Here is a 1,109,709-nt window from a genome sequence, read left to right as displayed (position 1 = left end):
ATACTGGAGTGGTTTGCCATGTCCTTCTACAACTCATTTTACAGGTGTAAAGGCAATCAGTGAATGGGAAGATCTTTCCTGCCCATTCATTGGGCTTCAGGGGCTCTCAGGGTCCTGGGGGGAGTGGCTAGGACTGGAGCCAATGGTAGGCACCTGAGTTCTGGTCCATGTGATGACATGAAGCCTGTGGTGGGAGGAGCTTGCTTAGCCTTGCTTAGCAGAGCTAAGAGGCAGTTGGTGAGAGCAGCTAAGAGGTGAAGGAGAGAGGAAGCAGTCAGCTAGTTGGGACACAGCTTGGAGATTGCAGCAGAAGTGGTGGTGATGGCGACAGGTGCTACAAAAAAGCAGGACTGACCCTCGTGGATACTGGAGACAGCTGAGCAGGGGCTTGAGGCCAGTGGGTGGTCTTCTTGCTGGAAGGCCCTGGCATTGGGGGCATATGGCTTGGCTTGCTGCCATAATGTTTTTCTGTGGCCTCCTGGTCACTATTGTGAGATGGGCATGCTGGTTTTGGAAGGTTCTTGCCAGGATGTCGAATTGGGGACACTGGTCCATGGGTCTGCTACTTTTGAGTTTCAATAAATGCTTTAACTCCTCTGCCTTCTACTTAGAGAATTCCTTATATCCTGCAATTCTGGACTGTTCAGGCATATTCATGGTGATCTTTGAAGTCATGAATTCTGCCTTAATGATATAACAGGTGAGGAAACTGAGGCAAACAGGGTTTTTATAAATATAGTAGCATATACTACGTATATGTATATGCACATATATATGTATGTATGTGTATATATGTATGTATGTATTAGTGGTACAGTGGATAGGGTGCTGTGCCTGGGGTCAGAAAGACCTGAATTCAAATCTAGCCTCAGATACTTAATAGCTATGTGATCCTGGGCAAGTCACTTAGCTTCTGTTTGCCTCAATTTCATGTTAAATGGGGATAATAATACCACATACCTCCTAGGGTTGTTGTGAGGATCAAATCAGATAACTGTAAAGGACTTAGATCATCTGGCACATAGCACTATGTAAATGTTGGCTATTTATTATTATTATTACGTTTATTATATATTATTGTAAATATGTAAGTTTTGAAAGGGGGAAAGAATCAGACAAAATGCAGACTATGAGGTAATGAATGGAAAGGGCTGGTGATAGACCCAAGGAGGCAGTTAGGTGGGCGGACTTTATGGCAGGAGAGCATTGGGGATTTGGGGGGAAAGTGGTAGGTCTGGAAAGACCATTTCACTTTCACTTCAGTGAAGCAGAATCTGAGCAGCTTTCTCAAAACTTGTTATATTTATTAAATACTTATTATATATATTACTATTTTAGTTTAGTTTTTTCTTTTTTTTCTCTTCTTTTTTCTTTTTGAGCAATTGGGGTTAAGTGACTTGCCCAAGGTCACACAGCTAGTACAGTGTGTCAAGTGTCTGAGGCCATATTTGAACTCAGGTCCTCCTAACTCCAGGGCCGGTGCTCTACTCACTGTGCCACCTAGCTACCCCACAGGTTAATTTTTTTCAAAGAATTTCCACGTACTTGTCTTCTTTAATTCTTTGCCCTGATGTTGCTACAACCTGAGCTGTTTCTCTGTCGTCTTTTCTATAGTAAAGCAGTGAACACAAGATATGATGCAAATGAAAGTGTGAGTGGAAACATAAACTTCATGAAGCAATGAGTGAGTGAGTATGGGAGCAGGGATCCTGGTAGACTCTTATCTCTCCACCATGGCTGGTGCCCTTTCTGCTTCTGTAATCACAGTTGTCCTTTACTATTAGAATCGAGATTTTAAAAAATGATTATGTCCCTCTTCAGTATCACATTTTAGATTGTTTTGTCTCTATTAATAAAGGCAACAACTTTGAACTTGTGATAACAGCAGTCTTTCAAATGGCTAATAACATAAATGTATTTGTTCCCTAGATGAAAATTACCTTGTATCAGAAAGTGGCTGCCTGGGGACTCAACTCTGAAAGAATAAAAGAGCAGAGGATATGATCTTTTCTGCAACTGGCAAAAATGTAATTGAAGGGAAGCATAATTTCTTAAGTCAAAACTTGTCTGAGCACAAAACAATAGGCCCAAGACCGGTGATGAAAAGTGTATGAGACTGAGTCTGATCTTAGTGCCTTGCAGTAGGAAGCTTTATTTCATGGAATAAATGACAATTTCCCACAAGGATTCCTTCTCAGGAAGGCAGTGTGGGACAGTGGAAAGAACAATAGATTTGAATATCCCAAACCAGCTCTCTTTCCAAGGCTGTGACCCTAGGAAATCAATCAACAAGCATATATTTCAAATAGCCACTGTATGCCAGGCACTAGGGATACAAATACAAGTGGCTTGACCTCACAGGGACCCAGTTTCATCATCTACAAAATGAAGGGCTTGTATTAAATGAACTCCAGGATTCCTTCCAGTTCTAAATATGCCACCCTCTAATCTGGAATCTGCCTTCTCCATCCAGATGCCCCACTGTTACACCATGCGGTCAAGGGGTGTCTGAGGCCTGTTGCTGTCATCGATCAATTAATAAGTATTTATTTAGCACCTACTATGCGCTAAGCGCTGGGGTGCAAAGAATGAAATAATACCTGCCTGCAATAATTGTGGTTGTTCAGTTATTTTTCAGTTCTGTCCAATTCTTTGTGACCCCATTTAGGGTTTTCTTGGCCAAGATACAGGGAGAGTTTGCCATTCCCATCTCCAGCTCATTTTACACTTGAGGAAACCGAGGCAAACAGGGTCAAGTGACTTGCCCAGGGTCACCCAGTTAGGAAGTGTCTGAGGCCAGATTGGAACTTAGGAAGAGGAGTCTTCCTGACTCCAATCCCAGGGCTCTATCTACTGCACCAACTAGCTCTTTCACACACACACACACACACACACACACAACATTATGTATATGCTATATTCTAATGGGAGAAGCAAGTACATATAAAATATCTATAGCGTATTTCTCAATTCTAAAACTTGTCCATTCTGTAGCTCATACTGTCACAGCTAGGCTCTCTCTCTCTCTCTCTCTCTCTCTCTCTCTCTCTCTCTCTCTCTCTCCCTCTCTTTTGCAGGGGGGAAGGCAGGGCAATTTGGGTTAAGTGACTTGCCCAAGGTCACACAGCTAATAAGTCTGTCCAGTGTCTGAGGCCACATTTGAACTCAGATCCTCCTGACTCCAGGTCCGGTGTTCTACTCACTGCGCCACCTAGCTGCCCCTACTGCGCCACCTAGCTGCCCCTTCTCTGTCTCTCTAGGTGGCAATTACTATTAAATCTGACACACTAATCTGAGCTAATAAAAAAGAGCTGAGAAAAGCATCTCTCCCATTCATCCTCTTCTCTCTGCACACATGGCTACCACTTTAGTTCAGGCCCTCATTAATGCTTGCTGGACTATTATAATAACTTTCTCACTGAATTTATTGACTCCAGTCTTTGCCATCTTTGACCCATCTTCCACATGGTTGCTAAATGGATATTTGTTATACATATGTCTAATGATATCATTCTCCTGCTCAAGAAGCTTTGATGGCTCCTGAATGCATGTAGGATCAAGTATATAGTGAGAATAGTCAACTGATACCCCCTCCTCTTTAATATGTGGGAACTTGGGCCACCTCTGGGGAACCATATGGTGATTTCAGTGATAACACCATCCCCTGCTTTTTGTATGATGCAATAATCCCTTGGTTCCTGTGATGACGGAAGTGGGGAAGGAGACTGGCCACTGAGCCAGGAAGAGCTACTTGAAAGAGCTACAGTAAACTTGAAAGATGAGACAGCTTCCACACTTGAATTTTTTTTCCTTTTTTTCTCTGGAACATGTGCAATGGAAGTATTTCTCTGGGACCTCTCATGAAAGGGATAAAAGCCTGCCAATGACAGCAATCATGTCTTTTCCCCCATGGCTAAGAGCATCGGTGTTGTCTGGGTGAGTCTAAGCCTGGATATTGGGCCCCGGCCACTTTTTCTACTGTTTCTTTCCCTGTTCACAAATTCAGAGATGAATGTTTCCAACCTGGGAAACGACCTTGTGAGTTTGAGAGGTCAGAAGCTTCTGATCTCTCAATAGGGTGCTGGTTGTTCTTTGGAAGGTACTACTTGACAATGCTTGGAAAAGAATTTGACTGCTGACAAGATAAGTGTAAATTCTTCCTTGGTTTGTTCATATATATGACATGGACTTTGAGGAAGCTGTTCAGACTATGCCGCACTGGAGTCAAAGTGAAATGCCTATCGAGCAGTCCCACCAAATGTCTTATATTTTATGTCTCAGCATGCTAGTAAACATAACATAAACATATAATAATCTATAACAGGAGTTACAGATTATTGTATTTTGTTTATATCTGTATCAATGTATGCTTTAAAATCTTTTGTTTTTGGTATTTCTTCTGTGTGGAGGAAATAAATAGCTACCCTATAACCATTCTACTTTGTACATTGAGTACCTTTCTTCTTCCTTTTGGGGAGTCTTTAGATTTGATCCAAATCTCAGATGTAAGTGATTTTCCCTCCAGTTGCAGGATGGAGAAATAAAGAGTCTGACTCTTCTTGTTAGAGACCAGATTCCTCTAGGACTAAAGTCAAGTTGCATGTGTGGGTCACTAGAGCCTGGGCCCCTTACTGGGAGAGGAGTACCCAAACCCCTCACCCCTCTGGCCCAGGTAATGTTTGTAAAGTACTTTGCAAACCTTAAAGTGCTAAATATATACTAGCTATTGTCAGGATCCCCATGCCAAGACTACCCTTGTCTTTTTACTATTAGGAGACACCTTGTTTTCCAGAGCTAAAGCTGTAGCAAGTTGTACCCTGAGCTTGGTACAACGACAATCTTTTGCGCTCCTCCTTTGGATGAACTCTACCACAGCAAAATCCCAGAATTGTTTCTGCACCAGCTCCAGGTGGTGCCTGAGCTTAGACAAACATCTGCAAGAATAATGTTTCTGTCATGAAGCCCTGCTATCAATCAAACTTGTCTCAATGTTACCCATCATTGTCAGGGCTACAGCTCACTATGTAGCCAGTACCATATGTATCAAAGTTTGGCCTTACTAAAGCAGGTCTCCTCCTAGAGGAGGTCTTGGCAGATGTGTCTATAGTTTCCCTCCTCCAACCGAATAAAGAAAGCTTTTTGCTTATGACCAGTTAGTTTTGTTTTTATTTTATTTCCTAGTGTTAACTAAGGTTGTGATAACCTGTGTGAGCTTTTTGGTATTTTCAGAGTTAACAGTGGTTGCATAACCTCTGTGGCTCTTTGGTCATTTGTTTTCAGAGTTGACACTATCATTATTGTTATTAATCCAGACTCTTCTGTTTGGTCCTTGAAGCTCCTCCCAATCTGGCTCCAATCTCTCTTTCTTTCCTTATTCCCCCTCACAGACTCTGTGTACCAGACTGGCCTCCTGCTGTGTATAGTTTTCCACCTCCAACTTTTGTACAGGCTCTCCGGATTCCTGGAAGGCTTTCTCTCCTCACCTCTGATGATTCCTGGCCCCCTGAAACATTCAGCTCAGAAGCCAATTCCTAAAAGAGGTTTTTGCTAGTTCTCTAACCTCTCCCCAAAAGACAAAAACTAGAAGAAAAAAACCCAGTTTTTTTTTTTCTATAAACTGTAGTTACTTATCTGTGGATAGGACAGACTTGAGTTCAGATCCAATCTCAGATACTTACTAGCTGTGTTAGCCTCTTGTCTATCTCAGTTTCCTCAACTGTAAAATGGGGATAAGTCTCACCTGCCTCAGGGTTGTGAAGATCAAATATTTGTGAAGTGCTCCGCACAGTGCCTGGCACCTAGAGGGTGCTTAGTAAATGCACATTTCTGTCCTTCCTACTAATCCTACAAAGACCTTTACACACTATATAATATCTAGATCCTCACAACAATCCTGTGGAGTGTTACATATTCAATGCCACCATTTTGCAGATGAGGAAACTGAAGGCCCAGAGATAAGTAATTTGCCTCAGGTCACACAGTTAGTTAATATCAAGGGAGGATTTCAGCTCAGCTCTTTCGGGCTCTTATCTATTGCTTGCCCTCTCCTCCCTAAGGCCAGGAAAAAAGTCTCCTCATCCTTTATCCTTGTACAGCCAACTAGGTTATTCAACAGTTAAGGGCCTAGTGGGTGCAAAGTACTACACTAGGAGGACCTGGGGACATAAAGATAAAAACAAACCTGTCCATGTTCTCAAGGAAATCATATTGGTTCATAGATTTAGGGCTGAAAGGGTCCTCAGAGGCCACGTAGTCCGACATTTTCATTTTATAGATGAAAAAAATGGGGCCCAGTTAGGATAAGTGATTTGCCCAAGATCACACAGGCAGTAAGTAGCAAATGTAGGATTATTTGTTTGTTTATTCATTTATTTATTTATAACATTCATTTTCTTAAATTTTGAGTTACAAATTTTCTCTCTTCAGCCTTTCTCTACCCCTTGAGAAGGCAAGCGTTATGATTATTACATGTAAAGTCATGCAAATCATATTTCCATATTAGTCATGTTGCAAAAACAAACAAACCCCAAACTGCAAAGAAAACAAAGAAAATGAAAAAAAAAAGTATAGGTACATCTTGGCAATATTGTGGGTTTGGTTCCAGGACACCACAGTAAAGTGAGTGACACAATTTTTTTGGTTTTCCAATACATATGAAAGTTATATTTATACTAAACTGTGATCTATTAAAGTGAGCAATAGCTTTATGTTTAAACCAAATGTGCATACATACTTTAAAATATTTTATTGCTAAAAATGTTAACCATCATTTAATCCTTCAGTAAGTGATAAATCTTTTTCCTGGTGGGGGGCGTCTTGCTTTGATGTCAGTGGCTGCTGATGAGTAGGGTGGTGGTTGCTGAAGGTTGTGGCAGCTTTGACAGTTTCTTAAAATAAGACAACAATGAACTGGCTGCACTGATTGACTCTTCCTTTCACTTGAACATTTAGAGGCAATTGTAGGGTATTAATTGGTCTAATTTTAATATTGTTGCATCACAGAGAAGGCCAGAGGAGAAGGAGAGAGATAGCGAACAGCAGGTTCCCATTCCCCTCTCAGTGGATTAGAATAGTTAAATCTTGCACAGTTGATCATTGTTACAATACTGCAGTTATTGTGTACAATGTTCTTTTCATTCTGTTCACTTTACTTTGTATCGGTTCATATAAGTCTTTCCAGGTTTTTCTGAAACCATCCCCCTCACTTCTTATAGCACATTAGTATTCCATCACAATCAGATACCACACCTTGTTCAGCCATCCCTCAATTAATGGGCATCCTTTCCAATTCTTTGCAAAGGCAGGATTACATTTGACTATCTGTATCACTCATTTTTTGGATTTGACATAAACCCACAGCTGTTATTATTTAACCATTTCATGTAGATGTCTCATCTTAAAACCACACTGTAAATTTCTTTGGGGAAAGGCAGTATCTTTGTATTAGACCCCTGCATCCCAGAGCATATCTAGCACAGTGCTAGCGCACAGTTAGTTCTTGAGTACTGGTTGAGTTGAACTGATGCAAGAAGCATTATGGTCTAATAGAAAGAGAAGTGATTAGGAGTCTGAGGCCCCTGGTTCATATCTCACCTTTGCTACTTACCACCTGCATGACCTTGAGCAAATTATTCCATCTTTGCAGGCCTTTGTTTCCACTTCCATAAAATGAGAGAGTTGTGCAACTGGCCTTTAAGGTGCCTTCTAATCTTATGAATTATATCAACTGCAAATGTTCCCCCTCTGCCAATAACCAGCTGTGTGACTGAACAAGCCACTTAGCCTCAATAAGCCTCAGTAACTTCATTAAGAATGAAAGTGTTGATTAGATGATCCCTAGGTTCGCCTAATATAAACTCTTAAGTCCTCTCTACTATGGTTTAGTGGAAAAAGTTCTGGATCTGGAGTCATAGGTGAGTTCAAAGTCCTCCTCTGATAATACCTGAGTGACCTTTAGCAAGGTACTTAATATCTCTGGGTCTGTTTCTTTCCATGTGAAATGGGGGAGGGTAGACTCCGAGATCCTTTCCAGCTTTAGATATATAATAGTAGGACAAGATAGCACTGGATTTAAAATCTTACCCAAGGGGGGCGGAGCCAAGATGGCGGCTGGTAAGCACGGACTAGAGTGAGCTCCGTACCCGAGTCCCTCCAAAAACCTATAAAAAATGGCTCTGAACCAATTCTAGAACGGCAGAACCCACAGAACAGCAGAGGGAAGCAGGGCTCCAGCCCAGGACAGCCTGGATGGTCTCTGGGTGAGGTCTATTCCACACGGAGCTGGGAGCTGGGAACAGAGTGGAGCAGAGCCCAGCCTGAGCGGCGTGGACGATCCAGACCAGAAGCCGGGCGGAGGGAGCCCTAGCGCCCTGAATATGTGAGCTGCGGCAGTTACCAGTCCCCCCTCGACCCACAAACACCAAGGACTGCGGAGAAGGTTAGTGGGAAAAGCTGCGGGAGTGGAAGGAGTTCGCGGTTCGGCTTCCAGCCCCGGGGGCAGCAGAGGTGGGGCAGCTACAGCTGTTGTTACTTCCAGCTCCAGGCCCACCTGGTGGGAGGAATTAAGTGGCGGATCAGAGCAGGAGTGCAACAGCCTGCTGAAGATCTAAGCCCAGTCTGGACTGGGGGTCCTTGGGGAAGGAGGAGTGCGGCTCTGACAGAGCTGGCACCTCCCCCCCAAACGTAGAACATAGAACTCGTAAGTCTACAAGCAGTCATACCCCACTGAAAAACTCAAGGGTCAAGTTAGTGGGTTGGGAATATGGCCAGGCAGCGAAAATGCGCCCAGACTCAGTCTCAGACTTTGGATTCTTCCTTTGGTGACAAAGAAGACCAAAACATACAGCCTAAAGAAGACAACAAAGTCATAGAGCCTACAACCAAAGCCTCCAAGAAAAACATGAACTGGCCCCAGGCCATAGAAGAACTCAAAAAGGATTTGGAAAAGCAAGTTAGAGAAGTAGAGGAAAAATTGGGAAGAGAAATGAGAAGGATGCGAGAAAACCATGAAAAACAAGTCAATGACTTGCTAAAGGAGACCCAAAAAAATACTGAAAAATACACTGAAGAAAACAACACCTTAAAAAACAGACTAACTCAAATGGCAAAAGAGCTCCAAAAAGCCAATGAGGAGAAGAATGCCTTGAAAGACAGAATTAGCCAAATGGAAAAGGAGGTCCAAAAGACCACTGAAGAAAATACTACTTTAAAAATTAGATTGGAGCAAGTGGAAGCTAGTGACTTTATGAGAAATCAGGATATTATAAAACAGAACCAGAGGAATGAAAAAATGGAAGACAATGTGAAATATCTCCTTGGAAAAACCACTGACTTGGAAAATAGATCCAGGAGAGATAATTTAAAAATTATTGGACTACCTGAAAGCCATGATCAAAAAAAGAGCCTAGATACCATCTTTCAGGAAATTATCAAGGAGAACTGCCCTGATATTCTAGAGCCACAAGGCAAAATAGAAATTGAAAGAATCCATCGATCGCCTCCTCAAATAGATCCCAAAAAGAAATCTCCTAGGAATATTGTTGCCAAATTCCAGAGCTCCCAGATCAAGGAGAAAATACTGCAAGCAGCCAGAAAGAAACAATTTGAGTATTGTGGAAACCCAGTCAGAATAACCCAAGATCTGGCAGCTTCTACATTAAGAGATCGAAGGGCTTGGAATGCGATATTCCAGAGGTCAATGGAGCTAGGATTAAAACCTAGAATCACCTACCCAGCAAAACTGAGTATCATGTTCCAAGGCAAAATATGGATTTTCAATAAAATAGAGGACTTTCAAGCTTTCTCAGTGAAAAGACCAGAACTGAATAGAAAATTTGACTTTCAAACACAAGAATCAAGAGAAGCATGAAAAGGTAATCAAGAAACGGAAATTGCAAGGGACTTACTAAAGTTGAACTGTTTTGTTTACATTCCTACATGGAAAGATGATGAGTATGATTCATGAGACCTCAGTATTAGGGTAGTTGAAGGGAATATCCATATATATATATATATGTATATATATGTTAATGTATATATATAAGTGAATGTGTATGTATGTATATATCTATGTGTATATGTATGTATGTGTATATATATATGTGTGTTTATATATGTATATATATATATGTAAAAGAGAGAGAGCAGACACAGGGTGAGTTGAAGATGAAGGGAAGATATCTAAAAGAAATAAAATGAAATTAAGGGATGAGAGAGTAACATACTGAGAGAGGGAGATAGGGAGAGATAGAACGGGGTGGATTATCTCACATAAAGGTGGCAAGAGGAAGCAGTTCTGTGGGAGGAGGGGAGAGGGCAGGTGAGGGGGGAATGAGTGAACCTTGCTCTCATCAGATTTGGTCTGAGGGGGAATACCATACATACTCAGTTGGGTATCTTACCCCACAGGAAAGAAGAGGGAGGAAGATAAAAAAAAATAAAAGGTGGGGGGATGATGGAGGGGAGGGCAGATGGGGGTGGAGGTAATCAAAACAAACACTTTGGAAAGGGGACAGGGTCAAGGGAGAAAATTCAATAAAGCGGGATGGGTTGGGAAGGAGCCAAATGTAGTTAGCCTTTCACAACATGAGTATTGTGGAAGGGTTATACATAATAATACATGTGTGGCCTAGGTTGAATTGCTCAACTTCTTAGAGAGGGTGGGTGGGAAGGGAAGAGGGAAGAGAATTTGGAACTCAAAGTTTGAAAATCAGATGTTCAAAAACAAAAAAAGTTTTTGTATGCAACTAAAAAATAAGATACACAGGCAATGGGGTGTAGAAATTTATCTTGCCCTACAAGAAAGGAAGGGAAAAGGGGAGGAGAGGGGAGGGGGGTGATAGAGGGGAGGGCTGACTGGGGAACAGGGCAACCAGAATATAAGCCATCTTGGAGTGGGGGGGAGGGTAGAAATGGGGAGAAAATTTGTAATTCAAAATGTTGTGAAAATCAATGCTGAAAACCAAATATGTTAAATAAGTAAATTGCATTTAAAATGTAAAAAAAAAAATAAAAAAAAAATAAAATCTTACCCAATCTAATCCTTGCTCTTATGCTACAGAACTCCATGTTATGTGATTGGGGTGGCAAAATATAGGAATGTCTCTATACAATCTTGGACATGGTTCTGCTCATGTAATTCTGAGAATAAAGGTTAGGGAAGATTATTTTGTTGGCAGTCAAGAAAAGAAAAAATGTTGTGAAACCTGAACCTTGGCTTCAAAGTGAAAGTCCATGAGAGTAGTTAGTAAGGGGGTTGTGTACTTTGGGAGGAGGTATTCATGCTTATGCACAAAGCAACTGAGTTCCAACATAAATTTTGGATCACGATTGCTCTGAGGACTCAATCATCTCCTCCTGGAAGAAAAAGATCTCTTTGGTCTTATATCTGCTGAAGAAGATTTGGAAGTAATACCAAGTCACAAAAACTTGAGAAGGAACAAGGTAATGCTGATTGGGCACTAGGTCATACTTGATATCACACAAAACCCTATTTAATCCTCAAAGTAAGTAATGGTGTGGGGGTAAAGAGAGATTCTCAGAAACTAACTTTGGAATTCGAATCTTACATACCCTGTTAGACTTTTCTGCATGGAAAAAAACAACAACTGTAGTGAGTAGCTTTTCCAGAATCAATACTTTTAAGTAATTTACATGATATATAGGAATGTATTCCTTAACCCTTTGCACAGGTAGGAGGATATGGGTATGGAATGACGCCTATGTTGCCACAGACCACTGATAGTTTGGTTTCACTGAAATGCTTTTATTCTCTTTTTAAATTTTGTTACAAGGGAGGACTCTAGACAGAAGGAAGAGGTATACATTCGAAGACTAGTGATGCAATGACAAAGATATAAAGTGGTTTTTTTTTAAAAGAATGCATTGCTCAGTATGATGCATGGGATATAAGAAAAAGCAGAGTTGTAGTTGTTTAATAATCCTCTTGACCATTTTTCATTAAGCAAAATTTTAAGGAAGAATATGAAAAACCTAGGTATTTGTACCTGTAGTTAAGTAGATACTACTTTGGTGAACTCCCATTTACTTGCATAATTTCTTGCCAATATTTTATGGTATAGATGTGGTAATATCATCTATGGTCGATGATAAGGGACCTGAGGCCCAGGGAAATGAAGAGTCAAAGCAGCCTTTCTGTGGGAGAGAAGGGAGTTAATCAGAAGAGAAAGTTTTTGCTCAAGAGTAGGGTGAGGGGACAGATGGGGCATGGTCAGAACCAGAGATTGAAAAAATCTGACAAGGTCAGGGGGACAGTGTTTATGGTCTCAGGAGCTGTAAATATGGGGTCATGATATAGATGATCTAGAAAAGGAGACAGGAGAGAGACAGACAGACAGACACAGAGAATTTATTAAACATATATTATGTACCAGGCACTGTACTAAGCACTGAGGATACCAAAAGAAGAATACAATTCCCAGAAGAATACAATCCTATTCTCCAAGAATTTACATTACGGAGACAACACATACAGGGAAGCTGGAAAGGGTAGGGAGCAGGAGGAGGATAATCGCTGTGGAGGTAGACCAGAACATCGAGTAAACAGGAGGAGGAGTGAATAGGGTCGAAGAAGCTTCTCAAGATATGGCAGACTCAGACAAGGGATACTAGTCAGGGAGTAGGCCTTGGAGCAGAGTTGTTCCATTCAATAAACACTTAAAAAAATAAATAGTGCTTCCTTCAAGGAGCTTCCTTACTATCTAAAGGAAAGTGCAAGTGTGACCACTGGTTTTTACCAGTTCAGACAAAGAATATATTAATGGTGTCAAGAGCAGTAAATTTGGGGTATGTTATGTATGGATAATGAGCCAGCAGAGGTGGTGGGGAGAGGAGACAGGGAGAAGAGGAAGTGTAGGAGGGAGGGAGTGGAATAAGGGAGGGGGGGAGGGGGGAGAGGGAGAGAGGGAGAGAAGGAGAGAGAGAGAGGCAGAGGAGACAGACACAGAGACCAAGAGTTTCCTAAATGGTGTTTGGACTAGAAAGAGTCCATCTTGTTCTTTCTGTTTTGGGGGGGTTTTTTGTTTGTTTTTTTGGCAGGGCAATTGGGGTTAAGTGACTTGCCCAAGGTCACACAGCTAGTACATGTGTCAAGTGTCTGAGGCTGGATTTGAACTCAGGTCCTCCTGACTCCAGGGCGGGTGTTCTATTCAGTGTGCCACCTAGCTGCCCCATCATCTTGTTCTTTCTGATCAAATATTTAACCCCTTTGTACCTGTGCCCTGATATATGAGAGCTGGGTTATTATACTGTCCTTTGATTCCATAGGATTACACAAACCAAGCTGGAAGAAAACTTGGGAAAGCTAATGGTTCTTCATATGAGAAGAGGGTTGGCTCTTGAGTTAAAGCAGCTGGGTCCACATCCCTGCTCTTAGTAGAGGTAACATTTAAGGTGTGACTTTACCCAAATAATTCAATCCCTCTAAGCCTTAGTTCCCCAACATATGAAATGATCTCTATATGAAACACATATAAAAACATCTAGCTCCGACCAGATGTCCCCTTCTATCCAGTAACATGCTGAAAAACGTTTAACAACTAAGTCTCTGAAAAAAATTGAGATATAACTATGACACACTTTTAAATATAATGTGCATTATTCACATTTTCTCCACGATGTCCCTAAATCTAGACAATCAACAATAAATCAATTTGAAGCCCATATTTGTAGCACTTGATGAATTCTGAAATGCAAATGCTCATAATGAAAAGTTATCAATCATATAGGTATGAGCTGGCTCTAGAACACAGCAAAGGTGCTTCCATCTTTCACCATAAATCCTCTACCTTCATTCACAAAGAACAATTAGGACTGCTATAGTGACAGGGAGTTTCATCTCTACGTTGGGAAAACATGAGATTTGGGGGAAGACCTCTGAGTGGAATGGATCACAGAGTAGATCTCTCAGAATTTCCTTCAATTTCCCTAAATTCTCTCTTGTGCCAACTACCAAATAATTTGGTATTTCCTGTAGTATGTCCGGCAATTACACATCCAGCTTATTTATCTATGGCAACAGAAGAAGAGATAGTATAGTACAAGAAAACTTGCACTGACTGTGAAGTCTAAAGACACGGGGTCCAACTTTCCTCTGATGCTTTCCTAAATTTGTGGTCTCAGGCAAGTCATGTAACCTCCTTCATCCCTGAAATGAGATATATGGCCTCTGAGGACCCTTCTTACTCTAGACCTCTAAGAGGTACTTACTGTTCCATTCCTACTCATATATTTCACTGAGTGATGTAGGTGTCTGACTGATTTATCTACACTCTGTCAAGTTATGCCAATCTGAAGTGTATTCCATAGGACCAGATGCATCCGCCTAGTGTGCAATTGTGCTAAGGGTGATGAGGCTAAGGATTTTTAAATTTTAAATTTCTGGCACCATCCGGTGACTCATGAAGTCATGTTGAGGTTTTGTGACTGGGTTTTAATTGCATAGGTGGCACAAGAACACACGTGGATAAAATCAATGACTTTTGAAGCAAAGGCAATACAGCAGAGATAATAAAGTGCAAGGTCGTGTTCTAGACTTGGCATTAGTTAGACTTGAGTTTGAATTCTGCCTCTGATGTGTGTGTGACCTGGGGCAATTCACTCAATCTCTCTCAGCCTCAGTTTTCTCATCTGTAAAATGAGAACAGTAAAAGCACTTACCTCACAGGGCTGAATGAGATCCTTTACAAATATAAAGACCTTTGCAAACCTTAACGTGACATATAAATTATTATTGTTGAAGAAAACAACGGATGTGCACAGGACTTGTGATTTTATAGGTATCTGGAGCTTTTGGTCAAGAATTTCCTGTAGCAATGCAGATGGGCAGCTCCTCAGCAACTTTTAGGTTTAGGGAGTTGTCTAGACTAGATGGAAGGGAGGGTAAGGGAGGGGGAGGAGGAAGAAGGAGGGAAAGGGGAGGGGTTAGGGAGTACTTATACTCAGACTCTTCTGCACCTCACCTAGCTTGTCCCGAGTAAGGGCGCTGGGCTTCACTTTCGTCACTGCGCAGGCGCCCCCCACTCCGCGCAGACGTACTAAGAGGGCAGCTTTGGCATCATGCCCGAGAAGCCCCTCGAGTCACTTAGCCGCTGCCCCTTCCAGCAGGAGGCGCTCTCGGTCCTCGGGAGGTCATCATCCATGGTTCTTCAAGGTATCCGGGTCCTGGAGTTGGTCGGCCTGGCCCCAGGCCCCCACTGCGGCATGATCCTGGCCGATTTCGGGGCCCAGGTGACGCGAGTGAACAGGCTAGGCCACCATGGGCCTACATGGCTGGCCCGAGGGAAGCGATCCTTGGCCTTGGACTTGAAGCGGCCCCAGGGGGCGGCCGTGTTGCGCAGGCTCTCCCGCCAGATGGACGTGCTGCTGGAGCCCTTCCGGCCAGGTGAGAGCGAGAACCGCCCGCCGCCCCCGCCCTGCTCCCTCCTCCCCGCCCCTCTCCCGCCGGCCTCATTCCCACTTTCCCTCTTCCGGGTTCTCACCTTCTACCCCGCTTCCTGGGTCATCTTACCGCATCCTCGAGACCCACTCCCTCCCCGCCGTCCCAGCTCCACCGAGTCCTCGGTTCCTCCTCCCTCCTCCCTCCTCCCTCCGGTCTCCGCCCCCACCCCTGCGCCTCTATAACCCGTCCAGATAGGTTTCAAAAACTAGGTCTTTGGCAATCTACAAATAATTTTTACTCCGCAGGACGGAGCCAAACTTGAGTAAAAATAAATAATTGGTTATTCATAGATTCTTAAAGTAGCTAAGCAAAAAATGACTTTAAATGTTTACATTCTACTTAGGTGTCATGGAGAAATTTGGACTTGGTCCAGAGGTTCTGCAAAAGGACAATCCGAGGCTTATCTATGCCAGATTGACTGGATTTGGTCAGTCGGGAAGATTGTCTAAAGTAGCAGGTCATGATATAAATTTTCTGGCCTTGTCAGGTATGTCGGGGATTATTCAAATTGTTTTTATATTTTATTTACACCCACCCGTGGTCTGTGGTCTAGTTCATTTCAGCAAGAAATTAAAAATACGATCAAGTATGAAATCTTCAACAGCCTTAATTAGAGAAGTATTTACACAGTGAGGGAGATTGATTTGATTTGTGAGATGACTAGTTCCAGGGTTTTCGGTAGGCTCCTGCAGCCCTTCGAGGCTTGCCATTGTTTTTTGTCTACAGGATTACCCTGTTGGTAAACATTATAGGGCATAAAATAGACACGAATTCCTAATTTTAGCATTTTGACGATTACTGCCCTTAGATAAGAGTGAGTGCTGACCAAAGGAACTCTTACATTGCTTATGATATAATATCGAAGTGTTCTGCTATTTGAGAGCCTGCGCATGCTGTAATGTAATAATGGAAAGCATTCCTTCTGGACTTGGGGTCAGGAGGGTTGAGTTTAAATTCAGACCCCAGCATTTATTAATAATGTGACCACCGGCACGTCATTTAACGTGTTTGAACTTCCTCGAGTTTGCCATTTAAAATGAGTATAATGGTACTTATACCACTTGTCTTTTTGTAAGAAATAGTGTGGAAACATACTTGTCTTAATATAAGAAAAGTACTCTATAAATCACAAGATACTCTGTTAATATGAACTATTATCACTCAGAAAAAAGAATTAATACTCTTCCCCCACATGCAGTTTTCACATTTACTTTTGATCATTTTAATGTTTTCTCTTATTCATGTTTTGAGTCTCTTTTATAAGGAGGAAGGATTATCTTTCTACAGAAATCTCATGTCATTTCCTGATTGAGGCATGAAGTCATCCTTCGTTTTCAAAGGCTCGGACTAATGGAACACAGACTCCCACAGGTTCTACAAACCAAGAAACTTTAACAACAACAATAATAATAATAATAATAATGATAGCTAGCATTTATATAGTACATTAAGGGTTGCTAATTGCTTTATACATATTAATTGATTTAGTTTCCATAACAACCCTGTGAGGTAGGTATTATTATTATCCCTATTTTATAGGTGAGGAAACTAAGGCAAAGAGAGGTTAATTTATATGCCCTTCTTGCACAGATAATGTGTGATGCCATATCATAATTCAGACTCCAGATCTAATGCTCTATCCAGGGTGCCAACTACCTGCCTCGCTAGTACAGGCTTGATAGTAGACTATGTGTATACTGGCCAAGGACTACTCTAACAAAGTACAGAAAAGGAGGTGGAGGATACTAAGAATGATGTAATTCTTAAGACATCAAAAAAAATGCATTAAACTCTTGTGTCTCATAAGGTATAGTTTTTGTGTGCAACAAGTAGATATGTTTCCAAATGCATTAGGCTGTATCCGTTTTGACATTCTTAGTACAAATGAAATGAGAAAACATGAAGAATCTATAGCCAAATGGAAAGTCAACTCATAGGAATATCCATGGAAAATCAAATAAAGAAGTTCACCTAGTTGATTTTATTTAATGGCCAGAAGCAATAAAATAACATAATTTTGTTGGACAGTTGGTCGTCTCATCTCATTTTGCATTTATTGCTGATCATAAACATATGGATTATCTTAAATTTGACTGTTGCTTCTATGCCATTATAGCAGAGGATGAAATTGAGAATTTCTCTGAAAACTTGACAAACTTCTCAAGACTAAGAAAACAATTACTTTTCTGCCCTCTGATTTCAATATCAAAATGAGTAGAAAGCCAAAGATTTTAGAAAATACGGTTCACTGTCAAGACATAACTTTGAATTTCTATGGTGCTTTCAGATCACTCTCCTAACAGTGATCCTATCAGATTGACAATATAGGTATTTTATCTCCATTTCACAGATCAGGAAACTGATGCTCAGAGATAAAGGGACTTCACAGTGTAACCCTTGGCAAGTCTCTTAACCTCTCAGTGGCCCAAAGAACTAAGACTGTAAATTGTAGAATATTTGAAGGTCTGCATTGATAGAAGGAATTTCCCCACCCAGAGTGCCCTATACCATCACAATCCTATACTACAACTTGTTCAGCTATTCCCCAATTGATAGGCATCCCCTCAATTTCCTAGTCTTAGCTACCACAAAAAGAGCTGCTATAAATATTTTTGCACAGTTTTTTTTCTCTCTTTATAATCTCTTTGGGATACAGGCTTAGCAATGGTATTGAATCAAAGGGTATGCACTGTTTTTTAGCCCTTTGGTCGCAGTTCCAGATTGAGCTGCAGAGTGGTTGGATCAGTTCACAACTTCACTAACAGTGCATTAGTGTCCCAGTTTTCCCCTATCCTCTCCAACATTTATCATTTTCCTTTTGTCATATGTAATGTCACTTTTGAAAGATTCTGGAGGAAGATCTTGGAAGGCTTCAAGCAGTGTTAATTGCTTCATAAGCAGAGAAAGCTAACAAAGAGAAAATAAATCTACTGACAATTCAATATAGGATTCAGCTAAACCAATCTTCCAATATCCCAACGATCTATAATTTCATTGGTGTGGTGTCTACTGATGGCTACTGAATTTTTTTCTCACAACCCCTCCGTGACTTAATGGACAATCTTTGAGGGTTGCATATGCTTAAAAATTCATCACTTTTTTTTGCCATGTGTCCCAGTTAGCTAAGGTAGTTCTCAGAAAACAAGCATAGGCTGGCATTAGTCCTCTGTACTCAAAGCATTTCCAGTTTGACCAGCACCTGCCAGAATTTGTATTATGTTGGCATAATTCTTGAGAACCAAGTGTATCTGTATTGTGATGAGTCGTTGGATTAGGACTTTTGATGAAGGAAGCTAATCTTGGGAGAATCACAACTACAAATACACTTAAAGCCAATGGGGAGATATACTTTAGGGCATTTAGCGTATTGCCAATGATGAGAAGTAGAATAAAAACCTATTGAAGTTATGGATGATTAAAATATCACGTAAGAGTGAGGGATGACAGTGGGATACTGTGAGTGCCTCCAGAGTGTCCATAAAGTATTAAATGAACTAAGAGAAGTCTGATCATGCTTTGGCTCAGTACTCCGGAGAGGAAAGGGAAGGGAACAAATGTTTATTAAGTGGTTATTATGTGCCAAGTGCTTAATATCTCACTTGATTCTCACAACAACCCTCTAAGGTAGGTGCTATTTTCATCTCCATTTTACAGTTGAGGAAATGGAGGCATGTGGAGGATATATGGCCAGATTGCACAGGAGGAGAAGTAGGGTTGTGAGTTACACCAGGGGAAAGAATCCCTGAACCTATAAAATCATGGATTTGTCAAGATTACTACATTTGATCTTAGTCCAGATGGACTAAGCAGTGAGGCTTTATTAAAGAAATGGAGGTTTTCATACTGTCCTATGGAATCTATGAGATAGTGATATTCATTAATGTCCTGAACTCTGTGAGTAAAAACATAAAACCACAGTAACACAAGCAACTGAATTAGGATTTGAGAAAACACAGGTTGATTTATAAGAAATGTCTTTACAATGTAGGAAAGAGAAAGATAAAGCTTTTCTCTCTGAATAAAAAAAAATTCATTTTATTTTTTAAAGGCTAAAATATTTTGAATTTTAAAAAGGTAAAGTTTTGATTAAAAACAGGTTTTAAATTAATAGGGTAATTTATCTCAGTTGCTTATTTTCTTTTTAAATGTATAGGTGTGCTGTCGAAATTAGGCAGGAGCAATGAGACTCCCTATGCACCACTAAATCTTCTGGCTGACTTTGCTGGTGGTGGTTTGACGTGTGCATTAGGCATTGTGCTGGCTCTTTATGAACGTACTCGGTCTGGCAAAGGTCAGGTCATTGATGCAAATATGGTAAGTTTCTATCACTGAAAATAAAATGCCTGCTAGTTGTTTCCAAGTGCATTTTTTGATGTTTGAAGCAATGTTCAAATTTCTAAGGAAATTACTTTCTCCAGCTGGCCTCATATAATTTGATATACATCCTAAATTTAATCCTGGTTGGTATTCTGGTTAACATTTAGCTCTGGTTAATATTCTAACCATTTGACTCCCTAGCACTCCAGCACTTTTTCCCCTTCTTATCTCTCCAAATTAGACTATCAGGTTCCTAACATCTAAATTAAGTTTAAATCATATCTGCCCTCAGAAAGTACTTCTTGGTGAATTAGGGGAAAAGAGGGTGTCTATTTAACCAAATCACAGCAGATTCAGGTTCTCCCACTATCCCATTGGAAATACGAATTTTTGTCTAGTATGTCTCTAGTCTAGATAATAGTTATACAGTATTTTAATGTACTATTGTACAGAAATCTCTTTACCTCTTGTTTTAAACTCCTGCTGTTCTCTGCTTAAAAGTGTTTTTAAAAGTCATCACGAGAAAAGGTATAGTTTCTTTTAAAAGTGGTCAACCAAACTATAAAATGATGTAGGGAAAGTGCAAATATTAATGAAATTTAAGTATTTGATGAAAATTAGGTATTATAACAACTAGCTTCAAATGGAAAACAGCAATGTTTAAGAAACCATTTTTTCTAATTGGAGGAAAAAGTAAACCTGGTTACTTTATTGGCATATTAGGATTCTGAGACCATCTACTCCAACCCTCTCATCAATTGCTTGCTCTCATTCTACCGTTTCTTTTTGCTTTGCCATAAGATGATTGGGATGTAAAGAGTAGAGAGAGATCATCATGGAAGCTTCCTAGTTGATAAGAAATATCTGCAAGGCTGAATAAGGTTGTTCTGCTTATTAGCTAAAAGGCAATTAAAGGTCAGTTCAGCTGAAGAAAGCTTAAAGGCTGAGGGAACCTTTTTTTTGTTTTTTAATAGAAAGATCTCTTGAAACTGTAAAGCTTATCTGGACCATGGATAAAACCCTAGAACCCTTCTTCAAGTTATATCACAGATGTTTCATTATATATGGTTCCTTTTCTGCCAATGAAGATATTTCCTTATATATGGTTCCTTTCCTTAAAAATATTTGAAATCATCTGAGCGACGCTGTCCATCATTATATGCAACATTATACACATCCTGACCACCACTTCTCCACAGAAAGGGAGGTGCATTTTGCCATTCTCTATGACAAAGATTCGTCATTACAATTACTTAGTTCCTTCCTTTGTAGTATTCTTTTCATTTCTATTACTGTAATTCCGTTTCGTGGGAGCAACCTGTGAAACAAAGAAAAATACAAAATGGGACTCGATTCTGTTTCTGCTTCTACAAGTGACAAATTGCTAGGAATCTCACAGTTTTTTGTGACTTTCTAGAGATATTAATGTAACTGTTGGTATTCATGGCAGAATAAGAAAATGCTGGATTTGATGTCAGGGGACCTTTATTTGAATCACAGCTCTGCCTTGTGCTATGTATATTATGTCTGGCCTTCACTTCACTTTTCTGGCCCATGTCTTCCTCATCTATCAAGTGAGGGAGTTGAACCTGATCTGTTAGGTTCCTTTCAACTCCAAACCTATGATCCTAGGAGGTGATTATGAATCTGTTGGAGGGAAGGAAACAGCCAAAGGAGAAAATACTGAGAACAGAACCTTGGAGAATGCCTATGTTCATGTCAAGGAGGAGGTTAAAAACCCAGTGAAGGAGATAAAGAAGGAAGGTTAAAAACAGGCTGGAGAAGGATGAGAATATGTCATAGAATCCAAAGGCATAGCGATTGCCAACAGTAATAACTGATATTCATCTAACACTTTAAGGACAACAAAGCATTTTTTAAAATACATTATCCCATTTGATTCTTACAACTCCACAAAGTCAGCACTATAAATAATTCTCCTCATTTTATATATCAGTGAAGTTATTTGCTTAAGGTCACAAAGCAAATGAATGTCTGAAACTGGATTTGAATTCTAGTGTTCCTAACTCCATTATTCCACAATGAAGTAGGGAGACAGGAGGGTGAGGACTTGGAAAAGACCATTTCATTTGGCAGTTAGAAGGTCATTGGTGATCTTTGAGAGAGCAGTTTCAGTAGAATGTCAGGGACTGAAAGCAGATGGCAAGAGGTTAAGGAGTGAGTGGGAGATGCCATAGTGGAGGTAATAAGTATATATTTCTTTGCCAAGAAGTTTGCCCTGAAGCAAAAGTGGGGGAGAAGTGAAATAGTTACAGAGTATGGAAGGGTTTAGAAAGTGTTTTTGTTTGTTTTATTTTTAAGATAGGAGCAGGCAAAGAAGGAGAAATGGAAGATAACAGAGGGGAGATGATCAATAGAGTAAGTTGGCACAGGTACAGGTTAACCTTTGCAAGGAGAAACACTTCATCTGAGAGATGATAAAGTGAAGACGTGGAGAAATTTGGAAGTGTGGAAGAAGGACGTTGAAAGAATGCATTTGGATGGTCTTAAATACAACAGGAAGCAAATTATCTGCTGAAAATATGGAGGTTGGAAGTGTATTTGGGGACTGGTTTACTCTAATTGATTAGCCGTTGTTGGTATGAAGCTTCCCAGAGTGGCTGTATTGTAGGAACACTAAGAACTTTATTGTAAGGTTTCTGGAAAATTCAAGGACTGAAGTCATAACAGCTAAAAACATAAAGAGATGTTTAGGTTGCCTGTAGACAGCTTTTGGGGGTTTGGGACCAGGTGATAATTCCTTTCCAATGAAATAATTTCTTGGTGGACTAGCCACAGTTTCATGATTCACTAAGGAGGTAATAATGCATGCAAGATAGCATGATGAAGTGAATAGGCACTTGGCTTTGGAGTTAAGACCAAGGTTTGAATCATACCTCCAGTGCATACTAGCTATGGGACTTTGGGCAAGTCACTTAATATTTCTCAGCCTCAGTTTCTTCATCTATAAAATAAGGGGTTAGACTTGACCACTAAGCTCCCTTCTAGCTTTAAATTTGTTTAAGTTCCCTTAAAAAATGAGTTGTGTTTTTCTAATGTGTAAAGTGTTTCTATAACAACGCTTAGGAACAACAGCAACAAAAACCTACTGAAATTAATCATATTATTTAAAATATGAACAATCTGTATCAACTATTTCATTTGTAAACCAAATGACACTTATTCTACTTCTTTCCAGGTGGAAGGAACAGCATATCTAAGTTCTTTTCTGTGGCAGTCACAAAATGCAGGACTCTGGAGCCAGCCTCGAGGAAAGAATGTATTAGATAGTGGAGCACCTTTCTATGAAACCTATAGGACTTCAGATGGGAAATTTATGGCTGTTGGTGCTGTAGAACCTCAATTCTATGCACTGCTGATTAATGGTAATGAATTTTTGGAAGCCACTGCTTGTTTGTCTGTTTCCATTAGTGTTTTGGCAGTGTAGCTGAGAGCTTCTTTTGAGTCTTGGATTATTTGGGTGACCCTTGGAATTTAAAGCATTGGTTTCCTATGAGTTTATATGCTGAGTAACCAACATATATTATAATTTGCTTTAAAATTTAATATTGTAGCTTATGGTTTTCCAAATTAAAAAAAATCATATTTGGTTCTTGTAATCTTTCTAAATTTTGAAGGACATATAGGTTAATATTAAGACCCTTTCAGGTACTTAAAATATCCCTCATTCAGTTCAACGTACATTTATTACTTTTTCATTACTGTGCTAGTGCAGCATGGTAGAAATACAAGCTCATCATGTAATTTCTTATACCGAGTAGATACCCTTACTCTTGCTTTGTAAGTGACCCACTTCTTCAAATTTTAAACAATTTAAACAATCAGGAATTTAAACAATTCCTGACTTTATTTGAGTGAGTACCCTCTTTACCAGCATATATCCAAACTCTTTCTGTGATCAGAAAGAAGCTCATCACCTAGCGAGCAAGTTTTTGGTGATCAACCTATCTGAATTTAGCTGGGCTGCTAATCTAATAATGGGCACACACTTGTCACTACATGCTAGGACTTGCCAGAAATAATACTCTGCTGGTATTGGAATAGTACTTTAAAGGATGAAGTCATCTGTTCACTTGAATATTTCCTATTCTTTGACCCCTGGAAGTATTTGTAAGTTTGGTGGTTCATCAATTTATAATCACATATAGAATTCCAGTTACAGGGTTTTAGTAGTGGAACATGTCATTATAGCCTTCCTGCAATTCTTAACAAGTTTCCCATTGTAATTCTGCTCTTCAAAATTTGCTCACTAGCTGAGCAATTGGGCTAAAGGTTATTTCATTCATATGTATTATAATCTTTCTAAGTTAAATCTTATTTCAGAGATAGATCAATTTAGATGTGTTTAAAAGGACTACACACTACAGTATAAGTAAGATAAGCGCTTTTTAGCACAATATATTTATCTATTTTAAATGTATGGCCTTAATATTACATTACATTGGGCCAGCTAAGTGGCACAGCGTATAGATTACTGGGCCTGGAGTCAGGAAGACTTGAATTCAAATCTAGTCTCAGATGCTAACTACCTGTGCGACCCTAGGCAAGTCATTTAACCCAGTTTGCCTCAGTTTGCTCATTTGTTAATTGATCTGGAGAAGGAAATTCCAGTATCTTCGCCAAAAAAATCTCAAGTGGGGTCACAAAGAGTTGGACACAACTGAAACAACTGAAAGACAACAGCAATAACAACGTTACATTAAGTAGTTATAAAAGTAGAGTATATAAATCAAGGTTATTAACTTGTAATTTGAAGAATGCCGTAGGTCATAAAAATACTTTAAAATAATTGTTATTGATATTAATTCGACCAACTTCTAGGTGAGAAACATAAAAAGGTCTAAGCCATATGGAGTACTTTTCAGCAAAACACAGAGCTGGAAATAGATCATCTTCATTTTCAATTCTAGGTCTAAGCTACATTCTATGACACACTTTGGAGCCAAACAAATATTCAAAAGCCTTATTATACAGTATATCCACCGTGGCTCTGTAATTATTAAGATGTGCTTTCAGTTTGTGTGTGTATGTGTGTGTTTAATATTCATTTGGCTCCAAAGTGTACAATAGAATGGATTTCTTTCTTTCTCTCTTTTAAGTCTTGATAAATGGTTCTCTGGCAGAAAAAATTTTCTTTCCATTAATAGTTTTATAAGAAGTATTTTTAAATTGAATTTTTATGAATATTCATTTCAAAATTCAATCTTTATTAATACCATGGAAGGAAGAGATATCTATATCTATATCTATATCTATATCTATATCTATATCTATATCTATATCTATTTGTCTGTCTATCTATCACCAAAATTACTCCCCTAGACCCTTCTCAGAGAGCCATCTCTTATAACAAAGAAGTTTAGAAAAAAGAAAGAAAAGAGAAAGAAGAGGAAAAACTCAGAAAAACCAATTAATACATCAAAGAAAATTTGACAATATATGCAGTATTCCACACCCATGGATACCACCATCCCTCCCATACATGCCCCTCACCTCTACAAAGAGCAAGGTGAGAGTGGGGATAGGTGGTATCTACTCATACCTCTTCTTTGGAGAAAGCTTTTTCTTTGTAACTTTTCAGCATTCATTTTTGATAATTTTGTAGTGGTTCTTTTTATTTGCATTATTGTTATTGGCCTATATTATTTTCTTGTCTCTCCTTTACTTTCCATCACTTCATATAATTTTTTTCTATTTTTCTGTTTTTGTAGTAGTCATAATTTCTCACACAGTAAATTCTTAGACAACAGTTTGCTCAGCCATTCTGCAATTGATGGAAATCTACTTTGTTTCCATTTCTTTGCCACCACAAAAAGAATGTTGCTATTAATGTTAAATCATGTAGTTTTAGTTAAAAATATCAAATTACAAGTATTATAACTTTAGACAATTTTATATTTAGAAAATTTATAACCTGTAACTATAGAGAATTGTCCGTAATAAAACACCTTTTCTTTGAAATTAATATCAAGGACAACATTTTACTTCCCCAAACAAAGAGAAAACAAAGGCTATTCTAGCTCTACACTGTTCTTTTAAACAAGACATAATCATAAAATGTATACTGTTGGCTCTCTTATCACATACTATATTCTTCTGACCCACTTGAGACAATATATATTGAACCTTATTTGGAGTAGGGGCAGTCAGCTCACAGTCCATTTCCATTAATGGTATGGTTTAAGCACCACCAAAGCATAGTCACTAAACAAAAATGTCTTATTTTCTCTCATCAGGACTGGGATTAAATTGTGAGGAACTTCCAGATCAGTTGAGTATTTCTGATTGGGGAGAAATGAAGAAGAAATTTGCAGATATATTTGCAAAGAAGACACAGGCAGAATGGTGTAAGATCTTTGATGGCACAGATGCATGTGTGACTCCTATTGTGAGTTTTGAGGAAGCTGCCCTTTATGAACATAACCGAGAACGGGGCTCTTTTATCACTGATGAGGATCATAATGTGAGCCCCAAACCTGCTCCTTTGCTTTCAAGAACACCAGCTATTCCCTCTACCAAAAGGAATCCACTGGAAGGAGAACACACCGAAGAGATACTTCAAGAATTTGGATTTAGCAAGGAAGAGATTAATCAGCTTAATTTGGACAAAATTATTGAAACAAGTAAACTCAAAGCTAATCTATAAACTCATAATTATAGAGTTTAGTAGGTTTGAAGAATAAACATGATACAGGATGATGATAAGCACTTTGTACATGGTGATTAGAAATTATGCTATTACATTTGTTGAGATATCCTAATCAAGCAGTAACTAGTAACTGAAAAATTTTGGTTGCACAGTTGTGATAGCATTCACTACAGATTTTTCCATGGAGAGTTTTGGCTTAACAATGTTGTATTTTTAGGATAATGCTCACAATAGATGATTGTGTTTAAAAGATGCCTTTTAACTCATCTTTTGAATATATTTGTTAATGTTAGAACATGAAAGTGCTTTTAATGTTTTCAAATGAATTAAAAGAAGTCATTTTGTAAAACGTAAAAAATCTTATTTAATAAAGTTCAGTGATGTATTAAGACAAAGATAGAAGAAACCTCTAGAGAGTAGTCCCAGTAGCCCCCATGCACTCTGTTTTGCACCTGGGGCACCTTCCCTCTTTTAGAAGTAACTGAACAAAAAAAATACCTACTCCGTGAGTATGCAAAAAAGGATTTATAGGCTTTCCTTAGCTCCCACCATCGGACCCCACTTACCTGCCTAGTATAAAGAGAGACACCTTAACATCCCTCAGGACACTTCTCCACTATCCACCTCCACCTTCAAGAGCAATGAAAATGCTCCTTTCTGCTGCCTCTTTGTATCTCTGACTGTTGAACCCACCCTTTCTCACTGCCCTCTCCCCCAAGCCCCTGCCCCCACATCCGGTTTTCCTTTTTTTTTTGGCTGCTCTTCCAACTTCCCCACTGACCTCTACTCAATAAATGCTGTAAACACTATTATCGAACCATATGCCATCTCATGGCATGTCTCTGTCTTGAATTGGAAAAAGCCCTATGGTGTTCATGTCATGAGAAAAACTTTTGGAGGAAGCACTTCACCAAACACGACGGTTCAGTTCTCCAGCCATAATTCAAAGGTTATAGGAGAAGGCGATAGACTTTAGGGAGTACATCAAGTTCATTTTTATTGCTACTTAAATATAATGACTTTTGTTGTTAGAAAGGGAAAGTACTTGAGAAACCAGCTTTCTAAGGTTTCCTCAACATTTAGCCAATTCAGTGACCGTAACTTTGAAGCCTGTAGTTGGGAAAACTAAACTACTATTTGGTTTTTTAGAGGCCCTTTAGCACAAAGACAGTATAAAAGGACATTTTTTGGGGGGGTGGGTTGGGGAAACTTTAGGCGCTTTGAGGAACATTTTTCTTTAAGTTGGGAAATGACTATAGGGAAATTAAAGAAAACCTTTCTCAGACTGTTCAAAAAATTCCAAGGAGCCAGAGGGGGCTTGTTGCTGCTAATCTCCGTCATGCTTCCCCACTCCCCTCCCTTCTTCCTTGATCATAACTTGTGACTTTGGAGGCATGAAAGAATTTGAGCCCTTCCCCCATCCTGAACATCTCCTCCTCCTACTTCCTAGCCAGTCTGGGTCCATGTCAAAAAGAGTCCCTTGTGCAAAACTTTGAGCTACTCCCAGGAGGTGGTGGTATCGTAGGGAGGTGCTTTATTCAACAGGCATGAGTGGCAGCAGTGGGCAGACTGAGATTCAGAAGTACACGTCCCTTGCTAAGTTTGGCTTCTTTGACCAGACTGAACCCCCTAGAAGGTCTACAGGCAGACTTGTCATGCATAGCTTGGCTATGTTCGGCAGGGAATTTTGCTATGCTGTGGAAGCTGCTTATGTGACCCCAGTGCTACTCAGTGTGGGCCTGCCTAAACATCTATACAGTGTAGTGTGGCTCATCAGTCCCATCCTGGGCTTCATGCTGCAGCCAGTGGTAGGATCAGCCAGTGACCACTGTAAGTCCAGATGGGGCAAACGGAGACCCTACATCTTGACGCTGGGCATCATGATGCTGCTGGGTATGGCGTTATACCTCAATGGGGATGCTGTTATTTCAGGTAAGTGAACACCATGACCTAACCAGGCAAAAATAATTCCGTATCTTATTGTGAAATGGCCATAACTTGTTTCATGTGGGATTTAAATGGGACTTGGATCTGAACGGATCACATCTCCCAGGCTATGAGGAAGCTGTTGTTTCGGGTGACAAATTCTAGAGTTTTGAAAGTTCTCAATATTGTTTAATACATCAGGAAGTTTCCATTTAGAAAATGATGTAGATGAATCTTAAATAGAATTATCAATTGAGTTTTCCTTTGAGCACATTTTGTCTTTACCTCTACTCATCTAACTGAATGGAATACACATTTTCAACCAACCATTATGGATGCAAAGTTAATAGTGATTATCATTTAATTTAGAGACAAGACAACATTGGCAAAGTATCAGAATGTCTATCCAAGGGGGAATTTTTGCAAAACCAAACTTCTGCAATGTGTATCTCCTTTGCCTCAATCATTAATATGCAGCTTGAGACATATTTTATTAAATGTTTCATACAATGTTAAAATTGGAAGGAAGTTTACAGATCTAGTCCACCCTCCTCATTTTAAAGGGGAGCAGATGGCGACCTAGAGTAGCACAGACTTGCCCCAGGCCATACAATTCCTAGGTGGCAGAACTGAGACTGAGTAGTGGGTAGAAAGTTTCATAAAGAAGGGATTGGAAAACTTAAAAACAGGACATATTCCATTTGTCTACTCTTCTCTTTGGCTGGATGACAGAGAAATGGGAGGCAGGATGCCTCGGTGGGTATTTTAAATGAAAACAAGGCCATAGCAACCCTGGCTGGACTGTGTGCAAAACATCCTTTACTGAGAGCAACTGGTTGGAGAGATACTCTTGTTTCTTTTTCAGCTACGATTACTAAGTCAAGCAGAAACCTGACGATCTGGGCAGTAACCATCACCATGCTGGGAGTAGCACTCTTTGACTTTGCGGCTGATTTTATCGATGGCCCCATCAAAGCCTATTTGTTTGATGTTTGCTCCCATCAGGATAAAGAGAGGGGTCTCCACTACCACGCACTCTTCACAGGTATGAAATGAAAGTGCTTTACTTTTTTTTCTTTTTTTTTTGTTATCCCATGAAGGGAAGGAGCTCTGTGGGGAAGAAAGATAAAGAATGGTTGCAGTTTTTTTCCTCGGCCTTGCTAATCTTTTTGAATGAATAGATCAGTTGATCCGGTGCTGCTATCACGAGGGCCTTGTCTTCGGGTCCATTTTTCTTGAGAAGGTCAGCTTGTGACTGGGGCTGTCAGATTTTCTGGAAGGAGACTTACACAAGGATATCCATAAGTCATATTTTCAATGGGAACAAAAAGCCTTTTACTTTTTACGTGTGTTGTGTAAAGATGCAATGTTTTCAAATTCCTGTTTAGATGACAGGCATGCAAAAATTCCATACGATAAGGAGAATACTCAGAATACAGGCGTATAAGCTGCCTTTTTGAAACCCAGGGCTATTCTCCTTCCTTCTGGGAGGTGGATGTTAGCTTTCCTTTCCTGCCCTGCTCAATTCTGGGTTATGGGAAATGGAACTAAATTATACATAAAAGATACCAGTCACCTCACTCATCTCAGTAATACTTCTTTTGTACTGGACAGTAATTAGGGATGGAGCAGCAAAAACCATTTTGTAACAAGGACACGTTCAGTTTCATCTTCAAGGTCTATTAACCTGGGGGGATGTTAAAACATTGACAGATTCCAGTATGTACTGATTGTTTGACTGGGAAAATGTATCAATGGTAATAATGATCAAAAAGCATTTATTGAGGGGCTTGCTGTATGGGGATGGGGTGGGGGGTAGTAAAAGGGAGCAGGTCTAGAGGCACCCAGTCAGAAGTATAAGACAGTTCATGCCTGAAAGGACTTTATAGTCTAGTTGATAAGATTCAATTCAATTAAACAGACGTTTATGAAATGGCTACTTTGTTCCAGGCACTGTGCTGATTTATGACATATACACATGGCATAGTCAAATCACACTATTTTGTTGTTCAGTCCTTTTCAGTCATGTCCAACACTTTGTGACTCCATTTGGGGTTTTCTTGGCAAACATACTAGAGTGGTTTGCCTTTTCCTTCTTCAGCTCATTTTACAGATGAGGAAACTGAGGCAGATAGGGTTAAGTGACTTGCCCAGAGTCACCTAGCTCCTGTCTGTGGCCATATTTGAACGCAGGAACATGAGTCTTCCTGACTCCGAGCTGAGCACTCTATCCACTGCTCCAATAAGGAACTAAATAAATTCTAAAATGATTGGTGAAATGAACTGCTCTGTGATTTCATTTGTATGAGTACTCCCTCTGCAGATACAGATTGTCATATTTTAGTTGACCATTTCTTAAGTTACCTAAAAATTTAATGCCCTGGGGGCTAATCTGGTGATCAAAGAGTCATAACTAATTCAGAACTTTGCCCTAGGGTGCTGGGGAGGAAGGAGGCTAGAAAGAGAGTTGATAGTGATGTCCCTGGGCTTAGCCTACAGGTTTTCTGCCTGGTCTGCAAAGAGACAATAATTAAGCCCTTTGTAGCTTGAGAGAAGTTGTAGAGAGAAAAGGGAAGAGGGTTCTAGTGGTAGAATTCTGGCCTAGGGGCCAGAAAGAGAAAGATGAACCAGAAAGACTAGGAATATAAAAATGTGAAGAAAGACAGTCTCCTGAAGGAGCGAGCAGTCAGCAAAGTCAAACATTGAAGAAAGGTCAAGAAGGATGAGAATTGAGAAAAGGTCATTGGATTTAACAATAAAGACATCCCTTATAACCTTAGAGAGAGCAGTTTCAATCTGAAGGCAGACTGAAGGGGGTTAAGAAGAGAGAGAAGGAAAAACAATGGATTTAGATAGGTTTTTTTCTTTTTGTTTAATTTTTTTCCAATTAATATTTATTTATCATCTCCTTCCCTCTTCCCCACCCCAAATGAACAGAAAAGAAAAGAAAAAAGAAAATAAAACTCTTGTAACAAATATACACAGACAAGCAAAACAAATTCCCACATTGGCCAGGTACACAAATGTATGTATCATGCTGCATCTTGAATCCCTCACCTTTCTATCAGGAGGTAGGTCATATATTTGATCTTAAAGATTAGAAAAGGTGGGCGGAGGAATTGAAGAAGTAACTTCTCAGAAAAGATGGGAGATAATAGATCAAAGGCACAAGTAAAATAGTTGACTTTGGCCAGAAGGACTGCCTCTTGTTCTGAGACTGATGAGACGAATATTCAAGGGATCAGGATTATGATGGTTCTTTACTTTCTCTGTAAACTATGAAGTAAAGTCCTCTGATGAGAGGGAGGGAAAGAAGATGGCAGTAGTAGTTTGACAACAGAAGAGGTTTGGAATAAAATCGGTAGAAAGCATGACAGGTAGTCAATTAGGAAAGAGTAAATCGATTGGTTTACATCACTGAGGGCCCAGTTGAGATTAGATAGCAGACATTTTTAGTGGACTCAGCATGGGGACTTAGTGAAAAGGGGGCCAGTGGAAATAATCCAGGGTTGGAATTTGTAAGGGAATGATCATGAGAGAATAAGGGGGCAAAGGATTTGAAAGTAGATAATATCATAAAGTTGAACTATATAACCATAGCATCAAAATTGAGGAGGGAGGAAAGTGAGATCAGAGCAAGCAGGCCTGGGAAATTGGGGAGGGGTGGGAAGGGATTGACTGGAGGTTGTGATGAGGCTGCAGAATAGGTCTGGGAGAGATGGAATGATAGGAGGTTATGGTCAGAGGAATTTGTGAGTTCTGGATTTTGGAGATTGACAACTTGTGGTGATGAAGTCAAGAGTATTCCTATGTGTGCCTGAAAGTTCTGGTCACAAGAGAAGAAGTTGATGATGAACCAGCAATTCACGGTGTTTGAGGAGACAGCAGCATGCATATTGAAGCCCCTAAGCATAAAGATAGGAATTGGGGTGGAGAAGATTTTGGGCTGGTTCTGACCTGTCTTGAGAAAAGTAGGAGAATGAAGTGGAGGACAATGGATAGCTGTCCCCAGAATCTTGATAGGGTCATACGTATGGTGATGGAGTAAACCTCAAAGGAAGAGAGGTTGCTGAGTGATGGTGGTGGGAGATGAAGGAAGTGGCATTTAGACCCATGTACTGTACCCTATATCCTGGAGAGGGTGGCCAGGGATATAGTGTCTTCTGGGAGGTCAGCTTTCTCTGATTGCAAGAAAATGGAAACTGTGAGAGGAAGAGGTTAATAGGAAAGTCAGTGCATTAACAATAAAATGGAAGGCAATCTCTCAGACTAAGCTGCAAAACCAGAGCCTACCTGCTTTGGTAAAGTAAGTAGCCTCATGGGAAATTCCCTATGGTGAAGAAACCACGGGTCCAGTTCAAAAAGAAAAATTTTGAGTTGGCCTAGACTAGAATGAGCATCCTTGCCAGGTAATGAGCTTCTTAATATGGGGGGACTTATTAGGTTGTAACTGGGATTCATGCTCAGATAATGACTGGACTGGGTGACTTCTGAGGTCACTTCTAACTCTGTATAAGTGTGAAATATTGATACACAAGGCATTTTTTTCTCACCAAATACCTTGCTTCCACCTCATACCAAATAGAAAAGCACTTTGTTCAAAGTAATTACTTTCAGAGTTCAGAGATGTCCGAGTTTGTAGCCAATCATGTCCAGACTTACTGCTTCTTTCTGAAAGGCTCTGGGCAGCACTGCCTCAGGGAGGTACTTGTTTGCTCAAGGGCTGACCTTCCTCTGGTGTCAAAGGAGTAAATTTAGCAAACTTTGCATTGCTGGAACTTTCTCCATGCAGACCCTCGACAACACTTAAGTTGTGTCCAGAGAACAATTCCATTTCAAAATGTCAAGATAGACAGAAAACATTATGAGAAAACGATCTGTTTAATAAATACGTGCCACAATCAAATCTGCTTGGTTAACTTGGTTAACTAGCAGCAACAAAATACTGAATCTCAGCTCAGTTTCCCTTAACCATCCACCCCCATGGGCTGCTTTCCTTAATATCAGTTGGTGTGTGTTCAGAAGATACAGATTGATCTTAAAATCAATCTGTATTTTAAAATTTGATTTTAAAATCAAAACTTTAATATCAAAATATCAAAAAATATCAAAAAATAACAGAATAAGAGAGGGAGATCTGCTATAAACATTATAATGATATGAGTTTAGTCCAAAGTCACTCTTTCCACCTTGCAGGTTTGTTGTGAAGATCAAATGAGAAAAGGTGTAAGAATGTGCTTTGAAAACTGTCAAAGGCTGTACAAATGAAAGATTTTAATGTTAGCGGTAGTGTCTAAGAAGAATAAAACACACAGGAAAAATGTTTTGACAACTACTCTTCACTGCTTTACAAATGTCTTCGCAAATCTTTAGAAGGTCAGCTCTGTATAGGACAGTTACAGTAGAGCATAGTCTTTGGACTTTGGAGTAGCTCTTTATTCATCACTGCCTCGATGAAATTATTACTATTGAGTCATTTCAGTCATGTCCGACTCTTTGTGACCTCATTTGGGGTTTTCTTGGCAGAGACACTGGAATGATTTGCCATTTTCTTCTCCAGCTCATTTTACAGATGAGGACCTGAGGCAAACAGGATTAAGTGACTTGCCCATGGTCATACAGCTAGGAGGTGTCTGAGGCCAGATTTGAAATCAGGAGATGAGTCTTTCTGACTCCAGGCCCTGTGCTCCATCCACTGTGCCAGCTAGCTGTCCTAGGATGAAATTAAGCAGAAGTTATTACCTTGTTCAAAGGACCACAGGGACATTGAATTCAGCTGGTAAAGGACCTTAGAAGCAATTTAATCCACTCCTCCTTCCATTTTATAGATGAGGTCTGGGGAAATTAAGTAACTTTCCAAAAGTCACAGAGGTAGTATTGCAGCAGAGCAGGGATTCAAACCCAAGTACTCCGACTCTCAAGCCAACGCTCTTTTCACTGCACCATATGCTCCCATACTAAATCTTGACCTGGTCTTTCCTCCTCTGGCCTATCCTTCCCCAACAAATCTGTTCATGACAGATGAACGTCAATCCTGTTTTTGAGGACTTTTAGGGAAGGAGAGGGAAGCTGGGTGGCAAAGTGGAATCAGGAAGTCTCATCTTCCTGAATTCAAATCTGGACTCAGACACTTACTAGTTGTGTGACCCTGGGCAGGTCACATCACCCTGTTTGCCTCAGTTTCCTCATCTTTAAAATGATCTGGAGAAGGAAATGGCAAACCACTCTAGTATCTTTGCTGACAAAACCCCAAACAGGGTCACGAAGAATTGGACAAGTCTGAAACAACTGAACAACAACAAAAGGGAGGGAGACTCTGTTATTTCCTTTACTAAGCCATCCTAGGGTGTATTGTATTGAACCGAATCCTTTCTGTTCCATTTCTGCATGTCACTTCTCTTGTACGATGACTTCTTAGTAATATGTCGCGATCTATTCACATCCACCTCTTCAATGCCTTTAGTTAACCTATAACCACAATTTTTCAGAGGCAAGTATTCCATGAATCATAGTAATACATCACTGGAAGACCATGGTAAAAGATGGGACTTTCAAGGAGAAACTCGGGATAATTAAAAACACTGTAAAATTTCCCAAAGAAAATCCAGCCTTCTTTCCTCTTACTGTTTTATTCTAAGTCTAGTGTATCCATCAAAATGTTTGCAAAAGACATATGTACTAATTAAGGAACCTATGAGTTGTCCATCCAGCCACCTATTACAGCTTGAACAATCGTATTTCTTCGTCGACTTGGCTTTTCCTGTGTGGATAGTTGTTGTTGTGTTTTTTTATCCTTCATTTTTGAAGAGGACCGGTTAAGCTGAATTCTTTTGAATGACTGTGGATTTTGTTTAGGGGGCTCTACAATGTTCTGGAACTTGAGGCAATCAGCACATCCCATGCAAACAAGAACAGATAGAAGGCCCAACTATTTGTAGTAAATCATTCTTCAATGTGGACTCTCTGTTGGACCTCCTCTAAAACTATAGTGAAAAATTTGGTGAGCATATGATGAATTCCTTGCTTGCTATTAATGTTCAAAGGATCATCAAAGTTAACTCTGTGGTTCTTCTTTCAAGGAACTTGTATGCTTTTCATGTATGTAAGGGAGACATTTTGTTAAAGGAGAGAGCCTGTAAGGCAATATTTTGTTCTATCAAATCAAAGTTGTTTTTTTTAAAATAGCTAACATACAATAAGTATGGAGGGGTGTCTGGTAGTCTCTGTACCTTTTGAAAGGAAGTGGTATCTTGCAAAAAAATTTTTTTTGTTAAAGTCTTCCTGTTATCTTCTCATATCCTTATTAAGGATGCCCTTGATACATGTATCTTGTATAGATTTGGTAGAGATGGGAAAGTAGGTCTGTGAATTTATTAATCACTTCTGTCACCTTTTTTTTGGTAATAATAAGATCTATGATCTTTCCCCAAGTGTTTGGTATCTTTCCTTCTTTCAGATGCCATGGGAATTGGTCCTTCAATGCCATCAAAATTGTGTTTGCCTTCAGCACTGTTCCTTGTCTATGTATTCTTGATCTGGTCCAGTTGCTCTTCTTTTATCAGGATCATTTCTACTTTTTCATGCAACATATTGAGGACTGTGATGACAGAAATCCAAATGTAGTGACTTTCCATCACTTTCACTGATGGAAAAAAAGATTATAAAAGTCTGCACAGATCATTTCCCTTTTAAAAATCTATTTGTTGTCCTCCTAGATTCATCCTTAAATGTCCTTAGCATGAAGATGTTAAGCATGGCTTAACTGAATTTCTTGCGAAGCTTTCTGTAAACTTATTTTTCCTCTACTGCTTCTTGATGTGTAATGAGACAGTACTGCTCATGATCCTCTACCATCCTTCTCTGAAAGATTTTATAAATAAGCATACACCAACCCCTTTGACTATCATTTTTCTCTTTCTGGCTAGGAGAAAAAAATGTTTACTGGCCAAGATGGTTTCTTAACTTGTTTGGTTTCCTTGTTGTGGCAATTGATTTAAGGTAGTTAAATTTTGTTAGGAAGCAGTCTATGCCACCAGTTGTTCTTTTATCCATTTTCTATTGTCCAACTTTAAAATCTTGTTTAAATTGGCCATGATGGAGTGACCTAAGTTGAATGCCAGAGCTTGTCATTTATATTCATTAATTTTTCCAGTTTGGTACTGATTTCAAGTTTTGCTCTGATAAGTCAAAAGTCTGATGATGCTCAATTCCATGATTTGGAAATAACTCCTTTACCAGTAACCAGTAGTCCTGATGTTAGAATATAATTTATTTCTTTTCGTGTGTGTGTGTGGTGGGGAGAGAGAGAACATTATTTAGCGTGCTTCATTTCTCTCCCTAAAGAAATTATTCATGAGAGAAGGGCCTGAGACTTCTGTAAATGTCTCAAACTTTTGGCTTCTCTTCTTTCTTACTTTGTAGCTATGTTTGCTTACATATTTTTTAATTGCCCTCTCCTGTGCCTACCTTTTCATTAATGTCACTTAATTTTAAAGTATATGTTCATTTAATTTGGAGGGTCTTGTTGAGTTATTCATGAAAATTTCCTACTTCCTTATCCCCTGTGACAGATGTTGGCTCACAAATTGTGGTTTTCTTCATAGTGATCATTTTGCACATATTTATCAAGAGCATTACAATATGATGATCAAATGCCTCATGAAGTGATGTTTCTTTGTACATATAATAAAACCAACTTCTCCAACTACTTTTATTTGCTTCTCCAAGAATAACCCACAAGCCATCTTTAAAGTTAGCTGCAACTTAATTTTGTCTTCTGGTTTCATTTATGATGAGAGTGTTGATACCAATCTGATTTAACTTCAGCAATGAGTAGGTCCACTACATGTTCTCATATTTAGAGTAATAGCCATCAAGTACCTGTTTATATGTGGTCTAAGGACTGGGATGCCTTTTGTTGTTGCTGTTGATGGTGTTGTTGTTTGGAGGCCATGGGGGTTAAGGGACCTGCTCTGGGTCACATAGCTAGTAAGTGCCTGAAGCCAGATTTTAACTCAGGTCTTCCTGACTCTAAGGCTGGTGCTGTATCCATTTCACCACCTAGCTGCCCCACCCTTTACCCTTTTAGCACTTTGCCACTCCCCCTGCTGAAACAGAAGGCAGACTTGTAGAAATGAAGGTTGTTTTGTACTTTGTTTTAATGGTTGTCATGACCAAAGGGGCTAGCCTCTCTGTACTTAGCTAGATTGGGCCTTAGTACCACTGTACTTAAGACCTTTCCAGCACTATAGAATGTAAGAGTTTGTGCTCTGCTAACAAAATCCTTTGAAGATCCAAAGCTCCCTTTGTGCCATATGAGTCACCATAGTATGCGCCCTTTTGCAGTTAACAATAAATTATTTTTGTGGTCCATCAAACAATGAGATGGTATAATCACCATTCAAATATAATAATATTTTTACTCAGTCAGCTTCACAGCCATTGAATGTATCTTGGTCAGTTATATATAGAAAGATAGAAAGAGCATTTATTAAGTGTCTAATATTTGCCAGCCACTGTGTCAAGCACTAGGGGCACAAATATAAGCAAAAAAGACAATCCCTACCCTCAAAGAGCTTATAATCAAATAGAGAAAGACAACACACAAAAGGGAGAAAAGCTGTGAAAATGGGGATTTCAGTTTGATTAGAGCTCTTTTACAAATACATACCTCACAAGAGCTATATGAACCAATGCAAATGAAGAGAGCTGAACCAGGACTATGAATGACAGCTATTTTCAGGATTACAATGATCCAAGACAATTCCAAAGGACATATGATGAAAAATGCTATCCACCTCCAGAGAAAGAACTAATGGAGTTTGAATGTAGATTGAATCATACTGTTTCTTTTACTTCTCTTATTTTTTTGTTTTTATCCTAGTCTATTTTCTTTTACAACATGATTAATATGGAAATATGTTTTGTATTATTGCACATGTATAACTGATATCAAATTTGCTTGTGTCTCAATGAGGGGGGAGGGGAGAGAAAAAAATTTGGAACTCAAATTTTTAAAAAAAGTGTTAAAAATTGTTTTTACCTGTCATTAAATATTTAAAATAAAAAAGTTTATAGTAAAAGAGAACATTAAAAAGAACCAAATACATGCCACAGTTCAGAAAATAAAATATGATCAAAGAAGAGTAGGTAGTAAAGGAAGCTCAGTGTAAACTCATTTCCAAACCCCACCCCCTTCCAAAAAAATACCAAACCCCTACAAACAAACAACCTAAAGCTCTCATTTTACGGTAGTGGTTCAGGAGTGTTACTTTTGTGTGTGAGACAATAAATGGTCTAGTCCTGGTCTTTAGGTTTTGCCAGTTTTAATCACTTTCCCACGGTATTGACATATGTTTTCTGAATGGTCAATGAATGTTAGAAGCAGAATTATTTTAGAGTTAGAGGGAAAGTAGTCATAGACAAAAGGCTGTCTTTTTTTCTTATGTGATCTTGGGCAGAGGCCACATCTCTAGGCCTGTTATGTTTTTGTATTTTTTAAGAAGAAAATCACTTAACCTTTCTGAGTCTCAGTTTCATCAGCTGGGGATAATAATAGCTCCTACCTCACAGAGTTGTTGTGAGAATCTCGTGAGATAATGTATGTAAGGCACTTTGCAAACCTTAAACACTGTCTGAATGATGTGTAGTTGTAGTAGTAGTAGTATTAGTGGTAGTAGTAGTAATAGTAGTAGTAGTAGTCGTAGTAAAGAAGGAAGAAGGAAAGGAAGAAAAGAGAATAAGTTGGGGGGGGGCGGGAATTGGATTTGGATTCTCTGGTGGTCCATTCTTGTCCTTAAGATTGTCCTTAAGCGATTGATCAGACACAGCCTTAATACAATTTGGTCCAAATGAGAAAAATCCATACTGTCTCCTAGAAGCCCTTTAATTTGTTAACTAGATTCGGGTCTGCTTTTCTGTCATCCCAGTTTTAACTATGTTACTTAGCTGGAAACCACCTCTAGCTTTAAAAGATACCTTATATATAAATAGATAAATATAAAAATAAAAGATACCTTAAGAGGCAAATATTGGACTAGGTATAACATCAGAGACATGTCTGACCACCCCCAGGGAGTGGGTTGGGGGATGGGAGGGGTAGTATAGTGGAAAAAGCAATGGCTTTGGACTCAAGAAGACCTGGGATCACATTTCTTTCCTTTTTTTTTTCTTTGCAGTTAGGAAGGCAGGGTAATTGGGGTTAAATGATTTGCCCAAGGTCACACAGCTAGTAAGTGTGTCAAGTGTCTGAGGCTGAATTTAAACTCAGGTCCTCCTGATTCCAGGGCCAGTGCTCTACTCACTGTGCCACCTAGCTGCCTCTTTGGATCACATTTCAACTCTGTTATTTACTATGTGCTTGGCTTTGGGAAAGTTACTTTTATTCTCTGAGCCTTAGGTCAGATTTCTCTCCTATAAAAGCTGAGAATTTGAATGAGTGATTTCTAAGGTTCCTTTCAGCTCTAGATCCTATGATAAGGTACTCCTTGGAATTGACTGGGGAGACCTTTGACCCAAGAACCTTAACTTTTCACTAAACCTTTATTAAGCAGGCTAGTATAGCTGAATTGTAGAGTACATGGTTGTGCTTGTCCTTTGTTCTTGAAGAGGACTATGACATCATGGAAATGATGACATGACTTGCAGTTGACTGATTTGAGTGAGGGAGGACTGAGAGTACATGGAAAGGAGTGTGGTGGAGAAAGACTGGAAAGTCTTTGGTAAGCTGACCCCAATCTATCCTTTTCATGCATCACACCCCTCCATGCACAGTGCAATCTGGCCACATTAGTCTTCTTACTGTTCTCCATACAAGGCACTCTGTCTCCATGTCTTTGCATTGACTCTCCCCCAGACCGAGAATATATCTTCTTCTCTCCTCCCCATCTTTGCATCTCTAATTTCCTTTAGGTCTCAGCCCAAGCAACATCTTCTGTAAGAAGTCTTTCCTCATCCCTCCAGCAGCTAATGCTTTCCTTCCCAAATCTCTGTCTATCTAGACACATGTATATGTATGTATACATACGCACATACACATATATGCATGAGTATGTCTCTTCATGAACATATACATATACATAGATTTGTATGTATACATATAACACGTATGAAATATATGTAAAAGTGCCATATATACATATTTATTTCCTATACCTACAAACATATGCTTCCCTAACTGATCTGTCAGGTTCTTGAAGATAGAGACTACTTTGTATCCTAACCACCAAGCACAATGATTGGCCCATACTATACAGACTATATAGACTATACAGACTATATAGATTCGTTGATTAATTGGTTGATTGATGGCCTTTGAGGGTTCTTTAGGCTGTAAATGCATTCACAGATGATTCTGTGACCATCCTGAACATCCACAAAGATGAGCCCGTCCATCATAGATGGAGTTGCCTCAGTACTTCAAGGATCCAGGATTTCAGTGCTGTGGGTAATTTCTCCATAGATGCATACTACTATCTTGTCGTTGTTCAGTCATTTCAGTTGTGTCCCACTCTTCATGATCCCATTTGGGGTTTTCTGGGCAAAGATACTGGAACAGTTTGCCATTTCTTTCTCCAGCCCATTTTACAGATGAGGAAACTGAGGCAAATAGGGTTAAATGACTTGCCCAGGGTCATACAACTAGTAAGTGTCTGAGGCTGGATTCAAACTTAGAAAGATGTGTCTTTCTGACTTGAGGCCCCACAGTCTATCCACTGCCTCACCTGGTTGCCCTAAAGACTATACCCTGCCCTGCCCTTTAGCCCACAATCTCCATGTGTTTTTATAGCCAAGACATTCTTCACCCTTTGGCCTACCTAGTGATGATTCTCTCAGAACTTACCTAAATGGATCCTTGAATTACAGACACTGGGCCCATATTCTAAGCTTCTCCAGCTTGGTAGACCCTGCCAGAACTTGAGCTCTGCTGCCAAAGAGTATCCTGAGTCACTTCCACATAATAAAGCATCCAGGTAGTACTTTGGTGGATGCACAGATGAACAACCTAAAAAAATTAAACAGTCATTAGACTCTAAACTATTATTATGTCCTGGCCTTGAATTCATATAACTTCTAATTTATTTTAAAAACAAAAAAAGAAAAATGGATTAGAAATCATGTTTCATTGGCTTTAGATCTGGAAGAGACCTTAGAGGTAAATCCAACCCCTGAATTTTAAAGATAAAGAAACAGACCCAGAAAGAATTGACTTGCCTGAGGTAACACAGCTAGGAAATAATAGAACTTCAATTCCAAATTAGATCATCTGACCTTCAAATCCAGTCATGTCTAAAACAGTACCGTGCCTCTCCAGAGCATCCTGTTTGAAATTAGACACACACACACACACACACACACACACTATATGTAGATAGATAGATATCTGGTATGCATAACTCATCGTTGCTTTGATTTTCACTAATTCATCAAGAAAGCATCAATTTAAAAAGTCAGACATTGGAGTAAATGTGACTTCTTAGTGCTTCTTTTAAAATTAAATTCTTACTCTAGCATTTCTAAATGCTTTCCAGGTTACAGTGATAACATCCCTGACACAAATGTTCCCAAGTACACACATCTCTGTACTTTTTAAAAACGTGAAAATTTTGAATTATTCACAATCCCATTCTGAATAGGTAATTCTATTACTTGTAGTATTGTCCTTTGAATCCTGATTGACATTCGTAACACAATATGAGTACTGTTGGTGCCATGAGTTATTTTTCTAATGTCAGCAGGGATTTGTACTCATTAATCCTTGTCCTTTTGCTTTGTGGTTAATTTATAAGCTATCTGGCAAGAGTTAGGGAGGGATTCAGTCTGTAACTGTTGAATAGAATGAAATTATTTGGCCATCACTGCCTGTTGGAAGGGGCAGCTAGGTGGTGCAGTGGATAGAGCACCAGTTCTGGAGTCTGGAAGTCTCATCTCCCTGAATTCAAATCTGTTCTTCGACACTTACTTGCTCTATAACCCTTAGCAAGTCACTAACCCTGCTTGCCTCAGTTTCCTTCAGTATTTTTTTCAGTATTTTTTCCATATTTTTTGAGTCTCCTTACCAAGTCATTGACTTGTTTTTCATGGTTTTCTCACACCATTCTCATTTCTCTTCCCAATTTTTCCTCTACTTCTCTAACTTGCTTTTCCAAATCCTTTTTGAGCTCTTCCATGGCCTGAGACCAGTTCATGTTTTTCTTGGAGGCTTTTGATGTAGGCTCTTTGACTTTGTTGACTTCTTCTTGCTATATGTTTTGGTCTTCTTTGTCACCAAAGAAAGATTCCAAAGTCTGAGACCGAATTTTAGTCCATTTTTGCTGCCTGGCCATGTTCCCAGCCAACTTACTTGACCCTTGAGTTTTTCAGTGGGGTATGACTGCTTGTAGAGTAAAGAGTACTTTGTTCCAAGCTTGAGGGGATGTGCTGTTGTTTTCATAGCTATTTCTATACAGCCAGCTCTGTCACACCAGCACTCCTCTTTCCCCAAGAACCCTCAACCCAGACCTGACTCAGATCTTAAGCAGGCTCTGCACTCCTGCTCTGATCTGCCACTTAATTCTTCCCACCAGGTGGGCCTGGGGTCAGAAGCAACTGCAGTTATAGTTCTGTAGCTATACCACCTCCGCTGTCCCTGGAGTGGTGGCCGAACCTCGAACTCCTTTCACTCTTTCCCCTGCAACTTTTCCCACTAACCTTCTCTGTTGTCTTTGGTGTTTGTGGGTTGAGAAGTCTGGTAACTGCCACAGCTCACTGATTCAGGGCGCTAGGGCCTGTTCCACGTGTCTCCTGGTCTGGTTGGTCTGTGCTGCCCATGCTGGGCTCTGCTCCCCTCCACTCCCAGCTCCATGCTTGATAGACTTCACTCAGTGACCATCCAGGCTGTCCTGAGCTGGAGCCCTGCTTCCCTCTGCTATTTCGTGGGTTCTATAGTTCTAGAATTTGTTCAGAGCCATTTTTATAGGTTTTTGGAGGGACTTAGCGGGGAGCTCATGCAAGTCCCTGCTTTCCAGCTGCCATCTTGGCTCTGCCCCCCTTGCCTCAGTGTCCTAATCCATTTAACGAGCTGGAGAAGGAAATGGCAAATCAGTTTGGTATCTTTGCTAAGAAAATCCCAAATTCGGTCATGAAGAATTTGACCAAACAATGACTGTTGGCAAGTTCTTCTCTCTATCTTAACTAATGCTATTCACATTTCCATTTAAACCCGTGTCTTCATTGTTGCCTCTGTGACCTTGCTGTCCTTAGTACCTTGCTGTATTCAATTAAGCTAACTAACTGAGGGAAGTTTGACTGAAGAATTAATATTCCCTATACCCCAGGGGAATAATAAAGATGAATGATTTCATCTATTTGCCTTCCTGAGTACTGTCTGAGCTGATAAAAGATTTATGTTCATTTGTAATGTTTGAGCAAGGGTTATGCTCTGGATATGTTTCTGGAGGGTCAAAGCCAATTCATTAAGTTGGCCTTTAGAGTCTATCCTCTACTGCCTTTTCCTTTTTTATACTTTTCTAACTCTTCATCCAGAATTGAAGCTCTGAGCTACCCAGACATTCCATCTTGAGGATTTCCCAGTAACTGAATAACCTCCACAGCTCACATCTCTCACCTAGAATCTCCTCTCTGGGAGTATCAGAATCTGGATCATTTTAACTTCCCTTCAAGGGGCTACAATTCTACTCTGGAAAGTATTAGATTAACAATACATATTTAAACAGAACGTATTTATCCAGCAAAGTAATGGCTGGAGAAGGGACTAGTTTTCCAATTCCTGTAGCAAGAAAACCATTATTTAACTCACTTCCAGATGAGGGCCACTTCTTATGACACATCCCCCAGAATGGTCCCCACAAAAGACTTATAACACTGAAAGGGAAAGGTAGGCTGAGCGTACTGCAGGAGCTGGCCCACTGCAGGCACAAGGTCTTGGTCTCCTCTTTGTCCTTCATTCTCCTTTTCCCCCTCCCCATGGGGGTAGAGAAGGTTGTGTGACTTCCATTAGACTTCATGATAGTTGCTTCACCACATAGCCCTTAGTGAAGCTCTGGGCATGACGTCAACTTCATTGCTCTTGTAGCAATGGGACTTTTCACCCAGCAGCCATTGCCTCTGCTTCCATCTTCCAGAAGCTTTTGTGTCTTTTTCATTCTCTGTCCAGCAATCTGGGCTGTCCTTCAGAAGGCTTTGCTTCTCTCCTTTGTATCTATTCCTTGTCGTGTGGCATTATGGGAGTGTAAATTCCTTTCACACAAGCACATGTACCTTCCTGCCTTCTTCCTCTGAACCTTCTTTTTTTTTGTTTTTGTTTTTGTTTTTTGTTTTTTGTGTTTTGTTTTTTGTTTTTTTTTTCCTCTGAACCTTATAATTGGAGGTGAGGGAGAGAAAATGAGGAATGGCTCAAGAAGCTGACTTTTAATCCTACTCGTTTCACACACACACACACACACACACACACACACACACACACACACACACACACAAAGTTTGTAATTTAAATTGCAATGTTGTCAGCATGATTTTATCATAGCTGGTAACTGAGATGGCTCAGGAGACTCTGAAATGCAGATTTCCAGCAGGGAGTAAACATACACATACTTGGCTAAAATCATGTCTACCATACAATCACAGTTAGAGAAGTCCAGGCATCACAAGTTGGGGTGGGGAGAGAGATGCACAGAGAAAGAGTCAGAGAGAAAGGGAGGAAGAGAGATAGAGATACACAAAGAAACAGACAGAGAAAGGGAGACTCACACACAGAAACACAGAGAGACACACAAAGAGATATATAGAGAGATACACAAAGAAGCACAGAGAGGGACAAAGACAGAGAGAAAGAGAAACAGAGAAAAGAGAGACAGAGATACATGGAATAGAAATACACACCCAGAGACATATGCAGAGAGACATAGAGAGACAGAAGGACAGATAGAGAGATGGGCACGCAGAGAGAGACAGAGATCACAGGCAGGCAGGCAGAGACAGAGATCACAGGCAGGTATCCAGTGAGAGAGTTACTTCATGGTACTACTAGAAATGTATTCTTAGCTGCCATTCCCTACCACGGTTCCATATCTCATCACACTGAATGGAAGTCTTCCAGCTCTTATTTTCTAGCGTCATATACACTTCTGATGCTGGCTATCTGACCTGTAGGCTTTCTTAGGTTGGTAACAAATGCAATTCTGTGTTAATCATAGCTTTTTCTAAGTATCCATGGCTTTCTTTATTTCTTGACTATTGCCTGCATTCCTGAGGCCAGGTCACTTCCCTGTTATCAATTCAATAAACATTTATTAAGTGCCTATTATATGCAAAGTAATGTGGTAGGTGTTGAATACAGAGAGATTAAAAAACCTTAAGGAATTTATGATCTGATATCTGCATCCTGGTATTGGTTCTTCCATAAACCCACTTTGTGACCTTTGCCAAGTCATTTAACCTCTTGGCCTCAGTTTTCCAGTGTTTAAAATGAATAGATTGGAAGAGATAAACTCTGAGGTCCATTCTAATTCTAACATACTATATATTCATATTTTTGGATCCAAGTGTTTAAAATGTAGTAAAATCTTTAACTAAGAAATAAATAAGAATTTTTTAAAAGAGCCTTAGACCTGAGGTCTAGAGATAGGCTGCTTAGACCAGACTAGAAATGTAAGTGAAAAGGAGACTCTATCAAAGCCTTAGGTATCTTAGCCTTTAATCTTTCATAGTCATTTGAATAATTTTTTATGCTTTGCGGGTGCTTTCATTTTACAATCGACTTCTGTTTCAAGTCTTTGCAGAGAGTATTAATTTTTACTTTCCCTGCTCTGTGGCAGCTCTAAGAGGATGTGGGTAGAGAAGAAACAAAAAGAAAAAAGAAAAAAAAAAGACTTCCCAGTCTTACTTCTTTTATGAGTGACCCAGGGCATGATTCTTAATCTCTTCAAGCCTTTATTCTTTTCTCACTCAAATGACGACAATGCTCCTATCATAGGACTTTGGAGCTGGATGGCAACTCAGAGATCATCCGGTCTATTGTTCTTCATTTTATAAATTGGAAAACTGAGGCCAGAGAGACTTGCCTAAAGTCACACAGTAAGTTTGTAACCGAACAAGGACTAGCATCCAGATGTTGCATTGCAAACTTGTTTTTCGTGTCGATATTCTCAGCACCTAGTGTAATAACCTTGTATGTTGGGGACTAGTCCTTTGATTTCACTGGTATAAGGAACTCGGGGTTACAGATCTCCCTTCACCAATGTAGATGGGTGACTGCTTTGTAATTTAGAGTCTTAGAGAGTTGCTGGCCTGTACTGAAAAGTTAACTGACTTCCCCCAGGTCATGTAGCAAGTATGTGTCAGAAACAGGTCTTGGAAACAGGTCTTCCTTCCTGATAGAGGCAGCCCTCTGTCCATTATGCCACATCGCCTTCTTGCAAACTTGAGATGGAGGAGGCAGTTACTGTTTTTATTGTCTAGTGGTCACCTAGATAGTTAGTAGGAAAGCAAGTACTTGAACTCTAATCCTCTGATTCCTGGTCTAGTGTTCTTTCTTCTATAACACCTTACTTTTCATGTTCCCAGGGCCATCATGAGCATTAAAACTTGGTTCTTTTTTTTTTTTTTGCGAAGTGTTTCACATGAACAATAATGAGCAATTTCAGCTCTTGATGAAATGTGTGGCTCCAATGCAAAATAAAAGCTTCTATCAATCCTGTTGATTAGAAGGGAACCAAGCCACAGGCAGCCACATACCAACATACTACCCTGGAACCAGGCCTACTTGGGACAAGGAAACATAGTCTTCTCTAAATCCTAAACTAAAGCAATAAGGAAAGGAAGGCTTATTTTACCTTCTTCTCGTCTTCTTTCTCTTTCTCTTCCTCCTCTTCCTCCTCCTCCTCCTCCTCTTCTTCTTCCTCCTCCTCTTCTTCTCTTCCTCCTTCCTCCTCCTCCTCCTCCTGCTCCTCCTTCACATTCAGGTATCATTTATTTTGTCCTTTAAAGGTACAGCATAGGAGTATTTGAATTTTACAAAACATCAAGTATAAATAACCTGAAACTGTAACAATACACAAAATTCTTCTGATGCTGACATACCAGGGAGTACAAGCTGAAAAATTAAGCAAATTAATATTGTTTCACAGTAATATACATAGCGCCGGTCAATATTTTAAAACAAGTTTCAACACATAGCACTTGAAGCATCTTTGAGTCCATCTCAGTTTAGCTAAAGATGTGAAAAACAATTAAATGTGAGCTAAAATATTTTCCTAGGCAAAAAGTCTCATTTACCTTCAAAAAGCATAATATATGATGTAAGATAATAAAAACCCAAAAGTTCAAGGCCTCCTACTCAATTAAGAATAGCAACATTTATGCAAATACTCAAATTAGAAAAATGACTTTGGGGGGGTGTGGGGTTGTGGGGGTGGGGAGCCAGGACCAATCAGGAGAATACATGCAATATATTCCTTCTCACTATTTATTGCATTAGGCGGATGAGTCCCTATTACATCCAATTCAAGCATTTTTAAACATGTGCTGTGTGTCTAAGACACTTTGCCCAGAGTTCGAAGACAAAAGTACAGTCCTGACCCTCAAGTAAAACCGCCAGTTTACTGCTGGGGGTAAACAACAGGTACACATATAAGTAAATAGAAATGCATATAAAGTAATTTTGATGTGGGCAGTGAGAACACTAATAATTAAAGGGAAAAGGAAGCGCCTCATATAGGAAATTGCTCTTGAGCTGAGACAGAGAGAGGAAGAGAGAGATAGAGAGAGAGACAGAGAAAGACAGACAGACAGAGAGAGAGAGAGAGAGAGAGAGAGAGAGAGAGAGAGATCATCCTCAGAATGGGATGGAATGTCATATACTGGGGAAAAGCAGGTAGAGCAATTAAGCTAGAATATAGAGTGCTTGATGGGGGAGCAGTGTGTAATAAGCCTAGAAATATAGATTGAAGCCAGATTATAAAACTCTTTAAATGTCAAGCAGAGGAGTTTGCAATTTAACCAGCAAGACAGAACCACTCAGAGCCTCTTGAGCAAGGAAGTGACTTGTTCACACCCATTGCTTTAGGAATATAAATTTAACAGCTTGTATAGAGATGGATTGTAAGGCAGAGATCAGAAGAACCTTTCAGGCATATATTATCCTGGACAAACATACACCATTTAATGTGTATCTGTTTGCTTTGTATTATGTGGGTTTGACTTTATTGTATAAATTCTTGCCAGACAGCTAGAGCTGATTGCATTGTGGTTGAGATTAAATGAAGAAACTTTCTTATCTTTTAAGGTAAATGGCAAGCTGGAAAGCTTGGGGGGTAGCCTGAGTTTGCTCTTCTTCAATGGAGAATGGGTATCTTCTTAAGGAAGCAGGAAGCATCCTCCTTTGCTTCCATTTTGTTTTTGCTGTGGACGTAGGGTTGTTAGATATATTATATAACAATAGCATCTACCTCACAGGATAGTTATGAGGATCAAATGAGGTTACAGCTGGAAAGGGTTTTGAGAACATTAAAGCATTATGTAAATGCCAGTGATTATTAGTATTTGACTCTGATGTTTCTCTATAACACAGTGAAAGTAGCATGGTAATTTGTCTAACATTTCCTCCACTCCATTTTTTGGGGGGAGACAGAAAGAAAGTAGTCTATGCCAGGTGTTGAGTTGGATTGGGAGGTGGAGAAGGGATGTTTTTCTGTTTTTCTGGAGTACCATCACAGGAAACTTTAAACCTATTCACTGATTCCAGAGAATTAGAGATTATAATTTCGAAATTCCAATTTAAGGTTAAATTTTGAAGAAAGAGGGCACTTCTTTATTGTTCAATAGCCCCGGATGACTTCAAAGCATAATCTTTGCATCATGCTATAAAACTCAGAGCTCATGCTTTCAATGCCATTTCCACAGCAAGCCAGTGCGTAAGGGCTTAAAATATTATTTCTGGAATCTTCACATCCAGAGCTGGTCTCATCTCACCCAATCTCTTATCTTTTCCCTCTGGAATACAAATCATGAACATTCTAAACTAAAGGACTTGGAGTATGAACTTGGAGGGACTAGAAGGATCATTGAATCCAACCCTAACACTTTACAGACATGGAAGGTGAAAAGAAGAGGTTGTAATTTGTTCAAGATCATGCAGCTTCTTAGTGGTGGAGCCTGGACTATGGTATGGCTCAGGTCTCCCAATTTCCACTCCAGTACTCTTTCTGCTCTTGCTGAGTGAACAAAAGCTACTTTATTATCACAGATTTGGGGCTGGATTACACTATGAACTTGGTATAGGTAGACAGTTCCTTACATTCAGGAAACATTTATTCAGTGCCTGCTACATGCGAAGTACTGGGAATGCAAAGACAAAAAGGGAACAATTTCTGCCTTCAAAGAGCTTACATTCTATCATGGACACATAACTATGTGCAAAATATATACCAAATAAATGCATATAGAAAAACCCCAGTTCCTTCCAATTTAGAAAATTGATAATACTACTTAGAGTTCTTTTGAGCCTGGTTCTGATTGCCAGTCACAATTTTCCTCACAGGACATTTAGATGGATGGAGTGTGTCATGGCGGTCACAAAACTTGGCTCCCAGAGAAGGGGGAACTGGACTGCTCATCTGCTTTTATCCATGGATAGAGTTTCTCAATTCTACAGCTGATGTTCTTTGCATACTTAGGCTGATATCACAGCTGACTCTATTAACCATAAAGGGACTGTGGAAGTTGGCAGCAGAAATAAAGACTGTTCACCTGCAGAGAGAGGAAAAGGAAAAGCTGATAACTGCTGGGGTGCGGCCAGGACAACAGCCATCCTCTAGGAAAAGCTGTATTTTGTTTGAGGATTAAATAGGAGTACAGAGAAAAGGCTTCAATGAACCTGAGCCTGTAACCTGCAACCCCTAGAAATGCCATGGCTGCCACAAAGAGGTTAGATGAGCAAATTAGGGCTTGGAAAGGTTAAGTATAACCTCTTATGTATCAATGGGACTACAAATTCTTACAGTATGTACCTTGAAGGATCAGTAATGAGGAATAAATTAGTTAATAAGCAAATTAAAGTAATTGGTTAATTAATAAATCAAAATAGTTAAATACTTAATAACTATAAAATTATATGGCTATAAGGTACTATTGTTTTCAATTGCAAGTAATAGTGCAATCTAGTGGATCGAATTAGTCTGACACTCAGGAAGCCTAAATTCTGCTTTTGGCACTATCAGTGACCTACTTCAACCTCTACATTCAAACATGGCTATCATCATATACCTCCATACCATGGAAGAAGGTTGTGGGATTCATGACTTTATAAATATAAATGTGCTTTGGGTTCAGCTATTTAAAGTGAAACATTCCTTTTCTACTAGGAAGGGTCCTTAAAAACAATGAATTAATATTTTGTTGATTTAAAAAACTGAGTGGAAAATTGTCAAGTTTTTAGTTGAGCATTTATACCACAAAATTAGCAAATAAATCAGCTATAAATTGGGGCTTGACTTATTGTTTTATTGATTTTTTTTAGTCTTAAGAAAGTGAAGAAAATGTTAATAACACAGATTAAACTTAAAAGTATGTCCCATATACATTTTTCCCCAGAGAGCCAGTTGTTAAACCAGTACACTCCTGCCTGTAATCCACCACCTTTCTGCCAACAGGAGACTGGAGCACTCAAGGAATGAGCTTTGAGCACTGTGGCACTTGATCAGTTATTTAGGCTACAATGGATGGTCTTGCCTTCTAGTTGTTTTGTGCTTGTAGCTTTTGACTTTACTAGAAAGAATGTTGACTCCTTGAAGATCAAGGAATCGAGAGAGAGAGAGAGAGAGAGAGAGAGAGAGAGAGAGAGAGAGAGAGAGAGAGAAAGATGGATAAGTAGGTATTTTTATTTATTACACACATTTATTATATACTTAATATGTGTCAGGTTCTGTACTAAGTGCTGGGCATATCATTATAAACAAATAATACAGTCTCTGCACTTAGGGAGCTTAAATTCTAATGGAGGGAAGACAACACAGAAGAAGGTGCTAGAAATGAATGGGGGGAGGTTACCCATAAGAGGGAATGGTGAAGAGTCAGGGGTGTAGTACAAGTTTCCAGTGAGGTGGAGATAGTTAAAGAATAGGGGCTATAGTGAAAAGACTGCTTTCTTTCAGCATATTTACAGGGCATATATTTGGTCCTCAATAAATATTTGTTGGATTGAATTTAATGCTAAGCAGTAGATATATTCACTAAAATCAAAACTTGAATAGATCTTACAGGTTTTCTTATCACAGAATCCTAGGCTGGGAATGAACATGAGAATTCATCTGGTCATCTCCCACATTTTGCAGACTAGGAAATGAAGGCTCAGGGATGGGCAGTGATTTGCCCAAGGTCACAAAGCTACTTAATGAGAGAATTATAACTAGAACCCAAGATTTGGGGCTCCCCACCACAGTTCTTTATATGTACAAACCACTGCTATTACTCTCAGTGAAGGTTTAATGTAATGGAAGGATGAGTAAGACATAATGAAAAGTGAATACAGTTGTATTATTAGTATCATCATGATATTTCTTCTTTTTCTTCCCCAGGTTTTGGAGGTGCTCTCGGTTACCTTTTGGGTGCTATAGACTGGGCACATTTGGAACTGGCAAAATTGCTGGGCACAGAGTTTCAGGTCATGTTCTTCTTTTCGGCTCTGGTGTTTACCACCTGTCTCATCATACACTTATGCAGCATCCCTGAAGCACCTATCTGTGATAACCAAGACGACAGCATGACACAGCACAACTCAAAGGGCCCTCTGCTGATGAATGGAGGTTATGCCTATGGTTCTCTAGAGAGAATCAAAAATGCTTCTATGAAAACAGAGCAGACTGAACTAGCCACAGCAAAACTGGGAGAAGCCAAGGACAATAATGAAGAGCGGGTGAGGATGGATGTCCTATTGTTTGTTTTAAACTGCTGTTGCTTTTCTCTGGCCTTTCTACTTTTCTCTCTAAATGTAAAAAGTCACATGGGAACCTGCAACTTCTTGTTTTTTGGCATGAAATTGATCAGCTGCAATCCTAGTCCTTTCCTGGATGCTAGATTAAAAATTCCCCAAGTGAAAGTAATTTCTCAACTGTAGTTTTTTCCTTTGGACATCATATTTCTTTCTTGCTCTAACAATATCATATAAAGCTCTGGTTTGGAAGTAACAGGGAAGGTGATAATAGCTTTGAATGGCCAGATTAGGGAGAAGGCTGCATGGTTTAGAAGAGAGGGGAAAAGAGGACAAGGCTTTATTAAGTGCCTGTCTTATCTGATTCTTACAACAATCCTGGGAGGTAGGTGCTATCATTATGTTCTTTTTATAGTTGAAGAAACTGAGGCAGAGATTATATGACTTGCCCAGGATCACACAGCTAGTAATTGTTTGAGACTGGCTTTGAACTCACTGATTTATGACTCCAGGTCCAGTGTTTTGTCCTAAGGGTCTATAAGTAAATACAAGACAGTTTGAAGAGGGAACAAATCCTAACAACTAGGGATCGAGAAACGTTTTAATGGAAGAGACAGAAACTGAGTTATAGCTTGAAGAGAACTAAGGAACTATTTTTTGTTCAAACCCTTGTCATCTTTTGCTTGGATTATTGCAATGACCTTCTAATGGAGCTCTAAGAACACTTTATGGTGTATAGAGTCATGGTTCCCAAATCTTAAGTCACAGGTGTGGTGATAACACTCCCTGCTCAAGAGATGTCAGTGGCTGTCTGACACGTCTAGGATAAAATACAAACTCCTCTGGCAGTTCCAATTCAGCTTTAGACACTTACTAGCTGTGTGACCCTGGGCAAGTCACTTAACTGTTTCTTTATCTGCAAAATGGGGATTATAATAGCAACTACTCCTGGGATTGTTGTGAGGAAAAAACAAGATAATACTTTTAAGATGCGTTACCCTCCACAATCTGGTTGTAGTCTTTCTTTCTCAGCTGATTAACAAAGTCCCAACATCCAGCTCTTAACTACAGCCGCCCAGAGTCTTCACATCAGCACTCCACCAAGAGTGAGAGCCCCTGCAAATAGCTCTGTTCTAGCTTTTTATACCCTCTTTAGTTGTCATCACACGTCATCAAGCGTTAAACCTTGGCAACTATGCATTGAGATTTGAATCAGACAAGGTCTGCCTGTTGATTTTTGTAATTTGTTTGCATTTGCTCTGAAGTTCAGAGTGCTGGCTTTTCGCCCTGAACTCAGTGAATGATATTTGTATGCTGGATTGAAATAAGATTGTTAACCCCTTAATGCATTATGGAGCCACCTAGGTGAGTATGCTGAGACAACCCCTTTATTCCTAGAGGATTCTCTGACTGCATTAGCTTTGATATATTGTCTCATATTGGGATGGAAGGTTGTTAACCAGTAATGCCATCCTCCCACCTCCCCCCGCCCCCAGCACACAGATCTTTTTTGGATACTAGAGAAGTTGTTTTTTTCAAACCTAAATGTAAAACCTGATGCATATGTAGCATAGTAGACAGAGCACTAAACTTGAAACCAAGAAGAACTGAGTTCAAATCCTACCTTAGATATGTATAAGCTCCGTGATCCTGGGCAAGTCAATTAACTTCTCTCAGCCTCAATTTCCTCATCTGTAAAATGGTGATAAGAAGACCTACCTCATAAAGTTATGAGGATCAAATGGGAAAACATTCTTTTCAACCCTTAAAGTGTTCCTAAAATGCTATTCTTCTTATTTATTCCCATTGAATTTCATCTTGATCATTTGAGTCTAATGTTCTAGCCTTTCAGAATCATTTCGAATCTTTTTTCTGTCACCTTCGTGTTAACTTTTGCTCTCCACTTTGCATCATCTACAAATCTGATAAACACATCATCCATGCCTTTATCCAGATTAATGCTAAAAATGTTAAACAGTGTAGACTCAGACTTGGATTCCTGGGGCTCTCCTTCCAACTGACATAGAACCCTAAATGGCCACTCCTTGTGTCCAGTCATTTATTTAAATCTCCATTTGCCTAATTCCATCCAGTGGTACCATTGTCTAGAACACATTTCCCCATCTTTTCCACAAAACTAAAAAGAAAAAAAACCTTACCAAGTACTTTGATAACATCCAGGTGAACCATATATACTTCATCTCCAAATTTAGTAACCTGTAAAAAAAAAAGTAATTGCCCCCAAGGGCAGCTAACATAGTGGATAGTGTGCCAGGTCTGAAGTCAGGACTCATCTTCCTGAGTTCAAATCCAGCCCCAGACACTTACTAGCTGTGTGACCCTGGGCAAGTCACTTAGCTCTGTTTGCCTCAGTTTCCTCATCTGTAAAATGAGCTGGAGAGGGAAATGGCAAACCACTCTAATATCTTTGCCAAGAAAACCACAAATGGGATCACACGGAGTCAGACAGAACTGAAATAACTAAACAACAACAAAAACAATTCTGTCCTATTGGGGAAGTTGAGGCTGGTAGATCACTTGAACTTGAGGTCTGAGTTGGAATAGGACTATAGATGATCAATCAGGTGTTCACGCCAAGCCTGGCACTAATATGGTTACCCCTCCCACACCTCCACCCCAGTATGGGGTATTTTGGGGAAGCCATACTACCTAAGGAGAGCAAGCTGGATGAGATCGGAAACAGAACAGGTCAAAGCTTCCATGCCAGTCATCGGTAAGAATGGGCCCATGAGTGGCTGCGCACTTCCAGCCTAGGCTGGATAGGAAGACCCATCCTCATTGTTTCTTCTAACCTGGAGTGTGGAGAGGCATTTCCTGAGCTCCTTCACCTCCTCTTCTGTAAGGAAGACCAGCCTTCCTTTTGCACATAGAGATCACTTAGTACCTTGGGTGTGGCAGAAATAAAAACATTGCCCCATCGATACAGATTCCTACAGATTTCCCCTTGTTCTTTATACTTTCTAGAAATGGTATCATTCATCGTTGTTCTTAACCAGCAGAAATGGCTGAACGATAGCAGTAACGATGCTGTATCAGTGTAACTTAATTCATTCAAAACCACACAAATCAACAGGAGACCTTAATCAAGTGCACACCATGTACACACACACACTCACTCACACTCACATCAGCTCAGATGGAGTGGGATGCCTTTGTAAATTTAAATTTAAAAGAGCAGGACATCACACCTTTGGCCACATACCATAAGCACTGGCTTCCAGAGTAAAACTCCTGAGAAAGTTGAATCATTGCCATCTGGGAGCCATGGGCCCAGGAGCAATTATTTTTTAAAGCAGTTATTTTTTTCATAATGAGAATGTCTGTGTCATTTGAAAATCACAAGCCCTTGCTTTAGAGTGGGGTCTTGAATTTTTTGAAGGTTCTTGCTGGATGCCTTTAAACCTCATCTCCAATCCTAAATGCCCTTACCCAGCTTTGCCATTTTAGCAGGAGTGTGTGTATGTGTGTATGTGTGTGTGTGTGTTTGTGTGTGCATGTGCATGTGTGTTTGTGCATGCTGCATTCCCTTTTGTTCCTGATTACCCTGGGCCTGTTCATATAGCAGCCATTGTAACCTTCATCAGACAGTGATTAGTAGTCTTTGTGAGACTTCAAAATGTGTTGAGAACCATGGTAAAACCTCTCGTGGCTTTATCAAGGAAATTAGGGAATTAGTGAGAAAAGGGCAATTTCATTTTCATTTTCATTTTTAAAACCCAAAAAGGAGCTGAGAATTTTCATGCCTGACTCAGTGAAATAACAAGACTAATTCGAAAGCTCATGGAGGTTTAAGAACAAAAGCAGAAATAGGTTTGGGAGAGAGCAAGGGGGTGAGTGTGCTGAACATTGTGCCTGAGGCAGAGGTTTAAATTAATGAGTGAAGAGGAAGAGAACACCTGTTGTCCAGTTTTAATCTTTAATATGTGCATTAATTGAGAAAAGGAGCTGGTTTTCCCTCATTTCATCTGCTTAATTCTTATGCATCTTCTAAAGCTCAGCTCAGTTATCACCTCCTTAACAAGCCTTCCTTTAGTAATGAATTTCTCCCTTAGACCTCAGATAGCACTTTACACTGCACCTCTTGAATGTACTTAATCGTGTGACATTTTCCATTATATCGCCTATGTATGTATCATCTCACCCTAATGCACTGTTAATCCCATGAGGGCAGGAAGTATCTTATCCAAATCTTGTATCTCCCCTTAGGGTCTACTAGCATTGTGGTCTGTTCCAAGTAAGCTTAGGATACAAGCTGGATGAAGGAGTGCATAGATAGAGAAGGATTAGTTGGGAGCCCAGGGCCCAGGCTGTTCTTCCTCCATCTGAGAACCTCTTTGAAATTCAGCTTTCTCTTTTATAAAAGGAACCAAAATAATTTCTGAGTTTCCAGCTCTAGCATTTTATAATTGATTGTTATCTCCTCTATCTTCCCTTCTCCATCTCATCTGAACAGTGATTTATCTTGGGTCTTATAAATACAAATGTGTTAACTTGTGGGACATCTTGATAGTCTCCGGGAAGATAATTATAACCTTTCATTAACATACTGCCTAGGGACCTTACTTTGAATGGCAAAGAGCTGGGAGGAAGGACCTGGCAGAGCAGGGTACAATCTGGTTCTTAGAGTAAAGAAATTAAAGAATTATAACCATGCCTATGGATGTACTTGTGGGTGACTAGTTATGTGAATATGGATGCTAATGACAATTTCTGAGAATTAGTTCACTCATCTATAAATAGAGATTACAGTAATGTACTACTAATAGGATCAAGGGAGATAATACGTGCAAAATGTTTTATAAACTTTAAAGACTGATATATAAATATTACTTATTGATATCATCAGGCACCTAGGTAGTGCAGTGGATATAGTGCTGGGCCTGAAGTCAGGGAGACTCATCTTCCTGAGTTCTAATCCAGTCCCAGACAACTTACTGGCTGTGTGACTCTGGGCAAGTCACTTAACCCTGTTTGCCTCAGTTCCTTGTCTGTAAAATGAGCTAGAGAAGGAAATGGCATCACTCCAGTATCGTTGCCAAGAAAATTGAAAATGGGGTCACAAAGAGTGGGACATGACTGAAAAGGACTGGACAACAAATTGACATCATCATTATCATCATCATCATCTTCAGTAAGGCTTGTAAAGAGTCGGTGTGACATGCTGACTAGACACATTGACAGTCGACAGAGGAATGTACTTATGAACAACCTTCATTGTGAAAGGAGTTTACATACTGCTCAGCCATTCATGGCATCTTCTAAAAATTATATATTTATTGGGACACTAAAAACTTTACCAAAAATGCAGAAAGTCAGAAATATTAAACACATCCTATTGTCCTGATCACAGGACAACAAAAATATGTTCAATGACAGGCCTTTGAAGAAAGAGTTATAAATTCATTGGAGACTAAATAACTTAATCCCAAAGAATAAAAAGAGCAAATAATAAAAATTTCTATTAGAGAAAATGACAACAATGAGACAATATACCCAAGCTTATGGGATTCAGCTAAAGCAGTCCTTATGGGAAAGTTTTTATATCTAAAATGTTTTCATTAACAAAAGAGAGAAAGAACAAATCAATAAATTGGGCATGTGACTAAGAAAACTAGCCAAATCATGTGTTTCCCCAGCAGTGGCAATGATACAAATGATTGTGCTTACAGGATCCTGTCACAAATGGGCGCTATAAAGCCACTTTTGTACTCATTATATATTCATAATAACAATAGATGACATTTTACAGGGCTTTAAGGTTTGCAAAGTGCTTTTCATACATTATCTCATTTGAGCCTTAACTCTGTAGGGTAGGCACCACCAACTTGATTATACCCATTTCGAAGATTAGTTACTAATTAATTTATGAAATTATGAAATGGGGCAGGTACGCCTGTTTCTCTGGATACTCACCAGGAAAGACTATGATGGCAGAGGGGAACTGAGGCTACGATCATATTTTAATAAGGCAAAAAGGGTGTAGGAGGGAACAGGCATGGAGAGCACAAAGACAAGCTGAGAAAAGGGAGGGGAATGGTGTGGTGATGGAAGGGAACAGGTGGACAGGATGGAAGGTGGACAGGAAAGGGAAGGAGGAAGAGAATGGGAAGTGGATGAGTCAATTACATAATGATGCACTGGAGTTTGCAGCACTGGAGCAGCATAGACCCTTAGTAGATGGAAGAGCACTCAGAGGGCAACAGTTGAGGGCTCATTTTTATAGATATTTTTGGGGGGTGAGACACTAATGCTTATCTGTGCCACCTTGGAGCTTCATTAACACATTCAAATCATCTCCTACTTGTTAATTAGATTTTAAAGTTGACATATCATGTCATCTCAGAGTTATTAGCACCATATGATGTTCTGCTGGTCTTACTGAAGATGTCTGGAACTCATCTGAAATTTTCCTATCATGGGATCAGAAGATCTGATAAAAAAGCCTAGATGGTTTTCCCTGATTCAGCACATATTACCAGATTGTGATTTTTGGTTAATATATCATATAATTTGTAAATCATGCTCCCTTGGTCTTTGGGATGGTCTGTAAGTGACTTACAGATTCCTCTTTGCAATCCTACTTCCTACTGTTACCCCTTCTATACTGGCTACTAATAAACCTATTTATTATACTAACTAGAAGCAGGGTAGGGTGGTCTAGAGAAAGACACAATTTTAACACAAGAGGATGAGGAAATTAAGGTACGAATAGGTTCAGAGACTGATCAGTGGTCATATCACTATTAAAAGTCAGAGGTGGGATTTCAACCTAGGTCTCACTTGAGTTCAGTGCTTTACCCACTATCCCACCTTGTCTCTTATATACTTGTGTGTGGGAAGGGGCCTTAATCATCTTGTGTAAAGCCTCATTTAGCTCTAGTCTCTGGGACCTAGGGAGGTTTGAGGTTTTTTTTAGCCCCTCCCCTTCCATTTTACAGATAAGCAAACTAAGGCCCAAAGAATTAAGTGACTTGTCCAGAGTCACACAGCTAGTGTCTTAGGCAGGGTTTAGACCCAGGTCTTCCTGACTCCAAACCTAGTATAATATATCCACTGTGCCATGTATCTCTCTAGGGAAGTTTCATAGACATAATGAGTTAATTAGATGACCAATATCCAGGGAAAGTGCCTCTCATCATAGTTAGCACCGTCTCTTCTAGTATACACCATTCAGGCTCCCAGTACCTAGGAATTCCAAAGCATAGTGTAGCACAGTGGAATGAGTTCTCAGTTTGAATTCACATGACTTGGTTTGACTACTGGCACTACCACTGACTCTCTATGTGATCTTGCATCTCAGTTTTCTCCCTTGTAGAATGAGGGAATTGGTCTAGGTAATCCCTAAGGACCCTTTCAGCTCAAAATTGATGACCCTATGATCCTATGAAGGCCATACCATTGGTTTATGTTTTCTCCTAGACTCAGAGCAAGATGACCATGAAGTCTCTGCTGAAGGCTATTCTGAGCATGCCTCCTCACTACCGCTATCTCTGTGTCAGTCACCTGATTGGATGGACAGCTTTCCTTTCCAACATGCTCTTCTTCACTGATTTCATGGGACAGGTAACAATGACATTCACTCACACAGACCAATCAGTTGGCAAGCAATTGCTGAATTCTTACAATGCAATATTTTTATTGAGAATATAAAACAAGAATAAAGCATAATTCCTACCCTCCAGGAATCTTCTGAGGAAACCACTTCAAACAACTGAGGAACAATACTCAACACTATTGTAAATAATCCAACTGAGGAACAAATATTAAATCCAGTTTAAGGTTAGGTGTAAAGTTCAAATAAACCTAATTGCATCAAGGAATGATCTTGAATTAATGAAAGAATGAATGAATGAAAAAGCATGTGTTGTGCTCGCAGTGTTCCACACACTGTGTGAAGTGCTGGATACAGAAATACAAGCTAGTCAGGCAGTTCCTGCCCTCAAGGAACTTAAATTCTAATAAGGGAAAGACAACACGTATTGGTGACCCAGGAAGAGTATTTTGAATGGGAATGTCATAAAGATGGTGTTTTGACTCATAGGGCAATTGATTTACACATCTTCTAGGTGTCGTAGTATTTGTTCAACTATTGTCTCAGAACTAAAGTTAGAAAATTAGGGGGAAGGCAGGAGAGAAGGGTAGTAGATAGAGTAAAGGAACATGGCAGGTCAAGAATATCTGAGAAGTGGCCAAAGTATCTTTATGCAATTTATCACATTCTACATGCTCAATGTGCCTGAGCCCTCTATGTGTGATGTTAACCCTACCACCTTGTTTTTCCAAATTAGTTTCAGCTGTGGACAGCTCCCAGCCTCTTCCAGGTTTTCCTACATGCAAAGCAGCTGAATCTGAAGGATGATAATCATCATTTCTCTCCACAAGGTCTTTCTTACGCTTTGTGGAGAAGCGAGAAGGGAAAACCCCTCACCAGCTCCATGGTATAAACATGGTGATTAAGCTCCCAGATTTTCTCATCTGGGAAATATCCTTCCTAAATTCATCAAGTACTAGAGACAACCCCAGTGCCTTTGTGAGTCTGAAATTTATTTGATGAATGTGGGTATGCTCACTTATGCCTTTTTAAGAGGACAAATCTTGATTATCATCATTTTCTCATCTTACTCAGTGGTTGGAGCACTGGGTCAGGAGTCAGACCTGAGTTTAAATCTGACCCCAAATGCTTACTAGCAGTGTGACCATGGGCAAATCAATTAACCTCTTTTTGCTTCAATTTCCTCAACTGTAAAATAGAGATAGTAGGAACTATTTCCCAGGGTTATTGAACAGTTCAAATGAGATAATTTTTGTAAAGTGTTTAGCACAGTGTCTGGCATATAATAGGAGATTAATAAATGCTTGTTTCTTTCCTTCCATCTATACTTCTGATTCATTAGAAATTGTAGCCATGATTTGTAACTACAAAATATCACGAGTAAAACTTTATTCATGTTCTTTTAAAAATTATTTATTTAATATTTTTAGTTTTCAGCATTGATTTCCACAAGATTTTGAATTACAAATTTTCTCCCATTTCTACTCTCCCCCCTCACTCCAAGATGGTATATATTCTGATTGCCCCATTCCCCAGTCAGCCCTCCCTTCTGTCACCCCACTCCCTCCACCCCCTTTTCCCTTACTTTCTTGTAGGGAAAGATAGATTTCTATGCCCCATTGCCTATATATCTTATTTCCAGTTGCATGCAAAAACAACTTTTTTTTTGAATATCTGCTTTTAAAACTTTGAGTTCCAAATTCTCTCCTCTCTTCCCTCCCCACCCACCCTCACTAAGAAGGCAAGCAATTCAACATAGGCCACACATGTATCATTATGTAAAACCCTCCCACAATACTCATGTTATGAAAGGCTAACTATATTTTGCTGCCTCCTATCCTGTCTCCCTTTATTCAATTTTCTCCCTTGACCCTGTTCCTTTTCAAAAGTGTTTACTTTTGATTTCCTCCTCCCCCTCTCTGCCCTCCCTTCTATCATCCCCCCTTTTATCCCCTTCCTCTTTCTTTCCTGTGGGGTAAGATACCCAATTGAGTGTGTATGTTATTCCCTCTTCAAGTCAAATCCCCCTCACCTGCACCCTCTTCCCTTACAACAAACTGCTTTTTCTTGCCACTTTTATGTGAGATAATTTACCCTATTCTATCTCTCCCTTTCTCCATCTCTCAATATATTCCTCTCTCATCCCTTAATTTATTTTATTTTTTAGATATCATCACTTCATATTCAACTCACCCTGTGCTATATATACATACACACACACACACACACACACACACACACACACACACATATACTTATATATATGTATATTCCCCTCAGCTACCCTAATACTGAGGTCTCATGAGTTACACATATCATCTTTCCATCAACTTTAGTAAGTCTCTTATGATTTCTATTTCTTGTTTACCTTTTCATGCTTCTCTTGATTCTTATGCTTGAAAGTCAAATTTTCTGTTCAAGCTCTGGTCTTTTCACTGAGAAAGTTTGAAAGTCCTCTATTTTATTGAAAGTCCATATTTTGCCTTGGAGCATGATACTCAGTTTTGCTGGGTAGGTGATTCTTGGTTTTAATCCTATCTCCATTGACCTCCGGAATATCATATTCCAAACCCTTCAATCCCTTAATGTAGAAGCTGCTAGATCTTGGATTATCCTGATTGTGTTTCCACAATACCCAAATTGTTTCTTTCTGGCTGCCTGCAGTATTTTCTCCTTGATCTGGGAGCTCTGGAATTTAGTAACAATATTCCTAGGAGTTTTCTTTTTGGGATCTTTTTTGGGAGGCGATTGGTGGATTCTTTCAATTTCTATTTTACTCTCTGGCTGTTTAGCAACAACAAATGAGACACAAAACAGGGAGACCTATGCTTGCCAAAATGGCTCACATGGTCATGGACGATATCCCGTACACTGTCCAAATGGAAGAGCGATACCATTAAAAATAGTGAGCTTCTCCAGCTGCTCTCATTGGTGGTCAGCATTGTGTTGGTTGTTGCCGCAATCCTGGAACACTGCAGGGTTTTCTAGAAAATCTAGAAAATCAGGGCAGTTCTCCTTGATAATTTCTTGAAAGATGATGTGTAGGCTCTTTTTTTGATCCTGGCTTTCAAGTAGTCCAACAATTTTTAAATTATCTCTCCTGGATCTATTTTCCAGGTCAGCTGTTTTTCCAATGAGATATATCACATTGTCTTCCATTTTTTCATTCCTTTGGTTCTGTTTTATAATATTTTGATTTCTCATAAAGTCACTAGCTTCCACTTGCTCCAATCTAATTTTTAAGGTAGTATTTTCTTCAGTGGTCTTTTGGATCTCCTTTTCCATTTGGTTAATTCTGCCTTTCAAGGCATTCTTCTTGTCATTGGCTTTTTGGAGTTCTTTTGCCATTTGAGTTAGTCTATTTTTAAGGTGTTATTTTCTTCAGTATTTTTTTGGGTCTCCTTTAGCAAGTCATTGACTTGTTTTTCATGGTTTTCTTGCATTACTCTCATTTCCTTTCCCAATTTTTCCTCTACTTCTCTAACTTGCTTTTTCAAATCCTTTTTGAGCTCTTCCATGACCTGAGACCAATTCATATTTTTCTTGGAGGCTTTTGATGTAGGCTCTTTGACTTTGTTGACTTCTTCTGGCTGTATGTTTTGGTCTTCTTTGTCACCAAAAAAGATTCCAAAGTGTGAGTCTGAATCTGAGTCCGTTTTTGCTGCCTGGCCATGTTCCCAGCCAACTATTTGACCCTTGAGTTTTTTGTTGGGGTACTACTGCTTGTAGAGTAGAGAGTACTTTGTCCTAAGATTGAGGGGCTGTGCTGTTATTTTCAGAGCTACTTCTACACAGCAAGCTCTGCCATTCCAGTGCTTCTTCTACCCCAAGAACCACCAACCAGGATTGTGGCCCAGATCCAGGCAGGGCAAAGCAGGCTTTGTACTCCCACTGTAATCCACCAATTAATTCCTCCCACCAGGTGGGCCTGGGGCCTGAGGCAACTGCAGCTGTAGCTCTGGAAGAAGCCTCAGAGTTGTACCACCTCTGCAGCCTCTGGGGCAGTGGCCTATCATGAACTCTTTTCACTCTGTCCCAGCAGCTTTTCCCACTAACCTTCTCTGTTATCTTTGGCATTTGTGAGTTGAGAAGTCTGGTAACTGCCACAGTTCACTGATTCAGGGTGCTATGCCTGTCCTGCCTGGCTCCTGGTCTGGTTGGTCCTGGTGTGGCCCATGCTGGGCTCTGCTCTGCTCCTCTCTCAGCTCAATGCAATAGACCCTTCACAGTGACCACCCAGGCATCCTGGGCTGGAACCCTGCTTCCCTTTGCTCTTTCTTGGGTTCTACAGCTCTAGAATTTGTTCAGAGCCATTTTTATAGGTGTTTGGAGACCTGGGGTGAGGGAGCTTAAGCAAGTCCCTTCTTTCCAGCCACCATCTTCAAAACACTTTTTAAAAAATAAATAAAGATGAACTTTTGTGTCAGGGAGTATCTTGGGCTCACTGAAAATGCTGTTCGGTTTCTTAGATGTAATCTGACTTACTCTTCCTGTCCTGGTCATCTGTGGGCCCACTTTATTATCATTTGTTATGCCTGTCCAAGACACATTATAGTGTAGGAGAGTTCAGATGAAGAGCAATGGCGCTCAGAGGTGGTTTTAACAAACTTTCTTACCACTCACAAGGGTAATGGCTGCTAGCAGGGACAGTCTCAGTGTTAGTGGTCCACGATAGAAGTGAGCAGCACATGATGGGATAGAGGGAATCTGTGCTCCAGTCAAAGGCCTAAAGACCCTCTGGGATCAATCTAGTGAATTAGTTGAGATAAAGAAACAGTATCATACCAATGAGAGACTGCTCTATTATCTACAGGACCATTAAAGAGAGAGTACTTTCTAAATAACCAAAAAATTGGATTGTGAGGTCCTTGAGGGCAGGGACTATCTTTTGCTTCTTTTTGTATCTCCAGTGATTAGCACAATACCTGAGACATAATAGGCACTTAATAAATTCTTATCAACTGAATGTTTAAATTAAGGAGGAAGGAATTCAGAGCAGAGAATTATGAATGAAGAGCCGAAAAGTAGGACACTTAACCCTAACATTACCCTTCTAGCAAAAAGCTAAAATGGGGGTATTAGGGCTGTACCAGTTAAATTAGTTTTCACTGGTTGACACACAACTGGAGGAACTCCGTAGGTTATTTCATATTATAATCTGGGAAATAGAATTTCTTCATCGTTATTTTTTCCCCTAAGTGAACTGCTAGGTCAATCTTTTTTTGAATGGCTATAGATCTTATTATGAAAACCCTGCAGTGTTCCAGGATTGCGGCAACAACCAACACAATGCTGACCACCAATGAGAGCAGCTGGAGAAGCTCACTATTTTTAATGGTATCGCTCTTCCATTTGGACAGTGTACGGGATATCGTCCATGACCATGTGAGCCATTTTGGCAAGCATAGGTCTCCCTGTTTTGTGTCTCATTTGTTGTTGCTAAACAGAGAATCACCAAACCAAGTAATTTCTGCAGCTTCATTTGTCAGAGCATCTTGTATGAGTTCAATATATGCATGAAAGAGAATGGGAGAAACTTCAGTGGAGGAGAGCCTTTAAGTTTATGTTTTATACCACCGAGTTAAATGTTTTTTTGTGAGCAACAAACAAACACAGGGGGATGTTCTGTTCTCTTTACCTCTCAGCCAATTGTCAGATCATGAAGACATGGTCTACTATGGTGAATCATCTATGAAAATAGATCCCTTCCCTTCAGATATTTTCATCAAGGATTCCCTCAATGCTTACATAGATCATTCTCATGAAATTTTCTAAAGATGAGAGTGTAGATAGAGAGAAGAGCTGAAGAGAAATTGAGCATATGGGTTGGTAGTTGTAAATGTTTTCTTAATAGCCTGTTTTGAGAAACAATAGCCTTTAGGATACTTTTAGCATCTCCTCTTTGAGGAATCTTGAAAATCTATCAAAAAAGAAATAAAATATCTCTCTATGTTTAAAAATTTGTGTCACCTACAGTATGAATTTTTTGCATGTGTATTTGGACAGGTCTAGCTACTTTTTCTATTTCATCTTCTCAAGGTGGTATAGGGGATATGGCAATGAATTTGCAGTCAGAAAGACCTGAGTTCAAATCTTGTCTCAAACACTTCCTAGCTCTATGGCCCTGAGCAAGTCACTTCACTGCTTTATGCCTCAGTTTCCCCATCTGTAAAATGCGGATAATAATAATACCCACTTCCCAAGGTTGTCATGAGGATGAAATGAGATAATATTTGTAAAGCTCTTTGCAAACATCAAGGTGCTATAAAAATATTAGTGGCTGTTACTATTTTCATTGTCCGCTTCTTCATATAGCATTTAAATGTTCAAGTTTTACAATCCAAATGTGGTGTTGTTGAGAATAGGTTGCTATAGAAACACTGGCAAATCTACTCCAGTTTGTATCTCCTTATTTCCTACCTTCCAATTTCATGCATAAACTGTCTTGGCATGATCTGGCTAAGTAAGTTTGAGTCTCCTGCCAAATTTTCCCTTTCACTATTCTTGCTGTTTTACGAAGTATATTGTTCATAATATTCTGTCATCCTCTTTGCAATAAGCCTGGACTCAGTGCTGTTGTGTAGGGGAGAAGAATAGGATCTGGGAATTCATCGGTACAGAGAATTATCAGGCATGAATATTTTCTACCAGTGAAGATTGGTACTATCTCTGTCAGAGAAGTAGAGTCTTAGAGAGTCTTAGTGAGACTATAGTTTTTGAGAGTTGCCTAAGGCCTCTAGCCCAGGGTCCCACAATCAGTCTATCAAACATGAGACTCAGGTCTTTTATTTCCAAGGTCAGTTCCCTGTACCTTCACATCTCTGTGTTGGAAATAGTCCAGGTCTAAGGTAGAGTGTCCTATTTCTCTTCTGCTTGTGAGTGTGTGTGTGTGTGTGTGTGTGTGTGTGTGTGTATGTGTGAAAGAGAGAGAGAGATTGAGAGAGAGAGAGAGAGGGAGATAAGAGAATTTGAGCATAGGTGTTCAACTACCATGTTAACAAGAGGCTGAGTCTATGTATGTATATCCTGAGCTTGTTTCTGATGGATCAGATCCATGAAATGTATCTGGGATGGGTACACAGTGGGATTCTCCAGTTGTACTAGCACCGGGTTGGGCAGGTGGAAGAGCTGAATTCCAGCTTCCAGACAAGGGAGGCATGAGATTATTGGCTGCCATGACAGAAAATACTTTAGCTGAACCAGCTAAAGAAGATTGCACTGCTGGTTTTATTTCTAAATATATTGGATGCACTTCAGGTTCGTGTAATTGACTGGGCTATGAGGGAATGCCAAAATTCCTCCAAGATGTGAGACCATACCCCAAACACCATCTCAATGGCTAACAACTCCTCCTAAATGATATATTTTTGACCTGCTCTGGAGAATTTTCATTAGAAATATGGGCAAGGTCCGTGTGTGGCGGGGCTGGGGGGACAAGAGGCAGGAGAAGTAGGTGCTGACTTGTGATAGGATGGCTTCTATTGCCATGTCTCAGGCACCATATTATGATGTTTAAAAAGTTCAAGAGACATAATTTCTGGGCAATTAATAATTTCATTAATAATTCTAGTGTTTTATTCATAAGAGAGGTCAGTGGTGCTCTTGAATGCCAAAGACTCCTCATGGTGGTGTGCTCACAGTTTATATGCCCTTGGAAGAGTGGGTGTTCCTGAGGGTGGCAATCAACTCTGATTGATTAACTATTGAGAGAATGAATATTATAATGAGAAGTGGGGTCACTCCAACAAGGGGCTGAGAGAGTGACATCATATCACTCTTGGACCAAGAGACTATCCAGACCACTCCCAGCCTTTGGAAATCTAGACAAAGGATCTACCTTCACCCAAACTTGCTTGAGTAGTATACAATGGGCAGGAATTCACCTAGATGGCAGTCTAGATGGGATAAATTTTTGGTAGAGGTCAGTAATGTCCTTCAAACCTGGGCTTCAAACAAGGAAATAGGACAGGGAAAAAGTCTGTATCTCCCCATAATTGGTTATTAATAACCATTTCTCTCATTGTTGATAAATGTCAAATAAATTGTCAATAAATACAATAAAAAGTTACAACCAACTTACATATGGCCAAGCATATCTGAGTAAAGGCTCAGGTGAACCACTGCCTCAGCTGCCCATGTTGCTCTAAAGAGTTCCTTAATGCCTGGGCCAACTACTTCAAAATTTGTAAAAGCAGCAGTAGGGAGGGCTAGAATTCAAGAGGCATATAACAAGCTAGAGTAGAAGGAACAGATGGATAGAATGAAGCACATTTGCAACAACCAAGGACCATTTTCTGCAGCAGGTATCTGATGGGTGCTTGAGTGAGTTTGTAAGGGGCCATAGTCAGGGAAGAAAAAGGCAAGAAGTAAATGGTGGCTGTAGCCCATGAGAAAGTATGGTGTGGTGAAAAGAGCACTGAGGTTGACAATAGAAAATTTGGGTTTGGTTCTCAACTCTGCCACTCACTACTTGCATGCTGCTCTTCTGTGGGCAAGTCACTTCTCTCTGGGCTTCAGTTTCCTCATTTGTAGAACAAGGAAGTTGAACTAGGTGCTCTCTTAGGTACTTCCAACTCAACATACTAGGATCTGATTAATCTTTTAAAAATGTGACAAACCCTTGGTTGCTGCCTTGGATCTATCCATCCATTCCTTCCATTCTAGCTTGTCATGTGCCCCCTGAATTCCAACTCTTCTTACTGAGGCTTGTATAACTTTTAAAATGCTTGGCACAGGCACTAAAGGACTGTTTGGAGCAACACAGTATTCCAGGCCGGGACTTGGGAGTAAATTAAAATGTTCCAGCAGAATGCACCAAGTTCAGAAGGTCATGGAACTCCGAGTTCACAGATGTTTGGAAGAGTTCGAAGGTATGATACAGTCCAAGGAGCATCATGTGGTACTCAGATGATCTCTGGCTTGCCTGAAATATTGCTTTCCAATCTCTTCCCGCCCCACCCCCACCTCCACCCAGTAGATTCAGATAAAGTTGTAGATAATAGAGAATATTCCCAGAATCACTAGAATAGGAAACCTCTCATCTCTATACTTGGGCCCCTACCCCAAATTTGGTAAATCTCATGCTTTTGTTGGACAGTCTTATTCAGAAGTCTTACGTAGTCGATTTTTTAGTGACCACTAAAACACAATAAAGCAACTAGCAGCTAGGTAAAGTAAAGCAAGTCGATGGCATAGTGCAGAGAGTACTGGGCCTGGAGCCAGAAGGACCTAAGTCTAAATCCTGCCTAACACACCTACTAGCTATATGATTCTGGGCAAGTCACAATACTTCTTAGCCTCTCAATTGCCTCATCTGTAAAATGGGGATATTAATTCCAACTATCTCACAGGGCTATAGGGAGCATCAAATAAGAGAACATGTAAAATGCTTTGCAAACCTTAAAGTGTCATATAAATTATTTATTGTTATTGTTGTCATAGCTATAGCAAAGCCAAGAGAACCTATCGAGGACTTCTCCAGTAGCCATTGTAAAGAGGCTGCTTTGCCTGACTCCCTTCCTTCACACCTCTCCCTACCTATCTGATTAGGGGAGAGAATAAGGACAGGGATGGAGGGTTTGAAGCTTGTCAAGATTAGCCCAGCAAGCAAGCAATCAGAGAAGATGGCTAGAGAGGAACCACTGAAAGCAGCCACTGCCTCCTGTTTGGTCTCCCTGTGGCTGGGGTTTTCACAGTAGCTGTCAGGCCATTGCAGGCTCCATTTGGTCCTGCATCCCCCAAGAAGTCTGACTCCATCCCTCTGGTATTTCACGGTATTGGTTTTCTCCCTCTGGATCTCAGCTGTGACCATCTCCAGCTCTCCAGGAGCTATCTCAGCTTGCCAGTAACTTTTCCCAGCTTGGGCTACAGGAAAAATGCCAAGGCTTCAGTGTTTCAAAGCTGTGGCCCCATCTCCCTCAAGAACTCCCCATTTCAGAAGCCTCTGTTTCTGGCCATGTGGAACAGATGGCAAGGAACCTCTGGCCAGAAGGAGGAGCCCAGCATCTTGGCCCAGGAAGATCCCCCTCTCTTGGCTACAGAGGGATTTGAAAGGAGCACTGAGCATTTATGTATCTGACAGTGCTGAAGGCTCAGAATGTCACATTTCAGCTAGAACTAGATTAGACTGCAACTGAAAATGGGGCCCTCTGGGGTCAGGTTCCTCCCTTTTGGGAGAAGAATGCCTGGCTTTGGGCCCAGATAGACACACTCTGGTAGGGAGATCTGGCAAGCTCCACAGGTACCCCATAGTGATCAAATAGGAAACAGTGTCAGCTTCTGATGCTTCTTCTCCACCTCCTTTTCTCCTATTACATGCTGATCTGATATTGGTAAATTCCCAACCTTCAATTAATTTCCTTATTCTTTACCCAAATCCACTAATTAGGAAGAAGTGTGAAGGAAGGGAGCCAGCCATTCAGGCAAAGAAGCCTCTCTGACTGCTTGCAAGCTTCCCTCTAGTTTCTGTTTATTTTTAATTATGGTACAGCTTTTTGAGTTACTTTACTACATTTTAATGAATCATGTGGTTACTAAAAAAGTCAACCTATGAATGAGGTTGGCCAGCAAGAGTCAGAAAATTCTCAAACTCAGGGTGAGAGCTCAAGAGCAGAGAAGAAATTTTCTACCCTAATAATTTGGGTGAATATTCTATTTTTATTTATATGTCTATGGAACCTGGGCATTTTCTAGACACCAGGAGCAGTGTGGGCTCAGGTGGAGAGTAGTCTGAGTAGTCTAAGAAATGCAGGATGAATGTCCTCTAGTGACTATAACTTTTGGAATCTCGTTGAGGGTAAAAGGCAGACTTTCACATGTGATAGTCCACAGTAGACCACATCTTTGCACAAACGAGTGAAAGGTGTGGAGAAGGCAAGATTGTATTGTACTTACTGTTGGTTGACTAGGTAAAAAACCAGAACAAAACAAAACAACATTTGTTTTGGTTGAGCAAAACATCATCTTGCAGACTTTTCTCCAAGAAGTCCCTTGTATGTGTGAAAATTATACAAGGTTCCTCATAAGACTTAACAATTGAGATACATGTATTTGGCAGTCTTCTGATTGCTAGTGTCAGCTGAGATATACATTGGGGAAATATGTGTTCACCAGGGATATTTGCCAGTATCATGGAGGCCTAGTGCCAAAGAAGGATTTCCTATAGTTGCTGAGATCCTCCAGGTGCTTCTATTTGTAGATGACATAGTGCTGATTACATCAATTCCTGGAACATTGCAGAGCCTCTTAAATAACATTTGTAATCTCTCAAATTTGGTCTAACTGTCCACATGTAGCCATAATGGCTTTTGTTTTCTTTGAATGGCTCAGCTTGCCTCATTGAGCCTCTGGACACTGTGGCTTGCTCTTCCGGGGCAGGAGGCCCGGGGAGCATGCCGGGAGGCAGACGGCTTCCTGTGTGGGGAGTCATGGGGCTGGCTGAGGGGAGGTGTTAGCTCCAGAACCTGGTCTACCCTAGGGGGAGGAGCCAACTCAGGAACCAATCGGCCCTGGTCATTTGGGCGGAGCTTGATGATGTCAAAAACCCTATAAGAGGGGAGAGGACAGCTTGAAGATTCTTCTCTTCCTTTTCCGGTTGGAGCCAGCGACAGTTACAACGACAGTTACAGAGGCAGTTACGACAGTTACGTCAGTTACAGCCACAGCTGAAGCAGGAGCTGCCAGTAGCAGAGCTAACCTACGGGAGAAAGCTGAACAAAGACTTCAGGCCATTACATCGTCAGTTACAGCGACCGTTACATCGTCAGTTGGAGCCAGAGGCAGTTACAGAGGCAGTTACGACAGTTACGTCAGTTACAGCCACAGCTGAAGCAGGAGCTGCCAGTAGCAGAGCTGATCTACGGGAGGAAGCTGAACAAAGACTTCAGGCCAGTGGGTAATCTTATTACCATCAAGGGGGAAACATGATTTTGCTTTACGCAATCATGTTTCTCTGTAGCCTCCTGGTTACTCTTTCAAGGCGTACTTATTGGGCCTGGAAGATTATGATCAACATATCAAAATGGGGTTGCTGGTTCATGGGTTGGTTACTGTTGAGCCTAAATAAATGTTTTGATTCTTCTGCCTTCTACTTTGAGAGTTTCTTATATCCGGCGATTCCGAACCTTTCAGACATGTTTATGATCCTCTTTGAGATTATAAACTCGGCACTCCTGATACATTTGGCGTCACGAACAGGATCGCTAGGTATAAGATCTCTATTTAGAAGCAGAACAATTCCAGAGGAAGAGATAAATATCCCAGGATGGGAGGATCCATTTTATTCCTCCCTAGCAAAAGAATTGGCTAAAAAAGCTGGACCCTGTGAAAACTGGGAACCAAGGCTACGGAGAGGAGATCCTAGGGATTTAGAAAAGTGTTTACGAGAAGTTGGGATTCAGTCAGGGGCATCACTATCTAGGCAAAGCTGGATAGTGTTATCAGCCTACCGGCTAGTATACGAAAGATTGAGATTAAGTGAAAGACATGGGGGCACTCCTACCCCACAGGAAGAAGGGAAATCTCAGATAGCAGAAGACCAAACTGACTCAAATGAGAACTTTTCTATTAATGTGGCTAAGAGCAACAGGAGACCAAAAAAGCCCAGAGTGCATTTCAACCCAGCCCAGAAAGAGCCGGCTGAGGCACAAAACACTACTGGGGTTCAGGATGTGCCTCACACAGAGAATAGGAGATGGTTAAATGATCAGACAAGGGCTCGACCCATACAAAGGAGGAAGACAGAAACCCGAGGTGAAGATTCAGTTACAAGGGAAATTCAGGAAGATTTCTCACCGCAAGAGGTCACAGATATTTTGAGTAGATTCAGCCAAAGAATAGGAGAACCATTGATATCTTGGATGGTAAGACTCAGTGATCAAGGGGCCGGTGGAATATCAGTAGATGGGACAGACTGCATGAGATTCATAGGTATCAGCCATGATCCTCTAGTTCAACAAGCTTTTAGGGAACATCATCAGCAAGGAGATGGTGATAGCAAGACTACTCTGTTGGCATTAGCCGCTGTGGGATGCAATAAGAGATATGCTACTGATTCTATGTGGCCCACTGAGCACAGACCCTGGTATTCACTTAGAGATTGTATCATGAGACTAAAGGAGGAGGTAATGAAGACTGCCATTATGACAGGAACTGCAGACAAATATTACAATGATTCAATGGAACTGCCTCATAGGAATTTAATAATTAGGACAGCTCCCCCTGCTTATAAACAACTAATTTTGAATTTATTACTTGGAGAAGTAGGGAGCCGTCTTACAACAGTGATAAATAAGATTTTACAGTTATATGACTTAGGTGACTGGGGAAGGGATAGATCTCCTCGAGAGAGAAGAGTGAATAACCAGCAAACTTGGCGCCAAAGGAGAGTAACAAGGAAAGAAATGTTTACTACTTTATTGAGAGCAGGAGTAGGTTTTGAAATGATAGATGGAATTCCAACCAATGAATTATACAGAATGTATAGAGGACTTGATAACACGAGAAATAGGGAAATAAGAACTGCTCCTGCAAGCCCACAAGCCACTCAGAGTGAAGGTGACCTTGTGTGATCAACGGATGAAAACTTGTACATCTGGGGAAAGGCTGGGAGGACAATCTTAGTCTATATCTAGGGTGGGATCCTCTTGGCTTCCTCATTATGTTCCTTTTGAAAAGAAACATTTCCCACCTGAGTTTGGCTCTGATGTTGGATCTTTGCATAACTGAAATCTCAACCAAACTTGAGATGATTTTATTTGAAGAATTATAGTCCATACTTGTCTACTCTTTTTGTCCTTTGTTTTGGCTAACCTTGTTGCTAGTTTTGTTTCCTTCAGGCTTAAGCACCCTGCACTTTCCGGTGACTGCCTAAGCATGTAGCATTCTTGGAATTCCTGCCAGCTCGTTAAAGAAATGACCTCTGGAATGGGACTTTTTGGGGGCAGGGCCATCTCTACATCCAATTTCAGCATGAAGAAGCTATGGAAAATGAGACCTTCACCCCTCACCCCAAGATTTTGAGCCCCAATCGTTCAAGGGGGGTGGAAATGATGATAGTGTTCTGTTTACTTATTTTGTGTTATCCTTGCTGTGTTGTTTTATTGTTATGATATTATTGATCCTATGTAATGGATACAAGGATTTAGGGGTGGACATTTGAATTATTAATAATTATTTTGGGGATGATTGATTGAAGAGATTATCTTGCTGGGACCTAGGGGTGGATCGCATTTGAATCGTTAAACCAATGTTTAGGAATGTCACCAAATGATATGTTTTGCTTTATAATGAATGATATGTTTTAGTTTCCTTTGTAATTGAATCACAATGTATGTTCTAGGATACATGGCTGATTAGATTATGTATCCTATAACAAGGGGTGGAATGTAGCCATAATGGCTTTTGTTTTCTTTGAATGGCTCAGCTTGCCTCATTGAGCCTCTGGACACTGTGGCTTGCTCTTCCGGGGCAGGAGGCCCGGGGAGCATGCCGGGAGGCAGACGGCTTCCTGTGTGGGGAGTCATGGGGCTGGCTGAGGGGAGGTGTTAGCTCCAGAACCTGGTCTACCCTAGGGGGAGGAGCCAACTCAGGAACCAATCGGCCCTGGTCATTTGGGCGGAGCTTGATGATGTCAAAAACCCTATAAGAGGGGAGAGGACAGCTTGAAGATTCTTCTCTTCCTTTTCCGGTTGGAGCCAGCGACAGTTACAACGACAGTTACAGAGGCAGTTACGACAGTTACGTCAGTTACAGCCACAGCTGAAGCAGGAGCTGCCAGTAGCAGAGCTAACCTACGGGAGAAAGCTGAACAAAGACTTCAGGCCATTACATCGTCAGTTACAGCGACCGTTACATCGTCAGTTGGAGCCAGAGGCAGTTACAGAGGCAGTTACGACAGTTACGTCAGTTACAGCCACAGCTGAAGCAGGAGCTGCCAGTAGCAGAGCTGATCTACGGGAGGAAGCTGAACAAAGACTTCAGGCCAGTGGGTAATCTTATTACCATCAAGGGGGAAACATGATTTTGCTTTACGCAATCATGTTTCTCTGTAGCCTCCTGGTTACTCTTTCAAGGCGTACTTATTGGGCCTGGAAGATTATGATCAACATATCAAAATGGGGTTGCTGGTTCATGGGTTGGTTACTGTTGAGCCTAAATAAATGTTTTGATTCTTCTGCCTTCTACTTTGAGAGTTTCTTATATCCGGCGATTCCGAACCTTTCAGACATGTTTATGATCCTCTTTGAGATTATAAACTCGGCACTCCTGATACACCACACAGGAAAAGCCAAGTAGAAGAATAATACCTACTGCCTAGACTATGATTTACAGTTGAATAGACAACTTAGAGAGTTCATTCATATCTTGGATGGGCAGTGCAAAGGGACAATGATCCGGGTTTAGAATTCAACAGGAGGGTGAAAGCAGGCTGTGTTGCCTTTGGGAAAATATGTATATTTTTTAATGATTTCAAACTTACCTTTAAGACAAAGGTTCATCTTTTTAAAATGTAAATATTCTTCTGGTGATGGTGTATGACCAGAGTCATGGCCATTCTATGATGAATCACGGAGTACTTACAGTCTTCAAACAATTGAAGATGAAGATCAGCCAAAGGGCAATGGAGAGGAGGCTGCGACATGTTACAGACAAGAATTATAGAGAAGGAGTGTTGCCAACAACATCATTAAAGACATGTATAGCAAGAAAAAAAGATGGGCCAGTCATCTAGCAAGACTAAGGCATAACCAATGGAAAGTCTGTGTGCTCCATTGGCATCCTTGAGAAATCAACAGAGTGTGAGGAAGGTCCCCAGGACAGAGTGGACCCCCTGTAATGAAGCTATAGGAGGACCGGGACAAAAGGTACACAGGATCAGATGGGCATGAATGCGTTGCATTCTGTATCACTGGCTGGAATGCCTACACTGATGGAATATTAGATACTGGAGAAGCAAGAAACAGGTAGTAAGGAGCAGGAGGACTGCTTAGATACCAAAGCACCTAATATGAAATACTAAGCAAAGGGGTCCAATGCTAGGAAACAGTTCTAGGGATCAGAAGAGGATCTCCACAAAGAGGTGCCCATAAGATCCATGGGGCAAACTGAGGCCAGGCTGGAATTCAGGAGTACCAAATATTTGCCTGACAAGGCCTGAGTTTGAACTCAAATGCACAAAGTGTTCTGTTCAACAAGGTGAGCATACCTGTGTCCTCTTAAACTTTAGGCATTATACTAACTCTGCCCTCCTTTTTTCTCCAAATGGATCTCAATGTGGATAGCTCCCAGCCACTGCCACCATTGCCTGCATGAGAAACAGCTATGTCTGAGAGGGAATAATAGTTAGACATACACTCAGCCTACCAGGGTTGGTTCTATCATTAGGCAAAGCTTGACTTCTTGTTCAAACTACTGTCTCACTCTAATCTAAACAACAGGCCTATTGGCTATTACCTGTGGAATACCATTGCTCAGTAGAACGTAAGCTTCTTGAGGGATGACTGTTTTATTTTCATTTTAACACCCCTAGTGGCTAGCACAATTTTCCCCCTTCCTTTCTCAACACCTAACCCTGCCAAAGGCAGCTTTGTGTGTCTGCTAAAGAGTATTTTTGTTTGCCTGGCATAGAGTAGGCACTTAATGCTTGTTGATTGATTACAAGAGCTGGAAGTGACCTTTTTTATTGTTCAGTCATTCAGTTATGTCTGACTGTTCATGACCTCATGGACTATGGCCCATGCAAGTCCCATCTATCCTTCATTATCTCCCAGAGTCTGTCCAAGCTCATGTTTGTTGCTTCGGTGACACTATCTATCCATCTTATTCTCTTCTGTCCCCTTCTCCTTTTGCCTTCAATCTTTCCCAATATCAGGGGCTTTTTCCAATGAGTTTTGTTTTCTCACCATGTGTCCAAAGTATTTAAGCTTTAGCTTCAGTATTTGGCCTTCCAACCTTAGTGGTCATTTAACTCTGCCCCCCCCATTTTATACATAAGAAAACAGACCTAAAAATAGGAAGTGATTGGCCCAATGTGACCTTGGGCAAAGTCACACACAATAAATGCCAGAGCCAGGTTTCAAATGCAAGTCTTCAGACCCCAAGTCCAGCTTACTCCCTTAAGAACAGATCCTTTTTAGAATTGAGAACTTCTCTCATATTTATAACCACATAGATGAATTTTAGATGTAATATACTAAAGAAAATTTCTACTAATGGGAAGAAAAGGTTTCTTTCATCACATACCAGACTGACTACAATGGAAGGTGTATATTGGAGAAGGATGGGAGAGAAGGATAGATAATAAGGTGGATGGACAGGTTATGATGGATCTTCCTTGAAATGTAGAAAAAGGCACCTGAATTTGCTGGAGTAGCCAACAGGGAGCTACTGATGGCTTTCCAAAAGAGGGCAATAGAGATAATATTTCAGCAAGATTAATCTGGCAGCAGGATAGATTAGATAGGGGATGCCATCAAGCAAGGAAGGGCACCGAAGACTCCAAGAATGGCTTCTTTTTCCCAGATATAGCCCAGTAGGCAACATTTTTTACTTCCCAAAGGTACGACTTTCCCTCCACATTCCAGTGTCCAGTGGGTGGTAAACAAAAACATCTGAGTAAGATTTTCCAGTGTTCTTGGCTATGTTGATGTCATATATAACAGTAAATATGTTTTACTCAGCAGTTCAATTAACTCTCTGTTTCAGATTGTGTACCACGGGGATCCTTACGCTCCACACAATTCTACCAGTTTTCTCATCTATGAAAGAGGAGTGGAAGTTGGATGCTGGGGCTTGTGCATCAATTCAGTGTTTTCCTCATTGTATTCTTGTAAGATAACCCTTCTTTTCCTCCATCTTTACTCATTCCTTAACACTGCCAAAGGCAGGTACAGCTTGGTGTATGTGTTAAGGAGTATTTTTGTCTGCTGCTTTTAAAACTCTGGAGACTAACATGAGATATTTAAGTCATCTAGGTAAGGAAAAAACTTTAGAGTTGTCTAACTAAAAGATCTTTTCCCCTCATATCTTTAAAAAATTTTAATTTGTATTGAGCTCTTTTATTTTAATATTACTTTCATTTCCTGCTATATCCTTCTATGCTCCTCTATCTAGAAAGTCATCCATTTCAGGGCTAGGAACTGGACCTGAGATTTCATCATTACAGGGATATAGCCTCCTAGATAGGGCAACTTTTTTTCCAATGCAGATAAGCTTCTCCTCTGCAAATTTTAGTCTTCGTGAGTTGTCTGGTTCACTGAGAAGTCAAATGATTTGTCCAAGATCACACAGGCAGCATGTGTCAGTAGTGGGACTTTGAGGATGGCATACCTTATATAGCAGAATTTTAAAGTTCAGCAAAATAAGTCAATACATAAACTGAGTCTGACAGTAAATGCAATGTCTCATACCCATAATTTCCCCCCCCCCCACCCCTTTGCAAAGAAAAGATGGATCACTCATATCTTTGTGTTAATTACTGGGTCTCAAAAATAATGCCATGTTCCTCTGGTCAGTGAAGAATTTGTCCTTTTGATCAGAGTTATCACGGTCAGTGTTAATCCCCTAAAAGAGATTCCAGTTGTTTATAAGATGGGAACATATGATCTGGACAGCATCTCTGTTAGGTCTATTCATGTTAAACTATAAATTAATAACTATGTGAACTTGGATGGAGATCTTTGGTAGATTTTGCTTCCTGGTCCTAGATTATCCAATATTTTTAAATAAATTAAATGAAGCCATGTTATACATGCTGCAGAACTTGTAGATGACATAGACCTGATACCATAGACCCAAGAAAGAACATGGTGGCTAGTAAAGAACACAGGACTGAGTGTCAGAAGCAAGAGCCCAATTCTGGGCTTGGCCATTAAGCATTAGCTTTATGACCATGGAAAGTCACTTGAGAATCAGGATTTCACATTGAAATAAAGCTGCATTGGCCACTGAGTCCAAACCATACCTGAACAAGAATAGTCTCTATAATATATAATAGAAGTGGTCATTTAGACATTCCTTGCAGGACTAAGGTCCACTTTTGGACCTTTCTCGTTATTTGAAAGTTTTTTCCTTACATCAAGCATTATTTTCCTCATCTTAATGTTCACCTGCTACTCCTAATCCTTCTCTCTGAGGGCAAATAGAAGTCCAATCTCCTTTATAAGGCAGCCCTTTAAATACTGAAGGTAGCTATCATTCCCCCTTCTCCCCCCCGTCCCCACCACTTCAACCCAAATCTTTTCTTGTCTAGGCACAACATCCCAGGATTATCCTTTTATTATTATGTTATTTATTTATTATTATATTATTATCCTTAAGGTCCTTTCCCATCCTATCAGTCCTCCTCAGAATGTTTCATTTGTATTTGTATTTCACTTTTATTGATTTGCAAGGTTTAGGCTGAAGTTCCTTTTTGCTTTTGCTCAACATACTTTTTTTTTACCATAAAGAATGTGAATTCACAAGATTTCTGGGGTGGGAGGGGCTGGGGATACACCTTTAAAATTCTTGGGAAAATGGACTATAAGCACCCTCAGTACCCTCATGCATTTGATGTCCTTTTCCTGTTCAGGTGTGGGTTGGACTAGATGACCTAAAGTCTCACCGACTATGAAGTTCCATGGTGCTGATTCAATGAGATGTTTGAAGAGCTTTCAAATACACGGAATAGGAATTAGACTTATTCTGCCTGGCTCCAGAGGTCAGAACTAGGGAAAATAAGTAATAGTTTCAGAAAATTTATTATAAGAAGTTTAAGTTTATTATAAGAAAAATCTTCCTAATGATTAAATTAGCCCCAAATGGAATGGGCTGCCTGCCTCATGTGGCAGTAGATCACAAATTCTCTCTCACAGCAGGTCATAGGTTCAGAGATTTGGAGCTGGAGGTCATGGAATCTGAGGAATCTGAGGCCCAGATAGATTAAATGATTTTCCCAGGCTACCATAGCCTAATAAGTGTCTGAGCTAAGATTCCAATGTACGTCTTCCAGACTTCAGACTTCAGATATCCACTGTGCCCCACCCTGCCTCTCTTAAAGAGGAGGTAGGATGACCGCTTGTCTGGAATGTTGTAGAAAAGTCTCCTATTCTGTCGGGAGTTGGGCTAGATGACCTCTCCAACCATCTTCCAGTTCTGTGATTAGGACATCTTGGCTGTCATCCAAAGGCTGTGACTATTTTAGGATCCCCATTTATATATAAGGTTGTCCCATTCATTTCAAATTCTTCATTTATGAGAAATAAAGCTTTGCTGGCCTAGTTCAAGTTGCTATATATAATAATATTAGTTCATATTTTGATAGTCCTTTAAGGACTACAAAGTGCTTTCTTTACTATCACCCTGTGAAGTAGATAGTGAATCCTTATTTCTCCTTTATATGGGATAAAATCAGCTCTGAGGGATTATTTGATTTGTCCAAGGCCACGCAGCAAGGAACGGCCAAAGCTGGGATTCAAATGTGAATTGTCTGATTCCAAGTCCAGTGCTCTTTCCCTTCCATTGAATTTGAGGATACCATGGGTACATCGATTTAAGAATATACTCTAACTCAAGCCAATCTCACTGCAGTGCTCAGCATGGCTGCCATTTTGACCATCTCTTCATGGCTCTTCTAAATGATGGTCTGCTGCCTGGGCCTTCCTATCCCATTCTCATGAGTCAGAGTGTTTTTATCTTTTTTTTAATAACATTTTATTTTTTCCAATTATATGTAAAGACAATTTTTAGCGTTCATTTTTACAAGATCTTGAGTTCCAATTTTTTTTCCCTCTCTCCCCTTCCCTTTTCCTAGAGAGTTTTTCTTTTTTGAGGTTGTCTATATTGACTTTTTACTCGTCAACCCAGAAAATATAGCTCCATCCCAGGGAAGGAGCCACTGAGGCACAAAAAATGTATGATTAAAAGAGGGTCCTGTGGCACATCAATGACTAAGCCAGGACCAGCATTAAAAATGAATAATTCCTCTGACAAATGCTCAGAAGGCTTGTCCAGGCTGTGGTTGCTGCTGTTGTTTTTAACAGACTGTCTTTACATCTCCAAAATTCACTTTGCCCTCATTGATGTTCTCTTTTCCTGGCTTCCTTGCCAGATGAATGCATTTCCTTGGTTAAAAAGGAATCCCAGATCCCAGATATTTGTCATCAGGGTACCTTAAATAATAGTGTGCCCACATCTAACCTGATAGGAATCATCGCCACCATCCACAATGACAGCAGCTTGATCAGCTTCATTTTTTTCTTCTGACTCTGAGGTAACAGCTCATGAAATTAATGAAAGAAACACATCGCCAGTTTGTCATTTCTCGAGCACTGGCTTCCATCAGAATGATCTGGAGTGCTGTGACTCCAATTGAGTGAGAAACTAAGCATCTGGCCTCCTAGGGAAGGGGGAGCAGAGTGGTTAGCTGGATGGATATAGAGAATTCCATTCTAGAGTGGAATGGGAACTGTTCAGGTTTCTTTATTATTGTGTGTGTGTGTGTGTGTGTGTGTGCGCGCGCGCGCATGTGTGTGTGTGCCCGCATACGTGTGTGTGTTTGAGAGAGAGACAGACAGAGTGTTGGGGTGTGTGTGGAACTTTGTAGTGAAAATAGAAATGAGTGAGGAAGGCTAATGTGAAGACCTGGTGCTGGCAAAAATAGGTCTCTTCAGGTGGGAAAGACAAAGAATGTCAAAATCCGGAATATAAGACCTAGGGGACAACCTCTTGGAGCTCAAAAGAAATGATTTTATGACCAATAAAAAAGCAGTATTTTTTTTTTAGAGGCAGCAGAGTACAACAGGTAGAGGCCTGGACCTAGAGTCCAAAACCATGGTTCAGCTTACCTCTGGGGCCCAGGTTTGTGACTTAGTCAATTGACTTTCCCCTTTGAGTTTCTACTTCCATCAATAGAGATGATAAAAATACCTGCTCTATGTTTCTTACAGGACTTTTGTGAGGCTGCTGCTTCATAAACCTTAAAACATCAAAATGTGAGCCTTTATGGAGACACAGCCTGGATAGAAAGCTGTCTCTGAATTTTTTCAGTTTCTTTCTCTAAATAACAATAATTAGCATTTAATACAGTGATTTAAGATTCATAAGTACAAATATTATCTCATTTGATACACACAACAACTCTGGGAGGTAGATGCTGTTCTTATGCCCACTTTATAAATGAGGAAGCTAAGACTGATAGAAGTTAAATGACCTGCTCAAGGTCACACAGTATTTAGCTGAGGAAGGACTCGAACTCAGGTTTTCCTAATTCCAAAGTCCAGATCTCCATCTTCTATGCCATGGGAGCTGTCTCTAGAAAACAAGATAATACAGGCCCTGCCTCCTCTGTTCCAACAGCCCTTTCCTCTGGTGGGGGAAAAAAAGTTTTGTGAATCAAATGACCTGGACTGGCTATTCGAATTCACATTCAAATACAAATTCAACCGACAATTATTAAGTACTTACCATTACAGAGTACCATGCCAGATCTAACAGAAATATAATCTTTAAATAGGACATGATTCCCACTCTCATGGGGCTTATAGTCTAGTCTGAGGATATGATAGTCAATAAAATATGAAGCAGAATTTTTGCTGTTGTTCACTTGTTTCAGTCATGTCTGACTTTGTGACCCCATGTGGGGTTTCTTGGCAAAGATACTGGAGTGGTTTGCCATTCCCTTCTCTCCCTAATTTTATAGATGAGGAAACTGAGGCAAACAAAGTCAAGTGACTTGCCCAGGGTCACACAGCTAATAAGTGTCTTACTCCAGACCTGGCACTCTATCCACTGTACCATGTAGCTGCTATATGATGCAAAATAATAATGTATAATTTCATAAAGGAATTTGTTACGAGTCTTTTTCTTTCTGTGTTTTTTAATTGAGAGGCTAAAAGGGGAGAGGGGCTAGCCAATAGTGATTAAGAAAAAGGTCATTCAAACATTTTTTAAATGCACAGAAAAGAAGAGGAGTTTCAGGAGGAAGCATAGATAATCAGGATAGTTTTGAAAGTAACAAAATAATAAGATCTATAAAATAAAAGTTGAAGACAACATAAAAAGTAAAGATGAAAATAAAAAAAGAAAGTAACATGAGGAATTGTGTACTTCTTTTTAAAAAGCAATTAAAAATTCAGAATTAGAAAATAAAAACTTTTAAAAACCCATTAAGCACATAAGAGAGGTCCCAGCAAAGTCCTACGTGCGGTCCAAGGGGAACCTCTCTCTACCCATTGTTCATCTCATTCAAATAGCTGTCAAATCTTCCCTTCAATTTGTCTGAGAGCAGTTCCATGAGAGTTTGATGACTAGTCCCAGGCTACAAAACTGACGTAGTCTTCCACACCTTGTCTGAGAGGTGGAGCTGTTGCTGAAAACGCGGGTTCAAGCTTTTGCTCCAATTCCCCTGGTCCCACCTCCTTCCAGCTCTCAGAGTCCCTGTCTTCCCTTTTGCTTTTCAGTAGCTTGAAAACTTGTGTCTGGCCCTTCCTTTGAAAGACAGACCCAGCCTTGACAACCCTTCTCTATAGAAGAAAGGGCTGAAAACTGATGGTCAAAGCTGCCTGCTTTCAAGCCAAGATAAGGCTAAGCTTTGATTCCTGACCAATTATCAAAGAGAGCCTCCTCCTAAATTGACTCTGCACAGCAAAGATGACCTAAAATCATTCCCTATTTGAAGGCCGGGCCATCTGTAATTTTTTGCTTCTTTTCTTCTTTCCACAGACGTTCAGAAAGCCTTGTTGTCCTATGTGGGCTTGAAAGGCCTTTACTTTATGGGATATCTGTTCTTTGGGCTGGGGACTGGATTTATTGGACTGTTTCCCAATGTCTATTCCACGCTGGTCCTGTGTGCCCTCTTTGGAGTGATGTCGAGCACTCTGTACACTGTGCCCTTCAACCTTATTGCTGAATACCAACAAGAGGAGGAGGTGAGTCTCTGCGTCTTAGCTCCTGGGTGGCAGTTGTGAGAGACCCTGGGAAAGGAAACTGTTTTAAAAGCCCTGGATGGTGGGGCTGCTCTAAAAGGTAGAGGAGTAGCAGAAATCCCATTGGGCTAGTTTCAAACCATAGTGGCTCAGGTTCCCCACCCAGACATCCAGCAATACTAAGAATTATTGTAATACCTTAAAACACCTTGTTTACATAAGCGGCAGTCCACATTTGTATAGCACTGTCTAGTTTACAAAATGCATTGCATATTAGTGCAATCTTGTTTGCACTTCACAACAACCCTGTAAGAGAATACCTGTATTCTCCCCACCTGAAAAATGAAGAAACAGATGCTCAGAGATCACGTAATCACAGACTCACAAGAGATGTCAGAGATCATCTACTCCAACCTATACCTGATAAAAGAATTCCCACTACACATTCCAAAAAGTAGTCAGCCAGGCTTTTTCTAAAGACCTCTAATAAAAAGGAATTCTCCATGACTTCGGAAGCCAGCTCATTACATTTTTGGATAGCACTAATTGTTAAGAAGTCTTCGTTACATTAAGTCTCAATGTAAATGCATTAAATTCATTAAATACAATGTAAATGCGTTAAATGCCTTACATTGACCTCTTTGAAACTTCCAGGTATTGCTCTTAATTCGGGGGTCAGACATAACTCCTCTTGCGCATGAAAGATTTTCTGATACTTGCAGACAGCATGTCCCTCAGATGCTCAGTCTTCCCTTGTTCAGGTACTAGCCCAGTTCCTTCGATGGTTCAACAAATGTCATGAAATCAACGTCTGAGGACCTAGATGTCCTCTCCAGACTCTCTTTAGCTTACCAGCATCCTACCTAAAATGTGGTGCCCAGAACTTATTGACTCAATATTCCAGCTGTGGTTTTATATTGGTAATAGATTAGGATAATAGGTAGTAGATTGGGATTACCTCTAATGCATGAAAGCTATGCCCCTTTTAATGCAAACCCAAATCACATTAGCTGCCCACTCAGCAAGCCTACAGTCCCTGATACTAGGAAGAATGAGGCAGGTGGATCACTTGAACTCAGGAGCACTGAGCTGCAGAAGGACTGAAGCTAATCAGGAACACTCAGTTTGGCACCAATGTGGTGAGCTTCTGTTGGGGTGGGGCGGGACTAGGCTGTCCAAGGAAGGACAAACCAGTCCAGGTCAGAAACAGACTAGGTCAAACTTCTGTGTCAATGGGCAGCAAGTTCAGGACTGTGAGGGGTGGGTACACTTCTAGCCTGGGTAAGATGGGGATACTCAGTCTTTGCACAGAGGATAGAAAGCTAGACCCAGAAATCAGAAAGACCTGAGTTCAAATCTACCTCAGATACTGTGTCACCAATGGGATATGAGCAACTCCTATGAATATATATATATATTTTAAAGTATAATAAGCACTCTTCACTCAAAATTAAACCAGTATAACGTTTATTCTGTATGCTAAGACCAGACAAAACATCGCTATAGAAATACAGGAAAACAAAGCTCAACAGAGCAACAGAAATATTTATACGCATCACTAGACAGGAAAGCACTGCCATCTCAATTCTCTTTCACAGCCAGAAGGCTCCTTGATAAGAGCTACTAGCTTAAGCTAAGTGTTCTTCCCATGGGGGGGGGGGGGTCCTGTTCCAGTGAGTTCCCCTCCAGTGAGCTCCTACCTAGTTCTTGCCCCCAGTATCAATCTTCCAGGATGTATATATAGTTTTCAAACAAAGACACCAAAGACTCAGCACCTGATTGGCTCAGTGCAGAAAGGCATGAAAGCCCGTGTGTGTAGCACCGAAATGCGTGAGAGCTTACACGTCTAGCTGGCTCTATGTGACTGGACATGGGATGTGTCACAGCTGTGAACTGGGCCAGAGTTCAAAGGAGCACACCATTTGTGATTGGTGAGGTAAAATACCTGTGCACCCCCAAACTGGGGAACATGGCCCCTGTTCCAAGGAGGAAAAGGGAACACATATAGTGAAATAGGCCTATTGATGGATGGGCAAGATCTTCATATTCCATTAACCCTACAGATACTCAAGAGTCATGTGATCCTAGACAAGTCACTTAACCCATTTCTGCCTCAGCTTCTTCAATTATAAAGTAGGAGTGATAATGGTACCCGTCTTGCAGAATTATTATGAGGATTGAAATTTAATATTTGTAAAGTGCTTAGCACAGTGCCTGGTACATGGTAAGCTCATAATAAATGCTTATTCCCTCCCTCTTTCCTGAGTAAAAACCAAAACCATTAGCTTTGTGGCTGCCATGCCACATTATTAATACATTTTGAGCTTGCAGTGCATTCAAACATTTCTGTTTTTCAGAAGAACCATTTTTTTTTCATCAGAAGATCCTCTGCCATCTTGTACTTACTAAATCTGATGCTAAATGTCTTATTCTGGGTCACGCAACTAGTGAGGGAGAGAACCAAATCTTGAACCCAATCTCCTGATACCTTGTCTAGTCCTCTTTCTATAATTTTGAGACCTGAGTACTTGTAGGCCTATAAAGGCAGACCAACCACCACCACCAATAAAGGTGCGTGGCATTATTTCTGAGATATTTGGATATAGAGAATGCACCCCTTGGAAAAAAGAAATTTTACTTAGGACCATCTCCAAAGTTAAAAAATTAAGCAATTGGACACAATTAAGCATAAAACAAATCTGAGTGGCCTAGGTCCAAGTGCACAGGGTGTATGAGCAGCTATGTTCCCTGGATGAGCCTTCTTGCTTGCCTGCCTGCCTGGCTGAGCCTGGCCACTAATAGCTAGAAAACCTTATCCTAATGCTTAATTAGAAAACACTCAGTTGAACAGAACACAGTATCTGCTCTCTCACCACTGCTTCTTCATATAAAATGTTATGGCTCATTTGAACACAGGAAGCCCAGTAGGCCCTGATCCATTTCCCCAGGACTGTTTGTTTGTTTTTTTTCCTGGATTTCTGCTCTCATAGGCAGGACGGGTGTATACAGCAGGGTACATTTGCCCCCACCATCCAGAATTGTGACCATCCACTCCCCCTCCTTTCCCTGTGGGCGAAAAATTAGAACCTGTGAGATAAGTGAAAATACTTGATTTCCCAGAAAGTCATTTGCTCATTAAGGGTTTGTGCTATTGAAAATATGTTATCTCTATGAATCAAACTGAAGAACACTGGGTACCTTAAGTTCAAATGAAACCCCGAACATGCCCATTAAGGTGCCCTGACACTCCAGGCCATGAGAAACTGCCAATAATAACAATAACTGAATTAAGATAACACTTTAAGGTTTGCAACACACTTTTCATACAATTGCTCCTGTGTTCACCATCAGTATACATGTTATTGTCCCAATTTTACACATGAGGAAACTGAGGCTGAGAAAGGTTAAGTAGCTTGCCTATGGTCATAGAGTGTGAGGAAGGATTCAATCTCCCTCCTCCAAAATTACTTTATGTATATTTTGTGTCCACTTATCAGTGTCCCTGTTTCTTCCAGTTGAATGTGAATGACTCGAGGTGAGGGGCTGTTTTTAAGGTTTGTCTTTGTCTGCTCAGGGCATAGAGTGGTACAGAGAAGTCACTGAATGAATTCTCTTGGATGGGATAGTGTATAGAACAATGACCCTGGAGCCAGTAAGAAGTAGAGATAAAGCTGAAGCGAACTTAAAAGCACCTAGCTCAAGCCTCTCATTTTCTTTTTAGGGAAACTGAGGCCCAAAGAGGTTATGTGACTTGCCCAACGTCACCTAGGTACTAAGTGGCAGAGCTAAGATTCAGACTCAGTGTTGGCCTAAATGGCCTCTGAAGGCCTCCCCAGTTCTGAATCTAGGATTCTATGAATCCAGGTATTCCTGCCTTCAAAAACAAGATGATGTTCACAATTTTTAAAAATTTATTTATTTATTTTTATTTCACAACATTTAGTTCCACAAGCTTTTGAGTTTTAAATTTTCTCCCCTTCCCTCCCCTGCTCCCTCCACAAGATGGTGTGCAATCTGATATAGGCTCTACGTATCCATTCACATTAAACATATTTCCACATTAGTCGTGTTGTAAAGAAGAATTAGAACCAATGGAATGAACCACGAGAAAGAAGAAACAAAACAAAACAAAACAAAAAAGAGAGAGAAAATAGTATGCTTCGATCTGTATTCAGACTCCATAGTTCGCTCTCTGGATATGGATAGCACTTTCCATCAAGAGCCTTTTGGAGTTGTCTTAGACCCTTGCATTGCTGAGAGGAGCCAAGTACATCAAAGTTAGTCCTCATACAATGTAGTTGTAACTGTGTACAAGGTTGTCCTGTTTCTGCTCCTCTCACTCGATGCTGTTCACTTTCATTCAATCCATAAGGCCATAGACTTAGAGCTAGAAGGGATCTTAGAGGTCATCTAATCCAACCCCCCTCATTTTATAGATGAGGAAAAAAAGGGCAGAGAGAGGTTAAGTGACTTCCCAGGTCACACTGCTACTAAATGTTTGAAGCAGGATTTGAACCCAGGTCTTCCTGGCTCTGAGATTGGTGCTCTATCTACTATGCCAGGCTGTCTTTATTGAATTGAGTTCAATTAAATCACAAAAGCATTTCATATGTACCTACTATGTGCCAGATTCTGTGTTAAGCTCTGAGGATACAAAAAAAGGCCTTGCTCTGAAGGAGCTTGCATTCCATTAGTGGGGAAAAACATGTATACAGATTAGTAAATATCAAAATATGAAATAATGTAAACAGTACATATTTCTGTGTATGTATATACATATATGTATAATTATACATATACGTATGTGCAGTAACAATGGATGGGATAATAATAATAGGTAACATTAAAATACCAGCCACTATGCTAAGCACTTTACAATTATTATCTCATCTGATTCTCACAACAAACTGGGGAGATAGGTGCTTTTATTACTCCATCTTGCAAATGAGGAAACTGAGGCAAACAGGTGAAATGATTTACCTGCAGTCACACAGCTAATAAGTGTTAATAGGCAAGTTCAGGAGCCTAGGGAAGGCTTGCATATGTAAAGAGTGTGAGTGCCCTCTCTCTTTACATTTCAGGGTCAGGATGTTTTCAGAACTGATATCACAGGTGATTGGGTCTAGAATTTCAGTGGAGAGGCAATAAGACCTTCCATGGCATGGAGGTCCCAGCCTTCTCTGGAGATGTCTGGGGTGGGGGGATTAGACTGTACCAATCATACACTGTACACCAAGGTGTCCTCATCAAGAAGACCAATTAGTGGGGAAAACAAGTGGCCTGAAGCAGTTAGAAGGGTAAGGGAGGAAATTTTTTATATGATGATGGAAGCTGCAGTTTACCTGCCAGCTGCTAACTGCTGGCCCCCTGGCTTTTGGCATCACCTTTGCCAGTAAAACTTGTAAAACTTCCAATTGTGATTGCTGCAGGGCAGCTCCAGATGAGTGTGCCTCACTTCATAGTGTAACCCCAGCATTCCAGTCTGTGTTGCCTCTGCACTCGCCTGGTACAGGATAGAGAAGGCAGGGTGGTAGGTAGGGAAAGCATGTCCACTTATCCCATCTATTCATGGGTCAGTTCAGCCCGTCTGTCCATCCTCAGTATATACCATAGGGGGCACTGTCGAGTAACTGACATAGACCTGGCCTTCCAAACAGGAAGACTTGCATTTAAAACTGCAGCAAATCACTTAACCTCATTTCTCTCCCCACCCCCATTCAACTGTTTAAGACAATAGTTGCAGAATAGTTGTCAATCTGGGTTGGTGGAAGGAGTTTCCTCACCAGGCAGGTTCTTAGATAGATGAAATCAAAGATTTAGACAAGAAAAACACAAATTTATATATAGATAGGTAGAGATAGACCATTTATTAAGACCTTTCTACGCGTAGACACTGCACTAAATGCTTACAATACAAATACAACCAAGCAAGACATTCCCTGCCCTTAAGGGGCTTACGTTCTGGTAGGGGAAGGCAGCACAAAGCTGGAAAGGCAGTTTAGTGGCTCAGTGGCTAGAGCACTGGGCCTGGAGTCAGGAAATCCTGAGTTCAAATACAGCCTCAGGACACTTACCAGCTGTGTGATCCTGGATAAATCTCTTGACCCTGTTTGCCTCAGTTTCCTCATCTGTCAAATGAGCTGGAGAAGGAAATGGCAAACCACTCCAGTATCTTTGCCAAGAAAACCCCAAATGGGGTCAAGAAGAGTCAGGTATGACTGAATAATAACCAACACAAAAACACAAAGGGGGAGTGTAATATGGTATGGGGATACCCGGGAAGCAGAATGGAGCAAAAACTTGACTGATTAGAGGTTGGCACCCCAGGAGCAGGGTCTAAGGTTCTTGTCCACAGAGGATGAGGATGAGAGATGCCAGCCTTCTGGAGATGTGCATATTAGCTTTCTTCTCTCCTCCATCATGCTTTACCTCTATATCCACTTTTTATTCCAAGGTCAACATTTGGTAAAATTCAAAGAAGAAGTCCAGACGTCATTTCTGTGACATATCCAAGGGTCTTGGCGCTCTTTTTAGGAACAGTGCCACATTAGAAAATCATCTCATCATTTTGCTCCAGTTGTCAGACACCAATGAATTAAAATACTCAGGCCCACTTGTAATTTAAGTTGAAGAAAGATTTACTGGAACCAAAGAATGTGATGACATAAGAGAGGAAAAGGCCTGATTTGATTCACTGCCCCCTCTTCTGTGATCAGAATTCAATCATGTTTGAAAGTCTGCTGCTCACCTCATTAACGGGGTTGTCTTTTCTGCTTGATTTGGCTGATTCTAACACTAACAAAGTTAATTTTATCTTGCACCATGTGCAGTCCAGGGCAGGATAATGAGGCCGCTGTATCCAGCTGGTCACATCTGGTGAAATCCTCCAGTACATTACTCTGCACCACAAATCCATAATAACAAGCATGTAGCCCAACAAGAGAGAGGCGCCTTCTGGAGAACTAATCATTTAGAACTCTGAAGTATCAACTTACTCTGCAAAAGGGTGAACCATCGAAAGCCAGATTCCTAAAGGAAAATTTTCTCCCATCCAAATGTTAATATCATTTCAACTATATTTTTATTTAAAATTGTAACTACAGGGATCATGAAACCCACCCTTGCCCACCAGTCTTCACAAGATGGTTTGAAGAACAAAGTTTCATCTCCCCACCTTTGAGGTGGAAATACACAAATCACTCCTCCTTCTCCTCCCCTATCCCCAAATATTCTCCTCCTTCTCAACAGGTTGAAGTTGTTGTAAGGGGTTAGGAACTGCTCTGAGAGCTCGATCAGATCAGTGGAAGGTACATAATCAACCCTGATAATTGAAAGTAAGAGTGCTTGGCCACTCCCCATACTTAGTCAACTGCTCTCACTAAGCCATCAGAAGAGAAATTATATTGCAACCAGAGGCAATGGTCATATGGGTTCATCTTTAGTTGAAAACAATTCATATATTATTATATAAATATTTGATACATTTTTCTTTCCCCTATTTTTAATAGAAATGAGGAAATAATTTGACTGTCAGTGCTCAATTTAATATTAATAATGATTGAATTTGGAACTCAAAACTTAAAAAAAATGAATGTTAAAATTGTTTTACATGTAATTGGGGAAATTATGATATTATTAAAGTAAAAATATTAATAACAATCATCCTGTACTTTCCACTAAAGAACAAAACTCAGAAATCTTTGAGTACTTTGGGAGACATTTTAAAATTCATAATAACACATATAATATGTGTTTATTCATAATACTCATCAAAAACAACAGCAAAAGAGGACTGAATGTAGGGATGCTCACTTCTTCCTATGGTACTATATGGACAAAACCACAACGTGGTGGACTGCAAATGTCAGTGTTAAACAAGAAACAACTCAGCCAAGACTGGGTAAATACCTCCTCACCAATGACTCTCTCCCTTGAACTAACTCCCTGGGCCAATTCTTCTGTTGTCTGATCACCTACAGAGAGAAACAGATAAACAGGGGTCTTGACTCAAGGTATGTGTACCCCAGAAGAACACCAAAAGACGGCTCCAGGCACCTCAATCTAGACTGGCAGGTTCTACAGAAATAATGTGAATTCCCACAAAGAAGTAGGAGATAAAGGGGCGCTAATGCTACCAATGCAGAGGTCCTGGGCTTGAACAGCTTCTTAAGTAGAGGCAGCACCTTTTTTTTTCAAAGAGCACATTCTCTCTCTTCAACAATAATTTATTCCTAGAGAGTAGAGACAAGTGAGGGCGTTGAGGTGGTACAGTGGCTAGACTGCCAGGCCTGCAGTTAGGAAGACTCATCTTCTTGAGTTCAAATTCAGCCTCAGACACTTATTAGCTGTCTGTTCTGATTGCCTTTCAGAGGCTACTGATTAAGAATGGAAAAAATGAGTTGTGGACTGATTCAGAATTAGTCACTGGAGGCTCACTCCTATTTCCCTGAGCTCACTTGCCTTTGGTACTACCATTCTGGGTTAGTATCTGACAGATTCTTTGTGCACAATTGTGTGAAGGAAAGGAGAAGGAAAGGAATAAACATTTATATAGCACCTACTATGTGCCAGGATGCATTGGGAGACCTTGGCCCTTTCAGGCTAAGGTCTTTTCAGGTTCTCACTTTGAGTGACCTAACGCCCATTCAGTGAATAGGCCTCTTTAAGAAGTTAATCAAGGGATGGCCCCTTTAATCAAAACTCAAAAAAAAAAAATCAGACTGGGAGGGGAAGACCCTTAGGGTTCCTGGCCAAAAGAGAAACAGTTAGTATTTACATTCACTATGAGCCCCAGAGTGAATTGGGTTTAAAGCTTGGTTTTTGAGAAAGAAATCTTGTCAGTAAACTGGAAATTAAGGAGGAATTCTTCAGCCATCTACATGTACCTTCCTTTGGGCAGAGGAAGGAGAGGGAGAGGGGGAGTGGGAGCGGGAGAGACTACTCACAGGTTGTGTTTGTCCTTTGTTCTCGAAGAGGAGCATGACATCAGGGAAATGATGACATGACTTATAGTTGACTTTGATTTGAGTGACGGAGGGCTGTGCAAGGTCACCAGCCTCACTTTCTCCTCCCAATGCATCCTGGGCCATCTCCAGTCATCCTGGTGAATATCAGGCCACTGGACCCAGAAGGCTCTGGAAGAGAAAGTGAGGCTGGTGACCTTGCATGGCCCTCCCTCACTCAAATCAAAGTCAACTGCAAGTCATGTCAACATTTCCCTGATGTCATGGTTCTCTTTGAGAACAAAAGACAAACACAATGATTATGTGCCAGGCACTGTGCTAAGCACTATTTTCAAATATTATCTCATTTGATCCTCACAACAACCTGTAGGGTAAGTGTTATTATTATCCCCATTATACAGCTGAGAAAGCTGAGGCAAACAGAGGTTAAGTGACTTGCCCAGGGCCACACAACCAGTAAGTGTCCGAGGCTGGATTTGAACTCATGTCTTCCTGACTGGTGCTCTAATCCACTGCACCAGCTGCTTCTGAGTGAGTGGGACGGACTTCCCCTAAAAGGCCTTTGTTCTACTTATCCCCATCAAAATCTTTTGAGGCTTGTTGGGAAGTTTAGCCACCACATATACATCGGCACTGAATCGTGTAAGAAAAAGAACAGTGCATTGTGGGATTTTGGGAAAGTCACTAAGCTGCTCTAACTCCCAATATTGTTGACTTTCATATGAAGACATCTTTTCTACATGCCTTATGGGATTTTTGTAAGGATAACATAAGAAAATACACATGAAAGTGTTTTATCAAATGGAAAGCACTGTACAAATGTAATGGATTATTATTATCATTATAATTACTGTTATCATTGTTAAGCAGTTCCCTGTGAAGAACTTGAAGCTGATGACAGCTGTGTTTGGGGGATGAAAAATGTTGGCTTGGAAAAAGACCAAACAAGATTTCAAGCTAAGTCAAGGACTAAATTGCTTTGACTCAGTCAGGCCAAACGATTTTGTTGAAACTGGTTGTTAAGGAAAACAATAACAAGAAAAAGGTTATTCAGTTACCTCTTTCACTAAATATTAAAGGTCAGAACTTCAGAGGAATACAGTATGCAGGCTCCAAGGTCAGGCTCTCTGAGTCTGAATCTTGGCTCTGCTCCCTACAGCCTGAGTGACTTTGGACAAATCCCTTACTTACCTCAGCTGAGCTTTCCCTATCAAATTAGGGGGTCTGAATAGAAGCCTCTAAAGTCCTTTCCAGTTCTGGGTCTGTGATCCTATGGTTCTTTGGATCCCTAGTTTTAAAACCAGGTACTGGGGACTCCATCTTATCTAGCAAATCATTTGAATGGCCTATCAGCTACCTCTATTCAACTGACGCAGGTAAATTTTTACTTTTACTCATGTATTTGTCCATGAGTTACTTATTTTTGTGTTAGTGTTTGAGGAGAGGGCAGAAGGAAGTGATAGAAAAGGTTTTACTACATTTACCTGTGTTAAAGTGTAACCTCTCCTGGGACTATTAATTTTTTAAAGACTTAATACTTTAATACTGTGAAATGAATGGCACAAGTGAAAATGAGTTGATACAGTGAAATGTTTGGCAAGCTGGTCAGAGAGATAAATTTAATCAGGGAGATTCTTCCCAGAAGTCCTCAAATGGTACCACATAGGCAACAACTTCTACCTGAGGAGGGCCCTGCTGCCAATCCTTCCTTCCTTTTCTTCTCTCTCTCTCTCTCTCTGTCACACACACACACACACACACACACACACACACACACACTTATGTGATGGAGTCTTGTTCTTGTGCTCTTGTTACAGAGACAACAGGACACAGGGTTGGCCTCCAGCGGTGGCAGAGGGAAGGGAATCGACTGTGCGGCCCTGACCTGCATGGTGCAGCTCGCTCAGATCCTGGTTGGAGTAGGCCTGGGGTTCTTGGTCAACTCTGCTGGGAGTGTGGTTGTGGTGGTGATTGTGGCTTCAACTGTGGCCTTATTGGGCTGCTGCTTCGTGGCTCTGTTTGTTAGATGTGTGGAATAGAACAATAAAGAGACAATGGAATTGGATCTGTTTAACAGGCAATCTCATCTTTCTGGTTCTTGTGTTTTGCTGATCTGCCTAAAGAAGACTTGTGTTTTCTTCCAGGGAAACAAAAAGGAAAGGAGATGCAGTCCTTTCCCTTAAGGAGATTACAATCTAGAAGGGAAGATAAGAAAAGGGCATAAATAACTTGTCCATGCATCAGTTCCCAACAGGTCTCCGGAAAACAATGTCTATTAACTCAGGCACCACTTGCTCAAGAGATAGCATGAAAGGGCCATCTTTTGGTGGAAAAGGGAATTGCAGGGTTTCTGACCTTCATGGCTCTAAAAGCATGGGAAAGAGTCATATACCGGACTGTATGTACTGGATGTGCCCAAATGTCTCCACAAAATGAACATTTTTCACCTATTTTTAGGTTCATATTTTAAAGTAGAAGTTAGTTGGTATTTTTTTAAAAATTAAGTATATTCGTGTTTTAGTTTAGTTAGATGAATAAAAATAATATCCTTTATGGTTAATGCAGAACACATGTTCACTTTAAAAAATTAAAATTCCATGTGTTCTCAGTGAAATGTGTGGTGTATGCATATGTCCACACAGGTTTTTTTTTTTCTGCAGCTCTGTCTTCCTGTCAGACATAAGTATTGTAAAAAATAAGAGCCCAGGTGCCGTGGTAACTAAATGCCTTTATTCTTTCCACTCGATTAGGAACATCTCACCATAGTCTCATTCCCTTTCTTCCTTGTCTCGCTAGTCTCCCTTGGGCGGGATATTAAATGTCATGGAGTGCATATGTCATTTTGTAACCATTCACCTCACTATAAATGTAAGGAGTCAGTAGTGCCCTTATGTTTAGAAAATCTAACTAGGCCTTTTTCTGGGTGTGGGTTTAGGGAAATTTCCAGGAAATCAGGCTCACTTAGATGTCATTGAAGTGGAGATTTCTGGTTTTTTGTTTGTTCATTTTTAAATCCTGGGGGCAGGGGGTGCAGAATAACAGAGTCCTGGCTACTCTAGAACTACTCATAGTCTATTGGCAGAGCCATCACTAGAAATTTTGGCACCGGGGGCAAGCTTCACACACAGGACAAATAGCACAAAACATACCCTTGAACCAACTTCTTAAGACAAATTAAGTTGGGGGAGAGATAGTAACCCTGGGACACAATGTCCTCTTAAGGGAGAAATCCTAAAATACTGCCAGATGGAGGGACACCAGCCACTGTAGGTAGAAAATCTATGCTGATAGGGAGGTTACCACTAGGGGAGGTTGGAAGGACCTCACCTGGTTGCAGGCTATAGGTGTAAGGGGAAGGGAATAGACATTTATATACTGTGTGCTAAGCATTTTACAAATATTATCTCATTTGATCTTCACAATGACCCTGAGAGGTACGTGCTACTGCTGTTCCCATTTTACATTTGAGGAAACAAGGGACAAACAGGTTAAGTGACTTGCCCAGGGTCATGCAGCCAGTAAGTACCTGAGGCCAAATTTGAAGTCTCCCTAGCACTTTTTCACTCTATCCACTGCTCTATCTAGTTGGCAGCTTATAGGGGACTTTGGGAAGAGGGAGAGTAAGTGTACTACTTGGTAGCTTACTGTTTTAACTAGGTATTAAGTTCAGTTGCTATATTAAGTGTTGGTGTCCTGTGGCAAAGACCTATTACTTTGCCTTAGTTAAGGATCTGACTATGTTTTAGGTTTGGGGGGCAGTAGGTAGTTGATGGAGGAGTTGGAAGAAAGATAAAGGGATACAGGGAGGAGGGAAGGGCCAAAGGTCGTTGGAGACTTGCAATCCAATTCTTCATTCCTGATGAGTGTAAAACTATCTTTGCGTCTCCCTCCTAATTACCCCTCAAAATCTTCTTGTTTTTGTAATGTTTCTCTTTTTCCTGTCTCTGTTCAAAACCCAGACTCATATATGGGCAGAACACAAGGCCAGGGTCACTCCCTTCTTCCTTGGGCACTAGGCATTGGACCTAATTACATAGCCACAGTAAATTTGTGGGCAGAAATGGGGAGTGTGGTCTAAATCCTAGTGGGAAGAGGAGGAACTAACATTCTGTTTCAACAATCTGCTAGCAGCTGTTGTGGAGGTGAAAGACCCACCAACAACCAGCACACAGAAAGCTGCCAACCCAGGTTCTTTTGATCTGCTTTACTAAGGAAAGTAATGTTAAGGGGTTAACAATCTCAGTTTAATCAAACATACAAATATCATTCACTTAGTTCAGAGGAAAAATCCAGCACCCTGAACTTCAGAGCAAATACAAAGAAATTACAAACATCAACAGACAGACATTGTCTGATTCAAATCTCAATGCATAGTTACCAGGGTTTAACAAAGTCCCAACATCCAGGTTTACAAGCTGGAGAGCTCTTAACTACAGCTGCCCAGAGTCTCCATGTCAACACTCCGCCAAGAGTGAGAGCCCCTGCAAATAGCTCTGTTCTAGTTTTTTATACTCACTTTAGTTGTTGTCAAACGTCATCTGAGCGACCAGAACTTAGGCTCCTACTATTGGCTCTGGGCTTAGCAACTCCCCTTAGGACTTCACACCCACATAGGCTTAAGTACCTAGTAGACAGGGGTTTGGGCCTGGGGCTTTGCACCTAGTAAGGCTGTATCAAAGGCACTTAATTAATCATTTTAAAACAGTATGAAAGTCCCACCTTAATTGATATTACACATTCTTCCTCCCCCTCCTCTTTCCAATGTATGGCTATTCTAAATTAGAAATTATTGAGGATAGATTGGGGCCATAAGGTTTTAAAAACTGAAGCACCTGCATTGTCTAATATTTATGTCCCATACAAAGATTGCCCAGCTTGCCTTTCATATCATTTCAAATAGTCCAGTGGTTCAGCAGAGAAGATGTTCTGATTGCTGATTTACCAAAAAGTGGCCTCCTTTATTCTAGGGTGGAAGTTGTGTAACTTTAACACCTTGGATCGATTAGCAAATGTGAGAATACTATAATTCTCACACTGCGGCCCACAGTAAAGGCTCTAACCCTTCTAGGCCACCACCTACCTCTGTTTTTGTGCTCCTCTTTGTAGCATATGCTAGGATGGGAGTATCTACTGGGATTTCACAATGCCATAATAGCTATGACGCCTATAAAGGGAGGAAACCATGCCTCCCTCTTTCTACCAAATGCCGCTGAGCTATCAGTCAGTATAGAGCCAGCCTGCCATGGTCGTAATTGGTTGTTACATGGTTATTGGTTGGTCTCATAGAGGTGGACATAGAGGAAAGCAGGAGGATCATAAATATGTCTTCCTTCACATGTACTTATACAGTGCCCCAGCCACATTATCTCTCTGTCTCTGTCCTTGTCTGGGACAGTCATTTATAAAAGTCTTTAAAAGACTACAAAGAACTTTACATATGTTATCTGATCTGAATCCCATAGAAATCTTGGGATGGAAATCCAGCAAATATCCCTGTTTTGCAAATGAGGAAACTGAGGCTGTGAGAAGTTAAATGACTTGCTGATAGTTCTACAGTTAGTAGAGTGTCAGAGGAAGCAGGATTTAATCCCAGGTCTTCCTGACTCCAAGCCTTGTAATCTTGAACACAGGAAAAATGTGCAGGGCAGAAGTCTGAGGATGCAGAGTGTGTGTTTGCTCCTCTGGCAGAGACAATTTAGTCCAGAGACCAATACCGCAGACTTTGAAAGTCAAGCAGAGGGGTGGGAGAAGGGGAGAGTTGTGTTAATTGTTCTAGTTGCCCTATGGCTATATATGGTGTAACAACAATGTTGCTAGCAGCTGCTGTGGAAGTGAAAAACCAACAACAAGACCAACAACAAGAGGACACAGGAGGGTTGCTAGCACAAGTCCTTTCATCTGCTTTTCTAAGGAAAGTAACTTTAAGGGGTTAACAATCTTACTTTAATTAAACATACATATACCATTCATTTAGCTCAGGGGGAAAAGCCAGCAGCCTGAACTTCAGAGCAAAGGCAAACAGAAATTACAAACAGATCAACAGACAGTCTTTTATCTGTCTGACCATAATACAATATATACATAGTTACCAGAGAGAAGCACTAACATCTGGGTTTTCAAAGTGGGGGCCTGTTTCAAAGACTACCCAGAGTCTTGTCACCAACACTCTTTCAATGAGTGTGCCCCCAAGCAAAACCTCTCCTTCCGCAGTTCTTTTCTTTTTCAAGTTATCGAAAATTTTTCAAGGTAAAAATTTATTTGTCAAGGAGATATGCAAATAGAATTAAATATAGTACAAACAACCATTAATTCACACAGTCTGCCCAGTTTCTAAGTTTCCATTATACTCCTAAGCATTCAGCCAGGCCATTCAACTCATTAATACTCCCTCAACAAGTTCTTACCATGATTTGAGGATTATTCAACTTCCTGTTACCTTAAGAATTCCTAAGATGCCCTTCTCTCCCTTCTCTAAAGTCTTTTTTTCAGAAATGCTGCTGGATGTTTTCTTTGTTTGCCTCCCCATACTGTTGCTTGATTTGGAGGATTTCATTTTCTAGCTGTACAATAGTCCGTTCAATTTCATAATTTTTACTGACGAGGGAGACCCAGGTCGACTCCATTTCTCATAATTTAGACCCAGTGGTGAGTTGCATGTTCTTCCTCTTGCCAGTTTAAGTCCTGAATATGTTTTCTTAACTTCTGCAGCTCCTTCTGGGCTTGTTCAATCATATGAACTAGATTTTCATTATAAACTTTCCAGGCATTGCAACCATGTTGTGACATCAACTCAAGGTTTTCAATGCGAACTGCCTGATGCTCCAGTTGGGCCATTGAATTGTTTAGACACTCCTGCCATGTGGTGATATCATTTTTCTGCCCAGAGGAGGGAGCTAGAAGTTCATATCATTTCATGCTAAGCAGTTCAATTGGTTGCTGGGCAGCCAATCTTTCAAATTCATTTCTCATAATGTCAGTCTCAAAAGTTGAGTAATCTGGAGCAGGCAGGTAGCTCAGATAGTTCTTGGTTGGCCCATACTGGCGTGTTTCCTCCTCTACCAAGGCAGCAGCCGCCTCCTGCATGCCAACCCTGATTGAAGTACGTCAGGGAGCCCACCACTGCCTCCCCAGCCATGAGCCTGGTACCCACCATCCTATGGCCTCAGCTTCTCACGGCACGCCTCCAGGCCGACCGTTGGCTCCTGTGTCTGCCGCTGAGGGAGTCCCCTCCCACAGTTCCAAGAGTTTTCAATTCTCAATTCTTGTTTCTGAGTTCAGTGGCCATCCTCTGTGTATATGTGTGTGTGCGCGCGCGCGCGTGTGTGTGTGTGTGTGTGTGTGTGTGTGTGTGTGTGTGTGTGTATACATATACACACACACACCCCCTTTTTCAGGGCCTGAGTGATTCGCACCTCTCAAGGGTTTCACACTCTTGAGGGCTTCACACCTCTGGTGACCTAACTAGCAAAAGGGTGTGGGCCTTCCTACAAGCAAAGGCAAAACTCAATCAAAGGCACTTGATTGCCTTAGTGCTGAGAAGCATACCAAACAAAAGACAACAAAAAGTCTCACTTTGCTTGCCCTTACATATGTATATATGTAAATACATATATATAAATATACATATATACCTACACACATATACATATACACATACATGCATGAACATACCAGCCTGTTCAAAGGCTGACTATGGTAATCTAGAAAACTCTTGGTTTTTCTGGCCTGTCTCTCTCTGTCCAGCATGCTGCTCACTCACTGTCCATGCTTCCTTCTCCTTTCTGCCCTGGTTCTTCTCTGAAATCCTCCATATCTGGGTGCCCCTCCCACACAATATTTACTTATTTGTGTACATTTTCCCCAAATAGAATGTCAATTCTTTGAAGAGACTATTTCCTTTTTGTCTTTGAGTTCCCAGCATTTAATACAATGTCTCGCACTTGAATTTTTGTCACATGAATAAATGAAGAGGAAACTGTCTGACCATCCCAGATGTCCAGAAATGAGGTGGTATTCCTTCTAATATGATACTCAACTCCCTATACACTTAAAGAAATGAGATAAACTTTGTACTCTGAGAAAACTGGCCAAATCCCTTGGGACATCTTTGCTAAGGAGATACTGTTTCTTGTAGCTTGGGTAAATATTGCGGCCTGATATTTAAAGTTTTGATTTAGTGTTTATTTTATTTTCTTAAGCTAATTCATTGTGTTAACAAATCAGATAGCCATTAATAGAGAATTATAGAATCTTATGAGTTTTGGCAGGGTTAGTAGTTAAGGAGGTAGTCCATGGGAAGTGGGACCCAATGAGTTAAGGAGATATTTATATTTTCAGTCATTTTGAGCATATTTTAGAATATACCTTCTAGACTTCCTTTGAACCAGGTGGCAACTTGATCAAAGCCTGGACAAGAGCACTAGAGCAGTGAAGAGTAGGAACAGTATTCACAGGTAGCTAGAATGTTATCTGGGGACCAAACAGTATCTAAGTGATGGGTTACATGATAGTCTTACAATCTCTCCAACAGTAGACAGCAAGGAAGAAGCCAGGGATGGTTGCAGATACTGTTAAGTGAACTTTTTAGCTGAGGCCAGCAATCACCAAGGATCCCCCTATCACATCAATAAATACAAAATGTAGAAAAAGTAAGTAGTGTTGAGGTTTTTCCTTTGATGGTTAAAACTTCAACCAAGAACAACCAAGAACAGAGTTTTGCCTTGACAGAGAAGGAGGATATTTTTGGTCTTACCAAGACAAAAGCCATAGAAAGCAAATGAACTGGAGCCAGGGCCACCTGTTGGAAACAATAGGGAACTACCAGAGTTGAGGCTAAGTGAGAGGGAATGACTCCTGTAACCATGAACAGAGGACAGTAAAGATTAAGCTATGGGCTAGGAGCAGCTGGGAACTGCTGTGTGTTAGAAGTGCTCACATAAGAGAGTTCCGAGTGACTGAGAATTTTACTTTGACCTTTGGGGAGATGCTTGCCGCTTTGAGGCTTTCTAATATGTCTTCCTCTGCCTTTCCATAAAACTTCTTCTGTAATACTGTGTACCTCCAAGTGGGAAGTTGGGTCTCATTATATTGAGTAATATCTTCTATAGATTTTCTTTCCTGAGTTTCCTGTGTGGAAGAAAAATAGCCTCTCCTTGTGTTGCAGGTAGGGTCAGACCTATTAGAATCAAAGTTTTATAATATAAATCATGTACTGGCAAGGTGAATGGTAGCCCTGATGGGCAGAATGGTTCAGACTTCAGGCACCGGACATGATCTGACAGCTTTTATATATTCTCAAGCATAATGGGAAGGGGAAATATTTCTGATTTAGCATTGACTTATTAAATGTTGCAGGTCAGGATAGAATTACTTCTACAAGCAGAAGAAACAAATTCAAAAACTCTATTAGAGTGTAAACAAGACAGCACCCAACATAGACTCTCCAGGATCTCCAAAGGTGAGACTTTAACAGTTGCAAAATCTCCACATAGCTATTAGATATTCTTATGTGCTTGTTTTTTTTGCTGTGACGTTCTCAGATCCAAAGACTTTCAGGTTCTTGTTTGTTTCTTTCCTTACCTCCTTGTCAGATCATAGGCAATAGAATTTAATCCATGGTTTGAATTTCTTTGCTTCTATACCTGCTTAGGAGGGAGAATTTTCACCAGAAGAAACTAGAAAAACCTCTAGAGTCTCCTGGGGCCTTTCAGGCCTTCTATGTCATGAAAGCCTGTGCCATAAGAGTTGCATTTGTGTTTCTATTATCATATCATCAGAGAATGGAAATGCCTGGATTATTTCTGAGACTGAGTCCTTACTTAATCAGCTAGGCATTATTATTGTTATTAAATGCCACCTCCCCCATGAATCCTTCCCTGATTTCTTTTTTTTTACTTTTTTTTACTTAATAGTATTTAATTTTTTTCCAATTACATGTAAAGATAATTTTCAACATTCATTTTTGTAAGATTTTGAGTTCCAAATTTTCTCCCTCACTCCTTTCCTTCCTCCCTCCCTGAGAAAGCAAGCAATCTGACATAGGTTATACATGTACAATAATGTTAAACATATTCCCACATTTCTCATGCCCTGAAAGAAGAATCAGAACAAAAGAGAAAAACTATAATAAAGAAAAAACAAAAAAGAAAAAAAGTAAAAATAGTATGCTTTGATTTGCTTTCAGACTCCATAGTTGTTTCTCTGGATGTGGAGTCTTTTGGAACTGACTTAGATCATTGTATTGCTGAGAAGAATAAGCCTATCATCATTGGTCATCTCGCAATGTTTCTGCGTACAATGTTCTCCTGGTTCTTCTCTTTTCAATCAGCATCAGTTCATATAAGTCTTTCCAGGTTTTTCTGAAGTCTGCCTGCTCATCATTTCTTATAGCACAATAGTATTGCATTACATTCATATACCACAACTTGTTCAGCTTTTCCCCAAATGATGGGCAAACCCACAATTTCCAATTCTTTACACCACAAAACCAAATGATTGGCAAACCCACAATTTCCAATTCTTTACACCACAAAAGGAGCTGCTATAAATATTTTTGTACATGTGCGTTCTTTTCCCTTTCTTATGTTCTCTTTGGGATACAGACCTAGTAGTGGTTTTGCTGGATCAAAGGGCACAATTTTATAGCCCTTTGGGCATAGTTCCAAATTGCTCTCCAGAATGACTGGATTAGTTTACAACTCTAGCAACAATGTATCCATGTTCCAATTTTCTCACATCTCCAACATTTATCATTTTCCTTTTTTCTCACATTAGTCAATCTGATAGGTGTGAGATGGTACCTCAGAGTTGTTTTAATGTACATTTCTCTAATGAGTAGTGATTTAGAGCATTTTTTGTATGACTATAGAAAGCTTTAATTTCTTGACCTGAAAACTGCCTGTTCATATCCTTCAACCATTTATCAATTGGGAAATGACTTGTATTCCTATAAATTTTACTTAGTTCTCTGTATATTTTAGAGATGAGGCCCTTGTCAGAGACACTGGTTGTAAAAATTCTCTCCCAATTTTATGCTTCCCTCCTAATCTTTGTTACATTGGCTTTGTTTGTACAAAAACTTTTCAGTAAATGATTGTTTTAAAGGAAGGGCTAAAGTACCTGAGGCTCAGCCCAGATTCTTAGGGTTTTTGAGCTAATCCATGGCTCACCTGCTGTTTCCTTTTAATAGGCTTTACATCTCCTTTAGATATGTTTGAGAACATGGGATCATTTAAATTTTGAGATATATAAAACATGGGAAAATGATTACATTTTACAAGAAATTTTCCAGCCCTATATCTCCATCATTAACAGTTTAGTAATATATAAAGAAACTAAAACTGTGCATAAGACATTCACTCGACACAGATATTTACTGTATGAAGGAAAGAACTCTAATGGTAGGTCAGGTCTAGATCTGAAAATTAAAGAATTATCTCTCGAAAGGCAAGCTGTAAAAATTTTCTCTATTTTGTTTTGATGTTAGGTAAAGGCAGTGTTGTGTTACTAAATGTTTAACAACTGTCCCCCTGAAAAGAATGTTCCTAGGACACACTAAGTATACTCTACACTTTCTTAAGTCTGGACAATCTACAAAACAATAAATCAAGCTCTGATTTGTAGCATTTGCAGAATTCTGAGGTGTGAATGTTCACTCTTGCATTGGTAACTAAGGTGGGGCTCCAGTTGGGGCCAATGAAGGGAGGTCTGATTACATCTTTCCCTCCCAAGTAGGCCCAAACACCTAGCTATTAGGTGCTAAGCCTATGTGGGCGTGAAGCCCTCAGGGTTCTAAGGGCAGTTACTAAGACCAGAGCCAATAGCAGGAGCCTGGGTTCTGGTCTCTCAGATGATGTTTGATGATGGCTAAAGAGTGCATAAAAAGAGAGAAGAGAGCTATTTTCCTGGGGCTCTCACTCTTGGAGGAGTGTTGATGTGTAGTTAAGAGCCCTCCAGCTTGTAAACCCCGGATGTTCAGACTTTGTTGAACTCTGGTAACTATGTGTATTGTGATTTGGTTAGACAGAAATGTTGATCTGTTCATATTGTTTCTGTAATTTCTGTTTGTATTTGCTCTGAAGTTCAGGGTGCTGGCTTTTCCCCCTGAACTAAGTGAATGATATATGTGTATGTTCGATCAAACAGACTGTTAACCCCTTAATGTTACTGTCCTTAGTAAAGCAGACCAAAAGAACCTGTGTTGGCAGCTTTCTGTGTGCTGATTGTTGCTGGGTCTTACACCCCTACAGCAGCCGCTAGCAGATTGTTGCAACAACTCTCCAAACAGTTCAGGCTGGCTTCATATTTCAACAATCTGGCTAGCAGTTTCTGTGGGGGTGTAAGATCCACCCACAGCCAGCACCCAGAAAGCTGCCAACAGCACAGGTTCTTTTGATCTGCTTAACTAAGGAAAGCAAGGTGAAGGGGTTGACAAGCTTACTTTAATTCAGCGTACAAATATCATTCACTTAGTTCAGGGAAAAAAGCCAGCACCCTGAACTTCAGAGCAAATTACAAAGTACAAACATCAACAGACAGACCCAATACAGATTCATAGTTACCAACATCTAGGTTCAGCCCAGGAGCTCAGAACAAGGGCTGGCCCAGAGTCACATGCGCCACCACTGCTTGCGGGAATGAGCTCCAAGGAACAGACAGCCAACCCCTGGTTTTTAAATCTTTTTCAGCATCAGGGGTGAGTCACACATGCAACCTAGAATCGTCACAAAGAGGTGACTTAAACCCACTGTGGTCTAAGAGCCTCTGCTCTCCCAGACATGTAAACTAGGCCCTCCCTGGAGTTAGCCCTACCTTGGGCCCCACCTTAGTTGCCAATCCACACCCACTAAGGTTTTACACCTAATAGGGGTTTGGGCCCTGGGGCTTAGCACTTAGTAAGACTCAATGAAATACACTGAATTAATCAAAGCAAACAAAAGCCAAACTCTTCAAGGGCACTTGTTGAACTAAGCACTAAGGAGCCCATTTTGCTTACCAACACACTTCTGCCCACCACTGGGTACATCAGGAAATAATTTGAGAAAGACAATTTACAACTCAATAATTAATTCTATGTTACTCAAGGGTTCTCAGAGGAAGATCCATGGTCTCACAGGTGGGAGGCTTTTTCAGTTCAGAGGGTAAAAGCAAAGCAATAGGAGAATAAATCTAGCTAGTATTGCCATTCTATTCATGGCTATCACCTTAATCTTCCCAGCAAAATGCAGCACTTGGGATTAGTTTGATACTCAGGTACAGTTAAACTGCATTCCCTGTTGGGGCAGTTAGCATTTCTCATTGCATTATGGATTACTAATGTGTGAACAGAAAACTTTTAATTTGATCAAAGTGAACACAAAGGTCAATTTTCCATCAAAGATTCCATCTCCACACTCTATCACTGCTTGTGATTCAGAGGGTATAGCTGTTTACCATTGACAACATAAGGTATTGGCACTGTTTCTCAGTTATAAACAATACATGATGCCACCACAACAAAACACTTCTTGTGTCCAATAAGCTCATAAAACATTAGTGCTGCTGGCAGCCTTTTAAACTTAGATCATATACAACTCTCCATTCACAATATATTTCAGTGTATTTCACACAGAAATAACAGGACTCACTCAAAACCAGAAAGGTACTAGGTAAGAAGTGCAGTTAGGTGGCATGGTAGTTAGAATTCTGGGCCTGAAGTCAGAAAGACTTATCTTTCTGAGTTCAAATCTGGCCTCAGACACTTACTAGCTGTGTGACCCTGGGCAAGTCACTTTAATACAACTCTCCCCTTGTTTGCTTACATTGTTGAATGAAACACATGACCAGGAAGGGGTTGGGGTGGAGTCAGTGCATCTTGCCTTAGATTTCTCATCTGTAAAGCGATCTGGAGAAGGAAATGACAAATCACTCTGGTATCTTTGCCAAGAAAACCCCAAATGGGGCTGTGAAGAGTCAGACACTACTGAAGAACAAGAAGGGCAAAATAGCTCAATATCTCTGCTTTTAATGATTGCTTTGTTTTCTGTGACAATTAGTACAAGCATTCAGTCACTCAGCTATAGTAGTAACTCCTGGAGGTAAAAAAGTCTTTTGGATGGGATCTGTGGATCTGAATTTGAAGGTCCTGGTACTTATTTTCTGGGGTTTTCCCAGGAAACCTTCAGGGAGTCTCCCTCTTTGAAGTGCTGGAATGGAGATTTCATTTTTTAACATACAACATGAATATCTTACATTAACTGAAAAACTTACCCTAAACAAAGGTATGAAAGTGGTCCGCTACTCCAATATTTTTCCCTGTTTACTAAAATTATGTGCCTAGTAAATGAAGCAAGTAAGAACCTTCAGAGTATGATGATCAGTCTACAGTGTGGTAGTTCAAGGAGAAAAATTAAAAAAAAAAAACAACAACTAAGAACCAAACTGATCAGGTATTATCCAAAGATTCACTGATTCTACCCCATCCCCTTCCTTATCATGTGTTTCGTTCAACAATGTATGTGAGCAAGTAAGGGTGTAGTTGTATTTGCCAGGTAGTCACAGAAGTATCAAGTTCACCACCCCCCACTCCTTTTCACTTTCTCATACCCTTTGATGACCTAGAAGAAGCAGCATTATTCAATTCTCTCTACCATACAAATTTTAGGCAAGGGTTTGATGTCCCGTGGAAGAACACAAGGAAAGAATTTGGAATGTAGGCAATATGGTTTAGAGGTGGCCAGGAAGTTTCTGTAGTGTTATTCACATACTGAAATAGTAGATTGAAGCTTATAACCATGCAGTGAGAATGTTTTAAAACTTTAATAAAATAGTAGGAATAAGTTTATCAATTTAGCATAACTGACTCCATATTAAGCCTCTATTTTGTGAGTCATTTTGAATACGATGTTTTTCTATAAGTTGTCTTTCATTAATAAGCACTTGAGTGGTATGATGTTTTAGTAAGTAACACATGTGTTCTTAAACAATTGATAGATATATGTGGATCCTTTGATAGAACAGACCACCAATAGAAATATAAACAGCTATGTCGGTAGTTTATGTAATAAACTACCAATCAAATAATGAGGTAAGCAAATTAGGGACTCCTATAGATAAAATTATAAGAAACCCATTAGAGGTCCTTAGGTCCTTGACTTCAGCTGGGTCCTAGGTCAAGGGCAAGACAAGTTCCTGTGTTACTGCACTTGAGACTTCAACAGCCACTGTTCACTTGAGGGCAGCACTGATTCAAGACTGCTAGTCTTTCAATTTAAAATTATAACTTAAGCATCTCCAACCATAGTATTCAATATTTTTTCTTTCTGAAACCACATACACCATTTACGTTTTTACATATATAGAAAAACTTTAAACAACAAAGTCACCCCACCTCCCCCCAATGCCACATATACCTTATCAGAGGGAAAGGATTAATCATAGATTCTAGTTCTAGTAATAAATTATTATGAACATTTTTTTGCTACACAAACCAATAAAAAGTAAATAGCAAAGCACTTATACTTTTCAAAACTGTCAAAATTGGAGTTGCTTACCAAACTGATTGTAATAAACATATAGGTGCTTTTAAAAAGACTTTTTAAAAATAGACTTTTTTCTCACAGTAATTCATATGGAAAATATTTCTTTCTTTTCCATGCCAGATTTTGAGATTTCCCCCTTTACTTCTGCACTGTTACGTGACTGGCAGGTTTTCCCCATCTCTTCTCTTTCCTCAAAGAAAAGCCTCAATTTATTTTAAAATGGCTGAAGAAAAAATTCTCACTTTGAAATTTCAACTTGCTTTAATTACTTTTGGGGGTGTCTCAGTGTGGGATCTAAGTTCTAAATGTTTATACAGCAAGAGAAAAAGAGCTAGAGCACATCATGAGTAGGGGATAGAATATTTGTGTACAACGCTTTGCTGAACACAACTAGATCTCACTGTTCATAAGCTTCAACCGATGTGCTTCCTACTAACAATCATTCAGACTTAATTAGATTTTCAGCAAAAGTCAAGGCATCACATCCAGGTTGTACCTGGATCATCTAATTATGTCACTGGAGAAACTAAGCCCATAACAGCCAATCCAATGGGACCAGAGAGACTAGTTCAGTAGGAGACAATCCAGTCAGGCAGGAAGAATAGTCACCCGAGGAAAGGCAGCTTCAGGGAATGGGACCCTCTATGTTGGAGAGAAGTGGAGGCCATGGACTCCACAAAAGCACCAACCAGAGATCTACACCTAAGGGAAACTTCATGAGAATGCTATGAAGGGAGAAAAGGACTCCCAGGATGCAGGAGTAACTCCTTTGCTACATGTATTCTCTCTACATGACTTACCATTTTATATTTTCAGTTTGTGCCCAGTCCTCCCCCTCTCAGAAAAATGTTCTCGTAATTACTATTCTTGTTATGCTATCTTAGTAAAACCCCTCAGCCACCTCCTCATTTCCCTCCAGCTGCACTGTCATCATACCAGAATACTGGGTTCCCACCCCTCTCTATACTCCTTTCTGCTTCCTTTTGTGTGCTTGTTTTCTTCCCCCATTAGATTGCAATCTCCTTGAGGACACGAACTTTTTTTTTCTTATTTGTATCCCCAGGACTTAGCGCAGTACCTGGCACATAGTAAGTAACTTAATAAATATTTATTGTATTGCAGTAAATACTTTTGCTGAAAATCTAATTAAGTCTGAATGATTGTTAGTAGGTAGCACATTGGTTGAAGCTTATGAACAGTGAGATCTAGTCCCTCCGGATTACTACTCCTAGAACCTGAGAAGTAGAAGTAGTAGTCAGCCTCTTGAGATCAACTCCATCATTAGGAGTATAAGGTAGGAGTAACACCAGAGGTGTGCTACACTGTGGGAATTTTTAATTAGTATCATACTTGTATTATAACTACATTTATCTGTTAATTATGCTTAGTTTTTACTGTTAGCTACATGCACATAAACTGAATATTTTGCATATTGTGTTTGGCTATTGATGTTATTAAACTTTGATTTTGTTTGATGTTATGTATATTTGTATGGGGACAGCTAGGTGTCAGGGCCTGGCATCAGGAAGACCTGAGTTCAAATCTGGCCTCAGACATTTACTAGCTGTATGACCCTGGGCAAGTCACCTAACCCTGTTTGCCTCAGCAAACCACTCCAGTATCTTTGCCAAGAAAACCTCAAAAGGGGACACAAAGAGTTGGACAGGACTGAAACAACACAACAACACAACAACAGTATGCATATTTGTATTATATGGATATACACTCACTAATGAAATATTTGTGTAAATATATTCTGAATATCATAGGTTCCCAAGGTGGACAATACCACCCCCTGGAGTAGGTGCTAGAATGATGGGGGTGGGGCAATAGTAGCCTCGGGTGCAATTGCTGGGTGTTGAATAAAAATAAGGGGGCAGTAGAAGCATAAGAAATGAAAAGAAGAAAATTTTGATAGACCATTCATACATGTTTCATCTGTTGTGTAACAGAGATAAAGTTGTAATGATTATATTATTTTCCAAATAAATACACAAAATGCAAGTCATAACCAATCAGTGGCCAAGTCTGCCTACAGGTCTTAACAAGCAGGTGTTAGCAGGCCAGAATATTGTGCACTGTCAGGAAGTCCAGCATGCATTGGCAGGAATATGTTTGTGTAATGACTTGTTTACAACATGGTTCCATGATGCAATATTGTGTCATCAAAATTTCAGTGCAGGAAAAACCCACAAATTTACAATAAATTATTAAATTTAAGATGCATCATTTTTAAAATTTATATTTTTTGAAATGATACAAATTAAAAAAAAGTTAAAGTAGATTTCCAGGGGGGCACTGAATAATTTTTTTGAAAAGGAGGCAGTAGGCCAAATAAGTTTGGGAACTTCCAATTTAGATCTAGTCACTGAAGCAGTCTGCCCAGCGATGCTCTGTATTGTTCTATGTCCACTGCATGTACTATTGATAAAGATCTTATGAATGGCACCATAAGGTGGCTGCTATCACTTTACCTGATAGAAATTCCACAAGATAGAGCAGAAAATGCTGACCTGAGAACCATGATACTGCCTTTAGACTAAAAGTGGGCTAACTATTGTTAATAGGATGTGGCTCATTACCTCTCCAGCCTCCACCAGGAGAAAGAAAGGGGAGAGGGGGAGAATGGTGACAGTTGAGGCCTAGGTAAGATTCAGCTCCACTGCTTCTAGAAGGAAGGAAGGAAGGAAGGAGCAGGAACAACAGGATACCTTCTGAAGCCGAGGTGTCAAACACCCATTAAATGCATTAACAGCACTCCTGAATGCTGGACCTGAACCAGATTAAACTGTAACTGGAAAATATATAACAACATAAAAAAATACAATAGAACATGGATAATGTTAACTTGTGGTTTTCTGAGTTAATATTCAGTCCACAGGTATCCTTATGTATGGCTTAGTTACTCTTGTTTCTATTTGAATTTGACCCCACTGTTCTGCAGTATCACCTACCAACATTATATTGCAGTTATAATACCTATAGCATATACCTCCCTCAAAAGACTGTTGTAAGGAAATAATTCTGCAAACAAAAAGCTTGCTACCAATGTAAGCCATGATGATTATCCTCACGGGTCTCATTTATTTCCCTTAATGGTGTGAGGTTGTGCAAGTCTGATATCATTACATTTGTGTAAAATTTTCTTTTCCTGTGCCAAGCAGAGTGACTTATATAAAACAGGTACTCAGTAAGTATCTGAATGAATATAAAATTATCTATGCATTGTCCCCAGTAAAATTTCCATTCTCTTAAAAGCAGAAGATTGAAAATATGAGTCAATCAAGGGAAAGAACAAGTCCAAGGGTAGAGGGAATGAACTGGGAGAAAAGCAGATTACATAGTTAAGTAGAGAGATCCGTGCACTGGGAATCAAGAGATATGGATTCTAGTCTCAGCTGTAATGAACCCTGTCACAAGCTGTGACAAACTGTGAAGTGCAACTTGAGTAAGTCATTAGTCTCTGTGGGCTTCAGTTCTCTTGTGTTCAAAATGAGCAGACTGGACTAACCAATACCTAAAGTTCTTTCTAGCCCTAAAATCCTATAAAACAAAGAGTAAGTAGGGGGAGGGGAAGAATGATAGAGGTCAGATGTAAAAGATCCTTTTTCTTCTTTTCCAGTGGCCGCAAGGTAAGCAGAAGGATATTACTTGAATAACAAATACTATTGACTGTAGCTTTCTCTCAATATTTTATACCCTAGATAGAGGGCTAGAAGGGGAGAACAAATCAGCATTCCACACTTCTCATGATTTCAGATCTGCCATGAAAGCAAACCCTACCACTTTCCCTTCCTCTCACCCCCAACACAAGTCATTTGGCTGAGCATTCTAATACCATGGTTCAGAGGAGCAATGAACAGATTCTCAAAAGCTGATGATTTACCTATCTGCGATATTCATTCTAAGAATTATCAAGAGAAATTTAAAACAACTCAGTATTTTGTTTTAACACATTGCTAAGGTAAGATTATATTCGGGATCCATTCCTTTTATTGAATTGACATCTGCCTCTCTGAGATGTCTATCTGTGTCTTAAGTTCTGCTGCCTGGGGCTAATTATAACAAGACAAATACCTCTTCCACACATAACCTCCATGCAGATATTTGAAGACAGTTCTCATAACCCCACTAAAATGTCTCTTATCTGGACTGAATACATCCATTTCCTTAACTGACCCTGGCATGGCATAATTTCCAGTTCCTTTGCCATCCTGGTCCCCTTTCTCTGCATACAATAGGGCAGGTACAGCCAGAGCCAGGCATTGAATTCAGTGATCTCTTTCATTTTGGGGTAGCCATATACCAGTTTCTGAAAAATTGAATACAGAGCTATCTTCAGAACAACTGAGCTCAAGTGCCCTTCCTCCAACCCCAGATACTGTCTGTGGGACTCCCCTCTACCAGGTCATTTCACTTCTCAGTGATTGCACCAGGCTATTCTCTAGGACAATGTGGTACAGAGCAGGGAGGTGATGACTTGCATTGGTAGAGGAATTTCCTTCCTGGAAGGTTTCCTGCAGAGATGAAATCACAGGTTAGGCTGAGCTAGATGTTTCATGTGCCCATTGTCTTGTCCCAACTTATTTCGATCAATGGGAGGAGCCTGGAAGCAGTAAAAATGAAGACTTACTTTACTCAAATTGATATAATTTGACCAAAACTTAGGCAAGAAAGACAAAGATTTTGAAGTTAAATGATCAGCAGCAGTTATTCATCAAATTTGGGATGCAGACTGATGTCCTCAGAGGGATCTAGCAAGTGGATGGCCTCTAATTCCTTCAATGACTGTAGCCTGACATGGACTTTTACATATGCCCAATAACATATTGCAAAGCTAGGTAAAAATAAATATGATGTGTTTAAAGTGGTTTGAAGTTTTTGAAAAAAAGGGAACACAAGATAGCACAATATTTGACAATCCTATCATCACAATTATATTCAGTACTTTACTAATCTGTGAGAAGTAATCCAGTTTGGCAGGGAGGGTGCTGGTTTTAGGATTCATGAGTGGGTTTGAATCCTGGCTTTACTTATTTGCTAGAGCTATACAATCTGGGTCAAGCTACTTGAATATCACCTGGTCTTAGAGTTCACGTCTTTAAAATGAGGGTAATAGTTACAATACTTACTTTGCAGGGCGATTGTGAAGAACACTTTGTAAATCTGAACACACTAGAGAAGTCTATTAATTATTATTAACAAAATCCCTGCTCTATCCGGGGCAGCTCCCTAGATGTATAGGGAAAGGGCTGATTTGTGCTTCATGGGGAGAGGGCAGTTTTTTTTTTTTAAATCAGGAATGAAGTAAAACATGAACTAAAATTTTTTCCCTTGGGAAACCCATTCTCTTGGTTAACAGTGGGAGCATATTCTCTAGGGAAGGGTTTCTAGACTGAGTTTAAAGAATGGTAACTCTCTTCTAAGGCTGTGTACTCACCTGCAACTCAGTGGGCTTAAATAACAAGACTAGGAGGCTCGGATAGCTAGCTCTGAGAAGTGAGCAGAGCCTTGAGCTGGCATAGTTTTCCCCAGGCTTTGGCTGGGGGTGGGGAGCGCTCAACGGCAGTTCATCATTTTTCCGCGCCGGAGCTCCAAGCGTCCTATCCCTAGGCCAGTCTTTGATGCTGCTCTTCCCCCACCTCCACTCCCGCCTCCCTTCGTGCAGTTCTCCCCCACCCCCCACCCCTGCCTCCCCCTCGAGCCAGAGTTCTTCCAGATAGAGCTTTTCTCCCTTTTCTCCTATCCCAAAATAAAGGCACACTTGCCTTTCCCCTTCAGGTGCAGCTTCTCTAAGAGATGCTTCTGCCCCTCCCAGAAATAATTTAGATACCGCTTTATTTAAAAATACATACAAACACCTCCCTCTTCCACCAAACACCCAAACAAAATTATTGTCATTCACTATATTTTTTTGCCTTTAAAGAGGGCTTTCACCGCTGACAAGCAAAGGGTAGGTGTCTTTGGAGGTCTTAACATGAGTAGGTCAGATTAGGGGCTCCCTGTTGGGTCCAAGTGCAGAATGGAGGTTCTGGCCCCTCAATGCTCTCCTACTCCCACAAGTCCTGCTATAGGAGCTGGTCTTTCTTCCTTTCAGATTACAGAAATCCTGGGTTGGGGGCTGGGTCCCCAGAGGCTATCAGGAGTGTCTGCCCAGCAAGAAGATGTGGAGAGAGGAATTTCTGAAGATGTCTTCACGAGTCAATCTGGGCCAAGGCCTTTTACAGTCCTGAATAATCTATGAATTCCCAGCTTTACAAAAAGAGACCGTTCCTCCCCAAGAGATAGTGAAATCTTTCCCGTCAGACTGCAAAGGAATCTCTTCTACTAGAGAGAAATCGTGGAGTTCTTCCTCTCGTTTCAGAGCGCCTGCTCTTTCGGGGAAGGAAGGATAATAGACTGCAGCCCCCTCCCAGCAGGATTGCCCTTTACCTAAGTAGCCCTGGAGCAGGACTAGCCTTGGAGTCAAAAAGGAAAAGTGGAAGCGTTTCTAAGAGGCTCAAAGCTTACATGGGTCTAATAGATTCCACCTCTTACTTATACCCTTCGCTCCCCACTCTGGCCAGTTCCCCTTCTCCAGAAAGTTCTTTCTTATCCCTCTTCTTTAGAGCCTAGACGCTCCTCCCCTCTGCCCACAACCTAGTCTCAACAAGAATGGGCTCGTCTAAGATCTGGAGCGATCTCTCGCCCGAGCAAAGTGAGGAAGAAGGCATGCAGCACCACAATCTACCACTTGGGTTAACTTTAGGTCTCTAGAGTTTTTTTGCATTTGTGTAGCCTGCCTCCTCAGTGTCTCTCCCTTTATCCTCTGGAGGGTTCTCAGAGCCACCTTACCAGTTTGGTCCACCCTCCATCCTACGTCCAATGCCTACTCTTACTAGACCTCTTCCGTTCTACATCTGTTCTTTCTCTCCGTCTCTGTGTCTGTGTCTCAGTCTGTCTCAGTCTCTCTCTCCCTCTCTCTCTCCCCTCCCCCCGGGGGAAATCACCTACTTCGCTCCACACCTCAACCCTCCGCCCTCCACTTCCTTCCTTGGTCAGCCCTCCTTCTTCAGTAGCGTTGCTCCCCTGAGCTAGTGGGTAGCAGGTCATAGCGCCCTCCGTTGTAGACGACAACTCCGGGTGGGCAGTAGAGGAGGTCGGGCTCCACCGAAGCATGCAGGGGAGCCAGGGTCTGCAGGGCCTGTTCCTCGGGCTCAGGTTTAGTAGTGGCGGTGAAGGGGCGCATGCTAGTGAGCGAGGGCGAGGCGATGCGCCAGAGCAGGCTCTTAAGAGCCTTGCGAAACTCTCGGCGCATGAGACAGTAGAGGATGGGATTGAGGCAGCTGTTGGAGTGGGCTAGGCACACGCTCACCGGGAACACATACACCTGGCTTAAGAAGTACTCGTGGCTGAAATGGACCACATTCAGCTTGATTAGGATACCCCAGGTAGTCAGAGCCTGGTTGGGCAGCCAACACAAGAAGAACGACAGTACGACGATAGTTACTGACTTGGTAACCTTAGAACGCCTCTTGGCGCTGGCTCCAGCAGCGCTGCCGCATCCTTTTCCAGGAGCACTCGCAGTACCAGGCTCAACGCCCGCTCCTCCACCTCCCCGGACGGGACGTTCAGAGATGAAGCGCACTAGTAGCAGGTAGCAGAGGCTGATCACCCCTAGCGGCAGCACGAAGCCCAGCAGCACCTTCTGTGTGTGATACAACCCTAGCCAGAACTGAGAGTCCCCGACCCTCGGCTTGTCCGGGAAGCGTACCAAACAGAGCTCCTCATCCATCACCGTGGCAGTGGTGGAGAAGATGGCATGGGGCAAAGAGGCCACCACCGCCAAGAGCCAAATCAACACGCAGAGCGCCTTGGCTGAAAAGCACCAACCACTGCCTCTGCCCACCCGGAGGATTCGCCTCCAGCCACCTCCCCTACCCCGTCCTCGGGGCCGGCGGCTCTTGAGAGCAGAGGCCACCGAGTGGTAGCGCGCTGCGCTCATGGCCGTGAGGAAGAAGACGCTAGCATACATATTCATAGCTGTCACAGTAGCGATGATCTTGCACATGGCCTTGCCGAAGGGCCAGGTGAAGTCTAGTGCGTTCTCCACAGCCCAGAAGGGCAGAGTGAGCACGAACTGGAAGTCGGTCAAGGCCAGGCTGGTGACAAAGAGGTTTATGGAAGACTTACGCCAGCCCTGCTTGCTTTTCATCAGGTACAGGACCAGGAGGTTGCCCACCAGCCCCAAGGCACACACCACTGAATATACCACACTGAGGAGGATCCGCACCACCGCTCCAGCTGGGCCGTCAGTGCCAGTACTCCCGCGGATGCCTGAGCTCGGGAACTGCCCCGCCATGCCGTCTGGTCTCTCCAACTCCAGGCCCCGAAGCTGGTCCCTCATCATTAGCGAAAAGTTGCCACTTGCGTTTCCCAGTTCTAGTAGGGCCTCCCAAGAGACAGCCTCCTTCATGTTGACAGTGGTGTCTATCCAGTTCGGGCCATGACCTAAAGACTAGGATTGGAGCAAGTCTGATTTAATCCTCGCACCGCCTCTGAGGCTCCCGGGACTTTCTCAGGGCAGCAGCCACCAAGTACCACAAAATGATTGGCTAAGTGATTACCACAAGACTGGCCCTTGGGGGCTTCTCAGCATAGACTTGGCCCGAAATTGCTGACCACTGAGTCCAGGCGCGGGAAGAATAAAGAGCTCTGAAGCTGGAACAGGAAGATAGCCGAGGAGAGCTACGGGGCTGGATCGTTGCTTGGCTAGAGGCTTTCAAACTGAGGTGTCCGTCTGTCTTTTTCCCTCCTCGTTCGAAGGTCGGCTGCCGCGAAAGGATCGAAAGATTTCAGCATTGCCTCTTGTAATTTCCAGTTTGTCTACTCTCAAAACAAAATAAAACATAAAACAAACAAAAACCCAAACAAACCTTCTTCCTGCTTGGTTCTCTACTGCCACAAGTTTTCCCGTGGATTGTTTTCTAAGGAAGAGAATTCGGTACGTAAAGATCACTTCTATTTCGATCAGTCCCTCTCTCTACTGCACTTAATTCCCAGTGAGTTGTAAGCAGCTCTCTCTAGTTATATGTGCACCCACCGCAGCCTCAGCCTCAGCTCAGAAGAGCATGCGCACTCACCAGAGACGCACGGGAGGGGGAGCTTTCCGAGGTTCTGAATCCAGGAGCTTCCACACCCAAAGTACCTGCAGTTAAATTGGGTAATGGGAGGGACCTATAGCTCCGGCTCTTTAACCCTTAACTTTTTTTGTTGTTGTTGGAGGAATTAAATTTTGCCTTTTGATCTTTTTGACTTTCCAGTTTGTCTGTTCCATTAAAATGGCCTTTTCCTTTCTTTTCAACCCAACTCCTCCATCCTTTACTCTGGAAATCATGAAGGACCAAGGAAAAAACCCCCAGATTTAATCTTCTCCCCTCCTCCCCCACTACAGGCAATAAGGATGGCCTCTTTCCGCTCTCCAACCTGGTTTCGAATCCAGACACTACTGGATGTGCTGAGCCCCTATCCAAGGTATAAAAATCGTCTGAGATTTAGAAATTAACTCTATTTCTCTTTCTTGAATTACATGGTCATTTCATCCAATAACTACAATTACCTGCTTATTCTAAGATGTCAGGAAGAACTCTGAACACATCTCTTCATAGAGTCCAAGATCAGACGCTTAACAGAGGCACATTTCTACTACATCGTTCCTGCATTTTGAAAGGTCAAACCTTGCAATCAGTTCAAAGGGAGTTTGTATCAGATTCAAAGAGCTTCTCCAATTGTTCCATTACTGTCATTTTCCATGCCCCTGTTACTGAAGGTTTTCCACCCAGAATGCATTTTTATGGATATTCTAGTTCTTCACACTCCCCTTCCCTTTTTTTGCCAAGACCTTGGACAATAAAACCTTGGAATTAGTGGGGAAAAGTTTAAATTGCTTCTTTAATACCAATATTGGAGGCAAATTCATGTGATCTCTGTCCCTAGTAGATTCACTCCATCCCTTTGAAAAAACATCATTGCCAAGAACTTCTCCAGCAGGGGGAGACTGGTATTAAAGGAATTTTACAAAATTCTTCCTTCCTTCTTTCCTTCCATCCATCTATCCATCCATCCATCCTTCCTTCCTTCATTATTTCCTTCCTTCCTCTCTTCCTTCCTTCCTTCCTCCCTTCCTTCCTTCCCCCTTCTCTTCCCTGCAAAGTAAAATATCATGCTCATTTCTATTTAAAATCACTATTTAAATCACTATATTTCTCTAAGTGCAGGTGAGATGCTCTATTATTATTGAAAAGTACCTGAAACATATGTTGATTGACAACCCACATTTATATAATGCATATGGTATACAAAACACTTTACATGCATTATTTTATCTGATCACCATAATAGCCCTATAGGCAGATAGTACAAGTATAATTGGCCCTCTTTTGAGATGAGGGCATTGAAGTTCAATTAAGAGAAGCACCCTGTTACAGTGGAAAGAATTCTGCCTTTGGAATCAGAACACTTGAGTTCCAATCTCATTTCTCCTACTTTTGAATGGTGTGGCCTTAGACAAGTCATTTAACTTTACCAAACCTTAGCTTTCTCATCTGTGAAATGATGAGGTTGGACTGGATGGCCTCTAAGGTCCTTTCTCATTCTAGAGCTAGGATCCTATGATTTATTCAAGGTCAAATAGCTAGTTGCAGAACTGGGACACAGGCTCATGTCCTCTGATCATTCATATTTCATGCTCTTTCAATGATGCCATTGCAATTTGTAGTTTAGTATGAATTGCACCTTTCGTTGGCACTACTCCCACTCCGCCCTTATTCTCAGGCCTCCCCTATCTACTGGAAATAAGCAATTAGAATAAATAATTTTCACACATTATTCCCCCCCCCCCCTTACTCTTGAGGTTAATGTAGTAATCACAAGTCTCAGACTTTATTTAGCTTTGATGAAGTGAATAGGGATGAGGTAGGTTTTGAATGGGAAGAAATAGAGTGAAGGTCTAAAAATTGAGCAAATTTAATAACAACCTTACCCTTGGCACCTGAAACATAAAGTAGAAAAAAATTTGGATTGCAAAGAAAAGCAATTGGAAAATTAAAGTGGTAATCTGAGTGCCTTTCCTAGTAGGGGAGCACGTTGACCACTAGAGGGCTCTAATGTTTCAGGGAAAGAAAAATAAAAGTCCTGACCGGTTCTAAATCTGACAGGGGTAGGCTTGAATACCAATCTGCAGAGTTGGCCTGAATGCTTTTGGGCCCAGTAAAATAAACCTGATTTTCTTTAAATATTAACTTTTACCTGATTTCTTGGGTCAGGGATCCTGAGGGATCTTCTGGTTGGCACTTCCTTATTTTCCTAGAAAAATGGGACATACAAAGGTTTGGAAACTTGGGGTTTTCCTGGAAAATTCTCTTCTCCTCCTCCATTTTAAGTTTCAGGTTTATGAAGCTTACAACCAAACTTTACCTATCATTCCTTTTCTTCCCTTCAGTTTTATTTGTCCCTAAATCTTTGGTCCATACCTGATCATCACATTGTCTTGATGGAATGAGGAAACTGCATTCTTTCCTCCTATTTCTGTTTCATAAGCAGCCTAATCAGCTTAATAACTTTTCTCACTCTATGAGGAATATAGGAAATCACAAACTGCTTTATTTTAGTACTCAGCAAGAATGTTTTTGTTGATAAGCTAAGCAGAAAGGAACCAGAAAGTGTGCACATGAATAGAGTCTATATTATTCATATGATTTGAAAGCAATGGACAGAATACCTTTAGCTTCGTGTAGCTCCATCACTGAAGGTCTCAAGAATTTGGGAAGACTTTTAGACTTATATTGTTGGGGGGGATGAAGGGAGAAAATAAATGATATATACCTTAAGACTGAAAGGGAGAATAGGATATTCATAGGATCATATAATTAGAAGAGATTTTTTGCATTTTATAGATGAAGAATCTTAGGCTCATAGAAGGAGCAAAAGACTTACCCAAGGTCACATATCTATATGATATTTACCCTGATACATGTTAGGGGGCAAATATTTTCTTTTCCTTCTTGTGGCGAAGGAAAGGAAGGTAGAGAAAGGCTCTCAATGCTAAATGGAAAATCAATAATACCTGAAGACAGAAGTCAGATTCCAAGGCTACTATCTATGTTCTACAAAATTGTGCACTTAAACCAGATTGTAGCTAGTTAGGTCAGCTAGAGCAGTGAATTAACAAAGTTGAGGTCATGGGACTGATGCCCATGTGGGTCAACTGCCTTTCTTCTATTCAGTGGCCAAGTTGTGTCCCCACCCTGGCAACCATCTCCTGAATGACAATTCCTAATATTAAGAAGAGCAAGGCAAGTAAGTGTGGATTGATCCATGCAAAGCCCATTACCACTGTTGGAAAACCCTCTTGGTTAGGAAGGCACCAGAGGGTAGCACATCATTTCATTTGCTATCTCTCACTTAATGGTCTGATTTAAGCACCTTGGGGGTATTAGTGCAATTCAAGATTTTGACAATGAAGTGTATGCCTTATCATGCTGTTCCTCATCAAATCTACCATCCTACAGAACAGTTAATAAGGTTAAGCAGCTGCTGCTAAACTTTTCTTAGGTGACTGACTCAATGAACACATTTCTTCAGAAAGCAGAAGAAAGTTGGCCTTACACATTGTTCTTTAGACCTGGGATAGAGACCTGACCAGAGAAGTTGGGACAGCTTTAACTTCTGCAGTACCTGCTAATTAGAGGCCTTGAGCCTGAATGTGAAACAGACAAGTGGAGCCTTTGTGCCCTCCTCCCTTATCATTAGCCATCTTTCTTAGTGCAGTCTCCAACCTCAGAAACCTATGTTGTTTTTAGCTATCGGATAAAATGGCAGAGATGACAATCAAAGTATGATATGACTCTTCCCAGGTGTCTTTTAATTTTAACTAGGGAATTGTGAAGAGTGAAAGGGAGGTAGTAAAGTGTATTGAGTCAGGGTATCTGTGTTCTAGTCCCAACTTTACTGTTGATGAGTTGTTTTACCTTGGGCAGGTCATGTTACCTCTCCAGTCTTCAGTTTCTTTATCTTCAAAATGAGGAAGGTGTTTTAGCTGATCACTTAGATCCCTTTAAGAGCTAAGATTCAGAAAAACTTTTAAGGCCTAAAAGAAAGAAACTTTAATGATCAATCACTGGATTGCAGGATAGAAGTCTATAAAATATTTTTGTGATGGGAACTGTCATCTTATAGGAGGCTAATGTCTTTGTATCCTTGTAGGGCAGACAGGCCTAGGACTCATCCTAAGGTATGTAAGAAGGACTTAAATGGCAAGATCCCTAACTTCTGAGGTAGAAATAGAAAGATGGAGGGATAAACTGTAAGAGAACATGAGAGGAGGCTTTCTCTGGGTTGGATATGTGCTTATTGTGCACTTTACAAAGAGTAGAAGACATACTTCCTAGTTGTATGATCTTAGGCAAATTATAACTTCTCTGAGCCTCAGGTTCTATCTATCTATCTATCCATCCACGTGTGTATATATATATATATATATATATATATATATATATATATACATACATACACACACACATATATGTGTATATATGTATGTGCAAAGCATGTGTAAATACACACATGCATGTGTGTGTACATGTGTGTATATATAATACATATGTAATATACATAGCTATCTAATATATTTACAAATATTCCATATATAGAATGGGTAGATAGATATTCGATCTGGGATCTGACTCCCCTGTCTTCAAAGGAGAATGTCCTTTACATCTTTATGGGGAACAAGAGAAATGCCATGGCTGCATGCTTGTATTGCAACTTTCCTATGTTCAAGAAGGGGTTTGGGCTAGAATTTGAGTGAGGGAGGGCTGTGCAAGGTCACCAGCCTCACTTTCTCATCAAAGTCAACTGCAAGTCATGTCATCATTTCCCTGATATCATGGTCCTCTTCAAAAATGAAGGACCAACACAGCCTGAGAGTAGACCAAGCTGCCTGAAAGAGGACCCAGATTGTTGGGTAACTCAGCTCATCCTCTCTCTCTCCTTCTTTCCTCTCCCTCTCCCTCTCTTTCTCCTCTCCAAAGGAATTTTGATGTCCAGAAGCTGCCCACTTAACTTGGGGTTTACTAGCTAGATTTTCTTCTTTCTCCTTCCTTCCTTCCTTCCTTCCTTCCTTCCTTCCTTCCTTCCTTCCTTCCTTCCTTCCTTCCTTTCTTCCTGCCTTCCTTCCTTCTTTCTTTCCTTCCTTCTTTCCTTCCTTCCTCCTTTCCTTCCTTCCTTCTTACCTTCCTTCCTTCCTTCCTTCCTTCCTTCTTTCCTTCCTTCCTTCCTTCTTACCTTCCTTCCTTCCTTCCCTCCTTCCTTCCTTCCACAAAACCTTAAACCCAGTTCACTCTGAAGCTCATGAGTAGGTCCCTGGCCAAGCTCCATTTAATAGCTGCATTTTGGGCCCTCCTGGCTTAGAGTGAATGTCAATGGTAACTGTTTCTCTTTGGAACAGCAACCCTGAGGGTCTTTCCCTCCCAGGTTGATTTTTTCCTTTTTTTTTTCTAATTAAAGGGGCCATCCCTTGACTCACTTCTTAAAGTGGCCTATTCACTTTAAGTGAGTACATGAAAAGACCTGAGCCTAAAAGGGCCAGGGCCTTCCATTGCATCCTGGGTCACCTCCAGTCCTTCCGATGAATATCAGGTCACTGGATCCAGATGGCCTGGGAGGAGACAGTGAGGCTGATGACCTTGCACAGCCTCCCTCACAAATCAAAGTCAATTGCAAGTCATGTCATCGTTTCCCTGATGTCATGGTCCTCTTCGAAAACAAAGGACAAACACAACCTGAGATAGAATTATATCTATCTATCTACTACACATGAACTATTTTTAGTCTAGAAGTTTGGTGCTTTCTTTTAGGAGATCAGAATAAAAGACACTTTCCCAAGTCACTCTAAAGGGAAGGGCAATAGTGGACTCTCATCAGCTTAGCTCTCTTCCACCAAATGAATGGTACACAAAAACAAGTAAGCTAGTAAGCAAACTGATTTATCAATGAAAACAGTAAATCAAAATTGCGAAAGTTATACGTATTAAAGAAAGAATACATGAGAGTAAATGAGCTCTGCAGAAGCAAGATAAAATCCCAGCTCAACCAAGAGAGAACAGTTTCACTGAGGGAGTCTGTTCTAGTAGTCTCTGGTGAACAGGCACTGAGAATGAAGTGAAATGTTGAGAGTAGGAGAGATTTGACTCCTACATGTTTGCAGCTTTGGGAAGAGCTCTCACACAGCATCTCATCCATTCAAAGTTCTCTGTCTTGCCTTTCCTCTGTCTCTTGAACTCCTATTCTACCCTTCCCTCTCCAATATATCCCCACATCTACACATTTTTGTGTATTCACAGGTCTCTCAAACAATCAGGAGTCACATTTCTTTGCAGGTATGAATCACTTGGAATCACAAGGCTGTCCTTCAGACAATAACACCAGACTCGTCATGGGAGTGAGGTTACATTTGAAATGAGAATAATATTTTCTTTTTAAAAATTATTTTACATTCATTTAAACATTTTGAGTTCAAAATTCTCTTTCTCCTTCTGGCTCCTACCCCCATGGAGAAGGCAAGTAATATGATACCCATTACACATGTAATGTCATGTAAAATGTATTTCTATGTTAACCATGTTGCAAAAAAATCAAGAAAAATAAAATTAGAAACAATATGCTTCAGTCTATACTCAGAGTTCACCACCTCTCTGGAAGTAGATAAAATTTCTCTTTTTTAAAAATATTAATTTTATTTATTTTGTTAAATATTTCCCAGTGTAATGTAAAATAATTTTTAGCATTTAAAAAAGTAAGTTCCAAATTATTTTCCTTCTTCTTGCCTCTTCCCCTTCTTGAAAAAGGCAAGCACTTTGATTTCAATTACATGCAAGAAGTCATACAAAATGTATTTCCATATTAGCCATGTTGCAAAACAGAACACTAACAAAATAAAACAATAAAAAAGAAAATTTTTCTTAAAAAAATATGCTTCAATTTGCATTTAGAGTTCATCAGTTCTCTTTCTGGAGGTAGATAGCATTTTTTTTTTATCCTGGGCTCTTTGGAATTGTCTTGGATTGTTGTCTTGATCAGAGTAGTTAAGTCTTTCACAGTTGACATTCTTATAATATTGCTGTTACTATGTACAATATTCCCTTAGTTATGTTCACTTTATGTTCACTTAATATAAATTTTCCCAGATTTTTCTGAAAGCACCCTGCTTGCCATTTCTTATAGCACAATAGTATTTCATCAGAATCATAAGCCACAATTTGTTCAGCCATTCCTCAATTGATGGTCATCCAATTCTTTGCCATCACAAAAAGAGCTGCTATAAATATTTTTGTACAAATGAGTCTTTCTACCCCTCCTCCTTTTTAATCTCTTTGGAATACAGAACTTCTAATGGTATTGCTGTGTCAAAAGGTAGGCACAATTTTATAGTCCTTTGGGCATAGTTCCAAAATGTTCTCCAGAACTGTTGGACTAGTTCATACCTCAACCAACAGTTGAGTATATCAGCTTTCCAATTTTTTCCATATCCCCTCCAATATTTGTTACTTTCCTTTCTATCATGTTAGCTGGTCTGAAAGGTGTAAGGGGGTATCTCAGAGTTATTTTCATTTTCATTTTTCATCAGCAGTTTAGAGCATTTTTTTCATCTGACTATTGATAGCTTTGATTTCTTCTGAAAACTGCCTATTCATATCTTTTGACTCTAAATTGGGGAATGGTTCTTATTTTTATAAGTTTGCCTCAGTTACACACACATATATTTATGAGGAATCAGAGCTTTATCAGAGAAACTTGCTGTAACATTTTTTCAAAGTTTCCTACTTTCCTTCTAATTTTGGCTGCATTGCTTTTGTTTGTGTAAAACCTTTTTAATTTCATGTAATCAGAATTACTCATTTTACCTCCTGTGAGAGGATAATATTTTCACTACCTACCTTATAGGATAGTTGTGAGATGTACTTTTATGACTTAAAGTAATATGGAAATGAATCATTATTTCTGAAAGTTTTACTCAGTTGTCCAATAGTCTAAACTCATGACCCAGGTAAGCACAGATCTATTGAGCTTCCTTGGAATATAAGGATAATGTCCCAAATGAAGTACTAGCATGAATACTTTAAGTGACTTGACTTTGAGCAGCAAGACATTCAACCAATACAGAAATATGAGCTAACACAGAAATAACAGATTCAGTCTCTGAATACAAGATCCCATTTGCTCCTAGGATTGTTCTTAGTTTGACTTTCATCCAGTGAGAAATTGATTCAACATTACGGAGTTCTAGGAAAACTCTACTCCTAAGCGCCTCTCTGAGAAGACACTTCTTTGGAAGACCTGAATTGACAATCTCTGCCTTTCATTTCTGAATCTGTTCCCTGAAAACAAACCACAGACCATCTGTTGGAATTATTGCTATTATCTGTTTTAGTGTGGAAAGAGAGAGGGGGAAAGGAAGAAATCTTTCAAAGACATTATTTTTCATTGTGACAGGTGAGTGTCTTAGATAATTTCCCTGAAAGTTAAATACTCTTTCCTTTAACCAAGGCCCAGAAAATTCCAGGGTAAAGGGGAGTTAATACAAGGGATTTTTAAAAAAATTGGGTCAGTAAAATATGATTAAATTTTAAAATCTAAATTCTTCCCTCAATATTTGATAAGTGACAAGCAAGCTGAGGACATCAAACAACAAAATCAGACAATGCTAAAGAACTGAAAAAGAGCAAGATGCTCTTTCTGGTCTTTTGGCATTCCTTAAAGATAGCCAGAGTCGGTGCCAAAGCCCGATTTATCTCATTGAAGTGTTGACAAGCTTTAGTTTGGGATAATTGACAACCTGTAGTGTCTCACTTAACCATATGTATACCACTGCCATCATCTCCTATCCAATTTACACAAACCCAAAAGAAGCAATTAAATAAGGGGAATTATTAATGTTGCAAAGGGATTCCTCCAAACACTTTTCAAATTCTGAAGAACTCTGAATAGTACAACGACTAATTGTGATTCCAGAGGACTGATGAGAAGCATAGTACCTACTTTTTGGCAGAAAGTTGAAGGATTAAAAGTGGAGAATGACATATGCAATTTCAGACATGGTCAATGTGTTGATTTGTATTCCTTAATTTATGTGAATATGTTACAAGAGAAGGCTTCATGTGGGAAGGGGCAAATGAGTAAGTAATGACACAAACATAAAAAAAACACTGGGTAAGGCATTTAAAAGTACACAAGAAAAAGTACAGAGGGGAAATACAGAGCAATTTTGTTTCTATGTTGTTAAATTTAATATATGTTTAATAAACTGTACTTAACAAAACTTCATAGTTTCTTATTCTTTGTGTAACCATGGGTTCAAGAGTCCCTCCCAAAGAGACTATAGATACTGTTGCTGTATACAGTATCTTTAAGATGGAATAAAGTCTTAGGGAATTAAAATTTAACTACTGTCTTTGAGGAGTCTATGAGAAGACTAAGAGTTTAACTGTATTTCTGGAGAGAGTCTGAGTGAAATACAAAGGACTAAGAGAACTTTACTGAGAGATCAATATGACTCATCATACAAGGGAGCATTCTGAAGAGACTTTTCCCTCATAGATGACACATTTAAAATAATTACTTGTCTTTGTTACACTATTGGTAAATATATATCTGATATTACACCTAGGATAATAAGAGAAGGAGTAGGAGAGGAGGGAAGGATGGAAGAGAGGAGAGAGGGAAAGAGACAGACGAGAGGAGAGAGAGAGAGAGAGGAGAGAGAGAGAGAGAATTATCAGAAGTTTATTGGACAAAATGTTCACAATAGATCATACTCAAGCCTCTTGTTTTATCTCTGTGTGAATAATATTTCAAGTGTATTCCTTTGTAACAATTTATTGTGTGTTTCTACTTTCCTAAACCATTCTGCTAACCTTTCCATTTTATGAAAGAGTTCATCCCAATCCATATTCATGGTTAGATTATTGATGTATACTTCTCATCTTCCTATCCTCTCATACTTTTTTCTTCTCTTCCTACTCTGTCTTTACCAAGATAGTAATGCTGAGAAAGGAGTGTGCAAATGCTGATAATCTATATTGATGCAATCTGCTTCCCTTCTCTCTCTCTCTCTCTCTCTCGCTCTCTCTCTCTCTCTCTCTCTCTCTCAACCTTGACCTTGATCACAGCATCTTACATATTCTTTCCTTTTAAAACTGCTTTCATAATCCACCCTCTAAGATTGAATTTCGTTTTTCTTATTTAGTAATAGCATTTATAAGCAATTATTTAGTATTCCTTCCCTAAAGGATTCCTGCCTGTCTTCCCTTTTCCTGTTTCCTTGCTGACTTGAATGTATTTCAGTGTCAGACACTTTGTGTAGTTGTGTGTGTGTGTGTGTGTGCGCGCTGTGCGCAGCGCGCGCCGCGCGCGGCACACACACACAATCGTCTAGGTTCTACCTCCTTTTGTCTTATTCCGATGAAAGTGAGATCTGAGTGATGCCCACTCCTCACCTCTTCCTCCAGAGTTATATAGTCTTCTTGTAATACTGATTATGTGATACTATAAGTTCCATTCTCTTATTTTCTTTTCTAGTATATTTTTTCCCTTTCCATTATCTTTCTTCTATTAATATAATCAAAGCATAAGAAAACCATTCCCAGACTCCCTATTTTATTTTATTTCATCTTTGACCCTTGATGACATTGGGATTCAGAGGGAGAACTTCCTTTCTTTTCCTGTAATAGAATATAATTGTTCATCCTTGAATAGTCCCATTCTAATTTGAATGTAACATACTTTTTATGTTTCTCTTGACTCCAGTTTTTACATGTCAAAGTTCCTATTTAACTCTGTTTTTTCCTGAGCAGAAAAGCTTGGGGGTACTGTACTTCATTAAAGTTTTTTTTAGATAAGTTATTGTTGTAAGCCTTTATCTTTTGCCTTTGGCATATTACAGTCCAAGTTAAGTATTCGTTAGAATGGTAACTGCTAAATCTTATGTAATCCTGGCTATGGCTCCTTTGTACTTGAAATCCTTCTTTGAGGCTACTTGCACTACTTTTTTTTTCTTTCTCCTAGAAGCTTTGCACTTTGGCAATGACATTCCGTTCTTTTTTAGGAGATAGCCAGTAGATTGATTTGCCCTCTGATTCTGACAAGTGTGGGCAATTTTCATTTGTGGTTTCATAAAATATGCCTTCCAGTCTCTTTTTTAAAGTTGTGGTTTCAGGTAGTTGTCTTAAGAAATCCACCCCTTTGTGATGCCTGTTTTCACAAGCAGGCCAGATTCAACCTACTGAGCGAGATGAATCTGAGCACCTTCATGGAGGCCAAGATGGAGATTATATACACAAAGATTGTGGGAGGGATTGAGGGGGGTGGTCTGGGGTGACTAGAAGATGGGGTTGTAGGGAGGGACTTGAGGAGGAGCCTAAGGAGGAGCTTGATGGGACTGAGATGAGGTCAGACTCCAGGGTGGAAATAGCTGAAGGCTACTAGGAGGACAGGGTGTGATCAAAATTGGTGGAAGGAGTCATCACTCCCAATAAAATTAAAGCTTTAAAATTATTGAAGTTTGAATAATCATTGAATGAGACACACATGAGATGCTTTCCAGCTGGACTATTCTATGACTCTGTAACAGAGGTAACTATACTGTTGTAGGCTCTGATTGATTGGTCACCATGGAATGAAAACACAAGGATGGAATAATAATCCATGGGAATAATTTGAGCTCTTCCCTCAATGCCATTAGAATTACTGAAAAAGGTTTTAGAAAGTGGCACTGTATAATTCATGCTATTATGGTCAAATTTGAAAAAAAAGGAGGCATGCCACTGATGACTAGGTTTTTTTAAAACAGTTATCCCAATTTTTAGAGGTGAAGTAGGATAAGGGGGCAAAAGAAACCAATAACAATAAATACCAAAATTAAAATATAAGAACTTGTCTAAAAATAAATTATCCTATTGAATTAATTCAAATTATCCAAAACCATTTTTGAGATGGTTGGGCTGAGAGTGTGATTTCCTTAGCTTTGAGAATAAAAAGGGAGAAACTTCCTGTAATGCTGATCCACAATGTCTTGTCATTTAGAGTTGCCTTGACCATTGGAAGGTTCAGTGGTTAATTATCAGAGTCACAACTCAAACATCCATTGTATAGCTCTCAGTCCACTATGCCATTTTGCCTTCAGTGATAAGGAGGAAGGAAACAAGCATTTACCAAGCAACTACAATGGTTATGTTTATTTATTAAGCACCTATCTCCCTGAGGTTGTTGTGAAGGTCAATTGAGATATAGATGCAAAGTGCTTAGCCCAGTCCCTGGCACATTTATTGTTTGTTGTTGTTCAGCTGTTCAGTTGTGCCCAACTCTTCTTGATCCCATTAGACCATAGCAACTCTAATGCTGTCCATGGGGGTTTTCTTGGCAAAGATACTGGAGTGGTTCGCCATTTCCTTCTCCAGTGGATTAAGGCAAAACAGAAGTTAAATGACTTTCCCAAGGTCACACAGCTAGTAAGTGTCTGAGGCTAAATTCAGGTCATCCTCCAGCTCGAGCATTCTATCTACTGTACCACCTAGCTGACTTATCTGTAAAAGGCCAAGAAATATGCAAGTAGAGGACTTATTTTATAATCAAAAGTCAATGTAACAGCAGTGAAGCCCTTCCTGGAATCTCTGTATCCACTGATTTCTGACTGAATTGTTATTGAATTTTGAAAAAATCTTATTCTCAAAGAGAAAGAGGACATGCTCTTGATAATCTACTCATTTTGTTTCCCCCCACTTTACCTAGAAGAATAGAGCTCCAGATGGCATTAAGCAATTACGATGGCATAGAGCCACACACCATCTGCTTCTATTTAGAGAAGGTACTTCTTTCCTTTTTTTTATTTTCAAGTGTCTTATTGATGGTCCCTCATATGATCTTCCCTATCCCAATTTGCCATCTCTCACTTTGCAACACTGTGCTGTGTAGATCCTTGGGTTTACAGTGAGCACTTCATTTTGTTTTGCAGCATGATATATACAGAGAAAATGCTACAAAGGTCTGAGATCCATGAGACAGTCTGGTTTTAATTATATATAGGAGTAACATCTTAGAGGTACAGGTGGGAAGGTGAGGGGATAAAAGAAACCAACAATAACAATGATAAAGTTAGAAATTAGAATTTGCATTCAAGTAAACTTTGCTATTGGCTTAAATCTTCCAAAAACATATCTGAAGCTGGAGATTAGTCCAAAGTCAGGAGGCAGCTGGGTGTATTGAAAACTATGCTGGATTTATAAACAGAAGATATGTTTTGGCGTCCTGTTTTGTCACTTACAAAGAATTCTGGGCCATTCATAAATCCCCTCTGGCTCCTCATTTCTTTTGGAAAGAACACTAGCTGAGGCATCAGAGGACGTGGGTTCAAGATCCAATCCTGATGCTTATGTGTCTTTAGGCACTTATCTCCATGGCCCTGAGTTTTCTTATCCGGAAAAAGAGTAGGTTTAACTAGATGGTTTCTGAGGTTGCTTCCAGTTCTAAACCTATGATCCTATGATCTTCCTTGTATTGGGAATTGTAATAACCCTATGTTCCTCACAGGGTAATAAATAATAATAACATAATGCATAATGGCAAGTATCTGTTGACTGACCTCACTGACTGACCGAGTTGCCATAAAGATCAGATAAGGGAATGTATGTGGCCACTGCTTCATAACCATGCCATGCCATATGAATCAAATCATTCCACTTAACTCAGTTTCTGAATATCATTGCAGCTTTATACATTTTTGTTGAATGAAAAAATGATTTGTGATTTTTAATAGTCCTTTAAAAACAAACTTTGAATTTCTTCATGAATGGTGAGTCTTTGGATCACAATAGGATAAACTAGTATTTTGATGTTAGAACCTCTTGGCACTGGCCCCCAACTGTACTGTGCTTGTACACTATAAATGTTGCTGAAATTTGTAAGATTGGGAAGGTTGATTGATCTGTGGGGGAAGGCAGCAGCTGATGGTCATAGTCTCAATGAGAGCACCAGCTTTGCTCCTAGTTTGAGGTTGCTGGTCAGCAGTATATAAAAGTGGAGGATCCCTGCCCTTGGGAGTTTGCTTGCCAAAAGAAGGAAGGCAAGAAAATCAGAATTCCTTCATTCCTTCATGTCTTTATCTGTTCATTTACTCATTAATTTATGCATTTATCTAATTTATATTATGTATTCAACTATCTAGTCATTCATTCATTTATATGTATGTCTCTAACTACATTCATTCATTCATTCATTTCTTGTGGCAGAATAATGCAGCTCTGGAACGTTTGGTTACTGATGTGCCTTGAAGAGGCAGTGTAGTACAGTGGAAAGCCTCCTGGTTGTGGAGTCAGGGACCCTTGGCTGGAATATTTGTTGTTGTTCAGTCATGTGCAACCTTTTTGACCCTCTTTGGGGCTTTCTTGGCAAAGATACTAGAGTTTTGTCATTCCTTTTCCAGATCATTTTATGCATGAGGAAACTGAGGCAAATAGGGTTAAGTGACTTGCCCGTGGTCACACAGCCAGTAAGTGTCTGAGGCTGCATTTGAATTAAGGAAGATGAGTCTTCCTGACTCCAGGACAAGCACTCTAATCACTGTACCATCTAGCTGCCATCCTGCCTCTGTCATTTAGGACCTGTATGCCCTTAACCTTTCTGGGTCTCAGTTTTATCATCTGTGAAATGAGAGAGTCAGACTGAAGTCCTTCCAGGTGGCATAGTCCTGGTGATGAGAGGAATGCCAAAGGCCACTCTGTACAACACCCTCATTCACAGATGATAAATTGAGCCTGGAAGAGTGAAGTGACTTGACTAAGATCATACAGATCATAGTTGCATCAGAGGAGAATTTGAGGTCATGTTCTCTGTAGTTTTTTCTGTTTCCCTGTATTATTTATATCCATGAGGAAAGTCTTGCTCATTGGACCATGAAGCAAACAAGCTGCTTGAGAGCTTAGGCACAGAATACATGTAAGGACTAGAAATAATGACTCCATGCCATGAGGTCAGTGACCGATATGTCCTTGCCTTCCACATAGTTCTTAATAAAATTTATTGAATTGAATCAGCAATAGCTCTTGACCTTTCCTTAATTTTGTACTTCTGTTCCTTCTGGCTGTGTCAGAGTTCATGGAACCCTAGAAGTCATTAGTTATCAGGACCCTAACAATAAAGTTGTTAAGGTAGGTATCACTCTGCCATTTGTACTCAGATTGTTTTAAATTGATTCCAATGTGTGATTTCAGCATGGAAAAGTTAAGCCTCAAAGGAAACAATAATGGGAATAGGATTATACCATTTCATTGGTTGGTTCATTCATTCATTCTCTCACTCATTTAACAAATATTTCTTAAGTTCTATTATGAGCCAGGCATTGTTCTAGAATCTGGGCATACAAAACCAAAATAAAACAGTACCTGCCCTGGTGGTGGGGGAGGTGGGGGAAGTGGTTCCATCCTCTCCCATCAAAGCCTAGGAAGGCACCTAGTCTGTTTAATTCTTTATATCTGGACCCAGATCTGATCCATACTTACACATTATCTAGATGAACCAAAGAGTCAAATGGAAAAAGAAGAGGCAAAATATATTTATATTTGGTAGTAAATTTAGGTTTATTTCAAATTGGGGTGGAAGGAGCCTCTGGGTGGAAGGGATATAGAAAGGAAGAAGCAGAAAGGAATCTACCTAATTAGGAATTAGATGTAGGTGAGAATAACAAAATTCAGCTATCTAAAGTACACAAGTAATTAACACCATTAGCCAAACATCCTCTATTCCCACCTAAGATTGGAAATGCTTCATAAGCAGTGGGACTTGGAATCCAGAAGACCTCTTACAGAGAGGCTAACACCAAAGTACTTTCTGAAAGTTCTGAATTGCAGACACCTGACCTGATAAATTCTCCTACATTTCTCTAAGAGCATCAAAGAACTAGTTCAAAGAAAGTCTATTGATAGGATTTCCTGCTGAGTAGTAGGGGGCATGTTTATTTGGGGAAAAAGTATGATTCTGAATGTTTATTTCACACTTCTTTTGCTTAAGAATTTTTTATAATGTTAGTCATATTCCTACTTGAGACTGTGAATCAGTTAAAGGAAAGTAGGCTCAAATCTTTGAAATTCTCTTTGAAGTCACTTCTGAGAGGAAGAGAGGTTGCCCGATCATAAACAACAAAGCCAAGTTCACCATCTAGTGATAAAGACAAAAAGAATCACTGCACTTATATAGAGCCAAACTGATTCTGTATTGGGTATATCACAACAAAACACGACACACATTATTGCTTGCTTTTTTTTCTTAGGCACTTGCAGGAGATCTAAAGTTTACAAAAGGACTTTCAGTCCCCAACCTACTAGGGGATAAGGCTACAAAGTATTTTGAAAGAAGCACTGCATTAGAAGCCAGATGACCTGGGTTGAACAGCTCTGTTATTTTTATGACCTGTTTGATTTGGGTAAGTTGCTTTCCCTAGCTTCTCATTTCCTCTTCTGCGAAATGAAGAGATTGGATCTTTAAGGTGCATCCCAGGTCTGAAGCTATGATCCTGTGATATAAAGACACCAACAAAGATAGCATAGCTTTAGGTCATAAATGCAGCAGAAAGGTATAAATTAACATTCAACATGAGGTCTAAATGGAAACTTAGAGGGGAAAGAAAAGGGTCAGGAAAGGCTTCCTGGAAGAGTTGGCATTTGTAAAGGAAATTACAGAATCAAAAAAATAGGTTTTATTGATGGTCTTCTTTCTTTATATCATCATAGTTGTCCCTCTCCCTCTTTCTTCCAAAGAACAATCCCACAAACAAATAGTATTTTTTAAAAACAAAAAGGAAAATAAAAGAAGAAATAAATCAACACAACTCCATCCCTCATGTAGGTGTGGAGCATTGAGCCATCAATTTCTACCATGGAGGAGAGTTTCATAAAACTAGACTTTGAGGCCTGGGTTACAAGTAAATTCTAAGGATCATTTAGAGTTTATTTGTAGCACAGGGATTTATCTGTTACTTTATAAATGATAGTGAACTTATAGGGTATAATTCTAGTTTTATTAACAATAACAATCATTATCACCAACACACTCCTGTGATTCCTGTTTCATGGAGTTGTTTAGAGCACTGCATTTTGCAAAGCACCATGTAAATACAAGTTATAGTAATAGCACAGTAGATGAAGTAATCATAGAACTTTTTGTGGAGGTGGCTGTGGGTTCTTGAAGTCCCAGTAAAACACAAGCTCTGGAAGGCTCTAACACACTGGGAGGAAATGTTTCAAGTCCTGACCTACTGATGTGCTATTCCTATCCAAGGACTAACCTAAGGTTAGAGACATGCCTCACTGTGTTGGTCATAGGCTGATGAATTTTTCAGTCCTAGATACTCATGAGTGACATAGTGGGAAGAGTTCTGGTCTTAGAATCTAGTGACATGGGTTTGAATCCCACTTCAGACATTTGCTTGTGATCATGGGCAAGATAATTAACACATTAGAGGCCAATGTTCCACATACATAAAATGGGTAATTATATATATCTATACTATTCTTATACTGTTATACTATTTAATAGATGAGGACACTGAGTCATACGGAGGTTAAGTGACTTGCTCAGGGTCAAAGGTCACAGAAAGCTAGTAAGTGTCTGAAGTTAGATATGAATGCAGGACTTCCTGAGTCCAGGTCCAGTATATGCAAACAGTTCAGCAATGATTGCTGATTAGTTTCCGGAAACAAAGTAGAGATAGAAGAGAGAGAGCCCTAGGAGGGAATCTATGGGAAGGCCTGTACAATATAGGGGTGAAAGGATAACTCTGCAAAGGAGACTGAGGAGTGGTCAGACAAGTAGGAAAGAACCTAGAGAAAACATGTTCTAGAAAGAAAAGGAAGAAGGGGTGGTCAATAATACCGAAAGCTGTGGAAAGATCAAGTAGAATGCAAGAGAAAAGAGCATCAAATTAAAGCTGAGTGATCATTGATTACCTTGGAAAGAGCAGTGGATTTGGACAATTGTGTCAGGAGCCAGACTGCAGGTGACTGAAAAATGAGTGGATGTAAGGAAAAGGAGGTATTTGGAAGCCCCTTTCTAGTCTTTTGGCTTTGTAGGAGAAAACAGATGACACCCCAAGGAGGTGGCAAGATCTGGTGAAGATTTTCTAAAGACCTGGGATGCTGGGCATTTTTATAGCAAGATGGGAACTTGTGAATAAGGACTGATTGAAGATATGAGAGAGAAAATGAATTATAGAGGAGGCTCTTTGGAGGAGATTAGAGGGGCTAAGATGAAGAATATAATATAAGAGTGTAAAGTTGGGTACCAAGGTGGTGAAATAGAAAGAAACTGTAGAGTTCAGTTTTCCCCCATCACAAAACAATAACTTGATTACCACCCAACTCCCCTCTACCCAACCAAGAGTACATATAATTTTAGTAAGTGATGAAAATGAAAGTGAAAGCTTCCTGTGAAGAAAAAAGCCTCAGTGGTAAGAAATCCCAGGGTGGGAGGGCAAAGGTGGGGAGCAGAATGAAAGACTTCAGGGCTGGAGGTCAGGGAGCATCAGGAAAGAAAAAAGCCTCAGTATGTTGGAGAGGGCTTCTTCCCATCTTTCCCTGTAAGGAAAAGGCCTTAACACAAAGATCTATTTCAGCAGAGGAGGGGCAACCTAGAATTTAATAGTGAATTAAAGAAAAGGGCTCCTTCCTTTCTCTCCTTATTCCAAGGAAAGGGCTTCAACTAAGGCAAGTCACAGAAGGAGGTAGTAATGTTGGTGACCATGGCAAAGGAAAAGGCACAGATCAAAAGAAGAGATCATAACTTTGATGGTGGTGCAAAGGGGAAGTCTGACCTTAAAAAAAGATCCTTGAGCAAAGGAAAAGAACTTCAACTTGATCTGCTTGCTAAAGAAGGGGAAACCAAGAATTAATCTCCTGAGGCAAGAGAAACAAAATAACAAAAGGACTTTTATGATACAAGGGATGGCCAAGACATACACCCAGAAGAGGAGAATAACTCAAAAACACCTACAAACAGAACCTCAAAGGAAAAAACACAGCTTGGCTCCAGGAACGATTATAATTCTTCAAAGAAATGATGCAAAATCTTAAGAAGTATATTAAAGGATATCAGAGCTATGGAAGAAAGACTTGGAAAATGAATTAACAATTTAACACAAGCAGTGTAAAATCTTACCTGGTAACAAACTCCCTAAAATTAGAATAGATTAAATAGAAGTTAATGACACAATGAGTCAGACTTATTAAAATGAGGTCAAAATATTGAGAAAATTTAATTATATTTTCCTAATTACTTAGTGTTATAAAAATACTCACATTGTCTAGGAATAAACAATACTCGTTGGGAAGCCAGGAACATTTTAATTATATTTTACATTTATTCGGTCTGAATAAATGGGTACGTCCCTTGAACAGAGTACAGGAGAGTACAAGGGCTCTGAGGGACGCCAGTCCTTTATTGACGCCCTCTTGAAATCTCCCACCAGGCTCTTCATTAGCCAGATGCAACCCCCTGACTGCCTATGTTATGCCTCCCTCAAATGGCTCGTTTAAGCTTTTGTACAAGCCTCTAACCTTTCACCGGACCAGAAGCCTGGTCTCTGCTAGATCACAGCTCTGAGTCACTTGATTTACATTCTGCTAAAGCTGGGGGCGGGAAGGGGGGAAGAGGAATATTTTCATCTCAGTGGAAACAGTTGTTTCCACTGTTCTTACACTTAGGTATATCTTTGTTCCTGCAAACAGTTGTTTTTATACATAATATGTGTATGTGTGTATGTATAGTTCTTTTGTATATCTTAGAAGATAGATTTCCAAATACTTACATATTCTGAGTTAATTTTAAATGGAATTTTCTTTCCATTACTTCCTGCTGGATTTTATTGGTAGCATATGGAAATGTTGATAATTCATGTGGAATTCATTTATATCCTACAAGTTTGCTGAAGTTATTGTTTCAGTTAATTTTTAGTTGACTTTTTAGTGTTCTTTAATTATAGTATCATATCATCTGTAAAAAAGTGATAATTTTGTTTTTTCTTCACCTAATTCTCTAATTTTCTTTTTCTGATCTTATGGCTATAGACAACATTTCTAGTACTATGTAAAAAAGAAGTAGAAATATATTCAACTCAACAGGGATACAGAAGAGGAGAAAACAATAGAGAGGTAGGGTAGATTTAGGGAGGGATTAGTCATGAGGGAAAAAAAACAAGCTTGAAGTGGGGATAAGAAAAAAAGATTTAAATGGGGAAAACCCCTTGAAATAAAATAAATAAAAATAAAATAAAACAGGAAAAAGAAGTAGATAGAGAAAAAGCAGAAAAGTAAGAAGAACATGGAATACAGGAAAATAAAAAATTAACTATCATAACTGTGAAGGGGTGAACTAAACTGTAAGACAGAAGAGGTTAGCAGAATAGGTTAGAAAGTAAAATCTAAAAATATTTTACAAGGATTTTGCAATTTTGTTGTTTATTAGAAACATACTGGAAACAAAACTTGCTCAGAGGTAAATAAAGGGAAAGAGCAAACTCTATCATGTCTCAACTGAACATAAAACAACAGGGGTACCAGTTATGATTTCAGACAAGGTAGCAGAATGTAGACTTAATTGAAAATAAAACAGGGAAACTGCATTTTGCTAAAAGGTAACAGAAATTGAATTAATTTAAATTCTTAACTTATAAGTACTGAATGGCATAGCTTCAAAAGACTTAAAGGAAAAAACTAAATGAATCACAAAGAAATAAACAACAAAATTAAAATGATAGGAGATATCTTTGTACTATTTATGCCCTAGATAAATCTAATCAAAAATAAATTTAAAAGATGTTAAGTACCTGAAAAATTATTAGAAAAATTGGACGTGACAGATCTTGGGCAATTACTAAATTTTCCTGAGTTCAAATCCAGCCTCAGATACTTTCTAGCAGTGTAACCCTGGAAAAGTCACTTCACCCTGTTTGCCTCAGTTTCCTCATCTATAAAATAAGCTGGAGAAGGAAATGGCAAATCACTCCAGTATCTTTGCCAAGAAAACCCCAAATGGGGTCACAGAGTTGGACAGGACTGAAATGACTGAACAACAAAAGCCTTTGGGTAAGTGAACACATAGCAAAGTGTAGAGTGGTTATCCAAATCTCTTGATTCCTGCTCTGATTGCTTTCATCATGATTTATATTAACAATATTAATAACAATTTACATTTATAAGTTGCTTTAAGGTTTACATATTGAGTGTCTCTGCAATAATCCTGGGAAGTAGGTATTGTCAAGTTCAGTTATCCCCATTTTACAGATAAGGAGACAAAGACTCAGAGAAAGTAAATGACTTGTCTGTCATTGTATAGCAACTAAATGTCAGAACCAGGTATTGAACTAACATCTTCAAACTTTCATGCTGAGCATTCCTCAGTCTAAGTAGCCTAGCTAGATGGAGGGCTAGCCTTGGAACTGATGGAATCCTAATAAAGCTGCCCCCAGCCCCAATATTCTAATTTCCTTATGAGCCCCACTGAACTGTAAGCATGTCCTGATTGAACCACACAATATGACTGTAACCACACCTCAGGCCCCCAGACTCAATATAGCCACTGCCCCTAACTAACCACTGCCCACAGATCCAATTCACATATTTGAACAGGTGCATCCTTGTACTCAACCACAATCACACCATCCATTTAGCCCAAGAGAGGACCACAATACCTAACTATCCATCTTGACCAGACAGGCCCACAATAACTCGCCAATTGGAGGCAGCACGACCAGAATGTTGACCACCGAACCATAGAAGGGACGCCTCCTCCATTACCTAATCCATTAACAAATCCCTCCTGCCTTTTTAATATTTGTAATTTCTGTTATATAATTGCATCTTTACCCTATAAAAATCCATCTTGCTTTCTCTGAAGTTGCTGATTCTTCTTGGAACTTAGTCCACTTCACCAGAGGCATCAATCCTCAATACATGCCTATACTTGGATTAGAAGTGGTCTGACTGAATTCTTTGAGATGACCCCCACAACACACATGAAATCACAGCAGAACTAGAAGAACTGAGTTCAAAACCCACGTTAGATACTTTCTAGCTGTGTGACCCTGGGCAAGTCACAACCTTTCTCTACCTCAGTTTCCTCAGGGGGGATAATATTTTTTCCTACTTCATGCATTATGCTTCACAAACCTTAAGCACTATACAAATGCTAGCTATTATTATTGTTGACACTAATAACAGTAGACCACACTCCTTGACAGGGTAAATCTGTCTCTCTGCTGATGGGGAAAAGAGACCTAAACTTTAATTCTTTTAAAGCATTTATCCTGAGGATGGCAGAAAGCAGTAGCTCCGCATATGAAGCATAGCTCATTAACGAAATCTTTTTGGTGCCCATGTGAGCAATGACCTCAGTACTGTGAGGGCATATTTCCATATTCTCACTGCCAGACCCATCATCAGTGACACACCAGAAGTTCAGGCAGAGGTCATTTTGATGGGCTTGTTAGCATTTCCTATTCTGGGGACTCCAGGTGTTTAGACTGTATATGTTTCCCAGAATTCAGACATATAGTTCAGAGAACTAAATGAGATTGTTAACCAACAGCCCCCTTCCGAAGGCATAAATGAATGCTAATGAAGAATTTTCAAGGAACAGACCTCATCTCAGAAAACTGTGTACATGTTCAAGTATTCTGACATCCCCAAAATGGAATAAAATACAGTAGAAGCAGTTCTTTTGGTAGAGAACAAAAGAAAACTTACAAGGAAGCAAAGAAAAGATGGACAGCTCTGGATGCAATGCGTAGTATTTATTATATAGGCTTTCTTGAAATGGAAATTTATTGCTGTATATTTTGAATCCTCTATTGTTCTGTTGTGCACATGACAATGTTTTTTTTCTTTTTGTATTTGTGTCAATATTTAAGTTTACAATATGTTTCTTTTCCTATTGTGTACTTAAGTTTTACTATTTAAGTTTAAAAAAAGAGGGAACAGAAAAAAAGAAGTAGGTCTTTTGGAAAGGACACCCATATGGTCACCCACATATGACACTGTCATTCTTTTGCCCAAAACAAAATTATCCATCTCCTGCCCTACCCCCTGGACTTTTAAGCAATAATGAAGCAACAGAACCCCAGGGTTTGTAGGGACCCTGAAAGCTCATCAGTCTCAACCCCTGCCTTTAGATTTTAATCCTGCAGGCCGATGAGACTTCCTTGTGACTGTCTTTTCTAGGAAAAATAACTCTCTGGGGAAGAGACCACCGCAGCCGTAGGTCATTGACTCTCATTCTCTTCCCAGTGTTCTGTTCCCATTCTCTTTGGAAATGGAGAACTATTGCTCATCACTGTGATTGGAGGAGATCTGATGGCTTTTCTGGCTCATCCCTCGGAAACTTTTGATCACAAACAATGGTGTGTTTGTCATCCTGAATAACAGTGCCCAAATACAGGCAAACCCCACTGCTCTCCGGTAGCTGTCTGCAGGCTTTGAGCACGTCTAGTATGACAGCAAATTGAGTGACTAACAACCATGAGTCACTGTGTTATTTGCATCCCTCTAGTGGGACTGGAAAGTAACAAAGACGGCCATCTCACCATCCAAAAGAGGGATGATGCTCCTAAAGAGGGGTGATGGAGATGGATCCTGGGGTACAAAAATGCTTTAGCTGCTTGTGCTTGCAGAAAATCAAAAGAATGAAGCCACACATCTTTCTGGTGGTGAAGATAACCCATGATGCATCTCTATTCTGAAGCTCAGGGCTCACTGTACAGCCAAACTCAATAATGACGATAAAAGACCCTTTCATCTTAATTCAGAGTGTACTTCAAAGCGTGGTTTTGATCATTTCAATACATATCCTTTTAAGTAACTTTATCCCAAGCAGAAACACAGTTCCTCTTATTGAAATGCAGTTATTATGTACTTAGAGGGTCTATATACACTTTACCTGTCCTAGTGAAACTCATTAGTATCAGTCAGAGGTGTGTATGTCTGTTTGTTTTTAGGATTAGCTGTCTTTTATCCCCTCTTCCACTGTGGTTTATTCCCTGTTTGAACACTCAAGAAATAGTGAATGTTGGCATTGCTGCTCAGGGCTAGAATGATCATAGAGTGAGAGTTGGATGGAATCGGGGATACCTACTGTAGCCCTCTCAGTTTATAGATGAAGAGACTGAGGCCCAGGGGGTTAAGAGACTTGCCCAAGGTCACGCAGGTACTGTCAGAGGTAGGATTTGAACCCAAATTCTCAGACTCCAGAACCAATACTGGCTTCCAACTCTGGTTCCAGAATCAGTGATTTGTTAGGATCAAATGATATACGTAAAGTATGTTGCAAACACCATACAAATAGATGCTAGCTGTTATTATTGTTGTGATTGACAATAATAACAATAGACCATTTTCCCAGATGGGGTAAATCTCTCTCTCTGCTGATGGAAAGCATCAGTGCCAGCAGCATCTCTTCATAGATTTCCACTGTGTTCTGCTGGGGACAAGAGAAGTCCAGCTGACATTCAAGGTCTTATCAGCTTCATGTGGTATGGTGTGGTGCAGGAGAAGGAATGAAGGTTTTAGAATCAGAAATTCTAATTCAGAATTTTGAGTCCTGCCTGGTCCTGATACTTACTAGGCCTATGGCCACAGATAATTCACTTAACCTTTCTATGCCTCAGTTTTACAATCTATAAAATGGAGATAACACTTGTACTACCTCTCACAGGATTGTTATGAGGAGAACAATTTGTAAAGTGCTGTGTAAGGGTGAACAGTAATTGTCTTCCTTTATTCCCTTACATAAAATATTCTGTTTAAGCCAAAAATAGTTCACTTACTGGCTTACAAACATATGTTACATCTTTTTACTTGCTCTAATGTTTTCTGTTCTGCAATGTCCCTATGTGAAAGTCTCTCCCCTAATAGCCCCCATTTCCTTCTAATTAATTGAATTCCCTCTTTCTATCAAGGCCTTGCTAAAGTTTCACCTGCTCAATGAACCTTAACTACTACAGGTAAGATAATTTCTCCCTTATCTAAATTCAGCCCATTCATTATTTAAATTATATTTATGTGCCTCAAGTAATGTTTCCTCTGAAGCGATTAATATTAATAGCTACAATAGCTAACATTTATATGGCACTTTTAGGTTTGCAAGGTGCTCCACAAATGTAAACTCATTTGATTCTTCTAACAACCCTGTGAGGTAGGTGCAATTATTACCCCCATTTTACAGATGTGAAAACTGAGGCACAGAGAAGTTAAATGGCTTGTCCAGGGTTCCACAGCTAGTATTCGAAGCAGGATGCAAACTCAGTTTTCCCCACTTCAAGTTCTGTACTTTATCCACAGCATTGCCTAACTGACCAACTTGTACTGGAACTTATAAGTTGGATCCCCTAAGGAATGACTACTACTTTTAAGTGCTTTAGAGGGTAATCCTGTAGGTGGCTATTCCTACTACACCAACTCACAAGCCCCTACCAGTGTGCTTCCCATTAACAATCAGACAGTAAAAATGATTAACTTTTAGCAAAGGCATTTGTTAAGGTGGAATAGCAAAAAGAGCTGGTACCAAAAAAAAAAAGAAATCCCTCATACCTGAGGTGCTCTCTTCCACAAATACACTAGTAAAGAGTGGGATTAAATGACAATGGTAGTGAGAGACACATGTAAGATACATGTGTGATAAAGGGGAATTCAACTCCTGGTACTAGAAGTACTTTCTGTGTAGAATCCTTACTTATTTCCCCTTGGCTATAGTTCTCTTCTGGAAAACTGCTTAGCTAAGTTCCCAGGGTTTGCTCCTTTCTTCAGTCTATAGCCAGCACTTCTCTCTGCCACGATGAGTTATACTCTCAGAAGTTGCCTCCTCCCACAAGTGTCTGTTTCTCCAAAACAGCTCTTGGCTGGATAAATTTTTTTCTTTCTGACCTAATAACTCGGATGCTTTGGCTCAAGGCCAATGGAGGAAGAGGGAGAAGAGAGAAAATCCCCTTTCCTTGCCCTTGATGCTCTCTGGTATAGGTGAAGGTGTTTGCTTGTGGTGCTCTGAATCTTCAACTTCCAACTTTCTTGCTATTTTTACTTACAGTCCCAAAAGGAGTGATACTGTCTCAGCCAGTCACATGGTTCCCTTCTTTAACCAATTGGGAGGTCACTCCTGACCAAAGGATTAGGACTAGACTATCATTATGAGTGACTACTCTTAGAGTTAGCCTTGTGATTGAATTCTGAGCATTCTATTATTGACATTAATTAAGTAGGGGGATTAAATCCCATCATAGTACTCATTTAGTGATAATCAAGAGTGCTTTGTATATTTATCGTATTTTAATGTAATTCTTGCATTGTTATTTTATATTTTGATATCTTATTTTTTTAAATTAAGCTTTAAGCTTTTTGAGGCAGGAAACATGTCTAACCTAACCTTTATATCTTTCAATTGTTTAACTGTTGAAATGAACTGAATTCCAAGAAGATCTGCTTAACCATTTCAGATCAAAGGAAATATGTGGAGAGAAAATAGATTCCATTTTTATTCATTATTTAAAATGTATGCAAACTGCTTTGCAAAATTAATAATGCTACATGTCAGCACAGTGTGAACTTAGGAGTCATTCATACTTTGAATTCAATTCAAAACAAAATCATTTGTTGTTGTGGTCGAGTTGTTAAATGACTAGGCAAAGATTCTAAATTCATTTATTCCATGTGCGTTCTAAGGAGTAAAATATTTGAGGGACTCAGAAAACATTTTGTTAGTAGAGCTTGTGATGCTGCCTTAACCTAAGCAAAGATTAGGTTTCAGTAGCTTTCTTTTTGGCAAAATAAATGATCCTTGGAAGGTGAATAATACAAAACTGTATTATTCAGGGTAATTTGTACGCCCAGAATTTGTTCACATAGGAGAAGTAAGATTTCCCAGTAAGACCAGCATGGAATAAAAAGGAAAGCCCTGAAGCAAGAGTCTGGAAGACTTGGGTTCAAATGCTGCCTCAGACACTTATGAGTTTTGTGACCCTGGGCGAGTCACTTAGCCTTTCTAGGCTTCAGTTTCCTTACCTCTAAAAGGGAGCAATAACAGCACCTTACTTATAGGGTTGTTGTGAGGAATAAGATAACGTACCTAAGGCACTTTACAAGCTTAAAACACTTCATATATGTCAAGTATTATTATAAGTGGGGGGAAGGGGTAAATAGTTTACTTAACATTCTAGGATTGGAGGGGGTATAGAAAGGTCTGTTGTTTAGTCATTTCACTCATTTCTGACTCTTTGTGACCCCATTTGGGTTTTTACTTGGCAAAGATACTGGAGTGGTTTGCCATTTCCTTCTGAAGCTCATTTTACAGATGAGGAAACTGAGGCAAACAGGGTTAAGTGACTTGCCCATGGTCATACTGCTAGGAAGTGTCAGAGGCTAGATTTGAACTCAGGTCTTTCTAATTCCAGGTCAGTTGTTCTATCCACTTTGACAATGAGCTAGGAACAGGAAGGGGTAGTATTGGAGGGGTTATAGAAAGGTCTCTCTATCCCAAATATCTCTGCCACCAATTTGCTACAGAGTCTTTCCTTCTACTTGGCCTGAATTCTTAGTTAGTTATTATCTGGGGTAATAAAAAAGGGGATTGCCTCCTGAAGGCCACAGTTACAGTATATGCACATTACCTAGAGGCAAGTGAGCTCAGAGCATTAGCTCTTTTTCATTAATAAGTTGTCCTCTATAAACATGCTGGCATATCAAGTTTATCAAGTAATTAGCCACTCTTGTGGAAAGCAGAGACAATGTTTAGGGAAGAATAGGATATGGGAAAACTAAGTTTTGATAAGGGCAAATAGTAATAGGTTAATCTTTTTTGTGGGGGGGAAGCTTTTTGTAATTAAGCAAATTGATGGTATCGTACTAAATTTAGAAAATAGTAGCTCTAATGAAAAATAAGTGATTATTCTGTTATTTTATTTACAAGTTTTCTTAAGTATTTTAGTATCAGAATATAAAAGTAAGCCATGCCATTAACTCAGCTCTGTTTTTACATATGCATATAGTGTAAAATGAAAATTGAACAAAGCTAGAGCAAAAAATGAAATCAGAGAAAATAAGACAGCTTACGACCTTTCAATCAAATAAATGTTGATAATAATCAACTAGATGGTAAAATTGACAGGATTTGGTGACAGATTGGCTATAGTTGGGGGTGGAGAGAATGAAGAGTAGAAAATGACCAAGGTTATAAGCAGTGGTGGGATTCAGGAAGTTTGCACCGTTTGACAGAACCCATACCTGCCAGTGAACGGGTGTTAAAATGGGACTTGTAATCAGGGTTCCCTCTAAGGTGGGTGCCTGGGCAGTCACCCAATGTGGAAATCACAAATTTACATTCCTTACTCTTTTTAACGTTCATCTGCACAACAGCATTTTCTAAGCTCCGGTAGTAATGTTCATTCTAACCGTACGTGAAAAAAATTGATGGAACTAAGCTTGTAATATTTATTTATTTCTTAAAACTCATTATACTTTGGGTGAAATATACATTTTAATTCCCTCATTTTTGTTACTTCAGTAACAAAATATAACATAAAGAGAAAAAGTGCCAAAAACTAGGGGGTGACAAGCTGTCATTTGTTTCCTCTTTGCGTTATGCCTAAAATTCCTCCGAGATTATGAGTGCAGTGGTGGTCCCTGAATGGTGAAATCAATAGGAAGCTGGGACCCAATGAACCAATAGAAAATAGATTTCAAAGGTATCTTATTGCCCTTTTCAGAAGCCATGGAAGTAGAGGAAAAAGAGAGTTAGAATGAGTTTTGGTTTCCATATGTTCCAACTTTGGCTGCTGTGGTCACATGGCTGCTTTCACTCCATAAGGATATGTTTTTGTCAGGTATTATTTAATTTTTATTAATATTTAAAACTTTCTTATAGTCTAGTTTTGTGCAGCTCTTTTATTGTTCTTATTTGAATATTAAATGCACAAAATATTAATATCTTTTTGTATGCTTAAACAGTCAAAGCAGTGAACCGGTTGAATTTATCTGAATCCCACCACTGGTTATGAGCCTGTGTGACTGGGAGATGGTGTTGCCCTCAACAACACCTCTTGAGCTCTGAGAGACCACTAGACTCTAGCATGACAGGTAGGCTAATTAGCAAATAGGATGCAGTAGAATAACCTTAACTCTAGACCTTTAAGTAAAGCCATCCCTGTTTCCTCTGACTCCCTTGATCACACTCCAGCACGCGATTCTCAGAAATACCCTTAAGATCAGGCTGTGCTGGAGCTAGTTCAAACAGACTCCCAATTATTACATTTTCAGTGTGATCATTTACCTCAGAAATTGGTGCTATGAAGCCAGGCCTGATTTATTATTTTGGTAATTGTCTAGATTCAAGAAAGTGATGGAGAAAATGTTTAAGCAGGTTAAACTTAGAACTGTGTCATGCTCTCATGCTACATCGTTCCGAGAGAGAAAGAGAGAGAGAGAGGGAGAGAGAGGAGGGATGAGAGAGAGAGGGAGGAGAAGAGAGGAGAGAGAGAGAGAGGAGGAGAGGGGAGAGAGAGGGAAGAGAGGGAGGGATGAGAGACGAGGGAGAGGGAGTGGAGAGAGAGGGGGGAGAGAGAGAGGAGAGAGGAGAGAGAGGGAGAGAGGAGAGAGAGAGGGCGAGAAGGAGAGGGAGAGAGGGAGAGAAAGGGAGAGAGGGAGAAAGGGAGAGAGGGAGGAGAGAGAGAGAGAGAGGGAGAGAGAGAGAGAGAGAGGAGGAGAGAGAGGAGAGAGAGAGAGAGAGAGGAGAGTTGTTAAACATTTGCCAGCTCACTTTTTGGTGGACTCTCAAGAATTATTTGGGCAGTAGCTGCTTTTCTTCCAGGGTCAGTTAATGAGCCAATGGTCAGGGGGTCAGATCTTTTGAAGTTAGGAACGACACAAGGTAAGAGAGGATTGGGAATTCTTAAGCCCAGAACTTATGATGTATAGTTCATTGGGTATGGAACCAAATCTTTTCTCTATTTGAAACAAAGAATATTAGAGAAAACTATACAAAGTCAGTTCATTCTATGCTGCATTTGGACTCAAGGGAGCTGGGTTTGAATCCTATCACTCAAATTTATTAGCTATGTGACTTGAGTGAGTTACTTAAACTCTCCAAGATGAGTTTCTTCATCTATAAAATAAGAATATCTTGAGTAATTTTCCCTTCACAGTATACATTTTTTGGGGGTGGTAGTGGAGAGGGAAAGTACTGTTAAAACTTATGACAATAGTAGGAATTTTAAGTTGATGTTACATCTACCAACTACACACAGCTCACATTTCTTAGTGTGTTGAAGTTAGAAAGTATTTTCATTATAACAACCTTGTGATACATGTAAAGTATTATAAATTATCCCCATTTAGGAAACTGTGCCTCAGATGGAATGACTTACTCAAGGTCAAGTGACTAATAAATTTATCAGCTGGCTTCTTTAATTTAGAGCCTCCATTTCTAAGCCCTATTTCCTCCCTACCTTGGGACGATTGCTAAACCAATACAGTCAGACCCTAAGGTCACCTTCCAGTCCTACATTCCTATTATAGGATCTTGTTCAAATTGTATGATCTCCAGGGAACAGTTTCCCAGTTCAACCCACTTGACCTTCTCTTTAACAATCTACAGCTGTGCTTGCTGTCCTAGGGTTTTATCAATGAGAGTGGATGCTTTGGGTGCATTCTGATCTACCCTGAACAGACTAGCCAGACATGTTGGTCCTGGCACCAGATACGGCCCAGTCTTGGCCTCTCCTAGAATTACTCGCAATTTTCAACATCGAAAGATGTTGACGTCTTTAGATAATAGTTGTGATGTAGTGGTAATTTAGAGCTGGATGGAACTTAGAGGCCATGTAGTATAATTCCCTCATTATACAGGTAAAGAAACTAAAGCCCAATGAGGTAAGTGACTTCCTAAGGTTAATAGGCAGTATTAAATAGCAGAGGCAGCATGTTGACCTGATTCCTCTGACTCTAGATCTAGTGGTCTTCTAGATGTACCACATGCTTATTTTTATACTTGAGAATACTATACTTGGAAAGTAAGGCCTCATAGATTTCTACAAGGAAGCTAATACACCCATATAGTTGTATGTTCAATCATTTTTCAGTCATGTCTGACTCTTCATGACCCATTTGGGGTTTTCTTGGCAAAGATACTGGACGTGGTTTGCCATTTCCTTCTCAGATCAATTTTACAGATGAGGAAACTGAGGCAAACAGGGTGAAGTGACCTTGCTCGGGTCACACAGCTAGGAAGTGTCTAGTCTTCCTAACTTCAGGCTCTGTACTGTATCCACTGTGCCATCTAGCTGTATGTGTGTACACACCCATGTATGTGTATGCATATACATATATAAACATATACATACACTTATACATGCCCACACGTGTGTATATACATCGACATATACACATACATATATATGCACACACATATACACATACTATCCCCATCTCACAGATGAGGAAACTGAGGCTAATAGCTTTGTGAAATATAGCACAGACCTCAGCTACCAGTAGTGATGAGTTTATTAGCAAAAGCACTGAGTTATCTTGCCTTTCCTTGTGACAGGCCTCACAAGAATCACCTGTTCCTAGGGCACTTTTTAGGAGAAACAATAGAAAACACTGGTGATTTGAAATTAAAGGACCTGCGTTTGTATTCTAGCTTTGCCACTTAGCACCAGTGTAACTTTGGACAAGTTAATTCATTTGGACCTCCATTTCCTCACCTGCATAACGAGGTAAAACTGGATGGCTTCTAAGGGGGAAGGGGTGGATCCAATTAGATTGTTCCTCTAAAGTTCCTTTCAGCTCTGAGTTGAAGCACTTCTAAACTCGAGTTCCCTCGTCATTGCCTAGAGTGGGCGGTCATCCTGCACCATTTGTGCTATGGAGAAGGGAGCTCTCAGGGCTTGCTGTGATTCAGGTCAGATCGGACTCTTGCAAGGGGTAGTGAGTCAATTTTTCAGGAGCCAGGCAGCCCAAGCCCCAAAAGCCTTTCTCTTTAGGGGCTGAACTACTTTGCTTTAGGCAGCTGGCTAAATAACTTCTCAGGCTCTTGGCCACCAGTTAGAACTCTAAAGGCAGGATCTCAGCAGGTGAGTGAGATGCGCTCCACAGGTGAACTCAACAACAGCTAATGCTTTCTGGCATAGTTCAACCTGGTTCAAACCAATTAGTCTCCTGGTCAACTCTTTTAAAAATTTTTTTTTTATTCACAGCTGTAGCTTTTTAATTTAGTCTCTATTGCCCCTGATCTCCTGTAGTCTTTCTGAGGCGTCGCTCAAAGAAAGCTACCCAGTCCTCTGTCATGTATGGAATTCAAGCGTACTCGGGACAATTTGAGACAGGAGAAATCAGATTGGGTGAGGAGAAGGGTGAGGGTGTGAATAAGGCTTTAGGGACCTCCAGGGGAAAAGTGCCCCTTTCCCTCCCTACCTGCACGGTTGCCCCCTGATCCTAGGTCCGGGGGCTCCTTCTTTTTCCTGTCCTTTCCAGCCTAGCAGAACCCTAACCTCCCCCAACCCTCCCCTCCTCCTCCAGCCCTGGGTAACCTTTTAGCCTCCCCTATTTGGTTGGATCTGTCAGCTTCTCCAGAGCCTCTGGGCGGGCCTGAAGGAGTTCGGGGAGGGGAGCCCTGGGAGAGATGCAGAGGCAAAGCTCTGGGCCGTGCAAATGGCTGCTGGGGGTGGGGGGTAGTGGGGGAAGCGGCGGGGTGGCCCTGGGCGGCTCCCTCTTGCTGTGACCCAGCCCACACCCCTAAGAAAGCAGACACTGTTGGCTGATCACTCCCCTTTCAGGGAGGGAGTGGGGGGGGGGGGCTAGAAAGGTAACTGGCCCCTTTCCGTGCAAAAAAGACATTCTTTGCAGCTCACACCAGCTTTTCGCCCACCCCAGGGCCATGTCCCTCGGCCTCATCCTGCCCAGCCACATGCACGGACTTTATTCCTTAAGCTAAGTGCAAAACTTAGTAGTACTGCTTTTTCTTTCTTTTCTCTTCTCCCTTTCTTCTTCCTCCCTCTTCCCAACAATTGAATCATGCCATGGGTCCCGAGGAACTGGGTCGGAAACATTTTCCTTGTGGTCCAGTTGCTTGACTTTCAGGCGCTGTGCAATGATAGACAGCCTCAGCCAGGCGAGTTTTCCTTTCCGGACAAGAGGCAAGGTTAGTGACTTTTCTTCGTCTTCTCTGCAAACAATGGTGCTTAGAAATCTGAAAACTGGGCAGTTTGTACCCCTGTCGCAAAGCGCTCCCCCCGCCCCGGTGATTCCTTGCTCCCTCAACCCCCCACTCCCCACCCCAATCCAGTCTTACTTTGTTCACAGAAAAAGGTGGGGGGAAGAGAAGGGGAAACGGCTACTCTGGATTGGAAGGAAGGCTGCGGCTGTTTCAGGGTGGGGGGTGTGTGGGTGGGGGTTACAATCTAGGCTGCCTCGGAATTGTGCCTGTAAGGGATCATTAATGCCCACCCGAGACTGGAGGGGAAGTAGTTAACATCCCGACTCCATGCATACCCGTGACTATGTGATCCTTGAGAAATAGACGGTATGGGAACCTGGCCCCCTATTTTATTGCTGCTCGGTTGAATGCAGCACTATTTCAAAACCCAAATTCTTCAGACCCCGACTACTGAAAATCATCAGATTTCACGGAAAATCATCCAACGGGCAGTTCTCAGCTACTTCTTTTGAAAACTTCATATCAGGGTAGTCTAAATATAATCCCACCCCTGCTGAGCAAGCTTGGCTGTGTTTTGCTTTCCTGGAAAGAATTGGTCTTGTATGAGTGTTCGAGTGTGTTTAAAAGTACATATACACACCCTTACCTCCCCCACCCCTTTTCGGAGAAATTCCTTTCCCCACTGTCCAGCTCTCCCACTTTTGTCCTCCTCCCTATCACAGCTGGTCCCTTTCAGAAACTTTTTTGCCCTCGATGTTTTCTGACACACGGAGGAATTAGGTGTGAACAAAATGTGTAAAGGGTAATGCATCAGCTGGTGTGGATCTCTTCCTTCTGCATTTCTCTGGGCTTGTAACTTGCCTCAGTAGTCCACAGGGTGTTATTGCCTTGCTTAGTGATAAGTAACAGATCACACAGAAGGAGCCTCGGCTCTGCTAAAGCATTCCCTCCAGTTACCAGATGTCCTCGGATTCTGGAGACACCCGGGGTAGGGCACTTTGATGAAGTGCCGGCTCGTCTGCCTTCATTTAGAATTTCCGGAAAGATTGCCCTGGCCTACCTCGGAAAGTTCAAACTCAGCTGGAGGACTCATCTGCTTTGGTTTTAAGTAGGATTAGCCGCAAAACTCCATACTTCACTAGGAATCGTCATGCCCTGTGCAGGGGCAGAGATGTGGGTCAATAAGCCACTAGACTTAAAAATGGTCAAGATACCCATCTCTAACCCCAGGTCTAAAATAGCAACATCATCTGTTCTTTGAACAGTTTTGTACTGTAGCAACACAAAGAAATTCAGAAAGTGTTTCTTATGACATTTGTATATGGTTTGGTTCAAATGAACATCCCTCTCAGGTTGGATTCCAGTTCTGCCTCATACCTGTTTTCCAAACCTTACAGCAATGTATCTAAAAGGTACAGCTGCTGCCCAAAATAGTACTACTTACTACTTTTGTGTAAGCTGGGTGTGATACCGCTTCTTACTCCCTCTGTAAAATGGGGCCATGGATAATAAATAGCTTCTCAGTCTTCCTTGTAGCAATGCAAAGAGAATTCGATTTTGGAAAATACTATGAACTTCTTTGAACCTCTTGGAGAAAGAAAAGGTGATTATTTTATGCTCTTTTGTGACATTAATTTCACACACAGGTTTACTTCTTAATCAATTTAATGAATTAATTGCATTTTATTTTCAGTGGAAAGGAACACAGTTTCCAAGCCTTGGGCATATGCAGATGAGTTAAATCTAATACTATTAGCACAATCCTATCATTCTCTTATTAACTGTGGTTTAGGGCTGACCTTAGTCAAAATTGTGAAGTTGAAGTTTGTTTTTACTTTTAAAATCCAACACCTTTTTGACTCTGATCCCCCATTCCAGGGATATTGATATAGTCATCTTTAGTGTCTAGGCTAGTTGTTCTGGCTTGCCACTTGGGTATGGCCTCTTTAAGAGAGGTCTGGATACATTCTGACATAACAGCCTTTTATCCATTGTTAGAGCACTGCTCTCCCTCAGTTTTACATTATGAAAACTAGCAAATCTAATGTACCATTCTAAACTATTACTACGAGATTAGACCTTCAGCATTTCCCCTTCCCCCACAACTAATATATGTTCATTTAAACAGTGACCTTCTGTAGATACTATAGCCTCATGCTGTGGTTTGGATTTCCATCATAAAGAAAACAAACTTGGAGTTGAAAGGAGTGATTATAATCTCTCCTTTGTTCTGGTGGGTCCCACTTTTAACCCAGAGTCCTATCTAGGCATCTTGCTAGCCTTGTAGCACTTAATTCTCTGATACTTGGACTCCCCTAGGAAGGTAGTAACTAGAGTGTCAGTTTTCTTTCCATCAAACCTGCTCTGGCTAAATAAGATGCAGTAATGGAGGGGCACAGTGAGTGATTTTCAGATATTCAGAAAATCCCCATGTTCTGTCTCTAGAAATCTGCATTTCAGGATTCTTTTCTGTCTCCATTAGGTAGGTTCTACTTGGGAACTTTCTCCTCTCTTTTGAAGTCTGGATACTTGTACTTGAAGTTGCTAGAGAATAGGAATGCTTCCATTTCTCAATCTAAGGCTGGGCTGCAGAACTCAGACTCAGGGTTGTTAGAGAGGTAACTAATATTTTGTGCTTCTCAGGAACTCCCCTTCTCTAGAATGGGGATCAGAAATTGCCACTGCTTGGCCACATGGTGCCCTTCTTATGTCATTGCGTAGTTGAGAACATAGGTTGGGTCCTGGCACTTAAGAATCCATGTGTACTGCTCTGCACTTAAGAATTATGCCTACTGCTCTGGCTGCTGATGTCTCTTGAATCTAGGCATTGTTATGCCTAGGGGGGAAGAGGGGAAGCAGAAGGTGCGGTGCAGTGGTTGGTCAGCTCTTGGTAGACTTTGCCAATATGCAGCTGACTCCCCACCCCTGGGGACCAAAGTCTAGTCTGGTGTTTCTGGTCTCCGACCATTGCTAAGACAAGAAAAATTAAGGGCAGAAGTTATCTTTGATTTGTTTTGTCATCTCAGGGAAATGGCCACTTTAGTGGTGGGTATTTCTGGCCGCATAGGAGAGGAGGGAGATGCTATGGCAGGCCATGTGGGAGAGGTGTTTCTGGCACTCTTCAAGGCACAGATTAGTGGTTACCTAGTCCAGCTTCTCATAGAATTATTCTGGTTGAGGATGATCTTTAGCATGAGCTGGTTGGTTGTTGTCTGTCCTTCATTCTCAAAGAGGACCAAAATGACATCATTATGCTAGAGTCAAATTATAGTGTGTCCGACTATGACTGATCAGGCCAATACAAGCTCAGAATGTTCTACCACAGGTGAGGCGCAAATAGCACATATGAACATTTCGGGTGGATTCTCTAAATTTTCACATCTTGTGTTTCTTTTGAGCTACACCAATTCTGCTTTGCTCATAGAACACAGCACCTTCTGTGATGTGGACATGCTATGCTGAGTGGTCCTTTGCTAGTATCTCCCATGTCACACAATTCCAAAGTTCTTAAGGGAGACATTGAAAGTGTCCTTGTATCACTTCTGACTGCCATGTGACTGCTTGCCCTGTGTGAGTTGTCCATAAAATAGTCTTTTTGACAAATGTACATTTTGCCTTCAAACAATGTGGCCAGCCCATCGGAATTGTACTCTCTGAAGTACAGTTTGAACGCTTGGCAGTTTAGTATGAGAAAGATACAACAAACCAATGTATTATGGGAAAACTTTTGGATAGAGAATCAGGAGACACGAGTTCTAGCCCAGGTTTTGTCTTTAAATAGTTGCACAACCTTGCACAAATCACAGAATCATAGGAGTTTTGATTTAGAAGGGACCTCTACTACAAAATATCTGACAAGTGGTCATCCATCTGCTTGAAGATCTTTAATGAGGGGAAACCTGCTATCTTCTGAGGTACCCCATTCCAATTTCAGATCGTTCTAAATGTAAAGAAGGTTTTTTTCCCTTCCCTAATGATGACCCTATGCTTCTTTGAAATTTCTACCTCTTACTCCTAGTTCTGTCCTCTGGGGACAGATAGAACAAATCCAATTGCATTTCCACATGACAGTCCTCAAAATACTTCAACAGTTAAGGTGGACTCCCGAGTCTTCTCAACATCGTCACTTCTAGACAATCCTCAAATAGTACAGACTTAAGTTCCTTCACCATTCTGATTTTCCTCCTCTGAAAATTCTCCAGCTTATCAGTATAGTAAGATCATTAGGAGCATAGATTTACAAATATAAGGTACTTTAGAATTTATTTAGTTGGCACCCCTCATTTTATAGGGGAGGAAACTGAAGTCATGAAGGGTTCACAACCTTGTCCAGAGTCACAGAGGCAGTAGGTGGAAAATCTGGGATTTGAACCCAGAGCCTCTGACTCCAAATATAGTAATCTTGCCATTGTACCATATTTCCTTTTAAACTGGTCATTTAGACTTTGAGTCTTTGTTTTCTTGTGTGTAAAGTACAGGGTTTGGACTAAATAATTTAATCTTCCCTACAAGTTCTAGATTTTTATTCCATGAAATTGGTCAAAATTCTTTCCAAGCCAATGAACATTTGCTAAGTACTGATGCCTGCAATTCCAAGGCAACTTGCCATGGTAGAGAGAGAGCTGGCCTCAAGGAAGAAATGAACACATAGTTCAAATCCTGCCTTTGAGACATCCAAGTTGTGTGTTCCAGACCAAGTCACTTAATTTCTCAGCACTCTCAGGTGACTTTTTATGACTATAAGTTGTACACTTGTTGCTAAACTGCATTAGTAGATGGGGTTTCTTCGATGGGAGCTTACCATACTTTTGAAATAAAAAAAAATGGGTCATTTGCCCCCAATTCCCCTGCTCCTCCCTCCCTCCGTAAAAACCATGCCTCCTACCTTCAATGTCTCCAATACACTGCAAGAAGCCAAATAACATACAAAATTTAGATAATAATATAGTTCTTGCATTCACAGAGCTTAAAGTCTAGTAAGAGAATGTAACTTATAAATTAATAGCTTTAATATGCAATAACTTTCATTTTGTTCATTATAAGATAGCTATTATATAAAATAACTGTCTTCCATTCATTATTCTCTTATTATTTATTTTTCTTTCAGGCAAAGCAGGAGAAAATTATCTATCTCTTCTCAGACTATTCAAATACCCCACATCCCTTATGTTTTTCACCCTCGTGAGATAATATCATCACCTCCATTTATATAGGTGAAAAATGCTTAACTCTAAGGAAGTTAAGCAGCATACTCAAGATCAGCCTAATCCAGGCTGTGGGCAGACAAAGTCTTTTCCTGGGTTGTCTCCTCTTCTGCATTCTCCTTCTTGGTAACCTCAAAGCTTCTATGGGTTATAATCACTGTGCAACTGATTCCTAGATCTAGAGCTTCAGTCCTGGTCTCCCTCTTAAGCTGTGGTTCTGCATTACCAGCTGCCCATTGGACATTTAAAACCGTATGACCTAGGAATCTCAAACTAAACACACCCAAAACAGAACACTTATTTTTTCCCTCCCAAACTCACCCCACTTCTGAACATTCCTATTTCTATGGAGAGCATCACTATGTTTCTAGTCATCCAAGCTCAATTCTTTATTTTTCCTTACCCCACATATAATTCCTTATGGAATCTTGTCAATTCTATCTCAGCAATGTTTCTGAGGTAATGCTGCTTCTTTTCTCCTTTTGCATGTTCACCTTCCTAGTTTAGACTCTCACCCAGACTTTAAAAAATCTAACAGACCTTCCTCCCTTCCTCCCTTCCTCCCTTCCTCCCTTCCTCCCTTCCTCCCTTCCTCCCTTCCTCCCTTCCTCCCTTCCTCCCTTCCTCCCTTCCTCCCTTCCTCCCTTCCTCCCTTCCTCCCTTCCTCCCTTCCTCCCTTCCTCCCTTCCTCCCTTCCTCCCTTCCTCCCTTCCTCCCTTCCTCCCTTCCTCCCTTGTTTTTCCTTCTCAAATTCATTTTCTACACAGCTACCAAAGTGATTTTCTTAATGTATAGTTCTGATCATGTCACTTTCCTGCTCAATAAACTACAATGGTTCTTCCCTATTACCTCTAGGATCAGATAGGAACACTCTAATATTCAAAGCCTTTCACAAGCAACTCCCACCTACCTTTCCAGACTCATCTTAAAGATTATTACCCACTCTTATGCACTCTATGGTGTAGCCAAGCCTTGCTGTTCCTTACATAGGCCTTTCCACTTGTCATCTCTGTGCCTTGACATTGGCTGTTCCTGTGCCAGGAATGTGTGCCGCCTTTTAGAATCCCTAGATTCCTTCATAGGATGCAATCTGCGTGAAGTTTTTCCTCATTTCACTAGGCATTAATGCATCCCTCTGTGTGAAATTACTATCTATATATAATATATGTATGGTATCTATTAATGTATACCATACATACACAGTAATCTATTACTATACATAGTAACATACATACACAGAAATCTATTACTATACATAGTAACATACATACACAGTAATCTATTACTATACATAGTAACATACATACACAGTAATCTATTACTATACATAGTAACATATACATAAACAGTAATCTATTACTATACATAGTAACATATACATACACAGTAATCTATTACTATACATAGTAACATATACAAATATATAATATATATAGCACATAGTTATGTACTAGTAATATATTACTCTCTATATATTATATATAGTTTATATGTAGTAAAGACATACGTTTTATGTACATGTTGTCTAGCCCGATAGAATATAATCTTCTTGAGGACAGGGACTATATCCTTTTGTATTTGTATCTCCAATACATAGTACATGATGCCTAAAATACTTGTTGGTTGATTGTTCCAACCAATTGTTCCAAAAACAAACGTCTTATTCAAAGAGTTGCATAGTCAAAATTAGCCTCTGGCTAATACCTGGAAATAATTTGGTTTCTAGTTTATTTTTTAAGCAACAGGTGAAAGCAGTGGAGGGCAGGGAATAGCTTTTCATCAGACAAAAATCACTCTTTTAAGGGAGCCCCAAGCTAAACATATTTTGATTTAGCAAAGATGTGTAGTATTGTCCTCTGAGGCACTGACTAATATAATAGCTTCCTAATCTGTCTCCCACCTTTGATCCATCCTATATGTACCAGATGAAGGTCCCATAAATGCTAACGGGTCCTCCTACCTTCCTCGTGGCAAATCTGAGAGAATTTAATTTTGAGAAAAAACTGTGAACTGCTTTGATAGCTCTGCTATGATATACAGGGAGATGGAGGGAATTTTCATCACATCATTCTCTTGGTCTGATGGCTTCAAGGGCTCCCCATTAGCTATGGGATCAAATATGGGCTCTTTAAACTGGCATGCTATGACCTTAACAATCTATCCACAACCTAAATTTTATGTCACTTTAAATTATGAAATGCCTATCTGTGTATCCTAGTGCTAGGTGCCAGGCAGGGAGGGTTTAAGGCAGCGATACAAGTTACAAAGGTAGGATTTAGTACTGAAAGGAACCTGAAAACCATCTAGTCCATCCTTTTTCTCTTTTATTTTTACAAATAGAGACAGTAGTGGTGAAGTGCCATTTCATCAGATTCCTCTGTTTTGAGCTAAACAGGTATTATGTTCCATGGTGGGCAGAGGGCTTATACGCAGACTCAGAAAGTCTTGGGTTCGAATTCCACCTCTTAGACTTACTTGCTCTGTGACCATGGGTAAGTTCACTTAGCTTCTCCAGGCCTCCATTTCCTCACTTCTGAAATGGGAATAATGATACTGTTACTATCTATAGGTTTGTAAGGCTCCAGTGTGATAGTATACATAAAGGATTTGCAAACCTTAAATCACCATATAAATAAATATAAGTTGTTGTGTTGTTATTCTAGATAAGGCAACCAAATTTTTAAGTGATTTCCCCAAATTGGGATAGGAAATAGATAGCAAAGTCAGGATTTGGATGTTGGTCATGTGACTCCAAATCCACTAGTGTTTCCCCTGTGCTACTCTTTGGAGCAGGATCCCATGGCTAGAGCTGGTTCTCAGACTCTAGTCTTCTGACTCAAAACCAGACATTTTTTCTTCTCTCTTACTCTGTTTTGTTCAATACAGTGCTCTAGGGACAAACTCCAATAGAAACAAGGCCACTAATGCATACAGAATAATTATAATAACAATAGTTAGCATTTATATTGTGCTTACTGTGTGCCAGGCACTGTGCTAAGTGCTTTTACAACGGTTATCTCATTTGATCCTCTCCACAATCCTGGGAGGTAGGTGCTATTATTATCCCCATTTTATAGATGGGGAAACTGAGGCAAACAGATTAAGTGACTTGTTGAAGGTCACACAGCTTGTAAGTGTCTGAGGTCACATTTGGGCACATGGGGTCTTCCTGACTCTGGGCAATTAGGTGTCACAGTAGCTAGAGTGCCAGACCTGGATTCAGGAAGAATTGAGTTCAAGTATGGCCTTAGACACTTACTAACCATGTGACTCTGCGCAAGTCAGTTAACTCTGTTTGCCTCAGTTTTCTTATCTGTCAAAAGAGCTGGAGAAGGAAATGGCAAAGCGCTCCAGTATCTTTGTCAAGAAAACTGCAAATGGAGTCACAAAGAGTTGGACTGAAAAACAACTGAATAACAACAGCTTCCTGAGTCCAGGCCTAGTGCTATTATCTACAATGGCCACACATGAGGATCCCTGTAGGCCTCAGCATATTGACTTAGTTTTAAAATGTAGTGTTATCTATATTTTATTGTATTTTTATTTATTTTATTAAATATTTCCCAACTACATTTTAATCTAGTACGATCAGCGTTTGAGAGTGTTGCAACCTCATGTTGGCTGTGTTTGACACCACTGGTCTAGGGCAATGTGTTTGTGACAAGAGCCAGGAGAGGGTTCAGATGTCTCTGTGGTCTCTGTGGTTTTATGCAAATGATAGGCAAATATTCCATCCATTACCACATTCCTGTCCACTTCTCCTCTATGCTTCCCGAAGTTGAATGAGGTTTTTGCTATAGTTCAATTGAACATGACCATCATGTTACTTAAGAGCCCCTCACATCTCACCTGTATAGGAAACCATTCCAGCCCACACTGACTTCTCCGTTCTCTGAGGTCCTATAGCATTGACTCTTGGTTTTTCCAGGAAGCCTCTTTAGCTTTCCTTTGTCTGTAATGACTGATACCTCTGACCTCACTTAGCACTTTGTACTTCTCTGTTACACAATAGTACCATATAAAATGACCTGGGAATGCTGTTGTGTCAACTCCCCTCCCACTTCCCCACTAGAGTGTGCATTCCATTGGCTAGGTATCATGTCTTGAACTTTTCATCTCCCCCAGTGCCTAACACGGTATTCTGCATTCAGTATATATCTAGTATTTGTTGAGTGAATTACTGATTTTAATTCAACCCTATACTGTCTATTTTAAATATTCTTAATGATCTCAAGTATTAACTATAGGTGTATGTATACTGTTCCCCCTTCAGGGAAGTGGACAGATTTTACCATCTTTCTCTCTGCCCTACAGCATAGCCAGAACAGGGATGGACACCTGAAGGAGTTCAAGAAATATGAATACTAACAAAACCTTACATTTATAATCCACTTCAAAGCCTACAAAGTATTTTACTTCATTACCTTTTGTGATCACAGGCAAATCACTTAACCTCTCAGAGACCTGTTTCTGCACCTGTAAAAGGGGAATAATAACACCTGCAGTCCCTACCTCACTTATTGTTGTTAAGAACCCCTCACAGTTCTTAACAACAACAATAAGTGGGTCTCAGAGAGGTTAAGTGATTTACCCATGATCACAAAAGGTAATAAATGTCAGAGGTGGGTTTGGAATCTCTGTCTTCTTTACTTTAGGTCCAGTGCTCCCTTTGACCTTACGTACCTCCTGATAAAATGGAAAGAAGAGTGAGGAAGCTTACAGCTTGGTAGGGAATATGTTTGACAGAGAGAAATAACTACAAGGTGCAGTAATACGATGATGAGAGCATTAGAAAGGTTCAAAAGGAAGTGCTGCATGAGGGCTTGGCATCAGGGGAGAAGGTTATTATCAATTGGGAGAAACAAAGGGAAGGTTTGTGGAGGAGGTGGCATTTGAGTCATGTGTTAAATGCAATAATTGAGAGAGAGAGAGCAAGCGAGAGCGCCAGCCAGCCAGTTGCAGAGGTTATGGTGTGTGCAAAGGCATTGAGGCTAGAGAGCCCAGAATGTTTTATGAAGTTCTTGTCTGCAGAATCTCAGGCAAGTGAGTTAGAACTCCACATAGCAAGCAAAAATACTTCTACTAAAGTGTGACATGATCACATCTGGGCTAGAATATCCATACCTGGCAGATGGAGTAAGGGAAAGAGACTGGAAATGCTGCCAAAAGGCTATTGAAGTGGCCAATCCAGGGATAAAGAGGGTCTTGGGGTGGGGGTGGGGTAGTAGCAAGGGAAGAGAAGAGGGCATGATTTGGAAAATCTTGGACTTCTTCCTTTGGCATACACAGTGATTGCTTCACCCTCCAGGGAGTGAGGCACAGTACTCTTGTACTCTGGCCAAGTCTGTCTTAAGGGGAGACTCTCAAAAAGCCTTCTGGTTTTTCTTAATGAAGCCCTCCAGATAAGAAACTGTTCTGTTCATGACGATGATTGCCTGCAGAATGGTAAATCCTGATCCCTTCCCTCTAGCATTGCTTGTTAATTTTCCCTTTTAGAGTGCATAAACTCTGTTCCTGGTTACTAGTGTCAAGACCCTGCATTCTCAGCAGGGATTGAAAGCCAGTTTTGCTTGACTTGAGAAGATGATAGAAGTTGGTAGTCTTTATGTGGCAAAAACAACCAACAGATTGGGAAGGACTTTAATCTTCAACTTACAAATACAGGGTAGGGGAGATGTGAGACTCAAACCCTCATATGAAAATAGCAACAGCTACTCAAGACCTAGCAAAGAAGTTCTCACTACCAAAGTTGTTGGCATTGTCGAATGGGTGTGGACGATCATCTGGCAAATGATGTTAAAGAAGAGGCATTACTATCTGCCCCCTAAGGACCATGGAGGCATTCCATCTGACTTGTAGATTAAAAACTCCGATATTATTGTCTCCCTCACTAGAATGTGTGCTCCTGGAGAGAAGAGACTGCCTTGCTTTTCTATTTGTATCTCTTGTGCTTAGCACAGAGCTTTGCACCTAATAAATACTTTTCTGTTAATTCACTCATTAGTTTTCCATGCCATGAAAATGACACATTGGATAGCAAGGCAGCCCTGAACCCAGGAAGATCTGGTTCAAATTTCTCCTTTGACATATGTAGTCTGTATTATCTTGGGAAGTCACTTAACCACTCAATGCCCCCAAGCAACTCTCTGAGACTGGGTGTTGCAATTAACGGAGAAGTCCACATGGGAATTGCCTATTCCAATGAAATCATGGGTCCAGTCCCTATCCCATCTATTGAGTCAGTATTAATTTCCATCTCTGCCAATTACAACCAATTTTGTTTTGTGTTCTTGCTTTTTCTTCCAGAACGCTTTATCAAGACTTTGCCAGAGTATCATGTGGTGGGCCCTATCAAAGTAAATGCTAGTGGACATTTTGTATCACGTGTTTTGTACCATCATGTCCCCAGTATGGGGAATACTAGGAAGAGAAGAGATCTGGAGCACCGAGATGACCGGGTATATTATAAAATCGCTCATGAGGACAAGGACCTGTTTTTTAATTTGACAGTCAATCAAGGATTTCTTTTCAATAACTACATCCTAGAGAGACGATATGGAAACCTCACAGGTGCCAAAATGGAATCCCATTCAGGTTCTTCCTGCCACTTCCATGGCACGGTGCTGCAGTCAGGAGTTGGAGATGGCACTGCGGCCCTGAGTGCCTGTACAGGACTGGTAAGGTCGTGTTTAATTCCATTTCTACATTTCCCTTGTGCCTATATGTTACTTGTTCCTATGATCATTCACTCAACAAATGTTTTGAGTGTCCATTTTTATGGCCACCAGGATGAAATGGCCACAAACTCGGGGTCCTCTGGGCAGAAGAGATGGTGGCCATCTGGAAGAGTTTCTCACAGAGACAGCTGTAAGGCAAAGTCAGGAAGTGGAGAATATGGTGGCTTGTGGGGAAAACTAAATAATATGGAATCTAGAGTCAGGATGAGCAAGAGGGATGCCATCAAACTGGGTTGAGATCCCAGAGAAATTCAGAAATCAGAGTGGGTGGGGTCCAAAGAGCCAAGTTAAATAATTCCAATTAGAGCAGCTCATCTGTAGCAGCACCATCTAGTATGACTGCTCCTCTTTTAGTTATGAGCTCTGTGTTTTATGGGTCAGTAGGTTTTACCTCTTTTGAGGGTGTATAAGTGTGTAGATGTAAGCACTGCTGGACCACTGCATGTCCCGCATAGTACTAAATATGAGGGGATTCTGAAGAAGTAGATATAAAGGTAATTGTCCTTAAGGATCTCACAGTGTAGTTAGAGAAGTAAGACTCATACACATGTAAAAACTTAGTGTGACATTCCATGTTTTCAGACTTTGATTGGTATTGGATCAATTTTGCTGTTTTCTTCCTCTTCCTTTAATAAATATTATTTGTTGCATTGGGATGGCCCTCTGGGTAGATAATGGGAGAGGGATACTGGGGAAAATTTTGGTGATTTAAGAATAAGATATCAATATTTTTTAAAAGAAAAGAAAATGTAAGAAATTAACAAAGCAGTATATAATTAGTGTTGTGCTATGCTATAGGGAGGCAGCATGGAATAGAATATAGGATTGGGAGTTAAAAGACATGGGTTCTAATTGCAGCTTTTCACTGATTGCCTGTGTGACATTGAGGAAATAATGAAACCTCTCTGCTGTTTGTGTCATCTGTATCATCTGTAAAATAGATATGAAAATGTTAAGTCAGTCTCTGAGATTCTTTTTAGCTCTGAATCTGTGATCCTATGAACATCTTTCTACCTTGATATTCATAGTCTGCGTGACTCACAATGTCAGTGAAGGGCAAGGATTAAGTTTGTTCCTATACTCCTTTGTTTTGAAAATCTGGATTTTTACATACTGGGTTGACTTGAGTATATGTGTATTATTGTATATATTTATCTTATCTCTGGTCTCTGGTTCTGGCCTTTGGATATCCTACTCAAAGACAGGAAGCATTTTCTACTACCTCTATATCTCCTCGAGGATCCTAAAAAAATTCCTTATTCTATTGCCTGATAGGTTATCTCTTTGCAGTATATCATTTTTGTCCTCTAGGCTGAATTCATTGCTGATCTTCTGTCTCCCCTCTGGCCTCACTCTTGCATCCCAGGTCCTATTACGGAAAGTCAATAAATGGTCTGATTCCTGGAGTCAGGAGGACCCAAATTTAAATCCAACCTGGGATACTTAGTGACCCTGGGCAAGTCATTTAACTCTGCCTCAGTTCTCTCATTTGTAAAACGAGCTGGAGAAGGAAAACCACTCCAGTATCCTTGCCAAGAAAACCCCAAATGGGGTCACAAAGAGTCAGGCATGACTAATTTACTCAACAATAATAGAACTAAAAATTGAACCTTAAGATGAAATTTGGCAACTTGTGAATGTCCAAATAGGATTTCCAGAAAGGGCACAGAAAAGTGTCCTTTGTGCATTTTCTGGTTATGGTCTATGGGCTTGGTGTGATAAGTAATGGAGCAAATGCCAACAAATATGCAAACACAAAGACTGATGTCATGGCCTAGATGGAAGGAATTTTGAAAATCAAAGTGCTGCCCAATTTTGCCTTTAGAAATAATCTACTGGAATCTCTTTTGGAGTTTTCAGATTCAAGTGGGCAATTAATTAAGGGTTGTGAAGAGAGAACGTGATTAGAATATAATTATTTTCCTTTGAGGCGGAATATTACCAGAACAGCCCTTTAACACTTATTTGCACAAACTCCCTAAATTGCAAATGATGCACTTACTTACTGAGATTATATGTGTAAAGCACTTTGCAAACCTGAAAATGCTATATAAACACTATTAATATTGTTTATAGGGTTAGGGTTCAGTAATCTGCATCACCTCCCTCACCTCCCCCAGTAGCATGTAAATCCCTGGAAGACAGGCACTGCTTCGGTGTGTTGTTTTGACACGTGGTGCCTTACATATAGCATATGCTTAATGAATGTTTGCTAACTTCCTATGAATTCCGATCAAGGTGCAGTGAAAATAGTGCTGGGCTGAGGACCAATGTCCTAATTCTGTCACTTCCTCGTCCAAGTCTTTGAACTTCACTGTCCTCATCTGTGAGATGAACATAATGAATAATATAGCATAATGAATAATACTTCATTCAAACAGACTATAATACTTCATTGAATTTATAAATAATGTAACATGGGTAATAATGAATAACGTACAAATTTATTTGATCCTCTTGCTTTGAGATCGTAGGAAACAATGTATCTGATAGTGCTTTGTAGCAGGAAAACATGGTAAAAATGTGAGGTCCTGCTATCAGAGCATTTCTCAGATATGTTCTCTCTTCAATCAATCAACATGCATTTATTTATTGTTTACTATGTGCTAGACACTGGTGATACAGATAGAAAAGCGAGAATTGCCCCTTTCTCAAAAAGCTCACATTCTAGTGTCTCCCTTTCCTCTATTTAGGGGAATTCCAGGGTTGGAAGAGACCTTGCAAGTTATTTAGTGTAACCCATGTCAATGATACTAATACAACATACACGACATGTAGTTAGCCAGATGTTGTTCCAAAGTCCATCATTGGGCAGAGGTCAGGAAGGGGAGAGAGAACCAATATCTCCTGAGGCATCCCAGGATGTTTTTAATAACCCTAATTGTTAGGACATTTTACCAAATTCTATCTCTATTAAAGGTTTCCTAATGCTCTTGGTTGTGCCCTCTGGGGCCAGGCTGAACAAGTCTCATGCCTCTTCTACCTACAGGTAGTTGAAGATAGTGATTCTGCTCTCTCCATCGAGTTTCATCCTCTCCAGGCAAACATACTAACTCCTTCGGTTGATCCTGTTATGTAACAATTTGAGGTCTTTCATCATTTTGGTTACCTTCCTCAGAATGTTCTCCAAATTATCGATGTCTTCCCTAAATATGTCACCTAGAACTGAGCACAGTATTCTGGATGTGGTCTGACCAGGGAAAAGTACAGCAGAATTTTTACTTTCCTATTCCCTAGACAGTTGAGCCTGTCAATGAAGTGTAAGATCACTTTAGTGTTTTTTCCCCCGTAACACTATTGACTCATATTAAATTAGCTGTTCTCTAAAAATACTGGCTCTTTCTCAAATGTCTAGGTATGCCTCCTTCATCTTATATTTGAGAAGTTGATTTTTGAAACTGATTAAATTTACATTTAACTCAATTTAATGTAATTTAATATTATTAGATTTGGCCCAAGGTTTCAGTCTGCTGAGATCTTTGTGGATCCCGATTCTGTCATCCAGCATGTTAACTAGCTCTTGTAGCTTTGTATCATCTACAAAATTGGTAAGCATGCTATGCTTTTAATGACTAGATGTTGAAAAAATTCTAGTCCTCAAAAGACCAATAACAGAGTCCCCTGGGGTGCCCTAGAGATCTCCTTTCAAGTTGGTATCAAACCATCAATGACTAATCTTTGGGTCCAGACAATCAATCCTGAATCTACCTGAGTGTTTACATGTCTCTCTCTTTTTCACAAGAACAGCATGAGATATTTTGCTGAAATCTAGGTAATACTCATCTGTAGCAGCTCTCTCAAAAAAGGAAATGGAATTAGTCTGACATGACTTCTTCTTGACAAAGTTTCATTTTCTAGGTGTTCACTAGATATCATGGCATGCTCCAGAATTTTGACAGCAATTGAAGTAAATCTCATTGGCCTCTAGTTTACCATACTACTCTGCTTTTTTTTAAAATGGGACAATATTTGCTTTTTTGTAGTCCTGCTGCATCTCTCTTCGACCCTGCAATCTTTCAGAAATACAAGATAGGTCCAGTTCCTCCAATGCTTTAGGGTATAGTACCTTGGATCCTGGTGCCTGGAATTTAACAAGGGCAATTCGGTACCCCTCTACTTCCCTGAGGGAATGGAGATGTGAGAACATCTGGATCTAATACCGTTTCCCTGTGGGAGAGAATAAGATTTTAGGGAGTCTTAAACATGTCTCTGATAGTCCTGTCCAGGTCAGGAAATTCTGCCTTATATAGTCCAAGCCCAAGAAAGCTCCCTTGCTTTCAAAGGACCTTGAGAAATGGAGAGAGGTTTGGAAGGTAGATCTTAGTTCAAAACCAGTTTTTCAAGGCCTTGTCAATTTCAGGACCATACCAGGATTCTGGGCTTATTTTTCCCTCAAACCTAATCCTCTTCCAAGTGTCTATGTTTCTATTGAGGGTACCTCTATCCTTCTAGTCACTAACATTCATAAACTTGAAATCACCCACAACTCTTCACTCTCCCTCACCCCAAACATCCAATCAGTTGTAGTAACTATTTTTTAACCTTTACAACATCTCTCACCTCTTTCCCTTTCTCTCCACTCATATGTACCAAACACTCTGGTTCAGGGGTGAGAAACCTACAGCCTCTAGGGCACATGTGGCCCTCTATGTCCTCAAATGCAGCCCTTCACAGAACAAATGAAATTTGGATTCAGTCAAAGGACTGCACTTGAGGACGTAGAGGGCCACACGTGGCCTTGAGGCTGCAGGTTCCCCACCCCTACCCTAGTTCGTACTCTCACTGCCTTCCCCTTGGACTATCTCAGTAGCCTTTTTTTTTTTTTTGCTTTTTGGCAGTGTAATTGGGGTTAAGTGACTTGTCCAAGGTCACACAGGTAGTATATGTGTCAAGTGTCTGAGGCCAGATTTGAACTCAGGTCCTCCTGACCCCAGGGCCGGTGCTCTACTCACTGTGCCACCTAGCTGCCCCCAGTCTCAGTAGCCTTCTAATTGGTATCATTGCTGTAATTCTTTCCCCTTTCCAAACCATCCTCCACAAAGCTGGTGAAGTAATATTCCTAAAACATAGGCTCAATAAACTTCAGAAACTATATAACCTTTTGGATCAAAGACAGATTCCTGTGTTTGGTGTTTACAGCCTTTCATGACCCAGTTACAGGCTCCCTTTCCTGACTTATACTTTCTTCCCCATCTTGTACTTTTTGGTCCAGCCAGACTGACCTCTTGTTGGTTTTCACATATAATATTCCACTTCCCATTTCTGTGACTTTGCACAGAATTCCCCTGTGACTGCAGGGAATTCTTTTGTCTCCTCTGCCTCTTAGAATCCTTAGTTTCCTTCAAAACGAGGCTCAAATGCTATCTGTTATAGGTGGCTTTTCCTGATGTCCTTCCCCACTAGCTACTAGCATCTCTTTTCCTGTCAAATTACTTTGTAGTTCTGTTGGGCACATTTAAAATTTTATATGTGTGCATGCTGTTTCCCTTGATAGAAGAGAATTTTTTGAGGGCAGGGACTACTTCATGAATTGTGGATCAGGAATTTACAGCTGGAAGGCCATCCAGAACAATCTTCTCCTTATATATGTGTAGAAACTTGGGCCCGCTGAGGTTAAATGACTTGCCCATGGCTGTAGAGAAAGTAAATGGCAGAGGCAAGAGAGGAACCTATACCTTCCTGATTTTACATCTTCTATTCTATTCAATGCAGCTTGGCATAGTGGGTAGAGGGATGGACTTGGTGTCCGGAAGATCTAAATTCAAGTCCAGCCTAGATAATTACAAATTAACTTAAATTCTCTCAGCTTCCATTTCTTCATCTGTAAAATAGGGGCACTGATAACACCTACCTCCTAGGGTTGTGAAGAGCAAGGTTCTGTATCTGTGTTTGTATCTGTCTCTCTATCTATGTATGTGGTCCCTAATTCTTCTCTCATTGTAGGCTGATGCTGGTTCCTTCACTCCATTTTCACCCACAGTGGCAGATTGGGGTGGCTCCCCAAAGGGGAAGACATAATTCTATTACTCATGCTTAGGATCCTAGGAGTAACCCTAGTGTAGGGGTGAACATATATCTTACAACTGTAGTTTCTAAGAGAGTTTTTAATTTAAAAAATTAGCCAGGATGACTAACTCTTAATTATGGAACATTTACTATCAGAAGACAAAGTGCTAATAATCACAATGTAACATAGAGGTATACACATTCTCCTGCTAATGCATACAATGCCTGTGGGAGAGAGTGAGCACAGCTTGCAGAAATCCAGCAGTGAGGCCTTCCAGTATGGAAACCCACACACTGGTGCAACTCACAACTCTAAACTGAAGGCCTTGATTGCTTTGGTCTTCTTAGGAAAACTTGTATTGTCTGCTGGGTAGCACTGACTCCACTCTCCTGTTGGATGAAGCCTCTTTTCTCTTATTCTGAGGGCAGTGTAAACTCTTTTAGCAAACAACAACCTTAAGCTTGGATTTACAGAGCTTTCTGGATCTCCCCAATGGTTGGACCCCAAAGACTGCCTTACAGTTTTTCAGTGAAAAGTAGTTCCCTTCAGTTCAAGATTTGCAAGACTCTCTAGGGTTTTCTCCCTATGAGCCATACAAGACAGTAAAGGACAATGTAGTCAGTCTCTGAGGGGTTTCTCTTGTCTCAAGCTATACAGAGTGCTACATAGCAAAGCAGTCATTCCCTAGTTAGCTCTTCAAACAGCAGAGGAGTCTGCTTTCTCCAATCAGTCCTCACCATCAGAACTTTCCTTCAATTGGATCAATTCCCTGCATCAACTGCAAGGGCCATCTGTCTTTAATCAGCTGGTCTCAGCTCAAAGTAGTGCCTTTATCTTCTTCTGTCTCCTCTCTGCCTCTGTCAGCTTCTCAGCTCTGTCAGGTTCTGCCTTCTCCTGCTCTGCATTTCTTAGCCTGTTATGTGGTTTCTAATCTGGTTTCTCATTGATCCTCCTGTCTCAAATAAAGTCCTCATATGGAGTGACCCACTTCTGTCTTAGGTTGAGAAATCTACATTCCCATTAGATATGACACAGTTCACATAATTGTCCTACCTGGGGTGGGGAACTTGTGGCCTTGAGGCCCTCAAGTGCAGCCCTTTGACCACTTGAGGACCTAAAAGGCCACATGTGCTTTTGAGGCTGCAGGTTCCCCACCCCTGTAGATCTAAGCAGTTTAAAAAATTTAGCTTTTCTCAGCAATGAACTTCAAAACCTGAAAAATGCATGTAAATAAATTAGATTCTAGAAACAATGGACAGTAGCAATCTTTGCCATCAGTACTTTTTGCCACTGAGGAGCTTTCATTCAGATCATCTCAAAATTTTCATGTATATAAATGCATGTAAATAAATTAGATTCTGGAAACAATGCACAGTTGCAATCTTTACCATCAGGTAGTACTTCTTGCCATAAGAGGGGCTGCTTTCGTTCAGATTATCTCAAAATTGTCAGTGTTTCTTTTCAAACTGCTTTTCTCTGTATTTCTCACACAAAAGCCCGTGTTCTGCCCCCTTTCAGTAAATAAAATATCTGTATGAGAATGGACAATATTTTACTTATGTGAAGTATTTTGAAACCTTAAAATGTTATATAATAAATTCTATTTATTATTATTGTTAGCCGCAAAGACATACTGCTTTTTATTTTTGTTCTTAATATCCCTAGCACCTAACACAGAGCTTGGTACATAGGTACTCAATAAATGATTCTTGATTGATTAACTAATTAATCTGGTCTGCTCCTGAGCAGAAATGAGTGGTCCCAAGCTAACCTGCAGTTACCAGAGGCTACACCAGAACCCTAGGGTGAACCTTTTACCACAGAGTAGCTTTGGATGGTTTTTCACTAGTTAATTAATTGTTCCACTCCTTCAAATGATAACTCAAGGCTTGCCTTCTCTAAGAAATTTCCCGTGTTAATCTTGCCATTCTGCCTTACCCTTTCTCCCTGATGCATGTGTAATTTTGTAATGCATTTCTCTCCATTATGTATTTTTCATAATACATGCATATACGTGTATACATACATACACGTACACACATACGTGTATACACACACACACATACGTGTATACACACACACATACATGAAGCTAGGTGGCACAGTGGATAGAGTGCCCAGCGTGGAGTCAGGAAGACTCATCTTCCTGAGTTTAAATGTGGCCTCAGACACTTACTAGCTGGGTGACCCCGGGCAAATCACTTAACCCTGTTTGCCTCAGTTTCTCATCTATAAAATGAACTGGAGAAGAAAATTGCAAACAACTCTAGTATCTCTGCCAAGAAAACCCCAAGTGAGGTTATGGAGAGTCAGACACAACTGAAAGACAGAACAACAAAATACAAATAGTAATATACTGATCCGTTAAAGAATTTGCATTTTACTTCTGAAAGGCCTTAGTTAAGATACTGGCCTCAGTCCCAGTTGGAAAATCCTGGTGGTCCCTTTTCCATATTATCAAAAACTATAACAGCTTTTGCCCTTTTGTCATGAACTCTCGCTGAAGAATGGGGTAATGTAGCTGAGGAATGAAGTTCATTGGCAGAGCTTTGTGGGAAAACTTTCTCTGGGCTACATTTCACTCTATTTTCCAGATCTGGAACTTCACTCCTCATTTGTAGAAAACATTCATTTTAGTTTGATGATGCTTGTGTTTGAGAAGTCACTCTCCTTCACTGCAGGCCTGCCCATGCTGATGTTGGGAATGAGGATAAATGAGTAAGGGAGATAAGCAGGGAAGGGAATAAAGGGGCTGTTTATTCCCTGATGTCTCCAGGCTAAGAAATGTGACTTGTGGCCTTTGGGGGTTTCCTGATTAGAGACATCCTCACTGAGGATATATTCTTCTTCATATGTCCTGGCCAGATGGGTCTGCTTGTTGTTTTCCCAAATCTTCATTTCATTTCCCGCCTCCACATATTTGCACAGGCTGTCCTGCAAGTATAAAAATCACCTCCACCTCAAAGAATCCCTTTCTTTTTCAAGGCTCAACTTGCTTGCTATTTCCAATGCCTTTCCTGATACCCTTAGTTGTTAAGGCTTTTTTCCCCCTCTACAAATTACTTTGTGCTTAGTTCATTATCTGTGTAAATATATCCCCCTAGTAGAAGGTAAACAAACTCCTTGAGGGCCACTCTGGTCTCCTTTTGTAACCCCAAAGTATCTTATACGTTGTTGTTTAGTCCTTTCAGTCGTGTCTGACTCTTCATGACCCCATCTGGGTTTTTTTTTTTTTTTGGCAAAGATACCAGAGTGGTTTGCCATTTCCTTCTCCAGCCCATTTTACATGTGAGAAAACTGAGGTAAAGAGTGTTAATGACTTGCCCAGAATCACACAGTAGTTAGATGAGCCTTCCTATCTCCAGGCTTGGCACCCTGTGCACTGGGTCCCCTAGTTGTCACCTTAATAGATCCTTGGAAACTCAAATTGTTTACTTTTCAGTTTGCCTTTATCTTTTTTGGCTCATTAATACTCCCTTTTTGGGAACTGAAGAGCTTTTCTTGTTAATAGATAGCATCATTTTTCTCTCTTAAATAAGGGTTCGTCTCCAAGTTTTGTTTATTAGAGATCCCTTTTTGGTAGACTGGAGAAAAGATGAAGAGTGACCCTTGGACTCTGTGTTAACGAATTCATGACAAATGTAGAATAGACCCTGTGAGGGTCGGTGTAAGTATTCTCTCTTGAGGTTTTACTATGAAATATATTACTATTTGCATTACAGATTCCAGATTTAGAGTATTCCAGTCCTCCCTTTGAACTTATTTGACATCCTAATTCTGAAACTAGGAGAATTTTTTATGCATATAGCATAAGACTTTTTTTTTCTTTTTGGTATAGTTTGAATTCACCAAGAGGCAGTGTGGTATGGTGGATAGAGTGCTCAGCCTTAGAGTCAGAAGGAACTAGGTTCAGATCCTGCCTCCAACATATAGTGGCTGTATGACCGTGGGCAAATTGCTTAACTGGTTGGTGATCAGGCAACTCCGTAAGACGGTATTTTGCAGAGCAGAACTCTTATACATTTGTAAAGGGAATTTTCTCACTGGGAGTTCCCTATATCAATGAAATCACAGGTCTGACCAAAACCAAACAGAACACATCTACTAATTGTATAACCTTCAACAAGTCACTACCCCTCCAAGCCCCAGTTTCCTTGTTGGTAAAATGAGGGGGATTGAACTATGACCTTTGAAGTCCCTTCTCAATCTAGAATCACCTCTTTGTCAGGAGGTGGATAGCAAGCTTTATCATTAGTGATCTGGAACCATGGAGTTTGTCATGGCACTGATCTGAGTTCTGAAATCTTTCAAAAATGTTTGTCTTTACAATATTGTTATTGTGTAAATTTTTCTCCTGGTTCTGCTTATTTTACTCTGCATCAGTTCATACAGTTTTCCCCAATTTTCTCTGAAACAGTTCCTTTTATCATTTTGGGGGACACAATAATATTTCATTACAATCATGTATCATAATTTGTTCAGCCATTCCTCAATCGATGTGTATTCCCTGAGTTTTCAGTTCTTTGCTACCACAAGAAAGGGCTATGATATTTTTGTAGATATGGGTATTTCTTCTTTTTCTTTGGTCTTTTTTGGGGTTAGACCTTATAGCGAATGTCATAGATTTTTCACTAGCTTTTTCCATGCCTAGAGTATTCCTCTGCCCTCTGCTTTCTGTCTTCCCTGTCTTCTTTCAAGACGCAGCTGAAATCTTACCTTCAGGAGGTTTTTTCCCAGTCCCTCCCACAGCTAATGCCTCCCTCTGACATTAATTTCCATTTATATTGATCACATTTTGTTATGAACAGTGTTATTTACATGTCTCCTCCATTAGAATCCTCCTTGAGGGCAGGGTCCTCAGCGCTTAGTACAGCGCCTGGCACATAACATTCCATAGTGATGGGATGATTGTTGTTCATAAGATCCTATCAGAGGTCCAACCTATAGCAGGGTATCTGGTACATAACATGCATAACTAGCTAACTGATGGGATCCATTCCAGCTCTTGATCTATGGTCCTGTGATTTAATCAGCTACTGAGCTATTTGCCAATCATCTTTACTGCATATCCTCTACAACTTTCTGCTATAACCCTATCAATTAATTTATCTTTGACTTGGTTTCTCTTTCTTAGTTCTATTTACAGATGGAAATAACCTTAAAGACCAAATAGTCTAGCCCTTTCATTTAATAGTTAAGTAAACGGAAGACACCAAAGTTTAGTGACTTGCCCAAAGTAACTCTGATATTGTTAGAGCTGCGATTTGAACTTGGTTCTTGTAACTCCAAGCTCAGCACTATTAATACCATTCCAATAGTATTTTAGGTTTTCAATGGCCCCTTTCTGGAAGTTCACCTTACCCCAAAGGCCTTTCAGGAGATGTAGGTGTTGAAAGTTTCCATAAAACTAAAATAAAACGAATAAAAGAAACCCAAACAACAATTTACAATGCCATATAGCATTCCACCCCTAGACCATTTCCCCAGGTGAGACATACTGTCAGATTTACGTGCTATCTTCATTTAGAACTTTAAGACCTCCAGTGCACCAAGTATCTTCTCTTACATCAATCTAAGTCCTACACGAGAGTGCCTTTTGCCAAACAAATATGGAAATTCTGTAGTATGTGTACTTTCCTGCTGGAAGTGCTTATCCATAGTCCCAGAGTGGGGCTGGATGGGAATTCAATGAAATACCAAGACTTAAGAGACATAGCCCTCTCAGTCTCATAAAACTTCACAGCCAATGGTCTCATCTGATTTCTGATTACTTCTCCCCCCTCCTTGGCATTTACAGATGGAGAAATTTTGCCATCTGGGAATTCTTGTTTGCTCATTCATTTTCTGTTATAGCTTTCAGTAATGATTCAAACAATTTGCCTACTTATTCACAGCTTCCAGAATCGTGGTAGGCCTCCTTTTCTTAATGACAGTTCTTTCTTTAGTCTTCCTTGTTTACAAATCAACTGTTCTTACCCCAATCATTGTTATTGTTCAGTTGTTTCAGTCATGTTTGACTCTTTGTAACCTCATTTGGGTTTTTCTTGGCAAAGATACCGGAGTGGTTTGCCATTTTTTCCCCAACTCATTTTACAGATGAGGAAACTGAGGCAATCAGGGCTAACTGACCTGCCCAGGGTCACACAGCAAGTATGTGTCTGAGACCAGATTTGAACTCAGGGAGATGAGTCTTCTTGACTTCAGGCCTGGCAGTCTATCCACTGTGCCACTTAGCCACCCCAACCTAATTCATGCTTATGACTGTTGATGAGCTCATTTTCAAGCTTACGGGTGATCTGGGCCCTTTTTCTTGTTTTCATTACTCTCTCTACTTGTACTTTTAGGACACTAATCATGAACACCCTTGCTTGGAGTTAGGCAAAGGCTGAGGCAGTAGGGCAAGTATTAATGTTGTGTTCATTTGACTACTCAGTGTAACTCTGGAGAAAAGGTTGTTTGGGGAGGAATTTTGCTACTGGCCTAAATAGGTTTTGTAAGTGCATAGATAATGCCTCCTTTACAGGGTTAGAATGGTCTGTACCTGCATAGACTTCTGGGATCGGAAGGGTTTGCCTATTTCCTGAAGCAAGAGACTATCACATGGTTTGGGATTGGGGTGCTATCCAAGAAAAGGTCACAAAAAAGGAGAGAACACATTGAGAGAAGGTGGCTCTTCTCTCTAGCAGCCCAGGGACCATGGAGAAGAGTGGGCTTGAGAGTGGTGACCCACATGGATCAGTGTTAGCAATTTGGACAGCAGCCAGAGATACTGATGTCTTCTCATAGGTCACAGGGAAAGGAAGACAGGAGATCAGGGAATGCACTAGGAGAAGAGAAATGATGGTGCTTTTCCCAGCCATGAGGAATGGCAATGTGACTGTGGCAATGGTGATGGTGACAATGATAATTCCTCTCTCAACAACCTCATACCTTTAAGAAGATTGTCTAGGAGACAGCTAAAGGGGCAAGCACTAAAGGAGAAGATTTTTTTCTAACAGTGGGTACTCATTCAGGAGGGCTCAGGGCCTAAGGAAAAAATCTGCTGTTGTGAGGAATCTGGGAGAAGCGGTGGCCTTTCTGCCCTTCCCCTACTTCAGTGTAGTGTGACTGGCACTCAATGACTCACAGCATAGTTGGGCAAGGCAGTATGCATGGCACAGTGGAAGGACTGGCTTTTACCTCTGTATACCCAGCACTTTGCACCATGCCTAGCACTTAGTAAGCTCCTACTCAAAGCTCATTGACTAAAGAAGCACCAGCTTGGAAGGAAAGAAGACCTAGTTTGGTCTAGCTTTGCTGCTACCTAGTTATGTGACTTTGCACATTGCTTTACTAATCTAGGCCTTACTGATAAAATGAGGCCACCTTTGAAGGTTGTTTCCAGTTCTAACATCGGTTCTAATCCCAAGTGGACATCAGCTTTGCAGCTTGTCCATGAGGTCACCATGGTGCAGTGACGTATAACAAATAGTATTTTTAAAGACAAAAAGAAAGAGAGAAGAAAAATGAGTACAACTGATCAATACATTGAAAAAGTCTGAAAACATGTGTGAAGTGCAACACCTGTGGACCTGCCACTTCCATGAAGTTGAGTTGGAGGTGTCCTCTCATAGCTCATTGCACAGTCCCTGGCACATAATAGGTGCTTAGTAGATGTTGATCTGTTTCTTAATTTGAGTCATGCTTGAGCATTATTATTTTGTTACAGTCACTTTTGATTTGTCAAGGTGGGGTTCTTTCCATTTACATTATTGTAGTCATTGTGTATCCTGTTGTTGTTTTGGCTCTGCTTACTTCACTCTGTATCAGTTCATGTAGATCTTTCCGTGATTCTCTGTATTCATCACATGCTTCACAGCACAGTAACATTCCATTACATTCACGTGCCACAATTGATGCGCATCTGCTTTGTTCCCAATTCTTTGCTATCACAAAAAATGCTGCTATAAATATTTTGGTGCCTATGGCGACTTTCTTCCTATCAATATATACGACTTATTTTCATGCAATTTGGAAATGACAATTTTTATCCTTTTTACCCTCAAGTTGATAATTTTTTAATCTTACACCCTCTAATTTTTCTCCCCCTTTATGATTGATCCAGATTTCCAAATGACTCCATTTCCCTAAATACAAATATACAAAGATGTCAGAAATCTCTGAGGAAAGAGGAAATGGTGATAGAAAAGAATAAAAATTATGAGAGATCGGTGCTGGATTGTACTTTGGAGAATCCTGCCTCAAAGTTTGATTTCTGACCCAAGAGCCCTGTTAAAAGTATTTCTACAAAGTAATTAGAGCTGGCAAGTCTGATTCAAACACTTGAGATCACAAAGAGTCTTAGAGAAGACAAGCACTTGTTACTCCTGCTCAGGCTGTTTGCATGATCCTGAAGAGTGCAGCTGGCCAGTCTATAAATCGTTGAGGTTAGGGTGAGTTCAGGGCTTTGGTGTTTGTTGGGGAAAAGAAAAAAGGCATTTAGATCAATCAATTAGTGAAATAACAAACATATATTAAGTGCCAACTATATACTAGGTGCTCTGTTAGGCACTAAGGGTAGATAAAAAATAAGATTGTTCTTATCCTCAAGGAGCTTATATAATAATATTAATAAGTAGCATGTATATAGTGCTTTAAGTTTTGTAAAACACTTTACTTATGTTATCCCATTTGAAAGTGCTATTATTATCCCTATTTTATAGATGAGGAAACTGAGGCTGAAAAAAGGGTTAAGTACCTGAGGCAGGATATGAACTCAGGACTTCCTGATTCCAAGTCCAGCTTTCTATCCACTATGCGTCCTGTTTGCCTAAACCCCAAATCAAGGATGATTATGATGGTGAAGGAAGAGCTCCTGTCTCTTGAGAATTGTATTATTCCAAGGTAGCAAAGAAGGAACAGATCTTGACGAGGTGTTAGGCACTCCTAGCCATCATTTAAAGTTGGAAGCATACTGAGGACATTCTATTTTCTGGATATGCTGTCAGAACTTTCCTCCCCCTGACTTCATCTTTTCAGTGCCCCATGGACCCTCAAAGACAGAGGTCAGAGTTGTGGAGTTGGTTTTGGTCACAGAGAGCTGTGGGGAGCGGCTTCCAATCTATAAAGAAAATTTGATAATTTTTATATCTTTTGGGGTTCTACCTGAGGGCATCTTCCCCACTAGCTTCTATTAGAAATTGACTTTTGCAACTCAACTTAAGAGAACCACATAAGCTGATAGTGATGGGATATAAAGAACTTCTGTAGGGAGACTTGGGGTGTAGCAGGCAAAGTTCATACCTTGAAGTCAAGAAGTCATGGGTTTGAATTCTACCTTGCCTTTGCCCCATCCTGGCTGTGTGACTCTGGGCAGATGACGTCAACTCACTCAGCCCTATTTTCTTTATCTATAAAATGGGGAGAGTGTTGCCTGGAATACCTACCTTATATGCTTATTGTAAGGTGCAAAAAAGAAAATGGATGACAAAAATACTAAAAGGATAATCGTTCCTTCCTTTCAGTAGAGGGTGGTGGTGGTGGTGGACTTGCCATATTGTTTGCTTACATTTCAAATATATTTATCTGTTGCATTTGATATTGCTGCATTGATATTGAGCATTCTCTCTTAATAACAATACTTTCTTTCTGGGTTTTCCCAACACAACTCTTTCTTTAGACATTTCAAACAGGATGTTCCAGAGACATCTCAAACTCAACACATCCAAAAGTGAAATCGTTATCTTTCCTCTCAATCCTTTCTATCCTCAAAACTGTCCTATTTCTGTGAACGATATCAATGTCCTTCCATCTCCCAGGTTTATAATTTTGGCGTCATACTTTGATTCCTCCTTCTCTTTCATTGACCAGTTGGCAAATCTCGTCATTTCCACTGCCATGACATCTCTCACATTTGACCCCTTCTCCTCACTCACACAGGTACCATCTGAGTTGAGGTGTGCTCTAAGAATCAATGAATATAAGGAATACAGGGAGGAATGGGAAAATACACACACTGATTTGAAGTGAATCTTCTCTAAGATTGAGGCAAGAGCCTCCTAATTCATCTCCTCCTCTCAATTCTCTTCACCACTCCAACACATTCTACACACTCCTGCCGAAGCAGTTCTCCTTAAGCACAGATTAGACCAGACTATTTTCCTACTTAACCAACTCCATTAGTTTCCTATTCCTTGGAAGACATAAACCCTTCTGTTTAAGAGTTCTTCAGAACCTGCCTCTAAGCTATTTTTCCAGCCCTAGTGGACATCATTCCTTCTCTTGTACTCAGTCATCTGGCCAAAATTGATTTCTCTCTCTTCTTCCTAGGGGACACTCTGTCTCCTTTCTCCATACATGTCTTTGCACAGGCCATTTTTTTCAAGTCTGGAATGTCCTTCCTTACTTCTGCTTCAGAAAGTCCCTTTTTTTCTTTAAGATAAGCCTCAAATATCACCTTCTACATGAAGTCTTTCCTGATTCTCTACCATCAAGTATCCTCTTGCCCTAAATACCTTGTATTTATTTTGTGTTTATATTTTTTCAGTATATACTAGTATACATTGTCTTCCATGATCAAATGTAAGCTTCTGGTGAGTAGAAATCATTTTACTTTTTGTAGTTGTACCTCTGGTGCCTGACACTATGGTATGCCTAGCACATAATAGGCACTAAATAAATCTTTGAGAAGAAGAAAAGCCAGCAAAGGAGAGAGAGAAGAGTCAGAGATGGAGAGAAAAACCAGGATGTTTTGATGTCACGGAGGTCAAAGGAGGAACAAATTTCATGAAGAATTAGTCCAATGGTATCAAATGCCATGGTGGATAATTTAGTCAAATCCAATTCCACAAGCATTTATTAAGTGCCTTTTATGTGCAAGACACTGTGCTGGGTACTGGGGATATAAAGACAAAACCAAGAACAATCCCTGCCCTCAAGGAACTTATGTTCTGTAAAGGGATGATGTTCTTCAGGATAAATTTTTTTAAAAATTACATTTTTTGTACATTGTCTTCATTTTCCAACAAATCTTTCCCTGTCCCCCAACCAGAGAACCATCCCTTGTAACAACAAATAAAAAAGAAAGAGAAAGAAAATATGTAGCCAAAATTTGTTCTGTTCTCTATTTGTCCTTTGTTCTCAAAGAGGACCATGGCCTCAGGCAGATGACGACATGACTTGCTGTTGACTTTGATTTGAGTGAGGGAGAGCTGTGCAAGGTCACCAGCCTCACTTTCTCCTCCAGAGCCATCTGGGTCCAGTGGCCTGATATTCACCAGGATGACTGGAGATGGCCCAGGATGCATTGGGAGGCCTTGGCCCTTTCAGGCTAAGGTCTTTTCAGGTTCTCACTTTGAGTGAGATTTTTCAGTGAATAGGCCTCTTTAAGAAGTTAATCAAGGGATGGCCCTTTTAATCAAAACTCAAAAAATAAATCAAACTGTGAGGGGAAGACCCTCAGGGTTCCTATCCAAAAGAGAAACAGCTACTATTTCATATTTACTTTCACTCTATTCTAGGAGGGCAGGGACCTAGTGTTCAATCTATGAGCCTTCACGGTGAACTGGGTTTAAGGCTTGGTTTTTGAGGAAGAAATCTAGCCCATAAACCTGAAGTTAAGGAGGCAGCCTTCAGCCACTGAAATAGAGTATGGACAGGAGGCAGAGGCTGCTCACAGGTTCTGTTTGTCCTTTGTTCTTGAAGAGGACCATGGCATCAGGGAAGTGGTGACATGACTTGCAGTTGACTTTGATTTGAGCCAAAATCTGTGATCACCATATCAGCGAAGTCTGACAGTATGTGCAGTATTTGACACCTGTGATCTCCTACTTGAGCAAAGCAGGAGGAAGGTACAGTTTCATATCACTTCCTTGTGGTCAAACAGTGTTTACTTTTCATTTGCTGTTCTTTCTATTTACATTATTCTCATCATTGTGTATATTGTTTTCCTGCTTTTCCTTACTCCACTTTGAATCAGTTCACATATTTTCCCATTTCTCCTTGTATTTTTTTATATTCGTCGTTTCTTATGGCACAGTAATATTTTCTCACATTTATATGTCACAATTTATTAACTGTTCTTAACTACTGGTAAGGGTACTACACACACACATACACACACACACACACACACACACACATGCACACACTCCTTAAGCAACTAAGATGATCAGACAAGACTTTCTATAGGGAGTGGTACAGGAATTGATCCTTGAAGGAAGAGGTGGAGGTGAGAAAAGAGGGCATTCTTGGTATGAGAGAAGAAACAGCTTGTGCAAAACTGTGGGAGGCAGGAGATGGAATTCAATGTCTTAACTGTGGTGGAGAGTGTGAAGATGAGCGATGTACAATTAGTCCGGAAAGGGAGATTGGAGTCAGATTGTGAAGACCTGCAAAGGATCAAACTGAAAAACATAGTATTTGGTACTTAGGATGTCATTCATCATGTACTAGGAAGCTGTTTGAATCAAAGGGGAAAGTGGATATCAATGAGTTGAGGTGAGTGGATAGTTAGTGGAAGCAGCATTTAATAGACTATTCTTTCAAGGTTAGTGATGGTGAGTGGAGGTAACAGAGCAAATACCCACCAAAGGTACACTTGCTAATGGCTGTGGCCATCACCTTTCAAATTCCCTGTCCCTTCATCCCAATGGGGGAGACAGATCCCCACTGTATCTCCTGACCTCTCTGACTACAGCTGGCATAGTTCAGCTTTTACCGTGGTAGGGAAAATGAAAAAAAGGGGAGACAGTAAGAAGGGAGTAACATTCAAAACCACTGATGGTGCTTGGAATTGGTTGGTTGTTGTCCATTCTCAAAGAGGGCCAAAATGATGGGGTCAAGGTACAGTGTGCCATTGATCAACTGTGATTGACTCGACCAATCTGAGGCAGCCATGTTTGGAAGGCCCAGGGCAAAATGCCTTCAAGTAATTGAAGCTCCCAGACATGGAGTTGCTCAAGTTTGGAATTAGTTTAACTTTTGAAAAGCTCTTTTCCCTTGAAAGTTTGTTGCTATGGCATAAAGGAATTATTACTGGGATTGCCTAGCGATAGTTCATTTTATCAAAAATAAAAGGGGAGAAATGGCTTTGAATGCATTAAATCCTGAAGTTATGCTCCTCTGAAATATCATTTTTCTCAACCAGTTATTTGATTGTTTTATTCTTCCACATCATGGTCCAGGGGAGCTTTCTTTTGTCCACTTCAGGAAATGGGGGAATGGAATGCTAAAGATGGCATTTATAGTGAGTGCATAGGGGAAAGGATCAGCACTCTGTAATTTTCTTTGCATTGTGATTCCCACTGGGCTGTGTCATGATTATCTGCTTCCTAAATGCTTTTCAATGAGGGTAATGATAGGGGGATTGAAAAATTTTCTAGAGATCATTTCTTAGATAGCCAGACAAATGTAAGAAATAAATTTAACTTAGCTATGTGACAAACATATTTATTTAGTATATTGAGAGGGGAGGCATGTGGGGGTGGGGGAGTGAGGTGTCCCAAAAGTCTTAGTGCAGTTTTATGCTTTAATAGTTTAAAGCTGCACTAAGAATTTTGGGATGCCCTGTATTTGTATGAATTTTGTATATGTTTGTGTGTGTTCAGTTTGTTTCCCCCTTCTTTGAGGACAGGTGATCTTGCCTCTGTACCTCTAGTGACTAGTACAGTGCCTGATCCATGGTAGTTGCTTAATAAATGTTCATCAGTTGATTTACAGATGAATGATGACACCCAGGCTTTTGCTGTCTCTAAGGACAGGTTCTCAGCCCCATTAATTTTTAGAGGATATGGAGTTGGAATCAGTGGCAACAGGGACTGCTCAGGAGAGTAGTAGAATCTTTAAAATATATATATTTTAAATATATATATATATACGTATACATATATATATTTAAATATAGTGCTGGACATGAAGTTAGGAAGGCCTGAGTTCAAATCTATTCTCAGAGACTTACAAACTGGGTGAACCTGTATAAATCACTTCAGTACAGTCTACCTAATTTTCCTCACCTGTGTAAAATGAAGATCCTAATAGTAACTGCCTCTCAGGGTTATGGAGAGGAAAAAATGAGATATTTGTAAATATATGTAAATAATATTTGCAAATATTTGATAACATTTGCTTTGCAAACCTTAATGCACTATATAAATGACTGTAATTGTTACTGGTGCATTGAAAGATTTATATTATAATTATAAAATTCTAAATTATATATAACAATATATAAATTATACAAATTCATTTCTAAGTCTGTTTGAAAGGCAGAACACATTTGTGCCATAGGAAAATAAATTATATAGTGATCAAGTTTCTTTGCTAATCCATAGAAGCCGCTTTAATCCACAATATAACCAAAGTGCTATGTTTGCAATGAAAAAATAAGAAGAAACAACATTGTTGAAACACTAGTTATTAAACAAGACTCATAAATAATAACATCAAATAACATTTTTAATCTGTAATTTTAGTTCTTGAGGGAAAACAGGTTGAATTGGAGAATGTAAATTAAATGGGATCTTCTGTGGTGATTCTGAAAGTACTTCTGGGTACTTTCAAGGGAGATTGATGATTCTTTATTATGTTTGATTTTTCCTTCAAACTTAAAGACTACTGTTTTGTGATGCAGGTGTATCACTAGTAATATACAGACCTTTAGACAAGATTAAGATTCTTGTTTATTTCATGAATAGATGTAAGATGAAGAAAAACAGTTTCCTGAGGAAACTGGGCAAAATTTATAAGCATGAAAGGAAGGTGGAAGAAGGTTAAAGAAGATATATGTACTTGTGAGGAAGAGATGGTCTGAAGTGAAATTAATTGGGCTGTGTGCTGTGAGAGACAAAATAAACAAGGAAGTGCAGCTTTCCTGTGATCCCTCTAATACGGGGAAGAAAGATGGTAGCTTTCATATTTGACCAATAGCTATACTGTCAGCCCAGAATGACTCAGTTACTGTCTAGACTGAGTAGGGCAGTAGAGAAAGGGGAAAGTAGAAGCAAAGGAGGCAGTGTGACAAATCAGCCATTTGAATGTACAGGATATAGTAAAGTTAGATCTTCATGATTTTCAGATTTTCCTTATTTATTGAGTTCTCAGAATATAGCACAAGCCTTCAGGGGTTGATTAGTGGACAATTAACAAGCTGACTTCATGCTAAACACTGTGCAAGGTGCTGTAGGTACAAAGAAAGGCAAAAACATGTTCCTTGGCCCTTAAGGAGTCGACATTCTGATGGAGATTACACACAAGTATGTGCAAGATGTTTAGATATTAATGTATTTATACATACGCACGGAATACACATAAATGTATATATGTATTTGTATATAGGTATATATTTATGTCTATTAGGCATGTGTGTATACATACACATTTAATCATACATATCTATCCATCTATCTATGTATCTATCTATGTATGTATCTGTCTGTCTATGTATCTATGTATCTATGTATGTATCTGTCTGTCTATGTATCTATCTATGTATCTATCTGTCTATCTGTCTTCTATGTCCTAGCTTAAATCTCACCTTCTACAGGGGATCTTTGTTGATCCCCTCCACTGCTACTGAAATTCTATTAACTATATTTACTATACACACAGTATACTTTGCTAGGATTACCTAAATTACTACATATAGTAGACTATATATATGCTGAATAATACACATATATGCATACATATACATACAAATATACATCTACAATACACATACATATATGTATATATACACCCATATATATGTACATATATAGAGAGTATATAGACATAGGTAATCTTATAAATGTAGATAATCTTCATGGAAAGGTATTAACAATGGAGGAGACCAGGAAGGATCTTCTGTAGGAGGTGACATTTAAACTCAGAGGTGGGAGAAGGTAGAACTTTCCATGCATGGAGGTGAGTTAGTGATGGAGTTTGCAAGGAAGGGCAAGCAGACCATTATCTCTGGACTGCATAGTACATCGAAAGGAATAAAATGTTAAGAACACTGGAAAGGTAGGAAGGGAAAAAACCTATAGGCCTTAAAGTGAAAGAAAAGATGGCAGTACCCATGCTTCCTTTAAGGATGAAAAAGCCAAAAAGAATTTCAGACAAGCTAGTAGAGTAGGGTCTGGCAGCAGTGTATAGCAGAGCGTGATGCAAGGGAGAATACAACCATCAGCATCACCTGTTTGAGTACACTCCTTCAAATCACTTTTGAATGGAAACTTACATGTCCAACAGAGCAGAATTGGGTGGAGTCATGAGACCAACAGGGGACAAGCCCAGCACTAAAGAGACCATCAACCACCACTTAATCAGGAATCTGTGGCCTTGCAATAGAGAAGGTTTGAATTCTTCTTCTACATATGTGTTTTGATACATACTTACTTTTGGCTCTTTCTATATATGGACCCTGGCCATTCATGTTCTTTGCATGTATTACCCCTCTAGCATTTCCTACACTAATTGACCCTTCTCATTGGTGTGTGTGTGTGTGTGTGTGTGTGTGTATATATATGTGTATATATATATATGTGTGTGTGTGTGTTTGTGTGTGTCTGTATATGTGTATACACACACACTTGTAGAATGGTGTTCCCAGGTTGATGGGGAAATATTTTGTTGCTACTTTTCAAAGGGCCACACTTGAGGACTTAGAGGGCCACATGTGATCTTGAGGCTGCTGGTTCCCCACCCCTGGTCTAGAAGTTTAATTTAATATCTTGCAAATCTATTTTGTTGATGGGGAAAGAGTCCATGATGCTGTATAGAAAGTCTGTGCGTTTAGAAAGGAACATGAAGTTAAAGATTCTTTTAGATAGAGAATTCTGGGCATAGCACTCTGATTTGCAGGAGTAATTTACCCAATGTCTAAGTTATTGAACCCTAGAAAATTCACATGCCTTGACCTGTCTTCCTGGTCATGTCATTTGGTATTTGTCTATTTGGTTCATTCTTTTAAATGCCCATTTCACAAAATAAGCCAACAAACTGAACTACATCTTCTGGAAAGGCATTGCAGTTTAAGGGAAGCTAATGGAATGTAGGCTTACCTCTGCTTTGGAATCTCACCCAGCTGAGCTCAAAGATATTCCCTGCAGGGCCCAGGGCAGATTCCTGAAAGAAATGGATGAGTTTCAAGAATTTTCTGGTTTCACAAAATCTTAATGCTATTTAGAGTTAAGTGATTAATCATCAAAAAAGGGGGTTGGTCTGGAGTCTGTTGTGGGTATTAAACTCAATACTCTTGTCTGGGGCTGGCCTTAAACAAAATGTCAGAATCTGCAAAGGTGATATTAGGTGACCCTAGACTCTACCCGATCCAGCTTCATGCCCCTCTTTCAATGCCTCTCTAATTCTCAGAGTCTATTACATCATGGTGTTAAGTCTTCTAGAGATGAGAGATCTGATAAATGGATTAACACTAAGGTGAGATTTAGTGAGTTTTCTGTCTGACAAGTATTTACATTTTCTAAGTAGTTGTCTTGAAAGAGTGAAAGGGAAGGAATATAAATTCCTCGAGGGACATCTTATTCTTTGTTTCTAAATTGGGAAGCCATTTTTTGTTGTTTTTCCCACCCTATGCCAGAGTAGATTGGCAATCTTTCTGTAACCTGTAGTTTTGAAGAGTTGCTAGGAACACCCACAAGTTCAGTGATTTGCCGATGGTCGAGTTGTCCCAGAGTTGGGCCTTGAAGCCAGGTCAGTTCTCTACAATTCCAGGCTATCTCTCTATTCCTTGAAAATGCTAGGTTATATAGATTTTATTGAATAAATGAATGTTGTCTGAGTGATTAGCACAATAAATAAATTACAAATAGTACATTTTAGTGATATAAAGGGATTTATGGAGAGTGTAGTGAAATCCTCAAATCACATTATGTGGGTGGCTGTCTAGTTCACCTGGTTTCCCATTTGACTTTTAAGGTAACTGATAAGTACTTAATCAGTCCATCCCCGCTATTTGCCTCAAACAGCCAAATCCTCACAGGTGCTAGTCATACAGTTCATAAATGGCCTCAGGTCTTAGCATCCAGGTCAACTTTTTGACATGGGAAAGATAACTATGATGTGTTGAGAGTAAAGGGACACATGGATTTTTATTAATTTATTATGTTTTCTTGTTTTGTAACTTAAGGAAAACTTCTGGAGGAATTGTCAGCACAAGAATGTGTAAAAACCTTTTCTCTAAATCCTTCACAAAGCCTAGCACTGAGGAAAATTGTTATTCAGCTGGCATAGCCTGAATTGTATTTACTTGGTTTTCAGGTAGTGAAAGGCAGTATAGAATAGTGGGAAGCACTTGTAATTGCAGTACCTGGATTTGAATCTGACCTCTAATACTTTCTGTGTGATCATAAGCTTCATACTTCATCTCTCTGAAACTCAGTTTCCTCATTTGTCAAGTGGGGAAAATAATGCTTGTACTACTCACCTCACAGAATTGTTGTGAGGGTCAAATGAGATAATTACATGTTAGGCATTTTGTGGAATCTGTGGCCCTATATTCATGTAAACTATGATTATTATTAATAAATAAAATGATAAATTTAGTATGGGAAGAAGGAGTTAGAGGTCATCTAGTCCAACTCCAATATTTCACAGTTAAAGTCCTCAGGACTTAACTTACTTGATTGTACAACTATTATGTGGTAAAGCTGGAATTTGAACCCAGATGTTCTGACACCAAATTCGGAGCTTTCTCTTTCTATTAAAACATGACTGCTTCACTGATGGCCAGATAAAGGCTAATTTTTACTCTTGCATTTAAGGCCTTTTGTAATCTGGCCCCTACCCACCTTTCTAGTCTTATCTCCCGTTACTTCTCTACACAGACCCCCGCCCACCCAAATATACTGCTACCTGCTTCAGTGCTCAGATTTCCATGGTGCTATGGTCTCATCAGCATGGCTGCTCCATCCAGTGATGCCAATCATACAAAGCCTTCTCATCCTATGTGATTCTTATTCCTTTAGCACCTTATATCCTTCCCAGATCTGCCTACAGTTCTGGGTACATTTCACATTCTGGAGGGGCAGCACTTGGGCTGTCATCCCTTGATCTCGCTACATGATCAGCCCACCTCCTTCTCTGATCACATGTTTCTTGGATGCATCTCTTTATGCCATGCCTCATGAGCAAATCATCATTGATGCTATATTGCAGCCTACTTACACCCACCATAGATCTCCCCATTCTCTTTGGGTTGCCTGCAATTCCGGTTCCTTCAGAATTCATGATTGACAGCCCTGTAGCATCACTGGGAAAATACTGTTAGAAAGAAAGGTTTTTATGTTAGGGTGAGGAGCTTGAGATCATTGAAAGATCTGCATTTTTCCAAATACATTTGAGGATAAGAATCACATGTCCTATACTCCAACTAAATTTGACCACTTGCTCTTGTCTTACCACACTTTGCCTTCTTCAATGCCACGTCCTTTGCTGATGCTATCCAAATCCTGTCCAACCTTCAACACTTGGCTTCAGTTCCACATCCTGCACTGAATGGTATTTTATTTTTCCAATTATATACAAAGATAGTTTTTAACATTCACTTTTACAAGATTTTGCATTCCAATTTTTTTCTCCCTCCTCCTCTTCCCCTTCTCCAATACAGCATGCCATCTGATACAGGCTATCTATGTACAATCATATTAAATATATTTCCACATTAGTCCTGTTGTGAAAGAAGAATCAGAACAAAAGAAGAGAACCATGAGAAAGGAAAAAAAGAGAAAATAGTATCCTTTAATCAGCATTCACACTCCATACTTCTTTCTCTGGTTGTAGATGCAAGAGGCCTTTTTTTGATCACATCATATCAAAGTCAATTGATTTAGAACTATCCCAAAGTAGAATCAACTGTCTTGGGAGAAAGTAGACGTGTTCTGCATACCTCAGGTCTTCCAGCAATGACAAGATCACCATTTATTGTGTATCAGAATTTTTGTGGCTGTGATTTTGTACTAGATGGCCACTGACATCCCTTCCAACTCTGAACTTCTAGGATTCTCTGATTCTAGGCAGGTCATGGGACTGCTGTGGGCTTAGTTTCTTTATCTGTAAAACAAATGTGTTGGAATGGACCTTTATGGTCCCTTTTGGCTATAAATCTGTGATTCCATGATCTTTCTTCTCAAGTCCTGTAGCATTTTGGTTGTCTCTTTTGATACCTACCATATACTATAGTTAATCTTTCCCTATTTGACTGTAAGTCCGAGGCTACACATTCAGAGGTCCTTTGGTGCCCTCTCATCGAGCCCCCTCATAGAGCCTCCTTCCCAATGGATAGAACCATCCCTGTTGAATTGCCTGGTTTGGAGAATCATGGAAGTGGGAAGAAAGACACACCTGAAATCTGTGCTTAGCTTATAATAAAGTTTTAACTAATGCTTTGTCAATCGTTCTTCAATATGGTATCAGTAAGGACCATCAGTGGAAAAAAGTTAAGGAGAGGGCTGCTACACCTACTCTGCTACACGGTAAAATCTTTGAGTGCGGGAACTATATCTTAAACCTCCCTCTTGATCTTCACGGTAGTCTTGGTCTTCTCCACTAGTGGCCTGTACAGGGAAGCAAGAATAACTGTTTGTGGCTGGTTATAATATAGTTTTTTATAGAATCTGACTACAAGGAAAGTTATGTGCCGCAGAATCAACACTTCTGAGCTGTGGTGTTGGAGAAGACTTTTGAGAGTCCCTTCGACAGCGAGGCAATCAGATCAGTCAGTATTTAAAGAAATTAACTCAGACTATTCACTGGAATTTCAAAGAGTGAAGCTGAAGCTTAAGTACTTTGGCCACATAATGAGAAGACAGAACTCATTGGAAAAGACCCTGTTTCAATGAAAGATTGAAGGCAAAAGGAAAAGGGGACAGCAGAGGGTGAGATGGGTAGGTAGTGTCATGGAAACAGTGAACATGAACTTGGACAGACTTTGAGAGATAGTGGAGGACAGAACAGATTGGCATACTATAGTCTATGGGGTCATGCAGAATTGAACAAGACTGAACAACTGCAAAACAACTATAAATTGTCTATTTCCTGTCAAGGAAATAATCATTACTTCTAACTCTTTTCTCCGATGTAGTCAACTGAGGGTGCTCCCCCTCCAAGTCAGGATCCAGAGAGGCTCTGATTCCAACATGAATCCTGTTCGAACTTTGGGATTGATTTCGCTTTTCTCTATTTTTTTATTCTGCATATTTTATAGCAACTTTTTATCTCTTGTTCTTCTAATTCTAGTGATTCAGGATCATTCTCTGTCTGGATGAAAACCCCTTACCCTTGATAACCAACCAATTCTCCCCCCTCTTCCATCCCTATCCAGCTCAGTCAACCCCAGCTCCCCTTCCTGTTGTTAACAGAGTCCTTTTCATCCTAAATCTCCTCCTCCCACATTCCTTTCATCTTCTGGTGAGCTCTGATACCTAGCTTCTCCCTGAAGACATTCTTTATCCTGAAACCTCTCAGGGTTGAATACTCCTTTCTTACTCTCTAACATCCAGACCCTGAAGGAGGAATCAGCATACTCTTTGTTCCATATGGCTACTCTCAGACTTTCTCTCTCTCTGTCCCTGACCTTTAGCAATCACCTCTTTAAAGTTCACGCCATCCTGTCCAGATTCTGGTTGGCATCCTCTGTAGAACCTTTGTTACTTTCCCTCCTCCCAAATAATTTCACCATCTGACCCATTGTTCTTCTCCACCCTAATTTCCAACCCTTTTGGACCTCCTGTCTTCCTGATTCCTCATCTTCTTCAGTTCCCAAGATATCTGCTTATAGTCTCCTGAATAGGAGAGTTCATATACTAAGTCACTTTTCCCCTCTCTCTCCCCTTCCACCTGATTTTTCTCTCTGTATTAGAGTTCCTAGTTAAGGTTCTAGAAGCAAAAGCTACATTTAGGATGATATTGAGTTTTTGACATTAGGTCAATATCCACTGTGTCTGGTACTTCGGGGACAAGAGAGCTTATTTGATCACACTCCTCAGTGTTCTCCAAGTTCAATCCTGCAAGTACCAGATAAAATCATATCTTCCCCAGGAAGCCTTTCTTGATCTCTCTTAATTCTAGTGCCTTCTTTCCGTTGATTGTTTCCAGTTTATTTTGTATATAGTTTGTCATTATATAATAGGTTACATGTTGTCTCCCTTTTTAGACTGTGCGCTCCTTTGCCCTTTTTTCTGTGTCCCTACCACCTAGCACAATGCCTAGCACACAACAGGTGATTAATAAGTGTTTATTGACTAACTGACTCTTCTCCCTTATCAGTGAGAACACGAAAAGGAATGTCAGGACATCTAGGTTCTACTATAGGATATCTTAGTATCTAAAGTTGGAAGGAACCTTGGATGTTACCTTCGTTCAATGTTTTCCTTTTACGAATAAGGAAACTAAAGCTCACAGAGATATAGTGACCTGCCAAAGGTGACATGGCTAGAAAATCACAGAGTGGCCTTGAACCCCAATCCCCTGACTCCCAGTACAATGCTTTTCCCATCGTGGGAATAGGGAGGATGCTTGAAGGAATGTGGCTCTGAGGAAAAGGGAAAGAGGACCTGAGTTCAAATTTTACTGTATATGTACATGTATACGTACAGGTATATGTACAGGTATGGGTGTATATATATATATATATATATATATATATATATATATATATACACATATATATATACACACATATATATACATACATATACACGCTATATATAATATAGATATAGTATACATATAAAACATACAGATACTGTGTGTGTATGTGTGTATAAAAATTTGGGCAAGTTACTTAAGTATTCTGGGCCTCAGTTTCTTCATCTCTAAAATAAGGGGAATGGACTAGATAGCCTCAGAAGTCCTTTCCCACTCTAGATCACATATATACTACAAAATGATTATGTATAACATGCAAGGCTCTTTATATCTTGCTGAAGGAACAACATGAAACTTCTTTCTCTCATTCTACCTGAGCATTTTCCTTTTTCCATCTCAATGCTTCCTTCTTTGGGTTCCCTGTACCCATTTCAATTGCCTGGCTTCTTTTGTGTGATTTTCTTTTGGAGGGAGGAAGGCAGGGCAATAAGGATTAAGTGACTTGCCCAAGATCACACAGCTAGTAAGTGTGTCAAGGGTCTGAGGCTGGACTTGAACTCAGGTCCTCCTGACTGCAGGACCGGTGCTCTACTCACTGCGCCACCTAGCTGTCCCTTGGCTTCTTTTTATTGGCTGATTTCCTGATTGCTTTCCCCATCAATTTTGGCTTTTTCTTTGCCTTCTTCTTTGGTTAAGTCCTGAGGGGCAGTTACCTCCAGAATGTTGGTTCCACCCTCTCTCTAAATCGTTCCTGTTGGTATCACCTCTTCAGAGCACCATACTGGGCTTGATTATTCTTAATGGCATGAGATTGGGGTCCATAAATACAGTTCAGGCTTCTAAAATTATCAGCAATGTCTCAAATAGAAAAATGTGTGACTTTCTTGTGGCAAAAGTGTATATGTATTTTCAAACAGGCTTTTCTAAACAACATTTTTGGCACAGGGCAGTGTGTCCTTTGATGGCTGACTCACAGAATCTGAATGCAGTGACCTAACTCCTTAGGGAATCAGTGTCATTCTTTCCAGTTCACATATGCATGTGATTCTTGTGTGAAGCCTTCTTGATGCTCTCTTCCTTCTGCTTTGCCTTCTTAGCTCTGCCAACAGAAGCCTAGGCTGGTGAACAGGATGGAAAGCATTCTGGAAGCATGCCAAAAGTTTACAAGAAGGCAGTTTGGAAACTCAATCTTTCTAACCTGAGGAATTATTCATTCTTTGACACATACCTGGCACTTAGCTCTGTTCTCCAAATGTTGCTTTGAAGGAAATCCCTGCTATGTTTGAAAAAATGTCTATTGATTCAATTACATATAGCTGTGGGGAAGAAGGAGGAATGCTATCAGTGTAAAACAATTAAAATCAACAAGTGCCTATTATTTGTAAGGAGCTGTACCAGGGCTGAGGAATGCGGGATGAAAGGAGAATGGCAGCTCCCCTAGCTCCTCAAAGGTGGAGTCTATTTCATTTTATCCATAGGGCCAAGTACAGAGTAGGACCTTAACAAGTATTTGTTGAACTGAATGAAGTTGATCTATATAACGGAGCTTGATCAGGGGAATCTCTGAGGAATTTGGTATATTCTCCCTCATCAAACACATTCGATGAGATTATAGAACTTGGTGAGGGCCATTGTTAGTCCCTGATCATATTCAACAGTTTCTCAATCAAACTGATAAGATTTGAGGGCTTGGGTCATTGCTTAGAAGCAACTGATCAGACAGAACTGCTGATTGACTGATGTTCAACTATCATTCTTCTCTAGTCTCACTGTCTGGTGGCTTCTTATTAAAAAAAAATCCATGTTGCCAAAAAAGAAGAAGAAGAAACAAGAAAAATAAATAAAATCATATGGTTCAATCTGCACTCAGAGTTCATCAGTTCTCTATCCTATGTTTTTCATTATGTGTGCTTTGTAATTGTCATGGATCATTGTATTGATCAGAGTAGCTAAGTCTTTCACAGTTGATTATCACTACAGTATTGCTGTTATTATGTGCATTACTTTTCTTGTTCTGCTTACTTTACTTTGTATTAGTTCCTATAAGTCTTCCCAGCTTTTTCTGAAGCCGTGATCTCCATCATTTCTTATAGCACAATAGTATTCCATCACAACCATGTGCCATAATTTGTTCAGCCATTCCCCAGTTGATGGGCATTCTCTCAGTTTCCAATTCTTTTGCCACCTCAAAAAGAGCAGCTATAAATATTTTTTGTATACATAGTATTTTTCCTTTTTCATTGATCTCTTTGGGAAAACCTAGTAGTAGTATTGCTGGGTCAAAAGGTACACACAGTTTTATAGCCCTTTGGAGTCCCAACTTGTTCTCCAGAATGACTGGACTTGATAACAACTGCACAAACAATACATTATTCTACTTATTTTCCCACATCCCCTCCAGCATTTGTCATTTTCCTTTTATTTCATGCTATCCAATCTGATAAGTGTGAGATGGTACCTCAGAATTGTTTTAATGTGGATTTCTCATTTTTTTATGATTATTGATAGCTTTTATTTCTTCTGAAAATTGCTTGTTCATATCCTTTGACCATTTATCAATTGTGGGAATGGCTCTTCTTTTTAAATTTGACTCATTTCTCTACATTTTGGGGAATGAGATGTTTATGAAAAACTTGCTATAAAATTTTTTTACCAGTTTTCAGTTTTCCTTCTAATTTTGGTTGCATTGCATTTGTTTGTGCAAAACCTTTTTTTTAATTAAAATTATCCATTTTACCTTCTCTTATCCTCCTTATGTTTGGTGGCTTCTTGAAGAGTTATTCACTGCACTTTCCCCTTGTACTTTCTTTGTTTCTTTTTTAAACAAAGGTTTTATTAATGTCTTTAGTATTTTTTTGCATTACAAAAATTTTCCCCAGTATCTCCCCCTCTTTTTCTCAAATATCCATCCCATAGAACTATTTTTTAAAGACATAGAGAAAAAATATCTTCAAAACTGATCCTTGCATATGTGCAGTGTACCACACTTACGGATCTCCAACTCTACAGAACAATGGTGAGAGAATATTTTCTCATGTCTGGTTTGAAACCATGCTTATTCTTTGTAATTTTGTAATGTATTCTTTTGATTGTGTATGTGTATTTCATTCCATTTGTACCCTCATATATTTTTTTTTCTTAGCTCTGTTTTATTTGCTTTGCGTCAGTTTATAATAGATCTTTGCGTGTTTCTGTTTTCCTCATATTTGTTGTTTCTTACTGCACAGTAATATTTCATTACATTCGTGTACCATAATTTATTTACCCATTCCACAATCCACTTTGTTTCCAATTTGTTGCCATCACAAAGATTGTTGCTATAAATATTTTGGTGGGTATGAGGATTTTCTTTTGTGCCTAGCAGTGGAATCCTAGGGGGAAAAAGCACGGCATTTTAGTCAAGTTATTTTCATAATCCTGAATTGCTTTCCAAAATGATTATATTGATTCACAGCCCCGCTAACAATGTACCAGTGTGCCTGTCTTTCCACATGCCCTCCAACATGGAACATTCTCACTGTTTGGCATCTTTAGCAATTTGAAGGGCGCAAAGTAAAACCTCAGGATTTTTTTGGGTTTACATTTTCTTGTGATTTGGGGGCGTTCTTTCATGTGATTTTTAATAATTTGAAATTTTTCTTTTGAAAACTTTTTGCTCATATCCTTTGACCACTTATTTGGAAATGGCTTTTGGAGTGTGTGTATGTATGTGTGCATTATATACACACATGTACACACACATATATATATACACATGTATGCATATGTATATATGCACAACAGTTGATATATTGTATGTATTCACACATGTACGTATACACACAAATACACATGTGGGTACACATCTGTAAGTATTTATGTAAATAAGTATACTCACATATGTAATTGTTTATGTATCTTGGATAAACCCTTATCAGGGAAATCGGAAACAAAGTTGTTTTTTATTTGCATTCAACTGCTTTCTTTCTCATTCGAGATGCTTTGATTTGTTTGTACAAAAGCTTTTCAATTGTGTAATCAAAGTTATATTTTTTATCTTTTGCAATTGCCACTATCCCCTCCTTGGTTAAGAATAAATCTTTTACCCATAGATATGAAATACACATTATCTGGTTTTTGTCTAATTTTTAAATGATATTTAATATTATGCTAATACATCCATTTAGAATGTATTGTGGAATGTGGTGCAAGATGTCAATCTAAGCTTAATTTCTTCCAGACTGCTTTCTAATTTTCCAAGAATTTTTTTCCTATATAATTTATATTTTCCAGTTTCTCAAACAGTGAGGTGTAATGAGTTCTATTCTTTCTGATTCTCCCTTGACTAGTCTGTTACATTGCTCTGCTTCTCTATTTTTTTTAACCAGTACCAGCTTGGTTTGATGACTTCTGCTTTATAATATAATTTGAGATCTGGGAATGCTTTTCACCACTCTTTCTTAAGTCTTTGAACCATTTCCCTTAATATTCTAAATCAATTTTATTTACTATAGCATTAAAACTGCAAATGGACTTTGTAGTATTATCATTTTTAGTATAATGGCATAGCCCAGCTACGAGCACCAAATGTTCCTCCAAATTGTTTACATTGTTCTTATTTTTTTTAAGGAGCTCTTTGTAATCGAATTGATACAAGTATTTTGTGTGCTTTGGTAGTTTGCTTCCCAAATATTTTGTGTATTTCCTAGTTATTTGGAATGGGGTTTCTCTTTCTTCTTCTTGCTCCTTGGGTTTTCTTATTAGCTAACAATAAATAGTCAATTAATATTTATTAAGTGCCTACTGTGTGCCAGGCACTATACGAAGTGCTAGGGGTACAAAGAAAGACAACAGACTTTCCCTGCCCTTAAGGAGCTTGTAATTGAATGTGAGAGGGCAAGACATAAAACAAAGCTGAAGTTGTGGGGGTGGGAGGTTGGGAGGGAGAGTTTGGACATGATAAAGACCAGAGGAGTATAGCTGGGTGGGAAATTATGAAGTGGCTTCCCTGGGCTCCCTTCTTAAAGGGAGGATCTGGGAGAAGTCACCGATGCCCACTATCTACTGTGTTTATTCGCAGGGAGTGAGGGGCTTCAGGGGCAGGGGATACTGAGGAAGTGTGATTTTTAGAGATGATGTGATCTTGCCCAAAGATGAGTTTCTATAGACTGTAATGAAGTCTGCAGTTGGTGATGGCTGACAATTGTTACATAGAAATGCTGTTGATTTTTGAGGTTTTATTTTGTAGCTGCAACTTTGATGAAACTACTGTTTAGTTAGTATCATTGCTGACGCTCTAGGATTTTCTAAGTAAATTATCATTTTAATAACAAAGAGGATAGTTTTTTCTTCTTTACGATTTTATGATTTTAGTTTATTTCTCTTGTCATTGGTATTGTTAGCATTTCCAGAATTATATCAAATGATAGCGAGGAGAGTGAACATCTTTTATTTATTAAGAAAGGTTCTAGTAGATCCCCGTTGTATAGGATGCTTGTTTTTGGTGTATGCTTTTATGATGTTAAAAAGGTCCCTCTGTATCTATATTTTGTAAGCTTTTTTGCATAAATGATTGTTATACTTTATCAAAGACCTTTACTTTATCTATTGAGGTAACCATGTGGTTTGGGATGTTATTGTTTTTAATATAATTATTTACGTTGACTGTTTCCATAATTTTAAATGATCCTTGCATTTCAGGTATAAATGTAACTTGATCATGATGAATGATTTCTTAGATGAATTGCTTTAGTCTGTTTGATAGGATTTTATTTACCATTTTAAAAATAAATTTCCATTAATGATATTGTCCTATAGTTCTCCTTTCGTGCTTTATCCTTCCCTGGTTTAGGTATTAGGATTATATTTTTCTCATAAAAGGATTCTAGAAGGGTTATTTCTTTCTCAGTTGTTGAGAATAATTTGTGATATTAATACTGATTGTCTTTAAAAGTTTGACAGAATTCTCCTATGAATCCATCAGGATGAGGAGTCTCTTCCTTTCCTTTTTCCTTTTCTGAGATTTGGCTATTTAAAGTAATTGTTTGGCCTTCTAATCATTTAGGGATTCTGTAGTTTTGAACATGGTCCTCTATTTCTTTTACATTTATGGTTTTGGTATTACATAAGTGTGCATAATAGGCTCTGTTAATTATTTTTAATTCTTCTGGTTTTGTTATCATTTTACCTCATTAGTTATCATCTGAATATTTTCAATGTTTTTCTTGTAGGACTTGACTCCCGCCTTACTTTTTCTTTTGTGCCTCAAGCTTAGAATGCCAATTGCTGTAGGTGACAGAGAAGATAGAGAAGTATTGCACCACTTAAGAATTTTCATATGTCCCCAACCATGCATTTCATTCCTACTTTTTACCCTGCCCATGATCATTTTTCTACCATTGCCCTGAAATCTCACTGGGTCCAGGTCCTCCCACCCTTCTGGGTATCAGTTGTCCCCAGGAGCTCTGATGTCCCTTCTGAGGCAGGATGAATGATTGCTCTAAGCATTAGACACCTGCATGTTCTATCTATTGAAAGTTCCCCATCTGTCAGATGTCTCCTGGGATAATTTATTTTGTCATGTGCCTTCCTTGGTTGCTCTATTTGTTTCCTTTTATTTCTTTTGTTTTCTAAGGTTTTTGTAAATCAAACAAGCTGCTTGGTTCTGTTTTTTTTTAAATAGGAATGCTTCAAATGCCCTTTTATTGAACAGCAATCTTTTAAATTAATTATTAGGCTTAGGTTTTTAGGGGATGTCACTTGAGTTCTTTTGCTCCTTTGAACACATTATTCCATTCTGCCCCATCTGTCTTCTGGGAGGATAGAAGAGGCCTCAACTAGATGCCGGTAGTTTCAGGTCTGATGGCTGCACACACACACACACACACACACACACACAATATTGGCAGACTGCTGTCCCAGCCAGAGTTTAGTAAATGAAGCAGAGCTACTGTAGAACTCTCACTAAAGTGGCAAATCAAAATACATTGTTTATTGTTTCAATAAAAACCTAAGGTTGGACAGCCTTGTTCTGTAATAAGGCCTTAGGTGGCCTTGCATGGTTCTGCCAGAGTGTGGTAGCTGTGGGGTGGGGGTGGTAAGTGATGTCCTTAAGGATTAGGAATTAGCTTTCTCTGCTGTTCATCCAGTTATTATCTCCTTAGGGTCCTTGGTATCTCAGACTGCGGGAAGAGCTGAAATTGCTTTATCTCTTGTGCATCATTCCTATTCTGGAGAAGTTTTAGAGGTCATGAGGTTCATAGAAAGTCTCTAGTCTGGAGTCTTGTTGGTCATGTGAGCTAGAAGTCCTAGTACCTTCTTTGAGTGTTTAGCAAGGTAGGGTAGGGGAAGAGAATTCCCTCTACCTCTGCCCCCACCCCCCAATACTGACATAATAATGGTGACGGAAAACAAAAATGGCAGTGGGACATTTATTTTCACATAACATTAGAGGCTATGTACATAATTGCTTACATGTTCATCCCATTTGACTGTGAACTCCCCAAGAGCAGGGACTTTCCTCCCCCTTTCTTTGTATTCCCAATGCTCAGCACAGCTCTTGGAACATAGTAGGTACTTAATAAATTCTTGTTGAATTGACTGAGAAGGGAGTTCAGGAACATGGCACCTGAACTTCAAACCTCCCATGTAGAGGAGGGGGATAGAATATTAATTCCCAATGGAGCATGATCTTAGAATGGAGCTACCTCACAAAGAGGGGAATTTCTTAATGTACTGGCCTTGGGAGTAGCCTCATAGACAATGGTATGTTGAAGTATTCCTGAGTTCAAGCACATAACACCAGGCCTTCTAGAAAGAGATTTCCTGATGGTGCTTGGAGAAAGAGGACAGAATCATATGGTTCTCATGCAGTGTCCTACTTGGAGAGCAAACCCATTGAGTGCTTGGGCACTAGAGGCCAGATGAGAAGGGATTTACGTGTTCAACAAGCTCTAAAGCATGCTAACACTTGCGGAAGTCTAAACAACAGGGGGGAGCTAGGTGGTGCGATAGAGCAGGAACGGATAGTCAGGAAGATCTGAGTTCAAATCCAGCCTCTTACTTCCTAGGTATGTGACTCTGGACAAATCACTAAACCCTGTTTGCCTCATTTTCTTCGTCTGTAAAATGAGCTGGAGAAGGATATGGCAAGCCATTCCAGTATCTTTGCCAAGAAAACCCCAAATGGGGTCATAAAGAGTTGGACACAACTGAAATGTCTGAACAACAAACAGGATGGTGCTATATGTCTTAGAAAGACTGATATTTTGTTTTCCACAGAACTTGATAGAATGACCAGGATTGTTTCAATAACAACCTCAAATTCATTTTCTCTCTTAAGTGAGGGAGCCTTGGGTGAACTGATGGGCTGTTTCATTGCTTTATGTTTCCATATTTCTTTTAGTGTACCATATAGGAGATTTGGAACTAAAAGGGTTCTTGGAGATCATCCAGTCAAAGCCTTTCATTTTATAGATGAGGAAACAGTTCCTAAAACAAAATAGTCAATCAACAAACATTTATTAAATTTTGTATATGTGTCCTGTGCTAAGTACTGGAGATACAAAGGAGAAAAACAGTCCCTGCTCTCAAGGACCTTGTATTCTAATGATGGAGACTGTCAAAGGCTGTACAGATCAGTAGAAAGAGGCAGAGCTTGAATTTGAACCCAGGCCCTTTGAGTCCAAATCTTTGATTTTTAACTGTTTAAAAAATTTATTTTATTTGCAATTCAGGGAACAAAACAAATATTTCTAGAACAGTACAATAAAAAAAGATGATTGCACATGAAATTGCAAGTGAACTTGCAACTTGCTATTCCCTCCAAATACACAAAATTATCATGTTTCTTTTTTTCCCTTTATTTTTTCTCCCCCTCACCTTAGAGATGACTACCATTAGACACAAATAGGAGTGTGTGTGTGTGTGTGTGTGTGTATACATGTGAAGTTATTCTATACATCTATTTATCAGTTCTTTCTCTGGATGCAGATAGCATCTCTCTTCATATGTCCTTTATTTTTAACCTGTGCAAATAAAATAGTTAAAATGACTTTGTCTCTTAAAGTTATTCTTAAAACAATAATGCTGTTACCATATACAAAGTTCTCTTGGTTCTGCTCGTTTCATTCTTCATTATGTTGTGCAAGTCTTTCCATGCCCTTCTAAGATCATTGAGCTCATCATTTCTTATAGCACAGCAGTATTCCATCACAACCGTACACCACAACTTGTTCAGCCATTCCCCAATTGACAGAGATCCCTGCGATTTCCAGTTCTTTGCCCCCACAGAGAGCTGCTATAAACATCCCATTCACATTCAAAGTTATAATTACTATTTGTTAATTTCCCTCCATCTTATTTTTAATCACTATTTTCTTTCTTAGCCTCTTTTTACCCTATCCCTGTTACTTTTTCTTCTTCCCCCACCTCCACTCCCTACTTCGCCTATCCCTTCAAGAGTCCCCCCATCCTTTCCCTTCACCCTCCCAAATCTCAATCCACACACCCCTCAAATAGTCCTCTCCCCTAGTGCTTCCTATTATACTATGCCAATTCTCCATATACAGTGCTGCTTCTCTGCTTGAGCTGAGGCTTGAAGGGTGGGAGGTAAATCCCCATCAGTGGTTGATAAGCATTCATGAGGTAGTATATGCTGTGAGAATTACTCTGAGCTCTTGTGAAGAGAAGCTCTGCTATAGTTTGATATTATTTATAGGAGCTAGTCTTTGCCCACCTCCTCACCATGGTGCTATTGCCCGGTAATAGATGTTAGCGTGTTGTCCTGTCATTTGTCTCTTCTTTCTTCAACCCTAGGGAAATAAAACCAGCTCATGCAAAGAATGATGGCCTTGGAGAGATAGTGCTGTTCTGTAGCTGTTCTGCAGCCTGAGGAATTGTTTAGATTATTTGGGAGAATCTTGGAGAAATGGTCACATCTTTACCTAACTTTTCAAGGCTTCTTTTGTACTGAGCTTGCAACAGTAACTGTCTTTTCCAGCTTTCCTTCCTGAAATTGGGGAACTGAGATCCCTGTCTTTGCTACTGTGTCATAGTGACAATTCAGTCATTGGGCTCTGGAAACAGTTATTATTAGATAGAAACAAGACTGTCATCACTGTTAATGAGGGGGATGAAATTGGCTGAGTGAGGGGAAAAGGCAGAAGGTTGACCAAAGGAGAGCAATGAGGAAACCTGTTTTCCCACATTCTGACATGAAACTGGAAGTCCTCTACTCTGGTCCCTGAGTCCTCCCATTGTCCTTCCTGCTTGTTGGCACAGCCAAGAGAAAGCAATGTGTTATAATTTTCATAAATATGTAAGTAGCATGTTACATGTTACATTCAAATGTATGTGGGAGGGGAGGTATGTAGAAACCTAGTTTATTAATAGTTATTTCTAATCTATTTTCTCAAACCTGCAACAACTTTGTCTTAAAAAAATCAAAATAATTGGATGAAGGACCAGGAAAAAAAAAGTCATAACCTGCCTTGCCCTCCTGGATGGAAATGTTCTGTCAGATACAGCAGCAATTTAGGGTGGGAGGTATAGACAGATACATATTGTAGAGGAGCCCCCTGGTGCTGAACACATTTGGCAATGTTTCTGTTCTACAAAACAGCCCACGCCTTTACAGCTGAAGACAAATTTGAAGCTAAGTTCAGAATAGAAAAGGAAATCATATTAGGCATTTGAGGAAAGTCCAATAAAATTTTTGAATCATTGTGTAGGGCCAGGGACCCAGTCATGTTATTGACCTATTTATATTAATTTGCTAAGGGTGAAGGCAGGGAAAATCATTCCCATTGAACAGATGAAGAAACTGAGGCTTAGCGAGACTTTATGCAATTTATACAATGTGTCAGTGACACATTGAATCAGACTTCTGCTTCCTATTTAATAACTCTAACCACTAGCCAGTATTGCCTCCCACAAAGTCTAGAATTTTGCTTTTGGCAAAGAAATACAACCATTTTCTACCCATTTTGAGCCATTCCAGATGTTTTAGTCATGCTTTGGAGATGTCAAAAATCCGATTCTTTATAAATAGCTCAGAAAACAATTGGAAAAATGAATTTTACTTGCTATTCAATATCTAAGGAAACAATCTTACAAATTATAGCAAAGTTCTTTTAGCTAATTCGTCCCTAAAATAGCCATTTAAAAAATTTAGAATCAGAAGACCTCAGCTTTGGTCACCGGACCTGATACCTATTAGCTGTGAGACACTTGGAACATCATTAAATAGTTTTAGGCCTCAGTTTCCTCATCTGTAAAATGAAAGTGGTAGTAAAACTCATACTACTTACATCAAAGGGTTGTGAATAAAAGCATCTTGTAAACTTTAAATATGAACCATGATTATTTTGGTGCTTTGTAAGTAATTTCAAAATGACTATTAAATTTTCATTTGGCATACTTAGACCTCAGAAATCAATAAATGGCTTGATTTGCTGTTTTGTTGATTTTCTTGATGTAAAAAAGTGGTGGAGAAAATGTTAATAATCTAGATTAAACTTGCAAGTCTGTCCTAATTTTTGGAAAGCTGATTGTTAAACATTTACTTGTACACACCAGTTGGAAATAATGTCTAGCAGTATGCAAACTGCTCCAAAACTAGAATGGATTAAGTGGCTGGGGGTGGTGGGGCAGCAGCTTATTAAATTTATTTTCAAATGCATTAAGTACTTATTTGTCTAGTGAAAGGTATGGTGTCAGCCTGAGGTGTGCTTGGACACATCAAGGAAAATAGATTTCCTTTTTTTTTTTTGGTAGAAAGGTGGGCACTGTCCCCAGACCCTAATGTCTTTAAGAAACATCTGGCAAAGTCACTGTAGAAATCTTGTCTCAAAACGGAATGGGGAGCCCCCATTCAGAAATAAATCATTAACCATTCTATGCTTACCATTCCCCCTCTGGGCATAACGTTCCTTAAATCAGGGAAAATTAGAGTGATGGACCCAAGCCTCTATGCTCCAGGCTTCCCCACACTGTTGTGGGAACCAGGTGTCTGGAATGATCGAGTAACTGAAGGCTGGTAGAAGAAAGACTCAAATAGCCTCTTCAGCTGGGTGAATGAGGAGGGGCTTCCACTTAGACGATGTATTCCTGGTGTAGTTATGAGTTTCACATTGGGTAGCAAAGGGCCAAGAAGAGAACCCAGGCATAGATAATGTACTTCCTCTGTCCCTGCCCCATCCCCCCTTCCTGGTCATAGACTGTTCTTCAGAGCCACAGGCCTTACTGCAGGACTCTGCAGAAAATCAGTAGGATATGAGTTCCCTGAGAACAGGGACTGTTTGTTTGTGCCTTCATATCTTCAGAATCAGGAAGATGTGGATTCAAACCCAGCCCTCTGATACATTCTAGCTGTGACACAGACATTGGGCAAATGACTTAACCTCTCAGTGCCCAGGCAACTTTTCTAAGACTTTTGAAGTTGCAGAGTAGTTGGTAGTAGGAGTTTCCTAGTTAGCAGCACCTTCATCCGGTGTTTTTGGTATAAGTTTTCCTGCCACTTAATATTGTTTTGATTTGCAAAGTTGAAGCAATTGTGGGGTCTGAGGAGGACTGGCACCTCTGGTGTGGGGGCTTGCTGAGCCCTTTTCAGAGCTGCTCATCCACCTCTGGTGTCCCCATCACCCAGCTCTCACCCATAGCTCCAAGAAGCTGTAGCATGTGGAGTGGCCACACCCTGCTAAGCCATCTCTACAGATGGGCTAACCCAGGTTGAGTGAGGGTGACCAACGGGCCTCTCATCCATTGGCGAGTTAGGGGGGTGTCTATCCCAAGCATGTGGAAGACTTCCCCCAGTGGAATGGGCAGATGAGAACAGTTTGTTCCAGTGGCCAACAACTTGTTCCAATGGTGCTGTGGAATGCTTAGAGCTTGGTCAGACATCGAAGATGTCAAGGTCATCTACTGCATCCCAGGCCATTACTAGTCCTTCTGACTTTTGTCTCGTCACTGGACTTCAGTGACCCTGGAAGAGAGAATGAGGCTGCTGACCTCGCAACTGCCTTACTTAACTTAATGTGCGAGTCAAGATATGAAATCACCTGTGATATCATTGGTCCTCTTTGAGAAAAAAATGAAGGATGAACAGCAATTCACTCTGTAACACTGTGGAAGTCTTCTGCTTTTTCAAATCCTCCATATTTATAAACGTTGAAATCAGGTAGGTTTGCTCCACCCCCCCCCAAAAACCGAAAAACCTTTAGTTGAGAGCCACATACAATTTTTTTTTGGTTTGGGCACAAAGTAGATGCCTAATATTTGCTAGAATGGATTGGAATTAGGCTGGACAGTTGATTTTTTTTTCTTTTTAGTTTCGTATCTCGTGTGCTGCAATCAAAGCCTCTTTCTCTTCTGAGAGGGAGGAATGGAAGGGGTTAGAGAAAGGGGTGGGAGGGAAAGAAGGTAAATTGAGAGGGGGAGAAACAGTAACTGAGAGAAGCATTACTCATTGATTAGAGTTTGAAGTTGGACTTTAGGCATAAGTTAAATTGTGCTCATTTGTAAATAGCCTGAAACCTGAAACCCAAGGAGCCTGGTTTTCTGCTCAATTCTCTCTCTGGTAGTAAATGAGGCAGCAGCTCTCTGGGTATGTGCTCTTAGAGTGCTCCCCTTGGAGGAAGGAGTGTGTTGTCATGTGTGGAGAGGTGGAGGCAGTTTTTGTCAATCAGCCTTTGCCACTCAAGATTCTTAACATAGAAAGATATTCAGATTTTAGAATAGAAAGGCAGCAGCCGTGATAAAGAACACTCTACATGGAGATAATAAAGAAATCAGCTTAGGCTTCATGCATGTCATTAAATGAGTAATTCTGAGGCATTGGTAATGTCATTATGTAGGCAAGTTGCTGGACTGGGATTGACTGCTGCTACCCAGATGTGTGTGTGTTGCTGGTGGGGGGGCGGGGGAGGGTGGTAAACCTGGAAGTAGAGAAATAAGCCAGAATGGGGAGCAGCCAGGAGGCAGAAACAGTTTGGAAACAGTGAAGCACTAACTGCCTCCAGTTTCAATGAATGCAGTTGGCCAAGAAAGGCCTGTCCTGTTTAGGCAACCCTGAAATGCTGGCCATTGTAAAGCTGGCTCAAAACCACCTTGTCGAGGCTGCTTCTGATTTTGTTTAACTGGAGCAGGTAAATAAATGAAGATCATCTTGCTCAATAGGGGCAGGGGGCAGTGCCTGAGTTTTTTATTTTTATTTTATTTATTATTTTAGTTCACCATGTAGAGCTCTTTAATAGGAGGTCTTGGTGTGCTTTGCCTCCTACAGTCATAATGAGAAAAGTTCTGACAACAGAATTGAACCAGGATCCCAGCTGTACCAAGCCAAAAGCTGCCAGCCTCTTCCAGATGTTCAGGCTTCTAGGTAAAACTCTTTAACAAGCAACATTAAAGTCATTGACAAAAAGAAAGGCCCCATATATGCCAAAATATTTATAACAGCTTTTTTTGTGGTGAGAAAGAACTGGAGACAGAGTTAATATGGTTAATATGTTGTGGCATATGAGGGTAATGTCATATTATTGTTTTGTAAGAAATAATGATTTTGAGAAATACAGAGAAGTATGGAAAGACTTACATGAAGTGGGACACAATGAACTAAGCAGAGCCAAGAAATATCTCTCTCTCTCTCTCTCTCTCTCTCTTTCTCTCTCTCTCTCTCTCTCTCTCTCTCTCTCTCTCTCTCTCTCTCTCTTTCTCTTTGTTATGTGGGGTGGCTCTCTGGGAAAGGAAAAGATAAGGGGCACAGAAGGAAATCTAGGCTATGTAAAAACAAAAAATATCAAAATTTTATTTAAAAGAAAAAAAAGCCACCTTAAAAAGGCCCTGTACCTTAGCAGGGAGCTTGTTCTAGAAATACAAGGTGGTGTAGTTGGGGCAGAGAGAGAGAGAGAGAGAAGGAAAGAAAGAAAGGGAGTTAGAGTTAAGGAGAGGAGAGGGGGCAGGGAGAGGAAAAGAAGAGAGGGCCTGACATTTATGAAGTAGAAGATCTTGGACAAATCATGATTTAGAATAAGAAGGAGCCTTAGAGGTCATTGGGGTTAATTAGCTTCTTTGAGCCTCAGTTCCACCATTTGTGAAATGGGGATCTGACTTTCACTTCTTTGACAGGCATTTATTAAACATTCACTATGTTTCAGGCATCCTATGAGAATCAGTGTGGCATAGTTTAGTGGAGAAAGGGCCAGATTAGAGTCAGAAAGACCTGGATTCAAGTCCTACCTCTCATATAGTGACTGTGTGGCCCTGGGCAAGTCATTTAATTTCTCAATGCTCCAGGAAGTTCTCTAGGACCATGAGTTTCTGATGCATGTTGGTAGAGTTCCCGAACCACTGAAATCACATTTTGATTCCCCTCCCCCAACAAAGGGCCAGCCCTGGGCTACAGAGACAAAAATGAAATAACAGTTCCTGTCCTCAAGGAGCCTAACGTTCTATTGAGGAACATTTTTACACAGAAATTAAATATAAACTCTATATACAAAACAATTTCTTGGGGTGAAGGCTCTAGCAGCCAGTGGAAACAGGACAGGCTTCCTGAAAGAGGTCACATTGAAGCTGAGTTTTGAAGGAAGCAGAGGTGAGTGATGGGAAGGCAGTCCGTGGGGTGTTGGGAACCACCTGTACAAGGACTCGGAATGCAGAGACAGAAAAGCACATACAGGGAATGGTGAGCAGTCCAGTTTGGGTGCATGAAGGAGAGTGGTGTGCAGCAAACCTGGAGAAGTTGGCAGAACCAGACTGTTAGGGCTCTAAAAGCTGGACTGAGGAGTGTGTGCCTTATCCTGAAAATACCAGCCTTAAACCAGGCAGGGACAGGATCAAGCCTGTGCTTTGGGAATATCCATTTGGCAGCTGTGCAGAGGATGGGTTGGAGAGGATCAGGGAGGAGGCTGTGGCAACAGTCCAGCAGGTGGTGGTGAGAGGCTGGCCTCAAGCGGTGGCTGTATGAGAAGAGGGGAGAGAGAGCAACCTTGATCATGGAACTGCCAAGACGAGACAATTCGATGTGAAGGATGGGACAGAGAGGGAAGAGACAGGGATGACACTGAGGTTATGAACCTGGATGACTATAAAGATTCTAGTGCCCTCAAAAGATAGGGAAGTTAAGGAGAGAAGAGTTTAGGAGTGAAGAAAATCTGTTTTGTATGTTACATTTGAGACGCCTTTGGGACATTCAGTTAGAGATGTCTGGTAAGCCATTTGTAGGTCTATAGAGCTAGAGCTGGAAGAGGTCTCAGAGGGCATCTTGTTCAACCTGCTTATTTTGCAGATGAGGAAACTGAGGTGCAGGGAGATTAAGTCACTCAAAGTCACACTAGAGGGAAGCATGAGAGGAGGGATTTGAGGCCTGTTCCCCTGACTCCGGAGCCGGGGCTCTCTCCACTATCCTACTATTGATGTCAGACTGGAGTTTAGAAGAGAGACTGGAAGAAGCATAATTTATAAGGGTGGATCTAACACAACTCCCGCTACATTTGTAAACAATAGGAGAGGAAATGATAGATAGGAGAGATTAAAATGTCTTTGATAAAAAGGGGGCAGATCATTGAAGGGGGCAGACTTTAGGAGGAAATAGGATGGAATGGAGTCAAGGGTAAAAATTGAGGTGTTGGCATTGGCAGAGAGAAGGACCACTTCATCCTCTAAGACTGGAGAAAATGAGAAGGGAATTGTAGATGATGGGTTAATTTGAAATGTAGAGTTGGATGAGAAATGATGAGCAGGATGCTCACAGAAAAACCTGGAAAGACTTGCATGGGCTGATGCAAAGTGAAATGTGCTGTGTACAGAGTAACAGTAATATTGTAAGATGATCAGCTGTGAATGACTTAGCTATTCTCAGCAATACAATGATACAAGACAGCTCTGAAGGACTTAGGATAAAAAGTGCTATCTATCCACAGAGAAAGAACTGATGGTGCCTGAATACAGATTGAAGTGTACTTTTTTATACTTTATTTTTCTTGAGGTTTTTTGTCTGTTTTCTTACATAACATGATTATTATGGATATCTTTTGCATGACTACACTTGTACAACCTATATCGAGTTGCTTGCCTTCACAATGGGGGTGTGGCGGGGGGGAGAAAGGGAGAGAATTTGGAACTCAGCATTTTTAAAATGAGTGTTAAAGATTGTTTTTACATGTAACTGGGGAAAATACAATGCTAAATATATTTTCAGAAGTTCTTTTCTGCAAAAGAAATACAGAATTGAGAAAAAAGAAGGGCAGGATAGATAGGCTCATTTTTTGTGAAGTGTGTTGCAAGGTTTTTTGCTGGTAGAAAGAAGTAAGGAGATACTACATGCGACTTGAGGAAAGAAGAGGTTTGGAAAATGTGCTGAAGGGAGTGGGACAGAGAATCAGTCAAAGGAAAGTAAGAGAATAGGTATATGGCATGGAGGGCCCAGTTGAGATTTCACAATGTAAATTGGTCATTGGACCAGTCATTGTAGGTTTGTGAAGGAGCAGAAGATGTTGAAGAGACATCAAAGAGCAAGAAGCATACCTACTCTTCTCCCTGGCTCATTGTGGCAGAGGCAGAATAAAACATCTAATGTTTGAGAAGATAGCCAGAAATTCAGTATTTTCTTGGGGGAAACCAAGTTTCCATTACTGTAAGGAGAAAGAAAGAGCATAAGAAGAACAGCTCTAGTATTAATTTGTTACCCATAGAACTCAGATTTTATAGGGCAGATGGAAGGTTGAGACTAGGTTGGGACAGGAACATAGGGGGGTTGAAGCTGACATGGATGGAAATGAGAAAGAGGAGCAGCCTGTAACTCTGAATCACAGGGACTCAAAAATGGAGATGTGGGACAATAGAGTGTCACACCCTATGAGCTAGTATTGTTTATTGTTTTATGAGGAAGAGGTGGGAGATGGAGAAAGAGGGGTGAAATGAGGGAAGTAACACTTCTTCAGAGGGCTATTGTAAGGTGAGCACTCTGGTTAATGAAGGCTGATTCAGTTGAATTCAGCTGTTAACATTTAAAGCACTTTATAAATATGATGTTAGTCTATCCCAATATGTATTGTCCTGGTCAGGTTGGTAGTTCCTGATGCCCCCTTTTTGAATGGAAAACATCTTTCTCTCCTTCCATGGATCCATGTGTGTGTATTCCATCCAAAATAGTGGCTTTCAACCAATTTTCCTCTTCTCACCTTGTGCTAGTCTTGGCGGTGACTTTTTGTAAGGCTTCTAGGCACTGTAGACATTTTTCTACGTATTTTGATATTGTATTGCCATTGTATCTGTTATCCCTCACCCTTGCTACATGAATGACCCACTTCCTTTTCCAGGGACATGTCCATATGCTACTTTGTGCACAAGACATCCTTGGCAGCAGCCAGTCAGTACATGATACGTCTCTCTAGTGTCCTTTGGGTGACTTCCAATTTTGGTTCTTAACAAGACAGTGGTTTTCTAAAATTCAGCCACATATCATCATTCTAAGAGTACTGTTGTTAAAAAAGATGTGTCAGGAAATAGCTTGGAATCCTTGAGAGCATTGCACAGTTTCACCTTTGCAATCTAGCCTCCTCTCTTCCTTCTGTTTAATCCTGAGGTCAGTTCATCATCCACCTTCTGTGACTGTCCATGATCTGAGCATTTCAATGGCTTACCTATCCAATTACATATCAGATAGCTTGCACAGGCAAGATGAATATAAAATAGATGCAGAGTTCATAGGAATTTCAACTACAATCTAGTCCAACTGAGGAAACCAAGACCCAAAGTGTTTAAGTGGCTTTCCCAAGGTCACATGTTTCTTAAGTAGGAGACACAGGATTATAATCCACGTTCACTGACTCAATATCCAGCCCTCTTTCTGCTGTACCAAATTATCTCTCTAAATCAGTCTTTTAACTCCTTGAGAGCAAGGACTATGCTATTTTTCCTCCTTTGTATCTCCAGGTCTACCACAGTATCTTTTACATAGTAGGTCCTTAATAAGTTTAGTGAATGCATAAATGAATGCACACGTAAGCAAAGTTGACTCTTGACATTACGTTGTAGATGCATATAACTTTTATCTTCTCCTGCTTTTCTTTCTGTGTCCACCCAACTTTCAAAAACCTTCCTTTCATTCTTCCCTCTGGATATGCCAAATATCCTACTGGAGCATTCCACTCAGATTTTCCCTTTGTGGCAGTGCCCATGTTCCAAAATTACCCCTTTCTCTTCCCACCCACCCCCATTGAAATAGCCATTCCTTAAGTGCCCAAGTGATTTCAGTTAGGTGCTGGAAAAAGACAACAGACTTACTTAGTGTAGCAACTTTTGCACCAGTTAGAGTTATCTTACAATGGAGCAACCCACTATGCTAAGTAGTGATCTTTGCATTACTGAGGTATTTAAATACTTATGATTATCTGTTAGATATGTCATAGGAGGAATTCTTCCACTGAGAAGTGTGAATGCATTAGATAACCTCTAAGATCTCTTTCAACTCTAACTTGTATCAAGAGTTAAATGACTGATACAGCTGTTTAATATTTACTCTCAGAGGTGTTAATAATTTTAAAACTTGAATGAATTAATATCTAATGGCATAATGTCAGGCAATATGACTGAATGAAGTAAGGAATTTCAGGAGGAGAGACTTCTTATCATGGTGTTGGTGGGCACCTTTAAATTATACCTCCTTCAACAGCCTCAGTATAGTAATTAGCTGTCAGCATTTAGCCCCAGATGAACTTGAAAATTAAGATTCTGATTTAATTGTGTTCCCAACTTTCAGGACCGTTTTTCTTAAGTGATTCATAGAAACTGCTTCCATGTCTCGGTACTGCTTCAAGTCTTAGCAGCATAATCTAACAATGCAATCTCCCCTAGGAATTATTGGGAGAGGAAGTATTGACACATACATTAGTCAAGGGCTATGTGAGACCTCTTTGCCTTCTCCCAAACATCCTATAGCCCATAGTCCCATGAGCCCCCAAGTTTCATTACTGAAGGCAGATGGCTCCTCATGAAAGAGAGTCCTTAGAGAATGGGAGGAAGTTGGTTGACATTAAACCAAAAATAGAATGGGAAGAACTGAGAGGGAAGTATCATGCTTGTCGATCATTCTTTAGTGGAGTTCAAGGGCATAAGGTCACAGGAACACGGCTGTACTAGGGAACTATTTCCAGAAAGTGAATTGAGGGGAATGATAGGCCGAAGGAGTGGGAGACCTCTGGAGGAATTATCAAGACTTCTGAGGATTGAAGAATGCAGGAGAAGCCCAAAGGCCATGGAGTCAGATTTTTCTTGTGTATAAATCCTGGGAAATCATCTAAGAGTCCCAGGCTGAATAAGGGTGGGGTGGTGGTAGTAGAGAGGCTATAGGGAGAGTGCCTAGTTTGTGACTTGATAAAGATATCTTTTCAGAGATGGGAGAATAAAGCAGTTGTGTGAGAAATGAAGGAGGCTAAAGGAAAACCTACCTTAGAAACTTTAGAAAGAAGGAGAAGCATCCTTGTTTTCAGGGAAAGGTTTTCTAAGAGTTCATTGATGTTTGCTGGAGCAGAGGGAACACTGCGCTTTGTCAGGTCAACAAGCATTTATTCTATTTTTTCCGGTCTTTTGACTTTGTTTTATTGTTTCTTGATGTCTCATAGAGTCATAGCTTCCACTTGATTAATTTTTAGGGTGTTATTTTCTTTTGTGAGGTTTTGTACCTGTGTCTTCTTTTGACTGATTCTGATTTTAAGGAGTTATTCAGTTTTTTGTGTCTCTTTTATCGTTATTAATTTTTCATAATTTTCTTGCATGCTCTCTTTTTCAAATTTTTCTACCACTTTGATTTTTAAAATAACTTTTTGTTCTTTTTAAAAATTTCTTTCTTAAGCTCTTCTAAAAAATCTTGTTGGGCTTAGGTCTAATTTGCATTTTTTCCTTCGAGGCTTTCCTGTCACCTGAGTACCTTTTTTACAGTTAGGTTTTTTTTTTCTTATTTGCTCATTTTTTTTCCAGATTATTTCTTGATTTTAGATTTTATATTAGAGTTGGGCTCTGTTGACCACTGGGAGGTGGCCTTCACTTCAATTTTTTAAGTTTTTCTGCTGCTTTGGCACCTCAGTCAGGGGAACATGCAAGTTTCCCCAATTTTACTTCAAATCTTAGCAGCATAATCTAACAAATTGACATATCAGCCAAGGTCTATATAACCTACTTGCTCTCTCCCAAATGTCTTATACCCCATGAGCCACACGTTCCACTACTGAAGCCAGATGATTACTCAGGAAAAAGAGTCCTTAGGGAATTCCTTAGAATAGGAAGAACTGAGAGGGGAATATTAAGCTTGTCAATCACTTTTTAATTGAGTTCAAGAGCATGAAGTCACAGGAACACAACTGTACTAGGGAAAGTGAATATGATCTGGGAGAGATCTGGTCACTGCCCACCTGGTCTGCGCTCTGGTCCTTACCCAGGTAGGGACCCTGTTTCTTACCACCACTACTGTTCCTCTGACCCAGAACTGGGTAATGGGTGAGAAAGCTGCCAAATGGTTGCCAATCCCGTACCCAGTGCTAGCTTAGAGGTACCCTGGAGTCTCTCTCTGATCAGGTGTTCAGTCTCCTTACAGTCCCTGTTGCTAGATGTCACTGCCTCCAAGGCCCACAGCCACACTGTGCTTCAAGCTAGCCACCACTCCTTTCTGTCTGTCCTCCTAAGCTGCCTTGGGATGGAAAATGACTCATGTCACCTTTTTGTTGGTTTCCTGCTCAGAATTTAGTTTGACACCCTTTTTAAAGTTATTTGGAGGGAAATGTTGGGAGAGCTTAGAAAAAAAGGCTCAATTCTCTCTGCCACCCTGGCTCTGCTCCTCAACAAGCATTTATTAAGCATTTTCTAAGGGCCAGGCACTGTGCTAAATACTGGGGACACAAAGGTAAAAGACAGTCCCTGCTCTCAAGGCGCTCACAGCATAATGGGGGAGACAACATGCAGACAGCTATGTATAAACAAGCTATGTACAGGACAAACTGGAGATAATCTCAGAGAGAATGCTTCTTGAAGAAGGTGGCATTTTAGCTGAGACTTAAGGAAGCCAGGGAAGCCAGGAGGCAGAGCTGAGGAGGGAGAATCTTCTGGGACTGGGGAGAGCCAGTGAAAATGCACAGTGTCAGGAGACAGGGAGTCAGTCACATTGGTCCGAAGAGTATGTGGAGGAGAGTAAAGTGTAAAGGTAGGAAGGGATCAGGTTATGAAGGACTTTAAAAGTTAGAGCACACTAAACGGATCAAAGTTTGCCTAGGATGTGTCCAATGGTTTCTCTTGGTTTCATAGGTTTTAGAGCTAAAAAATAGCTGTCCTGAAGATCTAGTCCACCTCTCTCATTTAACAGAGAAAACCGAGGCTCAAAGAGATTAAGTAATTTGCTCAAGGTTATAAAGATAGGAAGCAGCAGAATTGGATTTGAACTCAAGGTCTCTGATTACAGGGGGTAGCTAGGTGGTACAGTGGATAGAGCACCAGATGTCAGGAAGACCTTAGTTCAAATCTGGCCCTAGACTCTTAATAGCTGTATGACCCTGGGAAAGTCACTTAACCCTGTTTGCCTCAGTTTCCTCATCTGTAAAATAAGCTGGAGAAGGAAAGGGCAAATCACTCCAGTATCTTTGCCAAGAAAACCCCAGACAGGGTCATAAAGAGTTGGACATGACTAAAATGACTGAACAACAACAACATCTGATTACAAATCCAGTGCTCCCTCTCCATCCCTTGTGGAAAAGAGATTCCAGGAAATTCTAGACTTGGCCAGAGAAAAGATTAGCAGCTTGTAGCACATGAGCCAGAGATAGTGTGAAGTCTTTCCCTGTGTGTGTGTGTGTGAGTGTGAGAGAGAGAGAATGTGTGTGTGTGTGTGTGTGTGTGTGTGTGTGTTCTCCCCTGTGATTTAATTGGGGTAGGGAGATCCAGGGGAGGAAACTACCTGAACTACAACTAAAAGTCTTGGAAAGTTGTCTGGGGTTACTGAGACCTTAAGTAATTTGCCCCAGGCTAATTTTCAATAATATATGGATTGGTGGAACTCCCAGAATCCCTGTTGTGCTCTTAAGTGTGTCCCCAGTAGAGGCTATCACAGAAATTGTCTCATACTTGACTTTAACACATAGCACCTACTGAACCAGAAAGCACAGAAATCCTCCAGGATTCTTCCCAAATTCTGGGGTGGCATCACACCAATCTGGGGATAGGCAGATGGGACACTCAGGTGCAAGGTGGGAAATGTTATTGTCGTCACTGTTATCATCATCGTCATCATCACTAACATCTACATAGCACTTTAAGATTTTGCAGAACACTTTTCATATATTATCCCATATGTGCTATTACTATTCCCATTTTCCATATGAGGAAACTGAGGCTGAGAGAGGTTGAATGTTTTGAACAGGATTACACAGCTAGTAAATGGCTGAGTCAGAATTCACACATGGGTCTCTCTGTCCCACCTTTTCTTCTCCCCCCTTCTTTTCCTCCCTTATTTCTCTCTTCTCCTAAGAATCATCATTTTTACAATTCCTCTGTCCTAGAGCTATGTTGGACAGATCTTTCCTCACTTCAGTATCCTCAGTAGGTCAGAAGAATATGGGTCAAAGTCTTGTCACTCCCCCCACCCACACACTTTGGAGAGGTTGCTGACCCCTGGGTTAAGAGAAGAAAACCTTTTCAGAAATCAGCGTTCTCGTAGAGCACTAATTCAGTCATTTACTATCTCATTCATTCAATCAGCAAAAGTGTGCCTCTCCATGGGATGGTCCCTTGTCCTAAGAAGAAATCCAAGTCCCTTCTGAATATGCACAGATGTATGAATATATACATACATCAATACACACACACACACACACACACACACTCACACTCTGAAGAGTTGACCTGAATAGAGTTGCAGGCAGTGCTCTCAGTTCTGGAAGCTGACTGGAGCCCAACTGGCCTGAATCACTGTACTAAAACAATATGTTCTTGGGGGTGATTTGACTTTGTCAGGCTGCCCAGGCTCTTCCAAATAGACTGCCAAGTGGAGCAGGTGTATTTCCCCAAGGTAGGGCCAATGCTGTCTACCATGTGTTCTTAAGAATCTCTTCATTTATACTTTCCAAGTTAGCAAATCTTAGCACTCTGTAGAGGATCTATGAGCTCCCTTCTGAAAGCTCTAAATCACGGGGCATAAGGGTCCTAGTTCAGAACAGCATGTTGGTGCAGCGAAAAAAACCATTGAATTTAAAGACAAAGTACCTATTTCCTACCTGTGCTGAGCACTGGGGATAGAAAGAAAGGCAGAAGACAGTCCCTATTGTTGGGCAGCTCACAGTGTAATGGGGGAGATAGTTTGCAAACATCAGAGGAGTAAAATGATGGCTCAATGTTGTTCTAATTTGCTTTTCTCTAATGATTGGCTAAAACAATTGAAGGGGAAAGTGACAAATGTTGGAGGGGATGTGAAAAATTAGGACACTAATTCATTGTTGGTGGAATTGGGAAGTGATCCAACCATTTGGGAGAGCAATCTGGAATTATGTCCAAAGACTTATTAAACTACCTATACCCTTTGACCCAGCAATGCCACTACTTAGTCTGTTTCCAAAGATGATTAGGGAAAAAGGAAAAGAACCTATATGTTCTAAAATGTCTGTAGCAGCTCTCTTTGTGGTGACAAAGAACTGAAAATTGCGGGGCTGCCCATCTATTGGAGAATGGTTGCACAAGTTGTGGTATACGATTGTGATGGAAAACAATTGTGCTATAAGAAATGATGAACTCGATGATCTTAGAAAAACATGAATAGACTTTCATAAAATAATGGAGAATGAAAAGAACAGATCCAAAAGTACATTATATACAGTAACAGCAATATTATTTTAAGAACAACTTTGAGTAAATAAGTCATTTTGACTATTGTAAATACCCAAATGAACTACAAAGGACATATGAAGGAAGATGCTGTCTGTGTCCAGGGAAAGAATTGATAAATAGAAATATGTATAGAATGATTTCCCATATATGTATATGTGTGTATATATGTGTGTGTGTATATATGTACATATATACATATATGTATACACACACACGTATTTGTGTCTGATAGCTTCTGTAGCATGGGGGAGGAAAAAAGAAATTTACAAGATAATTTTAGTATAAAGTTGTACATGATAGATTTCCAGTTTCATGTGCAATTATGTTTTTAAAAAATATTTACTATGCTATGGAAATGCTTATTTTATTCCATAAATTAAAAATAGAGTAAATAAAAATAAAACATTAGGGAAGGGGTGGCAAGGGGAAACCAGGGATCAGAAAGGCCAGAGAATACTGATGGTACTTGGCAATTATAGACACTGGTGACCTAGTGAGTTGGAAGTGATCTTTGGAGCTAGAACCATCAAGCCTCAGTGGCTGAACTATCACGTAAACATACCCATAGAGGTAGTCCATATTACAAAAACTGAGTGGGAAGGGTGGTCAGTATTTATTGGGGTTTAATGAGTATGGAGCAAATGAAATAAAAAACCCCAACATTAAGAACTCTCAGATTACAATACCTTTAACATTTACAAAGCACTTAATACTCTATTCTCATTTGAGACTCAATAACTCTATGAGGTAGGTTCTTCAGCTGCTATTGTGCCCGCTTTATAGATTCAGAAACTAATGGTCAGAGAGGTTAAGAGTCTCACCCTTGGCCACCCAACCATTAACTGTCAGAGGAGAGATTCGAACCCAAGGCTTGCTGGCTGGTGCTCTAACCACTACATCATTATAGCCCATAAATGACTTTGTGCTCATTGGAGGGTTATTTCTCCTAATTGTTCTCTGAGTCCTGAGTTAAAGGAGCATTAGATACCCTCTTTCCTTTTACAGATGAGGAAATTGAGAGGGAAGTTAAACTCCTAACTGGAGGTCACATAGAACCCCAAACCAAAGCCTTTTGAATTCTAGTCCAGTGTTCCTGTCAATGTATTCGATAGGAGGACACCCGGAAAACGGCATAGCTTGTAGTAACCAAGGCCTGGTTTCATTACCAGCTTTCTCAAAACTGAGAAGTGGAATGAAAATTTGTCAATTTCAGAATGTGTATTTGCACATTGGTTTTTATCTCCTCCTTACCATCCTTGCCGCCACAAGCTCAGAACAGATTTTGTGACTCATGTTTGGGAAAATGGCTCCATTAGATCCCTCCATTGGTCCACCACATGGCATTTTCTTTTTTTTTTTTTTCAGTAGAAATGCTAATAGTATTTTGATGGCTCTATTTGATTTGAATCCCATGGATACCTGCCATGACAAATGGTTATTTTAATGACTGTTCTTCATTCCTTTTGCCCAGAGCATCAGGGAGGGAACACTGAAAACCACACATATAGTTACCAAGGGCATTAACTGAAGCAAGTCTCTGTTAGGCCTGGCTTTGTTTATCAATTTAATTTGCAACCTAAAAGAAAAAAGACATTGGTGAATTCTGTGTGGGAGGTTTTCCACACCATTAAGAAATAAGAAAAAAAATTTTTTTGAAAAAGAGTTGCATGAAGCTATTTGGGGGATAAGGTTTATGAACAGGAACTTAAAATAAAACTCGATTCAAACATATCTACCTGTCCATTTTGGTAAAAAGTAACTCAACTCTTCCCAACTTAGAATGAGTTCCCTAGGCACTCGTCTCTCCATATATGACACTGGTGGAAATATTTTTTGATTCTCAGAGATCAGGAAAATAAAATCTTAGAGCTGGAAGCAACCTTTGAGGTCATGCAGTACAAATTTCTCATTTTTACCAATGAGGAAACTGAGGCCTAGAGTCATGATCTGATTTACCCAATGACCATTAGTGGTGACAGAACCTGGACACCATCCACAGTATTCTGACTCCCATTCTGGAGTTCTTTCCATGACAACATCCACCCTCTCTGTTAAAAGTCAGCAAATTGGTTATTAGTTTGTCAATCAATATGGGAGAGAGCTAAGAAAGGGCAAGCATGGCTTTTAGAAATAGAGGTCTCATACCCCTGAACAGTTAGTGAGTTTCTTTTCTACTTCCTAGCCCTGGATGGAGGCTGGAGCATGAATGGTCCCATACCTCTCTGATCACTAGGGGGGTGGGGCAGAGTAAAACAATGGAAAAGGAAGATGTATATGGCAGCAGAAGAGAGTTGGAACAATCCCCCTTTGAGGAGCCAGATGGGTTTCATATTGGTAGAATTTCTATAGATTAGGAATTGTCAGGTTTTTTGTGTTATAGACCCTTTTGGTCCATGGACCCCTTCTCACAAAATGTTTTTAAATGTGTAAAATAAAATATGCAATATTACAGAGAAAACCAATCCAATTATCAAAATACTTTAAAAACTATTCTTGGGTCCCCAGGTAAGAACCTCTGATTTAGTGCCAGAGCTAATGAAAGGAAAAACTGAACATGGTTCATCTTAAAGGCTCTCATAGGAACATTTCAGTACTGTCTTCTCCTTTGATGGTTCCGAGCTACCCAGAAACCTTCTGTGCATGGACCCCTTTTTGAAACTTACCCGTCCTGTGTGCCATAACCTAGGTCCCTGCTTTCTTACAGCTGAAGTTGATGGTAATATAATAAACTGAGATGCATTATAATGACTAGTGTTGGCTTACTTCTGTTTCCTCTGCCAGACAAAATATTTAACAGAGGTCTTCAATACCTTAACCCAAAGGAATATGTGTAATGTGTAGGTTTCAGATGCCATGAGAGGATATATTTTTTTATTAAAGGGGCCTTTTGGTGTTCATGTCCCACCATTTTGCAGCTATGTACCCTGACCCTACATAAAGCTTACCTTATTTGAAGGGGTTGTGTGTTCTTTCTTACTGTTTTTAGAGTGAGCTAAAAGACCACCTGGAAGCCACTGACACATTCATTTAAAGGTTCTTTTCACCCATGGCAGGGGGTTGCAACAGCTTTATTGTTTGGCCTGTGATTCTGTCATGCAGAGGGAATTTTGCATTCCTCTCAGGGAAACAGCTGTACCAGAAAACTGTGAAGTAGATATTGGAAAGAACTGAACAAATGAATAAGGGAGTGACAGGAGTTTATGAAGAAAGAACAGAGGATATCATACAAAATGAGGAGCTTGGCTAGAAAGTAATAGACCAATCTTCCCTCTGGGAGGAGAAAGATAAGGTTGTTATGAAGGCATATAAGGACATTCACAGTTGCCTGGTTGTCCTAAGCCAAAGAAGGATTGAGATAGTGATAGATTCACTTCTCTCATCCTTTGTATACTGGGAAAAATGACTTTTCAATTGAATTCAATAAAGATTTATTAAGCACCTAGTATGTGTAGGGTATCATTAATGGATAGAGAGCTGGGAGTTAGGAAAACCTGTGTTCAAGATGATTTGCACCTCTATAAGATGTCTTACATAATCCTTAGCAGTAACAAAAACAAGCAAACATACTCTTGATCCTATCATCCCCTCAAAGATCCCTCTTTCCTTTTATAACAAAACTCTTGAAAAAGCTCTTGGCACTTTCTGACTCTTTTTCTTAACTTTGACTCCTCCTAATTAATTAATTGCTATCTGGCTTCTTTCATTATTACTCAACTGAAATTCCTTTTTCTACATTTACCAATGATTTCTTTATTGGCAATCCTGTGACCTTTTCTTAGTCCTCGTATTTTTTTTTTAACCTTGGCGCTCTCTCTCTCTCTCTCTCTCTCTCTCTCTCTCTCTCTCACACACACACACACACACACACACACACACACACATCCCCATGCAAGGGTGTACCCTCAGGCTCAGTCATAGATCATCTTCCCTACATTCTTTCTCAGTGATTTAATCATTACCCTTGATTTCAGTTATCTCTATACAGATAACTCCAAAATCTACATGTCTAACCCTTATCTGTCTCTTGAGCTACTCCATCTCTGACACCTGGACTTTACCACCTGCATGCCCCTTAGGCATCTCACACAAACAGGTCCAAACTGAACTAATGATCTTTTCCCCTAAACCTATTCTTCCTCATTGTTCCTTTCTATTCTGAGGCACTGTCATTCTTCCATTTAACCAACTTCCCGACTCTATCCTTTCTCAACCCACATTGCCAAGTTTCAAATCTGTCCTCTTCTCTGCACTTACATCACAACCACCCCATTCTCAGGTCTTTATCACTTCTTGCCTAGACTATTGCAATAATCTCCTAATTTATCTCCTTATATCTGGACTCTGCCCTCTCTCATCCATTCTCCATATAACTTCCAAATGGAGATCCCAGATCTTACCATGTCACTCCCTTACTTTAAAAAAGGTTCAATGACTCCCCATCACTGTTAGAATAAAATACAAACTCTTCTGTTTGAAAAAGCCCTTCTCTTCCTGCCCCCCCCCCAGTCATTTGCTTTCCTTCCCAGCACCTTCTCTGCAATTTACAATTTTGGAGAGTTAGTTGAGATACTGAGAGATTAAATGATTTGCATTCTATGTGTGTCACTTTTCTATGTCACACCAGGTTGTCTATTACTGGGATATTTTTCCAAGACCCTTGCCAGCCCCAAGACAGGGTGGTATAGTGGAAAGAGCCCTGGCTCTGGAATCCTAGATTCAAATACCAGCTCTACCACTTACTACCTGTGTCACCTTTTAGATCTCACTTTTCCTCATCTATAAAATGGGGAGAATGGACCAGATGGCCTCTAGGGCTCCTTCCAAGTATCAATTTTTGGTAATCTGGTATGTTCTATCACTGTTCCTTCCAGTTACAATTTGGTACACCCGATCACTGTCCTTTCAGATCTATTTCTCTCACTGCCCCTGCCCTTGCTAAATTTGAGAAAAGACCTCAGAGGGGCTTCTGGTTAAAGAGGAGGTTGGTGAAGCACAGAGCAGTTGTCAGAAGGAGGGAAGGAGGGCACAGTCAGTGAATTGAGGTAGATCACATCCAGAGACTGCTGCTTGTATTCCTTTCTGTCTCCCACCCTGGCTGGAACTAGCTCAGTTACAATTCAACCCCTAAAAACAACTGTCATTTGCAAATGCACATGTGCTGCTTCCTTTCTCTCCTTCCCCCCCACCTCCATTCTGGGGGAGAATTGAACTTGTGTCAGAGGACCAAAGGCTGTGACTTAATCAGCATTAAGGTAGAAGGAATGGAAAGATGAGGCAGCCTGGAGATGGGGAGAGGAGAGTCAGGTTTTAGATGGTTGCAACCTAAACACTAGGCAGGATTTTCCTTGGTCCTCTTTTCCCATACCAGGGAGGGAGAGCATGCCAGCATTGCCAGAGCACGGCAGCATGTGTGGGTATGAGCAAAAATTGGCTACTTTTTGGTTAAACCAGGAAGGAATTTTTGAAATGGGTTTGAAGTTTTTCTGGAGACCATATTGGGTACCTGAAAATAGAAGTATATAATGCCTGCTTCCTGGAAGAGAAAATGAGTTTCCTCCCTCTTCTAAGAAGTCTTCCACAAGGGGTAGAGATTATTTCATTTTTGTTGTTGTTGCATTTCTCGAGTCTACCACAATGCCCACCAAATGTCTGGCACTGAAAAAATCCATGTTTGCTCAGTTGAATAGAATTCTCTGACCTTTCAGTGGCTTCCAGACTCTCTCCTCTGATTTCATAGCCTTTATTTTCTATGATGTCTATTTAGCTTTTTGGCATCTAACAGAATCAAAGAGAGTTAGATTTGTTTTAGATTTTAGTTTACAACACTCAGTTCCACAAGTTTTTGAGTTCCAAATTTTCTTCCCCTCCCTCCAAGATGGCATGGAATCTGATACATGTTCTACATATACCTTCTCATTAAATATACTTACACAATAGTCAAGTCATGATCAATGGAATGAATCATGAGAAAGAAGAAACAAAACCAAAAAAGAAGAGACAGAAAAAAAAGAGAGCAGATAGTTTGCCTCAATCTGCATTTAGACTTTATAGTTCTTTCTCTGGATGTAGATAGCTCTTTCCATCATGAGTCCTTTGGAACTGTTGTCTTTGAACCTTGTATTGCTGAGAAGAGCCAGGTCTATGGAAATTAGTCACCACAGAATCAATTTGTCTGTGGTTGCATACGATGTTCTCCTGGTTCTGCTCGAGAGTTAGATTTTGAAGCCCAGAGTGGTTAAGTAACTTGCCTGGGCTTACACAGCTAGTGAGTGTCAGAGCTTAGACTCAAATCTAGATCTTCGGAATCCATAGCCCATCACTCTATCCACTTACAACACAATACTGTTATTTAACTTTATGTGTTCATGTCTTGAATCCACAATAAGATTGTAAATTTCTTGTGGATGGGAGCCACATACGCTACTTCCTCATATTGTCTATAACCAAAGGTGTTAACTGTGAGGCTGCCAACACTCCCAAGTATGGAACCAAATTAAAATGTATATGGGACATATTTAACAAAACAAACGAAAATAAATAGAACATAGAAAACATTACATTTTACAATTCGATCAATATTCAGCCCATAGGGATGGTTACATATGGATTTCTGGCCCTTCTTTCTATTTCAGTTTGACACTACTGGTCTGCAACACCCAGCAGAATTCCTTGTAGCTAATGTTCAACAAGCATTAATGGTTCATTTGGAGGGCATTGTGGGAGTCTCTGGAGATGAGACAACAAAAATAAAATAATCCGTCTCATTTTTGGAAGACTTCTTGGAAGAGGTGGAAAATTAATTTTCTCTTTCAGGAAGCAGATTGGGGAATAGGGAGTGGGTGTAGAGGCTCCTATCAAAAAAGATTCAAATGTTGGAAAACAAATACTGAGTGCATTTTGCCTGGAAGGGAGAAAACTGGGAGCCTAAGCTATTTCAGGATCTGAAGGGTAATTATGCAGAAATAATCGCTAACTCTCCTCCATCTCCTCTGAGGAAAGAATGAAAAAAAGAGATACCTAGTAAACACTTAATAAAAGCACAGTGAATGAATGAATGATTCCTAACCATGTGGAAACACTTCTTTCTATTCAGAAGATAAATGGATGGTTAGTCTGGAATGGATTATTGAGGAAGATGATAGGATCTTTCCCCCTGGAGGTCTTTACAAAATAGGATGCATTCTTAAATGTCTGGGATGGTTTATTCAGGAGACTTGACTGAATGACTTCTCCTCACCTCTAGAACCCTAATCTTATGTGTTCAATTTATAGGGATGGGGAACCTATAGCCTTGAGGCCACACGTGGCCCTCTAGGCCCTCAAGTGCAGCCCTTTGAATCCAAACCTCACAGAGCAAATCCCCTTAATAAAAGGATTTGTTCTGTAAAACTTGGACTCAAAGGGCTGCACCCAAGGACTTAGAGGGCCACATGTGGCTTCAAGGCCACAGGTAGGACAGATAGCTGAATGTTAAACAATAGAGATTGAGGGTTGAGATAGACAAGGGTGGAGCATCTGTAGAGATGAGCTGGATGGTCTATCCTATTTCATGTTCCTCAATTGTCTTAGACCTATGAGGATCTCTCCTCACTAGCACTTAAGCTCTTCTGTCTTGTGTTAAAGGGTGCAGAGCAGGCCATTCTACTTGGCATTCTATGCCTCTGACCCAGTCATTGACACTCCAGGTCAATGTTACCACCTTCGTAACTTCTCAATCCTACCAGCTTTCTCTTGCTCTCTGAGTCAGCAGAGCAAGGATCATTTAGGGGTGTTGTTACAGATACAGTGGCAGTCCCCCATCTGCACAGCCAGGGCTTATAGTTATCTTCATCCCATTCCAAAGAATTGGATAGGTTTCATTCATGTCCTTGAGTTGGATTATAATACTGAAAGCTGAGGTTGTATGTAAACATTTAGAAGCTAAATTCTCTCTGTCCAGCACTAAGCACAGGATTATGTACGGTCTCTAATAAATTATTGGGGGGAAAGGATGTGATGTTGTAGAAAGGAAGAGACTAATTTGTTCATAGTTGTTTTAGATACATTTTAATGTCTTATCTCAATGTCATAGTGACTTGTGGGTGGAAAAATGCCCTTTCCCGTTTTCCCTATCTTTCAATCTTACCCTATGATTCATTGCTTTATTACCTTAGGCTTGTGGCCCCAAATGGCATTTATTTACCAAGAATTTGGGAATCCCTCCAGAATTCTTTCTGGTTGTGCCTTCTAAATGCCCTCTAGTCTCCTAGAGGGTAGTCATGATATTTTGCCTTGCACCTAGTAGATAGTTAATAAACAGACACATTGTGGTCCAGTGGAATGAGCCTTGGCTTTGGAATCAGAGGACCTTAGTTCAAATTCTGGTTCTGCCTCTGGCTACTTGGGAGATTCTGGGAAAGTCACAACCTCTCTGGGACTCAGAGGCCTCATCTGTAAAATTAAGGGGTTGGATGAAGTATTCTTCCACCTCTAGGAAATGTTTTTTAACTGAATTAAGGCAATTTTGTTCCGAATTATAATTGGCACATATGTATTTTAAAGCTTGCAAAATGTTTTACATGTATGATCTTATTTGAACCTCAAAACATATTATGTGAGGTAGGTACAATAGGTGTTATCATCATTGTCTGTATTTTACAAATGAGGAAACTAAGTCTCAGAAATATTCTTCCTTCATCCTTCTTCCTTTTCCTTCCTTCCTGCCCACTTTCCTTCCATCCATCCACCCATCCGTCCCTCCATCCATCCATCCATCCATCCATCCATCCATCTATCTTGTCTCTTTCTCTTACTTCCTCCCATCTTTCACCTACAAACAGTGCCTGTTATGTTATGGGCATAACTAGGTGCTGGGGGATTTTCAAAGTTTATTTAAGCCATAGTCACTTTCCTTGCGGAGCTCATAGGTGAATTAGGGGATGTCACCTATAGAGCTAACTCTACTATCCAGTATTACAGGAGAAGTTCATTAGAGAGGTACAAAAAAGCTATGTTGAGTCTAAGGGGGAAAGGCCATGATTGAGCAGAGGGATCAGGAAGGCTGTGTGGAGGATGTTATATTGGAATTATGCTTTAAAATATTAAAGACATTCAGCAAGACAAGAGGGAAAGATGATGGTTACCTTTCTATTCCAGGCATAGGGAACAGCATGAGCAAAGCTGTGGAGGTGGGAGAACACCTGGTGTTCTGAAGAAGGGCTTGTATGCTAAATGGAGGAGTTTGAACTTTATTTGGGAAATTACAGGGAGTCACTGAGGAATTTTGAGAGGAGGGGTCACTTGACCAGACCAATGACAAAGACAGATCATTCTGGGAGCTATTTGAAGGCTGGATGGGATCAAGAGAAAGAACATGGAATTCTGTTAGGGAGAATGGTCAGGAAGGAGGCTATTGTAATAACACAGGCAGGTCATAACAGGGGAAGGGGTGTCAGTGAGAGATGGCATAGAGGTAGCTTTCTCAGGCCTTGGTAACTGAAAGCATACAAGAGGTAAGGGGGAGAGATGAGACAAAGATAACAGGTGGTTACAAATACTTGAGACTGGTGCTGCCACAGAAAGAAATAATGAAGTCACGGAAGGGAATTTCGAAAGAACACAGTTTTGGCCCCTAGCAGAAAATGCTGATACCATGGATGTTTGAACTATTCCCTTCTCTTTTTGTTCCTCAGTTTTAGGAGGGAAACTATGACCCTTGGTGATGTTCCTAATAGAGTTTTAAGTGTTGTTGCTTATTGACAGAATGTGCAGGGAGGGCTCTTGGCTGCTAGACTTGTGTGACATGGCCTCAGAATAAAATTTCAGCTCGAAATCACTCGTGATTTGTACATTGGGCAGGTGAGGCCTCACATCCAGGCAGGTGTCATGAAAAGATGGATATTTCCATTGATCTGAATCTCCAGAATCCACATTTCCTTCCTTTGCTGCCAAATAGGCTGTCAAAGGGGACAGGACAGAATTAGCCATGTGTGTGGGGAAAGTGGGCAACTGCCTACCTACCTGATATGATTTCAGGGTTCTGGGGATAGGAGTGGAGTAGGGCAGACCCATGTCTTACAGAAGCATTGGGGAATCAGTTGACTCTTCATTATATTCATTGAGCTTAAGGATTTAATCTATTATTAATTAAAAGGAAATTCCTTAGGAGTAAGGAAGGAAGGAAACAAACATTTTAAAAGTACCTACTATGTGCCAGGCACTGTTTTATAAATATTACCTCGTCTGATCCTCACCACAATCCTAGGAGGTAGTTGCTATTATGTTGCCCATTTTACAGTTGAGGAAACTGAGGCAAATAGGGTTTAAATTACTCACACAGGATCATACACAGCTTCTAAGGGTCTGAGGCTGGACTTCACCTTCTTAAATCTTCTTGACTCTAGGCCCAGCACTCTACACCACAAAGCTACCTCTGTCTAAGACCTGAGTTATAGAATTGTAAATTCAGAGTAGAAGAGAGGACAAGTCACTCTCAATCAAGAAGATGGTAAATGGCAGAACCAGAGCAAAATCCCAAATCTCTTGACCACTGGTCCAGGGCTACGTATGATTCCTCTGTACTGCTCTTTGCATCCATAGTGGTGATTTTAGCTTGCCAGAGAATGTTAGGTATTTCTGGAGACCATAGTCCATTGCATTTTCTGACTGGTGAATTAGGATTAAGCTGCGGCAGCTGCTCAGAAGGAAGCCTTGGGTAGGATGTATAAGGGCAAAGAAACATATAGGGGTTGGACTGAAAAGGTTTTTTTTTCTCTTTTTTTGGTTACTCTGGTTATGCCTGAGTTGAGAGACACATAGTCAGGCTGGCGATGAAATCTTTTAGGCCTTAGAGTACGTACCACTTAATGAATTCTTGCTTTTATTCACTCTTCTAGCAGTCTAATGGTGAGTCAACTTTCCTTTTACATCATTTGATGAGTACTGTTAATTCTACCCCCACAATTTCTCTTAGATCTGACCTCACCTCCATACTCCTATGATTACCTCCTTATCACCTTTAACCTCAACTGCTTCAGTAGCTTTTTAATTGGTCTCCATGCCTCAAGCCTTTCTCTAATGCATCCTCCACAAAGCTACAAGATTAAGACTTTTAAACCATGTATCTGATCATGTTGCTTCCCAGTACGAGAAGCATCTGTGACTTCCTCTTGCCTCTGAAACTCATTCAATAAATATTTATCAAATACCTTCTATGTGCCAGGCACTGTGCTAAGTTCTAGGGGTATGTATTGGCAACCAAAAATGGGCTCCTTAGCACTTAGTCAACAAGTGCCCTTGACTAGTTTGGCTTTTCCCCCTGAACTGAATGCTGTTTGTATGTTGGACTGGAGTAAGCTTGTCGGCCCCTTCACCTTGCTTCCCTTGCTTAAGCTGATGGAAAGAACCTGTGCTTTCCCGGTCAACCCCTTCACCTTGCTTAAGCAGATTGAAAGAACCTGTGCTTTCCCCAGCGTACCTTACACCCCCGCAGAAGCTGTATGGTTAAAAGCAGCTCCCGTTGGAGCCAGAGGCGGCCACAGCCACAGCCACAGCTGAAGCAGGAGCTGCCAGTAGCAGAGCTGACCTACGGGAGGAAGCTGAACAAAGACTTCAGGCCAGTGGGTAATCTTATTACCATAGAGGGGGAAGCATGATTTTGCTTTACGCAATCATGCTTCTCTGTAGCCTCCTGGTTACTCTTTCAAGGCGTACTTATTGGGCCTGGAAGCTTTTGATCAATATATCAAAATGGGGTTGCTGGTTCTTGGGTTGGTTACTGTGGAGCCTAAATATATGTTTTGATTCTTCTACCTTCTACTTTGAGAGTTTCTTATATCCGGCGGTTCCGAACCTTTCAGACATGTTTATGATCCTCTTTGAGATTATAAACTCTGCCCTCCTATTACAGGGTACAAAAAGAGGCAAAAGACAATCTCTGCCCTCAAGGAGCTTGCATTCTAATGGGGTAAACAACATGCACACAAATATAAACAAAGCAAACACTACGCGCAGGATAAATAGGAAATAATTAAAAGAGGGAAAGCACTAGAATTAAGAGAGGTTGTGGGAGGTTTCCTGTAGAAGATCAAGTACAAATTACTTTGACATTTAAAGTCTTTTACAATCTGGCTTCAATATGTTTTAATAGACCAATTTCACTTTTCATCCCCTCATAAACTCTCTGTTCTAGTCAAACTGCTCTATTTGCTGCTTCTCATAAGTGATATTGCCATCTACCGCCTCAGAACTTTTGCCCAAACTGTCCCTGACACCTGGTGTGCCTTCCATTTTCACCTTCACATTGTAGAATCCATAACTTCCTTCAAAGTATTGCACAGAAGCCATCTTCCACAGGAAGCCTTTATTTTTCCTCCTAATCGTAGTTATTAGTAAGCTTCTCATTCTGAATTATTCTGTAATTTCATTGTAAGTTGTAATTCAAAACCATAATTTATCACAGTTTACACATTGTAACTTTATTGTGTATTTTTATGCAAAGAGGTGGCAGGGTGTAGAGGACAGCAAGGCAGCCCTTGAGTCAGGAACGACTGGATTCAAGTCTTGCCCCTGACACGTAACAGCTGTGACTCTGGGCACGATGCTTCAGCTCTCCCTGTTTTTGGCCTCTCTCTATGACTATAAATTTCAGAGATGATTCTGACCTGCACTGGTAGAGAAGCTCCGCTTCCCAAGGAAATAACAAGTCTCATCTCTATCCCTTTCTTTTGCATCTACTTATCTGTGCACGTGCTGTTTTCCCCCAACAGAAAGTGAATTCTTTGAGGTCAGGGACAGTTTCATTTTTGGGGCTTTGTGGCCTCAGTGCTAGGAACGCAGAAGATGCTCAGTAATTCATTGTTGAATTGACTAGTTCATAAGCTCCTAGATTTAAGGTGAGAAGACACTTTAGAAGAGGTCAAAGCGAAGTCCGTAGTGCTACAGCTGAAGAAACTGAGGCCCAGAGAGATTAAATAACTTTCCATATGTCATATAGCCAATAAGTAGCAGAGTTGTGATTTAAATCCAGGATTTGATCTCAGGTCCCCATATCCTTTCTACTGTACGTTGCTGGCCGCTCCAGAAAGCAGCCTGGTGGAGTGGGAAATGCACTGGATTAGGAGTCAGGAGACCAAGATTCAAGTGCTAGGTCTAAAATTAGTTACCCAGGTGGTGTTGGGAAAGTCATTTATTCTCTGTAAAATTAGAATGATATAATCTGCCCTCAGTACCTCAAATTATTGTCAAGAATAACAAATAAGATACTGTATATGTGCACGTGTGTTTTAAATTTTTTTGCCATACAAATGAAAGATATTATCAGCACACTACTAAGGAGGCAGTTATTTGTGAGTTCTCCTTGCCTGGGATTTAGGACTTCTAGGAGCCAACTGGCTGGTTCGGTGGATGGAGTACTGGGTCTGGAGTCAGGAGGACCTCAGTTCAAATCCAGCTTCAGACACTTACTAGCTGTATGACCCTGGGCAAATCACTTAACCCTGTTGGCCTCAGTTTCCTCCTCTGTAAAGTGAGGAGAAGGAAATGGCCAACCACACCAGTATCTTTGTCAAGAAAACCCCAAATGGGGTCACAAAGAGCTGGACATGACTGAACAACAACGGGACTTCAGCTCTCAGAATTCCTGTGTGAAATATTGATGATGAGGATACAGATGCATACATCTTCACATAGTGAAAACACAGGAAGGCGGGAGGATGCAATTCACAACATTTTGGCTTTGGAGTCAGAAGATGTGGATTCAAATCCTGACTTTTCCATGTTGTGCCTGTGTGGCCTTGGTCAAGTCACGTCCTACACTTTGGGCCTTGGTTCCCTCATCTGTAAAATAGGAGTTAGACTAGGTGACCTCTAAATCTAAATCTACGTTTCCATGGAGTTGACTGTTGTTTCTTCAATTGAAAATTCCAGCCTGGCTTTGGGCAAAAGTGAGGTTTTGTTTCTAATGGGAAATTCCATTTGAATCTATGAGTTATAACATATGGAGCTACTTCTTTCATTGTGCTAGCTAGACTTAATGATTTTCTTTAGCTTACTGTTAGGGAAAAGCCATTTACAAATGTTCTTGGGTTGCTCGGGGAGATGCTTAGTAATTAACTTTATTGGATTTTTTAGGCCATGGGCAATATGGTGTTTGAGCTGACAAACTAGACCAATTTGCCCCAGTCTTCTTTTTGTTAATGTGTTTAGACTCTGCAATGTAAGCCCCGGGGGCTCTGGGTAGTCAGTAAAAGGTAGGTTTGATCTGCTTCCACAGAAGTCACATTCTTTTGCTCTTCCCTTCAGATTATTCAGGCTCCTGCAGTTAATGAAAAGAGGGTGGAAATATACTATCCTTTGAATCAGTAACTCTTGCTACTGGGAGAATTCTTGTCCAAATTGGATTTCTTGCTGTCAGCTCATGGAATAGGGTCCCGGGGATGGAGGTAAGGTCACTTCCTTTCTGATGTCTCACAGAGAGACCTGGTTAGCAAGACTTCATCCTCTGGTCCTCCTGGTGAAGCCTCAGAGGCAGCAGCTAGTCCCAGCAAACACTTGTTATCCTTTCAAGCCTGAGATGTTCACATCTGTTGGAACAGCTGATGCCATCTCAGCAAGCCATGCGCCAGCTCAAACAGCAGCTGCTGCATCCCAGGAAGAAGTGAGTGGGTGGGAAAGAACTAATAAATAGGAGAGCATACTCTGCTTTAAGAACCTTTGTCTCTTGCCCCAGGGGGTGCTAAACATTGGGTTGAATGTATGACCTGTGAGAAAGAAGCTAATATTGAGGGTAAGGAGGCTCTGGGGAGCTCTTGAGCTGGTTTCTTGTAGGCTAATGAGGGCCTATCCTTAGTTCTTCAGCATGAACATTTATACTTTGGAAATTAGCAAATGCTATAAATCAGGACTTGCTTTAATGTTTTGGTGATTGCATAGACTTAAAAAGTAATGGAAACATTCTAATAATATAGATTAAACTTAAAAGTGTGTCCTGGGTGCAATTTTTTTTGAGAGCCAATTGTTAAATATTTGCCAGAACACTGTTGGCACTTCACTGCACCCAAAGGAACACAAAACTTCTTTACATGTTGTGAACAGTTTTTCTCTCATGTATACACCATACATGATTTGCTGTGACATGCTGCAAAAAAAATAATTGAGCCTGCTGCTCCAGCAGAGAAGAGACCTGAGTCAAATCCCTGTGAATTAGCTCCATGAGTCACAATGTGACTTAAGAGAGAAAAGAGAGCTGAGGATGGACAGACCCTCAGGGAACATCCACATTAAAGGGTCTGGGATAGGACAAGGGGGCCAAGAGGAAGAGGCAGTGTTTAGGCAGGTAGAGAAGAGAACAAAACAAATATTATGCCTCAGAAGTGGAGAAAGAGAGTATATTTTAAGAGGGAGTGGTTAACCATGGCTAAAGGTGCAGAGAGGTCAAGGAGCATTAGGATGGCCAAAGGCCATTGGGTTTAACCTTTCAGTTATCATGTTAGAATAGTGGGGACTGAAGCTACGTTGTAAGAAACTGAGGAAAAAATGGGTAGTAGACAAGTGGATGTATCATGTGAAGACAACCTTTTGAAGAAGTTTAGTGATGAAGGAGAGGAAAGAGATGTAACAGTAGCTGGATGGGGAGGGGGAAGAAAAAAAGAAATTTACGTGATAACGTTATTGTATATTTAAAAGGAATAGCAAATTCTACATAATAGATTTGCAGTTTCGTGTACAATCTTCTTTTTGTTCTATATTGTGCAAATGCTTGTTTTATTGCACAAATTTGAAAAAAAGGACTCAATGGATGGCTTCTTTTGGACTAGAGGGACCTGATGACATATATAAGCAGATAGAAATGAGCCACTTTCAAGTAAGAGACTGATGCTGCTTGAAAGATAAAGGATTACTATTGGAGTAAGATCTTGGAAGAAACTTATAGATTATACTGTTGGGGGGAAAACAAGGATGCTTATTGTCATCACTGTTATTGAATGTATTTCTAGAAATTCTAGCTGTAGCAATAGGACAAAAGGACCTCAAGAGAAGAAACATAAGCAAAGAGAAAACACAACTATTACTATTTGCAGATGATATAATGAGAGAACTCTAGGGAGCCAACAAAAATAATTTTAAAAATTTATCAACTCAAATAAAGTGGAAGGATATAAAATAAACACACAAAATCATTAAGATTTCTTTATATTATTAACAAACTCTATTAAGAAGAAACTGAAAGAGAAAGTCCACTCAAACTATAAAATATATAAAATATCTGGGAATCCACTTATCAAGATTTACCCAGGACTTATATGGTTTCCACTATTAAAAATACTCTTTACAGAAATAAAAGAATACTAAGTAATTGAAGAAATATTAATTCTTCATGGTTGGATGTTGGAAATATCATTATAATGATACTACTGCCCAAATTAACACAAATTTAATGCCGACCAAGCAAACTGCCAAGAGTTACTTTATGGGACTAGACAAAATAATAGGCAAATGTACCTAAAAGAAGAGCTAAATGTCAAGAATCTCAAGAGAAATAATGCTCAAAGATTAAAGGTTGGGAAGGGAGAAGTTGTTAAGAGCTGGGGAGAATCAAGGACAGCTTCCCATAGGAGGTGGTAATTAAGCAGAACTGAATGAAAGTAGGGATTCACAGAGGCTGAGGAGAGAAGGCAGTGAGTACATTCTAGGCCTGCGTAAAAGCATGGAGACAAGAGATAACTTGTGTGGGGAACAGTAAGTAAAATCAGTGGGGAAAGATCGGTCGGAGCTATTTGTGAAAGGCTTTAAATGCCAAACAGGCATTTCTATTTTATCTTAGAAGCAACAGGGACCCACTGGAACTTTGTGAGCAGAGGAGTAATATCAGGCCTGTGTTTAAGAATATCACTGGCAACCGTGAAGGGAATGGATGGGAGAAGGGGAGAAGTTTGAGCCCCACCTTAGGAGGTTTTTGCCATAGTCTGGGCATGAGAGGGTGAGGGCCTGAACTAGGCATTGGCCAGGTGAGTGAGAAAAGCGAACCAATGTGAGGGAGGTTGTGGAGGTAGCATTGTATAGATTGTACCAAGCCCCAAAACATTGAAAATCCTCCTAAATGATGCTCGAAATCATCTAAAAAAGTTTGACCTACATACCTACATGAGAAAAATTAAGCAGATAAAAGTACGTATTGTCCATGCCCACAACTGGGCAATCTATAGAACTGGTCCATCAGAGCACACAACTTGGACAGATACTGTTAATGGATAGTAAAGATTATTTTTAGTAGGTGAATGAAATGAATAGATTTTTACAAGGCAGAGGTCTGCAGAATGGAACCAATAGTATTTGAAGTTAAAGGGTAAAGACCAGCATGGAGGCTATTTTTGTAGTCTACGAAGAAGGTAATGAGGGTTATGTTAGGGTGATGTGGGAATAGAGGGGAGGCAGAGAGCTTGAGAAATATGAAACCATGAAATGTGATACAAAATGGAAAAACTGAAAAATGTTTTGTAAGTGCAAGGTATGACTAGTCACTAGAGGTCATGTGATTAAGTAGGGAAAAAAAGAATAAATTCAAGAGAATCACAATATTTAATGAAAGCGCCACAGAAAAGGCTGAATGTAAACAGAATCGTAGAAAAAGAGGAATAATGCGAGACAATGTGAGAGAGAGACTCTAGGCAAGCAACAGGGTACAGACAAAGGCAGGCATGACTGATTATGACATGTCAGCTTGGAAAGATCTTGGCCTGGCTACTTGCTTGATATAGATGAATTTTTCTAGGTACTGAGTGCCATAGGACTGGGGAGGCATTGCTCCACACCAGTGATAAAGAAACTTGGGTATATGGTAGGAATGTGCTCCGCAATATTTCCCACAAAGAATCACCTAGTTCCCACATATAGAATGCAGTTATGAGAATATCTTGCTTCATGGATGTAAACACTTTGAGGTTGCTAGTGGAGTGAATGGTATAAATGATGAGCAGTGTGGTGGATGGAAGGAGAACAGGATCTGGGTTCATCATATCAGCCTTTCAGTCCCGTATCTGTTACCGGCTCTAAGACTTTTGGTAAGTCACTTCTCTGGGCTCAGTTCCTTCATTTATAAACTAGAGGTAATAACTGACTTTTAGCTATTGTAGTAGTTGTTTGTCCTTCATTTCTGAAGACCAATGACATCACCAGCAATGTCTTGACTTGCACGTAAATTGGATTTAAGTGAGGCAGAGTTGCACAAAGTCCTCAGACTCACCCTCTGTTCTTGAGTCATTGAAGTTTGGTGTCAGGACAGAAATCAAGACAACTGGCAATGTCTCCGGATGCAGTGGTTGACCTTCAGTGTGTGACCAAGCTCTAAACTCTCCATAGCACCTGCTTCAGCTACCTTCATGGTCATTGGTGGTGGGGAGGGAGTTGTCACATGCTTGAGGTAGACACCCCACCCCCAAATCACCAATGGGTAAGATGGTTTGCTGGGATTTGGCCACTGTGCATGCTACAGCTTCTCAGAGCCACAGATGAGAATTGGGTGAATCAGGTAGACATCAAGGGTGGATGAGCAGCCCTGAAAAGGGCTCAGCAAGTCCTCACGCTAGAGGTGCTAGCCCTCCTGAACTCCATACATATCTGGGCTATTGTAAAGATAAGTCAAATGATGTTTATTCCATTGCTATACAAAGATAAAGTATTGGTATTACACAGAGAAGATAAGTTACATAGTTATATTTTGAAACTCCAAACTAGTTTCTTATTTTGGAAGAAACACAAATTCAAATATTTTAAAGACCAGATAGTTTTGCATTTTTATCAATGCAAAATCTATCCAGATTTTAACTCCCTAAGACATCTGTTCTTGGACTTTCATCAAATTCCTCTGGTTTAAAAATTACACCCGAGAAGTTGGAGGAAGCTGTGGCTTGTGCTATGCAACTTTTATTAACAATTGGACTAAAATGGAAACTTTTGAGGTTTTGCTTGAAAATTTTGATAAACTTTTTTTTCAAGAGCTCTGCCTCATTTCATGAAATGTTATGCTGAGTTTCAAGAAGCATGAGGCTGTCAGTCCCAAAGTTGCTAAAGTAATTGTATTCATGCTTCCGGTCAGGGGACAGGTCTGTACAATGTTGCAGGAAGGACAGGGGTTCTGAAAAAATGACATTCATTTTTTGTTAAAATCAGGGATATGTGAAGTTCTTTTGTTGGGAAGAGAGACAGCTTGGAGTGTTGCTGAGGCAGAGAAAGGTAGATTGTTAGTGATTCTCTAGAGATTCAGCAAAATTCTTAGGGTCTCAGCTTTAGTGGAATCACCATCATGACATTCAGTTCTGGCCATCACATTTTGAGAAGGGCTTTGATGAGCTACAATGCATCTAGGGAAGAACAATCACAATAGTGAAGAGTCTTTTGTGGGTTGATTAAAAGAATTATATGTATATGGAGAACAGCATGTATCCAGAGGAAAGAAGAAGGGGAAACATGAAATATTATCTTCATTTATTTTTCAAAAAATTTAATTTATTTTAATTTATGGAATAAAACAAGCATTTCCGTAATATAGTATAATAAAAAGATGATTGCACACAAAATCGCAAACCTATTATGTACAACTTGCCATTCCTTTTGAATATGTAATAAAATTATCATGTAAATTTTTTCCTTTTTTTTTTCTTCCTTCTGACCCACCCTAGAGATGGCTACCATAGATGTAAATAGGCATGTGTACATATACATATATATGTAAAAATATTCTATACATACTTCTATTTATCAGTCGTTTCTCCGGATACAGATAGCATCTTCCTTCATAGATCCTTTGTAGTTAATTTCAGTATTTATAATAGTCAAAATGACTTATTCACTCAAAGTCATTCTTAAAACAATTTTGCTGTTACTGTATACAGTGTTCTCTTGGTTCTGCTCATTTCACTCGACTATTTCATTCAAGTCTTTCCATGTTTTCCAAGCTCATTGAGCTCATCATTTCTTATAGCACAATATTACAAGTATATACCATTATAATCATATACCACAACTTGTTTGGTCATTCTTTAATTATCTGAAAGGAAGTCAAATGAAAGATTGAACTTGTTATACTTTATCTAAATAGAGAGGCCTAGGAGCAATGGGTAGAAGCGTATTTAGGTTTAAGGTCAGTAAAAAAAAACTTTCAACAATTAGAGCTATCCAGAAATGGAACCCATTTCCTCATTGAGGTCTTCAGAAAAAGGATGAATGACTTGTCAGGTATGTTTTAAAGGAATTCATGTTCACGAATGGGTTGGCCAAGATGACCCCTTTCTAGAAAGGGGCTCCGAGGTCCCCTCCCATTTTGAGAACATGTAATTCATGATGTCGGCATCAAGATATAATGTCAATATATTGTTGTCAGCCCAGACATTCCCTGATAATAACTGATATTTCTAGTACTTTAAAAGGTTTACAAAGCATTTTTTCTATATTGTCTCTTTTGAGGCTCATGAAAATCCTGTGAGATGGAATGTATAGATATGAAGCTCTCCATTTTATAGTTAAGGAAACTGAAACTGTTTAAGTGGCTTGCCCATGGTCACGAAACTAATGAGGATTAGGGGTAGAATCAGAAATGTGCCTTTCCAGGATTCTATCTCCTGACTTCAAGTGAGTGACACTTAGACATGTTCAGAGTTGGAAGAAGACTGATGTAGTGAATATTCGGGCGCAGCTTGGTGGCACAGTGGATAGAGTACCAACTCTGGTATAAATCTGGCCTCAGACACTAGAGATCTCTTCTAGGGCCTCTCTTTCTTTTTCCTTCTCTCCTATTGTATCGCTTTCTAACCAGTGCCTGAGCAGAGCTCCTTTGAAGACCCAATGGATTTCTCACCCATTAGGCTAGAGTTTTTGAGATCAGGGAGATGAAGATGGCCCTCAGTATCCTCAGGCATAAAATCAGAGAGGAATGAATTAAATGGTTTCTGAGGTCCCTTCCAGCTCAACCATTCTTTGGTTCTATGTTAACATAGCTTGCCTTTCTGAAAGAAACCTGGCTGCTTTTTCTGACCTCATCTGGCTCCCAGCCCTGCTAATCCCCCTCATTCCCCCAGCTTCTCTGGTTTCTACACAGCTCTGCTGGCTAAGCATCTGCCTGGTTTTCCTATCACCTGGCCTTGGTTCATGCCTGTGAATGTCTCTCTACATGTTTGGTTTGTGGAGTATTAAGTGAGGATTCTTGGCCCCTGTTCTATGCTGTCCTGAACTTGGGTGGATTCTCTCCATGCCTTCAGTACTCCTCCTCCCCTTGTGCTGACTTCAGCTCACCTGTCCAAGAATCTGCCCAAGCACTAAAAAAACTTGTGCTCTGCTACTGAATCTAAATTCCTCTTATATATACTTGGCAATATCCTATCATACCTTGTGCCCAGATCTCTTCCCCTGTAGCCAAGACCCAGACTTTGCCTCCATCACCTCCCTCCAAACCCAATCCAATCAAGAACACAGTCAAAAATTACACAGCTGAGCGAAATCTACTAAGTATGGTAAGGAGTACGGACTTAGGCATGTTACACAGGGGTGTGTGTGTGTGTGTGTGTGTGTGTGGGGGTGGGTGGGCAGGCAGGCGGGCAGTTGGGCAGTCAGTCGGTGGCAGTGGGGATGCTGCTGCTGAGCCAAGTCAGGTTAGCTTAATCGGAAGAGCCTCACTGGCAGAGCCAAGAAAATATACACAACTACAGCAATGAAAATGGAAAGAACAACTACACATCAAAAAAATGAAAAGTGAATGTAACAAATCATCAAGATCAACAAAGGGATATAACAAGACACCCCTAACCCACTCCTTAATGGAGATGGGAGGTACACAGCTGTTACACATTGCAAGCGTTTTCAGACTTTTTAAATGTATCAATCTATTGTACTGATTTTTTCCCCTTTAAAAATACTGTTTATTATATGATTGGCTCTCTGGGAGGGGAAGGGATACTTGTGATAACTCTGATGATGTAAGAAACAGAAGACATCAATAAAAACTTAAAGAAAAGAAAAGGAAAAAGAAGAGCCTCACTGGAAGAAGGAGTTTCAGGCCAGGAAAGGTATATACTAGCACCAAACTTTCATCACTCTATTGGCTCTATCCCTAGTCTTCCAAGTTTACTCCTTCATTATATTCAACCATAGACATTCATGACTTGGAAAATATGTGAATAGACCAGCCAAGACTCACTCAGCTTCTTGATGGGTATTTGTGTAGGGAAGGTGTCTTTGTGCCCTTCTGGTACAAAGACTTCATGATAGATTCACCAGATCTACCATTTCACAGATACTTCATCCAGTTTGTTGAGCTGCCCTGATCCCTTCCCATCCTGATTAGCATCTGTATTGGTGGTGTTCTCTTGTAGGCTGTGGTGTGGTTCATGAGAGCATCATTTGCACTGTCTGCCTTGGGGCAGTGAAGGAATTAGAAATAGTGAAAAGGTTTGAACAAATGGGTGGACTCAGTTGCCTGCTGCTTTCTGAAGCTTCTTAACTGAGACATTCTTCTTTCCCCAAAAGGCATGTGAACTCTGGAGATCTTCACTTTGGACACTAATTGAGAAAGGCCAGAGGATGATGATTTCCTTTGTTGTTATTAAAATTTCCATGAGAATAATATTGCCTGTGATTCATTTTGCACTGGTTGGCAATCCAGGTGGAGATGGTATAGTATTCACTTTCTGTGTGAACTACTTTCAAAATCAAATCAACAAGCATTTACTTGGGGCCTACTATGTGCCAAACACTGTGTTAGATATTTCAGAAAGTACAAACTTCAGCAAAGACATGCTCCCTGCCCTGATAAAGGGATAGTGGGAGAATAAGAAGCAAAGACTAAAATACACATCATATGATAAGAAAATTGTAATAGCACCAAAAAATGCTTTATGAGATCCTATGGTGAAGGTTATTGCTGATTAGAGGTCAGGGCAAGTTTCCAGGAGGAGGTGGCATTTGCTTCAGACTTAAACAGAAAGATAGGAATTCAACTAGAAGATTCCTCCTTGTTGAACCCTCCTTCCAGCTGATGGTTTCTTGCTGACACCATCATCTTCCACTACAAGAGGGAAGCTCGTTACTCCTTTAATTTGTTCTCATTCTATAGAAAAACTTTAAGCTCATTTTATTAAGTAGGACCCCATAAGGCCAGCATTTATTGCATTTCTCATTTTAGGGGAGATTATGTTATGATTTAGGGTCCTAGTGAGAAAGGAGATTTTTTTCCCTAGAAGTACCAGCTGGAGTTTATCCTCGTTTCTCCATACCCACATTATGGAGCTTAAAGGCAGATGGCTCTTTCATTCTTTGACATTTGCATTGCCAGTCTTGGTCAGAGCAACTTTAGGGCTATTCCAGACCTGGGGATGGATAATCTCCCCTTATAACCAACCACTCATCAAACAGTCTAATGGGCCTCATCTAAAAAATTCCCGTGGTTCTTGTTCTTATTGACCAATACAGGCATGCATTATTTGTTTCTAGATTATTTTTTGTGAAACAAGGTATGAATTAATTTATGGAAACTGAGTCATATTTCAAACATGCTAAGCAATCTCACTATTCCACAGTGTTATTGCAAAACTTTAGTCTGAAGCACTACTTTCTGATTTTTCTTTGTATTTCTATAAGAGAAGGGATTATATCTTACTCTTCTTTGTGTCCCACAGTATCTAACACACTGACTTTTGCATATGATTTAGAAATTAAAAAACAAACAAACCACCTTGGAGACTATGTGATCCAAGGGCTTCTGACTTGAGGTCTGTGAATTGAAATTTTTTTTGATAAATTTCAATATAATGTTTCCTTTGTAATTCTGTTTATTTTATTATTTGTTCATGTTTCATTTTATTAACTATCATTAATTTATTTTGTTATAATAAAAATATATTTTATTTATCATATATTTTATTATTTTAAAACATTATTCTTCTTAGGCTTTTCCAAATTGTGAAAAGTGCCTATGACCCGAAAAAAAGTTAAATTCTCATTTTACAAATGGAAAATCCAAACTTCAGAAGGGCTGAGAGATTGGTCTAAACTCACATAGCTAAGTAGCAAAGTCAGCTCTGCAAATCAAGTGTAGTTTCAACTTTGTCATCCCACATCTCCTAGGCACTCAATACATATTTATTGAATTGATGAGTAAAGATATCTGTTGAATTTGAACTGAAAAGTTTTAATGTAATAGACCAAGGTAAATCTGTTTTACCTCTTCTTCAGGTTGACCAGAGCCCCTCCTCCTATGAACAAATGATATCTGTTCATTGAATTGCTAAGTTAATGGAGTCTAAGTATATATTTATGCCAAACACATTCTATCCCCATTCGGATGCTTAAGGAAAGCACATCACAAGTGGGAATTGGTTTCTCAGAGGCCTCATTTATATGATATTAGGCTAGTTGCCCAGTTTAATTAATGGATCCAGTCAGCAAGTCATTCCACTAGTATGTTTTTTTTTTTCATGAGATAGGTCCAAATGTCTTTCTGACCTTGGGCACATGTTTATTTCCTAGGACAGGTCTGGGAGTGACTCAAACATTCCCCTCTCCCTGAGTTTTTTTTTTCATTTAGAGAGGGTATCATTTATTTCAGGATCTGTTAAAATTACAAATCGGTGCTTAATGTTTAGGAGGCGTGACCACCTATAGGTAGATATTCATGTTCCCAGTGTAGTTCCTCGTACTTGGAGCCCTGTGAATGCTCTGTGACTCTTAGCAGATGGTGGGGGCCATCTGATGAAAATGGCTGTGTCCTGAATGTAGATGGCATCATTGTTAGATGTTCTTAATACACAAAGCTGGACTGAAGGGGACCTTACCTAGTGAATGGGTGAAGGACACAACAACTTTGACTAGAGAGAGATTTCAGAGCCAAGAGATTAAATTTTATTTCCTGCCAAGTCTTCTGAGCTTTGTGACTTCACCACAAGTTACTTTAATTCTTTATGCCTCAGCTATCCTGTCTTTAAATGGAGATCATATGGGGATTGGAAAAACCATTCCTTCTCGTTTCCTTTGGTGGACACTATTGTGGGACACAGCTGACATTGGTCACTCTCTAAAAGAAAGGTAGGGGAGCTGTCCAATAGAAGAGATTCTTAGAGACTTATGGTTAAGATGGCATTGCAACAGGTCAGAGCAGCCTAGCTGTCCCACATATCTCCCAGCAATTATTGAGAAAAAGGCATTGCATTGAATAGGATCAAGAAATCTAAAGAGAAACATCAATGAATTAATTTAGCTGGCCCAGGAATGCACAAAAGACACCAGAGGCTGAGGGCACTGGAAAATGAACTCTGTTGTGGCAGATACTCTCTTTTGTCTTATTTTTTGTTTGTACTCTCATAAAGCTGGAACATACTTGGTGCTTAATAAGTGTTTATTGCTTGATTGGAGGAAGAGTGTTGCCAGGAATGCCAGAAGGAGCTCTGGGGCTGTGAGTAGGTTGAGAAGAATTTCATAGTGGTGTCTTGACTGGGGAGGCTTTTAGATAAGTGGTTAAAAATATGAGTAGGTAATTTTCAAAATAAAAAGTGCCAGATATCAACAATACCAATAAGAATATAATAACAATGCTTCAAATAACTAATTATAAGACAAGTGAAAATTGAAACAGTTGGGACAATTCACTTCATACCCCTCAGATGGGCAAAGAGATTAGGAAAAAGAAAAATAACAGTTGTTGGGTGTCATTGATGAGGTTTCTGAGTGTTGTACCCCAGCCTCATTTTCCCCATAATTTTATTGCTCAATTTACGTAGCGTGGCAACTTTTAGGAATACATATGTCCTGTTATACTAGAAATGACTGAACTTTAAAAAAATGATCAACATATAGTGATAGCTACAGTTTTTTATACGAGTTTTTTTCCTATTTTTTATACATGGAAATATTGATTTGTGTTGTTGTTTATCTAGTGCAGAATAACTAAAATTGTTTTTAAAAGTTCTTACCTGGATCACCTTGGGGAATCAAAAAACAAGCATTTATTAAATGTTTACTTTGTGCTAGGAAATACTCAAGGTGCTGGGAATACAAAGATATACACTAAATGAAACAGTCCCTTCCCTCAAGGAGCTTATACTCTGTCAGAGGAGACAACATGTCAATATATAAATAGATGCAGAATGAATAGATAAAGAACAAATATAAAATAAACACAAGGCAGTTAAATATAAGATAGTTTGATACAGAGAGTAGTAGCAATTAGAAGACTTCAGGAAAGGCTTTCTGGAGAAGGTGGAGCTTGAGTTGTGTATTGTAGGTAGAGTTGAGGAGGGAGCATATTCTAGGCATGAGGAACAGCCTGTGTAAGAATGCAACTGAGAAAAGCCTCAAGATTGACAGTTAAGAGAACATTGTTAATTTTGGAGGAAACTAGAGTAAATGACCTCTAAGTTTCCTCTGTCTCTATTACCCTCTGAATAAAGAAATAGGTCATCATCATAAACCAGCATGGATTAAGAATAAGCCATGTCAGACTGGTCTAACTAGGTGGCACAGTGGAGAGAGTGCCTGCTGGGCCTGGAGTCAGGAAGACCTAAGTTCAAATGTAGTCTGAGACACCTACTAGCTGTGTGACCCTGGACAAGTTTATCTTGTTTACCTCAGTTTTCTCATGTGTAAAATGACCTGGAGAAGGAAATGACAAACCACTCCAGTATCTTTGACCCCAAATGGGGGCATGAAGAGTTGGACATGACTGAAATGACTGAACAATAACATGTCAGACTAACCTTATTTCTTTTTTTTTTAAACAGGGTTACTAAAATGGCAAATCAGGACATGAATATATGTCAATTTCAGTGAGATATTTTACAAAGTTTTTCACGGCATCCCTGTTGAAAAAATAAGAGATATGAAACAGATAACAATACCTTTAGGTGAACTCATAGCAGATTAAATGAGTAGGCCTAAAAATAGTGATATATGGATCATTGCTGACTTGTTGAAAGGCAGCTTAATACAGGAAAAAAGAGTACTGCTTTGAAGTCATAAAACCTGGGTTCAGATCTCACCTCTGTTTGCTCCCCAGTTTCCTCATCTTTAAAGTGAGGGTTTTGGAGTAATGGCCTCTGGGGTCTCTTCTAGCTCTAAAGCTTTGATCCAGTGGGACAGCCTCGTCTCTAATGAAGCTTTCCAGAGCTCCGTCCTTGTGACATTTTTTTATCACTTTCTTGAATGAAAACATCTATGGCACGATCATTCAATTTTCATATGACACAAAGTTGGGAGAAATAGCCTATTGTGTTATATTAGCATTTCCCAAAAGAATTTGAGCTTGAAACATATTAAAAGAATTCACACATGCTGGTCTTGGGAGGTTTGAGAATATAAAATACCTTGGAAATAAAAGGTAGGGAAGTTTTAGACCAAGATAGAAGAATTTGATTCATTTTTTATGTTTTAAAAAAAGCTGCTCTCAAGTATTTGGATATGTACATAATTGGATATTTACTATTTAGAGGAGAAATCACTGTTACACATTTTTTTCTTCACCCTTCCCTCAGAATCCTTCTTCTTATGGATGGAGGCTCGCACAAGATACAGGCTGGGAAATGTTGCATTACATGATAGAATCAAGATCCGAAAAAGGCTCAATATGCTGGAATGCTGGGCTACTTCTGATAGTGTGAAATAGAAGAGTAAAAAATGTGAAGTCTTTTCTTAGCTTCAAAAAAAAATCAAGCCCCTGAGTATAGGAGGGGGAAGCTGTGTCTAGACAGAAGCTTATGTGGAAGGGACCTGGAGGTTTAATGACCTGCAAACTACATACGTTGAAAGTTTGATGTAGCTGCCAAAAAAGTTAATATGATTTTAAGTTTCAAAATGAGAGCAGTAATAGTCCCACTGTACTCTGCACTAGACAGATCACATCTGGAGTGTCGGGTTCAGTTCTGTGCATTGAAATTTGGGATGTATCTGTGGCTGCTACTTAGAACTAACTTGTGGTGATGAGGAGCCACCCAGCTGCAGCTGATAGAGAGGAAACTAGAAGATGGTGCTGACCACCTGAATGTCCCATTATTAAAAAAAATAAAAACATGCACATGAGGGCAAAAAAACTGAGAGGGACAGATGGTGTGAACTCTGTCCTGAAGGCAGATGACTGTCCCTCTTCGCTGTTCTAGTCAGTGGTGAACACAGGAGCTTATTTCCAGACTGCATCTACTTATTTGCTCCAAGAACTCTGTTTAATCCCCTGCTTCTGTTCTGGATGTGACCTTCTGCCTCTGGTCTTTTGGTTCAGCCCCACAGGCTGGTCTGGTGTGTCAGGTTTGAAATAGGCAGGAAATGAGACCATTGTAGACCATCTAACTTCATAAAAATCAATCAATCAATAAACATTTAGTTGGCACCTACTATGTGCAAGGCACCATGCTATTGGGGGTATAAAAAGAGCCAAAGACAGCCCCTGCCCTCAAGGAGCCCACAATCTAATGGAGAAGACAGCACACAAACATATATGTACAAATAAGGTATGTACAGGAAACACAGGATGTCATTAAGTGAGGAAAAACACTTATGAGGAGTTGGGAAAGGCTTCTTATAGAAGATGATATTTTAGTTGGGACTTGAGGAAATCCAGGGGAGCCAGTGGGCAGCAATGAGGAGGGAGTGCATTCTAGGCATAGGGGACAGCACCCAGAGTAAGAGTTAGAATGTCTTGTTTGTGGAACAGCAAGGAGATCAGTATCACTGGATCGGAGCACAAGGAGGGGAGTAAAGTGTAAGAAGACTGGAAAGGTGGGGGGTGTGGAAGAGTAGGTTATGTAGGGTTTTGAATGCTAAGTAGAGGATTTTATATTTGATCCTGGAGGCAATTGGGAGCCACTGGAGTTTATTGAGCAGGAAGCATGTAGTGATATGGTCAGATCTGTGCTCCAGGAAGAGGGAGGTTAACTTAGTCCTGGCATGAAAAGGATGCTCATCCAGGACATAGTGCTGATTCACTGGAGCATAGGTGCATTGGCCAGGGGCTGATGTGTGCCAGTCAGAAGCCTGGGGGTGCAACTCCTGATTCCTCATGTACTAGGTTTGTACTTAGGTCACCAGGAAGCTAACAAAATGGTTTAAACCTTAGTCTCATGAGTCAATTAGGACTCAAGGACTGTTTTGGTAGCTTTTAAGGGGAAAAAATCCCCACTAGCCTAGCTTGCCTGAAAACCTAGCCCAGCCAATCCTAGGAGGCATTGTGCCTGCCACATCCTGCATCTGTAGGTTCATGGGATCTTACAGCCATAAGGGGGTCCCTAGCGAGTATCTACTTAGAGTTTCATAGATTTTGATCTAGACTTCAGAAGTAATTTAGCCAAATCCCTTCATTTTACAGAGAAAGAAACGGAGGCCAGAGAGGTTAAATCCCTTGCATAAGGTCATGCATGTAACGAGTAAAATAACCTGGACTTGAAGCTGGGTCATTTGGCATTAAAACTAGTGTCCTTTTCCTCTCTTCTCTTCATTTTACAGGTGAGGAAACTGAGGGCCAGGGATGCGAAGTGATTTACCAAACATCATATGGGTATCACATAGAAGTGTAGAATCTCCAAGTGTAAAAGGGCTTCCAGAATCATTTAGTTCCACCTCATCTGAATAGGAATCCCCTCTGGTCATAAGCAGAAGAACTGGGATTCAGATCTAGACTCTTTAATGCTATATCCAGAGGCCTTTCTACTATACCACAAACCCTGGCAACCTACTCTGGTTCTGGAAAACCAATAAGATGCTTCTGGCCTTTTGCTTCATGCATGATTTCCTATTTCATTCTTCCCTTGTTCTTTGGCCTAAGAGACTTGCTTGTTGTAGACCTTGTTCTGCCCTTTCCTTCCTCTAAATGTATTGAGACAAACAGAAATAAGCTTGGTCCCAAAGAAGAGTTACGATAAGACTCCTCCCACCCACCCACTCCTCCTTTGCAAATGGCCAGAGTTCACCTTGTGAAACATTGCATTATTGCCTTTAGTGTTAGATTTTTTATATGAAAATCAGTTTTGCTCTTCTCTTTCTCCCCCCTTTCTTTTAAAAATTTTGTTATAAGGGTCTGTTCTCTGGGAGAGGAAAAGAAATGACACAGGCAAATCTACGTGATCGAAAAAAAAGGTACTGATAAAAATTTATTTAAAAAAATAGACAAGCTAGAGAGAGGGTGGTGAGAACAGAGAATGACTAGGGTGGTAAGGGACCACAAAACCATAATCACCTGAGGATCAATTGAAGAAACTAAGGATGGTGAGCCTGGAAATAAGAAAACTTATGGTGGTAACTCTCTTCAAGTATTTGTGGCACATAGAATACATTTATCTTGCTTGGTTCCAGAAAACATAATTGAGAGCCATGGGGGCAGTTTTCAACTCAATATAAATAAGAATGTAATTAGACCTTTTTAAAAATGGAATGTTTTACTTTGGAAGGTAGTCATCTCCCCATTGCTAGAGATCTTCAGGCAGAGACTGGATGACCACATGTTGGGGGAATTTGTGTGGAGTTCAGCTCTGAATTGGGGAAGATGGTTACTGAAATCCAAACCACTCACAAGTCAAGCCATCACCCTCTGATATCATTGGTCCTCTTGGAGAAAGGACAAACAACAACAGTCACTTCTCCCACCCTACTCTCTTTTGCCTAATGGAAACTTGATTAGCTTTGTTTTATATATCAGCCTCTGAATAGTTCGGTCACTGACTATCCATCTACTTGTGCCATCTAGATCCACTAATAAGAGACTAGAAATTGTCATAAGCTGATCTCTCCTCCTAAGCAACACTCATGTTTGTGGGCTCCACAATGAAATCTTGCTCCCTGGGAGCACAAATGGAAACTCTGCCTTGAGGCAGTGACTAAAGCCCTTTACCCAGACTAGGACACAAAGATTGAAGGATGCAGTCAGCTGCCTAGTTTAAAATTATAAACTTTATTATTATAAAAATATATATTTGTGCTTCAAGGTTTACAAAATATATTCTTCATGGCATCCTCATGAGACATACATTGTAAACGTTATCATTCCCATTTTAGAGGTGAGCCTGAGGATCAGAGATATTATTATTTGTCCTAGCCAATGTCAGAGCCAGAATATGATCCCCTGACTCCATAGTAGTAATTCCACTATACTGTGCTGCTTGCGTTAAAGGCAGCTTCAGAATACTAGTGGTGGTGGTGGGAAGGCGATGTATTTACATATATATGTGTGTGTGTGTATATATATATATGTGTGTGTGTGTGTGTGTGTGATTGTATATGTATATATGTATGTGATTATATAAATATGAATATAAAATATATAACTATATATGTGTGTATACATATATATGTATATGTGTACACACATACATACATGTGTATACACACACACACACACACATATATATGTATATGTGTATGTGTGTACACACACACATATATATGAAAAAGAGATAGCAGTATGGAAGATTTTTCCATGGTAGTTTGTGGAATCATGGATCTCAGATTTGAGCAGGACTCTGGAAGCCATCTCTGTTCCTGATCAAGATTACCCTCTACTCTACCCTAAATCACCATTTAACCCTTGCTTAAAGACCTCCAAGAAGGGGGAATCAAGACTTCCCGCTCCACTTCCGGACAGCTCTCATTATTAGCAAAGTTGTCCTCACATCAAGACTAGATTGGCCTCCAAGCCAATTTTTCCTGATTCTGTCTCCAAAGTCCAAGAAGAGTATGATTAATTTCTCTTATATTGGACTATCCTTCCAATACTTGTTTAGCTCTTATCATTCCAAGACTCCCTCTGTTCATATTCTCTCCCCTAATTCTCAGGCCTTTTCTTCTGTAGACTAAACATCCCTAACTTCTTCAACTAATCCTTATATAGCATGACATTAAACCACTCACTCTTTGGATGCCCTCCTCTAGGCCTTCTACAACTTGTCAATGTTTTTTTTCAAGCATGGTGCCCTAAACATGATGCCATGATACTTCAGATGTGGTCTCCCCTGAGATAAGTGCAGTGGAATCATCACCTAGCTCTGCTTCTCTTAATTCAGCATTAGTTCATATCTCTTAAAGTGTCATAATCCTTGATGTGCTCTACTGATAGGATATCCGTGCAGCCTAACAGGTACAGAAACTTCAGTGTTGCTAGTGGGTGGGTTCCATCACCCTCTCTGGCATGAATTATTTAGTTTGACTACTTTTTGGACTATTTGGTTGACTCTTGGAATTGGCCAGCCTCCACAGATGTACCCAGCAGTGCTATTTGTATTTGCCTTGATCCCCGCAATGTGTTCAAAAGAAGATTGAGGTTGCTAGGCAGTTTGCCAAAAGAGTGATGCCTACCTCATCTTCCAGTTTCTTGATGTTATGGAGAAGTTTAACAAATCTATTACAGAGTAACCAAATGAAATTCTTTTTACTGGTAGTGAATTATTCAGGACGAAAGCTCCTTGAAGTATGAAGACAAAGTATGGAATTTGACATTCAGGACTCTAACAAGACTAGAATCAAGATGAGAAGCTAAAAACATCAAAAAAAAACAAGCAGTAGGAACATCAAAAGCTTAGAGCAAATGTTAAAACCATCAGAAACATCAAAAAAAAAACAACAACCAAGAACAAGAATCTAACTGAGGGCCCATATTAATTAAACCAATCATTGGATTTTTTGCTTTCAGCCAGGGGAGTTTTGGGAAAGGGGATACAAGAAAGAAGTGGTTTTGTATGCTTTAACTATAGCAGAGAAGTCCGTGTGGTACAATAGATAGAGAATTAACCTTGGGAATCAAGAAGACCAGGGTTTGAGTTCTAATAGGCTGTGTGACCCTGGGCAATTCACCTAACTCCCCAGTGCCTGAGGCAACTCTTAAGTTGCAGAGTAGGTACCATCTGCTTTGGTCGAGGACATTTCTTCATTGGAATTTTCCTACATCAATGAAACCACAGGTCTGGGTGTTAGGGAAGGGACAGAAGGGAGGGGAGGAGGAGTGTCAGAGTGGGTGCTATTTAGGCACTAGGGTTAGTCCTTACCCTCAAGGAATTTAAACTCTGCTAGAGGGGAAATAATACATGTTGGAAAATGGTGGCAGGGAAAGATTCTTGGGCCTAGGCAGCCAAGAGTAGAGTGTTGGAGGCATAGGGAAATAGATTGTCATGCATTTTACCAATAGTAATGATCATATTAATTTGTTTACTATTCCCTAAGCCAGAAGTAGAAAGAGCAGTAGGGCACACGAATAGAATAAATGCAGATGGGCATGTGGTGAGATGTTGGTGCTAGTGGTATTCCTGATGGATGGCACGAAGAATAGTCTAGAACAGGGCTGGGGAACCTGTGGCTTTGAGGTCACATGTGGCCCTCTAGATCCTCAAGTGTGGCCCTTTGGCTGAATCCAAACTTCAGGGATTAATAAAAGGATTTCTTCTATAAAACTTGGACTCAGTCAAAAGGCAGCACCCAAGGAGCTAGAAGACCACATGTGGCCTCAGGGCTGCAGGTTCCCTACCCCTGGTCTAGAGCCAGCTAGATACAGAGGAGTAGGGTGAGATTTGACTCACTCACCCTCTAATCCAAGCAGCTTTTTTCCCAAGGAGTCCTGGAGCTGAGTGTGTTAATTTCTCCTGCAATTGGGGGTCAAGGTTTCTGATTCTTGATGAGGAGAGGCTGGCAATAGCAGAGCAGATGCCAAGATGCCTGCATTGGCCAAACCCTTAGTGACTAAATTAAAAGATTGGAACACATACTTGCTGGAAGAAAGGAAATCTGTATAAGGGCTATGAGAGAAGGGCAGACTGACTCAGACCTCAGTGGGAGAGGATGCTCAGTAATATAGGGAAGTAGGTGGATATAGGGATGAACTTGGAGTTAGGAAGACCCAGGTTAGAATCACTCTTCAGATATTTACTAGCTGTGTGACCTTGGGCAACTTTTGTCAGCCTCATTTTCCCCATCTGTAAAATGGGTATAATAATTGCCCCCTCTTCACAAGGTTGCTGTGAAGATCAAACAAGATAACAGTGTAAAGCACAGTTTAATAAAAACTTAAAGCACTGGGTAAATGCTAGCTAGCTGTTGGTGTTCATCCTTTGCCCTTCTTTCTCAAAGAGGACCAGTGGCATCAAGAGGGTGATTTCTTGATTTGTTTGTGAATCGGGTTTAAGTGAGGCAGAAATACACAAAGTCATCAGCCTTATGCTCTCTTGCAGCATCATTCACTAGCTAGCTATTATTATGACATAGACAATACATTCTCTCTCACCTGATAAATATGGCTCATGGCAAACATGTGGTCTTGCCCAGGAGATGACTGATGTTCTTTATTCGTGATAGTATTGGTGTTATGGTCCCTAAAATGAAATAGGATTCCAAGATAGAGAATAATCTTTGTGAAGCAGGCCAAGGGCGTTTCTGGGAGCAGTGGGGTTTGGGGAGAAGTGTCCCATGTGTAAAATGTTGCCTTGCTTTTGGTGGGGAGGTGGGTCCTGCAGTAAAAACTTTCCTCATGTCATCAGTGAGATTAACTGTGTATACTAATGTGGATGTTAATCTTTATTTCAGTTCTAGTTGAACTTAAAAATTTTATTGACAGCATGACTGGGCCGAGCAATTTCATATTTATTAGGTTGGTCTCAGGAGAGAACTGTAAAAGGGGAGGAATCCGGTTGTTTTTAGATTCAGTGAAAGGTATTTGACCTATTGAAATGAAGTTTACTTTTAGCTTGTTGGGAAGTATAATTGGGGTGGCAATTTCTTGGGGGAAAATGTGAAAGAAGACTGGAAGAATTCGTATGAACCACTTTTTGTGCTGTACAAATTGTGTGTGTGTGTGTGTGTGTGTGTGTGTGTGTGTGTGTAGCCTGACTACCTGTGTAAATATGAGTGAGAGCCTTGGATTTGAAGTCAGAAGATCAGGTTACAAAGTGTGTGTACTAAGGTAGGTAATGCTTTCTCAGAGAACCTGTTTATTGTCTGTAAAATCGATATAGGAACGTTTGTATTGCATACCTCACTCCAATGTAGTGCAGCACAAATGAGTTAATTTTGTGACAGTGCTTTTCAGCTATACATAAACATGCTCTTACTCCTTTATCCACTAACCCAGAGTGTTTGATGGAGGACCAGCCTCTGTATCAGAAAGGTGGGTTCAGGTTCTGCCATGACACCTTCTAGCAGTTGAATGTCTTAGCTTACCAGTCAATTCTCTGAGTTGGGGTTCCTAACCTTTGTTGTGTCATGGACCTCTTCGGCAGTCTGGTGAAACCTTGGGATCCCTTCTCGGAATAACATCTTTAATATCATTAAATAAAACAAATAGGATTACAAAGAAAACCAACTATGCTGAAATACATTTATCAAAATATTTTTAAAAATCTAGGAATCCCAGGTTAAGAAGCCTTGCATCTAAGTCTTTGTTAGAGATGAGTTATCCATCTACTTAGGAGTAGGAGATTTTCTTTTCTTTTTTTTTAAAGAATTAAGTAATTGATTTGTTTTTATAAGCACTGTCTCTCCTTCCCACTGCCTCCCCCCATTGAAAAACAATGCCAACAATGAGCTGGGCAGGGGAGGTTCCTTAACAATGGCTACCCAGAGTCTCATCTGGTCAAATCACAGGACACTCTTCACAAGTGAGCCCTCCTAACAAACCCTCTTAACAAACATACATAGTCCAGCAAAACACATTCCCACACTGACTGCTTCCAGACATGTATGTTTCATTTGGATTTTAAGCCTATCACTTTTCTGATAGGAAGTAAATGGTGTGTTTCTTCCTAAGTCCTCTGGGCTTGTGGATTAAACTTGCACTAGTCAGAGGTCTAAGTCTTTCAAAGTTGCTTGCCATTTAGTGGGGGTGGAGATTAAGGCTCCCAAACTATCCCATGGACTCTCCCACACCAATGTCAGGCAGCTTGTCAGTAGATGAGTTGAGACTGAAACCTGTGTTTTAAGAGCCTAGTCGTTCCTCCTTCCACTGGCCTCACTCTCATCAACCTTAGAAATAACTCTTGCTTTTCAGTGTCAGGGGCTATGTGTGACTTTGAACAAGTCACTTCAACTTCCCAGGCCTTAATTTTCTCATCTGCAAAATGAGGGGGTTGGACTAGATCAGATGTTCTTGAACGTTTTTTGGATCATAGCCTCTTTTGACAGGTGGGTGAAACCTATGAACTCTTTCCTAGAATAATGTTTTTAAGTGAATAAAGTAAAAAAGGTAGGGTTACAAAGGAAACCAATTAAACATTTATAATATGGTTATCAAACCACTAAAAATGGTTTAGGAAACCTAGGTCAAGAACCTTTGGACCAGATGGTCTCTGAGATCCCTCCCAGATCATTACTACCAATATCAGCATGCGTTTATTGAGCTACTTACCATATAGAGTGTAGTGTAAAGCTAAACATCTATACCAGGGGTGGGGAACCTGTGGCCTTGAAGCCACATGTGGCCCTCTAGGTCCTCAAATGTGGCCTTTTGACTGAATCCAAACTTCACAGAACAAATCCCCTTAATAAATGGATTTGTTCTGTAAAACTTGGACTCGGTCAAAAGGCTGTGCCAACGACCTAGAATGCCATCCATGGCCTCAAGGCTACAGGTTCCTTGACCTGATCTCCACTAAGAAAAACAAAGAGCTGTCCCCTGCCCACCAGTAGCTTAAAATAGGAGACAACACTGACTCAGAAAGATGAGATTTAGAAGCAGAAGAAGAAAATCAAGTGATTTCCATTATTTCTCAAATGATAAAGAATTGACTGAAAAATTGATCCATAATTCAGTGATGGATTGTTGTTGTTTGTCCTTTGTTTTTGAAGAGGACCAATGACATTGTGGGTGATGAATTTAAATTGGATTTACATGAGGCAGAGTTGCCCAGAGTTGTCAGCTTCACTCTCTCATCCTGAGTCATTGAAGTCCAGCGTCAAGGCAAAAGTCAAGATGGCTGGAGATGGCCTAGGAAGCAGTAGATGACCTTGTTGTCTTCGATACCTGACTAAGCACTCCACAGCCCCTGCTTCAGCTGCCTTCGTGGCCATTGGAACAAATTGTTCTCACCCACTCACTCCACCAGGGAAAGACTTTACATGCTTGGGGTAGACATCCTCCTAACTCACCAACAGGTCTGAGGCCTGTCAGTTACCCTCAACCTGGTTTAGCTGTTCCACTGAGACAGTTTACTGGGGTGTGGCTGACACACATGCTACAACTTCTTGGAGTCGTAGGTGAAAGTTGGGTGAATCAGGTGGACACCAAAGGTGGATGAATAGCTCTGAAAAGGGCTTAGCAAGCCCCCAAGCCTGAAGTCCTCTAGCTTGGATTCATTAAGACCTGGGTTCAAATGCTGTCTCAGATAGTTATTAGCTATGTGATTTTGGGCAAGTCACTTAAACTTCCCAGGCCCTAATTTTCTCACCTGCAAAATGAGGGGGTTGGATTAGATGACCTCTATGGAATAATGAATTCTTACCCCAAAATCTTAAGTCTTTACATTTGTCAAATTAAGGTTACTATATTTATTTGCTGCTGTAAATTTTATATCTATTCTATTCCATTGGTCTACTTTTCTGTTTCTTAGCTAGTACCAGATAGTTTTGACAATTACTGCCTTATAATATAGTTTAAGATCTAGTACTGCAAAACCCCCTTCCTTTGTATTTTAAAAAATTAGCTCCTTTGATGTTCTTGACTTTTTTCTTCTTCCACATGAATTTTGTTATAATTTTTGGTAATTTAGTAGAATAATTTTTGGTAATTTAATTGGGATGATAGACTAGGATGAGAACTGGTCAAATGAGGGAGTATGCACTGTAACTATCACAGGCATTTTCATAGGAGAAAAGTTACACCATGAAGTTTTTGGCTGAAGATTTTGTTTCTATTTATAGAGAACATAGTTCTGCATTAGTGACCCATTCACCTTTCAGATTCCCTAAAGGAGCGAACAAGAGCTAAAGATAGCTACAGCATTTTTTCCACATCACACAGGGAACTTAAGGAAATCATGAAAGCATTTGGGTGTGATATTCTAGATTCCAGGCCTTAATCAGTTAATAAGAATCAGGTTTTCTCTAAGAAGTGAATGTAGACTTAGTCAACTTAGTCTTTGGGAAGATGATAACGTCTAATTTTAGGAAGTGAAAAAGACCCCAAACCTAATAAATGATGATTGATTCCATTGTACCTAGAGGTGAGGTGGAATAACCTGCTTATCTTGAAGTCAGGAAGACCTGGGTTCAAATCTCACCTCAGGCTCTTGCTAGATGTGTGATCCAGGGCAAGTCATCTGACTTCTCTAAGCCTTGGTTCCCTCATCTGCAATATCAGAGGATTGGACTTCTGAGGTTCTGTAGCCACTTTCTGTAGGCCCATTGGTCTGGATTTCTCCTGATGGGTAGAGATGAATGCCCTGTCCTGTACGAGGGGCAGAGTAGAGTTGGAGAATGGCTAAAGATCCTCCAGCCCTTGCCTTTGGGACTCTTCAAGGGTTAGTCCTCTTTGGTACTTATCAAGTTGGGTTATCTCACTCTCAATGGGAGAGGTCCTTCTCTCTATTTTTGTCTGGTTTATATTCTACTATGTGTACCTTCTCTGTTTTCTGTTTTGCTGTAATTTGGATAAGTGGGTTTCTTTGCTATTCACTATGCACATTCATTCTGGAACTGACATTTGGTGGGAAAGAGATCAAACAACCTGAAGTTATGTTGGGTTCTTCCATCTTCTCTCTTAAAGCTAGAAGCCAAAAGTTCCTGAATTGAACTGATTAAAAGCTTTATGAGTCCTAGAATGGATTGGCCTTTGAAGAGTCCCAGAGGGACTGGTGAAGGCTGGAGGTCTCTGACTTCTCACCAACTCCCCCACCCACTAAGGGGAGAATCACATGCCAATGGGCCTTGGGGCAGGGGCTACAGTCCCATTCCAGCTCTAAATATATGATCCACAAAAGATCAAAAAGTATTTTGACATGAATGACTACATACTTGTGCACAAGGGCTGATTTTACCCTCTTTATGTTATAAAGAGTAATTTAATGATCGGGTAGCTTGAGGAAGATATTATACCTTAATAATATTGGACAGAGATTGACAACAGAAATGTACACAGCAGTCTCATTAATGGACTTGCTAATTGTTCTTCACATTGCTCTCCCTTGATCTTTAACAAGAATTCATTCAACAAACATTTACTAAGCACCTGCAGTACTGGAAGTGTGTGTTCATTTCCTGTAGGAAGTGGTACCTGAATTGAGCCTAGAAGGAAAGCTTTGTAGCAGTGGGAGTACATTCTAGGCATATGCAAAAGTCTATTTTTAAAAGACATAGGTGGGAAATGCCAAACTAAGGGAATGTAAATAGGTCAATTTGGCTGGGAAATGGCTGGAGCATAATGAGCATGAAGAGAGGGATGTGAAATAAGTTGGGAGATAAAGGCTATCACTGGAAATGCCAAACTGAAGAATTTGTATTTTATCTTAGAGGAAGTAATAAATAACCATAAATCTTTGAGCAGACCAATCACATAGTGAGAACAGTTTCTTTAGGAAGATTATTTTGGCATCAGTGTGGAGGATGGATTGGAAAGGGAGAAACTGGAACCAAGTATCCAATTAGGAGATTGTCACATTAGTCCAGGTAAAAGATGATATGGGTTTAAATGAGAACGGTAACTGTATGAATGTGAAGGAGACAGATTAAAGAGGTATTATGGAGAGAAAAATAAACAAGACTTAGACATTTATTAGATGTGGGGGTGGGGTGAAAGAATGGGGAGTCGAGGTGTAACAGCAAGGCAATAATAACAATGTAGATGATAATTGTCAAAATGCCTGTGTGGTTCTGTATTGCAAGGTATGAGAGACTCTCCATAAAGAAAGTAAAAGAAGTATAACATTTATTCAGACACCAGAGAACCATATCCCATAACCAAATGTTTAGCTCCCACAGCCAGTTACCCCACTTCATCATAACAGCAAGGAACTTAAAACACCATATCATAGCCTGTAGCCTCACCATCCCAAAACCTCTCTGACCCCCTGCTGGGGTCTTCCCCAAAACAGACTCACAGTACAGGTAAGTCAGCCTGTTCAGTTCTAACAATCACGAGGGCAGCCATTAGCAGCCATAACTGCGCTCTCTCTCCCTCCCTCCCTCCCTCTCCATTTTCTGTCACATAACTTCCTTTTCCTGTCAGGAAGCTCCTCCTGCCATGTAACTTAGGCTTCCTGTGATGTAAGAAGGGCACATGGCCTATTAATGGGTAGGAAAGATCTTCAAATCTAATTGCTACTACACAAGGATAATGAGCCTGCATGGTGCAGAGACTGGGGGACTAGAGAGGGAGGAAATGATTATTGTTTTGAACATCGTGAGTTTGAGATGCCTATGGGATATCCAGGTGGAGATGATATCCTATAGATAGAAACATTGGAAAGGTGTATGGTAGATATGAACAGGCAGTGACATAGAACCAAGGAGAAATGCCAGAGAAAAGCAGGAATAAAGGTGCTAGCAAGGAATTGCATGACAGAAAGAGATGAACTGGTCATGAGGTAAGAGCAAGGGATGATAGGTGGCCAGCCATGGTACTCTATTGGTACCCACAAGATGTTGAGAGAAAATGAGGAAGGCCTCTACTATGTTGGGTACCCCCTTCCCCTGGTGAAATTTTGGGAGAACATAAATGAGTTTCACTTGATCCAATCCAATCCAGTGAACATTTTTAAAGCACTTCCTGTGTCTCAGGCACTATACTAAGGAAAGACTGTCCCTGCCTTTAAGGAGCTTATAATCTGATTGGGGGGAGGGGTGGAGAGGCAGCACACAAAAGGAGGCAGGAAAGCAGGGGATGGGGGAGGAGGAGACCAGGGGTGCCTGAAGTGAAGACATCTTATTCCATGGAGTTGAAACCAGTCGGAGCAGCAGATGCAGAGTGGAGTGAGTGGATTGGTTATTATGTGCATCTTCAAAGGGAATATCTGATTCAAAGAGATTACATTTCATTAGCATCGGAGTATACTTAGAAATTGTCATCTACCTCAAGAGTATTGATGATATTTCAAAGAAAGAGGATCGGGGGAATAAAAGAGATCTCAGGGAATGGTAAAGAGGGTACCTATAAATAAGGTTCGGACATGGATATTAACCAGGCAAAGGAGACTTAGGAGGAGCAATCAGACAAATAAGAGGAGAAACAGGAGAGAGAAGTGTTATAAAAGCTAAAGAAGAGATGGTCAGGTCACATCAAGTCAACTGGCATCTATGAAGCACTAATTATGTGTCAGGCACTGTGTTAAGTGCTAAAAGTACAAATAAGAAACAGTCTCTGTCCTCAAGGAACTTACATTCCAATAGGGGATGATAAAACAAAAAGGGAATTGAAAAGAGAAAGAAGAGATGAAGGTTCTTAGCACAGGGTCATGTTAGAGAAAGACCCTTGGAGATAAGGGTGTAGTCCAGAGAAGAAGGAAAGTCTTCACGCGTCTGGCCAGCACCTCCTTCTTCAAATGGAGATTCTGGGAGGAAATATCCAATCAGAAGGAGAAGCCAACAGTGTAAATAAAGTGTTGGAGAGACCTCAAGATGGACAAAGACTGATAAACAGTCTTTGGATTTGGCAATGAATAGATCATTGCTGGCCAGTTTCACCAGAGTGATGAGGTGGCAAGCAGAATTACAAAGGCTTTAAAGTGAGTTGGAAGTGAGAAAGTAGAGGTAACAAATATTTCTAGAAGTTTGGTTATGTAAGAGACAAGGTCAAGAAAGTGGAGGACTGAAAGAAAGCCATTAAATTCTGTAGTTAATTAGTGGAACAAGAGGAGGTGAGTGGGCTGGATTTTTTTTCAGGAAATGGCAGTACTCTTTTATGACCCCAGAGCTTCCTGTGAAAGCAAAGGTCTGTCTTTTAAAAATTAACATCTTATTAATATTGCTATATGTCAGTGAGGTGTAGATCACCACTGACTTAGAAGTAAAGATAAGCATTGCACAGATGGAGATGGAAAGATACATAGTGAGTTGTCCAGGCTGTACTATGTAACCAGTAATGAATGTTACTCAAAAAAGGAACAGAGATAAGGGATATTGTCAAGGAATTGCATGATTGGAAGACAGGATGGACTGTCATGTGGCAAGATGGAGGGATGATAAGGGATAACAGGTGGCTAGTCACTGTATACAGAGTAATGTAGTCTGTACTAGGGAGAGGTTCAAAGTCTTGCCAAGTCACAATCCTTTACCCTCATGGACAATAAAGCTTTTTTCTGGTAACCACCCAGTGAGGTATGTTATGTATTATTATCCTTATTTTACAGAAAAAGAAACCAATAGCACTCTCATGATATCATGAGAAAGTGAGGAAGCCCTTTAGCACATTGGGTAGACCCCCCCACCCCACTGTGGTGAACTTCTGGAGGGACATGGACCAGTATCACACAGGTTGGGCAGGCATGGATGGGCTGTGATATACATCATTAGAGGGAACTCCTAAACTTTTGAGATCACAGCTCCATTTCAGTATTTTTTATAGTAATGTGTTATGGCTATCCATGCATAGCATTTAGGGACTGGTAATTTATTTTGTGCATCATCTGAATCCTTGGAATCTTCTCCTTACTCTCTGCTGGCCATTTGGACATTCTAGAAGATGGACTGAGGAGATAAAAGGGGAATCTGAAATCAGTTCCTCTTGCTCCTGTTGAATATCTGTAGAAGCAGCCCCAGAGCTGCTCTCAGTGTAACTGATTGCATTTTCTCAAGGTTTTCAAAATGTCTCTGTCACTTATGTGAGGAGGACAACTGGAAGTCAGTCGCCTTATATAGGTGTTGCAGTATGACAAAAATACATTCCCAGCTAAGTCATTAATCGTACACAGAAACTCTGTCTTCTGATCAGATGACACTTGGCCATTTGTCATTGGAGAAAGGCAACGTTCTACTTCTTTGGATGTCTGCTGGCTTTGTTCATTCTCCTTGTTGGGTAGTGAATGTTTAAATCCATCTCCCTTTTATTTTTCAGTCCATTTTATGTTGGCATGACAGGTAAGAGATTTGGGATCATAGGGTGTTGTAGAAAACCTGGGATCCAGGACCTGTTTTTACTTCTGCTAAATCAATCTTCAGTCAGGATAGATAGGCACAGTGGATGAATGCTGAGACGAGTTAAGAAGACTCATCTTCCTGAATTCAAATCCAGCCTCAGACACTAGCTGTGTGACCCTGGACAAGTCATTTCACCCGATTTGCCTCAGTTTCCTCATCTGTAGAGTGAGCTGGAGAAGGAAATGGCAAACCACTCCAGTGTCTTTGCCAAGAAAACCCCTATGGGGTCATGAAGAGTTCAACGTGACTGAACTACTGAACTAAATCAATCTTCTTAGGTCCTCAGTTTCTCATTTATAAAGTGAGGCTAATAACGCATTCCTTTTACATTAAAACACACACATGCATATTCATGCCCACAAACACACATACCCATATATAAATACACACATACACACTCATACTCCGCTATTGGAATTGGAAGGAACTTTAGAAATCCTATAGCCCTATCCTCTAATTTTTCTGATGGGAAACGTGTTTTTGAAGAAGAGCTATTTCATCAAAGGTACAGATCTATAATACTTGTAACCTCTTTTAATTCCTTCTAAAACTTTTGTACCATCCTTCTACATAGAATGTCACTAAAACCAACTTCCCTAATGTAACAGGCTGTATTTTACATGGGTACAATTGGTATTACTATACATCACTATACTATACTATACATGACTTTAGGGGTGTCAAACGATTTCTCTTCTCCATTAACTCCAAGTCTTACCTGGGCCAGCCACAAGGTGAGTGTCTACAATGGTCACTGGAAAGCCAGATTGAAATTCAATTTTGTTTGGAGTGATGGTGATACAGTGAGTCCTTATCAACCACTAATACTTTAATTTGAATTGTTTTTTTTTGTGGGGAGGCTGGGTGGGGAGAGGTGTGGGCACCCATATGGGTGTGTTTCAAAGCACCAGGAATATGCCAACTCAAACCAGTTCTTGAGAACTGATTGTTACATTTTTTGTGTGAGCATTTATACTTTTGGGAATTGGCAAATAATACAAATGCTTTATTTCTGTAATAAACATTATTAAGTACCTACTATGCACCAGGCAATTTATTGCTTTGTTGATTCTTTAGACTTAAGAAAGTATAGGAGAAAATATTGTTGCAGTTTAAATTTAAAAGTATGTCATCCATTCCTTTTTTCTTTCTTCTTTCTTTTTCTGTTTTGGCAATCTGATTACAAAATATTTATTAGCACGCCTCTGAATAGCACTAAAGACAAACCTTGGTTACTGTCTAATATTGACTTAAGACAGTCCTGACAATAGGGAGGATGTAACATTTTCATTTTCTATCTTATCTGGGACTGGTTCTGTTCTTATCCAGTGTAGTGGGAATAGAAATCCTGGGAATGTGTAAAGAGTCCTAGACTTGAAATCAGGAGACCTGAGTTTGATTTCTGGCTCTGTCACTAACTACTGCCCACAAACAAATCGCTTGACCTTCATCGTCAAAATAGGGATAATAATACTTGTACTATCTTATCTACTCCACTAGTTTTATGGTAAGAAAGCACATGGTAAAGGCTATAGAGCTATATAAATATAATTGTTAGAGGCAGCAGTGTTGTTATTCAGGAACACTCCCAGCAGGTCAAGCAGCATCCCTGGCTGTGGCTGCTCCTAATCCTGAAGATGCCAATATTGCCTAGTTCATCCAGACCCATGGTTTATTATATGAGTGGAGAATGCATACTGTTTGTCTCCTTTGTTAGCTTACCCTTTTATCTTGCTTTTCTTGTACTTCTTCCTGTGCAAATCCTGGGGCTCTCAGGTCCTGCAAGAGTGAATGTCAATGCAAGACTCTGTCTAACCAGGTTCCTGGGAGGTTACTGTCTTGCCCACAACCTTCTGCCTGTATTCTCTTCTTACTCTCTGTGTTGTGACCACCTCTCCTGAGCTCTCCAGTACTCCGAAGCCCACTGGTTGCCAGTATGAACAGGCTTGTTAGGCAGGATATGTTTGTCCTTCCTGTGCTCATCAGACCCTGGAGTTGAGAAACTGGGATCTCTATTTGGTCTCCATTGTATTCATTGCATTGCCATGGTGTGAGGCTGTGGTGTGAAATGTGGTAGGACAAAATTGACCCAGAGTAGCATAGGGTCAATAAGGAGTTGCTGGAAAAGCCCATTAAGGTACCACCTATTCCCACTGCTTGATTTTATAGATGAGGGAACTGAGACCTAGACTTGCCTGATATCACACAGCAGTAGCAAAAGACAGAGCTGAGATTTGAATCCAGGTCTTCTGATTCCAGTTCTAGCACTCCTTCCACAAACTATGCTAACAATGCTAGACAAAATTGTGAAGTTAGTAAAGGGAACCTTTGGTCTCTATTTCATTTCATTTTACTAAGAACTCTGCTACTTACTAATTGTGTGAACCTGGACAAGCCACTTAACCACTGTCAGCCTTAGCCCGCTCATCTACTGAATGAGAGTGTTGAATAACATCCATCTCTAAGGTTCCTTTTAGCTCCAAGGGATCTTCATCCTCTCTTTTCTATCAAAACTGCACCTTACTAAAAGGATGTGATCAACCCATTTACACTCACTGATAATGCCTTGTGGGCATATGTGGGTTTGATCTTCCCAGAACACATTTTAGTGGTATTTGTACTGTAATGTAGAGGACTCCCTTTTTGGCTCAAGCCAAGAAAATGCTATTCTAACTGGGAAATTTTACACATAAATCTAGGTGAGGAAGTTATTTTCTGGACACAGAGGTTTTCCAGTGCCCCTGAAATGACAACTTGTGTTAAGCAGAAACTCTATTAATGTGTAAGTTTGGCTTTGCTGTTACATTATTCTTCCTGGACTTCCCCAAGTTGATCTGACCACATCCTTCCAAAAAGCTAATGGGGAACATGGGAAAATTTTATTTTCTCAGCTATTTTTTGCTCCTTTAGCCTTATGTCACCTCAAACTTCATAGTCATAGGCCCTAGGATTTTTAAAGCTGGAACAGTGGTTTGGAAATCATCTGTTGTAACCCTCTCACTCCCATATGGGGCCATGGCCCTTGACAGTCAGCAGGAGCAGGGGTTATTGAAATTCTCTTGGTGATGAGACTTGGTAAGAGCTCTGAGCTTTGGCCTGGATGAGCTGAATCATAGGCATTTGTAGATTTTATACTTCCTTCAAGAGAGATTACATGGTCCAGATTACTAGGTCATGGGAGAGATTCCAACATTTTCTTAAGTTCTTTAATAGTCAACAGGAAGATGAATCTGGGCCTCCACAGACATCTTTTTAGCAAATCTCCACAAAGCTGCCATTCCCTCAGTGTGTTCTAAGTAAAGAATGACTAAAATTCAAGTCCTAGGCCACATTCCCAGTGATACTGAGGGAGAGATGTAGATCCCTCAAGCTGCAATGGGGATTTAGGTCTGAATTCCTGGTAACAAGGAAAAGGACAGAGGTAGTGTGATAGGGTGGATAGGGCACTAGACTTGGAATTGGGGAGACATGTTCAAATCCCATTTGAATCTTCCTCTAGAATATCTCTACCTGAGGTTTATGGGGTATCGAGGGAAGACTAACAACTCTGGTATGAGGGCTGCTCACCCCACTTTGTTGTTCACCTATCACCCAATTCTCACCTATGTCTCCAAGAAGCTGTAGTTTATGCAGCAGCCACACCCTGGTCAGCTGTCTAGGCAGACAGGGTCGTACCAGGTTGAAGATGGACAATAGGCCTCAGATCCATTGATGAGCTAGGGAGGAGTCTACCCCAAACATGTGAAGACTTCCTCTGGCAGAATGGGCAAATGAGAACAATTTGTTTCAATGACCATGGAGGCAGCTGAAACAGAAGCTATGCAACACTTAGAGCTTGGTAAGACATTGAAGACACCAAGGTCATCCACTGTATCTCAGGCCATCGACAGTCATCCTGACTTTTATCCTGCCACTATCGATGACTCTGGAAGAAGGAGTGAGGCTAATAACTTGCACAACTCCAACCCACTTAAATCCAATTTGCACACAAGTCAAGACATCAGTCATTCATGATATCATTAGTTTTCTTTGAAAGCAAAGGACCACTGACACCAAAAATATTAACAACAACAACCTGAGCTTATTCCTCTTGGTCATGTGTGACCAAAGAGGACCACAATGAAGCAGAGAATGCAACTGACTTAATCCCAGTAGAATCTGCCATGTGTAATTTCAGTTCCCTTATCAAGTCCAGACCAGGTAGTTCTTGTTTGCAGGTCGCAATCCCTATCCCTTCCTTCTCAGGGCTGGCCGTAGGTTCTCATCAAGCTCTACAATTTTTGCTTAATGTAGCAGGTATTAACACTCTCATGAAAGACATTAAATTATATTATGCTTAACATGTACCAAGGAACCTGGCTATTAAATTCAGCCTCTCCTACCTGTAGGTGGCATAATGGATGGAGTGTACGACTTCTGAGTCTGAATCATGCCTCAGACACTTAATAGCTGTGTGACCCTGGGCAAGTTTCTTGGCCTCTCTGTCTTTCATTTTTAATATCAATAAAATGGGATTAATGATAGCACTTACCTCACAAGATTGTTGTGAGGATCAAATGAGATCGTATACGTAAAGCATTTTGTAGAATGTAAAGCAATTTAAAGCAAAATGATACAGAATATGAATGCTAGCTGCTCTTATTTTTGTTGTCGTTGTTACTGTTATTCTGCGTAAGGTGCTATATGACTTTGGGGATGACTTACATTACCTTTTGTAGCCTTGGTTTGCCCTTCTTTAAAATGGAGCTAATAATTCTTTGCCATCCTTACCTTGTTGTGAAGCTCCATTGTGATTATACTGATAGCAAGAGTGGTAGTTTTCCTTTATAAGTCTCTTGCTCTTTCGACTTCTTTTGCATTTATTGCATGTATCTGACAATTAAATATATATATATATATATATATGTATATATATATATGTGTATATATATATATATATGTATGATGTAGATGTAGATAAATGTACTGTCCTATTCTCTCATTTCGTGTTACACATTTTAGCACTTTATTACAACACTTAACTAGCGGGGACTCTGTTTTTTGTCCCAAAGTGTTCTTAGAAACCACAGAGTGAATCATTGTAAAACGAATCACATTTTCCTGTAATAACAAATACTACGATCTGGGGGTACCTTCCTGACCAAAGGCTTGGCATCAAATCAATTATAGATAAGAGCAACAGAATTTAATAAAAGCGGAGATACAACTATAAACCTCTGCAATCATTAACAAAATGTAATTATCCTCCTACTCCTAGGAAATGGGAATAATGCTCTGTACACATCGATTTGGCCATAAACTATAAAGTACAACACCCACACATCTCTGGGTCATCAGTTTGACCCCCAAACCAACCACTGAACATTTAATTAAGAAAGAATCATCCAGTTTAAGGGCTGCAAAGGACTACATGAATCATGCAGTACGCCCTTCATTGTGCAGATGAAGAAGCTGAGACCCAGAGTGGGCAAGTGGTCCCACATGGAGGAAATGGCAAAGTAGGAATGGCCCATATCTCCTGGCTCCCAGGACAGGATTTATCCTGTGCTCTTCTCCGTGCTGATCCCTCTGGCTTTTAGGCCTCCTGTGTTGCATCTGGGGAAGTCTGATTTATGGTGCATTCCCCACCCTGCCTTGACTCCAGATTGCTATTATGCCTGACCCTGCCTTAGCAGTCTGGCTCAACTCTACTGTGTCGCTGGTTTGATAACCTCACTGATCTGTAATTCCACTCAACTTTTTTTTTTAACTACTCTCTATTTTTTTCCTTTTCTTTTTTCATTTATTTATTTATTTATTTATTTAATGTTTTTAGTTTTCAGCATTGATTTACACAAGAGTATGAATTACAAATTTTCTCTCCATTTCTACCCTCCCCTACTCCAAGATGGCATATATTCTGATTGTCCTGTTCCTCAGTCAGCCCCTCCTTCTGTCACCCCACTCCCCCCCATCCCCCTTTCCCTTACTTTCTTATAGGGCAAGATAGAGTTCTATGCCACATTGCCTGCATATCTTACTTCCTAGTTGCATGCAAAAACTTTATTTTTGAACATCTGCTTTTAAAACTTTGAATTCCAAATTTTCTCCCCTCTTCCCTCCCCACCCACCCTCCCTAAGGAGGCAAGAAATTCAACATAGGCCACATGTGTATCATTATGTAAAACCCTTCCACAATACTCATGTTGTGAAAGACTAACTATATATTGCTCCTTCCTAACTTATCACCCTTTGTTCAATTTTCTCCCTTGAACATGTCCCTTTTCGAAAGTGTTTTCTTTTGATTACCCCCTCCCCCTGTCTGCCCTCCCTTCTATCATCCCCCTTGTGGGGTAAGATGCCCAATTGAGTGTGTATGTTATTCCCTCCTCAGATCAAATCCAATGAGAGCAAGATCCACTCATTCTCCCTCACCTGCCCCCCTTCCCTTCCTACAGAACTGTTTTTTCTTGCCATTTTTATGTGAGATAATTTACTCCATTTTATCTCTCCCTTTCTCCCTCTCTCAATATATTCCTCTCTCATCACTTAATTTGATTTTATTTTTTTAGATATCATCCCTTCATATTCAACTCACCCTCTGCCCTCTGTCTATGTGTATATGTATATATATATATATACATATATATATGTATATATATATATATACATATATATATGTATATATATATATGTATATATATATATATATGTATATTCCCTTCAGCTATCCTAATACTGCGGTCTCATGAAATATACACATCATCTTTCCATGTAGGAATGTAAGCAAGGCTTCAACTTTAGTAAGTCGCTTGTGTTTTTTCTCTTTCTTGTTTACCTTTTCATGCTTCTCTTGATTCTTGTGTTTGAAAGTCAAATTTTTCTATTCAGCTCTGGTCTTTTCACTGAGAAAGCTTGAAAGTCCTCTATTTTATTGCAAGTCCATATTTTGCCTTGGAGCAATATACTCAGTTTTGCTGGGTAGGTTATTCTTGATTTTAATCCTAGCTCCATTGACCTTCAGAATATCATATTCCAAGCCCCTCGATCCCTTAATGTAGAAGCTGCTAGATCTTGTGTTAACCTGATTGTGTTTCCACAATACTCAAATTGTTTCTTTCTGTCTGCTTGCAGTATTTTCTCCTTGATCTGGGAGCTCTGGAATTTGGCAACAATGTTCCTAGGAGTCTTCTTTTTGGGATCTTTTTCAGGAGGCAATTGGTGTATTCTTTTAATTTCTATTTTACCATCTGGAATATCAGGGCAGTTCTCCTTGATAATTTCTTGAAAGATGATATCTAGAATCTTTTTTTGATCATGGCTTTCAGGTAGTCCAATAATTTTTAAATCTTCTCTCCTGGATCTATTTTCCAGGTCAGTGGTTTTTCCAATGAGATATTTCACATTGTCTTCCATTTTTTTCATTCCTTGGTTTCTGTTTTATGACATCTCGTTTTCTCATAAAGTCACTAGCTTCCACTTGCACCAATCTACTTTTTAAGGTAGTATTTTCTTCAGTGGTCTTTTGGACCTCCTTTCCCATTTGGCTTATTCTGCCTTTCAAGACATTCTCCTCTTTGGCTTTTTGGAGCTCTTTTGCCATTTGAGTTTGTGTATTTTTTAAGGTGTTATTTTCTTCAGTATATTTTTTGGGTCTCCTTTAGCAAGTCATTGACTTGTTTTTCATGATTTTCTCACATCATTCTCATTTCTTTTCTCAATTTTTCCTCTACTTCTCTAACTTGCTTTTCCAAATCCTTTTTGAGCTCTCCCATGGCCTGAGACCAGTTTATGTTTTTCTTGGAGGCTTTTGATGTAGGCTCTTTGACTTTGTTGACTTCTTCTGGTTGTATGTTTTTGTCTTCTTTGTCACCAAAGAAAGATTCCGAAGTCTGAGTCTGAATCTGAGTCTGTTTGCACTGCCTGCCAATGTTCCCAGCCAACTTACTCGACCCTTGAGTTTTTCATGGGGGTGTGACTGCTTGTAGAGTAGAGAGTACTTTTTTCCAAGCTTGAGGCTATGTGCTATTGTTTTCAGAGCTATTTCTATACAGTTAGGTCTGCCATACCAGCGCTCCTCCTCCCCCAAGAACCACCAAGCCAGACCATGACTCCCATCTGAGCAGGCTCTGCACTCCCACTCTGATCTGCCACTTAATTCTTCCCACCAGGTGGGCCTGAGGCCAGAAGCAGCTGCAGCTGTAGTTCTGTCCTCAGAGCTGCACCACCTCCACTGCCTCCAGGGTGGTGGCTAAACCACGAACTCTTTTCACTCTGTTCCCGCAGCTTTTCCCACTAACCTTCTCTGTAGTCTTTGGTGTTTGTGGGTTGAGAAGTCTGGTAACTGCCACAACTCACTGATTCAGCACACTAGGGCCTGTTCTGCCTGATCTGGTTGGTCCTGGCGCGGCCCATGCTGGGCTCTGCTCCACTCCGCTCCCAGCTCCACGGGGTAGACCTTACCCAGAGACCATCCAGGCTGTCCTGGGCTGGAGCCCTGCTTCGCTCTGCTATTCCATGGGTTCTGCAGTTCTAGAATTTGTTCAAAGCCATTTTTATAGGTGTTTGGAGGGTCCTGGGGGAGAGCTTTAGGCATATCCTTGCTTTCTAGCTGCCATCTTGGCTCCACCCCCCACTCAATTTTTAAGTATTTTAAAAGTCTTTTTTTGTATGTGTAAAAATATTTTGGATAGCTAAGATTTCTTTGAAAATCTATCTAGAGGGGTTTGAATTGGTCTCCTTTTTCTTTTGATTAAGTTCCCAGGAATAAGCAGATACTTCAAAATAATTCCATTGGCCTTTTGGCAAGACTTTTAAAAATATCTTTATTTCTTTCCTTTAGGTGGAATGCTTGCACACAAGTAAACTGTTTATTAGTAGTAGACAAAGATGAACAGATCTTCATTGAGTACTTACTGAGGGCAGAGGACCATTCTAGGCTTTCGTTGGAAGGTCAGACTTTAGCCTTTGCTCTCAGGGAGCATATATTTTAGCAAGGATCCAGAATATGAATATGATTACTACAATACAAAATGAAACGTGACAAGTGTGTAAGGCAAGTCCAAAGAGAGTACCACACAAGCATAAAGTATGGGGGGTAGGGATCAAGGAAGGATTCCTAGAGAAGATGGCATTTGTGTTTGGCATCAAGTAATTGGTAAGAGTTTAGTATTTGTACTGGCAAGACAGGGAAGAGTTGGCTAAGCTAGGATGGAGAAGGTATTCTAGTAGGGAAAAAGCCTGAGCAAAGGCGCAGTAAAGGGAATTGTTGGAGATGATGAATAGTTTGGTTAGAGAATAGCATATGTAAGGGGAGTAGTATAAAGCAAACTTGAAAGTGGTTGATGCCAGATTGTGAAGGTCTTTGAATGCCAGTAAAAGATATTTAAAATTTACTCAATGTGGCTAAAAATAATAAAAATAATGATGGTGATGATATATATATATTACATATATATACACGTGCACATACACATAAATAAACACGTCACTTTAAAGTTTGCAAACACTTTAGATATTATCCCATTAACTCCTCACAGAAATCCATAAGGTACATGTTGTTATTATCCTCATTTTCCAGATGAGTAAACTGAGGCTGAGAACAGTCAAGCGACTTGGGGGGCACATGGCTAGTAACTATCCAAGGCAGGATTCACACTCAGGGCCGGTGCTCTATCCACTATGCTGCCTCGCTATAGCAGAAAGCCGCAGGAGGGTTGTGAGCAGAGGAGAGATGTGACTAGAACTGTGCATAAGGAAGATGTGAGATGATGATAGGAAGAACAGATTAGAGCAGTAGAAATAAGGGGCTGAAAAATCTGGTTGGAGGCTGATACAATGGTTGAGGCTGGTGGCAATAGAGTAGTTGTAGTAGAGGTAGTTGTTTTGCAAATGGTGAAGGGATAGATGCAATAAATATAGAGACAAAGCAAAGAATGAAAGATAATACCAAGGTTTTAAAAATGTGACCCTGGTGATGGTGCCAGTACAGTTTTTAGAGAAATATAATTAGTTTGGTTTTAGACATGTTGAGTTTGAGGTACCAGCAAGATGTGCAGGTAGATGTTGGAATGGTGGGTCTGGAAATCAAAGTAGAAGTCAGGCCTGTAGACATAGGTTTGGGCATCATTTGCTTAGAAGTGCTAGTTAAAGCCACGAGAGTGAATCAGATTGCCAAAGGAAAGGCTATAAAGAGAAATTAGAGGACAACGACAGAATCTTGGAGAGCATCCACTTTATGGTATTGAAAAAGAGGAGTTAGTCTGGAGGAAGAGTTGGAATGGATTAGAGGAACAGAAGGGCTAGGTGAGTATGATGGTTTAGAAGCCAAAGATGGAAGAGTACCCTGGAGAAAGCAGTGTTTTATAATCAGATGATGTAAGTAATAATGTGTTCCTTAATATGGACCTCCCAAAATGCCATTGGGTTTATCAATTAAATATTATCGATGCCTTGGAGAGTTGAATAGAGTAGTAAGGATAGAAGCTGATTTGCAAGGACCTGAAGAGACAGTATGTAGTGAGAAAGTGATGGTTTCCAGTGTAGACAACTTTTTCAAGATGATCTGTCAGTGTAATAATATATAATGTATTGATTGTCTTTGATCTTAAGTCATTTTCACATATGTTAAGTCATTTGCTCAACATATGACTGCAGTTTTGAAAAGCAGGTAATAGTACCTCTACTTAATAGATAAAGGAACTTAGACTTAATGATAGTTACATAACTACTGCTTAGAAGAGTCAGTATCGGAACCTAGGTGTTCTGATTTCTAGTGTGAATAAAGGTAGCAAAACTGAAATGTAGGTGTAAATGAAGCAGCAATGAATGAATAAGGGAAAGGATATAAAGCTATCTATATATCTATCTCTATCTCTGTGTCTATCTATATCTATATCTCTCTATATAAAGCTATAAAGTATAATAAGCTCCAAGATTCTAAGGGGCCAAGATAATGCTTACCTCTATAATACTTTGTGTATCATGCTGTTTTATTTAGTAATTATTTCATATGTGTATATGTAGTGCCACTATGTAGTACAATGGATAGAGAGTTGGACTTGGAGTCAGTAAGTCCTGAGTTCAAATCCCATCTCACATATTTATTAGCTGTGTGACTCTGGACAAATCACTCACTCTCAGCCTCAGTTTCTTCATCTGTCAAATGGGGATAATATAGCGCCAACTTCAGGTTACTTGAAGGGGTCAGGTAAGACTGTGTAAAGTGCTTAGAAACTTTAAAACACTATATAAATGCTAACTGTAATCATCATTATTTCCTCAATGAGAATTTTTTAAGTCAGTGGCTTTATCTTACACTCCTATTTTACACTACAGTGTTAAATATAATGTCAGGCATGACAATAGACATTAGATAAATATTTGTTGGTTGATGGAGTTCTTGTCTATAACTTTCATTTTCTGGCTTTATTTTTCTGTTTAAACTCTTCCCTGCTATTCTGTCCCCCAGTGAAATAATTCTACTTTTCATTGATTACATTTATATGTTTATATTTTCCATATATATTCTTAAACTTCCAAGTTTTATCTTTTCTTGTCATAAGATTCCTTAGCTGCATGTAGTTACTTTATATCTTCTTGTGATTTTTGATTAATAAATTTTTGAGAAGTATCTCAAGTTTAGTAGCTGTTACTTCTGTTGATGTCATTTCAGTACTTTTTTTCTTTTAATCTTTATTTTTCATTGCATTACAACTCTTCTTTGGTTTATTCATTGTTTTGGTGATTTTAAAATTTTTCTTTGAAGATCTGTCATAGTTTTGTTTATTTGTAATGTTTTTAATGGGAGGTATCTCCCATACAATCCCCTTACTCTACCACTTTGCAGAAATGTTGAGGCTGTAACTTTTATACACTTTGTCTCTGAGTTCTGTTTTAAAGATTTCATTTGCGATGGTGGTTTGGATTACATCAAGTCTACAGGTTTTACTTTGCTAAATGGGCCCACACAAAGCCCTTCGAAGATGACTTCATTTCTCAGGAATTTCAATTCATTTCTCAGGTGGCTGGTTGGAGGGGATAAATCTTCATGAGGAAGAGATGGAAATCCTGGAAGGAGAAAGTAGAAGAAGAAAGACTCTAAGGCAAGGTCATGTGGAGAAATTTCCAAGGGTAGAGAGATGAACTGGAGCAGAGACATGCAATGACTTCTGAATTGGTCGATAAAGACAATGAGATAAACAATAGTGCTGGGAGTCTTTGATAGCTGCTGCAGGGATGGAACAATGATGATGTTCAGGAAGGATGATACCCAGGAAGGATAAGAGATGGGATGGGACTCTCTGCTGCCAAGAATGATTGTTTTTCCAATTTGAAGGGGGGAGCTTTCTCTCAGACCTAGATTAGCAAAGAGGACAGTAGAAACATATTCATTTGGGTAACCATTGGTGAGAATGTTTCTCGTTTTTTTTTTTCTTTTCTGGCCCAATAAAATATTTTTTATTGATTCCATGTTGAGGCTTGCTTTGTCTTTGTACTCTATGACATCTATCATACCTGATCCTTTCTCTCCACTCACTGAGGGACCTTAGTTCATGTCCTCAACATTTCTCACCTAGATTATTGCAACAGCCTCCTAATTGGTTTCCCCACCTTGAGTTTCTCCTCATTCTAATCCATCCCACATGCTGCTGCCAGTGATTTTCCTTAAGTGCTGATCTGACCCTGTGACTCCCTTATTTAATCAGTTCTAATGCTTCCTGTTGCCTTTAAAATATGATATAAACTTCTTGGCTTAGCTTTTAAAGCTGTACACAAACTGGCCCCACATCATCTTTCCAGCTTCATTGGACGTTACACCCCCTCCAACCATTTTTCTTCTGGACACACTGGAGTTTTCATTGTTTTTCATGCACCACAATCCTCATATCTCTCTGCCTTGAAGTGGTCAACCCACATACTTGGAACACATGTCCTCTTTATCTTTTTTTCTTAAGAGTTCCTCTCTTCGTTTACTAAAAAGCTCAAATGCCATCTTCTTTATGAAAACTTTCATGATCTGCCAATTGCTAGGGCTTTGCCTTTAGCAGAGGCAGATACAATCTTTTATTTAATTACTTCATATGCATTTGTATTTATTCACTTTACATTTATACTGTATATATTTATTGGCCTCCCCATTAAAACATAAGCTCCTTGAGAGTAGGGATTGTTTCATCAGGGTTGTGAAACAAAGTTTCAGGTACCCAGAAATCCATGAGAACTTGAAAGTAGAGTGTTTAATGGACCACACATCAATGTAAATTCCAGGTTTCATTTATGTCATTTTTATTTTTTATTATTATTATTTTATTTATTTTTTTCTTCTCCCCATCTTTTCTCCTTCTTCCTTATTCTCATTTTCTCTTTCCTCTCTTCTCCTTCCTTCTTTTTCCTGTTTCCTCTTTCTTCCTCCTTTCTTCCCTTCTTTTTCTTCATTATTTATCTTCTCATTCCTTTCCTTATTTCCCTTCCTCTTTACATTTTTCTCCCATATATTTTCCTCCTCATTTGTCTCTTAAATTTTCCTTATATTTCCAGAGCAGATTAAATAATATTGGTAAAGCACTTATCACAAAGCCTGGCACATGGTAGGTACTTAGTAAATACTTATTGCCTTCCCTTACCCCTTAATTACTTATTCTTTCTTTTTCCCCACCTTCCTTCTCTTCTTCACACTTAAACCCTTATTCTCTTTTCCATCTCTTATCATTCCTTTCTTTTCTCCTAATTCATCTCCCCTTTCTCCTCTCTCTTCTTGACACCCTGTTCTCATCCGTATTATTAGCTATTCTATCTACTACTAATTATCAATAAGTTGGACAATTTGGAAATGGAATACCAGGAACATAATATCTTTTGAAAGCAATTCAGAAATGAAATATATTCTCTCAAGCAATTAGATGGAATTTCTAAAACTTCTTAGCTGTTCTGTTAGCAATAGTTATCTTCTTTCAGAAAAATAATTTGAAAAGACAAAGAGATTATGTTACCACTTTGGCCACAAGACATAAACCTTTCAAAGCAGTGCTTTATTTTTCCATGTTTAAAAGGGATTCCCCACCCACCCACTCTGGAGCTGAGGGTAGGTGGTATGGGGGGTTAGGATGGTGGCCATCCAAACCCATGCTTTCATCTGTATAAGAAAATCTCAATGTAGAAACTGTCCAGAAGGACTGATCAGCAATCTATCAGTAACTTACACACTTAAAAACCAAATCTCTGTGAGGTTAAATCACTTAGCCAAGATCATACAACCCATATTGTAATTAGGAGATAGAAGAGATTAAGTTAAATTTTTTGCTCTATTTTAATTTAATAATATTTTAAAATAGTTTATAAAATTGATCTGTTACTCTGAATATAAGGATTTTTAGTTACTTGAAATGTTTTAATATTCAAAGTTTCTGAAGTCATCATTTTTCCATTAATGCCAATATTTTCTAAGACTTGAACCAAATTGACTCTACACTTTAGCAGGTGTCATCTGCCAATTTCTAGATGATTTGCTCTGTTTATAAATTGGATGACTTCTGCATATCAGCTACAATGTACATAAAACAGTGCTTTGAAAAAATATTTATAGACCATCTTGGTTCTGGTACAAGAATGTCTTGGCAGGAAAGTCAGAATCTAATAAAGAAAATGACTGAATTCTGGCCCTGGAGAAGAGATGAAGAAACACAATTTCCTCTTTTCCTTGGGGAGCTGGAAACTGTGGGTGCCAAGCATTGTGTTACTCTGTCAGATGTAGTCACTGTATCATTGGGTTTTGCTTAACTATTTTTCTTGGTTACAAGGAAAGATTGGGTGGATAGGGAATTTTCAGAGATAACTATGATATAAAAACAAAAGGTATTAATAAAGCTTTAATGAAAATTAGTAGTAGTAGTAGGGAAATGAGAAGGAAAAGTAAAAGAAAGGAAGGAGGAATAAGAATAAAAAGGAAGAAGAGGAGGAAGAAGAAGAGGATGATGGTGATGGGGCAGGGCTGGTTCTAGATTTTGACAGGAAATAGACTTTATTTTCCAAATAATCCTGAATTGCCTTTTCAGGGTCATCATACATTTTCTCCATTTCCATTCTCTTAGTCACATACAGAACTCTGGACAGGACTGACATTTTGTCATACATTGCTGAAGAAATATAAGTTCTCCTTAAAATGCTAACATTTTGTCTTTCTGGGAAGTCTAGAAGGACTTTTTCTCTGTCGAATGTGAACTTTGCTGCAGAAAAGATATCTTGTTCTCTTGTTTCATTTCTAAGAGACCCGTGTCTTTCTCCCCTAACCCTCCCAATCAGGAAGTAGTTTCTTTCATCTGATCTCATAATTCTTTATACTCACTTTATGCAATTAGGATAATAAGATTTTGAGTTCAAAAGAACCTTAGAGAATATAAAATCCAATCTCTTCATTTTGTAGATGATGAAACTGAGATGCAGATAGACAAGGTGACTAATCATCTTCTGTTACATTTATTTATATATTTATTTCAGTCATTCTTCTAGAGAAGAAACTCTTTGAGGTCAGGGATTATTTTTCTACCTCTCTATTTTCCCTAGCATTCAGCATATCACATTGCACATTGTAGATGCTGAATTAATGAATAACGAAGCTGTAGCATTGGAATACTGTGTTCATTTTTGGAAGCTTTTTAAAATTAAGGCTATCTTTCTTTTTTATATCACCTTCATTGGCAAATCTCTCTCAGTCTCTCTCTCTCTCTCTCTCTCTCTCTCTCTCTCTCTCTCTCTCTCTCTCTCGCCCCTGCCATTTTCCATCCCTGCCTAGAAGACCCTATCTTTTAACAAAGAATAAAAAGAAAGAAAAACCTAATTCAACAAAACTGACCAACACATTAACAGAATCTTATATGCAATGCTGCACACTCATACACCTCTATCTCTATGAAGGAGGGAAGTAGGTATATTTTATTGTCTCTTCTCTAGGGACAAACTGGGTCATTTTAATTGCATAGAATTCAGATTAATTTTTGGTGGTATGGTTTTCATTTTCTTTGTTGTAGTTACATGTGTATGTGTATGTATATGTATGTATATATGTATGTATATATATATACCTATGTCCCTTTTCTGCTCACTTCACCTTGTATCACTTCATCAAAGATGTCACAGGAAAATGAACTGGAGAAATTTGTGTGTTAACCTGAAAAAGACAAGATTTAGAAAGTACCTAATTATTATTTTTCTGTCAAGTGGAAGAGGAATCACATATTCTGTATGTCCCTTAGATGATTCAGTGAGGACCAATGGGGGCACATTAGGGATGTTGTGCCCATGATTCCTGCATTGGAACTGAATGGCTTTTGATGTCCTTTTCAACTTTAAGTTTCTATGACGATATAGAAGTCAACTCTGTTTCTGAGTTGATGGTATTTTGTCCGCATGACTGTAGAGTTGTGCTTAATTCAGTAATTTAACAGCTATTTTTTGCTTTCTCCCATGCACTTCTCACTTGCCCTACTATATGTGTGGTAGAGGATACAAAAGATGCTAAATTGAACATAATTTAGTGCCAATATGTTTGATTATGACAATGCAATGGGACATCCAGAAGGGCAGAGACCTATTTTGGCTAGAATTATTAGGGGAAGTTTCATAGAAGTGAGATGAGACAATATAAACTTTGGCTGCATTAATGGAACCATTATGTTCAGAGTGAAATCATAGTTAAACTGGTTCACTAAGGGGTCAAGATTGGCAAGGGAAGAGAGTATAGCCAAAGGGAGATTGAAGGCCTGGGAAAGTATGGAGTAGTAGAGCAAATGCAAGTCAGGTGAAAGCAAAGAATAGGTTTAGGTGTAGTATTATGTACTATGTGTGATAAAAGATTATAATGGTTTAAAATTAGTTCAGAGTACTTGAAAATACAAATAGAGTACTTATAGATGGTGGCAAGATCAGAGGATGACCGTCATCTTTATATGTAGCTGATGTAGAATGGAGGAGATGGTTATGGGAAATGAGTAGATTTAAGAATTGGGAAATTTGGGCACTGAAGCAACTTCAGTACATATACTGAAGTTCCTAGGATGAGGGTGGGAGATGAGCTGAGGGGGGAGAGTGTGAGTGATACACCAAAATCATTGACAAAGGAGGGAGAATATCCTGAGAGTTGATAGGTAATAGCTACCAGGACCTGGCTTGAATGATAAATTTGAATACAGTGAATTGTGAAAAATGTTAATGAATGATGGTGGTTGAGTGAGAGTCTGGAAGCAGCAATGGGGAACAAGGAGTGTTCTGAGTACCCCACTGAGACTAGTGAGTTGGGCATTTGAGAGAATGTGAAACAATGGCCAGGGACCCAGTGTTTTCTTGGAGGAGGCAGGTTTCAGTAAATTCTAGAAGAAGAAAGGAATAAGAAAGCAAGAGATTTAAAATGAAAGGAAGTTTATTAATTTTAGAATGGGAATCCCTAAAGGTTCAGTAGAAGGGAGGAGATCTAGTGGAAGACAATGGGGGAGAGGAAGGGCAAGGTTGAGATGGATGGGAAAAAATGAATACATTGCTGGATTGGTGTGGGAAGTCAGTTTGACAGTTAAAAGTTCAGTATCACTGGCATGGGGAGTATAATAATAGGAGGTAGGAATATGTGAACCATTGGGGAATGAGTCTGGGAAAGGTATCAGTGGATGGTGGGGAAACCATTATACCAAGTGATTGAAAAGTTCAAGGTTTCTTCTAGGCCCAGACCCTCCAGTTTTTGGCTTAGCTCTCAACTGCCCAGCCTTATGGCAAGCTGTGTTGCTGTTTCCTCTGGCCAATTCAAAGGCAGGTGAAAGCAGAGCCTGGTAGTGTTGTGTCCTGAAGGATCTCTGGGAGCATATAGAGGAGAAAGAAGGTGATGTGTGTTGAGGTTTCTGAAAAGACAGTTGGTCCCCAACATACACAGTGTTCAGTGGGACAGGAAGGAGACTTTTCTGACTGATGTTGACAGTGTGTTGGGGAACAGTGGGTGAGATGTTGAATAGAGAAGATTATAATGTTTTAAAAAATAGAATAGGACTATAAGATTTAGAGCTTGAAGAGAACCCAAAGGTCATCCAGTCAAATCCCCTCATTTTATAGATATGGGAAACTAAAATCTAGAGAGTAAACATTACTTGACTAAGGTCTTGCAGAGCTGGAACAAAAATCTAGGTGCTCTGAAGCTGATTCAATCCTCTTTTCACTATATCATGTTGTTGGAATTTGAGCTTGATCTGTTGGGTGATGGGGGAGTCAATTTGATGCAGATGTCTGAGTAGGGGAATGACAGGCAATGATGATAAATGGTATTCTACGAAGACTAAGTTCTTGTTGATGCTCAGAATGGAAGGGAAAGATAATGGTTGATGGGAGGGTGGGCTGGGTACAGAAAATACAGGCAGGTTCATCAGTCAGGTGACCATCACAATCTTTCAGATGTGAGGTTACAAGAGTCTGGATTTTTGCCCTGTAGAAGTAGCAATGGGCATAAAGAAAAGGGATAATGAAAAGAAGGATTAGTTGTAGGTATAATAGGCAAAATGCTTGCTATTGATCTTTGGATTTTCTTTTCACATTATCCATTTGTAAGGATGGGGATGCAGGGAAGTCTTGCTATTCCCTTTTTAACAGATAGCCAGTCTTTGATACAGAGATCAAGTGGTTTGCACAAGGTCATGCAGGCAGTTAGTGATAGAACTTAGACTAGAAGCCAGCTTCTTTTACCTTTGGCCCAGTGTTCTTTCCACTAGATCACATTGTTGAAATTGCAAAGATTCAATGTTATCTCAGTATGCTGGGCCTATTTTGAGGTCTCTATTTGACCTATGACCCAAAGGGATGAGATATAATTCATGAATATGTAAAATTTTAAAAAACCCATAAATTGGCTCCTTCACGTACTAACTCTGACTGCTGCGCATTTAAAAAAATATATTACTGCTGCCTCTGAATCAGAGAAAAATCAAGGGAGGGGGTCACTACTAAATAAGGCAACTGATCCAACTTTTGGCAGAAAAATTATCAGAAAGTTCTTTGTATCAAACTGATAACTTCTTTGTAACTTCCACCCCATTGCTCTTAGTCCTGACTCTATAGTAACACAGAACAAATCTATTCCTTCTTCTACCCAAGAATGTCAGTTAAAGTAAATCACCATATCCCCCTTTATGTTTTCTCCCTTCCACTACTCATATTATTCTACCTCTCACCCTCTTTCATATACTCTGTATTCAGTCATTTTTGCCTTTGAAGCACTGTGCCCAGAAATGCTTTTTTAAAGCATTTTTGACCTATGCTAACTTTCTGACCAAATAAAACCAAAGTTCATCTCTCTCCCTCTCTCCTTTTCCTTTTCCTTTCCTTTATTATAAAGTCATTTATCTTCCATGCTATATTTATAGGTAAGGTTAAGTCCCTTTATACTGGTTCTCCACTCTGGAAAACCTTGGTATTTTTTAGTTAATCTTGGCCATTTGAAGGTAATTAGTTATGCAAAAAATCTCCCAGGCATAATACTATGATTTTTAAAAAATATTTAAAAACATTTATTAATATCTTACTTTTTTTGCAGTTTCTTTGTATCTCTTCTCTCCCCTAACCAGTGAACCATCCTTTGTAACAAAGAATAATAAAGAAGGGGTGGCAGTGAGGGAAAGCAGTTCAGTTAAACCAAACCTCATATTTACTGTGTCTGACATGATACTCTATAGTCCATTCTCATAGCCTTCCCACACCTGCAAAAAAAGAAGCTTGGTTTCTCAATTATTTTCTGCGGCCAAACTCCAACCCACTCCTGTAATAAAGCCTGTAAACTCACCATTAGAGATTCGTTCCTTTGGGTCCTGGAGTCTTTTTTTTTTTAGCTTAAATAGAGGTTCCTATTAGAATGCAAGTGTTCTGAGAGAGTTAACTCAAATCATTATACATAAGCACCTTAATGAAATTTACTTGACTCATACCTCGGAAAAATGTGTCATAGGTTAGAATCCTGACTTCGAGGAGGGAGAAATGACTAGATATATTTGAAAAGCAGAAGGACATGTACCTCTTCACAATTTACCTGAGGAAGTTGAGCTTATTCATATATTTACACACATATTTACAAGAATGAAGGCATAGGCATGAAGCTGCTGTGTATAATGGAACCCATTCTGATGTGATCATTTATCATTTTCTAGATGTGTGATCTGTCTCTCCTTTGCTATTATGCTTCAATCATTGTGCCCATTCTCTTTTTGGAATACTAGTCCTCTAGTCTTTGTTAATACAGTTGATGCAGCTTCCTTGCCCTTCAAGAGTGATTCATCCAAATGCTTACTCAAAGAAGTAAGCAACTAGAAAGTGACTCAAGAAGGCCACTCATCCACTTTGTGGTTGTTCAGTCATTTTTTCAGTCATGTCTGACTCTTCGTGACCCCATTTTTTGAGTTTTCTTGGCAGAGATACTGGAGTAGTTTGCCATTTCCTTCTCCAGCTCATTTTACAGCTGAGGAAACTGAGGCAAAAGGGGTTAAGCGACTTGCCTAGGATCACACTGCTCGGAAGTGTCTGAGGCCAGATTTGAACTCAGGAAGATGAATCTTCCTGGCTCCAGGCCTGACACTCTATCCACTGTATCGCTGGCTGCATGTGTTAAATATAATGAATTCTATACTAACTTTTCAGTTGTGTGATAAATATAGGGATTGGTAGGCAGAGGGAAAGCAAAATAAGATATGAAAAGGAACAGTCTCTTTGATGAGACTTCAAAGAGACAGAGAAGTTTGGGGCAAGTTTCTTTGTCCCTCTTGCCTTGGTTTCTCCATTTATCATAAAGCCTAGACCTGGTCTCTTTACATACCAGTTTGGTGACTGGATTTCTCTTTAAGCCTCCGTTTCCTCGACTTGACAATGCAGAAATTGGATTAGGTGAACTTCCAGTTTCCTTCCAGCTCCAGCATTCTGAAGTTCTTTGTGACTAGCTGATTTCTGGTGTTTGTGCTTCTATAATTCTAGGATCAAAAGAATTTTGTTTGGGGTTTTTAGTGTGGCATAAGCTTCATCCTCCAGTGAAAAGAGAACTGTCTGTCAAGTCAGAGGAGCTGGGTTCAAATTCTGCCTCTGATGCTCTTGAACTGTGTGACTGGTAGAAAAGTCACTTTACATCTGGGCATCAGTTTTCTTATCTGTAAAATGAGAGCATTTGACAAGGAGATTTTCTGACATCGACGAACCTACAATCCTATGCTGTGCAGACTGACTTTATGGAAGGAGCGATGGACTTAGACTCAAGACTATCTGAGTTTGAATCCTAACCTGGACACTTAAAAGCTCTCTAGCCTCAGACGAGTCATTTAACTTCCCCAAACCTTAAATTCCTTCTCTGGAAAATGGCATAATTTGATCTATAGTGTAGAGTTGTTATGAGAATCACATGAAGGGGAAGGGAATAAGGACTTCTAGAGTGTCTACTGGGGCAGCCAGGTGGTACAGCGGATAGAGCACTGACCTGGAGTCAAAAAGATGCATCTTCTTGAGTTCAGATCTGGCCTCAGACACTTGTTAGCTGTGTGACTTGGGGAAAGTCACTTGACCCTGTTTGCCTCAGTTTCCTCATCTGTAAAATGAGCTGGAGAAAGAACTGGCAAACCAATGCAGTGTCTCTGCTAAGAAAACCCCAAGTGGGGTTGCGAAGAGTCAGACACAATTAATTGACTAGGTAACAAGAGTGTCCACTGTGCGTCAGGCACTGTGATAAGGGCTTTTAAAAGAACAAAGAAATATTTAATTTGATCCTTGTAATTTGATACCTGTAAGGTAGGTGCTATTGTTATCCCCATTTTATAGGTGAGGAAACTGAGTCTGAAAGAGGTTAAGTGACTTGCATAGGATCAAGTAGCTAACAAGTGTTTGAGGCAGGAATCAAATCCAAATGAAATAATAGATTCAAAGCACTTTGCAAACTTTAAAGCAATATATAAATGCCAATTATTATTATACCACCTACCACAAAACAACATGGCAATTAATAATAATAATGATATCTGACATTTATATAATGATAATAATATCTGACCTTTATATAGTACTTTAAAGTTTGTAAATGTTTTGCATATTTTATCTTATGATTCTCACAACAACCCAGTGAGGTAGGCGCTACTATTCTCTCCATTTTACAGATGGGGAAACTGATGATAAAAGAGTAATGACTTGCCCAGGGTCACACACCTAATAAGTGTCTGAGTCAGGATTCAAGGTCTTCCTTACTTCAAATCCATCATTCTGTCTATTGTGCCACTCAGCTGACTGCAAATCTGTCCCTAGGTAGATATTTAGTATCACATGGGTCTGCCTTTTGCTCCATCCATTGAGACTTAGTTACTGATATAGCCCAAAGACATTACCCTAAGTGATGCATCATTTATGAGGGATATCTTCGGAGGTGACTCTAGGCGTAGACTTATAGCCAGGTCCTCTCAGGTTTGGTGGCTGCTTCAGGTCTTATTGCCAGACCTTTAGTTGTTCAGTCATGCCTGACTCTTTGTGACCTCATTTGGGGTTTTCTTGGCAAAGATACTGGAGTGTTTTACTTTCTTCCTCCAGCTCATTTTATAGAAGAGGAAACTGAAGCAAACAGGGTTAAGTGACTTGCCCAGGGTCACACAGCTAGTAAGTGTCTAAGACTGGATACTATGCCACATAGTTGCCAGTCCTTCAGGCCACACCGTAGCTGAGGAAATTTAACATTGGAAACAATAGAAACTCTGTCATTTGGGAATGAATAGGAGCTTGTGGGAAGGGTTTTGGATCTTATGGATGTCATTTGCATGGATACCATAGAATAGCCTCCTCTTTATTAATAGCTACTCTAAGAAGATAAAAGAACCCACTGAGCATCTGTGAGACTTTCGACTGAGGAGATTGGACAAGATGACCTCTGAGGTTTTTTTCCAATAGTTACAGTCTGTTGTTCTGTGGAAGATGAAGTTGTGAGCCCTTGGTAGGACTTCAGGCCATAGCCAGACAAGTGCTTTCTGTTGTATTTTTTCCTACTCCAAGGAACTTTTTCTTTCTTTCTTCTGTTTGGATCCTCTGTTGGTCTCTGCCAGGAGATCTGTACACCTACAACTAATTCGCCCTCCATAATATAGTTTATGACTCACTAGGAAAACAGCCTCACTAGCCTAATTAGGATTAACTTAGATTTCAGAGTTCCATTGACTTTTTTATTCTCTCACTTTATCTCTGGAGGTTCAACTCTTTAAACCTTCTCTTGACAGATTTTTAGGAACATGTGCTCATTTTTTGGGTCAGTGCATAGCTTTTGATCCTTTATTCCTTCAAAGAAAGAAAAAATGTATTTCTCTGTATCATGATTCTATGGTCCCATTTTCCTTTGTGGTTCTTCAACATTTGAAAAGGACCACATGTTGAAAGGCAGAGGGAAGAAGTCCTGTTTCCTTTCTGAACTTCTAAATTGTGCTGCTTGGTCGTCTGGAGAAGGCTTGGATACTTCATCAATAATGAATGCTGTTCCAAGTATCTTGCAAAGTTTTTGTTTTGGACATTTTTTTTCTGGGTATAGGTTGTGGAGGTATGGGTTTAAGACTAATGCCAAAATCCTAGGGGAACATGGAATGAGGGGCAATTCACATTTCTTTTACTCTTCTTTCCTCTGTTTCTGTCTCTTTCTTTCTGCCTCTCACCACTTTCTCTCTCCTTCTATCTCCCCCTATCCCTCTTTCTCTATCTATCCCTCCTTTCTACCTCTTCTTCCTCTCCCGTTTGACCCACCAACTGGCCAAAATGAACATCCATAGCAGCCTTATAGGCAAAAATATTTAGATTGGTACATGCAGAAGAGTGCTATATTTGGAATGGACAGACCTGGGTTCAAATCCCAGCTGTTGTTTCATGCTGGCGTGCCCTTTGGCAAATCCCTTCACCTAGCTGGACTTGGTTTCCTCACGTGTAAATGAAAGAGCTTCGTTAGATAATTTCTGAAGTCCTTTTCAGTACTAAATTTGTGATTCTAAGAAATCCCCAAATGGCAGGCCAGTGGGGTGCTTTAGAATGTATGGATGGGCAGCCCTATCTCTTTCCTTGGTCAGTGGGTTTTCCGGTTTTTAACACAGAAAACATCCTCCGCAATTTTATTTTTTTAAGTACCACTTTAAGCATCTTTCTAGTAGAGATTGTTTTGTTTATTCTGTATTTGTACCTACACTGTAGCTTCATGGCTGGCATGTAGCAGGCACTTAATAATTGCTTTTTGATTGATTGACTCAGTCATTGTCAATGACTCTTTTAGTCATTGTCTAGCTGCCTATTTCTGTTGAGTTCACATTGTATCAGTATAGAAGGTTCCTTCAGAGCCTGGACCAGGAGAGCCATCCTGAATTACACTGCAGACAAGACTCTGTTCCAGTGCTAAAGTGAACTGAAGTCCCAGCATGGCCAGGCAGGTCAAAGGGACTAGAGTAGCCATTTCCTAACAGCCACCATGGGGAGAACCTTGCCACTGACAGGGGGAGTTGGAGGGGAAAGGGGGCAATGGTATTACTGAAATGACTGATTGGCAAAATCACTGAACTTGGATTAAATATTGTTAAGTTGCTGCAGTTGTATCTGACTCTTTGTGACCCCATTTGGGGTTTTCTTGGCAAAGAGTTTGGAGTGGTTTGCTGCTTCCTAAGACTAATTCAAATCCCTCCTCAGGGATATGACTTTGAGCAAATTATTTAATATCTCTCAATCTCAGTTTCCTCATTTGTAAAAAAAACAGTAGCACCTGCCCCACAACAGTAAGGATCAAAAGAGAGAACACACTGGAGTACTTTGCAAATCTTAAATCGATTTCTAAATGCTAGCTATTAATCATTATTCTGATTTGGAGTGAAGAGAAAGACTTCACTGTGCTTCCTCTTCTAGAAAGGCTGCAGACTGAAGCCGATGCTTTCTATGAGATGGCAGAGGAAGGCTGGGGTGGGCTGTTGCTTTCATAGTCACAAGGGCTCCTCGGTGCTTCCCAAGTGCTCCAAGTAAGCAACTCATTTTGATTTGCATTTAATACAATAACATTTCTATCTTTTCATACATAAACCCTCAACGAAGTGACAAAGTTTGACCAAAGATAACCAAAACTAGAAGGCAGAAGATTTGAATCTGAAAACCTGATTAGATGTCTTATCTATTCATAGTTAAAAAGCATAAGAAATGGAGGCTTTGAAACAAAATGTATCTCTGGATGCTTAACCCAAGATGTTTAGCTCTGTTAGGTGGTCCTTAGGCTGAGTCTTGAAGACAGATAGGGATTCTAAGAGGCAGAGAGGAAGAGGAAGAATATTCTAGTCGTGTAATACAGCTAGTTCAAAGGTCTGGTGGCAGGAGATGGACTGTGGTGTACAGGGAACAATTCTATGTGTTTTGCCTGCAAAGGGAAAGTGTGCCTTGGACGCCCTGTCCCTTTCTCTCCACCTTCTTTCCTTCCATTCTCACATTTTACTTCCTTTCTCCATTTCTTCTCCTTTTCCCTCTTTCCCTTTTTTTCCTTAAGGGAGAAGGAAGAAAGAGAAAGAGGGAAAAGGGGGAGAAGAACTGGTCATCATATGTTATATATGTACGTGTGTGTGTGTGTGTGTGTGTGTGTGTATAATAAATGTTTTGTATGCTTTATTTATTGAATAAAGTGTGATTTTTTCATTTAAAAAGAATTAAATTGAATTAAATAACATATTTCTGTTTCTTAAAAGGCACCAATCTATCCTAAGTTGCTTTTCTTTCTTGTGTATGGTTGTCAATTCATTTTTCCCCCTTGCCAGTCAGTGGACTTCGATCCCTCCCTGTCTTTGGAAACAAGGCAACAAAGGTGGTGGGGTATGAGGGAGGAAAGCCCTGGAGTAGGCCAGTACAGATTGTTCTACAGGATATACTTCAGATTTGCTTGGAACAATCTGCACGCTGTCACTGATCGGATGAACAGCTGAGAGATTCATCACCTCCTGCTGCTGTTCCCTCCCCACCACAGCTTCCTCTTCTCTCTATGGCCTTTCTCTCCAGTCCCACTTAGCCCTACTCTCTGCCTCCTGGCTCGGCCTTCCACTGAATCAACCTATTCATCATCGCCTCCTCTTGTCCTATTTTCCTAATCCTGGTGATAAACATTATTATCAACCCAAATGTATTGACTATTAACCTGATTTATGGGATATTGTCCTAGTTTCTATACAGAAACAGTTACTATGGTGACAAAAGGCCCTGGCCTCTAGGAGCAGGCCCTTTCATTTTTCCATCAAAATATCCTAGGAAACAGGGCTAATATAGTTTAATGTTTACCAGATACACCTCCAGTAGAATCAAACATTAAATCAGGATGTGACTAGGCACAAAGAGATCTATGCTTTGGGAGAATGGATGCAGGTGTGAATTAGGTAGTAGGATATCAGGAAGACACTTGGAAGGGCTACAAGTTGCCTGGGTCAAAGAGGAAGAAATCTCAGGGGTCAGCAAAACAGATTCTGAGTGCAGCCCAACCAGGTTAAGATGTAATTGGGAAATGTTTAACAAAATAAGTAAAAATACAATATGTTAATTTGTTGGTTTTCTAAGTCAGTATGCAGCCAGCAGGGATCTGTTTTCTATTTAGGTTTGACACCATTGCTCTGATGAATCCGTGATTTCATCAGTGTGGTTATTCCTTCTAAAAGGGTAGATTTCAACCCATCCAACCCACACCTTAGGGCAGCTAGGTGGCATGGTAGATAGAGTGCCAGACCTGGGGTCAGGAAGACCTGAGTTCAAATTTGGCCTCAGATACTTACTAGCTATGTGACCCTGGGCAAGTTACTTAGCCCTGTTTGCCTCAGTTTCCTCACCTGTAAAATGAGCTGGAGAAAGAAATGGCAAACTCCAAATGGGGTCACAAAAAGTAGCACACAACTGAACAAAAATCCACACCTTTTCATCTTGAACAATTCATCCATATCCTTCTATGAAAACTCCAGTTTTTGAGGAAGATTAATGTAATTGACTAGAGCTTCTTCTGATCAGCCTTCCTGTAAGTAAATACAGAATGAATGCAAAGTCACTGGAGTGGGGAGGGGGATAAGGCCACCAACAATTGGGAGGATTGGGAGCCTCTTCTACATGGTCCTTGCACTCAGCTTTGAAGGGATCTAAGGAATCTAAAAGTTATAGTTGGGGAGGGAGAGCATTTCAGTCATGGGGGAGTTTCTGCAATGGAATGTCCTGTGTAGAGAACAGCAAATAAGTCAGTTTGTCAGGAACATTTAGTCTGTGAAGGGGAGTAATGTATAATCAGTGTGGAAGAATGGGTTGTAGTCAGATTATGGGGAGTTGCCTCTAGGGAGCGAAACCTTTTTGAGTAGGGGAGTGACATGATCAGACCTTCAGGTCTTATTCCAACTTTAAGAATAGTGCTCTGAAGTGGAGGCAAGATGGCAAAGGAGCAGGAAGTATTGAAACAAGGAGTCGTCCCCCCCCCCAATTAATCTGAAGGTATTTAGCACCTAAACTTTCTCTGCTCTTCCCATCTCTGTGTCATTGAAGAGGTCAGCAATGCAGTCCTTCCTCACCAACTGCCTCTTAGAATCCTTTTGAAGATCAAATCAAATGCATGAGTCCCTTTTGATTATCCCTGGAAGCTAGTACCTCCCTTCTTGAATTACCATATATCTACTTTTAATATGTTTTTGCATTCACTTATGTAACTGACTAATATGGCCCTCATTGCATGTAAGCCCAGGAAGGTAAAATTTCACTCCTCCCTTGGGATTCTCTGGCACCCTTAAGGGGACTGGAGGTACCTAGGCTCTCTGCAAATGGGACCTCCATCTGCTCCACCAGTGTTGTTCCTTCAAGTATAGGGAGTGTAGATCCCCCAACCTTAAGTCCATGTAGCTATGAATAATTGGATTTTCTTTTACAAAGAATATTTGCTTCAAAAGATAAACACAAAAGAACTGATGGAGTCTGAATACTGATTGAAGCATACTTTTTTAAACTTTATTTTTCTGGGTTTTTTTTGGGTCCGTGTTTTCTTTCACAACATGGCTAATATGAAAATATGTTTTTCATGATGGCACATATATAATATATATGAAATTCCTTGCCTTCTCAAGGAGAGGGGAAGGGAGGGAGGAAGAGAATTTGGAAACATAAATAAAATAATAATTAAAAATAAATGTTAATAATATAAAATGTTATTTTATGTATAACATTACATATGATATATAACATATATAAAACATATATAATATAAAAAATTTTACAAGTTGTTTTAATATGGAATTTTAAAAAATATGTAAAAGATAATCACAAATATATGAATTTACTCCTTCAATACTTGGGAGGCATAATCCTTCTCCCCAACCTGTACCACCTCAGCTTCTTAATCAAGTTCATAGCTTAGCTCTGTTCCTTTGGAGCACATTCCTAGTTCTAAGTTCAAACCTCAACTAGGGCTCAGGTACTAGGCATCCTGGCTGCTCAGGGCTCCCACGCCAGGCTGATATTACCCCACCTGCAATTCTGGCTCCAAGGTCGCCTTGGTTCAGACTCTATCCTGGTCCTGCAGGGATTGCCTCCAGCACCTGAAATTGAGGCAAATACGCCCCTATCCCAGTGGGGGTGATAGGGAGCAAGGGAAGGAACATCCTTTCTCTGCTCACCCATTCAGTTCATGTCTCCTGTGCTGTGGAGGAACTAGGAACTTCAGTCTCTGGAGGCAGCAGATAAGAGTGGTAGAAAAGAGAGATTGGTTCAGTCTTGCCAGTTTTAAAGATGCAGGCAAGCCAATGCAGTGAGGCTATCTCAACTCGTACGTTAGAGGATGAAGAGGCCTTCATGTTAGGATATCTGGCCATGCTCCAAGGTCACCAGATTAGGCATGACCAGACAAGCCTGCATTTTACTTACATGTGTATACATTATTTTTTCCAGTAAATGCAAACTATTTGAGGACAGGGACTGTTTCATTTTTGTCTTTGCATACACAGAACCTAGCATAGTGCCTGGGATGTAACAGGTGCTTAATAAATGCTTGTTGGTTTATATTTGATTGCTTAGGGTGATAGGGGAAACAAGAAATACGCATTTTGGTACTTGCCTCCAAGGAGATTACAATCTCCTCAGGCCAATGAGGCTATGGTGCTGGCAACATTTGGCAAACAAGGTTGAGCTAAGTATAATTGAATGCTCAATTGTGATGTCGCAATTCTAAAGACTATAGGTCCAAATAAGGAGAGAGAGGGTAGGCTGGAGTGCTTGGGGATGACCTCATAGTAGAACACAAGCTGAGTAGAATATGGGTGATAATAGTTAACGATTACTTAGTACTTCCAGAATTGCAAAGCACTGTACATGTATTAACTCATTTGATCCTCACAACAACCCTATGATGTAGATACTGTTACTATCATTCCCATTTTATAGATGAGGAAACTGAGGCTTAGAGAGGTTGTGGCTTGTCCATGTACACATAGCTAGTGTCTGAGGTAGGATTGTTCTTTGTTTGTTATTGTTTTTGTTTGCCCTTGGTTCTCAAAGAGGCAGGATAAAAGGATAGTTGAGGGATGGGGGGAAAAGAACATATCGGGTAAGGGAGAACCTTACTAGAAGGGCTTTGGAAAGGAATGAAAATGGTAGGTTCAAGGGATGGTGAACGAAAGATTCTTGGTTGATGTGTGGTGCATGGGTAATGACCCCTTTGTTTAATCTGATTGCTGTTGGCAAATGGGTACAGAGGGAACAGAGAGTAATCTTACCCTTTTGGCAGTCAAGTTTTTGTGAAAGAAGTCTTTGTATTTCCTTGTAATTTGTGTGATGTAAGTGGAGACAGGAAATCCTCAATTGTGAATCCTATCCTAGTTTTTGAGAGGAAGCTTGGTGTTGTGGTTAGTCCAATGGACTTGGATTTAGTAAGACCTGTGTGATCCTAGGTAGGCTACATAAACTTTCTGTGCCTCAGTTTCCTCATAAGTAAAATGAAGAAGTTGTACTCTATGGCATCTATGGTCCTTCTTCAGTATTTTCCAGCATTTCTAGCATAAACCTGCGTATACAGTAGGTGCTTAATTAAATATTTGATTGGTTGGTTGGGAGTTAAATCATGTTCCTTGTGTGCATAGTAATGAACCTTTTTATAGAAATGAGAAACTTGTAGAGAGGTTGTTTTCATTTTCTGGATTGGATTCACACTTTCCTAATTATAGGGAATTCCCAGTAAGAAAACTCCCTCCATCACTCCACAACTGGGCCTGCTGAGCAGTTTCTAGTTTTAAAGAGTCTCTTGGGGCATCAAGAAGCTGAGTGACTTGCCCAGGGTCCCATAGGCAGGATGTTTCCCAGGTAGAACTTGATTCCAAGACTGGCTCTCTCTCTCCGCTATTCTTCACAGCCTCATAGTGTTAATATTATAAAGCAAAGGCAGAGAAATAAATGGTAGTAGACAGATGACTCACTCAGATGGCGTTTATTGGAGTACCAACTCTGCCATTGACTAGCTGTGTGACTTTAAGTGAAAGACTTAGCTTCATTTAGTTTTAGTCTTCCTAGCAGTAAAATGCAAATAATAATACTTGACCCTATCTGCCTGAGAACTTTAGCATATTGTGGAAATACTTTGTAAAATGCAAACCATTGCCATGGGCAGTTAGGTGGGGCAGTGGATAGAGCACCAGGCTTGGAGTCAGGAATGCTCATCTTCATGAGGTTGAAGCTGGCCTCAGATACTTGTTAGCTGTGTGACCCCGGGCAAGCCGCTTTAGCCTGTTTGGCTCAGCTTCCTCATCTGTAAAGGGAGTCAGAGAAGGAAATGGCAGACCACTCAAGTATTTTTCCCAAGAAAACCCCAAATGGGGTCACGAAGAGTTTGATATGACTGCAATGACTAAATAAAAACAAAACTTTGCCCAAGCATAAATTACTCTTGTTTCTAGGAGCCAGCATTATAAGGCTTAGAATCCTAGAATTTTAAGATAGAAGATATGAAATTATCTAGTATAACTCTGTCATTTAGAACTTAGGAAACTGAGATCCATAATTAAGTGACATGTTTGTGGTTACACAGTAGGTTAGTGGCAGAGTAAAGGCTAAAATTTGGGTTTCCTAACTCTTCACTCTATTGGGCTTCTTCTATGGAACCTTGAAATCTAAAACTCACAGAAAATACAACCAGTCAGTTAATAAAATGTTAATTTTATTTTACTTAATTTTAAAATTTTAGTGTTATTTTTATTAACATTAATAACTATTAATTGAGCATCTACTATATACCAGGCACTCTGCTAATCACTGGGGATACAAATACCTAAGGACAGAAGTAATTATTTTAAAGCTACAAACTGAGGGATTTCTTCCCAAGGAAGAGTTTCTTTATAGTGCAAATTGGGACATTGGGATTCGCTCCCAGCAGAGGCAGCAGAAGCTCCTCCTAACTACATGTTCAAAGAGTAAGTCATTCTCCTTTGTCTTCCTGGCACTACTGATGTGTGCTCTTCACTGAAGACAGAAAATCACAGATTAGATGGACTTTCAAGGGTCCCCCAGCTTGATGGCTCTAAGAAAACTGCTTTTTAAAAGCTCCTGGAATCTGTGCTTAAAGGATGTTGTCAGTTTCCCCTAAGACCCCAAGTCATAGATAGAGAACTGGAGTTTCATTTCAGATAAATCAGTCTGATTGATTTTTTTAGAGCAACTGCTTACAATGTGTTGAGGGAAAAAGAAAACACCTGCTACCATCTTGTCTTTGAAAACTCTTTTCTACCCCTCAACAACAGTAGCAATGAAAAAGTATTATGAGATTGAGCTCTGGTTGAGCTCCAAGAAATCTGTCCATGAGGAATCTTCTATAAACTTAAAGAATTCAGATCTGGAAGGACCTTAGAGATCATCTGGTTCAGTCTTCTTACTTTACAGATAAAGAAACAGAGCCTCAGCAAGGTTGAGTGACTCTTTTAGTAAGGGAGCAGCAGACAGTGTATAAGTAGCAGAGCTAAGGTTCATATGTGTTTCCATTATGTCATGCTATTAATTATTGTGTAATATCTACTACCGGAGTCAGTTTTAAGGCTAAGGGACTGTTTTTACACAGCCTGATGTGGTGAGTAAGTGCTACAACGAATAGACCTTTGCATCTAAAATCAGAAAGACCAGAGTTCAGTTCTGGCCTCAGACACTTAGTACCTGTGTAACCCTGAGCAAGGTACTTAACCCCTGTCTGCCTCAGTTTCTTCATCTGTAAAATGGGGATGATGATAATAATAGCACTTGACTTCCAGGGTTGTTGTGAAGATTAAAAGGAGATAATATTTGTAAAGCACTTTGCAAAATTTGAAGTGCAATGTAAATGCTAGCTATTTTTATTATTGACACATAAACTTCCACTGTTAGCAGCTCATTCTTTTAACTTAAGGAATTGTTTCCTATTAAAATATGGCTCTGCATGGAAGAAGTAAGATAGTCTGATCACCATGTTTACTTTAGTCTGAATGAGTATAATAGGATTCTTTCCAGCAGACAGTGGGTTTTTATTGGGGGGGGCATGAAAGAAAGTATGAGGCATCAAAATGCTTAGTTGGAGAGAACATCACTGTTGGATATTCAGGAAATCACTGTTGGATAAAGAAATTCAGTGAAAAAGAGAGCAGGAGAGTATTTATATATTGATCTATGTTTTACCTGCATTGTAGGTCTATCTAGGGATAACTGTCACAACCACCTCCCTTCCTGGCATAGGTCTTACAGACATGTTGCTACTGATGGCAAGCCCCAAAAGAATTGGACAGTTCGATCCTGAACATTCAGGATGTTAGCGCAGTGAAATTAGCCAACTGAAAACAGGAATCTTAATGATCTTTGTATATCCTTCAGTGTCCAGAATTTCAATTCAACAGATTCACAGGCCCTTTATTAAGGGACTACTGGGTGCTAGGCACTGGTGATACACATACAATAAAAAATGCCAGCTATTTTTAAAGAGTTCTTTATTTTACTGCCCTTTTGGCAAAGGGCCTTGCACATATGTAGCCAGAATGTACTTTGTTTTCTTTGAATGACTCAGCTTGCCTCGTTGAGCTTCCCTGGACGCTTGCTCTTCCAGGGCAGGACCAGAGCTTCCTGTGTGATGAGTCGTGGCGCTGGCTGAGGGGAGGTGTGTTAACGTGGTCTACGCTGGGGGAGGGGCCAAGTCAAGAACCAATCGGCCCTGGTCGTTCAGGCGGCGCTTGATGATGTCAAAAACTCTATAAGAGGGGAGAGGACAGCTTGAAGATCCTCCTTTCCTCTTCCGGTTGGAGCCAGAGACACCTACAGCCGAAGCTGAGCTGCCGGCAGCAGAGCTGACTAGAGGCTAGTGGGTAATCTTCTTACCGTAGAGGGGAAGCATGTATACGATTTTGCCTTATACCATCTCGCTTCTCTGTGGCCTTCTGGTTACCCTCGTCAGGCGGACTTATTGGGCCTGGAAGCTTTTGATGAAAATATCAAAATGGGGACGCTGGTTTGTGGGCTTGTTATTGTGGAGTGTAAATACATGCTTTAGTTCTCCTGCCTTCTGCCTAGAGAATTCCTTATATCCTGCGGTTCCGGACCTTTTAGGCACATATGAGATTCTCTTTGAAATCACAAATTCTGCCTTCCTAATATAACATAGTAGGCTCATAATAAATTGTTGAATTGGATTGAATTGATCTGGAGAAAGTGTGGCTTTAGAACTCCTCCTGAGCTGTAATGGGAATGGTGGTTCCTAACATGATGTGAATTAGTCTTATAATTTGTTGTCATTTAGTTGTTTCAATTGTGTCATATTCTTCATGACCCCATTTGGGGTTTTCTTGGGAACGATACTAGAGTGGTTTGCCATTTCCTTCTCCAGGTCATTTTATAGATGAGAAAACTGAGGCAAACAAGGTTAAGTGACTTGCCTAGGGTGACACAGCTAATAAGGGTCTGAGGCCAGATTCAAACTCAGGTCTTCCTGACTCCAGGCCTGGTACTCTATGTACTGTGCTACCTACCTGCCCATCCATTACTCCTTTGAGTGCTTGAAAGCACACTATGCTCCCACCAAACTTCTTTCTGTCTAAGTATACCTTACACTGAACATTCCATTATCTATCTCTGTGCCTTTGCAAGGGCAGTTCCCCCATGGTTGGAATGTATTCCATCCCTGTCCCAATCTCTTAGAATTCAAAGTGTTCTTTAAAATTCATCTCAGATGTCACTCCCTATACATGGCCTATCTTGATGCCCCCAACTTCTAGTACTTTCCTCCCAAATTATCTTTATGTGTGTGTATACATATTTGTGTGTATATATACATACACACATACAGAGAGGAGAGAGGAGAGAGGGGAGAGAGAGAGAGAGAGAGAGAGAGAGAGAGAGAGAGAGAGAGAGAGAGAGAGAGAGAGAAGGGGGGGGAGAGAGAGAGAGAGGGAGAGAGAGAGAGAGAATGTATTTCTATGTATCCATGTTTTCTCTCCCCATAGAAAGTAAGCTCCTTGAAGGCAGGAACTGTTTCATTTTGATCTTTGTCTCCCCTACTCTTAGCACAGTGTCTAGCCTATAGCAGGCATTATACAACATAAATATTTTTGATTGGTTGAATAGCTGTTATGAATAAGCTACTGTATCAGCCACTGGGACTCAAAGAGGGTTCTATCTAATGGAGGAAGGGGATGGAATGAGGCAAGATCAAGGAGCAGTCATTTCCTTTGTAAAGCAGACCCTTCCTTTCAGAACAGTCTGGCTTCTTCTAGATTAAAGGAGGTGAGAACTACATGCTGTAATACACATGCCTGCCAGATGTGCACAGCTGTGTGTGATTACCTATGTATATGTGCTGTGTGAGCTCATGTGATCTACATGGAAAACCTCTAGTTACTGTTTGCTGCTTTTAAGAGGTAGAATCTGATACAACAGAAGTCCAGAGTCTTATTACGAAGCTTTCTTTTCTCATCATCCCCACAATGTAGTAGTTCTTAATGGTTAGGTCTGTGAACTTTAAAAAATGTATTTTGATAACTGTATTTTAATATAACAGCTTTCATTTGTAATCTTCTATGTTTTATGCATATAAACACATGACCCTGAGAAAGGATGTGGGCTTCTCACTGCCAAAGGGGTCCAGGGCAGAAAGAGCTAAGAAGCTCTGTCATCACCTTACCTAGGTGTCCCTGCTCATCATCTTTATTCTTGTTCTTGTCATAGTGGGCCCAAGTTCACCTGTTCGGCTATAATTGTGGCATCCTGCTGATGCCTCAGTTCAATCTGGGTATATGGAAAGTCTTGCTATGACCGGAGAATGACTTTGTTGCTGAGTGGCAGTTTACCCAAATTTGTGGATGGAGTCCTTGGGAATATTCAGGCTAGATATTTGGTCTCCTGATACTTCTACTAGTGGGATAATATAGAAACAAGCCCAGCAACCAACAGTGTATATGCAGAAGAATGCAAATGGAAACTGAACATTTGGGAAAACATTGGCACCTTCCAAGTGTCCCCATTCTTGCTACACAGAAAGTGATAATGATGGCCTGGGCCAGAACGCCATCTGTCTCTGCATACCTTGGAGCCAAAGTTTGGGGTTAAGGAAACATCATTAAAACCTCATTGTTGTGGGAGTGTTCTCTTGTTACCTACCTTGGTTGTTGGTCAGTTGTTTTAGTTATGCTCAACTCTTCGGGACTTCATTTGGGGTTTTCTTGGCAAAGATACTAGAGTGGTTTGCCATTTCCTTCTCCAGTTCATTTCACAGATGAGGAAACTGAAGCAAATAGGGTAAAGTGACTTGCCCGGGATCACACAACTAGTAAGTATCTAAAGCTGGATTTGAACTCAGGTCTTCCTGACTCCAGGCCTGACCACACTGCACCCTAGATGCCCTAGTTGTTTCCCTTAGGAAAAGGATATTCATTTGATAGAAGTCACACAATGTTCACAGAATCCCTGGTTCTATTGGGAGACCTGTTTTGTTACTATGGAGCGGAAATATACTCTAACATCCCACATCAGATCCAAGTTCTCTTTCTGCACTCTGCTTATGTTTAATTATAGAAACGGAACCAAATCCCTGAGCTATGAGGAGTCTATTTCCAGCTGTTTTAATGCCTTGATTATTCCTGTGAGAGGCTCTGCCTTCAAGGAAAAGTAATGAGAGAGAAAATGACAGTCCTCAAAGGAACCACAGGAAAAAGCACTGGATTTGGAGTAAAAAAATAAAAGCATGGTTTGAATGCCAGCTCTGTCTTCTGTTCCCTTTTCTAACAAACACCTGGAGTCTCAGTTTCTTCATCTGTAAAAATGATATCACTAGATCGGTGGTATCAAACTCAGATGGGAAGAGGAGTACTAAGCCGTACAAAAAGGATCCCTATGATCTGCATATTGACTTAGAAAACTCTATATTGACAATATCTAAATTCTATTATATTTTTATTTATTTTATTAAATATTTCCAGGTTACATTTTAATCTGTTTTGGGAGGCCTTTGACACCTCTAGACTAGATGATCACTAAACTTCTTTATGGCTATAAACCCTGTGTCCTATGTCAGGATGTGTGGAACCCTGGGTCAGATGGGTTTGCTCTGGTTCTTCGTAGTAGTATGAGTTGTGATTCAATAGAAATTGAGGAATATCAGTGACTGAGGTATGGAACTAGTTATAGAATTGGTGAGTTCCACCTAGATAAGTAATTTTGCAGAGAAGGTTGACTTTGAAGTCAAGAAAATCTGGATTCAAGTTCTGCTTTCTGATACGTGTATATATATATATATATATATATATACATATACATACATGTATATATAGGCAAGTTACTTAACTTTTGGGAGAGTGTTTCCATGCTGGGCATTCCCCAGAGACTGGAACACAAATGTAGATTTAAAAAAAGTAAGAAAAATGTCAAGAGTGGCCCCCTTAAGCTGCTGTAAGATGCCAAATTAAGTTTTCTCTGGCAACAAAACACTCATCTTTCATGGGCTTTTTCCTTAACTTGATTGAACACTGATTGAACCATCTTTACCCCTATGATGCTGAGTATCAGAATACTCATCATACTTACCATACATAGCAAGGCAGACTAGCGATTTTCCATAGATTAACTTGGAGTGACATATCTCTTGGGGAATTTGTTCTGAAATTGGCTTCCTCAGGTCCTATTATTACCCCGAGATTTGGGATATGTGGGCTGGTCTCAGAGGTCAAACTCCTGTCCTGGCTCCAAATCAAAAATGGTGTATTTTGGAACTGTCAACACAAATGAGAACATTCTGGAAAGGGATTAATGGTATGTGTGGGTCTAAGTATAAGATTCATAACATGGGAGACTATAAGTGCAATCTATCAAAATGTTTCTTTCAGACAGATATTCTCTTCTAGATGGGACAGTGAGGTTCCCAGAGGGGGGAAATAGTGTGAGGGATGATCTATGACAGCATGGACAGAGTGCTGAATTTGGTGTCAGAAGAGCTGGGTTCTAATTCTCGGCGAGTCAGTTAACCTCTCCGCTTCAGTTTCCTTGAGTGTAAAATGATGGGGTTAGACTAAACAACCTTAAACATCCATTCCATCTCTGAAATTCCCCCTCAAGTGTTATGGCCATGAGTACTGGTACTGTGCAGAAGTGAGCTGTAGCTTGAAAAGGCCAAGATCTCCCACTGCATCTTGGGCTATCTTCAGTTGTTTTGATCTGTATCTGGCCACTGGACCCAGATGGCTCTGGAGAAGAAAGTGAGGCTGGTGACTTTGCACTCACATGAATCCAATTCAGTTGCAAGTCATAGCATCGTCTTTCTGATGTCACAGCCCTCTTGAAGCATGAAGGAGAAACCACAACCACACGACAACCTATAGAGAACCAACAGGTGACTCTATTCCAAGATGGGGTGGGAACAGGTCTAGCAATGAAGATCATTTGGTCATGCTGTGTGTAACTCTTGCTTCTCATAGATAACACGAGTATATCTTAGTCTACCCTGTTCTGGCATCATGTAGGTCAGTGGTATAACAGTTTTGCTACTCAGCAACCTTGTGAGGAGCAGTTCACATCCTAGGCCAATGGCGAGGAATGGTTGAATGAATGAATGAATGAATAAAAGAGTGAGTGAATCAATGAATAACAAACATTTATTTAAGTATTGACTTTCTGTGTATGAGAAACTTTGCCATGTGTCCATGATTTTAGTTGGGTCATGCAGTGGAAATGGTGACCAAGAGAATTGGTTTTGGGAGTCCTAGGATGGTGAGTCTATCCACATGCAGTTAATTAACATCCCTTTTCTGGAAGCAGTGGATTTGATTATTGTGCCAAAAGTAAGAGGTAAAAAGCTAGGGCTGGGGTGAGGTTCTTATGTATGTTCTTATGTCAGAATAGCTGGTAGCAAGATACCTGGGGTAAATAACTGGAAGGCATATGAAGCTGATTTGGGGCCTGCTAGATACAATAGAATAGAGAGATCTTTACTCACTCACCAATCAAGATAGCTTAACTTGGGTTCCAAGCAGACGAAGCATCAGGTTGGAATAAGATGGCAGGGAGTTCAAATAGAGTACCTGGAAAAGCTGTTGGTTGGATAATGCACCCAAGGGCAGTTCAGAAATGCTGAATTAGATCATGTCATTCTTGCAAATCATTAAGTCGCTACTGAGGGATCCTCCTTGGTGACTGGCATCAGTACTGGACAGCCCTTTAGATGCACATAGAGGAGGAAATATATGTTTGGGGCTGAATTGTGAACTACTGAAATGCTGGCCTTCAGCAAGCAGCAATATCCACAGAATTTTGTTTTCTCTGTTTTTCTTTCACTTGCAAGAAGTCCATCCAAATCAATCTTCTTATTGAATATATTTTCAGACTGGATTTTTTCGCCTGCCACATGGAGACTATTTCATTGAACCTGTTAAAATGCATCCATTGGCTGAAGGAAAGCATCATCCACATATCATTTACAAGAGACAAGTACACCCAGATTCTCTGTGGAAGAAGTGGGGATCTCTAAAACAAAAGGAATCTGCTTGTGGATTAAACGGTATGGGAACCTTCTTTTTTCTACAATTTGAGAGGGGTAGTTGGGAAGTAGGTGCTAAAAATGGGATCACTAGAAGCCAAGGTATTCATTCCAAAATGTTCTTTCTTGTATAACCCTGTTAATATTGTGTCTTTTTCATTCAGAAAAAGTGGTTTCTATTTGTAGGCCTTGTCATAATTTGTTTTATCTAAATTGCTTTACTTGTTTGTGCTAAAGTTTACTTTTGTGAAATGGAAGAAAAGAATTTATAAGCTCTCTGAACATAATAGGTGATGCTATTGATCTGAATGGTGAATCATTTTTTAAAGTAAAGAAATATTTTAAGAGATGGATGTTAGGAATAAAAGACATTTTGTTGATTTTTAATGTTACAAATACAAAACATTTGGCTTTTATATTATCAGACAGCTTTTCACATCTACATGTCATAAGGACTAGATCATTGGCTCTCAAAGTATATTCTGCAGATCCTTGGGGGGTCTTCATATCTTTTCAGGGAGTCTACATGGTCAAAATTATTTTAATCATAATATTAACACATTTAAATTTCTAACATCAATAGATATAACCCACGTAAACAAAAGCTCTTCAGGGGTCCTCAATAATTTTTAAGAGTGTAAAGTTGTCTTGAGACCAAAAAGTTTGAGAATCACTGGACTTGATAAATATTCGACAATATATATGGCATAGGCATAGTGAAGAGAGGACTGGATTTGACATCAAGACACCTGGGTTTGAAGTCCAGCTCTGATATTTATTATGTGTGACCATGGGCAGCTCAGTTCTCTTCTGTGAACCTCAGTTTCCCCATCTGTATAAATGAGGATACTTGTACTATCATTTTCACAAAGGTGTTGTGAAGAAAGTATGTGGCAAACCTGGAAATACTCTATATTTGGGCTGCGTTTGGTGAGTTGGTGAGCTGTTATGATCATTTGGAGGAAAAAATGAAAAAAACGGTCACCTTGTTATTAGGGGCAAGTCCAGTTATCACTATATTATGGCTTAGTTATTGCTAATACCTTGCTTGTTAATTTTACTTTGCACCTATGCCAAGGTATTCAAGCTATATCATGCCACACATAGGATATCCATTGGATGATATCAGAGTGGTTTCAATGCTACTTTCTTTCACCTTGATAATGGGCTGATTTTTTGGAAGTAAACTGTGTAAAACTTTCTTCTAGTATGCAGGAGGACTGATATTGATCATCAGGTGTTTGTTGAGATTTTGAAATTGCTGTGAAAATTATAAGATGAACTCATCTTTCCACGTGCATTTTACTCACATCAGCCTGGTGGTGTAGGTAGTACTAGTATGATTATTTCCATTTTGCAGATGGGAAAACTACTTCATCATCCCACAGAAAGTAAATTTTCAAAAAAGGATTTGAAACTGTCCTATAGTCAATTTCTGTGCACTGTGCAGTACCCTGATTCTCAAAAGAAGATGAAAAGGATGGGGTAGAAAGAGTCTCTAGTACATAAGAGATAAGGAAACTTGAATTGCAAGGGAGAAATTGGTTAACAATGAGGAAACTAGGAAAAGGCCACACTGAAAAAGGCTTGGGAAGGTTAGTCAATCATTCAACAAGCGTTTATTAAGCTCCTGCTTCTGCAATGTGCAAGACACTGTGCTGAGCACTGGGAAAGACAAATGGTAGTCTCTGATCTCAAGGAGCTCCCATTCTACTAGGGGAGACAATGTGCAAGGAACTATGTATGAGACACACAGGGTAAATTGTAGGTAAACTCAGAGGGAAAGCACTAACATTGAGAGGGATTGGGAACTGTGTGTCTCCTTAGGAGATGCTTCTTTTTATATCAGTTGTTCTTGACATTATTGGGTTGATAGTATGTTTTCAATAGAGAATAATTTTTCATGTAGACATCAGATATTGTAGCATAATGTTCTCAAAGTGTGGTATGGAGACCTCTGGGGGTGCCTAAGACTCTTTCAAGGGATTTGTGAGGTCAAAACTATTTTCAACATAGTGCTAAGTTGTTTAAATTCCTAACATGGTAAATGTCAGTCGATAGAACCCACATAAACAAAAGTTATCTGCAGAGAGGGATGTCCTCAATATTTTTAAAAAAATATTATTTATTTTTCACATTTTTCTTTTTCAATTTTGAGTTCCAAATTGTCTGTCTCCCTGTCACCCCCACCCACTGTGAAGACTAGCAAAATGAAATCAATTGTGCATGTGAAAATGTAAAATATACTTCCATATTGGCTGTAAAAAAAGCAAAAAAAAGTATAGAAAGTGAGAAAATTACACTTCAATTTGCACTCAGAGTTTATCATTTCTCTCTGGAGGTGGATAGCATTTTTTCATTATGAGTCCTTTGAAATTTTCTTGGATCATTGTATTGATTAGAGTAGCCAAGTCTTTCACAGTTGATCATCATTCCAACATTGCTATTATTATGCACAATTATCTCCTGCTTCTTCTCACTTCACAGTGCATCAGTTCATATAGGTCTTGCCATTTTTTTCTTGAAACCACCCCCTCATTTCTTATAGCACAACAGAATCCTAATGCTATGACTTGTTTAGCCATTCCCCAGTTAATGAACTTCCCTTCAATTTCCAATTCTTCGCCACCCCAAAAAGAGCTGCTATAAATATTTTTACATGTGAGTCTTTTCCTATTTATTTAGTCTCTTTGGGACCCAGACCCAGTAGAGGTATTGGTGAGTTAAAGGGTATGTACAGTTTGACAGCCCTTTGGGCATAGTTCCAAATTATTCTCCAGAATGGTTGGACTACTTTACAACTCCACCAGCAATTTATTATGTACTTATTTTCCCTCATTCCCAGCAGCATTTTTCATTTCCAATGGGTGTGAGGTGGTACTTCAGAGTTGTTTTAATTTTTTTCTTTAATCAGTGGTGATTTAGAGCATTTTTCATATGATTATAGATATCTTTGATTTCTTCTTCTGAAAACTGCCTGTTCATGTCCTTTGTCCTCAATAATCTTTAAGAATTTAAAGAAGTTCTAGTGTATTTATTATGCTCAGATCTATTTTAAACAATTGAAGGATATGAATAACCCAAGAATATGGAACTTAGTCAAAGGCTTTGGGAGAATCAATAAAGTACATAAATGTGGTAGTAAATTGTGGTGCTTTGGAGCAGCCTTTCCAGTATTGAATCAATAATGGATTTCCCTTTATGCCCATAAAACTCTTTGATGTTCCCTTTTGGCTCCTCGATCAGTATACTGTTTTCTCTTAACCATTTATAGATTTTTTTCAGAATACAACCTGCAGATGTTTTGTATAATGTTTGTTGGAGAGGTTATTGATTTTCCCATTTTTGATAATAAATACGTGATACTTTCTGTTAAGAAAGATGAGTTCAATGCAATGAACAACCACAACCACAATGCCAGAGGACCAATGACGAAACACATTATCCAGCTCTTGACAGAAAGGTGATGGACCCGGGGCAGAATGAGACATGATTTTTGCCTATGGCCAATGAAGGAATTTCTTTCACTTGACTATTCATATTTGGGTGTTGTTTTTCTTGTTTTGTCTTTTTCCAGTGGGAGGGAGGGAGGAAGGAGAGAAAATGAATTTTCATTAATAGAAAAAATAAAATTTAATTTAAAATTTAAAAAATTCAAAGATAGATGAGGTCGGGTTTGTATCTGACAGCAAGTTAGTAAAATGTGTTGCTATTAATTCACGAAGCACATTGAAGTGTTTGAACTAATAATTATGAATTTTATTTGGACCTACTACTTATCTATTTTAACAGTGAAGCTAGAGTTTGTCACCTTCTTTGAGGTAATCATTTTGCCATTAATTATCATTATTATATCACCACCACCAGCGTTGTCCTCATCATCTGCATCATTATTACTTATCTATAGTGACTAGGATGAGGTATGAAGTTCCTTTGTCTGCTCTTGCTTTCTTCCAATGAATCCCCAGCAACAAGTTCAGGCATGATAGGATGTGGGACAAAATAAGTCTGAGCCCTGGAACTGCCAGTTTATGAGCCAAAGGAAGGGAACTACCAAAGGGGTTCCGATTTGGTCAGGGCAAACACACCCCATTCTTTGAATACTCACCAGGAAAGACCATGCTTGCAGCAAGTGGAGAGTAAAACATCCATCGCGTTTTAATAAGCAGAGAGAACAGAGGCAGACAGTGCAGAGAAGGAAGGCGGGGGTGGGGGGGGACGGGGAGGAGGCATGGGAAAGAGACTAGGAAGTGGTGCACAGAGAGTCACTTATATAACCACATATTGGAACTGGGAGCACTCAGGCAGCCTAGTCCTGTATCAAGTGGAGGAGTACCTAAGGGGGTCCCATTTTTATAGGGTTTTGGTAGCATGTGGTGGACTAACTCTTACCCATCCCACCTAGGACAAGTTCATTAACATCAACGTCATCTCAAAGTTACCAATGCCACTCTGGAGATCCTTAATTTACATAATGTTTTGCTGCACTTCACTATGCATGCCTGGAACTTATCTGCAGCCTACAGACTGAGAAGAGTTAGTGGGATGGAGGGCTGCTAAAGTGGGGTCTAGGTGGCTTTCCCTAATTTAGCACAGTGTTAGGATGTGGCCCCAGTTAATTTATGAGACAGTTTACAAATGTATGTATATGTGTGTGTGCATATATGTGTGTATGTGTATATATGTATGTGTACACACATGTGTGTATACATATGTAAGCATGCATATGTATGTGTGTGTATGTAATAGATTTGCCCTTCCAGCAAAAAAAAAAAAAACAAACCTTTCTTCTGGATTGTGTAGCAAGAAATCACTTTTTCCTCATCCTTTTTGGCTCTACAGCTAATTTAAAGGCTCACAAGATGCCTACCAGATTTGCCTTTCCCTCGATAATTCCAACATCTTCCCTTCTTTGGCCATCCCACAGGTCATCACATCTTCCAAATCCCAAGAAATGCCCACACAGTGCAAAGGTGTCCTCTCTTGCACTTCGGAGGTTTTCTTGGGTTACCTGAATCCTGATATTTACTAGCTGTGTGATCTTGGGCAAAGCACCTTCCCTCTTTAGATCTCATTTTCTTTGTCTACAAAATTAAGGGCTTGCATTAAATACTCTCTCAGGTCCCTAGCTCATGTTTGCTGAACTGAATTCTACCTCTGAAACCTGTCATCGTTCCTTCTTTGGTAAACAAACTACATTTTGGTAGAATTTCCTTATCTTGTCTCCAGTCTTAAACATGTTAGCAAAAGTCACTGCCCTTCCTTCTTAAGTATCCCTAGCTAAATACCACCTCTACTTTTTGGCAGTGATGTTCACTTGCTCCTGAAGTGCTTCTGGGTTGCCCTAGTTATAGTAATACTTATGCCTTTACCATATTTTATTTTGCATCATCTCCTCAACTAGATTGTAAATTCCTTGAGGATAAAGATACTACTGCCTTATTCAAAGGTGTGCTGCAGCCAGCTCTAATCAATTTGCAAGAGCAATTATCAATTTTCAGTGTGAGCATTTATGCCTCAGAAATGTCAATTGCTACAAATCAGGGCTTGTTCTGCCGACCAGTTAATAATGCATTAATAATAATAAATGTTAATAATTCTTTCCACCCCTACCCTGGTTGTTACACATTTATCAACACATCCCTGTCTTTTCTATAAACATTGCTTGAGCTCAGTGAGAATGCAGTGGAAGGCACAGGGAGTGAAGTCATCACCATACTAGAGGCATGATAACTGGAGACTAGCAATAATAATAACAATAATAACTGACATCTATATAGTACTTCAAGGTTTGCAAAAGTGCTTTACATCCATTGGGGCAGCTAGATGATGCAGTGGATAGAGTAGTAGGCCTAGAAGCAGGAAGACTCATCTTTGTGATTTCAAATCTGGTCTCAAACACTTACTAGCTGTGTAACTGTGAGCAAGCCATTTAATCCTGTTTGCCTCAGTTTCCTTATCTGTCAAATGAGCTGGAAAAGGAAACGGCAAACCATTCCAGTATCTTTGCCAAGAAAACCCCAAATGGGGTCATGAAGAGTGGGATACAACTGAATGGCAAGAAATTACACTCATTATTTCACAACACCTCACAATACCCTTGGCCTTATTCTTCTTGGTAGCTTTCCTGTCACTTGGCACCAGGCCTTGCACAACTTGTGAGTCTTTAAAATAGCTGAAGAGTGGAGAAGGCTGAGGAAAAAATGGCTGTATTTGATGCCCATTCTAGAGTAGGAGGTCTGTTCACTGGAAGGGCAAGTCTGATGAATGAATGTGCAACCCAAGCTGCATTCTTTAAATATTTGAATGAATGGCTAGAAAACCTCCCAATAGATATGTTGAACTATTTGTTTAAAATCTAACTAATCCAACTAATTAATCCTCAGTCCAACTCACTTTGGACTGTGCAGGGACCACCTTTGTGTGTAACAGGCACCTTTCCAATCAGAAGGGCCTGATCCATGAAATAGAAAGTGTATTAGTCAGTGAAAGAATTGGACTCAATAATTGTGAACCTGTGCCAGTACTGTTAATCTCCTTCCTGCATTTATAAGTAGAACGATATATCATGATTTGCTTCCAGTTAATATTACCTGTACATATACCACCAAACAATTGTTGTATCCTAACAAACTCATCTGAACTTGTCACTGCATTCTGTGTTTCAGATTGGAGACAAGTACAGATTGAGATAATGCATCTTTCCATAGGTTTTAGATACATTTTCTTCTCTTGACTTTATTACAAAGTGTCTTTCTTGTAGCTTCACCCCACCTTCCCCCCCAATCCTTTCACCAATGAGCAGATACAAGTAAGTCAGTTCAAATTCTGCGATATGTTTTTACGTAGTTGAAATTCTATTGTTTTACATTTTTACCCAGGATTGCATTGCAATGAGTCATAAAATGACACATTTTTTCTCATCTTTCTTGGCTCCTAAGCTCATTTAAAATACATCATTCCAAAATTTTCCAAACTGCCTACTGATGGTCACATCTTTTTCTCATTAGAGTAGCAGGAAATACATCTTTGGGAGGGGGGATAGATCAAGGCAGTGGAAACTGGAATGTGGTTTGATTTTGAACCAAGATGAAAAGATAGGTAGGAATTATCAGGAGTCAGCAAGATGTCAGTAGATAGAGTGGTGGATAGAGCATGAGACTTGAGGTCAGAAAGACCCAAGTTCCTATCCTTCCTCAGACATTTGTTAGCTGTGTCACCCTGGGCAAGTCATTTTAACCTCTGTCACTTTTACTCTTCCCATCTGTAGAATGGGGATGATAACAGCACCTCCCCCAGGGTTGTTGTGAAGATCAAATGAAATAACCTATAAAGTGCTTTGTGTGCGACATAGTATCACATACTATTATCTACTATTATCACATACTATTCTTATTTCCACCTCTCTCCCTCTAGTCAAGAATACCTCCTACCCCCAACCTGTGATGTTGGCTGGATAGTTCATTTTTTTATAATTGCTCCAGGCTCACTTTCCCGAACCATTCTAACCCACAGTGATCTTTCCCTTGTTTTGAGTTTCCTCCTCATTTAGGGTGAGTATCAGGGAGCCCCCAAACAATCTAATCTACTTATTTATTTTTATAAATAGTATTTTATTTTTCTAATTACATGTGAAGATAGTTTTCACCATTCATTTTTAAGGAAGATTTTGAGTTCCAAATTTTTTCTCCCCTACTCCCTCTCCAAGGCAGCAAGCAGTCTGATATAGGCTATACATGTGCAATCGTGTTATGTATTTTCATGTCATGTATTTTCTTTCTCTTAATCTGTTCTTAGCCCAACTCCTTCTTCACCTGTAAGAAACACCTGAGGTATTAATCTCAAATAGACTAATTCATAGTATTCAGGGCTATACTGAAAAGTGAAAGCCGTAGGCTGTAGTTAGTGATATACCCTTAGAACTACCAAGAGATAGACAGACCGAGCATTTGTTAAGCACTTAACTCTATGCCAGGCACTCTGTTAACAGCCGTGGGACCATGAGCCCTAGTTTTCTCATGTAATTGTGTGCATCTGTCTGTCTGTCTATCTATCTATCTGTCTATCACCTATATAGGCTATTAGCCTGTGTGTATGTGTACACACACACACACACACACACACACACCCCTTCCTTTATATAAAATTAGCAACAGATAGTCCAGAAATAGGCAGGGGTTTTAATCCACCCCTCCTTGCATCATCACTACCCCAGTATGAAACTTTATATTGAACCAACTAGGGCCTAATTGTAGATTTCCTGCTCAGGGCCAGGAGTGTGTGTGATCCTGAGTCTGATGATGAAAGTGAGATGAGACCTCTAGGTTGAACTGGGAAGTAAAGGGATGTTGAATAAGGGAATTTTTAAAAGAGTTGTTTAACTGGACATCTTGGCTCTATGTTGAATTGTATCTTCTTTCACCTAATGAGAGAGAAAAGCTGCCCTAATCTGTGGCCCTTTATGTATTTCTGCAGCTAAAGTTCAAAGGGAGCAGGTCCATACTTATTAGTTTAGGCATAAGCTCTATTACATAAATAGGGAAATGACTGGGTAGAGAGACAGGTAGATAATGCTCTATACCTTGCCAAGAGCTTTCTTCACAGCAGCTCTGGGCAGGAAGTAGCACAAGCTTTATTAACTTCATTTTATATATTGAGGCTCAAAGAGTTGGCTTGACTTACCCATGATTGCGCAGCTTGTAAGTGACAAAACCAGGATTTAAACTCGGGACTCCATAGTTATGTCTGATGGGCATTAACAATTCTGTGCCATGCTAAATACCAGGCACATAGTGAACAGTTGCTGAATTGAGTGGATCTGAACTATTGAAATGTCAAGGGCAATTCTCTCTAGCTAGGTAGCATTATTTGAAAATAAATTTTTGAATTAATTCAGATTTGGGAGCTAAATGAAGAACATTGCTGACACTAATAAATACCTACCCCCCTTTCTTTTTCTACAGAGGGTGACAAATGCCAGAGCCTGTCTAGGTGGAGGTGGTTGTAAGTGTACATGGTGCCTGCTGCACATGGCCAGGAGGGGCTATGTCAGGTTTCCTCAGTTTTCTCTGTCTAGAAACTCTACTTAGATTAACCTAGTCTCTTTTGAACTTTGATCATTCCATGCCCTCAAGTTTCTTTTCTTCTAAGTGAGATCTTCATGCATCTGGTCATTCAGAAAAAATTCCTCATACTAACTATTTCTTCCTAGTGGGCCGAAGAACTGAAAATGTTTTTATCCTTCTCTGTGACATGGCTTTATCAGCTCTGTATTTTCTTTCCAAAATGTCTTCAAAGAAACAGACACAAACACTGCAGGTGTTGTACGTTCTGTGTATGAACGACCAAAAAAAGGGACCCTCCAGATTTAAGTATTAAGATTTCTTGAGGGTCATTTCTGAGTGTTTGTAAGTGTGGCTGATAGAGTCAGCCTCATGCCTTGGCAAAATAAGCAGTGATCTTGAGGAATTCCAGGAAGGCCCTACTTGCAAATATCTCTCCCTAGCTGTTGCCAAAGTGCCTGAAAGTCCATCAGTAATTCTTCTCTCTGAATAGTGAGTGTTTGTTGTATTTGGAAAATCGGGTTCGAATTCTACCCCTGTGATTTGCTAGCTTTGTGACCATGGGCATGTCTAACATCTCTGACCCTGTTTTCTCATCTCTAAAATCAGGAGAGTAATACTTGTAGTGCCTATTTTTCAGAGCTTTTATGGAGCTTAAAAGAGATAATGTATGTAAAGCATTTCAGCAAGAGGCTATCTAAATTTCAGTCTTTATTACTGAGTTAAGAGGCAGCATGGAAAATGAGCTGTCCTTGGGTCCAGAATGACCTGAGTAAAACTCCCAGTTCTGACTAATTCAAGCTGAATGACCCTAGGCAATGAACAGTACCTCTAGTTGTGGAGAAGATGCTAATAGGCATTTGTAGAGAAATTTCCTCCCCCAGGTATTCTCTACACCAGTGAAATCCCAGGTCTAGTCCCTGTCACTGAATGAAGGTTTGCACTGTCCAGGGGCCCTCTCTTAAACTTCTAGTACCTTTGGGCTAAGAAAAACCATAAAGTTATTATAAATCATTCGCCTATTAGACTATTGCCTAGTTGGAATTAGTTTATCAAATAATTTTCTAATGACAGAAGGATTCTTGATAAAGGTGACAGGTGGGAGAAAAAGGGATGGCTGAAGTTGGAGGATGGGACACTGCCTGGGAAAAGGAGATACTAAGTTGGTATATAGGCAGTATATATGCACTAGATACCTGGAGGAAGGTGGTGGCAGAAAAGGAGAAGAGATACAGAGCTAGTGGATTGTACAAAATGACCTTCGAGAGTCATTCCCATTTTAAGATCCTGTGATTCACTATAATTGAGTCCATGTCTATGGGTTACTAAAAAGGAAGGGCCGTGAAGATAGTAGCAGAAAGAGACAACCAATCTAAACTGATTTTAATGGTCTCTGACCAGTATGATCTTGTTCTGTCAGGCTCAACAACCATGAAAAAATGTTTAAAAGACTCTGCATATAATTTTAGACTTGATTTAATTTATTTTTTTTTAAATAGGAGCCCTTTTACTAACCCCTCTGTGTAATGGACTCTTGTCCCCTGTTATGCGGTCCCATCCCCTCCCATCTCATGCCTCTTTTCTGACACCAGGTTAACATCCTAAGTGTCATTCCAGTGCTTCTGCATGGTCAGAGTTGCACAGTCTGGATAATTCATGCAGCAGAGAATTATTTAATAATGTTGAGACTCAACTCTTCCCTCCAACACCTACTCTATTCTTTTTGGCATTCTTTACTTTTTCATCTCCATTACTTGACTCTTATCTCTGCCACTTACCTATAATACTGCATCTTAGGGTCTGAAATAGCATTGGGGGTGATCCTTCAAATACATGATCCCCTGACCATTGACACTTTTCCCCTGTGGCACCAGTTCACATATGACATAGTTCATGAAGATGTGGGTCTAAGTACTCTGGTCTCGAGTCCTTTTGAGTCTGTAGCACTTAAAAGTTAAGGCTTTCATGTCTGCTGTAGGTGGGCCTGAGGGGTTAGTTTCAAAGTGCAACTTCAAATGTTACACTAGATTTGCCTTAAAGTCATCCCTTTGTCATAACATATTGCTTGATTCACTGTCAGAGAATGCTCGCCTGCATGGACCACAAGTTCAATTCAGTTCAACAGACATTTGCGGGATACCTTCTTGTGTAAGGTACTATGGGCAAGTGCTGGGGATAAAGACACAAAATAAAAATATTCCCTACTCTCAAAGAGTTTTAATTCTACTGGCAGGGGTGGGGGCAGGGTAGGACATAGATAAGGGGATATGCTATTTAAAGAGGAGAAAATTATGAATAACTGAGGAGAGATCGGGAAAAGTTACATGAAGGAGATGAAGTTGAAACTTAAAGGAATGAAGACTGAAAGGCAAAGTTGAGGAAGGAGTAAGAGGCAGTGTGGTACAGTGGAAAAAATATTGGATTTGGATTCAGAGAATCAGGGTTCCCACCCCCTCACTAAATTCCTTTGTAACCTTAAGCTTTACTATTTCTTCATCTGTAAAAGGAGGGAATTCAACTAGATGTCCTCTAAGACCCCTTACATCTCTGATCCTCTGAGTACATTATAGATATGGGCCAGGAGAAAGCCACTGTTCAAGATGGGAAATGGAATGGGGAGTTTCAGGAAACGTTAGTCTTAGCTTCCATGGAGCATAGCAAATATGGAAGTGAGTAATAGAAATGGAAATGAGGAAGGTATGTTAGCAGCAGATTTCAAAAGAATTAAATGCCAGGCTGAAAAGTTTATATTTTATCCCAGGAGCATTAGGAAGCCACTTAAGGTTTTTGTGTAGGGGAGGGAAAATGTTGAGAACCGTGTTATAGGAACATTATTTTGGTAGCTTATGAAGGGTGGATCAGAGAGAGGAGAGAGTTGAAGAAAGGAGAGCAACTAGGAGGCTCCAGTGATTGTGATAGTCAAGTGAGAGAATATGAGAGCCTGTCATAGGATGCTGGCTCTGAGAGTGGGGAGAGAATGTTTCAGAAGAGTATGAGACAGGCTATGGAAGCTGAGTCAATAGATTTGGAAAATGATTACATATTCCTTTGTTAGTGGAAAAGAGTCACGGTTACTTTGAGGTAACAGATCTGAGTGACCGAGAAGAAATTCTCAACAGAAATAAAGACGTTTGAAAGAGTGGGCTAGGGGAGGAAAAAGAGTAGTTCAGTTTTTGACATGAATGAGTTTAAGATGTTTACAGAACATCCAGTTGGAAATGGTAAGCAGGCAGTTATTGATATGATGCTTGTGTTTGTCCTTTGTTTTCAAAGAGGACCATGACATCAGGGAAATGATGACATGACTTGCAATTGACTTTGATTTAAGTGAGTGAGGGCTGTGTGAGGTCACCAGTCTCACTTTCTTCTCTAGAGCCATCTGGATCCAGTGGCCTGATATTCACCAGGAAGACTGAAGATGGCCCAGGATGCAGTGGGGGAGATCCTGGCCCTTTTAGGCTAAGGTCTTTTCCGGTTCTCACTTTGAGTGAGATAATGCCCATTCACTGAATAGGCCTCTTTAAGAAGTTAATCAAGGGATGGCCCCTTTAATCAAAACAAAAAAATAAAATCAAACTGAGAGGGGAAGACCCTCAGGGTTCCTGGCCAAAAGGGAAAGTTACTGTTTGGTATTTACATTCACTTTGTGCTAGGAGGGCAGAGGCCTATTGTCCAATTTATGATCTTCAAAATGAACTGAGTTTAAGGCTTGGTTTTTGAGAAAGAAATCTAGCCAGTAAACCCGAAGCTAAGGAGGCAGGCTTCAGTCATGAAATGTACCTTCCTTTGGGCAGAGCAGGGAGATGGAAGGGGGAGAGGGAGAGGGAGAGGTTACTGCAACATACGTTGTATTTGTCCTCCTAGAATTCAGGAAAGACCAGTGTGTACTCTCTCTCTCCCTCTCTTTCTCCTCTCCTCCTTTCTCTCTCTCTCTCTCTGTGTGTGTGTGTGTGTGTGTGTGTACCTGTCACTAGAATAGACATGATAATGGAATTCTTAGGAATGAATAAAATTAAGGGAGAGAATATAGATGTAGAGAGAGAGGAGAGCCAAGGACAGCATCTTGGGAGGACACCACACTTAGGCATTGGGAAAGGAATGATAAACCAGCAAATCAAACTGAGAAAGAGAATTCAGACAGTTTGGAGGAGAACCAGAAGACAGCTGTCTTGAGAGGAAAGGAAAAGAAACAATTCAGGAGGATAGAGGTTTTTACGTTAAAGACTGCAGAAAGGAAAAGAAGGCTGAGGACTAAGAAATGTCTACTGGACTTAGCAGTCAAGAGGTCATCAGTCTCAGAGAGTTTCACCATAGTGAGTTAAGAAGGTCAAGAAATGAGTGGGACTTCAGGAAGTAGAAGCAGCAAGTGTAGATGATGGCATTTGAGTAAGAGAAAAGAAGTTTTGTTGTTTTTTGACATTTATTAAGTTCTTATGATGTGAGCACTCTTGAAGGGGCAGCTAGAATTAACCTAATCTCTTGTATAAAAAGATGATTTTAAATTAAGCCAGAGCCATCCCCTCTAAAAAAAATCCACATCACAGTCAATTCAAAAGGTCTGCCCCACCTTAGGAACTCTCGTTCCCCTTACCACCAAGAATGCATGGATAAAAGAGTAGAATTTTAGACCTTGAGGGGACTATAATGATTCATTTGACACATGAGAAAACTAAGGCCCATAGAGGTTGTAACTGGCTCAGAGACACATACCTAGTTTGTACAGGAGCCAGGGAAAGAACTCATTTTCTCTAACTGCTAGTCTAGGATTCTTCCTGCTCTGTGATGCTGCCTCCCCTCCTCAGAAACATTTTCCTGGAGGGAAGAAGGTGCTGCTCAAATGAACTACTGGTCCTGCTGTATTCTCATTGTGGAGAGCTTCTACTCTCAGAGTGGTATTCAGAGACTATCACACCTGGTACTCTCTATTTGTCCTCAGTTAACAGCAGGGGAACAATTTAAAACCTCTTACCCTGACTCAGTAGGTTTTGTCTTTTTCTTCTTTCTGATGATTGGATTCCCGTAAGTTCCTGGATGCAGGTGGCATTTCAGAGGCTCCTTTAGAAGGATGTCTCACTCTACTCTGCTCTTATGTTGTTCACATTTTAATTATTGCATAAGGCTTCTGTTCTGAAATATACCAGTAAAGCTTCCCTGAACATCTGTCTTCATGAGACTAGAAGATAGTGAGGGAGAAATGTAGTGATCAGTTAGTCAAAAGAAAAGGGAGAAGGGCCAGAGATAAAATGCACAGCTGAAGTTGATCTATGTGAAGAGCAAATGATAATCCAGTTTGCTTCTTCTGCTCAGGTCTTGCTGGAATGCCTTATCATGATGTGGAGATAACCTTGAATTTCCTTTTTAATGAAAAATTTTAAAATATTTAATTTTAATTCCAAATTCTCTCTCTTCCTCTACACCCTCTCCCACCCATTGAAAAAGCAAAAAATATAATACCAACTGTAAATATGATGTCATACAAAACTTATTTCCACATTAGCTATGTTGTGGGAAAAAGGTGGGGAAATAAAGGAAGAGGGCAAAAAAATATTCCTCAATCTGAATTCTGAGTTCATTAATTCTCCCCCTCTCTCTGGAGGTGGATAGCATTTTTCATCATTAGTTCTTTGTCATACTAGCTAAGTCTTTGTTTATCATTACAATATTGCTGCTAATATGTATGATATTCTTAGTTCTGATCACTTCACTTTGCATCAGTTCATATAATCTTTCCATATTTTTTCTGAAACCATTCCCTTCAATTAGTTTTTATAGCACCATAGTTTTCCATCACAATCATATACCACAACTTGTATACCCATTGCCCAATTGATGGTCATCCCCTCCATTTCCAATTCTTTGCCATGAAAAGCTGCTATAACTATTATTGTACTTATGGGTCCTTCTCCTTTTCCTACAATCTCCTTGAGGACATAGAAGTAGTACTGCTGGATCAAAGGGTATGCACAGTTTGATAGCCCTTTGGACATAGTTCCAGATTGTTCTCCAGAATGGTTGGACCATTTCCCAACTCCACCAACAGTACATTCATCTACATATTTTTCCACATCCTCTATAGAATTTATTATTTTCCTTTTCTGTCATGTTAGCCAATCTGGTGGTTGTGAGTGAGGTAGTATGTCAGAATTGTTTTAATTTGGAATTGTCTTATTAGTAATTTAGAGCATTTTCCCCCACATGACTTTAGATAATTTTGTTTCTTCTTCTGAAGACTGTTCATATCTTTTGACCATTTGTCAGTTTTGGAATGGGTCATATTTTTCATAAATTTGGCTCAGTTTCCTATATGTTTGAGAAATGAGATCTTTATTAGAGAAATTTGCTGTAAATTTTTTCTCCCAGTTTCCTTCTAGTTTCAATTTCATTGGTTTTGTTTGTGCAAAATCTTTTAAAGTTTAATGTAATCAAAATTATCCATTTAACCTCCCTTGATCCTATCTCTTATTTCATCATAAATTATTCCCTTATCCATAGATCTGACAGGTAATTTTTTCAATGCTCCTCTAATTTGCTTATGGTATCACCCTTTATGTCTAAATCATGTACTCATTTTGACCTTATCTTAGTTTATTCTGTGAGATATTGGTTTATATCTGATTTCTGCCCAGCTGTAACCCTGAATTTTCCAAGTTTGTGCCCACAAAGCGCAAACTCTCTTAGGTCCTCTGAAGCTGAAGAGACTTTGAGTACTGGCCTAGTGATATCTGTGATCTGAGGACCAATGTAGCTCAGTGCTGAGAGAAATAGCAGCAGCTCTTGAAAAGAGACAGAGCAGCACTGACTCTAGATTCAAAGGATCTGAGTTTACATTCTTCCACTAATGACTACTTTTGTGTGACACTGGGTAATTTCCTTCATTTTCCTCTCAGGTTCTTCCTTTGTAAAATGAGGGAGTTGGGTGATGGACTTGAGAATTTTGAAATATAGACCTGAAAAATCTGCAATTTCTCAACAGCATTGATGGCATTGTGTTGCTTCTGAAATGCATTTCCTTGATGCATTAAAAGAGAAAGAGAGATGGGGGAAGGAGGGGAGGGAGGGAGAAAGAGAGAAAGAGAGAGATCGAGAGAGCAAGTGAGAGAAACAGACAGAGGCAGATGGGGGGGGAAGGGAGACAGAGAGACACAGAACAATGGAGGGAGAGAGAGGGAGAGGAGGGGGAGGGAAGGAGGGAAAGAAGGAAGCAAAAAAAAGAGAGGAAGAGAGGATGGGGAAAAAAGGACATTCAGATACAATGCATCAGAATCAGTAAAACTTAGCACTGGAGCAGCTAACTCCTCTGTACTTTGCAGCTGTGTTCCATTTTCTCCTTCACGATCTTTTCCTGAAGCTCTGTAGTATCATAGAATCATGGCTCTAGAGCTTGAAGGGACCACAGAGACCATCTTATCCAACTCCCTCACTTTATAGGTGAGGAAACTGAGGCCCTGATAGGTTAAACGAGTTGATCAAAGTCACACAAATAGTCAGTGGCAAAGCCTGGATTTGAGCATAGGTCCCCTGACCACTGTATATTTTCCCTGCTAGCCAAATCTTTAACCTAACCTTTTGTAACCACCTTCTTGGGTTGACACCTATGCTAATCACTTTTTTGGGGAACTTTTCTGAACTTGCCCTCAACATTATAGAATTCCTCTACATTCTATTATTCGGCAGTTATTGATATGCCACTTTGTCCTTTCCCCCTAAAACTTTTATTTGCATCCCTTCTACCCACCATTTCCCCATCAAACTCCAGTTCCCATGAGCAGAGATTGTATGTACTTTCGTACTTTTCCTTTCCTTTGTATCCCCATAGAACATCTGGTACAGTGCTTTGCATGGAAGTTGCTTCTCATTAAGCTGTTGTTGACTAACTGACTTACACTACATGTTCTTGGGGCTATAAAATGTAAAAGCAACCAAATATAAGCATAATGAAGTAAGGGACCACTCAAATCTTTCCCTCCAAATAGTATTAGGCTTTTAAAACTTGCATGCAGTACTACCCCTTTACTTAATTTTCTCCCCCACCCCTGCACTTGTCACTTCCACTTCATTTCATGGTCTAGGGTTCATCTGAGAGTAGAGGGCCAGAATACCAAGACCATAGTGTTATTGGTGGGAACAGGGACAGGATGAGTCCAAAAGGGCATAAAACAGTATGTTCTCATATGCCTTTCCTTTTTCCTTTTTAAAGTTTTGTCGTTGCCTTTTGTTTTTACACTGCAGTCATTTCCCCTTAATGTCCTGTGTCCCTGCCACTGAACCCTTCCTTGTAAGAAAGAAAAACATTTAAACACAGCCAACCAACATAGCATCTGTGTTGGACAGTGTGTTTCTCTTCCCACATCTGTAGTCCTTATGTCTCTACTGAGGGAAGGACAATTTCTTCTTTTAGCAGGACATAGGATCATGGCTCTAATGCTGGAAGGGATTTCAGAGACCATCTGCCCTTGGCTCCTATCACATCTTACTTTGTATTATACCTATTAATACATGTGCCCCTAGTAGACTGTAAATGCCACAGGGCCAGTACCACTGGTTTTCATTTTAGATATGAGGGAACTGAGATAGGAGGCAATTTAAATGACTTGTCCAATGTCAGATGTGTAGAAAGACTCAGAGGCAGAATTTGAAACCAAGCCCTATGATTCCAGAGCCAATGTCCTTTCATATTAGAACTTTACAAGACTGAGATTGTTCATTAGAGTTCATGAGAACTAGGCCTTTTTAAAGTAATTATATTGTTTACATTTTTATAATCATTGTTTGTTGTTCTCTTTCTGCTTACTTAGCTCTGCATCTGTCCATATAAAGCTTTCCATGTTTCTCTGAATTTCTCATACCATTTTATAGAATAACAATATTCTATTACATTCATATACCATAGTTTGGCCATTATGTCATAGGCAACTGTTGTGTTTGTGATTATTTTTTTAACATCACAAAGAGTGTCCCATTACTGCTTTCCAGTTTTATTTCAGAAATGGAAATCACCTGCCCCAATTTGAAACTGGCAGTTTCCAAATAACAAGAATATCCCAAATGTTTATCTAGCTCCTGAAGGTGTGCAGAGCACTTTTGTCACAACTGTGAGAGGTAGTTAATGCAAATATTCTGAACTCCATTTTACAGATATGGAAACTATGACTTTGAGGGGTTGTGATGCACCTGGAATCACACAGCTAGTAAGTGTCTGATATGAGATTTGGATCAAGATCTCTTAAACCCAAACCCATCCCCCAATCAGCAAATCAGTTGAGAATTTCAGAAATCAGCAAAGATGGACTGAGTTGCTATTAGATACAAGGCATTGAAAATTATTAAAAGGAATACGGAAGTCTCTACTGTAATAGTTTGTCCATAGTAAGAAATTAATAAATATTTGCTGAATTGAATCATAATCTAGTTGAGGAGATAATGTATGTGCTGAAGTGTATAAAATACTAGATTAGGTAATAAATGGTCACTGCCAAATGAGTGGTCCATTTGGAAAACCTTGTTAGAAGTTCAGAGGTAGAAAAAATCTCTTCCCCCTGTGGTTATCAGGGAAGGCTTCAAGAAAGAAGTAGCCTTTCAGCTGCGACTTCTAGGATTCAGATAGGTAGAAGAGAGAGAAGAGGGTATTCCAGTGGAATTGGATAAACATAAGTAATTCCATTCAATTTAAAAGCCCTTATTAAGTACCTACTATGTACAAGACGCTTTGCTCAGTGCTGGGGATACAAAATTGAAAATGGTTGTCTCTATACTCAAGGAATTTCCAGGCTATTAGAGGGAATATAATGTATAAAAATCAGTTTAATACAAGGTAAGGTGTGATAGAGACTCTTAGCCTAACTTCCCTCTTTCTGCCGAGGGTATTACCATCCTTCAAGTTACCCAGGTTCCCAACTTTGGAGTCATCCTTGACTTCTTTCCTTCTCCTCAGCCATCATATCCAATCATTTGGGCAGTATTTATTCCAGTGTATCTCTTGGAACTCATCTCCTTCTCTCCACTCATACCACCAATAACCCACTTCAGGCTCTCGGCCACAGTCGGACACATTGAAACTTAACTCTAGCATAATGATGTAATTTTGGTCCTCTTTGAGAATGAAGTACAACAACCACCACCACCAGGGAAAGAGAATGGTATTAGTTCTGTGATTTCAGTGCCATAGGGAACAGGTAAGGTGAATCTCTGTACCAGTGCAATTCAATTCTTTTCTTTTTCATACCCTATTGTCTTAGAGTGTTGTCTAGATCACCAAGAAGTTAAATTAATTTCTCAGAGTCATACAGCTTATACATGTAGACTCAGCCTTCCGGGGGCTTCTAATATTGTTCTAGGAAATGCCTCATTTTTTTCCCTTGTAATTATTTTTAACTACTTAGTTGTCCCACAGCCTGATTAATGTCTTCTTTTGTAAGAAGCAAACATTCCCACCCCCACACATTTGAAATTTTACTCTGCAGCTGGAAATCGTAAAAAAAACTGTGAAAAAAATTTTTTCCATGGGGAAAGAAAGAGGAAATGTATGGAGAAGAGCTGGAAAATTTTTTTTTGAGGAAACTGTCAATGCATTACATACTGTGTGCTGTATAAATTATTAATACACTATATACTAGATACCAAATATGTCCCTATGAAGAAGGGAAAATGGATTAGATGATGCTGAAGTGCCTCTTCAGTCCACTGAGCACAAAACTTTAAAGCCGAACAAGTTAATTCATATAGGTTTATACAAGACTTTAATTTCGTTTTTTAAAATTTATTTATTTAGTTTTAGTTTTCAACATTAAGTTCCACAAGCTTTTGAGTTTTAAACTTTCTCCACCTCCCTCACCTCTCCCCTTCCTAAGACAACATGCAATCTAATATAGGCTCTGCATATACATTCATATTAAACATATTTTTACATTAGTTATGTTATAAAGAAGAATTAGAACGAATGGGATGAACCATGAGAAAGAAGAAACAAAACGAATATAAAAAGAGAACAAATAGTATGCTTTGGTCTGCTTTCAGACTCTATAGTTCTTTCTCTGGATGTGGATAGGTGACTCATCTCCCTATTAGACTAAATCCTTTGAGGGCAGAGACTATGTTAACTTTGTACCTTGCCTAGCCTAATACGATGTTCTCTGTATACCACAGGCATTTAATAAATGTTTGATATTGCTTCAAGAACAACAGACAGATCAAATACCCCAACCCCCAGTATTCTCTTTGACTCACCTGTCCTAAAGGGCTAAGGCTTAGGGTGCTCTGTGTCTTTACCCCTCCCCCCCATAATTCCCAGTCTTTCTGCTGCCAGGATGCCCAGGGACCTAGGTCACCCTGCTCTTTCCCTTACTCTTTTTACCCCTGGTACTCTCAGTCCAAAACAGAACCCAAAGAAGAGCATGGGAGCCCACAATTCAGGTGTTCTGTATTGGGCAGAATCTGTATCTTACTCTATGTTTGCATACTCTGTATGAATGAGATAGGGAGCAGTCATTGTAAACCCCAATATCTGGGTGACAGTCCCACAAATGTACACTGTTTCCATTTTCATTCTATCTTGGCTCAGTACTGCTTAAAATATGTCTCCAGCCCTGAACACAACACTCTAGCATGGGCAACACAAAGCGGGACCATCATCTCCCTTGTTCTGAACACTCACAACCTAGGATCACATCTGCTTTTTTTCTGTGTTTTCATGCTGTTGGCCCCAGGTGGTAAGAGCTGACTCAGCTGAGGTGACTCAGGTTTTATGAAAGCTTATTTTTTCCCTTTCAGCATACCCTGTAGATTGCACTGGGTATTATTCCAATGGACACAGGAGTCCTTTGTTTAACTCCTCAGGGATGAAGGAATTCAGACTCAGGAGCCAAGTTCTGCCAAAGGATTTCCCTTCTGTTGGAGACAGAGTGCATATAATAGTACCAACTTCACCAACTTTTTTTTTCAATAGTAGGCCATATAAATAGAAGTCCATATGTGTACAGCTCACATGAATGTTTTACAGTTGTTGTTATTAATTGATTGGAGACTGCTAGCCTGACATCTGGCAGCAGGCAGGTGGTTAGGTGTCACTTGCCTACAAGTTGATGTGTGTTAGCTAATTGAGATCATAGGTTTAGAACTACAAGGAGTGTTAAAGGTCATTTTTTCCAACCCCCATATTTTACAGTTGAGGAGCTTGAGGCCCAGGGGTCATCAGAAGTTAATTGGCAAAGTCAGGTGTTTGAACCCAGCCTCACTGATTCCAGATCCAGATGTACATTCCAATGTCCCATGGTCCCTCTCCATTTTTTTCTTTTTTGGGGTAGGGGGCGGGGTGAAGCTATAACTCTCAAGAAGGCCATTCTGTGGGGTCAGACATATTAGATGCTCAGATGATGGGTGCCTATTCAGTCACATACTAGGTGACTAACTTACCTTCTAAGGGGTTTAGTTGCAGAACTAACTTTCTAGTGAAATTTCCTATCAAGGGGCAATTGTCTTCTCCCTCATCTCCTTACCCAGTTGTAATCAGGAATGTATACTTCTTGTCAGCTCCCAGCTTGTGCAGATTCCATGTGGAGTTAGTTGCATTGGTGATTACAAAGAGGTAGGCATCCTTTCCAGACTTATTAGCTCATGACAGGAGACTTAGCAAGCAGGAAAAATTTAGACACAATGACAGAATAATAGAAAAAATTAGCCTGAGGTATTCGACCTGCTTTCTACACCCCAAATAGCATGAATGAGTAGATAGGTATTATGTTTCTTTCATTGCCTAGGTACATAGGTATAGCTATAGACATACATAGATATATAGATTTTTAAATCAATATTGATATAGACATAGATTAGACATATTTATAGATATAGACAGAGAGGTAGAGATATAAATATAGATATCAACATAGATATTAGGTATCAATGTCTATAGACATATAGATACAGACATAGGTATATAGATTTGATAACAGTATTGATATAGATTTACAGATTTGATAGTGGCAAAGATAGATATATAGACATAGATTGTCTATAGATATAGACAGATGTATGTTAGATATAGCTATGTAGATATAGACACAAATATAGATATAAATATAGACACAGAAATAGATACAGCTGTGTATAGATATAAATGTGGATTAGATATGCATATTGATATAGTATAGACATAGAGATATAGATTAGCCAAAGATAGAGACATAAATTAGATATAGATATAGATATAGATATCTTTCAGTAAAATCATAACCATCAGTGTGCAATGCCCCTTTCCAGAGGCTGATAAGGCAGCTAGGTGGTGTAGTAGATAGAGAGCTGGCCCTGGAGTCAGGAAGAGTTGATTTCAAATCCAGCTCCAGACCCTTAGATATGTGACCCTTGACCATTTATTCTCTGCCTCAGTTTCCTCATCTGCAAAACAGGGACAATAATAGCACCTGCCTCCCAGGGTTGTTGTGAGGGTCAAATGAGATAATAGTTGTAAAGCATTTAGCATAGGGCCTGGAACATAGTAAGCACTATAGAGATGGTAGTTATTATGATGGTGATGAGTGTAGGAACAAGACGGATAAGGCCACAACAGTATTCCTTTGCAGTTATTTTATTCATAGTGGGTAAGGTGGGGGAGAGAGACGGGGAGAGGGGGGGGGAGAGAGAGAGAGAGAGAGAGAGAGAGAGAGAGAGAGAGAGAGAGAATGAAAATTGGAGTGGGAGGTGGGAGGAGGTAATGACTTTGGGGGAGCTAGGGATTTTCTGGGCTTGCAGTTAGGAAGATCTGAGTTCACATCCAGCTTGACACTGACAAGCTATGTGACTCACACAGTAAAATCACTTAATTCTATTTGCCTCAGTTTTCTCATCTGTAAAATGAGCTGGAGAAGGAAATGGCAAACCAGTATCTTTGCCAAAACAACCCCAAATGGGAACAGGACTGAAACGACTAAACAACAATGACAATCCCCCAAAAGGATGAACTGGTGAGAATGGCTAGGAAGAAAGTCATACCCCATGAGAGGAAAATGAGTCATGGGAAAATTCTGTTTACCACACAGATTGTTGTGTTTGTCCTTCGTTGTCAAAGAGGACCATGACATCAGGGAAATGATGACTTGACTTGAAGTTGACTTTGATTTGAGTGAGGGAAGGCTGTGCAAGGTCACCAGCCTCACTTTCTCCTCCAGAGCCATCTAGGTCTAGTGACCAGATATTCATCAGGATGACTGGAGATGGCCCAGGATGCATTGGGAGACCCTGGCTCTTTTAGGCTAAGGTCTTTTCAGGTTCTTACTTTGAATAAGGTAACTCCCATTCAGTGAACAGACCTCTTTAAGTGACTGGGTACTCTATCTGCTTGCTTACCAAGCCATCTAGAGGTATTATTTATGTTAAAAAAAAAAGATATTCTCTGCCACTCACATGTACAGGAAAAGTGAGCAGCTAGGATACTGTCTTAGAGTACATAAACATTTGTTTAAATTGTGGGGTTATTTTTTGCATTAGGAAATATTTATCTTGTGAAAATATATTCAATATGATTGTACATATCAGATTGCATGCCATCTTGGGGAGGGAGAAAAATTTAGAACTCAAAATCTTATAAAAGTGAATGTTGAAAACTAAAAATTAATAAAAAAATTTTTTAGTATCCCAGCTATCTTTCTAAGACTCAAAGTTACAGAGAAAGTTTCCATTGGTAGAAGAAGTCTTTTAATGGGGAACATCCAAGATATCAAAAGCTCCAAAATTTGGACTGAAAATAATAGATGTAACAGTGAAATCCCAGATCTGGTCCTTATTCCTATATAAAATGTATATATTTATGAAGAGATGTTTATTAACAGTTTTCTTTAAGCAAACAAAAAAGTTAATTTTTTTTCATGGATACTTTGGTCCTAAAATGTAGTTCTGTGTTTTAAACCTAGGTCCTAGGATATCGGTTCTAGACAAAGTTCACAGTGCAAAACTGACTTCTCTGTTTCTGACATACAGTGTGCCTTTGGACTTGAATGTTTCTAAGAATCTGGTCCCTGGCCTGTCCCTGACTGGTACATATATGCCTCTGCTCAGATCCTGATTTAGATCCTGACTATTCAATACTTGTCTTAATCAATAGTCTAGGATGGGCCTCTTTTGGCCTCTTTGCTTCCTGGTGTGAGTTTTGTGTGCCCTGCCCAGGCTCTGGAGTGTCTATGATTGGCCAGGTCCTATTGCCTGTGTAGTCCTATTGTGGCTCCCTCAGATCTGGCTATTTGGGGTGAAGCAGTGAAACGGTAACCAGGGGTAAGCCTTGTTTTAACAGTTAAGTTATGAGACTCCTTATTGATATGAGGTGAGAGAAGAATAGGAGACCTACCAACTGTGACAGGCAGTATATCTTATGTGGAGTTCCTGAGGCAGTTAATGGTGAGTCTTTAATTATGGAGCCTTCAATAAAATCAAATTTTTTTCTTGTACTTGTCTTTTACGATGAGAGAGCAAATTATAGAGAAGCTAAAATGGTTTCAGGGATTTGCTTTTTTGAAGGTCCACAAATCCCCACACACTTTGGAAACATAAATCCATTTTGGGGCTTCTCAGAACTTATCTCTCCTCCTCTCTGACTCTGTTCACAGCTATAATATTCTTTGAAGAGACCTGATATTTAAACAGTGCCAATCTTGTCTTTTGGTGTTTTGGCCTCATAGTTATAATTCCTGGCAAACCTTCCTGGTGGCCCTTCGTCAGCAATGAAAGAAAGATTTACAAGTTCATTTTGTGGGCCCAAGTGAAGGAACCTGACTTTGACATTTTAACACAGTGGGGGGAAATCCACAAAAAAACCCAAAGCAAACAATGCCCATACTTGAGGTCCTCCATGAAATTTCCCCAAAGTATTCTTTCTCCATGTGGGAAGAGATTAGAAACAAAAGACCATGAACTTAAGTTCATAATCTTGTCTGCTTTGGGCTTTTTCTTGATTAGTCCAGTTAAACTCTTAAGAAGGTACTTTAGCCCTTTGAAAAGGGAAATTCAAAGATATCAAAAGCTCCAAAATTTGGACTGAAAATAATAGATGTAACAGGTCAAGAGGACTAGCCTTTAGATTGGACACCAGATAAAAAGGCCTATTTTTTCCTTAAGTGGTTAGGGTGCAGGGTTAATCTGGATATAGTCAGACGCACCTGGAAAATAGGCCAACATCACTCTGGTGTTATTACCCTACTTTGGTCATGCCCTTCTTTCTCTTCATTGGCTCACCTCTCCTAGGGGTTCACCCCTCTTTCTCTTCTACTCTACAAAAATCTGCTCCTTGTTAAGTTTATAATATTCCACATTAAACTTGGCAGCCATGTGGAATTGTGGAGAAGAGAGCTGTCCAAATGAGGGTTGATTCAAAGTACACTTTATGTGCCACCTCCTATAATAAGCTTTTCCTGATCCCTCTAGCTGTTTGTTAGTGATCTCTCCTTCCTCAAATTAATGTGCACACATTTATCTATTTACTGGTAATTCCCCTTTCCATCTTCTTCCCACCCCTACAATCAAAGAGCCATAAGGTCAGTGACTTCATTTTATCTTTGTATTCCCAGTGTCTGGGAGGGTACTTTGTTCCTCAGGGGCTTAATAAATGCTTATTGGATTAAATCTGCAGGTATGATTATATCAATTTTCCAGGAGAGGGAACTGAGGACCGCAGTAGCTAAACAGATTGCTCAAAATCAAGCAGTTACTGAGTGGCAGAGCCTGGACTTAAAACCAAGTTCTCCTGATTCCACAGCTGCAACTTTTCCCCCACTGTATCACAGCAGCTTCTCAGTTTGATACCAAGTGTAAGTCAAAATAAGCCATCACAACTGAATCTGTTCTGGATTTCACTTTGTGGTTTGATGCATGACCAACCAATATCAACTTCAAGTTCTAATGATGGACCTTCATATACTTTTTGTGTCTCCATTTTTGCTACTGTAAATCAACGACTACCTACCCTCACTCTACAGGCCTACTCTAAGGAGCCTGGGCTATAACTAATTACAGAAACATTTTGTAGCTGTGAAGAACCTAGGCAGACTTATAGTCACTTCCTGAGAACCCCAACTGTTGTACTAGAATATATTAAAGCTTCTTCCTTAACCAGTGTTATTGGTTTCCCATCCCTACCTGGCCCATGTCTCATCACCGGCTCCTCTGTCCTTCCTTGTTCCACCCCTGTACTTTCCTTCTTTTTTTTATTTTATTATTTGTTTGATATTTTTACTTTTCAACATTGATTTACACAAGATTTTGAATTACAAATTTTCTCTGCATTTTTACCCTCCCCTCCACTCCAACATGGCATATATTCTGATTGCACCATTCCCCAGTCAGCCCTCCCTTTTGTCACCCCACTCCCCCGCATCCCTTTTTCCCTTACTTTCTTGTAGGGCAAGATAGATTTCTATGCCCCATTGCCTGTATATCTTATTTCCCAGTTGCATGCAAAAACTTTTTTTTGAACATCTGCTTTTAAAACTTTGAGTACCCAATTCTCTCCCCTCTTCCCGCCCTGCCAACCCTCCCTAAGAAGGCAAGCAATTCAACATAGGCCACATGTGTATCATTATGCGAAACCTTTCCACAATACTCATGTTGTGAAAGACTAACTATATTTCCCTCCTTCCTATCCTGTCCCCCTTTATTCAATTTTTTGCCTTGACCCTGTCCCTTTTTGAAAGTGTTTGCTTTTGATTACCTCCTCTCCCTATCTGCTCTCCCTTCTATCATCCTTCCTTTTTATCCCCTTCCTCCTTCTTTCCTGTGGGGTAAGATACCCAATTGAGTGTGTATGTTATTCCCTCCTCAAGTCAAATCCAATGAGAGCAAGATTCACTCATTCCCCCTCACCTGCCCCCTCTTCCCTTCCAATAGAACTGCTTTTTCTTGCCACTTTTATGCGAGATAATTTACCCCATTTTATCTCTCCCTTTTTCCCTCTCTCAATATATTCCTCTCTCATCCCTTAATTTGATTTTATTTTTTTAGATATCATCCCTTCATATTCAACTCACCCTGGGTCCTCTGTCTATACATACATACATCTATCTATCTAGATAGATGTATGTATATATGTATGTATGTATGTATGTATGTATATTCCCTTCAGCTACTCTAATACTGAAGTCTTATGAATTACACACATCATCTTTCCATGGAGGAATGTAAACAAAACAGTTCAACTTTAGTAAGTCTCTTATGATTTCTCTTTCTTGTTTACCTTTTCATGCTTCTCTTGATTCTTGTGTTTGAAAGTCAAATTTCCTATTCAGCTCTGGTCTTTTCACTGAGAAAGCTTGAAAGTCCTCTATTTTATTGAAAATCCATATTTTGCCTTGGAGCAATATACTCAGTTTTGCTGGGTAGGTGATTCTCGGTATTAATCCTAGCTCCTTTGACTTCCAGAATATCATATTCCAAGCCCTTTGATCCCTTAATGTAGAAGCTGCTAGATCTTGTGTTATCCTGATTGTGTTTCCACAATATTCAAATTGTTTCTTTCTGGCTGCTTGCAGTATTTTCTCCTTGACCTGGAAACTCTGGAATTTGGTGACAATATTCCTAGGAGTTTTCTTTTTGGGATCTTTTTCAGGAGGCAATTGGTGGATTCTTTCAATTTCTATTTTGCCCTCTGGTTCTAGAATATCAGGGGACTTTTCCTTGATAATTTCTTGAAAGATGATATTTAGGCTGTTTTTTTTCATTGTGGCTTTCAGGTAGTCCAATAATTTTTAAATTATCTCTCCTGGATCTATTTTCCAGGTCAGTGGTTTTTCCAATGAGATGTTTCACATTGTCTTCCATTTTTTCATCCCTTTGGTTCTGTTTTATAGTATCTTGACTTCTCATAAAGTCACTAGCTTCCATTTGCTTCAATCTACTTTTTAAGCTAATATTTTCTTCAGTGGTCTTTTGGACCTTCTTTTCCATTTGGCTAATTCTGCCTTTCAAGGCATTCTTCTCTTCATTGGCTTTTTGGAGCTCTTTTGCCACTTGAGTTAGTCTATTTTTAAGGTGTTATTTTCTTGAGTATTTTTTGGGTCTCCTTTAGGAAGTCATTGACTTCTTTTTCATGGTTTTCTTGCATTACTCTCATTTCTCTTCCCAGTTTTTCCTCTACTTTTCTTACTTGCTTTTCCAAATCCTTTTTGAGCTCTTCCATGGTCTGAGACCAATTCATATTTTTCTTAGAGGCTTTTGATGTAGGCTCTTTGACTTTGTTGACCTTTTCTGGCTGTATGCTTTGGTCTTCTTTGTCACCAAAGAAAGATTCCAAAGTCTGAGTCTGAATCTGAGACCGTTTTCACTGCCTGGCCACGTTCCCAGCCAACTACTTGGCCCTTGAGCTTTTTGTTGGTGTATTACTGCTTGTAGGGTAGAGAGTACTTTGTCCCAAGCTTGAGGGGCTTCGCTGCTGTTTTCAGAGGTACTTCTACACAGCAAGCTCTGCCACACCAGCGTTCCTTCTCCCCCAAGAACCACCAACGAGGATTGCGGCCCAGATCCAGGCAGGGCAAAGCGGGGTTTGCACTCCCACTATAATCTGCTGCTTAATTCCTCCCACCAGGTTGGCATGGGGCCAGAAGCAACTGCAGCTGTAGCTGTAGCTCTGAAAGCAGCCTCAGAGCAGCACCACCTCTGCCACCCCTGGGGCAGTGGCCAACCATGAACTCCTTTCACTCTGTCCCAGAAGTTTTTTCCACTAACCCTCTGTCATCTTTGGCGTTCATGGGTTGCAAAGTCTGGTAACTGCCACAGCTCAATGATTCAGGGCCCTGTTGCCTGTTCTGCCTGGCTCCCAGTCTGGTTGGTCCTGGCATGGCCCACACTGGGCTCTGCTCTACTCTGCTTCCAGCTCCATATGATAAACCCTTACTGGTGACCATCCAGGCTGTCCTGGGCTGGAGCCCTACTTCCCTCTGCTATTTAGGGGGCTCTGCAGTTCTAGAATTTGTTCAGAGCCATTTTAATAGGTGTTTGGAGGGACCTGGGGGGAGAGCTCAAGCAAGTCCTTGCTTTCCAGCCGCCATCTTGGCTCCACCCCCCCACCCCTGTTCCTTCTATTCTCAAGGAATAGAGCCTAACTTTGAGCTGAAGTGGGGGCAGGTATATGCCATTGCTTTCTTGTTGTCAGTGTTGAATGAACGAATGGAGAAAACACTTATTAAGCACTTAATATGAACTAGCATTGGGGATACAAATAGAAACAAGCAAGACAGGGCTTACCCTCAAGAAACTTCCATTCTAATAAGGGAAGACAACACATAAAGAGAAGTAGTGACCAAGGAAGCTCATTTTGTACAGGAAAATCAGAGGGAATGGTAAGTAGAATAATATAGACAGTGATTGACATGTCCTTTCCAAGTGTGGGAGTTTTAATGATAACAGTTCTCAGAAGTAAAGTTGAAAAAGTAGGGTAAAGACAGGTGGGATTGGAGGGGGGTGACACGGTACACACCCAAGGGCATGGCATGGCCGTGACCAGGTAAGATCAGTTGAATGCTCCCCAATTGGAGCCCAGGGTCACAGGGAGGGGAAGTTGAATTTGGGTCACAGGTGGACTTCTAAGAGCAGGTGACAAAGCAAGGAGATGTCTAGGAAGAACCTGGGTCTCAGAAGTGCTACATGTGTTCCCTTCTCCAATTGTTACTTGGATTCCATTTTTAAACAGGCAGGGTCTGGGGTTGTGATTTTCAGTATGGAAACTCTCTGTGCTAATGCAATTCAACGAAGCATCTGTAAGTTATCGTCTTAGAGCAGGAATCCTTAACCTCAGATCTGTGAGCTTTTTTAAAAAAATACTGATTGCTACATTGTAATACACTTGATTTCCTTTGTCATCTATATACTTTATTTTTATGTATTTAAAATTCTTAGAAGAGCCTCATAGGCTTTAGCAGACTGCCAAGGAGATCCATGACACGTAAAAAAGAACCTGTTTTAGAGGCTTTCCTGGGACATGAGGAGGTTAAATGACTTGGCCACGGTCACACTGCTAGTATGTATCAGCAACAATACTTCTGGACTCCAAAGGCCAGTTCTTCATCCATTAAGTAACGCTGTCTCTCTTGCTAGGATGCACTTAATGATACAGATAAAGATGCTGATACTTTGTTGCCTGACTGATATAATTTCCCAAGACATCATACTATGAAGACATCTTGTCCAGTTTCTTCCATCTGCCTTTCCATGCTCAGTTAGAATGTAGCTGCCTTTCTCCTTCATTGTTCTAGGGGTATGTCTTGCAAAATGGTATATAACACAAGGTACAAAGTAGCTCATGTTTGTCGAGTATCTTATACTTCTTGAGATGCTCCCATGCCCTTTATTCTGTGTTAACAGTGGCCTTATGAAGTAACCGTGGAACAAGTTGTTATCTCAGCTTTATAGATAAATGAACTGAGGACCAGGAAGGTCAGAGGCACATAGCCCGTTGGTGGCAGAGCTGAGACTTTCTGACTTCCAAAAGAATTCTTATCCCATGACAACAAACCAACCCCATCTAGGTGTTTCCAGAAATGGAAAAGTTTTGGTAGGACTCAGATTGAAAAGTGAGACAATAGGTAGGTGGCTAAGTGGGCCATTACAGATGTATTTCTCCACCACCCCCCCTTACCTCCCAGCACTCATTTCTCCCCATTTGCAAAAACTGATAATTTGGCAGCTGACTCTCATGCTCATCTTTTCAATTATATCCTACAGTGTGAAATTTATGGTGAGAGATTTTTCTCCCCATTGAAAGAGCCTTAGAACTTTCATGGAGAGTGATCTCCGAAGAAAAAAAGCTGTGACAATCCATCCCATTCAGGAATGGAGGAAAGCTGTATTTGTCAGTTTTGCTGAACTCTCTCTGTAAAGCACTGTGATGATTATGGTGGATCATAGAATGGAGTTTATTGTCATGTCTGAATCGTATTCTGAATAATGAGAGTGAAGCAGGGAACATTCTGTGTATGTTGGCGTGTGTGTGTGTGTGTGTGTGTGTGTGTGTGTGTGGGCGTGTAGGGGCAGAGGGTGTATGCAAGTATGAACACTAAGAAAACTTAAACTTATCTTTGGAAAACCAGACACTGACCAAATATCACTATTGGAATGTCTACCCAACACCACACATTTTGTAAACTTTCTCTAGGCAGAGGTGGAGTTCTCTTTCCATAGCCTGGGATTTTTTTTTTTAATTCTGCTGTTAATCACTGTGTATGAATGTTGTTGCTTTTGGAAAACCCCCAGAAATTCATAAGCAAGACATTCCAGAGTCAGTTTACATTTAGAAAGTCCATTATGGCTGTAAAATACTTTTGCATACATCATCTCATTTAAGAATAAATGATTTTTGATTAATTTCATTCATTCATTCATCACATTCATGATGCTTTGAGGTTTACCAAAGACTTTTTTCCCCCAGTGGCCCTGTGAGATGCCCGTATTCTTTCTTTTTCTTTTCTTTTTTTTTTTGAGGGTGGAGGGCAGGGCAACTCGGGTTAAGTGACTTGCCTAAGGTCACACAGCTAATAAGTGTGTCAAGTGTCTGAGGTCAGATTTGAACTCAGGTCCTCCTGATTCCAGCTGCCCCAACGCAAGTATTCTTATTCCCATTTCACAGATGAGGGATCTGGGACTCCATGACTTACTCACAGTCATGCAACTAGTAAATATCAGGGGCTGCACTTGAACTAAGGCATCTGTCCTCAAATTCATAGCATTTTCCCCATAACCAGCCATTCAACTATTCTCTCACAAATACAGAATGAAGATGGCACTGAATGTGTCACTTTATTATTATTTGAAGTAGATGAGGTCTTTTATATTTTTTAAAACAACTTAAAATTTTTAGATGTTTTAATACCATCATGTAATATTTGCTTATTCTTTAAAAACTAACAAGATTCTTTCACCTAAAATAAAACAACCAAAAGTAACACTTTTATTTTTTTTCAAAATAGGCTGGAATTTTGAAGAAATTCTGCCATAAGAGTCAAAACAGTATCAGATGGCTTGTTGGACTGTGCATTCCTATATGAAAAAAAAAGTCAAATTTTGTATTGCTAGACCACGGGCGGGCATTAGACATTGCAGTGTTGTTAGCAGAACTTCCCAGGGATGGAACTGGACCCCCCTTTAAAGAACTAAGATAGACCTCCCACCCTACATTTTACATCCTGTTCAGGTCTTTTAGGACCTTGGGCAGGGGTCTGAAATGATGGTAAAGTCATGGCTATAATCCAATAGTTACATAATATAATACGTGTGACTGGAGGGAAAGTGTTTCATGAATTCTATCCTTGTCATCAAACAACAGGCATTTAGTGTCTAGTATGGGCCAGGCGCTAGGGAGATGACAAAAATGACAATAGTCCCTGGCCTAAAGTTGCTTACAGTCTACTATGAAGAAACAACATGGACACAAGTAGGTAAATAAAAATACATAAGAAGTAAAGACAGTGATTTTTAGGGAGATGATCATTAACAATTTAACTGATCAACAAACATTTATTATGTACTTATTGTTTGCCAGGCCCTGTACTAGCTGGGACTTGGGGGTGGGGAGTGGACATGTACACAAATAAGCATATACAGTACATGTTAAAAACAAAAGGGCAGCTAGGTGGTGCAGTGCATACAGTGCTGGGCCAGGAGTCAGGAAGACTAGTATTCATGAGTTCAAATCCAGGATGACACTTAACAGTGACTGGGCAAGTCACTTAACTTTATTTGCCTCAGTTTCCTCATCTGCAAAATAAGCCGGAGAAGGAAATGGCAGACCATTCCAGGGTCTTTGTCGAGAAATCCCAAAATGGGGTCAAGAGGAGTTGGACACAACAACAACAATAACAAAATAAATGACCATCCTTTCATTCTCTTAATTCTATGTTTGTCATTTCCCTGCCATTGAGTTTAGACAGTGACATGCAATTTCATTCTTCTACCTGTGTTTTTGGTTTGTCAATATTATGACCTTATGAGAATGAAGGAAAGGGGAGGCTGAAAGGAGAGGGAGCTTTAAAGCTCATTTTGACCATACCTTCACAGCACAAAATGAACAGTATGGAGATTCTGATATTTTCTCATTTGTGGGATCCCTGGAAAGTATTTGTGACAGTTTCCAGGAATGAGATTTCTGCCTAGTAAACAGGTCTTTGAACTCCTAAATTTCTTGTTCCCAAACTTATGTTCTAAAGTAAGGACTTCCTTCCTTCCTTCCTTCCTTCCTTCCTTCCTTCCTTCCTTCCTTCCTTCCTTCCCTCTGTCCCCCACCCTCCCTCTCTCTCTCTCTCTCTCTCTCTCTCTCTCTCTCTCTCTCTCTCTCTCTCTGCATTCAACCCTTTAAACACTTTCACATTGAAGCCACCTAGTAATGAGGTATATGCTGACTTGATTTGGAGACTTTTTGCCAGCTAGGCCTTTACAGAATTTCTCTGCTTTTGTATCCTCTGCAGCAAATATTAGCATATAAGCTATAACTGTCTTCTTCATGGTCTTTATGTTCATCATGAGACTTGTAAGGTGAGGTAACCCACTGTTCCTTGAATCAATGTTTCTTATTGCCTCAATGCACTTAATGAAACTAACTTCACTGTCTCCTTTGTTTCTCTGGCCAATCCAATGAAAGCCTGTGAGCCATGTTTCACTTTAGCTGCAGCTCCCTTGTGTTGTTTGTGAGGGGGCATGGTGTAGTGGAAAGTGTATTGACTCAGGGGTATGCTGGTAATTGTTTAACAACCAGCTCTTCAGAAAAATATGCTGGACACCTTTTTAAGTTTAATCTACTTGTGAACATTTTCTAACACTTTCTTATATCTAGAAAATCAACAAAACAGAAATGAAGCCCTGATTTATAGCATTTGCCAGTTTCTGAGGTGTGAATGCTCCCACTGAACATTTAACGATCTGTTCCATTTGAGCTGGCTCTGGCATACTACTGGACTTGGATCTCCAATCAGGAGAGAACTGGGATCAATTCCCACTCCCAGCCACTGACTAATTATGTGACTTTGGGCATACAGCTTAATCTTTCTAGCTTTTTGTTTCCTTGTCTTTGAAGGATCAAAATTATAAAGAATCCAAAGGTCAATGGAAAATAAAAACATGATAGGTATAAGTGGGTTGTAATGTATTAATAATAATGACTTGTATTTGAAAAGTAACTAATGTTATTATATATTCATGAATGGAGAAGGAAATAAACTGGTGAAGGAGAAAGAATAAGAAACAATTGAGATTTGAAGGGGATACATTAGTTGTTACCTTCTCTGCAATTTCTTTAGGGAGTTGATAAGTGCATTGAGAGGTTTAGTTAGCTCCCTAGAGTTCACAGAGCTAATATGTATTGGAGACAAAACTTGAACCCAGGTATTCTTGACTTTGAGGTCAACTCTCTATCCACAATGCCTTTGCCTCTCCTAACTCCTCCCTTCAGATCATTGAACCTACTCCCAATTCAGTACCTACAGCTATCATTACGAGGAGTCACCCATGTGGAAAAGGGGCCTACCATCATTCTCCCCACCACCACCCCGTTAGATACTAAGCTCCTTCAAGACAGAAATTATCTTTTGCCTCTTTTTGTGTCCCCAGCACTTAGCATATTGCCTGGCACCTAGTAGGCACTTAATAAATGTTTACTGAATTGAATTACTCAAGTACCTCAAATGCAGCCCTTTGACTGAATCCAAACTCCACAGAACAAATGTTGAACTTGACCTAGAAGAGCCACTTGTGCCCTTGAGGTGACAAGTTCTCCACCCCTCCTCTAGCCCTTGCCTCTTTGCTGTTGAAGACACAGAAAATAAATTCTCACCACCAAAGTCCTTGGTTCAGAAACACAGATGGTTTTATCAGTGGAAATAATACAAAAGAAGATACATTCTAATCTATTTTGCTATTGCTACCTAAGGACTTGCAGCTTGAAACCTCCTGTATGTGTCACTTCCCACATTAGCATGTGATCTCCTTGAGAGTAGGGATCGTCTATTTGTGACTCTGGTACATGGGATAGTGCTTTGCGCATAAACACAATACCTTCTTTTTCACTCATTCATAAATGGTTGTCTACACTTTTGGGTATATATTATATACACAACCTTTTTCCCCCCGTTATTATTAAGGAGAGGTGGGTGTGGGCCTGTGATTTCATTGATGGGGGCATTCTCAGGTAGAAATTCTCTCCATCAGTCCACACTGACAACTTCTTTATGACTTACAGTCTTAGAAAGGGTTTTTTTTTTTGAGAGTTTAAGTGATGTTCCATGGTGCGATGGCTGGTATGGAGCAAAAGTTGGATTTGAACCTAGGTAATCTTCACTCAAAGGCAAGACCTCTAAACTGAGTGCTGTGCTGCTGCTCACAAATGGAAATCTGTGCAGGGTCTGGGGTTTCCTCAGAGTCCCAACTCTTTGTTCTTCTATATGGGAACAAGCACAATGAAATCGAGTCCATCTTTGATGTAATAGCCCTTCAGCAACTTGAAAATAGACATCACATCTCCCTTCTACCTACTAAACTCACTAACTGCATGGCAGGATCACAAAGAACTCTTTTGATGAGATTGCAAGCTCCTAGAAAGTAGGGACTGTTTTTTGTTTATGGGGTTTTTTTTTTGTTTACCTGTTTTTGTATCAACAGCAACTAGCACAGTTCCTGGCCCACAGTGGGTGCTAAGTAAATGCTTGTTGATTGACTGACCAGTAGAGAACACAGTTTTCTCACTGATTTAGAAATCAGTCAGTTAATAAATACACATGAAGTACCTACTATGTGCTAGTTACTCTGCAGACTCTTTTTTAATTCCAAGAAATATCTTGTTTAATTATATTATTTCTCCTCCAGAAAAAAAAAATAGTTTGTTATTATTTTCAACCATTTTTCAATCTGGAGAGTTTTAAATTCTCTCTGGCTGCACAACAGCTGTTTCACAGTAATAGGAAAGGACCTCTTTTTAAAAAATGGTATCATGTCATAATTACAATATTGCTTGTGTCTCTGTGCATCTAATTTTGGAAACTGAGGGCTCAGCCTTGTAACTTAAATTTATTACAACACACACTCATACTGGAATCTAAGCAGATTTGTATCTGTTTGTGAGCTACTTACTATCACTCTGAAATGACTGTCAGGCCTGTTCATTGTTCCCCTCCCCCACCTTCTTCAGTTTTCTTTTTTGGAGATCTCCAAAAATAGTGTCCTACCTTAGATACTTATTGGCTACGTGACCCTTGGCAAGTCGTTTACCCACTCCAAGCCTCAGTGTCTCCATTTGTAAAATGGGGATCGTAAAAGCACCTACCTTAATGTGAAGGTATATGTAGAACCTACATTGGATTACATGCTGTCTTGGGGGGAAAGGGGGAAGGAGAGAGAGAGGTAGAGAGAATTTGGAACCCCAAAATTTGTGGAACTGAATGTTGTAAACTAAAAATAAAAAATAAATTTATTTTTAAAAAAGGGGGAAAAAGCACCTACTTACAGGGTCATTGTGAGGTTCAAATGAGAAAGTATATAAAAGCACTCTGCAAACTCTAGTGGTATAAAGCAGTGCTTCTTAAGCTGTGAGTTGTGACCCCATATATGACCCATAGTTTAAGATGTGCTAAAGGGGTTGCAAGTAGAAAAAGTATAAGAAGCCCTGCTGTATAAATAATAACAGTTAACATTTAAATAGTACTTTAGGTGCTATATAAGCTTAGTGCTATGTAAATGTTAGCTATTATTATTAATAGTAATAATGCAATGCCCTATTATTTTATTACTAATAATAGCTAACATTTTACAGCACTCTAATGTTCATAAAATACTTTATATATACTATATTATTGTTGTTATTGTCTCTAAATGGATTTGGGTGTTATTCTACATGGGACCAAAGGGATGAACCTAATGACTCATTGTTGAGAGTTGGCCTAAACTAATGTTTCTTAACCTAATGTGACTACAGAACATTTTACGACTTGAAATATATTGGTAGAATCCACAGTAGCTGGCTTGAGGAATCTGGGAATATGTGGTATCCCTGGCAAAATAAGGAATGAGGAAAATTTTTGGCCCAAAAAGATGAAATTAAGCCTATTTTAATACCAGTTACCTCAGTGGATCTATTAAACCTCATAATATCATCCCCATGAGTACTTATTTCAAAGGTGCAAACTGCAAGCCCTTCTGCTCTTTTATCCTGTGAGATTCTTGTTGTACATGGCCTTCTAAAAAATTGTTCATAGAGGGCTGATGTAGTGCACTGGAAGCTTTTATTTATTTCTTTAAATAGTCTCTAGTTTAAATGCTGTACTAAAGCTGGCTGTTTGTTATTCTTCTCACTATATGATTGGCTTACCTTCTTTCAAATACAAACAAGAAACAAGTTTTATTGATACATTTTATTTTTGCATCACAACTCATGCCAGCTATCTCTCAGCTATACCAAGCTTACTCTTGCTAACAATACTAACTTCCTAACAACCAACTTACAGAGAATCTACATCTGACAGTATCTTCAGCATTTCAAACCCGTGTTTAACAACCTCTCTAGAGGAGGGAGGAAGATGCATTTCATAATTGCTCTCTTATGTGAAGGATGTTAATTATGAACATTCAATTTGGCTCCCATTTAGTGTTCTTTTTGTTTATGTTATTGTAGTTATTTTGTTTATTGCTCTTCTGGTCTTACGTTGCTCTGCATGTACACATTATAATAATAATAATGATAATATCTAGAGTTTATATAGTGCTTTAAGTTTGCAAAGTGTTTGCCTGAATTCCTCACAAATGTCCTTTCTTATGGTTCAACCATGTTTCATGATATTCTCATATGATAGTGTTTTCAGCTTTGAGTCATTCAATGGACATTTATTAAATGCCTATTATGTACTAACCACTGTGCTAAGTGCTAAGGATATAAAAAGAGGCAAAAGACAATCCCTGCCCTCAAGGAGCTCAAAATCTAATGGAAGAGACAACATGCAAACAGCTAAGTACAAATGAGCTAAAGACAGGATAAATAATCAAGAGAGAGAAGTCAGTAGAATGAAGAAGGACAGGGAAAGACTTCCTGTAGCAGGTGACATTTAAGCTGGGACTTGAAGGAAGCCAGAGAAGCCAGGAATCAGAGATAAGGAGAGGGAACATGACAGGCAAGGTGAGCATCCAATGAAAAGTTAGAGCTGAGAGGTGGAGTGTCTTCTTTGAGGAACAGCAGGGAGGTCATTGTCACTGAATCAAAGAGTATTCAGGGGATATCTGTGTGTGATGTGATATAAGGCATAAGAAGACTGGAAAGGTGTGGGGGAGGGGAGGAGAGGTTATGAAGGGCTTTGAATACCAAATAGAAGATTTTGTATTTGATCCTAGAGGTGATAGGGAGCCACTGGAGTCAGTTGAATGTAAGGGAAATGACATGGCTAGACTTGTGCTTTAAGAAAATCACTTTGGTATCTGAGTGGAAGATTGACTGGAATAGGGAGTGATTTATGGCAGGCAGGCCAACCAGTAGGCTATTGCAATGGTCCAAGTGTAAGGTGATGAGAATCTTTACAAAGATGGACGCAGTATCAGAAGAGAGAAAAGGACACATTCTGGAAATGTTGTAAAGGTGAAATTGACAGGCCTTGGCAGTAGATTAGATATGGGAGGTGAGAGTTCATGAGGAATTGAGGATGACATCAAGGTTGTGAGCCTGAATGACTAGGAAGATGGTGATTCCCCTGACAGTAATCGGGAAATTTGGAAGTGGGGAGGCCTTGGGGAAAAGAAGGAGTTCAGTTTTGGACATGTTAAATTTAAGATGGCTACAGAACATTGAGTTCAAGATGTCTAATAGACACTTGGTGATGTGATTCTGGAGGGCAGCAGAGAAGCTAGGGCCGCATTAGTAGATGTGAGAATCATTAGCATAGAGATGATAATTGAATCCATGGGAGCTGATGAGATGACTAAGTGAAGAGTATGGAAAGAGAAGAGAAGAGGGGCCAGGACAGAGCCCTGCATGGCACCCATAATTAGTGGCCATTACCAGGGTGAAGAGCCAGCAAAGGAGACTGAGTAAGGTTGGTCAGATAGGTAGGAAGAGAACAGCAAAAGAATGGTTTCCTGAAAACCTATCAAGGAGAATATCAAGAAAAAGAGGGTAATCAACAGTGTCAAAGAGAGTAGAGAGGGCAAAAAGAATGAAAATTGAAAGAAGTCCATTGGATTTGGCATTTAAGAGATGATCAGTAATTTTGGAAAGAGCAATTTCAGTGGGATAATGAGATCACAAGCCACCTTCTACAGAGTTAATAAGAGTGAGAAGAGAGGAAGTGGAAACATCTATTGTAGATGATCTTCTCATGGAGGTTAGCTCCAAAAGGTAGAAGAGATATGTAACTAGTGGGGATGGAAGGCTCAACTGAGGATGGAGAAGACATGAGCATCATCGTAGGCAGTAGGAAAGCAAACAGCAAATATGGAGAGGTTGAAGATAAGCAAGAGAATGGGGGTGATAGAAGTGGAAGTCTGCTGGAGGGGACCGATGGAATAGGATTATTTATGCATATAGTGAGGTTTGCTTGGAAATGTTCTTACATGACAGCCTAGGTGAAGGAGGAAGTTAGTAGCAGAAGCCATGTGAGTGAAATGAGAGGAAGAGAAAAGAAGAGGGAGTTCGCTCTCTCCCCAATTAAGAAGAGCATATACTGTGTTTCTGCAAAAAGTATTGCTACCATACTTTGGTATATCTAGGGTCTTTATTTCTGTCTTTGACCTCCTTGTCCTATATGCGCAGCAGTGGCATCACTGGACCAAAGAACATTAATAGTTTAGTGAATTTATTCATTTAAATTCTGTATGTTTTTCAGAAGTTTTTTTTAAAAACTGATTCACATCTCTACCTAATTGTGTTTTAGTGTGCTTTTCCTTCCAACATTGTTTCCATCTTTTATCATCTTTGCTAATTGATTGGGTCCTGCCTTCACTTTCATCATACAGTCTTATGTGGTACCTTCTATATCCCATCTTAAACACATTCCGTCATCAATATAGGGTACACACTACTTAGACCCACTATGCATCTAACTTTTGTCCTTCTGTCCTGAAATTTTGATCCCCCACCCAAAAAAAAACCTTAGAATTCTGCGATTCTTAGTAATGTAACATTATTAGTAGACTCTTGGTATTGAAAAACAAAGATGGGCTTTTATTTTAAGAAACATCTTTGGGATCACTAAAACTTCCTGTGAAATTTTCTAAATTCCATTCAATCCTCTTACTTTCTACTATTCATTTGTGTGCATATGTACACCCACATATAAATATAAAAGCTTGGTGACATATATACATACACACATATATATATAGTATGTGTGTGTATATATGTGTTTGTGAATAAATACACAAATACATATTCAATTTTGTTAGATTTAAGTTAAAAGGCTAAGCTCTCAGTTTTCAAAAGAACGTAATATACATACATATATTTCATATATATGTACATGACAAACTTTGCCAAAATATGTGATGGATAATGTCAATGGGTTCTCCTTCCAACAGCTTGCCATAGTCTGAATGATAGGTATTTTTTATGTTTCTGGTTTTTCTTTGTGGATTAATTGGTTGATCTCTGTTGTTTGGCTGTGGATTTCACCAAGGAGGTTATATGGTATTTTGGTCTTGAATACAATCAGCATGATGTTATTTGCTAACAGGAACCCACTGTCTAAAAGTAATACCTTTTTCCATCCATTATTATAGTTAATGGACACCTTTGAACACATAACTCTTTTTTCCCCTCATTTGACACTTATAATCAGAAGATCACTGAAAAAAGTTGCATTTATATTTGTATCTCTGCAATGGATGTTGATGCACTTGTGTTAGTAGAAGAGTAGAAGAATGCTTTTATATTACTTTGAGCTATATATGGGAAAAATCTTGTTGGAGGAGAGTCTTTAATGCTGTTTTGTTTTATTAAGTCAAATGTTTTTAATAACCTTGTAGTATCTACTTTTTCCATCAAATTGTGGCCACAACGCTGTTTTCTTCTGTAGAAAATGATTTCTGAGTCTTTTCGTATTTTCATCAATATTATAAAGTAATTAGCATTTCTTTATATGGCATGTATTCTAATAAAATTTTTCTAGAGATTGGAAAAAATAGTTCTAATGATCAATAGATACTGAGTCCTCTCAGTCACATTTCTGTTGGTAATAATACTGATTCACCCCCCTCCACCTTGCAACAAACCATTTAGAAGATAGTCTTCCCTTTTTTTCAGATAATTTGAAGATCAAACCTTTGATGATATCAAAGTCGTTTTGCATATGATACAAATGTATGTTGTGTATATTTGGTATCATGGCTACTTTTCTCATCCTCGTCTTCTTTACTACTCTTCATTCTCTTCCTTTATGCACACTAGAGACTAAATTATTAGATTAAAAATTTGATGATTATTCTGCTCACTGACAAACATATTTACTATAGAAATGCTGATAGATTTGTTGCATTTCACAAGTATTGTATGTTGTCTTTCCCCTTTCATGTGTAAATGTTCTTGTAATGATCTAATTTATTTGTCTCATATTAAGCTTTCTTCAGACTTGTTTTGTCTTCAGCTATCCCTTGCAGTTTATGAAAAGATAATGTATATAATTTTCCATAATCCTTGTTTATAACATTTTGCAGGTGAATTTATATCCTGAACTCATTTCCTTTGGTTGCCATGTTCCTCTGATTGGTAAGGCAGTAAAATATTTGCAGGACAAAGTGGTTTCTTGTTCTTTTATCATCCCTGTTGTGGTAATAGTTTTATAATAATTTAACTTTGGTAGGAAATTGTGACAATCATTATTATCACTTATAGAATATCTCTCATCCATTTCCCATTTTTTTCATCGCTAATAGTTTAATGTGCAAAATGTGGAGCTGTTATAATTGTAGTCAATATTTTGTCATCTTAGTCCTTCTAATTTGGAGTTTATTATAACCTTTGTTCTAAAAAGCCAATTGTCTGACTGTAGTGAATGCTTTTTTTCATTCTTTTCTTTCCTTTTTTGTGAAGGGGAGAAAGGTTTCAATGTCAGTGACTAATTGTTGCCTGTCTATTAAGATATGAAGTTTTCTTTTGTTCTCTTCTGTGCACTTTTTGTTTTTTTCTACCTCCTTCCCCACCCCAGAGAAGTCTACCATTAGATATAAATATTTGTATATATAAAACCATACTAAACATACTTCTATTTATTCATTCTTTCTGTAGATATGGACAGCATCTTCCTTCATAGGTCCTTTGTAGTTGATTTGAGTGTATATAATACTCAAAATGACTTAGTCATTCAAAGTTGTTCTTAGAACAACATTGCTGTTACTGTGTACAATATTCTCTTGGTTCGGCTCATTTCACTCTTCATTATTTCATGTAACTCTTTCCATATTTTTCTAAAATCAACCAGCTTGTCATTTCTTATGGTGCAGTAGTATTCCATCACAATCATATACTGTATATATGTAACCCCCCACTCCTGCTTTCCTTTTAATCCTGGCTGCGTTGGTTTTGTTTGTACAAAATCTTTTTAAATTAATGTATTCAAAATTATCCATTTTACATCCTGTGATCTTTATTCCTTCTTCTCATGTCACATAAGTCCTTCCCTTATCCATAAATGTGACAGGTAAAATTTTCCATGTTTTCCTAAGTTGCTTATGTTATAACAATTTATGCTTAAATCTTGTACTCATTTTGATCTGATTTTGCTCTATGGTGTGGGGTGTTGGTCTATAGTTAGTTTCTGCCAAACTGCTTTCTAGCTTTTCCAGTAATTTTTGTTAAATAGTGAGTTCTTATCCCCAAAGCTTGGATCTTTGGGTTTCTCAAACACTAAATTACTATGATCGTTTACTACTGTGTATTATGTACCTAATCTATTCAACTGAATCACCTCTCTATTTCTTTGCCAGTACCAGATTGGTTTGATGATTAAGACTTTGTAATACAGTTTGAGTTCTCATATTGCTAAGCTATCTTCCTTCATATTTCCCCCCATTGATTCTCTTAATATTCTTGACCTTTTATTCTTCCAGATGAATTTTATTATTTTTTTAGCTCTATGAAATAATTTTTTTGGTAGCTTGATTAGTATGGCACTGAATAAGTAAATTAATTTAGGTAAAATTGTCCATATTTTTATATTGGCTTGGCCTACCCATGAGCAATTAACATTTCTCTAATTGTTTAAATCTGTCTTTATTTGTGTGAAAAATGCTTTGTAATTGTGTTCATATTGTTTCTGGATTTTCCCTGGCAGGTAGGCTCCCAAATATTTCATATTGTCTGCAGTTGTTTTAAATGAAATTTCTTTTTCTATCTCTTCCTGCTAGATCTTGTTAGGAATATATGGAAATGCTGATGATTTCTGGGGGTTTATTTTATATCCTGCAACTTTGTTGAAATTGTTCATCATTTCAACTAGTTTTTTAGTTGATTCTCTGGTATACCATCAGATCATCCACAGAGAGTGATAGCTTTGTTTCTTCATTTCCTATTTTAATTCCTACAATTTTCTTTTCTTCTCTTATTGATATATATATATATATATATTACAATATTGAATAATAGTGGTGATAATGGACATCCTTGCTTCATCGCTGATCTTACTGGTAAGGCTTCTAGTTTATCACCATTACAAATAATGCTTCCTGATGGCTTTAGATAGACACTACTGATCATTTTAAGGAAAGCTCCATTTATTCCTATCCTCTCTAGGAATTAATAGAAACATCAATAGGAATCAGTGTTGTATATTGTTAAAAGCTTTTTTTCTGCACATATTGAGATAATCATAAGGTTTTTTAATCATTTTTGTTATTGATATGTTTAATCATGCTGATAGTTTTCCTAGTGTTGAACCAGTCCTTCATTCCTGGTATAAATCCCACCTGGTCATAATAAATAATCTTTGTGATTTTGCTATTGCTGTAATTCCCTTGCTACTACTTTATTTAAAATTTTTGTATCAATATTCATTAGGGAAATTGGTCTATAGTTTTCTCTTTCTGCTTTTGCTCTTCCTGGTTTAGGCGTAAGGAATTTGGTATGACTCCTTCTTTGCCTATTTTTCCAAATAGTTTATATAGTATTGGGATTAAATGTTCTTTAAGTGTTTGGTAGAGTTCACTCATGAATCTATCTGGTTCTGGTCCTTTTTTCTTAGGGAACTCATTGATGGCTTGTTCAGTTTCTTTTTCTAAGACAGGGTTATTTAAATATTCTAGTTCCTCTTCTGTTAATTTGGGCAATTTATATTTTTGTAAGTATTCATCCATTTCACTTAGATTATTAGATTTATTGGCATATTATTGGGCAAAAAACTCCTAATAATTGCTTTAATTTCATCTTCATTGGTGATGCAATCACCCTTCTCATTTTTGATAACAGCAAATTGGTTTTTTTATTTAGTCAAATTAACCAATCATTTATCTATTTTTAAAAATAAAATTAGATCTGGTTTTATTTATTAAATCAGTGATTTTCTTACTTTCAATTTTATTAATCTTTCCTTTTATTTTCAGGATTTCCAACTTGGTTTTTAATTTTTTTTCTAATATTTTTAAATTGCAGGTCTAATTCATTGATTTGTTCTTTCTCAATTTTATTGACAAAAACATTTAGACATCTAAATTTTCCCCTCAGTACTGCTTTGGCTGAAACTCATAAATTTTGGTAAGTTGTCTTATCATTGTCATTCTCTTTAATGAAATTATTTTTTGTTTCCATTATGTTTTCTTTGACCCACTCATTCTTTAGGATTAGGTTATTTGGTTTCTAATTTTTTTTTTCAGGAGAACCAGGTCATTGTTCCCCCTTATTTGTGAAATGAACTGTGATGGTGTAAGAAAAAAATCCAGTCAAATAGATATATACTATTTTCTACAGTGCTCTTAAAAGAGAAAAGGGAACCAAAAATCATTGAAATGATTTTATTCAAATAGAAAAAAACCAAACACGTGGGTAGGTGTTTTGTTCACTGCAAAGCTGAGATGGGTCCAGCTGGAGAGATCTTTCCTTGGTTGGAAAAGGATACCATTTCTCAAGTCTGTGCTGATTATGTTAAAAAAGCAATTAGAGTCATCCAGTCCTTTTTCCAGCACTGCTGCAAAATCCTTAAAATAGATTCCAAAGTAAACCATCCATCCCAAATCTCCTGCCACTCTTTAACTCAATTCATAGAATTGCTAAAAAGAAAAGTAGATATTTCTATCTAAAATGAGAAAAAAGAAAAGATTTCCATGGCCCTTCATTGAATGTAATTTTCATTTCATTTTGGTCTGAAAAGGATGCATTTAGTTTTTCTGTACTTGTTTGTGAGGTTATTGTGCCCTAATACATGGTCATTTTTTGTGAAGGCATCACATACATCTGAGAAAAAGGTATATGCCTTTCTATTCCTATTCAGTTTTCTCCAGAGGTCTACAACATCTAATTTCTAAAATTCTCTTCGTCTCTTTCACTTCTTATTTATTTTATGCTTATATTTGTCTAGTTCTGAGAGGGGAATTTTGAGGTCCCCCACCGGTATAGCTTTATTGTCTATCTCTTCCTGTAGCTTATTTAATTTTTCCTTTGAAAATTTGGATGCTATGCTACTTGGTGCATATATGTTTAATATTGTTATTACTTCATTGTCTATGGTACTTTTAAGCAAAAATATAGTTTCTTTGCTTATCTCTTTTAATTAGATTTTTTTTATTTTGCTTTGTCTGAGATCATGATTGCTACCACTATTTTTTGGTTTTGTTTTGTTTTTGTCTTGACTAAAGCATAATAAGTTCAGCTCCAGCTCCTTATTTTAACTCTGTGTGTTTCTCTGTTTCAAGTATGTTTCTGGTAAACAACATATCTTTGGATTCTGGTTCCTAATCCATTTTGCTATCCACTTCCATTTTTTTCCCCATTTATCCTTCTTTCTTTCTCTCTCTCTTGCAATTTCTCAAAATTTTGTTTTGCTTCTGACCACTGCTTCCCTTAATCTGCCCTCCTTTCTATTAGCCCTCTTACATTCTCTTTTTCCTTTCTATTGCCCTGTTGGGTGAATAGACTTCTATACCCAATTGAATATGTAGGTTATTCCCTCTTTGAGCCAATGAGAGTAAGGTTCAGTCCTTGCTTTCCTTCCCTTCTCCACTATAAAAATCTCTTCTTTGCATAGTTCTTTAATGTGAGATAATTTTCCTCATTCATCTTCTTTCTTCTTTCTCACTACTTAATTTTAAAAGAAAATTATTCCATCATACTCAACCAACACCTATGCCCTCTGTCTATGTATATGCCTTCTAAATGCCCTAATAATAAAGTTCTTAGGAATTATAAGTATCATCTTCCCATATAGGAATGTAAACAGTTTAACCTTATTGATTCTCTTATGATTTCTCTTTCCTGTTTGCCTTTTTATTCTTCTCTTGAGTCTCATATTCGAAAATCATATTTTCTATTTAGCTCTGGTGTTTTCATCAGGAATCCTTGAAAGCATTCTATTGCATTAAATATCTATTTTCCTTCTGAAGGATTATACTAAGTTTTGCTGGGTAGGTTATTCTTGGTTGCAATCTTAGCTTTTTTGCCTTCCAGAATATCATATTCCAAGCCTTCCACTGTTTGATGTGGGAGCTCTGGAATTTGGCTATAATAATTCTGGGGGTTTTCATTTTGGGATCTTTTTCAGGAAATGATTGGTAGATTGTTTTGATTTCTATTTTACCCTCTGGTTCTAGGATATCAGGTAGTTTTTCTTGAAAATTTCTTGAAAGTTGATATCTAGGCTCTTTTTCAGGTAGTACAATAATTCTTAAATATCTCTACTCAATCTATATTCTAGGTCAGTAATTTTTCCAGTGACATAATTCACATTTTACATTTTTTATTTAAAAATTTATTTTACTGTTTCTCGATATCTCATAGAGTGATTAGCTTCCACTTGAACAATTCTAATTTTTAAGGCATTATTTTTTTCAGTGAGATTTTTGTATCTCTTTTTCCATTTGGCCAATTCTACTTTTTAATGAATTCTTCTCTTTGGTGGATTTTTGTGTCTCTTTTACCATGTGGCCAATTCTGGTTTTTAAGGCATTATTTTCTTCAATATATTTTGTGCCTCTTTTACCAAGCTGTTGTCTCTCTTCTCATAATTTTCTAATATCACTCTCATTTCTTTTCTAAATTTTACTTCTACATCTCTTATTATATTTTTAAAATCCTTTTTGATTCTCTTCCAGGAATTCTTGTTGGACTTATGTCCAATTCACATTTTTCTTTGACACTGTAGTTTTTGACATTGTTGTCTTCTGAGTTTGTGTCTTGATCCTTGCTGTCACCATAGTAGTTTTTTTATGGTCAGTTTCTTTTTTTGTTGCTGTTTGCTCATTTTCCAGCTTATTTCTTGCCTTTTAACTAAGTTAAATTTGGGTTCTGTTTCCAGAGTGGAGGAGGCACTGCTCTCTTCAGAGCTAGTTATGGGAAGTATGTAAGTTTTCAGTGCTTATAAGGTGGTATGATCCAAGGAAAGATGTGATTACTGCTCTCCTGGCCTGTGCTCTGGTCTTTACCCAGGAAGGGACCTTTTCCTCTTACAGCCACAAGCACTTTTGCTTTTGACCGGGAACTGTAAACCAGAACTGTGCATGGTCAATGCAGCAGGTTCTTGCACACAGCACCAGCAAAGGGTCCCTATAATCTCTTTCTGACCAGTTGTCCAACCCCCTTACTATCTGTTGGCTGAGAGCTCCTGTAGCTGCTGCTGTCACTGTTGTCCCTTGACCTTTTGTTGGCTCTGGCATTCCAGAATTTGATTTGAGATGTTAATTTAAAGTTGTTTAGAGAGGAATGTTGGAAGAGTTCATCTGAGTTTCTGCCTATCCTCCTCCATCTTGGCTCCACCCCCAAAATTTATGTTTGTAAATAGTATAAACATTGGGAAAATTGCTGGTGATAACAACATTTTCTTCAAAATTCCTTATCACATCCCACTGAATGTCAGGCTTCTAATGGAACAAAGGTCCAAGGTAGAAGCCTTTCAATGAAATAATGGAATTTTGCAAAGGGAGCCTTTTAGTCTGGAAGTCTCTCTGAATGGTAGATGAACTCTTCCTGAACCTGGAAAGACCCCACCCTGAGGTCTGGAATGTTCTTCTGGGACTGGGAAGGGGTAGGTATGGGGAATGAATTTGGAGTTTCCAACGGGAGGGGCAATTTTGGAAAATCTCAATTAAGGGAGTGAAAATCTAGGACAAGCTTTGGGTGGGGATGCCTCGTGAGAGAAGCTTTGGAAGAAGGGCTAAGTAAGCTAGGAAAGGCCTAGTTCCTAGCACTACCCTAGAAGTAATTGATACTTGGTGAAACTGCCCTTTTATTTGTTAGGTTTTTTTCCCTCTGCATTCCTTTCCCTTCAATACATAGTAGTAAAACATTTCTTACAAAGCCCTAAGGAATTGCTGTGTTCTACTTCATGGCAAGAGACTTCAGACTAGGTGTGTCAACCTTCCTTGAAAACTAAACTGGGGTGAGGGTGGGGTGGAAAATTCAGTAACCAGAAAGATTGTAGGAGCAATAAGGCAGAAGAGGGCACCAGTGAGTTAATCCTTGGCTTATTAGCATAGAATCAATCACTGACTGTCCTTGGTGGGTGTGTGTGTGTGTGTTTGTGTGTGTCTCTGTGTCTGTGTGTCTGTGTAATGTGTGCATATAACACATAGATAGTGGGTCTGTTTTTGGCAAAGTGCATGTAAAATATCTAATATCCATTTAGATTCTTGTTTTTATGGTGTTTTGTATACATTTATTTGTACCGGTGATTATTTGAGACAATTGGGACAGTATGAAAAAAAAAAACCAAATATTCATACCAATCATGAATCTGAAGAGGAAACAAGCATTTCCAAATCTAATGGAATCCCTAATCCCAAATAGAAAAGTAATGGAATTCTGGCAAAAGTTATTTCCAATTTAGGTCTACTTTCAGTGGTCTTGTTAAGCAATATGTGTTGCATTAACACATTTAAAAACTTAGTAGAATGTTCTGACAATTACAAAGGTATTTACAAACAAAACACAGGCACTCTGATTTTTGTAAAGTAAACATGTAATGAACAGTCCTTTCCTGCCCCATACTGGCTTGCATAAGGGAAGTGGGAAGTGGGGAAAAAAAATTACACATTTTATTTTAATGTGAGCTATTATGTCCAATATTATTCCCATCTATTTAACAGTTATTGAAGGCAAAAAACTGCTTACTTCTCATTTAATATATTATTTGTAATATTGTCAGTTCCAGAACTCTGAAAATATAGGACTTTGGGATACCTTATTTCATAACACTAGTCTTAAGGCAGTCGGCACTGGGCTAAGTATTGGGGATCCAAGTACAGATGACATCCCCTTCCCTTGAAGAGCAAATATTCTAATGGGGGAAGAAAATACACAAAATGGAGCTGAAAAGTGTTGGATGAAGGTCAAGTTTTGAAGGTCAGAAAACCAGAGGCCAGAGCCTAACCTGGGTCAGTCCACAGAAGGAAGGGCCCAGGAAGAAATTCACCAATGGAAGAAGGAGGCTAGCCTGCCTCGTAGAGGGCTATTCAAGGGTGAGAAGGTGGTATGGGTGGTTGGATGTCAGAAGGTGAGGAGGAGGCCCCATGAGGTGAAGGAAAGGCCAGGATGTGCTAGCAGCAACTAAGGCATGGTTTTGAAGTGCAGAAAAGATAGGAACCAGGAGTAGAATTATCTGAGTCTTGAAGGAAGGCATAAAAGCTAGGAGTGAAAGCAGTTTAAGCCTGACATATAGTCAGTGAAAATGTACAGAACAAGGACATGGAGTGTTATATGTAAGGAATAGCTATCAGGCCAGTGTAGCTGAATCATTGAGTGCATAGAAAAGAGTAAAATGTATGAAGGTTGGAAAGATGGGAAGGGACTAAGTTATGAAGACTTTTAAATGCCAAGTGAAGAACTTTGCATTTTATGCTGGAAGTAATTGGGAGTCACCGTGGTTCACTGAGTAAGGGGGTAACATGGTAAGACCTATGGTTTAGGAAAATCTGTTTTGTGCAGCTCAATGGAGGATAGATTGAAATGGAGAGAGACTTGAGGCAGGGAGACCATTTGGAAGGCTATTGCTGTAATAAAGGAAAGAGGTAATATGGGTCTGAACAATGTGTGAATGGAAATAAGGGCATATATATGAGAGATGCTGTAAAGGTAGAAATGACAAGATGTGGCAATGGATTAGATATGTGGGGTGAGAGTGAGAAGTCAAGGATAGTGCCATGGTTGTAAGTCTGGGTAAATCGGTGTTCTGAACAATAACTGGGAAATTGGAATAGACAAGTTTGGGGGGGGGACAGAGATAAAGAGTTCTGTTTTGGAAATGTTAAGTTTCAGATTCCTACAGGACATCAAATTCAATATGTCCTCCAAAAGATACCTAGTGATATGAGAGTGGAATTCGGGAGAAAGATTGGGGCTAGATATATAGACCTACAAATCATCTGTATAGAGATGATAATTAATTCATACAAACTGGTGAGATCAGAGCAAGACAATTTAGAGGGAGAAGAAAGTCCAGTAGATTTAGAGTGGGAGGATACTGCAAAAGTCACCTACTCCAAACCCTCACCTTATAACTGCAGAAGTCACCCAGGTAGTAGGTGGCAGAGCCAGGATTCTGATATAGATCCTCAGTGTAGCAGGAATGGAAAGGTACAGAAAGTTAATTCAAGTGACAAAGTAGAAATTCAGATATAAAAAATAGGGTTTTAATGTAAAACACAGGTGATCAGAACAATACAACTGTATTAGAAAGTTTCTAATACCCAAAGCTGATTGGGTGTCCTCTTCAGAGGAACAAAAGGCAATCATATGTGATGTAAAATGACACTTATGACCATCTCTCTCTAAAGTCATAGAAGTCTCTGACTTCTTTAGTCTTCTGCCTTGCTTCTCCTACACCTCCTACCTCCTGGATCCCTCTCCTTCTCATCTCCCTAAACGCTGCAAGGAATTTCAGTCTGAATCAAATTCACTCAGCAGCCTCATTTTAATGAGTGAATGAATGCATGAATGAAGTGCTTATTAAGTATTTACTATTTACAAAGCACTGTGCTAAATGCTGAGAATACATATAGAAAAGTAAGACAGTACCTGGTCTCAAGGAGCTCACATTTTAATAGGGGAGACCATCCATCTGGAAAGTTTCTGCTTCAAGTCAGATGGAAAGGGTCATGGTCCTTAGGGTGCAACAGAAAAGCAAATGCTAATGCTATTTCTTTAATGCCACTTGCACTTTTAAAATCATATCAATTTCTAATGCTGAACCATTTTTCAGTGCCAAGGACTTGGTGGGAAAATCTTCCTTTTCTGGGCCTTTAGTAGCTGTGGCTAATGCCTGTAGGGGCAGTCGCCAGGTTGCTTCCTAGGGTGATAGTTAAGGTCACTTAGCTGGAAACAGTGGTATTCTCACGGCTCTTGTATGCCTTTTCATTCTTTGACAGAGAGATGGACTAGATTGGAAGTGGGCAGAACCCCAGAGATGCAGGAAGATGGGAAGGCTTCCTTCTGGCATGTAGAGAGTGTTGCCAAATTCTAGTTTATAAGTGAATTCAAACTGGTTACACTGAGAATTTCTAGTCCCTTCTGAGTTGAACCTTTTCTTTTCCTTCCGTGATCAGTATGAATTTGCACATATAAGATGGAAACTTTGATCTGGGTGGTCTTCAAAACTGGATTTAAAATGACCCTTTTTGCCTGTAGAACGGTGATAAATCCATGTCACAGATGAAGATGAAGATGATGTTGAAGATGATAATGAGGATAAGATGATAGTCTAGCCATGCTCTCATGGCATGATGCAATCTACTTTACTTTATGAGGAGGCCTATGTCTTAATAATGTTGGGAGCATGTTTCAAACCAGTAGCCATACTTCCTGTCTCAATCAGAGGCAAGATTTTAGATCATACCTTTAGAACTGGGAAGGATATTAGGGGACACTTAGTCTAATACCATCATTTTACACATGAGAAAACTGAAGCTCAGAAATGAAGCTGTTTACTCAATGTCACATAGGTAATAAGTGGTAGAGCTAGGATTTGAACCCTGCTCTTTGAATCTGGATCTAGAGCTAGAGTGTCAAACCTAAAAAGAAACTATGCCCGCTAAACCATGCATAAGAATCCCTGCATACTGATGTAGAAAACCACATATTAACATTATTTATGTTCTATTGTATTTTCACGCATTTTGCTAAATAATTTCCCAATTTCATTTTAATCTGGTTCGGGCTACAGTTGGCAGTGTTGGGTAGCCAATTTGTTATCACTGATGTAGGACTTTTCTTTTTCAATTGTACTATATAGTTTCTCCTGATATCTCCAATCAGTGATACTCAGAATCACTCATATCCAACAGGACATAGAAATCAGAGGAGAAAGCAAAGAATAGGAAGCAAAGATGGGCAGGGTGTGATTCTACTGGAGAATCACCATCCCTGCCTGGTAGTGGCCTTCTTGCTGGTTCTGCTTTACTTCCTTGACTGCAGACCCAGGATTCCTGCCCAGATCTGGCATGGATGTCTATTCTTTTTTGCCTTAGCTGATCTTCTAGGACTTTACATCTTATATGCAGGGGTAGGGAACCTGTGGCCTCAAGGCCACATGTGGCCCCCAGGTCCTCAAGAGTGGCCCTTTAACTGAAACCATACTTCAATGGGCTGCACTTGAGGACCTAGAGGGTCACATGTGGCCTTGAGGCCACAGGTTCCCTACCCCTGGAGACCAATGGTATCTTCCAGATACCTCTCACTGAGCCTCATTTTCAGGTTTGCCCCCACCTGATCAACCCTGTTCTATTGCCACTTATATTCCATGACAATAACAGATGAAGAAATTGAGTAACTGGAATGATGAAAAATAATCCCAGAGTTGATGACGGTGATGAGATTTGAAATCATCCTGTTTTCCATAAGGGTTAGACCATATTGCTTTCTGTCTTTGTCCTGATAAGGAGACTTCTTTAATAGTCATTTATTTTATGAATTAGACAATATAAAACTGGATAAATATGCAATTTTTTCTAAATGAAAACATAAAACAAATATTTACAGCTTCTCTATTCTTTTGCACCCCCTTGAAAATGTTAGATACTCTAGGAAGCTTTTTTATTTTCTCATTAAACTGTACTCTCATGGAGCATATTTTACATTAGATAGGTCTAGGTCCATGCACTCCATCCTTTAGAGTTCCACCCCCACCTCAAGATGAGCTTTGTCTAAGGTACTGTCTCACTCATACAGGAACACCCTGAAAATAGAGAACCAGAAACATCGAGCTAGCAAACCATGACGGTTGGGAAAAAATTTTGTTTAATTTGATGGCCCTGTTATACTTCTGATTTTTTTATAGTATAGTAATTTGCCCTGTGCCAATTGTCCTTGTATAACTGAGGGAGGAAGTTCCAAGTTTCAGGATGTTCTTGTAAATAATTTCTCTTGAAGAATATTTGGAATACATCAGTGGTACATAATGGAATTGGGATTATGTTTAGGAGGCAGTGACATAACATAGGGAGAGGATGTACCAGAAAAATAAAAGATTTAGTGCTTGATTACCTTTAATATACTAGCCTTTTATTTTTTTAATACAGCTGGGCAAGGTTTGTTTCTTTTTGATTTATTGTATCATGTCAGTTTCTGAATTTGTAGCTTAATATGTAGGTGTTATTCCCTCCATTTCCCATGTCTGCTTCATTTGTCATTATTCTGTTCACTTACTCTTCTCCATGTTTTTCCTTGTTATGTCTCTCAACATTTCCAGATGGTCAAATTTAACTTAGCAGGGACCTAAAACGGAGGTATCGAACACACATACCATAATATTCCCAAGCACACTTGAACCAGATCAAAAGGTAGTTCCTATCTTATTTTAATATGTTGATATATTAATAAAAAAAGAAATATATAAACATGTAGTTTTCTAAGTCATATACATACATACTCAATCAAATTTTTGTTTTTGTTGAGTCGTTTCAATTGTGTCTGACTCTTCATGATGCCATTTTTGGTTTTCTTGGCAAAGATACTGAGTGGTTTGCCATTTTCTCTCCAGCTCATTTTACAGATGAGGAAATTGAGGGGTTACACAGCTAAGTAAGAGTCTGAGGCTGGATTTGAACTCATGAAGATGAGTCTTCCTGGTTCCAAGCCCAGTATTCTATCCACTGTACCACCTAGCTGCCCCCACACAAACATATAGGTATGTATAAACATTGGAGAGCAGGCACCAACTGCTGGAGGTTGGGAGAAGACCACAAAAATCTTCATGTAAAATATACATCTTGAGCTGAGTCTTGAAGGAAATTTGGAGGTCTAAGAGGTAGAGAGGAGGAAGGGCATTCCAGGAGTGGAGACAGCCTGTGCAGAGTCAGAGAAAGGAGAATAGAGAGCCATGTGTGGGTAACATTAAGGCAAATTTGGCTGGTACTGAGAGTGTGAAAAGGGGAAGTACTGTGATATAGAAACGTAGGTTGGGTCAAAGTTATGAAGGATTTTGAATTCTAAAATGAGGAACTTATATCTGATCCTAGGGGTAATAGGGAACCGCTAGCATTTATTGAGTAGGGGAATGCCACAAGACCTGCATTTTAGGGAAATTGTTTGTAGGGTGGGTAGAATTCAGATGAAAGAGGATAGATCTGAAGCAAAGAGAAGAATAAAAATAGGAGAATATTGCCCTAATTTGGGAGAGGAGAGATAAAGCCCTGCTGTTGAGGCCTGCATTTTCTTTTCAAGGGCACAAAGCTTATCACTCCACAATGAGATGTGTAGGTTAAAATGCAAGTTTGGCTGAGAGTTATCTGTTCCATTAGAGTCATCAAATTTTAGGTCTAAAAAGCCTTAGAGCTCCCTCCCCCTGAATTTTACAGTTAAAGAAACTGAGGCAGAGAGTCTTGAAGTAACTTTCCCTAGATCACACACCCTGTTAGTGGCAAAGGCAGGACTAGAACCTAAATAGTCTCATTTGCCTTGAAGTGCAAATGGTATCAAATGCATTGTTTAGAAAAGCATGTCATAAGAGAGGAAGGGGAGATCATATGCCTATCTTCTGAGGTCCAATGAAGGGAGATAGAAAAAGAGGAAGAAAAACAAATCAGGTTGGTGATACTGAAGATAAATTTCACCTCCCCCACACTTCTAAGTTCAGCCTGGCAAAGGGGAACCCCACCCCCTTCATCAAACCATCCTTCCTTCTCTCCTTTCTCCAATTGAATTTCCTGGAAATATTTTATCCCACATCAAACAGGGGACCAACAGGGAGCAGTTGTTTCTCCAGGGCTTTTCCTGTAAAGCCTTTTTTGTGTATTTCAGAGCTGTTCCTGTGCCTTCTCCTCTGGTCCTTTCCTGCTTCCCTTGTAGCCTGTGGATTTTCAGCTGACCCTTGTTATTTCAGTAAACAGCTAAAGGAGAATGGCTTCCTTCAGATTCTGTGAGGGGCCTTCATCTCTCACTTCCCACAGCTGCACTTTCTCTAGGATGGGGACAGGGTGGGCGAGGTTGGGGATCAGCCAAATTGTCATCTGTCTGCCACTTGTTCATCTGCTCTGCCTGGGACATTTAGCAGGCATGTGTAAAGAAATGGTTTTCTTCCACAGAGACACTGAAAGGTCTCAGACGGCAGGGCTTTGGAGCAGATTAAAAAGGCACTCAGTTTTCTATTATCTGTGTAATGAAGACTCAAGGAGAGCCCAGAAAATTATCTCTGTGGAACCCATAAAGCTAAGTTTAGGTGTTACAATGCTCTGCACTAGATCAAAGCTGATGGAAGGACAGAAGGAAACAAACATTTATTAAACACCTAGTATGTGCCAAGCATTGTACTTAATGCTTTCCAAATATTGCCTCATTTGATTCTCACCACAACCCAGGAAGGTAGATGCTATTATATATTATTCCCATTTTACAGTTGGGGAAACTAAGGCAGATACAGGTTAAGTGACTTACCCAGGATCACTTAGCTAGTAAGTGTCTGGAGTTGAATTTGAGCTCTTTTTCTTGACTCTGGGACCAGTGCTCTATCCATTGTACCTCTCTGCCTCTGAGGTGGGACAAAATCACCTTAGGCAAGGTTGGCTCTCTCCAGTGGAGAACCTCTAAAGCTTATTCCTAGGTCTAGCACTTTGCAAAGGTACTTTGGAAAGACTCAACATCATTTGTGAAGCTGCCCAAAAGTGAATATTGAGAGTAAAAGAGAAGAGAGGCTGGAGGCCAGGGTAGACCATACATTGAGGTTGCTGAGTTACCTGTAAATAAAATCAATTACCTCCCCCCGCCCCATTTTGATCATCTAACAGAATCTTGATCTCACAATGTCATTTGGACTTGGTGTTATTCACGACATACGCAGAGAGAGAGACATACAGAAACAGAGAGACCCTGAAGATTTTGAATTTGATTTCAGAGGTCTACTGAACAAAATCAAAATTAATAAAATCAAAATTTATAAAAGTTTTCTTCTGCACCAAGTTACATCATACATAAATCTGCCAAGGATAAGGCTTTAGCTCTGAGTGTCAGGAGACTTTCTGGCATCCTAAAAACTCAGTGAGAAGAATTTGGCTAAAGCAAAGAATACATCTGTAATATCAGTATTAACATATACTTCTTATACTTTTACTTTAAAATGGATAATAACATATTTGGAAAGCACCTGAACAAATCTTTTGCAATATTAAGGAGACACAGCTCCATTGTACTAAGGCCACCAAAGAAAGACACACAAAAAAGAGGAAGATCTGGAAACTCATGATTAACAGGTTAAAAACTCAGAAATACTTTTGGAACAAACAAGCATCACTTCACTGAGGAACAGCATAGGCTAATGATAAGACCATACCTTTGAATTTCTCAAATGGGACTGAAAGTAGTTTACAGCTATTTGTAGACTAGAAATGAGCTGAAATTCCGTAGTAGAAAAAAGGCAACATCCATATGAACCCAGTTAACCACGTCAACAAAAGGCTAAGTTGTGAGGATTTGTTTGTAGAAATGGAAAAGCTTTTGGTGGCAATTGAGGGCCAGCCAGGACATTGCAACCAGAAATTACAGAAAGTTTGTGCTTAAGGAGGCTGGACTTATCGATCAATGCAGATTATACAAAGAAATAGTAGAAACTATGCAACATGTCATTGCATTCTGTGAAACAAAAGAAATTATCGTGCAGTCCCATCCAACTCTTTGCCCTATTTGGAGTTTTCTTGGCAAAGACATTGGAGTGATTTGCTATTTCTTTCTCCAGCTCATTTTATAGATGAGGAAAATGAGGCAAATGTAGTTAAGTGATTGCCCCAGGGGCAACTGCTAGTAAATGTCTAATACCAGATTTGAACTCATGAAGATGAGTCTTCCTAGTTCCAAGACCAGTGCTCTATCTACTGTATCACCTATCTGTATCACCACCTGTAAAAATGTGGTACCTACCAAACACCCAGCAAGACTAGGTGGCTAAGATTACATATAAAAAGATTACTGTAAATGAACAGATGATCAAAACCTGAACTATAAACACATACCTCAATATATCCATAAGGATTTAATCACAACAAAAAATTTTAGTAAAAGAATACTTATTTTTGCAAACATTTATTATTTCTCCTTAGCACACCCTGCTCCCAATTGAACAATGACAAAAAGAAAAACCACAAAAAACGACTACTAATAAAACAAAACCAACAGCAAATATCAAATAAATTTTGCTGGAACCACAGAACTATGTTGAAATATTTATTGCTTTGGACAAGTCACAGTCTCTCTGAGATATTATTTGTTCTAACATCTATAATAATGCTACTTATTTGTTCTGACATTTGTAATAATACCAATAGTAATAGTTCACAGTTACCCAATGTCTGACATCATCATAGAATTTTAAGGCTGGCAAAGTGTTTTACAAATATGATCTCATTTTATCCTCACAACAACCTCTGGAGGGGCAGGCATTGATGCTGTGATTATCCTCATTTTAAAGATAAGGGAATTGAGGCAAATGGAGTTAAGTCTGACAGCTAGTAAGTATCTTAGCATGGATTAGAACTTGCTGACAGAAGGCACTAAATAAATTGATAATTGATTTCACTTTCCATGATGTCTTTTGATCCTTTGTGTAAAGTGAAGGGATTATACTAGATGACCCCTAAGGTCCCTTTGGGGTGTTATGGTCCATGTTTCTATGTCAGAGCCCTCCCACCATCTCTAATCAGGCCAAGTTCCCTGTCAAGTTTGCTCTTCTTCTAGGTCTAGATTTGCACATTCCAGAAAAAGGGAGAAGAAGGATGCACGGAAGGCAAGTGATGAGAAGTGGTTGCCTTGTCAGCCCAGCAAGGAAGGCTCAGGCACTGCCTTTCTGAGCCTTCTGGACCACTGGCGAGCTGACTTTGTTATATCTAGAAAACTCTTTAGGAGGAAGGAACAAACAACAGCTGGTCTGGACCAGAGCCAAGGGAATGCTGCCTTTGCAGCATTTCTGATTTCCTAAAGGTTCCTCTGAAAAGTTGCCTCCCATGAGTGGCCCAATGGTTCATTGCAGACCTGTGAATCAACTGAAGAGGATCAACTGTGAGGGACTAACTAAGCTCCTTGACAAGATCATAGATTTAGAGTTGGAATGGCACTTAACCTCCCTCCCCCCATATGATTTATGTAACCACAGAAGGCCCCAACTCCTCAATTGAACCAATCCTTCATTGGATTGATCAAGCTCTTTGATCCCTAGATAAAGACAAATGAGGCCATTCAGGAATACTTTGTGATTGGTTTCTGTTATTTTGTAGATGAGGAAACTGAATCTCAGATAGATGGAGTGACTTACCCAGGATCACACAGAGAGTCAGTGACACAGTTGGAATTTGAACCCAGGTGAAGGAGAAGACTCATATTCTTTCTTTTTTCCCTTCCTCCTCCTTCAACACAGCCAGCAGGAGAGCATTTAGGCCGTAATCTGGGATAACTATGCTTTCCAAAAAGAAATCAGTTCTATGGAGGGATGCAAATTCTTTCTTACTTTGGCTCATGTTTGTTAGTCTGTGTGGGCTTCTCAAATATACTTCACCTTTTCTCTTAAGCCCCACTTCTTTCTATTTCCTGACAAGTCCAGCATACTTAGATACCCACAAAGTCTTCAAGATTTCCTGGTTTCCAGACTGCAGGATGATAATAGAGCTTATAATAACTCTAGAAGAAAAATACAAATGGGAAAAGTGACAAGTTACTGGAAATCTAATGTTCTTGAAAATGTTGGAGCAGAGAAGCCTTTTCAGGGGGGCCCTGTTTTAAGAGGGATGCAAAAAGGAAGCTTGGGAAGAAGTGCATGTTCAGGGGCATGGGCAGGGAGAAGAGACCTTTAACCTTTAGCAAGCTTGGCTTGAGATCTAGGAGAAGACTCCTTTTGCCTTGATGACCAAGCAGCCTCTGATACTGTGTTTCATAGGGTAAGATTGAGTAAAATAGAAAAAAGAACTGGAAGAGATCTTAGAAGTCCCCTAACCCAACCCTGAAAATCATTATTTATGGAGGAGGAAATGGAGGCCTCATGAAATGATGTTTCCAAGCCATGAAGTGCATACATGGCAGAACCTGTTAAAAGCCACCTCATCTTCCTCCCAATGGTCTGTGTTGTCGGCTATTTTCTCTCTGGTCCAAAGGAGGACATTTAACTCTGAGAGCATCAGGAACTTTTGGAAAGACCACACAAAAAACAGTAGAATGCCAGCCCTGTTCCTTTGTACATCTGAGTATTCTGAATGGACTGTCATTGATGGCAGAGTCATTCAGCTTTCCATTTATACTTTGTAGTGGGATTTCATGGTTCTTTCTGTATCCTAATCTCTGAATTCAATTAAATAGTTCTACAACATGCATGTTCATTCTGTCTAGCACTAGATCATTCAACTGTTGCCCAGACAGCACTCCCACTGGGGCTGTCCCCCTCCCTCCCAACTCCCACTTACATCGGTGGACCAGAGGTTACTATGCTCCTCAGGATTCTAGGGGTAATCCTGAGGGACTGGAGTTTCTAGTACTGTCACTCATGAACACCCTACTGGTATGCTATGCATTGTTCATCAGCTTTTAAGAAGGGTATTTTCTAAGCAGATATTAGAGTAGTTGTTGGTATGCACAGGGGTGGAGCCAAGATGTCAGCTGGAAAGCAGGGACTTGCTTAAGCTCTGCCCCACATCCCTCCAAACACCTGTAAAAAATGGCTCTGAACAAATTCCAGAGCTGCAGAACCCACAAAACAGCAGAGGGAAACAGGCCTCCAGCCCAAGAGAGCCTGGATGGTCACCAGGAAGGGTCTATTGCATGGTGCTGGGAGTAGAGCACAGCCCAGCATGGGCCATGCCAGGACAGACCAGACCCAGAGTCAGCCAGCTGGAACAGGCCTTGGGGCCATGAATCAGTGAGCTGTGGCAGTTACCAAACTTCTCAACCCACAAATGCCAAAGAGCAGGTTAGAGGGAAACTGCAGGATCGAGATCAGAGCAGTCCAACCACCAGCCCTGGGGATGGTGGAGGTAGTGCCGCAGTGGCTGTGGCAGTAGCAGGAAGTTCCTGAGGCTGCTTCCAGAGCTACAGCATCAGCTGCTTCCTGAGTCCCCGGCTTACACAGTGGGAGGAATCTAGCAGAGGATCAGAGCTGAGAGTACAAGGGGTGCTTTGTGGGCACAAAGGCAGGTTCTCTTGCTGTGCCCTGGTTGGATCTGGATTGCAGTGCTGGTTGGCTGTTCTTGGGGGAGGCGAAGTGCTGCTGTGACAGAGCCTGGGATAATGGTGAAGTAGAAGTAGCTCTAAAAACAGCAGTGCTTGGACCCTAAGGCTTGGGACAAAGTACTCTCTACAAGCAGTCATACCCTGACAAAAAGCTCAAGGGTTGAGTAGTTGGCTGGGAATGTGGCCAGACAGCAAAAACATACTCAGACTGAAACTCTAGATTCCTTTTTTGGTGACAAAGAAGACCAAAACATACAGTTAGAAGAAGTCAGCGAAGTCAGAGAGCCTACATTAAAAGCCTCCAAGAAAAATATGAATTGGTCTCAGGCCACGGAAGAGCTCAAAAAGGATTTGGAAAAGCAAGTAAGAGAAGTCAAGGAAAAATTGGGACGAGAAATGAGAAACCATGAAAAACAAGTCAATGACTTGCTAAAGGAGACCCCAAAAAGTACTGAAGAAAATAACATCTTAAAGAATAGACTAACCCAAATAGCAAAAGAGCTCTGAAAAGCCAATGAGGAGAAGAATGCCTTAAAAGGCAAAATTATTCAAATGGAAAAGGAGGTCCAAAAGACCACTGAAGAAAATACCACCATAAAAATTAGATTGGAGTAAGTAGAGGCTAGTGACTTTATGAGAAACCAAGATATTATAAAACAGAACCAAAGGAAAGAAAAAATGGAAGACAATGTGAAATATTTCATTGGAAAAACCACTGACCTGGAGAATAGATCCAGGAGAGAGATAATTTAAAAATTTCTGGACTACCTGAAAGCCATGATCCAAAAAGAGCCTAGATATCATCCTTCAAGAAATTATCAAGGAAAACTGCCCTGACGTTCTAGAACCAGAGGGTAAAATAGAAATTGAAAGAATCCACCGATCACCTCTTGAAAAAGATCCCAAAAAGAAAACTCCTAGGAATATTGTAGCCAAATTCCAGAGTTTCCAGGTCAAGGAGAAAATACTGCAAGCAGCCAGAAAGAAATAATTTCAATATTGAGGAGACACAGTCAGGATAATACAAGATCTAGCAGCTTCTACATTAAGGGATCGATGGGCTTGGAATATGATATTCCAGAGGTCAATGGAGCTAGGATTAAAACCAAGAATCACCTACCCAGCAAAACTGAGTATAATGCTCCAAGGCAAAATATGGATTTTCGATAAAATAGGACTTTCAAGCTTTCTTAATGAAAATACCAGAGCGGAGTAAAAAATTTGACTTTCAGATACAAGAATCAAGAGAAGCATGAAAGGGGAAACAAGAAAGAGAAATCACAAGGGACTTACTAAAGTTGAACTGTTTTGTTTACATTCCTACATGGAAAGATGATGTGTGTATTTCATGAGACCTTTCTCAGCATTAGGGGAGTTGAAGGGAATATAGACAGAGGGCACAGGATGAGTTGAATATGAGGGGATGACATCTAAAAAAATGAAATAAATTTAAGGGGTGAGAGAGGAATATATTGAAAGAGGGAGAAAGGGAGAAATAGAATGGGGTAAATTATCTCACATAAAAGTGGCAAGAAAAAGCAGTTCTGTTGGAAGGGAAGAGGGGGCAGGTGAGGGGGAATGAGTGAATCTTACTTCCATCAGATTCAACTTGAGGAGTCAATAACATACATGCTCAATTGGGTATCTTACTCCATAGGAAAGTAAGGGGAAGGGGATAAAAAAGGGGGGATGATAGAAAGGAGGGCAGATAAGGGGAGGAGGTAATCAAAAGCAAACACTTTTGAAAAGGGAAAGGGTCAAGGGAGAAAACTGAATAAAGTGGGACAGGATAGGATGGAAGGAAATATAGTTAGCCTTTCACAACATGAGCATTGTGGAAGTGTTTTACACAATGATACATGTGTGAGCTATGTTGAATTGCTTGCCTTCCTAGGGAGGGTGGGTGGGAAGGGAAGAGGGGAGAGAATTTGGAACTCAACGTTTTAAAAGCAGATGCTTAAAAAAAGATGTGTTTTTGCATATAGCTGGGAAACAAGATATATAGGGAATGGGGCATAGAAATCTATCCTGCCCTACAAGAAAGTAAAGGGAAAGGGGATGGGGAGAGAGCGGTGACAGAAGGGAGGGCCTACTGGGGAATGAAGCAATCAGAACATATGCCATATTGGGATGGGGGGAGGGTAGAAATGGGGAGAAAATTTATAACTCAAAATCTTGTGGAAATCTATGTTGAAAACTAAAATATTAAATAAAAACGATAAAATAAAAAAAACAGTAGTTGTTACAGAAACAGCTCCTAAAGCTGGGGGAGCACTCTCCCCTTGTACACATAAAGTCCCTGGAGAGAATAGGTTCAAAGGGCAAACCCACCACTTCTACTCATTGGAAATCCTTTGGTGGAATCCTCATGAAGCACCCCTTTGGTGTAGCTCTTTGCTGGAATCTGAAGGTTGCTACCCTTGTGGAGTTTTACAGTTGCTTTTCCTTAAGATGTCTTATTTATCCTTTCTCAGAAGTGACTGGTCAGGGAGTTTTTGGTTCTGTTGTTACTTCCCAAGGTCCATTGGGCCTTACCTCTGTTACTTGATTCTCCAAATTCCTAGGCCTTTTCACCTGCCCTGAAACAGCCCTATTTTATGTATTATCTACCCTATTTAGACTCAGAGCACCTTGAGATTAAGGACTGTCTTGTTTTCTACTTGTACTGTCAATGTTTCTCAAAGTAATTGGCACTTAGTAAGTACTTAACAAATGATTTTCCAAATGATTCCATAAGACTGTAGACTAAAAACCAAAATGGACATTAGACTTAGTCAAAACGTTCTCATTTTATGGATGAAGACACGGAAGCCAAGCGATAAAATCACTTGACCAAGGTCACATAAATACTAATCAGCAGGGTTTGATTTGAACCTGGGTCCTCTGATTCCAAATTCAACTCTATTTCCAGTTAACTATTTGATGTTGATGTTTCCTGTATTTTTTTTGGCCATTTTTATTTTTTATTGCCACTTTGTTTTATCCATGAAGAATTCAAAGCAATATAGACTGTGATAGAAAGAGAAAAGAAAGCATACACCAAATGACAGTCTATAGAATGACTGCTCCAAACTAAATAGGATAAAACAAAGTGGCAATAAAAAATAAAAATGGCCAAAAAAAATACAAGTAGAAAACAAGACAGTCCTTAATCTCAAGGTGCTCTGAGTCTAAATAGGGTAGATAATACATAAAATAGGGCTGTTTCAGGGCAGGTGAAAAGGCCTAGGAATTTGGAGAATCAAGTAACAGAGGTAAGGCCCAATGGACCTTGGGAAGTAACAACAGAACCAAAAACTCCCTGACCAGTCACTTCTGAGAAAGGAATAGTGGACCTCAGGATTGGAGTGGAGAAGGGCTCTGTATTATCTCAGACCTTCCCAGAGCTCACAACCAGTATGCAAACAGCACCTTGTGGCCTTTCAAATTTAGTTGTAGAACTATAGATATGGAGCTGAAAGGGACCTAAGAGGTCATGGTCTATCCTGACCCCCTTGTTTTACAAATGAGGAAGCTGGGGCATAGAGAAGTTTAGTAAGTTGGCCCAAATCACACAGGTAGTAAGTGTCAGGGGCCGGGTTTGGGAACTGAATATCTCTTGTTCCAAGAAGCTTCAAAGTGGAAAAAATCCAGATGTAACACAAAGGGAGTCCTTTGGGCTGGGGTTGCTTAGTACCATTCTATGCCCTCCATCTCTAGCAATAGCTGCTACAGAAGCTCATGGACTTAGCCTAGGGATTGTGGGAAAGGAAGAAGCCCATGAAGCCTCCATAATCCTGCCCACCTCCTCCCTATCAGCTGGCTCCTTATAATCCATAAGGATTGGCCTTTTTCATTCTTTCCAATTCATTCAATGTTTTAAAAAATCCCATTAGATACCAAATGCAAAGGGGATGAAGACCTTACTACACCTTGATGTCACTTTAGAACAGGTAGTCTTGCATCTTTCAGAGAGGAGTGTAGCCCCCAACGTGCAGCCCCAAATGGAGACTTAATAGTGAAATCCTAAATGAGGAGAATGAAAGAACAAATCATAGAAATAATTATTAATTATGTGATAGAAAATCATAATGATGGAACAAAATATCAAAGTTTCTGGCATGCAGCTAAATTAGTCCTTGGGGGTAAATCATATCTCTAAAAACGTACTTTAAAAAAATAGAAATGGAGAGTTGATGAATCAAATAAAAATTAGAAAGCCAACAGATATACCTGAAATAGGTATAGAAGAGGAAATATTAAAAATTAGAGAAGAAACTGATATCTGAAAAGCAAAATTCTATAGAAATGATAAATAAAACTAAAAAGATTGATAAAATGGATAAGCTTTTAGCCAAAATGTTTTTTTTTTTCAAAAAGAGCAAAGATAATCTAATCAACAATGCGACCGGTATTAATCTGAAATGCATTCAGTGTGATCCGATAGATTTTAATCTCCGTCTTCCTCTGAGCCATCAAGTTACTGGTCACGCAAATAGGTGTGCACTGGAATCTTTGTTCTGACTGATATGAACAGCTATCTCTGCCTTGCTCAGTGTTCCATTTATTTATTTTATACAAAAGAAAGAATCCCTTGTATGTGCTCATGGCAGGAGGGTCTGACTCTCTTGGAATGGAAATAAAAGATTCTGAAGAAACATTTCCTGGAGTTTATAAAATAATGTCAGTTCTTAGAACTGATAATCTGCATTTCTCTATCACTATGAGCCAATTTAAAGAAGCTTAAATCAGTGACAAAAGAAATCTTTTCTGTCCTTGCTAATTAGTTCATCTTAATATCAATATTCCTTTGGATGGAAATTGATCACTAATTTATAAGTGCCTGAAAAGCTTTCTAACTGGTTGTTTGAATTCTACAAAGAATTGTGCCTCCTATCATAAAGATTTTCGGCCCCCAAGGAGTGGACTCAGATGGATAACCTTGCAGGTGGACTCAAAAAAATGAACATTTCTTTGTCACAGGAGGGAAGGAGGCGGTTGTTTCCAATTTCCAACCAATAATATTGTTCCCCACACTTCAGCTATGGAACCAATCATTTTCTTCCTCATTCCCCGCCATGATGCTGTCAACCCTATAACCATTGTATTGTTTCTTTACTACCCTATTCTGTTCTTTTTTCTATGCTTATAAAAAAGTAGCTATACCTCCAATTCAAGGTCTTTGGCTTAACTGAGGCAGCCACTAATCTACTTTATTAACAGGTTTTTGCCCTGCTAATAAACTACAATGTTGCTTGGAGAATGTGTGCCTTAGTCTAGCTTTGTTGAATTTTACTTGTGACATTTTGATACTTAACTGTGTGACTATGGACTAGTTGCTTAACTTCCCCAAACTTTAGTTCCCGAATCTTTGAAATGGGGGCGATGAAGCTTACAATTATCTACACATAGGGTTGTAGTGAGGAAATCATGTTGTAAACTTTATGTAAAGAGATGTATAAGGTTGTGCTAGTCTTGCTAACATTGAATGCTAATATGTAAATATGTTTTTCATGACTTCACATATATAATGAATATCATATTGTTTAACTTCTCATTGGGTGGGGGAAAGGCTGGAGGGAGGGAAAGAATTTTGAACTCATAAAAATAATGTTAAAACATAATAAAATCAAACCAATATAAAACGTCATTGAATGCTAGAATCAGAAGGGCCTTGGAGATTTTTTTTGAGTACCTGCTATTTATAGCACACCATACCAGGATACGTTGTCCCTCCCTTGCTATAGTATTCATCATAGCTCTTCTTCTTAAGAGTTTCTCTGGGTCAGGTCACCTGTTGGATGATGAATTGACCCAGTGAAGGGTATAGATGAGACCTTTCAAGTGAATCAAGGCACAGCCCAGTCTCCTTGGCAACACACATTTGAAATTCCCATGTTAGCTGTGATTAATTCATACCCGTGCGCAAAAGGCTGTTTGATCTTGTCCTCACCTTCCCAGGTTAGGATAGAATGAGTTCTATTACTACCTCATATTTGGTTATTTCCCGTGGTATCCCTCTTGTTTTGCCACACCAGGCTGCAAATCCATCTCCAGCACACAACTTGCTAATTCCTAGTGTGTCACATGGGTTGTGAAACTACTTTCCTAACCCCACACACATTGGTCCTCTGGGGAGAGTGTGGTTGGCTTCTTTTCTCTTCAAAATTCTAGGGGACACTAAGCTAGTAGGGACAGTTTCTCTAGTACTGTATCTCGAGAGTACCTCCCCCTACCAGTCTGCTTCCTCTGCTGATCATCAGTTGATACCAATTGCTGCCAAATGTACCTTTAGAAACAGTTATTTGCTAAGATGATATCATTCCTTGTCCCTCCCAATTGGAGAACCTACTCTCCCACAAGTGCATAGAGAATCCAGAGGAAAGCTAGCTCAAGCTTAGAGAGTACATGAGACAAAGGGGGTAACAGCTCCTAGAAGTCCTTTTGTTAGCAGTTTCTTTCTTCCCCTAGTGGGATGGATACTTATGAATTTCTCCTTAGAGATGGTTTGATTTTCTTACAAGCTCCTTAGAGAATCTTGAAGCCCCCTTTCCTCAGTCTGTTTAGTTTGTCCTCAGTGCCTCCTGCTGATATTGCTTATTGCAAGAGCATTCATGGGAAGCCCAAATCTTTTGGATCATGTGAAGTTAACAAGGTCTTCTTCTGGTCAAGGGGAAGGGAGAAAAGAGGCTTTTTTCTTACTTGCCTCCCCCAAGTGGTTCACTCTCAGGTTCACTCTTCTGCCATTCAAATGCTGTGTCCTGAACCATTTTATTCCTCTATCCAAAACCTCAGGACATAACCAAATATCTTCAGACCGTACTGATACTCCGTGTGTAGGATCATTTTGTTTAATCTAATGGCTGGACAATCTGTTTGTTCATTAAACTAGATTGTTCACAGTTGATTCAGTGCCTTGATAGATTGATGCCATAGAGATAGTCTTATCAATGGAGATATCAGGGTTGGTGCATTTTGTTAGTTACTTTAAATGGGGATGGGGTGATTTATTGATTCATTTGATCCTTTTCTGGTAGTATCAGTACGCTTTTGTTTGCACTACTTCTCTAAGTTAGAGTAGTATATTATGGTAACTGGGGTGGGACTTCTTTGCTGTTCTTCTCTTTTGGAATGCGAGGGCCATCAAGTGCCTTTAATGAGTCTTGCCTGTTTGAATGGGACAGGTAAAGAAGAACCCTTTTGTCTTTTGTTTTGGAGTGCTTCTCAGCAGTGAGGTAATTCAGTGCCTTTAAGTCTTGTCTTTCAAATGTAATGGCAAGCAAAATGGGACTTTTTGCTGTTTTTTGTTTAAGTGCTTCTCAGCACAGAGGTAATCAAGTGCCCCAGGGCCCTGAGACATGTATATAAGATCTGAGGTTGGTATTTTTTTTGTTTTGGGGGCACACTCATTAAAAGAGTGTTGGTGACAAGACTCTGGGTAACTATTAAAAGGCCCCCCCCTACCCCGCCCCCAGCTTTGAAAACCCAGATGTTGGTGCTTCTTTCTGGTAACTATGTATGTATTGTGATTTGGTCGGACAAATAAAAGCCTATTGATCTGTTTGTAATTTCTGTTTGTAGTTGCTGTGAAGTTCAGGGTGCTGGCTTGTCCCCCTGAACTAAGTGAATGGCATGTGTATGTTTAATTAAAGTAAGATTGTTAACCTCTTGAAGTTGCTTTCCTTAGAAAAGCAGGTCAAAGGACCTGTGCTAACAGCCCTCTTGTGTGCTTTTGTTGTTGGTCTTGTTAGTCTTTCACCTCCACAGCAGCTGCTTGCAACATTATTGTTACATAGTATTCACCCTCCTCTCTGCTTTTCTATTTCCATTCTCCTCTTTTAGAACTTTGCACCTAACAGGCCTCCTCCAACAAGCTTTTTCTGCTTAGCCCCTACTAACTCTTTATTCTTTTACTCTGCATCCCTTCAATACTTGAGTGAATTCTGATTTTCTGTATTTCATTTCATGATGCTATGGTTTACTTAGAAATATTCTTGTGTTATTACCATGTATGAATATTTCACACACACACCCAATGGATAGTAATGGAATTGAGATCCTAACTATAGTCTTTGGTGCTTTAATCCTCTCCATAATAATAGTGCTTAAAAGCTCACATTTTAATAACTCATGTTTGTGTAGTACCTTAAGATTTTGAAGCATTTTCCCTCCTCCATAGTAACCCTTCAAGGAAGGTAGTACAAGTATTCATCTGTTTCATATGATTTAGAGCTGGAAAGGACCTGGAGGATTATCTAAGTTAATTCTCATTTTACAGAGGAGGAAACAGGTTTGGAGAGAATAAGTGACAGAGTCAGACTGTTGAGCATAGTTTTATTTTGTTTATAATCCAGATCTAGTGCTTCTGAGATTGTAAACTCATGAAGGACAGGGTTTTGGTTTTTTTTTGTTTGTCTTGTTTGGGGCTACAGTGTCTTTTACATCACAATCAATTAACTCTTATTGAACTGAAAATCTCTTGCTGTCTTCTCTGTTTTTCCTGCATTTTACTTACATATGTTAAATATGAAATTACTTATTGAGTGGATGTTAGTAGCATATTATTGTGGGCTTGAAAATCCCAACTGCACAAGGCTCTCTCGGGGAAAGATTTTAAGTGAGATCATTTTTAATCCAATCTAAAATAAATCAGAAGAGAAAAATCTACAAAACTTCAACGGTAGCAAACTAAATATATAAAACCTTGCTAAGTAATAAAATGAATGTCTGTATTATATAAACCTAGAATTAAGTAAAATTAACTTTCAGTTTTTCTTCTGTTAGTGTTAAGGGAAATAGTTCTGTATAATTAATAATTAGTTAATTAACCAATAAATAAAACCTAAAATGATTTAAAAAAAAGATGTCACCCGTGACATCATTGGTCCTCTTCAAAAATGAAGGATGAGCAAAATATTTACAATATAGTAGTTCAAAATATAGGTTTCAAAAAAGAGTTGCTTGGATAGATTTTTTGGGTTGAAAATAATATTTTGCATCATCAAAACATTGTCAAATGCCCATTGTTTAACTCAGACAATGTGAATTAGGAATTGAATCCCAGAGAAGTCATGTCTTGTCTATGATTACAAAGTTATTAAGTGTTAGAACTGAGGTTCAATCCAGGTATTCTGGCTTTCTGGTCAGTTCCATTTTTTTGTCTACTTGGTATCCTCTTTCCAGCTTCATCACTAAATGCTCTGGCCAAATTGGATCTCAGTCCAGGCTTTCTGTAGACTCATCATTTTTGTCCACTGCTCTTTGCTCTTTATGAGGTAATAGTGTTTATGATCTCCCACTATTCTTCTCCATGTTACTTTGCAAGTGAGTTTATATTCTAAATCAGTGTTTCCCTGGATAACTATGTGGTCCTTTTTGTCAAAGAAATAAAGTATTGGCTGGTCTAAGTGGTTTCTAGGCTCTTCTAACCTGTTAATTGTGGCAGTTGCTCTGCCTCAGCTAAACTTATATAGGAAGTGGTGATAATTATAATTGATATATCTTCTTTATTCATTTTCATCATCATTAACTTGTTCAAGTAGGCTTAAATGGAGTTGTAATCGTATCTAGGGTCTTGTAAAATTTATCTTCTCTTTAGCTTGGTACTGATTCTTGCTATTAAGAGACAAAAAATATTGTAATAATCCACTGGAACTTAAAATGTTTATTCAGTCTCCCCTTCCCTTAGTCAAATCTGAATAAGATCCTTCCCCATAAAGAAACTATATCTGATTTTATCTTTATATTCTTAGTGTTGCACAGGGCTTTGAATATAGGTTATTAATTAATGTTTGTTGAATTGAATTTAGGCCTATTCTCTGTATGATGGTGGTGGTTGTACTGTTAATGATGATGGTGATGATGATGACGATGATGATGATGATGATGATTTAGCATTATATTTTGATCTGAATACATCAAGCCTCGGAACACTTCAGGCATATTTCAGGGAAATAGAGCTATGGTTACTCAAATGAGACAATCTTAACAATTCATATGGGATAAACTGAATGTTTAGACTATGGATGGGTTGAATTTTAATTAATTGTCTAATTGTTTAGACTATGGATGATGTGTGGTTGGATGGCTAGCCTACTAAGTTGATATGCCAATAAATATATCAGGGCTGGATATTGCAAATGGAAAATTAGTTAGGTCCAGAACTGAATATAGGAAGAGTGTAGGCTGTTATGCAGTTAGGAAATTGTGAAATGCTTTCAGTGATTCTGAGCTTTTTTTCAATCCCTGGATCCCTCTTTTTAACAAATGTTCCCTTAGTGATGCTATATGGCTTGTGAATTGTGGAATACCTCAATCTCTCGAGACTCAAATTTGCAGGTTATGTAAGAGCAATAGAGAATGGATGGTGGGCAAAAACAGGTTTAAATTTTCCTCTGAAAGATTACCAACTAATATCACCAAGGAAACATAAACTAGAGAAAGGATATAGGCTTATCCTTGTACTGCAAATGAATCAGCCTGAGTGCTGGTAATCATAAAATATATAAAGAAGAAGAGGAAAGCTTCTAGTACACTGAAAAGAATTCTCTTCCTCTGTGAAGGATCGACAGAAGACTATGGAAAGGAAAGTAGACATGGGTCCACTGTGATTTGCACTAATGGATACAAGAGATATTGCTGAGATTATTGACAAGTATGTTATAAAGACTGATTGCCACAATAAGCATCTTTAAGAGTATTTGAGGACTTGGTTAAGTCAGTTGTAGTTTGTGTCTCCAAGGAAATTACTATTTGGTACATTCTTGTGGATGCCACAGAACCTCTAATCATACCATCAAAACTACCATTATGGGATATGTTGGGATTGAGTTTCCAGGAAGGATGCCTTCTTTGAATCATAGAATGTTGAGGCTAGAAGGGCCCTTACTGGTTATCTGAACAATGTAGTGGAGCGATGGGAGCTTTGGCCTTGGAGTAAGATGACCTGAGGTTGGGTTCTTGCTCTAATATTATTTTCTGTGAGTCTAGGCAAGTTACTTAATAGCTCTGATTGTTGTGAGAAAAATATTTGTGAACCTTAAAGCATTATCATTATATAGCCATAAAATCATAGATTCGGAGCAGAAAGGGATCTTAGACGTCATTTCCTCCCACCCTGATGTTGTATGGAGGAGGAAGCAAAATCCCAGAGAGGTAAAGCACCTTATTTACTGTCAGATGGGGAGTTAGCTGATGAGCTGAGATTGGAACCAAGGTCTCTTGACTTTCCCCCTCATCATACTATAGCTGCCTCATTCCATAGACAAGAAAAATGAGGTCTAGAGAGTTGAAATAACTTATTCAAAGCTACAAACAAGGTAATGTCAGAATCTGAACAGTAACCTACTTTTCTTGATAACAGGTTCATCAGTCTTTCTGCTACATCTGCTGCCTACAAGGTGAATGGTTTTAGGCTTTAATTACTAAGCATTTTAAAATCCTTCCAAACTCTGAGGAGTTAGGTACAACTTTTCAAGTATTAGTGTTTCTGGCTGCCTCAGATGTCAAGCTTTGGACTATCAGAGTTCTAGGCCTGTCTCCAACACTGAGTATAAAGGGGAAATAAATACACAACAAGAAGTCATCACTGCACCTTTAGGAGCAGGGTAAAAGCTATGCACACATAAAATAGGCAGCTATCTCAGCTGTGGAATTAGAAGACCCACACCAGGCCTCCTTACCTAATTTTCGAAACACAATTTCTCAGAGATCTGCAGATTCCACTGATTTAGCATCATGATTTGGGCTAAAATATTTGATTCCAAAAGATCACTATATACCTATATCTACATCTGTATCTACACCTATATCTACATCTATATCTATATCCATATCCAGATCCAGATCCATATATCTTATCTATACATATATAGTGATTTTTTGAATGAAGTATTTTTATTTTTATTGGGAGTTACATATTTATATGCATATATAAATATATGTAGTGTGATCTATATGCATCTCTATCTATCTATCTATCTTACCTGGAAGGTCTGGGAAGACACTAATACAAACTCATTAGCAATCATGAAAACAATGGCAAAAATGCCTCTATCAGAATAGCTTCCTGTTACATTGGAGAGGAGAGAGCAGAATGGTTAGATGGAGTTAAAAGGCGGACTGTACAGTATTGCCCAGGAAAGTGAGATCTGAGTGGGAACCAACAGTGTGGAGTCCTAGACAGCTAGAAAACAGCACAAAGAAGACACTGGGAGGTATGTTTTATTTATTTTTTTTTATAAATTTCTTTATTTATTTTTAGTTTACCACACACGGTTCTACATAGTTTTGAGTTCCAGTTTTTCTCCCCTCCCTCCCCCCTCCCTCCCCAAGACGGCATGAAGTCTCATGTAACTGTCATGTACAACTTTGCATTGAATTAATTTATGCACTAGTCAAGTCGTGGAGAAGAATTTTGACCAATGGAATGAATCATGAGAAAGAAGAAACAGAACCAAAAAAAAAACCCAAAAACAAAAACAAAAGAGAAGCAGAAAAGGCGAGCATGTAGTGTGCCTCAGTCTGTATTCAAACTTCGCAGTTCTTTGTCTCGATGAAGATAGCATTCTCCATCGTGAGTCCCCTGGAGTTGTCCTTGCCCCTTAGGTTGCTGAGAAAAGCGCAGTATGTCAGGGTTGGTCCTCACGGAATCCATATATCTGTGGCTGTGCACAACGTTCTCCCGGCTCTGCTCCGCTCACTCAGCATTATGTCGTGTAGGTTTTTCCAAGTTGTTATGAAGTCTGCATCATCCCCATTTCTTATGGCACAATACTATTCCATCACCTTCATATACCACAGCTTGTTCAGCCATTCCCCAATTGATGGGCATCCCTTTGCTTTCCAATTCTTGGCTACCACAAAGAGAGCTGCTATAAATATTCTTGTACATATGGGTCCTTTTCCCGTTTGCGTGATTTCTTTGGGATACAACCCTAGAAGTGGTATTGCTGGGTCAAAGGGTATGAACATTTCTATAGCCCTTTGGGCATAGTTCCACACCGCCCTCCAAAATGGCTGGATCAGCTCACAACTCCACCAGCAATGCAACAATGTTCCAATTTCCCCACATCCTTTCCAGCATTTATCATTCTCCTGATTTGTTATTTTAGCCAATCTGACAGGAGAGATGTGGTATCTAAGAGTTGTTTTGATTTGCATTTCTCTAATCAGCAGCGATCTAGAGCATTTTTCCATATGCCTGTAGATAGCTTTAATTTCTTCCTCTGAAAACTGCCTGTTCATATCCTTTGACCATTTCTCAATTGGGGAATGGCTTGTATTCCTATATATTTGGCTCAGCTCCCTGTATATTTTAGAGATGAGGCCTTTATCAGAGATACTAGTTGCAAAGATTTTCCCCCAATTTTCTGCTTCCCTCCTAATTCTTGTTGCATTGGCTTTTTTTGTGCAAAAACATTTCAATTTGACATAATCAAAATTATCCATTTTGCATTTTGTAATGCTCTCTATCTCTTGTTGGGTCATGAATTCTTTACTTTTCCACAAATCTGATAAGTAAACTATTCCTTGCTTTCCCAAATTACTTAGAGTATCAACTTTTACTCCTAAATCATGAACCCATTTTGACTTTATTTTGGTATATGGTGTAAGATATTGGTCTATGCCCAGTTTTTGCCCTACCATTTTCCAATTTTCCCAACAGTTTTTGTGAAATAGTGAATTATTAGCCCAGAAACTGGCCTCTTTGGGTTTATCAAAGAGTAGATTGCTAAACTTGTTGATTTCACCTACTTGTGTACCTATCCTATTCCACTGACCCACACCCCTGTTTCTTAACCAGTACCAGGCAGTTTTGATGACTGCTGCTGTGTAGTACAGTTTAATATCTGGTGTGGCTAAGCCACCATCTCTAGCATGTCTTTTCATTAATATCCTAGATACTCTAGACCTCTTGTTTTTCCAAATGAATTTTGTTATTATTTTGTCCAGCTCAGTAAAAAAATTTTTTGGTAGTTCAATTGGTATGGCACTGAATAGATAGATTAATTTAGGTAAAATTGTCATTTTTATTATATTAGCTCGGCCTAACCATGAGCAACTGATATTTCTCCATTTATTTAGATCTGATTTTATTCGCGTGAAAAGTGTTTCATAGTTATGTTCATATAGGCCCTGGGTTTGTCTTGGCAAATAGACTCCCAGATATTTTATAGTGCCTTCAGTAACTTTGAATGGAATTTCTCTTTCTATCTCTTGCTGTTGGGCTTTGTCAGTAATGTATAGGAATGCTGAGGATTTATGTGGGTTTATTTTATATCCTGCAACTTTGCTAAAGTTGTTTATTATTTCAAGTAGTTTTTTACTTGATTCTCTAGGATTCTCTAGATAAATCATCATATCATCTGCAAAAAGTGATAATTTAGTTTCTTCTTGGCCTATTCTGATTCCTTCAATTTCTTTTTCTTCTCTTATTGCTACAGCTAATGTTTCTAGTACCAAATTGAATAATAGGGGTGATAATGGACATCCTTGTTTCACCCCTGATCTTATTGGGAGTGCATCTAGTTTATCCCCATTACAGATAATGCTTGTTGATGGTTTTAGGTAGATGCTATTTATAATTTTGAGGAAGGTTCCACTTATTCCTATGCTTTCTAGTGTTTTTAATAGGAATGGGTGTTGTACTTTGTCAAAGGCTTTTTCTGCGTCTATTGAGATGATCATATGGTTTCTGCTAGTTTTGTTGTTGATATGGTCAATTATGCTAATAGTTTTCCTAATATTGAACCAGCCTTGCATTCCTGGAATAAATCCTACCTGGTCATAGTGTATTATTCTCGTAATGAGTTGCTGCAATCTTTTTGCTAATATTTTATTTAAAATTTTTGCATCAATATTCAGGGAGGTATGTTTTATATTTATAAGAGGAATGGGAGAATTTAGAAGGGAGAAAGGAGCAAAAGAAGCATGGAGAATGCTAAAGTCAAACTCCCCACCCTCCATGTCCTAATTTTGCACTCATGAACCTCAGTTTTTTTCATCTTTGTAATAAGAATAGCGTATAGGAGCTAATCAGCTAAGGCCAACATGGTATATGGAGAGAGGCCTGGCCTTGGAGTCAGAAGGCTGGAGTCTGAATCCCACTTGGGAAAGGTTCTAGCTCTCTGACCCTACTCAAGTAATTTCTAATATCTGAGTCTCAGTTTTCTCTTCTGCAAGACAGGAGTCATTCCAGCACTAATCTCACAGGCTTTTGTAAAGAAACCAATTTATAAATATTAATGTGTTACAGAAATGGGAGTTTCTTGCTACCAGGATATCCGTAAAGAAGACCTGGCCAATTCCTGTAATACCAAGGAGAGTTTCTGTCACAGTCTTTCCTAAAGTTGGAAAAAAAAAAGGTCCAGTTTCCCTCTGGAATGATCTGAACTCAGCAAATTGTGACCATTAGCTAGACCATGGTTGTGAAGTTCTTAGAGTTTTAAAGATCAGAAGAATTTTATAATGAGGTAGAATCAAGCCATGTAGCTTTAAATCAGAGGTTTCAAAAGCAGGATGGAATTCACCGTCAACGACGACAAGTTTGTTTTGGGTTTTGGTACCTCGGGGTTGTTATTTGAGTTTGTTTTCTGAGCTGGAGGAAGAGTTTCATGTCCTTTGTGAAAGAGCACCGCACATCCACCAGAATTGCTGACTGGGCACCGGTCCTCACAATCAACTCTGATAAAATAATATCTAACTTAGGCCTGCATTATAGCTGCCTGATTGGCCCATTGGAAAATGCTGATTGTCCCCTTTGTTGGGTTCTATTTACACCATGAAGCCTTCTCTAATGACTGATGGGAAAGGGAAGTACAGCACCTGCCTGCCTAGCTTTGGCAACATGATTAGAGAAAGAGGGGGCAGAAAATGGAGCAGGTCCTTGACTTGGAGTCAGAAGAGCCTGGTCACAACCTGTCTCTGTCACTAACTAGTTCTGTGCCCTGGGGCAAGCCATTGAAGTATGTCTCAGACTTAGTTTCCTCATCTGTATTATGGCAGGAATGATACTTGTACAGCTCACTTCGCAAGGCTGCTATGAGGAAAGTGCTTTGTAAGCTAAACAGGGCTTTCCAAGTGTGCATCCTTGTTATCCAAGGATCCATGAAAGAAATACCTGGATTTTTCTAAAATGCTCTTGGAGGCAACATGGCCTACTGATTAGAGTGAAGACCTTAGGGCTTACTAACTGCAGCCGTGGGTGCTTCACTTAATGTCTGAGGCTCATTTTCCTTCATCTGCAAAATGAAACAGTTGGATTAGATGATCTAAAAGGTCCCTTCCAGCTCTAAATCTGTGACCCTATGGGGCTTCTTGGCCCAGAGCATGAGCCTCCCACAGGGAGGTCAGTGACATGTAAGGAATGTAATCTGAGGCATTAGCTCCATATTTATTTAAACTAAAAACATGTTATCTTGGTTAAGCTCCTGCCAAGTTCTCCACGAGTTTCAAAATTCTTCACCAATCCAAGCCCAAGTCTTGGGGTCAGGATAGCCAAGTCTAGGGGAGTGCGATGCTGTTTGTCTCATCCTTTTCCATGGATTGTTGGTGAATCTATGAGCACATGGCCTTAGCCATAACCTAGGCAGAGTTCCAGAAAGGCCTTGGTGACCCAGTAGACAGCTGCTGGGCCAGGAGATCCAAAGGCTCAGTGTCAGCCATAAGGAACTCTGATGAACTCATTTTAGCTGGAAGCCATCTTTTCCCAGGACACAGAATCATAGATTTGGAAGTACCTTGGATTGAGAGGCCATATCATTTATATAATAACAGTAACAGCCCAAATAACATTAATCATAAAAGAATAATAGAAAGATCTTGACTTGTCCCAGGATCATTCATTTCTGAACCTCATTGAAAAAGATGATAGTTAATGTCACCACTAGCAACCCATCTACATAGTGCTTAAGGTTTACAAGGCAGGATTTGAGAAACAGTTTGGTGTAGTAGAGAGAGAGCTGATTCAAAATCACAAGCACTTGGATTCAATTCTGTCTCAGACACTGGGACCCAAGATTAGTTACTTATTCCCTCAGTGCCCTCCTCAACTCTGTAAAAATATAAGTGACAGAGCACGGGTCAGTCTACATTGGTAGAGGTCATCCCCTATACCAGTGAAACTACAGATCCAAGACTGGGGGTAAGGAGTGGGTAGCTTGTTAATCCTTTTCTGATGACCCTATGAGGGTCATCTCATACTGCTGTCTCCTTTCACAGATTAGGAAGCTGTGAGCTAAAGGGATTGACTGACTTCATCTAGGGTCCCATGGATAATAAGAAGCAGAATCAGGATTTGAACTCAGGTCTAGTAGTTCCAAGTTCAACACCCTCTGTACTGCCCCATCACTGTCTCTCTTGATTCTGAGCACTGCTCACAACATCCACACATGAACCCAGGTCCTTGTTCTCCCCCTTTTCCACAGTATCATCTCTGGAGGGTAGGGAGATTTCATTTTCGTATTTTTGTGAGCAAATTCACTTGGGGCAGTACCCCTTGGGTAGTAGGTGCTTAATAAATGTTTATTAAATTGAATTGAGGTCTGATTTTCCTTTGTTTTCATAATTAATGTTATTCTTTTAACATGGGAAACCCATGTTACATGGGTTAGGTATTTTATTGAATATGTCACAATAAAACAAAACGGAAATTAAAATCCTTGTTGCCCCTCTCGCTGTTTGTCCTCAGGGTGGCTTCATCTCTGCACGATCCAGGGTGTTCTTTTGAAAGTAGTAATTACATTTCCAAAAAGAAAAAACAAAAACCTCCCCACCCCTTTTCCTAACCCAGTAATGATATAGAAGAAAGAGAAGAGATGAGGAGGGAGACTAGATGACGTTCTATGCATTCATATGCACCATTTAACATTTTCTTCAGATTAAGGGGGAAAAAAAGGTGACTGGTGTGTTTATTGACATAATTCAGTCCTTTTGGAAACTGATTCCAGGGGGCAGGGCAGAGGCATATGCTGAATGTTTGTAAAAACCCCAGAGGCCTGTTTGTGCAATGAGGATCCACAGAGACATCGGAGGCCCTGCTGCCTGAGCCAGCTGCAACCCAACCCCATCTTTAATTCAGAGTTTCCTGAGTAATTTGTTGATCCAAAGCATTTAATGTGCTTTCCATGATGGTAACTAAAAAAGGAACAAGAAGTCAGCTGAAAAAAAATGTTTTCTAGGAACCCAGCCATGTTATCAAAGGTTGTCATCCCAGGGTAAGCAAGTAAATAGTATTTTCTTAAGTTCAGAAACCCACAGAAAATGGGGAGCCACAACCAGGAGGAGAGAGTGAGGGAGAGAGGGCTTAAACTTCCATGGGCTTATTGAACTGAGGAAGCCAGCCTCCAGAGTACTGGACTGTGAGATCTGGAAACTAATGTCTCGCTCTGGCTCTAAGACTTACTTAGAGATGAAAGGAACTAGGCAGTGGTCAAAGCTGCTTTTGTTGCCCTCAGTACAAAAGGGAAAAAGTAGAAAATTTAGTAATAATTTTTTTTTCATTCATTAGCATAATGTGCTATCATTTTATCTTTCCTAGTCAACTCATGTTTAAAATGAGGCGGTTGGGCAAAATGATCTCTTCCAACCTTAACATTCTATGGATCTGCCTTGTTTCTGACTTGCTACACAGGGAATTGTTTTCCTAGAAGTCATGATGGGTTTGCCACTAAGATTTGCATATATTTTCACCCTTTGACCCTGTTTAGAACATAGTAGACATTTAATAAATGCACATTCCTTTTCCCCTTCCACCCAGCACCCAAGATAACCCTTGATAAGTATTTGTGAACACTGTGCTTCCTGGGGACAGTGTGCATGCCATAGGTGTCCATGTAGAACGGAGTGGATTGCTTCACATCAGGATTGACCCCATGGCTTTAGTTGCATCTATCTCCACTAGGTATCATCCAGTAACCCTCCTCTATTTCATGGCTAACCTCCCTAATAAGGCCAAATACAACCAGTGCCTTCCATCTCTGCAGTTTGATTTCTGACATCCCAGATGATTCAACTGAAACAGATCTCCAAAGTTACCAATGGTCTCTTAATCACCAAAGCTAATGGCCTTTTTTCTTAGTCCTCATCCTTTTGATCACTTTGCAGCCTTTGACACTGTTGATCACCTCTCTTCCTGGATACTTTCTCTTCTTCGAGTTTTCATGACATTGTTCTCCTTTTACCCATCCTACTCCTCCTTCTCAGTTTCTTTTCCTGAATCTTCATCTAAGTCACATCTACTAACTGTTGCCATCTCCTAATGCTCCCTCTATACAATAGTGCTTGGTGATCTCATCAGCTCCCGTGGATTCAATTATTATCCCTAAGCGATGTCAGATCTATTTATTTAGCACTAACCTCTCTCCTGACCTCCAATCTCTCTCTGCTTGAGCACGTCCAGCAATGGGGAAGAACTTGCTTCATGAAGCAATCCATGCCATTGTTGGATGGTTCGAATTAAGGGATCTTCATTATATTGACCTGAAATCATCCCTGTACATTGATTGGCCTCCTGAAATATGCAACACACTTTGTATTTTATCTCAATGACCTGATGCTTGACAGTTCAAAAGGCCTTATGGGGTTGGAAGGAGAGAGTAATGGTCTCATCAAGCCCAGAAAAATGAATGGGGCCTAAATAATTGGCTGCATGCTTTTAATTGCTGTCTAGTTCAGTTATTTACATTCAATGGAGCAAAATGAATTCATGTCAGTATCATGTTAGAAGCTGACTGGTGATCTTTTTTAATATTTTGAGTCAAATCACATTCTGTGTAGAGCTAATTAATGCATGTCTACTTGTCCAAAGTATCATTTCTTTCAGACCCCCTTTGACATCTGAATAATCCTAGTACAGGGGAGTTTATGAGTTTTATATATCAGTCTCATGGTCTCTTTCTTTTCTCCTTCCTCCCTCATGTTACTGGCATCTTTACATCAGATACAGGGACTTAGTTTGAGACCTGCCCTACAAAAATGAGTAACTACAGGGTGACCTAATGTGGAATGCAGACCATCTCCTTCCATCCTCAGCTAATTGTCTCTTAGTCTTTCCATCATTACAGCTCACATTACCAAACAACCTTTCTGATTGTAGAAGTTGTGCAGTGGCAGGTCTTTGTTATTATTTCTGCCTTTTTTCCTTAATTGTGCAAACATCCATACCTGCTACCCAGTCAGTAATTTGTAGAGGCCTCTGCTGTATTGGAGAAATGTTTTTGTTCACCCTCTGCTGGAAAGATTTCTATCAAAAAATACATAACCGAAGGTCAGAAGAAGCAGAATTCCGAAGTAGGCCTAATCTCCAGGAGTAGCTCCTCTTCCAAATCTATATTTTAGTTTTAATTTTTGCTGCAAAAGATCACAGGAGGAGCTTTTAGGAAGAAAAATCTTCCCCAAAGCCTGGCTTTCATTATGTTTCTCTCAGGCTCAAAAACTGAGAGACACTGTAACACTGTGGGAAGAGGACCTGCATTTGGAGTCAGAGAAGCTTGGTTCAAACCTCACCTGATGTTTCCTTTGTATTTGACCTGGGGAGGGTCACATAACCATGCTAGGCTTTGGTTTCTTCATCTGTAAAATGAGGGCATTACATTAGATAGCCTTAGAGGTCCTGCCCAACTCTAAATCTATGGATCCATCATCTCACAGCCTTGCTGACTCAAGTCTATTCTGGGCCTAGCAGGGTGTGTACACAATATGAAAAAATGCCTTTTTGCTTCAGTTATCAGGATATTCCAACTGAGAATGGGTTCAGGACCTGAATTACACTGTCAATACCCTATGTTGATTTCCTGTATGTAACAACAAAGTTACAGGCCACAAGAGTGGAAGATAGAGCTGAGTGGGACTGGCATTCACTAAAATTGACTGTTTATTTTTATTTCTTAAAGAGTAAATCGTAGAGAAAGAGGGTTTCCAAATGTGTACTATCTTATGGAATCTCAAAGTCCCATTTACATTCCCCTGTAATTCCTCAATAATAATAGCTGGTGTTCTTATGGCACTTTAAGGTTTGAAAACACTTTATATACATGTGTATGTATATATATATATATATATATATATATATATATATATATATATGGATATAGATATTGAGTATCACAACAACCTGTGCAATAGGTGGTATTATACTTTTCTTTTTCTTTTTTTTCTTTTTTTGTATTTTTTAATTTAATATTTTTAGTTTTCAGCACTGATTTTCACAAGAGTTTGAATTACAATTTTTCTCCCCATTTCTACCCTCCCCCCATTCCAAGATGGCATATATTCTGATTGCCCTATTCCCCAGTCAGCCCTCCCTTCTGTCACCCCACTCCCCTCCATCCCCTTTTCCCTTACTTTCTTGTAGGGCAAGATAGATTTATATGCCCCATTGCCTGAGTATCTTATTTCCTAGTTGCATGCAAAAACTTTTTTTTTAAACATCTGTTTTTAAAACTTTGAGTTCCAAATTCTCTCCCCTCTTCCCTCCCCACCCACCCTCCCTAAGAAGGCAAGCAATTCAACATAGGCCACATGTGTATCATTATGTAAAACCCTTCCACAGTACTCATGTTGTGAAAGACTAACTATATTTTGTTCTTTCCTATCCTATCCCCCTTTGTTCAATTTTCTCCCTTGACCCTGTCCCTTTTTGAAAGTGTTTGTTTTTGATTACCTCCTATCCCTATCTGCCCTCTCCTCTATCTTCCCCCCTTTTTTATCTACTTCCTCCTTCTTTCCTCTGGGGTAAGATACCCAATTGAGTACATATGGTGTTCCCTCTTCAGGTCAAATTTGATGAGAGCAAGATTCACTCATTCCCCCTCACCTGCCCCCTCTTCCCTTCCTACAGGACTGCTTTTTTCTTGCCACTTTTATGCAAGATAATTTATGCAATTCTATCTCTCCCTTTCTCCCTTTCTCAATATAATCCTCTCTCATCCCTTAATTTGATTTTTTTTTATATATCATCCCTTCATATTCAACTCACCCTGTGCCCCCTGTCTGTCTGTCTATCTGTCTCTATCTGTCTCTCTCTCTCTGTATACAAACACACACACACACACACATATGTATATTCCCTTAAGGTACCCTAATACTGAGGTCTCATGAATTATACATATCATCTTTCCCTGTAGGAATGTAAACAAAACAGTTCAACTTTAGTAAGTCCCTTATGATTTATCTTTCTTGTTTACCTTTTCATACTTCTCTTGATTCTCATGTTTGAAAGTCAAATTTTCTATTCAGCTCTGGTCTTTTCACTGAGAAATCTTGAAAGTCCTCTATTTTATTGAAAATCCATATTTTGCCTTGGAGCATGATACTCAGTTTTGCTGGGCAGGTGATTCTTAGTTTTAATCCTAGCTCCGTTGACCTCCAGAATATCATATTCCAAGCCCTTCAGTCCCTTAATGTAGAAGCTGCTAGATCTTGTATTATCCTGATTGTGTTTCCACAATACTCAAATTGTTTCTTTCTAGGTGCTTGCAGTATTTTCTCCTTGATCTGGGAGCTCTGGAATTTGGCTACAATATTCCTAGGAGTTTTCTTTTGGGGATCTTTTTCAGGAGGCGATTGGTTGATTCTTTCAATTTCTATTTTACCCTCTGGCTCTAGAATATCATGGCAGTTCTCCTTGATAATTTCTTGAAAGATGATATCTAGGTTCTTTTTTTGATCATGGTTTTCAGGTAGTCCAATAATTTTTAAATTATCTTTCCTAGATCTATTTTCCAGGTCAGTGGTTTTTCCAATGAGATATTTCACATTGTCTTCCATTTTTTCATTCCTTTGGTTCTGTTTTATAATATCTTGATTTCTCATGAAGTCACTAGCTTCCACTTGCTCCAGTCTAATTTTTAAGGTAGTATTTTCTTCAGTGGTCTTTTGGACCTCCTTTTCCATTTGGCTAATTCTGCCCTTCATGGCGTTCTTCTCCTCATTAGCTTTTTGGAGTTCTTTTGCCATTTGAGTTAGTCTATTTTTAAGGTGTTATTTTCTTCAGTATTTTTTTGGGTCTCCTTTAGCACGTCATTGACTTGTTTTTTATGGTTTTCTCTCATCACTCTCATTTGTCTTCCCAATTTTTCCTCTACTTCTCTAACTTGCTTTTCTAAATCCTCTTTGAGCTCTTCCATGGTCTGAGACAATTTCATATTTTTCTTGGAGGCTTTAGGCTCTTTGACTTTGTTGACTTCTTCTGACTGTATGTTTTGGTCTTCTTTGTCACCAAAGATTCCGAAGTCTGTGTCTGTCTGAATCTGAGTGCGTTTTCGCTGCCTGGCCATGTTCCCAGCCAACTACTTGACCCTTGACTTTTTTGTTGGGCTATGACTGCTTGTAGAATAGAGAGTACTTTGTCCCAAGCTTGAGGGGCTGCACTGTTGTTTTCAGAGTTTTTTCTACACAGCAAGCTCTGCCACACTAGCACTCCATCTCCCCCAAGAACTGCCAACCAGGACTTCGACTCATATCTGAGCAGGTGGTGCATCCCTCTTGGATCCACCACTTAATTCCTCCCACTAGGTGGGCCTGGGGCAGGAAGCAAATGCAACTGTATTTCTGTACGTGCACCACCTCCGCTGCCCCCAGGGCAGTGGCTGAACTCCAAACTCCTTTCACTCTATCCCTGCAGTTTTTTCCACTAATCTTCTCTGTTGTCTTTGATGTTTGTGGGTTGAGAAGTCTGGTAACTGCCACAGCTCACTGATTCAAGGTTCTAGGGCCTGTTCCACCTGGCTCCCGATCTGGTTGGTCCTGGGCTCTGCTCTGCTCCCACCTCCGTGTGACAGACCTTACCCAGCAACCATCCAGGCTGTCCTGGGCTGGAGCCCTGCTTCCCTCTGCTATTTTGTGGGTTCTACAATTCTAGAATTTGTTCAGAGCTATTTTTATAGGTGTTTGGAAGGTCCTGGGGGAGAGCTTTAGGCCAGTCCCTGCTTTTTAGCTGCCATCTTGGCTCTGCCCCCTATACTTTTCTTTTCCTGAGAGAAGAAGCTGAGCTTTAAAAGGTTATATGAAATACTTGGTTCTTTTGTCTCTTCATTTGCAAAATGATCATACCAATACCTGCCCTACCTACTTCTCACATGGTTGTTAGGAAAATCAGATGAAATAAATATATGAACATACTCTGAAAAAAATATAACATTATGTGGATCTATGATGGTGGTGTCCAACTAATAAAAAGAGGGGCCATCAATCTGAACATAAATATCCCTGTGGACAGCATTTTAGTTTCAAAATATAGTTTTTCTGTGTTTTATTGTATTTGTATTTCTTTTGTTAGGATTGGGGTTATGGACATCCAATTTAGATAAATTTGGAGATTTAGAGAAAAGGAATTTAGAGATTGTTAAGTCAAGTAGCATGGAGCTTAGGGCTTAGAGGCCTTATGTGATTTTGATTTTTACATGTAAAATTTTTTTAAACATCTATTTTTCAAAATTTTGAGCTCCAAATTCTTTTCCTCCCTTCTGCCTCTCCTCCATCACTTGAGAAGGCAAGCAAAGTGATATTTATTATACATGTGAAATTATACAAAGCGTATTTTTATATTAGTCATGTTGCAAAAGAAAACACAAAAATGAAGTAAAAAAATAAGCTTCAATCTATATTAACAGTTCATCAGTTCTCTTTCTGAAAGTGGATAGCATTTTTCATCATGGGTCCTTTGGAATTATTTTGGATCGTCTTGATCAGAGTAGCCAAGTCTTTACAGTTGATCATCATTATAAGATTGCTGTTACTGTGTGCAATATTTTCCTGGTTCTGCTCATTTCACTTTGCATCAGTTCATCTAAGTCTTTTCAAGATTTTTTGTGAGCATCTTGTTCATCATTTCTTATAGCACAATAGTATTCCATCAAAATCCTATACCACAATTTGTTCAACTATTCCCCAAATGAGGGGTATCCCCTCAATTTCTAACTCTTTGTCATCACAATAAGAGCTACTATAAATATTTTGTACATACGGGTTCTTTTCCCTTTTTATGATCTCTTTGGGATACAGACCTAGCAGTGAAATTGCTGGATCAAAGAGTATGCACAGTTTTATAGCCCTTTGGGCATAGTTCCAAATTGCTCTCCAGAATGGTTGGATCAGTTCACAACTCCACCAACTCTATCAGTGTCCCTATTTTTCCACATCTCTTCCAGTATTCATTATTTTCCATTTCTGTCATGTTAACCAATCTGATAGGTGTGAGGTGGTACTTCAGAGTGGTTTTAATTCTTCTGTGATCCTCAGTGTGCCCCTCTGATCCAACCCAATACCCTCAGGCTCTGTCAGTACCTTGGATAGACAGTACAGTTAGGGTCCAGACTGGAAAGGAGGAAGAGAGTGGACAGGATGAATTTGGGAAATTGCAAAACATTTCTGATAACTTCAAACTTCTCCCACTAACGCTACACCACACCCACACAATAAGAACAGAAACAACATTCAATACATTTCTAATTCTGCAATAAGGCATGGAATCATGGAAGTACATAGTCTGAATTGTCACCTAGAAGTAATGAAAAGTAGATTGCATGTGAGTGTACAGGCTGCAGTACGTTACCAAGAATGAGTTATGTACACAAACGGGAGCAAAGATCACTAGATGTCAACTGAGCATTGGATTTTTAACTGACGAGTGAGTGAAGAGGCACTTCAGACTCTTGTAGGCCCTCAGAGTCATCATCATGAACAGTAATAGTCACTGTAAAGTCCTGCAGTCATAGAATGCATGGGAGATTTTAATAAACCTATGTTCATAGGACAAATCATAGAAATTTTAAAAACTGTTATCATTTTTCCTTTTTTCATTGGTGGATATACAATCCTCTGTGTGGCTTTTAAAGTCCTTTGACCTTACTCCACCCCATCCCTCATCCCCAGCCATGTACTCTGTGATCACGGGACCTCACACAGGACACTCCATATTCCAACTATGGGCATTTTCACTGGCTATTCCCCCATACCTAGAACACACTCCCTCCTCATCTCTGGCACCTGGCTTTCCTGGCTTCCCTCAAGTCTCACCTTCTACAAGAAGCCCTTCCCAGTCATCCTTATTCTTAGTGTCTCCCTGCTGCTGTGATTATCTCTAGTTTATTTTATACACACACACACACACATACACATGTATATAAATATATGTATATATACATATATATTATCTTATTTGCACATAATTGTTTACATATTACCTTCCACATTAGACTGTGAGCTCCTTGGGAGCAAAGACTTTCTTTTGCTTTTTTTTTTAAATCCCTAGCACTTAGCACTGTGTCTGGGAACATAGCAGGTACTTAATGAATGTTTGTCAATCTGAATTTAGAGTGAAAAAAAAATTCTGGTAATTGTACTGATTGGGCTTTCAGTGGTTATTTCAGTGATTTTTCAGCTATATCTGACTCTTTGTGACCCTTTTTGGGTTTTCTTGGCAAAGATACAAGAATGGTTTGACATTTCCTTCTCTAGCTAACTGGACAGAGGAGGAAACTGAGGCAAATAGGGTTAAGTGACTTGCCCAGAGTCACACAGTTGGTAAGTGTCTGAAGCCAGATTTGAATTCAAGAACATGTGTCTTCTTGACTCCAGGCTCAGAGCCCTCTTCACTGCCCCACATAACACCTCTCAGGTGTTTTATATTCTACGTCAAATGGTTTTCTCAGTTCTACCAATGGATCACTATCTCATTGAGGATCAGAGATAGGGTATATGAGGGAAGAGTGCTTGCTTTTGTTTTGTTCCATTTGTTCTGGTTTCTGATTGGAAAGAAACCTTTAAAGTCACTTTTGGTGAGTGTCATATGCTTTTTAACTTGACATTAGCTAAAAACCTTGAGGGAGGGAGGGAAAAATAGAGTAGCTTCTTTTTTTGGATATGAGAGATTTCCCTACTTATTTTCAATAAAGTAAGACAAACTGGGGAATTGTATCTCCCTGACCCTACACTTAAGCAGCTGAAAAGCTTCCCTTCAGTGGACTGGGCAGGGCAGGGAAGGGGAGGCCCAAAGTCTACTCTCTTCTGTTCTACATCTGAATGTGGGCTATATGGAATGACCCAACTATAACTCAAGCTACTGCTTCACATATGGACTTCAAATTATCCTTAACCCTGACCTGGATGTGGCTTCTATTTTGAGACACACTCACGGACAGAGAGAAGACTTTCCTGCATGCTAGACAGCTGGCACATGGTGGCATCTCCTGGATTCAAGCTTGTTGCAAATAGGGACACTGAATGCATAAAGGCTGAAGAGAATACTGTGTCTGTATTGACCTTGAAAACACATTGAACTCAGTAAAAATGGGGTGCCTCATTCTCCTGCTGTCGCTGTCCACAGCACGAGCTTTGTCTGCCTGAAGTTATCTATTTAGTGAAAGTAACAGGGAGAGTGTAGGAGTCAGTACTGGAAAATCCAGAATGCTACCCATCACTTACTCATTGACCTGTGGGACACCTGGTGTCAGGTCTGTTACCTGTAACTATGTTATATGAAAGTCCAGTGATTCTGGTAAGGCTTCTATATTTCCTACCCCCAGTACCTCTCCTACATTAACACATTTTTACCTGAATTTTCATCCTTTGAGCTTTTAGCTTTTTATCTTGATCAATCACTTTTATCCTTGACTAGGACAGTTAGGTGATACAGTGGATAGATAGAGAGCTAGACTTGGAGTTAACAAGAACTGAATTCAAATTGTTCCTTAAACACTTCCTAGCTGTGTGATTTTGGTCAAGACAACTTTACTTCCTTTGTACCTAGCTCCTAGGGTTACTGTGAGCATGAAATAAGAGAATATCTGTAAAGCTCTATGCCAACCTTAAAGTGCTATATAAATGCTATATAAAGTGCTATATAAATATAGACTATGAGTCCAAAAAGTCCAAAAAAAAACTCCAGTTCTAATCAACAGATTATAATGATGAACTTAAATGAATTATGTGGAATTTAATAGGGGTAGATTCTACACTTGGGCTAAGAAATCACCTTCACAACTATAGGATGGGAGAAACATGACTAGACAAAGCTTGATACATAGCAAGTCCTTATAAGATAAGTTCTTGTTGATTGCCAGTAGATCCTCTGTTACTGGCTGACTGTGCTGTTAATCAATATCCAGCCAGTGGCAGTGAAGCAATCAATTTCATTACCTCCTTGGAATCTCACAGCAAGTCGGAGTGCTATTATTATCCCCATTTTGCAGATGGGGAAACCAAGGCTGAGAAAAGTAAAGTGATTTGCCTAGAGTCACATAGCTTATGAGTATCAGAGGATTCTGAGATCTAGACTGGGTCTTACTGATTCCAAGCCCAACATCTATTCAATATACTACATTGACTTTGGATAGCTTTTGGAAAGTTGTTCAGTCTGTCAGGGGCTCCATCTTCCATTGAAAAAGAAGGCATAAGCAAGATAGGTGCTGAGGGGGCTTTCTTGTTTCAGATCCTCTTATAAGGACTGGGCTCCCATTGACAATGCACTAGTAATCTGTCAGAATTCATTGTTGCCCTAATACAGAAACAAGTTTGGAAGCTCACATTGGGGATAAATCTGGTACTTGTTGTGGTTGTGCCTTCAGCATCATGTAGAGGAAGCCTGTTCTGGCTAAATGTAATGTAACTTTCCTCTCTATCTTCCTTTCTGTATGGCTGAAATAACTTTGATTTTTCACAGTTAATGAGAAACAATAAAATTTTCTTTTCTTACATGATTTTCTTGTCTCCAATGATATTGGAACTCAGGGAAAAGTCTATGGCTTATACCTCTTTATTCCCGATGGCACCTATTTTGGTGGAGGTATACTGATAATTAAGGTGAGACTTTTTATTTTTACTATTTTAGAATGCTAAATTAATTAAGTGTCTTTGAGTCTTACTAGGTGCAAAACCTCAGACTGGTTAGCAAACTAGTTCACTAGTTTGAGAGAGGCGGGAAGCCCCCAGGGCCATAGTTAATCAGATGATATGTAAGGACTGTATAAAAAGAGATAACAAGAGTTGTTTGCTTGGGGCTCTCACTCCTGGAGGAGTGTTGATGTGGAGACTCTGGGCAGCTGCTCTAAGAGCCTCCCAGCTTGTCAATCCAGATGTTGATGGTTTCTTGGTAACTATGAATTGTGATCTGGTCTGTTTATATTGTGTATGTTTGTAATTTGTTTGTATACACTCTGAAGTTCAGGTTGCTGGCTTTTCCTCCTGAACCAAGTGAATGATATTTGTATGTTGCATTGAAATAAGATTGTTAACCCCCCTAATGTTACTTTCCTTGGTAAAGTGATCAAAAGAACCTGTTCTGGCAGCATTCTTGTTGTTGGGCTTGTGTTGCTCTTTCACCCCCACAACAGCTGCTAGCCGAATTGTTGCTACAGGAGGGTACCATTAAATTCCTTCCATTGTGTTGGCACAAGGACTTTATGAATTTCCATTAGGAAAAATATGTTATATATATATATGTTATATATAGGTTATATAGTAGGTTCTCATTAAATAACTCTTGAAATAAACATCCATGTTCCCATCCATTGGCCTTGATATAGAGTTGTCTTAAAGAAGTGAAGTTTAATTTTACCCTAGCTTCCCTGATCACTGAACTCTCAGGAATTGGATGTGGATTTATTTATTTTTCTTAACTGTCTAATAAGCAAAGCCACCCAATTCTCACATGTTTAATATACTGAATTACATTGGCCAGCATAAATCATGAGCTGATTATGCCATTGCACCTGGGCACACTTGGTCCATGCTTCTATGCACACCTATGCTGAACTATTGCATTAGTTGTAGTCAAGGTTTCAAGGGATAGAGATATGACCATGACCACTTTAAGCTGACTACAGGGTTTATTGAATGATATATAGACCACTTGGACCTATTTATATATAAAAAATAAGAGGATGAAATTATCAGAGTTGTAAAGAGCTTGAAGGTACCTCTGAGACAGTATAGACCAACTCATTTATCTCCTGAGCTTGGTCTGGAACCACCAATTGCTTGTTGGGATATCTCCATCTGTGAATGTTCCATAGATACTTCAAATTCTGCTAAAACAGAACTTATTGTCTGCTACAACTTTTCTTCCAACCCCAGCCTCTTTCTAACTTCTCTATTTGTATTGAGGGCGCTGCCATTTTCCGGGTTTGCAACCTTAGAATCCCTCTCAATTTTTCCCTTTCCCCTCCTGCAATATTCAATCAGTTGCCAGGAGTTGTTGGCTCATCATACATAACATTTCTCACATCTGTTTCCTCTTCTCCATTCACCCAGTCAGCACCTTAGCCATCACCTCTTGCCTAGTTTTTTGCAATATCCTCCTAATTGGAGGCCCTGCATCTAGGAACTTGCATCTTTAATTCATTCTTCATAGGCTTCCATTAGTCTCCTTCATGCACTCCATGTTGCCACTGATCTGCTGTTTCTATACACAACATTTCTCACCTCCATGCCTTTGCATGGGCCATTTCTGATGCATGGAGATCTGTCCTTTTTTACCTCTATCTATCAGAAGCTCTGGCTCAGGTCAAGTGCCTCTCATCTCTTCTGATTCCTTCTATTGTTAGTGCTTCCCCAGGCCCCTAAAAATTATTATGTTTGTATTTTGAGTTTACTTGTCTGTGTGCATGTTGTCTCTCCTGGTAAAAAATAAACTCCTTGGGGACAGGGACCGTTTTCTTTGTATCCTTAGCATTTACCATTGTTTGTTGAATTTAATTGAAGGTCAACTTTATATGGTAAAAGTCTGACTATTGGATGGCTTGGAGATGTTAAAACTATGTTGTTTTATGCTGAGATAGACAAAGCACTGTGGATGCTTTGATCTAGGGGTAAGCAAACCCCCTCATCTCTGAATATACCCTTTAAGAGAGTGCCAGAGAAAATTTAAACATGGAGTTGGCAGAATCCCTTCGGAGTCTGGAGCACTCTGAATATTCATCAATCTGTTAACTCTCCCTACCTGTATTCCCTACCCCATTCATCTGAGTGAGAGATTCTGAATTAATTGTCCTGCATCACTTATCAAATACAAGTTTCATGCTCTGTGTAGATGAGGAAATCCTTGAGTCGACATCCACAAGAAATAAATGAGTTCAATATCAAGGACTGGACCTTATGTCTATTGAGTTAGTTTCTTAGGAAAACGTAAATGTTGGCAAGAAGAAATATTAATAATTTAAAAGGAAATGGAAGTCTTTGAAGCAAACAAAGGAACAAAGGATAGTCATTCAAGTTAAGTGTTTCTCAAATCCAACAGCCTTGAGCGATCCTGCCTAGGAAATAGTCTCAGAAGAGCAGAAGCAGCTGAATACATGATAATGGCTCATATTTGTATAGTGATTTATAAAGAGCCTTTCTTACCCTTACCATGTCCCTGTGTGCTAAATTGAAAAACATTTGACTATCTACATTTTTTTAGGTGAGGAAACCTAGACCAAGTAGATGGAGTGAAATTCACACAATGTCTGTCAGAACCCACACAAATTCAGAACTTCTGATGTCAAAGGTTTTTGGTATACTAAACTGTCTTTTGCTTTTGTTTTTCAGTCATTTCAGTCATGTCTGACTCTTCCTGACCCCATTTGGGGTTTTCTTGGCAAAGAGACTGGAGTGGTTTGCCATTTGCTTCTCCAGCTCATTTTACAGATGAGGAACTGAGGCCTCAGTTACTTGTTAAGTGTCTGAAGTCAGATTAGAACTCAGGAAGATGAATCTTTCTGGCCCAGTACTCTATGCACTATGGCACCACCTAGCTGCCCATCTTTTGCCAAGTCATACTTTGGGACTGATGTCAGTGAGTGTATGCCAGCGCCAGGGCAGGGAGAGAAGGAGGGATATGAGCGTTTGATCACTGACTCCGTGGAAATAACCTCCAACCCTCACCCTCACAGGACTGGGCACTGCCAGTAGTGCTAAGGCATTCCAAGCTGGAAGCAAAAACAAGTTTTTCCAGGGACTAGATTGGATTTCTTTCCTGGATGACCAAATGAGGGTGTGTAGATGCCATTTTCCCCTTTTGCTTGCTGTCATCACAAGGCGCAGTATTATCCTAAGAATTAGTTAGAAAGCCTTTTAGTTTTATTTTAGCTGTAGTTATTGACAAACTTTGTAAGATATATGAGCTCAATTTCTTGCCTTAGTGAGGATCTTAAAATGTTGAATCATAGAACATTAACTTTGGAAGACTATTTGGCTATGGGTTATTTCTTAATCATTTTTTGTATCATGGACTCCTTTGGTAAAGCCTGTGAGTTCCTTATCAGAATTAAGTTTTTTAAATAATTGAAGGAATTGCTAGATTTCAGCTAAAGTCTAGCTAAATTAAAATGTAGTCTCTGCCCCATTGCCCAAGTTCATAAAGCCCTTGAAATCTATCACTGACCCTAAGTTAGGAATGTACAATCTAATCCAGCAGATGCATTTTACAAATGAGGAAAATGAGGTACACAGTATGCCTGATGTGACTTGCCCAAAGTCACACCCAGTGTGTAAGTGATGAAGTCACAACTAGGCCTTTGGACTTCTATTCCAGGGCTCTTAATATCACACCATAACCTTTCATCTTCATAGGTCACAGTTGACTGATTTCCTTTCTAGAAGGTGGTATAGTCCTGTATTTTTAAAAATTTCTTTCAGTTCTGTCAGTCCCCTAGGGAAAACACAGGGTCTTATTTTCATAGTTCTCAATTAACTTTCATGAAAGAATAGATGGTTTATGTGCCTAGAAGCAAACTTTCTCTCTTTCTTTTGTTTCCTTTCTGCTTTGCCTGTCTTTCTTCTTCCCTCCATCCTCTTCCTTCTTTGCTCCCTCCCTTCCTTTTCTCCTTCCTTCCCTTTAGCATTTCTTTTCTTTCTCCCCTTTGTGTTTCAGAGTTCATTCTTCACTTCAAAAGAACAGGGAAATCATAAAGAAAGTGAGTGGTTTTGTGTTTCTTGACAATGATGTGTGTTATTATACGATATTGATTGCCAAGAGGGTGCTTATAAAGCTATCATGGGGGATATATGGAGCCTTCATGTTCTGAGTAAAAAGAAGAAAAGGTCATAACAATAAGAGAATAGGTGAGAAACCAATAAAAAATGTCTCTCTTGAATTACAAAATTGTAATGAAAACTACATAGAAGCGAACAATCTCTCCTCTATATTCTAGGTAAAAGCACTTGTGGAACATCAAGAAATTTCATTGTTGAGCCTAGAAAGGTCAGGTTAATTTGTTGTTTAGTTTGTTCCTTAATAGTGGTGGGTAAAGACCTTCCTAGTTCAATTTCCTGATGTGTTGTGCAGGCATGTGTTGTGCATTATCTGTCCTCTTCCAAAGAATTCTTTCCTGGGCTTCAGGCTTTCCTTTACTGAAAGAGAAAGATCTTTCTCAGGTGTGCTGCACTGCTCTGAAAGTCACTGTTATCATCCTCTTGTGCTTTTCATGACTATGAACGGGCCCTGACAGGCTCTTTTACCTGACACATCTATTCTACCCTCACTGGTTTTTCTGAAGCAGATTCACTAGACATTTGTTCTGTTTCTCTTCCATACTTAAGGGTTTAGACTCGTGTATGCATCCAAGCCTCTCTAGAGATCTTGTGACTGTTTGCCATGAGACTAGTTCACTAGTATATCCAAACTTTCCCATATTGTGCTTGGTAAGAGTTCTTGGAGAATAGATTATTTTTCCTCTTCCAAGGCCTTAGCAGCCTTGGCTTCCTGTTGGACTTCCCGTTAGTTTTATTATCCAAGTTGAGTTATGCCCATGTTTCAGCTCATCAGCAGAACTGAAATGATAGGAAGTGTCTTTCTTCCACAAAGAATATGGAGCATTTTTCTAGCTTTCCTAATTCCTGTCTGCTCTCCTCTATGACTGTACTAAGATGACCTTTCCCTCTCTGAAGGAATGGTTTTCTACAGATCCATTCATTATTGGTTTAAAATTGAAAAAATACTGGGTCCAAATCTTACTTCTGCTGTTTATTAGTTATGTGACTGGGCAAGTAATTACTATCTTATAATCATCATCAATAATAGTGATAATAACAATACATTTATATTGTGATTTAGTGTTTTCAAAGACATGCTTGAATTTGCTCCTCTGACCTTTATGACATGAAGTAATTAATAGCAGAATTTTCCTATGACTTATCAGAGAAGAGTCACTTCTCCCCATTCTGTCTTCCAGTTTATAAAAGGGAAAGGACAATTCCTTCCCTTTGTAAATGTCCCAGAGGTTTATGGCTATAAGCTTTTCATTAGCACCATCTGAGTTTTCTTTGTTCTTCATTCTCAGCTGGAGGCCTAGACAGAACAGATTTGAATTTCCTTCTTCCTCCTGTAGCCATTGGTACTTCTGCTCTGGTTTCTACAAACAAACGATTGGGGGCGGAGGAGGGACAGGGAGAAAGAAAAGGAGAAATATGCTGCTTCAATATATAGATATTTGTCTGAAATAAAAGGGTTTACAGGATGTTGGATATGCAAGTAGCCATTCTGTACATTCCTAATCAAAAGCAGGATAAGGACAGTTTGTTACAATATCTTGCACAGATTTTAAGCAGCTCCATCCCAAAGCTACACTTTTCAAAGACGAAAGAAAAAAAATGCGTGTAGCTTTTAACTTTTAAATGAAACAGAGTCCAGCCATTCTCGACTTTTCCAGAGAGCTATGCAATACTTCTGCTGATCTCATCCTCAGTCTTCATTTCTTCTCTCCGTCAGTCTCTTGTAGGGGGTGGAATTGGGAAGGGGATGATGATTCCCAAATAGAGCTCAGTAGTGACTTTGCCATTTCACACCCATTGGGGCCTTTTGGCTTTGGACAAGGTAAGCTTGAACTCTACACCAGCCTCTTTGCCCTTCCACATTTTGTACCAGGGCTCAACACTTTTCTCTTCCTCTATGACTCTGGGGAAGTTGTTTGACTCTACCTCAGTACTGGATAATGGAGTCTTTCTTAATATGATCCCACTTATCTATGTGTCAGTCCTGCTTTATGGCTAGATCAATCACTGGAGGCTGGAATGTAACATCGACAACAACAATAAGGATTTATATGGCACTCTAAGGTTTGGAAAGCTCTTTACAAGTGTTATTCCATTTTACCCTCATAACCCTGGGAGGTGGTTATTATTATCTCCATTTTACAGATGAGAAAACTGAGGCAGACAGAGATCAAATGCCTTAACTCAGGTCTTCCTGACTCCTGGTCCAGCATGCTCTCCACTGAGCCACCTAGGTTGCTTATAATAGCAGAGCACATTACATACTATTTCATTTGATCCTCACAACAGCCCTGTGAGGTAGGTGCCATCATTACCCCTATTTTACAGATGGGGTAAAAATGAGACTGAAAGAGGGTAAGTGACTTACCCAGGGTAACATAGCTGGGAAATATCTGACTCTGAATTTGAACTCAGAAATTCCTGACTCCAAGTCCAGTACTCCATCCACTATGCCATCTAGAAATCAGCCACTCCTTCCTGGTATTTCTGTTCCAGGATTCTGTTAATTCTTGCATCACATTCTTTTCTATAGTCTCAGCTCTCTAGAAAGCTAGCTGGAGTAATCACCTAGCCTTCTGGGCTTCTCACAAATCCTCCCAACTCTCTTTTATACTACCAACTGGCCAAACTCTCACCAAGTACTTATTTCTGGTCTGAGTTCCAGCCTTGTCCTTGACTCTTTGACAGAGCTAAGATGCTACCCTGGTCCAGGAAAATTCTGAAGGCAGCTCGGAGATCCACCTGTTAAAGTTTCAGTGTGAGCATTCAAAACTTGGTGATTTGTAAATGTGACAAATTATGGCTTGATTCATCATTTTCTTGATTTTCCGGCCTTGAGAAAATGATGGAGAAACTGTTAATAAATTAGATTAAACATTAAAGTGTGCAGTGACTATTTTTCCCCCCTCAGACAGCTGGTTGTTAAACATTTACCAGCATACCACTGTACAAGTCTTATATGCTGTGATATAATAAGAGTTAAGGAAGGATTTCTCCTCATTTCCCATAAGCTCCCTTAGATGCATAACATCCCAAAGAAGTCACCCCCAGCCAATTTCTGTAGTTTATGGAGGTTTATATTAGGAAAATACATGTACAGGATGTTCCTAAAGTCTGGCCACATAGGCAAAAATGCATATTTTCAAGAAATGAAATGAATGAAATTTTCAACAATATCTTATTTTCTTGTTTATTTATTCTGGAGGGGGGAAGGCAGGGCAATTGGGGTTAAGTGACTTGCCCAAGGTCACACAGCTAGTGTGTCAAGTGTCTGAGGCCGGATTTGAACTCAGGTCCTCCTGACTCCAGGGCTGGTGTTCTACTCACTGTGCCACCTAGCTGCCCCAACAACACTTTATTTAATTGGAATATTAACAAATAACATCTTCAATATGATTTCCATCATTTGTGATGCAAAGGTTGATGTGGTTTGCAGGATTCATGTGAACTCAATGCAGTAACTCCACATTGTGGTCAGTTTCAGCACATTCACTCTTTATGTGTTAAATCAAGTGTGTTGCATCTGTGATTTTCATTGAGTACACCTTTTCTTTTAGCATATCCCAGAAAAAGAGGTCAAGGGGGCTAAGGTCTGTTAATATTTCAAATATGTCAAAATATTTATTTTTCCTATGTGTCTAGTCTTTAGGGACACCCTGTAGTACTGATAAGGCAGGGAAATTTTACCACCAGTAAAAAAAAAGGGGGGTCAGGGGGAGGCATCATTTTCTCACACGAGTGATTTGCCTTATATGCCACCAACTTCCTTATTTTTTCCCTGCCCTTTTCCTCTTTTCTCTGTCTGGTACTTTCACCATAAATTAAGTGACCTAGTTGACACCAGATAGAACCTTTCCTGCCTCCCATGGTTAGTTTATCAATATCTCTTTACTCCATGTGTTTGTGCAACTCATTTATCTGAAGAGCTATTTTACTACAAACCAGAAGAAGAACCTGACCACCGGAGGGGTTGTTATTGATTTTTTTATGGCAGTAATTCTTAACTTGGGGTTCGTGGACCTCTAGGGTCTATATGAATAGATCCCTGTTAGCTTATTTTGTTGATGTTGAGAAATATATTACAATATGATTGGTTTATTTGTAATCCTATATATTTTATTTTATGCATTTTAAAAACATTGTATTGCAAAGGAGTCCATAGGCTTTATCAGACTGTCAAAGCTTTCTTGAAGTTGGAAGAATAGTGGTGTGTCAAGATAAAGAAATAGCTGCTAACCATTGCTGTGAAGAAAAAAACCCTGCATTTCTGAAAATTGGGAAATAGTCATTTTTACTGAATTTAGCTCACTTTTTCATCAACATTATGCCAAAAGAGTCGTCAGAAGTCCAAAGTGAGCACCAAGCTAATTTCTGGGGCGTGCAAAGAAAGGAAAATGAGTCCTTGCTTTCAAGGATCTCACAGTCTAAGGAGGTGGAGGTAGGATGGGGTGGGATATGCAAATAACTATGTACTAAAAAGATCGGTTGATCAATAGAGAAATCTGTCTACATATGTGTATATCTATATGTACATATATACTAGGTAAATGGGAGAAATCTCAGAGATAAGACAGTAGCAAGCAGGTGGAGATGGAGGGAACTGAAAAAGACATCTTGTAGAAAGTGAGATTTAAGCTGAGTCTTGAAGGAAGGCAGGTTGTCCAAGAGTTAGGGTTGAGAAGGGAGAGCCTTCCAGGCATGAAGGACAGGCAGTGCAAACACACACAATAGTACCTAGCTCGATTCTCTCATCCCACTTAATCCAGAGCCAAGTTCATTGTCCATGTACAGCATCTTTCTAAAAAGTAGAAAATGAAAGACTAACTCAATGAGCTGGCTAACTTCTGGTTGTATATTCTAGTCAGGGCAGTATATGGTTTTCATCCCCTTTGTTTTTCCAGTGTGAATGAGCAAAAGAAACTCTTTCACATGACTGAAGATTTCACTGAAGAGCTTTTGTGCTGTTCTGGAACTATATGAAAATAGCACAACATCTTCTTGAATCCTATGTTTTCCTGTTTTATACTTCACTTGATGTCAGAACTCAATGGGACATTTAACAAAGTTTTCTCCATATTCACATGTGTCATAAAGCCTTACCTAGTTTAAATGCCTGTATGAGAACATTTTGTTTGAAGAAAGTCTTAATGATTATATTTCGAACTGTTGAGCCAAATGTTTTAAAAAAAACATTCAAAAATAGATGTAGTGCTTTGTGTTCCACATTTCTCAAGCAGTTGTGTGACTGAAGATAAGGTCTTCTGGAAAAAAAACTTCTTTGAAAGATTACTTGTTTCCTTTTAATGTTTTCATGGAGATGTGTTCAATGCACACGTTAGCTATTCTCATAAAGATTTTGCTAAGATGAAAATGTAGGCATAGGGATCATTAGCTGCTGTTGTTTTCCCCCTCACATAAGGTATTATTTTGAAGAGGAAGAATGATAGGAACATTCATCTATTCCATTCCTTTGAAGACTTTTCTTCTGATATATCATGAAAAATCAATCCCTGAGTTAATAAGTAAAACATGGCCTGATTTTCTTAAATTCACCAAAAAAGTAAGAAGTTGTTTCATGTCTACAACAGGATACTGGTCAGAAATACCTGGGTTCAAATCTAGCCTCAGATATTTAGTTATCTGTGTGGTCCTGGGCTAGTTACAGTGTCTCTCAGCCTGTTTTCCCAACTATAACAGAGCATTAATGACAGCATCAACGTCATCGTTTTGATAGCACTGTAAGGATTACAGGTAGTGTGGCACATTAGACTGATTACAGACCAGTGATTTCTCCTTTTAGGGATATTCCTGGCAATGCATAGTAGGACTGCAATGAGCATGAGAGAATATGGAAGAGAGAAAAAGGAGAGGCATTTAATGACAGCTGGAAAGCACACGATCTTTTGGAGAAATCTTCAGCATCGTATAAATATGCTAGCTTATCAAAATGGCTTCTATTAGTTGAGAATGTATTCCTGTAGCAATAATTCTCCAATGGTAATCATAAAGAGATGTAATATATGGGTATTCATGTGAAAGGATGGATGTGATGGGATGTGGGATGGTTGTCAACTCTAGAATCAGAGAATGTAGGTCCAAAGCCTGCTTTTGATGCTACCTGTGAGAATATATCCAAGTCATGTAACCTTCCTCCCTCTCCTCCAGGCCAAATTTTCTTCACCTGTGTAATGAGATGGATGAAATAGATAACCTCCAAGGTCCTTAGAACTATGATCTGGCTTGAGAGTTAGGATCCGTAGCACTATCATTCTTATGAATTACCAATTAATATTCATTTAAATGCGAAGGGACTTTCTGTATAGCCACCAGAGTAAAACATGAGATCCTCAGTGATGAAGACTAGGCATCAGGATGAGGCAGAGTGAGTGCACAGCCACAGTCTAAGGCTGTGTGCTTCAGGGTAAGAGATGCAGAAAGCCAGTCAAACCTTAGCAGAGCTGTGTCTTTTGGCTTTTCTTACAATTTCAGGTCTCATCAGCTTATGGTCATGTGCTGGTTCTCACCCCTGTTCCTCAGCAGCACTGAGGACTGGAGGGAACATTGGAGCCTTTACATTTCAAGTTCTATGCGTACCCCAGGATTAGTATCTTCACCTTTTCAAGGAATGAGTCAGTTCCCAATTAAGGGCATCCTGCCCTGTTAACAACAGAAAGGAAACCTCAATCTAGTCAACATAACACCTTAGGGACTACTATTATTCTGGGTAGGGTGGAGTGTGAGAGTCTTTGAGTCTATATGGACTTGAACCAAGATCTTCTGAATTCCAGGGCTCCTTCCTATCTGCCACCCTGAATCCAGATCTCTTGTTCATATGGCATTGGAATAAATTCCTTTCAAAGGAGAGCTTTAAAAACAAGAAAAGTTTCATTTAGTTGGAATGGTTTTGCTTTAGTTTGGAACACAGGGCAATGGATTAAATGATCTTTGAAGTTCTTCTAGTCCCATGAAAAGAAGCATAGTACAGGAGATAGAACCAGAAGATCTGGGTTCTATTCCTACCTCTCATGTTACTACTTGTATGGCCTTGGACAAGTCATTTAGCTTCCCTAAGTAAAATTATGGGGTTGAACAAAATGGCCTCAAAGGTCCTTTTCTGTTCTAATCCTTCTAGATAACTTCTGAGGGCCCTTTTAGATCTATGGTCTTAACTCTTAGGAATATATTTCAGTTGGTACGTTTTGAGCTTTCTTTGCCCTTAAGGAATCATTCAAACTGTTCATCATTATTGTCACTCATTAACATTTATGAAGCAGGATTTTATTTTATGACATGTTTACCTGAGAACCTCTGAGAGATCCAGCGAGGGTTTAGTGCTCATTTAAGCATCTGATTCTGATTAGCCAAGTAAAATATCACACAGTTCTGGGAGGCGCAGACAGTGGAGATGGATAAAGAAACAAGCCTTTGATGAGAGCAGATAAGTAATAATCAATACAGCCTGCCACACAGGGCTATCTAGCATGTTTGAAAAAGAAGGAAAGAGGCATGTGAACTCAGATGACCAGTTTGCTGCATTGCAGTTTTTCCTCTCCTTTGAACTCTCTAGGCTTTAGCATATTGCTATCTGCTAGGAAGACCACTGTAGGGGAGACGTGACAAGATTCTCTTGATGGAAAGAGGACATATAGCTCTTTGGAACAGTCTGTTGCTGGGAGCTGCTGGCATTCTCAGTGGGACCAGTCCTGTCACTGGGCTGCTGACAGATTGGTGGCACTGAATTAAAAAGAAAAAAACCTAGGGGAAAAATTTCTATTTATTGCCTCTCATTTCCATCCTGAGTGGAAGGGAAATGTCTAGCTGAGAAGGACGGAGTTGGAGACTGCACAATTATTGTACCATCTTATTTCACCATCACCTTGGTGTTTCAATAAGGGTGATGTTTCATACACCACCTGGACACTTGGGAATTTTGACAAATTTTACACAGTGTGGAAGGGGTCAGATCACTGTTATGGGAAAACTTGGATTGCCCTATATGAGTCAACGTGGTGTTCAATGTTAATGATAGACTTGAAGATACTGACACAAATGAGGAAGAGAGGAGAATGTAGCCTGCAGACTTTGGAGTAGCCTCTACTTATTCAGAAGGCCTAAGTTCAGATCTGGTCTGAAATGCTTACTAGCCATATGACCTTGGGAAAGTCACTTAACCTCTGTTTGCCTCAGTTTCCTCTACTGTAAAATGAGAATAATAATAGCACCTACATCCCAGGTTTGCTGTGAGGATCAAAATGAGATAATAATTGTAAGATGTTTAGCATAGTGCCTGGCGCATAGTAGGTGCTATATAAATGCTAGCTATTATTAATTATTAATACTATTACTGTTATTATTATTATCATTACTACACCATTGATTTTTTGGATCCCTTAGGCAAATGAGTAACCTTTGACTCATGTCATCATTAGGGATAGAAGACTTATTCATTCAGTGTGTAAAATGTAGTGTGATTGGAGGTGATTAGTACCATAGCAGACCAACTACTATTAGTCCATTCTTCTGAAGGTGGGTAGTGGTACTTTCCCAACTCTTTCCTTTCCTGGCCCCACTAGTCTTTTGCCTTTGCTCTTTCTCTTTCCAGGGACAAACTGGCTTCCAAAGAGGACAATAGGATTGACCTTGCTTGAGGATCCTGCCTCTTACCCAGCAGGCTTCTAAGCAGCAATAACTATTTTACTCACTGTAGCCTGAGGGCAAAGGATGACCCCATACAGCTTTACTTTGCTTCAGAAAGTTTAGGAAAATTTTATCTCTCTCTTGCTCACTCTCTTACTCTCCCTCTCCTTTTCTATCTCTCTCTCTGAATGTCTGTCCATCTCTCTCTCTCTCTCTCTCTCTCTCTCTCTCTCTCTCTCTCTCTCTCTCTCTCTGTCTTTCTATGTGTGTGTCTCTTTCCCCTACTATCTTTATTTTTTCAACCTCCCCCATTCACAAATAAGTACCTATACTATTCCAAAGAAGTTTTAACCACCTATAATTCTCTGTCTCTGGTGAGCTAGCTTTAAACACATGAATTCAATGAGTAATGTGAACAGAATTAAGGAATCAAGAAACTTTGGAATAATGCTCTTCCATTTCTGGTGAGGGGTAGGAGGAAAGAGAGTTAAAAATGTCCCTATCCTTTCTATTTCTCTTGGAGAGAACCGGTTCACTGCAGCTTCCATTCCCCCTCCACACAAAGCCTCTTTCTCCACCTCTGCATCCTTTGTCTCGGTTTAAACTCCTGGATTGGGACTCTCTTTGGCTTCTATTCCAATTACCAGGCTGCAAGCCTTCTTGCCTTCTATTTTAACTGCAGGCCCAGTATCTTTCTCAACTGAAAACAAAAACTTGGAGCTTCCACTGCTGATGCTCTGCCTGATTCAGAGCTCACAGCAATCTCAGCCCTTCCCAGAGGCAGAAAGAAAAAAAAATGCTGCCTGCTTATGTTTACATCTTACAGAAAACTATGTCTAGTCTCAGATAACTTCAATCTGTCCTCAGAAATACATCTCTAATAGCCCCTTTCATTCAAACAAGCATTTATTAAGCCCTTACTGTGTTTCAGGTATTGTGCCTGACCCCACTCCCTCAAGGGGTTTCATTATTTTAGGAGGTGGGAACAATATCTATGCAGAAAAAAAAGTAAATACAAAGGTGAGGGAGTGCTCTGTTGGACTTCAGGTAAGCTGAAGGTTTGTGTTGTTGTTGTGGTTGTTCAGTCATGTCTGACTCTCCATGTCTCCATTTGGGGTTTTCTTGGCAAAGATACTAGAGTGGTTTGCCTTTTCCTTCTCCAGCTCATTTTACAGATGAGGAAACTGAGGCAAACAGGATTAAGTGACTTGCCCAGGGTCACACAACTAGGAAGTGTCTGAGGCCAGATTTGAACTCAAGTCTTCCAAATTCCAGGCCTGGTACTCTATCCACTGTGCCACATTGCTTCCCCAAGCGAAAGGTTAAATGAGACAAAGACTGTTGTCATTGTCGTTACTGTTGTTGTTCAATCATGTCTGACTCTTCATGACCCCATGGACCATATTTCTCAAAGCCTGTGCAAGTGCATGTTCATTGTTTCCATGACTCTATCTGTCCATCTCATCCTTTGCTGCCTCCCTTGTCCTTTTGCCTTCCACCTTTCTCAGCATCAGAGTCTTTTCCAATGAGTCCTTCTTCTCATTATGTGGCCAGAGTATTTAAGCTTCAGCTTCATTATTTGACCTTCCAGTGAACAGCCTGAATTAATTCCTTTAAATATTGACTGATTTGATTTCCTCGCTGTTCAAGGGAATCTCAAAAGTCTTCTCTAGCTTTACAAATCAAAAGCATCACTAATGTGATGATCAGCTTTCTTTATAGTTCACCTCTCACAGCCATACGTGCTACTGGAAAAACTATGGCTTTGACTATGTGGACCTTTGTTGGCATGGTGATGTCTTCTGCTTTTTAGTATGCTGTCCATATTTGCTATAGCTCTCCTTCCGAGGAGCAAGCATCTCTTTTAATCAAAAATTTCATTAGTTAATTTAATTAGAAAATTTCACAGCTGTAGTTGCTGTTTGCAGTGATCTTTGAGCCTACTTAAAACTGTAAAGAGGAAATCCTTCCATACCCTAGGAAGTGTCTAAGGCATGAATAGATCAACTGCTTAAGAAAAAACTCACAGAGAAGATGAATTTGCCCTAAGGCACACACTGCTACCATACCTTTGTTGCCAGCTTCTCTTCTATATAAGACCCTAGCAGGAATCTAGGAAGTGTAAATGGCTGGTCACCATAAGTACAGGTGGAGTACCTCACTGAAACAATCTACTTTGAGTCAAGAAGAATTGGCAAGCTAGAGAGGCTAAAACTTTGTCACCTCCCACCTGGAGTTGAGTCTCTGAGGGAGCCAAAGAAGAGAGTGTTCCAGCAATCCTCGACTGCAGTCATTGGACTTGTTGAAAAGAGCATAAATGATGAGAGGCTGGAGATGATGAAGAATGTAGCTGTCCATTGAAGAGCAAACCTAGGGAGTCCAGTGGATATGCCCATCTAGCTGAGTCCTCTGGACATCTCAGCCTGGGCAACTGAAGTTTAGTGGCCAAGTCACTTATCTAAACTATCGTTCTATCAATGTCATGTAAAAACAACCTTCCCTTGCTCGTTCTGGCAGCATCTACCTGAGCAACCTGCCCAGTCCAGCCCAGCAGCAGCTGAGCCTGGTAAAGAGTCAAGTTACCTATTTGGCCCAGGCCAGCAATGGATTTGGCAGAGATATTGTGCCTCATAAGAAGGCAAGCCCACCTGAGTATTAGAGCAACTGGTGCACCACTGATACTCTGTCCTCTGGTGAGCTTCATATGCTAAGAAAGAACATTAAGGCCTACCTGTTCCAGAATTGTGAGTTACCTTAACCCTTTATGTTCTCTCCTCATGTGACTTACCTTTAAAATACATAACATGTACTTTGTTTCCCCTTTACACCCCTGCCTCCTCCTAGGATTCTCTGTGTATCTGTTAAAGAAAGTACCCCATGTTTTAGGGAAAACGCTTGACGACTATTGTTCTTGCTTTTTAGGTAAATGCCTTTTCTTTGTTCTTTTCTTTGTTTTCTTTAAGTTTTTTTTTTAGCCTTATCAAAAGGATAGTATATTTTTTTTATTTAAATTTATTTATTTAACATATTTGGTTTTCAGCATTGATTTTCACAACAGTTTGAATTACAAATTTTCTCCCCATTTCTACCCTCCCCCCCACTCCAAGATGGCATATATTCTGGTTGCCCTGTTCCCCAGTCAGCCCTCCCCTCTATCACCCCCCTCCCCTCTCATCCCCTTTTCCCTTCCTTTCTTGTAGGGCAAGATAAATTTCTACGCCCCATTGCCTGTGTATCTTATTTTTTAGTTGCATGCAAAAACTATTTTTTTTGTTTTTGAACATCTGTTTTTAAAACTTTGAGTTCCAAATTCTCTCCCCTCTTCCCTTCTCACCCACCCTCCCTAAGAAGTCGAGCACTTCAACCTAGACCATGCATGTATCATTATGTATAACCCTTCCACAATACTCATGTTGTGAAAGGCTAACTACATTTTGCTCCTTCCCAACCCATCCCGCTTTATTGAATTTTCTCCCTTGACCCTGTCCCCTTTCCAAAGTGTTTGTTTTGATTACCTCCACCCCCATCTGCCCTCCCCTCCATCATGCCCCCCCTTTTATTTTTTATCTTCCTCCCTCTTCTTTCCTGTGGGGTAAGATACCCAACTGAATATGTATGGTATTCCCTCCTCAGGTCAAATCTGATGAGAGCAAGGTTCACTCATTCCCCCCTCACCTGCCCTCTCCCCTCCTCCCCCAGAACTGCTTCCTCTTGCCACCTTTGTGTGAGATAATCCATCCCATTCTATCTCTCCCTATCTCCCTCTCTCAGTATGTTGCTCTCTCATCCCTTAATTTCATTTTATTTCTTTTAGATATCTTCCCTTCATCTTCAACTCACCCTGTGTCTGCTCTCTTTTACATATATATATGTATATATATAAAAACTCACACATATATACATACATACACATGCATACATATACACATAGATATATACATACATACACATTCACTTATATACATACATAAACATATATATATGCATATTCCCTTCAACTACCCTAATACTGAGGTCCCATGAATCATACACATCATCTTTCCATGTAGGAATGTAAACAAAACAGTTCAACTTTAGTAAGTCCCTTGCAATTTCCATTACTTGATTACCTTTTCATGCTTCTCTTGATTCTTGTGTTTGAAAGTCAAATTTTCTATTCAGCTCCGGTCTTTTCATTGAGAAAGCTTGAAAGTCCTCTATTTTATTGAAAATCCATATTTTGCCTTGGAACATGATACTCAGTTTTGCTGGGTAGGTGATTCTAGGTTTTAATCCTAGCTCCATTGACCTCCGGAATATCGCATTCCAAGCCCTTCGATCTCTTAATGTAGAAGCTGCCAGATCTTGGGTTATTCTGATTGGGTTTCCACAATACTCAAATTGTTTCTTTCTGGCTGCTTGCAGTATTTTCTACTTGATCTGGGAGCTCTGGAATTTGATGACAATATTCCTAGGAGATTTCTTTTTGGGATCTATTTGAGGAGGTGATCGATGGATTCTTTCAATTTCTATTTTGCCCTGTGGCTCTAGAATATCAGGGCAGTTCTCCTTGATAATGTCTTGAAAGATGGTATCTAGGCTCTTTTTTTGATCATGGCTTTCAGGTAGTCCAATAATTTTTAAATTATCTCTCCTGGATCTATTTTCCAGGTCAGCGGTTTTTCCAAGAAGATATTTCACATTGTCTTCCATTTTTTTCATTCCTTTGGTTCTGTTTTATAATATCCTGATTTCTTATCAAGTCACTAGCTTCCACTTGCTCCAATCTAATTTTTAAAGTAGTATTTTCTTCAGTGGTCTTTTGGACCTCCTTTTCCATTTGGCTAATTCTGCCTTTCAAGGCATTCTTCTCCTCATTGGCTTTTTGGAGCTCTTTTGCCATTTGAGTTAGTCTGTTTTTTAAGGTGTTGTTTTCTTCAGTGTATTTTTCAGTATTTTTTGGGGTCTCCTTTAGCAAGTCATTGACTTGTTTTTCATGGTTTTCTTGCATCCTTCTCATTTCTCTTCCCAATTTTTCCTCTACTTCTCTAACTTGCTTTTCCAAATCCTTTTTGAGCTCTTCCATGGCCTGGGACCAGTTCCTGTTTTTCTTGGAGGTTTCTGTTGTAGGCTCTTTGACTTTATTAATTTCTTCTGTCTGTATGTTTTGGTCTTCTTTGTCAACAAAGAAAGAATGCAAAGTCTGAGACTGAATCTCGGTGCGTTTTCGCTGCCTGGCCATATTCCCAGTCAACTAACTTGACCCTTGAGTTTTTCAGTGGGGTATGACTGCTTGTAGATTACAGAGTTCTATGTTCCACGTTTGGGGGGGAGGTGCCTGCTCTGCCACACCAGCACTGCTCCTTCCCCAAGATCCCCCAACTCGAACTGGGCTTAGATCTTCGGCAGGCTGTGCACCCCTGCTCTGATCCGCCACTTAATTCCTCCCACCAGGTGGGCTTGGAGCCGGAAGTAACAACAGCTGTAGCTGCCCCACCTCCGCTGCCCCCGGGGCTGGAAGCCAAACCGTGAACTCCTTCCACTCCTGCAGCTTGTCCCACTAACCTTCTCCGCAGTCTTTGGTGTTTGTGGGTTGAGAAGTCTCGTAACTGCTGCAGCTCACTGAATCAGGGCGCTAGGGCCCCCTCCGCCCGGCTTCTGGTCTGGATGGTCCATGCCGCTCAGGCTGGGCTCTGCTCCACTCCGTTCCCAGCTCCAAGCTCCGTGCGGGATAGACCTCACCCAGAGACCATCCAGGCTGTCCTGGGCTGGAGCCCTGCTTCCCTCTGCTGTTTTGTGGGTTCTGCCGTTCTAGAATTGGTTCAGAGCCATTTTTTATAAGTTTTTGGAGGGTCTGGGTACAGAGCTCACACTATTCCCTGCTTACCAGCTGCCATCTTGGCTCCGCTCCTCTCTTTAAGTTTTATTGATGTGTTTGGTTTTTATATTACAAGTATTTTCAGATTATTTCCACTTCATCAAAGATCTCTTGTAACAAAGTAAAACAGTTAAGTTAAACTAATAACAGTGACCTCATTAGTGATTCATACAATGGCATCATCATATTAATAGTACAGTGACAGTCACATCACAGATATGAAACACTGAAAGCACATTCAGCATTTTACATCTGTCAAAATACCCCGCCACATTATTTCTTTAAAACAATGAAGAGAAATTTGTTATCTTTCCTCCCCACCTCCACCCCTCTGAAAAAGAAAGAAAAGAAAAACAAATTTCTTGTAACAAATAAACATAATCAAAAAATAAATAAATTCCTCCAATGGCTACACACACACATACATATGTGTGTATATTTCATTTGGTAGCCTAAATTTATCAGTTCTTTGTAATGGATAATGTGCTGTTCATCATTGGTCCTCTGGAATCATGGATATTCATTGTACTGATAATCCCCACACATTTGAAAGTTTTGCTTTTACTGTACAATGTTTATTCCTGTTTTTGCTTATTTCATTCTCCATGAGTTTATTAAAGTGCTCATTTTTTAATATTGATGTTATAGTAAAAATTATTCTTGTTCTCATTTCTCTCTGCCTCAATTCACCCAAATCTTTATATGTTCTTTTGAAATAATCCCTTTCTTCATTTCCTACAATGCCCCATCACATTCAATTACCACAACTTATATCCCTAGACAATTTTAACAGTTTGGAGAATGGCTCTTGTCCTTATAAATTAGAATCAATTGAATGAATTTATTATATGTCTTGGAATTGTTCAGACAAAGTTTTTGTAAAGATTTTCCCCCAGTTAATAGTTTCCATTTTAATCTTGATTAGATTTGTTTGTATAAAAGCTTTTAAAATTTTATGTAATCAGAATTATTAATTTTATCTTCTGTGATCCTCTCTGTTCCTTGCTTGGTCATGAACTTTTCTATGATACATAAACCTGATAGGAAATTTTTCCATGTTTCTCTAATTTGTTTATGATGTGACCTTTTATATCTTGGTCATACACCCATTTGTAGCTTCTTTTTATATGAGGTATTGATCTAAATCTAATTTCTTCCATACTGCTGTCCAATTTCCCTAGTAATTATTGTGAAATACTGAGTCTTTATCCCATTAGCTAGGATCTTTGTGTTTATCAAATACTACTAGGGTACTAGACATTTTTGCTTCTATATGCTGTGTACTTATTCTGTTCCCCTGATTCATCTCTCTATTTTTAACAAGTACCATATTCTAAAAAGCTAATTAACTCTATTGGCTGATTGTTAGGGAAAGCATACTGGTGGGAGCTCATGAGCATTAGGGAAACAGTCATCTACAGGATTATCTCTAGAACCACATACCAATGTGAGTTGATAAAATGAACCCAGATGGTATGTCACTAAATATATATGGAATAATAACAAATTTCTCGGAAGAAGCATACTAATAAATGGGGCGTTAGGATGTATTTCCATTAGGACTTGACACTGAAGTTGATCTGGCTGTTCCATAAGCATTTCAGATGCAACACATCCAAAGCAGAATTCATTACTTTTTCCCACAAACCAACCCCTTTCCCAAACTTCCTCTGTCAGCAGTGCTTCCATCTTTCTAGCCATACAAGTTTGCAACCTTGGAGTCATTCAGGACTCTTCCCTCTCATCACCCTTCATATAAAATCAGTTACCAAGTCTTGTTGATTCTACCTCATCAGTATCTATCCCCTCCTCTCCACTCACATAACCAGTATTTTAAAACAGGCAATCATCACTTCTCACCCAAGCTACTACAATAGCCCCCAATTGATCTCTCTGCCTCTCTCTCCAATCCATTTACCATATAGCTGCCAAATTAATGTTCCAAAAGCATAAAACCAACCGTGTCACTTCCCTGCTAAAGAAGGTCCAGTAGCCCCAATTGGTAAGATAAAATGTAACTCTTATGTTTGACACTTAAACAGTTTTACAATCTGGCTCCAGCCTAGCTTTATCGTTATTACACATTCTTTCTCTTTGTGCCCTCTACATTCCAGACACATTAACTTACTTGATGTTTCCCTGTATGCAACATTCCATTGCTTACCTCCATGTCTTTCCATGGGCTAAACCCCATGCCTCAAATGAACTCCTTCCTCACCTTCATTTTGCAGAATCCCTACCTTTCTTCAAAGCTCAACTTTAGTGCCACCTTCTATAGGAAATGCACCCTGATCCCCCAATTTCTAGTGCCCTTTGAAGTCCTTCTGCTTACCCTTTCTGTACTCTTTTTAAACCTCTCTATATTCCATCCTCTCTGTTGACTAGGTATTTGGGTACTTCACCCATGTCTCTGAACTCTCTGCTTCTCAGGATCCATGACACGAAAGACTCCTCTCTGCACCTCTAATACTGCTGAGAACATTGAGTGTCAAAACATACAAGGCCATCATGACCAAAGAGACACACAAAAAGAAAATACAAGCCACTCAGCATAGAAATTATGCTTGTTTTAAAAATTCTTTGAATTCCTAAAAGAATGATGATGACTCAAGTTTATATGGAAATTTAAGATTTGTAAAATTTTCTTCCACATTCAAAATATTATAGAATACTAGAGTTGGAAGACTTTTGTGGTCACTTAGTCTAATCTCTTTTTCAATGTAGCAATCATCTCTACACCCATCTATCATCTGCTTTCTGGTGAGAGCTTATTTGGGGGTTTACTACAGCCTATTCTGTTGTTGGGCAGCTTCTCTTCTAAGATGTGCAAGCGTGAAGGCAACAGAAAGTGACCATGGATGTCACAAGTGAAGCTCCAGAGTTGCCAAATTGCTCTCCACATCCTAAGCCACTAAGATGAAGGGAAGAATGAGATCCAATCAACTCTCAATTGTGCAGGGGCTCATTATGCACTTTGTGAATTATTCAGTATTCTGCCTCCTGCTGTCTCATTGAGCGACTGCTCAATTTTTGGCCAATTCTCAGCTTATTAGCACTACAGGATCAGGAAGGAAAGGAAAGAAAGGGGAAACTCAAATTTGCCTACACATTGGGAGCATTGGTAAAGAATGAAACAAAGGATTAAGCAACAGCAATAATAATATGTTCTAAATTTATCCATGTTCACTTTTCTCCTTTGGGCGAATTCCTTAGCTGGAGGCACCTTGAACTCTATTTCCGTTTCATTATCCAGAAAAAGTTGTGTCTGTTGTTTATGTGAACTGACCATCATCCTCTTTCCCAATTTTTTTTGCCTTTTCTGATTTAAGTGATGTAGTGGAGTTGAGGTTATTCAAACCCTTGGAGGGTGAATTTCATTTGGAAAGCTTTCATGTGTTCTGCTGATAGACAACTTTACTACACAACACTGGGCTTGAGGTGTATTAGTATTTGACATTTCCCAGCATCTAACACTTAAGCTAACCTTGATTGTATCCTTTTTTTCCTCCAGAATGCCTGCCAATTTTATTAAGAGAGACAATGGTTTTGAGAAATGAATAGTTCATTAAATAATCTTTAAAATCCTTCTGTTGTATGCTAGATGAAGTGAGCTTTGCTGAAGGTATATGAGCAAGCCAAAGATTTTCTCTCCTGTGAAACCTTTCGAATCTAGTTGTGGCTTAGCCATATTTGCTTCTGTCACTGGTATTACATTTATTTCCCTTTGGCTTGCTTTCTCGGTTACTTATCTGTTTTAAATCTCCTGAGCTTATCTTGAAAATGTCTTCTTGAAGTCTCCCTTCAGAGGAAAAACGTACAGTTTATAAAACGTTGTCCTCAGAACATTTTAAAATCTATATTTTCATTTCTGTGACACATACATATATATGCACAAATTTGTATATGTATGTATATAAGTACAAATATGGATATATATACATATATATACATATATATGTATTCTTTCCATAGATTCCCCAGACCTTGACTAATTCTCTGTTCAAAGGTCAAGATTTCAAGGTTATAACCTGAGGGGTAGAGGGTGCTTTGCTAGTACTGTTGCTCATGAGACCCTGTCTTGTATGTTCTTCTCAATATCAATCAGTTAATCTCTCTTCAACATCACTTAACCAATTAACATCAATTAACTATTGTTAAAGTCAGGTAGGTCATGCAGTGGATAGAGTGCCAGGTCTGGACTTGGGAAGATTCATCTTCATGAGTTAAAATCCAGCCTCAGGCACTTACTAGCTGTGTGACTCTAGGGAAGTCACTTTAGGCTGTTTGTCTCAGTTTCTGCATCTATAAAATGAGCTGGAGAAGGACATGGCACACTACTCCAATATCTTTGCCAAGAATACCCCAGATGAGGTCATGAAGAGTCAGACAAGACTAAAAAACAACCCAGGGACAACTGTTATAAAGGGATATTTACTTAGATCCAAAATACAAAAGCCCCCAAGCCAGGAGGCTACTCTCCTTCAAATGACTCACACTTGAAGTGGTGGTCTCCAGTAGTCCTCCTGTCCAGTTTGCTTCTGAGGATGGCTTAATAAATGGTTGACTTGCTCCCTCCCTTGGAGGACATGGTGTTGTAGCCTCCAGATTCACTGACAGGCTGAGTCAAGCAGGTTCCTTTTCAGTGCTGGCTCCCCACAGCTTATGCTTGGCTGCTGCAGCTGCTGGCAGAGTGTATTGTGGACTTTAGTTGTCAGACTTCTGGTGGTTATTCTAATCTTTCAAAGTTCACAAGGTCATAATGTGGTACAAAATTTGTCTGATATTTCTTTACCTAAGTTGGAGAAAATATACAACAGAGAGAGAAGAACAGCAATGACATGCATTCATAGCCATATGGTGGTCTGGTAAGAGAGAGGGCCTGAAGGCACTCCCCTTTCTTGTCATACTTGCCCCTAGGGAAGAAAGAGTGATTTCAACTTTTTGAACCTGTTTTGTGTGCATCCTCAGTTCTCGCTCAGTATCCAAATGAATAGACTGTCTTGTCATTCTAAGCCAATAGGATACCTGTTTATGATCTGAATCATGGATGTAAAGAGCTCTAAGTCCTATATCATGCATTTCCAGAAGCACTTACACCTAGCATCCATATGGGTTTCCAAAAGGCAGTGCATGTTGCATGTGCTGGTCAGCTCCTATAAGGGCTAGGCTCTCAGTGGCCAGTCCTCCATTACATTAATGTTAGAAGGAACCTTAGAGATCAATTAGGTCAACTTTCTCATTTGTTTTTTAAATGCATTTGTTTTAAATAAGCTACAAACCTTACTTTAAACAATAGCGAAGCCAACTAAAGATATTTACCAACTTCCTGAAGAAACTCAGGCTTGAAGAGGTAGGCATTCCTCCAACTAATTAGAAATAGATCTAGGTTCAGAACACAGATCGGATTCCAGGCCAGGTACTTTTCATTACCCCACAATATATTTGGCCTGAATTCATAAAGCAAAACATGGTTATATCAACTTCCTTTCTAGAGCTGATTAGGTTTGAGCTTTTAATTTCATTCTTTAGTAGAATTAGAATGGATCTCTTGGGCAGTCCTTTAGATATTGTTCAATTTCTTGGAACTATCTCCTTCTGGCATCATTGTACAAAGCAGGAAGGTTTTTCCTTAGAGTTGTGAACAAATGATTTGGAGGGACCTGTTTTTTTTTTCATTTGTTGTTCCTTTGTCCACAGTAGAATTGGCACATTGAACGTAGTCCATCTTGTGCGAATCTTGATTCTCCAGCCCTGACCTCTCTTCAGTGCTCCAGACCCTACATCACATACTGCTTTCAAGACAATTTCACCTGGATGTCCTGCTGAGCCTTCAAGCTCAATGTGTCCGAAACCAACCTGATTACCTTTTGACTTCATTGTTTCAGTCACATTCAGAGTTTCATCCTTCATTTCTTACTCACTCAGTGATTAAATAAACTGCCAGTATTCCTCTACAACATCTGTCCTTACCTCTCTTTTTCTACTGCCATTACTTGAGTTACTCTTCAGTAGGAACTAGTAGTTATCTTCATTACTACCTGCCTGGACTAGTGCAACATTCTCCTAATGTTTGCTTGCCTTCATTCTCCCTGCTCCAATCCTTTTATCCCGCTGCCAAAAGCCTTTAAATATAGATCTGGTCGTGTGTCTCCTGTGCTTAAAAATCTTCAGCGGTTTCCTATTGCCTATCAAGTAGAGTTCAAACTCTTTTTCCTGGCATTTTAAGCTTTTCTCAGATTGGCCCAATTTCAGATTTCCAGGCTTGTCTCTCACTTATCCATGCCCTCTGAACTGCAGCCAAATGAGACCTTATACATTTTCTACTTTCTTGACTCTGTGCTCTTGAATATCCTGTATCCCATGTTTAGGATGTGTTGAATATTCCCCTTTCTTCCTTCCTTCCCTTCCTTCTTTTTGTCTTTTATTGACAATAAGTGTTAAGTGACTTGCCCAGGGGCACCCATCTAGTTAGTATCTGAGGCCAGATTTAAACTCAGATCTTCCTGATTCCAGGACCAGTGCTCTATCTGCTGCACCACCTAGCTGTCCCTCTCTTCTTTTTAATTATTGTTTTTTTCCATTCCTTTAAAATACAAGTGAAATGCCACCTTCTATGGGAGAGAAGCCTTCCTTGATCTCCCCGTTCATAATAATATTCACCTTTGAATTGGAAACAAGAAAAAATAAACAGTGTTTCTCCTCCCCATTCATTTGTTGTTGTTGAGTTGTTTCAGTGGTTTCTGACTCTCCATGACCCCATTTGGGGTTTTCTTGGCAAAATACTGAAGTGGTTTACCATTTCCTTCTCTAGCTCATTTTATAGATGAGGCACTGAGGCAAACAGGGTTAAGTGACTTGTCCAGGGTCACATAGCTAGTAAGCATCTGAGGCCAGATTTGAACTCAGGAAGATGAGTCTTTCTGACTCCAAGCCCAGCACTCTATCCACTGTACCACCTAGCTACCTGGCCATATTTATTTAGTGCCTCCTATAGTAGACAACAGACAAAGGGGGCCAGCAAAGTACTGGCTGAGGGCCATTTGAAAGGCCCTTAATCTAAAAGTGTGGTGGGTTTTTTTTTTTACATTTTTAAATATAATAAAACTTTATTTAGGAGCGGTTTCCTCATCTATAAAATAGGCAGGGGAAGGAAATGACAAACTCTTTCAGTATCTTTTTTTTGGAGGGGAGAAAAGAAGGCGATTGGGGCTAAGTGACTTGCTCAAGGTCACACAGCTAATATGTGTGTCAAGTGTCTGAGGTCAGATTTGAACTCAGGTCCTCCTGACTCCAGGGCCAGTGCTCTACTCACTGCACCACCTAGCTGCCCCACTCTTTTGGCATCTTTGACAAGGAAAAACCCCAAATGGGGTCAGGAAGAGTCAGACATGACCGAAAACAACTGAATAATCAAAAACAAAACTTTATTTAAAAATGTAAAACAAAACAAAACATTCTTAGCTAAAGGGAGGATCTCACAAAAACATGGAGCATATAGGATTTGGCCCCTGGGTAGTGGACAGAATGCTAGACTTAGAGTCAGGAAAATCTGGGTTCAAATTTCACATCAGATGTTGACCAGCTTTGTGACTCTGGTCAAGTCACTTCATTTCTGTCTGCCTCAGTTTCCTCATCTGCAAAATGGCAGGGTTGGACTGGAGGCTTATAAAGTCCCTCCTAATTCTGAATCCATTTTCCTATAATTCTATACACTGGGTATAGGAATTAGAAAGATTACAAACAATCCATTCCTTCTCCTCAAGGAGCTTACATTCTATTGAACTGTAGTTTGTTTTGGACATCTTTTATGGTCTTACTTCATTTTATTAGGTATTATCTACTTATGAGTCTTTTCCCCTACCTAAGCTAGCCTACAGGAACTTAGTCTTATCTAAATGTTGTATCTCCCCTAGGACCTGGCACAGTTCTCTGCCCTCAACAGGCTCTCAAGAGAATGTTTTTTTGAATCTAATAGATAAGATGTCTAGTCTTGGGCCTCAGCAATCTTGCAGAATAAGCTTGAAAACCTTTAAAATCTATGCGTTTGGAATACATGATCTGCAGGGTGAGTTGATAATATCTGAAGGTGAAGTCTTCATGTGTTAGGAGAGACATTTTTTATCCCTTCTGATCTTTGCTTTCTTTCTTTCAGTCATCATCATCATTCTAGGCAACATGCAGGGAGCATATTTCCTGCAGTGGAAAAGGACCCAGAAGACTGGCAGTTTTATCAATAAAATGGAAGAAACCAAGCCGGTCCAAAGAAAAATAGTCACAAATAAAAGTAACAGAAAAATCTAATGAAGGGCGCCCTTTATGCATGGGAAGCACATCTAGGCTGTCTAACTAGTGATAGGGTAACCTTAGCCAATAGATCTTGTTGTAACTTTCTGGCGTGCTCACTCCAATTTCATAGGTGGTACGGTGGATAGAGTGCTGGACCTGTAGTCAGGAAGACCTGAGTTCAAATTTGACCTCAGATACTAGCTATGTGACCCTAGGCAAGTCACTTAACCCTGTTTGCTTCAGTTCCCTTCTCTATAAAATGAGCTGGAGAAGGAATGGCAAACCACTCCATTATCTTTGCTAAGGAAACTTCATATCAGATTATTAAGAGTTAGACACAACTAAAAAAACAACTAAACAATAATGGAATTCCAAGCAGGAAGGGAATGCTTCTGGAAGAGGATTTGTCCTGAACCCAATACTAGCATCCCCATTTCCCCCCATCCTCTGACCCAGTGATCTTTAGGTTCCAGAAAGGGAAAGTATCTTCTTTCTTACAAAAGGATTGGACTACAAGACCTAGTGGGATGGCCAGAATCAAGGAAGATTCATTTGAAAGGAGCTGAAATCTTGAGCCATTGGAGTGGGTGAGGGGATACCGTTGGAGAGTGGAGAAGTATTATAACTGAGAAGAAATGAAGGCTTGTAAGTGGCAGATACACTCATCCTGTAGTGAGAATCCTACAAGTAGGCTTGCCTCTCTGAAGTGTAATGAAGTCAGTTAACAAACATCTATTAAGTGTCTACTACTACTAGGTGCTGTGCTGAGCCTTGTAGATGCAAAGACAAGAGTTGGTCTGCTCTCAAGGACCTCAGAGTCTATACAAACAACTAGATACAGACAAGCTAAATTCAGGATAAATTTGAAATAATCAACCAAGGGAAGGCACTAGAATTAAAGAGGATGGAGAAAGGCTTCCTATAAAAAGTGAGATTTTATCTGGTAGTTGAAAGAAGCCTGGCAAGCCAGGAGACCAAGTTGTAAAGGGAGAGTATTCCGGTCTTGGGGTGGTTGGGGGATAGCCTTGGGGTAACCATTAGGAATTGAGAAAAAGTCATTATGTAGTGGTAGAGTGGCAGTTGGATGTGGGGAGGCCTTGAGGAAGTGGCTTTGGAAGGATGTTCTATAGGATGGGTAAGCATGAGAATTTATTAGGTGAAAAGAGAGGGAAGACATTTTAGGTAAGCAAAGACACAGCAGTGTGAAAACATGGGACTTGTTTGCAAGTGACGTATGAGTCTAGTTTGGCTGGACCATCAAAGGCGTGGAGAGAAGTAATGGAAGAAAACATTGAAGAGGGTGCATGGTGGCAGGCCACAAGAGGACCTTGAATACACTCCTATGAGTCTTTTTTTTTTGGTGGGGCATTTGGGGTTAAGTGACTTGCCCAAGGTCACACAGCTAGTAAGTGTGTTAAGTGTCTGAGGCCAGATTTTGAACTCAGGTCCTCCTGACTCCAGGGCTGGTGCTCTACTCACTGTACCACCTAGCTGCCCATGAATTTTGTTTTTAAGCAATTCTTTTGTGGAAATAAATAGCTGTTCTGTCCTCAGCAACTACTATTTTGTTCATTGATTAACTTCTTTAGAAAATATCTTGTCGATCTCTTTTTGGGAAGACTTTACACAGGAACAGAACTAAGCTTTAAGAGATTTCCCCCTGGATTATGAGTTGCAGGTATAATAAGTCAGAGAGTATAAAAAAAGACCTGAATCCTTTCTCTTTAGAGTCAGGCTCCCAGAGGACTGAACTAGGTCTATAGGAGTCCAGATTAAGAGCCTCCTTTTGGGAGATGAGTGTCTTCTTCACAAAAATGTGCCCACTGTCTCCCCTGGTAACAATGTAAGGCTCCTTAAAGGCAGGGGCTGCTTTGCTTTTGTATTCCTGACCCCTAGGTGCCTAACACATAGCAGGCACTTAAAATGTTTATTGATTGATTAAGAGACGAGGAACATGTTTTCTGATTTAAAAGAGCACAAAGAGCCACTTAAATTAGAGTATTGATTTTTATTTACTGTTGAATCATAACCTCCTAAAGAGAGGACTTTTTATTTTCTACTTCTTCTATATCTCCTTCAGTGCCTAGCACGTTGCTAGGCACACAGTAGACATTCAGTAAATGCTTGCTCACTTGTTTAATATTAAAGCATTTATAGCATAGACTGGCCACAAGATCATTTTTTTCCTCTTTCTTATCTCTTTCTTCTCCATTTCCCCATCCACAACTCACAGAGACTGCCTAAGGCCATGAGAGGTTGTGATTTGTATTGAGAATGCCCACACATTGGTGAAATCTGGAGTCTTTGAAATACTGAGGCATAGCTTCAGTGAAGACCTCCCAGGAAAAAGAAAATGGGATGGTTGCATTATTCCGTGTCTCTTTCAATTCTGTGATTCTTCCAGTACCAAATCCTGAAGTCAGACAGGTAGCAGCCCTTGCTGGAGATTTTTTCAACTTTAATTTTCTGATAGTCAGATTCAAACCAAGTTTTTCCCCTTGGAAATGAAATGGTCTGTCAGAATTTATAATGGACAATACTGGAGTTGGCAGAGGAGCCATCCTGATCTTTTTTATTTTTCTTTTTCTACAGGGTCCTCATAAATTGGTATTATTTTTCTTGACTGTTCATTCCATCTCCACAAGTCACTGTTTCTGTTAAGGGCACTGCCATCCTTGTAATCGCTCAGATTCTCATGCCTCAGAATCATCCTCATGTCAATCTCTCTCACTCCCCACAACTCTTCAATTATGCGCTGTTGATTCTCCCTTGACAGAATCTCTCACAACCACCCTCTTTTTTCATGTTTATAGTCACTCCCCCTTTCCTCACCTTACAACACTGTCATAATAGCCATACCATTCTTCTCTGTCTCCCTTTATTCTATCTCTCTTCCAGTTGACTCTTCACGGAGCCACCAAAAATAATCATGCTATATATGTATAAGTCTCATCATTTAAATTTCCTGCTTACAAACTTTTAGTGACTCTCTGTCCACTCTGGGATAAAAGGCAAACTCCTGAGCCTAAAATTTGAAGCATGCGACTATTTGGTCCCAACTAGAGACTTATTTCACATTATTTCTCTACATTGAAATCAAAATGAATTATTAGTTGTTTCCTAGATTGGGCAATCTCTCTCTTGGCCCCACCCAAACTATACCTCAGGCTTAGAATGCTATCTCTCCTCTCTCTCTTTCAGGTTCTTAATCTTCAAGATTTAGCTCAGTTACCACTGCCTCTCTGAAGTTTTCTTATCCCCCATCTATTAATGCTCTCTCCCTCTTCCACTAACTCCAGTTATTTTCTCTCTTCTTATTTACTCACTACCATGTTCTTTTCTGTATTTATATTGCATTCCCCTGCAGTTTAATGTAAACTCCTTGAGGTCAGGGGCTATTTTGTTTTTATCGTTCTTTCTCCAGTGCCTAGAATGGTGAATGATTAAATGGAAAAAAAATTACTCCTCTGTGTCCAGTACAATGCTAAGCCATGGAGATGCTAATAAAAAATGAACCAGTTCATGATCACAAGGAACTTCTATTCTAATGGGGGCAATAACTCAGGGAGAGGAGTGATGAGCAGGGAGGACTCTTTTGGTTTGTGAAATCACAAAGTTGGTGATTGTAAGGCATAGGGGAGGTGACTAACATGCAACTCTTAGTAACAATGGCAATGGTGATAGATTATGGCTTCCCAAGGGATAAAGTAGGGGTAAGGTGTTATTAATTACTTAGGCAAATAGATGGCCCTGTGTAATAGCAATTTAAATTTGAAGATCTTTCCCACCCATCAATAGTCCATTTGACCTGCTGACATCACAGGCAGCCTAAGTCACATGTGATGGGAGGAGCTTACTGACAGCAAAAGGAAGTTGTGTCACTGGAAATGCTGAGAGAGAGCCATTATGGCTGTTAATGGCCGTCATGATAGTTAGAGCGGAGGTAAAGAAAGTCAACTGTGATAGCTGAGCAGATTGTGGTAGCTGTACTGTGAATACAGTATAGTGTACAGAGTACAGCTGTGCTGTGAGTACACCTGGGGGAAGGCCCCAGCAGGATGTCGGAGAGGTTTTGGGATGGCGAGGCTACATGCTGTGATATTATGTATCGAATGCTTCGCTGCTATGATGGATTGGGCAGATGGCTTATGGGATATGGTTCACTGGTGTCTGAATAAATGGTTTACTTCTTCTGTCTTCTATGTGGAGAGTCTTGTATATTCTGCGATACAGAACCACACAGGCATTTTGACAATTATCATCTATATTGTTATTGCCTTACTGACACACCTTGTTAATCAGGAAGCTAGCATTTGTTACCTGCCTACTAGGAGCCAGAGGCAGCTTGGTGCTACAGTAAATAACGTGCCAGGCTTGAGTCAGTAAGACTCCAGTTCAAATCCAGCCATAGACACTTAACTAGCTGTGTAACTTCTGGCAAGTCACTTAACCCTGTTTGCCTCAGTTTCCTCATCTATAAAATGAGCTGGAGAAGGAAATTCCTCGGCCAAGAAAATCTCAAGTGGGGTCATGGAGGGTCAGATATGATTGAATAACAACAACAACAAAACCTATGTACTAGGCACTGTGCTAAGTTTTGGGAATAAGAGGAAAAAAAGGCAAAAAAATTATTTAAAATATCCTTTGCCCTCGAGGAGCTCACAATCTAATGAGAGAAATGACATACAGTAACCACATTCAAACAAGATAAATTGAGGGTGGTCTCAGAGGGAAGATGCCAGGAAAGGCTTATTACAGAATGTGGAATTTTGAGACTTGAAGGGATCTGGGGAAGTCAGGAGACTGAGATAAGGAGGGAGAGCGCTCCTGGCATGGGAGATAGCCAATGAAAAACTCTCAAGAGTTGGGAGATGGCATACAGTGTTCAGAGACCAGAAGGATGCCAGTGTCACTGGATCAAAGGGTACATGAAGGGGAGTAAAGTTTGAGAACACTGGAAGTTAGGAAAGTATCGGATTATGAACGACTTTAAAAGCCAAGCAGAGGGTTTTGTATTTGAACCTGGAGTAGCCCCCATAGTGAGAGCTCCCAGAGATGAAAGGATGAAGCCCTCTAGGATCTGGAAACCCAGTGTTCTGCCCAGGGCAGTGCTGGTTAAGGAGGATGGTGAGACTGGAGATGTTTGTAGAATTTGATTGAATTAAATCTATTTTTGTTTAGTAAATCATATTCATGAATTGATGTGATATTTTTCATCTGTTTATATTTTCACCCTTTTCAGCTTTTTGGAATATGGTGTTTTTGCACTGCTATATGAAGCAGTATTTGCTTTTACTTTATCTAAATCACCACTTTTATAAGCTTCAGAGAATGTTCCCCAATATGGCTGCACTGGGATTTTGGGTCCATGTTCACCCTTCCATACCCTTCTTAATTTTGCAGATTATGATCAGCATTTCTTTTTAAACTGTGGATCTTTTCTTTAAAAAAATCTGTCTTGATCAAGACTAGGTTTTGCCCCTTTGGTGATGATCATCACTGCCCTTGACATTAAGGTTCAGATTCACTTTGGTTCTGTATGTGCACTGTTTCATATACTCAGTTTTCTTCACAACATCCTTCCTAACAACAAATGTCACCCCTCCCCCACATTATTACATTTTGGAAAAAGATGAAAACTAGTTTTGCTCTAAAGGTGGGAAAAGTATCAACCCTATTTTAATGTTGAGGAAATAGCAAATCAGGATCTACAGGACTGGTTAGAAGTAGAACCAAGATTCAACTCCCTGGTCAACATGATGATAAAAGCAAAGCATTTTTCAAAGTGTTGACGATTGCGACATTCTTGTCTAACAGCATCATACTGGCCTTGAATTTTAATTCAGAGTGAGTGTCAGTGATACTTAGTATCATTCATTGGGATGTAATTGTATTTCTTCTGATTCTATAATTCATTTTCTACTTTCCAGGTGGAGATAAATGTACATACTTAATGTATATACATACACAGATACACACACACGTGCGTTTATATAAGAACATTTCTTTTTTTATAAATTAATTTATTTTTAGTTTTAGTTTACAACATTCAGTTCCTCAAGTTTTTGATTTTCAAATTTTCTCCCCTTTCCTCTTCTCCCCCCTCCCCACCCAAGACAGCATGTAATCCGATATAGGTTCTATATGGTGGTCAGGTAAGAGAGAGGGCCTGAGGGCGCTCCCCTTTCTTTTCATACTTGCCCCTAGGGAAGAAAGAGTGATTTCAGCTTTTTGAACCTGTTTTGTGTACATCCTCAGTTCTTGCTCAGCATCCAAATGAATAATAGACTCTCTTGTCATTCTAAGCCAATAGGATACCTGTTTATGTTCTGAATCAGGGATGTAAAGAGCTCTAAGTCCTATATCATGCATTTCCAGAAGCAGTTACACCTAGCATCCATGTGGATTGCCAACAGGCAGAGCATGTTGTGTGTGGTCAGCCCCTATGAGGACTTCACACCAAACATATTTTCACAATATTCAAGTTGCAAAGAAGTATAACCAATGGAATGAACCATGGGAAAGAAGAAACAAAACAGAAACAAAAACAAAAACAAAAAAAGAGAGAGCAAATAGTTTGCTTCAATCTGCATTTTGACTGTAATTCTTTGTATGTGAATCACTTTTTCCATCATAAGCCTTTTGGAGCTGTCTTTGAACCTTGCATTGATGAGAAGAGCCCAGTCTATCGAAGGTAGTGATCAGAGATACCATTGTGTCTGTAATCATGTATAATGCTCTCCTGCTTCTACCCCCCTCACTCAGTATCAGATCATGTAAGTCTTTCCAGGTTATTATGAAGTCCATCTGCTCCACATTTCTTATAGCACAATAGTATTCCATTACATTCATACACAACAACTTGTTTAGCCATTCCCCAATTGATGGGCATCCCCTTGATTTCCAATTCTTTGCCACCACAAAAAGAGCTGCTATAAATATCCTTGAACATATGGGTCCTTTTCCCCCTTGTAGATCTCTTTGGGATACAGACCTAGAAGTGGTATTGCTGGGTCAATGGATATGCACATTTTTATAGCCCTTTGGGAAGAGAAGAACATTTCTTTTATACAATATTGTATTCGTATACTAGCATCTTTATAAACACAAATAAACAATGAATCCAAAAGATGATCAAATCTTTTATGTTTTGTTCCACATTCAGATAGTCGTACCATTTTCCAACAGCAAGAACAACAACGAGAAAGGTGGGAGAGAAACAATGTGTCAAGGAAAAGACTCTCTCGGAGATCCATCAGCAAAGAACGATGGGTGGAGACTCTGGTAGTAGCGGATACAAAGATGATTGAATACCATGGAAGTGACAGTGTAGAGTCTTACATCCTCACTATCATGAACATGGTACGTTGATAAATATAGTTGGAAATACTTTTTGTTAAAAAGTGAGAAAGGTCATGTTTTAGTTCCTTTTTTAATGGTTGGACTTAGAATATCACTCTGAAGTACTGGTGAGTGAAGAGAAACTTCAAAATAAGATCGTTTTCCTCTTGAAAATGAGATTTGTAAGAAATGTTTCTTTGGTATTTCTATAGTGTGTTAAGTTGAGAAAAGAAACTACATACATGCACAAATATGTCAAAGTAATCCACCAAGCAACAAGAATCTGATAAAAGTGTCTGCTATATGCCAGGTACTCTGCTAGGCATTAAGAATACAAAGACAAAAAAATAAAGCAACTCCTACTTTCCAGGATGCAATAGTTTAGATACATAGATAGATAGATAGATAGAGATACATACACATACATAAATATATACACATATCTACATATATACACGTATATTATGTATAAATATAAATGAATATGAATAAATATAAATAAGTACAAGTTAGTTAGGGAGAGACCTAGAAGCTGAGAAAGATCAAAGTATCAAAATATCAAGACAGAAATAAATGTTTGCAAATGTTCCTTTTTTGGTATTTTTCTCTAGTTCTGAGTTTTATAGGTGCGAAAAAAATAAGAGCGAAGTGTTTCAAAAGATTGATGATCTCTCTGGTGCAGTTACTTTTTGCCTTGAAACAGGTTATGTGCAGTATATATACACCTTAGTGTTTCTCTGATCCCTTAGTAGCACCTGAAATTGACCTTGGTTCTCAGAGGCAATGCAGAGCACAAGGTCTTATAGGTCCTACCAAGACTAAAAAGCTTTGACTTTGGGTCTAATGATGAACTGTGTGTCTGTCATCAAAGGACCACTTTAATTGACCATGGCAACCAAAGTTCAAAACCCTCCCCACACACACACACACATACTTTTTTAAGGCCAAACATGTAGCTTGGAATTAGGGTTAGAGAAAGGATCAAAACTGATGGCTCCTAAACAAGTAAACCAACCAAAAATGGACAAACAGAAAAGCCTCACAGCCCAAATCTAGTTAAATCAATTAATTTTCTCAGAGCAAATCAAAGCCTTGGTCATGGGTAGGTTTAATATAAGGAAAAAATCTTCCTAGAAGTTTGATTCCCCCGAAGTGGCATTGGCTGCCATGGTAGGTGGTGGGCTCTCCTTTAAACAAAAGCTAGATGACCACTTCTCAGGGATATTATAGAGGGGATTCTTATCCAAGTAGAGGTTGGACCAAATCTTTAAAATCTTTGTTTCCTAAAATGAAAAAAAGTAAAAAGAAGAAAAATGGCAGGGGCATGTCAGACATTTCACCTTAAGCAGTTCATATTAAAAACGAGTGAAGATTTAGGTAAGAAAGCATCATCTTTGTTCACCTGTTTGATAGAAAGTAATTAAAAATTGAAAATCTTCTCAAGTTCTGGCGTTTTTGTAGAAACAGTGCCAATGCACATTCTGGAAGGGGCATGGTTATTTGAATTTAACATAATCTTGCCTCTGTGGATTCGGGAGATACCATGATACTTTCATGTTCTCACCATCAAGAGCTCAGTTATCTTGGAATTTATATGTGGCTAGACTATTGTGAGCTCCAGGAAGGATGCCCTGAATATGCAAAATGGAGATGGTATGGAGTGGTTAGACACAATTCGCCCTCTCACTCCATCTTACATATCTCTCAGCAGGAAAATTATGCTTCTAGGAAAGCATCTTACAAGAGAAATCATGGCCATTAGTCTCCTTTTCCCTCAGGCTTCTGGAGAACACATGTTCCTTCCTTAGTGCAAGGGGCAGACTAATTTGATAAATTCCAGAACAAACTCTTCTTCTAATTTCTTCCAGACTGATGTTCAATTTGCCCCCTTTCCCTCCCCAGTTTTCCAAACAGTTTTTTTGTCCTGCTTTTCCACCAAAAACTCAAAGAAAACAAATCATTCCAGACAAATGCTTCGTTGTGAGCTATATGAGTCAGATGAATGAGACATAGCTTAAGTGATGCTCACATATACATTCCCTGCCTGTCGACTGGCTCACAGACTGGGTTGAATTGGTTGGGTTCCAGGAGAAATCTCAGTGGACTACAGGATGGTGAGCCAGACATCTTTATATCATTGGCAGTTCAGTCACATCCTTTCTGTAGACTAATTTCTGCACTTGTTGGTCCTCTTGCTCCACCCCCTCCCCTTCTTAGCCATATTCCTTCTGCTCTTCCTACCATACAAAATAGTTAGCTATGCATATACTCTCTGGTTTACTATAGAGAATTGGGATACAACCTGAATCACCTTTTGGTTCCCAGTCCCTGCTGCCATCTTGTCCTCACAGCTGGGGCCAGTGTAAATCCTGGATTCGGGTTTAGTCCCATGTCAGACTGTGGAATCAACCCTATGGGCCATCAGCTCAGCATCACTAGCCTTGTTTCTAATACTGTTCTGATGTTGAGATTTGTTTCTAGAACCCATGTTTTTCTTGCTTTGTTCAAAATGACTGAGGCCCTGCTTTAGATTGCTGTCTTAACTCTGAGGCCCTTCCTTGATGCTGTGCTTGGAACTTTACCTTCTTTGGGACTAAAATCCTACCTTTCTCCCTTCACTCATCCTGTCCCTGAATCTTTGTTCATATGGCTGAGTCTCTGCTATATGCTCCCAGACCATCTGCCTTCCAAGACCTCTACTTGTGGTACAGTGTGTGGAAGGCAGTGTAGGTCAGTAGAAAGAACATTGAATTTGGAGTCAAAGGATCTGGGTTATAATCCTACTTCAAATACTTATTGTGTTACCCCAAACGGTCTCTTCTCCTCTCTAGGTTTCAGTATTTTTCATTCATTTTTAAATTGAGGAACATTGGCCTGGATGATCTCTAAGGTTATTTCTAGTTCTAAATCTATGATGCCTTGGCCTCGTGACCTGCCACTGTATCTCCACAATGCCAATTGATTTCTTGGCTGAACTTCCTGCTTGCTGCTGGCATCAGTCCCACACTCCCAGCCTCCTAAACCTCCCACCCTCTTACTTTCTCACCTTCCCTAGTGAATCTGCTGGTTTCTACATCTTATGGTCCCCAATCTGACCCACCCTGTTTCTGACCTGAATGTTGGTTTCCTCATTTGCACAGTTATGACCAAAATGTCCCTTCCAGTTCTAAATCTATGATCACATTAAGAGTTTACTATTTTAAAAAAAAAAATCTACCATGCCCAAGATCCTATGCAAAATCATGCAAATCATAGAATATGGAAAAGACACAAGAGAACCAAACTTTTTTGCCATTTGGTTCCTAATAAACCCCTGTTTGCAGCCAAAAGTTTTGTTGAGAGGAACACTGCTTGTTTACAAGTATCCCAATAAACAAAGGAGTAAAAACCTATCTCAAGACCTGCATACACATCCTCCGGGAGGCTAGCAGGTTTGGATGGCAGGCATGTCTCTCACAAAGGCAGTATGTTAAAGTAAAGTAGAACATTAGATCAGCCAGGGCTCATCCTTTCAAGTGGCTAACAGTGAAAGGAGGAATAAATTGAGTCAAGAAAGGACTAAAAGAGAAAGGGCAGCTGTTCCTAAGCCTGCCATCCTTTACCAAGTAAAGGTTGGACTTTAGATATATTATTCATCCACAGAGTCAAATATGCCATTATCATATCTCACTCCTTCTCATGACACACTGCATCATCCAGTTCTCTGACAGTATGGAAAAGGTTCCTAGGTGAACATCATCAGAATTGATTTGCATATTTTCCTTTCTAAAGTTATTTGTTGAACTTGAGCTACAATTAATGTCCTTCCTCTGGATTGTAGGTCACTGGATTATTCCATAATCCAAGCATTGGCAATGCCATCCATATTGTAGTGGTCCGGCTCATTCTACTAGAAGAAGAAGAGGTAAGAGTGTGTTTTTCATTACCCCTTACTTTGGGCAGATGACAGGGGGAATGACTGGGGAAGTCTAGTGGCATGGAACAAACCAATCTAGGTGGGACATGCATAGTAGGACAGGCATTAGATGTAGCAGTAGAGTGTTCAGACTGATACTGGAAAGGAAAAATAAACAAAAAACTAACAACACAGAACTATCTATCCCAGGAAAATTAGTGACATATTATTATGTAATCATGTATCATGATCACATTGCAATATATAATTATATATTGTTATGTTATAATTACAGTATAATATAATTATATATTATATCATATACTTGTATATCACAATTATATATTATGATATATAATTATAACATTAGAGAAACACACATCTCTAGCTGGGAGGGACCTTAGGGGACATCCAATGAAGCCCCTCCATTTTGTTGATGAAGAAACCAAAGATCAGGAACATTAGGTGATGTGCTTTAGTTCAAAGTTAAGTGACAGAGTCAGGATCCAAACTCAGGTCTTATGCCTCCAAATTCGGGATTTCTTCATGGTGATCCATTGCCTCTCTACGGGTTCAAACAACATGCTGTGGTAGAGGTTAAATGACTTGCCCTGAGTCACACAGCCAGTAAGTGTCTGAGTCTATATTTGAACTCAAGTCTTCCTGACTCCAGGCTCAAGGCTCTATTAACTGTCCTACCAGCTGCCTCCAAAAGAACAGCAAACCAAATTTCAAAAGATTTAATGGAGATAAAGAGGGTAATTTAATGGGGATAAATGTACAGTTCTATACCTTGGTGAACAGCTAGACAATAGCTCATGACAAAAATATCAGAAGGGCTAGCTGGATTTCAATGTCAATATCAATTAGTTAAAAAAAAAACATTCTCCTGATTTTGCATTAGTGAAGGCAGCATAGTTTAGTGCAGAGGTGTCAAACAAGTACCCTGAATGCTACATGCATGGAACTTTCCAGGTGTGGCTGAACCAGATTAAAATGTAATTGGAAAATATTTAAATAAATACAAATACAATAAAACAGATAAGGTTAATTTGTGGTTTTCTAAGTCGATATGTGGCCTAAAGGAATCCATTTCTTTTTGAGTTTGACACAACTAGCCTAATGGATATAGAGCAGGCCTTGTAGTCAGAAAAACTCCTGTTCAAGCCCTATTTCATACACCTACCAGCTGTGTGACCCTTGGTTAATCACTTAACCTCTTGGTGCCCTAGACAATTAAGACTATAAGTTGTAGAACAGGTGCCAATCTGTAATGGGAAATAAAGTTTCTTCCTCATATTCCCTATAGTACTAATGAAATCAATTTTTCAACAAGCATTTATTAGGCACCTGTTGTGTGACATACACAGAACTGCCCCCCTCCAATAAACAAAATAAAAGCAGTCCAAACAAAAAAGGCATCAAGCCCATAATGAGGGAGTTGACAGTTACCTTCTCTTCTGCCCAGGTAAGATGACATTTGCAAGGGTTTCATGCAATTGTAGATACTACATTTTATGAAGGTCATTGACAAGTTGGGGGTTTTCTGGAGGAGGGTAGACAAGATGGTGAGAAGTCTGGAATCTGTGTCATTTGAGTTTCAGTTTAAAAATACTGGAAAATACTTAGCCTAGAGAGGAGATAATTTTGCGGGGACATTCCCCATTACTTGAGGTCTTCAGAGAGAGGTTGTATGGTTGTTTGCTAGAGATATTGTGGAAGCAGTTTATGGTCAGGTATAAGTTGGACTAATTGACTAACAGACTTTTGAGGTTACCTCTACAATTCTTTGAATGCATGTATAAATAAATGAATGAAAAAGCACTTCCTGGGGGCTTACTATGTACCTCACATAATGCTGGGAATAAGAATAGGAAAAAGAAGAAAGTTATTCTTCTTAAGGTGCTCAAATTCTAATTGGGATTGATAACACATAGGAAGTATGGATGGAAAGGCCTAAATGTCCTAAGGGTGTGTCAGCAACTCAGATGGCAATGTATGGTGGTGGTCTGGAGGACAAAGTAGAAGTAGAAACGGTAAAACCTGGTGGTCCTCCATCTTACCAAACAATGGTAGTTAGTGACTCCCTACTAACTCAAGCAGTGTAAGTAGCCATGTCTGCTCAACAGAGTAGGGGAACTCAGAAGCGCCCAGCCAACTGCCTTTGGGAAGGGAAGGGGTTGGTCTGGGAGTCTGAGTGGTTTGGAGATTCTGGATCCTTTCCCATAGAACTAGAGATTGGTAGAGGGAGGGGGAGGATCAGTGTTCAACCAGGAAAAGAGAAGGGGAAAGGGTAATTGGCAAACTATGGGAGAAGAGCACCTTGTGACTCTTCAGTGCTAGGGGGTGGCCTGAGAGGAAAATTCAGAGCATTCATATCAGACACATTCAATTTCAACCATACAGTTTTAAAAAATCCACACAGATCATATACTAAGCATGAACAAGATGGGTGTGCAGTAGGGCCTTGAGGACAGTGAGAAAAGTTTAGAACTGATACTAGACCAACCCAGCACACTGGGTTCCTTTGTAGATCAAGCAGTGTTTTGAAGGTCTAGGGGGTTTTCCTGAACAGTGAGTCGGAAGTCTCCTCTGAAGCTTGAATTACCTCTGGAAGCTGGTTCCTTCCTAAGCCTATTTTGCCTTCTGTTCATGAAAAAACTTGTAGGTGCCTTCCATATTTACTTAATTCACTTGTTTGTTCCACATATACTTATTAAGCACTTCTAATATGTAAGACTTACTGTTCTAGTCACTGAGGGATATACAAATATTTAAGGAGAACTTCTTGACCTTTTTTTAGGTCATTAATCCCTTTGGAATTCTGGTAGAAGCCTATGGACTACTTATCAAAATGTTTCCAAATGCATAACATATACAGGACAACAAAAGAAACTAATTGTATTGAAATGCATTTATGAGTATTAGAAATAATAAACATTAACATAATGTGATCAACAATAAACAATAAAAATAATAAGTTTCCGTACTTCCTCAGGTTAAGATCCTCTGATTTAAGATATAGTCCCTGCTCTAGTACACCAATCACAATAATGTAAGGCAGAATATGATAAATACAGAAAAGAGGTACAGATAAGTACTATAGGATTTAAGGGGAGGGAAAGATCACTTCCAGCTAGGAGAATAAGTGAAACCTTCATGGAGGAGGTGGCATTTGAGCTGGGCCCCCTCAAATAGGAGTTCCACAGGTAGATGTAGGCAAGGAGATCACTCCAAGTCCTGGTTGTGAGCAAAGGCAGTTTAAGTAGGAAAGTACAGGGCAAGTTTGGGAATTGGTGAGTCATCTGGTCTTGTAAATAGTCCAATTTTTTTAAGCACGTAACTAAATTATAATTGTGAATTAGATCAACATGGAAAACACATAAAGTGAGATTGAACCTCAGAAGCTCTAGATGAGTTTGTGAAATGGAAAAGGAGCTGCCAAGGTGTGTGGGGTGCCTAGCCAGCAAGAAAGCAAGGCAAAGAGTATAGACTTTCTTTAGCGGGAGAAATTAAACTCAACAATCATTTACTGTAGTAAGTGCCTTCTATATGCAAGACACTAGTCTAGGCTCAGAGGATATCATGATAGATATGACAAAGGCCCTGCTCTCAAGGAGCTTATAATCTAAGGAGGGACAAGGGAGTGGACACCTACACAATTAAATAGGATTTAAGGAACGATGAGACAAGTGCAAAGAACTGGCTCTGATATTTGAGAGAGAGCTTTCACTTGGGGTAGAGGATGGCACCAGGAATTAAGGCAGGGAAGATATCACAGCGAAGGTGGTATAAGAGTTGGGCACAGAGAGAAGGAATTTTGAGATGAGATAGAAAGTCCACTCTAATCATGAGAGAAAGGGTGAGAAAAGACATAGAGACAGACTAGGATTGGGAATAAGAACAATAGCCTGATTTGGCAAGAACAGAGAATGTATAAAAGGGAAGAGTAAGGGAATAATAAGACTAGATAGGTAGATTAGAGCAAGGTTGTGGAGGACTTTTAACGTTACAGTCAGGAGTTGATAATATATTTGATAAGAAATGCTTCAGCTGTTGGAGTCTGATCATACTGCCTTCTGAAGGTCACTGGGGACCAATGCAATATGGTAGGAGAAGCATAAGAGATGTGATCATAACGGCACATTTGGGAGATTACCTGGGTACCAGTGGAATATGGATTGGAGAAAAATCATAGCATCATAAGATCATAAATCCTAGATTTATGACGAAAGAGCTAAAAGAAGATTCCCTTTATTTTACATAAGTGGAAACTGAGGTCCAGAGAAGTTAAATAATTTGTCCAACATCACTAGTAATAAGTGATAGAACCAAGATTCAAATGTAGATCTTGGGCTACTCAATCCAATGCTCTTGCTGTTGTACTAGTGCTTACCCCGGGAAGAAACTATAAGTAGGAGGAATAAGCATTTATTAAGCACCTCCAAGGTTCCAGGCATTGTGGTAAGCACTGAGGATACAAAGACTAAAGGGGAATTAATAAACATTTATTAAGCTCCTACTTATGTCCCAGGAATTATGTTAAGTGCTTTACAAATATTATCCCATTTGATCTCCACAACAATTCTGGAAGGTACCATTATTTTCATTTTACAGTTGCCGAAACTGAGGCAGGGAGAGGTTCAGTGACTTGCTTGGGGTTACATAGCTAGAAAGTGTCTAAGACCAAATTTGAACATCAGTCTTCTGACAGTGCTCTATCCACTAGGATACCTAGCTGTGGGTAGAATGAACCGTTAGGATGTGATTCTAATAGTCTGGATGACAATAAATGTGGGCCTGACTTAGGATGGTTATGGAAAGGAGGGGACTGATGAAAGAAAAATTATAGAAGTAGAAACAATAGGACTTGGTAAATACTGAGCTAAGTGGGGTGAGAGAGAAGTATTAAATTTATTATATAGTTAAAAACCAAGCTGTATATTATTGATTCAGGGTTTCATATATATTTCTCTTTTTCTGTTCTTCATATGTGGAAATGATTATATTTGATATCTGTAAAGTTCACGATAAAAAAGTAGGAGTCAGAGATTTATTATAGGACCAATTCTAGACTCAGAGCTGGAAAGGCCATTAGAGATTCTTTTATTCCCTCATTTTACAAGTAAGAAAATTGAAAATTGAAGTGACTCATATGGGATCATATCGCTAGTAAGTATCAGAGGTGGGATTCTAACCCAGGTCTTGTGATTCTGAGTCCAGTACTTTATCTCCTAAATCACCTAGTTGCTCATAACTTTAAAATTGAGTTTTGAACACATTGAATTTGAAATGTGCCTGGGAGATCCAGTTTGAAAAATTACAAGCAGAAGAGAATGGATAGCAGTGCAATGTTACAGATAAAACCCAGAAGGTGTTAGGAATGGACAAGGAAGAAATGTTGGGCAAGGGCTTTTTGTCAAGAAAACCTTCACCCAATGAAGCACTCTCAAGACCCTTGAGTCAGGGTACTGCTGTATGGCTCCTCAGGATCAGGCCTCTCTGAGTCTCCTGGCTTGGAAGATGTAGGAAAAGAAAGAAGCAGCCTCATTAGGATAGAGTGGAAAGATAGCCAGCTTGGTGTGGATGGGATGACTCTGGCTCACCACTACTTCCCTAATACACTCACCTGGGGTTGTTTTTCCATGCAAAACCATTTTTCTAAAATTAAAAAAAAATAAAGTCAATGCAAAAACAGAAAGACTTCATAATAAGATCTTTAAATTCGCATCTCCAGAATGATGACAGTGCTTGGCAAACACCATTCTCACCTAGGTTTTTTTTTAATTAAATCTCAGTGATGTGAGGCTCAGAATTTTACAGCAGAGGCATCCTTTTGGAGAACTGCTGTCCATTCAATGATCAATTTTCATTTTCTTGATTCACAACAAACATCTCCCCCACCTCTTCACCTCCTTGTCAAGGTGACAATTCTTACAACAGTTATTGGCAACAGTTCTAATGCTAAAATAATGTAATAGATAAAGATCGAGACAGAGCAAGAGAACTGTGTGCGTAAATGGCAGCTCAAAATAATGGAAAGATTTCTCAACATAGAATTTGATGTGGATTTCAGCCTCAGCTCAGCCACTCACTACCTGGATGACCTTGGGCAAGTTAGTTCACCTCTGAGGCTCAGTTTCTTTATCTGCAAAAAGAGGGGGATAGACCAAATTATCTCTAAGGTTCTTTTCAACGCTCACATTTTTGTCCTGTTTTTTTTAATCCTGTTTTTGACCAATCCAAATAAAACTGTTTCTAAAAAGCATCATCAGCATTCTTCTACATTGGTGTTTAACTAATGAGTCTGGATAATTGTGACAATCTCCCATTAGTACTTCTAAGTTCTTTACCTTTTCTAATTGATTCAATCAACAGGTCATTATTAATTCCTTCTATCTAAAACTTGGCTTTAAATGTCAGTCAAGGAGTAAAAATTTACTGAGCAACTTCTATGAGCTCAACATTGTGCTAAGGACTGAGAATACCAACTTGATGATGACTTCCTTGGATTCGTCACACATCAGTCTCAGATTATAGGATTTCCAAGCTGGAGGGTATCTTGGACAAGCTGCCATTAACCCTACATGTTATCATTCTTCTTCATTCCCCCAGAGAATTTGTTCATATCCTATCCTGTTTTGCTCCTTGAGCATTATACTTCTCAAGAAGGAAATGGCATTTAAAAAGATTGTAGTTTGAATGTTTTTCACCTTTGTTGGTGGAGAAAATTGGCTTTTATTTGGACAAATAATTTCAGAAATAAGTTATGAACCTCCTATTAACCTAGTCTAAGACACAGGTGTTATTCCCATTTAATAATGGAGGAATCAGAGGTTAATGATTTAATAAAAGTTAGTGACAGTTACAAATAAGGTTAAAAGCCTCCTAGTTCTAAGCCTAAAGCTTTTTCTACCACCTTATGGATCATAAATATCTTAGGCATCATCTGATCCAAGTCTTTCATTAGAAAGATGGAGAGCCTGAGGCCCAGAACAATTTTTGAGTCACTATGGGACATTATTATACAGTGTCAGACTCAGAATCAAAAAACCTATATTTGAAATCTATTAATTGGATAGTCAGGGATAAGCTACTTAAACTCCCTAAGATTCTCTTTATTCTTCTGTATAAAGGGGATAAAAATACACCTGTTACTATCTTACAGGATTATTGAGGCTCAAATTATATATGTATATGTATATATATGTATACATATGCACACATATATGTATATATTATATATATGTATATACACATATATGTATGTAGGGAGATATAGAGTGGAGTCTTTAAAGTCTTGTTAACAGTCTATTATTAGTATTGTTCAAGGTCACAGAGGTAAGTAGTAGCAGAACTGGAAATGGTACACAAGGCCTCACATTGAACACTTTTTTCTCTTGTTTTCTTTATTTCCTCTTCAACCCAAATAAAATTCCATACCGCAAATGCAATAATAGTCAAGCATTCATTTCCACTTCACCTCTGACCTTCTAGAGCAATATACTCCAGCCAGCTAGACTTGGATTCAGGAGATATTGGTTCTAGTTCTCTTGACTTTTTACACTCCCTTACTTGATGATCTCAGTAACTGCCGTGGATTCAATTATAATTTCTATACATAGGATGCTATGATCTATATATCCAGCCCTCATACTTCTCCTGAGTTCCAGTCTTGCATTACAAATTACCATTTGAACTGATTGACCCACGGGCATCTCAAACTTAATATGTCCAAAACATAACTCATTATCTCCCTCTCCCCCTTCTCCCATGCCCTTCCCTTTTCTAAACTCCCCTATTATTGTCAAGTCTCCCACCATCTTCCCAGTCATCTTGGCTTACAATCTTACTGTCATCCTTCGCTCCTCACTTTCGCTCATCTCACATATCCAGTCTGTTGCCAAATTTGTTGTCATCTTTGCCTTTGCAACATCTCTCATACACAGCCTTTTCTCTACCTTCCCATAGTGACCACCCTTGTTCAGGCCTTCATCACCCCTTACCTATGTATTTCAATAACCTTCTAATTGGTTCTCCTGCCTCAAGTCTCCCTTCTCTCAAATCCATCCTCCTTCAGCTGCCAAAATGATTTCCCTAAAGTGTAGGACTAGCCATGTCATCTCTCTACTCAGTAAACTCTAGTGGTTCCCTGTTACTTGCAGGATCATACATAAAGTCTTCTTTTAGAATTTAAAGCTCTTCCCAACGTAGCCCCTTCCTACTGTAGCATTTTTGGACTACTGCAATGTTTCTGGCATTTTGAACTCATGGAGTAGGAGAGGGCTCCACAAGTAGCGCAGGCTAGGATGATGGGAATAAAGGAACCCAGAGAGCCCAGTGAGATGCAGTCTTCTTTATCTCCATTCTATCCTTGGATCTGAGGCTTAAGCATGTGATTTTATTATACACACACACACACACACACACACATATATATGTATATACACACAAATATACACATATATATATTACATAATATTTATTTAAAATACATGTACGGAATATTAATGTATTATATACACATAAACTTATATTTTTGTTGTTCAGTCATTTTTCAGTTGTGTCTGACTCTCCGTGACCCCATTTAGGAGTTTTCTTGACAAAGATACTGGAGTGGTTTGCTGTTTCCTTCTCCAGCTCATTTTACATATGAGGAAACTGAAGCAAACAGGGTTAAATGATTTGCCCAGGGTCACATAGCTAGTAAGTATCTGAGGCATGAAGATGAGTCTTCCAGATTCCAAGCCCAGTGCTCTATCCACTGTACCACCTAGCTGGCCTGCCTATCTATCTTTCTGTCTGTCTGCCTACCTGTCTGCCTGCCTGTCTGTCTGTCTGTCTGTCTATCTATCTGTATATATAGATACACAAACATATATGTATGTATGCATATATATACATACACACAAACATATAGACACACAAGTGTGAGGGAGTGGTCTAAGAGAATGATGGCTTGTATTAGAATCTTTGCTTTTAATTTTCCTGCTTATCACCTTGGGCTTGCTTAGAAATCTGTCACAGGTAGCTCTACTGGGATTGATAATCTCCGAGGAGGGTAAAAAAAAAAAGCTCAACTACCACCCCATTTTCCAGTCTAACACCAGAAACTGGCTGGGTCTGCTTTCTCCAGAGTCAATAATTCCCCAGAAGCAAACCACACACCAAGATTAGCAGCTGCTACTGTATTTTATATACCACTAGAATAAACAGTGGCAGAGAAATTGCTGGGAGGGAAGGGGAATCAGGCTATATCTTGCTGCCAAAAGAAGCAGGGCTTTCCTCTATTAACTCCTGCTCATCGAGAAGGGAAGCACAAAGTCCAGAGTGGTGTTGCAATTAAGGATGGCTCTCTTTTCCTCGGCTCAGACCCATGGGAGGAAGGATTTGTTTTCAGGGGAGCAGGGGACGGACATATCACCCAAACTGGACGGCTAGGTTTTAATGTTTGCAGGTCATTCATTCTTGATCCAGCATAGCTACGTCATCAATCAGAATGATTGCCACTGTACTGGCAATATCTGTCTCTTTTCAGGGTCATTGAAGGGGAGAGCAGAGAAGCACAAATTCAATACTAGGTACTTGATTCTTCAAGACTCAACATGCCCGCGAGATGATGGGGACCTGACCTTTTAACCTCTGGGCCATGGCTTTCTCCTTCTTGCATCTTTCTCCCAGAACTCTGAAAAATGTCAGAAGCATGCACGTAGTTCATGACCTCAGAGGCCAACTGAATCCTGAGGAAAAATCTGAATCTCTACAGTTACCCTGACTGAGGGTCAGATTCTGATGCAGCGTTACAGTACCTTCCCAGTCTTATACTTTTCTCCACTGCACCCTACAATCCAGCTTCAATGGCATACATGATGTCCCTCCCATGTGACACTCTGTGTTCCACCCCACTACTTCCCCATTCACCTCCCCACTCTTCTCTCTCCCCCACCCCCACCCCGACCATGCCATTGTATTTGCTATCACCCATACCTGGAATTCTTTCCCTCCTCACCTCTACAGATTTAAAATACCCAACTTCCTTCAAGATTCAGGTCAATTATCACTTTTTGAAGGATGTCTTTGCTGATACTTTCAGCTGCTTGAGTCTTCTCCTTTAAAATTATCTTCCACTTCCTTTGTATATTCTTTGTAAGTACCTATTTCCTTACATGTTGTTTCCTTCATTAGAATATGTGCTTCTTGAGAACAGGGCCTATTTTTGACCTTTTTTGGGCCCTTAGGCACAGTGCCTGCCACCTAGTAATTGCCTAATAAATCCTTGTTGACTGAATGACTCTGCTGCTAACTAGCTATATGACAATGGACACCTCACCTAGCCTCTCTGGGTCTCAGTTCCCTCATCTGCAAAGTAGTAGAATTTGACTAGATTTCTAAGATTCTATGAGTCACTTTGGACTTTTTTTTTCTTTAGTTCGAAGTACAAGAGAGCAATGTGGGAAAGAGAACTAGACTATGGAATCTGGAGCTGGAAGGGAACCTTAGAGACAATCTAGTTCATTTTTCAGTACAGGAAAACAGACCCAGAAAGGCCAAGTGATAAGTTCATACAGGTAATAAATGGCCAAACTAAGACTTGAATTCAAATATCCTCACTCCAAATCTAGTGATTTTTCTGCTGCTCCTGTGGGAGCAGAACAAACTCAAGACCTACTTTTCTGGTTACTCTGTTCTCTCTAACATATTGGGGGAACACATCAGGAACGTGGTAAAAGAGACTAACCTATTGTTAGTCATGAGAACAAATCTCAAAATCTGAAACAGTTTTAGAAAAAAATTTATTAAGTCATTTGGGAGGGAGAGAGCTGGAAAGAAGGGGTGACTCCCTCCCTGAGTCTTTTTATATTATGTAGAGTTTGGACAAGGGCATAAGGACACTTGCTTGATCATCCTTGCATAGGTAGTAGGTATTCTCCATCAGAAGGACAGTCAATCTAATTTAGGGAACCCAAAACACAAGCTTTGGGTGGACCGAGAAGAAGACTTGAATAGACCCCCCCCCAAATCAGTAGGTGAGATCTAAGCATTCCTTGCAACTCTATGGCTTCCCTGGAGCATTTCTGAGGTCAGCCTGCCCTCTAACATAGTTTTTTCCCTGAGTTAGACAGTTTTCTAGCCACATAAAGTTAGGTTTAATAACATTCTGAACACTATAATAAAATATTTCCCGGTTCAATAACGGGTGGTAGGAATCCTAGATCTTCAGTGGCAAGGTACCTTAAAGGCCATCAATCCCCCTCATTTTACAAATGAGGAAAGACATTCCTACAGAGGTAGGATAACTTGTCCGAGGTCATGCAGGTGGAAAGTGAAAGAGATGAATTCAAACCCAGGGTCCTCACACTCCAAATCCACACTCTTTCCACAGTGCCTCTCCGTGGTTTGACCTGACTATAGTTTGTCTTGGTATTTGACATAATCTCTACCTTGTACACTTTCTCAGGTGGGGAGCTGGGCTGGTATTTAAGAAGAGGAAGCCTGATAATTCTGGAAACTTTGCCTCAGGGCCTGGCATTGGGGCAGCTGGTCCAATCTGTTTGTGAGAGATAGCTCAGCTCTCTTAGCAAAAGATTGCCTCCACCGTGGCTGGTCGTTTGAGATAGGAGTCAGAAATGTGAGTGAAACATTCACTCCCATCAGTTTTCCTATTTAGATACCGTATCATCTGATAGGGGAGGGAATCATCCTTTTATAGGTGTGAGAATTCAGACCTGAAAATTGCTTAGCTCCTCTCTAATACATGTTTCCTTTCTCCCCTTGGCCTCTAGCACCTTTAAGCAGAGCAATGTACATTCAGTCAATCTGAGTAGCAAGTCAAAAGTTATAATTCATTCCAAAATAATTCAATCAGGGGATTTTCATTTTGGAAGGAGGTTGCAATTTGAGGAAGTGATTTATAACAACAAGCATATTCCTTCAACATAACTTCTTCTAGGTCCTTGGAGCTGTGTGTTCAAGGGGTCTGTGATTTCCTTGAAGCTAGCTACTGATCCTGAACGGTCACACACCTTACACATACATACACACACACACATTCCGATATCATCCCCAACAGCCTAGCGATGGGGTTTGTGGGATGGATATTGGATTGGCTTGAGAAAATGAGGTGTGAAAAAATGATGGAAGAGTCAAAAGAGAAATGTATTTTTATTTTCAAGGGAAATAGAAAAATGTTCATGTTGGAGAGTGCTGTTCCAACAAGCTCAGGTAATGAGATAATGTACTTTGTAATGCATTTTTTTTTTTATCAAGTTCACCTTCAGAGCCTTATCTAGTCATCCTGGTTCCCAGGATGAGAAAAAATGTAGCTGGGGCAAGCACAAAAGCTGCCTTCATGTCAGCTTTTTAAAGATTAATTCAGTTGCAGGGTGTGGAAAACCCTTCTACTGAAGAGGTCACCACCAGGGAAGGGAGTAACCAAGTGGATAAGGCTGAGAAGCAGGTCACCTTCTCAAAGTGTGACCAATACTAGGGAAATGAGGAGAAAAAATGTGGAGAAAACATTTGGCAGATTACTATCTTAACTAACTATTTTTGCTTACTAGGTGCCAGGCTCAGTTGTTTCTACCTCTTTTCTGAAGGAATTTGGGTACTGTCAATGCTCCAGAAAAGTTGGCCTTTATTTACAGCTCTGTTCACTTTTGCAGACACACCAGGATCCAGCATCATTTATGAAAGATTTTTTAATCATGTACATGTGTAACAATAGCATTATTTGTGGGAAATCACTAATTGCGTATTGCAAGGTTGAACTTACTGATATATTCAAGAAAGAGCAATGAATATCTGTTGTTTGTATATGACACCTAGACATATATGTATATGACTTAAAAGCAACTACAGGACACCAGTAGAAGGTAGTCATGTCCAGTTAGACTTCAAGTACTTAAGTAAGAAAGGAGTCAGAAATCTGGAAGGAGCCATGAAATGCTCAATCAGCATGCAACACCCATAGCAGATAAATTATCTTAACTCACCAGATGTGAAGGGACAGCATTTATTCAAGAGTAACTCAGTTAATTCAGTTTTCTGAGGTAAATGTGAAACAGGCCTCAGAACCAGGGATTAGGGCCCCAATAGCTACTTTTTTCCCCTTCTAGTGTCCAGAGTATAATAATGATAGTTAACCTTTATATATCACTTTAAGGTTTGCAAAGCACTTTACACATATTATCTCACGTGATCCTCACAACCATTAGGTAGATGCTATTATCCCTACTTTACAATAAGGAAATTGAGGCAACGAGTATGCCTAGGGTCATACACCTAGTTTGAACTCAGATCTTCCCGCTTCCAAGCCTAGTATTCTATAGACTAGCACTTAGCTGCTTCAATGCAGGTATTCCCTACATTTTTCAGCCAGGAGGAAGGCAGTTTATGGAAGGTTTCTGTCTCTCTGGGATCACTTCATTTCTCTATTAATATCATTTTTGTCCTTTTACCTTTCTGTCTACTGTGAAGTTACGTTGTTCAAAGTTCATGGGGCCTCCGTTCTTCTAAAAATTTTCGAGGGCTCTATCACAGACATTCCCTCCCCTCAAGTACCTTCATTCAGTCAACAAACATTCATTTTTGCAACCACTATTTGCAAGGTTCCCTGCCGGGTTTTGGGAGATAGAGAATGAAAAGAGATGGTCCCTGGCTAGGGACCAATAGTAGATAATTAGAGTGCAAGGCATTGCATATATACCATATGAATGGTACTATGGAAGCATGGAGCACAGGTCACATTTAATAGAAAGGATCAGAAAAAGTTCAATGGAGGAGCTGGCATCCGAGCTGGATCTTGAAAGATGCTCTTCAGGCAGAGCAGTAAGTAGGATGATGCTATTCTAACCTTACACAATAGCATGGAGTTGGGAAAGCATGGGATATCTTTGGGGAACAAGTGTCCCTGTTTTATTAAAGCTGGGAGTACATGATGGGCAGCTAGGTGGCATGGTGGATAGGCTAGGACTGAAGTTAGGAAGACTCACCTTCCTGAGTTCAAATCTGGCCTCAGACACTCAGTAGCCATGTGATGATTTACATTTATATTCCATTTTCCAATTTATAAAGTTTTAAAAATTACAATAGACCTCTGAGTTGATAATATAAATAGCACCATTTCTATTTTATAGATTAGGAAATAGAAGTTAGGAGAGTGAAAGTGAGTTTTTATGGTCACATAGCTGGCAAGCGACAGAGCCAGAATTCATATACATCTCTTCTGGATATAGTTCTGACCTAAAGCTGGCCTCTAATACTTACTGTGTGACCCTGGGTAAGTCACTTACCCTTTGTTTCCCTTGGTTTCCTCTTGATTAATTTAAAATTGAAAATCTTTTCCTTTCTACAAGTTTCCTCCCCTCTGTTTTCAAACAAATATAAGATGTCAGCAGGCTTCCCAATGGAAGCATTTTAAGTACTTTGGCCTGGCTAGAGCTCTTCCATCCCCACTGAGCCGTTACTCAAATGCCCAGGAAATCCCCAAATGTAGCAATTATGAACTACCCTGTAATTCTTAATTCTTAAAAGCAGTTCAGTTCTATAAAACATTTTTATACTTTGTGTTCATTTAACATACATGTTATTTTAAAATATTACTTTAAATAGTATTAAAATTTAATTTTAATAAAACATTTTAAATTAAAATTTGCCTTTTAAGAAATGCCTTTAAAATAATATAATTGTGACTCTTTGTGGGGGTAGAAGGAGAAGGTATTTCATAAATGAGTGTAATATTAGTAGAAAAGGTACTGACTGGGCTAGAAGTCTAGATGCTGGATTCTCTTTCTGGTTCTCAGCTGTGTGACCTTGCACAAGTCTTTTGACTTTCATGAGCCAATATTTCCCTGTCTGTGAAATGGGAATAAAACTGTGTTACCTTATCTTTCAGGATTGATGTGAGGAGAGTACCTTGTAACCCTAAATGTCCTGTAGAAATGTGAATGGGTATTGTTATTATCATTACTTGTGAAATGAAGGGGTTCTAGCTCTAGGAATTTGTGAACTCATAAAAATTGTTTTTTCAATTAGATATTTTTGTAAAAGTGTAGCTAATGTCTATGGTGGCCATTAGCTAGAAACTCCTTTGGGAAGGCCCAGAGAGTTGCCTTTTTCTTTTTGTATTACTGCAGCTCACATCTTTCTCTTGTCCCTTGCTTGCTACTTCTACCTCTTCTCAGATCCCCCTGAGCTTCTCCTTCCACCTTCTCATTCTACTGTGTTGTCAAGACATTCCTCCCCCCATGATGTAGCATCAGGCTCATGGGCCTTCACTTTTGAAAGACTCTGCTCCTCTCTAGGCCGATTCTCTCCAGGGTTACTTTTCCTTCACTGTTCCCATTTGCTCCTACTTTGTCTTCCAGATATCCAGTTCATGGGGAGCACTGTGGCATAGTTAGGTGAGGTGGGACCTACTTTATAAAAGTGTCTCTAATTAGCACTTTTATGTCCAGATCAAAGGGAGGAGTATAAGAAAACCCATTCTAAAAAACCAAAACAACAACAACAAAAAAGGGGACAACTAGTTGGTACCGTGAATGGAGCACTGGCCCAGGAGTCAGGATGACCCGAGTTCAAATCTGGTCTCAGACACTTGAGACTAGCTGTGTGACCTTGGGCAAGCCACTTAACCCCAATTGCCTTGCCTTCCCCCCTCCAAAAAACAAAAGAAAGCAAAAAAAAAACATTCTACAAAACTTGATTTTACCAAATAAATGATTTGCTTTGATGGAAGGTTTAACCAAAGTGTTTCTTTAGAGAGCATCTAATACAATCATAGATGCTATGAGAGTGATCTCGGGGGCTAGCTAGTCTGATCCCTTCACTTTACAGATGAAGAAGCAAGCCCAAAGACTATCCTAAAGCTCATCTGCCTTTTTCTCTTAAGTGACTTGCCCAAGATCACATAGGTATTAATTGTCAAAGGCAGCATTTTAACTGGCAACTTCTGAATTCAGAGTCAATATTTATCTTGAACAATACTGCCTCCCTAGTTTATATGAAAGATGACTCCATTTTTAAGCCTTTCATTTAAAATAGCTTTTGAGGAGCATCTCTATTCTGTATTTGTATATGTGTGTTGACGGTCCCTCTTGGATTCCTACATAAACTCTCCTGAGGTGCTAAACTCAAAGATAGATTATAGAATTTAGAATTGAAACAGGCCTTGATCATATAGTTCATTTAGTCTGTTAAGAGTTAACAGTCAACAAGCTTTTTACTAAAAACTTACTATGGGTCAAGCAAAGTGCTAGCCATTAGGGATAGAAGGAAAAGAAGAAAAAAAAAACTTGGTCCCTGCCTCAGTGTTCGTGCTCTATCTAATGTGAGAGACAACACACACAGTTATATACATTCATGATATATACATTGGAAATGGGAGGTAATCTCAGAGAGAAGACAATCTCATTGGAAGGGATCAGGAAAGGCCTTTTGCAGAAGACAGAACTTGAACTGGGTCTTGAAGTTAGCCAGGGAAGCCAGAAGAAGGAAGTAAGGCAGAACATTCTGGGCACGAAGGCTAACCAGTGAAGGCATGGAGCTTCATATATATAAAAAAATATGCATGGCAGCTTTTTTTCCTTTTTAGCAAAGAGCTGAAAACTAAGGGAGTACCTAATCAGTTGAGAAATGACTGAACAATGTATAGTATGTGAATCTAATGGAATAGTATTGTGCTATTAGAAATGATGAAGTGGAAAGTTTCAGAGAAACATGGGCAGATCTATATAAATGGATTCAGAGTGAGGTGAGCAGAATCAGGAGACAATTTATAACATAACAAAATCATTGTAAAATCAAACATTGTAAAATTGTTATAACATGCAATTAGGGGCAAAATAAAATATTATTTTTAAAAACGAATAGTATTGAAAGACTTAGGAACTCTGATCAACACAATTTCATGATTTCAAAGGGCCATTGATGAAGAATGCTACCCACTTCCTGACCAAGAGGTAATGGACATGGCCAATGTGGGAATTAGTTTTGCTTGAACATGTATATTTGTTACAAGGGTCTCCCCTAACCTGCCATGGGAGGAAATGGCAGGGAAAGAAAATAAATACCTACTAATTTTTGAAAACGAAATATACAAAGTTGGTAGATGGCATGTTCTATATGAATAGCAGCCAGAAGGTTAGTGTTGCTTGATTGTAAAGTATGTGTAAAGTATAAGAAGGCTGGGAAAGGGGGAAGGGACCAGGTTACAAAGGGCTTTAAATGCCAAACTGAGAATTTTACATTTGATCCTGGAGGTAACAGGGAGCCACTGGAGTTTATTAAACAGGAAAGGTCACATGGTCAAATTCGTGCTTTAGGAAGATCACTTCGGTAATTGAGTGGAGAATGGATGGGAATGGGGAGAGTCTTGAGTCAGGGAAACCAAACAGTGGGCTGTTGAAATAGTCCAGGCATAAAGTGATGAGGGCCCTTCACCAGTGTGAGTGGAGAAAGTGGGAGGCATAGGAGGGATGTTGTGAGGATAGAAATGACAAGACTTCGCAACAGATTGGCTGTGTGGGAGGAAGTCCAAGAGGAGTCCAAACCATCATTCCACAGTGGAGGAAACTGAGGATAGCCAGGAAAGTTAAGTGAGTTGTCATATGTATAGTAATTATCAGAAGTGGGACTTGAAGTCAAGTCTTCTTCCTTCAGAGACTATTTTCAGGACTATTTTCAATACTCATGCCTGTGTACCGTAAGGAGACATCAACAGAATGGCTAGTCTGAGTCTTTGCTTTAAGGCAGAAAAAGCATTGTTCATGAAGCTCCAACAATAACAATAACCTATAAAGAGTAAAACAATTATTATTTAAAAAAAGAGTCTGTGACCAAGCCATAGGCTATGCATTCTTGGTTGGGCCAGCAGCAGCCTCAGTGCTTTGGACATAGTGCCACAGCCTTAGGAGTTAGTGGCAGCATAAGAGCCCCCAGGCTTTTAAGCCGCCAGTGTGGAAATATGGCTGTTTCTTGTGGGTTAATAGTAGCATCCAGCATTTTGGGAAGGTGCTTTTTACATATGTCATTTGTTCCTCACAATAAGGGACTGTTATTATCCCCTTTTTCTTAAAGATGGGGAAACTGAGCCTTGGAATGGTTCCGTAACTTATCCAGGGAACCACAATAGCTAGTAAATGCTTGAGGTAGTATTGGAACTCAATTCTTCCTCACTTTAATGCCAGACCCTACATCTGCTGCCTTACTAGAGGCTAAATTTGCTTCATTATCCCAGGGGAACAATTCTTTAGGAAAACTTGAGACTTGCTGCCCTCTTCTGGTTGAGAGCTGCAGCCCTATTCTATTGACTGACTACCTTCAGACCACCCCCATAGATCATCTTCACAGAGAACATAGAGGGGTGGGGTAGGGAGAATGAGTAACAGTGGGGAGAACAATGTGTTTTCTTCTATGTAAACTATTCCTGATAAATAGTTTTTTTTTTTCATCTTGCAGAATCATCTTTTGTATTTCCCCAGGGGAAGGCAGCTTGTAATAGGTAAAAAGGTAGCTGGGAATGGAGTCAGGGTTAGGGGTTGGAGTGGTGCCGGGGCTGGAGAGAGATATTTTTAAATAAATGACTTCAGGGAACCAGGAACCCCTCTGAGCTTGTTGTTCAGTAGTGTTGGCTGTGGTGCCCTATGATCAGGCATGGGGGTGGTAGGAAGGAGGCTGGCAGATCTCACTGCTTGGTACAAAAGCCCTTACTGGGCTTTGTAGGAAGCCTACTACTTCATAAATTAAAAAAAAGAATAAGATTTAAAAAAGAATGGAGCCATATTATGAGACCTCAGCAAAAGTGTTCCTGTATCATCCCTGAATATCAGTCTCCCAACCCCCATCCCTAACCCCTTCCACAGTTTACATGCCCCTTGTACCCCAATGCCCATCTGCTTTGCAACCATTTACCTGACAGAATAATCTAAATACTGTGTCCATTCAATCCACATACAGATAATTGACACTGGTTTCTGTGGTAAAAGCCTCTCTAAGTTTATCCTGACTGATAGCTATACCTTCACTTCAAACCCCATGCATACTCAGCTCACTTAGATCCTGAAAAGGAAGGGAGGAAGGAAACAGACATTTATTAAGCATGTATCCTGTGCCAGGCTCTGTGCTAAGTGCTTTACAAGTATTATCTCATCTTATCCTCACAACAACCCTGGGAAATAGGTGCTATTATTATCATTTCACAGTTGAGGAACCTTAGACAGACACAGGTTAATGATTTGCCAAATGACACATGGTTAGTGTCTGAGATCAGATCTGAACTCAAGTCTTCCTGATTTGGAGCCCCAAGCTCTATACAAGGTGATGCCTGGTTTCCTCTAGGGATCTGGAGCAGAGGCTTCAGGGAGCATGTGGCCTCCTCTGGGTGAGATCTGTTCTTCGCTTGTAATGGCTCTGTCTGAGCCATTACAGAAAGTTGTTCTTGGCAGAAGTAGCTTAACCAACTAGAAGGTGCCCTAGGGCTTAATCATGATCCAATAAAGGGTAAGCTCTTTGAGGGCAGAGAGTTTTGTTTTGTATCCTCAGAGCAAAATAACCGAACACTTGCTTTGGAGTCAAAGAACCTGGATTGAACTTTTATCTCTTATGCTTCCCACCTGTCTGACTCTGGTCAAATCATTTAACTCTTAGGCCTCGGTTTCATCATCCATGAAATGAGGGGTTTAGACTTTATGGTCTTTGGGGTTCTTTCTATTTCTAGGTCTGTGAAAATGCTTGTTGAATCATTGAACAAGTGGGTCCAGAAATGATCTTTCTCCCTTACTCTGTCCATGCCCCTGGTAATTCTTACCTCCTTTTCCAGTCATTATTGTTCATTTATTTTTCAGTTGTGTCTAACTCGTTGTGACCCCATTTGGGGTTTTCTTGGCAGAGATACTGGAGTGGTTTGCCATTTCCTTCTCCAGCTCATTTTACAGATGAGAAAACTGAGGCAAACAGGTTAAAGTGATTTGCCCAGGATCATGCAGCTAGTAAGTGTCTGAGGCTGGATTTGACCTCAGGAAGAGTCTTCTTGACTCCAGCCTTGGTACTCTCTCCATTGCATCTAGTTACCCTCTGGATACCTGTATCACTAAAACTTGGAACAGATTGAGTCTTTTCACCTTATGGTAATCATGGACTTAAGAGGGATATCTGGGAACACTCCAATCTTGACATCTGCCGATTGGGTGCTCCCTTAAAAGCCCTGAAACTGAACTCAAGGCCTGTTGTGCAGGCTGTGGTCATCTAGAAACTGTTGATAACCTGAGCATATAGGCAATCTGACCCAGCTGTTCTGTACCTAGCCACCTAGGAAGGTGCCAGATGGATCCAGAATCATTCAATTCAGTAGGTGAGTATGAAATGCCCAATGTGTGTGAGGCAGTATGCTAGGCATTAAGGTTATAAACATAAAAAACATCATAAATAGAAATACTATCAGAGCAGCCCCAGGACTGTAGGAATCACTATTGAATCAACTCCTGCCAGAGTCTATTTATCTTCTGATTAATAAAGATCAAAGCCAAGAGGCTCTTCCTGAAATGTATGTTTGGTGGGATGAGGTGGAGTGCAGAAAGAGGAGAGGGGAGAAGCCCACAATCAGTGACAATAGACCCTGAAAGATTTCTAAGTCTTTAATGATATTTTCTTTTCTTTTTTTTCTTCCAAGGCTGTTTTGCCCAAATGATAATTTCTTGTTTTTGTGGTATATTAGAAAGAGTATTGGTTAGGGGATCAGAGATCTGGGTTCATGTTTGGATACTGTCACTTATTACCTATGTGGACTTGAGCAAGTTAAATGATCTATTCAATGAGGGGACTGAACTGGATGAATTGTTAAGGTCCTTCCTGGCTCCCAATTTTATGAGCCCTTGTTCCTTAGTTCTGTTAGTGGAACTGCAGAGAAGAAGAGCAAAGAGGCAAACAGATGTATTGTAATCCCTGCTTTATAAGCTACCATTCATGTTCTGGACAAGTCCCTTCCCCCTGGGCAAGAGCCCAGCCTGCTGTACTCACAGTGTTTCCAGGAGCTCCACTGCAAAGCTGCTAGTCCCACAGCCACCTCAGGCTGATCCCTTGTTTTTCTGTCTCCAGCAAGGATTGAAAATAGTTCACCATGCAGACAAGACGCTGGCCAGCTTCTGCAAGTGGCAGAAAAGCATCAATCCTAAGAGCGACCTCAACCCCGCCCATCATGATGTGGCCGTCCTCCTAACCAGGTACTGCCACAGCTGGAGCCCAGCCTAGATGGAGGGCTGGGGGATGCCTGGAGGAGGGAAGGACATGGGGAGGGTGTAAGAAGTGAGCAACGCCTTCTAACTAGATCTTTGTCTTCTCTTCCATTTCTTGGAGGCGACTTTTCTAATATTTCCAATTACTGTACTAATGGAGGGAGCAAAGTGACACAGGTGATCCAGAATCTAGGGTAATACATAAGGTCTACTTGAAATGCCTGACATGAGTTTGGGGATTGCATTTTGGAGCAGCTCAGTGCAGTGGAAAGCTTTTTAAGACTGGAGTAAAGAATTTGGTTTTGAATTCCAGATCTGCCAATTACTGTCTACATAGCCTTGGGAAAATCACTTCACTCCTTGGGTCCTCAGTTTCCTCATCTGTAAAACGAGAGTATTGGACTAGTTAACCTCGAAGGTCTTTTCCAGCATAAGTCAATGATCCCATGATTTTCCTTCCTAATTATGTTTTTCTTATGTTATCATCAAACAAATGCCACTTGGTTGATGGAGGGAAGAAAGTGCTGAATGGCCAAAAAAACAGGCTCTTTTAAGTTGCTAAAGTCAGTAACAGAACATAGATTGTGTATTTGAATGTTTCCTGCCATAGCCAGTTCACACAGGGATGCTCATTGATCATGGCTACCTGTAACTTTTCCCTCCTGATGCACCAAGATTGGCTTCTCAGGAGCACTGTAGGGTGTGAGAGGGCAGACTACTAGAGCCAGAGTAAATGTCTGGAGTGAAGGAACAGCTTTTGAATAGCTCTATTCATGATGCACAGAGGGAATGTGGAGGGCAGGGGCAAAGATGTATGTGTAGCCAGAAACTTCTCATGGTGTAGATTCTTTGGTGATCTTTGTTATAGTCCAGATACATAGATTTTAAAGGATTATAAATACAAAATTTGCGTTTGTCCTGGACATAGTATTGGAAAAATTCAAATAAGCTCCCTACTTTACTATTAATTCCATCAAACGCCCTTGGGAGGGAGGCAAAAAGGGAAGGATGCAAGACGCTCTTCTGATAAGGTGGACTCATAGATCTGGAGGTACCAAGTCCACCTCCATCATTGTACAGATGAGAGTTACCTATACCAAATTTACTAATTGATTTACACATGATCACACAATGAGTAAGTGTTCCAAGTGTGGCTTGTACTCAGGTCCTCCTAAGTCCATGTATGGCACTTGGCTTCCCCTTTCCCTTGCCTTCCAAGTATAAGCCCTATGCTTTATTTAAAAAATTGCCATTATATTTTCTGACAAAGAGATTTGGTAGAAAGAATATTAGTTAGAATGTAAGCTCTTTGAAGGCAGCAATTATTTTATTTTTGTCTTTTTATGCCCAACAACTAGCACATAATCGGTACCTGCTAAATGCTTACTGACAGCTTCACTAGGCAGATTAGATAAAAAGTGATATATTTTCTGGCCTTGGAAGTTCTTGAAGTCTTATCTCCTAAGTGATAGAAGGGTTAAGGTCTATGTTATTGGAAGAAGCAGTCACATAAAGGGGGCAGGAATCACAGAGCTAATATACCTTTATTCCATGACTTGAGATGGTCAGATGAAGTTACAGAACATTTGTGCTGATGTCTCCCTCTAACACTATTTGCTGCACAGCTGAGATCACTAGAAGTAGTTTTGTCTTGGAATGCATCCAAGAGGGACTAATCATTCAACCAACTAATTAATAAACCAGCCAGCATTAAAAGCCTACTATGTGCTGGGCTCTGTGTTAAGCACTGGCAATGAGAAGGCAAATGAGAAATAGTTGCTGTTCTCAGGGAACGTCTGTTCTGTTGGGGGAGATGGTGTGTGTGTGTGTGTGTGTGTGTGTGTGTGTGTGTGCATAGAACATAAATATAAGGTAAATTTTTGCATGGGGAGGACAGCCTGGGGGGGATATAGAAAAGTTTCATTGAACAGAGCTGTGAACAGTAAACAAAGAATTGAAGAGGAAGCGGTGAAGTAAGCATGCATTCTAAGCCTGGAAGACAGTTGATGCAGAGGCACAGGCATAGGAGATGGGAGTATCATGTGTGAGGAAGAAGCTTGGATAGACCATGAAGTGTGGGAAGGGGAATGATGAATAATAAATTTGGTGCGGTAGAGTGGGGTCGGGCTGTGAAAGGTAAACAGTGGAAACTTTACTTGATCTTAAAGGCAATAGGGAGTCATTGGAGCTTATATAAGTGGATTAGGGGAGCGACCATGTTAGATTGGCACTTTAAAAAATCACTTTGGCACCTGTGGGAGTTGGACTGGAGAGGGAAGAGACAAAGAGGGGAGGCCAGTTAGGAAGCAAATTATTCCAATAGTCCAGTCAAGAAGTGATGAGGACCCAAATCAGGGCAGTGGCTGTTTGATCAGAGAGAAGGTACAGGATTTATGAGATTCTTTGGAGGTATGAATGGCAAAGTTTGGCAGGTGATTCGGAATGTGAACTAAGGCAAAGTGAGGAGTTATGGATAATGTGGAAGTTGTAAATCTGAATAATTGGAAGAATCATAGTGCTGTCAACAGGAATGGGGACCTGTAGGAGGGAGGGAGGTTTGACCAGAAAGATGAATTCAGTTTTGGACATGTTAAATTTGAGATGCTGAGGAGACATTCAGTTTGAAATATTCAATAGGCAGATGGAAATGCACAACTGGATTTTAGGAAAGACTCTAGGGTTGGGTATAGAAATGTTGAAGTTATCTGCATGGAGGTGACAATTAAAACCACAGGAGCTGATGAGATCAGCACATGAGAGGGTTTACAGGGAAAGAATAGAAAGTTTAGAAAGAGGGCCCTGAACAGATCCTTTACTACACCAACAGTTAAGGGGTGTGATGAGGAAGATAAATTGACAAAGAGATGAAGAAGTGGTGTTCAGACACCTAGGAAAAAGAAACAAAAGAAAAAATGTCACACAAAAGGCAAAGAGAGTATCCAGGAGGGTGGTCAGCAATTTCAGGTGCTGCAGAGAGGTCAAGAAGGATAAGAATGGAGAAAAAGATCATAATATGTGGCAATTAAGAGATCAGTGGTAACTTTGGAGGGAACAGTTTTAACTCATTGATGAGGTTAGAAGCCAGATTGAAAAGGGTTTAGAAATGAGTAAGAGGCCAGGAAGGAGAAACAATTGGCATAAACCACTTTTTTTCTAGGCCTTTGGCTATGAAAATATGGAGAGATAAGATGATGGTTTAAGCAGATGGTAGAGTTTAGTGAGGGTTTTATCGGGATGGAGATAACTTAGGGGTATATGAAGGCAGGAGGGAAGAAACCAATAGATAAGGAGATGAGAAATAGGTTAGATTAGAAGTAGAAGATTGGTGTATATGTGCACATACAGAGGCATGATAATAGAATGTTCTAGTAGGGAATTGGATCAAGAAGTGGTAGAAAGCAGGTTTTAACTGGTGGTCCCAGGGCTTAGGTAATATAATCACCAAAAAGAATGTAAGCCCCTTGAGGTAAGGGATCATGTCATAAAAGGCAGTTTTTCTGTATTCCTCTGAGCCTAATGTACACTGCTGGATGGATAACAGGTTCTCAGTCAATACCTATTGATTAAATGACCCCAAAATGTATTCATTAGAAAGATTAATAAATTTTCCATTTGCCCCATTCATCTTTACCGATCACTACTATCTTTACTACACTCTTGGCTCCTTAGAATGAAATGAAGAAATAAACTATGAAACCCCACTGGCAGCATGATTATTTAGGGTAGGAAGAATGTTTAGCTGGTGTTCCTAGGTGTCCAAAAGGGATTAAAATGGCCATGGTGTATGACCAAACAAAACATTTTGGAAATTTCTGTGGCAGCTGCTGTCATTAGTAAAGTACATGTGTAAATCTTTCCTGATGCTCTTCTGTAAATAGAAATCTTTGAAACTGGCTCCATTATCCCAGTTATTGCTATAGCTATGGGCTAATGAAAACTGGCAGGATTCTCCTGTGCCAGTATCTTTCCAAAAGCATAATTGACATCAAAGCCTGGAGAGCCTCTGTAGCCAAAGCAGCACCCACGTAAACCCCATGCATTGAGGGCTTAGACCTGAAATTCGTGATGGCTTTGGTGTTTGAGTGAGTCATGTATTGGCAAAGAAAGTTTTATTGTCCTGAAGACATCCCACCACTTATGTTAGCAGTTTTTGTGAAATGATTTAAATGACCTCGCCTCGACAAGTGTGTTAGGCATGTATAACCTAAATCAGTTGCTTGCCTTCTCCATGAGCAGGGTGGGAAGGGATGGAGGGAGAGAATTTGGAACTCAAAATTAATTAAAAAAACAACAAATAAAAATGGTTTTTACATGTAATTGGGCAAATAAAACATTAAATAGGTATTTTAAAAAGTGTGTCAGAACAGTTTGTTGTGTCAAACTGTAACAACAATATTGCCAGCAGCTACTGTAGCTGTGCAAGGCCAATAACACCAGCACACAGAAAAGCTACCAGTACAGGTTCTTTGATCTGCTTTTCTAAGGGAAGCAACTTTAAGGGGTTAACAATCTCATTTTAATCAAACATGCATACATCATTCAGTTAGTTCAGGGGAAAAAGTCAGAACCCTGAACTTCAGAGCAAATACAAACAGAAATTTACAAGCAGATCAAGAGACAGACTTTTATCTGTCCGACCAAATCACTATACATACAAAGTTACCAGAGAGAAGCACCAACATCTGGATTTTCAAAACTGGGGGCTCCTTAATGGCTACTCAGTCTCCACACCAACCCTCTTCCAATGAGTGAGACCCAAACAAAATGCTAACCTCTGAGTTTATATACCCTTCTTAGGGCCCAAAGGCTTCACATCTGATCAGCAAAAGGGTGTGGACCTGGGGCTTAGCACTTAGCAAGACTTAAGGAAAGGCACAATCAAGGAATCAAACTTTAGCATTCTAAAAGAGAAAACAGTAAAAAAGTCCCACCCTAATTACTGATACACAAACATATTCTATGTGACTTTTGATGACCCTGGAACAGTTAGTGGATGGAGTGCTGTGCTTAGAACTGAAATTCATGATGGCTTTGGTATTTGAGTGAGTCATCTATTGGCAAAGAAAGATTTCTTGTCCTGAAGACATCCCACCACTTATGTTAGCAGCTCTTGTGAAACGATTTGAAATGATTTAAATGATCTTGAGTTGACAAGTATGTCAGACATGCATAACCTAAATCAGTTGTCAAATCTGCCTCAGGCACTGACTAGCTGTGTTATCCTGGTCAAATTCCTTAAACCCTGTTTGCGTCAGTTTGCTCAATTGTAAAATGGGGATAACAATTGTGCTTGCCTCCCAAATTGTTGTATCAAATGAGATAATAATTCTAAAGTGCTTAACACAGTGCCTGGCACATAGTAAGTGATATATAAATGTTAACTATTATTGTTATTATTATTAATTATTGTTGGTTTTGTTCTTGCTGCCCTTTTCCCATATTTGACCAGGGGCCATTGGGAATTAGTGTGAAGCAGGGCAGAGAGAAATAAAAAGCAACTAGGGGCGTGTGTGTATGTGTGTGGGAGGAGAGGTAGGTGTGTGCACTATTTACTCTGTACCCTTCTGGGATGCTACAGGTGAAGAGAGTATATACTGTCAGACATGGTCAGTTTATCAATTTGTTTTGCTTAAGTGTAGTTTGTTACAAGTCAGGGTTTTATTCAGCAGTAGTGGGAGAGGGAATGTTGTATTAGAAGTAACAGCTAGGTTTAAAAAAAGACTATTCTGAAAGAAAAATCACCATCAGCAGTGCTTAGACCCTACAAGGTCCCAAGGTCCCTGTGAACATTTGTAAGGAAGCAGTCTAGTAAGGGAAACATAAAAGCCACTTCTCTGCCTAGAACCAACCCCTGCAGTTATAATAAAGAATCTGGTAAATGAGAAAAAAAGTATAATGCCAACTGATAAAGTGAGAGGAGATCCTAACTTCTGCACTCCTCATACCAAATTGAAGGAGCCCTGTGACCAGAGAGGTATAATGTCCAACCTGACTGCCTAATCCCACATCCCTCCATTTGGGGCCGCTTAACTCTCACGTGAAAACTTAGACCCTTCTTATGACCAGTCTATCCCCTGGGCAGGGAAAATAGAAGTACCTATAAATGTGCAAATCAGTAACAAGTAATCCTTGCTATTGATCTTCCTTATCCCTTGCTTCTGGTAACTCAGATTCTTCTTGCCTTGTCAGTGGTGACTAAGTCTTAAACCCAATAACTGTAGCTATGAATTAGATTGGTATTCATCCAAATGCCCCATTCCTTTGGAACTGGGGTCATACCTTATTTGCAAAATCCTAGCCCTTATGGGTGGATCCCCGTTACCTACTTCTAGACCTCCTTACAGTAGGCAATATGGTACAGAGGAAAGAGGGTTGGATTTGGAATCAGAGGACCTATGCTTAAATCCTGGATCTGTCACTTAATGTGTGACCTTCTCTGGACCTTGGGTTTGTCCTCTGTAAATTTAGGGGGTTGGACTAGCTAACCTCTAAGACCCCTTCCAATTCTAGATCAGTGATCCTATCTGAATCAGTTCTGGTTCCCATAGTCTCCTGAGAACTCTACCCACGGCCCCACCTTCTTCCTGTTGCACCTTTCTGACTCCTTCCAGGGTCACTAATGCCATCCTCCTGCACATATATACTTTTCAGTGCTGGCCATCTCCTTCTTTGTCCACTGACCCCTGGTACTGACAGTGGGAGTGGGCAGTAGATAGATGGCTTGAATCATGGATAGCTAGTCAATACCCTGCCATTCTGGAAACATAGAAGCATATTAACATGAATGAGGAAATATACGCTGATGTGCTTTGAGTGCCAGACTCAAAAGTTTGACCTTTTCTATTGAATGTCTCTAAATAGTGCCAGCTTGCTAACAGTGTCTGTGTTTGGCCAGGTAGATAAATGGCTTAAGATTATAAGATCACAGATTTAGAGATGGCCTTCTCAGCCGGTCATGTTTTACAGCGAGGAAACTGAAGTCTGTAGAGAAATGAATTGGCAAAGGTCACAAAATGATTTAGTGGCAGAGGTGAGACTCAAGCCCAGGTGTGACTCCAAAGCCAGCAAGCTTTCCATGGTGCCATACTGTTCCCTGTTTCTTGATCTAGCTGATAATGATGATGATGATAAGATACAGTGAAAAGAGTACAGGCTCCAGAGTCAGGAAGAACTCAAATGTGGCCTCACATACTAGCAGTGTGACCCTGAGCAAGACACTTAGCCTGTGTCTGCCTCAGTTTCCTCATTTATAAAGTGAGGATAATAATAGTACCTACCTTTCAGGGTTATTATGAGGATCAAATCGGATAATATTTGTTGCATGGCACATAGTTGGTGCTATATAAATGCCAGTTATCATCCTTCTTCATCATCATCTTCTCCTCCTCCCCCTCTTTCTCCTTCTCCTCCTTGTTCTCCTCCTCCTTGTTCTCCTTCTCCTTCTCTTTGTTGTTCTCCTCCTTTTCCTTCTGCTTCTCCTCCTCCTCCTGCTCTCCCACCCAAGTTTACAGAAATTCAGCATCAGAGGTGGAATTTAAACCCAAATCCTTTGATTTCAGAGCTACTTCCCTTTCCATTGTCCCATTGCTATGTCAAATGAATGATATATGATCCCAAAATGAAGCTTACTTATTTTTAATAGATGCTTAGTTTAAATTGCTTCTTAATATGCATGTCTTTAATTTCAAAATATACTAGCAAACTATTCCAGATGCTCACTGAACACAATAATTGGTTTCTTTCTTATGTTTTAGTAAACATTGTTTTCAATGACCAGCTTTCCTCATTCTCTATTTCCAGAAAAGATATCTGTGCTGGGGTTAATCATCCCTGTGAAACCCTAGGCCTGTCTCATCTCTCTGGCATGTGCCAGCCTCACCGGAGCTGTAATATCAATGAAGACTCGGGACTCCCCCTGGCTTTTACGATTGCCCATGAACTTGGGCACAGGTAATGACATAAGTAAGGATGGAGGAGATTTGGCTAGACAGTAGTTCATACAAAACAGACCTGGGAAGTTAATTGTGTCTTGAGCTCTCTGTGTGTCCACCCTGTAACATGGCAGTCAGAAAAGCTAATCATCTTAGACTGCCATCAGAATTGTGTTCAGAATGAGGGAGAAAATATTCATTCTGTTTCATTCTGCCCTGCTCAAACAACACTTGCAGTGCTCCATTCAGTTTCAAGTACCACACTGTACCAGCACATCGAGAAGCTGGAACATGACTAGAAGTGTGAAAATCAGAAGATCAGAGATTCAGAGCTGGAAGGAACCTTAGAGGTCATCTAGTTCAACCTTATTACATAGATAAGGAAACCAAGGCCCAGAGGCAGGAAGTAATTTGTCCCAAGGCACACAGGTACTAAACGATAGAGTCAGAATTTGAACCCAGGTCCTCTGGCTTCAAATGCAGAATTCTTTCCATTTCTACTATTCTTACTCCCAGTGAATTTTTAAGGGGGCTTGAAGTGATCCCTTTCAAGTTATCAGTTAAAGGAACTAGTGATGTTTAGGCTGAAGTAGAGAAGAGTTAAAGGTGAGATGACAGTATTCTTTAAATATTTGAAGAGCTGTTGAGTGGAAGAGAGGTTAGACCTGTTCTGCTTGGGCCTAGAGGATAGAACGAGGACATGTGAATGGGAACTAAGGAGGCATATGGTGGCTCCATGTAGAGAAGGACTCCTTAATAATTACAGCTGTCTAAGAAATGGAAAAGACTGCTTTGGGGCATGTCACTGGAGGTCTATCAATGGAGATCAGCAATCTCTGGAGCTGCTGGAAAGAGGGCTCATTCTTCAGGTAGCAGTTGGACCAGACCAAGGAGGTCTTAGCCTTTTTGTGTCATGGATCCCTCTGGCCATCTGGTAATGCCTACAGACCCCTTCTCAGAATGGAGTTTTTAAGTGCAAAAAGTAAAATTCATAAGATTACAAGGAAACCAATTGCTTTGAAATAACATATATGTTTATATACATACACACATATATACATATGTATGTAGATACATGCATAAACATTTATATGTGTGTATGTGTATACACATGCACATACATATCTACATATACGCGCATGCTTATGTGTATGTGTACATACATACACAGATGTGCATGCGCACACGCACGCACACATACGCACGCACACACGCTCTCACACAAGTTCAAGGACCCCAGGTTAAGAAACCCTTGACTAAACCATATTGGAACTCCCTTCAGACTCTGGGGCTCTATGAACTGATCATAGAAACTGATTTCTTCCCTCCATTGCTAATTCTATGTCTTCTATCATACCTCCTCCTGGCTCAGATTAGAAAATGGTTTTTCCCATTTGTCTCCTTACCTATCTCCAGAGCCATAATGGTTTAATGGGCAGAGAGCAGGCCTTGGAAACAAGAAGACCTGAGTTCAAATTCTGCCTCTGACACATACTGGCCACTGCTGGACAAATCACCATAGGCAGCTCTCTAAGGCTCCACACTGCAGGGAAGGTGCCAGCTTGCACTGGTAGAGGATGCTTCCCAAGCCTGGAGTTTCCTACACCAAAGAAATCACAAATCTAATCTCTATCTCCTGTCCCTGTGTAGACTCCCAGAGAGAACTAGGCTATGGAACAAATGTCTGTGGTGATGCCCAGTATGTAGATGTACTTCTTCAGGTGTATAAAAGTTTCCTTTACTGCAGGAAGGTTGAGAGAGCCTGCCTCTTCTAAACTACCCATTGTTTTCAAGAATGGAGTGGGGTTCTGGCTACCACTCATTTCTCTACCAGCTTTGGAGAAGGAAATGGAAAATAAGAGAAAACTGAAAGAACATTGTCATACATACACTGCAAATAGAGCCAGGCAGGCCTAAATGGAAGAGCCTCTCCATCTTATCTGAACTTCATTTTGGCATGGGTTACTTTGCCCTGTAGTTCCACAGGTCTTGGATTCAAGTCCTGCTAATTACTTGTGTGAGCTTGGGCAAATCATTAGACTTCCTTAGGATTAAACTGATTTAATCATCTCTAAAATGAATTGATTACCTCTAAGATTTCTCCAAGTTCTAGATTTCTGATTATCCGATACTGTTAACCACAAGCTGATCCCACTTACATCAGGGAAATGAGGCTTTGCTGATACCTGATCCAGGGAGTAAGAAGAACTTCCCAGAGTTCATCAAACTTCAACACTAATGACAGTGACAGAGAAAGTAGAGGAAGAATAAACTTTGGGATGCCAGGGGTGAAAGCTATCACTGCCCTTCCAAGGACATTTTGCCTCCATTTCTAATTACCTTCCTCATCTTCATTCTCATCCCCTTACATATTTCTCCACCCAAATTTTTATGTGTCATCCATTCTCCCTCATACAGTCTGAGAACTCAGTATAGTAATTGTTGAACCTGTTGGAATAAGATAGAAGGAATCAAATATTCCAGAAAATAGGCCTCCTATCTCAAATGTGCTTTTTAAATTAAAGGTACCTTGTCTCTAGAGTACTTAATTTACATGCAGTGAAAGCATTCATTCATTCATTTGACAAGTGTTTATTAAACACCTGCTATGTACCAACCATTGTGCTAGATTCTCAGTCAATAAATATTTATTAAATTCCTACTGTGTGCCAGGCACTGCATGAAGTGCTGGGGATATAAAAACAACAAAAACAATGAAAAAGACAGTCCCTGTCCTGTCCTCAAGGATCATATAGTCTAATGGGGGTGGGAGTGGGGAGACAAGACACATAAGAAACTGAAAATGGGGGGTGGGGCAGAGCAAGATGGTGAGATGGTAACAGCCTGACCCAATGTGATGGAAATGTGAGTGGGAAGAAAGTGTTAGAAAGGAGATATTTTGGAGGTAGAATCAATGCAACTTGGCAAGTGCTTAGTTCTGAAATAAAGAGCTCATTGAAACTAGATTGCTTTTTGCTGGTAACTTATGAAGCTGTAAAGTAGACGCCAATAAACAGAGAGCCAGATTAACATAATATTAACTGCTTTGATTTGATCAGATAATCACAGGAGGGTTGCCAAATTCTTGAAGGGAGAACTGGGATCAGAGATTAATGAAGGATGGGCTCCAGCTTTTCAATGCTTCCACATGTCAGAACATTTGCTACACTTGAATAGGGGCTCAGGGAAAAACTCAGAGGACAGGGTGTTATATTAGCAGATGGGCAATTAATTCTGGTTATCATTTTAATGCGGACCTTGATTTTCCTCTCTGGGGAAGAAAACATGTATATCCTTGAAAGGAGGTATGACTGGGAAGGAAATGAGGGATGTATTAATAATAATAATGAGAGTACTATATACTTGTGTAATTCTTAATGTATTTCAAAGCATTTTCACATTATTTATTCCATTTGCTCTTCATGTTAACCCTGTGAAAGGTGTGGGGAGCTCTTTACAGGCAGTTTTCTCATCCCTAGGGGTAACTTTCTAAAGCAGTTGCTGCTGTTTATCCTTCGTTCTTGAAGAGGACCATGACCTCAAGGAGGTGATGCCATGACTTACAAAGGAATTAGATTTAAGTGACAAAGGGCTGTACAAAGTCACCAGTCTCACTGTCTCCTCAAGTGTCATCTAGGTCCAGTGGCCACATATGGATCAGGACAACTGGAGCTGGCCGAGGATGCAGTGGGGGACCTTGGCCTTTTCAAGCTAAGGTCTTTAACTAGTCTCAGTCTGACTGAGACAATGTCTATTCAGTGATTAAGACTCAATAAGAAATGAAGTAGAGAGTGGACTCTTTAAAAAACGAAAATCAATCTGGGAGGGGAAAACCTTCAGGGTTTCTTCCCAAAGGAGAAACAATTGCTATTTACAGTCATTCTGAGCCAGTCAGGACACATTCTAGGCCATCTCCCGTTGTCCTGATACGTATCTGGCCACTGGACCCAGATGGCTCCGGAGGAGAAAGTGAGGCTGGTGACTTTGCACAGCCTTCCTTCATTTAAATCCGATTACTTGCATGTCTTGGCATCACCTCCTTGGTGTCATGGTCCTCTTTGAGAATGAAGGACAAACAACAACCCCTGTGAGTAGAAAAGGAGCTGCCCACTGGAGATCAAACTGGAACTGGTCAGTTAGGCAACATGACTTTCCTCTCTTTTCCCCTCCCCTCCTCTGCCCTCCCCTTCCCTTCTCTCCCATTCTTTCCTTTCCTTCAGTAGGTAGTAGACAGAATCAGAACAAAAGCGTACTAGGTCTCCTGATTGCCAGGCCTCCCACTTTTAATGCCACACTCTGTTGTGTCTCTACTCCACTGAATAAAAATTGTACTCATGGAAAACAAAGACCATTTAACTCTTTAAATATATAGTTTGTTTCCTTTCAAATCATACTGACATACTAGGAGTGCTAGACTAGGTCTTAAGAAGACTTGGGTCTAGTTTACTGATGCTACTCAACCTGGAACACTGGGCAAGTCATAACTTCTCAGAACCTCAGTTTTCTTATCTATATAATAAGATGAGAGCCTTAGACTTGAGCTGGACAGGACCCAAGAGCTTGTCTGGTCCAGCTCTTTCATTTCACAGGTGAAATCTAGAAGGTCTAAAGAGATTACCTGCTCTGCCTACCTAACTGAGGTGTTGTGAGAAAAGTGTTTTGTGAACTATAAAGTGCCAGAGTGAGTTATTGTTATTAATTAAGGGTCTAGCTCATTTTAAAAACAAGGTTGTACCATCCTTTAGGTAAAAGAGGTTTCCTTGAAGGAGGAAATTAGAAACAGATGGGACAGAAACAAATTTACACCTTTTAAAAGGATGTTCAGAGGCAGTCAAGAAAGAGAATTAGATGACAAGAAGTATCTCACAACACACGCACAGAGGCTTGCAACCTGAAGACCAGGGGAGGTGATGTTTGCCAGAATAATTTAAGAGCTATTTCAGGACATTTAGTGGTTAAATTGAGCACGACTCCCCCAAAAATGTATTAATAAAGCATTTAACACCAGTATTCTGAAGTAGCAGTTAAGTAGAAATAGAAAGAAGTGGACTGATCAGAAACGATGAAAATTACCCCAATGGCGAGAGCCAATGTTCCCAAAAGGAATTGATTAAAGTTTAAGTTAGCAATCAGGTATGCCATTTTTTACCTTTGTAAACTGTTTCTAAAAGGTTTTTTCTTTGTGTTTTGTTTCTTTCAATCCTTGTTCTGTATGATCAAAATTTATGTAAAATATACATATAATGTATATATATATGTATGTGTATATATATATATATACACATATATATACACACACAAATACATATGGTCTTTATGTAGCATTCTAAGCCCTTCACATACATCACATCTCACTTGATATTCTCAACTATCCTTTGAAGTATTTCCATCTTCTTGATAAGAAAACTGAGGTTCAAAGAAGGTACCTGAATGACAGAGTGATTCAAACCCAGATCCCCTCTGATCCCAGGTCCAATACTTTTTCTGTTATACCATATCATGGGTTGTTTCATCTAGATGGAAGTTAACTAGTTTCTGTAATAGTTCTGAAATTTACACACACACACACATAATTTTAGGAAAGCAGAATTAAGTGAATTAAGTAGGGGCAGTTTCATCTATCTTTGCCTGCGATAATACTAACTGCTGTTTCTCACTTTATACTACTGATTCACCGTAGGGTTGTACTGGATCCTAGGACTGTAAATCAAGAGAAGCAGGGACTTAGGAATCTGGTAGGAGATTAGTCATCTGGACCAACCTCTTCTTTTTACAGATGAGTAAATTGAGACCACAGGAGCTCAAATGACTTTCCTAAATTTGCACAGGTAGGTAGTGGCAGATCTAAAATTTTAACTTGGGTCCTGTGCCCTAAAGTTTAGTGTTCTTTTTACTGTACTATGCTACTCTAATTACATTCTGGTGACAGACAACAAATTCAGTACCTGGGAAGGATTTAAAATTCCTTTTAGCTCATGTCTCTTAACTCCTTTTAAGTGATGGAAACATAGCACAAAACATGTGAACCTTTGAGAGACAGTCTGTAACTACATAATTTCATCTACTGTTGAGTTCTTTGCCCTGTTGTGGTGCTCAGCACAGGCTCAGAAAATGTTGAATGAATTATGTTGGTTAAAAAAGAATCTAAATGTTATAATAGGTGTTGTTTATAGAAATAAGCCCCATCCCTCTAGAAGAAATACTATCATCAAATACTCAAATGAGCAGATAAAATCCATTGAGTTACCTAGGATATATTTCCTCCCTGTTAATTTACTCCTCTTGTATGGACTTCCCAAATCTGTGGCCAGTGAATAAATACCAAATAAGTTACAATGAAGCAAGGAAGAAAAAGGCGAATCAGAACAGAGTTGTCCGTGCAGCCTGTTTCCCTCCTTGCTCAGTAAATAGATGGACCCCGTGCTCTGGGCAAACCTCCCTACCCCTGTTATCCCCTTGGAGTAGCCTGCAGGGCAGAGAATAAGACAGGCACAACAGTAGTGCAGGAGAAAAACCACTGGATCTGGAGATAGATGGCCTGCTTTTGGATACTATTTCTACTACTTAGTCACTGTCTAACCTTGAAAAAGTTACATAGCTCCTCTGAACCCCAGTTATCTCACTTGTAAAATCGGGGGATTGGACTAGATGACCTTGAAAGTCCTTGACAGCTCCAGATACTACAATCTAATTTAGCCCCATCATTTTACAAATAAGGAAGTTGGGACATGGAAAGATTGTGACTTGCCCAACAAGCTTGGAAGTGGCAGCATGGTCTAGTGGAAATGAGGCTGGTCTTGGAATAGAAAGATACAGGTTCAAATCCTGGATCATCCACTTACTAGCTAAATGGGCTAGAGCCTCAGTTATTTCATCCTGTAAAAATGAGTTTATCTGCATTATCCACCTCAAAGGGTTGTAATGAGGATCAAATCCAGTTCAGTGGAGATTTATTAATCATCAACTACGGGCAAGGCAGAGGATCCATGATATAATGGATCGAGTTATGGATTTGGAGTCAGGAAGACCTGAGTTGGAAATCATACCTCTGGTACTTAATAGCCTTCAGACCCTGGGCAATCTCTTACTATCTCTGAGCCTCAGTCAAATCTTTAATGCTTACGCAGACCACTGGAGTCACTAATCCTTGACTTGTTAAATGTGAAGCACTGTTAGTGTTTGGGAAATAAAGACATGACAGAAGAAACAGTGTATCCTCAAAAAACTACACCTTAAGTAGTCCAAAGATGTGAGCTCTTATTGTTATTATTATTAGTCCCCCAGTAACTCCCCTGGGGGCAGAACTGAAGCCAAAGCCCCAGCATCTCCTGATTTTCAGGGCAAGGCTTCTCCCACTCCATCATGGTACATCTTCTGTCCATGGTTTCTTCAAGACAAGAATGAAGTCTGTCACAAAGCAATGGGATATCCACAGTTCCTGGTACTGTTTTCCTAGAGCTTCTTTTCTTCTTAAGATAGGAAAGTTTTCTGAAGAAAAGAGGAAAAGCTAAGATGAAAGAAAAAAACACTGGACAAATTAGGTCTGTTAAGTGATGGAAAGATGTATTTTTCAGTAGTTAATCCTTTTAAAGTGTTAGGCTAACACCTGACACCTGTTAGACCAGTGTGCTGCGTGGTCCTTGGGTACATGGCTTGGTGTACGGAAGCAGACATTGTTAGAAAAATTGAAGCTCCTATAGCTTCTCAGGAAACTGCCAGTGGCTTGGAACTTTGATAAATTATTGAACAGATAAGCTCAGAGAGGAGTTGATGAGTCAGAAAAGATTGAATTTTGAGCAGTCTGGGGAGGACCTGCTGAGATAAACCATTGCATCAAACCACATTCGCCATTGGAGGAGAGGTAATTATTGGGATGAGAGGTTTATAGATTAATTCTTTGGCTCTTTTGTGAGTACATGTCAAGTCTGAATGAAATGAGGGCTCATATGTAAGTCAATACAACTTTTCATAAAAAGGATAGCAAAATGAAAGAAAAGTCACTCAATCCCCCAAGGACATTGCTGTACATCAGGAGGCAGGAAGAACTGCTTGTGTTTATCAGCAGCTTTGATGCAAAAGTAATACAAGCTTACAGGCATGACCATGGCCAGGAGTTTATATCCTCTTCATCCAAAGCAACTTGTTTAAATTTTCTCCTTTAGATAACAGTGAATCTGAGGCAGGACTGCCAGGAAGGAAGTACCTCAGAGGCAAAAGAGTGTACTTCTGAGAAACTGATAGAATCTAATCTAGGTGAAGGGGCAAATATTCATTCCAAGATCATCAGCAGATATCACTAAATAAGTTTTCCTTCTCTGCTGCGTTAAGTAAGCCTAACTCACTGATATGAAGCTTTAAGGTTTATAAAGCAATTTCCTCACATCTTGTCTGTGAAGAGAAGTAGTGTGAGCACTATAACCCCCATTTTAAGATGAGAAAACTAAGGCACAAAACCTGGAGTGATTGTTACAGTGGAAAGGTCAATGGATTTGGAGTCAGAAGATCTGGGCTCTGCTCTATGCGGTCGTTCTTCAATCATTTTTCAATTGTGTCTGATTCTCAGTGACCCCATTTGGGGTTATCTTGGCATAGATACTGTAATGGTTTGCCATTTCCTTCTCCAGCTTATTTTACAGATGAGGAAACTGAGGCAAACAGGCTTAAGCTTGTGACTTTTATGACTTACCCAGGGTCACACAGCTGTGTAAGTGTCCGGAGGTCAGATTTGAACTGAGGAAGGTGAGTCTTCCTGACTCCAGGCCCAGTGCTCTGTGCACTATAGCACTACCTAGCTGCCCTCTGCTCTCCGTAGCCTCTGCCAAGTCAATTTATTCTTCTTGGACTCTGTGTCTTCATCCGTAAAACAAGAAGTTGTACTAGATGACTCTAAAATCTCTTCTAGCTCTAATGATCCCTATGATCCATGGTCCCAAGCTATTAAGTACCAAGGCTGAGATATGAACCTAGGTCTCTAGCTTCAAAACTTTCTCTCTTTCTTTCTTTATTTTGTTTCTTTTAAAGGAATACTAAAGAGGCCAGCTGGTGAGGAGAAGGGAAGGGGCACAAGAAGATGGATGGGTTTTATTTTTTATCTTTTTGTGAACAACCAGGGTTAAGTGACTTGCTCAGGTTCACACGGCTAGTAAGTTTCAAGTGTACGAGGCTGGATTTGAACTCAGGTTCTCCTGACTCCAGGGCCAGTACTCACTGCACCACATAGCTGCCCCTATGGCTCATTCTACTTTACCATATTGTCTTTAAATTTAATTAAGAGCATGTGAGGATGAGCCATCATTTACATATATAATATACACACATACATATACATATACATGTGTGTATATATTTATCTACATTTATACACATGTATACATATTGGAATGTAAATGAAAATTATTTTACTAAAGGCAGAGTACGGTACATTAAAAAACTCACTGACTCCTGAGTTAGAGGATCTGGGTTCAAATCCTGTCTCTGATGTTTCCTCTATGTGTGGCCTTAGGCAAATGACTTAAACTTCCTTATCTGTAAAATGAGAAGGCTGGGCTAACTGGCCTCTGAGAACTTTACCAATTCTGGATCTGTGACCATAGAAGCCTATGATGTCAGTCATGGCTGTTCTTTGGATCAGTGGCCCAAAATTCCTAAGAGAGAGAAAAGTCGTTCAACCAAGAAACAATAACTTAGGGAAAGATCCAACAGGAGGAATGGTCTTTAAAGCAGGAAGAGAACTCTCTCAGGTCACCTTCCAAAGAGCCAACATGTGGAGTGAAAGCTAAAGAAAAAGATTCTAGCATTTGTGTCTCCCTGGCAGAGCATGGGCTAGAGGCCAATATCAAGCTTTTAATGGAGAAGCCAAGCTTTAACTAAAGGGAAGACAAGCCTTAGCAATGGGCTCGGGAGTTTGCTTCAGACAAACCAGCCAGAACAGAGAGGAATAGGTCAAGGTTGATATGAGAAGTGTAAGGATCCAGAACCATTCAAGAATTAGGAATGGTGATGGACAGCCAAAGTGCCTTGATGGTGCCCATGACATGAGAGAAATCCTGGGGGAAGATCTCTAGCTTACTGGGCAGTGCCTCAATGGAGCATTTATTGGTGGACATGGACAAGAATTTCACAGGGTGAAAAGGAATGGATGGATCCTAATTTGTAATATTGGAGGGAGTATTCATGTTACTAAAATCCTGAATTCACTGAGATAATAACATATGTGCTTCCTTATCATTATTAGCAGTAAAACTCTTGGGACGCCTAAAAGAAAGTTGTACACTTATTTCAGAGATAGCAAGTTTATGCAGGGGTGGGGTTAGAAACCTGTGTTTCCATCTTCAGGAGAACTGGGTGAAGGAAACCCAAAACTAGAGAGCATGTGATGGCGTGAATTACGTATGAGCCCTCATTTCATTCAGACTTGACATGTACTCACAAAAGAGCCAAAGGGATTTGGGAGAGATTGACTGGAGCTGGGGTAGGTGTTGGGACTCTTGGTTGTGAACCAAGTGAACCATGGAAGTGAACGAAGTGAACCATAGCTCCTGACCCTTGACTTGGTTGGAGTGTTCCCCAGCCAAGAGCAAAGATAGCAGTATCCTTCCCTTTGCCCCCTCCCATCCTAAATGAGTGAGATGTTCTGTATTCAGCAGAAATCTATTTTCCCCATTCCAACACTGAATTATGGTACTTAACCTAGTGAAGCAAATGGATTTGTCTCGGTCTAGAGAAAGAAATGTTTCCTCTTTGGTTAATATTACTCAGCTTGCTCTTCTTGTTCTGTGTATATTCCTTCTAGCTTTGGCATCCAGCATGATGGAAGAGAAAATGACTGTGAGCCTGTGGGAAGGCACCCCTACATCATGTCCCGTCAGCTCCAGTATGACCCCACTCCACTCACATGGTCCAAGTGTAGCAAGGATTATATCACTCGCTTCCTTGAGTAAGTGATTAAGGAGCTTCTTAATTACCAAACAGCCTGTTCTGAGCCTCTCCAAAGCAAATCATCCAAAGTCTTCTCTTCCTCTCTAACAGTTGCCCAAAGATGGCCTGTTTCTGGGAAATGCCTACTCCTGCTCTTAGCAGGGTCTCTGCTGAACACTGTACCTAAGAAACATTAAGAGAGACCCTCAGCCACAACTTTTCTTTGCTTTCTAAGCCTCTTAGGGGATAAAACCAGTTCTGTCACAAGGACGGCTCCTATTAATGATATATTCTTTAACATTCATCCAGGTTTACTCCACAAACATTAATTGTCTTCTATGCACAAGGCATATGAAGTATTAGGGCCATAAGACAAGTAGTCCTTGCCCTCAGGAGCTTATAGTCACCTAGAGGAAGCAGCTCCTTTTTCCATTCTGACCTTCTCCTTATCCTAGCTCTTTGTGGATCTGTTCCATGATCTGAGTCCATTTTCCTGAAACTATCATTTCCCTCAGTTGTTCCCAATTTAAAATTAGCAGGAAGAGACCAAACTGGGCAAGCCCAGTAACTGATATTGTTTTGGGTTGCAATATTAAGTTGCTGAATCACAGGGCTAATGTTCACTGAATAGCCATGAGCTTAGTCTGGGCACCACTCGTATTGCTATGTAGTTGTTTGTGCTCTCCGAAGACTGAAGAATTGAACTTTGATTTAGGGTATGAAGTAAATAAGGATGGGATGGAGAGAATGCTTTGGGATTGGATCATACATCTGCCAACTGAGCGAATCGGTGAGAATGACTGCTGGCCTTGATTTACTTGTGTTGAATGTTTGTGTTTAGCCGAGGCTGGGGGTTCTGCCTGGATGACATCCCCCAGAAGAAAGGTTTGAAGTCCAAGGTCATTGCTCCCGGAGTGATCTATGACATCCACCACCAGTGCCAGCTGCAGTATGGTCCCAATGCAACCTTCTGTCAGGAAGTCGATGTAAGTGCCAGATGTCTTTGGTATCCCTGGTGCTGTGCCAAGCAGGCCTAAGTGGAGGCAGAGTCATTGTGCCCAAGGCATAGCTAGCAAAGTGCTTAGAGGTTTGCAGATTGAAAAGGAAGTGAATCATTGATTAGTATGACTCAGGTTAAGTTAGCTGGTATCTTCTGAATCTTGGGTTATGGCCCTTTCCACTAAAATGAGATAATATTCGTAAAGTGCCTTGTAAACCTTAAAGTGCCACATAAATGCTGGCTACTGTTATTGGGGAAGGGAAGGAAATAAGCACTTATATAGCACCTAGTATATGACAAATGCTGTGCTAAGTGCTTTACAATTGTTATCTCATTGGACCTTCACAATAACCCTGAGAGACAGGTGCTGTTATTATTTTACAATTGAGGAAGCTGAGGCTGAGAAAGGTTAAGTAACTTGCCAAGGGTCACACAACTAGTGAGTGTCTGAATCCAGATTTGAACTCAGGTCTTCCTGACTCCAGGTCCAGTTCTCTATGTGCTGTGCCACCTAGCTGTCCCAAAACACTTTATTAAGTATGTACTATATATGCCAGGCACTTTACAAATATTCTCATTTGATATTCACACAACACTGGGAAGTAAGTCCTATCATTATCTCCATTTTATAGTTGAAGAAACGGAGGCAGACAGAAGTCAAGGGACACATAGCCAGTAAGTGTGTGAATACGGATTTGAATTTAGGTCTTCCTGACTTCTAGCCCAACACTCTACTTTTCTATCTGGCCACATGATGATGATGATGATGACAATGATGATGATTCCACTAATGCCTTGGGGGGTGTGGATATTTCTTTTCTTTGGTCTTCTCTGGTTGTGCCTGGCACAAGCTTACATGCCACTAAGTGCCTTGAATTTCTGGGATAAAAGGTACCATACAGAGCTAAGAAATAATGGAAAGAAAGGAAAACACATTCCATGAATAATGAAGGAGAATTCACATGGAGTAGTCCCTGGGAAGAACATAAGACTTCTTAGCTAAGCTGATATACAACCATGTTGGGAGGTGGGGGATATAAATAATACCAACCCTACTTCTCTGTCCAGATTCAAGGACAAGTTTGTTGCTTTTATTCTCCTTTAAGATTACATTTTTTCTTTAAGTTAAAAAGCAATGATCTTTTTACATCATCTTCATTTCCAATGATATCCATCCCCTTCCTTATGCAGAGATCCATCCCCTGTAACAAAGAATAAAAAAGAATGAGAGGGAAAATGTAGTTCAGCAAAACTAACCAGCACGTTGACCAAGGCTAGCAGTGTATATGATTTTCTGAACGCGTAGTCCCTCACTTTAACAAAGAAGAAAGGGAGGTATATTTTCCCACTTTTTCTTCAAGGGCAAGAATAGTCATTATAATTGCGTGACATTCAATTTTTGTTGCTCTTCCCATTTCCATTGTGTGATATGTTTGTGTATACATGCATACATATATATATATATATTATATTCATGTAGAGAGTTCTTTGTTCTGTTTACGTCATTTTGCCTCCATTCATAAGTCTTCCCATGGTTCTCTCTTTTCTTCAGATTTATGATTCTTTTAATGAGATTTTTTTATGTGATAAAATATGAAGTATACAAGTTCATAATATGTCCCAAGAGCTTCCATCATTGATTAGGAAAGAATACTGGGTCTGAAATCTGGTGGCCTGATTTTGAGTCCTGGTTATGGCATCTGGAAGGCACTTAGCCTCCCTGACCTCAGTTTATCCATATATAAAATGAGGGGATTTCACTAAATGGCCTCTCTGGTCCCTTCAAACTCTAAATTCAGGATCCTTTAATCCTGGTATAATATTGGGCAAATCACTCTCTGAGCTATTGTTTTCCTGTGTATAAAGTAGGAGGAGATTCATGAGATCCTTTCTAGATTAAGTATTTTGTGTTTCTATCATGTCAAAACCCATATCTGAAATGCTGGTTTAGTGGAAATGGATGTACTTACTGCATTTAATTGGAAAGAAAACTGAGACTCTGTAGATCATTCATACAAGGTTCCCACAATACCTTTCCCATGTTCCTATTAAACTGGTTAGCTGCAGCTCATAAAGTAGTGAGGTCTTTCCATCTGGATAATTTCCATTTCCTCCACCAGGAAGGAGACAGGTATAATCACTCCACTTTTGTTGATGGAGAAACATAGATAGAGACATATTGAAACAAATATTGTATGAATGATGAATGATAATTAGAACCCAGAGTCTTAGTGATTACCTTTAGCGATCATGATTACCAATTACGATGTATCAAGAACTGTTCATTGTCTTATCAAACATTCTGTAAAAAACAGTCCTGAATTATAAGGAAACATGCTTCCATCTTCTAATTTCCCAAACACTAGACTCTAGGTTCCATCTTTCATAGAGTAATTAAGTCCCAAGTGTGTTTGAACTGGATCGGATGCTGGACTTAAAGTCATGGGAGGTAACATGGTATTGGGGAAAGAGTACTAGAATTGGGAACCTGGGTTTAAATCCTGGCTCTCACATTATCTGTATGACATCGAGCAAATAACTTAACCTCTTTGGGCCTCAGACTTCAAAGGTGCCTTCCAGCTCTTAATCTGTGATCATAGCATCTTCGTTACATCCTTCCAAAGACTATTGAGAGTATGGTTAAGATCTTGCCTCAGTCATTTACTAGTTCCGTGCTGATGAGCAAGTCACTTAACCTTAGAGAGCCTCTATATCTTCATCTGTAAAATGGGAATAATAATAATGCATTTCTCTGCCTCATAGGATGATTGAGGGTAAAACACTTTGCAAACCTCCATGGGCTGTATCAGTCGGAATGGTCTTTGTTACTAATGGCTGCACCTTTCCTGGTTTTGCAGAACATTTGCCAGACATTGTGGTGTTCTGTGAAAGGTTCTTGCCGCTCAAAGCTGGATGCTGCTGCGGATGGGACAAGATGTGGAGAGAAAAAGGTAATGTTTCAGGCTGTCATCGAAGGCTAGAGGAACAGAGGGGTCTGAGGTTCATGACAGAGTTCACAGGAGATCAGTCAGCATGCCCAGCAACTGAGGCCAGTCCAGGCAGAGCACACAGAATCAGGCATTTTCATTTCTGCCACTCATCCTGGAATTTCCCTGCAGGAAGATGCAATTAGAGAGGAACAGTCCTTGATGCCACTTTTAACTGACATACCTCTGGCCAAATACTCCACACATCTTTAACGGTTTAGATTGCTATTCTTGAGAGATGGGGGATGTTATTGACAGTGGAATTTTCTGGATTGATTATCCAAAGACCCAATTTTTCCTTTTTCAATTTTTTCTAAATGAAGAATAAATTGGACAAGCAGCTAGGCATTTCCTTCTGAGGATGCTGATTTGGGCCATTAACTTCCTTCTTTAGCACCTGGTCTATCTACATGCCCACAACATTTCTCTGCTTTGCTAGGCACTAAGGCAAGATACTCTCAGTCTGCTGGGAGTCAAAATATAATATTGGATTCCAAAGCACTTCCTTGAGACCTAGTTCTTTAGTACATTCTGATTTAGCCTGTAGTGCTTACTAGAAGTGTAAATGAGCCCTCTGGTTTGAGGGAGATAGTTTCTTTTTTCATTTTGGGGGTGAAATGATCCATGAGCCTCTTCATACATCAGGGTCATCTTAACTGGAGAGGAAAATATGACAAGCAGATAAAAACTGCCCAGCACCTCCAAGAAATGTGGGCATAGCTTATAAACATGACGTATTTATTTCTTCATCCTTGCCTTCTCCTTTTTACTTTACCAAAGTGAGAGCTGGCTTAAAATATTTGGATGGTTGATTGGTGGATCTGTGAATTGATTCAAACTTTTTGAAGAGCAATCTGTAATAATACCTGAATAGTTATAAAACTGTGTATACCCTCTGACCCAGCAATACCACTCTTAGATCTGTTTCTCAAGGTGATCAGAGAAAAAGGAAAAGAACCGATTATGTTCTAAAATACTTGTAGCATCTCTCCTTGTGGTGGCAAAGAAGTGGAAACTAAGGGGCTGCCCATCAATTAAAAAATGGCTAAACAAGTTGTGGTATATGATTGTGATGGAATATTACTGTCCTGTAAGAAATTATGACCAGGTTGATTTTTAGAAAAAACGTGGAAAGACTTGCATGAAGTAGTGAAGAGTGAAATGAACCAAGAGAACACTGCATACAGTAACATCAATATTGTCTGATGAATAAATGAATAAGTTATTCTGCATATTATAAACACTCAAATCAACTACAAAGAACCTAAGAAAGAAGATATTATCCACCTCCAGAGAAAGAAGTGATAAATAGAAGTATGCACAGTATGGTTTTACATATACATAATAATAATAATACATATATAAACACATGTGTATATACATATATACATACACACAAATACATATCTGTATCAAATGATGGCCTTCTCTAGTTTGGGATGATGGGAAGAGGGAGACAGTTCAGAACTTAAAATGTAACCAAAAAAAGTTAAATTTAAAAAAGGGAATATTTGGATGGTTGGCATGTGGGAAAAGAAAGCTAATTTATTCTTTGTTTTTCCAGAGGGTAAAATTTAAAACAACAGGTTAGATTAACAAGAAGGCATTCGTTATTCATTAAAAGAAAGAATTTTTGAAGTGCTACCTCAGATAGTAGAGAGCGGCCCATGACTAGAAGTGCCAATCAAAGACTACTTGACAATTTGTCAGGGGCATTCTAGAGGGGATGCCTGCACCAAGTGGGTAGTTGGACTGGGTTATATCTAAGAACTCTTCCAACTCTAACATTATGTGATTATGAAGGTCAGAACTCTCAAAGGAACCTCTCTTTTGCCTTTATTTCTCTGATTCAGCTCTGAGTTACTTAGTAGCTTCAAAAATTGGTGGCAAAAGCAAGGTCCTGAGTTTGAATGTCCCTGCTGTGAAGGTATCTTCTCAGCTCCCTGAGTGCTAAGTTGATTTTGCTATGAGGTTGCTAGCTTCCTGACCTGTCATCTTCTTCTTTCTTCACTTCCTCCTGATTCCTCAGTGGTGTATGGCTGGCAAGTGCATCACAGTGGGGAAGAAACCAGAAAGCATCCCTGGAGGTTGGGGCCACTGGTCACCCTGGTCACATTGCTCCAGGACCTGTGGGGCTGGAGTTCAGAGTGCAGAGAGACTCTGCAACAACCCCGAGTAAGTCTGTCCCCTCATTTTCTCTCTCTCTCTCTCTTTTTTAAAAAGCTTTTGGATTTGAAACCCTGATGAGCATAATCCCTGTAATTCCAAGCTCTCTGATGAAAAACCCAAACGCTGGTTCTCTTTGACCTCAATCAAGGAAGAATCAAAAGGAATGACAAAGGATGTTGAGTCCATTAGGCTCTGTGTTTAGCTATTAGGCCTACTTCCTAATACTTTGGGGTTTTTTATAGCTTGGACAAATGGGCCAGTTCTCATTTTTATCATTAAATTTGGGATTGGCTTTTTTATGTACAGATATCCAATCGGAATGTTTCTGAATAGTTTTATTCATTTAGGGGCAAAAAATATCCCCAGAGCCTATAGATGCAGAACTAATCTTTGCAGGAAAGGTTTCTCCCTGATTCAGTCCATCAGTGAAAATTTGTTAAGGGTACCTCCTGTGCATCCTGGGGTGACTGCTGAAATATTTAATAATGTAGGTTAACTAAGGCTTTTAATGGTCTAATTCTGAGTTTTCCACACTATGTTTCACAAAATCCTGGAGTTCTTGTTTGGGAAAAATAGGTAGGGAGGGGTCAGTGAATTAGTTTTACCATTGGAAGCTTTAGGTGTCATGGTGAAATTACTGATTTAAAAAATTCTATGTTTGTATGATGCTGGATCTAAATCCTTTTACTTCTTCTAGCTCCAAATGATACCCTCATGCTTAGTATTAGTTCCTTTTGTGCTGGAGAGCAATCAAGTACTACACCAAAAGATGATAGAATGTGCTGCCACTCACAATCAGAAAATGAGATTTGTTTTACTGTGACCTAGAAAAGAAAAAGCATGCACGTTTGAGAGAAAATTTAGCATAACTGTCCCCAGTGTCCCAAACCTTATTGTCCATTAACTTAATAATTAATTAATATAAAAAAAGCATGCACCATTGTTAAGAGACAGCATGGCTTAGCATGTAGAGGGGTGACCTTGAAGTCAGAAGACTTGGCTTCAAGTCCTGCATCTAAAACATTGAAAGTTCCCTTCACTGATGAAATCCCAGGGCCAGATAAAATTTTTAAAATTATGATTATTATCATGATAATGATGACGATGACCTTAGTCCTTTAGTGCAGGGATTTTAATTTGGGGTTCTTGGACCTTGTTAGAGGTCCATGGATAGATTTCAGGGAGTCCATAAACTCATATGGGAAAAAAATTACATCTTCATTTCTTTTTTTGAGGGGGGAAGGCAGGGCAATTGGGGTTAAGTGACTTGCCCAAGGTCACCCAGCTAGTAAGTATGTCAAGTGTCTGAGGCCAGATTTGAACTCAGGTCCTCCTGACTTCAGGGCCAGTGCTCTATTCACTGTGCCACCTAGCTGCCCCTGCATCTTTATTTCAATAGAATTGGTTTCCTTTTTTAATCCTATGTATTTTATTTTATGTATTTAAGAATATTATTCTGAAAACAGTCCAGAGGCTTCACAAGACTTCCAAAGGGGTCCATGACACAAAAGGTTAAGAATCCTTGCTCCAGTATTTCTCTATAATATGAAGTGACCATGATTTCTTGAAGGTTGTACTAGTGAGGCACAAATCCTGGCAGGTCCTTCCAACTTGGGAAATCTCTAAATATAGGTCCAGCAATAGCTTGTATGGCTATTGTCCAAAGACTTACATCTCTAAATCCATAGGGTAATCATAAGAAATTATTTTTTTTCTATCCTGAAACTCATGAAGACCAAATGCAGATGGGTAGAAGGTCTGAGCTTGAAGGAGCATTCACATGATGGAATCATGGTTTTTAGGGATTATCATAGGTGGTGCAATTGAGATAGAGTCACTCAAGTTGGAGTCAGAAAGACTCCAAATCATGCTTCAGACACCATCTGTGTGACGTTGGGCAAGTCACTTAACTTTTCTCCCGGTTTCCTCAGATGCAAAATAGGGAAAATAATAGTATCTATCTCAGAGAGTTATTGTGAGGATTAAGTGAGATAACTATTTATAGTATTAGCTGCTTCTCTTCTCCCTTCCTTCTTCCTCCTCCATAGTCCATTGACTACAAATTGGTATGAAGGAATGTCTTATATCAGTGAAATAGACATGGATGTAAATATGGATATGGATGACAGAGAGATGGAAATATAGATGGGTATAGATATAGATTCTGTCGATATGGGCATAGATGATATCAATGTGGATATAGGTATGTTTCTTTTATTAATATTGGCAGTAGAAACTCCCTCTGTCAATGCAGGTTGGCAACTTTTCTGCAACTTTTAAAGTCAGAGTTGCTTAGGGGCACTGAGCAATCCAGTACCTCCCCTGGGTCACATAGCCAGTACATCAGAGGCAGCACAAAGGCTCAGTTTCCCTAACTCCCAGGCAGTCTCTTTATTCCACACTTTTTCCATGTTATCACATACCACTACATGCTGAAGTACTGAAAACATGCTGGGGAGAAGGGACTATTTGATAATGTATGGGGTTAGGAAGACTTCCTAAAAGAGGTGACTTTTGAAGGCAGAAAAGGACATGAGTTTGGCAGAGATTTCATAGGAAGAAATTCCAGTGAATGCTTTTTACAGAAAAAGTGATCTTTGAGGAAATTTTGAAAATGCTCTGTTTCATTGTCAGACCCAAGTTTGGAGGAAAATATTGCACTGGAGAAAGGAAGCGCTATCGCCTGTGCAACATCCACCCCTGCCGCATGGATGTGCCTACATTTCGGCAGATGCAATGCAGTGAATTTGACACAGTTCCCTACAAAAATGAGTTCTACCATTGGTTTCCAGTTTTTAACTCAGGTAAGGCATGATGAAAGTTAGCACATCCCAGGTCCTGAGCCTCAGCCATCAATCCCCAAGAAATAATTTCATTGTCAAATCGCCTATGGCATCTGAGCCAGGTACATTAAACAGAGAAAAGTATGGTCATGAATCCAGTCCTCTGGGAATTTATAAACTGAAACAGGGTAATTTCAAAGATGACATTCCTCATGAGTGGAGCGCCTACTAGTTGTCTAAGAGGCCATGATTGGTGATATACTTAACCCTACAGCCATCAGGAATGATGAACTTCTCAGCTATCATATCCTTAAACTCATCATTATTGAACTTGGTGAGAGCTCACTTCTTGGAGACATGGATCTTCTGGTAGCCAGGAAACTTGAACTTGACCCTCTGCAAAGCCTCAATTGCGTGTTGTTTACTCTGGACCTTAGTTCAGATGGACATGATGATCTGGCTAATGCATACTTGGGCTGCAGTGCCCTGGAGGTTTCCAAAGACTCCCTTCCCATACCCCACATGCTAGTTAGAAGCCTATCAGCTCCTGCACAGGAAAATATCTTATTAGTGTTTATGACATGAAAGGGATACAGTTGCACACAGAAATGAAAATCGTCCTTACCATCACTTTTCACTTTCTACATGTTGGCATAGATCTGAGTGGCATACAGGGCTTCTGAACACTGCTGTTCCTATTCATCTGAAAAAAAATAGACACAAAATTGGAACTCGTCCACTTTTGCTTTCATTTTGCCCAGATGTTGATTTTCTTCACTCCCTGCAGAAGTGGAACTTTGGGTTTAGCTTGTACCCATTCAGTAACTATACTTTGCAATACCCACAGCAGTCTGCAGGATGATGGCCTGTGGCAGCAGCATAATCGTGTTGTATCTTTCCCCAGGGAAGGAACTTTTCCAATCAGCACATGTGAATAGTAGGAGAACAAAGGCTTAGGCACATGATAGGTGTTTGCTAATTCATCTCAAGGGCTATCTCCAGTCATCCTGATCTATATCTTGCCACGAGACGCAGTTGGCTCTGGAAGACAAAGTGAGGCTGGCAACTTTGCACAGCCCTCCCTCACTTAAATCTGTTCACTTGCATGTCGTGGCATCACCTCCCTGATGTCATGGTCCTCTTCGCAAACGAAGGACATACAACAACAGCAACAATCAACCAATCAATAGTGTTAGTTATATGTACAAAAAATAGATTTATAGAAGATGAGTATGTCCTGAAATATTCAGAGAAGGCTTCTGGGAGGAGATCAAACTGATATGGGCCTCAAAGAGGGGTAAGATTTGGATCAACAGAGGGGAGAAGGAAATCAGCTCAACCAAAATCACAGAGTTGTAATTGAACGCTCCATGTGGCATTGGAGCAGTAGAGGAAATACCAAAGCCAAAGATAAAACTGGTAAACCCAGGTAATGTTTGGCTATAAAGTACATTCTGTATGGATCAGCATTGTATAATTGAGATAGAGATAGCATAACCTCAGCAGTTCTGTGTCCAAGAGGACACAGGAATAATGGGCCAGAGAGGCTTTCTGATCTCCTATGATCAGAGTAATGGCCAGGAACCCTCCATGTGCAAGGACAACAGTCTAAGAATCAAAGTATAAAAAATGCCTGTTGTCCATAAGAAGTAAGTTCACTTCCATGGGAACTGCTGATACTGAAATGAGTCAGGAACCAGTTAGAAGAGATTCCCATCTGCCTGGATGTGGTCCTTACTGAAGGTAGAGGGGGAGAAATAGATGATTTTTCCAGGTCCTTGTCAACCCCTAGTATCTGGCTTTATAATGCACTTAGGAGTATAAGAAATAAAAGTTTTACTTATTAGCAAAAGGATAAAAGTTCCATGCCTGGACTGTGGGAGAAGTGGCATGGCATTTGGAATGGCTCTGGTATAGTGGGAAGATCACTGGATTTTGGCTCTAAAGACCTTTATTCAAATTGTGGCTTTGCAGCTTATCTGTGTGAGCTTGGCCAAGTCATTTGTTTAATTATTCCTTCCCTCTGTTTCCTCATATATAAAATGCTGATAATAATACCTACACTTCCTACTTCTCAGGCTGATGGTAAACAAGGTACTTTCAAAACTGTGGTGCACTCTATAGAAATTCCAGTCATTAATGTTATCCTTTCCACTGATTTTCAACCCAAAATAGATAAATAGCTACAAAGTGGTCAAAGGCAACATCTGCCTCATTCTGACAAAGAATCATCCATTCATACTTTTGGTTAAAAATCCCATGTATCTCTCTAAGATAGATGTCTGAATCCTGGGAAACACATGCAATCTAAACACCTGAGAACCTAAAATAACAAAAACTAACATGCTCGTCCAAATGGGCACTGCCTGATCTTGAATCATAGGCTTGTTGTGAGTCGTTGATGATGTACATGCTGGTGGGAGTAGGGAACTCTTCCCTTATAGTGCTGAGGGCATCACTTAAAGAGCCACCAAAGAGTATTCCTTAATGTTCTGTCTTTTATTTTCCAAGATGCTGCTGCTGATGCCCTCCTTAGAGCAGGAACATTCTTACCCTTTGTTGTCCTTGCTGTTGTTCAGATGTGTCCAACACTTTGTCACCCCATTTGGGGTTTTCTCGGCAAGGATGATGGAGTGGTTCACCATTTTCTTCTCCAATTAATTTCACAGCTAAGGAAACTGAGGCAAACAGGGTGAAGTGACTTGCCCAGGATCACATAGCTAGTAAGTGAGGCCATATTTGAACTCAGAGAGATGAGTCTTCCTGACCTCAGGCCTGGCACCCTATCCATGTGCCACCTAGTTGCCCCCTTTACCTCCATGAAGATGTTTAATTTAGTTGTCTGGCAGTTTGTTGTAGTAGAAGGAGTACCAATCTCAGAGTTAGGAGAGAGACCCAAGTTCAAATCCTAACTCTGACATTTGTAAGTTTTGCGACCATGGACTAATTCCTTAACCTCTTTGATCATCAATTTTGGTCATCTGAAAATAGGGGTGATAATGATGTTTGTGCTACTAGCTACATAGGGACAGCTAGGTGGTGCAATGGAATGAGCACTAGCTGTGGAGTCAGGAGGAACTACCTGAGTTCAAATTCAGCCTCAAACATTAGCTGTTTGACTCTGGGCAAGTCACTTAACCCTCAGTTAAGAAATCTATTGCCTCCTCTGTAAAATGAACTGGAGAAGGAAATGGCAAACTATTCCAGTATCATTGCCAAGAAAACCTCAGATGGGGTGATGAAGAGTTGGACATGACTGAAACAACTCAACAACAAAAGCTACATAGGGGTGTTGTGAGAAAAGTGCCTTGTGGACCTTGAAACCAATGGAAATAAGAATAGTTGACATTTCTAAAGTGCTTTTTTCTGGTCTTCAAAGTAGTTTACATATAAGGATTGGATTGGTGAATTCATTAGCATCACATAAAATTATGCATGTAAAAATTAGGGGGTAGAAGGAGGCAGGGGTATGGATCTGTGATTTTGTCAGCATGGGGCATATTAATATTGTCCCAATATCAGCACAGATTGGCAACTAGTCCACAACTTACAGCCTTAGAAAGTTGCCCTTAGCACTGAGAGAGGTTGTGGTCATGCAGTTAACATGTGTGAAAAGCGATACCTCAATCCTCATTCCACAGGTAGCCCTCTGTCTGCTCTCCCATGACCATTTTGCCAATGAGGAAACCGAAGTAGAGAGTTTAAATTCATGCAGCAAGTAGGTCTCAGACCCAGAATTCTCTAGTGTGCCATTCTGACTCTTCTGCTAGTGACATAATAGCAAATGGGTTAATATAAATGGCAAAGTGTCACTAGCACTTGTTTCTAAAAAGGGAATTCTATAATTCACAACCATGTAGCATCACTGGGAGCAGAATGGTGTTAACTAGATGGGTTTTCGAGGTAACAGGCAGTTTGGGTTCATTGGAAACACTGAAGTTTCCTAAATGTAATCTAGCCCATTTTCCTGCTCCTATTCAATTTTGGGCATGGTGCATTTTCCATCTGCATTTCCTGACCAAAACATGTACACTGATGGAATAATTTGATAGGCCCCTTCATCTAATTTCATGTTATATTCTTGACAATTGGCATTTTTACCTACTTCATTTTGATTTTTTGGTGGGTATATAAGAAGGACTCAAGAATATGTTATAGACATATATACATACATAAATATACATGTGTGTGTATTTGAGGTTTATAACATGGGAATGTTGGATGTTTGGGGAGAAAACCCTAATTCTTAGATCAACGTTCTGGAGGTCAAACCTGCTTTCTTGCAACACTTTCCTTAGTTCTGGTTTCCAGGACAAACCATTGGGCTGCATGGCTCCTAGGTCTGACCCACTGTGACTGTGCTTACATCCTTATGGTCTAATGTGTGACATTTTGATGATAATGTTATAGATTAGGTGAAGAGAGTAGGGGTATGGAAAGGCATTCTAGGAGTCAGAAGATCTAGGTTCTAGGCCTGGATCTACCTTTAAATGACCACGAAGCTAGTGACTTCGTCTCTCTGGACCCTGGTTTCCTCATCTACGAAATAGAGTTAATAACTTTTGTCCAGCTTATCCTGTAATAGATTATCATGAAATTCAAACAAAATAATGAGTTTGAAAATACTTTTCAGTTTAATAATTCAACTCAATGTGACATTCATTATGCATCTCATACAGTGGAAGGTGCTGATGCTAGGCATAGGGGGTACAAGGCAAAAATGAGAAGAGAACCCTTTAGAAGCTCATCTTCTTTTAGGTACTGGAGTGAAGAGGGCACAGCATGTAAACAAATAAGGAATGTGGCAATTCAAAAAAGTAATTTGTGGAGGGAGAAACCATTAACCGCTGGAGCAATCGGGACAGCTTCCCGGCAGTATCTGAGCTGAGTTTTGAAGGAAGATAAGGATTCAGGAAAGAGGAGCCAAAGGAGGAGTGCATAGTAAGCCAAGGGATGCTCTTTGTTAGTTCGGTGAGGCAGGAGATAGGATGATGGGTACGGAGAGTAATTAGCTGTCCAGTTTGGCTAGGATGTGGAGTATGTGAAAGGGAGCAAGGGTGAAAAATGACTACAAAGGTTATCACAGATTTCTGGAGATGAATGGGACTACAGAGAACACCCCGTACAACCTATGCCTGAAGAAGAAAACCTTTTACAACACATTTGACATATGACCATCCAACCTTTGCTTTAGGACTTCTAGGAGGAGAAGCCTCCCTCTGGAGGCAGCCCTTTTGACTTTGGGGTAACTCTTATCATTAATAACATCTTCCTGATATCACACCTCAGTTTACCTCTTTGAAAATTCTCCTCCAGTACTCTTACTTCTGAACTCAGGGGCCAAGTGGAACAAGTCCATTTTTTCTCCTGTAAGATAGCCCTTCAAATACCAGTAGAAAGCTATTATATCCCGTCTAAGTCTTTTCTTCTCCAAAATAAACATTCCCAATTCCTTCAACTGATCTGCATAGGATATTATCTTGAAACTCTTCATGATTCTGACTCCCATTCTCTAGGTGTTTCCTATGTGCTTTTGTACATAATAAATAATAATAAATTAACAATGTTCAATAAATGTGTTTTTCTTTAATTCATTCATTCAGTTTTGCTAATTCCTTAATATATGACACCCCATACTCAACATGATATTGCAGATGTGGTCTGATCACTTCCTCCATTCCTGGAAGTTCGGCCTCTCAATTTAATACAGCCTAAGATTTCTTTAGTTCTTTTGGCTTTAATATCACACTGTTAACACCCAGGGATCCTTCAGTCCACTAACAACCTCAGATCTTTTACAAACTACTGTCCAACCAGGTCTTTCCCAACTTGTACTTGTAAGACAGTTTTCTTAAACTTAAATGTAAGACTTTAGATGACCCTTTAGCAGATTTCATATTTTAGATTCAAAACAATTTTTTAGTCTGTCAAGATGTTTTTGCATCCTGACTCTCTCATCCGTTGTGTTAGCTATCTCTTGGTTTTCTGTCATCTGTAAATTTGATAAGGATGCCGTCTGTCTTTATCTGAGAAACTAATAAATGTGTTAAATAGCATTGGTTCAAAACAGATCTCTGAGGCACTTTGTTGGAATTGTTGCTGGTCGTGTTCCATTCTTCATGACTCCATCTAGGGCTTTCTTGGCAGAGACTCTGGAATAGTTTGCCATTTCCTTCTCCAGCTTATTTGACAGATGAGGAAACTGATGCAAATGGGGTTAAGTGACTTGCCCAGGATCACAAAGCTAGTAAGTGTTTGATGCTGAATTTGAACTGAGATCTTCCTGACTCCAGTCCCAGTGCTCTATTTACTACACCATCTTGTCACCCCTACTTTGTCAGAGACCTCCTTCCAAATCGTTAGGAAAGGGATGGGCATAGGGATTGGACTGAATATGTCATTTCTGTAGGGAACTCCCGAATGAGGAAACTCCTACCAATGCAGGTTGGTATTGGTGGGTTTCTCTGCAATTTATTATGATAGAGAGGTTAGACTAAAGAACTGAGAGGTTAAGTGACTTGCTGGGAGTCACACAGCTAACCAGTATCAAATAGGCAGGACTTGAACCCGAATCTTCCTGGCTTCAAAACTGACTTTTCTATCCACCATACTCTGACTTTCTGGACTTTGCTAACATCTCACACTGGAACACTGCTTCTCCAGGCTGTCCTCTTTCCCCCATTGATAAGTCCCTCTTGAGGCCTCTATTTTGATTGAAAGAAGGGCCAACCTTCATCTACCTCTTCACTCTGCTCTTTGACTGTAGACCCAAGCACTTAGCACAGTATCTGGAACATGGGAGCATTTAATAAATACTTACTGTCTCTTGCCTACACCATGCTGCTTTCAAATTTATATGGAGTCATTGGTTACTATTTTTTGAGCCACACCACTCAACCAGTTTTGAATCCATCTAAATGCATTTTTATCCAGCCTGCATCTCTCCACCTTTTCTATGACAATAGTAGGAGATACCTTGTCAAAGTCTTTAATAAAATCTAGGTAAAGTGTGACTACCGCATTCTCTAATCTACTACTTTATCAACCTTGTCAATGATGAAAGGGGACAAGTTGGAGCCAAATTGTAGAAGACCTTAAATTGCCAACGAAAGAGCATTTATACTTATCTTTATATATATTAAGGAGTCACTGAAAATTTTTGATGAGGGAAATGACTTGATCAGGCTCATACTTTAGGAAAATGATTTTGGCAGCAGTGTAGACCATGACTGAAGATAGAGAAAATGGAAGAAGGAAAACCAACTAGGAAGCTATTACAATCATCCAGCTTAGAGGTGGTGAGGCCTGAGCTAAGGTGGTAGCTGCATGAGTGGAGAGAAGGAGGTGGATAAAAGAGATATTGTAGGTATAGAATTGACAAGACTGTGAAAATGATCTGGTGTTTGAGTCAGGATGAGAAAGAGTGAAAGAATGAGGATGACTTCACAATTATGAGCCTCTTTGACTAGGTCAATGGTAGCGTCCTTAACAAAAATAGAGGCATTTGAAGGAGAGATAGGGTTAATATTTATGCTTTTAAATCCATAAATGGAAGAAAGACAAAGAAGTATTGGACTGAAAAACATCCCCAGTGGCATTAAAGCTTTATGTGGTGAATGTGTTATTGGAATTCTTTTTTGGATATGGGTTGGATTAGATGGCAGATGAGGTCATGTTCAATTCTGAACTTCTGTGATTCTATAATTCAGATAATTCTTTTGATTAAATTAGAAATAGGAAAAATACTTCTGTTTTTAGGTGAAGGATAGGCTGTATTATCCCTCTTTATTTGCTTTAAGCTTTTTGAACCTGTTAGGACTGAAACTGTATTCAAACATGAGGGAATTAAGCTAAACACTACATTGTCAACCCACTTTGTGCTTGTACTCAGCCACCCTCCATTACCTCCGAGACTCTTTATATATTCTTCTCATATTTCACTGAATCACTGTGTGTTCTAGGGCAACTCACTTTGTCTCCATGAACCTCATTTATAAAATGAAGGCACTGAATGCACCGAATGATCTCCAAATGATCTTCTAGTGTTGAGATTCTGTGATTCCATACTGTGGCCAATGTTGGCTTCTTAGCTCACCTGAGGAGATGCTGTATGTATAAATTTTATCAGCACAATTTATTTTCCCCTCCCATTTCCTCACAGCCTGCTTCCCATGCTGGTCATGTACACAGAAAATGAAAAACATGATGAATTTAAAACATATTCCCCTGAGCTGACTTGCCCATCCTTGTTTTTCAGTACCAACACTTTCACCTAGAAGCTTCCCAGGGACTAAAATAAATGAGATCATAGGACCATAGTTCTAGACGGGACTGGATGGGACCAGTGCCCTAATTTTCAGAGGGGCAAAAAGAATCTCAGAACAATGAAGTGAATTGACTTAGGTCACGTAGCAATTGGCAGACTACACTATTTATTGAGTCAAAATGTTAATGGCTTTGACTAAATGACTGTTTATAGAGCTTCTTTGATCTCCTGACTGGTCATCGAAGGAGAAGCAAACCTTATTAGCTCTTGGTGAATGAAATTTGTTCTCTCCTCCATCCTCTTTTAGGAAATGACTGGTATCTGTACTGAGTGCTATGAGTTTCCTGGAATTTTCCTCTCCATCGAAATGCTTTTTTACCCCCTTTAACAATGAGCCTCATATGGCATCATTTAGGTAAATTACTTTTCTCATCTGCTACTTACCATTCAGGCCTGCTGGTGCTTGTTGCCATTGACCTTTCCAAGAAGGATTTAATTTAGAGCTAGTGCAATGTGGTTATAGTCTTCTTCTGATACAATATCAAGAATTAGCCAAATGGAATAGGATGGTAGGGAAAATGGGAGTAGTGCTGCATATTCATGTAGAAGGAATGATTCCTTTTGGGAGAAGTGATTAGGGACCTTAGGAATCCCTACTTTTAACAAAGCATCCTGTACTTTAGGAATCCTGGACCTTTGGAGGTCATAAGGTCACAGTGATGGACCAGACTCTAGAGAGCATTCAGTTGTGGCCTCCCCAGTTCCCTCTTTTGGCTTCCTGTTACAAAATAATATTAGGGGTTTATTGTAGTCTGATGTCTTTGGTTCCATGCCTGGGCAAGAAAATCTTAATCATTTTTAACTATCAGATTCTGAACTGAGTCCCTACACTAAATCCTCTGTCCTTATCAAAAGTCTAACTACTTTTCTTGAGGAAACTGGGTAAAAGTGCAGAAAGAGAACTCAGTTCTCCTTAACTGATAGAATTAGAACCTTGACTAGATAGAGGCTAGGGCCCATGGTTAATCCACTGAAGATCAGTACCTTCTTTCCCCATGCCTTGACAGGATTCCAATAAGGATCAGACTAAGAGAAGGAATAATTTGATTACTTGTCAGTGAAACTATGTATTGAGTTCACCTTTGACTCCTTTAGAGCAGAGCATATCAATGGGGGGTGGGGCAGGAGGATTGTGGACCTGAATGGGAAACAAATTGCATCTTTATATTCACTCAACACTGACGGAAATTTAGAATTTTCTTCCATTATGAATGTTAGCACCAAATCACAGTAGTATTAGCAATACCTGTAATCTCTTCCCCAACAGAAATAGTAGATATTTTCATATCACGTTACAGTTGTTAGAGATATATCAGAATGTCACTTATGCTCATCCACTACTTCAAAATTACTGTAAAATTATTCAACCTGCTGCTAGATTGTGCATGATTCTGGTCTTCCTGCCTACAGATGCTCTACCAGCATAACTGATCCACTATCAAAAGTCTATAGACTTCACAGAACTTCCATAGGGGTTCAACCCCTCCCCCTACCATTATTAAGAATCTCAGCCTTAGAAAAAGTGGGAAAATAGGGATTGAATGATTTAGAATTATGGTGTGAAGTTCACCACACATTGACTTAGAAAACTACAAATTAACATTATTTTCTTATATTTTATTGTATTTATTTTTTATTTTGTTAAAACACTTCCCAGGTACATTTAATCTGGCTCCAGTCCCACTCTCTGATGCCAGGTGTTTGACACCTCTGGTTTAGGAAAATTAATTTCTCAGGTATGCCAACATTTTAAGGTGTTATTGTCCTGAGAATGTTAACTAAATTCTGAACCCCTGCTTAGTCCTGACTAGGAAATGTTTCCATCTCATTTACTCCAGGATGGCTTTATTAGGGAGATTTTCAAAGGTATGAGGTAATTCTGCCTGTCTTTTGACCTCTCTCTAAACAGAAATGTTTAGAATTAGTTTAATCTAGATTAATAAAAATTGGTTTCTGGCAGGCATGTACCAAACACAGAGTATAGAATTTTCTTCTTCCAGTTCAACCCTTGTCCTTTTTCACATGAGGAAAGTGGGGCACCTCAAAGGTGAAATGGATGGTCCAAGGTAACAGAGGCAGCCCCCAGCCCATTTCCGTTGATAATCAGAAATGTTTGAAAGTGAATTGTGGTCTTGTTTTTGAAATCTTTCATTTACTCGGGACTCAGGAAAATGCCTGAATAGCATAGTATAGTGAAAACAGACCTGGGCCAGGGAGAGGACAAGCAGTTATTAACAGTCTATTAGGTGCCAGGAACTGTACTGCACACTTTTACAGATATTATTTCATTTGAGCAAAAATCAGACAATCTGAATTTGAATCCTACCCCACATTGACTCACTTTGTGACCTTGAATAAATTGTAGCCTCTCTCATCCATATAATTGTAACTTTTGCATTTCCAAGGCATCTAGGTAGTGCAGTGAATAGAGCACTGGACCTAGAGTGAGAAAGACCTGAGTTCAAATTCGGCCTCAGACACTTCCTAGCTACGTGACCCTGAAAAAGTCACTTAACCTCTGCCTTAGTTTCCTCATCTGTAAAATAGGAATCATAATAGCACCTACCTCTCAGGATAGTTGTGAGGAACAAAGGAGGTGATATTTGTAAAGTGCCTAACACATCATATTGTGGCAGATACTTAATGAGTGTTTCCTCCCTCCCTTCCTTCCTCCCTCCCTCCCTTCCCTCCTTCCTTCCTTCTTCTCATGCTCTCTCTATTCCTTTCTTCCTTTTTTCTTTCCTTCCTACCTATCTCACATGTTCTATGTAAACCTTTAAAGCAACAGAAATGTGAGGATCACATCCTAGTCACCTAAGCAATAGTTTACATGCAAATTTTAAGAAGTAGAAAACCTTCAAATGCCTTTATCCAAATTAAAGCTGTTTGAAATCCATTTTCAAAACTGAAATACAAGGAAGAACATTTTTCTCTCCTAGAAAAACCTTTTATTACACTCTGGCCAGATATTGTATCTGATTTGCCCTTCTCTTCTGATGCTCACTTCTTGAGATTGTTGTCAGAAGTGATTGAACAGTTGTGCAGTCAACTTAATTGAGAATGCAACCTTTGATGTGTTATGATCATTCTTTTATCAAATAACTTTCTTTGATAGACCTAATCAGACAAGGGGAACTTCAGGAGGATCAGAATTCAGAATTGTAAGGCTCCTTAGAGAGCCAGCTTTCTATCCAATGGAGGAATCTCCTCTGTGATATCCATAACAGGTAGCCCTTCAACTTCTGTTGGAACACTTTCAATGCCAGGGAGCTCACTACTTCATAATCCATTTTGTTTCAATAGCTCTGTTTGTTAGAATTGTCTTTTTAAAAAATTTTGACCCGTAATACGGTATGGAAGAGAGGGCAGTAGATTTGAAGCAAGAACCCTGGATTTGAATCATAGATCTGTTAATTAGTAGCGATGTGACCTTGGGCAAGAGACTTGATTTCTCTCTGCCTTCCTTTCCCATCTGTAAATATGGGATGTGTGTGTGTCTGTGTCTGTGTGTGTGTTGGGGACAATAGACTAAATAATGAGATCTCTCTCCAAATCCCATGAAAAATCTACCTTCTCTTAATTCCTGCTTATTGATCCTAGTTTTTATATTTATTGCTTATTGACAAAAATTTTTGTCTCAGTACAGCAAAATGTATCCTCAAGGGCTCTTTCCCAACAAGCTATCTCCTATCCACATCCTGAGATCATGCAGGACTCCTTGTAGATGTGACTTCAGAGATACCTTTGTGCAAAGATCCTCTGATTATCAATATCAAGCAAGGCCGAAAGCAAGGAGGTATATGCTTAGCAAAGGCATCATTGCTGTCCTGATATCCAGGGTAGGGATTAAATCCAGTGTAGGGATGGACAGCAGGAATTCTTATACTGGGGTCTATAGACCAAGGGGTTGATGAAGTTAGATATGGAAAACGCTTTAATTTCACTACCTTCTAATTGAAATTTAGCATTTCCTTCAATTGTTTAAAAACATGTTTTGGAACAGGGGTATATAGGCTTCATCAGACTGTCAAAAGAGTCCATGACACATGAAAGATTACTAAGCCCTCACAGAGAGGATGAGATTCTCGAGATGTCCTTGCCTCAGATGATGTTGTGTTAATCGGCATTTAGCTCTGGAACACTCAGGGCCTCTTTGCTGAAATTCCCTAATTTCCTGTAGCTATAGAGAGTTTCAGCCTCATGATCCATAGGGAAAAAGCAAATGGAGTTAGAATGAATATTTTTCCAATTATGATAGGCTTTTTGATGTGCAGCCCATTGAGTGGCCCAACATAGTACCCCTATGTTGGATAGGTACTGCTGATGGAACAGGAACTTCCTCTCCCTAGACTGCAAAGGAGGAAGTGACTGGGTTGAAGAATATTTGGAAGACATGTGCTGTGTTCCTGATGATTCTAGACTGTTCCCTACCCACAAAGCCCACATTTTAAAATCCCAGCATCATCCAGGCAATACCATATGACTGCAACTCATGGAATGCCATGATCTCAGAAGAATCAAAATCCCAAGTGACCCAACAAATAATGGAGAGGTGTATGGTGAACGTAAGTGGGTTTCATCAAGTTACCAACAATGACTCGGAATCAAGAAATAACATAAAAGTCCTAATCAAAAATACTAATGAATAGGAAGGGAGGCAGCCCAGGTAGTAAAGAATGCAAGGGATAACATAACCCATGGGCTGCAGTGGTAGCCACAAAATGTTGAAAGACTCAGAGAAAGATCTTCTATGGAGGATTTATGGGAAGGCACATACAAAAATCACCCAGGATAAGAAAACAAAGATAGGCTGAAATCTGTATTGGTAGGGAGAGTTTCTCCACCATTGGGGTCAAAGGTGACCAAATTGTCTACAGCAAAGGTGTCAAATGCCTCTCAATACTCTCCAGTGTAGCCCCAACCAGATTAAAATGTAATTAGGAAATATTTAACAAAATAAAATTATAAAAATACAGTAGAACAAAGATAATGTTAATAAGTCAATGTACATGGCCACAGGGAGTCTTATGTATGGTTTAGTGACCCCATTTCTGTTTGAGCTTGATACCATTGGTCTAGAGCAGTCCTGCACAACCTGTGGCCCACAGTTGCTTATGGCTCACAGGAACACTAAAGCACTTTGGATGTTTTGCTCTACATTTTTTGCAGGCCACTTGGAATCCTTTGGCAGGCTGTAGGTTATGCTGGCCTGGTCTAGAATTCTACCAAGGATTTACACTAAATTGAGGAGTCTGTTATTTCTAGAATTCATCATTTTTTCTAGTTTTGAAAACTGAGATGGTTGCTGTCTTCGGTGTTCTGGCATGTCTTATGAACTCATTTAAAGCTTCTAAATGTCCTCTGCAGATCTGACCATATCACTTCTCCCCCTCCATTCAATAAAGTACAGTGGTCCCTTATCACCTCCAGGATCAAATAAAAATCCTCTTTTTGGCATTCAAAGTCCTGCAAAACCTGGTCCCCTCCTATTTGTTAGTTTTCCTACACCTCTGTGATCTGATGCTAATGTCTTGCTATTCCTGGAACGAGACTGTCATTGGCTCAGGGCATTTTCTCTGACTGTCCCCTATGTCTGGAATGCTTTTCTTCCTCATCTCCACCTCCTCATTTTCTCAACATCTCAGCTAAAATCTCCCCTTTATAGGGAAGCCTTTCCTGATCCCCCTCAATTCTAGTGCCTTCCTTCTATTAACTCCAGTTTTCCCTGTCTCTAGCTTGTTTGTACATAGTTGTTTGCTCCCTGAGGGCAGTGACTTTCCTTTGTGTTTCTTTATACCACTAGAACTTAGCGCAGTAACCGGCACATTGTAAATGCTTAATAAATGCTTATTGACTGATGACTGACTTGGGTTTTGATTAAATAATAACAATCAACATCCGTTATGCCCCTTCCCTTTTGGATCAAACTGGTGCTATCATAGATGTAGGGAGTCCCTGGCAAGGAATGCAGTTCAGTAACCTATACAACTTGTAGTTCTAGTCTTTGTTGTTTAGTCAATTAATGGTGTCCAACTTTGTGATCCCATTTGAGGTTTTCTTGGCAGAGATACTGGAGTGGTTTGTCATTTCCTTCTCTAGGTCATTTTACAGATGAGCAAACTGAGGCAAACAGAGTTAAGTGACTTGCCCAGGGTCATATAGCTAGTAAGCGTCTGAAGCTGGATTCGAATTCCAGTCCCCCAACCCCAGGGCTGGCATTCTATCCACTAGGCCATAAAAAATTGTCTAAATGTTTACAAATTGCTTTCCTCAAATCAGGCCTGTAGGATGCAAGCAGTATTATTCCCATTTCATTGGTAATGGAAATTAAGTCTCAAAGAAATAAAGTGACTTGCTCATGGCCACATAGCTAGTATGTATCAGACATGGGATTGAACCTAGATCTCTCTATCTCTGTTCTAGCTCCTTCTGCAACATCATATTGCTCCTTAAGGATATTTGTTATATCCTTTTCAATTTTGTAATTATTCTCCTTGGTAGAGCAGAAAAGGGGAAAATAATTTGAGTATTTCTCTTTCTCTGTTAATATCAATTAACATTTTCTGCCCTCAAACAATTCAAACCATTTAAAATAAGTCTATGTGATCCTTGCTTTTCTTATTCCAAACCTTTGTGAAGGCATATATAATGTATTTCAACTTATGTTGTTTTTATTGTTTAGTTGCTTCAGTTATGTCTGACTCTTCACGACTCCATTTGGGGTTTTCTTGGCAAAGATACTAGAGTGGTTTGCCATTGCCTTCTCCAGCACATTTTATAGACAAGGAAACTGAGGGAAACAAGGTTAAGAGACTTGCGCAGGGTCATATAGCTAGTAAATGTCTGAGAGAGGCAGGGTGGAGAGAGGGAGGAAGGGAGAGAGAGAGACAGAGAGAGAGAAGGAAAGATGTGAGGAAGAGTCTCTTCCATCATCATATCATCATCTATAAATATTTTAAAGCCCTCTTTGTAGTCCTTATCATTTTTACAAGTCTCAGCTCATTCTGTGCTTTAGCTATCCTCACATTACTTTCATCACAAACCACTCTCGTATTTGCCCTTCATTATGTTCTTTTCTCTTTTGTATGCATCCTTTTAAAAATCTGAGCTCTTTGGAGAGCTCTCTTCCTTCACTACAGTAATATTACAGGATTTAGAGCCTAAAGGGTCCTTAGAAATTATTTAATCTAGGAGTTTTGAACCTGGACTTTTTAAACAATGAATTTGTTTTTTGCTAATGTTTTAATATCTTGCTTTTAAAATAATACTTTGTATTTTATTTTATTCATTTAAAAACTTTATTCTGAAAGGAGTTCCATAGGCTTCACCAGTCTGTCAAAGAGATCTTTGACACAAAAACAGTTAAGAACTCCAAAGTCTAATCTAGTCCCTTCATTTTATATATGAAGACACTGAGGCCCGGAAAGATCAAAAGTCTATTCTAACACACCATTCTCTCTAATTGTCCCCCCCCCACATTTATTCCTTATGATTTGTGATTGCTTTATCAGAATTTCATGGTTCAGTGCTTCCCATCCTTCTTGAGCTATTATCCATTTTAAGTCTTTGGCCATCATGCCGTACTTGCTTGGGTTTTTGCTTTATTCCTGAACACATCGATGTTTGCTACTCTAAAGTCTAGGGTGTCTAAAGTCTAGGGTGTCAGGCTAGCCACATCCAGAGGAGGTGCTTCCTTTGCTTCTGTGAATTTTAAGATGGGACGGTGGAACACAGGACGGCAGTCTGTGGGAGCGATGAGAGGCAGCTCAATGCCACCGGCCGGAAAACACCAACTCCTGACGCTTGCAGCCCAGGAACTCGGTTTCTTGAACTTCTGGAAGACTCAGTGGTCAGGTAAACGGCTCTAATCCCTCCCCCCCTCACCCAGAGAATTCCTCGGGGAAAAAAAAGAGAACTGAAACAGAGGAGAAAGTAGTGGGGCCTCACAGGACAAATAGTAGAAGCTCATTAGTCCCAGAGGGGCAGAGTCGACAGGGGTCAACACCAGGAGCCCAGACGTAATCTTGCTCCCCAAGGTGAAGTGCCAGTCATCAGCTCAAACAACAAACAGCTGAGACCATTGCTGAAAAGCAAGTGCTGGAGAGCACCCATAGGGAGTGAGACGCCAGGGAGCCAGACCCCTCCCCCATACCTCAGGAAACTGAAGGCTATAATTCTAGACTCACAACCCCCAGAATAAGAAAGCTGGGACAGAAAGCCCTGAGGCCCAAAGGTAGAAATTCGTTGTAAAGCCAGGAAAAGGCAAACCAACATGAAGAAGAACACAAAAAAACCGAGGACAATAGATTCTTTTTATGGAGACAGGCAGGATCAAAATATCAATATGGAAGAGGACGGCAATGACACTATAGATGTGTCTGATACCTCAAAAGGTAATATGAACTGGTCTCCAGCCCAAAAAGCATGGCTGGAAGAGCTAAAGGAGGATTTTAAAAACCAAATTAGGGAGCTAAAAGAAGACAAAATCAAGTCCCTAAAGAATGAGATTGGTGAAATGGCTACGGAGATAAAGAATCTAAAGAGAGAAAATGACACCCTGAGAGGTAAAATCAACCAATTGGAAAAGGAGACTCAAAAGCAAAATGAAAACACTAACTCATTAAAAATTAGAGTTGAGCAAGTGGAAGCTAATGAATCTATAAGGCACCAGGAAGTAGTAAAGCAAAACGTTAAGAATGAAAAAATAGAAAAAAATGTGAAATACCTGATTGGGAAAACAACTGACCTGGAAAATAGATCCAGGAGAGACAATTTAAGAGTTATTGGTCTACCGGAAATCCACGATGAAAAAAGGAGCCTTGACAGTATCTTCAAAGAAATTATCAAAGAGAACTGCCCAGAGGTCCTAGAACCAGAGGGCAAAATAGTCATTGAAAGAATTCACCGATCACCCCCTGAAAGAGATCCCAAACTGAAAACACCAAGAAATATTATAGCCAAATTTCAGAACTATAAACTCAAGGAGAAAATACTGCAAGCAGCCAAAAAGAAGCAATTCAAATATCGTGGAACTACAGTCAGGATCACGCAGGATCTCTCAGCTTCCACATTAAAAGACAGGAGAAATTGGAATATGATATTCCGAAGGGCAAAGGAGCTGGGACTACAACCAAGGATCAACTACCCAGCAAAACTAAGCATAATTTTCCAGGCAAGGCGATGGACATTCAATGAAATAAGGGAATTCCAGACCTTCCTGATGAAAAGGGCAGAACTCAATGGAAAATTTGATTTCCAAATACAAAACTCAAGTGAGACATAAAAAGGTAACCTGGGGGAAAATCCCCACAAACCTTATTAACCAATAAGGGCAGGTTGTTTACATCTTTATGTGGGATTATATCATCTTATGTATGTTTTATACATATATATATATACATATATATATGTTAGTCTTGAGAATGGTACAGCTATTATGACAATTGAAAGGGATATACATAGGTTGTGAATGCCTGTATAAATTAACTGATATAAAGATATAAAATATAAGTAAGAGATATAAAGGGAGGGCTACGAGAGGAGCGGTAAGGAGGTAGTAGAAAAGGGTAAATTACACCAAATGAAGTGGCACAAAAACATATTATAGTAGAGGGAAAGAAGGGAGGGAGAAGAGCAGTATTTCTGCTTTACTGTCATCTGATCTAGTTCAAAAAGGGAATAACATACCCTGATAAGTTTAGAAATCTAACTTGTCCTACGGGAAGTAGGAGGGGAAGGGGGGAAAAAGGGAGGGGGGTGGTCAGAAGGGAGAGGAGAAGTAGCAAGTGGGAAATGGTAAGATAAGGGAGGGGAATAAAGAGGGAGGGTAAACTGAGGAAGGCGGCGGTCAAAAGCAAAACTTTGTTGAGGAGGAGAAGGAGAAAGGGAGAAATAAAAGCATAAACAGGGGGAAATAGGATGGAGAAAAAGACACAGATAGAAATCATAACTCTGAACGTGCAGGGGATGAACATTCTCATAAAACAGAAGCAGATAGCAGAATGGATTAAAAACCATAATCCTACAATATGCTGTTTACAAGAAACGCATTTGAAATGGGGGGATACACATAGGGTAAAGGTAAAAGGCTGGAGTAAAATATATTGTGCCTCAGCTAAAGTAAAACAGGTGTAGCAATCCTAATCTCAGACAAAGCAAAAGTAAAGACAGATTTAATTAAAAGAGATAAGGAAGGACACTACATCCTGCTAAAAGGCACCATAAACAATGAAGCCATATCATTGCTTAACATATATGCACCAAGTCGTAAGACATACAAATTCTTAGAGGAGAGATTAAGGGAGTTACAGGAAGAAATAGGCAGCAAAACTATAATATTGGGAGACCTCAACCTCCCCCTTTCTGAACTTGATAAATCTAACCTCAAAATAAATAAGAAAAAAGTTAAGGAGGTAAACAGAATTTTAGAAAAGGCACATATGATAGACCTCTGGAGAAAACTGAATGGGGATAAAAAGGAATATACTTTCTTCTCAAAAGTACATGGCACATACTCAAAAATTGACCATGTACTAGGGCATAAAAACCTCACAATCCAGTGCAGAAAAGCAGAAGTAGTCAATGCATCCTTTTCAGATCATGATGCAATCAGAATCATGTTTAATAAAGAACCATGGAAAAATAAGCTAAAAACTAATTGGAAACTAAATAATTTAATTCTAAAAAATGAGTGGGCCAAAGAACAAATCAGAGAAACAATTAATAACTTCATTCAAGAGAATGACAATAGTGAAACAACATACCAAAACTTATGGGATGCAGCAAAAGCAGTTCTTAGGGGAAGTTTTATATCCCTAAATGCCTACATGAATAAAATAGGGAAAAAGGAGATCAATGATCTGGGCATACAGCTGAAAAAGCTAGAAAAAGAGCAAATTGAAAACCCCCAATTAAATACCAAATTAGAAATACTGAAAATCAAAGGCGAGATTAATAAAATTGAAACCAAGAAAACTATTGAATTAATAAATAAAACAAAGAGCTGGTTTTATGAAAAAACCAATAAAATTGATAAACCTTTGGCCAATTTGATTAAAAAAAAGAAAGAAGAAAATCAAATTACCAGTATCAAAAATGAAAAGGGTGAGGTCACCTCTAATGAAGAGGAAATCAAAGCAATAATTAGGAATTATTTTGCCCAACTGTATGCCCATAAATTGGACAACCTTAGAGATATGGATGAATATCTACAAAAACATAAACTGCCCAGGTTAACAGGAAAGGAAGTAAAATTTCTTAATAACCCCATCTCAGAAAAAGAAATTGAGCATGCCATCAATGAACTCCCTAGGAAAAAATCTCCAGGTCTAGATGGTTTTACATGTGAATTCTATCAAACATTTAAAGAACAACTAATTCCTATACTTTGTAGACTATTTGGGAAAATAGGTGAAGAAGGAGTCCTACCAAATTCTTTTTATGACACAAATATGGTACTAATACCCAAACTAGGTAGAGTCAAAACAGAGAAAGAAAATTATAGACCAATTTCTCTAATGAATATTGATGCAAAAATTTTAAATAAAATATTAGCAAAAAGATTGCAGCAGCTCATCACGAGAATAATACACCATAACCAGGTAGGATTTATTCCAGGAATGCAAGGCTGGTTCAATATTAGGAAAACTATTAGCATAATTGACCATATCAACAACAAAACTAGCAGAAACCATATGATCATCTCAATAGATGCAGAAAAAGCCTTTGACAAAGTACAATACCCATTCCTATTAAAAACACTAGAAAGCATAGGAATAAGTGGAACCTTCCTTAAAATTATAAATAGCATCTACCTAAAACCATCGACAAGCATTATCTGTAACAGGGATAAGCTAGATGCATTCCCAACAAGATCAGGGGTGAAACAAGGATGTCCATTATCACCCCTATTATTCAATTTGGTACTAGAAACTTTAGCTGTAGCAATAAGAGGAGAAAAAGAAATAGAAGGAATTAGAATAGGAAAAGAAGAAACTAAATTATCACTTTTTGCAGATGATATGATGATTTATTTAGAGAATCCTAGAGAATCAAGTAAAAAACTACTTGAAATAATAAACAACTTTAGCAAAGTTGCAGGATATAAAATAAACCCACATAAATCCTCAGCATTCCTATACATTACTGACAAAGCCCAACAGCAAGAGATAGAGAAATTCCATTCAAAGTTACTATAGACACTATAAAATATTTGGGAGTCTATTTGCCAAGACAAACCCAGGGCCTATATGAACATAACTATGAAACACTTTTCACGCGAATAAAATCAGATCTAAATAAATGGAAAAATATCAGTTGCTCATGGTTAGGCTGAGCTAATATAATAAAAATGACAATTTTACCTAAATTAATCTATCTATTCAGTGCCATACCAATCGAACTACCAAATATATATTTATCCCTTTATATCTCTTACTTATATTTTATATCTTTATATCAGTTAATTTATACAGGCATTCACAACCTATGTATATCCCTTTCAATTGTCATAATAGCTGTACCATTCTCAAGACTAACATATATATATGTGTATATATATATATATATATATATATATATATATATATATATGTATATACCATTTGGACAAAATAATAACAAAATTCATCTGGAAAAACAAGAGGTCTAGAATATCTAGGGCATTAATGAAAAGAAATGCTAGAGAAGGTGGCCTAGCCATACCAGATATTAAACTGTGCTACAGAGCAGCAGTCATCAAAACTGCCTGGTACTGGTTAAGAAATAGGAGTGTGGATCAGTGGAATAGGATCGGTACACAAGTAGGAGAAATCAACAAGTTTAGCAATCTACTCTTTGGTAAACCCAAAGAGGCCAGCTTCTGGGCTGATAATCCACTATTTCACAAAAACTGTTGGGAAAATTGGAAAATGGTAGGGCAGAAACTGGGCATAGACCAATATCTCACACCATATACCAAAATAAAGTCAAAATGGGTTCATGATTTAGGAGTAAAATCTGTCACTATAAGTAATTTGGGAAAGCAAGGAATAGTTTACTTATCAGATTTATGGAAAAGTAAAGAATTCATGACCCAACAAGAGATAGAGAGCATTACAAAATGCAAAATGGATAATTTTGATTATGTTAAATCAAAAGGTTTTTGTACAAAAAAAGCCAATGCAACAAGAATTAGGAGGGAAGCAGAAAATTGGGAGAAAATCTTTGCAACTAGTTTCTCTGATAAAGGCCTCATTTCTAAAATATACAGGGAACTGAGCCAAATATATAGGAATACAAGCCATTTCCCCAATTGAGAAATGGTCAAAGGGTATGAACAGGCAGTTTTCAGAGGAAGAAATTAAAGCTGTCTATAGGCATATGAAAAAATGCTCTGGATCACTACTGATTAGAGAAATGCAAATCAAAACAACTCTCAGATACCACATCTCTCCTGTCAGATTGGCTAAAATAACAAAACAGGAGGATGACAAATGCTGGAGAGGATGTGGGAAAATTGGAACATTGTTACGTTGCTGGTGGAGTTGTGAGCTGATCCAGCCATTTTGGAGAGCAATTTGGAACTATGCCCAAAGGGCTATAAAAATGTTCATACCCTTTGACCCAGCAATACCACTTCTAGGGTTGTATCCCAAAGAAATCACACAAGCGGGAAAAGGACCCTTATGTACAAGGATATTTATAGCGGCTCTTTTTGTGGTAGCCAAGAAATGGAAATCAAAGGGATGCCCATCAATTGGGGAATGGCTGAACAAGCTGTGGTATATGAAGGTAATGTAATACTATTGTGCCATAAGAAATGGGGAAGATACAGACTTCGTAACAATCTGGAAAAGCCTACACGATATAATGCTGAGTGAGCGGAGCAGAGCCAGGAGAACATTGTACACAACCACAGATATATGGATTATGTGAGGACCAACCCTGACATACTTTGCTCTTCTCAGCAACGTAAGGTGCAAGGACAACTCCAGGGGACTCACGATGGAGAATGCTATCTTCATCCAGAGAAAGAACTGTGAAGTTTGAATGCAGATTGAGGCGCACTTCATGCTTGCCTTTTTTCTTCTCTTTTGTTTTTGTTTTTTTTTTTTTTGGTTCTGTCTCTTCTTTCTCATGATTCACTCCATTGGTCATAATTCTTCTCCACAACTTGACTAGTGTATAAATTAATTCAATGCGAAATTATACATGGTAGTTATATGAGATTCCATGCCATCTTGGGGAGGGAGGAGGAGGGAGGGGAGAAAATCTGGATCTCAAAATCATGTAGAACCGTGTGTTGTAAACTAAAAATAAAAAAAAAAGATGGGATGGTGACCTTCTTATCAAAATTCTTGTCATTTCCACTTCATCAGTTACAATAGTTCGAAAGTTTTTACTTAAACGAATAACAAACATGAAAAGCAGAATAAACAGATGTGAACACCAGCAATAGGACCTGACAGGCAAATTGAGCAACCCTGAGCTTGTCAGAATCTTCAGCTGGATGCAGATTTGGCATTAGGAGTAACTGGCCATGACAACAGATCCATCATACTGATGACAGCCATTCAAAATTGAGATAATTACTTACCTCCATTTCTTATATGGTACTTGGTTTCAGAAGTCAGAGTAGACAAGCACAACCACATTCCAATATTATGTATTCTCACAGCTCCCTACTTCATGACATATGTGAAGCAGAGTAAAGTGATACAAGACTATGATGGTTCAAACTAACATCTAGATTGTGGAGGGCTTTTGATGCCTGGCTTGAGGAATTCATATTTTAGCTTAAAAGCAATAGGTAGCTATTGAAGATTTTTGAGCAGGGAAATGGCCTGTTCCTTAGGAAAATTATTCTGGCATTGTGTTAAAGATGGATTGGAGAGGGGAGAGGCTGGAAGCAAGAATATTAATTAAGAGACCAATTAGATCAGACTGGAAAGGAAGATTGGGCATCATACTAGGAAGGCTCTTGAGTGCCAGGCTTGGAACTAATATTAGGCAATGGGAAACCATTGAGAATAACTTTTGAGAAAAGAATTGGCATGATCTGAGTGGGAGACTTGAAAGATTAACTTGGTAGCAATGCATAAGATGAATTGGCGTGGGGAGTGACTGAAGGAAAAGAAACTATGGTGTTATGATAGTCTGTGTGAGGTAATGAGGGCTGAGATTAAGGAATAAAAAAGAGGGGATGGATATAGAAGATATTTTGTGAAATTTGAAAGTATGTTTTGACAGTATTTGCATTTCTATTCCTTTCCTCTAACCTGGAAAATGTGCCACTGCAATGTCAGTGTGTTCCAGATTGAATTAGAAGAATCAGCTGGGGAAGGGAACAAGCATTTGTATACCACCTATGTGTCAGGCACTATGCTGAACATTTTACAAACATCTTTTTTGATCCTCACAATAACCTTTTGCTGTAGGTGCTGTAATTATTCCCGTTTTATCAGCTGTATAGCAGAATTTTCCTCATCACTGATTTGTATGTATAGATGAAAGAAACTAAACTTACTCCAGTATGAAAATATTTGACCAGCTGCAAATACATGCCGTAGAAGGGTTTCAAAAGTAGATGATTTAAGCTATAATTTGAAAATGTAATTCCATAAATTCTTTGTTGCAAATTTATACATGTTATCCTTAAAAAAGTGTAAACAAATTGTAGTCTGGGTTCCACCTCTGACATATACAACCTGTGTGATCCTGAGCAAGTCACTTATGGCCTCTGCATGTTCCAGGCTGCTGTCCAAGACTAAAAAGGGCTGATCTATATTGGGGGTACAAGTTTCCTTACTGAGAGTTACCTACACCAATCAAAGCACAGGTCTGAACCAACCAATCAAAAGTATTTAAGTGTCTTCTTGTATAAGGCACAATGCTAAACCTCGGGGATACAAAGAAAGGTAAAAAATCTCTTTCCTTCAAGGGGCTCACTTTCCAATGGGAAGGAGAGCAACATGTAAATAACCAGGTATAATATACATAGAGAAAGTTGATGGGACATACTCTGAGAGGGGGCTCCACTGGGGATGGGGGAGAGGACTAGGAAAAACCTCATTCAGAACATGACATTTGAGATGAGTCTTGGAGGATGCCACAGATTCTAAGAGGTGGAAGTGAAGAGAGAGAGAGAGCATTCCTGGAATGGGGTACTGCTAGTACAAATGCACAAAGATATGAGATGAGAGTGTCTTGTATAAGGAAATCTGCATGGGCTTGAGATACAAAGACAAAAATAAAAGTTGTACATAAATTTTTTTAATACCAGAATCCAGGATGTTCTATGAGCCAGCCTCCTAAGTCAGTGGCATCACCAATATACCACCAACCCCTGCTGGTGCCATCTAAAGTTTCCTACTTGGTAAAATGAGGAGGTTGGATTAAGTCATGACAAAGGTCCCTTTTTATGATCCTATGATATTTACATCTCAAGAGTCTTTTGATGTTGTGTATTTTTACAAAATTTTGCCCACTTTCTCATTTTATAGATTAGGAAATGGAGGCCAAGAGATAAATGCATTTTCCAAAGATACAATTGTCTTTAATGGACTAAAAAGATACCAACTTAATTGGCCTTTTCATGGAAGAATAGTTACAGCTCTCTTTCCCCTTTAGAGAAAGATGCAAAATATTTAAAAATTTAAAAGGGCCAAATCAAGCCTTGATGAGATTTACTTGATTTAAGGCCTTAAGAGGCTTGCCATGATCTAATTTGTAGCATTATACTGTCAACTATGGGTCAGATCCCCACCACAAATAGGTATTCAGAATAGCCAGCACTACAGTTGTTGCATTAAATAGATATGATATTAAACTGTTTTTTTTTTCTAGAGAAAACTCTATTTCCTCTTAAAAAGATTCAGTAAGACTTTTTCCTACCTAATTAGAATCCAAGTTTCCCACATGTGGCATTTCTGAATTGTAATACTGAAAAGCTCATTTTGATTCACCATATGGCCACTCCTGCAACTAATAGCAATTCAGCCATTTTTATTCGTAACTCATTTTTTATTTATTTCATTAAATATTCCCAAATAACATGTAGTCCTTTGAGTGTTGCTTCAAGTTGTTCTACAGAATGGTTGCACTACTTCGCAACTCCACCAACAGTGTATTAGGGTCCCAATTTTTCCACATTCCCTCCAGCATTTGTCATTTTCCTTTTCTGTCATGTTAGCTAATCTGTTAGGTGTGAGGTGGTATATCAGAGGTTTTTATTTTCTATTTATCTAACAGTGATTTAGAGCTTTTGTTCATGTGACCATTGATAGTTTTGATTTCTTCTGCTGAAAAGTGCTTGTTCATATCCTTTGACCATTTATCAACTAGGAATAGGCTTGTATTTTTATAAACTTAGTTCAGTTCCCTGTATCTTGGGAAAATGATGCCTGAAGCAGAGGCTATAAAAATTGCCCCCTAGTTTCCTGATTTCTTTATAATTTTGGTTGTTTTGTTTATGCAAAACCTTTTTAATTTAATGTAAACAAAATTATCCCTTTTACTTCCCATGATCTTCTCTACCTCTTGTTTGGTCATAAATTTTTCCCTTATCCATAAATCTGATAGGTAAAATTTTCAGTGGTCTCCTAATTTACTTATGATATCACCCTAAATCATTTATCCATTTTAAATTTTTCTTCCTATGTGGTGTGAGATGTTGGTATCTGCCTAGCTTCTGCCAAACTGCTTTCCTGTTTTCCCAGAAATTTTTGTCAAATAGTTAATTCTTGCCCCAGAAGCTTGAATCTTTGGGTTTATCAAATGCTAGGTTACTATGGTCATTTGCTACTATGTATTGTGTACCTAATTTATTCCACTGATCCACTAGTCTATTTCTTAGTACCAGATTATTTTCATGATTACCACTTTATAATATAGTTTAAAATCTGACACTGCAAAGCTGCCTTCCTTCACATTTTTTTTTCCATGAATTTTCCTGGATGTAGCTATTTTTCACTACATTATGGATTTCACAGAGAATTTTAGGATAGAACTAGCTGTGCTTCAATCACCCGAAGTCCTTATCCCTTTTCATATGGGAATCTTAAGATCCACTTAGTTTCATTTGCAGAAAGGCAGCAGACCTTGAGCAAATATTTCATTTTGTAAATGTTTTATGAATGCCTTTGGTTCTTTATACCACATTTTCCAGTAACCAGTGCCATTGAGCCCTTCCTAACAAAAACAGCTAAGCAAAAATCAACCAATAGTGTCAAGCAAAATCACCCAATGCAATGACATACATCAGCCAACAATGATCAAAGCTTTACTGTGAACTAGACACTGTGCTAAGTGCCACACACACAAGGAAAAAGCAAAAATAGCCCCTTTCCTCAAGGAGCACACATTATAATTGGAGACATATAATACTTACAGATGGAAGACAACTTTATGGGAGGAAGTATGAGCAACTGGGCAGGTGGGGAGGGTGGGACTGGGAAAGCCTCCTTCAGAAAGTAGCATTTAAATTGGTCTTGAAGAAAGTCAAGGAATCTAAAAGGCAAAGGTAGAGGGAGGGAGGGGGGGAAGGGGGGGGGAGAGAGAGAGAGAGAGAAAGAGAGAGAGAGAGAGAGAGGAGAGAGAGAGAGAGAGAGAGAGAGAGAGAGATGGGAGTAGAAGTCCAAAGGAACGGAGATGGAAGATAGAGCATAGAGCATCATGTGGTTTGGGATGTTGAAGCTCCATATTCTGTATGGAATGTTTTGGGTTCCTTGCTGTTATGATGAAGTAGACTGACTGGCTGTGGGAGCTGAGCATTTGATTATGGGATATAGTTCTCTGGTGTCTGAATAAATGGTTTACTTCTTCTACCTTCTATGTGGAGAGTCTCGTATACTTTGCAATACAGAACTACATAGGCATTTTGACAATTATCATCTACATTGTTATTATTGCCTTATGGCTGGACTATAGAGATCAGGGAAGGGAGAAATGTATGAGAAGACTAGAAAGGTGTATAGAAGCCAGGCTGTAAAAATCTTTAAGTGCTAAATATTTGATTCCAGAGGTGTAGGGAGCCACTGGAATTTGCTGAGTAGAGTAGTGACATGGTCAAACCTATGCATCAGAAAAATGACTTTGGCAGCTGCATGGAAGATATGTTAGTAGAGGGGGAGATACAGTAGGGAGGTCCGTTAGAAGGCTATTGGAATAGTCTGGGTGAGAGATTATGAGAGTCTAAACTAGGAATACGGTCATGTGAGTGAAGAGAAGGGGGTATATAGGAGAAATGCTATGAAGGCAGAAAGGACAAGTTGTAGAGGCAGCCATGTGGTACAAGGGATAGAGTACTGAGTCTGGTGTCAGAAAGAACCTGAGTCAAATCTGGCTTCAGATAATTCCTAGCTGTGTGACTCTGGGCAAGTCACTTAACCTCTCTGTTTGCCATAGCTTCCTCAACTGCAAAATGGGGATAATAATAGGACCTCCTTCTCAGACTTGCTGTGAGGATCAAATAGGATAATATTTATATAGTGTTTAGCACAGAACTTGGTACATAATAGGCACTTCAAAATGCTTATTCCTTTGCCTTCCCTTCCCTGCCCTTATTGTCTCAATGGGGTGAGCGAGAATGACCTGACATGGATGACAACAATGCCTGAATATGCAATATTCTTAACCTACCCTTCATCTTCTCTCCACCATGAGGAGGGAAATGTGTTTCTTTACAGGGCTTCTGGAATAATAATTGGCCATTAAGAATATGCATTATAAAGTTAACAATATAATTGGGATTGAAGCCATTAGAGAAATAATAAGAACCAATGTTCTCCACTAACTCGGGGAATTTTAGTCTTTCTTTTAGTGAGTAGTGGGAGAATTCCTGAGAACACATTCTTTGTTGAAGACTCAAACTCTGGGCATGTGGAAACTACCTCATAAGACAGAGTGGAGACTGTTTGGACGTGCAGCATCTCTTATCTCCCTGAATCATAGAATTTGAGGTGAAAGTGATTTCAGGAGCTATCTAGTCCAATCCATACCCAGAGAAGAATTCCTCTGTACTATATTAGGACATTTTTTTTCCTTTCATGCCTCTTTAGCTTCTACCTTTTGTTCCCAGTTCTGCTCTCTGGGGCTTAAGAAAAGGAATCTAATCCTTTATTCAGATGACAGCCCTTCAAACATTTGGAGACAGATATCTTCTCCAGGGTAAATTTTCCAGTTCTATCAACTGCTCCTCACATGACCTGAACTTGAGTCCCTTTGGCATCCTAGTTGCCTTTCTCCTAATAGTCTCCAGTTTATTAATGACCTTCATAAAATATGTCACCCAGAACAGATCACTGGATCATTCTTAGCCAGCTGGCAATTGGTTTTTTCCAGTCACCGCAGGAGGTTGCCTTTCTCTCCTTTTTTATTCTCTGCAGCCAGCAAGTAGGCTTTGCTGGAGGTGGCTATCCTGTCTGATAGCCAGGCACTGTCAAGAATGCTTCCTTTCCTATTTTCTCTTCTCTCCAAGAAATTTATAACTTTCATACAGACTCCTGACATAATCTCCCTTGCATCTAAGTACACAATTCCCTGGAGAAAATGAAGCCCTGCCAGTGAACATTTAATGCCTTACATTGAAGCATTATGGGAATAATTAAGTAAACAATCAAGTCTTGTCTACTTGGGCATCAGTCTGAGACCAAATATAAGATCTGGATAAATTAAATCAAACATCTGAACATAACTGTCATTCCTGAATTCGATCCCTAGATCGAGAACCAAACAACTACAATTCTACCTCTGCAGTACGTAAATATCTCTGGCATGTCTCCCAACCTTTGTACTTATGTTGCCACTATCCTAGTTGAGACCCTCATTGCTTCTAACTGGTCATCTTACTGCTAGCCTCCCCACCACCTCTAATTCTTTCTTATACCACAGCTGAAATACACTTCTTAAACTCTGATTACATCACTCCTCTCCCTCATCCGTACCCCTTAAAAAGCTTTCATGACTCCTCCTTGCCTATAAGAAAAAAATAAAACAAAACAAAACTTTTCATCTGTTATTCCAGACTGTTCATAATTAGGCTTCACCATATCTTTTCAATCTTATTAGAAGCATTCTTCTTCAGGCACAAAAGTTGCAGCCCAAATGGACTAGTGGTTCTTCCCTCATCTTGTGATACCATTTCCTACTCCTCCACACTGGAGGTTTATTCATCTTTAAGATCAGTGCTTAAAGCACAATAAGTGTTTAAGAAAAGCCACTGTTGCATGTTATAATAGGCAGCTGGATATACTTAACAGAAAGAGAGGAGTAAGGGCAAATTATTCCTGGGGAGTCTTGTTTCACAAGCTCTTTTCTCCATGGCACAGAAATCAGAAAAAGCTCTAGAAGGGCTCAGAGCTGTGTGCCTTTTCTTTATGTAAGCCCAGCAACACCCTGCCCTTTCTTTCCTTCTCCTTGGCAACCATGCAGTATATACTGTTTCAGGAAATTATTTCTCTGAGCTCTATGCACCTGTGTTAGTACCTTTTATCACTAGGAGATCAGGATTTCTCTCTAGGTGACATTGGAAATATCCTTTTTATTCCAGTTAATACAGTGAGCCAATAATGCCCCCAAAAGTTGAAAAAGAAGGAAGGGTTTTTTAACATAATCCTACATCTTGGTTTTTCTCAGACATTTTCTCCCTAAATCTTTTTGATTCTTTTCTTCCTGCTATCTTTTTAAAAAAATTTAAAATGATCATTTATTTATTTTTAACACTTTTTTAAAATTTGAGTTCTAATGAGGCAGGTAATATGATATCAACTATAAATATGAAATCATGCAAAACATATTTCCATATTAGCCATGTCACAAAAATGCAAGAAAAATAAAGTGAGAAAATTATTCTTCAATTTTTATTCAAAGTTCATCAGTTTTTTCTCTGAATATGGATAGCATTTTTTATTTTGTGTCATTCACAATTGTCTTGGATCCGTGTATTGATCAGAGGAGTGGAGCTTTTCACAGTTGATCTTTTTTACTCTGTTGCTGTTATAGTATACAATGTTCTCCTGGTTCTGTACACTTCACTTTGCATCAGTTCATATAATTCTTCCTAGGTTTTTCTGGAACCATCCTGCTCATCATTTCTTATGGCACATTGGTACTCTATCACAATCACATACTACAACTTGTTCAGCTATTCCTCAATTGATGAGTATCCCTTCAATTTGATGGAATTGATTTTATTCTTTAAAATATTTTATTTTTCCCCAATTACATGTAAAACAATTTTTAACATTTGGGTTTTTTATTTTGAGTTTTAAATTCTTTCCTTCCTTCTTTCCCACTGCTCTCATTGAGATGACAAGCAGTTTGATATAGGTCATACATATACAATCATATAAAACATATTTCTGTGTTAGTCGTGCTGTGAAGAAAAATACACAAAAAAACAAGAAAAATTTAAAAAGTAAAAAGAAGTATGCTTTGATATGGATTCAAACTCCATCAGTTATTTCTCTGGAGACAGATAGCATTTTTCATCATAAGTCCTTTAGAACTGTCATAGATCATTGTATTGCTGAGAATATCCAAGTCATTCACAGTTGATCATCATCCAATATTGCTGTCACTCTATACAGTGTTCTCCTGGTTCCACTCATTTCACTTTGCGTCAGTTCATGTAAGTCTTTCCAAGTTTTTCTGTAACCATCGTGCTCATAATTTCTTACAGCACAATAGTATTCCATCACAATCTTATGCTACAACTTATTTAGCCATCCCTCAACTGATGAGCATCCCCTCAATTTTCAATTCTTTGCTGCCACTAAAAGAGCTGCTATAAATATTTTTGTATATATAGAGCCTTTTCCAGTGTCTTTTTAAAATCTCTTTGGGATACAGAACTAGTAGTGGTACTGCTGAGTCAAAGCCCCTTTGGGCATAGTTTCAAATTATTCTCTGGAATGGTTTAATCAGTTCACAACTCCACCAATGGTACATTAGTGTCTCAGTTTTCCCAATTTTCCCACATCCCTTCCAACATTTGTCATTTTCCATTTTGTCATATTAGTCAATTATCACAGAGTTGTTTTAATTTGCATTTCTCTAATCAATAGTGATTTAGAATTTTTTTCATATGATTATATGTAGCTTTGATTACTTTGACTGAAAACTACCTGTTCATATCTTTTGACCATTTATCAATTGAGGAATGGTCTTATTTTTTATAAATTTGACCCTGTTCTCTATGTATTTGAGAAATGAGGCCTTTATCTGAAAAACTCATTATAGTTTTTCACAGTTCTGATTACTAACTGTATTTTCCTCCATCTTATTTCCCTCGTTTGTCCTATTCTCTCTCCCTCCTTTCACCCTATCCATCCTCAAAAGTGGTTTTTTCTGACTGCTGCCTCCCCTAGCCTGCCCTCCCTTCTATCAGCCCCCCTTTTTCTTATCTCCTTCCTCTCTCTTCCTATAGAGTAAGATCGATTTCTATGCCTGACTTGATGTGCACGTTACTCCTTCTTTGAGCCAATTCCAATGAGAGTAAGGTTCACTTGCTTCTGCCTACCTCCCCCATCTTCCCCTCCACTGTGAAAGCTCTTTCAGGCCTCCTTTATATGAAATAATTTACCCCATTATACCTACCCCTTTATCCTTCTCCTGGTACATTCCTCTTTTTCATTCCTAAAATTTATTGTTTTTAGGTATCATTCCATTATATTCAACTCACACCCATGTCTCTATGTATGCTCCTTCTAACTGCCTAAATAATGAGAAAATTCTTGTGAGTCATAAGTATCATCTTCCCATGTAGGAATGTAAACACCTTAACCTTATTAAGTCCCTTATTATTTTCCTTTCCTTTTTACCTTTATATGCTTCTCTTGAATCTTTTATTTGAAAACCAAATTTTCTATTCAGCTCTGGTCTTTTCATCAAGAATACTCAGAAGTCCCCTATTTCATTCAATATCCATTTTTTCTCTGGAAGGATTATACTTTGTTTTGCTGGGTAGGTAATACTTGGTTGTATTCCTAGCACCATTGCCACCTGGAATATCATATTCCAAGCCCTTTGATCCTTTACTATAGAAGCTGCCAAATCTTGTGTTATCCTGACTGTGACTCCATATTTAAACTGTTTCTTTCTAGCTATTTGCAATGTTTTCTTATTAACTAGGGAGCTCTGGATTTTGGCTGTAATGTTTCTGGGATTTTCATTTTGGGATCTCCTTCAGGAGGTAATCAGTAGATTCTTTAAATTTCTATTTTACCTTATGATTCTACAATATTAGGGCAGTTTTCCATGACAATTTTTTGAAAGATGATACTTAAGCTCTTTTTTTATCATGGTTTTCAGGTAGTCCAACAATTCTGAAATTATCTCTCCTAGATCTGTTTTCTAGGTCAGTTGTTTTTTTAGAGATAGTTCACATTTTCTTCTATTTTTCCATTTCTTTGATTTTGTTTTATTGTTTCTTGGTGTCACATGGAGTCATTAGCTTCCACTTGCACACTTCTAATTTTTAAGAAATTATTAAGTGAGCTTTTGTACTTCCTTTTTCATTTGTCCAAATCTGCTTTTTAAGGTATTCTCTTCATTGGATTTTTGTGCTTCATTTATCATTTGGCCTATTCTGTTTTTCGAGGTGTTATTTTCTTCAATATATTTTGTGCCTCCTTTACCAAACTATTGACTCTTTTTTTCTTTTTTTTTAAATATTTTTTATTTTTAGTTTACCACACATGGTTCTACATAATTTTGAGTTCCAGATTTTCTCCCCTCCCTCCCTCCTCCCTCCCCAAAATGGCATGGAAGCTCATATAACTATCATGTATAACTTTGCATTGAATTAATTTATACACTAGTCAAGTTGTGGAGAATAATTATGACCAATGGAATGAGTAATGAGAAAGAAGAGACAGAACCAAAAAAAAAAGCCCAAGAACAAAAACAAAAGGGAAGAAAAAAGGCGAGCATGTAGTGTGCCTCAATCTGCATTCAAACTTCACAATTCTTTCTCTGGATGAAGATAGCATTCTCCATCGTGTTGACTCTTTTTTTCATGATTTTCTTTCATCACTGCCATTTCTTTCCCCAATTATTTCTCTGCATCTCTTATTTGATTTTTAAACTCCTTTCTGAATTCTTCCAGGAATTCTTTTTGGGCTAGAGACCAATTCACATTTTCCTTTGAGGCTTTGGATGTAGCAGTTTAGTTTGTTGACTTCCAAGTTTATATTTTGATCTTCTCTGTCACCATAGTAGCTTCCTATGGTCAGGATCCTCTTTCCCAGCCTATTTCTTTCTTTTGTTTTTTTCAGGGAAGAAGTCAGGGCAATTGGGGTTAAGTGATTTGCCCAAGGTCACACAGCTAGCAAATGTGTCAAGTGTCTGAGGCCGAATTTGAACTCAGGTACTCCTGACTCCAGAGTCGGTGCTCTGCTCACTGCACCACCTAGCTGTCCCTACTGGCCTATTTCTTGACTTTTAATCATTAAAGTTGGGCTCTACTCCCAACCTTCAGGTTTTTTGTACAGCTGTTTTCAGAGCTAGTTCCAGGGGGTCTATAAACTTTCAGTTCTTCTAAGTTGGTACGATTTAAGGACAGTGTGTTTCCTACTTTTCAGGCCTATCCTCTGGTCTATGATTGATCACAAGCACTTTTTTTCTGTCCTTGAACTGTGACAAGGGTCTCCACTCCCTTGTGGCCACAAGCTTTGGTGTGCTAGTGCTCCTTCTCACCCTAGGACTGTGACCCAGGACTGCAACCCCGATCCAAGTATGGCAATGCAACAGAGTCCAGCACCCAGTGCCAGCAAAGGTATCCCTTTATTCTCCTTCTGACCACTTGTCTGATCTCTTACCATCTGTGGGCTGAGAGCTCTGGAAGCAGCTTCTGCAGCTGCTGATTCAATCACACCCCAGGACCTGCTGCACTGGTACGCTGGACTGTGCTCCATTCTCACCCTGATGCAATAGATCTTTCCTGCTGACATTCTAAGTTGTCTAGGGCTGAAAAATGGTGTCACCTCATCTTTTAGTGGGTTCTGCCGCTTCAGGCTTTATTTTGAGGCATTATTTAAAGTTGTTTGAAGGGGAATTGGGGAGAGGTTGGGTTTATTCCTGCCTTTCCTTCAACATCTTGGCTCCTCTTCTTGCTGTCTTTAAAAATATCCAAATAGCCCTTTCCCCCAAGATGGCGCCGAAGGCGAAGAAGGAAGCCGTTGTCCCCCCCAAGACAGAGGCCAAGTCCAAGGCCTTGAAGGCCAAGAAGGCGGTGTTGAAGGGTGTCCACAGCCACAAAAAGAAGAAGATCCAAACATCCCCCACCTTTCGGTGACCCAAGACACTAAGACTTCGAAGGCAGCCCAAATACCCTCGGAGAAACAAGCTGGATCACTATGCCATCATCAAGTTCCCCTTGACCACTGAGTCTGCTATGAAGAAGATTGAGGACAACAACACCCTAGTCTTCATTGTGGACATCAAAGCCAACAAGCATCAGATAAAGCAGGCGGTAAAGAAGCTGTATGACATCGATGTGGCCAAGGTCAACACACTGATCCGGCCTGATGGAGAGAAGAAGGCCTATGTCCGACTTGCTCCAGACTACGATGCTTTAGATATTGCCAACAAAATTGGAATCATCTAAACTGTGTCCAGCTATCCCACTCCACCTACAATAAAAAGTTTTCCAGTATATTAAAAAAAAATATCTCTTTATCTTGGCTCAGCTTTGTTGACTCCTCAGAGGAATTTGTTCTTTGGACTTTATGTAAATTCAGCTGGTCCCTGTTCTTTGCTTTTAGCTTTTTCTTCTTAGGAACAATGGCTATCCATAGTTATTCCTCACTCCCAAAATGTGATTGGTCTCTCCCCCTCTCCACTCTACAGCTTCCTCTCCCCCTCTCACCAGGAAATGGTATTTTTATGAAACCAAGAATCTTTCCCTGTTCAGTTGTGGTCGACTCTTCATGACCCCATGGACCATACTGTCCATGGAGCTTTCTTGGCAAGAATACTGGAGTGGTTTGCCATTTCCTTCTCCACAGGATCCAGTGGATCCATTTAGTCAGATAATAAAAGGTTAAGTAACTTGCTCGGGTTCACACAGGAAGTGTTTGAGGCTAGGTTTGAACTCTCTTCTTCCTGACTCCAAACCCAATCCCCTATCCTCTGAGCCTCTTAGCTGCCTCCATTTATTTTCCTAAATAAGCAGGTGATAAATTGTCATACAACATGCAGTCCATAGTTATATCTACACAATGCTGCTGTTAGTCAAACAAGTCAGCATTTTGCTCCCTAAGAGTTGCTTTGCACTTATTTTAGCTTGAAAACACACTTGACCATGTGAGTGGCACCATCTATATCCTCAAAGTGATCTGGTCCTTGAAGAACGAGCTATCCAGCTGTACCCAACAAATGTACTCAGAGGAGATAAACAAAGTCTGTTTCAAAATTGAGAATAAGCAAGAGTGGATCTGCCCTTCGGATTCAGTGAAAAAAAAAATTGAGTCCAGGTTCCAGGGACAAGCACATCCATCTTGCTTCCCCTTACTAGGAATCAGTCAGTAAGCAAAGAAAATCCAAGGTTGGATGTCCACTGATTGGGGTGGGAGTGTTGGGGCATCAGGAGAATTGTACAATGGATTCTTATTCAGGTCTGGATTGGAAGAAATGCCCTCTGAAGTTGCTACCAACTGTTTGAATCTGGGATCTTAATTGATTAATTTCATCCATCTACCAGAACAAAGTAATTGGCTTTCTGCAGAAGAGATCAAGTCCTCTCTGTGTCTATGGTACAGCTTTCTAGGGTTCTCATTTATTTGAATTCAGGTCTTCTTGACTCCAAATCAGGCACTCTTTTCATTATATCATCCAGCTGTCCTGGGAGTGAGATTCTTGCACTTTTTAGGACTTTCAATATCAAAGGGTGATCAAATGTCGCAAATTTTAAAAAGCTTTGGAGAAACCATTAATATTAATCAAAATTGCAACTTGAAATTGTCTTTCTTTTTTTTCTACTGCAGAACATCCCTGTGAACTCTACTGCCGACCCATTGATGGACAGTTTTCTGAGAAAATGCTAGATGCTGTTATTGATGGTACACCTTGTTTCGAAGGAGGCAACAGCAGAAATGTCTGCATTAATGGCATATGTAAGGTATTGGGTATGTTTCCTTAATCTCCAACTTTGTGCAATCATAAAAGTAATTAAGATGAGTTAAAATCATTTTGGTTCAAGATGTTTAAATTTGTCATCAGATCTTGGATTGAAATTTCATTTTGTCCTTATGGTCCAGTAATTCTCGAGGTCAGTCCATCACAGATAGTGGCAATAGACCCTCAAGCAGTTCTTATGTCTTTGAGGATGTTTTCAATTTTTTCCCCTCCCAGGCATCTTTGCCTAAATGCTGTTTTTTTCCCTTTGTGGTTCAGTGGAACTATGGCTGGATTTGGAGTTAGAGAACTGTGTTCAAATCCCAGTTCTGTCATTTATTGTCTATGTGACCTTGGTCAAGTGACCTCTCCATGACTCAATTTCCTAGTCTAGAAAATGAAGGGATCATGTCTAGTATTCCTTCCAGCTCCTAATCTTACAATACTTTGAGCCTCCTCATAGCTTTCATTAGTGATACTGAAGAGGTGAGTTGTTTGAACTGCTGGCATCTTCATTGTCAAAGCATTTTGTGAGCACTTACCATTTCTTTGGTGTGGCTCTATATTCCAGCCATTGGAGAGGAGATAGCAGGAAAGGGGATATATGGCTTTTCACTTCACGGAGTTAGCTTCTAAATGATAAATGTTTGGGGAACCCAAACCCAACTCAAAGAGTTCCCATGACATTTAAGATTTTGCACTTAAAGCCTCTGTTTACTTTGTCAGTGAAGTGAGATTTGAGATAAAGCTAAGGTTAATCATGGAATTTCATACTTGTATAATGTTCTCATCTTTTCAAATCATTTGTACATTCATTATCTCATTTGATCCTCACAACTCCAAGAGGCAAGCAAGGCAGGTAATTGACATTACGTGGAAATCTGTAATTTAGTCAGTAGAAGTTCTTAGTATAGTAACTCCCCACCCTTTTCTTTCTCAATACATAACATGGCTTATTAATTCTTTGAGTTTCATGAGATTCCGGAAGGATAAGTCACTTGTCTGTGGTCACATAGCTAGTAGGTGTCAGAGGTAAGATTTGAACCTTGGTGCTCCCTGACTTCAAGGCTGGTATTCTATGCAATATGGAACATGGTTCTTAATATGATTTTTTTTTTTACCAATTAGGAAATTGAGGCCTTGTGAGGATAACTGCTTGTCCAGGGACACAACCCATAATCATAGTATTTTAGCAAGGAAAGGTATCTCTAGAGATGACCTCTTATTTTATAGTTGAGGATATAGAAGTTCAGAGAAATTGACATACTGTGTTATGTAGTTAGTTATTATCAGAGTTGGGTGTAAAGCCAAAATTTTTAATTCTTCCCATAATGTCCATAGCATTACACCTCAGTGCATCTTTTAATTGTGATTTTTTTGTTTGAACCCAACTTGTAAAGCATTTTTAGGTGGACTATATATCATGAAGCTATAGCTTGATGTTTATCTTAAAAGGAGCCAAGATCCTTGTGAACTGAGCAAAGTCTAGTGATAAAATAATCAGGTAAAATTTTAAAAAGAAATTGTTTCATCCAATAAAGGGAAATATAGTGGAATCATTGAACTTTGGTTGACATAGTGTTCAAGTTAACTCTAGAAATCATTTGCCTGTCATTTCTGGAGCTATCTCAAAATGTTGTTGGCCTCAGTTTCCTATAAAATGGGGGAAAATAATACAGATTGCTGTTTGGAGTCAGAGGACCTTGGTTCAAATCATGGCTCTTCTAATTTTTTCACCCCATGTGAGTGGGGCAAATCACATAATTTCTCTACAGTACAAATTTAGATTATGTAATTGGACTCTTACTACATACCACAAAGCAAGCCTTTTACATTCCGCTCAATTACGTTGCTGCTATCCACTCACCACAGCTGCTGTTTCAAACCTTTTCATCCACTCCTCAAGCCTCCCAGGGCATTGCTCCTGCCCACCCTCTCAGCTGAAGCCCTTGCCTCATATGGCACTGAAAAAAAATGAAGCCATTCAGTAAGAGTTTCTTCTCTTTTCTTTCCTCCTCATCTCAATCCCTGACTTCTCTTTTTGAGTGTCTCAGATTGGGTATCCCAAAGAGATCTCCGACTCAGCACATCTAAAACTTACTATCTCCAGGCCCCCTCCCAAAAAAACCCCTTACCACCATCCTCCCAGTCGCCAAGGTACGTGACTTCACTTTCTCACTTGCACTTGTACTACATATACAGTGTATTGTCAGATTTTATTATTTCGATGTTCACAACATCTTTCATATATATCTCCTTTCTCTCTATCACATAGTCACCACCCTAGATCCCTAATACTTTATGGATAAAATATAAAATCCTCTCTTTGGCATTTAAAGCCATTCACAACCTGACCCCTTCTTACATTGCCAGGCTCCTTATATCTTACTCTCCTCCATTCACTCTGTGATCTAGAGCCACTGGTCTACTTGCTGTTCCTCCCATGTGATATTCCATCTCCCAACTCCACAAAAGGGCCTCTTCTTCATGACTCATAAGCTCTCCCTCCTCCCTTCTGCCTCCTATGTTCCTTGGCTTCCTCCAGGATTCTACTAAAATCCCTACCCATAAAGGAGGCATTTCTTATCCTCTCCCCATCCACCCTCAGCCCTAGTGTCTTCCCTTTGAGATCACCTCCCATCTAATCCATGTAGATACTCTATGTACACATGTATTTGAATGCTGTCTCCCTCAATTAGACTGTGAGCCCCTTGAGAACATGGCTTCTGTCTGCCTTTCTTTGTAACTCCAGCACTTAGCACAGTGCCTTGCGCATATCAAGTGCTAGATATAAATGCTTGCTGAATAACCAATTTGTAAATGATTATTTTTTTAAAAATTAAAAGCATCTGTGGAGAAGACATGGCAGCACGAAGTCAAGGGCTCACCAAAGCATGAAATCAGCTCTATTTCATTTACATGAGCTGCTACTAGCTTTCTTCCATTATCCATCTAGCTGGGTCTGCCACTCCTTGACTTATAAACATGTGCCCCACTTTAAGTATTTGACAGAGCAGAAATTCACATAATAAAAAGACCAAATAACTAATTTTCAAATACTAAAATTCCCTTTGCATTAAAGAGCTTTTGACTATTTCTGTACAGTGTTAACAACTTGACACAGAGACAGGGAGTCTAAGAACTTAAATCTGAAGTGGAAGAAGTGGAAGAGTGAAAGGACAACTCCACTGAGAGTCCTCAGAGCTGAGCTCAATTCCTCAGCCTGCCACTTTATGGCCATGCGACAGTGGCTGAGTTACTGAATCTCTGAGAGCCTCAATTTCATTATCTATGCAATGGGCTCTATGTGTGTGCCTACAAGAACTCTCAGGTGCCTTCAGCCACTGCATTCCTTGCTCCCAGGCCTCTGATAAACTTGAAGAGAGCTATTTCAAGGGAGTGGTATGGAAAGAAGGTAGATTTCAATCAACTGAGAATTCACTATGCAGTTTATATCAGTGAAGGATACAGGAAAAACATAGGACAGTATTTAAAGGGGTAGGGAAGTCAAGGGAAGATTGATATCTATCATCTATCTGTCTGTCTAATCTGTCTGTCTATCCATCTATCTCTGGATAAGGCAGAACTAAGCATGTCTATAGGCACACAGGAAGGAACTAATTAAGAGAGAGATTGAAAATTAATGAGAGGGGCTGGGTGCTGAAGCAAGTTCGTAGAGGATTTAGGAAGAGAGGGCATCATGGGTACAGGGAGGAAGACCTTCTCTCATGCCATAGGAAAAGAAAGGATGTGTTAGGAATAAGGGGGTAAAGAAGCATACCTGAGGCTTGGCAGCAGGGATCAGTATCAAACTGTTAGCAATGAGCATAGTAGCTCCTATCAGAGATGGACATCACAAATTGTACCCATATCCAGTAGGGCAGGATCATCGTATCATAGACCTAAAGCTGGAAGGGAACTCACAACCCATCTTGTCCAACCCCTTCATTTTATAGGTGAGGAGACTGAGGCCCAGAGAGATTAAGTGACTTAAGTAATTAAGTCATACATTACTAAGCATCAGAAATAGGTTTGAACCTAGGTCCTCCGACTCTGGAGCCATTGTTTCCACTACCATGGAGCACACAGTTAAGCCATTTTTCATCACTTTTAGTTCTTCAGTACTCCGACAAGATTGACCTAGCCCCCTTTGCAAGGTGTAGCTCATTGTATGAGAAAGGAGAGAAGTAGACTGTAGTTCAGCTCTGCTGTAGTTCTCTCCTGTCTTCTATGATTTTGTTGCATGTGGTTCTGGCTGCTGGATCTTAGAAAGGAAAGGCTGTCAAGTGCTAAGGTGTTGTTTCTTTGTTTTCCTGAGAACCTTGCATAGTCTATAGTCAGGCCTAAAGAATGTTCTGTAGATTCAGATGATTCCTCTTAGCTGAGCTTCATTCTCATTCACAAATGAAGATTACCTGATAGCAGCCATTTTTATGAGAAACTATAACAACATGGGTGAAGTGAAAAAATGTTCAAAATCACTAATAATTAGAAGAATGCAACTTAAAGCAATTTTGAGGTTCTACCTCATACCCATGAGATTTGCAAAGTGAGTAGTTTGGTGTGAGCAGAAGTTATTCATAGGTAAATAGGATTACTCTATAGGGATTGGGGTTAACTTGAGCTTAAATAGCACAGATTTGTAGTAGACCTAGTCAGTCTTTTATTGTTGTTGTTGTGATGACTCCTGTCAGGAGCATTAGATGGCTAAGAAGTAGGAACAAAAAGGGTGTATGATGGGGGTGAGCTAGCCCTAGTTATTAGCAATATGAGAACAAGCAGGTCAAGGTGGTCATTAGTTTAAAATTAGAGGAGAATGCTTTGTTGAAATGGCTATCTGTAACATAAAGGCCCTGAAAAGCCAGAAGCAAAGCCAGAGCAGCATTGACTGTCTTGAAGAACAAAGATGGTTAGAGGGACTAGAAGTCATGAAAGTGCAGGTTCATGAAGAATGAAATGATGGGAAAGGTAAAGGGGCAGGGAATTAAGAGTGGGAAGTGTCCAAGTTCATGATCTTAGAAGTAGTAATTACCCCTCAGGGTGGTTGAGACAGAGTAGAGAAGGAATTAAGGGGAGGTGAGTTTGATAGCATGGTAGTTGAGGTATTGGAAATGACATCAGCATAAATATTGAAGTCCCTAAGGGCTTGAGGTAGAATAGGAAGATTTTAAGCCAAGAGCTAGAATAATTGAAGAAGACAGGATAGTAACCTGAAGGTCACAAATGGCTATGAAAGATTCATGAGTTGTCCTCATCGGCCTTTTCATAGTCACAGTTCTCCTTCCAAATATAAAAAAATAAAATAGATAATGAACACCAAAGAAACAACAAATTTACCTTAATATCCCGGCACAGCTTTTGAATTTCTCTCCTTATAATTGCTCACATACGAATCAGTGGTTGCTATGTAAACTCCTTTCATCCAAATGCTCATTCCCCAAAACCTGTTTTCTGGGCATTCACTGGGGCAGTAGGGCCTAACAGTGGAAGATCATACATAAATGGTTCAGGATAGGGCACTCTGAGCAATAAATAGCACCTCATTTGATGATCTACATCTTTTTTCTGTATTGTGTTCTAAACGTCAGAGAGAATAGGTTGCCAGATGCTTATATAAGCAAACCAATGGCATCTATAAGTTAAAGCTGCTTCATAGGTGAATTGGAGATCAAACTGCTAGAAGGGAGAAAGGGGCCCAAGTAGTAGTGAGTCTTTGAAGTTCCAGAAGTGGAAGAGACCTCAGAGATCATTTATTCCAACACTCTCCTTTTACAGATGGGTGTTTGGAGGCTCAGAGGGGTTTGATGATTTGCCTATGTCCACACAACAAGACAGTAACAGGGCCAGGATCTGAACCCAGATCTGTTGGCTTCTAGGTCAATATTCTTTATAGAATTTCTCAGCTGAGGGTTTGTGAAATTAAAAAATTAATTGATAACTATATTTCAATAATTTGTTTCTTTTATAATCCTGTGGGTTTTTAAAACATTTACATATTTTAAAAATTGTTTTGAGAAAGGCTTTGCCAGACTGTCAAAAGATTCCCAATATAGAGAATGCTAAGAGCCCCAGCACTATATCATTACTACCTCCAGACTCAAGAGTCAGCAGCTTAAAAGTTCATAGATTTAGAGACTGTGACTTTAGAAAGTATCTATTTCAAGCCTCTCATTTTTTAGATAAGGAACCTGAAACTCAAAGACTGAATTGCCTAAGGGTTATCCTGGCATTAAGTAATAGATCTAACTCTAGTCAGCACCTTGGTCAGAGGCAGCAGGGATGCTGAGCATTTAGAGCTGAGTCAGAAGATAGCAGAGAGCCATTTTCAATTCATCTAAATTGCATTATTCTGATGCATCTGTAGGGGAGCGGAGTCTTAGAGTGGTATATTTAAGAATAAGGAATGATGGCCCTTATTGTCAGTAGTAATAAAAGTAGTGATATACCTAGAGTGCTGGGCCTGGAGTCAGGAAGACCTGAGTTCAAATCGAGCCTCAAACACTTTCTAGCTGTGTGACCATAGGCAAATCACTGACACATGCCTCAGTTTTCTCATCTGCAAAATTTAGATAATAATAGAACCTACCTCCAAGGGTTGTTGTGAGAATAAAATGAGATAATATTTGAAAAACACTTTTCAAACCTTGAAGTGCTATATAAGTGTTCAGCAGCAGTAGTAGTAGTAGTAGATGATGACTCGCACTATTGTGATACCTTAGCACAGCTGAAATGCCTTTTGGAGAATGACACAGATTCCAAAGTTCAGAAGGATGTGATCACATCACTAAGGGAGAGGTCCTTATCATGGGCAACCACTGGGCCTCCCTCAAGATGTCAAAAGGTAGCAAAGGAGCCAAGCATATATCTAAGCTTCCCTTTCCCCATCGGTCTTGTGTGCTGTGACTATGCTATGCTTAGTACCTTCCTTAATAATCAATGGAGCTGTGGGCAGAGTTGGGGATCTGATATTGGGTGGGTTTTATGATGACCACAATTTCCTAAGAGAGCCTAAGATCACCTCTAAGGTGAAAATTGACCCTATCAGCCTTGGAACATGTTTGAAAGCCACAAACTTAACAATGAGAAACAAGTGTAGAACCATCTTAAATAAAGAGTCTGGGATGCTAAACTCAGAACAGCCAGCAGCAAAGGACACCAACCACATTGCTTCAGAGACAGCCAAGTTTGGAAGATCCTGAAACCTGGTATTTTCTGGTCCTGAAACAGACTTAACCACGCTATTAGCTGGTTCTTAGCTGGGCTCTGATGCTTGATAGATATATGCAATGACACTGTACCCTACCATTAATCTAATATTCAACAATAGGAATGCACAATAGCATAAAATAATTAAATGGAAAGGGGAAAGGAAGGGAATAAACACTTATACCATGCCTACTATGTGTCAGGCACTTTACTTTACAAATACTATCTTATTTGATTCTCACAACAACCCTGCAAAGTAGATACTGTTATTATCCCCATTTTACAGTTGAAGAAACTAAGGCTGAGAGAGATTAAATTATTTGCCCAGGGTCACAAAACTAGTAAGTATCTGAGGCTAGATTTGAACTCAGGCAGGTCTTCCTAACTCTAGGCTCAGCACTCTATCCATTTCAACTGTCTTGATAGCTGTCTTAATAAAGTACCCTTTATTAGTTGGCATCTTCTGAATCTCTAACCTCACAAGAAGCATGAATATTTAGAATTCTCCAGTGCCTTTCTGTGTAAAGGGAGGATAGTGTAAAAGAGCTATCTATATAAAAGCTCTCTCTTACACACACATACACACACACACGCGTATGTATACAGTTAGATATACACACTTAAAAGAACACAATAAAAGAGAAAGCATGCAAAGGTAAAAGAACAACCCAATCCTTATTCATTTCTTATTAGAAAGCAGGGGAGGGAGAGAGAGAGAAAAGTGGGAGTGGGGGGGGGGAAGGAGGGAGAAGGAAAACACTTTTGGTTTGTTTGGAGTCCAGAGAGGATTGACTTTAGTCTTTATGTCATCAGTCTAGTCTCACAGAATTAGATTCTATTTTACCTGTTGCACTGGGAAAAATAATTATAAAACAGCCACATACATAGACTTTGAGTAAAGACACTTTTATCAATACTAGACTCAAGTAATATGATGATTTTTATGCCCTTTCCAGTGCCATTTTATAATTCTATAAAAGAAAGGATGATGTGAAAAGCCCATGTTCAGGGAATCATTTAACCAACATTTATTAAGTGCCTACTGTGTCCAAAGTACTCTCCTAGGCACTGGAGACACAAAGACAAAAGTAAAATAGTCCCTACCCTCAAGGAATGTAATTGCAATCAGTCCAGGGGAGACATTATGTACATAGAGAAGTATAAAGGTACAGGGTGGTTTTGGAGGGAAGGAACTAACACCTGTGGGAGGAGACAGCAAATGTTTCATGGAGAAGATACTTCAGGTGAATCTTGAGGGTTACTAGGGATTCTTTGAGACAGTTGAAGTAGATACTAAGCATGTTAAACACACAAACACACACACACACACACACACATCCCTAAACCAATGGAATGTCAAGTTATGCCATTTGATTTGTATTGTGTGTCTACAGTCTTTCACAAGTTTGTGAATTTAGCATTTTAAGAGCTATTGGACCTGGGACAGGTGGTGAGGGGTGTTATCTCTCTGGCATCTTTACCTACTTCCAAGACTCTATACAGTACACTAACTTAGTCATATATTCTCTCATGTCTATATCAGCACCAGCTATTTGCTCACTTGGGAAAGGGGGTGGGGCGGAAAGGAATTCCTGAGTCATGGTATATAAGCGTGATACACCTTGAAAGTTTATCTTTACCTATTTAACTGTGAAAAGAGCAGGCCAGAAATGGGAGATGAGCAATGTCAGAAGCCAGTTGGTGGGATCAGAAAGTTCCCTTCATGAACAAGCAGCCTCATGAACTACACATTTCTTGAGAGAAGGTATACTTTTTGTCTTCCTTTATATTCCTGGTGCTTAGCACAGTGCCTGGTACATTGTAAGGGATTAATAATTATTTACTGAGTGAGTGACTACTTGTCTGAGACGGATAGTCTGGGGAAGAAGTAAGCCATTTTAGTCAAGTGGGTTATTACTGTCAGAGTGGTATTATACTTCTGGGAGGGGAACAGATCCATGATGAAACTAATATTATTGCCCCCTAGTATGGAAAGGAGTTGTCTGGGTTTTTTATTATTTTAATCAAGCCCAACTACTAACTCAATGAGCTCTTGGTACAGTAATCTATTTTAGAAGACTTGACATGGCAGTTGACATGTTACTGTTATGGACATCAGCAGTGCCATGTAACTACTTGTAGTGTCTTGGACAGCCCTCCTTGGCCTATTATCTGGCTGTAACAAAGCACTGTTCATCATACCTCAGTAGGGAAGATGTACGGGTATGAGTGGAAATTCATAGTGGACAGCTAGGCCTGGAAAGAGGTTCCCTATGACTGCTGGTGGTAAATTAACTCCAAAAAAATTGCTTGAGATTTAGTTGCGGAAATGCTTTTACTCAGTGGAAGGACCTCTCATGGTTCCTGGTCTGACAGGGACCCAAATTTAAGTTTTTATGAGAGCTCATCTGCCTATTGATTGCATTGTCCAGGAAAATAGCCTCAAAAATAATCTGGGATTTAGCTCCCAGGAAGGCTGAAAATGTTGCAAGGTTGGCATGGATAATGATGATGGGATATGTCTCTGACTCAAGATAGTGTCTCCATATCTCTAATGTGGTCTTAACTCTTATCAATAACTTTTCTCAAACTGCACAGTTTTGCTTTACAGAGGGCAGCTTTCTGGGGAATCAATGTATCTAGGAAGTTAGTGAGACGTTCTAAGAGAATGGCCCACGTAGGAAGAGCATGACTGAATTTGGAGTCAGAGGACCAGATATCAAATCCTGTTGCAGCAATTTTTGCAATTTGGGGCAAATCGCATAATTCTCTGAGCCTCATCTGTAAAACAAGGAAGTTGGACTAGGTGACATTTAGATCCATGATGTTATGAACACCATGGTATTGACTTCCATGATTAATTCCTCATAAAACCAGATATATGAAGATGAGATTGAGAAAACATGGTACTTCAGGTCAGTAAAAGAGCCTTCTGGTCCTAATATCCATTGGAAAATCTTGAAGGGCTGCTAGGGGGCACAGTGGACAGAGTGCTGGCCCTGGAGTTAGGAAGACTCAACTTCCTGAGTTCAAATCTGGCCTCAGACATTTATGAGCAAGTCACTTAACCCAGTTTGCCTCAATTTCCTCATCTGTAAAATGAGCTGGAGAAGGAAATGGCAAACCACTCCAGTATCTTTGCCAAGAACCCAAATGGGGTCACAAAGTGTCAGATCCAAGAGAAATGACTCAGTAACAACAACAAGGAAAGTCCTGAGGGCAAGGGAGCCTTCCATGATTCAGTGAGAGGAGCCTTGAGAGAAAATAGGAGTGTAGTATCCTGTGAAGCTGATGAGCCACTGTACTCCTAATCTGCTATGGCTAGAAAGCCTGATGATTGGACTTCTTAGAATTGTGCCAAAAAATAAAACCAAATAAAGCAAAACAGTCTTCTGTGAGAAAAGTATATGAGCTACTTACTGACAGATCTTTTTGTTATCCTTTTTTATGTGGCTGCTCAGAGGCATTTTTTTTGTCTCTTCTTAGGCTCTTTTTTTTAAATAAAATTTTATTGATATCCTTTATTTTTACATCACCCAACTTTCCCTCAGTATCCTTCTCACTGTTCCCAGAGAGCCGTCTTTTATAATAACATTTTAAAAGAAAAAATCACTAAAGGAAAAAAAAATCAAAACCATTCAACTTGTAAAAAAAAAACACATCTACCAAATATATTTAGTGTTCTCTACGCATGACCCCCATCTATGCAGAGGATTAGGGGGAAATGATTTTTTTTTATATCTCTTCAGTGAGGTCAAGCTTGTTCTCTATAATTCTGTAACATTCATTTTCAGTTGTTTTGTGGTTGCCATTCTTTCCTTTTACATCGCTATAATCATAGTGTGTATTGTTATCCTGACTCTGCTTACTCCAATTTGCATCATTTCATGTATGTCTCTGCTTCCCTGTATTTATCATTTCTTACACTCCAGTAATATTCTATTTGATTTATCTACCACTAAACCCTGCTCTCCATAGTTGAGGACCTTCAGATGAGTAAAATGCACTAAACATTAGGTGATATTAAACATTAGTTTAAATTCATACAATCACAAGATTGTAAGTGATCTAGATAAATTAGTGAAATACCCAGGGCTTGAATCTTACCTAATACATGCCCAGCAAGTGGTAGCCCACCTTCCTTTTAAACATTGACAAAGATGAGAAACTCACTATGCTCTATGGAGCACCATTCCATTTGGGGTAGCTCTAATTGTTTAAAAAATGTCCTTATATTGAGCCAAAATGTACTTCTCCATAACTTTGATCCATTGCCATAATTGATGCCAAGTGAATGAATCTAATCCCTGATCCATATGGTAGTTCTTTAACAAACACATTTCTCTTTAACTAACACATTCCTTCTTAGTGGAGCTGTGACTAGGAAAATTTGTTCCTGGTACTAGTACTACCAACTATGCCCTGGATCTACTAGCATGCAGGAAGCCTTCAGAGACTAATGTTAGGGATGTAACTATGGGAGATTTAGAGTAGGGCAGGAAAGGAGAACTCATCACCCTTTCCCACCACATTAGCTTCCTGTTTCTATTAATTACCCTATCTCGATGCCAAGTTCTGTTGTTTCTAAGCTACTAAAGAATTGTAATTGCTATCAGTGCTCTCTCAATTCAGAATTGCCCTAAGCTAAGCCCTGATTGCCTCAGCCTAGTTTTAGCTTCATGTCTAAGATTGAAGCCTCTGGCAGAGGTGCCCACATCTTTAGCCAGCTCCCATTTTTACCAGTCAAAGGCTTTATTTCTGGATCCTTACAGAATTTTAAAGTGGAAAGGAAACTCTGTGGCCATGTAGCCATAGATCTGGAGTTGGAAGGGATTCCTGAGGCCATCTGGTTCAACCCCTTTATTTTACAAATGAGGAAACTGAGAAGGCATTAAGTGATTTGCTTAAGTAACTTTCATAGAGGCACTTAAGTTAGCGAAGTGGACAGACAGGCCTGGATTCAAGAGGACCTGAGTTCAAATCCAGCTTCAGACACTTCCTGGCTATGTGACCCTGAACAGGTCACTCAACCTTTGTCTGCCTCCATTTCCTTAACTGTAAAATGGAGATGGTAATAACAATTACCTTTCAGGGTGGTTGTGAGGACCAAATGAGGAAACCGAGAAGGGGTTAAGTGACTCAAAATGAGATAATAATTATATAAAGTATTTAGCACAGTGCCCAGCACATAGTCATTTAATAAATGTGTGTTCCGACTCCTTTCCTCTTCTCTCTTGAGAGAGACAAAGTAAGGAAAGATCCAGGATCTAGGCCCTGGTGGGAGTCCTGGACATTTAGGAGCAATATATGGCTCCAAAATCCCTGGATGACTGAAATGGAGTAAAAAACATAGAGAGGTAGGTGGTGTATTGAACTAAGTGTTAGAAGACTTGAGGACAAATTCAGGTTCCACTGTTAACCTATGATGCAACTTTATCTTGCTGGGTGTCCTTGGTCAAGTTAGTTCACCTCTCCGTCCTCAGAGTTATCCTCTGTAAACTGAGGAGCTGGGTCTGAGGTAGCAGTCTGCGACCTAAAAAAATTTTTTTTTGATATCTATTATTTCGATATAGAGCAGCTAGGTGTCTCAGTGGATAAAGCACCAGGTCTGCAGTCAGGAAGACCTGAGTACAAATCTGGACTCAGACATTTACTAGCTGTGTGGCCCTGGAACAAGTTATTTAACCCTATTTGCCTCAGTTTCCTCATCTGTAAAATGAGCTGGAGAAGGTAATGACAAACCACTCTAGTATCTTTGCCAAGAAAGCCCCAAATGGGGGCATAGAGATATAGCACCAAGGAGATATTCACAATGCCCACAGCAGCTACGAATATGCTGGTGTAGTTCTGAATCGCAAAATATAACAGACTCTCTATATGGAGGACAGAACCAAAACACTTACTCAAACACCAGAAAGCCAAATCCATCACACCAACAAAGAAATCCAAACAAAATAAAAAAGCAGGGGGCACAGCCATGCCCAAGCCCTCCCCCTGCTAAGGGCTTCCCACAAACAAACACTCACAACTAGCTGCCTGCTTGCCTGTGTCCTCTCTCTCCATCAGCTCTAACTGCTCTAACTTCCTCCCAGCTCTGCTCCACCCTTCCTGCTCCACCCTTCAGCAAGCTCCTCCCACCACAGGCTTCATGTGACTTAGGCTTCCATGCAACCTAAGCAGGTCACATGGGCCTATTTATGGATGGGAAAGATCTTCCCATTAAGCAAAAATACATTACAAAAGACTCAAGACTAAAACAACTAAACAATACCAACAACAATCTCAGTATAATTGTTTTCCTTTTGAATATAATGCCTTTTAAACTTTAAAAAACATTATTTTGTAGAGTCCATAGGCTTTGCCAAACTGCTAAAGGGGCCTGCAACACCCCAGAAGTTAAGCACCCCTAGCCTAAGTGATCTCTAGGGTCCCAACTAGAATTTCTACAAAAGTCAAAGGGCAGAACAATGGCACACTTAGGCTATTTCACAATATTGCCTAGGGCAGGGGTGGGGAATCTATTAGGTCCTGGGTGCCCTTTTGACTGACTCCCAAGTTTTACAGAACAAATCTTTTATTAAGGGGATTTGTTCAGTGAAGTGTGGATTCAGTTCAAAGGGCCATACTTGAAGACCTACAGGGCCACATGTGGCCTCAAGGCCACAAGTTCCCCTCCCCTGGCTAGGGCTACACCTGTTAAGACATTGAATTTTATTTTATTTTATTTTTAACTAATGAAATAAAACAAGCATTTCCATAACATGGCACAATAAAAGAAAAAGGTGATTGTACATGAAACTACAAATCTACTCTGCACAATTTGCTATTGCATTCAAATATGCAACAAAATTATTCTGTAAATTTCTTTTTTTCCTCTTCCGCCCCCCCCCCACCATGGCTTACCACTGGACACAGATAGACATATATAATATATGGAAAACCATTCTTGAGCTTCTTATTTCTTATAGCACTGTAGTATTCCATCACAATCATATACCATATTGAATTTTGCCAAGGTGCTCCATCTCTTGCTATTTGCGTGGGCGAGATTTTGAGCTTTTGAAGCTTATCAGAAATCGTTTAAAATTGTGAATTCTATTTTAGATTGTTGATAAAATTAGTGAGCTCTGCAGATGGGGGTTATTGTGTTAATGCCAGGGAAAGGCCCACTGTAGCTGGTCCAATTATTCAGATGAACAAGACTCCATTATCTGCCTCTTTTGATAAGCATAGCACTGCTTTAATTGTTGGAAATTACTAAAGCTTTAGAGCCTAGAAAGTGTTGGAGTCAGAAAATCAGGAGCCCTGCCTTCCTCACTGCTTTGGCTGCTATTCAGCTTTGGATAATGTGATTAAGAATTTTAGAGAGAAATTACTTTTAAGATGGATTAGGGAAGGAGACTTAACACTCTCCTCTTATCCAAGTTCCATATTTTAGTTTTTGGGGACTTTTCCCATGTAGGAAATATTAACCTCTTAGAGAAAAATTCAAAGGAGAAAATGGTGAGATACGTTCAAAAAAAAAAAAGAGGGAAGTAGGTCAGTCCTGAGCACATACCAGGCCCTCAGTAAATATTTGTTGGTTTTTATTCCCTTAAGATAAGTTTTATTGATGTTTCATTTCTGGAAATGAAATCTCCCAGTTCCATATCATTCCTAGGAAATGAACCCTCCCTTGTAGCAAAGAAAAAGAATTAAGGAAAAAACAAGGAACCAGTACAGTGATCACCCCTAACAGTACCTGCCACATTCTATACTCATTGACCCCTATCTCTCTGATAAGGGTTGAGAGATATGTTTAATTATCCATTACTGTGAGATAATCATTGTTTCATTTACTTGGGGTTCAGTTCCTTTTTCAGATCTTTTCATTTATGTTGTTTTGGTCCCTATATTTATCGTTATGGTTTCCCTTTTTCACTCTGCTTCAGCTGAATGAATCACACACACACACACACACACACACACACACACACACACACACACACATTTAATGGTGCCAGAAAGTATGTTTTAGCAGAGACTGGTTTTTGCCTTTCTTGGTATCTCTAGTGCTTATTACCTGGTCCAGAGTAGGCAGTGGGAATACAAATAAAACTTGAGATGGTCCCTTCCCTCAAGAAGCTTGTATTCATAAATATAAATAGATAAACCATATAGGAAAGTAGCAGCCAGGGGAGGGAGTCTGGATCTGGTGAGCCATGGCTGTTGATTCGATCAACAGGGCAGAAGGTTGGCATGCCCTTTCCTGATGTGATGAGAGTATTGTTTACTTTGTCCAGAGCAAGAGGGATTGGGGAAAAGGGAGAAATGAGTGGCAGCAGAGTACACTTGCACGGTGGTGTTGGTAGGTAGGATGTAAAGTGGAGACAATTGATAGAGTAGGCCAGGTGAGTTGCTCTAACCCAGCAAGGCAAATTAGCCCCAGGGCAGGAGATCCAAAGCCAAGTAGATTTACTGTCCTGTGAAATGGAGGGCATGGTTTCTTTGAGTCCACTCCAGACTGTGCTGTACCAAATTGGGAAAAGTGGGGCAGGTGAGGGTAAGTCAACAAGTCTTTATTAAATGCCTACTTTGTGTCAGATGCTGGGTTTGGTGCTGGGGATATAAAGAAAGGGAAAGACAACCCTTACCCTCAAGCCCACAACCTAATGAGGAGAGGCAGCAACCAAACAACTGCAGGATAAATTGTAAGTCTTCTCAGAAAAAAAAGGCACTAACATGAAGGGAAAATGGGAAAGGCTTGTTGCAGAAGGTAGGATTTTAGCTGAGGCATGAAGAAAGCCAGGAGGTCAGTGAAAATGCACAAAGTTGGGGGATAGAGCATTGAGTGCAAGAAATAGCAAGAAAACCATTGTCCTTGGATCATAGAATACTTATAAGAGAGTAAAGTGTAAGATTGTTGTGTTTCTCCATCGTTATGGAAGAAGACCATGACATCAGGGAAATTATGACAAAACTTGCAGTTGACTTTGATTTGAGTGAGGGAGGGCTGTGCAAGGTCACCAGCCTCACTTTCTCCTCCAGAGCCATCTGGGTCCAGTGGCCTGATATTCATCAGGAAGACTGGAGATGGCTGAGGATGCATTGGGAGACCCTGGCCCTTTTAGGTTAAGGCCTTCTCATGTACTCACTTAGATTGAGGCAATGCCTATTCAGTGAATAGGCCTCTTTAAGAAGTGAGTGAAGGGATAGCCCCTCTAATTAGAAAAAAGAAAAGAAAAAAATCAAGGTGGGAGGGGAAGACCCTCAGGGTTGCTGTTCCGAAGAGAAACAGTTACCATTGACATTCACTCTAAGCCAGGAGGCCCAAAATACAGCCATTAAGTGGAGCTTGGGCAGAGACCTATTGTGGTCCAATATATGAGCTTCAGAGTGAACTGGGTTTAAGGTTTTGAGGAAGGAAGGAAGGAGGGAAGGAAGGAAGAGAAAGAAAGGAAGGAAGGAAGGAGGGAAGGTGGGAGGGTGAGAGGAAGGAAGCAATCTAGTCAGTAAACCCCAAGTTAAGTGGGCAGCTTCTGGCCATCAAAATTTACCTTCCTTTGAAAAGGAGAGAGAGGACAAGCTGAGGAGTCATCCAACTAGTGAGGTCCTCTTCCAGGCAGTTGGGTCTACTCACAGGTTGTGTTTGTCTTTCGTTATTGAAGAGGACCATGACATCAGGGAAATGATATGACTTGCGGTTGACTTTGGAAAGGGAGGAAGGAGTGACATCACAAAGGGCAATCGGAGGATTTTATATTTGACCTTGGATATAATAGGGAGGCACTGAAGTTTATTAGTGGGGAAAGAGGAGAGATAGGTAGTACCTAGGTTAGAGAGCTGAGCCTGGAGTCAGGAAGATTCGTCTTCCTGAGTACAGATATGGTCTCAGACACATACTAGCCGTGTAACCCTGGGCGAGTCAGTTAACTTTGTTTGCTTCAGTTTCCTCATCTGTAAAATCAACTGGAGAAGGAAATGGCAAACCACTCCAGTATCTTTGCCAAGAACGCCCCAAATGGGGTCATGGAGAGTCAGAGATGACAACAACAGCAGTGAGAAGTTCACATGGTCAGATACACACTTTAGGGAGCTCAATGGACTAGAGTGAGGAAAGACTTGAGGCAGAACAACCAACCAGCAGGCTATTGAAATCATTCAGACGTGGGGTGACAATGAGGACCTGTGCCAGGGCGGTGGCAGTGTCAGGGGAGAGAAGGAGGTATATATACAAGCTATGTAGCTAAGGCAAAAATGACCAGGCATGGCAACAGATTGAATTTGCAAGGTGAGAAAGAAAGGAAAGTTGGGAGCCTGGGCAAGTGAGAGGATTGTGTCCTCTACAGCAATAGGCAAATTACAAATATGAGAAAGTTGAGGGGGCAGGTGGAGAATATAATGAATTCAATTTGGAGATGTTGAGTTTGAGGTGTCTACAAAGCGCAACATTATCTCCCATTTATCATGTACATATTTTATTTGTACATAGTTGTTTGCATGTTATCTCTTCCATTGGACTCCAAGTTACTTGAGAGCAGGAATTGTACTGTCTAGAGGCCCCTAGGTGGTGCAGTGGATAGAGTGTAGGGCCCAGACTTGGGAAGACCTGAGTTTATACCTGGCCTTAGGCACTTCTCAGCTGTGTAACCCTAGGCAAGGCATTTAAACTCTACCTAATTTTCCCCAACTGTTAAATGGGGATCACAATAGCACCTACCTCTCAGGATTGTTATGAGAATAAAATGAGATAATACTTGTCAAGCACTTAGCACTGTCTGGCACATAGTAGGTAGTTCATAAATGCTTATTTTCTTCCCCTCTTTTGCCTTTCTCTTTGTCTTCAGTGCTTAGCACAATGCCTGGCACATAGTAGACATTTAATAAATGTTGTTTGGCCTGACTAGGCTCTACTCTGGGCTTATAAACAAAGAATGACATAGTTCATGCCATGCCATCATGATATATAATAATATAATCTATCAGTAGAAACTATATGCATAAAGTATTGAAAATATATACAAAGTAAATAAAAGGTAATTTCCAGTGCGGGAAGTGCCATCCATTGGGGAATGGTCATATATAATGATTTGGTGGCAGTAGCAAATCCATCTCTTGATCTGGTGATGAGCTCCATGCCCCTTTGGAACCATATAGCTGAACACAGGATGAATTAATAATAACATGAAGCACCCCTCCCTTTTTTTCTCCCACCTATAGTACTCAGTCTATTCTAAGTGAGAGCATAATAGATCACATGTGGAGGATGTTCTGAGGTTTCCAAGGTTCCATTTACAACAATCCTATGGCATATTTACAGTGAAAAAAAATACTCCTTTCATTTTATAGGAAGATAGTGTGATATATTGAAAAGAGCACTGAATTTGAAGTCAGAGAACTAGGGTTCAAATTCCATCTAGCCACATGAAGCCTCTTGAGCCTCAGTTCCCTTCCCTGTTAAAGATGAGTAGTAGATGATCTCTGAAGCCCCTTTTTAAATCTAATTCTATTTTAACTTTGTCCTAGATGAGGAAACTGAGTCTCAGAGGGTTAAGCTACTTGCCCATGGTTATACAGCTAGCGAATTACAGTCACAATCATAGATTTAGAGCCGGAAGGGACTTTGGAAGTTACGTGCTTCAGCCCCCTCATTTTCTAGATGAGTAAACAGAAGTGACTTGCCCATGTTCACACAGACAGCAAATGACTGACTATGGTCCCAAGCTCTTTAACTCCAAACACAACAGTCGATCCTCTGCATCAGGAAAATTAGAGTCAAGAATCAAATGTAGGCCTTATGACTCCAGATCCCCTTTCACTTTCAAGTCTAATGCATTTTAGCAGTATTAAAAAAAAGTGTAACACCTGATTAACTTATTTTCATAGTGGGCATAGTGGAAGGGAGGGAAAATTTAATGAAAGTCAAGATTATATCATATTTTCTCCCTTGGTATCAATTGACACGACCTCTACTTAATTTTTTTTTCTATGGAAATGTGACCACCCACTCAAAGGGTCCCCTATAAATCCTAGAATGTCATGGTTAGAAGGAACGTTAGAGATCATTTTCCAGATGAGGGAACTGAGGCCAGGTGAGGGAAAGTGATTTACTCCATGTAACCTAGCTAATTAGTGGCAGAGCCAGGTCTTAAACCTAGGCCTTCTGATGATAACTTCAGTGATCTTCCTACTACAGGGTGCTTGTTTTTCTTGTTTTAACTTTTCTTTGTTCTTAAAATATTTAATCTGCCCTGGGTCTGGGCACAGTATGAAAAGAATAAAATGAATCGGAAGGCTTCTTGTTGTGCTGAGTTTCCCTGACTTATTCTAAACTTGTGAATGAATGAAAGACAGAGGGAATGTGATTTTTAAAGGTCAGCTTATTATTATGTTGCCCACTCTTGGCAAGATCACATCAGTTTTAAATGTTTGACATTTTATTCACTCACATCCATTGAATGGCCACATCTGGACAATTTCTTTTCTTCCATTCTTAATGAACAGGATTAAGTATCTCTTCCTTTGATGGTTACAAATATCTCTTCTAACCATGCAGATTGCAGTGTTTCAGGGCTATATCTAACTAGGATGTCAGGCCCATTGCCCCATTTGGAGATGCTTCTTCTCCAGTCCTAACTATAAGTTTCCCCCTTCCACCATCCTTATTTACTTACATATTTATGCCTCTTACCTATTTCTGGCACTGCATCACTGCAAAATTCTTCCCAGAAGTCATGGATGAAAGCCAATCATGTGATGAGCCTAAAGCTTAGTGCTTCTGAGCTCTGTTGGTCTGTAGTGGATGGGTGACTGGTAGTACTCCAAGGTTTGGAGAGAGAGAGAGAGAGAGAGAGAGAGAGAGAGAGAGAGAGAGAGAGAGAGAGAGAGAAATGAAAGAAAGAAAGAAAGAAAGGAAGGAAGGAAGGAAGGAAGAAAGAAAGAAAGAAAGAAAGAAAGAAAGAAAGAAAGAAAGAAAGAAAGAAAGAAAGAAAGAAAGAAAGAGAAAAAAAGAAGAAAGGAAGGAAGTCTTAAAAATGGACAGCAGTGGTTACATAGCCAGGAAAAATAATTCTACAACCATAGCCATACCTAGCAACAGTAATTTTAAAACCACTCAACCACTCACCCTAACTCTTTTCCTAAAATAAATAAGGAAGAGCTCAGAAAATGCTCCATTCAGAAGACATAAATGAACTGATGAAGTAAGGAAGACCAAGAAAGCAATAAACATAATTACTTTAGCAATGTAGGTGGAAACCATATCAACAATAAAACATGAAACTGAATGTTGTGTGACTATAATGATCAGGTTGCTTCCATTTGTCCTTCTTCTTGAAGAGGACCATGACATCAGAGAAGTGATGCCATGACATGCAAATGAATTGGATTTAAATGAGGGAGGGCTATAATGATCAGGTGTAACACTCAGGAAGAAAGAAGAAAAGACATCTCTCTTCTTTGAGGAAGTAGGGGATTATAGGTTCAAAACAATACTTAGACTCTCACACTCAGTTGACATTTTGCTTGGTTTTGCTGTATTATTTTTTCTCTACCTTTTTCTTCTTTTTTATTCTTTGTCTCAAAGGATGACTTTGTAGGGAAGAAAGAGGGACTCTAAAACCAAAAGATACTAAAAAAATTTTGAGAAAAAAATGTCCCAGCCATAGAAAGCACATGGTAATGATAGCTCATATTTGTATAAGGCCTTAAATAAATTATCTCATTTGATCCCAATACCCCATGTCAGTTGGGTACTATTATCTTTAATTAGATAGCTAGGAAACATCAGAGGCAGAATTTTAACCCAGGTCTTCCTAACTGCAATGTCAGCCCCTCTATTCACAATGCCATTCTGCTTCTAGCCAGCTCTCTATCCCTATAGCCATGCTTGGCACCCAGGCCAACATTCAAACTTAAAACCTACTAATGCCAACCCTGAAGTTGCTTCCCAATATCCCTATAGACCTAGAGAGCCATTTAAAGCTGCATTCTCTCCTAGATCAAAGTATTCAGATCCTCAGCATCTTCTGTATCTCAAAAAGAGTATTAGCGTGTGTGTGGTGTGAGTGTGACAGCAGTACTAAAAAGAGGTTACCATCATAACATCTTTAAAAAGTGGCAACAGTATGTTTACTTTTAAACCATTATCATCATCAAAATATGACTACTGTCAGAAGTACAGGTAGCATGGGATCTATTGGAAAAGAGCAATAATACATAGTTATATACTGAATAATCGATACACAAAGCTGCCATTTTAAAATGTATCTACTTGAAAGTTAATATATATGATATATAAAACACATATATGTGTATGTATGTGTATATGTATTCTGTATGTGTATGTACATATATACACGCAATTTAAACACACATAAATATCATCGATTTTTGCTATCACTGTTCTTTTTGTAATGTTTGCCCTGGTTCTCTTCTTACTTCATTTTCCTACAGAGCTAGTTTCACTACATTGACCACCAAAGATCTGCTTGTAGGCCATGTTCATATTAGACAGCAGGTCAGATTTGGGGGCATGGAGGAGAAGTGAGACACCTCCTGAGGGAAGGGACTGCTTTGACTTTGTACCCCCAGCTCCTAACATAGTGCCTGGCACATGGTCAGCATTCAATTAATATTTGATGATTGAGACAAAGGAAGAAAACCACATAATGCACATTATTTGTTATAGTATGGGCATATGTTCTCCAATGTTGTTATTTGATTGTGTCATTACGTGGCAGGTTAAAGGAGGCAGGAAGACTGAGAAAGCCACCCGGGGGAACCTAAAGTGACATTATGTAATGGAAAGATTTGTAATCTGAATGCTTAGGTTTAGATCTAGTTCTGCTACTTATTAACTATGTAACCTCAGACAAGTCACTCTACCTCTGTGAGCTACAGCTTCCTCATCTTCAAAATGGGGAAGGTGGGGCAGATGATTCCTGCAGTCTCTTTCAGAACGAATGCCTACGGCCTATTTATAATCTCTCCCAGTAGAATATGTTTTTGGATCCATTTCTCCGTAATTACTGAGGAAGCAAGCTGTCGATAATTTTGCATCAGTTGCTCAATCAGCAAGTATTTATTAAGCACCTATTGTGTACCAGACACTATGCTAGAAGCTGGAGATAGAAAATGAAACAATATCTATGGCAAGGTGTTTACATTTTAATGGAGGAGATAACAATGATATCTATCATATCTATCCACCATCCCAACACACACACACACACACACACACACACACACACAAACACACATGCGCGCACGTGCGTGTGTGTGTGCGTGTGTGTGGAAAGGGAGGGAGGAGGCAGCTAGGTGGATCTGGAGTCAGGAAGACTCCCTTTTGTGAGTTCAAATCTGGCCTCAGACACTTACTAACTGTATGACCCTGGGCAAGTCACTTAACTCTGCTTACAACATCTTCCTCATCTGTAAAATGAGCTAGAGAAGGAAATGGCAAACCATTCCAGTATCTCCACCAAGAAACCCCATTCCCTAGGGACAGCTAGGTGGTGCAGTGAGTAGAGCATTGGCCCTGGAATCAGGAGGACCTGAGTTCAAATTTGACCTCTGACACTTGACACACTTATTAGCTGTGTGACCTTCGACAAGTCACTTAACCCCAATTTCCCTGCCTTCCCCCCTCCAAAATAAAAAAAGAAACTCACTCTCCCCGAAAAAGGGTCACAAAGAGTTGGACATGACTGAAATAAATGAATAATAACAACAACAATAGGTGTAAATGTAAAGTGAAAAATACAAATATATACAAAGCAGTTAAATGCAGTGGGAGAACAAGAAAGGCTAAAGCTAAAGCTGTGTCTTACAGAAAGAGAAGGGACTGTGACTTCAGTCACTCTGGAAGGAGCCAAGGCATGCACATTCAGGAGTCTTGGCTACAAGTTCCATGGCCGCTTGAATTTTAGTTCCTGGTTCTTTGCTATGGGTTTGCAGCCATGCCTTGGGAGGTCCCTGCTGGCCAGGAAAGGGCAGTCCTAGCTAGCATGCCATGTATGATGGTGTTTATTGACTAGCTAACTGACTGATATTCTCTTTGATATTAGTTTAAGAGCCATCTGTTTCTCTTGCTGCCACTATAAGGAACCTTATATAACCCCAAATGTTATATAGCAGTGAAAATGAGAAAGAACTAAAGGAGACAGCCAAGTCAAATGCTCCATACAGTTCCTGATGGGTGACTCACTTAAACTGGAAACTCTCTTTTCCCTCAGATGGTTGGCTGTGACTATGAAATCGATTCCAATGCCACTGAAGATCGCTGCGGCGTGTGCCTGGGAGATGGCTCTGCCTGCCACACTGTGAAGAAGACATTCAAACAGAAAGAAGGATTTGGTAAAAAAAAAAATGGGACTTAGAGAGTAGGGATAAAACTTAGTGGTTAACTGGTATTTTCCCCCAACACAATCTGATTTACTAAGAACAAAACTAGGATGTTTACTTATTTTCACTAAAATGTAATGAGGGCACAGGGCCCAGATCAGGAGAAATGTCTGCCATTTGAAATATATGGAAAATATACAAGTGGCTTCTGCCCTCTTGTGGACACTTTCTTCTGCTTCCCCAAAGTGCCTCTGCTTTTATGTGCTCGAGGAAGTCCTTTCTGAGCCTTGATTTCCTTGTCTGTATCATAAGCGAGTTGGCCTACATCGTCTCTACTGCCACTTCTAGCTCTAGGGTTTTATAATTCTATGATCTCTCTCAATCCATCCTGGCTTACCTTTGTCTGTCCTTCCCCATTACCCTTTTCCATTGACTTGCTTTAGCTAAGCTGTCCTCTCTAGAGGCAGCATGGTATAGTAGATAGAACCCAGGTCTTTCTAAGTCTATTATTCTGACTGTTACAGAAGTGTCTTGCATGATGATACATGTATAACCTATATTGAATTGCTTGCCTTTCTCAAGGAGGGTGGGTGGGGAGGGAAAAAGGGAGAGAATTTGGAACTCAAAGTTCTAAAAACAAATATCAAAAAAAATTGTTTTTACATGCAACTGAGAAATAAGATGTACAGGCAATGGGGTATAGAAATCTATCTTGCCCTACAAGAAAGTAAGTGGGGGAGAGAAGTGGGGTGACAGAAGGGAGGGTAGACTAGGGAAGGGAGCAATCAGAATATATGCCATCTTGGGGTGGGGGAGGTTAGAGATGGGGAGAAAATTTGTAACTCAAAATCTTGTGGAAATCAATGTTGAAAACTAAAAAAAAAAAAATCAAAAAAAGGAAGACCTGGGTTCAAATCTTACCCATGGTATTTGTGAGCTGTGGGACTCTTGTCAAGTCATACAACCTCTTGGAACATCAATTTCCAAATCTGTAAAATGCTAGGGTTGGGTTAGATGGCTGATGTGGTCCTTTCCAGCTCTAAATCCATGATTTTATGATTCTTAGAAATATCTGAACTGTAGATAATCCTTGGGTTCCAAGAGAGAAAAATATTATATTATTATGTATTACATAACATAGCACTCTAATTCAGATTTCTCCATAGATAAATACGGTCAAACTGCTACCTTAGCTTTGAGACTGCTTCTTTGGAAATTCTACATTATTTAAAGAGAGGATGAATTTAGCCTAGAAGTGAGTGAAGCAAACCCAGGGTAACTTGGGGCAAGGATTGTATGATGGGTAAAGAGGGGGAGGCAGGGCAGGGAGCGAGTGTATGTGTGTATGTGTGTGTGTGTGTGTGTTTAAGAAATTGTTAGCTCGTAGTTACAGATATAGAAGGTACCTTAGAGATCACTTAGTCCAACCCTCACTTTTTATGAATGAGGAAACTGAGGTTGCTAGAAATTAAATTACCTGCCTAAAATTATAAGGCTCATTTGTAGAAGAATTGGGATTTGAACTCGGGTCCTCTTACCCCAAATCCAGCCCTTTTCCCAGTAGACCACTTTGCCTCTTACTGTTGGACACTAGCTACAGGAAGTCATTTCAGTGTGCACACTAAAAAGATCGTCTCAAGTGTGTACAGGAGGCCGTTTTCTAGTCCCTGCTCTGCCATTAATTTCTTGTGTGCTAATTGAATATGTCTCTCTTTGGACTTTGGTATCCTCATCTATTAAATGAGCTAGGAAGTAGTGGTCTCTAAGGTTCCTACATATGATGAAATTTAGTTAAATTCCATATAATTCAAAGCAGCTTCACTCTTTAGTTGGTCAGATGAGCTGTTGCTTTTCGTTTTGAAAAAGGGATATTTTGAATCTGGTTAAATTCTCAATCCATGTTTTCTTGTCCTTGAGTTTTGAATTAATTAGGCTACATAGTAGGAATGAAATATGATTACTTTATTATAGAATGATCATTGGACCCATGAAGAATGTCCATTGGGAGAACTGTGTCTGAATTATTTCACTGACAGATTCATTCTGGGTGAAACATAATGTTTGAGTTACTTATTAGGAGTGTAGTAACCCAACATATTTTAAGTATTTCATGAAGATTTAAATGTTTTCAGTCCTTTCAAAAAGCCTCCACTGTGTAACTATTTTCCATTTTTCCTCATTGTGAATATAATTAAATGAATTACAAAAACATTGGTTTGGGGGTTCAAAAACAATCAACCTTTATTTTCTTTCCTCCCTTCTCTGGGAGTAAGACCTTTTGTAATAATTGAGGCAATCAGGCACAGTGTGGATAGAGAGCTGTCTTTGGAGTTAGGAAGATCTGAATTGTTTTCCTTCCTCTTATATATACTGACAGTGGGTCCCTGGACAAGTCATCTGACTTCTCAGTTCCCCAGGGAACTCTTTCAAACTAGAGATAATTTCCAATCTTTATTGAAAGAGGGAGTCTTCTCACTGAGGCTTCCCTACCAATGAAATCACAGAACCCTGTAAAAACAAAATAAAACAAAAAAATCTAACATTAGAGTTAAAACATTGAAAACCAGATTAACAATCTTAGCAGCCATGTTCTTCATCCCAGCAAACTCTTGGGAAACTGGCCACACTAGTGTCTGACTCAAGATTCCTAACAGTCTTTGACTTTTGCGTAAGGATCTTTCATCTCTCTGGCTCCTTGGCCCTTCGTGGATTGATGCCTTCGTCATGGTCAAGGCTTTTGTCACTTGTGGTCTCCTTTTCAATTTCTGGTTTATTTGCCATCTAGAATTCTCTAGACAGCTTTTTCTTTTCACTGAGTCAGGGATGCTTTAAGCTATTTCTGCACTTACTCGTGTTGGTGGTCTTGCCCAAGTAAGCCTGGTAATACACTGAAATCTTTTTATAAAGTGACTTGGAAATGGAGCAAACATCCACCTTGGGCTCAAAATCCTCCGTTCTGGCTGACAACACTGATTACATTGCCAGATTGTAACTTCCTCTTAAGCTGAGTAAATGTAGTCTTAAAATATTGGGTGTTACTATAGAAGCCATGTACTACAACCAACCCACTCTACATAGAAATGCGAACATGAGAGGCAAAGCTATTTCTCCCTGTTGCAAAATAATGAGCCTTTCCTAAACAAGGAGTTTCCTTACTAAATCAGTGATGCCAAAATTTTAATTGACTATTCAGAACAATTGTCTTTGCTGAGTCCTGAGGGCACTGAGGGTCTGTCCTACATGTTTGGGTCCTTAGCTACTGCCTTGTGCTGTTATCCTGCTGCCTCCCTATGTATATCTTATCTTGTTTCTTCCATAAAACTGTAAGCTCTATGGCAGAAGAGACTGTTTCTTAGGTGTGTCTTGCTTTGTATTTCAACTTATATTTGTGAGGCAACATGGTATAGTTAGCACAGTTCCATGATTTTCTCCAGCTGTATTCAAACAACAGTATATAAATAGGAGCAAATACAGGGGATGATGGGAGTTGACCAGGGCTGGGGTTCAGCAGGACAAGTTTGGCAATAGGATAAGGGGACAAAGGACTCAAGACCTGGAGTTAAGAAAATCTAGATTCAAATTCTGCCTCATATTTGTTAGCTGTGTGACTCTGGACAAATCACTTAAGCCTTTCTGGGTCTCAGTTTTCTCATCTGTAAAATAAGGATAATAATGGGACCTATCTCAAAGGGTTATTGTATCAAATGAAACTGTGTATACACACGTGTATGTACAAGGCTCTTTAACCTTGCAGATCTTATAACACTATATATAATATGTAAACTATTATTATTTCTGTTGTATCCCCAAAATATATGGTACAATGCAGAGCACAGATGACAGAAACATTTAAAGCAGAAGGATCCCTCTATCTTGGAACCCCTAAACTTGTTCTTTATTCTCACTTTGATTTCCTCAAAACTGCAGTTCTTCCCAGAACATCCCAAGCTCTTGCCCCTGCAGTGTCTACGATCTCCTTCCTTTCCCACCTTGACTCCTTAGTGAACTACACTATCCTCTTGCTTGGGTCCTTTTTCTTACTATGGCAAACCCCTTTACTTGTACAAGCAATCCCAATTCATTCCATTTTCTCCAACATATTGCTCCCTCTATCGTCCCCACTCTCTCACTATTCTGCAGCTATACATTGCATACTGTCTCTTTTCCTACTACCTGTAAACTTGCCCATATCTCCCCCATCTTCAGAACTCCCTCACTTGATCCATCCATCCCAGCCATCATTTTATATCTCTTCTCAAATCACCTCCACCAGTAAACTCCAGTGGCTCCCTATTAACTCCAAGATCAAATATAAAATCCTCTCACAATCAAAGCCTTTCATAACCTGGCCCCTTCCTACCTTCTGGTCTTCTTGTACCTTACTCACCTCAGGTACTCTTCAATCTAGTGCCATTGACTTCCTTGCACCAGATACTTGATCTCTCAGTTCTAGCCATTTTCACTGGATACCCCTATTCCTGGAATGTTCTCCCTCCTCATCTCCAACTCCTGAATTCCCTGACTTTAAGTCCCAGCTAACATTCTACCCTTTGCAAGAATCCTTTCCTGACCCCTTTAATGCCAGTGCTTCCCCTCTGTTGATTATCTCCAGATTATCTTATTACATAACTTATTTGTACATAGTTGTAATACACTGTCCCCCTGTTAGCCTATGAGCTTCTTGAAAACAAGGACTTCTTTTTGTTGCTCTTTTATTTGTATTCCCAGCTTTCACAGTAGTTCCTGGCACATAGTAGATGTTTGACAAATGTTTGTTGTCTAACTAACCTAATACATTCCCTGGATTTTACAGATGAGGACATGGTGATCCAAGAGATGAAGTAACTTTCTTAAGATGATGGAGGTAATGAGTGACAGAGCAGGGCTTTGTACTCAGGTTTTCCATACAAATTTAATTTTTGTGTTAAGTTCCAATAAGAAAACTTCAAGAAAGTAATCAAGTTTTGATTTAGAGTAACAATGAAGGCAAATTGATAACTATGTATCATTTTGTTGTTTCTTTTGTGACCAGGGTCAGATTTTTTTTAAAATCATTTACATCTTGCCTTTGACTAGCTAGAATACCATTGTTCTCTTTCAACATAAACAACTCTAACCAGCCTCAAGAGTTTGTCAAAAAGTTAAATGTTGTTCATCCTTCTCCTGGCCATTTAGGTCTTCAGTTACTCTTCTCTCCTTCACCCTCAAGGCTATTTTTTTCCTCTATGCTTTATGGAGAGTACTGGGAATCATTTCTAAAGGATGCCAAGCTGTTACTCCGACATGGACAAATAGATGCTCCATTGACCTTTACAGGTCATTGTCTTGGAGTTGGCTTATGGTTTTACATGGCATATTGTCAAGCAGTATGCTTTTAAGGCCAGAATAATCCAGTCTTTGGATGTTGGGAGGTGGCATTTTGTTTGCTGAACTGGCTAACTCATCAGGGCTATGGAGAAATGGTCTTTGTATCCTTTTCTTTAAATGAACATTCAGCAATCAGCTAAAGCAGCCAGAAACCAATTAACTTGGTTGCCAAATACAGAATAGCATGCCCCCCACTCCCCATTAAAGGCTTTTTTTTATGCTTTAGGAAAATGTAAGACTATAGAATCAATTCTAACTAGATGCAAAGCCATCCACAATTTAGCCCCACCCTATCTTTCCAACCTGATCTCCCAAAATTCACTTTCATGCTCCAAACATGACTGTTTATTCCCTCAACTTGTTTAGAAGAGATAGATTTCCTATCCTCAAAGAGTTTACGATTTGATTGGGTACAAGATAGCAACACAGATAGATAGAATTATATAGAATATACAATATCACAAAAGTGAGGGTCATACAAATGAAAGGGTTCCTTGTTCCTTGTACTTTCTACCAGTTATCTCTCATCCCACCTACCTCACACACATAAAGATCAAGAACACTTTCTAACAGATATAAGCCTAAGATTAAAAATAATTTCCGTACTTTCCATGGGTAATTCTCTAAGACAATAAATCGCAGAAAAGGAACAAACCTGCATTGAATTGGGCAATTCCTTCACCCAGGAATGACACATCTAGATCCTATCTTCATTTGCCCATTAGTCACACTAATGAAGTAGAACTTCCCCAACTCTTCACCCCTCTGATAGCACACAAACCTTTCGAACGTGGAAAGTCCAATATTAGGATTTCATCCTGGTTTTGTGTTTTTGTCTTTTCTTGATTTGTCTTTGTGTTTTTGCTCTCTCCTCCCTCTGTAATGCCCTCTCTCCCTGCTCTTCCTACCTGATTCCTATCCATCAAAGATTGATGCCATTGTCTCTTGAAAGTTAGCCTTGCCCAAAAAGTCATCCTTCCTTCCTTCCCCTAAACTACTGTAACACTATGTACCTCTCCCACTGTTATTACATATTTAACCTTATGACTGTATTCATCACTTTACTTTTCTATTGAATTATGGGGACCACAAGGGCAAGAAGTAGTTTTTTCTTTCTATCTTCCACAATATTTTGCACATAGGATATGCTTAATGTATGTTTCTGATAATTCAATTTACTCCTCAGAATGTTTCCTCTTATGTGAAATATGAATGATAATACTTGTACTACTCTCCTCACAGGGTCATTGTGAGAAAATCACTTTGTAAACCATAAGTCAATTGGCAAGCCTTTATTAAGCACCTACTGTATGCCAGATATGATAGGTACTAGGGATACAAGGACAGAAATGAAAGTCCTTGACCTCAAGGATCATATATTCTATCAGGGAAGACAATTCATATATGCAAAATAGAAGCAGAACTTTAAAAAGCTAATTTATGTCACATAGATGGTGGTACAGTGGATAGAGTTCCAGACCTGCAGTCGGGAAGACTTATCTTCCTCAGTTCAAATCTAGCCTTAAACATGCAAGTCACGCAACCTTATTTGCCTCAGTTTCCTCATTTGTGAGGTGAGCTGAAGAAGAAATGGCAAACTACTCTAGTATCTTTGCCAAGAAGACCCCAAATGTGGTCATGAAGAGTCATACAGGAGTGAAAACAACTAAACAGCAACAATTTGCGGAGGGGGCCTTAGGAGAAACACTAAGAGCAGGAAGGATCAGGAAACACTTATACAGGAGATGGCCTTTGAATTGAACTTTAAAAGAAACCACCAATTCGGAGAAGCTGAGAAGATAATGATGATGATAATGATAGCTAACATTTGTATGGCGCTTACTATGTGCCACGCACTGTGCTAAGCACTTTACATTTATTATCTCACTTGATCCTCACAACAACCCTGGGACATGGGCGTGGTTATCTTCATTTTACAGATGGAGAAACTGAGACAAAGAGAAGTTAAGTGACTTGCCCATAGGTCATAGGCAACCTGAGACTCAACTTCTGAGGGATGTACTGGCCCATTTTTGTTCTTCTTTCCCTCTTCTTCAGGTTCTGGCTCTGCTTCTATAGAACACTCTAGTTTAAAAATAAGGATGTCAATGAAAAGACAGGGTCCAGTTCCTTAAGTAAAGATGCATTCCAAAAAGAAAAAAAAACAACCAAGCTCTACATGATAGAGACCGGCAGTTTCACGTTTGTTAAATTCAGCGTAAAATTAAAATTTAATTTTAGAAAAAAAGATAATGACCCATTCTAGAAGAGGTAGGCAACAGATAGCTCAGAGCCATAACTGGCATTTTTGTGCCTGAAGCAAGTAGCATAAGCCATGCATGTGGCACAAGAACACTTTCAGTCTAAGTATGTTTGTGTGGGTGCACATTGTCCTATGGGGAGATAGGGACTTTAGGATACTGTGAGTCCACTGCTGGGAGTGCTGTCCTCTGGCCTTCGTAAGAAGTGGACCATTTGAAAATTTCTTATTACAACTAATTATTCTTTCAAATTAGGTTCCAGTTTATGCTTGGTATGTGAGAAGCCTAATGACTGGTGGGTGTGGGTAGGTTGGTGATGCTTATAGCAAATATTTAGATGCTTTGGGAGAGGAGACTAAAATAGAACTTGGAGCTAACCCCCACAAAATTCCCAAAGTATCATTTTAAAGCTGAAAAGGCCATTAGAGATCATTTAGTCTATCATCCTCATTTGATGGAGGAGAAAACTGAATCATAGGGAATTGAAGTGTCTGTGTCACTTTTGCCTAGGGTCGTATAGTAATGTCTGAGGCAGGTTTTGAATTAAGTTCTTCCTGACATCAGCTCCAGTACTTCATCTATCCTGCCACCTAAGATAAACTGTATAGGGAAAGGGATTAATTACATAAATCAATCAAATTATCCCACCCTCCTTAAAGTAAGCAATAATATGCCCTGATACCTTAAAGATGTGAGAACACATCTCAGTCAGCCAATCAAACTCTTTACATTGAATGTGAAAATGAAGTTGACACAACAATGTTTTGATTGCATAAGGATACCTTGTAGATTGTCTATAAATGGAAGACCAGTTCAAAACCCCAACAATTCAGGCATCTGCTAGAGATTTGGATTTTAGAGAATGGAAAATGCAATAAGAGCATTCCACTTAACCCCCCTAAGATAGTCAGAAAGAATGGAGGAGAGATATTTCTGCTTTTGCCTTATCTCTTCCTCTACCACCTTTTCTGGAAGAGGACTTTACAAAGGGCCTTGAAAGAGTCCAGGGGATTTTGAATTTCCCCATTTCCTATAATAGGGTTCATAGTGTTATCCTACTGGGACAGCCTGGCTGGCATCACTGTCTGCAGTGATACCCAGGGACAGATGACTGAACACTATTTCACAGCTCTACAAAGAACCCAACAAAGGGATCCATGCCTAAGGAGAATGCCATCAATACTTCACAAAGGAGAGAAAGAGACTTCTAGCCACCAGGAATTGTGAGCTGCCCCTTTGCCACATCCGTTCTCTAAGTTTGAACCCAGTTCTCACTGTAAGCACTGGTAGGAAAGTGTGTCATGGATTTTTGAAGGGATGTTTTATACCCTGTATAAAGCATATCAATTGCCACAAGAATTTTAAAAATAACTTTATAATTTTATTATAATTTACTATAGCTTCTCTATCTGTGCAAATGCATTTTCTTTTTTCAAATTTATTTTATTTTTTAATTTATGGAATAAAGCATTTCCATAACATAGTATAATAAAAATATGATTGCATGTGAAACTGCAAATCTACTATGTACAAGCATATATTGTAATTTCACTATGACTATCATCCTATTACCTCTAGTAAGTACAAATGTACTGTCAATTGTTGCAGTTTGGTCCTTTGAATTATTCTTAAATTCAGGTCCTTCTAAATATCCCCTTTCTAAAAGCTACTTAAATCTGGTTGACTAAATAATCCTCCACTGATAATGGAGGGAGGAAGCACACTAGTGGGGGGCTCATGTGCAACATATACAGACATACACATACGTATATATATATATGAATATATACTCTCAGATTGTGATTATTCCTATGTGTACCAACATACCTAACAGCTCATTCCATTCTGTGCCAGTGCCCCCTCTTCCACCAACACATGAGAAATCCTTCAAGCCAGAATTATTCCTTGCTTAGGACACTATTCCTCAGCTGCCAGGCTGGTAATGGCAGGATAGCTACCCTTCTCTGGCACCTCAGTAACATATCAGCATGGCCAACGTAATACAGATGATATTAAATTGGGGCCTTAGAGTATATCAAGATCTTTATTAAATCTTAATCAGAAAATAATAACCTAAATACCATTAATATTAGTTAACTGGACCCAGGCAGTTTGGGGCAAAAGAATGTTATTTCTTCCCCAAATCAGCCACTGCTAAAATATTCTTTCATTTCTTTAATAAAAATCTTTAATAAATCCTTTAATACACCTTTTTTAATAAGAAGAAGCAGATATATTGACTCTACCTTTCTATAGGTCACTTTTGATTTCACTGAGGCTTTTAGCTTGTCCTTTTTGCTCTAAATTTCTTCCTCATGTCCTAATTTCCAGAGATTTTTAGCTCATCAGAGAGCTGAGGCTTTGGTGAGTATGCGAGATTGCTGGCATTATGCTCTGGAAGAATTGTGGGAAGGTCCTTCTGAGCAAGGGGCACATAGAGTCTCCAGATACCAATATCAAAGAGGAGGTAACTTACTTCCTAAACAAATCATACCAGACTAAATAATCATCAATAAATTCAATGAAAAACTATAGTAAGTGATTTTTCTACCCCAGAACGATAAAATAAGTCAACTATAAGTTTATAGACAGTAGGAAAGGGGGAATCACCAGAAATACAAGTGCCCATGCTCAGCATGATGAGGAATAGTGGTGGGCTTCAAGGCTTTGTATCCAGAGGTAAGAGAGAGTGGAAAACTCAAGAAAGCCCCATAATGGTTGGGAATCCATAGTGGGGACCTTGGAAGGTACCAGGAATGGTAAAAACCAGAAGCAGCATTGTCTAGTCTATGCACAGCAGTACTCAAAACAGAACACTCCAGGCCCACACCCCTAATACTTTGTCTTGAAATAGCGTAGGGGGCCCTGAAGATCCAGTGCTTTGGAAAGGTATCTAACCCCGGGAGGTAGAAGTCTATTCGGGAACCTAGGTGACTCAGATAGATACCAGCAGGGGCAACCACCCCAGCCAAAAACACAACAGTGGGTGGAGCCTAAGCCCAAACAAAGGAACTCAGGCTGGAAAGGTAATCAAGCAGAAGAGACAGACCACTATAAAGAACATTAATAGATCCAGAGATGTTCAAAAATTGAACCAAGAAGGAATGTAATAACTCCATAAAAACTGGAAGCAGTGATTTAAAATAAAAAAGAATGGATTCCCCACAAGGATTACATCAATACAGAGCAAAGATGAATCAAGGGATAAAAAAAAATGAAAGAAAAGCTCCAGAGGAAGGACTTGGAAATGCTTTAAACAGAAAGTGGTAAGCCTTAACCAAGTACCTAACTCCCTGAAAATAAGAAGAGAACAAACCAAAATCAAGGACTCCATGAGACAGTAATAAATATTAGAAAAAAATCAATAGATTGAAAAAATAGAAAGAAAAAAAACACTAAAGTATCTGCTGTTCAGAGAAATTGGAAAACAGGCCAAGGAGAGATCATCTGAGTCATCAAATTCTTTGAAAACCACAATTTTTAAAATGGCCTAGAGACTGAATTTCAAGAAATCATAAATGAAAACTTTCTAAATCTATGAGAATCAGAGAGCAAAATGAAAAATAGAAAGAATATACCCACTATGTCCTAAAAGAAACCACAAAAGATAAAAATCTCAGGAATATAATAGTCAAAATAAAAAAATTCCACAAAGAAAATTGTGTCAAGTAGCCAGAATGAAAAAGTTCTAACACCAAAGAACCATAGTCAGGATCATACAAAACCCAGAAGCTTCTACTGTAGTGAAAGATCTTGAAATAAATTATTCCAACAGGAAAAATATAATGGCTTATAACCAAGAATAACTTACCCTGAAAAGCTGAGTAAAATCCTATAGGGAAAAAGTGAAATTGAAATGGAATAGAGCACTTTAAAGAATTTCTGATTTAAAAATAACATTGTTAATTAGGATCATTGAAATGCAAGCTCAAAAATGCAAGAGAAACTTATAAAGGCAATTGTATTTGAGTAATTCAAAAGGTCTGTATAATGATGAAGGGCTACCATTCTAGTAGAAGAAAGAAGTATCCCTTTAGATCTTTAATGTCTTCAAAAGGTATTGAGGGGGTTAAATAAGAAAAACAGAGCAGGGGTGACATATTTGTTCTATTCTGAGGGTTTTGAGAGGAGAAAGAAAAGAGATGGCAAAACAGATACATTAGTGTAGAAAGAATGAAAGAAGTAGGTGCAATTTGTAGTTTCTCATAGTTGGGCCACATAAGATGTTGCATCGACATAGAAAAGAGTTGGGGAAAGAAAGCATTTGGCAAAACTTCACTTTATCTGAAATCTACAAAGAAGAGTTGGACACACAGAGTTTGGTGTAAAAATACAGTAAATGCAATAGGAAAATGATCAAGGATAGGGAGACAATTGGTTAAGAAGCCAGATAACACTATGGAAGGAATAGTTCCAAGTGAAACAATCATCCTAATCCCAAAGAAGAGATTAAAAGGAAAAAGAAAAATCAAAAACTGGGAACTAAAAGGGTACTTACTGATCAATTAGGGAATGGCTGAATCAATTGTGTCATATAAATATAAAGGAATATTATTGAGTAGTAAGAAATGACAGGACTATTTCATAGAATCCTCAAAAGCAGGAACTGATACAGAATCAAGTAAGAAGAATTAGGAGAACACCATATACAATGATCACAGAACTGTAATGAAAAACAACCTTGAAAGGACTTAAGAACTTTTCTCAAAGCAATAATCAACCATTTCTCCAGAGGACCAATGATGGAGTATGTTACCTGCCTCCTGTCAGAGAGGTGATGAATTCAAGGTCTAGGAGAAGACATCCATTTTTGGACATAACTACCATGTGGATTTGTTTTGCTTGACTGTGTTCATTCTTTACTACGTGATTTCGCCTCCCCCCCATTCATATGGGAGTGGAATTGGGGGAGGGGAGTATCAAGAGTGATGCAAAAAGAAAGAAAGAGGGCATTGAAACACTTTATAAAAGCTCACAAAGGAGTATGGAATGTAGTTCAGAAGGGATCACAGACAAGCAGTAAAGTTTTTGAAGTGATTTATTATATACTTTCAATTGAGAGCAAGAGGTAGGGAATAGAGACTTATAAATACAATCTTTTTTGCATCTCATTTTATATTTGAAAATGTCATTTGTTAAGTTCAGAATAACCTTTAAGGGAGGTTATTATACTGATGAAATAAATTAGGATTCAAAATAAAGCCAAAATAATAGTAAGTCATGTCTGATGAAGCACAGTTAACTGGACTTAAGGGTTTTTTTTCCCTGTGTAAGCCAATAAACCTTCAGGAAGATTTCATAAACCCCTGCTTCTTGTCAAACAGTAATTGGACTTGAACCTACCTTGAGGGATTAAATGAGAAAATCTATAAAGTGGTTGGTCTGCTCAGAGAAAAGTACTCTCTTCACATAAAATGACATTCCAATCAATTCTTCCCCATTCAGGGGTCATCTCATTGTCTACTGGGCAGACTTTGTCTTCCCCTCTCTCCTGCTGTTGCCCCTCCTTTGGCTTTTTCCATCCTTGTCAACATCACTAGAGGATGAGCAGGGAGAAGGAATTGAAATGACATTCAAATCCTAGATTTCATTTGTTTTTTAAGTTTCCCTGAGAGAAAGATGAGAGATAATAATTATAAGTGAAAATGGGGTGGAGAGTTTCTGTCTGTGGGTTTTATATTAGCACAACTAATCTGTGGGTTTTGTTAAGATCTGAATGATGAAAACCTCAATGCTGTTGCCAAGAAGTTTCTCTACCCATCATTTCAATGTGTTGTCTTAGCAACAGATGTCTTTTTCTTTCTTTCTTTCTTTTTCTTTGCCACCAGATGCTGATGACCTTCCCTTTAATGCACATCTCCCCACTCTGTGTCCTGTGCTGGGACATGGAATCATAGAATGACAGGATCTCAAAGTTGGAAAGGACATCAGAGATCCAAATTTTGTCTGGATGGGAATATATTCTATAATGGCCCAGAAAAGTGGTCACCCAGTACCAAATGGCATACTTTGAGTGATGTAGAATTCATTAACTCCCGAGACAACGCATTCCATTTGAAGTTCTTTATAGCATGCCAAAATATGTCTAATAGTAACTTTCACCTACTGCTCCTAATCCTGTACCCCAGGATCAAGTTAAAGGGGGGGCAGCTAGATAGTACAATGGATAGAGCACCAGCCCTGGAGTCAGGACTTCAAATCTGGCCTCAGACACCTACTGGTCATGTGAACCTGGCCAAGTTATTTAACTTTGATTGCCTTTCTCCCCTCCCCCCCAAAAAAAGAGGGGGGGGGAAGACTTCTACTTTCTCTTTCAAATGGCCCGTCCAATATGTGCAGATAGATATCATGTCTCCTAAGTATTCTCTTCCTCAGGCTATTAAAGCCCTCTTTCCTTCCTCTCACCTTTCTTATCACCACCTCTAGAGGTTCCTATGCTTACTACTTTCCTTCTAAAATGTGAGATTCGATGAGCAGTTCTGGCTGCCATATGGCAGTGTTGTCTCATGTTGACCTTACATAATCTTCCAAAAAAGATTATGTAAGCCCCTTGTCAAATGACTTATTGTCTGCTCATTCTTCTTCCATTCTGTATTTGTGCTGTTTTTTGAATCCAAACATCGAATTTGGAATAGGGATTAGATTTGCCTGGCTTACCCAAAGTGCTGAATGAGGAGCAGAGGGTGAAATTTACTAAGACTATTTAGGCTGGATAACCTTTGTACATATGTGTTGAAGAGAGGATTCTTAGTTGTAAATTGGACAGGGTTGCCTCTGAACTACATTTCTACTCTGAGAGGCTGCGAATTTTCCCTTTTTTCTAGTAAACTTCATTTTACTATCCCAGTGTTCTGGCCTATAAGGGTATTTGGGGATCAAAATTCTTCTATCCAATGTATTAGGCATACATCCTTTATGATATCCTCCCAGAATATTAAGCACTCCATCTAGTCATACTCCATACAAGTCACCATTTTTTTAAATACTGGATTTGGATTCAGAAGACCCACTTACAGTGTGATCTGGAAAATGCCACTTAACATCTCTGAGTTTCAGGTCGTCATTGAATTAGATTGCTTCTAAGGTCCCTTCCAGGTCTAGATCTGTAACCCTGTGATCCAAACAAGGCCAGGGACTGGGCCCTGTGACATTTTATTAAACACTTCCATCCAGTTTGGCATTGATCTCATTCTTACCATTTTGGGGATTGTTTGATCAGTTTCGAACTCACCTATTATTTTATAATCTTCTTTTCTCCCTCTGGAAATATTGTAGTATCCTCTATGGAAATAGAAAAGTTCAAAAGAAGAATGGCTTTGAGGGGGAAATACAAATGAGTTATTCTTTAGACACGTTGAGTCTGAGATGCTTGTGGTATATCCAGTTTAAATACCTGATAGGTGGTTGGCAATATAGGGCTAAAGCTCAGGAGAAAGCTTGGGGCTGGATATATAGGTTTATAAGTCCAGAGATGATAAAGTAAGCCCATGGGAGCTGATGAACTCATCAAGTGAGAGGGTAGAAAAGAGAAGAGAGGCAAGGATAGAGTCTTGCAGGATGCCTACAGTAAAGCAGGGATGATATGGATGGTAAAACAGCAAAGAAGACTGAAAAGGAGTAGTCATACAAGTAGGAGGCAAACTTGGAGAAAGTAATGTTATGAAAATCAAAAAGAAAGCATCACTCCAGCTAGATGTCTTTCTTTTGCCTGTTCCTATTCTGGGAATATTTTGGGCCCTGCTCAGTAAATATATACAAAACTCTTTTGTCAGAAAACTTTGGCACATAGAGATTAAGCTACTCCTGATGTTGCCCTGTGCTTATTATGCCCCTTGCTGAGTATTATACTCCTGTGATCCCTTATTGCATACTCTGAATTCGTAAGTGCTCGTTTCTTGGACCGTTTACCAGGATCCTTGCCCCTTTCTTTCCTAGTCTTGCAAACCTGGCTTCCTAATCCCTGCTACCTGAACTCTTCGATCCCAAATGTCTTGTCTGCTTCAAGCTACAATACCTATCTGTTTGTTCTTCCCCACCTTTACTGAGTTTCCAGGTCTTGATTGCTGAACTTTCCCAACTTATAGTGCCTGAAGCCAGACCCTTTCTTGTTTAACCAAACCTCTGGCCATGGTCCTGGCCCCCCTTTTCTGTCCTGTTTTCTACCCAGTTCTAGACATAGCAATAAAAGCTGGAATTTGAAAAATGTTCTGTAACTTCCATCTCAACTGTTAAACCACTGCTTCTATCAGTAGCTAACTTCTGCTCCTCTACAACAATTAACCAAGAGCCCTAAGAAAAGACCACTCATGGATTACCATGAGCATTACTTATTAACAGATTTAACAACTACACTGACTAATTCAACTCTCTTGGCTTAACCACTTGGAATAAACTACAACTTCCCCTGCCTGGGATATAAACAAATCCACTTCACTTTCAAAATTGGAAAATTCAACATATTTTAAAAATTTCCCCTGCAAAAAATAGGATACAAAGTTCATTTCTAGACTCTGCTCTCCTCTACTCTACAAAGGTCCCCACCTCCTTAGGAGAGGAACTACTTAAAAAGCAAAAGATTAAAATCTGTGTAGTTATAGAAGACTATTTGGCCCTATTGTTCACTCTTTCTTTTACCCTGATTGTATAGCATAATTGGTAAAGTCCCACTATTAGGCTCAATAAAGCCTGGCTTCGAGTCTTGTCTAAGATATTTACTATCTGTGTGACTTTCAGCAGAGCCACTGAACTTTTCCCAGGCTTGGTTTCTTCAGCTATAATAGGATGATATACATAGCAATTACTTCACAGGGTTGTTGTGAGGATCAAATGAGAAATGGATATAAGGAAACAAGACTGTAGCTCATGATGTAGAGACAAGCAGTTTTGCTTCCTGAAAGGCCTAGTTTTGTTTTCATTTGATACCTATCTTCTGTTGTGTTTTTTGGCCCCATCAACTAGGGCCTTTTATTAAAGGCAGACATCTGCCTGTCAAGGAGAGCTGGAGCTCCCTGAGATCATAAATTGTTCTTTCCTCAGACTCTTTGCACATAAATCATTAGACCTTGGCCGTCAGAGAGAATTGCATTACATGCTATCAAGTGACAGTATAAATCACACAGAAAAGCAACCTAGTGGTTATAGATCAATTGCCTGAGGTTGATATTATAAGCCATTTTTATTTCCATATATTTTATTAAGAGTGACAGAGATTGCAAACCAAAGGAATTTTGTCTAGGCTCTAGAACACAGTTAAAAAGATTTGCTTTAGCTTAAATATTCCATTGTACCTGATCATTTGTTCAAAGGGTTATAGTCTGTTGGATGCTCAAGGCTTTTATCACAACACTATGAGATCCCAGTTGAGAGATTCTCATTCTGGGGTTCCCAAGACTCAGGGATAGGCAGGCAAATGTTCTGCAGCAGCTAATATAGTTTCCTATAGACCCTTAGGGCTGGGGCTTCCTTCCTCAGGGTAAAGATCTCCCAGGTCCCCCAGTCTACCTGAATGAGGACCTATTGATTCCCCTGAAGAAGTAAACCTTAGAAAAAGTAGCTTAGAGGAAGAAAACTCTCAATGGCCTTTAGCTCTGAATTACCCCTTCCCCTCCCTGCCTTCTTCAGTCCATAGGACAACAAAATACCATTTTGATATTGTTAATAGGTCAATAATAATAGGTGTTAATAGGTGTTTTAGGAAGTTGGCTCCTGGGTATTTGTAATGAAGCGCAGAATGTAATATATGAAAGCAAAGAGAGTGATTAGTTTAATATGTCTATATGGAAGAAGGGAGAGTGCCTGCAGTTTTCCAATGAAGATTCCAGGGCAAATTGAGGATGCATTTGGGATATTCAAGGCACATCTCACCAGAGGCCTTAGGATGCCTGGGGCCTAAAGCAAATTTAGAGAATCATGAAAGTATTTGAGACTTAAGGCAGCCTGAGAAAGCAGGTGTCTCTCACATAAATTCAGTTGGCAAAATTGAGGGCCTGTTGGGTCCAGTCACAATCCCCACAGAGTGGTCATGGCATTTCAGGATAATAAAGTTTTTACATGCATTAAAAATCTGAATTAGGGAGAAACTTTACAAATGTGATCCATATAGTAAAAGAATAGATCAAAAAGCTCCTCTGGCAAGTCATTAGAGCATCCAGAAAAGGGATAACCCCTCCAAGTGCAATTAGTGTGGTAAAGGGTTAATTTAGAGAAAAGCACTGAGGGAGTTTATTCAGGAGAAAAATAAAATATGTAATGAGGGTGGGAGAGAATTCAGCCAGTACTCACAGAAAGTACTGTTTGCATGGTATATGGTTGACACAACTTGGAGCCCCTAATAGGAAAGAAAAAAAAAAACAAACATCAAAACATATGTGTGAGTAGGTACATGTCAGGAGATTTTAGCAAAATTGCCAAAAACCTAACTTAGATGAAACTTTTTAATATACGTTACCCACATCCTTACCCCCACCACTCTCATCATCATCATGATCTCCAAATACATTTATTCAACACTTTTTATGAACAGGTTCTAGGTTCTGAAGATACAAAAGATTTCCCATCCCTCTCCTCCAGGGGACTACAATTTAGTTGGGAATCAATGGCACTCAAAAATTATTTTTTTAAAAAGTTAAAATTGTTTTTACATGTAACTGAGAAAAATAAAATAAAAACGTTCTTTAAAAAAAGGAATAGGAAGGTCTCTATGGTAAGTATTTGAGTGATTAAGACTCTCAGTGCTGTAAGAATTCAAAGGAAGAGAGAGCTCACTGATTGAGTGCTGGGACACTTGGAGAGGTATTAAAGGGAGGAAGTGCATTCCTTAAAATACTCAGTGGATCTTTAACCTCCCTGATGTGGATGTTCCCACCATTGATGAAGGTCATAACTCATCCATTTCTATGCTATTCTTGTTCAAGTTCTTCCCTTAATTTACCACATGGGGTCATGCCCTCCCACAATGTCCTAGGGGCCTTTCCTTCTTTCTTCTGATGTCACAAGGATACCAATGGAGCATCCTTAGCCTTCCTCACATGGTAAACCTCTCTCCTTTTTTGATCATACAGGACTTTAAAAACATCCTTTACTTTGGGTTGTTTTTTGTAATTCCTTATTTGTTATGTGTTGCAATCTGTTATGTGTTGTAGTCTGTTCATACCTGCCATGTATATCTCTGATGTCCTCTGAGGAATCCTTGGTTTTTTTAATTCTCCAAAGACTGTTGTGTTCCATGTCTCATAGTCATACAATAACATGGATTGAATATTTGTATCAAAAAGTCGGGCCTTTGTTTCTTGGAAAAGTTGGGGGTTGATAAAGGAGCTTTGTAGTTTCTAAAGGCAATCTAGGCCACTCTCTTCCTTATTTATGACCCCAGTTCATTGTTTTGAAGCACTTCACATATATTATCTCATTTGATGCTCACAAGAACCCTGTGATATAGATTCTGTTATAATCCTCATTTTATAGATGAAAAAATTGAGGCTGAGGAAAGTTAAGTGACAAGCCTAAGGTGATACAACTAATAAGTATCTGAGGCAGGATTTGAACTTGGGTCTTCTTGATTTTTGAGTTCACTTTAGCCATGGCACCACTATTTGTATGAATATATGGGTATGTGTGTATTTATGTGTGCATATGTGTGTACACATGTGTGTATGTATGTATACATATCTCCATATGCATATAAAATAAAATATTTATATAGATATAATATCCCTCTGATTGTCATATTCCAAACAACATGCACTCTCTGTTCACTTGGTTTTTCCTATTTGGATGATTAAACTAAACTCTTGAGGAGTTGCAGGTTCTGTCTAGGAGACTCTGCAGTATTCTGGGGTTTGATACAACCAACACAGTGTCATCCGTGAACAGAAGCATCTGAAGGACCTCACTCTTTTGTTTGTTTGTTTGTTTGTTTGGAGGGGGGAAGGCAAGGCAATTGGGGTTAAGTGACTTGCCCAAGGTTACACAGCTAAGCAAGTATGTCAAGTGTCTGAGACTGGATTTGAACTCACTGAGCCACCTAGCTGCCTGGTAGACCTCACTCTTTATAGGAAATTCCTCCTCAACCTTGACTCTGCCTTAGATCACTTCCAGCACAGCGGTAAACAGCTCTGGAGCCAAGTAGAATCAATGGACATTTATTAAGTGCCTACTATGTGCCAGTCACTTCTTTGAAGAGTATACACTTCCCTATTTTAAGTTTCACCTGGTATTTATGACTAAAGGCTTATAAGATAATGTAATTTCTGTCAGATCTTTCAAATAAAGAATAGGTCATACTTGCTTTCTTCACTTCATTACTAAGCACTCACTTCTCAACCCGATACAATCTGAATTTTATCCTCATCACTTTCCAGAAATAGTTCTGCTCCAAGGTCTCCAATGACTTAATTTAAAAATCTAATTAAGGTATTTTCCAAGTTCTGATTCCTCTTAGTCATTTTATAGCTTTTAACATTGTTAACCACTTCTTCCTTCTTAATACTCTCTTATTCCTTAGTTGCTATGACATTGTTCTCACCTGATTTTCCTATTCCCATCTGACCACTCCTTCTTGGTCACTTTACTACCTCTAAGTTTGTAGATTCCCCCAGGATTCTGTTCTCAGTCCTCTTTTAAAAAAAAAATCTGTACATTCTTTCCCTTGAAGAGCTCATTCCCTCGAAAATGCATATAGCTTGTTATTGCCTTTAGGTATGGATGACACTAGACTCTATCTCTGATCTTTCTTATGAGCCACTATGCCTAGGAGACTCCTCTGCCTTTTGGTTACCTAAATCCAATTCATGGGCAAATCAAGACAGCACTTCATGATGTCATTGGTCCTCTTCAAAAATGAAAGATGAACAAGAAAACAAATTTCTTGTAACAAATATGCATAGGCAAACAAAACAAATTCCCTTAGTGACCGTATACCAAAATACTTACATCTTTCTGTACCCTAAATCCATCACTTCTATGTCATAGATAGCATGTTTCATCATCAGTCCTCTGGAATCACAAATGGCCATTGGGTTGATTCTAGTTCTTATAGCTTTGAAAGTGTTTTTTTACAGTGTTTTTATCGTATGAATTATTCTCCTAGTCTGCTCATTTCATGTTTCAAAAATTTATAAAAGTCTTCCAAATTGTTCATATTTATTATATTGATGCTATATTGTTAATTGTTCCGCTGGTTTTATCTACTTCATTCTGCATCAGCTCATAGAGGTCTTTCCATTTTTCTTTGAAGTCATCTATTTCTTCTTTTCTTACCCTTTGCCTACATTACATTCTCCCTTGCATCATACTGTATTTATCTGTGTATAAGTTCATTCTTCCCTTCCTTATGAAATTTAAGCTCCCTGAGGACAGGAAACCTGTAGTGTTGAGCTTTGTATGCCCAGCACATAGCAGGGCCCTTTTTGCAAAGAAGACACAATTAATAAATGTTAATTCCATTATTTATTTGAATATAAGCCTCTTGAGGTCCTGAAAAGTTTATTTCACTTTTGTCTTGGTATACTTAGCACCTAACACAATGTCACCCACACAGTAGGCACTTAGGTGCTATTAAATGGTGAATGAAATTCAAATTCAGCAAATTGTTGTTAGACATCTCTTATGTGAAAGACACTGTGCCAAGTACTGAATCTGCAAAGACAAAGGACTATCTCTTGCCTTCAATCATTTATCTTCTACTGGTGAGATACAACTTGTATGTTGTTGTTGTTCAGTGGTTTTAGTCACATCTGACGCTTCCTGATCTTATTTGGGGTTTTCTTGGCAAAGACACTGGAGTGGTTTGATCTTTCTTTCTCCAGCTTATTTTACAGATGAGGAAACTGAGGCAAACATTGTTAGGTGACTTGCCTTGGGTCATATAGATAGGAAGTATCTGAGGCCAGATTTGAGCTCAGGAAGATGAATCTTTCTGACTCCAGGCCTGGCCATGGTGCCACCTAGCTGCCCCTCAACATGAATACAGAAAAATATGTATTTTAAAATGTACGTGAAGCGATTTAAACAGGAAGGGAACACTAGCAATTGGAAGAATCGAAAAAGACTTGAAGAAGGTGGCAACAGAACTATGTTTTGAAGGATGCCAGGGGTTCTAAGAGGCAGAAGTGAAAAGGGAATGCAAACATATGGAGGTGAGAGATGAAATTTTGTACACAGAGACCAGCTAGTAGGCCAGTTTGACAGAAATGGAATTTGGGTGGGCAGAAATGTGAAATAAGTTGATGAGAACCTGACCATGGAGGGCTTTTGTATTTTATAGGCTGAGGATTTTGTATTTTATACTAGAAGCATAATAGGTTATGACCTTAAAAGAAGGTAATAGATAGACAACCTGAGGGCTGCATTGGTACACTAGAGAGGTTCAGAAAATCAGAAGAGATCATCCAGCATGTTGTATAAATCTTACATGGAAGATTGGCTGAAAGGCTTGGGCAAGAATCCCCCAGCATGAGAAGGCGTTGCAGTATTGCCCTCTGCATTGTTGGAGGTAACATGGTGTGGCCAATAGAGCAGTGCTGTACTTGTGTGGAGTCAGGAAGCCCTGGGTTTAAATCTCATCCTAGACACTTACTAGCTGTGTGACCTTGAGTAAGCCTAGGTGGCAGCTTCCAGATATGGAAGGTGACATAAGGAGTTTGGAATAGATAACCACTATAAGGTCCCTTGCAATTCTAAATCTCTGATCTGAGGACTACCCATACTTGTCAAATTACAAATCTAGCAAGGCACCATTTGGTTCTTCAAGTTCCCCAAAGTATATCCCTTTCAATCAAACAGAACTTAGGAATGATAAACTATTTCTTCTTTTTGGTGATTGTTTATTTAATTTGCAAACTGGTCCATAAATTCCTTTATTTTATACTTGCCTTTCAGAGTTTTTATGAGGAAATCTTGTTACCAGTCTTAAAGCGCTACATAAATATAACCTGTTACCATCACCATTATTATTCAGTTCCTCCTGTACTCTTTGGTTTGCCAGAAAGAAACAGTGGTGGTTATACTTGCTAATGCTTTGAGATTTCCCTCATAATCTCCAGTACAGAAAGGGGTACAATATATTAAGTCAACCTGAAATGTTTCTCTGTAGCCTACACACTGCCAGTTCTAGAGCCAAATGTACCGTCTCCCGGGAGGCCTTCCTTGCATATTTCTTCCCAGATGGAGTTTATACATTAATGGTTTTAATTAGCTCTCTTCTCCAAGTACGCAAACTTCAACTGGAATTGTCACAATCAGTAGACATTTCGTTTCCACTTTAAAGTGTTTCACTGAAAGACAGGTTTGTTTGTTTGTTTTATTGAATCATTTCTGACCCTTTGTTACCCCATTTGGGCTTTTCTTGGCAAAGATACTGGAGTGATTTTGCCATTTCCCTCTCCAGCTCATTTTACAGATGGGGAACTGAGGCAAACAGAGTTAAGTTGCCCAGGGTCATGCAGCTAATAAGTGCCTGAGGTCAGAATTGAACTCAAAAAGAGGGGTCTGCCTAACTCTAGACCCCCTTCTCTATCTACTTTGCTACTTAACCACCTTTTCCCATCTCAATGAGATTTAAGCTTCTTGAAGGCTGGGAACCTGTCCTGTTCAGCTTTGTATTCCCAGCACTTAGCTCTTTGTACAAAGTAGACACACTAAATATGTTAATATTTTATGTCAATATGTTAATTGCCTATTTAAAAATCTGTTAAAATCACAAGGGCTTCAGTCACCCATAGCCTCAGCTATAAGCTGAGGCACGTACTGGATCAGAAAAAGAAGTTTTCACACAATGTTTGTTTCTCTAAATGGTTGGTCCCATTTGATTAATTGAAATCAGAGGCAGATTTTAGACCACTTAGGCGTTCGTTCCTAACCTGTGGTTAATAGAACCCTAAGGGGTCTGTGGATAGATTTCAGCATGGCAGTGAATTTCAATTGGGAAAAAAGTGCATCTTCATTTTTGCTGTGTTATGTACATTATTTTATGCATGTATAAACATTATTCTGAAAATACATTTTACCATACTGCCAAAGGGGCCCATGACAAAAAAACGGTTAAGATCCTCTGATATAGAGAATTTCAACAGTAGAAGAGAGTAACTTGAAAGGTAATGAACTTGTCATCATTTGAGACATTCAAAAAATAGAGTAAATGACCTTGTGGAATATGAAGCCAGTGCTAGATTTGAAATCAGAAGAGATCTGAGTTCAAGTAATAACTGAAACTTCTTGGTTATGTGACTCAGGAAAGATTATTTAATATCTCGGAGTCTCATCTGTAAAATAAGGATAATAATTCTTATCTGTAGAAAGTTGAATTGTTTTTATCATACTGAAGCTGTTAGGAAGGAGTCTCCATTAAGTGAGGGAAAGAACTAGATATAATTTGATGGTATCTTCAACACTAAAATTCTAAGATTAACATGTATCCTTAGGAGAATAGTCTAGAAGCAGTGTGTAGGATGGATTGAAGGAAGAAGAGACTAAAAGAAGAGAGATTAGTTAAGAGTTGTAAAATATTCGACTTAACAAAAATTGTGTAACAGAAAAGGTAATGCTGAATCAATCAGTAAATCTTTAGGTTTTCCATCTAAACTTAATTCACCTAGCAATATTAAGCTAGTTTTTGAAATTGAACTAACACTCCCTCTCTCTCTCTCTCTCTCTCTCTCTCTGTCTCTCTCTCTCTCCCTCTCTCTCTCTGTCTCTCTCTCTCTCTCCCCTCTCTCTCTCTCTCTCTCTTTCTCTGTGTGTGTGTGTGTGTGTGTGTGTGTGTGTGTGTGTGTATGATGAACATAAGCCTCTCTTAAAGCCCCGAGTTTCTCAAATTTTCTTGTTTTATGGTATTCTGGCAATCTCAATAAATAACCAAGAGATATACTGAGGTACTAGAAGATGGCATGATAAGGGGAGATACATATATCTTCAGAAATGTTTTTTTTCATATGAGACACTGATGTACCTCTTTCCTGAGTTCCATACCTGTATTTCCAACTGTCTACTAGATATCACTTTGTTTTTCTACTGGTACTTCTAATTCAACATCTCTAAGGCTGAACTTACGGTCTACACCCCACCCCTCCAAAAAAAATGAATTGCTCCTTCTGAATTCCTCCTTGTTTTGGTCAGAGGTATCTTCATTCACCCACCTTGGAAATCTTGATGTTTCATCTGTCTTTCTGTGTGTCTGTCTGTCTATCTATGTAGGTTTTACTTTTCCCCAATGGAGGGTTTCATTTGTAGCCTTAAAAAAAGAAGATCTCAGGATTTTACTTCCGTTATGTTTTAATCTTGCTTTCTCAGAGTCCATGATACCAGCTAAGATTGCAAGCATGCTGAACCCAAACTGAAAAGACAGTAGCAGGTTATTCTGCCATTCTTCCAAGTCTTTCGGTTAAACAACAGGTCTGGAGCTTCATGCACCACAACAGCTTAATCAGCCAACCAGGCTGAGTAATGATTTGTCCTGTCCGGTGATCATCAATTATCTCATGTCTACCATGCTTTATCATCACTGTTAGGGACAAGACAGTGACTTTAGAGGAAGGGTTCTTAACCTTCCTTTGTGTCATGGACCCCTTTCCAGAATAATGTTTTTAAATGCATAAAACAAAGTACATAGTATTACAGAATAGTTATCAAAACATAAAAAAAACATGTTCGTGGATCCCAATTTGAGAACCTCTGATCCAGACCAATTTCTTCATTTTTCAAATAAGAAAAGGAAAGATGGCCAAAGAGGTTAAGTGACTTGACAAAAGTAAGTGGAAGAACAAGCATTTGAACCCAAATTCTTAGAGTCTGATCCAGCTCTCTTTCTGCTTTGTACTTTTGCATATATAATTTCCTCTCACTCTATTGTAAACTCTGGAAGAGCAGGGACTGGGTTTTATTGATGTTTGCATTTTCCCAAGTATACCACATATGGGAGGCATTTAATAAACAGTTGTTGAATTTAATCTGTTCATCTCTCTTGTCTCCTTAGGCTATGTTGATATTGGGCTTATTCCAAAAGGAGCAAGAGATATTCGAGTCATAGAGGTTGAAGAAGCTGGAAACTTCCTGGCTGTCAGGAGCGAAGATCCAAAAAAGTATTACCTAAATGGGGGATTTATTATCCAGTGGAATGGAGACTACAAGCTGGCAGGGACAGTCTTTCAGTATGACAGGAAAGGTGACCTGGAGAATCTGAGGGCAGCCGGCCCTACCAATGAGTCCGTGTGGTTACAGGTAATACACAATGTCAAGAGGAAGTGCTGAACTTATTTAAAGGTGGCACTTTTCAGATGTACTTTTCAGAACAATGGGTTGTGGAAGCATTGATCACTAAGCCAAGATAATTAACTGCATAGATGCATGACCCAAATACTCACTGAAACCAAATAACATAAAAACAATTCAAGGTCATTAAATTTATTTTGTTCCATGATTGACTTTTTTTGGAAGACCAGATATATTTATTTTAGATCTTTAATAGTTCCTATGATTTCTGTCTTTGCATGCGAATGTTAAGTCATGAGAAACCAGCCTGATATTGTTAATAGAGGACTGCCCCAATGTCAGGTATTCCTGAATTTGAGTCCCAACTTTGATACATACTGGCTGTGTGTTCCTGGGCAAATCATTTAACCTCTCAGTGCCATAGGCAACATTCTAAGACTTCAAGCTGCAGAGCACTCACCTGCCAACCTCTCTTGGTAGAGGAAAATCCTTACTGAAATCTTCTAAAACTAATAAAATCATAGATCCAATTAAAAAATTATCATAACTCAGCTTGAGGTCACCTTTTCTCTTGCTTTTCAGCTGCTGTTCCAAGTGACCAACCCTGGCATAAAGTATGAGTACACAATACGGAAAGATGGCAGCTCTGAAAATGATGTGGAGAAGCCAGAGTATTTTTGGCAATATGGTAGCTGGACAGACTGCAGTGCTACATGTGGGATAGGTAAGCATTGGTTCATCTGGCATTTGGTTGGAGCCTCAGAAGGGCTTTCTGGTGGAGGAAGGATTAGGCTTGTCCTCCTTGGCTCCTGAGAGCAGAACTAGCACCAATAGGGGGTAGTTTCAGAGAGGCAGAATTTGGGTCAATAGATAGAAAAATCTCTTAATAGGAAGCTAGATGGGACAGTTGATAGAGTGCCAGACCTTGAGTCAGAAAGAATCATCCTTCTGAGTTTAAATCTGGCCTCAGACACTTATTAGCTGTGTGACTCTGGGCAAGTCACTTAACCCTGTTTGCCTTAGTTTCCTCATCTGTAAAATGAGCTGCAGAAGGAAATGGCAAACCTCTCCAGTATCTTTGCCAAGAAAAGGCCAAATGGGGTAACAAAGAGTCAGACACGACTGAAACAACTGAACAACAACAAAATTTAAGATGAAATGGATGGCTTTTCTCAGAGCAGTGTTGTGGAAAGAGTCAGATATGGAGACAAAGGAGGAGTCTTGACTCTGACGCTCACCAGCAGCTATGTGTGACCCTTGTCAAGATAGTCAATTTCTGCACATCTCAGTTTCCTCTTCTGAAAAATAGAGATAATAACTAAAGAGCCTGCCTCATAAAGTATTGTGTCCATTTCAAGAGAAGTGGGAAGTTAGGTGATATTTGGCAAATGCTAAACCCTGAAAGCTGTTGTATGATCTGACTGACTGGCTGAGTATATAGTCCTGCTCTACAGGGACATGGTCATCCACATTACCTCAGACTATGTTGTGTTTCTCCGTGAGAAAGTACAATACACTGTCCTCACATCTCAATTTTCTTTCCTCTTTGATTTGTCCCTGCTCATGTCTTGCCATACTCCAGCCTTGGGATAGTTGCAACATCTGCATTCTGCCAGCTTTGACTTTATTGGTGAATAGTGAGTGCTGTAGGAAGTCACATGATTATGCCAACTAGCACCATTACAGATTTCTGTTAGCTGATGTCTATGGGCCCTGACAGCTTTCTTTTCTTTCTTCTCTAATGGATTCTCTATCACGTGGCCCCCAGAGGCTATTCTAAGCCTTCTCTTTGCTCTACAGTGTTCCAACATCACCCTCCAAAGATCTCATCTCCTTTAATGATAAATTAAGAAGCACCCAAGTTCCCTCTTCTAGACCCCAAAACTCCTCCCACCCCATTCATGCCTCATTTTCTCCTCCTCTGTTAAGAAGAGGGGGCACTTCTTGCCAAGGTCAACTGTATCCTTGATCCCATTACTTATTGTCTTCTGGCAACTGGACCCTTCAATCTCTCTTTAGTACCCTTTCTCTAATCTTCAATTTCTCTCTATTTCCTGGCTTCTTCCTTGTTGCCTATAAATCTGTCCAGGCCTTTTTCACCCTTCCAAAACTTCCCTTGGCCCTGCCATTCCCTCAAGTTGTCATCTCATATCTTTCCCACCTTTCCAGACTTCTGGGAAATTTTGGCTTCTTCCTTGCCTTCATTTCCTCTCTTCTCACTTATTTCTCATCCTTTTGCAATCTGACTTCAAACATTATGACTAAACTAAAGTGACTCCCTCCCAGGTTGCTTCTTAATCACTAAATCTGATAACCTGAACTTAATCCTCATCCTCCAGAAATGCTCCAGTGTAGCATTTAACATTTGATCATCCATCCTCCTGGATACTCTCTCCTTGTTGTGTTTTATGGCACTGTTCTCTTCTATTTTCTCATTCTGTACTATTATCTCTCTGACCACTCCCCAGCCTCCTTTGCTACATCCTCATCTGTCCCACATCTTCTAACGTAGTAAGCTCAAAGGCTTTGTTCTAGGTTATTTTCATTTCTCTCTCAACTCTCTCTGGGTAATTTCATTAGTTTCTAAGACCCTAGTCTTATTATGAATTCCAGTTTCACATATCAAAACAACTGTTGGGCATCTCCAACTGGCTGTCCCATTGACATCACAACCCAACATTACTAATACATAACTCATTGTCTTTCCCCCAAATCTACCTCTCTTTCAAACTGTTATTTCTGCTGAGGGTACCACCATCCATCACTGTCACCTGAGTTCAAACACTTGAAATCATCGTGGAGTTTTCACTCTCACTCTCACCTACCTAATTCTTATATCCAATCAGTTGCCAAGTTTTGTCAATTCTATTCTTACATCTCTTGCATCTATTCATGTCTGTCAATTTATATAGCCACCATGCTCCTTTATGCCTTCATCACATCCCACCTTGACTATTGTAATGGTTTCCTAATTGGTTTCCCAGCTTTCAGTCTTTCCTCTCTCTATTCCATTCTCTATACAATTCTCAAATTGATATCCCTAAAGCATCCCTGAGTGACCATGTCACTCCCCTTCTCAAGAAGCTTTTGTATATCCCTATTACCTCTAGAGTAAATTACTTTCCTCTACTTATAATTTGAAGTCCTTCATAACCTATCGCTACAAACTGATTTCACATTAGTCCTACTCTATATTCCAGCCAAATTTGTCTATTTGGAGTTGTGATATATGACATCAATCTCCCACTTCCATGCCTTTGAATCATTTGTTCCTTGTGTTTGGAAAGCTCTACTTCATCATCTTGTCCCTGGGAATCCCTACTTCATTTCAAAGCTAAACTCTAATATTGCCTTCTAAATAAGGCTTTTCCTGCCCTCCTCCCAGGTTTTAGTGCTCCTTTTCCTGCCCCTCCTACTATTTTGTATTAAGATCACATGATCATAAATGTAGAGATAGAATTTACACACACATATACATATGTATATATACATATAGGTGTGTGTGTGTGTGTGGTTATACATATGTATATTATTTACTTATCTCTATGTCTGCTGTTTTCCCTTCAATAGAATGTAAGTTTTTTAAAGGTAAAGACTTTAATTTTTGTCTTTGCATCCTCAGCACCTAGGACAGGGCCTGGCACATATTAGGTGCTTAATAAATGCTTGTTACATTAGCTTGTTGGATATACAAGCTGCTTCAGCAGAAAACAAATGGGACTTTTTTAGTGGTTTCTGAGGAATTAGTGAATTCTGAGGAAATAAAGATAGTATGAGTATAGATAGTATTTTTCCAATGGTCCCAGCATCTTTGTTGAAGCAGTGTGACGTATTGGCAAGAGCACTGAGTGACTTTGGGTAAGTCATTTAAATTCTTCATGCTTTAGTTTCCCTACCTATAAAATAATGGAGTTGTACTTGATAATATTCAAAATCTTTTTCAGCTTTAACATTGTATGATTCTAATCTCTCAGTGAACCACAGAATTTGTATTTATCTTTTCCTAGCATTTTTGGGAGACAGTGAAACTAAGATATTACCAAGCTGATGTGTTATATATACATATACATACACACACACACACACACACACACACACACATATATATATATATATATTACTAGAGACAGTTTAAAGAATTGGGATTATTTGAACCCCTATTATTTCATGTGAAACATCAAGGAAGGAGGATGACAAGCTCTTTCTGTTCTGTGCACAGTATGTTACTGTGTCTGGAATGAAAAGATAAGTGCTTGATTTCTGTGATGATAGCAAAAGAACATCTGATTCAGTTGCCCAGGAAATCAGAGATTGCCTTGCCAGATGTGGCCTGGCTATTTTCTTTTGTTATCAGAATATTCAGCCAGTAACACTCTTGCCCACTCTGGATTCAAGTTGTCAAAATTTAAAGAACAACTTTTTCCCATTTTAATCACTTTGTATAGCTCATCATGTAGCCAGGTTTTAAGCCAAAACTTTGAAACACTTTTAAAATGCCTCCTTGTTCAGCCAGAAATGAAAGCTCTGAAATTATTGATGTCTATAGCAGGCAACATGTACCTTCCAGGTAAACTGATTATCTTCTGACCCTGCTGTTAAATAGACCTCGAGAAAAACAGCCTCCTCTTGGTTTGTGATTCCTCAGCCATGAAGACTTAGAGTGAGATAGATACATGGGAATGATTTACTGTTCACTAAGATAAGGTTTCTAAAGCTGAGAATCATCAGGAAATGTCTTTATTTTGATAGCTCTCCTCTTTCATTCCAATGTTTTTGTCTTAGACTATCACTAAAGTTTAAAGCCTTTGCCAGTTGGTTTCCAAGATTGTTTAACTCTGCATGGCTTTCAGAGGACACTGACATCATCACCTCTCATCTGAACCCCCACATCAACCACAGACAAGGTTTTTGTTGTTCAGTCATTTAGGTTGCGTCTGACTCTTCACGACCCCATTAGGTGTTTTCTTGGCAAAGATACTGGAGTGGTTTGCCATTTTCTTCTGCAACTCATCTTACAGATGAGGATACTGAGGCAAACAGGATTACGTGGCTTGCCCAGAGTCACACAATTAGTAAGTGTCTAAAGCCAGATTTGAATTCAGGAAAGATGAGTTTTCCTGATTCCAGGCCTGGCACTTCCTGCACCGCCTAGCTGCCCCTATGGACATGGGACAATGGAAAAACAAGACAACAACAATAACAAAACTGTCTCTGGAGTCTGAGGACATGGGATTCACATCTCACTCTAGGACTTGGGGAAGTCATTTAACTTCTTGGGGCCTCTGTTTCCTAATCTGTGAAATGCAAGTGAGTAGACTAGATGGCCTTTGTGATTTCTTACAGTTCTAGAGCTATGACCCTAAGATCCCGTGACCTCGATCATGGTGATCCCAGGATTTAAGGAAAATGAAAAATAACTTCTGCAGATTATTGCACCACCAACTGCTATTATCTCCTGTAGGAGCCTTGTCGAATGAAACAAAAATGGCTTGGTCAGGAATTCTGTGCATCTGGAGTAAACCAGCATCTCCTAAGACTATTCATCCTTACTTTGTTGGGTCTGTGATTATTGTATCCTCACTTCTTCCCACAGTGCTTTGCACATAATAAGCACTTAATAAATGCTCTTCTTCCCTCCCCCCCTCCCTCTGCCTCTTCCTCTCCCCCTCTCGCCCTCTCTTCCTGTCTCTCCCTCTCTCCTCCTCGCCCCTCTCTCCCTCCTTTTCCCTTTCCCTCTCCCACTCCCTTGCCCAAAGTCACATAGGCAGTAGATGTTAGAGGTGGAATTTGAACCCAAGTCTTTCTGACATCTGGCACTAATTCCATTCTATCACCCTTCCTCCTTTCTTATTAACGTTAATGCACAAGAGCTTCACATTGCCTCATTGAAGTCTCAGGACTATAGAGTTTTGCCAGTTTAGGTGCAGTATTATTATTATTAGCAATAGTAGTAGTAATAATAAATAGCATGTACATAGTGCTCTAAGATTTGCAGATTGCTTTACAAATATCTCATTTTATCCTCAAAACAATCCTGAGAGGCAGGTACTATTATTACCCCATTTTGCAGATAAGAAAACTGAAGCTGGAAGAGATTAAGTGTTTTTCCTCTGTCTTCAAGCAGTACAGGCATTTGATCAGGCAATGCTATATACACACCCTGGAGTCACACAACTAGTAAATGTCTGAGAACAGATATTAATTCAGGTCTTCCTGACTCCAGGTTGAGAAGGTGAATTTACTTTAGAATTTGATGCATTTTTTTAAAGAAAGTAGTGTCTTGGATGGGACAACTAGGTGGCTTAGTGGATAGAGCTCCAGACCTGAAGTCAGGGAGACTCATCTTCCTGAGTTCAAATCTAGCCCCAAATACTTACTAGCTGTGTGATCTGGGGCAAGTCACTTAACCCTATTTGCCTCAGTTTCCTCATTTATAAAATGAGCTGGAGGAGGACATGACAAACCACTCCAGTACCTCTGCCAAGAAAGCCCCAAAAAGGGTCATGAAGAGTTGGACACGACTGAAAGAACTGAACAACAACATCTTGGGTAGTAGCTACAGATGAAAAATCACCTGAATCTGCTGTTTGAGAATTGAGGCACTGACTTTGTATTTGACCTTCTCCATTTTCCATTCTTTGTGTGTAGTAATAGGGCCAGAGAGCCAGTTCCCTCATTTCCCCTTGTTTGCATTGTCTTCTCTTTTTACGACTCAAGGTAGTAGTGTTCTACTAGCCGGGATCAATGGAGTTCATTTGTAAAGTGTTTAGTCAACTAAAATGGAACCTATAAAGATCTTATTCTTTTACTCAATTTTCTGGCCCTAACCCTGCATTCCCATTCAGCAAAGTCTTCAGGATTCTCTTTAGGTTGTGACCATGGTCCCCACTATGAAAGAATTCATGTGATAGAGCCAAAAGGCAAATGTCTAGGGGCATAGAGACCTCCTGAAGTCTCTGGGGATTGACTGAAATGCTTCCAGCTTTGTTAAATTGCCTAGATGAAGGATATGTTGAGCAGGAAACCTGGAAATAACAGATGTGTTTGTTCCTTGAAATCAACAAAAGTAAATTGAATTCAGTAACTTCAGCAGCTAGTTTTTAATGAGATCTCCTCTAGATCTGCTCTGACAATCTGTTTAGCAGCTAAAGTTTAAAGTGACAATATTATCTGTCAATCCCTCTAATTCTTAACTGGGCCCTTGAAAACATGTCCATCAGTACTTTAAAAGACTCATGATTTCATTGGTTTGAGTATTCCTTCCACTGGCACAGGTTATGGCTCTTCCTCACCTTTTTACACCAATGGTCTTCTCACATACATTTACTTTGTGTTTCCGCCTACGTAGCCCACTACCTTTGTCCAGGCCCTCTCTGCCTCTTGCCTAGCCTATTGCAATAACCCCCGATGGGTCTCCCTGTCTCAGGTGTCTCCTCTTACTATTCTATCCTCCTCATAGCTGCCAAAATGACTCTTCGAAAGTATAGTTCTGAACATATTACTCCCCTGTTCAATAGTGGCTCTCATCACCTTTAAGAGCAAATGTAAACTGTCTGGTACTTAAGGCTTTTCACAGTCTGTCTCCAACATGTCTTTTCAGCCTCCTTTCATGAACTCTACAATCCAGTCAAACTGAACTTCTTACTGCTCCTCACACACAACATGCTACCTCTTGTCTGCATGCCAGGAGACATGCCAGGAATGTATTGCCTCATCACCTCTGCCTCTTAAATTCCCTAGTTTCCTTCCAAATTCAGCTCAAGAGCTATCTTCCATATGAAACCTTTCTGGATCTCCCCAGGTACTAACACTCTCCCCCCTAAAGTTGCCGTGTGTGTGTGTGTGTGTGTGTGTGTGTGTGTGTGCGCGTGTGTGTGCACGCATATGTGTGTATACAGCATTGACTTGATCAAATGCCTGTGCTGCTTGAGGACAGAAATTTTTATTTTTACATCTGTGTTCCCCAGCATCTTGCACCTAGTAAGTGCTTAATAAAAGTTTATTGATTGATTCACGAGTTGCTTTTGGTAGAGAAGTCATCCTTTTTCATCTGATGGCCAAAATTCTGGTGAGCAGCCAGGTTGCTCCTCTAAAGTAGGTAACAGTGACTATTTCTAAACCTGTGCTTAACATTTTTCCGTTTGGTAGGATTTGCCAGAAATCAACTGGCATGGGCTTTAAGAACCCAGCATCACCTTCAGGCCACCGTGAGGTAGCACAGTCAGATTTTTGTAGAAAACGTCCACTTGATAAATGAAGATGGGCAAGAAAAGGGACTGGTAAAAAGGTCTCTGGCCCTGATTTTCACTTGGGCCAGTGGTTGGGGAAGTCTGTGTTCATCACTGCTGAATGCAGGATCAGCTTCTTTAAGATTCAGAAGTCCAAATGTTTCTTTTAACTTATCAGAATAAATTCTTTGAAAATGTATAATAAAAGCTAATGGCCTGGATAGCCAAAAGTTTGCACGAACTGTTTTCACAGTCGGTTACATTCTCCTTTGATACTTAGATCTATGCAGAAAGTAGCACCAGTATTGTCATCATTTTACAATTAGAAGAACTGAAGCTCAGAGCAGTACAGTGATTTGCCCTCAGTTGCTAGTAAGTGGCAGGGCTTAAATTTGAACTTGGGTCTTCTGATTGGAAGTCTGAGCCTCTTTATCAGCCCATGTGTGTGGAATACAGATATGGAGGGTAATAAATGAAGCTCCCTTCATTGGCACTGTGCCTACTTGGAATTGGCTGTGATGTGGACTGAATGTTCTTTGTAAATACAAATTTCCAAATTACTTGTATAGCCAGACTCTTCTCTTGATGGCACTGGCTCTGTTGGGTCAAATGTTGAGCTAATTGAAGACCGAATTGCAAGTTCTGGTCCCTCATGATCCAATTTACTTTGTTATCCTTCATGGCCATAGTGTTCTCAACTCTGGCCAAGATCCTATTAATGCTTGCATTTGATCACAGGGAGGGACTGTTAGGAAGTAGATATGCCCTGATGCAATTATTGCCACTTGTAAAAATGATGAGATTCTCCCAATGGAGTTTCAATAGGCCATAAAAAAATTTGTCTAGAATTTGATGGCACTGAGGTTTCTTAAGCACTGTTCAGGGAAGTGGTAGAGGATTTTTCTAGACTGAGCTATTAGAGGTTTTCTATTTAACTCGACAAGCATTAATTAAGCACATGCTGTTAGTAAGGCATTATACAAGGCACTAGAAATGCAACTGGAGCCCATGGGGGCTCCCACTATGTTACTGGCCCACCCCTGTTTCCTCCACTTAGCTATTTCTCTAATGATATTCTTTTCACCACTTCTTCTGCATAATTCCCCATCTGTAATGTGTTGTAGCATGTTTACATTACAGTGGGCCTCTCTGTTGCCCTTTAAGTAATTCTCAACTTCAGTTTTTAGAGACAGAGGTGTTCTGTGATGCCATGAATAGAGCTCTGGATTTGGAGTCAAAGGATCCAAGTTTAAACCCTGGCTTTGTCACTTACTGTGTGATCTAAAGTCACTAAACTTCTCCTGGCCTCATTTTCTTCATCTGTTAAAAAAGGAAGTTGGACTAACTACACTCTCAAATCATTTTATGCTTCAAATCTTCCTATATTCTTTTTCACAACCATCAGGCCCCATTGGAAGACTATTGGTGTCAAGCATATGGATATTTGTTCCTAAAGGCTGAACTCTACTTGTGTGGTTTTCTAATTCTCCTCAGTGGTGATTATGCTTTAAAAGCCAGTTCTTATCATGTAAATGTGTAACTGGTATTGTAGTGTTTCATTATAAAGAATAATTTCATCCTTTTTGAAATCTAAACTAATTAGCATACAGTTGTTTTGATGTATTATTTCAGAAGATTTATAGTGGAATGTCCCTTGAGTAGCATCTCTTCTGTTTTAGGAAATTGGTACCATTTTCCTGCAGGACATTAGGAAGCCAGTAAGTGATAGCCCCAGAGGTGTTTTCTCTCCATGTAAGCCATACCCTCATTTAATTATGCCTTTTTAGCAGTTTCATCTCATCTGGAGTAGATAGCTTATGCCACATGTTCCATCTGTTAGAATTTCAATGCTGACTTAACAGTAAGTGAGAACACGGGGGGCTATACCACTGCTTATCCAGTGTCCCTGTTGTCTGGCATTAATGGTTCACATCCTGGTGAATGTAAAGACACTTGATCATCTGTTCTTTTCTTTAATTAAGAGTTAAAGTCCCTCATCTCCTTGGCAATGTTCTGATGCCTGTTTAAAACAAGGGAGTCAGATATATCCCCTGCCATCTGTGAGTTTAATTCTCCAAGGGTGAGGTAGGAAAATATTAAATAACTTTAATATCTTTAATGAGAGTCAGAATGACAGAATGGATAGAGAGCTATCCTTAGAGCCACCAGGACTTAGGTTCAAGCCCAACCTCTGACACATATTAGCTGTGTGTCCCAGGGAGGATCACTTAACATCTCAGTGTTCCCTGCCAACTCTCCACAACTATAAATTACAGAACAATTGCTGACCTTTAATGGTAAGGGAAGTCTCTCCCTAGGAGCTCCTTATAATGATGAAATCAAAGATTCAGACAAAAATGAATAAATTCTTTAAACCTCTAAGAATCCAGGCCTTCATCAGTTGGCTATTATGTCTGCTAATGCAGATCACAACCTCCCTATGCCTTAGAATGCTGATGTTTTGATCCTATGCTCTATCAATAGGAAAAAAAGCATATACCAGCAATAATTTACATTTATTTATAAATTATATACACATACTACTGTACCAATATATTATGTATGTTATAAAATATGAACAAAAAAAGAAATTTAAAAGGATAAAATAAAGCTGAAGTAAGCAATTAAAAATGTTTATTAATGGTACAAAAATATATTTGTTATTATTGAAATGTTATCAATAATAATGTGATTGAATATGTTTAATTATCCTTTTGAAATCCTATGAATATCCTGGTAGATATGATGGACTTATAAATAATAATGGTTTGTTAGTAATTAATTTTTCATTTAATTTCATGAGTGTAGCTAGTCTACCAGTTGGGTTTTTTTTATTTAGATTTTTTAAAATCAAAAGATACACAATAATACAATGAAATAATAGATCATAACTGTCAGAAAATATAACAGCTTTTCAGCTGAGGTCATGTTTCTCTACATGAAAATACATTCAGATGCACAATGAAAAACCAACAAACGAAAGTGAATTGTCTCTAGTATCAACTCAGAAGAAAGTTTTTGATATTTAGTCTTTCTTTGTGTGGTTCTGTTTAATGGAATTTCCCATCCATATTTGAGTATTTTCAGTTTGTTTTTGTATAAGAAATGTTGAGTCACGTATAAAGGGATAGAAAAATTGGTTGGCTTTGAAGAGCTTTACGTGCCAAAAGTTTATATTTGATTCTATAATCAATAGGCATCCACTGGAGTTTACTGAGTTCAGTGGTGACACAATCAGCCTGGCCTTTAGAAAAATCACTGGCAAGGTCCAGAAGCCAATGCTTACAATCTCTGCTGCTGGAGAGGCTGTGAATAGATGAATGGATTTCTGGAATTTAGGAGTTCTGATCTACAGTGGACTAAGGTGTGTAGTGACTAGATTGTTGTTGTGGTTGTTGTGTTCGTCCTTCATTTTCGAAGCAGACCATGACATCAGGGAGATGATGACATGACTTGCAGTTGACTTTGATTTGAGTGAGGGAGGGCTGTGCAAAGTCACCAACCTCACTTTGTCCTCCAGAGACATCTGGATCCAGTGGCCAGATATTCATCAGGATAACAGGAGATGGCCCAGGATGCAATGGGAGACCCTGGCTAAATCCTTTTCATGTACTCACTTAGAGTGAGGTAATGGCCATTCAGTGAATAAGCCTCTTTAAGATGTGAGTCAAGGGATGGCCCCTTTAATTAGAAAAAAAGGAAAAAAAAATCAGACTGGGAGGGGAAGACCCTTAGGGTTGCTTACCAAAGAGAAAGAGTTACCATTAACATTCACTCCAAGCCAGGGAGGCCCCAAATACAGCCATTAAGGGGAGCTTGGGCAGGGACCAATCTATGTTGGAGGTAAACATTCTCAAAGTTCTACTTTGGTCTTAAGGACTCTGTACATTTTTACAATGATCATTCCAAATATTGTATGATGCATTGTTACAGAGAGTTACTTGCCTCTAGGAAGGCTATCCTGCTCTACAAAAAAGGAGCTATTTCCAATAAATCCAGAGTATGGAGAGAATGGAGCAGGGGAGGTGCTAGTACATGCTTTACCTGTAAACCTTGGGGGGAAAAAACTTTGTATCGTCTGCTATAATACTTGTTTTCTTTTTTTAATTGTCAGACGGTAAGTGAATAGTCCCTTAAATTCCCTCCCTGCCCTCAACACAGATGGATAGGAAGACTTTACATTCTCCCCAAGAGTATTATGAGGTTCGTGACAGCACTTAGGGGAGGGGAGGAGATTTATTTTTTTGCTAATCTAATATCAGGTCAAATAAAAGCAGGCACTTTAAAGAAACTTAAAGAAAAAGAATTTCGGTAGTACTTTAGAATGTTTACTTTTTGATTTCTCAGTCATTCCTTGAACTACTTGTTACTTACATCATAGGGTAGTTACAAATAGTAAGCCTGAAGTCCTTCCTTTCAGGTGGCTAGTTTAGAGGAAAATATAACCCAGTGAGGATTTAGGAGTGTTTTTACAACAATCCTGCTATCTTTAGCAGTCCATTTCATAAGATAATTAACCTTACTTTTGCCAAATGACAACAGTTTAGTCCATTTCAAAGTAACTTTGCCCAAGCAGAGTTACAAAATATAACTAAGGATGCAAAGAAAAGCAGACAAGTGCTTCTGCCCTGGTGGACCTCACATTCTCAAAGAAGGGACTGGATGGGGTGGGGGGGTAATTCACCAAACCAGCCAACACATCCAGCAAGGCAGGTAGTATATGCAGTGTTCCTCACACACAGCCTCCCACCTCTGAAAAGAACGGAGGTAGTACACTAAGCTTTTTGGAGAAAGGAGCAAATATATAAGATTTAATACCGAGTATTGATTTTTTAAACTAATTTGTTATTTATTTATTTCTAATATTTGCTAAAAATTTCTTTGAGTTCTGAATTCTCTCCCTCCTTCCCACCCATTAGGAAGGCAAGAAATGTGATATCAACCTACGTGTGAAATCACGCAAAACATAGTTCTGCATTAGCCATGATGCAAAAACAAAAACAAGAAAAATAAAGAAAATGAAAACATCATGCTTCAGTCTTGTGTCTGCAAGGCGATAGCCACAACATCAATGATAACTGTGAATATGCCTGCGTAGTTCTGTATTGCAAAATATAAGAGACTCTCCATATGGAAGGTAGAAGAAGTAAAACATTTATTTAGACACCAGAGAACCAAATCCCAAAACCAGTAAGTCCAATCCATCACAGCAACAAAGAAGTTAGCACACAATATCACAGCAGGGAGCCATGCCACCCCATTAGCCTTCCCCCCTGCTGGGGCCTTCCCACAAACACTCACAAATCCTACCTCATTTGCCCAAAGACACACAGCTAGTGTCTGAAGCCAAATTTGAACTCAGGTCTTCTTTGCCAGGCCTGGTGTCCTATGCAGCGCCCCACCTAGCTGCCCTTCTGTCATATTAGCCAATCTGATAGATGTGAGGTGGTACCGCAGAGTTGTTTTAATTTGCATTTTTCTAATAAATAGTGATTCAGATTACCTTTTAATATAACTATAGATAATGTTGATTTCTTCTGATATCTGTCTCTTCATAACCTTTGACCATTTTTCAGTTGGGGAAATGACTCTGTTTTCTTATAAATTTGACTCAATTCTCTGAGAAATATTTGAGAATATGAGGCCTTTACCAGAAAAACTTGCTGTAAAATTTTTTTCCAGTTTCCTGCTTTCCTTCTACACTTAGCTGCATTGGTTTTGATTATTCAGTACCTTTTTCATTTAATGCAATCAAAATTATCCATTTCACATTCTATTATTCTCTCTATCTCTTATTTGGTCATAAATTCTTCCCTTATCCATAGAACTGACAGGTAAAATTTTCTATGCTCCCTTAATTTGTTTATGGTATCACCCTTGATGTCTAAATCATATACCTGATCTTGGTATACAGTGTGAGATGCTGATCCATACCCAGTTTCTGATTTCCAGTGTTCTAAGCAATTTTTATCAAAATTCTTGTCCCAAAAGCTTGGGTCTTTGGATTTGTCAAACATTAGATTACTATGGTCATTTATTACTGTGTATTATGTATTTAATCTATTCCATTGATTCATCACTCTATATCTTTGCCAATCCCAGATTACGTAGAATCAGGGGTGGGGAACCTGTGACCTCCAGGCTACATGTGGCCTGCTAGGTTCTGGGGTGTGGCCTTTTGACTGAGTCCAAGTTTTACAGAATAAATGTTTTTATTAAGGGGATTTGTTCTGTGAAGTTTGGATTCAGTCAAAGGGCCATACTTGCAGCCCTAGAGGGCCACATATGGCCTTGAGGCCACAGGTTCCCCACTCCAGTAGATGATTACCACTTTGTAATACCGTTTGAGATCTATACTTCTAGGCCGCTAGGCCAACTTCCTTCGTATTTTTAAAATTGATTCCTTTCATATTCTTGACTTTTTGTTCTTTTAAATGACTTTTATTATTTTTTTCTAGCTCTATAAAATACCTTTTGGTAGTTTGATTGGTATGGCAGTGAATAAATAAATTAATTCAGGTAGAGTTGCCATTTTTATTATATTGGCTCAGTTGACCCGTGAGCAATTAATATTTCTCCAATTGTTTTGGTCTTTATTTGTGTTAAAAATGTTTTATAATTGTGTTAATATAGTTCCTGGGTTTGTTTTGGCAGGTAGACTTCCAAGTTTTTTATATTGTCTGCAGTATTTTGAATGGAATTTCTCTTTCTATCTCTTCCTGCTGGACTTTGTTAGTGGTATGTAAAAATGCTGATAATTTCTGAGGGTTTATTTTATATCCTGAAATTTTGCTGAAGTTTATTGTTTCAACTAGTTTTTTAGTTGATTCTGTAGGATTCTCTAAGTGTTGTGGTTTCATGATGTGTTGTGGAACTGTTTCAAAGAATTCAGAGACAGACCACCTCTAATCCAAGTATAGGCATTTATTGAGATTGAGGCCTCTCAAGAAGCAGGCTAAGTTCCAAGAGGAACTAGCAACTTCAGAGAAAGCAAGATAGATTTTTATAGGGTAAAGATGCAATTACATAAGAGAAATTATGAATATTAAAAAGGCAGGAGGGGTCTGTTAAAGGATTAGGTAGGAGGGGAAGGGTCCCAGCCTCAGTGGAACTGTGCATGCAATTACCCACAATGCATACAGAAAAACCCATGGGGGGTATATATGCATGATAATGATATTATAATAAGCCTGTCTATGTCTCAAGTTCACCTAAAGGACAGCTTTTGCTATTATTGCACAGGTGCCTGCTTAGGGAAAGTCTCTTTTATTGTTTTGGGATCCACATCCTGCTTGTGTATCCTGGTGGTGCTGCTTTCTGATTGGTTGAGTATCGTGGTTCTGTCTGAGACTAAGTAGACATGGTTGTGGTCATGGTTGAGTGCATAGACACACCTGCTGTTTCTGTGGGAAATATGAGGAATTGGTCTGGGGGCAGTGGCTAGCTAGAGGCAGTGGCTGAGATCCCATCACATGGACACACCTGCTGTCTCTATGAGAAATATGAGTTTATGGACACACCTGTTGTTCTAGTAAGCAGTGAGGCGTATATGAAGTTAGGATATTGGGGGGGGTGCAGGGTGAGTGGCTAGGTAGGGGCAGTGGGGTTGCTGCTCAGTGGGGCCTATAAGGAAGTTATGATATTGGGGCTTTGGACAGTTTTATTAGGATTCCATCGTAAGTATATCATCATATCATCTGCAAAGAGTGATAGTTCTGTTTCTTCCTTGCCTGTTCTAATTCCTTAAATTTCTTTTTTTTTCTCTTATTGCTATAGCTACCATTTCTAGTACAATATTGAATAATAGTCATGCTAATGGGCATGCTTGCTTCACCCTAATATTTTTGGGAAGGCATCTAGCTTATCCCTGTTGCAGATAATGTCTCATGGAATCGTTAGCTTCCATTTGCCCAGTTCTAATTCTTAAGGAATTATTTTTTTCAATGAGCATTCTTCCCTCTTTTTCCATTTGGCCAATTTTGATTTTTAAGTTGTTATTTCCTTCAAGTGTGTGTCTGTGCCTCTTTTACAAAGCTGTTTTACCAACCTCTTTTCATAATTTTCTGACATCACTTTCATTTCTTTTCTTAAGTTTCCCTCTACCCCTCTTATTTGATTTTTAAAATCTATTTTGAGCTCTTCCAGGAATTCTCATTGGACTTGTGTGGAAGTAATTTTTTTTTTCATTGAGGTCTTGCTTATAACTATTTTGACATCAGTGTCTTCTTCTTAGTTTGTGTTTTGATCATCCATGTCACCATAATAGCTTTCTATGGTCAGGTTTGTTTGTTTGTTTGTTTACTGTTTACTCTTTTGTTAGCCTATTTCTTGACTTGTAACTTTATGTTAAAATTAGGCTGTGCTTCTGGAGTGGAGAGGGCACTGTCCAAAGCTTCAGGTTTTTTGTGCTGCTGTTATCAGAGCTAGTTCCAGGAGTCTGTAAGTTTCAGCATTTCTAAGGTGGTATGATCCAAGGAAAGGTGTGGTAACTCCTTTCCTGGCCTGTGGTCTGGTCTTTACCCAGGAAGGGACCTTGTTCCCCTGTAGCCACAAATGCTAATGCTCCTCTTGGTCCTAGAACTGTGATCAAATCTCCTGCTGTCCTGGAGCCACAACGGCTAGTACTCATTTCTGCTTTGAAACTGAAACCAGAGACCCTGCTTCCTTGTAAGTTCTCTTACAAGTATTCTTCTCCACCCTGAAACTATGACCCAGAATTATTCTGTGGACTGTGTAACAAAATCCTGCATTCAGTCTTCTGTAATCTCTTTCTTACCAGTTGTCCAACATTTTTGCCATCTATAAGCTGAGAGTTCCTGAAGCTGCAGCTGCCACTGTTGCAGCCACCTCCAAGGGCTGCTGATGGTATTGCTACAGGATGGCCTGCTGTGGTCTGCACTGAGCTCCAGGCCAACCACCACCCCAGTGACCTCTTTAGTTGTCTTGAGCTAGAAAACTGTCTCACCTCGACCTTTTGTTGGCTGTGATCCTCCAGAATTCTATCTGAGGCTTTATTTTAAAGCTGTATGGAGGGAGATGTTGGAAGAATTCAGCTAAGCTGCTGCCTTTGCTCTGACATCTTGGCTCCTTCTCCCTCCCTGCACCCCTCCCAAGTATTGATTTTTAAAAGAAAAATGGCTTCCAGTGAATGCATTGGACCCACTCTAAATTCAGCCTAATCTCATATCTGCTATCTCCTTAATCTCTCTGAGCTATTTCCTTGTCTGCAAAATGGAGATAGTAATATTTGTACCACATACTTCATAGGATTAAATTATGTGCGTTTGATAAGTACATCTGTGTGTTCATCCATACTTGGATGAGGTCATTTAGCAACTGATTAAAAGGAGTTTTCAGAGAAGAGAATTGGCTTGGAAGCAACATGGTCTGTGTGACATCAGCAAACTTCTGGAGGGTTCTTATGATATCTCAAAATATTCCTGGTGTTTTTCTTTCATATATTGATGCCATCTGGCCCCCCAAATTCATCATTTTTCAAGGAACTTGGCATTTATAGGAATTTTTAGAACATCAACAGCCTGTCTTTTTGTGCCATTTTAAAAAGGCCTATTTGGGTTGATGTGTGCTTGTTTTTCTGACTTCAGACATTGTGAACACCTCTGCAACTGAAATTACCTAAAACAGGTACAGATGTTTATCTTTCAGAACTAGGATTTCAGGCTGATTCAATGTGCTTATCAAAGGGCCTTCTCTTGCATCATACCAGCAGAGTTTATTTATAAAGAGAACAAGAACACAATAAGCTAGACAGGAAGGTTTAATTAGAAGAAGCCTGGTTGGCTGGTTACCTGTTTTTAATAATTTGATTTCTTATAAAAATAAAAGAAGAAAAGAAAAAAAGAATCCATTTTCTATAGACTTTTGTCACTTTGTAATAATGGTTGGCCACTTCTATAATACATAGGGGCAATACAATCTAATTCTGTAGGTAAAAGTCATATTGGAGGATCTGAAAGAATAAATTTCATCATGAGGCACTGTGGGATAGTGGGACAGGGCATCTGTACCTGAGATCTCTTGAACCCTGTCGACAAGGATAATTCTTCAGCTTTGTTGCCTGTGAAGTAGTCATAATGATGATGCAATGTAGTAAAATAGTAATGGAGACTTCCAGGTCACATGAACCCTAAGATGGACAATTAGACATTTTCTCTGATTCTCATGATTTCTTAAACCTCTCCAAAGTAGAAATTATGCAAAAGATAAAACACTTTCAGCTCTTCCCATGGTTTAGGCCACCAAAAAACCAAAGGAGGTACAAATACCATGAACTAATATCTAATTTGGGCTCACTCAGCAGCCTTTTTTCTAATGTCCACCATGCCTCTGGCATCAAGGCCAGGCTGGATGCTCCAACCCACTGGCTTGTAACAGAGCAGAACCCTTTATCCTGACCCCCCCCTGCCACACACACACGTTTTAGTCCCATAGAGATCCAAAGTGGAGAAATGTGGTGAACCTGCAAGACACAGTGCTGCAGCAATGTAATGTTCAGTGCTTTAACAGAGCTCTGCATGAGAGCAGAACAGAGGTGACAGAGCACTCTTATGTCTGGGCTTATAATAGAGTCCAGCTCTTCATCCTGACCCCCCAGGTCCTCCCAGTGTCATAGACATCCAAACTCCAAATGGTAGAAATGAAGCACTCTGACCTCCTGGCCAGAGAACTGAAGAACAGAGGGAATGAGACAAGACACTATATGTGGGAGGCTGTGTGGCATACCACTAAGCCTGAGGAAAAAGCCCAGCATCCACCTAGGGCCAGTTTTGTCCACCAAAAGTCACTGGGGGGAGATATTTAGGCTGACGAATCATGAATTTCCCATCATGGGAAGATGCTGAGGTACTTTGAGATCCAGCCCTTAGGGAAATCACCATTAGAGAGGAAAGAGTCAGAAGGTGACCAATAAGTAAAAATGGGGGGAAGGGGAAGATGGAAATTAGCAATGATTTCAGTAGGAGGAAAACTCAAGGACCTTGTTCACAAACCAACAGGGGAGAGAGCAGAAGGAAATATTGCCTCTACACCATGTAAGTGAGTTCAGGCATCTATGAATAAATACTCTAAGACAAAAGAAAATGATGAGGAAAAAGGAAAAGAAATAAAGAAAAGAATAATCTTTAAATGAGATGAGGGAAAGGACTCCATGGATTTTGAAAAGAACAGGGGACCACAGCACCATGTTCCTGAATGTTTTGAAAGAGAAATGAAAACAGAATATATGGCCTGTATAGCAGAAATAATTGACAGAATAGAAAAACTTAAATCTGTGAGGGCAAGTCTCACCAAAGAAACAAAAGAGAAGATGATTGGGAATGCAAATACATGGAAGTCGAGGCCAATCTGGAAGAAGAGAAGCAAAAGCAATAACGTCAAAGAAAAGCATGCTCTCTATACAAGCAGAACATATTGATCTCAAAGACAGATTATATAGAAACAAACAAAAGATCATAGTTCTTCTAGAAGAACATGAAAATTAAAAAACCCAAGCACCATAATGCAAGAAATAATACAAGAAAACTCTCCCTGAGAATTTTTGAACCCAAAAAACCAAGTTCAAGTTGTTTGATTATGGAGAAATACATTAACCTCTCAGTCAGTGAGTTCTCTGAAATTACATGATACACATGAGCTGTCAGTTTGTATTTGTGAAGGGAGTCTCCACACTGAGGGTTCTCTACAGTGGCAAAATCACAGGTTTAGGCCCTCTCTCACAAATCCTCCTCCTCCTCATCTTCATCTTCATCATCATCATCATCATCATCATCTTAAAGCTAACTCATTATCCATGTCTTGGGGAGGTACGGTGGGAAGGGAATGGCAAAATGGAGGAATGCTAGTCAGGGTAATGGATAGCAGCAACTCTATACAGTGAGATTGTTATAGTAGCTTTGGATACTTTGGGAGGAACCCTGAAACACTGGTGAATTGGTTTCTGGCAATACCATTGATTAGGTTAGCACCCTAGTCAGTATGGAGCAGCTTAAATCCTAGGAGTAAAATAAAGAAAATGACATAGGGTTACAGTCTGGCCCTGCTTAAACCTATCATAATGACTGGCTTGACACTGAGGATTAAGAAAGAGTGATGGTGCTACTTTCATGTTCTACCTTCCACATGTGTTGTCTCCCCCATTACAACATGAGCTCTTAGAGAACAGAAGCTGAGCTCAGTGCTTAATACTTCAACACTTTTTATTCATTCATTTGTTTATTCATTTGTTCATTTGTTGCTTCAAATGTTCTTTGCGGTTTCACCAAAAAGTAAGCTATACTAAAAAAAGACAGAAGTATCAATGGTTCCACCTACTGGAAATATTTCTTTGCAGATGTCTCTGATCATTGAAGAGGGCAAAACACAATGAACATGTAATGAACTGAATCATGTAGGCATACTTTCATTATGTGCCAGTACTATAATAGCAAAATTGGGAATAGATCTCATCAGATATAAGCAAGAGCTTTATCCTGCTTTTTGTTAATTATACTGTCAATTTTATATCACACAACAAATGAATGACAATCTTGAAAAACAAAACAAAATTTCTTCCCCAATCCTAGATTTAATATGAGATAAGATCAAGGAGCAGCTAAAATTGGAAGAGGGAAAATTTGAAGAATCTGAGGTCATTTTAAATTTTCATTTAATGCAAATGCCAGAACTATACCTAGATAATGGATGATATGGAAAGAAAAAAACCATCATGAACAACTCAAATGACTTTGAAAAGGAGATGAGAATACTTAGACCAGAATTCCAAAATGCCCTTTCCAAGGCATATATCCAACTATCAGAGCTATTATATTGAAATAGTAATTTTTTTAAAAAAAAGTTCACATCTGCTATAACCAGTGGTATGTTAAAGTCAGCTCATACTTTCACCAATTGTTAAATTTTCATTTAAGAAATGAAATAAGCAAATTCTACAAGTCAGGGCTTGATGTGTCAATTTGTTAATAGTCTAGACTTAAAGTAATGGCAAAAGTGTTTATAATGAAGATTAAACTTCAAAGTGTTAACTATATACATTTGTTAAACATTTACTATCACACCCCTAGCTATAAGCATCATTGAATATATGTAATTCCACAGTATTTGGTAGAAAATACAATAATATCTAAGATCTACACACAGCCAGATATGACATAGCTGTTGTCACAGTAAGAACCATTATATAGAATCATTATACAGCTACCAAGGCCTACCCTTTTAGGAGAGGTGTCAAATGCCACTATGAAAGAGCTACAGAAGACCTGTCCAAAAGACACTGGAAGATTACATCTGTATCTAGTTGACACCTACAGTAGAAAATATGAATGCCTTGCTGTTCAATTAAAGGCAACCAAAAAGAAGTGTTAAGAAAGGAATCTGGCAAACAATAGCAAATCAGAATTCTAATTTCACTTGATCAGCAATTGAAATCAGAAGTCAAAAGACTAATGTAACGCAAGTAGTCCCAGTAGCAAAAAGAACAAAATAAATAGTCACTTTACTACAGAGACTTGAGAAGTGAAGAAATCAAAAGTAAAGGAGAACCTCTAAAGAAGGAAAATGTTAAAAATGCCAGATCATCTATATCAAGGGTTCTTAACCTGGCTCAGTAAACGTTAAAGAAAAAAAAATTTTGATGACTGTATATTAATGTAATTGATTTCCTTTGCAGTAGATTTTATCTTATGCATTTTAATGTTAATAGAATAGGAAGATCTTCCCCATCCATTAATAGCCCTATGTGACCTGCTTTGAGCTCTGGCCCAGCTCACAGGTATGATACATCCTGAGTCACACAGAGCCCATTGAGGGAGGAGGCTTGCTTGTAGGAATGCTTTCACACGTTTTGCTAATTTCTGATTAGGCACTGAGCCACAAGGGTTGTGATGTCTTCTGGCTCTGAGAAGTGTACATATACTCTGAGTTGATATTTTGCTTTGGGGGTTCACTTATGAGAAGCACCTTGTGATTCCCTGGTCGAGACTCGGAGCAGCTATATGTTCAGACCCCCGACTGCTCAGATGTAAAGGCTTTCTCAATTCAGTGGTGTATGTAAAGTGTGTGGCAATATTGCTTTGATGCAGGCAGTTAAGAGCCCTCTTTGTTGGTCTTTATGCTCATTTCTCTGCTTATATTTTCTCTGACATTCACAGGGCTGAGGGCTGACTTTTTCCCTGAATTAGTGAATGTAATTAAAGAAGATTATTGACCAAAGTTGCTTTCCTAGAAAAGCAAATCAAAGAACCTGTGCTAGCAGGTCACCCTGGGTATGCTAGGGTACTTGCTATTTTGTGCATTTAAAAACCACTATTCTGAGAAAGGCATCAGAAGATTCACCATACTGTCAAAGGGGGTCCATGACATACACACAACATTAGGAAATCCTGATCTATTGAGAAGTCTCACACAAAAAAATATAAGTTGGCTCAAATGAGAAATGGAAAGTTTTTGTACCATTAATATGATAATATGATAAATACCAAGACATTTAGATGAGGGAGTGGTGATGAGGCTTCTCTGTAAAATTGGAGAGTTGGCAGGGCCAGATATGATCAGTAATTAGCTTAAATTCCTTCCAGTGGCATATGAATTAACAGCAAGGCATTTTACCAGCTTTCTTTTGGATGGAAACCTAACCCCACCTTTCCTAATAGAAGGCATCACTTATTTATTTCCAAAAATTTTATTTGATTTATTTTGTCTTTTTAAAATTATAACAAAACCTTCGACTCAGTACTATACTCATGGGTTATTTATGTTTGCAACTATACAGAATAGATGCAAATATAGTGAGAACACTAGAATAACTATCAACTACATGGAAAAATGTTCTGTATTTAAAATATGCCACCAATATGATAATAACAAGAAAAGCGGGCATTTTTCACAGAAACAGTTTAAGTCCATTATGTTCGTGCCAAGCCTGAAATCCATTATCTTCTCATGTACATTCAATTAAGTGTCGGTTCCAAATTAAAGAGGGAGTCAAACCAAAACATCTTATTATGGATGTACATAGATGACAGTCTACAACATTAGTCTACTAAAAATACATCAAATAGTTCTTTTACTGCATAGACTATTTCTTCAATATCAAAATACCATTTTTACTCAATAAGTATAAAATTCTTAATATATCCTGAAGACAAATACAGTCTGGAGGCTTCAAGTTTAAATTAGGAGGTTGCATTGAACTAATGGATGAAGGCCATAGCTACAAAACCTTTGTTTCCTTTAAGTAAGACAGAGTAAGCATAAAGATATCAAGGAGAAGTCAGTGGCTGAATGTATCATGAAATCAAAGCTGAATAGAAAACACATTTAAAGCAATCAATGCCTATACAGTACTAGTCTAAATATACACTTTGGGAAACTGTAAAACAGATATAACAGATTTGAAAAGAATTCTTACAAAAAAACCCACACAATATTACCAAACCAAGTGGCCCCTCTCTTTAAAGCAGCTACAGAAAGATGAACACTTTGCCACCAAAAAGAAGGGAGGGGATTAATAGATATCCTCAGAGCAGATAATGTGGTCAGAAAGTTACAGAAATACTTTTGGAGCAAGCAGACATTACTTTGCTGAAAAATAGTCTAAGTTAATAACAGATATACAGTATAATTAAGAATGGTTTACCTCCTAAGAGAGCCTATGAAACAGCTGAGATCCAAGAATGGAATCAAATGCCCCTCCATGGAAGAGCTTAACCAACAATAACAATGATGATGATGATGATGATAAAGATGAAGATGGCAGCAGTAGCAACAGCAGTAGTAGTACTAGAAATTGTAGTTGTTGTTATTTTTCTTGCCCACCTCAAAGAAGTGTTGTGAGAATTGGGGATGATATACAGGGGAAAGTGTTGTGCAAATTATAAAGAACTATGTAGATACAGGGCCAGGCTCAAAGTCGAGAAAGCTGGGTTCAAGTCCTGCCTGTCATTGAAATGGCTGTATGCCTTGTGAGTAAGTCACTCTCAGTGTTTGGGGCAACTCTTTAAGATTCTTAAGTTTCTGAGCTCCCTGCGCTAAATGAATTTGTGAAGTCCAGTCCCTATTCCCTATGATATTCTTGCTGCCCCCTTGAAATCCAGTCAAGGCTTGTTCTTTCAAATAGTTTGTCATACCTATCAATAGGAGTGGACTGAATTAAGTCCCAGTTTTTTTGCCTAAGATAGATTATTTCTCTCATAAGAGCTGAAGATGTCATTTGGTAGGTATTTCTGTATTGTATGGTTGCTATACTTTTCAAAGAACAGGAATGCTCTCTCATTCTCTTTTCTCCCTCTCCTCTCTCCCTCCCTTTCTCCCTCTCCTCTCTCCCTCCCTTTCTCCCTCCCTTTCCCCCCTCCCCCCCTCCTCCCTCCCTCTCTCCCTCTCTCTCTCTCTCTCTCTCTCTCTCTCTCTCTCTCTCTCTCTCTCTCTCTCTCTCTCTCTCTTCACACACATACACAGAGGAGACAGTGAGACTGAGACTCCAGGCTTAGTTTTGTTTGTATTTCTTTTATGGCTGTGATTCGGTTACAAGCTAGAGACTGATTTTGTTTAGAATCCTGTTTTTAATACATAGAGCACCTGCCAAATTCCATGTCACATATGCTAAGAAAAAAAGAAGACCCTGGCTGGAAAGGCATAGGATTAGAAGGAGGCTTACCATGAAAGGTACACACACTGTGCTTGCCCTTGGATGTGGGCTTTTTGGGGTCAGAGGATTCGGAAGCTGATGACGCTGGAAGAGGCAGTCAGGTAGCCCAGAAAGAACAGTGGTTTTAGAACCAGGAGTCCTAAATTAGTCCCTAGCTCAGATACGTCCTACCTATGTGACCTTAAGCAAGTTACTAAACCCTAATCCATTTTCTCATCTGTAAAATTGGATTAATAACACTTGCATTACGAGTCTCATAGAATCATTGCTAGGAAGGCACTTTGTAAAGCACAAACAGACCTGAATCATTCCTTCTCATTTCCTATCATAGCCTTTGCTTCACAAGGTAGAAAATACAGAGGTGAATATCAGCTGGTTGATAATCAGGCAACATTTATTATGTCCCTACTATGTACCAGGCACTATACTAAGTGCTAGGGATACAAAAAGAGACAAAAGGTAGTCCCTGCCCTCAAGGAGGCCACAGTCTAGTAAGGGAGACAACATGAAAGCAAATATATACAAACCAGATATATACAAGATAAAAAGGAGGAAGGCAGCATAATTAAAAAGGGCTGGGAAAGGCTTCTTGTAAAACATGGAATTTTAGGTGGAATTTAAAGAAAGTCAGAGAAGTCATTAGGTAGAGTTAAAAAAAAATTGAGAATGTTCCAGGTACTGGAGATAACCAGAGAATGTTGTCTCTCTTACTAGATTGTGAGCTCCTTAAGGGCAGGGACTATCTCTTGCCTCTTTTTGTATCCCTAGCACTTCATATAGTACCTGGTATATAGTAGGTGCTTAATAAATGTTGCTTGATTACAAACCAGCCTGATAGTGGAAATTTATTCATTTATGTATTTTCTACCTTGTGAAGTAAAGGCTATTTAATATCTCAGAGTAAATGCCTGGAGCTGAGAGATGGAGCATCTCATCCATGAAGCACCAAGGAGGCCAGTGTCACTGGATTGAGGAGAATGCAGTGGGGAGTAAGATGTAGGAAAACTACAAAAGTAGGAGGAGGCTAGCTTATGAAGGGTTTTGAATGCCAAAGGATTTTGTATTTGATCCTGCAGGCAGTAGGAAGCCACTGGAGTTTATTGACTAAGGCCTGAGATCATTGGGCTTATGTTTTAGGAAAATCACTTTTGTGCCTAAAAAGAGCATGGATTGGTTGGGAAGGAATTTGAGGCAGGCAGACCCATCACAGACTATTGTAATACTCCAGGCATGAGGTGATAAAGGCCTGTACTAGGATGGTAGCAGTGTCAAAGAAGAGAAGGGGAGATTTTTGAGACAAATTGCAAAATGAAATCAATGGGTCTTGGCTACAGGCTATAGGGGATGAGAGACAATGAGGAATCCAAGATGTCTCCCAGGTTGTGAGCCTGAAGGACTTCAAGGATGGTGTCACCTTCTACAGTAAGAGGGAAGATGGGGTTGGGGAACAGTATCCATGCAAAGTACTGCCCTGAATTAGGTTCCAACCATAGCTTGGCCAGGCTTATTTCCTCATATCACAGCTGTCCTGCACAGACCCTTCATTTGAGCAACATCACTCTGTCGGAAGCTTTTGTCTCCCATCATCCTTAGCGAGTGAAGCCAGTTGCTGTGTCCCATCAGTGTTCCCGGTCTTCTTCATGCCTGTGTGACAGCTCTCCTTAGCTCTTAGCAGGTCCATAAGATCATAGAGATAGAAAGACCTTAGAATTAATCAACTTCAACCTCTGCACTTATAGGTAGGGAAACTGAGAACCACAGAGCTTAAGATCATATAGGTCATATAGGCAGAGCCAGAATTTGAACCTGGATCCCTTACTTCTAAATTCAGCACTCTACTGGTCATACCATCTGTCCTCCATAGCTCCTGTTTCTGTCCGCTCATTCTCATCCCTTCTGCTCAGCATTTAATCCATTCGTGCTCCTTCACAGTGTAGCAATGAGGTTTTCCTTCAGTTGTTAGAACTCATCTTTATCAGACGAGCATTTTGTCAACATTAGCCCATTTGGAGATATGTCTCTGAGTGGGTTTTTACAGCTAAAAAAATTACACCTCTATTATTTTTTAAGCTTTCCTCTGTACAGTCCCTACAGGGCTAAATTTCATAGAAGAGAGTACAATTCTTTCTCCCTGAACCTTCCAAATATGTCTTTGTTGTCAACTCCACATTTGCTTATGGTGAGACATTGTCATGTGACTCCTTTCTTTTCCAGAATCTGAGAAATGGATTTCCTAACCATACCAACAAATATTATTTGGTTTATAGGTTTGAGAGATCACCCCCACTGTCTCCCCATTTGTTCCTCTATCTTTCAGGGCAGTTGGGATGAGCAATTCAAATTACTCAGGATTACTTTCTGGAGTTTCTAGAGAAGGCAGGAGCTTGGAAAGACTTGCATTGAAATAATGAAGAGTCAAATGAGCAGAACCAAGAGAACGTTGTATACAATAACAGCAATATTGTTCAAATAATAACTTTGAATGACTATTTTGAGTATTATAAATATTCAGATCACCTACAAAGCACCTGTGAAGGAAGATGCTATCTCCTTCCAGAGAAAGAACACACACACACACACACACACACACACACACGCACATGTGTGCAAATGAAATGGTGGCCTTCTCTAGTGTGGGGTGGGGAAGAAGGAAGGGAAGGAGACAGTCTGGAACTTAAAATGTAACAAAAAATGTAAAAAGAGAAGAAAAGGGAGGAGCGAGAGTTGGCTCTCCCCACGGTGGGAGTTAGAACACTTGAAGTACTTGTACTTGCTAATCTCCAGTATGATCCTGTGCTGGTGACTTCTCACATCATGGAAATGACCTGAGGTATATGTCAATGGAGAACAACTTTGGGCTTGGTAGGTTTAACTAAGCTGGAAAAGTTTCATATGGAAATCCAACGACAGGTAGTCTGTCCTTCAAAGACTGACTTAGCTAAGTTTATAGAGACTCATCACCAGAAGGCTGATTATCAAGTGATAGCCACAGCAACTTATAAAGCACTGTACAGTGTGGCCTCAAAATCTTAGTACAGTTTTAAGTGTTAATGGCTCAAAACAGCACTAATACTTTGGGGCCATCCTATATATTAAGAAATGAAAGGGTCAAAAGATTTAGGATCTGGGAGACCATCCAGTTCAAACTCCTAATGTTACAGGTAAGGAAATTGTGACCCCAGAGGAGAAATGATTTGGCCAAGGCCATGAGTTCACTGATGAATAAACAGATTTTATGAAGTATTATAAATATATACGAAATTAGACCAATTTTCTTCTAAATATTTGCCTCCCAAAAGTTCACTGTTTTCCTGGACTTTTTCATTATGCTGGGGCCAGAACTATCCCTAAGGGAATATCTCCCTAAAATTATCATAAAAATGGATAGGAAAATTTGATTTGAATATAAAAATTTGATTTATGTATAATTTTTTCAGGAAAACATCATCTAGTACTTTGCCTTAATCGTTTTAAGAAAATGAGAACTAACATCTAGCAAGAAAGCTATACCCCACATGCTTTATCCAAACCTCATCTTAAGAATCCCCTGCAAGGATGCATTCAGGAGTCTATCTAAGAGATAAGAGGAGTAAAACTTCATGTTTTCTGAAAAGCTGATGTTCCCTATGAAACCTTAAAGTTGTTAAGAAGCAGTGGCAGGCTTCCATATTTTGTCTAATAACAAGCATTTTAATGACCTTTAAGGACCACAAAGTACTTTTACAATAATCCTGTGAAACAGTTCTTGAAAGTACTATCCTCATCCCATAGGTGGTGGTGTTTCTTCCCCTCCCCTTTGAAATCTGAGCTCCTTGAGGGAAGGGATTGCCCTGCCTTTTTATTATCTCCTAACTTATCATGGGTATCAGTTCCCTATTAGTAATTTTTGTTCTTTATTAACCAGTTCAAGGGTCATTTTTTTGTGATCAGTGAATAAATAAACATTTATTAAGGTCAGCTAGCTGGCGCAGTGAATACACCTCCAGGTCTGGAGTCAGGAAGACTCATCTTCTTGACTTCAAATTCAGCCTCAGATACTTTACTAGCTGTGTGACCCTGGGCAAGTCACTTAACCCTGTTTGCCTCAGTTTTCTCATCCATCAAATGAGCTAGAGAAGGAAATGGCAAACCACTCCAGTATCTTTGTCAAGAAAACTCCTAAAACGGGGTCACAAAGAGTCGGACATGACTGAACAACATTTTGCTAAGTTTTTTCTCTTTGGTAGAGAAAACAGAATCAGAACAAGATTACACATCTCTGCCTCCTTCTGTTAGTAATCATGATCCCACCCACCCCAGGTCAGAGTGGGTAAGGGTCTTCACCATGATCACCCTGATAACACCACAGTTAAGATTCAAGCTCAAGTGTCTAGATTCTAAGTCCAGTCCTAAGTCCTACCATACACTTCACCACTTCCAGCATCTCAAGAATCTGAGGTGTTTTTTTTCCATTGTGAATATTCCCTGAACTAATTCAGATGACATCCTCTCTATGATTCATATCATAGCTATAAATAAGCATAGCCTTGGGACTGTAGTATATAATATTTCATATTGTTAGATTGTAATTTTCCCTGAAGCTAGGGGCCATAACTCATACCTCTTAACATCCATGGTGCCTAACACAGTGCCTGCTGTACTAATAGACACTCAGTAGTTGGTTGTTGTAATGGTCATAGTGAAGAGGAGGAGGAAGTAAAAAAAAAGAAGAAAGAGAAGAGTAGGGAGATAAGGTGAAACATTTTGCATTTTCCTTATGAATGTGCCTTCTTAGTTCAATTAGTGAAAGCAGCGTTAGTGATAGGATTGTTTTGATCACTATGTGAGCTAAAGAACTTTGCTTCATAGCCTGGTCACAGACTGCACATCTAACCCCAGCCAGTCCCCCTAGAACTGTCTGTCACTAGCCACAAGAGGTATCTAGTAAGAAAGAGAATGTAGATTAGTCAATACAAATCCACCATGACTGCTGGAAAAATAATTCAAAGGGCATATTCTACTGAGTCAGCAGTGTCATTTTTATTTCTGAAGTATCTTCTGAGATTTTAGGATAGTAGAGTCTAAAGTGTGCAAAAGAATTATAGTCATGATTCCAAGAGAAGAAACAATAAAAATGCGGGTTGGAAGAGAGGTGGAAGGTTCTCCAAAGCAAAATTCCCAACAACATTGAACTAGGAATTGATGACTGGAAGTTACAGGAAAGTAAATTTTTATCTCAATATAGGAACCAACTTTCTGATGAAGAGAGTTACTCTGCCATAAAATAGGCAGCTTTATGAGATAGTTCTGATCACTGGAAATCTTGTAAGGCTTAGTGGCAACCCACTGAAGTTGTTGTAAAGGAGATCCCTGCTTGAAATTTAAGGTTGGTGTACATGACCTCCAACATTCTATGATTCTCTTGGTTCATTTTTGAAATTAAAAATAAGTTATATAACTGGTTCTTATTTGAAAATATATTTGATCCAAATCCCATTAATCATGAGATAGAATTATTTTTTACCCTCATAGAATGTTTCTGTTAAATAAATAAAAGAGAAAAATTAAGTATACATTTGGTCCTCATAAGAAATAGAAACATAGACCAGTGAAACAAATAGATTAATGAAAAAGAAATAAGCAAACTCAATAACCCAGTAAATCCAAGAACATAAAACATTGGTAAAGAATTCCCTATTCAGTAAATACTCATAGGAAAACTGGAAAGCAGTTTGGCAGAAATTAGGTTTAAGTCAACATATACAAACTGAATCCTAATGGTCCTACTATTAAAAGAAAATTAGAAGAGAACCAGCTCAGATAATTTTTCCAGCTATGGTTAATCAGAGATTTCTTTGCCAAACAAGAGAAAGCAGTAACCACAAAAGATAAAACAATTGATTTAATTGACATGAAATTGAAAAACATTTGCATTAATAAAATCAACATAATTCAGACAGGAGGCAAAAAAATTAGAAAAAAATCTTTGCATGAGTTTGTGGGTTTTTTTTTCCTTTGGGAGCTTGGGTTGTCCCCTTTTTAATACATTTATTTTTTATTTTTAGTTTACAACACTCAGTTCCACAAGCTTTTGGGTTCCAAATTTTCTCTCCCTCCCTCTCCTCCCCCCCCTCCTCCCCAAGACAGGCATGTAATCCAATGTAGGTTCTACATATATCTTCACATTGAAATTATTTACACAACAGTCCAGTTGTAAAGAAAAATTATAACCAATGGAATGAATCATGAGAAAGGAGAAATGAAACAAAAAAAGAAGGGGAAAAAAGAGAGCAAAAAGTTTGCCTCCATCTGCATTCAGATTCCATAACTTTCTCTGGATATGCATAGCTTTTTCCATCATGAATCTTTTGGAGCTGTCTTTGAATCTTGCATTGATGAGAGGACCCAAGTCTATCAAAGTTAGTCCTTACAGAGACTGTGTGTCTGTAATCGTGTATAATGATCTCCTGGTTCTGCTCCCCTCACTCAGCATCAGTTCATATAGGTCATTCTAGGTTATAATGAAGTTCATCTGCTCTTCATTTCTTATAGCACAGGGTTATCCCCTTTTAAAACAGTCTAAAATTGAGTTTCCTTTGTGTTTTTTGCTGACATACCACATAACTAACTCATTTTGAACTTGTAGTCCACTAAAACTCTTAAGATCTTCTTAGTCTATGAATTAACTCACCAAGAACTTATGAAATGCCTCCTCTACCCAGATACCATGCTAGATATTCAAGACACAGACAAAAAAAAAAACAAGTTGCCTTCAAGGAGCTTACAATCTATTGGTGTGGGGGAATATATCTAACATGTACACAGATAGGCAAATTCAAGGTAGTCCGAGGAGGGAAGGAGCACTAACAACTTGGGTGGGGGGGTGGGGGTGGGGATGACACATCATGGAACGAAAGAGATCAATTCCTTGATAAAACTTAGGAAGTACATTTCATTCCTCTCTATATTCCCCTTGGCACCTGGGACAAGACCTTTACTTGTTTTGTTGATTTAAATAGCCACTTAAACATTCATAGCCAGGACCAAAACTTTTAAGAACCCACTTGGGATTCTGTAATTTGTTTCCCTGATTGGTAGCCATTTTGTTTGAACATGTGGCTGGGAATAATATCTATTTTTTCCCATCTAAATTCTTTGGGGTTTTTCGGAACTGTTATCTGTTATGCATTTATACAGCTAATTTTTCTGAGACAGACTACAGTTATACCCCAGGAGACCAACTCAGCACTTTGGCTCTATCATCAGGGTTATAAATTAGAAATATCATTTGTCATCCCTGTTGTAAAGGTTTACACACCCTTGTGATTTGAGAGCAAGTATATTTCCATCAATGAAGAGAGTCTTCTTGTTAGCCACAAGCACAGCAACCTGCTATGCCCATCTCTGATTTCTAGATATTGAATAGAAATGCTTCAGATTTAATTCAGTTTTCAATATGTGTGAATCATTCTGCCTGTTTCATAGGTATTCGCCGCCAGACTGCCCGCTGTATGAAGAAGGGGAAAGGCATGGTCAGAGCTACATTCTGTGACCCTGAAACCCAGCCCAATGGCAGGCAAAAGAAATGCTATGAAAGGAACTGTCCACCCAGGTAACATTGAATAAGACCTAAGAGGTTGTTTGTGTCTATTCAGGGTTGTGTGTCAGCTCATAAGACCCCATTGTCCAGGAATCAATGCACAGTAGGAATTATGGGTTTCCATGGTTATAGTATCAGTTTCTACAACAATATACAGTTGAAAACAATGTCTCCCTGGGGAAAGGAATATGTTTCTAGAATAGAATATGGCTGTGGTCTGGGTTTAATTTATTTGTTAAGTATTAATCACAAAGTAATGTGGTGGGCAAAGCAAATTTTTGGAAAGCTACTTTCCAGAAGAATTTTAATCTTCTGGGCTACTTTAGATATCACTTTCTTTATGAAGATTTCCTCGATTCCCTTGGTTGAGAGTGATCTTTCTGAGAGCATTTAATTTTCTGAGAGCATTTTATATCTTTCCTTTGTCCTTGCCTTAGAACATCCCTGAGATCACACAATGTGAAACTGGATGCCACTTTAGATATTATTTTTGCCCAAACCTTGATTGATGAGGAGACAGAGTTCTAGTGAGGTTAGATGGCTTACTCCAAGTGATATAGATAGTAAGTAGAAAATATGAGATTTTAAACTCCACTAATACAACCTAAGACTTGGAAGGGAATCTCTTTTTGTTAATGTTTTATTTTTTCCATTACATGTAAAATTTTTAGCATTTGCTTTTGTAAAAATGATTTTTAATATATTTTTAAATTTTGAGTTCCAAACTTTCTTCCTACTTCCCCTCCCACCTCATTTAGAAGACAAGTGATTTGATGTTGATTATGCATGTGCAACCATGCAAAATATATTTCCATATTAGTCATGTTGTAAAAGAAAACACGGACAAAAAACAAGACAAATAAACTACACACACACACACACACACACACACACACACACACACACTGCATGTGTGTGTGCATGTGTATGTGTGTGTGTTCTGATCTGCATTCAAATTCCATCAGTTCTTTCTTTGGAGGCAGATAGCATTTTTCATTTCTTTGGAATTGGCTTGGATCATTGTATTGCTGAAATTCGCTTACAGTTGTTCATCATACACTAATTATTGCTGTTACTGTGTACACTGCTCTCCTGGTTCTGCTCACACCACTTTGCATCAGTTCATGTAAGTCTTTTGGAAAGAATCTCAAAGGCTATCTTGTCCAATCTATCTGTGACCATGTGATCCTCTCTGTAATAACTGTTGAGAAGTAGACACTCAACGTTTGCTGGCCTCCAACCCAAGGAAACCCATTCCTCTTTGGGATAGCACTAATTGCTAGAAATTTTTTCCCTATATCAGGCCTAAATATGACTCTCTACAACTTATACTCTGCCAGCTGGGAAAGAATGAATCTAATCCATTTTATATATGAAAGCCTTATCTTCTCCAGATAATAAATCCTGAGTAGCTTCTCTCTTCCTCTCACCATCCTGCTCACACTTTTCTGGGCATGTTCCATCTTGTTTTTAAAATTGAACATAGTACTCAGGATGTGTCCTTGAAAATGCAGAGTACAACAGAACAACTCTCCTCACATAGCCTAGGTTTCCCTTAATAAAGCCTAGATTTAGTTCTGGGGGCTGCCATGTTGCATTTAATTCATATGGAGCCTACAATTTACTGAAACTAATTTAGCTTTCTCATATGACTGCGCATCCCCAGACTTCTTATTTGTGAAACTAATTACACTTTATGTTTAATGTGGTATTCTATACTGCAGAGAACTTCGTATGTATGCCTATTAAATTTTATCTTTCTTGATTTGGTCCTTTAGGTGCCATTAAACAAATTCAACAAATGTTTATTAATATCCATTATGTTCAAGGCTCCTAATGCCCATGTCTGATCATGCATTAAAACATATTTGTTGAATTTGTTAGGTGCTGGAAGACCATACCAGCATTCTTTTCACTTGAACTAATCCTCATGTCCTAGGATCCTAATTTTGTTATCCAATACATTGTCTATCCCTCTTAGCTGTGTGTCACTTATGTATTTGACAAACAATCCATCTATCCCTCTACCCAAGTCATTGATAACCAATGCTAATAGTTCAAGGCCCTTTAAGTAGTTGATTAGAGACTTCCTTCCAAAATGACATTAGCAGAATTAGTGTCACTCAAACAATTCCAAATACACCAAGTACCATTATCTAGACCCCATCTTCTCTATCTTGTCAACCAGTATGAAAGACTGTCGAATGCTTTGATGAAATTTAAATACAACATAATGTAACATTAAACTGATCTACCAGTCTATCTGCCCTGTCAAAAGAGGAAATGAAGTTAGTCTAGAATGACCTGTTCTTGAAGAAATCACACTGGCTTTTAGTGATCACTGCTTCCCTTTCTAAATTCTCATAAGCCATCCTTTTACTACAACAATCTAGGATTTTTCTAGAAACCAAGGCAAAGCCTATAGGCCTGACACAGTACTTTATTTGCATCTCTCACGAACTCACATGTATTAATTTGTGTCATTTCTATATGTGTCATCTCCCTTTATTAGAAAAATAGCTAACATTTATAAAAGCACTTTAAGGTTTGCAAGCATTTTTACATATATTATCTCTTCAGACTTTAAGATCCCCAACGGCAGGGTCTATTTCTTACTTAAATATTTTTTCTCAGTACTTAGCACAGTATTCTATACATATTACATGTTTAACAAATTATTCTTTCCAATGTTTGTGTCTGATCATTCATTAAAACAAATTTGTTGTATTGTTTTGAATTTAAGATCAGTTACAGTATCATAGGAATTAAAACCAGATATGCTTTAGATATAATCTAGTTCAATTCATTCATTTTACAGATGAGGAAACTGAGGTCCATAGAGATTAGGTGATTTTTGCAAAGCCAGATAGTTATTATGTAGGTAGAGTTAAGATTCAAACCTGGATCTTCTAAGTCTTAAGTCCAGTGTGTTTACACTGCACCTCTCTCATCAGCAGCAATATCTTCATATATGTTGAACTCCTGCTTTGTACAAGGTGTCAGTGTTAGAGGCTGAGGACATAAATGTTAGATGTTGTCAAAATCCTCAAGACCTTACAAGATAGAACATGTATATGAAAGACTAAGCAATAACAAGGAAAAAAGTATACTCTTTGCTTTAGGATGACCATTCTACCATAGAAGAATCTGTGGCTGACTTTCAATGAGTAACCAACTGCTCTCAACCATCGGTAACTGAGAACTGAACATCATTTTCTTTAAGATTCTTTTTTTAGGCTTTAAATTTAAAAAAAATTAAACTTCCTTTTTTCTTATGAACTTAACAGCAATTAAACACAAGGCTTTAGTGAGAAAGAAGGTTGCATAAGAAATCCTGAGCCTCTCTAATGGATGGTTTATTTTTTAAGAATAGCAATCCCAAAGTGGGATGGCTAATAATGGATTCCCCATGTTCTTCTGCATCCCAGGTCTGAGCTTTTTCTACTATATAGGAACATAGATATAGAATTTCAAAGATCTTAAAGGCAATGTAGTCTCACCCCTTACTTCTTACAGATGAAGAACTTATGCCCAGAGAGTTTAAGTAAATTGCCCAGGGTCATTCAGCTAGTAATTGTCTGAGGCAGGATTTAAGCCCAAGTTTTCCTGACTCCAAGTCCAGCGCTATATCACGATGTTGTCAAGAAACTTCCAAAGCAGTGGATCAGAGTATAAGCTGATGAACCTAGGGTACTTTGTTCTTTCTACATGCCTTTCTAGTTCCTTGTTGTCAGATCTTCTTGAGAATAAAGAAATTAAATCATTTCCCATGGAACCATCCAGTTAAGCATGTAGGTGCTCCATTTTATATCAGGTTGGTCTTTTGAAATAGATCAGATTTTCTGCCCTGTGTAAGGAGAAAGGAAGCTCTGGTAATTACAATGAAAAAACTAATGGGTCCTAAATAGGAATTGAGCTCCCTGGCAATCCTCCTCCACTCCTGCATAATACCAGGCCACCTGAGTTTTTTTTTCTCCCTTGGTTAGTAGATAATTAATCGTGTTTATAGCTGTGTCTCCCACACTATTTTACTATGATCTTCAGAGGAAAAAGAGAAGTAGCAAGCATTTATACAGTGCTATAAGGTTTAGTAAAGCACTTTAATATTTATCTCTTTGATTCTTAGAGCACTGTGAGATAAATACAAATTATTAGCCCCCATTTTTTAGGTGAAGAAATTTAGGCTGAGAAAGGTTAAGTAACTTTAACAGCTAGTAAATGTCTGAGGCAGAATTCAAATGAAGGGCTTCTTTATTCCTAGTTCTAATCACTGGATCATCTAACTGCCTCAAAGAAAATTATTTTTAAAAAGCCCAGAGCCTCAGATATTAGTCATTTTTTGTGTGTGATAAGTATATTTTCCTCCTGACCCTACCTCTAAAATATCCTGACTTTCCAAAAAAAATGAGTATTTTTTAAAAAAGCATTGAAGGACAAGGCTATAAAGTGACTTGACAAGTCCTAAATTTCTACCACCTAACACTTTCCTGTTTTCCTTAGGATTAATTACTTTTCCCTTCATAATATTCCCCACCTTCTTAATATCTGTGTACAACTTAGGTTATTCAAGAGTACATGTCTTACCTCCCCTACTAGATTAAAGGTCCTCGGGAGCCTGGTCAGTGTCTTGGACATCTTGTTGTCCTCTCTCCCCCAAAGCATTCACCTCAGTGCTTTGCTTACAGTGGCAACATCTATTGGTTGAACAAGTAAGTGGACCAGTAGCTATCAAAGACCAACAAATTAGTAGAGTATGCTTGATTGGACAGGTCTCTCCTTAGCCTAAGGACTTATCTATTTAACAGATAAACTCATTCTTTATTAGAGGGAGGTTGTGCATCTAAATGGTGTTTATTGAGCCTCCAAAAGTAACAAATCATGCTTGGTGGATTTTTTATGTCTTGGGGTATGGTGTGAATTTATACCCAAGTGGATTTGGGGTATGTCACCAACTAAAAGAACTAAGTTCAGATAGTTGTTTGAACTTTATGTGGACACAGGCTGAGTTATGATCTTATTTACTTCTATCCAGACATATGTATTTTTGTGGGTGTCTGTCAATCTGAAAGAGAAAGTTGACAAAAAGATGAGAGCTCACTTCAGGTGGGGTGGGGAGGCATGTACACAATGGCTTCATAGTGTGAGGATGGTTGAGAATTGGGCTTGGAGGCCCAGTCCTAGGCAGGTTTAGGCAAAAGCTCACTTATTATAGCTAGGAAACCCAGAGGAGGACTCAAATCATGAACAGACCAGATTAATGTGGACCAAAAAGTTCGCAGCAAGAAAAATCAACTGAAAATAAGCTGTATGAATCAGACTGTGTATGAATTCAATATAATTCAACAAGTATTTAATAAGTGCCTACTACAGAGAAAACTGTGCTAGAATACTAGGGATATAGCCAAGAAGAAAAAATGATGCAGCTTCCACTGTGAAAGAGCTTGCCATCCATTTGGGAAATATAACATACACTCCAATAAAGTGTGATATAAGGTAGGGTATGATCAAAGCCAAGGAGAGACCCAGACGAAAGGCCTGGGAATATTTGAGAAGGCAAAGAATGCTTCCGGCTGAAGTGTGTGTATGTGGTGAGAAGGGAAACTCAGGGAAGGCTTCATGGGGGGAGGTGGCCTGTAGAGTGGGGGCCTCCTTGAAGAAAGAGGATTTTAAGAAGCACAACTTTGGAGGGAATGTGTTTTAGGCATTCCATGGTCTAGAAGAATGCACAGCACAGTCTATACATGAAAAGCCTTGTTTCGAGGTCTGTGTAGAATTTAAAAAACATTGTGCTTTATATTTTGTTGTGTAAAATGGAAGGAAATTGCATTGAATAAGCCTGTGGGGTTAGGGAAAAAAGAGGGCAGAGAACAAGATTAGGCAAAAGGTAATATTTCAATTAGGATGAAACATTGTGAGTGAAAGTAAGTGATCGAAATATCCCTAGGAAGGTTTTTTGGAGCAAGATTACAGCAAGTCTTAAATGTCAGGCTAAGGTTTATGGGGTTATTTCTCATAGGCAACAGGGATCCACTGATCCATTTTGAGTGGGAAGTGATATGGCCAATGAGCTGAAATGAAAATGATTATAGCAGCTGGGTGAAAGATCGATCAGAGGAGGGAGAACTATTGGAAGCCAAGAAGCCAGTTCAGAATCTTTTACAATATTCTAGGAGAAAAATGATAAGGAATGAAATTCATTTGGTGGCTATGTGAGTGTAGAGACAAGGGATTAGGTTGAACAGTGGTATAAAAGATGCTCATCTTTAGAGTCCCAGTAAGTGACAGTCAACAGTGCTGAATGATCTACACCCAAGGACTGAGAAAAGACTGAAGACTGAGAAAAGGACTTATTTGAGAATGATGATCATCCTAACTATGAATATTTATGGAACATGTTAAGACTTGCAAAGAATTTTACACACATTATCATATTAAATCTTCATAACAATCTGGTTGATGTTACTGTTATCACCCTTGTCCCAGTAAGGATACAGAGGTTTAAAGGGGTTGAATGCCATACCCAAGATGACATGGCTCTTAAATGTCTAAGACAAAATTTGAACCCAGGTTTTCCTGGCTCCAAGGCCAGTGCTCTTTGTGCCATGCCATGCTTTTCAGTTGTTTCAGTTGTGTCTAACTCTCCCTGACCCCATTTGTAGTTTTCTTGGCAAAGATACTAGAGTGGTCTGCCATTTCCTTCTCCAGCTCATTTTACAGAGGAGAAAACTGAGGCAAACAAGGTTACGTAACTTGCCCAGGGTCACACAGCTAATAAGTGTCTAAAGCCAGATTTGAACTCATTAAGGAGTCTTCCCCACTGCAGGCCTAGTATTCGATTCACTATGGCGCCACCTAGCTGCCGTGCTACTACCTCTCTAAGATGTGCTGATTATATTAACATATATTTGTATGTTGTTTTTGTTTGTTTCACCTGGATCTGTAATTTCATCATTGTAGGGAATCTCTTGTCCATTCTAGATAAGTAGTTTCCTTGAATCACTTAGGAACTAAACAGCTTGCCTATGGCAACTAATGTGTATCATAATTCCAAGGCCAGCTCTCTATTCACTGCATCACTGTGTCTTTTTTCTTGCCCTACATGTTTCATAAGATGTTGATATAAGTCAATAGCTATAAGCCATTTCTTCTACAGCGTATATAATGATATTCCCTCAAGCACCTTAACTTCCCAGTTCATTCTTTTCCCATGTCCTTTTTCCCCATTCCACTTTAGCTACACACAAAGATGATCATGTCTTTCACATTGTCATCACCCACATGTTCTACTTCCATGGTCATGAACTCTGAAGTGCTTTTTGAAATTCTGATCATAGTCTTTTATCATTCTAGCTTTCCCTCTGCCTAACGACCCCAGCCCTGTTTTTCATTCTCACAGTGACCTCCCAATTCCTCCACTCCTCAGTTCTTATCCCTATTCCAGCTATGTTCTTCTTCCTTCCTTGTTGAACCTATTCACCTTTACAGTATGCTCTGCACTCAAGTTATGTACTACTTTACTCACACCAGAGATGTTAGTCCTCCCTGAAAACCCAGACACCCTTTTTCAGGGCTGCTTATCCACCTTTGGTGTCTACCTCTCACCCAATTCTTCCCTGTGACTCTGAGAAGCTGTAGCACACACTCCAGAAAAATTGTCTCTGCAGATGGGCTAAACCAGGTTGAGGGTAACCAACAAGTCTCAAAGCAGTCATTGAGTTAGGGGAGTGAATGTTTGCCCCAAGCATGTGAAGACTTCCCCTGGCAGAATGGGCAGATGAGAACAATTTGTTCCAATGGCCTTGAAGGTGGCTGAAGCAGCAGCTGTGGAGTGCTTGGAGCGTGGTCAGACATGGAAGATGCTAAGTTCATTCACGCATCCCGGGCCATCACCAGCTGTCTTGACTTTTGTCCTGTCACTGGATTCGGATGATTCTGGAAGAGTGAGACTGACAACTTTGTGCAACGCTGCCTCACTTAAATCCAGTTCATGAGGAATTCAATTTACAATCCATGATATCATTGGTCCTCTTCAAAAATGAACCAACAATAACTACTCTACTCACCTAGGTGGGGCAGTGGCTAGAGTGCTAGGTCTGGAGTCAGAAAGACCCAAGTTCAAATATGATCTCAGGCATTTACTGGCTGTATGACCCTGAGCAAGTCATTTGTCTTCTGTTTACCTCAGTTTCTTCAACTGTCAAATGGGAATAAGTCACTGTGAAAATATAACAACATAACAATATATAATATAATATAATTATGATATAATATAATTAATATAATATAGACAGTTATTATAAAGTTCTTAGCTCAGTGCCTAGCACATAGTAGGTGCTATATAAATGCTTATTCCTCCCTTCTTTCCTTCAAGTCCCTTGTCCTCTTGTCTTATTGCCAACCATGCCTTGCTAAACCTCAGCCTTAGAATCCTCCCACTATACTCTCTCTGCTCCTGTTCACACACTTCTAAATCAAGTTGGAGAAAAATCACAAAATCATGCTGTCTGGGGCTGCTACAAATTTACGTTACATGATTTCAACACTGTGCTTGCTATAGTAAGGCAATTCACTTATGCCCCCCCCCCAATCAGTTCACTATTCCATTCACTACAGGGGCTATTCCAAACTTTTTTATCCCTTCTCAAGCCTCCCATGGTACCCCCTGTGACTTTGGTAATAAAGACAAGTATTATACACAAACAGGTACTGATGCAAAAGTAGCTTTCATGCTTAGGGATGGAGAGTTTTTGTTCCTACAAATGTTTCTCAGTCTAGCCTTGCCACTCACTGTCTGCAGCCTGATGAAGCCTGATATATTGCCTTTCATGTAAAGAAACTCAGAGGACTTTACCTGTACTTTTTCATAAGTTTCCTGAAATAGAGACTGCGGGAGTGAAGTGGAAGGCAGAAGGGATGAGATGGATGGCAGGCAGCAAGTGCCAGGAAATCTCTCCTTTTCTCCTCATCCCTGTCAGAAAGATGTCACAGTGTAAAGAGAGGGGATAATTTTGCATTTTTAATCTAGTGACAAGCATATGCAAAGTGTCCATCACAGTATGGAGGAAATACCGGGAGAGGAAAACAAGGAGGTCCATTATCGCTTCTCACGGACACAGCTGAAGGCCCAGCAGAGAGTAATTAGATCAGTCGGTTCAGTCGGCTCAAATTAAGGAGCAGCCAGAATGACATTTCCTATATACAGCAGTGTGCTTAGACTCCTGGGAAAATGTCAAAGGTAGAACAAAGTAATTAAGTTAGTAAAGGAGATATTAGCTTGGTTTCACATCACACGGTTCCAAATATTAATTTTTTGTCAGTGTGCGGCACCCGGATTTTCCAACATTGAGAGAAAAGCAAGTGATCTCATTTGCTGAGAAATGTTAACCCCCCTCCCCAAAGCAAAATTTCTTCCAAAGGTCATGGCTTTAAAAAATGACTGCATTTTTGGAGGCATTGATTCTTTTTCCCTGTAAATTTCAGCCAAGGTCTTAAATTGTAGTGACGTCATAAAATTTGTAGCTAACAACACAAAACAACAACAGTAATAGCTAGCATTTACATGGACTTTAAGACGTGTGAAACTTATGTTATCTCAACTGAAGCTAAGTACAAACATGATCCCCATTTTACAGATGAGGAAACTGAGGCTGAAAAATATCGTGATACTTGTCCACAGTTACACAGCTAATATGAATATCCAAGGCAGGATTCGAACTCTGACTGTGAGCAAGACTTTTAACCTCCCTGGGCCTCAGATCCCTCATCTGTTAAATGGTGAGGCTAGACTAAATGACCTCTGAAACATCTTCTAACTCAATTCAGTTCAACTCAGTAAACCTTTATTAATAGCCTACTATGTGCCAGGCACTGTTGCTTAAGTACTGGAGTTACAAAAAGAGGCAAAAGACCGTCCTTGCCCTCAAGGAGCTTACAAGCTAATGGGGAAGACAACATGCAAACGATTATATACCAAGCAAACTATATACAGGATAAATAAGGAAATAATTCAAAAGAAGGACAGGGCTGGAATTAAGAAGGGTTGGGGAGGGCTTCCTGTAGAAGATGGAATTTTAGTTGGAAATTAAAGGAAGCCAAAAGAGACCAATTGCCAGAGCAGAGGAGGGAGGCCTTTCAAGGCATGGGGAACAGCCAGAGAATCTCTAGATGGATGACCTTACGATCAATCTCTAAGTCTCTTCTAGCTTTCTATCTATGACCCTCAGATTTTTAACCTGCACATATCTCAGTAGAGATGTCAATATGCAGTTTGATGCACAATAGACAGAATATAGAGAAAAGAAAGGAAGGCAGTTAGCATGTATAATGAGCTCTTGAATAATCAAGAATTAACTATCTCATTGATGGCATTGTGGCAAACAAACGCTAGACTGAGGATGAGACGGCTCAGTGGCACAGTGGCTAGAACATTGAACCTGATGTCAGAAGACCTTAGTTCAAATACGAACTCAGATACTTATGGCTGCTTCTCTACTGTCTACAAGCATGCCCATTTCTCTTCTATTCTCAAAAAGCTCTCACTTGAATCATCCATCCTTGCTACTGTCATCTCATTTCTTTGCTCAGTGGCTAAACTCCTTGAGAAGACTGTCTACAATAGCTGCTTTTCACTCTGTTCTTCACTTTCTATAATCTGATTTCTGGGACTACTCTCTTCAAAGTTACAATCTAATGGACTTTTCTTAATACTCACCCTCTTGACCTTTCTGCAGCCTTTGACACAGTCAGTAACTCTCTTCTCCTTGATACTCTCTTCTCTCTAGGTTATTGTGATACTACTATCTCCTGGCTTTCCTTCTTCCTATCTGACTGTTTCTTCTCAGTCTCCTTTAATGGGTCTTTATCCAGGTCACACCTGCTTACCTCAGGTGTCCCGTGGGACTCTATCTCCTCTTGTCTTCTCCCTCTATACCATTCAACTTAGTGATCTCATCGACTCTCATAAATTCAATTATCATCTCTAAGATTTATTTATCCAATCCTAATCTCTCTGCTGACTTTCAGTCTAACAGCTCCAGCTTCCTAATGGCATCTTGAACTGGATGTCCTATAGACGTCTTAAACTCAACATGTCCAAAACTGAATTCGTTATCTTTCTCCCCACACCTTCCCTTTTCCAAACTTCCCAATTCCCCTTGAGGGCACCACTATCCTCTCAGTCATCTGCGCTTGCAGCCTCGGTGTCCATCCTGACTCTTCTCCTGTTGAGACTGCACTTAAAACCCGGTGAGGGGGAAACCATGGTTTCCTGAGGCAGCCACTTTAGGATGGCTCTTATTGTGAGGAAGTATTTCCTCATATTAAATATCTGCCTTCCTGCTACTAGTTTTGCCAGCAGAATAAATTTATTACTTCTTCCATTTGACTACCTTCCAAATATTTAAGAAGGCAATTGTGTGCCACCCCCCTCCCTGCCCCTGCCAGCTCCGCATGTCTTTTCTTCTCTGGGCTCATTGTCATCACTTGTTTGCTATCCTGCTTAAGATCTTCTGAATCCTTTCCACTTACCCATGTCCTTAAAAGGTGGCACCCAGAACTGAGTATAGTACCCCAGGTGTGGCCTGACCATGGCAGAGTACAGGAGAATTTTCACTTTCCTAGGCTTAAACATGTCTCTATTAACACAGCTGAAGACTTACTTAGCCATTTTGGCTATCACCCTCAACTCACATTGAGTTTATAGTTTGCTAGAAAACCTCACCTCTGTTTTCAGATGAATTGATATTAACTCTACCTGCTCTATCTTGTAGTTCTGAAGTTGATTTTTTGAACTGTATAACTTTAAATTTATTCCTATTGTATTTAATGCTATTAGATTGAACCCATTTTTCTAGCCTGTCAAGATATTTTTCAATCCTGAATCAGTCATCCACTGTGTACACTATGCCTCCAAGTTTTGCGTGTAAATTTTATAAGTATATTATATCTGTATTTGTCCTACTCACTGTAAAATATGCTAAATAGGACAGGACCAACAGCAGATCCCTAGAGGACTCTATTAGTAACTTTCTTCACATTTCATAGTAGACCATTAGTGACTATGTCTTGCCCATATCACTCCATCTTTTTCACAAGAATAGAAGGAGAAACTTCTAAGTATTCACAAATTTCTATAAATGTATTTCATATTTATTTCTTTTTAAATACATGGAATTGGATGTTTTTGTGATTTTTTTAAAATTGTCATGAATTTCCTTGTAGGTGGTGGGCAGGAGAATGGCAGGCCTGTTCAGCAACCTGTGGGCCTCAAGGAGAGAAGAAACGAACGGTGCTGTGTATTCAGACAGTGGGCTCTGATGAACAGGCCCTTCCTGCTAAAGACTGCCATCATCTCCTTAAGCCAAAGGCTCTTGTTTCCTGTAACAGAGATATCCTGTGTCCATCTGACTGGACAGTGAGCAATTGGAGTGAGGTAGGTTGAGCCATATGAGACAAGTATTAGTTCAGAGGGTTTTACCAGAGCTCTAGGTGATCCTTCTCTACAGCCAAGACCCAGATCAAAGTGGAGAACCTACAAGCCTCAAGGCCACTTAGAGCTGTCTATGTCCTTGGGTGTGGCCTTTTGACTGAGTCCAAGGAACAAATCCTTTTATTAAAGGGATTTGTTCTGTGAAGTTTGGATTCAGTCAAAGGGTCACACTTGAGGACCTAGAGGGCCACGTGTGGCCTCAAGGCTGCAGGTTCCCCACTTCTGTCCCAGATGATCAATACCCAGAAAACCGAGACAATGGCAACGTGCCCTTTTTCTCCTCCTCCTTCTTTCCCCATCCATGTTATATTACAACAGTTCTTAAGCTGGGTTTGTTGTCAACTAATAAGGTTAGTATTTCCCAGGAGTATTTATATATTCATGCTGGACTCTTGAAAATTAACAGTCTTTGAAACTAAAAAAATGAAACTATAATGGTGTAATGGCAGGGAACAAAAGTGACATTTGGGTGTAGGAAACCTAATATCCTCTTTATCTCTTTGTTGTAGGCAATCTCCTAGTCTGCCCATTGTTTTAGGGGGCATGCCACCATGACAAAGCTTTTAGTCACACTCTCAGAAGGAATCAGAGTAACATTGCATAGAGCCAGAATATATCATTTTTTTGAATAACACATTCTAGTTGTAGGATTAATTTTCTCAAACAAGTAATTCAGAAACAATCAGATAAAAGTTTATCCTCAGCAGAGACTTTCTTCCAGTCAGCTTCTAGACTGGTATCCTGAGGCTTTGGTTGATTCCCAACGTGGCTCTGAAGGAAGTAAAGCTTTGTCACCATAAGGATCAAACGCCATTACTGTCACCATTTGGGTTGCAGGGTGTGCATGCCATGCCTGACTGCCACCAAGTGAGTTAATAACTTCAAAGATGACTTGAAGTGATGTGATTAAATTGTTTTTAGAAGCAGACCATATTATATATATTCAAATTAGGCTTGTCTCTCAAGGTCATCATCTTAAAAATCAGTACATGTTTCTTCAAAGCAGTGATGCTCCCCCTGCCTAGTGCTCCAATAAATCACACTTAACAAGGTAATAGGAAATGTCTACCAGGCATATAATAATAAGAATTTATTTCTACGGTGAGCTAGAGTTTGAAAAGTACTTTTGTCATAAGAACCCAGTGAGCTATGTAATACAATAATTACTTGCATTTTACAGATGAAGAAACTGATAATCCAAAGAGACTCAGTGGCCACATTGGGGAGAAAAATAACAAGATTTTAGTTATTCTGCTTGACCTTAGCAGGCATAATGAGGAACTGTAGGTTGAAATCACAGAATGGCAAATTTAGACTTGACATTAGGAGGGGAAAACTTACTTAACAATTAGACATATTAAAAAGTGAAATGAACAACCCTGACGCGAGAGGTCTTCATGCATAGACTCAATGGCTACTTTGTTAGTATGCTGTAGAGGGGATTTTTGTTGGGTTATACATTGGGTGAGACAGCTTCTGAGGTCCCCTCCAACTTTTCTGTCATCCTGTGGCTTGCCCAAGATCATTCCCTCTGGAGCTGTCAGACTTCGAGCAAGCTGCAGACGTATTGCCTATAACCCCATTTGTAATCTTTCTCAGGTTGTAGTGTCCACATTCTCAAAATCCATTTATGCTGTGGTTATATGTGCCCTTTCTCAACATTCTTAAACTCTGTAAACCCAGGATACTGGTTCATTTAATCTCTGTGAATGATCTTGAACTCAAGAATATGTGTCAGGGAACTAAAGCCTCCAGCTAATACAGAAATGCATGTCCCAGTGTTTCATTGTTGGGCCAGAGCATCCTTTCTGTAGTTGCTGGGAGGGTCTGAAAATGAAGATTGGCCAGGTTGGCATCCTTTCCCTGCTGACCCAGAGGGCTGCAAATAGCCATGTTGTCAAACTAAGGCCAAATGGGGGTGTTGCAGCTAGTCTATTAAATCTGTTTATCCAAAATATGCCAAGGCTGCTTGCAAGGTGGTTAATCATGCCTGTCATGCAGAGTTCACTAATTGCTAGAGTCACTAGTGGTTTTTTAAAAATTGCAGATTCTGTTGTGCAATTCTTCACGTCATATTTTTGTACAAGATGTACAGAATGACTCTCTTTAGCTGGTCAAAAAAAGCCTGATAAGTGGCTTGACACATGCGGGTATCTATGTACTCCCTACTATAGGTTTGCTAACGTAGCTTGTTGTTAGAGGGATACCTGTACCTGTAGTTTGGCTTTCATCTGTCACAGTTGAATGTAAATAACAACAAATCCATTTATTAAATAATGTCACTTTTCTTTTTTTTAATCTATAACGTAAAGATATCTATGGAATGACATACCCATGGATAGACCTGGCCTTCCCATTTCCCTCCTGCCATTCTCCTAATCCATCATTGTAGATCGGTAAATAATAGGTATCCTATCAGAGGAAGAACTTGAATGATGCAGGTCTTCCTGACTCCTAAGCTACACACTCACAACCTCTCACTGTTCTGTGTTAGTGGGGAAAGTTTCCATGCTGGGAGTTGCCAGATTAAAGAAAGCATGAGTCCAGACCTGCCCCCATCTCCTTACCTGTCATGTATCACCACTCCCATCTGCTGTTACATGTATATAATAGGTACATCTCTCATACCTGTTACTGGTTATATAAGGATACTGTATCATAATACAAGGATACTTAGTGGGTATATAGTTACTGGATATACAGTGATGGACAAACAGAATCTTCAGTTACTTCCCAAGAACCAACTGAGTCAGCTGTTGTTACTGCCACTGTTCTTTATTGTCTCAGTCTTAGACAAACTTGTGGCACTCTGCTCAGTCTGTGTCCTGGCAGTGCTTAATCTTACCAGGATTTTCATATTTGAATGAAGATTGTTTGAAGGTAAGTCATTTAATGGCCCATTCAATTCAATTTCAATTCAGTAAACATTTACTAAGTACCCATCGTGTGCCAGGCATAGTGCTAAGCACTGGGGATACAAATAAGAAAAAGTAGTCTCATCCTTCAATCAAGCTTATAGTCTAATAGGGAAAGACAACACAAAAGGAAGCTGGAAAGGGAGGAGAGGGAAAACATCAGATAGTACAGGGGTGAAGGAAGGGGAGAGGCATCTCATTGAGTCGAGTTCAAAGCAATTAGAGTTACAGATGGAAGTGGAGTCTGATTTGGAAAGTTTAGATCCTACCATCTAACAAAGAAAAGCTTAAAAGCAATTGAACTTTTTTAAAAGTTTATTATTTATTTAACATTCTCTTTTTTATTTTGAGTTTCAAATTTTCTCCCTCCCTCCAGCCTGAGAAGACATGCAATATATCAATTGTATGTGTGAAACCATGAAAAACATATTTCCATATTAGCCATCTTGCAAAAAAAAATCAAGAAAAATTAAGCAAAAATTATACTTTAATTTGTACTCAGAGTTCATCAGTTATCTCTCTGTAGGTGGATAGCATTTCTTTAATCATGAGTCCTTTGGAATTGTCTTGGATCATTGTATGGATCAGAGTAGCCAAATCTTCCATGGTTGATCATCATTAAAATATTACTATTACTTTCGACAATGGTCTCCTAGTTCTGCTCATTTCACTTTGCATCAGTTCATATAAATCTTCCCAGGTTTTTCTAAAACTATCTCCCTCAGAATTTCTTATGGCACAATAGAATTTCATCCCATTCATATACCACAACTTGTTCAGCCATTCCCCAATTGATGGACATCCCTTCAATTTCCAATTTTTTGCCATCTCAAAAAGAACTGCTGTAAATGTTTTGTACATATCAGTCCTTTTCCTTTTCCTTTGAGCTCTTTGGGATATAAAACTAGTAGGGGTATTGCTGGGTCATAAGGTATGCATAATTTTGTAACCCTTTGGACATAATTCCAAATTATTCTCCAAAAGAGTTGAATTAATTCGCAGCTCCACCAACAGTGCGTTAGCGTCCCTTTTTCCCACATGCCCTCCAGCATTTGTTATTTTCTCTTTATGTCACATTAGCCACTCTGATAGGGGTTAGGTGGTATTTCAGAGATGTTATAATTTGGATTTCTCTAATCAATAGTGATTCAGAACTTTTTTTATATGACTACAGATAGCTTTGATGTTTTTCTTCTGAAAACTGTCTTTTCATATCCTTTGACCATTTATCAACTGGAGAATGGCTGATAGTTTTGTAAATTTGTCTCAGTTGCCTATGTATTTGATAAATGAGACCTTTATTTTTGAAACTGGCCGTAAAAATTATTTTTTAGTTTCCTACTTTCCTTCTAATTTTGGCTATATTAGTTTTGTTTTTACGGAAACTTTCTAATTTCATGTAATCAAAATAATCTGTTATGCTTCTCATGATCTTCTCTATTTCCTATGGAAAAGCCATTAAATTTTAAAGCCCATTAGATTGACTTTTTGACTTCACTCACTTTCTCAAATTACAATTGACTGGATCCAGGCAGGGTCCTAGTTGGGTTAGCCCTGCCCCAAGGAGATAATTAGTTTATTTTCCCTTTTTCTGTTTTTATATAAATTATCTGACTAGCTCATTGATCATATGGTTAGCAGATTGTGGTAGTGGGAGAGAAGTTGACTTTGTAAGTGGTACAGTTCATAGAGGCATGAATCAGGAAGACCTGAGTTCAAATTAGCCCCAGATACTTTCTACCTGGGAAATGGTGAGCAAGTCACTTAGCCTCTGTCTGCTTCAGTTTCCTTATATGTAAAATAGGGATAATAATAACACCTGCCTCCTATGGTTGTTGTGAGGATCAAGTAGACTTAGCTGTCATCATCACTCATTTTATTGTTACTATTATTATTTAGAGAGATGAGCAGCCAGAGGATGGTTGGCATAGAGTTGACAAGCATCAGAGAAATAAGAAAACTATTGAGTTTCCAGGGGAGCAGGACTTGGTCTTGTCTTTAGCTGATAGAGCAGGTCCATTAGGACTTCCAGTGAGGAGCTTCAATCTTGAGGCTACAACAGGAGGAGGGAAGTGAACCATAATCATGTGAAATGGTCCTTGGGGATCCAACACCCAAGTTATACCTGACTGTCACCTCTTCTCCCGGAGATTGGTGTATACACACCTAGATCACTCTATAAAAGAGAGCTGGGTACTTTATAGGGAAAGATGGTGTCTCACTCAGCCTTTTCTGATTGGTTTCTCACCCTGATGTCATAGGCAAGTAGGTGCCAAGAAGCTAGAAGTTTCGAGCAAGAGATATTGCAAAAGAGTTTCCAGAGATGGGACAGGGCAGAACTATCAAGCAAAGTGGGGACAGTATGTTATGAGAATGGCTGGGCTTTGCAAAGCAGAGGTTTTTCAGGCTACCACAGTGAGACTGCTTATTTGTTTGGGTCCTCTAGTTTGTGCTTACACATACAATATGTAGCCCACCCCACTCCCTTCCTCAAGCTCTTGAAATTGTACTTGTCTTAGACTGGCTCTCTTGGAAGGTGCTTCCTAGCTCATTGAATAGAATTCTTAGGTAATACTGCCACAATCAGTAAGGCAGATGAGCCTCCTGCCAATATCACCGTGGAGGTGTCAGCCTGTCTCCTGTTCTGAGGCTGCTTGGAGACAACAAATAAGAAAAGAAGGAAACATGGCCTTTGACTGATCTTTTTATTCTAATTATGGAAGGGAAACAGCAGCATATAGTAGTAAGATCGGATTTGGAATCAAAGGACCTGGTCCCACTTCTGATTCTTATTACCTATTTCACCTTGCAAGTGATTTAACTTCTCTGGTCTTCACTTTCATTATCTGTAATATGAGACAGTCGGACTAAATAAGCCTTTCAGGTCTCTTCCATCTCTAGATCTATGAGCCGTGCTCCCTTTAATCACTACCTTGCATTTAATTTTTCTCTGGGTATGTTGTGTTTATCCAAAAAAGTCAAACTCCCAAAGTCTAGGGACTATTTGTGTCTCTTTACACCTAGCACTGGGCCTTGTAGACAAAAAGCAACTTGTTGCTGAAATAAATGATGGTAATGTACAAGGAACATTAACCCTCCTTTTAAAAAAGAAAACGTATTATTGATGCCTATGTCACAGTTATTTTGTGTTATAAGCTCCCCTCCATAGAATCCTCCCTTGTTACAAAGAGACACAGTTAAGCAAAACCAACTGTGGTCTACAATATTCTATGATCCTAGCTTCCATTTCACTAATAAGAGAAGGAAGATGAGGATGAGGATGAGGATGAGGATGATGATGATAACAGCTTGCTAGAACTTTAAAATTTGCAAAGCACTTTATGAATATTATCTCATCTTATCCTCCTAAGAACCCTGGGAAGTAGATGCTATTATTATCCCATTATCCTCATTTTAGAGATGAGGAAACTGAGGTAGGAAAAGATTAACTGATTTGTCCAGGGTCACATAGCTCGTAAGCGTCTGAGACCAGATTCAGACTCAGATCTTCTTGACTCCAAGTCTCACACTCTATCCGCTTTGCACCTAGTATGATTAAATTCCCTTTTTAAAAGCTAAGTACTGACTTCTTGACCATCTTGCTTCTCTATGCTTTCTACAAATAATTAATGTACACCCACATATCAAGTGCCCTGCTTGTGTACAAGTACATTGTACTTATGTACAATGTACAAAGCATTGTCTTTGAATCTGGGATCTCATATTGAACTGGATTCTCAACAATGCATTACAAGTAGCAGATGACATTTTCTACTACCCCATAAGAGGCCATGTGAATTAAATAGAAAGAGCCCCTTGATTTGAAATCACAAGAGCTGGGCTGGAATCTCTCCTCAACCGTTTATTAACCATGGGAAAGTCAGTTGTCTATGAGCCATCGTTTCCTCATTGGCAAAATGAGAATAATCATATTTGCACAGGTTTGTTGGGAAGGAAGTTCTTTGTATGGTCCTATATGAATCCAGGCTATCATTTTTATAATTGTCCTGCAAATCTAGCACCTCCATCTGCTGGGACTATAAGAAGTGCCAGAGCAGAGCCCTGTCTATCATAAAATAGGAAGGGAAACAGACCCTCTCAGAACTCCCTATCACTGGCAGCAAGTAATTGCTTTCAAATTAACTGGCATTTGTGCAGAGGTCAGATAGGGAGAAGCTGGCCAGTGTCCCTGGCACCACCCAAGGATCCCCATCCTTGACAAAACTCCTGCTTTAATTTCTCACCCCAGACCTCCATCTCTAGGATGGCTATGGCTGGTGCAGACCCCTCAGTCATGAAGCTAGAATAGCCCAAGAAATAGGTCACTGTCTGTCCACTGGCACATTTGGAGCTCATAAATGGGTCCCCAGGGTAGGATTTCAGGTCACTCACCTTTACAAATATGCTTGTGTTCACAGGACCACCCCCACCTCCAGGTTAATGGGGTCCCCTTCTCCAAGACAGGTGGGGGAAAGGTAGTCTGTCAAATTGTGTAATAGGAGACAGATCTAGGAGAGTGGGGTGAAAGACCCCTCTGGCTCTTCAGATGCTAAATTTTGAGATTCCTGTTCAGATATGGGTTGGATTCAATGACCAATGATATCCTTTCCAACTCTGAGCATCTGTGATTTGGTCCATTTTGATTGCCATACGTGATAAAAGCATCCCCTGGAGGACCTAACATACTATTTTATTTTGTTCCCTGTTCCCCACATACTAGGGAGCTAGTTGGCACAGTGGACAGAGTGATGAGCCTAGAGTCAGGAAACCTCAACTTCCTGAGTTCAAATCCAGTCTCAGACAGTAGCAGTGTGACCCTGGGCAAGCTGCTTCAATCTGTTTATCTCAGTTTCCTCATCTGTAAAATGAACTGGAGAAGGAAATGGCCAGCCACTCCAATGTCTTTGTTAGGAAAACCCTAATTGGGGTCACAAAGAGTGAGACGTGACTGAAAATGACTAAAACAACAACATCTCCACGTACTCCTATCCTCTAGGCCCTTTCTACTTATCTTTCCCTGGCCACCACTTCTCTTGTCCCCTTGGAAGCCCTGTAATATTTTAAATACATCCCCCTTCATCCTCAGTAACTTCCCCTTACATTCCTTCCACCTCCTTGTATTAAGTGAGACTTGTCTCAGTCCATTTCCAATATATGCTAGCTAAAATTTCTAACTCTAACATAAGCAATTCTTTGATGTAGAGTTCAGGAGCCTCTTGGGAAATATATAAGAATGTCAACACAGTAGGTGCTGTGTAGCCTAGACACCCTATGAGACTAAGAGATGGGGCCTCGAGTTCCTACCTCAAACAGAAAAGGTTGAACTATGTCCTTTCTCAGAAAAGGAACAGCAGAGGTCTTTCTACAGCTTGTGCAACATTTAATGTTACCACAAGTCTCATCTTAAAATGTATTCCCTAAAAGTGGGTCTGAGGCAGGTTGGAAATATTTCATAATTATAGAAAGATGGTTTAATTGAATTTTAAACATGAGAGTATTAAATAGGGATTTTTTAAATCCAAGGGAGGAATTAGAAACACAAAAAGTAGAGAGAGGATCAGGAATGCAAGGATAATCAGTTCTCACAATGCAACATGATGTGACCAGAATTAGTGAAGGGGCCAAAGACTGAATTCAGAAAACGATTTCAGGATAATTATGCTCATATACTGAGAGAGACTGATGGGCCTGGGTGGCCTGAAAAAAAATTAATTCCTTTCTCTTCTGGTGGGTGAATAGCTCACACCCTTAAGTCATGCAGTAGGGTTCTGACCCAGGCCAATGATTATTCTTCTCTTTGGGAGCTTGGTCTTAGTTTGTAAACCTCAGAAGACTTTTTTTATCTTTGGGGTACCAATAGATGAAATGCAGGGGGACATCTTCCTAGGACCCCAAAACCAAGGAAATTCTAAATATGCAGTTACTGGAAGCATCATCACACCAGCATTCTTATTGTCACCTTCAGATCAATTAATTTTTTTTTCTTTTTTTTTTTTTTAAATGCAATTTATTTATTTAACATATTTGGTTTTCAGCAAGGGGGGAGGGCAGATGGGGGTGGAGGTAATCAAAACAGATCAATTAATTTTATGTTTAAAAGAACTAACTCTCTCTGCCTCCTCAGTCCTATCAGTAACTAGTGTCACTTTCCAACTTATATCCCAACCTCCTTCTTCTCTAATAGCTGCTATCCATAACTCATAATTATTGTCAGAAGCAGAAACCCATTTTGGCCTTCTACCTCCATAAATATACTTTCATGCTTTGTCCTCTCTCCACTGATTTTTTCTAACTGTGCTCCTCACTTTCACTGTACCCTTTGGAATCCTGTTCTGGTATGAATAAACTCCCCTTTCATCCTTGGGTCTTTCTTTTTGTACTTTTTCTGCTACTTTGAATTAACTAGGACTTGACTAGTAAAATACAAAATTATGTTTACTAACCTCCACTTACTACTTCATGGCACCCTTCTATCCATATTTTATTGATTTTCTACTGTATTCACCCAATACTTATCCCCAACTGCCTCCTCTGTCCTCAAATTCTCAGTTCTACTCCCACCCCTTCTCTTACAGCAGATGAAAATACAGAAACTATCTATACCTCAGTGACCTGGCCCGCAGGTCACACAATCGTGGGTTAGCGAAGCTGGAGAGGTCCGGGGAGCTAGGCTCGAGGGGAACCTAATGGCTCAAAGGGCCAAGAGGCTCGGGAACGGGATCACGGAGAGGAAGGAGACTAGACGCAATACTGGTGTAAAAATGTCTCTCTTTATTGTTCCTCGTAAGGGTTTTTATGAGCATGTTATCAGAATGCCACGTCCCCAGAGGGGTGGCTAAGCATTGGACGCAGGCCTGCGTCATATCCCAGAAACGAGAGTTAGCCAGGAAATGAGAGCTAAGCGAGAAATGAAAGCTAGCGAAGGGAGGGGGCGCGGGTCAGGCAGAGGGGAGGGGTAAGGCGATTTTCCAGTCTCCGGCATGTCCCCCATTTTTATTTTAAGGAGAGGGTGACTGGCCTGTCTTAGGCTATGCAACTTGGGTCTGATAATGAGGTGAGAGCGTCTGGTGTACAATGGATTTTGAGAGCCCGCCCTTGAGCACTGTCTTAGGTCATCCGGGCGGGGTGTTTACAGTAGGGTACTACAGCCCTGCGACTTGCGCCACTGGAGGTTGCCCGTCATGGTGATCAGAGGGTCTTACGGCCAGTTTCAGCCAGACCTCAACCATCCTTCATTCAGGGTTGCAATAATCCCGTCATGGGCTCAGCCACAGCCGTCCTTCAGAGGGTCAGCAGGACTGTTTAAATAGAGAAAGAAGGGTGGGAGGAGTGAATTCAAAGGTCAAAAGATAAGAATTTGGTGACAGAGCTAAGGCGAGTGGGGGAAAGGAAGGGGATGATTGGCTTTACAGCACAGGGCATAAAGGTTTGTCTTCCAACGCTGATGCCAGGGCTCCTTCAGAAGGTCTTCCGTGAATTGTAGTCGCTCTTCCTGCTGTTCAGTGGTGTCTTCTTCCTGTAGTCTGCTGTAAAATATGTGGCTCTTCCTGGCAATGGCTGAATCTACTTGAGACTTAACAAAAGTGGTTAATTTGTTTAAAAGCCCAGGGGCCAAAGGAAAGGAGCAAGAGAAGACCCACCAGAGGCCCAAGAAGGGGGAGGAGGTATGGGAGAAGCCCATGTAAACCGTTCCAGAGGGGGTTATTTAAAAGCTCTTTACGCCTCTGGACCAATTCTTCTTGCAATTTCTTAATTTTATCCCTTACTATGCCAGATTAGGCTGAGGAAGTAACTTAGCCAGTTTTACACAATTGTTTTCATATCTTTTTTTTTTTTTTTTTTTTTTTTTTTTTCAACAGAATTCAGATTAATAATTGCTTTGTCTAACACTATCTCCGGTTACTTAAGTTTTGCAATATAGGACATTTTACTACAATCTAGAAGCACACTAATAGTACAAATAGAAAGATTTTCAGATTACATTAATTGCATTCCCAAATCATTACATATTTTAGGCTTACCAAGCATAGAGGCTTTTCTTCTGTCCTCATAGTTGCAGAGCCTAGCTGTGGACTGAAAAAAGGGGGGGGGGGGCGCGAAGGGGGGGGAAGGTGCTGGGAAGCTGCAGAGTCCAGCACCTGAATTAAAGGTCTAAGGAGTCATTTAGGAGGGTCTCTGAGAGATCTTTACTTTCTAACAGGGGTTGTCAGGTTTGGAAGACTAGGAGCAAAAATTCCAGGTTCCAGTGGGAGGGGGGCAATTGCCTAGAAGTGTGGGCTTCAGGGTGCCCGGGGTCCAGGGCTGTTGTCAGTGGGGTAATTATATTTGAAAAGGAGCCAACCCTCTATTGTATATTCGCAGCCAAATCACTTTTTAAACTTTTCAAGTCACAAACTTAGGAAAATCACAGCAAGTTAGAAATATCTATATCTATTGAGCTAATTTCTATTTTAGGAAGTATTTCTGTTTCTCAGGAATGTAATAAGCAACAGTCTTTTGGGTAAAATATGTTCAGATTGGCTCTCATTCTCTGGTCATATTTCTCTATTTTGGAAGCTTTAAGCCATTTTTAAATTCAAATAGGAACAAGGGTCACTAAATTGCACATAAGGATCTCTGTAGTTGTATATTGAAAACTACTATTAACTCTATGGATTTAATACCGTTATGTCATTAAATATTTTCCAACTTTTTTATCTATACTAGTCTCATGGTGATTCTCATTCACCACACAGGAATTAAAACATCTTTGTATATACTTCTGACATAGGGCTGGAATTCTTAACCCCCCAAGGAGTCTACGGATTGGAGGGGGATACAGAATATCTTTTGTCATATAAACTGATTTTTGTTCACATTCATACGTGCATTATTATTTTGAAAAAGGTTTTATATACCTCACCAGATTATCTATGGTTAACAGAATCTGCTAAATCAAAATCTTAATGGTTCTAATTTTCTCAAGTAAATTTTACTTCTGTGTTCACTCCTTAAAAACTTTTTTGGAAGTGAGAGCTTTGAATTTGCCAGTCTAAGGTGAGTGGGACTCCGGAAAAGATCCAGTGGTACCATGTCCCTTTCTCCTCATACTGGGGAGCTCAAAGTGTCTCTTTAGTAGAGATTTATGCATTTTCCGAATTTGCCTTAGTGCCAAATGGTATGAGAAATTCTGACTTTATCTTAAGCATCAAATCAGGAGTAACACATTTGAATTTCAGGGAAAAGGTCCCCGCCTCCTTTCTTGTCTCTCCACATTCCAAATTGGCCAGATCTGGGATGGAGGGAGACAGAAAGAGCATATATATATATATATCATTTTTTTAAAACAACTTCCCAAAAGTTTCCACCTTGCACTCTCAAAACCTCTATTCACACTATTTGTGCAAATAGATTATGCCTTTTTTAAACTTCCTTCACACGTCTCTTCTCCTACATGCTTAAACTTTCTTGCCTTTCCTTTCTGGTGGACTTTGATGAAAGCCCATGTAAAACTGCACATACTTTATTTCTTTCTAATTCTGACCTGACACTCCTCTTTACCTTGCCTTTTCCATCACATAACTTAAACAAGAAAACATTCTTCTCTGTCTTTCTCTCTCCCCCGCCCTCCCGCTCCTCTGCATGCCAGGAGGAGTCAGGGAGGGAGAGAAAGCCAGATAGTGGACATTACAGGGTGTCAGATTACACACACACAGGAGCACAGATACAGACAGACACAGACACAAAGATACAGAAATCCAAAAGCTTTTTGTTTTTCATTTTCCCTGGGAGAGCTTTTCTCAAAACACCAGGAAAAATCCATTCCACCCACCTAGGTCAAATATTTTAAGAGCTCTTGTCTATGGCCATTTTCCTTTCTACTTTTGTTGTTCATTCCAATTTTGCAATCGATTGCCTAAAGGTACCTCACATATGTGCTCCGGAACCTAGCACAGCTTCTGTTCCTCCGAGTCCCTCTCTTCGGGATTTTCCCCCAACTGGGTGGAGCCCCACACCAGGACCAGGAACCCCCAATAAATCTTTGTGGTGCGCGCTGGATCCTGCTCCCTGGTGAGGAGAACCCCCCCCAATCGAGGGGGTCCCGGCCGAGCCCCCAACTGTGTGGGACAAACCACAGGCTCAAAATAAACAAAAACAGAGGTGTCTCGGTTTTCTCAAGGTAGAAACAAAACAGAAGTTTTATTTGATCAAGTCTCGCGAGAATTGGGCATCTCCCACTACCAGGGTGGGATGGTAGTGCAGAGAGGCAAGGGGGAGAAGGCAAGCAAGGGGATATATAACCTTGTACAAACAATTCTAAGAAATAGCTGGAAGTGTCTTAGAATGAATACCAAAGTACATATCTGTGAATGGAGACCATATTGGAAACAGATTTACTGTCCCAAAGTGTAATGCTTACTCAGCCATCTGATGAGATTTGAGCACTAAACAGTTTGAGAGGGATGCATAAAGCTGTTTTATTACAAGATGCTGTTAGTGTTTAATGATGGCATGATCTACTAACTTAAGCAACCGTTCAGGTAGCCATCTGGCGTTTTGTGCATTGGAATCATATATACAGGCATGTCCCTTGCCCCATATGAGGACTGGATCAGGGCCATGCCACTGATGGGTGAGGGGATCCTTCCATTTCACTTGGGCATAATCATGGGCTGACGATGGGTGCCAAAGGCGATCTGCGGCGGATTTGCCATGAGCGTCCAATGTAAGAAAATTTAGGACGAAGAGTGCATGATTTAGGAGGGTCCTATGGTTATTGGCCCGTATGTATAGTTTTTCTGACCCCGATTGCAATTTAGATATCATTCTTTTCAAAGTCTGATGGGCTCTCTCAACAATACCTTGTCCTTGGGGATTATATGGAATACCTGTGATATTTCTGATGTTCATATATGCACAAAACTGTTTAAAGGATGAACTAACATATCCCGGTCCATTATCAGTTTTGAGAATTTTGGGTTTAGGCCCCATGGCTAATGAGGCCACAATGTGATTGATAACGTGCTTGGTGGCTTCTCCCATTTGTAGGGTCGCTATGAGGAAACCACTAAAGGTATCTATGGAGACATGGATGTATTTCAGTTTACCAAAAGGTGTGAAATGAGTGACGTCCATCTGCCACAGTTCCCCGGGAACCAGGCCTCGGGGGTTCACTCCAAGGTGAGGTTCAGGCAGGAGCACCAGACATCCTGGACATTGTTTGACAATCTGTCTAGCCTGTTCTCTGGTGATTTTATAAATTTGACTTAAGCTGTGGGCATTAAGATGGTGCAACTCGTGTGCCTTGGTGGCAGTCTCTATGGGGGAGGGTTGCAATACAGAGGCGAAAACCAAGTGCTTGGAAGCCGCATCAACAGTATCGTTCCCTTTTGCCAATGGTCCAGGGAGGTCAGAGTGCGCTCTGATATGGCAAATGAAGAAAGGCTGTGCTCTTTCTCTGATCAGTTTTTGTATTTGAAGGAACATAGAGAAGGCATTGGTGGAAGGTTTTATATAAGGAACAGTTTCAAGCTCGGGGATTGAATGAGCAATATAAGCACTATCTGTGTATATATTCATTGGGTCCGGTACATGTTCAAAGACCCAAAGTATAGCGGCAAGCTCCACTAGTTGGGCTGATTTATAAGGTGTATGAAAGGAAGTTAGATTTGAGTCTATAGATATGGCAGCAGTTCCTGAGGAGGACCCGTCAGTGAAGACTAGACGAGCATTTTCTAGAGGATCTCTTTTAGTGATTCTGGGGAAGGCCACTGGATTGTCCCTAAGAAATTGGATCAATTTGTCAGGAGGGTAGTGATTATCAAGGATTCCCTGATAAGATACAGAGGAGATGGCCCAAGTATCATCATTCTGTTGAAGCCATGACAGTTGTGCAGAGGTGTAAGGGCAGACAATGTGGTCGGGGTCTTTTCCAAAAAATTTGAGTGAAAGAGACCTGCCTTCCTGAAGGAGGGAGGCAGTAAGAAGCGGGTAGGTGGGTAGCACTTTGGTGGGTGTTGCAGGACCATGGATCCAATATAGGGGCAGGTCCTGCCATAAAAGGCCCGTAGGGGAGAATGATGTAGAAAAGATAAGAAACCAGAGTTTTTTCTGGGGGTTATAATATCCTATTTTTTGGGCCGAAATAGCATGATTTATTTTTTGTAGGGCAGCCTCACCTTCTTTAGTCAGAACACGGGGCGAGGTTGGGTTGGAGTCACCTTTCAGAATGTCAAAGAGGGGTTTCAAATCTCCTGTGGTGATTTTAAGGTAAGGGCGTAGCCAATTAATATCACCCAATAACTTCTGGAAGTCATTCAGCGTGTGCAAATGATTTGTCCGTATCTGAGCTTTCTGTGTTATAATATGAGAGGAATGCAATTCGAATCCAAGAAAAAAGAAAGGGGAGGCAAGCTGGACTTTATCCGGGGATATGTATAATCCCCTATCTTTTAAGGCAGTTATTAGCAATGTGGTGATCCTAAGTAATTCCTGCTCGCAGGGCCCAGCAATAAGAATGTCATCCATATAGTGAATGATATAAAGTTGTGGAAATTGTAAGCGAAAGGGGTCGATTGTCTGGGCAACATACTTCTGGCAGAGGGTAGGGCTGTTGGTCATGCCTTGGGGGAGAACTTTCCATTGAAAGCGAGGAGAGGGTCCTACGCAATTGGTAACTGGGACAGTGAAGGCGAATCTTTTGGAGTCGTCGGGGTGGAGAGGAATGGAAAAGAAGCAGTCCTTGAGGTCTATTACAATTTTTTGGAAGCCTGCCGGGATTGCTACGGGTGCAGGAAGACCCGGTTGCAGCGATCCCATGGGGATCATGGTCTTATTGACCGCCCTTAAATCATGGAGCAATCTCCAGGCACCTGACTTCTTTTTAATAACAAAAATTGGAGTATTCCAAGGAGAGTTGGAGGGTTCTATGTGACCCGCAGTCAATTGTTGTTGAACTAACATATTTGCAGCCTCTAGTTTTTCTTTAGGGAGGGGCCACTGGTCAATCCAGACGGGAGTCTCAGATCTCCATGTAATCTTATCCGCCTGTAGGCTGAGGGGACCAGTGGCCCTTATGAAAAATGTGTCTGGAAACCAAGGCCGGAGCGGTCAGGGTGAGATTGTATATGTAAAGGTTGAGTGATGCCTTGTTTATTTTTTCCTAGTCCTTGGCGGGGTAAAAAGCCTTGACTTAGCATTTGCTCTGTAACAACTGAGCTAGGGCTGCACATGATAACTCCCATTTGTGAGAGGATATCTCTTCCCCACAGATTAACGGGGAGGCATGGGACTACAAAGGGACGGATTGTTCCTCTATTACCCTCACGATCTTCCCATTGCAACAGCTGTGTTGATTGCATAGTGTTGGAACTCTGCCCTATACCTTGTAAGTGGGTCAGGGAGGGCTGTAACGGCCAGGCAGGTGGCCAGTGTGCCTCAGAAATAACAGTTGAATCAGCCCCGGAATCGAGTAGGCCCATAAAGGATTTTCCCTGTATTTTAAGCATTAGTGTGGGCCTCTCTTGGGACAAGGCTTGGGCCCAGTAAATGTCTGAGGACCCGGGTGTGGAATTGCCCCTCTTATTTTTTGAAGCAGGAAAGGTGGTATTCATAGGAAGAGGGAGGGCTTGGGCAATGCGCTGATTGGGCTGGATTCTCACAGTATCTTTCAGAGCAGAAGCAATTATCTTAATCTCTCCTGCATAGTCATTATCGACAATAGTTGGGTGTATTGTAATTCCTTGAAGGGTGGTAGAGGCACGGCCAATAATGAGGAAAAAGGAACCTCTGGGCGGAGGGCCGAAGACTCCCGTAGGGAGGATTTGTGGGCCGTCCTCCGGTCTCAATATTGCGGCGGCGGTGGCACACAAGTCCACTCCTGCACTGCCTGCCGTTGCTCTGGAGAGCTGTGGGCAGGGTGGGTCCCCGTGGCTGGCTGGGCCAGTCCTTGAGGGGTCCGGGGCCGACCCCGCCAGCCGTTTCCCGACAACGGGGGGAGGGGTTTGCCGTCTATATCATGTGTTGCTCTGCATGTATTCCCCCAGTGAAACCTTTTTCTGCACCTGGGACACGGGGTGGCAGGTGCTGCGCGCCTTTTCTGAGCGGTGGGATTAGGTTGATTCATGGGGCATTGTCTGGCAAAATGACCCTCGGTTCCACATTTAAAACAGGTTTTCACAGTATTATCAACAGCTGCTCCTATAGTTAGAAATGCCTCTGACATGTTTTTCATAGGGTTTTGTAAGGCCAATATCGCCTGAGACATTTTTTCAATTTTTGCTGCTGTAGGATCTTGGATATCGCGGCATAGTTTAATCATCTCATTTAATGTCTTATCCTGCCATTGACCATTCAGTACACTCCTACATGGGCCATTGGCATTCTCAAAAGCCAGTCTTTTGATAATTAAATCATCTGATGCCTCATTTCCTAACGTCCTCTCAGCCGTCTCTAACAGTCGACTGACAAAGTCAGAGTACTCTTCATCTTTTCTTTGAGTGATCTTATTAAGGGGTGTAAAGGGGGAGCCTGTAACAGGAAGGGCTCTCCAAGCGCGATTAGCCGCGTGAGCAGTCTGTTCTAGCAAGCCTGTAGGTAACTTTCTTTGTTTTTTCTCTAACGCATATTCACCTCGTCCTGCTAATTTTTCAAAAGTCCAATCCCTATTAGCCTTAGATTTCAAGTTTCTTTTTTCGATGGTTTGACAGTGATATTCAAATTCTGCTTTCCAGGTTAGGAATTGTCCCCTTGATAGGGCGGCCTGAGCTACTCGCACCCATTCCCCGGGCAGCAGATAACCTCCTTGTCCTATAGCCTCAAGGGCAGAGAGAGTGAAAGGGGCATTGGGACCATATTTTTTCACTGCTGCATGGAGATCTTTGATATTCTTAAACTTTGGGGCTTTGTATTTAGAGGAGCATGATTTATTGTCCTCTTCTGAATCAGATTCCTGGTCATTATCCTCCACTTCCTCCTCCTGGCTTTCCTCCTCGGACTCTTCAAGTCCTGCGCTATTTTCAGGGGGGTGCTTATCAGAGTTTGTGTCCTCTGCATCTTTAGGTCTATTCTGTGTATTGCTTCTAAGAATAGGAAAGAGAAGGGATTTCTGTTTCTGTTTTGGTCGGGGAATTTTGTCTTGAGGGAGCGCTATAGGAGTACTTTTTGGGGCAGAGGGAGGAAGCAGTGCCTTCTGCAGGGACGCTTGTAGCGCCGAAAATTCCTTTACCATTTGATGATATTGATTCTGCATATTGACTGTCTTTCTTAATTCAGCCATGCGCTGGGTCAAATCTCTCTGGATTTGGGAAAGGTCCACAAGGGGGGGTAGTAAATAGGGGTGTGGGGAGAAAGCGTGGGATAGGAACACTTCTTGAGGGTTGTATGCAGCAGCCTCAACGTCTAAATTGGCTGCGTTCTCGTCAGGGAGCGGGCCGCTTTCGTTTTCGGGGGCAGTATTCATGCCGACTTTCCCCTCGGTAGGGAAGACCGGGAAAGTGAGTGTCTCTTCAGCAGGGTTAGGGAGTGGCGGGTAAATGGACTTGGCGGTAGGGGTAGGGGGAGGAGATTTTGCTTCCTCTTTGTCTTGTGAGTTTTCTGCGTGAAGGGAGGAAGCAGAAGCAGCGCGAGAAAGCGGAGCGAGACAGGATTCCGCCTGCACGAGTAACTGGCGGGCACCTTTGTCTCCTGTTGATCCCTCAATAATGTCATTAATTAAGGTCCAGAGGGAGAAGGCATTTATGGGAACTGACTCGGGACCTTCTTGTTTCAATCTTTCATTAAGATCTCTCCCTACTTTCTGCCATTTCCCCGGGTGTATATCTGGACCATTAACAATGAACCAGGGACATACCTTATCTATAAAAATAAAAAACTTTAAAAGGTCTTTTTTCTTTATCCTTATTCCTCTCTCTTTGAAGCTTTGTTTTAAATCTTTAAGAAAAACCTGTTCTTTGGATAGTGGTGATCCCATGATGTCGATAGACGCGAACACTTACCTTAAGGGGATTTTCAGGGTCCGGACGAGGGGCGTCTACCGGGTCCCTGTCCAGCGTTCGAGCCCCACGCTTGGGCGCCAATTGACCTGGCCCGCAGGTCACACAATCGTGGGTTAGCGAAGCTGGAGAGGTCCGGGGAGCTAGGCTCGAGGGGAACCTAATGGCTCAAAGGGCCAAGAGGCTCGGGAACGGGATCACGGAGAGGAAGGAGACTAGACGCAATACTGGTGTAAAAATGTCTCTCTTTATTGTTCCTCGTAAGGGTTTTTATGAGCATGTTATCAGAATGCCACGTCCCCAGAGGGGTGGCTAAGCATTGGACGCAGGCCTGCGTCATATCCCAGAAACGAGAGTTAGCCAGGAAATGAGAGCTAAGCGAGAAATGAAAGCTAGCGAAGGGAGGGGGCGCGGGTCAGGCAGAGGGGAGGGGTAAGGCGATTTTCCAGTCTCCGGCACCTCAGAAGTTATGTGTCTCTACCCATTTTCTGTTCCTTCCCACAGGTTTCAAAGAATGGAGTAACATTTCCCTTGACTGAGGCTAACATTTTCCGGTTTCGCCTTGATCTCTATCATCTTTCTCCTTTTGCAATGCTTATTTCTACTGCATCCTACCTTTATGCCTACAAGCACGTTGAGGTCTCCCCTACCCTGGAATTTTTTCTGACTCTGCCACAATGCCCAGCTTATATCTCTCCTCCTTCAATGCCAAACTTCTACATTTCTTCCCTCTATTTGCTCACCAAAAACTCACCCATCCTTGGGTTCTTTTATTCTAGCCACTCAACTACAACTGTCTCCAGAGCCACTGTTCACATCCCAAAGTCAATGCACATCCCCAAAGCCAATGATCTGCCTTCATTCTCATGGTCTACAGCAATTAACATTGCTGAGCACCTCTATCTCTCCTGGGCACTCTTTCCTTCCTTTGTTTCTGTGGCTTTATTCTTTTTTAACTGTTGTTCCTATTTTATACGATAGTTACTTGTTATATATGCTGACTTCCTCTCCTAAATCATAAATCTATCCTTGATATAATGTAAGCTCCTATGACTACATTTACCAGGACTACTATAACCTCCACTGTTATCTCCCACCTCCCTGGAAAAAGATGCCAAATCCTCTAATTTCCCCATCCAAAACTCTATCCGTTGTACTTTTCTACCTCATTTGCTTCAGGAATTAGGTCAGCAGGCACCTCATGTGGGCCAGTCACTTAATGCCCTGAGCCTCAGTGTCACCGTCTCTACAATGAGGATCAATGGCACCTACCTCAGAGCATTGGTATAAGAATCAAATGAAATAACCTGTGTTCATCACATCAAAAACCTTAGAGAGTTATACAAATGCCATCTTCTGTCATTGTTTTTGTTATTTCCAATAATGACAGTCATAGCATGGCCCAAATTGGGTGTTTTGTTTTGTTTTGCTTTAGAAACTTTAGTCTGAGGGGGAAAAGGTATAGTGGACCCAGAATGACAGAGAAAGAGGAGGTTGTGGGTCGGCTCTACCAAGTAAACAGGGGATGTTGCCAAGAGATAGTTCATCCAAGGAATACTAGGTAACTTTCTGTGGGCTAGACATTTTATTCATTTAATAATTATTCTTAATTTTCATAGGTATCCACAGCAGAAATAAATAATCTATTAATTAAAACTATCTTAACTGCAGATTAAGACTCTTTTTCCCAGAAGTAAATTTCCCAGAGTAAATTTGCCTGATTGCTAGGTATCTTGAGGTTCCGACAGATGACTTCATAACAGATTGAAACAAAATGAATGAGGGAACCTACCTCACTAATCATTTTCCCCCTCAGGAGGTTGTTGAAAGATGTAAAGTGAGAACGTGGGTGAAACTGGGCTCAAATGAAAATATGGGGGCTCATGGGTCAAGAGACTTCATTTTCTTGTTATATTCCCACCATGGTGACAATGAGCTTTCCATTCAATTCGATTCACACATTATTTCTTTATTACCAGCTACCTGCAAGGCACTGAACTAGCTCTTTAGTCAAAAGTGAGCAAGACACAACGGAGCCCCTACTCTCAAAGAGCTAAGAGTCTAAGCCAAGGTTGCTTAGCCTGAGGTCTTGCTTTTTGGTTTTTTAATACTCTGATGACTACTTCAATAGTTCTGTAGTTTCCTTTGCAATCCTATGTACTCGTTTTATGCATTTAAAAGCATTATTCTGAGAAGGGATCTACAGACTTCATCAGACTGCCAATGGAGTCCACGGCACAAAAGAGTCAAGAACTGGTCTACATGAATAACACCAGTACACAAAACTAGGACAGTTGTGTAGAATGTAAAGAATGCCATGAGATACAATGAAATGACATAAGATGGCAAAAAAGGGTCATTTCTGGGATCATAGAACTTGAGCTGAAAGGCACCTTAGAGGCTATCTAATCCAACACCCTTATTTTATAGATGAGGGTAGTTAAGTGACTAGCCCAAGGTCACACATCTGGATTTGAACCAAAATTCTCTGACTCCAGATGGGGCATTCATTCTTCCCATTGCAACATCCTGCCTTCTGGAGGCTCTATCTGGTTGGAAGTGATTAGGGAAGACTTTACAGAGGAGGTAGCATTTGGGTTATGAGAACTATAGCAAAGACATAGCAAAGGTAGGAGGAAGAACTGGTTTCAAAGTGGGCAATTAGTTCAGTTTAGGACATGGTGTTGCCAGCAAGACATCCATGTGATTGACAGTGATGAGAATGGAAATATGGGGAACAGATGTGAGAGACATTTTAGAAGTGGACATTATAGGACTTGGCAGATGATTCAGTGTTGGAAATGAGAAAATAGAGAATTCAAAATGACCACACAATTTCAAGTTTTTGTAATTAATGGAATGAGCACCCTCCTCATTACACAAATTTGAAACTGTCATTAACAGAAATAGCAAAATTAGCAGAAAGAACATGTTGTGGAGCAGAAGAGAGGGAAGCAATTGTTTGGGGTAGAATGAGTTTGAGGTACTAGCAGTACATCCAAATGAAGATTCCCAGAAAGACATTGGGAATGCAGGTTTGGAACTCTGAAGAGAAATCAGCCTAGACTAGATATATAAATTTGGAAGCATTTGAATAGGTCAGAGAAATAGGAGAACCAGATAGTACATGGTTATAGAAGTGAAAAAGAAAAAAGTATCAAAGAACGAGTGGAAAATCAAGAGTGTCTAATATTATAGAGAAGTCCAAGAGAATATTTTCAAAGTCCATTGGATTGAGAGTGAAAAGATCATCAGTGACTTTCAAGAGCAGCTACCATTGATGGTTGACATTATTCCAGCATGTGTCAGATGCTAAAGTGAATGAGTAAAGAGAAAATAGAGTTAGAAATTATTTGATCTTCACAGCAACCCCGGGATGTAGGTGATTGTATTATCCCCACTTTATAGATGAGGAAACTGAGGCAAACAGAGGTTAAGTGACTTGCCCAAGCTTATACAGCTAGTAAGTTTCTGAGGTTGGATTTGAACTTAGGTCTTCTGAACTTCAGGCCTATCACTCTATCAACTGTGCCTCCTTATTGATAGAAGGTAGGAGAGAGAGGATGGTATCTCGAAGGCATAATGGGATCAAGGGAAGGTTTTTGTTGTTGTTTTTAATTGTTTAGATCAGGAAACAAGCATGTTTACTGGTTACTCTTTGGGTCACCCATTGTTTGGAGTATTCTAAAATCATGGTGTTTCAAGGTTGGGATCGAGTAGAGAGGGAGAGACAAAAGATTGGTGGAGCATGGACCAAAGGAGACAGAAGAAGCAGAAGAAGAACCCTACAAGGGTGAACTTTGGCCACGATCTGGGACACTCATCATCAAACATAGGATGGGTAAAACTAGATAGAAATTCTGTGGTGGGAAGGGGGAAGTTGAAGGAGCTTGATCTCAGTCAAGGAGTAGGTGTAACCACTGTGCTAAGTCCATAGGTTAACTCAAAGTATACTTAATAATCATAATCACTAACTTTCATACAGTGCTTTAGAAGTTTACAAAATACTTTACATATGATATCTCACTGGAGTCTCACAAAACCTATTGCTATTACTGCTCCCATTTTATACATAAGGAAACTGAGGCTGAGAAAGGTTAAATGACTTGCTTAAGGTCACAGAGCTAGCAAGTGTCTGAAGCAGGATTCAAACTCAGACCTTCTTGACTCCAAGTCCAACATTTTATCCAGTGTACCACCTAACTGCCTATTAGAAGTGTATTGTTTGTGAAGCACTAAACTAGGCACTATGGATGATACAAAATAAATCTAGTCTTGGCTCTGCTACTAACTCCCATTCTGACATTTACTTAGCCATTCTGAGACTCACTTTCCTTACTTGCAAAACAAGAGTAAAAATATTTGGTATATACACTTCAAGGGATCGTTACAGACTCAAATGGTATAATGAAATGTGAGGTATTTTGAAAAGTACAAAGTCTTATACAAATGTAATCTATTATTAATAACAATTATCATTATACAGACTTTGGGATGCATGCATTTAGTTAGGCAGAAGTGATTCACATATATGAAATATCTTGAGAAAAATGAAAGGGTGAGAGTCGGACTAAATAATGTCTTAGGTCCCTACCTACCCAAAGAATCTAAGAGAAGTATTCCTCAAATATATATATTCAAGTAGCAAATTGTGTGGTGCAGCCTAAAAACACAACTGGCATTCAGAGAAAGGAGACATCAATGATGAAACTTGTGAAAGTTAGTTTAAAGCAAGGAGGGGTGGAGCCTCGCACGGCAAAGGGGAGGATATTTCCAAAACTCTGACAGTCTGAATGTCTATTGTTGATTCAGTTAAGCCCCTTCCTGAACTTGTTTCTGCATGTGCTTCAACTAATCCCCTAGGCAGTGAAGTTGGCCTGATGCCTGTAGGGTAATACTTTAACCATTTCCATGGGGAAAAGAAAGCAGCAATAGTGTTGTCCTAGCACACCTCAAAACTATGCAAAGCAGTCTCATAACCTAAGAAACTTGGCATGGTTTACCTGAGGTTATTTCCACTCTTTTAAATAAACATTCTTCAAGTATATGAAAGAATACTCTCTCTATGGCTGTTTTCTATATTTTCCAAGATCAGGGTTTGTTTAAATCTCAATATGAAAAGCTTAGCTCTTCCTGCATGACAATGGAAAAACTTTACCTATAAAGGTATTATCAAGAGAAACAATGAAATTTCTTTTTAAAAAGAGTTGTTTTCAGCACAAGGTAGGGACTATATTTTTTGAATGACTTAGTTGCAGTCCTCCACAAAAGCAAAGAGAGATCCATCCATTAATCAACAAGAATTTATTAAACATCCACTATACACTGGGCACTGTGCTAGGCACTGGACTACATGGACCATTAAGGTGATTTCTCACTATCCCTCCTAGGTCTGTGGGCATGTCGCTGTGATTTCAAAAGATTCTTATACCATCCTGTAGGGCTGATGTAATCATTGCTATATTTGTTAACTCAGGACCACCATTGTTAGAACTCAGAGCAAAAATACTACCTTAAATCAAATCTCTTCAGTTTAGTTTAATTTGTCTTTACTTGTAGTGCCAAATGCTGTTGATTCCTTCCTCTGAAAAGTGATTCTTCATCTTGCCTACAGTGTTTTCCTCCAGCTTTGATCATTTTCACACTCCACATAATGGAACCATTATTTCTGCACAGGTTCTCAAGCCCTTTGGAAACTACATTATCCCTTTGATTGTTAAAGTTTTTATCCTGGGAGATTAATGTGATCTCCCCATGTCACTGGGAAATTAAGAAGTAAGGGAGCCTGCTAAATACATTCATTTTCAACATTTGTTGGGCCATGAAATTTCTCTGCAGGCCATAAAAACTATATTGGATCCTCCCACATTTGCTACTCTTATCACATCTCCATTTACTTGACACATGGTGATTGCCTACAAAATAGGCAATTCAGTCAGATTGCTGGCCAATTCAATGAAAAAACAGGCAGATCTAGTACAGTAATGGGCATGTTTGAATCACTCAATATACATACTTGTTGAAATGGATTGAATGTTTTGACTTGATCAGGAATTCAGAATCAAGTCATAAAATCATAGAATCGTAGATATCCAGAATTGGAAGGGACCTTAGAAGTCATCTATTTAGTCCAATCTTCCTCCACTTCCCCCATTCTAATGTTGGAACTCCCTTCTCAGTATTTCTGAAAAATGCTTGGCTAGGGTCTGTTTAGACATTTCCAGGAACAGGGTGATCATTCCTTTAATAGGCACTCTATTCCATTGTTGGACTGCTCTAGTAACAATTTCTTTTAAGCATGCTGCCCAATTTCCATTAGGCTTTCAATAATTTCTTTGAGGTCCTTAAGCATGAGAATCAGATTTCTTTTCTCACCCAGAATAACTATCAACTTTCTTTTTTTTCAGTGTACTGTTTCCTGTGGTGGAGGAGTGAGGACTCGAAATGTCACTTGTGCCAAAAACAATGATGAGCCATGTGACTTCACAAAGAAGCCCAATAGTCGAGCCCTGTGTGGTCTACAACAGTGTCCTTCTGGCCGACGACTATTGATCCCGCCTCTGAAACCCAAGAGAGGACCAATTTCCAATAGGACACCTCTACCCAAACCTAAGTCAACCCCCTCAAGACCCATCCTTCCCCCTACATCTAGTCCCAGAGTTCTGACTACACCCATGACACCTGAATCTGTGAGCCTGAGCACTATGACAACTATTAGCACAAGTCCTACCATGTCTTCCAAAGATCAAGACCCAGAAGGAGGAAAATTGCAAAATAATTCAATCCCCTCTAAGCCAGACCCTCATGTTTCCACTGTTCTCACTGAAAGCACATCACAGCTGAATCCTACTACTGGGGCTGTGAGTACACAGACAAGCAGCAGGATTACAACTAGCAATGGGAACATTTCCCATTCAGAAATGACATCCACCCCTAAAGTGGACTTTGTAGTCAAAACAGATGTCACTCCTGTGTTGCCATTCACTACAAGCCCAGTGACTTTGCAAGTGACTCCCATTTTTGACCACTTGACTGAAGTGACAGAAATAGAAGTGCACAGTGGCTCAGGAGAAGACAGTGAACAGCATGTAGACAAAACTACAGATGATCCAGTAACATGGACCAAGAGCAAAAGCGTCACAGACCAGTCTCTACCTATAAATGCCATAAGCATGCCACCCCAGCCCCAACCAACACCATACCTCAGTGATCCAGCCACAGGGTATTCATTCAGCACAACAGCAGATGGGCTATTGTCTTCAACAACCAGCCAACAACCCATCACTCTCAAATATGGCACATTGGATGTCAATGCAATAGTCACCGAAAAACCTACTCTCCTCCAGATACCACCAGGAAGAAAAATTGAACCAATGCTACATGAAAAGTTGTCAACCCACGTGGAAACAGAATCCGTGAGTAACAAGACTCCATCACAAGGCCTTGAATCTGATCTGACTGAAGAGGATGCAAAGAATCTGATTGCTGAGGGGTTTTTGCTGAATGCCACCAATTATAAGCACCTCCAAGTGCTCAATCCAACACAAAGCACTGCCTACTGGATTGTGGGCAACTGGAGTGAGGTAAGAAGTTTCATCTGGATCACTGGCTAACAGAATTTTACAACAACTGGAAGGGATCTTCAGGTTCATTGAGTACAAATGAGGAAACTGAAGTCCAGGGAAGTTAAGTGCCCAAGATAGTCACACAGACTCCTCATCTCACAAAGTAATTATAGTCACACAGTAAGCACCAGAGATGGGCTTTGAATTCAGTTCCTCTGATTCTGGAGCCACTACTTTCTACTATACCCCTCAAATGGGTCTGATGATGTGAGGAAAACAACTAGAAACTTAATATTCTTAGTGCTCATTTCACTATAAAATGTGATCCAATCTGGATAAAATAGGAAATAAGGGGCAAAATTGCAACTCCAATTATGGGTTGTGGATGGAGCTTAGTGCAAAAGAAGCAATACCTTCTGTAAGGGGTTCCTTAGATATTAAGAGACCCCCCCCTACTTTATCTTTCTGGACATCTGTTTCCTTCACTATGAAATAAAGGAGTTAACCTCCAGGTCCCCTTCTAACAATGTGTGTCTTAGGATGGCCAATCTACTTTATACTTCTGTGCAGATATGGTTAAAGCTGATCAGGTAAGCATAACTGAGATGCAAAAACCCATGACAGAACGCTTTCTAAGAATTCCATAACTTCTAAGTAATTACAGCAAGAATCTGTAAGACAGTTGGTTAGTTGTAAAATAGGAAAGGGGGCGGGGTGCGTACACATAAGAACAAGCTGTTAGGTGAGTGTGGGGGAAGGCAGTATAGGTGTATTCTGTATCCCTCCATGAGATTGTAAATTCCCTGAAGGAAATGATGTTTTAATTATATTTGAATCTTCCCTAGTGCTGAGCACGGTGCATTGCACCATGTACCTAGTATTCTGAAGAGCCAGAAGAGGCAGATTTTGGGGGAGATCTTCAAGGGAATACAAGTGCACCTCAGTTTCACTGGTCCCTTAGGATCCTAGATCTAGAAGCTGAAGGAGCCTTGGAGGCAATCTTGTCTAACTCTTATTTTACAGATGAAGAAACTGAGAGTCCCATGGGGAGGAAGTGATGTGGCCAAGGTAGTAAGTTTCAGAGAATCAGGATTTTAATCTAGGTACTCTGACTTTAGATCCAGTATTCTTTCTAATCTATTCCATTTTCAGTACATAATCTCATTACTAGTGTTTGGTAAGTGAGTGGTTAGAGGCTGACTTAAGTATATTTATCAAGGGAGCATGGACAGACAGCTAACATTAGGGGTGATATAACTGATCAAGTGCTTAGAGAGATAGAACAGTAGTTGATATATGCTATGCTATGTTTGAGAGCCCCTGTTGCCTATCTCTACCTTTGTGAAAAAGATTGAGGGGAGGAGATGGGGGTAGAGAAGCAGAAGGTCCTAGCCCCTTCTACTCACCATGCAAAAGTAAACTACAAAAGTAAAATTACAAGATCAGCTTCTGCCTTATAGAACATATCCAAATCATGAGTTTCTGAATTCCTTCTAGGTGTATTCCAGGAAGAGATTGCCTCATGACTTAGGGCATGAAGTGTGCAAGACAGAGCATACCAATAATATGACAAATGTTTTGTACATAGTAGATAATAAATGTTCTACTGAGTGAAGGGATGAATCACTAAAATGCAGAGTGGTTATAGAAGCATTTAATAGAATCATATCATTTCAAAAAGGGAAGCAAGCTTAGAGATGATCTTGTCCAACTCTGTCCCTCATTTTTCAAGTGATAAAACTGAAGGAACAGTGAAAGCCTCAGGGATTTGTCTAGGAGTCTGTGGTTCCACATTTTTATCAATGAGGCATAGATGGCAGGCCTGTCAAATTTCATCAGCTTGGAGAGATAGCTAACATGTTGAATAGCAGAGTTTGGATCTCAAAAGATTTCAATATGCTGGAATCACAGACAAGTTAAGCTGAGTTAGTGGAAATTTAGTAGGGCTAAATGTAAAGTCCTATGGTTTGGGTTCAAAAAATCAACTTCACAAATTCAGGATGTGGGAAGTGTGGCTAAACAAGTTTCTGTAAAGGATCTGAGGGTTTTAAGAGACTATCTATCAATCTCATCCATTTCTGATCTTGCCTTCAATCTTTCTCAACATCAGCATCTTTTCCAATGAGTCCCATCTTCTCATTATGTGACCAAAGTATTTAAACTTCAGTTTCAGTATTTGACCTTCCACTGAATAGCCTGAATTAATTTCTTTAAGTATTGACTGATTTTTTTACACAGTTACTTCCTGATAATCTTCCCTCTCTTATTAAGTCCCCCCTTTTAACCCAGCAAAGCAGTCAAGCCAAACCGTGTAAGAAAGCAATTTTATCTAATAGCCTATGCACCATTTCACTCCATAGTTACCTCCCTCTCTGTGGAAAGGAGAGATGTGTTTCATCCTCTGTTTTGGGAGGCAAGATTAGTCACTGCCATTAATCTGAATCCAACAGCTTCAATGATTGTTGTAGTCATTGTGTACCTTGCTCCATCAACCCTTTCTTTTGTTCTTCCACAGTGTTCAACTACCTGTGGCATGGGTGCTCTTTGGAGACATGTGGAATGTAGCACTCAGATTGACTCCGACTGTGAGTCCATTCAGAAGCCTGACCCTGCCAAGAGATGTCACCTTCGTCCTTGTGCAGGCTGGAAAGTGGGCAACTGGAGCAAGGTAATCAAAGCTCAGCTTTGTGCTTGAGAAATGACTCCCTAAAGATTCACAAAAAAGCAAAATACACACACACACACACACACACACACACACACACACTGAGTAAATGAAGGTGAAAGGGAAAGAGGTTAGCACTTGGGGAACTGGCCTCTTACAGAAGATATGATTTGAACTGGGTCTTGAAGAAAGCCAGGGAAACTAAAAGGTGAGTGTGAGAGGGCACAGCATTTCAGTTATGAGGGACAGCCAATGCAAAGGCTACAAATAAGAAATGAAGTTTTATTTTCAAGGTACAGCAGGTAGGCTCATACAGCTTGATTATAGAGCATGTGGAAGGAAGTATAAAATGCCTGGGAAGAGAGGAAGGGATAAGGCTATGAAGGGTTTTAAATGACAGAGAACTTTATATTTGATCCTGGAAATAATAGAGAGTCATGAGGCTTTATTTTTATTTTCTTGCTTTTATTTATTTTAACATTCATGTCTTAAAGTTTTGAGTTTTAAATGTTCTCTCTCCCTCACCCATTGAGAAGGCAAGCAATACAATATGTGAAGTCATGCAAAACATATTTCCATATTAACCATGTTGTTAAAAAAATTAAAAAGCAAGAAACAAAGAAAATGAAAAAAGCACGCTTCAATCTGCTCTTAGAGTTCTCTTTCTGTAGGTTGATAGCATTTTTCATCATGGGTTCTTTGGAATTGTCTAGTATCATTGCCTTGATCAGAGTAACTAGGTCTTTCACAGTTGCTAAGCCTTACAAGATTGCTGTTACTGTGCACAATGTTTTCGTGGTTCTACTCGCTTCACTTTATATCAGTCCATATAAGTCTTCCCGGGTTTTTCTGAAACCATCCCACTCATCGTACCATATAACACAATAGAATTCCATTACAATCTTATATCACAACTTGTTCAGTCATTCCCCAGTCGATGGACATCCCCTGAGTCTCCAATTCTTTGCCATCACAAAAAGAGCTGCTATAAATATTTTTGTACGTATAGATCCTTCTCCTTTTTCTTTGATCTCTTTGAGATACAGACCTAGTAATGTTATTGCTGGTTTCATGGGGTATGCACATTTTTATATGCTTTAGGCATAATTCCAGTTTGTTCCACAGAATGGTTGGACCAGTTCACAACTCCACCAAAAGTGGAGTTTTCACACAGCCCGTGCAGCATTTATGATTTTCTTTTTCTGTCATATTAGGCAATATTATAAGTGTGAGGTGGTACCTCAGAGTTGTTTTCTCTAATCACTTATAATTTAGAGCATCATTTTTTCATGTGACTATTGATAGCTTTGATTTCTTCTTTTGAAAACTATCTGTTCATATCCTTTGGCCATTTATCAATTGGAATATAGCTCTTATTTTTATTATTTTGGCTCAGTTATCTATTTATTTGAGAAATGAGGCCTTTAGGAGAGAAACTTGCTGTAAATTTTCCCCCACTTTCCTGCTTTCTTTCTAATTTTGGCTGCATTGGTTTTGTTTGTGCAGAATTGTTTTGATTTCATGTAATCAGATTATCTATTTTTACTTCCTGTGATGCTCTTTATCTCTTGTTTAATTAAAAACTCTTCCCTGCTCCAGAGATCTGAAAGGTATAGTTATTTGTGCTCCCCTAGTTTACTTACATCACTCAACATGCTAGATCATTTACTCATTTATTTTTATTTTAGTATAGGGTGTGAGTTATTGGTTTATGCTTAGTTTCTACCAAACTGATATCCAATTTTTCTAGCAATTTTTGTCAAAGGGTAAATTTTTGCCACAAAAACTTGGATCTCTGGGTTTATCAAACGGTGATTCCATGGATAGAGTGCTAGGACTGGAGTCAGAAAGATTCCTCTTCCTGAGTTCAAATCTGGCTTCAGACACTTACTAGTTGTACGACCCTAGGGAAGTCACTTAACCCTATTTGCCTCAGTTTCCTCACCTGTAAAATGAACTGTAGAAGGAAATGGCAAACCACTCCAGTATCTTTGCCAAGAAAACCCCAAATGGAGTCATGAAGACTTGGACATGACTAAAAAACAACCAAACAACAACAAAGATTAGTATGGTCATTTACTACTGTGTAATGTATACTTAATCTGTTCCACTGACCTACCATTCTATTTCTTAGCCAGAGCCAGATTACTTTGATGATTACTACTTCACACTATAGTTTGAAATCTGGTACTACTCAGCTACCTATTTTTACATTTCTTTTCATTGATTCCCTTGATATTCTTGATTTTTTATTCCTCCAGATGTATTTTGCTGTTTTTCTAGCAACATAAAATAATTCTTTGGAAACTCAATTGGCATTGCATTAAATAAGTAAACTAATTTAGGTAGAACTGTGATTTTTTTATATTGGTTCATCCTACTCATGAGCAATTAACATTTCTCCAATTGTTTCCATCTGTATTTATATGAAGTATTTTATAATCATGTCTCTTGGTTTGTCTGGGCAGGTAAACTCACAACTATTTTATTTTGTCTGTAGTTACTTTAAATGGAATTACTCTTTCTACTTCTGTCTGCTGATTTTTGTTGGTCATTTGTAGATTTAGTTGATTCTCTAGAGTTCTCTGAGTATACCATATCATCTGCAAAGAGTAAGAGTGTTGTTTCCTCAGTACCTATTTTTATTCCTCCAATTTCTTTTTCTTGTCTCATTGCTATACCTAGCATTTCTAATATAATGTTGAATAATTGTGGTGATAAGGGATATATTTGCTTCACCCCAGATCTTACTGAGAAGATTTTGAGTTAATCATCATTACAGAAATTGCTTGCTCTTGATTTTAGATAGATACTACTTATCATTTTAAGAAAGGTTCCATTGATTCCTATGTTTTCTGGTATTTTTTTTTTGGAGGCAGTTGGGGTTAAGTGACTTGCCCAGCGTTACATAGCTAGTAAGTGTCTGAGGCTAGATTTGAACTCGGGTCCTTTTGACTCCAGGGTCAGTGCTCCATTCACTGAACCACCTAGCTGCTTCTACTATTTTTAATAGGAATTGATATTGTCTTTTGCCAAAAACTTTTTCTGCATCTTTTGAGAAAATCATGATTTTTGTTGGTTTTGTTATCAATATGGTCAATTATACTAATAGTTTTCCTAATGTTGAATCAAGCCCTGCATTCCTGGTATAAATTCCACCTCATCATAGTGTATGATCTTTGTCAAATATTGTTGTAATTTGCTTGATAGTATTTTATTTTAAAAATTGCATCAATATTCATTAGGGAAATTGGCCTGTAGTTTTCATTTTTTGTTTTTGTTCTCACTGGTTTAGGTATTGAAACCATATTTGAGTCATAAGAGGTATTTGGTAGAACTCCTTCTTTACGTATTTTCCCAAATAGTTGATGTAGACTTGGGATTAACTGTTCCTTGAATGTTTGGTAGAATTCACTGGTAAATACATCTGGTCCTTGGAATCCTTTCTTATGGAGCTCACTTATGGCTTGTTCAATTTCTTTTTCTAAGATAGGCTTATGTAAGTATTGTTTCCTCTTCTATTTGGGAAAATTTATATTTTTGTAAACATTCATCCATTTCACTTAGATTGTAAGTTTTACTGGATTATAATAGGGTAAAATAACTCCTAATAATTGCTTTAATTTCATATTCATTGATGGTGCATTCACCCTTTCCATTTTTAATAATGGTTATTTGATTTTCTTCTCTCTTTTTAAATCAAATTAACCAATGGCTTATCTTTTTTTATATATAAGACCATCCCCTAGTCTTATTTATTAGTTCAATTTTTTACTCTTAATTTTATTAATCTTCCCTTTTATTTCTGGATTTCCATTGTGGTGTTCAATTGAGGATTTTAAATTTACTCTTTTTCTAGTTTTTTTTTCCTTTAGTTGTATGCCCAATTCATTGATCTGTTCTTTTTCTCTTTTATTGATGTACATATGTAGAGATGCAAATCCCCTCTCCCCCTTAGATATTGGTTCTATCCATCTCCTTAACTTCTTATTTATTTTGGATTTATGTAGCTCTGAGAGGGGTTAACTGAGGTCTTCTACTAGTATAGTTTTGCTATTTCCTCATGTATCTCATTTAACTTTTCCTTTAAGAATTTGGACGTTCTGACATTTGGTAGATATATGCATAGTTTTGATATTACTTCATTGTCTATGCTGGCAAGATATAGTTTCCCTGCTTATCTCTTTTAATTGGATCTATTTTTGCTTTTGCTTTGTCTGAGTTCATGATTGCTATCCCTGCCTTTTTTAACTTCAGCTGAAGCATAATATTTTCTGACCCAGCCCCCTATTTTAGCTTTGTGTGTGTCTTTCTATTCTAAGTGTCTTTCCTGGAAAGGACATATTTTTTGATTCTGGTTTCTAAAACATTCTGCTATCAGCTTCTGTTTTATGTGTGAGCTCATCCCATTCACATTCACACATGATTACCAACTGTGCATTTCCCTCCATCCTATTTTCTTTTGTTTATCTTTTCTGTCTTATTATCCTTTCCCTCCTCAAATGTCTATTTTGCTTCTGACCAATACCTCACTTAATCCACTGTCCTTTTTATCAGCCTCTTTTCTCTTATCTCCTTCCCCTCCTACTTCCCAGTTGGGTACCCAACTGACTATGTGTGTTTCGGGGTTGGGGTGTGGGGTGGGAAGTGTATTCTTTCTTCTTTGAACCAATTCAAATAAGAGTGGGGTTCAAGCATTTCCTATCCCTCATTTCCCACCTCCCATGCAAAAGCTCTTCCTAGCATGCTTATTTTATGTGAGATAATTTTCCCATTCTTCCTCTCCCTTCTCTCTCTCTCCTAGTGCATTCTTTTTTCTCACTCACCCATTTTTTTTAAGATTGTCCCAACACAATTGACTCCCTTACATGCCCTCTGTCTATGTAAACTCCTTCTAACTGACCTAACAATGATAAAGTTCTTAGGAGTTACATGTATCTTCTTCCTATATAGGAATGTAAACAGTTTAACTTTATTGAGTCTCTTATGATTTCTCTTTCATGTTTACCTTTTTATGCTTCTCTTGAGTTTTGTGTTTCAAAGTCAAAATTTCTATTCAACTCTAGTCTTTTCAATAGGAATGCTTGAAAGTTCTCTGTTTTATTAAATATCCTTTTTTTACTCCTGAAGTATTAAACTCAGTTGTGTTGGCTAGAATAATCTTGGTTGTATTTCTAGATACTTTGCCTCCTGAAATATCAGATTCCAAGCACTCTTTTAACATGGTAGCTGCTGAATCTTTGGTGCTCCTGACTATGGCTCCACAGTATTTGAATAGTTTCTTTCTGACTGCTTGAAATATTTTCTCTTTGATTTGGGATGTCTGGAATTTGGCTCTAATATTCCTTGGACTTTTTATTTTTATTTTATTTTATTTATTTATTATATATTTATTTTTTATTTTGAGATCTCTTTCAGGAGGTGACTGGTGAATTCTTTCAATTTGTATTTTACCCTTAAGTTCTGGAATATCAGGGAAGTTTCCTTTGATAATTTCTTGAAATATAATGTCTAGGCACTTTTTTTATCATGTCTTTCAGTTAGTCTAGTAATTCTTAAGTGATCTCTCCTTGATCATTTTTCCAGGTCAGTTGTTTTTCTGATGAGAAATTTCACATTTTCTTCTTCTTTTTCATTCTTTTGACTTTGTTTTGTTTCATGACATATCATGGAGTCATTAGCTTCCACTTGCCCAGTTTTAATTTTTTAGGAATTATTTTCTTCAGTGAGGTCTTGTACCTCTTTTTCCATTTGACCAATTCTGCTTTTTAATGCCTTATTTTCTTCAGTATTATTTGTGTGCTTCTTTTACCAAGCTGCCAATTCTATTTTCATAATTTTCTTGCATTGTTCTCATTTCTTTTCCTAATTTTTCCTCTACCACTCCTATTTGATTTTTAAACTTATTTTTAGCTCTTCTAGGAATCATGCTGGACTTTTGTCCAATTCATATATTTTTTCCTTTGAGACTCTGCTTATAGCTGTTTTGACATCAGTATCATCAGAGTTTGTGTCTGGATTTTCCTTTTCACCACAGTGTATTTTTATGCTCAGGTTCTTTTTTTGTTGTTAATTCATTTTTTTCTGGTCCATATCTTGGCCTTGGATTTTATGTTAAAGTTAGACTTTGTTCATCATATGGAGGGAATCAGGGATTCATTGTCCCAAGTTTCAGGCTTTTTTTGCACTCCTGTTTTCAGAGCTAATTCTGGAAAGGAGATGAAAGTTTTCGGTGATTCCAAGGTGGTGTGATCTGTGGAGAGGTATGGCCACTGCTCTCTTGGTTCTTACTCTGTTCCTTACCCAAGAAGGACCCTTGATCCCTTTTAGCCACAAGCACTATTGCTTCTCAGTGCCCCTAGCCTTTCACTACCAAAACCACTGCTGTTCCCCTGTGACAAGAAGCAATTCTGCTTCTCAGGGCCCCTGTTCCCTTACAACCAAAAGCACTCCTCTTCTTCCTGAAACTGCAACCTGGCAGTGAGTATGGGTGATGGAGTTGTCAAACAGTGCCTGGTCTTGCCCCCAGTGCTACCACAGGGTCTCCTGTAATCTCTTTCTGACCAGTTCCTAGATCTCCTTTCCATCTATGGCTTGAGAGCTTCCCAAAGTTGCTACTGCTGCTTTTACTTCCTTCATAGTCCACAGCTGGTATTACTGCCATGTGGGTTCTAGTCTAGACTAGCCTGGTATCACGGAGTTCTCCTTCTGATCTCCTAAGTTGTCTTTGGCTGAAAAATCTCACTCTGACCCTTTTTTGGCTCTCCCACTCCAGAATTTTATTTGAGGCATTACTTTAAAGTCGCTTGGAGGGGAATGTTGGCAGAGCTCTGCCATAGTGCTTCCTTTACTTTACTATGTTGGGTCTATCCCCAGAAGTTGCTATTGGGTTTTATTGAGTAGAGGGCATGCATTTAGAAACAAAATACTTTGGCCGCCAGGTACAGGATAGATTGGAGTTTCATGTTGGGAAAACCAACTAGAAGATTATTACAGTAGTCTATGAAATGAGATTAAAGAGTCAACTAAGGTGATAACTGTGAGTTGAGAGAAAAGGACATTTTGTTCTGAAGTCAGAAAGGACAAGATATGGCAGTCGATTGGATACATGGAGTGAGAGATGGTGCCAAGGGGGCACTAAGGCTATGAGCCTGGGTAATGGGGTGGGTGATAGCTTCCTCAGCAGCAATAAGGAAGTTTCAGAAGAGCTAAGAGGTTAGAGGGAAAGATAGTAAATTCTATATTGGAAATTTTGAGTTTGAGATGCTTACAGGGTACCCAGTTAGAGACAGATATCTGAAAGGCAATTGGTGATGCTTAAGAGAGATGGAAGGTCTAGATATATAGGCCTGAGAATCAAACGCAGAGAAATGATAAGTGGCCCTATGGAAGGTCATAATGTTACTAAGTGACAGCATAAAGGGAAAAAAGAAAAGAGCTTAGTAAATAGCCTTAAAGGACACTCACGATTTGTGGACATGAATAAAGAACTAATAAAGAAGACCAAGAAGGTATAGTCAGTGATCATCACCCCATTGGAGTTTGCTATATCCTTCTCCAGTTTATCTCACAGATGAGGATACGGAGGCAAACAGGGTTAAATAACTTCCCCAGGGTCACATAGCTACTAAATGGGTGAGGCCAGATTTGAACTTGGGTCTTTCTGACTCCAGGTCTGGTGTTCTACCCACTGCACCACCTAGCTGCTCTTGCTTGTTGACAGATGCATAAATTAGAAAGGTGAGGGGCCTTGAGTTCATGCTTTTTAAGGATAAGTATAACAAAGTGGGGCTGTTTAACCTAGAAAAAAGCAGACAAACATAATAGCTGTCTTCAGGGATCTGAAGTGTTGTTTCCACTGAAGAAAGACCAAAGTCATATTTATTTATCCTCAGATGGAAGAGCTAAGGACAATTGGTGCAAGTTGCAAAGATGCACAAATGTTTGTTTGATTTAAGAAAGCTTCCTAACAGCTATGACTAACTAAAAATTAAATGGGCTGCCTAGGAAGGTATGAATTTCACCCCTGTCTGGAGAACTTATAACAAAGATTAAATAGGTCAAGAATGATGCAGAAAGATATAGAGGGAAATTCTTGTTTGGGTAGTTTGCAGACCAGTTGGCCTCTGATTCCTTCCATTCTATGTTAGAAGGAAAGAAATTTGGTTAAATAAATTATGGCTAAAAAAAATGACCCTTCTCTTTATTTGCCAGGAATATTTAAACTTTAAAGGAATATGAGTCCCAACTGAAATTAATTTCTAATTTGTGAAATGTGCCAAAACAGTGAAACTAATAATTTTAATTAGTATCAAAGATATTTAGGGCTCTGGCAGGGAAGCTGATAGACTGAATACCTAATATCCCTATTTATGGACCCTATATCATTTAGTAGGTGTCCTTACTCTGAGAAGAAGTCCATAAGCTTCACCAGAATTCACCAGAGATAATAAAAGTATAATAAAAGGTTAAAAATTCCCTTCTTTAAGGGGTCCTCTGAGTAGCTACTTACCCTTCCTAGCTCTTCTTTCACCTCCTCCCATGGGAAACCAGTAAAATCCATGTTTATCCCAGCTACTGCAGTAGCAACTTTGTTCTTAGGGTTAACACCTCCCCTGTTCATCTATTCTTCCTAGTTTGGTCTTTGTCTATGACCCAAGTTTTGTACATAGGAAAGCTTCTCTGGCTAGATAGAGGAAAAATGTCAAACCTCAGCCCTATCCTGGGTAGGTGCCACCTGACCAGTGGTATTGACTCAAGAGTTCCAGTGGTATCTGCTTTACTAAGATGTCCTTGGGGCACTAACTAAACTGTTCGCTTGTACTCAGTTTTATAGTTTGTTTCATAGTCATTTTCTCATACATTATTCCCAATGGCAAAAGCATTGATGGGGAGTTGTGAGGAATAGGAAAGGATGAGCCAAATAAGGAAATGCCTCTCTCTCCCACTGCTTTAGTATTTTCCCCCGTGGACCATGAGCCATCTCTCTCTCTCTCTCTCTCTCTCTCTCTCTCTCTCTCTCTCTCTCTCTCTCTCTCTCTCCCTCTCTCTCGCACTCTCTCGCTCTCTCTCGCTCTCTCGCTCTCTCTCCCTCTCCCTCCCTCCCTCTCTCCCTCTCCCTCCCTCCTACTCTCTCCCCCACTTTCTCCTTTCCCCCCCTTTCTCTCACACACACACACCCTCACAATAAATTTGCATAACCCAGCAAAACAAATTCCTACACTGACCATGTCCAAAAATATATGTCTTTTTCTGGCTTTTAAATCCATCACCTCTCTAGCAGGAGGTGGGTGGCATGATTCATCGCCAGCCCACTAAATCCATGGCTTATCATTATATTAATCAGAGTTCTAAAGTCTTTCCAAGTTGTTTTTCTCTATAATATTGTTTTCATTATGTAAATTGTTCTCCTAGTTCTGTTCTCCTACTCAAGACATATTATTTATCCCCCTACCACTACCTCTAAGAGGAAACTTTTCTGACACTCTTTCTCAACACCAAAGAATTTTATCAATGGAATGTTTCCAAAAGATACAATTAGTAGATTCAGGTCATTTAGAATGGAGAAGGAAAGTGGGGGGGGGCGGGGAAGTGATTAAATAATAGAATCTAAGTCTATGTCCAATGCCTTGTCCTTGAAAATTTTGCTGATTTTAGATCTCAAATGATGACAGACAGTCAGCTGTCTGAAATGGCTTTTATGCTCCCTACTGCCCTCCTCCTTTGACTTCTCTTAGTATGTGATCTTTTAAAGTCTTTAAGACCAGTGTTTCTGTGTGAAAATGAGGCAGGAATATAGTGATAAGCTGAGCATGCTTTCTGCCTATTGGGGGTAGATTTAATGTCTTGGGAATCTTTTTTACCCTAAGAGAGCATCTTGAAATCAGAAAAAGCCTAGGGTATGCAAAAGCAGGGGAAATGATTACCATAGTTTTGAGCCACCCACTGTTAATGAATTTAACCTGGGAATACAGCAAAATGATTTCATAGATCATAAAAATGCCAGGAAGAGAGAGTTGTGATTTCATTTCAGCCTCACCACTGGCTCCAGCCAGCCAGTGGCATTTGTCATTCTAACTTGATTTGGTTTGGAAATTATATCAGTTGAGTAATTGCACTGCAGTAGCTGGAAAATTATTGGGCCTGGTCAGTAGCAATGGTTACATCGTCAACCATTTTCATTAGTCCAGTCCCTGCCCTCTGTCTGATCCGTGTCCTCTTTCATTAGGAAGCACATAGATTAAAAAAACAAAGACACTTATTCGGGCACTGTGGAGATGAACTTGGGCAATTGGCATTCAGTACACAAAGGCAAAACAGTGTTAGGAGTGGAGTGATTTAATATGTCATCACTTCCCTCTCACTAACCCAATCTTGGGGCTTTTGAGGATGTAATAGAGTAAGATAGGCAGGGAGCATCTTAGTCAATAATAGTCTTTAGTATATTAATAAGTTTCACTTCTCTTTGTAAATAAACGTACTCTTTCAGAAAAATAATAATTTTAAAATTAAATTTAGGAAGAGACTGTAGCAACAAATGGAAAAAGCCAGAAGACCACTTAGTCTATGAATGTCATGCAAATTTTTATTAAGAAGAGTCCTCGCTCTTTTTTTGCACTGTCGTATTTGCCTGAAGTCTGTTTGTGAGAGACAAACGACTGCTTTGTGTGGAAGTCATTACTACATTTCTTAGTTTGTTCTGGTGCTCATTTTAAACTGGCAGTCGTTTTTTTTCTAGATGTGCTCATTGCACTACAAGGAAATGGAAATTTTACAGTGTGCTTTTTGAGCTTTTGGGCCAGGATTGATCATTCTTTCCTTTTTTTCCCCATGAAAAAACAAACATACTTTATTTACAGAAGGTGAGAACCATCCATCTGTCCCCTGTCAACTTTCTCGCTATCTTTCTGAGTTATATGCTAAAACTCAAAAGCTAGAACATTTCTGGAATATTTCTCCAGGACCTCAGAGAGAGAGGGAAAGTAAAATATTTCAGTAGCACTTCTTAGGACCCTCAATTTAGAGCTAGAAGAGGCCTTAGAGATCATCTACTCCAACCTAGTCTCCCGCATTTTATAGAGGTTAAGTGACCAGCCCAAGGTCACCCGGGTAATACGTGGCATAGGTGGAATCTGAACCTAGATTTTCTGACTCTAGATCCAAGATCCTTTCCACTGAACCTGTTCAGTGACCAAAAGAAGAAATCCTTTGGTGAAAGGACAGAGCCCCAGTTCTCTCTCCCTGTCAGTACCCTAGGAGCTATAGATATCTCCCACAACGTATCATCCCCTAGGCATTTTAATCTTTTTTAGAGAGAAGAGAACAGAACCAAAATGATAATGGTACTAATATGGCAGCAGCCAGGGGCATGCCCCTGGTCAGAGTATATCTTCCTTAATTAAAAAGTACAGTGACCCAATTATCACTGACAGATGGCAAGAAGGATATGAATTAGCAGCTACTGTTCAGTGTATGAGGGATGTTATCTGAGTTGCCATTGAGTGACTGAAGACTTTTGGGGACTGAGAGAGATATGGTCTGCCACCAAGAGGTATCTAGCAGATACTGAAGATCTAACCAGGAGTGGGGAACCTGTGGCCTTGAGGCCACATGTGGCCTTCTAGGTCCTCAGGTTCAGCCTTTTAACTGAGTTCAAGTTTTACAGAACAAATCCTTGTATTAAGTGGATTTGTTCTGTGAAGTTTGGATTCAGTCACAGGGCTGCACTTGAGGACCTAGAGGGCCACACATGGCCTCAAGGCCACAGTTTCTCACCCCTGGCTAGGTAGACTAGAGGTCCAATCTAAGCAGGGCTGGTTAAACAGGCAGAAGTGGCAGGTACCTTAGGCCTAAGAAAGCAGGTAGACAACATTCAAAGTCTAGGAGAGACAGGATAGAATAGAAGGAGGACTGAACTTGTAGTAATAAGAATGGGATGTGAGCCCTGGTTCTGGTACCCACTAGCTTTATGTCCTTAGGCAATGTCTGAATTCTCATTTTTTAGGATGTGGTCCTAAATCACTTCCAAAGTGCTCTGGGCTCTAAAATTCTGTGAATTTTACACTAGAGAATTAGTAAGACCAGCATTAACAAAGGATTGCCGAGTTTTGATTCTAAGGCAAATTTGCCCTGTCCTGCATTATATTACCTTCTTGGTGTGGGTAGCCCTGGACGCACAAGTGCAAGTGTTTAGCAGAAGATGGTCATGGGTCTTTTAGATATTAAAGCCAGGAAGAAGTCAAAGGGCAGATGAATCCTGCCTTTGGTTGTAATAGGGACAGTACTGGTAAGATGACTTCTTCCATGTTCACCACTGTAAGATTATGAGGTGTTATGGTGATGACAGAGAAGAAGGGGATGAAATAAGCATTTATATAGCATGTGCCAGTACTCTATCCACTACTCCATCAGGTCTCTTTTCGGTACAGAGCAGGAATGGGGTCTTTTTTAGGTAGGGAAGTAGTCCCTGGGAAGGCTAAGAGGCTGGAAAGAAAAAAACCATTCATAGGAGATAGTTAAAAAAAAAGTCTTCATGGCTAAAGGTAAGATGAGGCAGTGATCTGTCTCCCTGACCCTAGAAGAAATGGCAGATTGATATGGTGCAGGTGTTCATGTCCCAGGGTAGAGATGCTGTGCTCCAGCTTCCTGAAAATGGTTGCTTGGACTCTAATGAAATAAATAAGGAAAAATTAAGAATTTTAAAAATTATCTTTAGTATAATTTATTTTAAATTACTTTAGGACTTGAGGAAGAAAAGAAAAAGAATGTTATTTTATGATTCATAATTGTTAACCCCATAATACTTAGTAAAATGTAAAACTAAACTTCATACATAAAATACCCAGGTGAACTTGAAGTGACTGCTGATGCATACATGCCCACTGCTGAAAAGAATTGGGGCAGGAGGGCCAGTGAAAGCCGTTTTGTAACAAAATCAAAAGCAGACCAAAGACTCAAATTTGTGGAGACTCACATTAGCTTTGTTTCAAGTTCACTTCCGGTCTCATGGTTGGCCCCATTCGATGGGCTGACAACACAAAATTTGACAAATTTTCTGGGTATACGTATTGTCCGTATTAGCAGATAGAGTGTTCCTCTGCTCTCTGTGTTACTTTGAGAGGTACAAAAGTCATTTTATTTAGGACTGAGTCACTCTTTCTTCCCAAAGGTAAATGATGTCATTTAACTATGAACAAGGAGGAACTTACCAGTAGCCTGATGGACAACTTGTCATCTGAGAAGAGACTGCCCATGAAATAAGTGGGCAAAATCCCAACTGTCCAAGACTCATTCTCTTTGCTCTTCTTCCCTTCCAGTGCTCCAGAAATTGTGGTGGGGGCATCAAGGTCCGGGAGGCTCGATGCGTGAATAGCCATGACCAACGGAACCTGAGGCCATTTCACTGTCAATTACTTGAAGATAAGCCTCAGATGAGCACTACTTGTAACACAGAGCCCTGCCTAGAATGGAAGACAGAGCCCTGGAGCCAGGTACATTTGGTGACCATAGCCTCTTAGAAGTCACAGGTAGCAGTCTACAGCCCTCGTGAACCTAGAATTCAAGGAAGACACATAGCTAGGCTTGGGATCATAGATCTTGAACTAGCAGGGACCTCGGAGCCCATCTGGTCCAGCCCTCTTCCTAATTTCACAGATGTAGGAACTGAAGCTCAGGTATGTTAAGTGACTTGCCCAATTTCTCACTGAGTGTCAGAGGTGGGATTTAAACCCAGGTCCTCCGACCCCAGTAGTCATAGTACACCATCTCCTTTATGATGACATGCCTTTTATTGGAAAAGTAAAAATGGACCTGAATTTCTCTGCATTCTCATTATAATAAGTATGAATATGTCACACCATGTACTTTTTGTTGTTTAGAAGATTAAAAGTTTGATTAAGACTTAAAGTTTTATTAATGTGTTCTAGGCATCATGCCAGGCACTAAGATACAAATGTTCATTTGTTTTAGTCATGTCTGACTCTTCATGACTCCATTTAAGGTTTTCTTGGCAAAGAAATTGGAGTGATTTGCCATTTTCTTTTCCAACTCATTTTACAGATGAGGAAACTGAGGCAAATAAGGTTAAGTGTCTTGCCCAAAGTCACATAACTAGTAAATGTCTGAAGCTGGATTTGAACTCATGAAGATGAGTCTTCCTGAATTCAGGCCCAGCCCTCTATCAATTGTACCATCTAACTGCCCAAGGTACAGATGTAAACATGAAAAATCCTCTTTTCTTAAGAAGCTTATATTCTAATATTCTAATAAGGGAGGACAGAATGAGGGTGGCTAGAATAAGGAGTTTTGGTCTAGGCAGTGACAGGGATTGTGAGTGGACCCAAAGGGCAGTAGGATGTCATGACCCTTCCAGTAGCAATGAAAATATTGATTTGATTAGTGTTCCCAGGTCAAAAGGTGAAAAGGAGGGAAGCATGTGGGGGGCAGGGTGCATGTGTAGGATCAGGACTGTGTAGACCTGGTGCTTTGGTGGATGGTGATATGGCATGTGAAGCAAATTCAAGCGTTGGCTAAAAAAAGTGGATTGAGGTGAGATTTTACTCAACCACCAATTAAGACTTGTATTTCTGTTGGAGAGATCTGAAACTTGAGGGCCAGTGGCCCTGAGGAAACTAGAATTGGGGAACTTCTGACTCCTAGCAATCCAGTGGGATAACCAGGAAGGAACAGTCTATAGAAAAAGACCCAATAAGAAAAAATAGGAGAACATGGTACACATTGGAAAGTCATATGGGAAGAATCAAAATAGGCCCATAATGCTGTGTATGGCCATGGTTCAGATTTATTTTCTTATTCAATAGCAGAATTCTAGGGTACTTCCAAATCACTTCATCTGCAAACATCTGCTGCCTTCCTCTTTCCTCCTCCCCCGCTCCTTGTGGTGAGCTATCATGGAGCCTATCACATGCCCCATCCATGTTGTCATGGTGAGGACAATGATATTTGTGCTAAATGTTTTGTTTTGATTTTCATTCTCACCAAGTGGATCATTGATCATTGTGCTATAAAATGATTGCAACCTCTTTGCTAATGATCAAGGCACAATTTGGTCTTTGTTATCTTTACCTGAGAAGCATCCTTGATGGATTTGTTGTGCTCTGTAGATAGATGTGATAATCATTCTAAATGTCATAGGTTTCTAGGTCATTTAGTGTTTTGGGAGGATAATGATTCTTGTGGTCAAAATGATCCTACTAAAGCACAGGTGTCACTAATCTCAAGGGGCTCCCTATCACCTCCATGATCAAATATAAAATGTGCTGTTTGGTATTCAAAGTCCTTCATGACCTGACCTTCAGCCTTTCCAACCTTCTTATACCTTACTCCACACACCCCCACCCCAGTACTCTGAAATCCAGTGCCTGTGATCTTCTTGCTCTTTGTCTTGCTTTATTACACTTTGATACTCCATCTCTTAACATTTTCACTAACTATCTCCCAAGTCTAGAATTCTCTCCCTTCTCATCTCCCTATCCTGGCTTCCTTCAAGTCCTAGCCAACATCCCATCTTTTACAAAAAAAAAAAAAAACCTTTCCTGATACTCCCTAATGGTTATGTGTCTTCCCTTTGTTGATTATTTCCAGTTTATCCTATAAATGGCTTGTTGTACATAGTTGTTTGCATATTATCTTTCCCATTAGATTGTAAGCTCCTTGAGAGCAAGGATTGTGTATTTACCATGTGTTGGATCACCAGCACTTAATATATAGTGCCTCTTTCAGAATAAATGGTCCTTGACTGACTATAATATTTATCTCATAGGGTTGTTGTGAGGCACAAAAGCATATGGAAAACATTTTATAACTCTTAAGGTGCTGTATAAATAAGAATAGCTTTTGGCTCTTCCTATATTGCTAACAGCCTTATTCATTTATCTGGGATGCCTCATTTTGGTCATATGATAGCCCCCCCTCCTTTTCTGATCATAACTTTCCTCAGTGATATTTTTAGACCATTTCTTTTAAGCCTCTTTGTGTCTACCATATGTCTTGTTCCATTGGGTCATCTGAAATTTTTATTCTTTGGATTGTGCTGTTCCATGATTCAAAATCAGATAACAATTCCAGGTCACATGAGCAACAAGATGGCAGACTGACATTTTCTCTGATCCCTATGACTTCTCAAACTTTCCCAAAACAGAAGTTATACGCTAAAGATAAAGCAACTGCTGCTGTCTCCATGGTCTAGGACACCCAGAATTTTTTTTAAGTTTGAAAAAAAACAGGAACTGACACTGACTGCCCCTGAGCTCAATGGCATCCTTCCCTCGCCTCCCACACTATTGGCAGTGAGACTACATAAACAGACTGAAGGCTATAACACATCAAAACCCACTCCTACATCCCAGTTCCCCCTCCCTCTTTCCAGTGCTGTGGAAATATGCTTTGGCCTCAACAACCAACTTGGCTATAGCCATTCAGAAGTAAAAGCCTGCCAGGCTGAAACCTGGAAAATCCAGTGCAGTAACACTCTGAACTGCTGGTGCTGACCCAGAGAACTAAGGAACAGGAGTGAGACAGATCCCCAGAATGGGACCCTATACATGTGTGTGTGTGGTGGGGTGGGGGTGGGGGTGGGGGTGCAGTACTCCATCAAGCCTGAGGGAAAGAGGACAGCAACCAGCTGAGACCAGCTCTGATCACCCACCAAAAGTCACTTGAAACAGAGCCCTGGGCTGGTGAAATATGAATCACTCAATGTGGCGGGATGCTTTGAGATCCAACCCACAAGGAAATCACAATCAGAGGGGAGGGAGTCAGGAAGTGAGTGATAAAGTAAATGAGGAGGACAAAGACTAAAAAGTATCAAAGATTCAGGAAGAAGAAAACTCAGAGACTTTGAACATAAATCAACAGGAAAAAGAAGTAACAACAGGAAATGTGACTTCCACATCTAGTCAATTAACTTAGGCATTATAAATAAAAACAGCAAAACAAAGGAAAATGATCCAATACTTAATGAGACATAGAACCCTGTGGAGTTTGAAGATGGAAAAACCATTTTGAAAAGCAATTTTGAATTATGCAAATAAAGTAACTAAAATGTCTATACTCTTTGAACCAGAGACTATATTACTGAGCTTATACCCCAAGAAAGCCATTAATAAGAAAAACATCCCCATATACTCCAAAATATTTATAATAGCACTTTTTGTGAAAGCTGAGAATTGAAAACAAAACAGATGTCTATCAGTTGGAGGATGGCTAAACAAATTGTGATAACGCAAATGTAATGGAATGTTATTGTGCGCTAAAAAAATGATATGTGTGATGAATGCATAGAAGCATGGAAAGATCTATATGAAATGATACATAGTGAAGGAAGCAAAGCTCAAAAAAGTGTATATATGTATGTATACATACAGTAGCTATAGCAGTGTAAATGAAAATAATAACTACACCCCAAAAAATCAAAAATAAAAGTAACAATATTATAAAGATCAAGTGGGACTCAAATGAAGAGATATGAGAAGGCATCCGTAACCTACCCCTACATGGAGGTGGAAGGTCCACAGGTTATGCATTGTACATGTTTGCCAACTTTTTCAAAGTATTGATCAGTAATGCTGATTTTTTTTCCTGTCCAAAAATTATTATTTGTCATATGAGATGGCTTACTAGGAGGGACAAAGACACATGGTATATACTATGGTCATGTAAGAAATGGAAGATATCTATAAAAATTTTAAAAAATAAAATCAGATAGCATCACTTAAAGAATACTGGTGTTTTGTGTCAGGGAGAGGCCTGGGATCATTCGAAGGGCTGCCCAATTTCCCAAATGCAATACTTTCTGCCCTCTTTATTCTCTCCTCTGATCAGCTCATTGTCCATTTGCAGAACCTATCCTAGAAATATATACGGATGCATTTATTAAGCACCAATTATGTTTTAGGCATAAGTATTGAGAATACAAAGGCAAATGTGAGACAGTCTCTATCCTCAAAGAACATATATTCCATTGGAGATGGAGAGTGAAGAGGGTTTCCAACATGGTTACAGTTAAGTAAATGCAGTCCAGATGCGAACTAAGTGCACAGTAACTGGGGGAAACCTAACAACGAGGGGAATCAGGAGAGTCTTTTTATAGAAAGTGGCACGTAAACTGAGTCTTGAAAGGACCGGGAGTTCCAGGTGGCAGAGAGAAGTTGGGATAATACTATAGAGATGGGGAATAATGCATTCAAAGAGATGGAATTTTATTGTACAGATGCATACTAATAGCTGAACAATAGGTATTGTTCGTCCATTTGATTTTTCCTGTGTGCTTTGCTAAGCTAATCTCCTTTGAGTAGCTCTCATTGAGGAGACACCATAGTATTATGGTATATGGAACAATCATCACAATGTCATCCATAAAATCACAACTTAGAACTGAAGAATTTGAAGTCCTTGATCTAGGGAACTGTCAGTAGCACATATTACCTACTTTGAAGAACCATTCTTTTGAATCTTTGCTTTCCTCAGAAAGTAGCTCAGAATGCTGTTTCTCAGCTACTTTCAGGATCCTGAAGCACTGTTAATCTTTTTTTAAGCAATTAGTAGCTTTAAGTCTGGGATCTGCAGACATTCCCAGGCCTGCTCCCTTGGCTGAATGCTTGGGCAAAATTACACTCTTTGAGTGAAAAGAAGTTCCCTTAACCCAGGGGACTGCAAAGTTATTCAGACATACCCTTTGGGCTTTGAGGAGTTTCCCTCTCTCAAGATAAAGAGGACATCAAAGGATGATATAAGCTAGCCTATGAGGGGTTTCCTCTCTCTCACTCACTCTGTAGATGGCACAAGAAACTAAGGCAGACTTTTCCCAATCATACCTGCAAACAATACAGGATTCTACGTTGTCCAATCAGCTCCCATCTTCAGAACTCGGTTATCCTCATCAGCTGCAGAGCCTATCTCTAGTCCACTCTTCTTATTTAGGCTCTGCTGCTGTCTTTACCCTACTTCTTCACTCTGCTTCTCATCTCCATCAACTTATGTTGCCTTCTCCCAGCTTTTCTCCTGTGTTTTCTTCATTTTCTGATTCTCCAACTTCTGTCTGTAACATCTAATAGTTTCTACCTTCCAATTCTCTGGCTTCTTGGTGTCTCCTACCTTAAAAAGGACTTCCTTATATATAGTGACCCATCTCTAGCTTAGGTTAAGAAACCCCAAATCCACATTCTGTTATATGTGTCACAAATAGTCAAAATGTTGTTGTCCAGTCATCTCCAAACAGCCAATTGATTCAGTTTCCCAGCAATAAACTTAACATTTAAAAACAGTCCTAAAAAGTCATATGTAAATTAGCTTCTGGGAAACATGCTCAGCAGCTATTTCTGCTGTCATTCGGTATTTTGCTTTTGGAGGACAGGGACTGCTTTTCTTTCAAGTTCTCTCTGAATCATGTCTTTCTTTTCAAGCTATTTTTCTCTTATGTTTTTCACGCAAATATTCTTTTTCTGTCTCTTTCAGCAAATAAATGTTTACATAAGGGAGGGGCCATTCACTGCATTAATGGTTGTATAGGATTTGCCATGAAAGAGAGCTTTTAAGGCTGCATTTTGCTCTATTCTGCTTTTCTTTAAATTAGCAAATAATAAACATAGCAAAATTTTATAGTCTCTTCCTTTCAGCCAATCATGTAAAGACAGTACCTGCCCTAGCAAATGCATTGTGAGCACCAAAGTATTCCCTTCTTATCTTTTCAACAAGCATATTTCACTACATGTGTGAATCGTTCTTATGAAAAGAATTCATAGAAATAAGAAAGGTGTTTTGGCCAGCAGTTACTAATGTCCTCTGGATCATCTTTTGGAGGTAATAATACCATCCATCATTTTCTTCCATCTTTTAGGGATCTTGGAAATTGATTCTTTAGAGCTTTCAAATCTGTATCATTTCCCTCATGAATTCCGTGATGGGCACTTAATATGGACCAGCTGCTCTTTTCAATTTCATCATCTTAAGCATTTCTCCATTTCCTCCTGTCAAAGATTGAGGGATTATTCAACTATTGTCAATGATGAAAATAGATTACTGTAGAAATGCTGGCAAAGCTATTTAATCTTTGTAGCTTTTTTTGGTTGTTCTTCCAGTTTTGTCCATACATTCTCTTATGGGTCTCATGATGAGCTTTCAATAGGTTTTCACCACTCTTCTGTTTTGTGAAGTGATTTTGCTGTTATTCCCCCTTCCTTTTCCATGCTATCCATCCTCTTTCATAATACTTTCTAAATAACTTTATATTATGAAAGAGTGATGCTCTTGGCTGTCATATTTCTCAGTAGGGGAAGCAATCAGTATTTTCTGGCTGAGGGAGTTTTGAGGGGTTTTTGGCCTTTTCTTTGTGTTGATTATATCATATTGGTTAAACTACTGGGGAAAAATGATAAGTGCCATTGTTTTTCCAGGCAGAAAAACTCTATTTTCAGGAAGAAAGTTGACTAAATGAGTAAGAAAGAGTCATCCTATCTCCAGAGAAAGTTTGGTATAGGATTTCAAAAATAATTGTTTAGTGGTTGTTTTTTGAGTCCTGGAATATTAATTTAGCATAATTTCCTTGTTGATGTAGTAAACAACATAAGTACATTATGATGATATTGCTGAAAATTGTCTATTTTCACTATTTTACACTTAATTGCTTTTTGGTAAATTCTTTGCTTCCTCTACAGCCTCATAAAAAATGAAACGAAATATCAGATAAGATTGTTCAAGTGATCAAAAATCTCACATAAATTTTTGTGCTTCAGAAATTGCACTTGTTTTCTGAATTTATTTTATGAGCATTAAAGACAATACATCAGAGCTACCTGAGTCTCTCTCAACTGTATTACACATAATGTGGACAAGTTTATTACTGAAACTCTATCTAGTGGGATGTCTGTCACCTCCTATGTAGGGCTGAGGGGAAGAAGAAGTTCCCATCTTGGTAGATGAAATAAAGATTGTGTTGCTGGCTTTCTGTTGGGCTGTCAGATCTAGTCTAAATAGAAACACATTTATTTCAAATTTTGCCTTCTCGCCACTTGTACTTTTTCATGCTTTACTCAAATAATAAGTGGTGTCTTCTGTGCTAAACTGTTTTTTTAGCTTTCTAACCAAGTGTTCTTATCCCAATTAGAGTTATAACTAGCCTGGCATGAGCAATGCTTTGTCTCAAGGCAATAATATCTGGCAGAAGGGCTTGTGCTTTTTCCCTGAGAGGGCACTGCTACAACACAATTATTACATGATTACAACCATATTCATATTTTGTCTCTTTGTCCTCTGCTGACCCACACCAACACATGGTAAAACCATCTCTGAGCTACACAGTGCCCCACAGATACATCATGGCATCCCTCTCATAGGGTCCCACCTCCTTTCTCAACCCCATGCAGCAAGGGTCAGACCACCCTATCTCCCCACAAGTTGTACCCAATGTAAGACTATCTGTTGTACAGTCTCCCCCCCAAAAACATTTTTTTTACCCCAGGTGAAAATATTTCTAGTTATGACTCTCCCTAGATATATTGTTCCTGTACTATTGACTATTTCTCTTTCCCCTAGACCCTTCCTTCCCTTGCCTTTGAAATTTATTTTCTCAACCACACCTTGCTTTCAAGTTTTGTTATTGGTGCTCAGTGCCTAGTAATCACTATGAGTGGTTCAGTAAGGATACAGTTCCCTAGGAAATTATACACACATGTCATTTGGCCCAAGTCTCTCCAAGGTAAAGCAGTATAAACCTGTGCAGTACCACTCCATAGAATCACACAAATGATTATAAAAAGTAATTTCTACATGTCCAGAATTCTCTCCAGGTGACTTCCCTTCTAATTCTGTTCCATGTACCACTTTGTACTCTCTAGTGTTCCAGATCCTGTGGAGGGGGCACTCAGGAGAGGTTGGTGCATTGCCCAGGGGGCCGTTGTGATTGGCACATGAGACCTGACTCGACTAGGCATTGCAACAAGCATTCTTGTTCCCACTGGGTAAAAGGGACATGGAATTTGGTAAGATTAATTATGTTCCTTTTCTTTTTCCAACAGCAGCCTGCATTTTTATTGTTGTTTACATCCAATCAGTCAGTAGATAAGTATTTATTAAGCACTTGTTATGTGTCAAATGCATGTAGTTATGTAAGTATAAACAGAATAAGTACAAAATAAATACAAGGAAGTTAGGAGAGAAGACATTAATGACAGGGTGGGGAGGTGGGGCAGGTAGAGAGAAAAAAAGGAAAACCTTCGTGTAGGAGGTCATGCTGGAGTTGAGTCTTGAAGGATATGATTGATTCAGCGAGGAAGAAATGAGGAGAGAGTGCAATTCAGGTGTGGCCAGAGTAGAGTCACAGAGATTAAGAATGGCATACCATGTGTAAATAACATAGAAAAGGCCAGTTTGACTGAACTAAAGATCATGGAAAGAGGAGTAATATATGGAACTGTAAAAAATATATTGGAGCCAGGTGGTTAAGGGCTTTAAAAGCCAATCAGAGGAGTTCATATTTTATCTTAGAAGCAACAGGGAGTTTACTGGTAGGGAAGTGACATGGTCAGATCCTCACTTAAGGAAGATCGTTAACCTATCGGACTAGCTCATTGTATCCACACAACAGCCCTGCGATATAGGTAAGGCACTTTTTATTATCCCTATTTTATAGATGCAGAACTTAAGACTCAAAGAGGTTAAGGGATTTGCCCAATTGTATAGCCAGCAAGCACAAAGCTAAGATTCAAATCCAGGCCCTATAACTTCAAACAGGGCAATAATCAGTTCCTTAGTCACATTCTTTCTCCTTCCCTCTGATTCTTTCTTTTTCTTCCTCCTTTCATTCCCCTCTTCTTTTCCTTCATCAAACTGTAAATATTTACTATGTAAAAGGCACTGTGCTAGGTCTTAAGGAGTGAGAGATGTAAAAAAAAAAAAAAAAGACACAGACCCTGCCATCCAAGAGCTCACAATTTTGAGGACCAAAACAGTGAAGGGGGAGAAGTCAAGAACTCAGAAAACAAACACATAGAGGAGAGTGAGTGAAGTCCAAAGTGCTATGGGAGGAAAGGAGGATTGATTTGTTTTTCTCATTTTCCCTAAGATCTCTCTCTCTCTCTCTGTCTCTCTCTCTCTCTGTCTCTCTCTCTCTGTGTCTCTCTCTCTCTCTGTCTCTCTCACTCACTCACACACACACACACACGCACACTGCTATGAATGACTTGTATATTAGGACCTTTCTTTTTGTCTTTGAACCCCTTGGGGTAAATAGTCCAACCTCTTCATTTTACAAATGAAGAAACTGAGGCCTAGAGCTGCTGAAGGATTTGTATCTAAGCTCACACATAAGTCTGCAAAGCCAGGATTTGAACCAAAATCCAGTATGCTTTTCACAGTACTATGAGGAAGGGAGGGAAGGGTGACCACTTAGTACATAGTTGCAGCAGAACCAGAGGTTGTTCAACCAAAGGGACCGCAGCAATGTTAAGATGTGTTTTCTTACTTTAAAAGATTAATTCTCTAATTTACTCATGCCAAGTCAGCATCATATAAGGAACAGAAGAAAAGACAGTGCTGATTATTCCCTAAAGTTTGTAGTACCTTAGACTTACTTACCAACATGCACGTTTGTCATCAGCTTCTGATGGAAATACTTGGTTGATTTAACCAAGGTCAGCTTGGTTTCTAACTACTTTCTGTATTTCTCCACTGTACACCCCCAGTACAATGTCTCATATGGACAACAAATAGCTAAAAGCACGTCGAACTTTTTTAACATTATTTTTGTATTCATCACTTTTAAGATGTCTTAAGTTATCTATCCATTGTACTAATTTTATTGATTCTCCCTTAAAAGTTCAGTCAGTCTAAAAGGCACACTCCTTCATTCAGCATCAAGTAGATTGCAACCAAAAAAGAGGCAGGGTGCCACAATGTAAAGAGTGCTGGATTTGGAGTCAAAGGATCTGAGTTCAAATACTGACCCTGTCACTTAAAACATGTGTGACCTCAGGCAAGTTGCTTAACCTCTCTGAGTCACAGTTTCTTTAGCTGTAAAATGAAAGGGTTGGATTAGATAGCCTCTGAGGTCCTCTTCCATTTTAGAGTTATATTTCAGATAGGCATCAATAGAAACTTCTTCATCAACATTCCCAACCCCTGTATAGAAATGCATAAAATGCATGCATCAGGCTGAATGGAGAGTAGGCAGATGCCATCACTAAAATGGCATTTCATAAGGATCATGTAGGATCACCCTACCTTCAAAGGGTTGAAAAGTAGGCCTTATTTGGACACCATTGCCCCATAGGCTCTTAAGAGCTGAAGATAAAGATTTTCAAGTCCCCTCGTAATTACCTAAGAGCTTGGTCTGTATCATTTAAATTCTCTCTCCTTGCTTAATGGAGCTGGAGTTTGCAGTTTTCACTCAGGCAAAGCTGATGACAATAATATATTAGTGGTAATAGCAGAAAAGCAATATAGAGCATTTCTGGCTTCTAGCACGTCAGTAGAAAAGGATGTTTGGAAACACACTTATTTACCTAAAGAAAAGCAATCTACTCCCTTCTCGTTAGTAGCCACAGGTCCTATGTTTTGGTCTAACCCTATCTCTGGTTAGATTATAGAGTTTCTTTGGTGGATTTTTTTATTGTTGCGGTATTTTTGTTTCTTTACAGTCAAAGAAGTTCAGAGCACTTAAATCTAGCTTTGTTAAAGTTGAAAACTGTTAAATGTGGAAGAGGAATAGAGAGATTTTGTGTTTGCCTAAGGCTTCTGGGGTTAATTAGGGAGACTAGAATCTAGGTTTCTAATCCTCTTAAAGAATGCATACAGTCTATGTGTCCTTGTGATTTCAGATCCTAGGCAATAAAAGTTCAACTTGGAGGCAGAAAAGCAAGAAGAAAATCACTCAATTAGCAGCTGTTCACTGAACATTTACCTACCACATACCTGGTACTGTGCTCAGTTCTGTGGGATATTAAGTCATATGTCAGACATAGTCCTTATTCTAAGATTTGTGGAGAAAACAAGGCCAATATACACAATATTATTTGAGAGTAAGACAATATATGATAAAGTGTTGGCTCTGATAATTTAACAATCTGCAGTTTCAATTGTACACTTATTCCTTCCACATATAGATTGAACCCTCCACACCTTCTAGATAATTATAGTAATAGCTCAACTTTTATGTAGCATTTTAAAATTTGCAAAATGCTTACAGGACAAGCAACTCTGAAAGAATTAAGCAATCTGCAGTGACAACCCATGATTCCAGAGGACAAATAATGAAGCATCCTATCCGTCTCCTGATAGAGAGGCAATAGGCTCAGGGTGCAGAATAAGACTTTTTTTTTTTGGATATGACCAATGCAAAACTTTGTTTTACTTGGCTTTTCATGTTTGTAACATGGGTTTTGTTTTGCTCTTTCTTTTTTTTTTTCCTAATGCAAAGAGAGAAGTTGGAGAGAGAGAGAGAGAGAGAGAGAGAGAGAGAGAGAATGAATAGATTTTTAACTGGAAAGAATTAAACTAAATTATAATTTAAAATCAAGTGCATTAAGTCCTTGGGTGCAATACACAAAGCTTCTCTGGGCCTTGGCTCACAGAGCCTGGACCTGCTGCAGAGCTTGTAAGTTCTGCCTTATGTGGGACCATCATGGGGCGTGGCTAATCATCTCTCAGTCAAGGAAAAAATATTCATACTTCCTAAAAAGGAGACAATTAGTTTGGCACTCGTTACTGCCCTTACTTTCTGTAACCATAACTGGAGGAGAATCAGTTGGTCAGCTACCACCTCCCCCCCCACACATACTCACAAGAATCCTTTGAGGTAGATGCTATTACATATTGTATGCAAAGGACTTTGCAAACTTTAAAAGTCTACATGTCAGTTATTACTGTTATTATTTAATAAATGAGGAAACTGAGGCTCAGAAAAGTTAGGCAACTTGCCCAAGGTCACACAGTAAGTATCTGAGGTAGGATTCAAACCAGAGTCTCTTTGACTCCAAGCCTGGTGTATTGTAGTGGACAGAGTGCTGAACTGAGAGGAAGTAGAGGCAATAAGTAGAGATAATTTTTTTCTAGGAGCTGCGGAAGGGAGGAGAGAGAGAATGGTAACTTTCAGGGATTGTTAGGTCAGATGAGAAGGGGTTTTTTTAAGGCTGGGGAAAGCTGAGAATCTTTATAGACAACAGAATTGAAGATAAGTGGGAAGGGATAATTGTGGGGATAATCTCCTGAAGGAGAAGAGCGAGGATAAGATAAATAATATATAGAAAGGGATCATCCTTGGCAAGGAGATGGGTCACTTCTTTAGCAGAGACTGAAGGAAAGGAAGAGAGAATGGAGATGGTGTCAAGGGATTTTGAAGTGTAGATAAAAGGAGAAGGGGGAACTCAGAGCACATGGCCTCAATTTCTTCAGGAGAATATGTGAAGATAGAGGGAAGGGGTAGTGTGTGATTCTGGAGGAGAGAGTATTTGGAGCAGACAAATCAATTAGAAATGAGTAAAAGAATTACTTTGCTGCAGTGAGGGCCTAGGTAAGATTATATAACACAAATATATAAGCCATATGGAAGGGCCTCAGGCATCTTAGAAAATTGCCCATTCTCATTTTGGAGAGAGAAGATTTGTAAAGTGCTGTATAAATACTAGCTATTATATTAGTGCTTTTCTTCATTAATTATCAGAAATGATTCTGGTCCTTGCATCTTTCCTCTACTCAACAATCATAGTGTTGATGTTTTAAATATATTGTAGTCATCCTAAGTTGGATGATTCCATAATTATTTCTTTGTCAGGATGCCGGCTAAGCTCCTTATCTCTTTCAGTGTACCGTGTCCTGTGGTGGTGGCATTCAGCAAAGGACTGTTCAATGTATCAACCCAGAGAGCAATAAAACAGAGGACCCCAGCCTCTGTGAGTACACCCCCAAACCTCTGGAATCACAGAAGTGCAATGAACAAGAATGCAGGAAAAACACAGGTAGGTTGATGGATTTACTGAACAGATATGAATGAATTTTTCACAAATACCTAGCTCCATATGACTGGACTTGTATATACATTGCGATTGTTCATATTCTCTATTTTTTTAATATTACAAAACCAACTTATAATACAAACAAAAACCTGGGAAAACTTGGCATATTTGAATTTCCTTTCATCTGTAGCAAGTCATTTGAATGAATAAGATTTAACTGTAGCTTCTTGAGAGCCTTGCTTATAACTCCCTTCTGTTACAAATTCTATTTTGTGTTACAATTTATGTGTACTATTCATTCAGTAGGATATGTGTCAGAGCTATCAAGCTCTGAGTGGGTGGAGGCATATATTTTCCAAACTCCATGGGTCCTGTGTTTAGCTTTTCCTTCCTGAGGTTTTGCGGGCTTGTTCCATGCTTTTATTGAAGATTGTACCCAATTACGGTTATGTGCTAAAAAGTTGCCCTGGGGAAGAGAAATATAGTTCCTGGTTAACTCTACCCTAGGGTTCTCTCTCTCCCTCTCCCTCTCCCTCTCCAAAATAAGAACTGGGGCAATTTTCTAAGATGCCTAAGGCCATTCCATATGGCTTATGTATTTGAATGTTCTGATCTCTAGGTTCCAACTTACCACTGGTCATTGTCTCTTCCTCTACTTTCTATCGTTCTCTTTTCCTCTTTCTCTCTCTCTCTCTCTCTGTGTCTGTGTGTGTGTGTAGCCAAAGCCATTTCACTCTACATAACATCTCTGCAGTTTTTAATACTGTTTTCCTATATATTCTCTCCTCTCACCTGCTTGACCTCTCTTCATTCTCCTTTTTTTTGAAGTGAATTATTAAAACTTAAAACTACACTAAACCTTTGGAGGCATCCTGTATAATGAACCACATCAGTGAGGTTTCTTGATTTTTTTCCACCAGCAATTAATTCAAGCATCGGAGCATGGGATGGAGATGGTGAGAGGCTTCCCAGGCTTAACAATGACAGTAATAATCCTAATATTTATATAATTCCTACTCTGTGCCAGACACTATGCTAAGCACTATACAAATATCTCATTTGAGCTTTACAACAACCCTGGGAGGTAGGTGCTATTATTATCCCCATTTTCCAGTTGAAGAAACTGAGGCAAATAGAAGTTCAGTGACATACCCAAGGTCCCACAGCTAAGACATGTTTGAGGTGGGATTTGAACTCAGGTCTTCCTGACTCCAGGCCTAGCACTATCCACTGTGCCACCTAGCTGACTAGAAATTAATAAAGTCTAGTGGAGCCGAGGATTCGGGGAAGTAGGGACTTATTGGAAGGCAAACGACTATTTCTTCTATTTTGAAGGATTTCAAAGACGGATATTAAACAGGCTTCCTCAGTAATCAATTGCAATCTTCCCTATTCATCTAGATCTGTTTCATCTTGTTCTGTCTTCAGTGAAGATGAGAGGGTCCAGAATTGTTCCTGTTCATTTATTTGAAACACATCATATATTTTGTATTTTTTATTTTTAATTACTTTTTCCCACTTAATAGCATTTTATTTTTTCCAATTACATGTAAGGATAGTTTTCAATGTTCGATACTTTTATAAGATTTTAAGTTTCAATTTTTCCCCCTCCCTCTCCATGCCCCCTACACAAGATGACAAGCAATCTGATATAGGCCATACATGTACAATCTTATTAAATATATTAAAAATATTTCCACATTAGTCATGTTGTGAAAGAAGAATCAGAACACAAGGGAAAAAACACAAAGAAGAAAAAACAAAAAAGGGAGAAAATAGTATACTTCGATCTGCATTCAGACTCCATAGTTCTTTCTCTGGATGTGGATGACATTTTCCATCGAAAGTCTTTTCGATTGTCTTAGATCATTGTATTACTGAGAAGAGCTGAGTTTCTCATAGTTGATCATTATACAGTGTGGCTGTTGCGATGTACAATGTTCTCCTAGTTCTGCTCATTTCACTAGTATCAGTTCATGTAAGTCTTTCCAGGTTTTTCTCAAACCATCCTGCTCATCATTTCTTACAGCAAAATAGTATCCCATTACATTCATATACCATAACTTGTTCAGTCATTCGGCAATTGATGGGCATCCCCTCAATTTTCAATTCTTTGCCATCACAAAAAGAGCTGCTATAAATATTTTTGTATGCGTGGGTTCTTTTCCCTCTTTTGTGATCTCTTTGGGATACAGACCTGGTAGTGGTATTGCTGGGTCAAAGGGCATGCACAGTTTTATAGCCCTTTGGGCATAGTTCCAAATTGCTCTCCAGAATGGTTGGATCAGTTCACAACTCTACCAACAACGCATTAGTCTTCCAATTTTTCCACATCTTCTCCAACATTTATCATTTTCCTTTTCTGCCATATTAGCCAATCTGGTAGGTATGAGGTGGTACCTCAGAGTTGTTTTGATTTGCATTTCTTTAATCAATAGTGATTTAGAGCATTTTTATATGATGATAGATAACTTTAATTGCTTCATCTGAAAACTACCAGACCGTTTATCAATTAGAGAATGACTTGTACTCTTATAAATTTGATTCAGTTCTGTAAATGTTTTAGAAATAAGGCACTGGTTGTAAAAGTTCTTTCCTAGCTTTCTTATTTCTTTCTAATCTTGGTTGCATTGACTTTGTGCAAAAACTTTTAAATTTAAAGTAATCAAAATTATCCATTTTTCATTTCGTAATGTTTTCTATCTCTTGTTTGGTCATAAATTCTTCTCTTCTCTGTAGATCTGACAGGTATACTACTCCTTGCTCTCCTAATTTGCTTATGGTATCACCCTTTATGTCCAAATCATGGTATTAACCTTGTCTTGGTATTCTATGTAAGATGTTGGTCTATGCCTAGTTTCTGCCATACTGTTTTTCCAGTTTTCTCAGCAGTTTTTGTCAAATAGTGAGTTTTTATCCCAGAAGCTGGAATCTTTGGGTTTATCAAACAGTAGATTACTGTAATCATTGACTACTGTGTCTTGCGTACCTAACCTATTCCACTGAATCACCACTCTATTTCTTAGTCAGTACCAAATAGTTTTGATGATTGCTGCTTTATAATACAGTTTTAAATCTGGTAAGCCTAGGCCACCCTCCCTTGCATGTCTTTTCATGAATTCTCTTGATATTCTTTTTTAAATTTATTTATTTGTTTTTAGTTTTCAACATTCACTTCTATAAGATTTTGAGTTCCACATTTTCTCCCCATCTCTCCCCTCTTCCCATCCCAAGATGGCATACAATTTGATACAGGCTCAACATATACATTCATATTAAACCTATTTTTACATTAATCATGTTGTAAAGAAGCATTAGAACCAATGGGAGAAACCACAAGAAAGAAGAAACAAACAAAAAAGAGAGATAGTAAATAATATACTTCAATCTGCATTCAGACTCCATAGTTCTTTTTCTGGATGTGGATAGCATTTTCCATCATGAGTCCTTTGGAGTTGCCTTACATCCTTGCATTGCTAAGAAGAGATAAATCTATCAAAGTTAGTCATTGCACAATGTGGCTGTTACTGTGTACAAAGTTCTCCTGGTTCTGCTCACTTCACTCAGCAAGTTCATATGAGTTTTTCCAGGTTTTTCTGAAATCTACCTGCTCATCATTTCTTATAGCACAATAGTATTCCATTCCATTCATATACCACAACTTGTTCAGCTGTTTCTCAACCGATGGGCATCCCCTCAATTTCCAATTCTTTGCCACCATAAAAAGAGCTGCTATAAATATTTTTGTACACCTGAGTCCTTTTCCCTTTTTATGATCTCTAGAAGTTGTATTGCTGGGTCAAAGGGCATGCACAGTTTTATAGCCCTTTGGGTATAGTTCCAAATTGCTCTCCAGAATGGTTGGATCAGTTCACAACTCTACCATCAATGCCTTAGTATTCCAATTTTCCCACATTTTCTCCAACATTTATCATTTTCCTGTTTTGTCATATTAGCCAATCTGGTAGGTATGAGGTGGTACATCACAGTTGTTTTGATTTGCATTTCTCTAATCAATAGTGATTTAGAACATTTTTTCATATGACTATAGATAGCTTTAATTCTGCCTATTCATATCCTTTGACCATTTATCAATTAGGGAATGACTTTTAGTCTTATAAATTTGACTCAGCTCTCTATATATTTTAAAAATAAGGCCTTTATCAGAGACACCGATTGTAAAAATTCTTTCCCATTTTTCTGCTTCCTTTCCAATCTTGGTTGCATTGGCTTTGTTTGTACAAAAACTTTTCAATTTAATGTAATCAAAATTATCCATTTTGCCTTTCATAATGTTCTCTATCTCTTATTTTGTAATATATTCTTCCATTCTCCATAAATCTGATAGGAAACCATTCCTTGCTCTCCCAGTTTGTTTATAGTATCAGTCTTCATATCTAAATCATGTACTCATTTTGACTTTATTTTGGTATACAGTGAAAATGTTGTTCTATGCCTAGGTTCTGCCATGCTATTTTCCAGTTTTCTCAGCAGATTTTGTCAGATAGTGAGTTCTTATCCCAGAAGCTGGAGTCTTTGGGTTTATCAAACAGTAGATTACTGTAGTCATTAACTACTGTGTCTTCTGTACCTAACGTATTCCACTGAATCACCACTCTATTTCTTAGCCAGTACCAAGTAGTTTTGATAATTGCTGCTTTATAATACAATTTAAGATCTGGTATGGCTAAAACACCTTCCCTAGCATTTCTTTTCATTAATTCTCTTGATGTTCTTGACCTTTTGTTCTTCCAGATGAATTTTGTTATTATTTTTTCTAGCTCTGTAAAACAATTATTTGATAGTTTGACTGGTATAGCACTGAATAAGTAAATTAGTTTATGCAGAATCATCATTTTTATTATATTGGCGTGGCCTATGCATGAGCAATTGATACTTTTTCAATTATTTAGATCTGATTTTATTTGTGTGAAAAGTGTTTTGTAATTGTGTTCATGTAGTTCCTGAGTTTATCTTGGCAGGTAGATTGCCAAAAATTTTATAATGCCTACAGTAACTTTAAATGGAATTTTTCTTTCCATCTCTTGCTGCTGGGCTTTGTTACTAATATACAGAAATGCTGGTGATTTATGTGGGTTTATTTTTTATCCTGCAGCTTTGCTAAAGTTATTAATTATTCCATGTAGTTTTTTTAATTGATTCTCTAGGATTGTCTAAGTATACCATCACATCATCCACAAAGAGTGATAGATTTGTTTCCTTGTTGCCATTCTAATTCCTTCTATTTCTTCTTTTATTGCTAAAGCTAACATTTCTAGTACAATATTGAATAACAGTTTTCACCACTGATCTTACTCCACATGCTTCTAGCATATGCCCTTTATATATGTTTGCTGATGGCTTTAGATAGATACTGCTTATCATTTTAAGGAAAACTCCCTTTATTCCTATGCTCTCTAGGAAACACATCATAAATTGAGGGGCAGCTAGGTGGCAGAATGGATATAGTGTTGGGCCTGGAGTCAAGAAATCTGGCCTCAGACACTAGCTATGTGACCCTGGGCAAATCATTTAAAAAAGATTTCTTAACCTGTGTGCTTCAGTTTCCTCATCTGTAAAATGATCTCCAGAAGGAAATGTGGCAAACCACTTTAGTATCTTTGCAAAAACAGACAAATTCACAAAGTGTTTACATGACTGAAACAACTGAACAACAACGGTCATATGTTGAGAAATGATTTTTTTCCTCCTTCACTAATTGACCTGTGTTCTCTTAAGGTGTGAATGGTGTTTGTGCCAATGGATAAAATTAGTTTCTCTCATTTGATTTTGAAAATTGTATTCATTACCAAAGCACTGCTGCTCTAAAATGCCCATCTTAATTAAATTAAGCAAGACAGAAATAAATGAGATCATATATTAAGTCATTAGCTTGCAACTTTCCAAAGGCTACCTGATAAGGAAAAGCCAAATTCTAAAAGCCATAGAATGTTAGAGCTTAAAGAAGCATTGGAGATGTTCTAGCCCTCATATTTTATAGATGAGGAAACTGAGCCTCAGAAAATTGGAGCATCTTGCCAAAAGGGTTGGGTTTAGAGGGGACACATATATCATCTCCCTATATTAATATTAAGCAGTTTATCTTGGTTTAGTTCTTTGTTATTGTTCATTCATGTTTACTTTTTTATGTTTAACTGTGTTTAAACTTCAAATTTTCTACGCAACTCTGGTATTTTCATCATTCCAAGGAATTCTTGGAATTCTACTCTTTCATTAAAAGTGCATTTTCTCTCCTATAGGCTATACTCAGTTTTGCTGGATAAGTAATTCTTGGCTGTAATTTCATCATATCCTTTGCCTTCTCAAGTATCAGATTCCAAGTTCTCTGCTTCTTTATAGTGGTGGCTGATAAATCATGTGGTATCCTAGCTGTGGTTCTTCAGTTCTTGAATTCTTCCATTCTGGCTGCTTACAGTATCTTTTTCTTTGACTTACAAGCTCTGGATTTTGGTTGCAATGCTCCTGGGCGGGGGGGGGGGGCAGGGGGGGAGTCATTTGAGAGCTTCTTTGAGGAGATGACCAGGGGTTTTTTTCTATTTCTGTTTTGCCTTCTGGTTCTAAGGGATTTATGTAATTTTTTTTAAAGAAAAGATTTCTTAGAATACGATATCTAGGATTTTTTTTCTTTTGTCATGGTGTTCATGTAGTCCAGTGATTTCTTAAATTTTTTCTCCTTTATCTGTTTTCCAAGTAAGTTGATTTTTGCTACAATACCTTCCATTTTCTTCTATTTTTTAGTTTTTTTTTACTTTAATACCATTAAAAGCTATTATGTTGCCAGACATGCTCAAAGCAAAAACCCAGAAAAAAAAGCACAGCCTGGGACACAAATTCAACTAAAATTCCTACAAGAGGTGAGGCAAGAATTCAAAAATGAATTTAATATGCTTTTATCAATGAAATGAAAGCACTGAAGAGAAAATTCAAAAAGAGATAAAGATATGAAAAAAGCTTGGCACAAGAGGTCCTAAACCTTTCTCAAGCAATATACTTGCTGAAAATTAGAATGCACCTAATAGAAGACAATGACCCCATGAGACAAGAACTATTAAAACAAAGTAAAAAAAACTGAAAAAATAGAAGAAAATTACTCCCTCTGACCTTTCCTTGGATTTCCCCATCCATATTCAACCTAGTGCATTTTTTAGATCTGTCTGAAGAAACTGGAAGGCAAGATGGGTTCTGTACTATTTCCTGCTATTCACCATCTTGGCTCCCCTTGAAGATGTACATTTTCACACATGGCCAATATGTGGATTTGTTTTGCTTGATTATGCCTGTAATGGGCTTCTGTTTTGGAGTGAAGAGAGAGACATGGTAGGGGATATTGATGGGAAATTATAATATTGAAGAAAAATAAGACAGGAAAAATGTAACATATATGAAACATTTTTTAAAATGCAAGAAAACAGAAGAAATTTAAATAGGGACACAAATAAGCAACTCAGTTTTGTTACTATGGTATTAAATTACACTTTAAAATCCAACCATGTTCATAATTCCTTCCTATATTGTTCTTTGTGCATTGCAATGTTCATGTTTGTTGATGTTTATTAAATTCATTATAAAAATAAATGCACATATTGTACCATGTACATATACACAATTGGTTCTACTTTGTATATATGTAATACATATGATATATTTTTATATCATAAATCTATATATATTAGATTTTAGCATCTCTGATTAATATCTGAGAAACTGCCACAGACTTTAGAGATTCCAAGGCAAAAACAAGAATCCCCAGAGCCTAGTAAGCTGGAACATCAGGACAATTTTGAACAAGAAATCCAGTTTTGGACTAAATTGTCTTTTTTCCCTGTAGATGTTTATCTATTTGAATAATTGTCCAGCATCCTCCTTGCTTTGTGGAGATGCAACCCAGTAACTAGGCAACCAGCAAGTGACTACTTCCATGGTGTCAAGATTAGCCTTGTTCAGTATCACATTCATTAACCTTTTTTAGGAAATTTAGGGCCTTTAGGACTCTGGAGCTCTTTCTTGCCACCTAGCACCTCTTTCTCCTCCTCCAAATGCCCTTGGGAGATCTGCTTGAAACCAGACTTAAACAAGTTAAAGATGTTCCTCTCTAGTAGTATTGCTCCTAGGGAATAATCTCTCTTTTTCACCTAAAAATGATCTTCATAGGCTGATAAACAGCACATTATGGGAAAACACAATGCTTACAAACAATATTGGACAGTTTTTCAACTTTTGACAATCCATGGAAATAAATGAAAGGGAAGCATTAAATACTCTTCGAATTCATAAATTTGGTTTATACTGTATGGGCTGGAGGCAAAAAGATTCTGCTTCCGTATAGCCTTTGTTTATAACTATTCATTCAACAAATACTTATGAAGTGTATTCTTTCTATTTTATTAGATTATAGAAAAACTGTCTGGTTTAGTCAACAGAGCATTAGTTATAATGCAGATAACCCAGTATTATCATATGGAAAACAATAAGCTTTTATGAAGCAATTACTATGTGCCAAGCACTGTGCTAAGCCCAAGGGATACAAATACAAGAAAAAAGGAAGATGGTCCCTCTTCTCTAGGGGCTTCCATTCTGATGGTTAAAGATAACACACAACGGGAATTAGAAATAGGAAGGGGGATGGATGGAAATGGGGAAGGGGTAGGGTGAAGATCCCCACATGAGGGCTTGGTGTTGAAGTGAAAAAAAGTCAGAAGCACAATGAGGAGGCCCCAGGAGAAACTTACCAATGAGAGAACATGGCCAGAGTACTGGAGTGACAATCCACCAGGAGAAAGCCCCAAAGATGGATGGATGTTCCAAGTTACGAAAGGTGCTAAGGGAGGTTCTAGGGTGAGACTATAGCTGAGGCATGGTTTCAACATCTGGAAATCCTGATTATCACTATAGTAGCATGGCCTGATTGGTAGATCTCTGGACTTGGAATCAGAAAGACTTAAGATTAATTCCACTGTTTGAAGCATACTTTCCAGTTGTGTATGAACAAATCATATAACCTGAGTCTCACTTGCCCATCTATAATATGAAGATAACAGCACCTCGAGTATTTATCCCCACAGTTATTGTCAAGATCAAATGAGATAACATATGTAGAAACTGCTTTATAAGCCTTGAAGTGATATAAATGTTAGCTAGCTCCATTTCATAGGTGAAGAAACTGACTCTTCATCAGGTTGGGTTGTCCGTGGTTACGTAGCTAAGCTAGTAAGTAAAAGATCTGGGACTCTTACACAGATTTTCTGAGTCCCCAATGTTCTTCCTTCTCCCTGTCATCCTTTTCCCTTTCAGCTTCAGCTCCACAGATTATATCCAAAACATTCCCTGGGTGACCAGGCTGGTAGTTTTCCCTTTAAATTTCAAAATTCATTCTATACCTTATGAGCTGGAGGCAAACTGGGATTTTGCCTTCATAAGGCCCTCGATTATAACCATTGTGTTTATGAAAGAACAGGAATGCAATTGGATGGTGAACACTATAAATCTTCATTGTTTTCAAAAAATGAAGAGAGCTGATGCAGTTAAGGCACTTGGCCTTGTGATCAGTTCACAGGTCTGGAACTCAGGGTCTTAAATGTAAGCCAGTGTAAATGTTTCTTCTTCCTCCTCATCCTCCTTGCTCCATCACAGGCCATATGACCTAACTCTATTATACCAAAGGCTCCCCTAATTATAGACAATCCTGGGGCTCTGAGCAGCCTGGGCAAGCCCTCATTCATTCTTCCATAGCGCATCAGCTCAAGCCTGGACATTCGAATTTGAGCAAGACAGGCACTGTATTTGCTTGGGCAAACCAAAAGGAAAATTTCTTGATAATCGAAGTTTAGGGCCAGCCTTGCACATAAGCAACCACCTACATGATGTGATTTGAGGGACAATAGACAAAGTCCCCTTCAAAAAAAACTGACCAATTTCTAGTCATCCTTTTAAATTTTATTTTTACTTTTTAAGTAACAAGCTACTTTTATTAATCTGTCATTTAAACTCTGAAAAATAAAGCTTTTAACATGTAGCTTCATAATCTGACAAATTTCCACATTAGTCATGTCCAAAAATATCTGTCTTTCTTGACTTTAAGTTCACCATCTCTCTATCAGGTAGTGTGTTTCATCTTCAGTTTTTTGAACTCTTGGTTTATCATTGCTTTGACCAGCATTCTCAAGTCTTTCCAAGTTGTTTTGCTGGTTGTTTGCCTGGTTCTACTCACTTTGTTCTGAATCAGTGCAAAAAGATCTTCACTTTCCTCCAAAATTGTCCATTTATCATTTCTTATAGCACAATAATATTCCAGTATATGAATATGCCACAATTTCTTTAGCCATTCCCCAAGAGAAGACCACCCCCTTAATTTCTAATTTTTTGGCTGCTATGGAAAGGGCTTTACCTTTTTCTTTGATGTCTTTGGGAATATGAGCCTAGTAGTGGTATAGTTGGATCAAAGGTATGCAGAATTTGATAATTTGGGGGCATAGTTTCGAATTGCTCTCCAGAATGTTTGGAACAATTCACAGCTATACCGCCAGTGCTCTAGTGTATCTGTTTTCCCATAACCACTCCATTTGTGATTTTCTTCTTTTGCCATCTTTGACAGTCTGATGGATGTGAATTTGTGAGGTAGACCTTCAACATTGCTTTAATGTGCATTTCTTTAGTTATTAATAATTTTGAGCATTTTTTCATATGATCATTGATAACTTGTATTTCTTTCTTTGAAAACTGTCTTTCCTATCTTTTGACTATTTATCTTTTGGGAAACAGCTCATTGTTCTGAAAATTTGAATGAGGTTTTTTATATGTCTTGTAAATGAAAACTCAAAGAAACATTTCAAAAATTTCCCCCAATTACCTGTTTTCTTCTCATTTTTACTACACTAGATATATTTGTGCAAAATTTCTCAATTTTGGGGCAGCTAGGTGGTGCAGTGAGTAGAACACTGGTCCTGGAGTCAGGAGGACCTGAGTTCAAATTCGGCCTCAGATACTTGACACATGTACTAGCTGTGTGACCTTGGGCAAGTCACTTAACCCCAATTGCCCTGCCCCCCCCAAAAAATTTTCAATTTTATATAGTCAAAATTGTCTTTTTTTGTCTTGTGTGGTCCTTTCACTTGTTTAATCATGAACTCTTCCCTCTATCCCTAGATCCAAAAGGTAATTTCTTCCTTACTCCTCTAATTTATGATATGATCTTTTATATCTAGGTCATGTATCTAGACCTTCTGTTGGTACATGGTAGGAGGCGCTTATCTAAACCTAATTTCTGCCAAACTGCTGTCTAATTTTCCCAGCAATTTTTGCCAAATAGCGAGTTTTTCCCAGTAATTTTGGTCTCATTTCTTGTCATCTGGTTGGACATTTTACCATCAGACTTTTATTCCTCAAGGTCTTGAATATTTGTCTGTCTTCAAGAGACTCCTTCCTGAATGAAGGAGCTGGATACCTTGAGCTAGGTACTACTTCAAGTCATCACTTGTTAAGTACCTTGGCAGATAAATGAATGCAGATTTGGGCTGGTACACTGAAAAGGTAGCAACTTGGATTGAAGGTATTGGGTACAAAATAAAAACTTGACCTTTCTGCCTAAAGCTAGCTCTGTCCTTTGAGGGAAATAACAAGTACATGAAATATGTAGAAAACAATAAAAAGCAATATGCCTTAAGGAACTAGATTTTGTGGTTCAGATGATAAACAATATAGGTATGGGAATAGAAATGGAAGGTTTTATGGAGGAAATAGGTCTGGAATTCACCCCTGACCCTTTCTTCTCTCTATTCTCTTCCATACCAGCTCCAGAAATGCACCCATTTGCTTATACCTATGAGGTGTCATCATATGGCTAGGTAACCACAAAAAACTTTGTGATGTGTAACTACTTTAGCATTGTGGAATGGTCATGATGTCACAGGATGCTGTCCCAAACAGTGACAAGGTTCTGGAAGGGAATTCTGAAATTGCTCTATACAGCACGTTGCTAGGCCCAGGTGACTACAATTCAGTGTTCCTTGATGTTTGTGAAACTGAAAATATCCCTGATAATATTCTAGCATTTGGGGGGGGTGGAGGGATAATCAGGCAAATAAATAATTGCAAAGAATTTTCAACAGGATAGGCTGATGAAATTTTAGTACTAGAAGGGACTATGAAGGTTCTTTAGTTTACTACTCTCATTTTAGAGTGAAGTGACTTACCCAGAGGCACACAGAAAAGAAGCAGCTGAACCATGATTCAATCATAAGTTTTCTAACTCCAATGTGCAGTTTTCTTTTTCCTACCATAAAATCTTGAAGCCCTTTTTTGGGGGGTAGGGGAAGGGATGAATGAGCTTCTTTATTCTCAGGTGAACAAAATCAATGTATCCACAAGTATATTCCATATACCTGGTTTTAATGTTATCTTTATTGGTTTGGGGTAATATATTTTTATTTTGAACTTAAACATGAAATAAAATGGGTATTTCAATTTGCATAATAGAACAGAAAAGGAAAATTGTTGATTAAATTTTAGTTTCTCATTTATATTTTACTTTTGAAGCATATAAGTTCAACATGTAGCTTTGAAAGCTATCCTGCTTGTCTCTGTTTCTCTCTGAAGGTCCTTCTATTTTGTCTCTGAATTTTTTTTTAAAATAGGCTTTAATGATCCCCTTTTCTTTCATTTCTTTCTTTTTTCCTACTTTATTCCTAACCCCCATCCTTGTTGTAAAAAGAAAAAGCCCCTAACAAATAACATGCAGAGTTAAGCAAAACAAATTCCTCCCTTGCCTATCTGAAAAATACATTACATCTATCATCTGTCAGGAGATAGGAATGTGAAGCATGTCATATAAAGAGAAAAAATCATGATAATAATTGGTGTTTATGGTAGTCTTTATGGAAGAACTTGACCTACATTATCTCAGTTGAAACTCAAAACAAGCCTATGAGGTAATTGACAAGGCAATTGGTAGCAGAGATGTTAAGGGTCCAAGGTCCTGAAACTAGTGTCACAGATGGAGACCAACCCTTGTTTTCTTTGAACTCCAAATTCCATGTTCTCCCCTCTATGCCATGGGGCCTTTCAGAAAGGCCCCTTCTTGCCAGAGGTGGATATGTGCATTTGATTTTAAATACAAATTGATTTTTATTGACCTTGGAAAGAAAGCATGGTGAAAGAAGGACTCTACAACTGAAGGACAGAGCTCTGGGAAAGATGGGCATTATCCTTTATGTCCTTCTAAGTGCACTGGAAACATACTCTTCAAGAGTACACACAATGAGGTTCTGGCATCTCAACAGAGGAAACATTGTAATGGAAAGAGGCCACAGTGATTGAAATGATGAGCTCTTTGTAAGACAAGGCATTTTTGAGCTTAATGCGTTTTTTTAAAAATCTGTCTGAGGCTTCTGGAAAAGCACACTGCTTCAATTTTCCCATTTAATTAACTGGTCTATTTACAAGATACTCCTGGATATTGGCCTGGTTTTTGAAAGTGATTTTCTTCAGGAGCCCTCAGTAGCCTTTGCTCTGTGCAAAGAAAAAAATGACAACTGCAAAATGATAATCTGGGCTCTGACAGTCACTCCAACAACATCTAAAAGAACTTTCTCTCATGGAAGAAAAGCCTTAACTGTAGGCATTACATCATCTCACTAAACTTCAAGAGGTCATGGGATTTAGAGATAAAGGGATCTGCTGGTCCAATTCTCTCATTTTACAGGTGAGGAAACTAAGACCTAGATAGGTTAAGTAACTTGATCAAGACTTCTAGGGTGGTAAGTGGCAGAGCCAAGATTAGTCAGTCTGACATTTCTTAAACTCCTACTATGTGCTAGGTATTGTATTAAGCACTGCAGATAGAAAGAAGGGCAAAAAATAGTCCCTGCTCTCAAGGAGCTCAGGGTCCAACAGGGAAGACAATATGTGAACTACTATGTACAAACAAGTTATATAAAGGACAAATAGGAAATAAAGGAAGGAAGGTACTAGAATCAAGGTATGATTTTAGCTGGACTTGAAGGAATCCAGGAGATAGAGATGAGGAAGGACAGCCATCTAAGTAGAGGGTATGAAGAAAAAATGTTTGGAGTCTGGAGATAGACTGTCTCGTTTTGGGAACAGCAAAGAGGTTAGTGTCACTGGATGGAAGAGTGTGTTGGGGGAGGGGGAATGTAAGATGTGAGAAGTTTGGAAAGGTCCACTGTTAATTTCTCCAAACAACAGTGTCCCTAAAAGTTCTTTGTTGTAAAATGAGATTTGTTTGTTTTTAATGAGACTAGATGCTAAGATCCCTTCCAGCTTAGGATAAAAAGCTTCTGCTGAAGTCCTATTCAACTAAATTCAACGAACATGCAATAAACACTTGCCACATTTAAGGCACTATGCTGAAGCAAAGATGAAATGGGCCCTATCCTTAAGGAACTTACAATCTAGCAGGAGAGAATGTGGTACAAGTAACTGCAGTACAAAGCAAAAAGTAGGAAGTATACAACAGATGATACATGTTATAGAGGTACAAATTGTTCTTAAAGGTCAAAGAAATGAGAGACCACTTCTAAATTAGAAGATCTGGATATGGTTCAAGGAGAAGGTAGAATTTGAATTAGGTCTTCAAGTAACAGCTCAGCTAAAATATGATTTTAAGAGGGTTAAGAATGAAGAGGACTAGCTGTACAGAATGGTAAAGTCAAGAAAAATGGAATTTCTTTCAAGGAGGTTGAGTGGTTCAGTTTAGCTTAAATGCATCATTAGGGGAAATGAGAGAAAGTAAGATAAAGCTAGAAAAGTTTATTGAAGGTAGATTTTAGAGGGTCCTGAATGCTTTCATGCTAGAGTGTCTGGAATTAATATAGTAGGTATGTAGTCAACCATTTTTCACAGGAACATAATCAAGGCTGTGCATGAGGAAGATGAATGTATGCAGTAAACCAGGAGGGGAAGAGATTGTAGTAGAAGAGTTAAGTCAAGAGACCATAACAGTCATCCAGGCAAGAGATAATAAAGATCTGTTCTATTAACAACAGTGAAGACAAAGAAGAGGCAACTGATTTGGGAGATTCTAAAGATAGAAATAATAGAGCTTAATAATTCTTGTGGAAATAAGGGAGTATGAAGAACCAAAGATAGTTCCTGAATTCTGATTGTGACTTACTGAGAGAAAATAGAGTAGATGTGGAGGAAAAGATGAGATTGTTTTTTAAACATGTTGAGTTTGAGGTTCTGGTGGGACCATCTAAGAGATAGTTAAAAATGTGGATTGAGGTCAAAAGAGAGACCAGAACTAGTGATGTGGTTTTTAGAAGACATCCTTACAGAGATAATAGTTAAGTTATGGATGTGAATGAGATTATAAAGAGGGAACTTCTAGGAAATGGATTCTTAACCTTTCCTGTGTTATACATACCTTTGACAGTTTGGACAGGTCTATAGGCTCCTTCTTTCACATTCATAAAATAAAATGCATAGGATCATAAAGGAAATCAAAAGTTAATGGAGAAAAAATTTAATTTTTTTCCCATCCAAGTTCATGGACCCTATATTAGGAACTCCTGGCAGGAGAATGAGAGTATAGCTTAGAGAATATGTCTATATTTAAAAGAGAAAGAAAAGTCAGTGAAAGAAATTGAGGAGTGGTAGAGAAATAGAGGAGCCAGGAGAATAGAGTATCATGGAAACCAAAAAAGAGAGAGTTAAAAGAAGAAAGGAAAAGAGGTCAAAAGTAAAAAATATTTCAGAGAGCTGAGGTGGGGGGAGGATGGTGAAGACATAGGTGAAACTTTTCATGGAATTTAGTGATCAGTTTAACAAATTTTTATGAAATGTTTTTATGAGCCAGGCACTAAGGATACAAAGACAAAAAATAAACAGTCCCTGCCTTCAAGAAGCTTACGTCGTATTAGAAGAAGTATCCTGTAAATATAGAAGTATAAACATAAATATGTGTATATGTGACTTCTGGTGTCAAGATGGTGGAGTGAGGAAGGAACCCTCTGAAGGCCTTTCAAATTCCCCTCCAAAGAACTAGAAAATTGCCTCAAAATTGTTCTAGGAGCAGGGAAGCAGCTTACCAGCCCAGCAGGAAAGGTCTGTCTCACTGGGATGAAAGGGGAGGGAGGTCCAAGAGCACCAACAGCAGCCAGCCTCATAGAAGGGGGCCTGCAGCAAGGCTCTAAGCCTGGGCCAATCCACCAGGAAAGACCTGCTCTCCTGAAAACTAGTGGCCCCTAAGGCTAGTGAGCAGTCTGTGTAGAGCAGCAAAGCCCCACCCCAGTGACCCCACCACCAGCACAGGCTACCATTGAGGCCTTGACCCCATTGCTGGCCAGTGGTGAAGCCTTACTCCAGGGCTGGTGTTGCAACAATTTGGCTAGCAGCTGCTGTAAGGGTGTAAGACCCACCAACAACCAGCACACAGAAAGCTGCCAACACAGGTTCTTTTGATCTGCTTTACTAAGGAAAGTAGTGTTAAGGGGTTAACAATCTTATTTCAATCCAACATGCAAATATCATTCACTTAGTTCAGGGGAAAAAGCCAGCATCCTGAACTTTGGAGCAAATACAAACAAATTACAAACATCAATAGACAAAACGAAAATCAATTCATAGTCACCAAGAAGCCATCAACATCTGAGTTCAGCCAGGAGGCCCTTAGATGGGCTGCCCAGAGTCCCGTGCCTCCAGGAGTGAGAGCCTCAAGCAAATAGCTCTGTTCTCTCTTTCTACACGCTCTTCAGCCATCATCATCTGAGCAACCAGAACTCAGGCTCCTACTATTGGCTCTGGTCTTAGCAACTCCCCTTAGGACCCTGAGGGCTTCATGCCTACATAGGCTTAGAACCTAGTAGATAGGGGTTGGGGCCTGGGGCTTTGCACCTAGTAAGGGTCAATCAAAGACACTTAATTAGTCATTCTAAAACAGTAAGAAAATCCCAACTCAATTGCCAATACAGCTGGCCAATAGCAAGACCCTGCTCCTAGGGCCTGCCAGCAAAGAGATCCTGTTTTCATAGCAACCCAGCAGGAGGGTCCCACCCCTGGGGCAGGCCAGCAGCTAAATCCAGGCCAACAGGGACCTCCCCTCCCCCAGTACAAGCCAGTGAAAGCAGGCAGCTAAGCCTTGAAGCCCAGTGAAAGTCAACAATAACACCTGGAGCCTCAGCACAAAAAACTTGAGACAGTGCAGGACCAGAGCCCAATTCTCATATAAAAACAGGAAATCACAAAGAAAGGCAGAAAAAATTAGCAAAAAAAAATTGACTATAGAAATTTACCATGGTGACCAGGAAGATTAAGGCATACACTTAGAAGAGGACAGTAGTGTCAAAATAGCTACATGTAAAGTCTCAAAGAAAAATGTAATTTAATCTCAAATCCAAAAAGAATTCTTGGAAGAGCTTAAAAGCAGGTTTAAAAAGCAAATGAGAGAAGTAGAAGAAAAATTGGGAAAAGAAATGAGAGTAACACAAGAGAATCATGAAAAAAAAGAGTCAATAGCATAGGAAGAGATATACAAAAATTCACTGAGGAAAATAACTGCCTAAAAAATAGATTTGGCAACATGGAAAAGGAAGTACAAAAGTTCACTAAAGAAAATAATTCCTTAAAAATTAGAATTGAGCAAGTGGAAGCTAATGACTCTATGAGACATCAAGACACTATAAAACAAAATGGAAAAAGAAAATGTGAAATTTCTCATTGAAAAAACAACTGACCTAGAAAATAGATCCAGGAGAGGTAATATAAGAGTTATTAGATTATCTGAAAGCCATGATAAAAATAAAAAGGCCTGGATAACATGTTTCAAGAAATTATTTTTAAAAAGCTGACATTAGAATCAGACAGCAAAATAGAAATTAAAAAGAATTCAGTGATCACCACTTGAAAGAGATCCCAATGTGAAAACTCCAAGAAACACCATATCCAAAATTCCACTTCTAGGTCTATATCCCAAAGAGATCATGTAAAAGGGAAAGGAATCTATTTGTACAAAAATATTTATAGCAGCTCTTTTTATGGTGGATAAGAATTGGAAAATGAAGGGATGCCCATCAATTGGGGATTGGCTAAATGAGCTGTGGTATATGATTGTAATGGAATATCATTGTGCTGTAAGAAATGACAAACAGGATGGTTTCTGAAAAACCAGGAAAGACTCACATGAACTGATGCATAATGAAGTGAACAGAACCAGGAGAACATCATACACAGTAATAGCAATATTGTTCAATAAAGAACTATGAATGATTTAGCTATTCTCAGCAATATTCTCAGTGATCTAAAACAATCCCAAGGGACTAATGATGAAGCATACCTCCAGAGAAAGAACCAATATTGTTTGAATACAGACTGAAGTATGCTGTTTTTCACTTTCATTTTTTTTCTTTTATTAGAGTCTTTTTGTACAAAGTAACTAATATGGAAATGTTTTACATGATTGCACATGTATAACCTATATATGATTGCCTACCATCTCAGGGAGGGGGAAAGGGGAGGGAAGTATAGAATTTGGAACTCAAAACTTTATACGTTTAAAACTTTTTTAAAAAGTGTGTATTTACAAAGGTACAGAGATGGGAATGAAATGTTAGAATAACTTGTGTGTGGAATAGCAAAAAGGTCAGTTTGCCTAGACCATACCATTTGTGAGGGGTAGTAATAATAATCCTGGAAAGGAAGATGTGACCCAAGTTGTGCTGGGTTTTAAAAGTAGCGAAGTTATATTTGATCCCCAATGTAATAGGAGGTGACTGGAGTTTATTGAGCAGGAGAGAGATATAGTCAGACTTATGCTTTAGAGAAATCATTCTGTTAGCTTTGTGGAGGATGGATTGGGAAGGCAGAGATTTGAAGCAGGGAGACTAATTAGGAGGCTATTGAAAGAGCCCAGGAGAGACAGGATGAGGACTTGAACTATAGCATTAGTCATGTGAGTAGACAGTAGAATCAAGTCTTGTCAAGTGATTGGATATGTGGGATGAGTTGGGTATGACAAAGTTGTAAAACTGCGTGACTGGAAAGATGTTGATGCCCTCAATATCAATAAAGAACCTTGGAAGAGGGGTAAATTCTATTGATTTTGGGGTAGCTATTAGACTTCCAATTGGAAATGTACAGTTCTCTGTTGGTGATATAAGTTTAGAGCTCAGGAAAGTGATGAGGACTGAACATAAAAGTGGAGGAGTGTAATTAAATTCACGGGAGTTGATGAGGTCACCAAGTGAGACAATACAGAAAGAGAAGAATGCCTAGGACAGAGCCTTTGGGGTACATCTACAGTTAAAGTGGGGTATTGGATATTAATAAGTAATTGGGGACCTTAGAGCAGTTTCAGTTGAGTGTTGGGAGCTGAAGCCAAATCATCTCAGTCCTCTCAATAGTGTAGAAAGCGAGGTCATTTGTTGATGAGAGATGGGAGAGATATAAAGTTAAGAACTTCAAGATGGAGAAGAAAGTTTGGAAAGGTGACTGCAGGAAATGTAATAGGAAGTCATTAAATAGTGATTAAAAGGACAACTGAGTAGTAACTAAAACTCAGCTGAGGTTTGAGGCCTGAATTTATAATGGAAAAAAAATCAATACCATTCGCTCTGTAACACTCAGCAGCTTGGCAGGAGGAGTAGAGAAAACCTAGAAGTTTAGTTCCCAAAAGCAGAGAATGAACAGAAACTGTGTGGAAGAAAGCAAAGCCAGTTAAGATGTTTGGGATTGTGACAAGTAGTTTTGGGATGTCTGATCAACAAAGGAGTCAACAAATATTTTTAGGCAACTGCTGTATGCCAGACACTGGAGATACAAGTACAAAGGATAAAACAAACAATCCCTGCTCTCAAAGACTTAACATTCTTATGGGAGTATTGGCTGAGTAAGCAGACAGATGTACCTAGATCATAAGTGATAGGGCGCCAGAATAGGAATGGGATGAGGATCTGGAGATGAAGACAAAGAGCAGCCTAAATAGAAGTGAGATTGTGGGAGAGGTAGAATGACAGGAGAGGAAAATTTCAAAATTAAAGGTTCAGTCAGCCAATTAAGCACCCACTGTGTGCCAGGCACTGTGCTGAGCAGAGTGATACAAAGAAAAGCAAAATATAGTCTTTGACCTCAAAGGGCTCACAATTAAATGGGGGAGGCAATAAGCAAGGCAATATATACAAACAACCTATATTAATAGAAAATAATTAAGAATAATTAAGCATTGGAATTAAAAGGTGTTGAGAAAGGCTTCCTGAAGATGAGACTTGAAGGAAGCCAGGAAAGTCAGAAGGGAGAGATGAAGAAGAGATGATGGAGGATAGCCAGAGAAAATGCCCAGAGTCAAGAGATGAAGTGTCTTGTTCATGGAACAGCAAGGAGGACAATGTCACTAGATCAAAGAGCAAATGGCAGAGAGTTAGGTGTAAGACTGGAAAGATATATAGGGGGGAAGGGGGAGTGCTCAAGTTATAAAGGGCTTGAAAATCCAAACAGAGGATTTTATATTTATATGGATTGGAGTGGGGAGAGGCTTGAGGAAGGCAGACCCACCAGCAGGCTATTGTAGTGGTCCCAAATGTGAGGTGATGGTCTGCACCAAGGCAGTGTCAGTATCAGAGGAGAGAAAGGAGTGTATTCAAGAGATATCACAAAGCTGAAATTTACAGACCTTGGAAAGAAAATGGATATGGGGGAGGGATGAGAAATAGTGAGAAATTGAGGATGTGAGTATGAAGGCCTGGAAGGATGCTGTTGTTTTTGATGGTAAAAGGGAAGTTAAGAGCGGGAGAAAGGTTTAAAAGGGAAAATAATGAGTTCTAACCTGCACATCTTAAGTCAAGCATACAAAGCATAATTTCTTTTTTTAAAAACTTTTCTCTCTCACAGTTCTACCTTGCAGCAAGGACAAGCTATCATCCACTTTCTGCCAGACACTGAAAACTATGGGCAAATGTTCTGTCATCACTCTAAGAGCTCAATGCTGCTACACATGTGCTAGGCCTCACACCATCCAGCCTCGACAGCAGAAAAATCGACAGGGCTTCAGAAAGTCCAAACTGCTCTGAAGCCAGAAGGAATCTGTCCTCCACCAAAGACAGCAACAACCTGCTAGACATGATGAGTTCTGGGTTCTGGGTTAATTTTATTGAGGTCTCAGTTCATTTATTTTATTTGTAACTGGGTTATTTTTTAAAAAATTCTATTTTGTTCCTCTCTCCTAAGGGATGTTGTTGAGTTATGATATGTGCTAATACCTGGCAGAAAGGTGTGATGTCCAGTCAGGTTAGCTCTATGGATTCCTGCCATTCTTCACAGGGTATAACTTCTATGAAAGGTACCAAATTGGAAATTTCTATAAAGTCTTGTTTCTCCTCAAAGAAGGTAAGGGGTCCCATATTTCCATTCTACCTCAGGCATGCCAAGACGTAGCACTGTGGTTATAGAGGGTACAATGAAATCCTACTGATTTCCCTTGATGAGTGCACCCTGACCTCTAACCTGCCAATCAAAGCTGTTTAGCATCCTCAGAGTGATAGTTTATGGGTCTCAACAGTGATACTTACCTACACCTATCCCAGACTGAGGGAAAAGCTTTATCCGACTAATATCCAATGGAAAACAGAACGGAAGGATTAGTATTTCCCTTGACCAATCCCCCGAGTTCTCTATCTGTTCGGATTGTGTCTTTACCCTGAGATATTAGACTAATGGAAACAAGCTTAAACTGAATGTTGAGGAATTAAGGAAGAATTGCTTAGTACTGGGAAGATCTACCAAAGGTGAGGAAAAAAACAAACCTGGCTGTCTGAAATATACATACATACATACATGCACATATATGCATGTATGTATGTAATTTCCATTATAAAGTAATCTGCTTTTATTCCCTCTTCTGCACCAGGAAATATCCTTTCACTAGGACAGAAGGACATATCTCTCTTCTACCTATCTGATTCTACCCCCAAGCTTATTACTGACAAAATCACTTTACTGCTCATAGATCTGCTGTGGGTTACCAGGTGCAAGTTAGTATAGGCACATCACTAGCAACCCTGAGCTGAAGAATTAGATGCTAGAGGATGGTCAGTAAAGGTGAAATTAAACTTCAAAAAGAACAAGGAAATTGTGTAAAAGTAGGAACCTGGTGTTAAATTCCCCAATGTCATACAAGCAGCTTCCTCAATTATCTCTTCAGAGAGCCTCAGCATTTAATGACACACTTTCCAGCTTGATATAGACTAAACTGCATTAGGAAATGAATGAGTAATACCTGTTAGTGCCAATAGGAAGTTTTTTTAAGTTAATTGTTTTTTTCCTGAGGACTGAAATAAGACCTCTATGGTTAGAACTGCTATTTTGGGGAGCTTTTGGCAGAATGTTCACAAAATAAACACAAGCATCCATGAGAGAAGGTTGTGGTGGGTAGTACAAAATCTATAGCTTCAGCGATAAAAACTAATGAAGCTTCAAGTAGGCCCTCTATAAACACTTGTTCAGTTCAATTCCACAAGCATCTACTAGGGTTTCATGCTTGGAGCTGGGAACATAGAGGCAAAAACTAAATATTCCCTGATCTCAAAGAGTTTACATTCCACTGGAGGGGGAAAACAACATGGATTCAACTTAAAGTTAAAATAGAATTATAACATCGATAAAATAGTCTTGTCAATAGCATATATGTGTGCTTATATATTTACATACTTTACAGTTATTAAATAATTATAATAATGGACTAAAAATTTCAGAAAAAAGCACTCTGCTAGACTCTGGAAGAGATACAAAATTTAGATAAAACACTGTCTCTGTCCTTGTGGGTGTTTTCGCTTGTTGGATCGACTTGATCCATGAACCTGGCATATCAGAATGATTTGAGTCATTCTTGACTACTGGGGTAGAATAATGGACTGCAGTTTCCTCTTTCATCTCTAATTGACACTGGTAGCAACTGCCTTAAAATTTAACAACATATTGTCAGATAAATTGATTTCCCTTGTGAAGTCTCATCAGACTTGAGCATCTGTAGTCAATTAGTTGAATTGGTTAGAGCCCAGGGCCAAGGAAGGATGATATTATTGGTTTGGTTTCTGAATCTTACCTGGAACAAGGAGGACGAGGAGACTAAGTGTGTGTGGATCAATGTGGACGTCACTAAGAGAATGAGAAACAAATCTAAGCCCTCACCTCTTGGCAGTCAGCATTATCACCTTTGTGGAAGGGATAGCACATTCCCAGACTCATCAACATTTCTAATCCAATCATGTATTTTATCTTCTAATGAGGCAAAGTATTCTCAGCTACAGTTACCCATATTCCCATAGAACATCTGTTCAGTAGAATGGTGCTATTGAATAATGGTGCTGATATCTGGATGGTGGCAGAAATAATATATTCATATATATGTATAGATAGATATGGCATGTGTGTATATGAAACTATACATACTTTGTACAAAATGATACTTAATGGTGTTGCTGGCCAATGCCAGTTCTATTACTTTGATACTATGTGCTTAAAGTTTATGTTATATGCTTTTTATTTTATTTTTCAAGCTATGAATGTTGAACACTCCAAATCCCTGTGAAAGATGAAGGAAAAACTGATGGAGTTATAAGCAAAAGGGCTACATTTTAAGGCAAGGGACAAAATGAAGGATAGTTACACTTACTGTTGTCAGGGAAACAAGCTTTCACAGTAATCAATTTTACCCCTGACAATTTCTAGAAGTGATAGGGAATGGTCGTAGTGGAGGCAGAAGTCTAGAAAGTGTAAAATGGAAGAAAATCTCCTGGTTTTATTTTTATGATGGAAAATTTGCCAGGCTTTGTTCCCAAAGCATTTATGAGTATTAGTTATGATGAATGTTAATTAAGTAACGCAATTTAGCTTAATGTAACCTGACCTTTATGCTTAACCATGGGAGTCTAATAAATGACATAAGGGATCTAAGCCTGTGATCCTTACCTATGACACTCTTTCAGTATTGATATATTGCTATCCTACTGAATTCTACAGGCTTAACCCTGCCTAATTTTATGAAAGTAAAGATGATACTTAACACATTTTCAAGGAGACTATACATTATCTGACCAGATGAGAATAGTAGCAACGGAAGAGTTGAGTCCTGCAGTTAAGGTGCACACAGGAAAAAAGTCATACCGATCTCCATGAATCAGAACCAGAAAGCAGACCTATATCATATGTATCTTATATCCACTTCCTAGAGCCATACTCAAAGAATTGTTCATCTGACACAACTGCTTGGACAACAGTACCAAAAAATCCTAAAATATGAAAGAATATTTCGTATGTTAGGCACACAGAGAAAGGACAACCAAATCATTCAATGACTAATGAGCTGACAGATTTCAAAGTTGGCACCATGAGAGGTAACCTCAGATTAATAAAGCTGGGGTTGCATGTTCTGGAGGCAAAAACCTGACCATTTTGTTCACCAAGTGTTCCTCTGACACTCAAAGATATGAAGCAAAATTGGTGCTGACTTGATTTTCTTTCTACTTTAAAGGATTAAATGATAGGTTTGGAATTGAGATTCAAGGATATATACATAGATTTTGGAAACCAGAAAGGATTGCCACAGGGCCTGGTGCTGAAATAATAACGTGGGGGAAAAATCCCCAAATCCTTATACAGATGTATTTGACTTTACATGCTAATAGGAGAGTTTCCTGAAAAGCTGTCTGAAATTTTAATTTTTGTAAATAGTCATGTACTGACTATGGAAATTTGAGATTCAAGTCAACCTTATGCTTTTTGTGTTTGTAAGGTAAAGAATTGTTTTATGATACAAATAATCATCTAATTTATCTGTTCCATGGGTTTGAATTTTTTATAATGTGTTTTATTAAACCAGGAGCCACTTGTATCTCAAATCTTCACTGGCTGCCAACTGAGATGTTTTTAGGGTCAGATATAGAAATTACTGTATCACAATTTTCAGATAACTTTTAGAATCTCTAAGAATTCAGTGTAACTTAGGAAGTCAAAGAATTCAGTATCCCAAAACCTCCCTGAAGGATACCAGTTGAAACTCCATCTAGCCCACATGTCCCAACTTTTCACAAGAGTCTGGTAGGAGGTATAGGAATCAGGCAGACAAGTTCAAATTCAGCCTCAGATATTAGCTGTGTGACCCTTGACAATTCACTTAACTGCTCTCTGTCTCAGTTTCCACAACTATAAAATGGGGATGACAATAATAGCACCTTTCTCCCAGGGTAATTGTAAAGATCAAATGAGATAACATTTGTAAAGAATTTAGCATAATGCCTGGCATGAAGTAGGTGCTTAATACATGCTTGTTTACTTCATTCCTTCCTTCAGATCTTCCAGTTCAAACATGGCTTGGTCACAAAGATTGCAGATTTTCAATCTTCTACTGTATGAGTTCAGGGCAAAGCCCAGGAACTGTGTCTGGTGCTCAGCTGCATGCAGCCTCAGGACAAAGACCACAATTACACATATTACAAATAGAATGGTGCTGCCTTGTATCACTTGTATGTCATGTGACTCCTTCAGTTTACATTACCAATGCCTTTCTTGTTATTAGTAGTAGTAGTAGTAGTAGTAATGTTATTTAAAATTCCGTGGTTGGGGAAGCACAATTCTACCTGCCTTTATCCTCAGGAGCAGGTGGCATAGTTGTGATGATACACAAACTGCATTGCCCTCCCTGTTGTGTTGCTTTGTAGATCCCCCTTGCCAGTCTCCTTAAGGGATGTACTTACAGCTCGAGATTGAAGAAAACAACAATGTAATGGTAACCTGCCTTTCCAGAGCATCAATAAATGGCTGTATTCACTAGTGGTTTCTGTGTGAATCTGTTGTATCTAATTTAATACTTTCATAACACTTTGTGATTTTGAAGTACTTTCATGTACAACATATTTGCTTTTAGATTCTCATGAGTGTATCTTCTTGTCTCCCTAGTATTCTTCTGTTATGAACAATGACTTGCAATCTATAAATAATTTGGCTATATTTTGATGATGCTGAAATAAGAAAAGGGGAGGAGTAAAGGAAATGCTAGAGAACATGGGAGGAAGGATGGGGGAATGTATCATACACAATCATGGTATGCAAGAAGGAGTATATAAAAAAAATTAAAGGAACAGGTGTTGCTTAAACTTCACTTTCATCTAACCTGGTCAAAAGGAAGCAGAAAATCCACAAACTTTGGTGTAGGGATGCATTCAACTCCACCTGGATGTAGATAAGAAGAATCTAAGAGGGAGGGGTAGGTTTAAGAAGGTATCTATCATGAACAAAATAAACCCTAAGCTTGAAGAGGGTGTGGTGAAAAGGAAGCTAAAGGGAAAGAAAAAAAAAGTAAGAACTTGAAATAAAGAGGGAGCAAGGGAGATACAGATGAAAAAGTATAAGGACAGGAAGAAGGGAAATGCACAATTATTGTAACTGTGAATGGAATGAATTCACATAAAACAGAACACTTTAGCAGAATGAATTAGAAGGCAAAATCCAACAATATCTTGTTTATAGGAAACACATTTGAAACAAAGACATTCATAGAGTTATAATAAAGAGTTGGAGCAAAATCTATGATACCTCAGCTGAATGCAAAAATAGACATAATAGGGCAGCAAGGTGGAGCAGTGGCTGGGCCTGGAGTCAGGAAGACTCATATTTCTGAGTTCGAATCTGACCTCAGACACTTACTAGCTGTGTGACCCTGGGCAAATAAATTAATCCTTTTTGCCTCAGTTTTTTCATCCATAAAATGAGCTGGAAAAGGATACAGAAAACCACTCCACTATTTCTGCCAAGAAAACCCCGAATTGGGTCACAAAGAGTCAAACATGACTGAAAATAAACAAAAGTGATAAATAAGAAAACTACATTTTGCTAAAAGATAACATAAATGAGAGGTTTTTATATATTTCTTATTTAACATATGCACACTAGACACATAACATATATACACAGAGCATCTAAATATTCAAAGGAAAATCTAAATGAATTACAAAGAAAAACAGTAAAACTCTAATAGAGGAAGAGTCGATGAGCAGCTCTAAAAAGATATTCGAGGGGCAGGGACTAGCATGAGCTCCCCGCTGAGTCCCTCCAAAAACCTATAAAAAAATGGCTCTGAACCAGTGCTAGAACTGCAGAACCCACAAAATAGCAGAGGGAAGCAGGGCTCCAGCCCAGGACAGCCTGGATGGTCTCTGGGTGAGGTCTATCCTGCTCGGAGCTGGGAGTGGAGCAGAGTAGAACCCAGCATGGGTGGCGCGGACCAACCAGACCAAGAGCCCAGTGGGACAGGCCCTAGCGCCCTGAATCAGTGAGCTGCAGCAGTTACCAGACTTCTCAACCCACAAACACCAAAGACAACAGAGAAGGTTAGTGGGAAAAGCTGCTGGGGACAGAGTGAAAAAAGGAGTTCGTGGTTCAGCCACTGCCCCAGGGGCAGCGGACGTGGGGCAGCTACAGACCTACAGGTGCAGTTGCTTCTGGCCCCAGGCCCACCTGGTGGGAGGAATTAAGTGGCGGATCAGAGCAGGAGTGCACAGCCTGCTGAAGATCTAAGTCCAGTCCAGGTTGGGGGTTCTTGGGGAAGGAGGAGTGCTGGTGTGGCCGAGCTGGTGCATCCCCCCAAGCTTGGAACATAGTTCTCTTAACTCTACAAGCAGTCGTACCCTGCTGAAAAACTCAAAGGTCAAGTTAGTTGGCTGGGAATATGACCAGGCAGTGAAAACACACCCAGATTCAGCCTCAGACTTTAGAATCTTTCTTTGGTGACAAAGAAGACCAAAACATACAGCCAGAAGAAGTCAACAAAGTCAAAGAGCCTGCAACAAAAGCCTCCAAGAAAAACATGAACTGGTCTCAGGCCATGGAAGAACTCAAAAAGAATTTGGAAAAGCAAGTTAGAGAAGTAGAGGAAAAATTGGGAAGAGAAATGAGAAGGATGTGAGAAAACCATGAAAAACAAGTCAATGACTTGCTAAAGGAGACCCGAAAAAATACTGAAAAATATACTGAAGAAAACAACACCTTAAAAAATAGACTAACTCAAATGGCAAGAGAGCTCCAAAAAGGCAATGAGAAGAAGAATTCCTTGAAAGGCAGAATTACCCAAATAGAAAGAGAGGTCCAAAAAACCACTGAAGAAAATACTACCTTAAAAATTAGATTGGAGCAAGTGGAAGCTAGTGATTTGTTGAGAAATCAAGATATTATAAAACAGAACCAAAGGAATGAAAAAATGGAAGACAATGTCAAATATCTCAAATATCTCATTGGAAAAACCACTGACCTGGAAAATAGATCCAGGAGAGATAATTTAAAAATTATTGGACTACCTGAAAGCCATGATCAAAAAAAGAGCCTAGATATCATCTTTCAAGAAATTATCAAGGAGAACTGCCCTGATATTCTAGAGCCACAGGGAAAAATAGAAATTGAAAGAATCCACCAATCACCTCCTCAAATAGATCCCAAAAAGAAATCTCCTAGGAATATTGTCACCAAATTCCAGAGCTCCCAGATCAAGGAGAAAATACTGCAAGCAGCCAGAAAGAAATAATTTGAGTAACGTGGAAACCCAATCAGAATAACCCAAGATCTGGCAGCTTCTACATTAAGAGATCAAAGGGCTTGGAATATGATATTCCAGAGGTCAATGGAGCTAGGATTAAAACCTAGAGTCACCTACCCAGCAAAACTGAGTATCATGCTCCCAGGCAAAATATGGACTTTGAATAAAATAGAGGACTTCCAAGCTTTCTCAGTGAAAAGACCAGAGCTGAACAGAAAATCTGAGTTTCTAACACAAGAATCAAGAGAAGCATGAAAAGGTAAACAAGAAAAAGAAATCACAATGGACTTACTAAAGTTGAACTGTTTTGTTTACATTCCTACATGGAAAGATGATGTGTAAGATTCATGAGACCTCACGATGGAGAATGCTATCTTCATCCAGAGAAAGAACTGTGGGGTTTGAATACAGATTGAGGTGCACTACATGCTCACCTTTTTTCCTTCTCTTTTGTTTTTGTTTTAGGGTTTTTTTTTTGGTTCTGTCTCTTTTTTCTCATGATTCATTCCATTGGTCATAATTCTTCTCCACAACCTGACTAGTGTATAAATCAATTCAATGCGAAGTTATACATGGTAGTTATATGAGATTCCAGGCCGTCTTGGGGAGGGAGGGGGGAGAGAGGGGAGAAAATCTGGAACTCAAAATTATGTAGAACCGTGTGTGGTAAACTAAAAATAAATAAATAAATTTTAAAAAAATCATGAGACCTCAGTATTAGGGTAGCTGAAAGGAATATGCATATATATATATGTTTATGTATATATATATATGTATATGTGAGTGTATGTATGTATATATGTATGTATATATATATATGTGTGTGTATATATATATATATATATATATATATAGAGAGAGAGAGAGAGAGAGAGAGAGAGAGAGAGAGAGAGAGGGAGGAAGGGAGGGCACAGTGTGAGTTGAAGATGAAGGGAAGATATCTAAAAGAAATAAAATCAAATTAAGGGATGAGAGAGGAATATATTTAGAGAAGGGGATAGGGAGAGATAGAATGGAGTAAATTATCTCACATAAAAGTGGCAAGAAAAAGCAGTTCTGTAGGAAGAGAAGAGAAGGCAGGTGAGGGGGAATGAGTGAATCTTCCTCTCATCAGATTTGACCTGAGGAGGGAATACCATATATACTCAATTGGGTATCTTACCCCACAGGAAAGAAGGAGGAAGAAGATAAAAAAAAGGGGGGGATGATAGAAGGGAGGGCAGATGGGGGTGGAGGTAATCAAAAACAAACACTTTTGAAAGGGGACAGAGTCAAGGGAGAAAATTCATTAAAGGGGGATAGGTTAGGAAGGAGCAAAATATAGTTAGTCTTTCACAACATGAGTATTGTGGAAGGGTTATACATAATGATATGTATGTGGCCTATGTTGAATTGCTTGGCTTCTTAGGGAGGGTGGGTGGGAAGGGAAGAGGGGAGAGAATTTGGAACTCAAGTTTTAAAAACAGATGTTCAAAAACAAAAAAAAAAAAGAGTTTTTGCATGCAACTAGAAAATAAGATACACAGGCAATGGGGCATAGAAATTTATCTTGCCCTACAAGAAAGGAAGGGAAAAGGGGATGGGAGGGGAGTGGGGTGACAGAAGGGAGGGCTGACTGGGGAACAGGGCAACCAGAATATACACCATCTTGGAGTGGGGGGGAGGGTAGAAATGGGGAGAAAATTTGTAATTCAAACTCTTGTGAAAATCAATGCTGAAAACTAAATGTACTAAATAAAAAAAAAAGAGAAAAGAATAAAAAAAAAAAGATAATCGAACCAAAAGTAAACAAGAAAGAAGGTAAGGAGCTAATTAGATTTTTTTTTAATTTGATGTGATAGACCTATGGTGATTATTAAATGAGACTAGAAAGGAGCCTACATATTTCAGACTGTTGAGGGTTATGTGTCAAAAATAGATCTTAGATAAAAACCTCACAAACAAATATAGAGAGGCAGAAATATTATATACATCATTTATTGACTAAAATGCAAATAAAATATATTAAATTAAAGACCAATAAAAAATATTAAAAATCAATTGGAGAGCATATAACTTCCTAAAGAATTGATGGGTCAAGGAACAAAGAAATTCTGGATAATTTCATTAAAGATAATAGGACAACATACCAAAATTTTAGGTATGCAGACAAAGAAATCCTTAGGGGAAATATCCCTCTTTCTAAACACTTTCATTAACAAAAAAGAAAGAACTGATAAGCAAAGTAGCAATCCAACTAAAAAACAAGAAAACTGACAAATTTTAAAATACTGTAATTAAATGCCAAAATAGAAATTCTGAAAATTAAGGAAAAGTTTTTTTAATTGAAAACAACAACAAAATAAAATTAGGAACTAAAGAAAAAAATAGAACAGGTAAGCCATTATCTAATTTGATTAAAACTTCAAAAAAGCAAAGCCAAATTACCAGTATCAAAAATGAAAAAGGAGAATTCACAACAAATGAAGAAGAAATAACGCGTAATGTTAGAAAGTATTTTGTTCAACTGTATGCCACTAAAAATGACAAATGAAATAAATGAATATTTAAATATAAATAGTCAAATTATCAAATCAAGAAAAGAAGAATTTAAACAACTCAATATCAAAAGAAGAAATTGAGCAAACCATAAATGAACTTCCAAAGGAAAATAAAACCCAGGACCAGATGACTGCACCAGTGAATTCGATAAAAAATTCAAAGACTAATTAATTCTAATTATACACAAATATTTTCAAAAGTAAAGGAAGCAATCCTACCAAATCCTTTCTGTTATACAGATAAGGTCATGATACCTTGTAGCCATAATGGCTTTTGTTTTCTTTGAATGGCTCAGCTTGCCTCATTGAGCCTCTGGACACTGTGGCTTGCTCTTCCGGGGCAGGAGGCCCGGGGAGCATGCCGGGAAGCAGACAGCTTCCTGTGTGAGGAGTCATGGGGCTGGCTGAGGGGAGGTGTTGGCGGCTATGCTAGGGGGAGGGGCCAACTCAGGAACCAATCGGCCCTGGTCATTTGGGCGGAGCTTGATGATGTCAAGAGCCCTATAAGAGGGGAGAGGACAGCTTGAAGACTCCTCTCTTTCCTTTTCCGGTTGGAGCCAGCGACAGTTACGACAGTTACGTCAGTTACAGCCACAGCGACAGACACAGCTGAAGCAGGAGCTGCCAGTAGCAGAGCTAACCTACGGGAGAAAGCTGAACAAAGACTTCAGGCCATTACAGCGACAGTTACAGCGACAGTTGGAGCCAGAGGCAGTTACAGAGGCAGTTACGACAGTTACGTCAGTTTCAGCCACAGACATAGCTGAGGCAGGAGCTGCCAGTAGCAGAGCTGATCTACGGGAGGAAGCTGAACAAAGACTTCAGGCCAGTGGGTAATCTTATTACCATCGAGGGGGAAGCATGATTTTGCTTTACGCAATCATGCTTCTCTGTAGCCTCCTGGTTACTCTTGCAAGGCGTACTTATTGGGCCTGGAAGATTTTGATCAACATATCAAAATGGGGCTTCTGGTTCATGGGTTGGTTACTGTGGAGCCTAAATAAATGTTTTGATTCTTCTGCCTTCTACTTTGAGAGTTTCTTATATCCGGCGGTTCCGAACCTTTCAGACATGTTTATGATCCTCTTTGAGATTATAAACTCGGCCCTCCTGTTACATTTGGCGTCACGAACAGGATCGCTAGGTATAAGATCTCTATTTAGAAGCAGAACAATTTCAGAGGAAGAGATGAATATCCCAGGATGGGAGGATCCATTTTATTCCTCCCTAGCAAAAGAATTGGCTAAAAAAGCTGGACCCTGTGAAAACTGGGAACCAAGGCTACGGAGAGGAGATCCTAGGGATTTGGAAAAGTGTTTACGAGAAGTTGGGATTCAGTCAGGGGCATCACTATCTAGGCAAAGCTGGATAGTGTTATCAGCCTACCGGCTAGTATACGAAAGATTGAGATTAAGTAAAAGACATGGGGGCACTCCTACCCCACAGGAAGAAGGGGAATCTCAGATAGCAGGAGACCAAACTGACTCAAATGAGAACTTTTCTATTAATGTGGCTAAGAGCAACAGGAGACCAAAAAAGCCCAGAGTGCATTTCAACCCAGCCCAGAAAGAGCCTGACTGCCTGCTTCGTCCTAGCCATGGTGGCAGAGGAAGTGAGTGGGGAGAGAATGAGACAATGTTAGGGGCTGAGGCACAAAACACTACTAGGGTTCAGGATGTGCCTCACACAGAGAATAGGAGATGGTTAAATGATCAAACAAGGGCTCGACCCATACAAAGGAGGAAGACAGAAACCCGAGGTGAAGATTCAGTTACAAGGGAAATTCAGGAAGATTTCTCACCGCAAGAGGTCACAGATATTTTGAGTAGATTCAGCCAAAGAATAGGAGAACCATTGATATCTTGGATGGTAAGACTCAGTGATCAAGGGGCCGGTGGAATATCAGTAGATGGGACAGACTGCATGAGATTCATAGGTATCAGCCATGATCCTCTAGTTCAACAAGCTTTTAGGGAACATCATCAGCAAGGAGATGGTGATAGCAGGACTACTCTGTTGGCATTAGCCGCTGTGGGATGCAATAAGAGATATGCTACTGATTCTATGTGGCCCACTGAGCACAGACCCTGGTATTCACTTAGAGATTGTATCATGAGACTAAAGGAGGAGGTAATGAAGACTGCCATTATGATAGGAACTGCAGACAAATATTACAATGATCCAATGGGACTGCCTCATAGGAATTTAATAATTAGGACAGCTCCCCCTGCTTATAAACAACTAATTTTGAATTTATTACTTGGAGAAGTAGGGAGCCGTCTTACAACAGTGATAAATAAGATTTTACAGTTATATGACTTAGGTGACTGGGGAAGGGATAGATCTCCTCGAGAGAGAAGAGTGAATAACCAGCAAACTTGGCGCCAAAGGAGAGTAACAAGGAAAGAAATGTTTACTGCTTTATTGAGAGCAGGAGTAGGTTTTGAAATGATAGATGGAATTCCAACCAATGAATTATATAGAATGTACAGAGATAGAGGACTTGATAACACGAGAAATAGGGAAATAAGAACTGCTCCTGCAAGCCTACAAGCCACTCAGACTGAAGGTGACCTTGTGTGATTAACGGATGAAAACTTGTACATCTGGAGAAAGGCTGGGAGGACAATCTTAGTCTATATCTAGGGTGGGATCCTCTTGGCTTCCTCATTATGTTCCTTTTGAAAAGAAACATTTCCCACCTGAGTTTGGCTCTGATGTTGGATCTTTGCATAACTAAAATCTCAACCAAACTTGAGATGATTTTATTTGAAGAATTATAGTCCATACTTGTCTATTCTTTTTGTCCTTTGTTTTGGCTAACCTTGTTGCTAGTTTTGTTTCCTTCAGGCTTAAGCACCCTGCACTTTCCGGTGACTGCCTAAGCATGTAGCATTCTTGGAATTCCTGCCAGCTCGTTAAAGAAATGACCTCTGGAATGGGACTTTTTGGGGGCAGGGCCATCTCTACATCCAATTTCAGCATGAAGAAGCTATGGAAAATGAGACCTTCACCCCTCACCCCAAGATTTTGAGCCCCAATCGTTCAAGGGGGGTGGAAATGATGATAGTGTTCTGTTTACTTATTTTGTGTTATCCTTGCTGTGTTGTTTTATTGTTATGATATTATTGATCCTATGTAATGGATACAAGGATTTAGGGGTGGACATTTGAATTATTAATAATTATTTTGGGGATGATTGATTGAAGAGATTATCTTGCTGGGATCTAGGGGTGGATCACATTTGAATCGTTAACCAATGTTTGGGAATGTCACTGAATGATATGTTTTGCTTTATAATGAATGATATGTTTTAGTTTCCTTTGTAATTGGATCACAATGTATGTTCTAGGATACATGGCTGATTAGATTATGTATCCTATAACAAGGGGTGGAGTGTAGCCATAATGGCTTTTGTTTTCTTTGAATGGCTCAGCTTGCCTCATTGAGCCTCTGGACACTGTGGCTTGCTCTTCCGGGCAGGAGGCCCGGGGAGCATGCCGGGAAGCAGACAGCTTCCTGTGTGAGGAGTCATGGGGCTGGCTGAGGGGAGGTGTTGGCGGCTATGCTAGGGGGAGGGGCCAACTCAGGAACCAATCGGCCCTGGTCATTTGGGCGGAGCTTGATGATGTCAAGAGCCCTATAAGAGGGGAGAGGACAGCTTGAAGACTCCTCTCTTTCCTTTTCCGGTTGGAGCCAGCGACAGTTACGACAGTTACGTCAGTTACAGCCACAGCGACAGACACAGCTGAAGCAGGAGCTGCCAGTAGCAGAGCTAACCTACGGGAGAAAGCTGAACAAAGACTTCAGGCCATTACAGCGACAGTTACAGCGACAGTTGGAGCCAGAGGCAGTTACAGAGGCAGTTACGACAGTTACGTCAGTTTCAGCCACAGACATAGCTGAGGCAGGAGCTGCCAGTAGCAGAGCTGATCTACGGGAGGAAGCTGAACAAAGACTTCAGGCCAGTGGGTAATCTTATTACCATCGAGGGGGAAGCATGATTTTGCTTTACGCAATCATGCTTCTCTGTAGCCTCCTGGTTACTCTTGCAAGGCGTACTTATTGGGCCTGGAAGATTTTGATCAACATATCAAAATGGGGCTTCTGGTTCATGGGTTGGTTACTGTGGAGCCTAAATAAATGTTTTGATTCTTCTGCCTTCTACTTTGAGAGTTTCTTATATCCGGCGGTTCCGAACCTTTCAGACATGTTTATGATCCTCTTTGAGATTATAAACTCGGCCCTCCTGTTACATTCCTAAACCAGGAAAAATCAAAAAAGAAAAACTATAAATTAATGTCCCATTGACACAAAATTTTAAAATCAAATATGGGCAAAGAAGTAAAAGAAAAATTAAAATTATTATCCACCATGACTAGGTTGGATTTATACAAGGAAGGCAGTATTAGGGAAGATGCAAACTTAAGAATGTTAATAAAAACAAGAAAAATTATATGATTATATCAATCAGAGCAGAAAATGCAGTTTGTTTTTTTAAGAGAACACTAGGAAACATCAAAATAAATGGACCTTTCTAAAAAATGATAAATAGTATGTATCAATAGCTCTCATTATGTGATAAGGATAAAATTAAATCCTTTCTAATAAAATCAAGGGTAAAGCAAAAAATATCCATTGAAATAGATGTTGGCTATAGCAATAAAAAAGGAAGGTAAACAAGAACAAAATTATCACTTTTGCAGATGATATGATTGTGTATTTAAGAAGCAGAATGTTAACAAAAAAATTGAAATAGTAATTTAAAGGTTTCAGGCTATAAAATAAATCTACACAAATCACTGGCATTTTAATATGATACTAATAAAACCCAGAGAGAAAAGATAGAAATAGAAATTCTATTTAAAATTACTAAGGCATATATAAAATGCTGGGAAGTCTGCCTACCAAGATATAACCAAGAACTATCTGAAACTACAAAACACTATTTACAGAAACAAAGACAGACCTTAAATAATTGGAAATTTCTCTCCATGGTAGGGCAAGTCAGTATAATAAAAACAGGGGAAAAACTACATAAATAACTAGACAAATAATAACAAAACATTTCTGCAGACAAAAATGTTAAAAAAAATCTCAAGGAAATGGTTTTTAAAGGGGGGGGATGAAGAGGGTGAGTAATAATCAGATCTCAAACTATACTACAAAGCAATAATTCTCAAAACAATTTGGTATTGGTTAAAAATTAGATTTGTCTATCAGTAGAACAGATTAGGTACACGACATACAGAAGCAAATAAATAAAGAAGCCTTATGTTCACTAAACACAAAGAGCCTAGTTACTGGGATAAGGACTTGTAATTTTGATTTTTTTTTAATTACTTGGCAAATTGGACAGCAATAAAAAAGAAATTTGATTTAGACCAACCCCTTATACCTTATACTAAGATAGGCTCCAAATGGATGTTATATTTAATAAAAGGTCATATTATAAATAAGGTAAACATAGATAAAAAATCACCTTTCAGATCTGTGGATAGAAGAAAAGTTCATGACCAAATAAGGGATAAAAATGATTACAGAAAGAAATGAATAACTTTGATTACTTAAAGTTGAAAAGGTTTTGTGCAAACAAATCCAACAAAGCCAAATTTAAAAGGTAAACAAGTGGCTGGGAAAAAATCTTTACAGCAAGTGTTTTTCTGATAAATGCTTTCTTTCCAAGATACAGAAGCAACATATTCAAATTTATAAGAATAAGAGCCACTCCACAATCGGTAAATAGTCTCAGGATTTGAGCCAACAGTCCTCAAGAAACCCAGGCTATCTGTAGTCATATATTCATTCATATATACATGCTTACATATATATGTGTATGTATATGTGTGTATATGGGGGAGGGGGACGGAGGGGGACTGAGAGTATGCAAACAACTATATGTATATACAATACATATGCATATATACGCCTATGTTGCTATTGTTCAGTTGTTTCAATCATGTCCAACTCTTCATGACCCCACTTGGGACTTTCCTGGCAAAGATACTGGAGTGGTTTGCCATTTCTTTCTGCAGCTCATCTTACAGATGAGGGAACTGAGGCAAACAGGGTTAAGCGCCTTGCCCAGGGTCACATAGCTAGTAAGCGTCTGAAACTGGATTTGAATTCAGGTCTCCCTATCTCCAGGCCCAGCATTCTATCCACTGCACTACCTAGATATCTGTATAATACATACATACATTTTTATATATATATATATATATATATATATATATATATATATATATATATATATATATATATATATATGTATATGTATACATATATATATGTATATGTATACATATATATATACACATACATAAACCAAGAACGTAAAACAAATAAATATCAATTTCTAAATATAGTTCTTTTCTTATTAGAGGATCTTGCTTTTTTTTTTTTTTTTTTTTTTTACTAATTATCTCCCAGCCACAGTTATTTCTAATTCCAGGGGATTTTCCTAAATATGGGCAATTGGCATCTTTTTATAGTGCTTGTTGTTGCTTCTGAAGTCTTATTAATACTTTTTGCTTTCACATCATGGTAACTTTCAGAAATATTGGATATGAACAGGGATTTCATTAATAATTTGTATTTTATAAAGCACTTTAAAGTTTGCAAAGCATTTACACATGCCATCTCATTTAATCTGCACGACAACCTTAGGAAGTAGGTGATAGTATTATATTACAGATGAGAAAAGTGAAGCTGCGGGGGTGGGAGGGGGGAGCATCACATAGCTAGAAAGTGTCTGAGGAAGAATGTAAATAGAGGTGTTACTGACTCAAAGTCTAGCACTATCCGCTCTGCCCCCTGCAGCCTAGTCTATGTAATGCTAATATAAGAAGACTTGCCCGCTGGTTGAGGGATCAAGTCCAGGGAGCATGTGTATTGGTGAGTCTACATCTAGTGCTTATATCAAAGGCTTCTTTACAGTCTCCTGAGCCAGAACCAAGTATGCATACAAAAACTATGCATGCTCAAAATGAAGGTATGCATTTTCCTTCCTAGCAATGATTAACGCAAGTAGTACTTCTATAAACCTCTAGGTGGAAACAGAGATAGAGTCCTGCCTTGAACTATGATTGTTGTAAATGTATGGAACCCCTGTGCTTTTCTTCTTTGAGGAGTATTAGAAATGTCGATGACCTTGGAAGATTTAAAATGTCAGAGGAGCACTAGGGGTCCAAGAAAAGAGGCCAATTCCAGAGATGTCTGTAGGTAAGCTAGGTGAGGGGCCAGCACAGCGCTAAGCAATACGGTGAATCTAGCCCAGCCCAATATGGTGAACCAAGACAATAGCAAGATACAATGTGCTTCAAGCAAGGGCAATGGTTATGGCATAAACACAAGCAAATTTATGGGACTCATATTCATAGCAGTTGGATTAAATTTGAGCCCATTATCCCCAAAGACCAAGATGATACAGAGGAAAATGCGCCCTTAAATTTTTCTTTTTGGTAGGGGAGGAAAGAATCCTTTCTTCTTGCCATATCTTTTCAGTAAGTACCCCTAACTGATGTTCATTGGTTAAATGTTGATATTGGAGTACTAATTAGTAGTATTGACAATATGGAAGAGACATTAATATTAGGGAGAACTTACTAGAATAAGGGCCTGAGACAAGGACATTAAAAAGACATGGTCTTAGCCCACAGGAGTCTCCCTAGGAACCTGAGAGGGAAATGTAGCTAGCCAGCTCCCTGAGGGACTCCACTCACCAGCACAAATGGGAGCTGGGCTAAAGATCTCCAGTGATTATATGGGAATATTTTCCCCTCTAAAATATTCAATATGTAATTGTGTTTTTCTCAAAAATATTTTTTTCATGGGCACAACAGGGTATTTTCATGGCCTGGATATCCTCTATTTTGCTACAAATTTTCCTTGACATTTATTTATCCTGGAGGAGTTTTGTTATAGCAGGCTAGTCCCAATCCCTGAACCGATATTTATGGATTCAGTTAATTCAAATCCAAAATGTCTGCTGGGCAAACTAATTTGGGAAAGATAGAAAGTTACTCTTCTCTCCCCTTACCTCATCCCACTGTTTCTAGAGACCACATCTTATCCCTGATAGAATTCTCAACACACACACACACACACACACACACACACACAGAGAGAGACAGAGAGAGAGAGAAATAGAGAGAGAGAGAGAAAGAGAGAGAGAGAGAAAGAGAGAGAGAGAGAAAGAGAGAGAGAGAGAAAGAGAGAGAGAGAGAAAGAGAGAGAGAGAGAAAGAGAGAGAGAGAGAAAGAGAGAGAGAGAGAAAGAGAGAGACAGAGAAAGAGAGAGACAGAGAAAGAGAGAGACAGAGAAAGAGAGAGACAGAGAAAGAGAGAGACAGAGAAAGAGAGAGACAGAGAGAGAGAGAGACAGAGAGAGAGAGAGACAGAGAGAGAGAGAGACAGAGAGAGAGTTATATTCTTGTGGAATGGGATTTCATTCAAAATCGCCTTTATGTCTCCACAGGAAAGGAAACCCCTAGGTGGAGAACTAACAATACTGATCAACTAATAGGCAGCTACACATTTCTTTTCATCCCTGGGATAATGATAAATGAAATCCTACAGATTTAACCATAGCAAATTAGCTTAAAGAGACAGCCAGACAAAATTGCAATCTGTTTTCAGCTGATTGTCTTGCATCTGTTTTTGATTCCAGACAATAGATGACCTAATGAAGCGCGAGACTAAATTAACCTGCTTTGGGCCCATGTGAATTTAGAAATGGATTAGTTGTATGTTGGCTGGTAATCCAGGCACATACTGGTTGCTTTATGATATGCTAAGGAGAAGAGCAGCCTCACAAATAAGACCTTATTCTATTTACTTGATGGTTGGGGAGAAGATTTGCCTCATGAAAACCGCATGGCAGGAAGGTTGGAAGGGAAGTGAAAAGTTGCCAATGGACATAATAACAATGTGCTCCTTAAATGTGCCATTGGAAGCATGTGGTTTTCTAAGAAATTCAATCAAGCTGAGACCATTTGGGGTAAAGAGATTGGCAGGGAGGGAAGGTGGGTCCAAGACTGTACCCTGTCAAGACCTCAATTACTTACTGCAGAGATTGTTGCAGACAAATAACTGGAAGAAACCCATGGACCTATAATTGAGCCATAATGTATACAGTGGAGGTATTTCCCTGCTACTCAAGTCATATTTGTTCATATCTGTGTGGACAATTCCAATAGCCAATTTTATTCCACAAACTAAAATATCCTTTGACCCAAAGTCAAAGACAGAAGGAAAGGTCTTACACACACCATGTTAATCCTAGCAGCATTTTCTGTGGCAGGAAAAAAAAACCAGAAAATAAAGTGGACAATTGTCAATTTGGGAATAGCTAGACAAATTTTCATATATAAGTAAAATGGAATATTATCATACCACAGAAAATGCTAATACAAAGATTCAATAAAACTTGCTAAGATTTGTATGAATTGATACAGAAGCAAAAAAAAGTAGAATCAAGAGAATAAGATACACAATAACAAGAATATAAAGAGGAACAGCACTAAGAGATACAGGAATAAAGATGAACGCATTAGCCTGGTTTGATGACCCGCACTTGTCCCTGCTGCTGAGGAGGCTTGCGGATGATTGTTTAAACTCAGGTGGGGAAAGGGGAAGGAAATCAACATTTCTATAGCACCTACCACATGCTAGGCACTTTACAAAGCACTTTACAAATATTATCTCATTTGATCCTCACAACACTGGGTGATATTATTATTCCCCCTTTACAGTTGAGGAACTAAGACAAGCAGAAGTTAAGTGACTTACCCAGGGTCACACAACCAGGAAGTGAACTCAGGTCTTCCTGACTCCAAGACCAGTCTTATATCCACTGCACCACTTAACTAAGTGCCTCTTAGGTTCTGAGCTGCAAGCAATCAAGTGTCTGCACTTAGTTTGTCATTGAGACTGGGAGACTCTGGGAGCAGAGGGCTACCAGACTGCCTAAGAAGAAGTGAACTGACTTAGGGTCAGAGCCAATTAGAGCCCCAGTGCTGATCAGTATTAAGACCAGGCCCATGAATGGCCACTGAACATCCAGCCTGAACATGACAGAAGACCCATTAAAAAAAAGGTACCTGAAATATTAGCTTTCATTTTAGAAAAGCAAGGATGAAACACACTTCCCTCCTGGAGACTAGAGATGCAGAGTATTCCACACATTGTTGACTCATTCTTAATATTTTTTTTTCTTTGTTATAAAGGGAGGATTCACTTAGGGGTAGAAGTATTGGGAAGCCTCAGTGATACAAACTAAAACCAAAAAAAAATCAACAAAACATCTTATTTAAAAGAATTTGCCACTGTTTTCATCCCATTTTGATTTGCTGGAATAACAAGTGTCTGACTCTGAAGAGAGTGTAAGGGAGCCCCTGAATGTGATATGTTACTACAATCAACATGACGAGATTATATTGCATGGACTTTTGTCCACATCAGGAACCTTAATTTTTTGTGTCATGGAACCCTTTGGCAGTGTGGTGAAACCTGGGAGCCCTTTATTATTTTAAATATATATAAAATATGTAGGATAAAATTGTATCATAACATTACTATTAAAATATATACATATACTTTTTAAATTCAAGTTCATGGACATCAGATTAAGAACCCCTACTCTGAGACTTAAAACTATTCTAAGACTTCTGGGTTACCCTGTATAATTGGTTGAAAGTTAGTGAGATTATAAGGATTAAGAGCTCCTTTGGTCTATGAATTCTTCATAGAGATAGAGAAGGGACATTGTAGGAATGGCTAGGTATCCAAGCAAAGACACAACAATATAAAAACAGGTGGCCCATTAAGAAATCAAGAAGACCAGGATAGTAGTTAAATGACCAGAAACCAGCATTATAGGAAATAAGAGGTCCTATACCAGTCCCAGCTACCATGGGTCTAACCTCCTCTCCTGGAATGAATCACCACCCCTTGAAATAGGGGAATAGCGTGATGACTATAGCAACAATCTAGCTAACAGCTGTTGTGGGGTGTGTGACCTAACAAGACCAGCAACAAGAGCTGCCAGCACAGGTTAGATAGATAGATAGATAGATAGATAGATAGATAGATAGATATAGATATAGATAGATATATAGATATAGATATATAATCTCACTTAGTTCAGGAAGAAAAGCCAGCAACCTGAACTTCAGAGCAAATACAAACAAATTACAAACATACACTACAAACAGACCAAATACAAACCAACATCTGGGGTTAGCAAAGCTGGGGAGCAGTTATAACAGCTTGCCCAGAATCACATTCCACTCTTCCAATGAATAAGAGCCCACCAACCAAACATCCAGGTTTCTTCGAAGCTGGGGTGCTCCTTAATGGCTACCCAGAGTCTCCACACCAACACTCTTCCAATGAGTGACAGCCCCAAAGGAAAAATGCCAACCTTTCAGTTTATATATCCTATTCAAGGTCAGAGGGTGTCACAAACATGTGACTCAAACCCATGTAAACCAGGTTTTCCCTTGAGGCAAGGAGGTCATCAAAGACTCCTGTTCCAATTAAAGAAACAAAGGCCAGACTCTTCAAGGGCACTTCATTAAATAAGTGCTAAAAGAGAAAACAGTAAAAGAAAGTCCCAGCTTAATTACTGATACAATGGCCAACACAGGGTTCACATAGGACCTTTAGTTAAAGCCTGTAGGGGGAGGAGGGGTGGAGCCAAGATGGCAGAGAAAAGGCAGGGATTCACCTGAGCTCTCTCTCAAATTACCCTCTAAACAACTTTAAATCACTTCTCAAAACGAAGTCTGGAGTAGTAAAACCCACAAAAAGAAAGTACAAAACAATTTTTGAGCCCAAGACAACTTAGAAGGGTGGCAGAAAATGTCTGTTGCATCAGGATGAGAGTGGGACATACTCCAGTAGGGGCTGCATCAATATAGGCCTCACCACAGGCAACCAGCAGTAGGCCTTCAGGGGAACTGAATTGGGCCAGCAGCAGTTGCTTCTGGAGCTCTCAGCCCACGGATGGTAAGAGCTCACTGTCAGAAGATTACAGGAGTCCCTTCACTGGCCCTGGGTATAGGATTCTGTTGCATTACCCATATATGGATCAAGGTTGAAGTCCTGGATCATAGTCCCAGGACACAGAGCAGTACTAGATCTTGTAGCCATGGGGGAGTAGAGATGCTAGTCACAGTTCCAGGGCAGAAAAGAGTGCTTGTGGTTGCTCACAGACCATAGCCCAGACAAGGAGAGTAGCAAATATACCTCTCCTTAGATCATACCATCTTGGAAGAACTTAAAGCTTACAGATCCCCAGAACTAGCTGTGAAAACAGCTTCCCCCCCCCAAAAAAAAAACCACCAACAACATGAAGGTATCCTCTCCACCCTGGGAGCAGAGCCCAACTTTGATATAAAGCTAAAAGACAAGAAAAAGGCTGGAAGGATGAACAAGCAACATCAACCAAAAAAAGATTCCTATCATAGAAAGTTACTATGGTAACAGAGAAGATGAAAACACAAACTCAGAAGAAAACAAAATCAAAACTGCTACATCCAAAGCCTCAAGGAAAAATGTGAAATGGTCTCAGGCCCTGGAAAAGCTCAAAGAGGATTTTTAAAAATCAAATAAAAGAGATAAGGGGAAAATTGGGAAAAGAAATGACAGTGATACAAGAAAATCATGATGAAAAAAGTCAATAGCTTGGTAAAGGAGGCATAAAAAATACTCAAGAAAATATCACCTTAAAAAAATGGCCAAATGGTAAAAAGAGGCACAAAAATCCAATGAAAAGAAGAACTCCTTAAGAAGCAGAATTGGTCAAATGGAAAAAATATGTACAAACATCCACTGAAGAGAACTCCTTAAAAAGTAGAATTGTCCAAATGGAAAAGGTACAAAAGTTTAATGAAAAAATAATTCTTTAAAAATTAAAATTGGGCAAGTGGAAGCTACTGACTCTATGAGACATAAAGAAACAATAAAACAAAACCAAAAGAATGAAAAAAATAGAAGAAAATGTGAAGTATATCATTGGAAAAACAGCTGCCCCAGAAAATAAATCAAGGAGAAGTGATTTAAGAATTATTGGACTATCTGAAAGCCATGACCACAAAAGAGCCCAGACATCATCTTTCAAGAAATTATCAAGAAAGACTGCCTTGATATTGCAGAGCCAGAGACTATTAGAAAATGAAAATGAACAGAATGAATAGAAATGAAATAGAAATGAAAATGAATAGAAATAGAAATAGGAAATGAAAATGAATCTGCCAATCAGCTCCTGAAAGAGATCCCAAAAAGAAAACTCCTGGAAATATTATAGCCAAATTCCAGAGCGCCCAGGTCAAGGAGAAAATATTGTGAGCAGTTGTAAAGAAATAATTCCAACATCATGGAGCCATAGTCAGGATAACAAAGCAATTTCAACATTAAAGAATCAGAAGACTTGGAATATGATATTCCAAAGGGCAAAGAAGTTAGGATTACAGCCAAGAGTCACCTACCCAGAGAAAATGGACATTCAATGAAACAGAGGACTTTGAAGCATCCCTGCTGAAAAGACCAAAGCTGAATAGAAAATTTGACTTTCGGCAGGGGGGAAGGGGGGCGGAGCCAAGATGACGGCTGGAAAGCAGGGACTAGCATGAGCTCCCCACCGAGTCCCTCCAAAAACCTATAAAAAATGGCTCTGAACCAATTCTAAACTGCACACGGAGCTGGGAGCGGAGCAGAGCAGAGCCCAGTGTGAGCGGCTCGGACCAACCAGACCAGGAGCCAGGCGGAGTGGGCCCTAGCGCCCTGAATCAGTGAGCTGCGGCAGTTACCAGACTTCTCAACCCACAAACAGGAAAGACAGCGGAGAAGGTTAGTGGGAAAAGCTGCGGGAGTGGAAGGAGTTCGCCGTTCGGCTACCAGCCCCGGGGGCAGCGGAGGTGGGGCAGCTAATCAAATCTCCTAGGAATATTGTCGCCAAATTCCAGAGCTCCCAGATCAAGGAGAAAATACTGCAAGCAGCCAGAAAGAAACAATTTGAGTATTGTGGAAACACAATCAGAATAATCCAAGATCTGGCAGCTTCTACATTAAGAGATCAAAGGACTTGGAATACAATATTCCGGAGGTCAATGGAGCTAGGATTAAAACCTAGAATCACCTACCCAGCAAAACTGAGTATCATGCTCCCAGGCAAAATATGGACTTTGAATAAAATAGAGGACTTTCAAGCTTTCTCAGTGAAAAGACCAGAGCTGAATAGAAAATCTGACTTTCAAACACAAGAATCAAGAGAAGCATGAAAAGGTAAACAAGAAAGAGAAATCATAAGGGACTTACTAAAGTTGAACTGTTTTGTTTACATTCCTACATAGAAAGATGATGAGTATGATTCATGAGACCTCAATATCATAGTAGCTGAAAGGAATATGCATATATATATGTTTATGTATCTATATATAAGTGAATGTGCATGTATGTATATATATATATACATATATATATATATACATATATATATATATATATATAGAGAGAGAGAGAGAGAGAGAGAGAGAGAGAGAGAGAAAGAGAGAACGGACACAGGGTGAGTTGAAGATGAAGGGAAGATATCTAAAAGAAATAAAATCAAATTAAGGGAAAAAAAAGAAAATTTGACTTTCAAATACTAGACTCAAGAGAAGCATAAAAAGGTAAACAGGAAAGAGAAATTATAAGGAATTAACAAAGTTAAACTGTTTACACTCCTGCACAGGGAGATGATACTTGTAACTCATAAGAACTTTCTCATTATTCAGGCAGTTAGGCGAAGTATACATAGACAGAGAACATGGGTGTAAGTAGAATATAATGGGTTAATATCTTTAAAAATGAAATTAAGGGATGAGAAAGAGAAATGAACTGGGAGGGGGGAGAAGGAAGAGGTAGAATGGGGAAAATTATCTCACATAAAAAAGATGTAAAAAAGCTTTTAGAGTAGCGGGGAAGATGAGGGAGGTAGGCAGGAGCATTTGAACCTTATTCTTGTCAAAATTATCTCAGAGGGAATGACATACCCACTCACTTGAGTACAGAAATCTATTGTACTCTACAGGAAAGTAAGAGGGGAAGGGGATAAAAGAGGGGTAGTTAATGGAAGGAAGGGTCAAATTGGAGGAGGCGGTAGTCAGAAGCAAAAGACTTTTAAGGATGGACAGGGTTAAAGGAGAAAGAAAGTAGAACAAATGGGGGGGTGAAATTGGGTGGAGGGAAATATACAGTAATCATAACTGTAAAAGAAAATTTACAGCAAGTATTTCTAATAAACACCTCATTTCTCAAATATCTAGAAAACTAGTCTAATTTATAAAAATGACCATTGCCCAATTGATAAATGGTCAAAGGATATGAGCAGGCAGTTTTCAGACAAAGTAATAATATCTATCTAAAGTCATATAAAATGCTCTTAATCACTATTGATTAGAGAAATGCACATTTAAATAACTCCAGGGTACCACATCACATGTATAAGAATGGCTAATATGATGAAAAAGAAAATGACAAATGTTGAAGGAGATGTGGAGAAACTGAGACACTAATGCATTGTTGGTGGAGTTGTAAACTGATTCAACCACTCTGGAGAGCAATTTGAAACTACGCCCAAAGGGATATAAAACCATGTGTAACCTTTGATCCAGCAATACCACTACTACATTTGTATCCCCAAGAGATGAAAAGCAAAAAGGAAAAGGACTTCTATATACAAAAATATTTTTATTAGGTTTTTTGTCATGGTAAAGAATTAGAAATTGAGGAAATATCCAACAACTGGGAAATGGCTGTATAAGTTGTGGTATACAATTGTGATGGAATACTATTGTGCTATAAGAAATGGTAAGCAGATACTCTCAGAAAAACCTGTAAAGACTTAAATGGACTTATAGAAAGTAAAGCGAACAGAACCAGGAGAACAGTGTACACAGTAACAGCAATATTGTTTGATGAAGAAATGCGAATGACTTAGCTATTCTCAGCAATACAATGATCTGAGACAATTCCTAAGGACTTAGGATGAAAAAAACGTTACCCATGCCCAGAGAAAAAGCTGATGGAATCCGAATGCAGATTGAAGTATACTTTTTTATCTCTATTTTTCTTCAGTTTTTTGGGGTCTGTGTTTTCTCTCATAACATTACTAATATGGAAATGTGTTTTTATGACTAAACATGTATAAAATATATCAAATTGCTTGCCTTCTAAATGAAGGGAAAGAGATAGGGAGAAATGGAGAGAATTTACAACTCAAAGTTGTAATAAATGAATGTTTAAAATTTTTATATGCAATTGGGAAAAATTAAATATTAAATAAACAATTTTTAAAAATTAAAGCATTCTGTCATTTTCTTACCAATAGTTAATCCTATTTGTTATTGTTGTTCAGTTGTTTTTCAGCCAAATCTGATTCTTCATGACCCCACTTGGGGTTTTCTTGGCAAAGATCCTGAAGTGGTTTGTCATTTCTTTCTCCAGCTCATTTTACACATGAGGAAACTGAGGCAAACAGGATTAAGTGGCTTGCCTAGGGTCACACAGCTAGTAAGTTTCTGAGGCCAGATTTGAACTCAGGAAGTCTTTCTTACTCCAGGCCCAGCATACTATCCACTGTGCTACCTAGCTGCCCAAATAAAATAAATAACATATGTAAAATAATATAAATAAAATAAATCATTTTTATGTCTATATTAAGGAATAACGATTGGGATATGCTGGGTTTCTTGACCCTCCTACTTCTTTTCCTTCTCCAAGGGGAGGGTGATTCTTCATATATAGTTCTAGCTGAGGCAGTATTGAATAGTAGATAGAGAGCTGGGTCTCAGAGTCAAAAAGACCCAGATTCAAGTCTTGCCTCCAACATATATTAGCTGTGTGATTCTTGACAAGTCATTCAACCTTATAGGCCAATAGTATCAAAATCAAATAGAAACGGGGGTCACTAATCTGTATATAAGGATCCCTTCTGGCCATATATTGACTTCAGTTTAAAATATAATATTATCTGTTATTTTATTGTATTTTTATTTATTTTGTTAAAAATTTCCCAATTACATTTTGTTCTGGTTCAAGCCACAACTAGAAGACTTATAAGCCTTATGCAGGTCATGGGTCATGTTATAGGCAACTCTCTGAAACTCTTTTAAATCAAAGATCAAGTGCCAACCAGCTCAAGTTGAGGAAGATTCCTCACTGGTTGTTCCTTCTACCAATGAAATCACAAGTCTAGTTCATATCTCTGTCTCTATAAATCTCTGACACCTACTGGCTATGTGATCCTAGACAAATAACCTCCCAGACAACTCTGGGTGTAACAAGACTCCAAGTTTCAGAGCAGTTGCTGAGCTACATTGGTAGCGTTCCCTGTACCAATAATTAGTCCTGGTCCAGTATCCCCTTAACACAAACCAGTGAGCTTTGTGGTTCTTAATCTGGCATAGATGCCTCAAGATTGGCTCAAAAAAGCAATCCCCACTGATTGACAAGGCAGGTGAGGTATGGTAGATAAGTAAGGATACCTGATGGGATCAATTGTTTACAGCCAAAAGCAGCGATGTTCCTAAATGGGTGCTTTGACTTTGACCTCAAGGGCATTGATTACAGCTCTAATGTTCTCTCATACTTAACCACCAGCACAGACTCACTGCCTGGGACCTAAAATGCATTAGATCCAGATTTCAAGGGACTCAAGATGTGGAAAAGTACATCTCTATATCCAGGGAAAATAGGAAAGACAACAGGAACCAAGGAAAATTAGAAATTCATGAATTATCTTTTACTTTCTCTTAAAACAAACACATTTCATGATCATTGCTCAGGTAGATTCATCCAGACTCTTGGTAACCTCAGCAAATCTCATTGGTTCAATTAGAGACCTATATAGCCAACCTCCATCTCTATTTTGAGCATCAATCTGGCACAATCAATTGCCCATTGAACATTTCCAGCTAGAGAGTCTGTAGTTATCTCAAACTCAATACCTCTCCCCAACTCCATATCTATGAGTCTTTTTTCCAGAACAGAACTCATTTTCTTTCCTTCTTGAGACAGCTAGGTGGCATAGTGGGTAGAGTGCTGGGCCTAGATTCAGAGGCACCTGAGTTCAAATCCAGCCTCAGATACTCACTATCTATTTGAACCTGGGCAAGTCACAACCTTTGTGTGCCTTAGTTTCCTTAAGTATAAAATAGGGATAATAATAGCACTTACCTCAAAAGGTTATGAGGATTAACTGAGATAATATTTGTAAAGTACTTAGCATAGTGCCTGGCACTTTCAAGATAAAGGTAGAAAAGCTCCTCTTGGCAAAAAGAAGGACAACAAGATCCTATGAGACTGGTGGAAAAATGGTGAGAATGGCAAACTTGTAGACCAGTTTGAGATACCAAGGAGGGTAGCTATTATCTTTTGCTTACCCTTAAAACTAACAATGATTAGTTGTTAGCTAACAATGGAAGGTCTCAATCTCAGCAAAGTAAAAGATGACATCACCTGCTGAAAAAGAAAGAAGCAGTTCAGTTATAGGATCATTTATGGGCCTCAATTTCATTCTCTGTGAATGGAGGAGGTTGGACTAGAGCTCTAAGATTTCTGCTGTCTCTGAAATACCATGATTCTCCTCCTGACCACTATGTGAGATAGGCAGCTATGAATTATTAACCCCATTTTATGGATGTAGAAATAGCTCTTAAAGGACTAGAAGATTTATTTCACAAGGTCACAGTGCATTTAAGAAATATGTCTTTCTCACCTGCTTTAGTGACAACTTCCATTTGAGCACTCGGCAAATATATGTTCTTTGAGGTAACTACCAGCTGGCCTACACAAAGGGAACAGGGAGCTTTGCCACCATTGCTGCCAGGTCCCAGTTATAGTTCACTGGCAGAGAAAGAAAGGCCAATGAGCCAAGCAGATTAAAGAACTGGAATACAAGATGATGAGAACTGCCTGTAGACAACACTGAGCCATGAGGGGATATGGAAGGGAACATAAAGGTCTAATTAAAGCTACAGGCAGGACATGCACTTACCTAGAAGCCAAATTATCTCTAGGCTAGCCCTAAATCAGGGTAACTATATCAGGTGCTCTGATTGAGGAGTCTTATTATCACTGCAGCTGCTGGGCAGTGTATCAGAGAAATCTGAAGTGAAAGAAAAAGAGGGAGGGATGGATGGATGGATGGGTGGGTGGACGGGTAGATGATAGAAACAGTCGTGTGTATACCATCAGCCTATAAAACCTCCATCATTCCCCAAGGCAAAGAGGTGAAATCCATTTTCCTCCCATCTGAAGATATCTTTCCAGTTGCCCTTTTATGACTTTTATCCTTTGAGGCTGCCCTTAGTGTTCATTGGGTCCTGCAGGTAATGGAAAGAGCAGCTGGTTGAATAACAAAGGGTTTTGTTTAGAAGCCTGGCTTCTGACTAGCTGTGTTACTGTAGAAAAAGCAGTTTCCTGTTCCTTGCTTTCCTTAGTAAAAATCAGGTTAGATCAGAGCAGGAGTTCCTAACCTAAGGTCAATGAACTTGGTTTTCAAATGTATTTTATAAACATATTTCAGTAAAATTGGTTTCATTTGTAATCTTATGTACTTTGTTTTCTGAGGAGTCCCCTCTGAGAAGTCCATAGGCCTCACTAGACTGATAAAAGGGTCCATAATGAAAAAAGGTTGAGAACCCCTAGAGTAGTGGATCTCTAAGGTCCCTGTCAGCTCTAAAATTCAGGATTTCATATGAAATATGATGATAGCTGTCAGGTAGGAGGGCACACAGCAAGATTTGACCAGGGCTGGCATCTCTCCTCAGATGACCCTGTCTGTGGGAAGCTGAAATCATTTGTACTGAGACTCAAATAGAGGAAAGCGGAGGAAAAAGCAAATGGATGGCTAACGACAAAAGGTTTAAGTAACAAAGTGCCCCAGAAGTAAGGACTCTGTTGAAGAGCTAGACTGAAAAACATGTGAACAAATGGGAAGGGCGGAGGGGAGTGTGACCATTGTCACTGTTAGAGGCACTCTTGGAATCTTCCCAACCTATAACTGCATGTCATTGGAAGTTACTGTCTGTCATCTTCTCAAAAGTTAGCAGATGCTTCTCTGAGTACAGTTTTCTCCTTGCAGTTATGTTCACGTAGCACATGCAGTCCAAAGGTGTTGACGTGAACGAACTTGGCATCAGCTTGATTCTCTGACTTGCCAAAGAATCAAGTGAGACATCACCTAAGAAGTATGTCCAGCATTAGCCTTCTTCCTCCTGAAGGTCAGGGCCCAGGAGGCACTAGCTCTGCCTGAGCATTGTGACATTTACCTAACTATTTATATATTGGCTTGCATAACTCACTTGTAAAATTGACCACCTCCAAGGCAAATCTTTTCTTTTTTTTCTTGGAGGGGGGAAGGCAGGGCAATTGAGGTTAAGTGACTCGCCTAAAAGTCACACAGCTAGTATCAAGTGTCTGAGGTTGGATTTGAACTTAGGTGCTTCTGACTCCAGGGCTGGTGCTCTGCTCACTGCACCACCTTGCTGCCCCAAGGCGAACCTTTTCTGTTTCTCCTACAACTCCTGGAATTCATGCCTTTCTAAGAGTGAGATAAAGAAACTGAAGAAAATAACTATGTCTTTTCAAAGAACACAGTGATCAGGCCTACATTTCCTAAAGCAGTTTTAAATTCAAGCAAAGCTATAAAGTATATTGATACCTGTTTCCTTCCCTTCCCTCCTTTCCCATGCTTCCCTCCCTTCCCTCCTTCCCTCTACTACCTTTCCCCTTCTTTTGATATCTACCTTCCTTCTTTCCTCCCTGCCTTGCTTGACTCCCTCTGGCAGAGCTGGAGCCTGGGCTGGTCATTGGCTAGAGCCGGAAATGTCTCATACTGCAGAGTGAGGTTTTCTAAGCTGGAGAGCAGGAACAGTCTGCTGTTTTGATGCCTTCACCCTGGAAGGGATGAGAAGTTCTCAATCAATTAAATACGAAGGTCAAACAGAGGAGCTAGGGTTGGCTTCATGTCAGAAGCACAAGTTGGTACTAGAGGAACACAAGTGAAGAGATATGGTCTGGATCAGAGAGGATATTCAGGTGGTAGGATAATGAGGAGCATTTGAATCTCTTCAAATCTGAAGCAATTTGCAGCACCCAGTATCTTATGAGGCCTGTCTGTTTTTATGTCCAGCTGCTCACTGCTATCAGCATCACTGCCTGTGATCACCAATAAAGAGTAGCACTTAACTCCCTTTTTGCATTCTGATGATTCATTTCATCCCCTTCTGCCCTCAGCCACTCAACGCCTGCCTGCTCTCCATTATCAGCCCAGGGCCTCCCACATAGGGCTGCCCTCCCTGATCTATACATGCATCCTGAGCTGTCCACCTTTTCCGACCTTAGTTCTTCTTCAAACATTTTCTACTTTGTGTTCAATTCCTTTAGCATCATGTTCTCTTTTAGGACAAATCTAGGGTTATAATCTATGAATATAAACTAATTGAGTTAGTGTTTTAATAAAACATAATGATTTAATGTGTCATCTCTCCTAGAAAATGTCTGCATTTTAACACAGCCTTTCAAGTCTTAATCAAAAAAAAAGAGTAATAATGGAAATTTTAGACTATTACAAGACTACCACTGACCTGCAGAAGTACTAATCTATCATTACCCCTCAAAATTTAAAGGGCAGGTTACTAACGCCTGTGAGGAAGATTAATCCTATAGGTGATAATGAGGTGTCCCAAGTGTGGTTGTTTGCCTGGATCTCCTACAAACTATTCAAATCCCAAAAACTACCCCCTCCAAAACAATCTTTTCTTTTGTGTTAAGCTCATCAATTAACCATGCTACTTGTTCTCTTATACAATAGAAAGTAAAAGAATGAGTACTAACATCAGCAACAGTAGTAGCAGCATGAGGAAGGCTACTGTCCAGGGTGCTGACACAGAAAAATACGTTACCACTTGCCATGACATTTCAACAGAGGACCAGAAACAGCCTAATCATGTGGCTCTTCCAATCAACCTTTCTCCACCCACTGCCTAGATTCACTTTTTAATAGATACCATGCTACTAACCCATTATACTCCTCGCCATCCCTCCCAGTGATTCTGAACCCTCACTTGCTGTTGTATAAACCTATTCCCTTTCCTCAACTGGCCACTTCCTTACTTCTCTCCATTTCAATTCCACCTCTCACACTGAATGTCTGCCTGCCTATTCCACTGCACTTTATGGAATGCCTGGCCAATAATTATCAAACTTTTTATCTTGAACCTCTTCTTTCTCACTTCTCTTGTCTACTGGCCTCTGAGACCTGGCTCCAGTTGGTGTGCTGGTAGACTGGCTTTACAGAGAGGGGAAAAGAAGTACACACAACACATTTTACAGTTTAATTTGTATTAATGATGTTTTCTTTATCACTTTCTTAGTCCAAACATAAAAAAAAACCAATAAATCAAACCTTGACTTTTTAGTGTTAGCTTATGTCCTGGCATAAATGCTCACACTGAAAATAGAACAATATAAGCTGTTTCATGAGCTGTTTCAAACTGGTTGTATGTAGCACATCCCTTCTGATGGCAACACTTTCCTCGCCATGCTTTCTTAAGTCCAAAAATAAAAAAAAACCAATAAATCAAAACTTGATTTTTTAGTGTTAGCTGATGTCATGGTATAAATGCTCATACTGAAAATATAACAATAGGCTCTCATGAGCTGCTTCAAACAAGTTGTAGCATATCCATTCTGATGACAACACTTTCCTCACCATGCTTTCTAGTACTTGCTATACTTTCTCTCACATCCCCTAACTCTCTGAGTGAGGTGGGAGTGTTAAAATACTTTTTGCTTCCCATTATCACTTCCAGACTCTCCTACCACCATCATTCAGCAGACCTTACTCTTGTGAGGTTCACATTATCCACATATATCACTCGATCCATATCCTAGTGTCTATTATCTATCCAATTCGAGGATATTTCATTTGCTTTTCAAAATTTCCTTTTCAAAGGGCTCATTTCCTGGCTCACAATTTTTCTTTCTTCCCCATCTCCTGTCTGCAAACCAGAGAACTTCAGTATACATAGTGATGATATTTCTCAAGTACTCTAACTTCTCAATCTATTCAATTCCCATTACCCATTCCTCTACTCCACTATAAGTACATAAGAAATGTGCGTATGCTTACCCATGTCATCACCCGTGTGATCTACTTTCATGTTTATGAACTCTGAAATTCCTTATGTAACCATAACCTTTTATTTTATTTTTCTCCTGCCCTCTTCATTTGCTTTATAACAATTCTTTTCCACTTTCCTATGATATAGGTCTGTGTTCTAAACCTTGCTCTAGAGAGAATAAAAATGGAAAAAAGGTAAGTCAAATGAGCCACAAATCATATTCAAAGACACAATCATTCAAACTGGAAAATCTTTAAGTTTCTAGCCTGTTTCTTAGTCTCTCCCTAGAGTGAACAACATTCCACACTGTCCTATAAGCTGAGAGACCAGGATTAGGGAAGGAAAGTCCACTGTGATGAAAGGGCCAGTCCCTATGGAGACACTAATAGAAACAGTGGTGGAAAGTTCACCTGGGTTACAGTTATTCAATTTTGCCACAGTGTGAAAAACCAGGTGTTTACGTTTACTGAACATCAGCAAAGTTCAGCTGTTAATCCTATTATTAAGATCCATGGCTTCAGTCCTTTGCAATTCATCACTGTAAACTTTTTCACCCTAACAAACCAGGCAAACTTTTTCCTAATACAATGTTGAGTACAGTACTAACCTATTCTCCATCCTTTTGGTCAAGAGTCATAGCAAGCCCAAATCAGAGGACCAGTATCCGCAGCTTTAAAATTCTAAAGGGAAATTTTGATGATGAAACACTGTAGAAGTCTCTGAGTACATTATTTCTGAGGTATTTCAGTGCAGCTTGTTCTGATTCATTTAAAATTTCAGAGCCTTTTAATGGATCCCAGAACAAATTGTCCCACCTAGTAAGTCAAAAATTATTTCTAACAACTCTTGGCCATGACTCACTTTTTACCAAGAGCTAACAGGGAATGTTGTTGTTCCAACAATTCGGCTATTAGCTGCTCTAGTGGTGAAAGACCAACACAAGCCCAACAACAAGAACACTGCCAGCACAAGTTCTTTTGATCTGCTTTACTAAGGAAAGTAGCATTAGGGTGTTAACAATCTTATTTCAAACCAACATACAAATATCATTCACTTAGTTCAGGGAAAAAAATCCAGCACCCTGAACTTCAGAGCAAATACAAACAAGTTACCAACATACATTATGAACAGACCAAATACAATTCATAGTTACCAAGGAACCATCAACATCTGAGTTCAGGAGCTGAGGAGCTCATAACAACGGCTGGCCCAAAGTCATGGGCCAGTCTTCCTGTGGCTCAGAGCCCCCAGCAAATAGCTCTGTTCTCTCTTTTTATACAGTCCTTAGCCATCACCCAATTGACTAGAAAGTTATCTGAGAGACCAGAACTTAGGCTCTTACTATTGGTTCTGGTCTTAGCAACTCCCATCAGGGCTCCTCCCTCCCCAGGACTTCTCACCCACATCAACTTAACACCTAGTAGATAGGGGTTTGGGCCTGGGGCTTTGCACCTAGTAAGGCTCTTAATCATTCTAAAACAGTAAGAAAGTCCCACCTTAGTTACCAATGCAGTTGTATGGGGAAAAACCAACCTATGCTCCCTTAACGGTATGCTTAGACTCTCTAAAAACTTTTATTGTAAAGTAGGAAGTATTTTGTTGTTGTTTTTTTAATTTGCCAGCCAAAATGCAAGAAGAAAGCAAAGGGGTTTGTTGCTGACAAATATACAGAATAAAAGAAGGAATTCAGGGAAGCAGTTGGAGAACAATGCCCATACCACCCAATCTTACCTTTATGTTCATGCTCAAATTCATTTGTATACTAAACTAAAGAGGATCCCCTGTCTCTCCCTCTCCTGGCCCCACATAGAGTATATGCCCTTACCTAAGAGTGTTCTGCCCAAAGTAAGACAAATTTTGATGGCTGAAACCTACATAGTTATCTTGGGGTTCACTGGCTAGATTTCTTTCTTCAAGACCATGCCTTAAACTCAGTTCACTCTGGCTCTCTTTGATTGGCCAACAACAGGTCCCTGCCCAAGCACTACTTAATGGTTATGTTTTTGGGCTCCAATGGCTTGGAGCAAATAACAATAGTAATTCTTTCTCTTTGGGACAGCAACCATGGGGGTCTTCCCCTCCCAGGTTGATTTTTGTTTTGGATTAAAGGGGTCATCCCTAAACTCATTTCTTAAACTGGCCTAATCACTAAGTGGGCATTGCCTCACTCAAAGTGAGAACTCCAAAAGACCTTAGCTTAAAAAGGCCAAGGTCCCGCACTGCATCCTGGACCATCTCCAGTTGTCCTGATCTATATCTGGCCACTGGACCCAGATGGCTCTGGAGGAGAAAGTGAGGCTGGTGACTTTGCACAGCCATCCTTCACTTAAATCCAATTCAATTACAAGTCATGTCATCATCTTCCTGACGTCATGGTCTGCTTTGAGAAAGGACAAACCACAAATAGTTGTCTAGAACAAGACTTATAATCTCTGACCAAACATAGGACTCAAACAGAAGACAAAAATCTTAGCCTAAGGGTACAATGTCCTGGCTTTTGTTAGCTGCTGGTAGCTACAAATAAAGAGCTATCACATCCTGTATTTTTCAGGGGAAGAAGATCTAATCACTATACCCTAGCAGACTGGATCTAAGATAACTGGCAGGTGGCCCCAAAGAGTTGAATGTGCTGGCAGCAGGGAGCATTGCACAACAGAGATTACGTGCCTAGTAACCGCCACAAAACCATATAAGACCAGTGAAGTAATGTTCACCTGAGATGATCATACGTAGCAACCATCATAAAATCATCAAAGATAGTTGAACAAGTCATTACAAGGAGGGGGTGGGGGGAGGAGATCATTGGAATAATACACATAGAGGTATCAAGTTAGCAGGCAGTAATTAAGTGTGTGCCATGCTAAGCACTGGGGAGACAAAAGTTCTTATCCTTATATCCCTTATATCAAAGATATTATGGTCTAATGGGGGTGGGGTGGGGAGAACAACATGCAAATGAATATGCACAAACAAGATCTACACAGGATAAATTGGATATAATATTAGAAGAAAGGTACTAATGTTAAGGAGGAATAAGCAAAGGCTTTTTGTGGAAGATAGGATTTTAGCTGTAACTTAAAGGAAGCTAAGGAAGCCAAGAGATGGAGATGCAGGAAGTAGAAAAGTCCAGGCATAGGGGAAAGCCAATAGAACTGTACAGTCAGAAGATGGAAAACAACATGGCAGTCAGTGTCACTTCACTGCAGAGTATGTGGAAGGCAGGAGGGTGTATAAGATGACTAGAAAGGTAAGAAGAGGCTAGGTTATTAAAGTCTTTAAAGGGAGACAAAACCCAGGCCCAGTAAGAAATATGGGTGTGGGGTGACATCACAAGCAGACAGCTGTGATCTTTCAGCAGAAGTATGAGTTGCTCCCACATGAGTGCTCTGGAAAAATCTATTTCCTGCCTGTGCACTGTGGACATCACTATGGACACCTACTCTTCCCAAAGATAATGCATGTAGTTGTGGGAGAGTGTGACTCACCTTTATGAGGAAACTTTTCCATCATCGTCTTAATATGGTATTTCATTAAATACCCCTACTCTAAACTCGTGTTTTCTGGCAAACTAGGGGAAAAAGTAAATGCATTTGGGGCTGGAAGTGTAACGAAGCACAGTTTTGAGGTAGATGTGGACTCACAGAATACCTTGAGCCTGGGTAACTATTCTTAGTCCCCAAATGAGGAAAGTTGTCACAGCAACATTTCCTGAGGAGTAAAATGTTGTGATATAAATGTTACTAAATGCACAGATAATCAAAACAGCAGAAGTGAATAGAGGTGCCCACTTCAGTAATGTTCACTGTATCATGGTTTCCCTATGTGGTTCTGGGGGTTTTCTTGTGTGTGAGTGTGTGTGTGTGTGTGTGTGTGTGTGTGTGTGTGTGTGTCTGAGTGAGTGTGAGTGTTGTGGTTCCAAGGTGTTGTGGTGGCACTGAATCAAAGAATTCAGTCAGACTAATTCTAATAAAAGTATAAGCATTTATTGAGGATTGATGCCCCTCAGAAGCGGGTTGAGTTCCAAGAGGAACCAGCAATTTATTAAGATAACACAGCCAAATTTATAGTCTAATGATGCTGATTACACCACAGAAATTGTGAATACTAAAAAGTCAGGAGGGGTTTCTTAAGAGATTAGGCAATGGGGAGGGGTCCTTTCTATGGTTCTGTTGTCAAACATCCTGGTCATGCTACTTTCTAATTGGCTAGCTCTTGTGGTCCTATCTAGTCAAAATGGATAGTTAGGTATTATGGTCCTGTCTTGGGCTAAATGGATGATGTGATTGTGGTTAAGTACAAAGTCACACTTGTTCAAATATGTGAATAGGATCTGGGGGCAGGGGCTATATTGAGTCTGGGGGCCTAAGATGTGGTTCAATCAGGATATGCCTGCTATTCAGCGGGGCCCATAAGGAAGTTGGAATATTGGGGCTGGGAGAAGCTTTATTAGGATCCCATCATGTGTGTATGTGAGTGTGTGTGTGTAGGAGAGACAGAAAAAGACAGAGAGGCAGCTAGGTGGCACAGTGGATAGAGCACTGGACCCAGAGTTCAAATCCAGTCTCATATACCTACTAGCTGCGTGATCCTGGGCTACTCGCTTAACCTCAATTGCCTCCAAAAAGAAGAAAGAAAAGAAAGACAAAGACAGAGAAGTTTATAGCTAGATATGTATATCTAAATGTACATATATGTAGGTGATGAAAAGATCATGTTAAAAACATTGACTCTCTCTATTTGGTAAACAGAGAATGTAATACAGGAGAAATGGCAGTGGGCTAGACATCAGTATATCCTTGTTAACATCCTAGATCTGTCCTGGAGTTGGAAGAAGTGGGTTTGAATTCCACCTGTGCGCACTAGCTTAGTGCACACTTAGCCTTAGTAGCTCATTTGGAAAATGGAGACTAATGTCAATCCTGACAACTTCTGAGAAGTGCTGTGAAACCAAAATAAGATTATGCACATAAATCATTTTGTAATTATAAAAAGATTATCACAAAGAGACATTAGAGAGCCAAACTCCTCATTTTACGAAGGAGGAAAACTTGTCCCAGAAAGGACAAATGACTTGCCCCATGGCCATGTGTATTGTTAATACAATTTGAAGATCTTCCCATCCATTAATAGGCCCATGTGACCTGTCTGACTCACATGGAAGTCTGAGTCACATAAGTCTGTGGTGGGAGGAGCTTGCTGAATGGGTGGAGCAGGAAGGGTGGAGCAGAGCTGAGAGGAAGTGGGACAGAGCAGTTAGAACTGAGAGAGGGAGGAAGCAAGCAACTAGCTGTGAGTGAAAGAAGGGCATTTTGCTTGAGGGTGTTTGTTTGTGGGAAGGCCCTAAGAGGGGGAAGGCTTGGGGATGACAATGCCCCCTGTGTTGCTAATGTGTATAGATTTCTTTGTTGCTATGATGGATTTGGCTTTCTGGTGTTTGAATAAATATTTTGGTTCTGCCTTCCCCGTGGAGAGTCTGTTATATTTTACGATTCAGAACTACACCTGCATATTCATAGGCTGTGAATATCGCATCAGCACTACATCATGTAAGGAGTGAGAGGTAGAACCGGGACTCTCACTCCAAGTCCAGGCTCTTTTCCATCTACCATTTTGTCAATTCCATGTAAATTATTATTATTTGATTAAATACTATAGGATTGGCACTTAGGCCTTGGCATGATCAAAACCAAAAATAAAGGTAGTTTGTTTGGTATTTCAAATAAACCAGAAATTTTTATTAGTTTCTCTCATGGACTTTTTTTTTTTCCTATTTCAGGTAGTAGGAAGATTCCAAGCCTACTTGAGAGAAAGGTGATCTTATATCCCTTCTCTACCCTTACTCACCAGTACTGACTTTAGAAAAAAGAAAAAAAAGGAAATCCTGGTGTCTTATCAATAGAACTAACACTAACTTATGGGCATATCTCACTTTGAGAGAAAAAAAATGGTGTAATGGAAAGCACATGAGACATGGCATTAAGAAGCCAAGTTTGAATCCCAACCTTGATATTTAATTTTGTGACTATGGCTGTGTTGTATATTTTGCCATTTGGAAACTGGAAATAATAAGATATTATTTGCCTCAGAGGGTTGTTGTGAGGGAGTACTTTGTCATCTGTACATTACTGTCATCTATCTGTAAAATATTACCAAAAATGTGAATTATTGTTACTGACTACCACTGTTGCAGGAAACATAATTTAACCAAATCTAGGAACTATAATAGAGGAGGTGATTATGGTGCTCTTTTACATCTAAAGCATGAGCACTGAATTTGAGAGAGGTTCTAGGCATATTGAAAGCTCAGTCCTTGCCACCCCAGCTTGCAGTAGCTACATCTTTTGGGGGCACAGATGGGGATTTTAGCATGTTCGATCTAATAGCTGGTGATTAAGTAGTAGGAGGTAGGGAGAAGCTGTGCTCCAGCTGCTAAGAACAGTCTCTGAATTAGAATCAACTTATGTATCTACTATAAGCCAATACCCAAATTTCCATCTAGAAAAAAAAGTCCATTTCTATCTATGTATCAGGTTTATTTATATCCTATAGCATGTGTTTTAGGGGACCCATATGACCACTGGGGAGGAAAGAAAATAGGTATAAGACACAATTTCTGCACTGAGAGGCTTACAGTCTAGCACTTTATTTCTGTGCAAATACAAATAACTATAATTCAAGACAGTTGGCAATAAGTGTCTGAGCATCTGCTATAGCAGGATTCTGCTGCTGAGGTAGCAGAATGTAATGGAAAGAGAATCAGATATGAAGTCGAAAGACACAGGTTCAAATCCTGAATGTGATACTTCATACCCATTTGAGCCCAGGAAAGGCATTCAAACTCTGGATCTCAGTTTCCTCACCTATAAGCTGAGTTTACTCTCGATGATCTCTAAGGCCTCAGACTGTTTTAAATCCTTTAGGGTAACTGATGTTTTTTCTTTGCTTAAGGTTTGTTTTAAAACCAGCTTTACCAATTTTCATCCATAGAACATCATTCCTTTTATCAGCAACTTCTTTACCTCATCTCATTCCATTTATAACAAAAATATTAATATAACTGTAGCCCATTTTTCTCTAGTCCTGTATTGGACTACACTCATCTCGGTAACAGATTTTCTCACAATAATCAATAATTGCTTACATGAATATTATTGTCATCCCCATTTTATGCAAGATGAAACAAGTTCAAAAAGTGGTTGACTGGTCCAAAAATCCTACTCTGGTCCTTCATCATGACATTATCATGAATTTTCAAAGACTACACCAAAGGACAATCTGTAATAGGTCTTACTAAGTTGTAAAGGTTTTGAATACAAGTTTATCAATAGATCAGTCATATGCCTACTGTCTCAGGACAAATCTAGGTAGAGAGGATCATCATGAGAAACTTAACTACCAGGATTTAAAAAAAAAAAAACCCGACTATCAATGAAACAGACAAAAACAAAATAACTCTCAAAACTTTCCATGGTAACAATAGTGGAGCAGTAGAAAAGGAAGCAAATAGTAGTAATCAAGAAAACAATTTGGCATTAGTTTTAAAAATATAAAAATATATCAGTGGAATGGACTAGATTTTTAAAAATCCAAAACAATTGAATTCGAGAGCCCACTGTTCCATAAATCCAATAATATAAACTACTTAGAGAAAGGTGATATTTTTTATAAGACCGGCAAGGAAAACCGGAGAGCAATTCAGTAGAAGTTTAGACTAGCATCTTAAACCAAATGCAACAATAAATACCAAACAGATATATGACCTAATATGAAAGACTTCCTCATACAAATATTATGAGAGGAATAGAAGGGGTAATCCTTCCTAACTATAGTTAAGAGGAAAATTCTTAACTAAATAAGAAACAGAAATCATAAAAGAAAAAAATAAACAATTTTGACCATAAAAATATTTTAAAAGCTTTGCAAAGCTGAAATCAATACAGCGAGGATAAGAATAAGAACTGTCAACTATAGGGAGAGGGGTGGATTGTATTAAGTACCTCTGACACAAGTCTGATAAATGTACATGGCATATACATACACATGCATATCAGTCACTCTGCTTCTCTATTTCTACTGATCCTATGGGATATGTTGCAGTTTTGTTTTTCATTTTACACATGAAGAAACAAATTAAAACTTAAGTGGTTTGCCCAAGGAATCTTGGTAAATTAGTATAAAAAGATAGCGTGTCAATTATAACTATTATGTGGCAGTGTCACAGTATAAGAACACTGGATGAGAAGTCAGAGCCCTTGGTTCTAAACCCAGATCAAACACTAACTGTGTAAACTTGAGAAGGTTGCTTAACTTCTCTAGCCTCAAGTACGCACAGTTATGAAATAGAAGCTTCAGTCACATCATCTCCAATGTCTTTTCAAGTTTTAACATTCTATGATTATTAATAACTATTGAAGTAGAGAAGATCTGTTAGGATAGGGACCAAAAAAATGGATGTTAACCATCATTTTTTTAAAAAAGTGAACTAAAAGGAAGCAACATGGAGGCAACATTTTTGTTTATCCTTGCAATGAGTGAGGATAGAGAAAGAAAAGGTACTGAAAGACAGAAAGTGATGAAGCAATTGGGATGTCAGGCAATTCTGTTAACATACATTTTGTGTCAATGGGTACACACTGACTAGTTGTAATAGAACTTTTGGGAGGCAATGAGAAAAGCATCTTAATTCACTGGGATGAAAGCCTGAATCCACTGGGGAGCACTACAAAATAGATGAAACATTTGAGGATCAAATTTGACAGACTATTCAGACTAGTTAATGCATTAAATATTCAACTAGTAGGTTATTTTGAACACTTTTAGTTAAATTACTGAAAAGTTAAAAGGCTAAGAGAGGCAAATGGAGAAGAGAAGGCACTATTCTGGAGCTGTTCCTCTCCTCTTTCTTCATTGCTGGTTAGGATTGCAAATCATGGGAGACAGACTTTCTTCAGCCCAGGATCTGATCCTAGAGCCAGGACAAGAGACTACCTGATGAATAGGTGAATATATGTACACTCCTGCTTCCTCCACCTTCCTTCCAATCCAAGTTGTAATTATGGTGGAGCAACCAGGGCTTGCCCTGTCATAATTTTACAGATATTGATAACACTTACACTCCTTCTGCATAGAAACACTTGACTTTAGTAAGAATAATTCTTTAAAATAATGGTGTATTCATATCTCAAAAGTAAGCTATTCCTAGGCTCACTACATACTCCTCCCTAACTCCTCACCCATCCCATGACAGTCTTTCCCATCAGCAGCCTTGTGGTATATTAGAGTCTCTGACTCCCCTTTACATCTATCAACTGAATTAACTAGGTTGTCAACATTTCGGGTTATGGGTCTGACTCCAACCTTCATACTCACTAAGGAATATTTACTAAGTACCTGTTGGTTACAGATGACTATGCTAGTCACAGGGGTTATATAGACAGGGTTCATTAAGGGGGTCCCTTAATAATTGAGGGGAAATTTTATATGTATATGTGTGTGTATAGATATATATAAAACAACGCAAGATAGGCATGTACAAATGTTTTAAATGGTGATATGAATATAGGTGATAATTCCAGTTAAAAGAGGTCATAGAAGAGTCCAGTTCTCCCATATCTATTCTTGAAATCGTCTGAAAAAGATACCATATCAAATAGAAACCAAGATATCCAAAGAGAAACATCAAAGAACTCCTTCATCAAGCCCAGGCCTGCACAAAAATGCATTAAGAAATTGAGATCATTTGAAAAGGCTACCACAAGGAAAGCTATCATGAACTTAGAAGAAAAGCCTGATGCCTGTGGAAGGGTCAAGAGCAAGGAGGGGGTGGTCAGAAAGAGAAGGGACAGAAATTTACAATTGAATGAGGACAGCCAATTGCAGGGGTCTGACTGGGAACATTGTCAGGTTTCTGAGCAGAGATACAAAAGTACCTGCACAAAAGCACTGGTCCAAGCCAGTGGCAGACCACAAGAAACTAATGTCAGGATCAAAGAAGACTTGAATAGTACATCCAAGAAGAGGAAGATCCTAGCACAGGCACAAAAACCCAAATGAAAAACTGAGGCTAGAGATAAGAGCAAAACATTAATTGAAACAAAACATGAATTGCTGGAACCTATGGAAAAAAAAATATTATGGGTTAAGAGATGCCCAAGATATAAACTCAGAGAAAGAGTAAGTGTATAATTACCACAAGTAGAACCACAGAGGGGGGAAAATTACACTAACACAAAGACTACAAGAATACCTAAAAGCTAATATGGAAATTTGTTTTGTATGACTTCGTATTTATAATGGATTTTGTATTTCTTGTTATCTCAATGAGTAGTAGAAAAAGTGGTGAAATGGAGAGAATCAAACTGAAAATGAAAAAAAAATTCAATTTTTTTTTCTAAAAAAAGAGTGCCTGAAAGAAATGAAATGAGATGGAATTACAAGTTTCAGACGAATTTTAGAGGAAAGAAGTTGAACTAGATTAGAACGGAAAGTGGAAAATCTTTTTAGTGTCAACACAGAACAAAACTGTTCTAGTCCTTCTGTTTGTCTGATTTCATTCCCTCTGCGACTCTTGAAGACACGAGAATTTTGTAGGGATACTTGTTTCTTCTCTATTACAATATAAGTACTTCATGATTATATAGCCCCTCTCATTTGTTCAAATGTCTTTGTCTTTCGAGGTTTCTCTTGACTCCTATGTTTGAAATTAAAGTTTCTACTAATTTCTTATCTTTACACTAGTAATGTCTGAAAATTCCACTATTACATTAAAGGTCTATTTCCCCCCTTGCATAGTGAGTTTTGTAGGATGTTATTTTTTGGTTTTAAACTGTTGTCTTTTGCTTTTTGGAATATCTTTTACTGATCAGAGTGCAACAAAAGTATAATAAAAGATTTAAATATAAACGAAGATTAAATAAAATTATTTTTGGCAGCATGGAGAATGAACAGATATTGAATACATTTACAAGATTTATGTTCAAATCCTACCTCAAACATTTATAAGTTATATAATACTGGGCAAGGCACTTAACCTCATGGTACCTTAGTTTCCACATTTGTAAAACGAGGGGGTTAGACTCAATGACTCAAGTCCTTTCCTAACTCTATGATCATATGAAAAATGGAAGATCAAAGAACAAATCACAGGAAAAAATTGAAGTTTCATTAAATACAATTTCAACAATAAAATAACATAAAATTGTTGGGATGCAATCAAAGCAGTCCTGGGGGAAATCCACATAGCTAAACACTTTCATCAACAAAAGAGAAAGACTACACAAATGAATTGTTTATGCAACAAAAACATGTAGAAAAGCAGCAAATAATATACCTAACCAAATACAAAACTAGAAATCTTGAAAATCAAAGAAAAGTTTAACAAAACTGAAAAAAAATTGAATAAATAAACTGGTTTACAAAATCTAACAAAAATAGATCAATAAACCAATTTTAAAAAGAGAAAAAAAATTGCCATCAAAATTGGAAAAGGAGAATTCACAGCAAATTAAGAGGAAATAAAGAAAATTATCAGAAACTACTTTGCCCAATTATGTGACAAAAATAACTTAAAGTGGATAAATGTTTATAAAAACCTAAAATACCCAGATAAATTGAACAGGAGAGAATTAAAATAGCCTAATTTCATAAGAAATAAGTTGAGCCAGCTATAAATGAATTACCAAAGGGGGAAAAGGGAAAAAATTGATTTATATGTGAATTGCATCCAATATTCAAATAATAATGCCATTATTACATAAATTGTTGGCAAAATATAAAAAGAGGGTATCCCATCAAATTATTTCTATTTCTATCAAATTAATCCTATAGTCTACAAATACAGCTGTGAAATCTAAACCAAGGAGAGAAATAGAACTGCAGACCAAGATCCCTAATGACTATCAATACAAAAATATTAAGTAAAATATCATCAAAGACTACAGCAACAGATTTTATAGTATGAAGAGGTTGAATTTATATGGGGAATTCAGGATTGCTTTAACAGTAGAAAAATAACAAATATAACAGACCACATTAATTACAAAACCAATAAAAACCAATCACTTTTGAAAGATGCAGTAGGAAAAAAGCTTGACAAAATACCATTTGCTGTTTAAAAAAAAAAAGGTAAAGTGTATAAGAATAAATACACCATCCCTTAATTTGATAAAGCTCTAGTATTCAATTTTTCTAAAAAGATAGAGGTTAAAGCAAAGCTGTTTAATGTCACCACCGTTACTTGATATAGTTCTAGAAACGCTAGTTATAGGAATAAGACAAAAAAAAATTATATAAGCACAAACCAAGAGGAAACAAAATTACCACCTTTTACAGATAATGATCATCTACTTAGAGAACATTAGAGATTCAACTATAAAAAAAGTAAACAATGACTTGAGTAAAGTATCAGTATGTAAAATAGATGCATACAAATCATCAAGTTTTCTGTGTTACCAAGAAAACCCAGCCAGTAAAGAAAGAGAAATTCCTTTCAAAATAACTGCAGAATGGATAAAATATTTGAGAATCTACCTACCAAGAGACACACAAAGGGATTCTATAAATATAACTAAAACATTCTTTACAAGTAATAAACAGAGACCTAAAAAAGTGGAGAAAGATTAATTGCTCATGGTTGGGCCATGCCAATATAATAAAAAATAACAATACTACTCAAATTAATTTACTTAGTTGGTGCTATACCAAACTACCAAAGAATTACTTTAAGAATATTAAAAAGAAAATTCATCTGGAATCAAGAATCTCATGGGAGAAAAAGAAGGTATGAAAGGAACCTAGTAATTTCAGCCTTTGAATTAGTCTATAAAATAATAATCATCAAAACTATTTAGTGCTGTTTAAAAGATAGAAAAACCCATCAGTGGGATAGATTAGGAACACATGATTCAGAAGATGATGAACATAATAGCATAGTATTTGATAAATTCAAAGATCCCAGGTACTATGGTAAATATTCACTATTTGACAAAAACTTCTGGAAAAAAAACTGGAAAGCAGTCTGGCAGAAACTAATTTTGACCAATGTCTCAAAGCTGAAATCCAGAAACCTTGCCCCCTGACCTCTATTTTTGCCACCACTGTCTTTTTATTCCACTATTGCCAAAGAACCTTGTTTCAGGCCTGATCCAGGCCACCTACCTGCTTCTGGCCTCTTTACTCCGGAGAATTCCCACGTAGTCCTATTGGCCCCAGTCCAGGCCTCCAGCCTCTGTATTTGCCCCACATCTCCTAGCTACTATGATGTGGGCTTCCTGGACCTCTTAGGATGCAATATAATCACCTGATAAAAGGTTTTATTTAAAGGAAGGGCCCTGAACAGTCGTTTCACTCAACTCCCTCTCTCCAGCCACTCATACTCTGCCTAGATATATTCCTTAGTAGTTAGCATACTCTCACCTGCTCAAATTCTCTTCCTCCCAGTGATTCAAAACTCCTGCCTTCTGAACTACATTCTCTGTTTCCCTTCTGTTCCCCCTCCCCTCCCACTCCCTCAACCTTAACCCCACCCCCAAAATGTCCCACTCCAGAATGACTCATCCCTTCCACTGCACTGTCTAAAATGCTTGCTCAAAAATTAACAAACCTAGTTTCATCTTAGACCTTTTTCCTTTCACAGCACTACCATATTTATAGGCAATTAGATGTCACCGCAGATATAGCTCTGGATCTGAAGTCAGGAAGACCCAAGCTCAAAACCTGCCTCAAACATTTACAATGCTTCTGACCTGGGTCAGGGCACATTTTAACCCTCATCTGTAAAGAGAAAACAATAACAGCGCCAACCTCTCAGGGTTATTATAAGGATAAAATGAGATAATATTTGTGAAGTGCTTTGCAAACCTTAAAGTGTTATATAAATGCTTTCTATTATAATAGCATGAATATGACAGATCTTTGGGGTGCAGAGGACAGAACACCGGGCCTTGAGTCAGAAAGAACTGAGTTTACATGTAGCCTCAGCACTTACTAGCTATCTGACAAGTCACTTCACCCTGTTTGCCTCAATTTCCTCATCTGTAAAATGAGCTGGAGGAGGAAATGGCAAACCCCTCTCATATCTTTGCCAAGAAAATCCCAAAAGGGGTCATGAAGAGTGAGACACACCTGAAAAAAACCAAATAAACAACAGCAAAAACATAATAATCTTCATGCACCCAAGTCTCAGACTTGGCACCCTCCTAAGGACATTGTATCACTGACCACTGCTTCCAGTCCTGATTGCACTTGCAGTTTATCCCCCAAATCACTCGTCTTGGTGGAAAATCTGAGTAGTCCTCATTCCGCATTTCCATTCTTTCCCTCTGTGACAATCGCTTGGCAACTTGCCTTCTTTCCAGGTTTACAGTATTCAAATTGATCGCCTGCTCCAGGTGCTGGATCAGAGCAGTCAGGTGGTGCAGTGCATAGAAGATCACAGATTGACATTTGGAGCAGACCTCAGAGGTCATCTAGTCCAATCTCCTGATTTTAGAGATGAGGAAACTGAGACCTAGATGGGTTCAGTGAGTTGGCCAAGGGGCAGCAGGGAAACTTGCCTATCTCTTGGTTATTTTTGTCTGCATTGCTTCTTCTTTTACAGCTGCATAACTGACCTGCAATCAGAAGCCCCTTCTGGCTTGCCCTGCCGATAAATTATATCACCTGACTGTGGACAGCCTGAAGTCACTCCTCACCATCTGGTTGTGACCCCTACATTGACTTGCTTCCTTCTCCTTCCCACTCAAGCCAGCCTTGTCTCCTCTAGCAGGCAATGGCCACCAGCTCACCCCATTCTAGGATTCCCAGAAGGGGGCGTTGGAGGTAGGGTGGGCAGGGAGTGGAAGGCTAAAAGACTCTAAAATGACCCTCAGGTGAATTTTAGGCAGAGTTGTACTGATGAATATTTAACAAGTGGCTCCAGTGGAAGGAGGGGAAGCTGTATGCAAGTTTAATCTGAATTATTAACGTTTTCTCCATCACCTTAAGTCTGGACAATCAGTCAACAAAACAATAAATCAAGTTCTGATTTGTTGCTTTTCCTAATTTCTGAGGTGTAAATAATCACACAGAAAATTTAACAATTGACAGCTATAGGAGCTGGAAGTCAGAGTTGTGGTAGTGTGGAGAAAGGTGGTGGTGGAATGGTGGAGGGAGTGGGGGAGAAAGGAAAAGGGAGAGAAAGAGGGAGATGTCGGAGAGGGACACGAGAGAAGGAGGAGGAGGAGAGAGGGAGAAGGGGAGGACAAAAGAGAGAGAGAGAAAGGGAGAACATTTTTACTGAACAGAGTAGGCCCTCCATAAATATTCCATCAATTTAGAGCTGGAAACAATCTTAGATGTCATCTAGTCTAAGGCCCTTATCCTATTGATGAGGAAACTGAGGGCCAGAAATGTTAACTGGCTTGGCCAAAGACATAGCATCAGAACCAAGACCTCTGATTCCAAATCCAGGGCTCTTTCCACCCCACCTCACTGGCTCCCCAAAATGAGCTACTGAATTCATTTCATGAATCTTTTTTCCTCCACTAATTAGTCCATAAATAAAGAAGAAATACGTATTTAGAAATGCTTGTCTTTATTACTGGTTCCTGAATTGAGCTAAAAGTTCTCTAAAAAAGAAAGACAGGAGATGGCAAAGTGATAAAGGGGAAAGATAGAAGAAAAGGGAAGAAGAAAAGCATCACAGAAAAGTTTAAAAAATTTAGTAAACAAATGATTTGCAAGCCTCCTATTAACCATCAGTTCAACTTCCTCCTCAAAGGAGACTTGGAGAGAACTGGCAACAAGCCACCAGTGCTCCTGGATTGAACTCCTTTCACCTTCTGTCCCCTGGGCTCTAAACAAAAATGTCAGTTCCCACTTTGCAACTGATTAGTCTAATCCATGCAAAGTGTAAGTTAAGTACCCTAATTTAAAATTAATCAGGTAGGTGGATTCATTAAATGTGGTAAACGAGACACTTTCTTTAAGTAGCCTGTGACAGATGTGAAAACAATGAGACCCAAGCAGAGCATCTCCCAAACGTAAAAGAAAGTCATCATGGAAGAAGCTCATTTCCCTATTTACAAGGCACTAATTTCACTGTTACTGGGCAAGAGAAGGGGGAGGAAGCATGTTCCTATGAATTTTCTTTAGTAAAAAGAGGAGCATTTTGTTTTTTAAGCTTTTTTTTTCTCAATTAGGCAGGAACTTACCCCAAAGTTATGGAAATCAAGTAAAGGGACAGCATCCTGAAGATTTTTGTAAGGATAAAATGAGATAATATTTGTAAAGTGCTTTTCAAACCTTACAGTGTTATTTAAATGCTAGCTATTGTAATATACATATAATACTATAAATATGACGTAAATCTTTGGGGTGTAGTGGGTAGAACACCAGACCTGAAGTCAGAAAGACCTCAATTCAAATTCAGCCTCAGTCACTTACTAGCTATAGAGTAAAAAATATAGCTAGCTAGCTAGATTTGGTGATTAGAAGTCAGTCAATAAACATTTATTAAGCACTACTTCATGCTAGACACTGTGCTGTAGGTACAAAAACAGAAGTGCAGATAGACTTGTCTTCAGAGAGCTTACTGTCTAGACACTGAAAGCAAATGGTATATATAAAGGTATATGCAAAATAAGAGATAAAAGGTGATTTGGGAGAAAGGGATTATCACCAGATGAACTAGGAGGGTTAAGGAAGTTTTGTCCTCTTTTGTTTTAGAACTAGGCAGATTTGAGCATATTTGCCCACAGATGGAACCAAAAAGAAAGGGAAGAGGTTAAAGATGGATGAAAGAGAAAGTGGGGGGGGGAGGGGCGGAGTGGGGGGAAGGGAGGGAAAGAAATAGAAAGAGAGAATGAACTATGACTGGTACAAGGTACTGAATGAAATGGGAGGAGAAAGGATCCCTTAAGGACACAGGAGGAAGGATTTCACCAGTGAAAGCAGCAGCCATCACCCCTGCAGCTACATCTACAATTTTAGAATTTTTGAAGATCGCTTTGAGGGCTATGAGAGGTTAAGGTGTTGTGGTTTGGAGTGCTGGGAGCCCCAAAATATAAGGGGTACACTCACGACTTCTTTCAGTCAAAGTGAGGTTTATTTGTGAGATCAATACAAGTGGGCTAGATTCTAAGTGAATCTGCAAATTTGATGATGATGGGACTGATACTTATATACAAAAAAAGGGGAAAGGGTCAGTGAAAAGATCTTGATTGGATTAAGGAGTGGTAAGTAGCCTGGGTTGGGCCAGGGGCAACAGTGAAAAGGTCTAGATGGGATTAAGGAGTATCAAGTAAACTAATTAAGTAATCAAGGTGGGCTGCTGTGGGCTATATGCCTTAGGCAAGATGCTAGGGACTGGGCTGTTGAAATATATGGGAAAATTCAAGGTCCAGGTCCCATCACCCCATCAAAGTGACTGGTCTAGCAGTCATGAGATTTGAATCTATGTCTTTCTGACTACAGGGCCACCAGCTATCAGCCAACTTTGCGATGATGAAGAAATGCTTCTGCGAAGAAATGTTAAAACTTGTGAAATTCACTCATTTTTTTCAGAAACAATAATGAAGCCAGGTGAGAAAAATTCAAATAAATAAGTGATTAAGGCTGTATTTTTTTTTATAAAAAGGACTCAATTCAGTGAATTCATTAACTCAACAACAATATGTATTTAAGAACACTGTGCCAGGATGAGAAGGGTGAGATAAAGGTATATAGAACATAATCCCTCCCCTCAAGGAGTTTATAATATAGAAAGAAGTTTATGATCTTGAGTCTTTAGCCCTGATATAATATGGAGTCACTGTCCTTATGCTCTCTTTACACGCCCAAAATAGCAATAACAACAATCCTGAAACCAACGTTATATTTCTTAAATGGTTAGAAAAACATGGCATCAACATCCAATGACCAATAATCCTATATGCCCCAGTCAATAGAGCAGCATGATGTTAGTTTTCCTTGCCCTAAATCCTATGCTTTGAAAAGCAGCTATTTGTTCTAATGGGTGTAACGGCAGAAAATTACCTCAGGTCAGGCTCAGGATTCCACTATGTGTTCTTTCATATGTGCACAAGCAATTGGAGGTTAGTAAACAAAACCCTATATCCCAATCCCCTACAAGAAAGCGTGTGGGCAGAACAATTTCCCTTCATCTGAAAAGGTGTTAGCTCTCTCTGATCCATAAGATCAGTGACTCCACTTTATCTAGGCTACCACTATGTTTAATAATGTTGGTAATAAAGTAATAAGAAAAATTTCCTTTGGTTTCCAAAAGGCTTGTAAATCTCCACTGGAGTCTTGCTTACTCAAACAGAAATGCAAAGTGGCTACTACTTGCATTTTAGTAGCAGCCCAGGGCAAGAGGGTGAGAACTATTTGTTTAAAGATTGATTGAGGATTGGAACTCTGAATAATGCCAGCTGGTACCAGAAGCAGCACCTCAAACAGAGGTAGGTTCAGCAATGAGGGAGACTGTCTCAAAAAAAAGAACAATGTTTGGATTAATTTAGTGTAAAAAAAAAAACCCAAAACTTACTCTAGTGTGGTTGGCCTTTGTAGGCATACCACGTAACTTCCATGTAAGTGGTAGATAACATTTCCTTCGCTATATAGGGGTATAAGAATATGCCGCAACTTTCATAGCTAAAACACAACAGTATGTACACCGGGGGGAAATGATGCACTTTTGGCAGATTTGTTGAAAGTCACATAGCTACTATTGCATTGTCTGCTTCAAAATTGAGGCTAAAACCTAATCCAAAGGGAGGCTGGATGGACAATTAAGTTTATTCCCTTAACATTATTGCCAAATATCTACTTAACAACCTCTCCCTTCCCCTGTTTGATTTGGGGTCTAAGTTCAGATTTTTTTTAAAGAGAAAAAATATTCTGAGCCCTGACCAGTGTAGTAAACCATCATGATTTGAGACTACTGATGATGAAGAATACTGCCTTCCTCCCCAGCCCCAAACCCCACTGACAAAGATATGATGGACTAGAGGTACAGAAATACACATTCAATTCTAGACATGACCAATGGTTGATCTGATGATTTGCTCAACTATATTTGTTGGTTATAAGTGAAGCCTTTATTTGAGGGCTGAGCAATGAGGGTGATTAAAAAAAAGGAAGAAAAGAAAGAAAAAAATCATTGAAACATTTTTAAAATACATGGAATAAAATGGAAGAAAGCTCAGGAGACAATAACAAGCAGGGCAGGCTTTTTTCTCTCATGTTAAGTTTAATATTTATATGCTTTTGTAAAAAAGAAGAAAAGAAAAAGTAAACTATACTTAACAGCCATTCACAATTCCCTTTTCTGTTCTTTGTTAAAATGTTCATGTTTGTTGAAGTTTTACGTTCATAATAAAATGTTTTTTTTAAAAAAAAAAAAGAAATTCCAATGGCTCACCATTACCTTTAGGACAGAATATAACCTCCTCTGTTAGGCACTTAGAGCTCTTTACAGCCTGTCCCCTTCATAGCTTTCCAACCTAATTATTATATATTATTATTCTCCATTATGTCTACATACCAATTAAACTGGTTTTCTTGCTTTCTCTCTCACACAACACTTCATTCATTATCTATGTGCTGTTGCAGATAGATATCTGTCCCTGGTGCCTGGACTGTATGTACACCTTTCCTCATTTCCACCACTTGGGATGATTGGTTTCCTCCAAAAAGACTCAGTTCAAAGTGCTATTTTCTGTATGAGGCCTTTCCTGGTTCCCCCAGCTGCTAATGTCTTCCTTCCAAGGTAGTCAAGACATATCTGTTTTGATGTGCATATTGTTTTCTTTGTTAAAATGTAAGCTCCTTTGAAGGGAGGAACTGTTTATGCTTTTTATTTATATCCCCAGTACCTAGTACAATGCCTGGCACACAGTAGGTGCTTAATAAATTTTTGTTGATTGACTTATCATCTTCCTCAGTTCTTACGTAATTTTAAATAAATTATTTTTAAATTTTTAAAAATTGTTGAGTTTTTTAATTAAAATTCTAAAAATTAGACTATTAGAAAACATGATTTTAGGAGGGAAAACATTTATAACAAACATATAAAAGAAAGTTTCTCTAAAAATGCCACAGCATTCTTAGCATCACTATTACAAATATATTTTAAAGTTTCAGCCAGTTCTCCAGAACAATGGTATCAAACTAAAATAAAAACAGCAACCATTAAACCATATATGAGGATCCCCACAGGCCACATATTGACTTAGAAACCACACATGCTTATATATTTCTTTTTTGTTGTTAATACATCAACACATTAAAATTACATATGAACTACATTTTAATCTGACATGGGCCACACACTTGGAAATATTGTGACTGGTGGTATTTTTGACATTCCTGCTCCAGAAAAACCATATTTTGTTGACAAAACAATAAGCGCTTATTAAATGCCTACCAGGTGCCAGGCATTGTGCTCAATACTGAGGATACAAAGAAAAAACAAAAATAGTAACTGCAATCAAAAGCTTAAACTCTAATAGATAAGTTGATTCAGCTAAAACATAATTGTCCATAAAGAACAAGCCAGATAGTTTTCTGATGAAGAAATCAAAACTATATAGCCATATGAAAAAATGCTCTAAATCATTATTGATTAGAGAAATGCAAATGAAAACAAGGGGAAAATGACAAATGTTGGAAGGGATGTGGAAAAAAAGGGACACATACACTGTCGGTGGAACTGTGAAATGATCCAAACATTTTGGAGAACAATCTGGAATTATGCCTAAAGAGTTATAAAATTTTGTATGCCCTTTGACCCAGCCATCTCACTATTAGGTCTGTTTCCCAAGGTGATCAGGGAAAAAAGAAAAGAAATTATATGTTCAAAACATTTACAGCAGCTCTCTATGGTGACAAAGAACTGGAAATTGAGGGCATGTCCATCAGTTGGGGAATGGCTAAACAAGTCGTGGTATATGATTATAATGGAATACTACTGTGCTATAAAAAATGATAAGCTGGATGATTTTAGGGGGGGGGGAACATGGAAAGACTTGCATGAAATAATGAAGAGCGAAATGAACAGAACCAAGAGAACATCACATACAGTAATAGCAATATTGTTCAAAGAACAACTGTGAACAACGAAGTTATTCTGAGCATTATAAATATTCAATTCAACTACAAAGGACCTATGAAGGGAGATGCTATCCACCTCCAGAGAGAGAACTGATAAATAGAAGTATGTATGTGTTTCTGTGTGTATATATATATATATATATATGTCAGGTGCATAGAATGGGGTGGGGAGGGAGGGAAAGAGAAAGTTTGGAACTTTAAATGTAACCAAAAAAAATTTTTTTTTTAAAGAATAATACAGTATATGTAACAAATACATTCTCCAGTGAAGCCCAAACCATTTTAAAATGTAGTTCCTATCTGATTTTAATGTGTTCATGTCTTAATTTAAAAAAAGAAATACATCAGCATGTGTGGTTTCTTAGTCAATATGAGGCCTGCAGGGATCCTTATGTACAGTTTAGTGGCATCTGTTTCTAGTTGAGTTTGACACCATTGTTCTGGAGTATTAGTTATCTTCTATGACGAAAAATATAATGAATACCTGATTTTGGAACGTTTCATATAGGCTTATGTTTAAAGATGTTGTTCTGTAGGCAGACTTCAAAATCCTTCCATTTTCCCATTTGGGGCCGGGATCTTTTTTTCCTCCTGTTCTTCACTAGGTGCCCACAGTCTCCTTACGCTGCACCCTCATTGATTTCCTTCCTTTCCCTCAACCTGTCTTGTCTTCATTGTTTCTTGCTGTAAAATTATCTACTTCCTCAAGATTCATCAAAATTCTAGTTTTCTGAGTACCCTGTTCCTAGCTGTAGGCCAATTACAAAGTTCTACGGTAAATATATTCATGTCAGCATATTAACAGCTGATAAGAATTTAATGAGTACCCCTTCCTGGGAGTATTTGCATTTTAAAGGGGGATATATTAGTTATTCTGGCCCAGCAGCATTGAACTTGAAGTTCCAGACATAAGTCAGAATCTCAGCTCTGTAATGTACTGTGTGTGGGACCTTGGCTAAGTTACTTAACACTTCCCTGGGTCTCTGTTGTCTCCTCCATAAAATGAAGGATTGGAATGGATGATCTGAAGTTCCCTTCCAACTTCCCATTCAACACACTATAGATCCAAAGAAATTGCTAATAGTGGAATTTCAGGCATCATGATAGGCTAGGAGAAGAGTAAGCTTTTCCAGGGTATTTTTCCTTTCAATCTTTTAAATCTCACAATTTTTTTTCTGTTTACCAGAAGACCAAACCTGCTACTGACCACCTGGTAATAGCTAACGTTAATATGGCATTTTAAGGTTCTGCAAAGTGATATACACACACACACACACATATATATGTCACACATACATATAATCACTATATATAACACTTTATTATCTAATATCTAAACCACATTATTCTATAATACTTTATGTATCTCATATATTTATGTATATCTCTATCTATAATATATACACACATATGTATGTATATATGTTTGATCTTATATCTATACGTATATACAATTATACTATATAATATATATTCAATCTTATATATATGTATCAAATGAGATTTATATGTAAATCTTATTTTGATCCTCACAACAATCTCGGAATGCAGGTGCTATTAATATCCCTGTTCTATAGATGAGGCAAACAGAGGTGAAGTAGCTTGCCCAGGGTCACACAACTAAAAATATGGGAGGTGGAATTCACACTCAGATCTTCTGGGCTCCCAGTCATCTAGTTTCCACATGCCATGTGATTTTATTTTTTTTCCTTTAGTGGTGAGGTATCTGTGCTGATAGATCCACAGTCTCCCCCTTGTGATTCAGGCCATGCATTAGCAAGATGAGAACAGAATAAAGTAACTCACCTTCAAGAGAAATCAGGCCATGTCTCACTTACACATTGGTCTAGCAAACTGAGCTGACTGGTCTTAGAGGATTCAAGTGTGGTCCAGGTAAATCAAGGCAGAAACTTTCTCACCATCCTGGCTCGCAAGGCACAGGCTCATTATTCAGGTTATGGGATCTTTGGAGTGACTTATACCACATGTTTATCAGCCAATCTTAGTCTGGGATCAGCATGCCGCAGTGGACAGGGCACATTAGAGGACCTGAGTTCAAGTCCTGGCTTGGTCACTTTTAGCCCTGTGACTTAGAGTAAGTCTCTCAACCTCATCAAACCTGTTTCCTCCTCTCCTATAAAAGAGGTAATAAACCTTCCATCATCTACTTCATAGAGATGTCAGAAGGAAAGAGCTTTGTTAGTCTTTTTGTTGTTGTTCAGCCGTTTTTCAGTTGTGACTGACTCTTTATGTTGCCATTTGGGTTTTCTTGGCAAAGTGCTTTGCCATTTCCTTCTCTAGCTCATTTTCCAGATGAAGAAACTGAGGCAAACAAGGTTAAGTGACTTGCCTAGGGTCACACAGCTAATGAGTATCTGAGGCCAAGTTTTGAACTCAGGAAGATGAGTCTTTCTCACTCCAGGCTGGGCAATCTATCCACTTTTGTTAGTCTTATGTATTGGCCATCAAGATGGGCTCTTAGCACTCATTCAACCAAGTACCCTTGAAGAGTTTGGCCTTTGTTTCCTTGATTAAAATAGGAGTCCTTGATGACCTCCTTGCCTCAAGGGAAAGCCTAGTTTACACGGGTTTGAGTGACATGTTTGTGACATCAGAGGCTTTTAGACCATGTGGGTTTAAGTCATCACGTGGGTGAGTTGCATGTGTGACTCACCTGTGACCCCGAACAAGATATATAAACCCAGAGGTTGGCTTCCTCCCTTGGAGCTCTGAGCCACAGCAGGAGTGGCGTGTGACTCTGGGCCAGCTGTTGTTATAAGTTCCCTGGCTTTGGAGAAAAGTCCGATGTTGATGCTGGTAACTGTATATTGCTATTTTGTCAGATGATAATCTGTTGATTCATGTTTATTTGCTCTGTTTGTATTTGCTCTGAAGCTCAGGGTGCTGGCCTTTCCCCCTGAGCTGAGTGAATGATATTTGTATGTTGAATTAAAGTAAGATTGTTAACCCCTTAATGTTGCTTTCCTTAGTAAAGCAGATCAAAAGAACCTGGGCTTGCAGCGTTCTTGTTGTTGGGCTTGTGTTGGTCTTTTCACCACAGCAGTTGCTAGCTGAATTGTTGAAACATCTTAGCACACTATATAAATTTGCTTAATATCTATTAAGGATAAGTTGTAAATCATAGCATACATAAGCGCTGGTGTTATACTGTGAGCAAGGAGGAGACTTTTCCCTTGTGTCCAAGGAGTTACATCCTGAGCAACCATTCCCTCAAGGCACAGGCAGGAGTCATAATTGTACCATTCTATATTCACGTGTTCGACAGAGTGAATTAGCTTCAACAAACTCTAGGCATAGTCATTCCTGTGCCCCTAGCTTCTGACGTGGGAGCATTAATTATAGTTCCACTGCTCACATACTTTTGTCTAAGTAACAAGATGTGAGCTTAGTGGTGCTACACCCCAACCTCCCAGAATCCCCTTGGCTGTCTCTGGGCTCTGCTTAAACATTTCCAGCAATTACTTTTCAGTAGGCTGCTCACTCCACTATAGGCAGATCCACTTTCAGGCAATGTGTTTTAGTGGAAAGGGCAATGCAATGGGCTCAGCCGTTTACCACCTACGCAACCGGGGGCAATTACCTTCACCTATCTGCCCTCGGATTTCCTCAGCTATAAAATGAAGAGGTTGATCTAGATGAGCTTTCAGGTCCCTTCCGAACTCTAACTCTATTATTGTTTAATTCAGTTTTTATTGAGTGATTTAAATGGGTCAGAAATCTGCCTCCCTCCCTGTAATGTCTAATTGGTTCTGATTTCTTTCCTTTCCTCTCACCTCCTCTCTCATAGCCTTGATGCAGAACAGGTCTGATTACCATTCCATATGATGGTCCTTTGCATGCTGGAGGACAGCTGTCAGGTTCTCCAGCAGTCTTCTCTTTCACGAACCTAACATCCTCAGCTTCTTCAGCCATTCCTGCATCCCAAGTCCCTCTCAGTATTGTCCACGTACAGGCTCACCCTCTACCCAATCATACTCCTGCTACTGCACTGAAGAGTGGAGACCATCCAGCGTGCAGGACGCAGCTTCCCTTAGTGTTCCTTCACCCTTCTTGTCACAGTCCTTCCAGCATTAATTACTGCTGGGCTGCAGACCACTTATAACTTTGACAGACGTACGATGTTTCTAGAAAGAAATATTGTCAGTCTTTCAGTCAGAAAATAAGCATTTATCAAAAGCCTACTATGTGCTAAGTTAGCTGGGGATACCAAGCAAAAGAAAGTCTCTGCCCTCAAGGGACTCACAATCTAATAACTTTGGACATTTTTTCCTAGGCTGTGTCACACAGCTTTCTTTCTTCATGACGTGGGGATGGAGGCTGGGGAGATACAGAGAGAGATGGAGATAGAAAAGGACAGAGACAGACAGAGAGATGGAGGGGAGGGAGGAAGACAGACAGACAGAGAGACAAACAGAGAGATAGAGATAGACAGAGAGAGAGAGAGACAGAGAGGAGGAGGGAAGGAGCCAAGGTGGACAGGGATGGGGGAGGGAGGGAGAGATCGTTCCTTGCAACTTTTTGAGGTAGATGATAAGCTGGAGGTTTTGTCTGAATAACGCTAAAAAAAAATTAAAATTCTATGGTGCTATGGGGGTGGGAAAGAGACGGGCAGAGCAGTGGTTCAACTGCTTTCCTTTGAAGTGTGTCTAACTGGCGGCAAGGTTATTTTAATTGGTTTTTAGTAGCATACAATGTAACCTTGCCTAGTAAATCCATCCGAGGCAGAGTACGAGATTGCCCTCTGCTGCCTAAAGGTAAAATTACTTCTTTGCTTTCCTAATTGACATTGTCTCAGATACAACTGAAAGTTTTATGGCCAACCTGGATTTTAGAGATTAGGTAGCCTGATCTCTTCACTTTATAAATGGAGAAGTATGATGAGTTTAGCGCTAACACATTAATGTGAAGCTGAAAGAAAATGGAAAGAAGGCAAAGGAGTAATTGAAGCCAGCATAGAAGATGGAAGATTATTTAGCAACTTAAATAATCTGAAGTCTCCAAGCTTAGGAAATGTATACACACACATGTGTACATACTCATATACACCCACTGCTACCCTCAGGGGCCAACTAGAGGAAATTTAATTTTTCCTCCATGAATAGCTATTCAAATACTTTCAGCAGCAGCATGGCATTGTAGATACGAGTATTAGACTTGGTGTCATGAAGAGATGGATTCATAGCTCACTTCCAACATGTAATAATTGGGTAACCCTGGGTAAGTCATTTTCCTTCTCCAAGATTTTATTTCCTCCACCATAAAATAGAGACAGTACCACCCATCTTATCAAGGTAGTTGGACTTCAAGTGAAACTTTTAAGAAACTCTAAAGTGTTTTATGAATGTCTATTGTTATTATTATTGGAAACAGCTAACATGCCTCTTCTAAGTCTTCAGTCCCTTCAGCCAGTCTTCTGAATGTTTTCCAGCTAACCAATCCTTCCTAAAATATAGAGACCACAATTGAACACAGCACTCCATACATGGTCTGTCTAGAGCTTACCCAGTCCAGGATACAACACCTTGCTCATTGTACCCTGAGATCACAACAGCCTTTTAAAAATGCAGCAGAGCATTCTGGGGGCTCATATTGTTTATAATCCCACCAAAACTGAGTGCTTTTTCAGCCAAAATGCTTTCAGTCCTACCCCCACTTTCTTGTATTTATGAAGTTGAATTTTTTAATTCAAGTGTTAAGAATTTAGATTGATTTTATCTTCTTAGATATGTATGGCCCCTTCTTCTAGTTCTAGTTTCTCAAGATCTTCTTGGCTCCTGTCATGCAGTTTGCTATCCCTCCCTCACAGCTTTGGGTCATGAATGTCACCTGTGTCTTTATCCAAATTATGTTCACCAGCACAGGGCCAAGACTTCAAAATTGAAGTGACCTTGATAGGCTAGAAAGGTGGTCCAAATGCAAAATGATCAGATTTAATAGAAACACGTTTTGTAAAATTCTATGTTAAGTTAAAAAAAATCAATTACAGAAGTACAGTACAAGATTAAGGAGATCAGACCTGACAGCATTTCCTGTGAAAAAGATTTGTAACTTTTAACCGACTCCATTAAGATTAATTATCAGCTAAAAAGACTAAAGCAATCAGGCTGTGTTAATGGAAATTGTGACAAGATGAAGAGAATGAATAAATGAGTGAGGGAATGAATGAAAAAGCTTACCGTGTGCAAAGCACTGTGCTAATACAAATAGAAAAACAGAAACAGCATGTAAGTGCCCTGAAGGAGTGCACAGTCTAGCAGGGGAGGCTACACAGATGGTGTTTCTGCTGTACATCAGCTGGAAAGGTCTGGTGGTGGTCCTTAGGGCATAGTCTATTTCTGTGGTTGAACCATTTGATGATGGCAAAGGAGAGTCACAGTTCCATTATACTCTGCTGATCAGACCAAATCTGTTTTGATGTGTTTGGTTCTCACCCTTTAAAGAGGGAAATTGAAATACTGGTGAGATCCTGTGGTTTCCAGGAGGATGAAGGTTCTGGGAGCCATGTGATTGACAGAGTGATGGAGAGACCTGAGGATATTTAGCCTAAAGAGAAAATGTTGGGGTTGGTGACTGAACAGCTTTCTCCAAACATTTGAAGAGGTGTCATGCAGAAAGCAGAGGGTTGCTGTATTCTCCTTGAGGGCAGGGTCGTCTTTACCTTTTTTGTATCCTTGGTGCTTAGTACAACGTCTGGACTATTACAAGCTCATAACATGCTTGTTGACTGACTGGTTGAAGCTGAGTGCTGTGATTGGGTCAAAGTCTCGCATCTGGTAAATGGTGGAGCTGGGACTAGGAGCCAGGGCTTCAAACTCTTGGTTTGGAACTCCTTCCATTTCACCAAAGTTAATTTTATTATGTTTAATAACAATTACTCAGTGCTGAAGTTCCTTTTAAGCTTTTATGTTGATAACTAAGGCCAAAGTGAAGACTGAAAAACAATTAAAAATATTTTTTAAAAAACTACTAAAACCAGGGGAATGCAACATGTTACATTCTGCCCTTAGAATTACATTAGAAGTGTTAATGAGATGGTGTCCGAATTTGTAACGCACTTTAGAAAAAACTTTTTCCAGAGCTGGTCCGTGATTATGCTAATATGACATTATTTCTGAATCTGAAGGTTTGACCGTCCCCAATTATAAGGTCAAGGAGAATCCATACATTTACTCATTCATTCTATCATTTATTCACTTGACAAACATTACTAAAGTCCCACCACAATGCATCCAATTGTTGTTCAGTCATGTCCAACTCTATGTGACCCCATGGACTTTGTCCGTCAGTCAGAGTGATTTGCCATTTCCTTCTCCAGCTCATCCCCATTTTACAGGTGAGGAACTGAGGCAAATGGGGATAAGTGACTAACTCAGGGTCACACAGCTTCTAAGTGTCTGAGGCTGCATTTGAACTCAGATATCTTCCTGACTCCAGGCCCAGCACTCCTATCCACCGAGGCACCTAGCTGCCCCTACACTGTACTACACACCTAGGAAGAAATAAAGATTAAGAAGCTTGTCATCAAGCTCAAACTCAGAAAGAATAATTCTCAATAACCTTCTTCAATATAGAGATCTACAGTTTACAAAATAGAGATAGGGTCAAAGATTGAGAGCTGGAAGGGACTTCAAGAACAACTTAAATGTCAGTTAGCTTCTGGAGAGAAGAAACCAATATTTAGTCCACCTTTTATATGCCTCATACAACCTTTGTCTTGGCACCTACTGACTGTCTGGTGATTGAATGAATAGTAGGGGGTTGTACAAGAGCCTTAGAAGATACTGATTATTGGGGGCAGAGCCAAGATGGAAGCTTGAAAGCAGGGACTTGCTTAAGCTCTCCCACAGGTCCCTCCAAACACCTGTAAAAAAATGGCTCTGAACTATTTCTAGAGCTGCGGAATCCACGGAATAGCAGAGGGAAGCAGGGCTCCAGCCCAGGACAGCCTGGATGGTAGCTGAGAAGGGTCTGTCGCACGGAGCTGGGAGTGGAGTGCAGCCCAGCATGGGCTGTGCCAGGACCAACCAAACTGGAAGCCAGGTGGAACAGGCCGTAGGGCCCTGAATCATTGAGCCGTGGCAGTTACCAGACTTCTCAACCCACAAATGCCAAAGACCATGGAGCAGGTTAGTGGAGAAACTGCTGGATCAGAGTGAGAGGAGTGAGCTCTGGGGGCAGCAGAGGTGGTGCAGCTCTGGGGCTGCTTCCAGAGCTCCATCTCCAGTTGCTTCTGGCCCCAGGCCTACCGTGTGGGAAGAATTAAGTGGCAGATCAGAGCGAGAGTGCAGAGTCTGCTTTGCCCTGTTTGGATCTGGCTCACGGTCTGGTCAGAAGTCCAAAACACCACCGAAGAAAATACTACCTTAAAAATTAGATTGGAGCAAGTGGAACCTAGTGACTTTATGAGAAATCAAGATATTACAAAACAGAACCAAAAGAATGAAAAAATGGAAAACAATGTGAAATATCTCTTTGGAAAAACCATTGACCTGGAAAATAGATCCAGGAGAGATAATTTAAAAATTATTGCACTACCTGAAAGCCATAATCAAAAAAAGAGCCTAGATGTCATCTTTCAAGAAAGGAAAACTTCTCTGATATTCTAGAGCCAAAGGGTAAAATAGAAATTGAAAGAATCCACCAATTGCCTCTTGAAAAAGATCCCAAAAAGAAAACTCCTAGGAATACTGTAGCCAAATTCCAGAGTGCCCAGGTCAAGGAGAAAATATTGCAAGCAGCCAGAAAGAAACAATTTGAGTATTGTGGAAACATAATCAGGATAATACAAGATCTAGCAGCTTCTACAATAAGGGATTGAAGGGCTTGGAATGATATTCCATAGGTCAAAGGAGTTAAGATTAAAACCAAGAATCACCTACCCAGCAAAACTGAGTATCATGCTCCAAGGCAAAATATGGATTTTCAATAAAATAGAGGACTTTCAAGCTTTCTCAGTGAAAAGACCAGAGATGAATAGAAAATTTGACTTTCAAACACAAGAATCAAGAGAAGCATGAAAAGGTAAACAAAAAAGAGAAATCATAAGGGACTTACTAAAGTGGAACTGTTTTGCTTACGTTCCTACATGGTAAGATGATATGTGCAATTCATGAGACCTTTTTCAGTATTAGGGTAGTTGAAGGGAATATACATACATACATACATATATCTATATATATACATGTACGTATATATATATAGAGGGCACAGGGTGAGTTGAATATGAAGGGATGGTATCTAATAAAATCAAATTAAGGGATGAGAGGAATATATTGATGGAGAAATGGAGAGATAGAATGGGGTAAATTATCTCACATAGAATTAGCAAGAAAAAGCAGTTCATTAGAAGGGAAGAAGGGGCAGGTGAGGGGGAATGAATGAATCTTGCTCTCATAGGATTTGACTTGAGGAGGGAATAACATACACACTCAGTTGGGTATCTTACCCCACAGGAAAGTAGAGAGAAGGGGATAAAAAAGGGGGGACAACAGAAGGGAGGGCAGATAGGGGGAGGAGGTAATCAAAAGCAGACACTTTTGAAAAAGGACAGGGTCAAGGGAGAAAATTGAATTAAGTGGGAAAGGATAGGATGGAGGGAAATATAGTCTTCACAACATGAGTATTGTGGAAGTGTTTTACTTAATGATACATGTGTGGCCTATGTTGAATTGCTTGCCTTCTTAGGGAGGGTGGGTGGGGAGGGAAGAGGGGAGAGAATTTGGAACTCAAAGTTTTTTTTGTTGTTGTTGTTGTTTTTTTTTAAATATGGAATGCTTCACGAATTTGCATGTCATCCTTGCGCAGGGGCCATGCTAATCTTCTCTGTAACATTCCAATTTTAGTATATGTGCTGCTGAAGCAAGCACGGAACTCAAAGTTTTAAAAGCAGATGCTCAAAAAAAAAGTTGTTTTTGCATGCAACTGGGAAATAAGATATACAGGCAACGAGGCATAGAAATCATCTTGCCCTACAAGAAAGTAAGGGGAAAGGGAATGGGGGGAAGTGGGGTGACAGAAGGGAGGGCTGACTGGGGAATGGGGAATCAGATTATATGCCATCTTGGAGTGGGGGGAGGGTAGAAATGGGGAGAAAATTTGTAACTCAAAATCTTGTGGAATTCAATGCCCAAAACTAAAAAATATTAAATAATATGGAATTTAAAAAAGATACTGATTATTAAGAACAATTTTTCTTAATTTTCCTGTTAATTCCCCCTGGGGAATGGCAATGGTTCAAAGTAGACTGTCCCTGCCCTGGAGGACGTTTATGTTTATTTGGGAAGATTGTATGTCTACAGAAAAAACACTAGAAGACAGTATTGTATACACTTAGAATGAACTTTAGAGGTAATCTCCCTTCTTTTCAGATAGGAATCCCCTTATAATAAAGCTTAAGAGATGGTTTTTATTCTATTTTGGCTTAGGAGCACATGAGCTTTGCTGGCAGTTCATCCATAAGTGTTTCACTCTTTCTGCTCTTGAGCTGAAGTCTAACTCTTCTTTCCTCCCTATTCATTGGTCCTAGTTCAATTCTGCAACTGCAATTCAATAAACATTTTGTCAAGTGCTTAGTGGGCACAAAAGCCCTGGGGACTGGCACCTAAGCTGAGCCTTGAAGGAAGTTAAGGCTTCAATGGGAGCCTCTGGAATAACAGACCAGTGTCTCTTCTCTCTTCCTTTCTACATTGATAGCAACTCAGATTTTTGAAAACATTGTTCTTCAGTTACCAATTCCCTCAACTGGCTCCCATACCTTTTCCACACCTCTGATCTTTTTGGTCATTGTCCTAGGAGCACACTCCTTGTTTCCTTTAAAATGTGGCACCCAGGATTGAAAATGTGCCCTGGCCAGTGCCTAATGGGATTGTGTCCCTAAAGTTGGGCAACAAGGCAGCTAGATAGCAGATAGTGTCAGGCCTGGAGCCAGGAAGATGAGTTTTCCCAAGTTCAAATCTGACCTCAGACACTACTAGCTGTCTTACCCTTGGCAAGTTTGCCTCAGTCTCCTTTTCTGTAAGATGAGCTAGAGAAGGAAAAGGCAAACCACTCTAGTAGCTTTGCCAAGAAAATCCCAAGAGGTCATGCAGAGTTGGACACAACTGAAAAATGACCAACAACAAAGTTGGACAGTCGCCTAAAACTGAACTACCTACTTTAGCAGCCATACCATCTGTCTCAGTTTCCTCACCTATAGAATGAGGATAATCGCACCTACCTCCCAGGATTGTTGAGATTGAATGAGATGTTTGTGAAATCCTTAGCACTGTGCCTTGCATGTAGCAGTCTCTTAAGGTTTTTTTTCCTTATTTTAGGTTAGTTGTTAAAAACCTTGGGCTTTTTTTACATGAACTGCTCTCAAACCAGGTCTCACACTTGCCACAATTGTGCAATGTTTTTTTTATAATCCAACTCCAGAACTTGACATTAATTCCTGCAAAATTTCATCTTCATGACTGTAGTTCTTTTTAACAATAAAGGCAGCATGGGACAAAATCCCATCCTCTTAGTGATTATGACCTTGGCCAATCCTGGGGCTCAGTCTTCCCATCTATAGAAGAGGTCCATAGGACATGTGAGGTCCCTTCCAACTTTCTACTGTCCCATTACTAATCTTTCCCAGATTTATGTTCTCCAAGGACTTGATAGGTGTGAGTTCTAGACATTCATACAAGCTGTTGATTTACAAAACAGTGCCAAAGGACAAATAGAAAATCTGTTCTAGCTTGACGCAAATTCAGTCATCCCTGTGTTTTGACCTCTCCGATATTCATCCGTTGAGTAGCTTTATGACTCACGATATGGCATATTTATGGTATAGATAATATGCACTGTAGGAACTAAAAGGAAGAAAGAGATCACTTTCAATTGGAGTGTCCTGGCAAGGCAAAGTACAACGCAAGCTAGACTGTAATAGATACAAGGGGTTTAAAATACCTAGGGAGGAGCAGCGATAGACACAGTAGGCATCCAACAAACATATGTGAGTAAAACTTAAGCTTTGTTTTGGGCACAGCTAATAGGATCAGTTTGCTGGAACAGATGGGTTATACAGAGTAGTGGAAGATTAGAAAGGAAAGGTAAATTGGGATCAGATTATGAAAGGCTTTGAATGATATACAAGGGGTCAGTGAAAATTCTTGCATATGACACGATTAAGAGATTTTTTTAAAAAAAGATTAAAATACAGCAACACATAGGAAGACATTAGGTACCTATTATGTCAAATCTACTCTTCAGCCAGGCATTCAAGCATTCAGGAGGTTTCACTGCACCTCCATCCTTTAACTCATTCTGGGCTCCTCTACCGACAAAGCCATCTGCTTGGTGTCTGTTAATCATCATTCACTTTTCCAGTTCTCTCACTTGTAACAGTCTCCTTCCGTCCCACCCATCTGTAAGTGGCTTATTCCAATCATGTCTTTATTCTGTTGTTTTGTAAGGTACTCAGCTACATGTGAGAGTGCCTTCTGTTTAGTAGATGCTCAATGACTGCAAAGGTTCCCCCTTCTGTTTTCTTTCAACATACTCCATTTAAAAAAAAGCTTTGACCACGGCTTTGGAGAAGTCTGAAGAATCTTTCAAAAACTCCGAAGCAGGAATTCTGATATTCTGACAAAAACTCATTAAGTACAATTCTGAATAAGTCATTTATTACATTACTATGGTCATCAGAATTTTTCCTGGAGTGGGGAGACAGAGGAACGCACAGTCCAAGTCTAGGATATCTTGGTGTGTATTCATATGGTCAACTTGTCTAAAACTTACCAATATTAGAGTCTGGGGAGAGATTGACTGAAAGGAACACAACTAGTGTGCATCAGAAGCAGGACCTGACCCCAGTGTGTATGAAAACTGAAAAACCTTTTGAAACTAGGTACTTTGTATTTTTGACTAATTCACTTAAAATATGATTTGAGGTACAAATTTAAAGCAATACTGACTAAACTGTTAGGAAAAAAATATCAAAATAACTGAGTAATTTGAAAACACAAAATACCAGGTTAAACCTGATGTCTCCTTATGTTCCTCGTGCGTGTGTGAGAATACATACATGCAAATTAAAGTGCCTACCTACCTAAGGCCAAGACTTAGGATGTTTAAAAGTTTAAATGTTCATTATAAAATTTTAATAAATTCTTAGAATGAAAGGGTTTATGTTTTTTATTAAAATGAGAACTGTTATTATTCCTTTGGGCTCCTCTGCTTCACCACAGTAACAAACATATTTTAAAACAATACATTTTAATATTGAATGAAAGCATTTATACATCTATTTGCCTGAACTTGTTGTCATCCAAGGATTTGCATTTGGCGTGATACTTACCAAACCCTTTTCATTATTTCTTTAGTCTTCCACCACTAATCTTACCCTACATAATTTTCAAATATCAATTTAAGTGGAAAAAATAAATTTATTCATTAATTGCATCTTACATAATATTTTCCCACATCACTTTGAAGCATTCCTCGTTTTATTTTCAGTGATCAGATATTTAGGGAATCTAATCAGTTTTCAGTCTGTCTGCTTTGTTAATCAAATGTTTCAAGTACATTTGTTCAGTGTCTAGAAATGGCAAAAACAGAGTAAAGGAGGCTCACCCTAAAAAGTCATCTAAAATCCTGAGCAGGTAGGGCAAAGATATTCCTTCTATAGCCAGTAAAAACTGAGGTTATACAACCTGTACAAATTTAATGTTATTTGGAAAAACAAAAAACCTGCTGTTCTTTTACACTGAACCAATCAGGGGGTTTGGAGTAGGGAGGAGAGGAAGCCTTTTTAAAATTCTTCTTCAGCTTGCTTGCTTTGAGACTGCTTCAGCTGCTGCAACCTCTCGATTGTTTCAGACACCGTGCGTTCTCCATGCACCTTGTTATCTCTTGTACGGATATTCACGGTCCCACTGGTTTTCTCTTTTTCACCAACCACTAAGAGACACAAAACATCTTCATTAGACTAGACCAAAGACAAATCTATAAGGATATTCAGAATCAAAGTGTTACAGGGACATCAGAGACTTAGTTATACAAATGTCTACCTTCATGATTCACTGAGGATAACTGAGATAACCATTGTATGAATTCCTGCATTCAATCTATACATTTTACTGGCTCTATCACTAAATATGTGACCCTGGACAAGTCATTTCCCCTTGTAACACAGTTCTCTCATACATAAAAAAGGGTAATGCATGCATTATCTAACTTAGCAGGTTACTTTGAAAAAAGCATTTTATACATCTTAAAGTAACTTGTAAATGTGAACTACTGCTCACCAAGTTTTGCCCTATCAAGCACTGCAGACAATCTAACAGAAATACCCTATGTTAATGTGTTAACTGAGAAATATGAGGGATGAAAGGATATAAAAAATATAAAAAAAACTTTTAGATATCATTTTTCTATACATCAAAATATCCCATTATGCTATGTGAATTACAGGTTTGTAAAAGCTATAAGGCTCCCCAAACCCACTGATTTAAAATGTACCAGGTTTTCTATTAGCCTATCCAGCCCTCTTCTGGTGTTCAGCCTCAGCCCAGCCCAGTTCTTGAAGGGACTAGGAACAGCCTTTAATATTATTTTTCATTTTTTTACCTAGAATGAAGTTATATTGTGCCAGCTGCGCATTTCTGATCTTCTTGTTCAATGTACAGCCCGGATCCAAATCAACGTCAGTCATTAATTTAGCATCATGGAACTGTTGTTGTACCTAGGCAAGACAAGATACCTTTTTAGACTAATTCAAACTGTATTTTGATTAATGACTTTAGAATCCAGTAGTGGCACTTAGCCTCTTTAACTTGAATCATCAAGAAGGCAATATGGAAAATAACAGAGTCTGAAGGACATACTTTAAAGATCATGTGAATAATAACTCAAGATATTTTGCTCTATAAATTAGTCACTATATTAACTGGTCACTTTATGAGATAAAAAGTGCAGATTTTTTGGAATACATATCTAGTTGTATCATTGATTATGACTAGGCTAGTACTAGCTTCCATTTGGCATCTAGAAAACGGCTCTAACCCTTTCTATAGGGCTGTTTTCTCTACTGAATACATTATGAAGATTCCCAATAACCAAAGTAGTCAGCAGTAACTAAGTGTTCATAGCTGCCTCTTTATGGGAACATGCTTCTTGTTTATTTTTTACAAAAAAGCAAAAATGCTGAGCATGGACAATCAAAAGATGGTAACAGATTCTATTTTAAACCTGGTGAAGGAACTTCATCTAATTAACAGAATTTGCCCAGCGGCAAATTACCAGGCAAAGCTGTCTCTCAATCCAATTATTTCCTTGATACTCATATATATATATATATATATATATATATATATATATATATATATATATATATATATATATATATATATATATATATATGCAGGGATCTAATTAAATAGATTGCTGAGAGTAATTTAAACAAACTTGAAGAACACATTCTAATTACTATGTTTAAAGAAATATTTATAAACAGTTCTTTTCATTACAAACACAATTTTTCCTTTGAAAACAAGATGGGCATTAAATGAACACAGCTGCTGTTGCTATAGGCAACGGTAAGTTTAGTGCAATGAATTTCAAATACAATTCTAAAGAAATTTTTAGGCTTGCAAACGGTAATGTGCTGAAGAATAGAAATCACCATGCTGGCACACTCTTTGTAGTGGGCTCTTTTAATGCCACCCCATGTCCTTGCCATTGACACACCAGCTCAAATACACACTAGATTACCTTTATCTCTCAACAGCAGATCAACCAGGTTTTCTTAGAAGTTTTTTCCTTAACTGTGCAATAGATTAGTGCACTTGGCTAGTACAAATGTTTCTACCTACACAAGTGAACACTACTGTCACTTTTAAGGAAGCACTTTAAATACAGCCATCTCACAAGGTCTTCTACATTTAGAAATGAAAAAATCCAACCGAGCCAAGCTTCAGAAACATGTCATGTGACCAGCAAGATGGAGGATGGGGCATTTTCTGATTCTTACTGCCTCTCTTCAAAATAACAATTAGGCACATGAGATAAAGCAGTCCAGCTATCTCCATGGCCTAAGACACTAAGTACAGTAAAGAGGTAAAAACCTGATGAACTAACAGCAGAGAGGGCAAATTCTGAACCCCCAACACATTCACTCAGCAGCCTGGCCCCTGCCACCTGCCATGTTCTCACAGGGCTTTACAAACCAAGCCAGGAGCTTGTACAACAGAACTCATCCATTACCCTTCCTACCCTTCACAGCAACTCGGGAAACTACAAGGCAAAAAGTTTGCTCCACCCTATGCTTTAATAGTCCTCTACAAGAAAACAGAGGCACACCGTCAGTGCAGACCTGAAGCTAAGGGCCCAGCATCCAACAGAGGTCAGTTCTGTCCCTCAGAAATCACTTAAGGCAGAGCATGAGGCTGGTGAAATGTGAATTGCCTAGGATGGGATCAGGCTGAGATGGCTTGGAGGTCCAACCCCACCCCCAGGGAAGCCACAATCAAAAAGGAAGGTATCAGACAGTGAACGAGAAATATTAGGGAAAAGACCAAAATCACCAAAGACCTCAGGAGGAAGAAAAAGCAAGTAAAGACCTTAAATATAAGCACATCAACTAACAGGAAAGATAATAATAGAAAGAAATATGGCCTCCAGATCAGCTAAACGAGTTTAGACATCCATGAACAAATAGTGCAGGACAAGACACTTGATGAAGTAAAAGACACTGTGGCTTCCCAAGAGAACACAGAACTATGGCAGGATATTCCCTGAATGGTGTAAGAGAGGAACAAGAATTGTGAAAGCAGAATTAATGATCTGCACAGCTGAAATAACTGGTAGAAGAAAAACTTGGATCCACTGTGGTAAAAAAAAAAAAGAAAAAAAAAAAGAAAAAAAAAAACCAAACAGGTGAGAATGTGAATACACATAAGTGAAGGACTATCTAGGAGAAGAAAAGCTAATGGCAGTACCATTAAAAGAAAACATGATTTTCATACGAGCAAAATACATGATCGAGAAGACAAAATGCATAGAGACAACGTAAGGGTTGTGTCTGCAAGAAGTAAAAAAAAAAAAAAAAACCTGAATACCTTAATCCAAGAAATGATTTAACAATTCCAATGAGTATTGCTTCAGTGAGGTGATCTTTCTTATTTTAAATAAACATGAACTTCAAAGCATGAGAAATACTGACTTTTTCAAAGATCAAGTTCACATGGGAATTAATCTATTTATGCCATGCCAGTCAAAAATAATCAGGCTCAAGATTCTGATTCGTAATACCCATAAGTTAATACATCTGGTTACACACTGCATCAACAGTATCCAGCTTACAAAAGCCTTATACACATGGGTGCAAAAACAGAGGAATCCAAATCTGTAACACTTGCTTCCCACAGGGTCAACCAAGATTTTCCAATTCAGAATATACAAGGACAGACTGACCTAGAGATAGTTTTAAACCACAGGCCAACAATCGTTATTTCCTAATTAAAATGAATTTCAAAATTCTCACACCTCATGAGGGTGCCAGGATAAGTCAAAAATTTCAGATGAAATCACCTCAAGGGACAAAGCATCAGCTAACCAAACTAACACTTGTCATTTGCAACTGAAGGACAACAGCTGGATGATACATGAATTTGCAGAGTGCTTTCCCTGCTATGGACATTAGTCGAACATGCTTTTACCTACTAGGTTTTCAAAAGGTTCAAAGACATTTGTATGGAAAATAGATTTGCAATCTAAGTTTGTTAACAACAATGCCACTTTAAAAATTTACAACTATAAATCTTTCTTCTGATCGCACAGCAATTATCTTTCCCAAAGCTAAAACATGAATGTAATTTGCCAGAGGAAAACCATGATTGTGAGAATCACATTTATCTTTGATATAGGCAACCTGAGAGAAAATATACAAATAGTGTGCAAAAGCCTAAAAAGGAGAACATTAGCAGTAGAATGTATGCTCCCAAACTTCATGGATTACCTTTTGGGCATATTCATCACATGTTGGTCCCACTGGTACCACCATTACCTGCCGAGGAGACAGCCAGAAAGGCCTGTGGGAGAAAATGAAAATGTTAGGCATATTAGTTATTAGTAATAATGATAAAATTCTCCTCAGATCTAGTCTCATTTTCTTCCCCTGAAATACAGAAATAGGAATTCTAAAGGCTGCTGAGCTTTCCACAGCTCTTCTTTACAATGCTCAATCAATATTTGAAAGGAATTCTACTTATAATGATGGCAAAGTTTCAAAAACTCTAATTAGGAATAAACTATCATTCACTGACATTTTAACTGAAATGAAATAAATAACATATTTTAAAAAATCACAAATCATAAAAAACTCAATTAAAATTATTCTCTCTTCCCAGCCTACAGACAAACACAAAAGACAAAGACATTCCTTAGGTTACCTGACATACGGAATCAGTAAGACCTCGCTGTCTCTGACACATACTTGCTACGTGGCCCTGGGGAAGTCAAGCAACCGGGAAGTTAAGTAACCTCTGGGTGCTCTAGGAAACCTGAGTTAGCAAGAAGGTGCCAACCTGCATTAGTAGAGGCAGTTTCTTCCCCAGGAAGTTCCCTATACCAAGTGAAATCACAGGTCCAGTTGGCATGCCTATCCAGATACAACCATTTCCCCTCGCCTATGCTTCCTCATTCATCAAATGCCTAATATGTGCATAACCCCATGCTAGGTTCCACAAACCAGCATAAATTTTGTGTCTGTGTTCCTATGCCAGGAACACAAAGACAAAAACAAAACACCGCCTCCATAGTTTTCAGTTAGAATAGCAATCATTCTTTCCACAGATCCTAAAATGGCTCTATGAATAATTACTGGCCTTTTTTTATCATTGGTACCGACCAATAGCATCTTTAATCTCAATGTCAATCTAAGAAAGATCAAATTCACCATGAATCTCTACAGTAGTAAATAATGGTAAAATGAGTTTTTGTTGCCTATCTCTTCTTTAATCAAAACTGAGTAACAATTAAATGTATATTAGATATAACATTATGCTAGGTGATACAGGAAAAACATATGATTTTGTAAGAAGGATAAGATATATATACAAATAACATATAAATTAAAATCTACTAAGTGCAAGAAAGATAATACAAATAGTATTAGCTAACATTTAAAAAGTGCAAGTTAATTTACATAAATTATCTTATATGTGCTTCCTAACAGCTTAGATTCGTAGTTTTTATTGCTGTCCTTTAACAAAGAATAAAAAGGAGAAAAAAAATGCAACAGTTCAGCAAAACCAATCAACACATTAACCAAGTCTGACAATTAATGCAGGCATTACATTTTTAAATGAACATGCTTCTGCCTTACCATTTGCCTCCATAGTTTTCAGTTAGGATAGCAATCATTCTTTCCACAGATCCTAAAACGGCTCTATGAATAATTACTGGCCTTTTTTTATCATCACCATCATGACTGCAAAGGAAAAAAAACATATTTTTGCTTATTCCATAGTAAGTATCTACTCTTAAATATATTTCAATATTCTAACGATCTGTAATTTTCTTGATGTGAGTTCACCCTCTGCTAGCACAGATCACAACCCTTTTGTAATTTCAGAGACAGCTGCTTAGAGTTGCTATGTCTAAAAAGCTTCACACTTTTTGGCCAAACCAACTGTGTAAAACTCCAAATTTATTAACTGGGCAAATCCACGACAGACAGAGAGTCCAGAATGGGGCCTACTCAAAGTCCTCCTGGCTTGACTGGTCCGACATGTAATTTCCATTTATATAGCCTTCAAAAGGCAGAGGTTACCTCTATGATATGATAAAGCTTCAGAGAAGCACTTTATTGGAAGAGCTTTTAATTATTCCTTTCAGATAAAAGACTCACCTGGGAAATGATGCAGATGTACACTCACCTTACATAAGTAAGATTAAATCTAACTGGCAATTGAAAATCTAGTTGAATTGTTGCACACTGGTGGTATCGACCAATAGCATCTTTAATCTCGATGTCAATCTAAGAAAGATCAAATTCACTGTGAATCTCTACAGCAGTAAATAATGGTAGAATGAGTTTTTGTTGCCAATCTCTTTAATCAAAACTTGAGTAACAATTAAATGTATATTAGATATAACATTATGCTAGGTGATACAGGAAAAACATACTAATAAGATCCCTGCCCTCAAAGAATATACGATTTTGTAAGAAGGATTAGATATGCAAATAACATATAAATTAAAATCTAAGTGCAAGAAAGATAATACAAATAGTATTAGCTAACATCTAAAAAGTGCAAGTCAATTTACATAAATTACCGCATCTGCTTCCTAACAGCTTGGTAGAGTAAGTCCTACATGAATTACTACCGAGGAAACTGACACTCCAAGAATTTAAAGTGACTCAGCCATGGTCACACAGTAGTTAGAAGTGTTGGAGGCTGAATGTGAACAGAGATTTTCCTGACTCGAAATCCATCACTCCATCTACCACATTACATTGCCCGTCTGATACAAATGAAGGGCTGTGAGAATTCAGGAAAGGAAGAAATCATTTCTGGCCTGTGTGCATGGCTGGGGTAGGGCTGCAGAGGACAATGAAGGGAATCTGAAGAGAGGGCTAACAGAGAAGGTTTTATTGAGTAAAGTGCTAACTGAAAAAGGACTTCAAGGATGGACATGCTTTTAGAATAGTCCACGGAAGGATGGAACATAAAGAAAGTCAGTGGGAGGAATAGGGAAAGATAAAGCTGTATAAAGTGCACTGAATTTACCTGTCCCCATCACTGGCCTAGCTAAGGAGTTCAGAGTCTATCCCACAAGAATCAAGGAGGGATGTGATTGGCATTGGGAATACTAATCCAAGAGTAATGTGCCTGGTCAGGGTGGTGTCCCAGTGGAGGACAGTGACCAAACAGTCAGCTGACCTACACGTATTAAGTGCCTACTACATGCCAGGTACTGTGTTGAGCAGTGGGGATACAAAGACAGGCAAATAGCTCCATCTGTCCAAAAGCTCATGGACTAAATGGGAGAGACTGTGTAAACAAATTACATACCAACAGGACGTGTACAGAACAAACAGGAAATGCCTTCAGAAGGAAGGCACTAAGATTAAGAAAGGTTTCTTGCAGAATTTAAGACTTTAGCTTGGACATAAAGGAAGTCAGGAATGAGAGGTGAAGGTCAGTCCATGAGGACAGCCTGTGAAAATGCCAGTGTCAGGAGAGGAAATTTTTTGTGCAAGGAATAACAAAGAGGTATCACAATAATTAAGACAGGAGAGAATGAGTATCCGAATTTGTGCGGGGACATGGGGGAAAATGTGAATCAACAAGATTTGTCAGCTGTTTAGATGTGAAAGATAAAGGAGGATTAAAAAAATGAAATTTTGAGAACAGATGGCTGAGAAAATCATAGTAGTGCCATTCATTGGGTGAACATTAAAGAAGGGCCTACTGTGTACAAGAAACAGAAATTGGAGGCATGTCATTTAATCTCTCCGGCCTGTTTCCTCATCTGTAAAATGAGGGCATTGGGGTAAGAGACCACTGAGGCCCATTAACTTAACTGTGAATTATGAAGAGCAAGTTTGGGGAGGAAAAGATGAGAAGTTTGTTTTAGATATGTTAAAATTCAAGATATAGATAGATAGTTGGGTAGAGATATTTATTAGGTAGCTGAAAATGCAAATAGGGAAAAGATGAGGCCTACAGACATGGACTTGGAAGTAAACATCAGGGAAAGACACTTGAAGCCATGGGAGTAAACAAGAGTGAGGATTTAGAGGAGAGAGGAGAGGGAGAGAGAGTGAAGGCCAGGCCCTCTAGAACACTTACATTTGTGGGATTACAGAAATAAGAGGAAAAGGAAAGGAAGACACAGGAGCCAGAATTAGAAGATTCAGAAGAACCAAGTGTCAGAAGGGAGGGCAGAGTGAGTGAGGCCAACTGTTAAATGCTACAAAGTCTAAAAAGGACTGAGAAAAAACCATTGGATTTGGTGTTTAGCTTTCAAAACCCTTCACAACCTGACCCCAACCTATCTTTCCATTCCCACTGGACATTACTTTCCTCTGGTAACTTTTAATGTAGCCCAGTTGGCCTCACCCATGTTCGTCAAGTGACACTCATCTCCCATCTCCACACCTTTGCTACCCCCTACCCCCTTTGCTTGAGATGCACTTTCTCCTCACCTCAACCTTATACAATGCCTTCAAGACACAGCTCAAGCATCACCTTCTACATGAAGGTGTATTTCCTTTCCTGATCCCAACTACCAGTAGCTTCCCTCCCCAAATATGCTATGCAAGATACTGCTCTTTAACATGGAGTCATAAAAATTACTTTTACATAAAAAATATGTATCAAATCAACTGGTAAACGATGGATGATATTGCCTCTTTAATAGATGAATACGTTGGCACCCAAAAGGAGGGAAAATAATTTTGGTTTAATAAAAATTGCTAAAATATGTATGTAAAGCAAACAGTTTTCAGATAAGCTAAAACAAATTTTGTTGTGAAACAGAAAATGAACCGTGAAAAAAAAATAAGGGCTTAAATCACAAAGTAAAGGGTGTAGAGTGATTACTTGTTCATGTGTGACCAGTTGGATGGTTAAAAGAGGAAGGAAAAAAAAACTTTTTATTTGTCAAAAACTGAGAAAATGTGAATTTAAAGAAACAGTTAAGAACACAGATTGTGGCAGAAGGAAAGTAACGTCCAATGAAGCTAGAAGCAGGGTGGGGCCAGGTTGTGAAGAGCTTTAAAAGCTAAACAAGAATTTAAATTTGGTCCTAGAGGCAGAAGAGAGAGACACTATCTATTGGTTGTCCCTTACTCTTCCTGTATGAAAAGCCCACATCCTTCTACTCTCGTATATCGAGCTGATGACATACTATTTGCTGTTTCTCTGTATGTAATATATTTCAGAAATATTCTACCATGAAGAATTGAAACAAAAAGTTTTAGTGGTATAAAATAAAAATACATCAAAAGTGACAGGAGGAAGATTATGCTGCCTTTTGCTAATCTTGTATTATGGGGAGTGTGAAAGGGAAATAAGCAGCTTTGATTGAATAAAATCATCAAGAATGTTATTTCATCAGAGAAACGCCAAGATTTTCTGAGAATTTCAATTATTCCTCCCTTATATCTACACATATTAACATATTTGGGTACTAACCTTTGGTCCATAGAATGCTCCGTCCCCAGGGTTTAATACCCACTTCTCACCAAATTCATTAAGGCTCCTCTCAAGTTGCTAAAGATAACAAAACAGATTAAAACAGAAATGTGTATAACTGCCTTCATTCTAGTTTCAAACTAAAGATACTATTTTCTATCCATTTGTATACTATAAGTCCCAGTAAATATAACTCAATCATTTTAAAAATCATCTTTTCTTAAAAAAAAAACACAAAAAAAAAACAACAACAATTAATCAAGACAGAAAACAGCTTAATTCTCTGCATTGTGTGGATTATCAACAATGATGACATCAATATCCTCACCAAAGGCTTGGACTTCTTAAATACTGTTCAGATTCAATGCAATCCCAATAACTTTCCAATAAAATGAAAATACCTTTTCAGCTTGATCCCATACTTCAATATCTCCAAGGAACTTTTCTGGGCGAGTTGAAAGGTTTAATTTAAAGGAAAATCCAAACACATCATACACTGTTCGCAAGAAGTCCAAACAATTCTTTATCTCCTCTTCAATCTTTGTTTTGTTTAGGAAAAACAGTTGAAAAATGAATTGTTTACTTGTTTTTATTGAAGTTCTGGCATTTCAAATTTGATTTCATATAGCCTAGTTAGTACCTGCTCCATGGTACAGAATATGTGAGCATCATCCTGCTGGAATCGCCGTACTCTTGTGAGCCCCGTGAGAGCTCCTGACAGCTCATTTCGATGAAGTACCCCAAAGTCAGCTACTCGCAGGGGTAACTCCCTCCAAGATCTGGGCCGGTGATCAAAGAGAAGACTGGAAATATAGGGAAAGCATTAAAATCTATTGATATTCAAGTCTGCAAACAGCCAACTACTTCAATGTCATTGGCAAAATGTTACATTACAACAGTGGTTCTCAAACTTTTTGGTTTTAGGACCCCTTTAACACCTAAATATTGAGGAACTCCCCCCCCCCACCCCAAGCTTTTCCTTATGAGGTTATATCTATCCATATTTACCACATTAGAAAAAATATCTTAGGATTATTATGAAATTAGTCTTGATTTCATGGTCCCCCTTGAAGGGGTCTTGGTTCTCCAGCAATCCCTAGACCATGCTTTGAGAAGAGCTGATTACAGTTCAACAGACTTCTAAAGTCTTCCTATTTCAGAGTAGAAGTAACATCTCTCAAACTTTGAGTTACTGAGCTTATTATAGACTATTATGAAGCAATTTTAAAGCCTCACAGAAATAAAACTGCAGAGAATACACTATGAAACATTAGCTCTAGACAACAGTGAGTAATCTCTTTGCAGAAATCTGGGAAGACAAGATAGCCCACTTAAAAAGCTGCTGGCTCTGCAGTGAGAGGACCCAAGAGTAAGTCAAGCCTCTGTCACTACCCATCAACCCTGGGCAAAGCTATCTATTTTCCTAGTCCTCAGCTTCCTCACCTAAAAAATGAGGATGCTGCCTAAATGGTCTCTGAGATCCCACCCAGATCTCAATCTATACTGCTAGGAAGCCAATCCTATTGGATCACTGATTATGAATGCACTCAGACTTTATCTTGATCTTTTCTTCTAAAGTTTCAATAGCCCAGCAGCTCCATAGAGAGCACTTGCCACTGTGGAACCAGCTGGAGGATGACCCCTCCCTACTACCCCCGAGAGCTTCAATAGTTCTTTAGCATGTTTTGCATGATGTTACATGTACAACAATTATACTGCCTGCCTTCTCATTACATGGAGGACCTGGAGGGAGGAAAATAATTTGGAACTTAAAATTTAAAAAAAAAAAACAAAAAAGAAAACCACTTTTTTTTAGTTTGGAAGACCTGCAAATATCTTGAAGAACCCTAGGAAGATGAGATGCCACAAACCCTACCTGATTCCGTGAAATAGCTCATTTTGTAACTTAATTTCCTGTTTGGCGAGCTATCTGGAAGGTAATTCTTGTCTTCATATACTTTGTTCCAGCACAATGCCTTGTACATAACAGGCACTTAATACATGCTTGTAGAACTGAGAAAAGAACAGCCTGGACAAAAGGCTGAACTTGAATTTCCTGGACCCACAGCTCTCCCCATCCCCACGTCGAGCAGTCCTTCCTCCACAGCAGATGTGGGGGAAAAAAGGAATACCACTTTAATGTGAGTATATATACTCAAGTATCTATCGAATATCTAGGGAAGTTTTCACATACCCCTCATGGAAGTGGATACCTCCAGATCCTTGCATCCAAGTCATAAAAAGACATTATCGTAACATTACACTTAACCAAATTTTCCAGAATATGTAGTATATCATAAACAGAAAATCTTTCCAGAAAGAGAAAACAAATTCAGTTTAATTATAACATTTGATAACATTTTACTAGAAACTCAAAGCAAGCTATATACCAGTGTCCTGGGCAGTTCATGGGCTTGAGAGCAAATATCTCCTTCTCAACTTCAAAGGAGAACATGTTTTCACTGTAGTGCTGCCAGTGTCCTGAAGTCATCCAGAGTTTGCTATTATAGATATTTGGGGTAACAATCTCCTGGAACCCCCTTTTCCTATATATACTCTGAAAAAGCAAACACCCAAAAATAAAACCAAGAGTTTAAAAATAATGGGCTAGAAAAAAATTACATTTAAAAAAAAAAAAACTAAACTAAGCAAAGTAAACAACAAACTAAGAGAACTCTGAAGAAAGATCTCACTGAGATATGGTTAAGCAAGTGTGCCAACAAAACAGACAAGACCAGATAAATGTCTCGAGGTCATATATCAATTTTAGTGACTTTACTTATACATGCATATGCAGTATATATTTCAATATTATGGTTATCAACCTATATTAATATCAGAAAACACCAAAAAACTATTTATAGCATGTAAGAACATACTCACATTTAAGTTGGTTTTTTTACTTCTCCCCTCCCCCCCAAAATCAAAATTACTCTTTTTTCCTAACAGTCCTTAAATTAAGTCAATTTATACTGTATATTTGAAAAGCCCTAGGAAGGCAGTTTGGCAGTAAACAATACAATGGAAGAATATGATTTACCCTAATGAATTCAATAAGTGTATTATAGATGTAGGCTCCTTTTGGCAGGAAAAAGCAACTTCCAGGACTGAGTTCATGGAAGAAATAGAGTTCCTGATCCTAGGTAAAAGAGAAGGTGAATGACCTAAGTATATAATCATCATCTTCATCAATGTTTATTAACACTTTAAAATTTGCAAAGTACTGAAAATAAATTATCTCATTTGATCATCACAACAACTATACAAGTTACTATTTTATAAGTAATTATCATTTTTACTATATTACTATCTCAAACACAGATGAGAAGACAGACTTATCCATGGTGGTAAAAATAGGGCCAGAGGCAGCATCTTCCCAAATCCTGCATATTATCTGATAAGGCACTAGGTTCTGTGCTTAGCTGGAGATACAAAAGGAAGGGAAAGACTCCCTGCCCTCAAGGGGCTCAAAATGTAATGCAGGATGACAACACATAAAATACGCTAAAAAGCAGAGGGGTGGTTGGTGGTGCTGGAGGGCATCTGGCTTGCAGCATGATGAAGTCCTGTAGTGGGGGGGGGGGGGGGAGAGGGATACATCCATCTATCTGCCCTGAGCCCTTCGTTAAACAGAGGATTTAGGAGAACTCTCATGTGCACCTTCCACTCTCTTCAATCAGACAGAGTAGAGGTATGGGTTTCAGAGTTGATATGATTTTTCAAAAGGTGAGTTTCTGGAGATAATGGTGAAGTCCAGGTCAGCAGCCAAGCAGCAAAATTCTGGTGCATATTTAGAATTTTGTACTATTCCATAATAATGACCTTCCTTAAGCATAGAAGCATGTCAAAATTTCAGCTGAAGGCTAAAAACTTCTTGGGCTGCAACTGAATTCTCTCACAGCATATTCATTGTTTTTTTCAGTTGTTTTTTAACAATCAGAAAATGCAGACAAGATCTCTTCTGCTCTCTCTCCCCTCCTCTACTGCCCAAAATAGGGGCTCCTAACCTTTTCATGAGACAGAATTGGTTTTTATTCCCCTTAAGACAGTGCTGGTACTCAAGGGATAGGAAGAGCTAACGAGTCAGTCCTTACTCAGGAGAAGGGGGTGGCCACTCATAAACAACAATAAGAAGCAAGGTGGCTGTCTTCAACGTTCATCTTCCAGAGCCCATGGCTCCCAATTTTAAATTCCCCAGAGCCACAGGAAGGAGGTCATGGCTGTGGGCTGAACTGCAGGCAGTGGGAATTTCTGCCAGGCAAGGTGATGTGGCAGCAGCTCCTGCCCTGTGATCCAACTGGTCAAGTTTCTTGACTGACCAGTTGGGTATCCCAGCTCAGAGCATAAACAGTATTTTCAGAGTAACACATCAAAGATTTATGACCTCATGAGGACTTGAAGGCCTTTTATTGTGACAAAATGCATTCCATTTATAACTTAAATTTCAGACAGCTGTCTAAGGCTCAAAGAAGTTCAATGACTTGTTCATGGCCAGACAGCTAGCTCCAGACCTTCCTGTCACCATCACTAGGACACCATTCACTATATCCAACTCCTTCTCACTTTTAAGTATCTGCCAACAATTCTTTCTACAGTAACACAGACTCACTGTTTTCCAGCTCATTTAACCATTAAGAAATGTAACCACATTTAATCATATCAGTGGGTTAATACGAGTTTAGGAAAGGGCCCCCAGCATTTCTTGTCTCCTTCTCTTTTTGTCCTACATGTCTAATGAGGGCTTCGATGGGCATATGATGAGCCTCATCCCAAAGGAAATGCTGCAGCATTTCTGTGTTAGGATGGAAGCCTGAGCCCATTTGTCTAGAGCGCTCTAAGACCAAGGACTCACCCAGGAATCCTTATGGTGCCAAAGAAGAGCAGATCTGGGGTCCTATTTTAATCTCTCTCGCTGAAATAGCTTAGGGTACATATCATTGGTGCGTTACTCAGCCACTAAGACAACTACTTGTGTATACGATAAAACAAAGGGGAGAGGAGCCATCCTTTCTCCATCATTTATTATTTTAGTTCTACTGGATTATCAGCACAGCTTCACTGGACTGGCACACTCCTTAGCTATGAGAATCTTATCAAAGAGAATTTTTTTATTAGATATATGGGAGAAAGCATCCTATTCTAAACATTCCTTTATGGTACAAATATTCTTTAAGAGTAGGTTTATAGGACTGTATCACAGGAATCAACAGTCAAAATGTAATAAAATTTTTGAGCATATACCAGCCATGGTTTCTGCAGAAAGCACACATTTATTAACATTGATTCATGTTAGGGTTGATAGTGAAAAAGACACGAAATTTGATATCATCCCAGGTGAAAATGAAATACTTCAGGAATATATCTCATTAAGGCATTTCATTAATTATCAACATATCACATTAGATCATTTAACTTACCCGGCCAATCTTTCTGTGATCTCTATTTTTTGCTTCCTCTTGGAATTTCTCCCACTCTTTCAACATTTTGGGGTCTGGGAATGAAATGCCATAAACTCTTTGAAGAGTTTCCATATCAGCTTTGCCTTCCCAATATGTAGATGAATTCTGTAAACAAGCATTAATGACACAATAGTCACTTAACAAATGATGGCTGAATTGAAATGGCCTTCCTATTTGTCAACACCTTAGATTCACTACAACCATTATAAACTCTCATGACCACCACTACTCATTTCACTGACCAGGAAATAGCTATCAAAGGGTTATTACTGGTCACCTGTCTAACAAGTAATTCCAATCATCTTTGTTCTAACAAAACCAGGTGAGAACATTTAACAGAAGAAGTAGGGCACTCATTCAGCTTCATTGTAACCACTGCTTTCCTCCCACAGTACCTAGTACCCAGCTCTCATCCATCTACAAAAAGAAGCTTTTGTTTAGAAAGTCTTTCAAATAACTGTTTTTCTTTAATGATCTTCTTACATAAAGCTGCTTACACGATGAATGTTATTACTGTAAGTTTACCTAACATGTAACCATTAAGTTAAATTAGAGGTAAAATACCTGGCTTTAATATACTTCTAACTTTGATATAATTCAAATCTCATTTTCTTACATCATTTAGTCCACATGGTATTTAAATGGTATATTGTTAGTGGAATTAATTTCTTTCAAAAGAGAATTTGGATAGGCATTAAATTAGCCATGCTTAAGTCAGATTACACACTAGCATGGTAAATAAATCAATTTTTTTTTGCAGTCATGAAATCATATCAACTTTTAGAATATTTGGTATTGTGACATGCCTCCTCTCTAAGAGGGTGCTGTCTTTTATCTATTGTATAAACACAACAGCTAACTTTTCATAAGGCTTTAAAGTTACAAAAAAGAAACTGTAAATGTTTCTTTAATATTTGAGTAAAAGCAAACTGAGAAAAAAATCTGTTTCAAGAATTCTCTGAGAATTTCTAAATATTTCTTTGAGATCATTTGGGATAAGGGGAAAATGCTAGAAAAGAGTTTCAAATGAATATTAGGTAGAAATAAAGCTGTCCTAAGAGAAAAGCATGAAACACAAAAGAGAATCAACAAAAAGCATACAGATATAAATAAAAATGAATTAAACATAAAAGAGGGAAGATAGTAAGAGAAACCAAAACAAGGGTCCCAAAAATATTCAAACCTATGATTAGGAATGCCTTCTAGATAAAAAATACTTTTAAATAGGCATTTTGAAGTTATATATACTTACCTTGTGAATTTTCAAAGTCTTAATTTTGCCAGTATGTCTTACATGAGGCCCTCTGCATAGATCTATTAAGGGACCACACCTAAAAGAAATGAAAGCAATTTACACTAAACTTTTAAATGGATGGACTTTCACCACAGTGAATTAACTATAAATTGTGCCCCTTTTTGAATTTCTAAAACTTATATACACAGTAAGAAAAAAAAGCATTGCCAAATGTGCTATAAATTCTTATTGTGCTATAATTACAAGATATTATAATATCTCACCTATAGACTGTAGTAGTTGGAGTATTCACTTTTTCATTCAAAATTCGACACTTGAATTTATTGTACTAAAAAGACAGAAAATTAGAAAGTAGCATAATTGTCATCTAAATTTTCAGTTCTGTAGGACAAATAACTTCTACAAACTGTCCCCATGCCTGGAATGCTTTCCCTTCTCATCTCTCTATCTCCCTTCAGAGTTTAGATCACAGGTGAGCTACTCCTTAAAGCCTCTCCTGTTCCCCCCAGGTTGGCAGTGCTCTCTCCTTCCTTAAATCAACTTGTACTGTTTTGCCATAGACTTGCTTCTCCCTTTCTACAGAACAGAATGTAAGTTTCCTGAAGGCAGGGTCTATCTCATTTTTATTTTTTATCTCCTCTTGCAATACTAAGCACTTAATTCACTTAAGTTCAATAAACACTTATTAAGCAACTATTATATTAATAAAGATTTCTAAAATTGAATATTGTAATGCATGAATAACCCATAAACACTTTCAGTACAGAAATGCTTCATGTACAAAAGTTAACATTATTAAAAGAGTGAAGAAGTTTCCTCAGCAATCTTCAACTTAGCACACTAAACATCAGGTAGACAACTCCTAACACTAAAGGAAGATAAATATGGGAGGCAATGTTACAAAATTAAGCAGCAAAACCCCTTCAGACTTGTGTCTTCCTGCACTAAGTACAACTTACCTTAAACATTTCAAGCAAGGTTTCTTTCTTAACTTCCAGTCTTTCAAATAGCTGTTTCTCTTTAATGATTTTCTTACATAAAGCCTCCAAAGCAGAGAAATCGTTGCTAGACACGCCTCTGGAGGTGAAAGGAAAAAAGATAAATTTGTCCTCATTTCATTTAAAAAATAAAAGAGTACAAAGATATGACAATATTTTAAAATCAAAATTTTTTTCTTTCATCAGGAAAATTAACACTAATATGTAAACATGCATATGTACATATACACATAAACACACAGAAGCATATATACACACGTGTGTGTACTGTGTAGGTATACACATATGCAGACACATTATTGTTTTTCAGGCGTTTCAGTGGTATCTGACTCTTCGTGACCCCATTTGGGGTTTTCTTGGCAAGGACAGTGGAGTGGTTTCTTATTTCTTTCTCTAGCTCCTTTTACAGATGAGAGGAAACTGAGGCAAACAGGGTTAAGTGACTTGTCCAGGGTCACACAGCCAGGAAGTATCTGAGGCCCCATTTGTACACAGCTTCTCCTGACTCTAGGTTCTATCCATTGTACAACCTAGCTGACCTACACATACATATATGTTTGTGTATACATGGTGTATGTTAACACTATATATGAATGCACATACACACTATACACAGATACACATATAGTACTTAGGAGATTTTGCCACTTTTCAGCACGAGTTTTATGTTTCACATCAGACACAATTCGTACTTTGGAGATAGTATGAGCCTTAGCCAGGAAATGAGAAAAGCCACTCAGTGGAAAGAAGAGAACAGCGTCAGAGGAAGTAACGTATGCTTCTGAACTTTAAATCAGAAAAGGTGGGTTTGAATGCTAATTGTCACTTTTGGGCAGGAATATAGAGAACTCATTTGAACTCTATGAACCTCAGTTTCCTTATTTGTAAAACTGAGTGATGTTTTCACTGCCATTGTGAGGAAAGCACTTTGCCAACTTTAAAGTACTGCTGATACCTGTGAGTTATTATTCTCTGCTCTCCCAAAGCTAAGGTCCCTATGGCTTCTGAGATCTAAGAATGAAAAAGCCTTAGAGCCAGCACTGCTTTGCATGCAGAGGATAAGGTTTAAGTTATTTATTGTGAAAATATAATAAGCGTTAACTCAAGAATAACCAAACTTATCCTCTAAGCCAAACTCAGGGGGCAAAAAATCTGCCTTATCACTTAATTATGTCTCATGATATGAAGCCTTTACATTTATGGACTTACATAATCAGAACTTAATTGAACTTACCCATTCTCAAGGTACATGTCATAATAAAAGCCATTTTCTATTGGTGGACCATAGCACAAGCATCCACCATAGACTCTCTCCATGGCTTCACCCATTATGTGAGCACTTGAGTGCCAGTATACCTGAAAAATGAAAGATAAATATGGCAGTATAAATCTCAGGGGTACATTACAATACATTCTATAAAACAAAGAAAAAAACTGGGCACTAAGACTGTCATTTAAAAATATAGTAGTTAATTTGTTTTAGACTAACCAAAATACATAAAGATATTTAAGCAAAAGGGCAATCTGAGAGGATCTTTCATTTATAGAGGATTCAGTATAAAGTATGTAAGTAACAAGCTTCCCTAGTACATTTAAAAATATGCAATTTATTAAAAATTATAATTGCTTATTGGCTTTTTATTTCTTAATTTTATTTTTATTTTCAATTCCAAATTCTCTCCCTTCTTCTACCACTCCCCCAGCCATGGATAAGATAAGAAACATGCTATCTGTTACACATATGAAGTCACATAAAACATATTTTGGCATTAGCCACTTTCTGGGGGGAAAAAAAAGCAAAAAAAAAAAAATTAAGACAGGAAAAAAATATGGTTCAATCTGCATTCTGAGTCCATCAGTTCTCTATCTGGAGATAGATAGCATTTTACATAATTAGTCCTTTGGAGTTGTGGTGGATTACTGCATTGATCAGAGTTACTAAGTTTTTCCATAGTTTATTATCTTAATAATATTCCTATTACTGTGTAGAATGCTCTCCTGGTTCTGCTCACTTTACTTTTAATCAGTTCATATAAATCTTCTCAGGTTCTTCTGAACCCATTACCTTCGACATTTCTTACGGCACAGAAGAATTCCATCACATTCATTGGCTTTTTAGAGACACATTTTATTCCTAACTTTTAAAGTTTCAAAGTGTAACATAACATACTACAAACTATGCAATTTTATGGACCCATTATCAAGGTATTTTATCTTAGATAGACAGATATATATCATCAAAAGAGAAATACAAGGAGAAGACCTTCACATAAGTGATTTTACCTTGCTACTTTATTAGCCTACCTAGAATTCTGAGCTTAAAAACTATACAGTCCATAAAATCAAAACTATAGTTCAACCAAGGCAACCATAAACTATGTTGTGGTTTTAAGTAGGTTTCAGCATATTACCTTTGAGCAAGCGATAACAGATGGACAGCCAGTATTGCACTGGAATCTATGACATCATAAAATTCAAAAAAGAATATTTCTCTAGAACATTTGGTATAGCCTCTATGGAGGACTGTGAAAAGGCCACTTTAAAACAGATTTTTATTGACCTCCTTACATTTCATGGATTTTTGCCTGTATGCCCCAATCTTCCCAGTGTCCCAGAGAGCCATCTTTAATAACAAAGTTCTGTTTTATCTTTTCCAAAGGGAAGGGAAGTGAAAAAAAATTCAGTAAAACCTATCCACACAATGAAAAAAATTTGATGTTATATGCAATGTTCCTTTGGACCCTATCATCTGCAAAGAAACAGAGGGAGTATCTTCTCATATCTCTTCTCTGGGGCCAAGCTTGTTCTTTATAATTTTTCAATATTCAGTTTCACCCATTATGTAGCCATTGTTTTCCTGGCTAGATTGTTTTCCTGGCTCTGCTTACTTCACTTTGCACCAATTTGTGATTAGATTAAAAGAAAAATCTAGCTCCACCCTACCTCCCACCACAAGTTTTGTGATAATGAAAAAGAATTCATTTAATGCCACATCTAGACTTTTTTTTAACGAAAGCACATACATATTTACATATTGTTTCCCCTCCTCCCCCGCCCCAATCCAAGAAGACAAACACAAACTTGAAAGTAAGGTCAGGTTTTAGTGTTAAAATTCAGTATACAAGATTTTGAAATCAGTTTTATGAGATTTAGCTACTCATTCGTAATACTTTGCTTGGGCAAGAATTTAAAAATGAGTGGGGAAAAAGAGTAAACACAAATGTTAATATTGAAAAACAACAACGTAACTTAACTAAAAACTTACTGCTTGAGCTTCTTCATCCTCAAACTTAAGAAGCTCCAAGGTACAGTCTTCCTCCAGAGGGCGGTCTAGATCCCAAACGACTTGATTTACTTTGGCGATTACTGTGTTATCAGCTAGGCCTTGACTAAAAATAATAATGATGATAATTCATGAGAAATGTCAAACTGTGGAACAATTTTTTTTTTTTAGTTCAACATTTGGTTTTTGATGGAAGTGTTAAGGCAATGAGACAGGTCCATTATTTTCTCTATTAGGTGAAACAAAGCTTATAAAACCTGTACGAACTCTGGCCCGGCCTGTGTTCATAATTATACAACGTAAAAAGATGCTTCATTAGTGTCATCAAGGTTTGGATGTAATAAAGTATTTCATTACACTAATAAAGAATATTTGAAAGCTACTATTTTTTCTGTGTATAAGGCAGTTTCAAAGTTTCAAGTTTCTACAGTTTCAGAGCATTGACTAGTCATAAGTGACCTTATTTTAAAGTTTTTTTTTTGTCAATCAGATCAATACCAGTTCATTAAGCCCTATTTGCAAGGCACTGCAGGAAAATACAGCATCCTTAAGAGCTTACAATGTAGCTGAAGAGCTCAGAAGAAATAGGAAAATTTAAAACACAATACAAATGATAACATTTCAAGATGATTACTGCCCTCCGCTGCACCCCCCTGCCCCGGGGGCCCCCACCCCGCAAAAATGGTAACATAGCAGCAGGTGATTAAGGGTCAAATTCAAAGTGCTATAGACATATAATTCAAAGACTCTTTTTTCATTAAGCATGTATAACCTTGGACTATAGGCAGGAAAGTGAGGAACTATTTATCTTATCTCAATGCAAATACGAAGTGTTGCTAACTATTCTAAAAAACTAAGAGAACGAAAAGATCAACTTCAGCCTGGAAGGGAGAACTTGGTCCTGGAAGACCAAAAAAACTTTGATAGGAAGAAAGGAGGATTCAACAAGGCATTCCTGACAAGATCATCAGTGTTGTGCCTCTGTTTATTTCATACCTTCCCTATATGAGAAATTATGATACTCAGCTTTTCAATCTTACGAGTGTCATTTATTCTCCCTCAAAAATGTCTTGTGTTTCCACAGTCACACCAGATCCTGTCACTTCTAGTGTAGTGGTTTTTCACAGAGTATCACGCAATTAGGAGATTGGAAGCGCAACAAGGAAAGCCTCATTTGGTTTTTATGAAATGTTAAGAAACAACTTCTCTTCAGATCACCAACCAAATATAAAGATTTATATTAATCACTTCAATTTGGATTCAATCAGGTCTCTCAGAGAGACATTTAACTCTTCTTTAATCCTGAACATCAAAATACTAAGGAAGCCAGCAGGGTTTCCCAAGAATAGAAGTGGAGTAGGAAACAAGAGACCTGAACTATAGAGTTCTGGCCCTTGTCACTAATTTGCTCTGTGGCTTAGGTAGGTCTTTTTGAACCTGAATTTCCAACTTGTAAAACAAGGATGTAGTGTACAGTCAGTTCTCCTATGTCACATGCATTCTTAAAATCACAGTGCTATGCAAAATTGCTCAATAAACATCACAGAACTTATGTGAAAAATGGGACAAAGGGTACACTTCCAGCCATGTAAGTTCCTTTGATTGTTACAGCACTGTCTCTGACAGGACACAACGTGGATTCCCTTATGCCTGCTGCTTAGAAGACATCATTATCTTCTTTTTTCTTTCAAAACACTTTATTATTTCAAGCTTCTCCTTAATACTTAGAAGTTTTCCTTTTGCATGCATGCACTGCTTGGTGTTTTCAAACTATGATGTTCAGACATGCTTGGAGTTTTCTCGTATAGAAAAGTTTACAGATACAAAAGAAGAGCAAAACACAACTGAGTAAGACAACTCACATGGTGAACTGAGGTAGTTGGAAGATGTTTGAAGTGTGTGCATTTTGTGTATTCCTACAAGGCTGGATCAGCTGGGTGAAATTTTCTGCATTTACCTAGTGTTTCTCAGATAAAATCACATAGGCAAACATGAAATCTGCATTATGCTCAAATTGTTCCCTAATATAGAAATTCTGTTGGAACAATTTCATGTTTTCAAAACAAGTATTATATAGCAGAACTGACTATATTAGATGAGTGGGTGCTTTCTAATTACAAAATTCTGCACCTTTGTAAGAGAAATTGCTTTATCTATCAGCTTTCTCCTGTTCCCCCTATCCCTGCACTTTTTTGCAGTGTTCCAATATAGTCTTATAACTATTATAAACATTATGATTTACAGGTACCTGAAACACCCACTTCCAAACCTAATGGATCTACTGAAGCATAAGTGTGGCCAAATCTTTAAAGATATAAGAATATCTTACTTGTAAATACCTGGGTGTTCCTTTCTACTTCCAACAATGGTTCTTTCGACACTAAACAAGATGACAGATAAGTCTCCTTGAATATGTGACACTTGTTTCTGGTCAAAATTAGATTAAGTAAACAAAAATATCTTTTAAAGGGGCTAAACAGAAATTTCTTTTTTGAAAGTAAATTTTCTCTTATATCCACAAAACTACAATAAGCTATAGATTTTTTAACTCCAACGAGTAAAGAAAATATAAAGTTATATGAGGCAACTTAATTTGAGCATAAAAGCATACAAAAATACAAAATGTGTTGTATACCTAATTCCACAAGCCACTTGGTATGGAGTAGTCTTCCAGGATTCAGCATCAACTTGTTTACCATCAGGTAAGGTGACTTTAATCGGCCGACTATCTTTTGAAGCTTTCTCTAACATAATGGCATCATGTTCTGCTTTAAGTTTATTATACATCTCAAGACGTTTGTTGATATATTCTGGCCAAGGATTCAACTGCAAGACAAATAAGATGAGGAAAACAAAGGAAGGGTAAGCATGCCTTTCTTTAGATAAACCATCACCCTTAGTTTAAGTTTTACTTTGTTTTGATGTAAACTGCCTTGTATGAAAATGTAGCAGCTGTGTTGGTGCAAAGTGTTAAAAACAGGCCCCACTGTCATCAAGCAACATTTCAAAATGGTCTTATCTGAAAGGGAGGGGAGTTTGAGATGGATTAGATTGTTTCTTTGAAATCTTTTAGCCCTAAGATAATTAATAAATGCTCATCATTCATTCATTCATACAACTGAACATAATGTTCTACATGAGGTCTGATGACCAGGTCAGGCATTTATTAAGCACCTAATATGCCAGGTACTGTGCTAAGAAAGACAAAAGATAGTCCTTGATCTTAAGGAGCTCACAATCTAATGGTGGAGGCAACATGCAAACAACTAGGTAGAAACTATACATAAGAAAAACCAGAAATAATCAAGAGGGAAGGCACTAGCATTAAGTGGGATCAAGAAAGGTTTCCTGCTGAAGGTGGGATTTTAGCTAGGAGATGAAGGAAGCCAGGAGGCAGAAATGAGGAAGGAGAGTATTCCAGGAATGGGACATAGCAAGTGAAAATGTACAGGCAGAAGATAGAGTGGAAAAGTGTGTATAAGGAATGGGGGTGGGGAAGGTAATGGCATTTAAAAGAGAGAATTTTATATTCAACCCTAGAGTTGATGGGGAACCACTGAAGTATAGGGATGGTGACAGTCAGACCTGGGCTTTAGGAAGATCACTTTCATAAACGGAGGATGAACTACAGTGAAGAAAGACATGAGGTAGGCAGACACACCAGCAGGCTACTGCATAACGTATGAGGTGATGGGGCCTGTACCAGGGTAGTGGTAGAAAACGACAAGCCTTAGCAACCAACTGGATTTGGTGGGGGAGGGCAGTAGTGGTGTGGTCAAAGTAAGGAGTTAAGGATAAGACCTAGATCACAAGGCTCGGAGGGGGAAGCTAATTAGGAAGAGGGGAAAGATTTTTTGGAGAAAGATAATGAGTTCAGTTTTAAAAAATGCTGAGTTTAGCACATCTACGGGATAACCAGTTCAAGATGTCCAACAGGCAGATGGAGATGCTAGACTGCAGGTCAACTGAGAGGTTAGGGATGGATAAGCAGATTTCAGAATCATCAATACAGAAGTGATCACTGAATCTATGGGGGCTGATGAGATGAGCAAGAGAAAGATTATAGAGGAAGATCTTGAAAAGGAGGTTGAGCAGGAGCAGTTAAACAGGTAGGGGGAAAACCAGGATCACCTCCCCAGCCCTGGACACAAGTCTTGGCAGTCCATGCCAGGCTGGAAAGGACCAGAAGTTTTGACATCAGCCGTCTGCTTTCCAAGGGTGAATCATATTCTACTTATATGAAAAGATTCATCAACTATGTTGGTTAACTTTGATGAAAACATCTCTTTTTTTCTCCTTTGTTACATGAGATAGATGGCTGGAGAGAGGGGGAGGAGAGGAGTATTTGTAATCCATAGTATTAAAAAATTAAAATATCAATAATAATTTTATAAACAGAAAAAGTTCATCATTAGTAATTGGACCACTCCAGGATGTGTTCTTTGGTCACAGCAACCCAGAGACCAATAAGTACAATGGCACTCAGTACTGGTAGCTAGTGGAAAAAATCATTGCACTAAAAAATTTCCTTCTATCTCTATAGTGACTGTAACAATTTTGGATGGTTTACAAATATTTATAGCTCCATGTGCATTCAATATGAAATCACTGTTGTGGATGCATTACCAGAAGAAAGAAACTGTATCTATTATGATATTCACATGAAATCTGAAGACAAAAAAAGATCTGAAGCCACAACAAACAACTTCTTTCCATCAATATCAGAGCCACCTTGTTTGGAGTCTATTATCAGTCCCTCATGGATCATATGAAGATGATGAAATGACAAAGAAAACAAAGCTGGGAGGAGCATCTGAAGTAATTCAACTACCCACAGAGGATAGTTTGATTATTTTTTTAATTACAATTTTATTAACATATAAAAAACTTAAACATAAGATAACATAATCTAGCATGCATAGATATTTAAAATTATGACAATAATAATATTAAAGTATTGGGTGAGCTTGTTTTTGGTGCACAGTTTCTCAAAACGTGGTGTCTTTAATGACGTTGCTAATTATAATTCTTTTCCAACTACTTTTTTCCCCCCTTTGATTTATCCAATCCTCACACTACTCTGCCACTGAGCAAAAACAAAACAAAAAAACAACCCAATGATAATATAAAGCCTATAAATGCATATTACAGCAAAACAAATTCTCACACTGGTTTCAGATGAACATCTGTATCTCTTTCTGCATTTTAAATTCATCACTTCTCTGTTAGGAAGTGATGTGCATCATTCTTTTTGACTTGAGGTTTATCACTATCAATCTATACAGACTTTTAAAGTTGTTTTTCTTTCTCTATACTGTCATAATTTTAAAGACCGTTCTCCTAGTTCTGCTCACTTTACTCTGCATCCTTCCATAAGGTCCTCTCAGATTCCTCCGAAATTGGTTATTTCATCATGCTTATGGAACAATAATATTCCATTACATTCACAGATCATAATTTATTTAGCCATATTCATAAAGGACACCATTAGTTTCTAACCCTGGGCAACCATGAAAAGATGTGCTATAAATATCTTTTGTACGTAGAACATCTCTTCCTCTTTCAGTTACAGAACAATACCAGAGATATGGGTCTCATTCCACATTATGAAGTCAAATTTGCCTCCCTGTATCAGAATCTGTAACTCAGCTGGCTTTTTATCATTACCTTCTACCTTCTTATACGGACATCTGAGGCCATGTGCTTCTTATATTTTCCTCCTATGAGCTTTTGGAGGTCTCTATGGCTATTCTTCTTATGGCTTCCAGTGTAGCTACCCTCAAGGGCAGAGATGTCAAACTCATGGCCAGAAGGCCAATGAGATTAAAATGTAACTGGGAAATGTTTAAAAAAATAAAAATACAATACAATAAAGATAATATTGATTTGTGGTTTTCTATCATAATAATTACTTGGCAATGGCAGAAATATAACACTGCATATTCAGTGCAAGTCAGTGCAAACTTCTTGCGAGCCCTTCTTGCTGAAAGCAAATTCTCAACTCCTTTGTCATTCCTGCTAGTAGCTTACTTGAAGAATGGCTGTGGAAAACTGCTGGTGAAGCCCAATGTTTACCTTGCTAGTGTCTTGACAGCCACAACATACTTCCTTTTCCTCTTCTTGCTGACCTCTTACCTTGTATTTCCAACCTTCTAGGAACATAGATGTGGAACTGGAAGGAACTTCAGAGCCCAGAGTCCTTATTTTATAGATGAGGAACTGAGGCTCTGAACTTCAAGTTATCTGTCTACAGTCAAAAGGGGAGCAATTTTCAGTAAAAGATGTGAACTCAGCTCCTCCGACTCCAGAGTTGGTGATCTTAGGTCCCCCAACACTTTCATATCTACCTCAAGTTCTTCTGTCCAAGAATTCCTCCTCTTTCTCCTAGGACTCTGCACAAATATATTCTGGATAAAACATCCACAAAGAAAAGCTCACGAAGAAAAAAAAGGCTTAAGAAACTTTCACCAATTTCATTGTGACTTTCATCAAATTCACTACTGTTCTGAACATGTGTCACAATTCAAACAAAGAAACTATAATGAGGCAGCGGTTAACACAAAAACTACTGACTTGACTTAAATTACAATTATTTACATGCTACCATTTATCTAAAAAAATATATACTTTCAGCATGCAACAACTGGGTGATTAGAGAATTGTTACAATCTCCCCTAAGTTTCTATTTCCAAATGGCTTTAGCTATATTAAGAATTATTCAAATATGCCCACTGATACTTACACATACTCAGTTGGTTCTTGAGGGTTATGCCGGACAGGTAAGCACAGGCCCTACCAAATGGGATAAGCACAGGCCCAATAACAATGTGTCTAGGGTCTGAAGACCAGCCTTATTAAGCACAGGGAGGCTCAGAATCAGTAGGTTTTAATTCTTTGGCCATAAGATCTCAAGAAGTAGATAAAAATACAAGCAAGTCTTCAAAGCCTTGTATGGCTTCCACGATGGTGGCAAAACAGAGTGTCTGAGAATTACATGGCCTTAAGGTATCTATAAACATTAATTTAACTCTTAGTACTATTTAAAATATGAAGTTTGTGTCTAATCAAATGAAAAGATACACTCCTAGAAAAACTAAATTACCTCCATACTGATATTCTCATTATTAATGAAAGCAAAATGGACAAAGGTGTTTCTGTCTTGAAGGACCAGTCACAAGTTCTCCTCAGAAAAGCAAATGAAGGAGCCAGTTTTACTACATAGCCAAGACAATAAGAAACATCATTTCATCGAACACTTGGTTATCTCACCTTGCAGGGCAGATGATGAGCACAAATAAAAAGACCACCATGAGGGTGATTACTGTTTATGTGTCAACACTTGCTGCAGAGGTAAGGAAGAACACATATTCTTGAAAAATATTGACGGGATCTATAATTTCCAATATGTTATAGAGCTGCTAAAATAATGTAAGGCACAGGTCCGACTACATCACTCCCCTGCTCAAAAACTAAGCCCCTACCTTCTTTTGTGGGTTTCTTTCACATTACTCTTTCACACCAACCCTTAAAGCAATGATGACTACAGACAGTTTCTTCTAAAGATCTGGGTGTGAAAGGTAGAGTAGATACAATGATAGGTTGAAGAGATGGTACCAGCAAGTGAAGGTAAGAAATATCAATAAAGAGCTAGATAACAGAAGACGGTCAGAAAAGTGAACTGGAAATGGTGTAAACTGAATGACTGATCTTGGCAGGAAGGACCTGCTCTTTGTCAAATAAAGGAGTAAAAAGAAGAGAATGGAGAACCATGTTTAGGAGTTTTGAGGTAGAAAAAGAAAAGTTCACAATGGATGGCCTCTATATTCTTAGTAAAAGAGGAGGCATAGTTCTTTGCTAAGAGGGAGGAGTTGGAGGAAATAAACTAAGGCATTATAAATTAACCAGTTATATTACTAGTAGAGACAGCTGTCTATAAAAATCTAGTGAAACTTGTTCTAACATACAGCTAAAAACTGGTTCCTTTGCTCTGCTGTATTCCACTGGCAATTTTGTATTGACATCTGGTAAAATGCCTAGAATGACTAAAACAGAAAGTGGAACATTGCTCATAGGCAGTCAACATCAAACAGAAAAGAAGAAGGGTATAAGACTAGATAATTACGCCCTGTCACACTACAACCAGAGATGAGTTTAAATATGGGTTGGTTTCATGAGTCTAAGTCCAGTGAAATGTGGGTCTCAGGGATGAGAAAAAGATGATGGGTTTTAGAACTAGAAGGGACTGAGGAGGTCATCTATTCCAACTGCCTCTTTTTACAGATGATGAAACTGAGTTCCATGGATATTAAGTGATTTTCCTATGGTCACGACACAGAGTTGGCCTTTGAACCCAGGTTCTTAGACTCCAGAGTAATCTGTTTTTCCACAGTACCTGTGTCCACTCTAGGTTCTGAGAAATTCCAGAAGGAACAGCCTAGATTTAAATCATTTTCAAGGTAACCTTATAGAACCAGTTTCTAACCTTTTTGGCCATAAACTCCTCTTGACATCCAATTTTTTTCCTGTTTCCTTTCTAATTTAATATTTTTAGAATTTTTTTTTGGTTATTCAATGCTTCACAAAAACTGTTTAACAAATCTCCATATACAAAGAATAGAAAATTCAGACTATACAGGAAACTGAATCTTCATTCCAAACTTTCTTAAAAAAAAAAAAATAATTCAACATTTTAGTTCTAAAGATGTCCTACCTGTCTGTCTCCCAGTTAACCTTTTGTTCTCATGTTTGTTTTTAATTTTCAAAGACCCACTTTTCTTTTTTTTTTTCCCCTGATATCACTAACACTAGTTCTGGCCTCACCTCCTGTTAAGAAAGAAATGCCTCCTTGTGAAAGAAAAATAAGCATAGTTAAGCAAATCAAATCCACAGGGCCTGCACCTCAATTTTATGGTCATTTCCATTTTAGCTTTTCTTTTCAGGTTTCCCCTGCCCTGCAATCCTATGGATCAGAGTATCTTTAACTCTTGACATCCCAATCCTTTTCAATTCCCTTCATGAACAGCTTCTAATCTAAATTCTCTTCTTTTTAGAACATCTTTTCTCCCTGATGCTTCCTTTAGCATTATGTAATTATAATTAGCAGAATGTAAATTCCTAAATATTAAAATCCCTACACCTCACTTTGGATATCAAAAGAAAAAATAGATTCCTTCCAATAACAATCTGATATAGTGTCTATTTTAAAAATTTACCTCTGTTCGACCTCCATCAGTAGATCCTTCTTTATTTTTCTTTTTTCCTCCTTCTTTTTGCTTTTCTTCACCTCCACCAAACTGAGTAAGAGAAAAAAAAAGTTTACGGATTTGTATTTTAAATCTTTCCCCCCCCTAAAAATCTTGGAATATGTTTTACAGAAGCTAAAATAAAATTTGCAAAAAATCCAACTAAAAAAAACTATAAAATTTTATGAGTAGTAATGAGCAGCTAGCATCTAACATGACAAATCTTGTTTAGGTAGAAGGGATTCGGGTGCAAGTATATATAATATTTTATATTCATTAGCTTTCTTTTCATTTGAGTAAGTGTTCTTTTGTATAAAGTATTGGGTATACAAAAAAGTAAGTACATAATTTATTTCCTGCTGCTCTAGTCGATCACTCCTCCCCAATTTCACCCTCGTCCTTCAGCCTTAACCCTTTATTTATTTATTGGTCTGTTGACTGATTGAGACTAGGTCTCCCTATTGCACCTGACAGTGCAGTAGGTATAGGCCTGATGCCACGGTAGAATGGCAAAGAACCTTTGATAGGCTCCATTTCTGACCTGGACTAATTTGCTGCTCCATAAGCAGCCTGAAAGATCCCTGTTCCTGAGGATTCACCACAGTGGTGCAGCCTTACTGGGGACAACAGATCAGTTTTAGCTACTGCAGTTCAGAACTCTCAAGCTTAAGCAGGCCACCAGTCTCAACCTCACCCAGGAGCAAGGATTACAGGTATATGCCCACAACCCTGGCTTGACTCTATAAATTAGCCATTTGAATGAGGGACTGTCCTCTACCCTCGAATCCCTTGCCCCCTTGTCTTCATGTTGCTGCAGCCGTTCTAATCACTTACTTTCCACTCTTACTTGAAAGAGGTCTAGAACTATAGGACAAAGTCACAAAAGTTTACTGATTGGATTCATTATGAATTCATGCTACCTAATTTCGATCTGGGGCACCCCTGGCAAGGAATTCTTTCTATTTATCTCTGATTGACTTCCTACTGAGCAGCTAATGGCACAGTGGATACAGTTCCAGGCCTGGGGTCAGGAAGACTTGAGTCCAAATTTCACCTTCGATACTAGCTTTGTGACCCTGGGCTAGTCACTTAACCTGTTTTCCTCAGTTTCCTTATCTATAAAATGGTGATAATAGAGCTCTCTCTTGGACATATCAATTTTACCCACTGCCATTTCGATATATTGTGGGTTGGCACAAGAAATTAAAAGAGAATTTCGGGGTTTTGCGGAAGCCGCAGACAACACAGAAAAGGTTTAGAAACTCAGAAATGCCTAAAATATGTGTATAGTATTGTATAATATCAACATATATTATCTTTTAATACCATAATAATTCAGACTTCTTTTCTGGTACAAAAGGAGGGGAAACATTTTTACGTGGATTTTCCAGATCTCAAGGCTGTGAGCCCCTACCTAACCCCTGTGATGGGGAAGGGATAACTGTAAGAAGCACCTATCACTTAGGGCGGCTGTGAGGATCACATGAGATAACAATTATACGGTGCTTAGCCACGTCACGTCCCTGGCAAATAGTAAGGGCTATATAAATGTTATTGTACTCTCAAGTGACTATTCCAAATCAGCTTTTAGTTACAAGTGATCTTCCTAAAGTGCAGGCCCAATCACGTTGCCCCCTCCCCACCCCAACCTTCCCAATAAATCCTGGAGGCTCCCTATTGCCTCTAGGATCAAATACAAAACTGGCATTCGAAGTCCTCCAAAACCCACCCTCCCTCATGCCCCCCTTTTCCAGTCTTCTTACATCTTATTCCCTGACAGGTACTCTTCAAACCATAAACAAACACTGATCTCTCAGCCCTTGGCATTTTCCTTGGCTGACTCCTCCCCCCCTTTCCTAGAATGCTCTTCCTCCTCCACTTTTGACTACTGACCTCCCTGGCTTCTTTAAGTAGCAACTAAAATTCCGTCTTTTAGAGGAAGCCTTCCCCAACCTCTCTTATTTCTACAGCCTCTTAGTTATTTCCCAGTCATCCTGTGTGGGGCTTGCTTTGTATATATCTGTTTTCATCCTTGAGGGTAGGGGGGATGGGGATTGTCTTTTACCTCTTTTTATATACCCAGTGCTTAATTTCAGTTCCTGGCACATAGGAGGTGCTTAATAAATGTTGATTAATAGACTGACTGAATGTCATTCAAGGTTCTTGATTAGGAGAATGCTTAAAAGGAAGCAATCAAATGTAGACCTGGTTTATAGTAGGGAAAACTGAAGGTGTCTAAAGTTGAGCCTGAACCCAGAGGCAAGATATAGATCAGGACAGCTTGAGATAGCCCTGGATATAGTTGGAAACCTTGGCTTTTTTAAGAAGCTAAGATGGCTCTGGAGGAGACAGTGAGGCTGTTGATCTTGCACAGTCCTCCCTCACTTAAGTGCAATTCACTTGCAAGTCATGGCATCATCTTCTCGATGTCATGGTCCTCTCCAAGAATGTAGGACAAACAACAATTCCTCAGTTAGACAACTGTTGATTTAAAATTATTCCAAATTCCAACTACAACCAAAGGGCTATAAAACTATGCATATCTTTTGCCCAGCAATAACTACCCAAAGAGATGAAGGAAAAGGACTTAATTACACAAAAATATTTGTGGCAGCTTTTTTTGTGGTGGCAAAGAATTGCAAATTGGGGGAATGCCCATCAATTGAAGAATGGCTGAACAAATTGTGGTATATGATTGTGATGGAATACTATTGTGCTATAAGAAATGGTAGGATGGTTTCAAAAAAACCTGAGAAGACTTATATGTACTGAGGCAAAGAGAAGTAAGAAGAACCAGGAGAATACTGTACACAGTAACAGCAATATTGTAATGATGATCAACAGTGAAAGACTTAGCTACTCTGATTAAGTCAATGATCCAAGACAATTCCAAAGGACCTGGGACAAAAAATGCTATCCACCTACAGAGAACCGATGGACTATGAGTGCAAAGTGAAGCATACTTTTAACACTTCCTTTCTTTTCTTTTTTTGGATCTATTTTTCTTTTGCAACATGGCTAATGTGGAAATATGTTTTTCATGACTTCATTATGTAAAATTAATATCAAGGGTAAGGGAAGTGGGGGAAGAGGTGCATTTGCAAATTCAAAAATTTTTAAATGTTAAAAATTTCTAAAAATATAATTAGGGAATTTAACAAAATGAATAAAAATATATTTAAAAATCTCTTCTAAATTTCTCAGGCTCTTTTTTGTTTGCTATTGTTCAGTTATCCTAGGAGGTGAAGAGCACTCTTCACATTTAAATTCCTAAGATGAATGAATGAGTGCATCCCCTCCACACTTTTCCTAAAACCTGAGTGGCTGTAATTAGTCATCTCCTCGTGGCCAAACCCCTGGTGATAAGAACCCATGATTATAGATTTAGAGCTGGAAAAGACTAATAAAACTCCCTCATCTCACAGGTGCTGAAAGTGAGGCCCAAAGACTTAAAAGTGATTTGTTCAAGTCACACATACTGCAAGTGGTAGGGTCAGAATTGAAACCCGGGTTCTCTTGATTCCAAATCCAGTGCTCTGTCTAGGGAACCACAGGGGTCATAAAATGACCCCTGAAATTTTCTTTTGATCTGTCCTTTTAATTCTAGTACCTCCCCTCTGTCAATTATTTTCTGTTTAGCTCGTATGTTGCTCTATCTATACATGTATTTTTTTTTCCTTCCCCATTAGACTGTGAGTCCCAAGGGTGGAGACTTTTTTTTTTTTTGCGCCTTTCCTTGTATCGCCTAAGCACAGTGCGTGGCACATAGCAGGCCCTTAATAAACGTTTACTGATCGACGTTGTCTCCCCCATTAGACTGTGAGTGCATCGAAGGCAGGGGCTGTCTTTTGCCTTTCTTTGTATTCCCCCGCTCTAAGCACAGTGCCCAGCACATACCAGGTGCTTAATATTTATTGATTGGTACCCTGGAAACCACACCAGCTGGAATCGAATGACTGTAGCTTCAAATCCCATCGATCTGTATGACCATGGGTCAGCCACTTAACTTCTCCGTGCCTCAGTTTCCTCATATGTAAAATAAAGGAGTCGGGGCAGTTAACACGTGAGGTCCTTCGGCTGTCTAGGTATATACACCCGGAGCTCGAGATCCTCCTCTCCCGACCTTAGAATTACAATCGCGCTCACCCCAAATGGGAAGTCCCAGAAAGGTTCCCGAGCACCCGTCACTCGCAGGGACCTCCGCTCCGGGCCCCCCAAAAAACGACTAGCCGTCCACGGCCGTCCCGCTCCCCACACCCTCGCCGAGAACCCCCGAGACTTACCGGCTTCTCGTCCCCACTCATTTTCCCTGTGGGATCGAGGGCTACCTCCTGGGACATCGTCAGGAGCTACGGGGGCCACGAAGAGGTTAGATGGGAGCAGACAAAACCTCTGCGGAAGGCGTAGAAAGGCGGATGAAGAAGCCCCCGAGATGTGCAGCGAATACAGGTTGGAGAAGCGGCGTAAGGCCACGCGCTTTCACTGCGCTTGCGCCACGTGGCCGCAACTAGGCACCAGCTGATGCAACCGGAGCGCACCCAAGCTCTGCCCGCCCCCCCCCGGCCCGCCTTCTGGTTCCACTACCCAATTAGCAAATCGATGGGCGGGCCTGCTTATCTTCTCAGCCAGTGCGGTGACTAGCTTCGGAGGGGTGGGGCATATGCTAATAATACTAGACCCTCTCATCCCAGAGGAAGCTAAACCTTTCTCTGGTTGAGACGGCCGCGGAAAGCTGAAGAACGAGTAGCAAGTGGTATGCGTGGGAGCGCGTGCGCCTGCGCAGTGCTGTCTCTGTGTTTGGGCTAAACGCTATGGACGCCGGGGGTGAGGTGGTAGTGTTTGGGAAGAAAGCCTGTTAAGAGGCGCGTATGGATGAACGGTTGGTTTCACCCATGGGTATCGGCTTGGCCGCAGTCAGTGATAGAGGGTAGTACAATGTCGGAAGTCAAAGGGCTGAATCCTGGCTCTGCTATTTATTATGTGGGCGTGAGCTCGTCTTGACTTCCTGGGCCTTAGTTTTCCACCTCTGTAGAATGAGGGGGAGGGAGAATCGAATAGGGGGGGCCCTCTGAGGCCCTTCCCAGCTTGAAGGCCATGTTTGTGCTGCTGCTGGTGAAAAGAAGACTTAATAAGAGGGAAGCCGGTAGGGCCACACCCAGACCAGGCGAATGAACGCCACTTCCATACGGGCTGCTAGCGGAGATGTGGGTGGAGAATTGGTTCAATAGCTAGTGGACAGTCGCGTGTCAAGACCACCTCAAGAGCAATGGGCGGGTTTTTCGGTTCCCGGCTCCCTGAGCTTCTGGTTCTGCGGCTAGCATCGTTTCTGTCTCAGATTTTGAAACCGAAGCTCATTATTCACGTAGTGAGGGAACTACCCAGATTTGCTTTTATTGGGAAACTTTCCCAGTATTACAATCGACTCTATTTTCCATCTCTGCCAAAATAAGAAAGATAGGGGTTATCATTCCTTTGTAGCTGAAGTGTGCCATTGTGTCTTGTTATTTATGGAGATCAGTGATCTCTGATGGTGAGGGGCAGGAGGGTTCCTCTTGCCATGCTTATCAAAACCCACCCAAGCCTTCTCTCATCCTGTTGGGCTCCAATTGGTGCCTTCCTTAAATCGACTCAGTATGTTGAAGAAGTACTTTCCTTCACATCTCAGCATTCACCATCTGTATAACAAATATGTGAGGGCATTTGCCTCAGCGTATGGCCCCTCTGTTACTGGCAAGGTTTCAAAATTTTCAGGTGTAGTTGTTGCCTCCGATTAACTTTTACTAGGTTGGTTTTTTTCCCCTCCCGTAGTGCTTCAGACCAGACTAAAATCGGAAATGCCAGTACTGTAGTCTGAGGAAGAATTTCATTTCCATACTGCAATAATTAGCATTACTAAGTTTTACAATGATATAGACAAGTAACTGCCCTCTTATTTTGAAAGAACGAAAGTCATAAAACTCAACGTAAGGGGAAAATTGAATGATTATGAACTTTAGACTGAGAATTAGATTTTTTTTTTGAGTTAGAAAGGGACCTTGGAGGTGCTCTAGTACATTCATCCAAGCAATATTTAGGGTTATATATGATTTGCCAAAAACCACACACCCAAGACTTACCAGATCATTTTTCAGATGAAGAAACTGAGGCAAACAGGATTAAGTGATTTGCCCAGGGTAACACAACTCTTAAGTATCTGAGGCTACATTTGACCTCAGGAAGATGAATCTTTCAGACTCCAAACTGGTTACTCTATCCACTACCATTTAGCTGCCCCATTGATTACCATACCATTGTTACAGATAGGATTACATATTTACTAGAAGATCTCATTGACAAAGGGTCAGTGTAAACTCCAACTAGGGCAACTAAGTGGCACTGAGCCTGTAGTCAAGGAGACTCATCATCCTGAGCTCAAATCCTGTCTCAGATACTAGCTGTGTGACCCTGGCCAAATCACTTAACCCTGTTTGCCTCAGTTTCCTCATCTGTAAAATGAACTGGAGAAGGAAATAGCAAAACACTGATATCTTTGCCAAGAAAACTTCAAATGGGGTCACAAAGACTCAGACACAATTAAACAAAAAAAAAAAACAAACCAATTATGTATCTTAAAAGTAAATATTTTTGATTTAAGAGTTCATTGATCTACAAGGTGCTGGTGCTAATTTTAACTTAACCTTTGGAAAATTCCACCCCTATGCCACCAACTTTCAGGCCCCATGGATAAGTTTACTAAATAATCTAAGTTATTAGTCCTAGTTTTTTCAAGGTTGTGTCAACATAAGTGATATGACCTGGGAAAAATTCCAGATGTTTTCCAGTGAACTTAAGCTTGCTTTGTAGATTATCATATTTAAGCCAGATTGAAGAGAGTGAATTGTAAATTGCCACAACAAGTCACTAGTTGCTGGGCCTAAGGTTTCTCACCCCTAAAAGAAAGTGAACTGGGAATGTCTAAGGTGTTTTCCAACTCTGAATCTATGATTGTGAGCTTCTGGCCAACCAATCGACATTTATTTCTTAAGCACCTAATATATGCCAGGCAATGTGATCTAAATTTGATTGTAATACAATGGTATGTAAAATAAATTTATTGCACTCTCCTTTCTCTTCTGTCACTCTCTTTTAACCCCTTATGATCTGGCTTCTGAACTCATCATCCCGCTGAAACTGTTCTTTTCCAATTACTAATGATCTCTTATGGCCAAATCCAGTGGCTTTTTCTCAGTCCTCATTTTCTTAATCTCTGTAGCCTTTGACACTGAATCATCCTCTTCTCCTTGGTACTCTCTTGTCTCTAGGTTTTTGGGACACTACCCTCTCCTGGTTCTCCTACCTGTCAGACTACCTCTTCTTAGTTTCCTTTCCTGGATCCTCATCCAGATCATGCCTTCTAACTGCACTCATCTTTCTCCCTAAACCCTCCCCAACTCCTAACTTTCCTATTACTGTCGAGGGTAACGCTATCCCCACAGGCAGTCCTTGAAGCTTGCAACCTAGGAGTTATCCTCAACTCCTCACTGTCTCTATCTCTGTCTCTCTCTGTGTCTGTCTCTCTTTGTCTCTGTCTCTCTCTCTCTCTCTCACACACACACACATCCAACTTGTTGCCAAGTCCTGTCTATTTTACCTTTATAACATCTCTCAGATATGCCCCTTTTCTCCTCTGAAACTGCTACCCCCCCAGTATAGGCCCTTATCACCTCACACTTGGACTATTGGCTGGTGGTTCTTCCTGCCTCAAGACTCTCCCCACTCTAATTCATCCTCCAGTTTGCCACCAAAGTAATTTTTCTAAAGCCCACTCCAGGGTCAGCCTGAGGCTAGAAATTTATTTGAATGTTCCAATAACTTGTCCACCACATATGTGTGGGTATTCCTTCCAGTGGAGAGGAACTTAACTATGGATTTACTGGAGCCAATTCATACCAGCTTGGGAAACCCGACTATTAAATTTTCAGTTTTACTCCTCCATAATTGACAAATGCTACAAATTGATTGCGGTTTGATTTGTTGTCTTGTTGATTTTTTAGACTTAAGGACACGATGGAGAAAGTGTTAATGAAAATTCAACTTAAAGTGTGTCCTAAGTACATTTTTTCAGCAAAAAAGTATATGTACACATATATATATATGTATATATATATCAGCACACCCCTGACCATAATCATCTATAACCTTTTAACTTTTCTTTAAATTTATCTTTAACTTTTATGTGTGATTTTTGTTCAAATTGCCTCACAAATCCTCCATAGAAGATCTACCAAACATACTGGACAAGAAATCTTCTAGCTCTTTTGAACATTCTCTGCATTTTTGTGAAACACATGCCCTTTCCCTTTTCTAATCTTACATTTCCTCAGTATCATTCTATTTATATAAAAGTCATTATTGGTAATAATGCAGCCTAACTATGCAAAATCTGAATACTTCCATAACCCCTTTGTAACAACAATGTGGCTAGCAGCTGCTGTGGCTGTATAAGACCAACAACAACCAGCACACAGAAGGGCTGCTAACACAGGTTCTTTGTTCTGCTTTTCTAAGGAAAGCAACTTTAAGGGATTAATAATCTCAGTTTAATTAAACATACATATATCATTCACTTAGTTCAGGGGGAAAAGATCAGTCCCTTGAACTTCAAGGTAAATACAAACAGAAATTACAAACTTCAACGGACAAACCTTGTCTGATCAAATCACAATACATAGTTACCAGAGAAGAACCAATGGGTCTGGATGAGCAAAGCAGGTATGGGGGTGGTGCATTTACAAAGGTTTGCACAGAGTCTCAACACCCCAAAGTCAAACACCAAGCTCCTCTCAATTATATCCTGTTCAGAGCCCTGAGGGCTCTGACCTCACCCAGGCTGGGTGTGTGAAAGTTCCCCATCCCCAGCATCCCATCATACACAAGTCAATGACTCCTGATTGCCTCAGTGGAAAGAAATAGCTGAGAAATACTCCAAAATGAAGACAGCAAAAGGTTTTCCATCCATTCAAACAAAGGGGAGACTTGATAGTCTTACCATCCTAAGAGGGAAGAACAGGTAAAAAGTCTGATTGCTGTAACACCCTTGAGTCACCTACAGTTTTGATATTTCAAAGATTGTGGTGTTCTATGATTTCTATATTCATAGTATCACTGGAACAATACTGAACTTAAAAAGATGGATTTTGTGCTGGGGAGCAGTTTAGAACAACTTGAAAGTGTTAGATAATTTCCCAAATGTGATTTGGCCTCTTTCCACTCAGTTCTAAGCCCAGATTTTCTGTCTATAGTGAGGAAAAGCAGGAAACAAATGAATTAAACGAGCAAAGTCAAAGTTTAATTCAGGAGGGTGTTTTAGTGAAATGGAGATACAGTTTGCTTAATGTACAATGCCCTCTGGTGTTTTTTTTTTTTTTTTATCATTTGTGCAGCCTAGAGATCAAAGCAAAAAAAAAAAAATTTGCCCTCCAGTAATTTCAGTTCCAGTGACCTGGTCCAAAGACATTTATTCACTTACTCTAATTTTAGACCTTATAGCCAAAAAAAGAAAATATTTCATTTTTCTTTTTGCCAACAACTTTGGTGTTACTTTATGTTATTTAACAAGTCCTTTTTGAGTTCTGTTTTTAAAATGAATTTTATTTGACTATTTTTTATGCATAGTATACCTTAGGAAAATATTTTATTGGTAGTTTCAGAGATTAAAAGAAAAGTAGACAATGAATTATTTGATTTCCTCAAGTTTGTTTGTTACTCATTTGACAGTGTCATCAGTTTTTGGAATATTTTGGAATATTTGGCCTCACCTCAAAGTTGAAATATTTTAGATATTTACTCATTCTCATGGCAGTTTTTTTTAAGGTAAAAATAGTGTCTTTTAAACTAATGAATATATGCTAACAATATTTTCCAATTATATTATGCAGAGAAATGTTATTTACTGTTAGTGTTGACAAAAAAAATAGCTCACTAACATCCTAGAACTATAAAGTCATAAATAAAGAATTAACTGCCAATAAAACTCACTTTTACAAAAGTCTTAATAGAGATAGGAGCTGGAGAAATTTGAGGTAAAAGATTTAAGGTAGTGTCATATTCAAAAATGGGACTATTAAATAGTACATAAGAATCTCTGTAGGCCACACATTGACTTGGAAAATCACATATTAACAATACTCATATTCTATTAATTTTACTTATTTTGTTGCATGTTTCCCAATTACATTTTAATCTGGTTCCTGCTGCAGGGTGTTGCAGGTCTTCGTGTACTTTTCACCTTTGACTTACAGCATCTTTTTAAATGGCACAGGTAAAAAAAAATGTGTGTGTGTATTTCTCAGAAGCACATGGAAATTGACAAAAATTCGCTATGTATTAGGGTTAAGAGATTGCTAATATATGTTAGAAGGCAGAAAGAGAAAACATCGTTTCCAAACCATAACGCAGTAAAAATCGTTATCATTTGAGGGAGCGCAAACAAAAGACAAACCAAAATGGAGACGTAACATTAAAATCCTAAATAATAAATGGATCAAAGAACAAGTCGTAGAAACAATGACACAAAATGATAATGATTAACATACCAAAATTTCTGGAATGCAGCTGAAGCAGTCCTTAGGAAAATGTATTTCGCTAACAGAAGAGGAGAGGATCAGTAAATAGGAATATGTATTTTTGAAACATTAGCAAGCCAACAAATAAATTCAAAATGAACACAAAAGAGGAGATATGAATTAAAGACTAAAGAAATGATATACAACTAAAACCTGGTTCTTTGAAAAGACTAACAAAATTTGATAACCCTTTAGCCAACCTTATTAAAAAGAGGGCAGAACATCAAATCAAAATGGTAAATGAACAAACTAAAATCACAACAAAATTGTAAACTTTCCAATCAGAAAAATCAATTAACAGAACCTATTACATAACAGAGATAGGCTAGCAAATCTGAGAACATAAAGTGAGCACAACCAGGAGAACACTGTGCAATGGCCAACTTTGATAGACTTAGCTCTTCTCAGCAATACAAGATCTAACAGGAGTGGGGAACCTGTGGTTTTGAAGCCACATGTAGTCTTCTAGGTCCTTGGGTGCACCCTTTTGACTTAAGTCCAAGTTTTACAGAACAAATCCTTTTATTAAGGGGGTTTGTTCTGTGAAATTTGGATTCAGTCAGAGGGCTGGACTTAAGGACTTCGAGGGCCACATGTGGCTTTGAATCCCTGATCTACCCCTGGCCTACCCCTGATCTAAGACAACTCCAAAAGACTCATGATGGAAAATGCTATCCGCATCCAGAGAAAGAGCTTTGGAGTCTGAATGAAGATAGAAGCATACTATTTTCTTTTTTTTTTCTTTATTGTGGTTTTTCCCTTTTGTTCTAATTCTTCTTTCACAAAATGCCTAATGTGGAAATGTGTTTAATATGATTGTACATGTATAGCCTATATCAGATTTCTTGCTGTCTTTGGGAGGGAAGGGAAGGAGGGAGAAAACAATTTAGAACTCAAAATCTGAAGTGAATGTTGAAAACTATCTTTACACTTAATCAGAAAAAATAAAATACTATTAAGTGGGGGGGAAAGGGGGAAAAAAGAAGACACCCCTCCCTATTTCTTTGCTGAATGTCCATGAGTATGGAACATTGATTATACTTTCACATTTTTTCTATGTATTGATTTTACTTTTTCTTCCTCTTTTTCCTTTTCCTTTTAAAAAAAGCATTCTTTGTTTTATAGAATACCTAGGGGGAGAAGGATACTGGGAAAATTTAGGTGGGGTAAAAAAGCATTTTTTTCTAAAAGACTGGCATTAGTTCATTTATAATGGTTTCACTCATATAGGAAGTTATCTATAACTTTGTTGAATAACTATAGCTTCCTACATGAGTGAAGAATATTTCAATCATAAAGCTGAACAACTGTTTAAACTAAACTCAGTCCTGTCCCTGTAGTAAGGGTTCTATATATAATATGCTGTAAAGCTTCTCTTTGTATCTAGGTTACCCTGTGTTATTCCTACACTGTGAATTTTCCCCTGTGAGTTCAGGGATTGCTTGCAGATTAACTCTCTGTGATAGGAAGGTAACAGGAAATAAAAGTAACATGACAAACACTCCAAGCTTTCCTTTGAATAAAACCTTTTTTCTATTTTTCAGTGATAAAATTATTTCATATTCTTCATCACTGGAATTCGACTCAATTCCATAACTGTATGTTAAGCCCCTACAGTTGAGCACAGCTCCGATACTAGGGGATATAGAAAATTTAGAAAACACATAGCCCTTGTTCCTGTGGAGTTTCTTACAGAAATAACTACAATACAAAATCTGAAGTTCTTTAAGACCAATGATTGAAAATATCTTTAGTTTTTATAAAAAAATAATTAGGAATATATACCTAACTCAACGCTTTGATGGAGTTTACATTGAACAAAATAAACAAGAAAAAGTCATTATGATGTAATATCATTTAATGTTCCTCTTTTTGCCAGAAGGTGGTAGCAAAGGTATTTAGTCTCACAGATATGACTGCAATTTAAGCAATTTCAGAAGTATCTATATTTGGTGACTCCCAGAGAAAAAACAAAACTAAAAACCATTGTTGTCATTTTTAAATAATTTTCTTGCTGAATTCTAAAATCAAAATCACACAACAAGTTAGATTTCCTACCATGCACATTTTGATACAATAAAGAGCCAGTTGAATTTGATTATCATTTATTTTAAGAGTTTCAGAGTCCTAAAACTTTGTAAAATCCAGTTTCCTAATTATCAATTATGCTCACAAACCTCTGAGAAATATCAGAAATCAAAGTGAAAGATTTTAAGTAATAAATGGATAAAGACAGTAATATGTCTTAATTTTTCACAGTGGCCTGCCAAATAATATTAATGGTATTCAACACATTTTTCAAAAATAGTTGACAAGGATAATCCATGAGGAGCAAAATAATTTCTGTAACTTATTTATAGTTTTAATATTTTTGCTTTATATTATTTGTTTAGTTTCTTCCAGGCATCTAGGTAATGCGGAAGTAGAGCACTGGGCTTGGAGTCGGGAAGGTTTGAGTTCAAATTAGCTACAAATATGCACAGTCAAACAAAACAAATTCCCTTGATGGGGTATAGGCCCAGAGACCTTTTCTTCCTAACCCCTAAAAAAAGCCCATTTTTCTTTAGAATTTCTCCTTGACTCTTCCCTGCTTGATTCTTATTAGGCCTAGATCTCTCCCTCTATTGTTACTTTAGATATGCATGCCTTCAGTTACTTCCCAACCTTGATATCTCACTATCTTGGATCCTGGACTCTGGCTATACCTTATCTTCCTTAGACTTCCCCTCAGGACCATCCCAAAAGCCCCCCACCAGTCACCCCAGACAACCCCTCATTCTTCCCACAATCTTTTATGTATTTAAATCCCATCCGGCCTTCACAAGGCGCTCAGATTCTTTAGGAGTCTAGCCTATGGCGGGGCTGCTGGAGGATCTGGCCAGTGTAGCTGGTCCCTAAGAAACTTTGTCTTTTTCTTTGGCTAAGAAGGCTTGAGTCGAATTCTTTTGGCAGGACCCGGTGAGTCAATATTTTGGGATGTCGAGCACCTCTCCACCTTTCACCTCTTCACCCTCAGTGGCTATATATGTACATATATATGTATGTACACAATCCCCCCCCACCCCATACACAGTGGGTACACACATGCATATATGTGTGTGTGTATATACATATATATAATCTCTATCTAATTCTATTATATATGCACCTTTGATTCCAAGAGAATTCACGTGGCATTTCCCACGAGCCTGAATGTATACTAGCATCAGACAGGGACACTCTTGGAAACAGAAATGATATTCTATTTGCGCAATGGAAGAGTGCTTTCTGACTAGTACCCTCCTCTTCTAATCGCAAAGTGAAAGTCAGCTGTTTTATCTATTGGTCTATACTGGCAAGGACAAAGCAAATCATTTAGAAAGGGCTCTTTTGGAAATGTAGTTGCTAATTCATTAAAGAAGAAAAAGTTGGAAATAGTCACAGGGGAATAAGCAAAAGAAAATAGTTTCATTGATTTTCTTATACAGATATGTTTTTGTTTGGTATTGGGGAAAGAGAAAAAAGCATATAAGAAGGAGAAATATGACACTGCCTACGATGGGAGTGAGAGGAGTAGAAAAACTTGGAAGGGTTTTAACTTAATTGAAACTTCCTGATTTGGCCTTTATGATTCTTTGAGTCTCTTCTCATTGAGCAGCCTCCCTTTGGTTCGAGTATCTCAAGCTGGAGTGTCTCACAATCTTTACATTCAGGAAGTTTCTTGGAATTTCTAAAAATATGAGTTATACCATGTGGGAGACAGCATGTTGGAGTAGAAAGAAAACTAGTCTGCTGTCACTTACTGCATGTGTGAGCTTGAGCATGTACTTGGCCTTTCTAATTCTTAGTTTATTGAACTGTAAAATGGGGATAATATTACAGATCACATAAAATTGTGAGAGACAGTTTTTTGTAAATTCTAAAACAGTATATAAATGTAAATTTTATTATTGCCAGTCAGCTTAGTGGACACCTTTCCTTGGCAGTTTATATATACATTTTCAAAGTATTTTCAAAGGGAATTCACATCCTGCTTTCTCCACGAATTGAGTAAATGTGAAGTCACAATTGAGAAAAGACTATTTAAATAAAAGGATGAAAAGCTCAGGAAAGCGAACTCTGACTCAAGTATCAGTTTCTTCCTGAACTGTGGGAATTCCCTGATATCTCTTATGGGAGCCTTAAGATACTGGGTTCTCCAGGGGTTAAACCATTATGCAATATCATTTTATCCTACTGCCTTTTAAAGCATTCACATGTTCTGAAGCAAGTTGAAATACCTTCGAGTGGGTTTAACTGGTACTGACATTTACAACTCTGGAATGATCATAAGTTTGAAATAATTTTTTCCCCTAGTTTTTCCTCGTGGCTGAGAACCTAAAACTATTGGTTTTCATGGCTAGGGTTTGTTTTTGGAATCTACTGACAAATCGCTTTTTGGCTCATTCCTCAACTCAGGGTTTCCTCAGGGAACATCAGAACATAACTCATGTCTGGGTCTCTACACAAAAAAGGAAAAAAGCTTGTAGATCCTATGTAAGCACTCAGCAGATTATACATCAATTATATAAATCTTAACAGAAAACCACAAAAGATATTGATGTCCAAGTGCATCAATACAATTCTACATCCTACTCTAGTGGACTACCATTTTTTCCAGGGCCCATCCTAGGATTGAGCCCCACTGAAAGCATTTAAGGTCCCTAAAAAGATGACTCCCACTGTTAGGATCTCTATGTCAAGACCACCTCTCTCTTTTTACTCCTCCCTTTTTATTCTTAGGAGATACTCTGTTTTCCAGAACTAAGACCCAACAAGCCATCTGTGTCCTGAGCTTGGCGTAACAACAATCCTTTGTGCTCACCCTCTGGATGAACTCTGCCACAGTAAAATCCCAGAATTGTTTCACACCAGCCCCAGGTGGTCCTTGAACTCAGATAAGCACCTGCAGGATACATGTTCTGGTCACAAACCCTGCTATGAATCAATCTTGTCTCGTTGCTGTTACCTGTCATTCTCAGGGCTACAGATCACGGTCATTCCTGTATGTATCAAGGCTTGGCCTTCTAGAGGAGGTCCCTCCAACAGAATAAAGAAAGCTTTTTGCTTATGACAGCTGTGTTATGGTAATTAGGGTGGGACTTTTTTTTAACTGTTTTCTCTTTTGGAATGCTGAGACAATCAAGTACCTTTGATGAGTCTTGCCTTTCAAATGTAATGGCAAGCAAAGTTGGACTTTCTGCTGCTTCTCAGCATTGAGGTAATCAAGTGCCCCCAGGGCCTTGAGACATGTATATAAGATCTGAGGTTGGCATTTTGTTTTGGGGGAACAATCATTGAAAGAGTGTTGGTGACAAGACTCTGGGCAGCCTTTGAAGCAGCCTCCCCAGGCTTTGACAAACCCAGATGTTGGTGCATCTCTGGTAACTATGTATTGTGATTTGGTCAGACAGAAATCTGTTGATCTGTTTATATTGTTTCTGTTTGTATTTGCTCTGAAGTACAGGGTGCTGACATTTTCCCCTGAACTAAGTCAATGATATATGTATGTATGTATGTATGTATATATATATATATGTAAAATTGTTAACCCCTTCCAGTTCTTTCCTTAGAAAAGCAAGTCAAAGGACCTGTGCTGTGCTAGCAGGCCTTCTGTGTGCTGGTGGCGTTGAACTTTCACCCCCGCAACAGCTGCTAGCAACGTTGTTGTTACAGGCTGTTGGCTTTATTTTTTATTTTTGTTTTTATTTTATTTCTTAGAGCTAACTGTGAGTGTGGTAACCTGTATGAGCTCTTTGGTATTTTTAGAGTTAACAGTTTGGTCATTTGTTTTCAGACTTAATCCCTTATGTAATTACTCTGTGGTTTAGTCCAACCATCCCAAAAGGGAAAACAACTGGGATTTGCTAGAGAACTGCCTTTGTTCTAGCTCTCAAGGTCCAGTTTTCTTCTCCACATAATGATTCCTTCCTTTGGTATTACTGTAATTAGTTTTGTCTCTTTTTTGGTCCAGGAATTAGGTGTTTTCCAGGAATCCATTTTCTTGCCTAGAGGCTTACTCCAGGAGCTTCTCATGGCTTCAGCCTCTGCCTTGGGTCTTTCCCTGTGGCCATAGGATGCTTCCTTCCCTGGATACAATCCAGAAAATTGGCAATGGATCAGCTATTCATAATAACATGCCAGGGTAGGAGAGCAGGAGAGTCCATACAGCATTAAAGAGACATTATCAGTGTCAAAAGAGTCTCAAATGTGGAGTCAAAGATGCTATTTTTATCCCATAAAGGGGCCCATCTCCACTGACAGAGTTAAAGCATCATCTTATAACCTTGGTTTCCTTGACCAGGATCCTCTAGGGCAGACCCTTTATATGGAAAATACCCTTAAGTCTTGTCTTTCTTGATATTTTACTTCATTAGTGGCCCACTCTCTATAGACCACTACAGTAGGCAAATATCTAATCAAATCAATTCACATATTATATATGTGATATAGATATACACAAACATACACATATGTATATGTATGTGTGTAGTATTTATTATATATATACATATACATATAACTAATCATGTATTACATGTACTGATGTTCATAATGTCTCACTTAATTGGAATTAATTTTACAACCTATTTGAAGGATTTTAGAGATTGTGTAATTTCAGGTACCTTTAGGCCTGAGGCCTTCACTGAGTGAAGGGTCTCTTGCTGTTAAACGTTCAAATGGAGTTAACATCTGTAGAAATATTTTAAAATAACATACCAAATTAATTTATTTCTATTTAAGTTTCTTTGTAGGCAGCATGTCATAGAGGGTGGAGTGCTAAACTTGAAGTGAGAAAAATTTGGGTTAAAAAATCTTTCCTTTGGCACTTGACAGCTGTAGGGCTTTGGGCTTGTCAATTAACCTCTCTGTGCCATAGGCCATTTAGTAGATAAATTTACTAAGTCATAGATAGGATAGTGATTAAGAGGTTCCCTACACTGATGAAGTTGCAGATCCTTCCATATTTGCATAATTTAAACTAATTCAGATTTTCCTTATTCAGTCTTTAAAGGCTACTTAAAATAGCTTAATAAGTCATGCTCTGCCACTCCTGAATAATATATCCAATTAAATATCTTTGTCTCTACTCAGAGAGATTAAGTATTGATACTAATATTCAAGCTATCACATACAAAGCTCATCACCTAAAGACTAGATATTAGATTGTGCAATGTTCAATGCTGACTTTTTTTTCTTTTCAATCACTATATCATAATTTTTTGTTCAGTTACTTTAATAAAAACTTTTATTTGTATTGCAGAATTTTGAAATGTTTCTTAGTTGTAATTCACATACCCTGGTGCTTGTCTTAAGAATGCTGGTTTTTTTTTGTTTTTTGAGGGGGGAGTCGAGGCAATCGGGGTTAAGTGACAGTCACACAGCTAATAAGTGTCAAGTATCTGAGATCAGATTTGAACTCAGATCCTTCTGAACTCCAGGGCTGTGCTCTATTCACTGTGCCACCTAGCTACTCCAAGAATGCGGTTTTATAATGTTTTTTTGATATGGTGCCAGTAGTGTTGAAAAAAATCCCCCCAAAACAAACATAAAAACCCAAATTAAAAAAAAAACTGAAACAAACTGAGCCCTGCAAGGGGAGACTGGCAAACCTAATCCAGAATGAGAAAAGAGATCATCCTTTCTACCAGACCTGTCAAAGTTATTTTTTTTGTTGAAATTATAATTATCATTTTATTCTGACAGTTAAAAACCCTTGCTAGCAAAAAATTGCTAGGATAGAATTGCATTAAGTTATTTATACATATGTGAACCAGACTCTTTTCACAGAACTAAAGCTTTCCTGAAAATTAAGTCCTATTTTACAAAAATTAATTTATTACTATTTTATTTCATATTCACATAATTCTTTTCTGGAGTTTAGGGCATTCTTGTTATAAGTAAACTACTCTGGTGAAGGAATTACCAAGTAGTATAGAAAACAGTTTACAATGTAATGATGAAAGAATTATGAAATGGATTTTTACTCCTTGGTTAATGTTTATCTGGGCTTTAAAATACCAGATCGCAGGGAAAAAATCACTCTATAATATTTGTATTTACCAGGCAAGACCTGAAAAACAGATAGAGAAAAAAGAAACAAACCATAATGCCACTGAAACTCAATTCCACATACATTTCTTAGGTGCCTACTATGTGCAAGGTACTATTCTGCATGCCAGGGATAGAAAGCTGAAACATATGTGATGATTTTTTTGCCTTTATTACATTGTGCTAGTGCTAGCTATCTAATGGAAGGGTATGCATGCACAAGTAAAAGTCCAAATCTGTTACATGGGATCATAAGACTTAGAGTTGTAAAGGACATTCAATATTATTTATACCAGCCCCCTCATTTTACAGATATGAAAACTTAAGCCATTATAGCTAAAAAGATTGGCTCCAGGTGATACAATTAATAAGTGTCAGAACTAGGACTCAAACACAGATCTTCGTATTCTGAGTTCCAGGCTTTTTGGACTACAGCACACTTCCACCAATTTTAGAAATACAGAATTTGAGATACCAGGGGGACTTTGCAGAGTAGAAGCCAAGGCAATTTGAAAGTCAGGAATGCCATTTAGAGACAAGATCTAGTCTGAATATGTACATTAAGAAGTCATTAGCATAAAGATGATAAATATAGTCTTGGGAGTAGATAAGATCAACCTGGGAGAGGATGTAGAGAAACAAGAGGGTTAAAGATAGGCTTCTGAGAAATATTTATAGTTATACAAAAATTAGTTAAGTTTTATCTCCTCCCAAAATGAGAGCTCAATCCTCAGCTTTTTTTTTTTTAACTTCCTTCATCACTTGCAGTGCCTGGTCTTAGATTTTGGGAAATTAGCCCAACACACGGTTCATTTTCCATCATTTTATGTGGTTCCATCAACCACTTCCTTCACACTCAGCCAAAGTCGTAGTCAGAGACCAAGGTGAGCATTCCGTCTCTGCCCCTTACCTGTGTGACCTTGGCCAAGTCACTTCCCTACTATGAACTTCAGTTTCCCTCTATAAAAAAATGAGGTAGCAGCATGGCCAGTGATGGCCATTGTGATGGCATAAAAACAACCTGGTTTCCAGAACACACACCATGACATACACTGGTTATATGGCCTGGGTTTAAGTCACTTAACTTCTTGGTACTTCATGCAACTTTCTAAGACTGTAATTTATTTGAGTGTTGTGATCTTCTTTGGTAGTGAGAGTTTCATTACAATGAAATCACAGGTGTGGACACACCCCCCCACCCCACCCTCATTTACCCCCACAAATACAATGAGGTGTTTAAATGAATTAATCTCTAAGATCCCTTCTAGCTCTAAATCTGTACTCCCATGATCTGTATGATTTGTTTACTTAACTCATCAGTATGATTACTACTTTCCTTCTACCAATACCTGTTGCAACCTAACCCTCATCCTGTGTGATTATTATCCAAATCCTACTATAAATCCACAGGGAGAATCTACTTGATGAACTAAAAGCCTTCCTGTAGGCATTTTAACATTTTGTGGAGACTAGTCTATTTATCCATTTATCTCTTGTTACAGTACCAGCCAGTGTCCAAGCATGCATTTCTTTGAAGGCATATTTTATGCCAGTTCTTGCCTGTAAGTCATTGTTTTTAATATACTGTACCAATTTATAAGATATATATGTTATGTTGGACAACATACTTTCAAGTGCGTGATGTAATCTGGGCAATAGGATTTCTTCATCTCCTGGGTTTTGCCTGTCTGAATTACTAGGCTAATCTCTTTTAAATGGCTATGGATCTCATTGGGGAGGTCCTAATGTGTTCTGGAAATTAACAGACTCAATACAGGATCATTTAGAAACAATAATATCTGAAGACCTTACTTATGTCATCTTATCCCCTCTGGCTTTTTGTGTCATTGTTCTTCTGTACTTCTTTGGTAACCTCTCAGTCACCATGAGGCTGCCTGTTGAGTATTTTGAACTGGATGTCCCATACATATTTCAATCAGTCAATCAGTCAAATATCTATTAAGAACATACTATGTACTAGGTACTATGTGAAGCACTGGAGATACAAAGAAAGGCAACAAATAGGGAGCCAAGATGGCGGCTGAAAAGCAAGGACTAGCATGAGCTCCCCGCCGAGTCCCTCCAAAAACCTATAAAAATGGCTCTGAACCAATTCTAGAACTGCAGAACCCACAAAAGAGCAGAGGGAAGCAGGGATCCAGCCCAGGACAGCCTGGATGGTCTCTGGGTGAGGTCTACCCTGCACGGAGCTGGGAGGGGAGCGGAGCGGAGCAGAGCCCAGCGTGGGCGAGGTGGAACAACCAGACCAAGAGCCAGGCAGAGCATGCCCTAGCACCCTGAATCAGTGAGCTGCAGCAGTTACCAGACTTCTCAACCCACAGACACCAAAGACAACAGAGAAGGTTAGTGGGAAAAGCTGCAGGAGTGGAAGGAGTTCAAGGTTCGGCTACCACCCTGGGGGCAGCAGACGTGGGGCAACTACAGAACTACAGCTGCAGTTGCTTCCCAGCCCCAGGCCCACCTGGTGGGAGGAATTAAGTGGCAGATCAGAGCAGGAGTGCACAGCCTGCTGAAGATCTAAGTCCAGTCCGGGTTGGGGGTTCTTGGGGAAGGAGGAGTGCTGGTGTGGGAGAGCTGGCACATCCACCCAAGCTATAGTCTACAAGCAGTCGTACCCCACTGAAAAACTCAAGGGTAAAATTAGTTGGTTGGGAATATGGCCAGGCAGTGAAAATGCACCCAGGTTCAGTCTCAGACTTTGGAATCTTACTTTGGTGACAAAGAAGACCAAAACATACAGGCAGAAGAAGTCAACAAAATCAAAGAGCCTACAAAAAGCCTCCAAGAAAAACATGAACTGGTCTCAGGCCATGGAAGAGCTCAAAAAGGATTTGGAAAAGCAAGCTAGAGAAGAAGAGGAAAAATTGGGAAAAGAAATGAGAAGGATGCGAGAAAATCATGAAAAACAAGTCAATGACTTGTTAAAGGAGACCCAAAATCATGCTGAAAAATACACTGAAGAAAACAATACCTTAAAAAATAGACTAACACAAATGGCAAAAGAGCTCCAAAAAGCCAATGAGGAGAAGAATGTCTTGAAAGGCAGAATTAGCCAAATGGAAAAGGAGGTCCAAAAGACCACTGAAGAAAATACTACCTTAAAACCTAGATTGGAACAAGTGGAAGCTAGTGACTTTATGAGAAGTCAAGATATTATAAAACAGAACCAAAGGAATGAAAAAAAAATGGAAGACAATGTAAAATATCTCATTGGAAAAAACCACTGACCTGGAAAATAGATCCAGGAGAGATAATTTAAAAATTATTGGACTACCTGAAAGCCATGATCAAAAAAAGAGCCTAGATATCATCTTTCAAGAAATTATCAAGGAGAACTGCCCTGATATTCTAGAGCCACAGGGCAAAATAGAAATTGAAAGAATCCACCGATCACCTCCTCAAATAGATCCCAAAAAGAAATCTCCTAGGAATATTGTTGCCAAATTCCAGAGCTCCCAGATCAAGGAGAAAATATTGCAAGCAACCAGAAAGAAACAATTTGAGTATTGTGGAAACATAATCAGAATAATCCAAGATCTAGCAGCTTCTACATTAAGAGATCGAAGGGCTTGGAATACGATATTCCGGAGGTCAATGGAGCTAGGATTAAAACCAAGAATCACTTACCCAGCAAAACTGAGTATCATGCTCCAAGACAAAATATGGATTTTCAATAAAATAGAGGACTTTCAAGCTTTCTCAGTGAAAAGACCAGAGCTGAATAGAAAATTTGACTTTCAAACACAAGAATCAAGAGAAGCATGGAAAGGTAATCAAGAAAAAGAAATTGCAAGGGACTTACTAAAGTTGAACTGTTTTGTTTACATTCCTACATGAAAAGATGATGTGTAAGATTCATGAGACCTCAGTATTAGGGTAGTTGAAGGGAATATTCATATATATATATATATGTTTATGTATATATATGTATATGTGAGTATGTACATGTATATATATATACAGAGAGAGAGAGAGAGAGAGAGAGAGAGAGAGCGGGCACAGGGTGAGTTGAAGACGAAGGGAACATATCTAAAAGAAATAAAATAAAATTAAGGGATGAGAGAGGAATATATTGAGAGAGGGAGATAGGGAGAGATAGAATGGGGTAAATTATCTTGCATAAAAGTGGCAAGAAAAAGCAGTTCTGTAGGAAGGGAAGAGAAGTCAGGTCAGGGGGAATGAGTGAATCTTGCTCTCACCAGATTTGACCTGAGGAGGGAATACCATATATACTCAATTGGGTAACTTTCCCCACAGGAAAAAAAGGAGGAAGAAGAAGATAAAAAAGGGGGGGATGATAGAAAGGAGGGCATATGGGGGTGGAGGTAATCAAAAACAAACACTTTCAAAAGGGGACAGGGTCAAGGGAGAAAATTCAATAAAGAGGGATAGGTTAGGAAGGAGCAAAATATGGTGAGTCTTTCACAACGTGAGTATTGTGGAAGGGTTATACATAATGATACACATGTGGCCTATGTTGAATTGCTTGACTTCTTAGGGAGGGTGGGTGGGAAGGGAAGTTTTAAAAACAGATGTTCAAAAACAAAAAAAAAAGTTTTTGCATGCATCTAGAAAATAAGATACACAGGCAATGCGGCGTAGAAATTTATCTTGCCCTACAAGAAAGAAAGGGAAAAGGGGATGGGAGGGGAGTGGGGTGACAGAAGGGAGGGCTGACTGGGGAACAGGGCAACCAGAATATACACCATCTTGGAGTGGGGGGGGAGGGTAGAAATGGGGAGAAAATTTGTAATTTAAATTCTTGTGAAAATCAATGCTGAAAACTAAATACATTAAAAAAAATGTAAAAAAAAAAAATGAAAGGCAACAAATAGTCCGTGCTATCAAGGAGCCCACATTCTAATAGGAGATAATATACAATCAATTATTTACAAAAACCAACTATTTATAAATAAGATACATACAGAATAAATTAGGGATAATCTGAGAGGGAAGGCATTAAGACTTTTTTCTTTTAATTCAATTTTATTTTCATGTTCACTTTCTTTCTGTCCCACCTCTCCTACCCCCCATTAAGAAAGTAAGAAAAACAAAATTTATTACAAATATGTATAATTAAGCAAAATAAATCCCTGTATTAGCCACATTGAAATATATGCCTCCCTCAATCTGCACTCGAGTCCTTGACCTGATGAGGTAGGTAGCATGCTTCATCATAAGTCCTCTGGAAATGTGGTTGGTCATTGTGTTGATTAGAGTTCCTAAATCTTTAAAAGTTATCTATGTTTACAATATTTTGTTCTCATATAAATTTTTCTTCTGGTTCTGCTCACTTCATTTTGCATCCATTTACAGAAGTCTTCCCAAGTTTCTCAGAAACCATCTACTTCATCATTTCCTACAGCACAATAGTATTCCATCACATTCATATACCATAACTTGTTTGGCTATTCCCCAATTCATGAGCACCCTTCAGTTTCTAATTCTCTGCCACCACAAAAAGAACTTCTATAAATACTTTGTTCTTATGGATTCTTTTCATCCTTTCATCTCTTTGGAGTATAGACCAAGAAGCGGTATAATTGGGTGTATACAGTTTAATAGCTTTGGGGTATAGTTCCAAATTGCTTTCCCAAAAGGCTAGGCTAATTCACAGTTCTACAGCTCATTAATGTACCTATATTTCCATGTCTTCTCCAACATTCGTCATTTTCCTTTTTTGTCAGTTTTGCCAATCTGATGGGTGTGAAGTGGCACCTCAGAGTTATTTTAATTTGCATTTATTCATTAGTAATTTAGAGCATTTCTCATATGGCTATTAATAAATTGGATTTTTTCTTCTGGAAACTGCCTGTTCATATGCTTTGACAACTTACCAATTGGTGAATGGCCCTTATTCTTAGAAATTTGAATCTGTTCCCTATATATCTTGGAAATAAGGCCTTCATCAGAGAAATCTACTGCATTTGCCCCCTAATTTCCCACTTCCTTTCTAATTTAAGCTGAATGGTTTTGCTTGTGCATGAAATTTTTAAAGATATATAATCAAAATAGTCCATTTTATCCCCTATGACCCTCTTTCTCTTTTGTTCGGGCATGAGCTCTTCATCTATCCATAAATTTGGCAGTAATTTCTTCTACAATCCTCTAATTTGTTTATGCTATCATCCTTTATATCAAAATCATGTACCTATACAGAGCTTGTCTTGGTATAAAGTGTGGGATATTGGTCTATAATTACTTTTTTTCCATGCTACTTTCCAGTCTTCCTAACAGTTTTTGCCAAATAGTGAGTTCTTGTCTCAGTTGCTGGGGTCTTTGAGTTTATCAAACTAGCCTATCAAACCTGTTTCTACATATTGTGTACCTAATCTTTCCCACTGATAATTCTATTTCTTACCCAGTACCAAATTATTTTATAATTTTGGCTTTGTAGTATAGTTTGAGATATTGTATTGCTAGGCCACCTTCTGGAAGGCACTAAGATTAAGGAAGAGTGTGAAAGGTTTCTTGCATAAGATGAGACTTCAGCTGATACTTGAAGGAACTTAGGGAAGTTAGGAGGCAAAGATGAGGATGGATTGTATTCTGGGCATGGAGGACAACCAATGAAAATAGTCAGGAGATGGAGTGTCGTGTTCTAGGAACAGCTTGAAGGCTAGTGTCACTGGATTGCACAATACAGAAATAGGAATATGGTGTAAGAAGATTGGAAAGGCAGGAAGGGACCAGGTTATGAAGCTCAACATATCAAAAAGATTACTCATAATTCTTCTCCATTCTTCTATCAAACCTTCCTATTTCTGTAAAGCATACTACCAAGCTTTCAGTAATCCAGGTTCACAACCTCAGTGTCATTCTCAATTTCTTACTCTCCCTTGGCTAATTAGCTCCCAAATCTTGTCAGATCTACCTCCCCAACATCTCTAGCACCTATCCTCACTTCTTTATTCACAGGGCCATGATCCTGGTTCAAATATTCATCAGCAGTCTCCTAGACAATTTCAGAATCCTCCTAATTGGTCTCTATACTTCAAATCTCTTCCTTTCCATACTTGACATAGCTGCCACAGTTATTTTTCTGAAGTACAGGTCTGACTAATTGTACCCTATTACCTCTAGGATAAAAAATTTAAATACCTTAGTTCTTATTTTGGCAGGATAATAAGACATAATAGCCATGTTTAATTTTGCATTTTAAAGGAAACACTATACATACATGGATGCTGTTCTACCACCAGGGCATGTTATATAGGGCAGACCAGCATAGACAGGAATGTTTAGAAATGGTTGTCACAAGATACATTGCTAAGCAAATATTTCTGTGGCTTGCTGTCACAGACACTCCTGCTACCCTACCTCTAATTAGGGCTATCTTTTTTTTTTTGGAGGGGTGGAAGGCAGGACAATTGGGGTTAAGTGACTTGCCCAACGTCACACAGCTAGTAAATGTGTTGAGTGTCTGAGGTCGGATTTGAACTCAGGTCCTCCTGACTCTAGGGCTGGTGCTCTGCTCACTGCACCACCTAGCTGCCCCGACATTTAGGGCTATTCTTGTGGTCCTAGGCTAATGACTCTGGATTGCTCTATAGGTCTTGCCTTTTTGTTGAGTTAAGGCCTCTGAACTATACTCTCTGGGCTTTGGCTATGACCTCTGCTTTATTGTATAAAAGAATCTTGAGAGCTATAACCTTTTTAGGACTAAGTTAAGTAGAGCTACTAGTAGGAATAAAATCATTGGGATTCTTAAGGCTAGGTTAAGTATAAGCATATATATATAAACACACATAGGTCTTGAAAAAAGTATGAATTGAGCTTCTTAGTTAAGTCAAGGAAGAGAAATAGAGAATGAGCCTCTTGGACCAATTGTGAGGGTGGTTGGAAGAGGTAAGATAAGGGTGAGAATAATCTCACACAAAGTCCCTTACAACATTCTGCTACTCTCATATATCCCAAAAGAAACTTTGGATTATATTTCTTGTCTTATCATGACTAGAAAAGGACATTGAAATTAAATATGAAGCTATTCAAATGAGAAAGTCTATAATGCAAATGGAATTGCATGGCAAAGAAAAGACTATTGGGAGAAGGTGTATATTATTTTGGTTAATATAGTGCCTGAATTAGATGGCATATCTAGGCAAATTTAATAACAGCACTTTATATAAACTCTAACCTCAGAATATTGAACTGAGAAACTCGAGATATTTTAATGGTATAATGGAAGCAATATTTGTTAATTCTCGTTAATTTCATGGTATTTCATAACACTTTCTTGATTCTGGAATCCCTGCAGACCACAGGAAATTTTTCCTTGTATGGAGATCATGTGACTCCACATTTACTATTCTGAGGACTTTACTCTTGTTTTGTTTGGATAATGACATTGTCTAATACAGTTGGTCTAAAATACTACACTATACCTGGAAATGACAATATCTAACACAGAACATATTATTGTGTGAAAATTCCTTAAGTTAAAAGCTTCAGGTTGTTAAAGATACATTTGTTCTTTGCTTAATCCAGTCTACAAATTTGAAATTCTGCATGTCATGTTTTCCTAAGGTAAACATTTTAAAGATGTTTCTTCATTTTAAAGATGCAGAAATACAATTACTTTGTTCAAGGTCATAATGACATCTTGAGACTCCTGAAAATAAAGTTATGACATTAGCCTATACTCCTTTTCAACTACAGCACATTGCCTCATCCACTATGAAGCCACAGTTGCCCTTCTAGGGCTGATTCAATGGCATTTAATGATATCTAACACTGGTCATTTGCCCTCTGGATTTAGATCTTAAAATCATGGCCAAAATCTTAGCAACTAAAATGGAGGAGAGCTATCAAGTAGACAAGATCAGATGGTCTTATGTGCCCAAGTTATTCTGGATGTACCCTGTCACTTGATAGCAGCCAGATGACCTTCATCAACTATCCAATATACCAGGCGCCTCAAAGTAAGTTGAGATCAGAGAATTTGTTTTATCTACTGATTTGGAAAAAAAAAAAAATTTAGCCTCCCTGGAACACAGATATGCATTCCACGTGCCTGAAACCATAAAATTTGGCAAGTTCCATATCAGATGCCTAAAACTGTTATATAACTGTCTAATTTAGATTGTAAATCTGCCAGGTAGAGCTAAGTAACTTTCTTAGTTCCAAGCCATTGCATTGTTAATGCTCAATAATTATGCAATAATAGTAATTTCCATTGTCTAAATTCTATTTGGAGTTGCTGAAGAAAAGCTTTTGACTATCAGAAGTCAAGATTCAACTCGAGATACATGCAGGTGGTTTGGGGAAGATACACATATTTACCATCAAAGATTATACTTTTTTTTTATTAATTTCTTTATTTATTTTTAGTTTACCACATACGGTTCTACATAGTTTTGAGTTCCAGATTTTCTCCTCTCCCTCCCCCCTCCCTCCCCAAGACGGCATGGAGTCTCATATAACTGTCATGTATAACTTTGCATTGAATTAATTTATGCACTAGTCAAGTTGTGGAGAAGAATTTTGACCAAGGGAATGAATCATGAGAAAGAAGAAACAGAAACAAACAAAAAAAAACAACCCAAAAACAAAAACAAGAGAGAAGCAAAAAAGGCGAGCATGTAGCGCGCCTCGATCTGTATTCAAACTTCAGAGTTCTTTCTCTGGATGAAGACAGCATTCTCCATCTTGAGTCCCCTGGAGTTGTCCTTGCCCCTTAGGTTGCTGAGAAGAGCGCAGTATGTCAGGGTTGGTCCTCACGGGATTCATATATCTGTGGCTGTGCACAACGTTTTCCTGGCTCTGCTCCGCTCACTCAGCATTATGTTGTGTAGGTTTTTCCAGGTTGTTACGAAGTCTGCATCATCCCCATTTCTTATGGCACAGTAGTATTCCATCACCTTCATATACCACAGCTTGTTCAGCCATTCCCCAATTGATGGGCATCCCTTTGATTTCCAATTCTTGGCTACCACAAAAAGAGCTGCTATAAATATCCTTGTACATATGGGTCCTTTTCCCGCTTGTGTGATTTCTTTGGGATACAACCCTAGAAGTGGTATTGCTGGGTCAAAGGGTATGAACATTTCTATAGCCCTTTGGGCATAGTTCCAAACTGCTCTCCAAAATGGCTGGATCAGCTCACAACTCCACCAGCAATGCAACAATGTTCCAATTTCCCCACATCCTTTCCAGCATTTATCATTTTCCTGTTTTGTTATTTTAGCCAATCTGACAAGAGAGATGTAGTATCTCAGAGTTGTTTTGATTTGCATTTCTCTAATCAGTAGTGATCCAGAGCATTTTTTCATATGCCTACAGATAGCTTTAATTTCTTCCTCTGAAAACTGCCTGTTCATATCCTTTGACCATTTCTCAATTGGGGAATGGCTTGTATTCCTATATATTTGGCCTAGTTCCCTGTGTATTTTAGAGATGAGGCCTTTATCAGAGATACTAGTTGCAAAGATTTTCTCCCAATTTTCTGCTTCCCTCCTAATTCTTGTTGCATTGGCTTTTTTTGTACAAAAACATTTCAATTTGACATAATCAAAATTATCCATTTTGCATTTTGTAATGCTCTCTATCTTTTGTTGGGTCATGAATTCTTTACTTTTCCATAAATCTGATAAGTAAACTATTCCTTGCTTTCCCAAATTACTTATAGTATCAGCTTTTACTCCTAAATCATGAACCCATTTTGACTTTATTTTGGTATATGGTGTAAGATATTGGTCTATGCCCAGTTTTTGCCCTACCATTTTCCAATTTTCCCAACAGTTTTTGTGAAATAGTGAATTATTAGCCCAGAAGCTGGCCTCTTTGGGTTTATCAAAGAGTAGATTGCTAAACTTGTTGATTTCTCCTACTTGTATACCTATCCTATTCCACTGATCCACACCCCTGTTTCTTAACCAGTACCAGGCAGTTTTGATGACTGCTGCTCTGTAGTACAGTTTAATATCTGGTGTGGCTAAGCCACCTTCTCTAGCATGTCTTTTCATTAATACCCTAGATACTCTAGACCTCTTGTTTTTCCAAATGAATTTTGTTATTATTTTGTCCAGCTCAGTAAAATACTTTTTTGGTAGTTCGATTGGTATGGCACTGAATAGATAGATTAATTTAGGTAAAATTGTCATTTTTATTACATTAGCTCGGCCTAACCATGAGCAACTGATATTTTTCCATTTATTTAGATCTGATTTTATTCGTGTGAAAAGTGTTTCATAGTTATGTTCATATAGGCCCTGGGTTTGTCTTGGCAAATAGACTCCCAAATATTTTATAGGGCCATCAGTAACTTTGAATGGAATTTCTCTTTCTATCTCTTGCTGTTGGGCTTTGTCAGTAATGTATAGGAATGCTGAGGATTTATGTGGGTTTATTTTATATCCTGCAACTTTGCTAAAGTTGTTTATTATTTCAAGTAGTTTTTTACTTGATTCTCTAGGATTCTCTAGATAAATCATCATATCATCTGCAAAAAGTGATAATTTATTTTCTTCTTTTCCTATTCTAATCCCTTCAATTTCCTTTTCTTCTCTTATTGCTACAGCTAATGTTTCTAGTACCAAATTGAATAATAGGGGTGATAATGGACATCCTTGTTTCACCCCTGATCTTATTGGGAATGCATCTAGCTTATCCCCATTACAAATAATGCTTGTCGATGGTTTTAGGTAGATGCTATTTATAATTTTGAGGAAGGTTCCACTTATTCCTATGCTTTCTAGTGTTTTTAATAGGAATGCATGCTGTACTTTGTCAAAGGCTTTTTCTGCGTCTATTGAGATGATCATATGGTTTCTGCTAGTTTTGTTGTTGATATGGTCAATTATGCTAATAGTTTTCCTAATATTGAACCAGCCTTGCATTCCTGGAATAAATCCTACCTGGTCATAGTGTATTATTCTCATAATGAGTTGCTGCAATCTTTTTGCTAATATTTTATTTAAAATTTTTGCATCAATATTCATTAGAGAAATTGGTCTATAATTTTCTTTCTCTGTTTTGACTCTACCTGGTTTGGGTATTAGTACCATATTTGTGTCATAAAAAGAATTTGGTAGGACTCCTTCTTCACCTATTTTCCCAAATAGTCTACAAAGTATTGGAATTAGTTGTTCTTTAAATGTTTGATAGAATTCACCTGTAAAACCATCTGGCCCTGGAGATTTTTTCCTAGGGAGTTCATTGATGGCATGCTCAATTTCTTTTTCTGATATGGGGTTATTAAGAAATTTCACTTCCTTCTCTGTTAGCCTGGGCAGTTTATGTTTTTGTAGATATTCATCCATATCCCTAAGGTAGAGATTATACTTTTTAAAAAATCTATAAAACTAGCCACTACTTTTTAAATTATCCATATAGATTTTCATAGTATTTGAAGGCGAATGGGTGCTTCTGAGTGGTGGTATGGTGGGGGGAGAAGGAAACTTTTTGTCAGAACTGAGTTGGAGATGACTTAAGACCAGAAGGGATATGGTCTGTACAGGTGGATTACTTGTATAGAAAGACAATATGTGGGTTTTTTTTTAATTCTGAGATTAAAAAAAGTCAATGAATTGGTGTATTGGCCAAACCTGAGGATATAGGTTAAAGTTTGGAGCAAAATAGTGCTATTCTAAAGTCCTATCCAGGAAGAGTAATGGGATAATCAAAATGTGCTGGCTGACTTTCAGTATTCAGATGTTGAAGCCAGACAGGTCATAGGTGGAAGTAGAATATAAGTATTTGGGGATTTTGCCAGGATTCTGGATTTAGGTTCAATATGAGAAAACAATAGTGTCACAATATACATATCAAATGGGTAGGTATACATTAAAACATAATCAGACTATGGGCATTGGTTTTCAGTGTGCCCTTAGATCCAGTTTTAAGTGGCATTTCTAGTATGAGGCAGAATTCCTAATGCAGGTATTAGTGACTAAGATCACAAGACATCTAGAGTTTTAACAGCCACTTCTGCATGGAGTGAATAATTTCTGGGCTACACAATGAGACAGAAAGCTTAATATAAGAAAATTAGTAATACAAGGAAATTACTCCCAAAGTACTGGAAACAAAGGGCAAAATGCAGCTGGAATGCACATAGAACTCACAAAGAGAAATTTCACATTTAACTCAGTAAGAAATGGAGTGATCAAGCTTAAGAATTTCAATGACAAGTAAAAAAGGTCAGGCAGGACAAAGCCCTTCAACTATCAAGTTAGATCAAGTCAAATTATTTGATTACTTTTTTGTTCATGAGAAAATTAAGGAAAGATTGGAATATGATGTTCCATGGAACATGAGGTGTTAATGTGTACACTGAAATAACATTGTGAAAAATTGAACCTAATTAGGAATGAAAAAAAGATGAAGGGAAGTCAGTCTCCAAAAGTAACTGGTGAGTGATGAAAATGGTATTTAGGTATTTATTAGGTATTTAGGTAGAATGGTATTTAACATCCAAATGGATCGGATGTTAAAAAGAATGAATGAATGATTTCACCAACAAATAGTGATACAATTTTTTTTAATAAGCAGAAAGGCATTCATTATGACAAAGTAAAATTTTTTTCACAAAGAATACAAGGATGGTTCAACATTAGAAAAACAATGAGTAAAATTAACCTTATAAAAATGAATACCACATGGCCATCTGAATAAACAGAAAAAACCTATGATAATTATATTAAAATATTAAAAAGAATAAGCATTTCTTTACTGTGATTAAAAGTATCTATCTAAATCTAAGGGCCAGCATTATTTGTAGTGGAGAAACACTGGAAGCTTTTCTAGGAAGTACAGATGTAAAACATGAATGTGTTCTCTCTCTGCTTTTACTTGAAATTTTCTTATCAAAAGATATTTATGAACTATGTGTCATCCACTACGTTAAGTGCTGGGGTCAGAAAGATAAAAAAAAATGTCCTCAGTGAACTTATATATTCTTGAATAAACATCAATTGCTCTCATTTCTCTATGATAGAATACTCTTCTGTTTTATGTTTTAAAGCCCTCACAACCTGACTCTAACTTGCTTTTCTAAGTTTATTAGACATTATTCCCCTTCATGCTCTAGCTTGGTCTATCCAAATGAACCTTTAAACAGACCATCCTCTATGCCTAAAATGAACTTTTTAAATCTTTTCCTTGCAGAATCCCTATCTTCCTTCAAAGAACAGTTCAAATGTCATACGTCCATGAGAGGTTTCCTGATCTCCCTAGCTGCTAGTGTCTCCTCCCTGAAGTGATGCAATATATGTGTCCATCTTGTTTCCTCTAAGAGAACGTAAGCTTCTTGAAGATATAAACATGGGTTTATGTCCCTAACACCTAGCACAGTGGCATTTATAACCTAAAAACCTGCTACCAACAGTTTGCTACCAACCATCTCCCATAATGCTATTGGGAAACTTCTAACTTCTATGTCTCTTTCTGCCCTGCCACCCCACCCCAATCATCCTCTCATTCTTGTTACCCCAGGCTCTGAATGGTTATCTTTCACCTTGTCTTGTCCATTTTCAGGCTCACCAAAGCACTTCCCAGCCATATGCATGCCATGTGGTCCTTCACATACCTTCTCTTGCTCCTACTTTGCAATTTAGGTCCAATAACAGGAATCACATCAACACTACTGTTCATAGAAAGGATGAGAAAGAACATTTGCCCTATAATTCCACCTTTCCTCTGTCTTTCCTATTCAAAACACTTCTCTTTGGCCACCAGATGTTTACTGTCTTTCCTGATTAGAATGTAATCTCCTTGAGGGCAGGGACTATTTGATTTGCTGGTATTTATATACTTAACATTTAGCATAGTCTCCGGTACATGGTGCTTCATAAATGCTTTTTCATTCATTTTGCACTTAATATAATTTGGAATGATTTTAGAAAGTATTTGTTAGTACTACAGATCTATAATCTTGTTGATGTGATTATTTCTTCCAACAGTGGAAATCTCCTTCTTCTCATCTTATATGTCTCTTTTCTATGTCTTCTTATAAGTCCTCCTAACTATGAGATTTTCTTCTAGATCTTCACATTACACAGTTAAAAACAGATCACGTGGACACGTAAGTTTTCTCTCATTGTCTTATCCTTCAGCCTGCTCACATTCATCATGCATCCTTCTATTACCTGGCAACTTTAATTCTTTAGAAACTATGGTATTGTGTGGTCTGTATCCATTATCAGAAGAAAATCAGCATCACAAAGAATGTAGGGAGAATCTTGGAGAACTTAGTCACTGTGTAGTTTTGTAATTGGAATGCACATTGTGCTCCCTGTTTCATTCAACTTGGGGTCTAGCTCATCATCCACCTGAATATCTGCCCAGGATGCAAGCACAGATGTACCAAGCAGCTGTCCATCTAACTTCATATCACATCCCAGACAGTAGGCATTCTTCATCTGTTTTCTTTTCCCATTGTGAGTTGTTAGGCTAAATTCTTTTGTGTGATTATGATTCTTATTCAAGAAGCTTTGAAATGTTCCCAGGTTTGATGCAATCAGCACAATGTCACTGGCAATCTTGACCATCTGACAGACTTCACCATCTGTAGGTACGCCATTTCATTTGTATTAAACCAGCATAGCCTATACAACAGTAGCAAACACCTTAGCAGAACATAAATCTCCATTTTATGCTTTGATTAATATTAAGTAGTTAAATAAAATTAATTAATATTAAGAAACAATTATTGCCTCTTTTAAGGAATTTTGTGCAATTTTAACACAAGCATTCAAGACTCCTTCTGGGAGGAAAACTTTTAAGATGTAATTTTATCCTACTGTGCCAAATGCTACTTGATAGTTAGTGAAAAATAACTAACCAAAAAATAAATAACAATGGGATCTTTTATTTTTAGCACCTCTAAGTCAATTAGGTGACTATACAGCTGTGCAAAGCTGTGTGTAAGCAGGTAGGTGACACAGTAGATGGAACAGTACACCAGGAGTCAGGGAGACAAGTTCAAATCCAGCCTCAGAGAATCACTAGCTGTGTGACCCTATGCAAGTAATTTAACATTTATCTGCCTCAGTTTCCTCATCTTTAAAATGGGATTAATAGTAGCACCTTTCTTTCATGGTTGTTGTGAGATTAAAATGAAATAATAGTTTGAACCACTTTGTAAACCTTAAAGAACTATGTAAGTACAATTATCATTGGGCAGCTAGGTAGTATAGTGGACTCTTCCTGAGTACAAATCTGGCCCCAGACACTTATTAGCTGTGTTACCTTGCAAAAGTCATTTAACTCTCTTTACCTTGATTTTCTCATCTGTAAAATGAGCTGGAGAAGGAAATGGCAAACTATTCCAGTATCTCTGCCAAAAAAAACCCCAAATGAGGTCACAAAGAGTCAGACATGGCTGAAAAACCGCTGAACAATATTATTATTGTGCTCTTCTATAGAATGCTATTTGTGAAAATCTTCTTGTTCCCTTTTCATAACTGCATCAAGGATGACCTTGCTTTGTGTCAGGACATTCTTAGCAAATATTTTTTTTTTTGTGCTTGGTATGTGCCTAGCACTGTGCTAAAAGCTGGGGATACAAAGAAAGAGGTTAAAAAACCATTTGTGCTCTCAAGGAAGTCTATATAGATAGTTCTCATGAAGGTTTTGTAGATATGAGAGGATAGGCATATTGGTCAGCAGTTACTGAAATTTTCCTCAGTTGCCTTTTTGTGGTAGAAACAACATCCATAATAAAGGAAGTATGGTCTAGTGGAAAGTGAGCTGAACTCAAAATCAGGCAGACCTGGTTTCAGATCCTGCCTTGGACACATAATGACAGCATGCAGGGGTGTTCAATTAAAGAGCTAGTTGTTAAATTTTCAGAGTCAGCATTTATACGTGGAAATTGGTGAATGCTACAAATCAGGGCTTGATTTATTGTTTTACCATTTGATTCTTTTTGATTTATCAATTTGTTACTTTGTTGATTGTTTAGACTTAAGAAAGTGATAGAGAAAATATTAGAAATGAAGGTTAAACTTAAAGGGGTGTCCAGAGAGCCTGTTGTTGAAAGTTTACCAGCATACCATTGGCTGCATTATTCTGGGCCAGTCAATCTCTGTGTGCTCTAGGCCACTGTCTAAGACGTAAGTTGTGGAGAAAGTTCCTACCTGCACTGATACAGTTTTCTTAGCTGAAGTTCCCTATACCAATGAAATCACAAGTCCAGGCCCTATCACTATCGTAATGATATCCAGGAGTTTTCCCATACCTATGATATGCTCCCCACTTCCACATATATTGAGAATTGATCCCTCATTGCCTTGATAATTGTATCATCTCCAGCATGGACTTTGCAGAGAGCAGCCAATTCTTCCCACCTTGCCATTTCTACCTTACTCACAACAAGGCTGGGACTGTGTTATGGTGGCTTTATTCTCACTGATGGAAAGAATAACTTGTTATAGTCAACTTAGCATATTTTCCATTTTTCATATATTTTCCAGTTTCACCCTTATGCACTCCTTTTTGTATCTTTTTAAAAAATAAATTTTATTGGTGTTTTTTTGCTTTTTATATCATCGTTTTCTCCAGTATCTTTCCTTCTATTCCTCCCAAAGAACAATTCCATATAACAAATAGTATTTTTTAAAGACAGAAAAGAAAAAAAGAGGAAACATCAGCACAATCAATACATTAAGAAAGTTGGAAAAAAATGTACAATATGCAACACTTGTGAACCCTGCACCTCTACGAAGGTCCAGGTTGGGAGTATCCTCTCTCTTATTTGTTCTCTTTCTTTCTTTTCTTTTTTCTTCTTTTTTCGGTGAGGTTATTGGAGTTAAGTGACTTGCCCAAGGTCACACAGTAAGTGTCAGAGGATTTGAACTGAGGTCCTTCTGATTTCAGGGCCAGCACCTTATCCATTGTGCCACCTAGCTGCCCCTCCCTTATGTGTTCTTGGGATAATCTGACATAATTGGCTTTCACAAAGGTTTTGGTAGACTTTTCGTCTTCCAGCATTTCTATGTTCTATGAGACAATGCTGTTCAAAACCTTCCACCATCCTTCTCCATGAGATTTTAGAAATAAATTTATATTTAATCCTGTGTTGTTCTTGGCTGTATATCTAGCTGCTTGAGAAGAAGATCAGATGTTTTCTGGCTAAGGCAGTTTGTTAGGCTGTTTTAGTCTCTGCATTCTGATGATTGATTTACATCTGTTAAATTCCCTTAGGTAATGGTGATATGTTAATGGAATGGAATGGAATGGAAGAGCATTTATTAAGCACTTTCTGTGTGCCAAGCACCATGTTAAGCACTAGGGCTACAAATAGAAAAGCAAGTCAGCCTCTGTTCTCAAGGAGCTCACATTTCTAATAAGAGGAAACAACACCTAAAGGGCAGATGAAGGCACCTGGTAGTCCTTATGGTCTAGTGGCAGGGTTGGTACTAGGGCAAAAAGGTGACAAATTCCCTGGCAAACTCCTCATTGATCTTACTGCTGCTAGAGCCTCTGGCTGCCATTTGGGAATGAGGCTGAGTCAGGGAAGGGCACAGTCTCAATGATATATGTTTTTCTTTTCTTTTTTTTTTCTTTCTTTTTTAGCTACTTCCTATTTCTTGACATAGCTACATTGGTTAAATTGGCCAGGTTGGTTTAATTACATATCTTCTTATTTTTTGTATTTCTCCTAACTTGGTATACATTTTGATCTTGGCCCTAATAAGCAATTGGTCTATATACAAACATTCAATTTAGAAACAACATCCATATTGGTAATCGATCATTTTTTATCTTCTAAGATATAATCAGTTTCACTTGTTGTGATGTTATTTCCTCTTGGGTGGGCACAGAAGGTGCCACTCCTCTCAAATCATAATAATAAACAATTCCTATCAATTCTACCCTTCCAATACTTCTTGCATTTGCTTTCTTCCTCTCTATTTTCATTGCTACTACAATAATATCACCCACTTTAATCATTTCTATAGATTGGTTACCGGTCTCTCAAATTTAAATCTCTCCCCATACCCTGAATTTCACCTACCCTACTCAATCTACCTCTCACATAGGTGCCACTGTATCTTGTGCCTCTCAACTCTCTTCTTGAAGAAAGTATTCATGATTTATAGGTGTGAAACTTAGATTTAGTCTACAAGCTTTTAGAGTCTTTCATTTCTTTCTCCTGAACTGTATATTCCAACTTTTTTTTTTGCTTGAGTCCTTTCCCCTTCTAACATTAACCTCTGCATACCACGCCTTTGCATTGAAATCACCAAGTAGTAAAGTATTTTTTTATTTAATTTGGAGCATTTTGTCCAGTTCCTCATAGAATTTCTCTTCTTCCTCATATTCTATAGCATATTCCAGCACATAATCTGACAATTATCTTCATGGTTTTCTTTTTACAAATGCTCATTCGAAGAACTGCAATATGAGATGATAAAGTGTCACATGAAATAATGATTCTTGTTGCCTTCGAGCCCGTAATAAATCCAACCTAGCCGAGTCATTTATTTCTCTTTCCATGGAGTACTCGTGAGCTATCCTTCCATTTGGCTACAACTACCTTTATCCTCCGACTCCATTTAAAGAAAGAATGTCAGGATTGCTATAATTCCGTTCTTCTAGGAGTATGTGCACATATGGGTCTCTAGACCAATGATCTCAGAACTAGAGTCCAATTGTCAAATTTATAATCCTTTCAGATAGCTCTTCTCTTCTCATTTAGTCTCTCTCCTCTGGTTTAGGATCCAGATTTCCAGTTCCTTCCACTGATCCAGCTATGTTAGCCTGAGGGTTAAAGTTCAGTGTTCTTTTCATCACATCAAACGCATTGCCATTTTCACCTGGAAAATTGAAGGAACACTGAAACTCTGAGGATCCTCAGCTTGGAGAAGAGAAGACTTAGGGAAGGGGACACAAGTGGTGCCTTAAAGTCTTTTAAAGGATGCATGTGGAAAAGGGACTAGACAGTGTGCTTGGTGCTAAACCAGCTCACTATAAGGAGCTTTATAGGTTTTGTTAGTTTAGAAAAAGTAAAGAAGCCCAGAGATCACTTGGTTCAAACCTTTCTTTTTATGTAGGTAAAGAAATTACTGGGTGATTTGTCCAGTCAGTCAGTCGGTGTTAGAATCAGGATCTGAACCCAGATCTTTCCTAGCTTCACGTGCTGCTTACTTTTCCCTACACAAGCTAATTTCCTTTTCTAAGAATTATTTTTAATCACTTTTCAGTTGCTTATAACTCTTCATGACCCCATTTGGGGTTTTCTTGGCAAAGATAGTGGAGTGGTTTGCCATTTCCTCCTGTAACTCATTTTACAGATGAGGAAATGAGGCAAACAGGTTTAAGTAACTTGCCCAGGGTCACACAGCTAGGAAGTGTTTGAGGCTGGATTTGAACTCAGGTCCTCCTGGCTCTAGGGTCAGCCTTCTACCCACTGCACCACCTAAATCTGTGAAAAAGTAGAAGAGGCTGTGTGGAGGCAGTATGTGAAGCAAGGGAAGCTGTAGCGAGGTCCTCATTATTGGAGTTCTCCAAGTTCAGGTTAACTGATGACTTGTCAGCAGTGCTGCAGACCGGAATTATGCTTTGTACAAAAGTTCAATTAAATAGCCTCTTCCATCCTTTCCAGCTCCAAAATTCTATGAGTCCATGACTTCAGAGACTTTAAACTCAGCTGTACCATTGATTTGAGTACAAACACCAGTCAACTTCCTCCTCTCTTGGGGGGCTGCCAACTAGCTTCTATGACATGAGTCTGATGGAAGCTCCTGGCTGTAGGATAGGACAAGAAAGAGGGCGCTACAAGATTATTTCAGTGTCAGAACTAAGGTTTCCTCTTGGGTGGGCACACAAGGTGCCACTCCTCTCGAATCACAATAATAAACAATTCCTATCAATTCTACCCCTCCAATACTTGTTGCATTTGCTTTCTTCCTCGCTATTTTTCATTGCTACTACAATAATATCACCTATTTTAACTATTTCTATAGGTTCTTAACTGGTCTCTTGAATTTAAGTCTCTCTTCCATACCTTCAATCTCACCTACCCCTCTCAATCTATCTTTTACATACCTGGCAGGCTTATCTTACATCCTTCAATGTCTCCTTAATTTGCCTGCCAAACTGTTGCAAACTGTATAATGTGGCCTTCAAGACATTCTCCAATATGACATAGATAGTATGCAGTAGTGAAAAAAAAGTGCTTCTCTTAGAATCAGGGGAATTTGGGGTTCAAATCCTGCCTCTAGCCCTTACCAGCTCAATAACTGTTCATAAATCACTTAACTACTCTAAGCCTCAGATTCCTTATTTGTAAAATGATTATAACAATACCTATAGTACCTACCTCACAAAAATGTTAGGATCTTATGAGATAATGTACACAAAGATTTCTAAATGTTAAATCACCATGTAAATGTCAGTTATTATTATTATATATTGCCACCTTATCTTTATTGCCTTTTCTCCTTTTACTCCCCACTCTATAAACCATAATCCAGATAAACTGAATGCTTTGCCAGACCCTGAACATGCCTTGTACCTCTGTACCAGTACTCATGTTGTTCCCTATAAAATACTTATTCCCTAGAATACTTCTAATCCCCTATCCCCATCTCTTGAATTTCTGCCTATTCTTCAAAGTCCAATCAAAATTTTCCTCTCACCAGGAAACCATCTCTGATACTTCCGGTTGATAATGGCTTTTGCCACCTTGGCTCTATTAGCTCTTTGCTTGTATTTCTCTAATCCTGTTTTCATGTATTATTTTGTAATAGAGCCATTTGTGTATGCGTCGCCTCTTTTAACTTTCCTATTACTGCTGAGGGTACCACCACCCTCCCAGTTACTCAGACTTAACAACCTCAGTGAATCCTCACTTCTTCACTTCCACTCACTACATAACCAATCTTGCATTTCTACCTGCATAATATCTTTCATGTATATTCTCTTCTCTTTACTTGCATAGTCACCTATCCAGTTCAGACCCTTATCACCTCTTGCCTGACCTATTACAATAATCTTTTAATTGGTTTCCCTGCATCATGTTTGTCTACTCTAATCTATCCCCTCTACTCAATTGCCAAAAATGATTTTTCTAAAGCACTAAAAGTGATTTTTCTGAAGTCTGCACATGTGACTCCTTTATTCAATAAACTCCGTTGGCTCCTTTTGAAATTACTTTGAAATACAAAATCATCTGTCTTTTAAAACTCTTTACAATCTGGTGCTGTCCTGTTTTTCTGGTCTTCTTATGCTATACTCCCTTCCATTCACTGTATGATCCAGCCACTTTGGATAAATTGCTATTCTTCATACGTTACAGTCCATCTCATATCTCCTTTCATCTCCCTTGTCTCTTTTCATCTCCTTTCCCTTCCATTCCCCTTCTCCTTCCCCTTTCCCATCCCTTATCCCTCTCAGAATCATGCATAATTATGGAATACCTTTATCCATACCTCTTGACATAATTTCCCTTAATATTTTAGATCTTTTGTTTTTCCAAATTAATTTTGTTATTATTTTATCAACTGCTATAAAGTACCCCTTTGGCTATTTGATTGGCATAGTATTAAAATCATGAATTAACTATTGAAGTGTTGTCATTTTTATCACATTTCATGGTCCACACATGAGAACTGAATATTTCTCCAGCTGTTTAAGTTGTTCTTTACATCTTTAAGGAGCACTTTGCAATTTAATCTAAACAAGTCTTTTGTTTGCTTTGGTACATTGATTTCCAGATACTTTACAAACTTTGTATTATTTGGAATGGGATTTCTCTTCCTGTTACTGTGATTTGGATTTCATCATTATTATACAGAAAGGCTATTGATTTTTTAGAGTGTATTTTATAGTCTGAAATTTTGCTGAAGCTATTTGTAGCTTTTCGGATTCCCTAGGATTTTCCAAGTAATCTATCATATTATCCACAAATAGGGATTGTTTTATCTCCTATTTGCCCATTTTTATGAATTTAATTTTTTCCTCTTGTCTCATTAGTATTGCTAGCATTTCCAGAACTATATCTAATAATAATGGGGAGAGTAGGTATCTTGTTTAACTCACATTTTTTTGAGAACCTTGCAGTGTTTCTCCATTGTATATGATGTTTGCTTTTGATTTTAGACAGATTCTTTTTTCTGATTTGTAAAGTTTTTAGCATAAATGGGTGTTGTAGTTTGTCAAAGCCTTTTTTCTGCATCTATTGAGATAATCGTGGTTTTGGGTGTTTTTGTTTTTGCTATGATTAATTATGTTGATGGTTTTCTTTGAATCTCTGGTATAAATCTAATTTGGTCATGATAAATGATGTATCAAAATTGTATCCCATTCTGGTCACCCTGACCACCCCATTTTCTAGTTAGTGTAGTAAGTTTATAAATAGCTATATATGGTAACAGTAGGAGGAAGCAAGATTGCAAAGGGAAACCTAAAAGTCACTCACAAACTGTCCCATAAATTAAAATAGTATAAGTTATCTGCAAATTGTCTCATAAATTAGAAAAGCATAGGAATCACTGTTAACTGTCTCATAAATGAACTAAGGCAGATCCTGAGATTATGTATTAAATTAAGGGAAGCCAGCTATGCCTTAAAGCAAGGGCCCCTTGATCCTACTAAACTACCCTTGCTCTATAAGCCTCAGATAAGCTCCAGACAAGAGCAGTGAGAGCAGCAAAAGACCAGCAAAGGTTTATGCTAATAAACTAACCCTAAGTGTTACTGACAATTCTGAGATGATACGGATGTGGTAATGAACTAAGCCTGAGGTGGCATAGATATCATGTTAGTCCATCCCTCCACTAAAACCCTATAAAAATGGGACCCCAAACTCCTGCCCTCCTGAGCACTCCTCTCTCTGCTGTGGGTCCATGTTGTGTGAGTGCTTCCAATTTGATCCACAGTTATATAAATGACTCTCTGTGTTCTTCCTCCTCCCCATTCTCTTCCCCATAGCTTCCTCCCTCCCTCCAATACACTATCCCCCACGAGCATGCCTTCTGTCTCTTCGTGGAAGCTTTACACCCCACTTACTCCCATCTTGGTTTTTCCCAGAGAGTATTAAAAAAAAAAACAGGCAAGCTTGCCCCACCTTCATCCAAAGGGACCCCCTTCTAGTCCCGTTCTTTTAATTATAAATTGGGAGCACCAGGACTGAGACTATGTTACTCACAGCCGCAACTACTTATTTTTTTAATTAAGATTTTTATTTTTAGTTTACAACACTCAGTTCCACATAATTTTGAGTTCCAGATTTTCTTCCCTCCCTCCCCCCTCCCTCCTCAAGACAGCATGGAATCCGATATATCTTCTACATATAACTTCACATTGAATTTATTTACACAATAGTCAAGTTGCAAAGAAGAATTACGACCAATGGAATGAATCATGAGAAAGAAGAAACAAAACAAAACAAAAAAACCAAGGGAAACAAAAAACGGAGAGCATACAGTGTGTCTCAATCTGCATTCAGACTCCATAGTTCTTTCTTTGGATGTAGATAGCTCTCTCCATCATGAGTCCTTTGGAGTTGTCTTTGAACCTTGTATTGCTGAGAAGAGCGAAGTCTATCAGGGTTAGTCATCATAGAATCCATATATCTGTGGTTGTGTATGATGTTCTCCTGGTTCTGCTCCCCTCACTCAGCATTATATCATGCAAATTTTTCCAGGTTATTATGAAGTCCATATCTTCCCCATTTCTTATAGCACAATAGTATTCCATTACCTTCATATACCACAACTTGTTCAGCCATTCCCCAATTGATGGGCATCCCCTTGATTTCCAATTCTTTGCTACTACAACAAGTGGGGTCCTTTTCCCACTTGTGTGATCTCTTTGGGATACAACCCTAGAAGTGGTATTGCTGGGTCAAAGGGTATGAACATTTTTATAGCCCTTTGGGCATAGTTCCAAATTGCTCTCCAGAATGGTTGGATCAGTTCACAACTCCACCAGCAGTGTAACAGTGTTCCAATTTTCCCACATCCTCTCCAGCATTTATCATTTTCCTGTTTTGTCATTTTAGCCTGTCTGACAGGAGAGATGTCATACCTAAGAGTTTTTTTGATTTGCATTTCTCTAATTAGTAGTGATTTAGAGCATTTTTCATATGCCTATAGATATCTTTAATTTCTTCCTCTGAAAACTGCCTGTTCATATCCTTTGACCATTCCTCAGTTGGGGAAAAGGGTGGGCACCTGAACTTTGTGTCCCTTCCCAAGAGGAGAATTTTTCCTTTATTTGGGTTGTAATAAATCAATTAATAATTCCATAAATTAATTCATAATTCAAATGATTTCTTGGAGGAATTGCTATAGTCTAGTTGATAGGATAAAATTTTTGAATCAATATTGTAATGATATTGGTCTGTAGTTTTCCTTCTGTAGTTTATCCTTCCCTTGTTTAAGTATTAGGACATATGTATGTTTAAGTATTTGTCTCATAAAAAAAGATTTAGAGTGTTTTCTTTTTCAATTCTGAGAGTAATTTGTGTAGCATGGATACTAGTTATCCTTTAGTTTCTCCTGTGAACCCATAAGGAGTGGAAATTTTTTCTTAGGTGGTTCCTTTATAACTAGGTCTATTTCCTTTTCTGAGATTAGTTTATTTAAAATTTCTATTTGACCTTGTAGTTTGGGTATCTTGTATTTTTGAGGATATTCCTCTATTTCTTTTGTGTTCCCAGTTTTGCTAGCATATAAATGCATATGATGTTTGATTATTCTGACTTTATTATGATTTCATCTTGTTCGTTTGTTATTTTCTTCATTAGATTTTCTGCCCTCTTCATTCAGATTGGCTAAAAGTTGATCAGTTTTGTCATTCTTTTCAAAGAAACAGCTTTTAGTTTTATTAGTTTCATAGTCCTTTTCCTTTATAATTTACCTATTTATAAATTTCCTCTAATTTTTAATATCTACTTTTTAATGCTTATTTTAGAACTATTTATTAACTTTCCAATTTTAAAATGAATAATCAGTATGTTAATCTTCCTTTTACTATAATGTTAATGTATATTTGTAGAGATATAAATTTCCCCCTAGGGATTGTTTTAGCTATATCCCAGAAATTTTGGTGTGTTGTTTCATGATTATCTTTTTCTTCCACAAACTCTCAATTGCATCTATTTTTTTAGTTATTTAGGATTTAATTTTTAAGTATCCAGTTAAGTCTGTGTCTTTTGTTTGTGGCACCTGAACCAATTACTATTTTTATTGCATAATGTCTTAGGTGGATACATTTATTATTTCTGTCTTTTTACTTTTGTTTGCAATTTTTCTGTGCAAATTCACCAATGCAAGGTCAATTTTCATAAAAGCTTCATGTGGTGCTGAGATATACACCCACACCCACACACATTCTTTAGAAATTTAATTTAGAGATGCCATAAGTTTTTTTAGCTCCAATCTCTATAGAAGTTTGTTCAGTTTTATATTTTCTCTTTTGTTTATTTCCTTGTTTATCTTATCTAAAACTGAGAGAGAAATTGAAATCTCTTGTCACTATTGTGTTATCGTCTATCTTCTTGTAGTTCAGTTAATGTTTCCTTTTAATTTAAATGCTTGTATTTGGATCACATATATTTGTTGAATCACAAAAGTTTAATATTAACATTGATTTATTGTCTATGGTTCCTTTCAACATAATATAGTTTCTTCTATGATTTCTTCTTATGTTTTGAATGTTTGTATTTTTGCCTTGAATGATTCATAACATGATTACAATTCTTGCTTTTTTGAATTAACATGATGCACAGTAAACTGTTTCCAGATTCTAATTTTTAGTACATATGTGTTTTTTAAAATGAATTTCTTATAATAAGTTGTGGAGTTCTATTTTCTTATACATTTTTACTCTTTTCATTTTATTGGATTGTTTAATTCATTCACATTTAAAGTTAGGAGTTAGGTTTACATTTTCTTCCACTTGTCTCTAGTATTTTCCCTGCTTTTCCTCTGTAAAGACAGTACTATGTCTCTTCACTGAGTTTAGCCTAGTTTATTTTAAGATAACCCTATTCCCATTGTCTCTCTTCCCACTACTCTCAAGCCCTCTTCTCCCCCATTTGTTATCCCTCCCTTGAGTTTTGGAGTTTTACTTATTATTGTCTTTTTCTTTCTTATTTTTATCTAATTATTTAATTCCTCCTCTCTTAAGTAGTCAAGGAAAATCCTCTTTCCTCTCTTCCACTTGAACTTGGTTGGTACATTAGTTTTTAAAATTTCATTTTTTGTACCTTTTTCTGAAAAAAAAAAAAGATTTCTTTCCTTTATTCTCTTTGTTATTTATCTGTCCTCTCTCTAGATTTTAGACTTTTATTCTTTGATTCACGGCCTGTATACTTATTTTGGCTTTCTTTAGTCCCTGTATTCATCATGGATTTAAGGCTCCTTGGGGTTCCCTCTTCTAAATAGTTTCCATTTTGTTGTCTTGTAAAATTGCCTCATAGGCCCCTTTCTGTTATGTCTCATTCTCAGAAATACCATTTCTTGTAGGAGATAGGATATTGCCCCATGGAAGGAATTTTCCTATGTCCTTGATTAGGAAGTTTATTATTGACCTTTGCCTTGCACTTCATTTTGCCCTTTTGCCTGGAAATTTCTTCGCTGAGTCTATGCCCTCCCACTCTTCTGGATGTCAGTTTTCCCTAGGAGCACTGATTCTCCTTCTTAAAGTAGTCTCTCTAATTACCAAAGCTCTGCAGATTATGCCTAGTGTAAGCTCCTTTTATGGAATAGGTCTCTTCTTCCATATGAGTATTCATTCCCACCACTCCCTCCAAACACTGAAGTAAGGTTTCCCTTGTTCTTTCCCCCTCATTTCAAATCACCCTGTTTTCTCATCACTTCATCTCCTTTAGGTTTCTTCTTCCTGAGAGACTACAGGAATTAATTTTCCCTTCATTTTTAGCCTTTGACTTCATTATGACACATCATATATTCTAGTCTATCACCTTCTTCACTTCTTTTTATGTACCTTCTCATTCTGTAATTTTGTCCCATAAAAATATTGATACAACTGCAAGTGGAGTGATGTTTAGTCCATGATATTTCAGTTCTGTTTCCCCACCATCCCGGCTGTTTGATTTCTGTTTTTCACTGTTGTCACCTTATGTGCATGTAGAGAGTAATCTCTTAATAGTCTTGCTGTTGTTATTTGTTTTTGGTTGCTATATTTAGTCTTGTATTTCTGTCATTTGGAGTTCGAGAAGCAAATAATCTCTTCAGTTCAAGTTTTCTTTCTGGGAATGTTTTGAGCACTTCTTTTTTTTATGAAGAAATATCTTTCCTATGAATGATTAGACTCAGATTTGCAAAGTAGCACCTTGGGCTGCATTTTGAGCTCCTTTAATCTTTGAAACACATTATTTCATTCCCTCCTATTTTTCTGCAACATAGTCTTATTTTATTCAAATTTCCTTTCCTTACATTTGAAGGTCTTCCTTCTGGTTTCTTGCAAAATTTGTTGTTTCTCAACGGGATTTTAAAATTTAACCTTTGTGTGTCTTGGTGTTGCAGCACAGTTTTTCTCCCCCTTAAAGGTGATCTGTAGAATTCCTTGATTGGCAGTTTGTTTTCTATTTTCAAAAGTTCTGGGTGGTTTTTTTGTATTATGTCTTACATTCTGGTGTTTGGGTTTTTTGACTTGTATTTTTCTGGGAGCCCTATCATACTTAAGATGTTTTTATGTATCCTGCCTTCAAGATCAATGTTTCTCTTGTATGGAGTCATGTTTTCTTTTATGTTATTGCTTTTTGTTTCTCTTCCAAATTTTCCTTCACTTCTGTGTATTTACATTCTCTATCAGTTATCTTCTCTTTTGTTTCTTTGGTGATGCATTACTACGAATCCAGGTTTTGCTAATTAGCTAATTATTTCTGCTATGCGCCCCATAAATTTTGTTTTCAAAATTCTTATTTCTCTTTTAAACCATTCAGAATCATCCTACTACGGATCTATGCTCTCTTGGGAATCCACAAGATCCTCTACATCAACAAGTATTGATACATTATTTTTTCTCTTGCAGTATTTATTCATAAATAAACAAATTTCCCCAGATCTGGAGGCCATTTTCCTATCTGTTGTTAATTTCTTCCCCATTAGTTTTTCAGCTTGTGCACAAGGTTTCCAATTGAGTTTTTTCTTGAAATCCTCAGTAATTTTGGTCTTTTTAAAATTTTTCTACTATTGCACACTTTCTGACTACCCTTCCTTTGATGGCAATTTCTTGGAAGTTGGATCTCAAAACTACTTCAATCTCTTCCTACACTGAGCAACTCATAGTTCACCAACCTATATTTCTTCCTCAAGTGACTTTTGGGGAGTGAGTACAGAATCAGCCCAAGTGTGATGCTGGGCTATTTACCTCAGGGAAACTCAGTGACACACCCACATGTGTTGTGCTTCAGTTCCCTCTGTTTCTACATTCTCTGGCAGAGCTCTGTTGCACCACAGAGCTTGACTGCTCATTGTGACTTTTGCATACTAAGAAAATTTTTGTCATTTGGATATCTAAGGAAGGAGGTGATGTTTGGTGTGTAGAGATGAATTCTGGTGGAGGCAGGTACATCAGGTTGTGCAACCCTGCTGCTGGAAGCATGGTGGATTGATAGAGGAGAAAGGGCTTAAAGAGTGTTAGGGGTTAGGAATTTCTGTCCTTTGTTGTTAATTCATCAGGTTTTCACCTTATTTGGGATCTTGGTTCCTAGACTGGAGATGGCTGAAAATGTTTTATCTTTAGGGCATAATTCCTATTTTGGAGAGGTTTAAAATGTCATCAGGATCAGAGAAAATGTCGTCTTCCATCTTGTTGGTCACATAACCTAGATGTCATTAAAGTAGGAGAGATACACATATGTGTGTATATATATTTGTTTAATTGAATTTAAATTTTTACTTATTTCTTAATTATCCAACAAATAGTAATTGCTTAACAAATACCTGTTGATTCATTACTATATAAATTATGACTATAAATTAATGAAACTGATTTTTTCTAACAGACAAAGCAGTACTTACCCATCAAAAGTAATACATTCTACAAAGCAGCCACCTTGGGATGCCATATGCTTAGTCAACTGCTATTTTTCAAAACATTTTTGGAATTGATTTTCTTATGTGTCATAAACTGGATCTGAAGCCAGTTTCAAAGGAGATGCCCCAAACATAATCAGGGCATCATTGTTACCAATGTACTGTCTTCCAAGTTGACTACATTGAAAGATAACACTCAGAAAATATTTTCTTATTTTATATACATACCCTGTAGTCGGTCTCTCTCTGTCTCTGTCTCTCTCTCTTTCTCTCTCTTTTCCATCTCTCCCCTCTCTCTCAGCCAAACTCTGTCAAAGATATTTTTATTATTTTACAAGAAACTATTTGCACAAAGGCCCTGCTAGCTATATATTCTTCAAGCAAACCAATTTCTTTTTTTAAAAAATTATTTGCATTTAACATTCTTTTTTAAAATTTGAGTTCCAAATTCTCTTCCTCCTTCTAGCCCTTTCCTCACCCATTGAGGTGGCAAGCAATATATTAATTATACATATAAAATCATGTAAAACATATATATATATATGCACACACATATTTATGTATATATACATACATACACACTTCCATTTGCATTCGGAGTTCATCAGTTCTCTTTCTGGAGGTGGAAAACAATTTTTCATTGTGAGTCTTTTGGAATTGTCTTGGATTATTGTATTGATCAGAGTAGCTAAGTCTTTCACAGTTGATCATCATTACTGTTACTATAAGTAACTGATTCTACTTACCTCATTCTGCATCAGTTCATATAAGTCTTCTCAGGTTTTTCTGAAACCATCCTGCTCACCATCTCTTATAGCAAAAATGTTATTCCATGACAATCATATACTGAAACTTGTTCAGCCATTCCTCAGTTGATGGGCATCTCCTCAATTTCCAGTTCTTTGCCACCATAAAAAATAGTTGCAATAAATACTTTTGTACATATAGGTACTTTTTTATTTTTCTTTGATCTCTCTGAGATGCAGACCTTGTAGCGGTATTGCTGGGTCAAAGGTTATGCATAGTCTTATAGCCTTGGGATATAGTTTCAAACTGTTCTCCAGAGTGGTTGGACCAGTTCATAGCCCCAATAGTGCATATGTCCTTATTTTTCCACATTCCCTCCAGAATTTGTTATTTTCCCGTTCTATCATGTTAAGCAATATGATAGGTATGATATGGTGCCTCAGACTTGTTTTAATTTGTATTTCTCTAGTCAGTAGTGATTTAGAACATTTTTCACTTGACTATTAGCTTTGATTTCTTCTTCTAAAAACTGTCTGTTGATACCATTTAACAACTGGGGAATGGTTCTTATGTTTACAAATTTGATTCAGTTCTCTATATATTTGAGAAATACCTTTATCAAAAAAACTTGCTATAATAATTTTCAATATTACCTATTTTTTTTTAGATTTTTTTTTGGAGGGGGGAAGGCAGGGCAGTTGGAGTTAAGTGACTTGCTCAAGGTCACACAGCTAGTGTGTCAAGTGTCTGAGGCCGTATTTGAACTCAGGTCCTCCTGACTCCAGGGCTGATGTTCTACTCACTGCACCACCTAGCTGCCCCACCTATGGTATTTTTAACACAATTTAGTTTCCCTGAGTTAGGTCTATTTCTGCTTTTGCTTTGTCTGAGATCATGATTGCTACTTCCACCTTTTTACTTCAGCTGAAACATCATAGATTCTGGCCCAGCCCCTTATTTTAACTCTATGTACATGTCTTTCTATTTCAAGTGTTTCTCTTGTAAACAACATATTGTTGGATCCTGGTTTCTGATCCATTCTGCTATCTGTTTCTGTTTTATGGGTGAGTTCATCCCATTCACATTTATAGTTATGATTACTAACTGTGTTGTTTGTCTCCGTCCACTTTTCTTCTGTTTATTCTTCTCTTTTTTTTTCACCCTGTTCCTTCTCAAAAGTCTGTTTTGCTTCTAACCAATACCTCCCTTAATCTGATACTCCTTTTATCACTCCCCCTCTTTTTCTTATCCTTTTACCCTCCTACTTCCCTCTTGGGTAAAAAATATTTTGACACCGAAATATTTCTATATAGTCTTCCCACTTCAAAACAATTCAGATGAGAGTGAGGTTTAAGCATTGCCCAGAACTCTTCTACTTTCCCCTATACTGTAGAAACTCTTTCTTGTGTAACGCTTTTATGTGAGATAATTTTCCCCATTCTTTCTCTTCCCTCCTTTCTCTCCCAGTGCATTCCTTTTTCTCACCTACCCATTTTAACAATCATCCCAATATTATTGACCTACTCCCATAATCTCTGTCAATGTAAACTCCTTCTAACTGACCCAATAATGATAAAGTTCTTAGGAGTTACATATATCATCTTTCTATATAGGAATGTATACAGTTCAACTTTATTGAGACCTTTCAATTACTCTTTCATGTTTATCTTTTTATGCTTCTCTTGAGTCTTGTGTTTGAAGGTCAAATTTTCTATTCAGCTTTGGTCTTTTTGTCAGGAATGCTTGAAAGTCCTGTTTCATGAAATATCCATTCCCCGCCCTCCCCCACCCCCATCCTGGAGGATTATACTGAGTTTTGCTGGGTAGATTATTCTTGGTTAAAATCCTAGATTCTTTACCTTCTCGAATATCGTATTCTAAGCCTCCTGCTCTTTCAATGTAGAAACTGCTAAATCTTGTGTAATCCTGGTTCAAGCATTCTCAACAGAATATATGAGAGCTGTGTTTTGAGTATTTCTTTCACCTTTTAGCAGCATGGAGGCAACATTTATTACAACACTATTCATTTAAAGAACATGAATTAGCAAATTTTGGGGAATGGGCAGGAGGGCCTGAATACCTCTCCAATCCTTTGAATAATTTTCATAAAACTATGATGCTATGACTGATTTGCAAATTTCTTTAAAATAACAGTTTGATATTAGAACAAACTTCTCAGATTTTCTCAAAGAAATGGTGATTAGAAGGCTTTCTAATCTGCTTTATACTCAAGGGAATGACCAATGGTGACCTCCTAGATAATAAGGAAAAAATGGTAAGAATATTTAAATTAGATTGCTATTATTATCAATAATGATGATGATGATGATGATACTTCAAGGGTTCTAAGATGTAGATACTCCCTCCATTGATGCAGATTACAGTTTTTCATCCTCTGTGACTCTTGGCCATGGCCTCCACTAAATCCTTTCCAGAAGTTCCATTCAGCATACCAGATTTTTTTTCTCTATATCTCTTGATAGCATAAAGTCTCTTCATTGTCTATCCTTACTCTTGCTGTATGATTGGATCATTTGCTTTTCTAGACATACATCTTCCAACATTGTGAGAATCAAATGATAAAATATTTGTAAAGTGATTAGCACAATGCCTAAGATATACTGGGTGCTTAATAAACACTTGTTCCCTTCCTCACTTTCCCAGAGTGGCTGAATCAACGCATAGTTCCATCAAAAGTGCATTAAAGCCTTATTTTTCCACAACCCTTTCAACATTTGTTGTTTTCTTTTTTTCCCCCTTTTTTGTGGCAGTTTTGCCAGTTTGACAGATATAAGCTTGAATCTCAGAGCTATGTTCTTTTGCATTTCTTTAATGAGTTATTTGGGGCATTTTTTTTCATAAAGCTATTTATAGCTTAGATTTCTTTATCTGGAAACTGTCAATAATACTTGACCACTTATCCACTGGGAAATGGCTCTTCTTCTTATTTGTATCCATTCCCTATATATCTTAGAAATTAGACTTTTATCAGAGAAATCTGCTGTAATGATTTTTTGTCAGTTATCTCTTTTTCTTCTGATTGGTCCAGTGAGTTATTGTAGATGACGTTGTAGTGCTCATATAGAACTAGATTTTTTTTATTACTATTCTTTACATGTTGTATTCAATGCACTGGGGGTAAGCATAAGGGTGGAGTGGAATTTCTGCATATTCAACCTAGCCAATTTTATATGCTATCATAGAGTTTGCCATCATTAAGTTTCTGGTCTCATTTCAACTCCAAGACAACATTTCTAAGAATGTTTATGAATCTTGTCAGATTCTTATTTAGGTTATTGCATGCAACTGGAAAAATCTCTTCCCACCCTTACACCTGCAATTTACTTTCTCCACTTTTGACAGTCCCCCATCCTTTGTCAGAAACAAAACAAAAGTTTCCCGGCTTACAGAAAGAGGGCTTTTTTTTTTTTTAAGAAAGAACCTAAGTCAAGTTCAGCCATGGCCTTCTGGGACTGATTGTCAGAAAGTCAATGTTACATGATCAAATCACTATGGTTTAAGTATAGGAATTAGAGTAACAGTCTATTATGTGTCTAAATGAGGACATAGCTATTTTATTTAAAACTTCACATGATACTTTGCTGACTAGCATCCAAAAAGAAGAGCTAAAAAAAATTGCCATAGGGAATAGTTACCAAAACAACTTTTTAGAGACTAAAATGATCTTGTTTTCAAAATATCATTTGGATGGTGTAGTAGAAATACTTGGAAAACCTGCCTTTTTTTAAAAATCCACTAGTGTGCTTATCTTCCCAAAATCGCGACATTGATTATTCCTATTTTTTGTCATCTTGCCAATTTGCCAAATGTGAGATGAAATGCTGAGGTTGTTTTTGTGCATTTTTTTTATTATTAGTGATTTGGACAATTCTTTCATATTTTGCAGTTCTTCTGAAAACTGTATGTTCGTATCCTTTGATCACTTATCTATTGGGAAACAGCTTTTAGGTGTTTGTGTGCATGTGTGTGTGTGCATGAATGCGTATATGGCTGTGTGTTTTCTGTAAACCTTGAATACTAAACCCTGATCTCAGAAATTTGATACAAATATTATTTTTCCATTCAACCACTTCCCTTCTTACCCTCGATGTGTGAATTTTGTTTGTACAAAAGCTGTCCAGTTTCATATAATCAAAATTACCCTTTTTATCTTTTGTTTGCCTTTATCCTGTTTAGTTAAAAATATGTCTCTTACTTATACCTACACAAGATATATGATTTGATTTCATTCTAATTATTTTGGGAGTATGATTTTTAATATTAATTAAGGTCATCTATCCATTTTGAATATATTATGCAATATGGCATTGTTGTTTGTCCTTTGTTCTCAAAGAGGACCATGACATCATGAAGGTGATGATTTGCAAGTGAATTGGATTTAAGTGAGGGAGGGCTGTGAAAGTCACCAGCCTCACTTTCTCCTCCAGAGCTATCTGGGTCCAGCAGCAAGATATAGATCAGGATGACTGGAGATGTCCCTAGATGCAGTAGGAGATGTTGGCCTTTTTAAGTTAAGGTCTTTCCCATGTCTCAGTCTGACTGAGGTAACAGCCATTTAGTGATTGAGGCTGGTAAGAAATGAAGCAAAGAATGGCCTCTTTTACTAGTCAAGAAAAGTCAGTCTTGGAGGGGGAAACCCCCAGGGTTTCTAGCCAAAACAGAAACAATGGCATAAAATGCTGGTGAAAGCCTAATTTCTGTCAGATTGCTTTCTTGTTTTCACAGAAGTTTTTATCTAATAGGGAGTTTTTTTCCTAATCAGTTTATATTTTGGGGTCTGTTGAACAATGAATTATTCTGTTCCATTATTTCTGATTCTTACTAATCTAGTCTGTTCCATTGATCTATTCCATAATTTTTTATATTTATTTTTTGGAGGGGGGAAGGCAGGGCAACTGGGGTTAAATGACTTGCCCAAGGTCCCACAGCTAGTAAGTGTGTCAAGTGTCTGAGGTCAGAGCTGAACTCAGGTCCTCCTGACTCCAGGGCTGGTGCTCTACTCACTGTGCCACCTAGCTGCCCCCTACTCTATACTTCATATCAAATAGTTTTGATTACTGCTGCTCTATAATATAGTTCAAGGTCTAGAAGTACGGTTTCTCCTTTGTTCATCTGTCTTTTTTTCACTATTTCCTTTGGTATTCTAGATCAGAGGTATCCAATGTGACCTCTGTGGCCTGCAACAGTCTGGCTGGAATTGGATTAAAATACAAGTGGGAAATATTTAACAAAATAAATAAAAATACAACAATACACAGATAACATTAACAAACATTTTTCTAGATTAATATGTGACCACAGGGATGCTTGTGTACAGCTTAGTGGTCCCCATTTCTATTTGAGTTTGAAACCACTATTCTAGTTCTTTTGCTTCTCCACATAGATTTTATTTTTTTATATCATTTTATTTAATATTTTAGTTTTCAACATTGATTTCCACAAGATTTTGAGTTACAAAATTTCTCCCCATTTCTACCCTCCCCCCATTCCAAGATGGCATTAATTCTGATTGCCTCGTTCCCCAGTCAGCCCTCCATTCTTTCATCCCACTCTCCACCCCTCCCCTTTCCCCTTACTTTCTTGTAGGGCAGGATAGATTTCTATGCCCCATTCCCTATATATCTTGTTTCCCAGCTGCATGCAAAAAAATCAACTTTTTTTCAGCATCTGCTTTTAAAACTTTGAGTTCCGAATTCTCTCCCCTTTTCCCTTCCCACCCACCCTCCCTAGGAAGGCAAGCAATTCAACATAGATCACACATGTATCATTATGTAAAACACTTCCACAATGTTAATGTTGTGAAAGGCTAACTATATTTCCTTCCATCCTATCCTGTTCCCCTTTATTCAATTTTTCTCCCTTGACCCTGTCCCTTTTCAAAAGTGTTTGTTTTTGATTACCTCCTCCACCTATCTGCCCTCCCTTCAATCATCCACCCCCTTTTTCCCCTTCCCCTTACTTTCCTGTGGAGTAAGATACCCAATTGAGTGTGTATGTTGTTCCCTCCTCAGGTCAAATCCTATGAGAGTAAGATTCACTCATTCCCCCTCACCTGCCCCTTCTTCCCTTCCAACAGAACTGCTTTTTCTTGCCACTTTTATGTGAGATAATTTACCCCATTCTATCTCTCCCTTTCTCCCTCTCTCAATATATTCCTCTCTCACCCCTTAAATTTATTTCATTTTTTTAGATATCATCCCTTCATATTCAACTCATCCTGTGCCCTCTGTCTATATTCCCTTCAACTGCCCTAATACTGAGAATGGTCTTATGAATTACACACATCATCTTTCCGTGTAGGAATGTAAACATAACAGTTCAACTTTAGTAAGTCCCTTATGAATCCTCTTTGTTGTTTACCTTTTCATGCTTCTCTTGGTTCTTGTATGTGAAAGTCAAATTTTCTATTCAGCTCTGGTCTTTTCACTGAGAAAGCTTGAAAGTCCTCTATTTCGTTGAAAATCCATTATACTCAGTTTTGCTGAGTAGGTGATTCTTGGTTTTAATCCTAGCTTCTTTGACCTATGGAATATCATATTCCAAGCCCTTCAATCCCTTAATGTAGAAGCTGCTAGATCTTGTGTTATTCTGATTGTGTTTCCACAATATTCAAATTGTTTCTTTCTGGCTGCTTGCAGTATTTTCTTCTTGACCTGGAAACTTTGGAATTTGGTGACAATATTCCTAGGAATTTTCTTTTTGGGATCTTTTTCAAGAGGCAATCAGTGGATTCTTTCAATTTCTATTTTACCCTGTGGCTCTAGAATATCAGGGTAATTCTCCTTGATAATTTCTTGAAAGATGATGTCTAGGCTCTTTTTTTTTGATCATGGCTTTCAGGTAGTCCAGTAATTTTTAAATTATCTCTCCTGGATCTATTCTTCAGGTCAGTGGTTTTTCCAATGAGATGTTTCACATTGTCTTCCATTTTTTCATTCCTTTGGTTCTGTTTTATAATATCTTGGTTTCTCATAAAGTCACTAGGTTCCACTTGCTCCAATCTAATTTTTAAGGTAGTATTTTCTTCAGTGGTCTTTTGGACCTCCTTTTCCATTTGGCTAATTCTGCCTTTCAAGGCATTCTTCTCCTTATTGGCTTTTTGGAGCTCTTTTGCCATTTGGATTAGTCTATTTTTTAAGGTGTTATTTTCTTCAGTATTTTTTTGGGTCTCCTTTAGCAAGTCATTGACTTGTTTTTCATGGTTTTCTCACATCACTCTCATTTCTCTTCCCAATTTTTCCTCTACTTCTCTTACTGGCTTTTCCAAATACTTTTTGAGCTCTTCCATGGCTTGAGACCAATTCATATTTTTCTTGGAGTCTTTTGATATAGGCTCTTTGACTTTGTTGACTTCTTCTGCCTGTATATTTTGCTCTTCTTTGTCACCAAAAAAGGAATCTACAGTTTGAGTTTGAGTCTGAGTTCATTTTCACTGCCTGTTCATGTCCCCAGCCAACTACTTGACCCTTGAGCTTTTTGTCAGGATATGACTGTTTGTAGAGAGTACTTTGTCCCAAGCTTTAGGGTCCAAGCACTACTTTCAGAGCTACTTCTACTCCACTGTCACCCCAGGCTCTGTCCCAACAGCATTCCTCCTCCCCCAAGAATTGCCAACCAGGACCACAATATAGATCCAAAAAGAGCACAGCAAGAGAATCTTCCTTTGTGCACACAAAGTGCCCATTGTACTACCGCTCTGATCCACAGCTAGATTCTTCCCACGGTGTGAGCCAGGGACTTGGGAAGCAGCTGATGCTGGAGTTCTAGAAGCAGCCTCAGGAGCTTCCTGCTGCTGCTACTGTCACCGCTGCACTACCTCCTCCACTCCCAGAGCTGGTGGCCAGACTGCTCTGAACACAATCCGCAGTTTCCCGCTAACCTGCTCTTTGGCGTTTGTAGGTTAAGAAGTCTGACTACTGCCACAGCTCACTGTTTCATGGCCCCAAGGCCTGTTCCAGCTGGCTGATTCCAGGTCTTGTCCATCCCAGTGTGGCCCATGCTGTGCTGGCCTTCACTCTCAGCACTGTGCGATAGACCCTTCCCACCGACCATCCAGGCTGTCCTGGGTTGGAGATCTGTTCCCTTCTGCTATTTTGTGGGTTCCACAGCTCTAGAGTTTGTTCAGAGCTGTTTTTACAGGTGTTTAGAGGGATTTGGGGGAGAGCTTAAGCAAGTCCCTGCTTTCCAGCCACCATCTTGGCTCCACCCCACCATAGATTTTATTTTATTGAAATCTGTAAACTATCCCTTTGATAGTTTGATTAGTATAGCGTTGAAACTGGCAATTAACTTTGGTATTAATGTCATTTTTATTATATCGGCACAGCCTAACCATGAACACTGAATATTTCTCTAGCCTTTTAAAGTTCTTTACTTCTTCAGGTAGAATTTTGTAATTATATCTATATAAGTTATTTGTGTGCTTTAGCATATTGATCCACAAGCATTTTATGTACTCTATATTTATGTGGAATGTGACTTCTTTTTCTGTTATTGACTCTTGGATTTTGTAAATATTACATAGAAATACTATTGATCTTTGTGGTTTACAACTTTTTTTTCTTTTTCACCTATTAGAATCTTAGCAGTACATCACCATATGACCTTTTTGAAATTTTCAGATAAATGTACCTTTTGAGGTTTCTCTTGATCCTTCTGTTTTTATTTCAAAGTTCCTACCATGCTCTGGTCATTTCATTAAAAATCTTTCAAATTCTCTTATTCCATTAAAGATCTGCTTTTTCTCCTATAGAATTATGCTCAATTTTTCAGCATAAATTATTTTTGGTTGTAATTTTGTCTAGGGAATATTGTTTTACAAGTATTCCTATTGTTTATAGTAGAAGCTTCCAGGTCTTGAGAGATCCTAACTTATTCCTTGGAATTTAAATTGCTCTTTTCTGGATGTTTACAATATTTTTTATTTCATGGGGAACCTTTGGATTTTGGGTATGATAGTTTTGTTACTTTTCCCTTTTGGAATCTTTTTCATGAAGACCCTAAGGAACACTTGATTTTTCTCCCCTTATTAGAGTATAAACCCTTCCTCATCGTATAGCCACTTCTATTTGCTCAAACATATTTAACTTTCTGGGTTTCTCTTGACTTCTATGTTTGAATTTCAAAATTTCTACTCACCTCTAGTCTTGATAATTTTCTCTTTATGAAAGGGCCATTTTTTATCTATAGGATCATATTCAGTGTTTCAGACTGTTATTCTTGGTTGCAAGCCTTTTGAATTGTTAGATCCCAAGATTTTCTGTCCTTTAAAGTAGTAGTTCTCAAATCCTATGTAAACATTTGCTATAGTTTCTTGTTACTTAAACTCTTTCTGGCTGCTTGTAGCATTTTTAATTTGGCCTGGAAGATCTCGATGTGGGCTTTGGTATTTCTTGGAGTTTTTGTTTTGGTGTATTTTTTAGAAAATGATGACTCGATGACTTTTTTTTTTCTATTTTCTCCTTACTCTGTTTCTAATAGATTAGAGGCAGTTTTTATTTAAGAGTTCCTGAAATAAAGTATTCAAGCTTTATTTTTATCATGATTTTCTGGCATTCCATATATGCTCATGTCTTCTTGATCTGTTTTCTATGTCATTTGTTTTTTAATAGTATATGGCTTATGGACAGCTTTGAAAATAATGTGTAACTAATGTATTGTTAGTGGAATTGTGAACTGATCCAACCATTCTGGAGAGCAATTTGGAATTATGCCCAAAGAGCTATAAAACTCTGCATACCTTTTGATCCAGCAATACCCCTTCTTAGTCTGTATCCCAGAGAGATCATAAAAACAGAAAAGGACCCAAATATACAAAAATATTTATAGCAGCTCTTTTTGTAGTGGCAAATAATTGGAAATTGAGGGAATGGCTGAATAAGTTGTGGTTTATGAATGTAATGGAATGCTATTATGCTATAAGAAATGATGAGCAGGTAGACTTCAGAAGAAGCTAGAAAGACTTATATGAACTGATGCTGAATGAAGTGAACAGAACCAGGAGAACACTGTACATAGTAACAACCACATTGTAAAGTCTGGACACATAGGAAAATTGATGGCAATGTGCAGTTATTGCATTGAGTTCACATGAATCCTGCAAAGCGCACCAACCTTTGCATCACAAATGATGGAAATCATATTGAAGATGTTATTTGTTAATATTCCAATTAAATAAAATGTTGAAAATTTCATTCATTTCTTGAAAATATGCATTTTTGCCTATATGTCCAGAATTTAGGAACACCCCGTATGATGACTGATGTTGATAGACTTAGGTCTTCTCAGCGATGCAAGGATTTAAAACAACTCCAAAAGACTCATGATGGAAAATGCTGTCCACATTCAGAGAAAGTGCTTTGGAGTCTGAATGCAGATGGAAGCATCCCATTTGCTCTCCTTTTGTTTTGTTTTGTTTTTTCTTTCTCATGTTTCCTCCCATTAGTTCTAATTCTTCTTTACATCATGACTAATATGAAAATATGTTTCATATTAATGTATAACTAGAGTCTATATCAGATTGCATGTCGTCTTGGGGAGGGAAGAGGAGAAGGGGGAGAAAATTTGAAATTCGAAATCTTATAGAAGTGAATGTTGAAAACTAAAAATAAGTCACTTAATATTAAAAAGAGAAAATAATGTGTAGTATTTTATGTCTTCTTGAAATGGAAATTTATTGCTTTATATTAAATGTTCTCTTATGTTCTGCTGTCCTTGGTAATGTTTTTTTCCTTATTTTGTACTTAAGTTTAAAATAAATTTAAAAACTTAAAAAAAAAGAAAGACCCCTTATGATGTGAAAAAAAATAGTATATAGCTTATATTTCTTCCATTTTTTCCGACTTTGCTTTTTTTCCTATTTTTTTTAATGTTTCATGGAGCTATTGATTGGTCCATTCTAATTTTAGGGGGTTTATTTCTTGGGTAAGGTAACTATTTTCTTTCGTAAGCCATTAATTTTCCTGGCAAGTCATTTCTCTATAGTTTTCATTTCAGTTTTAATTACATCTTATGTCACTTAATTTCTTTAGATATTCTTGTAGTCATTGTGGTCAAGTTATTTTTCTCTCTAAAGCTCTGTTTATAGTTGTTGTAGAGTTACTGTTTTCTTTTGAGTTTTCCTCTTGGATGATTCTTGATCCACCATATTTCTTCATAATGTTTATTGTCTTCTGTTTAGTCATTCCTCTATACCCAGTTATTGATTTTGGACTTAGCATCAGACTCAAGCTCTGCTTCCACCAACACTCTTGGAATGGAGTTGTCAGTTCCTTTGGACCTGACCTTGTTTTCTTGGGTTCCTGCTTTTGGCTTCTACTTCTCTTGGTGTATCTGCCCCCAGAGCACAATCAGACTTCAGTGTACCCAGTTGGAATTCTATATCTTGCTCTCCTTGAACAGAGTACTGGTTTTTCTTCTCTCCCTTCTGAGGTTTCCTTGTTCTGAATAGTTTCTATCTCCCTTGAATATTCTTTGATCATTGTGCTTGGTAGTCTTTTGTACCACTCTGGCTTCCTTGATCATGGTGCTGAGTAGTATTCTGACCTTCCTTTTGCTTTCCCAATCAGTATTGGGTGATCTTTTGTCCATCTTGTGACATCCACAGTCAAGGTGCTGTTATACATTCTCCACTGGAATTTCTCTGGTCATAGCACTGCTGTTTGTATTTTCTCCCCCCAAATACCCGTACCCCCTGGAGTTTCTTTGTTCAGAGTGGCAGATGATTTCTGTACTACCTGGATCTTCCCCGGTCAAGCCACTGGTGTGTGGTCCTGTCTTTGGTTTGTAGCCTGTTTCCATATACTCATCTTGCTTCTCTGGCAGGATGATTCTTCCAGTGTTCACAGCTTCTGGTTTTTTGTTGTTTTTTTTTTTTTTAATTATTGGGCTCCTGTGTAAACCACCACATAGGCATCTTAACCAGAAATCTCTTTCATATTTGTAATCAAAGTACAATACTAACAAATATTACAATTTGCAGTCTCACTATGGGAATAGGATATTAATTAATGAATTTGCTGATTTTTTTTTTCATTACGGATGCATTTGCTCCTATTTCTCTTTGACCTAAAAAGACTGGCAACATAATAGTCTATGTCTCTCAGGTTAATTTACAGGGCCCTTTTCCACCAAAGACTGAATTCTGTTCAATATATTCCTCTTATAACAGGAATTTGAAATGATCCACTAACTAGAGATCCTCAATGTTAAACCTCAATCAAGCAAAAAAAAAAATCTGATAAGGACTTGGTTCACTTGGCAATTAACCGAACAATTGAATTAGAAAACCCTCCTTCTGGGTGCTGGCGCTGGTACGGCGGCTGGCACTGCTGCCCGTGGCTGCAGCGGCGGAAGAGCCTGAGGCCTGAGCCTAGGCCAGGGGGCCCCGCGGGGTGGCATCGCCAAGCACTGGCGGACCAGGGGGTATATCTTGTGCTCCCCGTAGGCCGTCAGGGCCAGCACCACGGGGGTGGCCGCCCGGGAGGGCAGCGCCGGTGGAGAGCACCTACATGGCGCTGGCCTGGAAGGGTGGCCAGGCAAGCTTCTAGCAGAGGCCGCTGGGAAGGTTGCCCGGGCAACTAGGGTCCTGCGGGTAGCCACCTTAGGCCATTTCCTAGGGAACAGGGGAGCGACAGAGCGTCCACTGAGGTGGTTGCCCTAGCAACCAAACAGGTCAAAACCAGCTAGTGACTAAGGATGAGCCTCCAGTGGACAGCGGTTGCTGCTTTCCTCTATGCGGAGATCTTTGTTGTGCTGCTACTCTGCATTCCTTTCATTTCTTCCAAAAGATGGCAGAAGATCTTTAAGTCCCGCCTGGTGCAATTGGTGGTGAGCTATGGAAACACTTTCTTTGTGGTTCTCATTGTGATCCTGGTGCTGCTTCTCATTGATGCTGTGCGGGAGATCAGAAAGTACGACAACGCCATGACAGAGAAGGTGAACTTGCGGAATAGCCCTGGGGCCGTGGAACATTTCCGCATGAAGTTATTTCGAGCCCAGAGGAACCTGCACATGGCTGACTTCTCTCTGCTTCTGTCTTTCCTGCTCAGACGACTGGTGACCCTTATCTCCCAGCAGGCCATACTGTTGGCCTCCAATGAAGCCTTCAAAAAACAGGCTGAGGGTGCCAACGAAGCCGCCAAGAAATACATAGAAGAAAATGACAAGCTGAAGAAAGAAGCTGGCACTGACGGTGGTAAATTGGACCTGAACGATGATGTGCTAGTGGAGAACAAAAACCTGAAGGGTGAGCTTGAGAAACTCAGGGAGGAGCTGGTCACCAGCAAGCAAAACCTGGAGAAAGCAGGAAATGGGACTCTGTCCAGGCGCAAGCAGTCCAAAGGGCTGACCAAAGAGTATGGCCGTCTGCTGGAGGAGCACACTCGCCTCCAGGATGCAGTGGACAGGCAGACAGACAAGAAAGGGGAGTGAGGGGTTGTCTCTCTTCCTCTTTCCATCCTCTTCCTCCTTCCATCAGTCCCCTTCCATTCCTCCCCAACACAAGCAGCTGCTTCTCTCTGTATCACATTGGAAAGGGAGGAGCTCAAGAAATGCTCCCTGCCCTATCCAACCTCACTTCCTTGGTATTGGGGCCCATGCCTTCCCCAGGCTCCATATACCCCACTGCTGACTCAACTTCTTTGGGCTTTCACTTTTGTTCAGCTTGTAAATAAACTTTGACCAACTTAGACAAATGAACCACCCTCCCCCCACCCATGCTTGCCCTACCCTGAATCTAGAGGGCAACCCCAGCAATTAGGTATTGGGGGCAGGAAAAGAGTGCCTAGATATGACAGTTGCAAGGTTGGGCCCCTTCTCATTTAGTCTCCCCTTGCTTTTCCCCTGCCCCCATCTACCTTCATCTCTTCCTATTCCCAAAAACAAAGGGGTTTGCTGTCCGAGGAGGGGACACCTGAAATTTGATTTATGGTTCGGGGTGGTGGCTGTTTGACTATGAAGAGCCCTCTGCTTTTTTTCATGGGATGAGTAATCTTCTGTTCTCTCCAGTGTGGGTACTTCTGGGCTTGGTTTGGGAATAGTTCCCAGCTTCTCTTGGAGAAATAAAGTTTGTTAATCAAAGGGGGGGGGTGAAAAAAAAAGAAAACCCTTCTTTCTCCAAGCATCCAATTAATGTAAGCTAACAATTGTAAATACTAACATCCATGCTATATAGAATTAAAATGATTCATTGACTTCACTGTATTTGTGCTGATTTTTAAAAAAAATCTTTCATGCATACCCTTTGCCTGAAAGTTTTCATACAGGTAGATGCTGAAACAATTCTAATGACTGGTAGATCTAACAGTAGCAGCATGAAGTATAGAATTGGCACCTTGTCCTGCTTAAATAATGAAGAGATGATAGAGGGGGTAGGACTTGAGTTAGGTATGACTGATTGAATTTCAGAGTTTATCAGGCTGTCCAGAAATAGAAGTTTTATTCCAAGGTTGATGAGGCCCTAACCTTTGACACAAAATTTTCATTGACCTCTAGAGCATGCCATTTTAGTCATTTATACAAATAATTAATTGGAGTGATAATTGCTGTCACATTTCTCAATATTATTCATTTTGGTAAGTACATCAATAAAATGGAGTTTTCCACAAGCTGCAACTTTTTAAAAGTTAAACTGTCAGAAATAGTTATAAGACTATCATTTGTAATTTCAATCATTCAATTTAAATTCAATTGTCTATATCTTTTTTTTACTGTCCTAATTTTGAGGGAAATAATAACAATGTATACTTAGCTGGCTTGAAAAGAAAACTCATTGGAGCAGCTGCACAAGCACAGGCAGTTTATATATGGAAAATATAGAAAAACAAAGTAAAAAGCACAGGTACTGAAAATATGATCCATTATATTTACCAGAGGGATTCTCCAGTACAACATTAATGATGAAAAGGGAAGACTACATTTGTTCTATATTAATTATTTAGCTTCAGATAGCCCAAAATTCAGTAAATTGAAATATCATGAAAGTATATATTGAGAATACTGGGTGTCCCAAAAATCTTAGTGCAGTTTCAAGTTGTTAAAGTTTAATAAATATTTACACTTGAAACTGTACTAAGATTTCTGGAATACATTGTACATTGGTAAGAAAAGGCAATTTTCCAGAAAAAAAGGTGATATTTTTAATAAAACAAAACTTCTTTTTTTCAAAAACCATGTATCTAACATCAAAACAGTAGCTTGTACCATGGAAGATTACTTACAGAATTATTAAGTTAAAAATTTTGATAAAAGAAACATTGGTGCCAAGTGTATCTATTTATGTGGCTTAAATGATTTGATGGAAAATCATAAGCAAAGCAGCTTCCAGAGGTTCTACTTGTAGATAATACAGTGGGACAGAGTATTGTCCATAAATCTGAATTCCTTTGTGATCAATTGGGAAACTAAAAGACTCTATTTTGCACTGTAAGTGAATGCAGCAAAATATATAAAGACACTCATTTGATTGCATTTGTATGATACTTTATTGAAACAGATATTAGAGAGCATTTTTTATCTTGTAAACATTGATAACAATGCCACACTGAGTCAATTTCAATATAATTAATAGATTTTTTTAAAAATGAAAATGATACTGCATAGGAGAATTTTGATTTTGTATTGATGTAGATCAATGTTAGGACATCTATAAACAGTGGTCAAAATGTGGCTTTTCATGAAATTTCAACATGCTGATCACTTCAGAGACATTCATTTATATAAAGAAACAAGAGTAAAGAGATACAGTTTTCAAATTATAAGAATAGTTCATTTAACTTAAAAAAACCAATTTGTTAAATGAATGTTTCTTTGAAAAATTGTATGACTACATGGGAGTGAAAGGCAGAAATACTTTGCCCTGGGGTTGTAAGATATATGGGAAGTTTTCTTGAAATATGATGTTTAAACTTTTTTGATCATGGCATTCATGCAGTCCATTGATTCTTAAATTTTTTCTCCAGAATCTGTTTTCCAGGTCAATTGGTTTTGCTATGAGATACCTTAAGTTTTATTCTGTTTTTTAGTCTCTTGACTTTGTTTAAATATTTCTTGTTGTTTTAACAAGTCAGTGACTTCTATATTGTCCATTCTGATTTTCAAAGAGTTTGTTGGGTTGGGGAAGGTTTTGTACCTCTCTTGCCAAGTGATTAATTTATTTTCTTTCTTACATAGCTTTCATTTATTTTTTTCCATTTTTTCCTGTAATGTTCTCATGTCATTTATAAAAACATTTTTAATTCTTATTTAAAACGCTTGCTTCATCTGTTCCAGGAATTTTAGTTCAATTTGTTCCCAGGCTATGTTTTTCTTTGAGGATTTCCTTGTAGATGTTCTGAAATGCACAGTTAGCATAATAGCTCTATATTGTGGCACTTTTTTTGTTTGTTTGTTCATTATTCCTGTTTACTTCCTTACTCCAGCCTTGATTTTAGGGCCAGTCTCTGCACACTACCAGAGGGAAGATTTAGGCTGTTTCCATTGCTGCTTTCTTATGATATGAAGTGTTTCATTATTCCAGGATCTCAGGCATGCCTCAGACTGGAAGATCTCATTGCTCCCAACATGGTATGATCCAGGGCAAAGTCTGATCACTTCCCCTTCTCTGAGCTCTGCAAGTTTCCAACTTGGGTTTAGGTCTGAATAATAATAAAATGCTGCTGGATTCTGCCACCATCAGTGTAATTTTAATGGGATATGAAGATTTTCCCTGCCCATTAATAGGCCTTATGTGGAGCCCATTAAGGGAAGCTTGCTTAGGGGAGGCTTGCTTGTAGGAAGGCTTTCACACCATTTGGTATTAAGTTGATTAGGCACTGAGTCACAAGGGTTGTGATGCCTTCTGGTTCTGAGAAGTATATATATACTCTGAGTTGGTTTTTTGCTTTGGGGTTCACTTATGAGAAGGACCTTGTGATTCCCTGGTTGAGACCTGAGTAGCCATATGTTCAGACCATTCCCCCTCCACCCCCCCCACCAGTGACTGCTCAGATGTAAAGGCTGTCTTGATCCATTGGTGTATGTAAAATGTATAGCAATATTGCTTTGATTCAGGCAGTCAGCCCTGTTTGTTGGTCTTTCTAATTTCTCTGCTTGTATTTTCTCTAACATTCGGGGGCTGACTTTTCGCCTGAACTAGTGAATGTAATTAAAGAAAATTTTGACCCCTTTAAAGTTGCTTTCCTTTAAAAGCAGATCAAAGAACCTGATAGCAGGCCATCCTGGGAATGCTAGGGTGCTTGCTGCTACGATCTAGGAAACTGGTTTTAAGTCAAGTACCTGATCTTCTATCCTATGCTACCTTCTTCATGCCTGGTGTCCTCTTCCCATCATGGCCAGATCCACTTCTCCTACTATTTTCTTTTATGATCTCACTAGCTCTTGTCTCTCACTACTCATTTCTACTCTCCTAAGGAAGAAATAAAAGGGTCTTGAGCATTTGAAAGAGCTTAGCCTACTTGGTGAGAAACTGAGGCTAGTAGTAACTCGGACTGATCCCATTTGTCACTAATCTGTACTATGAAAAATAAATGAAACAATTTATGTTCCCTTGACATTTTCTCTTAGAGGTAACAGGATCTATAAACAGGCTTAATATTTGTACTCAAGGTGAACTTGAAGAAAATTATACTATATAACATCAATTATTTAGGCTTAACAAATGAGCATCATAAATAGTATCTTTTATAAACAAGAAAATGAAATAATCTCTAATGTGTAATATATAAGCAAGCCTTTTAGGATTAACTTATTCAACAAATATTTATTGAATACTATTTTAGATCCTATACAGGATACAAAAAAGTATGTCATAGCACCAGCCCTGGATAAACTTACCTTCTAGCTGCCCCCCTCCCACACCAAATAATTAACAATAAAAGATTAGTGCCCCAGGTCTCATGAGCAACAAGATGGCAAACTAGACATTTTTTCTTATCCCTATGACCTCCTAAACCTCCTCAGAACACAAATTAAGTGCCAAAATAAAACAACTTCAGCTATTTCCATGGTCTAGGATACCAAGAATCCAAAATAAAGTTAAAAATAACACCACCAACAACAAACCCAAACCCAGGAACTCACTGACCCTAAACTCACTCTTTTCCCCCACCTCCCACATTATCCACAGGAAGGCCACACTAGCAGACCCAAGGACATAGGCTTAAATCAAAACTCACCCTATACCCTGTCCCCTCCCCCCTCTTTCCAGTTCTGTAGAGACCTTGGCTGCAGACTTTTGAAGTTTCCTCAGGTCTTGACAGCTAGCTTGGCCACAGTCCTATAGGAGTGAAAATCTTTAGGAGGCTGCAACCTGGAAGCCCCAATGCTGCAAAGTTCTGAATTGCCAGTGACTCTGAATGCTGGGCCATAGAACTAAGGAACAGAGGGAGTGAGACAAGTTACCATGATAGAATACTGTGTATGTGGAGAACTGTGGAGTGTTCCACCAACCCTGAGAGAGAAAGCACTGCATCCAGCTAGGTCCAGTTCTGATCACCCAAAACTCAGTTGGGACAGAGACCTAAAGCTGATGATTTATGCACTGCCTAGAATAGGAAGCAGCTTAGAAGATTCAACCCCTACAGAAACTACAATCAGAAGGAAAGGAGTAAGAAATAAGCAATAACTGAAAAGACTGAAAGTACCAAAGATTACAGGAAGAATAAATACTAAAAACCTTGAATATAAACATATAAATCAATAGGAAAAGTGGCAACAACAGAAGGAAATACGGCCTCCAGATCTAGTAAATCAGCTCAGGCATCTATGAGTAAATACTATAAAATGAAGGAAAATGATCCAAATTTGATGAGACAGAGAACCCTATGGAAGTTGAGGAAAACATGGAACTACAACATGCTATTTCTGAGAGGTTTAAAAGAAAAATCATAATGAGAACAAACACTTATGTCCTGCACAGCAAAAATAAAAAGCAGGATAGAAAAACAATTCTGCAATGACAAGCCTTACCAAAGAAACAAAAGAGAGAATAATAGATTGGGAATGCAAATACACAGAAGTAGAAGACAATCGAGGAAAGAGAAGCAAAAACCAAGAACATTAAATGAAACTATGGTATCTTCTAAATGGGACAGCAAAATAATATACATATTTTTCTGTGCCATCTAGAACTTTTACATCAACCATGTACTTGGGCAAAGAGATATTTCAAACAAATGTAAAAAGGCAGAAATAATATATCCATTACAGTGCATAATGAATAAGAATAGGAATTGGTTAAAGGACCAAAAAAAATGATACGGACCCAGAGAAGGCAGAGCCAAGATGATGGAGAGAAGCCAGGAAGTTGCCTGTGCTCTCCCCAGTTTCCCTTGGAAACAACATGAAATCAAGGCTCTAAACAGATTCTGGAGTGACAGAACCCACAAAAAAGATGTAGTGAAACAATTTTCCAGCTTAAGATAACTTAGAAGGACTTCAGGAAAGGTCTGTCTCATTTGTATAAAAAGGGAACACAGCCCAGTGCGGATGGTTTACAGGCAAGCCAGTGGGAGGCTCTTTGCCATAGCACAGATCAGCAATCAAGGCCTCTCAGTCCTGACTCAGCAGGCCAGTGGCACAGAAGGTCAGCTGTGAGGTCTCCAAACCTGTACAGGGCCAGCTCTGAGAAAGTCCATTCTGGGATGAAATACAGGCCAGGTTTTCATTGAAGCCTGTTCTTGCCCTTGGGCTGATAACTCAGGTTATGGGCTCTCCAAACCCCCTCAGCATACATGTGCTAAACACTGTTCCTCTGTGGGCTGTTGACACAATATTGTTAGGGCAAAAGGGTACACAGCACAAGGAAGTCACGCAATGTAACAAAATGTTTCGTACAAGAAGTTGTTTATCTGCTTGCCTAAAAAGTATATAAATCCTTTCCCTCAAATTAATAAATGGAGTTGTGCTATACTCTCCTGCCTGGCCCTGTGTACTCTTTTCACTCTCTGCAGCATCCTTTTTTCCCTCTGGTAGCCTGGCTCCATGGCTGCTGGCAGCACAAACCCAGCAAAGAAGGCAAACTACCAGCCCTGGAAGCCCAGAATAACAGGCATGATTAGGCCAGGCCACCCCAGTGCAGTAAGCAAGCCATGAACCCTGGAGGCCCCGGTGCAGAAAGCCAGTGACCAAGACCCTGGCCCATAGTGTAAGAAGTTTGGGACAGTGTCCCCTGTGCCCCAGGAACAGAGTGCAACTTTGAAAGTCACAAAATAGGCTAAAAAATGAGCAAAAAACAGAAAAGAGTGCTGACCATAGAAAACTACTATGGTGACAAGGAAGATCAAAACACAAAATCAAAAGAGGAAAGCAATGTCAAAATGCCTACATGCAAAGCCTCAAAGGGGAATATGAATTGGTCTCAAGCCCCTAAAACCTTCTTGGAAGAGCCCATAAGTGACAAAGAACACCAAAACATACAGCCTAAAGAAGACAACAAAGTCATAGAGCCTACAACAAAAGCCTCCAAGAAAAACATGAACTGGCCCCAGGCCATAGAAGAACTCAAAAAGAATTTGGAAAAGCAAGTTAGAGAAGTAGAGGAAAAATTGGGAAGAGAAATGAGAAGGATGCGAGAAAACCATGAAAAACAAGTCGATGACTTGCTAAAGGAGACCCAAAAAAATACTGAAAAATACGCTGAAGAAAACAACACATTAAAAAACAGACTAACTCAAATGGCAAAAGAGCTCCAAAAAACCAATGAGGAGAAGAATGCCTTGAAAGGCAGAATTAGCCAAATGGAAAAGGAGGTCCAAAAGACCACTGAAGAAAATACGACTTTAAAAATTAGATTGGAGCAAGTGGAAGCTAGTGACTTTATGAGAAGTCAGGATATTATAAAACAGAACCAAAGGAATGAAAAAATGGAAGACAATGTGAAATATCTCCTTGGAAAAACCACTGACCTGGAAAATAGATTCAGGAGAGATAATTTAAAAATTATTGGACTACCTGAAAGCCATGATCAAAAAAAGAGCTTAGATACCATCTTTCAAGAAATTATCAAGGAGAACTGCCCTGTTATTCTAGAGCCACAGGGCAAAATAGAAATCGAAAGAATCCATCGATCACCTCCTCAAATAGATCCCAAAAAGAAATCTCCTAGGAATATTGTTGCCAAATTCCAGAGCTCCCAGATCAAGGAGAAAATACTGCAAGCAGCCAGAAAGAAACAATTTGAGTATTGTGGAAACCCAATCAGAATAACCCAAGATCTGGCAGCTTCTACATTAAGAGATCGAAGGACTTGGAATGCGATATTCCGAAGGTCAATGGAGCTAGGATTAAAACCTAGAATCACCTACCCAGCAAAACTGAGTATCATGTTCCAAGGCAAAATATGGATTTTCAATAAAATAGAGGACTTTCAAGCTTTCTCAGTGAAAAGACCGGAACTGAATAGAAAATTTGACTTTCAAACACAAGAATCAAGAGAAGCATGAAAAGGTAATCAAGAAACAGAAATTGCAAGGGACTTACTAAAGTTGAACTGTTTTGTTTACATTCCTACATGGAAAGATGATGTGTATGATTCATGAGACCTCAGTATTAGAGTAGTTGAAGGGAATATGCATATATATGTATATGTTTATGTATATATATAAGTGAATGTGTATGTATGTATATATCTATGTGTATATGTATGTATGTGTATGTATGTGTATATATATGTGTGTGTTTATATATATATGTATATATATGTGTATATATATATATATATATGTAAAAGAGAGAGAGCAGACACAGGGTGAGTTGAAGATGAAGGGAAGATATCTAAAAGAAATAAAATGAAATTAAGGGATGAGAGAGCAACATACTGAGAGAGGGAGATAGGGAGAGATAGAATGGGGTGGATTATCTCGCATAAAAGTGGCAAGAGGAAGCAGTTCTGTGGGAGGAGGGGAGAGGGCAGGTGAGGGGGGAATGAGTGAACCTTGCTCACATCAGAATTGGCCTGAGAGGGAATACCATACATACTCAGTTGAGTATCTTACCCCACAGGAAAGAAGAGGGAGGAAGATAAAAAAAAGGGGGGGGGATGATGGAGGGGAGGGCAGAGGGGGGTGGAGGTAATCAAAAACAAACACTTTGGAAAGGGGACAGGGTCAAGGGAGAAAATTCAATAAAGTGGGATGGGTTGAAAAGGAGCAAAATGTAGTTAGCCTTTCACAACATGAGTATTGTGGAAGGGTTATACATAATGATACATGTGTGGCCTAGGTTGAATTGCTCGACTTCTTAGGGAGGGTGGGTGGGAAGGGAAGAGGGGAGAGAATTTGGAACTCAAAGTTTTAAAATCAGATGTTCAAAAAAAAAAAGTTATTGCATGCAACTAAAAAATAAGATACACAGGCAATGGGGCGTAGAAATTTATCTTGCCCTACAAGAAAGGAAGGGAAAAGGGGATGAGAGGGGAGGGGGGTGATAGAGGGGAGGGCTGACTTGGGCAACCAGAATATAAGCCATCTTGGAGTGGGGGTCGGGTAGAAATGGGGAGAAAATTTGTAATTCAAACTGTTGTGAAAATCAATGCTGAAAACCAAATATGTTAAATAAATAAATTTAAATTTAAAAAAAAAACTGTACCCAAAAAACAAGAAAGAAAAAAAAAAAGGAAGAGCCCATAAAATATTTCAAAAGCCAAGTAAGAGAAGTAGAAAAAAATGGGAAATGAGTTATACAAAAGAGAACAGATTGGAAAAGGAAGGACAAATTTTGGGGGGGAGGGGGGAAGGTAGGGCAATTGGGGTTAAGTGATTTGCCCAAAGTCACATAGCTAGTAAGTGTGTCAAGTGTCTGAGGCCAGATATGAACTCAGGTCCTCCTGACTCCAGGGCCGGTGCTCTACTCACTGTACCATCTAGCTGCCCCTAGGAAGGACAAAAATTGACCGAAGAAAATAATTCCTTAAAAAAATACAATTGGTCAACCAGAAAAAAAATTCACTGAAATAAACAACTTCTTAAAAAGCAGAATTGGCTAAATGGAAAAGGAAGTACAAAACCTAACTGAAAAAAAAAATTCTGTAAATATTAGAATTGGGCAAGTGGAAGCTAATGACTCTATAAGACACCAAGAATCAATCAAACAAAATCAAGAGAATGAAAAAATAGAAGAAAATGTAGACTACTTTATTAGACAAACAACTGACCTGGAAAATAAAACCAGGAGAGACAATTTAAGAATTATTGGACTACCTAAAAGCCATGATTAGAGAAAGAGAGCCTGGACAGCATCTCTCAAGAAATTAGCAGGGTAAATTGCCCTGATATGCTAGAATCAGAGGGTAAAACAGTAATTGAAAGACTCCACTGACCACCTCCTGAAAGAAATCCCAAAATGAAAACTGCAAGGAAAGTTGTAGCAAAATTCCAGAATTATCAGGTCAAGGAAAAATACTACAAGCAGAAGGAAAGAAAAAATTTAAATATTATGCAGCCACAGTCAAGATTATACAGCATTTAGCAGCTTCTACATTAAAAGAGTGGAGGACTTGGAATATGCTATTCTGGAAGGCAAAGGAGCTTGGATTACAACCAAGAATCAACTAACTGGGAAAACTGAGCATAATCTTTCAGATGGACATTCAATGAAATAGGAGACTTTCAAACTTTGATGAAAAGACTAGACCTGAATGAAAAATTTGATCTTCAAATACAAGAGAAGCATAAAAAGGTAAAGAGGAAAGAAAATAACACGTCATTCAATAAAGTTAAACTGTTTACACAGGAAGATGATACTTTTAACTCTTGAGAACTGTATCTCTATTAGGGCAGTTAGAAGAAATATGCATAGACAGAGGGTATAAGTGGACTTTGATGTGATGATATAAAAAAATTAAGGGGTTAAAAATGGATTGTACTGGGAGAGGCGGGGGGGGAGGCAGAATGGGTAAATAACATCACAGAAGAGGTGCAAAATACCTATTACAAATAGAGAGAAAGAAGAGAGGGGGTGAGCATTGTTTGATCCTTACTCTCATCAGATTTGGCTCAAAAAGAAAATAACATACATACTCAGTTGGGTATAAAATTTATCTTACCCTATAGGGAAGTAGGAGGGGAAAGAAAAGGGGCAGTGCTGATAGAAAGGAGGGCAGAATGAAGGAGGCAGTGCTCAGAAGCAAAATACTGTTGAGGAGGGACAGGGTAAAAGGAGAGAAAAGTATAAACAGGGAAAAAATTGGATGGAGGAAAATGCACAGTTAGTAATCATAACTGTGAATGTGAATGTGAATGTGATGAACTCTCCTATAAAATGGAAGCAGATAGCAGAATAGATTAAAAACCAGAATCCTACAATATGTTGTTTACAAGAAACACATTTGAAACAGAGAGTTACACACAGGTGATAGGTAAGGGACTGGAGCAGAATCTATTATACTTCAGCTGAAGCAAAGAAAGCATGGGTAGCAATCATGATCTCAGACAAAGCAAAAGCAAAAATAGATCTAATTAAAAGAGATAAACTATATCTTGCTGAAAGATACCATAGACAATGAAGTCATATCAATTCTAAATATGTATCCAACAAATGGTATAGATAGCATCTAAATCTTTGAAGAAGGAGTTGAATGGTTTACAGGAGGAAATGGATAGTAAAACTATACTAGTGGCAGACCTCAACTTTCCCCTCTCAGAACTAGATGAATCTAACCAAAGAAAAAAGACGTCAAGGAGGTGAATAAAATTCTGGAAAAGTTAGAGATGATAGATCTCTGGAGAAAACTGAATGGGAATAGAAAGGAATATAACTTTTTCTCCATAGTAGGTGACACCTACACAAAAACTAACCATGTATTAGGACATAAAAAACCTCACAACCAAATGCAGAAAAGCAGAAATATTAAATGCATCCTTTTCAGATAATAATGTAATAAAAATTACATTCAATAATGGGCAATGGAAAGAGAGATTAAAAATTAATTGGAAATTGAATAATCTTAAAAACAAAGGTCAAAGAACAAATCTTAGAAACAATTGATAATTTCGTTAAAGAAAATGGCAACAATGAGACAACATACCAAAATTTATGAGATGCAGCCAAAGTGGTCCTTAGGGGAAAAGTTATCTCTCTAATTACTTACATCAATAAAATAGAGAAAAAGCACATCCATGAATTGGGCATGCAGCCTAAAAAACTAGAAAAAGAACCAATTAAAAATCCCCAATTAAACACCAAATTGGAAATCCTGAAAAATCGAGGGAGATATTAAAAAAATTGAAAGTAACAAAACCATTGAACTGATAAAACTAGAAGATAGTTTTATATAAAAATGGATAAAACAGATAAACCTTTGGTTAATTTCACTTAAAAAAGGAAAGAAGAAAACCCAGTTGCTAGTATCAAAAATGGAAGGGATGAATTCACCCCCAAGAAGAGGAAATTGAGAAAATTGTTAGGAACTATTTTAGCCAGCTTAGCAGAATAAGAAATAATATACTTAGCCCAATGTTAGAAAAATAAATTCAAAGCATCAATGAACTTCTTAATAAAAAATCCTTAGGACCAGATGATATACAAGTGAAATCTACGAAACATTTAAAGAACAATTAATCCCAATACCATATAAACTATTTGAAAAGCTAGGCAAAGACGGAGTCTTACTAAATTCCTTTTACCACACAAATATGGTGTTGATTCCCAAACCAGGAAGAGCCAAAACAGAGAAGGAAATTATAGGCCAATTTCCCTAATGAATATTGATGCAAAAAATTTAAATAAAATACCAGCAAAAAGATTACGACAATGTATTGCAAAGATCATACACTATGACCAGGTTGGGATTTATACCAGGAATGTAGGGCTGGTTAAATATTAGGAGAACTATCAGCATAACTTACCATATCAATAACAAAACCAACAGAAATCATATGAGTATCTCAAGAGATGCAGAAAAAGCCTTTGACAAAATACAGCACCCATACCTATTAAAAACACTAGAGAACACAGGAATAAATGGAGCTTACCTTAAAATGATAAGTAATATTTATATAAGAGCTTCAGCAAGCATTGTCTGTAATGAGGATAAGCTAAAAGCCTTCCCAACACAATCAGGGGTGAAGTAAGGATGCTGATTATCATCTTTATTTTTAATATTGTACTAGAAAGGTTACATATAGCAATAAGGGAAGAAAAAGAAATTAAAGGAATTAAAATAAGCAATGAGGAAACAAAATTATCACTCTTTGCAGATGATATGATGTTATACTTAGAAAATCCTAGAGAATCAACTAAAAAACTACTTGAAATTATTAACAACTTTAGCCAAGTTTCAGGATACAAAATAAACCCATGTAAATCATCAGCATTTCTATATTTTACTAACAAAGTCCAGCAAGAAGAGATATTCCATTTAAAATAATTGTAGACAATATAAAATACTTGGGAGTGTACCTGCCAAGACAAAGATCTGCCAAGAACTACATGCACACAACTATAAAACACTTTTCACACAAAGTCAGATCTAAACAACTGGAAAAAATTTAATTGCTTGGATAGGCCAATTGGGTAGGCCAAGCCAATATATTAAACATACTAATTCTACCTAAAATTTTTAGGTATTTATTCAGTGCTATACCAATCAAACTATCAAAAAATTATTTTACAGACCTAGAAAAAATAATAACAAAAGAACAAAAAATAATAACAAAAGAACAAAAGCTCAAGGATATCAAGGGAATTTTTTAAAAATGCAAAAGAAGGAGATCTAGCCCTACCAGATCTCAAACTGTCTTATAAAGTGGTAATTATCAAAATAATCTGGTATCGGATAAGAAATAGAGTGGTGGATCGGTGGAATAGATTAGTTATAAATTACATTATAATAAATGACGATAGTAATCTAGTATATGATATATGCAAAGATCCAAGCTTTTAGAACAAAAACTTATTATTTGACCATCTCCTTATGCCACACTCCATAATATATTCTAAATGGATACATGATACCAATATTAAAAATCGTACAATAACATATAAAATTAGAAGAGAAACAGTTCATGTACCTCTCACAGCTATGGGTAAGAAGTGTATTCTTAACCAAACAACAGGTAGAGGTAACTACAAATGATAAAATAGATAACTCTGATTACTTGAAACTGAAAACCTTCCCCACAGATGGCATTAATACATCCAAAATAAGAAGGGAAGTGGTTGAATGGGGAAAAATATTCATATCAGATTTCTCTGTTAAGAATTTTATATCCAAGATACAGAAATAATATACTTATTTGTCATATTTCAGTCATTTCAGTCATAACTGACTTTTCATGACCCCATTTGGGGTTTTCTGAAGTTTCACCTCACACCCTACAAATTGGCAAAATTTACAAAAAATGGCAACAGTTAATTCTGCAGGGAAAATAGGCACACTTATATTGTTGGTGGAGCTGTGAAATGGTACAACTATTTTGGAAACCAATTTGGAATTATTCAAATAAAGTGACTAAAATGTCAGTACCTTTTGAACCAGAGATTATTACTGGGCTTATACCCCAAGGAAACTATCAACAGGGAAAACATACCCATATATTCCAAAAATATTGATTGCACTTTTTGTGATAACTAAAAATTGAATGCAAAGTAGATGCCCATCAATTGAGTAATGACTAAACAAACTGTGGTACATAAATGTAATTAAATGCTACTGTGCTGTAAAAAATGATGTGTGTGATGAATACAGAGAAGCATGGAAAGATCTATATGAATTAATTGTACCAACAATGTTGCTAGCAGCTACTGTGGCTGTGTAAGACCAATAACACCAGCACACAGAAGGACTGCCGACACAGGTTCTTTGATCTGCTTTTCTAAGGAAAGCAAATTCAAGGGGTTAACAATCTCAGTTTAATTAAACATACACATATCATTCACTTAGTTCAGGGGGAAAAGATCAGCCCCCTGAGCTTCAGGGTAAATACAAACAGAAATTAGAAGCATACATTATAAACAGAGCAAATAAGACAAACCAGTCTATCCATAGCAATACATAGTTACCAGAGAAGCACCAACATCTGGGTTACCAAAGCCAGTGGGGGGGGATGTTTCAATGCCATGCCTACAGTCTCATCACTCTTTCAATGAGTGTACCTCCAAAAGCAAAAATGCCAACCTCAGAGCTCTTATACCCTATTCAGGACCCTGAGGGCTGGGGCCAACTTAGCATTTAGGGTGTGGGAAACTTCTTCAGTCACTAGCACCATATCATATATTGTTTCAAATCAACGACTCCTGATTGCCTTAGTGCTGAGAAACACACCAAAACAAAAGATCCCACTTTACCTGCCCCATTCAAACAAAGTCCAGAATCATTAAAGATGCTTGACAGTCTTAGCATCCCAAAAGAGAACAGCAAAAAATCCCGTCTTGATTACCATTACACTAATGCAGAGGGAAGTAAGTAGAGCCAAGAAAACAATATACACAGTAACTCCAACAATGTAAATGGAAAAAAATGTCACACCAAAAAAAAAAATCAAACATAAATGTAACAAAATTATAAAGATTATGGGGGATCCCAATGAAGAGATATGAGAAGACATCCCCAAACAATGCTTTTATGAGGTGGGTTCACAGGTATTACTCATTGCACATGTTTTTGTACTTTCTTAATGTATCCAACAGTCATGCTAACTTTTTTTTCCTGTCTAGAAAACAAAACACTATTTGTTATATAGATGTAGCACCAATGTGATATTCACAGTGCCTATGGCAGCTATGAATATGCCAGTATAATTCTGAATTGCAAAATATAACAGACTCTCCATATGGAAGACAGAACCAAAACATTTATTTAAACACCAGAAAGCTGAATCCCAACACCAGAAAGCCAAATTCATCATAGCAACAAAGAAATCTATACACATTAGCAATGCAGGGGGCACCACCATCCCCAAGCCTTCTCTCTGTTAAGGCCTTCCCACAACAAGGGCAAAATCAGTCCCTCTCTTATTCACACTACTTTCTGTTCCTGCTCTTTCTCTCTCCCAGCTCTGACTGCTCTCACCAACTTCCTCTCAGATCTGTTCCACCCTTCCTGCTCCACCTGTTCAACAAGCTCCTGCCACTGCAGGCTTCATGTGACTCAAACTTATGTGACTTAAGCAGGTCACATGAGCCTATTAATGGATGGCATTATCTTTTCATTTGGCCCCAAGATCTTTCATATCCAGTACATAGGTCAACTGGTCTCAACAGAACTTTACAACAATATAACAGGGATAACAAAATATGCACATAAAGCAATATTTTAGGGTGGGGCTTGAGCACAAGCACCCCATCATTCCCCCCTCAAATGAATAGGGCCCCAAATTCCTTGGGGTAAGGGGCAAAGGTGTCTTCTATAGCTGCTTCCTGCTGAAATTGGACATAGAGCTATCTTTGTTCTAAGCCAGCATCTGGAGTTTGGGTAAAGCCAGGTCCAGGGGTGACATCCAGCTTAAGTGATCAGGCATCTACAGGTTATGGCTATCAAGCCTGCAGGAAACAAATCTAGCAAGCAAGATGAATGGACAAAAAACCAAAAAGTAACAAGGAGACAATAACCAGAAGCAGGGTAGCTATAGGGTCAGCTGAGCTTTTGGAGTCCATGAACCAATGAAAACTGTATTAATTCCTATCCTCTTTACTGCAGTGTATTTTTTTTTTAATCTGACCTAGGGCTTGACCAATATCCTATTCTCTCTGAAGGTGTGACCAGCTTGGATACAATGATTCAGGAGGGTCTGTAGGGAAGGTTCCTATTTCCCTAATTAGTCTAATATTAAGTACCTTTTCTCAATACATCTTATATAGCTCATTAGTTGGAATACCATCTATTCTTCCAAAATTACCCCTGCTCTCAATAGAGCAGTGAACAATTCTTTACTTGTTAATCTATTCTGACATTGAATCTGCTGGCTATTTACTCTTCTCTCTCAAGGAAATTTATCTTTTCCCCATTCCCCTAAGTCACTTAACTGTGAATTCTCATCCAGCACCTCCGAAAAAGGGTGCCCTATTTCCCCAATTAGTAAAGTCAGAATTAGGTGCTTTTAAGCAGGAGCCATATTCACTGTGATATTTCTATGAGAAACTCTTAAGGGGGATGCCTCAGCATCTCCTGTCATTATTGCAGTCTTCATTATCTCTTACTTTAACTTTCTCGCACAGTCCCTAAGCAAATAGCAGGGTCTATCTCCACTACACCACATAGAGTCAGTAGGAAATGGTCTGCTGCATCCATCCACAGCTAAAGCTAACAAATTAGTTGCATTGTTACCTCCTTGCACGTAGTAATCCTTAAAAGTTGCTATATAAAAGGGTTGACTAATGCCTATGAATTTCAAGCAATCTAGGTTAACTATCCCTACTCCTCTAGCCCCTTCATCACTGATTCTCACCATCCAAGACATTCTCCCATTCTTTGGGTGAACTGACTCAAAATAAAATCTTCAGTTATCTCCCTAAACACTGTGTGGCTGTAATGTTAAGCAGGGTGGGACATTTTTTTTTTTTTACTGTTTTCTCTTTTGGCATGCTAAGGCAATCAAGTACCTTTAATGAGTCTTGCCTTTGTTTGAATTGGCAGGTAAAGTGGGACCTTTTTTCTTTTGTTTTGGAGTGCTTCTCAGCACTGAGGTAATTAAGTACCTTTGATGAGTCTTGCCTTTCAAATGTGATGGCAAGTAAAGTGGGATGTTTTGTTGTCTGGGAGTGATTCTCAGCACTGAGGCAATTGGGTGTCTTTGAGCCCTGCCTTTGTTTGAATCAAAAGTCATTGATTGGAAACAATGTACATGATGTGGTGCTAGTGATTAAAGATCTTTCCCCCGCCACTTTTGTTAAGTAGGCTCTGAGCCCACAGAACCCTGAACAGGGTATATGAGCTCTGAGGTTGGCATTTTTTCTTTTGGGGGTACACTCATTGGAAGTGTGTTGGTGATTTGGCCAGAAGAGATTCTAGGTAGCCATGGGAGTCACCCCCCCCACCTTGCCCCCAGCTATGAAAACCCAGATGTTGGTGCCTCTTTCTCGGTAACTATGTAGGTAATGTCCTAGTCAAATAAGTAGAGGCCTGTCTGTTGATTTCTGTGTGTTATTTGCTCTGTTTATATAATTTCTGCTTGTAATTTCTGCTTGTGTTTTCCTTGAAGTTCAGGGTGCTGACTTTTTCCCCTGAAATAAGTGAATGATATATGTATGTTTGATTAAAGCAAGATTGTTAAGCCCTTAAAGTTGCTTTCCTTCGAAAAGCAGATCAAAGAGCCTGTGCTAGCAGTCCTCCTGTGTGCTCTTGTTGTTGGTCTTGCAGTTGGTCTCCCACTGTAACAACAATGTGGCTAGCAGCTGCTGTAGGGGTGTTGTAATACAAGGAAAATTAGGAACCCCTGAGTAACCCCTAGCTACTGACAAGCCCCCCCAGAAAGAATGGACTCAGATATCTTTGGCATTTAGCAAACCCCCTGGGACTCCATGACTCCACCAAGGAATCTCAATAGATAGGACCATCCCACTGAGAGATAACTTGACAGATCCTTCCTGGGAGATATCCCTGGGACTCTGTGACTCCACCAAGGAATGTAAATGAGATTATCCCACTAGTACGATAACCTGACCGAATCTTTTGATCAGCCAGGACCTTTGTTCCTCTTCCCCCCTACTCTGTACCCCCATATCCTATATAAGCCAAGCCATCACCCCAACACATTTGCCATTGATTTGTGGTGCCGTACCCCGATGGCCGCCGGCTAATAAATTCTCCACTTAAAACTTATACTCTGTGGTGTGTCTCGCTCGCTTCTGGTACAACAGTGTAAGACCCAAAAAGACCAGCAACAAGAGCTGCCAGCACAGTTCTTTTATATGCTTTTCTAAGGAAAGCAACTGTAAGGGGTTAACAATCTCTCTTTAATCAAACATACGTATAACATTCACTTAGTTCAGGGGGAAAAGCAAGCACCCTGAACTTCAGAGCAAATATAAACAAATTGCAAACAGAGACAATAAAAACAGACCAAATCACAATTCATAGTAACCAATGGGCCTGGGTTAGCAAAGTTGGTGGGGGCAGTTATAACAGCTTCCCCATAATCTCAACACTCCTTCCGTGAGTGAGCCCCAAAATTCAAAAACCAACTTCTGATCTTATATACCCGTCTCAGGGCCCTGGGTCACTTGATTACCTCAGTATGGAGAAGCACTCAAATAAAAGACAGTGAAAAGTCCCATTTTGCTGGCCATTACATTTGAAAGGCAAGACTCATCAAAGGTACTTAATTACCTCGGCATTCCAAAAGAGAAGACAAGAAAAAGTCCTGTCCTGATTACCATTACATTGTCTTAGTGCTGAGAAACACTCCAAGACAAAAAGATCCCATTTTACCTGCCCCATTCAAACAAAGGCCAGAATCATTAAAGGCACTTAAGAGAAAAACAGCAAAGAGCTTTGCCCTGATTACTGCTATACCTACCTTCACAGCAACTGCTAGCAACATTGTTGTTACAGTGGCCCCACTGGTTCTCCTGCTTTCTCTTCGTATTGGACAAACTTCTACACTGCTAAAAGCCTCCTCATTTAACTTTGTTTCATTTTCCTCTCACACATCCTCCTGGAAGTTATTCTACGACCTGAGACCCTCTAGCTTACTCTTCTAAAGGAGAGCCCTAACACTGTGGCACAGAAAGATTCTTATGTAAACCAACCAACTCCCTTTATATCTGAGCTTTCTCCTTCTGTAATACAAGGAAAATTAGGAACCCCTGAGTAACCCCTAGCTACTGACAAGCCCCCCCCAGAAAGAATGGATTCAGATATCTTTGGTATTTAGCAAACCCCTGGGACTCCATGGCTCCTTCCTGAAATGTCAATAGATAGGACCATCCCACTGAGAGATAACCTGGCAGATCCTGTCTAGCAGATATCCCTGAGACTCCTTGGTTCCTTCCTGGAATGTCAATAGATAGGACTATCCCACTGAGAGATAACTTGATAGACCCTTCCTGGGAGATATCCCTGGGACTCTGTGACTCCACCAAGGAATGTAAATGAGATTATCCCACTAGTATGATAACCTGACTGAATCTTTTGATCAGCCAGGACCTTTGTTCCTCTTCCCCCCTACTCTGTACCCCCATATCCTATATAAGCCAAGCCATCACCCCAACACATTTGCCATTGATTTGTGGTGCCGTACCCCGATGGCCGCCGGCTAATAAATTCTCCACTTAAAACTTATACTCTGTGGTGTGTCTCGCTCGCTTCTGGTACAACATTTTGGAGGCCCCAGCGAGATGTGGCGGTATTTCGTGTTACCGCCCTGGAGACACACACAGAATTCCGGACCTCAGCAGGGAGTCTCTGCCCCCCGATCCACCTTCTCTCACTTCAGAGGGCCGGCTCCTGGGGATTTCTTTTCCTAGGACTCTGATGTGGAGTGATGGTCTCGGAGAATGGACTCTTTGCTGACCTGTCCCTTTTCGGCCTACGGAGAATTCTGGTTTTGTAGACCTCTAGAGGTAAGGTTTTTCTGGTTTGGTTTCTGGTTTGGGGCTAGCCATTTGGGTCTCTGATACCATGCTAAACCCTGACGAGGCTGTGGTACAGAGCTAGGAAGCTGGGACGCCACCCTTCCTATTGGGGTGTGGGAAGATTGGGGTGTTTTCCTTGAAGAGGGAACCTGGTTTATTTTCTTTCCTCTGAGGGGACCTGCTTAGCCCCAGTTAACTCATGCCATTGGTTATATGTTTTGTGTTGGGTGTGGGAAGATTGGGGTGTTTTCCTTGAAGAGGAAACCTGGTTTATTTTCTTTCCTCTGAGGGGACCTGCTTAGCCCCAATTAACTCATGCTATTGGTTATCTGTTTTGTGTTGGGGTATGGGAAGATTGGGGTGTTTTCCTTGAAGAGGGAACCTGGTTTATTTTCTTCCCTCTGAGGGGACCTGCTTAGCCTCAGTTAACCCATGCTACTGGGTCTGTTTGGGGTATGGGAAGATTGGGGGTGTTTTCCTTGAAGAGGAAACCTGGTTTATATTCTTTCCTCTGAGGGGACCTGTTTAGCCTCCAATTAGCCCATGCTGTTGGTCTCTGTTTTGTGTTGGAGGTGTGAGAGAGATTGGGGGTCGTATCTTTGAGGAGGAAATCTTTCCTCTGAGGGGGCCTGCTTAGCCTTCAGTTCGATCCACACCGTGAATTTTGTTGTGTTTTGAGTTCGTCTCTGTTAGCGTGTCTGTGTCAATTGTGAAATGTCTATGTTTTGTTAAAAAATCTGAAACATAGGCAGCCAGAAATATCAGGCTGCCACTAGGGAAACAGACTCCCTTCCTTGTGGCTCCCGTTTGGCCAGCGTGGAACTACGGGGAATGGGTTAAAATTTGGCAAATTCTGGGTTTTAAATTGTTAAAAAGTTTGGAAATTGGTTAGTTGAATTTGGGAAGAAAGAACTCCTGAAATTGTAAATCCATTCCAGGAGCTCACTCTTGCTGGAAACATCTCCTCCCAATGAATGCCTTCTGGCTAAAACCTCAGTTAAAGTCTTCAGCGGGACTCTCGCATTTGTCTTGGTCCAGGATTCCCTTAGATTCAAGTACAAAAGAGGTTTTTGGGAGTGAGCAAGGGGTGAAGTTTTACTTGAATTACAATCATTGAGATCTTTTCACTAGGGCTGCAGTAAAAGTTAGAGCAGTTAAATCAAACTCCTCTCCTCCCGGATCAGATTAGAAGAGAATGCAGGAGAACTGTAGGGAAAAACTTAAATCGCCCTCCCCACCGGGCAATGAGGAGAGGGATAGAAATTCACAGACTGACAGTCAGTCCTGTGCCCTTGAGTACCTTTGTAGCCCGTCCTTGTGGTAAAGTTTAAAAGGTGAATTTGTGAAAGAGAGAGATAGAAAACCTGTATAAGGAATTTAGGAGGGTTGTAGAGTAGCAGCTTGAGATTACCTGTCTAGTCAGGAGTCCATGTGCTCCTCTTGGCTGCCATGTGCTGCTCCTGGTCTCACCCTTCCCCCACCCTCCACATTGAAAGGTTATCAGAGCTGAAGCTAAAGGAAACTTGTAAAGAAACAGGGCTGGTTAGTTAGTGCTTGGAAGGGTAGGCTCCTTGCCCTCAAGGGGCTGCCAGGCCCTACCTAGGGAGGAGCCCCTTTAGAAAACTAAAAGGGATTTTTTTCCTGCTCTTATCTTCCTTGGGAGTCCGAAAAAAATCCTTTTAGGCATTTTTGTATAAGATGAAGCTTGGAAAAGTGGGTGCAAAATTAAGTTTCTCTTTCTTTCATAAGTTCATTCATGGCCAGGCAAAAGTTCCTATACCTGGGCCAGAGGTAGTGGTGCTGAAGAATATACAGCTAAATAAAGTGTATTTGGGATGTTAAATGTATTAATATATGTGATACATGTATTTATATATTAATACATTAATCTATAATACCAAAAGTAATAAGACCAACAGTTCCTATATTGTATCTGGAAATGCAATAGATGTCATCTGAAAATTACTGTTTCTGTATTTCTAAACTTGCATTGTGCTCCCAAAATTCTCTTAGATTGTGAAATTTGAGAAGACCATTGTGTGGTAAGAAATGATATTATAGCAATTTTAATCTGATTTTGATATATGTGAATTGGGTTTTAAAGGGATGTGATAAAATTTGGAACTGTTATATGTGGTTATAACAAGTAAATAATTAATAATACTGATATTTAACCATGAGAACAGACTTTCTGTGTGAAAAAAAGTTTTCTATTATGAGAATATATCTGGTGATTTAAAGTTATAGTTTCAAATAATGATATGAAAGATTCTCTGTGCAAGGAGATTTAGAAATGTGTTCACCTAATTGATAAAAGGGTTGTTTCAAGTTTTAAAATGCATAATTAGGTTTAGGGCACTGGTACATTTCTAAATTGTGTAATTTGACAAACAGATGTATCAGCAATATTAAAAATGTGGTAATCTTTTACAGTGCAGAGAGTATTGGGCCTTAGAAATTAAAATGTTACCACTAGTGGTTATGAATCAGATTTGATTTGCTTATCCAACTCAGTTATGATCACTATATTGGTAATTAATTGGAATCTGTTTCAAGTCTTAGATAAGTGCTTGTAGTGTACTTATTTCTAAGTTAGTTATTATATACAAATTGGTTAATATCACATTACCTGTGCTGTTAGAGAATAATTTCTCTTATAATCTGGATGTTGTTAGATTAAGAATCTTAGTTAATTAAGAAATTGAGGTTATTAACTGAAACAAGAACTTTTGAAACCATCTAGTCATGAATTCTTATCAATCTTGTGTGAGTTTTCTGTGTAGAGGAATTCTTATGGGAAAAGCTTTTTTAAGTCCTGGTAAACCTTATTATTGTGATAAGGCTAATTAATTGAGTATGTAATTTATAGAAATTAAGTGTCCTCCCATTATAACACTTTTTGATTAAGGAACTTTGTAATGTCTAGGAATTCTGTGCAATATTTGAGAATGAGGACATTTGGCACCAACTTAGTTAGTGAATTCCAGCATTTGAAGGTTGTTTTGCTTTAAGAAGGGAAAATACTTTTGAAAAAAAACATTCTGTAAAATCTTTTTGTATAATTTTAGAATGCCTGCTGAATTTCCACCTGTAAGCCAATTGGTTGCAGTTCAAACCTATTGTGAGTTCTCAGAGTTTCTGGGTGAGAACCTTATTAGAATTATTAGAATTAATGCTTATCTATAGAAGCCTTGAGAGGGAGGTTGAAGGCCCATTTGATGTCTTATTCAAGTTTTTTTGAGTAAGGAGGTTCCAAAGGACAGTCTGAATTCCTTACTCCTCCCCGCCCTTAGTTTAGATAAGAAGAAAAGAATTTCACCTTAGCCCACCTGTCAGAAGGGAAGGAAAGGAGAGGGGCAGCAATAAGAGGACGGTAGGGGCCTAGAAACCTCCAACCTGGCTTCTTTTTAAAAAAACTGATAAGATTAGACTAAGACTTGAGATGGGTTTGGCCTGGTAGTTTAATCAGTGAAGTCTGCCAACTGATGGAGAAGAACCCACCTTCAGGGGGAGATGAGATGGCAGATATTTTTAATAAGTGTTCCTTCTTTTAGAATGAGTTATCATGAAAAACAAATCCCCTTTTTTTGTATCTTTGTGGTTTAAGAAGCTGGAATGGGATTCCAGTATACACAGTTATGACAATGAAAGTACTAACTTATGAGTTGTTTTGTCTTATGGTTGAAATGTAAAGAAGACTTAGTACTAGGTTTGAAAGATTTGGAAAGGTGAATTAAGGTTGAGGGAAAATAGGAAAGGCGGATAAGAAAGTTTGGGGACAAATGGGAGTTAGCTAAGCTTCTCCTGACCCAAGAATGATAGTTTCAGAAGGTCAAAGTAAGTTGGAGATGAGAGTGAGGAAGTATTTAGAAGATGGAAAAGTTATGTAGCTTGATTTGATAATTATTAGCTCAATAAAATTTGGGCAGTCTTATCTGAAGGATATTTATTTGCTATTTAAGATTTTTTGGGACTACAATTTAATATTGTCTTAAGCTCTGATTACAGGACTAGGTCACATGAAGCCAGTAATGGCATGGCAGGCGTTACAAGCTGAGAATTTTTTAGGTGGGTCTGCCTGGGAGCAGTCGTGAAGACGACCTTGGACACAGCCTAGGTAGGATCTTCCTGACTTTATTTCCCAACTCTGCTATTTCCTTTCTGAAAAGGAAAGTCCCCACCTGGTTACACCTAAGCCCTGCTTTCAGCACCTGGTGACTATAAGATTGGCTATCAGATATGACTCGTGCCTGGAATCAAACAGAGCTAAGGAAGTAAGTTTTTTCCTTCTGTTAAGATATTTGACATAGTCCCTTGTTTCTTTCATAGCAAATTTATATTAACAAGAAGTTTTGTAAGCACTATGCTAAATCTGTTAGGTAATAGATGAACATTGAAATATCTCTGAGTTATTATAATAGGATACAGGTATGAATAGCTTACAATTTTAGCTTATGTTCATGACCAAATAAAACATTGAAATAATATGGGGATAACATCCTCCAAAAGGGAAAATGATTAGGCAAAGCAAATAAGGCAAAGATGTAGTGTGATCAATGTCTAATAAAAGGAAGGCATAGTGAATTTTGAAAAAGGCAATTATGTACAGATGTGTATGATTGGCTCTAAAAATTTATCAATTCTGGAAATTCGAGCTGTTAAGTGTGTTTTGGTAATAAGATCTTAAATTTGGATGCTAATACAAGAAAATTGTATAAGATAGTGGTACAGGTGAAAATATATCCCCTTTGTAAGGTATCTGTAAGTTATAGTAAGTTAAAATTGTCTGAGAATTTCTAGATCTGAACCAGAGAAGCAGAACTCTCTTTTACTATCAAGGGACCAGATAACTACAATCAGGCATCTGGGATTTTAAAATACTGCTTTAAATGAACATTGTGAGGAGTGGACATCTGGGCCTATAGAAGACCTTGCCCTGCGGTTCCAAGAGCCTGAGAGGGACAGCACCGGACGCGGACGGCTTTCTCACGGGATCCGGAACCAGAACCTGAGCAAAGACCTGCTTTTTTCCCTTCTGCGTCCTTGTGTTCCCAAGACTGCTTTTCCTGAACTTTTATTATGTTCCCTCTGCTTACTTACAATTAGTTTACAATTTCTGCCCATCCCTGGGGATGTCCAAATACAGAAAAGGGAAAACCTGACTCCACCTAGATAGGGATTTTAAAACTTCACCCTGTGGAAAATAGAGTCTTTTCCATACCTTTAATTGGTCTTTAGGCGAAACTTTCAGTTTGCCTTTGACCAAAAAGGGGGAAATGTGGGATGTTTTATACCATTTTTTTAAATTTCTGGAGTGCAGTACCTGGGGAGGCTCCTTGGACTCTCCTTGAGTCTTCCAACTAGGTCTGGCCTTCCCCTGGGGCCAACGACCTAGCGGTCCTTTTATTGTCACCCCTGCTTTGCGTTTTTGGTTGGCCTCCTAATTTTATTGCTATGCCCCATCAGGTCTTTCCTTTTTTCAAGGATTTGAAATTCCCATGAAGAAAAAAAGTGGGGAATGTAATACAAGGAAAATTAGGAACCCCTGAGTAACCCCTAGCTACTGACAAGCCCCCCCCAGAAAGAATGGATTCAGATATCTTTGGTATTTAGCAAACCCCTGGGACTCCATGGCTCCTTCCTGAAATGTCAATAGATAGGACCATCCCACTGAGAGATAACCTGGCAGATCCTGTCTAGCAGATATCCCTGAGACTCCTTGGTTCCTTCCTGGAATGTCAATAGATAGGACTATCCCACTGAGAGATAACTTGATAGACCCTTCCTGGGAGATATCCCTGGGACTCTGTGACTCCACCAAGGAATGTAAATGAGATTATCCCACTAGTATGATAACCTGACTGAATCTTTTGATCAGCCAGGACCTTTGTTCCTCTTCCCCCCTACTCTGTACCCCCATATCCTATATAAGCCAAGCCATCACCCCAACACATTTGCCATTGATTTGTGGTGCCGTACCCCGATGGCCGCCGGCTAATAAATTCTCCACTTAAAACTTATACTCTGTGGTGTGTCTCGCTCGCTTCTGGTACAACACTTCAGCAGCTTGTCTCTGCTTTTACACATAATATGATAACTTGTTAGTAAGGGCCAGCCTCTCCTTCACACCCTTGCCAGTTCTTCCCCCAGTTCTATTGATATTCCTTGCAAATATCTTTCTAAATGTCTGGGTTCTCCCTTCTGTAGCCTCGGTTCCCAGTTTTCACAGAGCGCTGTGCTTTTAACCCATTCTCTTGCCAAAGAGGTATAAGGTAAATCTTCCCAACCTGGGATATCCATTTCACTCTCTAAAGCCCTCCTGCCTCCAAATAGAGGTCTGATATTTTTTGATTCCATTCTTGTCGCCAAATGTAGCACCAATGCGATATTCACAGTGCCTACAGTGGCTATGAATATGCCTGCATAGTTCTGAACCACAAAATATAACAGACTCTCCATGTGGAAAACAGAACCAAAACATTTATTCAAACACCAGAAAGCCAAATCCATCATAGCAACAAAGAAATCTATACACATTAGCAATGCAGGGGCACTGCCATCCCTAAGCCTTCTCTCTGTTAGGGCCTTCCCACAAATTAACATTCTTAAGCAAAATCACTCCCTCTCTCACTCTGGCTAGTTCCCCTGTCTGCTCTCTCCTTCCCAGCTCTGACTGTTCTCACCAACTTCCTCTCAGCTCTGCTCCTTCCTTTTTGCTCCACCCTTCCTGCTCCACCTACCTGTTAGACAAGCTCCTCCCACCACAGGCTTCATGTGACTCAAACTCATGTGACTTAGGCTTCCATATGACTTAAGCAGGTTACATAATTCTATTAATGGATGGCAAAGATATTCCCTTTACATTACTATTTCAATGGAATGGCTCCCAGGCTGGGGAAGAGGAGGAAGAGGCATACACGAGACATTACGGTGATGTATGAAACAAGAAACGTTAATAAAATTATTTTAAAAATAAACATTGATAGTATTTTATAATTTTCAAGATATCATAAAACACCACAGTGTGTTACCAATAGAAGTCCACCTCCACTCCATGGGTGTCCTTTTAAGTCCTTGAAAAGGAAGGAAAAAACAAAAGCAAAGAATGATTGTAACTAAACTGCACGTGCAAACTTATATTTGAGTAGTTTTATGTTTTTTTAAAAGACTAGGCATGTGCATGCTTTAGGTTAGTACCAATATTTTCCCAGTGATTTTCATTTGATTGATTTTTATCTTTGTTGCTATTTTAAATTTAGAAGCACTTTGGTGAAGTGGATAGTGCGCTAGACTTAGATTCAGAAAGACTTTGGTTCAAATTCAGCCCATATACTCTCTGACCTTAAACAAGTAACTTAACATCTTAGTTTCCTCATTTGTAAAATGAAAGTGTTGGAATCAATGGCCTCTAATTTTCTTTCCAATTCTACATTAACAATCCTATGGTTTCCTTTACTTAGTTGTAATTATAGATATACACCCACAGACATATACACACATACACATATACATACACTCATATATGTACAAAAGTATGTCATATACAAGATATAAACATAAAACTATATTATTTTTAGCACATATATACAGATAAATTCTTTTGGTTCCACTTTGTTCATTCTGCATCATTTCATAGAAGTTCTCCAAAATTTATTTGAAATGTTCATGTTCATTGTTTTTTAGAGTATTGTAATATTCCATTTGTTCACATACCACAATTTATTCAACCTTTCCCCAGTTGTATATACAGTATACTATTTGTTTCCATTGTTAAATGTTACAAATAATTTTGTGTAGTGAATCTTTGTTGTTTTCAGTACTCTTCTTGGGATATAGACTAAATTGTATAATTGCAGTGCCAAAGGAAATAAACAAGTTTGTATTTTTTTCATAATTTAAAATTATTTTCTTGAATAGTTTGACCAATTCATAGCTCCACCATTAGTGAATTAGTATGCTCATATTTTTTACAAATCCTTGCAAACATTGAATTTTTCTATCTTTGCAAATTTGTTGGGTGTGAGGTCACAGCTCAGTTGTCGTGTACATTTTTTATTATTATTGATTTTGAGGGCTATTTTATATGATTGATAATTTGTACTTCTTCTGAGAGCTCTTTAGTTATATCCTTCAAACATTTACCTATTGGCCATTTTTTTTTGTACAAAGATGGTCCCCAATCTATATTTTTGCTTTTTCTAGGTTTTTTTTTATTTTCATAATTTTTAAATAATTAGAAGTCTGCTTTATTTCTTATATTTTCTATATCATAAATTCATCCCCTATCTACAGTTTTAAAAATGTAACTCTCAATTTTCTTCTAAATTTTAATAGTAGAACTTACATTTATCTTATTAACTTACTCCATTTAGAATTTATCATAGTATATGATGTAAGATTCTGTTCCAAACTCATTTCTGACAGATTGATATCCCAGTTTTCTCAGCATTTCTTTTGACTAAATTGTTCTTTTCCTAGTATTATGTATTCTTAGGTTTTCTGAAGATTAGATTACTGTAAGTGTTTGACTCTTAGTCCTCCTTACCTAAACTATTAAATTCTTATTTTTTGCAAATTTAGGATCAGATAGTTTTGATAATCATTTACAATATAATTTGAGCTATATTAATGCCAACCCCTTCTATTTTTACTCTTAAAAATTATTTCCTCATTGACCTTTTGTTTCTCCATATGAATTTCACTATTATATTATTATAATACATGTAATCCATCTCCTTGCTAGTTATTGTCATACTGTTAAATCTGTAGGTTAATTGTAGCACCATGATCCCTGAATATTTTTCCTCTTATTTAAGGCAAAAAGTAGTATGATTAAGAGTGATAGGAGTGCAATAGGAATGAAGATAGTTCTTCTGTCTAGGAATAGTTAGGGAAGGCTACATTAAGGAAATGGCCCTTGAAATGGTCCCTGAATGTTTTTCCATTTATTATTTTCAAAATCCTATTTAACATCTACACATGTATTAGTAGGTATGAAATTGAGATACACACATATATGCATATATATGCACTCACATACACATAGTTTATTTGATCTCTCCATAGATCTGGGATGTCATATGTTTGAATACTCCCTTCACCAATACAATGCTTTCTTGTTCTATGAGATTTTTCTCCATATTTTCCTAGAAATCTGCCCTAGACGATATTTTCTATGTGTAGAATATCTTCCTTCAGTTCCTTTAATATTTTATCCATACCAATGTAGCACTTGGGCTATTCAACTTTTGCCAAGTCCTAGATATGTAACCATTCTACTTTCTTTTCTAGTCATACATGCTCTTTTATACCATTTCTTACATACAACTCAACATGGGTAATATGACATAGGTCACCAGGCATTTGTCTCTGCTCTTTCTCTGCTCACATGCAATTTTGATTGTATTCCGAGTCAGGTGTTCTCTGTAATTCTCAGCCATATGCATCACCGAAAGAAACCTGAATTAAGAAGATGTAATTTGGCATCATGGAACAGGTTAAGATGATTGAAAACTTTATATAGTTTCTTGAATGGGGTATAGATGGCTATCCGTCTTCTATTAAATTTTGATACTATTATCCAACTATAATTCCTATATAAGATACATGTCCCAAAGTGCTAACTTAATGGGCTACCAATCCAACTTCATGTTATAATCTGGGAAAATATTCTTTATCAGCTTGATTTTACCTGTTGTATTGGTAATTAAGGAGGGCTTTTAGCACTTATTCAATCAAACACTCTTGAAGAGTTTGGCCTTTGTTTCCTTGATTAAAATAGGAGTCCTTGATGACCTCCTTGCCTCAAGGGAAAGCCTAGTTTACTTGGATCTGAGTGACATGTTTGTGACATCAGAGGCTTTTAGACCATGTGGATTTAAGTCAAATTTTTGTGATGCTTTTAGGTCACGTGGGTGAGTCATATGTGTGACTCACCTTTGACCCTGAACGAAATACATAAACCCAGAGGTTAGCATTCTCCCCTGGGGCTTTAAGTCACTGGAGGAGTGTCAAGTGACTCTGGGCCAGCAGTTGTTATTGATATTGATGCTTTTTGGTAACTATGAATTGTGATTTGGTCTGTTTATATTGTGTATATTTGTAATTTGTTTGTGCTTGCTCTGAAGTTCAGGTTTCTGGCTTTTCCTCCTGAGCTAAGTGAGTTTATATTTGTATGTTGGATTAAAGTAAGATTGTTAACCCCTTAACATTACTTTCCTTAGTAAAGCAGATCAAAAGAACCTGTGCTGGCAGCGTCCTTGTTGCTGGGCTTGTGTTGGTCTTTCACTCCCACAGCAGCTGCTAGCCAAATTGTTGCAACTCCTGTGCGTATTGTTTGACTCATCCCAAGTAGCTTGGGATCTGGGCTGCTAGGTGGTACAGTGGAGATGGAAGCAGGAAGACTTATCTTTAGGAAATTTGGCCTCAGACACTTACTAGCTATGTTATCTTGGGCAAGTCACTTAACCCTGTTTGCCTTAGTTTCCTCATTTGTAAATGAGCTGGAGAAGGAAATGGCAAATCACTCCAGTGTCTTTGCCAAGAAAGCCTCAGATGAGGTCACCACCAGTCAGATACAACTGAAAGAACCCAACAACAAATAGCTTGGGATCTCACTGAGAAGGTCTTATGGTATTACAGAGCTTAATACAATTGACATAATGTTATTTGCAAACAAGAGCATCTGGAGAATCTTACCTCTGCAGAAAATTCCTCTTCTATTTGGACTTATGTAGGACTTTTTTCACAAAAACAATAGACACCTTTGGTGAGCATTATGCTTTTCTCCTTACTGATAATCAGAGAACAGTTTAAAATGTAATTTGTTGTGGTTGTAACTATGAAGAAGTCTAGTATAATCTAAATACCTGGGAGACGGGGAGAAAATTTCCTATCAACTATATGGAGACTTAGCACTTAGCTTGTAAATACTAAGACAGATCATGCCTAGCACCTACATGGGTTAAATCACTTACTATCTAAACATTTTCCATTAGGTCTCTCCAATATAATTCCTTTCTGCAAAGAAAATGAGCAAGGAGAAAAACATAATTTGTAGTTAATGTACACCTAAGAGAATAGTAAAAAACTAAGCCCTAAGAATAAGAAATAGATGATCTCCTAGAGCCATGTGTTCATTGATTCCCACTAGGGCCCCCACCACAGCAATATCTGGTGATTTTTCATCATAAATTTAAGTAGAAAACATTTCCATTTCTTGTGGATCTTGAAACAGAAGTATACAATAGAGGAAGTGGTGCCAAGTAATAGAGATTCTGCTATGGGGAACTAGAGCCTTAAGCTCAAATTCTTATTTAATGTTTTGGCATTTGCTGTATTTTTTCCACCTACAAGTTCTCCCTTTAATATAAACTACACATTAAAATGAAAATCTTAAACTAAATGACAGACATGTTCTTGAATTCTGTGTTATGTTCTTTCATCTTTTCAACCTCTAGGGGGAACTGTGTTTTCAGCAATCCTTTCCCCAGGAGGCATTCTGTGAATGAGCTGCAGCCTTCATAAGGATGTTCTTCAGTGTTACTTGGAGCTGGTCAAATGAAGGGTGGAGGCCTTCCTTAAGAATTGAAACTGGCTGCAAGGTTTAACAATTACAGCTGTGATTCCAATGATGGGTTATTAGAGAGACAATAACAATTGGTGGAGGCAACCAATCTGTTTCTAATAGCCTTTAAAAATGCCATACTTGATAATCTCTATAGAATACTAACTCCAAATGTTTTAATTATGGCAGGAAGGACATAGTATTGCCATAGTAGATACTGTTTTGTTTTCATAGGTCCTTAAACAAATGATCAAATACTCTTTAGAAAAGTTGTTACCCCTGTCTTCTGGTTTCATGATTTGAAATGTTATACACAATTAATTAAATGATTTCTAAACTTTATGACATTACTATTCACTTGTGTGACAAATTAAATTTGGAGGCTGCACAAAATGTTAAAATAATTTTCCCCCCATAATTAGTTTTATTCTGCTTTGGAGCATGTTCTCAACATCTATTCTATAGCTTCATATGCCTTTCTGACAGAAGGAAAAAAATACTCTTTCTCATTTCAATGTTTTAAACAATTTCAGAGGAGCAGTATTTTAAAATTGGATCCTTAAGGGATGTAACATTTCTATTTTGTAAGTAATATTTGCCATTCATGTAATAAACATAGAACAACATCCTATCACATTATAATAGCCTACATTTATATGGTTCTTTAAGATTTGCAAGGTGATTTACGTATATAATCTCATTTGAGCCTCATAACAACCCTGAGAAGTAGGTGCTAATATTATTCTCATCATATAGAGGAGGAAACAGATGGAGGGAGGTTAAGTGATTTGCCCAAAGTCACAAGCTAATAATCATTTGAGGCAGGACTCAAACTCAGGATTTGACCTTCTCAATTCTGATTACAGAGCTCTATCCACTGTGCCATCTAAACATTCTATGTATTATGGTTTTTGTTGTGTTTTTTTTTTTATAAAGTGGGAATCACTACTCCTTGGAAGCATTATTACAAGAGAGCTCCACTATATACAAAAAATTGTCTATTCTTTTACATGTTGGAATTTCGTTTACATATCATAATTTAGCTCACATACCACCTACCAACAAATAATTCTAAATTTTGTCCTTGGTCAAATGGTCAGTATATGTCCAAGGCAGGACTTGAATTCAGGTCTTCTCAACTCCAAGGCCATGGCTGAATCCAGCTAGGTGGTGCTGCCTGTTTAAAACATGCAGGTGTGAGAACACAGACCAATCCCTTAACCACTCAATGTCTACTGGGAGTAGACTCCTGGTCCAACTCTGTCACTATAAAAGAGAGACATATTGTTGATCTGAATAGGTGGAGGGAGTTTCTGCCCTCAAAGAAGCTCACAGATCAAATCACAGGTTTGGACCAGTAAAAAATCAAATAATTCTCAAAACATGAAAATGAACATGGAAATTATATTTAGAGTTTTCTCATTACACAAAGATTTGGAGGCTATTCCGATACTGTATCAGGAAATGGAGCTAGATGATTTCTAATACCTATTATTGCAGTTTTAAGACATGACATATATATTATATATGTATACATATACATATATATATAAAATGACAGTTCATATTTATACACTGATTTTTATGTAAACTTCTTACTGGTTTTCAAGTACTAGTCTTACAGGAAGTAAATAATTCAACAACACTAAAATGTACCTGAAATGTACACACTTTACCAATGATATTTATATTTAGTTCTTTTTATATAATTTTATGCCAATTTCCATTTGACAAATACTATTGCTAAATCCCAATTTCTCTTCTTTAACATTTTCTGAGGGATGTTTTGAAAAAGAGGAAATTGAATAGTATAAAGTATTCTTGTTTCATTATTTAGTTTATTGGAGTACAATATGCAAATGTTCTCCTTAATTTCTTTTGTCTTTTAAGTTCCTTTAGAGGTTTACAGATGGGCTACAACACTGAAAATGAGGCGTTCCAATTCTTAGTGAAAGCTCTGGTATTAAACTAAACTTAAATACACTGCCCTGACAATGACCTCCAAGCTAAGTTGAGAAGACCATCTGTAAAGTGAGAGGCAATTCACTCATGCCATTTAAACCCTGGGCCTCTCTCTTTAAGTCTGGAACAACAAACTCTGGAGAATTACTTTGCCTTTGATTGTACTCACCCTACAAAGCCATAAAAGGAATAATAGGATACTTCATATTATGTAGGATATTCAGTTTCAAATGAGAAAGTCATTCAACCTGGGACTAAGTTGTTGATTTCCTTTAAAAATCCCATGCTTAAAATGGTCCATTTAATCGGTTGTGGATTTTGTCCTGGTCCTATGCTTGGGGTGAGGGGCGTAAAGAGGAGGGGCACTCATTCAGTTGTATAGTGAACTCCCATTTGTAGAAACTCTTTCTACCTTTACTAATTGACAACAACTACAATTAGTTTGACAGAACTGCCTGGAGTACTAAATTATAAACTGACTTGCTCATGATCACACAACTAGAAGGTGTCAGGGGCAAGGCTTAAACCCAAATGTTCTTGACTCTAGGGCCAGCTCTTTAGCCACTACTCCATGCAGCCTCTCTTGCTATTAAATATTAGCTGAAATTAAAATATTTTAGAGTTCAGTCTATTTTCCTGACTTTTAAGTAGTTTTAAAATTTTAATATACTTTATTTTCCCCCAATTACATGTTAAAATAACTTTTTAAAAACATTTTTAAAAAAGTTTTAAGTTCCAAATTCTATTCCTCCCTCCCCTCCCTGAAGTATTTTTTTTTTAATAAAAGACTTCAAAGGGGTAGGAGACAAGATATTACTTGAAGTTAGATCCTGAGATTAGATTTCAATTAACTTCAGTTAAACATATTCTCTATTCTTTCAATTAGCATAATGAAGAGTTGGATTTATCAGTTAAGCAAGAGAAAAAAGAAGTTATCAGGAAGCACTTAATTATAAATACAAACGGAAGCAAGAATTCTAGACTGGGAGACAAAAATGCAGAGCCTGGAGCAGTGGTGCAAAGGTTACCAGCCATATTTATTTTTCTGCCGAAAGAGGGCGTTTTCCTGGGAGTAATAGGGGGGAAAAGCTTTAAGTTTCTTTAAAATTAAGTAAAAGAATTCAAACGAAGTTCTGATCGTTTGTATTTTTCTAATTTGTGGAATTTAAATGTTTTTGAAGTCTCGTAGATGTAGTGAAGTGTGTGACCCAAACAAATAACGTTTTACGCGTACATATACCAATAATAAGAATGCTGAATTCTGTTTGAATATGCGTGGAAAAGCAAAGATCTCCTGACTTGATAGCCAGGCCGCTGACTTGTATGAAATCCTTTTCATTCCTGCCTTTTTACTTGCAAGAGATCAGACCTGTTACCTTGTTGTCCTTCAGAGAGCTGCACTCTCCTTTGGAAAGGCGGAGGAATGGAAGATCCCGAACTTACTTTTCAATTTGTGCCCATAAAGTCCTGAGGACGTTTTTTGGGAGGTTTGCAAACATTTGTCATGTTTCCAGCGGCCGGTGGAGAAGCAGAATCGCGGACTGGAAGTCGCCCTCTGCATGCAAAAAGTTTCGCTTTCCACCGCCCCCCCTTACCCCCCCCCCCCCAACTCCCAAGCAATTCTTCTTTCGGAAAGCGCTCCTCGGTTTCGCTTGCTCTGGAAGAACATATGCAAAGAGAAGCGCTCCCGCAGTGAGGGACCAGAGAGAAGGCATAGATGGAAGAAAAGGGTAAGTGGGGAAAAGGCGCACGGAAGTTTCTGCCAGCAGAGCGTAGGGTGCGGACCGCCTTCCAGCAATTGGGCTTGGCTAGCTTGTGTCCCAGGTATGTAGTGGACGCCGGGACACTGGAGATGTCTAGTTGACTTCGAACTATGAAACTACACTTTTTTCTTTGGGCGCCTCAACCTAAGTGTCAAAGACCTCTCAGCCTCACTAGAGCTCTGGATAGTAGAGACAGATAGTGTGCAACATACCTCCTTCTCTGCACTTAGACACCCCCCCCCCCCCCCCCGCCCTTCAGTGCCACTGCCTGAGAGGCAAGGAGGGGGAAAGAGAAGAGCGCGCGCTCTGCGGTGGAGACCCCTGAAATTTCCATGCCAGTAAAAGTCAGACGAGATCTTGATTGGTTGTTACGTTTGCTTGGTGCGTTTGCGTTTATTTGCAAATTAATTTATTGTATAAGGATCTTTAGTCAGTCGCCTTTGGACTGAAGCGGTGGCTCCTGAATTGAGCTGCTGTGTTTTGGAGCGAGGTGGAGGACAGAAAAGGCGCGTGTGCACTATGGGTATGAACTGAGGGGAGATGAGTGTGTACGTGTGCTGCAACTTTAAGAAAAAGGTCGGGGTGGTGGGTGGATTAAGGTTGAGAAGGAGGGAGGGAAGGGGTGTGGGGAGGAGTCCTGATGTAAGAATGCTAATGAGAGGCTCCCCTCCAACCCCCCGCCAACCCCCCACCCTACCCGCTCGAAATACAAACCCGTTCTTGCAGCTCCATGTGTGGTAACAGGCTCGTCCGCTACCACACTATTTAAACAGAGGATATGTATCAAGGAACAAGGGAGAATCAATGAGATCAAACGAGAGGCAGATGCTCCGTCAATTACAATCACTTGGACAAGTTTAACTTTTTTTTTTTTTTTGCAAGCATTCTTTCAAAATCAGACTCAGCAACGTCCAAAAAAAGAAGTCACCTTTAGGCAAAATAGTATATAGGAGGAAACAGAAATCTCTACATAACATATTACAGGGTCATAGATATAAACTTAAAAAAAAAAACTGGTGACATTTCAGAGAAGGGCCCTTTTTTTCCGTCACTTGACGGTAGAAGGGGAATTTTGTTTTCTTAGGGCACCCAAGGGGGCGCAGGGACTAAGGGGAGGAAAGGGAAGGGAAGAGGGAGAGGGAGAAGGAGGAGGGTGGTGGGAAGAAGAAAGGCTAAGGTGAGTGGAAGAGGTTGCACTGCAGCGCAATGCCATCCTTTTTGTTACTCAGTTTCTCTTCTTGCGCTGTGCTCAGCTGGGCGCTCTTGGCAAGCGGCGGCAGCAGCAGCTGGAGCAGCAGCGGAAACCGAGGCGGCGGGCTCCCTGTGGTGGAGGAGACGCAGAAGATCGAGGTTCTGGTGCTTCTACCCAAGGACAATGCTTACATGTTCTCCTTGGCCAGGGTCAAGCCTGCCATCGAGTACGCGCTGCGGAGCGTGGAGGAAAATGGGACTAGGCGACAGCTGCTTCCACAGGGCTACAGCTTCCAGGTGGATTATCAGGACTCTCACTGCGGCAACCAGGCACTCTTCAGTTTAGTTGATCGAGTGGCGGTGGCCCGGGGGTCTAAACCAGACTTGATCCTGGGCCCCGTCTGCGAATATGCGGCAGCACCTGTGGCCCGGCTGGCGTCGCACTGGGACCTGCCCATGCTGTCTGCTGGAGCTCTTGCCGCTGGCTTCAAGCATAAGGAGAGCGAGTTCTCGCACCTTACCCGTGTGGCACCCGCCTACGCCAAGATGGGAGAGATGATGCTCGCCTTGTTCCGGCATCAACAGTGGAGCCGGGCTGCCCTGATCTACAGTGATGACAAGCTGGAGCGGAACTGTTACTTCACCCTGGAGGGGGTCCATGAGGTCTTCCAGGAGGAGGGTTTGCACACATCCGCCTACAGCTTCGACGAGACCAAAGCCATAGACGCAGAAGAGATCGTGCGCTACATCCAGGCCAGCGAGAGGGGTGAGCTAGAGGAATGTTCCCATCTAGTGTACCTTTTAGCCCTCTCCTATCCCGCCTCCCAACCCTCTCTGTTCTGCTCCCTGAACATTGTAAGGACACGCCAAATTTCTCCCACCTTCCCTGGCGTTGGGGATGTGGAAAGGGGTGAGAGGGATGGAGAAATGCAAAGTGTAACTGCAGAAGTCCAAGCAACTGTAGCTTTGGGACGAACTTTTTCCACTGGCCCATGTAACAGCCTCCCCACCTCCTTAGAGGATGAGGGAATGTGTAAGGGCATAGAGAGGAGGTAGGGAGATAAGGAGGAGATAGGGAGATAGGAAGGAAATCTATTCTCTCTCCTTCCCTTGGTCTGGGGAGGGGAGTAGAGAAGAGACTAGAGGGTTTTCCTGTCCTGGTCCTCACGACTTATCTTGGCTTTCCCCTTTCCCTTCCTCTCACTTAAAGTTTGTGTAGTGTTGATTAGCTTTCCTAATGCCCCGTTTTAAGTACTCTTTTCCCCACTATGCTTGTCATGGTGTTGTCCCATTTCCCTTACTCTTCCGGTTACTATTCTATTTCCTTTAAAAAGCTGGATTGTATTGATTTTTTCCTCATCCATCTCCTGGGTCCTCCTCCCTTCTTCCACCCCCACCCTCCTTATATATGTTTCCTGGGTTTCCACTCAAAATGCTTAGCTGAGTCCTGGCAGCAATCAACATTCCCCTTTAGATTCGTGAGTGTTTCCATCCCCAGAGCTCCCAAAAAGGGACAACTTCAGGTCCCATGCTTGCTGGACAATCACTCGGAGGTTGAAAGCTTGCACCCACGTGTTTCCAATCGTAAAAATAATTTGCTTCTTAAAAAAAAAAAACAATGCCGAAATAGGCAAGCGGTAGGAAATGGGTTGCGTGAAGTTGGTAGCTGCGAGTGAAAAAAGAAGGGGGTTCAATTTCCTATCCACTAATTTCAGGGCAGTCAGTGAGATTTCCCAGGGAAATCAGGCAGGGTGCCTAACCATATCTGGATAAGGGCGCAATGCGCCAAGGGGATGCCGTCAGCTAATTCTCGAACACGGAGCCACCTCTCCGCCCTCCCCTTACGCCATTGTGCCTGGAATGTAGGTGGTGAAATCTTGGTACTCTCAGCCCTGGGAACGAGACACGCGAGGTTCAGGCTGTCTAAAGGTGCGTGAGCTGGCAAACCGATTTACCACCGGTATGGAACGGGCGGTTCCGCACACCTGAGCGCTTGGCTTGAGAAGCTTAGGTTGAGAAGTCAGCACGGGCGCGTGACCTGGAGCAGTTTCTGGCCCAACCTCCGCACTTTGTCACCAGAATCCCGAACAGGTGGGAGGGCTGCTAGAGGCGGAGGCGGCAGTCTTAGCGGTGCAGTTAGTAGCTTAATCTAGGGCGCTGGGCAGATAGGTCCCCAGTCTAGATGCAAGAAGGGGAGGTTCTGGGATTGCAAAATACGTGGCCAAAATCAAGCTTTTTCATGCACATCTGTTCAGGGCCTGCCTAGGGCTGCTCCGGGCTATTGGCACGTGGGGTTAAGTGAACGCTTAAGCCTTTACAATTTACCATTAAAATACATACACGTATATGTACAATACATACATTTACATTGTATGTGTCACATACACAGAGCATGGTTGGCGCCCTAGCTCATTTAGCAGGACCTTGGGCCAGCCCCATCTCGGTCTGCACAAACCTCAGGCTATCCAGATTAGTTGGGATTTTTCTTGCCCAGTTGGGTATGGAAGAGGCTTTCAGATCGAACTGCTTACGACACATTTCCTACCGGCCACACCCAGGACGTGAAAATAAACCCCTCCCCATCTCTTCCCCACCCAAACAGCGCAGATCTCTCCTATAGCTGCTTGTAGCCCCAGTGTCAGGACGGGCAGTAGAGGGCTGTGGGAATAAATACGAAACCTACATTTAGTGAGCTGTGAGCTGTGAGCTGTGAGCTGTGAGCTGTGAGCATCAGCCTAAGTGTAACTCTTCCCTCGCCGCCTGACTACTGTTAGCGGCGCCAGGCTGAACACTAGAGAGGGCAGGGAAGGGACACATGCGTGCGTCTGACTGCGTGGATGTCAGTAGCTGGCAATGCTGACTCCCTCTGGGCTGTTGCCCAAGTTTACCTCAGATTCTCTAAATAGGCATGATTTTTTTGCCATACAAAGGTGGGCTTTGGATGCCCCAGCAGGGCCTATTGGGGGGTTGGGGAATGGGAATCTCTATGGAACATTTCCAATTCCATCTGAGTAGTATAGCTTCCACTTTTAAATTCAGGTAGGAAGGACTATCTCCCCACCTCTCCTCTTCTCTCCAGGCTCTTTGCTCTGGCTCGCTGTGGCTCGGGGGCAGCTGAAGTTTAGAGTTTTAGTCAAGTGTTTCAGAAGGCTGGGGGAAAGCAGTGATAGGCAGAATAAAAGAAGATATCAGTACGCTCACTGGCACATTGAAAGGGAATCCCCCATCCTTAATTTTTTAATTTTTCCGCTTGGGTCTTCTCGCTATAAGAGGAAAAATGTGTAATGTAGTTTATTGTTTAAGATTCGAATATAAAAATGTGTATTTAAAGGTGGGGATAACATACCTGATGATTGTGGGTGAGTTCATGAAAGGAAAAAAACGGGGGGGATTTAAAGTCATACATATTTTTTTTTTGAACAAGTTCCTACCTGTAGCTGCAGCTCAGGGATTTTGGAACCCAGAAGAAAAAAAAAGCCATTAAAACACACACACACGCGCGCACACGCGCACACACACACACACGTGTCCTCTTTTCGATGTGCTTCTTCCCTCCCTGTGCTCCCTCCCAAAAGGGTTGAACAGAAACATAGGCTTTGTGCCTGGCACATAGTAGGTGCTTAATAAAGTTTTGTAGATTGGCGGATTGAACTATTTATTTGTTTTCAAAGAAAAGTCTATATATACAGAGGAAGTACTACTAAACTCTTAAGGGCAATTCATTTTCAGATTTTCGTAGCATCTTTTAAGTGTTTTCTATAATAATAACATTAGTTGAACATATGATGTTTAAGGTTAGCAAACAGTATATCACCTTTTAAATCTTTAGGTCTTTAAAGGCTTTACTTCCATTTTAAAGATGAGGAAACTGAGGCTCAGAGAGGTAGCGATTTGGACAATGCCACATAGCTAGAGTCAGAGGCAGCTTAACTCTCCATAGCAGCTTGACTACTGTTTGTGATATCAATTTATTTTCAAAACATGTTTTTGGCAATAACTCTCAAGGTACGCTAGTTGACAGACTTCTTCACATAAACAAAACAAAACAAATTGCATATGGCCTCATATATATGGCACTATACGAAGAGAACCACAAACCCACTGGTTATCCCCATTAGAAGCTTATAACCTGAGACAAGAAATAAAGTGAACTCTGTCTTACTCCTTAAGGCAATGCAGAAAATTAACTGAAGACATAAACATTCAAACAATTTTTTAAAAAAAATATTGGTAGTTACATAATAGACAAATTAAAACTGACTCCCTCAAAAAGCTGCTGAGAAGCATGTTGGGGAGAGCCATGTATCTGGAGTCAGACTCTCCTCCTACTACTCAGGGCATCTGGTTTTTAAGCCCATCTGGGACACATACAAGCTCTGCATTTCTGGTCAAGTCCCTGTTACTTTCAAAGCTCAAATTCATCATCTTTCAAATGGGGATAATATACCATGTAACTCATAAGACTGTTATAAGGAAAGCACTTTTCAAACCTTCAAAGTGTGAGTTATTGCTCTAAATATTCAGTAAAAAAATGGATCAAAACTACTGTGCTTCTACACCCCTATATTTTATGACATATAAAGAATGAATGGGTTTTGTGTGATAAATTTATTTTAGACATTTTATTCTATTCAGCAAGCATTTATTACATTTTTACTTTATACAAGATACTTTTTTTTAGGCTCTGGGCTTACAAAGCCTAAAGAAAAAACAGTTCTTTGCCCGGAGAGACTTTCAGTGGCAGAAGATAATTTGAGGACCAAGAGCACTAAAACCTGGGGGGATTAGGAAAGGTTTGCTCTAAGAGGACATGTCAGACTGAACATTGAATAAAAAGTGCAGATCATAATAGGCAGAAGTGAAGAGGGAATTCATTTGATACTTAGGGACCCTGTTTGGAGGCATGGAGGCAATACATAGGATGCCAGATTTTGAGAATAAGTGACTTATCTTGTCTGCAAAGGTGAATGATATGAAGTAAGCCTGGAAAGTAGATAAGCAAATCAATCTGAGCAAAGGAAATTCAAGGGTTTTTTTTTAAAGGTACGCCTAGTAAGACCTAATTGTAGAGTTAGTCTCCTTGAGTTAGTCAGCTATACCACCCTAGAACTGAATATTGCTGGTTTAGTTAATCATGAGGGGATTAATCTGTGTAATTCATGATTAGACATATATAATTAATTAGAATTCAAAGAAGCAGATACATGATTTCTTCATTAAACAATCTGAGATAAAGTATCCATTGGTTGGTCAGCAGTGTTTCCAAGTAAAGGACTCAAGATAAGTACAAATTAACTAATATGTATCACAGCTGAAACAAAGAGCTATTCGTACACTGGCTGAGTGAAGTATGTTCCAAAAGCCTTTGGAGAACACAGTACTTTCTGAACAAGCAAAAAATACTAACATACTTGAAGACCTACTATTAGTCTGTACAAAGCACAGTATTTTCTATTTAGTTTGCAAATAATATGCCTTTTGGGGGATAGAAACAACCCTAAGCTATTTTCTTTTTATCAAGTATAATCTACATATTCATCTTATACAGTTGTGCGATTCATTCAAGTGTATGTTTATGTAGTGAGGCTGGTGACCTTGAGCAGCCGTCCCTCACTCAAATCAAAGTCAACTGCAAGTCATGTCCTCATTTCCCTGATGTCATGGTCGTCTTCAAAAATGAAGGACAAACACGATATATATGCAATACATGTTTACATGCGAATAATGTTGAAGAAGCTGCAGAACATCAGTGTAGTAGCCCAAAAGGTTGTCGATGTGCTGAAATTAAACTCAGTAAAACCTTTGAAGGATGTGCAGTTCTCTTCAGGTTATGCATGGGTGAAAATATCAGTTGCCACCCATTCTCTTTCCTCCCTAAATAGAAGCTGCACCACTCATCTACACATTACTGTTTTGCTACCACATCAGCTACATATACCATCTGACTTTCTCTTAAGGGCTCAGTAGTGTGTACCAACTTATGGCCCTTTTCTGTGCTACTCTCCACATGGTTGTGGAAAAGTGTTGGAACTGCAAGCCATACAGGCTTTTTTCAAAAGAGGGTGTGGGAAGAGGGGAAATGGAGGAACACATGGAAGCTCTTCAGCATAGGAGAATAGAGTATAATGAGTAGGAGTTGACTATAGCTAAAAAGCCATGTAAGATGCAAAAGTATCAGAGGACAGGATCTCAGACATACAGACTCAGTCTTATTATTAATTAATAATATTTTATCAAAAATACATTTCAGTAAATTAATGGGTGGCATAATTGGAAGGAAAAAAAATGTCTGTGTTCACTGAGGGCTATACAGGACCACAAGAAGTCTCCAACCTGGCACTTCTTAGCATTCCTATGTGGAAACTATGCAAGAGAATTATTAGCACCATAAAAAGTCTCCTGGGAAGGAGATTCCTCAACTTTCCTCAGTGCTCAAGTTTCAGTGTTTCATTCTTTAAATGTTTCCTCTAAGGCAAATCTAAAGCCTATTTATTGAAATTTAATATGAATTTTTCTCAGAACATAGAGTTTATGAGATAACTTTTGACAACCAATTCTTTTTCTTTTTTATGCTGAAGGGGGAAAGGAAGCCAAGTGAAATCTAAAATTCCTGTCTAAGTCAGTAGTTTCAGCCTTCTCGACTAACTCTTCCCTCTAATTTCTAACTGCTACCAAAAAAGAAAGAAATGCACTGGCTTGTGTTATACTCTCTCCCCTTCCATAAGTGGATCGATGAGAGGAAGATCTGAAATAAGGGGTCTAAATAACATGAATGACAAAGAGTGAGTTGGAGTTGTAAAACTCCTTAATAAGGTTATTATGACATGTAGTCCTTCATTCTAAGTGGATGTATTAGTCATATCTCATAGTCATCACAAATACAATTCCATAGCGTATCCCTTTAAGAATTTTAGTCCCTTTGTAATAACAAGTGTCAAACTTGGTGCCATAACACATTGAGCTCACATGTATGATAAAGTAAATATCAGTCAGCTTAACTCGCCCTACAACTGCTGAGGCAGGATTTTGCACAGTAAGTTTCGAGTTTGTTTTGCATCTTTTGGTGCCCATGATATTAAAAGAGATACACACTCCTCTTATTGTTGGCATCCCTCATGACAGATAGCTCTAGAAAGTTTTTTGCTTACTTTAGGGAATACTGTGGAACATTAAATGATTTATCCAGGGCAAACAAAAGTAGAGATTTGTCTATTACTTAACTCACCTATCAATACTGGTCAAACAAACACTGACTGATCAAATTGCCACTTTACTTAGAAAAAAAATCCTGACTACTAATATTTACATAGCTTTTTAAGCTTTACTAGCAAGCCCTTCTTACAGCAGGCTTGTGAGGTAGAAAGTTCAAATATTATTATCACCACTTTACATATAAGGAAGCTGAACCTGAGAGTGCTTAAATGAATTGTCCCTAATCACTTAGCATCAGGGCCAGTAACGGACCCACATCTCCTGACTATAAGACCAGTGCTATTTTCACCCACCACCCTGCCTGGCTTTAACTTATGTTGCTCTTCTGTAGCTGGCCACAGTATTCTGGAAATACTTAGATATTGTCTTTTAAATGTAAAAGTGTGAGCCCAAAGTGAGTCTCAGTTAACAGATCCAATATGCAGTAAAACACCTAGTGTATATTTTAAAGGAGTCGCAAAATAATGTTTTCACATCCAAGCTGTGAGATAAACTGAATGCTTTTATTTTTTTCTTTGGAAAATGTTTAATTTTTCAGAAAATATTTTTATAACTCAGATAATGAAGATACACTTAATTTATTGTTCTTATTGTTAAGATATTTGTATTATTTTATTAATATGTAACTTTTCCTCCACTGAGTAATATTAGGTAAATCTATCAGTTCTTAATATTTTCAGGGACAACTTCTTATTAAGGTTTTTCATTTTTCCTCATCAGTTGTGATCATGTGCGCCAATAGCAATACCGTCCGGAACATCATGTTAGCTGCTCACCGGCAAGGAATGACCAAGGGGGACTATGCTTTCTTCAATATTGAACTCTTCAACAGCTCTTCATATGGTAATTCTGTTTTTTGTTCACCTTTTTTGAGCAGTATGTTGAATTTTTCTTTGTAATTGTGATTTTAATATAGTCACTTTGTGGTTTTTAAGGCTATAACTATATTCCAGAATTTATTTGGTCCTTCTTTTTACTTTGTTTTCTTGGGGTTGATATCATAAATTTTTGAATAGTTTAAAGACTCTTGGGATCTTGTTACTTTCACCTTTGGTACATCTCAAGACAATTGGAACACTATTTGTGATGAGAAGATAGGCAAAAAAAGAGATGTATTCTAGGTGGGCAATGCAAAGATATATGGAGAGGCTAAATTAATTTCGACCAAAGTCACTGTATGAGTCTTTAAAGAGACAGTTTTGAAAGTTTCTGCCTTGAGTGAAAAAAAAGATGTAACCATGAATGTAGCATTTTAAGTTTCCATTTGCAAAAAATTCAATGTGAGCAAAAAGATAAAATAGAATGTAGGTGTTAAGCATTTTAAAACTGATCCCCCAAAAGTTCATAGAATCCTTAAAGGAAGGGGAAAAGGTGCTAGAAATGATCTAGAAATTAATAGAACAATATAGCTTGTGGGATTTACAGGTAAAAGGGCCCATGATTTCCAGCCTTCTCCCAGTTTGATGCATGAACTAGGTTCAGAGAGATTAAAGGATATCTGGACACACAGTGATACAGTTATCCCTTCCACATATCGATTTTCCTCATCACAGTTTTGATATATCACAGGTCAGCAAAAAAAATTAAATGGGAATTTTGGGGGAGTTTTGTGGAAGCTGCAGATGACACAGAAACTCAGAAATACATTTTCGTGTATATATATACGTATATATACACACATATATACACATACATATACATACATATATAAACATATATATACACACATACATATACATACATATATAAACATACATACAGGCACACACATATGTGTGTATATATGTACACATATATACGCACACGCACATATATAGTATTGTATAATATAGCCTGTGACCAAATACTTAACTCAAATTTTACAATACAGTACTGGAAGCACCCTGTAAAAGAAAAAGAAAAAATTCAGACTTCTTCTCTGGTATGAAGAAAGGGCCAAACAATTTTATGTGGATTTTTCAGATCATAGGGCGCTGCACCCCTAACACTTGTAATGTGAAAGGGATAATTTTAGAGGTGAGAGTTAAACAGATCCTCTCATTCCAAATCCAGTGCCTTTGGCCCTCCAAGCTGAAGGAGGAACCCTAGTGGGTCATCCCATTCTGTGTCCTCAAATGCTACAGCTTGGTTTCTTAAAATGCAATGCTTCTAGAATTTAGTAGATGATTTTTGAAGAGTTCTGAAAAATTCATCACCCTGTGGTCAGCTTGATGATGAGTCTTTCTGAATTTTCCTTGGCCGTTCCCCAGACAACAGGCATGCAGTCTGCCAAATTGCCTGTCATTGGATGCTTCCAATTTGATAGAACATGATAGGGAATCAGAATAGAACTTTAGTGAGTGTATTATGAAAATATTGTTAGTAATAGATTAAAAAAATTGGAGGCATATGGAAGGTACCATGTTTTACCAATCTAGAAATTCAATACACAATTTCTATTTTGCAGACTGTAAAGCCTGTAGCTCAAGTAATTTTTTTGTAGTACCTTCCTAATTATTTTTCATTTGGGCTCTTTTTCTTCAATTTATCATTTTAATTTTCAAAATTGTTGGCTCAGTTATTAAAATATTGTCATTTTTTTTGCAAAAAGCTTTTTGCTCTTATCATGATCAGTCTCTTATGTTTAAGTTGATCATAACATTTAATTATCTAAAAGGGAGATTATTTTACATGTAATTTAGCCTGAAGACTGAATTTTGCTTCTAGACGTCTGAACCAAGAAATTCGAATTTTTTATAATCCTTCCTTTTCCCTTGTTTTCTTGGGGTTGATATACTAAATTTTTTGAATAGTTTAAAGACTCTTGGGATCTTGTCATTCACCTTTAGTACATCCCAAGACAATTGGAACACTGTGATTAGAAGATAGGCAAAAACAAGGTGGGCAATGCAAAAGTATATGGAGAGGCTAAATTAATTTAGATCAAAATCACTGTAAGAGTCTTTAAAGGGACAGTTCTGAAAGTTTCTGCTTGAGTGGAAAAAAATATGTAGCCATGAAATAGGTATAATCATTTTCTCTATCAGTAAAAGAACCTCTGTAAATTAATATTTATTTGAAATTGATTTTTTTTCTAATGTTAGGGGCATAGCCAATGGTCATCATTACTAGTCATTAGGTAGGTTATAGGACTATAGAATCTAGAACTTAATCAATCAGCCAGCATTTTTAAGCACCTACTATATGTCAGGCACTGTGCTATACACAAGGAATACAAAGACAACAGTGAAACAGTCCTTGACCTCAAGGATCATGCTTTCTATAAAGGGTGATAACATATACACATAAGGGTTTCTAAAAAAAAAATACAAGGTGATTTGAAGACAAGGGAGGACACTACCAGTTGGAAGTGATCAAGAAAGGTTTCATGTCAAAAGTTATGAACTGAGTCTTAAAAGAAATTAAGGATTTTTTTTATTAAGCACCAGTCAAGCATTTATTAAGCATCTATTAAGTGTTGGGCACTGTGCTAAGTACTAAGGATACAAAGAAAGTCAAAAGACAGTTCCTGCTTTCAAGGAGTTCACAGTCTAAAAAGAGAGAAATCCTAGTACTAGCTATACTCTCTTCCCTTCCTTCTCTTTTTTTCCTCCCACTTAATAGTGTTTTATTTTTTCTAATTACATGTAAAGAGAGTTTTCAGCATTTACTTTTATAAGATTTTGAGTTTCAAATTTTTTTCTCCTTCCTTCCCTTTCCTCTTTCCTTCCCAAGACAGCAAGCAATCTGATATAGGTTATACATGTACATCATATTAAACATATTAAAAATATTTCCATATTAAGTCATGTTGTGAAAGAAGAATAGGAACAAAATGGAAAAACCACAAGAAAGAAAGAACAAAAAAACTGAAAATAGTATACTTCGATCTGCATTCAGACTCTATAGCTCTTTCTCTGGATGTGGATAGCATTTTCCATCATGACTTTTTAGAATTGTCTTAGAATCATTGTATTGATGAGAAGAGTTAAGTCTATCATAGTTGATCCTTGCACAGTATTGTTGTTACTGTGTACAATGTTCTCCTTGTTCTGCTTATTTTACCCCAGCATCAGTTCATGTAAGTCTTTCTATGTTTTTTCTGAAATCTGCCTACTCATCATTTCTTATAGCACAATAGTATTCCATTACATTCATATACTACAACTTGTTCAGCTGTTCCCCAATTGATGGCATCCTCTCAATTTCCAGTTCTTTGCCACCACAAGGAGAGATGCTATAAATATTTTTGTGTATGTGGGTCCTTTCCCTTTTTTATGTTCTCTTTGGAATACAGACCTAGTAGTGGTATTACTGGGTCAAAGGGTATGCATAATTTGATAGCCCTTTGGGCATAGTTCCAAATTGTTCTCCAGAATGGTTGGATTAGTTCAGTACTCCACCAGCAATGCATTTATGTTCCAGTTTCCCCACATCTTCTCCAGCATTTATCATTTTCCTATTTGTCATTTTAGCCACTCTAATAGGTGTGAGGTGATACCTCAGAGTTGTTTTAATGTGCATTTCTCTTAATCATTAGTGATTTAGAGTATTTTCATATGACTGTAGATAGCTTTAACTTCTTCATCTGAAAACTGTCTGTTCTATCCTTTGACCATGTATCAATTGGAAACTGACTTGTATTCTTATAAATTTGACTCAGTTCTCTATATATGTTAGAAATGAAGCTTATCAGAAACATTGGCTGTAAAAAATTGTTTCTCTCAGCTTTCTGCTTCCTCCTAAATCTTAGTTGCATTGGTTTTTTTGTGCAAAAACTTTTAAATTTAATGTAATCTATATTATCCATTTTGCATAAGGTTCTCTATCTCTTTGTTGTTCTAATTCTTCCCTTACCCATAGATCTGACAGATAAACTTAATAAGTATATTTGTTCTGTGAAGTGTGGATTCAGTTTAAGTGCTGAACTGAGGATCTAGAGGGCTACATGTGACCTCGAGGCCACAGGTTCCTCACCACTGTCCTAACCCATTCCACTGATCCACCATTCTATTTCTTAGCCAGTACCAAATAGTTTTGATGATTAATGCTTTATAATATAGTTTTAGAGCTGGTGTGTCTAGTCCATCTTCCTTTGCATTTTTCATTAATTCCCTCATATTCTTGACCTTTTGTTCTTCCAGATGAATTTTTTAATTATTTTTTTCTAGCTCTGTAAAATAAATTGGTAGTTTGATTGGTATGGTACTGAAGAAGTAAATTAATTTAGGTAGAATTGTCATTCTTATTATATTAGCTTGGCTACCATGAGCAATTGATATTTTTCTAGTTGTTTAGATCTGACTTTATTTGTGTGAAAAGTGTTTTTGTAATTGTGTTCATATAGTTCCTGAGTTTTTCTTGGCAAGTAGAATCCCAAATATTTTATATTGTCTACAGTTATTTTAAATGGACTTTCTCTTTCTATCTCTTGCTCCTGGGTTTTGTTGGTAATACATAGAAATAATGATGATTTACATGGGTTTATTTTATATCCTGCAACTTTGCTAAAGTTGTTAATTGTTTCAAGTAGTTTTTAGTTGATTCTGTAGGATTCTTTAAGTATACCATCTTATACCATCTTATCATCTACAAAGAGTGATAGGTTTGTTTCCCCCATTGCCTATTCTAATTCCCTCAATTTCTTTTTCTTCTCTCATTGTTAAAGCTAACATTTCTAATACAATATTGAATGATAGTGGTGGACATCCTTTTCACCCTGATCCTATCCTCATTACATATAATGCTTGCTGATGGCTTTAAAGAAACTACTTATCATATTAAACAAAACTCCATTTATTCCTATGCTCTCTAGTGTTTTTAATAGGAGTGGGTGCTGTATTTTGGCAAAACCTTTTTCTTTTTTCTTTTGCAGGGGGGAAGGCAGGGCAATTGGGGTTAAGTGACTTGCCCTAGGTCACACAGCTAGTAAGTGTGTCAGGTGTCTGAGGCTGGATTTAAACTCAGGTCCTCCTGACTCCAGGGCTGGTGCTGTACTCACTGTGTCACCTAGCTGCCCTGCAAAAGATTTTTCTACATCTATTGAGATAATCATATTGATTTCTGTTAGTTTTGTTATCAATATGGTCAATTATGCTGATAGTTTTCCTAACATTGAACCAGCCCAACATTCCTCGCATAAATCCCAACTTGTCATAGTATATTATCCTCATGATAAATTGTTGTAATCTCTTTGCTTATATTTATGTCATAAATAGAATTTGGTAGGACTTCTTCGCCTATTTTTCCAAATAGTTTACATAGTATTGGAATTAATTGTTTTTTAAATGTTTTGTAGAAATTACTTGTAAATCCATCTGGCCCTGGAGATTTTTTTCTTTGAGAGTTCATTGATGGCTTGTTCAATTTCTTTTTCTAAAATGGGATTAAGTATTTTGTTTCCTCTTCTGTTAATATGGGCAATTTATATTTTTGCAAATATTCATCCATTTCACTTAGATCATCACACTTTTTGGCATACTGTTGGGCAAAATAGCTCCAAATTATTGCTTTAATCTCCTCTTCATTAGTGGTGAATTTACTCTTTTCATTTTTGATACTGGTAATTTGGTTTTCTTCTTTCTTATTTTAATCAAATGAACCAAAGTTTTGTCCATTTTATTGTTTTTTTCATAAAACCAGCTCTTAGTTTTATTTATTAGTTCAATAGTTTTCCTACTTTCAGTTTTATTAATCTCTCCTTTGATTTTCAGAATTTCTAATTTGGTATTTAACTGGGAATTTAAAATTTATTCTTTTTCTAGCTCTTTTAGTTGCATGCCCAATTTATTGATGATCTCCTTCTCTATTTTATTCATGTAAGCACTTAGAGATATAAAATTTTCCCTAAGTACTACTTTGGCTGCATCCCCCAAATTTTGATATGTTGTCTCATTATTGTCATTCTCTTTGATGAAATTATAGGTTATTTTTATGATTTGTTGTTTGACCCACTCATTTTTTAGGATTAGATTATTGAGTTTCCAATTACTTCCAATTAGTCCATCTTTCCATGGCCCTTTGTTACACATAACTTTTATTGCATCATGATCTGAAAAGATTCATTTAATATTTCTGCCTTTCTGCATTGGATTGTGAGGTTTTTGTGGCCTAATACATGGTCATATTTTGTAGATGTAGGTGTCATATACCACTGAGAAAAAGGTATATTCCTTTCTATTCCCAATCAGTTTTTTTCAGAGGTGTATCATATCTAATTTTTCTAAAATTCTATTCACCACCTTAACTTCCTTTTTATTTTGTGGTTAGATTTATCTACTTCTGAGTGGGGGTTGAGGTCCCCCACTAGTATAATTTTGATGTCTGTTTCTTCCTGTAACTCACTTAACTTCTCCTCTAAGAATCTGGATGCTATGCCACTTGTTGCATATATGTTTAGTATTGATATTACTTCATTGTCTATGCTGCCTTTTAGCAAGATGTAATTTCCTGCCATATCCCTTTTAATTAGATCTCTTTTCCTTTGCTTTATCTGAGATCAGGATTGCTACTCCTGCTTTCTTTTTTAACTTCAGCTGAAGCATAATATATTCTGCTCCAACTTTTTACCTTAACTATTTGTGTATTTCTCCACTTCAAATGTGTTTCTTGTAAACATCATATTGCAGGATTCTGGATTTTAATCCACTCTGCTATCTGCTTCTGTTTTGTGGGAGAGTTCATCCCATTCACATTCACAATTATGATGACTCTCTATTTCCCTCCATCCTATTTTCCTGTTTATACTTTTCTCTCTCCTTTCACCTTGTCCCTTTTTTTTTTTTTGCTCCTGACCACTGCCTCCCTCAATCTGCCCTCCCTTTGTCAACCCCTGTCCCTTTGCTTTCCCCTTTTCCCTCCTACTTCCCTATAGGGTAAGATAAACTTCTATACCCTACTGAGTGTGTGTGTTATTCCCTCTTTGAGCTGAATCTGATGAGATTAAGGTTCAAACAAGGCTCACCCCTCAAGCCTCACTTTTCCCCTCTACTGTAATAGGTCTTTTGTGCTTCTTTGTGTGATGTAATTTACCCTATTCTGCCTCCCCTTTCCTCTTTCCAAGTACAATCCTTTTATTCACACCTTAATTTTTTTTAATCATTATATCAAAGTCAACTTATACCCACACCCTCTGTCTATGTATATCCTTTCTAACTGCCCTAATAAAGATACAGTTCTCAAGAGTTACTAGTACCAACTTCCCATGTAGGGATGTAAACAGTTTAACCTTATTGAATAACATTGTTTTGTTCTTTCCTCCTTACCTTTTTATGTTTCTCTTGATTTTATTATTTGATGATCAGATTTTCTATTCAGCCCTGGTCTTTTTGTCAGGAAAGTTTGAAAGTCCCCTATTTCATTGAATATCCTTCTTTTCCCCTTAAAGATTGTGTTCAGTTTTGTTGGTTGTAATCCAAAGTGCTTTGCCTTCCAGAATATTATATTCTAAGCCCTCCAGTGTTTTAATGTAGAAGCTGCTAAGTCCTGTGTAGTCCTAACTGTGGCCCCTTGATATTTGAATTGTTTCTTTCTGGCTACTTGCAGCATTTTCTCCTTGACCTGGGAATTCTGGAATTTGGCTACAATATTCCTGGGAGTTTTTATTTTGGGATCTCTTTCAGGAGGTGATTGGTAGATTCTTTCAATGACTATTTCACCCTCTGATTCTTGGATATCAGAACAGCTTTCCTTATTGATTTCTTGAAAGATACTGTCCAGACTCTTTTTTTGATCATGGCTTTCAGGTAGTCCATTTATTCTTGAATTATTTCTCCTGGATCTATTTTCCAGGTCAGTTGTTTTTCCACTGAGGTATTTTACATTTTCTTCTATTTTTTCATTCTTTTGATTTTGTTTCACTCATTCTTGATGTCTTATAGAGTCATGTAACAACAATGTGACTTGCAGCTACTGTGGAGGTGTAAGGCCAAGAACACCAGCACACAGGTGGGCTACTAGAACACGTTGTTTGATCTGCTTTTCTAAAGGAAAGCAACTTTAAGGGGTTAACAATCTTACTTTAATTAAACCTACATATATCATTCACTTAGTTCAGGGGAAAAAGTCAGCACCCTGAACTTCAGAGCAAATAGAAATAGAAATTACAAACAGAGAAAATAACATAAATCAACAGACAGGCTTCTAACTGTCTGACCATAGCAATACATACATAGTTACCAGAAAGAGAGAGAGAAGCACCAACATCTGGGTTTTCAAAGCTGGGGCGGGGGTGGGGGTGGGGAGGGGGGCTACTTAACAGAGTCTCATCTGGTCAAATCACACGAACACTCTTCCAATGAGTGAGCCCCAAAGCAAAATGCTAACCTTAGAGTATATATACTGTTTCCAATCAAGGACTCTTGATTCAACCAAAGACTCTTGGTTCAAACAAAGGCAAGATTCAAACAAAGGCACTTGATTATCTTAGTGCTGAGAAGCATTCCAAAAGAAAAAACAGCAAAAAGTCCCACTTAGCTTGCCATTACAAGTCATTAGCTTCCACTTGCCAAACTCTAATTTTTAAGGAATTATTTTCTTCAGTTAGCTTTTGTACTTCCTTTTCCATTTGGCCAACTGTATGTTTTTAAAGAATTGTTTTCTTCAGTCAATTTTTGTCCTTCCTTTTCCAAACTGTTGATTCTTTCTTGTATACCTCTCATTTCTTTTCCCAAGTTTTCTTTTACCTCTCTTATTTGACTTTTAAAATATCTTATGGGCTCTTCTAAGAAGGCTATTTGGGTTTGAGACCAATTCATATTCCCCTTTGAGGCTTCACATGTAGGCATTTTGACAATGTTGTCCTCTTCTCAGTTTGTGTTTTGATTTTCCCTGTCACCATATGATCAAGGCTCTTTTTTGTTTCTTGTTCATTTTTTAGCCTATTTTGTGCCTTTTAAAGTTGAGCTCTGCTTCTGAGGCACAGGGGACACCATTCCAAGTTTTTCGTGCTGGGAGCCAGGGGCCTGGGCACTGACTTTGTGGCCTGGGGCCTCAGGTGCTGATGGCTTGCTTGCTGCACTGAGGTGGCCTGGCCTAGTTGTGCCTGTTGTTACCTGGGTTCTGGGCTGGCAATTTGCCTTCTGTGCTGGGGCTAGAGGTCTCACAGCTGGCCTCCTGTGCCACTGGCTTGCTGACCTTGATCTAATGTTATTTCTGAGGGAAACTGAGGAGAGCTCAGGCAACTTCCTGGATTCTCTCTGCCATCTTGACTCCATGGAAATTAGGGATTTTGAGAGACAGAGGTGAGAAGAAAGTACATTTCCAAAATGGAGGATAGCTACTACAAAGGTGTGGAGAATGCTTTGTATGAGCATTGGTAGGAAAGACAATTTGATTGGGTCATGAAGTAAGTTCATGAAAGAAAGCAATATAAGATTAGAAAGGTAAGTTGGGGTCGGATTGTGTGGCATCTTAAATGCCAAACAGAGGAGTTAATATTTACTCTTAAAAGGGGAGCCCTCAGAGTTTAAGTAGCAGCATGACATGATCATAACTTTCTTTAAGAAAATGCCTTTGGTAGCTATGTGGAAGATGAAGTAGAGTGCAGACACCTGAGGCAGAAAGACCAATTAGAAAGCTTGATTCTTTTGTGAAGGCAAACTAGGCCATCTCTTGCCTCAATACCTAGCCTTTAAATACTGAATGGGCATTCCCTTAGACCAACTGAGACCTGGAAAGTAACTTAGGTTATAAAGGCCATGTTCTGGTCTCTCTGCATCCGGTGTCATCTCTAGTTGTCTTGACCTCTATCTTGCCACTGGACTCCTATGTCTTTGGAGGAGAGAGTGAGGCTGATGACTTTCCACAGCCCTGCCTCACTTAAATTCAGTTCATTTGCAAGTAAAGACATCACCCTCTTGATGTCATTGGTCCTCTTCAAAAATGAAGGACAAGACCAAGAGATAGAGAACATTATTAAATGCAAAATGGATAATTTTAATTACATTAAATTGAAAAGTTTTTGCACAAACAAAGCCAATGCAACCAAGGTTAGGAGGGAAGCAGAAAATTGGGAAAAAAAATTTTGCAACCAGTGTCTCTGATAAAGGTCTTATTTCTAAAATATATAGAGAACTGAGTCAAATTTATAAGATAACGGTCATTCCTCAGTTGATAAGTGGTCAAAGGATATGAATAGGCAGTTTTCAGAGGAAGAGGTTAAAGCTTTCTATAGTCATATTGTAGCAACAATCTGCTAGCAGCTGCTATGAAGGCATAAGACCCACCAACAACCAGCACACAGAAAGCTGCCAACACAGGTTCTTTGATCTGCTTTTCTAAGGAAAGCAACTTCAGGGGTTAACAATCTCAGTTTAATCAAACATACATATATCATTCACTTAGTTCAGTGGGAAAAGATCAGCCCCCTGAACTTCAAGGCAAATACAAACAGAAATTACAAACATCAACAGACAGACCTTGTCTGTTTCAAATTACAATACATAGTTACCAGAGAAGAACTAATGGGTCTGGGTTACAAAGCTGGGGGGCAGTTATGGCTTGCCCAGAGTCTCAATGACTCCTTCCATGAGTGTGCCCCAAAAGTCAAATGGCAAGCTCCCCTCAATTATATCCTGTTCAGAGCCCTGAGGGTTCTGACCTCACCCAGGCTTGGTGTGTGAAAGTTCCCCATCCCCAGTATCACATCATATACAAGTCAATGACTCGTGATTGTCTTAATGCTGAGAAATAGCTGAGGAATATTCCAAGACAGAGACAGCAAAAGGTTTCCCACCAATTCAAACAAAGGGGAGACTTGATAGTCTTAGCATCCCAACTGGGAAAAGTCTCATTGCCATAACATATATGAAAAAAAATGCTCTAAATCACTATTGATTAGAGAAATGCAAATCAAAACAACTCTTATGTACCATATCACACCTAGATTGGCTAATGTGACAAATCAGGAAAATTATAAATGCTGGAGATATGGGAAAATTGGAACACTAAGTCATTGTTGGTGGAGTTGTGAACTGATCCAACTATTCTGGAGAACAATTTGGAACTATGCCCAAAGGGCTGTCAAATTGTGGTGCCTTTGACCCAACAATACCACTTCTAGGGTTGTATCCCAAAGAGATCATAAAAACGGGAAAGGGACCCACATGTACAAAAATATTTATAGCAGCTTTTTTTGTGGTGGCCAAGAACTGGAAATTGAGGGATGCCCATTAATTGGGAAATGGCTGAAAAAGTTGTGGTATATGAATGCAATGGAATAATATTGTGCTATAAGAAATGATGAGCAGGAGGACTTCAGAAAAACCTGGAAAGACTTATATGAACTGATGCTCAGTAAAGTGAGCAGAACCAGGAGAACATTGTACACAGTAACAGACACATTGTGCAATGACTGACTTTGATAGACTTAGCTCTTCTCAGCAATGCAAGGACCTAAAACAACTCCAGAAGACTCATGATGGAAAATGCCATTCACATCCAGAAAAAGAAATATGGAGTTTGAATGCAGATCAAAGAATACTATTTGCTCTCTTTTTTTGTTTTGTTTTGCTTTTTTCTTTCTCATGGTTTCTCCTATTCATTCTATATAACACAACTAATGTGAAAATATGTTTAATAAGAATGTATATGTAGAGCCAATATCTGATGGTGCCATCTTGGGGAGGGGTGAGGGGAGGAAGGTGAAAAAAATTTAAAACTTCTGGAAGTGAATGTTGAAAATAAATAAATTAATTAAAAAAAGAATGAAGGACAAACAACAGTATTATAATAGTCCAAGTAAGAAACAACGAAGGCTTGAACTAGGGTGATGGTTGTGTGGAAGGATAGAAGGAGGGAAATGTGATAGATGCAGATGTTATAGAGGTAAATTCAACAAGATTCAGTAGTTGACTAGATATGTTGGGTAAGAGTGAAGATTTGAACATAATACCAAAGTTGTTAAACTGGATGGTTGGAAGGATGATGGTGGTATTAATTAAAATAGGAAAACTCAGAATAGGAATGTGTCTTGGGGGAGGGGGTGGATAATGAGGCCTCTCTTGGACATTTTGAATTTGTGCTATATATGAAACACTCAGTTGGAAATATCCATTGGGCAATTGGTAAAGTGAGTGACGCTCAAGGACTCAGGCAGTCATCTGCATAGACCAGTGGGATCTGATGAGGTCCCCAAGTGGGAAAGTAAAGAGAGAGGAAAAGGGGACCCAGGATAGGATTTTGGAGTACCAGTGAAATGGGTGAATCCAGCAAAGAAGACAGAAGGAGTGATTTGACAAGTAATAGGAGAACTAAGAGCGATGCTAAGGAAGCCCAGAGGAGAATATATTCAAAAGAGATTAGTGAACAGTGTCAGATGTGGCAGAGGTCAAGAAACACGAAGACTGGGAAAAGGACATTGGATTTGACAAGTAAGAGATGGCTGATAACTTTGGAGATAGTAATTTCAGTTGAGTATTAAGTGTTTTTTTTGACACAAATAATTTATATAAGGATTATTGTTGTTTTTTTAAAAATTCCTTGATTCAACTAATTTTCTGGTATTTCTGCTTTGGCAAGAGTCATGCATAACATATGTACTTCAGGAAAAATAAAGTGACAAAAATTTAAAAACAATATTTAATGTGGTTTTTAAAAAGATAAAAAATGTGGACTATAGCATTTTTTTTCTTAGAAAAAATAAATCAGAAAAAAAGTGTTATGATCTCTTTTAAGACTCATTCATTTGTTCATTTACATAATTACTTCTGAAAAAGTCTTTTTCCTATGGGTTTGCATATACTTATAAAATACCTGATCAGGAAGGGATCTTGGGAATTTTTCTAACCCAGAATTCACCTACATTGTCCTCTTAGAATATAAATTAAATGAATGTTTGAATGACAGATCCTGTCCTTTGATATTAAGTCCTTTTATAAAGCTATTTTGCTCTCTGGGGACCTTAATGAATATATTTAACTATGATAACTATGGAAATATGCTATATATCAGTAATCTCATGATGAATGTTTGGGAGGGCTGAAAATAGGAAAATATTAGAAATTTGAGCAAAATGTTGATAGGATTTCTGGAACACACAAACCTAGAGCAGAAGCTCTAAAATAAACTATATTTGTAAAGTTACGAATGAAAGCCAATGACGGTTTGGCTTTGACCTTTTCCCAGGGGCTACTTAAACAGCCTCTAACGTTTTCAAGTGGCAAAAGCCACAGGAAAATTCAGCCAGTCTGTGTGAAGGCCCATTAGTGCTCACTGTATTAGGAGCCCACTGTATTCTTCATAACCTGGGACACTTCAGAGCTTTAGTGGCCTCAGAAGTGTGAATCCAGAATTTCTTGGGGCTTGAGAAAATATTCCTGTTCTGGAATGATCCCCCAGGGCTAGCAAAACTCCCACACCAGAGAATTTCTAGGCCAGTAAGTTTGTTTGGAGCAACCTTGGGATTCATATCTATTTGATAGAAGCAGTTCAGAGAGTATGGGCTTATCTTCCAAGTAGGTTGTAACCTTCAAAGTGAAAAGGTGGCAGAGTAGAGAATTCTAGGCCTTCCCTCTGAGATGGCCTCCCTTTACACTGTCAGTGTCTTATAGGTGCAGGGTTCTTTGCCTGTTGCCTCTTCTCCTAGAATGTGAACTCACTGTGGGCAGGAACTTTTTTGCTTATTACCTTTCTTTGTATCCTCAGAATTTAGTGCAGTGCCTGACAAATGTTTGTTGGTTGGCTGCAGTTTGAGAGACTGGGATTCTAATAATATTAGTTCTTCCATTCACTAGCTGTATGAACATACAAGACTCATTTGACCTTGCTGTACTTCAATTTTCTCTTTTTAAAATAAAAGATAATCCTATATGTCTTGAGGCATCTAGGTAGGGCAGTGGATACAGCCTTGGGCCTGGAGCCAGGGACACCTGAGTTCAAATCTGGCTTCTGACAGTTACTAGCTTGTGGCCCTGGGCAAGTCACTGAACCTCTGTTTGCCTCAGTCTCCTCAATGGTAAAATTGGGATAACAATAATACTCACCTTGCAGGGTTGTTGTGAGGATCACATGAATCATATTTGTAAAGCACTTAGCACAGTGCCTGACACATAGGAGGCTCTATAGAAATGCTTATTCTCTTCCCTCTCCTTTCCTCTCTCCTTGCCTAGATCCAATTGCTGTATCAAATGAAATGACTTTTGTGATGAGATTTTGAAGAATATAGATTTTTACAGAAACACATTGTACTGTTATTATATTCTCCTTCCCCTGAGTTCCTCCACACTTTGAGGATAATACTAAGTTATTTTTTCCTACCTTTTACTCTACCAGGGTATTGGGCTACCTAATAATCTGGGCTTTATCAAGCCTAGACCTTTATCCCTAGCTTAGTCTGAGGAACTTCAGATGTGAATCAGATATGAGATGTTCCCCACTGATACTGTTTGCACCCTCCTACTAACCATCCCTCTATTTTCCCAGTGCTCAGTAGGATTGAAATTGAAGGTGACAAAAAATGTTAATGCAGTAGTACTTTTTTTAAAAATGAAACACAAAAATAGTCTAAGTTGTTTTTGAGTATGGTTTGTCAGTCTCCAAAGCTTTAATTCTGCTTTGGGAAAATTTGTTTTCTTTAAATCCAATTAAATTCAGCAAACATTTATTTAGCACCCACTGTGTGAAAGGCGTTATACTGCACACTAAGGCTATAAGGGCAAAGTCGCTGCCTCAAGAAACTTACATTCCCTAGTGAAGATAAAACATGTATACAGTTGTATCCCCTCTTTCTATCTCTGGTAGTTAGAACAGTGCTTGACATATAGTAAGTACTTAACAAATGCTTACTGACCAGCTGACTGATGTCTAAGTAAATACAAGGTGATTTCAGGAAGAAAAGAATATAGACAACTAGATGAATTAGGAAGGGTTTCACCTATGTGGTGATAACTGGGATCAACCTTAAAGAAAGCTATTATCTAAGAGATGGAGCCTAAGGTCATGAGTACAACCAGTCTTGGGGATGTCCTGTGGCAAAGGTCCAGAAGCAGAAGGGTGGCATGCTAAATTAGAGTCACAACATGCAGGTCAGTTTGCTGGAATATAGAGCATCTGAGGTGAGTAATATGACATAAGTCTGGAAAAGTAGGTAAGAGCAAGATTGTGGAGAGCTTTAAAAAGTGCCAGGCTGAGGAGTATTTGTTTTATCCTGAAAGCAGAGGGGAGGCACTGAAAATTTTTGAGCAAAGGCACAAAGTGGTTAGGTCCTCTTTCTTTTTAATACTAATTTGATGTGTGGAAAATACATTGAGAGGGGAAGAACATGGAAGCAGGGGAACTGGCTGGGGAACAAGATATTGCCAAAGTATGATCAAGAGGTGATAAGAGATGGAATTAAAGTGATGTCTGAGTGGAGAGATGTGGAGATAGATGGGATGAAATTTGGCAACTGGTTGCATATAGAGGGTGAGAGAGAGAAGGCTCAAGTATGCAAACTTCAGTTACTAGAAGCAAAGTGGATAAATGAATAAACGAATGAAAACAAGAATTTATTTAATATTTACTACATGCTAAGCACTGTGTGAAGGGCTTCAGATATAAGTAGAAAAGCCAGACAGTCTTTGCTCACAAAACTCATATTCTAATAGTGGAAAACAAGACACATCATAGAGTTTCAGTTACAATTCAAATGGAAAGACCCAGTGAAGGTGCAGCAGCAAAGTGTCTTAAGTGTCAGTTCCAGTGATAAAACTAAATCTGTCTATGATGTTGAACTATTTGACAATGTTGCACACTTTGGTGGTAAGAGCATTCTATTCCAGGCCATCAGCTCTGACTGGAGAAGAAGTGGAGGCAGTAACCCCTGCAAAAGTAGTTATCAGGTTGAATCTTCATTGCTGCTCTCCCCTATTATAGTCATGGGGGCTGGACTGGAAGCAGAAGTGGTATCCTAGGGGAGAGGGAACACTGCTATTCTAGGGGCCCTTGGACTCTGTGTAGTGGACTTTCTCTCCCACAGTCTGAGGGGAAGTGGTGGTATGGTGCTTTAATGCACCTGGCATGTATTCCTTCTTGTCTGTACCTTAGGATGCTTTGCTGCTTTAATTACACTGACTTTCCTGGCCCTTTGGTGGTATTTGGTTGTGGTTGTGGTTGTGATGAGGGACCTGTTATTCATGGCATTTGCTCCCCTTTATAACAACTCCAGAGCCCAGGCTGATTGTCTAGAGTGGAGAGAATGATGCTATTTCTGGGGCTTTGGAGGTTCCTTTCCCTTTAGTAGCATCTGGCCAGCAATTAGCGATGATACAAGTAGGGGCGATTCTTTGAATAGAAATAGGGAAATCTGGGGAAGGGTGGGTTTAGAAGGAAAGATAGTGGGTTCCATTTTTGGTATGTTGAGTTTGAGATACTGATAAGATAATCACTTGGAAGTGTCCAGTAGGTAGTTGATGATGTGGTTCAATAGAGAGATTAGGGGTGGAAATATAGATCTGTGTAAAGAAGATAAAACTGAACTGATAGTAGTTGTTGAAATAACCAAGAAAGAGTGCAATGAGAGAGAAGAAGGCCCAGGATAGAGTCTTGCAGGATATTCATACTCAGTGGTTGAGAGAGAGGAATCCAGCAAACAATACTAGTGGTCAGATACATGGAAGAACCAAGAGAGAACAGTGTCATGGAAACCAAGGGAACAAGAAATATCTGTCAGTCGATAGGCATTTATTAAATGCCTACTTTGTGCCAGGCACATGTGCTAAGCACTGTGGCTGCAATAAAGGCAAGACAGTCTCTGCTTTCAAGGAGCTCATAGTTTAATGGGAGAGAAAACATGTTTTAAAAAAACCCTATATAGAAACAAGATATATGCAGTATAAGTTCGAGATTATCAATAGAAGAAAGGCACTGACATTAAATGGGATTGTGAAAGGCTTCTTGATGAGTTGAAATTTTAGCTAGGACTTGAAGGAAGCAAGGAAGTGGAGAGAAGTTGGGAGAGAATTCCAAACATGGGGAGAAAGCCAGTAAAAGATGCCTGAAGTCCATTAATAAAGTATCTTGTGAGAGGAGGCCAGTGCCATGGGATTGAAAAATAAGTTATAAAATTAGAAAGGCAGGAGGGGGGCAGATGTTGAAAGGTTTTGAACACCAAACAGAGGATTTTGTATTTGATCCTGGGGGTGATAGGGAATCACTACACTTTATTGAACAGGATAGCGACATGGTTACATCTGCACTTTAGGAAGATTAATTTGCTTGGCTGAGTAGAGGATGGATGGTATTGGGGGGACACTTCAGGCAAGAAGACCAACCAGTAGGATGTTACAGTAGTCCAGGTGTGAGGTGATGAGGACAGGGGCCAGGATGGCAGCAGTGTCAGAAAAGAGAAGGAACCACTGGCTAATGAGAAGTTGAATGTAGGAGTAAAGAGAAGAGCAGTGATTGAACAAGCTCCCAACAGAGACAGAAGTGGAAGGGCTTAAGGGCACAAGAAGAGGGATTAACCTTGGAATGGAAGAAAGAAGAAACCAAAAGAAAGGAAGAGTAAATGGGAGATGACATAGAGGGACTTTGGAGTAACAGAGATGAGAGAGATCACAATAGAGAACATCTGATTACTCAATACAGCAGGATGTGAAGTCTTTTGCTGAGGGTGAGGTAGTAGGGAGGGGGTGTTATAAAGAATATGATGAGAGAAGAGAAGGGTTGGAATAGCTACTGTGGAGAATATTCTAGAGAGAGAAAGTGAATTAGGGAAAATTAAAAGTGAAGGCCAAATTGAGATTAGAGATTAGAGAGCATACATTTTTAAGACAGTTGTTTGTAATTTGCTTTAGCAGCATTAAGCAGTATGTTTTATTAAGGATGGAGAAAGCAAGTGACTGGGGTAACTCAAGGCAAGGTGTGAGTGGCAATAGGACAAGATGGGGAAAGGATTGATGGGTAGAGAATAGTAGATAGTTTAACTGGTCAACCCATAGAGTTTAGGTTGTAAATGGAATAAAGCGGGCAAAAGAGTAGATAACTGGAGGTAATTGTGAGAATGAATAATAGTTTTGGGAGGGATGAGACATAGGGAGAGATGGAAACATAGGAAATTATGATTAGAGAGATTTCAGAGATTTAGATCACATAGCGAAGGTGAGAGTGGTGATGAGATCAAGGATATAACCGTTTTTATAGGTGAGTGAGGTGCAGTGAAGGTCTAGGTCTTGGAAATTGAAAAGATTAATGAACTGTCAGGCCAGGGTATTTGAGGGAACATCACAATACACACTCAAGTCCCTGATTGTGAAGGCAGGGTTTGTAGTAGAGAGGCAGACTGGGAGCCAGGTGGTAAATGCTTTGAGAAAGGAAGGAGAATAAACTGAAGGTTGGTGGATGCCTGCAGCAAGGATCTAGATTGGGCTATATAAACAGATGGAGTGAAGAGAGGGTGCTCAGTGATGGCATCAGTAACAAGGAGTAAATATATTCCTCCTCTTCCTCCTCGTCATCTAATGTCTCAAGAAATATGAGAGAAGGTGTTCCCAATGCTAGAGAAAGTGACCGGGGCACAGTTTCTTTCCACTCCCAAATATATTTTTTCTTATTTCTTCAAGGTATTTGCAATTCTCAGACCAAGCTAATTTGCTCTTTGTCCCTATTGATGAATAATTATAAAAATCAATTGGCTAAAAAGAGGTGACAATAAGAAAATAAAAACAAACTTAAACAGTTGTTCAGGAAGCAGTAAATTTTGAACATCTCATCATTGTGGATTAATCAATTTCACACATCAGCTCAACACTTAAGGGTACTGAGATGAGTCAATTTTACCAGTGGATTTTGCTCTGTGTTTTTTTTCAATAAGACAATCCTGTCAGCACCTTGAAATGTTAAATTACTTGACATTATTGTGCTGAGCCTATGGAAATTTCCTGGACTTTGGGGGCTTCCAGATGTAGAATTTGATGTGGTTGTAAAGGAAAGCATCCTCTACCCCTACCAACTCAATTCAATTTAAAAAAAAGCACTAAGTAGCTACTGTGTTCAAGGTATTGTGCTGCAGATTGGGAAATAAGAATGAAAATGAAGAGTTTTTCCCACAAAAAGCTTATAGTTTAATTAATGTAGGAGGTTAATGTATGTATGCATGCATGCATGTTTGATACGAGGGAAAATTTGATAAGGGCAAAGGAAGATGGGGTGTAGATGCATTCTCATATTAAACAAGAGAGCAGAGAGCACTTTCACCTGGAAGGATCAGGAAAGGGTTTATGGAGAAGCTGGCACATAAGTGGAGCCTTGACAGAAGAGAAAAGGTTCAACAACAGGTGGAGATGTAGAGGGAATTCATTCCAAGTATTGGGAATAGCCCACATTACTCTGTGAAGACAAGGACAGTGCAGGATAAGAATGGGGAATATGGCCAGAACATAAAGTGTGTGAAGAGGAGTCAAGTTAAATAAGGCTGAAAAGGTAGGCTGGAACCAGAGTGTAGGGCACCTAAAGTACCAGGGCAAGGAGTTTGTGTTTTATCATAGAGGTGACTCAGAAGGGCCACAGAAAGTTTTTCATTAGGTGACATTATGCTCAGATCTATGCATTAGATAGCTGTGTGAAAGATAAATAAGAGAAGGGAGGAGACCAAAGTTAGGTAGATCCATTAGGAAATCATTACACTAGTCTAGGTGAGATATAATGAGGATCTGAACTCAGGTAGGGGAAATATAAAGAGATTGATAAGAAATATTATGGAAGTCAAACAAATGAGATTTGGCAGTTGATTGGATACAGGGGGTAAGGAATTCAATTAAATTCAACAAATATTTATTTAGTAAGCACTTGCCATGTGCAATGTACAATGATAGACACAGGGCATATCAAGACAAAAAAGCAAAATATACTCTGTCCTCAAGGGCCTTAAATTCTGTGAACCAGCTGAGGGTGGTAGGGGATGTGGATAAAACATGTATACCAATAAAACATGCTTGCATCAGCAGGGTATCTATAATAACATATATGCCAGTACGTAAATGTAGAGTAATTTCAGGAAGGAGAAAACTAATGGCCAGTGGTAGAGGCCAGGCTTCTCATAGCAGGTAGCATCTGAGCTGAATCTTGAAGCCCATAGATTCTAAGACATAGCAGTAAAGAGGGAATACATTCTAGGAATGGGGAGCAGTATCTATGCAAAGGCATGGGAAAAAGAAATGACATTGAATTGGAGGGGAAATAGCTAGGAGGTGTGTGGCTGGAATATAGAGTGTGTTAAGGAAAGTTAACATGAAATAAACCTAGAAATGTTGGTAGAAGTTAAGACAATTGACAGGAATAGGAGTGTTGGGAAGAGGGCAGTTTCAAGGAAGAAAATGTTAAGTTTTGGATATGATGAATTTGAGGTGCTAGGTGTACATTGAAGTGTGAATGCTTATCAGGGCAACTGAAAATAAAGGACTAATAGCCTGGGGAGGATTATATATATATACACACACACATACATACCTACACACACATGTGGGATCCATTTGCATATAAGGGTGATAATTGAAGCAATGGGAGGGGATGAAATTAACAAGCAAGATAGTATCCAGTGAAGAGAAGTGGGCTGAAGATAGTCTTGGGGGTGGGGGGGCATTGTAACTGTTTCTCCTTTGGCCAGGAACCCTGAGCATCTTCCCCTCCCAGTTTGATTTTTTTAAAGTTTTGATTAAAGGCGCCATCCTTTGGTTAAATAACACCTTAAAGAGGCCTATTCACTGAATGGGTGTTACCTCACTCAAAGTGAGAACCTGAAAAGGCAATGAATACTGAGCCATCTCTGGTCATCCTGGTAAATATCAGGCTACTGCACCCAGATGGCTCTGAAGGAGAAAGTGAGGCTGGTGACCTTGCACAGCCCTCCCTCACTCAAATCAAAGTCAACTGCAAGTCATGTCATCATTTCCCTGATGTTATGGTCCTCTTCAAGAACGAAGGACAAACACAACAACAACAACCTGGAAGGCAGGAAGAAAAGAGACTGAGATGAAATGATTGACATGCAGGGAGGACTAAGAGTAATCAGTGTCCACAGAAGGAGACTATAGAAGGATTATCAAGAAGGACAGGGCAGTTTGTCAAGAATGTCAAATGTTGCAGAAGGTTCAAGGGGAATGAAGAATGTGAAAGTACCATTTTTTGCATCTGGCACTTAAGAGATCATTGTAGAGCCTTGTCAGTACAGATGATTCTTGCCAACAATTAACTCTGCTGTCTGTGAAACATTGAGTGCATCACATATGGCTCTTCATACCTCACAATAAACCAAATCATATCAAAAAATCTATTGATCTGGCTTAATCCATAAGTGAAGGCATTCAGGCTTCTCAACATTTTGGCTTTTCTATGGCTTAGCAGGATTGGTACAGATACTAAATATTAGTCATTCATGCCTATCAGTGACCTTTCTCCTAGTCAGTGTAAATCTCTTCTTTGTCCAGAAAAATATTTAAGGATCAACATATTTAGAGCTGGAAAAGACCTTAGAGAGAATGAGTCCAGCCCCATCATTTACAGATGAAAAAAGTAAGGCTCAGAGAGATGAAACCTGAACTTGGTCTCTTGCCTCCAAATCCCATGCTCATTTCTACTACACAATGTAAGGGGGAGGAGATGCCAGGACAGTCCTTTGAAGATAAACCTTACAAAATATCTTGAGGTTAATTCTTCATATAATTAAAAGTCCCACTCTGATGTCCCACCCTGCACAGACCTGACCCTAGGAGGTGGTTGAAAACTATACCAGCAGAATACAAACTCCAGGAAGGTCCTACCAGAATGGAAAGGCTTACAAGATAGGCTTAGGAATGAACAGGCATGTAAGCTGAATAAGGTCCAGCTTAATTATATTTTGAGTGACTCACCTAAGTGACTGTTTTTTGGTTACAGCATCCTAACAATGTCATTGACTAGATATAGAGGGGCTGGGACTTGAACTGTTGAAGGGAGTAGCCTGCAGATGAAATAAGAGATCTTTGAAGCATTGAAGAGTACAATAGAAATGAAAGGGCAGGATGATGGATGCCTGTCTTTTCCGGCAGAATTCACGTCAGCTACCCTCCTCCTTCCATATCTGTCCAGATTGGAAGGACCTAAATTTATGGATACCCACGCTATGATGTCACTTATGTGCTAGATTTCAGTCATCTAAGTCTCTTGGCTTTGCTTCCAGAGAAGTAAGAATAACATGATGTCATGGAAATAATTGCTCTCTGTCAGTAGCTACAAGTTAGATTTGTTTGTTGGATCTCAAGGCTTCCTGATCTTTCAGAATAAAAAAGGCAATTCTGAAAGCTCAAGTTTTTAGTCACTCAGTTCACTTTTGCTTCAGTTAATCAGCAGTTGGAAAAACAGTGATCAGTTGATACTGAGTGGATGAATGCTGTCCTGAAAATCATTATCATGGGATTATAATATTTCCAAAAGTCATTTTTCAAGTTTTAAGATCCATTAACTGAAGAGATTCAAGATACTCATTAATTTACATTCTTGGCAAGTATCAATTTTATGATGTTTGTGTTACATATGCATATGTGTAATATAGAATATATACTATATATGTATATATAATTAAATTTTTAGAGAGGTAGTGTGACATAGTAGATAGAACTCTGAACTTTAAGTCAGGAAGACCTATGTTCAAATCCTGCAAATCACTTACTAATAACTGGTATTTATATAATGCTTTATACACATTATTTCACTAAACTTCATTAAAAATCTGTTAGGCAGGTATATAATTGTTATTACCTCCATTTACAGATTAGGAACCTGAGGTTCTGGGTTATTAATGGGAGCCTCAGGAAGCTATATTTATCTACAAAGTTATAGGCATTTTCAATGTGGTAGAGAGAGGAGATAATCTTTGATATACATATGTTCTTCTGTGTACATTTGTAGTAGTACAACATGTTGTGTCTATGACACATTATATAATATAATACATTAATTTAGTATAAAGTAATATTTCATCAAATTTCTAGCTGGTTTCCAAGTGACTTCTATTTAAGAAGAAGACAGGAGAAGGATTTTAGTTTTGAAGTTCTGATGGGTGGAAATTGTCTTTACCGGTTATTACAAAGCATTTGCATCAACAATCCTTTGTCTCTCTCCCCATTTCACATGTTTTTTTGTCCAAAGGCCTCCTCTCATTAATGATCTCAACAGTGGTGCATTCTAACTAATTGCAAAACTGCGACAAATGCCTCTTAGCCTGGCTACTCCATAAAGAAAGCAGGATGTAGCGACTCAGTAGCAGTCTAAAAGGAAAATGGTTCCTTTCTGGTGCCTGGCTTGGAATTGTCAATATTTTATTTCTCCGTAGGAGATGGCTCGTGGAAGCGAGGAGACAAACACGACCTTGAAGCTAAGCAAGCGTACTCATCCCTCCAAACAGTTACTCTACTGAGGACAGTGAAACCCGAGTTTGAGAAGTTTTCCATGGAGGTGAAAAGTTCTGTTGAGAAACAAGGACTCAATGAAGAGGATTACGTAAGTACTTGATTATGAGCCTAGACCCTTCCCATCCTGGAAAGAGTCATCTAATTAAATCAAAGGTGACAGAGTCTCCCATTCTAAACCATTTAGGACTTCCTAGGTTCTGGTCTGAAATCCACTGTTACCATCTGTGTACTTTTTGTTGGTCAACCAAACTTCCTTCTTGCCCTGTCCGCCCACCCTTCGCTCATACTTTTCTGACTGCTACAGAAAAGAAAATTGGTTTTTGTGTGTGTGTGTGTGTGTGTGTGTGTGTGTGTGTGTGCGCGCACACGCGCGTGTGCTTTCAGTCATGCAGAGCAGAGTTCTCTGGACACTCTCATCTACCTATTTAGCTGGGAGGAGAAGATCTAAGAGGGAATTCCATACTTCTGCCATGCCTCATTTCCTTAGCAGCAGGGAGAGTTATGGTTTTAAAATTTTTTCTTCCTTTTGGCACTTTTTTTCCCCTCTTAACTTGCTGCTTTCAGGTTCCTCTAGTCTACTTTCTTATGGTCTCACTTTTGCTGTAAACAACTTCTTCTGAGGACAGTACTACTTGAATTCAATTCAACAAGCATTTATTAATTATCTAGATTTTGTGAGCCACACAATTGCTAGTCCCTACAGATACAAAGACAAACTCCCCAGATTTCACCAGTCTTCAAGGAGTAATAGTGCTGATAAATTTTCTAAATCTAGACTAGACAAATTGATGTTATCTCATTGAAGGTGTGTCTGTAGAAGTTTCCATTTAGTTGAAAAATTCAACTAAGATATAGCACAGGATAAACTCTGACCCCTTCCACCCAATGTTTATCTGCTTCTACTACTGCCATTAAGACATTTTTTCATCGGATATTTGCTACTTCAATATAACATGGCTAAGACAGAATTTTGATCTTGTTTGAAAAGCCTTTTTCACAACTTAATGAAAGAGCAGTGAGGCTTGATGGACATGATTGGTTAAAAGTATGTAGAACTGCTAATGCTCACATGATCCAGGAAGTGGTTTCACAACCATCATTCATACACCAGTTTCAGAAATTGGGAGAGACAGCCTTTCTCATGGGCTAGTACAAGCCTGTTAATAAGGCCTAGGAATAATATTAATCCAGGTTAACCTCACTATTCCTTTGAGTATTATTTAATACTATAATATAACTGGGTTCAAATCCTGGCCCTGCCACCAATTAGCTATGTGGCCTTTGGGCTCAGTTTTCTTATCTGTAAAACAGGGATAACAATACTTGTACTACTCATCTCACAGGGTTGTTGGTGAAGAAAGTGCTTTGGCAAATTCCAAGTCTATATAGACTATTCTAATGCAGTATAGTGCCAGGTACATATAGTAGGTGCTTGCTAAGGGCTTGTTTAAATTGATTGACTGATTCTAAGAAAGGTAGCATAGCATAGTTGGATGGGGGAAATGACTGAAGTCATGTTCAAGGGCCACTTCTGATATGTAATGTTTTGTGACTCCAGGGAAGTTGCTTAACTTCTTAGTGCACCAGGCAGCTCTCTTAATACTTTAGATTACATAACAGCTACTGATACTCGTTGGTAGAGGGTATTTTCAAAGGGAATTCTCCTGCCAGTGAAATCACAGGCCTAAAAAATTTGCTGTCTATTATTTTTATGTATAAATTATTTTCTATACCGAAATATATGTGAGCTATCATTATTATTATTACTATACTATCTTATAGAAGGTCATAGAAAGGTTCAATATGAACATATATGTAGAGCCTATATCAAATTACATGCATCTTGGAGTGGGGAGAAGAAAAGATGGGGAGAAAATTTGGAACTCCAAATCTTATGGAAGCAAATGTTGAAAACTAAAACTAAATAAATAAATAAATGAATAGATAAATAAATGATGAATGAATGAATGAATAGAAGGTCATAGGGTCTAGCGACTAAAAAGCATGCTTATAAAACACCATTGCAAAATATAAGGTCTCTGTGTTAAAGGAATAATACCTACTATAAGAGCAGCAGAGGTAAATACTTTGTAATAATCTGTATTATGAAGCAAGTAGATTTATGTAACATACATAGTGCAAATCATCAATTATGTTATTTTTTAGTATTCTCCAAATTCCTCTGTTCTAGAAGTCTGAAAAGGGGCAAAAGAGACCCAGGGAACTGAGCATGAGTATTTGATTTGTCAGGGTTCTAGAGTATGCATATTCTCAGTGGGTACAAGAAGCTTGTCAAAAAACTACGGGGAATATTTAGTAATCAACTCTATGATCCTATTGAACCTGTTTCAAAACTAAAAATATTAGGGAAAATATTTGTGAATTGCCGAGAAAACAACTTTATGATACTAAAAAATGTTGTTATATACCAAGAAAGTTATCGTTATTAAAAATTTATCTCTTCTATATTATTCTTGTGTATACATGGAAAACTCTAAAACCTATTCTTAAAACCAAGAGATAGGAGCAACAAAAAGATTGGGAACCCCCAGTTTCAGTTGACCACTAACAATTCTAAGGGTCATTAAAATGAGAGAAATTACAGTTCTTGGGGGTTCTGCTATTATATGATTTCAATTTGTCACCTAGAACAGCAAAAAGTACTTAAGTATTATAATAGCTGATGTATATAGAGAATCTTAAGATTTTCAAAAAACTCTACAAACATTGTCTCATTTGATTGTTTTGTCAGCTATCCTCCCTGATATGTTGTCTCTAAAATGTTGTTTAGAAAGCAATATAAAGTCTTCTCTCAATTATCTATATGTGGTTAGATGCCTTATAGGTAAATATTGACCAAAGGCTGGCTTCCTAGTCTCACCCAATAGACTTTTAGGCCATTGCCCACATCCATCAGTTGGCACATGTTCAAGGAATGTAATCTAATTTTAATAATAGCATATGTAAAACCTGGTTTGGAATGCATTATGACTTTTTGTAGTGGATTTACTTTCCCAAGTCAAATATAAATAACTATTTGCTATTTTGGATAAGCTATAATATTACTTCTCTCTCCATTGGTGGGATAATTGAAGGGTGACTCTGTGAGTAAATAATAAACAGAAAATAGAGAAAGATGTGTCACCTAGTCTGTCCAGCAGACAGACATTAGTGCAAGATTTCCTCTCTGTTATTTAAATATTATAGTCTTTCTACCATTCCTATGAATTATTTATTCTTAAAATTATTTTAAAATCAGGTTTTTCCCTTGTTAGTAATCAACTCTAGAGAAACTTTACACTGTGATTCCCTATGATCATGCTTGATGATACCCCTAATTTAAAGTCCTTCCCCACAGTTATGCCAAGGATTAACTTTTATCATAGAAAAATAAAGCTGGAAAGACACTTCCCCTGACCTTCGCTTTTGCAGGTGAGGAAACTGAGATCCGGAGAAATTCAGTGATTCATACTATTATTGAAGAAACTATGACTAGAATTCCATCTCTTCCACAGCTCTAGGCATCCAATAATAGTCTATATGTATATCTAATAATAGTCTCTGCTCTCCCACCTGAGCTAACCTGGAAATATAAGCTGAAGTATTTTTTTCTCCACACACACATTCACACATGCACATTTACACATGCAAGCACATAAACGTGCATGCACACACACACACATACACGTTCACGCACATAAACATGCATGTGCACAAATACACACACGTGCACACATGTATACACACACACAGAGGAATGCACAATTTTAACATAGTACTGTAATACCTCCATACCCTGTGCTCACACACTTGTAGCAGTAACAAGGTTCCTTCCATGCCTCCTGATTCTGCTGTAACCTGCTCACTCTGTTGCGTGTGAAGTAGAATAAACTGTGCTAATTAAATGATCCATACTCTTCTATTACATAGTCAAATATTTATTCCATACCTAAGGCATGGAAGCTTCCTCTGCTTCTGTGAACCACAGCACACATCATAGCTCCTTTCTTTAGTCTCTGATTGTCATAGCTTCTAATTGTATTCCTTGTCTTCGACACCCATTGGAGACTGAAGGCCTGTAATTTACTTGTAGTCCTTGTGGCGTAGGTAAGGGCCTATGACTCACCTGTAGTCTTGATATTGAGGGGGAATGGCAAGGAGGGAAATAAGAAATTACCCTTAAAGGCTGAGGAGGAGATCTGGAATTGCAATGGAAGTAAGGGTGCAATTGAACAACGGGGGTAGGAGAGGACTGTGGCAAGGACCACCAAAAGGGGAAAAAGAATAAGGGTAATGTCTTTTGGATAGGATGTGACATATTTTTCTATTTGCTATGAAAATTTAGTTCAGTTCTTATATTTTGGCTAGTGCTGTACTTGAAAGTAGGGGCAGCTAGGTAACACAGTGGAAAGAGTGCTAGGCCTGGAGTCAGGAATACTCCCTTCATGAGTTCAAATCTAGCCTCAGACACTTACTAGCTGTGAGAGCCCAGGCAAGTCACTTAACCCTGTTTGCCCCAATTTCCTCATCTGTAAATGAGCTAGAGAAGGAAATGGCAAACCATTCCACTGTCTTTGCCAAGAAAACCTCAAATGGGGTCACAAAAGAGTCGGACATGACTAAACAACAATGAATATATGGAGTTAGCATCCAGTAAACTTAACACCATCTTCACCTGTGGTATAATAAAGACTGGTTTGCAGCAGCACAAAACATTGAGATGAGAGATGCTGAAAGTCACTTAACTCTGTTTGCCTCAGTTTCTTCACTTGTAAAATGAGCTGGAGAAGGAAATGGCAAACCACTCCAGTATCATTGCCAAGAAAACTCCAAACAGTGTTACAAAGAGTCAGACATGACAGAAAAATGGCTCAACGACATACTTGGAAATATATTCTGCCTAGCTAGGGCCAGCTCAAACTATATGTAAGATCTGCACTTACCGTATTAGGCCTCTGGCAGTGAGGTCATCCCAGTAATATGTTACACATAGCTTTCTTCAGAAAACCTGAATTTTATCAGAAGGTTTATTTATCCTGGCTGCGGTTGACAGAACTGGGCATGCAATACTGTTACTGCTTAGCATATTGTAGAGAACAGCCTGCTTGGCAAAGCTAATGGATTAGCTGTGGACACAGCTTGACAAATGAGGGTGTCACTAACCGAAGAGCTTCCTGCCTGAGTCTAATACTATTCTAAAGTTTTGGTCTTCTTTAATATCTGTCATTCCACCTCTCCCTGCTTTCTCTCCACCCCATTCTCTCTTACTCAGGATCCATTAATAGGAATAAAGGAACTGTTGTGTTCATAAGACAGCTCTCATTGAAAATGTATCAGCTGTCTGTGATTTGATAATCAGAGTTGTGACATGGAAATGGAGGTCCTTTGATAGTAGTGACCAGGCAAGGTTAACAGGATCAGCGAGACAGTTTCTTAGCATTTCTTGAAAATACGCAAATGGATTCATAAAAGTCTATGATGCCAAAATATTAAAGCCCTCAACAGCTGTACTTCTGAACCTCCTTAGTGAAACAGCATGTAAGTGTGTGCTAAACACTCAGACTGGATTTGCCAGCAGAATCCAAGCCAATTGCTGCTGTAGCAGAATAAATCTAGTGCTTTTGTAAAAATGCCCAAGTTGCCCAGACAAAAGGGATAGAATCTTGTCAGCTCAGTTGCTTGTCCTTTAGCAGGAGGTCTCAGTACATCTGTGAGGCAATAGCTTTTTGTTCCTTTAACGTGACCATGTTAAATGTATCCACACAGATGGCATTGCCTTTGCAATTTTTTTTCTTTTTTAATTTTAAAAAAAATTAATTTTAGTTTTCAACATTCACTTCTGCCTTTACCATTTTTTAGAAACCCTAGAGAATGGTTGTTCTTATCTTATCTCATATTATATATCTAATATACACACACACACTATATACATATATATGTGTGTGTGTGAGAGTGTGTGTGTATTTAATTCATATATATATATATATGGAGAGAGAGAGGGGGAGGGAGAGGGGGGGGAAGAGGAAGAGGGGAGGGGGGAGGGAGAACAAGAACAATAGTGTCGTACAGACAACTCTATCTCTTCAAAGAATGTGAAAAATACAATGATGGTGTCATCTTGTCTTATGCTATTTAAAATGGTACCCATTAAAATTTTTTTTTTCTTATATTTTAAAAATGAGGCAAGGATTAAAAAGAAAATATGAATGGAAGAATTCTGGAAACTATAAATACCAGGCCATGGCCCATAAATCTATCACTAGAAGTATTAATGAATGGTGGTGGGAGGAAGATAGAGTATTGTAAAGTTACTCCAATGGAAACTGGCTGATGGTGTTGAAGATGTAGCAGTCTGTATGCTGTCTCAGGATAGGATGCTTTAAGTTTTTTTAGTTCATCCCACTTCTAATCTGATTAATGTGCTGATATCATTTCAGATGGCTGGATATCCATTCTATTTTTAGTTAGATGTTTTAATTAAATATATCCAGGGAAAGAAATTCTGTAACCTACTTTGGTAACCTTATTCAGTATTTTAATAATCAATTATAAAGTTCCGTTTTTAGTCTAGCCCATATCCCACCAGCTGAAGTCTCTTTTTTCTTATTCTATTCTTATTGGAGATACAGTGGCCACTCATCCTTCTCAGTGCAAACCACCTTTCACATAGCTATTATTTCATACCCAAATGTGAATATCCATATGTGGCTACTTAGAGCATAGTGATGAGGCCAAAAACATGGTTTTGATGGTATTGAAGTCATCACTAACCTATCATTAAACAAGGAAAGCTGAGAGAGAGCGCTTACAGATCAATGCAAGTCAGCTGCAACTTAACCAGAAAAATAATATATATCCTAACAATGGTGGATTTATCATCTTTGTATGTGAAAGAAAGTATAGTCTCTGGCTACCTGGCTAAAAGTGCTCCTTCCCCAAATAGCTTTTGCAAGAGCTTCACTTAGAAAAATATTCTCTTGTGTATTTTAGAAATCCATTGTCGATGCAAGTAGCATCTTAGGTTCCACTACGGAAATTGATTTGAGCAGGTTTAATGGAGCAGAAGGCATGCCAAGGCTTTAAACCAGCTGTGAGTCAGGATAAAAAGATTAGATAAGAATAAGATGAGAATAGGATAATAATAAAAGGGAGTTATTGGGCAGATTATTTAAAATAATCCCTATCTAATGTGTTATGTGTTTGTTCTCTCTACTGCCTTCCCCTCCCCCCATAGTATTTTCTTAAAAGAAAGCAGAGGAACATTGTGAGGGGAAGAGAGGAGGAATACATTTGTTAGAGAGGGTACTCATGATGGGAAACCTTAGCTACTTTAGAATTTAGCCTCCTAAAGGGAAGCTACTGTAGAGAGTTGGTTCTCTGAATTAGACCTAACCACTAAGTGCTCTCAGTAACCTATCACAGCACTTCTGCTGAGGCAACTCAATTCTTAAAGGAAGCAAGTTTAGAATGGCTTTTGCTGATCTGAAACTTTAATCTGCTAGGTCATATAAGCTCTATTATTTCTGCAGATGTTTGTAGGATTCTTGAAGTCCTCTTAAAAAAAGAGCTAATGTAGTGTAACAAAAGCTCTGAAATGAAACGTCAAAACCAGTCAAATACTAAGCATTACAACGGTTGAAAGGATTCCTTAAAGAGATAAACTTGGAGCTTGAGAAAACTAAGGATGCTTAATGCTTCTGTTTAAAACAATACATCAGAAGATATCTTTAGAAATATTCACTGCTCATGTTTTAAAATACAAAAGACCAGCTTTTCTTTAGCTTCTAATTGGACATTGATGTGTAGCATTCAACTATCAGGCTATGCAGAACACATTTTTGTGTACACAAGTTAGCTAATTGTTGTCTAACTCAGATTTGTAAAGCTCTGTATGGTAAAGTTGACCTAGAATTTTCAGAAATTGCCTTGTGTGATCTCAACCATGTGTCTTGGGTGTTGTTTTTTTTAAATTTAGAAATAATGTTTTGGTTATAAAGTACACAAAAAAAATCTTTTTTTGTTGTTAAATAATGCTGCCCCCTTAGTATTTTGATTTTGACTTTAGACTAAGTTTTATCCTTCTTAATGCTACCTCTGTTCCTGACTTAAGGGAGAATTTGGTAAATACTGTTTTATTTCTAACCAAGTATTCTGAGCAGGGATGATTTTATAACCTTGATATTGCTCTTTTGAGGTTAGCTGGCCACCCATAACTTGTTTTTTCTTCTTATTGAAGAGCTGAAAATTTAACTAATTAAACAAACATTCCAACAGTGCCTGTTGCACAGCAGTATTGTTAGTGAGTTAAGGAGGTGTTTGAAAATTCTCTCTTCTCCATCCTCTGATGCATCCAAATATAGAGGAGGAAGAATGAGGTGCCAGAGTATTTATCTAGCCAAAGAATGTGAGCAGAGGCAAGGTTTAGTAAATAATAGTTTAGCTAGGTCAGACATTACCTTTTGGAAATTGAAATGTTTTCAAAAAACATATTAAGTTCTGTAAGTCAGGAGAAGGAACAGCAAGATAGACTCTGATGCTGAAAATTCTTAATTTAACAGCAATTATCCAGAAAAGAAGGGTAGGAGGTGACATCAGTCCTGAAGTTTGCCAGATCAGATCATCCCTCCAGCCTTGGCTTCCCGGCACTGTTGTCTTACTTGCATCATCCAATTGAATGGGGACAGCACTCTCAGAAATAAATTTTGAAAGTTAGCTATTCAGCCAGGCTAATGAAAGAAAATAGCAAAAACAACCCAAAAAGCAACATATGCAGAGCTGTGTTTGCCCCACATCAGGCAGGCAAGGTCATTGACTGGTAACTGGAAAGCTTTTGTGGCTTTCCAGTCCCATCAGAATAAGAACAGGCTGGAAGGCTTCCTTCCCCATCCCCCAGTCCCCTTCTCTTTACAGTTGGTCAGGGAGTAATTTGTCCAAATGAAAAGGCCTATTCAGGGACTAGATCGCTTTACTAATTGCATTGAAAGAATAAAAGCAAGCCACAAATTGGCATTCCAGAACAAGAAAAAAAGATTCACATGCCAACAAATTCATAAGATTAATTCTATTATTGGAAAGTAATTAGGAAGAATAAAGGTGCTACAGTGAAAGAAAGGAATGACTTTTTAAAAAATGATTTTCCAGTTCAAAGAAAAAGGCTTTTCTAAAATTTAAGATGTAAAAAAGTATGTTATTTTAAACACTTGCAAAACAGAGGAAATGTGAAAAAAATTCATTCTGTTAACTCCATTAGCTTTGGTTTATTCTTCTAATTATGCTAAAACAAATAAAGTCAGTTTTGTTAAAAAGGTCTAATTCAATTAGGAAACACTAAGTATCTATTAATTAAAGACTCTTTTTCTTGTCTTTTTTTTTTTTTTGGAGAGAGGAAGGCAAGGCAATTGGGTTAAGTGACTTGCCAAGGTCACACAGCTAGTAAGTGTCAAGTGTCTGGGGCTGGATTGAACTCAGGCCCTCCTAACTCCAAGACTGGTGCTCTACTCACTGTACCACCTAGCTGCCTCACTTTTCCTTGTCTTTCGCACATAAGTTATTTGCTTATTGGCAGGGTTGAATGTATTGTTTCCCCAAACACCTGTGATATGCTATCATGTTATCATGCAGAGGCATGATCAATTGTTTGCAAATGCAACTAGATTCTGCGAAAATTTTTTGTGAGGCTTCCACAGTGTCTGTGGAAGAGAAGCTCTGCCCTTCACAAATGATACACTCTTCTTGTTAGTTTAAAACATTTTTTGTTTGTTGTTTCATGTCTGACTCTGTGACTCCATTTGGGGTTTTCTTGGCAAGGACACTGGAGTAGTTTGCTATTTTCTTCTTCAGTTCATTTTACAGATAAGGAAACTGAGGCAAACAGGGTTAAGTGATTTGCCCAGAGTCACACAGCTAGTAAGTGTCTGAGATATAATATAGGGAAAAACTGGATGAGCAAACTTCTCTCAATGCAGGTAGGCACCTTCTCTGCAACCTATATTCTTAAAGTTGCCTCAGGCACTGAGAGATTAAATAACATACCCAGAATCACACAGCTGGTGTGTGTAAGAGGCAGGACTGGAACCCAGGCAAGTCTTCTTGACTCAGAGACCTGTTTTCTAGCTATTAAGCCACTCTTGTGTCTCAAATTAATTTAGGGATGAAAATGTTCTTTAAAAGTCAATATATGCTATTATAAAAATACAACTCTTTACCTACACAGTACCAATTTAATTTGAAATATGTATACATCATAACCTGATTACAATGCTACCTATGTGGTCCAATGGTACAGCACTAGGCTTGGAATCAGGAATACTCATTTTCATGAGTTCAAATATAGCCTCAGACACTTACTAGCTGTATGACCCTGGTCAAGTCACTTAACCATGTTGCTTCAGCTTCTCCTCTGTAAAATGAGGTGGAGAAGGAAATGGCAAGGCACCCTTATATCTTTGCCAAGAAAACCCTAAATAGAGTCATGAAGAGTGGGACACAACTGAAAATGGCTGAACAACACCAGTTTAATTTGAAATAATATACATGTTACAACCTCATTATGATGCTACATTAAGGGAATTTATAGGAAAAGTGGTGAAGTAGGCAGACTCTTCCTTCTTCATCTGCCCTTTTCACCAACATAAAGCCAACCCCTACAATGGGTTCATTTCTCGCTTCCTGTCCTCTGTCTCCTGGTGAAGGAGGAGAACAGTCTAAGCTCCTTCAGAATAGAATTGAAAATATTGCCTTTACTAGGTATATTCACATTTTTAAGAAAAGAATCTTAAAAGGACAATGCTTACTCCAAAGAGGTGATTCAGTAATGTTGGTATTTTTCAGGCACCCCTATTGATATCCCAGCTCTGTTGCTTAGTGCCTGTGTGATGGTGGGAAAATTACTTCCCTGGAACTCAGTTTTCTTATCTGTAAAATGGAAGGGTTAATAGGAAACCTCTGAGTTTCTTTCTAGTTCTAATTCCTAGTATCCCATGATTCTTCATTTTGAATGGAGGTTTTCTCCAGTTCAGATTATCTTCAGTAATTGACTTCCCTGAGCCAACAGAGGATTTAGGTCTTAATCACAGACCAAAAACTGATTTCTGCTCTATAGAAAATAGTGCTATGGTCAAATGTTATTGTTTTCCAGCTTATTCTTAATAGAAATACTAAAAGATAGGGAAATCCTAAAATCGTACAAGATAAGAACAGCATGACCTCTCCCCGCCCCCCCATCAAACAGTTAGGTGGATCAATAGATCAATCATTCAATATTAATTATTTATTAAATGCTTATTTTGTGCCAGATGTTGCACCAAACACTGTGGATACAAAGAAAGGCAAAAACAGTCCCCGTGTTTGAGATGCTTACATCCTAATGGAGTTGACACCATGTAAATAAATAGATACATACAAGATGGCTCTGGAGATTAAACTTAGAGAAGTATCTATCAATCAACAAGTGTTTATTAAGTGCTTGCTGTGTTCTAGGCACTCAGCTAGGTGTTGGGGATATAAGAACAAAGAATGAAACAATCCCTACTTGCAATGAGCTGATATTCTAGTGGGGAAGACAAATGTATATGTAAATATGAAGTAAATAAATACAGATATATAAAGTGGTTAAATATGAGGTAGTTTGGGAGAGAAGACACCAGCAGTCAGATGGGAGTGGGGGATCAGAAAGATTTCTTGCAAAAGATGGTGCTTGAGCTGTTTCTCTAAGGAAGAGAGTAACTATGAAGTAGAAATAGGGTGGAAGTACATTTAGGCACACAGGATGGTCAGTGAAAAGGCATGGGGCCAGGGGATGTTGGAATGTCATGTGTGAGGAATAGAAAGAAGGCTAGTTTGGGTGGAGCACAGAGTGATGAAGGGGAAGTAACACTCAGTGAAGCTGAGAAGTGGTTAAGATCAGATTGTGTAAGGATTTAAAAGCTAAAGAGAAGAATTTATATGAGATCCTAGAAACAATAGGGAGCCACTTGTGTTTATTGAGTAGGATAATGACATAGATATCCACTTAAGGAAAACTACTTTGACAGTATGGTGTAGGATGCAGTGGAGTGGTAAGGGAGTTCTGATTAAGGGCCAGTGCAATAATCTATGCAAGAAGTACTGAGGGCCTAAATTAAGACTGCAGACATGTAAGTTGTGAAAAATGTGCAAGTGTAAAAACTGAGATTAGGATACATGGGGAGGGAGAGCAAGGAGTCAAGGATAATGCTGAGGTTATGACCCCAGGATCCTGGAAGGACAGTGGTGCCTTTAACAAAAAATAGGGAAGTTTCGAAGAGGAAAGGATTTAGGGAGAAAGATAATGGTTCTTGTTTTGGATATTTTGAGTTTAAGATATCTCCAGGGTATCCATTTTGGAATGTCTAATACACAATAGAGGAGATACTGAGGCTGGAGAATGAATGAATGAATAAATATGTGTATTTATGTACACACAATACATATAAAACATACATACATGTTATATGTATATACATATGTACATACACACATATATGTGTATATATACACACACACACACACATACATCATGTCAATGATGAACAAACAAAAGAGACTGAGAAGGATTGGTCAGACAGTCAGGAAGAGAAGCAAATGACTGGGGGATTGGGGAGGCCTCCTGTAGAACTTGGTGTGTGAGATGAGTCTTGAAAGATCCAAGGATATATATATGTATATATAAATAGATGGATCTATCTATCTATCTATCTATCTATCTATCTATCTATCTATCTCTATCTACATAGAGATAGATAGAGATAGACAGATAGAGATAGAGATAGATAGATATGGTTTGAAAATGGTGGTTGAATAAATATTAATTGTTCTAATAACTGCTTATATTTATATAGTCATTTATATTTTACAGAATACTTTCCTCACAAATCTGTGAAGTAAGCAAAGCAAATATTATCTCCATTATAAAGAAAAGTTCGTGACTTTCCCATAGTTACACAGCTAGTAAATGTCAGAGCCAAGATTTGAACCCAGCATTTCTGATGGACAATTCCTGACCTTTTCCTATTGTACCTCTAATAATAATAGTGGATGACTCTGGGTTGCTGTTGTTGGGATGACCATATGAAAGCCATGTTAAAAGAAAGTTAGTCTTATTATGGTCTGTAGGATGAATTGGAGATGGAGAAAGCATGAAGGCAGTTGTTTTTGTGCTTTCCATTCCTGGGAAAAAATAAGCTTAATTCCTTTCATCTGTATACCACTTTCAAAACCTTTATTTTTACTTTTCTTTTTGATCTCTCCCACAAGTTTTTTCATGTTAGATTTTGGAGCTAGTCCTAATTCCTAGTGAAATTGATGGTTCTATCTGATTTGTTTTACTTTATTTATTCCTACATAAAGCTTTCTTCTTTAGTATTCTATCGTCATCAATCAATCAATCAATAAGTGTCTGCTTTGCCTTTTACACTTGATTGGATATTATAGGGTTTTACACAGTGTGAAGAAGACACTATTTGTATCATCAAAGACTTTACAATCTAAGATAAATCAGTAGCATATTCCTTGTGCTAACTAAGGGACATGAATGCCCAGTCATACACTGAAATGTAGAGACAGTTACACAAAGAACAACATACCCATAATAGTTGCAATCAAGAGACAGAGAATAGAAGCTAGGGTTAGTTATAGGCAAGAGTTGATTCCTGTTTTTGTTTTTTTCTGGGAAGTCTTCAAGGATGTGGGATTTTGGTTCTGCTTTCTGGGAGGTAAGGGAAAGGTTTTTTGAAAGAGGGGAGCTGTTGCATGGATACATGCCTAACTTAGAGGTAGGAGAATAGTAAATGTAAGTTCAGAAAGCAGAGGAATCTTCCACAGCTAAAGGAGGATGGAAGAACTAGAGTGAGTATATTGGGTGGTTTGGGTGATTATGCCTAAGGATTTTAGGGGGTCACAGTTGAAGACAGGAGGCATAGGATGTCAGAGGCTGGTATATCTCAGATGACAGACTGACTATATGATTCCTTAGGCCTCTTTTATCTCTAAAAATATGATTTCAGAATGATCAGGGGTTGTTTATAGAGTGGCTGAAAAAATGTTGGATTGTTGCAGTGCTATAGAAATGGTAGTGAAACAACGTCAGGCATGATGAAAAAGCAAAATACAGAGCTATGTTCATTTGAGCGATGATGTGAGCAGAATCAGGACTACCATTTCCTTTAAAAGCTATTAAAAACTATGATCAATACAGTAACCATTCATGATTCCAGAGGAGCAGTGATAAAATATGCTCTGCATGGCAGAGAAGTTTTGAGATTTAGGGTGTAGAATAAGACATATACACAGACACATGTGTGGAGACACACATGCATGCACACACACATATATATGCATATACATACATGGAATTTGTTTTGGCTGAAATTTGTTTCATCCTCTTTTTTTTCAATAGGATAGCTGTTTCTAGATGGTTTTACTTTTTAAATTCATATCACAGTCAGGTTTATCCCCCTCTTTCTTATGAGCTCGACAATTATTAATAAGAATGTTAGACATACATTTTACATTTTATGTTAATGTTATAGAACATATATAAGGGATTCTTATGAATCCCTTATAGTCAGTCTTTGGTATATACCTTATGTTTCTCTTGATTCTTGTATGTTGAATCTTCTATTAAGTTGGGCATTCTTTTTAGCAAAGTCTTGAAGTCTGAAGGTTTATCAAATGTCCATTTTTTTCATTCAAAATAACACTGAAATTTGAAGGGTATGGTATTTTCAGCCAAAGCCCCAGGTCTTTTGCTCTTTGATACATTGTGTTCCAAGACCTGCGGTTCTTTAATGTCTCTGCTGCTAGGTCTTGTATGATTCTGATTGTGGTACCATCATATTTAAATTGCTTTAATCTTGATGCTTTTAATATTTTATCCTTGAGCTGGTGGTTTCAGAATTTGACTATGATATTCCCATGAGTTTTCCTCATAGGATCTCTTTTAAGTGGTGTTCAGTGGATTTTTTTCTATTTCTACTTCCCTGCCTTGTTCCAATGCTTCAGGACAATTTTCTTTAATTATTTCTTGTATTATTGGATCAAGATTCCTTTTTTTGATCATACCTTTCAGTTACTCTGATTATTTTTATATTTTCTCTTCTTGATCTATTCTCCAAATCTGTTGTTTTTCTTATATTTCACTTTCTCTTCTATTTTTTCATTATTCATGTTTTGTTTAACTATTTCTTGATCTCTTATAATTTCACTGGCTTCATTTTGCCCAATTCTAATGTTCAAGGTGTCATTTTCGTCCTTGAGATTCTGGATCTCCTTTTCTAATTGGTTGACCTTCCTTTCATAACTTACTTGTTTTTCTTGGCTTATTTTTTTTTTTTTAGTTTTTCCTCCATTTCTGTCATTTGATTTTTAAAGTCTTTTTTTAAGATCTTCTGTAAATTTTTTTTGGGCAAGTGACTATTTGACATTGCTCTTTTGGTTTCTTTACTTCAATATCTTCCTCTGAGGATGAACCCTGGTCATCTCTATTCCTGTAATACATCTCCTGCGGTTGGATTCTTTCTCCTTTGCCTGTGCATTGTGTGTGTGTGTGGGGGTGGTGGTGGTAATGACTTGATTTTTGTAATACCTCTAGTCCTGGGGTATGGGAAATGGTGCCTCTTGCCCCAAATCTTCAGTTCTCTTCCCTAGCCTGTAACCAAAACCAAACCTCCAACCTCCTGTAAGTGCCCACAGCCAACGGCTTTCTGCCCCATTGCTTATGCGCTCACCGGGCGTGTGCTGGTTCCTTCTCGCCCCCACTGCTCTTCGGAGCACAGCTGGGTCTGGCGTTCCTCGTCAGCAGAGGTTCCCGCAATCTTCGTGGGCTCAAATGCACGACTCCCCTCACTATCCCTGGGTGAAAAGTTCCAATGGCTGGGGCCGAGGTAGCCTCTCAAACCAACTACCCCTGGGGCTTGTCGCTAGTTATTTAAGCCTCTTGCCGCTTGTTGAAACGGAACCTAACCTGGAGGTGTTTACTCCTGGCAGGGACCAAACCTGGTCCTGGGGTTTTTCTTCAGATCCTCTCTAACTGTCCGAGGAAGATCCTGATTGTGCCCCTATTTTTCTTTGTCTCCACCCACACTTTGTTCGCCCTAAGGTGCTATTTTAACTCTTTTGTGGGGGAAAATCTTGAGAGCTTGGAGTTTTCTGACCTACTCTGCCATCTGCCCAGAATCCTCTCCCATGCTCCCATTTTTGAAAAATGGCAAAAAGTAGAAACCACATATGAATAATTTGTTATTGAGCTCTGAAAAAATATAGAGTGGATTAGTAAATAGATGGTTCATTAGACTTTAGAAAAGAAAGCAATAATTGTTGGGAGACACCATTAATTAACTAAGAGCAAGTTTTGGCAAATACACACACGCACACACACACCTTTCTGAAAGATTTACTTGACCCATTAGTTTTATAAACAGCTTTTTTTGGTTAGTTGTTTCAGTCATGTCTAACTCTTCATTACCCCATTTGGGGTTTTCTTGGCAAAGATACTAGAGTGGTTTGCCATTTCCTTCTCCAGTTCTTTTTACAGATGAGGAACTGAGGCAAACAAGGTTAAGTGACTTACCTGGAGTCTCACAGCTAGCAAGTGTCTGGGACCAGATTTGAGCTAACAAAGACGAGTCCTCCTGATTTCCGGCCCAGTGCTCTATCCATTGCCCTACCTAGCTGCCCACTCCACCAATAGCTATAGAATACTATTAGGATGTCACAGACATATTTTTGTTTTTTAACAAAGTTTCATTACATATCTGCCTGGCCTTTGACATATCCTGACTGTGTGGGACTGAGCAAGTTACTTAATTTCTCAGTCTTCTAGGCGATTCTCTGAGACTGTCCAGTTTAGAGAAGACACAGACATGCCAGGGGAGAGGAAGATCCTCACCAGAAGCTTTCTCCAGTCATGAAATGGCACATATAATCTCCATTCCTTGTTCCATATAGATTTCAGCAAGATGTTTGAAAAGGGCTTTATGAAGGTCTTGTGGATGTAGGAGAAAAGAGCACCAGTTTGGGAATCTGGCGACATTGATACTAGTCCTGACTCTGCTGCTAACTAGCTGTGCCACCTTGTCACTTAAATTCTTGAACTTTAGGTCTTTATTTGTAAAATGACAAAATTGGACTAGATGATCTTTAAGATCCTTTCTGCCTTTAAAAGTCCATGCTTCTAAGATGGAGAAATGTTTGGCTAAATAATTATCAAGTTAGATAGCATTGTAGCTAGTTGAAATTTTAACCTAGAGAATATTAATTATTGATTGATGTTAGCCTAGAGGAAGGTCTCTAGTATAATATAACAAAGCTTTGTCCTCAGGCCTAATCTATCTGAGTTTTGTTATTGTTGTTTCTTTCAAATTAGTGATACAGAAAATATATGCATCAAGTGTACAGATGACAGAGTTGGGAGGCAAAAGCTAGTAAGTTAGATGACAGAATAAGAATTTTTTAAAATTATAGGTGGCTGGATGTTGTTGGGTTTGTGTTCCAATCGTGTCCAGCTCTTCATGACCCCCCTGGAGTTTTCTTGGCAAAGATAATGGAGTGTTTTGCCATTTCCTTCTCCAGCTCAATTTATAGATGAGGAAACTGAGGCAAACAAATTTAAGTGATTTACTTAGGGACACATAGCTAATAAGTGTCAGAGGCTGGATTTGATCTCATGAAGATGAGTCCTTCTCACTTCAAGCCTGGCACTCTATACATAGTGCTACTTATTTGCCCTAGGCTGGGACACCATGCCAAAACCAAGACGAAATTTAATGATTTGTAAATATCCTTGCTGTAGATTAAAAAAATAAATTGTATCAAGTATAAGATGGAAGAGATCTGGCTTGATAACAGCACAAGTAAAAAGATGTAAGGTCTTCATCTGACCACAAATTCAAAGTGAGCCAACATTATTAGATAGCTACTAAAAAAGTTAATGCAATTTTGAGCTACATGAATAGAAATCAAGCATGCAGAAAAAGGAAGTCAATAATCCAGTCTCCTGCACCATTCAGACCACGTCTAGAATACAGTCTTTAGCTCTGCTCTCCAGATTCTGAGATAACCATTTACAAACTACAGAGCATGCAAAAGAAGGTGACCGAGATCCTGAGGGGTGTTTGGAAATCACATCCATAATGAAAATAGTTGAGGAAACTAGAAGAATAGTTGAGGAAACTAGGAATGTTTAGGGGACCCACGATGGTTGCTAGCTTCAAATATTTGAAAGGTGGTTGTTGTAGACTCAGTCTTCCTTCTAGAAGGTAGGATGAAGAACAATTAGTGGAGATGACAGTAACTCAGATTTCAGATAATAGATGGAAGAACTTGCTGACAGTTAAACCTATTCCACGGTGAAACAGAATGCCTTTGAAGTAGTGAGCACCGTGTCACTGGAAATGTTAAAGCAGAGTCATTTGGATGTGTTATAAAAGTGTTACAAGAGAGTGTGCTGGATGACTTTTAAGGTTTTTTATTAAATTGAATTTGACCTTGAGAAACACTAAAGTAGTCATTTTTGTGAATAATCATTGATTTCATGGGTTACTTTTGTTCTTCATCTTTTGCTGCCATATGTGCAAATAGATAGGCCTTCCACATCATATACTTGGTGAATTGCTCCTTTTCCCCGAGTCAGTAACTCTGTACTTGGTCATTTTAAATTCATTCTAATTTTTTTGCTTCTTCACCTTCATGAGGTTGAAAATTTGCATACTAATCCCCTCATTGTAGCCATCCTTCAAATTGGGGGGAGGGGAAGCATGTCTTTAAGTTTCCATCACGAACAATTTTTTTTATTCTATCATTCAAACTACTGATGAAGTATTAAATCTCTCTTGGGTCCAGGATGAGCTTTTAAAATCATTAGTTGATGAAATGCTCTTAGGTTAATAATGAGTCATTGAAACTATTTCTGGATTTAGGGCCTCAAAAGTAATTTTTTATCTTCTAATAAGATCATAGAATTTTGAGAGTCTCCCTCATTTTGCAAATGAAGAAATTAAGACTTATAAAAGTTAAGTAATTTACCATAGGTTGCAAAGTAGCCGAGACTAAATTTGAACCTCTTCTCTACAATTCCAAATCCAGTGCTCCTTATATTATACCATGCTGCCTTTCTAAGTAGCAGAATTCACTAGGCTTCTTCCCCCTATTTTATTGAGTCTTTATTTGGGATCAGTATCAAAACTAATTTTTTAAAGTCACAATGTATGTCTTTTTTTTCCTTTGTGAATCTCTTTTCCTCTAGCAACTTTCTTGACTTTTCACTTAATTGGAGCTCAACTTCATTCTAGTGGTCATCTCATTGCCATTTTTGTAGTCGTTATACGTATTGTTTTCTGTTCTGCTTATTTCAACTCAGCACTAGTTCATGGGAAAACTTCTCATGTTTCTCTGGATTCCTTCTATTTGGTGTTCCATACTGCACAAGAATGTTCCATTCCATTCACATATCATAAGCTGTTTTTGTTTTTGTTTTCCATCCATTTCCCCAGTTGATGGGCACAGACTCTGTTTTCTGCTTCTTTCTACCACAGAGAGTGCCGCTATACGTATTTTGATATGTGTTGTACATTTGTTCCTGTTTTTTACTTCAGTAGGATCTCTGAGTCAAAGAATATGCATGTTTTAGCCACTTTTCTTGCATGATTCCAGATGTATGTCCAGAAGGGTTGGACTGCTTCACCAATCTATAGTACCATCAGTGCATCAGTGTACCTGTTTTCCCACAATGCCATAAGATTTCACAAATGAATTTATCTCCCTAACTGATGTTACACTTGGCTTCCATATCACTTTTCTTGGCAGTGTTTGGTGATTGAGGTAATCTCTAGGCTCTTCTATTTACCTTGTGATGTTGATAATTTTATACTGATTAAAATTCTTAGGAAATGGTTATAATTTACGTCTGCATTTTTTCCTCCTTCCATTTCTCATTTTTGGTGTTGACAGCTTGTTTAACTAGGTAAGTGAGTTGTTTTAGTTGTATATCTTTTTTTCTTTTTTGATCATTGCTCTTTTAATAATCAGTTGTCTTATTATATTTAGACACCTTATTTGAAAATTGCTTCCCTATCACTAAGCAGCCATTTATTGTCTATTAACATATAATCTGTTTCATTTTTAATGGTTTTTTTTGGCCATGATGACTTATAAAATAGATAAATAAGCAAAATTACTTCCAGTCTTGCTCTCATTAAAGGAAAGTATATTGGTATAGCAACATTTTTAATTGTGAAACTTTTTTACTTGGACTCGTAATTTGTCTATGGGGGACTTCAGTTTCCTTATCTGTAAAATGGAGATGGGACCAGATGAAGCCAAAATAATTTCCAGCTCTTAAGATTCTATGCCTTCTTTCAATTATTCCCCAGTGCCCTATTACTTCCTGGGTGATTACTAATTAGCTTTTAGGTAGATTTCAGTCATTTTACAAGTATAGAAGTTTACTTCAATGACTATTGAACAAACAAGAAGCTGCAGATTATTCAAAGGACAATATCATATTTAGGGCAGCTAGGTGGTGAAGTGGATAGAGCACTGGGAGTCCTGAATTCAATTAGGGCCTTGGACATTTACTAGCTGTGTGACCTTGGGCAAGTCACTTAATGTTGTTTGCTTCAGTTTTCTCATCTGTAAAATGAGATGCAGAAGGACATGGCAAACCATTCCAGTATCTTTGCCAAGAAAACCCCAAGTGAGGCTATAAAGAGTCACAATACTAGATGACAACAAAAATATTATATTTGGCCTTGTGGGTACACATCAAAATCACCAGTAATTCTTGAAAACAATTGTGAATTGCAAATATAGAGTCTTTGCCTGAGTTTTAAAGCCATGTGCAATTAGCACTGGTTATTCTTTTAAAAAGTTGTGATTTCATTGATGTAGGATGCTCCTAATGTGGATCAATGTGAATCAGCAACTTAGCTCTAACCTTTGGTCTTAGAATATTGTCTGTTATAACAAGAAGCTGGTTAAATGACTTGCTGTTTGTGACACAGCCAATATAATGTCAGATGCATGACTCGCACCCAGTACATCCTGGCTCTAATGTTGCCTGCCAATCTACCATATCATACTACCATCAAAAGGTGTAATTCAGTAGGAACAAATGTGAAGTCTTATACTTGGGTTTGAAACCTCAACTTCATAAGAATAAAATGGGGGTATGACCTCCCCCTGAAAAAAAATCTGGGGGGTTTTAGTGGATGTTTAGTTCAATACCAGTCACTGGTGTGATCTGACAATCAAAAAAGCTAATGCAATCTTGAGTTGTATTAAAGGAGGCACAACTTCTAGAAACAAGGAGGTGATAATCCCATTTAGGATTTTCTACAACCCTGGGGTTTGTTTTAATGATATGGTATTCAACCTTACAAGCTTAGTTTTATCTTTTGTTCCTGTTTTCCTTACACTCAATTAAAAATTACACTTGTAGCAACCTAAGCAATTTCCGCCCCCACTTCCCCTTTTTTTTTCCTCTCCTGGAATTCAGACAATATTTTTTAAAGTCTTATTCACACTAACAAAACAATTTCTTTCAAAGGCATAGATAGTTGGTAACTTAATAGTTACATAGCTTAATGGCTAACTTTTTTCTTAGGAGTAATTTAGGTGGTTAAGGAGATATGAGGATTAAAAAATAAATGAACACTGATGATAGTGGCAGGCCAGGAATAAGGAGGCCTGGCCCTGCTCCTGGCCCTGGGAAGCTGGGCGATCTTAGATACTTCCCTCAGTTTTCTTACAGATAAAATAAGAAAGTTAAATCAGGTCACCTCTAAGGGCTTTTTTTCAGCTTTGTGATTTATTGTTTCCTCAAGTCACTAGGCGCAGTTAAAATAATCCATGCATCTATCTACTTAGTAATAGAAAAGAAATTAAGCATATGCAGAAGAGACTGGCTCATATCACAATGTATCCTTTTCAGAATTAAGCCTACTCTATGCCACTTTCCAAAATCATTGGAAGCTCCCGTATCTGAGCCATAACCCTCCTCTGTCTAGAATACCACATGAGATTTTGGAAGCTATACAGCAATAAATAATAGTACTTTGTGTTTTTATGGTGCTAATTATTGAACTGTATTATAAAAGTTTCAGGGAAGATAACTATTTTTAGTTGCTGAAGGAAATGGAACAGCTTTTTTAGGAGGATAGATAGAATGAAAAATTAGTATCCACTAAGGTTAAGAAGAAATAGAATTCAAATCAAGAAAGTATAGCTATAAGGAAACAAACATGTATCAACTGGGTTTGAGTCCTGGCCTCAGCCCTTCCAAGTGGTATGACTATGGGTAAGACCTATAACCTCACAGAGCCTAGTTTTCTCATTTATAAAATGAGTATGACAATATTTGCACTGATCACCTTAACATATTGTGAGAAAAATGCTCTGCAAAGTTACATGTAAATATTAGCTGTTATTATTGGTGGAGTATAAATTGAAAGGAATAATACCCAGAAGGACAATTTTAAGATAATTTCAATGAAATAGCAGTTTACAGCTGTGTAACTCATCATTGGGAGGCAAATAGGTGGCCCAGGGAATACAGCACTGGGCATGGAGTCCGGAAGAACTGAATTCAAATCCAGCCTCAGATCCTCACTAGCTGTGTGACCCCGGGGGAGTCACTTCACCCTGTTTGCCTGAATCCACTGGGGAAGGAAATGGCAAATCACTCCCTGTTTGCTTTAGTCCAGTGGAGAAGGAAATGGCAAATCACTCCAGTATCTTTGCCAAGAAAACTGCATGGACAGTATGGTTCATGGGGTCACAAAGGGTCGTGCATGACCAAACAACTGAGCAAGAACAACTCATTACTATTCTATCTCCTACACTTGAATTGCTTACCGCTTTGTCCAGATCGTGCCTTGTCAACCCCAACTTTGGATTACCCACAACATTCTCCTAAGTCTCTTTCCCATGCTGCTGAATAGAGCTGGAGAAAATAAAAGAACTATGATAATTGAATCATTACAAATTTAGATTACATAACCTTAACTGGGCTCCACTGAAGCAAAGCAGTCCTTTTATACGTCCATAATAAATTCACTATTCTACTCACCACAATATTTATTTCACACCTTTTCATCCATCTTCAAGTTTCCCAAGGCACTAACTCCTCCCACCCTCTCAGCGGTACCCTCTCATATTTCACTGAAAAAAATAGAGGCTCTTTGCCAAGAGCACCCTCTTTACCTCTCTTGATCTTCTCAGATCTGTTCCCCAATATGTCCACTTTCACTCCTGTCTCACATAGCCCTTCTCCTTGACAAGACAAATCACTTTGCATGTAGCCTTGATCCTATCCCCTCCTGTATGCTCTAGTATTGTCCCAACTATCATCCCTACTCTTTCTCTATCAGTCCCTCCCTACTGACTCTTTTGCTGCTGTCCACAAACTAGCCCAAGTCTCTCCTCTCCTAAAAATATCTTTACTTGCCCTAACTGTTCCTGCTAACTGTTGCCACAGCTTTCCTCCCGTTCACGGCTATACTCCTTGAGAAAGCCACATACGAAAGCCACCATTTTGCAGATGAAGAATCTGATGCTCAGAGTGGTTAAGTCCATATTCATGCTGCCAGTAACTGTCAGAGGCAGGATCTGAACCCAAATTTTCCTGACTCCAAGTTCAGCACTAAAGTTGTAGCTAAAAGGAAGGATGGCTCATGAAGGATTTGGCAGAATTCAGGCTTATCATCTATCCAAAGGAAAGAAGAAACAGCATTTTATAGGACATTTGGTCATTTTGCATTATGATTCTTATGATAAGCATGAGTAAAAAGACTACTATAAATATAATTACAGCTTATACACCAACTCCTGTGGCAGAATATGAGAAGGCAGAGAAATTCTCCAAAGAATTCATTGTTTACAAATTAAAATAACATATACATTAATACTTTTTGACTTCAGTGAAAAAGTGGCATAAGAAAGGATTGCAAAAAAAATATGTTCCAAAATATAGCTCAAGATAAAGAAACAGGCAAGGACAAGGTTTCTAGAGTATATTGAAACCTCAATCTTATATACCAGGAATGTTTTTTCCAAAAAGACTATGGAGATACTATATATGATAAGTACCAAATACCATCAAAAATGAAATTGATTAAATCTTCTAAAATAAGAAATGCAATCAGTTACTGAGGTGAGTAATATTTGAATCAGCTGTCTGTAGATCTATTTGTTAAAGCAAAGGAAAAAAAAACAAATTAGAGGAAAGAATTAAAATGGGATGTGATGTAAACTAAAATAGCATGTGCTTATCCTAGTTAAAGAAACTGCTGACTTAAAAACAAAAGCAAAAATGAGAAATGGGTAAAGGAATAGGCATCTATCACTATTACATACAGAAATAATTGACATAAAACAATCACCATGAACAAAGTAAAAGGGCCTAGAGACCTTCTCATCCAGAAACATTTGAATTTCTTGGCCAAATTAAGAGCTATGTCAGCAAAAGGCAACAACAGTTTAAAATATAAATTTGTTAGTAAGGTCCTACAAAGAAGGAAGGTGGAAGATTACAAGCAATATTATTCATGTGGTGGTATTCTGACACACTGGCTCTGTAATCCTGGGAAAATCACTCAACCTTTTGGTGCTCCAGGCAACTCTGTAAGACTTTAGATTTCAGAGAAGGTACCACTCAGCATAAATCAAGGGAGTTTCCTCCCTGGGAAGGTAAAAACAACTTTTACCAAAAAAGCTTAGTAAGTGACCCAATCAAATCAAAACATCCAAAGGGGATTTAAGGGTGAAATTGAAAGGAGAACTATGAAAAAAAGAAAAATAGAAAAGATCTGTCACCATTTTTATGGCAAACTTTTTAAGGACAGTGGAGCTGCCATGTTTAAATTTTACCACATGAGGCAACATGAAAAGTGTATAGAAGGAGTGCAGGGATTAGAGTCAGATGACCTAAGTTCAAAGCCCACTTCTCACACTTACTACCTTTGTGAGCTTGGCCAAGTGACTAAACTTCAGTGTGTCAGTTTCCTCATCTGTAATAAATTAACCAACAAGCATTTATTAAATGCCTGCTATGTTTGAGGCCCTACATTAGGCCCTGGAATACAAAGATGGTGAATGAGGAAAAAAAAAACCTACTTACAATCAGCAGACCTTCTAATAGGAGAATACATATGTAAGTCTATGTAAAGGAAAAATAAAGAGCATGAATGTAAGTAAACACAAAGTGATTTGAGAGGGAGGGTATTAGCAGTGGTCAAGATAAAGAAAGTCTTCCTGTTGACAGCAGAGCTTAAGCATCATCTTTTTTTTTTTTTGGAAGGGGGAGGCGAAGCAATTGGGGTTAAGTGACTTGCCCAAGGTCACACAGCTAGTAAGTGTCAAGTGTCTGAGTCTAGATTTGAACTCAGATCTTCCTGACTCCAGGGCCGGTGCTCTCTTCACTGCATTATCTAGCTGCCCTGTTAAGCTTCATCTTGAAAGAAGTGAGAGATTCTGTGGGGCATAGAGGAGGAGGAAGTATATTCTAGACATTGAAGAATGGCCAGAGCAAAGTCAAAGAGAAGGAAGATGGGGTGTTGTGTGTGAGGAATGGAGAAAAGACCAGTTTGCATGGATTACCAAGTACAAAAGAAAGAGTAATATAAAATAACCATGGAAAGACTCAGCCCTGCAAGGTTGGAGAGGGTTTTAAATGCTAAAGAGAGGAATTTATATTTGATCCTAGAGGCAATCAGGGAACCAGTAGAGTTGATTACATAGGGGAGTGACATAATCAGATCTGTGCTCAAGGTAAATGACTTTGGCTGCGATGCTGAGGATGAACCTGGAGTGGGGAGAAACATGAGGTGATTAACGGTGACTAGGCTAGAGGTTAGAAAGGGATTTATAAAATGAACAGATTGGACTTCATGGTTTCTCAAGTCCCTTCCAACTGTGTCTCAGGCTATTTGTTCCCCCCTCCTTATCCATATTGATTCCCTTCTTTTCCCCAGTTCCCCCAGATCCACAGGCATTCTGAGGCAGAAAGTGAAGGCTGCATTTCAACCTCAGCCTCTGCTTCTGCAGCGCTGGTAATACAAGGTTGCATCTTCAGAGTAGAAAAACAGATTGTCACATCATCTGTCATAACAGGGGAGGACCTGCCCTCTCCTCCTAACTGTCCTTCACAAATGCCTCTCATTCTTCATGATGTGGGAGTTTGGGAGGTAGACTTTTTTTTTTCTGAGGATTCTTTGCAAACCTCTATTTTATAAAAGCAAGGAAATTTGTATCCTCACCAAAGTTTGGGAGCTAGGGATTTACAGTAAGAAGACAGAATTACCATATTATTTGTTTCAGCACATGTGAATACTACTAAGTAAAAGCCAGACAGGATCAGACATTAGTTTTAATTTAGGTAGCTTTATTATAATGTACACCAAGTGATTTGTAAGTGTTCTCCTCTAGATCTGAGCATCCCAGGGAGTTAGTGAAAAGGATTATTTACTCCCACTTTAGAGAACAGCTGAGAAGCATCATTCTTTGCTTATATGAGGAAACTTGCTAATACAAGCATTAAGAAATTCCCCTGACTTTGAGATTGTTATATGAGAGAGAGAGAGAGAGAGAGAGAGAGAGAGAGAGAGAGAGAGAGAGAGAGAGAGAGAGGTTACCACCACCATTTGGCCCTCAAAATCATCAATTTCAAAATAAGTTATTACCTTACTTCCCTATCCTGCATTATATGGTGTAGCTGATGAATGTTATTAGTAAAAAAGCCAAGTGCTGAAAATTCCATTCTTCCCAGTATGATAGGAAGGATATTGACCAAATTGTTCCTTGTATCTAGCAAGGGTCAACCCAAGAGAAATAGATAAAACTATGCATAACCTACGTTAGATATGCTCTAACTTTGAAATGTTGAAGCATAATCCCATTTCTACCACAAAATTTCCCCAGTTTGAATGTAAACGAGATAATGAATCCCATTCCATTCCAATGACAAACAATTAACTACGTAGTACAAATATTTATCATTCCTGAATTTGACCATCACCATTAGGCTATTTCTCTATTCAATTATATAATCTGTGCATTTCTATGATTATTCTGTTTGTCTTAGATGGTAAATTCCTCTAACATCTGCATTATATCTTTTTAACTTGATTTGGACAGCATTCAGCATCAGCCAAATCAATTCAGGTGTTTAGGGAAGACTTACTTATAATAGATGAGGAAACATTTTCCAGGATTGGAGGTGTATGAAGTCTGTAAACAGGTTGCCCAGAGGATCTCTTTTCCTGAGGCCAATGAAAATAATACAATATACATTCATACTAATGGCTTAGATGCAGCCTCACCTAAAAAGTATTTCTAATTTCCTTATGGAAACTAGCAGGGAGAGCTTTAAGGACAACTTGATGTTGAAGTGTTTTTTTTTTTTTCCGTTTTTCACTTTGTACTTGGAGTTAGTTTTTTTCTTCTTTAAACTTCGAATTTCCAGTATCTATAATGTGTTAGGAGGCATTCCTTCCATTAAAAAGCAAACGTAAGTGTGAGGATTTGCTACTTGTGAAAGTCTCAACACTAGGATTTTGCTTCTGGCTCGAGGCCTATGAGGTAGGTGTTATGACAGACTTCTGGTAGCTAGCAGTGTGGCTAATGGGTTCTCCACCCACAGCTGGACTCACTTGTGCTAATTGTGTCCCTAGAGGGAAGGAGAAAATTAGCCATTTTGTAGAGAAAGAGGGAGATGTGTCAGATTCACTTGCAAATTAAGTAGGATTTGAATACAGCACTAGAATTGAGAATCCATGTAGGCTGTTTTCCTTCAGCATTAAATCTTTCACCCTATTTATTTTACATTCTTTACATATAGGCATAGAATAGAAAGTAAATTCCTTGAGGCCGGGTGGTATTTCGCGTTTTCTTTTTATCCCCATGTGGCATAGGGCCAGATACATAAGAGGTGCTTGTTGATTGATTGATTAATTAGGAGAAATGAGATTCAAGTATTTTCATGTACAGTAATTATATATATGTATGTATGTATATATGTGGCACAGGAAGTTCCAAAACAGCAGAGAGCAAGAATGGAGATACCAAAAAAAGAGAGGGGACTTTTTAAAAATTGGAATTGTTAGAGTATGTGAATCCTCTTCTAAAATGTTAGCATGAAGACCCATGAGGTAACTGAACTACATTTGTTTTTTTTAATTTTAATTAATTTTTAGTTTAGAACATTCAGTTCCACAAGCTTTTGAGTTTTAAATATTCTCCCTCTCCCTCCCCTCCCCCTTCCCCAAGACAGCATGCAATCTGATATAGGCTGTACACATACATTCATATTAAACATATTGTCACATTAGTCATGTTGTAAAAAAGAATTATAACCAATGGAACAAATCATGGGAAAAAAAAAACAAAACAAAACAAAGAGAGAGAGCAAATACTATGCTTTCATCTGCATTCACACTCCATAGTTCTTTCTCTGAATATGGATGGCATTTTCCATCATGAGTCTTTTGGAATTGGCTTAGATCATTGCATTGCTGAGAAGAGCCAAGTCTATCAAAGTTAGTTATCACAGAGTGTGTCTGTTACTATGTGCAATGTTCTCCTGGTTCTGTTCACTTCATTCAGCATCAGTTTATGTAAGTCTTTCCAGGTTTTTCTGAAGTCTTCCTGCTCATCATTTCTTACAGCACAATTGTATTCCATTACATTCATATACTACAACTTGTTCAACCATTCCCCAATTGATGGGCATTCCTTCAATTTCCAATTCTTTGCTGCCACAAAAAGAGCTTCTATAAATATTTTTGTACATGTGGGTCCTTTTCCTGTTTTTATGATCTGTTTGAGATACAGCCCTAGAAGTGGTATTGATGGGCCAAAGGGTATGCACAGTTTTATAGCCCTTTAGGCATATGAATTGCATTTGTTGAAATTTAATTGTAGTTATTAACCTTTTCATATAATCCGTAAGACTTTTATTGCTCAACTGGAAATTTCATGATTCCTTGGAAAATCTATTCACTAAGTTCACAAAAGATAATTTTACACCAGGCAGTGTTGCCCCTTTGCCTCTCTTTTCCTTAGTGTGCTGTCAATGTGCTTTGAGACAGTGATTTTAAGACTTGAGCTCAACAGCTAGTGTTGGAAACTTGGAGATTTGCTCTCATCCCTCCCAGAGAGCCACTCAATGTCCATCAAAGTGGTAGAATCCAGATATAAGTTTGATGATTAAGCTTAGGCATCATACTACTGTGCAGGAGAGGAAGAGTTCCCAGGAACTGTAAAGCAGGAATGATATGCCTTAGAGGCAGCTAAGTGGTGAAGTAGATAGAGTGCTGGGCCTGGAGTCAAGAAGACTCATCTTCCTGAGTTTAAATCCAGCCTCAGAAACTTACTAGCTGTATGATCCTAGAGAAGTAATTTAATCCTGCTTGGCTCAGTTTCCTCATCTGTAAAATGAGCTGGAGAAGGAAATGGCAAACCACTCCAGTATCATTGCCAAGAAAATCCAAAATGGGATTACAAAGATTCAGACACAACTAAAGAAGACTAAACAACAATAATATACAATATACCATAGTTTCTCTAAGTATGAAATGGGGGCAATGCTCAAGATCATTGTTAATATTCATAAAGAGAAATAATTTGGCACTTGGTCTCAGCTAACTGATATTATTACCCTTTCAGGTTAACATGTTTGTGGAAGGATTCCATGATGCCATTCTTCTCTATGGTCTGGCTTTACATGAAGTTCTGAGGGCTGGCTATAGCAAGAAGGATGGAGGAAAAATCATTCAGCAGACTAGGAACAGAACATTTGAAGGTATGAATTCATTGTAGCATTCAGAAAGGAGATGCTAAATTTGAGGTCTAATGCCCACTCTATTATTAAATTTGTGTCCTTGGGCAAACCATCTGACCTTTTCGGTCCCGTTTTTCTCATCTTAAAATGTGAATAATAATAGACTAAAAGCCTACTTCACTGGCTTATTGCAAAAACCAATTGAGTTATTTGACCGAATGATATACAATTAAAGATCACATGATTTTAAGTATTATTTACTAGACTGGAGGGTTATTCTTTTGGAAAAACATTTGTGACTCCAAGTCTCATTCATACTGAGACAGAATTATTGTCACACCAACTCTGACTTCAGTAGAGATCCCTCAGGGCTACTTGTCAAGAATCTCCTCTAATCTCCTGTGTCACCATGAAGTAAAGTCTGCTTTTTATGTCCCTTGATATTCCATTTTTGTGTCTGGAAAAACGAGGTAAATATTAGTTCCTGTCTTAAAGGTGATTTTTTTTAATGTAAATCAAGCCAGTGTTTTCTCCCGTTCCACTTAGGGTTCCCAAGTGCTTTAGAAAGTCATGGTTATTTTGGATCTAACCAGAATGAGGAGAGTTGCCTTAGAGTATAGTATACAATCTAGAATTGCAGTGGAGGGCATCCAACAAGAGACATCATTTAATATTGCTTCTTACAAATGCATAAAAGTTGTATACCAAAATTCTCTTTATGATGGTGCAGAGGTATTTACTTTATGATGTTGATTCATATGTGCTGCAGCAAAAGCTCAAAACTTCCCCTGAATAGTTAAGTAACACATAGTCCAGTGGGGAGAGCACAAGATCAGAGTTTAAATCCTGGCTTTACTATTTATTATCCACATGATGTTGGTCAAGTTAGTTCATCTCTTTAGATAGGTTTATTCATTCGAAAAAGGAAAGAGTAACACTACATGATATCTCTTTTTTAATCCTGGGATCCTATGTAGCTTTCATTTCTTTCCTAGATTGTAAAAATATCTTGTCTTAGTTTACTTCTCTAGTTCTATGCTTAATACTTATATATAATGTATAAAATAATCTAGATAAATCTTTTAAAAAACCCCATTCCTTAGGTCATACTCTTCTCTAAACTCATTGGGGTTGTTAGTCAACATTAATGCATCTCAGTTCTCTTCTTTGTCTTTGAAAATCTTATATACAGGCCACCTTTTTGATGCATATGGTATTGAGTTTTGAGGATAACATAGAAGATGAGAAGCAGGGTAGTTTAGAGAACTTAGAATAAGGAAAATTCTACGTTTGAGTCTTACCACTGACCATTCCTAATTGTTGAACCTTGGGCAAATCACCTATACTCTGTGAGTCTCAGTTTTCTGATTTGTAAGATGAGGAGGGTATAATATTTGCACTACCTACCTCATGTCAGTTATAAGGAAAGTGCTTTGTGAAGCTGTGCTATAGACATGTGAATTATTGCTTCCCATTCAGTAATTTCCATTTACTTTTTATGTTTAAAATTAGAGATATTGAAATTAATCTCTAGATCAATTTTTCTTAAATTTTCCTGTATTCACTTCTGTGTTTTAAAAATTAATTGATTAGTTTGATACTTCATATTTTTATCTCAACATCTATGTCTACATATACTGCATATACAATTGCATTCCATATACATATACACATGCATATACAATTGCATTCCCTATACATATACATATGCATATACAATTGGATACATACTACATATACAATAGAATTCCAAAGGCTGATGCCTAATTTGTTGATGATTTTCAGAGATCTCTCAAATTTAAGCTCTATTATTTCTTATTTTAATGTGTCTGTGTTTACCAAGAAACCCAATGAAATGCTTAAGGGAATATAAGTAGTTCCCTTTGATAATGGAAAGGAATTAATTTAGAAATCGAAACATAATATTTTTTGCATTGATTTTACAGTATGCCCTGAGCAAAGCAAATCATAAAGCAGACATTTGCTTTGTCCATTCATGTTCTCAGTTAGAAATATGTTTTTGGACAAGTAATTAAGATCAGATCTTAAAAAGCAAGCTACAAATAAGTCTGCATATAAAAATAGATTTTAATTAATATCTTTTGTTTACCTACATTTCTCCATCTATCCCTGTATAACAACAAGAAAGGCAATAACAAAAATCAATGAAAAAAAGGGGGAGAAATCAGTAAAACCGATTGATGCTATACGCAATATTCAACACCTCTGGAACCTCACCTCTGCAAAAGAGTTGGGGAGGGTTCATATCTCTCTTCTTGAGAGCTTGGTCTTTATAATTTTGTAATTTCAGTTTTGATTCCTTTTTGCATGGTTGTTGTTTTTCCCATTTATATTTTTGTATATTTTCCCCCATTTCTGTTTACTTCATTTTGCAACAGTTCATATGTCTGTGTGTCTATGTATTTGTCATGTTCATCATTTCTTACAGCACAGTAATATTTAATTAAATCCATATACCAGGATTAGTTTAGCTATTCCCAAACTTATAGGTATGTACTTTGTTTTTTTTGTTTTTTTTGTTTTTTAGTTCTTAGCTAAAACAGAAAAAAATGCTGTTATAAGTATTTTGGTATGAATGAGATCTTTCTTTTGTCAATGACGCTCCTTGGGTTTATGCCTAGAAATGGAGTCTCTGAGTCAAGTTGGTATAGGCATTTTAGTCACTCCATTTGTATTATTCCAAATTGTTTTTCAGTACAATATCAATCCTCAGCCTCACTAACAATGAATTAGTATGCTTGTCTTTCCAACATGGACTATTCCCATCTTTAACTATCAACTTTCTGGGTATGAGGTAAAACCTAAGTGTTGTTTTGAGTGAACATTTTTTTTAAACTGGCTACAAAGTTTTTGCTTCAAATAGTTTTTGTGAGGAAAGCATCCTGTCAGCAAGTCAACTGGGTTAATCTTTGGACAACCCTCTCTAGTTTAGTAGAAACTGCCTAGCCCTTGAGAGCCCGGAGTCAGCTGTCTGCCATGATGAAGCATCCGTATAGGGATTTAGTGGAAGGAATTGTTAGTGAGAAGCAGTGTGGCACAATAATTAGCAAATGGGCTAGACTTGGTGTAAAAAGTTATGAGTTCAGACCCTGGCTTTGACACTTACTTAACTGTGGGACTGTGAGCCTCAATTTTCTCACTTACAAATTTTCTCAATTTTACAAAATGAGGATAATCACTCTTGTATTAGAACTTAGAGAATCATAGTAAACACCTCGTAAGCCTTAAAATACTATGTTAATCTAAGTTATTCTTATTTGCCCATTACTGTGCTATATTTTTTATTTCCTTTATGCAAGACATTGCATAAGATATTGTTTAAAACATGTTATAGCTTATTGGGCCATTGTTTTTCTTTATCTAGGATAAATAACTTGATTTTTTTTTTAGGTTTGATGAATGTTATCTGTAAATTTTCTTACTACTCTTATCTCCCCAGCCAACACACAAAAATCCTAATCTTTGTTGATTACCTTATCTTTGTTCTGAGTTTCACCATCAACTAGAGCAGTGATTTGCAGGAATTGATTGAATTAGAAATTGTCAATTAAATCATTCACGTATTGTTGTTCAGTCATCTTTCAGTTGTGTCAATTCTTTGTGGCCCCATTTCGTGTTTTCTTGGCAAAGATACTGGAATGGTTTGCCATTTCCTTCTCCAGCTCATTTTATAGATGAAGAACTGAGGCAAAACAGAGTTAAGTGACTTGCTGAAGATCAGACAGCTAGTAAGTGTGTGAAGCTAGATTTAAATTCATGAAGATGAGTCTTCCTGATTCCAAGCCCAGTGCTCTATCCACTACACCTCCTAGCAGCCCCATTCAGTAGTTACTAGCCCATATTCCACCTTTTTGTCAATGAAACTTTTAGTTGCATTGACTGTAGTTAATTGGATTGTTCCATATTGGAGCTTACTGGTAGATTCAAGTGGAAAATGGATGCCCTGAATGTATAAGCTTTATGTTCTGGGCACAAAATTGTATGAATATATTTAACATTTTGTGTGCCTATGCATATACATATATATGTGTGTGTGTGTGTGTGTGTGTGTGTGTGTTTGTGTGTGTGTGTATGTGTATATATATATGTATATATATATATATATATGCATATAAAATATATTCTTCAACCTCGAAACAGCCATGGTTTCATCATTATGGAATTTCACCATTTCATCATAATGAAGATGTCAGCCTTTTTATCAATAAATCAATTAATAAGTATTTGTTAAGGGTCTACTATGTTCCAAATACTGTGCTAGGCGCCAGGGATAAAAGTACAAAGAATGAAATACTCCCTAGTTGCAATGAACTTGTGTTGTAATGGGGGATACATTAAGTACCTATAAAAATCTCTACAGCAAAAATATAAGGTTAATAAACAAAAATGTATACAGAGTTGTTAAATACAGGATAGTTTGCCAGAGTGAGCACTAGAAGTTGGGGGAATCAATGAATTGTCTTTTAGGAAAACAGATTTTATCCAGTAGCCAGTATTCAGTTGATGAGTTTGTATACATTTAACTAGTGTGATCTGTAGGCCATAGGGTACATACTTCTTATCTTGGTGGGCTCTGCTAGCATTTCCTTCTTAAAATCATCCCATAATGAGGAATTGCAGAGCACTTGAGGTCATAATGATTTGCATATATATGCATATGTATGTTTATACACATATACTTACATAAGTATACATAATATGTAGGCACAGCTAGGTGGTACAGTGGATAGAATGCCAGGCCTGGAGTCAAGAAAACTCATCTTTCTGAGTTAAAATCTGGCCTGGAGGTTGGGAGAAATGGGTTCTAGTCCTGACTCTGCCATTAAATAATGCTGTGACCTTGAGCAAGCCAATTGACTCCTCTGAGCCTCAGTTTCCACATTAATGACATGAGGGGATTGGATTAAAATCATAGACTGTCATAGTCAGAAAGGACCTCAAAGTCCACACCTGAAAACGAATAGCCACTAGAGGATCCTCAACAAGGATTCCTCCAGTTCGCACAAGAATTTCTACTTAAGTCTTCACAGTTTTCATTCTTGAGAATTTTCCAGTTCTCTTGGACCAACTTCTGCAAAAGTCTTCAAGTATCTGAAGAGAGGTCATGTGGAAGAGGGATTGAACTTGTTCTGCTGGGCCATAGGGCATAGAACTGCCAACAGCCGAGCAGCTGACCTGCCTCACTGACAATGTCATCCTTCAGAAAGTGGAGGAAGTAATAAGAGAAAGGATATGACCACTCTTCAGATGCTTGAAGACAACTATCATCCCTGCTACCCTTCACGTCTTCTCTTTTTCAAGCTAAATCTCCCTATGTGGTAACTAATCCTCATATGGCCTAGTTTCCAGGCCTCTCACTATTCTGGTCACCCTTCTTGGATATGCTCCAGTTTGTTGATGTCTTTCCTAAAATGTGACGCTTAAAACTGAACATAATACTCCAGATGTGTTCTGAACAGGGCCGAGCAAAGTATAATCCTGCTCATTCTGAACATTTTGTCACTCTTAAATAAGGCTAAGGTCACATTAGTTCTTTTGGACATCATTTCTCACTTCTGACCCATACTAAGTTTAGAGTCTTTGAGAAGCCCCACAGGTTTTTTCCCCTTACATAAATTGTTATTTAGCCACAAATTTACTATTCTGAATTGTGATTTTTTTTAACTCAAGTGAAATGCTTTTAATTTGCCTGTCATTAATTTTACCATATAACTTTTATCCTTTTGCTCTAGCCTGGGGACAAGATCTTTGTGGATCCTGATTTTTGTTATCAGACATTATCTGTTCCTCCTAGTTTCATGTCATCTGTAAATTTGATAACTATTTCCTTCCATGCCTTCATAACATATTATTTACAAAACAGTTAAATAAAACAGAGTCCAAAGAGAAAACTCTGTGGCACCTGGAGGCATCTTTGCAGATTGATATTGATCAAACTTGTCTCAAATCAGCCCAACTGTACTATCATGCAACTCATATAATTCTATCTATGCAGATATAGAAAGATATTTTGCTAGATGCCTTGCTAAAATACAGGTACATTATGTTGATGGAATTCCCATCATCTACCTTATAAAAGAGAATATAGGGTCACCTATATACCATGATTAAGCATCATTATTAGATTTCAGTGGAGGGTATTGTTATAGAGAGGCAGTGTGAACTAGTGGAAAGTGGGCTGTACAAGGTATAAAAAGACCTGACCTAAAATCCAGGCCAAAAAGAAAAAAAAAGGAAATTGGACTGGGAGGGATGACTTTTTCTTGATGAATCCTTGTTGGCTTATAGTGATTATTATGTTCCCTTTCTGAGTACTCATAAATCATCACTTTAAATAATATGCTATAGAATTTTGCCAGGAATCCAAATAAAGCTTATCAGCCTATGGTTTAAAGAATCATCTTCATCTTTTCAAAACTTAGGATAACATTCAATTGACTTTAATACAGTAGCCTTTATCACATACTGGCTATCTGACCCTGAGCAAATTCCCTTAAACTCGGTGTCTTCAGGGTAACTCTTTTAAGTGTATAGTTGCCAATCTGATTTGCATTGGTAGAGGGAGTTTTCTCATTTAGCATTCATTTCCTCAGACTTGGGAACTAGATGTATAGTGCTAGATCGTCTCCTGTGCCCTCACACAACCCCCACCCCAAAGTATAGCAGTCCATCTCCTAGTCTCCAAGGGTTTTCAAAAACACCATCTTGAAATATAGTTAAATATTCTTTTTGTCCTGTGTGTTATATTTCTTTCAGGTCTTGTGACTTAGCAGTTAGTACTCTCCTATCTCTCTTCTTATTTTATATTCCCTTTTGCTTATTTTTTCATAAGATCATTCTCTGCTTTAGAAAAATCAGGAATAAAATAGGAGTTGATTCCACCTCCTCCTATCACCTTTTATTAATCCATCAAATCCACAAATATTTAAATGCCAGTCATTGTGATAGGCACAGTGGAGACAAAGACAATACTTGAGGGAAAAAATCCCTCCTGGAAAAGAGCTTACATTCTAACTGAAGAGATGATAACTACTTGTATAAGCAGATACAGAATGAATAAGAAGAAAATAAATAGAAAGTAGTTCAAGTAAACAAGGTGGTTTGATAAGGAGGGGCACTAGCCATTGAGGGGATCAAGGAAGGCTTCATATAGGAGGGAGGGCTTGAGCTGCAACCTGACAGAGTCTCTGAGTCAGAGGTGAGGAGAGAGAACATTCCAGACATGGAGAATAGCTGATGTAAAGGCACAGAAATGGATGGTGGTATTTTGTGCGTGAGGAACCAGAAAGGAGGCCAATTTGGATTGGTTGCAGAGGGAAAGAAATGTTTAATGAGGCTGGAAAGATAGATTGGGCCAAGTTATGTAGAGATTTGAAAGTTAAGCGAAGAATTTATATTTCATCTTAGAAGCAATTTATATTTCAGCTTAGAGTTTCAGTTTCTTGAGTATAGGGGAGTGATGTGGTCAGATTTGTACTTAAGGAAAATTATTTTGACACCAGTGTGTAGAATGAAATCAAGTGGTGAGAACCTGGAAGAAAGGAGATTAATTTGGAGTCTATTTCAATAGTCTAGGCTAAAGATGATGAGGGACTAAAACAAGGCGGCAACTAGGTGAGCAGAGAGAAGGTGTTGGATGTGAGAGAAATTTGGAGGAGAGGCTGCTTTTCAGGAAAAGGTAACAGATTCTGTTTTGGACTTGACATTTGAAATGTCAATAGGCAATTGCTAGTGTGGATTTAAAACTCTGTGGCTGGATAGATGGATATGTGAGTCATTGGTATAAAGATGATAATTAAACCAATTGCATGTTTGTATCAGCAGTTAGGTGGCACAGTGGATAGAGGACCAAGCCTGAAGTTAGGAAGACCTTAATTCAAATCTAGCCTCATCCTAGGCAAGTCACTTAACCCTATTTGCTTTAGTTTCCTCATTGTAAAATGAGCTAGAGAAGGGAATGGTAAATCACTCCAGTATCTTTGCCAAGAAAATGCCAAATGGGATGATGTAGAGTCAGACATGACTGAACAACATCTGTGTAGCAATCTCATTCCCTTCTTTCATTTTCTTTAGTATGATTTGAGTTTTAGTATTTTTGACATTTTTTTCAGATATGTGCTACACTTAGTTATTCATCCTTAATTACCTGACTTCCCTTCTCTCTGCTTTTAAGAATTTTTGTTAGTACATGAGTTCCTTGACACTTGGATCTTTTTAGACAATCCCCTTTCCTCCATGAAAGAATGTCAAGAATGATAAAATCCAGATCAAACTGATACTTAATAAGAATGACAAAAAGTGATTTTTAAAGCTATGTAGGTAGCAATAGGAAAACTTGTTGCTTTCCTCCCCAAAACAACCCTTCTTTCAAACTCCTTTATTTCTTTTAAAGATACCACTATTTTTCCAGTCTCCAAGGTTAAAAATTTAGTGCTATTTTTGATTTCTGACTTTCCATGAATTCATATATCCAATGATTTGCCAAATCTTGATATTTTTATTTCCACAACATCTCTCACATCTAACCCCTTCTCTCAATTCACGTAGAGATGTGTACACTCCTCCCTTAAATGCCAAATCTAATGGCCTTTTTCTTTTAATAGTCATCCTTCTTGACTTTTCTGCAGCCTTTGACACTATTGATTATCCTCTTTTCCTTGACACCCTTTTCTCTCTAGATTTCCATGACACCCTTCTATTCTGGTTCTCCTCCTGACCACTCCTCAGTCTCCTTTGCTGAATCTTTGTCGAAGTCATTCCAGATGTCTCCCAGGGCTCTATCCAAGGCCCTCTTCACTTTTTCCTCTATACTGTTTCACTTGGTAATCTCATTAGCTCCCATGGATTAAACTATAATCTCTATGCTAATGATTCTAAATTCTATTTATTCATCCTTAACCTTTCTGCTGATAAGTGATCTCATCCTATCGCATCTTCATCATATTACCCCTTCTATTACTCCCATTTTCTTACTTATTTTTAATCCCTGCTTGTCTATTCACTGCTTCTCTAGTGGATATAAACTACTCATCATTCTCTCATCCTCAAAAAAATCCTCACTTGATCCATTCATCTCCACTAATTATCATTCTGTAGCTCTCCTCCCTTTCATGACTAAACTCCTTGAGAAGGCCATCTATACTTAGTGCCTTCACTTCCTCTTACACTCTTCTTAACTCCCTGTAGTCTAGCTTTTGACATCATTTAACTGAAACTCCTCTCCTAACTTATTAATGATCCCTTAATTGCCAAACCTAGTTTTTTCCTCATTCCTCATCCTTCTTGACCTCTGTAGCCTTTGATACTGTCAAGCACCCTCTTCTCCTTGATATTCTGTTCTTTCTGGGTTTTTGTGACACTGCTCTCCCTTGGTCCTCCTACCTTTCTGATTGTTCCTTTTCTGGACCTTTATCCATGTCATGCACAGTAACTATGACTGTCCCCCAAGGCTCTGTCCTGGGCCTTCTCCTCTCCCCCTATACTATTTCACTTGATGGTCTCATAAGCTCCCTTGGATCCACCTGCCTCCCAGAGTTGATATAAGGATCAAATAATATAATATTTGTAAAATGTTTAACACAGTGCCTGGCACATATATAAAGCTATACAGGGTGTTCCTGAAGTCTGGACACAAAGGCAAAAATGCATATTTTCAAGAAATGAAATGATTGAAATTTTCAACAACATTTTATTTAATTAACAAATAACATCTTCAACTTCAAATAATATCATATGATTTCATATTCATATGTGAATGTACTAAAATTGACAGCAATGTGGAATTACTGAGTTATTGTACCAAGTTCACATGAATCTTGCAAAGCTTATCAACCTTTGCATCACAAATGATGGAAATTATATTGAAGATGTTATTTGTTAATATTCTAATTAAATAAAATGTTGTTGGAAGTTTCATTCATTTCATTTCTTGAAAATATGCATTTTTGCCCATGTGTCCCAACTTGAACACTCTGTATAAAGGCTATCACTATTATTATTACTAATTATTATTAAGCAATTGTCATTGCTATGCTGAAGATGCTCAGTTTTATTTATACAGCTCTAAATTCTCCCCTTACCTCCCTGTTTCAAAGCTTCTCTATAACTATTGAGGATATTGCCATTCTCCCAGGCACTTATGCCCAAATCCTTGGTACCATCCTTGAATCCTTACTATGTTCCTCCCAACCCCCCAACCCAATCTATTTCCAAGGACAGTCAATTTTACTTTCATAACATGTCTCTTATATTATCCCTTCTCCTCTCTGACACTACCACCACCCTGATGTAGGCCTTCCTTCCCTCATGCCTAGACTATTGCAACAGCTTGCTGACTGATGTCCTCACCTTAGGTATCTCCCTACTATGCTCCATCCTCCACTCATCTATCAAATGAATCTTCCCGAAACTTAAGTCTGACCATTTCTCCCCCCACCCCCCGTTCAATAAACTCCAGTGGCATTCAAAGCCCTTCACAACCTGCTCCCCTTCTACCTTTTCAGTCTTCTTACACCGTATTCCCAGTCACATGCCCCATCATCCAGTGATACTGGGCCCCATGCCGTTCCTCACACAAGACATTCCCTCTCCAGGCTCTTGGTATTTTTTCTAGCTGTCTCTGTGCTGGGAATACTCTCTGTCCTCAACTCTGCAACCTGGCTTCCTTCAAGACCCAGCTAAAAATCTCATCTTTTATGAGCAGCCTTTCCTGGTCCCTTTTAATGCTAATGCATTCCTTCTATTAATTATCTCCAATTCACCCTCCATTGTTTGTATGTATTTGTTTTCATATTGTTCCCCCTTTACATTGTGAGCACCTTGAGAATTTGTTGTTTTTGTTCAGTCATGTCTGATTCTTTGTGTCCTCATTTGGGTTTTTTTTGGCGAAGATACTGGAGTGGTTTGCCATTTCTTTCTCCATCTCATTTTACAGATAAGGAAACTGAGGCAAACATTTAAGTGACATGCCCAGGGTCACACAGCTAGAAAGTATCTTAGCCCAGATTTGAACTCAGGAAGATGAGTCTTTCTGACTCCACACCTGGGGCTCTATCCAGTATGCTACCTAGCTGCCTGTCCTCCTTGAGAGCAGGTACCATCTCTTGCATTTTTTTTTGTATTCCCAGCCCTTAGCACAGTGCCTGGTACACAGTAGACACTTAATAAATGCTTATTGACTGGCTAGCTGACATTGCCTCATAGACAAGTTTACCAATAAGATATATGTATATATACGTGTATGTATGCATACATCTGTATATATTCACACATACGTAGAAAATATTCATATTTTTGATATATTATGTATGTATTTATATATAAATATAGTAAATTATATATTAATAACAATATAGAACCATATACCATAGAATTATATTATGTATAATAAATATATAATGTATTAAATTTATTTGTTGCTCTGAGGAACTGACTTGTTGACATAACTTTGGTGGGATACTTTCCATTCTTAGCAATTACTTACTACTTTGTGTGAACATATTTCAGTCTCCTGACAATATTTTTTTAAAGATCAAGAGCTGTGAGATATTATAGTACTACCAATGAAGTCTTTAAGGAAAAGGCAGGCTACCATGATGATTGGAGTACCATAATTCAGAGTCAGGGCATAAACTTAAGTATCCCCTTGCCTACCTTCTCACACCAGTTTTGTGATCCAGACTACACTAGTAGAATGAGATAAAGTAGTGATGGCCATTTCTGTAATTCAAATTGAAGAGTAAAATTTTAAGTCCTTAAATATGCCAATGATGCCAAAGTAAGTTTTTGTCTTAGGTCTATTGACCACTATGTTTTACTGACATTTTTGAGTCTCCTCTTTTACATCTCTGTGGGACATTTATGAAGGCACATGAGGAACTCCAGGGAGGCTATGGGAAAAGAAACTCTGGATCCTCTAAGGCATCAAGAAGGGTAGAAAACCCAAGAGATTATTTAGGAAATTTGGATTATATAGCAGCGACTATGACTGATTTCTTAAAACTTTTGATAAAGGGGCTGGGAAGGAAGTTGAATTTCATCTTTATTTGAAAGGTCAGAGTGAGGGAGACCTATAAACGCAGCTCAGCTCTGGAGAGAGTTCGCCTCAGGCAAATCAAAGTGAAGGGAAATGTTACTTACATTGTGGTCTTGATAGATCTCACCTTTTGTACAATAAACTCAGGTGAATTCACTAATCTGAAACCCTGTGAGTTTTCACCCAGTGGTTTCACCTTATTTCTTAGCAGATCATTTAGAACTGTTACGTGGTCTGGGGCTAACTGATGCTTCTTTATGGTGTATGCATCTTTAAATGAATGCAGCACATTTATCAGTGTATCAGTAACCTGCATCTGAGCTTTGTTTGACATTTTGAATGGAAAAAAAATCACAGTTGTGATAGAGAACACTTTTTGAGTGTTAGGATAATTATCATTTAGAAATTATACAGATTCCCAGGGGTGTGAACTTTGGGGGACCCATAAACCTTTAGTGGTTTAGTTTATTACTAAATTAATTACAAACTCCTTAACTTGACTTTAGAGACTCTCAACAGCACAGCACCATTCTGCATTTCCAAGTCTTATCTCCCATTTTTCCCCTTTATACACTCTTTGTTCAACCAGATCGGACTTGTTGTTCCTTGCTTATAGCCTGGGCTTGCTTGCTTCCATGTGGAAGTCCTTTGAGACCCGGTCCAGATGGCATTTCTTTTGTGAAACTCTATCTTCCCAACTCTAGTAGGAAAAGTTTTTTTTAAGAAAAAAGTGATAGAAAACCTGATTTCTTTCTCTCTTTTGAACCCTCACATTAACATTTGTATATTCCTTATGCATTTATCACATTCTAATTTGTTTTATAGTTACTCACGTACACTGTCTCCACACAAGAGTCAGTGAAGAGTAGTCAATACAGATCTGGCCTTGAAGCCAAGTTGCTTAACTTTTCAGGGACCCTGGGCATCAAACTGAGACTACAAGCTGAAGATAAAGCCCCAGTCTGAACTGGTAGAGGAAGTTTCTTCACCTGGGAATTCCTTCTACCAATGAAATCATAGACCCACTACTATCCTCTGCACAACATTATCTTAGCATCTTTGAAGACAAGGAGCTTAATTTCAATCATCTTGGCATTCTATACAATGCACAGTGCCTTGAACATATCATGTACTTAATATTTTTAAATGAATGAATGAATATCAAAAGTTATGTCTCACAAAACTTAATCAAACCATAAGACCCAATTCATGTTGGCTCATTTAGTAAATGGTGATGTAGTGTATCAGGGACCCAGAAATATTTACCTTCTTCTTGGTCTTTATACTAACACTGGACTCAAAGAATCTGAGATAATTTTTAATACCTTCCCTAAACACCATCAACATAAGGTCTGTGAATGAGGATCAACTTTTCACTCAACAGATTTAATGCAGGATTCGCAGTTGGCACTCTTCATTTCTGGAGTGATTCCTGTCTCCCCCTCCTCCCCCCAATATATTTCCAAATTAGGTTCACATTTCTTTTTATTTTTAAATAAAAAACTTTAAGAATTCTGAAATGTAGACACAGATGAAATTAAAATTTCTTTACAAATGCCAATAAAAACACCTAAGAAACTGATGAGATTTTTGCTGGTATTAGTTTGTTGTATTATAAAAAAATCTGTCAATTCTTTTTCATATTTTCCTTGGGAGAGAAGTATTTTAAGTAACTGACTTCTAGCTCTTGGTATGCCATCTCCAGGTATTGCAGGACAGGTGTCCATTGATGCCAATGGAGACAGATACGGTGATTTCTCTGTGATTGCAATGACCGATACGGAAGCAGGTACCCAAGAGGTAAGCATGTAAGTCTTGCTGAGTCTCACTCAATTCCGAGCTTACTAAATTAACTTCTTTCCTGTTTGATAAAATAGGCTGCCAAATACAAGGCCTGCTAGCTGGATTACTGTTTTGTCACACCACAACTCCCAGAAGATGAAGAATCAGGCCTTGGTTCTTATGCGTAAGAAGGTGTGCTAGACAAGAGGTATATTCTGGAACTATGCATTTTTCTCTTGTTAAACTTTGAGGACTCTCTGAATAAACAATAGAGATGTACCTTAATGTGCCAAAAGACAAACTGACTGAGTAGTGTTAGTATAAATATTACTGTTTGTGTTGTTGAAAACAGTAATCCATTTCCATGATAGGACTTGAAATGGAGCTGCAGAGAGCGGGAAGCTTGCCTCAAGAAACAGAGGTTGTGGGTTTCCTAAGTATGTCCCCATTTGATAGAGAAGTGAATAAACTGTGAGAGCAAGTAGTTGAAAGATAAGGAGAGATCTGTGTGCCCCTTCTAACCCTTCTCAGGTGAGAAGAAAGTCTAATCCATAAACTTTTTTGGGGGGGACCTCAAATCCAGAGAATCCCGTAAGCTGGGATTTGGATGGATGAAAAGGGGGTAGTTCCATTTTAAGGCTGAGGTGAAACTTGGATTCAGAGAGAAAAGGACACAATTTCTCCAGGGACCAAAGCTACTTTGAGAGACAGCTCAGTCTGGGCATGTGGGTAGTGCATGTAGGGTAGGGAGCTCTAAATGGTCATGGATACAAGAAGAGCCAGCTGACTTGAAGGTACTAGGAAAGTTGTCATGGAATCCAGTCAGGAGTCTTCTATATAAAGATGATTTTTGGCAGTACTTGGCTTCAATATAGCCTCAGAACCCTTTACTTGGAAATGATCAATCCTCTAATCCTGATAAGTATGAATTACACTACAAAATGCCAGATCTTGAGTTTAAAGTCATCCCTTTAAAAAGTGACTAAACCAATCCAGAGGATGCCCTTCAATTGGGGAATGGCTGAACAAGCTGTGGTGTATGATGGTGAAGAAATACTATTGTGCTATAAGAAATGATGAGGGGGATGGTTTCAGAAAAACCTGGAAAGACTTACATGAACTGATGCAAAGTGAAATGAGCAGAACCAGAACATTGTACACACTAACAGCAATACTGTAAAGATGATCAACTGTGAAAGACTTAGCTACTCTGATCATGATAGTGATATAAGTCATTTCCAAAGGACCCATGATGAAAAATGCTATCCACTTTCTGAGAGAGAAGTGATGAACCCTGAATGCAGATTGAAGCATAATTTTTTTTTGCTTTCTTAATTTTTCTTGCTTTTGTTTGCAACATGGATAATATGGGATATGTTTTGCATGACTTCAGTGTGTAATTGATATCATATTGCTTGCCTTCTCAGTGGGTGAGGGAAGGAGAGAATTTGGAATTCAAAATTTTTAAAAATGAATGCTAAAAATAAATAAATAAATAGAAACTTTAAAAAAAGACTAATCCAAAAAGGAGATACATATTCAATTCATAAATAAGCTTATCTTCTGGTGAATGAACTGCTGAGGTTTTAGGTGAGCACATTCTTTGTATGCACACGTCATGTACTATTTTTGGAGAGATAAATTATCAAATTGCAAATTGGAATCCAGAGGATCAACACGCCACACATGTAGTCCTCTGATACTGGCACCCCTCATCTCCTCTTGCCTGTACTATTGCAATAGCCTACTGGTTGGTCTTGTGGTCTCAAGTCTCTCCCCACTCTACTTGCTCCTCTATTCAACTGTCAAAGGGATTTTCCTAAAGTTTGGGTCCAACTGTGTTACCCTTTCTACTCATCAAACTCCAGGCTCTTCCTATCACCTCCAGGATCAAAAATAAAGCACTCTTTTTGGCATTCAGAGCCCTTAATAACCTGCCACCCAACCCTTTTCAGTCTGTGTGACCCTGGCCCAGTCACTTAACTCTGCCTCTGTTTCCTCTTCGTAAAATGAAGATAATAACAGCCCTTACCTTGCAGGGTTGTTGTGAGGATCAGATGAGGCAGTAATTGTGAAGTGCTTAGCTCAGTGCCTGGCCCATAGTACGTGCTATTTAAATGTTAGCTATCATATTCTTTTTACACCTTATACTCCCCAACCCCCATGTACTCTTTGATCTAGTAACACTAGCCTTTTACTGTGCTTTCAACAAGACACTCCATCTCCCAAGTCTAGGCATTTTTACCAGCTATCTTCCACCCATAGAATGCACTTCCTCCTCATCTCTGCCTTTTTGCTTTCCTGGCTTCCTTCAAGTCTCAGCTAAAATGCCACCTTCCACAGGAAGCCTTTCTTAATCCCTCTTCATGCTAGTGCCTTCCTTCTATCGTTTATTCTTATTTATCCTGTATATATCTTGTTTGCACATAGTTGCTTGTTGTTTACATGTTGTCTCCCCCATTAGACAGTAAGCTTCTCAAGGGCAAGGACTGTTTTTGCCTTTCTTTGGATCCTCAGGATTGGGTATAGTGCCTGACACATAGTAGGCACTTAATGTTTATTGACTGACTGATACAGGCAAGGAGTTTAAAGCACGTTTTTTCAAATAGTAATGCAGAGCTGTATGATTTTCCCCCCATAGGGAACAAATTATTTTTGGATTTGACTTTCTTTTTTGTCTTTCTATAGGTTATTGGTGATTATTTTGGAAAACTGGGTCGTTTTGAAATGAGACCAAATGTAAAGTACCCTGGGGGATCTTTAAAACTGAGAATAGATGAAACCAGAGTTATGGAGCACACAAACTCTTCTCCTTGTAAATCACGTAAGTTAAGTGACTTTACATGCCATTTCCTTCTCTCTACACACCCCAAAAACAACAAATCAGAGAGAAAAACTGTCATAATCAACCTAAAGCATTTATTAAGTTGTCTGTATGACCCTGGCACCAATACTAGTGCATATACATAAAACAAACAGCATATATGATTCCTGTACTCCTATAAATTACATAGCTGCATTTTCCTTTTGGGCTGGCAGTAATATAAGATTTAAAACTATAATTTTTTTTCTTTTATTTAAAAGGCATAGCGAATATTTATTAAGGTTGCATCGTTACTATGTCAGTGATTTATACTGAGAGTTCTTATTCAGACTGGTAGATTGAGGTCCCTGTCTTTAAGAACTTGGTATTTAGGGGTATTTTAACTATATTTAAGTATTTAGGTCTTTAAGTACTGGGTATTTAGGGGTATTTTAAGTATATTTAAATATTTATGTATTTAAGTACTTGGTATTTAGCTTCCCTTTTGAGGAGAAGCTCCTAGTAGACTTATCCATCTCTTCCAACCAGGAAACATTCAGATTTTTGGAGATTGGAATTGGGTTTTCTTTCCTAACTACTGAGGACTAGGTGTCAAAATGACTAAAAAAATACCTGAAACCTTCTGGATTTGCTTCAAAGTTAAAATTTTGGATTTTTAATCAGTCTTGTATATATCGACAGAGAAAAACTATCAGCCTACCAAATGACTACAAGTGAATATGCTCCTTAAAATTATACAGATGCTAAAATAGTCAACATTTTTGTTATAGTAAAACTTCTTCTAAGTTAGGACTCAGCTAACACTTCTGTGCCCCTTAGGAAGGCCTGATTTTATCATTGTGAATGAAGGAGCACTAGACTAGGAGGTGGGAGACTTGTGTTCTAGTCCATACTCTGGCAGTAATTCTGGGTGTCTGGTTTGTCTGATGGTCTGGGAGGTTGGGTCTCCATCTGATTCCCTTTCTGTAAGAATTGAATGAATCTTCACGGAGCTTTGGCAAGTGATTTTGCCTCCTTTTTAAATAAAGAAGTTGAACTAGGCGACCTGTAAAGCCCCAACCAGCTTTCATGTGATATTTTATTTTATTTAAGAAGGGGGAAGATCTCTTTAGGCTCATTTTCAGTCATCTTCCTCTAAATCTGGAAGGGTGATAACCAGGGGCATGCTGAGAAATGATCAACAACCGACTGTCCATATACACAACACACTTTTAAATTTAATCTGGATGATTAACATTTTCATCATCACTTTCTTAAGTCCAGATAATCAATAAGACAGTAAATCAAGCCCATATAAATGTTTGTACTGAAAACTTAACAATGGGCTCAAAGCCATTTTTAGTTGGTTCCAGCATACCCTGGGAACCATTTATTATACCTCCACCTCAAAGTAATCAGAATTCTCAGATGGCAAATATGAAGGAACAACTGTGCTTAGCACTTAGTTATAATTGGTTATTTTCTCTGGTGAGGGAAACCTTATGATTTCCTGAAGTCTCTTTCTCCATGGGTCTACCCTCTCCCAACTGAGGTATCCTTCATCCTGCTTGTTCCATATGCAAAAATTCCTAATTATGACCTGTGACACCCTAGGCAAGTCATTTAATTTCTGTGTATGTTGGATAGATCCCTAGGATTTATCTACCAAGTCATAAACAGGTTGGAGTTTCCTGTGCTGATGAAATCAGATCTTTTGTATATTCCCATAAATTTTAAAAAGTAGGAAGCTTTCATACCAAAGATTTTGTAGATCAGTAAAATATGCTTTGGTTGACATTTGGGAAATATGGTCACGGATCATCGTATCTAACTTGCAGAAACTCTTGACACTGAGAAAACATTGCCTTTAACACCCAAAGCTATCTGGTTCTTCTTCACCCTTTTCTGTAGACATCCTCTTAGGAAAAATGTTCAATTTTCCCTATGAAAGTTTTCCAAACAAGAAAAGAAAGATTGACTTAGGACAAAGGATGGGAAACACTTTCGAACGAGAGGGAAAATAACACTAAGCCTTGAACTCTAAGCCTTTCATTCTTCTTCAAGCAGGTGGCCTAGAAGAATCAGCAGTCACAGGAATTGTTGTGGGGGCCTTACTAGGAGCTGGCTTGTTAATGGCCTTCTACTTTTTCAGGTTAGTGCCTTTTAGATGCTCTTTCCATAATATTTAAAGTGGCCTCTCTTTTGTTGTTCACATCCCTTGTCTTCTGTGTGTAATTCCCGATGGTCTAGCTGGCCCTTTCTTTCTTCTTTAGAAGAAATGTTAGCTCAGTAGCCTAAATAATCAGAGCCCTTAGTCTGCAGCTGGTTAGCTCAGTTGATGAGAGAATAATATTAATAAGAACAGTAGAATCATATATTCAATCCCCATGTAAAAATGCTCAGAATCACTAGATTTTATAGAGAGATTTCAGGTTTGCAAAGCACTTGATAGATGTTATGTGAGACATTGATTAGTTAAGCATTGTGTCCTCTGGCAGCAAATATTCTTTCCCTAACTTTAGCTAGGCATAGACACACACGTACCATGGTTATAAGAGTGACCAAGCGTGAGAGCTGATAGTTCATCACTACAACTAGAAAAGCACATGCCCCAATTGTGACTCAATAGTCATGAATAGTGATACATTTAATAAGGAACTTGAGTCACTAAGTTAAAGCTGTTCCTTATTTCTGTTTCCCCAGGTACATTACTCTATTGCTTTGTGATTCTCTGTCCTCTGTTAAAAAAAGTGAAACAATACTACTAAATACCTGTAGAATCATTTATAGTAGTATCATTTGTAGTTTTAGTAATATTATAAAGCTAGAGGGAACCTTAGAGATCATTTGTCTAACCGCTTTATTTTACCAAGGAATGAAATTAAGCTTCAGAAAAGGGAAGTCAGAAAAGGTCACACAGTCTAGTTAGAGATCTAGGATACTAACCTAGGTCTCCTAGTTTCCTATTCCAATGAACTTTCCATAGCATCTCTCTGTCCCTCAGGGCATTTGTCCAATGTACTTCTTTAGACAGTCTCGCTGTACATTGAAGGATTCAGAGCCAAAGCCATTCCAAATCCTAGGGGAGAAAGAAGCTAATCACTTATCTTCCCACCAAATCTCTAAAGAACAAATTCAGCTGCACTTTTGAGTAGTTCTGCTGTAAACTGGGCTTGTTTTTACCCTGCTTCCCTAGTAGTTTCTTTAAGCCACCCATGAAATAAGGAGACTCAGTCAGTGGAGAACCCATCTGGCAAAAACTTACTGGTTTATAGCCGTTACTTCCAGGGGTCATGAGGAACCATTACCAGGGTTACTACATGTAAACATAAATGATATTTCTGGGAGGGAGGGGGGGAGAGAGAGAGAGAGAGAGAGAGAGAGAGAGAGAGAGAGAGAGAGAGAGAGAGAGAGAGTATGTGTGTATGTATGTGTGTGTGTGTGTGTGTGTGTGTGTGGGATCTCCTAATTCTGCAGGAATGGGTAACATTACATTTTTAGTGTCACTTTGTGGGAATAATTTTTTCTCCCAGTTTGTTCAAGGACTGTACGATTGCTTTGATCCTTAGCTGATGCGTGTAACAGTGGTTTGGGAGTTTGGGTAGGACAGACAAGATTTAATCCTTTAAACCACAAAGTACCCAAGGAAAAAGGGGAAGATTTGTTCCTTGATGCTTTTAGAAAGCATCTCAGTTTTCCTCGACTTAGGGCTCTTGAATGAGGGCACAATGCTTCAGGCATTCTACTTTTATCTCTGACCAGGGCTTCATTTTCTGTCACTTCTAATTTATCAGCCCAAACTCAAATGTCCCCCTAGGGCATACTTTGTAGGAGACGCCATAGTACTGTGCAACCAGACGAGGTTTTCTTACTTTGTTCCCTCTTTTCATGAAGGAAGAAATACAGAATAACCATTGAGAGACGAAACCAGCAGGAAGAAAATAACATCGGAAAGCATCGGGAGTTAAGGGAAGATTCTATCAGATCCCATTTTTCGGTGGCATAAGGGAAGCCCTCCCATTCTTCCTCAAATGCTTTAAGAAGATGGACGGAATGAGAGATATCAGTGTAACAAAAGAGGGGCTCTTGAAGAACTCATTCTTTTAAAAAGTTAGCTCATTTTGTTCTTAAATTTCTTTAGAAGCTCAGGAATGATTTACTAATCACATTATGCCACATGGCCTTTCATCTCATGACAAGCAAATATAAGGGTGAAGTGTTATTCTATAAGATATTCTTAATTGCTTAGAGGGTCTGTGGATATGTTTATGGTTCTTAGGTCTGATGTCTCTAGAATTTAATGGCTCTACCAGCTATGTCAAGCAAGGATATAAAGCTGTGGTTTCTTGAACTGAAAAGCTGCCTTACGACCTGTATAAAAGTATCTTTACTTATAGATTAATCTTGAAAATGATTTTAACATTCAGAACTCTCTTAATGAGAAATGAAAAGGTTGGAAAAACAGTGTCACTCCCTGGAGCTGGTAGGCAGTTTGGAAGTTCAGGACTGACTTGTCCTTCAGCCAATATGTACTGAAAGAATCTGACTACATGTCTAAAATGAGAATCTCCTCCCTGCCCCTCTTCCAGGGAAAAAAAATAAATTGTAAATACTAGTGAGATATGAGAAGTTTTGTACAGGAAAAAAAACTATTATGAGCCTTTTTTAATGGGTAGGGGAAATCTATTCCACAGTAGCATTTTAGACATTTTTATCTTTTTCTTTTGCTCTTAGGAAACATCTATTTTTTCACACATATTCAAAATTCAAAAATAAGAGAGGAGTGAAATATTTATAAAACATGGGAAAGTGCATCAAACTATAATGCTACAAAACAGTGTGTTTCTTGCTATACTGGAGACTGAAAAGCATATTTCTTCTTCTCCTTTCCCTTGGCCTTGATTGAATAGGAATTGATCTCTTAATGATGAAGAGGCAGAACCGGGGTCCCCTTTAAAGTCCAAACAGTTGGCATAGCAGTGAATCAGATGCTGAAAGCAAGTTACCTCAGTGACACGAAAGATCAATGTCTCTAAGTACAGGAGTAGAAGTAAGTTTTATAAATAAAGGAAGGCAACTTTTCTTTCTGGAGGACAACTTAGAACCTAACACCAGAGTGCAACATCTAAAGGACAGCTTATCACCTAAGGTATAAACCTATCAGTACTTGTCACCTCTGACATAAATATAGTGAAAGATTATAATAAGCTATAATTCAACTGATACAAAAAGGTAATCATTAAAAATACATTACAGTTATCTGGTAAGAGCAAGAATGGAATTATCTCCTATGACCCTCCAACTACACCCACGAACCCTTATGTTTTTCTAGTAATTCTTATTTACTACCAGACATGGTATTAGGATTTCAATTTGATCGATCAAATTTTTTCCTGGCCTCTCAGCGTATATCTAGCACAATCCATGTAGATTTAGGTGTCAAGGTGCCATTTTAGCTCCTTGTTTGGGAGAGGTAAAAATCCCAGAAAGCTGGGAAGTTTCTTTCTGAAGTAATAATGATTATGTTTTAGCTCACAGAGTGGATTGCTGACAATGCCTTCTCAAAACTTGAATCCTTTGTCACTCAGTCCATGGCTCACTTTCCTCAATGACTTCTGCCTCTGTTCAAAAACAAATAGGTTGATTGTTTTTTGGATGTTTTTTTTTTCCCCTTTCATTTTTAAATAAGGTGAAGGTAGCCAGGAGACACAGAAAAGAAATTTTTCCACCTTCTAATTTCATGTACTGATAAAATTGCTTCAAAATCTCTGTGACATTCACCCTCACAGTGAATTCCTGAATGTAAGAAAAACTAAATTGAAAAGAAGGCAATAAAGGTAGGTTCTAAGAGTGCTTAGATGCTGAAATAATAATAAAAATGAAATAATAATAAAAATTGATGCAAAAACCAGCTATCAACTAGTGCTTCACAAAAAATGAAAATGATTGAAAGCTTTACATCCATGGCATCTCCGTGAACCTGAGCAAGCGCATCTTTGTTGTGGTTATTCACAGATGTTTTACATAAAGAATTAACAGAGTAACTTTTAGGTATCATTTTGCTGTTGTCCATTGCTGTATATCATTTGTAAAAAAAAAAATTCTGTTTAAATTTCTACCATGTGAGCAGACTCTAAAAGAAAATTTTGCTGGAGGAGCTGGGCCACAAGTTACAGAGAATTTGATGCACTCAAAATGATCCAAACCTAGTGCAGAATGTGGGGAAAAAATGTCATAAATGTTAAGGGTCTTACATCCCTACACATCATTCTAATTGCTTCTTAAAGTGGATCTCTTGAACCAAAACCTACTTCCTCATTAAAATGACTGATCCATTCTCTCTTATCCATAGAGAACTACCCCTCTGTTTTGTAAATAAGAAGACAAGCACAGAGAGGTCAGATGTCTTGCCCAAAGTTACATAAAAAGCCAAAGTTAGGTCTCTTGAGATTCTGATTTTGGGTTTAGAATTAAAACTGATAAACCACACAGTTACACTTATGTCTCTGAGAATTGGCACTCATACTCTAAAATCAGTATTCTTTTTTTTTCCAAATTTTAATATAAATGGAATTTGGATTTGTAGATCACTTTTATAAAATTTTATGTTTTAAAAAAATAAGTACTACCTCTTAGTATTTTTTAGTCTGGCTACAAAAAGATTAAAAGTAATAGTGATCAAAATAAACATAATTATTCTTGGCTTTGGAAAAAAAGTTTTTTCGTTGTCTATCACCAATCTATTCAGATGGTGCTTTTACCTTGGAGGTAAAAGATTTTTTGCCAGCTCTTCAACAAATTGCCTTTAAGAATCAGCAGCTCCTATTTCCTATAGCCATAAGCTCATTTCCAAATTCCATGAACCAGTTCTTTACATTTCAGACTCTTTTTAGAAGGGGTGGAGAGGTTGGAAGGAGGCTTCCTTTTCCCAGGCTGCCAGTGAATGGCTTTTTTTCCCCCTTCCCATCAAAATGTCATGATTTCTTTCAGAATTCCTTATTGTTTTCCTTTTCTTCCCAACTCATGGGTTCATTGCTTGTGCAGTCACCACCCCATCTAAGCTCTTCTTATGCCATAGATGCCCCAGAATCATTGAACTGGAAAGGACTTTATGGATTTGATGCAAACTACAACCCCTCCCCGTCTCTCTCATTCTACAAACAAGGGGAAACTGAGACCCAGAGAAAGGAAGTAATTTTCCCAGAGTCCTTATATAAATGAATTCTGCTACGCTCTAAAAACAGAGATTTGATTTTAAGAGTTAATTCAGCTAACTTGAAAATCTACAACCAGTCAAAGACAAGACCTTTGAAAATCGTTTCGAGAGAAGGGAATACATGGCCTGATGGCTTCTGGTTAAATCAGCATACCCAAACAACTCATGGAAATATTCTCAGAAAAGAGACAGAAAATTGTGCCAAATACATTGAATGTCAGAAAGCACACTACTGTATTAAAATAAAATGCATAGCAATGTTCCTTAGCAACAGAGCAAATTGATAGATTGCTTGAAAGTGGTGAAAATAATCATTTTAAAATATTGCCAAGCAAAATAATGGCAGTTCAATCAAAGTTTTGTGGTAGTTTCTTTTATTTTAGCCTGTGGCTCAGTACTTAATGAGCCGAGTAATAATGAACTAAATTCTATTGCTTAGCTAAGTGGTGGAAAAATATGAACCTCCTCAGTTTGAGGTGAGAAGTTGGAAGAGGGGAGTGAGAAATGATGGTTTGTCAGAGTGTTTGTCTTTTTAGCACCCTCTTAAAGTAGTTTAACACCAACAATCTGATCCCCAATCAATAGCTCCCTGTGAGCCAAACTAGTGAGACAGATAGTCACAGACATGTCAGGACTTACAAAAATGCCAGGAAAAGGGAAAGTTGCAGGTATTCATGGGAGGGTCAGTTAATGAAGCAGGGTGTGGTAGAGCCGGCTTCCATAGGCTGCACGCCATTCACAGGTGTTATTAAAGGTAGCCTCTGCAACTTGCCTATGCAGGTAAAAACCTGTGACTCAAGCACGCATACTTTTTGAAGGAAGAAAAGATAAAATATTCCAGTCTTGTAGGAATCCTTATGCTAGCTCTAGACAAACTTTTGGAGTAGTATAAATCAGTCTTATCTAGATATGGAAAAAAACCCCCAAGCTCTTTGACTTTCAAAGCTTACACTTCACAGATGTCTCTTGTAAGAGAGATGCTCAAAAGCTAGATTCTGGTATAAATATGACTTTCAAAGGGTGCTAGATTGGACTCTGTTCAAATTTCTCATTAACCACTAATGAATTCTACATCAAAGGCAAAATAGTGGTCTAGACAATCTGATGTTTTTAATATGAATATTTTAAGATATGATACTTAAGACTCAGAGTAGGTTCAATATGAATGGAGCATCAGAAATAAAAATCCTTGCATTTTATTAGTTCTTTGATGTTTCAGGTGTTTGGATAGATCTTAGGATAAGCTTGAATAAGCTAAAAACTGCTTTGATTGTTTAAAATTAGCTAAGTTGCTTGGCACAGGGGGAAGAGAAACACCTTTTGTCAACTGTAAAGCATTACTATGCATTACATTTAGCTTTTCTTTATTCATTAGGGAACAACAAGCATTAAAAGTGGGCAGAAGATAGCATGAAATGAGGAGGTTTGGGATTTTTACATAGTGGCTTATTCATTCAATGCCCACATCAAACAGTGTTGCCCGAGGAGGTGTTTTACTCCCATTAGTGGGTTAAGAGGCCTCCTAAAAAGCCTGGAGATATAACCATGTAGGTTTGGCCTGCATACCCACATGATGTGTCCTGGAAATATTGACTTGTTTCCATTTGTAAGGCATGTAAGTGAAACCAAGAGGGATCAGGGTAGAAACTGTAGATGTCTAATGGCTCCTTCTCTTCTGGATGATAATGTTCATCCTTAAATTAATCACAGAGACGGGCTCAAGACAATACAAACCTACTCACCCACTCTCAGGCTGGTAGGGAGAGAAAGCAAAAGCTGCACAAGCTACATCCTGTGCATTGTACCAATGTAAGTAGAACTATCTGCATATAATGTGGTTTAATTTATTGTCATTTTGTGTAGAAAGTATTAATGACTGTGGATATAACCTCTGTTTATTTTTGTGATATATTTTATTTCTGGTGCAAGTTGAGCATTTAAAGTATCTACTTCATTTGCCATGTTGACTTGTGTGTATATGTTCTTGTAAATGTTTCTATTAAGCAAGAATGTCACATACCCAGAGTATAACAATATGTTCACATTAAAAAAATATCCCACAAAGAACTTGAAACTTTTTTTCCTGGTTTTGATCCAACAACTTCAAATGATATACAATGTACACATTCACTTTTTTATTAGGACTATCCCCCTTAAACTGGTTTAGGCAAAAACATTAGCCACAATGGACAACAATAAATTGAAATGTCAGCAAGGACTTTACCCTTGTGACTATTTGTGCCCCAGCAAATGAAAAGTGTCATACACTAAAGTTACAAAAGAATGTAGGTCTTAATTCTTTGCTGGTTAAATGCTAATTTACCTTCCCTTGGTAGGGGCTAAAGTTTGGAGTCTTCAGTCTCTGAAAATTAGTCAAGATATTGCCAATACCTAATGTAATTGTACGAGATTTGGGCTATAGCACACACAGACTTTGCATTCAGCTCAACCAACAATTCACCACCGAGGGCTTTATGTAGTTTTGTCTTGGTAAAGAGCAAGCTATGTGGCTCCCAGCATCTGAGAAAATACATGTGCCCAGCTCAAGCATCTCAGTTCTGTCTGAAAGGTTAAGTCATGGTTTATTTTGAGCTTAAGAGAAACATAATGATCTATATAGCTATGGAAATGTTCCCCTGTTGGTCCTGCTGTGGCTGTCAGCAGGTCCTCTGAGTGACACCCAAAGATGCCACTAGCAGCAGGATACACATGTTGGATTAAGCTCAGACGTCAGATATTGGGAGGACGAGGAAGGGATTCCGAATCCCTTCCAGAAAACCTCTAAGTGAACCTAAAGGATAACAAGAGGAACTCTAGATACATAAAGAACCTCTTCCCCTGCCACCTTCTGGGGCTAGTGAGAGCCAAGAGGCAATGCGGCATGTAATGGAAAGAGAATTTGGAGTCCAAAGACCCACCTTGACATGTGTGTGTCCATGAGCAAGTTATGGAACATCTTGGGGCAATGTGTATAAGTGTGTGTGTGGGGGGGGAGTCCTCTCCATGTTCTCATTGCAAAATAGGATAGTAATATTTACAGCTATTGGCTTGAAGGGTTGTTTTGAAGATAACACTGTAAACCTGAAAGGACTGTCTAATTTCAGTGGTAGTTTTTATTACCAGTGGCTACTAGAAACAATTCCTGCCCTCCCACCCCATAAACCTTTCCTTCTTCCCTTCTATTCCCAATCCAGGCTCTCCTTCAACTCTCTGAGTGCCCCCATATCACCCAAAAGATACCTTTATGTCCATTCCTGATGCTTAGAGCTGTAGGAAGGAAATTTTTTCACCTGGGGCAAAAGCAGTTGATGCGAAGGAGAGAGGGAGAAATAGGCACAAGGCCCACAGTGCCTAGTTTTACAAACAGATGGGGCAACCCCTGCCCCCATCCCTAGAAATTTTGACTGAAGGGGAGAAGTTTTATAATGATGGACCTTGGGGGGCAGAGAAGGGGGAAGTCATACTAAGAGATGAAAGAGTACTGGGAGATGGCATGTGGGATAGCCAAGGGAGAAGAACATCACTCCTGGACACTCTTCCCTCTACTCCACTCCTTCTGAACATGTTGCCCTGTATGTCAGTGCCTTGGAGCAAAGCCCTGCTTCTGCCACTGCTACCATTACCATTCCCCAGGGGATCTTTTGAAGACAGGACTTTATAAACCTGAAAGCACTATGTAATTTCAGTGGTAGTTTTTATTACCAGCATCTCCTAGAGACCACTCCTTCCCTTCTATACATCTTTCCTTCCAATCTCAACCAGGCTTCTCCCTCCACACTCTGAGAGCCCCAAAAGATGTTACTTCCAACAACATTGCATTTTGATGTTTGTTTCCTGGAGACAGAGACTTAAAATAGCAGTTCTTGTTGAGAAAGGAGTCATTGACAGCTCTAGGTTTTAAAAACAAAGTAAAGTACGGTACAAGTATCCAATGTAGATATTCCTGTGATCCAAGCCTCCCCTCTTGGGCTATTGTTGATCAGTCATTTGTCAGTTATATCTGACATGACACTATATTGGGTTTTCTTGGCAAATATACTGGAGTGGTTTGCCATTTCCTTCTCCAACTCAGATGAGGAAACTGAGGCAAACAGGGTTAAGTCACTTGCCCAGGGTCACACAGCTGCTAAGTGTCTGAGGTCAGATTTGAACTCTGGAAGAGCAGTCTTCCTGACTCCAGGCCCAGTACTCTAGGCACTATGGCACCACCTAGCAATTCTATCTTGGGCTATATCTGCCAAGATTCTCAAAAGGTAGGGAAGGAAGTTAGTTTCCTTTTTGGAAGAGCCCAGGACCTGCAAGGGAAAGAGATAAGGTTGACAACCTCAGAGTTAGGAAAACCTGGGTTCAAGTTCTGCCTCTAGGTGCTCTGGTAAGCTCTTGAAGACTGTCATTTCCAGAGAAGGTTCCCACCTGTATTAGTAGAGGGAATTCCTCACTGGGCATTCCTTGTACCAATGAAATAAAGGTCTGGTAGAAAATCAATAATATAATAAAATGATTGACAAAGGGAGAATATTTGTTTCCTCCTCATACCCCAGTGCACCCCTCTTAGTGGGTAGACATCACCTCTAAGGGGCAGAGTTAACTCACCATAGGAAGGTTTACTCCACTTTATGTCCCCCTTGTTATTCGATCCAGATAAAGAGAGGGAGAAAATGAGTGACAGTTTCCTCTTCCCCTGCAGAGAACATGGTATTTTCAGAAAAGCAAAGTGGACCTTGCTCTATTTCTTCTTTTTCCATAAGGCCTGCGACTGAGGAGGAAGCCTGTGAGGAAGACTCACAGAGCGATGAGAGTCCCATGCACTGCCCCCAACCCCAAGCTTTCAGGGGGCATCAAATCCCATGCATGGGAGTCCTGTCTCTATAAGACTTTCTCCGCCTTGGGAAAGAATGTGTCAATGGCACAAAAGTGTCTCCTGACACTCAGAAGGAGAGGAATATGACCTTAGGAATAAAATGTAGCCCACATTTGCATGAATTAAAGCAGTTCATGCTAGGTACATTAATGAAATGTATACATGCCAGCACTTGGAAAATGTTTGATAACAGCTAGCTATGTGTGAACTCATTCAGATCCTCTCTCCCCAAGGAAGAGTTTTTAGCATAGTCAAAGCCCTTTTCTGACTTTGGGGCAGAAATCAGCAGCAACGGATGGACGACATCTCAGTAGTAATCTGGAAGATTATCTGGATTCTATTTAGCAGACCCACACCATACTTTAACTCAAAGGAAAGTGAAGAGTAAGGAGATCCTGGACTGTCTTCAATTAGGAATCTGATTTCTATTCTAGGCACCTCTCGAAGAGCATTTACCTAATGTATTCCAGGCACTGTGTTAGATACTAGGGATACAAAAAAAAATGAAACAGGTAAAACAGTTAAGTCTGGTAGAAAATTAACTATATAATAAAATGATTGACAAAGGGAGAATATTTGTTAACTCCTTGTACCCCAGCGCACCCCACTCAGTGCGTAGACGTCACCTTCAAGGGGCAGGGTTAACACCACAGGAAGCCTTTACTGTATTTCGTGTCCTCCTTGTTGTTTGATCCAAATAAAGAGGATGAAATAAATATGAAATTATATTGGATCCTAGAGTTTCTAGGGAGCCACTGGGGTGTAGAGAAGACTGGTGTGATTAGACTTGCAATTTAAAAAAATCATTTTGGTAGCTCGTGAGAAGATGAATTATAGATTGGAGAGACCTGAGGTAAGAAGACTATTTGGAGGCCATTGCAAGAGTCCAAGTGAGAGGTAATGAAGGTTTGAACTGGGGTGTGGCTGTATGAGTGAAGAGAAGGGGAAGAAATGTGGAAAGACTAGATTTGGCAGCTGATTTGGATATATATGGGGTGAGGAAGAGTGAGGAATTGAAGATGATGCTGAGGTTGTGAATCTCAGTGACTGGAACGGTGGTGGTCCCCTCAAGAAAGACAGGGAAGTTCAGAAGAGGGATGAGACCAGGAGTGGGGAGGGAGGAGACGATGTAATAATATCTTCTCCATTGCTGTTTATCCCGTGAATTTAAAATGAAAAGGGAAGGAGGTAGGAGGTAGGATGGAGCTTTTACCGGTCACTGTCCTGGAACACAGAATCTATCCTTGCCAAAGCCAGAAGTAGATGTGGGAGATGATGGGTGGGAGGGGATAATGCTGTGGGAGGAAGGGGAGGAGGGAACTTTTCCTAATGTCATCTGTGTAGCCTTGGCTATTGGTGCCTGGGGAATGGTTAGGCTAAAACTACTCTGAGAGATTCATAATCAGCACCGAAGGGTGGAAGTTTTCACAACTGAGGAAAGGAGCAAAGTGTGGGAGTGTTGGGTGATAAGAGTGGATGTTGTGTTGGACACAAGTCCCACGATTGGATGCGACAAGAAAGGTGGAATTTGATCCATATTTCTAACCCCAAAGTGAAGGAGACACATCCCTTGGGGTCAGCCCATGGTTTCAGACCATGGTCCCAAATTTTAAGACCAAAGGCATGCATTCCTCATCCTAAATCCACCTCAACCTTCCTTTCTATCCTTCTCTCCTTCTAGTTCTCTGCATCAGAGGTGGCAAACACACAGCTAGCTACATGTAGCCCACAACAATCCCTAGTCTAGTCTGAACCCAATTAAAATGTAATTTGAAAATATTTTTAAAAATAAAAATACAATAAAACATGTAATAAGAACATGTGGTTCTCTAAGTTGATGTCTGCCAGCAGGGATCCCTATGTATAATTAGTAGTCAGTTTCTATTTGAGTTTGACACCACTGCTCTGCATGAGCCCTTCTCTTTTTTTAAAAATTAATTATTTATTTTTAATTTTCAACATTTACCTTCATAAGTTTTAAATTTTCTCCACCTCCCTCCTCACTCTCTCCCCAAGACAGCCTGAAATCTGATATAAGCTCTACATATACATTCCTATTAAACATATTTTCACATTAGTTATGTTGTATGGAAGAATCATAACAAATGGAAGAAATTATAAGAAAGAAAAAAAACAAACAAAAAAAGAAAATAGTCTGCTTTGATCTGCATTCAGACTCTACAGTTCTTTCTCTGGATGTAGACGGCATTTTCTATCATGAGTCCTTTGGAATTGTTTTAGGTCCTTGCATTGCTAAGAAGGGCTAAATCTATCAAAGTCAGTCATCACAGACTGTGGCTGTTACCGTGTACAGTGTTCTGCAGGTTCTGCTCACTTCACTGAGCATCAGTTCATAAAAGTCTTTCCAGGTTTTTCTGAAGTGTGCCTGTTCATCATTTCTTATAGCACAATAATATTCCATTACATTCATATGCCACAACTTGTTCACATTCCCCAATTGATGGGCATCTCCTCAATTTCAAGTTCTTGGCCACCACAAAAAGAGCTGCTATAAATATTTTTGTACATGTGGCTCCTTTTCCCATTTTTATGATTCTTTGGGATACAGCCCTAGAAGTGGTATTGCTGAGTCAAAGGATATGCACATTTTTATAGCCCTTTGGGCATAGTCATGAACCCTTTTCTTCAGCTAAACTGGTTTATTTCCTGTTCACTAAATAAATCTTACTCTTTCTCCTCTTCCCCTCTGTGCTTTCAATTCTCTGAAAATGCCCTCCCCAATACCCTCTGTCTGTTCAAATCCTACTCATCCTTTGAAACAAAAACTACCCAGGGGAAATCCCACCTCCTCCATAAAACCTCTTCTGAGCACTCTGGTTCTCAGAAATGTCTCCCTTCTCTGACCTATAGCATTTATTACTTATGCAATTTCTCTGGCAATAAAATTACATATGGCCTTGAACTAGTTATTCATTCATTTTTTTCTTCATTAACACTATAACATAAAAAGATGCTAGACTTTATTTTAAAAATCCAAACTCACAAAACAGAGACATTATAGGAACCTAACTCCTTAGGGCATCCCCATAATGTCTCTGTTTTGTGAGTTTGGATTTTTCTAAGTGAAAATGCCTTCTTTTCATCTCTTCATATCTTACCCACTCCTTAAGGATCCACTCAAGCTGTTTCTCCTCTATGAAACCTTCCCTGAGGATTGACAACCATGCTGATCTTTCCTTGCTCAAGTTTCTTTTATACTTATTGTCTGTTATACAATTAGCACCTTCTTTTATACAGTGCTGTCCCTTTTTTTCAATTGCTGCATGGATCAGTATAAGCAAATTTCACCCAGTACTTCAGATGTCCGGGGCTCATAAAGATGATGATGTATTTATTTAGACTATAAGTCTGTAAAATGTTTTACCTACAGTATCCTCTCAACAGCTCCTTGGGATGGGTACATTATTTTCATTTTACAGATGAAGAAACTGGAGCTCAGAGAGACTAAATGACTTGATAGTGTTTGAGGTGGGATTGAAAACCAGGTCTTCCTGACTCCACCTCCAGCTGTCAATCCAGGATATCAAAACAAGTTTCCCTCATTCACATTATAGCCCTTCAAATACTTGAGGACTTCCATCATGGCCCCCAGCTTAGCCTATAAGTCTTCACTTGTCCAGGCAAACCATTATTCCCAATGCCTTCAACTGATCTTACTAGGACATGGCTGCCTTCCCAGGGAAGCACTACAACTTATCAATGTCCATTAGGAGTAAATATAGTAATTCAAATTCGATTTGATCAGGGTATAGTAAAGTCTAGTATTGTATTAAGTTTTTGGCTACTCTATTATAGTATTGATTACCGTATCTTATTGTTGACTCGTATTTGAATTGCCCCATCATTCTGGCCCATTGAGATCCTTCAGTTATTGTTTCCATGTTCCTTTGATTATTTACAGATACTTTGGGGAGTGGGACACCTCCTTTTCTGACTTCAGGGAATTGTAACTGTTCATTCTTCCCCCTCCCAACTTGGAAAGTTTCTAATTTTTCACTCAATTAGAAATCAGATTACCTAATGTTGTATTGTTTCATTTTAATTAGTTGGTCTTATTTAAGTGTTTTTAATGTATATAAGTCTGTCTCCCCCTATACTGGGGGTCCAGTACCAAAGCTGAGGATGGCTACAGGTCCCAGTTTATTGGGCAATTTGGCATATACTACTTAATAAATCAATACACTTGGAAGCTCAAACCTTTGTTTTCCTCAGTCATTTCAACTTTCACCACTAAGGATTTGCATCATGGTTCCATTTAGCACCTTTATACTGGCTTAACCTTTACAAAGTGCTATTTATTTAAAAAATAGAGCAAGAATAAACATACACAACATTTTCCCCTACACCCTGGGGGCATAATCTCCTCCATACCACTGTGGTCTCCAGGGAGGAAGAAATAGGTTTAGGTTCGATGTTTACCTCAGTTTCTACATAGCATTAGTCCCACCAAGTTCAACTCCAAAGCCAGAAAAGCTAGTTCCTGTTGGAGTCCCCAGACCCCATGATCCTCAAGGAATCACTGCTAGACTAGCTACAACATCTCACCTGAATTCTTGGACTCTGGGCCCATGTCCCTGGACTAGATTAGAGACCTCCCTCCCTGCCCTAGAAAAGAGAAGAATGAACTAAAAGGCCAAAGACCCATTTCTCAGTGCTAGATAGCCTAAGGTGGAAGCAGGCAGACCTCAGGCCCTCCCTTCGTACTGTATGCTGTTAGAAGAGGTCCTTTACCTCAGAAGCAAATGCAAAAACTGCCACTATTATTGAGTCAGGTGGGTTTATGAAAATGCAGACAGTTCCAGCTGTCCAGATAATGGAATAAGACTGTTCCCAACCACATGGTAAAAAGACACAATGTATCCATACATGCTCCAGTCCTCCAGTCTCCCAAAATTAGTTCCCTAGTGTCTTCCATATGGATGACATCATCTTAGGTGATCTGGCATGCACCAAACCCCCATTAACTTGTATTTTCACTGGCTGCCCTTCCATTCCTGGAATTCTCTCTTTCCTCACCTTCACCTTCTGCTTCCTTCACTTCCCACTAAAATTTTACTTCCTAGAGAAGAATCCTTTCCCAATCTGCTCTAATTCTAGTGTTTTTGCTCTATTGATTGTCTCCAATTTGCCCTGTGTGTATTATCATAATATTGACATAGGGCAGAAACTATAAATGCCTTACACATCATTCCATCTCCTGACTCTGGACAGTTTCACTAGCTGTCTTATGTGCCTAGGACTCTATCTCTTCATCTCTCTCTTCTGGCTTCCCTGGCTTTCTTCAAGTCTCACCTAAATTCCTACCATCTGCAAGAAGACTTTCATAGTTCTCCTTAAGGCTATGCTTTCCCTCTGATATAGCTTGTTTGTACATTGCTAGTTGGAAATTGTCTTCCCCACTGGACTGTGAGCTTTTTGAGACTAGGGATTCTCTTTTGCCTTTCTTTGTGATCTCAGTACTTAGTACAATTCCTAGAACACAGTAGACATCTGATAAATGTTTGTTGATTATTTGATATCATCTTCATTTACTAACCCTTCCTTTACAAAGAATATTACAAAGAATAAAATAGAAATAAAAAATTCAGTTCAGCAAAATTATTCAACATATTAACCAACTCTGGCAGTATCTACAATGTTCGACACCTATAATTCTCCACCTCTGCAAGGAAAGGAGAAAGGTACATTTTCTTATCTCTTTTCTGGACCTAACCTCAATCACTGTAATTAAATAACATTAAATTTTGCCTTATTTAGTTGATGTTGTTGCAGTCATGTAAGTTGTTTCGCTGGTTCTGCTTATTCCACTCTGAATCTGTTCACTTAAATCTTCAAGTGTTTCTTAGAATTCTTAGTAGTAATCATTTCTTCCAGAATGGTAATATCCCGATGTATTCATGTGGCACAATTTGTTCAGACATCCCCCAAACTATGGAATGCCTTTTGCTTTTACACCACAATATTTTGCTATTGTGCCTCTGTCCTAATTGAACCTTCCCTTGTAAAACTGTTAAGCAAAACTGACCACTATTACAACTGTGTCGGATGTCATATGCACCCACCACACTGTCAAGAGCTGTTTTATCATTTGTTCTCCAGGTGAGGCATGGCATGTTATTATCCCATTTTCTGCACAATGAAAAAAAATGGCTGTAGTTGCCTCATCACCTTGGTACAAATTTCCGAAGGCCTGTCATTAGATTTTTATATTTTATATGTCAAAAAGGAAGTAGAGAGATAGGCAGATATGTAGATAGATACATAGATACAAGTGCTGTATTATAAGAGAGACAACATGGTATAGTAGACACCATACTAGACCTGTAGTCAGGAATATCTGAGTTCAAATTCTGCCTCTGACTCTTACTAGTTATGTGACCCTAAGCAAGTCAATTAACATTTCCAAACCTTAGATTCCTCATGTGTAAAATTCAAATGAATAATATCTATAGTAGCTACTCTGTCTACCATAGTATCTATAAGGTAGCAAGGTGATACAGTAGATAGAGTACCCAGCCTGGAGTCAGCAAGACTCATTTTCCTGAGTTCAAATCTAGTCTCGGACACTTACTAGCTGTGTGACACTAGGCAAGTCACCTAACCCTGTTTGCCTCAGTTTCCTCATCTGTAAAATGAGCTAGAGAAGGAAAAGGCAAACCACTCCAGTACCTTTGCTATGAAAACCCCAAATGGGGTCACAGAGAATCAGACATGACTGAAAATGACACAATAACAAATAATGTCTATTTCACTATGTTTTTAAAATTAGATACCATATTTAAAACAATTTTAAAAATTTAAAACGCTGTCTTAATGTCAGTTATTTTTACTGTGTGTAGATCTGAATATAACATTTTAGAAGAGATGTTGTTCATTTGGAGCACATCCAGAAGATGACGACTGGGATAATGAGGTGGTAGCTGGGAATGATTAATTTAAAAATTCAATTTACTAAGTACCTACTATGTGCGAGGCATTAAACTAGGAACTGAATTCATTGAACAAATTTGGGGATGTTTAACCTTGAGAAGAAATGACTTGAGAAGACAAAGAGCCAAATTTTGAAGGATGAGAGATTAGAATTCTTTTGAAGTAAGAGACTGAATTTTTGTTCAGTCTCAGAGTTGGGGTTATGGGTAGAAATTATAAAGAAGAGGATTTCAACTGATAGAAGGTTCCCAACAGTTCACACTGTTAGAAATAGAATAGACTGCTTCCTTTGGTAATGAGTTCCCCATCACTGGAGGTATTCAAATGGATGGCCACTTGTTGGGGATATTACAGAAAATTTCTGATTTGAGCTAGGGTTGGACTAGCTGACCTCTAAGGTTTCTCACAACTCTGAGATTTGCTGATTCTAAACACCAAATAACCTATGATAAATATGCCATGTTGGTAGTTGCTTAAGGGATTTGTTCTTTCAAAGTCTTTCAAACACGAACAGGAGACATTCCTACAGCCTACTTAGGAAACTATTTCTTGAGGAGCAGTCATCACATTTTTGAAAAATTACGGCGGCAGCTGATCCAAAATCTTGGCCTTGAACTCCAGCCAATGTTTTCTTGACTCCAAAGTGTCCTGCCAACACAAAGTAATTGCACAGCTGACAGACCCTCTCTTGTTACTTCTTAGGAATGACCATCATTTACAACCTCTAAAGCCAACCGGGGTCTCCCAGTGAACACACAGCCACTCGCAGTAATTTTTCAGTGAGTCATCTTCTGGGTAACTGGCCATCCAACATCTGCCCCAGAAAAATGCCATAGATCTTGTCCTTCAGGTAATCTGCAGAATGGATGGGGACCTCTATTTTCACTCAAACTGTCACGTCAGCAGTTATTCCATCAGACCTTCATTTCCTTCAAGTTGTCTCTTGCTCTCCTGCCTATGTAATTTGGTACCTTTCTGTGTGCTCTTTCAGCTCCCTCATAGGTACCACTGTCTGTGACTCTCTGTCAATATATAAACCTGTCAATAGAATTGTAAAAAGGAACACCTCATGCTCAGCATTATAAAAAAGCATCTCTGTCCTCAAAGGGGAATGGTATTTGGTATTTTGGAAAAATTCTTTATGTCTATATTCTGCTCTATTCCTCTCCCAGAACTGCTTCTGAGTCTCTAGAATTTTCTACCATGCCTTAACTGCCTTCTTACCTTAAAAATCCCTGTGACCCTATAGCCCCCTTCTCCCATTGGTGAGTTTCTCCCAAAACTTCCATTTTTGAGGAAGAGTACAAGTTACTCATCATTCATTCCCCCAGCTCTGTTTCTAACTCTGGGCTTTACTACCACACATCCACACAAGTACCTAGCTTCCCTTTTCTTGCACTCTGCCCCTTTGCAGTTGCCTTACATGTGCTTTCTTCCCCCATTAGAATGTAAGCTTTTTGAGGGCAGGGACTGTCTTTCTTTTGTCTTCTACTTACATCCCAAATCCTTATTACAGTGCCTGGCATATAGTAAATGCTTCTTGATTTGGCTTGACTTAATTGCTTTCTCCATGTAGTTTCTGAATTTTGAGTCCTCTGCACTGCAAACTGTAGAAGATTAAGAATAAAGGGCAAAGGCAGCAGCTGTGTGAGATGTTGCCAATACCTCATGGATATAGGGGTTTGAATGGAAAAGTAGCTTAAAATTGTCGTGTATGGCATGATTTAATATCACCAAGTTAAATAACTGCAAAGTTTTTTAGATTCATTATTGGGGCAAGGTTGCCAATACATCTTTTGTTGCCAGCTGACACAGAGGAAAATCCACCTAGGAGAGTGGTCAAGTTAATGTGAGTTCACTATTCTTATCCTCCAGGACCCAGCCTATCCTTAGGATAGTCTGGAGTGTTGGTTCCAACCAGGATGTCCAGGGTCATGCCAGGTCCATCTAAGAATGAAACCTCAAGTCATTCCCCACTATTCCTATCTCATTCATTCATTCATTAAAGAGATAAGTATTAAGTACCTTCTGTGTATATAGATGCTGTAGGGTATACAGAAAAGTAAAAAGCATAGTTCCTGTCCTCGAATAGATTACCATCCAGTAGAAAAGGTAAGACGTTTATATAAATAACTGCACTACAAGGTAGTGTGGTTCACATGCCACATCAGAATGATAGGGAATAGGGTCTGGACCTGTGATTTCAGTAATACAGAGAACTCCCATTTGAAGAAACCACCTCAACCAATTCAGGTTAAAGGTTGACTCCTTCTCTGCACCTTAGTGTTTCAGAGAGGGCCTGTACCCCTTATGTGGCTTGGCTTCAATCACACAACCAGTATGTGCTAGGGCAGGACTTGAACCTTGATCTTCCTGGTTTCAAGGCCAGCTCTCTAACCACTACCCCATACTGCCTCTCATGAATCAAAAAGATAGAATCTCAGGAAGGATTTCAGAGGCCAATGAGTCCCACCTGAACAGGAATTGCTTCTAATATACCTAACACATGGCTTTCCAACTTTCAGTTGAAGATCTCCAGTAGAGGAAACCACACCTCCTGAGAATGCCCACTGTCCTTTTGGTTAGCTCTGACTGGCAGGAAATGTTTCCTTGCATTGAGTCTAACGATCCATCACTGTTTCCTCTACTCATCGCTCTTGGTCCTGCTTTCTAAGCCAAGCCAGTCAAATCCCTCTTCCACACAATAACCTTTTGGGGTTTTTTTTTTGTTGTTTTCATTTTTTGGAGGTAATGGGGTTAAGTGACTTTCTCAGGATTACTCAGGTAGGAAGTGCCTGAGGCTGGGTGGGTTTGAACTGGTTTTCCTGAGTCCAGGGCCAGTGCTGTGTCTGTGCCACCTAGCTGCCCACTGTGGATAGCCTTTTGAATGGGATAAATGAAGCATTCAGAGAAGGCAAAGATGATTTCTGGCTGCAGCGTTCAGTGAAAATTTCACAGAAGAGTCTGAGTGGACTAGGGTCAAGAGACCCAAGCTGTAGTCCAAGTTCTACCAGTGACTTACTGTACGGCCTTGGGTGAGGATTTAACTTCACTGAGCCTCCACTGCTTCAACTATAAAATAAAGGGGTTGGATTACATGTTCTTTATTTTTTATTTGTTTGGATTACATATTCTGTAAAATACCATCTATTTCTAAATTCTATGAACCTTACAGCTTTAATATTCTATGGTTCTTTAGGCCCAGGCAAAAAGATAGGATCTTAATGTGTAGAGATGAAATATACAGGAATTCCAGGCAGAGAGAACATCACAGGAGGCTCATGGCATGTGCCAGGAACAACACAAATTAACTTGGTTAGATCATAGGGTTCAGATAGCAGAAATTTAGAAGACTGTGTTGGAAAGGTATGTGGGGATGAGACTGTAGAAGGCTTTGAATGTCATGACAATGAGTTGAATAATGGAAAGGTTCACATTGAAAATGAACAGTCCACCAGCAAAGGCAATGCGTACCTGTCATTCCTGCTAACAGGAAGACTCAGGATAGTGGGTGTCAAGCTCAGGAGTTCTGAACTAAGTTGGACTAAGGTGATAGAGTGTCCACATTAAGTTAAGCATTAATATGGTTGGGGAGGGGGAAACGAGGTTGTCTATGGAAGTTCAAACCAATCCTGGTCAGAAGTGGATCAAATCAAAGCTCCCATTATGATCATAATAGGATCAGGCTTGTGAATGGTCCCTGCTCTTCCATCCTAGGGGAGACAGGGAGATCCAGTTTCAAAAACAATAAAAAGGAAAATAAAACAAAATTTTAAAAAGAAAGTGTTAAGGGAAAATGACATGACTAAAATAGTGCTCTCAATTATCTGGAGAAAAGTATTCATCATATACATATACACTTTTTTTTTTGCAGAATTCTTTATTATTCCCCTCCTCTTTTTTTGGAACAAGCTCCTCCTTCTTCCCCCAACCCACACTCTAATCCTATCCACCTCCCTTGACAGGGAGGTGGGCCAAAAAGGTAGGACAGCAATATGGATAATTCTATGGCTTATTTTTACTATATCCAAAACAAGAGCAGGCTGAATGAATACTGTCAGCATTGTGAGAAGTGAAAAGTAGCCAAAGCTCCCATTGATGCCTTTGTGGCTGACAAAACAAGTTGAATCTGTGGAGACATATTCAAAACCTATGATGTAAAGACTGAACAGAAAGAACTCGGGAGGTAAATACACTAAGGTGACTCCTAGCATGAGAGGAAAGTGGTTCAGTAAGGGCCCATGGCATGGAATACATAGAATTCCTCAAGTCTTAGAGCATAGGGGACACTTAGAGGTCATCCATTCTAGCTTTTTTTATTTTACAGATTAGGAAACTGAGGCTCAGAAGAAGAAGTGGCCTGTCCAAGGCCACATGGCTAGGAAGTGGCCAATGCTGGGAGTTAGATATTTGTTTTCTAACTCATCTACTTCTTGCAAATCTCAAAGTTAACCTAAGGGGTGACAGTAGACAATGTAGGTAGAACCTTCTCCCAAAAGTAGGAGGTTCCCAGATGCGTCAAATTGAGCTACCTGTGTAAAACTGTGTGAGAATGTCTGCTGAATGGGGCGAGTTGCTAGATTGTAGACTGGCCACATGTTTGACCTTCCCTCTCCACTTCTCCTAGGAAAGCATACAGAAATCTTCCTCACTGGAGCAATAGGTTGTGTCAGTATCATGCTCTCTTTATTCCATATCTGTTGTCTGAACTCCTGTCCTTTAAAATCCACTGCCTGGGTCTTTGATTGTCCAGCCAGTCTTTGACCTGGCTTCAACCCACTGCCTTGCTGTGACTTGTGTGTCTGGAGCTCACCTGAATCCAGATTCCTGTTCCCACTTAGATTTCTGGCCTCTGGATACTCCTAATGCCCATTTTTATGAGGTATTTTCTACATTTTATGCCTACCTTGGCTCTATGGCCAATATCCCCTGCTGTCCCCAGTTCCAAAGTAGACAAGAGGAAGAGATCATGAAAGCCAAAGTCAAGCAGATTATTTGTTGTAGGCTCTTTGACTTTGTTGACTTCTTCTGACTGTATGTTTTGGTCTTCTTTGTCACCAAAGAAAGATTCCAAAGTCTGAGACTGAATCTGGGTGCGTTTTCACTGCCTGGCCATGTTCCCAGCCAACTTACTTGACCCTTGAGTTTTTCAGTGGGGTATGACTGCTTGTGGAGTAAAGAGTACTATGTTCCAAGCTTGGGGGGATGCGCTGTTGATTTCAGAGCTATTACAGCCAGCTCTGCTACACCAGCACTCCTCCTTCCCCAAGAACCCCCAACCTGGACTGGACTTAGATCTTCAGCAGGCTCTGCACTCCTGCTCTGATCTGCCACTTAATTCTTCCCACCAGGTGGGCCTGGGGACAGAAGCAACTGCAGCTGTAGTTCTGTAGCTGCCCCACCTCCGCTGCCCCCAGGGTGGTGGCTAAAATGCGAACTCTATCACCCTGTCCCCAGCAGCTTTTCCCACTAACCTTCTCTGTTGTCTTTGGTGTTTGTGGGTTGAGAAGTCTGGTAACTGCTGCAGCTCACTGATTCAGGGTGCTAGGGCACGCTCTACCTGGCTCCTGGTTTGGTTGGTCCTGCCACCGCCCACGCTGGGTTCTGCTCTGCTCTGCTCCCAACTCCATGCAGGATAGACCTTACCCAGAGACCATCCAGGCTGTCCTGGGCTAGAGCCCTGCTTCCCTCCGCTATTTTGTGGGTTCCGCAGTTCTTCTCTGTTGTCTTTGGTGTTTGTGGGTTGAGAAATCTGGCAACTGCCACAGCTCACTGATTCAGGGTGCTAGGGCCCGCTCCACCCGGCTCCTGGTCTGGTTGGTCCATGTGGGCCATGCTGGGCTCATGCGCAAAAGACCTCACCCAGCAACCATCCAGGCTGTCATGGGCTGGAGCCCTGCTTCCCTCTGCTGTTTTGTAGGTTCTGCAGTTCTAGAATTGGTTCAGAGCCATTTTTATAGGTTTCTGGAGGGATTTGGCGGGGAGCTCATGCTAGTCCCTGCTTTCCAGCTGCCATCTTGGCTCCCCAAGCAGATTATTAAATGGAAGATGATGTTGTCCAGTGGTTTTAGCTATGTCCAACTCTTCATGACCCCATTTGGGGTTTTCTTGGCAAAGATACTGGAGTGGTTTGCCACTTCCTACTCCAGCTTGTATTACAGATGAGGAAACTGAGGCAAACAAGGTTAGGTGACTTGCCCAGGGTCACACAGCTAGTAAGTGTCTGAGGCCAGATTTGAACTCAAATTCTCCTGATTCTACAGGGTGTCCCTGAAGTCTAGACACATAGGAAATCTCATTAACATCTCATTAACCATTTCATTGAAGACTCTGTGTTGTTCAGTGACTTCTTTTTCTGGGGTATGCTAAAGGAGAAGATGTACTCAATGGAAATCACAGATGCAACACACTTGATTGAACACATAGTAAATGCGCTCAAATTGATGGCAATGTGGAGTTATTGCACCAAGTTCACGTGAATCTTGCAAAGCTTATCAACCTTTGCATCGTAAATGATGGAAATCATATTGAAGATGTTATTTGTTAATATTCCAATTAAATAAAATGTTGTTGAAAATTTCATTCATTTCATTTCTTGAAAATATACATTTTTGCCTGTGTGTCCAGACTTTAGGAACACCCTGTAGAGCTGGCAATCTATCCACTGCAACATCCATTTGTCCCAAAATGGAAGATAGTGGTCTGTAATGTTTAAAAAAAATAAGAAGACTGCAAAGGGGTCAGATTTAATCATGCCACCCTACTACTTAAAACCCTTTTACAGCTCCAAGTTGCCTACCAAATAAAGTTACAACTCTTTTGTCTAGTATTGATGACCTACCACACACAATCTAGCATCACCTTACCTTTCTAGCCCTAAATCGTGTTATTCCCTTCCATGTGTTCTGTGTTCCAGCCTAATGAGGCTACTTGCCATCTCTTCTATATCCCTCATGAAAGACATCTATGCCCTTAAGTACACCATCTATACGCCTAGAATCTCCATCTTCTCCTGTCCCCATTTCTGCCAGTTGAATTCCCACCCGTACTTTGAAGTCCCCCTGATCTTCCACCTCTTTTGTGGATCCTCCCTTGCACTCCCCTTCAAGAATGATCTTTTCCACCTTAGACTTCACGAAGCATTTCATTTGCACCTCTCTGATGTGTTTATTTTGTAGTTTATCATTTGTGAAAGGGCTATGCCTTCCTACTCAATCATAGGATCATAGACTGAGAACTGGAAAGTAACTCAGAAATCATCTAGTCCAACCCTTTCATTACATAGATGAGGAAATGGAGGACATTCTTGTCCAAGATCACACAGGACATCTAATAGTGGCAGAGTAGAGACTGAATCCGGGTCCCCCCCTGGCTCCAAATCCAGTGTTCTTGCCACTGTATCATACTTCCTTCCCAAGATCCATCAGGGAGGACCTCCATGCGTTTTTTATTGTTTATATTTTCCCTGATGCTTAGCGCAGCGCTTTGCACATTTATAGTTGTTTAAGGAATTGCTTGTGAGAAGTCAAAGATTATCAGAGACAAACCAAGTCTGTTGGATTTGGCAGGAAGTCAATCAGTCTTTGTTACCATACCTAGATTCAGAAATATTAAACGCAGCCTAATCTTCATTCATACATTGAACCTTCATTCACACTGTGTGTGTGTGTGTGTGCGTGTGTGTGTATGTGTGTTTGTGTGTGTGTCAGGATGGGGGGAGGGAAGGGCAGGTAGGGAGAAAGTTGTCTCGTCATACCCCAGGATTACATTAAAATGTGAAAAACAAATATGAGAATAAGTCCTTCCTGTGTACTTCTGTGGTGTAGTGAGCAGTGATAGAAGGAAGCTCTAGCCACGTATCACTCAATTTTACAGATGTAGAAAATGCTTCATTTACCTGGTGCACACTGCACAAGTCATAGGGGTGCAGATATAGCTCTAATAATTTCACAATCATTGGTGGAAGGGTCTTTCACACTTTTTCATTGAAAATAGTAGCTTTTTGAGGTGAGGGCACGGTCAGCATCTGCCATGTATTACATTACGCAACATGAAGCACCATGGATATTTTGAAAATGTCAGATAAATCAACTAGTTGTATGACTCAGCCTTCAATGGCCAATCAATTCTTTGAAGAGGGTTCTGATTATTCATCATTAAAATGAAAGAATTACTAGATGGCCTCTAAGCTGCCTTCCAGCTCTAACACTAGGATGCTATGGTCCTACAACTCCCCAAATTCATAGCACACAAATGACAAATACAAGATTTTCCCAATCAGACACAGAACATATTCACAATGTTATTGTTTGGTTTCCATTCAAAATCATCACTCAACTAACATTCACCACCATGTTCCACCTGGTTTCAGGTTTCATTGCTTTGGTTTAATACAGTTCTCCTTACAAGCCTTCTGCGGTGTTTTATAATGATGGAAAGACTACTTCATCTTGGCCTCAACTGTTCTTCAGTGAACTAATCATAGTGTCACTGTATGGCACCATTTATATACTTGGACCAGAATAATTGGTATAAACATCCTACCCACATACTTAGTCTTGATTTCTCTTCAAACACAAGATGAACTGATGTGGCTGGCTTCTTTGGGAGTACAGAAAGTCCAGTCTGGACACCTTTATGGAATAACTACGGTTGACAAGCCACATTTACTGCAATTGAGTTTCTTGTTCATCAGATTTTATTTCCATTGACGTTCCATTAGGACCCAGTATATTTAGCTTGGCAGCTCAGAGTTCATGTCAGCATGATACCAGCCCCAAAGAGGACAGAGGGGAAATGCCTTTGTATATCTCAAATTGCCTTGTGTGCCTCTCTGTTGCATGGCTGTAAAATAGGAAATCACACTTAGTATGTTTCCCTTTATTTCTTTATTATTCTCTCTTACAACTCTATGCCCACTTTAACACAGTAAAGCACATGGCAAGGAGAGAAAGTATGACTCAAAATTAATGAGTTAAGAGCTTTGATTTTCCTGTAAGGCAGACTGAAATCCACTGCACATTCTTAGCAGTACTTGACTGGACAAGATCTAATATTACTGAATATTGATGCTGTTGTCAAAATGTACTTACTGGATATAATCAATTTGATGGTGGATTAATCACCTTATGAAAACATCTTCAACCTCAAGAGGAAGGATTTTTCCCTCCATGGATTCCTGTTTATTCTAGTTAAAAAATTGAATTTAAAAAAAAATTCTGAACTTAATAAACACTAAATAAGATGAATGTTTCCTTATGTAAATCAGGAAAGGAAACAAATGTTGTACCCGAAGCTATGATTTAACATTTTATTTTCAAAACTGTTCTACTCATTTATTTACAAGTGACCAATCTTCTATTGCATTCTGAAGCTTTGTTGAAATGCTTCAATAATCCCCATTTCTCACTTTTCTTCTTTTTTGTTTCAATAACACTATTTAGTTTCCTCTCCTCTATTCCAAACTCCTCTACTCAAATTGCCAGAAAAACAGAATCTTTCTATTAAATATTAGTTAAACAAAACAAATCCCCACACTGACCATGTCCAAAAATGTATGTCTCATTCTGTATCATGAGATCCATGAACCTCCAGAGATGGGGAGCACGCTTCATCATCACTCCTCTGTAAATGTGTTTGGTTATTGTTCTTAACGCTCTCTCAGATCTTTCAAAGTTGTTTTTCTCTACAATGTTGCTGTTACCACATCAGTTGTTCTCCTTGTTCTGCTTACTTTACCCGGCATTAACTCATGCAAGTCTTCCCAGATTTTTCTGAAACTGTTTTTTAGTTTTTCACAGCACAAAAACATTTCATTACTTCATATGTTATAATTTGTTTAGGCATTTTCTAATTGAGGGGCACCCCTATGTTCCTAGTTCTTTGCTACAACAAAAGAGAAGCTATAAATATTTTTGTACCTATGGGTCCTTTTCCTTTTCCTTTGACATATTTTTGTTATAGGCCTAGTAGTGATACTGCTGAGCCAAAGCACATGCATAGTTCAGTAATTTTTTTTAGGGGGGAAGCATAGTTCTAAAATTCTCCCCCAGAATGGTTGGACCATTTTATAGCTCCATCAAAAATGGAGTGTGCCTTTTTCTGCAGCCCCTGCAACAACCATCATTCTCCTTGATGGGCATAAGATAGAATCTGAGTTGTTTTAATTTGCATTTCCATAGTTTTTAATGAGTTGAATAATTTTTTCACATCTGTTGATAGCTTGAATTTTTTCCTTTGAGAACTGTTTTTTTAGATCATTTGACCTGTGACCTTGAGGACACATGTGGCCTTCTGGGTCCTTGGGTGCAGCCTTTTGACTGAGTCCAAGTTTTACAGAACAAATCCTTTTATTTAGGGGATTTGTTCTGTGAAGTTTGGATTCAGTCAAAGTGCCAGACTTGAGGATCTATAGGGCCACATATGGCCTTGAGGCTGCAGGTTCTCCATCCTTGATTTGACCATTTATAAATTATAGAACGGCTCTTGTTTTCTTGTATTTGGATTCATTCCTCATGTAACTTGGATATGAGAACTTTATCAGATAAAGTTGGATCAAAGATTTGCAGTTGTTGTTGCTCTTAATCATTTCCAGAAGGAGGGAATTACATTCCAAATATATGTAATTATAGCTAATTCCACACGATCAAAAGAGAGAACCCCATGGGCAAGGTAAAAACTTTAAAAATTAATACCTTGAAGTTTCTCTCAGTGCCCCTTCCCCACCAACCCTCATAGGCCATCAGCAACAAGGTACAAGCAAAACAGGGCTTATGCCTAGGAATCTGGCCATAGGATAGAGAACCTCCATGGCTGCAGTTATTTTGCCCAAATATTCCCCATTCTCAGCCCACAAAGAAGAAGCACACTGCTGATTCTCTAAACCAACGAAGCAAAGGAAACTGGAAGGAGTTATCAAGCAAGCTGAAAATGTGTTTAATTATGGAGCTGCCTCAAACCTGAAGAGAAGGAAGGGATGTAGAAAACTATCAAGGTGGCCCATCCTATTCCTCCAGTTTAGTCAGAGCAAGGACTCTACCCACTGACCTCACATCTCCCAATACAAGGAGGCTTAGTCAGCCCTGAGGCCCAGCCTTGGGTGGGGGGGGGGGAGGAGGTTCTGATCATGAATGAAAGGATAAGGGTCAAAGAGTGACAAGGAACATAAGAAGAAACCAAAACAAAACAGAAGTTTCAATGATCAAGAAGGAAATCATTGATAAAAGTCCAGTGTCTAACCAGTGTTCAATCCAATGGAGGGGATCTTAAAAACAACAGAAAGAATGAGCAAAATGTATTGAGTGTATTGTGTATTTTGTAAACAAGATGGCATAAGACCATAGACCAACTTGACATCACAGTTCATATGCGTAGGGTGGTGGCTGCAAGTTTTTGTTCCAAATACCATTCTGTTGGGTCAAAAGGTGCCATTGTTTACTGATATTACCTTCAATTTGTCACTAAATAAAATGTCTTTGGAAGCATTAAAAGGAAGAATAGTTACGCCTTTTTACAAAAAAATTCCGGAGAAGGGTATCAAAAGTTAATTCTTAATTTGTTTCAGAAAAAAAGTACTAGGTACATGAAAATCTTGTTTATTTCCATCTTGTTTATTAAGACCCTTTCTAAAATATTAGGCTTTCTCATACTTGTAAATAGAACACACTGAAAATTATTGAATCTCTTCTTGAATCAGGAGATTACAGTATTGTAAAGACCTTGTTCTCAACATTGTTGGCCATTACGTAGTACTATAGACAGTGAAGAAAATTGGACAGAATCTGTACTGACCCCAGGATGTACTCGGGAAAGTTTTTGTTTTTACAAATTCCAATCAATTTGGATTATAGTTAGTTAGGTTCTGAACGTTGCTATGGTATAAACCCATCCAGGACAGCTGAGTAGTAGGAAGACACTGCTATCTCTGGTGGGTACACTTCCCCCATTACCTTCTCCTCTTACCTCCTTCCTTAGCCCCAGGTTGATGGAATTCATCTAGACTCATCTGGTTTGGAGGAGATGAGAGTCACCCATTTGATTCCTTGAAGTGAGATGAGGATTACCAGGTCTTCATTGATCTTTTCACTGCCTTGTAAGGTCCTCCTCACATCTATGGCTCTCTGCCCTATAGACTCACTGCTATCTGATGATGTCTGATGTACCTGTGGGTCTTACTGTCTGTCCTATGTGACAGATGGTAGACAGACACTTATGACTTATGGCTTTCTATCTGCCCTGCAGTTTAACTTTCTTTAATTTCCCCAAACACAGTATTAGCTCCTTGAGAATATGGACCATCTAGTGTTTTTCTGTTTTTTTTTTCTATTTGTATGATCATAGCTTAGCACAAAGTAATCGCTTAATAAATGCCTTTCCCTCCATTCATTCAAACAATAATATTATATAAACATAACCAATATGACTCCTGGAGGATTCACACAGACTGGATAGAAAGAATTACAGATATGAACAAAAAAATTTATCTTTAATCTGCTCCCTGCCAACCCTGTGGGCTTTTGGAATGTCTAGATTACTATGAAAAATTATGAGTGTGTAAAGTTTTAATTGTATTGATAATAATGATGATGGTCATAATTACCGATGATTCTTAGCTTCTTTCAAGGCTCAACTCAGGTGACACTTGCTGTCATTCTGTCAATTCAGTTATGTCTGATTCTTCATGACCCCTGTTGGGGTTTCTTGGCAGAGATATTGGAGGGGTTTGCCATTTCCTTCTCCAGATCATTTTACAGATGAGGAAACTGAGGCAAACAGTATCAAGTGACTTACCCAGGGTCACACAGCCAGTAAGTGTCTAAGGCCAGATTTGAACTCAGGTCTTCCTGACTATAGACCCATTGCTCTATGTACTGTGCCACCTAGTGCCACATCTTACTGGGAAGCCTTTCCCAATCCCTCCAGTTATAAGTATTCCTTCTGTCTCCAAATTATCTTCCATTTCTTATCTATTTACACATTATACCTCCCAACACAATGTAACCTCCTTAAGGGCAAATTATATTTTTTCTTTTGGTTTTTGTATGTTCAGTTTCCAGCATACTGCCTTGCACATAGTAAGTTCTCAATAAATGTTTTTTAATTGAATTATGTTGATACATCTAATATTGGATAAACATCAACCAAGTAATAGATTATGCCTCTAATGGCTTTTTATGTACTGGTTGAGACCTTGTTACAGGTCCTTGGGGATATTAAGCAGATTTTTTCTTCTTTCTTTAGTTAAAAAATATTGTATTGATTTTTTTACATCACTTTCATTTCCCTCCCCCGTCCCCTACTCAGCAATACCTTATAACAGAATAAAAAAGAAAGAGAAAAAAAGTCATTTAGAAAAAACAACCAAGAAATCAAATGAATCTGACAGTGTAGGCAATGATCCACATCTATAACTTCCTGGTGCTGAAAACAAGGGAGAGAAATGCATTTTGTCACCTCTTCTTCAAGGTCAAGACTGTTCATTATAACTACATACTATTCAGGGTTTTTTTCCTTTAAATTAATTTCTTTTAAGACAGCCTTGGGAACAACAGAATAATCATAAAGTTTTTTTTGTCACTTTGCCAATCTCAACAAACTCTCCACTGACATATTAGTAGTCCTAATGAGGATCCTGATCATCAGCTAAACATGCCATTAAGTTAGAAACGATCATTAATTTCAGAATAGAGGATGCCTTGAGGCTCAATCTATTACTAATTTTCTAGCCATGCATAAATATCACCTATTTGTCAGAAATTAACTGTGACAGAAAAACGTACTATGATATTGACAAGAGGGCCAGAATTTCAGTTACTATTCATCTGCTCATATCCTTCTTTCCCATCTTCCCTCCCTCCCTCTCTTCCTTCCTTCTTTTTTCTTCCTTCCTCTCCCCCTTCCTTTCTTTTCTTACCCCTTTAATATTTTCTTCTTTCCATCTTTCTTTCTTTCTCATTGATATAAGAAATTCACATTAAGGAAATTCCCTTTACTAATGCGAATTGGCAATTCCATTTTTTAGTGTGAGTTTCTGAAGTACTGAGGGGTTCCATATTTTGCCCAGAGTCACACAGTTAGCATAAGTCAGAGATGAGACTTGACCCTAGCTTATCTTGACTTTGAGGCCCTCTCTCTAGTCACCACTCCACATGGTCTCAGTTCATATCTTAATTAATCTGGCTGTATAAAGTCTGCTCATTTCCTGAACATCTTTTTGAATGAGCTCACAGTTACTTAAAACTAAATAAAACATAGAGCCTGAACAGCTTTAGCCCTAGAGGCTGAGGAAAGAACCAAGGAGGTACCTAGCTCACCACTGGAAGTCCTTGGTTCAGGGAACACGTCACTTCGCTGTTTAAATTTTCAAGAATTGGAGGAAGATCCTTCTCAATCACAGTGACCCAGGTTTCCGGTTCAGCCTAGATAACTAAACATTTAGGAGATGAAAGACTCTTCCTTGTGACCAGGCATTTCTAAATACTAAAAGCTACCCCCTCCTTTCTAAACTATTAGGCCCAACAGCAGCTCAGGAAGTTCTCTCATTTAGCCAAGGTAAATGCTATACCACAAATTCAGCCTTGGAAGCATGAATAGAAAAGTCTGGAAAGGGATGCTACAGTCCAGTTTGTTGTACATGGACTCATTTGCTGATTATTGTGATGTCACATTCTAGAACTCCCTAATTTCTATATTTCTTTAGGGAATACTCAGGCTGCATTACCAGAACCACCCCAGTAGGAAAACTTGGCCCAAAGTTATTTTTCCTTTCTACTTTTAAAAACAGCTGTGATCAATCTGAGGTTATCTAGGGCCATCTCTTGCTAGGCTTCCTGATTCTTTCTTGAAGTTCAGAATGGACTTAGGAAGGATTTTTATTTATAAGGGGACAGTGAAGGAAAGAGGAAAGAGAGCTAATATTTATCAAGTGTCTACAATGTGCCAGGCATTCTGCTAAATATTTTATAAACATTATCTTATTGATTGATTGATTTGAGAAGTAGAATGGATGAAGAATTGACCTCAGAGTCAGGAGAACACAGGTTCAAGTGCAGCCCTTGGCATGTAATGGTTGACTGATCCTTGAAAAATCATTTACCTACCCAGTATTCCAGGCAAGTCTAAGACTGTAATTTGAACATCAGTTGGTAATCTGCATTATTACAGAGAGTTTCCTTTCTGGGAGTATCTACACTGGGAAAATCAAAGATTTAAATATTTTTTAACAAAGTAATATTACAGTGGGGTAGAGAGAGAGAGAGAGAGAGAGAGAGAGAGAGAGAGAGAGAGAGAGAGAGAGAGAGAGAGAGAGAATTTCTTATGCATTTACTACGTGCCAGGTACTATGCCAAGGGAGGGGGGGAATACAAAGAAAAGTAGATAAGACAGTTGATGCCTTCAAGTAGCTTACACTCTAATAGATGAAAGTAGACAGAATGTTAAAGAAAATTATCAGCACAGTGCTAACAGTGGACATCTCTTAGATTCACTGACTCTGCCTAGCTTTAAGTAAAATGACTCCTGTGAACTCCCCAGGATTAAAGCCAGGGTCAGGAGCCTAGGTTCCCATTGCTTCTACCATCATCTTTAAGCTGTTGGCTGGAGCACCGACACTGGACTCTGAACTCTGAACTAGGCAATGACATCTTCTCTTCACAGGTCCCTGCATGCTAGCTGAAATGCCTTCTAGATTCTGGCTTTGCCCACTGGTCCTTAAAAATAAAGAAACAAACAAAACCCCACCATGCTACACTCTCAACCAGTCAGGCCTGGCTACCAACACCTGGCAATTTGTGCAACTCTCACACATACAGGCATGATCCCTGGGTAGGCGATTGTTTCTTGTTTCCTCTCTCAGTCAGGTGATCATCTCAGATGATATGAATATCAATCAGATTATACACTCAATCCTATCACCAAGAGATGCATTCAATTCTACATCAATTTTACCTGAAGATCCACAGGGATGCATAATTTCTTTATAATTGGGGTGTATTCCAAAAATATAATTAATGTTAAAGTGTGTTTATTCAAAATTCTGAAAGAGGCAATAGAGATAGGTTCTTATGAGGTAAATGGAAATAAGTATGATTGGGATATTAAACAACTAATAAAGTGTGGAATAGGAGGGAAAGATAACAATTAAAAACGATTCTTAAGGCTTCATATGTCAATTCATTTGGATTGATTAAACACTGTGAATGATTCTTGCTGTCAAATTAGTCTTGCTATATTAAGAAAAGAATTAAAAGATGAAATGCTATCAAATTCCTAGGATTTTAAGAAAGCTAGATTGGCTGTACTGCTTTCAAACGTCCCCCATTCCTTAAACCTCCCTCTTCCTTAAGCCAGCAACCATTAACTTACCTTTAAGCTCATACTAAGTGCTATTTAACACAAGGGACAGCAAGCCAGATAGGACTGGTTTTTAGTATCAGAGGTGTCTTTGTTGTGGAAAGATGTCAGCTCCCAAACGTTCACTACACTGTGCAGATCTGTGTACCTCAGGCAGGTTTATAGCTCAAAACCCATTTCCTTGGGGGCTTATAGCAACTTGTAAATCCATGAGGAATTTTTCAGCAAAGTTCCATGTCTCAGTTTATTCACGGATTAGACTTGTAAGAGTAGATTCATTCTCAGGCTCTAATGTACAACATTTTTTCCCCTGCAATGAACACTTGCTTCTCTTTTTCCACTCTTCAGTTTGTGATCGTTTGAGAATTTACATCCTAAGTTATATTCCCCAATGACAGCAGAATCTTAGAGAACGCTCCGTGTGGCTCCTCTCAAGGTCCAATTCCTTTGAAAGCCTCTCTTTATGCAGCCTTGCCACCTCCCTCCCACACCCCAAAGCAACAATTTCACTAAAGTTTGTAGTGTAGCTTGGGTGGATTTCTAAGAACTCGGACTCTGCTCGTCCTAGAAACCTGAAATGAAGACAGCAGCTTTTCTTCTAGCTCAGGCTACTGTTGTGATAAGGGGTGCAGAATAAGAAGAGGATTTCTTTATATAATGCTTCAAAGTTGTGCTGAAGAGTTGTTCTTTTTGCCCTTCCTGGGGACATGTCTCTCCCTAAGGCTTAGTTCCAAGGGCACCTCCCACAAGAGACCTTTCCTGATTCCCCAAGTTGTCATGGCACTGTCCTCTTCCCTCCACCTCACCCTCCAAAAAAAGCATTTTGTATTTATTCATATTTGTATGTACTGATTCTTTACAGTAATATGAAACTTCTTTGATAGTAGTCAGCAGTCACTGTTTTATTTGTGTGTGTGTATGTGCATGTCTGTGTGTGTGTGTGTGTGTGTGTGTGTGTGTGTGTGTGTGTGTATCTTCTGTGCCTAGAATGGTGCTTGGCACATATTAGGAACTTAATAAATGCTTATGAAATGGGGTGAATTTTTTAAAAAGACTACTAAATGTCTTCAGAATGAAGCTCATACATTTAGGAGCTATGTAATCCTGGGCAAATCACTTACCTGCTGTCTGCCTCGATTTCCTTGTCTGTAAAAAGGGGAGAATAATAATGCCTATCAACCAGGGTTGTTGTGAGAATAAAATGAGATAATATTTATAAAGCCCTTTGCAAACCTAAAAGCACTACATTATTCTATTATAGTTATTAGAATAGTTATATAATAATAGCTAATAAATAGTAATAATATAGTAATAAATAGTAAAAATAGATAATAGATAAAAATAGATAATAAAAAGTAATACAATATGTAATAGAATAGTTATTCTATTATAAATTGCCTCTTCGAGCAGGTATGTAGGCTTCAGGCATTATCAGTCAGTTGGTTTGACTTTTCTCACTTCAGGGACTATCCTCTGGTCCTGACAGTTTTCAAAGAATCATAGGATCTCAGAGGAGGAAGAGATTTTAAAAGCAATCCAGTCGAGTCTCCACCTGGAAAATAATCTCTTTATTCAACCAATGGTCATCTAGCCTTGCTTAAAGACCTCAAGTGAGGACAATCCACTCTGCTGAAGCTACATATTTTTCTAGGCTCAATAGCCTTCCCTCACTTAGAGCATCATTTCCCTTTATGCTCTAGGATTCCCCCATTTTTGTTCCCAGTGGTTTCCAGACTCACCCCCTTTGACCGAACTTCAGTTCATATTTGTTTCAAGAAGATTCCCCTTTATTGGCTATAAGATGTAGAATGCCAAAGTTAGAAGAGACCTTCAATACCCTCCAACCCATAACTCTTGATTAAGAGTTGAGAAAACTGAAGCCCAGGGAGGGGAATGACCCACTGAGGTCATTTTGTGACCTAATTTCACAGCCAGACTTAGAAACCCATTATCCTAATTGCTGGTATAGTCCTCTCTCTATTGCAGTGAACCAAAGAGACAAGGCAATTCTAAACAGAAAGTTAGGATTAAGGTACTCTGTAGCCCCTTCTATAGTGGTGCTGGACAAACTGCTACAGTAAAAGCAAGAAAATATTTGTGAAAAGCACTTAGCGCAGTGTCCAACATACTGTAGGTACAATAAAATTGCTTATTCCCTTCCCTTTCTCTTCCACTAAAAAGAGAGGGAGTCAGAAGAGCTTAATTTAACTGTCAGTGCTATTACTACTTCTATCTATATGACCTTGGGCAAGTGATTTAACCAATCTGGGCCTTAGTTTCCTCATTTATGAAATGATGGGGTTGAACAGGATCATTTCTAGATTCTTTATAGCTCCAAATCTTATGATTCGAAGTTGTTTAATCTGACTATCCTAGGTGTAAACACCCACTCAGAAAGCATCTACATGGGAGAGGAGAGGTATGAAGAAGGGGGTCCCTGAACCTCTGAATTTCTTTATTATTCAAATGGGTAAGGAGTATTTCTGACATTTTTGTCAGATGTATGTGTGTGTGTGTGTGTGTGTGTGTGTGTGTGTGTATGTGTGTGGGAGTGAGAGAGAATTTTTCCCATTCTCATTTGTAGACTTTTCCTCTTCACATGTGTACACTGTCCCTCTCTCCCTTCTCCTTTTTCCCACCCTCTCTGAACCCAGATTTCCTCTGTAGGTAGACGATATTGTGTCTACCACGTTTTAAAACTTATTATTACTTGTTATTTTTGGTGATTCTAAATTAAAACAAAAGTAACTGTTTAAATTAAATCACAGGTTTGCTATCCATTATTAACAATGATCTTTTTTGGTCAGCACTGAACTGGCGAAGAATATTTTTCTTTTTGCTAATAAATTTAGTTACCTGAGGCAAAGTAAAACACACGTGTGCATGTGTGGGTGCACACACACACGCGCACACACACACACACACACACACGCCCGAACCTGTCCTTATTTCCTATTCTCTTTTACAGACTTTTGCTTTTGCTTTGTGTACTTATATGTTACCTGATCCACTTGTCAAGATGAAGTGAAAATTTCCAGCACAAGGAATATGTCAACACCCATAGTAGTTACTTATTACAGTGTCTATGGGAGTGTTGCCTGTCCACCTTCTTTGACACAGGGGGAGGTGAGCCACACGGCATCTGTGACTCACTCTTCCCCACCCCACACCTCACTCATCTGGTTGGGACCATTCCTAGATGGTGAGGAGACGATTGGAATAGCTGCTGCCACAGGGAAGAGTTCATAGTTCCTTTGAAGTAAATACAGACTTTCTCTTCTGCAGAGAAACCCAGCAGCATAGCACAGCCCTCAAGAGCACTGTGGTATAAACTTAATGCCTTCTGGCAATTACAAAAAAAGATGTCCAAGGGACAGCTTTGGTTGAAAGACCATGTAACAGTTACAGTGTCCAGCAAAAGCCAGATATTCGAAGCATTCTATCATTTCTATCCACACAGAAGGCAATTGTCACAAACTATTTAGAAATCTAGTTACAGCCAAGGTTCCCTCAACGTTCATCTTATCAATTCAGCTCCATTCCATATATATATCTAGCTAACTTTAAATTACTCCTGTTGTGCCAACAGAGGCCTGAGTACTATGTTGCTCTGTTTTTGTGTCCACATGTGGATACATTTGGATGTATGTGGATACATGTTTGGGTGGATCCACACTTAATGGCTCATGTCTGGGTTTCTCCAAAGGGGGGAGGAAAAGGTACTTAATGTGAATCGTGAATCACACATGAGACAAGTAAATTATTCCTACACACAAAAGGAATACTAAGTACAGGATACTCACCGGCATTTATAATGGAAGAAATTAAACAGCATTCAGTAATTTAACATAACTATTACAGTACGCTAAGGTGTTGATACTTTGCCTCATTAGACTACAAAGCAGTTTGCGATACTACTAATTAGGCATTCTATAGTTAACCTTGGTTAAGCAATATCCTTACAACTCTGCCAGTGAAATGGCCAGGCTTGGACTCTCTCCTTGTTGGTGGCCATTCTCTCTGAGAGAACTGAAGTAGTTGCCAGAGGCTATCTCCTTTTGCACTCCCCTCCTCCATTCAACTGCAGCCTCATGGGATCTTCAGACCTCTCACATAACTAGGGTAAATAGCACAGAAGGAACCTTCAAAACAGCTTTTAAAGACAAATTTAATTGAAGAGGGAGTGATCTACAGACCCGGCCTCTGTGAACAAAGACCATAAAACACCAAAGTCTGATGGATGAGGAGTGGGAATATGTGAGTTTACCTTGGATACAGTCCCCTGGGGGGAAAAGTAAGTCCATCCTAATAGCTTCCTAGGTGAACTCATTATTACTACTAACAAGGTGATGTGCTCAGTTGTTTCTATATGACTATAGGAGTCTAAGAGCAGTTAGTACCCTCTAAAATTTTGCACCTGTGGCAAAACCCCAGTTATCCCTTCCTAGTTATGGCTCTGGGTAAAGATCATGAACAGTGAGGTAGCAAACATAATGCTTTAAATCATGATCTTGTAGAGGTTCTATGCTTGGTACAATAGACCACTTAGAGCCTAAGGATTCAAAGAATCAATTCATTTAATTAATTTATATTCAAATATCACCAGGTAAAATTATTTCTCAATGTAGTTTAAAAACAAAAAGAATTCAGAAAGATAAAAATAAATAAAAAGCAAAAAGGTTTCCTAGGGTTTCCAGAACTCCCTGCGAAAGTCCTAAAAACCACTCATATCATTTTCACCCAAGGGGCCCACAGCAGGATCCCAGATCAATATACCAGGGTGCAAAGTTAACTCAAATCACCCCAGGTCTGCATTATTAGCTTCTCTATAGTCTCTGTGTTGATGTTATGGAAGTGGGGGAAGATAGGGGAGAGAAAGGGAGGGAGGGGGAGATATGGGAAGGGAGGAGGGGTTAACTCTCTGCTCCCCAATTCCACCAGTATCCTGGCCCATAGCAAATGCAAAGCTTTACCTAACAATGAATGATTTATCTCAGATGCTAGCAACTTTGCAGGAATGCAACCAAATTGCATCCCAACTGGATCCAAGTTGGAAATAGTTTACGAAATGGAGAAGTATGTTTGAAGAAGCAGCTGAAGAAAATTCAATAAAAGTTGTGGCTTGTAAACAAAATATAAGAGGTTGGCATCTTCCATGAATACCTTTGAAGATATTCTTCCCTGGAGCCTCCTCTTTGGAATGTGAAATTGGATTTCAAGTTTCATACTTCCCAGACTAATATATGCACCTATCTAGTTCTGGATACAGCATGTGGATGTTTTATCTTCTTTAGTCCCTTATATCTAGTTTTTGGTTGCTGCTCAGTCATTCAGTCATGTCCAATTCTTTGTGACCCCATTTGGGGTTTTCTTGGCAAAGATATTGTAGTGGTTTGCCATTTCCTTCTCTAGCTCATTTTACAGATGAGGAAAACAAAGCAAACAGTTAAGTTGACTTGCCTAATATCACACAGCCTGTAAGTGCCTGAGGTCAGATTTGAACTTGGGAAGATGAGTCTTCCTGACTCCAGGTCTGGCACTCCATCCACTGTGCCACCTAGCTGTCCTATGTATCTAGTATAGTACATGTAATGTAGAGTAAATTGAATAAGTAAATGTAAAATTTGCCTTTTCTCAATGAGTATTTCTTTGCTGATAGCATAATATATTGTTTATATTATATATAATGTGGTATATTATAGATACTATATCTAGTAGCATTCCATTATTTTTTATTTAATAGTATTTTATTTTTCCAATTACATGTAAAGATACTTTTCAATGTTCATTTTTTATTTTTAAAATCAATTTATTTATGTTTAGTTTTCAATATTCACTTCCATAAGATTTTGAGTTTCAAATTTTTCCCCCTCCCCAAGATGGTGTGCAATCTGATATAGGCTCTATTTATGCATTCATATTAAACATATTTTCACATTAGTCATGATGTAAAGAAGAATTAGAATTAATGGGAGGAAGAAAGGAGAAACAAAAGAAAACAACAAAAGAAAAGGAGAGCAAATAGTATGCTTCTATCCTCATTCGGACTCCAAAGTTCTTTCTCTGGATGTGGAAAGCATTTTCCATAATGAGTCTTTTGGAATTGTCTTGGATCATTATATTACTGAGAAGAGCTAAGTCTATCATAGCTGATCAGCACACAGTATTGTGGTTACTGTGTAAAAAGTTCTGGTTCTGCTCACTTTCACTCACCATCAGTTCATGTAACTCTTTCCATGTTTTTCTGAAATCTGTCTGTTCATTTTTTGTAGCACAATAGTATTCCATTACATTCATATACCACAGCTTGATCAGCCATTCCCGAATTAACGGGAATGCCCTTAATTTCCAATTCTTTGGCACCACAAAAAGAGCTGCTATAAATATTTTCATACATTTGGGTCCTTTTCCCTTTTTCATGATCTCTTTGGGATACAGACCTATTGTGGTATTGCTGGATCAAAGGGCATGCTTAATTTGGTTGTCCTTTGGGCATAGTTCCAAATTACTCTCCAGAATGGTTGGATCAGTTCACAACTCCACCAATGCATTAGTTTTCCAATTTTCCTACATCCTCTCCACCATTTATCATTTTGCTTTTTTTCTCTTTTTTATCATTTTTATTTAACATTTTAGTTTTCAACACTTATTTCCACAAGATTCTGAGTTACAAATTTTCTCCCCATTTCTACCCTCTCCCCCATTCCAAGATGGCATGTATTCTGATTGCCTCATTTCCCAGTCAGCCCTCCTTTCTGTCACCCCACTCCCCCCCATCCCCTTTCCCCTTACTTTCTTGTAGGGCAGGATAGATTTCTATGCCCTATTCCCTATATATTTTGTTTCCCAGCTGCATGCAAAAACAACTTTTTTTGAGCATCCATTTTTAAAACTTCAAGTTCCAAATTCTCTCCCCTCTTCCCTTCCCATCCACCCTCCCTAGGAAGGCAAGCAATTCAACATAGGTCATACATGCATCATTATATAAAACACTTCCACAATACTCATATTGTGAAAGGCTAACTATATTTCCTTCCATCCTAACCTGTCTCCCTTTATTCAGTTTTCTCCCTTGAACCTGTCCCTTTTCAGAAGTTTTTGCTTTTGATTACCTCTTCTCCCATCTGCCTGCCCTTCTATCATCCCCCCTTTTTATCCCCTTCCCCTTACTTTCCTGTGGAGTAAGATGCCCAATTGAGTGTGTATGTTATTCCCTCCTCAAGTCAAATCCAATAAGAGCAAGATTCACCCATTCCCCCTCTCCTGCCCCCTCTTCCCTTTCAACAGAACTGCTTTTTCTTGCTAATTCTATGTGATATAATTTATTCCATTCTATCTCTCCCTTTCTCCCTCTCTCAATATGTTCCTCTCCACCCCTTAATTTTATTTTATTTTTTTAGATATCATCACTTCATATTCAACTCTCCCTGTGCCCTCTGTCTATAGATATGTGTATTCCCTTCAACCACTCCAATACTGAGAAAGGTCTCATGAATTACACACATCATCTTTCCATGTAGGAATGTAAACAAAACAGTTCAACTTTAGTAACTCCTTTATGAATTCTCTTTCTTGTTTACCTTTTTATGCTTCTCTTGATTCTTGTATTTGAAAGTCAAATTTTCCATTCAGCTCTGGTCTTTTCATTGAGAAAGCCTGAAAAGTCTCTATTTTATTGAAAATCCATATTTTGCTTTGGAGCATTATACTCAGTTTTGCTGGGTTGGTGATTCTTGGTTTTAATCCTAGCTCCTTTGACCCCTGGAATATCATATTCCAAGCCCTTTGATCCCTTAAGGTAGAAGCTGCTAGATCTTGTGTTATCCTGATTGTGTTTCCACATTACTCAAATTGATTCTTTCTGGCTGCTTGCAATATTCTCTCCTTCACCTGGAAACTCTGAAATTTGGTGACAATATTCCTAGGAGTTTTCTTTTTGGCATCTTTTTCAAGAGGTGATCGGTGGATTCTTTCAATTTCTATTTTGACTTCTGGTTCTAGAATATCAAGGCAGTTTTCCTTGATAATTTCTTGAAAGATGATGTCTAGGCTCTTTTTTTGATCATGGCTTTCAGGTAGTCCAATAATTTTCAAATCATCTCCCTGGATCTATTCTCCAGGTCAGTGGTTTTTCCAATGAGATATTTCCCATTTGTCTTCCACTTTTTTGTTCGTTTGGTTCTGTTTTATAATATCTTGATTTCTCATAAAGTCACTAGCTTCCACTTTCTCCAATCTCATTTTTAAGGCAGTATTTTCTTCAGTGGTCTTTTGGACCTCCTTTTCCATTTGGCTAATTCTGCCTTTCAAGGCATTCTTCTCCTCATTGGCTTTTTGGAGCTCTTTTGCCATTTGGGTTAGTCTATTTTTTAAGGTGTTATTTTCTTCAGTATTTTTTTGGATTTCCTTTAGCAAGTCATTGACTTGTTTTTCATGGTTTTCTTGCATCATTCTCATTTCTCTTCCCAATTTTTCCTCTACTTCTCTTACTTGCTTTTCCAAATCCTTTTTGAGCTCTTCCATGGCCTGAGACCAATTTATATTTTTTTTGGAGTCTTTTGATATAGACTCTTTGACTTTGTTGACTTCTTTTGGCTGTATGTTTTAATCTTCTTTGTCACCAAAAAAGGAATCTAGAGTTTGAGTTTGAGTCTGAGTTTGAATCTGAGTTCATTTTTACTGCCATTCATGTTCCCAGCTAATTACTTGACCCTTAAGCTTTTTGTCAGGGTATGACTGCTTGTAGAGTAGAGAGTACTTTGTCCCAAGCTTTAGGGTCCAAGCGCTGCTGTTTTCAGAGCTACTTCTACTCCATTGTCACCACAGTCTCTGTCACCACAGAGCTCCTCCTCTCCCAAGAACTGCCAAACAAGACTGCAGTCCAGATCCAAGCAGGGCAAAGCAAGAGAACCTGCCTCTGTGGCCACAAACCACTCCTTGCACTGTGTGAGCCAGGGACTCGGGAAGCAGCTGACACTGGAGCTTTGGAAGCAGCCTCAGGAGCTTCCTGCTGCTGCCACCACTACCACTGCACCACCTTTGACACCCCCAGGGATGGGGCTGGATGGCTTTCACCTCAATCCCACAGTTTCCCACTTACCTGCTCTTTGGCGTTTGTGTGTTGAGAAGTCTGGTAACTGCCACCCCTCAATGACTCATGGCCCTAAGGCATGTTCCGGCCAGCTGACACCTGGTCTGGTCTGTCCTGGTGTGGCCCACCACTGGGCTGTGCTTTGCTCCCAGCACCATGCGATAGACCCTTCCCAGCGACCATCCAGTTTCTCCTGGGCTGGTGACCTGTTTACCTCTGCTATTTCGTGGGTTCCACAGCTCTAGAATTTGTTCAGAGCCATTTTTTACAGGTGTTTGGAGGGATTTGGGGGAGAGCTTAAGCAAGTTCCTGCTTTCCTGCCATCATCTTGGCCTATCATTTTTCTTTTCTGTCATATTAGCCAATCTAATAGGTGTGAGGTGGTACCTCAGAGTTACTTTAATTTGCATTTCTCTAATTGATAGTGACTTAGAGCATTTTTATATGAGTATAGATAGCTTTAATTTCTTCCTCTGAAAAGTACCAGTAGTACATAGTTGTAATGGAGCAGAAAAGTCTCTCTCTCTGCCTCCCTCCCTCTCTTTCTCTATCTCAAAGGAAAATAAAATATTTAAAAATTTAAGGTAGGACTAAAAAAATCTCAAGGGAAATAATTTGTCTTTCTCCCCCTCCTTTTTCCCTTTCCCCCTCTTTGTTCCCTTCCTTATCCCCCTCTTTGTTCCCTTCCCTGTTAGCCCTCAGTCAAAGCTGCTGGACTTTGCAGAATGCCCTTTCCCTTCACCCTCCCCCCTTGCCTCATCCTCTTTGCTCTAGGTGTTCAGATACTGACTTCTAAAAATCTTCTAGCCCCCTTAAGATGCAAGAAAGCTTGTGGCTACAGTCATTCCTAACAGTTCTGCCTCCCATTCAAGAACATGCAAAGGTGAAACGGTCTCCCACAGTGGTAGCTAGGCAGAGATTGCAGGTGGGTGGGTCAAGCTCCCTCTTTCCCTTTTGCCTTTGCCTACCCTTCAAAGTCCCTATGGCTCGCAGCTTGCTAAATGTAACAAATAGTAATAAGTTCTTTGCCCAGGTTAGACCCCTCTTTGGACCTGCCCTGTCCAAGCTCTGCCAATCCTTGAGTTCTCTTTGATTGCCAACATGTGACCCTACTCCCTGTCTCTGGTCTTCCTGGATTCTGGGTTGAAAGCCCAGTTTATCTCTTCCTCTGTGTCATGGGGACACATCCTTTCCATCTGTTGACAGATTCAGGACTGGATCCTGCTGTTGCTGACTGCTTACTACCAAAGAGCCCTACTGACCAATCCTCCCTCAACATGGTACAGACCCAAACTACTAAGCCCCACAAGACTATAGCTGAGGCATGGAGACCCCTGTCACTATGTACCTCCATTTCTGCTCCTGACCTCAGACAGAGTGTATCAGGTGAAATTAATTGTCTGTGTAAAAATAAGCCAGGGGATGCACATGTGAGTGGGCAAACTGTCTCCTGTCCAATGACGGCTCTGGGCTCTTACACCTGAACTGTATGGCTCTAGAATTTGAATCTTCCTCGTCTCTTTTCTCTTTTTACCTCTAGAAGGCTCATTCATCTTAACCTGTCTTTGACACTTCAGTTTCTGCTCTGACTGCCCATCTAACCTAGTCTTCCCTACAACTCCTAGTTTGACCCTGGTTTGATGCCACAGTCTTCCTTATATCTCTACTGGTGATGTAGATAGCCCTTCCTTCTTTTCACAGTGTTGGTGGCTATTCTTGGCCATTGAACTTCCTACCACCTAAATGGAGTCATAAGACATTAAGAACTGGTGGTTTGGGGTGGAGCCAAGATGGCGGCTGGAAAACAGGGACTCACTTAAGTTCTCCTCCAAATCCCTCCAAACACCTGTAAAAATGTCTCTAAACAAATTCTAGAGCTACAGAACCCATGAAATAACAGAGGGAAGCAGGTCTCCAGCCCACGATGGCCTGGATGGTTGCTGGGAAGGGTCTATTGCACCACACTGGGAGTGGAGCACAGCCCAGTGTGGGACCCACCAGGACAGACCAGGCACCGAGTAGATCAGGTGGAGAAGGCCTAAGGGCCATGAATCACTGAGCTGTGGCAGTTACCAGACTTCTCAACCCACAAAAGCCAAAGACAACTGAGTAGGTCAGTGGGAAAACTGCTGGATTTGGGTGAGAGAAGTGCACTGTTTGACCCCAGCCTCAGGTGTGGTGGAGGTGGCAGGCAGCAGCAGCAGCAAGCTCTGGCACTTGCTTCCAGAGCTCCAGCTTCAGCTGCTTCCGGAGTCCCTGGCCCACACGATGGAAGGAATCAAGCAGCAGATCAGAGCATGAGTGCAGGGAGCACTTTGCTGGTGCAGAGACAGGGTCCTCTTGCTTTGCCCTGCTTGGATCATGTCATGGTCCTAGTTGGTGGTTCTTGAGGGAGAAGGAGTGCTGGTGTGGCAGAGCTTGTGGTAACTGTGGAGAGGGAGTCCTCCTGGTAGCTACAGGGCAGAAAGGAGTGCTTGTACTCACAGACCAGAGCATAGACCAGGAGAGGAGTATCATACCACCTCAGAATAGAAGTAGCTCTGAAAACAGCAGTGCAAGGCCCCTGAAGCTTGGGACAAAGCACTCTCCACATTGAAAGCAGTCATACCCTGACAAAAGGCTCAAGGGTCAAGTAGTTGGCTGGGAACATGAGCAAGCAGCATAAAAGGACTCAGACTATAGAATCTTTTTTTGGTGACAAAGAAGATCAAAACATAGTGCCAGAAGAAGTCAACAAAGTCAAAGAGCCTACAACAAAAGCCTCCAAGAAAAATATGAATTGGTCTCAGGCCAAGGAAGAGCTCAAAAAGGATTTGGAAAAGCAAGTTAGAGAAGTAGAGGAAAAATTGGGAAGAGAAATGAGAATGATGCAAGAAAACCATGAAAAACAAGTCAATGACTTGCTAAAGGAGATCCAAAAATTACTGAAAAAAATAGACTAACCCAAATTTCAAAAGAGCTCCAAAAAGCCAATGAGGAGAAGGATGCCTTAAAAGGCAGAATTAGCCAAATGGAAAAGGAGGTCCAAAAGACCACTGAAGAAAATACTGCCTTAAAAATGAGATTGGAGAAAGTGGAAGCTAGTGACTCTATGAAAAATCAAGAAAGTATAAAACAGGACCTAAAGAATGGAAAAAAAGTGGAAGACAAATGTGAAATATCTCATTGGAAAAACCACTGACCTGGAGAATAGATCCAGGGAGATGATTTGAAAATTATTGGACTACCTGAAAGCCATGATCAAAAAAAGAGCCTAGACATCATCTTTCAAGAAATTATCAAGGAAAACTGCCTTGATATTCTAGAACCAGAAGTCAAAATAGAAATTGAAAGAATCCACCGATCACCTCTTGAAAAAGATGCCAAAAAGAAAATTCCTAGGAATATTGTCACCAAATTTCAGAGTTTCCAGGTGAAGGAGAGAATATTGCAAGCAGCCAGAAAGAATCAACTTGAGTATTGTGGAAACACAATCAGGATAACACAAGATCTAGCAGCTTCTACCTTAAGGGATTGAAGGGCTTGGAATGTGATATTCCAGGGGTCAAAGGAGCTAGTATTAAAACCAAGAATCACCAACCCAGCAAAACTGAGTATAATGTTCCAAGGCAACATACGGATTTTCAATAAAACAGAGGACTTTTAAGCTTTCTTGAAGAAAAGACTACAGTTGAATAGAAAATCTGACTTTCAAATACAGGAATCAAGAGAAGCATGAAAAAGTAAACAAGAAAGAGAATTCATAAGGGACTTACTAAAGTTGAACCATTTTGTTTACATTCCTACAAGGAAAGATGATATTTGTAACTCATAAGACCTTTCTCAGTATTAGGGTAGTTGAAGGGAATATACATATATATATAGACAAAGGGCACAGGGTGAGTTGAATATGAAGGAATGATATCTAAGAAAAAATAAAATTAAGGGATGAGAGAGGAATGTATTAGGAGAAGGAGAAAGGGAGAGATAGAATGGGGTAAATTATCTCACATAAAAGTGGCAAGAAAAAGCAGTTCTATTGGAAGGGAAGGAGGGCAGGAGAGGGGGAACGAGTGAATCTTGCTCTTATTGGATTTGACTTGAGGAGGGAATAACATACACACTCAACTGGGTATCTTACCCTACAGGAGAGTAATGGGGAAGGGGGCAAGAGAGGGGGGATGGTAGAAGGGAGGGAAGATGGGGGAGGAGGTAATCAAAAGCAAACACTTTTGAAAAGGGACAGGTTCAAGGGGGAAAACTGAATAAAGGGAGACAGGATAGGATGGAGAGAAATATAGTTCGTCTTTCACAACATGACTATTATGGAAGTGTTTTGCATAACGATACATCTGTGGCTTATTTTGAATTGCTTGCCTTCTTAGGGAGGGTGGGTGGGGAGGGAAGAAGAGAGAGAATTTGGAATTCAAAAAAAATGCTCAAAGAAAGTTGTTTTTACATGCAACTGGGAAATAAGATGTACAGGCAATGGGGTATAGAAATCTATCTTGCCCTACAAGAGAGTAAGGGGGAAGGGAGTGGGAGGGGAGTGGAGTGACAGAAGGGATGGCAGACTGGGGAAAGGGGCAATCAGAATATATGCCATCTTGGAGTGGAGGGGGAGGGTAGAAGTGGGGAGAAAATTTGTAACTCAAAATCTTGTGGAAATCAATGTTGAAAACTAAAAATATTAAATAATAATTTTTTTTTTAAAAAGAACTGGTGGGTCTCTGGACCTTCAAGATGCCTTAGGGGGTGAGGGTGAGTGTGTGCTATGGCCAAGATGGCTATTTTGGGAGGAAAGTCAGGCCAAGGAAGAGTGATGGATAGGTAGTTTCTGGAATGCCAGAAGAACCAAGGGGAATAGTAGTTAAAGAGAACACATCAGGAACTGGTTGATAGATGCAAGAGGCTGCAATTTAGAAAAGGAATGAGACACAAATGTGGAGATACAACTCTCTGCATAAGAGAAAACAAGGAAAAGAGATTAGTTTCAAATATATAGTAAAACTTCATTAATTTGGATGTTACTGTTTCCTACTTTGGGGTCACTCAGACCCAAGAGGTGGTGGGATGTGTAACATTTACCTTTCCTTAATAACTATGTCTTTGGAGATAGTTGTAAGCGTAAGGTGTTTGATTTTCCAGGATCCATGGCCATAACAATTTCTTGTTCCCAGGTGGTAGATACGAGTTCTAGGGTTCAAAACATCTCCACCACGACCCGTGTATATTGTAAGCACCAGGTGTCGCCTGTTTAGATTGTAAAGGTCAGGACCCTGGAGGGGTGGAGTGTAAGTGTAAAGCAGGTGGGCACTGGTCAGTGAGTGGGGAACCTTGAGGATTGAAATGTACAAGCCAGGATGCTATGTGTGTCTTGATCAGCCTCCATCAAGCCTTGGAGGGAATCTGTGTTTGCCTCAACTGGCCCCATTGAGGCTTGCGGGGATTTAGGGCAATGCACAAGTTGTACCTGTCTCGATTGGCCCCACTGAGAAGTAGGTGGCCTTGTCCTCCCCCCCCACCCCCTTCTCACTGGCCCCTGCAAGAAGGGTGATTAGGGAATTCTGTAGGAGTTGGTGCTCAGCAACCCTTGTGAGAAGGTTAGATGGAATAAAGCCTGAATTGTTTAATTGTTTACCCCTTTGAAGCTGTCTTTCCTTTATAAAAGCAGATCAAAGAACTTGTGCTAGCAGCCCATCCTGGATATGCTAGGGTACACTAGCTAACTAATACAATATACTAATACAATAAACTAATACACTAACTAATACAATAGTATATGTTATAGCGTAAAGAAGAATCTAGTAGTGGTAGATGGGAACTAGCATTGACATTTTTAAAGCATTTAAAAACAAATGTGCTCATTTTAAGTCATTTTTACATGCTCATTAAAATAGATCCTCTAAAGACCTCTTCTAGGGGACATTTTATTAGTCTGGTTCTACCCACTGCTGTTCCTCCTTCATTTTTGAAGAGGACTAGTGACGTTATGGGATGAATTGGATTTAAGTGAGTCAGAGTTGTACAAAGTCATCAGCCTCACTCTCTCTTCCAGAGTCAGTCCAGTGGCAAAACTAAAGTCAGGATGACTTGGATGGCCTGGGATGCAGTGGATGACCTTGCCAACTTTGATGACTGGATAAACTCTAATCTGGTCCTAGTTACTGTTGTTCCTCCTTTTTTGAAGAGGACCAGTGAGACCATGGGGTGAATTGGACTGGATTTAAATAAAGCAGAGCTGCACAAAGTCATCAGCCTCACTCTCTCTTACAGAGTTATTGAAGACCAGTGGCAACATAAAAGTCAGGACAACTGGTGATGGCCCAGGCTTCAGTGGATGACCTTGGTGTCTTTAATGTCTGATGAAGCTCTAAGCACTCCACAGTGCCTGCTTCAGCCACCTTCATGGATGTTGGAACAAAATGCTCTGATCTGACTATTCCACAGTGGGAAGTCTTCATGTACTTGAAGTAGACATTCTCCTAATTCACCAATGGGTTTGAGGCCTGCTGGTTACTCTCAACCTTGTTTAGCCTGCATAAGTTGGGAGTTATAAGTCCTAGAGTCATAGCTCTAGAGATGGAAGGAACCTCAGAGGCAATCTAATACGACCCCCTCCTCTTACAGATGAGAAGACTGAGACCCAGGGAGTCTCAGTAATGTCCAAGGTCACACATTGGAGGTGATATTTGAACCCAAGTCCTCCAATATCTCACTCTTTGGACTTTTCCACTTGCTCATCTTGTAGCAGTCTTATCATTATGGAGATGGTTCTGTCCTGTGGCCCTCTCTTCCAATTGCTGACAACTTGGCCCAGATGCCCATTTCATGAAATGCTCAGTCTATATTTGTTTCATTCCTGGCTCCAACTCTTCACTCTTCAGACTTCTTCACCTCCTCACCAGGACCCTCTATCCTCTTTCCCTCTCTCCCCTCTCCTTTCCTGCTTTCTAGCTCCTCTTTACATGAAGAACTAGGTGGCTTCTGGTATAGTGCATAGTGTGTGCAGTGCTGTAATTAGAGTCAGGAAAACCTGGGTTCAAATCCTGCCTCAGACACTTACTAGCTATGTGACCCTCAACAAATCACTTAATGTCTATCTCCATTTCCTTATCTGGAAAATGGGGATGTGTAAGGGCAACCGCACTGGCATACTCAGGATGGCCACTAGTGTAGGTTCCTAGATCTGCTTTACTAAGGAAAGATAGCTATTTCAGGGGTTAACAATTTTACTTTAATTAAACATACACGTATCATTCACTTAGTTCAGGGGAAAAAGTCAGCACTCTGAACTTCAGAGCAAATACAAACAGAAGTTACAAACAGAAAAAATAACACAAATCAACAAGCAGGTTTCTAACTGTCTCACTATAGCAATACACACAGTTGCCAGAGATAGAAGCACCAACATCTGGGTTTTCAAATACAGGGGCTCCTTAACATCTCCCCAGTCTCGTTTGGCCAAATCACATGAACAGTCTTCCGATAAGTGAGCCTCCCAAAACAAAATGCTAACCTCAGAGGATATATACTGTTTCCAAACAAAGACTCTTGATTCAGTCATAGACTCCTGATTCAAACAAGGCAAGACTCAATCAAAGGCACCTGACTGCCTTAGTGCCAAGAAGCCCTCCAAAAGAAAAAACAGAAAAAATTCTCACTTTGCTTGCCATTACAGGATGATAATAATAGCACCAACCTCTCAGAATTATTGTAAGGATCAAATTCAACAACATGTAAAGTGTTTTATAAACATTGTAAAAAGGTATGTGTTGTCTCTCCCCCTCTCCCAATGAGAATGTAAACTTCTTGAGTCTAGGGATTGACATTTTTTTTTTGCTTATATTTGCAACTCCTGCCATAGTTCCTGGTACAAAGTAAATGTTTAATCAACACTCTATCTACTATCTAACTATCTAGAGGCAGGACTCTTTCCCCTGTACCACCCCAATTTACCATCTTCTTCACTTATAAACAACTACCATTACCCCTACCTCTTGGTCTATACCCGCTGGAGGGATTCATCTGCTCACTAGTATGGCTGTAGAAACACCCTTCCCTTCTCACTCACATTGCCCCCAGAACTATGTCCTTTCAGTCATTGCTGCTCATTAGAGCCCCTCCTTCTCCCCCTTCCTTCTGCCACTTTTATTGTGGCATATCACCCACCTACTGAAGGTCCAGACAGCTTTTCTCAGGTCTCTAGGGCCCTGGGAGCTCTGCTCTTACTGCTAGAGCCAGTTCAAGAAGTAGAATCTTAATTCTTACTTCTATGGAATCCTGATTTAGATCTTGGAATGAGTTTGTCCAAAAAAACCCCCAATATTGTAGATAGATAAAGCATTCACTAAGCCCTTTTAATTCAGGCAACGTCCTAAGACCTGGGAGTGTAAATATAAGCCAGCAAAGTAGTCCCTGACCTTAAAAATAATCATAGCTAAAATTTAAATATATAAATATGTAAAATATAAAGCACTTCCTATGTGCCAGGCACTGTGCTGAGCACTTTACTGTTATCTCATTTGATCCTCACAACAACTCTGAGAAGTAGGTACTATTTTTTAAAAAAATATTTAATTTATTTATTTTCAGTTTTCAACATTTATTTCCATAAGTTTTTAAATTTTCTCCACCTCCTTCCCTGCTCCCTCCCCAAGATGGCATGCAATCCAATATGGACTCTACACATACATTCCTATTTAAACACATTTTCACATTCAGTAGGTACTATTATTATCTTCATCTTACAGATGAAGAAACTGAGGCAAAAAAGTTAAGCAACTTAGTCATTCGGCTACAAAGTGTCTATGGTATGATTTGAACTCAGGACTCTCTGACTCCAAATCACTACACTGCCTACCTGCATATCTTAATAATACTTCCTTTCCCCTTACACCAGAATTTTATGGCAATAGCTGGCACACACACACACACACACACACACATATCCACAGTGGAGTGATGTCGTCAAAGCTTGGCATTAGGAAGATTGTTTTAGAAATGGTTTTAAGGATAAATTGAAGAGGGGAAAGGCATGTCTGGGAGAACAGGTAGGAGTCTATTATAATCATCTTAAGTCTAAGCTACAGGCACTTTTGGGTCTGAGCTACAGTGGTTGGATTGTCTATGGAAAGGAAGTGACAGATATAAGACAGATTTTGGGAAGTGGAACTTACAGACCTTGATGAGATTATTCACTTGGCTTATCCAGTTATCTATCTCCAAAAAAAATGTCAGCTCCTCTTAAGGCAGGAACAATTTTGTTTTTTTCTTTGTATCCCTTGTGGCTAGCCTAGTGCCTTGCAAATGGCAGACGATTCAGAAATACTGATTGAATGAATAAATGATCAGATATGGGGTGGGGGATGAGAGAAAAGGAAAATTCAAGGATGACCCTGAGGCAGGGGTGGGGAACCTGTGGCCTCAAAGCCACATGTGGCCTTCTAGGTCCTTGGGTGTGGCCTTTTGACTGAGTCCAAGTTTTACAGAACAAATGCTTTTATTAAGGGGATTTGTTCTGTGAAGTTTGAATTCTGTCAAAGAGTTAGAGTCAGAGGCATTTAGGGTTAGGGTTAGAGTCGGAGGTGGAGGCAGAGAATTAGAGTCAGACTGAAGGTTTGAACTGCACTTGAACACCTACAGGGTGACATGTGGCCTTGCTCCCATAGGTTCCCCACTCCTGCCTGAGGTTTCAAACCCAAGTGATAGGTATGATGGTAGTGTTAAGAGTATAAAGGGGAAGTGAGAAGGAGGAACATGTCTTGGAGGTGACTTTGGTTTTAGACATGTCAAGTGCAAATTGTTGGTGCAACATCTAAGTGAAGATTTCCAGAAGACAACTGTAGATTCATCTTTTCACTTAGCATATACTGTCTCATATTCCAGTAATTTTTGTACGTGTCTCCCAATCAGACAGTGATTTCCTTGAGGACAGTCTCATTTCATCACTGTCATCCTACCATCCATCAAAATGCTTAGTAAATATTTATCAAATTGTATTAAGATAGTCCGGTTCAGATTCAAGAAATTTGGTTTCCTTTGGTCCTATTTCTATTGGGTTTATGTAAAGGTACACAGACCCACACAGAAACATGTCTTCTTTTTTGTGTGCTTTCTATAACTTCTGCTTTCAGATGCTTGTTTCTTTAATAGAAGAAAACATGATTATTGATCCATGAATTCTCAGAGGCCTGGGTTCTATGCCAATAACCCAGCTGGCCAAGAGGTTATTTTGGACATTAAATGGTACAGCTACCCTCCTTAGCTTCACACACAAAATTCCTCTGGGATCAAGCCAGGAGAGAGAATTCTAAAAGCAAGGCTGGGGGCATTCTAGGAGAAGGGGGTGGGCCTTATGGATTTTCCCACACTGTCATGAACTTTTCTTTTACTTTCTACAATGAGAATTATTGCCTCTGTGGAAGTGTGTGTGTGTGTGTGTGTGTGTGTGTGTGTGTGTGTTAGAGGGAGGGTTGAAGAGTGAAGAGACAGGCTGGAGTTATTCTTGTACTGTTTAATGCTAACTTCGTCCTCTAGGAACTAGTCTTAATTCTCTTTTAATACTATTTCTTGGGATTTCCTTTTTATGTTAATTTTTTTATTATTAAAAAAATTCTACCATTATCTGGGCCCTAATTTGGTCCAGAGCCTGTATTCTTGTTTTTTTTTTCTTAAAGAATAAACTAAGGTAGGTGAAACCAGCCTGGCCAAGCTATCCATCTTACATGGAATTGGGTCTGCCATTGGTGAGTAGCCGCTTGGGAGGAAATTGCTCACCCATGTGAAGTGAATGAATTCTTTCAGGGCTCTGGCCTTGTACACAGGGGAATAGAAGCAGCCCTCTGCCAAACAGCTTCCTCAGAGTGCCTGGCTCAGGCATGAATTCACTGTTTAGAGTTCAGATCCAGAAAGCAGCTTATTTCTCCTGACTCTGGAGATAAGTATCTGTTTGCTCTCTATCTTCCTGGTTCCTCAGGACTGGGGTCTCCACTCAAAAAGCTAATGATGTCTAGAAGCAAAGGGGACACTCAGCTGCATAAACAGGGGTGCTGGCTGACTAAGGACACCAGACCCTTTTGTTTGATTGTCCAAAGGAAGAGGGAACCTTGTTGTCTTGCCACATAAAGTTCAAAGTGGCTGAGGCCACTCCTGCTTTAGGATAATTAATCAAGGCTAAGCTGTTTACAAATGAGTATTAGCTTCTCTGGCAGATCATCTATAATTGTCCCAAAGCATACTCCCTCCTTCCTCTGATGTGTTTCAAGCAATAGTACACGGTAGGAGAATTTAAGCTCGGTAGTTTTACTTCCAAATCAACAAAATAGAATTTTTTCTCATTGATCAGAGGCTAGAAAGATTAATAAGTTGATAAGGAAGTGGAATTCCTGTGTTTACTGGGAACCTATTTAATTGAAAGAACACCCAGCTGCCTGCCTTCCTGTTTAGAAAAGACCCTTTTTTTGATTAGCATGCCAAAAGTGGAATTCACTTTTTTAAGGCTTGGTCCTGACTTCAGCTAAGCAGTCTGGTTGGTGGAGTGGATAAAGTGCCAGGCCTGGAGTCAGGAAGACTCATCTTCCTGAGTTCAAATCTGGCCTCAGACACTTCCTAGCTGAGTGACCCTGGGCAAGTCACTTAACCCTGTTTGCCTCAGCTTCCTCATCTGTACCATGAACTGGAGAAAGAAACGGCAAATCATTCCAGTGTCTTTGCCAAGGAAACCTCAAATGGGGTTACAAAGAGTCAGACACGACTGAAATGACTGAACAATAATCTGACTTCACAGGATCATAGGATGATGGCTCTAAACCAGGAGTAATGAGTTGCTTTCTGGATCTGAACTCTGAAGAGTGAATCCATGTCTGAAGCAGGCACTGTAAGGAAAGGGGCCTTAGAGACTACAGGGGCCAAACTCCTCATTTTACAGATAAAATACTAGGTTCCAGTTCTGAGGAAATGAAGCAATGATTTGCCCAAGGTCACACGGGTACTAGGTATCAAAGGGGAAGTTTGAACCCAGGTCTTCTGACTCTAGAACTAGTTCCCCTTTTCATTTTATGGTGCTACCTTACTTTATATAAAAGTCATTTAAGCCAGAGAGCTCCTTGGATACCATTGGATTGGTCTATCACTGTGCGTGGAGGGGTTAGGTGCCTCTTTGAGTGTTTTAAATTAAAATATCAGAGTGATATCAGGAGGAAGAGAGTTCGCTAGATCTTAGTGACAATCATGAGATAAATTTCTTGTATATTATTGCAGTTGTAATAACATGCAGTGGCTCTGGAGGAGAAAGTGAGGCTGGTGACCTTGCACAGCCCTCCCTCACTCAAATCCAAGTCAACTGCAAGTCATGGCATCATCTCCCTGATGTTATGGTCCTCACCGAGAACGAAGGATGAACACAACAACAACAATAGCATGCAAAATATATGATGTGATGTAAAAACATGAATTTGTTCTGACTTTGGCTACCTCTAAGAATGAGCATGGCACAGTAGAGAGAGCATAGTAGAGAGACACTTGGTGTCAGGAAGACTTGGGGTCAAATCCCACCTCAGACACTTAATGGTTGTATTGGTCTATGCAAATCATTTAACCTCTCTGTGCCTCAGTTTCTTCATCTGTAAAATAAGAGATTTGGGCTTCTAGTGGCAGGAAATTGACATATTTTCCCTTTCAGATGAGCCATACCTTTTTTTAAATGAATCTTCCATTACAGTGTCAAGTAGCTAATCCCTCTGTTTTGCTTCCCTTTAGTCCAGTGTTCACTCAGGGACAATTAAAAGACAAAAGGTTCTACCCTGTCTCAGAACCCCAAGGCTGGTGACAGATTAGCAGCTCACCAAGCCCTCCTCTCCCAGAAGCACAACAAATCCCCCCCAGACCAATGACTGGACCGACTGTGAACTCAACCTGATGGTATGTTTTCTGTTCTAGTACTTAGAACCAAATATTAATTAAATAATTAAGTGCCAACTTGATGCCAGGCTCTGTGCTAAGTGCTGGGGGCTGAAAATACAAATATGAAGGATGAGGCAATTCCTGTTCCCAAGGAGCTTATATTCTAATATAGGAACAAGTACATTAAAAAAATTGAGAGAATATCAGATTACATGCCATCTTGGGAGGGAAGGGTGAGGAGAGGGAGGGAGAGAAAATTTGGAACTCAAAAACTTGTGGAACTAAGTGTTGTAAACTAAAAATAAAAAATAAATTTATTTTTGAAAATTACATAGACCTGAAAAAAATAGAGAGAAAATAAATACAAATCTATACTAAATAGTTAAATGCACGGATGGAGTGTCATGTGTGAGGAATGGCGAGAAGGCTGTTTGGACTAGTTCACAAAGTGTAGGAGGGAAGGGTAATGTCCAATGAGTCTGGAAAGATAGAGGTCAGGGATTTGCTAGTAAGTGTTTAACAGTTAGCTCTCTGGGGAATTTTACCAACTTTAGCACTTTCTAGCACTTGATACAACTGGCACACATACAACATGGGTTTACTTTTCAAGTATTATAATAATACTTTGGTTCAATGACCCTGGGCAAATCATTTAACTTTTCAGTGTCCCTAGATCACTCTCTGAGACTTTAAGTTACAGAGAAGATGTTGCTTGCATTGGTAGAAGGAATTTCCTCATCTGAGAGCTCCCCATGTCAATGAAATCATAGGTCCAGTACTTATCCCTAAACCTAACGATACCCTTAAAAACTCAGATGGCTTAAAAAACTTAAACATGTTCTCATACTTATGAACTTAAGATACTGACCTTCACTGCTTATCATGGTGCTAGAGGCCTTTTGTTGTTGTTGGAACAGGGTGGGGAGGGCCAAAGGGAAACTCTTCTACTGGACTGTAACTTGTATTCCTAAAGACTTGGAGGCAGGGAGGGTTTAAGTGACTTGCCCAAGGTCACAGAACTTCTATGTGTCAGAGGCAGGATTTGAAGCTACATTTTCCTGACTCCAAGATTGATTCTCAATTCACTATGTCAGGCTACATCCACCAGACCAGAAGATAGTAGAGGCTAGAGTTTGCCTTTGCTGAGGCAGATCTAATTTTACTTCCTTAAAGATAACAAAAAGTTCTGGGTGTTTTTTGTTTATTTGAACATTTCTGTTGGAATCACAGAATATTAAGAGTTGGAATCTCAGTAGTCATCTGGCCCAATTCATTCTTAAATAAGAATCCCCCAAATGACACACTTGACCAGCAATCATCCAGCTTTTACTTAAGACCTCCAAGGACAAGGGAAAGAGAACACACCAATCGATCCATAAACATTTATTAAATGCCTACTATGTGCCAGGCACTGAGTGCTCCAAAAGCAGTTTATTCAACCTTTGACAACTCTGATTATTAGAAAAGCTTTTCCTTATGCCCAGCCCAAATTAGCCTCCTTTTCACCCATTGTTCCTGGTTCTGTACTCTTGGTTAAAGAAAGGAACACATTCAATCTCCCTTCCCCGCATTAGTCCTTCCAATGCTTGAAGAAAGCTATCATGTTTCCCTTGGAAGTGAGGAGAAGCCAAGGGCATTTTAAGACAAGACTGGCCAAATAAATTCCTGTACTTTATCAAAATTTCATGCTGTTAATTCTTCAGCAGTTCGAATCCAGCCACTGAAGTCAGAGCCCACTTAGATGTTGCTCATAGGGGGAAATTCATCTGGAAAAATAAACACTTTCCAATTATGTGCTAAAATCAGACCTGCTGATAAGAATTGGAGGCTGGAGTCGAGTGTTTTTGCCATTAGGTAAGCTGTCATCTAAGCAGCACCAACATAAATGTACAGATTTTCATAATAATTCTTCTTCAAAGTCCAACATGATATGACAATGGCATGGATAAATGAATAATACTAGTTTTGGCTGAGAAGTCTTAGCTTTTTCCCGTATTCACAGAGGTTGGATGGACAAGAGAGAGGCAATAGGTTCCCGTTCTTTGTAAACTTCTGGTTAAGAGCCCATGATTTAGAGCTCTCCGAAAGCAGAATATGCAGATTTGAAGGGATGGGGTGAGGGAGAGTCATAGTCATTCCTCCTTATCCTCCCTACCTCCATATACCGGATGTTTTCAAGCAGAGTCTGGAATTCCGCTTGTCAGAGACATGTAGACAAGATTTGCAACAGGTATGTGTTGCACTAGAAAGCCTCCAGGGTACTGTCTCAATTCCACTGAATTCAGTTAAACTTTATACTGCTCCTTTGAAAGTTGTAATCTGTGCATAGTATAGGAGGTATGACTTCATTAACTCAACTATTTGATTCAGCCCCGGTTTCTAATCATTCCAGATAGCAGAGCTCTTATTTTTTCTTACCTGATATAAAGGCTTAATTGTCCACTCCTCTGGATCTGCTCCAGTTTGGATGTGCGCGTGTGCTTCATCTTCCCAATTCTATACCTCAAATCTCCTCAACTTCAGTTCCCCTTCTCTTTTCCTTTGGTATTTCTTCTCCTTGCCAAATCTCACCCTCCTATTCCTGCCTTTGATCCCAAGTCCTCCTGCCTCTGAAAAGCTTCCCCCTTTGAGCTGCTCCCCAATTTTTGATCTCTCTTAATCTACTAATTCTTCCCCGTTGCCTACAAACATGTCCACTTATTCTCTATTCATAAAAACAAAATACACAAAAGCCCTTCCCTTGACCCTGTCATCCTCTCGATTTATCATTCAAAATCTCCCCTTTCATACCAAACTCTTAAAAAGCTAACCATAATTTATTACCTCCTGCTTTTTCACCTCCCAGTTCAGTTCTCGACCCTTTGCAATATGGCTTCTGACCATGAATGAAACTACTCTCTCAAAGGTCACTAACAATCTTCTGAATGAAATGGCCTTTTCTCCGTCACCTCTCAGAAGCATTTGAGATTGTTGACCATTTCCCCTTCTTAGAGCAGGGGTTCCTTGTGTCATGGAGACCACTTTGTTAATATAGTGAAGTCTAGGGACTCTTCTTAGAATAATTTTTAAATGCAGATAATAAAATACATAGAATTACAAAGGAAACAAACACAGCTGAAATACAGTTTTTTTTCAAAGTTTTTAAAAGATAAGCTCATAGGCCCAATCTGTTTCCTCTTTTTTCATGTTTTCCTGATGCTGTTGTTGTTTAGTCATTTTTTCAGTCATGTCCAACTCTCTGTGACCCCATTTGGGATTTTCTTGGCAAAGATATTAGAATGGTTTACCATGTCCTTCTTTAGCTCATTCTACAGATGAGAACACTGAGGCAAACAGGGTTAAGTGACTTGCCCAGAGTCATACAGCTATTAAGTGTCATGAGGTCAAATTTGAACTCAGGTCTTCCTAACTCCAGGCCTGGCACTCTATCCACTGTGCCACCTAGCTGTCCTCTTATTCTTCTTCCACTTGTTTGACTGCTCCACCCTGAGAGTTCTGTCTGGAGCCTCTTCTTTCTCTACTCTCTTGGTGACTTTTTCAGTTCCTATTGAGTAAGAGATTGGATGTAGGGAGACTAAGAAGCTATTGAAACAGTCTAGACAAGAGATGACAGCAGTCTGAAATGGGGTAATCATATGTGAGAGGAGAGAAGGGAATGAATACAAACCATATTCCTTTTTGAATTGAAAGATGCAAAATCACTCTTTGGAAATAGTTGGCTCTATCCAGGAAGATAGAGCTAAAGTTCATAGGTAAGTTAATTGAATATGTTCTGAGAAGGCTTGAAAATGATAAACCATCAAGTGTCTGCTGAATTTCTACCATGGTAGTTCGGTGCTTCTTTTGGGGGTCTGGGGGTGAGGAGGATAGGCTCTAGGATTTATAAGAGCAGTCTCTGCTAATGATATGGGTTCAAGTCCTGTATCTAACACATATAGGCCAATTAATCACTCAATGCCCTGCTCAATTTTGTAAGGATATAAGAGGTAGATCATTTGCCCCCACAGTATTGGTAAGGAAGTTTCCTTACCTAGATGTTCCCTATACCAAATAACAGTTATGAACAAAAATGTTCAGTGCTTTTTTTATTGAGTTTTTATCACCTTAACCCACCATGCAGCATGCTCATATCTTTCCTTTTGATGAATACTACCCTAGTGTTGCAATATTTCCACAGTCTTTATCTTTTACCCTAAATTTTTGGGGATTTATGAACTTCTAGACTAGAGTAATGATGGTGCCTTCGATGATCCTTAAAACCATAGTATTTTAGAGCTGATAAGAACCTCAGGTCATCCAGCCTCCACTTGAAAACCTTCTGAGATAAACAATCCCACTTTTAGATCATTCTTTCAGGCATTAGGAAAATTTTCCTCAAGTTAAGTTGAAATCTATCTCATGGAAACTTCTATTCATTTCTCCTAGTTTGACCCACTGAGACCAAGCAGAATAAATTCTAATATTACTTCCAAAGGACATCCTCAAAGATAGCCATGATGACTACTCCCTCTCCCCTAAGTTTTCTTTTCCGCTGGCTAAAACCTTGGAAGATTATGCTTTGTAACTCAATCAGATTCTCTCTTATAGAGCTCCAAAGGCCAGAACTGAGACAACTCTCATTCTCTCTCTCTCTCTCTCTTCCTCTCTCTCTCTCTCTCTCTCTGTCTCTCTCTCTCTCATTTCTCCTCTCTCTTTCTCTTTCTCTCTCTTTCCCTCTCTCATGCTCCTCCTTGTCTTTTTCTCTAGCTCTGCCTTTACAAGAATGAATCACATAAAAATCAGAAGGTGGGAAGATCAATCAACCTTCATCTTAAGCCCGCATTCTTTAAGAATTAAAAAAATGTAAACAAACCTTAAAGAACAGATAAGCTTTGGGTTTACTTTGGCTTCTTTTGAGGGAAGAAAGTGGGCAAAAGGGTAGAGAAATGTTGGGTAAATTCAGCAACTGCTAGTCTTCCCCATACACTGGCCTCAGCAATTCCTTAAACTGCTCATCAGCTGGATGAGGAAGAGGTGCAAGTGGAAGTAAAGACAGCCTAAGTCCTGGTAGCTGCTGAAAGGCAACAGTCTGTTCTCTGTCTGACTGTCTGTCCCTTCTTCTTCATCTTATTCTATGACTCTCTCTGTCTCTAACCTGATTCACCTCCTCTCTCGCTTTCTCTTTCCCTTTAAAACTCATACTCTCACATCACATCATTCCAATTCACTTCTCTCTTCTCACAATTTTTCCACTCTTACTTTCTATTTTGTGTGAGAGAAGAACTAAATGTCTTTTAAAACTGGTCTGGTCTCCCTGGTCCCAGGAACATATGTAGACAGGTGTTAAGGGACCCACTTCTGCCAGAAGAAGCTGGTTTCCAGTGCCCTGCTCTATTTGAATAAGGCTTGTCATCATGTAGGACTAGGTCAGGGTGGTGTGGTGGAGATAGTTTGCTGGTGTTTGCATCAGTGAAATGAGTTTAAATCCTAGATCTCTTGTTTCCAAACTATATGAGTTTATGAAAGTAACTCTTTGGGCCTCAGATTCCTCATCCATATGTCCTTTCCAACTGTAAAATCTTCTAGAGAGAAGGCAGGAATGATTTTGGTTTTGTCTTTGTAGTCCCAGCACCTGGCACAGGGCCTGAGACATAATTGAAGCTTAACAAAAAAAATTTTGATAAGTTGATTTCTTGTTCTTTTATTTTCCTCCATTCAATAAGTTAGTTAATGCCAACTTAGTGATCTTGAAGTTAATAGAAAAGTGATAAGTCATGGGAAAGAAACTGAGACCAGCCTGACATTGATCAAGATGTCAGGCAACTGAATGGAATAAGAGAGTAAACATACCATCGTATACTCTTACAATTATATTCATGTAACGAATGAGCAGTGGCTTGTCTTGGAGTACAAGGCTATGGGAAAAGGGGATCATACAATCCTGCCTTAAAATAAGAGACTACGCAGACCTTGGCTAGATATGTCTACAACAGCAAATTGAATATAGTCAGTCCCCTAACTTAACAAATGATTTGTGTTCCAAAAGTTTATTTGCAAATCAGCTATTAGGAGAAATTTTCCCATGGAAAAAAATGTTATAAATGATTATTAGGTTACTGGGCTAGCCCACAAAAGGCTATTTAACTTTTATAGTAAAGAGTGTTGTGAGGCTCAAATGAGACAATAGACATAAGTATTTTGTAAATCTTAACTCACTATATAAATGCCAGCTCTTATTACTATTAGACTCTTGTCCCTGGGTCCCTAATCTGGTAGCAACTTTATTCCCTGAGCCTTCTAACTGCACTGCTGCTGAACTTAAGCAAGGTTTGTAGAGAAATACAATGGGGCAATGGCAAATTTTCAACAAGCAGGCTGGAGTGGGAGGAGGAAATGTGAGCATACAGTTGGAAGTTTAATCTACATTATTAGCACTTTGTTAAGTTTAGACAATCAACAAAACACTAAATCAAGCCCTGATTTGCAGCAGTTGTTCTCACACTGAAAATTTAATAAAGTTTTTCCAAACAGGGTTAGAGCTGGCTCTAGCACACCTCTGCCGAGTACAGTTATTACACCGCACATTTGCCATGAAACTCTCACTTAAATCCAAACACTTGCATGTCATGGCATCACCTCCTTGATGTCATGGTCCTCCTTGAGAATGAAGGACAAATAACAACAACAATAGAAAATAGTAATATTGGAATAGTAGTAATTAAAACAGAAAAAATATCATTGACTAAGAAATATTTTGTGTTTCTTTTGAATGCTAGTGATAGAGGTCAAAAAGAAACCTTAATTAGAGGACGATGAAGAGGTAGTTTTAAACTTCTGTGGGACGTTGTAAAAATGACCTGTGATCCCTTTCAAGGGCATTAGAGAATTGTCTGTCTGTCTTTCTCTGTTTCTCTCTGTGTTTTTCTCTCTATCTTTCTGTCTCTGACTGTTTATGTCTCTCTGTCTTTTGGGGTCTATTTGTCTTGTCTGTCTGTGTTTCTGTCTCTGTTTCTCTGTCTCCTTCTCCTTCCCTCTGTTTCTCCATTTCTATTTCTCTGTCTCTCCCTGACTCTGTCTTTATCTCTATCTCTCTCAGGTAGTGTCAATATGGTATGATTCCATTGGTGAAGACATGTGATTTCTTTGGTATAGGAAACTTCCGATAAGAAAGCTCCCACTACCAAGGCAGATCAGCAACTGTTCCACAACTTACAACCTTAGTGACTTGCTTGAGGCACTGAGAATTCGCCTTGTCCAGGGTCCCACTGGCAGTATGTGTCAGAGGTAAGACTTGGGCACAGATCTTCCTAACTCCAAGGCTGCCCCTTTACCTACTATGTCCTATCATATCTCACTTGTTCTTTTTTAATGTCTAATCTCACTGAGTTTCCTTTACTTTCAAATATGGGGTATTGTTGACACTCCTCTTATATCAGTAATGATGAGAGAGAGAGAGAGAGAGGGAGAGAGAGAGAGAGAGAGAGAGAGAGAGAGAGGGAGAGAGAGAGAAAGAGAGAGAGAGTGACAGAGAGACAGAGAAAGAGAGAAACAGAGAGAGGCAGAGAGGCAGAGACAGAGAGAGAGAGAGAAATAGAGAAAGATTTTTTTTAAGGTCATTGGTAAGATAATTGGTAGAGAGGGAAAAAAAGGAAGACTAAAGAGAATCTCTGTGTGTGTGTGTGTGTGTGTGTGTGTGTGTGTGTGCGTGAAGGAATGTCAAGGTCAGGATTAACTAAGATGGGAAGAGAAGAAGGAAGGTAGACAATGTAGAACTCAAACAGCATGACTGGTCTCTGGGAGGTGGTGGAAGAAGGGAATGGAGAGATAGTATACAACTGTCTATTTGTATATACAGAATCTTAAGTTTGTGGGTTTATAACATAGGAATGCCTGTATATTGGAACGCACTTTAAATCAGTCTGTTCTAAGGCATGAAATTCATGGTAGCTCAGACTCAATTGTGCTTTTTCCCTGTCATAGTCTCTCTGGGCTTCCTTCCCAGAGACAGCACTAGGTCTTAAAGTATCAAATCATGGAGCTTAGGATTAAGCGGACAAAATGAATTTGGACTTTCTCCTCATAGAAGGCACATATAAAACAGGAATTTTTAACCTTGTTTGTATCATGGGCCCTTTCGACAATCTGGTTAAACCTATGCATCCCTTCTCAAAACAATGTTTTATTGCCTACATTCACTATTGAAAGCAATGCTAAATTTCAGTTAGAAGTTAATGAAAATCAAAATGTAATTTCTTTCCCATCCAAGTTCATAGACTCCCCGAGCCCCTTGAGAGTCTGTGGACCCTCAGTTAAAAACACTTGCTCAAGCAGAAGTCTCATGACTCCTTCTTAATAACCCCTAGTCTAGAACAGAGCATTTCAAAGAATTGATCTGTTGACTCTCCCCTGATAGGTCAACTATAATATAATGGAGTGACAGTGCTAGTCATATTACTAGAGGGTTTCAGTGAACAGTAGAGACTGAAGTTCTCACTTCCCTATTACAACCCTCCTTCCTTCCACACTTCCCACTTCCCAGCCCCACAGAAGGGTCTCTTATCACCCCCAGATTCCAAGTAGTGTCAATTATTCTTTATTTCCTTAATAATATACAAACCAGAACTAAATCTTTCTACTCTTTACTCTACCACATTGCCAAGGTCTCCCTTCTCCCATAACATCCACAAGCTAATCTCTGAACCAGATGTTGGCCATTTCACATTGGGAATGAAAGTAATAAATATTTATTATTGGCTAAGTGCTACTTGGGGTAAGTAAATGGCATAATAGATAGAGTGCCTGGAGTCAGGAAGACCTGAGTTCAAATTTGACCTCAGACACTTACTGGCTGTGTGACCCTGGGAAAGTCACTTTAACTCTGTTTGCCTCAGTTTCTTCATCTGTAAAATGAGTTGGAGAAGGAAATGGCAAACTACTCCAGTATTTTTACCAAGAAAACCCCAAATGGGTCACGAAGAGTTGGATACTACTAAATAACAATATTAATGAATATACACAATAACATATACCAAGTAGTACTTCTAAGAAGTTTCTAAACCTTTATGTTTTAGAAATTATTTCCCTAATTTTTCAGTGAATATAGTAATATTCAACACAAGTCTGAATGCATATATTTAATAGTGTTATTGACTGGAGAACACTTTATTTTTTAAAATGTTCACATTTTAATTTAAAATAGTTTTATTAATGCCTATTATTATTATTATTAGACCACAGACATCCCAACATGGCAACGCCATACTAATATGCCCCTATTAAATTAATGCTGCCTCATAACAAAGTAAAGCAATTAAGTAAAACAAATCTTCTACATTAACTGCTTCTGATAGCACATTCAACATTCTATATCTTTTGTCTCCTACCTCCCTACCCAGAGAAAGAATGTTCCTAAACTATTTAAAAAGTGCAATTCAAGTAGACTAGTGACTTAACGCTTGACAAGTGATAAAAACCAAGTCAGAATTACTGGATTATTTCAGAGAGCAATAGGGAATCAGAGGAGTGACCAGTTATGTTAGGGAGAACAGAATTATCGACCAGTAGATAAGACTTGGTTGAATATCAGTGAGAAGAGAGACCATCCACAGACTCTGCCAGGTATCATTGGAATTCACCTAACCTGCTCTGTGTAGGCTGATGCCACCCCGGGCATAGGCCTAGACTTGTTTTTTCGGGGCTCAAAAAACTTAACTGAGGCCTGGATGAAATATTCCAAGAATCTTTTAAATCAACAACTCTGTTGCTTGACCATGAAGAATGTGCCCTCCACTTTGAAGGCTTGGGGAAGACGGAATGTACAGAATCAATGGGGTCTTACCTCAGCTTCCTAGAGGTTTCAGTTGGCACTTGTTAGTGCAATGTGATAGCTTGACCTTCTCCATCCACGTGTCTATCCTTCCCACTTTAGGTCTGATTCCAGGCAAAATTGTCAAGTGGGATGCCCTTCATTCCTCTCTCAGCCATTGCCCTGCTCTTATCTCCCCCAACCATACTTCTCAATCCACTTTCCCCACATGGAAAAAACATTTACTATGCAGCCCCTATTGCTGGCTGATCTAGAGGAAGGATCCTTGATCTCATTTGTGTCATGGACCCCCTCAGCCATCCAGTGAAGCCTATGGGCCCCTTCTCAGAATCATGTTGGTTACTCACATTCATAATAGAAAGAGAAGCTAAATTTCAGTTGTTCAGTACTTTCACTTGCGTCCAACTCTTGATGACCCCACTTGGGATTTTATTGGCAAAGACAGTGGAGTAGTATTTCCTTCTCCAACTTTTTTATAGATGAAGAAATGGAGGTAAACAGGGTTAAGTGACTTGCCTGGGGTCATACAGCTAGTGTATGTCTGGGGCTGGATTTGAACTCAGATCTTCCTGACTCCAGGTCCAGCGCTCTATCTACTGTGACACCTAGCTGCCCCAAATTTCAATTAGAAGGAAAATGAAAGAAAATATTGAAAATAATAATGTAATTTTCCCATCAATTTTTCCCAACTCACTCTCCAGAAAGCTACTACTACTACTACTACTACTACTACTACTACTACTACTACCACCACCACCACCAATATAATCATGCTTTATATGTATTATGTATAAATTTATATTTACATAGCATTACGTACTAAGCACTTTACAATTATTGTTTCATTTGATCCTCCTGACAACTCTGGGAGATAGGTGCTATCATTATCCCAATCTTACAGATGAGAAAATTGAGACAAATAGTTTAAGTGACTTGCCCAGGGTCACAAAGCTAGTTATTAGGCTGTATTTGAACTATCTACTGTGCCAGTCTCCCTCCCATGGAAATCGTTGATAGTCACATAATCCTAGCTTTGTAGGATTTAAAGTGGAAGGAGCATTGTAAACAGGATCACAGATTTAGAGTTGTAGTAGACCTTGAAGCCATCTTTATTTTACTGATGACGATCTGAGTCCAATAGAGGTTATATGACTTTCCTGGAGTCACACAGTAACGTGTCCAAGTACGATTTGAATTCAACCCTCCCTGACTCCCGCACTCATGATACCATGACGCCTCTCAAAAGAAAAAAAAAGGATCTGGCATTTTCAGAGGAAAACATAACCAAGTACTAACCAGGCCTGAGTTACATATGATGAAGTAATTGACACAAAAAGACAAAGACATGGGGCTAGGTGAGTCGTATAGTCAGGCTATAGACTGATTTTAACAGAGTTACTGACAGTATTTCATACCGGTTAATTGCTGAGTCATCTAGACTTCAAAGAAGAGTACAATAAAGCATTGGTTACGTTTTTTATCTCCTTGTTGCTAGGAGAGAGACACTATTTTTACTCAAGGCTAACCAAATTGAAACATTTATGTTCTCTCGCATATAGATAACCAGACTGAAACATTTCTGTCGTCTCCCATGGGGGTAATCAGCTACAAAGGCGGGCTTTCTTTGCCAAGTCTTCTTATTCTAAAACTGGCCTTGCCGTGCATAGACCCATTCTCAATTGACCCTGCCTTGCAGAGGTCTAAGAGGCCTAAACAGGATATAGCTGGCTCCCCACACTGGGTCAACTTAGCTCCCGAGATCAGATGAGATCAAATATGTTCAGAGATAGTTGTAGATAAAAAATTTACTTAAGTTAATACCATAGTCTTACAAATGAGGAAACTAACGCCCAGAGAGGCAAAGTTATTTGTCTAATATCACACAGGTAATAAATGAGAAAGGCAGGATTTGAACTCATGTGCTCTGAATGAAATCCAATGCTCTTTTCAATACATCTATGGTACATGGCTCTGGACTATACTTTTCTAGTTAGCAGCTTCTGTGGAAGAAGAGGTTCAGCTTGTTATATCACTTCTGAAAGGTGGCCAATCATGGTCCTGCTGATTGAGCAAAAGTCAGGGACTGAGAGCTAGAAGAGATTTGGGAGGACATCCAGGTCATCCCCCTTACTTTACTGATGAGAAAACTGAGGCACAGAGAGGTTAAGTGCAGAGGTTTGCAGTCATGGCTTTTTGCTTGCTCCCCCACGTTTTACCTTGGATCATATGATCTCCTGTTAGTATGAAATATGGATTGCACACAAGCAGGAAGAGTTTTCACCCTTCCTAGATCTCTTGGAGGTCTCTGCCTGCATGTAGCATTGCAATATGTTTGAAAGAATGAGCTGTGGACTAGCAGTCAGGACACTTCGCTCTTCTTCAAGTCTTACTGGGGTGACATTGGACAAGTTTAATTTCTTTGGGTCTCAATTTCTTCATCTGAAAAAAAAACAGGCTGGACTAAGTGATCTGTGTCTGTGCTATCGAGAAGCCCATAGGGATGGCTGCATGTTCTGCTTCAGGGATTCTTAGTCTGGGGTCCCTGGGTCCATGATTAGAGTTCATAAGGTCTGTGAACTTAGATATTTTCATTAATTTCTAACTGAAATTTAGCATTTCCTTCAATTATTATTCTTTTAATCCTTATTTGAGAATGGGTCCATAGGTTTCATCAGACTGTCAGAGGGGTCCATGGCACAAAAAGTTTTTCTAGTGGAAAAGGCATTGGATTTGCAGTCAGAAGATCTTGGTTCAAGTTCCGACTGACACTCCATAACCATATTCTTGAGCAAGTCATTAAATTCCCCTGGGTTTCACAGTTTCCTCGTTTGTGAAATGAAAGGGTCAGGTTTGATAATTTCTGAAGTCCTTAGCCCTCACATTCTAGTCTATGTAACTGTGAGGAAAAACAAATCCAAAAGAAAATCACTGTTCTTTAAAGCTCTATATAAAAGTGAGTTAATATTAGGCAGACTTTGTTGTTTTACTGTGGTTGACCCTCAAAGGGAACATGGAGTTTCTTTGAACCTGTTCTCAGAGCCTCAAAGTGAAATACAGAAAGGCAGAGAAACCTTTTCCCAACATTAGCACTAAAACTGACTGAGATGAGTCAGCTGGCTTCCCCTCCTTCAGCCTCAGGGTAAGGAGGAGGAAAAGAAGGAGGAGGAAGAAGAGAAGGAGGCGGGAGAGCACAAGAGGGAGGATGAGGAAGACAAGGAGGGGGAGGGAGAGGAGGAGGAGAGATGAGGAGGAGGAAGGAGAGGTGGGGAAGAGGAGGGGAGGGAGAAGAGGTGAAGGAGGAGGAGTGGAGGGAGAGGAGTGAGAGGGATGAGGAGGAGGAAGAAGAGGAGGGGCGGGGCAAGAAAGGGAGGAGGAGGTGGGGGGGAGGAAGCAGCTGCTGACTCGGTGTGATCTGAGAATCACTAAAAGGCCCACTAGGCTGTCATAGCTTCTGAAATTCCTGTCGTGGAAGCCATTCCTTTTAGGTGAAGGAATTATACTCACTAGGCTGCTGTAAAAACACACAGATGTCACCTGAGAGGGCTAACACATTAACCCATTAGCGCCTGCTCCCACCAACCCAGATTAGTTTCTCAGACTATCAGTCTGGGGTCAGTCTCAGAACAGGTAAATTCCAGAGGGGAAGGGGAGTTTCTTTAAAGTCCTAGAATGTAAGATATTCCTGGAAGGACTAGTGTGAATGTAGTCTCACTTACAGTGAATGGCTCCTGGTTGCCAGGGCCAACAAAACATTTATGTTCAGCTTTACACATACTATCACATTTGAGCCTCATAACAACCCTATGAGGTAGGGGTTATTATTATCCCATTCTACAGATGAGGGACCTGAAGTTCATCAAGGTTAAGGTGACTTCACACAGCTAGTGAATGTCATAGCAAGGTCTGAAACCAGGTCTCCTCCTGGCTCCAAGCCCAGGACTCATCTACTACCCCACACTGCCCCCTCACCCAAAGGAACAGAGGAAAAATGTATGGAGGAGGTTATTTATAAGATCGTTTCCAATTTAAAAGTCCTACTATATACTATGATCCCATGGCTATGGGTGGAAAAGGGGGCGGGGATTCAGAGAATGTTAGCACTGTATGAGACCCTAGAGATTCCCTGATCCAACCTCACAATTTTACAAATGTCGAAACTAAGGCCCAGAGGAGTGAAACAAGTCACTCAAGAAAGGCATTTATTAAGCACTTACTATGTGCCAGGCAGTATGACAAATATAATCTTGTTTGACCCTCACAGTCACCCCTGAAAGCAGACACTATTTTTATCTGCCTTTTATAGTTGAGAAATAATAATAATATAATAGCTACCATCTGTGTGGCTCTTGCTACGCTAAGCACTTTACAACTACTATCTCGTTGGAGCCTCACAATAGCCCTGGGAGGTGGGTGCTGTTGCCATCTCCATTTTACGGTTGAGGAAAGCGAGGCAGGTGAGTTAAAGTGACTTGCTCAGGGTCTCACTGCTGATGCTTCTGAGGCCAATTTGAACTCAGTCTTCCTGACTCCAGGCCCTGCTGCTAGGTCACATAGCTGCTTAGTGACAAAATCAGGAATGAAAGTGGGCTTATAGATTTAGAGCTGGAAGGAGTTGTAAAGATGATCTAGCGCAGGGGTGGGGAACCTGGGGCCTTGAATCAGTTGAAGGGCCGTACTTGAGGACTTAGAGGGCCACGTGTGGCCTCAAGGCTGCAGGTTCCCCACCCGTGATCTAGTCTATCCCCTTCATTCAACAGTTGAAGAAACCTAAATTCAGAAAAACTAAGTGAAAACATGGGATTCCAGAGTTGGAAGAGACCTTCGATGCTCTCTGTTCCCAACTTCTCCTTTTGCCAGGATGAAACTGAAGACCAGGGAAGTCTGGTGACTTGCCAGAGGTCACACAGGAAAGAGCAGGCCTGAGATAGGAACCCAGAACCTTTGAGTCCAAATTTAACACTGTACTTCTTGTTGCATGGGGAAGAAACCTTAGTGAGGTACAGGGGAGTCAAGCTGCAGGGAAATCTACTTTGCATTTTTCTCCTATAGTTGGGGACTGGGGTGGGAGAACAAATTAGTGAAATCCTCCAATAATGAAGTCAGGCTACTCTAATAAAGAGAACTAGTACCCAGTCTGTAAGTAGGTAAGCAAGATGTGCATCTTCTCAAGTCATTGTATTCACCTTTATTTAGGAATGTAAGGGTCTTGGATTTAGGACTGGGAAAGGACTTAGAGGTCCTTTAGTTTTCCCATTTCACAGATAAGGAAACCAAGGCTTTGAAAGGTTAGGTGACTTGTCTAAAGTCATTGTTGTCGTTCAGTTGTTTCAGTTACATCTGACTCTTTGTGATCTCATTTGGGATTTTCTTGGCAAAGATATTCGAATTGTTTGCTGTTTCCTTCTCCAGCTCATTTTACAGATGAGGAAAGTAAGGCAAACAGGGTTAAGTGACTTGCCCAGGATCACTAGGCTTGTAACTATCTGAGGCTGGATTTGAACTCAGGAAGATAAGTCTTTCTGACTAGGCCTGGCACTCTACTGTGTCACTTAGCTGCTCCCTGGCACATAGTAGGTATGTAATAAATGCTTGTTGACTTTACTTGACTTAACCCTTTCCAGTGTCAATAAAACCATTCAGGTTCTTCTTGAGGCCTCATTTTGAACTAGCAATGGCAAGGATAGGAGCTGGAACTGTGATTTGATCCTAACAAAGAATTCCCTTTACCAATGCAAGTGAGTAGCTCTCCTGCAACTTATAATTGTCTAGAGTAGTGGTGTCAAACTCAAGAACATAGAGGACCACATATAAGGATACCTTAGAAAATCACATATGATCATTATCTATATTCTGTCATGTTTGTATTTATTTTGTTAATTTCCCCAGTTACATTTTAATCTGGTTTGGGCTGTGCTGGGCAGTGTTGCTGGCTGTGGTGGACACCCCTGGCCTAGTGAGCACTGGTGAGGTCCTGTGACTGGTCACACAGCCAGTATGTGTTAGAGCTAGCACCTGAAGCTAGGAAGATGCTCTCACCAGGATGTACTCCTCCACACTTCTCCATCATGCTCCAGGAACCTCCACATCCTGAAGATCACTTTCTCCTTGGATCTCACACCTCAGATGCACCTTCTGCCCTTGGGGCCCCTGCCTCTGATTGGGGCAGAGGGCCCCTTCCAGAATCTCCATTTAAGAAGGGTGTTCAGTCCAGCCATCCCTTCGTTTGCCACCATGCTTTCTTGTGGGCTATCTTTCCCCTAACTTTTCAGCTTATGTGTGTTGTTTTACCCACTAGAATGTAGGCTCTTTCAGGGCTCCTTGTCTTTTTTTTAATTTGTATTTGTATTCTCAGCTCTTAGCACAATGCCTGGCACAAAGTAAGTACTTAATAAATGTTTATTGACTCAGTGATTCTATCCACCACACCACAAGGACTAGAAGATCTAAGGCTAGGATTTTTCTATGGAATAGGCTTAGAAGAGGGAGAAAGCATTCACTTCCAGATGCCATGAAAAGAGAGTAGAATTTGTCAGTCTTGACCCCAGCCCCTTGCAAGCCTACTACCTTAGCAGAGGCTTACCCAAAGGGAGCCTGCCGTCAGTATCCAATCTGGATGAAAATCACAACTGACCGACATGGAGGAAAAGACAGAAAGGAAATTAAAAAAAAACTTATAAAAGGAATAAGCCTCAGGGATAGGAAATAAAGCAGACTCTCATTTTATTTAAAAATAGTTGCTGGTTAAAAGAAAGAGTGGAAATTTCTATTATAAAAAGATCCAAGAGTTTGACTCAGACGATGGGGTAGTTTGTTGACAATTCTGATAGACACATTTACTTAGAAGTGACATCACGAAGCGTAGGAGACTGCCCAGAATTGGTTTACTATTAGCTAATTATTGGCAGAAAGTGGGGGTGGGGAAGATCTCTAACTTCATTTTCTAAAGGGAAAGGAAGTAGGTTAATGAAATGAAAAGACGTTCTTTGGGGTGTTTTAGTCTTTCACATTAACTCAACAGTTTGAAGGAAACAGAAAAACGTGGTTATCCCATTTAATGTGATCAGTCACCAATTTACAGCACAGCTCACTGGGAAAGGAAAACATTACAATTTTCATTTTGAGGATGAAGAATCTGAGGTGCAAAGAGGAAGTGAGAGTCAATTCAATCCAACAAATACTAGTTAGATGTTGGCTCCATGTAAGACACTATATCTGTGAGCCCAGTCTTATATATAGAAAGCCAGAAATAAGAATTAAGACTATGTCTCCAGCTTGTAGGAGTGGTGGGAACATGAGGCAATGAAGAGTCCCTAACTGGGAGTTGTAGGATCCAAGTTCTAATACTGTCTCTGCTGTGTGACTTTGGATGTCAGTGAACTTCTATAGGCCTCATTTTGTTACTTGTAAAATGAGAGGGGTAGGCTAGATTGCTGCTAAGGACCCTTCCAAATCTTGACCTACGAAAGAGGTTCATGTTCTCTAATAAGGAAAGGCAAGATTAATTGAAATGGGCTATTTAGAACTAAGCAGAAAAAGGATGTGACCTATTAGACATAAAATTCTCAACCTGTGTTCTCCATCCTCATATACAATATTTCATTTTGAATAGGGATGATGTATCTATTACCTGTAATAATAACATTAACTTTGTAACATTGGCCAAGTAAGTAATTTAATCTGTCATCCTTAGTTTCCTTATCTGTAAAAGGGACATAAGAATACTTGTAGTAATAAATATACTATCAAGACTCAGTCAATGTGTTGGTTAGCTTTCTCAAACTGATATTTTCTTCCTCTTTCCTCTTCCTTCATTGTTACAAGAGAGGGCTCTTTTTTAAATTAGATTTTTTGTTTTTAGTTTACAGCACTCAGTTCCACAAGTTTTTGAGTTCCAAATTTTCTTCCCTTTCCTCCCCTCTCCCCTCCCCCGCGAAACGATATGGAATCCGATATGTGTTCTACGTATACCTTCCATTAAACTTATTTACATAATAGTCAAGTTGTAAATAAGAATTATGACCAATGGAATTAATCATGAGAAAGAAGAAACAAACCAAAAAAACGAGAAGAAAGAAAAAAAGAGCAAATGGTTTGCCTCAATCTGCATTCAGACTCTGTAGTTTTTTCTCTAGATGTAGATAGCTCTTTCCATCATGAGTCACAAGGGAGGTCTCTTTAAGGAAAAGGGCAGGGAAAGCAATATATTTGGAAAAGAATGTGGTATTCAAGAGAAGATGTTAAAATTTTTTTAGAATACCTGTTGGTTGGTTTGTCCTTCCTACTAGAAGAAGACCAAAATGACACCACCATGCCAAAGTCAAGGCATAGTGTATCTGATTGTGGCTGATCAAACCAAGATGAGCTCAAAAGTTCTACCACAGGTTGGACCCAAATAGGTCACATGAATATTTGAAACAGAGATGTCTCTAAATTCACACATCTCACATTTCTTTTGAGCTACTGCAATATGTATGTTCTTACTCCTTTTTGGCAAGGAAGTAAGTGTTCATCTCTCTAAGCTGCCATAGAGTAAAGAGCCCTGTGTTTTGTTAATACTGTGTGGGTTTTTCTTAGGATAGTTTCCTAATCTCTTATGGATCATTTTGCATATATACATTACACATTATACAAACATATATTTGATATATTACAAATAGAAAAAAATATCTATTAAGACTTTTTTCCCAAATGGGGTTAATTGTTTAATATGCCCTCTTCCCCTTGAGCTCTAATTTCAGGATGCCAGCCTCAGCATATTCATCCATAGTTTTCTCTTTGCTAGCTTTATGCTCAATCTGTTTGTCCAGCCTAGAGGGGTTCAAAATATTTGTAGATATCACCTTCACCCACTGGCTCAATTTAACTTCTTGGTGTAAGTTTTCAGTTCATTGGAAAACGATTCCCTTTGATGAACTCCTGCTTTTGAAGTTTAGTGCATGCATGTATTTTCTTTTTTGATGGTGCTGTATAGCTTGATGCCATCCATGTAGGTGAAGTAAGATATCTTGTTTTGATTCCCTATTTAACCTGGAAACCATATTTAGTTCTATTTAGGAGAGATGATCATGAATTTAAAGTGAGGCAGAATCAAAATAGAGTTAAAACATCTCCCTAACAGGTATCATGTTTTATAGGAATTGTCCTGACGTTATTGTGGTGTGTCTTAGAGAAGATTTTTCCATATAGACATCAAGTACTCTAGCATTCTCACTACAGTTGGGTCCAAATTGCATATTTACAATTCATGAACCAGCCTCAATTAGTAAAGGCTGTATAAATGTTTGGGTGCTTCTAAGTGGCTTGCTCAATAATTACCAAATCCATAAGTTCTTTCTCATATACCTGGGACTTTTGGGCATACTCTTACTTGTCAGTCAGTATATTGTTCTCTTGTGTTTATAGATTTCTGTTTGCTTTTCTTGGTACAAGCTGTGGATATTTGTCTATAAAGTACATGAACACATAATTGGCCCACATTGTGAGGGGTCCCTGGTAAGTTTATCTCATATGTGATGCTTTCTGTTAAGAAAGTTGGCATCAAGCAGACTTGTGTCAGAGAGGATTGGCAAAGCGCTTGGCTAATAATCCATGCACCTCTATGAAATGTTTGAGCCAATTATTATGAATCTTACCAGGTCTTGCTCCTTTTATGTTTTGCGGAGAAGCTAGAATTTCAGTAGCAACTATCCTGTCTTTCATTATATTACTAATCCATAAGCTTTCAGTTTCTTGTTTGAGCTGACTCTTGTTTTCTTTATGTTGGATTTAGGATGATCTTCATTCTTTGGGGGTTTTCTCCCTCCTCTAGTTTCTTCACTTCTAAAACCTCTGTAGTACATTTTTAAAGAATTAATAACGGGTAATTTCCTTATTTGTGTTTTGGTTCTGTGTGTTGTGATGACATTGACTTTTGCTTTCAGTTACTCATTAAAGAAACCCAGAATTTTGTTATACTTTCCTTCCTCCCACCCCCCGACTCCCAAGATTTTGGTGTTTTGCCTTTAATTAGACAATGCTTTCTATTCCATGCAGTTGCTAGATATTGACGCCATCCCCCAACGCTTTTTTTCAGGACTTAATTAGCTTGCTTAAGTCACTTCTGTGATTTGAGATGTTAAGAGTGATCCTTGAACATTCCAGTTTTCTAACTATGATTCTTAGCTTGCCAATGGCCACTGCATATACAGTTGTGTGAAAGTCCTGAAATGTTATTATATTTTCTTTTAAACTTTATGTTAGTTGATTTTTAATTACCGCTAATGGGATTCATGCCATTAAATTGGAAAACAGCTTTTCAAGACTCTGGACTATTCCCATCACTTTTTCAAAGTAATCTGAAGTATCAGTATTGTTTTTTTTACCTGTTTTATTTTTGAATTTGAATTTCTGAATCTTGTGTTAATAATAATAGCTAGCATTTACATTTTACAAAGCGCCTTATATCTGTTAGCACATTTGATTCTCACAACAGCTATATTAGATATATGCTATTATTATCTACATTTCAGAGATAAGGAAACTGAGGCAGACAGAAGGAAGGTCACTTGGCCAGGATCATACAATTAATGTGTCTGAGACAGAATTCAAATGAATGCCTTCTTTACTCCATGTGCCACATTCTATCCACTGTGCTTGTATTAAGTGAAGACTTTCTAGTCCACAAGCTGTGTGACCTGGGGTGAGTCACTTAACCTCAGTTTCTTCAACTATAAAATGACAATCATATAGCATTTACCTCTGTAGCAGCAACCACACTGGCATACCCAGGATGGCTGCTAGCACAGATTCTTAGGTCTGCTTTGCTGGAAAAGACAGCTGTTCAAGGGGTCAACAGTCTTCCTTAATTACATTCACTAGTTGAAGGGAAAAGTCAGTAGCCTGAACTTCAGAGAAAGTACAAACAGAGAAATAGAAACCAACAGACAGGGCTCTGACTATCTGAATCAAAGCAACATTGCTATACACTTTACATACACCACTGGATAGAGAGAGCCTTTACAACTGAGCAATTGTGGGGGGGGGGTGCTGAACATACAGCTACTCAGAATCTCAACCAGGGAATCAAAAGATCCTTCTCATAAGCAAACCCTCAAAACTAAATACCAACTCAGAGTATAGATACCCTTCTCATAGCCAGAAGGCATTACAATCCTCATGACTCAGTGACTAATTAGAAATTAGCAAAAGGTGTGAAAGCCTTCCTACAAGCAAGCCTCCCCTAAACAAGCTTCCCTTAATGGGCTCCATGTGAGGCCTATCAATGGGCAGGGAAGATCTTCCTAACTCATTAACATTACAGCCTCCCAGGTTGTTGTCTGGATCAAATGAGATAATATTTGTAAAGAACATATCGGGCATTATAAAATGCTTATTGCCTTCTTTCCTCTTTAGCTGTATATAACTCCTTGATTTCATGTCTTATTTTGTCTATTCCAGACTCAAGAATGAGTGATTTCATACAGATTGCCCTGCTGTGGCTGGCCCCATGTTGTTCTGTGACTTAAAGCTGAGGGTATGATTGATATGAAATCCTTGTCTTTAACTTTTAAAAAATTCTTTCCAGTTATAAAAACAATGTTGCTAGCAGCTGCTGTGGCTGTGTAAGATCAATAACACCAGCACACAGAAGGGCTGCCAGCACAGAATGTTTGATCTGCTTTTCTAAGGAAAGCAACTTTAAGGGGATTATAATCTCACTTTAATTAAATATACATCTACCATTCACTTAGTTCAGGGAGAAAAGCCAGCACCCTGAACTTTCGAACAAATACAAACAGAAATTACAAACAAAGACAATATCAAAATTTCTGTCTAACCAAATCACAATACATAGTTACCAGAGAAGCACCAACATCTGGGTTTTCAAAGCCAGGGGAGTTGCTTTAATGGCTTACCCAGAGTCTAGTCACCAACACTCTTTCAATGAGTGTGCCCCCAAAAGAAAAACGCCAACTTCAGAGATCTTATACCCCATTCAGGGCCCCGAGAGCTCAGAGCCTACTTAGCAAAAAGGTGTGGGGCCTGGGGCCTCACACTTAGTTAGTGAAAGGGTGTGGGCTTGCATCTAATCAGGCTTCCTTTTGTTGGCCCCACCTGAGGCCTATTCAATGGGCCTGAAAGATCTTTCACTTACAAATTGGCCTTACACCAGTTTTGTTATGTTATGGTACATAATGAAAGTATAGTCATGCCTTTGTCTATTTCATGTTCTCCCTTGTTTTGTCTTTTTTTGCATCGACACATTTCTAGTAGGTAGGGTATTGGTATTTCTGGTTTATTTTGCCCTCTTATGGCACAAGGATGCAAGGATTGCCACTCACACTGAATCTTCCATGGAAACCAAACCATCAGAATAGTTTCTAGGAGTACCAGCCTGGAACCCTATGGCACCTGTCTAATTCTGTGACTCTTAGGGCTAATTGTATCACACTGATTGGGCTGCTAAACCAACCAGTAGTATCAACTGATCCCTGTTTAACAGTATTTCAGGGTTCCTGCTGAGCCTTCACAGATACTACAACATTTCTTAGGTGGCCACCATCTTGGTTGCCTTTGACCACTTTTTCTATTTCTTGTTCTCCTTTTCCCCCGTCCCCACCTTATATCATGGATGATGAGCTGGGCTTTGAGTGGGCTAATAATGATGATGTTAGTGATGAATGACTATTATTATTTGTATGAGTAAAGCCTTTAAAAATTGCTGTATTTTGGTGGTTGAAAGAAGAACAATGCTGAATATTGGTATCAGATATTAGCAATACTCTCTGACTGATTTCTGCCTTGAGCCAACTAAGTTGCTAAGTTTATTTCAGAGAGAGAATTCCAAATTCCAAATTCAGGATGACTTTTCATTTAAAGTTAGGGATCTGAGATTGCTGTGATTTTGCTTAATTCGAAGTCCAAACTCCTCCTGGCCACTCCAACCTCAAAATGCAGTCTAAAACCAGCCATGTTGAATAGTGAATGCATCTAGGAATGCACTTTTTCAAACCTTATAAATAGCACTGCTTCTGTTTTAGTTTCAGATTCAATGGGCATCTGGGGTCTCCTTAAAACTAGAATCTTCAGATTCCTAACTTATCACCTTCCACAGTTTTTTACAAGGAAATATTCTTTAAAAACAGCAGCTGTATACCATGTGAGGAATAATTGGTTCACAATAACCTGAGCATACAAATTATGTGATTCAGAGGGTAGGAAATGAAAGTCCTGGTAGATTTTTTTTCCGGATTAATATTTCATTCCTTGGTTTTGTTTTTTATTGAGCTGCATATAAGGTTGGGGTTATAGAAGTGATAACTTTATGATTTTCTCCTAAAACCATACACCATCTCAGAAGAAAAGCAAAAACAGAAATTCAAGAATTCCTCTGGCCTCTGCCTTTACCATCTGTAAAATGGGTATAACCAATCTCTGATGGTGGGAAATAATGAATCTCTAATGGTCAGCCAAGAGGACCATAAGCCAGTGGCTGGAGGTTTCTTACTTGAAATGAGAGCAGTGTAACTGATGACTGAGAAAGCAAGAAATTCTGGGATTTTGTTAGCTCCTTAAAAGGGAAGAGATAGCCTAAAGCAATGGTTCATAAAGTTGTCCACTAAAGAAACATAAATATCCTGAAGGCTATTTCTGGGCCAAAGACTTTTGGTGCATCTCAACTACTCATTGCTGATGGAACCATGCTGATCAGTGATAAAGACATGATCCTGGAGAGATGGGCTGAATACTTTGAAGCACAATATTCTCAACAAACCATCATGAACCAATGCTGAAGCCATTTATTGTTTACCTCAGGTTGAAGTCAATCCCTTTCTAGATGAACTTCTGACTGAAGAAGAGGTTTTAGATAACACTAGGCTCCTCTCCTGTGGCAAATCACCTGGTACTGATTCTATTCTAGCTGAGATTTACGAGGTGGAGGGTCCATTGCTTATACAAATGCCAATGGAATCTTCTGGGTGATATGGCAAGAAAAGATTCTTCTCCAGGAGATCAAGGATGCCTCCATTATCCATCTATAGAAACACAAAGGAAATAAGTTATCATGTGATGACCATGGTGAGGGGGGAGGTATAACAGTAAGGCAATAATCACAATGCAGATGATAATTGTCAAACTGCCCGTGTAGTTCTATATCACAAAGTATACAAGACTCTCTACATAGAAGGTAGAAGAAGTAAACCATTTATTCAGACACCAGAGAACCAGATCCCACAAGCCATTTATCCAGTCTATCACAGCAGTAAAACATTCCACACACAATATTACAACCTGGAGCCTGGCCATCCCAAAACCTCTCCAACCCCATGCTGGGGTCCTCCCCAAAGACAAATTCACAGTACAGCTAAGTCAGTCTGTTCAGTTCGAACAATCACAAGGGTGGCCATTAGCAGCCATTAGCAGCCATAACTGCTCTCTCTCAGCATTTCCTGTGATATAACTTCCTTTTCCTGTCAGGAAGCTCCTCCCACCACATGTGACTTAGGCTTCCTGTGACATAAGCAGGTCACATGGCCAATTAATGGGTGGGAAAGATCTTGCTAGTACAGGAGGGTGTCTCTCTCTAAGTCATGGCTGGCAAGATTTTTTTCAGAGTCCTCCTTAACAGACCATTCCTTTTTCTGGAATATGGTTGTCTACACGAAAGCCAGTGTGGCTTCAGAAAGGGCCAAAGAATGGTCAATATGGTGTTCGCTGCCTAACAACTCCAGGAGAAAGTCTGGGAGCAGAATAGAGGTCTGTATACAATGTTTGTCAACCTAACCCGGGCCCTTGATAGCGTCAGTCAAGAGGGCCTGTGGAAGATCATGGCAAAATATGGTTGCTTGGAAAAGTGTTTCAGTATTGTATACCAGTTTCATGAGGGCATGCTTGCACAGGTTCTGGATAAGGGACTATACTCTTATACTCTCCTGATCACCAGTGGAGTAAAGCAGGGCTGTGTGCTTGCTCCCATGCTTTGTAGCATGATGTTTTCATTAATGTTGTTGAATGCTTTTCATGAGGACAAAAACAATATCAGGTCAGCTATTGCATTGATGGTAAATTATTTAACTTGAAAAGGCTAAAAGCGAAGACTAAAGTGGAAGGATAGTTGGTGCATGACTTTTTGTTTGTGGATGATCGTGTACTCAGTGCAGCCTTTGAGGCTGAGATGCAACAAAGCATGGATTGATTCTCTGCCATTTACATTAGTTTTGGCCTAAAAATGAAGGCCAAGAAAACAAAGTTTCTCCACCAGCCAGCACCACATCGTCCATGCTTGGAACCACCACTTACAGCAAATGGAGAAATTCTGAATGCTGTGAATAAATTCACTTACCTTGACAGTATACTTTCCAGGCACGTACACAGAGATGATGAAGTTGATGCACACGTTGCCAGAGCTAGCTCAGCATTTGGGAGGCTCTAAAAGAATGTGTGGGAAAGAAGAGATACAGCTGCCTAACAAACTGAAGGTCTACAGAGCCATTATGCTGACCTTATTGTTGTATGCCTCTGAAAATTGGATAGTCTACCAGTGTCATACCAGAAAATTGAGCTGCTTGCATTTGCATTGTCTTAGAATGATACTGAAGATCACTTGGTAAGATAAGGTACTGGACACTGAAGTTCTTTCTTGAGCTGAACTGCCAAGAATTCAAACTCTATTGTAGAAAGCACCACATTGTCAAATGCCAAATGTACATTTGCCTAAAAGATTGTTTTACAGAGAATTCACACAACGTAAGTGCTCATATGGTGGCCAGAAGAAGTGATACACTCTCAAGGCCTCTCTGAACAACTTTGGTATCAATTACGAGACAAGGGAGACACTTGCCCAGGATTGTCCAGCATGGAGTGCCCCCATCAAAAAAGCTGATGCACTCCATGAGCAAAGACAATTGTGGTAGCTCAAAAGAAAAGTGAGATATACAAATTTAGAGAGGTTTCCCTCCCAAATGGTTATACTTGTGCCCAACCTGTGGTAGAGCCTTCCTAACTTATATTCGTATGATCAGCCATAGCTGGCTACATTGTACATTGACCCCAAAATTACAATGTCATTTTTGGTCCTCTTTGGGCACAAGAGGCAAACCACAACAACAACAATTAGTGATTGTTGACATGACATTAAACCAAATTTAAAACTTCCAAAATCCCAGTTGTTAAAAGGCATTTTCAAGTACAAAAGTTGAATTATGTTGAAACCACTTTTAAAGAAAAAGAAAACTATTCAAAATATAGAACAGATGAGGCATGATACTCTTTGGTGTTACAAATGAAAACCTGGTGTTCAGCTGAGATAAATAAATGTCTTGGAAATGAGTGTTGACACCACAAATGGAGCTCATCTTTCTACAGAAGGTAAAGGGTAGGTCATCAAGGATGCAGGCTGAATACCAAGATGTCAATTTCAGGTGAGAAATCCCGCTGTTAAGGGAAACCTGAACATGGAAAAGAAAATGAACCTGTGAAACAAAGGTCCATCTTTTCAACCCCATAATTAATCTTGGGATACCATCTGACTGTCTCTGAAGAATTAAAGTTGGAGATAGGTAGGTAGATAACAGATAATAGAGCATTTATTGAGCTCCTAATATGGGTTGAGAACTGTGGTAAATATGGAACTATGGCAAACATGGAGATACAAACATAAGCATGCTAGAAAATTCCTATTCTTGAGAAGCCTATATTTTAATGAAGAAAGACAACACATGAAGGGGAGTGGGGAGGAGGTGGCATATGTACATGGTGGCATGTGGTGAGGGTTGGATCCAAGAAAGATAAGGGAAAAGCTGACCTATTTGAGACAAGGGACTCAGTGAGTGGGGGCAGGCAGAGTCTAGGTTACTGTTGGTCAGGAAACTGAGGTGATGGTACCACACATGAAAGTCGTAGTGTCTGTGTAGAAGCTGCAGCACATTACTGACAATGAACTGGGCACCAAAAGTGGCATAAGTATCAAGAAAATTTGCAAAACCCCTGCGTATTTATATAGTGCTTTAAGATTTATAAAGTGCGGGGGGGGGGGGGGCGGAGCCAAGATCGCCGCATGAAGGCAGCGTCTTACCGGAGCTCTCTCACAAGGTCTGTCAGATTCCCATAAAAAAGTGAATTTGAGCAGATTTGAGAGAGTCAGAAACCGCGAGCAGTGTGCGTGGGGCAAATTTCCGAGCCGGGAGAGTTTGAAAGGCCGGAGGAACGATCCTGTAGGCTCGGAGAGTGCTCGGCTGCGGAGCTGCTCCAGACCAAGGTGGAAGCGGCCGGCCGGGAAATCCACGTGGGAGATGGGCTGGGAGAAAGCTGGGTGCCCGAAACCGGCAGAGATCCCCAGGCCTCCCAACACAGGACGGCAGTCTGTGGGAGTGACGAGAGGCAGCGCAACGCCACCAGCCGTGAAAATACCCAGTCCTGACGCTTGCAAAACCCAGGAACTCGGCTTCTTGAACTTCCGGAAGACTCAATGGCCAGGTAAATGGCTCTAATCCCTCCCCCCCCTCACCCAGAGAATTCCTCGGGAAAAAAAAAAGAGAACTGAAACAGAGGAGAGAGTAGTGGGGCCTCACAGGACAAATACTAGAAGCTCATTAGTCCCAGAGAGGCAGAGTTGGCAGGGGACAACACCGGGAGCCCAGACGTAACCTTGCTCCCCCAGGGGAAGCGCCAGTCATCAGCTCAAACAACAAACAGCTGAGACCATTGCTGAAAAGCAAGTGCTGGAGAGCACCCACAGGGAGTGAGACGCCAGGGAGCCAGACCCCTCCCCCACACCTCAGGAAACTGAAGGTTATAATTCTAGACTCACAACCCCCAGAATAAGTAAGCTGGGACAGAAAGCCCTGAGACCCACAGATAGAAATTCGTTCTAACGCCAGGAAAAGGGAAAACAACAAACATGAAGAAGAATACAAAAAAACCGAGGACAATAGATTCTTTTTATGGAGACAGGCAGGATCAAAATATCGATATGGAGGAGGACGGCAGTGACACGGTAGATACATCAGATACCTCAAAAGCTAATATGAACTGGTCTCCAGCCCAAAAAGCACTGCTGGAAGATTTATAAAGTGCTTTACAAATGTTATCTCATCTGATCCTCACAACAATCTTGGGGAGAAGGTACTGTTTTTATCCCTATTTTACAGATGAGGAAACTGAGACAAGTAGAAGTTAAGATTTGCCTAAGGTCTGAGTAAATGTCTGAGGCTGAAATGTGAACTCACATCTTCCTGACCCCAGGCTCAGATCTCTATCTACTGTACCTTGCTGCTTCAATGAATTGGAAGAAGTGATGGAATAGTCATGTATCAAGAGTGAGGGATAACCAGTGGGCATCCCACATGCTTCTTTGGAATCCCTGTAATGTTAAGAATTTAGAGAAAGGCCCCCAGGATGTTAGTGAAGATCCTGTGGCAAATTTATGGGAGGACATGGACAAGAAGAGTTGCTCAGGAGGAAAAGATGTAGATGAGTTGGAATTTGTACCACTGGGAGGAGTAACCACCTAAAGTAAACCACAGACCCATTAAGATAATGAGACTGTGGAGGAGTGTGAAGGGAATGGACAGAAGACTGAAATGGCTGCCTCTACCTCAAACCATTTGGGATTACAGGCCTTCTTCAAGACTTCCTGGCCACCATTATCATAAGCCCTCTTGGCTCCTGCTCCATTTCATCAAAAAGGTACCATCTAGCTATGGAAACTATAGAAATGTCAACTTTCCTGGCTGCATTCCCATCAACCCTCCTGTCCTTTGCTCCAGTACACTGAGAGGGTTCCATTGACAGAGACACATTTAAGCCAGATTTCTAAATCAAGTCTTGGGGAACCTTTAGATCATGGACTCCTCAACAGTTGGTACTTCCCCTAACTGATTAGCACATTACTAGATTCATCTTCTGGAATCCCTGTGATTGAGATTTGCTGTTTGCCAAATTGAAAACCTCATTTCCTGCTGTTTCTCCCTTTTTTCTCTACTTGCTATTCTCTGGCCTTCTGTTCAGCTACTCCCTCTGGAATGCCTTCTGTTAACAAACTATCTTTCGTCCTAGAGCTCTTTCTTTCATGTTCTTTTCAGCTTCTGGTGCTCTATGAAATATGACTTAAAATTGAAGTTGCCTCATCTTTTGTGGTCCAATTCATTTCTGTTCAATTCAGTTTAATCCAACAGGCATTTATTAAGCAATGACTATATGCCAAGCCCAGTTCTAGACCCTGGGAAAATAAAAACAAAAAAGAAACACTTTTGTCCATCAAGAACTTATATTCTAGCAGGGTTGCAGTTCTTAATCTTTATTTGTGAGCTACCTCTTTGACAGTATGGTGAAGCTTATGGACCCCTTCTCAAAATGTTGGTAAATAATTGAAGGAAAAGCTAAATTTCAGCTAGAGGATAGTAAAATATAAAGATGTAATTTTTCCCATCCAAATTCATAGATCTCCTGAAAATCTATTCATAGCTATACCCTAGGTTAAAAGTTAGGGGTATACTGAAGATAGCACAAACCAGCTCTTGGGAGCCAACTGTTAAATTTTCAGTGGGAACATTTATACCTTGGAAATTGGCAAATGCTATAAATCAGGGCTTGATTTATTGTTTTGTTTGTTCCCTAGACTTAAGAAAGTGGTGGAGAAAACCTTAATAAAGCAGATTAAACTTAGTGTGCTGTGGGTATATTTTTTTTTCTGGAGAGAAGTTTGTTGAATATCTGTCAACACATTCTTAGTTAAAAACCCCTATACTGGGGAAAACAACACACACACACACACACACACACACACACACACACACGCACATATATATGCAATGTATAAATTATAATATGACAATAGAATCATAATTATATTGCATATTATATTAATAATTACAATCATATTGTATAATTTATAACTTTTATACAGTATAGTTATACATTATATATTCTGTTAATTATAATATAATATACTAAATTTTTATGTATACAATGTATAAAAAAGAACATTCAAGATTACTTTAGAGGAGAAGTACCTAGCAGCCGAAGTGGGCAGTGACCAGGAAAGCTCTCTGAAGAATGTGGCTCATAAGCTGAGACCTGAAGGAACCAGGGATTCCAAGAGGTGGCAGTGAGGAGGAAGCCCATTTCAGGGATGGAGAACAATCAGAACAAGGCATGGGGATGGAAGCTGGGGCTTCCCCAAGGACCAAATGAAAGAACACTCATTAAGTGCTGACTCTAGGGCAAGCAATATGCTGGAGGTACAAATACAAAAGCAAAGATAGTCCTTGTGCTCAAGGAACTTATATTCATAGTAAAGGGAAACAAAACACCTAGGACAGTGTTGTCCGAGGAGAGGTTTTATAAAGTCACAAGGATAATGAGTGTGGCCATAGGAAGGAAGGAAACAAATATTTTTTGAGTACTTACTATGTACCTATGTACTACGCACTGGGCTATACACTTTATAAATATTACCTCGTTTGACCCTCACAACAAACCTGTGAAGTTAAACGCCGTTATTATTTCCATTTTACAGTTGAGGAAACTGAGGTACACAGAGGTTTGAGGATCTAGGGTCACACAACTAATAAGTGTCTGAGCTGGATTTGAACTCAGATCTTCCTGACTCCAGGCCTGATGCTTTATCCACTGCACCACCTAGTTTCCTAGCTGTCTTAATAGGGGGAATTGACTGACGTATCCCATTAAGGAACGATGCCAGAGTTAACATTCATGATCCTAGCACTGGAGAAGGAATGGATTGAGCAGTGTGTTGCTAAGTGTTTAACAAATGGCTCCCCTGGGGTTGGTGTGGGGTGGGGATGTACACATGATGCACTTTTAAGTTTTTTTTTAATTTTTTTTATTTTTAGTTTACAACACACGGTTCTACATAATTTTGAGATCCAGATTTTCTCCCCTCCCTCCCCCTCCCTCCCCAAGATGGCATGGAGTCTCATATAACTACCATGTATAACTTCGCATTGAATTAATTTATACACTAGTCAAGTTGTGGAGAAGAATTATGACCAATGGAGTGAATCATGAGAAAGAAGAGACAGAACCAAAAAAAAAAACAACCCAAAAACAAAAACAAAAGAGAAGAAAAATGGCAAGCATGAAGTGCTCCTCAATCTGCATTCAAACTTCACAGTTCTTTCTCTGGATGAAGATAGCATTCTCCATCATGAGTCCCCTGGAGTTGTCCTTGCACCTTACGTTGCTGAGAAGAGCGAAGTATGTCAGGGTTGGTCCTCACAGAATCCATATATCTGTGGTTGTGTACAATGTTCTCCTGGCTCTGCTCTGCTCACTCAGCATTACATCGTGTAGGTTTTTCCAGATTGTTACGAAGTCCGTATCATCCCCATTTCTTATGGCACAATAGTATTCCATTACCTTCATATACCACAGCTTGTTCAGCCATTCCCCAATTGATGGGCATCCCTTTGACTTCCATTTCTTGGCACACTTTTAAGTTTGACGTGCATTGTTAACATTTTCTTCTTCACTTTCTGAAATGTGGAGATAACCAACAAAACAATGAATCAAGAGGTAGAGCCAAGATAGTAGAGTGATAGGAAGCAGTGCAGTGAGCTCCTCCTCATAAATGCCCCCTAACAGATCCAGAAAATGTTCCAGAACAAATCTTGATGAGGAAATCTAGAACAAAATAACAGTGACTTCTTTGTCCAGTCCAACTTGGCGTAGGGAGATAGACAAGAAGGTCTGAGGACACTGGAGTCAGAATATAAGGCACATACTTAGTCTGGGGCAATCCAGAGGAATAACCAGGGCTAGTAGTCCCAGACCAAAAGAGAGCTTACAGTTGTGCCCCTCTGAGAATACAGATGTCCATTTGGTTGGTAGAGGCAAAGTCTATTCATCAATTGCTATATATTCTTGTTTAGACATAAATCCAAGTCAAGAACTTGAAGGGCTTAGACCAGGGTCCCAGCAATCAGACTTTCCCCTAGATCAGACCACTCTAGGGAGCACTGAAAGCCTATCCCCGGGATCCTAGAATAATTCCACATTCAATACCCCAAGAAAGCAGCAATAGGCCCAGGCCAGGCCTTTCCTTCAGAAGTGCTACAGAGCCCAGCCCTAATATCTAGTCCAAAGTCAGGAAGTAGACTGGAAGAATGAGCAAACAAAAAAAGGATCCCACCATAGGGAGCTATCATGGCAACCAGGGATACTCAAAACACAAGCCTAACATGAAGGATTCCAAAATGTCTACAAGTATTGGCTCAAAAAACAAAAACAAACAAAAAAACCACAGCTTGGGCATAAACCCACCTAGAATTCCCAGAAGAGATGAAACATGAGTTTTTTAAAAAAAGAGTTAATTTTTTTTTATAAATGGAATAAAAGAGCTTGAGGGGAGGAAATGGAAAAGAAATGAGAGCTATGGAAAAAAAGAATTGGGAAGGGAATTAACAGCTTGGCACAAGAGGTACAAAACCCACCCAAGCAACACTCCCTGAAAATTAGAATGAGTCAAATAGAAGCCAATGACCTCATGAGCCTACAAGAAATATTAAAACAAAGTCAAAAGGCTGAAAAATTAGAAGAAAATATAAGGTTATCACGTAGAAATCAACTAACTTGGCAAATAGATTAAGAGGAACAATTTTAAGAAGCATTGGAGTATTTTAACCCCATAACTCCATTACAAAAAAGCATAGATATCCTGTTTGAAGAAATCTTAAAAGAAAATTGACCACATCTCAGAATCAGAAGGCAAAGTAGAAATAGAAAGAATCTACTGCTCAACTCCTAAAGGAAATTCTCAAATGAAAACTCTCAGGAATGTCATAGCCAAAATCCACAGCTTCTTATTTCAAAACAAAAAAATACTGCAATAAGCCAGGAAGAAAGAATTCAAGTACCAAGAAGCCACAGTCAGGATCCCACCCTATTTAACAGCCACTACTATAATGAAGGGTATGAGTTGGAACATATTATTCCAAAAAGCAAAGGATATGGATTTGTTTTTGTTTGGTCATTTCAGTCACATCCAAGTTTTCATGTCTTCATGACCCCATTTGGGGTTTTCTCATCAAAGATACTGGAGTGGTTTACCATTTTCTTCTCCAGCTCATTTTATAGATGAGGAAACTAAGGAAAACAGGGTTAAATGACTTGCCCAGGGTCCCACAGCTAGTAAGTGGCTGAGGTGGGATTTGAACTCAGGTCTTCCTAACTCCAGGCCCAACATTCTATCTGCTATGCCACCTAGCTGCCCATACATATAGACTTTCAACCAAGAATTACTTGCCTAGCAAAATTGAGTGTAACATTAAAGGGGATAAAATAGATCTCTATGAAATAGAGCAATTCCAAGAATTCCTGATGAAAAGACCAGAGCTGCACAGAAACTTTGAAGTCCAAATATAGGATCAAAGAGAAATAAATTAGAAAAGGTAAACATGAATACTCAGTGAATAAGGATTAAACAAGAATAAACCGCTTACATTCAAATATCAGGAGATGATTCATGTGTCCTCTCTGATCACTATCATCATTATAAGAGAGAATCCAAACAGGGAGAAAGGTCTGGGAATGGTTCTGTTATATCTTGATGATCTTAAGAAAAGAATGGAATATGGTGGTGCCTTTGATAGTATTAAGGAAGTTTGGAAGAGAGATGAATTTTAGAGGAAAGATAGTGAGTTCTGTTTTTTTCATGGGATCTGCCATTTGAAATATCTAATAACCACTTAGTAATGTGGGACTTGAGCTCAAGAAAGATCCTTGGGCAGGATGTATATATCTGGAAATCCTCTATTTCCTCTTTTAAGCCTGGTTTTATCGCCTCCACTGATCACGTTCTAGACCAGAGGTATCAAACTCACCATCTTGCACGCCCCAGAAAAACTCCAGAAAAACTCCTAAATGCAACCTGAGCCAGATTAAAAAGTAATTGGAAATTGCATTCTGGGAGAATGGTAGAATAGATCAGAAATTTCCAGGCTTTCTAGATTTCTTCCACAAACAGACAGAAAATCATCACAAAATGAACATACAGTAGCAAAAATAAAGGGATAAAGCAGTTGTCCTCCTAGGACATCTTGAGAGGACTTCAAGAAGACTCCAGGGTCTGAGGTTTGATCTGAGTGAAGTGCAGACACCTCCAGGTCAACTCCACTGAAGCAACAAGAAGTAGGTTCTGAGGGAAGCAGACTAGGCCTCAGGAAATTTCACTTCTGAACCTTTTGCCTTACAGTCTCAGAATCTTTCACATCAGGAACTTTTCCCTCATAAACTTTCATTTAAAGGACAGCAGAGGCTTAGTGAGAGAGGATTGAAGGACCCCCTGCTGTTTCTGGAAATCAGGCCTAGCAATGTATGGGCAAGGAAGAATGAGCACATGGTGGGTGAGTGAGGTACACTTTCTGGACAGTGTGACTGGGGCTTATCAGAGGAAGAAAGGAGTCTCTGAGGCTGAGCCTCCAGATGGAAGTCAGAAAACAACGGTAAGAAAAACCTGGAGCCTAGGGCAACATTACCCACAACTCAGGATTAAAACTTGATGATAATAATATTAAGCTGCTAAAAATGAAAGAAGACAAATTAGAAATGAAAATGAGTAAGCAGAGGAAAAAGAACTCAATCATTGATAGCTACTTTGGTATAAAAGAAGATCTGGATTCATATTCAGAGGAAGATAGTGAGGTCGAAAAAAGACACTCCTACCCTAAAAGAAACATCAAATAGTCAAAAGCCTAAAAAGAAATCTTAGAAGAACTTAAAAAGGAATTAAAAATCAAATAAGAGAAAACAAGGAAAAATTAGAAAAAATAAAAGCAATTCAAGAAAATTATGAAAAGAAAGGTAACCAATTTAAAAGATATAAAATCTTAAAGAAGAAAATAACTCCTTGAAAACTAGAACTGAGTAAGTGAAATCAAATGATGTTATAAGACACCAAGATATGATAAAACTAGAAAAAACAGAAGAGAATCTGAAACATCTTATTAGAAAAACAACTGATCCGGAGAACAGATCAAGGAGAGACAATGCAAGAATTGTTGGACTACTTAAAAGGTATGATAAAAAAAATCTGGATACAATGTTACAAGAAATTATCAAGGAAAATTTGCCTTCAAGTTCTAGAACAAGAAAGTAAAGTAGAAATAGAAAGAATCTGCCAATCACCACTCGAAAGAGGTCCTAGGAAGAAAACTTATAGGAACATCATAGCCAAGTTTCAAAATTTCCAGGTTAAAGAGAAACTATTTCAAGCAACAAGAAAAAAAACCATTTAAATACTATGGAAAAACAATCAGGATTTCACAAGACCTAGCAACTTCTATACTGAAAGACCACAGGTCTTGGAACATTATATTTCTTTCTTTCTTTTTTCCTCCCATTTAATAATAGTTTATTTTTTCCAATGACAAGTAAATAAAGTTTTCAACATTCACTTTTATAAGATTTTGAGTTCCAAATTTTTTCTCCCTCCTCTCCCCTCCTCTCTCCCCAAGACAGCAAGCAATCTGATATACGTTATATGTATATAATCATATTAAATACATTTTCACATTAGTCATGTTGTGAAAGAAGAATTAGAAAAAAAGGAAAAACCATGAGAAAGAAAAAAAAACAACAAAAAGTGAAAATAGCATGTTTCAAATCTGCATTTAGACCCCATAGTTGTTTCTCTGGATGTGGATAGCAATTTCCATCATGAGCCTTTTGGAACTGTCTTGAATCAATAGATTGCTGAGAAGAGCTAAGTCTATCATAGTTGATTATCACATAGTGTTGCTGTTACTGTGTACAATGTTCTCCTGCTTCTGCTCACTTCATTCAGCATCAGTTCATGCAATTCTTTTCAGGTTTTTCTGAAATCTGCCTAGTTATCATGTCTTATAACACAATAGCATTCCATTATATTAAGGTAACCACAACTTGTTCAGATATTCCCTAATCAATGGACATCCCCTCAATTCCTGATTCTTTGCCACCACAAAAAGAGCTGCTATAAATATTTTTGTACATTTGGATCCTTCTCCCTTTTTTATGATTTCTTTGGGGTATTGACCTAGTAATGGTATTGCTGGTACAAAGTGTATGCACAGTTTTATATCCCTTTGGGCATAGTTCCAAACTGCTCTCCAGAATGGTTGTATCAGTTCACAACTCCACCAACAATGCATTAGTGTTTCAATTTTCCCACATCTTCTCCAACATTTATTATTTTCCCTTTCTGTCATATTAGCTGATCTTATAGGTGTGATATGGTAGAGTTGTTTTAATTTGTGTTTCTCTAATCAATAGTGATGTAGAGCATTTTTCCATATGACTATAGATAGCTTTAATTTCTTCATCAGAAAAGGCCTGTTTATACCCTTTAACCATTTATCATTTAAAGAATGGCTTATATTATAAATTTGACTTAGTTCTCCACCTATTTGAGAAATGAGGCCTTTATCAGAGACACTTGCTATAAAAATTGTTTCCCAGCTGTCTGCTTTCCTTCTAATCTTGGTTGCATTGGCTTCATTTGTGGAAAACCTTTTTAATTTAATGTAATCAAAATTATCCATTTGGCATTTCATAATGGAACATTATATTTTGAAGAGCAAAGGAGCTGGAGTTGCATCCAAGAATAACTTATCCAGCAAAGTTGAATATAATCCTGAATGAAAAAATGGATATTTGATGAACTGAAAGATGTTATTTGTAACAAAAAGACCAGAACTCAATGGGAAATTCAACATAAAAAATCCAGAAGAAATATGAGGAAATCATTAAAGACTAATTATAAGGCACCAATAAAGGTCAAACTATTTATTTATGATATATGAAAATGTTATTAATATTAATAATTATTAGTTAGCATTATTACTAGTAATAGTATTTTTAAAACTGTTATCATTACCAAAGTAGTTTGAAAGAAAGTTTGGGGTTGAGTTGTGTATGATGGGGTGATGTTAAAAAACCAAAATTGAGTAGGAAAAGGTTAAAAGGAGAAAGTAGCTCTTGAAAACAGGGCATAAAAGGAAGAACTAATACAGAAGAATCAGGTGGGTGTAGAAGACTGGTAATAGTGGAAGCTTACCTTCATCTGTGTTGAAGAGGAAACAATGTATACATTTGAAGAGGTTTAGAAGTCTTCTGAACTTCTAGCAGGGTTGGGGAACCTGCAGTCTTGAGGCCACATGGAGCCTTCTAGGTCCTTGCATATGGCCTTTTGACTGAGTCCAAGTTTTACAGAACAAATCCTTTTATTAAGTGGATTTGTTCCATGAAATTTGGATTCAATCAAAGGGCCACACTTGAGGACCTAGAGGCACACATGTGGCCTTGAGGCTGCAGGTGCACCTCTGCTGTTCTAGAGAGATGAGAAAATTGGGAGATAGGATCGGAGAGTGACTTTTAAAAAGAAGGGTGTATAGATTAAGATTGGGAGGGTGGGGTAAATAGATAACGGGTAGGCAAAATTAGGAATAAGAAGGTAAGGGGAGAAGATAAGGTAATAGGAACAGAGTAAAGAGAGGCTGAGAAGGAAAATAGTGCATAAAAATAAAATGAAGGGAAATTCACAAATAGTAATTATAACTTTGAATGTGAATGGGATGAATTCACTCCTAAAATGGAAATGGATAGCAGAATGGATTAAAAATCAGAATCCAACAATATGCTGTTTATAAAAAAAACATTTTAATATGAGAGATATACATGGAGTTAAAATGGAGGGTTGGAGTAGAATTTATTATGCTTCAGCTGATCCAAAAAAGTCAGGGGTAGCAATTATGAGCTCAGACAAAGTTATGGATAAAGTAGATCTAATTATAAGACATAGACAAGGTAACTACACCACATTTTGATGAGGTGTCATAGACAATGAAGCAATATCAATGCTGAACCTATGTGCCCTAAATACTACAGCATTCAAATTTTTAAAAGAAAAGTTAAATGAATTACAGGGGGAGATGTATAACAGTACTATAACAGTGGGGAACTTTAATCTTCCCCTCTCAGAATCAGATAAATCCAACCAAAAATAAATAAGAAAGAAGTTAAAGAAATGAATAGAATTTCTGATAAACTAAATATTATACATATCTGGAGAGAATTGAATGGAAATAGAAAAGAATATACCCTTTTCTCAGTGGTTATTGGCACCTTTACAAAGATCAACCATATATTAGTACATAAAAATTTTATAGTCAAAAACAGAAAGGCAGAAATATTGAGTATTCTTTTCAGATCACAATGCAATAAAGTTATATTTAATGATGAAACAAGGAAACATAGTAAAAACTAATTGGAGATTAAACAACCTAGTCTTAAAAAATAAGTGGGTTAAAAATCATGGAAACAATTGGTAATTTTGTTGAAGAGAATGACAATATCAAAACAACATAATAAAACCTAGGAGATACAGCAAAAGCAGTGATTAGAGGAAAATTCATATCTCTAAATGTTTACATTAATAAAATAGAGAAAGAGCAGACTAATGAATTGAGTATGCAATTTAAAAAAAACTAGAAAAAGAACAAATTAAAAATACCTAATTAAACAATAAATTGGAAATAATAAAAATTAAAAGTGAGATTAATAAAAGTGACTGTAAAAACCCATTGTATTAATAAACAAAGCTAGAAGTTGGTTTTATGGGAAAAAATAGATAAACAATTGGTTAAGTTGATTTTAAAGAGAAGAAAAACAAATCATTAGTATTTAAAAAGGAAAGAGTGAATATGTTGCCAATGAAAATGAAATTAAAGCAATTATAAGGAGTTATTTTGCCTAATTACATACCAATTATTTTAAAAATTAATTAATTAATTTTTAGTTTTCACATTCACTTCCATAAGATTTTAAGTCTGAAATTTTCTCCCGCTCCCCAAGACAAACTGTAATCTGATATAGGGTCTACATACACATTCATATTAAACATTTTCACATTAATCACATTGTAAAGAAGAATTAGAACCAATGGGAGGAACCACAAGAAAGAAGAAACAACAACAAAAAACGCGAAAATAGTACGCTTCAATCTGCATTCAGACTCCATAGTTCCTTCTCTGGATGTGGAAAGTGCTTTCCATCATGAGTCTTTTGGAGTTGTCTTAGATCATTGCATTGCTGAGAGGAACTAAGTGTATCAAAGTCAGCCATCACACAATGTGGCTGTTACTGTGTACAATGGTTCTGTTCACTTCATTCAGCATCAGTTCATATTAAGTCTTTCTGAAGTCCTCCTGCTCATCATTTCTTATGGAATAATAGTATTCCATTACATTCATACACCACAACTTGTTCAGTCATTCTCCGATTGATGGGCATCCCCTCAATTTCCAATTCTTGGCCACAACTAAAAGAGCTTATATGCCAATAAATTTAACAATTTAAGTGAAATGGAAGAATATTTACAAAAAATACATATCACTTAGATTAGAAGAGGAAATACAATATCTAAATAGACCTATGAGAAAAACACTAGGAACAGATGGATTTACAGGTGAATTCTATCAAACATCTAAAGATCAACTAATTCTAATATTAAATAAATTATTTGGAATAATAGATAAAGAAGGGATCCTACCAATTTTTTTATGAAACAAATATGATATTGATCCCTAATCCAGAAGGAGTAAAAACAGAAAAAGAAAAGTATAGGCCAACTAAATTAATGAATATAGATGCATAAAACCTAAATAAAATGCTAGCTAAAAGATTACAACAATCTATTACAATGATTATACATTATGATCAAGTGAGATTTCTATCAGAGATGTCTACCATGTAGAGATGGTTTAACATAAGGAAAACTTAACATAATTAATTACATTAATGATAAACGTTTTAAAAAATCATATGATTATAACAATAGATGCAGATAAAGTTGATAAAGTTCAACACGCACTTCTACTAAAAAACATTTGAAAGTATTGGTATAAATGGATTTTTCCTTAAATTGATAAAAAGGATTTCTCTAAAACCATCAGCAAGCATTACCTGTAATGGGGATAAGCTAGAAGGCTTCCCAGTAAGATCAGGTGTGATATAACATTGTCACCAATATTATTCAATATCGAATTGGAAATCCCAGCAATAGCAATAAGAGAAGAAAAAAATGGAAGGAATCAGAATAGGGAATGAGGTGATAAAACCATCCCTTTTGCAGATGATACGATTATGGACTTGGAAAATCTCAAAGACTCAACTATAAAGTTAGTTGAAGCAATAAATAATTTTAGGGCAGTAGCAGGATATAAAGTAAATCCACCTAAATTGTTAGCATTCCCATATATCACAAACAAAACTCTGCAAGAAGAGATACCAAAAAAAAAAGTACCCCATTTAAAATAATGCTAGACAATATAAAATACCTGGGAGTATGCCTGCCAAAACAAACCTGTGAACTATATAAACAAAATTCTTAAAAACTTTTTATACAAATAAATTTAAATAATTGGAGACATATTAATTGTTCATGGGTAGGCAGAGCCAATATAATAAAAATGACAATTTTGCCCAAATTAATTTACACATCCAACACCATCCCAATTAAATTACTAGAAAAATATTTTACTGAATTAGAAAAATAATAACAAAATTCATTTAAGAAAACAAAAAGTCAAGAATATTAAAGGAAATAATGTGAAAAAGTGCAAAAGAGGGAGGTTTAGCAGTACCAGATCTTAAACTGTATTATAAGGCAGTAATTATGAAAGCTGTCTGGTCCTGGCTAAGAAATAGAAATCAATTAAATACAGTAGACATACAATTTATAGCAGCAAATAAGCACAATAACCTTGTATATGACAAGTGTAAAGACTTAAGATTTTGGGATAAGTATTTATTTAATAAAAGCTGTTGGGAAAATTGGAAAGCATTATGGCAGAAACTGGGCATGGAACAATATCTCACACCATTTGCCAAGATAAGGTCAAAATTGATACATGATTTTATAAGATAATCAGAACATAGAACTTATCAGACTTGTGGAGAGATGAACAATTTATTAATAAACAAGAGATAGAGAGCAAAATTAGGCATGAAATGGATAATTCTTATTACATTAAATTAAAAAGATTTTGTACAAATAAAACATACCCATGATTACAAGGAAAACAGAAAATTGAGGAAAATTTTTATAGGTAGTTTATCGGATAAAGGTCTCATTTCTAAAATATATAAAGAACTTTGTCAAATCTATGAGAATACAATTCATTCCCCAATTGATAAATGGCCAAAGGATATGAACAGATGAAGAAATCAAAAGAATTTATAGTCATATAAAAATGCTCTATATCTTTATTGATTAGAGAAATGCAGAATAAAGCAACTTTGAGATGTCATTTTATACCTACCACATTGGCTAACTTGATAGAAGGGAAAGTGACAAATGTTGGGGAGGATATGGAAAAATTGGGGCAAAAAGTCAAGAATATTAAACGAAATAATGGAAAATGAAATTGTAAAATGATCCAACCATTTTGGAGTGCAACCTGAAATTATGCTTAAAGAGTTATTAAACTACCTATACCCTTCGACCCAGCAATGCCACTACTTGGTCTATTTCCAAAGATGATTAGCAAAAAGGAAAAAGAACCTATGTGTCCTAAAATATTTATGGAAGATCTCTTTGTGGTGGCAATGAACTGCAAATTTCAAGGACTCCCATCAATTGAGGGTATGGCTGAACAAGTTGTGGTATATGATAATGATGGAATACTACTGTGCTATAAGAAATGATGAGCTTGATGATCTTAGAAAAAAAAACATGGAGGGGCGGAGCCAAGACGGCAGCTAGAAAGCAGGGACTTGAGTGAGCTCCCACCCAGGTCTCTCCAAACGCCTATAAAAATGGCTCTGAACAAATTCTAGAACTGCAGAACCCACTAAAAAGCAGAGGGAAGCAGGGCTCCAGCCCATGACAGCCTGAAAGGTGATGAGGTAAGGTTTATCTCACAGAACTGGGAGATGAGGAGAGCAGAGTCCAGCGTGAGCAGCAACCAGACCAACCAGACCATGGAACAAGCCCTAGTGCCCTGAATCAGTGAGGTGTGGCAGTTACCAGACTTCTCAACCTACAAACACCGAAGACAACAGAGAAAGTTTAGTGGGAAAAGCTTCTGGGACAGAGTGGAAAGAGTTCATGGTCTGGCCACTGCCCCGGGGCAGCTGAGGTGGTGCAGTTACAGAATTACAGCTGCAGTTGCTTCCAGCCCCAGGCCCACCTGGTAGGAGGAATTAAGTGGCGGATCTGAGTGGGAGTGCAGAGCCAGCTTAGATCTGAGTCAGGTCCAGGTTGGCGGTTCTTGGGGAAGAAGGAGCACTGGTGTGGCAGAGCTGGCTGTGTGGAAATAGCTCTGAAAACAACAGTGCAGCCCCTCAAGTTTGGGACAAAGTACTCTACAAGCAGTCATACCTTGACAAAAAGCTCAACGGTGAAGTACTTGGCTGGGAACATGAACAGGCAGCGAAAACGCTCTCAGATGCAGACTCAGACTTTGGAATCTTTCTTTGGTGACAAAGAAGATCAAAACATAGAGCCAGAAGAAGTCAACAAAGTCAAAGAGCCTACATCAAAAGCCTCCAAGAAAAACATGAACTGATCTCAGGCCATGGAAGAGCTCAAAAAGGATTTGGAAAAGCAAGTTAGAGAAGTAGAGGAAAAATTGGAAAGAAAAATGAAGGTGATGCAAGAAAGCCATGAAAAACAAGTCAATGACTGGCTAAAGGAGACCCAAAAAATACTGAAGAAAAAAAACACCTTAAAAATAGATTAACTCAAATGGCAAAAGAGCTCCAAAAAGCCAATGAGGAGAAGAATGCCTTGAAAGGCAGAATTAGCCAAATGGAAAAGGAGGTCCAAAAGACCACTGAAGAAAATACTACCTTAAAAATTAGATTGGAGCAAGTGGAAGCTAGTGACTTTATGAGAAATCAGGATATTATAAAACAGAACCAAAGGAATGAAAAAATGGAAGACAATGTGAAATATCTCCTTGGAAAAACCACTGACCTGGAAAATAGATCCAGGAGAGATAATTTAAAAATTATTGGACTACCTGAAAGCCATGATCAAAAAAAGAGTCTAGATACCATCTTTCAAGAAATTATCAAGGAAAACTGCCCTGATATTCTAGAGCCACAGGACAAAATAGAAATTGAAAGAATCCACTGATTGCCTCGTGACAAAAATCGCCAAAAGAAAACTAGGAATATTGTCACCAAATTCCAGAGCTCCCAGATCAAGGAGAAAATACTGCAAGCAGCCAGAAAGAAACAATTTGAGTACTGTGGAAACACAATCAGGATAACACAAGATCTAGCAGCTTCTACATTAAGGGATCATAAGGGCTTGGAATATATTCTAGAGGTCAGTGGAGCTAGGATTAAAACCGAGAATCACCTACCCAGCAAAACTGAGTATCATGCTCCAAGACAAAATATGGATTTTCAATAAAATAGAGGACTTTCAAGCTTTCTCAGTGAAAAGACCAGAGCTGAACAGAAAATTTGACTTTCAAACACAAGAATCAAGAGAAGCATGAAAAGGTAAACAAGAAAGAGAAATCATAAGGCACTTACTAAAGTTGAACTGTTTTGTTTACATTCCTACATGGAAAGGTGATGTGTATAATTCATGAGACCTCAGTATTGGGGTAGCTGAAGGGAATATACATATAAAGAGAGACAGAGGGCACGGGGTGAGTTGAATACGAAGGGATGATATCTAAAAAAATAAAATCAAATTAAGGGATGAGAGAGGAATATATTGAGAGAAGGAGAAAGGGAGAGACAGAATGGGGTAAATTATCTCACATAAAAGTAGCAAGAAAAAGCAGTTCTGTAGGAAGGGAAGAGGAGGCAGGTGAGGGGGAATGAGTGAATCTTGCTATTATCGGAATTGACCTGAGGAGGGAATAACATACACACTCAATTGGGTATCTTCCCCCACAGGAAAGAAGGAGGAAGGGGATAAAAAAGGGGGGATGATAGAAGGGAGGGCAGATGGGGGAGGAGGTAATCAAAAACAAACACTTTTTTAAAGGGACAGGGTCAAGGGAGAAAATTGAATAAAGGGGCATAGGATAGGAAGGAGCAAATATAGTTAGTCTTTCACAACATGAGTATTGTGGAAGGGTTTTGCATAATGATACACATGTGGCCTATGTTGAATTGCTTGCCTTCTTAGGGAGGGTGGGTAGGGAAGGAAGAGGGGAGAGAATTTGGAACTCAAAGTTTTAAAAACAGATGTTCAAAAAGAAAAGTTTTTGCATGCAACCAGGAAATAAGATATATAGGCAATGGGGCATAGAAACCTATCTTGCCCTACAAGAAAGTAAGGAAAACGGGGATGGGGGAATGGAGTGACAGAAGGGAGGGCTGCCTGGGGAACAGGGAAACCAGAATATATGCCATCTTGGAGTGGGGGAAGGGTAGAAATGGGGAGAAAATTTGTAATCCAAACTCTTTTGAAAATCAGTGCTGAAAACTAAAAATATTAAATAAATAAATGAACGACCCAATAAATAAATAAATAAATAAAAAGATGGAAAGACTTGCATGAAATAAGGAAAGTGAAGTGGGCAGAACCCCAAGAGAACATTGTATACAGCAACTGCAATATTGTTTTAAGAACAACTTCAAGCAAATAATTCATTTTAATTAGTATAAATACCAAAATTAACTATAAGGGATATATAAAGAAAGACACTATCTGTATCCAGAGAAAGAACTGATAAATAGAAGTGTTTATACAATAATTTTACATGCACACACATATTTTTGTCTAATGGTAACCATTAATTGTTCACGGATAGGCAGAGCCAATATAATAAAAAATGTCAGTTTTACCCAAATTAACTTACACATTCAATACCATCCCAATTAAATTACTGGAAAATATTTTACTGAATTAGAAAAAAATAATAACAAAAATTATTTGGAAAAAACAAAAAGTCAAGAACAGTAAAGGACATAATGAAAAAAGTACAAAAGTCATTAGGATGGAAGAAAAAATGTTAAAAAAAAAGAAATTTACATAACACCCATATATTTAAAGCGAATAGCAAGTTGTACATAATGGATTTGCAGTTTCATGTGCAATCATCTTTTTTATTATACTGTGTTATGAAAATACTTGTTCTATTCCATAAATTAAAAAAAATGTACCCAAAAGATATCATTTAACTTCTATGTGAAAAGCTCAGGTGAAAGGGAATCCTCTGACTGGGGAACAGGGCAATCAGAATATATGTCATCTTGGAGGTGGGGAGGGGAGGGTAGAAATGGGGAGAAAATTTGTAACTCAAAATCATGTGGAAATCTATGTTGAAAACTAAAATATTAAATAATAAAATATGAAAAAAATAAGTATCATTAAAAGACCTTAAAAAAAAAAGAAATGGAATCTACTACCTACTGAGGCAATCCATTCTACCTTTCTAGGAAGCTAGGGGGAAGAGTGTATAGAATCCTTGACCTAGAGTCAGGAAGAGCTGAGTTCAAAACTTGTCTCAGATATTTTCTGGTTGTTTTACCCTGACCAAGTCACTTACCCATTGCCTGCCTCAATTTCTTTAAGTATAAAATGGGGATAATAATAGCACTTACCCTCATAGGGTTATTGTGAGGATTAAACGAGATAATATTTTTAAAGCACTTAGCACAGTACCTGGCACATAGTAGAGACTTAATAAATGCTTGTTTTCTTTTCTTAATAGTGCTAATTTTTAGGAAATGTTTTTCTTTGTTTTCAACAAAGAAAGTTTGCTTCTTTGCTGCTTTCGACGATTACTCCTAGTTTTACCCTATGGGACCAATCAGAACAAGAGGAAAATTTATATAACAGCTATAATTTATATAATGCTTTATAGTTTTCAAAGTGCTTTACATATGTTAACTCATTTTATCCTCATAACAATCCTGAGGGGCGGGTACTATTATTTTCCAGATGAGAAAATAGTCAGACAGAAGGAAATGTCTTGCCCTGGGTCACACAAATGTCTAAGGCTGGATTTGAACTCAGATCCTCCTGACCTCATGTGCTTTATTCTACCTGCTACACTACTTTGCTACCTGGGTGAACACAGAGGAATGGGGGAAGACACTCAAAAGAGGCAGAACAAGGGAAGAGGACGGGTAGGGGGAGAGACCAGTAGAGTAAGACTTTGTATGGAAGAGCAATTGGTGGGAAGATTGAAAAAGTAGATTGTGGTGAGTTCTAATAATAATAGTAACAATAGCTAGTACATATGTAGCATTTTTTTTTAATGCAATTTATTTATTTAACATATTTGGTTTTCAGCATTGATTTTCACAACAGTTTGAATTACAAATTTTCTCCCCATTTCTGCCCTCCCCCCCCACTCCAAGATGGCGTATATTCTGGTTGCCCTGTTCCCCAGTCAGCCCTCCCCTCTATCACCCCCCTCCCCTCTCATCCCCTTTTCCCTTCCTTTCTTGTAGGGCAAGATAAATTTCTACGCCCCATTGCCTGTGTATCTTATTTTTTAGTTGCATACAAAAAGTTTTTTTGTTTTTGAACATCTGATTTTAAAACTTTGAGTTCCAAATTCCCTTCCCTCTTCCCTTCCCACCCACCCTCCCTAAGAAGTTGAGCAATTCAACCTAGGCCACACATGTATTATTATGTATAACCCTTCCACAATATTCATGTTGTGAAAGGCTAACTACATTTTGCTCCTTCCCAACCCATCCCGCTTTATTGAATTTTCTTCCTTGACCCTGTCCCCTTTCCAAAGTGTTTGTTTTGATTACCTCCACCCCCATCTGCCCTCCACTCTATCATCCCCCTGCCTTTTATTTTTTTTTTTTTATCTTCCTCCCTCTTCTTTCCTGTGGGGTAAGATACCCAACTGAGTATGTATGGTATTCCCCCTCAGGCCAAATCTGATGAGAGCAAGGTTCACTCATTCCCCCCTCACCTGCCCACTCCCCTCCTCTCCTAGAACTGCTTCCTCTTGCCACCTTTATGGGAGATAATCCACCCCATTCTATCTCTCCCTATCTCCCTCTCTCACTAAGTTACTCTCTCATCCCTTAATTTCATTTTATTTCTTTTAGCTATCTTCCCTTCATCCTCAACTCACCCTGTGTCTGCTCTCTTTCTTTTACATATATATATATATACACATACATACACATACATACATATACACATAGATACATGCATACATACACATTCACTTATATATATACATAAACATATATATATGCATATATATATATGCATATTCCCTTCAACTACCCTAATACTGAGGTCTCATGAATCATACTCATCATCTTTCCATGTAGGAATGTAAACAAAACAGTTCAACTTTAGTAAGTCCCTTGCAATTTCCGTTTCTTGATTACCTTTTCATGCTTCTCTTGATTCTTGTGTTTGAAAGTCAAATTTTCTATTCAGTTCTGGTCTTTTCACTGAGAAAGCTTGAAAGTCCTCCATTTTATTGAAAATCCATATTTTGCCTTGGAACATGATACTCAGTTTTGCTGGGTAGGTGATTCTAGGTTTTAATCCTAGCTCCATTGACCTCCGGAATATCGCATTCCACGCCCTTCGATCTCTTAATGTAGAAGCTGCCAGGTCTTGGGTTATTCTGATTGGGTTTCCACAATATTCAAATTGTTTCTTTCTGGCTGCTTGCAGTATTTTCTCCTTGATCTGGGAGCTCTGGAATTTGGCAACAATATTCCTAGGAGATTTCTTTTTGGGATCTATTTGAGGAGGCGATTGATGGATTCTTTCAATTTCTATTTTGCCCTGTGGCTCTAGAATATCAGGGCAGTTCTCCTTGATAATTTCCTGAAAGATGGTATCTAGGCTCTTTTTTTGATCATGGCTTTCAGGTAGTCCAATAATTTTTAAATTCTCTCTCCTGGATCTATTTTCCAGGTCAGTGGTTTTTCCAAGGAGATATTTCACATTGTCTTCCATTTTTTCATTCCTCTGGTTCTGTTTTATAATATCCTGATTTCTCATAAAGTCACTAGCTTCCACTTGCTCCAATCTAATTTTTAAAGTAGTATTTTCTTTAGTGGTCTTTTGGACATCCTTTTCCATTTGGCTAATTCTGCCTTTCAAGGAATTCTTCTCCTCATTGGCTTTTTGGAGCTCTTTTGCCATTTGAGTTAGTCTATTTTGTAAGGTGTTGTTTTCTTCAGTGTATTTTTCAGTATTTTTTTGGGTCTCCTTTAGCAAGTCATTGACTTGTTTTTCATGGTTTTCTCGCATCCTTCTTATTTCTCTTCCCAATTTTTCCTCTACTTCTCTAACTTGCTTTTCCAAATCCTTTTTGAGTTCTCCTATGGTCTGGGGCCAGTTCATGTTTTTCTTGGAGGCTTTGGTTGTAGGCTCTATGACTTTGCTGTCTTCTTTAGGCTGTATGTTTTGGTCTTCTTTGTCACCAAAGAAAGAATCCAAAGTCTGAGACTGAATCTGGGCGCGTTTTCGCGTCCTGGCCATATTCCCAACCAACTAACTTGACCCTTGAGCTTTTCAGTGGGGTATGACTGCTTGTAGATTACAGAGTTCTATGTTCTACGTTTGGGGGGGAGGTGCCAGCTCTGTCAGAGCCGCACTCCTCCTTCCCCAAGGACCCCCAGTCCAGACTGGGCTCAGATCTTCGGCAGGCTGTGCACCCCTGCTGTGATCCGCCACTTAATTCCCCCCACCAGGTGGGCCTGGAGCCGGAAGTAACAACAGCTGTAGCTGCCCCACCTCCGCTGCCCCCGGGGCTGGAAGCCGAACCGCGAACTCCTTCCACTCCCGCAGCTTTTCCCACTAACCTTCTCCGCAGTCTTTGGTGTTTGTGGGTCGAGGGGTCTGGTAACTGCTCACGTATTCAGGGCGCTAGGGCCCCCTCCGCCCGGCCTCTGGTCTGGATCATCCACGCCGCTCAGGCTGGGCTCTGCTCCACTCCGTTCCCAGCTCCCAGCTCCCAGCTCCCAGCTCCGTGTGGAATAGAGCTCACCCAGAGACCATCCGGGCTGTCCTGGGCTGGAGCCCTGCTTCCCTCTGCTGTTCTGTGGGTTCTGCTGTTCTAGAATTGGTTCAGAGCCATTTTTATAGGTTTTTGGAGGGACTCCGGTACGGAGCTCACTCTAGTCCGTGCTTACCAGCCGCCATCTTGCATATGTAGCATTTTAAGGTTTGTAAAGTGATTATCTCACTTTATCCTCACAACAACCCTTGGAGAGATGTGCTATTACTATCCCTATTTTACAGATGAGGAAACTGAGGCATTGAAAGGGCAAGCAAAGTAGGACTTTTTGTTGTCTTTGGTTTTGGAGTGCTTCTCAGCACTAAGGTAATCAAGTACCTTCAACTGAGTCTTGCCTTTGTTTATAGGAAGTCCCACATCCTCTTGCTAGTTAGGTCATGAGAGGTGTGAAACCCTCAAAAGGTATGAAGCCCTCAAGTGGTGTGGAACCCTAGAAAGGCATGAAGCACTCTGACCCTGAAGAACTGTATATATACTCTGAGGTTAGCATTTTGTTTGGAGCTCTCTCATTGGAAGAGTGTTGGTGTGGAGACTCTGGTCAGCCTTTAAGGAGCCCTCCAGATGTTGGTGCTTCTCTCTCTGGTAACTATGTATGTATAGCTTTGGTTAGACAGCTAGAAGCCTGTCTGTTGATTTGTGTTATTTGCTCTATTTATATTTTCTCTCTTTATAATTTCTGTTTGTATTTGCTCTGAAGTTCAGGGTGCTGGCTTTTCCCCCTGAACTAAGTGAACGATATATGTATATTTGATTAAAGTGAGATCATAAACCCCTTAAAGTTGCTTTCCTTAGAAAAGCAGGTCAAAGAACCCATGCTAGCGGCCTTCCTGTGTGCTGGTGTTATTGGTCTTACACAGCCACAGTAGCAGCAAGTAGCATTGTTATTACAGGCACACAGTGACTTGTCTAGGATCACACACTCAATAGGTGTTTGAGGCTAGATTTGAACTCAGGATTGCCCAACTCTAAGTTCCATACTCTAGCCATTGTACGACCTATCTGACTGTTAAGTCTTTCTGTCCACTATTTCCAGTTGATTTGGGTCAATCTCATATAGGCAAGCTACCCCTTCAGAACAAGAAGAGTAAAATCTTCCCCTTAGTTAAAGGGACAGTGTATTAAAAAATAAAATAAAACAACCCCCCCCCCCAAATTGTAAGTACTTCCTGCTATGTGAGCATCTCTCAACCTAGGTAACAGAACGCAAGGAGCCAGTTTCCCGTCTTGATTCTACTTCATCCATACAGTACTGTAGTGTCCAGGAGCTAATGAAGGATTGCAGGCCAGCATTAACACCCCAAACCAAGAAACAGTTTTAAAAAATCCTTCCAATTCAGAACCAATTCAGAAAATCTAGATATCTGGAACATGAAGCCAAACTGCTGGTACCTAACTAGCCTGATTCCCCTTTGAAAAGGAAGCATTTTCTGAATGTGTAGTCATGTGTAACCATCTCTCAGTGAGTAGCCTTTTATTTTGCTAGTGGTCCAACAGCCAAGTATGTTTATGGGATTTTTTTTAAGCCCTGTAAACACATGGGGGCTGGGAGCACACAAAATGGGAGTGTATTTATACTGTACAGCCATTATTGAAACCTTACTCACATTCCCAGCCTGTGGCCCTGACAGCTACTGAAAAGCACAGGCCATCACAGTTGAAAATTTAAAGAATTCCAAGTCACTTGGACACACAATCCCATTTTCTAGCTGCCAGTGAAAAGTGGCCCATGTATATAATGACTGTCTGCTTATCTCATGTGGATGGACTGGAGCATCTAAGGACCGTAGGGGAAGAAGAGAGAAGAGTCATGATTGTTTTCCACATTTGGTCACTGCCATGGAAGCATGGCCTCCCACCTCTCAGGAGACAGGTTGTAAGTGTGGAATGATGCATGCATCATCTGACATGGCCAATGTGTTGATTTGTTTTATTTGGCTGTATTTGGTTACAAGGGAGAATTCTGTGGAGATTCCCTCCATATCACTGAATAGTCATAGCAATGTATTTAAAAAACAAAAAAGATATCATTAGAACATTAAAAGATGTATTCATCATAAGGAAAGGGCCAATTCAAATGTTGTCTTGTCCATGAAGCCTTGTCTTGTCCATCAAGCCTTGTCTGGTCCCTTCTGCTGGTGTTCTTGCTAGATCTCTTTTCTCATGTCATTAAACTCTGAACTCCTCTTATGTCCTTACTTCTATTCTAGATTGTAAAGTAATAGCTTATGTGGATTTAATTCCTTACAAAGTACATTTCTAATAATCTTGTAATCTTGTGATATAATTTGTTTAACAATTCTACATGTATATATGTATATATATATATATATATATATATATATATATATATATATATATATATATGAACAAAGGAAGAAACAGTAGCTCTTAGAGCTTAAGGGTCTTGACCATGGTCATGGAGCCAGTACTCCAGTATCCGAGATGGGATTCAAACCAAGGTCTTCAGGCTTGGAGTCTAGTGATCTTTTTCCTATTCCTGTCTTCTCACACTTAATAGACTGTAAGTGCAGGTCCCATGTATTATTTCTCTCTGAATACCTACCACACACTTCCTGCATAATAGACAATGCACACAGATGCTTGCATGAATGAAGGGATAAATATTGAAAAGGACATGGTTTGATGTTAAGTAGCTTCCTGCCTCTGAAAGCTCTACCTATCAGCCTAGCATCATAACTCAGCCCCTTTTGGGCAAGTTACCCAACACCAGCACTGGCTGGCGCAGGAAAATGTGAAGGAATGAGACTTGGTATTTTCTTATTTATTTATTTTTACCTCCAAAGACCTTCCGAATACAAATGGAGTCTTCTGAGTTGCTGAGAACACATAAAGACCCTTTGATGCAGGTCATGGCTCTTGGAACTTTTATGCCAAGGTGAATAATTGATTAAGTTGTCACAGGACAACTTAATCAATTATTAAGTCCTGAGACAGCTGAACTAGTTTTTCCCTTTATTCATAGAATCATAGATTGTTAGAGCTGAAAGGAGGCCCACAAATCATCTAATTCCCCTTCCCATTTTACACAGTGACATATTGCCCCTGTATATAGCCTCTGTGTGTTATTTGAGGAATAAAAGTAAGAGGTAATGGTTCACAGGTAATCTGCTATTGTTTGCAGAAGTGCTGCTTTAACCTTCAGAGCCTAATGTGAAAGAACATTCCACTGAACTTCTGGCTGCAAATTGGGAAATGTTTTTGAGACTGGACATCTGCCTATGTCACTAAGTAAAGGAAAGGCTGAGAAAGCAAAGATAAAAAGGTAAAAAAGAATTATTTAAGTCAGCTGGAGGGAATCCATGCAGATAGCTAAGAACTAGGGTCAAAGGGAGACCTTGTGTATATTTTTTAAAAAGATTAGGCATGATTCAGGCCAGGAATGGAGGACTGGGGAGGAGGAGGGGGAGAGTGGTTCCAATCTCACCCAGGCTAATGATCAAAAGTGGCTCCCACCTGGAATGGTCCATGTAAAATGAGCCAGAGGTCTTTGGCAGCCTTCACTGGACAGCTTCTTTCTTGTCATCTTGTCCACCCACCCCACCTCCAACCCCCAACCCCCAAGCATAGTGAAAGTTTTTTAAAAAGACAGGTTTGGGTCAGAGAAGTGGAGAGAAGATTTTTGTTGTTGCCGGTTCAATAGCTAAATTTGTCTTTGAATAAGTCTTAAATCTCCCAGAATAAAAGTTCGGCTGAAATGGCCATATCTTCTCCAGTGTTGCATGATCACCCTTCCACATACCAATTGTTCTAGGCCTTCTATCTGCAATATGAGAGGTTCAGGACATTGAACTCTTGCCATAAAAGTACTAGTTGAAGAAATAGCTGATTCTCAGCCTGGAATGAAGGTGACTCATAGGGTCATAAGTAGGACTGTGATGGAGCCAACTTGAACCAGCTCTTAAGAGTCAATAGTTAAATCTTCAGGATGATCCCAAATGCTACAAATCAGAGCTTGATTTATTGTTTTGTTGATTGTGTAGATTAGAACAAGGATCAGGCAAACTATGGCCAGCCTGCAAACTAAGAATTTAGACCAGATTTAGTCTGGGTGCCTTAATTTGTCAGCTTTTGGTCTAGCAGGGGTGGGGTACCTGCAGCCTCAAGGCCTCATGTGGCCCTCTAAGTCCCCAAGTGCAGGTTTAACTGAATCCAAACTTATTTGTTCTGTGAAATTTACTTTCAGTCAAAGAGGCGTACTTGAGAACCTAGAGGGTCACATGCAGCCTTGAGGCTGCAAGTTCCCCATCCCTGGCTCTAGACTTAACAAGGTCATGGAGAAAATGGCAATGAAGCAGATTAAACTTACCCGGACAACAGTCTGTCACATGGGAGAGACATTATTATTATTACTGTTGCTGTTTTTGTTGCTGTGGCCTGGCCTCAAAGGCAGAAGCAGGGATAATTTGGGAAATGATGAAAGGAAAAACCAACAATCAGAGTTATGCAAAAATGAAATAGACTAAAGGAGTTCCTCCATATCTGGAGACTTTTAACCATTTGTTGGGGAATATCATGAGAGGATTCTTACTTAAAAATGGATTGGATCTGAGGGCCTCTGAAACAAACTAGGTTTAAACCCCAGATCTGCCACTAAACTAACTGTGGCAAATCATTTAACCTCTTTGCACCCCATTCTCCTTATCTCAAAACAACAAGCTTAGATTAATTATCTCTAATTAATTATTCTTTCTGAGATTCTGTCTCATCTGCCGCTGAGATTCTGTGATGAGTGCCTATAAGGGTAGGGATTCAGGAAATCAATCAATTTATTACTCCATCCCACTTAAAGTAATTGCCTAGATGCTGCATCCTCTCACTTTAGGAAGACAAGAACACTTCTCTGTTGAGTCAATCAAGCATAGGCTTTAGATTAATTGTAGAAAACTTCTTGATCAACTTAGAAGTCCTTAAAAGCCATTGAATTAACTGGAGTGACTTTACAAAGAAAGTATGTTTGGATTGGTTGAGGAAACTAGGCTCACCCTGTGAGTTGTCTATAAAATAGCAGACCAAGTTATAACCCAGGATTTCAGCATCTGCCAGCCTGGAAGAAGCCCTTAAAAGGGAATGGCTTCAGTAGAAGAAGAGAATTTACCACCACCCCACCCCCCCAACCTCAGCCAGCTTCAACCTTGCCTTCAGGCTTGGCCTTATCTCTTTCCTCCCCACCTCCACCCCTAGACTGGAGAAGGACCTAGGGAGCCTCTAAAGACCAGCGCAGAGGATTTGGACTTTTTCATCTGCATTCTAGCAGAGTCCCTGAAACAGCTGATACAGTAAGAGCAGAAAAACAACCTAGACACACTGAGGAAAGGAACATCAGGATTATATGGAGGTTCTTACTGAAAACCTGAATCATGCCACAAGGAAAACTTCATGAGAACCCCACAAAGGGAAAATAAAAGAGGACTTCCAGCAACCGAGACTTTTGAGTTATCCCCTGCCCCTCTAACTTTGAGCTCACTTTTCCTTGGACCCTATATGTACCAACGAGAGATTGTGTCAGATTTGGTGAGGGAGAATGTTTTGTACCCACCGTTGTTGGTACTAATTAGGTCTGGATGAGTAATAGATACCAACTGATAATCAATAGAAGCACATTAGTGGGGGTTCACGAGTTATCACATTAGAAAATAATTAGAAATAAATAAATTAGAAATCAATTAGAAGAGAAATAGAAATAAATTAGAAAAAAAATCCTTCAAAGTCCTCTGAAACCCTGAAGGGGAGTGTAGCAGCTGCCCTTGGGGGACTTAGCCTGCCACCGCTAATGGGGTTGAGAGTTTCTTCAGAGCATGTGCCCTGTGAGTTAATTCAAAATTTAGCTTAGGTTTACCAAATACAGTATTAAGTCTCCCTTTAGCCAGTGTTTCTTGGTATCTTAGGATTTCAAAACTTAGATCAGCCTGGCTCCAGAACTAATTAACCCATGACCCTGGGCAAGGTACTTGAAGTCTTTTTGCTTCCTCTTCCCTGTCCACAAAATGGGAATATCAGTTACCACCTTTCACACAAAAATCCTAGGGGCTTGTAAAGAGCCACAAGTATCTCAGGGGACTAGTACTCTGTAAATGGAAACCAAAAATGAGTCTGGATTGAATCAATGTTTCCTTGAACCAACTGCTGTCCTAACAGTGGTGATTTACAGAAAACATTGACGTATAATCTTAGACTTGGAGCTGAAAAGGACTTTTTCATCATCTGGTCCAACACCCTTATTTTGCATAGTGATTTTACCTTATTGTCACTCCCAAGGCCATTGTGTATAGACTAGAGGAACAGTAAAGAAACAGAATAATCTGCACAAACTAATAAACCATACGGATAAATTTGGATAAATAATTTCATCTTTTGGGGCCCAATTTTCCTAAACAACAGACCGAACTCCCTGGCAGCTTTCAAATTCTATTTTTTTAAAACAATTTTAGGTCATCAACTCATCCTCTAGTGTCCAAGGCAATGAAGAAATATCACTTTTGTTTTCATTTGGCTATCTTGTATGTATTTTGCATTTATCTATGAATCTTTTGTCTGCTTTCCCCTGCCAGGAGAATATAAACTAGAGAGCAGGGATTCTTTTGGTTTTGAAATTTATTCCCTTCGCTTAGTGTACTACTTGGCACATAATTACTGCTTAATAAATGCTTATTGGCTTCAATTGAAAAGCACAATATAAGCCTGGACAGTTTCAACATGTTTTTCTACTCTGGGTAAAGATCCTAGTGCCATCATTGAGGGAGTTTCCTCCTGCACGAGAAGATGGCTAATGGGGAAAAAAGTTCCCTCTGAGTGACAAACCCCCAGTTGTTCAGCAGTGACTTGGGCCCTGGGTACTAATGCTCATGTTCAATAACACTGTGTCTGCTCCTGATGTAAATGACTCACTGTTACCTGAAATCCCTGCAGAACAGGTCATGAGATTGATACAAACCTGAATCCAGCTTTTTCTGACTTTCCCTCAAGATCTATGAGACTCTGTTTTTTTTAATAAATGTGCATTTTTTTCCTAACTTCGTTAAAAATTGTCTGAATATTGGAAGCTAAACGTGGCCAGTTTTATAGCCCAATTAACATCTAGGTTTTCCAATGGGGGCTCATGTAAAAAGAAAATGGTTCGAGTCAAAAGTCAGATCCCAAAAAAGAGGTGGTAGAGGGGAGGGAAGAGGAATTGGGAGTCTGAGGAAAGTTGAAGGGAAAGGTTTAGGAATGTAAGAATTGTAGGCAGTATAATCCATGCACTCATTGGTGTGAAAAACTTTAGTGGGACTTGTTTTGATGCAGTGAGATTAAAAAAAGATCCAGAAGTCAGGAGATCTGGACTGAAGCCTAGACTTTATTGAATACTTGTTGTCTAAGTCACAGTCTCATAGGTCAGAGAAGTGATTGGATTAGATCATCATCACCAACAAAAGCATACATTTACTAAGCACCAATTATGCACCAAGCACTGTGGTAAGTGTTATGAATAGAGAGATGCAAAAACATGGTCCTCATTCTTAAGGAGGGGAGACAACATGCAAACAACTATTTGTGGATGAGATATATCTACAGTGCCAATGGAAGGTAGTCTCAGAGGGAAGGCACTAGGTGAAAGGGAGGAGCAACCAGGAAGGGTGTCTTCTTGAAGGTGTCTTCAGGATTTGAGTTGAGTTTTGAAGCTAGGGTGGGAGGCAGAGGTGAGGAATGAGAACACTCCAATGAAAAGGTAAGGAGTCAGAGATGCAGTTGTGTGCTGGGAGAGCAACTAGAGCACCAGTGTCACTGGCTTATAGGCTGGGCAGAAAGGAGTGAAGTATGAGAAGACTAGAAAGGTAGAAAGGGGCCAGGTTGTGGAAGGCTTTAAAAACCAAACAAAGGATTTTTTATTTTATCTTGGATGTAACATGGAGTCACCAGAGTTAATTGAGTTGGGTGACACAGTCACATCTGCATTTTAGGAAGATCACTTTGACAACTGAGCAATATTTAGAGAGACAAGGCAGAGAAACTGACCAGTGGGGTATTGCAATAGTCCAAGTGTGAGGGGATAAGAACCTATAAGGCCCTCATTCTAAAATCCCTTGATGGGTTTGAATGAATTTCTGGATTACCTTTGTGACATCCCTGATAACCAGTGAAGAATAATAATTGCCTGAAAGAAAGTGTTTATTTTACTAGATATTGAGAAGAGAAAGGAGGAAGGCAAACTTTTAAAAAATAATTTGCTCATTAAATCGAGTATATTTAAAATTAGTTTATTTCTGAAACAAGAAGTCATGCTGAAGAATCCTTATGGATGGTAACATCTGTATAACTGTAGGATATTTTATTATGATGTGAAAAAGAAAGTGCAAATTCTACCCTTCTGTTCACCTTTAATTTGTCCATGACAAGTGGTCATCCATCCATACACTATTTAAACACTTTTGGTATCAGGAACCTAATACCTCAGAAGCCAAGCCTATTCCATTTTGGAGGTCTCTCGAATGGTTAGTTCTCTCATGGTCAGCCAAAATCTGCCTGTCCATCACCTCCACCCATTGGTCCTAGCTTTGCTCTCAGAAGGCACATAGAATAAGTAAAATCCTTTGTCAGCCCTTTAAAAAATGGGAAGATCAGATGTCAGTTTGATCCATCTTCAATTCTTCAAGCAACATGCACTCTGCCACAACCAAGTTAGTCATATGACTCTGTGCTGGATGGTAGCAAGAGGGACAGAAGCTGTGGGTACTGATTTACCAGACTAAAAGTGAGAAGGGAAGGGTGCGCTAAGATGTAAGTCAAAAAACTATCCTTGACACTGGGTAACCATTGATAGTCTCTATCATTGACAGCTCATTGACAGTTTTATATTGGCCAAATCCAACTCACTCTGACAACCACTTCTTCCTCTCCCCAAGTTTCAACTTTCTGAAATAGGCCCAAAATGGAAAGGGGACACAATCAGCAGCACCTCCAATTTTCAAGCATGTTTCAGGAGCTCAGAGCTGTCAAAAGATCTTGTCACAACAGCAGATTCTGTTTGATTCTTCACAAGAGAATCCCTCTCTGGAAATATTACATGGGGCTGATAGAAGTTGCTCCAAAAAGATCTCCAGGACGTGGTTCAGAGGGTGAAAATGTGTGCCAGATGATCCTTGAGCCTCACTAAATAGAAGGAATTCGGGAGCTTGAACAGATGGTTTGCTAAAACAGTTCTCTTGGATACTGTAGAAACCCTCAGGTAATATTAGCCCTATCTGATCAGAGGAATTGAAGGCTGGATTGAATATTGCCATAGTTGGTAAGGTGGTAGGAGCCAAGAGGTACATTTGAAAGAAATTAAGTCTTTTTATGTGTTTTTTTCTTGTTTGGAATTCCTATTTACAATATATTCCTGGAAGAAGCACATGACTTCCATGGCATATAAATGGAGATTATCTTTTTTGTTGGTGGTGGGAGTGGAATACTGTGCCTTGGGAAGAAGAGCTCCAACCCAACTAAATGAATCTGATGAGTCCTAATGACACTAATATAAATCAACAAGGGTTTTTGTAAAGAAAAAGACTACCTATTCTATTGTCCCTTTGAATTTTATATGCCTTACTCAGAGTGGAAGGGAATTAGCTTGTTTATCCCTCACTTCTCCTACATCTGGATAAAAGTGGCAGTTGGCACAGTTTAGGAACAAACATCCTCCTTTATAATTCATATTGTGTGATACTACCCCCCAACCCCAACACAAACACTTCCCTGTGTTGGAAATGGGGGCTTTAGAAATGCTAAATGCATGATTGAATACCAGGTGGATATAGGACACCTGTATCCTCTAATTACTAGGTGGAGACAGGGATTGAGAGAAAGGGAAGCTGCTTAGGCTTGGGAACAGAATGACAATTTCATCCAGGACTTGGAGTGGACAGCTAGAAATGAGTGTAATAGTTGACTACAGGGAAGTCAGTTAGAAAAGTCTTTGAGGGTGGGTAGCAGCCACTGAGGGGAATTCTTTCCAACAAAAAGAACTCCAGTGCAGAAGGGAGATTCACTTAAAAGGATCTGGACACAATCTAGTGAAGAATGACTCCACAGGTTATGGTTCAGGTACCTCTAAAACAGAAAAGGTACTTTCAGCCTGAAATGGAGAAGTCATACCTGGAACCTAGCAAGAGAGGGCAGTGTCTCCAGGATCTGGGAAGAGACTAAGAGGAGCAAATAGAAAAGGGTGATCTTTATGAGTCAAGCTAGGATCAATGAATAATTAGCATATCTGTACATATCCTGTATAATTGTAGGATATTTTATTATGATGTGAAAAAGAAAGTGCAAATTCTACCCTGCCATTCACCTTTAATTTGTCCATGACAAGATGACAAGTGGTCATCCATCCATACACTATTTAAACACTTTTGGTATCAGGTATCAGTTCCATGTATCTTGGTCCTGACAGCTATGTGGTGAGGTAGAAAGAGTGCTGCTTCTGGAGTCAGAAGGCTTGGATTTCAACCCAGCTACTGACAATATGTGAACGACCTTGGCAAATCATTTGATCTCTTTGGGTCCTATTTCCTCATCTCTAAAATGCAGGTGTTGGACTAGAGAGCCTCTGAGGACCTTTCCAACTATAGAACTATGATATTTTAAAATCATTGTTAAGATGATCCATTAGGAAAGCACAGTAGTGAATGAATGGAAAAGGCTACAGTCTCTCTTTTGATCCAGCTATGCGGCATAAGTAGCAGTTAATAAGTATCACATCTGGGGAGCCAGCAGCACCTGTGTCTTCTGAGGCTTTTGATAGATACTCTTGTTCAGGACCAGACCTGGGATTAGAACACTCAGGCCATGAGTGGGGGAAAATAGGTACACTTAACCTAAATGGAGGAGTTTAGGGGTAGACAGTTCCAGATATTCTCTCTTGACACAAGGAGTGAATTTTATAGATATGTAACTGAAAACGCTTGACATGTATTGCACAATTATTCAGACAATACCTTCAAGAACCTTTTGAATATCAAAACAGCTTCTTGACAGGCAAAAAATTAGTCCAAACAGATGTTTGGTGTTGTGTAGACACCAGAACTGGTTGACAACTGTTTTTTGTAGGGATTATTTTGCGGGGGAGGTTGTCGTTGCTACTCCAGTGGTTGTTTGGGTGGTATACAGACTATTTTAAGATTAAGGTTTTAGAGCTCAAAACTATAGATCTAGGCAGGGATCTCAGCTTTATTAATTTCCTTTGAGGTTTCAAAGTCCTTATTTGGATTCAGTTTGCTGATTTTAATGAAATGTATTACGAAGAATCTGGTTACAGGGAAGGGGTAGGTCACCTTTGAATAGTAACCTGGAATTCCAGATGTCTAAGCTGATGTTTTCCCTATTGTTGGAAAAGTTGACCTATTATGTGTGACCAAAAATGCCTGACTTTTGACTTGCCTGGGATGCTATCCACCAGGTCATTAAGCATTGTTCTGCCCCCAAGCTCCAGGGAATCTCAAATGTGTATGTCCATCTGTTTGATATTCTTTGAAGTTTCTGGCTTTCGGGCTCACCTCCTGAATGTTCACATTCTTGTCCAACATGCTCAGCCTGGTGGATTTCTGAAAGACAATACAGGTCCATCGAAAAAGCAGATCCTAATTTTCCACTTTGTAACTACTTTGTTCTCCCACACTGTTTTCTCCTGTGGCTTTGAGTGTGGGCTGCTGTTGCTGATTTCATTTTCTGGGATAATAGGAAATAGACTCATAAAAAGCCACAAGTCTTTCATTTTGCAGGCTAATCCTTATATTCTTACAAACATCCTACCAATTCTATCCTCTGGCCTCCTCATTGAGAAATTCATTCTACTGTTAATTAATTCTTATTCTTAAGAATCCTTTCCTAATATTTGTTTATTTATTTTAATTTTTAAACTGTTTCATTAATTTTTGTTTTAATATCATGGTCATTTCTATGTCCTTTCCATTGAGGTATTTCTTTCGAAAAAGAAAAAAAAAAGATTAGCAAAGCCAACCAACACCAAGTTTTTCTGACAGTATATCTCATCTCACATCTGGATTCCCCATTCTCTGTTTCCTTAAAAGTTTTTCCAGGAAGGGCTGGGATTTTTTAAAACTACTATTTCTTGTAGTTTGACTGCTTTTTAGTATTGCTATCATTCATGTTTTAAACATTGTGTATGTTCTGTTATCTTTGTTTACTTCCCTTTAAATCACTTTGTACAAGTCTTCCCACATTTCTTCGAATTCCCTTTATCGGGTCAAGGGATGCAATAATATTCCATTGCAATCATGTATCATAATTTGTTCAGACATTCCCCAATGGATGGAGCATTTTGTTTTCAGGGTTTTTTTTCTACCACAGATTGTCACTAAGACTATTTTAAGGTTTTCCTAGTTTAAAACTGCACGAAAACTTTTGGAATACCTTGTATAAACAACTTTTATTTCTCTCATTGATCTACTTGGGTTAGATGCTAGTAGTGGTATCCCTGGGTGTGAATAGTTTTTCACATTATTTCAAATTGTTTTCCAGCATGACTCAATTCACAGTTTCACCAACAGTGTATCAGTCCCTCCAGGAGTGTATGGGTATTCAAGGAGGACTAGCACCTCTGGTGTGAGGGCTTGCTGAACACTTTTCAAGCTGCTCATCTATCTTTAGTGTCTACCTGGTATTCAACTCTCACTTGTGTCTATAAGAATCTACAGATTCTTAGCATGCACCATCTCAGCAGACAGGTTGAGGGTAACTGACAGGCCACAAACCCATCAGTGAATTAGGAGAGCGCCTATCCCAAGCATGTGAACACTTTCCCTGGTGGAATGGGTAGATGAGAACAATTTGTTCCAATAGCCAGGAAGGCAGCTGAAGCAGGTGCTGTGGAGCACTCCGTTTGGTGAGACATTGAAGATGCCAAGGTCATCCACTGCACTCTGGGCTGCTGCCAGTAATCCTGACTTTTGTCTTGCTGCTGGAATTTTGGTGACTGTGGAAGAGAGAGCAAAACTGACGACTTTGCACAATTCTGCGTCACTTAAATCCAATCCGCTAATGAGTCAAGATATCTCTCTGTGATGGCATTGGTCCTCTTCAAAAATGAAGGACAAACAGCAGCAATGACAAGTAGCCCCTCCAACAATGACTGCCTAACATCTAGTTTAAATTCTCCCTTACCTTAAGGCTCTTTGTCCTCTATTTTCTAAGACTACTTAAAAATGCATGTGAAGAGCCAACCTGACTTAGAGACAGAGTAAGTAACCAGAGATCTGTGTGGCATGATTTGAGAAGCCTAAGAAAAATACCCTCTACTCTAATCATATTTCCACTGGCAAGTCCCACTGTTCCATATGGTACCATTAGAAATTTGAGGTTTTTTTGCTTAACAAACTCCCCTTTTAAAATCCCTATCCTCTGTGAGATTAAACTAGCTATCAGTCATTAACTTGAGTATGAATTAGTTCAATTAAATACTTTTCTCCTTGCTTAACTAAAATCCTTGCAATGAGGTAGAGGGAGTTCTAATCAAGGGCACAAAAGAAAAAGGTTAATTTTGTAACAAGGAGGATGGCAGGCCTGTTTAGGGTACTTTTGTGGAGAACTTTGAGAAATAAGATGGTGGCAGAAAAACGTTGAAAGTGGCAGTGGAAAAGAATTGAAAGAAATGGAAGAATGTTGAAAATAAACTTTATTTATTCACCATTTTGCTTTAAGTAAGCACTATTTTCTCCTTTCTGAATCCTCTTTCCACTAACACACATTAAAGTGCCTTCACATTTTATGAGGTATTATGACTAAAAAATACCTCCTCTAGTGCCAACCTTCTGGTGATAGATAACCCTCTTTGTAGTTAGCAGAGTTGGCCATTAGAAGACAGACATATCCTGTCAATGGATCAAGCAAGAATCATCTGTAAAACAAACAAATGAACAATCCTATCATAGTTTTTACTCCACTTTTATAATCTTTGAATATCAAGGGTCACTTCCATGCTAAGATGAGGAAGCATGGATGGTGAGTGCTGATGGAGCGCTGTATTTGGAATCAGGAAGACCTAGATTCAAATCCTGCCATGGACAAGTCAGTTTCCTTCTCTGTAAAGTGAAAATAATAATGACTGTAGTAATTTCCTCATAGTGTTGAGATGATGCTCATAAGAGGCAACGTATTTTATGTAAAGCATTTTAAAAACGTTGAAGAACTACATGAATGTCAATTATTGAGATTGTAAAATAAGACTTTAGAAGTGATAGCTCTTTAAGGAAAGTTAGTTTTAAAAAAGCATTTGCCAAAAGATTCTTCTAAATAATAAGCCCCTCTACAGCATGGAAATTAAACTTGGTTTTATTTATTTAACATATGGTATTTGAACATCATTGTAGGAATATATCTACTGCATAAAGTGAAGTTCACCTTTCTTGTGTTGCTTTTTGAATGTTCAAAATCTTAAAGTCCTTCAGTAATGAACTGTGTCTTTGGTGTCTTTATATTCCCTCACATGGCTGAATATACTGGAGGCCCTTAAAAATCCTCTTTGACTTGACTTCATCTTCCCTCTTAGCCTCAGTTTCCCAATTGGCAAAATGAGGGAAATAATAGCATATAACTCACTAGGTTTTTGTAAGAATCAAATGAGATGTTATATACATATATGTGTATATACGTACATATACATATATATATATTACATATATATATATATATATATTGCTCTACAAATTTTATACTATGTAAGTGCTAGCTGTTCTTATTATAACTGACTATCTTTATCCAGCTTGGGTGATTCCACAAGTTCCCATTTTAACTCTGGGCCTCTATCCACAACTGAAGAAGCTATAGATAGAATTTAGCTCGCTTGTATTCAAAACCAAAATCTAAAGCTGTTTGATGCATTCTACAGGATTTGATTTCCTTAGTATTGTACTGTGGGTTTAAATTTCTTTCTTTTTCTCAGAGGTGCATACACCAAAGGAAGTGAAGTGTATTTCTGGTTACTGATTGATGAAATCTGGGTTTATAAAGACAGCCTAAGTCCAGTAACACTGAAGAGAGTGCATAAAGTACCCAGCAAGTCAACTGACTAGTCAGGCACTCCTTTTATGTGTCTTCTTTTGACATTAGACAACATCTCCTTGCAAGGCTGCAATGCGTTCCAACTCAACTAACATCTTAGATATTCAAGATGTAAGTTAACCATTTCCAAACATCTAAAAAAATGGAACTTCATGGCAGCCTACTTTATGAGGCACCTCAAGTCACTGGTGTATTTCAGAATAACTTTCCCTGCTCCTACCTCCCTCACCTCTTGCTGCTGTTAAGGGACAATAAACAAAAGCTACAGCCAAAAGTTTGACAAAGCCCCTAATAAAAATGACTTGATCTTCTTTTCAGATATATTGTCTGATTCTTCTCTAAGGAAAATGGGGTAGATTCCAAACCCAAACTCAAACCAGCCTCACATTTCATTAGGTTTCTGTGACCACCCTGAGGCTCCATGTTACAAAAGCCCAGTTATCAGAGGTAGCCTGTTAAAGGGAATAAATGAGTAACACAACAGAGCCAAGAACTTGTAGGAAAGTACTAGCATAATATTGAAAAGACTATCCTTGTACTAGTAAATCAAATTGAGAAATACTTGAACGGAATAAAACAACCCCAGACTGCTAATCAAACGAGAAGTGGCCTGTCTATGAGACTAGTTCTGGACCAGGGGTGTGGAACCTATGGCCTTGAGGCCATATGTAGCATTCTAGGTCTTCAAGTGAGGCCCTTTGACTGAATCCAAACTAATGTGAAATTTGGATTTAGTCAAAGAGCTGCACTTGAGGACCTAGAGGGCCACATATGGCCTCGAGGCTGCAGGTTCCCTACCCCTGGTCTAGAGGAATGCAATTAACATGGAAAGTTGTAGAAATGAAGCAGTTAAAAGGTATATATATACATATATGCACATACACACATGTGCATGGATATACATATACTTATACACAATTAATCCTACTGGCCAGTCTTTTCCGGCTACCATTCTGTTCATTCATCTCAAACCTAATCTAAGGCCCTTCAGTCAAGCTGTGCACCCTTCCTCAAAGTTCCTTGTTCCCTTTTTCATAGCCCATATCTGGCTCTAGGGAAGGCTAACTTTTTAGCTGTTGGGTGACAGGTGACAGAGTTGATATTTATAATGGCTATAGCAAATTGGAAAGGTGGTCAATATCTACCCCTGGGAAGCTTAACCATACCAGATAGAGTCACATGATTTGTGGGCAAGGATAGATGAATAAATCTGGGGCCTCTGTAAGACCCAGGTAGAACGGGAATTAGCTGAGACTGTTCTTTCTTTTGTGGAATGGGAACAAAGCACCAACAGGATCCTAGAATGTTGGAGCTGGGAGGCACCTTAGAAATTCTCTCCAATCCCTTCATTTGATAGATGGGGAAACCAGGCAAGAAAGGGGAAGTCACTTGCCCTAAGCCATATAGCTGATAAATAGCAAAGCTAAGACTAGAATTCAAGCCTCCTGACTCCTGGCCCAGTGCCCTTTCTGCTAACTCAGTCAAAATTCTGGATACTGTTATGTGTAGACAAGTATGATATCAAGATTTATAAATAGGAATATAGCATCTCAGAACTGCAAGGCATTTAGTTAGGAAAGTATGCTTGCTCTCAGAGCACTCAGGCACCAGAGCCTTTAAACTCAGGGGTATTAAAATGCAACCTGGAGCTAACAGAATGATAATGGTTACAAGCATCAAGGCAGGCTTTTTTTCTTCTCCTAAATGGTTCTCATCTTCCTACCTCTTCGCCCATCCCCTTCCTCCACTTATTAGAGATCAGGTTAAAAGAAAAGCTACTTTTAACTCAATTTTCTGGTTCTAACCAAGGCAGTCCAAGGGTAATGGCTAGACTGCTGGGCTTAACCCTAGCTCCAGTTATGGGCATCACTAGCCACATCTCAGTGGCCTGTCCCCTCTACCCTTCCCTTCAATCAATTCATTGGTCAATCAGTCATTAAATGACTACAAGGCATTGTGCTTGGTACCGAGGAAGAGACCGAGAATCATAAGACCAGATGAGCCCTGCCCTCAGGGAGCTTACTAGATGGGTGAAGGGGAGATTGCTAATGTAGTAGACACATAAAAAGACAATTAACAAGAATAAGTAATATAGACAGTTAATGCTAAGAGTAGGGGGAAGGTGATTCCCCCTGCTTGGTTCTAATGAGAGTCCTGTAGGAGGTGAGACCTGAACTGATACTTAAAGAATAAAGGTTCAGATTATCTAAGGACAGGAGAGGTATTTAAGGCAGGAGAGAAGGACAATGAGAAAAGGAAAGGAGATGGCAATGCTGCCATGCTCCCTGCTTACTTAAAGCACTTCTATTAAGAAGTAATGGAGACATACTTATTCTGGAGGGGTCTGACTGGGGGATCTTAGCAAGCACTAAAAGAAGGATTGAGCAGGTGCTTCCACGAGTTTTTGTTTTTCCTGTTTCTTTTTGTCTTTTCCTCTAGTCCCATGCCAAGGTGAACAAGGGCCATACCGATTACCAGTTATGAATTCCAAGATGTGAGTGATTTTTGAGAAGTGGAAAAAAATGGAGTTTAAAAAATTAAGTGGCCAGGGCAAGACAAGTTTCACATTGTTTCATTCCAAGGGCTAAGTAACCATGAAGGAAGTCTATGAATATAAAGTATTATTCTCATTACTTCCAAGTCCAGGTGTTCCAGCAGGCAAGAGGAACAGGGCAACTCATGGTCAGGCCTACACATAGGCAAAGAAGGTAATTGTACATGAAGTTAAAATGGAGGGTGTGCCAAATGTCCCCCATTCCTCTAAATATTTTCCTTTTTACTTGTTCTTGGCTGTCAAATGTTATTGGAGTAATTTCTTTGGGTTAAAGCTTTATCTTCAAAAAGCCCTGTTAGAACATAAATGGTACCTATGAAAGAGTGACGGATCAGTCTTTACCATTCATGATCACATTAGCACAGACCAATTTAAAACTGACTGGCTATCACCTTGTAGATAGTAAATTCCAGAGAGAATGAGTCAGGAAAGTTAGTAGATAAATATTGAATTGAGGGTGGGACAGAGGATGAGACAGAAAAACTGCCTTTTATGAGACAAATCTAGATGGGAGGACAGAAAGAGGAAGCCTAAGTAGGAGGAAGACACTGGGAATACTGGGTAGGGAAGATGCTGGAAGGGAGGGTTTGGGGTGTGGGGCAGTGATGTCACTTATTTAATAGCTATTTCCCATTTGCTATAGTGGTATAATATAGTAGGATGAATGTGTGTGTGAGCATGTGTGTGTGTGTGTGTGTGTGTGTGTGTGTGTGTGACGTGTGCCTGTGTTGGGGGTAGATACAGAAAGGCAATGAGAAAGGTTAGGTTACATAGGTTGCCAGTCTCACAAAACTGACCAGCCTTGAAAACAGGAAAGAAGAGAAGGGACTCTAGGTCAGCTTTTGGCAGCATTCTCCCTCATTGCCAATGTTTCAGATTACTACACCAGCCCCTTGGCTTGGGCCCCTTCACTCAGACTTCCAGAAGGGTCGCAGAAAACTCAGAAACCTGGTTTCTAGCTCCTCATATTCTTAATGGCTAGAAGAAAAATGATGTGATTTATTCTTGCCCTGAAAGAGTTGTAAAGGGAGAAAAAAAGATCCATAATGAAAATCTGAAGGTGAGCTTGAGTTAATGTCGAAATTCAGGGAAGCATGAAACTGTTCCATTATCCTAAGCAATAACCTAAGCTTTGTAGTCACTTCAGTTTTACTTTTGTAAATGTGCCTTCGAGTCAGTCATATATCTTTTTTATGTAACATTTGTAAGTCAAGAGACCTATAAAACTTGGGCAGACAAGCCGTTAATGAATCTGGGTCACCTGGGATCGCATAGTACCTTTAATAACATGAGGGAGCTTGGTGTACCTTTCTCATTGATCTTCCACACTTTGAAATCAGGTTCATCCAACTGCTCTCATTCTTCAGCCTGAATGTGACTCTCAAGGGTCATTCCAGAGAGTATGCCTGCTCCTGACTGTATCCTTATGCCTACCCAGCTTCTAATTATGCTAGGAAAGTCAAGAAAGACAGTGGGTGACGGTGTGACTGTTTATGTGACTTTGGCAAAGTCATAACCACTTTGGGCCTGATTTTCATCATCTGTGAATGGAGACATACTTAGAGGTCTATGCCAGCTCTGTTGACTTTACTCCTCAGTGTTGGTTGTGGGTGGGGACAGGGAAGCCGTGAGAAAGGGAAAATTATAAAAAAAATCACCGAGTCCACTCTTGCCAGTCTCACAAAATTGACAACCCTTGATAACAGCTCTGGAAAGAGAAGGGTACTAGGACAGACTTATGCAGCATCCTCCCAAGCAGGCTTCCCAGGAAGCTCTGCTTATATGTACATGACAAAAGAGGAATCACTTCACAGTTGTGAAAAAAAGTCAACTCTGAGCTTACCCTCCAAACTGTGAAGTATATAGGAAAGTAAAGCCTCCTCCCACCCTGGCCCCATACTATCTCTAGACAAGATGCTTAGGGATGTTTCATTCTTTGAACTTATATCCCCAGCACCTAGCACAGTGCCTGGCACATACGTCATGAATACTTGTTGGTTAATTGATAACCATCAAGTAGAGATAGATCATTTACAAAAGACCCAAGTTTTTCTCCTTTGAAATGGAACACAGATGGTGTACAGGCTGTACTGACAGCATGGTATCACCGCATATTTAGATAACAGAGAAAGCAAGTGCAGAAGCAGGCCAATATCTCACCTCAAAAAACACCCATGCCACGCCCCCCCTTCCACCACCCACTGACACTTTCTCAATTTCACTCTCTTCTCAGGGTTCTCTTCACACCCACCTCAGTCATGTGGTCAGATCTCACTGGACACTTAATCCTGACCCAGTAGCACAATCACACCTCCTCAGCTCCAGTTCCAGCTCCAGCCTAAACCTTGCTTCTCAGTTTGGGGTGGGGAAGGTTGGTGAGAACACAGTGGTGCCCCACTTAATTAGACAGTTTGCTTTAGATTGTGTTCCTGTCACCGATTAGAATGCAGAGTCATCAAGCCGCTCTGGTCTTGGCAGGGATTTTATGTTTAGTTCTGGATACAATATGACAAAGAAGATGCCTGGGTAAATATACTCTTCTCAGGCATCAGTGTTAAGGATGTTTTACAGGGATTAGATCAGAGTAGTGCAACCTGTTAGGAGGCTGTTACGATGGTTTAGATGAGACGTAATGACTGATAGAATGAATGAGCACTGATTAAGACTTAACAATTTGTTGGGCATAGTGTCTGGGGATACTAAGACAAAAAAGACAATGTCTTCATTCACGGAGCTTACAATCTAATAGGGGATGCTATAGAGAGTGGTGATGGGGGAAGGGCATTTTAGTCTGGGAAGTCATGGGGCTGGTGAGTGAGTGGAGCCATAGAGACAACCCTTTTTAGCAACAGTGGTACTGCTGAGTTGATTATTGTTGTCAGAGCCAGGAATGGAAAGGGGCGAAGACTATGCACCCGAAGCAAATAGAAAGACTGTGTGGAAGAAACATGACAGGAAAGGTGGGGCAGGGGGAGGGTCGGGTCTGGGGGCCTCCTAGATATAATAGGCTATATGAGCATTTATTGATCAGGATAGCATGACCCTTGAGCAGAGAGAAGCAGAACATGTGGGTACAGCAGCAGAAATTCTAATAAGAGATTCAACTAGGGGGGTTACAGTGACAGTAAAAAAGAAAAAAATGGATTTTAGAGGTAATGGTAACTAGGTTGGGGCAGCTGGTACTCTATTCTAGGTGCTGACATTTTGGGAGGGATACTATCTCCCTTATGTGGTCTGAAGACCATGGTTTCTATACCTCAAACCTTATGTTCCTCACCTAGGATGAAGGGCCACCCTTACCACCACTTGCTCGTACTGCTGTGTGGAGTTGTGGGAGAAGCAGCTTAAAGGGGATTGCAAATAGAACTGGGGGTGGGGCAAGGGAAAGTTCTCTCCCATCACCACCAAATTGCATCTACAGTTACACTTCATTCATGGCTCCTATCTTCTTCACCAGTTCCTTTGGAGATACAAATCATTGTTATCATTCCCCAGCTGAATTTATCTCAGGTGTCAACATTATAAGTTAAGGCTCTGTTGACAAGGCGGAATTGATAATACCAGTAACTGATCAGCTGTGAGTCAAAGATGATCCTGAGGTTCCAAACCTGGGTGATTGGTAGGATAGTGGCAAATAGCATCAACAAAAACAAGAAGCTGGTGGAGAGAACAGGTTTTGGAGAAAGATTACAGAATCTTAGGATCATAAATTTAGGACAGGAAAGGACCTTAGAGAAGATCTAGTATGATGCCCTCATTTGCTAAATGAGGAAACTGAGGCCCACAGACATTAAAAATTACAAGATCATGGATCTAAGAGACTTGACCTAAATGACAGAGTTGAAACTTGAACCCAGGATCTCTAATTCCAAATTTATGACTCTTTCTAATAATAAATGGTACAGTTTGGGACCTGTTGAGTTCAAGGTGCTGGTGGGACATTTGAAAGAGACTTTTAGCAGGAAGTTGACAGTGTAGGAATGGAACTCAGGTGAGTTGGTTGGGGTAGAAATAAGGATTTAGGAGTCATCTATATAGAGATGAGAGTTAAAGCTGTGGAGATGAGTGAGATAAAGTAAGGCAAAGGATGCATCAAGAGAGGATGCCCAAAAACAGAATATTAGTGGACACAACATTTAAAGACGGGGAACAGGAAGAGGAGTTAGCAAAGGAGACAGAGAAAGAGCAGTCAGAGAGGTAGGAGGAGAATAATGGAAGTGCAGGGACATCTAGGGCATACCTGATCAAGAATATCCTCTACAACATATCTGATAAATGGTCATTCAGACTTTGCTTGGAAATCTCCAGGGAGGGAGAACCCCTTGTCTTCCAAGACAGCCAACTCTACATTTTTTTAGTAGCACTAATTGTTAAGATATTGTTACTTACGAAGAAGCAAAAGCTTTCTCCCTGAAACTTCTACCCACTGCTCCTGACTCTGCCCTCTGGGGCCAAGTAGAAAAATCTCTCTTTTACGTGACAACTCTTGTCATATCCCCCTCAAGTAGACTTGTCTGCAGGTTAATCTCTTCTTCTCTCTTCAATTAATCCACATATGACATAATCTTGAACACTTCAACAATCTTTGTTGTTGCCCTCTTCTAGATATCCTGCAGTTTCTCAATGTGTGCCTAGAATTAAATATAAGAATACAGATATGGTCTGACCAAGGCAGAGTTTAGGGGGAGCATCACATCTGCAGTCCTGGATATTCTGCCTTTCTTGATATAGCTTGAATTGTTTTCTTTTTCTTTCTTTTCCTTCCTTCCTTACTTCCTTCCTTCCTTCCTTCCTTCCTTCCTTCCTTCCTTCCTTCTTTCCTTCCTTCCTTCCTTCCTTCCTTCCTTCCTTCCTTCCTTCCTTCCTTCCTTCCTTCCTTCCTTCCTTCTTTCCTTCCTTCCTTCCTTCCTTCCTTCTCTTTCCTTTTTATGTTTCTTTCTCATATTATACTGTTCAGCCAGATTGTGTTGCTTGGCACAGGGAGAACTAGATGGCATAGTAGATAGAGTCCAAGGTCTGGAGTCAGGACAACTCATCGTCCTGAATTCAAATCTGACCTGAGACACTCACTAGCTGTGTGACCCTGGACAAGTCACTTTATCCTGTTTGCCTCACTTTCCTCATCTGTAAAATGGACTGGAGAAGGAAATGGTAAAACCATTACATTATCTTTGCCAAGAAAGCCCAAGGTGGGGTCATGAAGAGTCAGACGTGACTGAAAATGACTCAACAACAACAATAGCACCACACCCCAGGACTTGTTATAGACAAATTGCTCTCTAGCCATGACTCTCATATTGAATTTGTGGATTTGATTTTTTCAAACTTGTGGTTAAAACTTCATATTTATCCCTATTACATTTTATCTTATTAGATTCACCCGATATTCCAGCCTGTTGAGATCATATTGGATCCTTATTCCAGCATCTAACATCTTAGGTATTACCTCTAGTTTTATGTCTTCTGCAAATTTGATAAAAGGTGAAACAACATAGGGCAAATCAGAGTTCCCTGGGGATCTCCTCTAAACGCCACCTTTCAAGTTGGCTATGATTATTCTTACAATCAACCAATTGTAAACCTGCCTGCCTTTATTATCCACAAAAGCAGCATTAGAGGATTTTATAAATGGTCATTTCCAGCACTCTCTTGACCTATCACTCTACAGATCTCGTCCAAACTGGAAATGAAGTTAATCTGGCATGACCTGTTCTTGATGAAGTCATGCTTGGCTCTTTGTGGTCACTGCTTCCTTCCCTAGATGTTCACTGACCATCCATTTAATAATGGATTTTAATAATAATAACCTTGAACAAATCATAACCTCTTGGGCCTTCAGTTTTCTTATCTGTAATATGAAGAAGCTGAACCAGGGTCTTCTAGAACCTTTATCTTATGATTCTATACACTAGAATTTTGCCAGGAATCAAAGTAGAGTTCTCTGGCCTAGAGTACTCTCCTCACCATTCTGAAAATCAGGACATTCACCCCTCTCCGATCCTATGGAATCTTATACATTCTCCATGATCTTTAGAATATTCATAGACAGTGGCTCCGCAGCAACATCCACTATTTTTTTTTCAGTACTCGGGCATATTGTTCTTCTGGGGATGATGACTTTAATTTAACACTGGTGCTAGGTGTATTCTTATTTCCTCCCTATTTGTCTTGGGTTTTCACCCACACTCCTCATTAGACATTTTTGTTTTAACTTTTCAGGCCAACGATCATTTACCTTACAAAAAAGCAGCGGCAAAGCAAGGATTGAGTTGTTCTTCCTTCTCTCCATCACCCATCATCTCTTCTATCCCAAGAATTGTTCCTATCCCTCTCTAAACTGGTAACAAACTTTTTTGGTTGTTATACAAATGATGATAACAGAATAAGGCCAACACATTTAGTGATAAGGAAGTTATTAATGACCAAGTTGGAAAGACTTCAAATATAGCCAATTGTGTCTCTGTCATCTGAAGTCCAGTCTAGCTCAATGGGAAGAGGTTAATTGCAAGAAGCCTGGTCATTAGGTATTGAGTTTTCATGGGCTACAGAAACTCATGAAGACCATTTGTGATCTGCGTCAGAAGATGGAGAACCTATGCTATTGAAATTATGGAGCTTTCAAGTTCAAAAAAACAAAATATAAGAGAATATGTAAGACTCTCTTCTTAGCTTAAAATTAAGTGATTTGAAGCTTTCTTCTTAACCTTAATGGGGAGCCTGAGAAAAGGAACTTATAGTCTTATTATAAAACTAAGAGAATATTCTAAGCTTTTCAACGGTCATATAAACTAATTTACATTTATCTTACTAGGGCTTTTGTTGTTCTGAGTGTGAATTGTCTTATTCAACTATTTGTCATGTCTCCTTTGGTACCAAACATCCTGTCTAGTTCCAGGGAGAGACTGCCATAGGGTACTTTGATCCATTCCATTCCAGCTGAACTTCCCTCTTCTACCCTTGTTCACAGTTTGCTCTTATTGGGAGAGGGGGGAGAAATTAGGGGAATAAGGTAAAGGAGCTTTTGCAGAGTTTCAGTTTCCCAGGGAGTCAACATTCTTGTCAGCTCTTTCTGTCTTCTTTTTCCATTCTCCTATCTCTTCCCTAACCAGAGATCCAGGGAGATGAACTATAAGGCAGAAAGAGTACCAGTGCCACCACCTGGATGCAAGGAGAATTGGGAATTATAAAAAAAAAAGAAAAATAGTTAAAAGCTCAGGATAGATAAATTATTTTTTTCCCTTTTGCTCTTGGCTTCTCTTCTTTCTCTTTACCTCATTTTGCTATTTCCCTTCCTTTATCTATTTATATCCAGCCACTTCTCATTTTGCTCATACATTCATGTCAATGCCCATGTATAGCTTATGGAGATTCTGACAATAACTGCAGAACTCATCCAAAACTAGTAAATTAGAGAATAAGCCTAGAGGGCTGGAGTTAGGACTCTTTGTTTTAAGAGAAAATTACAGCTCTACATGACAATGGAAATTCCTGATCCATGAATGGGTTTGAATCTTGCTCTGCCATGTATTACTTGTATGACCTTGGACAAGTAATTTTACTTCTATGGATCTCCATTTTCTTGTTTATAAAATTAGATACTAGATGGGAGATAATACAAAGAGTTCTATCTCTGGAGTCAGGGGACATGGGTCCAAATCCAGCCTCTGATGTATGTTATCTACATGACCTTGTACACTTAATCTCTATGGGCACAACATCCTCAAGCATAAAGTGAGGAACAAGGACTAAATGACCTGTGAGGTCCTTTCCAGCATTAGATCTATGATCTTACAACCTCCAGTTTCTAGAGAAATAACCAAACTCTAAGCTAATGTTCTAAGTCTGTGATTGCATTAGCCTAGCCTATAAATATATGAGGGGAAGCCTCTTGCTACGAATTTGATTCGCTGATGTTGCAGGTTAAATAATACTCTTTGTGTACGTGGAGATAGGGCTGTGAATCTATCTCATTGTAGCTTAAAAAGCTTATGCTATTGATGAAAAATGTTATCTGCCTCCAGACAAAGAACTCCTGTTGTCTGAATACAGACTGAAACATACTATTTCTCTCTCTCTCTCTCTCCCTTCCTTCCTTCCTTTTTCTTTTTGAGTCTTCTTGCACGAAATGACTACTATGGAAATGTTTTACATGATTGCATATGCATAACCTACATCAGATTAGTTACCATCTCAGGGAGGAGTGGGGGGGGGAGGGAAGGATAGAACTTGGTACTCAAAACTTTATAAAAATGGATGTTAAAAATTGTTTTTATATATAATTGTGGGAAAATAAAATATTATTTTTAAAAAGCTTTTGCTATGCTGCTGTCTTCATACATGAGACTCTAAGGTATATGATTTTACTATAATAGATGTTGTCCTTATTATCTAACAGAGTTTGGGTTGGGATCTCACATAGGTGATTAAAAATTGCTTTTGAGGGCCAAGAAACCAGTCTATGACTCTGGAGAGTTAATGCATTTCTCTAGTGAAACCTGGTCTTATGCCTAAACAGCATGGATTTTTCAGGATAGCCCCAAATTTCACTGACTTGGCTTGGGCTTCCAGTGTGTGGTTCCAATCTAGGACTCCTGGCACTTGTGAGTCAGTCCAGGAAATTCTGCCCACTCTTAGTATTGCAGAGATAAAGCTTAATTAAAGGTGAATCTTTAAAATATTTCATATAACACATTGACTCTGGTGAGAAGTCACTGTGGAGATAGCTAAGAAAATATTAAATAGCCTTAATAGTTCCCATTTAAGAAGTCAGAAAAGTAGGCTCACTATTTTAGAAAGGTTTCAATCAACAAGCCCTTGTCCATAGTAGCATGGTAGTAGTTTTGTTGAATCGAGTACAAAATAGTAAATGATAAATGTCACAGGAGTGGAACTGACACATTGGTACTGGAATTCCAAGGAGAATCATATATTGAAAGTTATAGGATAAAGAACTCAATAGGGACTGGAGTCAGGTAGATCAGGCTTTGGATTACACCCCATTGCATGACTGTAGACAATTCATTTAACATCTTTGAACTTCTGTGTCTTAATTGATAAAATGAGTAAAATAATACTCAGTTATGAGAGGCTCAAATGAGATAATACATGTTTTATGACCCTTAACATGTGTTGTTGTTGTTATTGTTTCTTCTTCTTCTTCTTCCTCTTCTTCTTCTTCCTCTTCTTCTTCTTCCTCTTCTTCTTCTTCTTCTTTCTCTTCTTCTTCTTCTTCTTCTTCTTCTTCTTCTTCTTCTTCTTCTTCTTCTTCTTCTTCTTCTTCTTTTATCTTCTCACCTTGTTCAGTGTGGTTTGGACAGAAATGAGATGTCACTATCCTGGTATTACTTTACATTCTCTAGATCACTGCAGATGTGAATAAAATGTTTTAAAATTCTAATATAAGTATTAGGAAGTAAGGTCATACCCTGTGGGTTTTTTGAAAGACTATTCAGTCGAATTCCAGGTTGCCACATGATTTTGATCTCTTCTGTTGGATTTAGTATCATTATTATCTCCTCTTTTCTCCTTTCTCTTCTTTTCTTCTGTCTTCTTCTCTTCCTTTTCTTCCTTCTTCTCCTTCTCCTTCTCCTCCTCCTTCTTTTCTATTCCTTCCCCTTCTCCTCTGCCTCCTCTTTCTCCTCCTCCTCCTCAAGGGATGGACTCAAGTTTGTAGGCATTTGAGATGGTACAAATTTGAGGTAATAAAGACTTGAACTAAAATGGATATGGAGGATAGCAAGAATGGATACAGGAGGCATTGTAAAAGATGAATGTAAAGGACATGGGGAGTAATATCAGAGTAATATCAGGAAGAAGGGGAGTCAAAGATTGTATTAGGCTTTCTCACCATGTCCACTGTATGCTAAGGTCTCAAGAGACCCAGTACAAGAGAAATCCTGAAATGTATTATCTTATGCTCAGGCAAAACATTTGCTTTGAGTCATAGATTTATCTTATAGACTCAGAGGATCAGATTTAAAGCTAGAAGGGACCAATAAAGTCAGCTAACCCAGTATTCTAGTTTTACAGATGACAAGTATGAGGTAGAGGAAGGTTAAGTTACCACAGATTTTTAATTAGAAGGGACTTTAGAGATTATCTATTTTAACTGCCTTGTTTTTGCAAATGTAGAAACTAAGATCAAGAGAAGTGAAATGACATTGTCAAAGTCATATCTGTAGTAAGTAGCAGAGCTGGGATTTTAACCTAGGTCCTGTAACCTTCTCTACCCTAACAAATTGGTCCTAGACAGAAGTTCAAAGGTCCCATTTACCTCTCTTCCTTGAGCCTAGAATAAATCCTACATGACTAAATCTGCTTTCTCTCCTTTTGGACCCACACTTGGATTGTGTAGGTCTCCAGATTTAAGGGTACCTTTGCCTCCAAAGTCACCCAACTTCCAAAAGGATAGTATCCCTGATAGCATCCTCTACCTCCCCTCCTCAAATCCCAGATTAAAAAAATCCCATAAAATCCTTCTAACTTTTCTGACTTGATAAAGAACATACCACATTTGTCCCTATTTCCTTTGATCATGCTGTTTCCTTCTCTTGGAATTTCCTAAAGCCTTTTCTCTAGCTATCCAAATCAAAACCTAGCTCATGGCTCAATGCCACTAGGAAGCTACCCAGACTCCACCAGCCCATACTGATCTCTCCCTTCTTTCACTTATTCACAATTCATCCTGACACAATCATATATAGTCTCCTCATATCCTCTTCATGTGTTAGTTTTGTTTCACAAACCACATTATGAGTTCATTGTGAGTAATAATTAGTGTTATACTTTTAAAAAAATCCTTCCCAGCATCTGGCACAGGGTTGATGTACTATTGAATACGTGTATTTAATTGAGGACCTCAGAGACCATGCTGTCCAACCTATAACTAAAAATAAATATCCCTTCTACAATACACCCAACAAGGGTCATTCAATCTTTGCTTAAAGACCGCGATTGAGAGAAACCTACTGCCTTCCAAGGAAACCCATTCTGTTTTTGGATAGATGAATTGGTTAGGAAGTTTTTTATTTACATCAAAGCTAAGTTTGCCTGTTTGTAATTTCTACCCACTGTCCCTAATTCTGCCTTTTGGAACTATGCAGGAAAAAAGTCTCTAATCCTTTTCCCACATGCCAACCCTTTGAATGCTTAAAGATAACCATCCTAAGTCTTCTAAATAAACATCTCTAGTTTCTTCAATTCATTAGCATGATTTCACAAATGGAAGCCTCTGACTATCCTGGTTGCCCTCTTCTGCATGCCCTTTAGCTTATCAATACCCTTTTCAACATGTGGCACCCAGAACCGAACACAGTACTACAGGTGTGGACTGACCAGAGAAGAATACAGTAAGGCTCTGACATTGTTCTTCCACACAATGCCTCCCTTAGTACAACCAAAGATTACTTTTATTCTTTAAAAAAAAGTATTTTGTTTTCATATACACTATTGACTCATAATGAAACTGAAGTTCAGTAAAATCCCCAGATACATTTCAAATGAACTGATTTTTGACTATACCTTCTGCATTTTGTATTTGCGAAGTTGATATTTTGAAGCCAAGTGTAAGACTTTACCTTTATCTCTACTAAATTACATCTCATGAGATTTGGGTTAATGTTCCTGGATTGGTTCTCAGTATATCCATTGTATCATAAATCTAGAGCTCACTTAATCCAACTCCCTTGTTTTACATATGAGGAAACTGAGTTTGAGAGAGGTTAAGTGACTTGCCCAAAGTCACATAGTTAGTAAGCAATGGAATCAGGATTTCAACCCAGGTCCTCTGACACCACTCCCACTGTTAGCTGGCCCTCTCAGCTTTGAGAAGGTCTGATGGAATAAGGAGAATTTCTGACAGAGAAAAATATGATTCAATGGCTTGAGAACTTGGAGTCTAGTTCTTGCTTTGTCATGTGTCATTTGTGTGACCATAGACAAGGAATTTTACCTTTCCAAGCCTCAAATTCATCATTGACAAGAATGACAGGTCTCTATAGGGTCTCTGAAATATCTTACTACTCTAATAAGCTTTAATTATGTGATATTTACTATAAACTACCACATAGGCAATACAATGTCCTATACTCTATAAATTCCTCGTAAATTGTATATGGATTTGCCTATCTTCATTTGTAGACAAGCTCTAGATGTTTCTTACTACTTGTCACATGTGACATTATATCTCCAATCCCTCATGCTTATAATAGGCTTCCTCTTCAGCTCCTCCCTTCCCTCAGACTCCCTGTTTTCTTTAAAACAGCTTCTGCTATAGAAGTATTCTTATCCTTCCTGACCCTTTTTTGTTAGTGCCCACCCCTGCTCCAAATTAGTATTTATTTTGTATATAATTTGCATATACTTACATATGTACCTATTTTCTACTCCTCCCCCAGCCCACAATAAAATGTAAGCTCTTTGAGGCTGGAGGCTGTCTTGTTTTTGTATTTGTTTCAATAGGGCCTAGTGTAGCCAGAATGGCCTTTGTTTACTTTGAATGACTCAGCTTACCTCATTGAGCCTCTGGACACTGTGGCTTGCTCTTCCGGGGCAGGAAGCCCAAAGAGCATTCCAGGAAGCAGACAACTTCCTGTGTGATGAGTCATGGGGCTGGCTGAGGGGAGGTGTTAACGGCTACGCTAGGGGGAGGGGCCAAGTCAAGAACCAATCGGCCCTGGTCGTTCAGGCGGTGCTTGATGATGTCAAAAACTCTATAAGAGGGGAGAGGACAGCTTGAAGATCCTCTCTTCCTTTTCCGGTTGGAGCCAGAGACAGTTACAGCGACAGTTACAGCGACAGTTACAGCGACAGTTACAGCGACAGTTACAGCGACAGTTACAGCTACAGTTACAGACACAGCCACAGCTGAAGCAGGAGCTGCCAGTAGCAGAGCTGACCTACGGGAGGAAGCTGAACAAAGACTTCAGTCCAGTGGGTAATCTTATTACCATAGAGGGGGAAACATGATTTTGCTTTACGCAATCATGCTTCTCTGTAGTCTCCTGGTTACTCTTTCAAGGCGTACTTATTGGGCCTGGAAGCTTTTGATCAATATATCAAAATGGGGTTGCTGGTTCATGGGTTGGTTACTGTGGAGCCTAAATAAATGTTTTGATTCTTCTGCCTTCTACTTTGAGAGTTTCTTATATCCGGCGGTTCCGAACGTTTCAGACATGTTTATGATCCTCTTTGAGATTATAAACTCTGCCCTCCTGATACATTTGGCGTCACGAACAGGATCACTAGGTATAAGATCTCTATTTAGAAGCAGAACAATTCCAGAGGAAGAGATGAATATCCCAGGATGGGAGGATCCATTTTATTCCTCCCTAGCAAAAGAATTGGCTAAAAAAGCTGGACCCTGTGAAAACTGGGAACCAAGGCTACGAAGAGGAGATCCTAGGGATTTGGAAAAGTGTTTACGAGAAGTTGGGATTCAGTCAGGGGCATCACTATCTAGGCAAAGCTGGATAGTGTTATCAGCCTACCGGCTAGTATACGAAAGATTGAGATTAAGTGAAAGACATGGGGGCACTCCTACCCCACAGGAAGAAGGGGAATCTCAGATAGCAGGAGACCAAACTGACTCAAATGAGAACTTTTCTATTAATGTGGCTAAGAGCAACAGGAGACCAAAAAAGCCCAGAGTGCATTTCAACCCAGCCCAGAAAGAGCCTGACTGCCTGCTTCGTCCTAGCCATGGTGGCAGAGGAAGTGAGTGGGGAGAGAATGAGACAATGTTAGGGGCTGAGGCACAAAACACTACTGGGGTTCAGGATGTGCCTCACACAGAGCATAGGAGATGGTTAAATGATCAGACAAGGGCTCGACCCATACAAAGGAGGAAGACAGAAACCCGAGGTGAAGATTCAGTTACAAGGGAAATTCAGGAAGATTTCTCACCGCAAGAGGTCACAGATATTTTGAGTAGATTCAGCCAAAGAATAGGAGAACCATTGATATCTTGGATGGTAAGACTCAGTGATCAAGGGGCCAGTGGAATATCAGTAGATAGGACAGACTGCATGAGATTCATAGGTATCAGCCATGATCCTCTAGTTCAACAAGCTTTTAGGGAACATCATCAGCAAGGAGATGGTGATAGCAGGACTACTCTGTTGGCATTAGCCGCTGTGGGATGCAATAAGAGATATGCTACTGATTCTATGTGGCCCACTGAGCACAGACCCTGGTATTCACTTAGAGATTGTATCATGAGACTAAAGGAGGAGGTAATGAAGACTGCCATTATGATAGGAACCTCAGACAAATATTACAATGATCCAATGGAACTGCCTCATAGGAATTTAATAATTAGGACAGCTCCCCCTGCTTATAAACAACTAATTTTGAATTTATTACTTGGAGAAGTAGGGAGCCGTCTTACAACAGTGATAAATAAGATTTTACAGTTACATGACTTAGGTGACTGGGGAAGGGATAGATCTCCTCGAGAGAGAAGGGTGAATAACCAGCAAACTTGGCGCCAAAGGAGAGTAACAAGGAAAGAAATGTTTACTGCTTTATTGAGAGCAGGGGTAGGTTTTGAAATGATAGATGGAATTCCAACCAATGAATTATATAGAATGTATAGAGATAAAGGCCTTGATAACAGGAGAGATAGGGAAATAAGAACTGCTCCTGCAAATACTACAGATGTTGAACCTTCAAACCCAAGTGAATCATATGAAAGGGAATACTAGGGAACAGGCCGAGCCCCAGTCCAAATTAAGGAAATACACAGGCTGGATTGTAGACCTCACATTAACTTGACCATATATTGGAAAAATGGGTCAAGTACGGTAACTGAGGCATTAATAGATACTGGGGCCGAGGCCACCCTTATTTATGGAAATCCAGACAAGTTCAGCCATGGAACTCCTATTACCATTACAGGACTAGGAGGGACTGAAATATCAGCCAGGCAAGTTAAATTAATGATGAAAATTGGACAGTTGCCCAAGAAAGAATATAGTGTGGTTATTGTGCCTATTCCCGAATACATCATTGGAATAGACATATTGAAGGGTATGACCTTAAATTTACCCGAAGGGAAATACCAATTTGCTGTGAGGAAAATGGGCATTAATGCAGTCTTAGTGGGGAAAATCAAGATGGATCCAATCACTTTGCCCGAACCTTCTAAAATAATTACTTTGAGGCAATATCGTGTGCCAGGTGGGCAAGATGAAATTGCCAACACTATAAGAGAATGTGTTGAGGCAGGAGTGTTAGTCCCTACAACTACTCAATGGAACAACCCTGTCTGGCCAGTCCGAAAGTCAGATGGAACATGGAGGATGACAGTAGATTATAGACAGCTGAACAAAGTGACTCCTCCCTTGTATGCTGCTGTCCCAGACACGGTTACTTTAATAGAGAGAATACAAAAACGTGAAGGGACTTGGTATGCAGTTATTGATTTGGCCAATGCCTTCTTTACAATCCCAATAGACCCCAAGCAATGGAATCAGTTTGCTTTTACTTGGCAAGGCCGACAGTATACATTTACACGCCTGCCGCAAGGATATATTCATAGCCCAACTATTTGCCACAGGATTGTAGCTGAACATTTGGATGAATTAAAGTTACCTGGTGTACAGCTTACACATTACATAGATGACATCATGATACAGGGAAAGAATCTAAAGGAGGTGGAGGAGAGTTTAGTATTATTAATTGACCATATGAAAAGCAAAGGATGGGAAATCAACCCCGCAAAGGTTCAAGGGCCAGCTCAAACTGTAAAATTCTTGGGGATACAGTGGAATAGAGGACTGCGAGAAATTCTCCCACAAGCTCGACAAAAAATCCAGGATTTTCCCACCCCTACCAATAAGAAAGAGGCCCAAAAGTTCATAGGGCTGTTTGGTTATTGGAGACACCACATCCCACATTTGGGACAGATTTTAAAACCCTTGTATAAAGTCACCAGAAAGAAATATGAATTTGACTGGGGACTTGAACAAAGTAGAGCTTTTGAGGAAGCAAAGGCTGCTATTCAATTAGCTCTAGACTTATGGCCTATGCAAAATGGGCCAGTGGAGTTACAAGTGACTGTACAAGATGACTATGCAAATTGGAGTCTGTGGCAAAAACAACAAAGCCGAAGTGTACCTTTAGGCTTTTGGTCAAGGAAACTGCCCTCATCTGGAGTGCAATATACACCTTTTGAGAAGCAGCTGTTAGCTGCATATTGGGCTTTAGTAGAAACTGAGCAACTAACTCTGGGTCATGAAGTGGTATTAAGGCCTGGAATTCCAATTATGACTTGGGTAATGAGTACCCCAGCTTCTCACAGAATTGGACATGCACAAGAGGCAAGCATAATCAAATGGAAGTGGTATATTCAGAATAGGTCCAGAGCAGGCAAAAATGGAGTTTCTGCTCTACATGAATCTGTGGCGAACATTGATACTGAGAGCAATGAAAAGCCCCTTGAATCTAAGCAACAGATGGTACCATCCTTAGTGAAATGGAATAATGGATATGACGGACTAAATGAAGAACAGAAGAAACATGCTTGGTTTACTGATGGGACAGCAAAATATTTAGGACAGAAGAGACATTGGAAAGCAGTAGCCTATAACCCCTGTACAAGGAGAACTCTGGAAAGTTCTGGGATAGGTGGAAGTAGCCAATATGCTGAACTGATGGCAGTGCATCAGGCCATCAGAGCAGAGAAAGGAGGACAATGTCATATATTTACTGACTCGTGGGCGGTAGCTAATGGATTAGCTACATGGATGCCTATATGGAGGAATCAGAATTGGGAGATTCATGGCAAACAAGTTTGGGGTAAAGAGTTATGGGAAAATATATGGGACATGTCTTTGGTTACAGATCTGTCAGTTTTTCATGTTGATGCTCATGCAACCCTGACCACACCAGAACGTGAGTACAATGCACATGCGGATCGACTAGCAAAGATTGCTACTGAATGTATTGTCCCTACTCCGACTCCAACTGATGACCCAGCCTTAGCAAGATGGGTCCACCAGACTGCTGGCCATTTAGGGGTCCAGGCCACCCATCGATGGGCACAGGATCGAGGTATCAGTATTTCTCATGCGTTGTTAAAACAAATAACAGAGGAGTGTTGTATATGCCAATTAGAAAAAGAACGAACTCTTCCTAGGATAGTTACTGGAGAAATAGCAAGGGGAAAAGTTCCAGCCCAAATTTGGCAGATAGATTATATTGGCCCACTACCCCAGGATAAAGGATGTAAATATGTATGTACGTGTGTTGACACCTATTCAGGTGTACTAGTGGCTTGTCCTTATAAAGACGCAACTCAGAAAAACACCTGTAAAACTCTAGATATTGTAAGTTTATATTATGGAACCCCAATGCAGATTCAAAGTGACAATGGGTCACATTTCAAGGGCAAAGAAGTGAAAAGATATTGTGTGTTGAATAATATAGAATGGATATATCATATTCCATATTACCCACAAGCATCTGGGCTAATTGAAAGAATGAATGGATTGTTGAAAGAACAGCTGAGAAAATTAAGCTCAAATAATTCATATCGACATTGGAAGGATAATTTGTCTATTGCCTTACGTAATTTGAATAATAGGCCCTTAGGGGGAAGTACACCTCTAGCCAGAATGATGACCCCAAATCTGCAGATCAGAGAACAGCAAACATGTGAGATCCAAAACATTGAATTTTGGACTGTGAGGGAAGATGTCCCACTACCAAGTCCAGGAATACTTGGTTCAGCAGGATATGATTTACATTGTATAGAGAATTTTAGGTTAAATAGGAAAGAGATAAGAAAAACCCCTACTGGAGTATGTATGAGAATCCCCAAGAATCATCTTGGACGGATATTACCTAAACCAGGATTAGCGGCTCAAGGAATACATGTATTGGCTGGAGTGATAGATTCTAATTATCAAAAAGAAATTGTTGTGACACTCCAGAATATGGGTAAAAAACCTGTACAATTTTGTAGAAATGATAGGATGGTTCAAGTCATTATTATCCCCTGTGAAAAAATACCCTTTGTGAAAACTGACCCTCCTCCCAAAATAACTACTAGAGGGGCAAAAGGGTCTTGCTCCATTGATAGAATAAAGTCAGGAGCTAAGGTATGGGTAAAACGGAAGCCAGATGATATTCCAAAGGCTGCAGAAGTTATAGCCCATGGGAAGGACAACACTGTAACAGTTGTCTATTCAGGGGAAAATAATTACCAAATCGTACCCCTGAACCATATATTTTACCGTGAATAGGTTATAATAATAGATTCACAGACTCCACAGGTATGGCTGATGCTGGTAAATGCCATAAGTCACTCAGAGGAAAGGTAACTTTGTGTGATTAACGGATGAAAACTTGTACATTTGGGGAAAGGCTGGGAGGACAATCCTAGTCTCTGTCTCATTTCCCACCTGAGTTTGGCTCTGATGTTGGATCTTTGCATAACTGAAATCTCAACCAAACTTGAGATGATTTTATTTGAAGAATTATAGTCCATACTTGTCTATTCTTTTTGTCCTTTGTTTTGGCTAACCTTGTTGCTAGTTTTGTTTCCTTCAGGCTTAAGCACCCTGCACTTTCCGGTGACTGCCTAAGCATGTAGCATTCTTGGAATTCCTGCCAGCTCGTTAAAGAAATGACCTCTGGAATGGGACTTTTTGGGGGCAGGGCCATCTCTACATCCAATTTCAGCATGAAGAAGCTATGGAAAATGAGACCTTCACCCCTCACCCCAAGATTTTGAGCCCCAATCGTTCAAGGGGGGTGGAAATGATGATAGTGTTCTGTTTACTTATTTTGTGTTATCCTTGCTGTGTTGTTTTATTGTTATGATATTATTGATCCTATGTAATGGATACAAGGATTTAGGGGTGGACATTTGAATTATTAATAATTATTTTGGGGATGATTGATTGAAGAGATTATCTTGCTGGGACCTAGGGGTGGATCACATTTGAATCGTAAACCAATATTTAGGAATGTCACCAAATGATATGTTTTGCTTTATAATGAATGATATGTTTTAGTTTCCTTTGTAATTGGATCACAATGTATGTTCTAGGATACATGGCTGATTAGATTATGTATCCTATAACAAGGGGTGGAGTGTAGCCAGAATGGCCTTTGTTTTCTTTGAATGACTCAGCTTACCTCATTGAGCCTCTGGACACTGTGGCTTGCTCTTCCGGGGCAGGAAGCCCAAAGAGCATTCCAGGAAGCAGACAACTTCCTGTGTGATGAGTCATGGGGCTGGCTGAGGGGAGGTGTTAACGGCTACGCTAGGGGGAGGGGCCAAGTCAAGAACCAATCGGCCCTGGTCGTTCAGGCGGTGCTTGATGATGTCAAAAACTCTATAAGAGGGGAGAGGACAGCTTGAAGATCCTCTCTTCCTTTTCCGGTTGGAGCCAGAGACAGTTACAGCGACAGTTACAGCGACAGTTACAGCGACAGTTACAGCGACAGTTACAGCGACAGTTACAGCTACAGTTACAGACACAGCCACAGCTGAAGCAGGAGCTGCCAGTAGCAGAGCTGACCTATGGGAGGAAGCTGAACAAAGACTTCAGTCCAGTGGGTAATCTTATTACCATAGAGGGGGAAACATGATTTTGCTTTACGCAATCATGCTTCTCTGTAGCCTCCTGGTTACTCTTTCAAGGCGTACTTATTGGGCCTGGAAGCTTTTGATCAATATATCAAAATGGGGTTGCTGGTTCATGGGTTGGTTACTGTGGAGCCTAAATAAATGTTTTGATTCTTCTGCCTTCTACTTTGAGAGTTTCTTATATCCGGCGGTTCCGAACGTTTCAGACATGTTTATGATCCTCTTTGAGATTATAAACTCTGCCCTCCTAATACACCTAGCACAGTATCTGGCATGTATTACAGGTTTAATAAATGCTTGTTGATTTCCTGAGGTTTCTAGCAAGTCTATTTTACAACATTAATCAATTTTGTTGATCAATCATGTAGACTCTCATTCATGACAAGGATCATTACTTACCAACTGCTTATACAATGCATCTTATGGGCAGCCAGTAGACAAGGTGGACTTTCTTTATAATGTTTGCCTAATGTGACAGCTTATGGATTCTCCTTTTCCCTGAACTTTGATTTCTTTCTTCCTGCTGCCAGCCTTTTGATTATTTCATCACTTATGAACATATTTACCATGAGGAGAGAAGGCAAAGGAGGTGAAGGTTAAATTGGTCATTTATACTACTTGTCAATGGTCCCTATAGGAAGTTATTAAAAACATAATATAATGCAAAGGTTTGGTTATCTGCAGATGTTCATTTCCCAATAGTTACACAGATAGCAGAGATCTAACTATGCACTTCAGAATGGTTGTGTGGCTAACATATATGGTAATCATTGCTGACTGAAAAGTAGACAACCTAGTCATATTTTGCATTGGGGGAAGAAGAAAGGAGTTGGCTTTATGGATCTTTCAAAAAAATTTCACTATATTGGGGAAAGACCTGAGTTTTTGAAGTAGAAGTAGGTCAACTCATTCCGTTGAAGAACAAGACGTCCCCACATAGATTAGTAAAAGTAATTCAGTTTTTGAGATACTTTCATAGTTTGCATTAGTTCTCTATAGCAAATTCATAACTGTGTCCCGGGCAAAAGTTTTACATTTTCACAAATTGGGTGAGCACTCTTAAATCCTTGATAGCTAATAAAATATCTAGTTGTCTGGTGAACAAGTTTCGGACCAGATGGTGTATGAGAACTCTTTTAGCGCTTAGTTACATTGCTTCAAAAAGGGGAAGGAGAAAACAAAGGTAATTCTAGTCTACCAGAATGAGGGAGGTAAGGATCCATGTGTTATTTTTGTTGCTAGGGAAAATGTTTCCCTAATATTTCTGGATATCACAGTCTGTCTCCCTTTATCTCTTCCTTGGTAATGAGGAACAATGCCAAGGGAAGGCCCCATTTGGTGTGACTATCAAGCAAAACAATAATATTATTAGTGGAAAGAATGAAAAACGCCTTCAGCAAAATCTCTTCCCATTCAGATGGTCACAAATGCTTTCCCTCTGTTCTTTCTCCATTGATCATTTGTTACAAACTCATTAGCTGAATTGTAGTGGCTTCTATTCTTCACTTTTCTACTTCTCTAGAACTGACTGTGAAACTAGTCCAGGACATAATTCTGAGCACTGTTTTTTTTTTTTGTGAGAACCTATTGCTTTGTGTTTTCTCCAAACACAATTTGTTGATTTTATTCTTCTTTTTCTCCAAATAGAATCATCAAATTTTAAAGGTATATAAATAACTTAGTCTAATGGCTTCATCTTACAAATAAACAAATTGAAACCTAGCAAAATCAAGTGACTTGCCTTGTTTCCTCCACTTCCTCAATGGAGCTCAAATGTCAGCTCAAATGTCTCCTTCTAAAATAAGCCTTTCATGATCCCCCAGCTGCTAGTGCCCTTCCTGGCCAACTTACTTTGTATTTCTTTTGTGTATATTTTATATGCACTTCTGTGTGTATGTATTATCTCCCTGATAGAGGGAGCTCTATAGAAGGTAAGCTTCCTGAAGGCAGAGACTATTTGCTTTTGTATACTCAGGGTCTAGCACAGTATTTGGCACATAGTAGGTGCTTAATAAATTTTTGATTAATTGCCTAGGGTCACATGACTAGTAAATGGCAAAGCTAGAACTAAAATCCAGGTCTCCCAACTCCCAGCCCTGTATTCTTTCCATAACACTGAATAATTTTTTCATTCTGAGGGTGACACTAATTTTCCTACCTAAAATCAATCTATCACCTACCTATTATCTATCTATCTATCTCTATCTATCTATCTATCTATCTATCTATCTATCTATCTATCTATCTATCTATCTGTCTATCTTTATGTCTGTCTGTCTTTCTATCTATCTATCTGTCATAGGTAAGATCCATGATGCCAGGGCACTAGGACAGCACTTTGGGGGTTGGCAGTATCCCAGATGAGGTACAAGGGCATTGGTCGGTGGTGGCTACTATTGCATCCTCACCTGTCTTCTGGAAATAGCATGTGACCAACTTGATGAACATTGGCCAAATGCCAGAATATCCTTTCTTACCAACAGCAATGGGAATCACCCAGCTGCCCTACCTTCTCGGGCTGCTTCTCTTCACTGGCAGACACTCTCGCAGTTCTGCTGAGTGAAGTTTGGCCTTCTCTGTCAACTATCTAATTAAGTTTTCTTGCTACTAGATGACTTGCTCAAGGTTATATAACTCTATTACTAACCAGTTGGTAACAAGTCATTTGATATCTCTGGATGTCGGCTTTCTTATCTGTAAAATTAGAGGGCTGGACTAAGTAGTTCAGTGGATAGAGCATTGGGCCTAGAGTCAAGAAGACCTCAGTTTAAATCTCACCTCAGAAACTTACTAACTGTGTAACCCTGGGCAAGTCACAACCTCTATTTGCCTCAGTTTCCTCAACTATAAAATGGAGCACCTACTTTACAGGATTGTTTTGAGGATCAAATGAGATAATATTTGTAAAACGCTTACCATGGTGCATGGCAAACAGGAGGTACTATATAAATATTCATTCCCTTTCCCTCTCCTCCTAAAATATGAATATGATATATACACACACATATATATACAGAAACATATATATATATATATATACACGTGTGTATATGTATACACACACATGCGTACACATACTTTACAATATTCAAAATCCTTTCACATACATTCCAGATCTAAAATGCAATGATTTGGTGATTCTATAAATACATGGTATATAGAGTACCTTCTCTGCAGATGGTTTGCTTGCTTCTCCAACGTTTGCATAATATACTATGGACCTAGGATTTTGTCAGGGTGGGAACTCCTCCCACCCAGGGAGATCACAAGTCTTTTTTTATTATTATTATTTATTTATTTAATATTTTTTAGTTTCCAGCATTGATTTCCACAAGAGTTTGAATTACAAATTTTCTCCCCATTTCTACCCTCCCCCCACTCCAAGATGGCATATATTCTGATTGCCCTGTTCCCCAGTCAGCCCTCCCTTCTGTCACCCCACTCCCCCCAATCCCCTTTTCCCTTGCTTTCTTGTAGGGCAAGATAGAGTTCTATGCTCCATTGCCTGTATATCTTATTTCCTAGTTGTATGTAAAAACTTTTTTTTCAACATCTTCTTTTAAAACTTTGAGTTCCAAATTTTCTCCCCTCTTCCCTCCCCACCCACCCTTCCTAAGAAGGCATGCAATTCAACATAGACGACAAGTGTATCATTATGCAAAACCCTTCCACAATCTACATTTTGTGAAAGACTAAGTATATTTTGCTCCTTCCTATCCTATCCCCCTTTATTCAGTTTTCTCCCTTGACCCTGTCCCTTTTCAAAAGTGTTTGCTTTTGATTACCTCCTCCCCCATCTGCCCTTCCTTCTATCATGCTCCCTTTTTCATCCCCTTCCTCCTTCTTTCCTGTGGGGCAAGATACCCAATTGAGTGTGTATGTTATTCCCTCCTTAGGTCAGATCTGATGAGAGCAAGATTTACTCATTCCCCCTCACCTGCCCCCTCCTCCCTTCCTACAGAACTGCTTTCTCTTGCCACTTTTAGGTGAAGATAATTTACCCCATTCTATCTCTTCCTTTCTCCCTCTCTCAATATATTCCTCTCTCATCCCTTAATCTGATTATTTTTAGATATCATCCCTTCATAGTCAACTCACCTCTGTCTGTCTATACATACGTATATATATAATGTATATTCCCTTCAGCTACCCTAATACTGAGGTCTCATGAATTATGCACATCATCTTTCCATGTAGGAATGTAAACAAAACAGTTCAATTTTAGCAAGTCCCTTATGATTGCTGTTTCTTGTTTACCTTTTCATGTTTCTCTTGATTCTTGTGTTTGAAAGTCAAATTTTCTATTGAGCTCTGGTCTATTCACTAAGAAGGCTTGAAAGTCCTCCATATTTTGCCTTGGAGCATGATACTCAGTTTTGCTGGGTAGGTGATTCTTGGTTTTAATCCTAGCTCCATTGACCTCCGGAATATCATATTCCAAGCCCTTCAATCCCTTAATGTAGAAGCTGCTAGATCTTGTGTTATCCTGATTGTGTTTTAGTGGGGAGCCAGCTATATCCTGTTTAGGCCTCTTAGACCTCTGCAAGGCAGGGTCAATTAAGAATGGGTCTATTCATGGCAAGGCCAGTTTTAGGATAAGAAGACTTGGCAAAGAAAACTGGCCTTTGTAGCTGACTATCTACATGGGAGATGACAGAAATGTTTCAGCCTGGTTATCTATATGTGAGAGAACATAAATGTTTCGATTTGGTTAGCCTTGAGTAAAAATAGTGTCTCACTCCCAGGAACAAGTTGATAAAAAACTTAACCAATCCTTTATTGTACTCTTCTTTGAAGTCTGGATGACTCAGCAATTAACCTGTATAAAATACTGTCAGTAACTTCATTAAAATAAGTCTATAGCTTGACTATACTATTCGCCTAGCCCTATGTTTGTGTCTTTTTATGTCAATTACTTCATCATATATTCATGCCACTGCAGGCACATGTTTCCACAATACTCAAATTGTTTCTTTCTGGCTGCTTGCAGTATTTTCTCCTTGATCTGGGAACTCTGGAATTTGGTGACAATATTCCTAGGAGTTTTCTTTTTGGGATCTTTGACAGGAGGTGGTTGGTGGTTTCTTTCAATTTCTATTTTACCCTCTAGCTCTAGAATATCAGGGCAGTTCTCCTTGATAATTGCCTGAAAGATAATACCTAGGCTCTTTTTTTGATCATGGCTTTCAGGTAGTCCAACAATTTTAAAATTATCTTTCCTGGATCTATTTTCCAGGTCAGTGGTTTTTCCAATGTGATATTTCACATTGTCTTCCATTTTTTTCATCCCTTTGGTTCTGTTTTATAATATCTTGATTTTTCATAAAGTCACTAGCTTCCACTCGCTCCAAACTAATTTTTAAGGTAGTATTTTCTTCAGTGGTCTTTTGGACCTCCTTTTCCATTTGGGTAATTCTGCCTTTCAAAGCATTCCTCTCCTCATTGGCTTTTTGGAGCTCTTTCGAGTTAGTCTATTTTTTAAGGTGTTGTTTTCTTCAGTATTTTTTGGGTCTCCTTTAGCCAGTCATTGACTTGTTTTTCATGGTTTTCTCACATCCTTCTCATTTCTCTTCTCAGTTTTTCCTCTACTTCTCTAACTTGCTTTTCCAAATCCTTTTTGAGCTCTTCCATGGCTTGAGACCAGTTCATGTTTTCCTTGGAAGTTTTTGATGTAGGCTCTTTGACCTTGTTGACTTCTTCTAGCTGTATGTTTTGGTCTTCTTTGTTACCAAAGAAAGACTCCAAAGTCTGAGTCTGAATCTGAGAATGTTTTTGCTGCCCGTTCACATGTCCAGCCAAGTACTTGACCCTTGAGCTTTTCGTCAAGGTATAACTGCTTGTAGAGTATTTTGTCCCAAGCTTGAGGGGTTGCACTGTTGTTTTCAGAGCTATTTCTACACAGCAAGCTCTGCCACAGCAGCACTCCTCCTCCCCCAAGAACCACCAACCCGTTCTGGGACTCAGATCTAAGCAGGCTGTGCACTCCAGCTCTGATCCGCCACTTAATTTCTCCCACCTGGTGGGCCTGGGGCAGGAAGCAACTGCAGCTGTAGCTCTGTAAGCCGCCTCAGTGCTGCACCACCTCTTTCGCCCCCAGGGTGGTGGCCGACCATGAACTCCTTTCACTCCCTCCCTGCAGTTTTTCCCACTAACCTTCTCTGTTGTCTTTGGTGTTTGTGGTTTGAGAAGTCTGGTAACTGCCACAGCTCATTGATTCAGGGCACTACAGCCTGTTATGCCTGGCTCCCAGGTCTGGTTGGCCCGGGCGTGGCCCACAGTGGGCTCTGCTCTGCCCCGTTCCTAGCACGGTGCAATAGACCTTACCCAGAGAACTTCCAGGCTGTCCTGGGCTGAAGCCCTGCTTCCCTCTGCTATTTCGTGGGTTCTGCAGTTCTGGAATTTGTTCAGAGCCATTTTTTACAGGTGTTTGGAGGGTCTTGGGTGAGAGCTTTTGGCAAGTCCCTGCCTTCCAGCCACCATCTTGTTCCACACCAAGTCTTTTTTTTTTTAATTAAGATTTTTCATTTTTAGTTTACAGCACTCAGTTCCGCATGATCCTTTGTTCCAGACCTTCTTCCCTCCCCCCTCCCCAAGATGACATAGAATCCAATATATCCTCTATATAGCTAATATAATTTCGCATTAAACCCATCTACACAACAGTCAAGTTGCAAAGAAGAACCACGAACAATGGAATTAATCATGAGAAAGAAGAAACAAAACCAACAAAAAAATGAAAACAACAAAAAAAAAAAACAAAAAAAACACAAGAAAAATAAAGGAGAGCAAATAGTTTGCCTCAATCTTCATTCAGACTCCATAGTTCTTTCTCTGGTTGTAGATAGGTCTTTCCATCATGAGTCCTTTGGAGTTGTCTTTAAACCTTGTATTGCTGAGAAGAGCCAGGTTAGTCATCACAGAATACGTATATCTGTTGTTGTGTATAATGTTCTCCTGGTTCTGCTGTACTCACTCAGCATTATATCATGTAGGTTTTTCCAGGTTATCATGAAATCTGTATCTTCGCCATTTCTTATAGCACAATAGTATTCCATTACATTCATTTACCAGAACTTGTTCAACCATTCCCCAATTGATGGGCATCCCCTTGATTTCCAATTCGTTGCTACCAGAAAAAGAGCCACTATAAATATTTTTGTACATATGGGTCTCCTTCCCATTTGTGTGATCTCTTTGGGATACATCCCTAAAAGGGGTATTGCTGGGTCAAAGGCTATGCATGTTTTTATAGCCCTTTGAGCACAGTTCCAAATTGCTCTCTAGAATGGTTGGATCAGTTTACAACTCCACCAGCAATGTAACAGTGTTGCAACTTTCCCATGTCCTCTCCAGCATTTAGCAGTTTCCTGTTTTGTCATGTTAGCCAATCTTACAGGAGAGATGTGGTATCTAAGAGATGTTTTGATTTGCATTTCTCTAATCAGTAGTGATTTAGAACATTTTTTCATATGCCTATAGATATCTTTTATTTCTTCTGAAAACTGCCTGTCCATATCCTTTGAACATTTCTCAATTGAGGAATGACTTGTAGTCCTATAAATTTGGCTCAGTTCCCTGTATACTTTAGAGATGAGGCCTTTGTCAGAGACACTAGTCATAAAGATTTTCTCCCAATTTTCTGCTTCCCTCCTAATCTTTGTTGCATTGGCTTTGTTTACACAAAGACTTTTCAATTTAACATAATCAAAATTATCCATTTTGCATTTTGTAATGCTCTCTATCTGTTGTGTCATGAATTCTTTGCATTTCCATAAATCTGATAGGTAAACTATTTCTTGCTTTCCCAAATTGCTTATAGTATCAGCCTCTATTCCTAAATCATGAACCCATTTTGACTTTATTTTGGTATATGGTATAAGATATTGGTCTATGCCCAGTTTCTGCCACACCATTTTCCAATTTTCCCAACAGTTTTTGGGAAATAGTGAATTCTTAGCCCAGAAGCTGGATTCTTTGGGTTTATCAAAGAGTAGATTGCTATAGTCGTTGACTACTGCATCTTGTGTACCTATCCTATTCCACTGATCCATGACTCTGTTTCTTAGCCAGTACTAGGTAGTTTTGATGACTGCTGCTTTATAGTACAGTTTAACATCTGGTATGGCTAGGCCACCTTTCCTAGCATTTCTTTTCATTAATTACCTTGATATTCTGGATCTCTTGTTCTTTCAGATGAATTTTGTTATTGTTTTATCCAGCTCTGTAAAATAATTTTTGGTAGTTCGATTGATATGGCACTGAATAAGTAAATTAATTTAGGTAAAATTGTCATTTTTATTATATTAGCTCAGCCTAACCATGGGCAACTGATATTTTTTCCATTTATTTAGATATGACTTTATTTGTGTGAAAAGTGTTTCATAATTATGTTCATAAAGGCCCTGGATTTGTCTTGGCAGGTAGACTCCCAAATATTTTATAGTGTCTACAGTACCTTTAAATGGACTTTCTCTTTCTATCTCTTGCTGTTGGGCTTTGTTAGTAATGTATAGGAATACTGAGGATTTATGTGGGTTTATTTTATATCCTGCAACTTTGCTAAAGTTGTTCATTATTTCAAGTAGCTTTTTACTTGATTCTCTAGGATTTTCTAAATAAATCATCATATCATCTGCAAAAAGTGATAATTTAGTTTCTTCTTGGCCTATTCTAATTCCTTCAATTTCTTTTTCTTCTCTTATTGCTACAGCTAACATTTCTATGACCAAATTGGATAATAGG

General features: G+C 39.2%; 7 protein-coding genes, 1 non-coding gene and 1 pseudogene across 13 annotated transcripts; 5 read left to right on the top strand and 4 right to left on the bottom strand.

Moving 5' to 3' along the window:
• Window positions 1-11,275: 11,275 nt before the first annotated feature.
• AMACR (alpha-methylacyl-CoA racemase) lies at window positions 11,276-26,802 on the top strand. Of its 3 annotated transcripts, none has more exons than XM_036758094.1 (6): window positions 11,276-11,442; window positions 15,124-15,400; window positions 15,801-15,944; window positions 19,611-19,771; window positions 22,974-23,160; window positions 26,032-26,802. In XM_036758094.1, the coding sequence occupies exons 2-6, from the start codon at window positions 15,157-15,159 to the stop codon at window positions 26,439-26,441; spliced, it is 1,146 nt and encodes a 381-aa protein (XP_036613989.1). In that variant the 5' UTR covers window positions 11,276-11,442; window positions 15,124-15,156; the 3' UTR covers window positions 26,442-26,802. The 3 variants fall into 3 exon arrangements, with proteins under 3 accessions (XP_036613989.1, XP_036613993.1, XP_036613980.1); XM_036758098.1 differs by having other exon boundaries at window positions 15,121-15,400; XM_036758085.1 differs by lacking the exon at window positions 11,276-11,442 and having other exon boundaries at window positions 15,107-15,400.
• A 1,189-nt stretch (window positions 26,803-27,991) lies between these two features.
• SLC45A2 (solute carrier family 45 member 2) lies at window positions 27,992-94,771 on the top strand. 2 transcript variants are annotated; one of them, XM_036758076.1, is made up of 8 exons: window positions 27,992-28,376; window positions 29,236-29,415; window positions 51,941-52,278; window positions 59,734-59,877; window positions 77,570-77,693; window positions 83,567-83,772; window positions 89,755-89,765; window positions 94,552-94,771. In XM_036758076.1, exons 1-8 carry the CDS (start codon window positions 27,992-27,994, stop codon window positions 94,769-94,771), a joined length of 1,608 nt encoding a protein of 535 aa, XP_036613971.1. The 2 variants fall into 2 exon arrangements, with proteins under 2 accessions (XP_036613971.1, XP_036613963.1); XM_036758068.1 differs by lacking the exon at window positions 89,755-89,765 and having other exon boundaries at window positions 94,550-94,771.
• Window positions 94,772-99,217: 4,446 nt separating this feature from the next.
• LOC118834621 lies at window positions 99,218-99,885 on the bottom strand (annotated as a pseudogene).
• Window positions 99,886-115,301: 15,416 nt separating this feature from the next.
• Window positions 115,302-116,705, bottom strand: RXFP3 (relaxin family peptide receptor 3). The gene has a single exon (XM_036750545.1). It carries the CDS (start codon window positions 116,703-116,705, stop codon window positions 115,302-115,304), a length of 1,404 nt encoding a protein of 467 aa, XP_036606440.1.
• Window positions 116,706-150,375: 33,670 nt separating this feature from the next.
• On the top strand, window positions 150,376-683,981 carry ADAMTS12 (ADAM metallopeptidase with thrombospondin type 1 motif 12). 2 transcript variants are annotated; one of them, XM_036758037.1, is made up of 24 exons: window positions 150,376-150,502; window positions 162,028-162,398; window positions 297,730-297,904; window positions 421,579-421,775; window positions 425,575-425,658; window positions 446,740-446,864; window positions 454,677-454,826; window positions 465,600-465,743; window positions 466,566-466,710; window positions 469,583-469,675; window positions 471,741-471,886; window positions 474,515-474,684; window positions 510,952-511,085; window positions 534,502-534,622; window positions 560,207-560,451; window positions 561,025-561,166; window positions 592,795-592,921; window positions 605,129-605,339; window positions 630,690-631,865; window positions 634,363-634,515; window positions 647,829-648,002; window positions 656,364-656,507; window positions 661,325-661,478; window positions 682,332-683,981. In XM_036758037.1, exons 1-24 carry the CDS (start codon window positions 150,376-150,378, stop codon window positions 682,508-682,510), a joined length of 4,887 nt encoding a protein of 1,628 aa, XP_036613932.1. In that variant the 3' UTR covers window positions 682,511-683,981. The 2 variants fall into 2 exon arrangements, with proteins under 2 accessions (XP_036613932.1, XP_036613941.1); XM_036758046.1 differs by lacking the exons at window positions 510,952-511,085; window positions 534,502-534,622.
• A 62,623-nt stretch (window positions 683,982-746,604) lies between these two features.
• On the bottom strand, window positions 746,605-746,711 carry LOC118835159. The gene has a single exon (XR_005009492.1). It is a non-coding gene; the product is annotated as a U6 spliceosomal RNA (small nuclear RNA).
• Window positions 746,712-749,982: 3,271 nt separating this feature from the next.
• Window positions 749,983-784,812, bottom strand: TARS1 (threonyl-tRNA synthetase 1). Its single transcript, XM_036736442.1, has 19 exons — window positions 784,537-784,812; window positions 780,224-780,304; window positions 773,647-773,837; window positions 770,994-771,117; window positions 768,963-769,084; window positions 767,690-767,807; window positions 766,994-767,058; window positions 766,728-766,806; window positions 765,434-765,580; window positions 763,057-763,155; window positions 762,407-762,573; window positions 760,657-760,819; window positions 760,418-760,555; window positions 760,017-760,094; window positions 756,750-756,850; window positions 756,197-756,301; window positions 754,829-754,901; window positions 751,441-751,555; window positions 749,983-750,771 (listed from the first exon to the last, which is right to left on the bottom strand). The coding sequence occupies exons 1-19, from the start codon at window positions 784,591-784,593 to the stop codon at window positions 750,623-750,625; spliced, it is 2,172 nt and encodes a 723-aa protein (XP_036592337.1). The 5' UTR covers window positions 784,594-784,812; the 3' UTR covers window positions 749,983-750,622.
• A 57,557-nt stretch (window positions 784,813-842,369) lies between these two features.
• On the top strand, window positions 842,370-843,104 carry LOC118834513 (B-cell receptor-associated protein 31-like). Its single transcript, XM_036741957.1, has one exon. The coding sequence runs from the start codon at window positions 842,370-842,372 to the stop codon at window positions 843,102-843,104; it is 735 nt and encodes a 244-aa protein (XP_036597852.1).
• A 36,512-nt stretch (window positions 843,105-879,616) lies between these two features.
• On the top strand, window positions 879,617-966,926 carry NPR3 (natriuretic peptide receptor 3). 2 transcript variants are annotated; one of them, XM_036740999.1, is made up of 8 exons: window positions 879,617-880,428; window positions 887,595-887,717; window positions 911,137-911,303; window positions 940,889-941,024; window positions 954,764-954,858; window positions 957,529-957,664; window positions 959,711-959,795; window positions 961,538-966,926. In XM_036740999.1, the coding sequence occupies exons 1-8, from the start codon at window positions 879,678-879,680 to the stop codon at window positions 961,647-961,649; spliced, it is 1,605 nt and encodes a 534-aa protein (XP_036596894.1). In that variant the 5' UTR covers window positions 879,617-879,677; the 3' UTR covers window positions 961,650-966,926. The 2 variants fall into 2 exon arrangements, with proteins under 2 accessions (XP_036596894.1, XP_036596893.1); XM_036740998.1 differs by having other exon boundaries at window positions 959,708-959,795.
• The last annotated feature ends 142,783 nt before the right edge of the window (window positions 966,927-1,109,709 follow it).

Source organism: Trichosurus vulpecula, chromosome 1, assembly GCF_011100635.1.
Source record: "Trichosurus vulpecula isolate mTriVul1 chromosome 1, mTriVul1.pri, whole genome shotgun sequence".
NCBI lineage: Eukaryota > Metazoa > Chordata > Mammalia > Diprotodontia > Phalangeridae > Trichosurus > Trichosurus vulpecula.
Note: the sequence above shows the minus strand (reverse complement) of the source record. Positions and strands in the feature narration are given on the sequence as shown.

Coding starts and splice junctions, on each gene's coding strand:
- AMACR (XM_036758094.1), top strand. CDS start 15,157: ATGGTTCTTCAAGGTATCCGGGTCCTGGAGTTGGTCGGCCTGGCCCCA. Junction 15,945..19,610: donor AAATTTTCTGGCCTTGTCAG/GTATGTCGGGGA, acceptor TTAAATGTATAG/GTGTGCTGTCGAAATTAGGC. Junction 19,772..22,973: donor AGGTCATTGATGCAAATATG/GTAAGTTTCTAT, acceptor ACTTCTTTCCAG/GTGGAAGGAACAGCATATCT.
- SLC45A2 (XM_036758076.1), top strand. CDS start 27,992: ATGAGTGGCAGCAGTGGGCAGACTGAGATTCAGAAGTACACGTCCCTT. Junction 28,377..29,235: donor TGGGGATGCTGTTATTTCAG/GTAAGTGAACAC, acceptor TTTCTTTTTCAG/CTACGATTACTAAGTCAAGC. Junction 59,878..77,569: donor TCACTGATTTCATGGGACAG/GTAACAATGACA, acceptor TCTCTGTTTCAG/ATTGTGTACCACGGGGATCC.
- RXFP3 (XM_036750545.1), bottom strand. CDS start 116,705: ATGAAGGAGGCTGTCTCTTGGGAGGCCCTACTAGAACTGGGAAACGCA.
- ADAMTS12 (XM_036758037.1), top strand. CDS start 150,376: ATGCCATGGGTCCCGAGGAACTGGGTCGGAAACATTTTCCTTGTGGTC. Junction 150,503..162,027: donor CTTTCCGGACAAGAGGCAAG/GTTAGTGACTTT, acceptor TTTTTCTTCCAG/AACGCTTTATCAAGACTTTG. Junction 425,659..446,739: donor TTCTACTAGAAGAAGAAGAG/GTAAGAGTGTGT, acceptor TTCTGTCTCCAG/CAAGGATTGAAAATAGTTCA.
- TARS1 (XM_036736442.1), bottom strand. CDS start 784,593: ATGTCCCAGGAGGTAGCCCTCGATCCCACAGGGAAAATGAGTGGGGAC. Junction 756,302..756,749: donor TTTAATCTTACTTATGTAAG/GTGAGTGTACAT, acceptor TTTCCTTTGCAG/TCATGATGGTGATGATAAAA. Junction 750,772..751,440: donor ACAATATAACTTCATTCTAG/GTAAAAAAATGA, acceptor TGTGTCTCTTAG/TGGTTGGTGAAAAAGAGAAA.
- LOC118834513 (XM_036741957.1), top strand. CDS start 842,370: ATGAGCCTCCAGTGGACAGCGGTTGCTGCTTTCCTCTATGCGGAGATC.
- NPR3 (XM_036740998.1), top strand. CDS start 879,678: ATGCCATCCTTTTTGTTACTCAGTTTCTCTTCTTGCGCTGTGCTCAGC. Junction 911,304..940,888: donor GACTCAATGAAGAGGATTAC/GTAAGTACTTGA, acceptor TTACCCTTTCAG/GTTAACATGTTTGTGGAAGG. Junction 954,859..957,528: donor CGGAAGCAGGTACCCAAGAG/GTAAGCATGTAA, acceptor GTCTTTCTATAG/GTTATTGGTGATTATTTTGG.